We start from the raw sequence: 1,111,906 nt of genomic DNA on the forward strand, positions 1-1,111,906 counted from the left end.
TTCAGATAATTCGATTTGTAGTAGTTTTGTTTTGTTTTTTAATGTGGTTGCTCTGTCTGTGTCTTCAGCATTCTGAAGCCTCAAGGGCTAGTAGTTTGAAGAAATTTGCCTCTAGATTTTTGGAAAAAAACTTCATAAAACAGCAATTAAAAAATAATGATGAAAAATAGCTGACCTCTCTAGTTGCTCAACAGTCTCTTAAAAGCTGAGGAGAGGAGGGTACACGTGTGTGTGTGTGTGTGTGTGTGTGTGTGTGTGTGTGTGTGTGTGTGTTTGTGTGTGTGTGTGTGTGACTGAGATTTTGTCACTGTGTGCTTGTACATTCTAACTGAGAAAATTGCCACCAAAACAATTGGCAAACTTCGTGCTTGGCCTTTCTTGTGCTACAGACTTTTTCTTAAATGCTCTGAAAATTGCAGTTGTCAGTGTGATTTTTCACATTTTTCTTCTCATTTTATGCATCTAAATAATGCTAGTCATTAAGCTCAGTTCTCGAGTGGCATACTTGAAATTGTGACTTCCACAAATTAAATGGGGATATTGGATGTGAAATGAATAGAGTGAAAGTATGAGAGCTATTCATTTTAATGAAGAATTTGTAAAGTCCCATGGATGACTTACCTTATTAACAACTTACCCAGACTTAAACTTTTACTAAAATATGTTTTTTATATTGATGCTAGCAGTAGACAGCATTAAAATGAAGAAAACACTTTCTCCTCACTGTACCATTCATTTTACAAGTACCTAATTTAAGCTCTACTAATCACTTCTCCACTTGTTAAATAGCACTGTGACTTCAAATTACAAACCAGTGTAAAACAATACTAATCACACTCTGGTATTTGGCTCTTCTGTCATTGAATCCTCACAGGAGAATTATGTTTCTGTATGCATACGATGAATTATACTATTATAGTGAATTAAGACTAAGAGCTGAACATAAACAGGTATTTATGCATTCAATCTTGAATGAACAAACACACTTAAAAAAAAAAATGTATATTTTGTCTAGTAAAACTGAAAATTCTCTTTTCTTAATAGCAGAATTCAGTTCAAGACCACTGTTAAGGGGCATTGGAATCTGACAAAAAGAATCCAAATTTTCTAATTCTCATAAACTATAAAACATCACATTCACAACTAGCATTTTCATTTTTCTTCAATGCATGGAACCTCATTTAGGAAATTAAGAGTAGATTTTCCAATTGTGACATCAGTTTTGATCAAGAACAGGGGTGCTTCAAAATACTTACAGTAGAAAACAAAGAAATCAAATTATTCTTTTTACATATATGCGGAGTGATGTTTGAAATTCAAATTAAAAGGATGCATCAGGTTTAACAGTCATGACAGTAATACCTGGCCTAAACAAAAAAACCCAAACAAATAACAAGAAAAAAAAGCAGCTGCAGAGTTTGCTCTAGTTTATTTATAGCACATAAAACAGAAGCAGCTGCCTTTTACACAAAAACCTTCTTAGGATAGACTCCAACATGTACTGGCTTTGATGCTAAGTCTAGAAAACAAAATTTAAAAAAACAACTTTTTTTAATATTGAGCCATCAACATATTGAAGTGATTTATATTTTTTAATACCAGGTATGTAGTTCAAATTGAATCATACTTGTATGAGAATATTTAATTCAAAGTGAATTATATGCTAAATCAAATGTGTAGGTCTGTAGAATCTTTCTTCCTCTTTCACAAGGACTAGATACCTAGGTAAATGCTACATAGTCCTTAACTAGAAATGAACTAATTTTACTTAAATGAGATTCTCAGGTTTCTGAAGAATTTTTTCTCTTAATATGTTGTTTATTTGGAAGCAACTTATCCAGCCCATTTTGAGAAAAAAAAATTTATTAGCAGAAAGCAAATCTTTCTCAAACCTTATGAAGCTCAGCAATGTGTCAGACTAGTGCAACTTTGCAAAAAACCTCAGTAATTTTCAACCATGCTTTTCTTCAGCCATAGAAACAGCAAGATACAATGTGGTCTTGACAAGAAAATGGTCTAAGACATGTTGTTCACATAGAATTATAAGAACACAAGTAATCAAAACATGTATTTCTCACTACCTTCAAAACTGTGGAATGTAGAAATAGAAGTTATTCTTGTAGCAGGCACTTATAAACTTCCCATAAAAAAAATGAAAGGAGTCAAAATGGGTCTTATGAGAGCATACTTTTAAGAGATTTCTGTAAACTTCAGGTACTAGACCATCATAATCTTAACATGGTTTGCTCATTTTCTGAAATGAAGGAAAAATGCTTCATTGTTTTGGGACATGAATTGCGAGATATGGAAAGGAGTAAATATTGTGTTAAAAAGAAATAGTAAAAATTTTACAGGATACTATAATTACTCTTTCAAGTAACTCTATCTACACTAAGCATATATTCTCATTGGTTAATCATTGCACTCAAGTATGCCAACACATCTGTAATTTTTCAGTTAATTTCTTTCTGTTGTTGATGTACATAGTTTTTACATGGAATCAAGGGACAATCAGACTTCTGTGGAAAAGAAATTTAAATTGATATAAAGTTAGTGGCATTTTTCAAAAATATTTGAATTAATTTTCTTACCCAGTGGAGAATTATAAATGATTAAAGATATATTTGTCTCTAGGTAGCTCAGGCCTCTGTTCTGATACACAGTGTGAAGTAGTACTGGGTGACTATAAAGCTAGGTAAACTAAGGTGGAAGTTATGTTCCTGATTTTGAACTAATATCCAATAGTTATAAAAACATTTGCTAGTATGGATTCCTGTGATCAGAGATGTTCCCATGATTGTAAACTACAATTTTATTTCCATAAATGTGAGTTTCAAAAAGCAGATTCTGTTACCTAAAGAAACAGAGTACAAGATATAGTACTATAAAATATGCTCACAATCTGACAAGAAAAATACCTTGACTAGTTGACAAGTGCTGTCTCTAAATTGAGCAAGACAATAGCAATGTACTAAGGAACATAATGGCTGATTAGGGGGCAAACAACCCAGCAGGTTGAGAGCAACCATGTAGTGAGGCTACAGGATCAGAAGCAGAACTGTACTTGTCCAAGGATTATGGGGTGGACTGCTATTAGTGGGTCAAGCCAGAAACCGATTGCACCCCTGGAGTAGCATGCTTTCATCACAATTTTCCTTGTGAAAGTCCCAGCCAGTTGCTAGTCATTGACAGTGTATAAAATTGTGGTGTCTGCATAAGAACCTTATATGACATTTTTCTAGTTTAAACGGAGTCAAGATTACCATGCCTGCTGTATTTCTTGCTTCTAATCTCTATAAACAGATTACAACCAGTGTCACCATCATGTGGTATCAGAAAAATGCATCAAAAAAGTATACTCTTCCTATCTGAGACTGGAAAATTCAATCTATTTGGATTCTATTGCCTTCTGGGGCAAACAATTTCATATATATTACAGTATTAGTCCCATATATGTAACTCAGTTATAGTCTTGCGCTGATTAGATAAACACTCAACATTCTATTATATGTCTTCATTTAGTGTTAGATTAAGATCATCCACATAATTTCTTAAGCTTCCAACTTTGATGCAGAAGCATAAATACTGGTACTTTTGTTCTTGTCTTTGCATCTGTCCTGGTTCTAGCCAGGACAGGGTTAACATTTGCAGTAACCAGCTATGGTATGGACACTGAGGACCGTGAAGTTATTCTATGCCACATCCCATCATGTGCAGGGATTAGGGGAAAAGGGTCCCTGTGGTTGGATAGTGTGGTGAAGAAGTTGGATATTCATGATTTCCATTTAGTGAGCACTCAGGTGTGAATCATTCACCTCTTGTACACACTGTTATTAACATTGTAGCTGTTATTGTTAATTAATTTAATTCTTGTTTCTAATAGATTTTTCTTATCTCAGCCCATGATCTTCACCTTTTTTCCCTCCAATTCCCCTCTCCAGCCTGCAGCAAGAAGGGGTCAGGGAAAATGATTGAGTGGCAAGAGGTTTGGAGTGTTTCACTTAATTGTGGACTACCTTTCCTAAACCATGACAGCATCCTGTATGAAGAGCACACAACCATTCCTAATTCTTCTGCTTGAGTGTGCATGTCTTCTTCCAGAACCTAATTATTGCTATTTATTTCAAGCATGAGAAACCTAGTTCTATCATTGAGTTAAAATCCTTTCCTTCCTAATAGATGCTTTTTAATCATCCACTGTGGTTGGATGAATCCAACCTGGCTTCTGACAAACCCAAGTTCTTACTCCTTGCACTTTCTGAGCCTGACACTAGGATTCTTCAACTTCTTAGTAACTTTTCACTGACATAGCCATGCTCACTGTCATCTTCTGAATTATCTGAATTTGCTTTCAGATTCTTTCTCTTGCACTTCTCTGTCAGCAGTATCCATGTAAAATGGGATTTTTGGCCTTTCTCCAGATCTTTCTAGGAGGGATCCAGACTCCCTAGGAGATCAGGCTCCTCTATAATCAACAGAAAAATCACTATACAGTGTTCTCTGGGAGAAGGAGAAGAGGTTGTCTATTGGATTGAAATAGCATCTTCTGCCACCGAAGTACTGCTTTAGAGCCTGGTTTCTGATTCCAAAGAAATTTGCTCCACGCAAAAGGTTAAATGGCCATCTTCCATCTTTTTTTTTTTTTTTTTTTTTTTTTTAATCACACTATCTCCCCTTTCTTTCAGTTTGGTGTCCTCCCAGAAAACAATTCTGCTGTTTGATATTCATAAAGATCTCTGTGAAGCTCTGCTGCCTTTCTCAGCACAGAGGATTGTTTGCTTTTTAAGAATCATCTGCTCAAGGGTGTTCTCAAATTTAGTGAGTGAACCTCTTCAGTACAGCTACTCTGCTCTCAGGAGATAAAATGTTCTCTGATGCTATAAGTGGTCTGTACTATGCGTAGATGTATACTATTTTTTCAGAAAGGTGCTAGCTATAAAACTCATCCCCATTTTATTTTGCTGGAGTTCTTTCTCCATTTCTTCTTTCAGAGTAGAGAAAACAGAGGGGCTTTGAAGTTGATTTTGTATCTAGATGAGTTTGCGTACTGCAGTACACTGAATCAAGATCTACAAGCTAGATATCATTTAGCTGTAGCACTGAATGCAGAATAATATACTATAATATATATACACACTGATTATTTTCTAATTGAAATTAGAAATTTAATTACATAAATGTAATTAAATTGTGCACTTTCATTTCTAGAGCATTCATTTGTACTGATTAATACGTACATGGGATGCCTTGGTCAAATGAGCTATTGTTTGTGTATGTCAGATATGACTTGTAAATAATATTCACAATTAAAATGGGGTTTTTTACTCTCCAGAAGTCCAGTAAGTTTTGTATGAATTACAAATATTGCTTTTCAATTTTTTATAATTGACACCACTATTAACTTTTTTGAGCATTAATTTGCTTTTATGCCAATGAGTTAGAACAATGGATTGAAAAAAATTGCATATCTTCATTTTTAACTATGATATCTGTTATTGTTTTTACTCATAGTTTGGTAAATCTGGTATTTATGTATTGCTATAAAGGAATTCTAAGGTTTTCTCATGGGCCAAATGAAGTCCCCAGAAAGGCAAGAGATTTTTTCCCTTTCTATCTCATCTCTCCATGCTTTGTTTTTCATTTGTTGAAGGTCCTAAATGTTATCTATCATTATCCAATGGATAAATTTAGTTCTAGCTTGTTCACAGCAGTCAGTAGAGCACTCATAATATTGTAGCATCTCACTCACCCTGGAGAGGAATGATGGGTTGCCTGGCAGCAATTCTCATTCAAGATGATATCAGGCCCATCCAAGCCTCCTTGTCAAGGTCAGTTCTCAATAAATAACAAAGTGTGGAATCAGTCTGCAGAAAAATGCTTTCCTGCACAGGATGCAAATTAAAGCTAAAGCAGTTTTTTGTTAAATCATATAAATGTTAACATAAACATGTAATTAAAATGTATTGAAGAGAATTTGCAGAAAGCAAACAACTGAAAAACTATAGCTATTACAATGAGTTCACTTCTTAACATGATTTATTAGCTCTGAGGGAAGACTCTCTCGCCACTAGAGAAAACAATTTCTGTCTACAGTAGAAAGCCTTCAATAAGACAAACACATTAGAACACCAATCTGGCTATTGCTTCCAAAAAAAATTTATTTGGAGTAAAATAAATGTATTTGTAGATTCTAGACACTCTTAGAATTGTTTAATGAGGCCTTATGGTGTGAAGTACCAAAAAGACAGAAAAATCTGGTATCCTGCTCTACTGTGAAATTTCTGATGAAGGGAGAAATAAAAGAAACTTAGAAAAAGTACATTTTTATTTTCTCGTGAAAAGACTCTTAAGAAATAACCACTGAATATTTCTTTTTACTAGCAAAGTAGTCTCCATTCAAATTTGACGGGATATATAAATGCAACCATATGCTTGGCAAAGGCTTTATACTCCAACTTTGGAAATAATTTCACTAGATGTTGCTGTTCTTAAATTTCCATCACTGTGTTCACAGAGCTGATTCATCTTGCCATCACTGAACCTTAGTCTGAGTCAACCAAACTGCTGGTTTTCCTGCCAGTATCTCTACTATATATTCTAATTAAGTCTGGAATGTCCCCCAGAAGTCAAACTGAAACTTTTTTCCTAAATGCCATATAGATTTCTGCATTATAACACTCATGAATCAAAAAAAACCATCAGCTATCAATCTCAATTTACTGGCTGAGAGGTGATGAGGAACAAATGAAATTCCTCTTGACTGTAAGTGATCCTATCAGGCTACCGCTTCCCTTCCAGTACAAAATCAAACAGAATATTGACAAAACACAGTATAGGTGAACTCATTTGAGTTTGTGATGAAAAGAGCAGGAGTACACACACCACTAGCTAGAGATGACAGAGGCTGATACAAAGCGTAACCACTCCGTTTCAATGCAAAGTCCAATACACAGTCATTTTTCTTTCATTGGTAATATTAATAGAAAAAGCTCTGCTTTCCTGCAGGACATGAATATTTCAGACATTTTTTTTTGTTTTGAGCTACACCTGAACTTGAACAAGGTTAATCCAGGAAGGCACAGATAGTTACCCAAAAACAAATACAGATTAAGAGGGGTTTGGGGCACTAGGTTTACTTAATACTCAAAAATATTCCCCACAGAGATCAAGCAATTGATAAGCATCAGCCCAAGAGATATGAAGGGATAACTTCCAAAAAGTAATTCTCATTTGATTTCATTTCTCTTTTGTGCAATTTTTTGTGCAAGATTCACAGGTGTGAATACATGGCTGACATTGTAGGTAATGTACAAGCTCACTTCTAAATAAAGATGAAACTCATTGATTATTTAATTTTTTGCCCTTTCAGAAGGAGAAAGACAGCTTGTCACGAAAAATAAAAAGAGTTGCCATTCTTCCTTTGACAGTGGAGAAAAGCATAGTCTTTATTTTATTATAATATTAATCAAGCTAGCAGCTGCTCACTGTTGAAGTGAAATGAAAGGAAGCTTGCATAAAAAATAAACCATTGGTAAAGCCTGGTAGAATAGGTTCTTAGCTTTTTACTTTTTGTAGCATAGCCATGATTGTACAATTTTTTAATTCCTTGGCATTTTACCCATTAAAGCTCAATTAAGTGTGTCTGGATGTGGTGTTTTGTTCTGGGTTTGTGTTGTTTTGTTTGTTTGGGGTGTTTCTGGGCTTACTTTGTTTTTAAGTTTTGTATTTTTATCAACAGCCGTTACTCAGAGCTACTCAAACCTTGTTTCTGATAGAGGAGGTGCACAACCACATAGCAGTCTGTTTTTAAACACTGTTTTCACTAATATCACAAGAAGCTTCCAGGTTAATTTTAATTAAAAACACATTTTCTTGTTAAGAGAAATTCAAGGCTCATTCTAGATAGGTTTCTTTTTCAAATGGTAGGAGACAACAGCTGTTTGTTCACCTGATAGCACTTCACATTTCTGGTACATTGTCCTATCTATTGCTAGTTTTTCAAGTGTTCTAGAGAAACACAACCGTCTTGACTTTGCCTGAATATTACATGCTTATGTAAGCACCTGAAAAGAAATGTGAATTTCTTTATGGTCTTTGAAACCTGAGAATCTCTTGGCTTGATTCCTATCTCAGGGGCTCAGGTTTGGCCATTTAGCCTGAGGGAGTATATCAGACAGATGATTCCATAGCTTAGTTGCTAATGATTATATCCCGTGATCTGTCATCTTAGGCTACTTTCTGTTCTTTGACATTGATGGTGTCTGGCTATAACTAGACATTTTTATATTGATATACAAAAATTATACACCATCAGCATTCACCTTCTATCAGTAACTTCTCTGCAACTGACAGAAACTGAAGGTCACCTTTTAAAGTAAGCTAAGAAATTGATACTATTCAGGAAAGGAACCTAGAATGCCTTGACAGAACATTTTTTAACAGAATATGTGTTTAGAGACATCACCCTACGGGTTAGAAAACACTTTCTAGAACTAGTAAGGCTTCTAGGTTCTAAGAACCTCCAATATTACATGTAAGCTTTCACCTAGATGTACATATAAACAACAGAGGTTTCGTGATCTCTTACGGGAGCAAACAGAATGCAGCACAATAAAAATAGTGAAATTTAAGTTCTCTGAATTTGCAATTATGAGAACACAGAATTAATTGTTACACATTATGAAATGTACATAAAGATATTTCTTTGGTTTATGGAAAACAGCCAAGTTCCATTAATTTGAATTAGAATGCCAGATTACAGACGACAGCTAACTAAAAAGGAGGGATTTCTGTCCTCTCTCCCAGAAGAGGTAGGATTTTTTTATGTTTTATTTAAATAAAAGTGAAAGAAGGCTGGAAGCTTACCTTTATCTTTAGCAGCAGCAGGAGGTTTTGGAATAAGGACAAAAATGTTGGGTATTATGAAAGTGATAATAACATACATATACTTCTAAAGAAAAATAGTTTCTCATCCTCTTAACAAAGCCAGAAGTATCTGTTCACAAGACACTCACAGTGTATTGTGACATACTCCTTGTTTTTATGCCTTGAATCAATCTTTCAGGTAATTGTTCATACCTATGCAATTACTGCAGCCTATGTTCAAACATATACTATATTTCAAAACCTGAAGGTTTAGTGCTTTTATTCTAAATGCTTTGCATTTCTGGAACCATTTGGTGTGGGAAATGCAGTGGAGATTTCCCGTCTGAGTTTCCTGCTGTTGTAGCTCAATTGCTTTCTGAAAATTAGCTTTGCTATCCAATATAAAGAAAGGGGGGTTTTTTCCCCTAGAAATACTTTTACTTAAAGATAAACAGGAACTATTCCTCTGTTGAGGAAGAGTTCTTAAAGTTATAAAGAGCGTATTAATTATTGTTACTTTTCCAATTTAGTCTTCTCTGGAAGATTTTTGAAGAGACAGTGCTTTCTTATGTACAGCCATTAATTTTACATTAAACATGTTGTAATTTTTTCTTTGCATATGATACTTATTTGGAGAAGGGTATTTTTTCCTGGATAATTTTTCAATGATAGTTGAAATACTGTGACTATATTATGCATAATGACTTCATAGATTATATGTGTTTACTATCAACCCTTCTAATCTCTGCTAATATTATAGGTATGCTTTTTTTGCCTAAAACTTCTGGTGGATGTAGAGAAAATAGTTTTTCTTTAATTATTTTTGACTTGAATCCTTCTATCTTTTATATATCTATATCTATATCTATCTACATATATATATATTTATTTTTTTTTTTTATTTGTATTTACATAGGTACATATATTTAGTACCTGAAAATATCCATGCCTCTGTTTCTTCTCAATTTTCTCAACCTGTAGGTCAGGACTTTAAAGTATAACACTTTATATTATATATAAATATGTGTATATATATAAATTATATTTAATATTATACTTTAAAGTACAATGACATGGTGACCACCTAAAACTCTCATCGATGTGGTGGCCTAACCCTGTAAGCAGCTAAGCCCCACACAGTTGCTCAAAATCCAAAACACAGCAACACAGCATCATGCAAGGTACTATAAGGAAAATTAACATCATCACATTCAGAAATAGTAAAAGCTGGTTTTGGTGTTCTCATAACATAGGAGCAAAGCTGCCAGAGAAGTTAGCTAGAGCACCTGTTCCAGAGGTACACAGTGTTGTGAAAAGGATGTTGGGACAGGTTCAAATGCACAAAAGTTTAATACAACAGTCTGCAGCTGATGGCAAAGAGCAAAAAGCCATTCTATTTGTGACAGATGCTGCTTTGGGGCATAAAGAAAAAATATGAAAGAAGAGTGAAAGAGGTGAGAGAGAGAAAGAGAGAAGGGAAAACTCTTCCTAGTGGACATTTAGTAAAGAAAGCACAGAAATTCCTAGACAAACACCTTCTCTGCATGTTTTCTTTGATGCAGCTGGCAGGTTTTCCCTCTAGTACTTTACCTTTAGCAACTACACAGTTTCCATCAGGAATTGCTCAGCCTCCCAGCTGGTTGTTCCTGCTGGTGATGCCTCAGGTGCAGAGGACATCAGGGCAGGTACTGCACACTGCCTGGCTGCTGACCTTTCTGGGTGCACATGACTGTCCCCACTAGCACAACCAGGGCTTGTCTTGGGCAGCAGATAGAACAATGGTAAAGAAGGGTCTTCCTTACATTTAATGGCAACTTCTTCTCAGAAGTAACTACAGTAGCAACACCACTGAGCTTGTGGGAGCCAGGCCATGGGAATAATAGCAGCAAAACAACAGGATGAGAAAAATTTTGGGAAAACAATGTCACAGCAGATCACGTGAAGACGTACAGAGCTTACAGGATGTAGAGTGGGAAATCTGAAGGTCCCTAGCAAAATAAAAAGGGTAAAACACCCAAGGAACTGTGAAAAAAAACCCAGTTTGGTTCCACCTGAAGAATGAAACCCTCTTTCTTAGGTGGAATGGAGGGTGAGAAAGGAAAAAGAGGTGAGATCTCATGTTGATCTACAGTGTAAATGGTGGACCTTTGTTTTGAGATTTTTTTTCCCTCTACCTGTTAGAAAAATATGGGATTGTTTAAAAGCACTGTATATTTTAAACCCAAAAAAATAGAATTATAAATTCCTACCTAGTTTGTACAAAGGCTGAGAATCATTTTTTGTAAAAAAAATATGAAATACTTATTTTGAAATGTGGAGACATTTTTATAGAGATTCTGACATCAAATTGCATCTGCTTAGAGTGCTGCAGGCAATTATGATTCATTCGGGTTATATTATCTTTCTTCTTTGAGGACAGTATCTTCTATAATCTTCCAAGCAGAAAGTAAAACAGTGTATTATAATAATCTATGTAGTTAAAAGAAGAAAATAAGGTACAAACTGTATGAACTGATGACAACTGGAATAAATGTAGTTTATATTTATTGTTTATATTTAATTTTATACAATGAACATTGTAATTTTGATACATTATAAATTTCTTTTCTATTGTAACACAAGTAAGATATTTTCTCTTGAAAAATCACAGCAGAAATTTTTTCTGTCCGGCTTATGGATAAGATTAATCTTATAAAATATAAGAATCTAACATTTTTGCTTAGAAAACATATTCTATGCTTTACAGTTACTCAGGCATCAAGAGATTTTCTGGAATGAGGAATTCTTAGTTTGTTTTGGTTTCTTGATTCATTGAAATTTTACCTTCTCTAGTTGGTACCAATGAGCTGTATTTACTGAGAAGTCATGTTATTTGCCTATACTTAGATTGTTAGACTGCAAAATATTTAACCTGATTGGCAGCTCTTCTGAAGATCTGTGCATAATGTCCTGAGGTCACTGCCTCTCAGTCATCAAAAATGGGAATTTTATCACTGAGATGCTTACTTCTCAAAACTGTTGCTCTTTGAAATACATTGTCTGTATACATGACATGGGGGAATCTTTGATTTTAAGCCAGAAAAAACAGCCAGACACAATCTTGTGGTTTTTTGAGTGGCAGCTGGGGGAGCACTCAGAAGGTTGTCACAATGTGAGTTGGAACAAATATATAAGCAAAGTTCCTTTAAGGAGTCAAAGTTCCAACAAAAGGTTACACTGAGTACGGGTTTTTGAGGCATGTACTTTCATATGGAAAGAGGAAGAAGAGTAGGAGTAGTGAGTTTCCGTGGTCAGTGCCCAAGGACACGCTGCTATGGTCTTACTGGTTTAACTGGGATTTAACTCCTAGTTGTAGCAGGTGATGCTCTCTTCCACGTCCTTTATAGTGATGAAAATAAGTTCTTGCTCCCTTGTCTTCTGTGATCCCACATGAAGAAGAAGGAGCCTATGAGATAGAAGAGATGGATGAGATGAGAAGGAGCAGGTATGAGAAGAACAGGGACATTCCTTTAACAACTCCTTTAGGCAGTAAATAACACAATTGTTACCTGGCACAGATAGCAAAGGATGTCATGGTAGAGATTGCAGACACATTCCAAGACTTCTGCAATCACAGAGTAGCGCAAGCTTGGAAGGGATCTCAGGAGGTCATCCTGTCTTAGCTCTTACTTGAAACAGGGTCAGTTATGAGGTCAGGCCTTGTTGCTCAGAGATTTATCCAGTCACATCTTTAAACCTCCTGGAGACTGCGCCACTGCTCTGTGCCTCCGAGTTTGTGTTTACCTGTCATCTCAGCTATGACAAACAAGTCTCTCACCATTTCAGATATAAAAATAAGTTGAAAGCATTGCCATGAATTTATGCCAAAAACACTAACATGGTCTACATTTTCTTCTGAGCCATAACAAAATACACTGCATTTTACCAGACTACTTGTAAGAAGTTCTTGCTTTCTTACAGTGAAAAAAGAAAATAAATCACCCCCAAGCCTGCAAAGAAACAACCAAAACTCCTGTATAAATTAATTCAGCATATTTACTGAAAGATGTATTCACTCTTCTTATTTTTCAGTTTGAAAAGTTAAAAGCTTTTTCTTGCTTTCTAATTCTTCTGGAAATAGACAATTACAGAGAACTAGAACTACGCCATTTGCATTTCGTGTGTTGTGCCTTTCAAACTACATTCTTAGCAGCACTCACAAATACTCAACTGATAATCATTTCTGGCTACTAGAATAATGCAGCTAGGAAAAAAAATCACTGCTCTCTTTTAAAGATGTGTATTTTAATCATCCCTTGCAACATGTTAAGGGTTAATACTGGCTTGCAGCTCTGTCTTGTAGGTATCAAAAAATTCTCATGGCTAAACCACAAGAAATAGTTCTTTTTATTTCTGTAATTTAAGGAAACCACAAAACTGAATTTTTAGTCTAAAAATTTTATCTGTCTTGACTTCCTTTTTCCCAAGAAACCCTGCAATATTTTTTACTTCAGGTGATGTATTTAATATGCAATTCACATTAATAAATTTGCACTGCAGATTTAGAAAGATTGTGTAGGCCAAATTACACACTATACAATTGGTTATCACATTTAGATGGATACAAGGAGTCAGTGATATAGTGTAGATTTAATATCCTATCACTATTATTAGGTTTGCTTCACTTGCTTCATTCTCTTTTGAATCCTTGTCCTGTAACTTGTCTTGTCCTTGATAGATGTAGGTGTCTAAAGACAAAATATGGTCATTGCCATATATACTCCTGCTTTCATCAAGTGAAAGTTCTTTAAATGTTTTATAGCTCATTCCTCCCCTCCTCTGCTGTACTACACGCTGCCGTATTAAATGATACAGTAAGGGCAATACCTGTTTAGGAATACCATGTAATACATCAGCTTAGTAGCTCCTTTGCCATCAAATAGTTCTTATCTAGGACCATAGAGATAGACATTTTGTTTTCATCTGTAAGTCTGTGACCTCTCCTGCAATTTTCCCTAGCTCAAGATCAGCCAGGCGGGAAGAGGAACAGCATGAGACGATGGCTCAGTGCTAAAGAGACGCCTAAATATTTCCCAAAAAACAACACGCTTCATCTTTACCAGGCAGGGGGTCACTATCATCAGCAAAGGATGAATGGTTACTTACTGCAGGATAGCCAGGGTTTCAGAAGCATCTGAAGCTTTTCTGTTGCTCCAAAATCTTGCCACTGTTTAACAGCTGTCACAAGAAGGCTAATGACCACAGGGAATGTGTCACAGATCCCATCTCTGAGACAGTAATGTATCGTATCTCACATTCCATATATACATTGAAAGAGATGCAAATTCACTTGTGGATTTTTGCACTGCTATTATTCACTGATGTCAGTATTAAAAATAGGAAAAAAAGGAGACACAGTTTTAATCAGTGGGGTTTGAGAGACAAGATGCACAAGGTTAATGAATTACAGAGACTCAAAACCTAAATAAAATTTTGCATGTAAATTAGATAGATTGAATGTTCCATGAAGAAGACAAAACACAAGTAATAGAGTTCACTAAAGTCACTGAAAATCAAAGTATAAATACAATTATATTGTACTAGTGTAAATTATAAAACAAATTTGTGTTACAATTTCTGATACTGATGCCTATAAAACCTTTGTGTAGTCATGGCAAACACAAATGGTAAAAAAAGTGACAATGGGGTTCAAACTGAAAATATTTCAGATCAACTTACTTAGATTTCTACTACATAGATATAGAAACCAGGAAAACTCTCATGAAAGTTATTTTTAGTCTGCTCTTGTAGCATGTAAATAAGGTTGTAGATGGTATCCTTTTTATAAATAATTTAGAAAAAGCTAGGAGTTTTCTGGTGAACAGGAACCTTTTATTTCTGAGATTGGGTGGGGGTTATTTCAGTGTTTCTTAGTATTGCTCTTGAGTTTTTAAAGTGTGTTTGGAACATGGGACACTTCAGCAACATTTTCTATATTTATGCAAATGAAGCTGTGCTTTCTGGGTTGCCTTTTGCCTGTAGTTGTCCGTGCCTACCTGTTGTGGTTTTGGGTGGAGTTATTTTTCTTCATAGAATCATAGAATGGCTTCGGTTTAAAGGGACCTTGAAGATCACCTAGTTTCAATTTCTTCACTATGGGCGGGAGCACCTTTAACTAGACCAGGCTGCTCAAAGCTCCAATCAACCTTCCCTTGAACATTTCTAGGGATGGGACACAGCTTCTCTGGGAAAACTGGTCCAGTACCTCATATTCTTCAAAAATAGTTTAATAATGTTTGTCATTAAATTCTTCCTATGTTTTATGAAAAGTTTCAAAATACTTACAAATTTTCACATTATGGACTCTTGCATGTCAATTAATTGTTTTACTGGTTTGACTTTTCCTTTGAATCAATTATTATGTGTTAATGGTATGTGTTTGTCTGAATTCAAAGTATTTTAAAGCTTCTGTCACATTCTGTTGTCTTTCCATGATAAAATGGGTAGTTAGCAGATGATAAAAGTGGAACAGAAAGGCAAAGGTGAATAACTTCTAGCATCTTTAGCATATTCTCTTCTTTAGGAAAATATCTTGCTACTGTTATGATTAAATGAGAGCATGTTTGAACAAAGAAGTGGTATTTTGCTTGCAGGATGAGGGCATAAGAAAGACATTGCATCTTTAAGCAGGGCTCAGTAAAACCTGACCCTAAATTATCATTTTTCACTGATTTGTCTGTTTCTTGACCACCATGGAGCAGGCATGTAGTGCTTACAGTAGCTCCTTGCTTTCTCATGCCAAAAAATGAAGCTGTCTGTGTACAGCTGGGGCACATTAAGGACTGAGATGATCTGTTCCCCTTTAGCAAAGCAGAGTACTCACTGGTTCAAGTTTAAAATCTGGGGATAATCATAACAGAGTTTGTTACTGAGAAAAAGAAAAGATTACCACATACCAAGGACTTGATCCAAGGTTTTGATGTACATTTGATGTCTTCCAATCTCCTTAAATAAGCTTTTGACGGCACTCAAAGTGCTCTGGTTGGAATTTTCAAGCCATAAAGGAAAAGAATAGGTAATTCTGTGTTTTTAAGGAGATGGGAGATGAATTTAGTTAGCTTCTCTTCCCACCTTGTCCATAGACTAAATATTGGAATATTGGAATTTTCAAACACTTGGTCAGTAAATGATGAGAACACATTGGAATTGAGAATGGAAGGTGGAAGTAAATGGAGGCATAGGAGGAGGAATCCTGCATGCCAATAGTCATGTTTGTGTGATGAATGACGATTAGTCACATGAAGAGCAGTTAATAGAACTACTCCTAAATCATTAACAGTCATATAAATCTCTCTTTAGGGGAAAGGAGGTGCTGAAATTTAGATCAAAATTTAACTACAGCTTAATTATTTTTTAAAAAGGCAAAAAGCTCATTTTGCTGCATGACTGGAGCTACTAAACCACAGTAGATAAGACTATGGGTATCCACTAATATAAAATAAACTATGCCCTATAAAAATCAGAAAGGCCTGGTCCTTGGGTGTAGGTCAAGCAAATTGGATATATTAAAGATGTTTAACCTGGTAGTTTTGAGTTTGAACAGAATTTTATTACTTGTTTAATTCACCTTCATGTTTAGTGTGAAAACAACTGCAAGGAATGAAATATTGCTTAAAATATTCAGGGCAGCAACATATGCCTCAAGAGATAAGAGTTTCACTGTTAGTTTAATTAAGAGAAAAAAAAGCACAAGCTTCAAGTGTTATTTACAGGTTCTTGACATATTCACTAATGAATCATAGGATGCTGTAAAGGTTATTCTGTCTATTACAAAAGAAGAACACAATAATTGTTTCTTAATCAACTTATTTTCTTTGCACTTTTAGTCTGTTCATAGTAGATCAATGTGCTTGAAATTGGAAACAAAGATTCTTTGTTTTCACTGTGTCAGCAAGCTGGCAAGATGCCTTCATATGTGAGATAGGGTACAGTGGGACATTTTTATGTACATTGTTGTACATTAAGGAGTTGAGCATACCACCAGCAGAGTTTTCACTACTCTGTATTTTCCAGGACACCTAACTTGATTTTAGGAATAGCAGAAATGTTTGGTGACATTGTCAGCATACCAGACAACAATAGATTTTCAAAGTACAATGCATTCTTTTCTTTAGGGCAATCTTTTTTCTTTCTCCATGCATACTTATCAACTGGATTGGTGGTTTTTGTTTCTATTTCTTTTCTAATTCTTTCTCATTCAGACACAGACGCTATTTCTTGAGAAATTTCCTTTTGTTATATTAGACAATCTCTCAGCTAAAACAAATGAAGAAACAACCCTTCTTTTACAAATGAGTGACTTTATGGTTGATGGAGATGACGTGCACCCTACCTCAGATATAAGGAGTGCTAGACAATTTGTAGCAGCATCCATATTAGCATTATGCCAGATTTTTAACAGCTCTAAGTACAGCATGTCTTACATACTAATGTGTTGCTCATCTTCTGTCTTCTAAAGAATAGGCATCAGCTTACTTCAGCTGTGGCTAACTGAAGAAAGACAGATTATGAAATACAGTATTTATAGTTCTTGGATTTGAGTGCTGTCTAGATTAGAGAGCCAGTATCGGAGAGTTGCTGATTTGTGCCTGTGAGAAAATAACCTATATGCACCAGGCAATGAAATAAACCATATTTTTATTGTTTGAAACATCAAGGTTATTTCTTCCTTATTAAATAGAACAGCTAATTTTATAATAAAACATGGTTGAAATAATGTTTTTCATTATTCATATAAAAATTTTTAAAAGTGAAATCTTGCCTCTTTTCACATCACCAGGATTTGAAGGTTTAGATTTTGTCTGAAAAAACCCTGATTTCCTATTCTTGGCATTGAAGGAAGAAATAGCACTCTATTATAGCTATAATACCTAGTCTGAACTGTACACACTCAGAGGAAAGGAAGAAAACCTAACATCCCAAAGCTTCTTCAAGCATGATGGTGAGCAGCAGAAAATTAGATACAGCTAGTGGTAAAGCATAGCTGCAAGAAGGCCATAACTTGCCCTGCTGAAGAGCTAAATACATTTCCCTGTCTGCTTTATTTTCCTGCACTTTGTGCACAGATGCAGATTTATCAGTCTCCAGTAGTCAACAAGGGTATAGAAAAGAACCTGAAGGAAATTAGATTTCCCCCAACAGCAGGTGGTTTCCCTCTAATGAGATTTTCTGAGGCTCTTAAATGGGCCCATTTAATTTCTGGTTATTTTCTAAGAGCTGTTTTGTGGGTGACTGTCTTTAACTCAAACACTGATACCAATGCATCTGTGTCAGGTTATGCCCTGAAATATTCAATTACAAAATGGATGGATTTTGTCCTCTCTACCTGTGACACAGCCTCTTCCACCAGCTGTAAACTTGTCCACGTTAGGAACTTTACCACATCTATAAGTCCCTTTCTTCCTTTCAGTGGAGACAGGGCAGTGAAGAATTACCACTAGCCAGAAAGAGAAACAAGAGGAGAAAAAAAACCCCAAAGAACCACTCATTTGATTTCTCTGTTATTCAGATCTCACTGCCAGTTGCTTATAAATAATTGTGTTCACATCTGAGATACTTGACCTCATCACTAAATTTTGCTTCTAACTGAAATAAAATACAAAACTCAACTTTTTTAAGATTTAAAAGCAAAACTTATGACTATCTAAATTGAAAAAGGGGGTGAGGGGTGGGTTAGGTGTTTGAAACAAACAAACAAACAAACCCAAGATTTTTCTCATACATCCTACTCTTTCACACAGACACATTTTTCAACATCTTTGCATAGTCCTGTTGATGGTTTTCACATCTTTCTCTCCTTTTGACAAAGAATTAGAAGCAAGTGCACTCTTGAGTTCCACAGTAAATGGATAAAAAAGCAAAATAAGCCAAATGGAGGACATATAGCTCCTTTCCCATACAATATTTTTTAATATTTATTTTTTGGTTTTATTGACCAGGGAAAAAGTAGATGTGAAACAGCAGTTTGGATACTGCATAGGACTTCCTGAAGAGAAAGCTTTCTGAACAGAAAGCTGTAACTCTTACTGTAGATTTGGAAGTTTCTGCACCAATTCACTTTAAAGAAACAATCCTCTACCAGGATTTAAAATGAAACCTGAAGTGGAGCAATTATGGTCTTCTGCCCCAAAAGAGCAAGTAAGCTTACTTTGTGAACTAATATACAGTCTGAAATTTATGTACTCTGTCAGATGGGTGAAGCATGCTTTGAATTGCTCCAAAGTATTCTTATTACAAGTATGTAAATTGAAGTCTAGAGAAAAAAAAAAACCTAAATGCCAATAGCAGACTTCTCAGAATGGTAAGGGAGATGTAGTATACTAAAAGTTTTCTTATTATGTTGATAGTTAAAATAAGGAAATGATCTACATCTTTGAAATGTAGATCTAATCAGGAAAATCTATTTGAAGCAAAGATCATCTTCATTTATCTGCTTTTTTGTGCTTCTAATATTAGCAGATATTTCCCATAATTGAAAACTAAGAAAGAATTCCTCTATGAAGAGACAATAATAGAAAAAATTGAAGACTTTTGACAGTATTATCATATAAATTGACCAGGAAAGTCTTTGCTTTTTAAATCAATTTTTCAGCAACTAATTTTAAGAAGTGGCATTGCTGTTTCTTCTGGAAGAAGTCTTCTCCATAATTCAGAGTCCAAATAAAGACAGAGAAACAATATAAAGAAAAATCAATAAAGAAGATGGCTGAAACAATGTGATTATTCAGTACTGTTCTAGAGGTTCCCATGTGAATGAACATTCTATTTTTATTCCAAATGCCAACATTCCCTTAACAATGTACTGTACAAAATCCAGGAAAATATAACAGCATCTCACTGTGAAATTTTTTATTGAACAATGAAATCTACATATCTCACCTGCATGAAGGGATATCAAATGACCCAGAAGAAAGAGAAACAGAAATTCAAAGTCTCATGGTTTCCTGTTAAATGACACTTACTATTCTCTGCTGTAGCAGGTAACAGTTTCTCTCTGCCTCAGGGTTAATATTACCTGTTATTAGTAAAAGTTGATTTTATTTTGGAAAAGTAGTATGTGGAGGGACCCTATATGACGAAAATATGCTCATGTTGCCAAAGGCTGACAAATCTTTTTGTTACTTTAAGGTGCAAACAGTCCCAGATATCCAGTAGGATGAGAGCTATGGAGTTCATATTCATAGAAACCAATTTTTTAAGTTTTTGTGGCATGGATACTTTTTTCACAGTACCTAATCACTGCAACATCGACCGTCAACATAATATCCTTTAAAAAGAAATTATAATGCAATATGAGGTACAGTTTTAGACAGTTGATACTAGATAATTTCAACAGTTTCAGAGAAACAGAGGGGAATGTTTTTCAACTGAAATACTGCTGCAGAGAAAACTGTTGTTTCCAGAAAACTTTTATGTTTAATTGGAATTTCCTTCAGTGACAACCACATTGCCATGCCCTCATAAGATTCAATAGTATTTGAATTTGGTGGAAGCATACAATCTTTTTTTTTAGACATTATTGTCTTTTCTGCACTTCCATTCCCTACCAGAGAAATCCATACTTTTCAACCCCAGACACACCCAAAAGGTTAACATGCTGATGGTGGGCAAGAAATTAGGAGGAAATGTAGCCAGGTCATTTGACCCAAATTGACCAAAGGGTTAGTCCATACCTTATGAGATCATGTTCAGCAATAAAAGCTAAGGGAAAGGAGGAAGAGGTGGGAAATTCCTTTCTAAGGTGTTTGTCTTCCAAAACAAATACTAGTCATAGTGATGCTCTACTTTCTAGAAAGTGGCTGGGCATCATGTGCTGGTGGGAAGGAGAGAATTAATCATATCTCCTGATCTGTTGTAGGAGGTGGAGTAGGACAGCTATATAGCTAAGTTGTGAATACAGTTTGCAGCAGAAGGGCCTTGCATTCTGAAGACTTCCAAGATTGTTTTGGAAAACATTCAGCATGTCATGAGGCAAAGTTATGCCAGCTCCATCAATAGAAACCATTCAGACATATCAGCCTGAGGCTTCACACAGGCCATCTAGGTTCTTAGAATTTTGAACCTGAGAAATTCACCCAGGTGAATTTCTGAGTGAAAATACCTGTATCATAGCACATTAAAATCACAGTGGCATTTATTCTGGAATCCCACTAGGCCATGAAGAAAAAAAAGAATAAATCTATTAGTTTGTGACTTTAATTTGTCCAAGTGCATGGGGAATTCATAAATGCCATACCTAATGATCCATCTTGGATTGCAGTTCTGCAAAGCTCTGAAGTCTGAGAGCGTATTTTACAAAAGCGTGTGATACATCCCTTTCCTGTTTCAAATATTGTTGTTTGTCTTCATGACACAAGATAGATCCATCACTTGACTTAGAAAATGGAACTTACATTTAGAACAATATTCCTATTACACTTGGCTGAAATTCTGCTACTCAGTGGCATGGGAATAGAATTAGTACTTGTAGCTTGTCTGTTTGCCTAACTTCATTCAGAGGCATGATTCAGTTTCCCATAGACTGGAAATAAGAATAAATTAAACAAAATTACATACATTCTGGTCCTAAATTACTGTTTCTATTTAAGAGTTTGTCATTGAATAAGTCATCTAGAAGTTAAACCAGGTAATTGTTTTTCAGTCTCTTTACCTAGGTAAGGCTTAAATAATTGTTTTTGGCAAGCATGTCATCACAGGATAAAACTCATGCTGTGATTGGGGTGGATGTAAGCATTTATCTTCTGCTGACAGCTTGAGACAAAAGTTAGTTAAGTGACGCTATTGTAACTGTAAAATGACCGTTCTGCTATGAGGATATTGACAGCCATCGTCTCACTTCTGTACAGTATGTTTTCCATATTGAAAACTAGGTTTTTGCTAGTCTATTGTTGGTTTTTATATTTACAGTGCTCTCTCTCAAAATGTTTGTAGATTTTTTTCTGTTTTCCTCAAGATAACATTTACTATGTACCTAACAAAATGTCAGCAAATTGTAGCGCATGTTTTCTTAAAAGGACTCTTTTTGCATGTTGATATCAAACCATAATTTGCTGAGCAGAAAAATAAAAAGCTCTTCCTTTTTTGGTTTTAAGAACCATTTTTTTCAAGTATATCCCTTTAGGGTCTCCCTGGTTAGAATGCAGAGGAATAGACCAAATGCAAAGATTTGTATGTCAAATAAAAAGGCATAACATTAACTATTGAATATGTGAAAATGAAGTTGGCTTTGAAAATCAGTTTTCATAAAATGTTTAAAAAATTCAGGGAGCTATATGGGGGAAACATTTATTTAGTGATTTTTAAAATAAAGCTAATGTTAGTGCAAGTAATATAACAGGGTTGTTCATTTTGGCAGTGACGAAGTGACCAAAAGGGCTAGAGGGTAAGGACTAGACTTGAATTTTATTTGGCTACCAGTCAGGTAACTGCAAAAAAGCCCTGTTACATTTTAATTGTTCAAGTGCAGGTTGGATTTCTGCCTGCTACTTACACTTAAGATTGGATCTCAGTCAAGGCACTGGCACTGGGCATAGCTAAGGCTTAACTTTCCATCTTTTTGGTCAATACCGCTGATTAAATGCAAGGATTATCCTGATTTAGAGAAGCTGTACACTATTTGAAATTTACCATCCTTCTTCTCCCAGGGAAAGGAGGAATTTTGACTTAACAGTTTGTCTTAAGTCACAAACTAGATGTTAAGGAGCTCCTCCTTGACAATGCCACCCTGTGGTAGCCAAGTGGCTTCACTGCTCCCCAGAAACAGTCACTTTAGTCTTTCAAATCACTGTAATTTGGATTGTTCGTGTAGATATTTTGTGATCATGACTTGTGTATAGGTATTCCATGCATGAGAAGAAATGCTATAGTCAATGGGGTAATGATTTGCACTTAAATTTTGCCTGTATTATTAGAACACCACTACTTGAATGCTATCATTCTAATTTAATAATGTATATTTATCATTTCACATTAGGCCATTTCAATCCTTTATATTCTTCCCTATTCTCTTGTGAGTAAAGTTAATATAACAGCAAAGGTTATCAAAAGCACAGGTACCTCATTCAAAATCCATTGAACTTCAGAGAAGGAACTTTGAATCAAGGCAAGCTCTTCTACATTTGTACTTTGACTTTTATAGCTAGATCCTGTCCATTTGACAGGATTCGTGTTAGAATCTAATTTTAAAAAATAGCTTTAAGGAAACACTCCAAAATGCATCTTCAGAAAAATATTCCTGAAGTTACTCCAACAGTTTCTGGCCTTCCAAATCAACTACAGATGTGGAAAAATATTTGCCTCTTTAGAACAATATATCATATAAAATGGCTTACATTCTGCAGTTTTTGATGAAGAAAACATTCTATGTGCAAAAATGGCACTGACAGTAAAATTCAATGAAAACCAGTTTTTCCTTATTTCTTAAAAAAATATCATATTTACGTTCGATATGCCACAGGAAAACTGTTGTTTACAACAATCTCCCTTTTAAAAATCCCAGCTATGTGACATTTTTTGTCTTAATAATTGGTAATAATTAATCAATTTTTTGCATCAAATGTGTCTTTATTTTTGTACATGTAGATTTCAATTTTTTTTATTTCTTCAATAATTTCACTTCTCTTAATATGCTTTCAATATTTTTGATATGTTCTGTTCTTAGAAGACCATCAGCAATTTTTCACAGGAGGCTGTTGAAAGGATAAAGACGGGAAGGTTGCTTTTTTTATTAATATGATAATATTGTGTGCCAAAAATGATGGGCTTAGGGCTCGATAAAGAACCTGTGCCAATACACCCTCTACCCAAAATCAGCATTCTGTTCCTGTAGAAGAACCTCTCAGAACCACTGCAAGACCCCAGATTGTGTGAATCATACATTGCCAGCTGCTGTTGCTTAATTTGCCTTAAGAAGGAGCTGTGTTCTGTCAATGAGAGTGCTTGCCAAGGAATGAAAGGAGCAGATATATAGAAAAATTATTTCCTTTACTTTCAGATCCCTAAAGGGATCTCTGCAATTGGAATTCTGACTGAAAATCTCTACTTTTGGAGAGTCACTTAGCTGGTTACAGATCATTTTTATGGTGATGTTCAGGTTTTGATCTGTTACTCATTTTTTATTATTTGAATCATCTGCACTGACTTTATTGTTATTGGAGGTAGGCAGACAAAAAATATAGCTAGATATAAAATCTTTATGGACAGCACAGATCATATAGAGAAAACTTTATTAAATAATATATTCCTTACCTGGAAATGTTGATGATCAGTCCATTTTTTTTTTAATGAAATATACGGAAGGAAATAAAATTGATTAATTTGACCTTGCACTGTTAATTTACACCTCTACTGCAGATAGTTAAAAATGAAGCAGTTTTATGCATAAAAATATAAAATATTATGGCACATGTTGTGATGTTTACATTTGTTACATGCATTGTTCCAAGAGCTTGCCATTGCTTAGGGTGATTTCTCTATTCTTATGTCCTTAAAAAGTGAGAGAGGAATGAAAAGAGAAGTATATAAGTTGCATTAAAGTTTTATCCAACTTCTTTTTGATCAATATTTTTGAGCTGTCAGTGCCAAAAGCTATGATATAATGTATAACAGGAATGCTAAATTATCCATGCAGAAAGCATTAAAAAAAATTGAGTCGAAAGGTGAACTTCAGAGTAGTTACTTATTCTAGAGAGCAGTCTCTATAAAATGCTTTTTTCCCCTGATGCCAGTAATTTTAACAATAAAAGTGAAAAGATAACAAACTTGTCTTTAAAAGTGACAATGCAGTGATTGAAATGAGTGATGTTCCTTCACATATAAAGCAGCTAGAGCCTTTCCTCTGTTTTTAGTGGTACATAAATCAATCAGTCTTGTAGACCCAAATACAGAATTCTTTTTTCATGATTAGCTGTTTTATACATAAACAGAATCCTGTAAAAATAAGACTTTCGACTGACTAATATTTTAGCACAGCCACAACTGCTGTCTCTGTTCTGTTTAGATGATGAAATCAAAATTGGTCGTTCTTTGTTATTAAAAAATACTCCTTCAAGAATGCAAAAATGAAAACAATACATTAACTTTTAAATTACTCTCTAGCAACTCCACAATTTTGGGAGGAGTTCAACAAAACACTTTTAAAGATTCTTTTCTTGTAAAGCAATGAGATTTGATAATATCCATGCATTCTACAAGATCTCTATGGATTTTTCTGATGCAGTGAAATAGCTGCTAATAGCATTCTACATTAATAAATTGAATCTATAAGGAAATTGTCTGGATTTTTCCCTCTCAACAGTCATCTTTGCAAAATGATATTGTTATAATGGAAACTGTGCCTTATTGATGAAATTTCTTCTGGTGCATTTTTAAAAAAAAAATTACATTAGAAGAAAAATTCAGATATTTTTTAGTTCCAGAGCAGAATTAGATTTTATGGTCCATTCACCACCAGAAACTCTTTCCCTGAAGGTTTTAATTCCAGGAACATTTATTCAGTTTTGATGGGCAAGTTGATGAGAAAAAGAGGGAAAGAATTTCACTGATATATCAGTATAGGTAGGCAACCTGTCATTTAAAAAATACATTTTAGAAATGTAACCAGATAACTATGTCCCACCAAGGACACATAAGCCATACCCACTGAAGCTTATTAGAGAAATATCTGCTGGAACTAAAAGCATCTATATTCAGAATGATAAAGACATTTTAGAAGCAAAAGGAGGAAATTTCAGGGATGTAATCTGAAAAGCAAACACATTTGGGGCAGGAAAAATAAAAGTTAGCTCAAACCAATTTTCAGTAGCAAGCAGTTCTTGAATTTTTCACATATCTTGCTTTGGAGTTTCATTCTCTTTTTGAAATGCAAATGACAAGGTAACCACAAGGTAACCTCCATTTGGACTTTTATACTTGAGACCTATGATACAGAAACAGATTCTTCTGCTTATCTTGCATGACCTTTATTACATTCTGATTGCACTGACATTGCAAAGCATTGCTTAGAATCCCAAAGCAAGTATTAAACAATTGCCTAGTGTTTTCTCCTTAAATTTTAAATTTTTTTGCTTATCAATTCACCTCATGTTTTTTACTTTCCAGTGATACTCTCCAAAGGCTTTCCAGAAGTCTCAGTGGCTTAAAGATGTGGGAGTTAATGCTGTACAGACCTATAGTTTGGCTCCCCATATTTACTATATATTCCCATAGTTCCTGGTGCAAGACTGATTTTTTTCTTCCAATGCATACAATTTCTAAACTACCAGATCTAGTCAGATTATCTCCTTTACTGTTGTTGTAGCTGATATAGCAGTCATACTAAAACAATAGCAATGTTTCTGCTTCAGCCAATCTTCTCTTTTTCAGTGACTTGTTCACTCAGAGACTTTACATCTTTTCAATGGGGATTAGCTGTAACTGTGAGAATTTATTTGTATGGTGCTGTAAGACAACAAAAGGTCGAAGACAGAAAAGAGAAAAAATTCACAAGAAAAAAAGTTAGAAAAACTTGTTAAAAGGGCTTGAGGCCTGTCTGTGTAAAGATGTGTTCCCCTTACACTGAACAGGGCAATTTCTTTCCCTAAATTCTTATTTAATTTCACTTTTGTGTCTTTATCCTGACCCAAATTTTCGTCTCTATTTTCCAAAAGGTCCATTACTTAATCTTCTCATTCCTTCATTAATCTTTTGGCTCTAGCAACCTCCAGTACTGCCAGGAATTTAAACCTTTTCTTGTGCTGGCTATGATTCTTAGCTCTGTTGATGGGTCTGAAATATAGCCTGCTGCAGTCTATATAAAGATGAGAAGTGTAATGATGTTTGAAAAGCAATGTGATCTGGAGATTGAGCTTGTTGAATTCAGATTTTAACACTATTTTCCTATGTAAAGACAAATGAGCAGAGCAGTGCTTATGCAACACCGAGCATCTTCAGCTCAAGAATATATCTGATGGATCTGCTCTTACAACCAAAAGACATGCATATGCTCATGAGGGGGTGAGAGCATAATCTCAATTTGACTTCATGCTAAAGCTGGATTGCATCTCAAAATCATGAAGGGGAAACACAGTAGCAAGGTTCCTTAAGGAGCAATGGTAGGCTTGTTTCTAAGAATTTTTAAGAAAGGGAAAAATCCTGTGGGGCTGCAATTCTCTCTTTGTTTCCTTATGCCTGTCCAGTTATTCCAAACAGATAAAAGATTGTACAATCTAAGCACTGTCTAAGCACACTGGTTTAAATATCCTGGAAGATTTAGGAGGTCACATTTTTCCCCAAGTTTGATACTTGCAGTTGATTTGTGCTCACTAAAAAAAAAAAAAAAAAGCCAAAAAAACCCCAAACAAACAACCCCATAAAAAAAGTTTTACAAAAAAATTGAAAAACCAACCAAGGCCAAACTCACCACTGAGTGCTGTGCTCTTAAGTGCATGCAGAATCTAGGTCCAGAAAATCTGCTGCCTTTGAAATGTGGGTGTTAGTTGTAGGGCACAATGACTGGTGCATATAACAGGTCTACCTACTTCTGTACTGGTGAATTCAAGCACCCACACAAAAGTTATTGGACATGAATTTGGCCTGTGCTAACTACTGTCTTACCAAAGAAATCCCAAGCACATTTTGACAATGAAAGTGTTGTCACAGGATAAAATCAGAGAATCATTCATGTTGGAAGGTGTCACAGAGACAGACTATTAATTTTGCATAGTTTAAACAAAGAGCAGGTCTGAAATGGTTTATTAGTTTACTAACTTATAATTAGCCAGCAATCAATGATCTATACATGCAGGCTGAGTATTGCTAATACTGCCATTAAAAGTAAAATGCTAATAAATGCATACAAAATTCTAAATATATCTCTATAACTAATCCCAAGCATTTCTAATCAGAAACACAAATGGTGGTACAAACACCCCCTCCCCTCTAACATCACTTGTGCATTACAAGTACCCCCTGCCCTGTCTGGGGCTACAGGTTCCCCTACTTGTACCCTCATCCTTCAAGACTTGTGGGTGCTCTCACCTGGTGGGACTCTTTGATGCTCCCTGCATCTGGTGAGGTGACACCCATGATCTCACATGCATCCTGTGAGGTGTGGGGCTCTCCTTGCAGTAATCCATGCTGGTACCCCTGATCAGAGAGAACCAGCTTATGGTATCGGACCAGACTGCTTTGTCTGGCCACAGAAGAAGTCTGATGCCCATGCAACGATTCTAGCAGTGTCAAAGCAGGATTTTACTACTGCCATGTCTACTCCAAGGTCTCTATTCACATCTTCCAACTTGTCAGGCTTCTTTCATACTTTTTCTTATGCTGACTTATTCATTTCAAAAAGTCCTTGTGTAATTCCTTGATTGTTCATTTTGAGATGATTTATGTCTTTCCCTTTTACATTTGGGACCTCATAGCTGTCTTTCAATTTAGTACAATGTTTTGTGGGCAAATGTTTTCAAGTTTGGCATACACAGCCCAATACATGCATTGAGTAGTTTCATGTTCTTACGCACAGCAGATGCTCTTATCCAGGCCATTTGCCAAGGGTAGACTGTGAAAATACCTCACACAAAGAGATCTTGTGAAGTCATTTAGTCCAACCTCCTGCTCAAAACAAGTTCAACATGCAACTCTGATCAGAGTGCTTAGCTTTTTGTCCAGATGGGTTTTGGAAACCTCCAGAGCTGGAGATTGTACAGATTCTTGGAATAACTGCCTCCAGTTCTTAATTATACTGAGCATACTTTTTCCCTATATCTGATTGGAAGAGGGAGGGTGGGGGCAGGCTGGTTCTTAAAAAAGAAGAAGATGTGATAACAGTAGATAATGGCAGAACATGGCAGGCATATTGCACTAGACAATTGTAGTTCTGAACATTCTCTAAAGCCTATGGAATATGTTCTGTGTCAGGATCTGTGTCAGCTAGACAATCAATCTGATCAAGGCTGATTTGTTTTATGATACAGGAAGTTTTAATCTCATAGAAAGGACTGTTCCATGCTGGGGGCATCAGTGACAGAGGCTATTCTTGAATAGCTTAATTTACTACTGCAAATATAATCCACGTGCCTTCTCTTTCCTACTTCTACTTGCTTGCAGCCACATTGTGCTGTAGTTCAAGACATTTCCTCAAATATTCTTCTAAATTTTTTGTCAATTGAGACAAACTAAATTCTGACCTACATGTACAGCAAACCTTTGCAATTCAGAGCAAAATTATATGTAAATATAAAATTATAACCTTTTTGGAAATAATTACAATATATGCCAACCATATCTGGGCTACATTACAAGAAGTGACCAGCAGGTTGAGAGATGTGGCTCTCCACTTTCATGAGACCCCACCTGGAACGCTGCATCCATCTTTGGACCACCTAACATAAGATAGAAGTGGACCTGCTGGAGCAAGTCCAGAGCAGAGCCACCAAGATGATCAGAGTCCTGAAGCACCTCTCCTGGGAAGATGGGCTGAGGCAATTGGGATTGTTTAGCCTGAAGAAGAGAAAACTCCAAGGAAGCCTACAAGAGAACTTGAGAAGGACTTTTTTAGGAGTGTACATAGTGACAGGACAAGGGGGAAAAGTTTCAAACTGAAAGAGAGTAGGCTGGCATTAGATATTAGGAAGAAATTCTTTACTTGGCAAGTGCTGAGGAACTGGAAGAGATTGCCCAGAGAAGCCATGGATGCCTCATCCCTGGAAGTATTCAAGGCCAGTCTGGATGGGGATTTAAACAGCCTGCTCTAGTGGAAGGTCTCTCTGCTCATGGCAGGGGACTGGAAGAAGATGATCCTTAAGATCCTTTCCAACCCAGACCACTCTATAATTCTGTGATAATTCCTTCTACAGTGTAGATAATATGGCAGTGAGATTGTTTGTTTCCTAAAAATACATTGTTTAAGTATTATCTGTAACTGAGTTCAGCAAAAAGAAAATACCACTTTCTTTCAAAGAATGACAGTTCTATAAAGCCTGGTGATCAAACATTCCCGAGGGGAAAGAGGTGTTTTTTGGGGTTTTTTTCCTCTTTGTGTGGAAAAATGAGAAAAAGTGTAAGACATACATCACCCACTCACACCACCTCTAGGGAAATTTGGAGAGGCATTCTAGCAATCAGAGCTGAGAGCAGTGGATTTTTTGCTTCACAGAAGCAGCCAAAATTTTACATTTCATTATGTTTTGATTTGAAAACTAGAAGTGCAGCCATATTTTCCATTTGAAAATTTCCAGGCAGCTCTAATAACTGCATATGAACTTAGACACCAGGACGGTAATGGATGCCCAGAAAGGCTCAGTGAAGGAAACATCTCTTACTCAAGAGCTCATGTTTGGCAGCCAGGCTTCTATTTAAAAGGACTGGAAGCTGGTTACTGCTCTCCCAAGAGGCATGTGTTGTGACACATTGCTCATGTGACAGTAAAAAGTCTGACTGAGACCACCTTTCCAGGTGACATGACGCAGAAGACACAACATAAGATTATGAGGAAAAAAAACTTTGAAAAACCCTTGCACTACTAATCAATTTACTGTGAATTTAACAGAGCTGGCCTTACAGCAAAAATGAGGAGCTCCAATAAAGGGCCAGAACCAGAGGTAAGCAATCTCTGGTTAGTCTTTCCAAGTCCCTCAGTGCATCTTTAAGTGTATTTTATGTTTATTCCTTGTGGCAGGAACAGAGAATTTGGAAAGCTGCAATCTGGTTCAGGCTGCACCTAATGACATGCCTGTAAGACTTTTAATCAACACTGATTAAGCAAGTCTTTCTTGCTTGATTGTCCTTATTTTGTACAGTATCTCCTCCACTAACTGGAATGACTGATATTACAAAGAGCTGGGTAAAAGAAGAAACTCTAATTTCTAGTAACCGTGTCTACTGCTCAGAAAAGATTTTGCTACTGCTCAGAAGGCTTGACTATATTAAGATGAAATATGCTAGTACATGTGCCTTTGTGTAGAGGGAATAGTCTAGATGCATGTAATGTCTTGTTACTTTATGTTAGTGGAAACTTAGTAAGAATGGGACATTAATAAGGCACAGACATAGCTGACACATTATAACACCAAGAAATTTTAGTTATTGTAGTCATTTCCAGAGAAGACCTGCTCATGCCTGCAGTCTTCTCTCCAGAACTTTCCTCCATGTATTAAAATCCCTTACCTGTTTCAGCTGGAGCCTCTGACATTTTCTGTCAAGGTCTTCAATATACAAAATGCATGGGGGCCTTTTTGCAAACAGTTTGGTAAATTAGATAATGAAATGTATGGACTGTTTTGGAGTGATAAATATACTTCCCTTCCTTTGAGGTCTGATAGAAGGAGCAAGTGTTTTTTTTCCCTGAAACAGGAAAAAAAAGAGGTTGCTTAAAAAAACAATTCATTTTATGCCTTTCTCCACGTTATGTTTATGAGAGTCATTGTGCACATGTTAATCCAGAGCAGGTATGCCTCTCTCAAACCAGTGAGCCTCGTCATCGAAGGTCAAACAGAAACTTGAAGCTGGGAAGGGTCAAGCTGGTCAATGAGAAGGAAAAGCTTGCTGAGACCATAATCCCTTCAATCATGTCAAAACAGATTTGAGCTATTGTTCAGCCTGTGGAACCTCTATTACCTTTAGAAGTCATTCTCTTTGAAAGCATTCAGGAGGCTGTGGATAGGAAACTTGAAATGAGCAGAGTTTAAAAGAATTCACCTTTGTCACTTCAAGGAGAGAACAGCCTGTGCCCTACAGATATGAACATAAAACACAGGCACAGTGAAAGTCCTGATTTATTAGTTTTGGTGTTAGAATGATTACAATCATTTGGTCTTGAATAATTTTTATAATTTAAGATATAAACAAAGGTAATTACATTAATCTTGGTCTGAAGGGTAAAGTTCCTTTAGATATTGATGGATGTAGTATTTGTAAAAAAAATACAAGCATAGCTATAATGCACAACTGAAAAGCTCTGCTAAGACAAGAAACTCAGAAGAAAATCTGAGTCCTTTGCAGGGTGAGTAAAGACTATATAATGCATTTTTTAAAAGACAAGAGGTTTTAAAACATCATTATAGTCTGAATAGAGCTCAACATTTATGTGGAAGTAAGACATGGAAGTGGGGAAATAGATACTAAGGCAGATCATGCATGAGCTCATAACTTCTGGGAAGCTAAATTTTAACTTTGTTAATAGAGACAGAGAAGAAGAGTATTGGGCATAGAAGTTTGGACACCCATCCATCTTCTTTGAACCAAAAGCCAGTAATATCTAAGCAGGGTTTCCATACTCTTTGAGATCTTTTGATAAAATTATCAACACGTAGCCAATATAAAATACTATAAGAGCATGAACATTGAGCAACATATTGAAAGTAAAAACTGATGATGTGATTTGATAGAAATCACTAAATAACTAGGTGTATTGGTGATATAATGAAGGTGTATATGTGATCTTTCAAGGAACGCAAAGCAATGATTTGTTTGAGTTTACAAGAAAATTAGGCACATACACTGGGTCTCAGACCAAAGCCATAATTCTCAGCTGCCTGATTTAAACAAAATTCTCTGAGAAAAAGAGTACATAAGTGGTTTTATTCTTTGGTGGGAAGGATCCTAGGAGACTTGATCTGATAGAAGTTGATAGAGAAACAGAAAAGAACAGGACAGATTATTGCTTTTGTTCTTAAGTGTGATGAATTGCCACTATTTTCAGCTTGTTAGTGGAAGAAACAAAAAAGGAGGGAAAAAAGGGAATTTATCAAGAGATTTTGACTGTAACACTGACTGTTTGGCTGGAAACTCTTTCACACAATCTCTCTTTATCTTCCTCTTCCCAAAAGACCATATAACACCTTACAGAAAGAACAAGGCTAAAATCTAATTCCAATGCCAAAGTGATCTTAAAAAGAAATTTATTAGATCTGGACAACTACAGAAATTCCTAAACTCTGTAGGAGTTTCAAGTAGGATTTTTAGTTTGCAAAGAAAATATTGTAGAAAATAGTACAAAAGCAACCAGAAAAGCCAAAAATAGAAGAAGGATCCACTAGGAAAAAAAAGCAAATTTTGCATTTTCAGTCTACCAGCAGTAAACCAAGGTTGATCTTCCTCATCATTTCACTGCCATTACCACATTATTCCATGCATGCATTACCATTATTTTATATATGTATTTTTAGAGAATAATCAGGGAACCTGCCAACATTTACAGATCAATTTTGATAGATTTGGACTTAATTGTAGAAGCCTCTTATAAGCCACTGAATTCTGCAGAGGGTCTTGTTCAACATAGGAACTACTTATGTGTGAGCTTTTACAAGAGATACTTAAAAACTGCCATTGTCAGAGTAATCTTCAGTGTAGGGAAAATTGACATGGGTCTCAACACAAATGCCTGCATTCCTTCTTCTACCATGATCCTGCAAGGCTGATGTTGGGATTGTATTGTGTAAGTAAACACACTGTCACTTGTGTTTCCCACAATGCTATTTTCTGAATCTAGTATTGAAAAAAATTGGCTTCCTTTGTGTAGAAAGCATTTCTTATGAAAAAAAGATGTGTTTAAATCTGACATTTCTTGAATCACCACAGATGTAATAGAGGGGCTAATAGAATTGGATACACTTGGCATAAACCCACTTGTTAGTAACATATTCCTGGTGATGAGTTACATTTTGATAGCTGGTCTTACTTATGCAATTAAAAGATGAAGAAGAATTAGAGAAAAACCCCAAATGCTGCATAGAAGAAAAGAATAAAATGCCTTAGTTTTTATCATGGAAACTTTCATAGACTACATTGATTACAGAAGTTGTGAATGAAAGAGAGAGGTAGGAGAGAGAAATTGTAATCTGGAATAAAACCATTTTAATTGTTCCACTTCGTGTGGACCTACTGGTAATATCTCTCAGTGTGTTGCAAAATCTAAATACAAGAAGGATCAAAGCTACCTTTTGAAACTTCAAATTTCAAAGGGCACCTTAGCCTTATGACTACAGATTAAACTAGATAGCTGCTTGCGAGATCTAAAATAAGTTAACTTCTACTAGTAGTAATCATATTTCATTAAATAATTTGAGACTCAGATTGAGAAAACTGACAGTCTTAAGTCCTGTCAAATAAATGCCCACAGTATACCAATAAAAACACTTGATACTTGCTGACATTCCAAGAATCAAATAAAGGATTAATTTTCAAATTAGATTAATGCAACTGAGCTGTACATTGTATGGGATGAAATAATAATTCTGAATATTTAACCAGTATATCACTGTTAGGGAAGTGAAAGTTCAGGCAGGTATAAAAAAAAATAGTCCTTGTTATGACATGAATTGAGAACTACCAGGAATTCTAATAGCTGCCAAAGAAGCTGTAATCTTCTATCTGAAGACACATTTTTATTCTAATGAAAAAAGTGAAATTGCTGTAATCAGATACCTTAGTTCAGTGAAGAATGCCACCCAGCAATATCAACTACTTGATTTTTTTTAAAAGGATCACCTTTTAAAAGTAAGCAAAGGGGCAACTCAGTGTTTGGTTATGAGAACAGGTATAGTAAGGGACTAAATTTGAAGAGAGAAGCCAAGAAATGGTAAAAATATTAAGGAAAAAAAGATCATGCTTTCTTCCACCATGCAGAAAGACCCTGTGTTAAAACAGATGTTTTGCTCTCCTATAAATGGTGCATATGTTCACTTAGGAAATACAAAGCAGTGTTGGAGAAGTAGACCCCTTAGTGTCAAAAAGTCGCCTTTAGAACCACATGAAAATGTGGGGTTTCTGCTTTTTTGCCTGTTTTTTTGTTACAGAAACCTTCCTTTTCATCCTGTATTTCAAGACATAGAATTAGATATGATTTCCTACCCATAACAGTGTCGGTGGGGAGATGGCCAGAAGTTCACAACACTGAATTAGTAGGCTGAAATTAATTTTTCTATTTTTTGGTCAAGCTTTATTGGAAAAATAAAACCCACTCAACTAAAGAATTTTTCATTTTGAAATAGTGCTTTGTCTTAAGGAAAGACAAAATATTCTCTAGAATACACAAAGGTTTAATTTTCCTGGTGAAAAAATCTCAGTCCTGCAATAGGTTGTAAAACCTTTATGGGCTTGTTCTGGAAACCAGTTGCAGCACAATCTATAGTAAAATAGTCAATACTGGTTAGTATTTTGAACTCTTCATAACTATTTTTCTCTTGAAATAGTAATATTTACATAAAGGAGTAGTGGTGTTTTGCACCAGGCCCCCCAAAAAATTGAACATTTATCTTGTGGCAACAAGGGAAAATTCTGATCTTACATGTGAGATTATTTCTTTCAGTTTATGTAATGACTTTACTTATGTGCTTGGAACTGTTAAAGATACAAGCAGTTTGTTAACATCATAAATAATCAAATTACAGACTTTTGTGGCTATACTTCTCTGGATGCTGAGCTGAAAAACACTCCTGGATACCCTCGGTTTTACCCATTAAAAGCTTCACTTCTGTCTCCCAGTGCTGCATTTATTGCAGAATAGGTGCTAAAGCCACAACAGAATCAAATTTCCTTCATCTTGCAAAAAGAGTGTGTGGTACTTTTATACTACATAATGCAATGTATAGTGAGCCACAAATTCATCAATATCTACAGAGAAGTGCTGTTTATGATAGAATAAATATAATTCTTATTCCTTGGTGAAAGACATTTACTTTTAATGTCTGTTATTAGTATTTTCATTAAGGGCACTGAGTTAACACATGGTTGTATCCCCCTAAGACAGCATTTCTTGTCATTTTATCTTGTTCTCTAAAATCCATTTGCTTTGATAAGAAAGATCATAAGCGAATATTTGACAAATCAACACTGTCCAGACACCAGCTATTTTACTACACATATTTTCCTCTGTACTTCAAGATGATAGACTGTCATCCATTAGATTAAGTTAAAAGAACAATGAGAGACTTATTTTTTATTTATCTGATAAAGATACATTGCTCTGAGAGCATCACTTTTATTCTAGAAGTGATGCTAGACAGACTGCAAGACAGACAGCATGCTTCTAGTTTCACTCATGAGGCCAAAGATTTTTTATGGCCTTGGACATAAAAGTTGTCTTCTTGTGAAAGACAACTGCATATCTAATAAGGAAACAGAAGTGCAACTTAATTGTTTCAATAAACTCCCACAAGAGTAAGAAAGACAACATCAGTGTTTAAAGCACATTCATTTTGAGAGTGTACATCTCTTTTTAACTCATAGTAAAAAAAATCACACTAGCTAGTGGGGCCTTGAGTATGTGCTCCCCTGAGTTCTGTTGCAAGACTGGAGACCAGAAAAATCTGTTATAAAAAAATAAAAAAGTCTGCAGAGAGAAACGACTCATGTTACTTTCTGTGATGGCTGAGATTAGCTAATGGTTAGAACTTTTTTTTCATTGAGCATATGTGGTTAGGAAAGAAAGAAAGAAAAATGCCTGAAAGTCACATCTGCACATTTTTATCCATCTGCCATGTTGGTAACCAAGCTTTTAACCTGTGTGATAGAAAGATGTTGACATCAGGATATAGCTTCAGTGAGAAAAAATGTTTGCAAGCACTGAACTACAACTTGCAGGCTCTTTGGGAAATTAAAATAAACCTAGTCCACTGGAAGTTCACACTGGCTGGCTACAACAGCACCACAATATTACAAAAGTAAGTAAATAAAAGCAAGAATCCAAAAGCGTTTCTGCACCTGTTTCATTACGAAAACTGGAAAACATCATGGTGCTCTCAAAGCCTAGAGCCAATCTTATAAAAATTCAAGTGATGTGTGTTGGAGATTCATTGCTGCTACCATTCAGGGACATTTTTTAACTTCTTGCTGAAGCTGAAAAATTAGCTTTTCAAGCTTACTGAAGTTACAGAAGCATGCATACATACAAGCATACAAGCATAAGTCTCTTTTCAATTTTCAGTGGCATCTTCATCATTTAAAAACAAAAAAAAGAGGAAATCAAAGTGCCTCTTATGCTGTTTGCACAAGATCTGTGACATCATACTGGATACTGTTTGGAAATAAGCCTACAAAAGTCTTAATTTATATCCAGAGTTCATTTTTACAGTCAAGTCAAGTTTGCATCCTTAGCTAATTTTTTACCATTACAAATCACCTAAACCACAAAATAGTGAGCAAATATTTAACCATAAGATTACCAGGATTATGTGTAAGGCAGGAGGAACCATTTTTTCCCACTTTGTGGTAAAGGTTGAAAGCAAGTACAGGGATATTCTATAGTATATTGCTCCAGATGTGCTATAGTAGATGCTAAGGAGACAGCTTGATAACAGAGAAGATCCTTGGTTTCCACCTGTCCATTCACTTCTGCCAATCTGAAACCTCATGGAATAACTGAAATGTTAGAAATGGCTGCAGTAGATGCAACATAAAGTGCTTTACCAAGCTACTAGAAGTGTGTGGACTCTCAACAGCACTTGCAGCAGATTTTTAATTGCTTCATCAGTGTCCTACTTTTTCTGTCTGATTCAGTGACAAGCCAGTAGCCATATATTTTCTTCTGTGCTAGAGCTACAGCTGAAATATGCTCACTTATTTCAAACAAGATTCATGATATTGCAAGATTGCCTGATCTGGAAGTCAGAAAAATGAAATGAGAGGAGGCAGGGCAGAAAAACAAGGTAGGAAGAAAGCATAGTTAATCTGAAAACTTTTAAAGTATCTCAAAGTGAAGACAGGGGAAATTTGTGATGTTTCTGAGAGAAGGTAGCAGCCCATTCCCAATTTCAACATGACTGAAATTGTTTGAACAAGGAACACTGTGAGTCAGTCACTTCCCAGTCTACTATGCCTGGCTAGTCACTTAGGTAATCTAAGACAAATTTCAGACAGAATTCAGTTCTTGATTTCTTATATGTAACTTTTCACTCACATCTGACCACACAGTGTGCTATTTAAACAGCTGCATGATCCATATACAGACTATTACCAAGTGGCAGGGAAATGTGAGGGTCCCTGTAACAACTCTTAACACCAAGTATTAGCATAAAGTAAAGGCTTAGAATTGGATTCTGCCTTAACACCATGCAAATTTTCCCATAGAGACAGTAGAGAAGACATACATAGGACACACACACTCAATAAAAAAAAAGAGAGCAGAGAACCTATCAGACCTGTCTTCAACTAAAGATCTTCCTGTTAGACAGGAAGTGGCATGAAAGACATAATAAAAAAAAATTTAAAAAAGAGAGCTGAGAACGGAGCTTTGTGCCAGGTCTGTCTTCATCTAAAGATCTTCCTGTTAGATAGGCAGTGGAATGAAAAACATAATACCACAGTGCTAGCACAAGCATTCAGAATTCATTCTGGCTGCCCCACGCATTAAGCCATAGCATCAGCTAAAATAAGTAAAAAATTTTCAATGTAATAATGTTGAATTCAAAATCTTTTTTCATTTTGAACCTTCAGAATCAATACACTTTCATAATTCTTTTGCGACTCTGAATCTTGCCCAGCTTTTAGTTAAGAACTATTCATCATTAAAAAGTAAAATCATGTCATTGGTCATAATGTGTAAGTTCACAGTATAAATGTTGTTTTACAGATCACAAGAGAATTTGAGGTTGGTGACCCAAAGACAGAATATAATGTCAGTTTGTTCGAAATCTCCTTTGTGAGTAGTTGTCACTCAGTATTACTCATTTATGTTTTTCCAAGTTTGTTCAGGTTAAAGATCAACGGTATAAAAGGATTCATCCTGTACTTGAATCCAGATTGTAATAAAATGTTCCAAATGTTGACTGCCACACAAAATACATCTTCTTTTGTCAGATTTTCTCTGAGGAGTTGAGGAGAAACTGGTCTTGTTCTGCTTTTTGTTCTTATACCTTCACAGGGCCTAGGGTTAAAATTGTAGTCATAGGGTAAGAGCAAGGTAGAGAGAAGAAAACTCCTTCTGTAAATGCATACAGAAAATCCCTGGGGAATGCAAGCCACTGTTGCTATGTCAAGTGTGGACCATCCTGAACTACACAACATACTCCTTTCCTTGACTCCTTGACAACATAGTTCCTGTCTTCACTGTGTATCTCCAAAATTCAGTGAATGAGAGTCTTGCTCCCCCGGAGACAATACGAGAACAGGAGGAATAGTACACAAAACCAGTTGTAATAGTGATAATCTGAAACTTCTTTACATGTAAAAGTTAGTAAGGAAAGGTGTAAATCCATCAAATTTCACAGAACTATATGGCATCTCTCTAAATTGAGACTAAGCATTGCCAAAACATATACATATTATAACCTATCTTCAAAAGAAAGTTCATATGGCTGTTTCTGTCAGGACTTCTTACCTGGCTATAAGAACTGTGAGACTGATGTCATAAATCAGTGTTCCTGAGTATAATATCTTTCTCACTCTAAATAGACAGTCCAAAGACTACTTTCATGAGCTATGTAAGAAAACTTGTTTGTACTCTTAACAGCAGGAAACACCACAGATACTGTTCAAATCCTCTTATGCAGAGATATTTTTCATTTTAGTGATATGGTATATGCCAAATATAAAGAAAATCTCTACAGCGCTGAACCAGGTGGTCTTGGTGGTTTGTCAGTTGTTTTTTGTTGTTGTTTCCTTGGGGTTTTTCCCTGCATCTCTATGCTTTCCCATGTTTCAAAACTCCAGGCCTGGTCTTATTCTTTTAGAGGACATGTGCCTGTTTCTTTAGTCTTGGGAAATTAATTTTTCCTTTTCAATTCTTAAGTAATTTTGACGCCTCTTAATTTACCCCTGCCTCAGCCTTCTTAGTCTTCTGTTCTTGACTTCTTTTTCTTCAGTGCCTCCTGTATAAAAATGTACAATTAATTTTATTTACAATTATTTTAGTGACATCTATAATCAATTATTTATGTTACTCTAGGTTTCCTTTTTATTTTTAATAATTATTTTATTTTGGGATAGTTTTTCTTGTCTTGGTGATCTCTGCCCTGAACAATGAAAATGCAAACTCCTTTGACAACTTTCTATTTGTATCCAGAGGTTAGGGAACACAGTTAAAAATTTTCTCTGAAAACTTATTTTATAAATTAATCTTTCTTTTTTAAATTTTCATTATGTGTCAAAATACTGTTTTCCTGGTTTTCTTTTCCTTAAAAATGTACCTTCACATTTTAGAACTAGCAAGGGCAAGTAAGAAGCCAGGCAAGAAAGGTCTTATTAGAAAAGTTAAACAGAAGCAAACAATGGGGAATGAATTTTATATTTTTTGTGATAAAAATTGTTAATTTTTGAGAACAAATAATGCTTCTGTGATCCTTTATCATTGCTGTAGACTTAACATTTTTTTAATTGTTTTAGAATAATTTGCTGAGTTGGAATTTTGGAAAAAATAATCAGCAGTGTCAGGTAATTCACAGTTCAGTGAATAAGGTTGCCTCCTCTTGCCCTTTCTGTTTGCATTTTGATTTGATGTTTCTTGGTGAGTGAGCACAAAAGAAGAGTTCTTTCGCAGTTTTGAGTTTTCCTTTGTTTTCTACGTTTCTCACTCAACTTTCTTTCTTCCCAATGGGAGTAGAAAGAAAAAGAATTTAAAAAGTAAAAGAGGGAAGAAAAAGCACAAACAACAAAACATTTTTTGCAGCTTTTTAATCTGAACTAATATAAATTCAGCATGTTTGAATATGGAACAAAACTTAGAACATATTGAACAATGACTTTTAGAACCAAGAAGGACATTTTCATAAATTATTGGCTTCCTCATTGAGATACAGAAGTGATCTTTATCATGGAAATTTTCTGGATTAAAAAATATATAATTTTTTAAGTGTTCATTAAAAGTTTTAGTTATAACAAAAGTCAATATAAGGTTGTAAGTGGCATTATTTTCTATATTAGTTCAGCTATTTCAGAGGCCCAGGAAACAAAGAAAGATATTTTCATGTAAACATAATATTTTGGCTGTTTATTGTCACTCCTGATATTGCACACTACTTATTGCTGAAAATTTATAGTATCTGATCTGCAAAGAGCTAAATATTGATACTGTATACAGTATCAATACATTGACTGTATTCTAACATTTCCCGTGCTATGTCACATACTCATTACATAATCTAAATATATTCAGATGGTTTCTCAAAGTAATAATGGATTTCAAGCACCTTAGAAATATTTTTATTTTAAAGGTAGTAAAGTAGTTATTAAGTTTTAAAGCATTAGTTTTATTTTTATTTCAGCTCTGTTTGGTTGAGATACTTGGCACTATGCACTGCAAATAGTTACTAGCATCACAAAGATCCAATCAGGCTGTGAAGTGTTTGATGATTGCACTGAACATTGATCAACTTAATATTGATATATAAAGTTTCATCTTAAGCAGGCTATTTGGAGGCAATGGGCCAAATAGCACAATGTTGCTCTAGATAAGATTATGGCAAGATGTGAAAAATTAATTTTGAAGCCCTTAATAAATCAGTGGAAGATTAGACTACAACCTATCATTTCCTGGTAGTTCATCCCACACCCATCCCATTAACCTGACTGCAATCATACAGGGAATACAATTTTTTTTAAAGGATGTTAACGAAGCTCTGAACAGGTAAAAACTTACACTGCAATCTTATAAAATTGTTTAATTTTACTACCTTTTATGCTTCTACTAACATTTGAATGATGCTACTGAATAATTTTTCCAGCATTTCTGTTGGAGCATCATACTGATGACTATTAAGATAACCTCCCGAGTTCCAAAAATACAAAGTACAAATGTTCAAGAGTCAATAGACAAGACATTTTTGCAGTGATCCAAGTAATCTTATAGTGACTACATAAAGGAAAACAAGTGTCTATTAATAAAATTAATATTAATAAATGTTTTTAAGAGGCAGTAATGTCATCAGCCATATGCCATTTTGAGCTTGCATTTTAGTTTCAAGAGTACCTTTGGATAACAATCTGATGTTAAAATAAATGACAGACTTTACAGAAAGAAAAGTTTTGAAGGACTTTTCAGCATCTCTGTTTGCATCTGACCTATCCTTACCCTCTTTTCCACCTCTCTTCTATTGCTTTCACTTTTAACTTTTTAGTCTCAACCAAGAAAGTGAATTATATGCTCAGTTGGCTCAAATCACTATAGTCATTACAGAAACATTCAACACCAGGGAACAAATAGTATTTCATTACAATTAGGATTTGTCAATACTGCAGACATGAACTGTATAGAATTTGATTAAAGTGCTGCTGTGTCCTGACCTGGTTGTGAAGTGATTCTAATTTGCAGTGTAGACAGTTGGCAGTCTTTTATCATTTTCCCTTTATAACCTTCTCCACTCCCTTAATGATAATAGGATCTCATTCTTTCCATTTTATTTTGGTGAGAAGGTTGGAGATGAGCACAATGGAGAGCTGCTGAATTTCTGTCACATGACCAAAAAGTCAGCAAGAACAAAGTACCACAAATTTTATTTTCAACATTTAATTTTGATCCATAATGTTACACTATATGGCCAGATAAATACCTTGTTTAATATTAATTTTATTCTCTTCTTATAAAGGTTCCTTATCCTTTTTGATCTCTGTGCTAGGAAATTCAGTTGCTTCAGTTGTTTCTTAGCGATTTCTGTGAGGTCCTTTACAGATTTTCTTGTCTCTATTCTTCCATTTTCATCATCTTGCAGTACTTAATTTCTAAATAACATCTTGCCTCATTTATTATAGGAAAAAATAAACAGAAAAACAGACCTGAAGAAAACACGGAAGTGTTTTATGTCCCAGAACACACCAAAAAATATGGCATCTATAAATTAAAAACAAACTAGCAAACAAACTACCAAAAAAAAACCTAAACAAAAACCCAACCAACCAATCATAAAAATGTAAGAACAAAAAACCCTTAAAAAACCCTTTTAAAATAGGGTCAGTTCCTGGCCTGATGGGACTATGGGTACCCATAAAAGTAGGGACTAGTTAAAGTAAATCACTGTCTCTGGTTATCTCAGTAATTTGGGTACTCAGTTCACAAATCTTGAGCACGCCTGCTGTTGCAGCAGTTAACAGCAAATGACGTCAAGCCCACCTAGAAAATGTGAGAATGATATGGAACATCTTTTTAACACTTTACTTTGGGCTTTCACTGTTCCGAATTAAAGTCCCTTCCGAGTGGTGTCCCCCAAGGGTGGGTAGAGGAACCAGTCATCTGCTACACAGACTGCAGGATTGAGTTCAAGCCCAGCAACTTTTCTTGTCACTCCAAGCTGAGTGCTGAACCTGATATGCCTGAGGGAAAAATCCGTGAAAACCTCATGAAATTCAACAAGTCCAAGTGCAAGGCCCTGAACCTGGGACAGAATAATCCCCAACACTGGTATAGTCTGAGGGATGAAGGGATTCTGAGCAGCTCTTTGGAAAATGACTTGAGGGTGCTGGTGGAAGAAAACCTGGACATGAGCCAACAGTTTAGGCTCACAGCCCAACTGCATCCTTCACTGCATAAACAGGAACATGTCCTGCAGGTCAAGGGAGTTGGTTCTGTGCCTCTACTTCACTGCTGTGAGACATCCACCTGGAGTTCTTCAGCCAGCTCTGAATTCCCTGTACCAAGAAAGACATAGACCAAGAAAGACATAGACCTCTTGGAACAGATCCATAGGAGGGCTGCAAAAATGATCAGAAGGCTGGAACATTTTGATTGCTTGGGAGGACAGAGAGTTGGGATTTTTTGACCTGAAGAAAAGAAGGCTCTGGGGAGACCTTATAAACCCTGTCTATATCTAAAGAAAGCTTATAAGATAATTGGAGAAACACTTTTGGCCAAGGCTGATAGGACAATAGTTTCAAACAAACAAAGAGAAAGAAGGCAGATTTATACCAGATTTTAATCTTCCTTCTCTCTTTATATAAGAGAGAAGGAAGAAAGGTGAGGATGGTGAGTCATTGGAAGAGGTTGCCCAGAGAAGTTGTGGACACTGGAAGTATTCAAAATAAGGTTGGAGGAGCTTTAAGCAGCCTGGTCTAGTGTAAGCTGTCCCTGCCAATACAAACCATTCTATTATTCTATGAAAGAACTGAAAATGCACAAGTAGGAAAATTCTAGACCAATTCTGGGAATAAATTACTAAACACGAAATAAAAACCAAGAGTAAAGCTGTTGAAAATAAAGATAGAAAAATATTGTCAAAAACTCTTAAGCTTTTGGAAAAAATGTGCTGGGTCTTACCCAAAATAAAACTAGAGACACAGTACAAGTCAGCTTAAGCAGAAGTCCATTTAGATGTATTCCTGTGAAATATTTTAATCCAGACTGCAGAAATCACGAAACCTTTGGGTTTATGCTGTTATGGATTAGCCTCAGCCTGCAACAAAGCCCTATAGAGCTGTTTGCTCACTGTCCCCTTGTGGGATGGGGGAGAGAATCAGAAAAGTAAAAACAAACTCATGGATTGAGATAAAGACACTTAAATAGGGAAAGTAAGAGCTCTGCACACAAAAAATCAGAACAAGGAATTCCTTCATTCCTTCATTCCTTCATTCCTTCATTCATTCCCATGTGCAGGCCATGCCCAGGAAAGCAGGGCTCCATCACTCATAAAAGTGATTCAGGAAGACAAATGCCATCACCTTGAATGCTATGATCCCCTTCCTTCTTCTCCGCCCAGCTTTATATACTGAGCATAACATGACATGGAATTTCCCTTTAGTCAGATGATGTCAGCTGTCCCAGCTTCGCCCCTTCCAAGTATTTCTGCACCTCCAGTGCCATTGTTGGTGTGGTGGGGTGAGGAGCAGAAAAAGGCCTTGGCTCTGCATAAGTGCCACTCAGCAGTAACAAATAAATCTCTGAGTTATCAATGCTGTTTTCAGCACAAATACAGAAAATGGCCCATACCAGCTATTGTACCAGCCAAAAGCATTTGATAGGAATGTACATGCTACATTCTTTGTCCCATCAAGTTCAAGAAGGTGAAAAATATATTGTATTATAAAGGATGCACTTTAAAAGCAAGTACTGTTTTCAAATCAAATTGGAAGCCTCAAGTAAATAGATTGTCATTTTTATCCTTGTTTCTGCTACAAATATAGATTGAGTTCATAATACAAGCAAAAAATAAAGGCAATGCAAGCCTATTAACAGTCATGAGAACTTCTTCAATACATATAAGAGGGACTTTAGAGCCCATTTGTGATCTTTGGAAACTCATTAGAATTCTGTGGATGAAATCCTGGCCTCATTCATTGAGGTCAAATTATTGTTGAGTTTAGGATTTCTTTTTCAGAGACCAACTTCATCTGCATGCTGGAGATAAAACTAATTCTACATTATTAATTTATTCAATTTATGACAGCTGGTGGTAACTGTTCACATCAGGTATAGCATGCAGTTGCAAAAATTAACATTTCTAATTATGTGTCAGAGTCCTGAGTTTTCTCCTGCTTCCCCTCTGGGGTTTGACTGTGCTCAAGGCCAGCTCTGATCTGGTGTAGCTGTGGAAATGAGGGTTAGAGTGCTGGGAAAACAGCTTGGATGGAAAAAGGCTGTGAGAAGCCTTTTTAGCATCCCGTTCCTCTTTGCACAAGAAATGTTTTTAGGCCAAGATGCTTAGACTTGTCTTTTCCAGAGCTGTATTACAGCTTTCCCTGGGCCTGTGGTCACCCACGTATCTCACTGTTCCTGCGGATTTGACTTCTGTAGCTTTCCAGCTTGGTCTTGGAGCTGCCTTCTGGCTATAAGTTAGCCTGGTGATCTGAACTGTCCATGGAATCAAATCACTGGAGCTGCTCTTTTCCCTTGAGTACCATGAGACTAAGTCCTTTATCTTTGGAGGTGCTGCTCCTCCTGCTCTGCTGTCTCTCAACAACTGGCTTTCCCTCTCCCCCGGACCACCTGGTTCCTGCTGCCCTAAAACTCCTGTGCAAAACAGTCACAGCACATACCATGGACTGCTCATCCTCGCCTCTGAAAATAAGCTCATATTCATCATGCGTGGTCATAAATGAAGAAAGGGGGAAACAACTTACTAAATAAATGATGAATCCCTGTGTAGTGGGTTTGGTGCTTAATGTCTATGCCTTAACTAAAAGCAAGCTATGACAAACCATAGCACCCTGACATGGATAACTTAGTGAGTTTTGCTTTGAATGCTCTGAAAGATAAAGCTTAAACCAACCTTTAAGTGCAGGGAGACATGAACTTAGGGAGCACTTGTCACTCAACCTTGCTTGTTTTTAGAAAGTGTTATTAGTTTCATAGCTAGTGTGCAAAAGGTACCACTTAACTTCAATAAACTGTTGTTTTTTTAAAGATACTTTGCTTACCCGCAACACACCAAATACTTTTGTGATTGTAAGAAATCCTTATTTTGTGTAATTTGTTTCGTCAATACAATGGAGAGAAAGATTACAAGAGCTAAAGAGAATATAACACTTCGAAATATATGTCAAATCATCTATCAAGGTATTTTTTATGCATGGACATTGAAATATAAGGAATTGCTCAGATGGATCAAAACAGAAAGGAAAAGAGAAACAAATTTGCTTTCTATGAATTTTCAGAAACTTTTTCATTTGGATTCTATTCACTTGGAATTCTATGACTTTGTGATTCAAACAAGAGTTGCAGTGTCAGTGTAATATAAGACATATCCACGATGTTAAGAGGACCAGGTCTTGTAACATCCATCCATGGTTCTCTGCTATATTGTTCTCTTTGAGGACCAAACCTCTGGAAGCCTATTTTCCAGAAACACCCAGCAGAGATACAATTCTGCAGTACCTGATCTGGGAATAGATGGCTTTAAGTAATGAAATTCAGGAGTAATGTAGCAGAAAGGTGGAACCCAAACTGTTACCAGAAGAGTAAGGTGGTTGAAAACAAATTCACCCATTCATCATGTAGTCCACATGAGCAGATGATACTTTTCTTCCTGATAATAACAAAAACCTTTGTGTATGAACTGGAACTCAGACATCTTCCTGTTAAATTCACCAGGACAAAATACATTTAAAAAGACATTAAAATTTTTCTTTGCAGATTGATAGCCAGTTTATACTTTTGCTTTGTTTCAGGTGTCCAAGTGTACTGCAGCCCAAAGAAAGAATGTTTTGAAGATCCTTCTATTAGCAATACCAGCAATTAGGTGTTAGTGTTTTAATTAGCTTATTCCTTTCTCCAGTGACAAACCAGATCAAACCAGATTATTAAAATTCTGAATACCTCTTGAAGTAGTGATTACAACAGGAAATACAGCTAACATTTATGCTTGCTAGCTCTTATGTGAACATGCTAGCTGTGGCATAACTTGATCTCAACTACAATCTATTATTCGTGTTTCATATTTCTTGGAAACTTTACAACAGAATGGAGTCCAACCACTAAAACATTACAGATATTAAGATATGTTTTTATCACAATCCTTACCAGGTAAACTGCACGAAGGATAATGTGTATCTCTCAATGTAGAGCCTTTGTATTGTCCCTCACTCTGTCACTGTCCTGAAGATGCAGCTGCAGCTGCCAACCACAAGCTTCCTGCAGAATATGTCAAAGAATCTATTTATTAAATCCATTATCTCACTGCAAAGGCACAAGATTTTAATGGCATAATTAAAGGGTTCCATGTGTATTCAAAGTACTTTGAATTTGTATCTCAATAAATGGTCAAAGAAACTAAAGGTGAACACAAGAAACTAAAGGTGCTTTTCTTTAACAGAAAAAAAATACAGTGTAGTGATAATTTAAACAGAAAACCTCAGTGAAATTCCTTTTTTGTTTGCTTGGTTTTGATTATCAAATTGTTCTACAGGTTTTGAAAGGAATCATTGTGGGTGAAAATTGCCAGAATGTTAACATGCACTAGATTTCAGCTGAATTATTTATGCTCTGGTGTCACACATACAACTGATTTATCGTATTTTGCATTTAGCTACCATGGCTTTTTCTTCTAACCCCATCAACCATAATCATTCTAGAGAACAGGATGTTTTACAAGGATCAGTTCTGGGTGGATTTTTTTATAGATCATGCACTAACCAGTCCTCTCTCTTGCCTAAAATACAGAGGCATGGAACATTTCTTTCTTGCCTTGCAGCCAAATCTGTCAATTCTCAGTTTGGTTTTTACTTGGTAACTTGGAAATTATTTTTGTCTCTGTATATCTCAGGTGAACCACTTTCCCAAGTATTACAACAAATCATTTAAAATGGAAGTGTTTATGGAGAGAAACACTTATTAGCAGCCAGAGGAGCTGCAATGACTGAGCTTCTTACAGGAAGCAAGCTTTCAGAGTTTTGGTTTTGTGCTGTTTATAGCAGGTTGGACTGGAAATGATGAGCTGATGAACAAAGTGATTTTATTTTGTTATCTTTTGTTCTTTAATTCCATTTATTCAAGTCATGTTGCAATATCAATCCTACAACAGCTAGCTGTGCCACCTTCAAGGGTTTCTCTCTGCTGAACTGTCAGTCAAACTTACAAGCCTTTTTCACCAAAACTGTCATCTCATGGCTTAAACAGAAGAGATGCCAGCAATATTACAAATGAGTGTGAGCTTTTTCTTTTAATTTCAGTAAAAAGAGCAGGACTTTTTAAAATCTTAGTGTTTTCTACACTTTACAGAACTCTAACTTCCATGCCTCATATTCAGCTTAACTGATGATTTCTCTATTGATAATTCATACAGACATGCTGGGTGGATGATGAGGGATTTTTCTGAGCTGAACAAGTAATGAGGAAATATTCTGGCAAAAAGTCAAGTGCTTCATAATCCATTAGAGAAGATAGAAAAATGTTTCTGTCAGTTTCACATGCTGTGAAATACATATCATGCAGGTTTCAAGTTTATTATTTCTCATTCAGAAATTTCAAAACTGAGTTATAGAGCACACCCTTCCCATTCCCCAGTTATTGAAAATTTAGTTCTGTAAAATTATTGAAATATCACATCATGTTGTGGAGAAAAAATTGTTCCAATTAAGTAATTTTCAGTCTCATGAAGTTATATCTAGAGACATTGTTTTTATTAAATGAATTTCCATAATACACGATACTGTTAGTATCATCCAAACTATTTGAATGTTAAAAGAATGTTCTTGTTTGAAAATGACTGTATGAATGCTTTAATATAAATAAGCAAATTGTAAGCCATGCAGAGGAATGCATGTACCAGGAGAAAAGAGAAATCTTGTTGTTAGGTTTACCATCCATGTAAGAATGAGATCAAATTTTGTCATTCACCTCATTCCATATGTATAGCAGTAAGCTTCATTCTCATAGGTAATATATAAAGTCTTTTCACACTAGGTGTGACATGTTAATAAAAAGGACCAATACTTTTACAAAAGAACTGTGTTGTTATTCCTATTACATTAAAACAGTGATCCACTATAAGCAAAATATCCATACCACAAATACTCTTACAGAAGGGAGTAACTTCTCAAACTCCAAACATTACGTGTGCTCAAGTCATAGGTGACTCCTGTTGCAGCAAATAAGCCTTAGCGAGCAGATGGGGGTTTTGTGCAGTAATGGACAGATCTTCTCCCCCTCTGTCAGGTTTTGTGGTTTCTAACCTGAAGAAATGAAGTAGGTTTTGACCAGGAATCACAGCTAAAAGTACTTGTAAAAGATAAGCTTGCATAATAAATTTAATATAAACACATGTAAACCTTATTTTAATCACTGAACCAAAATGATTTTTCTTGGAAAGTATAACCACTAAAAGCTACCAATAAAGATTAAACCCTACTATGAATCCCATACATATATGTATAAAATTGGTAACCAAGCATAAAAAGAGCCGTCTGGCCCTTTTTATTTTTCACTTTGAATTTATGACACAGCCTTGTGCCATACATGCTATTACATTTTAAAATATGTCCTTTTTACAAGAGTGTAGTGTTGTTTACACAAAAACTTTTGTTACCATACCCTGTACATTATTGAAGGGATGTATAGAACACTCTTTGTGCTTCAGAAAGAAGTTATTTTGCTGGAAACAAAATACACTACTTTAAGAGTTCTACAAATACTGTAAAATTTCATTCAGTTAAAATCTGTCACAACAAATTTCTGTAAAAGGTTGGATTTTTTGATGTGCACTGAAATTTTTAGTATAAATTGAGTGATGGGTATGTGAAGAGGAATATAGCACTCTACAGTTCTTCCCATGTCTGACTAAAAATTAAAATAAAATGAAATGCGTAGATAGCATACATGGTAAATGGAGAGAATGAATCTTTGGAGATCTGCAGTGCTCCAGCTGTATTTTTAATTTTGACAGCTTTTGTTTGGTTTTTTTTTTTAACTAACGTTTGTACTATGAAGAGATGGTCCATGGAGAATAAGAATACTCTTATTCAAGGTCTCAAAACTGTAGTCCAGAAACCCATTTCATAAATGGGTTTTCCATTAACCTTTGCAAAACACACGTACCATGACTTTTAAGATCTGAGACTTCTCGCAAGCTGACTTCATGTTGCCCATGAACACATGGTTCAATGGAGATGCATTTCATCTGTGGCTATTATTTTCTGCCTTGGTAGAAGTTTGAAATGAGAATATTTCTCAACATGAGCAAGTCATTCCCTGTTCTGTCAAGAATCTTCTCTAAACACTGTAAGAACCAAGGTCATACTATTTCCTCTCCTCCTGCCTTCTTCACTGCAAGAAAAGTAGGTGTTGCATCTGTGTTATTTGCCAAAATACCAATATTTACTAACAGGTGAGTACATTGCTAGAATGGAAATTAGTACTAGCTGACTCTAAAGGTGACATTTTTTTTTTTCCTGTGCATTTCTTTGTTTGCACCTTTTTTCTAGAAGACCTTGTTAACCTCCAGTCAAGGCATTTGTCAGCTAAAGGAACAAGGAGATTGTGTGTGATTTTCTTATTTTAGAGGCAGAGAAAAGCCAGGATTTCATTAGTTTGGTGTCAGGAAGAGGAGGTGTTATTCAGATATGAGCCCAAGCCCGATGTCAAACTAGTACTTAACCTCTGCTGCTAGTCAGATGAGGTGGAGTATCCAGGCAAACAAGGTGAGTTCATGTGGCCTACGTGCTTGCTACAGAGAGAGAGCAGTGTATGTAAATATCTTAGGACAGATAACAGCAGGAAAAAGAAAGAGAATGTATGGCGGGAGTGCTAAGGCTAGGCTAGATCCAGACTGTCCAATCAAAGATATCTTTACACATAGCATGGACCTCATTTACCCTCTCTTACTGCTTCTAACCAACAAAATAAATGGTGGCAGCAAGTATGTGGCTAGAAGCAGCCACAGGCGTACTGGAACTAAACAAGCAAAATATGTCACAGGGGACAAGGAAAGAAGAGAAGTCAATGTCCAAACAACAGAAACCACAGCACCTCAGCTAGAGTTTGTAAAGCAGAATTTCAAAGTAACCAATTCTCAGGAAAGTGAAAATCTGGAGGGCTTTAAAATACGTGGTTGTAAATGTTACTTCAGGAAGAATTTAATGGAATAGCAAGACTACTGGAAATTTCCACAGAATCTTGCTAACTGAATTTAGTCTAATTTAGATAAAATGCTTTTGTTTTGGATTTTAGGATTGATTTTCTTGGTAGTACTTCCAATGGTGTTGGCCTCTTTGCCTGAAATTCTCCCAAGCTGTAGCTGTTTCATTTGAAAACAGTGACAAAGCCACATTCTCCTGTCACTTGTAGAATTATCAAGAATTGAGTCATATATGTACATTTTCACCTGTACTTGGCACTGTGAGGCTGCACCTTGACGGCTGTGTCCAGTTCTGGGCCCCTCAGTTTACGAAGGACACATCCAGAGGAGAGCAACAAGGCTGGTGAAGAATTTGGAAGACAATCCATGTGAAGAATGGCTGAGGGAGCTGGGGTTGTTTAGCCTGGAAGAAAGGAGCCTCAGGGGAGACCTTATCACTCTCTACAACTTCCTGAAAGGTGGTTGCAGCCAGGTGGGGGTCGGTCTCTTCTTCCAGGCAACCACTGACAGAGAGAGAGGACACAGTCTTAAGCTGCACCAGGGATAGTTTAGGCTAGAAATTGCCAAAAAATACTTCACTGAAAGAGTGATTGGGCACTGGAATGGACTGTCTGGTGAGGTGGTGGAGTCACTGTCCCTGGAGGGGTTTAAAAATAAACCTGGGTATGCACTTGATGCCATGGTTTATGTGGTAAGGTGGTGTTAGGTTGATTTGATGATCTCAAAGGTATTTTCCAACTTTGTTAATTCTGTGATCCTGATACTATCATTTTATTGTTACAATGTTCTGTAATTTCGAAGACCAGTGGAAGAGTCTGAAAAGAAAGAAGTGACTGTTGATGTGGGAAGATGAGTGGAAGGAGAATTAAAGGACCAGACAGTCTGACAGAAGAAATTAGTTGAGGTAGAGGAACAGCATTGGAAATATCTCTTCAGTCTTGAAGATTTGGGAAGGGGAAAGATGAGCTGTTAGAATCATTTTTAGGGAAGAGGAGGAATGAAACTGCATGCAAAGACTCAAAGTTAAGAAATACATTTGTGGGAAAGGAAAAAGTAGAAATGGTTCTAAGAAGAAAGGTTGAAGAAGGCTATAGAAGAGGAAAAATACAATAAATATTGCCAAAAAAATAAATATGTCTTAGAAGAAGAAGCAGCAAAGAAACATGGCTAGCATCACTTGTGGTGTTTTGTGTCGTTTTTTTTCTCAGCTGGGAGTTTCTGAAATACCGGCACAGACAGGTTCAGGGGCACTGCTTGCAACTGATTTTGTTCATAGGGCATAAAATGTTTAGAGCCTTCAGCAGGGAAAGAAGTGGAGATCATCCTCAGAGGAGCATCAAGTACCTTCAGAGATGACTGGAGGGCCAATCTGGAACATGCTGAGTTTGTTACAGTTTGGAAAGTTGCCTAAACCACACCTGGAAGCAAAGGCATGGAGGTCAGGATTAGCTGTAAACTCTTTATTTCTGTTCAATCTGATCTAATTTGAACTTTTACTATTTAAAAATCAATTACTTTCTATAATAAAAGCTGATTTTTCTGAGTTTGACCTTTCTAGTCTTCATTGGGAGCTCACTACAGGGTATCAACATTAAAGTTTTGGTGACTCAGGTTACACTGTCTTTTTGAAAGACACTGCATTTAAAGGAATGGAGGACAAATGTCTGTGGAAAGAGAGAGGATAGGTAGGAATAGAAAAGAAAAAAATAGAGAATATTTTTCTTTGCTGAGCTATGATCTCATCTGTATACTCTGCTTTAGATTGTGCATTGAATTTAAATAGCATGGATCCTTATACACAATGACTTTGATTAAGACCTCAGTTGGATTATTCTGGATTTGAAATATTTTAATTTATTCTTACCTGTTACTATGCTGATTTGATGGGAACATACTTTTCTTTTAGTGGGATCTATTAAATCTCAAAATCTCATTGTTTAAGAGAAAGCTGTTCACTGTACATTAGGGTTTGATCCCCTGGGCCATCGACCAGTGGTCTGCATTACTGACACAGCAGTAGATAGTTATATATCTCAGTGCCATCTCAGCTTTTTACCTCTTCTTATTCTCAGGGTTATTGTTGTAACACTTCAGATAATTCTTTATGTGGTGGTTTGCTTTTAAAAAATGATGGCTATTAGAACACAGAAACATTTATCCTAACATGTTTCCTCTGTTCACACATTTTTTCTATCCAATATAGCACAGAGTAAAATAATGTTTTTCTAACTATGGATTTAGGAGAAAAATCTTTACAAAATTTATTGAAAGTATGAGCATAAATTTCTTTGCAAACTGATGGCATTATATTTCCCAGAATGTATGTGCATTGTATGTCTTTGATGCTTGCTTTGCTAGAATCCTCCCAGCCATTTCTTCAAACCTCTTAAACGCAAGCCATTAAGGTACCATCACATGCACAGACATTTCTAAAAAAACTTCCACATAGTTACTGTTGCTAGGTAAATCACTCCCTTGACATCCATGTATTTAGATATATTTCTTACTTTCTTTGTCTTAGATCTGACACAGTGACATGAATTTGGGCGTAGGGGTAAGGAGAGATGTATTCAGCCAAAGCAACTGCTGAATTGTGGGAATAAAAGAAATGAAGTTTATGTCTTTTAGGTATTTAGAATGTGGTTTAATTATATCTGGACAGAACTCATACATTGGATAGATATCTATCAAGCCAAGGGTAAAGAGTAGCAGAAAGATATTCAAGCACAGGTCAGCTTTGACAGTGCACAATGTTGGAAAGTTAAAGTCCTTGACTAAGCCTGCCTTTAGGATTTTCACTGCTATTGTATTTCTGTCAGTACTTACATGTGTTTTATGCACCTGTGCTTCTGCACATCTGTATTTAGATCAGTTTTGAATGATGTAAATAATTTAACAAATTACTGTCCATGCCCTGAACAGGAAAGCTTCAGTTTCAAAACTGAGACATGACCATTGATTGCTGACTTTTAGGATTTGTCGGTTGAATGCATAAGCTAGGCTAAAGAACAAAAAAACCCAAAGTTTTTGGGTGGATGGTGAACAAGAGAAAGGAAAACTTTTCATAAAAAGAATACTAGACTGAGTTGAGATTTAATATTCTGCAACAGTGTTCCAGACATTGTCCTCAGAGTCTTGGAACTGAACAGGCATGCAGCAGCACAGTAGTTCTAATACTTCTAATGTGCTTCTGCAAAAGGGCAAAATCTACCAGATGTGAATGCTCAATAGACTGTCAGTGGTACTGATGATGTTTCTAATGGGTGTTACCATTCACTGGATGCAAGATGTGTTTCACAGCTTTTATAGAAATTTCTTAACCAACTCTTTTCAAAAAGTACAAGACAACCTTAGGATTTGGCTGTCAGTAACACAATTGTTATGTAAACAGTAGTGGAAAAATTATTTTCTGAAACTAACCAATAAAATAAAGGTAAAGTTTTACACCAGCTTATAATTTAAATATAATTTCATGAATGCATAATAAGGATGTTCATATGATATAGATCTTCTTTAGTCAAAGCCTTACTAGTTTTTTACCTTTAATCATTTGACTAACTTCTTTGTATTGTGTAAGCCAAGAATACTTAATATAGAAGCCAGAATACATGTTGAGATACTTGGGATGTTTAATTTGCAGAGTTGTAAATGTTACTAATAAATAATATCTTTTATGTCACTGAGTCACTGACCAATAATATCCTGCAATGGAAGAAGGCTCAGAGGAGATTGGTGAGAAGGCTCCAGAAGCTCAGGGAGTACTGCAGGGAGTGACTGGCGATGGCTGTTCCACAGAAGCTGTCTGTATCTTGACACAGTGGGCACCAGTGGAAATTTTAGATAAACAGCTGTTAACAGTTCAGTGCATCGCCTGTAGTATAAATGTTTCTCCCCCAAGTTCCTCAAATGACCCTGAATGTCTCCTGGTGTTAGCCAAACCAGGACAGTGAATACATTGCTCAGCCCAACTCAGAGGTGAAAGCTTAACAATTAACAAAGATATTTCAGAGAGAGCAATGAGCATGAGCTGGTTTTAACCCATGTTCTCCTTCCCAGCACTTGGGGACACCCAGAATCGTGATGGTGAGTGTGTTGCAGAACCTGGTGATTGGCACCTCATTGGTGTTGTGATTAAACCCTGTACTGCAATTGGGGTTTCTTTTTGGATGTGTAACTTTCACTCGTGTTATTTTTTTCAGTGTATTTTGTATAACTCTGGTAAATGAGAAATTCCATTTGACATCAGCTATCTCATGCAAATAAAAGTGATGCTAAACATTGCATCTTCCACTCAGAGAATGTCCAAAAGAACCTGGCCAGAAAGGATGAGACTCTGGCACACTAATTTCCTTATAAAGCATTTGATTTCTCTCTGTTAATGTTCCCTTTGCAAAAATTTGAATTAGTTATATCAGTAAATCATAATTAGAAGTATCATTACTAGGCACACACATATATATGTGCTAAATACCTAAAAATGTGAATTAAAATGTTAATTTTAAAGGCCTATACCTTAGTATTTTTCTTCATGATTTCTCAAGATGACTTTTCTAGGAAATGAGAACACTACTGACAGAATTATTTTTTTCTGTTTTCTCAGTGTCTACATTTTTCTTTGCAAGCTTCCCATTTACAACAAAAAAATTAAGGAAGTTTTCAGTATTCAATGTCACCTGAATCATTATTTTTCCTTCTTTAGATTTAATTTCTCTGATAGAGTAATATCTGAGTTTAGGGGATACCAATTTTTCTTCAAGCCATACTGATTAAAGACATTTTCCCCAGTCCAATCTGAACCTTTTAATTCAGAGGATTTATTTCTTGGCAAGAAAACACCAAAAAAACCCAATTTAAATTAAACTCAAGTTAAGAAAAAAGTAACTGAATAACTTGAATGCCCATTAATTTAAAATTGGTTTGAAAAGTGTTTCTGACATAAAGTTATGTGTGACATAAATATTTATTGATATTTAAAAATAACTAGAAGGGAAGAATATTTACGTTAAGCCTTCAGTATTTTCTGAAACACATAGCTTATTACAAATAAGAAAACATTCTTCTGGATAAAAATAGAAAAGCAGAAAAGTAAATTTGTAGTTATGGGACCATCTAAGTCTTGTACCCAGTCTCTGTTTTGTTCTAAATTGATTCTAACCCAATTTTATTACATATGTTTCATCTGTGTAAGAAGTGATAGAGTGAACATTGGCATCAAACTCTGCTAAAGTCCCACAAGTTCTTAATAAAACTTGCTTTTTGCCCATACATTTGAAGGTGATTCTTTAAAGCAGACCAAACCACCTCTGCATGATGGTGATTAAGGGCAATTTAAGAATAACACAATATTTCTCTTGGGTGTAGCAACCCTGTAAACTAACAAATGTTACAAGTTATGCCAACCAGGAATAAGTTGTCTTCACCTTAGGCAAAGAAGGATCTCCAAGAGAGTTCTCCAACATTTAAAAATCCTGTATTATTATTTATACAAGGATGTTGACAATCTCTACAACAGAACTTGGTTTAGAAGACAGGACCCCAGAGTATTTAATTGCCTTGCTGAACACTTTCAGGTACCCTTAATGTACAGGCTAGACAAAGAAATGTAGTGGTATTATACAATTATCCACTTAGTATTTGTGACTAATTAACTGACTTCATTAGAAGAACAAAGAATTTTTTCATATTGTAGCAAGAACAGTTCAGTTTGCACAACAAGAACTAAAAAAGGAAATAGAATGGAATAGAAAACAAAATCATTTTTGCAGAGAGGGAGAATCCTCCACCATTCAAGATTTTTAAGATGAGGTTGTACAGTGGTATCTGTAGGTACAGCTGACCCTGCTTTAGAGTAAGGAAATGAAATACAAGACCTCATTTACACATTTAGACTTACACAACAAACAACTCTCACAAACTGTAATACAGATTTTCCAACAGACCAGAAGCAAAATGAAAACCTAAAAACTGGGTTAATTTAAATGACATTTGCCAAGTGACAAAAAGTAAGAGCATTTGGCTTTCAAAAAGTAGTGTGGTATTAGACACAACACTTCATAATGCTCTTTAATTTATCTAGCACCTTTCATCTCAGATAGTTTTGCACATTATTCAATTCAGAAAAAAAGAGTTTCTTCTGAATTGGCCTGTAGCAAGGATAGCAAAATAAACTATACTCAAGTGAAACCCTGAGCATTTTTTTAGTTATTATTGTTTAAGAACCTTCCAATATGTGCTATCCTTGGAAACAAAAATATCTGCCTTACAAACACAAGATAAATTAACTCTTCTTGCATATTGATACGTGGATTCAAGGATCATATTTAACATTTTTTTTCTGCTGTAGAAGTTCTTATCGTAAGTTGTTTGCAGCAATGTTGGACATTAAAAAAAAATGGTTTTTTCCTTTAAACAATGTTATAAACAATATGTTATAAAAATAGAAAACATAAGGAAACAAAGGCACTCATAAATCCTCCAAGAATGAGCAATCATGAGACACCAGCTGTGTATCTCTGTGGAGAATTTCTACAGCAAAACTGAGTTTTCAGAAGGTTTTCACTGGGGTTTCCAAATTGCTTGCCCATTTATTTATGATTTTAGAAAAAGCTTTCCACAAACCCAGGAAGAGAATATCAACAAAAGCAAGGTTACTTCTGAGAAAGAAAATTGTTAAATTGGCAGTAAAATTTCTGCAGCTCTGAAGTGGAAGGAAAAATCAACATCCAAGTAGCATGCAAGAAATACTGGGTAGATTATGCTGTGAAAAGAAAAGCTGTTAAGTCTGACACATTTGACAATATCAGTCCTTATGATTTCCACTTGAACAGGATAATTTTTATTGCAGGTAGAAGGGAATTTCTTGAGAATTGAAAAAGAAGATGGCAGCATATAAACCATGAAAATGCTCTCCACAAAATCATTTTGGGAATAAAAAATCAAGTTTGAATTTTAAATTCATTTTAATAGAAGGAACATATTCCATAAGAAGTCTCATTCTTAGGGTGCACACTTTCACTTTAGCATCATCACTTACCTTGGACTTTAAATCCATTTCAGAAAGGTTTCCTTTGGGACATGAAATATTTACTTTCCTGTAAGATATTATGCACATGATTATTTTTGTAGTCTGCTCTTGTGAAGGATCTATCTTGCATATTTTCTTCTTCTTCTTTCAGTTTAATTCTCCCAGAAAATTTCTTAATTTTTTTTCAGCCAGTAGGATCTCAGTCTTTATTGTGTTCTGAGCAATGTGAAATTTGACTACAGAAAGGAATAACAATTCTTACTCTGTAAAACAGCTCTGTCATTAGCCATGCAGAAAAATAAAATAAAATGTTTGTGGAATGCTTTATTTTCTTAACATCCCCAAATTCCTCAAACTCTTTTTTTCCCTTCAACTACACATTTTCTTAGAAGATGCTGAATGTGTATTCAACTGCTTAGTGAAAAGACTTAATGCTTTTTTGTGGGTTTGGAGTTTTTCATGGGAAAGGTGCAATTCCAATGGCAATGGAGTATAATCACCTGTTTCTTTCACTGTTTACTTGCCTATTTTTACATTTTCAAAGAACTGTAGAGCTCAATTGATAGGTATCTTCACTTTGGATGGAAAAGTTATTATCTGTTATTCCAGCATTAGAGGATCAAAAAGAAATGGTGACTAATCAGTTAAATTTACTCCACTGAAGGTTTATGTGTCTTTCCGTGCCTAATTACAGGAATTGTGAGTTTGATTCTCTTCTAGAGACCCATTTTAGTTAAAATAGACCTAACATAGGATGAATAAAAGAACACTTGTTTATCTCAGTTGACTTTGACATCTGACTGAGCTAATTTAAAAAATCTAGCATATTTCCATATTGGTGCCCTTAACCCTCTGACTAAAATGGCAACACAAGCAGCAGATAATTTACATGTATCTGGAAATAAAGACCATAGTCATTTACTCTCTCTGGGAAAGTTTGATTTTGGATTAGCAATATGGTTTTATAATCCTGTTTCATTAAAAGGAATAAAAATAGCATTTTTTGCAGCCGTTTCTGAGGATATTTCTTCAGATTTCTCCAGCTTTATATTGGACATATTTGTGACCATGTTTCAGGCTAATTTGTTTTTCTTAGATGTCTTAGATCGTGGATTTGTTTTGGTTTTTTGGTTTTTCAAATTTTTCCCACCAAGATTACATCCATCCCTTAGTCTGCATCTATACTTATCTTTTAATAAGTCCTCTTTAAAGAATGTCATAATAAGTAAAAATTTTCCCCATTTGTGCCACAGCTAAATTTTCACAGAGTATGTGCATTTTTTCTTATAAAGTCAACTAAGTTTCTTGGAAGATTTTTTGTGCTCTTTTCGTTACTCACTAGGTTTTTTTTCATTATACTTTTGTGGTATTTTCCTGATGAAAACAATTTCAAGATCACTTAAAAAGCACTTCAAAACCTTGGTAAACTTATCCTCAGTGTCTGGGATGCTCTGAGTTAAAAATTATCAATAAGCAATCATCCCTTGAGTATTTAGTAATAGTAATCATGAGAAATGTTACCTTTCCACTAACTGTTTTGGTTTGTATCTGGTTGCCTTGCAATGTATAAAATGTATATTCCAAATGCCTCTTGGGAAAGCTGAGGCCTTCCTAAGACAGGCTATTCAAACAGTATCGGACATATCACATGACCCTCCCTACCCTGAGAAATAAAAAATAGACCTTAAAATTTATCAGATACGGCTTTTTCCCATGAAAAGTTCAAGTGGGCTAGATATTCTTCAAGGATGTTTGAAAATAGAACTGTGAACAGATTTCACTGCTGTACCAGCCCATATTCTAGTCACTACTTTAATCAAAGCTATGGAACTTTTGAGTGAACAAGGGTTGTAGGGTCAAGCCTGCAGTAGTAATAAAACATTGAAAAGAAAAGAATGAAAGTATTTAATGGCACAAACACTTCTTGAAGCTCTGCCATCTTTAGGCTCTTGAGTGAAAAATATTCTCAACCAGCTCTTGAGGTTTTGTAAATGCCCATGAACAGGGAAAGGCCAAAGACTGCCCCTGATTTGTGTACCTCCAGGGCAAATCTGACCAAAGCCAGGCTAGAGTCTCTCCTTTAGCAATGTGCTAGACTTAGAACAATTTATGTTGGGATAGGTCTTTAAGATCATCAAGTCCAACCATTTATTCAGCACTGCCAAATCTGCCACTAAACTGTGTCCCCAGGTATCACATCTACACTTCTTTTAAATTCCTTCAGGGATAGTGACTTCACCAGTTCCTTGGGTGGGTTACTCCAACGCTTGATGACCTTTAAGTCAAGAAGCTTTTCCTGATATCTAAACTAAACCTCCCCTGGCACAACTGGAAGCCTTTTTCACCTGTTACCTAGAAGAATAGGCTGACCCCCGGCCCTGGCTGTAGCCTCCTTTCAGGTATTTGTAGAGTGATAAGATCCCTCTTCAGCCTCTTTTGCTCCAGGTTAAACAACCCCAGGTCCCTCATCTGCTCCTCATCAGATCTGGGCTTCAGATCCTTTCCCAGTTTCGTTACTCTTCACTTCAGCACCTCATTGCTCTTTTAATGAGGGGACCAAAACTGAACACAGGATTCCAGGTGTGGCCTCACCACTGCTGAGTACAGAGGGACAATCACTGCTCTGGTCCTGCTGGACACACAGTCGTTGATGGAAGACAGGATGCTGCTGGCCTTCTTGGATGCCTGGGCACACTGCTGATTAATCAGCTGTCTGTCTAACCTGGGGATAGAGAAGCTGAGCCATTAATAACTGATCTTTCAAATGATCAGATAACCAAAGATGGAAACCTAGGTATGTTTTCTACATTGAAGTCTACAATTTAAGTCAAATCAGGCTAATCATGAATTAAATCCAGGCAAAATTCCTAAAATTATTTTGCCTTCCTGACTATTGGCAACTAATTTGAGTATGAAGATTGCAGTTCTGACCTGGAGAAGCATAGATGAGTTATTGTATTGTACTTGTTCAAAGACCAGAGCAATTCACAGAAACAAGCTTTGTTTGGAGAAGGAAAAAAAATAGTCTGAAGGAAAAAAAAAATAGTCTGAAGGAAAAAAATAGGCTGGGATAAAATAGGTGCTTCTGTATGCATTTTTAACATAGCTTGGGAAACAGCTTCCAGAAAACAGATACAATTTTGTCAGTTTTAATAATGTTCATGCTATTGAAGCTATGCCTTCTGAAATGTTTTATTGTGCTGCTGATCAGTTGTATTGAACACAGTAGTTTCTGTCTATCTAAATTAATCCACTTGCCTTAGCATTTAAAGCAGAACAGCTTAAGAATGCTCATAAAAGTACAGGTTTGCTATTGAGGCAGTTATTGCTGTCTCATAAATTTTCTCTTAACTTGGCTGTACTTTCTGAAATATATTCTCTTCAATGATCTTTTTACTGCACAATGTAATTTTGGTTTTAAGTTGATGCATATTTTAAAAATGGCGCTATTACATCTCATGATATTGACAAAACTTCTTATTCCCCTGCATTCTGCCATGCCTGCCATGCAAAGCCAGCAGTGGGCACAGACCACTCAGTTCAGTTTTGTTCATTCAATGAAAGACCATTAAATAGGTTCTCTGGGAAGAGCAGGTTCCCCACATCATGCACAAAGGCTGAGTTTCTTGTCAGGATTTCTAGAGACACTGGATATCTTTCCTAGCTATATCCTGATCTACATATCCAAAGCAGTTATATGAGCTATTTGTAGGGTAGACAGTTTTTCTAATTATATATTTCATTTGATTGAAGTCAGAGTCTCAGTGGTTTGATTTTTTTTATGAAATTTTGTGCTTCAAGAGCTTCATAGGATATTCCATTAACTTGTTAAATTGTTCTGGTTTCTCTGATTTCACGATCTGCTTATTTAATATTTTAGCAATGGGGAAGAAAACCATCAAAGCTAAAGTATTAAATGTAAATAAACTTTAAAAAAGAAGCCCTGAACTTCTTGTTTTGAAGAAATTCTATTTAAAATTTTAAAATTTCATAAGATGAAGTAGTCTTCCTAATCCTGAAAAAATTATAAAATCCTGAATTTGGCATTTCAGGACATTGTGTTCTCTTGTCTTTTTGTGATACTCGATAGAAAACTTGAAAAATTAGTGACACTGTTTCAAATATTCATACAGCAAAATGTTTTGCAGGTAATTTATTATATAAGTTTTCAAGTTACATCAGAGGAACTTGTACTGATGCTTTTAATAAAAGGACTGAACTACTGACTGATGAGAAACCCTTCCTTTAATGGAAACCTCAGTGGTGCTTCAATAGACAACTTTTCTTTATTTCATGTGGAACTAGCTGTGACAAAGGTCTTTCTGTAAAGGGTGATGTAATCTGACTGCAGTACTTTTTCCTTCAATCATAACTCTTTGATAATTATTTGTATCTTTCTACAATTTTCTTGCAGAGCTGTATTTCATAAAAAATAGACATTTGGTGTTATAAATTTTTAAAAACATTTTCCTACTCTCTCCTCGAAATTTTAGTATTTTGGCAAGCATGGCTTAGAGAGTTGTGACAGTTTTGAGAGGCATCTGTTGAAGAGGTGTACTACTGATTACAAAACAATTACCCCAATAACAGCAACAATGTGTAAAATCCATAGATTTAAGTAGATAACTGTTTACATTGACTTCTTTGGGCCTAATCAGTGCACGTGCTTGGAATATTTGCTAGTCTGTCACTCAAACAAATTGTTGAAGACTACGAGAATCTCTTAGTACAAAAAAAAGGTCTATATTGAGGTTAGAAATTGCTAATATGTTTCTTGTTACTTTCTCTCATTGTACAGTTAGAGATTTCTTGGTTTCCTTACTGTTAGAAGTTAGAAGTGCTAAATGTGTATTAACTTTTTGTCACAGAGACTACTACAACCTACCTGACCCAGTCATATTCCCCAGCTATTAGTTACAAAAAAAACAAATGTCAAAAAATTTAAAATTAAAAAATTAAAAAAAACAAATCTGAAACCAAAACTAACTACCATAAATCCCCAAACTCATTATTTGAAAGGCATTTTTCGCTGTTGGGTTCTTTTGATCAGCAAAATATCTGAAGCATTATGAGAGGCCTGGATGCTTTTAGTTTTACAAATATCATCATCTTTTTTAAAAGCTGAAAAATAAAACTTCACTAGGCATAGTAATAAATGAAAACTGTACAAAATAAAAATACTCTTATAAATTTTAGAAAGCAGAAAAATCCCAAGTTATAATATTATATCTCTTGGTAGATTAGTTCTATTTGTTTGAAATTATTTCGAACTTCTGGGCCTTTGCACAGGAAGCTGACATTGAAAATTATTCTTGCTACACTTTTTGCTAAGTGTAGTAAACGTTTTCTGGATAAGTCTGGTGGGCTAATTAATGAAACAGCTTTTGACTCATTTGATAGATACTTTAAAAATTATTGGTGTTATGCTGCATAACCTAAGAACCATTCTTTACTTAATCCTAATCTTTTTACATTTTATATATTTAATGGAAATATGAAGGTATTAAATCAATATGGATTTCTTTTCAGCTTACAAAGTGTCCCTATTCTAGACAATAGAGATGAAATACTTCTTTCCTTAAGGAGTTTATTATTTTACACCAATATTCTATAAAAATATGTGTGTATCTTTACCTTGAAAAAAAGACTTTTATGCAAAGACCTTTGAAATAATCCCATTGAGATCAAGAATGGTAGGAAGCCTAAAAGGAAAGGTAAAGAACTACTCAGATATACATGATTTAGGTTTACACTTAAAACCTATCATATTAGTTAACTTTTTTACTGTCCTCAAACACATAAACATATTTTTTAGCTCAGTACATCTTGTGAATCAAAATGTAAATTCATGCATAGAAATTTCTTTTCACATACACTGGACATGAACTTCAGAGTTATGTGCAGTATTTTGTTCAGAGATCTTAAGCATATTTATTTCTACGTACTCATCATATACACTTCATCTCACAGCTGTGAACTCTTATGACCTCAAACTAGCCCCTTCCTTCTTGTAAAGAAGCAAACTGATTTTCTGGGAAAGCCCTAATTCTGTCACAATCCCATAAAAAGGGATTCACACTACGGCATCATCCCAAAATTCATCAGGCAGTCATTCAGGTTTGTGCAATAATAATTGTTTGAACATGCCTTATTCCATAACAGTTGACAAAATTAGAAAATGGTCCAGAGTATGTTGCAGGGGAGAAAGCATATTTATTTTTAATGATAGTGAAAGTAAAGCCAAAACAAGCATAGCAATCAGCATTTACATTTTCTATCAACTGAAAAAAATGGAAGTGTTAAGAGTACACAAAATCTTGATTGATTTTAAATTTTTGAACATTTTGGGACAAAATATTTTGTGTCAGGCAAAAATCTGTTCATTAGACTAGGTCCATAAATAGAGATGAGCAGCAAGTTGAAAAGATAGCTACTCAAACCATCTTCTTCCATGCCTCTAAATTCCCTAGAAAATCGGGAGCGTGCTTGTATTGTACAGCATGATCTAGATCAAAGATCCTGAGGCAAACACCAAAAGGTTATCTCTAAGGTTGCAAGCAGTACAGCTTCATAAGCTTGGACCAAAATAATTTAGCTGTTTTCCTTATGGACCTGTACTCCTTTTCATATGCAACCCTGAACTATGTAAGTAAATTGGGATCTGTTTTATGGTACTGAACCGCACTGCAGAAACATGAGGTATCATCAGAAAAGTTCCTTTAGAGGTGCTATGCATTTCTATAACTGAACATATTCATAACCTGCCTTGATAACACCAAGAAGCTGTCACTTCACCTGTGCCAAGTGCTTCACCTGCTGAGCCATGCTCCCTCTTATATGCAGCCCCATGGTATTTTACTTAAGCACCCTCTGTGAAGTTATGCAACAGTAACGAAGTCACCACTTCTGGTCTAAGCAGCTAAAGCACTTCTGAAGTCTGTCTTAAGAACCATACAGTGTTGTGTGCACCAGAAAGAATGATAGACTATCTGCCCAATATTCCGTTCCTCCACCTAAGTCTGAATGTGTTCAGCTCTAACATGGGTAGACACCAAGGCAGTTCTGGTTATATTTCTAATTCTCTATAACCAACTGTTAACTCAAATCTTCATTGCAACTCAACTCAGACTTTCACATTGGTGTTATGTCATATCACAGGATTTTCTTGACAGCCAAAGTGAAATTTCCTTATAGTAAGTCTACAACTTTGTGAACTTTGTGTTGTTTGACCTAATTGAGACACAGAAGTACATGAAGTTGTTTTTATTTGAATTACCTCATTTTTTGAATTTTCTCCAATTATCAGTTTGAATCAATCCCAGTTATCTCAATTTACCACTTCAGCCTATATCTTTTTTCTTTCCTTCTCCATCCTTCTTCTGCTGCAGGCCTGGAAAAGCAGCCCACCTGTGATTTGCTATTATAGCATTGCAATTTGCAATTGTACCTAAACCTGGCTAATTTGTTGGTTGGTTTGTTTCTCCCTGATGCCAGCATTTAACACTTAACATTTGGGGCCATGAAAGAGGTGGAATTCAATCATTGCTACTTGCAGTGTTTAATGTTTGAATATTTCAACTAATCTAATAGGGAAAACACCCACTCTAATTTGTGTGCTTAATTACAGTATAAATAGAATTTTAATTGCTACAACCAGAAACATCATTCTTATTTTAACATCACAAGGTAACATCAACTAAAATCCCATGTAATGCTGGACGTACTGCCCCACCACGGTCCTAAGGCAACCCTAGCAGGATTAAATATTGGGCATTTTTCAGACTAGAAATATAATGAATTCCCTAGGCATCATTTCCCTGTATATCTTAATCACTGCATAAACACATCATCTCCCTTGATTTCCAGAGTTTTTTCTCTATCCAATTCACTTTTATGTTTCTGGGAAATTTAGGCTAGGGTAGTTATCACCTCTAACCCCAAGCTAAATAAGATCTCAGTCTGTTCAATCAGCAGGCAAAGATAATAAGATAATTTACCTTAAATTAGATTTTTTTACTTCTAGTCTTCTGTTCTGAAATTACTTCTAAATTATTGCGGCAGGGAACTAACTTAAATAATGATTTAAAAACTACTTATTGAATCAGAAAAGAAAGTTGATCATGAAAGCAGGTGGCTAGAGTTCAGCCTGAGATGTCCCCTGCTACCACATATATTTTCTTGCTTGAAGAACAAATCACGTTCTTTTATTTTGTCTATTAGGCAAGTTGCAAATCTCTTGGTACAGTATTTCAGGATTTATTTTGTTTTAGATAACTGATAACGTGACTTAAAAGAGGAGTAAGAAGTTTAATTATTTTCTCACATCCTAAATAATATTCCGTTTGCCCCAATCAAAAATATTTTTTAAAATTTCCTCTTTCCCATATGCATCATGAACTTTTTTTTTTTACTGTGAAAAATTCAGTGCATTGATTTCATTGATAAGAGGGTATACAATGCAACAGCCAATAATTTAGTACTGTTTGAGATAAAAATACGTTTTCTGTTGCAATCATATATTTTCCTTACATATTCCAATGTTAACCACATGAAATATGTTGCTTAGAGTTTCACGTTTAGTAATTTTTTTATTGACAGCTGTAATACAAAGTTACTAAGGTAACAGAAGCATGCAGAGTAATATTTTTCTATTCATTTTCTATATTATGATAAAACAAAAACTTAATTTAAGACTGAATAAGATGCTCAAAGTCCAGGTGCCTTGTTCTTCAGTTTGCTATCCACCTGTTCTTTGTCAATGTACAAGCTTTTAATGGAACATATTTATGTAATCTGGACTGGATTGTGCTGGAGAAATCTATTCATACCCATGAATATGTAAGTACCTTTATGTTTTGTCCTGCCATTATTTGATTAATTCAGGGTCTTACTTCGGGTCATTTTTCTCAACCTTTTCAACCAGGGATGTTTAAGGGTAGTTATTGCTAGGAAAGGTCTGATAAATACTCACGTAAAATATATACAGTCTTTCTGAGTCTGGGATTTTTCAGCATTGACTTCTTCTGCAGAGAAAGGTGAGCAGTCTGGGTCAGATTACTAGATACATTTAAACACAAGACTTCAAGGAAAGATGTTGTGTCACCTAAAAACAAAAAAATTCTATACCCCTCTCTTCTATCACATTCAAGATCACAGGGAAACATGATATTTTCTTTTCTTCCTTTTTAAAACCAGCTGTAAAAACTTGATTTTCTCTTGCTATTTAATGGCTATGCAAGAATTGTGATCATACAAGCACTGTACATTTTCAGGAAAGAAAAAAATTTTGTTTTATAGTCTGTCTTTTACACTTGGAAATGGTGAGTTGTCCCTTACTGACATCTGCCTTTGATTATCACTCATCCCAATGCACAGACAACCTGTTGGAATTGTGCATTAATAATACAGCATGTAAAGAGAGATGTCACCAGGGTTTCACAGATAATAAGCTTTTTTAAAAATATACCTGACTTCTAATAAAAAACTGAAAAGATATTAATGACCTTGCTCCTAACCTAGAACAAAATGAGACATTCATTTGCTGCAAATTGGTAGAGCTTCTTTGACTGTTTGGCACCAACCTGATTTACACATGAAAAGAGTCCAGCTCAGTGAGAGTAAATGTATTTCCTGCACCTTTTTAGCTGTTTGTTCTTGTTTCAACCCTAATCCTGAGTTTGGATGACATGAATAAGAAATTCAGAAATATGTGCACACATGACTTGGAGAAGATTTGTTTACCTCATCTTGCAGATTCCTCTCCCATGGGGGAATTGTAGCTCCCACTGAATTTAAACTCCCACTAAAGTCTTTGAAAACAAGGGCAGGATATCTTTCAGAATTTAGCTTGCAAGCTAATGGCAGGGTTGGTTGCTGGCAAAGGAATAATAACATAGCTAATTCTCAAGACATACATTCTGTATTAGTTCAAATACTGCTGTCTACCCACATACCAAAAATTTTTCAATAGCTTCTTGCTCACCATATATTCAAGCAGAAGTCTGAACCCTGTGTATTTTTGTGTAATGGGCAAATATCAAGTCTCTTGCTCCATGTAGGGAGGATCGGTGTGCCTGTACTATAAAGGATGCTTAATTTATTATAGCAACAATGTTACTCTTCATTTGTTGCCACAAAGAGAGCTGATTCACGTTTCTTTAAACATTTCCCTATATTTACCCAGCTCTCTACAACGCAGCTGACTAACACCAGTGAGCTCTTACTAGTAAGGGCCGTGGCCTGGCCAGCAGTTGGTGTTGCTGTGAGAATGGCCCATAGCCTCATATCAATGCCTGGGAAAGTCATTGAGAAAATTATTTTGGGAGGTATTGAAAATTACCTGAAAGGCAGAACAGTCATTGGTCGCAGCCAGCACATGAGAGGAAATTCCTACTTATCAAACCTGATTTTCTTTTACAACACAGTAACTCACCTAGTTGATCAGGGGAAGCCAGTTGATGTAATCTTTTGGTATTTCAGTAAAGCTTCCAATACTGTCTCACAACAGATCCTTCTGGACAAACTGCCCAGCATTCAGTTGGATAAACACATCATGTGATGGGTGAGCAGCTGGCTCACGGGTCGGGCACAAAGGGTTACAGAGAATGGGGTGACTGACATCAGAGTGGGAACCTGTCCCAGTAGGTTCCAACAGCCCCCTATCCTCAGCCCTGTGCTTTTCAACATCTTCGTAAATGACTTGGATGCAGGGCTGGGAGGGATATTAAGCAAGATCATGGATGATACAAAACTAGGAGGAGCTGTTGATTCCCTCGAGGGCAGAGAGGCCCTGCAGAGAGATCTAGATAAATTAGAGGTCTGGGCAGTCAGCAGCCACATGAAGCTCGCCAACAGAAGGTGTCAGATCCTGCACCTGGGATGGGGTGGCCCTGGATGTACAGACAGAGAAGCTGGAAAGCAGTGACACAGAAAGGGACATGGGGGTCCTGGTCAACAGAAAGTTGAACATGAGTCAGCAGTGCCCTGGCAGCCAGGGGCAAACAGTGTCCTGGGGGGCATCAGGCACACCAATTGTCCTGCTCTGCTCTGCGCTGGGGTGGCCTCACCTCAAATGCTGGGGACAGTTTTGAGTTCCACTGATGCCTTGGACTGGGTGCCTAAAACAGAGGCTAGACAGAGTTAGAGAACAGAGTGAGTATTTATTGAATGCTTTCAATAGATACACCTTGAGCAGTGCAAAATCCTCACATAGGCTACAACCAAAACTGACAATGGTCAGGAGTTTTTAAGACATATATAAGTTTGGTCAATTTGCATAACAGAGGTTAATTTTCCTATTACAGCTTCAGCTAATGAAGTCATTTACCCCCTGTTTGCTTCCTCTCCCCGATTCACTTTTGTTTATATTTTTAGGGCCTGAAGCTGAGGTTATCCTTGGTTCTCAGTCTTAGAAGGATTATTTTGTCTGATCAAAATGTGAAGAGCATTTTTTAACCCTCTATACGGAGATCAGAGTTATGCACTGACGCAATACAGGATATGAAAAACATAAAACTAAAACTTAAGGCATCCTCCCAATATAAGAAAGATATGAAGTTATTAGAGAGCATCCAAAAGATGGCAGCAAAGACGGTGAAGGGTCTGTAGGGGAAGCTATATGAGGAACAGCTGAGGTCACTTGGTCTGTTCAGCCTGGAGAAGGAGAGACTGGGGGGAGACCTCATTGCAGTTACAGCTTCCTCCTGAGGGGAAGAGGAGGAGCAAACACTGATCCCTTCTCTGTGGTTACTAGTGACAGGATCTGAAGGAAGAAGGTTTCGGTTGAATATTAGAAAAAGTTCTGCGCAGGCCCAGGACTTGGATGTGATGATCCTTGTGGGTCCTTTCCAACTCAGCATGTTCTGTAATTCTGTGATGACTTAGAATCTCCATGATGGTTGTGGTCTCCAGATTGAAGATTTTCTGCTTGGTGAAATTAACTTAATTCTAAATTGCAGTGTAACAGGGAAAGAGATGAAATGTGGATTAACTGACCCAGCAATGTAGTAGCTGTTTAACTGCTTTCAGTCAAAGTATTTACTAAAATGTTTGTTGGAACTAAATCAGGGTGCAGAAGGAGATTAAGTTAATTTGGATCATTCTGAGTGTTAAAGGTTGTCAATGAAATTGAAAATTAATAGTACATATTGTCATGTCAGCAATTAGAAAGATTAGAAAGTTTTTTAAATCTCTAGACTGTCTGGCAGATTGCATTTATAGGTCATAGGATATCATTTGTCATGCTTACTGCATGCCAAAACGGATTTCAGCAGGAATACTGATTTTGTGTTTTGACATTTGTTTTGGAAGAGGGAAAGGGAAGAGGTCACTTGTTTGATGTTATTTATTTGCAGCCACCCAAACAGACTGATCAAACTTGGCTCTGTTGCAGAGTATCTTTTACTGCTGTCTATCTGTGACAAGACCCAGAGCTGACCTGAGTTACAGATGGGTATGAGTAGATGAGTAGACTTTTATATTTAGACCAAAACCTGTAAAATCAATTTGTATTTCAACATGAGGGAAACCTCCTGGAGTTTTGCAAATAGACTAAACAGAATGAACTGGAACATGAGTAAGGCCAGTTCTTTTCTTTCAAGCTTGCTCTTAGTTAAGAACATCTACAATTTCTTTTAGTTTTGAGTTGTAGCAAGCTCTTTAAGGTCTTCTTCTTTAAGTCTCCAGATAATTATAGATCACCTCTATAATTTGGATTTGTTTCTAGTGTCTGCTTCCCTCAGCCATCCCTGTTGCCCTCCAGATGCAGTGCTTGATGAACACTCGATCTTGGGCTCCCTTACTCTGTACCTAGGGAAGTATATTTTATCTTTTGTGTGAACATGTTATTTGCAGTAGTAGGTAAAGTCTCCCAAGATGATCTGCACATTTCCCACACTTTCAGCTACCACTTTTCTCCTGCCTGTGGTTAAATACCTCCTGAATTTTGCTGTAATTTAGGAACCTGCATTCCCTCTATAAGAAATTATTTTTGTAGATAACCGACCCCACAGACCAAAAATTAGATTCCTACAAAAATACTTTGGCTTTCAAAATAAGACATAGCTTTGTTAAAGGCTTATTTTCTTGTAAATGTCAGTAAATATTATTAATAATTTTTAGTTTCCTATGTAAATTGCGTGTCCTGATATTAGTTTTCATATAGTTATTGAATTAAAATTTCAATTTCAATTTCAATAAAAAATAAGGACCACTTCCCCCATATGCAGAAAATGAAGTGAGGTGGTAGGGAATAATGTCAGGGTCTTGGCCATGCCCTTTTTGGCCACTGCAAAAATTAACCCTGTCCTGGCTGGAACCAGGACATACAACAGGACAATATAGCCCATAGCAGTACATAATTAGGAAAGCCTAAACACTGACCTCTGGAAGGATTTGTCTGTTGTTTTGCCCATGGCAAAAAATGACATGATCGATAAATGGGAACTATAAGGTCTAGTCCTAGACCCATATTTCCCGTGTTCCTTAGCTTTGCTTCCCTGATATGATATTCTGTGGTTTCCAGACTGAAACAGAGGAAACAAAAAGTTTATAATTTCATAAAATAGTATGTAAAACAGTGTTGTCTTGTTGGGTGATTTTTTTACATTTAAATAGCTAATCTGTATTTGTATGTACTAACTAGAACTTTTTGAAGCATGTTGCTATCTTTGCCTAGTTGTGCTTAATTAGCACTTCCAGTGAAACACTCCTTCAGAAGTAGGTTATTGTCACCAAACATAAAATAACTCACACTACTGGAGGCAGGAAGGTATTTTTATGACTGCTTTGTATTGGGTTCTATAGAACATATGGCTCTTAAATAAGGCAGGAAAAGTCACGGAAGGTGGATTAACATCTATTTGTTTTTAAAAAGAAATCAATGTACATTTGAATTAATTGATGTTTAGGCAGGCAGATGAGGAAATATTAAGTTAAAAATCAGTAGGAAGCCATTAAGGCAAAATGGTAAAAATTGATTCAGTTTTCTCTGTAATAACTCATCAAATAGGATTTTGAAGCTATCAGCTCAACACTTGCTACTGATTTTGATCAGGCGAGTTTGAGAACAGTTATTCCTTTCTTATTCTAAATCAGTTTTTGAAAGATTTCATAAGCCTGAAAAGCCATTCTTTGTCTAGCGAAACACATCAATCTTCTACATACTGTTAAGTTTTCTTATAGTCTTACCCTGCAACAAAAATGAAGGCAGCTTGCACCTGCAGTTTTGAATGTGGACACTCCATTAGATAAACTAATGGTCTCATTTACTAAGTACATTTCATTACAATAAAAATCCACTTTCAACAGACTGGGGGTTAAATTAGTCATGAGCTGGTATGAGTAACAGGGTAGGTTAAAACACAATACATTTTCTATAAGAAGCTAATTTCTAGCTCTCCAGTGGTTTTTTGTCCCTCTTTAAAGTGCAAACCTTCAGCCACAATGACACAATTCCTGGCTGTTTGCTGTCACACAGAAATTCATCTCTTTCTGTTTGTTAGTTGTATCTAATTCTGTAGACAGGGCTTAACCTTGACCTGTGAGTGAGCATCCAGTGGTTGTCAGTGTCACAGTGATTCACCCAGGCAAGAACATTCTTGCTGACACTGTGGTCCTTCTGCTTCCCCCATTTCCTTCTGTGGAAAGGAAGGAAGAAGAAAAGTCTCACCATCATATGGAGCCACTCAGAAATTCAAGTCCACTGTGGTACTTAAAAACAGTGGTACCCTCTCTGAAGTTGGGTTATGGAACTGAAATCATCCCTCAGAGTGTCCTCTGCAGTTCTGTCCTCACAAGAATATCCCTTCCTGTGGCATAAAATTATATGTACAGAACCTGCAAAACTTTATGCCATGCCAAAAGCTTTGATGTGGCTATTGTGCATGTCTTACTTGACACTTCCAATAAGGAAATTAGCATTTAGGACTGTTTTTAGTATGTCAATCAAATAAACCTGTGCTTTCAGATTACCGGGCATTGTTATTTGTAACTTGCATAGGGATTGTATCCACAGGTACCTGTCAGAATCTCATTTTCTTGGCCATTGTACAGACCTACCATAGGAGAAAACTCCTCCTAGAATGAGTGAGTACAAAATGAGAAAACACAGCATGGGTTGGCAAAAATGAGGCAGCAGCAAAAGGAAGTAAATTGCTGGGCCATTACTGAAGGCTCCACTTACTCTGCTTAGATGTTGTCAGTCTGAAGCACACTGTGTCCTTGCTGTGTTCTACTACACAGAGAAATTTGTAAGTACAAATATCATTCCTGTTCTTAATGGACAAGGTTTTGAAACCCTTTGGAAGAGGATTAAACCTTTAGTTTTAGTATAAACGTAACAGGAAAACAAGTTCACTTCTCTGGGGCAGGGAGAGTATTTTTTGTTTGCTTCTATTTGGAGTTTTTTATTATTTGAAATATTAAGAATTCTACATGAGAGGCAGATATGGTTCTTTAAAGAAAGAAGTCTAAATTTATCTATGAAATAATTGCATCCACACCACAAAGGAAACACTGCAGAGACACCAGAGGCACTACACCTATATATATTCCTCAAAAGCAATCAGCCCACTTCTAAAAACCACTTCTAAGATCTCCCTATGACCAAAATACTATTGGTTTTCCCCCCCGGGAGCCCCTTATGAGAAGCTTTTCTTCTTTCAAGTACAACTTCAACTTTATAGGTATTAAGTTTTCACTGTATTGATAACAAACAGAGGTCTTTTAACCAAGAGTTGCTTGACCAAGGTCAGTCCTGGTCACTTCTTGTGATCAGTCTCTTGTGTGAGTAGTGACCATGACTGAATATGCCTGTGATCTCAGCCCAGTTACCAGTGAAATATATCCTTTTCACATGGAGAAAACCAAACAATGGTATAATCACCTCTCCAGGTAACTGCCTTACAGAAGTAAAGTTCTGAATGAAGTTGTCAGGTGGAACTTTATCCTTCTGAGTGTTTTGGTAACTTAGACCTGTCCTGTACCCCACAAATCATTTTTTGCACACAGCCTTATTAAAGCATTTCAGTTGAAGACATAAATAAGTGCCCGCTGACAATATTTTCTGTCTATAAAAAGGCTTCTTATTAAGCAGGTTATTGCTACTGATTTAAACAGATTATTTTTTTTTCTCTATGCCTTGTAATATGGATAAAACATTGACATATGTGCTTGAACCCTGGCAAAAACTTCAACACAAGAAGATTTACTGTGTCATCCCAAAAACATCTGATGTCAACTGATGTCAAATGGTCACAGGCATTAGTCTTAAATCATTAAAAAGGCACAGTTGTAATGCAATTAGTACATCATCTTATCTTTGTAAGTATATTAAATTGTAGTCTACTGGGTAGTCTCTGTTCTTTAGGATAATTCACCTTACTCCTAAAACTAGCTGTGCCAAATTAATGATCAAACTATGCTTTCAATTCTGAGAAGTCAGAAAATAGATATTTTCTGCTTATTTTGTGTTCATGATGAATTTATTTCTATAAATAAAACAACAATTAAATCCCAGTCTCTTTCAAAATCTTTTATAAAATGTTAAGAGCACATTTGAAGATAAGTCTTCTAGGAGCCTCCTCTGGTTCCTTACCAGTGTAATCTTATGATTAAAGATCTGTTTTCAAAATCCTTTTAGGATTCAGTACACCATGTGTTTAACGATGTTTAAATTTGTTTCAGTTCTTCTGAATTAGGAGAATCACTGTTTTGACTTAAGATTAATTCAGCTCAAATATGATTAGTATAATTAATATGAAATAAACTGTAGAAAATAAACAAACAAATAGGTCTTTTTTGTTTCTAGATAATCTCTCCCAAAAGTTTTAGGAGCTTTCTCATTGCTTGTTTCGCCCAAATGTCCTAGCCCTCACATAAATTCATATTAAAAAATGCACATTGGATTGGCTGGTGTATCTTAGTTTGGACCACAAAACACAATTTCATAAACCTTTAGGACATAACAAACAATTTTAAAAGCCGAACAACAGGGAACCAATACTGGGGATCAAGACATTTTACAACAGAGTTACCTAGTTGCCTCTTGCATTCTAATTGAAAATTAAATATTTGAAGGGAGGGAAAGAAACCAGTCAGCTTAAGAGTGGTTGGAATTCTGCTATGTAATCGGCATTTTAGTTAAAAATTTTTTCATAATAGCCGAATAGAATCTATTGACTTTATGGAGACTATTGTTCTAGCTGAAACTCTGTGGTGTGACAAATCTCAAAGGAAAAAATATGGTACTCAAGTTGCATTAGTTAAAATCTATGACTTTTCTGTTTTCCAGTTCTATGAAAGGGACACAATTTTTAAGGGCTCCAATCAGTAAATCAGGATTTTTTGAAATCAATTGATTAAAAAATGATAAAAAAAATAAGACTGCCAAGTAGGCCCCACAGAGCTGCTTGCTCACTCCCCACCAACATGATGGGAGGGAGAACTGTAAGAGTAAAAGTGAGAAAACTTGTGGGATGAGATTAAGACAGTTCAATATGGAAAGCAAAAGTCACGCACACAAGCAAAACCGAACAAGGATTTCATTCACCACTTCCCATGGGCAGGCAGTTGCTCGGAATTGATCCTCTTTAAAGGTAATCTCCTTGTAGGGTTCCTTTAAAAGACAAGGATTTTTAGCTGCTTTCTTTAATAATTGCAGCTTTGTTCCTTATGGAAACACAGCATTTTTTAAAAACGAAGCAAATAAAATGAAATTTCTTTACACTTGAATGGATTTATTTCCATTTATTTTTCCTTTTCTTTGAAATCAGAGCACATAAAGACTACAGCAAAATGATAGTGCACTACTGCAACCTGATAAGCAACTTGGTTTACGTTCATTTCGGTGAAGTTCAGCCCTGTGCAGGCATTGTTGAGAGCACTGTGGAGGTATGGACTGATTGTTCAGGAGCTGCCCTTTGGAGGTTTTCCTGGAGCTGGGATGCATTCCTTCTGACTAAGCGCTAACCATGTGAGCTGTGACATTATTCAGTAGGGCTATTTGTGGCTAGATTAGTATGTGCACAGCACTTTGACAGAGCTTCTGCGAAGTTCTAGGGTCTACCAGTACAGCAGTAAAAGAGTAATCTCCTCTCTCCTGTAGCATTAATAATTTCTTCTTGATAAGAAGCTTGCTACTGCCGACACACTGATTAAAGTCCTTTGTTATGGGTTTTGCTAATGTCTACTTGGTACTTATGTATTTGTACATAACTAATCATTCAAGGTTTCCTTTTAAAGGTTTCTTAGAAATGTTGCCTATAGCTTACTAACACTTGCATAGAGACAGAAACTGTTCTAAAGCAGCAAAAAATCCTTCCTGCTGGCATACTGTAATGGAATAGTCAGAACAAAACCCAAGGAAATAAATTATTTTGCTCTGGAGCAAACTTGACATTGGTTTGTTTCTCAGTTAAAATAAAGAAAATTAGGCTTCATGAACATCTGTTGTGGTGATGGTGTTTGGAATATAATTTGTAACATATTTTTGTACTTTCATCTTTTTTGTTTCTTCAGTTTGCAAAGAGCTTATCTCTGAAATTAAAGAGGGGACACATGGAGAAGAGTTTGCACATGCCAGTTAAATTAAAAAGGCTTTGTCAGCTCCATAAAAAATGTTTGATACATGAACTAAACTGTATTTAATTAATTCATTTGGAGAGTGCCCTGAAGGGGAAGTACAATACCATTCTTAAATTAAAATACTATTAAAAGAGATTAAATCTCTATTATATGACTTGTGACTATTTATAATACATAAATATTTTCAACCTTTATTCATAGTCAAAAAAAATTTATATCCTAACTATTTTAAGCATAACTAGAACTGCTCTTTTATTTTGTTAATAGAAGACCAAGTTACACCATCTTTAATTCCACAGTTTAATTTCTTCTAAAATTATGAAACTTCCGTTTTCTATGTAAAGAAGAATGTCATCATATTAGCATGCCATTACATTCTTATATTGTCAGCCTGATACAATCCCACTCCCACAGTAATGCTGATCCTGCTTTCCTATAGAAGGCTAATTTAAAAGGTGGACCATTAGTTCTGCATTTTTACACCTTGGAAATAATATATTCTCTGATTTTTCGTCATGATTAGTAGTCTTTTTGTACCAGTGATTTAAAAATATAAAAAAGTAAACTTAGATCATATATACCTAGGTAGGTGTTTAAAAAAAAAGCTTCTGAACCTGAGTAACTGTTGAAAAAGTTTCTTCACTAAGTACCAGAACTGATATATTTTGAAATTTTTGTATACTCACAACTAATTAATAAATTTTGTTATTCATATAAGTATCCAAGCACTTTTTTTAAACCTCTTAGTCACCTGTTTTCTTTTATATTTATTTTTCCTTGATTAATTTCTGCCATGGCTGAATTACACTCCTATGTTTTGAATTATGCATTATGGAAGATGTAGAAGCAATCATTATATTGAAAATAATAAATGGCTAAATTCAAGTAAATTTCTATGAGACAGTATTCACCTTTATGAACTAATACTACTTCATTCTCCACAGAATTCTTTCTACTGAAGGTAATTACTGAAGGTAAGTTTTTCTTATTCATCATCCTTTTTTGTTTCATGGACTTATTCTTTTCCTTTCAACTCTTCTTTTTATCAACAATCAGTCAGTTATTTTATGCAATTTCTGCAAGACCATGCAGAAATATAACATCAAACAGCAATGTAAAATTCTATCAGTAAACGAAAAAAAGCCATTTAGAAGTAATCTGCAACAAAATATCTGGTTTGAGAAACAAACTTGAAAATAATCTACTTAAATTATTACATAGGTTTACTCACATAATTTAGTCCTACAGGACAGCAGAAAAATACCAGCAACCTGGGAAATCTGAGGTTGGATTCATAAGCTGGATTTTTTTGCATATCTTGAAGGTCAAAGTACTCAAATTTTTTCGGAAGGTACAAAACAATTAGAAATCCATGATAATACTTAGACTTCAGTGATGCTAAGTTCTGTAAGAACATCGTTCTTTGGATTGCAGCAAGCTGTCATGCCAGCTGACTCTCACAGTCTCATTAGCAGTGTTTTGGTTCCAATTCCCCACAACATTTATTTACTTGTTCTTTTTTCACCAAAGATATGTCTCCCCCTGTAAGAGTGTTACTCATACCTCATTTTTTCTCATCTCTAATGTAAAACAAATATGAAAAGGGTTTGCTCTTTTCTTAACTTCCCTGGAGAGCTTGTTTCACAGATTGTCTCATATTACTGAAAAATATCAGAGAAGGCTAAAGACGTTCAACACAAATGCAATTTCCGTGGTAAAATTGTGAGGTTACAATGAAGCCTGTTTGCTCACTGGAAATTTCTGTGTGCTCTTCTTGCGCTCTTTTTTCCTGCTTCCTTTACCCTTTGGTTTGTGTCACATTGTAGGTAGCTCAATGCATGCACTCAAATTTTTTCCTTCCAGAAATTGTTTAGTATCTGTGTGCCCTTGTTGCTACCCCCCCTTGATTTCAGTGACGTCATGAAACACCATCTGTTGCCGTGGCAACGATCAGCGGTGTGTGGCGTGATCTGTGATGATTACAGGTCTGCACTGCTCCACTGTTTTTCCAGTCAGTTCACAGAGACAGCTTTTGTTTTGCAGTATATTTCTAGTTGTGTTATTAACATGCTTAACCAAATTTGTGCCTATCACTGTAGAAAATGCATTTCCCAAAGGGCTTCCCATGCACCCTTTTGTGTACAGGCAGCCACACTTCTTCAACTGGCATTTATGCCTTTGAGTGGCATTACCTTACTTGTGTGGAGAAAAGCATATGGAAGGGCTAATTTCTGGTCTGCAGTAGCACTTAATTCTTCTTGCTAGACCTAGAGGCAAGCAGGCCCAGAACGGGGCGAGTTGTGAGTAGTTATTAAATGAGGAGGAGATTGCTGTACAGGGGGCTTTCCTTTGACAACAGTGTCACAGAAATCCTCCTCTTTTTTATTTCATTTCTTTTTAAGAACAAAGATTGAGATGTGATTTACAACCCCATGTTCTGAAAAAGGTGTCCTGGTGACACATCTGCCTATGGAAGAACCATGATTCAGCTATTAGGGACAGCCCCAGCTCAGCCATTCTCATATGGCATGCAGCAAAGATTTCTTTCTAAGTTTATTTAGTCAACTGCACCTGAAGGAATAGTGGATGGAAAATCTCATTCTGCTTAATTTTGGGGCCATCAATGTCTCATATTAGGAATGTCCTGGAGTGACTTTTCGATGCTGGTATCCCCAATCATCTGCTCTGTTTATGCTGGATATTAAATTCTGCACCTTTAAGACTGGTTCTGAGAGTGAAGGGGGAAAGACGAAGCGCAGAGTTTGTTAGCAAACTGCACTTGCTCCCCCACATACTTCTCCTGGACTGTGTTGTTTGTAGAATGGAGAGGAAGAGAGATCTCTCCTTTGTTTTTCGTTAGTTTTTTGCTAGCTGAGGCAGTGGAGTTCCCTAGACTGCAGTTTTTCTTTTTCTTGGACTGAAAACCCAGAAGAGCACCAGGAGCTCACGCCTGTGGCCCGCCGGGGTGTGGGACACTGCATTCCAGCATGTAGCTGTGAGTTCCTCAGGAACAGTTTATTAACATGTGCAAGCTCAGCTAGCATCTTGCTGCACTTTTGCATTGGGCTACAAAATTCTTATGCCAAATTGCTCCCAAATGCTTTCCAAGCACATTAAAAAATGCAAACATGTTCTGCTTGAGAAGAATTTACCTAAATCTCCCTCTTCAAACTTTATGATGATTTTACTGTATGTAATACCTTTAGGGAATTTAGGGGGAAAAATATTATAAATATTCTATCCATTCCTTATCATCCATAAAGTCCATAGTTGAATCTTCCATTCCATCCTCAAACCAGAAAAAATCTTCATGAAAACTGTTGGACAAAACCTGAAGCGGTGAGAAACAAGACAAGTGAGAAGAAGAGTTCTGCTACACTGTGTAGATGAGCCACAGTCCTGTGACTGGGAAACTGTCATGGCAAGGACTGTTCATGGCTTTTTGACTTTCAGAATCATGGGACTCTCAAATTATGTTTAGTTTAACAAATCATGTGGTGAGAAAGAATAGGTGCTTACAGCAGAAGAGTTGGTGTGCTCCTGGAGCAGGCTCCTATTTTTGTTGCAAGACAAATATTGCAAAAAGTGAGAGTTTGCTCACTAGAAACCAAAGTAGAGCAAACAGGGACAACGTGATTTACTTCAGAAATGCTTTTCGCATCTGAATTGTTGCTTGACCCTGAATTGAAAGCTCCCCAGGGATGTTACAGCACTTGTTGCAGGTACCCTTCTTTAAAATAAAGCCGGTTTGTTTGTTGTTCTTAATTTTTTTTTTTAAAAAAGTGTTTTACACTCATATTCTTCGGATAACACTTGAACAGTCCTGAACTGTGCTCTGTCATATATTTTTCTTCCATATTTACATTGCAGGCTACCTAAGAAACTTCAAATATTTCAGGGATTTTCTTTGTTTTCAAAAACAAAGTTTAGATATATTTGAAAAAAATGTATTTAAATAATATATTTAATGTTGTATAAACATTTTTAGCATAGTATCTTGAAATACTAACTAAAGAAAATGCTTTGCATTTTTTTCTTTGCTCTCAAGATTAAAGCCTTAGGGAAAGAAACCTTCCTTTTTTAAAAAGCAGATCAGCCAAATAGTTCCTCTATATGTTCTTTCCCCTTCGAAGAAACAAAAGAAGAGGATGTAAATATGTAATGAAATATGAAAATTAATTTGGACAAGTTGGCATTCCTGTTTTAAAAATCAGTGGCAAAAGGAAAGAATTTTTCTCTCCTTTGCAGGAATCAAAAATACTTTTTGACGAGCTGGAACATTTTTTTATATCTTTATATTTTTGAGAAAACACTTTACTTTGAGATCACTGTACATTTTAGATTCTGTAATGGAGGGGAATTATATGTCTATCAATGTATCTATCTATATCTATCTATATCATCTTTATCTATATAAAAGCAATTCCTAAATTAACCACTGGCATTCATTTTCTTCTCCTGTCTTTTGCTCCTTGACCACAAAAAGATGAACTACTACAAAAATTAGAAATTTGCAAATAATTTTCTAATATAGAAAGTACATTAATTTTTCAAGCACTGGTTTTATTCTTCTTTGGTAGGGAAGGTGGACTGGCTTGCTTATTTCCACTAATTATTTCCCTTATACTTCAGGGCATGGACAAATGTTATCTGCTCCTGGATGCAGGCAAAGACTTTCAGTCATTCACTTCCATCTTCTCTGTCTGTTGCTTTTCTAAGGCTAGAAATTAGGAAGGGAGACTGAAGAACATCTTTACATATTCTATGGTAAACTGTCCTCTTTCTTCTAATTTCTATTTCTCCTGAGTCTTGACAGCATATCAATGTGAATTATGTGCTTGCATATAGAGAGAACAACAGCTTTTGTGGATGAGTGCTAGTCATGAATTCATTTGGGATTTTGACATAAAATTGTAACTAGTTATGAATCTAAGAATGTTGATGCTCTAATACAACAATTAATTATACAATAGAATGAAATCATAGAACCATCACTGATTATTTTCCTGTCTGGCATTTGATCAAAGAAATGAGACTATACCAAAACACAGATATGGATGTAAATTAGTCTGGTTCCTTTCACGGAAGACACATTTTTGGGTTGTGCTTCTCCTTGTAATTTCCAGCACATGTCCTGTGGATGCAAAGTAGTTAGTATTAATCAATCAGTTATCAGTTAACTAGCTTTGTTAGTTAGACCTTTGTTACTTAGACCTTTGCAGGCCTCACTAGCCAAAAAACATTTGCAGCCAATTGTCTGTCAGTCAGCACAATCTATCAAAGGAGTGAGTTAGTTGTAAAAGAATGCCCTGCATGGAGCCTCAGTATCTGAAAGACTTTGATGTCTGTTGTTATTTACCATATCCTGTGCGTCTGACCCAGTTTTGAAGAAGAATGTGTTGTGTAACCTAAAGGTATTTAAGTTCTGTCACTACTCCATGCAGGCAGAGCTGGCTCTGGCTGAGCCTGGATCTGCTGTCCTGGGCTCTGTCCCTCAGGTACAGGAATAAATTGCTTTTTTGATTTGACTGCATGTCAAATTCCAGTTATTTCTGCAACAGACCATTACACTTAGGAACCAAGAGTAGTTAGTTCAAAATACTAATTGTCTTGAGCATAGGCTGATATTAAGTTAAGAGCTTCTGAGGATGGGATAACGCCTCTTTACTTTGGTCACTTATGTGAGGAGGGGGTAATTGCGCACAAAGGGTACAGAAATTTGGAAGAAAATAAAACCCCTTGCTTTCCAGATGGGCCTCAGGGATTAAAGGGACTGAGTGTGTCTGGATTAATTTCTGATTAGAATCAATTCAACACTGTAAGTCATGTTCAACAATAATTTTCACGAGCTCAGATTCACAAGTAGCACAGTTTACCAATCCAATACCATGAGCCTGGCTGAGTTCTGTAAGAACTTTCACAATCCAAATTCACTAAAAATACACTTTATTGAAACAACAGGGCAGCAGGTTCAGAACTACCAGTGGCACATTCACTAATTATCGACTGTTAATATGTGCCACTACAGAAGGTATAGTAACAGAGATTATTAGCACTGTATAAATACATATATACACAGCCTGTCTACTTATCTCAAGCAAACAGAGGTGCTTTCCCTTTTTCTCTTCTCTTTTCTTTTTTCTGGAACTCACTTTCTTTTAACACTATAATTTTTGTCCCTTCCCAAAGAAGTGAACAATTGTATGTCTTATAGGTGGGGGTTTGGAAACCGTGGTTATACATGTAGGGCATATTCTCTTTCTCTTCATTTCCATTCTTATGGGTAAGAAAGTTAACAAAGAAATGGGGATCATGAGGTCCTTGATTAGTTTTGGTCAGATTTTAGATTTGATTCAAAAAATAAAATAAAGGCTTAGTTCTGCCTCCACCTGTTTTGGTGGCAGTAAAGATTGTCTGACCCCAGAGGGTCTTTGAGCTTATCTTTTTCTCCTTAATGGACCAGATTTACAGCAAGGCTTGGTATGCACAGAAAAGGGGGACTGAGACTAATGGCTTTTGTCTCTTGCTGAAACAACATCAGGCCATGAGTCCTCTGTTTCATTGCAAACATTTTTCAGTCATTAGGTCCTGCTTGAGGCAGGTACAGGATGAGGGACCCAGTTCACGTTTTTCTCAAACAGCCTCATCAATTCTTCTCTGACTTAAACCTCAAACTTAAAGCTCTGACTGTAGCAAGTATGATCATTTGCCCCAGATAAACACGTGATGATGATCATGAACCTGTACTGGCACAAGTGTGCATAAAGGAGTAGAGAAGGCATTCATTAAGATTGTGCTCTTTTTCTTCATTCTGTTTAGTATCCTTTCAAGAAATTGATCCTGCACTGGGATAGGAGCATCTAGGAAATTTTCCATGTGTGATGTGGTGGTGATTAGCTGGAGGATCAAATTTCTGTACCTTATTATCATAATTAATAAGCAAACAATAATAAATACTTTGCAGTTTAACAGAAATCTTCTCAAATAGGATAAACAAACCAATTCATAACTATTGTTAAAATTGAGGCTGTCTCAGTAATAGCTGTGACAAGACAGTTTTGCTCTTTGTACACTGCTTAAGGGAGAGTACTGCTCTGTCTTGGTGAGAAGTATTTTATTAGGTAAACATTGCAGTGCTCCTAGTCTCTATTAAATTTAACTACAGACTTGCTGATGTCTGCTGCCTATATTATAGAATCATTAAAGCTTCTAAACATTATTAACATACCAGCTACTTGCTTTTGGGAGAGGAAGATATTATGCTGAAGTCTTAAAAGTTTTTTCTTTCCATGTCAGAGCTAGTTGAATCCACAGGAGAGAAACATTTGAAATGTATCATCTGTTCCTCTTATAATGGAGCTTTATCTCTTTCAAATGAGGAAAGTGTTTAATGCAAATGGCTCTCTTCACAGAACACGCTATTATAGGGCACACTTGGGATTTCCTCAGACACCTCTATACTATAGCTAGGTGCCTCAAGTGATATTAACTTTTTGACTAAAGTATTACAATTTTCTCCTGAAGAACAAGGATTACTGTTTCAGCATATTTTTGTATTTTGGTGGTGGGGGTTGCTATTTAATTTGTCAAGTTCATTTGTGTATCTAAAATTTTTTTGCATTGATTTTTTGGTTTGTATTTTGCATTTTCTTCATTCTAGTTTCCTTGCTCTGTCTTTCCTATAAGTCAAATAGCTGGCTGCGAGTAAACATTCCCCCTACAAAGGAGTAGTGAAATAACCTCTAATATTGGCTAAATTGACAGAGGTAAAATAAATAAAAATATTATTTATTTCTACTTTCGGATATCTTACTTTTTTTTCCCTAGGACTTCCTTAATATACTCCAGAGTTATAGACATAGTATATCCTGAAGACACATAGCAAACATATCTCATGCAAAATGGCAATTATGATGCATCATAAATAAATTTGACTACAATAGCAGGATCTTCTATCTGTCCTTGGACTTCAGAGCCCCTTTCAGCTTTCTGTTTCTCTCATTTGTCAAAGTAATTCCAGTGACTCTATGAAAAAATAGACCTATACTGCAAGTTACACCGATCCAGATAGCAAATAGTTCTAGCTCTCTCTTCTTTTTTTGAAATCTGTTCAGTAGTTTCCTCTCTGCTGTAAAAGTGTCAAGAAAAATAAGGGGTTTTTCTCTTATTTGTTATGTCATTCAGGAAGGAATGGTATGGTTTTTATCAGTAGAATGCATATGCTTGCTTAATACTTTATTTGGTTACTCCAACATCAGGTATCAAGCAGCTTTAGATCCTAATGCAAACATACATTACAGATGCATGCTAGAAAATAGACTGTTTTCCTGTAGCTAAAAAAAGAGTCAGCCAGCTTTATGAGGGTAAGGCAGAAATGTGAAGTAAATTAATTGTCTCACTGTGACTAGGATATTTTCATATCATTTAAAAAAATAAAAAAGTAATCAATTAAAATTCATATTGACTGAAAATTTCACTCTGGAATGATTTTACATGGATAATTGAAATTTGGTAACATAAAGCCTTTATTTAAGGAAAATAATTTTTTAAAAGTTGAATTAACTAGTTAAATAGCATGTTTTGAGCAAAAAGTGCATGAAATAAAATATTTCATTGTGTGATCAAATAAATTCATGAAAGCTATGAGCACTCAGATGACTTCTATGCTTGGGTCCTCATGCCTTGCTAAGAATTCATGATTTAGGTATGAGGCTCATTAGGAACACTGAGTTTTTGAAATCTATACCATGACTGAAAAATGAAGTTAAAACAAGAGAGTTTAATTTCTCCATTATCTCTTTCAGGTCCACACTCCTGTTACAATACTAAAAGTTCTCTTTAGTGAATATCGCTTTGAAACAAAAAGCAAAGTGAAACAAGACTGCTTCAGCCTCTGTATTTGGCTTAAGCTCTCCCACTAACAAATAGAAATAAAAGCAGTCTAAGAAACAAAGTAAATATGATCAAGAAAGGGTCTAATGGAAGAGCTCTCTGCTTTTGATATGTGACAATTTTCACTAGCTTGTTTTTTCAGATAGACTATAAGATTAAAAATACTTCCAAGCAAATTAAAGAGTGAGTTTGGAAGCCTAGCTACAATAATTTAGGATAGGGAGAGGAATAATAGATAATTCCACAATTAAGCAAAAGTAAACAGATAAAAACTTGGGCTGTAAAGATGTCCAGGTACTTATATTCTAACATTCTGTAAACTTGGAATCATAAAATTATATCAGTTATTTTTAAAGTCTTTTAGAAAGAAATTTAAGAATAAACATACACACATGTAAATTGAACCCTCAAAAGCTCCAAAACACAATCTAAACTTTTAATGTGTTTAAGATTTACTATGATTACTTTTTTTAATCTACAAGCTAAACATACTTTGCTGTGTTTGTTTACCTCATTATGGCCAAAAAATGATCAAGAGTGCTGGAGAAGCTCTTCTTTGAAGACAGGCTGAGAGAGTTATGGATTCTTCAATCTGGAGAAGGCTACCATGAGACCTTATTGTGGCCTTTCAATATATTTTCAAAGAGCAGGTCTATAAGAAAGGTGTAGAGAGGTTTCACTGCAGCAGGTAGTGACAGGATAAAGGCAGTGGTTTTAAACTGAAAGAGGGTAGATTTAGATAAGACTTCTGAAAGAATTTTTTTTACAATGAGAGTGATGAAACAGTAGAAGAGGTTGCAGGCATCACTTCTGGAAGTGTTTACGGTGAGATTGGGCAGGGCTTTGAGCAACCTGATTTTAGAGAAGATGACCCTAATCATGACAGGGAAGTTCTACAAGATGATCTTTAAAGATCCTTTCCAACTCAAACCATTCTACGATTCTATGATTTTATGACATTAAATATTTTCCATTGAATCTTGAGTACATGAGACAGAGAAATTCCAATAAATGCAAACTTTTTTACATTCCTTGTAAACACTGGCATTATAGATAAAAAAATATATTCCCTAAAATGCACAATGAATGATTACTCGCTGGAAGACACAGGATTTCAATTTTTTGTTCTTGGTTGAGGTTCATTAAAGGAACCTCCATTTAGCTTCCTGTACCTTCCATTTTTGCACACAGGGGCTTCTATAGAAATGTATTATTACAGTGATACTTATTTATCTAAGTAAATACAATTTTTCTGGGTTTCTGACAGAGAAAAGCAAATTAAAGAGTGAGTGGCTGGTGTCTGAATTAGCTGCATGTCACTCAGACTAGAATAAATAAACTAGAACTAGATTTTGTATTTGGTTTATATTGAAAGGATTCAGTGTGCAGGTTTTCTTCAGAAGACACTGGGAGCTGACCCCTTGTCAGCAACAGCCAATTCCAGCTGGTTCCAAGCCAGACCCACCACCAGCCAAAAATCTGAGCTCACCAGCAACTCCAGCATAGCCTCTGTGATAATGTATTTAGGAAAGGGTAAAAAATGCTACACAGCTGTTGTGACAGAGAGAGGAATAAGGAAAATAAAGCAGCCCTGCAAACATCAAGTTGAGAGAAGGAAGGAGGAGAGGAAGTGCTCCAGGCACCTGGGAAGAGATTTCCTGATAACTCCTAAAGTTGTGGAGGAGAAGGTGTTTCCCAGGAGTTCACAGAGAGACCTAATGAAGAAAATACCACACTGCTACCAGTGGAGAGACTATGCTGGAGCAGGTGGATATGCCCTGAAGGAAGCTGCAGGCCATGGAGATCCCATGCAGGAGCAAACTTCTGGCTGGAGCTGCAGTCAATGGAGCAGAGCCCACACACAGCTTTTCTGGCACAATCTGTGGCATGTGGGGGACCAGCACTGCAGCCTTTCTTGGAGGACTGTACCACATGGACAGGACTCGATTTTTAATTAGAAATAAACTAATCTTGCCCAAGTCCAACCATATGTTTTGGCCATGAGAGTAATTGTTGAACGATTTCTCTGTCCTTATCTTAAAATACAATCTTCTTCATTTATTTTCTTTCCGTTTTCTCTGAGGAGGGAGGTGAGGCAACAGCTTGGTGAGCATCTGGCAGACAGCAAAGGTTAACTGATCAAAGGTTTATATGGAAGAAGAAAAGGGAACAATTCTTTCCTACCTAAAATGTAGGTTAGATTTGCATTTTGCATTTGCTGTGTTCATGTTAGCGCTTCTTTCTGAAGATCTAGTTGTGCTGTAAATGTATAATGTTGCATCTTTGCAGTCTTTTACATTACTCTTTTCATATTTCTTTTATTATTGGTTTGTTTCATTCACAAATCCTTACTCTTTCCATTTCATTCCAGAACTTCATAAATTATTTTCATGAATCACACCTTTATAAGTTTCAATAATACAGTATGCATGGCAGAAGAAGCCCCTTCTTAATCAATGAAAAATTAATTTCTTAATCACTAGATTGGAATACTCAAAATTCTTTGGCAGATTTTGTTATGGGTTTCAGTCTTCCTCATTTTTCTTTCTGTACACTCCATTCTCATCCAGATATAATGTGCTTCATAATCATTATTATTTCCATCTTCCCTAAGGGGTTGAAACATCAGTTCTACAACTGTTCACTCCCACAAAAATCAATTCTCTGATGAAGAATTGCTGCTGTTGCCTCATACCCATCTCCTGGGTTTCATTCCACATCTGCTCCACAATCCTGGCTTGTGTGTTCGGCCTCTCCTGACTTTTTTTCCTCTTTTAATATTCTCCACACACTTCTGGAGGCACCAGAAGGACTCACCTTCTCCCAAGACTGTGCACTGCAGGGAGAGCAGGGGAAGCATCTCCTCAGAGTCGAAGCAAATTGATAGATCAGGAGAGCTGCTGGACTCATAACAATCCCATTCCTTCAGTTCATAAGAGCTGCCCTAGGCTACTAAGCTGAAGTTTATTCTGCTTGCCAAAAAGCCTAATTAGATGCCTCCACCTCGAGAGGCAGTAAATTGGGATGGAAAAGTAACCTAAAAAGTAGCCTTTCTCCTTCCCAGCAGCTATTGAAGATATATTTTAGGTTTCCACAGAAATGCAGATTGTCTTTTCAAAATTTGTTCACAATTACAGAAAGTAAATTTATATTAGACATAAGCAAAAACTGCACTGTTTTTCTAGGTGATAAATCCTTTAGAGGAAAGTTTTTAACAAAGAGACTGGTGTTTAAAGTAAATACCAATTTTTTATTAACATACAAAATCACAGCAAGTAAGCACAACTTTGGCTTTAATATTTGGTGCTGGCTGCACCACTCTTATAAATCTGTTTAAATATTCAGTCACATTACATGATGTCGTGGTTTGAGAGGAAGTGAGTTTTTTGGAATGCGGTGGTCAAACCAATAGGTGCTCCGATTTGAATATTGGCACCGATTTTGGCCACTGAGGGCATGGGTGCGCCTCTGAGAACACAGGGGTTAAAAGCTGAGAACGCCCGGGGGGAAACTCTCTTGGGTTCCAGTTCATGAAGAGAACAGACCTCCCCTGCCCGGCTCCGAGCTGCGCGGGGGAGGAGAGCCGTGCGGCCGGAGGAGGTAGGCCAGGCCTGGGACAGAGAAAGGGAGGTGAAGGCCCCTGTGAGATCGCAGGAGTGAAGGAGAACAGGGAGTTTCCGTGCCAGCAGGGCAGCCTTGGGAGTTCTGGACAGGCAGAGCCTGAGACTTTTAACCCTTTTCTTTTATGATGGAAACCTTGCAAATGCTGATTCCTCCTGGAGTTGAATGAGAAGAGAGACAGAGATGAGATAAGAGGAAATGGGCCACGAGAGAAGCTGAAAAGAATCTTAGGTGGGAGGAGGTGATGGAGTGGCCTTTGGCTGGACTTTTCTTGTATGGCCATGGACAGAACCATTTTTCCTGTAGCACAGAGATTGCATTTAGGGGGGAGGCAATGGCTTGGAGCCAAGAGAGTGCAGTGATGTGATGTGAAGGAGTGTGTGAGCAGAGACGCCAGGTGAGGAAGGTGGTGGTGGTGCCCTCCGTCTCCAGGGAAGAAGAAGAAGATGATCTCTGTTCTCGAGGCCCCTCAGCCCCAGGGAGGTGAAATTTGGGGGGGGGGGCTGGGGACAGGTGTCCCAAAAGTGAGAGACTGTGCTCTTTTTTGGAACTGGGCAAAGCACCTTTAAAAGGAAAACCCTAGAAGCAGCTCTGGTCCATGTGCAGTGGTGAGAGCACTGGGCATGGAAGGAAGATGTCACAATGGTAAAATGATCTCTGGGCAGTGCCACGTGTGACATGGAAACACGAGAGGTTTCAGCTGTGTTTCCAGGGGAAGCCTATGGTACAAGAGGGACTCCTCTCTCCTTGATGAACTGAGAACTGGTAATCTGAAGGGTGGCGATGGAATGAGAGTTGGTGATCTGAGGGGTGGATGTATTGGAAATTTGGTGGGGTGCGGGAGGAATGTTTTTGGAAGGTTTTCATCCAGAATTCTGTGTGTTTTTCTTTAATAGTTGTAAGTTAATAAAGTTTTTTCCCTTTTATTCCTAAGTTGGAGCCTGCTCTGCTCTGTCTCTAATCACATCTCACAGCAGACACCAGGGAAGAAGTATATTCATGGGGGGCACTGGCATTGCACCACACTCAAACCACGACACATGAGAAGTGATCCCTAAGGCAGACAAGGAAATGTTGTCTGTTAAACTACTGGACTGTCAGCTGTTTTTCTCAATGTTTTTCACTCTTGACTAGTGCCACCACAATTGAAAAGATTGTAGAAGAGTAGAGGTATTGGTCAGTTCTGCTACAGCCATTTCTAATCCTGCTTACCTCCTGCCTTTTGCTATCAGAAGTTAGATGTTGCAAATGCATTATCTTAAGGTCAGATCTTGGGGAAATGTATTTTAAATTTAATAGCAGTCATGAGGTTGATATACTGAAAAGGGACTTTGGGATGCTTGGAAGCAATAATAAAGGGCAAGTAAATTCTGAAAGCTAACTATTAAAATATGTTCATGAGGAAAAGAAATTTAGTTGGAGGAGCCATTTTTAATAAAAATATTGCTTGCAGGAAAGAAAATTGTATGAATTAATGGAAGTTCAGTATGAACCTAACACTTAAACTGAAAGGATGAAAGAGATAAGAACCGGTAGTTTGTCATATTAGAAGAGACAGTTTACGTGGCTGCTATGGAAGCATATCCACATCGTGCTAATCATTGGCTGTTTATCAGAAAAAAGGCTTGCACTTGCTTCTTATAAAGAGGTGTTATGCTATCTCTAAGGATTTCAAAGTTATTGTAAGAAAAACTGAATTCCCAGAACTTGAAGTATTAAAACTAGCAAAGCTGATTGAGGATTTATGGAAAAAAGCACAAAAATAATAAAATTAATTTAAAAATTAATAAATATTCCAACCACAGGCACTGACTTATCTTTTGAGATTAAATATGAGTTATTTCTCTCTCAATGCCTTTCTTGATTTTTGCATTTCTATCTCATGATTTTAAGTGCTAGAAATGGGGTATAAATTGAAGAGTTGTATGATGGCCTAGGACCTTAGATGAATGTTCTCAAGTATTTTTTAATGTCTCTTGCTAAAACTGTTGGGGTCACATCAACTCTGCATGTTACCTTCCTACGTGGAAGGCTGATTATCACCAGAAGATACACCTGATTTATATGAAATCAAATCATCCTAGACCATAGTTTTTCCTCATGTTCGTGGAAATTCATGCTGGGATTAGAGCACTTCTAAGGCTGTTCAAATACTCCATGTTTACTTAGCATATCAGTTTGTGACAAATGGCTTGATATTAACCAGAAAATCCTCTTTAAATCAAATGAAATAACATAAAATACAAGTGTAGGTATTAATTTACAACCTCCACAATAATAATGAAATTTAGAAATCTACATTAAGAAAAAGATGAGGTAGTTAAGAAAAAAACCCCAAACAACCATGAAAACCCTTGCTATTCACTTTAAGACAAAATTATGCTTATGGTGTCTGTGTTTTGAGTCACAAAGTTTTTCACAAATGTCTGGCACTGCAGGTTGTGCTCCTCAGATAATAGCATTCATTGCTGAAGCATGCTGATTTTACAAACTGTTCTTGGTTTCTTTTAAAGGTCACCCAGAGGATCTACTCAAGTTTTGTTTTTCACCATCAAAACGTATTCCAACCACCAGCAAAACCCTTCATTGGTTTCTTCTGCTGACAGAGACTAGAGTTTCATATGACCTTTCAGCAACACACTGTCCAATTCCTGTAATAGAGCTCCTTGTGGCAGCATGTCTGATTTTTCCTTCATCTTGGTGGTTGAGGCTGTATGTGAACTTTACTTCTACACCATTGTTGCTTGCAAAAATGGAGAGTTGATTAAGTGATCCAGGAGTTTCATTCCATTCCTAAAATTAAATTACTATAGCTGAGGTTTGTAGGTGATAATCTTCCTAGGACAGATGGACAGCAGCTGTCATTCACACTCGGAGTTTGTTTACATCTGGAGCATAAGGCATCATTCTAGTGGATGGGTAATATTTACCTGGGCATTATAGACTGAAGGTATATTTTGTGGACAGTACTCGACTTGAAAGAACACATTTGGAAACAGTGTTTGAGAAGTTTGATGAGTAGGAAGCAAATATAAACAAAAGAGGAGAGGAAAACACTCAGATTGCTTTATTTTGGACCTTGAATTTATTCTGGAAAAATGGGAGAGGGATGTGCAAAAAATTGTTTTATTTTGCATATCCCATCTTGCAGTTATTGAGTGTCATATATTCACAGTTATTACAATAATTCAAAGAGATTTTATGAAAGTCTTTGAAGAAGAGCATTAAAAATGGAAGAAAACTGCAGTATGACCTATCACTACAATATTGCAATATAATATTGCAGTGATAAATATTAACTCATTGCCACAGAATTATTAAGTGTTTCGATTTATTTCAGCTCAAGGGTTTTGCAAATATTTAAACATTTACATCCATACACATTGGTTTGAAGAACAAATTATGACTATGTCATCTAAGTACTCCTTTATGTTAAATTTATAGTTTCACAACATCTGCAATAAAGCTGGGAAGAAAATGAGACTGAGAAAGGGGAACCATATGTGGGGAAGGGTGTGGTAGTGGAAAATGGGTGGTTGCTGATGAGAGGGATAAGGCTGGATAAGGAGACAGGAAAGGATAGCTTACATTTGCTGTATAGGTAGAGAAGATACAAGAATCTGGCCTCGGTTCTGCTTAGTAATGAGTCCACATGTGAAAATGTAAGTTTATTTAAGAAACAACATGATGTATATGCAAAAAAGTTTCAGCTGAGCTGAACAGACTATTCTGTTTCTTGATTTTTCAGTTCTACCCTTTGCTACCTCAGGCACACCCAAAAATCTGAGAAAAGGAATGTGAGGTATTTCTTTCTAGCCTGGTGGCAGTGCCAATAACATGCTGAGAAAGTCAAAGAGGCAAATGAAAACAGGAAGCACAGTATCAGTTGAGTAGTTAACTTACCTCACTACAAATTGGAGGAGAGTGAGGCTGAAGCATGATGATAAGGCTGAAGTTGTAGACACACATCACAACTTCTTCATTAAGTTAACAAAAAGAGAAATACAGCAGAGCTGTACAGTTTTTTCAAAGGGGATCTACAGGAAAAACAGAAAACTAGCAGGAGCAGACAAAAAAATTGTTCAGAGCCAGCACAGGAATCATATTGGAGGCACAGAGCAAAAGCATGACCCATACCAGTAAAGAGTTGAGAAGTGATACAGAGAAATAGGTAAAGAGCAATGTAGAAAAAGCTAAGAAATTAAGAAGGCATTTAAAAGGAATATAGGTTTTTTGTACACAACAGAAAGCAGAAGCTTTCCAGAGAATCTGAAGAGGTAATGGAATAACTAAAATATAGAAAGAATACCCTAAGTAAACCATGGTTATAACATCAAATTTTTTTTCCCATCTCTGTTAACTATGGAGGAGTTTGAAGTGTTGAAACAGGGACCCCTTCTTTACAGAGTGCATGTCAGAGGTTTTGTTTAAAATTGAAGTATTGGCAGAAAAGGTGAATGGATCAAGGAGATGATGTGAGCAATAAGAAATCACCAGGAGCAGGTGGCCTCTGCCCCAGAGCAGTAAAGGAATTCAAGTGTGAAATAGCCAAACTACAAGACGTGTGTAAAAACTGAGTCCTTGTTAAAGGACAGGAAAGTGGTTCAAACAATGCCAGTGTTTGAAAAAGGACACCAGTGGAACCACAGATGGATAAAAACTGGAATTAAGGAGCATATGGATGACTATGGGAAGTCACAAAACTAATAGAGTTCTTTGAAGATATTAACAGGCATTTAGATAAAGGACGTCTGACTACCATTCCTGTGAATTTGCAAGGTTTTTTCATTTATGTATCTCACCAAAGGTTTTCCAGAAACTAAACAGAAGTACTCTTAACGGTAAAGGCTAGTAAAAACTTAGGAAATGGGACAGGACAGTAATAAATGAATAATCACATATGTAGTGAAAGACAATTCAGTGCAGAAAGTCCATGGGTATCTATGATGTGTTCCTTGGAGCTCATCATACTCACATGCATTCTGGAAAAGGGAAATGACAAAGTTGCTGATTCTGTTAAACTATTCAGGATTTTAAAGATGATTTCCAGCTGTAAAATCTTCAAAAAGAAATTACCGAGAGCTGAAGTGAGATGAAAACCAGTGTAGAAAACTGCAAGAAAGAATCCCTGCCTGAACTACCTTCCTTGAAATATCCAAATTCTATCCTGCAGCAGGAATAAAGCAGCATGGATTAGAATATCGTCTCCCTGAAAATCCATCTTCCATATTCTCAAATTCTGAACCCCATACCTGTGCTGTAGCTGTCATAAAATGACAGTAAAATGAATTTACTCGAGGATCAGAGTGCTGGAGCACTTGTATGATGAATAAAGGCTAGATGTTGTGGTTGCTTAGCCTGGAGTAGAGAAAGCTCTTAAGAGACCTAATAGGACCTTTCAATACCTAATGGGGACCTAAAGAAATAACTGTTTACAAGTCATGTAGTGATGGGACAAGTAGGAATGGCTTTAAACTGAAAGACAGTAGGTTTAGATTAAATATTAGGAAGAAATTCTTTACTGTGAGTGTGGAGAGGCACTGGAGCAGATTGCCCAGAGAAACTTTGGCTGCCTTATTCCAAGAAGTATTCAAGGCCAGTCTGAGCTGGGCATTTGATGTGTCCCTGTCCACGGCTCTAGGAGTAAAACTAAATGATCTTCAAGGTGCCATCAAGGCCAAACCATTCTGTGAATCTATGATTCTCTGACCTGATCCCTATTCATGTGGTAGAAAACACATAAAACTTAAAGGAGGAACAAGCAGCTAAACTAAAGCTTGCCTATGAAAGCATGAGGATGATTTGATCTTTTCCTCTCATTCTTCACTCATATCAGTTGCAAATGTGACTCACTTAATGGTGACTGTGTTAGTATCTAACCATTATCAGAATAATATTATGATGGCAAAAATTCAAATCTCTGAGAGCTTTTTCCTGGTTCTTTGTTCTTTAAAGAGAATGCACTGGCAAATTATTTGAATTTATTGATTGGAACTAAAAGTCTGTGAAAAGACAAAATGCCATGGGAGAGGCAGACATGGGAATGACCATCACGTATAGTTTTACAGTGAAAAAGTTGTAGATTGACCTTACTGGTTTTGAGACAAATCACATTCTGGATAATTTTCTGTATCTATTTTCAAAGCAACATGAAAACTGATGGTGTAAGATATTTATACCAAATGGACTGCTCAGGTGAAAAAAAAAAAACACCTTGAGAATTTCATTGTAGTTGTCACTCATTTATTAAAAAACCTTACAGTGTGACATATTCACTTGTTTTCTGTCACGATCTTTTGCCTGATTAAATTTAAAATGAGACAGTCCCTTAGATCCAAGTGTATAGGTAGAGGGAGTTGAAAGTCCTTGCTCAGAATCTCTTTCGTCTATGTTTTCATTCTGTGCTATTCTTAAGCTCCATGAGCTCCACATTTTAGTGTCTGTTCTAAAATTGGAAGAGTTTTTGTTGGCTGTTGGCAGAAGATAACATGAATAAGAATATCAGTCAAAGCAGACTATAACGTGTGCGTGCATGAATATAGGTAGGTGTGAATAAAAAAAGTATTTAATACATGCCAAGCATATCTGAGTTTCCACTCCTGACTGCATTTTATGGGAATTATTAGATCATTTAGTTTTGGAAAGTTCAGTGGCTGATTTAAAACAGTTTTCAAGAGAACGGAGTAAGTATGCATAAACCTTATTTCTTAAACAACAATTTCAGACAAGTTTTGTGATGGACTGCTTGGGTCAATATGCAGTTAAGGCCTTTTGTTGGGCTATGGAGAGGGTGGTGAAACTGCCAGTCATGTTAGGTTGCCCAAATTTCATTACTCGTTTAGAAGCAGTTTGATGGAAACTGAAGGTACAAATAAATCTCTTAACACTCTTACTTCCCATGGTATTAGAACAAGCTCAAACTCAGTTGGATTATGAAGATCTATTAATTGTGGAAAAATATCCTGAATAATCTGAGCTTTTTTATTTCTCCAACTTCTTATTTATACAGCTCATTAGTTGTAAGACTCAAAAGACCTGCTACTTCAATGGGTACATCTGCATTGCTGCAATGTGTGAAGGTTCATAATGGTCTGTGCAAATTATGACTGTAATCAAACCAGGAGATAAGTGCCATATACAGTAAGCACACGTGCACAGAGTGATTCTGTCACACATTGTGGTTTAGTCCTCTGGCAACAGGAACTTGAGTTGAGAATTAGTTTTAAGGATGAAATTAAAATTTGTCCTTTCATTCTAACTATGGCATAGCTGTGTCAGTGTTGTGCTTATCTTCACTATGGCGCACTAAAGTAATTAACTTCTTCAGGTAGTAACTTCCCAGTTATTCATATGCATAAATTAGGCAATGGAGTAATTTGCACAGTGGACTAAAATCAGACCAAGAGATTGAACCCCTAGCAACCTCCATAATTATTTACTTGAGCAGTTGCTTTGATCGCTCTGACTGTTCTGGAGATCCATCTCATGCAGCCCCTGCTGTACCTAAACCAATATTCATATTTCAATGAGTAAATTAATATCCTAGGTGGAGATTCTGGCCATCCCAGAGACACACATCCCACCTAGAAATTCACAGTTTCTGATGTGGCTATTTGCACCATACATAGGTCAGAGACTTCTAAAGAGTCAGAAAAAAAATTCCTCTGTAAGTGCAAATAAATGTTCTTTGTGCAACAAGTAGTTAGGAGATGTTTTGTACATTGTTTAAGTAAACAATTAGCAATAAATAATGCATGTTGAGAAGTCTCACAGAATTGTGGGTCAGAGTGGATAGGAGTTAAGCATTTCAAGGAATTTCACTGATCCAGCTAAAGCACCATGAATTTTCTCACACTGTTCCCACAATATGTTTACTATCTGATTTTTTTCTAGACAGAAAACAATTGCAATAAAACAATGTAAATTGTTGTTCCTTTCTTAAACAAAAAAGTTTTTACTTCTTTAATGGTAATTACTTACAGTATGTATTATATAGTACATTTTAAACAGTAGTACCACAGCTTCCACAATAACCGAATCTAGGTACCAGAAATTTAAAAAGGAAATTCAGTAACAAATTTAAATAAAAATATCAATAGTATTATATTTTAATTGTTTCCACATTTTAAAATACCAGTAATACATTTCACTAGAGAGGTAACACAGGCTTTCTTTTGCAGTTCAAGAAAATGAAACCTCTTTCGAAGACATTAACCTGAAAGTGTATAATAGATGAGCATTGTACAAGTAAATATGCAAGACAAAAGAAGCGGCACACTAACCCATATCACTCCTACCGATAATTGGTCTAGAAATAATTCTGAACAGAACAAATATAGCTTTTCCTTGATTGATTTTTGGTATTTCTGATTAACTCTGAATTGGCTTTTCTTTTGTGCCAGTCTAGCGCCATGAAACAGAAGTGTAACCAGGCAATGTGACATATTAATCAGAATTGAAACACTGTTCATTGAAAAGCAAGAATCAAGTTCAGCAGATAAGGCAAGATATTGTTATGATTATTAAACTAGTGCAAACAAAAACTTATCTTGCTGGGAAAGAAGATAAAGATTTCACTTTTAGAGAAGAGCTGAAGGTAATAGCATAAGGATGCTTTCTGCTGTTACTTATCCTTTCAAATCCAATTAATGAAGCCATTCGGAGTCAAGTCAAAGCAAGCAAGGAGGTGAGTCTTCATGCAACATTTAGCAACCTTTCCAAAGGTTGCTGTGAAAATAAGAAGATTACATTAGTTCTAAAGAGTCATTTGCAGGAAGAAAAATCCTATCAGGGCACTGAGATCATGACACTTGAAGGGCTGGAAGGTATTAAGACAAAACATCTTGTACTCTTGCCCAGTTTTTATTCTTTCTGAATCATTAGCACATACCTTTTCTGCTTGTTAGTTTTCTTTTGCATATTGTAAATACCTAAATCTCTAATACGCACTTAAAGCCCTCCTGGAAAATGAGGTTACAAAAAGATATTGGAAGGGTGGGGGCAGGAAGGGTTCAAGACCACAAATTTGGTGGGAGTGGGAAACATAATGAACTGAAAGTCAAAGGCTCAGAAGTGGAGAAATGAGGAACCCAGAAGTTCGCCAGTAAAACAGGGACACCCCCAGCAGTATCTCTACTGCCTGGAAACAGTCTGAGGAGATGGCTGATGGACATAGCTGGAAGGAAGATTCTGAGGTGGAGGAATCCTTGATCTGACCCATTCCTGCATTACTTGCTGAAGTGTTTTATGAGTTTATATTGTTGAACACTGTCTGTTTTCCGTGTACAACTCAAAACAGTTCCCAGTGGGAGAGCACTTACATTGGCAAAAGTGTGTGTGTTGACACATTCAGCAGTGGGCCTGCAGGCTGAATGAGCTGTGGTGAGAAAGGTGATTTTAGTTGTCTGCACCAAAAAAGGATTTCTGTCTTAGAAAAGAGAATAAGGAGCAGTACTCTAAAGCTAAGGCAGATGTGTAAATGCATTCCCTGGTTATGCAGATACCTGTTACAAGTGGTTGACATGCCTAGCCACATATCTTCAGGCCTTTTTTGATTGATTGGGTTTTTTGCAGACCAGAAAGTAAAATTTGTTCAGTGACTCGGAGAGGTCAGTTCATTTTAATGTACTTCTCTGGAAAATGTGTAAAATAGCCAAGATAATAAAAAAGATGTACCTGGGTACTCCACTGGTATTAATAAACCTCACTTTAATTTACAACATTGATATTCTTGATCCTAGACTATCATTAGGTCAGCACAAACTGCCCTTTTTTAAGAAGACACTTCTTTAATATTATAACATTCAGACAGTAAAAATGCTCTTATGGATTTTCTTACTTGCTGAACAGACATGCAATAATGAAGTTTTTCATGAATGAGATGTATTCTATTTAACATTACTTCTCCGGGTGTGTTGTTTTCCTTTTTTTTTCTTTCTTGATTCATACCAGAAAGCTTAAGAATTGCAATAGACTATAATAATAACACACTTCGGATTGAAAGCATTGAAAGCTTAGTTGCTTTACTAGTGGAGTAGGAAGGTTTTGTTGTACAAGATCCTCAAACTTAATTTATTTTAAGTACTCATTTTATTCATTTTCTTAATTTCTGTTTATTGTATTGTCAGCCACAAAAACCCCAAACTTACTCACAGTAACACAGGAACATGCTGCTGCTTATATGGAGGTGTAAATGCTAGGATATCATATCTAGCTCAGAATCAGGTTTCAAACACTATTCTTCTGTGATTCAAGTGAAATAGGACATCCAGTTAGTTAAAAGCGAGTAATTAAACTTGTCGTTGTTGTTGTTGTTATTGATCTTCACATTACTTTTACATTGGGATCAAATGAACATGGGATTGTAGAATTGAAAGATTTTCTAAAGAACTGCACTGAAGCATATTACTGTGTAATAATAAGGTGTGCAGAATAAAGCCTCAACTAACATGTTGCTCAAAAAATCAGAGTTAATAGCCATACGAAAATTTTTGTCTGGAAATTTTCAAACAAAGATAATGGAAAAATTATATTTAAGCAATCTTGTAAAACTCTGCTGTTGGTCCAGTTTTTTATGCACATCTAGCAAGAATCATTTGCTTTGGTGGGGTTATTTTGTTTTGCTGAGGTTTTTGGCAGATTTAACGCTTGCTTATAGACTATTGGAAATTTTCTGAAAAGTGTTCATGAAAATGGAATAGACAACACTTTGTCACTGACTCTCTGAAACCTGGTTTTCATTCAGCAATACCTTTGTCTTGTCCTTTTTCCCCATTGTAGGGCTACACTACACTGTATTTTCCGATGTATAAGACTTGCTCGTGTATCTCCAAGTATCATCTGACAGTCTGACAGAAAAAGTTATTATAAGGATATTTTTAGTCTCAAAATCTAGTTAATAATAGTTAGCATTTGGAGTAGGCAATTCAGAAATTATATAATTCACAATATTTTTAAAAGTAACAACAATACTTAAAAATGCAATACTTCATTCTATTCTATTTTTATTAATCTCCATCTTGAAGGGAATTTCAGATAAGGTAAAATCAGCCCACTTGAACAAGCTCATAAGCAAGGTTGACAGTAGCAATTACAGATGAGAGACCTGGGTTCTTGAGTCTGTTCTGTTGGAACCACAGAGCATTCGGCTTGGTTTCAAGCACCAGATTTATATTTGCTGTCAAGCAGCACAATGCAGAGAGAGTTGCTGGAAGAATTTAAAATAGAATTCAAAAGTAAAATTAACTGACCCTTCATGTCCTAAATCTAAAAACAATACGTATTTGAACTTTGCATCTCAATCAGTGTGGATTTTTACTTCTTACTATGTACAGGAGGAATGAACATCCCTCTGTTGCAGATTTTAATCCAGCTTTCATGGTGCTAGAGATTTTGCATCAGTCACTGTGCATGTAATTGTCCCAAAAAAACCATACATAAATACAAATTTGGATATTACCTTTTGATTTCCATTTTCTCTTTTTTTTTTCCATTTTCTGCATCCCTCCTATTATTCACAATAAATTGCTGACAGATTTCAGTTTAAATATATGTTGCACTACACTCCTTGGTCATTGCTTCCCTCTTGTTGTTTATTCCAGTTACTATCTCCCATAAAAAGCATGTTTCCTTTTCTTTCTCCTTGTGACTAGTTCTCTTGGTTTATTCATTTTAACCGTAATGCAAAGCTTTCTGCAGCCTATTATCTTTTAATTATTGCATAAATCAAGAACAAAAAACAGCTGTTCAGGGTCTCTTAGAAATTTTTGTATTTCTGTCCACTGTTTTATATCATTACACTTCATATTGAACTGTTAACAAGATTTGTGTTTCTTCATAATGTAAGGATACATTGATCCAATGACACAAATGACACTAAAAATGGTGAGATGATACTCCCTAAGATTTCAATAAAACCTGAGTAGTCTGGTGCATTTCTTTGATTCAGTAGTGTTTCCTGCAGTGTGTTGAAGGAGAAATTGTTTGCCCACAAATTAATTTATAAAACTGTACATTTACCTACCTTGAGTTGAATTTCTTCCTTCTGTCCTGATTCTTTCAAATTAGCTATACTTAAATTTGTAAGGATTATCATTTCCATAAGAAGCTTTTTAATCACAATATCATAATAAAATTATCAAAAATCTGAATATTTCAGAAGGAGACATTAACCATTAAAAGTAGTCTTTCTTTTGTTAATGACTGATGTGGCAGTTGCTTTCCTCTCTCAATTTGTCTTCAGTCCAGGTATTCTTTGTTTCCTCTGTCACCAATATTGTTGTATAGCCCAATATATTTCTTTGGCATTTTAATAAAACCATAATCCTTGTCCTATTTAATATTATTAGTTTCTAGGAATTTCTTCTGCAAGTTATGTTTTTCTATCATCATGTAATTTCAGTTTGTGTCTTTTTTGTCCATTTTATTAGGATGAGTCATTTCAGAATTGTTTCTCTTCCACATTAGTGAAATTTCCCTGGATTTTAATGGATATGTAGGTACTTTAAAATTTTAATATAGTTCAATAAGTATTTTAATATTTTTAATAGATTTAAAATATATATTTATAGTGTATTTCTTTATGTACTTTCAAAGGAGATACCTTCTTTTCTTATGGTTTCTTATAATCAAATTGATCAACTGAAACCTCTTTTGGTTTTTCAATATATTCTTATCAACCTAAAGTAATTTGCAGTATATTTCTGAAAACTGTACTTTCCACAGAGGCCATGTATCCAACATAATGTTTTGGAACAGACTGAATTGGCTCCATAAAAATTCATTCTATGCTTTCTAAACGTTGTTGTTTAAACCACATTTGAATTTCACATATGGAGGATCATCGTGTTAGATCTACTGGGAAAAATAAAACTGTTAAACTGGAAAGTCTGGTTTTATGACGAAAAGATGGAATCTGATATATAATGAGGGAAAGATGTCTGCAAAAAATGTGCTTTGTTTACTGAGTCAATATAGCAACAGGGTGAGAATGAGCTTATTTCAATGTCATTTTAATTTAATTGTTCTTTTCAGTGGAATCAAATTCCTGAAATAATGTGATGCATCTGTGAAGAAGGCAAATCCAATTCTAAGATGCTCCAGGGCAAACATTTCCAAGAGAAGTTAGGAAGATTTTGTGCCATTGTACAAGGTCCCATACCAAACTCATCTGGAAAACTGTTCTAGTCAGCCATACTCAATAAAAGAAACTGAAATGAGGAGAGCTACATATTAGAGCACAAGGAACATCAGGACAATGGGGAGTTCATACTTGGAGAAGATTCTGGTAGAACAGCTTGTTTGTATGAGCAAAACGAAGCTTTAAAAGCGATATGATTACTGTCTTGGAATATGTTATAAGGGAAGCTCTTAGGAAAGAAGCTGTTAAAGCTAAACATCAATCTTGGCAAAAACACAAATGGGAGTAAACTGGCTATAATTAAACTGAGCAGAGATATTGCAAAATAACAAAGCTCTGAAAAAACTCCCAGATCCGAAAAAATCAGGGTCAAATATCAGGGTCAAAATTTTTGCCAAATAGGCTCCCAGATTCACCTCACTATCACACAAAAAACTAAAATGTCAGAATAATGCTCAGTTTCATTGTTAGGTTTTGGGTGATTCTTTTTGAGCTGCTCTGATTTTTAATGGTTCTTTTTTATTTACAACTCATATATTTTGTGCTGCTTTGATTCTGAAGAAATTAAAGAATACTTTTTACTTGCTTTAAATGGTCAATATTTTTTTAAATTTCATTCCACTTGTACTTTATAATATATGCTAGATTGACACCCCTTTTTCCTGAAGGTTTCTGTTCCCTTCCACCCACATGCTGAACTAAAGGAAAGAACATAAAGTTTCAGAAAAGTTGTGGGACCTTCTCAATGGACACACCATTTTTGAAAAACCAAGCTATGGTAGATTTTAATCTCAAATCCATTACATAGGGAAATCCAGAAGATGTATAAGCAAATAGCAAACAAAGGGCAGGATTATTAAAAATGAATACATTTCTGATAGTGATAAGTAAACAGTATTTTACACTGAAATCATTACATTTTGTAGTGAGTGGCTGATATTTTAATTCTACATGCTAAAGGACAAACCATGTGCAGCTTGATAGGTACTTGCGCTGCAAATAATTTTCAATTGCCTAATCAAATTGTCATCAAAATGACATGTAAATGACTAGCAAGGATCCACATGTTTAGCAAATAACATTAAGATTTTTGTTTTTTATTAATTTCCAGTGATCTTTATTCATCAGCTAATCAAAGCCACTTTTAGAAAAGAAACACAGGTAAATTCACTCAGGTTTGGAGTGAATATAATAATCCACACTACGATTATCTTCCAAATGGTTTAGAGACTTGGATTAACAAATACACTGAATGTAGGTTGTTAAATTGAGTATCCTAGATCTTTCACATACAGGTCACCAGAACAGGAGGTCAACCTCAAGGTGTCTTTCTTGCTGTTCAGTATGCTGAAAGACACCCAGGAAACAGAGATTCAAGACACCAAACATCCTGTTGATGTACATATCAGATATGAAGACAAAATCTGTCAGATATATTTTCTGCTCTTCCATAGAGCTCAGTGCCTGAACTCAGTCAAATGTCATAAGAACGTTTCATCTCTCAAGATCTTGCTTGTGTAAAAGAGGTGAGGCAAGTTCTGAAACTTCAACAGAGGGAATACAGAAAACTGACTGAAATACAATGCCGTAAACATCTTCTGAAAAGTGCAAAGGCACAGGATAGGTAAGACCCCTTTGAAAGTTCCCCAGCCAAAAGTATACAATATAAATAATTCCAAGAAACTGACTTTTTTACAGTACCAGTAAACTGGTGTTCTGAGTGGACAGAAGACAGACTGAACATATGCCACACTACAGGAATCTGCTGCTGTGAACTACTCTAGCTGCTATTAGATCTTCCAGCACTGCTTAATTTCTTTAAATTTTATTTCATTTAAAAATAATATCTCTAATGCATTGCTACCTCTGAGTTACTCTGAATTTCTGAACCACCAGTAGTGCCATGGCAAGAGTCACTTGACAGTATTGACTGACTCATTGCAGCCTGGACCCTTGGGCTTCTGTCAGGTAGTTTATTTCTTATAACAGAATGATTTCTGTCTATCCTATTTAAATGCTTCCAATTTATGTCTATAAACGACCATGCCTTGAAACTAGTTCATTAACTTTATGTGCAGCAGTCACACAGATATGATAGCAGTACTTGTGATGAATGTCCAAAACATGGCTAAAAAAATTATATTCCTATTAAGACAAATAAGATTATAAATAGTTGGTGCCTGTCTCTCATATATCATAGCTGAGATTTAAGTTTGCAATCAAAACCTACACATTTATAACAATTATCAAGCACACTAACTGAAAACACAATGACATGCAGACATGTTTATATGTGTATCTATATATATGTATATAAAATGTGAGTTTTAAACAGCAGTTCTAAAAATTGCATAATTTAGGTTCCTCAGAAACAGTGCCACTGTCTTTCTGATTTTTTTTTTGTACTTTTTTTTGCTTTTTTTTTTTTTTTTTGGCTTTGCAAGGAACAACTTCTTGAAAGCCACTGCCAGGGCTTTTTATGAAAACTTTCAGGATAAATATTAGCTCAGAATAGTCTCTGGAGATACTAATTTCTGAAATGCTGACCATGGCTGGTAAAGCAGAGTAGTACTTAAAGCAGTAATATATTCTAGCATAGTGTAGCCTGTTATGTCATAAAAATGCAGGTGGAGGTTCATGAACTCTTTCAGAAAAAAACAAAAAAGCTTTAACATTTAAATAAAATTTTTATTTTGTCAGCTATTGATTGGAATATGTCAGCTATTGTTTGTATTGTTTGGAATATTTTGTAAAATTTGTTTGAATGTTTATTGAAAAAAATGTAGAATGAAATCAGTTTTCCATGGGCAGAGTAGATTTGTAAAGTTCAGGAATAAATTACAGCATACCATAATCACTCCTCTCTTCTCCCTCTCTGTTTCACATGAAAGTTCTTACAGGTCGTTTTTCCTGCCTTATTTTTAACTTGATATTTCTACTATCCACGTCTTGCCATTCGGTGCTGATACTTTTGCTTCTTTCACCCACATCACCCCACCAGAGATCACATTTCTATCTGTGACACTTCATTTCTCTTTTACAGATTCCCATTTTATCAAGCCAGTTGCTTTCCCAGCCTCTTCATCCTGCTAATAACCTTTCTTTTCCTCTCAAAGATATTATCTTCTTAATTCTTCTCTCTAGAATTCTTTCCTATGTCTCCTGAATTTATGTTTCTGGACAAAAATAAATTGATTAATTAAGGTCAAATTTTATTAAATCAAAGAACTTTAATGTTTATCCAAATGCAAATTTTAAAAGCTATACTTGTGCACTAGACAGATTTAAGAGAGCTATAAATCTGTATGTGTTCCTGTAAAATCCCTCTATTTTTCAGTTTATCTTTCTTCAATATTCTCAGTAGCAGTAATGCTTCAAAATAAAACTTCACATATATATCATAGCTTTATTGGAGGGAAGAGGGGGGAAGTTCACCTATTGAGTGGGGTGTAATTTTTAGATGAATCAAAATGATGCATCACAACAGAAAAGAGAGCACAGTTACAGATATGATGTAAAGCCACATCTAAAAAGATCATATAAGATCAGACCTCAGGATATTTCACAATTTGAGCGTAGTCTGAAGACAGTTGAAATTAATTTTAAAATTATATTGCAGTTAAGTCACTCCGATTTTAACTTTTTCAAAATCTTCCTTGCATCACCCCCACTCAAAAGATGTTTGCCACAGATTTTAGTGACAACTCACTTCTTTATGTGACATGAAAAATGAGTGGGGGGATGGTGTAATGTTGTGGGCTTGATCCTGGCTGTTCTCTTACAGATGCATGGGGTGAGTCTAAATGTTACCAGGCAGCTGTCCCGTCCAGCACCTTGTCTACATCACTGCTTCATAGGAACATCTAGAAACTCCACTGAAAATTAATATGCAATAAACTTTCATAGGAAAGAAAATTGTTAGTGGTCTACTGCTTTTTAATTCTGTTAAAGGCATAAGAAAAAACATTTCTAAAAAATTTTGTGTGGCTTTTTGTGGTGAGTTGTATCACAGATTATTTCTCTACAAAATAGCTGTTCAGCAATGCCAATTGATGTTAAACATCTCTCTTTTTGAATATCATCTTATGTCTCAGATGACAAATTATTCCTAATGTGTGAACTTTTAGAAAGCTGGACTTGTTGAAATAAGAATATTTTTCCTTTAAGCTACATGAAAATGTCACTTCCCTCCTCTCAGCATGCTGGACACCTGCAATGTAAGGTGGAAATTAGATCTGGGCCTTAAAAACAATTCTGTATCTACAAGATTCTCAAAAACTGAAATACCTGGCAAGTACCTTGATGACAGGTACCAGGAAAGAGCAGAGATCTTTGAGAGAAAATATTATCTGAAATTGGTAAAAAGTTTAAAAAGTCAGCCTAAATTTGAAATGCAGGTGAAATGCAGTAGGTTGTTTTCATAATAAATAGGTGGGGTCTTTTTTTAAACAGCCTAGAAAATTATAAACTTTTTTCCTCAATAGTTTTTTTTATGGGATTCCCAAACAATCTTTGTGACTCAATCTCTGGGAAAGAATAACACATACGAAGATCAATGGCAAAGTTCAACTCACTTTAATAGCTTAAGGATTAAGTACATTTGGAGTTGACATTTCTCTGACAGTATATTCTGTCTTGAAATATTTCTATGAAGTAAGGCTAAGGTACAATTACAAATATTTTAGTATATGAAAAAGCACAAATCCTAATACACCTCTAAAATCTTAAAGATCCTTATCATTCAATAATATAATATTTTTTCTAACACAATTTCATTACAATTGCTAAACCTGAAAATTATCTGAATTGTCTGTTAGTACCTAAAGAAAGACATCTCTTTCCACCTAACTTTCCAGCTCTTCAACCTATCTCCAAGATATTACACTGCACTGCAGTCTAAGAATGAGTTGCATCATAATCAATTAAAAATAAGCCCCTGCTGCAATGGTACACCAAAACTTTATGTGAGGTCTTATTCCAATGAAAAATGTTCTGGTTTGGCTATTACTGAATTCAAATAGTTTTTTACAACTTTCCAGTTGTAAAAAACTTCTTCGTAATTGTGCTATGTAAGACTAGCACTACCTCATGCTATTTACTGAAAACATTTGGGAGCCTCAACTGGTCAATTAGAGAAAAATGCTATCAATCTTTAAGCATTTTTTTTTTAATTAAAGCCAAAATCTCCAACTTAGAAAGTGCTAAGAAGCCATCCAGAATGTACAGGAATTTTTAAAAATTTTTTTTTTTAAAAATTCTATTTTCTTTCTACTTTTTTTTTCCTAGATATGTTTTCAGAGATTTTTTTTCCTCTTGATATTCCCAAGAGAAGCAACCCCCTTCTTAGCACTATGAAATTGATTCAACCGTAAATCCAGAAACTGGCTCCTTTGATATTTTATGGGGGGTTTTTCTTAACCTTGTAGAAAATGGAAATCTTCTACCCCACTTGGTACCTGGATATTCTTTTCTAAGTAGTGATCAAGCCTTGCCATGGTAAAGGTGAGCAATGGTCCATACTTAAAAAATCACAACTGACCTCTCAGCTCTCAGCCACACTGTCAAAGACAGTGCAAAGATGAAATTTCAATGACATCCATCTGCTTTGTATTTGCAGTCCAACTGATGCAGGTATCATGACAGATGTGTTTTTTCAGCTCAGACACAGTTCATTTCAGCTCTGAAGTACACAACTGCCCTAATTTAAAAGCATATATAATTTTTCCTTATAAGCTGAAAAATGTGGAAGGGTGGATAAGAGCTGGCAGACTGACATCTGTTTATACTGAAATTAAAGTATTGAAGTTCATCATTCTTGAAGTGAAACATTAATCCATTAGTTTCCTCAGCCTACTTTTTTTTTAACCTATATAGGAAGAATTTACAGAGTGAGCCATTACTAAGATAATTAAATATGTTACCATGATCAAATAGAATGAGAATACTCTTTGTCATGTCATTTTCTGACTGCAATCTCTGTTTAGCTCTTGTTGGGATGACAAGGTGCTGCTGCTTTTGCTGGTTCTGCAATTGAGAATTGCTATTACCATCTGAGTTGTGTTTCTGGGAACTATGTTTAATCCAAGTGAATTTTCCACCGGTTGGAAAATTTTTACTCCACAGAGTGTCCATCCCTTGGAACAGGCTGCCTAGGGAAGTGGTTGAGTCATCATCCCTGGAGTTATTTAAAAGACATGCAGATGTGGTACTTGGAGACATGGTGTTGTGGGCTTGGGAGTGCTGTGTTAATGGTTGGACTCAGTGATCTTGGAGGCCATTTTCAACCTAGATGACTCTATGATTCTGTGATTCTGTAAGGATGAGTATGTAGAAGAAATAAATATATACTTCACTTTCTGTAACTGTGTTTGGTGGCATGGATGGGGCCAGCACAGGACTGCTGTAGACAAAGCACTGGTTGTTGGCATGTCCCCCATCCTCAGCCCCAGCATCTCACAGTGTCATGACTGCCCTAAGCCAGATGGCTACGAGATGGAGAAGCCTGAAGGACTTGCCCCATGCCAGTATCCTGAAAAAGTTTTAAGAACTTGTGCAAGGTGCTGCTTCAGTTTTCCCTGCAGGAGTTGGTTCCCTGGCCAAGGCTCCCCTCTCACATCCCCCCACAGCTCACAGCATGCACCATGCCCAGCTCAGCGCAGACACCTCAATCAGTGTAATAGCTGAGCTGTCTGGTAAAAAAAAACCCCAAACCAATAAACAAGAAACAATATCCCAAACAAGAGCAAAAAATCCAATCAACAAATAAATCTCCTTCACTTCCTACATTTCTCTCCTTGTTTGGAAAGCATATTACACCATTACTTTGTCTCTTCCCCCCAGGCTTCTGACAGACCACATGCCTTTGTTTTCACACCTACTGTTTACCTTTTAAAAGCACTCCTCTCAGTGTCATGCTGTTTTCTGAATTTTGTCTTTTATCTCAGTGTATGTACTCTGCAGAGGCCAGGAGCTTGGAAAAAGCCATGAATTCTTTTCCTAACTAGAAGTGTCAAAGCTGCTGCACATACATCTTTTCACATATAATTTTGTAGCTGGGATTCAGCCCTGACTGCCTTCTCAACTCAAAATATTAGCACAGGGACTGATGAACTGCACAAACATATGCTGAGTTTGATGGAATATTCACACATTTTATATTCTACTTGCTTAAGTAAAAGGCTCAGGGATAAGACAAGAGCTTTTTCTTATAAAATTATTTAAATAATCAAAAAAAGCATTTATCAACAACAAAGGTAGAACCACCAATTTTCCAGACCCTGGCCACATTTCTGACCTTGGTCAAAGTGACTGTAGCACTGTAGCACTGAGGTAAGATCCAGTACAGCCTTGTCAGAACTCCAGGATAGTAACCTTTATCACTAGTCATGCAGGAGGAGGCTTTTGATAATTGTGGGCACATTACCACCACAAGTGTGGCAAATGCAGAAGCTTCTGCAAAAGGATCATGGGACAAACACCTTCCACAGAAGATGTCAGTCCCAAATTCCTTCTTGCTTTTAGAAGAGTTTCAGTAGAAAAATCCTACCCTTCTACTCCATTCCTGCATAGGCTCCTCACAATGGACTTTGTCCCAGAAGGTGAAATCCACTCTCTGGTAAAAGTTTCTCCTCCTTCCTTCTTTCCAGTCCACAAGACATCACACAAGTTCAGAATATTTTTAGTCTGAAAGGGGATGACCCTGGTGGCTTTTCTTGGAGTATATTTGGGGTAAGACATAAAAGGGGTTTGTTCTTCCTGAGCAATAGTTGGAAAGAGAAGTCTACTCCCTTGTCCACCTTTACCTCAGTTCCTTGCATTGCGAAGCCAAAGCTCCCAGTCTGTGTATGAAGAGCTTTGGCTTGCACTCTTTATCTTGCATTTTTATGTCCTAGTGAATCATAAAATTGTTTAAGCTGGAAAAAATGTTCAGATCTTGAAGTTCAACCATTAACCTAGCACTTCCTAGTCCACCACTAAACATTTGTTTTTAGTATATATATCATGTGTATATATAGTATATATATCATGTGTAGTTTTCCTATTCAGAAAACTATGACTGTGTGAGAGTCTGATGCTATGTCAAGTACTAAACACAAAAGAGTTGATGTTGTGTTATCACCACAAAGCAGAATGATTTATTGGGACTACACCTATATGCTGAAGAGCATCTGCTTGTGTTTTGCCAGTGCAGCACTGACAAAGTTGTTTCCCTTCTGAAGACTCATCTCTCACAATTCTGAGTGGTTTATAGCAGTAATTGTGAAGATTTTCTGTATTTGCTATTCCACACATGGGAGAGGAAATAATTCTAAGTATTTATATACTCATATCAGATACTTTACAGGTGCTCATATATATATATATATATATATATATATATATGTAATATTTATTGGCATGGGAAATTGCTTAGGATTGCCCTTTGATTTACATTTTTTTATTGCAATTCTTTTCAAGTAGCTACCAGAAATGCTCAGTTAGAATAAATAACAAGAAAGCAAGCTACAAGAGAGCACAGTAATGAGAACATAAATTGTAATATTAGCTTTTAATTAATGATTAAATTTGTTTTAATAGCTATTTTTCTGATTACTGAAATAAGTACTGGTTAAAAGCTCAAGTCCTAGTTGTGAATAATAGTACATGAACTAATATAGATGTCTTTTAGGAGAATAAAATAATCAAGCATGCAATTGTATGAGTAACTAGGGGAAAGAAACAAGATTGGAAAACAGACAAAACATGTACATGTTGTTAAATGTGTGTATTTTTCACCGTACAAAGAACTTGAAATTCTGAATTTTTAAATTAATAACAAAAGCATTATTACAAATAACACTTACTTTATGAATACTGCACATATTATGTGTAATATGTGTTGAAAATTATATATGCATGTGATATATATGTGCAAAGGAACAGTATAGATCTCAATTATATGCTATGGATATGATATAACATATCTGTTTATACAAACACATATATTTTCTGATCTAATGTTTAAATATGGGAGTCCTGTAAATTAGAAATTTTTACTTAAAACATTTTTATAATAGTCATACGATTAGCAAAATTCAAGAAATTATCAGGCATTTTTGTTGATAAAAACTTGAGAGAAATTTATTTCTGGTTAATTGGTGTTACCTGTAAAATTGAAATGAAAGTGTCTTCCCAGTCCATCAGATAATCATTATTACAGCAATTTCTAAAGTAATCTCATATCCACACAGGACTAGAGACACAGATATTGTCTTGAATACCAAATACATTTACATTTTAAAATTACCATCTAGGTTACTATGCAATATGTTCTTCCAATAGTCTTTGTGCTTCAAACTATTTAGGGCATGTAGTTGAATCCATGCAAATTCTCAGTTCACAATATTCAATTAAAGAAATTATTAATAGAGGAAATCTGAGAAGATTTTTTTTTTTCCTACAATATAACCATTCAGAATGTGGCTGCAAAACCAGTCAACAACACAATTTTGAGATCAGGACACCTACAACAGGAAAAAAAAAAAAAATTAAACTGTTAGACTTCACAGTGTAATTTTCTTTTACTTTGTTTCTTACTTGGATTCTGCAATTCAGAAAAAACAAAAACAAACAAACAAAAAACCAAAACCAATAAACATTTATATTCCAGTAGCTAAGAATCTTACTTTCATAAGAGGATCGGGGAAACAATACAAGGTTTTCAAGAAATGAAGGCAAAGAATCATTGAGCACAAGGTACATATAGTCATAAAACATTTAATCAAGTCAGGATTGCAAGACAATGGCCAGGGAGAGAGAACATGAGCTACCCAGCAGTTTCATAATATGTGTGATTTTACTGAGCCATTAATAATATTTACCTCCTCTATTTTTTTCCTTTTCAGACATATTTTTAATCATTACCATCACTTCTTCACTTTACACAGAAATACGGACACAACAGGTGAGAACCAGTGGAACAGAAAAGGTTTTAATGCTAATTGGTCAAAAATTAAATATGTAAATTACCATGACTTCTGTTATTTCAAGGATAAGCAGAACATAAGTTACCTGTTTTCCAATTTTGTATGCCATAAGCTGCTCTTTTGCTTCAGTTAATTTATGATTTGTTCCTTGATTATGAGCCTCTGAGAAAAGCTATGGATTGGTGTGAAACAAATGGATTAGCCTGGAAAGAAAGATGCATTCTGCTTTGAAGAAAAAAAATTCAGAAACTTAAAAGCAAAGAAGCTTTGTTGAGAAAGGTCTACAATTTGACATGCCAGGATAGGCATCTGGGTACCATGTGTAGAATAAACCCACTTCTCAAATATATCATGCCCAACACTTCCCACTCTCCCTTGCTAGCTGTTTGGTTTTGATACAGATGATAAAACCTACTGCACTCGTGACCATGCAACTGCTGGAGACTTAGCTGTGGGATTTCCCCTCAGCCCCTTGTTTGTCACCATTTTCCACATTGCATTCTCAGACTCATCCAAAAGCTGGGAGTTAGGAAGCTAACTTATAAGGTTTATTAGCCAGATTTCTCCCTTCCTTCTCTCCTCTGTCTATCTCACCACCCTCTTCCCATACACACTCCCCTATCTGAGTAGGAATGATCCCTTTATAATGGGATGAACTTCTATCCCCCATGTGTAAAATCAGTGGCTTGGTATTTCCTCTGTTAAATGGTCATAGAAGTGCAACTCTCTTCCATTTTCTTCAGTTTCTTCACCCATTTATACCTTTTAGCTGAGGCTTCTGAGCATCCTGTGGCATCCTTCTCCAGACATTTCTGTTGTTGAGAGCAGGACTGGCTCTCTGCTAACAAGCCATTGCTCCCCAATGAGCCTGCAAGTGGCTAATGCCCACTGTAGTGCTGTTACCAGCATATTGTGTAAGTGCCATTCAGCTCTGACCTTTCTGGTCACCTTAAACTGGGAGCTGCAAAGGTAGTTCTGCTAGGAAACTCTTAAATCCCTGCAAAACTTTCAAGCTTTTACTGAAAATGTTCAGTTTCTTGAGCCTGCCCACACAGCAACAGTGTGTTCAAAATAAAGCCATAAACAGAACTGCAAACAATTTAAAAGTCAAAGTTATGTTGAATAAGACTCACTCTTATTTTGTGGTACTTCAGGATTTAATCAACATTATTTTCTGCCTAAGTAAAATCAGCAGAAAATAAGCCCATCAGGATTAGATGCTGTGAAAAAAACTATTAACCTATGTTTAAATGCATGCTGATTTAGGTCTCAAAGTGGTACACAGGAGTTACAAGTGATTGCTATGGGTAATAAAGAGTGGAAGTTTAGCAGTCATTCTCTATATTTAGAACAAATGTTTTCTGTTTTAAGTTAATTCAGCAGTTGTGGAAGCAGATACTGGAGCTTTAGTGGCATTGAAATTATTGAAACTATGAAATCTACATTTCTTTTGTTTTGGAGCCAGAAAGAAAATGTTAAGGAACTGAATTACTGTATGTCAAAAAATATTTTATTTGCTTTTGGACATGTCAGTTTAGGGTGCTGTAATTTTTTGCCAGTATTTGTGATTGAATTATCCCAAATCTTAGAGACATTAACAGCTGAAATATATTTCCTTGAACATGTTACACATGAGCAATCCATGCAAACATTGGTGCCATAAACCAACATGTTCAGTGTTTGTCTTTTACTTTTAACTTGAGGTTTTTTGGTTGGTTTTTTCCGTGTTAATTTTGTTTGGGGTTTTTTGTTTGGTTGGCTTTGGTTTTTGGGTGGGGTTTTTTTGGTTTTTTTTGGTTGGTTGGTTGGTTGGTTTTGGTTTTAGGGTTTTTTAATGAATCTATGCCAAAAGTTCTGGTCTATTAAGCCCTATCATTGCTATTTTCATTTTGTGATTTCACAAGTGCTAGGAAAAAGAGTATGCCAAGTCTCTCCTTATTTGCAGGCTTTTACTACCCCAATTATATAAGTTGCTAAATTAAGTGTTAAAGAAACTTACATTGTTAATCTTTAGGTTTAGCAAATTTGTCAAATTATATTGGTTGTGTTAGGATGGCTCATCTGGAAGGCCATTGAATGTCTTGGAAAAAGCATGCCTGTTGTCATTCCAGTGGAGAAAAATGTTAATCGGAAGCAGCTAACCTGTACAGACAAAGAGACCTGATGAGATTTTAGAAAAGTATTGCTTTGCTCACCAGTACAAACAGGAGAGGTTTTGTTGACCAAGATTGCCCTGGAGTGCCTAAACCAAAGCTATGAATTGCTTCACTGGAAATCATAAACACTGAGAAATCCTTGCACACTCTGTGTATTAATTTATTCGGCATTTACTAATGACCTTGGCTTAAGCAATGCAGACTTCTTTGGATGAAAGTTTAAATTTACTGAAAGCAGATCTTCAAAACTAGAGTGATTATCCCAGTTGAATGCTGTCATAGATGTCATTCCAAATGTACTGTTTGGGAGAGTGCCTAATGATGCAGGTTATATTTTATCACCAGCAGTTTTCAATTATTACCTTCAGAACCCCATTTACAGATGTCATATAATATCATTGTAACTTTTTTTTTCCATTTAAAAAGCATTGTTCCAGGCAGACTTTGATGAATTGTGAAGAACTTTTATCCAAAAGAGGTTAAATGAAAGGTTTTGGTATTTCTGAGGTGATTGTGATACATCCAGGACTCAGAATCCTGCTTACAGGACGGAAAAGAAAATTTCTTCCTGGAGAAGAGTAGGTTTAAGAAATAAGATGAAATGTGTCACCAGGCTTTATTGCATTGAGGAGAAAATCAGAAAACACTCAGATTTCTTTTGAAGCAATTAGCTTTTCAAACAATCAAGCTTTTCTAAGAAAATTCCAATGTCTTCTAAGTCTAGGGGAGATAGAAATAGCTGAAGGTCTTCATGCAATGTTTTCAGTTTATGTTAAAAAATTGCTCATTTTTCATTATTAAAAAAATCTGCTCCAGTTTAAGAGTCTGAACTTTTCCCCTTTATTGTCTTAGTATATAGATGAACATATCTGTAAATCTTTTCTCACTAATGACATTTAGAACTGAGAGTCACTTGCCTGATGAGCATATTTTTTTATAGGCAAAAAGGGCAGATTGACTAATTTCATCATCACGTCACATGACAGTGCTGCAGTGCCTGAGAACATATGACTAACTGTCTGTCCAGAATGCAAACAACCAAAAAGAATGGCTTAACCTCCCTACTGAATTTTAGGGGGTGATTAGTTCAGGTGATTTACAAGTGGAACGGAATTGCAACATTCCTGGAGATTTCAAAGAGAATATGTATTTCATTATGGGATTTTTTTTTTTTCATTTCTAAATCAGCATTTTAAAATGGATGCATTTAGATGAACAGTTCAGAATTTGTTTTTAACTTTCATGCTAGTATTCTGCCCCAAGGGTAGGATATACACTGCATTTTTTTTAACATGATATTAATATGAGAGGGTAATTTAACAGTTTGGACTTCAGACTGTGATTTGATAAAGCTCCCTGAAAAAATATCCCTGAACATATTTCAATAAATCATATACACATTCAGTTATGCTTGTTAGCCCCAGTCCTCTGTTAGATGTGAATGAATATCTTTAGATAGGGAAAAAGTATCATTAAAGCTAAAAATATATTATAGGATTTATTTTGGAAAAAAAAATTTAGTCTGACAGCTAGGTCCTAAATCAGGAATGATAAAAAATAATTTAGATTTAGAACACTAAGCTCTTACAGTTGGTGGTGTTGCTCTGACACACAGAAAGGCCCTTGAGATGAATAATCTACTGTAAAATATCACAACGGAATTCTTGTTTCATTTGATCCTTAAATTACTGGGTTTAAAGACATTGTAACTGACAAGGTGGGGGGTTTTTTATCCACCTAGATAGCTCATATAGTATTCTTCTGTTATTTTCTGTATATTACAATAAACAGTATTATGGTTTTGTCCTCTCTTATTTTTTTTTATTTTCTTATTTATTAAAGGTCTATAGCGTGTCTTTATAAATTCTCTTTTAAATACTTAGTCTTTAAAATTACTGAAATCTCCTTGTTTTGATTAGCAGCTTAAACCCATGGATTCTCACCAGGAGCCAAATTTTCATATCTGCATTATCCCCTTGTAGCATGAGTCACCAAAGCATGTGCCATTCATGTGGAGTCCAAATTATTCTGTCAACCATTCAAATTTGAAATAATTCAAATTCTTCCTAGGTGTTCCCTCAGTCTTTTAAATTTTTTAGCTATTGATTAATACTAAATAAATTATTAATACAGTATTTTTTCTACAGAAATTCAGAAAAAGGGCATACCAGGGAAGATAAAAAAATAACTGGATTTAGGATTTGCAATGACAATGGAAATCTTCTCCTTGCATAAAACACTGATGGAAATTATGTACAACATAGGCAATATCATGATCCAGAATCACCCTGGATGGGAAAGATTCCTTAATCTTTGGAAAGCCTCATTTTCTTCAAATTAATTCTACCTTGCTGTAGGATGAACATTTCATTTTGTGGTCAAATTTATCTCTGGGATGAAAGAGAGTAGGGAAAGAAAGAGTGAAATTAACTGAATGCTACTCCATTGAACCTAGGGATAGAGCACAACTTTATTTGGAATGGCATGATATATTGATAAGCTTATTAAGTAGCTCAGATAATACTATTATTAATATTTAGGTTTTTTAAATTAATGTGGATCCTTTCTGCTGCACAAAGAGATTCTGCAGTATAAACAGATTCTTCTTGCAAGTCTTTTGTTCTACCTGGAAAAGAAATGTAGCAATCTCCTAGGGTTTTCTTTGGATTTAAAGAAAGCCCTAAGTTTTCCTTTGAAGGGGGATTCCTGGAGACTGGCTGGTATTTAGTGAATTTCAGAGTGCAGGGTTTAAACTGACAGAGACAATCTTGTAAGAAGGGGAGCTGTTAAGTCTCATCCTTTCCCTGTGTAGATCATAGTCCAATAGAAGAGTAATTGAATGTTTTTACTTTAGATATATCATATATTGCAACTGTATTTAGTCTGGCAGGTTTAGTTTTCCAGTGTTATCTCTAAAGTATTTCCTTCATTAACACATGTGTTTAAGTTCTGTATTTAAATTCTATTAGCTTTCATTCTAGTGGTACTTGACTTAAGGATCCCTCTAAGATATGAGTAAAAAATGTTGCTGTATTTCTCTTGATGTTTATCTGTATCACCACTGTGTCCAAACAGTGAAATATTATCTATACTTTGCAGTGCATGAATAAAGATTCTGACAATGTTTAATTGTTTCATAAAAATGCTATACCTTGCATATTTGGTATACTGAGGTGTGCAGAACTTCTTACAGTCTTAAAGTTCAGGGCAACATTCATAGTCTTTTCACTGTCTGTGAAATATCATTGACAGTGAAAATATCAGTGATATCAGTGATGTTTCACTGTTTTATGAGAGTGCATAGGAGCAAGTAATTCACACTTTTCCAGAAATAATCCAATGTTCCCTCCATAGAGTAATAGCAGTAAATATTTACTCTTTTCTTTAGGCTCTGTGTTGCACTAGTTAAGCTGGAAAGGTTGACTCATGGAGGAACAAAGATGGTGAGGGAAAAGAAGGAAATTGTGCAGTCAGTATACTCACAAGTGCTTGAAAAAGAGGGTAGATAACAAAGTTATGGAGTTTGAAGTAAAGAAAAATCAACCTTGTGTCAGTCCAAACTAAAACTCTCTGGCAAACTGCATCAGGATCTTATAATGTTGAATAAAAATTGCAAATAAAATTTCATTACCACATGAGAGAAATAAAACATGGGAGCATAGACAACACCATACACAGACTATTATGGTTCAGAAGTAGCTGCCACTGCTTAAGAGAGAGATTGTAATCATTGTAGTTATCATTTCCCTCTTCACAGAATGATCAAATAATTGCAGAGAAAATAACAGAAAGGATTATATCCCACTAAGTAAATTCATTGCTACCACAACTTGTGTACTCCTTGCACTTCTTGATTACCTATTTTCCCCTTTGACCAGGGCTACAGAGAAGATAACAACGGGGGTCAGAAGTGCTTTCTACAGAAGACAAGAAGCCAACTGCAGTACTTCTCTTTAAAAAGCTGAAAACAGATGGCTGTAATGAAATCATGAATATAGAGAAAGTGTGTGAGGAATGATTTTTCATTTTCTGCTCAAAGCTACTGCAGTCATACCAAAAGGATGACTATTCTTCCTTTCTTAAACACTGGTAACACCACGATGTTCTATTTAGATCTTTGATGTGAGAATCTAGATACTTTTCATGGGCTGCAATCTTTAAGCATAAACCTGAAAGTTTAGTAAGTCGTCTAGTAAGACCCATGGAAAGTTTAGTAAGTCCTCCAGCACGGACTTCATGAGCCATGTTCTTTCAGGAATATCCACCCACACAGTGGCACTCCTCCAGGCCCTGCAGTGGGGATGCCCAGTTCATCCTGGGGCCTCTGCAGGAGCTGCAGGACACCATCCTCCCCTCCAGAGACTCTGCAGGGACCACAGGGACATATCTGCTGAGGCTCCCAGAGCACCTCCTCTGCTCCTACTCCTTTCCCCTCAGGTCTCAAAGAGTCATTTATCACACTTTTTCTCTCACCCCTCACTGTCCCTCACCGCTAATATTAACCCTGAAGCCACTCTCTGCTACCAAAACCTTGACACCTGCACTCAATAAAATTATTTGCTTTCCAAGCACCTGAGGTCAAAAGTGTTTAAAAACTTACTTTACATCCTTTTCATTGTATTATGTGACTGAAAAGTTCATATCTCACAAGTTTCAAATAATGTAATTCAATATAGAAGTCAACTAACTTGCTTTTTGCAAGCAATAAGTAATTCATGCCTCCTAAAAAATACTACATATCATTGTACTGCTCTCTCCTCCCTTTGCCTGTACCTGCCTTCTTAAACTATGGTTTTTGCTTCATTTCTTTGAAATTGTGTTAGCACAAAACTTTCAGCTTTTAGGCAACATGGAACATTCTTTTCAAATATTCCCTCCCATCAGTATGATGAAGTAAAATCACATGTTTTATTGAGCAATTATGCCATGGAGTAATAATGGCACTGAATTAAGTAGCTAAAAGATATTCAGATATCATTTTTCAAACTTTTTCCTCAGTATTGAGGACATTTTATTCTTTACCTGACACTTAAAAATGTATTAAATATTTACAATTTTTTTCAGTTTTAAAAATTCCAGAGTACTGGCTTGTGCTGAATTCATGATTCTTTTCCTACAGTCTTCTCTGAAGCCATAATTTTCATCTATGAAAATGGCACTCAATTTTTTCTGAACTTAAAAAAATTATGAAAAGGTATATTCACACAGAAGACTTCATTGGCCTTCTTCTCTTCAATGTCTTCTTCATTCTTTCAGAGCAGATATGTCTGAAGACTGACTAAATACTCAAGGACTAGTCACAAGTCAGAAGAAAATCTAAGCCCTTTCACTAATTTTAAATGTCAGTGATATGGAGATCACAGCGGCCTATAATTCATATAAAGTCTCTGGTTATTTCAAAGTTATATGCCAATTAATACATTCAGATTATTAATGAATAATGTATTAGGAAAAAAGAGAAAACATTGCTGTCTTTGAAGAGCTTGCTTGCTGCAGTCAGAGAAATTTTTTAAAGATCACTCATTGTACATCAATAATCTTTTAGATCAAATACCACCATCAGTTACATGAAGCTCTCCAGTAACAGCCACAGCCAGTAAATTACAGCAGTGAAAAGCCTGATCGAGATCTGTTTGATGGAAAGTCAACATCTTCTTGATGTTTTGCAACACTGAATTAAAGAAGAACCCTTGCTGAAAATAGAAATTTGAACTTCAATACTGATGTAAATCAGAGGGGGTTTTTAGTTGTGCCCTTTGTGTTTTCCTTCTCAGAGTCTTAGGTGGCTGTTGGATGATGAGGAGCAGCCCAGTATGAGCTTTTCTTGCATCTTGCCAGTAGTAAGTGAGCCTTTTATTTTTCCTATCCCAGGAAAGAGCAACATGAAAAATACATGCTGTGATTTCTTGTTTTGTCGTAATGTGCAACACATCCCCCTTTTTTTTTATTTTTGAGTTTCCTTTATTGACAGTTTTAATTTCAGCACATTTCTTGCTCCAAATAAAGTAATATTTTATATTCACTATGTGCTAGAACTGAGACAATTTAGAGGTCTAAAAGAAACATCAGGTAAATAAAGAGAAGATAAACTTAGAAACTTGTATTACCCCTCCATGTAAAGAAAGTAACATTCACAGAAGCTATCTAGTAAAGACACAGATTTTCCATCTGAAAAGGACATACTGTAAGATAACCACTTTTATCCATCCCACAGATGCCAACATTTGTTACATAGGAAGGACTGACTTTTTCCTGTGTGACCATTCTCGATTTCTCCAACTTTTCCTTGGAGAGATAACAATGAATAGTTGTCTCTTTTTCACTGCCCTAACTTTTGTGTCTCTTCAACAATTTAAGGAAGAAAAAGTTTTGAGACTCCTCTACCTGCTTCATCCTCAAGTTCTGTGAAAGTGCTACTATTTTCTGTTGCTTTTACAAAAGTTTAACAAAAATGCAGCTATGAACTGTGTAACTTCAAGAACCAATCCTCTCTAACATATCTTTACTCAGATATCTGAGTTTCTGTATCAGAAAAATCCCCAATGCTTGAGTTTCTTCTAAGATTTTTTTGTTACTTCAGCTCAGACATAGTTATGTGTTCATTCTTTAAGCATATGGGGTCTCCAACTGGAGCTGAAACATCCAAACTTTTCTGAATCAGCATCTTCTTCTCAAAGGTGACGATTGAAAACACAGAATAATGCAATCTGGAAGGGACTTCAGGTCATTTATGCTTCCACCCACTGCTCATTAAATCATAGAGTAAGACTGAAAACTAAATATTTGTGGGGAAGCCATGCGAAGAATGGCTGAGGTCACTTGACTTATCCAGTCTGGAAAAGAAGAGACTGAGGGAAGATGCCATAGCAGTCTACAGCTTTCTCACGAAGGGAAGTGAATGGGCAAGTACTTTTCTTTCTCCCCAGTGACAGAGCCTGAGGTTGTGCCAGGGGAGGATTAGGTTGGAAATTAGAGGGTGATTGAGCGCTGGAACAGTCTCCCCAGGGAAATGGTCATAGCACAAAACCTGACAGAGTTCTGGAAGCATTTGGACAACACCTTCAGGCACATGGTATGACCCTAGGGAGTCCTGTGCAGGGAGAGGAGTTGGAGACTCGATGGTCCTCGTGGGTGCCTTCTTCAGGATATTCTATGATTTTTTAGTTAGACTTCCCGTATTCTGAGGCCTGTCTGAGATAAATCCTGTGGTTTGGTTTTTAGTGTCAATCTTCAAATTTTGCAAGCTCTATACCCATTCCAGGAGAATTCAAAAGCTGAAGTTCTTTAATTTATTTTCTTCAATACTGTCTAAACTGTTACTCTGTTTAGTGGCAATCTTTTTAAGCGTAGAATCGGCTGTTTATTTCTTGTTATAGAAAACCATAGGATGTTCAAAAATTGCTGTCTTTTGGGAATTATCTCAGGTTCCTAGGTTTTTGTTTGGTGAAATCTGATGCTTATTCATTAGATGGAAAATGAGAATGTCACTATACATCTCTGTTTACATGCCCACTGTTCTCCAACGAAATTTCTGTTCTGCCATGAAAATTCTTCTAGCTGATAAATTTTAAGGACCATTTGCATAAAAAAAGAACTTGGTTTGAACTACAAAATTCTTTTTAATTCCTACAAATATTATGAACAATGTACATAGCAAAAAAACCTTGAAATTTTAAAGATAAAAATAAACTAGATTAGAGTAACACAGAAAATAATTTCACTCTCTCCTGGGCACATATCTGCACAAATACTTTCCTAAAGCAGAGTCAAACATTTCAGAACCTAATGAAAATCATAATTCATTTAGAAGTATATAAAATGTTGTGGAAAGGAAATACTTTTTAATATTCATTTCATAATGTATAATACTAAACAAGTTCTCATTTACTAATATATTGTATAGTCTTCAAATGTGGGATGGAGAGCTGCTCCATCTGGAGAAATTACTCCATCTGGAGTAATTTCCAGAGCTTCTATGGCTTTTTTTCAAAGGCTTGGTCCTTTCAGATAGACTATGAAATACACCCGGCCCTATTTTGAACTTTTTTCTCTTCCTTCCCCCTTCATTCATCCTAAAGTCCAGCAGGATCACTAGGAGTTTCTGGGGAAAAAAAAGAATATAAAAAAAGCTAAATTTCATCCTAGTGCCTAGACTACAAAAGTTAAAAGATCTCCTCAAACTCTCATGAGAAAGGATACATTGTCAAGTTAAATACTGGAAAGCTTCCAGAGGGAGACAGTGGGAACAGTGCAAGAATCTACTTAATGCAGGGATTGAAAGCATAGAATATTGAAAGCATAGAAGAGAAGATAATTAAAAATCTCAGATCTAACCTATTTCGATAACTCTTCTATTGTGTTCTCTGTGGAGCATCTCTGTAAAGGCTGAGATAAGCACTTGATGGATCTGTGGGTTTGACAGCAGAATGACAGCAAGAAAAAAAAGGATGAACTATAGGACTTTTTTTTTTTTTTTAATTAAATTGCAGGATGGGTAAAAAGGTATTGTTGAAATGCAACCTGGAGCTATGAGAATATTAGTGACCAAAGAGTGGACTTGCACACCCTTAGGCTCCCTATGAGTTTAGTCACACTGAAGCTCCCTGCAAAGCACATTGTTTTCAACAATGATATCTGACAGCAGAGCACTTCTCAGGGCTCAGTGATGCACTGACACAGAGTAATGTTGCAAACCAGTAAAACTTTGCACTTCTGCTCTTCTTTTGGGAAGACAAAAGCATTTCCACTTCTAATTCAGCAGAGAGTTTCTCTATTCTAATTCAATAGATATTTCTCTATTCCACTAAACCTTAACATTTCTAGTTGTGTTATAAAGAATCAGTGATTTAGACATCAGCTTAAAGATTAGCTGGTTCTTCCATGATGGTTGTTTTTGACTCCAGCATACAACTTATAGTGTCATAAAATAAAGGTTTTATTTTCCTATTAATTACTGTCCAGCAAAATCCAGTAGTGCTCTGGTGGATGGCAGAGTCTAAAACACCTTTTTAAAGGTGTTTTACTTTTTCAAGGATTTTCAGTGAACCACAGGGAATGGCTAACCCCACTCCAGATCTGTAATGTTCTCAATTCCCCAAGGACTCTGCTTCTGTTTCAGTGATATGTCTAGACCCATGGAAAGTCAGAGGTGGAGAAAGGTTGACACGAGAACGGCAGGTCAGGGGCAAGGCAAGACCCAGAGAGATGAAACATGTGGTGCAGTTGTGATTAGCATAAAAATATTCCTTTCACAGTGCAATAAAATAATTAGTTAGAAACATTTTGGCATGAAGTATTTCTCCCCACTCCACCCTGAGCTAAACTGAAGTACCTGCTAGGTCTCCAATGGTATAAATAGTAGGAGTATGCTCCTATGGAACCAAGATAAAATCCCTTCTTGGAATTCCAAATGGGAATATATTTGAAAGATTAAATGTGTCCTGGGTGATTTCTTTATTTATTCATTTATTCATTTAAAATTTGTGAAAGAGGAATATATAGTGTGAATTGTGTGAAATGAGTTCTTCTTGGGAGTATTTCAAAAAATGTACAACACTGAGGAAATTAATAACTGAAATTCTAAACAATTTTTTTCCTGACCTTTGCCTTGGAGACAAAGTTGCTTATCAGACCTTTTGAAACTGTTGAGTGTTGCAGGAAATTAGGATGAGAAATAGACTATGCTGTTTATATTTCTTTTTTTTCTTCATGTTTTAAAGCAACACAATGGATTGAATTGGTGGATTGGGTGTGTGGCCATGCTTTAATAGCAGAGGAGCTACCCAGGTGGCTTCTGTGAGAAGCTGCCAGAAGCTTTCTCCATGACTGGAAGAGCCATTGCCTGCTCTTTCCAGGATGGACCCACCGCTGGCCAAGGCTGAGTCAATCAGGAATGATAATATTTCCTTTGTGATAAAATAGTCAAAAAGGAAAACAGAAAATATTGTGCAAAGCCAATTTTAGACAGAGAACAGTGGAGTGAGAATGTGTCAGAGAAACCACTCTGCAGACACCAAGGTCAGTGCAGAAGGCAGAGGAGGAGGTGCTCCAGATGCTGGAGCTGAGATTTCCCTGCAGACTCTAACACAGACCACGGTGGAGAAACTGCATCTCTGCAGTACATGGAAGCCAATGGGAATGCAGAGATCCACCTGCAGCCCATGAAGGACCCCCAAGCCACAGCAGGTGGATGCCTAAGTGGAGGCTGTGACCCCATGGGAGGCCTGTGCTGGAACAAAGTCCTGGCAGGGACCTGCAGACCCATGGAGAGAGGAGCCCACACTGGACAGGATATCCTCGTAGGACTTGTGGCCCTGTGTGGCATCCATTCTGAAGCAGATTGTTCTTGAAGTACTGACCCCATGGAAGAGTGACATGGAGAACTGTTGCCCCTGGGATGGAGTCACCCTGGAGAAGTGCATGGGGGGCTGTCTCTCATGGGACAGAACCCATGCTGGAGCAGGGAAGGACTCCTCTCCTTCAGAAGTGTCAGGAAAAACATTTCATGAACAGATGATAACCTCAATTTCCCATCTCCCTGTACCACCACAGCAGAGGAGATAGACTTCAGGAAGAAGGAGTGATGGGGAATGGTTTTTTTAAGATTTATTTTACTGCTCATTATCCTGCTGTGTTTTTGTTAGGAATAAATTCAGTTAATATCCTCAGGGTGAGTCTGTTATGCCCGTGATGGTATCTGGTAAATCCTTACCAGATCTCTCCCAGTCCTTATCTTAACCCATTAATCTTTTGCTATTTTTTCTCTTCCTTGTCTGGCTGAGAAGGGGAGTGATAGAAGAGGACAGGTGAGTACCTGGTGTCTACCCAGTGACAAACCCCTACAATTGATCATTGCTAAATTGCTGCATTTCCAAACATGTTAATTAGGTTGGCAATTGCAATCACAGAATGGAAGTCTCTACACTGTTCTACAATTGCCAACTTACATAACTTGTTATGTCATAACAGAATTATATATACATAAAATTGGTACTTTGGAAAATTAATCTTAGTCCTGCTGCCATATCTTCTGAGATAATTTACACTATTGCTTCTTATGTCACTACTTCTGTTCTTGCTGTGTAAACTGTAAGGGTCTCCTCTGAGAGAGCACCAGACAAGCCTGGGAATGAACATCCCGCTGCTATCATGGCTGTCAGCCAGATGTTTGCTGGCCTATAGGATGTCATCCAGGGGGGCAGCTGGCATGCCCTTCACAGTTTTAGATCCATGGCTTGGTTTGTGGCTGAGACATACCCCTGCATGTAGAAATGGAATTTCTACACCCGAGAGATTAGTTTTGATGATATCATTGCTCTCTGTAAGGTGTGAGAGATGTGGGATCTGTCAGCTTGGCATGTCGCTTCCTCACTCTCCGTGGCAGCACCTTGCGCTTTGCATGGCTGTTTTTAGTTGTAGTGCCGTAAGGTCTGTGAGATACAGACTGGGCACATATTTCTTTTAAGGGCCACTTATTATTAATTTTCTCCAGAAGCAGCCATAGACTATTTTTGCCAGGTTTCCTCTGAGCTGCTAAAGACAAGTTGTGATAATTTGCTTTGACAAACTATCAAGAAGCCAGAGAAGTGAGGTGAAAAATATTAAAGCCCTGGAATGGGGTTCCCTGTGCACTTCCTTGTGTTCAGATCCAGATTTCGCAGTTGACCCACGGTGCAGACTGTCTCCATTTGCCTCACAACACCCAGTGTATTTGCGAACACTGATGTACATAGATGTCTTTTCAGATGAAGTTTGGGTAACACTACAATGTGAGTACATTAGACAAATATTTCCTGGCTAGTGGTTTTTTTCCTTGACCTTCATTCCACCAGCTTTCCCTTCCCTGAAACAGCACTAATCTATGTTTCTGTCAAAAGTTACTCAACCGTGTTTCTCCAGGTGTTCCTAGTGGGAAATTCTCCAGGCAGCATCTCTTCTTCCAGTATAAACAGACCAAAAATTCATTTTATTCCAGACCCCAGGTTATCCTTCTGTGGTCCTAGGATTGGGATTACAACATCTTCTTTCTCTTTTGTAGCATCTGCAAGTAACAAAATGCTCTGCAGGAGACTGTTGTGCTCCAGCACAAGAGACATGTGGTTTTTATATCTTTTTTGAAGTCGTGGGATCACTAGGTCATAGGGAGTTTTGGAAAAAAATGTTGTAGGGCTCAGGCAGGAAAGGAAGACTGATGTTTGCAGGCTGTTGGTCCATTATACTCTGGATAAACCAGCTTTTCCTCTCCTACATGATTTTTGGGGTTGTGACTAGAAGTGTGACTAGAAATGTTCTTCCCTAGCATGTGACTCATGCAATACAGATAATAGGTAATAAGATACTCTAAGTAGCCTAAGTATCTTTGTTCAGTATACCTCCTACTGGTCCAGATGAAGTTGCAAAATCCATATAAATGGGGTTTTAAAAACACACAAAGGACACAGAGAAATCAAATCTATAAAACAAACATACAAAAAATGAAACAAACTCTGACACAGATAAATTTAATAAATGAAGATACATTCTTTGGATATGAATCTCAAAGATTCATATCCAAGAAAAAAAGAGATTTCAATGTAGGAGCCGTTAGGATTTCTCAAAAATTTTAAAGAATCATTGCAATAAAACTTGAAACTTCGCTGGTGGAGAACGAGTCATTTGGTCCTGCAATTTATGATGAATTAAAGTTTCCTTGTACCATGACATGCAGAAATAATATTGGGGGGTTTTATAAAGCAGTAAAATGAGGAAGCACAATGACTGACAGGATTATCTAAACAAAATTGCATATGGGGAAGGAAAGCGTTAACTGAGATCTACACTTAAAAGGTTTAGGCACAGTCACTGATATTCAACTGTCTGTTTCAAAGAATGGCTCATGCAGTAGTCTGTGGAGACAGTATGGTGGGGCACAGCTTTTCTGCAACTTTTCAATGACACAGGTAATTGGACAACACAGTGGAGACACTGATGTGTGGCTGACAGTGAGTTTAACTGGGTGATGTATGTCATCTCCCTGAAATCAAACTCTCAGCAAATGTCTAATGGTGTCACACAAAACAATAACCCTTGAAAGAGTTGCAAGTTGGGCATGTTCTTGGGTCTTGTGCAACATACAGGAGTGATAGGGCTGAAATGGCTTAAAAATAAAAAATAAAATAATAAAAAAAATTGTCTCTGTGGTTTTTGAGCCATTTTTATTTAGCTGAACAGAGCTCTTGGTACCCACTGTTGTTACAAGGGGCCAGCTACTATAAAAAACTCAAGAAGCTGTTTGAAGCGATCACACCCTCTAAGCTGAGGTGTTTCAAAACTGTTCAGAAAAAGGAAATATTGTAGCTGTTTTCAAATCTTGTTCTGAACAGATCAGAGCAGAGAGATGTACTGAAAATGTTAGTGCTGGCAGGAGGCTCTGGCAGTGGCAACAAGAAGATTTGGCAGTACCTGTTTTGACAATATTCAGCCTTCTGCAGGCTTTCTGTCCATATCAATGTGTGAAGAAGTGCCTCTTCTAGGAGTCACAACTCCCCTGAGTCTCCCACATTCCCTGAGCACTCCCGTCTGAACCACTTCATATACATAAGGCAAAGATGCAGCTTCCTTTCAGATAAGAGACCAAATGTATTTGAAATCCTGGAAAGGGGGCTATATCAACCTGGTTCAGACATTATCCCAGCTGTCAAGCCAAAACAATGACAAAACAATGCAGAATTTTAGAGTTTTGATACTCATCCAGAAACCATGGCAGCTGGGTTATCAGTAAAACACAGTGGCAGAATTACCTGTTATGGCTCTCAGCTGTACTTGATGTAAGGCCCTGAGCATTTGTTATGAGACAAACCCAGGACGTTGCCAGTAGCAAATATCTGCTTTGAAGTTTCTGGAAAAATAGAGACTTAGTCTGACAATGGTTGGCAAGTGGCTGTCTTATTGCACAACACCTGTAGTTAAAGCTAAGAGAATTGTAGATTTGGTAGCATAGTAGATTTTTTTATATCAGAGGGATGACACTAGACTTCAGAAAACTCTTCTAACATAAGTCACAGTGGAAAAGCTGTAAAATCAAGAATAACTTATCACTTAAGTGGAAATGTTTCAGGCAAATTCATGTAAAATCTATGTTTTCTTCATATCACAAAGTAGACGTGTAGGACAAAAGCACAAAGATTTAGTACATAAACCAATTAAAAAGAAAAATAAAATGTCTTCTGTTGTTTAATGGTTTTCTTTCTTTTTTAAACTCTGAAGCAAGAAAGATTCATTAAGTGCCAGAAATTCTGAATTTTTCACAGCCCTCATTTGCTTTTACCAAACTTACTACTTCTGAGCTAATGAGTCTTTGTCAGAAGAACAGCCATAAGATCTTCTATCAAATAAAGATATTTTCTTAGTAAGTTTTACAGTTCTGAAACCCAATAAAGCCACCCAAGACAATACAGGCCATTGTCTGAGCACCCCTCAGGTTTCTCCCTATAGCCATTGATGTTGCAGTAGATGGCTTTGTGTATTTCCATAATGGACACTTTATCAATGTGGTTTGTTGCAAGAAGTAGGAGTGAATAACCAGTAATGCAGGGAAAAACATAACATAATACAGAAACTCCAATATTCAAAATCCATTATTTGTGAGTATTTACCATTTTGGTGAAATTCTTCAACCTGTCTTCCTGTATAATTGAATCTTTGTATTTCAAATTTGTTTCATGGAATGGCAATAAGAAGTTTTTCTAGCGGGCAGAAATATTAATCACACTTGCAAAACATGGAAGGCCGTTGAAATGAAACTATGCCATTAATGAAGGTGATTTGAAATTCAGTGCACCTTTAAAAACATTAATTGCATGGGTTTCCATAATATTAGAGATCTCAGATTTTGGTTGTTTAGGAACCTGACCATTTGATTTCAGCAAATGTTGCTGCACAGAATAGTTTATTTTAAGTATAGTAATGAGAAAAGTGTAATAAATACATGTGCATATATGTACGTGTTTTAAAATAAAAAATTTAGTGTTAGTGTTTCTTCTTCTGCAGCAATGTGTTCTCCTCAGTATAGTTGTACACAACAAAATTTGTGGAGGAAAGTTATACCTTTTATTAGCTCAGCTGATGTTACTGGGAAAGACAGACATCTTATTATGTTATTAGACATGCCAGTCTGAGACACCAGACATGCTACTAATTTTTAGAGGAGGTAAAAATTTATTAGGCAAATGACAGTAACAAAAAAATCTGAAGACTGGTTTCCTGGAGGCTCTTTTTTATCAGAGTCTCTATTTAATTAATTTCACCCTTTGTATATGAAATAAATAAATAAATAAATGAACTGTGGAATAAAGGTGATGAGGACCATCTTGTCCCATGGTTGTGCACGGTCCTGTTTATTTTGATGCAAAAGGACTGAAAAAAGGCAATAAAGTCAAAAGCATGGAAAACATTCTAAACTTGTCAAGCAGAAATGTTAGCCAAGAATTAACTTGTTACTTTACATGGGGAATTCAGGAGGAGGTGAGTAATCCAATTGAACTGTGCCAAAATAAGTACAGAGGATAGGTGAAGATGATACTTTGATAAAGGCCTGTCAGATACTGCTCAATCTATCCTACACATTCCCTTCAGATTAAATTTCTAGTAATTGAATTTCAAAAGAAAACTTAAGAACAAGTTCCAACAGTGATGAAATATTATTATTATTATTATTATTATTATTATTATTATTATTATTCAGGTTTTAAACTTTTTTATACTTCCTAATGACATATATGATAAAATAATTTGTTTGGTTTTCTAATTGATTTTTCTTTTCATGAAAAAATTTGAGTGTCAAATCCCACAACAAAATAACATTGTCCCTATATTTATTTTCACTAGATAATAAGGAAGTTATTTTCAGATTCTCATAACATGAGATTTTTTTTATTGGTGAGTGGATACTTTACAAGTATTATCTGGGTATTCCCGATATAAAAAGTTATAAAAGCAAAACACAACAAGGAATAGCTAAGATAAATATTTCTGTGTTTTGCTGTGTAAAGTATTCCATAAGAATATGGTTTGCAATTATTTTTGATCTTTCAGGTTTTTAAAGCAACAAATTTATATGCCCTACTCCTTTCATAAAAAGGAAAAAGGGAAAAAAAACCACACACAAAAAATCCCTCTAACAAAAAGCAAGATGTTATTTGTAGCTAGCACATAAGAAGTTAATTAAAATTTTGTAGATGGGAGAGAATAATTTTCTTTTAGTCAAAAAACTGTCACTGACAAATAAAGATTCAAGTCAGCCAAACTTGTCACAGGTTCTTTTTGAATTGATTTGACAGGAAAGTCAATTTAAAGAAAGTAAAAGCCTGTTCTGAAATTATTTCAAATTTTAAAATTGCATCCTGAACTGCTTATTATGCCATCCTAATTAGCTAAGGTGTTTAGAACTGTTACTAGCCTTTCACTGCATTTTAGCATATGATTATGTATTATGTCTTTAAATAAAGTTATCATAGCTATTAGAAGAATTTAACAAAAAATGGTCGAAAACCCCCAATCATTTTCAGAATCCTTTCTTAGCATAAAAAAAAATTTCAAAAAATTAGTTTACCCTAGTAAAATATTTGTTCTCTTCCTTATTTTCCTTGATTTTTTTTTTTTAATTTGCTTAGTTGCACTGCACTCTGTATCAAGTTTACTTGTCTCTGGCAGTTGATTACTATCATTCAAAAAAAGCATTCCAACAACAGGCTATATTTCTTAAAGCATCTAATTAGATAACTTTGATAGTCACTGAGAAATTAGAATTGATCTCAACACATTAAGTGTTTTATATATAGACAGTGAGACATTTAATTTTAGAGAAAATATTTTGTCATGGAATTCCAAGATGAAATGCAAACTTCAGTTTTGACTACAGAACCAGCAACAATATCTTTTTAGGACATATTGATCATGTGCGGCCATTTGTAAAACCTATTAGAAAAACTGAATATTGTTAAATCTGCTTTTTACCTTTAGTTGAGCTTTAAGTCACAGCAAGCTGCATTAAAGTCCTCTGAATTGTAAATTTTAGGGATACTTTTTAACCAAAGGACTTCTTTTAAGCACACTGTAATAGCTTTCCTGAAAGCTTAGCTTTGAACACTTAGAACAGAGAATTGGAAAGGCCTCTCTGTCAGGCTTTTGCTCAGGAGATTGTGCATACATTTCAGATGATTTTGCAGTCTAACAGAGCATGCTGTGGCAGCCCCTGGTCATATCAAATGCTTTTCTTGCTCTTTAGAAGTACAAGCATCTGCCCTGCCTGCTATCATTGCTCCCTTCCCAAGGCTCCTGCATAGATCCTTAAAGAACAAATGGACAGTTAATGAGAAAAAACAAAAACAAAACCAAAAACAAACAAACACACAAAACAAAACAAACAAAAACCCAACACCAACAAACATAAAATTAACAACCAAAATTAGCCAACCAACCAAACAAAAAAAACCACCAAAAAAGTAAACTAAGAAAAGCCATTTCTTAGTCTCAGATAAATTAATTCTTAAGAAGACACAAGACTTCAGCAGACTGCTTCTGTAAGAAGAGGCCCAGTTACTGCATCTCCTTAGAGGAAATAAATTCACTGACTTAGCTTTAGAAAAATATTTTGCTTTGAGAGATCTCTTTTTCTTTGATTCCTGCTACACCCATTTCAAAAAGCAAAGGAATGTCCTTATTCTAAACTACAGATCATGTCAATCTAAAGGTGCTATGAAAATTAGAGCTGTGTGTGAAATATATCACTCTGACCATCCTGTACATCTTGTTTCACTATTCAGTGAAGCACAGTCTGCAGCCTTCTCTGTTCTTGCACAGCTGTAGAGGTTGCAGATTTGCACCACATTTTCCATGTGATTAAAAAATATTGTGGCATAAGCAGAGATTCTAAAACGTTGTATAATCGTAAGTATTTTCCAGATGAAAAATGCAGGCTCTAGGTAACTTAGAATGAGAAATCTGTTTAAATAAATTGTTCCCTCTTCATATAACCTATATTATACAATTTGTAATATGCGTGTAAGTTATTGGCCTTTAAAGATATTTTAATATTTTTGCTGATGAAAGTGTCGTCTTTGCAGTTTATAGATATTAAATTAGGTTTAGCATCAGAGTAGGAATGTTTATTCAAATATGATGAAAAACATTACTGAAAAGCATATTACAATTCTTGCATCACTGTGTTATTTAGGAAATCTAATATTCAAATGTTAAAATTGAGATTATCTCAGGAATTTTTTTTCTTTTAAGTTACTGACATATTTCTGTTAATGTTACATGTCATGTATGGCATTTTTTATGCAACATTGCAGGTGATACAGAAACACTTAATAGAAAAATTAGAGAGCTTTCTGTCTTCATTAATTGATGAGTTATGCTTTACATTTGGTGGATCATAAATACCTTTATTTTCCTTAATGTCTGTAAGACTATTATACACGTGCAATGAAATTTGTAATTTCAACTATTTTTACAAAGTCCACAATCAAAAATTACAGAATCAGAGTCCAGAAATAAAAAATATTTCATTTTGATCATGAATAAAAGCTTAAAATTCTTCACTGAGAGAAAACTTGTTTATCTGGATGTCAGTGGGCATTATGCTTTATAAAGATCTAATCTGTAAGAGAGGGAAATGCTTGATTGCTGTGTGTCAGCACTGATCTTTTCTTTCACTTGGAGAAATTCTGGGTCAGCTGAAACTGTAATTTTCTTTATACTTACTTGATGCCAGTCCATATTCCAACATGGAACATGACCTGAATTCAAATTCAACATATGCCACATGGACATTATGATATAGAGAGACAATGACAGAATTGAAGACACTTGCTGGAAGGAAAATAATAAAATTTTGAGATGCTCTCTTGCTTTAGGATACTCTATTAGTCTCAAATACATTATGCCAGATGATAAACTAGTTGATTTCTAGGGGATTAAAGCTACCCTCATTGCTCATCCTTGAATTTGAAAGATACAGCAGTGGGTAAAGGGAGATACATTGCCAGCTGGGTCAAATTTGTTATGTATATTGTGTTTTACATGAAATAAGAAATATCTACTAGTTCTTTGGAAGTTAAAAAGAAACATATTAAATATATGTCAAAACTGAAAAGCAAGCAAACAAAACCACTTCACTTGGGAAAAAAGGAAGAAAAAACAAGGAATATATGTTACTTGGAAAACTGCATTTTGACTAGAGTAGGAATGTGAAAACCTTATCTGATCTGATGACAATGACTCAAACCTTTAAATCCATGTTGACATACTGCACAGCAGTTGTTTGCACTTGAAGTCAGCACATGTCAGTGCTGAGCTAACAGAAGTGAGCTCACTGCTGTCCCTCCTCACTTCCCTTTCCCTCCTTTTCAACAGAGTGCCTTGCCCCTCATCTTTTGCTGGTGAAGGGAGTGTCTGGGGTGCAACGTGGGTCAGGGAATCCCTCTGCTCCTGCTAAAGCTCTGCTCTTCCACAGCAAAGAATCTCACTCAGCAGGTCAGACAGGGACACAAAGTTCATGCTCATGAAATCTAAAACCTCACATTACCATATTTACTTATAAAACTCCTCATCTGGAGAGAGAGCCTAACCTTGCTCCCTAGTCCCAAGAATATTTGGTAACTGATCCAGTGAGTGATTGAGATTAGTGCTTGCCATGAGCCTTCCTGTGTTATTACTTGGGCCTAAGTGAGTTCTTTTCATAAACTGATTTGCTGTAGAAGAAGAACAGTAGTGGTCAGTTGGTTTTATCATCACCTGAGCCATTGGATTTTTCTTCCAATATAAACCCAAAATGTGAGGTCAGAGAGCTTTGCTGTGCAGTGAGCCAGACTAAGAACAATGTGAACTGTGCAGGACTTGGACTTTGATCTGCAACATGATATTTATAACTACATCTTCTTCTGTTATTTAATTAACTTTATCCCAAGTATATTATTTTTTATTTTAAAATAAATTTCTCTTTTACATTAAACAAATTTTGTTTGCCTCTGAGATCAATGTATTTATTTACCCTTTGTTATTGATTGCAGAAATAGAAAAGAAATGTAATTTTTAAATGTGCAAGAAGTACAAGTTCCCAATTTAGCTACAGCAGTACCTGAGATAAATACATTTGTGTTTTTGTAACTCAAAATCTTTTTTGGTAAACAGAATGAATGTTTCTGAGCTGCTCATCTGTTTCAAGTAAGATTATTTGTACTGCATATGTTTAAATTAACCACAGAAGAAGGTTTATTCTGGTAGTATCCCTGAGTGATGACTTCCTTTTTTTAATTGCAATTAGAGAATGAGGTATTCAATTAAGTCATTTATTCATTAGTAGAGTATAATAGATAAATGAAAGACACAAATTAATGTCTTCAGTGTTATGTAAATAATGAAAAATCTCTTTCCCTGTAGTAGTCATACTTTTGATGAGTAGACTAAGATAGTTTTCATCACATGAATATTATATTGTGCTGCTTGATGGAAAGAATTAATCACATTTTTGTGGAAGAAAGCATTGTGTTTATTTCAATGAGACTGCAAAAGGTGATACCAAAATCTAGTTTTGTTTCACCTCAGTTGTGTCTTTGCAGTGACAAACATAGTGCAAAAAGCAAAGCTGGGTATTGTGCCAGATTTGCAAGCACTGCACAAAAAATTTGTTGTCCTGTTCCATCAGTTTTCACTGTGGGCAAAATTATTTGTGCTAAACACTATATGTTATAGTTGAGTAGGAAAAAAGAGGTTGTTAAAGAGGAAAGTTTAAAGTGATTTTTTTGCTTTGTTGTAGAGCTGCAGCAAGCCTGGGTATCATAGCAGTCTCACTGAAATGAGTACACAATTAAGCAGATTAGCAGAGAAAGTGTACTGGGTCTCTACCATCATTTCCCTTTGGGCTTTTCTGAAAGGGGATCACAACGTGAGGAAAGGCCAAGGCACTTTCTTTACAGAACTCCTCTCACCTCTCAGTCTTGTGTTTTACCAATTACAGTAGGATATGGCACAACCCATCTAAAAAGAAACTTGTATCTTTTGCTAAGTCTCACAGTTTTTAATTCTGTTTCTTATCCCAGATAAAACAGGGATAGATCCCCTGAGCCCTGTAGAAGGAAGTCTTTATAGTTCACATGACTGCAGAGGTGAACCTCAGTTTCTTTCCATTCTTGGTATATTCCAAATAGGTATGAATAACATTTCTGGGCCCTGATATGATACAAAATCCTTCCATTCTACCCGTTCTGTGACTGCCTTCACACTGGAGCTCTAAGGTGTGTAACTCTGGAGCATCTGGTTATTGAGAATTTTATGGATGTTTCTCCTTGTTGACTCTCTTTTCCCCTGAAATAACTGGGGAATGTTCTGGTTTTTGGAAAAAAGTCATTGTGTGTTCTCCTTGTCCCATCTTTTCTTGCCAACCCAGCATGAGATATGAGATTAGTAATGCAATAAGGCACCTGTTGACTTCAACCTGACCTCATTTGTATGAAGGTTATTTGTCTGAATTACTTATTTCAAGAAATTAATTTCAAGAAACTTTTTGCTGGAGACCACTAGAAATTATATTGTCCAAATCTTGGTTTACAGATGAATGCTAAGGATATTTTTGATTCAAATTTTCATTTTTAAAGCATTATCCTACTAGTCGCTCTGATTTTCCAGTACTTTGGTGTAAACCTTTGCAATTTGCTGACCCCTGCTAAATGATATATGTTCTACACCAAAAAAAAAAAAACAAACAAACAAAAAAAAAAACCTACAAATGCATCCTTTCCATGCCATTTCCATAATTTTTTCTGTACAGAGAGAGCTAAAAGCAGAAAAAGAGCCATGAGGTAACTGTAATGCCTGACTAACCCCCAAATTTCAAATTATCAATTTATATTATTTTCTTACAGTATGGTGAAAGCAGAAATAGCATTTATTTCATTCAGATTTATGCTAATTTAGTTTACATTTGCTATTTATTTCTTCTGGATCTCTTTGCATAGAGACAGACAAAACTGGAAAAAAATCAATACCAAAATGAAGACTGAGTTGCTTGTAGCAAGGCATCTGGAAGGCTTTGTAGGCAACAGGTTCTCTGTTTTAGTCTAAATACTGAAAGTGATGAGGACCAGAGGGAGATGAGAGGAGAGGATGAGTGAATAGTCACTTGCAGTCTCACTCTGCAGGCACCAATAGGCAGATTTCCAAGCCAGTTTTTATTTAGAACTTAGTGTCCACAACAACCTCAGTGGAGGTTAATTCTCCTTTCTGGGGCAGACGCATTCCCTTTCCCACCTTAACACAGCAGGTGAGTCAGGGTTGGTGGATTGATCCCAGACTGACTACTTTGTTGACATTCCCTTGGTTTGCTTTTTTAAAAATGTCATTTGTGACTGGTTTTAAAAAGAGCCTCCTCAGAGACATTAATTTTCTCCCAAGGTAAAATTGATGTTGAGATGAACTGGGTGAAGTCCAAATAAATGCTTTTGCGTTACCATAAAACACACAGATGTGATCAAAGGCTCCACAACAGCTTGTTCATTGGGCGGTCTGTGTGTCAGGATCAAGGGGTGGGGGGGTGTAGTGAGAAAGATGCTCTTGGACAAATGAGTAGTATTTACAGAAGGGACTTGTTTCCTTGTTCTTGCTGAGTAACCATTTATTAAACAGAAGCAAACTTTCAATTACTTTGCAGTTTTAGTGAGTCCTTGCTTAGGATAGCCTTCATTATTCACTTCAATTTAACAGCTCAGAACAGGTCAGGAGGAAATACACCTCGACTGAGAAACTACTAACTGCAATTCTTCTTCTCTGGTAGTAAAACACATGCTTTGAGAACTAGCAAAGCACTTTTACTGTGGAGTGACAGTTAGGAGAAATATAATTGAAGTAGATCCAGAGGACATATGCCAAAAAAGTTCCCATCCTTCCTGGTTTGTAAATTTTGAGCACCTTAAGTACTTGGCAAAAGGATTTTATTCTACAGCAGGCAAAATTCCAGCTGCAAAATCAGAACTTTAAAGAGGTTTGATTAATTTGCCATTCATGCTTGTACTATTATGATTATGTTTTCTCTTGGCTGTTTGATTAAAGAAATAAGTAAACCACTTCAGCATTAGAGGCATTAATATCGAACGTGCTGATCCTGGTGGGAACTTGATACTTCCTTCTATACAGACAGTAATACAATCACTTGTATGGGAAATGGCATCTTTGTCCACAGGTGCCACACTGTAAGTAATGACAGGAAAAGCAAAGCTGTTCTGCCATGGTAAGCTCACTGTGTAAAAGAGGCTGAGTCATCTCTGCAGACAGTCAGAAGGTAGATGGGTTTTTCTCTCTTGGTCTGAAAGGTTTGTGCCACATACTTTTCATGGTAGAATAAAAAAAAAACAACTGACCATAAATAAATCAAGACAAATAAGATTTAAGCCAATGCAGCGGCCTGTGACACCAATAAGCTATAAATGGACTAATGAAGATATAATCAACATTAAGTAACTATAAAATATTAAACTATTAAATGCTATATTTAACAGTAGTATGTATTTATAACACTGTGACAGCATAGCCAGACAGAACTTTGCCTAAATATTTGAGTAATACATTCACCAAATAGTCAAACAAAGCTAGGTCTGGTTGCATATAAAAAGCATCCTGACAACTAAAGCTGCCAGAGCAAGAGCAAGATAAGGATAAGGGACATCCTTCCAAATACTTGTGGATGACTGGCAAGATAAAAGTTATGGGATAAAACTGCCTTTCCTCTTGTGATAGGACAGCACTAGCACAAGCACATGGAACACTAGTGAGTAGAACTGGAGAGTGGGAGAAAGTGAAGGAAGACAAGCTCGTTTTATTCCTGACTTATCTTGTTGAATAACTTCCAAGCCCGATCAGTGGGATCTCTGCAACTAAAACCCACCAAGGGCTCCACCCACTGATAGAAACTATATGGCGTGTGCTCCATGGTAGTATGTACTGACAGCTAATTTAGAGTGGGACTCTCAAAAGACTAAGAGTTTTGTGTTTATGTTGTTGATGATGACTATTAAAATCTGACCATTAACAAATCTGCTACTAATGAACGAACTCTAAAGCTGGCTTGATTTACCACTCTTGTACTTACATCACGATGGCTCTCTAGCTGATATATATATATACTTAAAACTAATATTTACATACACATATGTTCAGTAGGAATAAGGATAAGGTATTGCATCATTTTTCCGTAATAATTTACACATAATATACAGAATTGTGTGGTAGCATTTGGTATAAACACAGCATCATTGACAAAGAAGGACTTCCACACCCTTGCAAGTTAGGAGTCACAATGCCTTCTCAAATCCTAGGGAAGAATTTAAACTATAATCATGTTCTACTTCAAATCTGGAAAACATATCTGAATGGTATTAACATTTTTTCTTCTTAAAGAGCATCAAAAAAAGACCGAATTACCTCTGCCTATCCTTTGTACCATGTTGGAAACAACCTCTCTTCTTACCAAGAATTAGAAGCAGATGTAACTTAGGAGCATTCTCTATTTTAATTTCATTTTTATTCAGTAACTACTTAATGCAAATTACAATAGCAAGTTGATTCATTACTAGATTAGAGATGCAGGCTCTCATGGCCTTTATTCTGTCTGATGCCATGAATCTTGAAAGCTCTCCTTTTCCAGTTGTAGCACAGCTGCTGCTGAGAAGCAGCCTGAACATTCTGAGCTTTCCAGAAACAGTGGAATTTGTCTTCACAAGTGTGAGCTCAAACTTGTTCCAACTCGGGTGAACATAAGCCCTTGGGCAAATGCAAAAGTCACAGTTTGGTTTGCTGTGTTTTTTTTCCCAGCAATTTAAAGAGTTGTTATATTTAGTGGGAAATCTGCTTGTGAGCTCACAAAATCTCCTTTGAATCTACTAGTGGTCCAAGGCTTTGGTGCATCTCTATCTGCTTTCCTGTATGACTGAGAAAAGAAGAGGATGTGGCAATCTTAAATAGGCACATTTTAGAATGAAAGACACCAATAAAGCAAAATGTCAATGCAAGAAGAGGAGTGAAGTGGTGGTACTGGGTATAATATCCAAACTATGGATTATACCTGAATTTCTTAGCTCAATCCAAGAATTTTTTTTTAAATTCCTCATGTTGCAGACAAAAGGAAGTGCATGCCTGTGCCATAGGGTAGACTAGGATTTACATATAGTTATATCAATTCTTGACCTTGCAGACTGTTACACAAAATCGTAAGTGCCATTTACACTGAAAGAAAGTGGCACCTGAAAATAATCAGCTTGAAATTAATGAGATAATTCAAAGAGATAGATTCATCTTATAAGGTGTTTTTTACAAAAGTATGTAAGCAAGAAAAGCAGAATGATATGAAAACAACTCATTAGTCAGAGAGCTATCATAAAACTGAACCTCTGCCTTACACAGCCTTTAAATGAAACTGCATTCCCTAACTACTGTTTTCTAACATACACATAGATTTTATATGTATTTTAGTATAAATATTTAAACAACTTGATGGATATCTCCATCTGTTTGAGGCATGCTAGGTTTTCTGTTTCTATTCTGGCACCAAAGATTACCACTGAAATGTTTTATGCTGCATTGCATTTAGGCCTAAAATTTATATCACTTCATTTAGTGATATAAAATTCATATCACTATATAGTGACAGATTTAGGGCATGAAATATGTTACAAAAATTTTAGAGGTCAAAATATATCTTAAAATTGCTCTATACAGTAGAGAGAATTCTAAACTAGGCTCCAGGCTTACACAATGATGGCACAACTCCCTGATCTATAATAAACTTAAAACAAGTGTAACACTAGCATCACAGTTGCAGGTTTAGGCATTTAAAACCAAAGCTTCACCTGTGGTAGTTGAAATTCTTGTGCCAAATCTTCAGAAGTCAGGGAGTAGTAAATCATATTTTGAGTTTCCATGGAGTTGTGACCACAGACATATCTCAATTCTGCATCAAAATCACAGAATGGTTTGGGTTGGAAGGCATCTTAAAGAGCATCTAGTTCTAAACCCCTGCCATGGGCAGGGATACCTTTCACTGGACCAGGTTGCCCAGGGACACATCCAGCCTGGCCTTGATCACGTCAAATTATGGGGCAGCCACAGCTTCTCTCGGCAGCTGTTCCCATGCCTCACCACCCTCAGAATAAATAACTTTTTTTCTAATATCTAACCTAAACCTGTTTTCTTTCTGTTTGAATCCATTCCCCAGTCCCATTACTACATGTTTTGGAAAAAGTCCCTCTCAATTTTTCTTCTAGGTTCCCTTCAGCTACTTTAAGGCCACAATTAGGTCACCCAAAGCCTTCTCTTTTCCACCTGGGACCAATCTCAATTGTCTCAGCCTTTCCTCATAGGAGAGGTGCTCCATCCCTCTAATCACCCTGGTGGCTTCCTCTGGACTCACTCCAACGGTTCCATGTCCTCCCTGTGCTGGGACCCCAGAGCTGGATGCAGCACTGCAGGTGGGGTCTCAGCAGAGCAGAACAGAGCAGAGGGGCAGAATCCCCTCCCTAGCTCTGCTACCTGTGCTTCTTTGGATGCAGCCCAGGATACAATTGGTTTCTGGGCTGTGAGTGCCCATGGTTGGGTCTCCAGCACCCCCAGGTCCTTCTGGGCAGGCCTGCTTCCTATAATTTCAACTCCCAGCCTGTGTTGGTGCTGATCAGCTGCACCTTTCACTTGTTCTTGTTACTCCTCATGAGATTCCCATGGGCCAGTTCTAGAGCTGGTCCAGGTCCCTCTGGATGCCATCCTTTCCTCAGGTGTGTCAACTACATCACTCAGCTTGGTGTTGTCATCTGCAAGTATGCTGAGAGTGCACTTGATCCCTCCACACCATTGATGAATTTGTTAAATATCACAGGTCTCCTGTGATATTTAACAAATATGGACTCCTGATGTACACCAGTTTTCTCTGATATCTATCAGGACTCTTGACCACTATCCTACTAAATAAAACTTTCAAACTCACATTTTAAAAAAGCTAGAAGATGTAGAAAAATCTCTCACAGAAACCTTTGAAATAAACAACAAAAAAAGAATAAATATCTGATATAATAAAATGTTTGCCATCCTTAGCACTCATCATTTTAATGAGAGGTTTAAGGACACTCACTGCTTCATGATGTTTCCAGAGACTTGCCATAGATGTGGACTTCATTTGTATCTTTAAGGTGTGGCTTTCACATACAAGTACAGACAGCAGACTGGGATCCATGATTGTAGACAGCTACAGTGAATGAAAGCATCAAAACTGATTTCACTATAGAACACTTCACATACAGCATTTATTTTGAAGCACACCCCTTCCTGATGTGCTGATCTAGGAATTGTCTGTATAACTATCAGTAGAAACTCAGAACAGCAGAGGAACTGTAGAGAAAAGATTTGAAATATTGCTTTATAACCAAAAAAACTTAGTTAATCAACACCACAGAAAGCTGGTAAAACAAATGAGTAGAATTGGAAGTCTAGTAAAACAGAAACAGTTTATTCAGGAAGCATGAACAGGAGAAAAGGAGACCAATATTATACTGTAGATCAAGAATGCTTTGAAGTCACTCTCTGAAGCTGAGAATAAGGTGAGAGGCAAATTTGTTGCATTTCTCTAGGTGAAGATAAAAGGAGAAAGAACAAAACAAAAGCTCCTATCAAAAAGAAGGCACAGATGAAATTTTTGATCAGGCAACAACAGCAACCAAAGGAAGAAAGCAATGTGGGACTGAGTACTTAATTATTTATTGGAAAAGAGTATGTAGGGCACAGTCCTACAAAATGTGTGGAAGGGAACTTTGCATAGGGTATGTTAGAGAGGTTCAAATGTTCAGAGAATGATAAAATTCTTTCTGGAGTACCTCAAAAGTAATAGAGACCATATTGCAATTATTCTTGAAGAAATAGTTAGGTTTGCTACATCAGGAAATTTACCCTCCAAAGGAAACTGTATCAATGGAAAAAAGGTATAATTGATAAATTATAGATTTAGTGCTTCAACATGCCTTCTGAATCCATTGAGTTATCAATTTGCAAGCAACAGCAAAAAACATGTATTTTTTCTGATCATTGCAATTACTTTTTGGCAATATAACTGGCATAGAAGATAGGGATGATGTAATACTTGAGATATATGATTACCTTCTTTCTGGCACTAGTCACATGGCATTTTGAAAATAATGACAGCCAGGTTATATATTATGGTCATAAGCCAAATTCTCTAGAGTGGATAGTGATGGTTCACTGATGAGCTGAGGAGATTTTTTGGATGGATGCTTGTAGGGTTCTGGCTTGGGCCAAGTTCTAAATGATATTTTCATTAATGGCTTTGAAGAAAGAAATAATCAAGGCTGTGTTGGTAAGACTTGCACAAAGTGCCAGTCTAAGAGGAATTTCTAGTCCAAAAAAAAATTGTAATTCAAAATGCATCTGATATTTACAAGATCAAAATAAATTAAAAGCAACCAGTACTTTGCTAAAAAGGAGACATCAGACAATCTATCTGAGACAAGAGTCTGATCACTGTTCAGCTGAGATGTGAAAAAATAATCTTATGCTGACTCAACAGAAGCATGTTGAGCATCTAAGTCCAACTGCTGAACAGAAACTCGGACAGGGACACTATTGGTTAGTTTTTGTCAGCTTTTATATATTTTTCCTAGAAAGGAGATGTTTGTTTTCTTTATAACACACAGGTTGCTCAGGGTTGCAAATTCAGTGCCTCTTGTCTGGAAAAAAGTCCTCCCAAGTTTTGCAAAATTTCTTGAAGACAGCTCCAACCTTAGAATAGAGAGTAAGTTACAAAGCCAACCCACTCACATGGCTATTCTTCAGTTTTTTACTGGAGATAAAATAATCCTTTTTCTTACTTGAAAAAGAGGTTAAGAATCTAGCACATCCAGACTCCTGGAACAGCAGGTAGAACAATAAGAAGGATTTACTCCTTTTGCAGGCACAATCTGTGTTTCTTTTTATGCCTGACCTTTGCCACTCCCTTAATGGCATGGGTGAATGAAATATCCACAGGACAGTAAGAGGTTGGAAAAAAGCCCCAGAAGCAAAGTTTTCTGAGTATGCAACCAATCTCTTCTTAACCACAGCAAAGTTAGGTCCAAATTAGTGGTTATGAATATTGTAGCAAGATAATTTTATGCATGCTCTTATTTGATTATAATATCTGCTCCCACTGAAGAAAGAACACTGTAAGGTAGCTGTGACTTTTCTGTTTCTCTCTGAAAAGATGTTGGGGATTTTTTCACTGTGAGGATCTTGGTTGCTAGAGAAAATAGTCTATTTGTCTCAGGAGTAGAGTGCTGTAATTGCAGATTTGATTCAGTTCCTCCCTTCGTTATTGATAACACACCATGACCATTTCCAGAGGTTCTGCCTCTGGTACCATACAAGGTACCACAATGGGCCACAATGCCAACTTAGATCTTTGAAATCCCTAGCAATATAGCTATCCCTTTGACCAGCTAGGGGGAAGATCATCACCACTGATTTTATTGACACCTGGTAGCTGGTATAGCCTTCTAATTGACACAAGCATCTTCCTTCAAGTGCTGAAATTGAAGTCAGGGTGGAAGTACAAATTCTGTGTCAGCCATTTCCTCTTCCTTTCTTTCCTCATTTCGTTCCAATAATATTCTCACTGGATTCTTAGAGATTTGTGAATCTAATCCTGCTAACCAGAAATCTTATTTCTGCACAGAACACAGTTATACAGTTTATACAGTTGCAAATTGCTCTTTACTCTTTCTGTCTGTGAGGATAGTTTTTCTTGAGGATATTTCTTCTGCTAGGAAGCAGGAGATCTGTCTGGTGGTAATCCCTCTTACATTATTTCTTTGATGAATGAGACCTTTGTCACAACTTAGCTAAGGTTCTACCTAAGGTGAAAAAGTGACTAGGTAATAACATCATTGAAAAAAGGGGGTTTTTTCTAGTTTTATATTTATGAGCTCAAGGGTTGTTTTTTTCCTGCATAGACTCAGTCTTCTGTGTCAATACAACAAATTTCCACCCTTTTTCTTGAGTGGCTAATAGCGAAAAAGGTTGTACCAAAATTGTACTTGTGAGAAGCAGAAATCAACAACAGACTTTAAAAAAAAAAAAAAAAACTGAAATAAGACACTGAGATTTTTCTCATGTTGTTTGGACTGAGTGACTAGAGTACAGCAAAAGTCCAATAGTATATTCCATTAATTTAGTAGTAAAGGTCAATAGAGTAGACCATATATTCCTAAGAGGATCCATATATTTACCTGCCAGGTAAAAAAATTTTCTAATTAAGAAGCATGACAAAAAGATTTGCCTGAAATTCAGCAAGAAGAGGCTGTAAGAAAAGAGTGCCATAAAGCCCAACCCTCCAGAGATGGGATAGCTATCTGATGTAAGCATCAGCTGATCAATGAGCTAGGGCCTGTTGACTGCACAGACTTCCTGTATTATTTTTTAAATAAAACCTTTGCAAGTCTGTAGTCTACTCTTCCATTGCCAACAAAGAATTACCTGATTACAGGTATTAAAGGCAGGAATTATCTCCTATTGCAAAAGTGCTGACTATTCTGAAAAGCCTCACTGGCTGTTTGGATCAATAGTTAGAGATCTCTGCACAAAGAGAATCTGCATCAGGGACTTTGTTAAAATATCTAAGACCCAAGTGGATCTGCCTTCATTGATCAAAGTATATTCTGACAGAGCCAATATTGCTGCAGGTGCCTTGATGAGTGATATCTCTATTAGCATATTTTCCATAGAAAAGAAAAAGAAAATAAAAAGAAAAGAAAAAACCCACAGTGTGAATCCATACACAGACAAGCATTCAAAGCAGAAAAGTAACTGGGAGTTTTAAACATATTTTATCCATGCACATATTATTTATTCTTTTCCACATCTTCTTCAAGTCCTTAGACACTTGGGACTCAGTAGGTTGAAACTGGGAATGTGCATACTACACTGCCCCATGTACTCTAACATTAGATTAATGAAAAGATGAAGAAAAAATACACCTGGACCTTCAAAAAGTTTTAACAGAATCATTGTTACAGCATGGAATAATTTTTTTCCTCTACTTGTCAATGCCAACACCTTGCCAAAATACCATGTCTAAGTTGGTAAGAGTATAGAAACTGACAGCAAAGAGAATTAAAAAAGAGCATAAGCAGCAAGGTGAAATATTTGCTACACTGTCTTGTAAAGACTGAGTCAAAAGATCAAGTTCTACTATATTAAAAAAAAAAAAAAAGAAAAGAAAAGATTACTCAAAATGATCAGTCAGTTTTTCTCTGTTGTTGGTTGGTAGTTTTGTTTAGAGAGAGGTCTGGTAATAGATATTTATCAAAGGTGATCAGTTATTAAGAGAAGTTTTTGTGGAATCCTAGTATGTTAAGAGCTGAAAGAGACCTTTAGGACCTTCTAGTTCCAACCCTCCTGTCGTGGGCAGGGACATCTCCCACTAGACCATCTCCCAGCTCAAGGCCTTATCCAACAGGTCCTTGAACACTTCCAGGGATGAGGCATCCACAAGATCCCCAGGCAAGCTGTATACAACATGCAAGGCTAACTATAAATAGGAAAAAGGGTTTTCTTGGTGAGTTTATAAAATCCTTTTCACTGCAGATTTTTGGGAGAGGGAGGTAACCAGACACGTTTCAAGTGTTATTTTCCTTCATATAGGACAGACTGAGTAGACCTTCTGAAGGTCCCTTTGAGGCAAATGTGTTTGAAATTCTTCTCAATTTTTCTCTTTTTTCCTCAGCCTGTGTGAAAATTCCATGTTGTGCTACACCCAGATCATCATTAAATAACTTGTTTTAAAGTCAAATTTCAGGACTCTCTTGTATTGCAGAAGCATTTAACTAGCAATATTTATAATCCAGATTCATAGATATTTTAAGATTGTTTTCAAGGCCAAAAAAATATCCTCAAAAAAAACCAGTTCTTAATAGTTTTTCAGAGTTGTTCCCTGATTTTATTACTCCCAAAGCAACAGTAATATATATTCTGTCTTTTTTTTAATATGAGAAAACTGGAGTATTTTCATTTCCCTTTATTTAAGACTGGTTTTGTTCATTTCAAAGATACTCAGCATGTTATTTCCTTTGAATAGATCACAGTGTATCAGGCATCAATTTCAAGCAAGTAGCCCTTGAGGTCAATTCTTGTTACTGCTGTATCTTTCCAATCTTTCTATTTAAATGGAGAGTCAATAGCAAAGACAGTAATTTCTTTCCTTTTTATTATTCTAGGAATCTCCTAAAGCATCATATCTATCTAAACAATTCTATTGCTGAGATTAAATATTTGTCTATACAGGAGCACAACTGACGATAATTTCTAGCAGTCACAAGCCATGTTTAAGCCTCAAAAATAGTAAATAATTTAAACCACTAATATATAGGCCATTCCTTGTCATTTTCTAGTGATTTTAACTATTAAGTTTATATTTTCTGCACAAAGACAATTTTTGTACACTTTTGTTGATGAGGTGAAAACTTTAAACTAGAGCTGTGTTTTCCTGAAAGGTCAGCACCTTCACCCAGAGGAAGCGACTGCACTGGGCTAAAGATTCGGATATTTCAGTCTCAATATTGCTTCTGGTAATGAAAACCTTTACTGTTGAGGATGTTTTCCCCCTACACACTGTTCCAAACTGCTTTGAAAAAATTCATTACAAAGTTTGCACTATTAAGGTATTGCATCATAAACTTCAATATGAAAATGCATTGGATAGGATTTTAAGACTGGAATGTGAAAAACTACTGGAAATTTGAAGAGATAGCCACATTTTTACTTGCTAATAATATCTTTTTCTCAAAACCTGTACAATATGCAATATGTAGAACTTGCAGTTGCATTTGTTGTGTTTTGGTTATTATATAAAACTAGCTTCAGGAAGCTGGAAACTATTTCAAAGACCTTTTGATGTCAGTGTGTTGAGATAACACTCTGGTAGGGGATGTACTTCAAGATGCCATTGTCACCAGGCAGATGAAGGCAGAATCTCCAGAATTTTTGAAAATACATTTAGAATTTAGTGGAAGAAAAGAAATAACAGAAAAACCCTCAACTTCCATTTCTTTCTAGTGATCATTGCACAAACCTCTGAATATTAACTTGTCTGGAGTTTATTTACCTCTTTTTTCACCTAAAAAGAGATAGCTGGAAATAAGTGGTTGATTTCCCTTTTCAGGTATTCATAACAGACCCCTCTGAAAGATAACTTCAAATTGTTATCAGATAAAGACAGAGTATCAAGCTTCAAATAACTTGAATCTGGCATTTATTTTTGTTGTTGTTGTTGTTGTTGTTGTTGTTAAAAATTCTTAACAGAATTTAACTTCTGTCCATAAAACAATCAAATGGGAAATTATTAATTCCTTTTTCCAGAAGTTCAGCAGTAAGCAAACATCAGAAATGCAACAGTATTTCTGTGGATTGTGGCAACAGTTTCCCTGGACAAAACCATGCCATTTTCATTTAAACCTCTGCTCTTCTCAAGTGAAATGGTAGTTACCATATTGTACTACCAAGATGTCATAGTTTAGCTTTAATCTCCAATTGTAATTTAATTAATTATTTTATTATCACATTTTGATTCGCTTGATCAAAGTTTATTGTTTCTCTGAGTCAGTTCTAACTTGTACAATGGGGGAACAACTGGGGAGTACAGTAACTGGGGAAAACAAAAGCCCCAGAGTCATCAGAAGCTGTTTTGCAGCTGGCTTCATGATATATTTCACTGGCATTTTGACAATTAACCATGAGCAATGGAGAAACTTTCTCTGTCTAAATGACAAACTTTCTGTAAGCATTTCCTCTAAAAGATCATGAAAACATCTCAGTACACTCTTGCATGCTCAATTATTCTCTCTGCTTACCATCACTTTTGGGATATTGTTTTGGGATAGTGTTTTGGGATATGGCACCCTACACTCAATGTCCTGCAAAAGCCATATTTACCCCACCATGCAGTATGCCAATATCTACTCCACCTAGCAGGAAATTAAGAATATCCAAATAAAACCAGCATTGAATATATACAATCATAATTTTGAAGAGCAGACCTAGTCTGGAAATAAATTTTCATTTCAGTGGTGACAGAAGGACTTCTTGCTGAGTTGTACAGAACATGAAGCGTCCAGTCATGTCTTCTGAGTTACAATCAGGTATCTTCAGTGTGCTTATAGCCACTTACAGATACTTAAGAAAGTGAGTATTTTCCCAGTAATATACAGAGTAGGGTTGGTTTTGTTTTTCTTTTTTTTTTTTTTTTTGTTCCATTCAGAGAACTCTTGGGTTTATTAGTTGATGGGGTTCACTATATGTTAAAAGAAAGACAAGAAGAAGACTTAACTCTTAGCCATCAATTCCTAAATGTTGAAGTAAGGCTGCAGTTAGAGGTCTAATCATAATAATTATGGAGTGGCATAGCTTTGAACTCCTCAAGATTTACTGTGACAGGTACAGTTTAATTTGGTAATGAACTTCTACCAAAATGAATTTGATGAAAATGAGAGGTGGAGCTTAACAGAGTAAAGTGTTCTTTGGTCTTTTAAATATAATTACCTTTTTAAAAACCTTAATATTTTATATAGATGCATGTGAACACAATACTAGGGTTTTTGAATAGACTTAAAATGAGTTTATAATTGGAAACGTGTTCTGTTGGCCTAAAACAAAAGCTGAAGTCTAAACTTCCTTCTGAGTGTGCATCTTAAAGATCTGAAAATCACAGCTGCTGAAAACATTCATTTCAGTATAGCTTAGCTACGACATGTTTTACATAATATGCACAAGTTAGACCCTATTTACAATTTATGCCTCTCTAAATTCATTATTTTTCTGGAAATCTATTTGATTTCATAGTAAAGAACAGTTTTCTCGCTACTGAAGATGCAATCCATCAAGATAATGACAGGGACAAGCAGAAGTCATCACATTCTCTCAGCACATAATACATCCATCAGAATGTCATTTTTATCACATGATTTTACAGTTCTTCATTTCTTCTCTAGAAGATACAAGACACAAACTACCTTCAGCAAGCACCAAGGAAGAAGTCAAGGTGTGGGAGAAGCAAGTCGATATGAAATAGTCTTGCTGTTTTCTTTTAGCATTTAAATAATTAAATCTGATTTAATCCTGGTTGTTGCTGGTTTTTTCCTTCAAATTGGCTACAGCTTAACTGTAGGGATATTTAGTTTTTGCTGACTTTCTGTCTGATTTTATTTACTCAGTGAGTTGACTGCTTCTCCATTTCTTGTAAAATTTTTATTCTTTTTCTTCCTTGCTTTGTTTTCTGTCTCTCTAAAGAATACATTTCATAATCTGTTATTATTTTTTATTTGCCAGAAAATTTAAAAATATGAGGCTGAAGATAAAAATACTTCTACAAGCAGTCAACGTAATGTTGTAATGAAATAGAGCAACTTCAACTGATTTCATTTGGAGTGAAATCAATCATTCTGATACCTGGAAAATCCTCAGAGCCTCACTTTTTCCTTTCTGAGAGCAGAGAGGATGTTCTTCAGTTTTCCCAGCTGCTGTAAATGCATTATTGCTTTCCATCAAATTTCATTTTTACAAGAGTGCACATTTACATTTTGCTTGTATTCATACATTAGATTTTTATTGCCCTATATTAAAATTTACTGCTCATGGATTTGGTATTCGACTCTGCATTATCTTCTTTGAATTAATAGGTGATTATCCTGACTTCCTTCTCTGTATGTGGTCAAAAAAAACCAAAAATTGTGCATTTGCTATGTTAGTGTATATGATGAATTTTTCAGGATCAAAATTGATATTTGATTATGCCATATGCATCTATTTCATTAGGATTCTACACATGCGTGGGTGCCAGAATCCCCTATGCTTCCATATTTTACATACTTTTTTTTCACAGCATAAAGCCATTTGACAACTTTATTACTCTTTGGGACAAAATTTTAAAGGAAGAATGTCCTATGCCTTATAGACATTTGGATGCTTCAAGTCAGCCTTTAATTATATGTTAGGAGGAAAATGGGCTTCAGATCAACATCTGAGAAAAAAAGGAACAAAACAATACCTCCTCTCATATCTGAAAGACTTTTAAAATACATGAATTTTATACAAAAAATGCACTATAAACCCAGAATTTAAATTCAATAAGGTCTGTTTTATCTGCCAACAGTTAAAACTCCCCAGGTAACTGAGCTTCCTTGGCTGCGTAACCTGTGCAGCCACTTGCTCAAAACTTACACAGTTAGAACTGCAGGAACCAGTCCTGAAGTGTGAACTGTCTCCCCTGATCTTCTAGCACATTCATTTCACAAAGCATTAGCCATAGGAAAGTTGCCACAGAGCACTGTTTTGCTGTTGAAAATGAGGATGTATCACATTTGGAGAGAAGAGCCGTTCTGAATGACATTAGCATTGGTCTGTAATTCTGTGTGAGCCTTTGAAAACAGAAAGCACTGACAAGCTAGAAAGGCAAACTTTGCACTTATATTTCCATGACTCAGGTAATTGTGAAGTGTTGAGCTAAATGTTTCTCCCAGAAAAGGCAAAATAGGTATATCAGAAATTTTTTTTAAACATTTGAAATCTATTGCATGGAGGCCGAAAAGATATAACACAGTACAAAATAATGGCCAGTGTACAAGCTGTATCTCCCTGTTATTGCAAAGACTGACATTTCCTACACCAATTAAGTGTCTTGCAAAGCAAAGTGAAAAGAAAATCAAGTGTGGAGTATATCTTTCCTTATTTTCCTGCTTGAAAAACCATGAATTCTTTATAACTGAGATATACAAAGGATTCTTAATAGCTGAATGCCACTGCTTCCTAAAGCAAACAAGTAAGAATATTGAAAAAAAAATATTTTTCAACTGTGCTATCTGAACTCTTTTATACCATGCAGAAAAACATGAGCATTAACCCTTCCAGTAATAAAGCAAGGAGCCTGTTAGGATTATTGCAGACAGGAGTGGAGAGCTAGTGAGCTAAAATGGCAGTGAGCACCTCTGACCTCCTGCCCTGCAAGGACTCACCTGTGTTCACCACCAAGGGAAGCAAGGCCAGGTCCTACAAGTGTGGAAGAGTCAGCTCTGGTTTGTTGTAGACAGGCTTCAGAGCCTGTTTTCAGTGCACCACAGCAGCATCCAGTGTGCTCTGCCTGGCCTTTGTCTCCCAACATCCCCCACATCCCAACAGCCCTGAGAATCTCAGGGGATCCAAGGAAATGGGTCTGTTGGGGAATAGGGCCAGCAGCCATCCACAGGGCTGGCATTCTGCTTTTTTGGCCAGGGACCAGGGTAAGGTTCTACAGCAGGTTCTGCCTAGTACCTTCAATTTTAATTCAGAAAAATCACTGGCACAGGTGTACTTGTCAAAGCACTGTCCTTCATGGTGTCCTTTAAAAGAAGATAGATTAGTCTAGATGCAAGAAATAAAACACATCATCATAATAAGTGTCCCATAATTCAGTGACTGGGATGAGAAAAAGCATATTGTTAAACAATTAAAAATATCAGATGGGAAGTTTAACTTACTTATTCCTGTATCAGAGTCTACCTAACACTCTCATTCTTTTGCCAAATGCACATATTAATATTTCTCCTTAAACCATCTGAGACTGAGAATATGATACATTAAAAAATTAACAGAATTAAGTAGAATGATTTTGATAGATGATTTGTGTGAAAGCTGGGTGCCATGAAAACTTCTGGGAGTTTCAGTACTTATTCTACAAGTATAAAAGTTGTCCTTTCTGAATGTGAAGGATTTAATGTGGCTGACAGTGAAACACCCACCCACCAAGTTGCTTGCTCACCTGCAAGGGGACAAGGAAACAAAACAGGAAAAACAGGCATGAGTAAGATCGTTGACCACAGCATCCTAAAAAACTCACTTCCTCTCAAACCAGGACACAGGTCAAGCTTAAGACTGTAATATTGCTTACCAAATGCCTGTGTGGGAAAAACACTCTCAACTCAGGGAAAAATAACTTACCCTGTTGCTAACTAAACTAAATATTATTAACCTGGCAGTGAGAAACAAAAAAACAAACAACACCCTTCCTACCCCATTTCCAAGTCTCAACTTCACTCCTTCATTCTCGATTCCTCTACTTCCACCCTTGTTAGTGCCACAGATTCAGCCCCTTTGACAAGAATATAGGTAGAGTAAAAGTGAGGCCAGGGAATTAGGGTCAGCACATGGTGGTTTTTCTCCTTCAAGTGCTCAGCTGTGACAGTTTCTGAGTATTTTTGCAATGGTGTTTGTAAATCAAGTCTGTGGGGGATTTTTCTGTTCATATATATGTATATTTGCGCTGACATTTGTTTGAAAGTTTGATAATTTAAAATTATTAAATGACAACTACTTATTTTGTCTTCCAGAAGCTTAATTCTTCACGCCCAGAATTTCAATAGTCAGTCCTCATGGCTGGTCTTACTAAGCCTGTAGTGATATATTAGCTCTGCACAGATATGGGTTGTAGGCCAGACAGTGTGAGCTGAACATTTATACTACTTGTAAGGTTGAAGTTTTGAGTTCCAAACTGTTGTCAGCCTGCCATAATTTGGTTTGAAGACTGATATTTCTTAATTCCTAAAGGAAAATAATTACTTCTGTGCTTAGTTATAAAAATCAAGGTATTTTATGAAACACATACATTTCATACCCACACAAGTTCTGCTCAAAATGCTTATTTCAGAAGGTCTTTAGTGAAATAGTTAAACAAATACTTAAACAAATTTATATACCCACCATACACATCAGCTCTTGAATTAAGGATTTCCTATCCCTTTAGACAAGCTAGATGCAGTTAACTTATCTTTCTCTCAGCTATCATGTTTAGATTCTCTACAAACTAAACTCAGCAATGAAGAGGTGCATTTAATTGGCACAAAAAGAGCTTAGGGTAAACTGACACAAACTCTGGGCTTATGCCAAAGAAAAGGATAGTCAGGTTATGTGCAAATCCTGCTCTGTATTTTGCAGATGAAATTCAAACTTTTTCTCAGTCTCTGTTTTTATCTAGATGGGTGCTCTATATACTAGGAGTTAGCAAAAGCTTTGGAAATTACACCTCTTGCACCTCACAAATTCAAACGTTTTAAAACAGGTTTAACAGTTCCCAGCAATCAGCATCTCTTGCTGACTTCCTGGAAGTTGGTTAGAGCAACATTTATAAAATTTTGTATCTCTGTCTTAATATACTTACTTGCCAATCTTTTTCTTTTTAGCAATCTCTTTTTTGATCCTCTTTTTGTTTTCCTGCATCAGTGACCTTTTCTTAACTGGTGCTTTCTCTTCATGGCCTGGCATGCAGCTCTCTTCTTTTCACAACACCTGTATTTTTTTCCTCAGACCTCTACCACCATCAAATTTCTAATTTCCTCTAAATGTTAAAATCAGTTGCTAAACAGCATGTAGGAATCACTTCTGAATGTGTGTATGTGGCATTTTAGGAGGCCCTTCAGGAGGCAAAATGTCACCAGCACAGCCATTTGGTTAGAATGAGGGAAATAGTAATAAATTATTCATGTCTGGTATTTTGTAAGAACTGCTTCATTTGATAGTGTTGTATGTCATTTGGACCTAACCTAGAAAAACCTACTTGTAGGACCAGTTAGTATGACAAAAAACTAATATAGCATGTTATTATAGCAGGAGAGACAATTTTTTTGAAATCTATATATACTACAAGTCCATAGTGCCCACCGGGTCTGCATACATGAAATACAAGAACATTTTAAAAAAATCTGAAAACTCAAAGAGCAGCAAGCATGCTTATTGCAATACTGCAAAGTATTGCCATTGCTATGACTAAACCACAAGTAATGCAAGGAAAATTTTACATGTTCTGGACAATTGGTTGGAGAAAATAAAAGGAATTGTTCAGCAAAAGCAATTCAGTGATGTTTGGATGAAAAAACTAGACTGTGGAATTAGAACATATTCGAGGTTAATGCTCCATTATTCAACCAGTAGATAGGTAGTGCTGAGATCTGACTTGCATCCCATCAAGCCTCAGGACCAAGGACAGGCATCATCAACACTATAATATAGTCTATAATACAGCAAAAACAATAGCAATACCAAAACATACAGCATGACATAGTGATTATTGTTTCTTGGATGAGATCTCTCTTAAGCTTAGACTCTGTAGCTGCCTTGGTTGGCCCTGCTTGGACACAGAGACCTTACCTATCTGCAGGATCTTTGCCATGACAGGAATATCCAACTGCTTTGGTAATCAGACAAATGCTCTCTAAGTTTTAAGCAAAAGTCAATGTGCATAAATCCAAAACCTTCTCTCAGAAAAAAAGATCAATCAAACAAACAAACAAATGCACTTGTTTCATTTCTTCAAACCAAGCTCCACACATTAAAACACGGGCTTTGGGGTGCAGATGCAAAGCAGGGATGCCCTGCTATGGAGTCTGACAGCCAGAAAGACTGAGGACTGCATATGGTACCCTCATCAAAGGGTAGAAAGGCCCAGAGCATTACAATGCAATATCATAGATAGAGGGAAAAAATAAGTTTTTAATAAGCTTCATGATTCTGAGATAGAGTTGTATTTTGCAGTATAGCTGGGGTCAGACTTTGGCAGAGAAAAAGGGGAATTGCATGATTTAATTTTCTCTTGCAATATGCTAGAATCGTCTCAACCAATCTAAATTCAGATTGGTACTTGCACTTTTCCTTTGTGAGAACACTGATAAGTTCAGTCAATGATCAGCGAGCTCTCCCCAAGAAAAACACTGTTTACTCAGGACAGCAGCATTACAATGAAAATGAAAATGAGATGTAAGTGCCTGTCTTGCTTAGGAGCAGTCTATTAATATCCCTAAAGAAATATAAATCTAAATCTCTTCCCTCTGACTGTTCACTCAGCTCCTGCCAAGGTTTTGGCCTGGTACACAGCTCACACTAAGACCTGATGTGTGCTGGGAGCAGGACCATTAGCTCATCAGGAGAGCCACATGTAGGCAGGGCAGGATAGAAAGGGCAGCACAGAGGTCATCACGCAGCTCTTGTCACCTGCTGCTTGCTGTCTCCTCCAGCCATTGTGTCTTCCATCCTTGCATATTAATTGCCTGAAGTTTCTTCTGTATCCATTAATTTATGGAAATGACATAGGCCACATTTCTAAGCCAGAGGTTATAAATGCATCATCTTACCTAAGGGGATTTTGAAGCAGATCCCATAGCAGCCAGATTGCTGAGGTTTCATTCTCTCCTGTGTGACACAGGGAACACCTGTGCTGTGAGGGAGGAGGAAGAATGAGCACTCTCACCCTTTGCAAGGTAAGGTGTTTGCTCATTGGCGTGTGAGTAAATGCTAAAGAATTTGAGAGTCATGAATCACTGAAGTGAATTCAAGTTTGGCTAGCTGTGTACAAGTAAGGTTGAGTGTTTGTTTTCCTTTCCTCAAAAAGTAGAGTTTCATTTACCGAGTATATTGTCCTTTAAATTTAAAAGGTTCAAACAGACCATGACACCACTCCTAGTGCTTATTATACCTGCTACAGTCTCAAGTCATTAATTTGCAAACAGTATCTATTTTTTTCAGCCAAGACTGCCAATTTTCTAATTTCAAAGTCTGATTTCCTTTTCTGCCTCTCTGATTAGGCCAATTATTTCAAGTATTTCTTGGTGGGGAAAGAAAATTTGGCCAATGGCATCTTAAAAGGCTTTTCACTTGCATAGTTTCACTATAACAATTTGGTCTTAAATGCTCCTAACATTTTCTAGACTCTTAGGATCATCCTTTAGGTCACTGCCTTCTTTTTGGTCTTACTGCTGACTGAATTCCTGGTTTCTTGTATATCATTTATAATCCTAACATGGTAGCCTTCTGCTGTTCTGTGGCATTACAGGATTTTTCACATGGGATTTTTCACATGGGAGTGATCAATAGATGACTCAGAACTAGGAATATTGAAAAACAAGAATTTATTGCTTTCTGTAAGCTGTAACTCTTCAATAATGCTGCATTTAAATAATTCAAGAGTAAATAGGGCTTCTGCATTACCAAATGCCATCCACTCACTCTATTTTAAAATTTCATTTTGATAGCTTTTTCCTAATGTCAACTTTCTAAATTCCTCTATTTATAACTGACATCATCCCTTGGAATTCAACAGAAAAAACCAGCTCTTCTTGTAACAGTAATTTCTGAACAAGCATTTCCGTTCTGTTCTGTCTATGGAGATTGGAGTTTTATTTAGGCAATGAGTGTAAATCTCAGCTAAAATCAGAAAATGTCACTGTGAAATGCTTATTCAATGCTAGTTCAGTACTGGGATAACAAATTAAAAATTATAATATCACATATTGCATCTTACTGAGGATGCCTAAGAGATCTAAAAATTGCTATGGATTCAGCTGCAAGAATCCCGTAGGTATTGCACACTTTGGAAGGACAGAAATCCACAATGCCATATGGCAAACTGAAGTCACATCCAAATAGAATAATTGCTTTGTGGTTAAGGAATAACTTATCTTTCATTGTATAAAGTAAATATTCATCTAATTTTCACCCCATTGGCTTTCATAATTTAAGATAAGAATAATTTATTTTTCTGGTACTACTGCTGTGAATAAGGTTAAGAAAAACAGGATCACATGCTTATTTGGACCTGAACAGATGATCAGTCTATTAATTTCTTCTTTCAAATCATACAGCTGCATAATTTCATGTCCATTTAACTAGATAATATCCCTTTTTCTTTTTTTCAGACTATTACCTTTAGAGGATAAATGGAAAGGCCTTTCAGATAGTGAAAAGATAGCAAACCTTGTCAAACCCCCAGATTTTATTAGCTCAGTTTTCAGAAATGTTACATGTTGTGGAACCTGAAGGAAGTATATTAGAAAGGTGTCTCAAAATATCCCTTCCTTTCTACCCAGGAAATACTAGATATAATTTAATTTAGGGCATTGTTCTTGACAATGAAGAAAAATTGCAGAAAAAATTGCAGGAAATAGTTCCAAATTCACATTTTTAAGTTATGAATAAATTGGGTTGTTTTGTGCAGTTAGTTTTATTAGGGTTAAGGCTGAAAATATCACAGTGTAATGAAGTTTTGAGTAGGCCATGTGAGACATGAAAATCAGCAGTCGTAGTTGGCATGGTAAAGAATTTTGGTTTTGAGTTTATTACAAAAACATGCCTACTTCTTATCTTTAAGCCACATTTTATTATCATCATAGAGCATCTGAAATTCTACTTCAAGACTACCTTTTAGCAGACAGTTTCTGTCCAGTTGTCACTCCTATACCTGAGGTGAATGTTATATTTTTCTTTTCAAATGAGGTAGAACTTCCAATGTTCTTTATCAAGAATGTCATTTTTTTCTCCATTGAGAAATAACATAAATGAACATTAAAAATATTTACTTTATCTGAGAGAAATAGTCAGCTGACAGAAGTTTGTGACTGTGTTATAGCTCTGCAAAATGGGGTAAACATAGTGAATCATCTCATTCAGAAAGAATAGCTACAACTAATAAACAAACACCCATGCAAAGATTTAATTCTTTGTAGACCTTGCAAGATTTTTTTTTTTAACAAAAGGAAAAGTTTATCCTGTGTTTACATAACTCAGATAAAAAGACTGAATCACTTGTTCATCCCCTTCTTCCTAAAATTGTCTTTTTTAAATAAATATTATCTTTCTTCAGTGAAGGCCAAGAATTTTAAATAACCCTTGTCATCAGTATTAGGTAGAAAGGCCCTCCCATTGAAGATGGGTTGCAGAAAAATTTAACTGCTGACGCTTAAGTTCATTTACGTGTGAGGAAACTTAATCCTGCAAGAGTCCTACAACTTGACAGCAAGGTCCTAACATTACAGGGAGGACCACAGGACCTAAGGCCAACATTCAGCATGGAAACAGAACAGCTGAGGATAAGATACTTTTCCTCTCAGAAATGACTGCTATAGAATGGCATATGCTCCTGCTTTCTCTGACTGCAGAAATCTCACCAATTAAATTAAGGCAAATACATGGAAAGGAAAGGCAGATGGAAGCACAGGAAATAAAAAATTAACTCCAAAACCTTGAATTCAATCAAGTTGTAGCCTACTGCAAATGGTTGTTTATCAGGAAAACACTTAGGTGGTGTTATCACCTACACTTACAATAGTATTCCCTGTTATCGGGCATTTATTGAATTCTAGCTGAAAAAAAGTCTAGCAGATAACCCTTGTGAATGTGTATTTCTTAGCTGGACAGTTTGCACTTGTTGTTCATCCTTTTTTCCTTTTTATTTTTTAATAATGTAGTGGGAGTGATATTATGTACTTTTTTCTTCCCCTTCATACCTGGAATCTCAATGGGCAGTCTTCATAGCTGGTGTTCCCAGGCTTGCAGTGGATTTTTAGCTCTGCACAGCTATGGGTTGTAGGCCAGACAGTGTGAGCTGAACATTAGTACTGATCCTAAGGTTCAAATTTTGAGTACAGACCAGTTGTCAGCCTGCTAATTTTTAACTTGATAAGAGACTGATCAACATTAGTGTTTCAGCAACTTCATCAACATTTCTCAAGTTGCTGAAAAACCCCCAAAGAAAGCACTGATATAGTGTATCCAAACTAAATTCAACAGACGTAAGCCAACACAGTTGAAAGACCGAACAAAATAAAGTATTTAAGAACAGTCCAATGAATTATTACTGAAATGGTTACATCATATGGACATAAAGAAATTGAGCAAATTTTGTTTATTTGATAGGGATGAGAAAATATGGGGAGATGTAACTGCAGCTGTCCATTGCACTGAGGTTGGGTTGTGCAAAAGAGGGACACAAAATAATCTCTGGGCTGCACAATGAAAAGATGAGCCATGTTCGTAGGCTGCAGCAAAGAAGTTCTAGGTAGATATAAGGAAAATATCTTCATGAATAAATGCAGTGGTCAAGGTCTTGGACAGGAGGACTGCAGAAGTTGTGAAGACTTTATCCTCAGAGGTTTTTAAAATGAGATTGTCCTGAGCAAACTTATCTGTCTTTAAAGCTAGTCCTGCATTCCAAGCCTGAATGATCCTTTCCAAATTAATTTTTCCTATGATTTCTATGAAGTATACTTGAACAACAATATGGCCAGTTCTGGGTTCCCTGGTACAAAAGAGATTAGGGGTCACTGTGGAGAGATCAGTCAATGACCACAAAGATGATGAAGGGACTGCAGCCTCTCTCCTGCATGGAAAGGCTGGGAGAACAGGAACTGTTCACACTGGAGAAGAGAAGGCTTCAGGTGATCTCATCATTATATGTAAGTATCTGAAGGAAGATAAAAGGCTAGAATCACCTTCTTTCTAGGGCTATCCAGTGAGAGGACCAGAGGTAAACGACACAAACCGGAACACAAGGGGTTCTCTCAAAACTTCAGGACACACTTTTTCACAGGTTCAGTTTGACCAGAGAGATTGTCACATCACCATCATTGGAGACGCTAAAAAGCTGTCCTAGTGCTGGGCAATGTGGTCTTGGAAACCCTCCTTGAGAAAAGGAATTGGACCATGTTACCTCCAGAGGTCACTTCCAACCTCAACCCTTCTGTGATTCTGTTATGTTAAAAAACAATTTTGGGGCTATGTTGGCAGTACAGATCAATCTTGTGAGTTTCTTTTTTTCCCCATGGTTACAGCTCTAAATGGCCTAAATGTCAGTGGTATCCAATATTCAGTGACAGGTTTCGTCCAATTATTAAAACATTGAATTTTTATTATATAGATATTGCTAATTACTGAAAACTAATTGTCTAAATTCCAATGAAAATGGGATTTACAAGTATTTATAACTTTCATAGGCCTAATAGGATTAATTCTATAAATGGCATTTGTTTTAGTTGTAATAAGGCATTATCCAAGATTATGGTTGAAATGTCTTGCTAAGTCCCTGGAAATATTATATAGCCAAACTCCAGAAGTAAATTGAAAAGCTGCTCCTTCCCTCTCTTCATCACAGCTAACTTTTCTCCTGTACTCACAGAAAGTACAAGAAAAAAAAGATCTGAGCTTCAAACTGAGATCCAAATTGAATATACTTGGCAATCAAAATTTATTCCCAGTTTGAACTCTAAATCAGGGAGCTCTTTCAAGGTTAGGCAATAACTTTATGAAAGAAAAAATTATGATATCTACTGGTGCCTGCACCTGTATCAGCAATTCAATTAAATAATTGAACTGTTCTACCTTATTCTGGAAGCAACATTTTCCCTGGAGTAATTAATGTACAAATGGAAGCAAAATCAAATGCAAACCAAGCAAATCTATGTGACTTTACTAAGACAGTCTTAGGCTTATTTCTCTAACAGTGTTGGCTGTATAAAGCAAAAGCTCAGGTGAACATCTAGGTCTCTTATCTGACAAGACTCTAAAGTGCAGTAGCTGTCTGGCATCTTTGCTGCCTGAAAAAATTGAAACTTTTTGTAATAAGTCTGTTTCCTAGGTATTTGTTTTCCTTCTTTTAAGAAATCTAGCAAGGTAAACCAGAAGAATAAAAAGAGCTTTTCTGAGGAATCCAGGTAACTTACTGAGGTGCACAATCTAACAAATGAATTAAGCAAACATGTTGGCTGATAAGGATTTTTTTAAGTTCATTAGAAATTTTTGAAGGGGCTTACTTTAGAATTTTAGAATCATGTTCACATATGTCTAAATTATTTCTTAAAAGTGTTTTGCTACAAATGGAATTGAACGATAAAGTACTTTTCCATGTATCATATTTATTACGATTGCCACATGCCACAGTCCAGTGCCCAGATTTCTGTTTTGTCCATATCCCTGCCAGCAGAAGAAGGAACAGGAATGAACCTTTTTTGAGTTGTTTCTGTTGGGGTTTACTTGTGAAAAATCAAAAAATTCCCTGTTCTATTTATGAAATAGAAGGAATTAGAGAATGGCAGTTCAACAGGACTTGGGTAAGTACCCAAGGAGCATCACCAGCTGACAACATCAGCACAGAGTAAAACTCTCTATGGTTACTGGGATCAAAAAACAATTTAGGTATTCAAAGTTTTAAAATGCAAGTCCAAAATCTGGAGTTTTTCAGGCCCCTCTTGAATTGTTGCAAACACGAGAACAGGGAATTCCTTCATGGATGTTCACCCAAATTACCAGGTTTGTTTGAAAGTTCTGAAAGCTCATCTCACAGTTAAACTTCATATTTTAGGAACTTTGCTTCATGTGTAGTGAAACACCTCAGAAGGACATGGCTATAAAACCCAGCATTCATTCATTTAAGTATGAATGTTTCATGAAGTGTTTCATGAAGTGTAAAAGAGTAAAAAGGCAAAAGGTGAACCTCCTGAATCAGAAAACTCTACCAATAGTTCCCTTTTCTAAAACATTCTTTTCATTTGTGATTGGTCGCTGGCCAAGTAGTCCTTGGACTATCTACACAAGTGTCAAATCAACCATAAGATTGCTGGAAAATATCTCCAGAACCCAACAACAAGATTATTATTTACTTAGAGCATTCTTGTAGAAAATTTGATGTGTAGGCTTGTTCTTTTACTCAACAGAAAGAACCAACTAATTGATTGGCAGTTGCGTGAGTGCCATCAGAAGAATTAGAGGCCATTAATAACCAGTAGTGTAACACAGACCTGCTTTGCTCTTTGAGATAATGGACACGTTGTGGGTCTACCCTGATAAGAAGTCCTTGTCTCTGTTCTTCTCAGCTGGGACAACTGGGTCTTTCAAAATCCCCCTCTTACTCCTCCATCTATATTTACACCAGAAATTGCCACGGGAAAAGTGAAAGAATGGCAAGAAATACCTTCGCCGTTTAATTTCTAGTACATCCCTTGACACAGTTTTGGCCTGTGCCAGCTAGCACTGTCTATGTCAATGCCCAGTTCGTGGCATGGTATGGATCAAGAACTATTTCCAGCTCACATTTTCTGTAAGGCTTCCCAGGAAGCGCAGCTGTATGGACTTCCCTATTGACTCCAGAGCCCAAGAACTGTCCCTGGCCTATTTAAAAGCCTTTGTCTGGGTTCCACACCTCAAAGTTTGTAACTGACTGTGTTTCTTCCACTCATGAATTCTGTATCTCCGTTCTTGGTGCTGGATATGCCTAGAGTTACCACCTACTGACAGAAGTGAGAGGAAATGTTCCAGCTGTGTTATTCCCATGTGATACAGGGCATAATACCAGCCCATCAGATTATGCCTCCTATTTTAGAGTAAGTAGCAGCCTTCCACAGTTTTGACACCTGCTACTGCAGTTTTAGACATTATTCAAATTAAACCTCTCCCTCAGTAAATTTGAACACTGAAATGCTTCAGGCAGGTAAAGTGAAAACAGAGTTTTCAGGTTTCAAAAATTTGAAATGCTTTCTATGACAGTCATAGGAAGGGATCATCTCTGGATATGTACATGAAGGTAATCAGGACATGACCCAAGAATATTTCTATTTACAAGAAGAAAAACTTATGCTGAGGGAGTCAGGCTGCTTCATGTCTTGCTGCCAGCTCAGCAGTAAGAATGGAAGCATATGTAGCCTTTCCCTAATTTTTTGTTATTTTATACTTCTCAAGTAATTCTGACGGCAATTTCTTGGCTAGACTAGGATTTTTTAACTGCCTAGATGGGAAGACTGGTACATGATGTCCAGCATAACTGTGGGTGTGAGAGAGATAATTCTTGTTAATCTATACATTTTCATTGTTTAGAAAACTATTTGCCTTCCTGAGAAAAAGACCTGAATTTAGTGTTGATTCTCCAGTTACTTCTATTTCTCTTTTATTCATTTGTGACTGGGGCATAAAAGCACTGAGTGGATTCTTCGTTTTATTTTTATATGAGAACATAAATACGCACTACAGTTGTGTCCCATGTATTCACAGTTGACTGAAACACTAAAGTGCTGTCTTTTTTATGTGACACTCAATTTTGTAAGCTAAGCAGCAGTGTAAAGTAGTCTGAAGATCCGCTTGACTTGAAAGATAATTGCAAATACTTATGAGACTCTTAACAATTGTGATTTATTACCAAGTAGTTTATATTCAAAAGCATTAATAATATTCTGAAGTAATGCAAACTCTTGACTGTGACAAAGGGATTCATAAAGACAGTGTTTCATGACATGATGAAATGACAGCTTTCACTCCAGTGTATGTAAATTGCTAAAAATGTGGTATGACACATTTGCTTTGCTGTCAAAGGTCTTCCATCTGAATATATGCCTAGTCTTCCCTGGTGCTCGATAAAAGAAGTAGAATATTTTGGCTCTCAAGAAAGCAATAAGGAACTACCATCTCAGTTTGCCACTATAAACACCTTTCTTTTGCTCCACTGACATCAGTACATATGGAAAACAAGCCAGCAGTCAAGGTGGAAAATACAGAATGCCAAAGGGTTTGCAGAGGGCATCCAGAGTAGGAAACATAGCAATGGTTAAACTGCACTAAAAGTGAGCAGGGTGGAATCTAATTTAGGAATGGCTTGAGATTAATTAGATACAAAATGACTAAGCAGATAAAGGGACTAATTGAGCTGAAAATGGCTGAGGAAATGTGGAGTCCATATGGTTCACATGTACCTCCCTTTCTCTGTAAAAACATTTAGAAAGAGATGGTTAAAAAGAGTGTGGGAGAAGCCAAATGTCTTGGGAACACCACAGCCTCATTCCAAGTTTCAGGGAAGGTTTCAGTGCTTTGTCTCTGCTTGTGTTAAGCCTCTCTCTAGGTGCATGGATCTCAATCTAGTTTCCTCCACATTTATGATCAATCATCCCCGGAAAATAGAATAGAATCTGCAAGTGAATTTTTTGTACAAAGATCTGATTTCTTTTCCTGTACATGGATGCTAAGCAGCTTATTAATTACGAGGAAGATAATGTCTGACATCCTTATGAGCGTGTACTTTAATTGAGGGAAGCACATTTCATGTGATGGGTACAAAACTGGGAAATTCCTTCACTCTCACCAGTCATTGGTATTAAGATGTTACCTATGTTTACTTTTAGCTTTAACCTCTCTCCCCTTCAAATTGTGCAGTATTTTTCTCCTAGCACAGGTCTTGAAATGGTTCTACACCAAAGCAGGAGCATGGCGGAAGTGTTTCATGGGCATGGTGACGGAAGGGTGGAGGGCACCACAGGCAGCTCGAGTTCCATGTACTAGGTCCCTCTCTGGGGACAAGTTGGGAGCATGTAGTAAGTTAAATGGGCCTGGAAATGCTCTCCCCAGTGAATTGACCAGGAAGGGGGCAGGCCTCAGCTGCATTACCTCTGAGCTGGCCCTGGGCTCCAGCAGTCAAGACTGCAGGAGGGAGGATGAATCCAGGGCTCTTACTTAATAGCTTCTCTTTGTTTGCTAGTCTTTACAATGAATTTTTGACCTTCAGTCTAGAAATTATATGTGCTAATGAATGTTTTTCATTTCCTTGGAATGTTTTCAAATATTATTTGTTATAATCCTTTATGTTGACTTCGCTTCTCCTACACTAGCAAATCAGAAATAAAAGAAAGTCTAGGATGGTTGATATATTTTTACATACATTTAATATTTAAATCATGAGTTTGTTTAAAAGAATGATATTGACAGGTAGAACATGGAGAAAGCTAGAATTTCAATTGTATTGTAAAAATCTTCTTTTATCTTTCAGGAGTATTTTTTCCTTTAACAGGTTGGGCTTTTTTACATATCTTTTCTCTTAGCAAGGTGTATTTCTGTCCTCTGTCAAAGCAGCTACAAAATCATTAGAATGTGAGGAATTGGGTTCTCCTGCCTCACTATTAGTATTACTGACTGAGTTGAAAGAGTTTTAACAATTATGAAGGTCGGTAACAAGGACAAGGATGCAATAAACTATAATTTGTGGTTATAGCAACAGCAATTTCATTATAAAATTGAGCTGGACTTATTACTGTGACTTTGGTGGTTCTGGTGGAGAGATTTCTCTGGTGGAGAGGTTTTTTTCTTCTTTAGGTTGGATTGATTTTGGCATAGGCCGATGCAGTATTATAAATAGGATAATTCACTAAATTCAAATGAATTTCACTTTTCATCATTTAATTAGGTTTTCACTTTTAAGTGTAATACCAGTCAAAAGATCTGGTATACAACAGACCCAAAATTACAGATGCAATGATGAAGGTGTCATCTTTTTTCAAGTCAGAACCGGGTTTTTAGGATTTTCTACTTGGAAACCTGTTAAACAAAACTATAGAAAACTACAGAAAAAAAAAGAGATGGGAGAATTCTTGCAGTTAGCCTGGAACTATAATTATACTGTAATACTAATATTCTTCCTTATCTATGACCAAGATGCTGAGGGAGCCATCAGTGTAAAATAATCTGTTTCATATAAGTAATTAACTGTTGAACACTTAAGTATTTGTATATTGTACTTCCATCTAAACATTCTGTTAAACTGTTCTTTGGCTTTGTCAGGAAAATTGGGCTATAAAATTATTTCCTGTCTGTTTTATGCAAAAAAACAAAAAGTGTTTTTTTTCTTTGAATGTACTACCCTCCTTTTGGCCTGATAAACTTTCTTTATAGCAAATACAGGCTTCTTTCCTGAAATTCCAGGCAAGATTTTAAACTTAGTTCCTGGCTTCTCTTTTAGCTTCTTCTTCCACTGTTAAAAAACATTTGAATGGATTTTATCTTTGGTTCGTAGCACTGATTAAACTTCTTTTTCACTTTTTTGGACATGGTGTGGACACCCCTAAAACTTCTCTCCATTCCTATGTATATGTTGCAAAGAGGCTGAGTACTTGCAAAGAAAGACCCTGTCACAAGTGTCCTTGAAGATGGCTTAGCAAGAAGAGGAATAGAAGGTGTAAAAGGGGATACAAATGTGTAGCTGTAAAATTAAGAAGTCATATAGGAGATTAGAAACTGATTGGAAAAGGCAAGGAATAACACAGAGAAGTACAGTTTGGGTAAAACGCATTGTCTAGCTATTCCTCTCCTTATATGTATCCAAGAAACAAAGACCCAGAGAAAATACTGTGTCCCCCCTGAGCTGTTAACACTAGCCCATATTACCAATGAAGAGTAACACCTGGGGAGAATTAAGTTTCAGTGTGATAGCACCTATTTGTATGCGTGAGTATAGATACACTCACAGATTCATATATTAGGGTGTGTATTAGTAAAGCATAACACAAGCTATACTACTAGCATTATTTCTCTGTATTATTGTGTGAATACACACACAGACATGCACACATGCAAAATACATATACTAACATAAATATTTTACATGTGACATGTCTTTACATATATGTAAAGAAATAGGCACATTTTTGCCTTTGAAAGTATAGCTAGAAACAGTTAATTCAAATTTCCAGCTATCAGAATGGCTAAGGACATCACCTGTCCAAAAATCTAATCTAATTAAAATTTTGTGCATGATCCACACCAGCAGCTTCTTGCTGAAACAGAAGTGACTAAATTTTAATGTAGAAGGGGAAGAGAGAAAAGAACATCCTTCAACAATTCCTTTTCTCCAAGTGCTAGACAGTCCTTGCAGTACCAATTTAGAGATTTCCATTTGTTTTAACGGATTTCTCAGTCTGAAGATGAAAATTTCTACTGCTCATTATTTGGAATTTAGGAATTATAGACCTACGCAGGAGACTATATAAACAAGAGATCTAATAGTTAAAATAGAAGTGAAATAATTCTTTCATATATTTAATTTTCAAGATTGGTATTTAGACTTACTCGTCCTTCTGTAGGCAGATAAATTTTATAGAACAATTTTTAGTCAAATGTTTTCTGACAAACATTTAAAAATTAATTTGTCTTGAATAAGCAATGGACTTCAGATAAAGGAGGGCCTTTCAGGGAGAGTATTCTACACGCTCCCCTGCCTTACCTTGTACGTACAAATGCACATAGAAGTGTAAATATAGACATTTCTGAATTGAAAATTACCCCTCCCTCAAAAAAAGCTGAAAAATAGAACTTTCACATTTCTCAAAGTCTCTCATTTCTGCTAGGAAAGTCCTTAACATACTAAGCTCTTTTTCTCCAGCCTGCTAGCGACAACCCTGTGTCCTCAAGCTCCTTGAATGGCTTCTCAGAAATCAGGAATAAAGGCAAGAAAACCCTGCAGAGGAATACAAAGGGATCTGTGCAGGACAGGCTATAGGACTTGAAAGAAAGAAAAATGGAATTTCAGGCTGCTCCCTGCAGTCAGGCAGTGATAGCACATGGAGGTTGTCACAAAAAATGAATGTGAGATTGGGGCATGGAATGGGCAGGGTGTTGGTTGAATTTTGAGAGGAATAAGGGCTGAGTGAAATTCAAAGTGCTCAATGACTATGCACTTGTGGAGAAAGGGGTACTGAAAAACCCTTCTTCTGGGAAGAAATTTTTTAGCAAACTATGGAGATTGTATTGGCTGGAGGGAGGACTTGAGAGAACCAATGAATTGTTAAATGTTCCCCACTCCCCGCACGACAGGCTGAAAGACTCAAACACAACCTTGATTGCAAAAATGCTGACAAAATAAAAAAAGGGTATTTGCCACTTAATGCATATATATAGGTAATCAAACCTGATTTTCACATAAAGTTGTTTCTTTGATTCAGTTTGAAGCTGTCCATGTTTTTAGTTGGATACCGGGAGATTGCATAAGTGTGTGGGCAACATTATACATGTATGTGGACCTGAAGGACACAGGAAAGTAATTTGGATAATACATTTGAGGCTTTCAGACACATGGACATCTTCCCTGTTTCCCAGCTACTGTGTAATGTATGGCAGAAGTGGGACACTCTTCCTTTTGAGTTTATAAATTACGTGAGTTTTAACTATATGTAAAACGAGACTTTCTGGCACAGAAACTGTTACATTTTGGTGGAATAACACCCTTGGGAGCTATGAGAATGGAATCTGGAATGTCATAGCATACCCATACATCACGATGGAGCATGATGCAAATGCTCCTTTTCAGAAGAAAATGCTTTCAGCTGAATTTCCATCACCACTTCCTTAGACATCCTGCATGCTCTCTTTGGTCTCTGGTTCAATCCACATTCTCCAGTACAGCTCAGTTTGGGAGAGCTTGAAGCTGGCGTGATTATAGTGAGGTGGTTAAGCCAACTGAAGCAAATGAAGATTTACACAATTTGTCTTCTTTAAATAAAACTTAATTTCATGAAAGAAGCAGAGGACCAGGATTTACAGGAAAAGTTGGGAAGGTAGAGAAGGAAGATGAATAAGAATAGATGTAGTTGGAACTGTCAGGCTTTGAAGACCTCATTTGCAAGTCATCTGCTGGTTCCGTACTTCAAATGCAAAGAAAGGATTTACAAATCTACTCATTTTAATTTAGGATTTATTGGGATGATTTGTAAATTAATCATAGGAATTACATACATTAAGTAGGATTTATAAGCCTAGAGGAGGATTATAAAATGTGATGTAGGATTAGTAAATCTATTGTATGTATATAAATATGTTTCCAGGTATCTAAAGCTATTACATACAATAGTTACATCATATTTTGAAGTTAATGATGTGCAAATCAAAACTGAGAAAAATACTTTTTTTTTAACCTAGTGGAAACATAAGACAAGTTGGTTCAAAATCTAAAAAAGTCTCATAAACGCATACAACTTGTAGAACAAAGTCAGTACAGAGTACATATTACCATTGTAAATGTATGTTTAGAAGAAGAAGAAGAGAAGGACATATGAAATAGTGATTTTTCCTAACTAGATTTGATTTGTAGAAACCTGTCCAGTTGGAGCAAAGTAGCAGTCTAAAGCAATCATTTCATTGATCATATATACGATGGTGAGGGGCAGAGAGAGACTGGAACTGAACAGAACCAGGGAAGAGTGCCTGCATCACGTCCATTAAGTCGATTAGAACACACAAATCCAGTGACAGTGCAGTGATTAGAAACAACAGGGAAGTTACACTACAAGTCTGAAAAAAACAACTTGCCCTCCACAATAACTCTGGGATCTCTTCCCTTTTTATTCCTTCTCTTTAAGTCCTAGGTAAAGCGAAGACTGGCTTGGTGAGCCATTGGCAGAAGCCGTTTAAGTCTAACGGACTGATTCCATTTTTCAGATGGGCAAAATAGCCTGTAAAGATAGCATGAGTAATTTTAGATTTTTAATAGTACAGCTTTCCAGAACAAAAACTTTACATAACAACAAAAAATTAAAGCCTTCTGGTAACCTGCAATCATTCAGTAGAAGGCACCACAAAGTAGCAGAGATAAAATGCAAGGGGAAAACAACTGGCAGTGTTATCAGAACATCTGAGGATTTTGACTCACACTGTGAACATGTTTGAAATTTTTCTTGGCTGGCACTCAGATTGCATTTGCCAACTTGTAGCAAGTTGCTCAGATTTGCTCCGTGTTTGTAAACACCCTGCGGAATCCATTTTTATTTCACCAAAAAAGCTATTTTTATTCTGTTTCTAGATAACCACAGAATATGAGAAGAAAAGTCAAAGCAAAACTGAGACAAAGACATTCAAAGGAAGAAGGCAAATGAGAAAGAGACCTTCATTATGTAGAAAGCTTATTGGTAGAAAAGTCATAATTCTCTATTACTAAAAGATGGAGATTGTCTGTTTGGACTCCTACACGCAAGTAAGTTTCATCAATCTTTTGGCACTAAAAATTCTAGTCAGGTGTTCAGCTTCAACCATATGCCATTAATAATTCAACAAAAACATCTCAGGAATAAGGAATAAGTTTTCTTTTTATTAATGATGACTTTTACACAAGTTCTAATTTTTCTTAATTACTTAATCACTTCTTCTGCAAATGCATTCAATGGTCACAGAGTAAACAGAGCAAGAGCTTCTCCTTTAAATCACTGACAAAGTTTAGTATTCAAGGAAAGTTAGGGCTTGATTTTAAGGTTCCAAAATGAACTTTCAAAGTAGAAGTTAAGGAAAAAATTGCTATTCCTTACTAAGGAAAAAATTTATGACTCCAGATAATTGAAGACTGATAATGCCACTTTATTCCTTCTTTAAAACACAAATACATGAGAAAAAAATGTAAATGAAGCAAAAAGAATGAAAAGGCAAAAATTACTTGAAGCTGAAAGCCAAGTCAGGATAGCACTTAAGCATAAACACAGATGAAAATTTAGAGTTGTGATAACTGGCAGGTATTTTACCTCAAAGCTCTTTCTGCATTGAAGTTGTATGTAAGAAATATCATGTTATTTCCTCCCGGTCATCTGCAATGTTAAGTCCTGCTTCATACTGCCTTTTGGGAAAAAAACAAAAAAACAGCCTGTGGCCTAAACATTTTCTTGTAGCACCAAGTACCTCAAATTGTTTCCATCATGTGCATAAGCAGGAACTGCAAACCATTAGTTAACAACTCACCACTGGTACCAAGGTACCTCCCTACTTCTCCTGTTGAACCCTTCTCATCTTTTTGTGCATGCTACTCTATCCTCTACAGAAGTCAACTGAAGAGTGTTTCTTGGCTGCATCTATTTTTAATAGGACTGTAGGACTGTAGAATCAGGCAATTATCTAGATTGGAAGGGAGGCCCAGAGGGCATCTCATTCAACCCGGTGCTCAAAGTCTCATTAGATCATGTTGCTTAGGGCTGTGTCTAGTCAAGTCTTGAATAATTCCAAGGACAGTTTCTAGACAACCTGTTCTTTCATTTTACCTCACCTTGTGGAAAGCAAAAAGTAATCCTTGTATCTAATCAGAATTTTCCATGTTCCAGCTTGTTCCTCATTCATCCTGACTTGTCACTGTCTGAGAAGAGTATAGCTTTTGTTTCCTCTGTATCCTCACAAGAAATTTTGGACATCAATAAGGTCTCCCCTTAGCCTTCTCCTCTCCAGACTGAACTAACATTATTTTCTCAGTCTGTCCTAGTCCCTCATGTGCCCCATGACCCTGACCATCTTGGTGGGCCCCACTGGATTTGCTTTATGATGTCAGTATCTTCCTGGTACTGGTGAACCCAAAACTGGACACAGAACTCCAAATATAATTCGATAAGTGCTGAATAAGTTGGAAGGATCACTTCCTCGAAACTTTGGGCTACACTCCTACTAATACAGTCCAGGATGCAGCTGGTCTTTTTGCTGCGAGGGTTCACTGCTGATTCATGCTCAACTTGTTATCCAACACGAATAACAAGTTGAGCATGTCCTTTTCTTCAGACCTCCTTGCTAGTCAGTTCCCACCTTGTTCTGTTGCATAGGATTATCCCACTCTAGATATAAGACTGTATTTTCTTTCACTGAACTTAATGATGTTCTATGAGACCATTCTTCCAGTCTGCCCAGGTGCCCATGTCCTCTAATATACTGATCACTTCCCACATTTGGCATCATTCACAAATTCACTGAGTGCACTCTGTCCCATCCTTCAGGCTTTAACAGAGACATTAAACAATGCTGGTTCCAGTATTGATCCCTGATGGCCACTAGCTACTGACCTTCAGATGGACTAGGCAATGATCACAACCCTTTGAGACTTGCAGTCCAGCTAATTTTCCACCCACCTGGAGAACCAAGCCATGTTTTAACTGATGTGGTTACAAAGAAACTATGGGCAACAGCATCAGAAGCTTTTTTAAAAAAAGTCAAAGTATAAAGCATTTACTACCATCCTTTTGAGAGTCACACTAGGCATCTTATCATAAAAAACATGAGATTGTTCAAGCATGGCTGGCCCTTTGTAAATCTCAGCTTGCTGTTGCTAGTCACTCTTGTCCTTCACATATTTGGGAGAGGGTTCTAAGAAGACTTGCTCCAAAACCTTTCACGAGACTAATGTGAGGCTGATCAGCTTGCTAACTGAATCTCCCTTCTGGCCCATCTTTAAGATGGGTATGACACTTGCCTTTTTCCAGTCATTAAGAACTTTTCCCAGCTCTCATGACCATTAGGAAATGACAGAGAGCACCCCTAAAGTGCCATCAGCCATCTCCATCAGCACTGGAGGAGGCATTCCATCTGTTTCCAAGGGCTGTTCAATTTCTATCTGGCTTAAGTGATTCCAGACTGTCTCTCTACTGTGAGTAGAGCTTCTCTTTTTTTTATAGACTCTGCTAGTGGGCTCAGGGACCTGGGATGCCTGAGTAAATATGATAAATATTTCACTAGTAAATATTACCAGTGAAAGCTGAGGCAAAGAAAATGTATTCCGCATCCCTAGTTGTTAAGTCCCCTGCTCCACTGAACAGCAGACCCATTTCCTAGCCTTTCTTTAAACTGTCAATGTATTTACAAAATCCTTTCTTGTTTTCTGTTACCTCCATCCCTGTATTAAACTCCAGCTAACCTTTAGCTTTCTTAGCTAAATTGCTACACACAAAGGCAGTACCTTTTTATTCCTTCTGAGCAGACTGTTTCCACCTCCTGTGTATTTCTTTTTTTTTTATCAGACAGAATTTTCATGTTCATCCACGCTGGCCTACTGCTGTGATTGCTCAACTTTCTGAGTATTGGAATGGACCAGTCTTTCCCTTTAAGTAAGCTGTCACTGAAGCTTCCCCAGAGGAGTCTGTGCAGTTTTCTTGGGCTCTTTGAACTCCAGGCAAGATTCCTGGGGAAACTTGCCAAGCAGGTCCATGAAGAACTGAACATCTGCTCTTTTGAGTGCAAGGCTAAAATTCAAATATACGTGTTGCTTACTTCTCTCAGGATTATAAACTTCATAGTCTCACAGTCGCTGCAGCCAAAGTTGTCCTTAATCTTAATATCTTAAACCAGTTTTTACTTCCTTGGGAATAAATACCTGGTCCAAGGAAGCATTTGAATTGATTCACTAATTACTTACCTTTAAAAAGTGTTCTGTACATTTTAGAAATCTCCCAGCTCTCTTGAACATCACTTTATTGCTCTTCCAGAAAATACATTAGCAGTTTAACACATGAGCAGTGTGACCCACAATTCTGAGGCTTTCTCCACCTACTTTTAAAAGTCTTCTTAAGTTTTAGATCCGCAAGTGAAGCAGGAACCAGAACTCATAAACTTCCAGTTTTCTCCATCTTGAGAGTGAACCTCCACTGCTTGTTTGATCATGACCTCAGATTGTTTTTCCTTTGGTGCTTTCTATGGGTCATGCTGTTGTATCGGCCAATTTTCAGTGAAGACTCACTCAACCACCTTTTTATTTTCCCTGTACACCTCTTCCTTCAGCTCCTCCACTGAGTGACTCAGTGCCTCAAGCTAAGCACATTTCACACTTGGGAGGTCTCTGGGACCAGGCATTCCCCAGAGCTCTGCAACTGAACATGGATATAATTCCCTTGGAGCTCTGTTGGGAAAAAGGTTTCCAAAGCATCAATGGCAATTGTACCAGTTGATACCAAAGAATGTACCCTCAGCATGCTAAAATGACTATCAGATAGTTTAGAAGCAGCCTCACAGAGCCTTGAGTGGTTTTTCTGTGTCTTCCTGTGCCCCTGCTGTGGCATGATATCTGCTATCCCTCTGGTGGGATCTGGAAAAATAGCAATTGTTTCCTCCTCTCTGCTGCTTGGTATTCTGTTTTGCCTTTGCTCCTCAGATAGCTGAACCTGGCAGCAAAAAGAAAACATATGCCAAGAGCTTGAGTTAGAAGAAGAAGATTTTAACACAAAAGAGAAATTAGAAAGGTGGTAAGTAATAGTCTGTTACTATTACTCAATAATTGCAGATATAAATAAGATTTAACCTTGTACCAAAAAATATGCTCTATATACTGCACTACCCATTACAGATAGTGTCACTATTTTAGCAGTTTCTATTTTAATGTAAAATTCCTCATGAACTTTCGTAGAACAAACCAATTTACCTAGCCATGTCATTGCTATGCTCAACTTTGCATCTGTCAGCACAGCACCAGAAAACAGACAAAGGAAATAAGGTTCCAGACCTTAATTACTCACAATTGTATTTGTATTGATTTATTGAACTCCTTGTTCATGAGCTCTCATTGCAAGGATTACGCTGTTTGTGGTCTTTTTACCTTTTCCTGCCACTTGCAAATCAAACACACATTTGAAAGTCAAGAAAGCATGTTTACATTACTGCTGCAATTGACAAAGCACACCTGTTATCCTCTCAATGGATAAATTAAACCTATGATAGACCTTGGAAACAAAACATGAAAGGGAAATGACAGTTATTTCAAGTAACATGGAACATGACATGTAGGAATGAAAGCCTGAAAGCAAATGGTATGAAATATGGCATATGAACATGTGTCAAACTTATGCAGCTTTGTGCTTGCATAAGTTATTTTACTTTTTAAGTAGCTACTTCAAAGATAGTGGAAAGCTTTTTGTGTGTGTGCGTGTCTTGGTTTTTACCTCCTGACAATGACAATTTTTCTATCTGAACTATAGGGAAAAACAGTCCTGTTGGGCATCAGTAGTAAAATCATGAACGATAACAAAATAAGTGAAATTAAGAGGGTAGAGGAAAGAGAAAATGACCTAGGATGAATATAATCATACCCATCTCTTCTTAACACATGCTTATCAAGGTTTCTTAAAAATTCCCAGTGATAGTCACTCCAACATTCCTTATGTCTAGAGAAATCTCATTTTATCCTGCAATTAAATGTCCATACTATTTTCTATATTTTCTTTATGGTGAGACTGGGGAACAATTTTCTTCTTCTCTGTGGCAACAAACATTCAAAAACCATCATGGTGTGCAGAACCAGAAAAGAAATAGACTAGAATTCATTCTTAAGTCAGTTTGTTGCCTTCCAAACTGCAACACATAGCATTTTATTCAGTGGCACTTTTATCACTCTGTTTATTTTTTAAAATTCTTAGGGGAGAAATCTTACCTGGTTGGTTAATTTTGTTTACTTTGTATTATCTTTAGTAAAAGTATCTTTTAAGAATAGGCTGCTGCTTACTATTCATGGTTTTGTACTCCTTGTTTTTACTGTCTTTACTGGGTCTGGTTGAGACAGAGTTGATTTCATTCATTCACAGCCTGTGTCATTCTCTGTTTTGGATTTGTAACTAAACTAGTGTAGAAAACACAACAGTGTTTTGCCTGTTGCTGAGCAATATTCACACAGCAACAAGGCTTTATCTTTTTCCCATTCTCTCCCCTTCATGAGTGGGATGGGGGTGTGCAAAAAACTGGGAGGAAACATGGCTGGGAACAGTGGACCCAACCTTACCAGAGGGATACTCCATATCTCAGGATATCATGATCAGCTGTAACATCTGGGAGAAAGGGTCTTCCGATGGAAAATCATGAAAAAGTTCCTTATTTTGCTTTGCTTCCGTGTGAGCTTTGTTATACCTAATAAAGTCCTCTTATCTTGATCCTCAAATTTTATCGGCTTTATTCTTCCAATTCTCTTTCCCATCCCAATGAGTTGGAAATAAGCCAACAACTGACTTGCTCAGCGGCTAGCCAGGGTCAACCCAACACACTGACTGTAAATATGAGAAGAGATACTGCTAATCTCGACAATTTCTGTCTATGTTTTTATCCCATAAGAACTTCAGATTCTTAGTAACTTTCAGTGGCATTTCCTTACTTTCTTTTATTCTTTATTCTTTTCTCTCTATTTCGAGTGATATTATTTGGCACTTCAGGAGCAAAATAAGTTACCTAATCTACGTCATCTGGTGTGTTGAGTACTTTCATAGTAGCTTGAGAAACTGAGCAAATCATATGCACCTGACTGAAGCTATAGAATTACTCATAAAGATATGCATTGTGGAGAAACTTCCCCCAAAGCAATCACCCCACTGACTCCTCAACATGGCCATTCTGGCAGAGTCTAAGAGTCCATTTCCTTGGAGGCAGACTCTCCAAGGTCATTCACCAGGGGCTCTCAATGCTAAAACTTCACTGAGGATATGCCTTTGCCTTGGGAGGGAGGCATACGGCCATTCAGCGGGTCATCAGCGCAAACCCAGAGTTTCACTGTCCCAGTTGTAGTTTCATACCACCTTCCTCACATGCTTTCCTTTACATTCATTCACACTGAGAATCAGCTGACATTCTATTGCCTCCTGCAATTTTACAAGTAACCCTTCCTTTTTATGTTTTGAATAACCTGGTATATTAGCAGATTTTTGTCTTTCACTGCTTAAACACTTCATGGGTATCTGAGATTAAACTAACTAGCACAGTTCCCTGCAGAACCCCACTGCTGGCCAGCCTCTATTCCGAGGACTGAATACTTCATCTCATTTGCTGGGGTTTGCCCTGCAAATAATTATTGGACATGCCAGTACTTTTACTCCTCCTCCTATTTGTTGGGTTTTTTTAAGGTTTATGAAAAATGTTGCCAATGCCTTTTTTTGAAGGTCCTTTGAATTAACACTCAAGAGCTATCTAAATTATAAGTACCTAACATGGAATGTCCTGCAGTTAGTACTTGCACTGCAGAAAGGGAAAGTAGTCATGGGTTTAAGAGCAGCACCAATAAGTAATTCAAAAATATCAATAATTAAGAGCATATATTTGGCAGCCTCCTGCTGTACAAAGTTTTCTTTGAGTACTAAGATTCACAGTCTAAAACTAGAGACCACAAAGACCATAAACTACTTGTCTTCATCCTTGTTTTAGGAGATTGGTATTTTCTGAGCTCTCAGAAACTGATCTTTTTAAGAATTAGAAGTCGCTGCCGTCATCTCAAATATTTTTCCAGTTCTTAGGCAGCAGGTGCACTGTCTTTCAGAAACAGTATAACTGACACATATCTAATTAAATTCCCATTGGTTCTTCCAAATTTGTTTTCAGATATTTTCCCTCTGTTCATTGATCTGAAGGATTTGTTTGCCTGAAACCTTTTCTGGTTTTTTCTATCTATGGCAGTGGATGTAACAGAAGTGTTAATACCACTTATAAACTTTGTCTTGCCTGTATGCCTAAACTGTCATTGCAGCAGCAATACTATATTAAAAAGAAGTTATTGGTGTAAATTCGTCCAGTCAGAAGAAAATACGGCCACCTTGTTTCTCCTTCTTTAATTCAGAGATTACACAAAGGATTATGGATCACGAAATTTTCTTCTTAACCTCATTAATTCTGGAGAACACTTTGTGAAGAAATTTGCTGTTTTATCTTTAATTTCCTTTCTTTCTAGACAGATTTTTAGTCTTCCAGTTAGGCTTATGCTGCTGTTTTGCACAATAAAAGAATAATGAGTTAACAAATATTGAAAAAAGTCATGGTTTGTATGCACCTCTAATTAAAAACTTATTTTATAACACATTTTAACAGTAAATATCAACATTTTGCCATACATTGCCCTTGATACATCAGCAGAATAAAAACATAATAAGATTAAATTTGGATAACAATGGATTTGTTTTGCAAATCTAAAATTCCCTCTGAAACCAGGATGAGGTTTGGATAGCCAGGAACTATAGCAACGATCAGAATTCAGTGTTACCAGAGATTCTAGGTTCTCTTAGTGTTTGGTGATACTAATAAGAGGGTCACTGATTTGCCTTGAGTTGTGGCCATTATTTTGAAGATCCTAAGTTTACACTTCATTTAAGGAAAAAAAGTAATGTCACTCTAGTCATACCTTACACTGTATTTTTCACATCTTCCACATATTTAAAAGTTAATAGAATTCCCTTTTACTCTTGTACATAACACTAAGGTATGAGGCAATACTTATCTAGTTTCCCATTAACATGGTATTAATCAGAAATCAGCAGGTGAAATCCATCTCCAGGAGCTGCAGCAGAAGTATTTAATCCATTTACTACATGTAGCACACTGCATGTCAGCTTCTAGACAGCTCACTCAGCTAACTCTCAGAGTAAAAGAGGCATGGCATAAAAAAAGGATAGCTCATATCTTTGGTGCTTAACTCTTTATGTATGCAAGTGGTCTTTCATAGGAAGAAGTAGGTGTGAACAGCATATGCTTTTCAACACACATTTGTTGCATTATTAATTCTGTGATGAAGTGCAGTATGAATGAAGCAGTACTTTGTTTCCAGAGTGCTGATGACTCATAGATGAGACAGATTTTCAAAAAGCACAGCAAAGCTTTCAGACAATTAAATACCATCATTTTTTCCTCATACTTGGTACCCACGAAGACCATCATGGTAGATTTTTTTAAAATGACCTAGCATGTGATGTACTAGTCTATTCTGAAATATAACCATTTGTTTGGATATGAAAATAAGACCACAACCACCAAAAAGCTCTGCCCCTTCACATATGCAAGTTCTTTCTCTTTGGGTTCAGAACCAACCTGGGCCTGACTTTGAATTTTACTCAAGTGAAACAGAATCTAAGTTTGCTCTGGAGGGAGGTCAGTTCCAGCGCTTGAGAGTTAATATCAGATTTTCATTCTATTTACAAAGACAGGACTAATCTTTCCCAGTTTCCCTGTCCTCTGAGCCATAAAGACACACTAATTTTAGCTGACATTGGATTCCTATTAATTTCTCTCATTCTAGAAGTGTTAAGACATTAGTGACAATGAAGAATTACATGTCTGCATAGCATGTTGTGTATTGCAGCAATCACTATGTGCAGGAAACTTTGAGGACTGACAATGATGGTTTGATGTGCACAAAAGCATTGATGTCACATGAAGACTATCAGGTTTTGTATCAAGTCTTAATTGTCATTCATCTTGTTACAAAATTTTTCATGTTCTTGAACAGAATTAAAAACAGTGTATTTGTCATATTAATCCATACTTCTATTGAGACTTCCAAAATTATTTCACAAACATAAAACCATTCAAGCAAGCCTGATAATTTTTAAATGCCACCTATATATTGCTCATGCCTGCACTGAATCTGCAGTAACAGATTTTACATTTTGTATTCTGCACTTACTTACTTACTATGTGTATTCTGTGGACATAAAACCATAAAATCATAACTACCCCTCCATTTAAAAAAGCATACAAAAAGGTATGATCAGAAAGCCGTAAATGGAATTTAACATTTTCAATCTTCTTTATGATTACCATGTGTTTTTCTTACATTTCTATTTGTTTGAAGGTTTTGTGAGGCAAGAAGCCTTGAAATATTAATATAGTTATAATTACAAACTTTTAATAATCTAACAGGATGTAAGATAAAAGCCACTTGAAACTCTTTATAGCCTGAGGGACTATGTCGATTCCTTTTTGCATTCATTTCTTAAAGTATTAAAAATGCATTATTGGAAGTACTCTGATAACTGCTCAGATATCTATTTATTCAACTCTGCAATTGTTTATGTTAGAATTATGGACTTGGTTTTCTATTCAGACAGTTATTTAGTTTGCTTGCTTGCTGAGTCTTGAATCTATTTTAGTTCAAATTATATTAGAGCATCACATACAAAAGAATTCTTTGTTCACAGCCTATCCAACAAAATAGAGAAGGCTTCAGAAGCATCTATAGCTCCAGGGCCCAGTAAATTAGGTCTTGACTAGAAAAATAAAAGGAATAAAAATTGCCATATGTAAGAGGGTGAATTGGATGTGCTGTCTTCCACTAAGAAAAAGGAAACTGCATTCTTATAAATTGAAAGTGTATTTATTTTACGAATTTTTTCAAAAAGTCACATATTCTTAGATAACAGGATCTACTCTAAGATAAAGAAGCACTGTTTTATATGCTTTCTGTGGCCTAGATGACATTTCTTTGTGATGTAAAAGAGAAGGACTTCAGATAAGAAATCTCTATGGAATTTATATTGTCTTGGCAACTACCCATCTTTACACCAGCCAGGAAAGCTGTGGAAGTGCATGGCTCCAGAGAATGTAGTTTTTGCCACACCCTTATTGTTGTACAACATCACAGTCTGAAAGTGGGAAGTATTGGTAGAAGCTGTTTCAAAATAGAATGGTTTTCTTCTCTTCTTTCTCTGCTACTGCCCTTTTTCAAAAGGTTGAAAATCAATTTACAATGTATTCTTCTACTGAAGCAGCCACTGAAAGATATCTTGTGAAGGCTAAGACATGAAAACTCTGGTATCATCAAAACATTGGGTTTTTTTCCCCCTTATTCTTTTAAAGATCATAGTTTGAAGCAGATATCCTTTTAAAAACCATTCACAGAGAAGAATCCATTTGCTTTATTTCCTGTAGATGCCTTATTAGCTAGATAATTTTCCTTCACATTTTTATTTACATAGCTGAAGCATAGAATTAGGTGAAAATTGATAAAATTAGCTTTATGTACAATTTTGATAGTTATTTTTGCATTGAACATTATTCTCCTGTGTTATTACATGCTGTAGAAGGAGGATTATTGTTAATTGGATTGATTAATCTTTAATATAGTATTGAAAAAGAATGTGGGTTTAGTCTTGTTTAGGTAAGGCTTTTTGCAAAGTCTTCTACATTGTTTTAGAAAAATCCTATTCGGCATTGCAGTTTACATTTCTTCAGTATTAACTCACATGAAGATTGTACACATGCTATCCTTTATTCCTAGTTAATAATACTTCAATTGCTACTTTTTTCCTTCACACTTCACAGGGATGAGGATGCAATTTTAGGTTTATTTCAGAGCTCTTTAAAAGGACATTTTATTTTGATCTTTTTGAATTTCTTTAAGAGATCAGGTCCCTGCATACCACTTGTATATTTTGGAAAAGAAAATAGCAAAACAGAACAAAACAGCATAACAACAACAACAAAAAAAGAGCAGGAAGAATTATGTCTTACTGGAAACACTGAAAAATTAATAGTGTACTTTAAATATGCCAGGTACTATTTTTTATTTATCTGTATTATAACCATGCATCTTTAAACCAGTATATGTTGCTTAGTTAAAATTTTATATACCTCTTGAATTCATTAATGTAGTAAGCTAAAAGCTCATTCTTTGGTGCTTCATGTGTTACTTTGGACCAGGATTCTAATTTAAGAACTTTTTCAGAAGTTATCAATCAGAATTATAGATAGCTTTTCATTATAGCAATGAGATATTGATTTTTTTTTCCTGTAATGACATGGGCCAATGCCTTTTTTTCTTAAGAATTGTAATGTCTCTTTTTTTTTTGTTTGTTTCAATGTTCAGCTAAAGAAGGATATTCACAACCCAACCTTTCAACTTATCAGTAGCGGCAACGATATGAAACACTGACAAAATTGGGAAAGAATACATTGATAAGGTGATAGATAAATCAGTCACATTTCAGGGTTTACAATGAGGTGTTTAAGAGTCAACCAAGGAAATGTTCATGTTTGTTTAACTTTGGGAGTTAACAGGATGATGGCCCTGGTCTTGGAAGTGTGGGAGCTGTAGCACAACACCTATATTTCAAGCAGGGGAAATAAAAATGAAAATATGAGGCTGTTTAGCCTTGAAAGATTTTAGCACTAATTGAGTAATTGGGGTGTGCATACGTAAATTCAAGAGTGTAACAAATGTCAGATACAAATTTGCTGAGACTCAGTGTCCTTCATCACCAGAACAGAGGCTTACTGAATGGAAGATAAAGTAAATATGATACGACTTCATTTCAGCAATATTTTGATTACACCATATGACTTGAAATTCATACAACCAACTAAAAAAATACATCTTAGAACACTTTTATGAACTGTTAGTAACAAAAATTGCAAATTAATTATCAAACTTTCATAACAGCACTGCAAACTTGCCAAAGCTAAATATAGTAGGAGTTCTGAATACTCAGACGATCCAAATTGGATGTGAGAGTGAAATTCAGAAACAATAATTAGGTGAAGGTCTGATCCACTGGGTAGGGTCAAGAAAAGAGAGTTCTTCATTGGATCCAATGAACAGTGTCCCTCTCCTTCCACATGAAAGAACTACCTCAATCTCTGACACTTTTGGCTTGGCACAACATTTCTTGCACACTTATAAACACACTTATAAAAACACACTTATAAAAATCAGAGGAAAAAAAAAGAAAAAATTGAAGTCATTGCAGATCAACAACTTGAAGAGCTTCAGAACATTATCTGTGCCTTTTAATCAAGTCCTCTACAAATGAAAAATTGAAATTAATATAGATTTTATATACTGTTACTAAGGTTAGTGAATTTTAGGAAGTAAAATAACTTAGCTTTCTACTTTTCTAGCCATGGGCAACCTGCAATCCTGCTTCTGAGATGAGCAGAAAAAATATATAAAGACCTCTTAAAAGAGTTGCTTTTGAGCAGAAGTTTTATTTGTACATGAGAATAATGGCTTCTCAGGACTGAGAAGGCAATTTCAACATGAGTGTAAACTACGAGGAAACAGAAAATGTCTATCAGTCTTTTAGCCAACATTCAGCATGAAAGCATCACAGATCTTTTTTTGGCAATGTAACATTTTCTGCTTCTTTTTCTGAGAGGCAGGCACTTTGCAGTGGTGTGATAGGGGAGCACAAGACCACAGACAAAGCCAGAAACTAGGGAAGATCCAGCCTGATAAATGAAATAAAAATCGAGGACAGGAACAGGTTGCCCAGAGATTATATGCAAACTCTGCTGCTGAATACCTTCAAAAAAATTGAAAAAATGATGAGTATTCTAGTCTGATATCACAGCCAACCCTGCTTTAGAAGGGATTTGGACCAGAAAATTTCTGAGATTCTTTCCAACCTGATTTATCCTATAAGCATACAACCAGCAGCTTTTCATATCATTAGCCAGGAGGGTTTTCCTCATACCTCTCTCTGGTCTGTTTTACAGTGTACTTCTAATAACCAAGTGTGGATTACAGCCTTACAGTTGTAGTGAACTTCATGCTTCCAACTTTTCACAGATTGTGAGGGGGAAATTCTAAGCACCCTTACTACTTTGGACTTTAACCAGACTCACTCAGTGAAACAGCAGTCATCTCACTTTGTATTCTAAATGGCAATTTTTGTGTCAAATTTAGTGCCTGTTGACACCTGCATTGCATGTCTGCTTCTTTCTCAAGGCGTTGAGTACCTGCCTTAAAGTCCACCAAAGAGAGAACAGCTTTTATTAAAAAAAACAGGGAAATAAATATGGTCTTTTCTATTTGGCCTTTCTCATTCCTAGCAATGTTTACTTTACTACCCTCTCATTCTTTCCTTTTACCCACTGCTGCTAAGAAACAATGTTCTACATCAGCAGAAAAAATAGACACCCTTTTTATATGTCTTCTTACTTTCCCAAAGCTTCTTTTGACCTAAAAGGATTTTTTTGCTGTGGGGAATGTGGAAGTATATATATATTTTTATATATATATATATATATATATATATATATATATGTATGTTTCCTGTTGAGCAGAGGGAAAAACTGCTTTGATGGGAGAGCAAAACAAGTTTCTTTGTTTGCAGTAAGACAGATCTTGCTAATATGATGTCATAGACAATTAACAGGGTTAAATTAAATAATATCAAACTTAATTGATATTAATACCTTAGATTAGGAGATGCTCTGAAGATTGTTATGAATGGGGTTCCATCATTTCAGAGGTCTGTAGAGTCATCCTTAAAGCATCAAGAAGAGAAGACATACAGTAATATGGACTATATTCAGTGACTGTAATGCGTTAATTTCTTATTTGTTTTTCTAAAGGACAGTTCTGAGATCTCTTGTTTCTCCAGGTCTGCTTCTTCAAAATGTCAGTGATTTGAATGAAAAGGATCTAGAAAGAACAAGTTGCACTATTTTCACATTCTTTCTATTTGTGTTGAAAGTTTGATCAAACCTGCCAAAAAAATTAATCTTCTCATGGAGATGTCTGGGTTTATGTCCCAAACATAACCATTCAGAGCTGGCCATTCTATTACTGAAATGAAACTACCTCATCTGAACAGAGAGAAGAGGGACTTTAAGAAGTTATAATTTCCCAGTTTTAATTTTTACTGTGATATCCTATGCTTAAATATTGTTAGCAAACTGTTGATTAAAAGTAAATATTGGTAGTAAAAAAAAAAAAGTAGATGAAATGTCAAGTTTATCCCTGTTTAGTCTTCATAATTCACAAAGATTAAGTCTCTTTTTCAGAAAAATACAAATATTCACTGACCAACTCTTTTCTTGGATCTTTTGAGGTTTTTGGACTTTTTAGTTTGTTTTTTTTTTTTTTGTGCAAAAATCTTATTTCTCAAAATAAATAAGTAATTGTTATCTATATTATCTTGTTATCTATATTAATTATACTTACATAAGCATTCCCTATGCATACCTGTAGGAGTTCCTAAAACATAAAAGACAATGTTCTTGAAAAGCGTATCTCAAAAGATGGATAAAGTTAAAGAGTCCTCTGGAATTGCAGTGTTTGTACTGCACGTGCTTGGAGTCACAAGCTAACCTTTGATACAGTCATAATGTACAGGAAATCACCACTATCCAATTTCTAGCCCTTGTGAATATTTCTCTCTGTTTTCTAGAATTTCCAGTCAGAGCTACCAATTTCCAGTATGACTATGAATAAACAACCTCTTATCTGAATTCTGGTGTCACTGTTCTTAGAGTATCATGGCTGAAGCATTACTCTTTATCCTCAAGAAACTTTGCCATGGCTGTAAGATAAGTATTATAGTATAGAGAGCACAGATATGTCTGAATGTAAGGTTTGGTGACTTTTCCATGCTTTATTACATATTTGGAAGAAATTGATTGTACAAGATGAGTTGCTTTGCCATGTTTCTAAAACAACAACGGCAATGTGTGTGACCTTCAGATTCATAATTAAGACTTCTTTAGCATATTCTTCAGGTTTTTTCTTTGGAAATTTAACCATTGGGACTGCTGTTATTTCATCCCACCTTTTGAGCAGAGAGGAAACCTGTACAATGGAAACCTCCTTATTTAACATCTGAAGATATTTTGGAAAGAAACCCTGTAATTGGAGACCGGGATATATCTTAGGAACTCACAGAATCCAAGCACCTAATTTTTCCCTTCCTAAAGTCAACTGATGCATCTACATATCAAGTTAAAGTGATGACAACTAAGTAACCCCTCAAGTAATTATGTAAAATATCATCATATTTTCCATTATAGATTCTGTCATTCTTAAATGAGTTATTTAAAAACTTTTCAACTTAAAAAGCAAATGAAGCATTGGAAGCTTATTATGAAAAACAAAAAACTGCAGTACAAACTCAAATAACAGATACTCCTCAGCTGGTCCCACGTCTAACTAAATATTTGTGAAATAAGCATAAACAATTGCAGGTTATTTATATGAAAAAAATGGGAGCTGAATAATTTTCCACACAAAATTTACTTAACTGAAAACTCTTCAGAGCAATTGAAATGTACAATTAAGGTGAGATATGGCAAGATAGTATTTGAAATGCCCAGACTAAGATCCACTTGAACAAACTTTAAACACTACACAGCAGAGATGACCATTATACATTATTATACCATGATCCTGTTCCTTCATAGATTCATTATCTATGTAATGCAAGAGAGATTAAGAAACTGCATTGTGTTAAATTATTGAAAATTTCCTGATCCCAACAATCTCCTAGAGGAATCATATTTCTCTTGATAACACAAATGTCTGCTATACATAAATGTTTGCAAAGATTTTTCATTATTTCAAAAACCATCATGGAAAACAACAAGTTATATTTAATTACTTATAATAATTTATTAACAATTAATTTATGAGTTTGCATTTAAATTATACAACCTACAACAAAGCAACTGCTTTATAAACCCGAATTGACATGTGCATGAAAGCATCACTGAAATCAAATTCAAACAGAAAACATTTCTTAGAAAGGTATATCCTTCTCTTGGTCTTCAAATGATGTTACCATTTACTGTTCTCCCCTACATGCTTGACATACTGAAACAAATATAACCGTAAGCAAAATTGCAACATAATTTGTAAAGTAAAAGTTGTTGTTAAGAAAAGGTCAGAAAAATTTATATATATAATTTTTATAATTTTGCTAGTGTCTATATTGTATATCAGCTGTGAAAGCATGTAAATAACAAAGTTCTGGATTTCTTTTGAAAATTCAAATATATTGTCAAAAAATGCTTGCAGTATTTAAAGCTTCCCTACAGAAGATAGAAATTCTAAAATAATGTTTACCTTTGTAAGTATACCCTTACAGAGGCTTTATCAGCCTAATATCTTTCAACACATCAAATTTCATACGTTTCAAGAAAAACTAAAATATAAAAGAAACAATAAAATGATCATGCTTTAAATTTAAAAGGAAAGAAATTGCAAGTTTAAAATCATCACATCATTTTATTTCTGCTCTTTCAGGTACACACTAGAATTTTCCATGGTATTATTGAACCCCTTCTATGTAGTCAACTACACGGATACAGAATTGATGGAAAAACTCATCATTCTGATGACGTGTTATTTTTTGCTGGTGTGTTACCCAAGTTATTTTTACCTTCCTCTGTATCACCATGTGTCATAGGTTTCATAGGCTCATCAGAGCACACTCACCTAAAAAAAGTTATCTACCCTTCTGTCGATACAGGGATTACTGATACACTTGATTGCTCCTGCCCTCCTTCTATTTTTGTGATCTTTTACACTAAAGTTCCTAATTTCTAAGGCACTGAGGTGCTTTGTGATTCAGGGTGTGTCAGTATGGTCCCTTCTAGATTAGATGTTTATTAAATGGATGGCTGTAATCCACAGCTGGGTATATTTGATGGGTCAAAAGGTCTTCTTGAGCTCTATAGTCCTAAAACTAAATGTGATTACATAAGGTGGGAAGTAGTAGAGATATTTAATTACTAAATCACATAGGCTATTATTTGTGAAGGCAGTGATGCATCATGAATAAGGCAAATGGAGCACATTGCTTTTATCCTCTCCTTTCAGTAAACAAGGACACCTGCATCATTCCTCCTTTGGCCATTTATTTTGTCAGTGGGGATTGCTCTTGTGAGCATAGTACAAATTAGATTCTTCTTTCTAAACAAGACAGGGATCTAAAATGCATTGCCATGCTTGTTAAAACAGATATTAGCATCCTTAAGCAATTTTTCTGAATCTCATTTTGATATTCTGTGTGTTTTTATTGAAGAGATATCCTCTTCAGCTGATTTTTTTTTTTTGTCATTCAAGCTATCCCCACTTTCCTGGGACTGCAAGGTGATAGTTGACTGAATCTTGACCTACCCACTTGAAAGGGCATGGTAAACTACTAGACAAGAGAAACTCCTGGACGTGATGAGATGGATTTATGGGAATTTAACAACAGTAACAGAAGTGCCATGAGGGGATAGTTGGATTTCACTGACAGCTGAGGAGTAGGTATGCAGGAAAACAGACAAACTTGACAGGAGGTGAAAAGGACCTTTGGGAAGGGGAATCTTGCAAGGCCCAAGATACTGAGAAAATCATAGCAGCAGCAGCACATTGCTAAGAACACCTCCATAACAGGGGCAGAAATACAAGATTAGAGTACAGATAGATGTACCAGAACATGATATGAAAAGTAATTAGGGACATAATTTTTATTTTGTAGGAAACAGTAGTAAAAAAGGGGAAACCTGAGAGAGGAAAAAAGGGGAAAGAAAGCAGCAGCTAAAGATGAGTTGGAGCTCTAGAGGTGGAGCAGCAAATAGTCTTGGTGCTTGATTACTACCCCCGGCAGCACAGCAAAACAGAACTGTTATTCTGCCCATAAATAATGTGGTGAATGTGCTTCTACTCTTAGGCAGACCAAGGACATCCAAATGCCTTCATATGCTTAGTGGAGAACGTCCAGACAGTCCTGCTACTGTCACCTTTTCCGTACCCCTTCTGGGTCTCATGACACCACAACCTTCAACACAGTTACCCAGAACACTTCTAGTCTGACTATAGGAAACATGTGATTAAAAACCCGGACAGCTTTGGACTTGAGGTTGTTTCAGATGAATGCACTGTTGTAGGTAAAAATTGGATTAACACTGCATCAGCCCCTAGAAAGCTGAGAACAGGTGAATAGGAAAAATACATAAAAAACAGTCTTCTAGTCCTGTTCTGGCACTTTGTAGTCTGAGAGCAAGGAACAATGAAAACTCTTCAGGCTTTACAGAGTAACTTTGAAAACCTTCATCTGCTTCGCTGGGTTTCAGACTGGTCTGCAGTAGTACACTGGAGAGTCAGAGAGCCATAGAATAAACTGAGTTGGAAGGCATCCATAAGGACCATTGAGTCCAACTCCTGGCCCTGCACAGGACCCTCCCCAAGAAACCCATGTGCCCAACTGTACTGTCTAAACCCTTGTTAAATTCTGTCAGAATTTGTGTTTTGACTACTTCCCTGGGAAGCCTGTTCCAGTCCTCAACCACCCTCTGGTTGAAGAACCTTTTCCTAATATCCAACCTACACTTCCCCTGACACAACTTCAGGCCATTCCCTTGGATCCTTCCACTGGTAACCACAGAGAGGAGATCTGTGCCTGTCCCTCCACTTCCCCTCATGGGAAAGTTGCAACTAAATGTCTTCTGTTCTCCTCCAGACTGAGCATACCAAGTGACCTCAGCTGCTCCTCATATGGTTTCCCCTCCAGACCCTTCATCATCACTGTTGCCCTCCTCCAGATGCTGTAGCACAGCTTAATGTCCTTCTTATATTGTAACACCCAGAACTGCCCCCAGCACTCGAAGTGAGGTCACCCCAATGCAGAGCAGAGTGGGACATTCCCCTCCCTTGCCTGGCTGGTGATGCTGTGCCTGATCTGCTGTACCCCCAGGAGAGGCTTGGCTCTGCCCGGTCACTGCTGACTCATGTTCAACTTGCCAACAACGAAGATCCTCAGTCAGTCTGTCCATATATCCAGCATTGCCCTGTCACAGGTGTAGAATCCAACTTTTCCTTCATAAACTTTATCTGGTTGGTGCTTGCCCACCCCTCTTTGTTGAGGTCTCTCTGCAGGGCCTCCCTTCCTTGGAGGGAGTCAACAGCTCCTCCCAGACTTGTATCATCTGCCAACTTGCTCAGCCTCCCTCCCAGTCCTGTGTCCAAGGTATTTATGAAGATCTTGAAGAGCACAAGGCAAAGGATGGGGCCCTGAAGAATCTTACTTGTGACAGGTTCCCACTCTGATGTCAGTCACTCCATTCACTGTAACCCTTTGTGCCAGCCTGAGAGCCAGTTGATCACCCATCACATGAAGTGTTTATCCAACTGAGTGCTGGGCATTTTGTTAGGCATCACTTTAAGATTGCTCTGGTTTTATATTCTTTACCAGGCATCCTCTGCACACCTCTGACCATAAAAAGGTCAGGTTGCCTTTTGGTCTGGTCTGAAGAGTTAATAGTAGGTGCAAGAGAAGCTCTTTCAGGACATTTGCATTGATGCCCGACTTTGAGGAGGACTCCTTGGAAGCACTGATCAACATTACAGTCGTCCATGGGTTTGAAGATGAAATCTAATATTTCAGATCCCACACAGTCTCCTTCTCTTCTGCCAAAAGGAAGAATTAAGAAGAAACATTTTGAAGAATTTCTCCCTTGATAGTCTGCTAAAAATTTTCCCAAAGGTCAAGCTGGTCTGTGTGACCAGCAAAGATATGCGATAGAAAGCAAAAAGGCATTTCAGACAGGAAAAAGGCATTAAAACAGCTTAACCATAAATCTGAAGATAAAGTTAAAACAAACAAGAACTAGTCTTATGGAAGTGTGTTAAAAATACAAGCTTCCCAATTATGAAATGTGTAAAAGTTTCAGTCCTCAAAAATACAATTTAGGCAAACACTTGTAAGAAAATATTTTACCTTACGTGTCTGTTGTCATCTTACTGCAAAAGTACCATACCTCCTTGGCGATTTCTCATGGGCAGCACCCCACAGTACAGCCAACAAACACCAACTCTCTCCTCAACCAACTAACCCACTCTTTTGTAGCACTCTTCTTATTGTTGGACGCAGCTGTGGCCTGTTAAGGGCAGGCCTGTTCCTAATCTTTGGTGCAACTCCTCAGGTGTGAGACTACCTTCCGCACTATCTTTATTTTCTTACATTCTATCCCTCCACACGTGCCCATTAATGAAAGAAAATATCAAGGTAAATTAGATTTTTGTGTGTTTTCCTGGCATAATGGCCAAATGCAACTGGGCTTATTTTAATCTGACTATTTTGAAACCACTGAAAATTGCGCAGTTAGACATAAGGAGGACTAATGTAGCCAATGTCTAGACTGAGGTCAGTGGAGCATGGCTGTCCATCTCCAGGGCCAGATGTCAAAACAGCAAAACATTTTGTGAACAGGTGAAGGTAAAATCCAATAATCTGTTCTCAGGGTTGAAGCATCATGGGCAGGGACACAACATGATTTCTGAAATGGGAAATATTTTTACTTAAAAATAATACCATAGTATTCAATGCTGACACTAAGTACCTTTTTCACAGAGTCCTTTATGATTGCCTGCATATGAAATTAATACATTCAATTTTCAACAGCATCATTCAGTCTCATGGTGATCTGGATAACACACTACCAATTAATTAAGTTCAGAAATAAGGTGTAATTAATTCTCTGAGCATTTATTTAATTTCTGTCCAAGCAAACTAATTCTACCTAAAAATATGCATGGTTTTCTGTGGTTAGCTGTGCTTCAAAGAAAGACTACTCAAATATAACCCACATGGGTTTTTTTTCCCCCATCCCCCATGTACTAAGAGTTTAAATATAATTGGATTTATCATCACAGAACACATCCAGTAGAATGTGCATGAATACACTACATAAACAATGCACATAATATACAGACAATTCTGTCAAATTTGATTGATGCCTTTGCTGCATATGCTGGAGAAGACTATTATAGAAATTTAGCTAATATGTGAAAACATTTATTTTCACCTATTCTTTTACATTTACTTTTCACCCCTACACATTTACTTAAGATTTATCATGAGAAGCTTAGAAAATAGTTGATGTTCCTATGTATCTGGTATATTTTAGCAGGGTTTCACTGGAACTGCATCAAATAAAAAAGAAAACTGAAACCAATTGTGCTACTCCCACCATATGCAAAAGCTAAAATATTTACAAATGCTTTCCAAACTCCATGACTGAGGGACGTGCATATATTTTCAGTGTTGCCTAAACCAGAATGCAATCATTCACAGTAGTGATCAATCTGCTACAGCTCTCCTTCATGTTTCTAGGCTTTCGTCATAGGAATTCTTTTTATAATGAAATAAAATGTAAATCATATAGGAAAGCAAAATGTGAATTCTGTATCTTTCATTTTTAAATACTTTCTTTGCTTGGAATACAGTTGCAAAATACCCACATATCACTCCTTAGAGCTAGATAAAATGTTCAACTCTGCTTATCATGTTTTTATGTTTTAGTTGGTTTCATTTGACTTTTACTGGAGAAATTGCCTTTTTAATTTTCTTGCTTAGCTTTTTTTTTTAAGGAACATATTTATGTCATCTTTTCAAAGGAAGAAATTATGTCAGACACTCTTCCAGGACTGATGTGCCAATTCTTCTTCTTCTGCTGGAAAACTAAATATATATGTGTGTAAATCTGTTTTTTCAAGTGTTCTTTGGCTGTCTCAAAGAACAAACTGTAAAATACAGTTTTATCTTCTTCCTCCACATCCATTTCTAAATGTAATCTCATTTATCAGTCTTAAAAAAAAAAAATTACAGGCAAAAGACATTCTATTAGCAGGATTACAAGGACTATAACAAAAACATTCTTCTGCATGGAAGTCTATAAGATAAACTGTCACGGTATAAGTTCAGAGTGTGTTAATTTCTTTTCACTAAAGTGTACATAAGACAACATTCAATTGGCATAATTTCACTGGGGATTGCTTGCAAGAGAGATAGAATTTCAAGATATTTCATTTTATTTGCTGACTTTTTTTTGTGTTTGGTACTCTCTTACAAGTAAACAGTGTCCAGATGTTAATGTTTCCTAATCAGGATGTTTTAGAATTGTCTAAATCAACTATGTGCCTTGTTGGAGTCAAGCCTTGTTGCTGTTGCCACTTCTGTTCTTTTCCACTATTGTCAATAGGTTTTTCAAGCCTATTGTCATTAAGTTTTCAAAAGTATTAGACAACTAGAATAGAAATTTCTCCAAAATTTTCATAATTCATCTGTTCTAATCGCTTTAATTATCGTTTCATGTCTTTTTCAATTCTCAGTTTATTGCTATCAAGTTTTGTGATCAACTATGTCAATCATAGTTTCCACACTTCACTTTCTTCTCTTTACAAATTCTGAGCATACATATCCATGAAGCATAATGTCCAAACTGGTGACACTAGCTAACATCTCAGAATTTCCAGGGTCTGTTCTAGGAATCCTGAAACATTCTTGGTTGTGACTTCAGAAATAATGCTCACATAAAGCAATTCTGAAAAAAGAAAAATTAAAAAAAAAAAAATGAGCAAGGAAAGGACAGCCAAGGAAAACAATATCTTTTTTTCAGAAACTAAGTGCTAAACACTTTTAGCAAAGCCTTTCTAACTTTTCAAAGTTTTTACTGACTTTTTACTGGTTATAACTAAGGTAGAAAATACAGAGAAAGGTGCAAGTTTGTCATTAGTTGCATCTTTATAAACAAGTTTTCAACTTGAACATCCACAGGCATTTTGAAGAAAGTCCTAGATGCCCTTTAAAGATCTTTTTTTAAAAATCAAATAAAAGCTTCTAGAGAGTACAGTACGAGATTGAGGATAGAAAATCTATGAGTAAACATAGAATTTGTTGTTGAAAAATGGTCATAAATTCAGAAATATGTATAAAGAGTGCATGGAGAGAGAAGAGTGGCATGGGAGGAATCTTAATTGACACAAAAAGATGAACAATTGTACATAAAACTATGAATGTAATGTCTTTGGTTGTATTTATGCTAAAATAAACTGTAAATGTAGTTTTGTTTTAACTGAATTGAAAAGGGCAACTGAGAAAAAGGCTTGCATCCTAATATTAAATAAAGACACTGTGGCTTTAACAACTTCCTCCAGTCTAAGCCACTAGCATGGGAAACTGAGATGCAAGAGCTAATGATGATCTAATGTAAATTTTAATATTTATACAAGCTATGTTAATATAATCACTTAACATTTGGGATGATTATTCTTATATAGGATCCTAATGGGATCCTGTTTTCCTCTGCCCTCAAATATAGCAATTACCCTCCTTTTTCCTTTGTAATAATTTAACAGATGGGAAAACTGAATATTTGTTTGCATGTCATTAGCTGTGGATCGTAGAACAGAAGTCCAATTTTAAGGAGGTAGATGTCTGCTAGCATTATCATTTAGAAGTCAAAGGATGCAGCAGCGTGAAAAATGAGGATATTTATCAATGATATGAAAAATTTTTGAGGCTGGTTGTTCCTAAACTTCATATATCAAATCTAAGCTACTTTAGAGAGAAATGAATCATTCTTTGAAAGGTCCTGTCTCTTCCCATGAGATGTAAAGGTAGTGTAAAGATCCACAAATACTCGGTGCTGAAGTAAAGGTCAGCAAGATGTATCCAATTCTAAATTAGTGAATGTAAGCCACTGATCCTATGCTCTTTACTTGGCTTCATCTCATTTTAAGTTTCCAAAACGAACAGTGTTTGTATACCACATTACAATGTTCTGATCATTATGGTTGCTATGGAAACTTAGCTCAAGTTTTATCAATATAAACTCAAATAATTGAATTGCGATTAAGCACAGTAGGAGAAAGAAGAGCCCACACAACATCCTTGTACTTCAAAGCAAATTACATGGTCATGAGTCCAGGCATGCAGGAACAGGACCTCCAGAGTAATTCCATTGCTCCCATCAAGGTGCATCTGAACAGGAGTAAAGGCTACAAAGACAGAGGCAATGACTCTCTGTTGGTACATGCCATGAGTAAAGTACTGCAATAACTTCTTCTGCCTGCCATGCCTCATTGCAGGATAGAAACAAAACTTCTGGAGCCTTGCTATGGCAGTGAAAGCAAAAAACAAGGCCAAGTGCAAGGTCCTACACTTGGCTCTTGGAAATCCCAGAAATATCAGCAGGCTGGAAGTGGAAATGATTGACAGCAGCCCTGTGGAGGAGGCCTTAGGGATAACAGTTGATGAAAACCTCAACCTGAGCCAGCAGTGTGTGCTCACAGCCCAGAAAGCCAATGGAATCCTGGGCTGCTGTCATGATCCGTCCTTGCGGACGAGTTTCGTGATGGTTCGTAGGGGATCTCAGGGTGCAAAAAATCGCCACGGTACAAGGGGGTTTGCAGTAATAATCAACACAAATGCACCTTTATTGAATGACCACAGCAAAAATTCGATAGAGTGAGTAAGGGAGAGAAAAAGATAGAGAAAGAGAGAGAGAGAAAGAGGGGAATATAGCTACCGAACGTAGAGACGAAGTCCTTAGGTCCAGTCCAGTCGAGGATCCGCCTGTTACATTGGGGAGATCTCAGAGATGCAGTCCATCTGGACTCCAATTATACACTTTTTGATGGGGGGAAGGGGGATTATTTCGAAACTGAATCTGTTGCAAAAAGAATGGTGTTTGGAAAAGGGTACACACCGTCCATATCTCAGTGGGCCAGGGCCATTGTTTTCGTGGTCCAATGCCTTCACCTGCAGCATCCATCTTGCTTTGGTCAGCTTGCCTCCCCCCGCACACCTCCCCGGGCTGGGGGCTTCGGTCCCAGTCCTTGGGGAGTGTGAGAGAGAGAGACTTTTTCACATGGAGATTTCATGTCTCGGGTTTTTTCTCTGGTGGAGAGGTTTCTGTCATCTCCGTTTGTCTGTCATGGTGGTTGGAAACGAGCAAGAGGAGTCTTCTGTGAGGGACCTCCCAAAAGTTCAGGAGAAGTCCAGCCAGGCCAAGAGATAGGACAGCTGCCAAGGCTATTGTTGCAAAAAGGGCACAGTGCCCCCTTCTTCTCATTGGGCTCAGTGTAGCATACAGCCAAACACACCTGTGAAGAAAATAGCTTAGTAATGTTCTCAGGCCTCAGGGCCTTCATGTAACTTTCTCCTACAAAGCCAGAGATCTTAGGACAAGGGGGTCTTCTGAGTGCTCTCTCAACGACAGTTGTGAGGCAGATTGAAGGATATTTCCGACTGACTCTCACAGCTGCATCCAAAGGGACTTGGCCTGCAGGTCAAGGGAGGTGATTCTGCCTCTCTGCTCCACTCTGTGAGACCCCACCTGTAGTACTGCACCCAGTTCTTGTGTCCCAAAAATAAGAATGACATGGAACTGCTGGAGCAAGTCCGGAGGACTTGAGTGCAAGATCACAGTACAAGAAATCTGTCTGGCAACTGGCCCATTAGCATCTTCATTCAAATCCTCTGAATGCCTGTTACAAGTTATTTCAGTGAGGTAAAGAGAATATAGAGCCATATCAAGCCACAAAAGCTCCCCATTTCTTAAAAAAAAAAAAATGAAACAACCTGCTTCCCTGCTTTTGTCCTTCTTGATTCTAACACAGAATTAAGAATTTCTGTCATTCAATAGCTCTAGCACATAATTTATAGCAGCATATCCCCTATTTTGAAATAAATTAGCTTTTTTTTTCCCATGCTGAAACCTGACCTACAACTATAACTCATGGAATTATCTTTTCATTTGCTGCAGATTAATTTCAATGTAATTACGGTACAAAAGGGACTGTTGTGATCTGAGATCATCATAGAAAGAGAGGAGTTCAGAAACTAGAAAAATGGCTGGGAGACAATTATTAATGAACTATAATGCTAACCATAGTCTGATAATTCTGTGTTTGATATTTGAAAGAGTGAAATAATCCAGAAAGTCAAATCTAGAAAAACTGGCACGATACAAGCACCTTTGACATTTTGTTCTGAAGTGTCAGTTTACAAACCTTGCTTCTCTAAAATTCTCTATAGGATTTAACCACAGAAGTACTCACTAACCATGTCAGCACCAAACTCCCTTCCCCCTCCAACTTAAAACTTTGTCCTGGTGCCATTGTGTGGCCATGAGTTCTTTCAGTGAATGAATACTCAAGGGACCACTAATATGAACCTTCCAGTTCTATGCAATAGTTTACTTTTTTGAAGCTTGTGATAACTTAAAAGCTTTTTGAGTCCTCAGCTGTGCTTTCACATTTTTTTGAAATTGGATACCTTTCTTGAAAGTTGTTGGGTAGACTGACAGACTGACAAACAGACAGAGAAATGGCCATGGACAACATGATTGCATAAAACTTTTCTTTTCAGGAAACTACTGGAATCACTAAGAAAGCTTCCATAATTACAGTACTACTAAGGCTGTTTGAAGGTATATAATGGTTATAACTGTTATTCTTGTCTGACTACCTGTAAAATTGCTGCATGCCACTCATTCTTAATGGCTGTTTAACAAATTTTATTGTTGAATATGTGCTACCAACTGACTGTAGCTGGAAGAAATACCACAACAAAACAAAAATCTCAATATTCATTTAGAGTCATCTCCACCAAGGTCTGTAAACAAAAGCTAATAATTCAGCTGGAAACATGATGAGTGATGCTGGGTAGTTCAATCCAAGAGAACTGAACTCTTCAGAATAGTTTAGCTTGGAAAAGGCCTGTAAGATTATTGAGTACACTGTTAACCCAGCACTGCCATGACCACGACTAAACTGTTTCCTCAAGCATGACATCGACACATGTTTTAAATATTTCCAGGGATAGTGACTCCACCACTTCCATTTGGCCTGTTCAAATGCTTGACAGCTCCTTTGGTGAAGATTTTCTCTAATATCCAGATTAAACCTTCTCTGGCACAACCCAGGGCTGCTTTTTTATTTAATCGTCATTTGTTCATTGGGAAAGGAGACTGACACCTACCTTTCAAGTAGCTGTAGGGAGCAAAAAGGCCCCCTCTCCACAGGGCCTTTCTCCAGGCTAAACAACCCCAGTCCCCTCTGCCACTGCCATAGGACTTGTTCTCTAGACACTTCACCAGCCTTGTTGCTCTTCACTTACAAGGCATTCGCAATTATTTTATGATGCCACTTTTTGAGAATCAAGGGAATACTTAATTCTGAAGTACATTAAAAAAACTTGAGGTCCTTTTGGTCATTTGATGGAACACAAAAAGCCATTAAAGTTAACTGTGCTCCTCAAATGAATATTTATTCAGATCATGAAGTGGTTTCCTTCAACCACTTCAATTTTTAAAATCCATCTTTGCTGCATACCAATTGTTATTTTCAGTAAACAGATAGGCATTTATCTAGAGGCAGAAGAATATTTTCCTGTAAAAATAACCCATTCTGACGAAATTATCAAGATTATAATGTATGCAGCATTGAAGAAAAGCAAGTTACCTTTCTGGAAACTTACAGATACTTGGTCTGATTAGATTATTTACTGTTTTAAAAGAAAGGCCTATGACAACTTACCCAAATATGGATTTGCAAAGTGTTTGTTTTCTTTTCAGGGAGATGAAGACCCTGCTGAAAGTTTGAAGCAAAGCTAAGGTGATGAAGAGCCCATTGCTGGCATTGAAATTACAATCTGGGTACAATTCGGGCCAACATCACCACACTTTAACATTAAATTAATGTTTTTGATTAAATACTAAGTAATGAATTATTTTTGAGTTCTGTATCTCATATTTTTCAGTAACATAGCCATAAGCTAGAAAAGGGGTCCAATCTTCTTCTTTACTCTTATGGTAAGATATCTATTCTCATCAATAGAAGTCATACATACTTGATTTTTTTTTTGATCTTTTTTCTCTTCTCTTGCAATTGTCAAGCACAGAACAGCTGAGCTGGGAGGAGAGTAGTGGTGAAAAAAAGGAAATAGATTTGTTAATCATGCTCTCCATTTAGTTAAAATGGCGTTGGGCATTCTTACTTATTATCACTTATTAGTCTTACTTTTTTGTGATTTATTTTTCATCTCTTTATTACTAATGCATGTCCATTAGCTCAAAAGATTTTTTTTGATTTGCTGATGAATAGCCCCATACAATGGCTTGGCAACAGACCCCAAGAATAATGGATTCAAATGTTCTGCCCTTGTCACCTTGTGCTGGTCTAGTCTCTCTCATAACAAAGAGAAAGTTGGAATACTGAACAAAGAGATTTTTAAATCATTGGAGAGGGCCTATTGTACCATAATGATCCTTTGTGGACAAAATCTAAAAATAATACTCTATAGGTGAGCTGACCTTATGTCTAAAGCCAACCCTTAGTATTTATCACTACACTGGCTTTCTTGATTTCAGAGTTATGATATGCAGTCCTGCATCTAATGCTGTTCATCTAAAGTTTTGCTGATGATTTTGCTGCTAAGTGCAAATAAGAAGCAAAATGCCAGAGTTGAGGTAGAGACAGTTTTCACTACTGGACTGGGTAGAAGAGTTATGTGTCTTCTTTTAAATATCTATTTCATCTCCTACTTGCATGCATCCATTTGCTCCAATGGCACCTCAGTGTTTTGTTTCCCTTAAAAGAGCTGAGATGTGAGATTTTCTTTTTGATGAAGGGCTATTCAGGGCTTAGTGTTTTCATATCTTAAACCTTTCCATGCTGAAAATATACACCCTTTCCATCACATACCAGAAAGAAGACAATAAAACTGCCATAGCAGAATAGACTGCAAGGTAAGTAACTGTTTTCTAGTTCTTAAAGACAACTTGTAAAAAGAAAATGGGCAGTTTTTTACAACCATATTTGAAAGAATTGATGTATTTATCTTGAAACCTAGAAGAATTTTTATATCATCAGTAAGTTCTGACCTATTGATCTGCCTTCCATCTGGTGACACCATTTATACTCATGCAGAGCACAATCAATAGTATAGAAAAACCATATTTCTCCTGTATTACAATGATATTTTAGGGGACAGTATGGTCACGGGAGAAAGTTTCAATAATAATAAAAAAAATATTAAAATAAGAAATACAGTTTGGGGTTTAATAGCTTGCCCATATTGATTTTTACCAGGGTTATTTGCCATATTTTACCATCAGGAAGAGCTGTCATCTCTGCAAAAGCCATTTATTTTCCAATTAATTATTTCAGCTTGGAAAAGCAAATAAGAAAACCTAGGGATTATTATGTTTCCCAAAAAAAAAAAGCCAAGCTTTTCTGCCCCAGGGTTCTAGCCACTTTCTGCACCATTTCCTCTGGCTCTTTGGGATCCTTTAAGCTTAATATTTTTCAAAAATATGAAAGGATCCCAGTTCTTCCTCGAGCCTCAGCAGTGCAGACTACCATGCCACAAACAAGAGAGGTTTCCAGAGGCCCTGTTAGGAGGAGGGAAAGCAGGAGCACATCCTTGGCTTATGCTCCAGAAGAAATCATTTAGAAAAACATAGGCTTTCATTGACTGGCTTAGGCAGCAGCCACTGCTCAATACCACAGAGGAACATAAACAAAAGCCCAAAGTCTCAGTCAGTCTGAATGGGAAGAAAATTCCTTCCCCACTTCAAAACCAGCAAGCATTGTTTCACAGAGTCTGTCTTATGGGATGAAGCTCACCTGAAAGCACTGCTCACATAAACGAGATCCTGTTTATATCTTCACAGCCCTGCCTGACCCCATCAATCCACTATAGATATTAGAAAACAAAAAAGGCCAGATAAAGTTTAAATTTCTGCTGCCAAATTCATACCCTTTTAACATTTTGTGGGGCAAGAGACCTGAGTGTCGCATAAATCAAGACAAGAAATGTTAAAAGGCCTTCAATATAATGAAACTCAAGGAAATTGGTTTGGGCTACATGATTAGCAGCTTATCAAATCTGTTTTAGAAAAAACTAAATGGTGAAGACAATTCTGGGGAGACAAGGGGAACTCTAACACAGACACTTTGAAGACTGAGTCCAAGGTGAACCACTGTGTTAGGGGTCAGGCCACCTGCCACATGTTGAGAAATTAGACCAGTGTCATGCTGGCCCAGATCTGTGGTGCTCGTCAGACCTGCACTGCAGGGCCTCAATTATGTGAGAATTACTTGAGTGCTGTGGAACAGAAATCTTAGAATAGAACTTATCACTCACCTTTTTTACCTTATTACATAAATTTAACTGTGTGTCACTGAGTGGTGTGGCTCTGTTCTTATATCCATCTGATTCAGATTCCCTCCAGGACAGCATAAGAACAAGAATAGCTCAGCTGACATTTTGGGTCTTTGGTTTTACTGATGCCATCTGAACACTAATGCTGTCTTCTCTGGGGTTTCCTGCATTCACAGGTGGCCAGCATCAATGTTTCAAAGGAAAAGGGAAGGAAAAACAAAATATAATGAAAGGAAAAAATCTTTCTTTTCTCTTCAGTGAATTTAGATATTTATAGCCCCTTCCATCAAAATCTTTGGTGTTTTTCTCCTAAAAAAGTAACTGGCCTTGTGAACAAATATCAAGAAATAGTGATAAGCATTGTCTGCATGAAATGCCTGTGGAGATGACATGAATTTATCATTCTTCCAATCATAGCCCATAATCTACATATGTGGTTTTAACCATTTGTTAAAATATTTTGCATCTCTCTGTGTCATCATGCAACTCCAGAGAGGCTGTGCCTGTCAATGCAGCACCCTCTCTTAGTTATAATTTTCTTTAAGAGAGAAGAAACTGCCAAGGAATTAATCTAGCACAAAGCAGCTTAGCTCTCTCTGGACCCTAAAGCAGTCAGCAACAAGTAGTGAAATCCACACACACACAAAAAAAAAAAAAAAAAAAAAAAAAACCAAACAAAAAAAAACCCACAACCAAAAAAACCTAAAAAACCCAAACCAACCCCCCACAAAAACACCAAAAAAAACCCAAACAATAAAACCCCTACCTTTACAGTTAGTGAAAAAACAATTGCAATAGTATAGCTGATATTGTTCTTACAGCCATCCTTTGGGAATTGTAAACTCCCTGGAAATTTCACAGAAACTTCAGCTCAAAGATTATTCATCTGAAACCAGTGAATTAAGAAAGACACAGCTGGAAGAGTAAAAAAAAGAAGTGTTTGCTCTGCAGCAGCAATTAATTTATTAACTCTTCAAGGGAAAGATAAGAGATGCTATGAATTACATCACTGTATAGCAAAGGTAAGGGAAGTGTGGAAGTTACAAGTTGTGCAGGGACTGAATTAGTAAGCACAAATAGTTTTAATATAAGGAAACCTAAGGTTTAAGACATTGGGGACATTCCCTGTAAAACTTCCCCTTGATCCTAATATAATTTTCTGCTTTGTTTTACTAGGCTTTTGTAGACTTTTTGTTATTAAAGAGGAGATGAATCCAACTGGGTAACTGAAAAAAAAACCCAGCCTAACAAAACCAACAACCATAGCCTCCCCCACACCTCCAAAAAAGCCAAACCAGTTTAGTCTCAATGAAAGGAAATCTCAGGTTTAAGGGTAATTTTATGTGAAAGATGGATGAAGGGGAAGCTTTCCAGGGAATATGTAGCACACAGAAATGAATCAAAGCATGAAAAGAGCATGCAGAGGAAGGGAAGCCACAACAGAAAAGAAAAATTATTTGTTTATATCCCTGCTTAACTTGGGTAAGTTCAGGGAGATTTCAGAGCTGAACCATGGTTTTTAGCTATAGACTCATTAAAGGATACTCTCGATTGTCAGCAGGTTATTGAAGTAATAGAATTAAGAATGAAAAATCTGCAAGTCTAATTGATATTTCTTTTTAGGCTCTAGGGAGACTTTAAGATGAAACACAAAAAGCTTAAACCTCTGTCTCAAGTACAGTGTAGAAGAAGAGGACTGACACATCCTGACATCAATTATTTCAGAAAGCTGCAGGGGAACCCGTGGACTGACCAGTAGCTCAATGAATCCACCATGTTAATTAGCTGAAGCTGCCTGAAAAATGAAATTAATGTGCATCTGAATAAATATGAACAATTATGGTTCATAAATATGAATAATTAGGGAAGAGGAATATGGCTTTTGCAAATGAATAATGGTTTTTACAAATGTACAGTTCCCTAAAGTAATCAGCACACCTCCAAACTGCGGAAAAAAGGCTGATAAAGTGCACCTTGTCCTTGAAAAGGTGTTGAACAAGGTCTTGTAACAAGGACTTAAACAGATGAAGATGACTCTGGAGAAGGGACTAAAATGAATAAATAAATTCCTTATTAAGAGGTAGAAAACAAGTGGCAAAAATAGTTAGATTTCACAGGGGAGGAAGATTATCAGAAGTATTCCTCAGTGATTTGCACTTGACTCCATAATTCTTAATTTAGTCCTTAATGATCTTGAAAAGATGCTGAGCAGTGAGGTGGAAAAGTCTGTCAAAGTTAATAAGTTATTTGGTACAACATATCTGACCACGGCTGTGAAAAACACAAAAGCACTTCCTCCTAGTGACTGACTAGGTGACAGAATGGTGGATGAATGAAAAGGAGAAAGCAGAAGCCCACTTTATTATCTTTAGTGTGTTTTAATTATCTTTTGATAAATGGAATTTACAGAAGGTAAATATAAAATTGAAGTCATCAACCCATTTCAGAAACAATATAGTAGCATTAGCTCTCCAAAATACTGTCTTAGCTCAAAATCAGAACTTACAAATTACATTTTTGTGTCTGTGGTTATTGTTCCCTTGATTTTCAGGTTTCAGACAGAATGGAAGAGAATTAAACATCTGATTAATGTTCCATTAAATAAAATCCATCTATGAAAACTTCTGATGTAATATTATGATTTAATTTTATTTTACAAGAAGAAAAACCATTTGATATCTGTTTCCAGTGTAAAGATCCAGAAATAATGTGTCAATTACCATCAAGTTAGTGCAACTTTTCACGATCTTTTAAAATAAATATATTACAACTGCTTTTTAAAGCCAGGCCAAGAGTTAGAGAACCTAATACATATCATAAAGTAATGAACACAACCTAAAGTAAAAGTCTCCCAAAGATAAACCTGAGAAACTTTCTACATATTCTTCCCCAGGGCTCTTTGGTCAATATGACTTCATAGAAACTGTTGTTCATGCATATTTTTCTGTCTATTGTTTTGTTTTCCTGGGACTGATAGAAGAAATTTATTCTTTTCTTATACTGAGAAATTTTGCATTTTCTATTTGTTATATCCTTTCAATTTTGTCTGCATTACACATGTGACTGGTTTCAGGTGTTTTTCCTGTTCCAGGCAACAGAGTAGCTGTAGTATAATGATCTTTTGGTGCTCTCTAGTTTATTTTCTAAACTTGCCTCTCTCTCTTCAGACATGCAGATAAAATTCAGTCAATTCTTAATTAACTCCTCTTTCAGATTTTTTGGGTGTAGGAATACACTGATTCCCCACCTGTAGCAGAGATGCACATAACTTTTACTTATTTCAAAATGATAAATAAACACTAAAATCAGCAAGATTTGTCAAATCATAGAATCACATAGGTTGGAAAAGACCTTTAGGGTCATTGAGTCTAACCATATGTGAAGGAATCATTTCAGTAGCTATTGAGAAAAAAAAGTGAACAGATTAAAAAACTGAATCATCCATTAAAAAAAAAAAAAGTAATTTTAAATAATTTTAAGAAAAGTTAGCAGGGCCACTGAATTTAGTCTTGAGGTTTTGACAATCTTGCTATAATTGATGACGCAATTAATTGTATCTCTTGAAGATTTTTGCAACCCTAAGACTGTTTGACCATCATGTCGGTACACCAGGTACCTTATCAAGCTTCTATCACAGAGTTTTAAGGTATTGCAGCCTTTAAAAATGGCTGCTTGTCTTGAATTTAATATGATAAAACGTTAGTACTTCAGCTTTTCATTTGTTTTATCAATTTGTATAATTTTGTTTGCAGCCTTTATAAAATTTATAATTATTAAAGGTGACACGCAATAAGTTGATTTAAGATGACAAAGTAAATATATGCCAAAAATAAAATTAAAATAATGGTTTTATCTGTTATCTCTTCATCTCTCTGCCTTTTCATCTCTCTTTTTCTTCACTGAAAAATACATCAGTTACAGTTTTGCAAAACTTGAACTAAACTATATCTTGGAGAAATTTCCTGAAACATAATGCAAAAAAAGTAGAGGCCATCATCCCAAAATAATCAGCTTACTTTTAAAATGTCTTTCAGTTTGATGGGTTTGTCAATGTCATGAACGATTAGCCCTCAACTCAGACTATCTGTCAAATTCAGTAGTCACCAAAAAAATCCACCTGATCTAGGGAAAATACTGAAAACTTTAACAGAGGAGTTTAAACAATAGAACTGCAATATTGTTCATTTTGAGTAATCTAATTTCATTTTCTCCAAATAAATTAGGAAATACTGGACAAAGGGTCTCAGATATTAAAGGAAAATACTAAGCTGCTCAATAATTTTAAAAATAAAGGGTGCTCTATTAGTTTTGCTAATTTTAAAATGGAATGTCAAATATTAATTCTTCTAACATGTATATGCTGTTATTTTAGTTGACTACTGCTGTTTGCAAAAGCTTCAAAGTGTATGCTATTATTAAAGATGTTCAGAGCTTCTAGAAGCATATTTGCTTGCAATGTCCCATGATTGTTTTAGGTATTGGGAGTAACAAACATATCTGAATACAGCTGAACTGATTAGAGAGGTCAAGAGTGGTGTCAGCAAACTTTCAGCTGTTTGAGGAGTTAGTGGATGTGGCCCTCCTGGAAGCTGCCCTCAGGGATAAAGGATTGAACAGAGCTTAGAGAATATTTTTCCTCACAGCACAAGAACTTTCAATTTCCCTTTTTAAGAAATCAGGCATAGAAGGCAAGGAGATAAGTGTGGCTGAGCAAGGACCTCCCAATCAAATTAAGTATAAGAAATGCACAAGCAGTGGAACCAAGGACAGGTTTCCTGACAGTAATATAACAAGTTATCTAGATATGTAGGGATGGGATCAGGAAAGATACGGTTCAGTTAGAGCTGAATTAAGTGAGGAATGCCAAGAATAATAAGGATATCTATATGTATGTTGATATGAAAAGGAAGATAAAAAGAAAAGTACCTGCCCTGATAGGTAAGACAAGGAACTGATGGCAACAAGCATGAAGAAGACTTGAGGTACTTCAAATTTTTTCTGCTTCAAATTTCAGTTTTAATCTCTCCTCCCACACCTCTCAAATCCCTAAACCTCAAGAGAAGGGATGAGGGAGTGATCTCTCTGGATCTAGAAGATAATTTTCAAGACCACCTGAGAAACCTGAATGCACATAAATCCATGTGACTTGGTGAGATACATCTCAGGGTCTTGAGGCAATTAGCTGCCTCTTATTATGTAGTGACTGCATCAGTGGACAAGACAAGAGCTATGGGTGTCATCAGTCTGGACTTCTGTAAGGCCTTTGACATGTCCCCCCACCCAATATTCTACTTGATGAATTGGAGAGATGTGGGTTTGATAAATGCACTTTTAGATGGATAAGAACTTTGCTGAATGACGACATCTGAAGTTCAGTCGCAGTCATCAGCTCAATAGAAAAGTGGGAACTAGTAATGAGTGGTGTCCTTCAAGGGTCCATACTGGAATCAATACTATTTAATGTCTTCATCGGTTTCATAGACAGTGGGTTTGAGTACACACTCACCAATTTTGCAGATAACACTGAGCTCAGTGGTGAGGAGCTTGGTGTTATCTGCTGGTGTGCTTTAGGGCAGCGATGCCAACCAGAGGGACCTTGACAGGCTTGAGAAATGAGTGTACGTGAACCTTGTGAAGTCCTACAAGCCCAAGTGCAAGATCCTGCACCTGTGTCAGGGCAATCCTAAGCACAAATACAGGCTGGGTGGAGAATGGATACCCATTCATGGATACCCAGGGCTTCTACCAGCCCTGCAGAGAAGGCCTTCAGAACACTGATTGCGTATGAGCCAGCAATGTGCACTTATAGCCCAGAAAGCCAGCTGTACCAAGGCTGCATGCAAAGCAGCCAGGGCACCAGGGTGAGGGATGGGATTCAGCCTCTCTGCTCTTGTGAGACCCCACCTGGAGCGCTGAGTCCAGGTCTGGGGTTCAGCAAAGACATGGACGTGTTAGAACTGATCCGGAAGAGATCAGATGACCAGAGGGCTGGAGCACCTCTCCTATGAAGAAAGGCTGAGAGAGCTGTTGAAGCCAGAGTTGTTCAGCCTGGAGAAGAGAAGACTCATGGAAGATATTATTGCAGCCTTTCAGTATGTAAAATGGGGCTTACAAGAAAGATGGAGGGATACCTTTTATGAAGATCTGTACTAATTGGACAGAGTTAGTGGTTTTAAGTTGAAAGACCACATAAGAAAGACATTCTTTACAATGTCAGAAAAGACATGAAGAGTTGTGTATGTTCCATTTCTGGAAGTGTTCAAGGTCAGGTTGCATAGAGCTTTGAGTAATCTCATCTGACAGAAGACGTCCTGGCCCATGGCAGGGTGTCTGAACTAGATGATCTGTAGAGATCCCTTTCATAAACATTCCATGGTTGTATTATTTCATGATCTATAAAGTGACAATTACAGTGAAGCAAGAACTCTGGTTCTTTTAGATGAGAGACACAAAAGATTTGTAAATAATGAGATTTCCCAAGATGCTCACTTTTGTCCAACCTCTTCCAGATTTACCAAATACTAACCTAGACTGAGCATTTTTAGAAATCTGTTTGTCATATTTTATTTCAGCTAAAAATCAAGAAAAATAAGATAGTTAAATACAGAGTGAACAAGAAGAGGACAACTAGATTAAGTGGGGGAAAAAAAAAAGCACTAGCTAAAAAATTATGCTTTGAAAAAATAAGTCTGCTAAAAATACTTTTAAATAACAAAGATGAATAACAGTAGCTAACAAATGTAAATAGTGTTGGCACATTCTAATCTTGAGCCTTTATATTCTACCATGCAAATAATATGCACGTTTCTTCTTTCCTAAGTTGATGTTCTTTCAGCAAAAATAATTTTGCTTATTAGTGCTTGAAAAGTAAAGCAATTCACAGAAATCTACTGTGTAATGTGATTGCCATCTATTACTCCAGGCAGCTTTGCCCATAAATGGAGGAGAAAGCGATTGATAAGGGGGAAACATAAAAGACAAACAATGAGAAAGAAGTGGAATGTTAGACTGCTGAGAAGAGGAACTACTGCTATCAATTCTGCCAGTTCATGAGGAACTGATCTGCAATTCATGAACGTGACAAAACACATTTTCCTTACAAGACAAAAAGAAGGGAGGTAATCAGAGGAAAAGGTGCCCTATCCTGCTGCAAAATGGTGAATAGTATTCCCACTTAGGTAGATCCTTTGTGTATTTACAAAACAAGGGCCTGAGGAATGAAGAAAATTAGAAAACAAAAATTACATTTTTTACAGTTGAAAAAATTATGTCCACAAAAATGAAGAGGTCAATGAAAAATTTTGAACACCTATGTAATCATCTGGTAACTCAGGAATCCTCAAAGCTTTGCATTTGAGAAGCTGTTAGGAAAAACTGCTTACTTTTTTCTTCTAATTTAGGTTTCTTTCTAGCTGATAGAAGCTGAGATCCTTTTATGTGGTTTTTTACTGCTGTTTTGCTTTTTTTCACAAGTGTAGAGCTCCTGCCATCCTTTGTCTATGACTTTTTTTTGTCTGTTTACTCCAAAGTAACCACATGCCTTCTTTTGCTTTCCTGTATTCCTATGTCTTTAAAGGCACTGTATAGGAAATTGCTTTTTCTTCTTCTCTGTTGGAAAAGTGGGACTGTTGTTTTGCTTCTGGAAGCAAAGAAAGGAGACTTTATGGATCAGACCCTGAAGATTTTTTTTTTTTTTAAATCAAGTCAAATAGTACATGCTATTGATTACACATTCAAATGCAAATGTAGTACTCTTAAATACTAGTTCTAACATTATCAGTTTTGGTCTTTAAGCCTTTTTTTTTTTTTTTTTTTTTTTTACATTCCTTTTTTCCATAAGATTCTTTATTCATTTTAAAATTCACTTGTAGGATTTCTAACCTTAAAAACATTGTGGGCTTTCAGACTGACATAAGGAAGTAGGAGAAACTCTGATGGAAAAGGTCTTAAATCAGATGGCCACCCCATGAGACATTGTAGAAAACCTACTGAACCTACTGTAACATACGTATCTACACAATAAAATATTTGTTGGGCATGGCAGCACCACTGTTCCAGGCCAAAGTGTCTGTGTGCTCTTGAGCATTAACACTTCCATCACAAGTCCTTTTCATCTTCATTTTTGCTCAACTAACAAATTCCTTCTCCTTCTTCTATCTGTATGCAGAACAAATAAGGGTAATATCTCAAAAGAATTACAGTAACAGATTAAAAGTATTGTGCAGGATCACAATTATGTTATACATGTCCAAAATGAATAAAATAGAATTAATTTCAGATTTATAATCACAAGAAATGAGGCTAATGAACAGCACTAATTACATCCCTGTTACATGATAAGCATAAAATAATTAAGTATGGATAATGTATTATATGATTTTAACAGAGATCAGGAGCATAGGTTTTCAGGAAAAGGTCTAGGCAATGAAGATTCTAAACCTTTAAAATTAGCAAAGACCTCTGGAATATGAGATATTCCTTTAGGTCTCTGTAATAACACTTTTAAAACCCGCATTTTCTATAATTTAAATGTGAACTGCAAAACTGCAGCTTATATTTAAGGCCAGGAAAACATAGCTGTCTAATTCCCATTTTTGACTGTTCTTTAGAGCATCTTTATTGTGATAATTTTGATGCCTTTTATATCACACTATGTTAAGTCTTTAAGAGCATTTATTTGCCTATTATTTTCTCAGGAATACCTCCAAGTACTGATTTTATTTGTGTATCTTAACTTTCTCTGGAAAATAGATCTTCGTTTGTACAAATAACATTACAACAATAATAAAAAATATTAGGTGTCCACACTGGAAAGAGAAACACAAAGTTAGACAAAGGTATGGAAAACTAGTCTACCTTAGGATTATAATATTTAGTGTTTAAATAGCAAACAAAAGCATTCAAAGAATTATTGGGAAAATTATGCAAATCACAATCTAAATTATTAACAAACAGAAGAGGAAAATTGGTTTGTTCTCTAACCATTTTTTCTGAAATGGGATTTCTGAATGGAACCATGTTAAAGGAGTTTTCCTCTTTCAGTTTTTGATACATACCTTAATAATTCTGGGGTTTCTTATGAAAATATTTCTGAAATCAAACATTTTCTTTAACAGCCCTTCAGGTTTGCACTAAACCTTCCAACGCTTGCTACCCTTTTAAGTACAGAGCTCTTATGAACCAGCAGATGCAAAGATGAGCAGGAAGGTTTTCAGTCATGTGCTGTGGACTGCTAATCTTTAAAAATACTTCATGAAAAGCACATTCTAAATGGCAGGCATGTCTCCTGATGGAAGGAAAAGCCTTTGAAAAACTACATGTTTTCAAGTTGTTTTGGCAGTACTTCATTAGGTTTATTTTACAATCAGAAGATGAAGATCTTCCTGGTTTGGTTTTTTTTTGGTTTTTTGTAGGACTTGGGAGGGTGTACATGGAAGGGAAGCAACAGCCCTCTGTTTATGTTTATTCTTTGTAAAGCCAAGGAGTTTCCCGACCCACTTGCAGCTGTGTCAGGCTTTAGCCAGTCTGCAGAATTATGATAGGATAAGAAAGGGCCAAAGCTGAAAGATGAGCTGCTGTACAGTATATCTTGGGCTAAAACTTCCCAGGATGTAAATAACATCTCTGAGCAGGATTAACATTTTTAAAACTTCTGCCGAGCACTGAGCAGAAACCATGTTTGTGTAGCTCCCAAAGGAAAAACAGCTTTGCTAGGTGACCAGAAATGGAGACCAGCTAAATCTATTTGGACTTTCATGCAGCAAAGCATAGAAAGGCCTAATCTCCATATAGCCTGACCACATGGGCAAAAAACCATGTTCCTTGGGCTTGATCAGAATGAAGGTAGTACTGGACTGATTTGTTGAACTGATGCTTCTGGGTTCATTGAAAGCTCACTAAGCAAATGAAAAATGTTGCATTAGCATTAATAAGCTTCAGAATTGAAAATCCTATGATCTGCAGAGCATGAGGCTGATTACACAGTAAATGACCTCACTGCAGTTTTTGAACTGAACAAATGTAATGAGATTAGAAGGACCCTCTCATGGATATTTCTCATTTTACAGTATAAATGAGTATATATTGCCAATAGATATGGTTTTGTCTGTTACTTATCACCAACTAGTAATCCAAGAAATTTTTCTTCTCCAATAATGCCTTGAAACTTGTTGGACTCAACTAAGCATTATGACTTGGAATAGGTGGCAACTTTGAGTCAGAACATCCAAGAATAAAGCTTAAAAATTGACATTTTATTACTTCTGCACAGCAAATACCCAGATAAGAATGTGACTTTCTCAATGAAGAAATTATGAAAACTTTGTAAGGAAGTGTTGACATGACTAAGTTCATTTGAGTTATTTCATTGATCAATATCTTGAAATACAAATTTAGTGGCATTTTTTGAATAAAGAAGCATAGAGATTCAGAAAATACAACACTAGACAGGGAAAGCTTCCATTTGTTACCAGGAAAAGACATTAATGAGAAAGTAATCACACTCTTCGTCAAATAAAAACATTGTTAAGAACTGAAAACTGTCAGCAAAAGAAAATTGTAAGTCAGATTGCTCATCTTATCCATGTTGTGTCTTTAGCTGGAACAGAGCATGCCCTAAATAATCAAAAAAACGTGTGGATACGTGCTCTGTATCACTTTGGACTCACCCAGCGGAGGAAGGAAGCCAAGGTCGAACAGATGTCCACTTCCAGCCTCACACTGTACCATATGGCAGAGACATACAGACAGTGCCCAGAGGAGAGAGACAAAAGGTTTGTTTAATTCCAAAAACCCTAAAGTGTTATGGATGGGTGTTATGACAAAAAAGTGGGAAAAGCAGCCTGCAGCTCCTGGTACTGGGCAAGCTGTGTATCTCCCATTCCATCTCATCTGCTGATAAACCAGTTGTAGTAGATTATTTTGCACCAGCAGAGCATGCAGAGGTCTCCCACTGGAGCAGTAAATCTAACCCAGCACACTTCATAATGGAGGGAACTGCTGAGCCTGACATTTACATGACCTGTAAATGATATTGGACTCCTTTATTTCACAGTAGACTGACCATGCTGGGTGTCACTTCAGGGTGGAATGGGCGTGCCTGCGTATGCTTGTATATTCAGGTTTGTGGAGGAACTGCAGTAGCACATATTTTGGTTTTCTCATAGTAACTCTGATTCTTGAAAAAAGCAAAAGTAACATTTAATAAATCCACAATTTACTTGATAAGGGATTTGACAAATGATCTTGGCCCGTCCTGGAGACAGGTAATGAGGAGCTATTTTTGTACTGGAGATCTAGCCCCTTTAATATGACACGGTGTATCTGAGAAATAGAGATGAGACAGGGGTAAGCCCAGGGCCTTTTTTCCTTCTGGGGTGGTCGCTAGAAACTAAACAGCACACCCTGTACTAAAATGGCACAGGAACCCACCTTCAGCTACCTGAATAATCACTCTAATTTTTTTGTGAGAAAACAAGAACAAAAAATATCAGTTCAGCAAACCTAAATACATAAACTAGTAGTTATAAAATGTTTTGCTGTGAGCACCAGCACTGATCATAAGCCAAAGTATTATTCTGAACCTTTAAAAATAAAGTAACTAAAGATTTAATTGTCACCAGTGCTGACATTATAAAACATATGTAGCCCTCCTTGCTTCACAGCAAAGCCACCAGTGTGGGCCCTGAAATGCACAACATGTGCCTTCCTTTGGCCAGGGGTGTATGGAGGGAGTGTGTGTTGCCCAATTGCCCCAGGGAGAAGTGGTCTGCCAGCAATTTTCCTTCCATCATACCCACAACTCTCTAGCCTGTTCATCTGGTTGTCAGCCTCGGCTCCTTCCTGTCCTATTCCCTTCCATCCTCTTTACTGTGGAGATGTAGCAAGGATTCTGGTCTCAAGGTCCAACAAAAATCTTTCATGGAATGGATAGAAACTAGCTTGTCATTTGCAATTTTGTCTGAAAGAATGCTCCATATTTCAACAGGTTGGCCTCTCCTGTCACATGAGATGGTTGGACATCACCTGCACAAGATAACAGATTCTTTCTAAACTGCTCATGGGTTATTTACAACCAGTGGCGCACAACGATTAACCACACTCTTCCCCACTTTTCATCAGACTGTTTTAAGTTAATTTTTCACCTATTTTTATCTGGCCTCCTCATTCGTCCTTCTGCCTTTATCCTACTTCAGTCTCTCTTTTCCCCCTCCTTGAAAAAAGGAGAACAAAATAATTTGTTGTTTCATTCCTTAAACGGGTTCTATTCCTCAGTGTTCTAAGAAAGAGCATTGTGAAAAAAACAAGAGGCTGCAAACACAGCAGGCAGGCAGGAACCACAAGTTTCAGGACAGAGCAATTTTCCTTTTTGTTTTTTTTGTTTGTTTGTTTGAATGGATTTGACAAGGATTAGGCAAATATACAGTGAATTAAAGGCTTCAGATTGCTAGGTACAATGGCAAGTTTGGTTTCTCATTTACAAAGCTGTATTATGCAAGGTGATAACTGAGCATCCAAAGTTTCACATATGTGATTTAGGGCAAAACCAGATGAATGGTGGTGGAACCCATAACAAAAATTATTTTTAAAAAAGAAAAGGAAAAACAAACTTACTCCATTTCCAAATGTGAAGTCTATTTTTAATTCATACTACTTTTCAAATACTGGAACTATCCAGTAATAACTATGGAGTTATAGGCAAATGACTTCAAATATATGTATATATGATACTATGCAGCCATACATACATAGAATACAACACTTGAAGGAGATAAATATGGTTTATCATGTTAGCTCCATTAAGCTTAAGCATATGAAATTATCTTTGATAAACTCAACTGATTTGAACACTGTGTTTTGAAAGTTGAGAAGCAACTGAAAACTCGAAAAGCTGAAATACAAAAGATACAATTCTTTTACCTCTGCTTCATACACCAAGCAGGTAAAAAAAAAATATTTCCCACTTCATCTCTTCTTTTAATCATACGATCAGTTTCAGTCCCTGTTTCATATTAGCATTATGTAAAATCATTCTATTAGGTCCTTATTTTCACTCTATGCATTGTATGTGCTTTGGGTTTCAAGTACATTTTACTTAGAATATTAGTACACACAATGGATTATAATCTTCTGTATATCTTTACTTAGTCATACACATATTTAATACTTGTAAATTACTATGTGGTGGTAGACTTTTTTCAGTTGAACTTTCACCAACTCTCCATCAGAGGTAAGATCTTGCTTGTTAAAAAAAAGCTATAATGAATTACATATAATTTCCTTTTATATTCTTTAGTTCTGCTAAGAATATTGTTTAGGTTGCTGGATAATTAGCTTTTACCCCTCCTTAGGTACAGGCCTGAGTTCTTAAGGACTCACAAGAAAAATGTATCATAGAACTGCTAATCCTAAAGGAAAATTATATCAGCACTCAACCCCTCCTACTTCAGACAAGTCAATTATAAAATGTCAGTGACAGCAACAGTGCCAGGGTTTTTCACTTTAAGAGGGACAAAATAACAAAATGTTCCTTCCTTCTTAATGCTTTCAGACAGGAAAATTTAAAGAACAAAGCTCAAGAACAGGAAATTAAAATTAAAGGGAGAAAGAGACCTGAATAAAGCATCAGGTTTGACTGACTGGGTAGATTAATGAGATCATACTGAGTTTAACTAACCTTATTTTTAGTAGCTAAAATCAGGGATTTCTGACCATTGCAAAATCAGAATTTTGTGAGCATTTGAGACCAAGTTTTAATAAATGTAATAATTATTATGTTAATGATTTAATAATTTAATAATAATAAATTATTAACATAATTTAATAATTTTACATAAACATAGAGGCAACAGCCTCTACTAAGGGAAAAAAAAAAGAAAAAGAAAATGGGGAAAGAAGAATTTAATTTGTAATATTTTGTTTAAACTTGATTTTCAGCCCAAACTCTCAATATATACTGGGCAGTCTATTTCATGCTCTTGTACATTACAGTACAATGCATGTCAAGGTACAAATGCATGCAAAGTGTCCTAAACAAATAACACTGGCATATAAAAATAGTTGTTTTCCAGCCAAGACAGAAAGCAGGTCTGTGATCTGTATAACACAAACCTATGTCTGTACCATCTTTATGGAAAGACATAAATAAAAACAGAGTCAAAGGGGTATTTTGTGTAAATTGTTGATTGCTTTGAATTTCAGGTTTGTACAAAATTAGTATTTTTTCATGAGAAATGGTAAAAATCTCCCAAAAGTTAGAGTTTGCTATAGAGAACTGAGTCTTGGGTTAGAAATGTTTATAAAATTAGAAAATAAACAGCAAAATGGTAGGCTATTGAATAATTTTAATTTTCTAAACCTACTTCTAGAAAATAATGCAAGGGTATCAGCAGATATCACATTAATTGGTATGTTAAAAAACCCCAAAACATATTTCTTTGTTAAGCAGTTAAGACATAGCAACAAAATATGATACTAGTTTTATTTTTAGTGAGATAAATCTTACCAAAGCAATAGGAAACTTTAGTTTATAATTTGAGTCAGTAAATTCAGTTAAAATTTCAGAAGAACAGACTTTGAGGAATACTAGAAATTTTCTAACACATTTGCCTAGAATGATGAGTCCAAGAACCTCTGAACCTCTGAAACTGAAGAGGATGCAGAAACCTGTTGTGTCCAATATATTAGCTCGGTGCTTGAAGTTCAGGGAGGAAAATCCACTACAAACCAGAACCTTGAGAGGGTTACAGACTTCCTGGGATGACTAAGCAGCTCCTACAGAGAAGAGGAGTAAAAATAGAGCATGCAGATATGGAAATTGGAATGTAACACTTTTCTGCATCTTGGGAATTAAGAGATTTACAAAAGACCAACAGCCTACTGTGGACCTAGATCTTGCAAAGAAAATGAAAATATGACACTAATGTTCTCCTCAGCCATAAAGCAAGAAGTAAACAGAAACTGCAAAACCAATGTACTGCAGACTGAAAACACAAGACTAAAGCCAAAAATAATGAAGCACACCCAGATATTAAAACATGATACTAGCTTCAAGGAAGAAAAGAGAGGGTAGAGTAATGGTAAAACAATATGTATCATGGAAAAAATATCCAGATTGCTCAGGATAAGAAAAGGAGGGGCTGAAAGATCAACATCTGAAATCATAGCTACAAATAACCAAACACTACAGAATAGGGGAAGGAATTTAAAATGCCACAACCATGTTTTTGTGAAAGTATGAGTTTATTCTAGATATTGTTGCTCCCATTTTTCACTTTTTTGACATGATTATGTTTTTCTGTTGGTATACTTTGGACTAGAGACATTTTTACACATTTTACCATAAAGGCAGGTCATACTCATATGATATTATAAAATTTCAATACTGGAAACCTGGAGCCTAACTTTTCTTACAAGATATTGAGAATCAAATTAAAAGAAATATTTCTATGATTTCTGATGATTCTCCACTGCTGCCAATGAAATATTTATAATGACCTCAGTTCTTTTACTATTATAAAATAATGCTGTGCTATTTTACAAGTGTGACTCATGAAATAAAACAAATTTGTGGCAAGTCTAAAACTTTTCTTCCTACCAAGACCCTGCCTGAGATTTCAAGCAGAATTGGAGAAAATCAACTCTGTAGTCAGTTCCACTCTAGTACCATAGCAGCTGAGCAATGAAATAATTAATCTCAGAAAGTTTCACAGAAAACAGTAATCCACAGAAACCTAAGAAGACTCAAATAATCTCAATAATCAATAGCATAACTATACTGACTATTACAGGGAAAAAAAAAAGAAAGACTATCAGACTATACAAAAAAAGGAAGACACAGCATTGTATAAAAGAAGGGGAAAAAGAAAAAATAAAAAAGACATAAATGCCCTCTGTGATTTGACATGCAAGAAAACAAAAACAGTCTTCCTGATTTCCAGTATGGTCTCCACTCCAACCCTGAGCATGTGAGCTCAGGGCTCAAGAACACAGTACCTGATAAATTGATGCTACTGAGAGTACTAGTGAGCACTAATCTCCAGTCTGCCACTGTGTTCAATTAAGAAAATATTTTAAGGAGGGGGAAAAAAACCCAAGAAGCAACAAAGCACAAACACAAATGCAACCTACATTATACATGGAATAAAAAACTAAGCTGGTCTTATTTGGCAACATGCAAAATTTCTGAAGCATATCAATATAACTATCCATTTATAGCATATAAAAAGAACAATCACTTTCCTTAAATATCACTAGATCAGATAGGCAGAGATTCTGCTTCACTTTTCTAATACTCTGTCATCTTTTCCATGAACTTGACATGTTCTGATGATTCTTCACTATTATGCTGTTTTGGAAGATTTTTTTGAGCATATACCTATACAGAAGAAAAAAGAAGAAAGACGAAGAAGAAGAAATAAGAAGGAAGAAAGAAGAAATAAGAAGGAAGAAAGAAGAAAGTAGAAAGAAGAAAGTAGAAAGAAGAAAGAAGAAAGAAGAAAGAAGAAAGAAGAAAGAAGAAAGAAAGAAAGAAAATGAAGATGACGATGACAATGATGATTCTGACAACAGAGTTTAAATTTATTTTTCTATTTCTGTGGCTATTTTCCTCCACTGAAATTTACTTGTTTATTTTAATAAGTGGTAAACAACCCCTCAAACTATGTTCCACTAATCAAAACAAGTCAAATACTTTTAATTCCACTTCCTTAGGACAGTCTTCTCCTTTGATTAATCTAGTAAACCAAGGGCTGATTTCAGATAGGAATTTTGTGACTTGAAAACCACTAATCTAAGCGTTATATGTTATTTCAGAGGAAGCCCTGACATCGTCTCAAATAAGAATTCTGATAATTCTATATCCCCATCAGATGACAGTTTTCTCTCCAAACTCTCTGCTGCTCTGTTTTGCCAAACTTATCTTAAAACAGCAGCACTTCTCACACACGACTCACAGGGCTGGCTCAGATGCCTTCTCTGGACACGACCGTGCACAAAGATTCCCCTTCTCATCTGTTGTCTCCTTTGGACAAGTGATCAAACCACAGCAGCTGTTTGTGGCTGCCCCTGTGCCTGAGTTTCCATTGTTTAATACCATTCTATTCCTGTGTCTCCACAATGGTGACAATCCTCTCTAGATTTCTTGTTTCCATGATGAAATGAACCCATGCCAGCCCTTACCTGGCGGCCGCTACTGTGTCTATTCAACAGGATCCCATTCCCATGTGTCACCAAAAAATGATCCTTATCCTTTCTGACAAATGTTAAACTGTCCCTTTTCCTCTAGCTTTTTTTATCTACCTCACAATTCACTAGCAATCTCTATCATCCACGCCTCCCTTTTTTAATCTACAGAAGTCACATCCAGATGCTAAACCTAGACATTCTCTGGATTAGATCCCTTCTCTGAGAAACTGGAAATATCAAAAAAACCTCAAAAGGTGGAATTGCATTTCTCTCTTGTCCCTCTTCACACTTTCCTTCAGGATCTTTTCCAGTACTTAGGTCTACTATCAAGAAGTTTGTTGGTGGGTAACTTTCCAAATTTTCTGGAATATATGTTGATAAACTTCAGCAAGTTCTGAAATAGAATTTCCTCCTTGAGGAAAAACCAAAAACTACACCAACTCACCAACCAAGATTGATTTTGTTATTCTTTAATCCACTTGATAAAAAGGGCTCAAGAAAACACTGAACTTACAGAAATGCTATTTTTTACAGAACAGCATATATATGTTACAGATCAGTGATATAGTCTGCATGTCCAAGGATTAAAAGTTTTATTACCTCTTGGTTCTTGCATATTTTTTGATTATCCAATTTTAAGACTAATGTTCATACAAATATTTTTGGGAAATCCATGAGGATTCGTCTAACATTGTTTTTGACTGTATGGACTACAGTTACATAAGAAGAGTACACCTGAATGTAAAATAAAATACTTCTTCTCAAAAGAACTTTTCTTAATAAGAAACAAAAGTTTGGTAAAAGAGCTGCTGCATTGTAAAGGATATTCAGGGATGTGCAAGGAAGAGGAACCAAGAACAACTAAAAATCTCAGAGAAAAATAGCCTTACTTTTTCAGGAAAATTCACATTCAAAAAAAAAGAGGTAGTGAAAAAAAAGTTCATTATTCTCATCACAGGCCATCATTAGTTGGCTGCAGGTACTTTTATCTACTTAAGTAGTGGCTAAATGTGGGTTTATTTTAGCACAAACAGAATCTCAAAGACCTTTTGAAAAAAATCTTGCTGGATAGTTAAGACAATTGATAAGCCTGGACAGAAAAACGAACCCCCTGCCCCAAAAAAAAAAAACCAACAAAAAAAATCAAAACAAATAAACAAATAAACAAAAAAAACAAACAGAGCTTTGACTTGGTTGCACCTATCAAACGTCACATTCTAGGATATGATGAAATACAGACACAGATACCAAAATTACTGGAGTTAACTGGAATTAAAACAGGAAAATCAGAGCAGGACTTTCCCTGTGATAATTTTCACTGCATTATCCTGTACTGACACTCAGTACCTGAGAGATTTCGATGCCACCACTCTGTTGAAGTGTGCTTTTCCTTTTCTTTCTGAAGTTCTGTACATCATCCTCATGAAACTACATATGATATCTTAGTCATTACAGGGAATCTTGATTCTCAGCTACTGTTTGCCTTGGAAGATCTCCCTCTATGAAGCATCCGCTAAAACAGATGTCTTCCAGCTTAGGCTGAGAGATCAGAAATGAAGTAATAGCTTGAAAATCACAGTATCCTCATGAAACCTGGCAATGCAGACAGCAACAGGAGACTGGAAACAGGGTGAGAACTCAGCTAACCATCTGATTTCCAAGCAGATAGTCTGTTATATGCTGCATACAGCAGGTACTAGGCTGAAAATGCATTCATGTTAGCAGAAAGCACATAGTAGATGTTATAAATGATCAATTCTGCAGCCAAATTTTTAAAAATATTTTATAAATTTATTAGATCAACAACCAAAAACAATAAAATATTATAAAACCACCACAGCCCAGACAGCGTCAACCCCGACTTTGACGCTGGGTGAACTTGGGTCAAACCGACGTAGTGTCAGCGTCTCCCCAGAGTGTCACCCCAACTGCTCCAGGCAGCCAGCTTATATACAGTTTATTCTGCCTGGAGCAGAAATGACCTAAGATTTCTGTAAGTCCCTACATGTGTATAACGGGAACTATACAGATGCAGTCCCGGACAAATGTCAGTCCATAGGTTTGGATGGCTCTCTGAGCTCCTCGAAATGGTCTTCCTTTCAGCTGTAGCCGAGACTTCGCCTGTTTTTCGATGTAATCTCTCCCAGGTGTTGTTCTGTGAATGTTCTGGACATTCTTGGGAGATGGTCACTGATCACCCAGGAAAGACTCATTCACTCGTTAATGGCCATGATTTTATCTGGGCGAGTCCCGGGAAATCTTTTGGAAATGAGAAGCCCTGCTTCTGGCCATGGGGGTCAGATGCATGGTTGGATCTTTATAATCTTTATACAATCTCCAAAGCATGAATTATCTACATCATATATTACAGTAGATGTGCTGAAAGGAACCCAAAGTTTCTAAGCACTACAAGTATCTACGTCATGTGATATCAAGGATCAGCTGCAGATAAACTAGTGTACATTTTTGCAAATATCAGTGTTTTCCTTCTTTTTTTTTTTAGCAATGAACATTTCTATCTAATGAAAAAACAAAAAGTGCCAAAAAGATCAAAAAGAATAAGACTGATTGAACAATACAAAACCCCAGCTTTTAAAGCCGCAGTTTTTTTCAAAGTAGTACACTTTTCTAAACTGTATTGTATGAAGATGCTTTGGGTGTTGAATGTGTCTAATATTTATCACACATGAAACAGAAATGAAAAAGATTGCCCCAGCTTGCCAGAAACTTAAGACAGATTCCTTAGTATTTGAGCATATAGCAAGTCTACCCTGTTCCATGAATCACCAAACACTTCACTACCTCCGAAAGATTCATGTAGATCTGGCATGAACTCGATTCTCCTCCTGCTACAAACTTAAACAAGCAGACTGCAAATATTAAAATTAAATTACTTTATTGCAACCTTATGTACAAGCATTCAACTCAGTGATTACACGTACGCTGAAAATAGAGCCCATGATCTCTAAATTCAGACTCAGACACTTTGAGAGCTAGAAGTGGATCTGTTTGTGTATGAGAGCTTTGTCATGAACCTTAATTACTGCATCGCAGAACACAAGTATAATGACCATCATATACTTAGAAAGAAATTTCTTGAACACCCCTATTTTATAGGTTAGGGTCAATGACAGAATTAATGAATTATCCATCATGTGATTGTCTAAAATAAAAGATGAAGTCTCATAAACAGAATACTATTGAGAATGACTTTCTATAGTTCAATCAGTAACACAATGACTTATGAAACATGGAATGGTTTCTAAAAGTAACAATAAATCAAAAGTGTAATGCTACAAGTTTGGCTTATTTTTTCCTCAGTTTACATTCATCCTACTCTTTTCAATTCTAAAATATAAGCTAATTTCAACCAAAATCTGCCCTGGGACCTCAAGGACTGCAAAAATATTGAATGCTTCATCATTCTGTGCCTATGAATGATTGTCTACACCTGAAATCCCAAAATTCATGGAAGCAAAGAACAGTAAAATACCCTGTCTGAATGTACACATCTTCTTGGCAATCTAACCTTGAAATTTATGGAACCAAGGGAGTGTACTAACTTCTCAGTGTAAGTGTGATGAACAATATGAGCCCCTGTCCTGAAATGCAAGAATTTTATTTTGGACAGGGTCCATTTAAACTATTTTTCCTCATGAGTGACCTGTCAGCGTCAAACAATCGTTACATACTTAATTTTACTGCAGTTGGCATTTTCAAATGCTCCTGAGTTTGTAACATCAAAGCTGGAATGCTTTCCAGGGCATCATCATTCTGAGTGTCATGTTGTCTACTCTCAATTTACATCAAAACTGAAATTCCAATTATTCTTACCTTTGATTTCTAGTTAAAATTCTGGTTTCTACTTTGCTATATGTTATTTCCCTCTGCATGCTCTACTTAATGAATATAAATGGTGAGTTTTGGATTGGACAATCTTTTAGTTCTTAAGATCATGCTGTTTTCAAACAATAGGCACTCTGCAACTGAACAAAGTAGGGAGGGTTTATAATCTGTATGAATCTGGACCAGATACAATGTGATTGTCCAGGGAAAAGAGGGACATTAAAGATTGTATGTGGACAGCTGATCATGACCAGATGGAATATCTAGCTGTGCTTAGCAGCAGGCAAAAATATTTTAGAGGACCCATAAAAATTCCAAAAAAATGGTAAAAATTCAGATTAAATATATATTGGAACCTTTTTTAATTCTTTTATTTTTCATAGATAGTAATTTAAAGTTGCTAACCAAAGAAAAAAAGTTTAATTCCTAAGTAGTTTCCCTAAAAGTAAGTTCCACATGAAGTAAAATACATATTACAATATGAATATTTTAAGGACTATAGAAATTCAGAGTACCACTTGAGGGTGAAAAATAGACAAAACTTAATTTCCTGCTGAACAGAAGATGCCTTGCTTTGGTGAAGAGCTGGAATCAGTCATGGTTCTTGACAATTTGCCAGGCTACAAAATGTGAAGCAGAATTAAAGAAAACCTGGTTATTTATGATTTAATTATTTCAGGTTGATAAAATGTAGTGCTGATTTAGCAAACCACATTTGAAGTGCTTTGCAAACATTATCTAATTTGTTTATAAATATGTCTCTCTGTTTTGCGTTTTTATTTATGCCACTCTTTGTTTTGGATAAATGTGTTAAATTAAAATTAGCCACCCCAATAAGAGATACCATAGAAAAAGAGATGCAGTAAAATGTAAAAGGATTCAATGTAGCACAGAGCAGATTCTAATATTAACAACTACTATGTCAAAATTCAGGTTTTGAAGGCTGCAGCACTGCAGGGCAGACTATATCATTAAGGCACATCTGTGGAGGTGGCAGAGAGAGACTACTGAAAGCACTGAAAAATAGCTTTTTCCCTAAAAGAGGTGTAACACACATATTTAGCCAGCCACTGAAGTCAGCTAGGGATAAAGTCACAAAAAATACGCACGTACAAAAAAAAAAATCTAGGGCCTGAGCAATGCAAAAGCTGCTGCATTTTGTACTTGCTACAAATGTTTCTGCCTAATTAAAGAGAGCATTTTCCCCTGCATCTCTACACTAAATACCATGAGGTTTCTAATCTGACATCTTGAAAGACTTTAAAGTTTTCATGAAGTTGGTCTTTCCATGAATTCATATGTCAGAACAACTACAGAGAGGAGGTTCAACATATCCCCGGCTAAAAACACAGTGTAAGTCTCAGCTGACATAAATTCTTTCAGATCTAAAAATGTATCTACCCCTGAGACTGGTTTTGTTTCAATAAACAGTTGTGATATTTCTTACTAAGTATATTAAATTAATAATATTCTATGAGGAAAAAATTATAATAAAATTATTCAAAGAACAGTATGTTTATTTTTCAGAAGTTTACTTTTAGTTTCTACTAATTTTATATTATTTTTGCCTTACTTTTCTTTAGAGTTTATTTCACTAACAGGAAGAGAAATAAAATGCAAGAATTCCTTAATAAATTTCTTATGATGGATGTAAATTAACTACAAGTTAAAAGGGGGAAAGGTATATATTTGCACTCATTTTTAAGCAGTATCCTTTTTCATAATGCAGTTCCAATTTTAATTTACCATTGTAAGCGTCTGCAACCAGTGTAGGCAGATTTTTACACCCACGTGACCAGATAGCTTTTGGGGCAAGCAAAGCTTGCAGGAGCTTTTTTTCTGTTTGTTTTCAACTTGATAGCTCTGAAAAAATATATACATACCTAATCCTGTCTGGCTAAACATTTGAGTTATGACTCAGTTCTTGATCTGAGCAAACAAGGACTCAGAAAGGAAGAAATGGCTTATAAGGCTTCTGCAGGTTTGCAGACAGTGCTTCCGAATGTGTTTAGATGCCTAGGATACTGCTGCAAGTGAAGAGCTGGCTGCTTCATACCCTGGGTAACACCAATGCTGTAAGAATTTGTGACACCATACAGTGTGAAAGTACTTTTTCAGTGAGTATTTTGGTGGTCTGGAGCACCTTCACACAATTCTCCACCTCTGGCTGAATGACATGCCTGGTGTCTACGTGTGTATAAGCACCTGCAGGTGTACTGTCCATACATATGTGGGCACATATAAATACACTGTGTGTGAATATATCTGCTCCCCACTGAGCCAGGGGTACTTGCTGAGCACACAGCCCCTGACCTGTTAGTGTTGGACAGACCTGGCCACCTCCTTCTAGTGAGCTGTGAGGGCCAAGGCAGAAGCCCAGCCATCAGGGGCAGAGATCCAAGTGCTTGGTTGCCAAAAGAAAAAATGAAAGACAGACTGCATCCAAAATGCTTCTCTCCACCATTTATACATGCTACAATAGGAAGTGCATTATGTCAGGCTTGGCTTCTGAACTCATTTTCACCATTTGATAGCAAGCAATATCACTGGGATTTGTTGGAATGACTAAAAGTGCCTTCTGGGGAATGGAAGATGTTAAGCACAGCAATAGAATACTTCATTTCATTTTTTCAGCAAGGAATGCATCTTCCTTATGCTCACCACTGGCACAACAGTCAGTCTTTATTGCTGCTTAGGAAAAAGGCTCTGTAAGAATCTTGTTGACACCTGGATGCTTCTTTCTGTGACTGTCAGGATGTTCATGATAAGTGTGTGACTCCTGATAGCAAGGTACAGAAAAAGAATTTTCCTAGATGCATATATTAATCAGTATATCTCTGTCTAAGTATTTAGCAAACAGTTTGATAAACATATATTGCTGGATATATTTTGTTATTTACTTCTTTTCATTTATTGATGACCTATGAGAATTCAACTTTTTTTATATTTATTAAGCAATTAATATAGCACATCAATTACTTGTTTGTACAATAAAAAGCAGGTCATAAAAACATCACAAGGAAATTCTCATTAATTTTCAACTATGCCAAGCAGCTGGGTCTAATTGTGCCACAAAACAACCAATTCTATCTCACAATAGTGGGGTTTCATTTTCTCACCCCACTTCTTACTGGAAAGATGGTTCAAAGTCTCATTTTGTTAAAGAAGGTATTGCTAATTCTAATCTAAACTTACTTGTGCACAGCATAGAGCTTTTTTACTTTTCCTGTATCAATATTTTCTTCTGGCTTAGCAAACTCCTCCACAGTTTTTGGTCTAGAGAGGAGAGAGGGAGGTGAATGTATCTCACAGAGGATCAAGTGTGTGTGGTTCAGTCTTTGTTTAGTGAGATTATTAAACCAGATTCTGTTAGTCACTGTTTGCAGGAAGTTTTGCCCTTTCTCTGAGCAGTCTCTGTACTCCTTTCAATGCAAATTTCTTTTTCCTGAATGTGGATGATCACAACGTATGTAGGACTCTCCATGATAATTTTCTTTTAGGACTTTTTAATATTTCTTAGTCTCCTGCCAATTCTTCTGATATGTTTAATTATATTTCCTTTCTCTGGACCACATCACACTGATAACTTATGACTCATCTTGATGAACTCAAACTTTTCTTTTCCACTGTCACTGGTTCATTTCCTTTTCATGAACCTTCCATTTATAGAATAAAATTCTTTTATCAATCCATAGTAGCAAGACCTTCTTGTTCTTGCATTTTATACCAATTCCTATTTGCCTTTCTAGTCTTAATTGCTTTTTCTTTGACAATATATTCCAAGTCTTGCACTCTGTAGAGGTCAAAGTCATCTATTTGCTGCTGTCTAGATAACTTATTCCTTTTGAAAAGTTACTGCTTCAAGAACTATTTTTGATACTTAAAAAAATCAAGTTTTTTGTAAAAATCATTGCTACTAGACTCACTTGCACACTTTACTATGTTTCTGAACTTGGACATCTAAAAATTGGATATAAACCATCCTAACAGGTAGGCCACTCCTCCTCCCCCACTAAGGAAGAACCCAAGAGGAGGATCTGGCCTCCTTAATTTTTCCTGGAATTTTCTATGCCTCAGTTTCCACTTCCATACAATCCTTCTCATAGCTATCTTACTCCTGCTATATATTCAACAGTGATGTCCCATCTTCTGCAAAGAGCAGAATGCTGCTTTAACTTAGCCACCCTGTAATTATTTTGACCCTTCATCATTGTTCAGGAGGAGCTCAACTTTGTTTAATCATCTTCTTTCCTAACTTTCTGGTCTTCCTGATAAGATTCTTTGATGATCAATATTTTCTCAGGATTTTTTGATCCAGGTTTCCAGGTTTTTATTACCATCCTGTTCCAGCTGCCTAGGTATTCAGCTAAATCTAGAGCCCTACAGAATTTCCTTTGTGCTTGACAACAAACTCCAAGTACTGTAAATGTTTCCTTCACATTCTTCCAGAGCCTTGGACACATGAATCCTCTCAGTTTGACCTGAATTCCTTTGTAAAACTCAAATCTGTGATTTTGAACTAGAAAGAATTATGTAGTAGCCTGGATTTTAAAACTTCTTTTTGATTTAAGTTGAACAACTCTAAAATTCTGGTTTGTGTACATAGCACTTACAAGCCTTCCAGAATAACTTTATTTCTTGACATTGTATCACTCCTGAATGACAAAATCATTTAGCTTTTGCAAAGAGAAATTATTCTTTGTAATAATTTTTTGTGTTATCCATATCTCGGAAATTTAAAGTCTGGTAAGCACAGAAATGTAAATACTTGTAGTATTTATAATATAAAGATCCACTGATTTAATTTCTTGGAATCTTTAGAATATTTTTATGTTGTTGCAGTGGTACTAATTTGTTGCAATCCTTTGCAGAAATTGACTAATATATTATTTCAGCGCCTCTGTTCTTCCTCTCCTCCTCCACGTGTAGCTCAGTTATGACTGGGCCATTTCAGTGGGAATATTTTACCTCAAGGATAGCAATTTGTATATTTTTTTTTGTTTCTATCAGAATCTCTTTTTTTCACCTTACTTCCACCTATCTTGTTCTATATGGCAGGCAATTCATTTTTCCATTCTCTGGTTTTTCTTTGGATTTAGTACTGGAAGTTCTTTAACAGCAGTCCCCACTAGAAAAATTCAAACAGATTTGTGATATTTGTGGCTGGCCCTTGTATTTCACAAGTATTTCACTTTCAGTTTTCTCTTTCAGTCTCTTTGGCATCATTCACCTTTTGGGGCCATTACTGCCCCTATCCACTCCCAATTTCTTCTTTGGATGGAAAGAATCTCCTTTCTCCTTGTCCTTGTCACCCTGTCTCTTACCTGATTCCCTTTTCACCTCCCCAGCACAGCTAAACTTGTTCCTCAGAGAACAAAAAGACTTGTTTATCTTGGAAATTAGCCAAGGCAGACAGGATATTGGTTTAAGCCTGCATTCAGTAAAGAAGAGAGGGAAATATGGGAAATTGTTGCTGGAGTGGGATGAAGACTACATGTGGCAGAATCCCAGAAAGCAGCTGCTCTTTACTTCTGCTTAGCTCCTGTCAGTCAGTTCTCATTAGTTGTCTTATTTAATTAGCATTTATGCAATTACAGGCCTAAGAGTGCAGGCTTTAGTCAGGCAAGCCGCCTGCTGAGTTTTCAAAGTGACTTTTCTACAAGTTTTTCCTTTCTAGAGTTCAAGATCAAGTACAAGAGAAGCAATAGTTGAGTTTCATCTCTTTTGTATCTGGACTGATTCCCACACCATCTGCAATAAGCATTCTTAAACAACTTGTTAATTCTCTAGGGTTCCTTACAGGAATAACATGATGACTACACTACTGGATCAGTTCTGTTTCAGAAAGAGATGAGAGCATTACCTTGCTAAGCCTCAGCAAAATTCCAGTGTCAGGCACTACTCCAGAGTTTCGCCAAAGTCTTATTTCTAACTCAAGAGTTTAGTCATCTACAAACACAGCTTGCATTCATGAGATATAATACTGAGTTTTATAGGTATGCAATACCACAGAGATAACCATCAATATTTACTTAATATTAGAAGCTTCTTTTGGTCTAGGTTTGACCCTTATTCACTTTATGTAGTCTCCTGCAAAATGGTGTAATTTGATGAAAAACTTTGCAGAGCCTGGATCTGTGAGCGACGGTGGAAATGACAAGGGAAACGCTAAGATTATTTAGAAATGTCAAGCCCAGTGATGCAGCAGTGAGTACTTTCATTTTTTTCAATTTTGCTAACTGTAGTTTTGAATCAGCTTTACACTGAGAAAATAATGGATCTTTTTCTGCCGACTGTAATAACTGTGGTTCATGAGGTCTGTTCTGGCTGTGAGCTGAAGGGTTGCAAAGTCAATGGAAGTTTATAAAATGTTTTGATAGCTGTAAGTAATATAAACTAAGGAGTAAAAGTCTAAAAAGAGAGAGAAAGAAAGTATTTAAAAATTACAAATTATATCTGTCTACGGATATGATAAAAGGACTGCACTGAAACCGTCTTTACCCAGAAAAGAAAAAAAGCAGCATAGAAATGAATGAAGGAAAACTGGTGTGTTGGGACCACAGTCTGTTCAACATCTGCCCTTAATCACTGCCTTTTTAATGGTCTTTAAAGAGGCACTTTGAAAGGAACAGGTGGACACAAAACCCAACCATCAAGTAGGGAAATAACTGGGTTTTTCACTCCAGAGACTTCAGCCTTTGATTTTGATCTCTGAACTCATCTCCCTAAGGGTGTTTCCAGATTAGCTCATTATAAAATTAACAAAATCCCCTTTCTGATTAATGTGAAGCCTTCTTTCTCTGTTATCTGCCCAGGACTCTGGGAAATTAATTTGGTGATAGAACTTACGGTGATTGAGCTCCAGCCTCGGACAGTAAAAAGCACTAAAAAAATGGGGAAAAAAAAGAAAATAAGATTAGAGCTCTCCTCTGTTACCAGATACCATTTTCCTTATTTTGTGCTTGTTTCCTTTAAAAAATAGTAAGAAAACTACCGTCTTTCAAAGAATTGAAAGACAGAAATAGCTTTTTTTTCCCCTATGAAATATGTCCCAACAGCAACAAATTACTTTTACTGCTAGACCCTGACATGTAAAAAAGGCTCTCTGCGGATCTATGACCATAGTTTTCGGTTTTGTAATCAAGTGTGATACTTTTTTATTTTTTTTCTTTTAAATAATTATTTCTCATTTTAACATGAATTTTCTAGATTCCTACAAACAGTAAATAAGTACCTCAGCTTAAAACTTGTTTACCATTTGACACACTGTTACTATGGAGTTTTCATATGAATATTGATAATTCACTATGCTTATTTATACTTTTTGAATAAAGGCAGTTGTGCTGAAGCTCAAGTATAACTGACAATCCCTAGTGACTCCAGATCTCCTCGATCATACCATCAAACAAACTCCCTTTCATGGGCTGTGGCAGAAGGGCCGAAGAGCTGAGACTCGGCTGAGAAATAAGAGGACATTGGACCACAGAAACAAAGAGCACTGTTCACTCTGCAGCTGCTGTTGTCCAATCCACATTCATCCATTCCTGGAAAAGTTTTTGCCCTTGCTTTCCTTGCCAGAATACAGCTGCTGCTGACTAATGAATGCTGCTCAGAATAACATTTTGCTGAAAGTGAACCACAGACACTATGCTCCCCCCAAGACTACTGATAGAGAAGATATTTGAAATACAAGCTCTCTTTAAATAGCCCAGTGTAGCTTAAAATATAGTTTAATTTGATAAAGAGGTGGAGAGGCTTATGGACAGCTATGTGTTTTATATCTGCTATTACATGAATAGTGCAAAACACTAAAGGTCTTGCTGATTGTGTCTGAACAATAATTTCTATGGGAAATAATTTCTAATGGGAAAAGGAGATGTCCAATTTTGCAGTGTGAAATGTTATCACAAAAAATGAAAAATCCCTCTTTTTTTCATATGTAGTGGGACTGCATTACCAGCACAGCCCAAAATGAAATTATTCTGAAATCATATGATCTTGTTAACACTTAGGAAATTTCTCCATGAATTATTTACAGCTTGCTGTTACTTAGACATGTTCTCTACTGCCTACATGATTCAGGTTATTTCACCTTCCTTTTGCACTATCATGCTCTTCCCACGGTCTTGCCACAGTCTTATTTCTTACCTCATTCAAACATTTATTATATTTCATTTTACACAGAATTCATTCCAGGGTATATGACTCAACTCAAGACTTTAATTATATTTCAGCAGGTAAAGTTTGAGAGCTTTGAGTCAGCTGCATCACTTGGTAATTTATACATCACATACTGGTTTACATTAATACAGGTTTTTCTTTATTATAAGAATATACAGCTTGTCTTCTCCGTAGATGAAACAACTATTTAAATCCTGAATTAACAAGTACTTAAATAAAGGCATCTGCTTTGTGATAGTTTGGTATATCGTTGAAGGGAGTTCCATTGGCTGGCTGTTCAAGCCAGTGAAAAAGCACAGATATTGATTATTAAAACCTTCCTTAAGTTGGATATAAATGATTTCCTTGCCAACTGGAACTATAATATATTTAGTTACTAGTATATTTGTATTCTGAAACTAAGGTGATTTTGTTTCATATGTCTGAAAGTATGTAGTACTGCAAAATGCAAGTACTAGCCAGCTGTGAATTATTTTGTAATGTTTTTAAATCACAGTGGAAGTTTTTGCACTGAAATTATTCCATATTCCTTTTTAGCCTCTAATGCTTTAATTATATTATATTCTTTAAAAAACTAAACTCATTACTAAATGCTTCATATTGGTTCTGAGTTTTTATTTTAAACTTGTTTTTCTTCGGTACACTACACTTGCAAGATATGGTGGAATCAAATGAATTAAGTAGACTGAAAATAAGGAAAAATCATTCTTTGCAGAATGACCAGCCAGACTCATACCTGGAGTTTATCTACAGCATTTTCTTCTATACATAAAATTCTACAGATTTTTTGTTCCCAACAGTGCTTGCCAATTTAAATTAATTTTTCATTATATTCTGAAAAAAAAAAACGGTCGCGCAAAGTAATCTCCAGAGACCTTTGAGGTTTACATAAATGGACACTAAGGTGGTACCTCAGATCAAATGAAACAACATATTGATTCTCGTTAAGAATTCTGATCATTGATTCAGCAGTGCACTCAAATGATGGTGCTGTAGGTAAACATTCATGGATAGGGATCCTCAGGCTTACATCCATCTGGCCAAAATGGATATTAAAATGGACAAAGCATCATGTGTAAGAAAAAAGGTGAAGCAGCAACCAGCTGCTAAAACACAGAAGGGATTTATGCAGTTTTTTCTAACACAATTCAGACTGTGCTACAGGCTGTCTGAATTTGAAAAAAAGTACAGAGGGAGCAGAAAGAAAACATTCATGTAGAAAAACTCTTCTGTGATAGTTATTGGTTTTATTCTTAGTCTTCTTTTGGTTTTAAAAACAAGAAAGAGATTAGCAATTAGCAGAAGATTGTTGATTTTTTTTTTTTTTGCAGATAGGGATTCTACACAAAAAGTAGCATTCATTAAAATAAAAAGGGAGACCTTTTTATTTTTGCTCAGGAAAATTGTTGATGTTTCTTTTTTCTCCATTTTCAAGAACTTTAAAGTGCTGTTGGTCCCATGAGAATGCGAACTCCCTTTATACCTCTAACACAGAGACATATGTATGCATGCACAAGCACTCACACATCTGTTCATGCTGGTCCATTTACAAATAATTCCAGATTGATTTCAGGTAAGTCAGGAGTACTCATATTCTAAGCACTCTTGGGAATGGTAGTGCAAAAAGAGACCCTCTGACGAATCCTAGAATTAGTGATTACGAGAAAATGGGAGGAAAGGACTGGAAAGGCTCTTTGCTTCGTCTGAAGAAGTCTAAAGAAAATAAGCAGTGTTATCCTGTGCCATCTGTTGGGAAAGGACTGGGAGAAAGAATATAGGCAGGAAGTCTTTCCAAAGAGTCATGGAGTATGAGGTACACAGAGAGGAGAAGGACATAAACACCAGTAACGAGTGGGTTGGACAGCAAAATCCACTTGTGAGCCCTGTACTAAAGCGTGATGGTAAAAGTGTCCAGGATGATAGAAATAGGGACCCTTTGGTGAGCTGTCACATGCATTTACTCTCACCAGAAGCCTGTCCAGACAATGCAAAAAGTTCTTTCTCCACTTTTTTTTTTTTTTGGGAGGACTATTCAGGCAGATGATGGATAAAGTGCATATGAAGTTTCATTGTCTTGTGGAGAAATGATCTTGTTACCAGGAGAATTCCTTGTGGCTTTATAGAAGCGCTAGCACACATCAGTTACTCCACAGGAAAACTACAGTTTGATCTTTGCCAGTCTATGTATGGAAAAAGGATGGGAGCCTCAACAGCAGAATAATATCTGAGGCTTTAGCACATTACCTCATGAAATACCCCTGAATTTTAAGTTAGCCCTTTCTCAATCCTGCTCCCCAGGGCCTATATTTTTCACATTGCAATCAAAATTGTGCATGAAAAGAAAAAAAAAATTTGAGTATGAACAATATTTTTGTCTGTATTATAGTAACGCATGGTTCCACATTTTTTCAACCATCATTTTACTGTAAAATTTTTGTCCTAGCAGACATAGAAGATATGGAGATCTAGAATTTAAAGGAAATGTAATGTAATACAGTTTCTAAGATAGAATGACAATATTCCAATTCTTTACAGTCGTTAAGAAATGAAAGATTTTCAAGGATCATAATATAGTAGAACAAGAAAATGAAATTTGACCTAGCAGAATATATGGAAACAGCACTTCAGAACAAAAGACCTTTGAGTACATACTGTATTAAAAAAAAAAAAAAAAAAAAAGAGACAGAAGAGACAGACCGCTATACAGAGGATAAATAGATCAAATACGTATGGAGGTATTTGGATGCTTTAGTGGCACTGATTTCTTTGAACAATTGTTATTCACTCTTCTGTAGGTGCCCAGCAATCTGTCACAACATCCAATCTGGTCCAGAAGTCACTTTTTAAACTATGCTGATAAAAGTGAATAGTGCTGCTAAAACTAATTTTACTTCATACGTAATGGAATATTTATCACATATTAGCTTAGTTTGCCATAAATAAACATTTCAAAAGTCACACTGAGGTCGCTGATAAGTTTAGGAAAGGAGCTTAGGAGATCACTTATTCCCAATTCCCTTGTTAAAGCGCAGTCAGTGTTCAGCACAGACCAGGCTGCTTTGTCCAACCAGCTCTTGAAAACCTCCGTAAGCTATTTCAGACATCTGTGCTATAGTAAAAGTCCTGTGAAGACTCCTTGACCATTTCCTTCTGTATTGACTCAGGAAAAGTTTACCTCAGAGATATTTGACTGAGAAAGTTCCTCAGGAATTTTCCAAATGATATAATTGTAACAGAACTGCAATGATTGTCACAGTCTAGGAATAAAAATATATTAACTGGTTTTCCTGACTGTATTTGGTTTTGAACAAACCAAAACAAACAACTGGTGTGGAAACATTCTGTTAGACACCTGCCTTTTTTTTTTTTTTTTTTCCCCTCAAGTTTTTAGTGCAGCTCCTTTTGAAATTACAGAAATACTCACAGCTTCTATTTTAACAAAATGTGATTCCTGCACTGACATCAACTCATAATCCTCTGGTAAGTATTTTCTGAAGTTGTTTTATTGGTACAACCATAGGCTAAAATTTTAGTGAAGCAGTTCTTCCTTAAGGAAATGAACAAATTGCTTAATTTTTATTCATAAGCAGTAGGCAGACGTTTGTTTTGGTCCTGCTTGGTTTTGATGTTCTTAAGAAGTGCTGTGCTAACTTGTGAAAACACAGGAAATAATTTAATTCTATGAAAAGGAACGCGTAATACATTTATTCAACAGACAGATTTAACTTCTTATATTATCTTCTATTATTTCTTCTTAAAACCCATTTCCCCTTGCTTGTGTATGTTAGAATTAGGACCTACAAAAAAATTAAAATTGGTACAAATATTTTCTTTACACCATATATGGCATCACCTATGAAAACACAGCAAAGAACAATCATTTAAGTGTTTTTTCATCTCTCTGGTACTTGAGAATACATCTTCATGAAGAAGAAATTTTGAATTTGGCTAAGGTCATTAAAATTTCACATTATAAATGGTCTCTCATGGCATGATATGTACAAATCTTGATTATAATATTTTTCATTTTTATATCAACTTTCAAAATAGAATAATATCACTTTTAGAAAATGAAAAAAAATAATTACTTGTATTAAACAAAACACACAAGAAAAGGGCTGAATTTTTCCAAGGACTTCACTGGTTTATATAAAAACTCCTGAGATATGTTTAATTGTCAGACTATTGCCTCACACATTAAAATATATAGTTTTAATTTTTTTTTTCTTATGTATGAATCTTAAATCTATTTCACCTACATTACATTCACTGAGAGCATGAAAATGTAGCCTAATGTTTGTGCTTACAGGAAAGCAGCAAATCATATGTGGAAGACAAGCAAGAACCTGCTCATCTTCAGCCTATATATTCATACTTCCTGATTTTCAGGGGATGTTTGTGTTTAGTTTTTTATTGTTGGTGATGGGATTTTTTAAGCCTGCGAAATTTTGATTTCAGGTTGACTCCAGGACAGCATTATAAAATATAGTTGCAGGGTCAGAGGGTCTAAGTATAGAGACAGAACTACCAGTTCAGATATCTACTTTTCATTTTCTGTGACTAATTTGAGTAAAAGAAGGTTGAACTGGTGATAAGATGTAGGGGGATAGAATATAAGAAAATAAAGACAGTGTAGAAACTAATCTTACCCCTAAGGAGTTGCAGCTGGGCCAATTATCAAAGATTAGGAACAGGCCTGACTTTAACAGGGCAGAGCTGTAACCAAGGAGAAGAAGAGTGCTATAACAGAGTGGCGTGGCTGGTTGAGAGGGAGCTGCAGTTGATTGGATACTCTGTGAAGAAGAAGGGGTCTGTGCTTGGAGGAGCAGCCCATGAGAAACACCAAGAGGGTATTAAACCTTTATGAAAAGGAGACAACAGTTTGGAACTCTTGTGATAAGATGACAACAGTAAGAGAACTATTTTGATCAAGATCTGCACTTCCCATGCTTCAGCTACTGACATGGACATTCAACAAACTGCATCAAGAAAACCCATCCTGATACTTTATGCTTGAAACAAGAAAATGGTAATTCTTTTTTTAGCTCAAGTGTAGCTTTATAAGTGGATAAAACTCTCTTCAAGAATTTCTCAGTCTTTTTTACTCCTACATCTCGGTACATGTAGTCACACTTTCCATGACCCCACAGTCAACGCTTTGCAGCAGCTCATCCTCAGATTCAGTAGTGCTCCAAGATATTTTCTGTGTGTTTTCCACAGACACAAAAGTAACACCTATGACCCCCCAAAAAAACCAGTGTTCTCTGATTTGGTCATAGGACTAGGCAACTGAGAAGTTGCTGCAAAAAAATTGGCAGGCTAGATGAGTTAGAGGAAATGCTGAAATACTTCAAGACTTTATCTCTTAAAAAAAGCAGAGGGAGAAGTGTGAAGATCAAACAGATGGAGGTTGTCAAAAGCCTTTATTAATGTTTGATTTTATGTATCACACTATATGAGACACATATACACTCAATCTTTTTACTGCTCCAGATATACATTAGATAGGATCTGTGTTGTCTGGAATGGCTGATAAAAATAAAACACCTTTTGTAATTGCAAGAAAAGAAGTTGTAAGAGTTATTACCCAGGAAGAAGATTTATAATGCTGCCACAGGGCATATTACAAACAACCAGAAAACAAATGAACATTAAAGGCCAGAGGATGATGACTTTATTGTTCTTCTAGATCTGCCCTCACCATATGGTCTACAACCTCTGATTGTTTTTACCTTTCCCAATGTTTTATTGTCCCTTTATGTTACACACATAAAATGTTAGGAAAATTAACCACTGGCACATTCTGATAAGATGGTTTTCAAACAAAAAATGCAAAACCTTTCAGCATGTTTTGCCTTTTAAAATAATGCTAGCTTCATTTTTGTGTCCAGGTTGCGAATCCTTATTTGTTTTCTAGGAGCTGCCAAGTGGTGTCCAAAATGATACCTGAGTGTATCTTGCAACACAAAAATGTCTGTTCTAATATAATCAGAGCCAAGTCTTGCTACTACATCAAAAATTAGGCAGACAACATGGGAAAAGGCTTTACAATAAGGGTGAAAGCAGCTCTCGTGTATGCTGCATACTCCTCACCATCTGACTATGTCCAGAACATGTGCTACCAATTTTTCCATCCCAGCCCTTCTGGTGCCTAGTCAAAGCTCATTTATCTTTTTTGCATTTACAGCCAGAGTGCCCATGTGATGTGTGAGGTCCAGGTCTCCCAAAGGTGGGAGTTGTTTGAAGTGCTGGGCATTCTCCAGTTTTCCTGGGGTGCTCCGTGTTGCCTTTTTGAGCCCTTCTCACAGCTTCCTTCATCACCAGTAGGACAGAAGATGTCAGCTGATGGACATTTCCAGCCTTCCTTGGCTCACCCATTTGCTCTGCCCTGTGATAGCAATAGCTTCTGACAGCAGCAGGCAATGTAGGTGCTACAAGCAGCATCCTGGAGCACCACCTCTGCTCTGACTCCTCCCAAAAGCAAAGCAGGGACCAGCTAGTGACTAGCTTCCCCTGCATATTCTTTGAGTGTCTAAGTAAGAAAGACCAGAAGTTAAACCTGGCTCATTTTTCCTCTCAGTCAGTGCCTGTGGGAGTATTACACTCTATTAAGCTAAGCTCTGTGAATTTGAAACACATATTCGACCTTCACTAATATAACAATTCCTTATGTTTTTCTCAGCATGGGAAAAACTTCATGAGGTAGGAGCTGGAGTGTGGTAGAGAGCTGTTTTGTGCATGTTGTCCTGAAATGGTAAAGAATTTCTCTGCATAAGAACAACTGCACCTCTTGAATCAAGCACATCAGAGGTGAATCCAATAGAAAAAGAAAGATATAAAAGATCTTGAGTCTAAAGATAGAGTAAATGAAATTGTTGGCTACAAGGAGGTGCTATAGTGCTATAGGACTTTGTGGATCTCAGGACACAGAAGTTTGAGTTCTCTCTTCTGATGACATCACAAAAGAAGAATGGGAGGACAAATGGACCCTAAAAGCCCTTCTTCTCAAAAAAAAAAAAAAAGTGGCAATATTTCACAGCCTGAGGTGTGGAATGCAGACATTCCTGTGTTCTGATTGCATTTATGACAGCACAAACATAAGATCTTTAATTTCTTTTCAAATTATTTGTTAGACCATTTCTTTTGATAGAGTGAGATGTCTTATTTTCTCCAGAATTAGTTGAAAATACTTTTAATATTACATAATACACTACACATTATATATATAATTAGTATTTTTAATTGCAAAGGACCAAGATATGGTGCCTTGTCAGATGTCATTTTTTATGTAAACAGTGACTCTATTTAATGCTCTCTGTATAAGGGCATCCACCCTAGTCCAAAGATACTGAATTCTGAAATGTGAATTATAATAATTCTTACAGGCTGTATTGACAGCTTTTAACAAAGGAACAGCTGATCTGCTGTAGAAGCATCAGCTGCCACACTGAGTCAACTGTGAGGCCACAATGAGCTGATGAGCCCCGCTTATGTGCATGTGTGTGTAAGTAATCAAAACAAAATCAGTCAGAAACACCTATAAATAGAAATAGTAGCATTGTTCATAGCTGTAAATTCCTGCCTGTGTAGTGACTCAGTTGGTAATTTGTTAGGTGTTTGCAGGTCTTGTCAAATGCCAGCTAGTGTAATTGACTGGTATTAGCATTGTTTGCAAAACAGACTTGTAGGATTACAAAACAGGCTTTATAAAAAAAGGTGAAAACTGAAAAAGGCATTAATGCTCTCCTAGAAAATATGTTTATATTAATCTTAAAATACATTACTGATAAACTACAATTCCAATGTTTCTGTGTGCTATGTAAATCAAATGTATGTCTGATTTAGAAAAAGCTAATTCGCTCTTTATTAGCTGTATATCTCCTTCTGATACGTTTTTATCCACCACATTCATTTCTGAGTAGGCATCACCTCTTCTGAAGAATGTCATGTCACACATGACTTTTAAGCTGTAGTCATATTTTCACACAATTTTGTAGTGCAGTGAAGGGGAAGGATAAGAAGCGATCGATGTAACTAATGGCTTCTTCACTTACTTCAAGCAAAAGAAGAATCCAGGAAGTGAAGACAAAATCAGATTGCTAAAGATTAATACAAAACAACGTAGGTGAGATTTATGGAAACAAAAAACCGAAGTATAAACTCCATGAAACTGACAAGACCTATCCCCATAACATATGCACAGCTTGCTAGCAGAAGAGTAGGAAAAAATCCCTGCTCATTGCCCAGCAGTGAAGGAAACCCATGAATTTCATGCCCTTTTTGAAACTTGCCTTTCCAGAATTCCCCATCAATTATCACTGGCTTTCATAATTGATTACTTCACAGCAGTGGGATAAGATCTTAGCCTAGAACAAGAAAAGAGGTGTGAATACATTTAGATAAGTGTTTGGAAGTCAGCTGGGCCTGATACATTTAATTCTAAAATATTTATCAAAATGGCTGAAATAAATACATTTATTAGCAGTTATTTTTGAAAATTTATAGGGACAAAAGGTGGCCTAAATGCCCTAAAAACAGTTTAAGAAAGTGACCTGGACAATTTCATGGGGATTTTGCAGATTTTTCAGCTTCATCATGGACCCTGAGCACCTTGATACAAGCAACTAAACCACTTCCAAGCAGACGAGACAGAAAGATTACAGGATTAATAGCAGCTAATGTGGATTTGTAAAAAAAATAAAATGTGTCAATTACAATATAATTTTTTCCTACAGTGCGGTGATGAAACCTGTGGATAGAATGGAAACACAGGAACATAGATATATATTTCATATCACAAGGATAATAAAAACTTTTAATGGTGCCCTACGTGATACTCTAAAGGCAGGTTAGGGAGATGTGATGTAGATAAAATTTATTACAGGACAATCTGGATAAATCAGCTACAGTGTGGGTGTAAATCTTTTTGGAAACCTGTAATCAGAAGGGTATCTGTCAATGAATTGCCGCCCACAGTAGAAGAGGTCTTCTCAGAATCTGTTTTTACTTAAATCTTGTCATGGATGAATTTGATATTAAAGTAAAAACAAGCTTATTAAATGCACAGATGATGGAAAATCAGGTAAGACTGGAAGCATGTTGAAACATAAACTTAGAATTCAAAATGAATTTTATAAATTGCAAAGATGATCCTACAATTTAAGAAAAAGTTTTTAATGGTTAGAAATGCAGTGTGCAGTAGTGCATGTATAAGGTGAAAAGCAACCTGTTAGAAGTCAGTCCTATGGGAAGAAATTACCTATGTAAGCATGAGAAGGTTACTCTCAGAGGATCATTTTTGAAAGACAGCACAGTTTTAAGCCATCCATGTGTCTACACTGTGCACCTGTTACTTAGTCCTGTTGTCCATATACCAAGAAGAAAGGAGGAAATTTAATATCATCTATGTACACTAAATATTTTAAATAAAGTTAAATCTAATTTGAGGAATTTAATGGTTTTAAATACACTTCAGAAAAGGATGATATCCACTCTGTAGGTAAACCATGCCAGAAAATTATAGTTATCTAGAAAATAATTCTTTACTATTGCCTCCAGAAGCAACCATTCCTTCCCTGAGGTTTTTAAATGTATCTGCAGTAGACCTGGTGGATATTTGTTCTCTAGATTAGCTGGCTGGCTCATTATTTGAGGATCAAATTTAGAGGAAAATTATCTCAGTCTCTGAATTCTTAAGAATCTGCCATAAATAAAATCATCACCAGTTTCTAGAAAGGTGTTCTTTTTTGTATTATACTATGCTATATGAATTCTTTCACAGGAGTTTTGAAGGTTTGTAGGCTGTAAAAGCCTCTGCCATGTCTTTCAGAAATTATTTTTATTCATCCAAGTATTTTCCTATATCTAGGATGGAGGATGCTTTCCTGCTGTAACTCTTGGAAAGGCCAAAATCACTTTAACTCACACCTCCCCACTCTTTTACTATCTAGATCTCTAGATCAAAGAAGTCTATCAAATTTTTGTCTCATTCAAAAATCTGAACACCTTAAGGTGAGTGCAACTCTGGTTTGTGTGGCTTGGAGACACAACAAGAAAGGGTAAACTGCCTCTGGGAAGGGGCTGAGGTACATGGAATATCTGGACAGACTGTCTACAATAGGTCAAAATACTTTAATCAATCAAAATTGAGATGAATTTTTCCAGTTCCTTTGTTGTCTTATTTTTTCCTTCACATAATGGTTTATGTTCTTCAGGGATTCTCTTTCAGTAGGAAAAGATAATTATTGAAAACCGAGCTTTTTCAATAATTTCTGAGTCACAGCTAAAAAACATTAAGTGACATGAAGTCACCTGAGCAAGTTCTTACATAATGCACTAGAGCAGGGAGATTACCTAGGAAGAGCTCAGGAAGATACCCTGGGAAAAGTAAAGAGTTGCAGCGAAAACATTTTGGCTTATCAGCTTTTGCTGAATACTGGGAGTTCTGTGCAGAATATGCAGACTCTCTCAGCTACTGTGGTAAACAAGCTGTCAAAGCAGCACTAAAAGATCTGAAGATTATTGAGTATTTTAAAAGCTCACAGGACTGGAGTTGTTTTTGAGTCTTCATGTTAAATTATTACATAATTGAAGTGGCTAGTGATTTGTTGTTAACAGGGGTGTTTTAATATCAGTGCACTTCTACCAGTAAAATACTTTGTAAAATCAAAGTAGCTGTTGCTCTCTTCAGAGAGCAATGCCAAAAATACATTGTATTGCTTGAAAGAGCACCAGGTGATGTTACCTTCAGAATCCCCTTAACAAATGACTTGAACAAAAAGAACTGGCTTAGTTTTTATCTAGATCAGTTATCCTAAGAAGATGGGCTCCAGTTGCTCAAACATTTTGTTAATATTGATAAGTACTGTTAGGATAGGTGGAAGGTAAAAGCTGTGTGAAGTATAATGGATATGTGACATTTGTAATGTGAGGACATTTTTTTGAGAATATTGTTGAAAAAAAAAAAAAAGAGAAGACCAGAAAAAGTAATAAACCCCACCTCGATACACAGACCCTCCAGAAAAAGAGATAAGCGAGACAATATCTATGACCAGATCTTCCAGCTCACAGATTGAGGGAACACAACTGAACAAATCACTCGAGGCTTTGGAGATGTTCCATCAGCTTTTTGTAACTGACAAGAAGGGGTGCAGAGAGGGAGAAAGAGTCTCACAGGTCTCAGAAAAGAACAAACATTTTCAGAGCCTTTAAGAGGCTTTAAGGCAATGCATGAAACTGACTATAGAATGTTAGGGAGTTCAAAACAAGGATTGATAGAGTTGGCTGACAGAAACAATAACATTGAAGTGAAATCAGGTTATCATAGATCTATAGAGACAAGAAATAATTAAGGGAGTCACTGACATGTTTTATGAAAATTCCTTTTGTTAGGATTTTTTCCTCCTGAGAAGCTGAGAGGCCTCAGGAACAAACTGTAAATAACGATTATCTGCTGCTGTGGAATGGAACAGGTGGATCTGTGATTGGTCTCATGTGGTTGTTTCTAATTAATGGCCAATCACAGTCCAGCTGTCTCAGACTGTTTCAGTCAGTCTGAGCCTTTGTTATGCATTCCTTTTCTATTCTTAGCCAGCCTTCTGACTAAATCCTTTCTCCTATTCTTTTAGTATAGTTTTTAATATAATATACATCATAAAATAATAAATCAAGCCTTCTGAAAATGGAGTCAACTTTCTCGTCTCTTCCCTCATCCTGGGACCCCTGCGAACATTGTCACATTAAGGGCAAAGGAGGCACCTTTAATATATAAGAGGAATAACCTTCCCTCTTGCCCTGGAAGGATGATGAACACCCACTGCTTCTCTGAGCTGAAAGAGCAGGCAGGACTTTTACTAAAATGGTCAGGAGTACCTAGTTTGTGCCATTCTTCATAAAAAAAAATCTATTAATATGCAGCATCTGGTGGGCAACTTTTCCTCTTCCAGTGACATCATATTTATTTGCCAGTTACTCATAAGGGGGAAAACTGAGCCCCCCTGACAAACCAGTGGGAGAGGAGAAGCCTGTGAAACAGTCACAGTCAGGGCACATCTGCCTGTCACAGGTGTTCATTTTGTGATGGCTCTTTATACTTGCCCATCTGGAGTACACTGCTTATATTGGGGGAGTTTTTCTATCATGCTTATATGTTGCTCCTTATCCAAAAACCTCAGTCTAATCTAACAAGTTTGATACATGCATTCAATAAGTGAAACAGTAGAAATCCTTTTTATGGAAGCTACAGACATATCTCATCTCAGTGAGGATCTGTAACAGACTATCCTGACCCTCAGCCCTCTGTTTTAATGAACACCTCATATACATATATACATACATACATATATATATTTTTATATATATATATATAAAAACACACAAATTGTCTGCTATCCCTATGACTGTGACCATATTGAGATTGTTATTAGATCTGTAAAGATTCCAGATCACATTTTTCATAATAGACTAATGTAATATTATATCTGAAGAGCAAGTCTCTAAATAACCACTAATGAAATATCCTTTACAGATAAAAGTATTTTTCTTCAGTGTAATACACTGCCTTCTACACATGAAACCTAAGTGAAGGATAAAAATTCACAAATTGTTGAAATTAATGCTTGCCATTATTAGCCCTTTGTGCATTCTATGAAGAGGCAAGGAGTAATGATTACAAAATGAAAGGGAAAATTTAGACTAGGTGTTAGGAAGAAATTCTTTACAGTGAGGGTGGTGAGATACTGGAGGAGGCTGACCAGAGAAATTTGGATGCATCATACCTGGAAGTGTTCAAGGCCAGGCTGGATTAGGCCTTGAGCAACCTGGTCTGTTGGGAGGTGAATGGCAGAGGGGTTGAGACTAGATGATCTTTAAGGTACCTTCCACTCATTAACATTCTGTGATTCTAGGATTCTTCTTTTTATGAGCTCTGTGTATGTAAAAAAAGCTGCAGCTTTTGAAAAGTTTGGGAGGTTAGCCACTATGTACTACTGAAATAACAGCATATTGACATCTCTTACATTTTGTTTTGTGGTTTAATCATGTTTTACAAGAAACAGCTACCTCAACAAAGTGCAAGTACAGTCTAGCCATAAAATTCATGCAAAGTGTATGAAGATCAAAGCCTACTGTGTGTCACACAAATTCTTGATGCAGTCTTAGGTTAAATTGGCAACTAGATTGCCAATCACTCATTAGAATAAACAACAGGAAAAAAGAATCCAAAGATATATATTTTTGTATTTTTCTACAGAATATGTTCAAACTTCCAAAACCACAGTACCACTCTCAGCTGCTTTACAGCAGCTGAAAAATCTCACAGGCATCACAAATAACATAAATATAACCAAGGGTCACTGAATCTAATACAGATTTCCAAACTGATATCCCAGAGCGAAAAAAGAGAAGACTTACCGTGTGAACTCTGTATGCAACAAAAATAATTTACTTTAGGGACAGAGTTGACAGGGGAAATGTCAAAGATTTTTGTAACTCAGTTAAAAGGCTTTACCCCTTTAAATGGATTCTTGCTGTTAAGCTCATCAGAGCTGTCACACTATACTTTCAGTGTCTTTCCAAAAGGACTTCTGCTGGGACTGACTATGTTACTTTTGAACAGCTACAGTTGTTTTCATAATGTATAGCCTCAGTAGAAGTTGTGGAAATTTCAAAATTTAGCAAAAATGACTGACTACAAAAATTTATATAAATGCATTTAAATAAGTAATTGATAAATAACATTAGTGATGATAAAATTTTTACATTAGGATCATAAAACATCCTATTTCTCTCTTTGAATTTGGTGCTGCTTTACAGCTTATTACTTTCATTTATTTCTTCTTTCATAAAAGGTAAGAAAATACTAAACACAGTTATCTTTTCCATTCTAATTTTAGCAGGTGGTGCTGATAAAACATATCTTTGTGTTTTCCCTAAGTTAAAAATACCACAAGGGAGGTCAGGTGTGCAGTAATACAGAGATTTACATAACAGGATTACATGAAAATAAGCAGTTCATTTTTCTGCTGAAAAAGCATAGGGTAAGAAACTCAAGTTTTCCTTCAAAATCTTTTACCCTGAAATTGAAAGAGCAGGAGTAGAACAGGAAATGAGAAAAAAAACATCCTGCCCACATATTTTCTTGATGCACTTAAAAGATGTGCTGAAAACTATCACAAAGAACACGAGACAGCAACAGACTTTAAGAATGGTACCAAGCTGAAAAATTTATAATTGTTTAAATGTTGTGTCACAGATTTTTTTACTATTTCCATTTTTAAAACATCATTGTAAATATCTAGTTTCCCAGATAGAAAACCATGATCTTGTAAACTTTCATGGGAAAAATTCAGTATTGTACTCATCCATTGCACAGTCAGACTTTCAACCCTTTTATGAATGGCCATTTACACTGCAGCAACTGGTCCTCCTTCGTTGCTGAAATTTATTTTTTCTAAACAACTTAGTTTGTAGAAGTAAGCTTGCTGCTGAAAACTCTACAGGCTGATGACAAACACAGCTCTTTACAAACCATGTATAGGACCAGAAATAGGCAATTATGCAAGATAGCCTGTAGAAAAAAGTGGTAAATCTGGGTAGCAGGCATGAACCAGATGATCTAACACAGTCAAACCTATTTTGAGGTGAACTGAGGCCTGACAGAAAATTATCAGGTCAAAGTGTAAAGCAATGTGCTTCACAGCTATGAAGTCAGAACAGTTCAGCTGAGTAACGAAATGAAATGAAGTATTTTGGGCCTCAAAATGTACGGGATATGCTGGAGGGCCCTGTGTCCACACTGGCATCGGTGCTCTCCAGACAGCCCCCACCGTGACTTCAGCCTTGGTGCCACTGGTGGGTGGAGCAAACAATGTGAATGCACCAGTGGCATACCCAAGAAACTTCACGTATGGGGAATATTACCAGGTGTCTTCCTGTACACTGAAACACTCATGTGCATGCCTCACAGGAAGACAATTCTTGTAAGTTGTCCTTGCTAATGGCTGTATACCCATGGAGCCTCAGAGGTGTGGGTTTTCATAAGACTTGTTAGTGAAACTATCAAATTAAATTTAGACTAAGGTTCTGAAAAAGTGTCAGACAAGAAGCTCTTCTGAGCACTGGAAAAACACACCAAGGCTCTCCAGAAAATTAAAATCACACTGGTTGGAAAAGGTAAATGTGTGTCACTTTCGGAGCATGATGTTCATGGACTATAACAGTGAAGAAAAACTAGCTTCATCTTTCCTGATACTTACTAACTATAATATAGCCCAGATTGAAAAATGACCCAGCATTCCATAATTTCATATTGTCAAGTCATTAATTTTGACTTCAGGGTAGGTAATATCTCAGTCTTATGCAATATGAGGTCTAACTAGATAATCAATCTACTGGTTCCTTGAATTCTGATAGTCTTTTACACTGTGGAAAGATACAAAGTGAAACCCATACATAAAAGGGCTAAATAAAAGGATAATCATTGTAACAAGGTTTCACTAACTTTTATTCAAACAGCATCATTTTCTGAATCTGTGTCAAGATTTCTGCTTGACTTTTTGCAGGATGGTCTTTTTGTTGAGATGGACTTATTCAATATACAAATACAGAAAAGAGAAAAAAGAATTCAAAAGTACAGTATAGTTTTGTAAGTGTTATACCTTAATCCTAAATGCTTTTATAGCTGGAAATGTATCAAAGGATGTATCCTGAGAATGGCTTGTCATTTCAGTTGACAATAATAGAGATAAACTTGTTTTGAACATTCAAAGATATCCAATCTATAGATTACAATTTGCAGCTGAGTTGGCATTGTACTGCTAGTTATACTGGGTAACATGAAGACAAAATGAAATTACTTTCTTTCATGGGGTTAATGTTTACAAATTATTTCAGAACAATCAGCTCTTTGTATAACCTATTCATGTACAGGGTATATGAATTTATAACAGTAAACTTTTTTTTACTGTATGCTAAAAGAACAGTTTTTACACTATGCTAATTTTCATTTCAACTTCTGACCTTTGATCTTACAAATAACAATATACCAAAAATCAACAAAAACCACACAAACTGAAAACCCCAGCCCTCTTTAAATCAGATTTCTTTAAATTATAGGAAAAAGCACCTACATTGTCTGTTATCCTCTTAATATTTTCACCATATTTTTCTGTGAAGTTAACTCCAGGAAGGAGCTCCAACTAGCTCCGTAATCAGGAACAAAAAAATGAAGTTTTATTGTTAAAAATGTAGTTCCCTTCCTATACCTTGAATAGGAGGTCTGGTTGATCGTGACTGACAGACACCATTGAATTCAATTGAATTTTTAACCTTTTGTATAATTTCTTGTGAAAATCTGACATGCTCAAAATGCCAAATTGTTTAGGAAACCAATGGCAGCTATTCACTAAACAATAATTTTTACAATGATTTTTTTAAAGTAAGATAGGTCCAAAAAATATTTCAATACAGCTGTTTCAGAGAGATTTTGTTCATTATTGCCTATTTGGTCATCAATGGATAAAGCTGGGAATAAGAAAATCTGAGTCAGGTCCTAGGGATGTGAGTTGTCTTCATTACATAAAAACCAACTCTCCCAATGCAAATACAGATTCATTTACAAAATCTGCAGGTACTACAAATTCAATTGTATCTTCCTATTGCCAGTCAAGCTTAGCACTTCAACAATAATTTACTCATAATCAGAATGAGACAAAGCCAGCTGTGCCTCAGAATTGAAAATACCTTATATTTCTTCAGGAGACTTCTGTTTAAAAACATTTTCATGAGATCAGAATGCAAGCTTTTGAGAATAAAATCATGCAGACCTCCTCTTGTCATCTCATCATTGTGGCATAAAAAATAATCCTCACCCCAGGATTTATGGGTACTTTGTTGTTATACAATGTTGTGCAAAAATTTAGAAGAAATGGAAAACGCATATAGTATTACTATAATTCAAGGATGATTTGACTTTTTAAAAATAATATCAAGGTCAAATAAAAAAGAAGAAATTTGGACCAATTATTTGAATTCATTGCCAGCTTAGTTTCATGAAGACATCATACTGCATGACCCAAGAAACATGTTCTTTCCTATCTGAAATGTATTTTGGTGGATGTTGTCAATGTCTTTCAATAATTTTACCTTGAAATAATTCTTAGAAAGGGATAAGACAGTAATTGCAAGAATTTCTTTGAAATACTGCTCTAAACTTAAAAACTATTCATGTTTGAATGATTTTTCAGTTTATTAAAAAGGGCAAAACCAAGTTTTCCAAATTTTTTTCTAGATTTGCTAAAAATTGTCTGAAACATGAAACTATTATATATAGTTAGTTTCATTTCAGTTACATTTTTATTGTGGAAATTTCCCATTGACTTCAGTGTTAAAAAAAATGTTGCTTGGACCTGGACATGACAGAGGCTCTCAACAATCTTCATATGAAGTATACATTTAAATTTAAACATAATCTTAAAGAAAGTCAAAACAGAAAATAAATGTTTTCCTTCCTGTCTAAAAATTCAAGCTTCCAAACTCCATTCCAAGAAGGATCAAACAAAAACTAAATATGATTTGAGACAGAACATGCAGACACAACTAGTATCTAGGTATCCCATATTTTAGATGACTCATCCTGGCTGTTGACTCAACTGTTGACTAATGGACTTTTCCTTGGGTTCCTCCACTGCTAGCTTCATCCTTTATCTCATGATGAAATTTTTCACAGAGAAAACTGTATCTTTTTAGTTAGCAGGATGGGAAAATTATCACTGGTAACAAGTTATTCCAAGAGGGAACCCCTGAACCTAAACTTAAAAAAATTTGTTACCGACATTGTTTTTCATAACACAGTCATTTGGAGGACTAATTATCTGAAAATTCTATTACTGCATTTAACTCTATTCATGGTATTACTTCTTTTTTTTCCCCCTGTTTTCTAAAATTTTTACTTGCTGTTACTTTGACCAAATAGAAATTGGAGGCTCAAGTACCCTTGCAAATCTAACAGGCAAATATAAATGGCTAAGATGCTTTTACTGGTCCCATGCTAGAAAATATCTGCCTTGATATGATAATTTCCTTTTCTTTTTTCATCTTTGTCAAGGAAAAAATAAAAACCTCCAACTTGAACAAACCCTAGAGGGCAGTTAACCAAAGATCAGGATAGATACACCACTTCTGCGTAAAGACCTGAGAAGCCTGAGAAAACAGACTGTCTATATCCAAGAATTCTGGGACTGACCAAAAAAAGTGAACAGCTTCCACCTACGTATGCTTTTGGCTTGTCAGAAGAAGAGGTTTAGTCACCAGGAATGAAGTTGGCAGACCTCTTCCAGAAGTTGTGTGGAATGCAAGCTCTACCAGAAGTTGATATCACTGTTTTCCACATTCTAAACCCTCACTGATCTGCCTTACTCTTCCTCTGTGACAGCAGCGACAGCAGTAAAAAGTCATATGGAAACTCTGATTTAATTCCTTTGTTACGTTTCTCCATATCCATAAGCAGGGCTTGGTCCTGGCCCTGTCTCTGACTTCATGTGGTATCAGGTAACATAGAAAATGTGATTCATCAGGGAGAATCAAGAAGCAAAGTGACAGGAACAGGAGAAGCTTTTTGAATCTTGCAGCATCTTGAGATGAAATCCCTCTCGTGCAAAACTGTGATGTGAAAGGAGGAAACTTTGTGAGAGGAAAATAGATTTTAGACACCTCCCAGAATCTTCCAAAACCCTTATGCCTCCAGGCTGCACTTTCCCTGCGGAGGGTCTACATTATTATATATCTTTCTTGTTACTATATTTAACTTCCAGGCTAACATCTTCCATACTAACTACTCAGATCAGTATAGCCAGCTGGGTAACCTTTGCAGCATGGGGAGAATGAGATGTCTTAGGTTCACTCTTCACTAGCCCACACTGCTTATCCTACAATTAGGTCAGATGTGTACAGTCTCCAGAGCCACGAAACGTCCCTATTACATGGGAATATTTGAGGGGGAATGGAAGGAGGACACAGCCTACTTCTAGTCGTCTGATCTCCTTTACCTTTATTGGCAGAAAGACCTTTCAGCTCTGAAAAAAAGGCTGGGCTGCAGAAGGTGGATCACGTGATACTATGGCATATATATGATACTGTGGCACCCAGTAATTTTATTATCAAGTACATCTTGAAGTTTAACTGTAAGACAGTGACTCCAGGAAACTACTGAGTGATCCACTACTTTCAGTTCAGAGTTACATGTCTGTCTCAGGCTGGGAATCACAAACCCAGGGTTTTGCACATGTTAGACAATAAAAATATTTGGTCCAACCAAACGTTCAGACAACGGGCTAGTTGGTCGCTTCTTGACTCGAGTCAAGACTGGATTGGCCTCAGTGTTCTGCCACCAGCAAGCTCCCCTCTATAGTTGCAACTCAGTAGGCATCAAGACATGCCAGACCAGAACCTGACAATGAGGCTTTGGGCTTACTCTAGGCTTGAGCCTAGAGGTGCTCTTTTTACAAGTCCTAGTAGTTGGGCAAAATCTGGATTGGCATTGAGGGGTGCTGCCAGGCTGAATCACCCTGAGCTGTAACTTACTGATTTTGTCACAGGTGAATGGGCCACCTTCACCTAACCCCGGGAAAGGACACATACTAGTCATCTATATGGTCCATTAAATAGGGAAATAAACCCCCCTTGCTCCCCCCAAAAAGTGACCTCCGGCCTAAAACAAGGCATTCTGGCACTGGGAAGAAGTAGCCTCCGGCCTTCCCGCGACATTAAGGGAGGGGTAGCCACCGCAACCATCCGTCGGTTAGAAGTAGGATCTTCAGCCCGATGAATCTGCTCGCAGCCGAGTTTGAGGAAGCTGCGAGAAGGCCAAGCGAGAGGTGGCAGCAGCGAGTCGCCGTGCAGCCCGGTGGCGGCGGTCGGCCCGCACCGCTGCCGCCTGGGCTCAGCCTGGCCGCAGGTACGGCTGCGGGGCCCGGCATGCCTTATCCGCGCGGTGCGGGGCTGGAGGGGCGCGGGGAGGATGGATGGGAGCGCCGTGGCTCGCCTGGCCACCCCTGGCGCCCGGGGAGACGGGGGTCCCTCCCTGCGGGGCAGGTGCTGGGTCCGCGGTTTTGGGCAACACATGGATCGTCTATCGGCGCCGGCCGGGCGCCTCGGCCGAGCCTGTGGCTGTCCCCAGTGCCGCGCTGATGCTCAGCCCGCTGCGAGCGTGAATTAGCAGAGGTTACCCCGGGCAACAACCCCAAAAAATTGGGTGGTTTTGTTCAGGTACCAAAACTCCGAGCGGCGAGTTGAAAGGAGCCGTGGAGTGGCAACTTTCAGGTGAGTGCTACAATTGCATTCCACACAAGTTTCTCAACGAAGGGTTAAGGAGCAAAACACGACTTCCATATTCCTTACCCTATTTGCTCGCAAGAATACTTCTGAAAACACGGTAGGATTTCCACCTAGGTTTTTCAAGCATGGGAAGAGAGACCCGAGGTAGACACGAGCTCTGGCTTCCCTGTTACTGTCACGGTTTTGTCTAGCCGACCTCAAGTTCCCAACCCATGACAGCAGGAGCCGCGGTCCGTGCCGAGGGGCTGCTCCCCCACCGACCACCCCCGCCCCAGGGTGCGTTCCCACACCTGCGCCTTCCTCCCTGCCTCCCCTTCCCCAGTAAATTAGAGAGCCCCCCGGCCGCGGGGGTCTAAGGGAACACGGGGACGCGCCCCTCTGCGGCGAGGCTGGGGGACCCGGCCCGGCCCTACGTCAGCCCCGCCCGGCACAGGCGGCAGCGCCCCATCGGTAGCGGGGCCGCCCGCCCCCCTCTGTCCCCCCCAGCGCCGGCTGCTCGGCCGCGGCGGGCGCGCTCCTGCTGGGGAGGGGACGGGCAGGGAGGGGCGGAGGCAGGCGGGAGGGAGGGAGGCAGGGCGGGCGGGAGCGCGGCGGCGGCAGATGCTGCGGCGGCGGCTGTGTCTCCTTCGGCCACATCCCGCGGCCGGTGCGCCCGCCCGGCGCGCTGCGCTACGGCGCCGCCGCGCAGCCTGCCCCAGCCGCCGCCGCCGCAGCGGCCCCGCGCCTCGCCCCAGCAGCGGGGCGGTGGATGCCGAGCCCTCCTCGCCCCGGCAGCCAGCGGGCAGCTGTCCTGCGGCCGAGCCCCTCGGAGCCGGATCGGCGCGCTCGCACGGACACGGGGACACACGGGCGCACACGCACGCCCTGGGGGGGGGCAAGCCGAAGATGCTGCAGCTGGGCAAGGTCAGGACCTTGCGGTGAAGCCCGGAGTCGTCGCTCGCCCCCCCCCCCACCCCGCTCCCCCGCTTCATTCTCGCTTAGCGGACTGAGGATTTGCTCTTGGGTTTTGGTATATGTTTGGGAGCAAGCAGGCTGAATCGGCGCCGATCGGTGAGTACGACAGGCAGCGTAATGGTGCCAGGTCCGTCCCCCTCCCCCCCACACACCCTTCCCGCCTGCGTGATATTTCTTCTTGGTGCGGGGTCCTGCGCTGCTCCCCTCGGCGAGGCTGCCGGGCTGGGTTGGGCGGCAAGGAGCAGTGTTTATGCCCTCAGCCGAAAGGTAACTAAGTGCGTTATTTCCTCATGGCTCTTTCTCCCGGGCCTCCCCCCTCCATCGCTTTCCTCCCTTTCTTGCTACGTTAGTGGTTGCTTATGTAGGGCATCCTCGGCACAGTGTCTCCCGACGCCCTGTACTAATGTGCTCGTTACGGCGGTGAAGTCATGGGCTAGGGAGAAGGAGGAGGAAGAAGAGGAGAAAGAAGATGAAGGGGCCCGGGGACCCGCGGGCGGGGGCAGCGCCCGGCCCTGCGCGGAGCCCGCGCCCTGGGGCGGTTCCGAGCGACTGCTGCTGCGTGTTTCTGTGTGTCTGTGCTGCATGTTTCTGTGTGTCTGTGTGTGCGTCTGTGTGTGTGTGTGTGTGCGGAGGGGTGTGTGGGGTGTGTGCTCTTCCTTTGAAGCCACCGTCTGCGAAATCCTGCGCTCGAGGAGCGGGCGGAGGGGGTGGGGAGGGGAGCCGCGATGTGCGCTGTGATGTTTCGTTGATCTATATTTAATGGCTGAAAGAAGAGATGCTTTTCTTTCCTTTACCCTTACCTTACTCTTATTCTGGTGTGTAATGTGCTTGCATCGATCGGTCAAATTGTAGCTTCAGCTGAATCAAGTCACCACAGAGGAAGGAGGTGCAGCGGCACAGGCAGTACATGTAATATACAAATTCATCTGGCCAGGGATCTTGGAGAAAAATGAAAAAAACCCGTTAGAGGGATAATTTTAGAAACCATGTTAAATTTCCCCTGGAGGGACTGGAAGGACGAATACACGGAAGAGTGTAATACAGTATCTTGTGCTCTTACATTTTCTTATACTTTGTTAGGGGGTGCTTTGTTTGGATTCAGGGTGTCACAGTTAACCCTGTGCTTTACAGAAAAGAAAAATCCAAAACTTGGAAGAAATATTTAGAAATGAATAGGCTCCTTTATTGAACACCCAGCTCTTAACTTTAGTGGCTGTAGTAACTGGTATCTGTGCCCCCTAAAACATGTATGCCTTTTTATTGGCAAGAACAAGGTAAAGTAAAAACTTCATATTGCGGGTTTATTTTCCAAGTCTTTATAGGTAGCCTATATGTAAAGTGAAAACAGTGAGTCAGCCTGAGCTGTGCTTTGTAGCAAACCTTTCCATAGGGTACGTCAAGACTTACGTACCTCAAGACTGAGGGAGGACAACCCAGAATTATATGGAGTTTATGTAAGTCTGTTGTGTCTCTTGCAAAATCAAGAGAGGAGAAAAAAATCTTTAATCATTCTGTACTTCAGGATGTATTCATCCTGTCTTAAAAAATAAACTGATTATGTAACTCATGTAGGCTGGGTTTATCTTTTTCAGACAGCCTAGTTAGTTGGCAGTGTATAAATGATGTGGCACGAAGGGGTTAAGGGCAGGTCTCCAGAGAAAGCTGCTGTATACCCTACTTGTGGGTCTCTGAGACTCGAGTGGTTTTAGGGCTTTTGCTGCCTTTACACAGGTTATCTGGGGAAGAGCCCCAACACTATACCCAAACCACCTGGAATGACTGTGATATTTAAGCAAAACATTATACGATGATCAAATACCCTTGTAAGACTAATTTCTGAGCTGAGTTGGTGAAGCTGTCTCCTTTCAGTCTGTGAATGACATGATCCTTTGGGAGCCTTGACTGCAAAACTGCAGAGAACTTGCGATCGATCACCATCATTAGTAAGAAGTTGATTAATAGCTCAGGACTGGGTTGTATGTGATTATGTTGAATGTTGTAGTTGCAAAAGAGGAGATCACATCTTGATCACGTTGTTCAGAGATGGTTTTTGCAGTCTGTTATATAAGAGAGGCTTGGGGAAAAAAAAAAGGAGTAGCGGGCTGTGCTATGGATACCTACCGAGGGAAATACCCCCACAAAGCTGCTAGTAGAAAGCTAAGCATTTATTTCCAAATGCCAGTTGCATCACTTTTTGTGGATAGTAAGAAAGATGCTTTTGGGAGAGGACTCCAGCAACAATTCTCGAGTTCTCTTTGTCAGGTGCCTTAATAGATGTTAAAAGCAATAAATAGCTCATCAGTGACACAAGCATCTGACTTTTGCTGTGGAGTTTTTTTGATGGCAATATCAAGATAATATCATCTTCATATAATGAACTCTAACAGACAGTTGCCCAAAATAGAAATAGTAGCAACTAAAAAAAATTTTTTTTGCATAATTCTGATTTGTATAATTTACCTTTGCTGATGGATGGTAGCAATTTAATGACTATGGTTTGGTGTTGAGTATTTGTTGCTCAAGCCACGTGTAAAATCAACTTATGCTACGAAAGAAGTGCTGGAGTAGTTTATTTTAGGCATTTTAAGAAAAGCCTTTTTAGGTAGGGGTGTGGATTGGCACGTAAATGGAGCAGATAACAGAATCAGCGGAACTCATGAGTGTTAAATTTTGCACTAAATTTCAGGTACATTTTCTATTTCATGGTTCAATGTGATATGATTTTTAGAGCAGATCACTGGTGGAAATCCCAGCAAATCTTTGTTAGGATTTCAAGCATATGTTTCTATCCTAGAAGCAGCTGTTTTCAGGAGTATCAGCAAGATAAGGAAAATGCATTATTACAGTACTCTTCACTTAAATAAGGACCTGTGGTTTTGATGCTCATTGATTGTGCTTGTAAGTCAGGAAGAGTTTGATATTTGAAGTTACAGCTGAGGTTTGACAAAAATGAAAGTGATTGTTTTTTCTCTTTGAAGTTCCCAGTAAGATCCTATTAGAGGATGAATTTTGGATGCTTATTTACCTGCACAATATTAAGTTTAGTAGTAGAATTATTGATAATATACAAATAAACAACCTACCTAAATAGAAGCAGCAGTTTTGAATATGGAAAATTATTTTCTTAAGTAATAGAATGACTCTCAAATAGGATTAAACTGCATTTGCTCTTAAAGAAGAGATTGCTTTTGTCATGACAGAAGATATACCAGGAAAAACATTTCATTTTTGGCCTTTGTAACGAGGGTAAAGTATTGTTGGGAAAAGTATTTTTGAATAGGAAGTCTCCATGCAGGACAGCTAAGTAGTCTTCTGCTCACACACTGCAGAGCCACACAACCCTTTGGCTAGACGGCTTCTTGGTTGTTAGGCTCACCTGAAAAGAAATCTGAATGCACCATGACACACTGAAACAATTTCTTCTATCCCCTAGGGATGTGCTAACTTTGTGTAGTGAATGGGTTGTAAAAGCAGATTGCCTGACCAGATTGTCTGGCATTATGCTGGACAAAATTTAAATTCAATAGTATTGAAAAGGAAATATGCTGTTTGTTTCTATGTAAACCAGTTGCCATGTTAATAGATTTTTTTCCTATATAAACTGCCGGTTTAGTCTAGAACTAAGAAACAGAGGAACATTTCATTATCTATGAGAGCAAGCATTTAATATTTTTTTAAATTGCTCTTGGCTTGGTAACTTCTAGTGCATCCCACTGGCTCTTAATCTGCCCATTCTACTTTACAAAATTCTATTATAATAATAAGCAATAACTTCAAGACATATAAAGCGTGGAACAAAATGTATTGTGTTGTCCTTTTGGTTGCTGCCTATTTTATTAAAGCCTCTGGAAAAAAAACAAAAAAACAAACCACCCAACCTAAACTCCCCCAAGAAACCCCCAGGTTTCTAATGAACTTCTCAGAGCTGCCAAAATGGTGTTAACTTAATAAAAGTCATATATAAAAAAGCCATGTTTGATGTTACATTTTGGTTTTGTTAACTGTGTTAATTGTAATAATTCTACTATATAATGAACTATTATTTTCCACTTGTTTTAATTCTACTTTAATTTTAAGAAGCCACAAATATGTCCAGTTTGACTTGTAGCATCCAAAATCAAGTACATCTGGTATTCAAAGGGGCTTTACATAAAACATTCTGTAAGGGAGGATTTTTGCATTTTCCCCTCCTATGTTTTCGATGTTTTTGTCTTCCACTCTTTTTTCCTTGCCAAATATACAATTGAATTCTTCGTCTCCCAAAAATCTTCACAGTAGAGCAACTTCCTTTTGGTCAAGATAATTACTTTTACTGACAGTGTAACTTAAATTTGCCTGCTTAATGTAACATAAACATCTTCTTTTTTCAGCCATGGGTACATTCTCCTGTTCCAATACTGTCAGTTGTTATTCAATTAAGTAGCCAAGATATCCCTTTAAGGCTGAATTTTTGAAGAGAGCCAAAAGAAATAAACAGGTAGTGTAAATATATATTCTGATGGGATTCTTGATTTAAACCCACTGAATAAGACTTAACGCTTACACATTCAGTTATATCAGATTTATATTAGATAGTTTCATTCAAATTACTAAAATCCTTGGTAAAATAATTAGAAATAACTTTCAGTCTGCTGGTAGAAAATTGCTGTACCTTTTAGCTCCACTAGGATGACTATAGGTTGTAACCTTCATCCTGTAAAAGTATGTGCTTTCCATCAGAACCAGCAAGTGGTTTGGAAGGGTGACTGGCAAGGATGGTCTGAGAGGTAGCTTAAGGCTCCAGACAATGAGTTTCAAGGTATTTTAATTCCTGCTTCCCAAGAGAGTTCTACTATTTTTGAAGCTGTGTATCTGAAAGGCAAGAAAACATACACTGGATGTTATAAACAGAACATGTGAACTTTTTAGTTTTTCTTTACAGTTTTCCACCTAAATGCTGGAATTCATGAATTTGTATGCCTCTGATATGCTAGCTGATCTATAGATGGCTATAACTTTTTGTTTGTTTGTTTCTGGTGTTTTTTGGTTTTTGTTGTTGTTTTGGTTTTTTGTTTCTTAAATGTATATGTGGTTTTAGATTTATGTGAGCAAAGAGTGTAACTTTTCTGAAGATGGCATAAATGAATCAAATCCTGGCATGTTGGTTGGGGAGTAATCAGGTTTCTTCGAAAGCGGGTTGTTGTTGTCCCAGTCAAATTTGCATATTCAAAAAAATTTGTTCTTCTTGACAAGAGGCTGACTGTTGCTTTACCTCTTTGGCATACAGGAAGGCAAAAGCTTTTTCTTGCTCTTTTATTTTGTGTGAAAAATATCATGGCATTAGCAGAGTGAGAAGGCAGAGGGCTAGGTCGGAGGATGACTGATTATCTAAGGAAACAACAACTTAAAGGTTTTCAGCAATGAAAATGCCTCAGGACTAAACATGTAAATCTTGCCTGGACAAGCCTTGTTGTTGTCTTGTGCACCAGAATTTGTAGTTAGTTCTTTAAATAAGCAGGTACTTGGAGACATTATTTACACCATCACTTTCTCACATTTCTTATGCCAACCAAGCTTCAAGACAACTTTAGAACGTGCTTAATGGCATGATCTAATTTGTACTTGGTGTGATACCCTAGTAGGTGAGATTCTGTGTGATGGAGAAATCGAAGTCTCATGGGAAGTTGGAGTTGGTGCTGCTAACAAGTGTAGGTACTAAATTCAGAGTGGTACATCTAGTGAATTCTTACAAATCAACATCTAGGTTAGTTTGTGAGCATTTTGAAAAAAATTAACAAAATGATTAGTCATATTTGATACTTTCTGAGTACTTCTGATGAAATGCCTGTATTCTTGATCACCACATGATGGTAACCTGAACCTTCAGTACAGTGCCTAACCTTCTGTGACCTAGTGTGCTTAGAAATGCAATGAATAGAACAAAAAAGTTCTGGGTATTTTAAAAAGTTTGTGTTTTAATGAAGGAGGTTGACAGTAATTGATGAGTTGTAGAATTCTTGCTGCAAATGGTTTTGAAACCTGAGTTAAAAGAATAATGTGATTATATATGTGGATTTCCACTGCAATGCTGATGTATGTCATCTGATGGTACAAAGGGCAAAACTTGGAAGTGTGGTAGTGCATCTCTATCGTTGCAGGGGCCCCCAGCTGGGTAATAGACTCCATGTATTACAGAAGGCTGATTAATCTCTTTATTATGTTATATTATTATTAAGAAACCCATTGCTCTTTTATATCTTAGTTTGCTACAGGTGTACTTGATTGGTCCTTTAATTAAAACACTATCACCGTTGGCTAATTAAGAAACTACCCTTTGGTAAGCAAATCTCCATAACACCTTCCACATGTTCACAATACCAGGTGCAGCAAGTTAAGATAAGAATTGTTTCTCATTCTTTTCTCTGATCTTCACACAGCCTTTTCCCAGAATGATGGCTAGGAAAGTTGTGTTTCTCTCTGTGGTCAGAGAGCTCCTGCTACACATTTCTTCTTTATAAGTGTCAAAAATATAGAATGCGTTCTCAACATTTTCATTGCAATTAAAGCAACAGAAGACTGGTGGCTTCTGTTTTCTTTACTTCTGACATACAACTATGTTAACCTTCCTAATAGAAGGATTTTGAGTAAAAGGTTTGGAAGTCCTGTCCTGCTTACAGCTCACCAGGTTAATTCCAGATCCTTCTCAGCTATGCCTGTGTGATTTTCAGATGATAAAGTTTGGCCCATTCTGGGAAAAATAAAAAAGGGGTTGTAATCTGCCACAGACCTTGAGGATTAGCTACTACACGTACTTTTGTTTTACTGATTACTTACATCATCCTACAGTTGAATGCGTAGGAGATAGACAACACCAATTCCTCTTTTTCTGCCATAATAAATATGATAGTCCCTTACAGATTTTATAAATTCAGTAGCATGTATTTTTGGTTGAAAGTGTTTCTGACAAGCTTGGCAGCTTATTGCACTTATTTTTCACTTCTGACTTCTATTGCCTTTACCAAGAACAAGTAAATTATTGCACAGAGCCTCAGGAGTCTTGGGGGACTCTGACTTTAATCTCTTCAAAGAAGAATGGACAGGTTGAGCTTAATTAGAAACATGCAAGTCTAATCAAAGGGTAAATTTAGAATCACACATTTTAAGAACTGGCATTAAAAGCAGACTTGTGATACCAAAAAATCTTTGGTGTCATGAAGCCATGGTATATTTGTGAAGCATAATGCACTATTCTGATAAGCAATTGTTTAATACTCTCAGGTATGTAGGCCTTCCTAATATGTGTCATTACATAGTTTTTTTCAATAAAAAAAATTCCAAAGTGTGCAATTCTGGTCAAACTATGGAAGCTTGTTAGCCCCTGAGTGTTTCCACTGGGATCCTGTACACTTAATTCTCAATGCAGACTCTCATAGTGAGCACCCAAAGGATGGCTAATACTTCTCATTTCAGCAAGGAGCAAACATTTCCTTATATTCCATGTATCTTATGTAGCATAGATCTGTTCAGCAAGTACTGTGTGTGAATAAAGTGGAAAGCTATGGTGTAAAATGTAAGCTTTACATTTCTTCTTTGCTTTTCTTGAGGTTGAGTTTTGATTACTTGTCTTCCATGTTCCTTCTCCATAAGTACCTTATATATAAAAGTAGCCGAGAGTAATCTGCTTATTAATTCTTACTTTTCTGTCTCTAAGTCTTGGAGATAGAGTGCATGTCTAGGTCTTGCTGTTTTGTGTTGGTTTTTTTTTTCCAGTCAGTAAGAGATGTGAATTTTTTTGTAGTGAATAATAAATATTTCTTCTATTTCATGTGTATAGAAAAACAGTATTTGAACTCAGCAGAGGAGACATCTGGTTTTGTGTGGTAAACCCAAAATTCCAGGTTTTGATCATGTTTAATGCCTTCAAATTAACTTAGAGTGGGTAAAATTTTACATAGATATGTAAAGTAATTTAGTTTGATTTCCAGAAGAAAATTTATGTACTTAATTTTTTATTTTTTCTGTGAGCAAGTGCAACACTGGTATTTGAGGAATATGCTATACCTGACAGTGACAGTTAAGTGCAACATAAACTTGACCTACTCTTAAGATTTTGGAACATCTTGGATTTTTCCGACCTGGCATCTCTGACTCCTGGACATGCTAGTGTCATTTCATTGGAAAGCTGGCTGAACAAAACCAATTCAAAGACCTGATTTTCCTTTTTGTGTGTGAAGTTCCTGTATCTAGTTACTCAGAGGGGAGGTGGCCAGTGAGGGGGAGCAGGTTTTCCTTCACAGCTGTGTTCTGCCCACTGGAGTCCTCAGGCTGACATTGCTGATGGATTGTTCTGCCTCAGAGTCTCTTCCCTCTAAAAATTTCCAGGGAGGAACTACTTTGCTTTTGATCAGTGGTGATGGAAATATTTCAGCTCCCCAAATGACAGGTTGTTGGTGATCTATTGACAGAACAGACTTGGAGCAATAATGTTTGTCAAGGAGCCAAAGAGTCTGCAATATAAATTTGTTTTACATTTTGTACAGATTTGTTTTGTACAGTTTTCATTTGGGATTTTTTGTTTGTTTTTGGTGTACGTAGTGTCCAAAGCAAAGGAAGAGATCTGAGATACTGGTTATTGCAGGCCAATACAAGGCTGGATGGGAATATGGGGACTGGGAGACAGCCTGGAAGGCATAATTGCTATGTTGTCATGTTGTCAATGAATAGGAAAGATGCTAATTCCATCTCTTAACACAGGTAGTTGATCCAGTCTGATGATTTCTAGCAAATACCTTTAGAAATACATTTTGGGAGTGTTTTATTTACTAAAGTGCATCAGTTCTAATGTAACACCTTGCACAGATAAGCAAAATAGAGTTTGAACATGTTTAAGAAATACATGCATGCATATATTCTGTTTTTGTGCATTAAACACATATGGAATTAGCTGCACCTCTGTCAAATGTAAAAATTCCTCTCTTGCGTGCACCTTGCACAACTTGGTTAATAATCTCAAAAGCAATGTAATGTTGTCATCTCCCCCAGGCAAAACCCAGCTGTACTCTTGTTGAATTTGGTAACAGAATTCCAACTGATTCCATGGGACCCCTGTGTTTTACTAGATGTCCCTTAGTAAAAATATTTTTTTCTATTTATTCCACCTTCTTTCACTTGACTCTTTAGTAATTCCACAAGATAATATTTGTCATGAAACAGCTGGGGTGAGCTTTTTCAGTGACTTTTGTTTTGTGGTTTTTGGTTGGGTTTTTTGGTTGGTTGGTCTGTTGGTTGAGCTTTTTTTGTTTGGTGGAGGTTTTGTGGGGGTTTTTTGTCATTTTTTTTAAGGAAAATTGCAGTTTTTATATTGCGGGACAAGAAAACTCAGTAGCAGTTAATAGTTTTTATACTATTTGGTCAATATATGAGTTATTGGTGGGGGTAAAAATGGTGAAGTGGGAAAGAGAAGGAAAAGATCAGAATAAAAGTTGGTTTAGCTAAATTACCTTATTGAAAGATTCTTCCTAACCTGTAGAACAGTATAGTTCTAGAATTATAAGGTTTGTTTACCTGATAGTGTGGTATGCTAGTCATCAAATGGAATTGCTCTCTAGGAAGTTGTACAGATCTCCTAAAACAAGTGACTGAGTTTATGGTAATACGCATTCTTGGGAATAAAGCAATTTATTCTTCCCCTTCTGCTGTTTTTAAATTCACTTTTTCATAAGGTATTTAGCATGCCTCCAGTAAAATACTGTATAAAAGAACCAAGGACTCCTGATTTTTGAAGAGCTTAATATTCTCGTCATAACATTCAAGTATTCATGTTTTTCAAATACTTTTCTAATAAATTTTTACTTAATTGTGGTCTCTTTTGGTTCCACTTTGGGTTTAATAACTAAATAGTATTGGCAGATTGACAAAAATAAAGGGGTTTTGGTCATATGGTTTTGTTTAGGAGTGTCTAATTTGTATATACTATGCAATGCATTCATGGTTTTGCTAAACAAAAGAGAATGAATGGTGGGTATTAAAAAGATGAGTTGACCAGGAGGAATGGAAAAAATGGAAAAGTGACACGGTCTTGAAATGTAGATGTATAGCTGAGCTTCAGAAATAAATGTTGTGTCTAAAACCTAGTGTTGTGAATTACAAGTCTCTAACTCTTTCCCATCATCTACAGTAAGTTGCACATATAAGGGAATACGATGCGGAAATAAAATTGTTTTAGCCATCCTCCAACTCCATGGAAATAGTAGAAGATATATGGCAGTGATACTGCTTCCATAAGCTGACCCAAAACACATCTCAAGTCATATCATTCCAGCATGGAATGTTCTCAATGAATTTTACGGGTGAGCTGAGGTGCTGCCGCTACCACTTACGCTACCACTTAGTTGAAGCTGATTTTTGCCGGAATGGGAACATCCACTGAAAACCTGTACCACTTCCATGAACTTTCTACCTTTAAGTATGTTCCTGCACCTTGATACAGACCCTGATGGATGTCTATCTGTCTTGCACCTCTACTTAGGTTGGTTGTAAAATAACTATTATGAACTACTGTAGTGTTTCACTGTAAGAAAACAAACATTTTTTACTTAAAAAAAACAGTAAAGAACTTCCTCTAATCTGAGTTTCCGGTGGCTACCACACATCCTAACAACATGATGGGAAATTTAAAGAGTCCAAATTCTCTCTCATTTTTATCTTAAAACTTTTATTTGAATAGCAATATCCCACAAATAAATATATGTGCATTCAAGAAGCGCAGAGAAGAATGGTTATATCTGATAGTGTTATCAGTATCCAAAGCTTGCACTTCTGTCCATAGTCTGTGAAAGGAAAGGGTTAGGGACTTGTGATTGATTTCACAATACCAGTTTTTAGATACAAAGTGTGTTTCTGAGGCACAGCTATACATCTGCATTTCACAGGAACAGTTGAAGAAAGGAAGGCCAGCACAAAGCTTTTTCTTTTTTGCAGATGAATCCTTCTGAAGCTCCTTCAAAAAGGTGACTTACCTTGCTGAATGAATTTATAGAACATTGTTCAATATTTCTGATGTTTTAATCTTCACATTTTTCATACATGTGTTGAAGAGAAGAATAAAAGGGACTTGCAATTTAAAGTCTGAGCATTTATACATCCAAAACTTGTGAAGTTTGAAGATGTATGCAGAGCTTTTAATAGTACCTAAATATGACATTCAAATATTACCCAAAGTGTAACAGGCATATGAAGCAATACTTTCTATTTCTTTATTATTTATTTCTTCCAGGCAGGCTTCCTTCTTTTGAATTGACTTTTTATTTGGTTGTCTTGAAACAGTCATTAATGTGTTAAATAGAATAAACTGGAAATTGCTGTGGCCTTGTGAATTCTGTTCTTGCCTTTTTAGGTTTTTTTTTTTACTGTTTTGATAAGCTCAACAGCTTATGGTACTATTTTACCCCTGAAATAATTTTATGGTGCAAAAAGATATTGTGTAGGTCCTGAAGCTGCTAATTCTAGATGCAGGCTAGCTCACAGTGGAAGCCTCAGGAAGCTCCTTCAGTATTCCTGTTTGCAACTGTTGTTTCAAACTTTCTTACCATGCTGCCTAGAGGAAACCAATCTTCTCAGTGTTCGAGTGGAAGTGTATTTGATTCTTGATACTGAATTCCAGTAGGTGACTTTTGTTATGGAATTGGACCTTAGCCCTAAATTAGAACAGGACCTTGAAGCTAGCTGTAAATAGCCCAGTGTTTCCCACATTGAAACACAGAGTGAGCTCAACACTCCTGACTCTGTCTGTGACTCTTAACAATAACAAACAGAACCTCAGGCTGGACTGTGCTCCAGCACTCTCTGCCTCTGCAGAGTGGTGTGTAACCAACTCCTTCCTGGGGTGTGCTTAGAAAATTGCGTGCTGCAGCTTCATTAACTGCACCATGTATGAGAGACCATATGCAAGAATGCAGATGGAGGAACAGACTGGACTCATCTAAGCAATCAAACATAGTGGTGGCTCTTTATTTTGTGTTACATCAGTGTTTTGACAGCCATACTTAGATCACAGCCCTGTTGAACCTGTGCTGTCCAAAACACACTCACAGATGGTCCTTGCACTGAAAAGTTCAAAAACCTATCTAACAAGACTGCTGAAGGGAAAACAAGTCAAGAGAGGCTGAAAATAGGTCAGGAACAAGCATGAAAATAGGATCCTGGTTGCTTATGTACTCTGTCTCCTAGAGCATGTAGCCCTTTCCATGTTGCTTAAGCAAAAACCTCTTGCTACACTGCTCTCAGTGCATGGGTGGCATAAAAGTTAACTTTTGTTTGACTTCAGCTGTTTTATTCCAAAACAAGTAAAGACATAGTTGATGTGATGTAAGAGGCTTTTTTTTTTCCAAAACAGAAAATGTCATTAGTGAGTTTTTTATACGTCTTTAATAAAATGAAAATAAGTAAAAAGAGAGTAATTTGGCAGGGTGTAAACAAGGCAGGGGCGAGGGGCACGGGAAAGAAGTTAGCTGTACTAGATCCCTTCTCTGTGAGAATTTTAAAGAACAAAACTAGAACTTGCTTTGGCAAGAATAATGAAGCCCTAGAAAGCATCAGCAAATACCCTGCTGCTGGTGGCTTACTACACTGTTACTTCTAATGTACTAACAGAGTGTGTAAGGAATGGCATTATACTCATTTATAGGCAAAGGTTGCTGTTGTTTCATCATGTACTGAGAGAGAAGTGGACGGACAGGACAGCAAGTATCTGCTCAATACTTGCTATGGGACCAATAGTAGTCTTGTCAGTCCTTTGTTGCTTCAAGCAAAAAGGAGCCATTTCAGAGCAGGAAGATGAGGGACAAATGCTTGAATTCTCTACATCTGTAGGTTTTCTTCTTTTAATAAGGGTAAAGTTGATGTTGGAGTAATTAGAGATTATTTCAGCAAAATAACTAGTGTAGGTAAGCCCTAGAATATTTGAATAATCTTCCAGTATTTTTTTTTTTACACTCACAAAACATTAATACTATTCTAATATTTGTCTGAAAATATCTCAGTGCATTTTAGATGGTTTTTCACAAGTCGTCTTTTCTGATATAGTATTTCTTGGTGTTCATTTTGTAAGGAGAAATAAACAAACAAAATACAAAAGAAATGAAAAGAAAAGAGAAGGGCCAAGGTGGAGGAGCACCCTAGGCTTTGGCTCAGTGGTTCAGAAGGTAACCATAGATTTTTCTTTGTAGTTGGTTTATTAGGTAAAAGTTGCCTTTATCACTTCATGAGTTTTAAATAAAGTAAAATATCTCAACAAAAATAGGTAATTACTTTGATGGCAAGAATATATAGTATTTTTGGACATACTATAGTGTTTATTGTTCTGGAATAATTTACAGGTAGTAATAGAATACATTCTCAAAACCATAATTAATGCAATATTAATTTGAAAAAGAAAACGTGTTAAACCTAACAAATTCCATGAAACTTTATTTGTAACTTTTGTAGCTGCTGCTCTTTCAGTCAAAGTAATAATTAAAGAAGGTTTGCTGAGTAAAATTAATTTAATTTAGAGGAGAAATCTAATTTACTCAACTCTGATCCATTTATATACTTGTAGTCAGCTTTGATAGCATGGTCTATTGAGATTCACAGTGAATTTTAGAACATCTGCCTTCTAATTATTCTAAATATCACTATCCTAAAAAGTATGTACATAAGGCAATTACTCCTTATGGTTTTATACATTTCTAGTCTAGGAGCTGCTCAAAGCAGCTCTTTGTTTTTCTTATCCGTTGTTCCTCTAGGCTGTCAGATTACAATCAGCAAGGCTTGTGGAGTTAACAAACCCCTTGCACCTCAAAAAGGTAACTACAGCACCAGTGACAGCAGTGTTTCCTACAGATATTATCTGAAGAGAAAATTCAGTGTAAAACCCATGGTTTCTAGGACATAAGTTTGTTTACCCATGAGTGTGAATATAGTAGAGTACATTGCCTCCTTTATCCATGGTATAGGGATTTTTCATGTACTCTGAGAATGGTTAGACTGCAAATCTTTTTTTTTTCCCCTACTTCCAGTAGACTGTTCCACAGTTCAGCATCTTTCCCTGACATCACTTAGTTTCCTCTAATAAGCTTTGCTCTAGGCTTTATTTCCTGTGTTTTCAGCCACTAGCTAGCTTGTTTTTGGTTCTGCTTTTCCTGGCTTAGGGCACAGGCTGCTGTTAGTGACAGAAAACCTGGGCTCTCTCATCACGACCGTGGTAACATGAAATTCTTTGCCATCTCATTATTGGTCTGTGACTATCAAGCAGTCTCAAGATGTTTCAAGTAGGGCCTTTCCTTTTATTCTGGTGTGGACTCTGTTACAGATGAAAGAACATATCTGATCAAGTGTTAACAAACAGCTGATTTGAACTTCAGTATTATCTTCTAGACAATAGCTTCTTCAAGCAGCAGAAAGTGATATCTCTCTCTTTCTCATGCATTTCTGCCATATTTGCTCACTGAAGAGTGGAGGAGTTTATACCAATCCTCTTTATCATGGCATCTGCCCATCATCTACTTTAAAAATTCTACTTACCTACTAAATATGTGAGATTTAAAATCTCTAATAATTATCTTTGAAAGGTCATGGCTATCATGAGAGTTTCCTGAGGACTGGAGGAAAGCAGACATCATCCCTGCTGTCGAGAAGGATAATCTGGAGAACTACAGTCAAGTCAGCCTCACCTCTGTCCTTGGGAAGGTGATGGGGAAAATCCTCCTGGAAACACTTTCCAAACAAATGAAGGACAAGAAGGTGATTTGGAGCAGTCATAATAGATTTATGAAGGAGAAGACAAACTTTACCAGTCTGATGGCCTTCTATGGTGAGATAGGATGGCCATGGGGGATGAAGGAAGAGCAACAAGTGTAATTTATTTTGACTTTATGGGAGATTTTTGACAGTATTCCATAATCTATTCATACTCAGACTTTAAAAGTATGGAAGAAATAAATGAACAGTGACATGGGCTGAAAACTGTCAGGTCTGCTGGGCCCAAGGATTGTTGTCAGCAACATGACATCCAGCTGGAGGCCAGGCACTAACAGTATACACCAAGGGTTTCTGTTGTGTCCTGTATTGTTGAACATCTTCGTTCCTGATCTCACTGATGGGACACTGAGCTGCGCTCAGCAAGTTTGCAGCTGATGCAAAACTCAGAGTAGTGGCTGATACACCAGAGGATTGTGCTGCTGTTCAGAAACATGTTACCAGGTTTTGGAGAAAAGAGAAGAAGAAAACCTTGTGAAGTTCAATGAAGGCAAAATGCCAAGTTTTGCACCTGGGTTGGAATAACCTCTTGTGCCAGTTATATGCTGCAGCTGGCTGGCTGGAAAGCTGCTTTGCAGAAAAGGATCTGAAAGTTCCTGGTGGATGGCAGCAGTGTGCTCTCAGGGCAGAAAAGATCCAACAACTTCCTGGGCTTCAGAGGGAAGTGACTTTTTCATTCTATGCATTACTGATGAAGCCATGTCTGGACAACTGTGCACAGTTCTGCTGTATTTCATAATTCACATTCTTTGACTTAAGTGTTGACATCTCCATTGTCTCTAAGAAATTAAGGTATTAATGGACTGTAGTATCAGTTTAACTGTTACTTAATATTGAACAAAGAACAAGGCTTTAAACCAGGAATGGAAACTGTTTAGGACCATGGAAGAATTTTGGGTGTGGGCCTGATGTGTTTCCATTGATTCTTGCTTTTAACACAGTAGACAACTCGTTTCTCTACCAATGGGAATCTATATGTGGTCTTCAGATTGCTCATCGAATGTGGTGGTCATCCCAAGGGTGTCACTTGCATTAGTTACCATGGCTTGTTTCTTGACAGGCAGATGGAAAGGAAATACTCTACTGCTGCCTGAAGACTTAGACATTTTAGGATGTAAAGGAGCTTTGCATGATTTCCAGCAGAGCCCAAAAGACTGCAGTAAGTGCTCCTGTGCAGAGCCATTCAGCCTTGTCTGAGACTGCCTTTTCTACATTCAAGAGCTAGTCTCCTGAAATTCAGAATTCACAGTAGCTAGACCTGTGTCCCTTAGGAGCCATCATCAGGATGTTTCAAGAGTCTCATTACAGTTTTTCCGAAGCAGATGCTGTACGATTTTTGTTAACAATTGGTCTTCATTTCATTTCACCAGTCCCTGATACGGCAGTCTAATTCGAATAAAGTGGTAAGTATGCCTCACATTAGTCTGATACTGGAACTGGAGAAGTATGTGCACAGAATCATAGAAAACACATATGCTGCCTTGGAAGGAACCTGTCAGGATCATCGAGTTCAACTCCTGGCCCTGTGCAGGGTACCACAAGGATCACACCGTGTTCCTGAGAGTATTTCCCTTATGCCTCTTGAACTCAGACTGTCTTGGTGCTGTGACCACTTCCCTGGGGGAGCCTTTTCCAGTGCCCAACCAACATCTGGGTGAAAAACTTTCTCCTGGTATCCGATCTAAATCTCCCCTGACTCAGTTTCGTGCTGTTTCCTCAAGTCCTATTGTTGGTCATGAGAGTGAAGAGGTTGGTACTTGCTCCTCTTCTTCCGCTCATGAGGAAGTTGTGACTGCAATGAGGTCTCCCCTCAAGTCTCCTCTTCTCCAGGCTGAACAGATCAAGTGACTTCAGCTGCTCCTGACATGGCTTCCCCTCCAAACCCTTCACCATCCTTGTGGCTGTCTTTTGGATACTGTATAACAGCTTAATGCCTTTCTTATATTGTAGCACCAAAAACTGCCCCAGCACTTGAGGGGAGGCTGCCCCAGTGCAGAGCAGAGCAGGACAATCCGCTCCCTTGCCCGGTGGGCCATGCTGTCCCTGAGGCACTCCAGGACAGGGTTGGCCCTCCTGGCTGCCAGGGCACGGCTGGCTCATGTTCAACTTGCCACTGAGCAGGACCCCTAGGGCCCTTTCTATAGCACTGCATTCAGCATCTTGTTTCCTGTCGGTCTGTCCATACATCCAGGGCTGTCCCATCTCAGGAGCACAACCCAGCACGTTTCCTTGTTGAACTTCATACAGTTGGTGATTGTTGAGGTCTCTCTGCAGGGCTTCTCTGCCATCAAGGGAGTCAAGAGCCCCTCACTGTTTAGTGTCATCAGCAAGCTTATTTAGTATTCCTTTGAGTCCTGCGTCCAGATGCTTAATGAACATGTTGAAAAGAGCTGGGCCAAGGATATAGCATTCCTTCTTTTTTCTTTTACTCCTGGACACCCTAATCTGTGTGTTCTGGGATTTTTTTAATTTGCTTTCTTAAGGAAATCAAGGCGAGATATTTGCAGCAAAAGACCAGTGGTTGGAAAGCTCTGGATTAATGGCTTGCAATTTCAAACTATTCTAAAAATAAACTCTTCACAGTCAGTATTTCTGTGATATAATTGATGATGACAAATGCTTCTTCAATATTCAGATTGCAGAATGTTTTGTTGGAATTTTTTTCTTTCATAATGAAGCATCTAAAATGAGCTAATGCTTTCTGCTTTGTTTTAGGAAGTTGTTTAAATCCTCTATTTTGGGTAGAGGATTTCTATCCTCTATTTTTGGATGTAAAGTGATGATAGCCGAAAATGAATGCTTCGTTCCTGATCATATTTGTGTCGGACCTGAAGAGTATGATGTACTGAGATCTGAACAGTTATATAGTATAGAACTAGTTATACTAGTTATATAGTATAGAAAATGGCATCCTAGCACTAACTTTGTCAAAAAGTCAGAAGGGAGGTTTGCAATAGAAAGATCTTTTCCCTTCACATTTTGTATGGACAGGATTTTGTGGGAAGGTGTCTGAAAAAATGATGGCAAAATTGACTATTAATTCTGCTTTTATTCAGAGAACATGAACAAATTTAACTTCCACTTTATAAAAATACATCCATGTGGCAGTAGAGGTTTGGAATATTATTTTACAGTGCTGCATAGATGAGTGAGCTGTTATTTGGCTAGCTGACTTCCAGGTTGGTTAATTTTCTCATAAACTAAGTGAAACATTATTTTTTATAAAGATACAGTTATGTGGTGATTTCCTATGTTTTAAAAGGGGAGAATTAATTTTCATCTGTTTTTCTAGTTCTTACAAATCCAAAAGTCTTGGGCTGATGGACTGAGATGAGCAATCTGATCACAAAGAACGAAACCAGAATTGATTTTATGATGTATTAGCTTTGCATTCTTGAATACACCTTTTTGTAGAAAGCTTCACTGGTTTAAGGCTTGAGTTCTGGGTTGTAAGCTCTTATAAATTTATTTTAAGTATCTATCTTCTGAATTGTTTCTTTGTGGGACCAAAACCTCTAGAGGGTGCCAAAAACTGGTTTTGGTTAAAGAAGCTGTTGTGTCCTGCACTACTAATGTCAGAAGAGGAACAGTGCAGGTCACAGATCGGGCCCTGAAAGCTTTTCCTGCTCCCAGTAACACAGGTATCTTTAAAATTACTGCTCCTTTAAATTTGATTCTGAAGTCTTTCTACTAATCTTTTTTGTAGGCTTTTTTTAATACTAGGCACTGTATGATTGACAGGAGTGGCACTGGAATTCTTTTTTTTTTTAGAAAAACTTGGTTAATCTTCATTTATAATTTCTCCAAATGGGAATAATGCATCATGTTTCTAATGTCACACAGAGCATGCACTAAGATAAGTAGTGTTTGTTTGACCAAGGCTTCTTGTACCAGCCAGCTCTAGATGTCTACAAATTGTAGATTGTCCCATTCCTTTGTGACTCTTAATCTTGCCTTTCACCATCGCCAGGTTTTAAAAAGGCCCAGCTAGCATTAAGAACACTCTGTATTTTAAAGGGAAGCAAAACAAAACCAAAACCAGCCTAACCTGCCCCTCACTCCAAAACCCCAAAACAGAACAAGGAGGAAGGGGAGGAGTTAAGTAGTGGAGACAGGGGCAGGGTAGAAGCTCCAGGAACAGATTCTCTTAGTAGTTACTTCTAATTGACTTCTTGTCATGTAGCTACAATTTAAGAATAACTAGATCAGGTTTTTTTTCTCTAAGAAACACTGTTTTCTAGCAGTTAAACATGTACATGACAAAGTATTGCCAACTGAACAATGGATCAAGCTGCATCAATGCCAATCATCTCTAGCTAGGGGCGATGAGGACACTATCAGAAGCAATTGGCTTGTAATTGCTCCTGCTGCACCTTGTAAGAGACATGACATATGCTTTGTTTCTCTCTGTGTAGGTGTGCCAAAAATACCTGGGTGTGCTCACGTATTTTAGGTTGAAATATTGCTAGGAGGTCTTCTCGATGGCAGCCTTGCACAGAACCTCGGCAGTTGTAGAGGTTATAGACAGTAATGATATGCCTTTAAACATAAAGTGCTATATCAAAGTTCCAACCACTAGCACAAATTAAAAGTTGGGGAAGAATGTTCTCAGGAGTTTTGTAGGGGTTTGGAAGCTTCTGCTCTAAGACATGATTGTTCAGGGGATTTGTATATGACCTAGGACCATTGCCCCCACCCTCCAAGGTACAGAAGATCTTTGTGTTTTGGTCAACACAATCAAGTCTTGTTCATAATTACTCTCAAAAATCTATTGACATCAGTGGAACTCTTTACATGAGTGAAACCAGTGGGATTTGCTCCAAAAGAATTTAATAATATTCATGTATTAACAACATTTACAGTTCTTGATCAAGATCAATATTTAGTCTACAGAAATTGTGCTGCACGTAAATTAATTACATTACCTGCCTAAAGAGGACCTTAAGAACATTGCAGACTTAGGAGTCTGAAAAAAACTTCTCTTAAAAAAAAGGGTAGCATTTGTTCTTAACTGGATATGCTATATTTGAATAGGCTGCTGAGAAAACATGATGAAAAGACTACCTAAAAATAAAGATTGTCCCAGTAAAATTGACTTGTTAGAATGGCAAGGCTAATGGGCACAATTGACAAAATCAATTGGTGTTACCAAAAATGTCTTTTTAGCAAGCTAATCATGCAAGTGCAGAGAAAATCAGATGTAATTTCTAGGGAAGAGCAAAACTTGAGGATTAAGAAAAAAGGAGGTGTGATGAGTCTGTCCCAGACAAAATCACATACGGTTTAGTGGATTAAAAATTAGTTGAATGATCTGAAAAAAAATAAAAACCCAAACCAAACCTAAAAACCATACAACAGCAAAAATTTAAGGATTCTTGACCTTCAGTGCAGTCAGCTGAGACACTGCAGGTGTATTGACAGGGTCTTTCTGGAGCGAATCGTGATCCAGGAAGCACACCTGCAGTAGATGATAAAGAAGCTCAAGCTGTTTTCCTTTGCCAGGTGAATCAAATCATTGCAGACCATTAGTACCTCCTGGGAAAGTGGTTTCTGTTGGATGGCTTTCTGATTTTGTAGCAAATAAAACAATGAGATTTGGAGTTGCTAATATGAACAAATTGATTTTAGAAATGAATTTAGACTTTTAATACTTGTTGTAGTTCATAATGGAAATAAAACCATCAAATTACAATTGTCTGGATATATTTCTTGAATGTTGCATATATATTTAAAATACATAAATAGTCTGATTGGTAAACTATTCTGTTGTGGATATCAAATGATAGTATATTCTGGCCTTACTACTGAATTCATTACTGAGCTAATGCACTTCTGAAGATTCTTTAAATTGTTCTCAGTTGCTCACTAGTTCAGTGTGCTGGTTGCCACTCCATCCTTCCTTTTGAAAGAGCACTTGAGGCTCATTTATTTCTGCTTAAATCACCAAAGGCTACTGGTTAAAATTTTGATATTTACTGCTTCTATTACGGTTGGTTCTGGGATGATTCCAGGAGAACCATATATTTATAGGTAGAGTAAACCCTGGTTTAATTTGTTTTCATTTCATGATGGTGGAATGTAAGAACCTTATCAAATTTAAAATCATGAACAAAATTTCATGTGCAGTTCTAAAGAACTGCTTCCTTCACCATCTGAAATTCATGAACTATTAGGTTTCCATCTTACTGTTGCAATGTTCCACAAAACTAGCACCAGAAGGCAAATCATAGCATTTGTTTACCTTTTTTCAGTGTTTTTAGGTTTTTACTTCTAGCTACTTCTCAAAAGCACGAGGGAGATTTTGGCTTCAATAGGATCCCTGTTAATGTACAGTAAAAGATACTGGATGTAGGCTGTTGGTAATTCTCTGTCTTGGTCTTTAGTTTGTCTGTCTGTTTGGTTTGAATTTTTCTCAGAATAGCAAGGGTCATAAATGTCTGTTCCAAATCTTGGCTAATTGACTTTCTGCATAATGAATGTGGGTTTTTTAGAAAGCAAGATAAAAAAGTGTTAACTGGTAACAAAATTTGTGGAAGATGGAGTTGGTTTTGTCTCTGCTATGGTTGTTTGCTAAGCTGCAGAAATGAACAACTTTATCAGTGTATGATGTCACCAAACATGACTGAGGAACACAGGAAGATAGTCAAATTCTACAGGGTACTTTTTGTAATAAATGTTTACAATAATTTTGTAAAACAAGGTGCTTTGGTGAGGTAGCCTTAAAATGATGACATTCTGTTCAGAAAGAAATGCAAGTACCTCTGGATTTTGCATAAGGATTGCTCTGTATAGTGCATTTCTATTACAGAATCATAGAATCATTCAGGTTGGAAAAGACCTTTAAGATCACAGAGTCCAACCATCAGCCCAGCACTGTCAAGCCCACCACTAACCCATGTCCCCATTGGACAGCAGCACATCTAGACATCTTTTTAACACCTCCAGGGATGGTGACTCCACCACTTTCCTGCACAGCCTGTTCTGATACTTGACAAGGCTTTCTGTGAAGACTTTTTTCCTAATATCCAATCTAAACATCCCCTGGTGCAACTTGAGGCCATTTTCTCTTCTTCTGCTGTTTGTTACTTGGGAGAAGAGGCTGACCTCCACCTGGCTACAGATTCCTTTCAGGTGGTTGTAGAGAGTGATAAGGTCTCAGTTGAGTCTCCTTTCCTCCAGGCTAAACACCCCCAGCTCTCAGCTGCTCCTCATCAGATTTGTTCTCCAGACCCTTCACCAGCCTGGTTGCCCTTCTCTGGATACACTCCAGCATTTCAATGTCTTTCTTGCAGACAGGGACCCAAAACTGCATGCAGGATTTGAGTTGTGCCTTCACAAGAGCTGAGTACAGAGGGTCAGTCACTGCCCTGGTCCTGCTGGCCTTTAAAGAACTTTCTCTGTCATAACTCCAGAACTTGTTCCTAAACGTGACTCTACAATCAACACAGGCTTACTGAGTATTTTGGTACTTGGCAATATCTGGATATCCAAATACTTGAAAAGGTACATGCCACTTAGTTTCTTAACAATGTTATAAAGAACTAGAGTTATGAAGCTTACACTCTTCCATATGTGTAGAACACAAGTTTCCAGTGCCCTTGAAGTGTGATGCTGCTTGAGTTTGTAATTGGAGAGTGAGCAGGTTTCTCCTGCAGCTGACTTCTTACCTGACTGGCACTTCTGAAATTTAATTTAGGCTTCACAGGTGTGCTAATTGAACTTTATTAATTTTAAATGCCTTAACCGTGTTATGAAAAGCAAGATAGCATTTGTTTATGTTTTAAACTGAGAGGGGAAAAAAGGGATTGCTATTTCTAGCTTGTTCTTCTCCAAATTTCTTGCGTAAGAAATAAAGATCTCTTCCTAAGGTTGCAGTAAAAACTACAGATAACCTTTATAAAATCCAGCTGACTACTGAGTAGCTTTTTGTTTTAACAATGTAGACACCTACAAGTTCAGTTTTAAAATTCCACTTTTCCGAACCTTGATATGTTGTGTAGTATGCCACTTTTTTTTTGTTCTTAATGATAGATAATTAAGGGTAATTTGTATCAATTTTTACTCACAGAGCTAGATTTATTAGCAACAGAAAGTGATGCTCTTTCTCATGCATTTCTGTCATATCAGTCTACTGTTATCCTGGCATGTATCCCAGTGTATATCCTGGCCGTCTACTCTTGGTAGTGCTGATAATTATGTAATGTTTTGTATCTACCTTCTTGTCCATTTCCCAGGTTATTTTGTTACTTGCTAAGTGTGAGACTTGTTACTTTTCTGGGCATTTAGTCAAAGTGTGCTAGGAATGTTTTTTGGGAAGTTATAGTAGCCATTATTAAAAATGGAGAGTTGCCAAACAATTTATTTTTTGTAAAGTGTTGCATTTTACTGCTTCCTAAACAAAGGAAACACGTGGGCTCCATGTGTCCAGCTCATTCCAAGACAGCGTGCATAAGTCTTTTATATCCTGGTTTCTCTCATAATATAATGGCAATTTGTGTTGATGTTTTCTCTGAAGAGTGATGACCAGGGTAACCTAGGCATCTTCAAATGGTTTAGAAATTATTTGTTATATGATGATACATAGTTCAGAACAAAGTAATTCTTGTAAGAGTTTAATGATGAAAACTGTCACTTTTTTTACAATCATTTCCACTTATAAATTGAAATAGATCAGATAATAATGAGACTTCTTTCTGTTTTTCCTCAATTACAGTAGTAACAGATCTTTAGTGAACTTAGGCGTTCAGAAATAGAGCATCTCATAACTAATTGACAGATAAATGCACGTGCAAGTAGAAAATTATTCTTGTGCTTATTTTTATCCTCAGAGTTTTAACAGCTGCATATTTCAGTTATGTGTGGCTAATTAGAAGCCTTGCTTAAAGGCACTACTGCTCTTGGGGTTTTAAAAAATACATTGGGCTGTTTATCACAAGAATGAAATTCTGAGTCTGTTTTCACTTTGGACTACTTCTTCCATGTTTCACTGCTTCTTTTTTGCCTGGAGAGATGAGGCATTGCCTTCAGTTGTATTAGGTTACTCAAGCTTGTTACTCAAATGGTCTTTGTTCATAGGATCCTTTTTTTCCGAGGATGCTATCACTGCCCTGTGACTTTATTTGTATTGTCGGACTATTGGCCTCTTAAAATCCAGAGATAATAGATTTTTTTTTTCTGGTATTAGTATTTGTTTCAGAGAGTTTGGAGGAAATTACAGTAATGATCTCCTAGTGCCTCGAGGCAGAGGCGAAGTTTCGAAATATTACATAAATACAACTTTTACTGGTGGACCTTGAGCAGCCACCTGCTTGTCTGAAAGTCAAGCTTTTATTCTCTCTGTTGCCTCTTACAGTGTTCTCTGAGGGCTTTGGCTAAAGCATCAAAGGTTCTCTCCTAAGCAGTGGATAAATTGTGAAATCACTCAAACGGTGTGCAGCTTTCCCTGAGCCTTTCCTTTGGGCTTCGTCAAGAGAGACATGGGTTTTATGCTGCTGTTGGGCTGTGTGTTCAGAATGAATTGAGTCTTTGGACAGCTGCAGGGACCAGCTTTGCACCATGATCTGGGCCTAGAACTGTCACTCTGAAGCAGGGGGTGGAACTGCTGTGTTGAAGATAAGGCTTTCAGAAAGGAGAACTGAAGATGCTTTCTCAATTTATATAAATCATGCTTGAAAGAGCAATTGCGATGTCAGGTGAAATAAAAGAGCATTATGTAATGGGTCTTGAAACATCTCCAAGCTGAAGTAATAAGGACAAGATTCAGTCCAGTTTGCTGACAGTTTGCTTTCTGCACCCTTCCTTATGGTAAATCCATTAAATTTCACTCTGTTTTTAACAGAAGAGGGTGTGGACTTAGTGATTAGCAGGTAATTTGATAGCACCAGCTTTATTTCAGAGTGAAATGGTGTGTGTAACAATGTGAGAGTATGACTTTTTTTTGTTCCTGAAACTGGTGAAATATATTGACTTGTAGAACACATTAAGCAGGATTTTGTCAGCATTTGGAGATACGGTAGAAAATTCAGCAAGGAGAACATTATACACTATAAAAAGAATTTGAATGCTTTTCAAGGCTTTTTATGGAACCCAATTCATAGTTTTAAATAAACACCCATAAATGTAGCTATTAGTGGAGTTCAGACTAGTTCAGAAAGACATTTTAACTTGACTAAGATGGGAGTGTTGGGGTGGGTTTTGTATGAGCATGTTTGGTTTGGGTTTGGTGATGTTGACTTTTTTTTTTTTTAGCTTGCTTTAAGAACCACTGCTTCTGTCCTCACAACAGTTAATGTTTATGTTCTTGGTGACCAAACATGATTAATTCCTCACTGGCACTTGCTCTGTTCAGTTGGGAAGTGTCGTGGAATCTTGTGATTTTTTTGGTTTTTAAGACATTTTAAGACCATGTCTTTTTGAATGGACTAAACACAGGCAAATAACTCACAAAAGGGGTACAGAAATTCTCAAACGAAGAACTAAAGAACAAAGCCAGATTCAAACATGATTTGAAATGACATTGGTAGAACTTTATTTTCACTTTTAGAGTCCTGCTTTAAAAAAATGTGCTCTCTCCTGTGCACAGATAACCATTGACTTCAAGAGGGAAACTTGATAAACATGGACAGAATCAGGTCCACAAGAACTAACACCCTTTTTTACTAAGTACAAAATACATGTGTAAGCATTTTCCAGATGTTTCAAATGTTTTCATTGCCATCTTCTGAACCTGGATTTGATGTGGATAATTAAAAGAGTCATTGCTTACATAGAAAATAGGGAGGAATAAATGTTTTAGTGTGTTTATTGTGCATGACCAGATGTCATGTTATCACGCTGCATTATTTTTCTTTGAGATTAATAGTGCTTTGTCTGTCTCCCAGATGTATGCGACACCTGCTACTTTAATATCTGTCTAGGTCATTGTTACAGAAAGTCTCTCCACTCTATCCCTGCTTTGATGATATATCCTGTATAATGACTTTGCTCCAGTTTATGCTGCTTGTTTTTCATCATTTAGAGGATCCATGCATTGATCTGTGGAGCTGCAGGAAAAGTCATCAGCTTCCTTCTTTCTCTTCTGGCACTGAGAGTGTTTTCAAGCCCAGTTTCAGAGTGGATGTGAGAGCCGAAGCTGTTTCCTGGTTTGGCCAAAACCTCCGTGCCAATGCAGACATCAGGATAGAGAGAAACAGATCTGTCTCTTCCACCTACTGGTTCTGCCAGACGAAAAGAGAGGTGCAAATTTCTTTCGCTATCCCTTTATCCTCTTTGTGGTGTTTCTGGCATCCATTTAGCTCATGAATAACTGCACCACTTGTTTCAGATGCTCTTCACAGGGTCTTGCCAACAGCAGCGCTGTGAAATAAGCGTGGTTCATGTGAGGTGTCGTGGCTCCCCACTGGGCTCTCAGTGGCAGTGCTGAGCGATAATAACATGGTCTTTTTGTTTGCACTCTGCTGCGGTTTAACAAGCCCATGTGTAACAGCGGAGATTAATTCAGCTTTCCGTCTGCTGGCTTGGGACAGCAGTACAGCACTTGTTATTACCAACTTTAGGTTTACTATTACATCATGTAGTAGGGCTTCTTATTCTTACTATTATTATTATTATTATTATTATTATTATTATTATTATGGAATAATTTGAAACAGGAAAGCTTCCAGCCTGTTTTACTTGCTTTGGGAGGTTTTACCTCTTGATAATTAGCAAAGTAATATATAAATTTAGGAACCTTTTTGTGCTGTGTAGTCTGATCTGGGTAAGTGTTTTATCTGATTTTTACCAGGATAACAGGGTTTAGGGTGGTGTGCTAGTGGTAATCCCAAATAGAGTAGGGCTTGAGTCAAGAAAAGGTCCTCTTGCATCTGAGCCGCATTAGTTTAATTTAAACATTGCTAGGGATGTTTCTTTTTTTAAGCAGTGAGGGTGTATGTGCTGTTGCTGGTCCATAGTAAAAGAAAACTTGTTGTGGTCCACTCCTGAGAATGGGAGCTGCTTTTGCTGTCCCTTTGTAGCAGCATTGACTTCTCTGCTGGTCTCTGTATGGGATCCTCAGAACTGCTGCTGGTGGTTTAGAAAAGGTCTTCGTTTTTCAGATTATCGCACTCTCAGATTTCAGGTCTTCTTGCATTCATGTCCTGACCTCTTGGTTGTTTTCTTGCTCCATATTTCCTTTCTCAGTGGGAGGAAGGCTACAAAAGAAAAAGCCTGAGCACGATTTTCGAGGATGTCTCACTGTACAGTGGTTGTCTCATTTTTAATGTGCCTTTGGAGCATTCTATGCTGACTGACCAAAAAACATTGGTTTTGGGTATTTCAAGGTGTAATGAGTTTCAGACCCACTAGACAAGATTTTAATTTTTTATTCCTCATGAACCAGGATCTGTTCAACTGTTCTTCTCCACTTCCAAAGCAAACAAGTCACATGCAAAAGATTTGTTTTGCACTGTGGCTTGCTTTGAACTGCTAATGCTGCTGTTACAGCACTTCATGCTTCTGCTCCTATTGTGGGGTCTCAATCACAGTGCGCTCTCTTGTAATGAACACAGAAATTCTTCTGCCTTGCATGAAACTTCGAAGAAAGTGCATAAATCTCCCTTGTGTAGCACTGCAAAGAGATGGAATCGTATTTTCAGTGTTGTGGCATCTGCTGAATTGTAATGCTCCTCCTGCCATAATTAATTCTGTTTTATTTTAACACCGTGGTCCAATGCACACAGTCCAGATTACCTGCCTTTGCAATGAATTGAAAAAAATAAAGTGAGAGATGCATGTGAAGGTCTGAGATGGACAGACCTACTATCCTCTGCCATAAAATTCTTCAAAATTGCTGTGGAAATGCAGTGTAAGAGATATTTGCTCTTGCTGATGAAGCTGGAATCTGTATTTGCTATGGAGTAGTTTAGTGGGTTTGTTAATTAGTTTTAATATGTGATTGAGGCTGCTTCTGCTATCTACAAGTAGATAGGGACTAAAGTTGCCAAAAATGAGTTGTCATTGCAGCTGCTTCCACTCTGTGAAAGAGATGGAGTGTATTTTTTCAGGCTCAGATGAGTATATCTATGATGCAGGAACAACACTTGCAGATAAACTCCAATTATTTGTCATTTGCATCCCGTTCAGACACGGTTCAGAAGTCAGTTAAAATTAGTCAAAATTTGTTCCTAAATGTTATCTTAAAATGTGTCCTTTCATTTAATGTCATATTTATCTTGAAGTTTGAGGAAGAACATGAAGTTGCACATTTACTACAGGGCTTTAATAAGCTTCTGCAGCTAATTTTGGGAAATTAGAAATTACTCCATCTGCTTGCTGTTATTTAGAAGTGGGTGATTTCTCAGGTGTCTAGGTAAAAGAGCCAATCTATTTTGGTGTGCACAGAATAAACTCACGTTCAAATGTCAATGTAAATTGTCAAGTATACCTTTAAATAAATTCACTCATTCGCAACCTTCAACCTTTTGTAAATTGAAATGATCTTTACCAGATATTAACTTGTTATATTTTAGTAAGTTTAAGTATCACAAGTGCTGAAAAGGAATATAATTTATATTAGGAGCAAATGTGTGGAGTTGCTTAAATTTTGATAAAATAGAAAATTTAAGTTAAATGAAACGTTTGTTTCATTTGCAAAACCATTCCATTTTATATATTGGATGAATTTTAATGTGGTGAAAAAATGCTATTGAAACACTGTTCTGGTCTGTGCTTCTCTCTTCAGTGTAATATTTCAGCATTATCTAGATTTTCCCCCACTCAAAATTTTATATCAGGCTTTAGTATTTTAGAAAACTTTGGCAAAGGAGAGGCACTGTGCTGCAAATAACTTCCTATGGTATTTTTGGAAGCTGTCTGAGAAGGTGAAGTTAAGGTCTGTAAGGGTGAATATTCATCAAAGCATCAAGCCTATTACATGGTCCATCAATGCAACCAGGCATCTTTGCTTGCTGACTCCAGCTAAGGCCAGCTCTGCATTTCTGTGTTTTGCTGGGCTTTTTTGCTGATGTGAGGAGCTTGGGTTTCTGCTGTAGCTGTGAAATATGCCCTTTTCATATGTTCAGCAGAAAGTGTATGGATCATATGGATCCTAACTTGCTAATATTTTTAAGGCTTTACAAGGGCTGATGTGAAGTACCAGCTCTCTGCTGAGCCTGTTGGCTGAGGTGTGTTGCACTTTGAGTGTGAAAGGTGCCTTCATATTAGTGATATGGTTTTTCAGGTCGTGTTGGAGGATGTACATAATTGGTGTAAACAAGAGTCTGTATTTTCAAGTATTACAAACAAAACTCACCTGAGTCAGGGCAATCCCAAGAACAATAGGGGCTGGGTGGAGAATAATTTGAGAGCAGCCCTGTGGAGGACTTGGGGGTGTTGGGGGACAAAACCTGACATGATTCAGCAGTGTGCAGTCACAGGCCAGAAAGCCAAACATGTTCTGGGCTGCATCCAAAGCGTGGCCAGAAGAGTGAGAGAGGAGATTGTGCCCCTCTGCTCTGCCGAGACCCCACCTGCAGTGCTGCATCCAGCTCTGGGGCCCCCAACATAAGAAGGACATCTACCCATTGGAACAAGTCCAAAGGAGGACCACAAAGATGATCAGAGGGATGGAGAACCTCTCCTGTGACGACAGGCTGAGAGAACTGGGTTTGTTCTGGGTGAAGAGAAGGCTCCAGGCAGATACTATCACAGCATTCCATAATAATGGGGGCCTACAAGGAAGATGGAGGGGGACTTTTTCTAACGTCCTGTAGTGACAGGACAAGGGAGCATGTCTTTGAATTGAAAGAGGGTAGGTTTAGGTTAGATATTAGGAAGAAATTCTTTACAATGAGGGTGGTGGGGCACTGGAACAGATTGCTGTAAAAACTGTGGGTGTTCCATCCCTGGAAGCCTTCAAGGCTGGATGAGATGGAGCTCTGGGTAGCCTGGTCTATTGGAAGGTATCTCTGCCCATGGTGGGGAGGCTGGAACTAGATGGTCTTTAACTTTCCTTCAAACCTAAAACATTATTTGGAAATAATTTTGTGTTGTAGCTGAAAAGAATGTGCCGGTTCTCATCCTCTTGCACTAAAGGTATAGGCTCGCTTCAGGACTGGGGGTCTTATCTTATGGAATTACCCCTCTGTTCTACTAGATTACTGCCAGGTTTTGGACATTCTCTAGCTTCTGTGTCCAGCTTTCCACTTCCATGCCCTGTTCCACTGCAGGCAGTGCTCAGGTATGAGATGGAAGCATTTTGCTTGCTGGGGGATCCCAGGTTGTTGCTGATGGTGGAAGTGGTTTCTGTATGTATCCTTGGAATTCTGGCACCTCCAAGGTAGGCATGATCTGCTGTGAGCATGCTTCTACCTACAATGAATCCAGGAGCATTTGCCTAGCTGTTTGTGTTTGTGGGATGAAAGCAGTGAGGAAAACTCATGGAGCTGAATAAAGTGCCTGCTCTGACCACGTTGCTCTGAGTGACAAGAGGTTTTGACATACAGCTCCCTGGACCTTCCCCTCTCAGGAGGTCCCCAGAGAAGCCTGAATGATTTTTACATTAAGAAAGCATCAGATTTTACCAGGGGGGAAGATACTTCCTTGGTTAAAAAAGCCTAAGTGATGGGTGGGAGGCAGGAATGTAAGAGGAGGACTGTGAGTAACTTTTGTTCCAGTGTGCCCTGGCAGGGAGAGCCCTCGTGGCTGGGCATAGGTGTCATGGCAGCAAACTCCATAGATGCGTTTGATTTAGGGAGGATTTTTCCATTCTACAATCCTGGTAGGAATACCATTTGTCATAAGGATTTTCAGGATCAGATAGTAATGCCTGATAGGTCATTACTAAATGTCTGAGCACTGGATTAGCTCAGACAAGATGTTATGAGGCTAAGTAAGGAACTAGCTTTTTAATCTATGATAAAATTACATGTTTAATTTTATTCCTACTGAATGTATTAGTAGTGTGGTGTAGGGTTTTTCTGTTTGGTTGGATGTGAGCGTTTTGTTGTGTTGAGGTCTTTTAATTTTATTTCTTCCAGGTTTTTTTAAATGTTTTGTCTTTCTTTCTCTCTTTCTTCTGTTTGCAATTGTACAGTTATTTTTATGGTGACACTTTTTAGTAAGTAAAGAGTGTCTGCTGTTGATTTTTAGAATCTGTAAATAACTTCCATTGTTATTTACTCAAAGAGAGAGCTAATGAAGGAATGACTGTGTATATCCTGCCTAATGATCTTAGTCAATTCAGTTTAATCATGGGTGTTGCTATTTACTCTGCAAATGTTTTTTAAAAATCAAAAAAAATCCCTACATAAGACATTATGGAGGAAAAAACTGCATATTGATATGACCATGCAGTGTTCATATACATAAAAACTAGCATAAAAGTACTAAAATATTACTTGAAATAGCTGGTTCAATAGCCAGCTTCATCACTTATTATGTGCATTGATTTTATTCTGTTCCCATTGTGAACTTCAGAAAAATATAATGCTTATTTGTCGGTGATTTCAGTGTCCAGTGGGAACCTGTGAAACACTGTGGTATGGAGGTCATCAAGACTCTTAATTTTCCTACTAAGTACTTAACCCTGCTGTACAATTCTTAAATTGAATTTTACACAGTGCTGACTAAAGGAACACCACAATATAAATAGCAAAAATTCATGGTGTAATATTTATTTAAGAGTAATTCTACCATAAACATAGGTCCCAAGGTAAGTAGGAAATCCTGTGAATTATTTGGTATATTACATGATCTGTTCTCTTTATTAATTAAAAAAAAAAAAAAAAAGAACCCTCTGTGTTTCTTTATAGATTTACAGAACCTTTTATATATGGCTTTAGCTTTTAGTAAAGGATTATGTCTATTTTAATTTTTTAAAGAAATTAATTTTTTTTATTAAATATATCTTAATTGTATTAAGATATTAATCTTTATATTAAATATATCTTTAATTTTATTGAGGCATTAGTGAGAAGAAGAAACAGCCTGGCAGCCTTTTTCCTCCCCCTTAAATGAGAGTTAAATGTTAGTACACTAGAAAGCTCTCCTCCCACCCCAAAGCTCCTGCTACCCCATAACTCACCGAGTTCATACTGCTGCAATGACCATACAACCTGAACTTTGCTAAACAATACCAGATAAACTGCTGTATAAGGCAAAGGAGAGGTAGAGAAGGTCTTATAGGTGAGGATTTGTTTTATTTATTGTAGAGGACAAGACCCACTATGCATCAAAGATATTTGGTTGAAAGTTTTAGAGGTGTTTCTGCCTGATAAGAATACTTGTTACTGTTTATGTTGTATTGGAGGATTAAATTAAAATGTTATAGGACTAATGAATTCAGACTATTGCTTCCAATTATATTTTGACAAGGTTTGTGTGACCTCCTTTCCTCGTTATGAGTTATGAGCAAAATTATTGGAGATCACAGAGAATGAATAAACTTTAGAACTAAAATGCAAGTAGTTATTTCTCTAAATTGAAGTTAATAGAAGTCTATGCAGTTTTATGGGAGTGTTTGAATAGAACGTGCCATATGTATTTCGTTTCTGTTCCAATATGCACACATCTAGGGAAAAGGAAGGAACTTGCTAATCCTGCCCATGGAGATTGTAGATTGCACATGTTTCTTAAAAAGGGGGAAGACGCCCCACTTCCCCATTCCCATTTTATTTGCTTTCTGTAATAAACTATGATGTTTCTTGAGCATGTTGGGCTTTACTTTGTATATTATTCATGCTGTCACTGTGCCTAGGGCTTTACCAAAGCTAATGAATAAATGCATCAGTTATAGCTGCACAAGAAACCAGTTCAGCTGGAAGGCTGATTCTGAATTATATCAAGGAATGCTTGGAAAAGAATCAAGTGAGCCAAAATGCATACATAGCTAGGAATTGTAAATTTGCAGATGGTGATAAAGCTTTCAATATAAAGCTGCTGCTTCTTCCAGTATAATGCTCTGTCCTGCATTTGGGCCTCTACTCCCCTAATGTGCAGTAAGTAGCCTGCAAGCAGTGAATGCAGTGGGAGTCAGATTTGTGTGCATGGGATTGGGGATGTATCTATGCTTTTATGCCTGGCTGATATCTTTCTGGAAAAAATAATGGACCTTACAATGTTAAGTCCTATCTCATTTAACAAAAGGCTGATTAACTTATTTTTATGAGGATTAAGTAACTGGCTATAAACTTCTAAAAACATAAATTAGATTTGGAGAGTAAAAAGATTACCAGGCCTTAAAAAACTTTAAGTACACAAAAATGTTTCCTAATATGGGATTAAGACAGGAAATATGACCTTATACTTTAGGGTGCCTGCAAAGTGCAAAGGGATTAGGAAGAAAATTCTGTGATAGGCTATTTTTTGCATTCTGACCCAGAATGGATTTTGTTTTTCTGAAATATCCTCCTGTAGTCTCCTGTACTAGCTATAGACTGAGATGTAGCTGGAAAAATCAGTGGAGTCTGATCCCTCCTACTGCATGTGCAGAAAAATCCAGCAGTATTGTTAAAGATGATTTGCTTAGGAATGTATGGGTCTGAAAGTACCAGGAGGAATAAATTGCAGGAAAGGGGCTTTAGGAAGGAGCAAGTCTAAATGCAGCTTTTCCTGTGCCCTGGGTTAAGGGGCAGTGATTAGGCCCTGGTGGTTCTCAGGATGGAAAGATTGATAACTGGCAGCTTCTGTAGGCTGGAGGAAGCCACACATAGCTGCCTGTGTCTGCCATCTAACAGGAAGACGACTTATCCTGCCAGCACCTTGGCTCCCAGATCATCCTGGGAGGCCATGGGGGAAAGCCAGTGACACTCTGACCCTGCATCCTCACCACCGGGCAGGCTGCTCGGACCAGCGAGTTTTGGTGCTGGTGAATATTTGGGTATGAAAGCAAGAATGTGAGTGAGTGAGTGAGTGAGTGAGTGAGTGAGTGAGTGAGTGAGTGAGTGAGTGAGTGAGTGAAGGCAGCTTTGTTTCAAAGCAAACCCGCCTTGTTCGCCTGTAAGTTTTGCTCCAGGAACACCGCGATAGTGGAGCAGCGTTCCCTCCATAGCGGCTGGCATCTGCTCACCACTGAGCCCTTGCATGCATTGCTCCTGACGTAACTGAAGATTATGGCACTCTTATGGGGTCTCGGTGGGGTGCTGCATATGTTTTTCACAAATATCCCATCTGTGAGCAGTTAAGTACTGGAAAAACACTTAGAAACACAAATGAAAGCAGAAAAACACACACAGAGAAACTCAATCACCACGATGTTATTATGCTTCTTCAGTGCGTTGGTCCTGGAGCGCTGCTTGTGTCAGTGGTGCTGCCTGGTGGGTGTGAGTGGGGTGTGAGGAGGGAGGGGGGTTTATTGGTTTGTGTCTTCCTGCAGGAGACCCTTATGCCATAGGTATTAGGTCAAAGCAGTAACAAAAGCTGCTCTGGGTTTTGTTGTAAATGAAAAGAAAGGCAGAACTTTTGCTTCATCTTCCTCAAATGTTTTGAAAAAAAAGCCGTGGATTGCTTCTGCGGTTTAGAGGACTCCATTTTTTTTGTTTGAATAGTACTTGAAAAGTTAAGTCTGGAAAGAAACTATAAACTCTCACGTATTTCACACCCATCACTGGTCTAATCAGTGTGTAATTTAATTTCTTGCTTTGTTTTTCCACTGGTGTCATGAGACTGGTGAATTAATAGGAAAAAGAAATCAGTGGTTTGACTTGTACCTCCATTCAATAACATCAGTAAAGTAAGCTACTCTTCATGCATTAAGAATCCTTTTCTGTCATTGGTGTTGGGCTCTGGGAAGTCTTTCTGAATTTGGGGGTTTCTCAGTTTTTCTTTAACTTGGGCCCTCACAAGGTTCCCTCATTGGCGTGAAGATGCTTTGTTCTGCCAACACAAGATGTAGTTTGATGTTTGTAATATGGATGCATGGTAGCAGAAGTGTCCCAGGTCTGTACAGGGGTCACAACAAGGCCATGGTTCTATCTGAGCCAGCATGCTGATTATTCATTTACCTTGTGACCTTTACATCTTCATAATAAGTGCAGTTGAGAGGTAACAGGTGTGGTGTGCACACTGTTCCCCCAGAGCTGCTGAAGCGTGTACTATGGATCCACTTGCTGGTGTAGGGAAGAAGTCTGAGAGACTGGTGACTGTAACACAGCAATAGTACTAGAAAAGTTCATTCAGTGGGATGCCTGTGTGAGCCATACTGTACCTAGGCAGAAGAATGTTTGGCCTCATACATCAGTCTGGAGGAGTAGACTTTACTGAAGCACATAGACAGTGGAAAAAAATGTATGTTGTTTACATGAATTGATTTTGATTTGCTGTAACGAAATTAACTTGAAATTCGATTCTTAAAAGTGTTAAATGTATTTTCACCAGCAGTAAACTGATAATTTATTAGTCTGAGTCTAGTCATCTGTTCTTTTAGCTGCAGAGATGTGGGCTGAAAATTTTCTCGAGTAGGAGAGAGATCTTTTTAAGTCATTCTATTGGAAGTACATCCTACTCATGGTGAACAAATTCAGTTGTCTGAAAGATGCTATGGATAATCCATCCAGTACTGCATTTATTATGAAGACATAAAGATTAAAAGGTAAATGAATAATTAGCATGCTGGCAACCTTATGAAGTGTCAGGCTTACTGGCTTTCATAATTTTTTCAAGTATTTCTAATTTTTTGCCACAAATTAACGTATTTTATTTAAATTCCATAAAAATACAATTTCCTACAACATCAAAGAAATTTTCTCCATCAGGATTACTGTTTATTATTCACCAGGATTCTGAAAGAAGCATTGTATTATTTAGTTTAGATCCTGGAGGAGGGTGAGGAGAGACAAAGCAGAACCAGTGTTAAGTCAATGTATCATTTTTTTATTTGAATAGAGAAGTTTATTGTTCAGATGGCTGCCTGCCAGATGTTCCTATGCTAAGAGGAGTCTCACCATAGAGTTAAGATAACTTGAATTTCATAATGAAGATATAAACCAGTGACTAGGAGACTAGTAAAAGAATAAGGGAGTCCTGTGTTGCTTTGTGAGCCCAGCTTTCCTCCTGAAATGCTTACATAGTGATGTAAGATGTAATTTGCATACACATTTTACAGGCTAGTCTTGCAATAAGTAGAAAAAGAACTATAAAACATGGCCATCAAATAATTATAAAATATGGCCGTTAATAGAAAAAACATTTAACATGCATATGGCATTGAAACAATGTTGATTTATGCTTTATAACCCACAGTTACTGATATAGTGTTATATTTATTTCCTCCACATTTTAACAGCGACAAAGGCTTGCTTTCTCACACGGTTAGAAAACAAGTCAAGTTTTTATTCAGAAAGTAAAATTAAATGCTTTTTAATTTTCAGTAGTTGAGAAAATTTAGGTTAAAATAAATCATTACCCCAATTAAGTGCTTACACTTATTTCTTTATTTTCCTTCAGAAAACTGTGTGCTACAGAACTTGGTTTAGAAAGTTACTATCTCCAGGCTTTGACAATTGTGCTTGCTCCTACTGATGAAGAGTGTAAGCCTCCAGAGTGTGGTTCATTTATTGCAACTAAACTTGACTAATTTCAGGGTCCCAGTCCGTAGGGATGGGACCCTGATTATTTTACCTGAGGGAGAGCAGGTGTGGTGGACAACAATGGCCTTGGACAGGAAAATATGGATCTGTGTTTAATACAGAATGAATAAACTTCTCATTAAGTAAATGTCTGACTCTCCACACTGAGTGATACTGAGTGAAAGCTGAAGATGAGAAAAATATCTTATTTTGTTGTGATGCTTATCACATGAAGTGCAAAATGAATTCCAAATATGGTGGGAAACATCCTGTGCAGCCAGAATTTTGATATGCTTGACTCCATTCACTTTTGAATTTAATTAATCTAATTTAATTAAAATGTTTTTTTAATTGTGTTTACTTTTGCTAAAGGTGTAAGATGTAAGCCTAGATACATCATACTGGGGAGAAAAACAAAATAATTTTGGATTTTAGAGAAGATTTCTCCACAAATGTAATTCTCGGCCCTGCTTTGTGCAGAAAAGAACATCTTTGGCCTTATTAATTGGGAAAGAGTTTTATGTGAAATTCTACTTAAAATCAATCCTGTCTTTTTGATTCTTAGGATGTGTAAATCCCACCTCTCTATGACAATTACGTGTTTGTGGACAGAAGTATTAACATCCTTAATTCTTGCTCTTGCTTGTGATTCTTCCATGCTTTATATTCTTTACTCTTCATGGTCTGGGGGACTGAACAGTTACTGTATATTGCACCGATACTGCCCTGATATTGCAGTTTTCTGGATCTGGAAATTTTATTTATGTGCTGGACTCTTGGCTGCTGAGACTGGGTGTGCCAGGTGGCTGTTTGAGTTGAGCTGTTCTCATAGTTTATGTGAAACTCATCAGTATGTCTTTGTTAGTGTTTTGCCTCTCTTGTGGACTACCTGTTTTGCTAAGCAGTGTTATGAAGCTCTGAGTATATGATGTGTTTTCAGAATCAGAATGCTGTAATAGTGTCTTTGTTACTGTGTGGTATCTTTTTTTTTTTCCATTTGTTCTTTAATGCTGTGTTTCAAAACATTGAGCTGTGTTTGGACTCTTTTAATGCTATGACTGTTATGGGCTTTAATAGTAATCTCTCAAACCTTTTTTGCACATAATTGTTTTTTCTGGCAGTGGAAATCTGGCAAATGTTAGGTCATTTCATTTTAAAATAATCCTAATGTTTGTAAATTGCCTGAAACACAGTTGGTATTTAAAAAAAAAAAACAAAACAAAAAAACCAAAAACCACAAGCAATTATCATTCCCTTTTGCTATCCAAAATAAGCAACAAATGCTAAGAATCCTTTTATTCTAATTACTCCTTTTGGCTGTTTTGAAATAATTGATGAAATATAATTTATACCTCTACAAAATCCTTAAATTAAAAAGTGGTGTGATATGGGAAGGCATGGCAGTTTCCATGAATGCCTTTGAATGGAAAGGCATGGCAGTGTCTGTGAATGATGTGTGTTACCTAAAACACTGTAGCTTTCATGCTATTCAGCACTGCTGACTTATTTCACACAGACTACTTAGAGCCATTGAGCCTAGCTTCAATGGGGCTTTGAACTTTGGTTCTTACCTGGGCAGAGTAAAACAGAAATGCTGAAGGTGTGATACATCAACATGGTTGATTAAATAATGTTAATGTTGATTAAATTAGAACCCCATCAAAAATATATCCTGTACAGTAGTCCCATTACAGGAATATTTCTTAGGAGGTAGTTGGTTGAAACTTATTTTGCTCTTGAATTCCCATCTGATCAATTATGGAGCCTGTATCCAAGACAGAGAATCTGGGAGATCAAGGCACAAGGGATTTACGCTGACATGACTGTATGCTAAATACAGAATCTAAACCCATGGAACAGTCAGCCCTACTCAAGTAAAGTAGTTACAACAGTTCTGTTAGATCTCTACTTGAACAACTTAGAAGTTCAAAACCAAAACAAAACAACCCAACCACTGTCCTGCCCCACTAAAAATCCCAAAACTACAAAACTCCAAGAAAACTCACCAACATCCCAAAACAACAACAAAAAAACTACAATCAAAACCAGTTCTAGGCAAAGCATCTATTTGCCCTACACGAGGGACATGCTAGGAGCTGTTCTGCCTCAAATATCAGAGGAATCAAATATCTCCTTGAGCTTCATGGATGCTAAGTGGGAGGGAGTCTGCTGTTATCATACCCAGGCTGCTAAAAAATTGTTGCTCTTTTTTGGTAACAACTTTAGACAACATTTTACTGGTGTTCTGTTGCTTCAAGTACAGACTTTTTAGAAGGGTGGATACACCACTGACATGTAAAGCATGCCTGTCCCCCTGTGGCAGTCAACCCTAATCGTAGAGAACACACTGAGTAACTGCACGTGCAAGAAACACTTTCCTTAGTGAAAACCAAGGCTGACAGAAATTGCTTAGCCTTGGCAGACTTGACTAGCTGGCTGAGAAAAAGCATATCTGGACTGAATCTTGGATAGAAACATTGCTCTCATATTTCTCCTGTGGAAGCCTATAAATACTAAGGGGATTCTTGTGCTGGGGGCAGAGAAGGTCACGAAAATTTAAGTATGGTATTTCTAATTTCTTTGAAAATAAGTGACCACAAAAAATTGACATTTTAACAAAAAAGAAATAGCATACATTGAATTAAGGGTATAAAGTCTTTGGTTTGTAAAATTGCGTTTGTCAATGATAAAGCATTTGGTTTGTATTTCTCCCAGATTAGGTGATTTCAGGGAACTTTACTATCATAATCAGAAATAAATTTGGTTTTACAGTATGTTCAATGAATATTTCTTTAAAATGGACATAGCTTTTGTCTTTGGGATGCTGGTTGTGTTAATCATTGCTTTGTTAGGTTTCTTATAGCAGTATATGGTGCTGTATTTCTTACAATGACTTCTTAAAAAGTCCTGAAAGGTGTTAGGTCACTTTGCTGAAGGTGTGTGTGGGTTATTTTCTCTTGGTTTGCAGTCTCACTGTACAGGAAATGAGACCATTCCTGCTCACCTGCCCTTCCACAGGCAGACTAGTTTATTTCAGGCTTGTGCCTCTCTAGTTCAGAGGTTCTCTCATGCTGATGAAAGAACAACTGGATTTTCATAATTTGCATGTAAACCAGAGCATTAAGAATGTCATGGGTAATAGGCTGAATTCCCAGCCTGATCAGAGAGACCTCTCTGAAGCAGCTGTCTGCACATAGCTCTAGAAATGCTGCTCTCTGGATTTGTAGCATGGTTTTGTGAAACATTTGGAAGCTTGGCAAGACATGGGCCAGTGCAGTTGTTCAACCTCACGTGTCAGGGCACAGAGTTAAATGTTGTCACAATATAAAATGTGTGTATGTCTTCAAGTATATGAGATTTGCTAATTCTTTTACAAGTTTCTGTAGCAGCTGTGTAGCAACTGCATCCAGAAAAGGGAAAATAATGAAAGAGATCTCTGTGTTTTCCAGTCTCTCTTCTGAAAAATCCTAAACGGAATAGATCCTGTTTACATCTCCACTAGAAGATGTGATTTGTTGGGCTTGATGCTGTTATCTGGAAATATTCTTCTAAAGAAAGTGTAGAGCTAAATAACGATTACATTCAATAATTGTATCTCACAGGTAAACCTGCTTAACATTTCAGACCAATTCTTGCAGACCAGCCTGAAATGGGTGGTAGTGGAGATATTTTATGGAAGAGCACGTTGAGCAAGCTGATATGTTCTTGATTTAGTCTCAGGCATTTAGTTCCCACTTAAATGGAAGATGCTTTTTCTGAGGACATGGTCCTGGAAGGAAAGGTCAGGTGTGTCTCTGCTGCAGTGTTGAGGGGCAGGGGGAATTAATAGCATTAATGAATTTGCAGTAGTTCATAATAGCTCATTAGTAGCAGTTTCATGAAGTAAGCTGTATGTAAAACTTTTTTCCTATGATAAAGATGATCCTCTTACAATGCTTAGATACCATTTCATTATAATGACAAGTAGTAATGCTTAATTGGTACTATATAAAGAATAAATTAGAGAAGTATGACCTGTACCAGGCTTTAGAAAGTCATCACTACAATTTCTTATATAAATTTTTTTTAAAATATGGATGGCATCATGTCAGTGGTTCCTTGCAAAATTCTTCAATTGCTATTTTTTTAAATTTAAGTTTTAATTTAAAGGTTTAAAAATTACACTGAATTTAAAGATGGAAATAACTTCAGAGGATAAAAAAATAGCAACATTTTAATGATACATTTTAGCTTTCAAAGAAATGTAGGAAGTGTATGCACAGATAATTAATTCAACAAATGTTTACTATAAGCTGCTTTTACTGGAAGATCTATCACTTTAAAAAAATTAGATATGGAAGAATTTCATTGGGTCCTCAATTATTCTTAAGAGAAGTTCACTTTTGTTTGCATTCTCTGCTGTTACAAAATTCTTTTTTCTTTTTCTGTTATCTCTGTTTCCTTTATCTGCTAAATACTGGGTTGCCTTTGAGACTTTGTGTTTGGATAAATAGCTGGGGTTTCTCTGTAAATGGTAGAGAGACTGGTAGTCGGTGTAGCCTATTTGTTCTTCTGAAAGAGAAGGATGATATTTTGCAGTTGGTTATTTCTGTGTTTCACTGCTCCTGCACTAGGCACAAATGAGATTTTCTTTCTCTTTTTGGCCCGAGCTCTCTTTATGTTGATTTATTGATTACTCATTGGAGAAATAGATTTAGTTTAGCTGTTACTCAAAAGTACTACATGAAGACTCATTCTCCTCCACTCCTTCCCCTTTTTTTGGGCACTTTTGGTATTTTGGTAAAATACTGAAGTATTTTACCCATTCAGTTTGAAGGAAAAGTGCACTCTTGCTGGTTTTTAGAAGCAGACAGAAGTGCAAGTGGAGACTATGCTGAACTAAAATTTTGTTACACAAAGACTAGGCAGCAGACTGCATGTGCTCATGTGTCCTTAAAAGATCTGGGAAGCAGGTCTCCATCCAGACAGAGAAATCTGCTTGGCTAACCTCCATGTCTCTGCAGCTTTACCCAAAGACATTTTTTCAACTTTTCATCAGTTTGTGAGACTCTTAAATAGAAAAGTGCACACTGTTAATGAAAATGAACCAGAACTGGGCATCCAGACTATTTTGTGATTCAAAGCTCCCCCCCCCCCCCCCAGTTCAGGTTGGGATGCTAAGTCCTTCTGTGAAGTGTAAGACCTGGTAGTCTTGTTTGAGAAGGGTTTCTCCTGAAATTGCAGATCTCTTGGTTGAATGTGGCCCTGAGAAACCTGAGGTTCCACCTGCTTCACAAGATGCATTGCACGCCAATGCACGCCAAAGCTCCCTTCCTTTGGAAATAGTGGCCTTGTTGGTCTGTTAATTGTACTGAGGTACAATAACATTGCTAGACCCCAAAATAAAAGTGGGTGGTGTGTAGTTCAGTTGTTCTAGCTTAGCATTTGCAGCTGTGGCATGGGGAATGAGCAGAAGGGATGAGGGCTTTGAGTTAATATGTGGGATGAGAAAACCTTTGTTGTCTTCTCTTTGAGGGACTTCTTCACAATTCAATTTCCAGTACTTTTACCTTCTTGAGTATATCTTTTTGCTAGCCATAAATGGTAATTTGTATACAGAAAAGATCCTGCTGACTGCAACGGCTTTGTACTTTTGCTGAGACCTTGCTGGAGTTTATAGTCAGCACTTTTACTATAGTGAAATTAATGTTTTATTGCTGCTTAATGTACAGCATGTAAATCTTGTGGCACAGTTGCTTGTTACTTGCCACTTCTTAAAATTAATTTTTTCTTTGTCTTGCTCTGTCATTCTCTGTAGAGAATGGCGCTTGTTCTCTGCAGTTGTAAGTGAATTGTGAGACTCTGCACCCTGAGCCATATTTCCTTCACATTTGCTTTGCAGCAAATGTTTTAGATTGCCTGGCATCTTCCCCAAACCAATTAACATTAAAATCTGTCAAGAACAGTTCAAGCAAAAGAACTTAGCCTCTAATGTGTCAGACTACAGTGAGCAATTGCATTTTTGACAAAAATTTCAGACAAGCATTTCTGCAGTTTAAATTATTATTTTATTTAGCTGTGATTTTCTTCTTCTGTAGTGTTTACTGTCTGGCGAACGTATTCCCTAAACATAGGCAATGCTGAAGTACAATCTCTATTCCAAACATTTTAGAGCCTATAATCTCCCCAATCAAATACCTGTCAGAGCCAGAATCAAATTTCTACAATCTCATTTTTCTCAGTCTCATGAACAGTAGAATTACTTCTCCATGACTGCAGGGAAAACAAGTAGGATTGCTCTTGTGGCAAGGAAGAGGTTTTTTTTAATGCCTGTGAGTTCTCCCTCTCTTCTTAATGATCAAGTTGAGCCATTTTCCAACACTTCAGATGTGGTTGTGGAAGTTGAACTGGGATAGTGTCTAGGATATATTTTCATTCTGTATTTAAACGTTGTTAAGCCACAAAGTAAGGAGAAATTTTAATTCATTTTTTGCAATAGCAATTGGTTTTGTGGCGGCATCTAGGAAGTCAAGTTCAGAATAGTTTTGCAAACACACAAGAAAGAGAGAAGCTTCTCCATGGAACTGCGCCACACGTGTTGTCAGAGGTGGGCAAGGGACGGGCAAATTTGTTTAAAGTTCATTAGACAAATGTGGTGTCTTGCAGTGTCCCCTGGCAGCAGTGAAAGCTGACAGCGTCCCGGGCTGTGTTAGACAGAACACTGATGGAAGTGTTCCATTCCCCTTTTTTGTCAGCACTTGTCAGAACCCACCTGGAATACTGTCTTGAGATTTCAACACCACCTCCCCTCTTTCTGCCAGCCCAGTTCAAGACAGACATGGAATGACTGGAATCTATTCAATGGAGGGTGACCAAAACAGTTGGAAACTGAAGCGTGCATCCTTTGCAAAGATGAGGGAATAGAGCTTGTTCAGCCTGGAGGAGATGCTTCAAGGGGAGGATAACCTGATGGCAGCCTTCCATGACAGATAAGGAGGCAATCAAGTGATAGAGCTGGGCTCTTCACTGCGGCACTTGGCCAGAAAATGAGACACCGGGTACGTAAATCAAGACATAAGAGGCTCAGTCTTAAGGAGAAATATCCATTCACTGTGAGGATAATTAAGCATTGAGAGAGGCTGCCTAGCAAAGCTGTGGAATTTCTGCCCTTGAGATTTTTCAAGTCCTGCCTGACAAAGCCCTGAGCAACCTGATCTGAATTCACAATTGACTCTGCTTTCTATCGATTGGAGTAGATGACCACCTAATTCCTTTCCAACATGACTTATAATTTGATTCTATGAACCAAGGAAGATCACCAAGGAAGATCCTGGGAAGAAGAATATTTGCTGTCAAAGACAATGCTTTATAGAAGATAGGCCTACTTCCTTGTAGCTGATCAAGAAAAAGATTTCAAATAGTTTTCAAGAGGCCACATTTCAGGTTTTTGAGAGACTCATCCCTCTGACCCCCAAAATTAAGCAGTGTTCCAAAAGTATAGCAGTGATCAAGAAAAGTACAGAAAGCTGAAATAATTATCAGTGTAGGGCACAATTTCCCTGAGAGGGGTGGTATATGTTTGGGATCTGCAGGCTAGAGAATGGATAACTGAACAAGTGTAAGGTAAATCACAGGAAATATGCAGGATATGAACTTGGAGCTCATGTCTTTTTTCCACTAGCAGGCAAACATGGTCATCAAATGCAGCAAACAAGACACAGGTCAAAAATACAAGCCAGTGGTTTGCCCCTAATAAAGGCAGTTGGGTGGGACTGCTTGGTGCAGCTGTTATTTTAAAAATAAGTCAATAAATAAATAACCTTCAAAATGCTTTTTAAAAATGGAAAAAATAATGGAAGATTAAAAAATCAGTTGCAGGTGGTCTACCATAGACTTGACAAGAGTATGTGAGAGAAAAAAACCTAGTTTTGATGAACACTGGAGACGGGAGAGGACTCTGTACCTGACTATTAGTACTGCTGTGCTCTGATTAAAGGAATAGTCTATTACCTAAGTGTGAATTGTACCAGCTTGGAATTTCCCATCTTTGCAAACCATAAAATGACGTCATGTCACAGTCTGACAAATAATCAATAATTGATTGATTAATACCAATGATCTGAGAACCTGGAGTGGTCATAAAGGCATGAAATTAAAAGGATGTATTTACTGGAAGAGGACACAGAGAGTTTCCTCCTTGCTGCTGGTTTTGTTGACATTCAGGAACCATTCATCATTCAGTCTGGGAAAAAGTGTTTTATCACTGGATCTTTTCCACAGACTTTTCATCCTCTTGTAAGCTGATTTTCCTCTGGTTAAGAAAAAAACCCGTCCTTTGAAGATGTCAATAGGCATATCATACATGTAGAGGTATTTAGAGCAGTAACTTTATGATACTTTGATGTAATAAGGCCAGAAGGAAACTATTTCAGACAGAAAAAAAATTTTACTTGGACTACTTTGTCCTTTGGGCAACACATCAAGCAGGAGTGGAATGTGTGCATACACATACTAAGTACCCAGTGTTTAATCACATTCAATAATACTCAAAGTCCAGACTTCACTGGACAATCCGCATAGGCAACTGAAGTCCAGACGCCATGAAAGCGAGCTTTTTAAATTAGCAAACTTCTGACCAGTGTAGTTGATGGCAGCATGCAATAATCTATAGAAAATACCCAGTACAGGGTCAAGAGTGTGTAATTTAACATAGTGCGCTTTGGGCACTTCAAATGAGCATAGGGTATGAGGGTATTGCAACAAATTTATGCACTGTAAATTTTTCTCAATGCGTGTGGGATTTTTAATCATCACAACACGTTTCAAGAACTGCAGATAGAGAATTGCTGTAACAGCTTCCTCATATTTGAATAAATTTATGTTAATAGCAAATATGTGATGACTGCTTCAGAAGTAGGAACAGAACTCCAGAAATACTAATGAACTTCCAGAGCTTTATGCACTCTTTTCCACTTCAGATTTCATGTATATTGAATCTGTTTTGTGGATACAGCATTCAGCCTTGGAGAAGTGTGTGGGTGGGATGCAGAGGACAGTGAAAGGGAAGTACACCCCTGACTACATCTGCCAGGAACGTGTTTTATAAAACAAAAACTTGGAACAGGGATTATACTCCAGATGAACTTTTCCAAGTGAGGATAGGCTGTCTTGGCATGCTCGTTGTTGGTGTTTGACACACAGTTCTCATCTCCCCTTCAGTGCAGAAACAAATGTTAGTAGTCACCACAGTGTGCCTGTAGTTGGAAGATGGTTGTTTCCCACGTGCTGCACTCTTTGCACTGAGCTACATCTGGAGAAACCAGAAAGCATCTCTGTACCTCCAAGTTTTAAACTGTCCTCAAAGCTACTGTTAGATAGGTCTTCACATGGCACAGCAAAAAGCAATGATATCTTGTATTTTAAGCAGAAGAGACAACACTTGGAAGAAACAAGCACCTATGTGTGTACACTATAAAAGCAAAAATGTGATGCTATTAAGCAAATACACTCTTTTGTTCAGCTGCTTTTGGTCTTACATACTTAATCATCCATTTAAAAACCCAGAGACTTAGTCAGCAACAATGGATTATGTCTATTCCTTGATCACAGAAGTTCATAACTAAAAAAGTTTTGTTTTTATATATAATTAAGAGTACCTGAATACAGTTAGTCCATTTTGTTTACTTTATGCTAGTTGAAAACACTCCCAGTGAAACAAAATATTCAATGTGCATTGTACCATCTTTTACTTAAAACAACAAAAAAAATTGTATAAAAAGGTTATTTCCTAAAGCTGTAAGCTCAGATGCTTGTGTTCAGCTGTGAATAATCAACTGGCAAACACTCAATGCATTTCTAACTTTGACATCCTTTATGCAGCTGCATTATAAAAGAATGTGTTAAAGAGTTTGAATTGCTTTTATCTGTCTCTATATTGGTGGTCCCTAACCTCCACATGTAATGGTGTTTCAACTCAGATGGTCCTATTTTTTTTTGTTTTCATCAATTAGAATTGCTTTTATTAAAAAGACCAAACAAACAGAAAACCCCCAGCAAACACACACACACACAAACATAAACAGCAAAAAAAAAGAATTTAATAAGTAGCCTGAATGATGTAATGGGAATTTGTGGGAATACTCTGAAACCATTTAGAGAAAGAAAATTAAGTACTCTGAACAATGTCATGTCTCACATATGCAGTCTGTTAATGTTGAATGATTAAATGCTTGTTTTGGAACATTTCGGGGGATAATGAAATAGTATCAGAATGGAGTTGATGAGATGTTTGTGACAGACAGGTAATGTCAGATGTGCTTAGTGATAACTTCTTCTGAACCAGTTCATAATTTGTACATGTGCTTAATGGCAAAATAGCTACCAAACTCCTGAGTGTTGCTGATACGTTAACAGGCTGATTTCTAAATCAGGAGACGTTTGAATGTATCTATCTGCCACAAAAATATCTTTATTTTAATTTGTTAGCGTGGATCAAAAATGACATCACCGTGTGCAGGAAGATGGCTTCTAACTCAAGAAAATGTAGTTTGCTTTCAGGGGCTATTAATTTACATTAAAGTAGTCCTAAATAACACAAGTGCTGCTCTAGAATGCAGGGGAAGGCACGGCTAAGCAGTTGATTAACGATGATGTTAATCAGTCAGTGCAGTGATTCTGTATTTACTGATTGTCAGAAATGCCTCCAGTTTCAGTAACATAGCCAAAGTCATTGTTATGAAGACTATCATTCTGGATGCCCATGGCAGTTGCTTGGAGTTTTTTAACACCCATTTTTGGAAAAGGGTCAATGAGAAAAGATAAACAGTAGGTACTGGGGCACTCATTAAATATGTTTTGGTTTGCCTTTAGAAATTAGTTGCTAGAGGACTCTGAGAAATTCTATTTGTGTTCCAAGCTTCCTTCCTTATTTGCAAAATGATCATAGTACTTGCAGTGTAAAATGGCTGTGTCCATTTTACAGGAGTCTGTGGTTGCAGTTGTGAGAACTGAGAAGTGGCTCTCTGAGACCATCCAGGTCAAAGCAAAGCAGACATGCTTTGAAGTCCTGTGGTGGCATGGATTGAATTTTTGTGTTACAGTGAATATGTAAGGAAAGGATAACTGTGTGTGGTATTCATATGGCTCCATCAGAACTTCTGTCAGCTGCTGGATTTGTTTAGAGGTGTTTTAGAACACAAACCCTAAAAGGTTTGCAATGGAAGATGGTGGAGATAGAACATCCTTCCTAGATCAGATTATTCCACTTTTTTTGTCATTTTAAAAGCTGTTTGGAATATGTAAAACCATCAGCTGAAAAAAAATTATTAAAATACATTCACTGTTAAACATGGTCATGTTTCATAATTTTATGGAACTTCAAAGCCATGCACATGAGAATATTCATAGCTGAGCTCATACAGAAGCTGCTGTTGTATCAGGGCTTCAAATTCTTTTTCAGCTTCCTCCTTGATGTCAAATATGACTATGAAAACAGTGACTTATTGCAGAAATATGGTTAAAGGAATACTTCAAGATTTCAAGGCAAAATCTTCAACATGTAACAGGAGAACTGGAAATTAATCTCTTTTTTTGTTGCTCCTTCAATCTTGAAAGCAGCTTTTTTGTTCTCGTGTAAGATACATTCTGCTGGCATCAACATAGTACTTTAGCTATACCACAAAAGAATCTTTTGTTTCTCATATCAAGGAATAATACATATGGTTAAATTTCTTAGTTTCATTCACTTTCCTGTAGTTTGCAAAAAATTGAGTTTCCCTTTTCCTGTTTTTGTTTCTCTTTGTTTTTTTTTCTCTTTTTTTTCCTGATGTTTCTTTGCTTCCTACTTTGTTAAATCAAGTTTTAGGAATTGTGTAGTATTGTCCACAAGGGTCCCAGGATGAGGGAAGAGACGAGAAAGTTGACTCCATGTATCAGCAAGCTAGGTTTATTATTTTATGATAGAAAATATATTAAAACTATACTAAAAGAACAGAGAGAAAAGATTTCATCAGAAGGCTAAGCTAAGAATAGGAAAGGAATGAATAACAAAGGCTCGTCTCGGACCGAGACGGTCTGGACAGGTGATCTGTGGTTGGCCGTTAATTCCAAACAACCAGATGAGACCAATCACAGATTCCCCCTGTTGCATTCCACAGCAGCAGATAAGAATTGTTTACAGTTTGTTCCTGAGGCCTCTCAGCTTCTCAGGAGGGAAAAATCCTAAGGAAAGGATTTTTCCTAAAACATGTCGGTGACATCTCACCCTTTTTATTTTAAATAAATTAAAAGGAAAAGTGTTTGCAATTTCATCTGCTGGGCCATGCAGAGGAAAGAACAAGCACCTGAGAGGCTTAATGTTGCCAATCAAAACATCAATCAGTGCTGATGTGGAACCGTCAGGGAAATTCTTCATCTGCAAAACATCAAATTACATCACACACCAAAACAATCTTAAGATATAAGAAAATGCAAAAACAATGAAAAGAAAGTTCATTGCTTCAAGTCCAAACAGTTGAGTTTCAGGAAAAAGTCCAAACTGAAGATGTGACATCGCTGAAAGTCCCTTTTTGTCCTGAAACAGGCTTGCTTGGCTTTTCAATGCTTTTTGAGCTGCTAGCTCTTTCAACTCTTTTTATTTAAATTTTTTTTTTTTTTTTTTTTTTTTTTTTTTTTTTTTTTTTTTTTTTAAGAAAGAGCAGCAGCAGAGAGGAGCCACTAAGGCTCTGCGGGGGCCCTGGCCCTCGTGGAAGGAACAGGGACCCCAGACCTGGCCTACAGAACGGTGGTCCAGGTCCTCGTGGAAGGATCAGGGATCCCAGACCTGGCCTACAGAACGGTGGCCCAGGTCCTCGTGGAAGGATCAGGGATCCCAGACCTGGCCTACAGAACGGTGGCCCAGGTCCTGACGGGGGAAGCAAAGCCCCCGAACCAAACAGCCGCTGGCCGGGCGGAGGCCCTGGCCCAGGGAACCGAGCCAAACGGCCCAGACCCGGCCCGCGGAGCGGGCTCCGTGGTCTCACAACCCGGCACTCTGCTGCCAATGCCTGGGCAGCACGAGTGACCGAACGCTTCATCCCCTCTGAACCGGTGCAGACCAGCAGCTGGGGAAGAGAAGCTTTCCCAGGGATCATCACCCCAGATCTGGGGGTGCTTTGTCCCCAGAGCAATTGAGCGACGCTCACTTTCCACTGTTTCTCCTGCCTCTGCAACGCAAATGCAAAAGGTGTTCCTCCTTTCTGCCCCTCGGTACCACCCCCACTCCCTGCGGGCTGGGGACCAGAAGCAGAAGGCTCAGGAGCCACCTCCCCCACGGTGCTGGGGTGCGCAGGGGGAGTCAGGCATTCCAACCCCCAACGGGAACCTCCGAACCAAACCCGAACCGGCCCGCGAAAAACGCTGAGTTTGAAAGCAGGCAGACGGGCTGAGCCCGCAATCAGCTGTCGAGCCACAACCCCCCCACGGAGGGGCAGACCGGCATCCCCTTCCCCTGTCCCAGCTCCCCCCGCAGGGGCAGCCTCGGGACAGCCCGAAAAGCTCGGGGGGGAATCCAGGCTGATCGCAGGCGCCGCGGTGGCCGCCGCGGGGAGCGGCGGGGCCACGGGCGACTCCAATGATGGTTCCGCTTGGTGGTTCTCAACCTCAGCCTCCTCCACTGGCATGGCAGGCAAAGGCGGAGCCGCCGCGTTCGGAGCCCTCACGGGCTCTGCTGGAGGGTCGAACGCGGATTCGACCGGCGCGGGCGGCGCGGCATCGACCCCCGCCGGGCTGGGGACAGCAGCCGCGTCTTCTCCGGGTACCGGAAGCTGCATCGCGGGCGCAGACAGCAAAGCCGGCGGAGCCGACACGGGAGGCGGCGGGACAGCCGCGGGGGGCGGCAGGGGCGCGGGGCCCGCGCCCACTGGTGCCGCCTGCACTGTTGTCTCACTTTGCTTCGGGAGCGGCAGTGCAGTCGCGAGCTCTTGGCGATTGCTGTCGAGTGCGTCGCCTAGCAACTCGGGCGAAGCCCCGGGAGGCGGTGCTTCTGCCACGGGAACGCCGACAAACTCCGCTGGAGGCGACGGGTCCGGTCCGGGCTGAGGCGGTGCCGCGGGAGGGGCCGCGGGGACTGGCACCTCCTGCGGGGCGGGTTGGGGTGGGGCCCGCGGCTCCGGCTCGGGCGGTGGAGCCAACTCACCTCCCCCCTGAGAGCAGCAAGGCGGGGGAGGCGGTTCCGTCGGAGCATGCTCCAAAGGCGCAGAAAAAAACTTTTCTTCTGTCGCGGGCAAAACTTCGCCCCCCCGCCGCGATTCGGGGGGGCTGGGAACCTGCAGGCTGTGGATTTGCACTGGTTCCCCTCTTGCCAGCGCCAGCGAGAAGGGAGACATACCTCGGCAATCCGCAATCCACTGATATGTAGACGCTTTCCGTTTCAAAACTGGGAAGAGAGTTCTGAATGACGGATAAACCCGAGGAAATCCAAGTCCCCGGTAAAAAAGGTCTCGGATAATGAATTCCATGCATTCCCATATGTATGAATCAAGGGCATACAGCACATCAGTGAAAAAGCCATGGTGCTTTGCCCACCTGAAAAACTCATAGAAATGTATCTTCAGCATAGGAATTCTGTCCTCATGACCCCATTTTTGCCAGAGGCCAATAAGTTTCTCCTCTGAGGGAGAGAATGGAACCTCTGCCTCCGTAGGCACCCTTGTCCACATCCGAATCTGCCTTGTAAGAAGGGAAGCATTTTCAGGAAGGGAAGTGTAAACAGTACCTTGTGACAGTGTCCTCTGGGCTTCGGCAGACTGCTCTGTGCCGCGAAGACTTCTGGACATCTTGTCTCGGAGACTTTTCAAAAGGTTCTCTCTGCGGCCAGCCAAATGAAGAATTCTTCCTCACTCAGCGTCCAATTGTGGTGATTTCACTCGAGGCACCATCTGTCAGTTCTGTCCTCGGTGTTCACCTTCTGTGGTGGTGCTCCTTTTATCACGTCGGGGTCACCATTTGTAGTATTGTCCACAAGGGTCCCAGGATGAGGGAAGAGACGAGAAAGTTGACTCCATGTATCAGCAAGCTAGGTTTATTATTTTATGATAGAAAATATATTAAAACTATACTAAAAGAACAGAGAGAAAAGATTTCATCAGAAGGCTAAGCTAAGAATAGGAAAGGAATGAATAACAAAGGCTCGTCTCGGACCGAGACGGTCTGGACAGGTGATCTGTGGTTGGCCGTTAATTCCAAACAACCAGATGAGACCAATCACAGATTCCCCCTGTTGCATTCCACAGCAGCAGATAAGAATTGTTTACAGTTTGTTCCTGAGGCCTCTCAGCTTCTCAGGAGGGAAAAATCCTAAGGAAAGGATTTTTCCTAAAACATGTCGGTGACAGAATTGGTTTCATTAACTGAGACATTAAAAGAAACAGTGGGATTGCTGACAAGAGAATGACCTGAAGGAACAAATCTTCAAATAATACAATAGAGAAAAGTCATTGAAATTTATATTCAGAACCTAATTCACTTTGCTCTTTTGCCTGCTTTCCCTTGCTAAATATTTGATAAAATTCTTGTTCTTTTGTTAGCAATCACTTCTTTAGGTGTTCTCTTTTCCTCATCATTAGATAATCATGTCTTGCATTTGTATATGTGTAGCACATACTGCTGAAGGACTTTTGTCTTAATCAGAGATGTCTTGACTTAAGTTACTGCCAGTTACTGCACAGGTATGACAAACACCATCCTGTTGTTTAGTGGAATTTTTTACTCTGTTTGACAGATGGCATAGTGAGAGAAAGAGCAGGTGAAGAGATTGTGTAGTTGGGTGAAAAGCTACACCTTTCTGAGCAAACACCTAGTTACAGGATTGCTTCAGTAATTAGTGGTTTTTTTTCTGTCCTTTTTACCTGACTCAGACTTCCCCATGACCAAGGAAAGATGCACAATGACTGTGAAACTTGCTTTTATTTTATAAAAAACCATTACAGAGGCATTTATTCTAGTACTAACAGCTTGTAAAATAGTTTAAAATGTTTTATCCACCTGGAAAAGGGAGCATTTGTCTGCGAAAGAATGGAAGAGCTTAAATTTCATAGCTGCAGTGGGAATATATAATTAATATTTCCTTGTTGCTACTATAATAGAAATGAAATGGTAAAACAAAGCATTTTTTCTGTGAAATATAATTGTAGAGAAAAATCAGTTCTGCACAATTGGCAGGCTGAGCATCTATGAGAAATTTCCATTTAATTTAGTAACCTATTTGGGGAACAAGGAGATATTGCAAATAAGGATATAGACGAGAAAAAAATCCCAAAGTATTAATAATCAAATATTTTAGTCAAATAAAAATTATTTTCTTGAATCTTTTGCTTTTTTATCAGCCTAAAGTAGATCACATTTTTTAGAAAATGTGTGACTTCTTTGTCTAAGTGGTGGAGAAATTTGCTAGGAATGTCATGTTCTTCTGTGTTCCTTGCTTCTGAAAAATATTCCTCTTCAGAAGAGACTGCTTGTTTTTTTTTAATGAGATGGACAATTGGAGTGGTGCTTGGGGTGTTTCTTCTGACTGGCAACATGCTGAAGGTGGGGGTAGGAGTTGCCACAAGCCATTGGACAGAAGTGAAAAGCTGAAGGAGGAACCATTTGGTTTGAGAATAAGTTTGGTAGTTAGTTTTATACATGGAGGCATATCAAGCTAAGAAACACTAGGCTCATCTGACATGAAGAGTAAACAGATTGTTCTTCTCTAGTTACATCTATTCTGAAAACAGATACACAGTGCTGAAATTTCTCAGCTTCGTGAGAAGACTGTGAAATCTGAATGTGAACTCCAGAGTTTTAGATAAATGTATTTACTCTCTCTGTCTCAAAATTAAAGGGTTGTCTTCTATAAGAACAAAAAAAAATAGCATACAATACCGTAGAATTATTCCAGATGCATGGGACTTGGATGATCATCTGGCCCAACTACCTGATCAATCTATAGCTGACCAAAGTTCAGTGACTGGACACTGGAACAGGTTTCCTAGAGAGGGAGTGGATGCCCCAGATATGTCAGTCCCTAAAAAAAAGAAGCATTTGGCATTTGGTTATGCCCTTGATAAGGGGATTCACTTTTTGGTCAGCCCTGACGTGGTCAGGCAGTTGGACTGGATGATCACTGTAGGTCCCTGGAAAATGAGCTATATCCTCCCCTCCCTTCTTCTCCCCTTCCCTGTCCTCTCCTTTCCTCTCTTTTTGGTGGAGGTGATGGGGTCATTTCTCAACATACTTTGTTCTCCAGCTCTTTCTCCTGCCTCTTTCTCTTCTGGGAATTGTCTTGATTATTTAGACTTGGTGTAGGGGTGGTTTTGGTCTTCATTTTCTAAAGCATTTTCTATATGCTTCAGGATTTTATTTGTTACCCTTTCATAAGCTTGTACTTAAAATATTTTGTAGACATAGAAATTATTATCTCGGGAAAGTGAAATTTCATGTAGTCTACTTTCAGACATTGACATGTGTGTGTGAACAGGTTTAGTAAGCAGAAGGAAATTTATCTTAATTCAGTTGTATTGTTGGTAATGGATACATACATTGTGTATAAAATAACATTGTTATACATTAAGTAGTTAAAAATAAAAAGAAATTATTAGGTTATACAGAGAAGAGTCCCTTTGAATTCATATGAATTCAATCAGTGATATAAAGCTCAAAAATGTTAATTATTTCTGCAGGTGGGAGATTTGGTAGAGATTAAAAACTAGTTCTGTCTCAGGCTGATAGACTAACATTACTGATCTCCTATGATACATGAAGAATGGTGTTCCTATGCTAATACATTTTACTTGATCTCTCAAATCTGTGATTCTGAAAAGGAAGCTCTAAAGAATGCAGCATTCTGCATAAAGTTCCTGATATTGATGTGAAGGTGGTTCCTGAAAGTTAATTTTCTATGCGCTGTTAGTATTCTGTCTTCATTTTGGCATTCATTCATTCACTTATTCATTCATTCATTCAGAATGATGAGAACTCACGATATGGAGTTAGCATGTTTATCCAGAGCAGGCAAGCACATACATTTTGCATGAAGTGAAACATCAATAAAGCATCTCTACTATTAAAACAGGCTGCACCCCTGTGTTACATTTGACTGCATTATTGCAGTGTGCACACATCCCTTCTTCTCCTGGTAAAGTTTTGTTGGACAGCACCTTGGGATCAGTGCTTGTGCTAGCTGTAGATGGAAAAATGCATGGTGGTGGAGGAGGTGTGTGGTTTTTCTTTTAGCTGGTTGGTTTTTCTGGCCAACAGATAGAGGGGAGGCACAGGGAAGACACTATGGCTACTGTGCCAGTTATTCTGATGCCTTGGACTGGCTACTCAGAGCAGAGGCTAGGCAGAGTTAAGAGAATAATGTGGATATTTATTAAAGGCCTTCAATAGATATACCTTGGGGAGTCAAAAGCTTCACAGAGGCTACAACCAACATGGACAAATGGTCATGAGTTTTTCAGACATAAGCCAGGTATGCAGATATAAGACTCATTTATTTGCATATCAGGCGTTAATTCTCCAATTACAGCTTCAGGTAATGAACTCAAACTCCCCCAGTTTGCTCCCTCCCCCTGCAACTCACTTTTGTTTTTCCTTTTTGGGGCCTGATGCTGTGGTGTGTCCTTGGATCACTGGCCTAGAGGGATTGTTTGGTCTAACCAAAAGGTAATGACAGTTAACTACACACTATATGGAGTTTAGAGCTCTGCACTAATGCAGTATAGGATTTGAAACATATAGAAGCTATAATCTTAAGGCATCCATTCTACCACTATAAGGGAGAGCAGGGAAGAGGAGCACTGTTGGGAGAGAACAGGGCTTTGTGCTTTTCATCAACACAGAAACCAAAGTTAAGCAATCATGCTTAGAAGTGTACAGTGTTGCACTACACCTGATATATTTTTTGTAGGTCAGAGAAGCACACCTTACACACAAAGACAAGAATTTATTGTTAGTCTAATTGAAATTGTAGCAGTCTAATCAAGAAGCGTCATTTTAATTGGACTAATACTACCAGGTTATCTTGGACTCAAAAAACCTCATTAACATTATGTTTAAAGTTGTTCATAAATGTCCTTGAACTGACTCCTTTTGTGTCATGCTCATGGAACATCGCCTGGGTCCTGAGGTCAGTGGCACTGAGGACAGGGGGGCAGGGCAGTACTGATGTCCCTTTTCTGGGAGTGGTGAGATGCTGTCTCCATGAGGGGCACGCTTCCCCCTTGATCTCAGGTCTGTTTAGGTCTGGCTTTCTATATTTGCAGTCAGTTCAGCTGCTCTTTCTTTTCTAAATGACTCGAAGGGTGGTTGCACAAGGACTCACTCAGACCATTACCACAACACCATGGCAGTTGGCACAAAGCAGTGGCAAAGGAATCTCCTGTCAAGCTCTAGAAAACAGGTATTTGTAGAGTCACATGGAATTTGATTTGGAAGATACCTTAAAAATAAGATAGTTCCATCCTCCTTGCTGTGGGCAGGGACACCTTCCAATAGACCAGGTTGCACAGAGCTCCATCCAACCTGGTCTTGAACACTGCCAGGGGTGGGGCATCCATTGCCTTCTCTGGGAAACCAGATCCAGTCTCTCACCAACCTCATTATAAAAGATTTCTTTCTAATATGTAATCTAAACCTACCCTCCTTCAGCTTAGGGCCATTACCCCATGTCCTATCCCTTCATGCCCTTGTGTAAAAAGTTCCTGTCCAGCTGTCTCCATTAGGTACTGGAATGCTGCTACAAATTTGCCCTGGAACCTTCTCTTCTCCAGGCTGAACAACCCCAAAACCCTTTAGCCTGCCTTCATAGGAGGTTCTCCATCCCTCTGATCTTCTTTGTGGCCCTCCTCTGGACTTGCTTCAGCAATTCTATATCCTTCTTTTGCTGGGGACCGCAGAGCTGGATGCAGCACCACAGGTGGGGTCTCACCAGATCAGAGCAGAGGGGCAGAATCCCCTCCCTCACCCTGCTGGCCACACTGCTTTGGATGGAGCCTAGGATACTATTGGCCTTCTGGCTTCCAAGTGCACATTGCTGGCTCATGTCAAGCTTCTTGTCCACCAAGACCTCTGAGACTTTCTCCTCAGGACTGCTTTCAATATGCAGAGTCACTGTCCAGCTCTAGGATATAATCTTCCCATCCTTTCCTGATCCTTATCAGTACTTGCAGTTGCAGCTAAAGCAGACCCATAACCATTTAAAGCAATCTCTGGTCAGGCCCCAGGGCCAGCAGTGAAGCTGCTTATGGGCTCTGATGTCCATTGCTGGGGCTGCAGGTACAGGGGGGAGAAGCGCCATGGGGTGGGGCATGAATGCCATGGGAGCTGAGGAGAGGAGGTGCCCAGGGAGAGGATTCTGAGGGTGGGTGCAAACAAAGTACAGCTTCACATCAGCCATGGACAGTCTATCAGAAGATGTTACCCATCACTCCACAAATGGGTCTGTGGAGATCTTTCTTTACCCTATGTTGGATAGTGGCAGTTCAAAAGTCACTTTTTTGCCTTAAGCTTATGAACCAAGCCAATTTGAGCACACAAGAAAAAAATCAGAGTTTGAGCACATGTTTCCATTTTTGGCATTTTAAATCTTTGATTGCTCTTTAAGCCTTTAACTTTAAAATGTCATTGATTTTCATTAGAAGGCTTTGTAATCTATTTCAGAACTGCTCTTAAAAAAAAAAAAAAACTATGTTGTTAGAGAGTTACACCGATTTTCTGTGTTGGCCTCCTTCCATTTTTATAAATTGAGACTTAATCAGGGCTACTGAACTGAAATTGATTTTATAGAAAGTAACAACCCGTTAATAAGATCTTTTGCTTTAAATAAGTCTTTAGTTGAAGCTCTCTACAAATGTGATAGAAGAAAAATGATTGTTAGTGCCATGACTTAATATTGACTAATATTTGTTCTTTGAGAAATATATTTTTCCTTCTCTATTTTTTAGAGAGTACAACCAAATCTGGATCTAAGCTTTATTTCCCTAACCAAATGCATTTGAGGCATTAGCGGATTTTTTTTTCCAAATGTCTGTCAACTTAATCTTGTTTCAGCAATCTTGATTCAGCAGTTTAGAGCTCTAAATTGTTACAATAGTCTACTTTAATGAATTTCCAAACCTTGGAAAACCCTGTTAAATCTTTTTGTTCCCTCCCCCTCAGATCCACTACTGAGGGAAAAAAAGTCTATGGAGCGGAAGTATGAAAATGAGACATTGTCCCTAATGAAATGTGTCTTAAATAAAGATTAATTTGAGCAGACTATATTGATCACCCCCTCCCTGGTCTTCGTTCTTTCAGTCTCCATAGCTCATTGAATTACCTGATAACCAATTTTTGCCTGTTAATTTTTAAATAAGCTGTCTTTAAAAAGCCTGCATAAGTCTCTGCATCAGCTGTATTCTGTTAATTTTAAGATTTTATTTTAAAAGGGCCAAGTTGAAAACATTTGCCCTCTCCCTTTTAACAGACCTATGAAAATGAGAGATTGAGAGGTGTCAGGATGTCTCTGCAGAGCAGCCCAAAATAGTGGTGTCTCTCTGGCTGATCAATGTAAGCACTACCCAATTATGTATAACCTCTAATCCTTGTATAAGGAGCTGATTGGGTTGCTATTGCTCTCATTCTCTGTCTTCCCTGCAAAAATACCCTGTTTCCTAATTTTAGAGTTTTCAAGGAAATCACCTTGTTATCTCATTGGGACAGGAGTTATCTCTCTCAGGTGTAGACCCAGGGCCCTTTCTGGGGGCAGTTCTCACAAGTAGTTATCAGACTGTACTGCTGGTTCCAGGTGTGAGACGTGTGGAGTGGTGTGCCATTTTTAACCCATTTCAGCCGCCTTTACAAATGCTTTTGAAAGATAAGCTCAGTTCTGTCACAGGCATACAGTTGATGTGATGTTTCTCAAGGAAATGCATCATGTTATTGATAACAAGCTGTTTTTTCTATTGATGTGTCTCTTGGTCAGCACTGCAGTGACATGGCTTTCAGCGGTAGTTTTTTGTCTGTGAGGTCAGATACATCTCAGGACATCTCAGTCAGCATGTGTTGACACTTACAGAGAGAAATTAGAGAAGGAGATCACTTAAGCCTCTGTCAATAATAGCTAGACTTCCAGCCAACAGCAGGGTCTCCTAAGTCTTGTGGATCTGACCAAGTGATGCTCCAGGCACGTATTGCAGCAGTTATGGAGTTGTTATTCATGAGGGACCAGTGCAAACTCTTCTACATCTTGGAAAGCTTTAAATGTTGTTGAAGGTTAAATACAGAAATCCCTGCACGGAGTTTGTATTGCTTCAGCTGTTCATTCTGACTGGGCAGTAAGTTTCTGGGTATCTTTCCCCATGCAACTGTACAATAAATAAAGTGTTAAAAAGCTCAGACATGTTACTGCAGACATTTAATACTTATGGATTATAGGTGTCTTCCTGATTTTCTTACCAGGAAAACTGCTGGAATTTTTCCTTCAGAAGTCACTTAAGCGTTATTATGATGCTGAACCTCATTAGTTCCCATCCCAGATTACTTTAACATTCTTACTTGGAAGTACTACTCTTTGAAAAGATAGTCTAGGATCTTAATTTAATTGGCTCATCATTTAACCACAAATTAGCCAGTAAATTTGTAAATTAGTAACTTTTGAGTTTATGCTCCAAATTAGACTTGGCTAAGGAGTATTTGCATTACTTTATGCAGGTGGAATAATTACCTTAGCTTACTAGTACTCAACAGATTTTCAGCTTACATTCAATTCAGATTTTATTTGTTTAAACAAACAGAATAAGCAGATATTCTTTAAATATCAAAATGCCAAGGTGCCCCAAAATTCTTTATATTTACTCCTCATCCCCAAGGTATGCAAAGATGGCAATATATAGTATGCAGACAGAATCAAGTCCATTTCCCCCTTCTTTGTTTAGAACCTTGGAAAACTGACTTTAACCTGACTTTTCCAAGGCAATCTGTATCCTCCCAATCAATTTGCTCTAATACCATACCTTTGCAAAACTTTTAATTATAAAAAAAAAAAAAAAAGTTATTTAGCTATGTCCTTAGGATTTTCTGGTGATGCATTTGAGTGTAGGTGTGGAACATATATTTGCAACCAGTCAGTCAAAGGAAAGAAAAATTAAGGGACAATAATAGAAGGCTTGAAATTATGTTTCAGAGGTTAAAAACCAGAACCAATTAAGATAATGAAAAAAACTGGGAGTGGGCAGAGTCACTGATGCTTAAATGCTTCAATTAAAAGACAAAAAACAAAACCCAACTTCAGAATGAAGTGTTAATTGTGACGGTTAATGAACATCTCTAAATAAGCTGGAAAATCATTTCCTACCCAAAATCTCACACTTGTTACCAGAATCATTCTTTTAAAGCATTTGAAGTATGGTATTAAGAAATTCTGAGTATTTGATTATTTTGCACATTACTTTATTATGCATAAACCTTATTCTTGACAGGTGAGTTTTAATGTGAATAATTTTTTAGCTTTTTTCGGAATAGTATCAAACTTCCCAGAATTCAAAAATCAGAACTGAATATAAGCACTATCATGTTTTGATAAAAAAAATGTTTATTCCTAAATTATTGGTGTTATGTGTTCAGTCTACTTTTCAGTCTTCTTCCTTTCCTTCCTTCTCTGAACTTCCCCATCACATCCCAAGCAAGAGGCTGGAATATGTTAACACCATCAAGGGAAACATTTCTGCTAAATTGTTTTTGTTGTTTCCAAAATTAATTTAAATGAAACACAAGTAGCATCAAAAAAACCCCGACCAGCCACCCCCCCCCCCCCCCCCAAAAAAAACCCACCAGGAAAAAAAGCCTTCCCAAAACAACTGAGTTTCAAAGGCAGTGCCCTTATCTTGGGATGAAGAAAAAAGAAAATTTCTAAGGGGCTTGTGTGTGGCTACCACCTGTATTATGTTTTTTCAGCTAAAAAGTCTCCAAGGATATGTCTAAGCTGAAGAAGCTTTGTGATGTGACTCTAGCAGTGGAACAGAGCTGGCAAGTCGACTGTAGGTTGAAGTTTTATTTCATATTCCTTTGTGGAATAAGTAACGCTGTCAAAACCACAACTCTGCCTGTGTAGCTGCTGCTACAATGGCAGCAGTTTGTTGCTTCAGTTCTGTCAGCTGGAGGAAATAACCTGTGGTGGTAAGAGATGTTACTGTGAACGTGGCTCTGATTTGATTTAGGAACTGTCCGCATATGTCATGGGAGTAAAAAAGGAATTCATTTGGGGTAAAGGACTTACTGAATATGGTCTGCTACAATGACATGTATCTGTCAGCTGAGGTTAGTGTGGTAGCTGGTGGCAGAACATTGACCTATTCATGCATACCTTCATGGAGACTTGGGCTATTTAAGTTTCATTTACTCAAAAAGAATGAATGAAAAATTATTTACACCAAAATGTTTGCATTTTTCCCTGTTACAGTTTGGCTACTGGGCTCTATTCAATGGATAGCAGCATTGATGTCAAATTTCACATTTTGGTGCCATCATCACACAGGGACCACCTCTAAAAAACTATGTAAAACAGTGCATATAGGATGAGGAATAAGGATTCTTTTCTGCTACCACCCAGAGGAGAACTCCAGGTTATCTACAGCAAGTTTATCAAAGAGATCAAGAAAGCTTATGAGTTTGGAATTTAATGGTGACATTTTTTCGAAGTGTTGATAATCTGAAATCATAAATTACATGGCACTGATACTGCCTTTAAATAGGAAATGTTATGTAACACTTGTCAAAAGAGGTATTTAATCCTAAATTAGCTTTTTAAGGAGCTGTTGAATTTCTGAATAACCATGATATGGAAAACTACAAATCCTTCTATAATAGGAAAAACTGCAAAAGGAATAAAACAGGGTGGGAACTTGAGTGTGAAAGGTGAAGGTCAAGTCTGACAGTTTTAATTACGTGTAGCAGAATTAAGAATCAGTTGTCTGAGAAGCTGCCTGTGCATGGTGTGAAATCCTGATCACTCAAAGCGTATCCCATAGTTACTTTAGCAGCCCAATGGGAGAAGAGAAAGACTTGGTCTCACTGATCCTGAATATGAGTGCCTTCAAGGCTGAGAACTCCAGAATGGTGATGAAGAACAATAGTACTGTGTGGTTTTATTACTCATCTGTATCACAGATCTCTTCAGTCCTTGGCTCAGTTTGGAGTGGCCTTGCAGCTCCTGCTGCTTGTGTCCCAGTGTCAGTTCCTTGATAGCTGTGCAGTTGCAGAGGTGCTCGAGCATGGCATGTTCACCTCTAATGTTGGCAGGAGCACTTAGGATGGATACCATTTTGGGCTGTTTTTTTGATCCCTGTCAGTATACTTTGTCCTTATTCATGAATGAATGAATATGACAAGATATGTAACTAGAAAGCAAAAAAACTTCCTGAATGCTGTGTAGGACTCTGTACAATTTTAGTTTTGTAGTCCAGTAGAAGGGAGAAAACCGTAGATACATTAAAAAGGTTTATTTTTCATCATCTTTTGTATAACCATGATCAGATTTTTCTTTGCCCTTTGCCTGTCTCCAGGTTAAGAAATGCAATGGGGATTTTTTCACTGGATTTAATGTTTCCAAATTTTTCTTGTAATATGTCATGATGCATTGCACTTTGCTGCAAAATGTGGCGCTATGTTTTTGTGCTATAGCCTTTACATAAATAGCATCGTCCCACTGGAACTAGTTCAGGTTTGTTGTGTAAAAGAGAGGTCAGTCTTGGACCAGTCCCCTGGCTGCTGGAATCAAGCCTGTAAACAACACTTCTGACAGTGTTTGATGCTCTCCATCCCCTGCCCCTCTAAAATGTTAATTAGCCTCAGTCTTTAAGTAACTCTTTAATCTGAAAAGTGAGCATCTTTTCAAAAGTACTGTACCTCGGTAACTTTCCACTGCAGAGGCATGATAGATGGGGCTTCCCATCTGGTTAGCGGTGTTGATCCTGCTTGAGATCAAATTGTGCCACAAAATTGTGATCTCCTCACACTTCTAAACAAGTCTGAGACACTACAGCTTCAGAGGCAATTTTTGAATGTTTACCTTTAGGATTCTGTTTCCTAGAATATGTGTCATGCAGTCCTTTTCTTGCAGTCTCCCATCCTGTAACATTGTATTTTTCACCATCCTTGGATGCACCCATTTCTAGGATATCTGACATAATCAGGGCTGACAGCCAAACTGACAACATCAGTTTAAGGAGATGGGTATGGCCATGAAGGAAAATAGCAGAGCAATGATGGTGGGAAATGGAGTTTGCTGGAAAAGTTGAAATGTGGTTGTCTTTCTTTCTGCAGCTCAGAAGGAATGTAGGAGAAGGCAAAATTCAGCAGCGTAAAGCTGTAATTTGCCTGATCCTGTTGAGGGCAGACTGAGCCATGTTGAGCACTGTATTGAAGCACCACCACTGTTTTGGAATGTTTGATTGTCAGTACAACTACTGTGGTGTGTTATAGACTCCTGGCAGATAAAGTCTACCTGATGACACAAGATCATGCCAGACCAGTGGGTTTTAGACAGGTGTAAGAATTTGTCTATTCACATCACCTTATCATATCTGAGTTCACTCAGGGCAGATTCAGATTGGACATTGGGGAAAGGCTCTTCACTGGGGGTGGTCAGCCCCTGAAGCAGGCTTCCCAGGGAAGAAGTTAGAGCACCAAGTCTCACAGAGTTCAAGAAGATTCAGGATTCCAGGATCCTTATGGATTCCTTCCAACTTGAGATACTCTATGATTCTATCATTTTCATCAGTCAAAAAAACAAGTGTTTTCAATGCAAATAGACATTTAGACATTAGGCTATACTACTGAGTTTCTATTCCTGCACATTTAAACATGTTCAAGTTATGTTGGGTGGAATCATCTTAAAAAAGCTAGTTAGTTATCTTGGCTTGTACAGCATTGCTACTCACCAATACAGAAGAGTACAGACTGTATGATTTCTGCAAACAAGTCTTGACATCTGTGAGGATTAACATCTATCAATTTCCTTGTGACTCCTCCTTAGTTTGGTTTGATTTTTACGTGTAACTCGTATTTCACTAAATCTGATGAATATGAAACTTCTGAAATTCTTTAAAGTTAGAAAAACCCAGAGCCAAAGGTGTTTCAGGTTATTCAAAATGTTCTGATTTGTCTAAGTACCATACCCTCCTTTCAAATTCCCTGTATTGGTGGGGATGGGTGAGAGGTTCCTGGGAACTTCTTCAGTTTTCCTCTGTGTATTCAAGTGTCTTGTTGTCTCTTAGTGCAACACTTCATAGATAAAAGCATTTACAAATGAGAGCTTTTGTGTCTGTAATGGGCTGAATATAAAGTTCTCTGTTTATTGCAAACATCTAAAAGGGTTGGACAATGTGTGATCGCTACATAACTTATACAATATAAAAATAAATGTCTTTTTCAGAAACACAATGAAAAAAAGAATAAGCAAGTAGTTTGACAACGAAGACAATGTTACCAGCAATGAGAATAAACCCACCAATGCCAAATAGTAATCCCTTTTTATGTGGACACATACTATCTGCCACTTCCTTACTGAGGAAGATCATAGTATGATAAGATTGCCCTAAGCTAGTAGGCATTCTCAGTCTTTTCCATGCCAGTAACCTCTTCTGATACCAATATCAGAAAACTAAAGACAGTCCATAGAATTTTTAAAACTTTGGATTTTGCTTTCCTGAGTCTAAGGATCTCAGCTGAAGTGGTCCACATGAAGTGGACGTTTTTATTGTAAGGGGCTAATTGTAAGAGGAAACGTAATGGGATTGACCTGAAAAAATATGTTTTGGTTTTTTTTTTTCCTTTGGCTTCAAATTTATTTATTGTTCCTTTAAAACTTACCAAAGCCAGTCCTATAAAAAGAAAAAAAAACCAAGCAGCCTCCAAGACCAATATCATGTCTGTACAAAAGTGTTTGAAAGACTTGAGAAAAGAAGGCTAAAGTCCATCTTGTTTATCTCAAACGGTGAGAAAACCAATTGCACTGTACCCTACTCTGCCAACAAAAGTAGTTTGACTAAATTGAAGAGGGTCATAAAATGTGAGGAATGTGACAGATTGATGAGTAGGTTGAAAATGTTTATCCTGTAGAATATGGAGGCATAGGGATGAAGACCGTCATCAATCTGTAAAGCAAATGAGATAACTTGAGAAAAATGTGAGTTGAATGTGGCATAATTTAGTCATAAGAAGTAATTTATGAAGGGTTCTCATTTTTTTTCCATGAAACCATTATGTTGGCGCTGGGTTGAATAAATGACTTTCATATCGTGTTGTCAAAGATAGTTGCTGTAACCATTCACTACAAAAATGTGGCTCCTCTGTCCTCATTGTTTCTTATCATTGCCTGAGTATTATTTCAGGATACAATGAGTGATATTTTCTGTGGAAATTTATCTGTTCAGAGTTTTCTCTGGTAGAGACAGAAATAGAAGATAAGAAGGACTGGGGGTAAGGTGGGGATGGAAGGGGAAGGAAGGGCAACAATAAACAGATGAGATAAATTTTGCACCACCAGATATGATAACCCCTAATGATTATTTGTTATGGTTGTTATTTTCTGCAGTCTTATTCTTGGAAATATTTTTTGAGTTTTTGGAATTAGTCTAACCTTCTTACTCCTAAGGTCAGTAATTTTATACTAGCCTAGATCACAATTTTAGCAGTCCTGAGTGCCTGTCCCTTCCTTTTGTCTGTGGGGAAAATAAATATCAAACAAATTCCTGAGCATTACCGGTTCATGTAGTGACTAGGAATGTCACATTAGTAAGTTAGCTTTTATGGGAGACAGTGCTATATTATTTGTAGCTACTTGAACATTTATCTAAATTGACTCTATCAAATAAATGCAAGAAGCTAATTCTAATTGACTGCATTTAATGCAGTGTCACCTGAAAGTGTCTATATTGCTAAATTTAAACGTGAGCAGAATGACTTACACACAGCCCAAGAGGAAGTTCAGGGCGTTGGTTTTTTTTCTGCTCTGCTTAGCAATTAAAGAGCAAATCTCTCAAGATTAGCCAGGTGCAATATGCTGCTGCTCACTTTTCTGTGTAACATCAGGAATTGGCCAGTGCTGGAGGCAGCACACTGGATTTTACAGAGCAGCAATGTGATCTGCTATGACAAATCCTGTGAGTTCTTTTGGGGAAGTGGAAAGCTTCTCTGCTTCGAACACTGATGCATTCTCCACAGATTGTGCTTGTGGGTTTAATGCCATGTCTGTTTTTCTACTTCCTGCTTCATAGTAGAAACATTTCCCTGTCCAACAGAAAAGTTACTCTTGGAGGGGACAAGATGTTTACATTACCTTACCTGTCAGCATGAATGCAGCTGAAAGGGTGGAAGTATTTAGAAGGAAAGCATCAAGGGCAAGAAGAAAGAGGGATACAAACCAATGAGGAATGCATAGCTAGGGCTACCTGTTACATGACTGCAGGCACCCCATTTATTAGATAAAAATGAAGCAGGAATTGCTAAACTATAACAGAACCTGAGATGTTAAGCAAGAACAATGCACTTAATGTATGGTTCATCACTCCACAGTTATTTCCTGAAGACCATTCCAGTCAGTTAGCTTGAGTCATGTTTGGGCAGGCTGTTGTGTGACTTCACAAAGGTCTCCTGGCTAAGTAACTCTCAGGAAAAGTTACCATAAGCACCAGTACATGCTGGGGGCCACCCATCTGAAAAACAGCTTTTCTGGAAAGGACGTGGGGTTCCAGTGGACACTACCTTGACCATGAGCAAAAAAATCAAGAGCAAAGGGGACAAGATGTTGCAGTATCTGTCAAATTGATAATGAATAACAAAAGAGGGAAGAAAAGGATGCCAGACAATGCAGCACTGAAGACTTTCTAGCTCTAAAAAGAAGTAATAGAGATTCCATTTTTAAAAGGATGACTTTGCAAATCTTTCCTTATGACGCTTTTCAGGACAATGCTTCAATGTTTTCAGAACTGTTATTGGAGGAGGGAGCAAAGGATGCCAAAAGAATTGGGCATAGGGGTGATGGAGATAATTTCATTCTTTATTTCTATCTAATGTCAGTTCAAGGAACTTGGATGCATAAAAGCAGCTCGAAGGCTAATTAGAAGATGACAGGAATGAGTCTGTATTAAAGATAAAACTTTCCAGACTTTGCTTTTATGTGTGGAAGATTCAAACTCAAAGTGAAGGTTGCTGATATAGTGAATATAGTCTTGTCCAATTTTCTTCTCTTCTTATTTCTTCTCCTGTTGCAGAATGGACTTGGTTTCAAAACTTTACTCTCCTTCCCTATTGCCGACAAGTTTCAGGAAAATGAGTACCAAATACAGATACCTTTTTACGAGGAAACAGCACTGTACTGCATGTCTTAAATCAGTGCTTTCATCAATTTTGTGTGATAGTGGGCTGAATCGTATTAGTTTAGTTTAAATTCCAGATAATATTCTCAAACATTACTATGGAAAGAGGTTGATTTTTTTTCCCTTTTTGCCTTGATTCACCTCCTAAGTAAAACAATTGTATTTTCTGCTCTAAAATCACAGAAGAATTTTAAGTAAGAAAAATTATTCATTCTTGTTATGAGTATGTACACAAAAATGTCAGAATGTATTTCAGGGAGTTCATCTGTGTTTTCACTGTTTCAGCAGCCTTATGGTCTATAAAAAAATCATAGTTGGTATTCCAAATTTCCAAACTGTGGTTGTGTGGGTTTTTTGTTTTTCTTTTCCAGACTGGATGCACTGAATGTGAAAAATCAAAGATAGCAGTGAGAGGATGATACAGAATGCATTAAGCATGAGAACAAAGCATCTGGAATCATGCTATCCTTACCTGAGACTGAACACAGTATGAAAACATCACTGTTGTATTAGCTGGCAGTTACAGGGAAAGAAACAAACAAAACAGTACAAAGAGATCCTTGGAAAATGGAGTGATGGGAATTCTGGTTTATCTTTTTGCATGTTAAGCACTTTACAAAAGATCTCAGTTATCTTATATGATGGCTTCAGGCATATATCCTTGCGCTGAGAGAAACATGAAGTTAAATGTTCTTGACCATGACCTAGGATTTTATAATTATTGGTTAAATGAAGGAACAGACTAGACCAGAAGCATAGATACCTTGAACAGGATGGGATCTGTTCTAAATGTTCAACACGGCCCGTGACTCAACAGCTAAAAGAAAGATACAATGATTCGTACTTCAGAGGATTTCTTGGAATGTTGCCTGGCACCTTGCAGATGGTTTCACTTAGAATTTATGGCTGAAAGAAACAAAAGTGTTGCTAGGTATCCCTTTTTTCCTTAAATCAACCAAGCAACAAACCAGTTTTTTCTCGAGTCTCTCTGAGACAAACATGACTTGTTTGAGGTTGCACTAGGTGAACTTGAATCCAGCTAAATAGAGTAAACCACTGTAATTTCTCAGAAAAAAAAAGAAAATGTAAACTATATTATTCAAAGAGTTAATTCAAGTGGATAAATATCTGAAACACCTGCACTGAATCAGTGGCCTCTGAGTGAAAAAGACCCAACAGAATTTGCACAAATTTCTTTCTGTTCAAAGGCAGAATATAACGGTTTTCCATAATCTGCTTTCTGCGGTGCAAAAATTATTTTAATGAATGTTTGCATTGGTAATAATCCTAAAATACTTGGTTTTGGGATAATGGATTGTTCTGTTCATTCAGTGGTAGGTATAGATGAAGCAAGGGCAGGTATAGCTATATGATGCATGCCTGCTTTAAAAACCAAACAATTAAGCTCAATAGCAGGAATGAAAAAACCCTGGAACCACACCTCAAAAGAGCCTACATTTTATCCTTCTTTTTATCCTTGATCTCGTTTAATCAGTAGCTCAGATCTCTTTCAAGAATATGCCTTCATGGGATTGCACACCACATTAGAAATTCAGGGAGAGAATGAAATAGACTTAAGTGAAATAATTTGGCTTTTTTGGCTCTTGCTGATTTTTTTAAGGCTGTGTGAATGCTATTTTAACTTTTATTGGTAAGCCCTGCCTAAAATCAGTTGAAATATTATAATTGCAAAAGAGGGAACTTTGTTTGCTCTGCTTTTTATTAAAGCAAAGAGTATTTGATGTAGCTTGAGGAGGAAATATTTTGAGCTTGAGTAATCATGTAATCCTGCATTAAAATGCATTTATTTTGCCCAGGACTTGAGTGTCTTGCTCACAAAGACTTTGATACTTATGTTCTAATTCCTCCAAGGGCACTGCACACACCCAAGTTTTTGTAGCTTTGGGCATAGTCTCACTTGGTCCTCAATTTTGTTTGTTTGTGTTATTTGTTGGGGTTGTTTTTGTTTGTTTTGGGTATTTTGTGTTTTTTTGTTTAGGTCTGGGGTTTTTTTATTTCTTGAAAGAATGTAAATTTTTCTAAAATTCTTTAAATAAAGCAAAGGTCTGGGACATTCTGCAGTCTAGTTTTTTTTTCCTTAATTTTTTCAAATTTATTATTTTAAACTCCCCTTCTTATTTTGAAGTGCAGCAGTAGAGTAGGAAATCTGGAAAAACCTTTTGGGGGAAATAGTTTCAGGAAATAAATTCAATCTGGGGACGGAAAACTAAGTTCACTTGTCTTTCACTAAAAATGTCCTTTTCCATGAAAAAAAAAAAAAAAAAGAGAATTCTCATTTTCAGAAAACTTATTTAGACAGTATTTTACCTGTAAAGCAAGATGTCCACTGTGAATAAACATCCTGCTAAACTGCTGCTGTGGATGATTAGCTTTTTCACTAAAGGCTTGAAATGCATTCAGAATATCAATGTACCACTCTTAGTCTAGCACATAAAGGTAATATTTCTGTCTAGTTTATACCTTCCCATATATTTACAGAAATCAAGTTTTTTTTCTGTATTCTACCAGGTTGTTGATAATTGATTTTAAACATAAGGGGGTTTTTTCAGTGTAGAAGTGTTGTCTTGGTTCTCTTCTTTGTACTATGGATATCAGAACTTAGCACACTTATCGTGTGCTTGTCTTTGGATTTATTAGCTGTCTTTCCACTGTCATTTCAGTTCATGGGTGTCATCTGTGTTCTTTCCCACTGAACAGAAAATTTCACATCTGTACATACCTGTAGATATCAATTCAGTGTGTACCATGGGTATCCATTTTTGGAATATTTAAATGTACACAAAGACGTGCCCTAAGAGAAGAACTCCAACATTACTACTGCTTTCAGAAGAGGAAAATTGTCCTTCTGTATTCTGTTCCTTACTTAATATACAATGTTATCTTGATAGACACATAATTGCTTTAATTGTTTTATCAATGGAGCATTTACAGGGGGTATTCTTTTTATTCAGCCTACTTAATATTTTAGGAACAGTTCTTCGTAATTTCACTTGCAAAGTAAAATTTATTCTGCTATCAGGGAAGAATTCTAAGTAGCATTTTAACTTGTGCATATCAACTTACCCAGCTATTCTTGCTTTTTTATTAATTGATCTATTATATGGAGCAGGTGTGCTGCCCTGAGATTGCTCTGCATTTCAATTGCAGGCAGGGATTTGGGATTTAGGTCTGTGTCCAGGGTTACCTCAGGGTATGAAGGCAGACAGCCTTCACTAGGAGAGTATGTGAGGTGATCTGTCCTGGCTTTTGGGGGGGTTAAAATTGTACATAATTCTTCCCATGCTAGTGATTAAGGTATGTAAGTGCCTCTGTAAATCTGGCATGCTCCCCCTTGTCTGTAATGTACCTCAGTCCTGCCCATTTTTGAGCTGACTGCTTACATCTGTAAGGTTTCAATCAATACAGTTTGTAGTCGAAGTAATAACACACAAGTTTCATACAGTGTTTCATTTATAAACTGAGACTGCTAATTATGGTTATTACTACTCACATTGCTAGTCACATTTTGTAAGTATAAAGAGTAATCCCTTCTTTGCAAGGGGTTTAGGTCTTAAGTGTAATTAAATTGTTTTTAAATGGCCACGTATCAGTGTTCTGGAGGACATTCAAATGAAAAGACACTGAAATCAAATTGTGGGTGTAAACTTTGTTCCAGTAATTTAAACTGACAGAGTTCCAAATCCATATCCTAAATGGGACCCTGGTTGTGTGCCAATCTATATTCTGAATGTCTATAGGGAAAAAAAAAATAGGCAAAGCCCGTGTCATATTTCTCATTTTATTTGGTTATAAATGAGACAAATAATAGTCATTATGTAATTCTGAAGAAAAATCTGTTTACATAGATCAGGACATATACCTATTCATAACTGTATGCATAATGTGATTTTTAATATTTTTTTTTCTTCAGAGCATTTGTAGATTGTTAGATATGTCTGTTCTCATTCCAGGTTATGAATTTTGAATAATTTTTCTGGTTGTATCTTAACTTTCCTGAACCACCTTTTTAAATCAAAGAAATCCTCATTTTGACAAACATTCATAGCACAAAGGGATGATCTTAAGGTCTCTGAGAATTTTACTGCAAATTCTATTTAAATGGTTAAGCAAAGCTACAGCTGAAGCATATATTTTGAGCACATATTTTCCAACCCACTTTATGGGAGGGGGGAGAAAGGGTGACACTATGTATTCTTCTAACCTTAGTCCTTTATATTTTTTTATTGAAATCAGAGATGATTTTTAATCATTCTGTGGCTCATTTGTAGTCTACAGTGAAGTCTCTAAATCTTCCAAACAACACAGAAGTGCCCTTATTCATTCACTTTTTTCTTCCTAATGAATGAGTGATTTTTTTTTCAGGTTTTGGCCATTCACTGATCTTTTTTTGTTATGACAGTAGAAACCTTCTCAGCAATTAGTTAGTGTGAAGAGATCACTGCCACAGCCATATAGTGACATTTGACCTTGCCACAAATAAATGAGGGTAAAGAGTAATAAATGCAGCAGCAAACATTTTCACAGTAATGGGAAATATTTTTTTTTTATTCTAGTCTTTTTTTGCAGACAGGTGCTTAGTCTGTCTTTGTGAATAAATTACTCAAAATAAATTAGTTCATATTTTCTGATTTTTACTTTTTACTAGTTACAATAGCTAACCTAACAAAAACATTTTATAAATAGAAGGATTTGCTCTTCAAGTGTCTTCTTATATTTTGTTTGCTGCATTTTTTATTCAGGTGCACAGTCTAATGGTTAGTGCTGAAGTGATGTTTTTTTAGCAAGGTAGATGAGAGATCATATTTTGGATTATTCCGATTCTGTTTGATTTTGGTTTTGCATTTGGCTGGCAGCAATGAAGAATTCAGATAAACTTGTGGAATGACAAGCCTGTGTTTGCAAAGGGCTGTCCTGTTCTCAAGTTGCATACATAATTTTTGCAGTGTTTCCTTTCTCCTGTGGGAGATTTCTGCTGTTGGATGTCATCAGTCCAGATGGTTACAAGCTTGAGAGACAACCTTTAAAACCGATGCTTTCCAAGTGTTTCCCCTGCCTCCACAGCTGTAGAAGTTTCATTTTTTACTGATTCCTTTCCAACCTTTGGTTGGTTTAGGCTGCTCTTGGAGGTTCTTCCTGAGCTGTACATGAAACACTCCAAGCTCATTTGTATGATGGTAGCTGGCACAGAAGAATGCGTGTGCTGAAGCATTACTAAGATATCTGTCCGTCTTCCAACTTATCTTACATTTGGCATTTTTAGAACTTTTCATGCAATCATCCCGTGATAGTGACAGATTCGTTTTCTCAACAAGAGCTTCTAAACAAGGTATTATTTTCTGTCAGCTAAAGATAAGTAGCTTAAATAACAAAGTTTAAAACTAATACTCTTTGAAATAAGATAAAAGAAAATTATTTAAATGAGCTATTACACAAAAACCTTACTGATATCATAAATAAAAATAATTATAATTTATACAATGTGACCACAAATATTAAATACAGCATTATTTACACAGTTTATGAAAATTTTGTTTCTGTTGAAAAAGTAATTGACCATGAGAACAGTAAGGAGGTGGGTCAGGTTGCCCAGAGAGGTTAGGCAGCCTCCTAACCCTGGAGGTATTCCAGACCCAGATGGATGAAGCCATGAGCAACTTGGTCAGATTTCATGACTGACAACACTGCTTTGAGGAGAAGCTTTTCTTTGATGATTTTCTGAGACACTCTCCAACCTGTTTTAACCTTTGATTCTATGAAAATGAGTTGAAGTCACCTGCTGCTACTGAAAGTGAAGTAGTTGTGTTGTAGCACTTACAGGTCTCTTTTAATCAGTCATACCTTGCATAAAGTTAGTGAAAGAAACAAGATTTAATGCTTAGTGCAGGAAAACATTCATCCCTGAATATTTCGATTTTTGCCATTGCCTTTTGATATCAAGGAAGTTTGGTAGCCCCCAAATGTTGCAGTATATCAGGCAACTACGTGGAGTTTATTGATTCCCAGTTTCTGAAAGGATACCTGGTCACAGGTGGTCATGGTTTGTCTTTGCAGATCTGTGGTGAAAAAATGTGTTCTGTACTTGAAACACATAGGAATTGAGATATAGCTGGAGGAAAGTAATGAATTTCTATATATTAAGAGATGTACTGAACTAAAAGAGCTTGCTGCAGAATAATGACCAGAAAAGGCCTGAAAAATCACTTGAGTACTTGGTATGAATGGAGTTACTTTCTGAGGTCTTTAAATACTGTTTTTAGCAATTCTAGTTTAGTTTTTCTTGGTTGCAATGTTTACAGGTTACTTTTACTGGCCCTGCAGTCTAGCACCAGCCTTTCTCTTATAAACAGGACAGCAGTTGGATCTTGGGCTATAGAATATTTAGAATAGTGTAAAACTTGACTTAATTTTCCTTGGCACGAATGGCAACATGCATAACAGGTCTTTAAAACAAATGACTTCATATTCTTTTGTTTAAATGTCTAAGGCTATCTGCAGAGGCAATGAAGAGTTTCCAGAGGTTTGATTGTGCGGTTTTGCTTTTTGTTGATCATGATTGCCTTTGTTTTTAGTACAATCATTGCTACTCTTAGTATAGTGTTTGTGGTAGCCTTGGTGTGGTAGGGTATAGAGTGACAGGAGGAAAACAGGACATACTGGGTTTTTTTATTTCTCCATTCTCTTCCTTTCACCCCTCCCCCTGACAGCTACTGGGACACTGGAAGAATTTTTTGAGTAGGAAGGGTGATAAGAAATCCCCATAACCCAAAAGCGGTCCTGTTTTCTTTTCCCCTGACAGTCTGGGAAGATGCCAGCTGCTGCTGTGCACAGAGTGGTACACAGCCCCTTGTCTTGCTCCATCCCATAACTCTGGTGCTTGTGTGCTTTGGGAACGTGAAGGTACTTTTGTGTTTGCCAGCACACTGCTGTGTATTTCTGAGCAAATTACCACAGAAATTCTAAGTTCTCAGAGGATAAATCTTGATGTCTAGTCTCAGTCTTAGCTCAGGCTTCACTTTTGACAGTTCCTATCAGTCTGTGTGTATACTTCTTAAGGGCCTTTATATTTATTGCACAATATAGAACCACTAGAGGATTTTCAGAATATTTTGCTACCTGAAGTACTGAGATCAATCAAGTAGGATAAGGTAATCTAGCAACTGTGTACTTTATTTAGCTTCTCAAGGTAATGAGCTGTCTAGCCTATTTGCTAGAAATGCCTGGTGTGATTCCTGGCTGTCCTTTTTCAGAGAAGAGAAAATAGTGTCTTCACATTTACAATTTGGATAAAGTTTTTTCATTGGTCAGATGAGAAAATATTTGATAGGTTTTTTTTTTTGCATATTAAAAAGAGTAAAATGCCACTGGTTAGGGAAAAAATCTTTTTGCCTTTGTCCTAAAACCTTATTACTTCTATATAGTGCCATGCTTCTCAGAAGCCCTAGTTGGATTTCCCTAGTAGTTGTGCAAAAGGACTTTCAAGCTTCTTGTAAAACAACATAATGATTTTTTAATTTTTGTTTTTGATTTAGAGGACATTAGTGAGAGACATTGATGTCCTTCAGTTGGTAGAATTCTATGTCAAGTAATAAGAGTTATCTTTGGTGGATTGAGAAGAATTTAAAGTTTTTAAACACTTTGGTGTTTAAAGCTGAATGGCCAGAATACTTGAGTCTAAGTACTAGAGGAGAGGAAGGCTGTGTGTGGAAATTGTTTGCTTCTGTGGCTAAGTCTTGGATAGTGGCAAAAATTCTTGGAGTATTCTTTATTCCATTACAATTCCTTGTGGGAAGTGAATTCAGCCCTGACATGAAAATGTGGGAGGCTACAACTTAGCAGGCATCTTACATTCCTTATCTCCATTCCCATTTGTCATTGAAAATATTACAGACGTACGCTTTAGAGCCCCAGAAAAACTGAGCAAATAAAGGTTCTGCTGGAGTAACACATGTCTCTAGGCACTGATCTTTCCTTCCCTTTCCTAAACAAAATAAAACAAACAAATCAAACAAACAATGTAGATAAAAATCAAGAACATGACAGTCACCAATACCTTGGCTGAAATGGGGTGGGCTGTGACCTGATGAAGAGGGGGAAGAAATACCTTTGGTTTCTAGCAAATCTGAACTTGAAAATAATGAAAACTGCATTTTCTTCAGTAGACTGACTAGCTAGAAGAAGCAATGGATCAGGTATTTATAAACATTTAAATACAGAATAAAGTGCAACTGTGTTTTTTACCTCATACTTGGTTCTAGATATTTGATATTTCATACAAGACACACAAGATTTGTTATTCCACGCTTCGCTTTTCCATACACATTCTTACAGTTCTTTATCTGATGACTCTCTTTCAAATTAGAAAGTTATATAAGAAAATACACATCTTCACATGCATGAAGAAAGTTGTGATGGCAGGTGTGTAACCATATAATTTCAGCCTAATGGCTTAGGATTGACACATATTTCTGTGAGCACCCATTGCAGTGTCTGTGTGCATTCACTGCCCAAGGGTATGGGGCAAATCATGGCTTGCAATGCAATGGCATCTCAGCATTACTCCAGCTGGTCAGGAGGTTGAGGGCTTTGGAAAGGTGTGCTGAGCATCAGGAGTTGGCTGCTGGAGTGACCAGAGAGTCCAGGGGAACTCCCAGAGAGACTCCCAGAGTGTGGGGGTGGCAGTGTCTGTGCATGAGGCCACTGGAAACGAGAGGATTCAGACATGAGATTCAGGGCAGACTGAGAATGTCAGGTCAGTTACGGGAGAGTTGCACAGCATAGTTTTCCCACTGGTGGACCTTCACCTGGTCTGCTAGTGGTGAACAAGGTGAAGCTGCTGGCAATGTTTGTTTCTAGATGACAATTTACTGCTCTGAGAAGCAAGTGGCATAGCTGTGCTGCTGCCTGTACATGTCAGCATGATGTTTTCATAATCTTATGAATGAACTTCATGGAATCATTTAGGTTAGAAAAGACCTCTAAGATCATCAAGTCCAACACTTAACCCAGCACTGCCAAGTTCACCACTAAACCGTGTCTCTCACTGCCACATCGACACATCTGTTAAATACCTCCAAGGATGGTGACTCCACCACTTCCCTGAGTAGCCTGTGCTAATTTTTGAAAACCTTTTCAGCGGAGAAATTTTTCCAAATATTCAAGCTAAACTTCCCCTGGTGCAACTTAAGGCCATTTCCTCTTGACTTGTTCCTTGTGACATGGGAGAAGAGACAGACACCTGAACCGAGCACAGGTTCTCCCGGTAGCTACTTGACCTTTCTTTGTAGGGCTGATTCTGCTGTTTCTTTCTCATTTTTGTCTTATTAGTTTGGAATCCAACAGCTGTCTGTGTGGGATCTGGTCACATCCCATTTTTTTTCTCCCTATTCCACACTCGATTCTAACTCCATTTTTGTTGTGAGGGGAGAGTAAAATATCTGTTTGGTTTGCCCTGTCTACTCTGATGTACGGTGTTGCCGCCTGAGGTCTCTGGCTCATTGAGTGTGCTCAAAATCCATGGTTTTGTCTCTAGTTGTGTCCTTCAGAAATGCTGAGCAGAATTTACAGCAAAGCTATCAATTCATATGAAAATGAGTTCATCCAAACTGCCTATCAATTAAAAGACCCTTTTTTTTTTTTAATGCATCAGTATCACAAATATGTTTGTTGCTTGCCTGTTACATGGAACATTAGAATCAAAATTTCTGGTTATCACATTGCAGATATCCAAGACAATAAAGCTGATTGTAATTGAAAGCATATTTATATTAAGCAGCAAATATGCTCACTTTTAATATAAAGAAAAGCGTTCATTAGGAAAAAAAGAAGTTCATTTCTTTTGAACAGAATGAAATGTAAGTTTAATTTTCAGAACATTGCTTGGGGCAATGGTTTGACATTTTCTTGAAACCAATCTGATTATTTCTCAGAATTATGCTGAGAAATGTCACTTACTGTAGAAAATACCTTTCTAAGAAGTGAACCTCAGAAAATAAAAGAAAATTTTTTTTTTCTATTTCTTTACAAATTACTGTGGGCATTTTAGTTGCAAGGGCAACAGCTCTACTTGTGTATTGAACTTGGTTTTATATGATTATGGAATCAATTCAGAATCTTAACGGGAAAATGATATGGATTGAACCAAGCCCATTGTGCTATTTTTGTGAAGGTGACCTTATGGAGAAGGTGTAAAAGCTTTCCAGTTTGAAATTTCGATATTCTTCTGCTGTAATTTTTATAACATGAAGTTAAGAGTTGCTTGTGCAAAATCCCCCTTAAATGAAACAGACTTTTTCATCTGAATTAGTGGCAAAGATACATTGCATTGCTCAGACATGGCTTTTGAACGAGAGAATAAATATAACAAGGTTGCACACTATCACTTACAGGACATGCTAATAGAAGTATTTAGCTTATACAATCATCCAGGACTATGAACATTTCAGTAGACTTACTAGATCCTACTGGACAGTGAAATGATATTTTAAATTGGATATTGAAACTAGTGTGCTTAAACAGCTGGTAGGATTTCCAGAACCAAAAGCCAGACTTTGATGATCAGATTTCATCTAGTGCAAAGTTTAAGGTTTCTGCCAAGGGTACCATTTTCACATCTGAATCATGACTTGTGGTTGTTGTATACAGCAAGGCCAGCAGAATGCACTGTCTGGGGAAAATATCTTTTTCAGCTCTGTAGAAGGTTTTAATAACTAGGTTTTAATAACTAGGTTTTAATAACTAGTTTCTTCATTAAGAGTATATATTTGTAAAATAAAGACTGTAAATATTTTTAAAACTTTATAGTGTTTTTGATGCTTCTTATTTAAATTCCACCCTGTATGATTTTTTAAATTAAAATATTAGTGGGGATTTGGACCTTCTCACTAGTTGACTCAGTACTATAGTTTACTGTCTATTTCAATACAACTTGCTTTCTCATTATAGAACTTTTTACATGACAATGAAGTTGATCTATCTGTATTTTTGTGCAGTGTTTAGTGTCATTGTAAAAAAATTATATTTTCAGGGCACTATATTCTATAGATTAAGAAGAGAATACAAAGCCAGTTTTTTTATTTCCAGTTCTGGAATATGTAAATTTTACCTTCAATTAAAGAAAATAATTATTATTGAAGACAGAGAAAAGATGATGGATTTGTGTGGTACGCAACATGCAGTTTACACCAGAGAACATGAAAATAAAGGGAGCGCCTCAGAAATTGTTTGAACTGCTTTAACCTTGCATTGAAGGGAACTCAGCCTTGCATTATGCTTGTTGATAACATTGATTTAAATGTTCATATGTTAGTGCATATGTTAGTAGTTGGATATACAAGTTGATGTATCTAAAATCCATTCTGCCCCCTGTTATCTGAAATGTCCATGTCTTTACCATTTAAAAGAAAAAAAATTATTTTTATTGTTCAAACACTTTGTAACAGTGGCCAGTATATTTTTTTTCGTCCTTCTCTTTAATTCCCAGGTTTACAGACAGGGAAATGGATAAGAGAAAAGAAAATGTTATTCATTCAAGGTGAATTAAGGTGGTCAGTGAAAGGACTCAAGGGTCTGTAGTCCCAGCCATATGACCTTCCTTATTCTTAATCAAATTCTCTTTCAAGCAATGTTAGTTTTAATTAAATAGAACTAGTCCAATCTCTAAGCTTCATTAAGGTATCATCAAGAAACTAGGGAGATGAGAAAAGGATGCCAGAGTTCCTTCAGCAGGACCTTAAATTCTGTTTCTAAGCCATAATGCAATTTTATATTCCAGTTTATTTAATCATTAAGGACACTGGTTTCTATTGAACCCTTCTGAAATACAAAAATGCTGGTTGTATTCTAAAGGAGCCTTCCAAATTATAAAAAAAAAAAAAACCTGTCCATACATTCATCTTACCTTAAATGTTTTTGGGGTCTGTAGATAACAAAACAGCCTTAATTGTGGGGGGAAAATTTCTCAATTTCATACTCAATACCTGGGAAAAACCCAGGTATTGAGTTTTGACTGAAGTGTCTCTAGTAGGAAATTGGCATCATGGGAATCTCGTGAGGTCCAACAAGACCAAGTGCAAGATGTTGCTCCTGGGTCAGGGTAACCCCCGGTACCAACCCAGTCTGAAGGGTGAACAGATCAGGGGAGCCCTGCCCAGAAGGACTTGGGGGTGCTGGTGCATGAGAGGCTGGACATGACCCAGCCAGGGGCACACACAGCCCAGAGAGCCAAATATTTCCTGGGCTGCATCCAAAGCAGCGTGGCCAGCAGAGGCGGGAGGGGATTCTGCCCCTCAGCTCTGCTGAGACCCCACCTGCAGTGCTGCATCCAGTTCTGGGGTCCCCAGCACAGGAAGGACAAGAAACTGTTGGAGCAAGTCCAGAGGAGGCCACTGAGATGGCCAGAGAGATGGAGCCTCTCCTGTGATGAAAGCCTGAGAATTTAGGTTTTTTTGTTCTGGAGGAGAAGGCTCTGGGAAAACCTTATAGAAGTCTTCTAGTACCTAAAGGAGGAAAGCCAAAGAAGGACATTTTATAAGGACATGTAGTGATGGGACAAGGGGGAATGGCATCCAGCTGGAGGAGGGTAGATTTAGATTAAATACTAGGAAGAAATTATGGTGAAATGCTGGAATGCGATGTTAAGAGAAGCTTTGAATTTCCCATCCCTCACAGTGTTCAAGGCCAAATTAGATGGGACTTTGAGCAAACTAGTCTAATAGCAGATGTCCCAGGCCACAGAAGAAGGGTTGGAATTAAATGACTTTTAACGTCCCTTCCAACTGAAACCATTCTATGATTTCAGTGATTTGGGACAACTAGAAAATAGTAATTTTTCAGATGTTCTCTTTTGAAGCTAAAATGTTGTTACTGTCATCCTGAAATCAGGTTTATCTTTATGTGATATTCTGTTGTGCATGGGGCTTTTTTGTTTAAGCACAATGAAGTTCAGAGTCTCAGGTTTTCATCCTGCATTAGGGATTTGTAGACAGGTCAGAGAATTACACGACTGTGGAAACACATCTCTTCAGGGAGGAAGAGGAGAAAACATAATGTTGTAATAATGTTAAAACCAAGAGGCTGAAAAGTGTTGATTTTTCTTTAGAGGTGAACTGCAGCACCATATGTGAGCAATTTAAAGCAGTCTCTTTAATTACACAGTGTTTTGAAATTTGCAGCATATGCTTGTGTGTTGGGATGACTAATTGATGTCCACTCAGTTTTCACAACACTCTCAAGAGTAGAAACCGCATTCCAACATGGTAACTTCTTTTTTTTTTTAAGTAATGGTTACAGGAAATGGTACAGGTGCTAGGAGGAAATGGCAAGGTGGGCATTGAGCAGGTATTTTGCCCTGAATTCATATATTTAAAATTGCTTGCAGTCCCTGTGAAATTTATAAAGTTAAAGCTGTCTCCTTAATGTCTTTTCAATTTGTTTTTCCAGCTGACTTTAATCATCTGAGAGGTAGAGGACAGAGGATGTGTCCTGAAAGAGCATTGGTTTGTTTATTTGGTTTGTATTGTTTTTCTCTGGAGACAGAGCACAGCCAGTGTTATCTTTGTTCAGCAGTCTCACCAATATGCCTTATTCCTGGCCAGTTCCTTCCCTCTTCCTAGAGGGGATCAAACAGCTTTCATCCTCTTCAGCTCACTGCTTGCACTATCTGCAGAGCTCTTGTTTTGAGGCATTTCTTTTATGTCTTTGGTAATCTGGGGCCCAAGGAATTTGCCTTGTTGCTTTCCAGCACCAATGAATTGAGCCAGGGACTAAGGAAGGACTTGCAGTTCAAATCCAAGAATGGTTGGGGTAAACTGCACATTGATTTAAAAAAACAAAAAAAAATTACCTTTTTTTTAAGCATTTCACTCAGCACTATGCTTTAGGAAGAAATGACTCAATGAACTGTATTTTCTTTTCTTCCCCTTTGCTTTTCTTTGTTGTCCTGGCATTTTCCCTTTCTTATTTCTGAATCTGCAAGCTGGCTGCATTTAAGCAATACTTCCCCCTCTTTATTTTGTTACTCACTCTAAAGATAGGATATACATTTGTTACATGTACAAGAAAAACCTCCTGGAGTGACATGGAACGATTTAACTCTCACCAAGAGTGACACTTGCACACAACACGTGCTCTATTTGCCTTGCAAGCATGAGCTGTGTTCTGAGCAGCCTTCAGCTGTGTTTAAAGTACACGCTGCCCTGGGATTTCTGGATGCAGCCACACGCTCTCTTTTTCCAGTCAGGAAATGTGCAAAAATTAGAAATCTGTACTTCAAAAAGTGCAAAAATTATTTTGGACTCTCTCCATGTGTTTTAGAATTTAGGCTAGTTTGGACTCAGCATTCAAAATGAATCAGATTCACATCAACAGATTCCCTATAGCTTGACTACAGGGAGCTACTAATGCAGGCAAAGAGTGAGCTCTTACTTAGGCTTCCATTTAGTTTCACTTGATCTGATCCCTTCAGGAAGAGATTTCATCAGCTTCATTGCTCTCTAGGTAGAAACATGAAGTCCTTAGTGGTAGGCTGAAAACTGGGCTACAGTATGATTAGAAAATGAGGTGGAAACTTACAGTGACCCAGTCTACCATAGGATAGTCATAATATGAAAGCCCAGGATATCAGCTCTTTTATGACTGGAAAGTTTCTTCTAAAGAACATGTATTTCATTCATCCAGGTGAGTTTAGCACCTGGCATGACACAGGAGAAAGCCTTAATAGGCATGGGTCCTACCTCTTAAATTCACTGATATTTTGCTACTGAAAGTAATTTGCTTTCCATTGTTGAACTGAGAAAAACACACTTGCAGTGTTCTCCCCATCTTTCTGGTTCTAGCAGAGAACATGTGCCCCAATGTCTTTTAAAAACTTGTACAGCTATTATTTTAAGACCAGTATCCCTAAGGCTCTGAAAGTAGATGTAGGAGGAAAGTAAATCTGCCAGCATATTGATTAAAGGAGCAATGTAGCCTCTGACAACCATTCCCACACAGTCGTTTTCCCAGTGACCTGCTTTTCTTACTGAGGAATTCAAGTGTGGTCCTACAGCTTCCAAAGAGCAAAGTTTTGCCTGTCAACACATCTGTGAGATTTGGACACCCATACTGCAGTTTTTCAAACCACTGTCTTCCTAACCCATAGTTGCCCAGATGAGATATCCCACTGATTTGTAAGTGAGGGAGACTCCTTTCTCACAGTAATCCTTTCTCACAGTGTCCTTCTTTAGGTGGAACAGTGAAATTCAAAGATCTTAGTACTAAAGAATATGTACCTATTTGAATTAGTCCACTGCACAGAAAGAAGCAGCCTGCAATGAAGGGCTCCCATGCATCTATGTCACCTAAGGCTCACAGGATATGGATTACTATGCAATGAGTGCTTTAAAGTAAATATGCAGGCACGTACATATATGTACGCACACATAAACGTGGCTGTAATATGTAGGGTGTATTTACAGATATGTACTTGCAGGTTTTTTAAACTGAAAATTCTCTTGCTTAATGAATACACAGTCTTGCCCCTCCTTAGACACCTTTTTTGTCTCTTAGTTATTGTATTTTTACACTTTTTAGTATTTCCAGAAACAAGCTCAACACCCACACCTGCATACTGTGTTCAGTTTGGATTTCTGCTATACAAAAAAAGTGTGCACAAGCTGGAGAGGATGCACAGAAGGAAGGGATGCACAAATATGATCAAAGGACTGGGAAGTGTGCCATATGAGGAAAGGCTGAGAGAACTGGGTTTTTTCAGCCTGGAGAAAAGAAGGTTTATCACTATGTGCCAGTATTTAAAGGCTGGCTAAAAAGAACATGGAGACTCCATTTTTACCAGGAATCACATGGAAAAGATGAGGGGTAATGCATCCAAGTTTCTTTATGGAGATTCTGGTTGAAGATAAAAGGAAACTTCTTCACAATGATAACAATTACCCATTGGAATAATCTCCCTAGGGAAGTGGTGGACTCCCCAATGTCAAACACTTACAAGAGCCAGCTGGACAGGGTGCTGGGCCATCTTGACTAGACTGTGCTTTTGCCAGGAAAGGTTGGGCCAGATTAGCCTTGAGGTCTCTTCCAACCTGGTATTTTAGTATTCTAACTACAAAGCTGAAGTGATGAAAAAAGAAGGATATTTCTCATTATGTTGTTCCATCTTTTAACAGATAAAAGTGATGCTTTCATAGTTTTCTTCTAAAGCATTAGCTGTACAATTCCCATAGGATTTTCTACTGTCAGAAATTCAAAGGTAACACTGACAGCCGTGACAGCAAGACTGAGGTGTTGATCTTTAGGTGTATGGTGTCTTAGTTATTTTCAGTCTAACTCTTTAAAAATGTTAGAAAAAATAATATTGGACATATACATTTAAATAATAGTTATGAAAAATTATTCTTCATCTCCAGTTAAGGTTTTGCTTTCTGTCTTAAAGTATCTCCATTTCTGATGGGAAACTTTGTAAAAGATAAGCAACTTAAGGGAAGTTTTAAGATTTCTTTAATGCTTCAGCAGTGAACAAAGACTTGTTATCAAATGTCTTCCACTGCTGCAATAAATTTGAAAAAAAAATTAGTATTTAATGTATTTCTTAAAATATTAAATAATCATAGTTAGTGTTTGACCTTTTGCAGAAGTATAAAAAATTATAATAAATGATCTCCTTTAGCAAATTGAGTATGCTACTCTCATTCATTCATGGAGTTTGATTGACTTCACCAGTGCCTCTCATCAAAGTCCTCTTCAGCTTCAGCTGAACAGTACCAAACAGATAGTATTATTAATTTTAAATAATTTCCCTATGTGTTACTTAAAAAAAAAAAAAAAAATAAAAAGACAACCAAGCAACCCAAATTCCACCTACTTTTCCTTTATTGCTATTTAAAGCTTCCATATTTTCACTGAAGTAATCATAGTTTCTGAAAAGCATAAACAGAAAAAGAAAGTAATATAGAGGCATTTCATCAATGGAGTGTTAGCTGTTCAAGATGGATTTGAAAGCTTCTCTCTTGGGATCTATGCAGGAAACCACTGCTGTGTTATGTATACCATTTTTTTATTGTGTATTTCTATATAATTAAATTTTAAAAAGGGAAGCTAATTTTATTTCAGATCTAATTTTACATAATAAATTGATCAAACTATTTGGTTAGTGAGTAGAAGTATCCCATCTTATTTATTCATCTAAATGTGTGTATTTATTGTTGGTGAAGTACTGTTACTGTAATTCTTTACATGCATGTACTTCAATTAAAAAGCCATGTCTTTACAATTTGCCGGTGGTAGGAACTGGAAAAAAAGAGATGTCCTTAGGTTTCCAAAACCTGACTTGTGAGTGTAGTGATCATCTCAAGGAGTTCTATATGAAATTGCTTGGTCTTTTTGTCATGCATTTTCCGTTTTAGTCGGGGGAAGTTGTGTAGCTAAAATCACACTGAATTCATTGCAAATCTAGGGCATGCTTAAAGGGCACTTCATCTGAGCAAAGAAATCATTGCTTTGACTGTGGCTATGTTAAGTGAGAGATGGAAGTGAATAGCTTTTAGTTTATTGCTCATTTGAAAGCTAGAGGGAAAAATGGCCTTTGTCTACCTGCCAAGCTCTTCCCCTCCCCTGCCCAGACTTCCTAAAAATGCTTATTTGAAATCTGGCAGCAGTTACCCTTCATTTCTTTCAGGAGCTTTTTCTATTTTTTTTTTTTTTTTTTAGAGCATTTTAGTCTCTTTCTTTCCTGTAATAAATTTTATCTATTTTTAAAATGTAATAAATAAAAAGCTAATGCAGCTTGAGAACAATCCCTAAAGAAAGAGTCACTTATTGATAATTTGATACTTAATTCAAAGTCACTAATATGTACTCCTCAGTACTCAGTTTTTCTCTGTACAATGATAAATGAACCTGTGATGTTTCTTTAGGAAAATTTTAAAAGTCCTACCATTATGTATATACTACAATGACATCTTATTGCAGATGCAATAAAATTGTGTCATAATGTTGAAATCCAATAATTGCAGCTTGTAGCAAATTTGTTGTCTGCGTATATGTGGATATGACACCTCACTGTTATGTAATTTAAAAAGGAAAATGAAATTATGAAGTCTTTTGTTACCTTAAACAATAGTGCATTTAATGCATTAATTAGGCTGTGTTTGCTTTGAGACCAGCAAAAGAACAGAAAGTATCTGTTGTTTTCATGGTAGATCATTAAATTACACAAGCTTTTCTTAATAGAAGTGATCATGAACTTATTGTGATTTTGCATTTATTCTGCTTTTTATCTTCTCATTCATTTGGGAATTTTTCAGCTCCTGGCAACACCATGGTTTATCAAGTAGGCAGTTCTTGGAGATTTTCATGAGAGGTTTGTTTTTATGGAGGAGAAAAAAAAAAGTTTCATTTTTTTTCTTTCAAAGCTGTGTTATGATAAAGTACTTTGCATACTCAGGGGTTCCACTTAAGGGTATAGCTAAATAAACCTGAAATCTTGCCAAGTCCTGCAACTCACTGCAAGAACAAATGAAAACAGTTCCTGAACAGTGTGTATTTCTAGGTGATGTTGTGAACATGTCCGTTTATACTTTGCCCTTGTAAGACAGTGTTACTTCCTCAGAGTTTTAAATAGCTTTTATGTTTGCTCTAGAGTGACTACTGATGCCGGGAACAAAGTCAAGAAACAGTTTCCCAAGAAGAGAAAAATAAGTCAATTTAGCAGAATTCAATCTCTGTTTGAACTGGATTCAGATTTTATTAGTGGGTGTGAAACTGAAAAGGAGGTACTCATGATGATATTAATAAGCATGAGCCAAAGGGAACAAACTCTGCAGAAGTTAAACTTTGGGGTGGGTTTAGTAATGAGTTCCCAAGTTATGCTTCCTCTTTGCTGCATTTTATTTGCTGGATTGTGAGAAAATCAAGTAATTTCATAATTAAGCATTCCTGCTACTTGAAACCCTTTCCTAAGTTAAATATGTCCTTATTATTGGTCTTATGTTAGCCAAGCCCAGACTTTGCTCTATAAAACCTCTTCTCTCAGTATTTTTACTTTGAGCATCCTCTCACCTAAGCTCTGATGTCATTGTAGCTATCATGATCTTTTATTCTTCTCCATCTAAATTAAAACAACCCCTTAATAAACACCTAAATTCCAAGGATATAAAATTAGCAGGCTGTACTGTTTGTGATGGCTATTAAAAAAAATGCTGACCAGCAAAAAAAGAATGTTGTAGCAACATGATTCCTGCTTAATAAAGATGCTACTATAGCTAATGATGCTGCCAGATAAATGTCATTACAGTATGAGACATTTATCAAAAACAAATATCCTGCCTCAGCTGGTGTGCATATTTATCCAAAAAATTATTTCATCAGGAGCATGGAGGGTGTTTATTTTTGCATTGAGGTTAAGCACATTAGGATGATGATTCCTTAAGCACCTAAAGAGGGTATTTAGGAAAGCTACTTTCTCTTTTTGCCTTCGTGATTAAGGAGGCTGAAGTTCTTTTCTCAAGTTGTGTGGTTGCCAGACCCAGGAGAGACCATTGATTTCTCTGGGCAGCACACCCTGGTGTATGGGAGAATCTCCCATGATGGGAGAATTTTGAATCTTGTGTAGATTCTGAATCATGCTTAAAGTGCAGTGTACATATGGCAAAAGACTTGCCTATCCTAAAAGTATGGGTCTTCCATAAAAAATTGCATCCTCTGCTGGCAGCCAAACTGGGAAGAAAATGAGGTGGTAGTGCAGGACTGGCAGTTTTCATGAAGGTCAAAGGTCTGATTAAAAGCTGGAAGCTTGTGGCTTGTAAACCACTGTGACAATATTTCGTCATTAAAAGGCAGTACAAAGTACAGTTTGAAGTAATAGTGATATTGGTTGAAAATAAATTATTGGATTATTCCTGGTAATTTCGTAATCTGATCAATTGGATTTAAGGGGGAAAGAGCTTTCTTCATAATGTGACTTAAATACCTTTAACAACATGTCCATGTAACAGAAAAGACATGTTTAGGGAAGGACTGTCTTAGCAAAACAGCTTTGTTTCCTATTAGTTTATTTAAGTGTTTTCAGAGATATCCTTCCTGCAGTTCAAGGTAAACTTAAAAAAATAGAATGTTAAGAGTTTTACAGGCCATTATGTAAGAATACTATCTGTAAGAATTACTTCACAAGATCCAGTTTGCAGACTCATTTCTCTCTGTTTCAAAATAATTATAATTGACAATTACTGTATATGTTTGATTTCCATGAGGTTTTGTTATACAATATTGCCATAGAAAAATAAGTTTTGAAATTCATTTTTTGAATATTTTAATCTCTTTTTAAAACATAAGTCAGAAATAACTACTTTGATTGTTTTGGCTTATACAAACCAGGACAAAGTAAAACTGGTTTGGCATGCAGTTTAGCTATTTTAATCTTGAGTGTGGTTTATGGAGGATGGAGGTGTTTGGTTTTGATTTTTTTTTGTTTGTGTTTGGTTAAGGAGCTTTTTATGTGTTTTCTTTTTGGTGTTTGGTTTTGTGCTGGATTTTTTTGTGGTTTCCAAACAGAGTAAATGTTTTGCAAAGCATTTGTGTTTTTCCTTGGAGGCAGTATGTAATTTAGATGAAGTACCTTTCTGGAAGTAACCATGCTTCTCCCCTATTTCAATCTGTGATGTAAAATGTAAGTAGATAATTGGATCTTTGGGAGAAATTTCATTGGAGTTAATATCTCATAAAGTGATGTGTGCTGGATATGTTTAGAAAATTACAGACACCACACTATTTGTGTAAAGCTCTCAGTGCTACACATTTGAGGTGTTAATACTTCCTGTAAAAAGAGAAAAATTAAGATACTGCCCACATTGCCTACAGCTTGAAGTATGGGGACGTGAGTAGCATCTGTTCAGTGAACATAGCTTCAGGATGTCATGGCCTCTAGTGAGAAGGAAACCCAGGGAAGAGAAGTCTTGTGATTCATTCTGATTATAGCCAAGTTTACTCTTGATTTAATTTCTGCCAGTAGCAAACCCCAGAGATAGGTATCATCTGCCAAGAATTCCCTCCTTCTGGGTGCATGAAACCAAACTGCTTGGAACCCATCAAACTTTCTGTGGTTGGGTTAGAGAAGGGTAGACAGTGAGTCTTCAAAAAAGCATTGCATCCAGGGGATTGCCAGCTAGACTGACTACCCAGCACTGGGCATTTCACATGGAATATTGCCAGCTGCCACAGAGCAGCAGCACACCCTAAAACATATATTGTGCTTTCATCTCCCATACAATAGCATATTATGGAAAGCATGATACAGGTTTTTACAGCTAAGTCCTAGTTTAGAACTTTGGAATATTTCACTGACTTCTGTGTGTACCAAAAATACAAGCAAACAAAAAAGATATATCTATATATAATATAGATCTAGGCTGGACGAATTCAGTTTCCTGTCAGTATTTTCCCACTCCAAACAACAAACTTCTGTCAGACACTCTTCTCAAATGTATGAGAAAGTTTTGAAATTCCAGGTCCTTTAAAAGTAGTCACCAAGGATGGAGTAATGCTTGATTTTTCATCCACTGCCTTCCTTCCCAAGGTAGAGGAGACAGATTTGGCTTTAGCAAGCAGAGGAGAAAATATCAGTTATAAAACCAGTACATGGAAGCTTTCAAGAGCAGTGAATCAATATCCTGATATTTCCCAAGTTTTTGTTATGTTTGAGCAATGATTTTTGTTATAAATTTGACGGTATTTTATTAGTATTCAAAGTGCCTTATAAAACATTTCTGAATTTAAAACTTTTGTCCGTAATGTTATATGTGGATATGAGTTTGGACTACTTGTTCTTCCCTCTGTAGTAACAAAACTGGTAGTCCAAACTAGTTATCACTAGCAGTGATAACTGCTTTACTAAGTTGACTTTAAATAGTATTGCTATTTCTTCATTTGCCATAGAAATTTTTTCTTCCCAAATAGCACCTGAAATATTTCTAAAATGGCAGATAAAATTTAGTTTAAAAGCCACAGTATCTGATGCTCCTGTAGTTAAGGACGCTTTGAGTAGTGCATGATAAGCAGAACTTAAGTTCCGTGACATTTAATATAAAAATAATGGAAATATCATTATCAGTGTTTTGCTCTTTCAGTAAATAGGATACACGGGAATTTGGTATCTAAATTTTATCCTATGATCAGCTTAGACAGGCTTGTAAATTGTTTTGGTTGTTGTTGCACTGTGCCCTACCCTTCTTTTGGGAAAACTTTCAAACTTCTCCCTCTGTTGGCGATTAGTGCTTTCTGCGGGGAGCTGGGTAGGTCCTCAGCAGTTAGTGCAGTTAGAAGAGGAAAAGCTTTTCCTTCTGCAGAGCCTAGGAGATTTGGTCCCACAGAATATGGGAAGCTGCCTTGCAGCAAGTTGGTGAGCTCATAAGAAGAAAACAGCCCTCCCTAGGCCCTGTAAGAAAAAAAACAGGTACAATGTGAGTTTTCTTTCTTTGAGATTCGGCTCAGACAAGTGACACCAAGTTGCTTTCTTTTGTCTTGTTTGCTTGTTTTCTTTGCTCCTCAAGATTTCCTGGCAGAACATCCCTCACCAAGGGACTCCTGGCAACTCCTGGACCGTTTTCAAAAACCCCATGTCTTGCTTTTGCTTCTCTTTCTTGTGCCTTCAAAATCTTCATTCATCATATTCCCATTCCTCTAAGTCACGGTCTAGCGCATCATCTCAGTGTGTGCTTTGGCTGGGCTGCTGTGATATCGACTGCTGTTCTCCAGAGGAAAATACCAAAAATGTAAAGTCATTAAGTTATGCAAGCAAGATTTTGAGTAAATGAATGTATGCAAAGTGGGTTGAATGACTGTTGATTTAGCATTACGATGTGGATTTTTTGTGGTCAAGGTCTTGACTTTCTTTTATTGATCATTCACTTTTGAGAAAAGGGTAGTCACTGAACAAAGAATATATTTGAACAACCTATGCATGTGATTAATGTGTGCTTGGAATAATTTGCAATGAAGAGCTTCAATATGTATCCATACCAAGTATTATTTTTAGAGCCTGTGTTAAAATGGCCTTAAGCTTGCTGATATATAAATTCCAAGGAAATTGTGAAAAAGAAGACAAAACAATGAAAATTAGCTGATCTTGAGTAAGTACTATGAAATATGCAGTTCACTTGTGCTAAATATTGTTTTCAGAATTATCTGAATGACATAGATGTTAGAATTACAATGTCCATAATATCATGGTCAGCCCATCTTCCCCATGTACTCTTACCTATTGAAAGAATTAGTGTGATATTAATCAACAATCAGGATGGTTTGTGGGAGTTGGACTTGATGATCCCTGTGGGTCCCTTCCAACTCAGCTCATTCTGTGATTCTGCAAAAAGTAAAGGACTTCTGAGTATAGGAGTGGCAAGTGTAGAAAAGCATCTGCAATGAGTATTTGCAGCATGCCTCAAACCTAGGGAAAAGCTTTTTCTTAAACAGGGGAAAGTTTTGGTGGAGCCGAAAGTTTGAGCTTTAGAGAGAAACAGAAGTGAGACTTCTCATTCCATTTTTGGAGGTAAGTTCAAATTTCTGTAATTCTTGTATTACAGGAATCTCTGTTTACACATTTTTCATCAGAAAAATGCGGTTTTAGAGAGACTCCCATTGCTGTAAGACTTTTTTACAACTGTTACCTTTACATGGAAGTTATCAGTAACTTTATTACTGAGTTACTTTCAAGAGCATCACTGATAAAACTACTTGTAACAACTTTCTTCCTCATAAGATATTGAAATATTATTGAGCATGATCAACTGGCATCTTATATTTTAGCAGTTCATTTAATGTTTATATGCAAGAATATATATAATGTGCATCTAAAACACTCAGCAGTCTCATTTATTGAGAGCATTTGTTTCAAGACAGGAAAAAGAATTATTATTTTTCCTAATACAGAAAAATCCTTTGCTGCTAATTTATTGTCTGGAAAAAGTCTGGCAAAATTTTGTGTTCTTCTGGATGTATTTCAGCTTTTAGTGTCTTCCCTTTCCTCCAATATAAGCTGAATAGACATACTACAGTATATTTTCAAGCATCATTCTGTTGTGATTTGCTAGCTGGTGAACTTCTGCTAACATTCCTTCCTGTTTCTCTTCTGTGTCTGCATTTTATTCACTCTCATATAGAGTAACTCAGAAGGAAAACCATCCTTGCTGCCAGATATTTCTTGTTGATACTGCATACTCCTTTTTGCATTATTTTTCTGACTGTCCAGAGTTCTTTGAAGCAACTTACTTTCTGTATGTCTTGCTGTTATGGATTGATTACTTTTTCTAAAATTTTATTTGCTTATCTTTTTCATCAGCAGTGTCTCTGAAAGTTCTCATGCTAAAACTGGTAGAGGACTTGTGGCAGAATGTGAAATGTTGTGCTGGGCTGGTTAAAAGTATTTCTTCAGTCCTTGGTCAGTGTTTTTTTCTGTGTCCCACCCTTTAGTAGTTGTCTCATACTTGAGAGTTACTTTGGCATTCCACTGCATTCCCTGTCATGCAGGAAGAATGAGGCCTGAAGTGCTGCTCTTGCCATCATCCATACGAGTTTCACAGGATGTGACAAGGTGGTTGTCCTGGAGAATCCCATGTCACTAGGCTGACTGTGTTTTAGACTATCCAGGGGAGAAATATTAGACCCCGTGGGGAATCTGCTCCCTGAAAAACACCTAAATAAAACTCATAAATTCTCAATCTCAAATACTTGAAGCAGGCTTCCCTCATGTGCCCCCAGGCTTAAGAAAAAGAGCATTATAAGAAATCCTCAGATCCTAAGGAATCCCTCTAGATATACCACCTCCTTTTGTCTCCTTTGTCTTTCAGAAAGCAATACATTTTCACCTTCTGTTTCCTTTTCTTTTGTTACCCTTTTGTTTTCTTTTTCCTTGGTAATTCAAGAGCTTGGATATGCATCAAATTAGAAAATGTTGGTTTTCTCTTAAGGCTTTCTTAGTGCTGCTCTGTGACCATGAGGCTTGGTATGGCATTCATCTGGTGTTTGGTTTAAGATGTAGCTAGCCCTAAAAGAGTGAATTCTAGATTCAGCTTGTTCAGCATATAAAGTACTTCCACTGGAGTCTTGGAATGACCAGATAATCAAAGGCAGCAGGGAGCCATCAGTAGCAATGATTAGCTTTGTAAGGTGATGAAATTCTTATACACCAAGAGAAGTGGAAACAGTTTCCTTCTTTCCATACCTTGTCTCAACTAAAACACAGGAGGTGGAATGAGAGAGCTAGTTCCTGAAACTAAAGCATAGGCTACTCAATTTTAAGAAAAAATATTACTAGAGAGGGCAAAGGTTGGAGTGCTTGTCTGCTACCTGAAGGTATGAATATAATTCAAAAGATGTTGGGCACTGAGAGGTATATGCTCAGGATAAATGCTAGGAAAAATACTTGCCCTTGTGGAAACCTCTAAGTCCATAATTTGGGGTTTTTTTGCATGGCAGAGGTAATAGCTCAGAGAAGGAACAGAGTCACGTTGTCATAGAATCATAGGATGGTTTGGGTTGAAAGGAACCTTAAAGATCATCCAGTTCTAATCCCCTGCCAGGGGCAGGGACACCTTGCTCAGAGCTTCCTCCAGCTTGGCCTTGAACACTTGGAGGGAAGGGGCATTCACAGCTTCTCTGGACAACCTGTTCCAGTGCCTCACCACCCTCACAGTAAAGAATTTCTTCTTAATATCTAATCTGAATCTGCCCTTTTTCCTTTTAAAACTGTTGCCTTTTTTCAATCCCTACAGAAATTGCTGTAAGGCCTACCTCCCTCTTTATTATAAGACATTCAATAATGGATGGCTGCAGTAAGGTTTTCCTTGAGCCTTCTTCTGTCTGGGCTGAACCACACCGATTCTCTCAGCACTTCTTCACAGGGAAGTTGTTCATTATCATAGTATTTGACAAATTTTGGATGCTAATAATCTTGGAAAATGCTTTTTTCCCTCAAATAGTGAATGAAATAGGCTGATCGACTGTACTAAGTTTAATTTCCTTTTTACAATTATTATAGCAACAAAACCTATAATCACACACTATTTCAATATACACTTATTTAATTAAAGCATTTTAGATATATTTTAAAAATAAATATACACTTGCCAAGCAAAAAATTCAAGTAATATCAATGGGAGATCTTTAGAAAATGAATTATCTAGAGTACATATTTGTAAAGAAATGCAGAGCTAATTTTCCTTTTTTAATTTATATTGTTAAAAGAAAAAAAGTGGAAGGAGAAAGCAAAGGCTTAATAGTATACTGTAAATGTATTTTTTTAAGTGTATAAGCCTGTGACTTTTAATTTATTCCCGATATTAAGCATAGTAGCTATGGCCATGACGAGAAGTAAATCTGATTGTGTGAAAACAAGGTCTAAACATTCTGCTCTAAGTCATACTAAAATCTCTTCCACTTAGCCAGCCATCCTTGTGCCATTGCTGAATGTTGCCATGGAGTTCGGTAGGTGAAGAAGCAGACAAAGTAGAATAAGAAAAGAACAGACAGCCAAGTGAAGCCCAGACAGAAGTGCACACTGTGGATGGTGGCCATGCTGGGCTTCCCAATAGAGTCCTGCTGTACCAGCATTTATATGGCTGGGAAATTCTCCCTCTGGTCAAAACAGGACAAAAACAGGGTGGTTAATTTTTTATCCCCCAGCAGTCTTTTACTGTAAGTACCCCAAGTTTCAAAATATTTTTTTCTCGAAGTTATTCAAACTCTGTGGAAGCAATTGAAAATAGGGGCATCTGTTTCTTGACAGACTGATATGGTTGGTTGAAAGAGTGCAAATTTACTGCATAACTGAAGCAGAACTGGGGAGGGAATCCCTGCCAAATTGTAATCAGGCTGGGACCATCAACTGCTTTGAAACAATTTCCCTCCTTTTTCCACTTCTCTTTTTTTTTCAGTGATGCTTTTATGAATTAATGGTGCATGTGTGATGCTTTTATCCTATTAGTACTGCATATGCATACTGCAAATGTCAGCTTAGGTGGCAAGGCCAGAGGAACAGTATGCTTTAGTTCACTGTTTTTTGCCACAATATCCTGTCTAAAGGGGGCAAAAGAATCTGCATCCGCCCAATTTGTTTCTGTTTTTATATTCTGTAAATATATGCCAGATGAAAAGCTGAAATTGTGGTTCTCATTCAAAATAATTGCCTTGAAGAGGCAGTTTTATTTTGTGCTAAAATGTGCATCCTACAACAGGTATTCTTTTTGTGGAAGCTTCAAAATAACATGGCATTTAAACCAATAGAATATATGAAATTGAAAGACTGTTACTCTTAATATTCTATTTTTTCTTCCCCTCCCTCCCCCTTTGAAATGAATGAGTGTGACTGTGCCCTTCTGTACACACATCTGGTCCAGGATTGAGCTTTTCTGTTCAAAATTTGAATTTTAAACACTACTCTTCTGCCTTCAGAAGTGCTGTCGTAAACCTGCAGCTTCTTCATTAGGATTGACTCTGACATCTGTCAGAGTACTGCACTTTCTTTTATTATCAGTCAGAAATGGATGCAAAGTGACCATATCAGTAAGGGTCCTTACTAAGTCACCTACACAGAGTTTAAAGAATACCTCTAGCAAAATCTTCCATTGATCACTTTTGTTTAAGTAATAGTTGTGTTTTCCCTTCTCCATCCTCCTAGAACATCCTACATCACTCTTTCTCCTTTGTGTAATCATTAGTTTCGTCATCTGTTTTGGGTCTCTCAACTGAAAGAAAATTCAAAATTCATTCAAAATTCATTCAAAAATGAACTGGAGGTAAACTTCCAGTATGTCCACTGGAATTTTAATGTTATGACAATGAGATGCCTTTGTAACACTGTCCATCTAGTTCAGTTACCATCTGGCACAGCAATACAGAACATAAAAATTGTTTTTGTAATAAAGGAAACCTGATTGCTGGGGAATTTTTCATTTTGCTTTTGAAATTTCCTTTGATACCAGTTTCTGTTCTTGCTGAATTTCCTGGGAGAGAATTTGGCTGTGTCTTGCATGTTTTTGTAGTATCCAAGTGAGAGGCAGTTTAAAGATTCCAGTTTGGCTACTCTTGTGATAGGAACAATTTTGTCCAACATTTGTAGCTACATTTCTCCTCACTGGTGCAGAAATATACACAAAGAAAATTATTCTTAAGATATACTAAAAATCTGATGATACTTGCTTTTTGTTTGTTAGAACTCTGTGCCAGACTTTAAGGTGTGTTTTTGATTTGCAGAAAAGAGACTTGTGCTAATTCATGAATAACTGTGAGTTCATAATTTACCTCAGTGGATGCAATACATAGGACCAATCTTTTGAAATTCCAGTATTAGTTTTGCTTTGTTTGTGGCCTGTCCCTGTGTGTCCATGTGTCATGCCAGTCCCCCACCAGTTTTCACTTGAGATGTATTATTTTTGGGCACTGGGTTTTCAGTGCTTTAGTTTGAACTTAGGGTAAGAGTATTCAAGAATATTTTTCATCACTTGTGTCTCAAAGTGTAGATCTAGGCATTCTTCTTTGTACATTATTTTTACTCCTACCTGGACCTATTGCCAAAAAAGCCATGTTAAAATTTATTCTTCATGTGAACAGTAAAAATCAGTGCCTAGTCTAAGTGCTGTTTCCATTGCGGCTAAAGAAAACTATTACTTTATCTGCCTGAAGTGTCATAACCTCCTGTTGTTTAGAGGTGATTCCCACCATGGCCTTGTAGATGTAAAAGCTTAACCAGCGCTCAAGTAATTCTCTTGGTGTCAACATACTTCAGCTTGTCAGCTGCCTGCCTCACTGTGCTTTGAGTTACAGCATTGTAATCATTACTGCATTAAATCAAAGCTTTGAGCCACCCTTGCAAATGGAGGTTGATAAGTACGTTCTCTGTTGTGAGTGAGAACGTGTGCCTTCAGCATCAGGCAGCAAGAGAGCAGGGAAATTAAAACTGAGGGAAGGAAAGATGAAGTGGAAAGCAAAAGGAAAATAGAAGAGAAGGTTGTTTAGCCTTCAGCAGTAATTAGTGAGTTATTATTTTAATTTGTTAAAAAAAATGAAATAGCTTGAGTATATGTACTGCAGACCTGCAGTTTAAATTGCTTAGTCAGAGTCCTAAATTCAGCATTATTAAGAAAGCAACTTTGTGTGTAGCATTATCGTGTGCTCACATTTTTATTTTTACCTGTAATTTCATAAGATTTTTATTTCCTAGCAGAACCAGTGTATGATGTTATGCACTGAGCAGAGAATTTCTAATCTCATGGAATAAATTCATAGACAGTTTTGGAAAAGGCTGAAATACGAATTTATTCAAATTAGCTTAGTGAAGCAAATTTTAGGGGTTTGGTGGAAAGAGAACATCATGTACATCAGAGAAGAAAATTATGTATCTGATTATTGGAGAATTTGCATAGAAATAGGAAATTATGCAGAAATCAAAACTTAATGTTCATTGGAGTTTGGACAAGGGCAGTAAAGAGACTTGGAGTTACACAAAGTAGAAAATGAAGGCAAAGTCTCTGACATTCTCTACTTCAATTGAGATTATGTCCGAAGAAAGATTTTTTTCTTTTTTTATTTTCTTTCCCTCTCTCCTTTTGAATATGCCTCTGGAAGGGATCATTGCTATCCATTGTATGTGAGACACTGCCCTTTAAATGTGTTTGATAGTACTGGGTATATTAAGATCCATAACACTGATTGATATTGAAGTTAGATTTTTAATGCATTGCCTTCCTGTAATATTTGTTTGTGCTTGCACCAATAAGCAATACTCAAGTGGATTTTAACATAAGTAGGACATCATGTCTGTTTTTCTTGAACCACAGCTCATGGATAAAATTTATGCTAAGGGTAATAAAGTTGTTAACCTATAAAAAGTATCTATAGTTATATAAGACACAGATATCATGTATCCTCTTACCCATTTGTAGTCAGAAAATAAGAGAGTAGTGCCAAAGTAATTTTAAAGCCACCCACCAGCAAAGAACCACCATACTACTGCATATAATACCAGTGAAATGTTTTGGAAAAAGAATACTAAAGTCAATCAGAAATTATTTTGTGCCTTGCTTATGCCATTCCAAATGAAATGAATGGCATGGTTCCTGCCTTTGAGTTTCACAAGAGAAAAATTAAACAGGCTCTGAACAAATTTTAATCAAGCTGAAATTTATTTCTTGGGCTAAGTACAAATTGTGTTAATTCTTTTCTTGTTTTAGAAACCACTTCATGTCCTGTTACTGGATGCGCCTTTAGTTAAAGATGTAAGGTGATATTACAGACATCAAATAAACTTATGCATAAAGAGAACCGATAGAAGAAGGTGCAAAAGTGAAGGGAGAGGCATTACTTGCTAAAATGTTGAGGAGAATTCTGTGGAAAGGTTTATAGGAAAGGCAAATGCACATGGGCCTTTGAATAAGGTAAACAAAATCTTTGAATTAGAAAGAGGCATAATGAAGTAATGAGGCATTTAGAAAAGCAATGCATGCTCTCAATACTTCAGAACTATTCTGAAATAAATGTAGGAGGATTGCAAAGGTAAACATCACATCTGAAAAAAAACCAATGAGGATATGATAGGCAGGTCTCTGTTTAAGCAATCTTGTGGAAATGAAAAGCAAATGACATTGTAGTGATGCTGTGAAGCAGATCTAAAAGGCAGCCCCGAATCTCCACACTGCAGGGACTTGGGACATTGTAGATCAGCTTGTTGTGGTGAAGATACTATTAGGCTTGGTCATCCCCACTGGTGAAAACCTTACAAGGAAATTTCATCTGAAAGCCTTTGAGGATCTTTCTTGTCTCTGTGAAGCATCTGACAAATGACTCATTAAAACAAATCAAATTAACCCTTTGTGTTAAGGATACCTTTAAAATGGTTTTTGTCATTTTGGGAGAGAAGGAAAATTTATCAGATTTGAGGATGAGGCACAATTCACAAACTGAGAACCAGGGCAAGAGAGATAGTAAAAAGGCATTGTGCAAGTGATTAGGGACTATTAGCCTACAACATGGTAATGGACTTCTTCATGAAGCAAATTGCTGAAATTGATGCAGCTAAATCATGAAAAAGTAAAAATATGACTGCAGTTCACAAACGCAGGTTTGTAGCAGACAGAACATGGGATAGCCACAGAATAAGGAATTGTCAGTAAAAGATCAAAAGCAGAAAGGATTGCATTTATACGCAGACAAGGAGGAAGGGGATATAAGACAAAGAAGCTAACAAACCCAAACAAGCTCTATAAATACAATGATGTAATAATAGAGAAACCTTTCTAAAAACAGGAAATGATTTCTTGTAAAGAGCAAAAGAAATTATTAGTGTATTTCATTTCATCTACAGGACAGAAGTATAATTTTGTGGTAATTAAAATCCCAAAAAGCAGAAAATATTTATTTCCAAGCCAAGCTTCTTTTCCATGTAAGGTATGTACGAGGTACCTTGGAAAATGGATTTTTGTGCAAATTACATGACTCATCTATATCCTGAGGGAGTGAAAGAAGGTGGATAAAGAAAATTATTTCTTTTTATCAGTCTTAGTGATAGAGGGAAGGGAAACACTAGCATTGCATCAAATAAGCTAGAAAAGTGATTCCTTGTAGCCAGCTGAAATAGCATTATTGTACATTGCATTTCACTAGATCTGCCTTGCAACTATGTGCAAGTGCTAAATGTTTCAAAAAGGTTAAATCAAAGCACTAGACTTTGCAGTTGTTAATTATTTCCATTGAGAAGATACTTAGAGATTAAATATTCCTTGAAGATGAATACATGAAAACTAGCATGCTTTTAGTAAATGTAAATGGGGTTCTCACTGCATAGTGAATGGAAATGGGGCCTGTCTACCCAGCATACCAGAGCTCAGCATTTCCTTGAGAAAATATTTAGCATATTGAACATTTTGGAATTGAAATAGATCTCAAAGCTTTTGTGAAAGTGTATCTTATTCACTGTTGGAGGCACAGAGACAAATTCCCACTCTTCGGTGATTTTCTCTAACTTCAGTGTCTGTGGATCCTTTTCAGTGAGAGGATATGAGTCAATATCACAAGGTCATCTTCTATGGCTTCTATTCCTTCTCTGATTTGTCTTTCAGTCTCTGTTAACAGTCTATGAATTGATTTCAGATGCTGCATTTCTCAACAGCATCCTGCTTCAGCTCTGTCCTCAGTAGAGAGGCACTTTTCTGTATCTCTGTGTGTCAGCTCTGGTGGAAATCTTGCCTTGTTTATTGACTTAATCAGTCCTGCTCTCTGCCTGGTCTTGTTAGCATTGTTCAAAAAGACTGGCTGCTGTCACTAGTAATTTCATTACTTCTTTGTGTCTTGTGACAATCTGTTGACCACACTACACACAAGTCACATCACAGCAGTAATAAATGCTGCATTACTCCAGTAAATGGTTTATTTGGCATATGGTTTCCAACTGGACATGACAAACTGCCCAAGTGGACTCCTTTACCCTTCTGCAATCTCTGGACTGCTAGATTTTCACCCAAAATTTACTCAGTAAGCACCTCCTATAAATTATTAAAGTACAATTTCAGATACAGAAGGATATGCATTTCTGTCCAGTAATGTTTTTATCTTCATATCTTTTGAAGAAATTGAGATTATAAGTGTTGAAATACTAGACTTCATTAATATTCTCCTGCTCTTTGCCAATACATATTAGTTAGTTGTTTTCAAGTGAGCTATGTATTGTTTTTCTTGAGCTCTAATAACACTGATTTCCATGAGATCCAGTTGCTGTTATTTGTGTTGGACGTAAGCTTTACTCTTAAAGCCATGTACAACAATGTTTTTGTGATCATTGTGTGCTATAAATATAATGCACAGCTAAGAATTAGTGCAGAAATATTTGGATGAAGTTCAGATAATCTTTGTAGGAATTTTAACTCTGCACATAACAATACCTGTCTCTATTGGAGAAAAACTGTAAATAGTCTTGAAAAACTGCTGCTCCCTACAGGTGCACAGTTTCAGAAAAAGGCATTTAAAAAAATATACATTATATGAAGGATTTCTAAACTTGTGTGGTACTTTGGCAGTTCACAGAATCATGGAATTCTCTGTTTAAAATAAAATATATAGTAAGTTTAATAGTAAAATCTGATATCTGTGGAAGAATTTCTTCAGAAGGCTTTTGCACAATTTGCAGTACATTGTGGGACTTATGTTTTTCTAAAATAGCTGCTTTGTGTTGCTTTTGAAGGTCACTGTTAAAGAAGATATTTAAAAATCACTCCTCCATTTTCCAGTATAGCACTTTTCTGAAATTCTCTTTTCTGTTCAAGGTAATCTGCCTATCCAGCTGATCTCAAGGCTTGTGGTTGTAAAGGATAAGGAAGCACTGTTAATGCCAAAAAGCAAGCAACAAGCATGGTAAAATACCTGTGTTTTATTTTTTTTCTTAACCAAGTCACAATAAAAAAAGGAAAGTGTTTTGAAGCAGAACACTGTGATGTTGCACTGCAAATTGTGTTTGGTTAAGAAAAATAATAATACTGCAAATCTGTAAATGCTTTCCAAAACATGTACACAGGAATTTGTAATGCCTAGATTTATGATAAAACTTCATTGCATCTACTCATCTTTGTTGTACATCATCTTGGGTAAGTGTCTTTCCATGTACCTGATTTCATACTTTAAACTGTAAAAGGGAACATTTTAGTTCCATAAGAGATAATTCATACAGTACAAATTCCATAGCTGGGAAAATCATTGCAGTATCACTTCAAGAAATGATTTATTTTTATTTATACTGAGCTATCTGCTGTGGGCAAGAGGAGAGTTCCATTGTAAACAGAATAATACAAAGTGCTGATAATGGTGCTGAAATAGTGTTTTATTTTCAGTCCAGCAGTCTAGATCTAGCTGACCATCGTTTATCAGTTGGCAGATGTTGATGAATGCATGTGTAAGACAGTACAGAGCAGGAAGCTGATTGTGCACCACTGTTGATCCTGATGCACCTCTCTTACAATCTTGTTCGAGGGGCCACAGGTTCACTGACAGCAGGCAGCACAGTTTTCACACCCAGTGAATACTGTGCCTTCCTCTCTACTGGATGTGGGCTATCTCAGGTAGCCAGAAGCTTGGTAATACAGCTGGAGTTTTAAAGAGACACAAAGAGTCTGTTTCTCTACAGTCTGTCATGTAATTTATGTGGGCCTCATTGCTTTCCTGTTCAGTAAAAAAATGCTTCATGCAAATAGTCAAGCAAAACTTCACTTCTGAGAAAGACTTTGGTATTACAACTACCAATTTGAATCTGTATTCTCAATAACATGGTGTAATCACTTTGTTCTTTGCACTCTTTGTACATATAACTTATCTTAAATGTGCAATGTAAAAATAGAATTTTAACCTGTTTTCCTGCAGATTTCTTGGTTTGTATCTTAGTCTCTAGGTGTCCACTCCTAATTTCAAATGTTATTCTAATTTTAATTTTTTAAAAATTATACACATCATCCTGTAATGTGTGACTCAAAAGCAGTTATACCTGAACACAGAAATAAAACATGGAATGCAAAGTTGTGTCAAGGATTTTTTGTACAGAAAGAGTTCAGTTCACATCGACCAGCTAAAACAGAGCTTAATATTGTGTGATTGTTGCAATCAGAGAGCTTGTCTAATGTGACAGACTGATGGCACTTTGCCTTGTCACTCCTGAACACCAGCCCATCTGAAGGAAGCTACTTCAGTTCACTCAGTGAATGCTCTGGCCACACTTCACTGCTCCCTGCCAGTAATTCTGAGTAATTTGATGGCCACTTTGTAGATTCTTGGGTCACAGAGTGTTTGGGAATATTTTTTGCTTCCTTTTGGTGTACTTGCAACAACCAGCATTTGTTGGTAGGTCATGGATCTTCTATGCTGGCTATTATTGCATGCCTAAATAGGAAAGTGAAAAATAACTTGTTTTAACAAAATGAGATGTCTTTTGATCTTTAAAAGTAGACCTTTTAAGTTACAGAGGTTTGGTAAAATGACTTAGGAAGGAAAGGAAATAGTATTTTTCTAAGTATTCTTGAATTTACAGAGATTCTTATTCTGTTTAAGCAACGTTTTCTATTAAAAGCAATTCTAAATAAATAATCTGGCCCACTTTATCACTGTGTGGGATCTTTCCAAAACTATAATCAAATTCCATGTCAGACCCTTTAAAAAAGGAGGGATAGATGCCTGAATTTTATTTCATAGAAATTATTTTGTCTCCTTGCTTACAGTAGGCTAATTTATCACTGGCATAGTCCTGATGTTAAATTGTTTGCCAGTATCAAGGTTACTTTTTCTATTTTACCATATCCATATTGCTCAATTTGACTTCTGTTTCATGAGCTCCTGTGGTTTTTTTATCACATTTGCTTAGTAAGGTTTTATTTTGAGCCTTTGCAGCTTTTCATAATTCAGTGCTTAAATTTCATGTAACTTGCAACTGCTGAGAGGTTGCAGTGCTGCTTTGGTTATGCATTAAACCTGTTCCCTAGCTCCACAGCATGGAGTGAAAACAAATGTCTTGTTTCTGTAGCAAGCTCTGGTTTCTCGAAATCATGCGTGCACTGCAAAAACAATGGCTTTCCATAAAAAATACATAAATTTTCCCTGCATTAAGCTTCTTATGTGGTGTTTTTCTCTGTGTTCTAGGAAGGAAGGGTTCAATTCAGTTACCTCAGCATAGATGGTTAGTGCCATTTGAGACAACCCAAGTTTTTGTGGTTCCAGTATAGCAAATACAATACAGGACCTTCAAGAGACTCCTCCTGAGTGCCACCTGGACTCCAGGGCAGGATTACCCAAAGGCCTCCCAAGCAGCAGTAGACACCTGTCGTTGGTTACCTTTAATGCAATTAATGTAATTACTCATTTTTTTTAATTGAGTATTGTGATGAGAACAGCTCTATGGGATCTGACTGTCCTGCCCCAAAAATTGCCAAATATAAATGATCAAGAGGAAAAGGTCTGAACACGGCAAGTGTATATTACCTATCTTTTCAGCACAGTGCCAGCCTCAGGCACTTTCCAGAAAAAGTGTGGTTTAGTGTGTTTATTTAGTAATCTTGGTGCATTTTTCTCACCTGAAACCATGTATGTGTTTAGCAACTGCAGGAGCATTTCACGAGGACTTCAACAGCTCAGCAATGTACAAAGAGCCTCTTCCTTTTGTCTGTGTGGAATTTACACTCACTCACTTCATCTGCTATCCCTGTTTTTTCCTAATCCACCCTTCCTGTGCTACCCAGACTTTCAGAGTTATCTCATTCATCTTCTCAACTATGTCCTCTCTGAACCAAGGCATTCTGACATGCATCCTTATTCTTGATGTGTGAGCCATTCCTTGCCTCTGATTGTCTTTGTCACCCTTCTCTGGCTTTCCAGTTCTGCTGTATTCTTTAAACAAAGGGGAGCCAGACCTGCTCACACTATTCAAGATGCAAGTTGCTGTTTATTGACCAGTCATTTAGTCTTGCAAGGGCTTATGCTGCTCTCCCTAACTGACCATTTTCTGTAATATTTCAATTTCATATCATTAGCAGCTTTCATTACCACCTCTAATAGGAAAAAAAAAAAAAAAAAAAGGAATGAGCAGTATGAGCATGTATAAAAACCGAGCTTGCAACCCAGCTATTTCCTGGAATTTGTCTGTGGTGTCTGCTGAAAGAGCTTACTTTCTGCTTTTGTTTGTCCTCATGAAATTAGTCACTCATGAAGGAACTTTCTATCCTCTGTAATACCTCTATAGTTTTCCCGAAAACTTTAAGTGAAGGAATTAAGAAAGGCTTTGGCACAGGCTGACACAGCATCATTTTATCCAGCTTGGGACATTATTGGTCTTACTAGATGGATGAAAAACTGTGTGGAACATCAGACCAGAGGTGTATCTTTACTTTTTTAGTTCTTTAGTTCTTCTTCAGTGACATGGATGCAGAGATACAAGGCTTTGTTGACAAGTTTGTAGATCACAACAAATGGTGAGGTGCACTCAAAGCACTTGGAGGCCTGGATGCCATTCAGAGGAGCCTGCACAGGCTTGATGAGAGAGCTGGCAGAGACCTTGTGAAATGAGGCAGATAACTTAGTCTTGAGCCTCCGATGGACAAACTGCGGCCATTGGTACATCCTGGGTAGTCACTGGCAAGCAGCTCTGCTGGAACAGACCTGCAGGCTGTCGTAGCCAGCAGCCTGAACGTGAGCTGGCAGGATGCCTTGGCAGCCAACTGCATCCTGGGCTTTGTTAACAGCAGCACAGCCAGGAGACTGAGGGAGAGTTTATTCGCTTTTAGTCAGCACTCATTAGACTGTACCTAGACTGCCATGCACAGGGGTGGGGGACAGCCCAGCACAGGGAAGACATTGATACATTGGAGCGAGTTCAGCAGAGGCCTCCATGATGACCAGTGGCAGGAGTACTTGCTCTGTGCAAAGAGATGGGACTTGTTAAGCCTGGAAAAGAGATGGCTTTGGGGGAACATAGCAGCCACGTTCTTGTGTCCGTGAGGAAGTTATGGAGAACACTGAGGCAGGTTCTTCTGCTGAGATGTATGGTTGGAGGCTGACTCATTAATTGAGGGGAGATATTTTGGCTTGACTTACAGGAAAGAAAAGTTCACCCTAAGTGTAATGAAGAAGTTGAAGAGATTGCCTGGAAAAGCTATAAGTTCTTCATTCCTGGATATTTCAAGAGCCAACTGAACAAAGCCTAAGTAACCTGGTCTTGAATGTTGATCATCTGGCTAAATCAGATTTTCCTGATCTGCTTTAATTGGGATGTTGGATCAGAAAGTCTGCTGAGATCCCTTCTGGGCTGAATAATTAATTTTGTATGGTCATTGCTCATTTTATACTTGCTTCTTTCTTAATATTCACCTTCTTACCTGCATGCTTATTAAAATCCAGCTTTCTAGCTAAAAGCAAAGTAATGTTTTTAAAAAATAGTTATACTTTGAAAAACAGATTTGTTCATATTGTCATTCAGCGCTCACATGATTGAATTCTTACATTTCAATATGCAGACATAACTTAAAAATATGCAAAAATAACATCATTTTTGTAAGAGATTTTAGTTTGAAATAAATCCTCCTCCCCTGCACTGGAGGAGTATTATATCATCTCTATTTCCAAAGGAAAAAACTTTAACAATTAACTCTATCATAAATGCTGCGTACTTAGCATAATTATTTTTGTACTGAATCTGCATGTGCATATATTTCTGCTGAAAATATTGTACTAAAAAATCTCAGATGATGCCTAATTCTGTGTGTGGGGAAAAAAAAAAAAACGATACAGGCAAGCTTGGGCTTGGATGTTTTCATGTCAGGGACAATTTCTAAGTCCTGGATAATTATACTCATCTTTCCAGAAGAAGTTTTGAATAACCTTTTGATTATATAGCGTTTCCCTGATGAGCTTGTTTGTTGGTATATTTATTATGCATCTCAGATGCAATTCATCTACCTAATTTTAGCTACCTGAAAAGGTAGGCACTGAGTTTAAAATAGTTGCCTAGGCACTCGCTACAGGTAATAGAGATGATTCTTCCTATCCCCAAACATGAGTCATGCTGTCTGCCTCAGAGGCTTGACTTGTGATAAAATTAATCACTCTGCAAAGCACCCTCTTTTAGCCCATTAACTAGAAGGGGACTTTAGGCACTTAGCTCTTCCAGGAGAACTAGTTTAATATGCATATGTTTTAAATTTCTGCATTCAGACTCATCCTGTGTCACTTTTTGTTTCTCAAATATCATAGAAATACTTGGAAGAAACAGAAGTGAGCTAAACTAAAAAAAAAAAAAAATTGCATTAAGCTATCCTTAGATATGGTAGCTGATGCAAATGTCTATTTGAGTGTAGAATTTTGTAATATAACTCAGCTGGAGACCATATCTGGAGCAGATACATACCTGGTATGATGACTTGTTGGAAACGTGAAGTCAGCACCATCTGTACTATAGAGTGGGTTGTTTGCAGGACACGATGAAGTGATGATGCTTGGTTTGGGGGTTATTTGTTTGGGGTTTTTGGATTTGGTTTAGGTTGTAGTTTTTTTGTTGTGGGGATTTGTGCCTGTGTGTGTGTGTATGTGCATTTTTTTCATTTCCCCATCTCTGGATATCTCACAGCAGACATGAGTAACTGGAAAGGTGTTGATAACACACCAGTTTTTTGGGTACTGCTGAGCAGCACTGGCACAGCATCAGCTCTGTCTCTCAGTATTCCCCACATCAAGGGGCTGGGCTTGAGTAAGATCCTGGGAGGAGACATAACCAGGCCAGCTGACCCAAAATATCCAAAGGGATATTCCATGCCATATGACATGTGCTCAGATATAAAAGCTAAGGAAAGGAGGAGGAAGGTGTGGCCTTTATTATTTGCGATGTTTGTCTTCTGGAGCAACTACTATGTGCGCTGAAGCCCGGATTGCTGGGAAGTGGCTGAACATTACTTGCTGAAGTAGAGAGAGACTTGTTTTTGTCCTAGCTTGCACTCATGAAAACTTTTGCGTTTGCTTTAGTAAACCGCCTTATCTAAACCTACGAGTTATTTTCCATCTTGTTTTTTCTCCTCTGTCCATCTGGGAAAGGGAATGGTAGAGTAGCTTGGTGGTCACCTGGCATGCAGCCAAGGTCAACCCACCACAGTAGTACTGGGAGACTGTGGAAACTCTAGAAGTGATGTCAGTGAAATAAGACTCCAAACCTATACTGGAATTTCCTATTCTTATGCTTCTTTTTCTTGATTGCTAGCTAGACTTAAAAGCAGATTGATGTTGGATACATACCTCTTTTCTTCTCCCTTAGCAGTACATTAATCCTCTTCAGGACAAGTCAGACATGAGTTTCTATCTACTTCAGATTAAACCAGATGAAATCTGAAGTATTACTTCTTTCTTTTCCTTCAGAAAGTAATTGAAAGCAAGTTCATTCTTCTAGCAGCAGAATTGTGTGTACTTCATAGAAAACTCATGTAATTGATAAGCACTTCTAAAAGCCCAACTTGAACTCCTGGGCTAAAGGTGATAGCAATAATGCTTAGCATTCAAAGACTGCCTGCAGCTGAACAATGAAAGCAATGGCAAATCAGCTCAAAATATAGAATTTATCTGAGGGTTTAAGGTGCAGGACAGGAAACAGCTGTCTGTTTTGTTAAGATTTCTCTTTTGTGGGCAACACTGTAATAAGTGTTAAGTCTAGTGGATTAATTAGAATGACTGTTCTTTTGGGGTTGCACATTCAAATATCTCTGCCAAATTCTGACACCCCTATTAAAAGAAATGAGTAATCATGAATACAGCCAATGAAGTGCTATTTCTAACCTTCTAATGTCACTATGTTTAGTATTTTCATTCAGTAAATCTTGGATATGTTTGCTGGTCATAAATTAATGATTTTCTACTTACTTAAAATGTTTTAGAGTGCTTCTTTAATTATTTTAGAGAGATCATGATGTTCTAATTACCTCAGCTTTGAGTCACTTTTAATCTCTCGGTTTCTCATAGCTGGCTTTACTGCAGACAGGTAAACTTCCAGTAGATTTTTTTTTCCTGTGCATGTCTGGACTAACAAGCCCCAAGTATCTTATCAAATAGCAGTATCAAATAACTTATGAATAATCCTTGTGAATAATTTATTTTTTAGTCAGAAAATACCTGCATGTGTTAAATTCTGTGCTTGATTGACAATATTGAATTCAGTAGAGATCTGCATATTAGGATTTCAGGATATCTTTTCTAGTCTTTTTTGTAATTTATACAGTCTTCAGGGCAATGGATCTTCATTTGCAGTTGAGAGCTCTAGATATTCCTATAGTACAAACAATTATTTTGCTGATGTGCCCTGTAGAACAGAAACACTTCCAGAGATTCCACTTTCTTGAGAGATTTTTGTATAATGCAAAGAGAAAAACATATTCTCCAGAAACACAAGTCTTGGAAATGCCTGAACAGTTAAAGACAGGGGGGAGTGTGTGTGTGTGTGTGTGTGCTTAATTACGAGACAGCTTCTTGGATAGAGTATTTCAGCCCAAACAGTAGGCTTGTGAAAAGTGTAAATAGCTCAAAATAGGATCTTAAAATGAGAAGTGCTAAACACTGCTAACTCTGTCTGCAACCAGAAAGAAAATTGTGAAACTTCCTCACCAGCTTTACATCATGGAATTCCACCAGAACTGCTTTTAAAAATTGCTCCCACCAACTTTGACTTCCTGCGGTTGCTGACTGCTTTCCTAGAAGCTGTGATGTCTCAGGTCTGCATTGCTCACCTTCCCCCTCTTTACCAGCTTTATTTCAGGAAGCAGCTCTTCTCATCTTAGTCAAGGGAGGGGAAAGGAAAAAGAGGCACAGGGAGGAGTGGCACCTTCTTTCTTGGCTTCCTGCCCACATCCTTGGCCTCCTCCCCAGTATCATGGGATATATCTCTGGCAGTATATTCCTGAACACAATGTTTGTTTAACTTGTGCAAACGTTTTTTATGGCAAAGAAATTTAATTTTCTGTTATGATGTGTAATTTGACAGGATGAACATGCAATTAGAATCACAAAAACAACTGAGATTCTGTGGATATAAGTAGATTAAAGATTGCTGTATATACGTTCAAAGTATGTATGTAGGAAGTTAAAACTAGGTAATGCAGGAAGCCAAAACTGGCACTGGAAAATATGTATAACTTAAAACAATTGTGTGTATGTCTTTCCATGTGCACTCTAATGTATCTGCTTTGAGTGGACGTTGCTGCTATTCCAGCCATTGCAAAGGAATTCAGTGCTGTCTTAAAACAACCTCACAATGAAAATGGAAGATAACAATTATCACAGAGCTCCAGTTTAACCCAACAAGGCAATTTTAAGGATTTCCATAGTGCAGTAATTCAGCTTTAGTTTTGTTGAAGACTTAGAAAATAGTATTCTCAAAAGAAAGAATGATTAAAAGAAGTCAATCTGCATGAAGACTGGGATGCATTCTCAATCCATGAGTGTGTTTAAGGAAAAAAGAAGGAGTAGTGTATCTTTGTAGGGCTACACAAATTGAAGAAGTAGATGCTGGAGGATGTGTACTGAATTGAATATATTGATTTCTTTTCTGTTACCGCTAATAACTTTGATTTAGAAAAACAGAGTTACACAGTGTATAATAAAATTCAAGTACCTGTAAGTCACAGGTGATTTTCAGTTCTGTGTTTAGTTAGCTGGTTTAAACCCAAGTCATTGAGGTGAGAGCTGACTTTCTTCCTATGCTTAACTGCCACTGCAACTTAATTACTGTTTCTGATATTTTAGCATAGCCTTTAATAATGGGCCCATGATTTAGTAAACAAATTTTGTACTGTTTCATGTTCTTGACAAGTCCTGCAAAAGTAAACAGGCCCTCAATAAAAGACAGTGATATGATAATATTGTAAAAGAAGGCCCTAGCTATAGGCTTGCAAAGAAAATTATTGCAAGTTCTCTTGCCCAGAATACTTGTAGGTGCAATAAAAATCTAATCGTAATTAAATGTCAATTTATGTTGCTATGTTAGTTTAGCTACTTATCCTCACTGGAAAATGGTCCAGTATCTCTGTTCTGGGAGAGTCTGTGGTTCTGCAAGCAACACATGCCTTGCAAATAAGGAATTTGATTAAGGTTCTGATGGTACTGTAGGACCATTCCTTTGGGCGAGTTATGGTGACACTTTACTGTTTTATGAATGATTAGTCAGTTGATGCCATGTGAGGTTGCTTTTCACTTGTGGTCTTGTAGGCAAAATTGCCATGGATAAGCAAGACATGATGTACATTCTTCACAAATACAGTTCAAGCCATCAGTCTGAGCCTCCTTCCTGCTTAAGTTTAGCCAGTCTGTGTTTGGAGAGAACTTCTTCTTAAGCAACAGCAGAGTCCTTATCTGCTTCCTGTCTTTTATAGCTTAGCAACAAAAATATTTGAATGAACTAGTTCTGCACTTAGAATCACAGAATGTTAAGGGTTGGAATGGAATTTAAAGATCATCTATTCCCAATGCCTTTGACATGGGCAGGGTCACCTCCCACTGGACCAGGATGCTGAAGGCCTTATCCAATCTGACTTTGAACACTGCCAGGGTTGAGGCATCCACAATCTTCTTGGGCAACCTGTTCCAGTGTCTGACCACCCTCACAGTAAAGAATTTCTTCCTAATGTCTAACTTAAATTTCCGCTCTTTCAGTTTGAACCCATTAACCCTTGTCCTACTACAGGCAGGTCTCACAACAGCAGAGCAGAAGGGAAGAATCACCTCCCCTGACCTGCTGGCCAGGGGAGGTGATTAATGCAACCCTGGATTCCATTGGCTTTCTGAGCTGTGTGTGCACACTACTGGATCATGTTGAGTTTTTCATCAACCATCACTCCCTGCTCCTTCTCCACCCAGCCTGGTGTTGTACTTGCTGAGGGTAAACTCAGTCCCACTGTCCATGTCACCAACAAAGATGCTGAACAGTATCAGCCCCAGTACCAACCCCTGAGGTACACCATTGGTCACTGGTCTCCACTTGTACAATGAGACAGACCACAACCCTTTGCCATCCAGACAGTTCACTGTCCACCGAGTGCTTCATCCATTAAATCCATGTCTTTCCAATTTTGGCACAAGAATGCAGGACAGTGTCAAGAACTTTGAGTAAGTCCAAGGAGACGATGTTGGTTGCTCTGCCCCATAAAAAAACTGTAAAAAAAATGGCTCTGAGAGAGTTACACAAAGGTTTAGGTTTGATCATACTTTTCCCCCAGCAGTTTTTACTACTATTTAACAGATTATCTGACTCGTTGTAAAGGAAAGAGGAAGAAGACAGACTTAACATAGCCAGTCTATTATAAGCCTTGCAAAGGATGCTTAACTGATATATTTTAAGAATGCTCTCAACATATGGGTATGATGATAACACTGTAAATTGATACCCCTTTAGTGTGACACAGTGAAGGCTGAAACTGTTAGACTAATTACAGTCTTACACAACTTAAACATACATATTTTTATTCTTTTCTGTCAATAAGCTATCTCCTGGATAGTATAATTTTTGGCTAGAAATAAAGTCAAACAGAAGATACATACTGTGAAGGGACACTGGGTTCAGTTTAACCGTGAGGAGGTTAGTAATTTCCAAACTTTGAGACAAACTGTGAAGAAAATGCAGTTGTCATCACATTCTTATAAAGATTGTCATTGTTGATTTAAGTATATTTCAGTTAAATCCAAACTTTCAAACTTGGTTTGGGTGTGTAAAATATACTTAGCAGAAACTGATCCATTAATGCAAGGACTTCTGCCTCTGCTTTCTGGCAGGCAGAGATGCAGAAACGGATCTACTCTATTTTTTTTTACTCTATTTTTTTATCTACTCAATTTTTTTTATGACTATGTTTCTAATGGACTTTATTAGTTGATGTTTCAGCAGAAATTTCTGTCAGTATTTATTTCTATGAAAATCCAGATTTCATGCTTCGGAGCACATAAAATATTCCTCTGTACAGAGTTTAGAAAAATGGCTAGGATTGCACTGATAGAATTTCTGGTTTGTTTTCTCCATTAAATTGTACATACTGTCATATAGATCAAAAATGTTTGACTCTTGGAAGAGCTGAATTCAACTCTGATGCCCTTTAGATTTCTGCTGTATCTTAGGTGAGATACCTTGCCTCTTTGTCACTCTACAGACGTGTATGCAGTTTTAAGTGTCACATGATTTTGATATCCTGCCAGAGAGATTATTTGGTCCAGGAGAAAATCTGGGCAGGTTAGTGCAATGGTTGCTTCACACATCTTCTCTTTTCTGCAGGGTGACAGTGAAGTCAAGGAAAGAATGCAGGTGGGTCAGCACAGAGTTTCAAGCTGGACAGTGTGCAGACCTGGTGTGGAGTCATGGAGCACTCTCTGGTGCTCTTGGGTCCTCTGCATGTTGGTGAGGTGGTTCCTAATCTTGCTGTAGAATCATGAGGTTCTCACCTCTCACTTTTGTACTCTGGTTTCCTGCAAGATTAAATATCCTTAGTTATAGAACTAGGCAGGGAATATCATGTTGGTAATGAGTCCTTTCAGATCTTGATCTTTCCCAATTTGCATTTGCTGCTCTTGCTGCTCACAGTCTGTTGCCAATACTGAGTCTTTGCACTTTTTGAGGATCATCGGGCAGTTTGCATGGTTTGGCTACCTGTTTTCTTCAGCATGCAAAACCGACTCTCCTTTTCAGAACAGCTGGCTGACTGTATTTTATCTGCTTTTGCCACAGTAAAGAGCTGTTTACCATTTACTGGCTTATGCTAACAGCTATCCTGTCTGGACATAAATCATGCTAATTGCTACAGAGAGTGAAGAAAAAACCCCTAAGTTCTGTATTTTTTTTTTCTTTTTTGTCCCAACTTTCTTGGTCATAAAGTCTGTTTAGGGAGCTTCTCATTGTGCAGTGTTATTTGTGGAGATGCCCTAGACTCTCAAAATATTGTAAAGAGTTTATGAAGCAAAAAAATCAAAATAATGGATGACAAAAAATTTATGTGGATAAACTTGAAATGATGCATATATGGAGAACAAGAGTAATACGACATCCCAGCTTCACACAGGAATCTGATTTGGGATTTGCTACTTTTTGTGAGGCCTGGGCTGTGTGCATAAGCCCATATCAAAAGGAATGAGAAGACAAGAACCTACAGTTCCCATTAGGAGTACAGCACTCTTCAGGAAAACAGTTAGGAAATGTTTGATTGTCAGGCTCATCTTTGGCTGGGGGAGGTGCATCCAGATGTTTAAAAAGCAGATAACAATGAGTCCATAACTCAGCAGATCCCTATTCAGCATGCTGTGAGCAAGTGAGGAGATGCTGTGCTCATCTGCCAACCCCTTATTTAAGGGGTACCGCCATGGAAAGAACCCCCCAGTTATTGCTGTCCTTGTTCCCTAGGGTGGCCCCTACCTGCCAGACGTGTCTCTGAAGGTCAGTCTGGAGGTAGGTTGCAGAGTGTTGTATGGGGCTTGGAAATATGCATTCTGCTGCCTGGTTCTAATAAAAGGGAGAGATGTGAGGCAAAGAGGATTGTGCAATTCAGTATGATATATATAAATAAGCTCCTTAACGGCAGGAATTAGTGAGGAAGTAGATTAGTTCTGAGATTACACCAATACCAGAACTGTCTATCCTCCTTCAGGTTCAGAGCCATGGGAGACATCAAGAGTAGTCAGCATGAATCAGCCTGCAATTTAAATTTAAAGTAGTCATAATAAAGAGTCTAATTTGGCAAGAACTTTAGTGGATTATTTGCCTCAGAGTTATAGGGCTGTGCTTGTGCCTTGCTATTTCTGGTTTTTGTAATAAACATGTGTCCTCAGGTGTTTCTTACATTCTATCTCTTTCATTACAAACTTATTTTTCTTCTGATTACTGTTGGTGGTGTTTGGAGGAACTAGCCATGATGTGGTTGGGGTTTGACTCTGGCTGGCAGCTAAGCCTTCACCCACTTGCTTGGTAACTCACTACAGCAGGATGAGGGAAAGAACTGGACAGTCAAAAGTGATAAAAAACCCTCTAGTGAGTCAAGATAACAGCAACTTAATACATAAAAGAGAAAAAAAAGTAAAAAATTATGTAAAAGGACTCACCACCATCAGACTAATGCCCTACCAGCCCTCAAAGCTACTTTGGAGAAACTTCCCCCAGTTTATATGCTAAGCATGACACTGTATGCTATGGAGTATGCCTTTGATCTGTTGGGGTCAGCTATCCTGGCTGTGTCCCCTCCCTACCCTGCTGAGGGGCAAAGTGGGAAATAGACAAAGCTCGATTCTGTGCAAGCACCACTCAGCAGTAGCTGAAACACTGTTTTTTAATCACAGTGTTACCACATGAGCTTTTATAAAGAAAATTAACTCCACCATAAACAAAATATAATACCACTTTTTTTTTCAGTTCACCCTAAGGCAATAAATTACCAACTGATGAAAAAAAAAAAAAAAAAAACCCAAAATATTATGTTAGTATCACCTACTCATATGGTGTCTACATAATACAAGATTTTAAGAATTCATTGGAAGGACTGTTTCTGGCTTTCGTTTGTAGATGTGCATTCTGCTCTCTATGCTTGAGGATATTGGCATTGTCACTGAAGTAAGAACTCCTGTTCCCTCAGTAAAAGCAGCAAACAATATTCTCTCATTGGATTCCATGAATGAAGCAAATTTGCTTGATTTATGAATAGATTTTTCAGCAAAACTGAAATACATTTTTGCAAATCCTCATGCTGAGGTCTCTAAAATACAGAAAGGAGGATGAATTTTTATGCTGGTTTCTCTATATGATTGCATTACTAACTCCAAATGAAATATTTTCCTAAGAATTTGAGGAGGTTGCTCAGTTCTCAGATGGTCATGCTAGCTGGTTAGGGTAAATCCTTACAGATTAGGATGGTGGTTTCAGGACCAATGAAGCAGGAAGAAGCAGCATGTGGTTTATCTGTTCTGATTAATCACTTATTCAGTTGCTACAATAAATTTACATGGAAGGGGGCTGGGGGGAGTGAACTGACACAGCTCTGGCTTTGTGATTTGAGTCTGATCTTTAAATCTTCATGCACTGGTCAGCAGTGGTTCAGGCTCTGGTTTGAGAGAAAAAAAACAACAAAGGATGTTCAATTAGACTTTGTCTGCCTTTTTTTTAAGGTCCTTTGGGCTAAATGCTGTACCTTTTTTCTCATAAGCACTTCTGAGTTATCCTGCTAAAACAATTGGGAATGATTTAGAATTTTTGTTTACTTTTAAGGAGGCTGCCTGTTTAAGTAATTCGAAGTATTTGAACATTATAGCAAAAAACAAAACTGCCATGTTTTATGGCATATTACTTAAAAAAAAAAATACTTAGCAGGATCATATTGAACTAAAAAGTTTGGAATCATTGCAGATGGCTTAAGCACTAGTCAAGACTTCAGGTTTCATATAACCTGCAGTGTTCTTACACTAGTTAATATAGACAGTGGCAGGAAAATATTTGATACAGCCTGTGGAGGCCTCAGGCTGCTTTGTACATAAGACCCTTCATTTTGCTTCCTCTATGCAGAGCAGGAAAATAGAGATATTTTAATCAAGACTCAGGGCAGAAGTAGAGAGTTCCTGAGGAAAAAGGTTTTTTGTCTTGGGCTATAGTCTTTGGAATGTTTCAGGAAATGCCTTTTTGAGTCAGGCATCTGTGGAAGAGAAGAAAATTTTAGGTATTTCATATTTATCTATCGGACTTCAGAACAGGTTAAGTCAATGAAAATACTGGAGGAAGTTTTCCAGTATAGCTTCTCTTCTGTCAGGTTTTAGAATATAGTTGTCTCTATCCTTTACTTTAGTGGGGATCTTTCATGTCTTCTACCACACTTCTACAAAGAGCAGGAGGGTAGCAAAAGAAATTTTATGATCTAATGAACCTGAATCTCAACTTTGCCTAGATTTTAAACCAGAGAATTCTTTTTCGCACTTTTAGAGGCCCTAAATACTTACGCTGTATGGTTGAAATAACTGAGTGCAACAAGCTGAAGTCACAAAAGAAGACAAAAGCCAAGCTCATCTGTCTTAATGAGCAGGGAGATGGATGAGTCTGTGAACAAAGAACAATCCCAGAAAGAAAACAGCCCTTGCTCTTTGGAAAGCCCTCATGATGGGTTAGCTAGAATAAGAGGAGTGCTGACTGATCCCACATATCCCTGATCTTTAATTGAGCCTAAGCCTTTCCAAAGGTCTTTAAGATATCCTGTCTCCTTTAATTAATCTGTTTTCCTGCCTTAGTAATTTCAACATAGAAGATATATGCTTTAGGATGTTGTGATAACTACTTAGGCAATCAGAAGACATTTTCGCCTCCAAGGTATTTGGCAGGTTCTGGCAGTTTTTCTTATCTTACTGTTGACTCAAGAGATTATCAACCTATTTTTAAGAACACTTACCCAGACACAAATTGAACCAGGCTTGTCAGCTAAGATAGGACAGTAACAGAAATCTGCAATTTCAAAGGGGTTTTGTGCAGGAAGAGGGAGGGCCCATGTTTACAGACTCTCTACCCTGTTTCAGTGTCACACAGCTGCAGGATTCAGATTCATTGCAGAAAAATTCAATGAAGCATTAGTAGGTATGTGTCCTGCTGTCCTGAGCCAATGCTATCTCAGCCTTCAGTCACCTCCGTAGTTTGAGATTACTGTAGGAATAATGGGTAATCTTTCTACTGGGAGCAATAATTTGCATATCTAAATTCTCAAGCAGCATCAATTTCTACTTCTTCCAATTGGAATCTTATTCCAAAAGTCTAATGTAAACATATTTTTTAGTCTACCAGTTGTATGTGATAATATTTGAATTGACTTCACAATATGTAATAGTGAGAATTACTATTTTGGGTACTTTTTACCATCCATATCTGTACCTAATATGACTAGTGATATATATATATATATACATATATATATACATATATATATATATATATATATATATATATATATATATATATATATATATATATATATAAAAATAAAATAATTTGCAAGAATGACCAGACCTATTTAATTCTGTGTCATTCTGACTCATCATTTATACCCACTGAATTCTTAGCTTATCAGAATGACTCAGTGAACAGGTAGAAACAGGATCAACATTAGCCCTTCTGACATCATGATATTAGTTTAGATATCATAAACAGTAAATTTAAGTGTAGGAATAGTTTTAGGTAAAAAAAAAAAGAAAAATCATATTCGTTTTACAGTAAGTCCTCATATATTTGAAACAATAAAGAAAAGGTAAGCGCAACTCTAATATGATCAATAGAAATGCCTGTTTTTAAATTCTAGTGATACAGTAATCTCTACACAGAATGTGTAAGGTAGAAGAAAGGAAGAAAAAAGTTTTCTTGATGCATGATTGCATATTGGGTTATTTTAAGTGACTGATTCTTATCCAAGGCTACTTCAGTATCATTTGTGGCTTTTCAGATGAGCTCAGTACCATGCCAGATTTGATTACTGTGCAGTAAGACAGCATGACTTACACTTCTATAATGAATGCACTCACTGATTAATGGTTCATTGTACAGGAAGAACTCACTGCCGTGTACGTGTTTCTAACCGCAATATCTTTTTATTAAAGAAAGATATTTGGATTTTCTGGTTTCATGATTTGATGCAGTTGCTAGTGTAGTGGCTTTTGCCATGGATTCTCAGACATTGTGGAGCTGATTGGTTTGAGGTTTTTTTAACCTATATCTACTTTCTACCCATAAAAAAGTGATAAAACATTAAACTACATAAACATCATTAATAAAGTTGCTTTTAGAGGAACTTCAATCTGATATTTAAACCTGAAAGTCTGCTTCTTTAAGCAACATTAACCATTGATGCTGCGGCTTCCTAAGTTCTAGATTTTTTTTTCTCTGAATAAAGCTTGTTTTGTTCTGATGTGGAGGAGGAGAATAAGATCAGTGAAAGGCAGATGTAACTACCCCATCTGAGAAAGAGCAGAAAGACTGGCAATGTGTAATTACAGAACTATGCAACTAAACTGCTTTCATCAGTGACATCTTCACAGCTATACTTCTTTAGCTCCCTATGTAGTAAATCTCTGCCCATAACCTATGCAAAGTGTGTGTGCAAAATTAAACTTTTAAGTGAAACCTCAACATCCGACATTGCCATTTTCATACACATTTTTAAAACCTATACATATTTTGTTTTATCTAAGGATTTATTTATGGTGTAGAATGGACCTCTGTGCCTGAGTTGAGCCTGAACAGACTTTTGCAATTTGACCTTGGAACTAGCTACATTGGATGTGTTACCTCAGAGGAGGCATGAAATCCTCCTACAAGGAAGGGTGTCTGCCATCCAGTATCCACTGCCATCCCAAGAGTCACAGAAGCAATGTCTTACCATCTTTTATTCTCCGGTTCTGAATGTCATCCTATTACTGTTGCCAGATACTTGTGTGATCTAGTCACAAAGATTTGGATCACAGAGGTACAAACTGATGGTCCTCTGAGATCGAGTCCAGCCATTAACCTAGTGCTGTGAGTCTACCATGAAACTATGTCCTTAAGCACCACATGTACATGTGTTTTAAACACTTCCAGGGAGGATAATTACACCAGTTCCCTGGGCAGCCTGTTCTAACAATTGACAACCCTTTTGGTGGAGAATTTTTTCTAATATCCAGTCTAAACCTCTCCTGGCAGAACTTGGGGCTATTTCCTCTTGTTGTATCATATGGTGCTTGGAAGAAGAGACCAACCCTAAGCTCCTTTCAGGTGGTTGTAGAGAAGGGTAAGGTGTCACCTGAGCCTCCCTTTCTCGAGACTAAACAACCCCAGCCCCTTCAACCTCCCTGCTCTGGACTCACTCTAGCACCTCAATGTCCTTCTTGCTGTGAGGGGCCCAGAACTGGACACAGGATTCGTCGTGCCCTCACTGGTGCCAAGTACAGGGTGGCAATCACTTCCCAGGTCCTGCTGGCCACACTATTGCTGATACAGGCCAGGATGCCATTGGCCTTCTTGGATACCTGGGCACATGTGGATCACGTTTGGATGGCTTCCATGTCCATTTCTGCCAGGCAGCTTTCTACCAGGCTTTCTACTCACATTATCCCTTTTCCAGCGTGGGGCCTTCCCACGACCCGCAGGGCCAGCCCAGCCCGGCCGGGCTCTCTCCAGGCCGCAGGGCCATCCCAGCCCGGCCAGGCTCTCTCCCAGAGGCCGCAGGGCCAGCCCAGCCCGGCCGGGCTCTCTCCATGCCGCAGGGCCATCCCAGCCCGGCCGGGCTCTCTCCAGGCCGCAGGGCCATCCCTGCCGGCTCTCTCCCGCCCCGTCCCTGCTCCCGCTGTCCCCTCGGGGCTCGCAGCGCTGTTTCTCGCTCGCTTCCCCTGGCTCAGCCCTGGCTGCCGGGCAGCGTTTTGCCCTCTCTTGCCCAGGCTTTCCCCGGGGCTCAGCCGTGCCCTGCGCTGGGGCCGCTGCGGCCGCCGGCACCGCCTGGGGCCGGCCCGGGCAGCGCCGGCCGCTCGCAGAGCCAACACCGGGACACTGCGCCCAGCTGGGGAGAGGATGGTCTCGTCCGGATTTACAGGGTTGTTGGGTTTTTTCGTTGAGATGAAGTTTTTAGATGCTCTAAGAAGGAGAGAAAAAAAAAATTAAAGGGTCAAACTCTAGACAGAATTTTGCTAGCGCTTTGGAATACGGGAAGCCATGAATTATTTATGTCTGACTTCCCAGGATGTTCCCAAAAGGCTGGTAGTATTTTCCCTGCTCATCTGTATATGATCGCCTAAGATTTTAATTCGGTTCTCTCAGGAGCATGTTTATGCTCTGACTTACAGAATTTCATCTGTGTTTTTGTGGCACAGATAGAAAATAGTGTTGCTGTTGAGGAAATTAAATGTAGCCAAGTTACTTCTAGCAGTTTCTCAGCTATGGTGGACTCTCTTAAGCTGCTTAGCTTTTCTTTTTCTTCCTGTACTCCCTGTAACTTTGTCTTTGGTGCTAAGTTCCCAGGAGTGTGGGTTAAAAGACTATCAGCCAACCTACTTTATGATGAAAAATGAAAAGCTTTGGGGTGGCTTTTTTAGAGAAGGGAAGCCAGAGAAGAAGGAAAGGTACCATGGTCATTATCATTATGTGGGAAAATGCTTATTTAAAGACAACTGGTGGAATTATTACGTATTTTGTGCCCATGCTGAACAGTGGAGGAAACAGGGAGATTAAATGTATTATATTAAACAGCAAAGCAAATTTTCTACTGATAAGGCCAGTGGAGCCTGGAGCAGAGGGAGGTGGCTAAGAGAGACTGCAGTGAGAGAGGTTGTGCAGGACTGGTTCTGTGTGTTAAATATGTGAAATGACAGGAAAAAAATCTGCCTTGTCTAGGGATTTGGTAGTGGGCTAGGGGTGCAGAGGCTTATTTCAGCCATATTTTTTTGTAATTCTACAGTGCTAGCCATTTTAGGTACCACTGAAACCTGAGAATGTAAAATTTATTATGCTGAAGACTGAGCTAAATTAAAAGTTCATTTCTGAACAGATGTGCAAATGCAAGTGCTTTCTATGTTGATGTTTGCTGTTGAAACAGTTTTATGTTGCTGAGTCATGTTTGTTTTTGTTTTTTTTTAATCTACTGTACCTTCAGTATAGTAGTATCTCTATAGCTTGTGAAAATTCATTCTGTGTTTCCTTTCTGTATGGTATCTCTCACATAAATATATGTAATGAACAAATAACTGTTGGAGTCTGTATTGTTAACAGTTCAGCTGGATATCCCAGACTGTAGATCCAGGGACACTGGGCTACTAAGTGCTATTGGCTGCAACCTTTCCCCTTGAAGAACTGTAGTAACAAATGAACTCATATGATAGATGTTTGAAATTACATTCTCTGTCCAGAAGAAATATTTTAATAGGGGCACAAAACATTCCTTTTAATGTCAAAGACATTTATTTTGATTTCTCTGTTTCTAGATGAAGAGGACATGTGCAGCACGCCTTTTTTTTTTATCTTTTTCTTCCCCCTTCTTTTAGTATCTATATTTAAAAACAAACAAAAAATATGGAAACATGCAGTGGTTGCAGAATGTTAGCTACTGTCCAGATATTGAGCCTATCTGAAGCAAGTACAATTTATGACATTAGTTGATTGTGTAATCAGATTTTTTTTTCCATTTAAACTTGCTTGCAAATGAAAATTACTAAAACAGTTACTGAAGTGTTCTTTGGTGAAAACTATGAGTTTAAAAAAACTTATGGCCTAAAAATTAAAATTTACTGAAATTGAATATAGCCCTAAAAGAAGTTAACAATAGCAGCAGGCAGCTGCTGCCTGTGTCTCATGGATGTAATTGTTTTGAACTCACTGTTTTTTGTTTGTTGTTGTTGTACCAGTAGCAACTTTTTGGTCACAGAGCGGCTTCCCCGTTGGCCAGGCAGCCCTGCAGTCACTCCCAAATGCACTTTAAATATTTTGGAGCGTTTGTGCTAGGGCAAACAATTTGTGTAGTCCTGGCCTCCCAAGTCTCGTTTACTTTGCTGGGTTTTACCTCCTCGGGCGAGTGTTGTTTATGAAACAGCCGATTCAGCAGAACCTTCCCGCGGGGGGTCAGGCTGCCCTGGGGAAGCGTGGGGATGAGCTGAGCAGACAAAGGGGCTTTTCCCAGAGAGCTTCCTCAGCGCTGCACCGAAAGCGGGATGCAGCGGGGGAGCTGCTCCCAGCCAGGGAGCTTGAAAACATTCCACCAGGAGCCTCATTCACAGCTCCGGTGTTCCTTCCCAGCCCGGCGCAGTCTCGGGATGCAGTTCTTTGAGCCTCGTGCTGCTGTAGTTCCACGTGTCTCCCCGGTGAGCTGCCCCGAGCGGGAAGCACGACTTCCCTGCGCCTGGAGCGAGTGCATTGCAAAGCAGGTGGGACTGCTGCCCTTGTCCTTGCTCGTGTTCTTGGATGCCGTGGGCTCCTTCAGACTTCACAGGCTACGGAGATGATAGCAAGGAGTGTTGCATTATAGTGATTTCTGCAAATATCAGGCAACAAAATAAATTATTAGGCCATTTGTATTTTTTTTTTTTGGTATGTAAATAGCCACACCAAAAAGAAAACTACTTTTGTTTCTATTATGATAATGTAATTATTAATTTACTAAGAAAATATAATAACTAGATGGTTTGAAAGCAAGGTAACAGAATAACAAGTTATATGTGTGTGCCTGCATGTTTTTTCTCTGATACTTTACAAGACAGCAGCAAGTTTAATTGTATGTCACAAACTATTTAAATTCCTATAACATAAGTCAGTTCTTTTGTTGAAAAAAAACCCAAGAAAATGTAATCCAAGAATTCCTTTTAGATTGAGGTATGGGAATTGTTAAGAAGTTTTGCTCGGTCTGCTTGTACTTGTGATAGAAGAAGGCAGGTATGACCCCCAAGGTTTTCTGGTTTAACTTCAAATAGTGTTAGTGTCTGGAGCTAGGATTTTACCAGAGCGAGAGATTTGGTATTTATCATTGTCAGCACGATTCGCTTACAAAAAGTAAGCTGTATGAAAATATGTAGCTTCTTTAAATAAAATTATATATAATCGTATTCTTCAATATATAAACTAACCTAGCTAAAGATTTAGAAAGATTTTTCTTCTAACAAATAACTGGCTTTTTTATGAATAATCTGTGTTTTCATGGTTTTGTCTTGAATATGTATGCCAGTGTCTTGAGCTTCAGGAAGCTTTGGAAAAATGCTACCCAGCTGGGTTAGCTGTGTCTTCTTGGGCAGCACTGTGGCTTCAGAGACAAAGCTTTATAGAATGTAATTTTCCCTTCTTTTAGAGCTCCAATTTCCGTAGCAGACTGATGCAGGGATGCCCTGGGCTGGGTATTGAATTTTATATTTGTTTTTACCAACTACCCTTTCCTACTGTTCTCACTTCTTCCAGAAAAAGCTGTATTATTACATATTTTATCAGAATAGAGCCAAGGCAGGAGTTTTGCTTCTTATGCAAGTGGTGACTGCTCTGAATATCCCCACTGCTCTTTATGAGGCCCATCCAGCTGGCAGCCTGTGGGCCACTTCACTTGCACAGAATAATTCTGGCCAGCTCCCACATGAACATGATTTTATCCTATCGTGCCTGTACATAACCATGCAAGCTGCCTCTTTGCTCCTTTACTTCTGTAATGTGGCACAACGTGTCTGCCTCTGGAGATGTGCCTATAGTGACATTTAAACAGAGATACTGCACTATAGCTTAGCCTTCAGAAAGATAAATCATTCCACAGTCACACCACTGTTTTGCCCTCTGAAAAGAAATGCTAGAAATGCCTTCAAATGCCAAGACTCTTTCTTTTTCTTTTTTTTTTTCCTTTTTTTTATTGGTAAGAGATCTTAAAAATGGCTTAGCAACTGGTGTGCTATTTTTCATAAAAATACTCAGATAAAATGTTGGCAAAATCACCTTCTCGACTAGAAGAAAGAGTATGAAAGTTACCTAGGCTTAAAATATAATACATGTTAAATAAACGTGTGTTAGCAAGTAAACACTAGATAGCTCATGTTTCTCTCATGTATCATTTGTTGGGTTTCTGTTGGCAAAGCGTTTCATCATTCATTACTTTTATGATACTATAATTTTATGTTGTATGCTGCCACTGGAATACTATACAAAAATCACAGATATAAATTATTTGAATCCTCTCAAATGTACTGATGGTAACTATTTCAAAATAAGACTGGGAGATTAATTTTTTTTTTAATTAAGAAATTGTTTATGTTTTAAATATGTGATATATTCTACAGTAGAGAACAGAGGCATATTCTATAATTTTTGCTTTAAATAAGTGTTATTATTTTTGTATTTATATGAGACTGATATTTGTCAGGTTTATGATAACAAATCCATTTTTTTATTTTTCCATGAACTGCAGAAACTATGCCTGTTCCAGACCAGCCCTCGTCTTCTGACAAGACAAGTTCCCTTAGTCCTGTGTTGAACACATCCAATGGAGATGGCTCCGAAACTGAGACAACCTCTGCCATTCTAGCTTCAGTCAAAGAACAGGTAGGCAAATGATGCATCTATAGGCTGGAAAACAATAGTATGATTTACTGTTTTTTTTTTTTTTACAAATGTTTCATAGCTGATATCTGAATAATTTAGTTCCAAATGCATATTCCAAAGAATGTTAACCATTTCTTCATGCCTTAATATACTTCTGTAAGCTTCCCTACAGTAAATTTAATATAATTTATTTGAATTGTTTCTTTTATTCTCCACTTTCACACTTTACTGTGGATGGTGGTTTGCTGATGTCTCTCCTTTTATTGCTGGCAGTCTGCATGTGGAGTTACAGTATACTGGCCTGTAAGAGTTATAGACAAATGAATTGTTGAGAAGATGTGTTATTGTAGAATTTTTAACCGATTAGTAAGAGCCCTAGGATCTTAAAATTTATATACATTTTTTTGGAGTTTTGTGTAAAACCTGATGTTTGATTAATTCAGGGCAAACCTGAGTATAGATACAGGCATTTAGTTTTGGATGATTAAATAAAAAATATTAGAAATTTTCAAGGAGAAGGTCTTCAGTGTGATGATCTACTTGATGCTAATAAGACAGGTTTGGACATTTTAATGTAAATTTTTGGGGGCCGAATGTCAGAGATTTTGCTTTCAGTGGCTTTTGTACTTTTAGGAGATGATTAATATTTCAGTTAATGCAAACAACTGGTCTCTGTCGCTACCTCCTTTGGTTCGACACCATCAACAGGAATTCCAAGAAGAGACAATAAAATCAGCTGCTTTTAGGCAGCTTTCTCCTTGCTGAAGGTGTTTAAATTGGTTCTTCCTTTATCAAGTACTGATCTTTACCTGCCTAAGACATTCACTGGTTCTTGATTTAAATTAGTGCATGAATTCAGCTTATGATACCTCTCAGCACTGGTGTAATAGCTCTTGAGTCTTAGAGATCTTATAAAAATTATAACTTTGCTCTTCCTTGGTTTTTTTGGTATATGCCAATTCTCTCTTTTGGATGGTAGAGGTTAGTCATATTTTCTGTTCTGAAAAGAGGAGTGCAATAATGAAATGTTATAATGTGGAGTTTTGTCTAGAGATTTATGGCACATCATTGGAATTGAAAATTGCCCATGGTTTAGGTGTTTGTATTCTCTTCTATGTCAATGGTATTTCTTGGGTATGTACCAGTGTTTCAGCCTGTGTCACTGCATTATTTTGTAGAAAAATACCTGCCTTACTTTCTGACTCTTTGATAGGGAAAAAGTGTACAGGGAGATTACATAGATAGAAGCTGTATCTGTGTCTTGGAATGTGAATCGCAGTATGCAGTAGTGACAACAACTTCTCTGTTGTTTGGTGTTGTCATTTTCACTAGTTTATACCTGGTTATGTGTTTTATAAATGAACCTCCCACCCATATAAATCAATTGAGTACCAGAGGAAATTGCTGCTAAATCCACTAGATGAAAAGGATTTCAAGTGGTAATACATTAGCAAAGTTATTTCTGATTCCCGTGAACCACAGCAAAAAGGAGCCTGTAATAAAGTAGTTCTGCATTCACTTATCACCAAGAACAGCCTAGCCAGCTAACCTAAGGTACTGTTGACTAAAAGATAATGTCTTAACTATTGTGATGCAAGGTACCAAAATTTTACAGGTGTTCTCTTAAGAAAATTTGCTTCTTGGTAGGTATCTCTAGCCAGACCTATCTAGAAGCCCGAAGACTGTACTAAACTCAAAATTAAGCCATAATAATAACAAAGATAATAATAATGATAATGACAACGGTAACAACAACAAAAACAATACTAATAATAACAGACAACCCAACCTCCCCCCCTGCCCCCCCCCCCCCCCCCACAACCAAACAAGATTGTTTTGGCACACTTCCATTATTTAATGTTCTGTTGGGAAAATTCTAGGTAATGCCACAATCCTGGTCTTCAGACAGATGAAATACATTGCACTGATTCTCCATTGCTGGGGTAAATTAAGTTTCTAACTGACTGTTCAAAATGGGTAGCCACATGATTTTTAGAAGAAGGGAAGAGTTAACTTTACTGTCTGGTATGTGATTTTGCTCTGCATGCTCTTTGACTGTAGCCAAAAATATAACTAGAGTTACACAGATACAATTATTCCAAAGTACTGTCAATATTGAGAAATTAAGGTGTTTTTCAACATATCAGTCATAATTAAGATGGTTTTCAACAAATCAAATATATTCCATTTTCTTCTTCTGTGCTGATGCTTAGCTTTAAAAGGTTTCCTTGCATGTCTTCTCTTGGAACACTTGGGGTAACTTTATGTGTTACTTCTCATAAAATAAATAGAACATTGTCACTGATTGATGGCAATAGAGTAAACTGTGGTATCTGTGATATGGAAAAAAGTAAAAGGTGTTTGCAGTCTTTGAAGAGGGCAGGATACATGAAAGGCACAGGGAAGTGGTAATAAATGTTGTATTTATTTGTTTTACTTGAATCTCCTATGTGAAACCTAAATGATATATTCAGAAAATTTAAAGTTTTGCTGTGCTTAGTTTGAAAAACACATATCCCTGTGATGTCACATTTTGAGGAACTAATTGGGTCTAAAAAGTTTATTGGGGCAAAAAATTTGGCTTGACATGTCAAATGTAAAGTGACACACATGGTTGTCATGACTTGATAAGAAGATTTAGCCCCATGCTTTTCAAGCTGAGGGTATCTGTCAAAAAAAAAATTTGTTGTTTAGGAGTTAGGTTGATTTTGGCAACTGCAAATGAAAAACTCTTTGCTTTAAAGTACAGACCATTTAATTTGTGCTTTACCTCTGGACAAGCATGCTCTAATTCATGTTTGGGTTTCAGACTTCAGAGATGCTATTCAGAACTGATAGATACAGAACTTGAATCCATTCTTTATTCCTTGCTGTGAACTTTCTTAAGGTTAGACAGCACTGCTGGAGGCAAGGTCAGAATCATTCACCATGTGTCTAAGAAACCATGAGATGCCAGGCAATGACCTATGGCTTAGCTCTTTTTGAGCAGTCCTTATGAAGAAAAATAGTAAATAGCTTCTGTGAAAATAAAAGTTGTTGTTTTGGGGCTTTTTTTTGTGTGTGGTTTTTATTTGTTTGTAGTATTTTTAGACAGTGTCAAGTTCTTTAAAGAGAAATCAACCAATAAAGACATAATTTCAGTTTTCCATGAAATGTATGAAGAAGGAGTTTTTTTCTTTCTTATGATATACTGGCAAACAGTTTTGTCCCAATGCTTCATAGGTTTTAGAAAACATAAGGCTACTTCTCTTTTCATTTTGTCATCTGGTTTTGTATCTGTAAATATGGGAAAACTTCTTCAACAAGAAGTGAGATATCAGGATTCTTAATTTGTGAGAATATATGTGATAGATGCAACTATTTCTGCAAAAAGCATGATTTGCTTCTGATTTGGAATTCCCACCTGCAGAAGAGACTTCTGAGCCCACTTGTTAAAAAACATCCTGGGAGGAGAGCTATTGTTGATGCTTTTTTGAAGGTGGAAATAGCTGCTGGGGAGCCTTTTGAGTAAATATGTAATGAAGCTGATGCTTTTCCTAGAAGTCTCAAGGCATATGTGGTTCACAGTACTTGGTTCTTGGTATACAGAAAACTGCTCCCTTGGAAGCTGAGCATGATTGCAGTGACCTAGCAGAGGCTTGTTTTGGCAGATTTTATCTTTATAGGAACACTTGGAAAAGATGAGGTAAATTAATTTCCTAGGAGTAAGAGCCATCTTGAAGTATGGACAGCTATTTTCAACTCAGAAATAGTATCATGCATCTCTTTTATTTTCTTTGTGGCTCTAGATTCCTTTAACATCTTAGTAGTAGGCTGTTTCAGAGAACAGCTTTTAATTTCAGAAAAATTATGCAAAGAACAAGTTGTGCCAATGTTAATATTTCTTTTAAATCTTTTTTATACGTACTTTTTTGAATAAAGATACTTGTTTCCAGTTGCACCCTTTCAAGAAAAACATTTAGACTAATCCTTTTGAAATATTTCTCACATGGTTCAAATAAGTATTGATTGATATGTTATTTAAATCATATTGCTGATTCCAGAGAATACAGAAGTCTGGCTTTTGTGGTTTCTGGTGGCTTTTGGTTTTGGTTTGGGCTTTTTGGGTTGGGTTGTTTGGGGTTTTTTTTGTCTTTGTAAGATGCGTTTTGTTCCTAAAATGGCTTATGTTGCTTTTAATATTTACTATGTTTTTCCACTAGAAAGCTACTTGTTTGTCAAGAAATGATGATTTGAAACAATGTTAAAATCACATGCAGGGCAATAATTACTAAGTGCTATTTTTCATGTCAGTATTAAATAAGGGCAAAAAATCTGACTTAAGTAAACTTTTACATTAGGTGTTAGAACACTTTGGAAACAGGGTTATGTGTGCCATGCACATCTTATACAGGTACGTGTAAGTAAAACTGCAGTAATTTTTGTTTTCTTTGGTCTGCCTCATTGTGTTTCTCGTGTCTTTATATCATGATTGAAGTTTTAGGAAAAAAGTCACATATGTAGATCGATGTTTCAATTCAGACTTTTTTTTTTGAGGTCTTGAGTCCAGAAGAGATGTAAAATCATCTCGTCTGACCAGCAGGTCATAACATTTCATAGTCTTCCAAGTTTTTGGCCCCCAAACCTGATTGCAGAATGACATGTGCACTGTTTTCCCTAATATAATGCATGCCATATTGTAATAGGTAATATTCACCCAATAAAACTCCATTCTTGCCTTTTCGATACCAATAATTACTCCAGTGGTATCAAGTGTTCAGCAGGTTTTCTAAATAGGTTCAATGATGATACATTCATGTCTTGCTTCCCCTCAAACAGCAGGCTCTGTTTCTGCCTTTTAAAGTTCTAGGAACTCTATTTCAAACCAATGCTAATTATATTCAATCAATAGATATTTCTTTCATAATTTCCCTTAAGTAGCATGTCAATATATTCATTTCCTTAGTTATAGAAGTCCCTTGTTTCCAGTTGGGTTTTAAAATATTCCAGAGAGATATTCCTCTTCTATTTTCATTAATATATTGATTTAAGCCAAGACCTGGACCCTGCTGTATTATATGCTCTAGAGTAGTACAGGTCTGTATAGTGGATACCATGCTTCTAAGTTGCTGAATGGACCAACACATTATTGAAATATGAAGCTTTGGAGTACAGTTGGTGCTTCCCAGATACATCTTCATGTTAATGGGAATTGCTTTTGAGATGTACAACTCTGCTACTGGAAATGGCAAGATAAGTGGAGAAGTTTTGAAGAACACCATCACGTTGCCCATTGAAGAAGGAAATTGTGGAAGGGGCTCACAGCTGGTCTGTGAGTCAGAAAGAGTTAGTTGAAGAAGAGAACCTGATGAGAGTTGTCTTTTTCCCTGAAAGGAGTTCTATCAAGGCCGTTGGTGTGGAAAGGGAGGAGAAGAAGAGATAAACGAGGGGCCTGCAGTTAGATTTTGGCAGAAAACAGTGGTGGAGACCACCTTATGCCAATAAACATTATGTTGATTTATTTTTTACTCTGTGAGAAAGTATAAAAAGACAGCATGCTGCAAAAATAAGAGAGATAAGACTTCTAAAATACATGGTGTTCTTCTGTTTGTTACAACTGTCTTAACAGTGACAGGAAATCATGTAATGTAGTTAGTATCCACCCTGCTCCACAAGATTCTCAGGCTCTTAATTTAGTCTGGGACTGCTTTCACACAGTTCTTTGGAGCAACTGGGAGGGTATTTGTGTGGTGCTTCTCAGGAAAGAGAAGTTAACAGGACTGGAAAACTCGGCAAGCAACAGTTATTCGTGTTCAGGACCCTGTAGCTCTTACGTTGTGCCAAAGGCACAGTAGCCATAGGAGATACAGTATGAAGAAACTAAAAATTGCTTCACTGATAAAAGATTGCAGTGATAATCCAAAACATTTTTGGGATGGTTTGAAAGGTTTCTGCACAGATTTACTGTGATCGAAGTGTATTGAGGCAATATATCCTCCCAGCAAAACCATCTCTGAAGAGAGGGAAGAAAATGCTAATTATCGGAATAAAATTAGAGTTAAATATGATACTATTTTGACTCGAAGTAATGTTGAAAAATTAATTTTTCAAAGCCAGGAATTTCAGAGAAGCTGGATAGAAAGCTACTTAGCCACAGCTCTGTCCAATGCTAATTTAAAGCATTAATAAAGGCCATCACAAAGAAAGGCAAAGTATCCTTTCTTATCAGGCAGCCAGAATATGAACATGCTTTTGGTAATCCAAAAGCACTTCTGCCTTAGCTTATTTTTTTGCTAGTAGTGGAATAGTTTCAAACTTGGAATAAAGATACCCTATGAAAGTGATAATATTGATCTCAATGCCAATATAATTTAAATTTTAGTATATCACATTTTTAACATTTTAATATATTACATTTTTAACTTTTTAAGATCGTTGATTACTTTATCTCTGGTATCATTCATTAGGGCTTCTTTAAACATAAAATACTTTTACTCCTAAACCTGACTTTTTTTACCAATATAGTGGAAGAGAGTCTTTATTTCACCTCAAATCACTTGAGAGGCAGACCTGAGCTTAAAATACTTACAAGAAGCAAGTCAATTTGTGCCTTTTCCAGTTCTTATGTATCTCCCTCTGTTGTACTGGCAAACACGTGCTTCTGCAGCCATGTGGGGAATGCTGCTGGGGAGCTGAGTGGGTTGGAAATAGGAAAAGATGAGATGGAAGCTTTGGGTTATTGGAGGTCGAGTATGTTGCTTTCCCTTTTGGTGAAGGGCAGATGGGTCAATGTGTCAGCATGTTTGCAAGTATTGGGCTCTTTTAACATATACTTCAGGCCATGAGTTTAATCAGCTTTGCTGTAATATTTGGAATTATTCAGAAAAGCCAGCATAAAAGGCCTATATAATTGTTCAGGGGGGTGAAAGTTCTGGATATGTCTCTCACAAATCTGCTCCAATTCTTTCTCTAAAAGCAAATAACAGTCTTTATGAAACTTAGCTATCTAACCTGTTTTCAGCATTTTTCTCTTTCTACACTTGAATTAGGCAATATCCATCAACAGTAATTTTCATTTGCATAGAGAATATTTGAGGCTTGAGTTCCAAGGCTTTCAAAACCATCACACCTCTTCTACAGAGAAAATTAGGTGCCTTTAAAAGACAAAACTCTGAAGGCTTCAGTTAGTGATTGCTTTTATTTCTTCTGTCTTCTTGGGAAATGAAAAAAATGACTGGAGCACTTTCCAGATTCCACAGTGACCCTGTTTCCTTTAAGTTGTCTTGCCAGTGTTTTTCATGCAGCTTGCCCTTAAAATTTACATTTTAAATGGGATTTTTGAAGGAGATTTGATTTTTGTAATTATTTTAGCAATTTTTGTTCCCCTTATGTAATTTTGAAAACTTTACTACTCCTGTTGCGTTTCCCCATCTGTTTTTATGTGTTTTCTCACGTTATTATTTTCTACTCCTGATGCATTTACTGCTAAAGGAAACTATATCTTCATGTGGGTAGTTTAAATCTTTTGTATTTCTAGGTAAAACTACTTTAGGGGTAGGCTGAATTCTATTCATGTTATGTTTTGATAAAATAAGCTACAATTTAGTTTATCCCCATACATGAAAACTAGAACCCAGAAAATGCTAAACTGAGTTTAGACTTAAACTCAGAGTTAAGGTACTTTTCTACCAAAATAACCTTAACCCAGGCTGTGAGTTACAGAGTTATTATAAGAATAAACCAGTTTAGAATAACATAATAAATCGATTTCAACATGTGGAGCATGTACTTCTCTTTTTCCTCCTCTGGGGTGAAAATGTGTTTATCTCTGAAATTTCTGGTGAATTCTGGTTGCTTCTGATGCGGATCTTTCCAGTGTAAAGGGGTAAAAGGCCAGTAAAGCACATTATTCTTTAAAAAAATACTTTGAAGATTTATAGTAAAGTATTAGACAAATGAATTGTTTAACTCATAGTTCTTTTCTTAAGCATTAACATTGCATTTTAGGTAAAACTTCACTCAGTTTGTTTTGGAGGAAGGCATTCGATGTATAACCTATAATATGCTTAATAGTGGAGGCAGACTTTTTGTGGGGGTTCCTTGCTACTTTTTATGAATGAATTTTCTTTTTCTATGCAAAGAGCAAATCCAAGTCCTGAGGCCCAAAGATGTTTTTATTTTCTAAGAGGTTTCATTGTTTTGTTTTTTTTTTTTCTAAGGGGTAGATATGAGATGACAGCAGCTTAAACCTTTTTTCTTGTTGAGACCTTGTCATAGTGCAATACTTTTTGACCATGTTCTTTTAGATACATGTAGAGGACTCTAATATATAGTAAAAAGTTTAATTAATTTCATATTACTTGCACTTACAGGGGATTTTTATTTGAAAGTGATACAACAATTCACTCAAATCACAATTGAGTTAGTGAAGTGCAGCAATTGCACCATACAATTGATACAATATAAATGGAATTTAATTATTTAAAACAAGATCAGCATCATCGTGCTGAGCATCTCCCCATCCCCAGAAAGGAATGTGTTTGTTGAAGTCAGCTGAAGGCTACAACTCTGTTCAGAAAAGAGTTACTTGGTTCATTAAGAATTCCATATAATTCACATAAAGCTATCCAGCAAGCTCCCCAGTGGCGACCATATTCCTTCCTCCATCACCCTCTGAGTCCAATTGCATGAGCTGTCCTGTATGCCTGGAGCTCAAGGCTGGCAGCCACAGGGGAGTGAGGCAGCTCTCCCAGGAGGTGTGTCCCAGCTCATCCCACTTGCCTGGAGTCTGCTGTTGCACTGGGAATTCATCAGTCACTCACTGTAGATGGAATCACAGCAGACAAAGTCGCTTGCTGAGGGCATGACTGGGCTCTGCAGAAAAGCATAAAACAATAATCTAAACACCTATTATATGAGTAAAAGATACCCTTGATTAGAGTTATAGATGACAATTTATAAGCAGATCCAGTACATACAGAAGTTGCATTATTTCATCTAGAAGCTAAAACTCGCTAAAACTAACTTAACCCCTGAAATTAGTTTTGTTTTGCTCTGGGTCTGCATTCCTTTCATTCAGGGACAGGCTCTTAGGCAAACAGTCAAAATACTTTGCTGATACAGTCAGTTTGTCTAAAACAAAGGCACCCTTGGGTTTCCCTTGGCAGGGAGATGAGTCTGGCTTCCTTCTCAAGGTTTGTGATCAATCATGCCATTATTCTCCCCTGAGCCTTCAGGTCATGTAGCCTCTATTTATCTCTTCAGAGCATTTCTTTCATTGTGGGTGTCTAAGCTGTGAGTGTGTAGGGGGCTGTGTGGGGAGGGGATATCTTTGATCTGTTAAAGGTCCTTGGCCCCTTATTTTACAATACATGATTGGAAAATCTTGTTTTCCCCTGCGCAGAAATTTACCTTTTTTGGATAATAATCATTTGTGATACCAGTTTTTGTAAGCAGAAACCTGACACTGGTTATCTACTCGACTGCATAGAGAGTAAAACTTCTATTTCTGTTAGTATTCCCTCAGTTTCTTCAGTCTGGATTGTAACACAGCAGATAGCTACTTGTAGTCTATTTCCTTAGTTGCTTTAAAATGTGAGTTGTACTTCTCAAATTTCATCTCTGTACCTTTAGCTGCCACATTTGTTTTTCCTGGATTTATCAAAAGGCATTATTCTTTACATTTTTCAGACAGTCCCATGTCTTATGCATTACTAGCTCCTGTCTGTGCTGATCTTTCCTAGCTTGGATTTCTAGTGCCCTTCAACATAATGATCTGAGTAATCTGGAATGACATTTTGCTGCTTAGTGTGATATTCCATCACTCTAACCTGCAATTCTTGTTGCACTGCTATCCCATGGTCATGATTATCCATCTACCCCAACAGTAACACAGTGCAGTTATGTGCCTGACTGTAAATAAGATTTAAATTGAGCTGTTTGTATACCATTGCCAGCCTCTTCGTCCAGGAAAAATTGTAGTTCATGTTCACATAGCTAGGTAATTTTCAACACATTTTTTTCAGTGAAAAATGAAAAAAAAAACCAAAAAAACTCAGAATGGGAAAATTTTCCAACTTTATCTGTTCACTTCTACATATTTCATAATCTTCAGAGTCTTGATGTAAATAAGTAGGTTTAAGAATTGGACTGTATATTGTCTCGAAAGCAGTAAATATTTTGTTCACCCCCTGTCTGATTCCAGCAGAGTAACACATCTTGGTAAAATCCTGTTTATATTTTTAGTGTATTGTTATTTTCTGAAGTAGCTTGGTGCTTTAGGTTTTACAGCTGATACCCCTGGAAAATATTGTTTTCATGTTTCAAAGTAGTTGCAGATTTTTTCCCTCCTTTTTTATTTTTCCTGTGCATAGTTAGATTCGTCTTTGTTCAGCTCATTGTCAATCTAGGTCATTATTTGAAGCTTTTGTTGACAGACCTCTTGAGGGTAAGTACATCTGATGCTATAAATAGGGCTGATTCTTCATAGTAAGTCAGCAGATTCACTTGGAAATTCTCAGCTTTGTAGTAGGTTTGATGAAATGGAGGATCTACTGCATACTTCTGTCACCCAGTAACGTAATCATGTTTAATTAATTAACATCTTCAAAACTGTGACATTCCAGAATTTAGTAATTTTGAATTAATACAGGATTACTAATTTTGTTTAGAAGGGTGAAAAGGACTCCTTAAATGATCTCTTTTTTAATTATGTTTTTTAAAACTTCTATTTTTGTTTTTACAGTGTAAGCATTGCTTACACAAGAAAACTTGTTCCAACACATTTTATGCTGTTCTGTTTGTTCCAGATCTTAGAAAATAGAGGATACTATTTCTCTTACTGTATCTTTCAGTAGCCTGTACTGTGAAAATAGATGATTCTTTGGATTAGTTTTTTGTTTGTTAGTTTAGCACAAATTGTGTCAGGGACCAGCCAAACAGTACTCATTCTTGCCACAAAGGTAGCTGCATGGTACAGCTCCAAGATGCTGTTCTACTGGCTAAAAAATTTCAGGCATGGAAAAACCTGGGAATAGGTTGTGTTCTATATGGCTACAGCCACAGGAATGGAGTTAGGAGCAGCTCTGTCTGCAAATGTGCATGGGCCCCATTCTGAAACTATTGATCACTGTACGTGCTGCTGGAGCTTTGAAAATCCAAAATTTACGTCGTTTTCACATTCTGTACTGGTCCTTAAAGGCTTATATAAACTGTGAATAGATTCTTGAGATTAAATTAGCAATGTGTTTTCATCCTAGGTGCACAACAAATGTACTATGGAACCAGGTACAACACTAGGTAAGGCCTCTGTCTCCAAAAGTGGGACTGGGTGTCCCACTGTGGTGCACATTGGGTCGCAAAGCGGTGTAGGTAGGGGTACAGACCTCATGCTGTTGGGATTTGCCACAATGCTCCTCCCCAGCTGAAAGGCAGCACCAGCATCCAGCCTGGAGGTTTGTCACACTGAGGCTGCATGAGGGACTGACCAGCTGGAACCTGAACAGTTGTCCATAATAAATCTGATAGCCACTAAAACTGAGGTTTGAACCAGTGCCTGTTGGCTGATTCTGAATTCGCATTGCTGCTGGTGCTGTGCTTTACCTGCCAGATTCCCTGTCAGACACAGAAATATAAATTAATGGATAGCATATGCCAAAGTGATGCCTATCTAAATGCAGAAGAGCTGTGTTAATAACCTAAATAAATTACTTATTTATTTAGTAATACATCAATATTTAAAGGCTGATGAGAAGTCCACTAAGTGCTTTTTATTTAATTTTAGAAAGTGAACTACAGCCTGTTCCACAATTTTTTAAAAATAAAAACAAGTAAAAAAGTACTTTCTGCATCAGTGGTGTGTCAGTGATATGCAGCTGTATTTCCACATTTAACATGAGAAATTGTCCAATACTTAGAGTTTTTGCTAGGTTGTTTTTGGGTGAGAGAGAGAACCTTTACACTGTCACTAGTGTTAGTGCACTTTGCTTTGCTAAAGGCCATACTTAATTGTGTTTCCTTTATGCATTGGGATGAAAGGATTTAAAGAAATCCGTCTGGTTGTCATTTGTCAGAACAGAAACAAGCGCGTTCCCTCCTCTTTTCATCTTCTTTGTCTACAGTGAGATTCATGTGAAGTTTATTTTTCTCAGTTTTCCCCACCACATAAGGAGTTTTGCTTTTTATTTCCTTGCGTTGGCAACTTTGTCTACTCCCTCTCAATCTGTGGTCATGCAAAGAGCTGCCTTGTGACTTCTTAGACTAAATTTGAATGGTACATAGAGTCCCTTGATTTTTTGGTTGTTGTTGGGTTTTATTTAATAAGGTAGACTGTGTCTCTGTAGCCATAATGCAAGATTTATAGGTCTAATTAATAACTTTTTTGAGGCCAACTGCACCCTTTACTGTGGTCTAACTTATGCACCTCAATATTTACATTATTTTTTTTTTTAAGTACAGTCAGTGGTTCCTTTTGCTGTAGCAGTGCACAGGTATGCATACAGAGAAGTAAAGTATTTTAAAAACAAGAATATTAATTTGTATCTGTTCTGTTCAGTGTTTTAGATATTTGTGAAGATTTCCACGTTGTGAAACTTAAATTTGATTTTTTTAAATTGACTTAATTGATCTCTAATCTGCATTAATAATCTTCATTACTTGAAAATGGAGAAATAGGCAGAGAGGTTGTTCTCAATCAATGATTGTGGTGAGGCATGAATGGACAGACTAAAGAAAAGTGAAAATCTTCAGGTTAACATTGATAAGGATTGTATTAACAATGACAAAGATGCACAAGCGACTTAAATTAAAATAATTCTGATTTTAATTTGAATATTCTTGACATAGACCTTCCTAGTTGGGTGTGTTTATTTTTAGGATTTGTTTTCTATATATGTACTTGAAAGAGTCATCAAATGGTGGCATCAGGATGTCCTTGCAGTTGTGGTCTAATATTGCCTTTTTTCCCTGGAGTTGAAGATTAATTGGTTTAGATAAAAGTTGCTTTGCAAATTTTAAAATGTTTCTGTTCATTACTAAAATGCATAATATGGGAAAGATTACTTCAATTCCATTCACTTTGATAGGTAAATTAAAAAGGTTATCACCAGCTGTATGCTTTTCTTTCCCCCTCCCACCAGTGTTAGACTAATTGATTTATTGCAGGAAAAACTCATCTATTTTCATTTCTTTTTCTGCAATGATCCCTCAGACTTCTAAGAAATTTTTCACCTGCATTACCTACTGGATAAAAGTTTCTATTTGTGATGCCTTATGTCACTGTAGAAAAAGCCTACACCATTCCTTCAAAAACCACAGAATTTGTTCCTAACCTTGTTATGATCTTGAAGTTGAATTTAAGTTTGCTCTAGTGCCTCATATAGTGCCTTTAATTTCTCCTCCATTATTTCTGAAGGAAGGAAATTGAAATCAGGAAGGCCAAAGCCTACTTGGATCTAAGTGTGAATGCACAGAATAACGAGAAAGGATTCTTCAAGTATTTTCTAGAGGGAACTCAGGAAATTTGTGGGTCCGTGGTTGAATGTTGGAGGCAATCTAATGGTGGACACAGAAACACAGAAAAAAGAGAAATTTACTTTGTTTTTTTCAGTGGTTCCCAGACAAGGGACAGTACCATGACAGAGATACAGGTTCAGGACGGTTTAGTAAAAAATGGATGTTTTCTGCTTCTTGGGGGTCTATGCCAAGACTGACAAGAGCTCATTTAAGTAATAGTACTGCAAGACAGCTGTCATCCAAGAGGAAACATGGTCAGTGAGGAAAGTCCTGAAAATTAGGAGACTAATCTCACAGTAGCCTTTGCAAAAGTAAAGAGAATGGTACTGGGTTGTGTCAGGTCAGTATCAGTCTCCAGGAGGATCATGGAGATCATCATCCTCTTGTTTCTAGACATGAGAAGGGCAAGTATGCCTAGAAAGAGAACAGATTTCTGCAGTGTAGTCAGTGTTTTATTTGACTGTGTATGAGGGGAGCACATGTGGTGTGGTGTAAACTGTAACTTTATTAAGGCTTCCGATTCCTTCTCCCACACTGTTGTCAGTAGTAAGCTGAGGAAGCATAGGCTGGGTGTTGAGTGGGCTGAAAATTGGCTGGACTACTGCACTGAAAGAGTAGTAATCAATATTACCAACTAACCAACTGACCAACTATCAGACAGTAAGAAGTGAAAATACCTCAAGGGTTGATTCTGGCACTCCTGCTACTCAATTCTGCAGTGACTTGGATGACAGAACTGAACAGAATGCACCCTCAGCAAATTTATGAATGATACTAAATTAGGGCGATGCTTGGAAAGCCAGATTGAGCTTCAGTCTTAAATCATTCTGAGACCTTGAATGAACCGAGGACTTAGCCAATAGGAAACCCATGTATTTAAAAAAGAACAGACTGAAATCCTGCATCTGAGGTAGGACAACACCATGGCTGGGAAGCACCTGTCTGAGTCACAGCCCTGCTGAAAGGGACCTGTAATCATTAGGAATGTCAAGCTGAATAGGAGCCAGCACTGCCGACAAAACTCACCGCGTAGTGAGCTGCGTTAGAAGGAAGGAGGAACATGACTGGCAGACTGAAGGAAATTGTTACCATCCCTACTTGGAGCTGCTTCTTGCACAACAGTATGTTGTTTTGGTAACCCCCGATACAGAGAGGATGTTGAGAAATCCTGAGTCTGATAATAAACTGGTTGGAGGCATAGACAACATGATGTAATGGGAGCTGTTAAGAAGCTGTGATTTTCAGGGAGCTGGGCCAGGTGAAGCAGAGGCTCGGGATGTGAGTTTAGGTTAGGTCACAATATCATCAACAGGAGAGACAAAGATGATGGCACCAAACTTTTCTCAGTAGTGGTATACAGTTTAGCAGGGGGCAGTACCATAAATTGGGGAGTTCAGACTGGACGCAGGAAAATTTTCTTCATTAAGAGGTTACTGTAGTAATGGAAGAGACCAGAAAGGCTGTTTGATCTTTTTCAGTCAACTACATAAATCCTGATCTGGTGTTGGAAATGATATTATTTTTAGTGGGAGGTGAGACTAAGGTACTTCCAGCCAAAATTTCTGTGATTCTATATTGATTCTTTGATAACATACAATTTTTCTGAAATTATGATTAAAATATTTTTTATGTAGACCATGGAAAATAAAATGAAAGGGAGGACGGTGTAGCTTAACATTTCCCTCATTGTGATTGCTTAGCTTTTAATGCTTTAAAAATAAGATAGAAACTGAGGAGAGCTGATTATTGAAGTATAATCTCAATACTCTTCACTGTTTATATTAAGTGGCAAGCAGTGAAATAGATCAACCAAAAGAACTGGTGGATAAAGAGGAAAATTAGCTTACACAGAGTGGAATACTGGGAGACTTTGATAAGATTTAGGTTTTTTTCAACCCTGGAGATGTTGTCTATCTTTTTAAATAGGTTTAGACCCCAAGTTTATTAATTCTCAAACACTGCCAGAACTTAGTATTTGCAAGAGATAAACATGTGGAAATAAATAAACAGTGTTTTCTTGATGTTATAATACAAAAGTGTAAAGTAGCCTCACATTTAGATTTGATATCATTTCTGTCAAACTTTGTATGACTGACCAGTCTTTTCACAATGTCTTAGGTTTTTAATTTTTTTTTTTTTTTTTTTTTTTTTTGAAAAGTAGCATTTACCTTTTTTTCAGACGGCTTGCGTGTATATGTACAAGAAGAAAGACAGCATAAGTCCCTTAAGGGAGGTAGGGCACTTTTCTCTCAGTTGCTTATGTCAGGTTGAATATCTGGAGAAGAGCAAAACAGGTATGAAAACGATGTTACGCACTTCAGTATGGCAAAGATTCCTATCTCATGAGGGCTGAACCTTCCCTTCAGAGGATTCAGAGCTAATTCATAGAGACTTTGGATCTCCCCATGTGACTTGGACCTCAGGTCGCAGAAAATAAGTCCAGGCAAGTCAGTTAGGCCTTCAGCAGGAAAATTAATCACCTCATAGGCTGTGTGTAGTATATAAATAATTAGGCTGGAAACCAGAGCAAGATATTGCTAATAAAGGAAACTGAGTGATTTCATGTTGCTGCAATAAACTGGCTGTCTGTGACTGCTTGATCTCAGTGGCACAGAGAACAGTCAACACTTCTTGAATGCATGATCAGTTCTGCGGGAGACTATTCTTTGTGTTAATCCTCAGATTTAGCAAGGTATTTCCTGGTGTTTGTTCAGCTCTTCCTAGAGCTGAGGGAGAAATGCAATGTAATTGTTGTAATGATGGATTTTAGGATATAGTATGTTGATTGTTATCTTTCTAATACTGAACTGGTTGGCATGAAAATACATGACTGTTTCAAGTCAGACACAGTTCTTGTTCCTTTAGGAGTTGTTTTGATGAAGTTCCAGTATCAGCATGCAAGATGAGGATTTCAGGCAACAGAAGTGTGATTGTGGCCTATTTCTGCCTAAACTATCAGACTATTTATACAGTAGACATATACCAATACCTGTTCCTGCCCTCCTTCCTTGAATCCTAAGAAACACTTGGTGTTTTAAAGAAAATCTGTACTTTAAGGGCTTTTGTGAGCATCTTGTAGTTTACTAAGATGCTATTCAACAGTACTGGTTTACCTTTAATGCTACTCTTAATGAATATTTTTGTTCAATTCTGGGCCATACCCTATAATCCAATGTTTTTGAGCAGTGTCCAGAAGGGGGATGTAATAATAATAAAATTTTCTGCAGAATCAGCTACAGCTAATGTACATTGTCTAATGTGCAAGCATTTTCTACAGCACTCTGTTCACAGCTAACTTTCTCCAATTCCTTCTGTTGCATCACTATCAGTAAAAGTGATGTTCTGCATTTTCATATACTTGTAAAGCCTTATTGTCTACAGCAAGTTTCTGTGATTTTGGCTGTTTAAAGTAACTTTGGCATAGTGTTCTTGATTATTACATGAATCAAGATGCTTTCTGACTAAGATACTGCCTAGCTTTGGATTACAAGTATCATCTGGAGTTGGGTTATTTGTCAGTAGGTTTTGCATTTCAGCTAGTTAACTTTAGCCCTAAAGAAGTTGTTGTTCTGCAGCACATGAATTCCTATGCAGTTATCATGTTCATAGCTCAATTTTTTTTCTTTAGTATGACGTATTTTATTGAAAGAGGGACTTGCATAGTGCATAAAAAGCTTACTTTTTCTATTAGCATTTCATTCCCAACACAGTAAAATTCTTTCCTATTTCTAGGACTTATGGATGCTGTCATGCAATTTTTGAATTAAAATAACTTAATTTTCAGTATCTTTGACACTTTCATAGTAAGTTAGGACAATCTCCTGGAGCACGTTCTTGTAAACGAGACTTTTTTTATCTGCACACTTACGTAATGGAGCAACATAAATAGTACAGGTGTAGCTCTCTGTCAGTCAGTATCTGGGAGGGCTAGTACTGCATTTGTTAATATGCTGAGGTAGACCTGAGGTGGCTTCTTGTGATCGGAATTCCTCATGGTTTTTAGCACTTGTAGTCTCAAAATGAAATAAATGAATTGTTCTAGATCCCAGCATGTGCTGAATGGCTTACAGAGGCTTGGTGCTCTACCTGTGTCTTCTTGACATCTCGTCTCTCCACAATTCCCTAGGTGCAAGACTTTGTCTTGTTACGTTGCTGTCTTCTGGGATTCAGTTCCCTGAACTTCACTTCCTCCATGCTCCAAAGTTGCCTTTGTTAGACCAAGCTGTGTTCAGTCTTCTGAGCTAGGAGAGGTACTAAAGGTATGCACCTACAGGGGTGCTAGAAAATGAAATGATACAAAAAGAAATTATACAAAAGGAGATCATAAAGCACATCTATTTGTGTGGATATGGTAAATGGGCAGGAAAGAGTTATTTAGTTCTTCCTGTGACCTCCCTGTCATACTCTTGCAGTACTTTGGCATCTGGGGAGTCCTTTCCCGTGTGCTGATGTAGCTGTATTCATATGAAAAGCTAGAAGTTAAATTTTCAAGCAATTTCTGTGTAAATATTATAGTGAAAGGGGAATAACCCTGCAGATCCTTGAGCATAACTGTGCTCACCTGAGCATCGTAACACAGCTGGTGAAGTTACTTGTATGAATTGTTTGCCAGTCAGAGGGCTTAGAGATTTGAGTAGAATCCTGATTTTAATTTTGAAGAGATGGCTTTGAAGACTGGGATTCAAGTGATGTTTAAGTTAATTCTTGAAAATAAATACTTATATGGAAGTACAAAAGCAATTTTAGCTTATAAATTTCCAAATGTAAGTGATATAATATCCCAATCCTATGACTTTTTACAGCAGCTTTCTTTTTTTCTTTTGCTGTTTGAGCTTACTTTCCTGTTTTAAAAGGAAGCAGAATATATTTGCATAATATTACACAGATTTTAAATATAACCTGTATGTGAATATTTTATACTAACAAATTATAGTATGCAACGAGTTATTTGGCTTGTTGAAAGGTTTTGTCTAGTTTTTCATGCATTTCAAACTTGAGATGGGTTTCAAATTTAAGACATCTGTATCTGAGCTACGTATTTGTACAAGGATTTGGAAAATTTCCTTTATATTTTAAAATACTAAAAGGTCAATGGAATGTTAAAAGTCTAGTCTAGTGCTGAAAATGTCTCAATTGTGAAATTAATTTAAATCCTCATTAGAGTTTTTGCTATTTCTCTCTTGGTAAAAAGCACATTTGCTTTTATGTCTTTCAAGTTATTCTGGTTGGTTGGTTGGTTGGTTGGTTGGTGGTGGTGGTGGTTTTTTTTCAATTGGGATTTTATTCAATGACCGGAAAGAAATATCTTCAACTGGAGAGAAATATTTGGAAGCAAATAATTAGTTAATATAAATTTAATATAACTTTAATAATAACAACCTTTAGGAGATTATGAATAAAAATAACTGTATCAGTAGAAAGTTAGATAATGTAAATTGAGGACTTGGAGACTTTGGTGTGATGTGTAGGTGTGGCTAATGTTTTGAGGATTACTTATTAACTGAGTTAACAAGGTTTAGTTTTCCTGTCGTTATATATAGTAAAATAGAACTACACCCTGCATGTTCTTGTTCTCTCTATTGCAAGGTCCCAAAAAAGAATGTTTCAGCAGAATGTTTTTAAGGGAATCTAATGGAAAGTACAGCTAAAACTTTAATATTACCTAATTAGTGTGCAGAGCAATTCTGGACCACTTTCACAACCCAATTCCAATATGACAAGCAGTGAAAATTATAAATATTACCAACCTACTGATACAAATTAATTTACATTTGTTTATTTAACATGAAGAGGAAACTATTTTTAAAGATCTTACTCATTAAATGCACAAAATCTGATGCATTTAGTGAAAACAGCAAAGCTATTTTATTTTTGCTGGTGTAGTAGAGTTGTGAGAGTGATCATTTTGTTCTCATGCATCTACTGTCTTTTTTTTTTTTTCTCTGAGCTCTGAATGTTTGCATTCTGTCTTCATTTACTCCTTTGCAAGCTCATTGAATTTTATTAGTTATCACTGCAAGCTAAATGAAATACAAGTAGTTGCACAGCTGCAGTGATATGAGTCTGAAATGCCTCATCATCCTGACTTGCAGATATGAAAGCAGGACAAAATGAGCTTGATTATAGATCTCAGGAACTTTGCCAGAACCAATATACAAGTGATTCTCTCAAAATGGAATCATTTTGCACTGGGAATCTTGGAAAAAAAAAATCAACAAAACCTGGGGGAAAAAAGAAAAAGTATAAAAAACCCAATAACAAAACAAACCAAAAAAGCCGAACAAACAAAAAAAAAACCCGCCCAAAAAACAAAGAAAGAAAATAGAGTCTCTTTAATTCTCAGATACTTAGCATTCTTTGTCTTTTCAAGTCAGTGAGAAGTGTGGGCTCCCACTGTCTTCTAAAAGTTTGACCAGAATGGAAAAATTTTTGCTCATATTTAAGTTATCCTACTGTAACACAAGTGTATCCTAATGCACTCTAGTTGAGTGTATGTAATTGTGGCAGAAACAGCTGTGCCTGAATATTGATCTTGGCTATCAAAATAAAACCATTTATCTTGTGTACATAGAAGTATGTATTTTAAGCTTTCAGAATGAGCGCTTTTGTACTCTGCAGTTAGGTAATTTCACAGTATTACAGCAGTCATAAAGACTGGAGTGAGGGAACATCTCTCTAGTGGGGTTGTACCTGTTGAACTGCTGCTTGTAATTCATATTTAGTGCAGGATGTGTTTGTTTTGTAAATACTGTTTTCTGCTGTTCATACTCTGTAGATTCACAAGAACTATGCCTTGAAGATTTCAAGCTGATTTGCCCTGAGATTTTTCCCAGTGGTTCAGGCTGGCCTAAGATCAAGGCAGTGTTGTAAACAGGGAGCAGCAATCTGTCTCCTGAGACTGGAGTCAGGGAGCTCTAGTGCCTGACTCCAGAGGCAGCGTGTGCTTTCACACGTGCCGTGTGTCTGTCCTGCCTTTGCACCAGCCTGTGACTCCAAGGGTCACAAAGGCCCAGGGCAGGTTAGGCTGTGCAAGGAGCTGACAGAAACATGAAATGGCAACTGTGCCTGGGTATGTGTCATGAGCACAGTTACTTTCAGCTGACATAGGCAGGAAGGACTGTATGGTCTGTACAGGCACAAAAGGATAGAAGATGCTTTTGGTGTAAAGCCAGCCTCACCTGAACGTAATGAAAAGCTGCTGAAGGGCTCTGCTGTTCAGAACTGTAATACCATGCCTTCATTCCAAAATAGTTTTAATGTTTCATAATCAGCTTTTATCAGTCAGATAGACAGTGTGGAGTCTTTAAAAGATAGCTTTAAAAGTGGTTTTTTTAACATATATTTTGGATTTCTGCATTTCACTTCCCTGAATGCTATTAAGGATCAAATCTGACAGATTATTCATGAATTTATTTGTAAAGAAATTCTTCAATTCAATACAAGTTTCTTACTTGCTTTTTGGTTTTAATTTCCAAGGTAAATAAATTACTAGTAAATGAATTTTTTATTTCTTTAGTACTTTAAGAAACAAACAATTAGTTGAGCAGCTGTTTATTCTTCCCTCCTTGCAGTTCTGTTAATGGCAGGTTTTGAAACTGAAAAGGAGGATTGAAGGAACAAATCTGCCATCCAAATATTTTCAGTATTTTTTATGGGTTTTTTGGTTTTGTGTGTATTTATACTTCCTCTGCTAAGTGTCAGTTTCAGTGAAACAAATAAATATAAAACCAATAAAAAAATAGTCATTTTGCAATAACATATAAATATTTTATCTTTGCTCTTAGTAAAACAGGAAAGTTCAAATCATATTTTCTGATCTGATTGCAGTTAATTGTGTTCTTGCCTGAGGTGCCTGTGTTCCCTCCACGTAAATCTTGCAGCAGTTTTTAAAAATTCTTTCCTTTTACCTGTCAGATTTTAAAAAGGTGAAAGCTTTCAGTTGCTAAAATAAATTTTTGTTTGTTATTTTTGTTAGAATAAGAAAATAGTCTACTGTAGGAAAAAAGTTGTTGTATTCCCTTGCATGGAGAGTGGGGAAAATTTATTCATATATGAGTATAGAAATAAAAATTGAATTTTACACAGATGATGTGCTTTACTTTCAAGAGGGGAAAACATTGTTGTGACTTTTTTTTTTAATTTGGAATTTTATTCTTTCTTGGAGTAAGGCATGATGGGTCCTGTGGGAATAAGTGCTACAGTGCTCAACTCTGCTTGCTGAATCTATTGTCTCTGGATGTTGCTGACACACTGTAGGACAGTGAACTGAGATGAAGCAAGACAGTGGCAAGGGCTGGTGACTTGCTGTTGCACTGAGGGTTGCACTTCCTGTTTTTCCTATAGCACTGTCTCTTCTTTGGCAACATAACCTATAGCACTGTCTCTTCTTTGGCCAGCCTAGAAGGAGCAGCCCTTCTGTATCTGGAGAGATCAATATGCTGCTGGCTGTCTGCAGGATAAGGAGCACTGAAATGTTTGGACTTGAAGTTTTTAGCCCTCGTAAATTTTAAAATATTCCTAAGGAATTGACATGGTTTGGTTAATCATTTACACACAGTAGTTTTTGGCATATGCTGAAACAAGTATATTTTCCATCATGGTTCACATGTGGAAACACCTAATTTAATCTTTTGTTGCAGTAAATACTTGTATATCACTCTTCTATTTCATCAAGCAGAATGCTGGGGAGACAATGCAAAGATTTGAACTTCAAGGTACTTTAAACTTATTTTAGAAAGTAACCATGTTTTCACTGGCACTGACAATTACTGTTATATCTTGTAATGAGAGAAACTTCTGACTCCTACAAGACTCTTCATTGTAGGAAAGGGAAGCAGGATGGCCTCTTACCTTGAGCCACTCTGGTGGTACCTATAGAAACAAGATTGTAAAGATTTCTTTTTCTCGGTCATAATGGAGTGCATCAGCTTCCTCAGACATGATTTTTAGTACCAAACATGTAAGTAGACAGGCCAAGTCCTTTTATTTTATTTTGGTTTGCTTTTGTTTAATCCTTCAGATTTTGAACATAGGAATTCACTTACTTTCATGCTTTCACATAAATATAGGCCTTTTTTTTTTTGGATAGAAGATTAGATTTTCTTACTGACTACCAGAGAGCAAAGAAGGCAGAAGTTTCAGGAAATATGACAACAAATGACTGAAGGCTTCCTTTATTACCTACCTTTTGTAGTAGGTAGGGACAAAGTATGAGAAAAATTTGCTGCATCCCTTCAGGAACAATAACAGTAGGGTTTCTTATTACTCTTGAGAGTTTTTCAGAGAGAATTCTGAATTTCAGGGAAAATACCTCTTCCTTACAGGATCTAAAGCTAAGAAATATCCTGTAAAGTTGTCTGAATTTAGCTACTGTGTCTCAAGTTCTGGAATTCGTAGAATAACTGTCTCCATTTATGATGATTGACATTCCAAATAAGCAGGTACTATATAGTCAATCCACTAATGTGTGTGTTTATTAAAATTATTTCTTTGAAGTAGAATTTGAGCATTGTTGAGCTAAAAGTAAGCCACTCAGGTTCATTTGAGAGTCACAATACTAATAGATTGTACAAATGTAAACACACAGAAAAGTTTCATTTCTCTACATTAAACATAAGGGATAAAATTAACATTTACTTCAGGTTAAAGTATGAGGAGTAAATGACAAAGCATTATTTAATCTTTGTCAGAAGTAATACTTAGAGTTTCATAGCTTTTCAATAAAGTAATTAAGCTCCTAATAAGAAGTAATTCCTAGTTTGGTTTCAAACGAGTCTACCCAAACCCTTAGCTCAGTTAAAGTATTTTTATGGATACTACATATTATTTGAATTGCAATCATTTCAATGGAAAAATAATGTAAGGCAAAATTACTGTGATTGCTTGTCAAAGTTTCTCAGAATGCTGAGGGCAAAAAAGATAAAACAGCCACTGAAGCTCCTGGTATTTTAAGCTGTTTCCAAGTCTCTCCATTACTTTTTGGTGCTTTTTAAAAACATGGTCTTCAGTGTAGTAAGTAAAAGAATACTCTTCCCAGCCTCTCTCCCCATATTTTTATCACTGATCTAAATATCTGTATCAGCAGAACACTGGCAATTACACTATTCCTTTAAAAACACAGTAGATAACTCTTCAGATGCCAGGTAGTCAAAGTGATAGCACATTGTAAATCCTTGAAGTGCAGAATCTGTGATGCAGAAACTTGGAGCTAGAAGCATTGAGCAATAGTGCATACTTGAAATATGGTTTTGGCTTCTGGGAAGGATAAGAATGAGGCGTTATTGCTTCCATTCCTTTATTATAGAGTCTTTTGGGTCAAGTTGTATATCTGTGTGTTGTTGTTTTGATTTTGGCTTTGGTTTTGGTTTTAATCTTGATATTGGCCTACCAAATTCATGTTTGTGTGGGTAAATAAATGACCTAATATCCAGTGGTGGGACATATTAAAACCAGCTGTTTTGAGCATCAGTCAGTCACTAGAAGTCAGTAATTCATGTATGAATATTTTGGTGACTCCAGTCTTTTTTTATATTCATAGTAGCAGTATGTAGCAACAGGGACTGAAACTGTTGAGGAATTTTTTTTTCTTTTTACAATTTCCAGGAAGCCATGTAAAATAAAATATAAAGGCAATCCCCTAAATGTTTCTGATCAATCCCTTCCTCTCCCTTAATGGTTTAAATAATTCAAAAGATAATTCTGGTCCTAAACTTCATGGCCTACGAATCTCTAAAAGATTTTAACTTGCCATTTTTATAATGCCCAAAATCCTAATATCTACAAAAGACTTTTTGTTTTCATTTACTCTGTTCCACTTTTTTTTTCAGTTACAATTACGAGAGAAGTCTTTTAAGCCCCTGTTAGAAATAAATTAAACCATCACTCAGTAGCAAACATTCACAGCCCCTACCAGAAAATTTGATTTAGAATGTAATTTCAAATTAAACTAATATTTAATTTGCTGTCAAAGTTGCATTTAAATAACAGCCTTCTTAGAATTCCTGACAGACCAGCACAGGTACAGGTTTTAATCTTACTTTTGAGGCTACTGTTGTACTTGTGCAGAAATCTCAAAACCTGTGTAAAATGGCAGAGTTTTACATGGGCAGAAAATCAAAATTCCTGACACATATTCAGCATAGACTAGAAAATAATTGAACAAGCTGAAAATGGGTATAGGTAGTTTTGGCCAATGACGTTTTGCTAATGGTTTATGGGGAATGATAGACCTCAGCCTGTCCAAATTTCAGAATCACAATTAGGAGCCGGGCACATTTTGAGTGTCACCAAAATGAGAGTATTTAAATTCTTGTTGAAGTCAAAGTCAGTCTGATTAATCTTAAAAGCAATTTATGTTGCATTGGGTGATGTTTTACCCCAGTGACCCAACACATGTAAGGATGGTGCTTGGTAGGAGTAGCAGGAAGTTGAAAGATTCTCACTAACTCAGGGTAGTGTCCAAGTGGTACTGGATACTCCAGTTGTTTTTGGGCACATCCCAGCTCTAGACCCTAGAGTTGAAAACTGAATAGACACCTACTTTCATCTGAACTTATACATATGAAAATGTAAACATCAAGGAGCCTTGATGATGCAGAAGAACAGCCCAGGACTTGATTTGTCATGTCACCACAGTCAGTAAGATTTATACTGAGGTATAAAGACTTTCCTTGTTTAAAGAAGTGATTACAAAAATAACAGACTGCAAAATTTCTGTGTGAGAGAGGAGAAACAAATTAGTGAAAATGGGGGTGCCAAATGTAGTGTTTCTAATTGTAAAAAATGTCATAGTAAATTCTTTTGGTGTGGGGTAAATGCACACTCCATTATATAGGAGTGTCTCAAATTCCAAATTCCTTTCAGCAAGAGAATGAGCAGTGTAATAGTATGGCTTTGCCACATAGTATTTCTGATGACAGGATAAGGAGTAAAGTGAAAACTACTTCCAGCTGAAGTCTGTGGTCATGTCACAGTTAGAAGTGATTATTAAAGAGTAATTTTCTTGAAATACAACTCAAATTATACGAGCAAGCTGATATTTTATTTTGATGAATGATTCGGTTTGCAATTTTTGTTTACCCGGTCCCAGCCAGCTCTGCAGGTAGCTGAGACTAAGAGGATGTGAAATTCTCACTGTCACCTCATTCTTAATTAGTGCATTGATCCCATGTGATCCCTGTAGAGTAAACACTGAGATTTCACAACAGTTTTTCACTTAAGTCATTCCTGCCTGAAAATCCATATCACCTAGTATTTAAGATAAAATGTATGTTAGATATTTATTTTATAGTCCACTTAATATATGGTCAGGCTTCACATTTTTCATGTGTTCTTATTCACTAGAACCTTTTCAAATGACTGCATTACCTCAAGAACATAGTAAATACAAAAGCCAGATCAGTATCTGCTGTCACCTCTGGTTGTTCCCTTTCTACTGTAACCCAGCTCTTTACTCTGGCAGTTAAGACATATATTTAAACCTAGGTACATTCTCTACTTTTTCTATTTTAGAGCCTTCTTCAGTAAATATTTTGGAGCATGCAGTTTTCTGTAATACAGTCAGCTTCCTGTTACCTGTGATGCAATGGGAATGCCATGTGTCACAGTACCCTTGGAAAGGCAGCTGTCTCCTGGAACACTTCTAGAAATAGATTCCAGGAATCCTAAGCACACACACATCCTGGTGGCTGCCCAGGAGTAGGGTCACCCATATGCACAATGGTGTGTGTTAAACAAGACACAAAAATGGGTTGACTAATTCTGAGGTAACTCCTACTTTGTGTGTAAAGCTCTACACACAAGTGGTCTGTGAACCAGAACAGTCTATTTGCTAACATACGGTTTTTAAACTTAAATGGCTCCCTGTGCATGCAACAAGACTGTCCTGGTAAATCTCTGTGGACATGAGCTTTGGGTTCATCCTTCAAGTACCTAACTTGTTAATTAGGACTCAGCGTGGGTATAAGGCATCTTGTTGGCTCTGTTTCAGTGCTGGCCACACTGGAGCAGGGCTAACCTTTGTAGAGGGACCCTAAAGAAAGTCAACACCTTGTTCTTGTTCTCATGGATCTCTACTAAGAGCTGCTTATCTTAGTGCTGTGTGCCAATGGACGCACCTAAACCTGCCATCGAATCCTGAGATGACTCAGAAAGGTGCTTCCTATCTTTACAGTTTTAAAAATCTAAACCTGTCCATATGTCCATAAAGAATACAGCTACAAATCTCACCTGTTTGTCTAGTTGTTCATGATGCATTGCTGGAAATCAGGAGAAGATTTGCATTTCTGTAGCTTACAGCTACAAACCTCAGACACTGCTTAAATGGTTTTTGAAAGTCTGGAAGACACTGCTAATAAGCAAATGTCATGTTGAAATGCAGTTTTCATTACCTAACCCATAGATTTTTAAATGCTTGTAACTTCAAGTGCTTCTCAGGGGCTGAAATTATTCCAGGCTCTGTTTCAACTTGAGATCATTAATTTTCAATTAAAAAAAAAATTTGAAAAGGAAAAAGAAAAAGGAAAGGAATACCAAACTTCTTTATTTCTAATTAAGAAGCTTTTTTTTTCAACTACAGTACTAAAAAGATAAAACTTCTGTTTCAACCTTCCGTGCTTCATAGACTATGTAAACCTTTAAACACTAATCCTCTCATAAAGAAAATTGGTGCAATAACTCTGAGCCTTTCCCTATAAAACACTGTACTTTATGAGATATTAACTCTATACCTATTACATTGATTTGTAAGTAAAGAGAACATTACTGAAATATTTTTTGTGGAAAGGAGTGGAACCTAAAATACCAGTACAAAATTGGACTGTGAGTGATAGCTCTATAAAATTTGAACTGTTTCATTAAGAAGTGATTTTTTGTAAAAGAAGTTAGACTCAAATAGTTAGGCTTGTAATGGATACAAGTTTAATTTACTCATTGAGACTCAGTTTTCTAGGAAGGAGTGGTAGAAAGGCAAAAGCTATGATTATTAGTAAAATTATATTCATTGAATATTTACAAAGTTGTTCCTTCTAGCCTGTTGACAGTTTGCTATATAAAATTTTCACATCATAATTATATAGCATCCTACATATCAGGTCCTCTGAATGAAATAAAGTCATCTCACCATTGATCCCTTTCAAGGATTTAAAACGCAACCCATAGACTCTCACATTTTGAGTTAAATCTAGAAGAGTTGGACTCTTTGCCTTACTGAGGTTTACTTCACTTTAAACAATGTTTTAATACTTTTTAGCTTTGTTTTGTTTGCTAGGAGGATGCCATATGGATATACCTCTCTTTGTGCTGGTCAGAATAAAGCAAAAACAAAACAAGCAAATGTAAATGGAAGTTTTCTCTCAATTTCTTTTTTTTTTTTTTACAATTTAGACATATATGTCCTTTTCCTTAGAGATCCTTAGCAAAGAAGTGAAAGTTAAATGAGGTTTTTAAGTGAAATGCTAGCCAAGTAAAATAGTGTGGTGGTGGATAGCATCGTGTGTATGATGGGAGGGATTGCGTAGGCTGGAAACAGTGTAAGCATAAGCAGATTATTTTCTTTATACAGAGTAAACTGGGCATTTCAGTCATTATTTCAGTGCAGCTTTCTAGTAAAACTGTGCAAGTTTGGAAGCAGTCTCTGGAGGAAGGGAACAGTGCTGGCTATCAGACATGTATCTTGAATGCTAGATTTCTGAGTATTCGAGTAATTGAATTTGGGTTGCAAAGACAATAGATAGCACTGACAAATTCAAGTGTGCCTGAATTTAACCATATATCTTGTAATTAATCAAAGTGTAGTGCAAGTATTTCTTCCAGGAGGCCATGAGCACACAGGGCAGATGTGAGGATTGCAGCCAGCAGTTGTGGCACTGCTCTCACCATGACTTACAAGGATAATACACAATTGCAAAGGGCTTCTCCCCACTTTTCTGCCCTGCTGTGGGAGTGGCTGAAGCTGGATTTTTTCAGCTTAACTACTTATTGAGACTGGTGAATGAAATCACAGTTTTCATTTCAGCCTTAACAGCTTAAGGCATCTGTGGGGAAAAGTAATTTTAAGCATCTAACTCTTAAGGTTAAGCTGATTAATTCTGCTGCTCCACTCCCTAATCGCTCATCCCTTTCAACACATAGGCCATCACTTCTACCTTTTCCCTTACCCACAACATTTTAAAGCAATTTTAGAAGCTGATACTGCTCAAACATTGCCTTTTTTCTACTTTGTGCTTCTTGAGCCCTCTGTGAGTATCTCAAACGTTGTATCAGTGGACAACAAAAAGTAGTTTGTCATTTAGCTCAGTTTATATATTAAATTGTGCTCTTCTATTTAACCTGCCTTCAGTTGTTCATTCTCAACCAAAATTTAGGATATGGTAATCTCTCTGACCATTTCTTTCACTTCAGTAAATATGCAGAGGGTTGTAATTGACAACAGAGTTAAGAAAGGCAGAGGGAGAGGCTAAAGTCTTAGAGAGGAAAACAGGGAGTAGAGCTTAAATGCAAATCTGCATATAGTAACATCCCACTGGTTTCTAGGCCATATTTCTTTGTTGAATGTTCATTCCTTATAGTGCCTGTATCATATTAGTGTCTAAAATATGTACCTAGTAATTAGAACATGATGAGAGCCTTTGATTAAGCCTTCAAGTAAAATAAAACAACACAGACTTCCAAATCCAATAAACAAGTAAAAAAAATACAAATCCAAAGACAATTGATTTTTTTAAAGTCTCTTTTCCCTTTTGTTGCCTCCCTCCTTCCCTTCCTTCACCATCCCCCTCCCAAATTTGGATCACTGACTCAACCCTTTTGAATTTTAGTGAGCGATTTTTAGAAGCTTTATAAATCCTCCTTAAATATAATCTTGATTCTACTAAAGGCAGAGGCACAAAAGGTTCTCAGATGGATGAGAGTGTGTTATCAGATACCTAGAAAATAAGAAGGCTTGTTTAGCTCTGTGATTGTACATCACCTGTCCCAGTGGTGAGGACACCTGTCTCAGGCACCAGCCATGCCTGTTTTCCATGTTTCATCCCAGCTGCCAACCAGAGTCCCACTCAGCAGGCCTCTCATGCTCTGCTCAGAGGAGCAGGTTGGATCTCAGAAATTACCACATCCACAGTGCAACAGGGCAGTGCTCCATCAAATATTCAAGGATAGGGCAAGGAACTTGCCTTTCCAGTACACTAACAAGGAACCTGTGGCTTTGGAAGATAGGGGTGTCAGATCCAAGACCCCTGAAGCAGAAATGAAAAGGCTTCTGTGACAGGTCTGAGACACTCCTTTCCCCCACCCTCTGATGAACACAAAGAAACAAATTGTATCCACCCTGTATATCCTTCCCAATAATTTGTGGTCCACTGTCCAGCTGTCCTTCTGGATCTGAACATCAGACAGCTCTCAGCATGCTTGGGTGAAGCCAATCATGTTCTACCTGTGGGTCAAGATCTCTCAGGTCATCATTGGCTGGCTCTTCCTTCATGCCTAGTAATTCTTCTCCTTTCCTATCTTTTCCTATGGAAATAGAGAACTGGGAGACCTTTTTGTTTCACCTTCAGAAGGAGGCAGAGGAGGCATCAGTTATCTTAGTGTGTATCTATGCTGTCATTAAATCATCCACCCTATTCCTTCATTGTCCCATGTTTTGCTTATTTCACTTTTACCACTAATTTAATAGTCTCTTTGTTGTATTCAGTTTCTTTTGCAAATCTTACTCTAGTTCAGCTTTGGCCTTTCCTAATACCATCCCCTGCATGCCTAGGCAGTGTTTCCAAACTCCTCATTTATAGCTTGTCTCTGCTTCCATCTTCTGACGGAGGAAGAGTTTTATTCAATGTGTATTTAGTTTATGTGAAAGCTCACTGCATGTGTGAGAAAACTGGGAAACTGCATACAAATAGAAGCAGTTGAAGCTTATGCTTTAAGAGGTACACAGGAGACTTCTACGTGGGCTTTCTCTCATCAGTTTGTACATAACAGTCACTTGGTGGAAAAACATTATTAAATGCTTCTGTAGGAATGATGTGATACACACAATGCGAAATCTTTGCTTTCTGTTATCATTTATCCTCAGCACGACTGGAGTGACTGTAATTTGGCCCAGTTTCTTTTATAGATGCAGTACAGAAAGTTGCATTTGACTAGTGCTTTTAGCAGTAATCAAAATATTCAGAATCATAGTTCTATTCCTTTTGGAACTCTACTGATAACTGTCTTGGAGAAAAAGATGTATTTCTCTGGATTCTATTTTCAAAACTTCTATATATGTGTTTTGTATTAATGGGGAGGGAAATTGAGGACTTGAGGTCAAATGAATTTTTTTTAATATGATTTCTCCAGTTAATGCTTTAGGTATTGATATTTATTTGGAAATTTTACATAAAATAAAGAGATTTCATAAGGATACATAGCTTAGAAAACCTGAATGGAAAATATGATTTTTTTAACCAATTTTTAACTAAGCCTCAAGTCTCTTATATATTGTATGATTACTGAATCTTAAGTATAGACTATACTAAAAAGGAAAAAGAACCACTGAAAACTATCAGTTCTGTGCATCTGTAGTCATTTTGCTTAGAGATACTTATCTAGTTTTTCTCTGCCTACCACCGTAGTAACATATTTATCTGAAAGAATCACCAGTTATTCTGTTCCATATGATTATTATAATAATCTAAGCAATGTTCAATTACTATCTTGTGACAGTCAATATGATTACATTTATAATCCACATGATGATCAAATGTTTTCTTTTGATAGTGTCTTGTTACTACCCACTCACAACAGAGACAGTATGTTGTTAATCTGTTGTGAAATAGAGAGGACAATAAGTGTTACTGAATATTCCAAAATTCATCGTTTAAGGGGAGTTATGAGGTAAGGTAGTCATTTAGAAGAGTAATTCAGTGAATCAGATCAAGCCCATTACATATGGCAAGGTACAAACCTTATTTAGATACATGAAGTTTCAGCTATTTATATTTTTTCTAAAATTAGCTGAGCCATATTGTGATATGGAAATGTACACTTAGGGCACTCATGTAACTTTAACAGCCCTATCACCAATGCCCACACAACCTTAAGTGCTTTATCACAGCTGCTTTCTAAAGGCACACTTCAGTTTCACTGAAATCTTCAGGGCAGAATATATTTGAACACAGAAATAATTCTATTTTTGCATAGCAAAGCTTATGTCAGACTTAGAAGTTGCTTGTTATATAACTGAAAACATTTTGGTAAGTCATTGACATCCATACTACTTAAAAGGTAACCTGCTTTTATGCTTTTAAATACAGGTTTGGAAGCCTGATTGCAGTTTCAACCTGCAGCTATCAGAGCTAGGTGCTGCACAGTCTGGGACACGTGACCAGAGTACTGCAGTAATGGAATAGACACTGTAAAAGAAAGGGCAAAGAAGGGCTTTTTGGGGTGTACCTCTCAAATGTCACACAGGTGTTAATTTGAAGAAGTGGATGAACTGGGGAGTGGCAGCATGGCACCAAATGGTTCCAGAATCCTTAACTCCCCTGTTGATCGCCTTGAGCAGCTACACTGCTGAGCAGACAAGTGGATGTCACAGCCTATTTTTAAAAATATTAATTGCAGGAGTGGGCATGAAAGCAAGGAAGTGTGTAGGTAGATCCTTGCTATTCCCTTTGGAGTTACTTGCAGTAATTTTAGAGCTGCACTGCATATGCCAATATTCTTGAAGTGTGAGTATCTGTACGTGTCAGCTACAGAATACCTTAAATCCAGTTGATAATTGATTCATCTGAACTCTGTCAGATCATGGAGAAACAAGACCACTTCATTTCTGTGCTGTCAAGCTCTCTACCATTAAAAAGCCCGAGGAAATAATTCTTGTTTTTGAAATATAAAAGAAGCCAGATTTATTGTCCTGATATTTTTAAAGTTTATTCATGACTTTTTCTAATTGTAATATTGTGAGACTATAGAGTGCAGGTCTAGCCTCACAAGATTCCCTTTTAAATTTCCACTACATGAACTATAATGTTGGCTTGTACATTGGTCATTTCTCTCTTAGCACACCCAAATTCATATTTTATATATGTTTTTACATATTTCTGCTAAAACTTGCTGTCTAGTCTATACACAGGTGAAGCTTGCGTGAGGGGTGAGAAAACACAACTGTTCTCCATAATAGTCAGAAGTAGCCTGGATATTCAAAGTAATATAATTTCATGAATAAGAGCAAAATGAAATATTCATGTAACTGAGAACATCCATTTTATTTTGCAAAAACTGAAGGAAAACAGGGAATTTCGAAACTTGGTTTCTAAAGCCCTAAGCCTTTGTGTAGACATTTAATATTTGCTTCAAGAAAGGGATATATTGTTTTTAGTTAGTGAACACTCTTAAGTTATTGATGTTAGTGGATACAGCAAGTGCTCCATATTTTACAAGCAACTAGGCACTTGGTGAATGAAAAAAGATCTGCAAGCCTAAATTCAGACATCAAGCTCTGAAAATTCTGGTTGAAGGTAATATCGATTCTTTTCATATTGTATGGTCTTTGTGTACCTACAGGCACGTTCTGAGAAAACATACTCTTCAAATCCCACACTGATCCCTGCTCCTTTCAGATTCACCAGACAAACAAATACCTCTTGTAGGGGTATTTCCTGGCTTTTCTTCCAGTTTCTGAATCCCTGCCCTGTCCATGAGTCTTCTGATAGGGGAAACCAGCTGAAAAAGGCTACATTTATACTTTATATATAGATTTTGTGGTTGACTTACTAAAGTATGGTAAAAACCAAAGAAAAACATTTGTTTTTTTTAAAAAAGGCGTACCCATTCAATTTGTTATTTTGACAGTAAGTACATAGAGGTTCCTGTTTCCAACAGACATTTTTGAAAAGTATTCACAGAGCAATTAGGTTTGTTATTAAGAAGATGTAACATAAAAATTTGTGTGGAAGGTTTTCATTTCATATCTTGATCCATGTCATTAAAATCTGGCAAGGAGCACTCTCTTTACCCATCTGTGAAAGATGGAGTACAGTTATTTTGGAGGTTGGTAAGTAAATGCTTCTGCAGCCTTATTGTGGATAGCAGCTTGGATCTCAGCAAGTAAGTTTCAACTCTCTGTGAGAGAAGGGAGGATATGAAATACGTGCCCCAGAGTGGCATTGAGTAATTGTTTGGAGTAAAATGGGATTAAAGAGTAAATCCTACCTCTGTAGCACTGACTGACAGATTTCATAGTGTGAGGAAACAAGATAAGCGGTAATGAAGAGGAAGTGTTAATCTGGTGTATTGTGTTTTTTTCCTCAGTGGTCATGATTTTTTATTTTTTTATCTTAATATGGTTTAATTTACCTCATCACCTAACTCCTTCTACTAAGCAATATTTTGTTTTGTGGCCAAAAAGGGAGACCAGTGCTCTCAGCTGGAAAGTGTAAGTGGCCTTTGCTTCTGTGTTGCACCTAAAACATATTGTCTTTAAAGGCTGAGACATCAGTTCCTGATGATGCTGAGAGGCAGAATGCTTATTCTGTTCCTTTGTTTGAATGTGACAGATTTCCTTCATATATAGAGTTCCAAGCTGAGGTTATTTGAGGTAAAGAGAGGGTATAATATATGTGCAGCTGTAATAGTATGTCAAGTGATGATGATACTGGATGTTTCTGTAGGGGTTGCTTTTAAGGGAGTTTTCTTACCTGTCTTTGTGTTAAAGATTTAAAATAGTTTCATATTATCTGGTTTCTGGTAGTTTTCGTATTCATCTTGGCAGTAATGAAAACGTGAGGGTTATTTAGGGTTTTTTTTAAAATGAAAGACATGTGTTTAACTGAACCAAGAAAGGAAATAATATATCTTTATTGTCCTCTTTGTATTTTGTTTAGGCATATAATCGTATTTCTTTGTTAATGAATTTGTTTAGAAGCCTCACTGAATACCCACTCAATATTATTTAGATTTCATTTTATGAACTAACAGCAGTAATGCTGTACTTTAGACTACATTGGAGTTGATATTACATCAAGTTTTGTCATCACAGTATCTAGCTATATAAAGTTTATTGTAGCTGAACTTTGCTTTGTTTTACTACCTAAGAATGATTTCTGAATTATTTGTACATCTTAGATTGATCAGAAATTATTTTGGTCAGTTTTCCCTAGATGAATTAATATCCTTATTATTTTTCTGAAAGTTCAGAATTTCTGCCAGTAAGCTGAAGTCCAATTAGTTTTAAAGCTTGATTGAAAAAGTAATTTCCATTGCTTTGTTCACTTATGTTAGAAATGGTTTCTCAGCATCCTAGGTTTGAAAAGATGCAACTCTTTCAACTTTGAAAACTTGCATAGGAGTGTCTTTCTTAATTTTTCTGTTTTTTTCTGTTGTGGGTTTTAGTTGCTGTCACTGTTTGCCTGTAATGATGTAATCATGGTGAATACTATTTTCTGGAGAGGCTTTCTGATTTAAAGAAGAATGTCAGACACTTCAACTTTTTGGAAGCAGATTCGGAAAACACGTCAATAATTTCAGAAAATTCTTGCCTCTTTATTTTTATAGCTTTTGATGAAGAAGAATATGACATATTTATATTTAAGTGTAAGATAACATAATTTTCTAAATAATGACTGGGGGTTTGAGGTCCAAGAGCATGGCACGACTGGTGTGAGACAGACACAGGTTTACCACACAGGCTACAGTGCTTTTGCCTTACAGTGACTTTGCCTTTTGTTGGCACTTTTTGGTATGGCAGATGCTCTTGCATCATCTGGTTGAGTCTCATCTCTGTGCAACTATCCCATCCTGTAAAGGGAGGCTGCACCTTTCCATATGAGATGCTCATTGGGAATAAAGATATGTTTTTCAGTTCCTTTAATATATCAGTTTGAATCCCATGAAACAGAGTTTATTAGCTGTCAGTGGTTTATCTTTCGCTTTCCTTCTACCCAGGATTGTTACAAAGTACAACTCCACGTCTGAAGCAGCAACAGGCTTTCTTCATCATGTAAACTATGCACATAACAAAATATTTCAATAATTTGGTAAAGTTTTTTCTTCTGCTTTCGGGCATCCTAAAAGTTTGTGTATGGTCTGAATCTTCTCTTAAATAAGATAGAGTAAAAGGCAGTAGAAAGAAAGAATGGCTTTGTCCCAAAAGCTTTCTGAATGTTCTTTGATACAGGTTACCTTTCTTGTGTACCTGCAAGAGGTGTGCACACTGGAAGCAAGTGTTTCAACCTATGTAGTAGAGTGACTGAATTATAACACTAATTTACATGCTGGAATATGAGTCATGTTTATTTCTGCTGCTACACAGTTCAAATATGTGTCCAGAGTAGTCAATCATAAAAGAGCTCAAAGTTAGGGGAGAATGTAACAAGATTATGTTGATTACTTACCAGCCAAAAAAATAAAAGAGAATCTAATTATCACTTGAACTCTGTCCTTGTCAAAAAGCTGTGAATTAAAAAGACCAGCATCCTATGGCATAGCATAATAAATAAAATAAACTTTGAAACTTGTTTTAGGAAGTATACACAATTTTCTTTCTATTTGAATAACTAAAAAAGACATTATGTGCATCCCTATATTTTGTGTGTCTTCTCCACTAATGAACCAATTTAAGCTAAGTGTTAATACTCATTGTCAAAGTTACCTAATGTACCAACTGTTTTTATTCTCACTTGATGATTTTAAATTAATGAAGAAAAATGGATCTGGAAAAAACAAACAATAGGCCCAACCTGTAGGACTCCTGTCAGGTTTTGATTCACTTTAAGGGATTCCTTATGTGTGGTACAGACATCTGGATAGCCTAAAGTACTCTCTTTATTTACAGGATTGTATAGGAGAGAGTGCATTTCTTAAAAATAAATCCCTCCCTCTCCAAACCCCTTTTCAGTTACAGTGTTTAAACTTGTCACAACAAAAATAGGTCAGAGTCATTGGAATAGACAATTTTTTCAAGTTACAAATGCTGTGCATCAGCATCTTGCTTATGACTGATTTCAGTGAGATTTCTTCATGATCCCTCTGTTTGTTGTCACTTCTATAGTAATGCTCCAAATAGCTTGTATTTTTTACTGGTAGTAGTTTTGGTTCCAGAACTAGTTAAAAAGGAAGATCCCATTCTCACTGCATAGTTGCTTCCTACAGAAGAACTTCCTTTATATCTGACCATGCTGTAAGGTATGGTCAAGCTTCAAGAAGTTCAGAGGGACCTTCTTGAGATGGGCACACTTTGTTGGGCTGCCATGTTCAGTGCAGCCATATCATATTTCTCCACCCTACAAGAAGGGATTGCTCTTGGCCATTCTGTGTCTTAAAAAAGGCCACCCAGTGAGCAAACAAACAAAAATTGTTCTATCAGCCTATGGAGAGAACCCTTGGTTGTGTAGGGCTCTGTATTTTGTCAGTATTTTGCCCAGTAGCAGTCCAGTGAAACACCTTGGGGAAGTAAGAGATAGGTTTAATCCCTATAACAAAATAAAAGGTCTGTTGAACACACATGAAGTCTTCCAACAGAAATAGATTGCTGCAGTCCAATTTTGTAGCCCACACAGATGGCATTGTACTGGGGAATTATGGAACATAGATTGATTTTGTTTGTAATGAAAGGTAAAGGAGAATAGAAACCTAAGTGCCAGCAATTATCCATAGAATTTGGAGTTAAAAAAATAACAAATGATAAAGAAAAATACAAAATTTGTATCTGCCTTAAGCTTATTTTGTAATAGGTACAGAATTTACATAACTGTAGTGCTGGTACCTTGAAAGGTATGGAAAAAAACAGCATTGAAAAGTCTACTTCGCCTGTTCCATTTAAATTAAAATACTTAGTGTGAAGAAACAGTGAGGGAGGTTTTTAGGGACAATTGGTTTTTTTGTCCCTTTTCTTTTGAAAAATGTGCTTTAATTTTAACACTTCAATGATCTGATACGCATCAACATGTTTTTTTCAGAGAGATCATAGCATTTCATTCTCAGAAATGCAAAGCACTATGTTTTTAGGTGGTCTGTGATTTATTTTTTTCTGCCCCGAACCTCATGTAGGTAGAATTTGCTGATAGTTGTTTAAAAAAAAAGGAAAAAATCTTTTATTTTGCTAAAGGTTTTCCTTATTTTGCATCTTCATTAGGCAGCTTTCTGTTGCATTCTTGTTTTTTTGTTCTGCTTTTCATAACCTTTGGTTCTCTTTTGGTCTTTTTATTAGCATCAACCAGATTAGGTCCTGGGGATTTTGATAGACTATATTGTCCAGCTTAGGTCTGCTGTTCATAATTTTCCCCCATTTTTCCACTTTTAGTCAGGTGACATAATACTCTTTGACCTTGTCTTAGATACCTCATATTGTATATATTTGTCTTACACATTTTGCATAGCTCAGCCTCAGCATATCTTCCAAAATCTTACTCCATACAACTTCCTTCTGAAATATTAACCTCAAGTTTTCTGAGCATCAGTTGACACAGATCTTCAAGGCATTGTGATGCCTATTCCTGGGTTAGGCTTGCATAATTCGCCAGAAGCAATTGTCCTAGGTACTAATTATTTTCCTAAACACATAGAAATTATTTCATATATAGCTTCCCCTTGCAAGTATAAGTGCTTCAGATGAAATACAGTTTTATTTCATATATAGCTTCCCCTTGCAAGTATAAGTGCTTCAGATGAAATACAGATTATAAACACTGAAGTCAACCCTTGACCTGTGAATAACAATGGGAATCATAAATAGTGACATTGTGAGATGTTACCAAAACCTTTGATGTATGAAAATTATTGGAAAAACCTGACAGAGTAGTAAGGGGAGAAATGGGGTGTGTTGATTTTAATAAAGATACAAGGAACATGTGTCATCGAAGAATTTTAGCACATTCAGGAGAGAGCTGAATACAATTGCAAATGATAAAGTAGAGTGATAGAACAAGGTAATAAAAAGGCTTCAGAACAGAGAAAATCATACCTTTTCAGATCATCTCTAAGCAAAATGTCAAATCAAAGTGGGAGGTAAAATATCTCTGAACCACAGATTTATTAAAATCTACTTATATTATGCAATCTTGAAAATCTTAATTCTCTAAATATGCAAATAAAAAGATTTGGTGTGTGACTTCATAGGTGGCTTAAATTTCAGCTTTAGAAGAGAAGTGCTTGATAAAATGACTTTAAAAAAAAAAGGAAAATCTGGGTTTAAGCCTCATATGTGTAATCATAAAGTAGGTTAGATGTGGTAAAATTTATTAAAACTTTCAGAAATTCTGCATTAAATTAACTGTAATTCTTTTGGTGTCATCTTAGCATGGCTTTGAGAAACTGCTACTATTTGAGACCCATATTTAAGAAAAGAGAAATAAGCCAGGAGTAGCTGGTTTGTATATTCACTCTGCCAGATTAAAAGCAAAATATGTCAGGTTGCACCCTGCAACCTGTTGTTGAGTGGTAAATCCTGCTGGGGGGTCTTTTTGTTTAAAAAAAACCCCAACTTTTTAAAAGTTTGCAAAATTTATATGAAACTACTTTTCCTTTCATAATAATGTCAGTAGGGATAAGAATGATATTTTAATTCCTCATTTCGTAATAAGAAGAAGCAGTAAATTCAAGAGCCTGTATCTTGAATTCTTTGGCCAAATTGCATAAGAAAACTGCTTTATTTCTATACTGATGCAAAGTTCTTTTAATCTGGTGGGAAAAAACCTTTGATTTTTAAGTCTCAAATAATGTGGCTCAATACCAATTTTAAAAAGTGCAATTTAAAAAGTATGAAGATTAGAACTGATGGGTAAGCTAACTCAAGGATGCCTACAGCTGCTCTTGCTGCCCAATTTGCTGTTCTGCTCCTTCAAGTGCCTGATCTGCCTAAGCATGACTCCAGGGAAAGCATGTGCTGCAGAAGCTTGAGAGAGAGAAAGCACCAGTTTGTCATCTCCTTGTGCAGCAGTGTCTCACAGCGGCGGGGAGGTTCAGTCCTGGTACTGACAGTGACACTGAGCTGTGTCACACAAGAGGGAAATCTGGCCTCAGTGGAATATCAGGTGACGCTACTTCAGGGAGATTCACTTTTTCCACTTTTTGATGGGCCTGAGCCCTATCTTTGGGAGTCACTGTCACCCCTGTCCTTCTGCCGCCCCCCTCTGCGGAAGGATATGGCATGAAGTGCCTGAGTGGGAAAGCTGCTGGAGCTGAAGGTGAATCTGAAGAGCTTTTGTCTTCACTGACTTCCACCAGCTGAAGACAGTTTTGAGCTGGGGAGCTGCTGAAGACACTTTGTACTCATGGAAGCTTCAGTGTCTCAGTAAGTGGTCAGTGTGGCTTCCAAAAGAAGGCTTGAAGCCACGTTATTTCCTGGTATCACACGGACTTCTCCAGAGCTTGGTGTCCTTTTGGTTACTGCTTCTGTTTCAGGAGTTTCTCAGCAGTGTTATTACTCTTATACAGCCTTCCCTTCCCCTTTGGTCTTTTGCTGTTACCTGTTATCTCCTCTAAAACTTACGAAAACCTGATATTTACTGGGGGACAAGGCACTAACTCTCTCTTGCCTTTTCCACATATGTTCCCTGGGGTTTTACACTTGCATCTGTTCCCTAGCCATTGAATCATACAAAGTTTTAGGTTACATTTTCGAGGTTTCCAGTGAGTGTTAGATGGCCTTTTGTTCTTGGAAGTGGAGAAAAACAGCTGAGGTTGACAGATGTGCTTTCTCCTGCTGATCCCTACAGCATATGAAACAGAATAGGAAGTACAAGAGATACATGGAATACAACCCTGACTTTTCAGGGTAATTCACAGCATCCAGACTTTTCTAGATTTCCTAAGTCACAGAGGAACTGTGACCCTGGGAAGGGCCAGAATGATGTAACAAAAGCTAAGGAAAGAGGAGGTGTGTGCCCTATGTGAGTACAAAGTTGCTCCCTGAGTTCAGCAAGGTAGACTAGGATACAAACTGAGTATTTTCAGCCTCTAGCAAAATGGTCCTTTCTCTTACTCTCTTCCCACAATATATTCCAGAGATGTTGCTTCTCCAAAGTCTTGTGGGTCCATTGGACTTTGGTGTTTCCTTGGTATAACAATATGTATTATCATTAAGGGAAAAGGATTTATGCTCTTAATATTCTTCAGATTTTATTGTATTTATGAGGACTGCTGAAAAAGAGCAACCAACCTCTCCAAATAACCTAAAGAGAAAAAAAAAAAAACCAGAAAAACAAAAAACCCCAAAAAAATCTCAAAAGAGTTTTAAGATATCCATATGCCTGAATGCTTATCTTTGTAGATTAAAAACAGGGAGGAAATCAAATACTCTAACCTTAGCCTTATTAGTCTTTTGTTGATGGACATTTCTGAGGTTAAAGTTTGGGGTTTTTTTCTCAGCATTTGCTGAGGAATGTATATATCTGTATGTGTATGTATTTCATATATATGTGTATGTGTATATGTATGTATTTCAACTATTGGCTGTTCCCTCCACTTACACAATTCTCTGAAGGAAAGAAATGCTTAAAAGGAAAGAACAGAGGACAAGATTACCATGTTAAACAAATGCATAATGTGGCAGGGAGGGTAGCTGAGTTGAGTGGAAAATAGGACTATAAAACTTGTATTAAATAAGAATAGAGATCAAAATCCCAAGCAGAATTTGAAAACAAGCTGTAGGCCTGAAAAATTCCAGCTTTCTGTAGTATGTTTATATTTTCTTAAGGATGTTAGCAAGTTTTGGAAAAAGATTGTTAAAAATCTTGCTTCTAATGGCTTAAGTTTGTGAAAGGAACTTCTGTATTCTCTATTTTATTTATTGTTGTGGGGCCTTTTTTCCCTCCCATTTTCCTTTCACCTTTTGCCCCAGAGGTGGTACCTAAAGAAAAACTACACTGTTCTGGTGCTTTTGACTGCATGGTTTAAGATTGGCATCTGATATAGATACCATGGCAAGGGCTGCTTTGGGAACTTAATTGGCTGTCCACTTGCTGTTTTATATTTCCCTTGCAAGGACATCTCTGAAATTCCTGGTGATATAGGGGAAGTGCAATATCATCTCATTGCCATCAGTTTTATTAATAGCAAGTAGCGCAAATGGAAGCATTCTCTCTTGAACCATGCTTCTACTAAATGGATTGGCTTTGATTATTTTATAAATGCTCCTTTAGGAATGTAAGGAGCAGATACTCAGATACCCAGCCAGCTTTCTTAAATATTTTGCTTATAAAGTTTGCATCACATCTACTAAGTAGTATGAAGATAATTCAAAAAATGTATTTAGGTGCAAGATGATTCACTAGCAGTGAGCTGCAGATGGTCTGTTATTGAATTACTAAGTAACAGTGGGAAGGCCAGGACAATAATTATGGCATTTACCTGCACAGGGGCCAGCAAGCTGTTCAGACCTAGTTGTCTGAGAGGCAGCCTTGCTGTTTTGCACACTAAACATAATTTTTTGTTCACTTGCTCATTATCAGAATGCAACTGAGAAAAAGAAACTTTTTGCACACTGGATTAGAATAAAATGAGTCTGTCAAGGGAATTCTCCAAATTTCTACTTTAATACCAAGAATTCCAGACAGTATGTAAACAGTTACGGTCAAAATTACCATTATGCATGGGAGATCATAGCCATGTATGTAGCACCTCACAAGGATGTGAAGAGTTTCTTGCAGGAAAAAAAAATTTGAAGAACATGCTTTGCTAGAATGTAGCTCGAGTGTCTAATGGACTAAATGCAATTTTGTCCTTTTCATCAACTTTGTTGCATTCTCATCTTTGTTGTGTACTTTTCTATTTATAATCTAACTGCCATATAGGTAAGCACTTCACATATAAATTCTTCTTCAGAAGGATCAAATGAGTATGAAGCAAGCTACAGTTACTATAGGAGAAACTTTAATTATCCATACCCAATTTGTAATTGAGTAAGAAAGCAATGGATTTTTTAAATTAAAAATAGCACCTAGGCAATTATCTGGGAAGATTACATCATTTAAAATGTATTTTGATGACTGTGCCTTAGAATTTTAATCCATTTTATCTCAACATGTAGGTAGAAATGAATTACACAAACTCATTTTCTTTTTAGCAGTTCAACTACCTGTTTGTAAAATGTCTATGAGAGAACAAACTCCCCAAGGTGCATTTCAGGATGTTTTCCATGCTAGAAAACAGCAGAAAGCCTGATCACTCAGTAGTTTTTATTGACTTTCTGTGCAGTTCTGTCTCTCCTGGTGAATGTCTTTTGTCTCAGATTCCCTCAAGTTCATTCAAGTAGCAGAATTACACAGTCTTGTTCAATGTCAACAGGTGCACCCAAATTTTATCTCTTTAAATAATTCATTGTTGTTTGGAACTCTTTTTGTAAACAACATCTGACAGTAGAAGACTGCTCATATTCTTTTTATTCTTTACTCAGAAATGTCATTCACACATTTGATTACATAGTTTAAGTATGAATTTATTATTAAGCACATGTCCCAAATTCCTCATTCTGCATAATACATTGAGCCAAACAGATGCATATAGTAATTGTTCATGCATTTTATTTTACTGGAGTAAAAGTAACTAATGTTTTACTGTAGATTAAAGCCTTTTCTTTTACTTTATTGTCTTGAAAATCACAATTTAAGGCATAAAGACTGAGAGTGGATGATCAGTTGGATGCCTTGTTAGCTGTGGCTAATGACTTTAAATGGAAAAAGCTTTTTCAAATGGTGGAAAATGATTGATTTTAAAAAAAGCTTATTCTTACTTTTTTCCCCCCATCGTCAAAATGCTTCCCCCAAGCTGCTGCAGATGGTCACAGTCTTTTTTCAAACTTTTTTTGTCTTGCATTTCCACAGCATTAGGCTTGATTATTTCTGTTGGATTGCTTTAGGGAACCCAACATCAACACTCATTTGTAATATCCAAGTAAGATGATGCAGTATGATAGCTTGTTCTCAAAAGAAGGTCATTATTTTTCCTTTAACCTTTCCTACAGATATGCTATAGCCAGACATATTATCAGAAATCCCAACAGCTCTTTTTAGTAAGGGAGGCTGCTCTTGGCATAGGTTTAATATTATAAGCTTTCACAGTGTATTTAGTTTGTATGTCTTTTTCTCCATTAACATAATTCCATACACTACTGGAAACAGTTTCTATTGTCCATTGAAAGATTAGTATGATCTGTCATTTCACATTGTTTAATTTGGTTTGTTTCATGGAATCATTAAAAAATTTAAGCTAGAGAAGACCTGTGAGGTCATCTCATTCTTCCCTAGAGTCCAAAGGTGGAAGTAACTCTACTGCTAAATTATTATTGCCATTAAGTAAAATGTCATTTTTCAGTTCAAATTTTCCCTGCTTCAAATTTTTGATTAACTTAATCATAAGCAGTTTGCATGTTCTTCCTCACATGTAAAAGTGTCGCCAGTACTGCAGTTTTAGATTATTCTGTCTCAACTGTGTTTTTATCTAGCACACTGAATGATATAATCTCACTTTCTATCTTCCAATAAATTATTAGGGGAACACAGAATTCATCTGAGCATTCATATTTTTAATGATTAGCCAAACCTAAGCTCTTCTGTTCTCTTCTATAATAATAATACTAATGTTAATGCTAATACTAATACTACTAAAAACATAATAATTAAATTGTCAGGGCTTCTTATAATAACTATTGTTTCAGTGGCATTCTGTTCCCAACCCTTCATAAAATACTAAGAAAACCCCATACCTTGATGTTTCCCCAAATGTTGTAAATTTACACAAGGCAAACAAAATAATTCTGAATTTAGCAAATGAAGAAAGGGAAAAAAGGAAGACGTTGTTGCCAAGGAGAAAAAGGCAATATTTTTAACATAAGGTATTTAAAAAAAAAAAAAAAAACAATAACTGGTTTCAGAAAGAGAGATTGAGAGGCATGATAATACATACAAGAAAAAGCCAAAACAAAACAAAAGAACTCAAACCTCCCAAAACCTAATGAAAGCCCCCAGAAACTCAAGAGGGAAAATATGTTAGTTATACATGGAAAAATATATGACATGACAGACTGTCAAATGAGAAATGAATAAACAAACTACTTTGATGTGTTGACGTTTTTATATTTTTTTTATATAAGAGTTGTTAGTATAAGAAGCTCTTGAGTGGGGCTGCTAGATGAAGCATATATGCTGCTGAAGCAGAGAGCTTTATGTGTTGATCCAAGGAGGAATCTCCCTGAAAAGTAGAACAGTTTTTTTCTTGTCTTAGGTTATGGTATCACAGGGAACCTAAAAGATGAAGTAACTCTGTTGGTGAAAGGACAAGGAAGAAGCTGAAAATTTCTTTTTCAGTTTTATCTTCATGTTATTCCACTTCAAGGTGTGTGTGGAAGTGGCAATGAGAAGTCTACTAATATGCATGATGTTATTGTTTTGGATATCATAAAAAGGGGTTTGACATTTACTGGATTTGTCCCGCCTGCCTGTTTTTCCTTCCTTCATTAGTTTTGTTCCACTTTTTGTTTCAGCCATCCAGAGTCAGTGGTGCAAATTGTGGTTCTAGAGACTGCTGTCACTGTACTCCAGCTGCCTGTACACACATTAGGAGTGGCATTCTGTCATATCACAGTCTCCAGGAGCCTTAAGGCGTCTTGATATTAGCTTTATACAAGTGCTCAGTGTTCCTTTGCTACTCTCATCTAGTCTCATCTATACCGAATTTTCAGTTCTTATAATTTCTATTAATGAAAATTTCAACTCAAAAAGGTTTATTTGTGCTTATGAAGAGCCATATCTGATATTTGTAAGATAAGAATAAAAAGCTATAACTCTTGGGTGTCTTTTTAAATTTCAATCTTTTACATTACTTGGCAATACATACATATTACCTGCCAACATTATACATGCAGATGTGCTCTTTCTAGTTGTGATTTGGTTTATGCACATTGCTAGTATGATTGCAGAAAATGACCTTATACTTGGATATTTTTTAGCAATTATAGTCATCAGTGCACTCCATATATCTTGTGTATTTAAATCTTTTCTATAATGGTAGGTCATGCTTCCATTCTCTGGACACTTGCTCCAGTGCCTTTTTATTTTCCTATACAGGAAACACTGTCAGTGGCATAAATCTCTGTAAATTTTCCAGATGATATTCAGGCTGAAAGGCACCTCAGTAGGAATTTATGCCAGCCTCCTACTGAAACAGGTCTTTGTCCTTCATGTCCCAGAAACTTGCTCCAAGAGAACTTGCTCCACGATATTCCCTTGGGGTGAAGTGGGCTGACTGGCTTTCTTAAGACTTCAGCCAGTTCTGCAGCAGCCTTGGATGATGAGGTTCACCAGATCCTACAGACTTGATGAGCTTTCACGAGTAGTTCCTTACCTGATGGCTGTTCCTTTCCTCCTTGAACCTTCCTACCTCTTAGTGCAGAGGTCCTGAAGCCTCAGCAGCATCCACTGGCACAGTCACATGCTTTCTGTGTTAACACTTTCTGAGTATCAGTAGAGGATCTAGGTAGCTGGTTGCTAGCTTAGAGCTCTGCAAATCACTGCCCAAGGAAAGGAGGTGGGAGTGCAAAGTGAACTAAGGAAGTGTGGGAGCAGCAGTCCCTGTTCAGGAGCAAGGGAGAGAGGCTTTGCTTGTCAGCAGAGGTGCTGCATGTAGGTGCTGTGAGACAGAATGGAAGGGGGACTTGAAAAGGGTATGAATGTAGTGTCCATGGCTTGGGAGAGAGGGTGAGAGTTAAACCAAGGGCAGAAGTAGTTAATTGTGCCTGTGGAAGAGACCCCTCTCAATAAGAAAATCTTTTTGTCTCTCTTTGCCCAGAGAGAGAAGAACCTCTATCTTATTTTCCACACTATATTTAACACTCAGGAGATAACACCTCTCTCTGCAATGAGTGGATATGGGTCTTCTACCTTTGGATGGATAATGACCATGCAAAAGGTCTGAGGAACCTCAGACCTCACACAGAAACCTTTTCTATTCTCCAAGGTCTGTTCTGCACAAGGAGCAGTCACTGACCAAGTGCCCTGGTGTACCTACCACCAGGTTAAAGGGAGCAATTCATTGAGTGTCCAAGCACTTCCCAGATCATGAAGATCCATTGACACATCTGGGTCTGTGCTTACTGTGTCACCCACATTGTCCCCAAACCCCCAAGGATAAACATGTAAGGAATGCATGTAGGAGTAATACTTCAGTGATGGATGGTGTGGTCTTTTCAGGTTCTCCCTCATGGCAAGCCTGGAAGTTTGGGTTCAAACAACCTGCAGAGATCAGCTCATCCCTGATAAACTGGAGGGTTCAGTGATGTGGTGCTGTCTGAATCCCCTTTTTAGTAGATGAATGTCTTACTTAAAGTAGTTTTACTTGTATTATGATTATTATTCCTTGTTTCCAAGAAACTTGGCATCACCTCTTTTGGTTTATTGGAATATTCCTCTCACACTGGACTTCATCCATAAGTTACAAACCTGCTGATGCTGTCATCAAACTGAACCACTGTCCAAGACACTTGTAGTCCTCTTTTAGAGTTTAAGATAGATAAGGTAATGTCATATTCATGAAGTCATTTCTCTTTTTCCAAGAGTGGCAAGGGTAGCCATTGACTGATAAGACAGAAGATGGCTAAATGTAGAAAACTATAATAGGTAATAGTAGCAAAAACTAGTTTTACCAGGGGTGATTGCAGTAGAAGAAAGTGCAGGTAAAGAAAGGCTTTCAGAGCAGAAAATGTGTGTGACTGAAGAAGGAGCAGCAGAAGAAGAATAGTTGAAGAACTTTCAGCCACTTGGTATAGTGGAGGAGCCTCCTCATGTTTGCTGTGCTTTACAAACTTTTTGTAAAAGTTTGTAGTGCTGAAGGTTGCATGTGGCAGTGTCAGCTCTGTAGGAGTTTGGACCTAATTATCCCCATCAGAGTTGTAGAGCACTTTGGTGCAGTGCTCCTAGTTGATTTTTGTAAAATCTAATTTGTTCTCAAAACTGCTCTGAGAACTGAGCAAGCACACATGAAATGCAGTGAAGCGAACCAGAGAATTTGGTTTGAGAGTGTTTAAATGGGATTGCTAATGTACTCACAGCCTCTCTGAAAAAAGGGAAAAAAACTTGCAAAAAAAGCATATTCTGCTTGTATGCTTGTATTCTACCAAAAGAATGGAAAAATTAACATTTCCTGTAAAAAAAAAAAAGAAGAATTACCCAAAAAACCTTTAAAAATCCCCAAACACCCAACAAGCAGAAAACATCTCTGTTTAATTAGGTTTTCCAGATATCATTTTTCTGAAATACATCTTCAAGCACTGGACTTCCACCGCCCCTGCTTTTACTTCCTTTACCCTTGCATTCAGTGTATTGTTTCCAGAAATCTAAGCTGTTTAATGGGTTTACACAGCTTCCAATTAAATTTGAATCACAGATCATAATATGCTTGACTAAAAATCTACATTTACATAAATTTGTCTTTTTTATCTTAACAGTTTACGGTACAAACATGAGGTATTTCTTTGCAAGCTTAAAAGGTTACTTCATTTATATGTGACATCTTTGTTCTGCCACTTGAATTTCTCCATTTTTTTAATAAAACAGTATCAGCTGTGTGTAAGCTAGTAATCAAGAGACAAAAAATGTTTTAAAATGAGATAGTTCAAACCTGTTGAGCCATAGTCAATTGTCCTTGTCTTCTTAACTCTCTGTTCTAAGGTAACTTGTTTTGTAATACACTAGAGTGAATTTGGCTCAAAACAAAGACGAAAAGAAAGATGGAATTAAATCAACTTTCTTGGCCTTCTTAACCGTGCTCTCCCCCAGTCAATGTAATTTGTTCTTTTTATAGACTTATTAATTGTTTGCAAAGCACTTCTCTGATAAGAGTTAAATAAATGTTTTATATTAATATTACAAGTATATTTCTTTGCAACTCATTCATTTAATTGACCTCTGTTTTACTACAGCTTATAATGATAATCAATTAAATCCTTTTTCAGCTTTTACTGATCTTCTTTCATCCCACATTGTGTTTTCTAACTGTTTTTCATCTCAAATCCCCTTAGAAGATAGGGATAAATGTAAAATTGCTTAAACTTATTTTTGCTTCTCCCTCCTCTTCTCAGATTTGGAAGATTTTTGCAGTATTTCAGCTACAGAAATTCAAAATAAGCATACTCATTAAGCTATATGGATTAAGTAATGATTATCAACTGAAGTGAAATACAACAATTGCAATAGTTTTATCAGTATATTAGAGAGGAGTGCAAAAAACACCTCAGGCGTTTTGTTCTTTCCAGTGGTAAAATGGAAGTGAAACAGTCCTAATTCTTTTTATTTGTCACATGGAGAATAACTGGTCAGTTCTATATTTTGGATGCAACACTCTAGAGCAGAAATAAATTTCTAAGAAATATTTCCATCTCTTTTGTCATAATTTATTTTTTTTTTTTCTTTTTGCAGTAGTCCTTAAAATGTTGGCTTAATTCTATCCATCATGGTGTCCTTAGCACCAGTCTTTGCTTGTTTATTACTATTTATTTATTTAAAAAAAATTATTGCAGTTTCATGAGGTTCTTTTTCATAGAGTTTTAGAGGTGATTTGCCATTGGCTGTGACTCTTATTAAAATCTCTGTAATTCGTCTTCCATATTGATGCTTTTGACAAACCAAGATGTGTTCTACATTTGTTGTTTCAGCATATTCCTTGTCAAAGTAATTCACTAAGAGCTGTGTTTGTTTTAATGGTAGATTCCCCAGAATGGGGGAGTATTTTATATCAGCTGTGTGTACTAGAATGGAAATTCCCAATTATGCCATCCTGGTTCTTATTCTTGTAAATAATTTGTAAACTGCTTACATGAAAACCTGCTGGCCTGTGGGGTGGGATACATCAGAACTCCATGGCACAAAACAAGAGCAGTGTTTTGTGATACCGGCTAAGAGCAAAAATGAGAAAGACAAATGAAGAACACAAAAGAAATGAAAAGACTTGGTGTATCAATGAATGAAATATGTTTCATGGTTTCTTTAATCTGTGGTCATTTTCCAGAGTTAGAAGTAGCTCAGAAAATCACAACTGAAAAAACCCATCCTGCCACAGCAAATCATGACTGGCAAAAGGAAGAGAGAGTATTCTTAGAGTTCTCAGATCATAAGTGTGGAGAGGTTATTTTTTAAGCTTAAGTTAATCATTGAAGGATCCTTTTTGCATCTGACCTGTTAAATAAAGGTTAATGAAATGACCTCTATAAAATATCAGATTATTATTTATTGCATTGAGATGGATTAAAATCTAAGTTAACAGGAATTGTAGGTGCTGTTTCTAAATAGCTGACTTTATAATGGTTTTCAACATTATAAGGCATATTGTCTGGAAGGAAGTATTTAAGAAAGAAGAAGAAATAATATTTGGAAAGCAATTAATTTTCAAGATAGCTAGAACATAATGCCAGTTAGAAATAAATTGGGATAGAAAAGAGCAGCATGCAGAAAAATGCAATCTAAGTCAGTTTAAAAATAGGTATATATTTGTAAGTGTATATACACAAATAGTTTAAAAATTCAGGCCATTGGATGTAAACACAATCTGATGGAATCTGAAGCATTTACAAAATAACTGGTGAGAACTATAAACAGAAGTGTAATAAGGAAAGTTGAGGCAACAAAAGAGTGGTTTTTGAAGTATAACAGGAGTTGATATTGCACAGCATACTAACAGTCAAAAAGTTACTTTAATTAATGGGGGGGTTTATTGTTGTTATTAGTATTATTACTACAGTGTTCAAAGAGGAAACAGAATCATTGCTGTTTAATTAAGAACTGAAGAAACAAGATGATTATACCTTTTCTTAATTAAATTCAAATTGCATTAATAAACATGACAGAAGTAGTAGAATAGGCTTCCCTAATACACTTGATTTAATATTACCTCTGTCCCAAGAAATTAAAATAGCATGCTTTAAATAATTATAAAAACCAAGGTTTTTATGAATTTCAGATGTATCAGGAAAAAGCCTTCAAATGCAGCTATATGTAGTCAACAATAAAAAACTTTCTCTTTTTACTGTCTTTTTTTGTACTGTCCCAGATGACAAAATAAGACTGTTGCCTACCTGCTAGATACTGCATGTATCTTAAGGATGAATGCTACTATTAGAAAAGGCTTATTGTTGGTAAAGGAGCAAGTCATGGCTAGCACATTTACAGACAGGTTAATCAGTATTATCTCAGAGGGGTCAAAGAAGATGTCATGGAAGATAGATAGATGGATGTCATTATGGAGATGTATCTTTGTATCTTGTATGCACAAAGATTTCAGACCATAAACTAGTCAGCTTTGTTGGGCAAATGACTGGAAGCCAGGATGGGACAGTTCCAAGTGTGACTTTAAAGCCAAGCATATTATTTAGTTGGAGTGGAGTGAACATTTTAAGAGTGTCTTTAAATCAAGTCCAACAGGAGTTGACTAACTAGCTCCTATTTGTCAACAGTTCGAGAAGGATGCTGATAAACTTAAGAGTATTTACAGAATGAGAATGACCAAAGATCAAGAAAACTTTCTCTGTGGTGAAAGATTCACAGAACTTGATCTGATTAGTTTATCAAGGGGATGATAAGAGGTACCTGCCTAGAAAAAAGATATCTGATAACAGGGTTAATCTGTAGTCTGCCAGAAGTAAATCATCCGAACTCTGGAAATTGAAGCTATGAAAATTCAGACTCAGGTAATAAATTGTTAATAATAAAATTAAATAAGATTTGATAAACTGTTATAAGAATTATCACATATATGCCATCAAGATTATTCTATTGTGTATGAATGCTTAGTTCAGAGACACGTTATGAATGCTTAATTCAGAAAAGCCTTTGGAAGTTTTTTTCTTTTGAAAGTGGATGTAGTTACTTACCACAAAGTATTTTTGCCAGCCCTTAGGAAGCAATATATTAATAACTCAAATTTCACTGTTAAAAACAATTCTATTACTCTGTAATCCTTCATAATACAAAAGGTTTAGGTTTATTGATTTATAGCAGTTCAATTTGTACTTGATATAATCAATGTTACACCAAGCCAGTGCAAAGACCCACCCACCTGAGTGTCCTGTCTTCAGTCAGAAGAATGTGTGTAGAAAAAGGAATACAAGAGAGTTCATATATACAGATGCAGAGATCTGTGGCTAATGAGCCCCATGTTGGCTCTAATGGTGAATTACTTTTGGGGGAAATGGAAAAAGAGGAGGACAGGAATGAGAAAGAAAGGATAAACTCCCTCAGTAGACAGGAGGAGGAGAAGTGGTGGGGGGACGCCATGCTGTTAAGCTCTCTGCATGAATATATTGATTGCCCAAGTGTAAACCAAGAGCTACAATGAAAAGAGGGAAAAGAAGAAGTGACCAGTGATAGGTCCTTCCCCTGACAACCACCACAAGAACACTGCTGAGGTCTTCAGCAGGTAAAAGGCTGTAGGAATAACACCACAAGGGTGATTGGATAAGAACAGCAGAGCAAATGCTGCCACTGAGGCTCTAGAAAGCACTCCCATCACAGCTTGAGCAAAGGGATCAAGACACACAGCTGAAGGGCTCTTAGACCATTCAGAAAGCAAGACATCAAAAGCACAAAATACCTCCTGGTCTGTGTCAGAAACACAAGTGTTTTACCTATCTCTAGTCATATATAAGATGGTTTTCCCTTTCTGAAACTCAGTTATGATGTTTTACAGTTACTCGATGCACTGGCTGCTATTCATCATTGAGTAATATGTTATTAGCTGCATTAGAATTCAGTCATTACATTTTATCATGTCTTGGTTTGAACATGATAAGCTCCATGAGTTTTTCTTCAATACTTTTTCTAATTTGGACATTGCTATTTGTTTCCATTCCACTTGTCATTCTCCTTTATTCATTCTTAAACAGTTTTCCTTTCTAAAAATTGAGTGAATTGTTCATTTACTTTTTGAGCCATATATTGATAGCCTTTAATTTTGTCCCCAACCTCACTAAGACCTTCCTTGTTCATTTCTCTAGTTAGCAGTTGTATCCATATTCAGTCATTTAAAAGTGAAATGAAATATGTCTTAATGATTACTAACTGACGTAATTTTTTTGAAGGATAGAAAAAAAATAGAAAAAGACTTTTAAAACTTAGTGACTTAATTTCATTTTGATTTAAATCAAAGAACCATGAACAAGAACAAAAAGCATCTTTATATACTACAATCAATATTTATGCAAGAAGGTGTTTGAAAGATGTAGAATGCCTAAGAGGGAACATAAAAAGGGCAGTTTAAATAATTCCTTAGAACTTCAAATAAACATGAGTTTGTTTTTAGATTTTATAAGCTGAATTGGTAATCTTGGCTGAGACAGAAGTGAACATTTTATCTTTTTTTATTCCACAGCAAATGGTAGAGAAGTGATAAGCCTGGTGTGTAGGGTGTTTTGGTTTTTTGGGGGGTTTTTTGTGTATGAGTGGATGTGTGGATGCTCACTGAGTATAGCGATTTTTTTTGCTTTTTACATGCATGATTCAGAAACTGCTGCAGGTATTCAATAAAATCCAAACAAGCCTGTACAAGAAAAATAAATAAATAACCACTGTTGGATTTTGAGCCAGTGAGTACATTAGGAATTTTACATTTGAATGTGATAAATTATGAGAGAAACAATAAATCTTATTAAAATTTACATTTCAGCTCTTATTTTTACACAGAATTATCTGATTGCCAGAGTGCTTCTCTCCATACGAAAATATTGTAAATCTTTAGAAAGGAGGAAAATCCTTTTTAAAAAGATTTGCTAGCTTTTGCAATCTTACCTCTCGTATGATTACCAAAAAATAAATTTTAATAGACTATGCACAAGATTTTTTTCAGGGTTATGGGTTTGTTTTTGTTTTTTTTTGTTTTTTTTTTTTTTTTTTTCTCTTTTCTTTTTGGTTGGTTGGTTGTATGGCTTTTGTTTTCTGTTTAGTGGTTTGTTGGTTTTTTTCTAATTTGGGACTTTAGAAATCTCAAATTCCTCAATAAAAACAAAAATATGGCAAGGAAAGGAATTTAATCTACATGTATAGTAGGGAGCTTGCTTTTTAACACTTGACTTCTGTGGAACTGAAGACTGATGCTTGCCATTGAAATCAGAGTATGATTGTTCCTTTAATCAGGCTGACCCCACTGGAGATCCAATTTCAGATTTTGCTCTAGAATATAAATTCAGTTAGTTCAGCTGTTTATTTGCAGCATACCAACCCAGAAATACAAACAAAAAGTAACTGATTGAAGAAAACACTATGCTGGTGATATGAAGCCTGTGTCATCATATTAAATGGGTATAGAAGGTGTATTTAGGGGGCTGGGAGTGGAGGGGGGGGTAGGGTTGTGTCACCAGTTATAAATGTATGAGCTTGTGCCTGACAAAGGCAAGAAATGAAGGAATGCATTACTATTGTAGCTTTCTGCCAAACAGAGGGATAGAGAATAATACCAAAAGGCCTATTTTACCTGCAAGTAAAACATTTCATTATATTCAGGTTAGTTGCCCAGATTAATTTGATTTAGGTAAAGTTGATTGGAAAATAGTCTAATACTTCCATTTTTCAGTATTAGATACTATTATGAGGTTCTTATAGTTCTTTTTTTTTCATGTTATGAAACATAAGCATAATCATCAACAAATGTAACTACTGGTATTATAAAATCTAGCTTTAACCCATATCTTTGGACTGTGTAATGACTTACTCATTTAAACCAGTCCATTTTACATTGGTAGTAAAAAAATTCATTCAAGTAGGTAATTATAAGGGTAATAGAGAAATCTGGCAGGAAGCAAAAGCAGAAAAAAGAACAATGGTTTCAAACACTGAACAGTTGGCACAAAAAAAGGTTATTGGTGACAGCTAAATACAGAATAGGGACAAAGACAAGCAACTCTTGTTCACTGTGCTCCCACAAATGATCTCACAAGCACAACAGCTTAGCAGGATCTTCTCAGTGCACACAGCAGGATCTAGCTGGTACCAAGAATATGCTGCCCAAGGGTTGTGCGAGGGCATTGTCAGCCTCCTCCGCTTCCCTGTGAGATGTCCTGAGTGAACCCCAAGGTGGGACACTGAGTTAAAGCTTATGGCAGTGCTGGATGCTGGATAGCATCCTCTTCCAACAGAATGAAAGAGCTGGAAAGAGTGTTTCCTTAGTTTTAAATAGATAAAAAGGAAGTAGGAAGTTAAGAGAAAGGAGTGTGCAAAAGGAACAGTGCAATGAAAAGAAAGTGAGAGGATTGAGAGAGAGAGAGAGACGGGAGAGAATAACATGAGGGGAGAATAAACAAGCTTTGCCATTTGGTCTGGAGCTCAACTCCAGCTATGCCAATGAATGTCCTTTCCTGACTATGTGCTAATCAAAGCTGGCAGAATTCTCTGGCAGTCAGATACTGGGGAGCACAAAAGGCCAGAAGCACTTCCTCTTATGAAGGGAAATTCCCTCTCAGAAATGGGAACCAGACATCTTGACAGTATAACCTAAGCTGCAAATGCAATTTCAGTCAAATGCAGAACGCTGAGCAATCAATACAGTCAAAAGCTATACTGGACATGGAAAATTACTGGCTGTGAGTCAAGTATGATAAATGCATTCATCTGGGAGAGCACCTAGAATTTACTACACCAGAAATGGGTTCTGCAAGCAGTAGTAGGAAAATATTTGACTTCTGTAAAAAGGACTCTGAGGGAAAATAGAGTGATTTGAGGAAAACTCTGTAACATCTGAAAGGTCTGTGCTGGAAAGGAAAGAGATATGTAAGTGTGGAGTAAACTATACCCAAAAGTCATCCTGAAAACCTAAAATATGTGGGAAAGGAACATAAGCAATTGTAGCTTATTATAATTAAGAACACACTGAGAATATCAAAATGAAGAGTAAAGAAAGTGACTGAAAACTTACTTAGTAGTAATGCTCTAGAATTAGCATAAAGAATGAAATAGAGAGAACCAGGAAACTGGTGACAGCAACCAGGAAAAGTAGAATTTCTAATTGGAAGGAGAAGCAAAGAAAAACAGAACCTAATCACCACAGAAAAAGGCCTAAATGTATAGTATTATGGCTGAAAATAAGGTGTGAGATGCTTGTTCCCTATACAAGATAATTATAAGTGAGAGGGATTTTTGAGAGGCAAGAGGCTAAATTATGTAAGAAAAAGTCACACAATGAAAGAGAAAACTAGAGCTATAGTTGTTTATAATCCCAACTACATCTGTTGCTGTGGTTTGGCTTCCCACAGGAACACTCGCTCTTCTCTGTAAGATCAGAGGTCTTGCTTCTTTTCATTGTCTGTGCTCCTGCTTATCCTACTTTCTCTGCTTGTGTGCAGTTTTGTGCTGATGGGCTTCTCCATCTGGTGGGAGGTATGTCAAAGAAATTTTTCCTGCCCTGAAATTATTGCTAGAAATAGCTAAGAATAGTTATCAGTCCGGTATAATTGCAGTGAAATGCAGCTCAGGAGAAAAGTTTCAAAAAATCTCAGGTACTGTGAGATGGTCTGAGTATGGATCTTTCCATTCTAACACTAACTCTAATAGCCTTGCCTGCTTAAAAAGTAGATGTGGAGAAATTCTGTCTCAGAGGGCTTGGATATTTATCAAAACACAGGCCATCTTCCTTACTACCTGAAACTAGATGGTGCTGGCAAAACAGGCATGAAACAGGTACAGAAATTCTGTGCAGAGACCTGAGAGGCAGTACAGTGAGAATAGATGTAGCCTTTATTACATATATGCATGATCTGCAAAGTATCTAATGTTAAAAAAAACCCTGAGCTCAACTCTCACTTACTGTTGTAAAGAATAATTAAATATTTGATACAATGCTTGAGATTTCTTAGATGGCACAATAGTTGTCTGAAGGGAGAGTAAAATGAAAAAAACAATATCCCAAAGCTCCTATTTTGAGAAAGATGTGGCAGAATAACACCTATAAATAAAGCAGTTTGATAAAGGATATCCAGTGTGAATTCAGGCAGAAGAGGTCATGCTGAGCTAATCTGTTTGAGTTCTTTGAAGATACTAGTGGTAAGAAAGATAAGGAAAATTTAGAGGATGTAGCATCCTTACATTTCAAAAAGAATTTGACAGTCTTTCACACCAGAGATAAATGCCTACGGAAAAAAACTCTGGAGGAGGAAATAAATGAAGATGCTGGTAAAAAATTATTTGAAAGTGGGGAAATGCTTTGTGAATTTCAGAGAAGTTGAATGACACTGTCCTGGTCATTCTGTTTTATGAAACTTAGACAATAGGACCAAATATGATATTGTTAATTTTTAAAATGGTTACAGAAAGACATCAAAAGTGAATTAGGGTTATTAAACCTAAATTTCATAACCATTTGCTCAAAACTCAAGTCATTGGGATTCAGATTTGTCAGGAAACTATTTATGTTCACACTCAGAAAATCTCCTATTACATGATCACAACACAATTTTCCACAGCATTTGCCTTCTTTACTGTATAAAGGATTTAGTATTCACTTGGCTGTTTAGTGATTTGTTTTACCCTCTTTCAGCCTTGGGTCCTATTAATTATTACCACTTGCCTTGTGATTTAGGATAGATTTTTTAAATTCCTCATTGGCTTTTCCATGACAGTTTCTTATAGCACAGACTTTACTACAGTGGAAGAATACTGATTCCATCTTTCAGTGATGGGGAACTGAGGCTCTGAGCAATTACAGACAAAGGTGTCTCCTTATTTTGCATTGTCATTCTGAGGTTCCTGCAACATGACCTTTTATTATACTTAATTTATACAGCATTCTGTTTCAAAGGATAATGTGATACAGTTTTTGAAGTGCATAGTATTAAAATTCTAAAGTTAGAAAGAGCCATAAAATCACTGCTGATAGCAAGCTTTTTTGCATGTTGAAGAGAGAGGAAATGGAAACGTTGGGTTTTATAAAGTCAATGACACATTTTCTGATTACTGTTTCTCCTGTTATTCCTGCACACTTTGCATAAGTGGTCCCATGGTAATGTGATGTAATCTCTTTCAGCTTCTGTAATAAGGGTGTGCTGCTGTTTCTTATTTCCAAAGAAAAACTTATTGGCTATGACACCATCATCTTCCTTGCTGAAGTTTAAGCCTGTCAGGAAGAGTGCAGTATTTTTAGCATTACTATGTTGGTTAAAATCTTTCTGCTTATCTTGATTGAAATCTTGTATCTTTCTTGTGATTGTCCCTTCCAATAAGTCTGTAGATTTTGTCTGATTGGAGTGCAACATCTGGAAGAAAAAAGAAGCTCATGTCTTTAAAGTGAATCTGGTAAACCCGAACTGTGATTTTAGTTGAAGCCCCTTGGAACTCATAGAATAAAAGTGTTGTATCACACTGCTGTTGTTATGTCAGCACAGGATGAGCAGGAAACATAAACATGTAAACCAGAGTGGGGGTTCTTTAGAAGCTTCATTTCATGTGATTTTAGCTTGTGGTTAACATTGGATTTGGCAGTATAAACAAAGAGATCACTTCTCCTTCAAGCTTCAGAGATTGTGTCATGAATACTTATTCCTTGACTGTCACTTAATTTATGTCTTTTGTTGTAAAATCTTTATCTGTCCAATTTAAATTGTTCTTTGTCTCTGTATTGAGTGAGTTCTGTCATGAGAGAGATTGTTTCCTGCCAAATATCATTTTACTGCAATATGTAACACGCTAAACAAGGCATGACTATTTTTTTCATTTATGTGTCATATATATCAGCTGACTTATTTAATACAGGAACTGAATTATAAAATAAACAAAGGAATCAAAAACCATAAAGCATTATTTTCTGGAAAAAAAATCTGTAGTAAACATAGAACTACTCAGATATATGTTAGATTTATGACTGCTTATATTTACTGTATTCCCTTGCTTTGAGGCATATTTGCTATGGATTTTTCCCTGGGGCAACCAAACAGCCTTAAAATTACAAATTGGCAACAATGAACAGACAGAAAGCAATGTGTATTTCTGAAATAGACATAAATCAGAGGTGTCAATTGCAGGTATTTGAAAAAAAGAAAAAGAGATGTAGGGTCATATTGTGAGGAAGAAATAGCAACTTGAAAGCAACTTGAAAGATGGTATCATATCCAATATGCTGTAGTTACTGAATCTACAAAATGTATTGATTTTACTTTTTTATATGAATCTCAAAACCTTAAGGAGACAATCATGCTTGGGTTCTTGAAGCTGAGTCATCAATAGATCATCTTGGGGGCTTGGAAAATGTGACTGTTTCTATGTTTCTTTAATGTTTAGTTCTGTGCTATCACATAAGTAATACTAGTATTTTAGAGTGATAAAACTCCATGAATGAAAATTGTCAGTCAGATCATCATTTTGATGATCAGGCTTGACTGAAGCTTTTTTCAATCAAAAGATGGTGCTGTTAAATAAGCATTTGTGTTGTAATCATCCAGCTTGAGTCATTACAAGTCCATTTCAGGAATTAGCTTCGTAACAAGTTTTAGGTATGGATTTTGGGATTTGGTTTGGCTTTGTTGGTTTTGTTTGTCAGAAACTGCACAAGGAAGTAAAAGAGAGGGAAAGAGGCAGGGAAGAAAGAAAGAAAAGAGGGAAAGTGAGAATGGAACAAAGAAAGAGAAAGAGAAAAGAAGGGGGGAGAGACAGAGAGAGAGAAAGGAACTGGAATAATCAGAAGCCTTGGGTCAGTCACTGGTCCTCAGTTTCAGTTTTGGAGTGCTTTCATTCAGATGTATTTAGTCTTTCACTTTTTTTACATCTTTAAAAAAATGATTTTGCCTCACTGAGAAATATGTATATAAAGAGCAATCATTTCCTTTCATTGTCATTTTTCCTGTGTAAAAACAAGGGGATATTTTTGCAGATTTCAGACTGCACCTCTGTGCACTGACTCATGTGAAATGACTGTTATATCCTATATTCATTCCGGTTTGTACTTCACAATTTATTCTGGTTGTTAAAGTTGTGGAATTCATTGCTAGGCTTCTGGGTCTTCATATTATCACAGGACAAAAGGAATGACCTCTATGGGTGAATTCATTTTATTGTTGTTTTCTACATGGGTTGATGATGGCAGCCGATGGGGATGAGACACTAAAGCTTAAACAGTAAAGCTCTCTTCAAGGATGAAGCAGTAAAAAGTGAGGGTATTTTTCCTTTCTTTATAAATAAGAAAAATGGTTATACCTGATGAGTTTTAGCAATGAAATTGGTGAGCTGGAAAACTTCAGTCAGGTGAAAGGGCCTCTTCTCCAGTCAATTTTTGGAGACTGCTTGATGGAATATGTCCATTTGAATAGAAACTTAGAGTGTAGAAGGAAGATTTTATTGAGAATGTAATCTTTGTGTTATAAAAGAAACTCTTGAAATTTAGAAGACAATTTGCCTTTAGGGAGCCTTTGGAAAATAAGAGGTTTTTTATTTTTTAATAGAGAAAGTCTTTAGGAATATTAGAAAGGAAGATGACTTTTTCCATCAGTACCAATTTTGATTTTAGAAAATTATTAACTCTTGCCTGTGGCAAGAAACCAAATTATTTTACTGTATTTCAGAAAAATGTAATTACAGTATTTATTTCCAAATATGTTTTTTAGGAAAGAATTTGATTGAACTTCATTACTATCACTGCCAAGGGAGAACCAAAACTAAGATTGGTATGAATAGGTGTAGCTGAAAACGACCTCTTGCTTAAAGAATCTGAAGAAATAAAAAGGCTGGATGAGTAGACAGCACCCATTTGGCTTCAGCATCATTCCAGGGTACACACAGAAAAGGGACTGACCAGGTCTAAAAGACAGTTAAAACCTACCGCAACAGTAATTAATTAGACATATGTGCTTTTTTTTTTTTCATTAATTAAAAATAAAACATTTGGAGGACAAAATTTCTATCCTTCTTTAGCTAATAAATGTTGTTAAAAACCTTCATGTGTGAAGGACCTACAGTCATACATACCTTGGAGACAGAAATGAAATTTTAGAACCATAGTTTTATTTCAGTTGGAAGAGACCTCTAAAGATCACACAGTCCAACCCCCCTGCCATGGGCAGGGACATGTTTCAGTGATCCAGGTCACTCAAAGCCTCATCCAGCCTGGCCTTGAACTTCCAGGGACAGGATATCTACAGCCTCTCTGGACAACCTGTTCCATATAACATATTTTATGTTCTCATCATAATATATTAAAAAAAAAAAAGTTTATTTTATCTGATCTAAATTTACCCTTTTTCAATTTAAAGCTTTTGCCCCTTATCCTGTCACTACAGACCTAGGTAAAAAGCTTCTCTCTATCTTGTTTATAAGCCTCTTTTATAGAGTGAAGGGAAGTGGACCTCTGGAGCAAGTGGGAGGCAGTAGGATGACAATGGCTCAGAAAAATGGAGCCATCTAGGGTATGGGTGGTTGCTAAAGTTAGCAGACATTGATGCACAACTCAAATGTGCAAGAGGTCATTCAGAAGCAGCAAGCAGGAGCAGTATGACAAGATTGCAACTGAACAGAAGTTGCAAATGTGTATTGCTTGAGCTGAGCTAAAGACTCTGACTTTGTAATCACACACCAGTGCTCTGGCAGAGGCTCCAGCTGAGGCCCTGCTCAGCTTCCCCAACAGACAAGCCCTATTTAGTTCCATGTCATTGCAACCCATTGTTATCTGAGCATTGAGGATGTTCAATAAAATGATATCCATACAACTTTCTTTTCAAAACTTTTGGTCTTTGATGGAAATTTCTTGTGCAAGAACACTGCCAGCATTCAAATAAGGAAAGTTTTCTGTATACTCGTGTAGATACTTAAATAACTGATTTTTAGTTACATGGAAAACTTTGGCAGCTGCTGAATATTAAGATGGCTGAAACCAGTTATTTTTTTGTTGTTGTAGTCAGGAAGAAATAGCTTGTTGCAGTAATTTTCCATGCACAGAGTGGTTCTTGCAACCAAGGCCAATATTTCAAAAATTTGTCAAAATTTACCTAACTGCTTGCCTTGTCATAGGGCTTTTGTGATGGGAATCAGTTTAGCATGGTTTATTTTAGAAATGTGGATCTATTTTTATCTGTTTTTTCAAATGTATGGGAGTTTATTGGCAAAAAGTGAGAAATGTACCAGCAATCCAGGGAACTTGAGAGTTTTCCTGCTGAGCTTAATATAAGAGCAGTTCTCACTCCACAGGGGCACTCTATTTTCTGCTAGCTAATGTCCACATGGTGGTTTTTTTTTTCATTTAGTAAAGAAGATGTTTTTGAAATCTGCTTCAGAGCCCATTAACAATTGCAGGAATGCTTTGGAGCTCGACCCACATGTAAAATATTTACTTAAGTGCTTTTTTGAATCTGAGCCTTAGGTGTTATCCCTTAAAATCTGGATTCTAAGTTTACATCTGCAGGTGTCACAAGTGGAGGTTTCAGTAATGTCTAAAAATAAGTTAATGGTATTATGAACAAGTCCCACCTGTGACAGGAGCAAGGAGCAAAGACAGGGCTGCTTTGGCCCATCCACTTCAATACTGGGTAATCTTACATGAGGAGCCACAGCAAGGGTCTTAAAATTTACAGTCTCAGACTGTAATGTATCATTCCTGTAACAGGTCTCAGGTTAATGAACAGCCTGACTACTTCAGTAAGACATCAGTTACCTTTCAATAACAAAGACTTCTTTTTTCTGGGCAGTAAGAAATAATTTCTAATGTTATGTATTTCTGTTCCTGGGGAATTTGTTTAATTGGAGTATCTTGTGAAAATGAAACAGGAAATTTCCTCCTTGAATGCCTTTCTTAAAAACCTTTAGTGTTATATAATAATGATTTTGAGTTTCATACTGTTAGTTGGCCTTGAGCCATAGATTTCACTAGTCCTTACCTGAAATAGTATTCCCTCATGTTTATATTTTGATTTTTTTAAATTAAAAAAAAATTTAAAATCTCTATTCTTCTTTTTGTTTCCATAAAAAAGCTTCAGCAGAGGTTGTGAGAGCTCACCTTCCTGGGGGGGGAAACTATAGGATGTAAAATCACTACATATCTTTGTGTAATTAGTCTTTCCCAAATCCCTTTTAGTTGGAATTATCTCAGCTGTTGCTTGTAATTATAAAATACATATTTTTCAAATACAAATCTAGTGATTTCTCTCTTACACAAGATCACATAAATTGCAGGAGCATGGTAATAATTGACTTGGAGGGGGATAAAATTAGTGAATAGTGTTTTCAACAACATTTTTTCTAATTTGATTTAAAAAGTAATTGTATCCTAAAAGGTATTTCAAAAGCCTGTGGAACTAATGCCATGTTTGTTGCTCTCTTGGTACATATGATAGACCTCTAAAGTGATGGGATTTAAAATGTCATGCTTGAAATGTCTTCCAGTGTGTTGAGAAGCAGTTTCTCACCTTGTGACAGGCCACTCCATTGTCTAAAACTCATTTGGGCTCCCAGTAATGGCAACAGACAATATTCTTGGTGTGTTAATCATTGAGATGCCAAGTCAGAATACAATTAGAAGTAGTTTAACATACCTTTAAATCCCAATAAAACAAATTGAAACTAACTATGTGCTCAAATTCTTTCCTGCAATGAAGACTAAAGAAATAGAGGCGGACTGGATGCTTGAAAGTTTCTCTGATCCAAACAAAACATCACAAAAGCAACTTAAATTCTTCCTTTCTCTGCAGTTCAGCTATGAGGCTCAGCAATACAAATTGAAGTTCAAAAGTAACCAGCATTTATTTACCTTTATTTCCCTAGGAGTGGAGGCTCATGGGAAGTGTCTTCCTGCCTAGCAACTTGTGTTTTTACTCTGGTAATTATACACTGTACCTCTTGCCATCTTATAGCAAGGATAACTGAAAACTTCACTTGTGTAAGAAGTGGTCAAAGATTTGCTGGTCTGAGGAAGTAATTTCATAAAAGATAATGCATCTGTAAAGTCTGTTGTCTTTCTCAGTTTTTGTGGGGCTGTTTAGATGCACTTGCTAAGTAAACTGACCACAGCAAGGGGGAATAAATCTATGTATTGGGATTCTTATTTCAGATTTTCAGAAATTGCAGTACTTCAGCTGTGACAACTGACATGTTGAACTCATTTTTGTGCATGTGTAACATACATGTGCATGTGTGAAATAACACACAAGCTAATATGTAATCTGGAAAGCTCATACACCAGGCTAGGATTTGGCTTTTCCTGAGTTATTTAGGGATTGCTACCTAGCAAGAGAGTGACAAAAGTAATACTCTCTCACCTAATATTTGGTGAAGTGACTTAAGAGTTTCAATATCCCAAGGTGCAACCTAACACTGAATGATAAGCCTTTCAAACAGAACTTCTTATATATTGATTGTACATTAGAAGGAGTGAATTCCAACCATCTTTTCTAAAGGAGAATGAAGTAGATACTTGAGTGAAAAGTGCAAGTGCTGAAACAGAAATAAGATTCCTATTTTTCCCTTTCAGCCTTGAAGATAATGCTCAAAGTACAGTAATTATTTGCCATTAGGCCTTTTTGGTTGCCTCCTAAGTGGCAGTCTTCCTGTTGGAAGTCCTCCCTCCAGCAGCCTCCCACATCTAGGGGTGCCAGTTCCTGAGTGGCTGATAGGGGTTAATTTGAGCTAATGTATTTTATGCATTTTAAGAATATCTGGTCCGTTTGAAATGTGGCACAAGTGAAACTTCTTTGCTTTCTGATCACTTGCTAATTGAGTGTCCTTGCAGTTCTCTACCTGAGTGCTTCAAATGTAATGAATGAATATTAATGAAAACCTCTAATGAATTTAGATTATGGAATGTGTTTGATCATTAGATTATATCTTTGAAAAACTTCAGTTAGAAGAATGAGAAAGAATTCTGTGCTGAAACTTGATTCCAAATTTATGAATATTAAGTTTGCTTCTTATTATGCTAGAAGGTCATTAGGTTTCACAGAACATGTATTCTGCAGTAAAACTGTGGTTTTGTGAAGATTTTACTCAAAAGTGTCAATGAAGTTCTTTTCCACTTAAAATTAGTTTTATTTCAGTCATTACTGTTCAGCTGCAATTGATTTTTAAAGAAAAAATAACTGATGAATTTCTAAGCATATTAAAAAAGTGGTTGGTAATTTATATGGTAAACGAACTGGCTCCTCACAAAAGGAAATGAAAATGCTGACTTTGTGCCAATTCCTACCATCTTTATTCACAGTGTCTTATACTTTATTCCACATGAAAGCCCTAGCTGAGAGAGTTGGACTACTTGCCTAGAAAAGCAATTACCTTGATAAATGAAGATGACAGAGTCTTTTCTTAAATAAACATGAATAATCCTTCCACCCATTCAGAAAGCTGAACATACAGGTGCCATCTTATCCTGGCATAACAGTTCGCTAAAAAACCTCAACCTTTTCATTCACCATTTCAAAGGGATGGATTAAGCTACAGTTATTTCCATATTTCTTGCTCTTTATTCCTGGTTTTGATTCAGAGGTAAGTAATAGTTATTACAACAATTCAGGATGAACTTTCTAATTTCTGCATAAATGGATCAGTAAAATAGCCTTTTAAAATATGATAAGCCTTTGCAAATACTGTTCCAATTAAAGTTTCATGAAATCAGCAGGACTTTTTTTGGATAATCTCACTGCAGACATTTTGTTCCAAAAAAATAATACTCATATTTGATACAGGGACAGAAACTAAGTAAAACCAAAATAGGTTACATTCTAGGTGAAGTGGTACTTTATGTGTATCCTGTTGCTGGTTTTTCAAAATCTGTCAGGCTTCCATATTCTATTAATCACATTATTTCTACTGTCTTTCATTGATTCATCTCTTGATTTAATTATTAATGAAGGTTTTCCTATTACAGAGAAGAGCATCCAAAGCACTTATTCTTCCAACTCTATGGCATTTTTTACTTCTGGTTTTCTCCTAGAGGAAAGAGAAAGATGAAATGGCAAAATTTAACCCCTCAGATGTTTGTATATGACAAAAGAAAGAAGTCACATTTTCCAGAGTTTCCAAATGATTTTTTCTTTTCTCCATGTTGTAATATACTGTATTGGAATAACAGGAATACCTTGCCAGAATTTGCTTGGCTAAATCATACTGGAGCAATTGAGTTAAAAAAAAAAAAAATTAAGGAAAAAGAAACCAAACCAATACAACCCCCCAAAACCTTAACAATTTGTTCTTAACTCAAACTGGCTGACCCAGATCCCAAAAAGGCAGAATGGGTGTCCAGTTTCTGTCAGTGTTGGGCAGCCTTCATGTAGTCTGGCATGACAGAGTATGTTCTTTGTGACTCTTGTCATCTGCCAGGGCCTAGGTGGCTTCTACATGCTGAAGCCTCCCCTGTAGCAGCTACAGTCTCCATCTAAGCATGTGTTGCTCACTCCAGTGAGAAGGAATGTTGACAGAGATGCCATTGAAGAGCTGTCCATGAAGAAATGAGCCTTGTGGTGGCCCTCTGGCCAGGAAAAACCCCAACCTAGTGCCTACCCTGTTACTTGCACTCAGTTCTGAATTGTTCCACATCCCATTAGGCAGTCTTCTTAGGAAGCCCTTTAAGTGTCTCCTCCAGAAAAATATTCCCCTTCAGAGGTTGTAGTCAACTGTTGTAGTCCTTGCCCCTATGAAGAACTTGGCTCAACAGCCAAGGTGCTGTGGGAGCGGACTTTCTGCCAGGCATTCTCTTCAAATTAAAACCACTAATCAGACTAATGTTTTTTCTGTTTTGCACAAGATTTCAAGTCTTGTTTTGGCTAAGTAGACCAAAAGCAGAGGTTACAGGAGCTGGTGCTGATTTCTCCATCATCCTTCCCACTCTGAAATCCAGTAAATACAGTTTTGGCTTTGACAATAGGAGGTCGCAGGCTTGGTGCAGACCTGATAATGTCTCAGGATGTATCTGGCCTTGCCTTGCTGAGAGCTAGGTTTAGCAGGGGCAGCAGCTGTCTGGTGGCCACATGCCTGTGGCTCTCCCGCCTTGGCCTCTTTAGACTTTTAAACCACTGAATAACTAGCAACATCTTGAGTGGAACTCCTGCGCTGTAGCATGACCAGCAGTTAGGGACATGGCTGGTGGCATCAGCTGAGATAGAGAAGGGTTGGCACAGGAGCAGATTCCTGGTGCAACCTGGGTCTGCCTGTCAGGACCCCTCTCAACTGGAAAGTGATAAACTTGCAGCCTGTTCAATATCCCCTAGTCCTCTCAGGATCATTGAATCAAATACTGCAGCCTGCCTTTCAGGTGTGACATTTTTGCCTTGGCACTTTGGGCTGCCCTTTTTAGGATACGTTAAGAGATTCAAAACTCTGCAATATTCTGAAAAGCAGCATCCAAGATGTACTTACATGGTAACAAAAAAATGCCACTACAGATTTTAAACAATATGGCAATCTGTGATCTGTAACAAAATAGAATTTAAATGTACCACAAAATGGCTCCAAAAATCCTAGTTTTTCTCAGAGAGCTAATGTGATCTGCCATGTATCTCTTCTCCTTGCTTTACCCTTCCAAATAGCCCCAAATTCTTGCTGTTTAAAGTTTGTCAGAGCATTTACTTAGATGAGCATTTGGAACTAATTAGTGAAGTAGTTTCCTCATAGCTATCATTATACTACCATGACTAAAACATTGTGTCCTCTTTCTTCCTTCCTTTTACTTCTATGTCCTTTATTGTGTTGAAGCTACATTTCAATGATGAGTAGCCACAGTTTTTCTAAATTAAAGCAGTTCCAGCAGAAATATGATCTGTGAGCCAGCATTCCTGTAGTAATTTGTATTCTTTCCTCAAAATATGATTTCAAGTGACCTGCACATAGGTTGGTTAGGGTGATGTTGTGGTTTGACACTGGCCAAGTGCCAGGCACCCAGGAAAGTTGCTCACTCACCCTCCCCTACCACAGCTGGGCAGAAGAGAGAAAAAAAAAATTAACAAAGGGTTCATGAGTTGAGATTAGGATTGGGAGAAAACATTTCAAGGGCAAAACAGACTCAACTTAAAGGTACAAAGTGAATTTATTACCAACTAAATTGGAGCAGGGTAATGACAAGTAAAATAAGCCCTTAAAATACCTTCCCACTGACAGTGCATGGGAATTTTGGACAGTTCGGCGCCAGAGGTTTTCTTTCACTGCCCTGAGAGAGGAGTCCTTCCCCTGTGAGACTGTGGGGTCCCTCCCATGGGAGACAGTTCTCTGTGAACTTCTCCAGTGTGGTGGACCCACTCTCACGAGCGCAGTCCTGACAAAACTGCTGTAGCATGAGTCCCTCCCACAGGCACACAGTCCTCCCCAAACTGCCGTGACTCTATTTCCACAAGATGCAGTCCTCCAAGAACAGGCTCCTCCAGCCTGGAAGCAAGGGACCCCTCTTTCCACCAGATCTCCCACTGGATCACAGCCTTCTTCAGGCATCCACCCATTCCAGCATGGGCATCTCCCCCACGGGCTGCGGGTGGATCTCTACATCTTCTGTGGATCCCCATGGGCTGCAGGGGCACAGGTGCTCCACCATGGTCTTCACCATGGCCTGCAGAGGAACCTCAGCACCTCCTGCCCCTCTTTCCCGACTGACCTTGTTGTCTCCCTGTTGTTTCTCTCATATGTTCTCACCTCCTCCCCCTCTCTGGCTAGGAAAAAACTGTGTGTGCTTTTGTTTTTATTTTCTTCCTAAATATATTATCACAGAGGCATTACCATCATCTCTAGTTGGCCCAGCCTTGGCCAGCAGCATGTCCATCTTCAGAACCATCGGGGATTGGCTCTGCTGAACATGGTGGATGTTTCCAGCAGCTTCTCACTGAAGCCACCTCTGTGCCCCCCATCCCCCACTGCCAAAAACCAGGCTGAGCAAAACTGAACCAACCGAAACAGGTGACGTGCCATGCCGTCTATTCAGGAGGAAACTGTGCTTCATTTTAAGTTAGCATCTTTATTGATTATGAACTCCATTTACTGTATTAGTAATTATTTTCCAAGAGCTACTTTACCATTGCTTGGAATTTTTCCTGAATTAATCTGCTGAAAAAAGTTGTTCTAATTGCTTTGACATTTCAATGATCTATGCAATAAATCCACTTTAACAGTTCATTCAAATTTATAATTACTATCACTTCAACCAGTATTCTCTATTTTGTGCATTTACAGTGAGGGAATGTCATAGGTACTGCTAATAGTGTTAACCCTTACAGCATGTTTGAACTGTAATCAACTGTAGATGATTATTTGTTGGAATATTTTAACTAGGGTCATCAGCTGGGATGCAACATTTTTCCTTGGTACATGTTAAATATGAAAATTAACCCATAATACTTCCAATGCTAATTTTCTTGTCAAAAATTTAATTGACTTCAATAAATTTCATTCCTTTCCAGAGTAGGTTGAGCACTTGGATAAGAGCAGTCTTTCCTACTTGCTTCTGATGCATTTGTCCAAGTCCCATATAATTTGGTGTGGTTTCCACCTTAGCAAAATAGATAAGAGAACAGTGAGTTTCAGGATTTAGGGGTGTTTTGTGTTTGTTTGCTTGTTTCTTGTTATGTTGGACTCCTCTCTACACTCACACAAGACTCTTGTCTAAAAATCAGTCTTAGAGTTTAGCTTTATAACCAGATATTATTTATCCTGCAATATCCCACTGTTAGGAAGTAAGATAGACATTAGCCTTTATAGAGATGTAAAAAGGGAGTTTCTTGTATGTAAGACTCTCAAAAAACAAAGGTAGGTTAGTGTATGCTTGAATGGCAAGTATTTCAGCTAAGGAATAAGAAATAATAATAAAAATGTAAACCTTAATGTTGGTAGCATGACCACATAATACAGGGATATGATAATCAGCAGAGGTTTTGAACATAATGTTTTCTGTAAAGTGAATTATTTATTTCAGTATGAAATAGATTGTTCTGTTAATAATTATAAACAACCTTACTCTCAGCTTCTGTTCACATAGCAATGAATGTCTGAAAGTCTGCCTGCTAGAAGACAAGCAAATGAAGAATTGGTTCTTAACAGGAGAAAAATTAGAGAAAGTGCATTATCCTTCCATCCTTCCATTTCCTAGCAACCATGTCTTCAAGCTATATTTTGTCCATAAAAAAGCAAGTAAACTAAGCTTCAATCTTGTCCTAGCCTAATTCAGTTCCTTCCTTCCTTCCTTCCTTCCTTCCTTCCTTCCTTCCTTCCTTCCGCCCCTTCCGCCCCTTCCGCCCCTTCCGCCCCTTCCGCCCCTTCCGCCCCTTCCGCCCCTTCCTTCCGCCCCTTCCTTCCTTCCGCCCCTTCCTTCCTTCCTTCCTTCCTTCCTTCCTTCCTTCCTTCCTTCCTTCCTTCCTTCCTTCCTTCCGCCCCTTCCGCCCCTTCCGCCCCTTCCTTCCGCCCCTTCCTTCCGCCCCTTCCTTCCGCCCCTTCCTTCCTTCCGCCCCTTCCTTCCGCCCCTTCCGCCCCTTCCTTCCTTCCTTCCTTCCTTCCTTCCTTCCTTCCTTCCTCTCCTTCCTCTCCTTCCGCCCCTTCCTTCCTTCCTTCCTTCCTTCCTTCCTTCCTTCCTTCCTTCCTTCCTTCCTTCCTTCCTCTCCTTCCTCTCCTTCCTCTCCTTCCTCTCCTTCCTCTCCTTCTGCCCCTTCCTTCCTTCCGCCCCTTCCTTCCGCCCCTTCCTTCCGCCCCTTCCTTCCGCCCCTTCCTTCCGCCCCTTCCTTCCGCCCCTTCCTTCCTTCCTTCCTTCCTTCCTTCCTTCCTTCCTTCCTTCCTTCCTTCCTTCCTATCCAATTCAGCACGTACTGTTATGGAACTCTGTCCTGATGAGTTTTACTTTGGCAAAAGATTTGCAGCAGATTTTAGGATAGAGAAAACTAAACATGCTATTTTAAATATGCTGGATCATATATTTCCCCCTAATTTTTACTTTATCAGTGAAATGCTAGAAGTTTTCAACCCTGTCTTCACTGTAAAACGCAGCTTAGCTTTTGTTTCTCAGTAATACATATATATACAGTGGATCTTTACTGCAAACACTTCACAGATGAAAATCTGGATCATCTCCAACACTTCGTAATGTGCTGAATTCCTATAAGGATAAAGGTCTATTCACTTAAGATAATTTAGTATGGGGAAAAATACTATTTTGTACTATTTTTCTCTAAAGAAGTGAAAGGAAACTAAATAGTAGTATGTTTGTAGGAAATCTCTGTAGAAAAAGAGTAAGATATAAGAGTGAGATGTAGAGTAAGATCTAAGAAGTCTAAATGGCAAGCTGGCTTGCTGTACACCATTTTTTAAAAGGTCTTAGTTGCAAAAGGGAGCAGCTATACTTAGAAGTATTTCATCTTGTGCATAATTGGTGGGTAGGCAGGTGTGCTTTATAAGGAGAATGCCTATAAGAATGTGTTGAGCTGTACATGCTGATAGAGTGAGGAGGGAGACCCTAAAAATACAAAGCTCTTTGGTCTAAAACCTGTTTTAGGTTTTTGGTTTGAATTATTTTAAACACTGGCTTTCATACCCTTTCACTGTTGTAAGGACTAAATATTTCATTTTTAAGATCTTAGACAAAAATTGGCTAAATATTTCTGAAAGGTTTTATTAACAGATAGCATTAAAATTTTGATGCAATTGATCTTCAAAATGGTGCCTCATGGGCATGGCTGCTGGATGTATTGCTTAACACAGGAAGAACTTAGCTTTGTACTCCTGCTTTCAAATCCAAAATACAACTAGTGAATTAGATAGTGAATTATTGCTTGACAGTCATAAATTTTAGGAAAGAAACCAATTATTTTTAAAAGTCAAAATCTGCTATGGGCGAGGTTTCCTAAACTTCAAGAAAAAAATGTTACTGCTTGATATATATGCACGCATCAACCTCTGTTCATGCTGCATTCACTCTGAATGTGTACACTTGAAACCTCTACTTTTGTTTACTGCTGCTTGCTGAAGTATTACATGATGGAGGATGGAGCTCAGAGGGAATCTCATCCATGTATGTAAATACCTAAAGGGAGGATGCAGCAAGGAGGAAGCTGGGCTCTTTTCATTGATGGCCAGCGACAGGATCAGAGACCATGGGCACAAAGTGAAACAGTGAAGGTTCGCTGTTAACATCAGGAAACACTTTTTCACTATGAGGGTGGCTAAGCACTGGCACAGAGTGCCCTGAGAGGCTGCAGAGTCTCCCTCTTTGGAGGTATTCACAAGCCACCTGAACACAGTCCTGAACAAGCTGATTTATTTATGTGTCCCAGCAGGAGCAGGCAGGTTAGAGCAGATGAGCTCCAGAGGCCCCTGCCAATCTCAAGCATTCTGCCATCCAGTGGAGATGCCTCCTGTACATGGTTAGAGCCACTATAGCCAGGCAGCTTAACTTCTTGTGCTGGAATAATATTTACTCCTTATTTTACAATCAGCGCAATTTAGGCAGCTGGCATTGTAGGCACATGAGCAAAAGCCTAAAGCTACTGTGAACTAACAAACAGTCATGATCTGTCATGAAATCCCAACAGGAGAAAAGAGCTGACTGATGAAATTATTTGAAGCCAGCCCTTTCATTGGCCCACCTGTTCTGGTAGTATCCCATCACTGGAGGGAGAGAGTAATTTTCTTGTTACAAAGGGAATTACTATGAGATCTCAAAAGGTGTGCTGCAAGATAGCATGCTGTCTCAAGACAGCTATTTTAGTCACTTGACAGAGTGGTGTAATCAAAAGATTATGCAGTAACAGCAAGACTGTTGATGCATGTGCACCGCCACCACTTACTTTGTGCTCTTGATAAATGATTGAGCCAGACAGCCTATGGGGTCAGTGTGCACAGTACAGCAGGATGCCCAGATCTAGTAATGGGGATTGAGGACAGAACTTTTGAGCTTTCCTACCTGCTGTTACAGGCTTCTTTTGGCAGGTGTGGTTCTTGCTTCTCTTCTCCCAGTTGTAAAATGCAGCATTTTCTTCCCACTGTGTTGTAAGGATTAATTAGTTGGCATTTACAGAGAGTTTCAAAGGGGAGTTAATAGGACAATGTTAAATCTAAGACACAAGAGAGTACAATCTATTTGGTTTTTATCTGAGCGATCTCATTTCTGTCAGAGAGCCAAGCTCCTTTTCTAATCTAGGAAGCAAAATCCTGGGAGGTGAAAAACCTCTGCAGCTTGCATTTGAAAATTTGATTTAAAATCTTTCTGGCCATATTTTCTGAACTGTGGCATGATGAATTAAATCAAAGTAAAGAAGAATGTAACTTTATTTTCAGTTCTGAGCACTCAGCGTCTCTCTGTAAAGTTAAGAGGAAATGTGCAAAGTTTTTGTTTTTTTTTTCTTTTTTTTAATGAGGTCACTTAAACAGCTGTTTCAAGTATAGAATTATGAAGCTAACTTGGTTATCTTGTCTTCTCAGAATACTAAAAAATTTAAGAAGGGCTTTCATTATATAGGGAAATCATAATATGCCTTCTCTGAAGACTTCATCCATAAATAAATTCTTGTAAGCAGGGCTTAATATCAAATGAATGGAGTCTGCAGCTACAGCAGGTGTTTAAAAGTCAAAGAGTGGCACTAATAGGCATAATTTAAAGTTCATTAACATCAATAGAAGAAAAAAAATATATTTTTGTTAAATTCTTTATTTTAGCTAGAGCTTTACAAGGGCATATATGCATTGGTAATTTTTAAATTATATCTTTAATATCAGTGTTAAAGTGCTTTTTAATCATTACAATATTGTTTTGAAAATTCAGGTTTAAAAATAAAGTATAGATGAAAAGAGGACTTAACTAAAACAATTAAATAGCCTCTACTGCAGGGCTTGGCTATGGTATCTCTGCAGGGCTTGTGCAAATAACAAGAATCCCAGGGGTGGGCTCTTAACGCTGCAAAAGACATTTTGTCTTCAAAGCCCATCAGCAGAAACCCCTGGATGCAGAAGCTGCCTGTTCAAGGCCCAGGTCTCATGTGACTAAGGAAGTAACACACTCTGGGGTGTGTATCCTGTTGGGATTGCACAGAAAGTGCAGCCTTATGTGCCACTCTCCCAGCCCTTGGGGAGGAAATGGGGAGAGAAGAAGCCTGTCCTTCTGACTACCAGTCCCCCCCCCCATTAATCTCCAGACTGTTTTGTTGCAGCTGTGCTGAAATGTATTCCATACACCAGCTGTCAGCCTAATGTGACTTGAAATGGGCTGCTGTAATAAACCATTATCAGAGCACTTGAGGAGAATGTGAGCCTTGACCTTATCTGGATAATTATCTAATAGAGTGCACAGAGTGATCCCTTTAATTGCTGTTGTCATCCTTTGCAGCCATGGCAGAATGTGCTGGCTTGGACAGTTACTGATTCCTAGGGTGTCTTTACACTTTTTCTATCAACATCCCCCTTGCAGTTCTGTAGACTTTGCTATAGATGAGAATCATACTAACTTATAAATGAATTTTATTGGGATCATTTAAAAATTTCTGGTATTTAAATTGCTTGCTAAATTGACTCCAGCCAGTTCTTAAAAATTACTAATGTTTTAGACTGTGTTATGTAAGAAATCCCTGAACAATATAACAAGCTTAGGTTATGGTCAGCAGACTGTCAAAATGCAGGTCTGCTTGGTCAAGACAAGTTTTTCACCCCTTCCTGACCCACTGTCAAGCTGGCAAGATGCTCAGCTCTTCTAGAACACAAATGTACACATTTTGCTTACTACAAGTAAACAATTCATTTTGGCAAAGAATGCGTGAGTAGGATTCAGCAGTGCATCCTTAACAGTTTTTTCCCTCTGGTGGAGAATGGGGGCAAAGCAAAGGACCAAAATGAGTTCTATTTGTGTTACTTTAGTTAGAAGCTTTCAAAAACTTTGTCCTTTGACGTGCAAAGAAGGTACTTTTGAGAATCTATGTGTGTAGGTGGGAGGGCAGTTTTTAAGCAATTCTTGTCTTCTGTCTCTCATCTGCTTTCCCTTGCAAGTTAATCTAGCGGTATAAATGGTGTCATTCCTTTTTAAGTAGAAAAACACACTATCAATTCCCATTACAGGTCCATTTTTTGGACCCTGAAAAAAAATTCTGCCAGTGTACATGTGTTAGTCATATAAATACACCTAATTTTTACTTGGGTAAGATGAAACTGACGTTTAATCCTAAATTCAGTTTATCATCTGTGAAAGAAATCTCTCATAATCTCTATTGCTGTCACGTTTCTAGTACATATTGTATCCTGAAAGGTCAGATTCTGGAAAGCAAGATCCCTTACTTTTTAAAAATGCATTGGGCAATTTTTTCTGAAAAGTTATGGTATTGGAATGCTATTTTATTTTTTACCTTACCAAGAAGTCCTGCTCTTGTCTATACTTTTGGACTTTTGGCCTTGTATCTCTCTCAGAATCAGATGGCCAGAAAAAAACAGATAAGTGTTCTCATTAAATTAAAAGTGTTCTCATTAATGCTTTATTTTTTCATGCTTTAGGCATATTTTCCTTTATGTTATGAAAAAATTCTGATCATCCCTTTATGCTGGCAAGTTTATGTCACTACTTCTGCTTGATTTCTGTGTTTCCCTGATGAATACCATATTAATACACTATAACATTATCGATTTTTCACTTACAACCAAGGAGAGATTTCAGATGTGGATAGCAACTCATATTTCAGACTCTGAGAAGACTGGAAATTGAGTGCACTGAAAATTTTTTTAAATGCTTGTAGATAACACCTTTGACTTTTTTTTTTGCATGCATATATAAGCAAAACTACAATGCAAAGATTGTTGTTATTTGACAAAACAAAGATTTAAAACCCAGCAAACAAACCCTTTGTTCCAATGCTGTGAAAATAAAGTAACTGTGTGAGTGAGTAGTGATGTAGGTCAATTCAGCTGCTCCTCATATTCATTGTGACAGTTATTGAAATAGCTGGAGGCGGAGTGGTTACTGATACGCTATCCTGTATTTAGAGTTTTAGATGCTATAGCATCAACAGCAAGACCAGTGGGAGCACTTAAAAGGATATTGATGATACAGAGGTTGAATTTCATCCTGCGAGGAGGTAACGATTCTCATGGATTTTGGTGGTGAGACACAACTGACAGGGCAATAGGTACCAGATGCTTACTTTTTTTTTTTTTTTTTTTTTTTTTTTAATGCTTTTATGACACTGAATTTCTTTGTTCCCCAGTTCACCACATTTTCTTACTTAATGGTGTACATAAGGAGAAAAAGATGAAAAAGGGTTAAATATCAGATATTACTGTAACAGAAATCATTTAGCTCCACATAAATCATAATCCTTGACTTCCTAGTTATATTGACTAAGCAATCAAGGCTGAACATAGTCATTCTAGGTACAGGGCAAACAACATTGTAGCGTTTCCATCTTGCTCTGAAGAGTTTAGTGGACACACACTGCATATGTAGCATGATGGGTACACAAAACAAGAATGATAAAAGAAATATTGTGGAAATTCTGTGATGATGATTTTTTTGAGTGGGAAAGGCAGTGGAAGGGAAGCAAACACTGAGAGGGAGCGAGATAATGGTAGACAGGAAAAATCATAGGGTGATAAAAGTGTTGCAGTGGTACAGTGAAGGACAGGGGTTTAGGATTCAGGGAAGGTTTGATTTTGCTAGTACTGCGTGTACCATTTTTAATACAGCACTAACACAAGAACAAATTCATTAGAGAAGTAGACTGTTTTTCTTTTAGCACAGGCCACAATTTCAGGAGTATTAAGTACTATATGCCATTGCCAACAGAACTGGCATATTCCGAGAACTACTTCTTGTGTGGAAATAAATATTGTAACTTAGAAACATGTATTATATAGACTCCTAAAATGAGTGCAGAACTTGTCACTTCATATTGACTCTGATGCCTAGGCAGACAAATGTCTCTTCACTGCAGATCTGTATCTCCTTGATAAGTAGTCCAGTAGGATTGGAAGGATGCTTTGGAATATTGTAAATAAAGGGCACATAGCAAGACCTTTCAGCTGATGTTCACAGCTAAAGGTGAGAAAAGGGTAGGCTTCATGATGACTGATGAAGTTCAGAGTTGCACTATGCCTGCAACTTAATAGCAGTTATCAGTAGTCAAGAGAGATTGTGAATACTCTTTTCTATTAATATTACTTTGTAATGCTTGTTCTTGACTGTAACCCTTTCTTTACAACTGTTTGTCTGAGATTTGCCTTCATTTTTATGTAAGTGAGAAAAACCATTTCCATGTTGTAAGTATGGGTTACCACTTAACTGAGATCTGTACTTCATGATCATGGCTCTCACCCCAGTGCAGGCAGCCATGCTGATAAAAACTTGAAATTTTAGGACAAGGTGTGAGACCAATTCCATGCTTCACACAAAGCACTGCACTCTGAAAGTAAAACCAAGTGAGTTATCTTAGCTTTCAGTTATTAGTTATGCTGCCTTAATCTTGCAGCTCTTTGGATCTTCATGAGCCTTCTTTTGCAGGATAAAAGATTTAATTTGACATTGACTTGACTTTCAGATAATTCAGTTTTTAGCAGCAAGTAGGTAAGATTTTTTAAATGCACTTGAATAAAATTGGAACTATGTGCTGATTCTCATTAAAGGATTAAACTATAAGCATTTTATTAAGTTATTCTTTATAAAGCTATTTTTATCAAGTTATTTTTAATTGACAGAAGAAAAAAAAATTAGAGGAACTCAAAATAGAGGGAAGTGCCATTATTCAGAAGCTTCCAACCAGGAAATTATTTGTCTACTTTGAATATAAAAAAACCCGAGTATTCTATATTATACAGAGATCATGCTGGGCAAACTTTATTCAATTCCTTTTTTTTTCCTGGGCCCTCTAATAAAAAATTCACCTAGAACATACTTCAATTTCTTGGGTCATTATTCCCTATATGAGGACTTGGAGTGTGAAGAATGAAGGAGTTATACTTTCTTCCTCCTCTTTTTCTTTACCACTTCATCTGAGAAAACTGACAGAATTCACAGTGTTGATTTGGGTTTATTCCATAAGCAGGTGAAAATCTACCTATGTGCAACAGGGCGGTGAAGGGGCTGTTAAAGAATAAACCAGCAAAAGCCTTGTGATTTGAAGATGACTGTTACCCTGAAAAAGGCCGTGGTTTTTCATGTATCCTTGGCAAAGGTAGCCAGATATTTCGTAGTGGTTTTCTCTCTGTTGTATGGAGTTGCATAAGCTGCTTTTATCTCACCTTTTGCCCTGCTGTGATAAAAATCGCCTCCTTTCCAGCTCTCATTTAGTCTAGTCCAAGTGGTCCTTGTACTGTCCTGGGAGGATGAAAAAGAAATAGCTTCCTCTCTGAAAGAGCAGGATGACCTGACTAGCCTCAGATGGCTAAGGATAAGCTTCCTTTCACCTTTCATGAGGTGAAAGGAAGCCGTGCTGGAGCTCAAAAAAACAAATGGTTATATTGGGAAAAGCCTCAGAAACTGGTTTACCAGGTCAGGGAAACATCTTCAAATCCTTAAATGTTGAACTGGAATGATTTTGTGCTTATTTATATTCTGCTAAAGAAAACCTGAATTGTTATAGTCTAATAATAGTAGATGGCAGCACCAGTCAAATGTTCTATTTAAAGAGCAGTGATCACCTCATGCAAAACACACAGTATATGTACAGGCATTAAAAAGTGGCCCCAGTGAATGAGATAATTGTGAGTTAGTTTAAATGTGATACAAAATAATAAAAGCTATAATAAATAATAACTATTTCTTGCTATATAGTTATTTCCCATTTGAAGCATATGATATATGCCTTTTTTCTCTTCAGTCACAGGGCTTCTTTTGTATTCAAGCTTCATATACTGTTAATAGGTCATAAATCCATCGAATTAAAAGATATTGTGTACAATTTGTTTTAATTACAAAGTATCATGTGTTCTGTTTAACTGTAAGTTTAATGAATAGCTATTTAATTAAGGGTTTTATCTCAGGTAATCAGTTTGCATCACTGGGCAACAAATAATCAGTTTATAACGTGCAGTTGAACAGTCAAAAAAAGCATCAGGCAAACCTTTTCCTGATAGCATTTATTGGCTAATTAAATGGTCTGGACTCCAGGGTAAGTATAAAACAGGAAATGGATGGTAGGTGGAAAGGATGTCAGAGGAGGGTACTTGACAGAGCTCGTTGAAGCCATGTAAATCTTGGTAGAGGCTTGTCATTCATGTGTAAATATATCAGTTCCCTGCAGACACTATCACATGTAGAAAAAGAATGTCTTATACCTTTGCCTATCTTTTGCAAATACTTTACAACTGTAATAATGAAATACTGCAGTTATTTATTGTTGGCTATGATATAAAAGAACACATAATTTTAGATTTTTTTGGGTAATATTAAAATCCTTTATTTTCCCTTTTTTTCTTTTTAGGTTTGTTTTCTCTTTCCACTTCTACCACATCTTGAATTATTTCTCTTTGAATTAAATTGATTATGCATTTACATGAAAAAATTACTGTTTACATCAATACCTTTCAGAGCACATGCAATAATTGAGTATATTCACATTCTAAGGCTGATATACCTTCTAAAGGTGTAACGTGAGGTTAAAAAGACTTGTATTTATGATTATGAGCCATGTCTTCATTTGGTATCTCTGCTGTCATCCATTCAGATTTTTTATTTCATGCATTGTAAGGATAAAGGGGGACATTGTGGTAGTCCATGATATATTTTGCAGGCCATAAGATTTCAGCCAACAATCCTAGTATTTGTTTCAAAAGCCATGGCTGATCTGTTCAATTGTTTTAGAAAGACAGAGTATAAAAAGAGGAAGTGATGCATAATCCAGTACAATGTTGGAAAGTTACTCCAAAATTTTGTTTCCTTATTGTTTAAACTTTCCATCTTATTTATCAATTTCTTTTACTTTTCTTCACCTAAGTCTACTTGAACTGTCAGCTAAAAAGGTTTTCTTTGTCATGCAGATTCTTTTTACATACTATAGCTAAAGATTTTCAGATTATTTCTTCCTGGTAATAATTTAAATTAGGCAATTCCTAAAGGTTACAATTCAAAAGAATTGCTTGGGTGATGCTCATGGTTTGTATAGGGTAATCTAGTTCAACTGAGAGACCAAAACCAGCGTGATCCTGAGCTGAAAAGTGCAGAAATACCATGGATTTAATTATTAATTTTACTTTTAAGTGTTTTAGATTTAATAAAACAAATTGAAGTCTGCTACAAACCACTTGCATATGAGCCGTTATTTTTTGTTTTAGGTTATGGCAAATACAGGTTTTGCATTTAGATTACAAGAATAGATTTCTCCTCTCCTGCATCATAAAAGAGCTAAGTCATCATGATAGTACATGTGTGCAAGACAAGAAAAAGATACTACATCTTAAATTAGTGCAATAATATTGCATATATTAAAGTTCTTTTCATAGGTTCCTTTCTTCATGGCCTATTAATAAAGCATTTTTCCCCCTTTTCATTTTGCTTGGTCAGAGGAAGATGACTTTTTTTCTGTGTAAGACTTTTGGAAGGGAAGATTAGAAGATTTTCTTTTCCTGTTCTAGGTATAACTCCAAAATAGTTATGTCTTTATATCAGCCTAACAGTGTTTGCACAAAATCCTACATCTGAATTGTATGCTGGGCCGAAGAAATTGTTGGTAACTTTTATTGCTATTTTAGACTGAGATTTTTGTCTTGACTTTCTGCTCATATCACATGAAAGTTTTCAGACATTCAGTGGCTATTTGAGTGGATTCTAAAAATGCAAAGAAATGAAGTTGACATGAAGTCTTAAGTTTAGATTAATCATGCTTAGATGTAATTTAAAAACAAGTGAAATTTTAATTGTACTTACTAAGAGCCCAACAGCTTCTGCTGTAAAAAAGAATGTATTGGTGATCATAACACATTTCACTGTTTTAGTGGACTAAAGTTTTTCAGTGAGGGCTACCTATAGATGGCACCAAGAGTAAATACTAGAGGGACCATAGAGAAAAAGTATTTTGAATGCAGTGTACTCATGCTTCTGAAGAATTAGTACTCAATGACTTTCTGATTATTATCACGGTGTTACAGTAGTTTTATTATTTCTTATGGAAAATAATTGAAATTCTTTTTCTGACCTAAACTGAGTATAGAAAACAGGGACTGGATTCAGGAGATATTAGCTTAAATGGCCTTTGCCTTAAATTCTGTCTTTCTAGCCTATTCTAGGTCTGGTGACAGTTCTGAAGATTGTAATGTCTCGCAGCACTGAGCAGCAGCATCACAAGGCTCTCTACTCCTGTATATGCTGCTGAAGAAGATGGAAGGCTAGAACACTCAGATGGTTTCTCTTTCCCCCAGCTGCATCCTGGTTTTCCTAAAACACAAGCAAAACCTTTCTGGGGGAAAACAAAGGGGTGCTGAATTACATCAGGAATGGTCCCAGTGCTGTACTATTTCTTTATGTGACCCTGTGCAGTGAAATGTTTTGAGACATGCTGGGAAGCAAAATTAGCCTTTGAGGCAGTGCGGCCCTTGGTTTCTGTGATTAGTACATGCATCACTGCCTTGCTGATGTCAATCTCTTTGTCCAGGTTGGCTCAGCATCCCCAGTCATAAAGCTTGCAATGCCAATTGGAAGCATCATCAACATTAATAATGTGTTACTCTCCATCTTCAACTGCAAATATAATAACCAAGCAAAAAAAGTCAGCAGAAGGTGCACAAAGAGTCTGTCCCAGTGTTATTCACCTTTGTGAGTAAAGCAACAATACAATAAAGTACAGAGAAGTCAGGCTGACACTAGAGCAGGACTCTGGGGATTAGTAGAGATGAAAAGTCCACATTGCACATTTTCCCATTCTGTCTTAGGTAGGGCAGAAAACAACACTATTAAGGCAAAATAATGTATGATACAAAGAAAGAAAATGTTGCAAGGTAGCTAGTAACTATTTTAATTTCTAAATTTATCTGTAAACCTGAAATTAGATTGTTAATAATGGCTTTCTTGTTATGTGAGTTCATAAAGGCCAGAGGCCCTTATTCAGCATAGGACTTATCATTCTCATGAAAAAGTTTTTATTTATGAAATTCACAGAACTTAGATTTTTCCAGTTTCCTCAGTCTTCGCTACGATCTCAGTCTTTCATTCATAACTTCAACAGTTATCCTCTTGAGTGCCATCACATGACACCTACAGGGTGTTTGGGGTGGTCACACCCAGCCAGCATGGACTTAGGAGCAGCAGGTCCTGCCTGACCAACCTGGTCTCCCTTTATGACCAACTGAGATGTCTGGTGGATGAGGGAGAGGCTGTGAATGTTGTCTACCTGGACGTTAGCAAAGCCCTTTGACACCGTCTCCCACACCATACTCTTGGAAAAGCTGGCAGCCTGCAGCGTGAACAGGTACACTCCTGGCTGGAGTGGCCAGTCACTAGCGGTGTCCTGCAGGGATCTGGTTTGGGCCCAGTCCTGTTTAATACATTTATTGATGATCTGGATGTGGGCATTGAGTCTACCATTAGCAAATCTGCAGATGACACCAAGTAGAGGGGAGTGTCTATCTGCTGGAGGGTACAAGGACTCTGCAGAGGGACCCAGGCAGGCTGGGTCGATGGGCCAAATCCAACAATATGAGGGTCAACAAGACCAAGTGCCAGGTCCAGCACTTGGGCCACAACAACCCCTTGCAGTGCTACAGGCTGCATGGAGACTGGCTGGAAAACTGCCCCGTGAAAAAGGACCTAGGGTTGCTGGTTGAGTCAGCTGAACATGAGCCAACGTGTGCCCACGAGGCCAAGAAGGTCAGTGGCATCCTGGCCTGTATCAGCAATAGTGTGGCCAGCAGGACCAGGGCAGTGATTGCCACCTTGTACTCAGCACTGGTGAGGCCACACCTTGAGTGCTGTGTCCAGTTCTGGGCCCCCAGCTTAGGAAGGATGTTGAGATGCTTGAATGTGTCCAGAGAAGAACAAGGCTTGTGAAGGGTCTGAAACACAAGTCCTCTAGGGAATGGCTGAGGGAGCCAGGGCTGTTTAGCCTGGGGAAAAGGAGGCTCAGGGGAGATCTTACCACTCTCTACAAGTCTCTGAAATTAGGATGTAGCCAGGTGAAGGACAGTCTCTTCTCCCAGGCAACTAGCAATAGGATAAGAGGACAGAGTCTTGAGCTGTGCCAGGGGAGATTTAGGTAGGAAAAAGTTCTCAACAGAAAGGGAGATTCAGTGCTGGAATGGGCTGCCCATTGTGGTGGAGTCACTGTCCCTGGAGGTGTTAAGGAAAGACTGGATGTGGCATTCTGTATCATGGTCTAGTTGACACAGTGGTGCTAGTTCATAGGTTGGACTTGATGATCTCAAAGATCTTTTCCAACATAGTGGATTCTGTGAGTCTGTGATTCTGTAAAACACTGTGCAAAATGAGGTGAATGGCCATGAGCTATCACACTTCTGGAGTTCACCTTCTCAGACAGATTTGTGTGTATAGATTGAACAGCAGAGGTTCAAAGACCCTCAAAAAAAAAAAAAAAAAAAAAAAAAACAACAACAAAAAAAAAACAAACCCCAAAAAACCCCAGAGATTGGGTGCAAATATTTAGATGATTTAAATGTATCTTGTGCAGGATACATTTTTGACATTGCTCATCAACTGTAGTGCACTTCATCTCTTATAGCAGCACTGATCCTGTAAATACAAGGAAACAGTGTTGTAGTGTTTGTTTTTGAGAGAGTGAGAGTTCAAGGCTGTTTGAGTCAGTTTGTGAGAGGAAAATAAGGGAAAAAAGGAAAGATTCAATTTTTAGGAAATGATTGCGTCAGAGTACACTTTACTTTTGATGTTGGCTTGAATACTGTTTCCATCATACAAATAAATTTTCCTTTCTCTCTATTTATTTCATATCATTGGACTTCAGGCAACAAATTTTCTAAGCAAGAGATACATACACAAGGGGGTTTTAATTCTTTGCTCTCCTTCTTTCCAAGAGCAAGTCTCAAATACCTATTGTTTGGGGGGGGTTAATACTCTAGTAAAGCTTTATTCCTTCATCAAACAACAGATTTTCTGGTTTGTTGGTTTCAAAAACCTTCTACAAAATAGGTTTCAAATACAGTGCGTGGCAGTGCCATTTTGGTTGAGTGCTGATGCAAAACATACAATCTGTAGGGCTAATACACTGCTAAAGCCACATAAACATCTTTTAAAAATTAAACATTTTGTTTCCTAACAGACAAAACCCGACATGGCATGTGTCATATTCTCTTAGTACTATGGTACTATATCTCAGGCATTTTTGAAATAATACATGTACTGTGCTGTAATTATTTTGAGAGTGTTTAAAAAGCTGAAAACATCGCGTGCTATTTAAGGGTATTATTGCCTTTATTCTTCTTAACTGGCATTTTGTAATTTCATTCCAAATTCTTTCTCACTGAAAAAAATTAAAGTTTTATTGTTTTAATGTAACAACAAGGAGATGTGTAACTCTTCCTAGCTATGATATCTAACCTTTGAACTGTAAAAATACATATGAGTAGCACTAGTGATATCAACTGAAAACATGAAATTATGTTAGTACCTCTTAGTGCCTATAGTGACACCAAGCCACTGTGGGCATTTTGTGTTTGGGGAGTGATTTACTTTGGATAACAGAACAAAAAGTGAATACTCCTTAACTTCTGCACAGCCATTTAGTCCTAACTTCTCTCTCATTGAGCAATTTTACATAAAGTATTACATACTGTGTGTCAGTTTGTCACACATTTGGTTATAAATATATAAAATCATGGTGGAATGGGAAGGAAATGTCATTGTTCGTACTTTAAAATTTCTTACGTAAATTCCATGTATTCCTTTTTTATTATGCTCCAAGCTGATATGCAGTTCTTGTTATTGTTGCCTTTATCTTCAAATAATTTTATATTTTTATATTCCAATATTCTCTTGAGCCCATAAGGATGACTCTGACTTGTTTCAGTCTTCAATAACAAAGTATTAATTCTTAATGTATAGGGTTGCTCTGGACTTATGAACTTATTCAAGTTTCTAAAATGTGTTTTTCTAGAAAAGAGTCAGTGTATTTTGATCTGATAAATAATAATCATACATTTTCTCTAAGTCAACAAGTCAAGCATATAATAAGGCCACATAATAATCTCAACATTTAAACAATTCCTTAGTGACCTTTAATTGCTTGATACAGCCAGCATTTACTTTAAGAGATTGGGCATGGTTAAGTTTATCAAATTAAAAATATCTTCACATTGAGAAAGATATGACACATTTGGCTTGTGGTACTTTCTATGATTTTTTTTTTTTGTCTTGGATATTTCACTTAGCTAGATCAAAGTATCTTTATTATAGGAGAAATTCTGAAGGTACTTGATGCTTATAGCTCCAGTAATAGAGCAGCAGATGACAAAATGTCTGGGGCACAGAGAATTTTTCATGGCTTCTAGGCCACATCAATTTTTCCTTAATTAAACACTCAATAGGAGGCTTGCAGTTTCTCTGTTTTATGCAAATCCTGAATTAAAAAATTACCTGCCATTTTTAGGTGAAATAGAATTTAGTAGAATTGTGAAGTAGGTATCTTAATTAAAAGGAAAAATACTGTGTGGTAGCTCGGTTATTTTCCATGTGAACTTCATACAATTTTAAATTTGAGGAAAGGAAAAGTATAGTTGCCCTTACTTCAGCATGGAGGAAAATAATTAGAGACACACTCCAATAAAAACAGCAAAAGCTGTGAGTGATGGAGAAAAGAAACTGGAAAAGGCAGATTAAGAAAAATAGCTTCAAAATGTTAGGTTGCAGAGAGTCAAGAAAAACCAAGCAAGCAAACACTTTCTGCAACAAGTCTTGTGTTGAGTGCTAAACACTTCCTCTACCTCTTCACCGCCTCCTGGCTTCATTAACAGTACCAGCTGTCAACAAGAGACAAACACCTCAGAAAAGGCCTTACCCTTCTGAATGACTGAGATTTACTCACTCATGCTTCTCCCCAGGATGCTCCACAGCCTTTCTTATCAAGGTCCCAAAATGTTTCAAAGTCCGTGATGTACCCCAAAACCAGAATGTTTTATGTGAATTGGTGGCTGGTATAAGCTGATACTAACGTGGTGTTTCCAAGCCATTGTCCTGTTCAGTGGAAAACTACCCAAGAGCACACTGCCACAGGCTCTTGTTCATGATTTCCTGCTGCCATGCTAAAAGTGAATATCCCCCCAGGCTGTCAGAGCAGGGCAAATCACCTCACTGGGCTCTACGCTCTCCTTACTCACTGCTTTCAATTGCCTTCCCACAGTCTAAATAATTTGGTTTAGGCTTATGAAGTAGTGTGAATTAATCTCCAGACTGACTTTATTTCACTACTTAGTGCCAAACAGCTGGCAAAAGAATTGTTTTTTTACTGAAGCATATCTCATTTTCTCATTGTCTTCAGTAAAACAAAGGAGCAGAAAGGTGGACATGATTATCAATCATGATTATCACTTATTTACATCTGCTTGAAATTCTAGATGCTTGATAAGTCTACTTGTTTTACTGAATATGAGAAAAACCTTTTCATTTAAAACCAGAAGTTTTTTTATTATTATTTTGGTACATCTTGCTTTATTAATGCAGTCTCTAAGAACATGGTGGTTGTCACATATTACTTGCTAGAAGACTGTACTACCTATAGCTATAAGTAATAAAACATTCTGTAAGTCCTAAGCAGGTTAATCTCTAGGTACCTTTTGCATAAAGATTTCAAGTATGGAAAAGCTTATTTAAATGAGTGCAACACTTTTTGCTCATATATTTACTCCTGGGATGCATATGGCAGCTATGTTGCAGCTATATGCAACATATTCCAGTGTTGCATAAACATTTAGCTGTTTCAGACCTTTCAACATGAGCAAGTGTAACTTCCTTCCATAATTCTGCATTTATTTGCAATTATTTTTATTGTTAGAATGAGTAAAGGCCAAATTGGATGCTATCTAAGACATGCAGGTCTATTAGAATCAGTGATTTTGTTCTCCAAAACAGCTCCAGCTGACATGTATGGGGGATGTCTGCATGTGTGTGAGCAGAACTGCTCTCCCTAGGTCACAGAGAACACAACCCTCTCTGTAGGTGGAAGAAACCCAGCATGTGCCTGTGCAGTTAGGTGTTTTTAGTTTAGAAATGTGCAGTAGGCATCACTTTCCTCATCATGAAGGAAATTTCAATTGTAATTTATACAATTTATACAAATGCCTGCAGAATAGGTCTCAAGATTCTTTTAGGCAGATAAAATTGCTTGTATTCATGCAGAAAGTCCCTGTTCACTGTCATGCCCTTGGTTTTAATCTCCATAACATCCTTACTGGGAGAAATTCTGTCTTAACTAGCAAAGCATAAAGGCAACTTCATTTACAGTAACTAGGCCCTATCCACCAGTTTTTGAACACACCCCAAAGACAACCCTTTTACTCTGGAGGCCAAGGGAAGGAGACAGTCTTTCCTGAGACATGGTGTTGTCAGCTATTTCAAAGTTGTTTCAGGAGACATGAGTTAGGGAAGACTTTAGCCATTCTTCTTATAAAGGTAGACAGCATGAGAAAGGTACTCATAAGATGGGTTAAATTCCTTACTCAACTAAGACATCCTGGGAAATGTATTGCTACCTTTCTGTGCCCGCTCCCAGCAAATATTTTGAATGTAGGGAGTTTGAGTTCTTATGTGGGTCAACACAATGTAACTATTCACTTTCCAGTTTATAGAGATTATGCCGTCTCATAAATATAAGTTCTTAGACCGAACATTCACTTGATAGTTTCCACTAATGTTTTCTACCCAGTGTATCAGCTTGGTTTACTGATAGCTTTTATATCACTTGAGGGCAGCTACTCAAAAAGCTTAGAAACAGATTTTGAATTTAACACTTGTGGGCAAGGTGTAAAGGCTGACAGACAGCTCAGCATGGGCCAAGACACAAGCAGAAATTCTTGCACAATGTGTTGCCATGAAAAGAAAGGAGACAATAAATTTGCATCACAGCATGGGAAGATGCAATGACCAAAACCTCTTGGCATCTCTGAAGAGGGAAGAGAAAATATTGTGATGGAGCACCCTGTGCACAGAGAAATAATGGTCCACTAGGTCAAAGTTACTTGTGTTTACTGGGCATATAAAGGTGGGAGGAAAGCTATTGTAGGTAGTAAGGTGTATTGCCACACTTGAAGAATAAAAGTGGTGCTGTAGGACAGCACCCTGCAAGGGGAGGACACTGCTCTGGCCATGGTGGAGGCATGCCTCTCCCTGCTCCAGTGCAGCTCAGCTCTGCTGTTCCCTGATAGTCACTGGAGCCAGCAGCTGGTGCTCAAAGCAGAGCTGGAATTCAGCCCCTTCACGCAGGGGCAGGGGTGTGTGCCCTTGCTGGGCAGTGAAGGTCTGGCACTGCAGCCTGTTGGTGTTGCACAGGAAACAGTGGGTCTGGCTTCCAGGCTGAATTGAAATAGTTGTGTGGTTTTGGGGCACTGAGGTTTTTGGGGTGCTGATAATCTCCTGCCATATTTTGAAGTGGAAAGAGGCAATTTGAAGGCAAGTTGGATTTAAAAAAATATACTACTGCAGTTCATGCTTACTGCACTATAAGTAACTAGCAACATGGTCTCCAAGAATGTGTGCAGAAAGGGCAGTAGGTGTTATTTCTTCACAAAATATTGTTTCATTTATTTGAGGACACGGGCGGAGAGATAACATGCCAACAGAGGGAAGGAATTGTGTGCTTGAGTGTTGCTGGGATTTGTTTTTCCTTAAGGGAACTGGATTTACTGTAAGGAGAGCAAAATGACAGGAAAGAATAAGGGAGTGATTGAGAAGAGAAGAAGAAAAATACGGAGCTGCAGAGTGAAGACAAAGTGTGAAAAGGATGTTATTTAAATGTAGCATTGTTAAATTATTAGATTGAATGCCTTATTGACTGGAGAATGTTAGCAGAAGTTTAAATAACTTAATTAATTGGTCTGTTAATCATTGTCCAAGTTGCTTTCTCTTGGGTGTACATGACATTGTTTCTTGGTTTTTGCCGCAAATATTCAGCAGGTAGAATGTGAGGCCTTTAGTATTTGCTATGGTAACATGTGACTATACTTCATAACTTTCTGTTCTACAAAATCAATGTATCTGTAATAAAACTTATGGAACAGATGCACTGTGTGCTTTTAGGAGGAAAAAACCCCACACCAAACCAAAACCAAAACTACACCTCTATCCTTATTCAATTAAAAACCTAAACCGAAACTCCAGTAGCCAAGGAGCCATGTTTGTCCAAAAGAATTCCCTGAAATAGATTTAATTTTTACCTGATATGACTGCTGTAGCAAGGGAAGGTTAGTATGGCTGTCACTTTGAAAGGAATGGGTGCAGTCATTAACATGTGCCTCTCTCTCTCTTTCCTGGTAGTATCAGTGTCTCATAGACCTTTTTGAACATCAGATTCATTCCCAGTTTTATCTGTTCTCTTTTTATTTCTCAGCCTCCACAGCTGCCTTCTGATCAAGTTAACTTGTTTTCATTTGTGGCAATCATTCATCAGTTTATTCTGAGTACTTCTACAGCCAAAACAGAAATCCATTAAATCTATATAGCAGTTTAATCTCAACCAATAATTGCTCATTAATCTTGCTGGAAATACACATTTTCTTCAGCCCACTGCCAAGGCCCAAGCTTGAGGAAAAAAACCAAAGTATTTAATCAGTTTTTTAAAGTTTGTTAATGACAAATTCTGGCTGACAGATTAAAAAATTAGGTCTGCTGCATTAGGGTGCATTCAGTTTTTAAGAAGTGATTAACTATATGCCAAGCTGTCAAAGAAATTTTGCATGAAAAAAGAGGACTTGTTAACATTATTATGTCTCTGCCCAAGGATTTTATAATGTCCATTTTAAATATACATAGAAAAAAATAAGTCAGCATCATACAGTAATTTTCAAAAAGTGGAGTTTTTAACTATGAAAAGAGGAGCCTGAAATACCTTTCATGCTCACTCATAACCTCCCCCAATTTTTTTCTCCCATCAGTTTGATTTTAAAAACACTTCTGTCTTTCCCTCTAAAATTTTAGTTGCATCTGCTAGCCAACTGAATTGAACAAAGATTTTGGCTTTTCTGTCCTGAAGAACGTCTCCTTACTCTTGCTCTCCCATCAAACCATGGCTGCATCCTGGGGGACTCAGTTTTTCAGTGCAGTTGGATTTGCTGACACAGGTAGGTCATGGCCTGGGTTGATTTAGAAGTCCCACACTTGCTAAATAATTCAACCTGTTTTATGGCTACTTGCTTAATACCCAGTTTCTGTGGAGTTGGTAAAGTGTCTGACAAAAGGTCAAATTGATTGCACTGCTTCTCTCTGTTGAACTTTTGCTGCTTCCTCATGCTTCTGTCCGTATATCTTCACTTCTGATTGATTTTCTTAATTCAAAAATTGATGCAGAAAAGTATTTTCTAATTAAAAGCATGTTTGTCAATATTCTCCACTCCCTTTATGGATTCCTGTTACGTTGTTACTTTGATTACCAGCTCCTGACCTGTTTATATTCTGGTTTGCTTGAAAACCCAAATCTTCATTCTCCAAATGTGTAGTTTCATTTTAAAGATCTTTCTGAGAGCAGAAAGCAGCCTCATGCTACCTGACCCGTACTGTATTTTTATGTTCAGAAAGAGAAGAAAAACAACCTGTTGTGAGCAGAAAGTCTTTATTTCTGGTCAGAGATGAATTCCCAGATAAAAGGATATATTTCTTCTTTGCCTTGTGACACAAAGTCAGACTTCAAAAGCCTTCCACTTGTTCAAAGTGACTTGGAGGCTGAAGAAGTGACACCGTGTAAGACTGTTTATGACACACACCTCTGCTGTGCACTTGTTCTGTGCAAAGTATTGAGTCTTGAACTCTTTTTAGTTTGATATAAAACCCATCATAATGTTTGACTATTACAAAGCTTCAGCATCACAGATGTTGAACTTTTCTTGACGCTTGTATACATCATACCAGACGAAGCAAGTGAAGCTGTGTTACAGACATTGTTTTGTGTTGTGATGATGAATTGTTTCTGCCCCTGATCACCATGCCAGCAATGGAGTACATGGCTGTAATAACACATTTTCACATTCCATTTGTTAGTTCCAATATTGATTAATCTTTTTCCAATGCAGCCTTAGACTTTCTTTGAGGTTAAATGCAGCAAATTTTGAGGACTTCTCCATTCAAATAGTAAATACTAACTAAAGAAGATCTTATAGCTCAAGTGAAAATAGCCCACATTACCCAGCCCTCCAAGATTTTATATAGTTGAGCACATCCTCTCATTAATTTGGTTTTCCAGAATTCTGTATTTTTGAAGTTTAATAAGAATACACTTGTAACCAAAGAACCTTCCCTCTCTAAATTTGTTAAAGTTGTCCTAGAAGGATGTGAACACAAACTCTGCTTGCATTTAATCTTTAAGATAGTGAGGAGTACAAAGTAGCACAGAATAGTACTGACCATTGAGTACTGCCTATGAGAGGTAGGTGGTGTTGGTTTCTTGAGAATGAGGTTATCTATCAGATCCCATGTTTCTGATGGTGATTAAATCATCAACAGAAAAAACCATGCAGATTACACTGTAGAATAACCTACTTCTTTTTTGCCCTTTTTTGTCCCATCCCACTTCTCTAATACAAAGCTCAGAGCAGCTTTCTGTGACAAGGCTCTGCATAGCCCAGGTGATTCATGTTCTCTCCAAGAAACTAGGATTATCTTCAGCATGCCTTCTGAAATTGTTTTGCTTTCTACTCTGTGACTTAAAAGTGGCTCACATTCTGCAAAGTTCTTATGTTTTGAATGTTATGAATGTTTTTAACATTCAGCAATAATGTTTTTCTCAAAGCTGCTACATAGTAGTAGGAAATTCTTAGTAGTCCTTTTAACAAAAATGGCTAGCAAATGGGCATGTTCTCTTCTTGCTTGCTGTTACTGAACTGGTTATTCCCCCAAATAGGAAAGTAGAGTAAGTCTTAAAGACTCTGTGGCCTGTAATATAATTTTAAAATAATTTTGCTATTCATTGGTGTTACAGAACATAAAGAGCAAAAGCTGGTGGAAATAACTGCTATCTACTACTGTCTATTAAGACCCTGAAAAAGGCTTTCTTCATTTATTATGCAAGAACAAGATTCCCTGTTAATTCAATTTGCCTGAACTTATTATGTCATGGAAGAAAAATTGTAGGGATCTGCAGGGCCACCATGCCCAGTATCACACAAGCCCAGTATTCTTAGAGTGGTCATCCCCATAGAGTTATCAGATCAAGAGAGAAACATGAGTAAAATACAGTAAGATATTCTGACAGAGGCCTGAGCTTCTGAAAAACATCTGAAGTTTTGCAGCATTTGAGGACTATTTCACGGTAACTTAGTGTCCCAGAAAATGTTAGTAGAGAAAAAGGAAAAATTCTGGAGTAATCTCCATCTGGATATACATAGATTGTCAAGCAGAAGAACAACAAAGAGTCCCCCTAGAAAGGGTTTAGGAGGAAAAAAACCCTACCGCAACTCAGTACAGAAACTACCTCAGTAAATATCTTTCTTTACTTTATTTCATTTAAATGAAATAGTCTTATTTCTAGCAGGTACAGCAGTTTATCCTGTGCATGAATGTCGGCTCACTACACACCTTAAGGATAGCACAAGTTAACCTTAACTCTGGCTTTAGTACACCTGCATTGAAATGTTTACAGATGGATCTTTTCTGAAAACATAGATTTCGGTATTGATGTTTTTCAGTCAAATTACAATGAATCCACCTAGGCACTGCACTCTTGATGTTTGGAGATGTTTCAAATGATTCTTGATGAGCCAACATGAAAAAGGGGGAATGGGTACTTGTGTAGATTAAAGTGAGGTGTGGATGTTTGCATAAAAACACTGAATTATGGTTCAGAGATAACTGTTCATGTGTTGCATGAATGAAAGAAAAATCATACACCTGATCTTCTCTCTCATCATTCCAACTAAAACACAGTTTTCTTTTTATTCCAGTAGTTCAGGAATACATTATAGGGTTTCTTTCTGTTTCTCTCTGTTCAAACTCTCAAAGTTTGCACAGCTTCAGCATACAATGGGTCAAATATCAACAGAGCACTTAAGGAGTTGATCAATTTTAAGTGTGCAGGAGTTTCTGTGATTCAGAAAAAGCAGGTATTCTACCCATATACAGTAACAGTATATGGGTTTGAAATGGGAATAGTTTTCCTTCACTTTCATCAATCAGTTTTATGAGATAGAATCCCTTTATATAAAGATAGCAATCTGCACAAATGTCAAATGATTGAACAACTCTTTCATGAATATGTGGCAATCCATTTTAATACCAATCATTGATTTTGGCAATGAGAGTGAAATCCCTTTGAATTGTATTGAGAGGTTCAATTTCTCTATTAAATATACTGCAAAATGGCCTGAGTGTTTTGCAGTGCTGCAATAGATGCAATAATTTTATAGTACCTGTTTTCTTATTTTTTTAACAGAGGTTTTTTTGAGGTGGTGATGCATATTAGCTCATTGAAATGAAATAGGATGGCCCATCACAATATTTTAATAAAAGAGAACACGCTCAGGCTGCTATGTAATTAACTTATGCCTTTGAGATATTCTTGAATGTAGAGTAGATTTTTTCCTATTAAATTGCCATTTATTTGTGACCTTTAATGTATCACAAACAGTCTTCTTTCTACATCCTAAGCAGCTCTGGAGCACAACAATGAACTGTTGTATTGCTCTCCTTAAATGACACTTACAGCTTGGCAGAGTTACAAGGAAGCTGGTAGGTTTGCCATTCAGGAGCTAAAATAAAGGACTTATCCATTGCTCCCAGCAACATTTTACTTCCTTGAAATTTTAGAAATACAATTAACTGCTGGATTTTCCCCTTCCAAAAGTTTCTGGGATAAGTAGCTGATTGTGAATAATAATAATAATAATAATAACAACAAAAATAATATTTTGTAGTTGTTACTGCTATTTTTATTTCTTTGGCCCCAGCAGGTGTTTAAAAGAAGTTTCTAAAGCTAAACCTCTGAAACTTCTTTGGAGCTATCTGTTTCTTCCCTCCCTTTTGGGAGGAAGCTGAGGGCAACCCCTGCACCTGGAAGCACACACAAACCCAGGCAAGATTGGTAGAAGCCAAATCAGCTCCTTTTTTTTCCCTTCAGGACCTGAAATGCTGCTTTTGCTCCCTCAACGTTTATGCTGTGTCCTGTCAAATCAAGCAAAAGTGACCTCAGCTTCATTGTGACATTTTGAGAGAAGGCTCCTGAAGTGTGCAGTGAAATTTTATGACTCCTAATCAAATGTAGTAAATATTATGATAGGGTATGTTAAGTAGATGATCACTGGGGTTCAGAGAAAGGGGTGGCTCTTTGTAAGTAGAAAGAAGCTGTTTTTTTAAGATCTGTATTGAATATGGAATTTTAATAAAAGGCTAAAATGCACGCCTCTAGTCCAGTCCTGCAGCCTTTTACCTAATCATTGGCAGCAAATAACAAAGGCTGTGTGCAAGGAAATCTTTTAAAATTAAAATGGGTATAAAAATTACATTAAAAAACTTGGGAAGGGCTCATTTTGGAGTCTAAGCTGACAGTTTATTCACACAAAGTATCTGAGTATGAAACTTAATATTTATGCGAAAGGGAAGGCTATTTTGCCTGACAGGATCTTTATATACAAAGTAATGGAACAGTTGTTTTCTACCAGCATTCAGATCACAGAGGTGTTGACCAATGGAAATGCATGTACTGAATAAGGCACTTTAGCAAGAAATTTTTAGGAGCAAGTTAAATCTTTTTGACTTCAGCAGAATAATTGAACCACTTTAACATCTGCACCGTGCCAAAAACACCACCAATCTTTTATGGGCATAATTACACCTGCGGGGATCTTGCCTGGAGTTGTAGAAATTTGTCATGAATATTGATTGAGTTTCATTTCTACCTTTGGCTTCTTGATCCTTGACCCAAGAGCTCTCAGAATTCAGGGTACATACAAAGTCTTGCTACATTCAGTGGCAGATAATGCTGTACATGGATTTGTTCCTAGCAACGTGGTTTGGAGCCTCAGACTTGTCCCCACTGGAGAGGCTGGGCCAGGCACTTCTCCCTTAGCTTGTGACCTTGTCACCTGTTGCTGTGCATACATCTAAAAATTCAAGAGTAAGTTTTATTTTCTAGATGACTATATATTTTAAAGTTTCACACCTTCAGGTCATACAGTCTTCAAAGCAGAAGTTTAAAAGAAAAGTTAAAAAAAGAATGTATGCCCCAAAATGTAATGTTATGTATTATAAGAGACTGGTAAGACCTGTAAGACTGATGTGAAGTTAAATCTATTCAGTGTGAAGTTATGCTATGCATAATCATAGAATATCTGATTTGGATAGGACCTACAAGGAACATCAACCCCCTGGCCCTGCACAGGACAACCCCAAGACTTGACACCATGTGCCTAAGAGCATTGTCTGAACACTTCTTGAACTCTGTCAAGCTTGGTGCTGTGAACGCTTCCCTGAGGAGCCGTCCAGTGCCCAAGAAGCCTCTGGGTGAAAAACCTTATTCTAACATGCAGCCTAAACCTCTAACACAGCTTCAAGTCATTCCTTTGGGTCCTGTCACTGGTCACCACGGAGAAGATATCAGTGTCTGCCTCTCTGCTTCCCCTCACAGGGAAATTGTGTCTCCCCTCAGTGTCCTCCAGGCTGAACGGACCAAGTGACCCATACATTCCTCAATGCAGCTTCCCCTCACGGCCTTTCACCATCCCCGTGGCTCTCCTTTGGATGGTCTCTAAAAACTTAGTCTTTTCTATAGTGTGGCACCCAAACCTGCCCCCAGCACGCGATGTGAGGCCGCCCCAGTGCAGATCAGAGCAGGACAATCCCCTCCCTTGCCCAGCTGTGATGCTGTGCCCGATGAACCCCAGGACATGCGTGGCCCTCCTGACTGCCAGGGCTCTGCTGACTCAGATTCAAGTTGCCATGGACCAGGATCCCCAGGTCCCTTTCCCTGGCGCTGATTTCCAGTCTCTGGTTCCCCAGTCTGCCCATACCCCCAGGATTGCCCCGTCCCAGCTGCAGAATCCGGCACTTTCCCTGGTTAAACTTCGCAGGGTTGGTGATTGCCCAGCCCTCCAATTTGTTCACTAGTAGCGTATCGACTTCCCTCAGTTAGAAAACCTAAGTGACTATACCTGTTTGTGAAGATTGATCTGCACTCTGGTGGAAAAAAGAAATGACTGAAGACGTGTGTGTGGGCCAAGGGCAGGGCCAGGGGCTGCAGCCCCCGCCCGGCTCCCGGCCCGTGTCGCCGAGGGCCGCTTCCCCGAGCCGCTGTCGCGATCGCTGCGGCGGGGGGCGGCGTGGGCGGGTCCGGCGGTGACGGGGGCGCGGGGGGCTCGTCCCGCCGTTGCCATGGAGCCCTTTGTGCCAGCGGAGCGCCTCCCCCGGCCCGCCCGCGCTGCCCCCGGGCCCGGCAGCTGCCGCCGCTGCCCGCGGCCCGGCCGCGCCCCCGGCCCCCGCCCGCCTCAGCGCACGGCGGCGCGCGCTGCCTGTTGTTGTCGGCCCCGCGCTCTGCCCGCCGCTGTCCCCAAGTTTCCTTTTGTCAGTGTTAAAAGGAGAGGGGGGGGATTAAAAAAGAAGAGTAGAGCTGCTTGAGCCGCCGCTCCGGAGAGGAGGGAAAGTCGGCTCGGCGGTGAGGAGGCTTCCCAGGGCGCAGAGTACTGATTCAGGAGATTAATTTACAAGTGGGCGACAAAAGGTAAAGCCTGAAAGATGGATCGCTTGTGTGAGATGGAATGGGAGCTTTCGTGGAAAGGTTTATGACTAGTCTTAAAACGTCACTTTTGAATGTCTTTCGGATGGTGTTCTACTTCAAAATGCTGTAAATCTTTTACCATAGGTAGCATAATTAGCCACATTTTAGAGTTCACAGGAAAGGCAAGAAAGTAAATGTTACTCTTCAGTACCTTGTTTCCCCCAAATGCCTCGTGTTTCTATTCAGCAGCACTTGATTTGACCGCGGTTATTTCTTGGTGCGACCTGTCTAAAGTAAGGCTTTCACTACTTCCACTGACTTATAATAATTCAACCAGCCAATCTTTGTGCAAAAATGTATTTCTGTAGATGCATGCTTTTGAGTTCGCAGACCTGTTGCTTTGGACTTTCACTCTAGAAAATGTTCTCAGTAAAATGCCATATATTCAGCTGTAGTGATGTATCTCTTCTCAAGTTATAGTCTTATGTAGGTGAGAATGGGATTTGCATTTTTTAGAATTATATTTAGCCTTTCAGACTTCGCTGGGGGCTTTTCAAGTAGATTTTTTCTTTTTAGATGCATCTGCTAATTTAAAATTCATTACAGATAGTAAAAATAATGTATTGTTATGACTTGCTAGTTTCATCAGGTGCTGCCCTAGTCCCAGGGAAATGTGAGTGACTATTCAGGGGATTAAATAAATGAATTTCATGTGGAAGTCAGTAGTGTGGAAAAAGTCCCGACAGCCTTCTTTTACACAGATCTGTATACTTGTTAAGGTAACAGTTCAATAGTTTTATGTTTTGGCTGGATAAATGAAATACATAAAATGTAAAAACAAACCACCCTTCCTTATGTCTAGTACTCTCTGCTAACAATAAAAAAAAGAGCGAGAGTGTTTTTAGAGCGTGTTGTTTTTATGTATTTTTCCTGAATCAAAACACTGCAGGAATGTCTTAATGTGTTTACTAGGTGACTGCATTTGTGCAATTAAAGGAGTAAACATGTATCCTCCCAAAGTCTGTAAGGACTGAAATACATGACTCTGGGGAATTTTTTTTTCTGACATAGTTAGTTTTAATCAGTTACAGTAGGAAACAAAAGTTTTTCTAGATCAAAATGGTATAACTACTCAAACTAAGGGCTGGGGTGTTTTGTCATGTGGGTTAGCTTTCTTTGTTTTTCCTGGTTTATTTCTTCTGGTAATCTACAGTATTAATCTTTCTTCAGATGTTCCCATCTTTATTAGACAATAGAACTTCTGTAATTACTTCAAGACCAAATTTTATTTCAAAAAAAGCTTTCTAAAACAAATTTAACTAGTGCTCAGTAGTTTAAGTGCTGCATGCAATTGATCCAATTTTTTTCCCACTTGTTCCATCTAGTCATTTTAACAAGTTTATACCACTAGACTGATTTTTAGTAAGACTGCTTAACTTGTTCTGTGGTATTTTTCACTTGATTGTGGCATCTTAAAGCATGCTCATTTACTGTGGATTCTTTCAGTAGCTTTCTAATTGCAGACAGTTTAATTTTAGTGGCTTCTGAAGTAGTTTGCAGAAACTGCGTACCTTTTTCCTCTCCCTCTTAAGATGTGCTGCATGAAGACCCTAGTTGGTCTCAACGGTGGGAAGAACATTAAAGTGACTTAGAAACACTCATGAAGTGCTCGTGAAACCTGTGGTGTCAGAGCAGTACCTGAAGTTGTTACAGCAGTTAATTCCAGTCTCCTTTACTGAAGTCCTCTGAGTCAGGTGTAGAAATAAAAATTCAGTGAAGTTCCTAATACAGTGTGCTCTCAGTGGAACCTCCTGCGGTTGATAAATATTTCAAGAAGCTGAAAGTTAGTGATACATTTTAAATGCACTGCTAAGCTGAGATACTTCATGGTCCTTTGCATACACATTTGCATTATTCATTTGTGCTGTGCAGGTAGATAATGGGCCAAATCTATCTTTGGTATTACTCCACTGATTTCTGAGTAACTGAACTAATTCAACCATATGTGTACATCTTGCTTTTTGGAAGTCCAAAGCAAAGTAGGAATTACTTTGGTGATTTTATTATACAGGTAAGAGTTGTTTATACACCAACTATTAATGTTTGGTAGCTTAAGCATTTCTTCATTAAGATAATTGTAAGCAGAATTTAATTTTTCTCCTTTTTTTCTAAGAAAAGCCCATGGTTAATGTTTTAGTTGCTGAAGTGACTGAGAGATGTGGTAAACCAGCTTTCTGTCATTGGTAAAATTCATCCTAATAACCTACTAACTTAGAAGTTCTTGACACACTTCTTTGTACCACGATCCAATCTCTCTGCCTGTTTTAAGCAGCCTTCCATGCCTGGGTCCATGATGCTGATGTGCTGCATTTGTGTGTGTGCGTGTATACAAACTGTACATTTTGAATGACTAGGTACTTGCTTTAACTTACCATGAGAGACAGAAGTAACAGAAAATGAAAAGCCTTGATCCATTTGCTTGGACTAGATTTAAAATGCTGACTCTGAGCAGGTCATTCAGATGACAGAGTATGTAATGCACTTGATGGAAGCTACTATCCCTACATTTAAATGTGTATATGAAAGGGGTTATTGTTTGTGGGGGAGATTTCTTTCTTTCTTTCTTTCTTTTAAAAGAGAATGATGTTGAAGAAATTTTAATGTCAAATTTAACTATTTAATTAATAGTTAATAACTAATTAAGATCCAGAGAGATCCTATCAGAAGATCCTTAGCATGGGGTTCATGCTATTATGAATAATTTCTGCCAGAGATCAAGGCCTTTGTGTGGCATTCTCAAGAATGCTCATTCCAGTAATTGGCTTTTGAAAAAGCTAACCTGAAAATTAAAGCAGAAACTTTGTCCTCCCAGCTGTGAACACATGAAAAACATCTCTGTTAGTGTTGAGTGCTATAAAGATGTGCAGTTTTAGGGGTTTGGAAGAAAAAGTAGGTGGAAACACAACTTTCATTACACTCAGTTGAAGTAAGGCTCTACTTAATACACCCTGTGTATAACTTTTTCTAATCTAGTGTGCACAGCCATCTTATTCAGCAAAAGTCCTTCCTGTTATCACAGCAGAGTGGAACAAATCAGAACTTGGGAGTCAATAAGAAAAACACTTATACATTTAGGATGTTGCCAAGGAATTATCACCATTGTATGTAATTCCTGTTAAGACCAGTTCTATGAGTTTTATTCTTAGTGGAATGAAACATGTTGGAGTCATATAACCTTTGTAGCTTTAGCAGCTGTCAGAGAAGCTAAGTCTTGGGACACCTCTCTTTTCTGTGCCAAGGAGTTCTGTAAATGTCTATTCAGATTGCAATAAGCATTTATTGACAATTTCTTTTAAAACTATAGGCAGAGAAATATTTTTTTTTTAACTGTTGAGCAATTACATTAAATTTGGAGCATTGAGCATTACATTGGTTTGGTGATCAGCAGGAACTCAGATGTCATCACATTTTTGGGGATTTTTCCTAGCTGTGGCATCAGTTTTCTTGGTAGTGATGAATACTGATTTTTTTTTAAAGAAAACTTGACTTCTTTTAAATAATATCATCACTGAGCAGGTGTACACTGTGTGTCTAAGATATTTTGATTGTGTAATAAATAAATTAATTAACACTGGTTATTGCCATTTTCTTAGCTTTGTACAAGTGTTTTGTAAGGATATCTGCATGTGGAGTGGTACTAAGCAGTCAATTTGGAAACTGAGGGCAGAAGATGCCTTTGCTTTCTAGTATGTGTAGGCTCTCATTCTGGCATATGCTCAGGGCTGTTTCACCTGGCACAGGTACCCATTCCTTGTGAGGCTTGCATGCACGGTGGCTCGAAGGTGATGTTGGTTGCCACGGTGGGAAAAGGGCAGACTACTTGTCCAGCCTACTGGATGGCCCAGCAGACTATAAATAAGCAACAGCATTTCTTCTGCAGCCTTGGTTGTGCAGTTGCTCATTTCTGTTTTGTGAACCCACTGCACGGTTGGAATTTGTAGTAAATCTGAGGTCTAATAAGTTTGCTTTTCTGTGTTTCCAACTCTTTCCACTTTTCTTAACTGACAGAGTTCATGAATGTGCAAAAGGGGCACATGTGATGCAAATCTCTTGCACAGAGGATTAAAGTAACTTCATCGTCAATAATGTCAGAGGGGTGTTGTTGATTAAAATGTAGAAAACCGTATAAAAGTTGTCATGTTTGTGAGGACCCCAGGACAAAGGAGAAATTGAGAATCTGACTCCATGTTCTCAGAAGGCTGATTTATTATTTTATGATAATATATTATATAAAGAATGTTATACTAAAACTATATTAAAGAAAGACAAGGATACAGACAGAAGGCTTAACAAGAATGCATAATGAAAACTCGTGACTGACTCCTCAGAGTCTGACACAGCTGATGGTGATTGGTCATTAAATAAAAACAGTTCACATGAAACCAATCAAACATTGACCGATTGGTAAACAATCTCCAGACCACATTCCAAAGCAGCAAAACAGGGAGAAGCAATCAGATAATTATTGTTTTCATTCTTTTCTGAGGTTTCTCAGCTTTCCAGGAGAAGAAATCCTGGCGAAGGGATTTTTCAGAAAATATGACAATGACAGAAAGTGAAGAGGAAATATTACACACTTGTAGTTTTTTTTGCAGTTAATGACCATCGTCAGAAGGGTCAGTATTTTACTGCTGAGCTCATTCTAGCATGAACCTTCTAATCACGCTTTTATCTTTTAAAGTCTTGAAACTGTTAGTTGTCGCAAGGTGGCCTTTAAGCAATAGAAGAGTCAGCCTGTTGCTGGGAACTAACTTAGAAAACCTGAAACATTCTTCTAATGCAAGAGATGGTTAACTGACAATAGATAAAGACAAAGAATTAAAATAGAAGGATAGCAGAGATTTTAAGCAAACAAACAAAACCCTTCAAATCCCAATAAACAGTTTTGCAATTCTTTTTTTTTAAAGGTTACTGGGCTATCTGTCTTCCCTGCCCTGATTTCAGGTTAGATTTCTTTTGGCTCCCCAGCTGACCCTCTCAATTTGTTTTTTATGTGATAAAAATTGAATGGTCCAATTTCAAATTGAGAGTCAAGCGTGCAAATGGCTCCATGACAGCTTTCTGTGGGGAGCGGGTTCTCATCTTTGTCCTTGGTCTCTGCTCCTTTTCTCCACCTCACTCTGCACAGTGGCTCTGTTGTTTTTCATTGTCTTTCTGTGGCATTCAAAGCCATTATGTATTCACAGCTCTATACTGCTGAGCTATGACTCTTTTTAAATAATTCCCACCTAATTGATAGTCACATGGGTAAAGTCCTTCAAAAAAGCCCCTGTCAGCCCAGTCCCTGCCATTAGCTGGGGAGAGAGACGCTCCTCAGTTCTCATGTGAAATTTGGAGCCATTAGGGAGGGAAGTTCGTGGCTGCTGAATCAGAGGAAATATTTTTAGTGATTTGTCTCTAGTACTTTCTTTTTTTTTTTTTTTTAATAATGAACTTGATGATATTCAGTCAAAGCCAGAAGTTCTCAGGCGGTTTAAAATGAGGTATCAAGATCTGCTGAAATTAGTGGAATTTGGCTTACTTACCAGGAGGTGGATCTGTCTTGCGTTGCCTTATGTTGCCCTTGTAGTTATGGAAGACTTGCCTGACCTGACGGAATCCGTATGTTTTGCTGTGCTCTTGCTGAAACTGCTACACAACTGCTTTAAGAAACTTCAGCCATAGTAAACTACAGCACATCTTGGCATATCCTGTGGAGGAGGTGAAATGTCACCTGCTTTATCTGCATAAACTGTATTTGAAATTATGTGATCAGAAGAATGTAATTAAAAGAGGAAAGAAAATAATATATAAACTGCAAAAACCCTTGGGCTTTTCTAAATAACTTTACAGGATCCTCACCATATTTGTTCCCCTCTAAAGAGTCATAAGGGTGGACATTGCACTGGAAGGGTATGTTCTTGACATTCATAAAGTTTCAAACACTGATGTATTTTGGGTTTAATTTTAACCAAGCAGAGATGCCTAAAAAGTCGTTTCCAGTAAATGATTTGCTGGTGCTAGGATCTGAGGAATAACTTGTGTTCCCTAATCTATTATTTGAACAAACATACAGAAAAGAATTTAGAGCAATTTTATTTTAATAGAATTGTTCCTGTATGAGATTAATACTACAAATGAGTATTGAGTAACCCCAGCATTAATCATATTTCCATCTTCCTAATTCTTTTTCTGTCTCAGTTCACTGTAAGGCTATATATGCTCTGGTCTAGCAATGATTTGTGATTTTCATCCCAAATAACAGAGACTGTGTGTTCAGTACCAAAATACTAAATGTGTTGAAATTGTAATTACAAAGATGGAGAATTTTCCTTCAGCAGTAGCATAATGGAGTGTATAGATTTCTCAGTCATTTTGTCATATCAGTTACTTGCATCCACTTCTGAGGAGGTCATGTTATACCTCCATTCTCCTATGGGTGCTATTGTAATGTGCTAGCAGTTCATGGTTTTAGTTTGGTTTGGGTTTTTGTTTTTTTGGTGATGGTCTTTGCATTTGTTTTGTTTGTTTGTTGCTATTTTGTTGTGGAGGTTTTGAATGGTTTTTTTGTTTGGTTCTTTTGTCTGTGTTTTTACAACTATTGCTTAAGTTTTGTTTAATAGATGAAATAACTATTCTGTTCACTTTTCAACTGTAATGTAGTTATTGCTCTGGGTACCCTATGTACTTTGTTTCTAATAAGTATTTACCACAAAATAAAGTTATTTTACTATTTGTTTAGTATACCTGTAAGTGGGTTTTTTCAAGTGCCATTGCCCCCCTTAAATAAGCTTTTGCAGTTTTTTTTTAAGTCATGTACATACACATATAGTGCTGAATTATATGAAGAATGATATCAAAATTAGCCATGTCCAAATTAGCTCTGTATTTAAATAGGAGCTTTACCTGGAATGTGCATCTGTATTCTCCCTCAGTGCTCTTTGCACAAGTTGTCTGTCTTTGAAAAGTGGCATTTCACACAACATTAGTCCTAACAAATGGTTATTTTTGGAGTATCTTTTAGTTTGATGATCTTTTTTTTCACTGTGTTTAATGGTAAAGTATATTTTTAAATTAGTGTTAAATTATCATAATGAACCTGTGCAGCACATCATAAATAAGTTATTTCTAATATCCTATGAGCTGTCTGGCTTATACTGTAAATTTTGTACAATAAGAACTTGCTGTAAATCAGACACATGCTCCTTGATTCAGTTGATGGCATTGGCCAGAACTTCATTTGCTTGGTAGCTGTGCTGGAGAGCAAACACTATGTCATAGCTTCAGGGAGGCAGGTAAGGGGAAGGGGGAAACAAAAAGTAGAGTCTTAAAAGGTGGTGATATTTTTCATTTGGACATCTAGCTGATATATTGGTCCTTCCAACTAAAGAAAAAAGGCTGCTATTATTTTAACAGTGCAGTAAAAATGTAGAGACATTTTCAAGGAAAGAGTAAAGCAGAAGGGTTTATAGATCCATCGCATATTGAACGAGACCCAGAGCACCTTTGCAATGTTCCTGTAGGCATCTCAGGACTGGGTTACACTCAAATGGAATGGGCAAAGTTCATCTTTTTCCTCTGGACTCTGGCAATACATTATCTGATGGATTACCTGAAAACATTCCTTAAAAGTTACAGGATTTCCATTAATGGATAAATTCTTGTGATAAGAGCTTCTTAACATTTGTATCTTTAGGCTTTCTTTAGGCTATCGTGACAGATTTTTTTTTTTTTTAAACCGTTGCGAGTTTGTTCATGTGTTGGTGATGACTTGCACACAGACACAATAGCATTGCTTCAGAGCATGTGCATTGCACATGTGAATTTATTTCTTTGCAGGAAATGTTACCTGAACTAATATTCTGGAAATACCAGGAGTCTACTTCAAGTATATGAAATTTTATTTGTAGCCTTGCCATCTGGAAAGACACAAGGCATCTCAGCCTTGTGAATGTGCTTGGTGATGTTTGAGGAAAAATAGAAGGAATAAATTTGGCTCCTTTGTCACCCATGTTCCTGCACTGCTAACATGAAGACACAGGTGAAGGTGTTTTATATGACAAGATTCTTACTGTTTTAAATAATAGCAAAATTCTACATACTTTGAAGTGTGTTTGCTATGATGTGTAGACAAGTAAGTTACAGAAGCAGCTGCCCATCATTTTCAAGTGCTCACAAGTGGAGGACAGTGCCTTGCATTGCAACTTGAGGCCATTTCTGTTACTAACTGGATGGTCAGGTACCAGGCTAGTAAGCTGGCAGCATCTGAGCTGAAAAATCTTGACATCCCTGACCTGAGTTTGCACTTCTGTGCTTTTCTAGAGAGTAAAATCCAGAAGCAGCTTGAGAAGTTTGGTTAGTGTTCTAAGCAGCCAGTGTTTCTGGGAGCCAGGTGATGTTAAAATCAGGTTGGGGTTAAGTGTTTATGTGCTTAAAAGTTTCCCTGGTTGATCTGAGACCATTGTGGAAGTCTCAAGCAGTTGGAAGGGTGTCTGTTCTGGCAGGCTTCAGGATGGCCTTACTTCCATTGGGTCTCCTTGCTCTGAGAGTTGTCTCCTGTGGTTTTCTTTGTCACTACTTTCTCTTTTCTTTTTTCCCCAGGAATAATTTGTGCATTGGGAGTAAACAAGTACAGCAGTGATTCTAGCATTGCTGCACCACTTTCTTTCTTCTCCCAAACTTCTGCTCTGTGTTCACTCCTGCCATTCTGTACTGGTGTGTTATGAATGGGTCTTGCTACCTTCTTGAAGAGCTCTCTGAGTTAGGGGTGTAATTTTCTTGTCTGATATTATATATTGAACTATTTGTTGTTGTTTGTTAGGAACTGTGTGTCTGAAATTATTTTATAATGAAATCCTGAGTTCTTTTTGAGTTATTGAAATGGTTAGAAATTACATTTTTGGCTGTGGTAAATGCAGCATTAGATATAAGTGGACTCATTTACTCCTAAACAGGAATGCATGTACAAATAGCACCTGCATCCATCTAAAAAGGGTTTATTTTGTCTATATATGTGTGAAGATTAAAGTTTCTGTTTTTCTTTTTCCAAACATATTGTGATTTATTTGCTATTTTGTTTATTTTAAGATTTCAGGTATTATTGAATCATACTATTAGTTAGTGCCCTGCTATCAGTTTTACGTACTTAAAATCGATGACATTGTTTGGCTGTCAGTATCTCATTACACTGCTTCCTTCTGTAGTGTGCTTCAACTCAGAAAGTCTGGTAGCAATAATCTCAACTGTTTTCCTATTCTTATTTTTAGTTCTTTGGCATCAGTGTTATAATGCCTTAAAATGAAAATAGGCTTGGATAAATGTAAAGGCAATTCCTGGACACTTGTTTATAACTGCCTTGGCTTAGGAAGTCGTACAAATAGGGGTGGCTGTGACTTAGCTGTAGGACGGAGCGGATAAAGAAACTGCCTGGTTGGCTGTGACCTCCAGATAGACTCTGGATATCTCTTTAGACAAACTCTAAAATGCCTTATGATTGGGCTTTTATTGCACATGGGCCTCCTAATGTAATCTTTAAACATTTTTAACACAGGAAAGAGACAGAACCTAAGTTTTAGCTAGTACTGGCTCTTGTAAAACAGCTGTCCATAAAATCAGTCAAATTCCTATTTGGACATAGGTGCATTTTCCAAGCTCTTAACACAACCTCCTTGTGTGGGTTGCTGTCTTTCTTCCTTTCCTTTAAGTTGGTTTTTTTCTTTTTTTTTTTTTTTTTTTTGATATTCATGGAATGCTTTAAAAGAAGAATTAGCTGTTTTGTTTTTTGGAGGGAGAAGTCAGATGCATATTTGAGACAGTCAGCATTGGGACTTGGCATTTCATGATTGATTTTTCTGAATGGCAGAGTAGGTTTATTAAAAAATCTCAAACACACTCTTCCATCTAAAAATCAGTATATTTGAAAGGGAATTTGGAAAAAAAATAATATACAAGCACTGTGAACAGATTGAAAGTTTTTCTGGGAATGGGAGACTCAGTCATTACTGTTTGGCAGTATTGTCCTTATTGTTTCAGAATATCTTTGTGCATGTCATGGTATTTTTTTATATGTAAAGGAATTAGTTTTCATTTTGATTTTTGTCATTCACCTCATACTGATTTTAATTGAAGTTTTGAAGCATGTACCAGTAAGGCACAATTCAACTTTGAAAAATAGTATTTAAAAAAAATAGTTTGAAAACTAATTTAAAAAATCAGTTTACAAACAAAATCAATTTTGCTCAGTTTACACAAACATGAGCAGGATTCAGAAACAGCTTGTTGGCTGAGCTCAACAGCAGGAGAAGCTGTAGTCGATCAGTTCTGCCCTCTTCAGCAGGTGTAATACCATTTGATGGAAATTGCAATACATGGTTTCAGGGGACATGTGGATAATGTGTCCAGATGATAGCAACATCAACAAAGTATAGAAAAAAACATGGGCAGATGTTTGGCTTATTCTGTCTACATGGTTACACGTACTTAAATTCACTGTAATGGAGTTTATCTACTGTCGTGTTGTGGTTTGCTCTCTTAAAAAGAAGGATTTTATGGCAGGCTGCTAATCTTGCAGAACAGTTCACCTGTTGCAGCAGCCATATTTTGCAGCCTTAGCTGCAGGATGTTTTACCTTCTTTCTAACCTTTTTTTTTTCCCCTACTCTTTCTTTCCAAATATATTGAAGTGCTAGGTTTGACTACAGTGGGATGAATTGCTTTATGGTTTTGACATACAACAGGGTATTCTTGCAGTGCGACTGGATACTTCAGACCTTCACAGGCAGCAGAAGATAAATTGCACACTTTTCAAATGTCACCCTTAGGAAAACAAAAAAGCCTCTAGGTTTATCTAACTGAATAACTTTTACTTTTGATTTTTATATTCTGCTCTGCGAGTGCCAGAAGTATGTCTACTCCTAAAATTACTGAAATAGAATGTTGACTCAACTTGATCTATGTAATATAAAATATATCAATAATTACTGAAAATATTTAGACAGATGTTTAACTTATGAGTCATTGTTCTTCAGAACCATTTATGTATAATGAAAGTGTTGGTGTATCCAGCTGTTCTATCATCAGGAGGTCCTGTTGGCATGGGTAGGGCATCCTATCTCTATTATCTGCTCCTGTCTCTTTTCATTCCCACTACTAGAACTCCTTAAAATTCTAAATCAACACAGCTTGCAAATTTAAATTCAGTGCTTTGTATGATTAATTCAAAAAATGTATTAAACTATAATTTTGAAGCTGATGTGAACATTTAAAGGAAAGGGGGTTTATCTGCTATTCATTTAATTCAGCACAAAATTAACATCTGAATCAAACAGCGAAATTTTAGTAAATAAGATGCAGCATTTATTATGAGGCCTCATTATTCCATATGCATAGTAATATTTTCAAAGTGTAATATTTTCTTCTTCCTAAGCTGCTCAAAATGTTTCCCCCTGTTTTTCAACAAGGCATTGTGTGTTGATGTTTGTAATTAGATCATTTGCATACAGTCATTGTCATTAGAAAGTTAGTATTTCCAGTGGTTGTAGTTGTCTGAGTTATCTAAAGCTTTCTCATTTAGAAATATTTGAAATTATAATTTAGGTCACATAGTTTTTATGCTAACCATTATTTGGAGTGTTATTTCTCACATGACTGCTTCTCAAATTTAAGCTTATTTCACTGTAAATAATTTTGTAGTTTCCATTTTAGTGGAATTCTAACTGTAGAGTATTTTCTTTTAGGGAGCACATAGTTGCAAGTTATTTATGTGAGGTACTGTATCCAGAGCCATGTGTACTCAGTTGCTATGGAGACACCTGTCATCCTGTCTTCCAAGGAAAGTGATAGTCCAGCCTGGCACCAAACATGCCCAAAGCAGTGGCGTGTAGAAAATTCTCTAGCAGGTACAAAACCTGTGTCACTGGTTTGAGAGATGTGTTCTGTAAATTCAGGAAAGGAAGGTAAAATCCTGAAAAACCAAACCCTATGCACTTTGGCTTACCTCCAGGAGGTTATGTTCCCCTAGGTCCAGTCCTAACAATAATCCAGTTGCCAAACTTCAATTAGTATTGTCTGTAGAGAGTGTACCCTATGCAAGTACTGGATCCAAAAGGGCTCCTTGCACGTCTCCTGTATCAAACAAGAGCTGGAAGAACAAAAGGTAGAAACTGTCTGCAGTGTTTGTGAAGCTGCTTAAAAGGAAGGAAACTGATTTATAAGGCTTTAATTTTCAAAGTCCTCTTCTTTAAGTGGCATTACACCGTTGGAGGACTTTACTCTTCCAAAAAAAGACATGAAAAGTGGTTAGAGGCACTTTATATTCCAATGATGCTGTCAAAGACATCCCAAACATTGTTGCAAGGTCTCTGCCCACTTTTCATGAATGTATTCAAGGGAGGGTATGCTGTATTTCTCTCTCTCTGTCTCTCTCTTTCTGGCTTTTCTCTGCAGTGGACGTGAGCCAGAGAAATGTCTTTCCTGGTCAATGCAGTCTCTTGTTTGAGGAAATGAAGTAAAGTGCATCCCATTAAATTATTTCTTTCATTCTAATTTCAGTGACTTTGCTTTTGGAAAGGATACACACTTTGCCAGCCATGTAATAATAAAAACCTGTCTGTACTAAATAGGAATCAAGCTTTAGGGATGGGAAAGTAACACAATATTAAGAAAGCTTCAGTAGAGGTGAAATTTGGTTCAAAATCCTGATTTTGGTACACTAAATATATACTTTCCCTTTTTAAGACACAGAGGAACTTGCTCTGTAAATTTTTAGCACTTGCTAAATTAGTTTGATGTCACATTTTGCTTGTCACATGATTGGATAATGTAAAATACACAAGGAATAGACAACAGAACAGGTCCAGAAAATTAAGTAGCTTTTCTTTTATTCTTACATTTTAGCATTGCAAATGTTTCTGGTACTTGTGTATTCCAGTCTGGTGAGACTCTCCTCGAAAGGGTCTGAATCCAAGGAGCCAGACTTACTGAGCAAAGAGGCTTCATAGGACTCTATCCAGTGCAGCTGTTAGACTAGGGGAAGTTAGTGTTTTGCGTGGCACAGGCTATTGTTTAAATTAGAGTGTCTGTGAGATGAGAAGAATAAACTTTAGGTAAGGTGAGACAAGTTGAACTATCTATGATCAATTCAGAAAATAAAACAATATTCCCCCATATTGATATAATCTAATATCTTACCCATTCCTAGCCCTCGGGCTCACTAGGAAGAAGCTACACCTCTTACTCTTATCAGACGGAGAAAAATTCTAGCAAATCTCTCTTTTACTACAGAAGTGTTCTGAGAGGGAGAGTAATTTTGATGGCACAAAAAATGTTACCTAGTACAGTGTGCCTGACAACTGTCTGGTCAAATTTTGCTGCTTCTGAGAGGATGTATTTGCCTCAGTAACCTTTATATGGTGAGTTTCAGACTGGGCTGTGCCCAGTAACTCCGTGTGCCAGTACACACTGGGAGCCACTCGGCTGACAAGTAGCTTTGCCAAAAAAGGCCCTGAGGGGTCCTAGTGGACACCAAGTTGAGCTTGAGACAGAAATGTGCCCTTATGTCAAAGAAGGTAACCAGTGTCCTTGGCTGCCTTAGGAGGATGAGTGTTGCCAGCAGGTCAAGGTGATCTCTCTCTTCTCAGCACTGGTAAGGCCACACCTCAAGCACTGGGTCCAGTTCTGGGCTTCTTAGTTCAAGACAGATACAGACATATTGGAGGGGGTCCAGCAAAGAGCCACTAAGATGAAAGAGCTACTAAAGGAGAATCTCTCCTTTGAGGAAGGGCTGAGAGCTGAAACTGTTCAGCCTTGGGTAAAAAAGGCTTGAGAAAGGAAGTCATCAATATGTACTAACACCTGAACAGAGGGTGCAAAGAAAAGGGAGTCAGATTCTTTTCAGTGGTGCCCAGGGACAGGACCAGAGCCAGTGGACACAAACTGAAATGCAGAAGGGGCTGTATGAGCACCAGGAGACAAACCATTACTGGGAGAGTGCCTGAACACTGGAACAAGTTCCCCAGAGAGCTTGTAGATTCTTCTTCCTTAGAGATATTAAAAAGCTACCTGGACGTGGTCCTAGACAGTTTGCTCAGCATGGCCCTCTGTGAATTGGACACGTGGCCTCCAGAGGCCTCTGCCTACCTCCACACTTCTGTGATCCTTTAAAGGTGCCTGCCATGCATGGTTAGGGCATATGTCTGGTGCTGATGCATTACATCCTGGTTTGTGAGCAGGCTGGGGATTGGAAACAGACAGAGTAATCTTGCATCTTAGTTGTGTTGTGTAAGCAGAGATTGCAATTCCAGATTCTCATTATTTCAGGCTAGCGAAGATCATTCAGAAGTGTCACATCGCATCTCATTTCTGTCTTTGAGATGTTTGGCTGTGCAAATCATATGGCTTTGACAAGTAATCTCAACACATGCACAGTTCTGAGATGCTTAAAAATCCAGCTAAACCCTTGTTACCATGAGTTTGGTATTTCTGATTCGTGAAGTAAAAACAAGGCTCCCCTTGTGCTGCTTCAGTTCATAGCAAGTACATACATCTAGTTCCCCTCAGCCATGGAATGGCCAGAAATCCATCTGCTGTACAGTCAGCATGCTCCTGGAGGGCAGGAGAGCCAAATGCTTCCTGCCCATCCCAGATCTACTCCCACATACCAGCAAAACTAGGCGCTCCATCCACCACATCACATGGGCTTGAACCTCAGCAGCTCTCACCAGGCACAAAGAGAGATTTTCAGGCTGCATAGTGCTGCCAGGCCCTCGGTCCCTCCCAGGCTGTGCGATCAGCTTCACTCTTGTCCCAGGTTTCTCAGAATGCCTTGTCCAGGGAGGTGAGAGGGAGCTCTGCTGGAGGGGTGATTCTCATTCCTTCCCTCCCAGACCAGTTTGAAATGGCTTTCGTGTTGCTGTCATGGAGACGGTGCCTGGAGTCACAGAAGAAGGAATATGTGTGGCATTCAGCTGCTGCCAGGTGTGGGGAGGAGAGAGGCCTCATTTTACCCAGTCCAAATTCCCACTGGGGGAAGAGATGTCAGATTTAAGATGGAGAGGCAGGGTAAAGAACAGTATGGCTCTAAGCTGCAGCCTAGAAACCATGTCTGGAAATTAATTTGAATTGACTCTCTGCCATTAAATTCACTTAAAACACTGAGTTTAAAATTCTATATGCCTGGCTTTTTTCCATTTACTTCCCTTTCCTTTTCAATACTGTGAAATCACGAACCTTTTTTTTTTTCATGAAAAGGGAGCTGCAACTCCTCCCTGCTTAGTCTGCATTTGGAATCGGGGGCTTTAGTAATATGCATTGTTTGAGACAGGTCTTGGACCTGTTATCAACACTGCTAGAAGGTTCCTAGCAGGAACCCAGTTCCACAGGGATAGATGCAGTTTTGCTCTAATAAAGACTTACATTTCAGGTGACTTTCACTATACTATCAATGAAATATTCTGATTGAAGTCATACAACAAATTTATTCATTCATTATTTCTACTCACTATCTCTTCCCTCTTTTTTCTTTCCCCTGAATCAATGAAAGCAACAATTATTCCTGTGGCTCTCATTTTATAATTGTATCATAGGAATAATTTTGATACTCCTTCTGTGAGGATCATCCCTGTAGAGATGCTTCTCTCTTTTTTAGTCTACTGACAGTTTCCTTGACATTGTTTTGGTGGTAACTTAGTAGTCTTTGAACTGAAATCTGTGCTGTAATTGTGCAAGCAGCACAGTTGTCTTAGTGAGGGATGGTAATTCTGGAGTGCAGCAAGTATTGCTTGTGTGTTTGATCTCCCAGAGGCATAGCCACAAATCCAGTCCAGTATATTTAACTATTCTGTTCTTTGCATTGCTTTACTTACCATGAGTAGTACAAATCTGGAATCTTTCTGACTGATTGTTTGAGAACTCAGTAGTAAAATCTGTTTAGTGTTTTATTGAAAGAATAGCCTGTATTCCCAATCTGGATGTTTTAAGGATGAAAATCTGTTCTTCTTCTGTTGAAAAGCCTGATACATTATGTTTTCTGATATCTGTTTGGTGGCAATAAATGTGTTTCACTAGCAAGAGCATCCATTATTGGTCGGATGAACTGTCTTCACTGAAGATATCAAGTGTATGCTGACTAAAGAGTAAGAGCTGGGCCATAATATGTGATACTGTCTTCTAATACTCCAAAGCCACCTGTTTTCAGGTTTCCACGACCCAGTGAAGTTTTTATGTACTTAGCAACCATCAAAAGCATGCCTGTTACATCAAGAGTTCTCTTCTTTCGTCTGTTTTCAAGTCAGTAGAGTGTTTCTGGGTCAAAATCAGAGCTCTTGAGAGAAATCTCATGGTGTCTGCTATGGACCTTGGTGAGAAAGAAGAGGATCAAGCTTTTGCTTCCAAGAGGCCTCAGGCTCTGGTTCTCAAGGGGGAATTCTGGGAAAACAGCACAGTGATACATAACAATCTGGGACATTTCCAGAGTGTGCTGTGAACAGCTTCTTCATGTGGTTGTGGACGGACCAACTAGGAGCAGTGCTCTCCTGGACTGAATGTTTACCAATAAAGACCTGTTGGAATATAAAAATATCAAGAGCAGCTGCAGAGACTGTAAGAGCATAGAGGCCAAAGACTTGAGGAGGACATGTGATCAAATAAAGACCTGAACTTCAGAAAAGCAGATTTCAACTCAGTCAGGGAACTTCTAGGAAGGATCCAATGGGAACCTGTGTTGGATGTCAAAGAAGTTCAGGAATGTTGGGAGATTTCCCAGTGCAGCTGCTTCTTGAAGTACAAAAGAGCAGTCTATGCCCCTAAGCAGGAAAAGGAGCAGACATAAAAAGAAATCAGTTGGAAAGGCACCAAGCTACCAAAAGAGCTCAAATGAGAAAAGGAGCACTGGAGCCGTGCAAAAGGGGACAAGCTTCCAAAGATGAATGGAGAGGTACTGCTTCAGTGTACAGAGATGCAATTAGGAAGGCAAAAGCTTACCTGGAACTCAAAGTAGCAAGAGATAATAAGAATAACGTGAGAGTTTCTGCAAGTATGTTAGCAAGTAGAAGTACAAGAAAGATATAGCTCTGCTGCTGCTAAGGGCCAGCGAGTTCATCAAAAATGGCACAGAAAAGGCTGAGGCACTCGGCCTCTCGTCTTGGGTAATGTCAGGCCCCAAAACTCTGTCAGAAACAAACAACAAGGCAAATGGCAAACCACTGATAATACAGAAGGATCAAGTGTTGTTGCCCTTCAGCCCTACTGTCCTCCATAACTTTTTATTGTTGCCTAACTTTGTTGACCTGTTGCTCATTCCTTGTTTCAAGTCATTCTATATGTATTAAACAGTGTGGAACACGGCACCAGAACTTCAATGGTGAACACCTTCAGCTGGAAGAATTTACCATTTATTTCCTGATTTGACTTCCTATTTAATGTCTCGGGGTCTCTCGCTCGTCTGAGTGATCCTGAGAAAAGTTGAAAAGTCTCTTTTCCCAGCCCGGTGCCTGAAGAAGGAGTCAGAACTCTTCATTTCTCAGTCTCGAGGTTGTTTATTGTATCTTATCTGTAAAATATTTACTCCTGTCCAGCCGAGATCCTCTCAGCAAGACAGTCCGGGGCACTCTCCCTGCCCCCGGGGCGGTGTTATGTCTTTATACTAAAAACTATGTGTACAATGCTTACAATTACTTTCCAATACCTATCACCTGTGTTAGACAGTGAGCTTCTACTCTAAACCAATCTAAAAGTGCCAAAATCACAGCAGAAGATGGAGGCCAAGAAGAAGAAGGAAAAAGGCTGGACACACCCAGATTCCTCCATCTTGCCCCCTGAACCCCCATACTAAAAACCCCAAAATCTACTTTTTCACCCCATGGTAAATTCACTATCATTCTACTTAAACTGTCATGTCTTGTAATTCTTCATATAAAGGTTGGTAATTGTTTTTTCCAAGGGCTAAATCAAAGGCAGAGGGGTCTTGGGCTCTGTGCCAAGGTCTCCGAGTCCCCTGGGCAGCTAGAGGAATTTCCTGGGCTCTCACAATTTAAGAAAGAACTTAGCCCTGCAGAAGCCTTCTAGATAACTTGTTCATGTTTATGTTAGAGGCCACGAATTCTCTTCTCTGTTACAGACTCAGATAATTTGCCCAGTAAGACTATCTGGCTTGCTGGTCTATGGTCTTCTAGATCTCTCTGAAACTGGCATTACATTCAGTGTCTTATAATTTTAAGCTGTATATTTCTTAGTTTCTTAGAATTATTGAGTGAATACCATCTAATCTTCACTTTGCCACAGGTTGTTTTGTCAGTTTGTTTCATGACCTATTCACTTCAATTTCGTGCAGAGCCTCTTGTAAGACTCCCTCAGTGATTTCTTAGCACAAGAACTTCTCATAAAATAGTAAAAATTTCCATGAGGGATTCATTTGGTTTCTCTTCAGTGAACCCTTTTTTATCCTCTCCAGTGGTTTTACAGACTCTCCAGGCAGATTCTTGCTCCCGATGCATTTGGAGAAATATTTGTTGGTTGCTTTGATGCTTTTGGCTATTTGTCCTTTAAATCATATTGTGTTGTCTTGTCTTCCTATGTTTAACTTGTCAACATTTATGCTATTATATTTTCTTCACCTGAAGATGATTTCAACTTTCAGAAAAAGGGGTTTTTTTTGTTACAGCTTCCTTTTCCCTCACTAACTTCTTTTTGTGTCTTGACCTTTTCTTGATACACTGCCTTGATTGTGTATATTCATCATACACTTCCAGCTATTAGTTTTCCTGCTGTCTATAAATACTTTACTTTTATCTTTACACAAGTTTTTTTGATAATTTTTTCTTACAATTTTCTCTTTTTATTTGGCTCCCAACTGGCAGATGCTCTGCTTTCTGTGGGGATGTTGGATTCAAGGACAGAATGATCACTAAGGGTGGCCTCTCAACTGCAAGATGTGAAACTATCTTGCTTGACCAAGTCAAGAATTTAATTTTTTTTCTGTGGGCATCCCAAGCATCTATGTATGACATTATCCAAAATGCAGCTTATGTACCACATTGTCGTTTTACTTAATTTCTTTTTTTGTACTAAATGTTGGGGTAAATGAAGACTTCCAGAACTATTGCATTTTGTACCCATCTTTCAAACTACATCTCTGCCAACTCAATATTGCATCAACCCAAATGTCAGCTCATAAAAGGAATTTTTATTCAGTGAGACTTGTTTGTTTTACTGATTCTAAGCTCTTTCCCTACCTATCTTTGCCCATACTACAAATGTTACCCTGAAGTACACGTTCCTTACCTATTTGTCTTCAAACAGGTGATTTTTAGAGTATAATTTCATTATGAAAACATTTTTACTTTGTTCAAAAGATGAGCTATTCATACCAGAAATTAGGAGAATAAGACCATAATGATACTTCTTAAAACTAACATTTTCATTACTAATTGCTTTTTTCTTTCATAAGGAACAATATGAATCTGTTGGGAATTTCCTGAAACTGTGGTATTTCCATAGGGTAGCCAGAAAAGGAATGAATTGCCTAATTATTTCACTAGTTCTCTTCTTTGTAATAAAAGATATAATAAAAGAGGAAATATTCAAAAGCTATTAAAGTTAACTGCTACTGCCATAGAATCATCTGTGAGAGAAAATGTGCAAATCTCAAGGGTTTGCAGTCCTTGAGTTCAAATTTGTTTTAGCCCATGCTGGGAGTTTTTTTCTTTAGCACTTAATAGTTCTTAGTAGCAGAAATTAATTATTTGACTAATCAATGTAGTGTCAGCTAAAATACTAGAATTTTTGTTTATGAACATCTATGTATTTGAGCTGAATTTACAATTTTGATGTAATCCTTTATTTATTTGAAAGTCCATCCACATTCAGTTAGTGTAGCAAACTGCATGTCTCAAGTGTGCAGAAAATCAAGCTTCTAAGTTGTTAGTCTCAAGACAAGAAAAAAAATCTTCTAAGTATTCATTTGCATGTGTTGGGCTGTCTTAAACAAAAAAAGGCCCATCTTGCTTTGTTAGATAACTTTTGAATCTCTTAGTGACTTCCTAATGACCAGTTTTTTAATAGCTACTCATGGCAATATTCAGATCTAGTATCCTAATTAATTCAGAAATTCAGGGATTGTTGTAAATTATGGAGTGTGTTGTTGGATATGCTGTACTTACAGTCTAAGTCTGTGTTGAGAAATAACACTTTCTTAAAAGATGAGGAAAATCAAAAGAAAAAAAATTATTCACCAGAATAATTTCCTCAATTCAAGTAGGAGAAGAGAAAGGGAATAGTTGGCTGCTCATTTGGACCATTTTGGACAAGTGTAAAGCTAATGATTTATCATGCTGGTTCTCCATCTGTTCCCAGTGCCTAGGATGATGTGTATTCTCTGGGAGGGAGACCTAGTTCAGAGGCATAGAGATAGGGAACTGGAGAACTCCGTGAATAAAATGCTGGAGGAGACTTCAGATCTCTAAGCATGTAGACAGACTGGTCAAGAAGTTGTGTATGTCACTGATGTGCACCTATGTTGGTGTGTGCTCTGACAGCTCTGCAGCTATTGCTGGCATCTTGGCACATTGCCCAACAGAATACAGGTCTAAGCAGATAAGAATGGGAAACTAGAACCTGAGGAAACATCCAGGTCAGAACCAAAAAAGGCTTTCTTAGGGCTTTAACATCTAGGACATTTTTAGAAATTTCACATTTTGTGACCATGTTGTTCAACTTCCTTTGCTTTTCTCATGTCTTTAAACTATATATATATATATATATATGTATAATTAATCATCTTCCATCTTCAATAAAATTACTCTGCAGATATGTACTGGAAAATCAAGGTAAAAGACCATCAGTGCACAGTTTTGTCGGGTATATTAGATTTGCTGAAAATGTAAAGTCAGGCTTCAGGAGCTGCTACTGTAAATGGAATTACCCTTTTCCACTTAGATATATGCTTGGGCAGCTGAGAAGTAAATGAGAATTACAAGCTCGGGCCAGTGTAAGAGTCAGGGTCTGTTACTAAACTCCAGCTCTACTTCTCTTGCTCTCCTTGGCCTACCACTTTAACAATTTGTTTTGCTCTCACACTGAGCTTTACGAATAATAACAGTAAGCCCTAAAGCAGGTCAAAGTTAGTAAGGTAGAAAGTCAATTTTATCTTGCATCCTCCTTAAATTGCTGCTGCAGAGGGTGGAGAAGCACAGCACTTACATTAGAAAGCTCACAGTCCTAATCCTGTCCTAACACTCTAAAGTTTTTACTTAGAGTTTATTGCTTTATGGATAGAAGTAGTTTGCATGGGAGGAAGTGGAATAGCACTGCAATCATGGTGGGTGATGAACCATTGGGAATGTTGGCAAGGGATGTAAAAACTAATGAGAAGAAGAAAGGAGTTAGCTTAAAGACTGAAGCTGAACATAAAATGAACAGAAGAAAAAAATGGGATAAAAAAGGGCTATTTGAAATTTTAAAAACTTTGGTGATTATGTTGGAAATGAAATAATGCAGTTTCCCTAGGAACAGAGTCCAGGCAGTTGGGCAGTGTGCCTTCAGAGAGCAAGGCCTGCCTGCAATTCACAGAGGAGCAGGGCAGTATGCCTAGAGAGCTAAAACAATGCCATGGAATCCAATTGTCACCATATTTGTATCAGGATCCTAAACATAGAAAATAAAATAGGGACTTATTTCTATAAAAGTTGAAAAAGGCATAAAAGGGACTTCTTTGAAGTAATCCTACATGTAAATGAAGGAATAGCTTATTTTTAAACACTGTAATCAGCCAAACTAGTTCTTTATCCCATAAATAATCCATATGCATAATAGCCTAGATGCCATGCTAATGTCTTGTAAAGAAGCATGGGATCATTAAAACAGTCAAATCAGGTGAATGAATAAGCTAGAGAAATTCAGGCTGATAAAATACAAGCATTTCCATAAAGTGAAATATGTCTTTATGTAATCATCATTATCAGAGAGTTTGGTAGCCTCTGATCTAATCAATAACATTGGTATAAAGACTTGAAAAAAATATTCAGAGTTCATCAGTTCTAGGATCATGGAGGAAATAGGTTAAAAGAGACTCTGGAGGTCTGCTCCAAGCAAGTATTTCTTCAGTGTTAGATCAGATGCGAAGATGACTTTTGTAATCTCCAAGAATGGAGATTCTACATGTACAACCTGTTCCAGTGTTTCACTACCCTTGAGGTTTTTGTTTGGTTTCGGATTTTTATTTAATTACCGTTTTTGTTGTTTGGGTTTGTTCTTTTACCTTTTGTTCAGTTAGAATTTACTTCATTGTAGCTTGTCACTGTTGCCTGTGTCTGCTTGCTGCATATGTCTGGCAAGAGCCTGGTGATGTGTTCACTGTAATCATCTTAAAGAAGTGAAAGTCTGTGACAGCCAAGCTACAGGCTGGGGGCAGAGCATCTGGAAAGCTGCCCAGCAGAAAAGGACCTGGGGGTGTTGATTGACAGCAGCTGAACATGAGCCAGTTTGTGCCCAGGTGGCCAAGAGGGCTGATGGCATCCTGGCCTCTACTAGCAATAGTGTGGCCAGCAGGAGCTGGACAGTGATTGTCCCCCTGCACTCAGCACTGGTGAGGGCTTACCTCAAATCCTGTGTTCAATTCTGGGCCACTCTCTGCAAGAAGGACATTGAGGGTCTGTAGGATGTCCAGAGGAGGGCAGCAGAACTGGTGAAGGGTCTGGAGGGTCGGTTTTATGAGGAGTGGCTGGGGGAGCTAGGGTTGTTTAGCCTGGAGAAAACGATACTCAGGGGTGACCTTGTTGCTCTCTGCAACTGCCTGACAGGAGGGTATTGCAAGGTGAGGATCAGTGTCCCTTCCAGGCAGCCAGCGAGAGGACAAGAGCACAACAGTCTCAAACTGTGCCAGGGCAGGTTTAGGTTTGGCATCAGAAAGAAGTTTTTCACTGGCAGGTTGTTAAGCATTGGAACAGAGTCATCCCTGGAAGTGTTCAAGAAATGACTGGATGTGTAACTTAGTTCTATGGTCTAGTTGACATGGCAGTATTTGGTCAAAGGTTGGACTTATAATCTTGGAGGTCTTTTCCAGCCTTGGAGATTCTGTAAAATACATCCTCCCTAGAAGGTCTCGTCATGCTAAACAAACCAAATTCCTCCACTTTCTGTATGTATAATGCGTGCTTCAGTCTGACCATCTTTGTGGCCCTCTGGTGATCTTGCTTCAGAGTCTCGTCATGTCTTGTCCTGATGGCCCAAAGCCAACCACTGAGATGAAGCTTAGGGAGTAGAAAATAAAGGGGAATAATTAGTTCAATTGTTTCCTTGTTCTGCTAGCAGCTTTCTTGTTAGTGCAGTGAAAGGAGTGGTTGGCCATTGTCCCCCCAGGAATGCGCTGCTAAGTCATAACTTTGTGTCTGTTTCCCCCCCAGGTCCTTCCTGGGGAGATGCTGTAATGTTACATTGCACTCCATCCTCTCTGCAGGACTGTTTGTGTTTCTTTCATCAGCTTCTTGTTGGCCTACTCTTCCAGCTTGTCAAAGTTCCTCTGAATGGTAGTCCTGCCCTCCAGTGTGTGAATTGCTTCCTTCAGGTTGGTTACCTGAGAACTTGGACTTGCTTGGACTGACTAGGTGCAGTCATCTCTCCTCTAAGATTCTCCAAGAACGTACATACCCACCACTGAGTTTCTGAATCTGCCGCCTCCCTGCTTACATAATTACCTTTCTGTGAGCTTTTTCCATCACCCCCCTGTTATTCACTATAATGGAAGCATGAAACAATCCAGTGAAAAAGGATAAGAACAGAACAAATGAAAATGCAGTCCAACAATGGAGAGTGTAGAGAATGTGAAAGGTATTGATTGGTACATTCTAAAGCCCAGTTTTGAAGCTTTTAAACAATGTTTAGGAGCATTGCTAGTGGTGGTTTTTTTCTGTTTTGAAAGCATGAAGACACTCTGTTTTCCTTCTGTTTACAGGATGGGTTGTCAGGTCTGGTTTATGTCTGATGATATCTGTCCCTATATTTCTGCCAAGTTAGACTTTCCTAGGTTTTGCTATTTTCCTTAGGAAATATGTGCTCCAGTTTTTGCTGCTCATGTGTGGTTGGTACTGTAGGTTAAAAATGGTTTGTTGCCAACGGGACTCTTGAGTAGTGGTGTTCAGTGGAATGTTCAGATGTGGAATATATGGAATTGTGCATGATGCTATAGGATGTGCCTAGGAATATTCACATACTTGTGATGTTAATTGAGGTAAGTTTTTTCTTGTTTAACAGGTTACAAAAAGGTAGAGCCAATGCTGTACACTTTTACAGCCTGTGTACTTTTTGGAGTTCTGTGGTTTCTAACATATTCCTCTGAAAGACTTCGATCCCAGAGACAATTTATTTGTTTGTGTAGCTGTAATCAGGTTTCCTGTATTCATCTCACCAGGGATTCCCAGCCTGGGTTATCAGTGCTGTTATTCATCTGTATTTGAAGATTCAAATGATCACCAGTGCCCCAATTAGGTTTTATATAGCATATTCGCAATCAAGAGCTAGACACTTCTCCTTTTTTAATGTCATGACCTAAAGATTCTTAGGGACCCAATAATTTTGCAAGCCTCTTGTGCCTAAATTTAGATACTTTTTTGGTTCTTTTTTTAGGTTTTTTTTTTTAGCTGCTTTTTACTGTCAATACGGATTTTGCTATGTCTTTTGCTTAGTGTTGATACACTTCTCTTTGTGAAAGGATTGAAGGATTACTTAAAGATTGTAAAGGACAAAGTAAAATGAGATCAACTCCAAATACCAGCCAAATTTCTTTTGCCCGATTTTACCCTTCCCAACATTCAAATGGGTCAACACAGTAGATGGCCCATCAGATGTCAAACATAAAAATAGCAAAAGACCCTCTGGTTTGGTGTGCCCTGAGCTCAGGAGTTCCTAACTTGTCCAAAGGCTGTGAAGATTTCCATCTTGCTTGTTTAGTGTCTAGACCACTGTGAAATGTTATGACCTGACTCAAGTCTTATATTGTTCTTGAAGCTTTGGTGGCTGGAGAGGATAGATAAATTACAAAACTCATGCTGATACTGAAAGTACATTGAATTGCCATCTATGGAATGATGAATTATTTTTACAAAATAAACCCCACCATGGTTGTGGACAAATAACATTTTTTAAACATAAATTACTTCAGGCCCTTGCAGATAAATACTTTGTATCACTTCAAAACAATTTGATAAGGTTATCATGAAGTTCCTCTTTTTTGAAGTTGCTCTCTTGAGTGATATCTCTGGATTACTCTCATCATTATCTCTGGTCTCTGGTGGCTTCCCACTCCCACACCCCCTCCTGGTGCCAAGTGCTTAGGACTGCCAAGCTGGTCACTGTACTTTGTAGTGCCTTTGCATGGGCACTTGCTTTGGCATTATTGCCCTTTGCAGCACAGTCCTTGAGGCTGCTCTTGACGTGTTATTATGTAAATTAATTTTAATGTTGCATTGTAGTTTCTGCTCTTCTTCATTCTGCAATTGTCTTGACAACAGATTTGCATAGTCAGTGAGTAGGAATTTGTTTTTAATTTTGATGTTCTGATTAGCTTGATTCCGATAAATAATAGAAAGTTGTGAAGATAGCACAATGTGGCGTGAACTGGTGGGAATGACTGTAAACACAACAAATAATACAAATGATGGAGTCAGGTTCAGTGATTATTTTTATAAAATGTAAGCAAACGCTATTTCTGGTTTCTGTCTTCTTGTAGTATGACAGCTGCTTGAAATTTAAACATATGGATTTATTCAAATATTTGTCAATCTCACTGCTTCCCAAACAAAGACAAGGAAGCTTGTTAATTTGTTTTCTGCCAGGATTTCTTGCTATGGAGGGAAAACAGATTCACAAATCTTACTTGAATTCTTTCCTTTTTTCAGTCCAAAGGCAACCCTGTGGACCTGTACCTTTTTCATGGGCATGAGGGAATACCAAAGAAAACTGCTTATTAAATTCAATGTAGAGGACAATTCTTGAAGTTACAATTGTTTGGCTCTGCACAAATCCCACCTTCCCACCTTTAGTTTCCTTTCTTTAATTTCTATCTTCTGGGGGCATCTGACAGAAGATAGTTAAGTAAGAAATAGTAGCAATTAAAAAGCTAGTTGTGAAGTTCCTCTTCATGTTTTCTAGCCATTTTTACGTGTTAGAAACCCAAGGTTATTTCTTTCTTAAGTGATTAAGTACATCTTTCCTTCCTGCTTGAGGAGTAATGTAGATACAACTGCCCTTTACTAATCATCTCTGCAGGGCAGGACTTAAATTATGTGGGCAGTGAAACCAGAAAACATCAATTTGTACATCTTAAGAACAGAAGAGTTTCCTCAATAAAGAAACTAGGGAGAGAGAGAATGAGAGAAACTCCTTAAACCAATCAATTTAGGGCATTTGCTGGAGTAGCACTTTGCGTAATAGGACTGAAAGAGATTTAGTGGAGGATGAGTCATGAAATACACTAGGAAATGAAAGATGGAAGGCAGAAGAGAACAGAAAGCTGTAAGTAGGAGAAAAATAAATGACAGAGTGAAGAGTAGAAAAGTATATTTTGGAGACTAGAATAATGAGAAAAAAAAATGTTCTGGGGACAAAGTAATCATAGCAAAAGGGTGTTTGTTGAGGAAATGCAGAAGTTTCTGGAAAAGTTGTCAACCAGAGTGATTAACTGAAGGAATAGAAAGCATAGAAAAGATATGAGAAGACATAAAATCCAGAGAACTGAAGAAAATAAAGCAAAATTATATTTACTTTTGAAGTATTTCAGTAAAATAGGATTGAGGCATTTCTGTATTTAGTTGGCTTGGGATAGCATGGACAAAGCAGAGAAACTAGAGAAGCATTGTTTGCACCGCTACTAGCCTTAAAGAACACAGGGAGCTGCATTTTTTGTCTAGGAAAAGGCAAGTGGACAACATAGAGAGTGAGGAGCATTTATTCCCGAGTTCTTGGTGCTTAACATTCTCTTAACATCATTGAGGGGACAGCTGCACCTTCTCACTAGGCAGGTAAGGCAAGTGCCTGTGCTGAGCCATGGCAAAGAGCACTTTTGACCTGCCTCACTTGGGATGGTGAGAGCTGAAGTGACTGGGTGAAAATCTATGCTAAGCACCTAAATTTTCATCGTTGAGATAGACTCAAGTGTCTTAAAAAATGCAGTGGCACAGAGTAGCCGTTAAAGTTCTGCTTGTACTTTGAAAGTAAACATAATGCTTGGTTAGATTTTCTTGGGTATTTTATACTATCAAAATTTCTCCAGGCTTACTCACTTTGATTTAAGCATGCTGGCATGGCAAATACTGTACCACTTTGATTTTTCCTTCTTCGACAATTTAGTAATATTTCTATTACAATCCTTTGTGCATTAAGGGTTTTATTTTATGCAAACAAGACCTGGATTTGAATAATAACTCTTAGAAAGCCGATAAACTGTCTCTTCAGCCTTTCAGGCAATTGATTCTTCTAGGTGAGAGAAATGTTCTCTGTGAAGGAGGCATATATGAAATAGATGATTATTGTCAGGTGATTTTTGTTCATCGTATCTTCAGGCAACAGTGAAAAAGATGTTTCTGCACACTACAAAAATGTGCAGAAAATATTATTAATTATTATTATTGATTACTACAGCAATGTTGACATTTAATGAACTGTGATGTTTTGGTCTTTATACCAATCTGATTTTCAGCGGTATTCTTGTAGTCTGTATAGATTTGTTTGGAATAATAAATTCACAGTTAAGCAGGCTTTTTCATGTAGTCAGTGGCCATTTAAGTGTTCAGCTATTTCATGCAGAATGTAACCTGTGTAGATGTCTTCCTTTACACATAGTGCAGGGCAGAAATTATTCCATGACAATAGCAAGAGAAACAAAGAGGTGTAATCCAGCTGGATTAAGCAGAATGACGACCAGCCAGTTCCTTCTTACATTTCACTTATCATTTGCCTCATTTCAGAGATTTGAAAAATTTAATGCCTTTATTTACCCTTTATTACTTGGTCAGAGGTTTTATGTAAGACTTAGAATGAACACTTACAAATCTTACTCTACTGTTGCCATTTTTTCCTTTCTCTCAAATACTAAGTCCTTCAATGTCACTTGGTGGGCATAAGTCATGACTCCAGTAATTTCCAGTGCTGTTCTGCCCAGCTAGACCTTGCTGGGGAGTTATTCAAGGGACTCCCTCCCATACCTCTGTGTTACAGGGGGTTGTTTTGAAAAAAAATAGAGGGAGAAAAGATAATGGGTTCATTTGTGTGGGTAAGGGAATTATTTAAGAAGTGGATTCTCAAGATATTTCTCCTTGACCCTTCAAGAAACCTAAGTAAAAGAGGCAGGAGAGATGTTTTTGTTTACCTGTGGAAATGATGCAATGTTACTGATCAAAATGAAAGGGCAGCAACACTTGACAAATTTACAATAACCATAGCTCCCTAGAGGTATTTAATTTCTTTTAATTTGATAAAACTACTGCTACAATATGTGAGGAATGTAGCCCTTTGAGAAATAGTGGGGATTTTAGTTATGTTGGTTTTCTTTTTCTTTTTTTTTTTTTTTTTAATAAAACAAGAATATTTTGTGTATTAAAAAAAACATTTTATAAGTACCTTTATAAGCTCTGTGGAAACATCTTATCTGGTAGGTTTGGTTTCCTTGATAGAATAAAAGAAAATAAATTAAATTAGTGGTAGGAATTTAAGCACAGCTTCTGTCCAAAACTACTTGAGTTTCCCTTCTGCACATCATTAATTGCAGAAATTAAACTGTGCTCAGGCCATATCAATGCACCTTCCATTTAGTTTATTTCACTGGTGTATACTGTGATGGTTATCTTTTTAAGTGCAGAAACTTAAATTAGATTATCCACAGAACTTAGCATATTTTTTTCAGTAACACCAATAATACTTAATTGTGATCACACTTTGGTCAGTTTGCTAAGATCTCTATGTTACTGAGAGATCTGCACTAACTCTGTAAGTGAAATTTTTTAATATACTTAGAATTTCCTTTCCTGATAAACAGGCTTATTCTATGACATACATTGTTAGAATAAATGAAGGAACAAGTGGGTGTCACCACAAAAATCTGAATTTTGAATGTGTTAAAAAAGGAAAAAAAGAAAATTTTGTTATAAGATATTAAGCTAATAATTCTTGCACAAATTGCATTTTTATGTGCTGAAATTCCTTCTTAATCTCAAGGGAAGTCAAAGCAAATGGTTTAACTTACTTTTTTCAGGAACTGCAGTTTGAGAGACTGACTCGAGAACTTGAGGCTGAACGTCAGATTGTGGCGAGCCAGCTGGAGAGATGTAAGCTTGGATCAGAAACTGGAAGCATGAGCAGCATTAGGTAATGTACAAATTGTTGATATCTTTATAATTAGTAAGTTTTGTTGCTGTTATGAATTATCACCCAGAATAAGTTTGATTTTTTTTTTTTTTGGTAAAAATAATATACACTGGAGAATGTGAGACTTTAGTAGAGTTTGAAAATTTGCATTATGACTGCTTTTTAAAAAGAAAATGTCTTGCAATTTTGTATCTTCTTTGTTCAGTAACAAAATAGTAGTCACATTTGGAATTCATTGATTTGCTGGAGTTGGAATGGATTATCAGCAACTTGTTTCGACCACCAATACAGCTGTAATTTTCAGCTGAAGATTCTTAGCTTCCTGATTGCAGAGATGTATTGATAAGGTTTGTGAACCTGTTTAACCATAATTTTATCATTCAAGGTATTAAAAGGTTTAGAATGAATTATGTAAAGCTGCTGACCTGTCTTCAAAATGTCAGGTGTATCTTATATGTTTATGAGGAGATAAAAGTGCTTCTCTTTGTGTAAACATTGGTTTACTTTAAGAAATTATTCTGGTACACTGTTTGAAGGATGGTAAGTTTATTTAAGAAATTGTAACAAAAGGAAACTGATTTCTTGGTGAATTTAGTGGAAATGAAGACTTTGCATTTTTTAGCTTCTTGGTGTTTTTCTTTGTTTTGTCAGTGAACCTAAAAAATGGAAGATGATGCTACTTGAGTTTCAAGAATTGAGAAAAAAATAAGTTGTATAGCATGTGTTCTTTTTTTAATCAGTGGAAATATTAATAGATAATGTTAAGTATAACATAGCAAGCTTAGTGCAAATTTTTATGTGATAATAGTAGCAAAAATACAAAAAGCATTGGTCACTTCCTCAGTTTAAGCAATTCAAACTATCCTTCAATCAAGTGAACAATAAGAAATAACTCTTCAGTAGAATGCCAAAAATGTAACAAAAATATGGAATGCAAGTTCAATTAAAAATGGCAGAAGTAAGGAAAATCTTGCACTATTTCAGCAGAAGCTGTACGTGAAGTTGACTTAAATGTAAGCATTCTTAATAAAGCAGGTGAGAATTAACTCTTTAAGATAAATTCTTTTTTTATATAGTGTCACCATCTTGACTTGTTAACATTAGAGAAAGTAACTTAAAATTATTTAAGCATGGCTTGTATTGGCATGTCAAGTTTGCTTCTCTAGCACTTTAAATTTTAAAAATGGTATGACTGCATTTCAAGAAAGTTATCTGAAATATGTTTGAGTAATACTGAGGTATGTTTAAATAATGCTGTTATTTTAGGATTATTCCAGACAGTGATATGAAGTTTGGGAAATTTTTTGTTGTGCAGGAGATGTTTCCTTGGTGAACTTTTTTCTTATTGATAAATTTCTACTATTGAGCTTTCAGTGATATCAAGGTCTGATGACTTGGAATGAGTTCTGAGACTCCAGTTATTCAAGAAGTTTAATAATTGGACTGCTAGTCTGTCTGTGAATAACAAAAGAATAATGGAATAGAATAACAGAAGAGATTTTATGCAAATTTTTGACATCTGTAACTTGCCCTTGAAATGTTTTACATATGCAGTTTCTAGCATTTAAACTAAAAACACTTTAGGAAATACTTGAAATACTGTTTTGCAGAAGATAACATTGAAAGTTTACAGTTAGATAGCTGCCCTTAGACTTGGCAAGTGATGTAAAGAGGAAATAAATAACAATCTAATATTGGTTTTGTTGGGTTGTTGTTTATCCCATATGTATTAAATGAGTAATCTTCTGTCCAAAAAATTCTAACTCCTCATTAGAGGGGCTTAGAATTGGCACAACTACAAAATAAGTCAAGTATCTTTCTGACTGCTGTGCTGACTTTCCAGTGGTCATCTAGATTTGAGAAAGTTTCTTTAGCATCATATTCTTTGACATATACTTGATCTGTAGTAATTTTTTTAGGGGATTGGGGACTGTATTAAATAGGAATTTTGCTAAAAAAAAACTTGAGTGCATTCTTTTCAGGAACAGGTACTAGGATGTGAACCAAAGGCAGATTCAGTCGCTTCTAATAAAACTGAATAAAATGTTTAGACTATGAGTTAGGACAAAACTTGTAAACTCTTCCCCTCCCCTGTTTCCGTGTTGGAAGATACTGAAGAGTTCATTACTCAGCCTGCTGAGTATTAAAATTTCATGATACATTCCATAAGGAGAGAAGTCATGCTCTATGTTTCTCCATTCCTCTGGCTGAAGTGCTTATTCCTTTTGGGCCAGATCTATCAGTCTGTCACTCCCTTTGGTGTTGGGGGAGGCAATTAGATGCCAGCATCTCTTTGGAGTTCTTCAGTCTCTGATAATTTTAAGCACATATTAAAGAAATGTACTGTTAGCAGATCCTTAAAACTTGAAGTTTCTGTTTCATAGTCTTTATCACTGTTTTGAATGGTTTCTTTGGTTTTTTGTTTTTGAGGGTTTTTTTGAAAAAGCCTTAGTGTTCAAACTGAGGAGCATAGCTCAAGCCTAGCCTGCTTTTCTTCTTTGAACACAGCGTTTGCAGATTGGTCAGGCAACAGACTCTTTCTCAACTGAATTTCTACTCGCTACTGAAATTGGTAGAAGTGATGTGCAATTTGTTATTGAAAGTCTCTTGAATAGACTGGCATTTGTGCCCGAGTTCCTGAAGCAATATGCTGAAGTTTCTTTATTTAAAAGTAGCGAAAATACAGTCTAATAAACTGAATAGCATGGAATACATACCTGCTTTGTATATGCTTTTTTTCAGTTAAGTTCTCTCCCTTAGAACTGCCTCTGTTATTCACACTTTATTACCTGGAAAATTGTATTTTCCTTAGTTAGATAAAATTTTTGCAAATTCACTGAAAATAAAAGTACAGCATGTCTAATTGATAAACGTATAAGATCCTTCATTTCAAGAACATGGAAGAAATAGCTGGGATGTATTGTGACATAGGCAGACAGCTGCTGGTGTGTTGGTCAAGTAAATAAAATTGCAATTAGAGTTTTCCTGTACAGCTGTCAGTGTTCAATCTAATTTAGGCTACTTATTGTGAAAGGATATATAGTAGTCTTTGTAGATATTTAATTTTAAGGATTGTCAAGTCCAGTAGCCTCATAAGAGGTGAGGCTGCTGGTACCTAGACCTGCACAGACTGGAGAGATAGGCTGAATGGAACTTTATCAAGTTGAAATTCATAAATGATTTGCAAATGCATCTGGGATGGAGTACACATTGTTGTTACAACCCAGCCAGGGGTAGAAAACTGCCTTGCAGGAAAAGACCTGCAGGACCTTGAAGTATTTTCCAACCTAAGTGATTCTCTGAATTACTGTGATACTTAGTGATTTTCTGAGTCAGCAGTGTGTCCTTGCAGCAAAGGCCAGCTGTACCTTGGGCTGCAGCAGGGAAAGTGTAGCCAACAGATCAGGACAAGTGACTCATCCCTTGTGTTTGAAGCTCTTGGGGGTACATCTTGAGTGCCCTATCCAGTTTTGGGCATCCCTCTATAGGAAAGACATCAGCATTCTGGAGCAGGTTCTGTGTAGGGCTGCCAGGAAGGCAGGCGGCTAGAGAGCACCTGGGGTGTGAAAAGAGGCTGAGGAAACAAGGGGTTTTAACTACAACAAGAGAAGGGTCAGGAGGGGCCAGCTTCTGATTCCAGCCAGGTAAAGGAAGGACATACAGAAGTCAGGGCAAGAGCGTTCTCAGACATGCATTGGGGTAGAATGATAGGTGACAGATGGAAGTTGGAACACAGAGCATTGTAATTAGGTGTAAGGTGTTTTTCAGAATGAATTTGGTTAAACATTGTCACAGGTTGCACTGATAGATTCTAGAGTTTGCATCTGTACAAATAATAAGGACTTTCTGTTCCCACCTAAGTTTTCCTGTGGTTTTTTATTACTATTTCTTTATAAATCCTGGTAATAGAATTGTATAAGTATTCTAGCATTCTTTTTTTTTCCCATAAAATTACAGGCTCCCCAGAAAAATGGTCATAGCATCAAGGCTGCCAGAATGAAGAAAACATTTAAATAAATCAGGCACATGGTCAGATTCTTGGGGCTGTCCTGTGCAGCGCCAGGAGATGATGATCTTTCTGGGTCCCTTTTGGCTCAGGATATTCTATGATTCTCTTCAAGTATTTCAGAAAAAATCTCTCTCTTACCTGAATTGGTGAATGTGTTTGCTTTTGCCTGCAAATGTGGATGTTAAAATAAGAATATAGGTGTTAAAACAAAGTTGAAAAATACATGGTTAGTGTGGATTCTGGAGCAAAACATGAGCCAAAAGACAAAGATGTGTTTGTCATATTATGAGGACAGAACAGGGTTTTTTTTAATGCAAAGGGTTTGATCAACAGTCCTGTGTAAAAAAACACTCAACTTTCAAGTAAAATTTATACACCATCATACATATCAAACATACATTTCAGTACATATTAGAAAATAGTTTAGCCTGCATTGTGGTTCTTTGTCAACTCAAGATTTATCAGTTAAATGTCTTAAATTGTTTCACATTGGTTTGCTTACAGTATTGTCTCCAGATGCTGCTGGGAAGCTTCTTACTTGAAAACAAAAATTAAAAAATCCTTTTAATTAAATGTAAATTAGAAAGCTAACTTTTAAAAAGAAAAAAAAAGTCAACAATTATTGCAGAGCAGAATTAAAAAGGATCAGTATTTTATCATTACCTATGAAAATGCCAATTATAATGTTTGTACTTATTTTTTTAAAGCAAGCCAATAGCATGGCTGTTTTTAACGGGATTTTAAGAAGTGATGTTCTTTAAAGAAATGGGCACTTCACCAGTGGGAGGAGGAGATTTAACTAAACTTTTGTCAGCAAATGCTGTAGCTTAAAATTAATCTCATTCTGCAATGTGTGTTTGCTTAGTAGTTCAGAAGCTGAATAAGCTTTAAGTTTTTTCACACACTGTTGTTCATCATTGTGGATTGTGTAAAGCTTAACAATTCATACTTGGATGAACTTTTGTCAACTGAATTATTAAAAAAGTTTATCTGAAAAAAAATTAAAATGGTAATAAAAGCATGCAGGTTTTTGAAAATGTAAGATTGTGAAAATATTCATCACAAGTTCTACAAGTCAGAATTAATTAGCTGTGATAAGAGAACATTTTGTAGGTTTTTTTTTTTGTTGTGTTTCCCCCCCCCCCCCGCCCCTCCTTCTTTATCTCACAATGTTTTTATGTTGCTGTAAGTGACCAGGTCAGGTAGAACATGTAAAAAAGATGTGGATTGCTCTACTCCTGAAGGGCTTTGTCAGTGTAAAGCATGGTACTATCAGATACATTTCTAGATCTTGTGCAAAGCTTGTGTGGGCTTGTGATAAAGCAGAACATCCTAGTAAAAATATGTTGTGGGTTTCAAGGTAGAAGAGCTTAAAAATATCCTACCATTCTTTGCTTTGGTTATAATGCTGTTAAGCCAGAATGAAAATGAAATTAGCTGGAAGGAAGCATTCAATTAGAGCAAAACAATGGGAAAATGTGCAAGAGTTTGTTGTACCAGAAGGTTTTCATTGAAGTGTTTGCATTATTTGAGTTCTTTGCTGTCTCCGGAAGGCATGAAGCTAAAAAAATACCCTTAAAAAACACCACCATTGCCAAAAAACAACAACAACAACAAAAAATAAACCCAGTGAAACATAGAGATTTTCTTAGAAAAAGTTGAAAAGATGGTATTTTTCTTACATTCAAAATCCTTAAGGAGTTCATTTGTATTATCTCAGAAGAAAGGGAACTGAAGCAGCCTTTGTCAGACCATAATTTAGAATGAACAATGTGGGTTTAATGCTTGCCACTTTTTAAAAGGTTGGTTTGATTTGTTTTGTTGTTTTGATGTTTGTTTGTTTTTTTCCCATGTCAGTTTTCAGCCTAGAGCTTAACTAAGTCACTGAGGGATTCTTCCCCACACCATTCATCTTTTCCAATAATCGACTGAGCTACCACAAAAAATGTTTGTGACTTTGTTGGGTTTCTGGGATTGCTAGCTGATGGTTGATAGTCACTGTGCTACGTGTGCCCAGCTAGGTAATAGCTGGAATCCTTCTGAAAACAGCTGGAAGCACTTCTGAAAATGGGTCTACTGATTTCCACGCCCAATCCCAGCATTTAGGCACTTCTCATGATGGGAGGGTGGAGGGGCGGGTGCTGATGGTTACTCTTGTGACCAGTGATAGGGCTCAAAACAACATGAAGCTCTGAGCCAGGGGAGGTTTAAGTTGGATATCAGGAAAAGGTTTTTCACCCAGAGGTTGGTTGGCCACTGCAACAGGCTCCCTGGGGAAGTGGTCGCAACATCAAGCCTGAGAGTTCAAGAAGCATTTGGACTGTGCTCTCAGGCACAGGGTGTGACTCGTGGGGTGTCCTGCAGAGGGCCTGAGTTGATCTTGGAGGGTCCCTTCAAACTCAGCTTATTCTCTGTTTCTCTGATTCTGAAATCTTGGGAATCAGAATTTTGTGGAATACAATAAGTTGTCCAGAAGTAGAACAGGCAGATTCTGTTTGTTGTTTTAACTGTGTACCAGGCCTAATTTTCTGTAGAGTTTGACATCCATAGTTAATGTTCCTGGTGTTGTGTTTACCACCACATATAAGAGTGTTTGAGTCAGAGAAAAGGTTTTAGAACCTGGGGAAATACTAAGGATAGTATTTTCAATACTTCAGTATCACCTTGTACTTGGTACCTCTTGACCTCTTGATTGTGAGACCTAGAGACCTGAAATGTGATGAACTCTGTGATGAACTATTTGGCTTGGTCAATAAATTAGTTTGAATCCACCAATAAGTAAGATTTGAAGAAAATGTTGCTCTAGGAAATAAATTATGGCTGGAACAGTTGGCACAATTAATTTTTGTGCCTACCTAATTATATTCTGAAGAATTACATTTTACTGGATTAAAGTATCAGACTTGTGATCCAATCTTTCTAAACAATCTGATTTTAGATTAAGTTTGAGCTTGTTTGTACTCAGTTTACAATATGTCCGTGTTGAAGGAAATGGTTTAAAAAATACTGAGATAGGGAATTGGTACAGGAGCAAAAAAATGAGATGAAGTCAAAGGTTGTCCATTTTTTTTTTTTCCCCATTACGAGAATATTTGTAGCTTCTTTGTGCTGATTCTCCACAATGAGATATATCAAGAAAACATTTATTAGATTAGTCCTGTTATCCTCTGTCAAAAACTAAGAAAGCTAAGTAGTTTCATAGTTTTGGAGCAGATAAGCTTCTGTTGCTGAAAGGCAAGTTTCCAGCATATGTCCAAACAATCAGGTTTGGTGTAATTTTGTTTTTTACAGTACATCCATATCTTTTACAGCAGTAGTATGGATCATATAATTCCCGGATAGATATGTCTCTGAAGGCACAAGCTCCAACAGGAGTTTTAAAACACCCCTTCTACAGATACTCTTCCTCTTTTTCTGCTTGCTGAACACCATCCAAGGATACCATCTCCATGAGAGGAGTAACACAGTAATATACAGCATTGCCAAACTCATTACATTGGCATGTTAATGAAAGCAAGTTTCAGATTTTCATTTAATTTCAATAAAGAGAAGCTATGCCAGTAAGGATATGGACATTTTTCTGCCCTAAGAAAGGGTCTTAAAGTCTGAAAGCTTTATATGGGGCTGCCAATTGTCACTTATATTCCCTCTCAAGTTTTTCATTATGTCTTCTGTTTTATTAATACAGAACATACAGGAATAATATGGGAAAAAGAACATAAGCAAAACCACAAAAAAGCAGAATGACAACAGAAAAAGCTGATACTTTACATATCAGCTTTTACTGATATGTGGGCCAATGAAGACTGTACTTAACAGTAAATTCTCTACCTTAGTGGATTTTTGGCATATTACTAAGTTATTTGAAAACTGTTTCCAAATTTTGCATTCACAATTTCAATGTGTTTTTGAAAACCTGACACTTGGGTATGGCTAATATGAAATATACATGGAATTGCGGATCTTACGAAATATATTGTTAATGTAAAACTTGGTTATGTCTTAAAAAGTGAGGTTCTGTGTTCAGCCTGCTGTTCACAAGCTGTTTGTTGAAATATCAGGACACTTCAGTTAATCATAAAGGGTTGATAAGCACTGTAGCAGTTTGCCCAAGGACACAATAATAAAAACTATAATTTGAAACTTAAGGCTATGTACAATATCTTTCAAGAATGGGACACAAGTGACAAGTCTATTTCTCTACAGCCCTTCTAGCTCTCCTTGCTGGGCACTGCTTTAATAATTTGACAACGTTCTTTTTGTTCCCATCCTTCCTTATTGTATGTCAAAATGGTTTTGGATCGATTAGGATGAAGACAAAATTAAAAATGTACTGAGAGGAAGTGCCTTATTATTAAAAGTTCTTGAATTTAGAGTGCTTGAAGGCAAGTCTGATAAAACTTCTCCAGGAAAGCTCATTTTTAATGCTTGCTGCTTGTGAGTCAAAGGAACTAGATAGTGATTTTGTGATATCTTAGATGTAGAATACAGCTGAGAACAAATCCTGTAACATGGTGCCAGTAAAAAATGGCCATGGGCAAATGACATCAAACATTGAAACAGAATTCAGGTGTCCAAGGTGCTTCAAGGAGTCAGTTCTGAGAAACTGTGGACGGAGACCAAAGTGCTATCTGTCATCAAAGTTGCCTGCTGCTTTGTATAGAACCAGGATTTCAGTTGTTCCTTATTTTGATAAGCTGCACTTCCCGGGTTGAGTATTTGCTTTCCAAAATGCACATACTGAGGTTTTGAAGGGAATTTCAGCTAAGCAACTTTCTTGCTGTTTTTATAAATTTGCACCAAAAGACATTGCTGTTATCAGAGGAATTAAGCATAGCTTTGCATAGAGTTATGGAGATAGTTCCCTATTTTCCTACAGTGCTTTTTGTCGTCTATCTAATGTGGTGTATGATGGGGCAGAATATTGGAGCTTGGAGGGAAGTCTCTTCAGTGTTGTTCCATCCTTCCTTCCATGTTGTCAGGGTAAGGATGTGTCCTTTGAATCCAGTGTCAAGACATTAAGAAGCAGATTTCCAGCTGCATTTAACATCCCAGTTAATACATGTATGGGGGAAAGTTAGAGGGAAGGAACTTTTGTTCAAAATGTGGATGAGATATCTGGTAAAATGCAGATTCAGTCTATAAAGTGTAGATTGGTCAGAATTGGAGACTTGAGAAATGAAGAGTGGGTTGAAGAAGGATGAGGAAGAAACAGGAGCAGAGAAGAGCAGAAGAGGTGGCTAAGGCAGAGGAGTCAGGGAGCTATGCTCTTTCCTTACAGCTGGAGGATCAAAGACTAAAGTTGAAAATACCCTTTTATCCTGGCTGCTCAGTCTGAGAAATCTCAGAGTAATTGCTGAAGAGATCTTACTGGCTTCATTTGCTGCTATAAGCAGTTATCACATCTGAGCATGTGTTCTTGATCTGGTTGTTAGGATCCCTGCATGTCTGGAAGGCTGTATAGAGAAATAAGAAGCAAAGAATACCTGACAGGGATTCAAATGAATCTTTAAATTAGCAGCATTAGGCAGGAGAGCAATTCCACAGGTACAGTTCAACTGGATTGCCTTCAGCTATTACAAGCAGACAGATAGTTCTTTTCCTAATGCACATTTTGCAAGTTATGAAATCTATTGGTCCTGTAAACAAGTGTCCCTCCAGACAAGCATGACTTATCCCTGAAGCAGTTAGAAATTTAGCAGTTGTGAAACAGAAGTTGTATAACAATGCATTTGTACAAGGGCTAAGTCAAAATGCAACCAACTGAAGGTGTCCCAGAATTCCAGATATACCTTTTCTTCCTGTGTGTGTTTCACCAGTGAAAACAAAGCCTATTTTATTGCTTTCTTGAGGGGGAAAATAAAAAAAAGAAAGTCTGATGTTGGGTTTCAAATAATAGTTCAAAGAACTTTTGCAGTCAGGCATGGAAATTTCTCTCCCTTTACCGCCCCTACCTTCTGCTTCTCACCATCTGACCTTGAGTAGACAACCTTGAATTATGTCTTGAGCATCCACTCTTCTGATATCTTTCTTCTTTAACCCTGCCTAAATTTAAATTCCACCTAAATCACTAGACACTGTAATTTGACAAAATAGAGCTCTTACCTCATGCTCTCAGTACTTCCTTGCTTTGGCAAGTCCTGCTTACCTTTCAATGCAGATATGGGAACAGTTACTAAAGGTGCCAGCCAAAGCCTCATCCTGGCTACTTTATCTGTCCCTAGCAAGTTATTTTTCTATTAAGGTGGCTTTTTTTGGGTTCTTGATTTAATAAAACCAGAGTTATTTTCCAGTGCAATCTTAAGAAACTGATTTTCAATAGAAATGTATTGGTGGAAGTTACAGACTTCCCACTAGTCACAGCTCTCAAAGATATACTCCTCTTGACAGCAGTAATTTCTGCAGTCAGAGCAAAAATGGATCCTGTATCTTGCCATGATTTGTCTTGATAAAAAAAAGATTAATTTTGTTGTATTAGCTGTAGTGTTTTATACAGCAAATTTAAAACTTACCAATTCACTTAGAAAACACTGTGGGGGTGTTTTTTTTATTTTCTGTTCTTTTATCCTAACTTTAGGAATTGACTGTTCTATTGCTCTCAATTTTTAGGTATTCTCTCCTTGCTCATATGTGGTAATTGGTCCTGATTATCCTTTGTGTTGTCCATATACTTTTCTGTTGGATCGATGTGAACTTCTTAATGGTGCTGCTACATCTGTGACTGTTCTGTAGTGGAAACTGAGCTATGCATTCTTTGATACTCAAGTATTTCGACTACCAGAAGGGCTCTGGAAGTATTACTAGTATATTTAGTTGAATGAAAGGCTTGAATGGACACAGTTCTATTCCACTGGCATCTCAGAACTGGATAGCAGTGTACTTTGAATGGCTAATTTTAGATGCTTTCTAGGCATGTTGCCACTTCAGCAGTTAAGGAATATTTTATAGACTTTAATATGTTAAACTTAGAGGGGCTTTTAAATCCCTCATGGTTTCAGCTCATAGAAATACTCTCAGCTATTGCTAATTGTGAATACTCTGCCTCCTGCTGGCTTTCCTCTACCCCTTCCATTTTTACCTTGTTCTCTACCCTGCTTGTTTGTATAAACAAATGATGAAAAAATTCAAAGACCAAAACCAACCAAGCAAAAAACCAAAACCAAGCAAAAACCCAAAACTTTTGCACACATCAACTCACTGCTTCTTTACTTTCTATAGAGCAATGTACCCCAGCTCCCCAGGTATAGAGAAGGAAAATTTAGTACAAATGTATTTATGTTGGTTCTATTATCTTAACTAGATCAAGATTATATAGTTGTATTTCCATTTAAATCTACTTTCTGAATTTTTTCTTGAAAGTCTTCAACATACATATTATCACAAAACTGGCTGTGAGTGCAGCTGCAATAGAATTCATATTGAACTGAATACAGTGTGAAGTTTGCCTAATTTCAAATATGCTGTGAAAGGTACCTTAAATGTTCCCAGTACAGCTACTGACTTTTTTGACTTATTCATAAATGGCTAGCAGGAGCCAGTACCTAACCTGAAAGGAATGTCTTTATCTTGGATAAGAATGGTTTCTTCAAAGCTTATCAGAAAAAGCATTAAAAAAATATATATATAGGGCACCAGTTGTTGGTATAAAAGTTTTAGTTTCAGGGGGACTTCAAGAGCTTCACAGCCATAGCATTCCTCCCCCCACCAGTGAATCCACAGTTTCAAGAGGATTAACTTGGTAGTAGGTTCTGTGGATTCTGGCCAGTATTTCCAGGCTCCCTTCTGGGTTTGAGCAGTGCTCTCCAAACCTATTTGGTAATGAGCCCCTATCAATAAAACATTTTTGAGCATGCACCCACAATATATGGTTATTTATTTATCCATTACATTTGTGTACTACTGTATTAATATATTATGAACCTCAGAACCATAAAACCCCAGAAATTAAAAAAGTATGAGATAAAAATGAAATAAACATCATTTTAAAAATTATGTTTCTTTTATGTATTAATGGTACAAAAATAATTTTTTCCTGCACTCCAGTGACTTGTCTCATGGAATGCCTGGAGTATCTGTACCCCGCTTGGGAGAGTGCTGGGATGGAGGACTAATCTCACAGTGGTAATAACTTTTCTGCTGAGGAGTCTGATTGAAGACTTTTAGAAGTAGTCCTGCTTTAGGTCAGGCTCTGCAAGAAGGGTGTGCAAGACAGTAGTGTTGGCAAGATAAGCAAGGGAGCTGTAGATGGGCAGATGGGAGTTTCCCCCTCACCTAAACCATCTGAGAGCTGCAGTCCTCCTTTCACAGTATTGGGCACTGTGCAGGGAATGCAGCAGCAGCAACCGCATCAAAGTTGTAGTTTTCTTCTTCTCCCCCTTCTTTCACTGCCTTTTTCCCCCATTCTCACAGTGTGAAAAATAGATGTCATTAATATTTTAATTTTTGGCCTAGGTTTATGGTTTTACTGAATAATATGTACAATTATCTTTACAGTAGGTTCATGCCACACTTTGTGCGTAGCTCTCAGTACTTAAGGGATCTTGTCCTTGAAGGCATGTATTGCCTGTATTGGGATAAGTTCCCTTCTGTGAGCTGAGGCATGTATAGATGGGGTGCTATTATGCCATTCCTTTTCACTTTTATATCGCTCATGAATAACTTTGTTTATTCTAAAAAGCAGTTGTAAGTAGTATTTAAATCTAAACCCATTTCAACCCCTTCAAGCTAACACAGTATCAGCATTTCAGCAACATCGATCTGGCAGTGTTACTCTATATGGAGCCACTTTTAGTCAGAACACCAGACTAGTAGATAAGAGAGTATTACAAGAATTTTCTTTATTACACTCATAGGACTCATTCATTTATAATCAGTGCTTTGTAGTTCAGCTATCCAGTTTTCCCCTTCTTGGTGATTCGCTGAAAGCTCTGGCAGATCTTTGGAAGCTCATGGCCAAATAATTTGTCAATGAAATGTATTGTATGTAAATTGGTAAATGTAGCTGTTAGGAGGAAATAATCATTGCAAATTTCTGATAAGAACAGAAGACCCTATTAATAATTGGAAGTAATCATCATCTCCACTTTCTTTCTTAGTCTGCTAAATATATTGCATCACAATATATTACATGTTGCTTCCTAGGGGTATGTAAACATAAGGGCATAAGGAACTCTGTGTATTAATGAAAGGCCTTTGCAAAAAGCTTTCTGATTTCCTCCATCCAGGCCATGTTAATCATGTTGAAGAAATGAGCCAGAGATGTAGTTTTTCCATACATAATGGTGTTTATAAACCTGCTCTTGAAAAGGGGAGTGTACTTTATGCAGTTGATTCTAGAAGTCAGACTGAAACAGCTTCTGTAGCAGCATTTATGTATCCCAGCTTTTGTTTACAATGTAAAAAAACCCTCCATTTAGATGTTGGAAGACTAGTACTTTTATTATTGGGTATTTTCTCATCCACCTCTTCTCCTTTCCTTTCCTTCCAACTTAGATCCTGCTCATGTTCTCAATTAGTGCCATAATTAAGGAGGCACTGTATTTATATTTGAAGAGAAAGACTTTAGGACTTTCACCTTCCTTGAGTCTTTGTCTTTGGCACTAATCTGAAGAGGACGTTGTGCACTACCCTCCATACCACTATAAGAATCTAATTGTACTACAAGTCACTTTTGTTCTGATTTTGAACTGGTTTTTAAACCCATGTAAATCTTTCTATAGTCAACTCTACTAATAAAACCTAAAAATAGACTTATTTTAGTGGCTTTGTAATAAACAACTGTTTCAATATTAATCTCTGTTTCTGCAGCGAGACACTGGTACTATGTTGCTTTACTCCTCTGCAGTGAATTTAGATGACAGTTTATATTCATCTTAGAAGAAAAACCCAACAACAAAAAAGGGATATTGATATAATTACAGTAAATGCCCTTTTTCATGCTATTAAAATAATCTGTGACAGGAACCGCCTAACATCAAGGATATTTCAATAAGCATGATTTTTATCCCTTGATGAATAAAAGTTAAAGAAGGTCCTGTTACCATGCATAATATAACCCTTGTCAGGTTTTGAGTATTTAAGGCATTTTTGATTATTTAAAGCATTTACTGAAAATGTAGGTTATGAATTACTTTTATTTTGTTCAAAATAATGCAGGATACACATAGTGAAGAGCTACATTTGTGGCTAGCCATTTAGAAAGACATTATGGTTAATGTACAGCTTTGTGCATTAATGTTGACTTTAGTGAAAAACAGAACTGCATTTAGTGAATGTTTTGATAGTAGCACATCATTGGTTAAGAGTGCAGCCAGCCTGGGGTACAATTTTTTGGATCTTAATTTTTTTTTTTACTCTATCCTGTTATGATTTAAAGCTATATTAAGTGATGCTAAGCAGTAATAAGGCTAAATATTCTTAATCTAATCCAGTTATTAAGATAGGATTTTAAAGGTTTATTTTTCTTTTTTTGTTCAAATTATACACAGGAATAAGCTGTTTTGATATTACTATTGCTGTTCAGAATTCAGGTGCCTTGAATTAGCTTGTGAGGTACAGCAGATCTCGTGAAAGAAACAACGAGAATATTCTTAATGTCATTTTTGTACTTTTTGAAATCTCATATTTTTAATCACTTCTGTATTTTTCTTAACATTTCAGTTCTGCTTTAAATTTTTGTCAAATTTATTGCAGTTTCTTCTCTCTCTCTCCTTTTCTCTTTTATTGATATTGTAAAGGTGTAGGCCTTTTGATGAGCAGTGATCTGTCCTGTATGATTCAATGGTTTTACCACCCTGGAATGTCTGATGAGGTAAATAATTTATTTTACTGGAGTGATGTCATATTCATGAGTTTCAAGACCCAAGGGCCCTGAAGTCTTAATGACAGCAAATCCTTACCAATTAGCCCACTCTGAAAAACAAGGTGTGTCTAAAAGGACAGAGAATCTTTTTCTTTGTTGCTCATCTCTGGTTCTCAGCCAATCTAGGAGGACATACAGGATTTTCCAATCTACTTTCTTTAGAATCTCCATACCACTTTCTCTTTTGGCTTTGGAGGTATCTTGTCATTTGCTTCTGCAAGAACAATCAATTGCTTTGCTTCCTTAGCTTTTCCATCACTTGATGATGATGATAGACCCCTCTGTTCTGCTAATATATTCCATTCAATAATGGTTCTTGGGTTGGAATCAGGAGACGCAAGACAAAAGGTAGTGTAGTTTGGAAAAAATGGTAATGCTTTCATTGATACTGGCAGTCTGACTGAAAAAAGTGCTTCCACGAAGGTCTGTCAGAAATACTAAATGCTACATTTCTTGATAGTCACGATAAATAGAATATTATAATCAAACACATGCACTTATTGCAGCTAAAATTTTATGACTTTCAATGAAATATGCTTGCCTTCCTGCCTCGGGTTCCTTTGAACTGCTCAGTCTGAAAGTCTTCCACTAATGTTGCTGAAGTTTGCAAGCAATCTATTAAAAAATTAATCCAATAAATCCGTTTTGACTGATGTTTAATTTTATTGCCAACAAGTCTCAGAGGGATACCATGCAATGTAACTTGTAAGCAGGCAGCAAGCCTTTTAGTGAAGATACAAATCTTGCAGCCAGTCTTCAATTCATTGACTGCTCATTAATTTCAATGGTATTGCTTGGGTAAAGAAGTTAGAAAATGACCTTTGATTTTGCCTATTTAAATGTTGCATCATTCTTATGGAAAAGAACTGTGGAAGTAGAACAAAATGTTGTAAATGCATGATTGAAAGTACATTAAGTACATAGTAACTTAAAATACATTTACTTTAAGTTACGATGTCATGGTTAAGGGTTAATCTCAAAGAAAAACAAAACAGAAAAAAACAAACAAAACCCCCACCTTACAGCCTTGGATTGACATTTGTCATTTCCTAAGATGGAATTTCAAGAGAAAGCAGAGGCTTCAAAACAACCTATACAGTCACCGTTAAATTTAAACAATATGTATTAAATTACAAGTTCTCTTTTGTGGAACTTGAGACCCCTGAATATCTGTAGGAATAAGATTTTAAAGAGCATCAGGGCAGAAATTCAAGGTTATTTCCTAATGGACCATTTTTATGGTCCAAGGTGAAATATTAATTGATTTTTATAACACAGTTTGAGCAGAGATAAATATTGAAGTTTTACTTCTCTGCTGAATTGTCATGCTTCTTTTTAAAAGGAAGGGACGTAGGTGCTGTACCCCGTGGAGACATGTTGATTTCCTTCTTTCAGTTCTTTTGTTCCCATGTGCAGGGGAACTGGAAAAAAGAAAAAGGGGAAGAAAAAAAAGAAATAAAAAAAGGGAAAAAGAGTTTTATTTGCGTGGAGGAAGGGCAGGGATTGAATGAAGCATTCAGTTCTGCCAAGGCAGCCATTGTCTTCTGTGGCATCAGTACTCTGCCAAGATTGTCACACTGTGATACCTCCTTTATTTTGAAGTTGGAGACTTTCTAAAACTAGGATCTTTTAGGTCTGTGGTTTTGCAGTGTGATAGTGTGAAGCCTGATGGGAAAGATTCACCACTAACTACTGCCTGGAAAAGCTTGGCCAGTTCTCTTTGAGCAGAAAGCTTCCAGTCAAAGAAATGGCAAGAGAGGAGAGAAGCAGTGAATGTGGTATTACTTTTTTAATAGGACACTAAGCACAGTTAGTGTGACTTTTCTTATCTTTTCCACTGTCATCTTGATGGCCTTTAGGTAGCATCAGGGAGCAAAGCTATTAACATTAAGAAAAAAAGATTCGAATACACGAGGACACACAGCCTCTTATGGGAAATATAGCATCTAAAATGGCATTTCTTACTTTCTGAATGCAATTCAAAATGCCTTCAAATGCCAGTGTTGACTGCATTGGGTATTCCAATTAGTGTGATTATTTTCCCAAAATATCTTTTTTTAAATAAGTTTAAACAAGCTCACTATATTATTAGAAGTTATGGCAACCATAGGGATTTCTGACTATTACTATTAGAAAAGAAATGCCTTACTGCTCAGATTAATTTTTTTTCAATATTGCAGCATATGATTATTTTAATATTTCACCTAAACTCATGAGCTGTAGAATAATTACTACAGGAAATATATTTTATGTAAATAGCTGGGGTTTTTTTCTCAGAATCAAAATTATGTTTTAGTTAATGAAAGTTATATTTGGCAATTCTTTGAAAGTCTATTGTGAGTTCTTCACTGGTTTCCAGATTTTCTCTGAGATTTTAAATATGTTGTAAGTAAAAAACCTAAAAGCTCAAGTGTTCCAAAGAGTTTATAACTATTAAAGACAGTGCTCAATTACATTCAAAATTGTGATATTTTGGATACTATGAGTTGCTCTACTGGTACTTGGGGAATAAAGGCAACTTTAAGGTTTCTGTGGTGACTGGCTCTTTGTGTCTTACAATCTCATTGCACTTGGCCACCAGTTGTCCAGACATGGAGTTCTGGGTGTCTGGTTGTAGCTCCATCACTGTCTGTTTAGCCAAGTTCTTTTCAAGTGGAAGCCAATTGTGCCTTTTGGTTCTTACTTCAGTTATGAATTTGTCATTGTTTTAATCTGTTTTGCGCTTGAAACTTAAAATTTATGCTTGCTCTTGTGTCATGGTAATGACATACCAGGGACAGTTGATGTACTGTAGCAAGGCACCTGCCATTGCTCCCTGGTACACAGGATTACTGTGTAATAAAATATAAGTGGTGTTAAGGAATGATCCCATTTCAATGAAAGCCATAAAAATATATATATACATAAAGCTTTGACAGACATTTTTAGAGAGTATCTGTAAAGAAAAAAAAGCTATATCAAATAAAAAGGCCAGGAATTACTTAATAGGGACTATTTAAGCATTCTCTGAACTAATTATACCTGAAAATCCTTTCTGAATGTATTCCAGTGCTTTACCTGCAGAAAATGTATACTGCTTCTCTGAGAGATAATGTCAGTTTTACCAAGTGTTGCAGCCAAGTGGCAATATATTTGTTCTCTCTGAGATAGGTACAGGATGACTGCACTTGGAGACTGGCTGTGAGAGTGACAGTGACACAGAACTTGCTTTTCAGTTTGCTTATGTTACTCCATAAACGCATAGGCAGGTCATGCTTGAAATGAATGTGTCACCATTACTTTGCTATACACTGGTATCTTTAATGTCATTTCCATTTCATTACCCTACCCAGAGCAATTTAAGTTATCTGTGATAGCATTCTTTGTCTGCTGTCAACATAGTATTGGTAAGGCATTCAGGGGCCAATGGAAAATAAATGAAGAGTGTGGGTATCCTTGCCACCCTGAAAGATAAATTTACAGAATGGTGCACTAATAATGCTCAAGTTTCTAGAAAACTTTCCATGTCTGTCCTGTGGACTAGCTTTCAGCCAGAAAATGTATGACACTGGGACCAAATGTCACTGTCCTAAGGGCACAGTGCCAGTTTTTGTTCCTTTTCCAGTCCCATTTTGTTGAGGAGCACTGCATGTCCATTGTAGGTAGCTATGTCTTCGGCCTTCTGCATTGCTGTGTCACCCAGGGGGACCTTGAATATATATTATGGGTAACTTCTCTCCTAGACAGACCTCTTGGATGTGCACTACAGCTTGTATTCAGGTCTGTTCCCAGCCCTGTCTCTGGATGCTTGTGACTCTAGCCCCTGGATGTATTCTAGACCCAGTCAGTTACTTCACTGTTTCAGGAACTGTAGGTAGACTGATACCACTGATACCCTGTCTGCACCAATGATACCGTGTCTGCTCTGTTCCTTGGCAGGAGTGAGGAGGTTATCCACAGCATAGTGTGGGGCACTGAGCAGACCAAAGGTGTGTCCCTGTATCTTTCTTCACAAGGGTCTTCTGTCCTTGGGGGCTTGAAGACTTCTATCCTGAAGGATTCTCCCGTGTGATGATCCTGGTTCTGTGGGTGGAGATATCTAAATGAGAACGAAGCTCAAGTGCTGTGTTTCCATGTGAAAATGAGCTCGGGATCTTTGTAACAGGGACATGTCTGTTTTGCTACCCCCAAAGTCTGGTGCTGGTTTAGGGTCTTCAAAGATGAAGGTTTTCATCTTCATGAAGACAATGCAGCACCTGGTCAGCTTGCACATCGCAGTGTAGTATAAGAAGCACTAGAGAGTACCTCTGAGCCCCTAAGCCTTTTGGATGGCATATGAGTGTTTAGTGAGTATTTGGTGTGCCTCTGGAACAATGTTTTCAGCTAAATTTCTTCCTAAAAGGATCTAGTTAGCATGCACTGTACCAATTCTGCAAGCTGAACTGGCATTCCAAAGGGTCTTTACTTCATGGATTTGCTTCAAAATGATACTACTGCTTAAGGCTGAAAAGAGTACCATAGATGCAGCCTTAGGACATGGATTCATGACTGCCTGCCACTGAAAGGAGCAATAGTTGTCTCGTGCTCACATCACTTTTTGTGTGCTTCTTCTGCTTCCTCTTCTGAGTTCTACTTGTCACACTAAATGTTCCCTGCTTGGAGGTAAAGCTAACTCATGAAAACCTCTGAGTTTTCCCTCAGATGAGCAAACTGAGGAGAGCCTCTAGAGAGTTGCACAATTACTAAATTTAACTCAAGGGAAGAGGAGTCAGAAAAGCAGGGAGAACACGGGTCTATCCCCTCTGGCCTCCGCCTGCTGTTAGATTGAATTAAGTCTAATATGAAAATACACCCTGAAGGAGAAGCATGTGAATTTATTTAGAGAAGATTATCACTGTTGCTACTGGTTGAGAATTCACACAGCTGAAGAGTCACTGTTTAAAAAATGTGGTGGAATTCCCCAAATCCCTGAGATTTTTTTTCAGCAGATAATAAACATTGTCTGATGTCTCATGTAGGTCTTTCTTGACAAATGGAGAAACCCTGGTTTTGTGTTTGGTTTTCTTCTTTTATTCTGACCTTCTCAGAAGAATGAAAAAAATTCAGAAAGTAACAGTGAACTGTTATAATCAGTATGATACTCACAGGCCGATACAGTAGCTAATGCTCTAAGATCATGCTTCTTTTATTCATCTTTCCAAAATCTGTTTTAGTAAGAGGACAGTATTTTTCCAAGTTTTAATATGGTTTTGTGTATCTGTACTTGGATGATGATAAAGATAAAAATTTTGTTTTGTGTTTTTCTACCTATAATTGGCAAAACTCATAATATCTGCTTCCTTTCCAATCTATTTATTTTTTTCTAAAAAAACCCACCACCAACAACCCTCCTTAAAATGCCATAATAAAACACCACTCAGTCTAGGATTGAATTTTGAGTCTCCTGCTGGAACTACTCTCAGCTCACTTTGAGCTAAACTGAACGGAAGCAGCGGGAGAGTATTCTATTCCCTAAATATACATTTTGTTAGAAATAAGGTTATCTAATTAGAGCATATTAGTTGTGGAAATTGGGAAGTCTCAGTGCTGATGTTTGGGAAGATTAAGGTGGAAGTTCTAAAATAAAATCTTTTGTATTCTTGTACTGTAAGCTGTTTCTTGCTGCTTTTGTACACTAGCAGCTTTCAGAGATTTTTCCAGATTGAACAGGTACCATGCATTTCCTCCTAGGCTCTTAAGGGTCTGGGCTTTTTTTCCCCAGAGGTCACTCTGCAGTATGGCTGAGGTCTGCTTTCTGCTCTGAGAAGAGCCTCTCCCTTCTGGGCATTTCTGCCTTTCAGCCTCATCCTGGAAGCCCTTCCTCTTCCCTCTGGATAATTTTTCTGAGTGCAGCAGCCAGGAAACATAGCTGACCACACACACTTTTAGCAATAATAGAAGATAATGTTTGTGCATCACATTCAACAGCACAATTTGCCCAACACACTGTTAAATTATGAAGACAAAAGCAGATACTAAGGAAGATCCTTTGGCCTTAATTAAATCCTGCAGTTGTTGTGAGCCTGGAGCTAGGACAGTCCAGATTTAGCACTAGGTGTGTGTCAATTGACTACAACTGAATGGTTGAACAATTTAAGGTATCTGATGTTTATTATATCCATTATATTAACCATGCTCTGGGAAAGGGAAGTGTGATAAACAAATCTAGCTACGGAGACCTTGGCTGAACTGACAATTCCTTGGCTACTATTCATGAAACCAAAATGACTTTTCTGCTGTGAAAAATACACATGTGAGCATGTCCAGCAAGGTTGTAATGGGATATATTGAAACATCTAAGTTTGTGTGTTGGAGATTTAGACAGAAATTACCAAGTCATTGCTTCTGGAGAGTGCTTAATGATTGTGCTAGAATAAGCTTTACAGTAATTATTTACAGAGAATTTGCATACATGGCATTTTATCACAAATTTTGCTGATCTCAAGGAAGACCCACATCTATTGGTCACAGGTACTCCTTGCTCCTAACCCCTGGTACCTTCATCATTTTGCCTGGGGTCCCCAAGGAAACTGTCTCTCCTCAATGTTGGGTGAAACAATTGTGTCTCTACTTGTTGCACTTCTGAGTTTCATCCAACTGAAAAAACAGCATAAGGAAGTCAAGAATAGTCCAAAACAAAAACTAATCCAAGGCACAACCATATGAATTTTAATAAGGGCAAGTTTTGGTTTCTACACCTGGGATGGGACAACTCTGGATGTTCAGACACACTGGGGAGTGAGAAGCTGGAAAGCAGTACCACAGAAAGGGCCCTGGGGGTCCTGGTCCATGGCAACTTGAATCTCAGTCAACTCTGCCCTGGCAGCCAGAAGGGCCAACCCTGTCCTGGGGTTCATCAGGCACAGCATCAGCAGCTGGGCAGGGAAGGGGATTGTCCAGCTCTGCTTTGCTCTGGGGCTAGCCTCACGTGCAGCCTCACATGCAGCCTCAAGTGCTGGGGGCAGGTTTGGGTGATGCAATAAAAAAAAAGACAATAAACTCTTAGCATCCAAAGGAGAGCCATGAGGATGGTGAGGGGCCTTGAGGGGAAGCTGCATGAGGAGTGTCACTTGGTCTGGTCAGCCTGGAGGAGACTGAGGGGAATTCTCATTGCTGTTACAACTTCCTCATGAGGTGAAGAGGAGGAACAAACCCTGATCCCTTCTATGTGGTGACCAGTGACAGGACCCGAGAGAATGGCCTTTAGTTGTGTCGTGGGAGGTTTAGGTTGGGTATTAGAATAAGGTTCTTCATCCAGAAGGTGGTTGGGTACTGGAACAGGCTTCCCAGGAAAGTGGTCACAGCACCAAAACCACAAGAGTTCAAGAGGCATTTTGGATAATGCTCTCAGGCACATAGTGTGATTCTGGTGACTTATTGTGCAGGGCTAAGAATTGGACTCAGTGATTCTTCCAACTCAGAATATTCCATGATTCTGTAAATTTCATATTTTAAAAACTTTTGAGGCAGAATTGGTGAATTCCTTGTTCCTAAGTCCTTTGTATATCTCACCTAAGCAAACAAGTCAGTCTCTGTTTTCCCTCAGCTCTTGAACCTCCACAGGAATAGCTATGGCTTCTTGACAGAAGTTGGCAAATGTGCCTTCTCTCTGCACATTGTTGTTGGCAAATGTGCCTTCTCTCTGTCCTTGATAAATGTGATGAAGGTGCATACAGCCCCTAACTCTTCTGGCCTTCTGAAGGGTCCGCTCTGTGCAGAGAGTGTAAGCCTCCAGAGCTCTCCCTTTTGTCTTCATAAGGTTCTCCTTGTGTTTTGCTACTGTTTTATGAGAAAGGGGGAGGGTAGGAACAGAACAGAGCAAAACCTAAAAATAAACCATGAGAAGGTGGCAGAGAAATTTAAAAGGATATTTAAGGGTGAGAGACTCAGGAATTTAGTGGCAAGGTAAGCAGAGTATGTTAGGAGCAGGAGAGAGTGAGTGGCAAGCTGGGACTGGATGAGCAAACACAGGAAGGCAATGGTGTACCATAACTTGAGAAAAGAGTAACATGAGATTATAAAAGGAACTAGGCTAGGTCGATGGGAGCCAAAGGAAGTGGGTAGACAGTTTAAAGATAAGGAAAACCTGTTTCAGCACAAAATTATGATTGTTGGACTCAAAATCTTATTATCAACAAAAGGGTACATACCATATAGATATGTAAAGAGGAACTCTCCAAAGCAAATAAATACTTAAATTGTCTAAAAGTTTAAATAGTTTTAAAGAAAGGAAAACCCCTCATTGGAAATAGCTTTTAAATTTTAAATACAAGAGACACTTTCAAGTTGCTGCCCCTTCACCCTGCTGCTGTGTGTATTCTTTCAGTGTTCCTCTGGGTTCTGGAGCTGAAAGTGTTAGTGTTTCTGAAGAAGAACAGGGGCAATTAGAACAAGTTTTCAGCAGTGTGAGGGCTTTGCTGAGCAAGGTTCATGGAGACAGTCCCTTTCTCCTCAGTCTTGGGATATTTTTATGTAATATCTTCCCAGAGCCTGTCTTCCCCCTGCTTTCCAAACTGGGGAGCTGCACACTGCCTCCCCAAGTCCCATTACTCTGGAGGGGCTGTTTGTCACACAGTGATTACGTAGGAGTGCCAGCCCCATGCTCTGGGTGCCCCCAAATCAAAGCCATTGTAGGGAAGCACAGGTGTGTGGCCATGAGACAACTGCTGCCACAGCTAAAAGCAGCTCCCACCAAGGCAGAGCCAGACACATCCACGGATCCCATGCTCCTGGCTGAACAACAAGCCTCTGACCTTGTGCTAGTAATAGCCAAAACTGTATTTACATAGGTAAGGGAGAAAGATGGAAAAGATGGATGGAAAAGAAAAACATGCTGGAGTTATGATCAAACTGGAGAAAGTGAACCTAAATGTCACTGTATAGGGAGATGGAGTCTGACTCCCTCCAACCCAAGAAAGGGATGCCAGAATTATGTTTATGGAGCACTTGTGGATGCAGGACTTGGCAAAACAGCTTGGCACTATAAAGCAGAGGAGGTCAGGCTTAGAGAAGAGGTAGCCTTATGGAGTAGGAAATAATGTCCTCCAGGAAAGTGGGTTTGAGTTCAAATTGATCCTGCATGTTCCCATTCTTTGCCGTCAGCGAGTGTCTGTTGGGAATATGTCCAGTCTGGTTACAGGCAAAGTGTACCAGCCTTCAAATCTGCCAACTACTCTTTTAATACAGAATGCAAAACCAATTCAAAACCAATTCTCATCATACTATAGATCTGCATGGATCTCAGCATGATGACATAGTTATGGAGAAAACTGTGCAATAGGTTATATCTGTGTTGGAGATTTTCAAGGTTAATAGTATTTTATACATTTTTAATTACAATGCTTAAGAGGGTGTTCAGGGGTATTTTTCTACAATCATCTGTGTCATTCTGCAGACAGGATGGATCAGCTCTTAGAATAGTTCATCATTAGTATGCAGTTTGAGGTATTAAAAATTAAGGATTAATATATTTAAATGGGTTGTATTATGCTCAGTATTCTCAAAAATAAGATTATTCCTAATAATCTATCTATCTATCTATCTATCTGTCTGTCTGTCTGTCTGTCTGTCTGTCTTTACACACACACAATATATATCTCTGGAAGTCTGCAGACTTCATTCCTGTTCACTTGCAGTAATAGTTTTGTTGTATCATATCAAGGTGCCAGTTACAGTCTAATGGAAAGACATGTTTTGTCTGTGCTTTTATTGTATTTTGAATATACTTAAGAGAAAACAGTTAAACTGGATATTCAGTCTTTGAAAATAGCCTGCTTTTTCCTTTCTAGGAGCAGAAGAATTTATTAACAAAAATAGTAGATGAGGATGAAGCCAAAACGTGTCTTTATAATGAGACAATCAAGTTGTGTGTTGAGGCTATAGTGCAGGGATTTTTGTTCCACTGTATTAAATGGCAGGCAAAAGCAATAACAATTTTGTTAGATATCAGTACAGTAAAGTATGTACTCAGCTTAGATGTATTTTGATTATCTTTCAGAAAAGATTAATTTTTCAACCCAGTCATCAATCTAATTTATTGGTAAATTGAGCTCAAAAAGTATAACTCAGTACCCACATATATTTTATATTCTCTTGAACATACCAAGAAATGTAAGTGGCACTGATGGGGAGGCTTTGTTAATTTTTGTTTTTTATTTTTTGGAAAAAGGTCACTGCTGTGTCTTTTGGGAAGAAAGCCTAGTGCATACACAGCTTTCTTTCCATGGTTTGATTAATCTCAAGGATTCTTATTGTGGCAGAGTAAGTGATTCAGGGATCACTGCTCAAACTCAATACTTAACTCCAAAGAGGGCATGTACATTGCACATTCTGGCTCATCCCCTGTCGAGGTCTTTTTGCTCTGGGCATGGAAAGTACAGACTAATTCAGATCTGGAATTGCAGAAAAAAAAAAAAAAAAAAAGCTCCTATTGAGCTGCAATTGAAATGCCAAGATTGGGGGAAGGAGAAAGTTTAAATTATAACTCAAAATCTATTGTGGCAGTGTTTGCAGACATTTCTTTTTTGCTGACCTGTTGCCCAAGAACTTGAACTGTTTATGTTTTGGGGGCCGAGGGGCCACCTTCCCCAGGGGGCTACCATGCCTTTTGTGTGAGCTAGCTGGGCTTTCTCATGTTCTTCCTGACTACAGAGACACTCGGAGAGGTTGGATTTCTCTGTGCTCTGTTTGGCTGTGCAGTTGTGTGCAGCGCTAGAGGAGAAGACACAGACTGTTCTGGGAGGGCAGTGTTAGAAGCAGGTTACACAATCAGTTAAGCAACAACTGTCTGCAGGGCTCTGCACCTGTGGCTCTGACTTGTTTCATGTAGCCAGAGTGGTTTAAGTGATGTACTTAATGAGCTTAAATGTGTTGCAGTGGAAAAGTATGAGGGACGATTAGTTGGCCTCTATTTCCCTCAATATTACCCTTCTTTTGTCAAGCCATGGTTCTTAGAACTTGGTGGATCACTTGTGGGAAATGCAAATTTTGATGGCTGGGTCAAGTATCAGGATTTGATGGATGATATTATTTTAAGTTATGGACTAACAGAAGGAAGAAAAGAATGTATTCTATTATTTTGTATGGGGCAACTTTAAAATTGGCAACTTAGTATCAGACAATGCAAATTTATAAAGTTGCTCACTTGTCAAATGTCAATGTCAAGATACAGGTTATAATCTACAATAAATATTAGATACAGCACACCACTGAGTGTTTCTCAGTTCATGCTCAGGATCACGCTGCCTCTAGACGACTCTATCTGAAAAAACTGTTAAGAACTTACAGTGCTCAGAATATGTTGATTGAATGGAACATTTGAGCATTTTGGAGATTGTCTTCATCTCTGTATATGTATTACAGTGTACCACTTGTTTCCTTGTCAAAATTAGTGTATTTTCTCATTAATGTTAAACTTCAGTCACGGTGCTGGAAATCTTGTACAGTTTTCTTGTGTATGTGACTTTGCTTTTAATATCACTAGATGGTGATAGTGTAATTTACTGGTTATGTTCAACTGTGTTTAACTGGCCCAGCACTAAAATTCGATGGCCAGAAGACTTCCTTTGTGATCAGACTAGTCAGCACATTGGCAGTCTGTTCCTGTTGTGTGGGATCATCCCACACCACAAACTGTTGCGGGGAGCTGAGGTTCTCTTTTGCCCAATGTCAGGCTGAAGGAGTATAAATTCTGCTTTTGGAATGACTGTTGGAGAGGTTTTACTTTGCTTCTGTGCCAGCATCCCTCACAAAGGCTACAGTGTTCAAGTACAAAATAGTATTTCTTACCACTTAACAGGATGCTCTTGGATTCTTTTTCCAACTCAGCAGGGCTCTAACACAGTGCCAGACCTTTATTTTGCGGGCATCCGGTCTGTATTCCCAGTTCCAGCGTGGCCGTCAGCCCCGGCAAGGGATGGCTGGCCATCAGCGCTGGGGAGTCAGGGCAGAGCATGCTAACAAGTCTGGCAGCATGGGGGGCTCACCAGCCTGGGCCCTGTCCCTCAGGATCCAAGCAGGGTGGGTCTGGAGACAGGACCAAGGTTCAGAGGAGAAAGGAGTTCACCCCAGGTTCAGTGAAGAGGTCAGACAAGTTCCGGGTGATGAGGCAGGGTTGAGGTGAAGCCCAGAACACCAGTCAGTGATTCCTGCTTAAGGCAGGCCCAGAGGCCATAGCTGGGTCAGCCAGAGTGCAGAGGTCACCAGGTGAGATCCCAGGGACGAGGCAGTTCCTGTGTCCCACTGGGAAGTCAGTCTGGGTCAGTGGGGTCGATGGCCAGGCACAGGCACCTGCAGTGTGGTGGCAGCATAGCTCAGGTGGTCTGTGGCCAAGTGTGGCAGCCTCAGCTCTGCAGCCATTTCTACACAAGCAGTAGGGCAGCCACCAAACCTTCTTCCAGCTTCCTCCTGAAAAGCTCTTTCAGGCTTGCCAGGATGTCTCAGCACTGGCTTTTGCCACACAAAGCTGGGCTGAGGTGTGTTGCTGTCTAGACAGCCATTGGGAAGTCTCATCTCTGTCTCCCATATAACAGTGTTATGAAAATACTCTCTTTTGATCAATGTTTAACAAAGTAAGAACATTTCTGATACACACAAGGACAACCTACTGGGATATCTTCCATAGCAGATGGAATGGTCTAGAATTATCAAAAATTTTAAAAAACAATATAGGAATGCTTGTCCATACTGTTTATCCACAGATCTATGACACTTAATCTCTGCTCTCTATGATGTTGGAGGCAGACCGTACATGACAACCAGTGGTGAGGCACACGTGAAAGTCTGCTTTCAGAGACTGACTCTTTCTTTCAAGTATCTGCAGGAGAGCAGCTAAACCCTGCCACAGAGCATATCTAAGGGAAATAATTTTAAAATCTTCAGCCCTCTGGATGTGCTGTTATCAGCAAAAGAGTATCTAATTTTCTTACAGAAAGTCACATCCATAGACTATTTCTTCCTCTTCTGCCCTAGGAAGGTAGTGGGTGGGGAATGACAGGAGGCAAGCTAGGTGGTCTCTATGAGGGCCTCTGGTCATCACTTCCTTGACTCATGGAGGTTATGTCAACCCAGGAAAGCTCAGCTTAGGGAGGGACTCCTCTCCTTATTTACATTACACATTCTTGCAACAAATGTTTCTGTAAATCATTGACAGGAGCTCAAATACTGAATTTACTTTACCTGGCACAAATGCTAACCTTATGGTCGGCATAAGTGACAGCATCGTTCACGTGTTCTTAAACAATATAATAAAAGGATAAATGAAGGCCCCCTCCATTTTCTTTCTTTTAGGACTTGCTCCTCACGTCCAGCATTGTAGTATCAAATTTTGTGAAGCAGCAAAAGCTGCTGGAAGTATTTTTTAGCAAGTGTCTCATGGCTGTTTAGAGCAGGGCAAAGTAGCTGTGATGCCTTGCAGTTTTGTGAGCAAGCTGTGCCTCCTGTGCAATTTCTTCTGCTCACTACCATTGGGAAGGACTTCCCCTTTCCATAACTGTGAAGCATGGGGTATTTTTTCCCTGCGTGAGCGGGCTCACCTGTCCCTATGAACTTATGCTCTTAGCTCTCCTTGCTGAAGATTTATGGGATCCTGGGCACAATTTAGTGGGCAGACTTTAGGAAGTGGAAAGCTGTCTCTTCTGGCACTTGCTTACAACTGTGACCTGCCCGCAGAATATACCAGAATAGATATTTAGTGTTATGTTTTTGTGGACCTCATTACTTGAACCAAGGCAGTGTTTTATGTAAAGCCTATGCAAAGCTTTCTGTGCATAATGGGGACATTCGGCAGGGGGTCTGCAGGGAACTGCTGAGGGTTTTTTGTGCTTCAAAGTTTCTCTGGCATTCACCCCAGGTAAAGGCACCAGCTGCTATTAAGGCTTGTTATTTTTTCTTACCTTCTCTGCTTTTGTTTCTCTGCAATTAAATAATTAACTTAATGAGAGATTTCTTGTTAGTCTCATAATGTTCTGGGACATTGTTGAACTTCTGTGATCAATGGGAACTCTGACAGGTGTCAGGATCTATTTTCTGTCATGTAGGAATGTAGTGAGAAGCAGCCAAAAGCAGCATAGAGGAATGACACAGCACAGAGAGATTCAGGAAAAACACAAAGTCCCTTAAATCAAAACTGTCTGGGGAAGGCTACATTTGATGGCTCAGTAATTTTTGTTTAGTAATTTTTATTTGTTTATTTTTCTTACTAGATTAATGGTGCATTGGAAAGGAGTGAGTAGGAAAACTGGAAGCTTTGTAGTAAAGAAAATAATTTCAAGATATATATATAAAGTAAAATGTATTTTGGTACTTAAGTTAATATATGCTTGTCAGGAATAAAAGAAGACTTTTTTTTCCCCAGAGACAAAGAAAAAGCATGAGGAAAACTTACTTGTGACTGTAAAATTGTTGTGTAGGTTCTTGTTCTGAATGGTACATGGTTTGTATGCAAAATTAAAATATTTTTGCTATGTGTGGTTTTTTAACTGTTCAGCTTAAGTACACTTGGAAAGTTTTATTTTTAAATGGTGAGTGCATTCAAGCAATGCTGCCAAATTCCTGGATTAGTACAGTTAATAAAGAACCTTGTGTTGAATTTAATTTGTGAAAAGGGATATGCAGCCTCAATTATCTTTGGAAAAAATGTTACAAAATCTAAAAGTGTTAGAACACCCAAATGATTTATGGACATAGTAGTTTATTGTCAAGGAAAATTGATCTGAAATACATATACAGTATGTAGTCTTTAAGTCTTTCTGACAATGAGATGATACTACTCCATTACCCCAACTTCTGTTTCAGTAGAACCCATCACCCTATCTTTGTATTTGTGGCTCCTTAAAGGAAAAGACAGTAAGGCAAAAATTATGTGGCAGCTGGTTTGAAAACCATTCCGCAGACCAGAACCTTACTGAAGTTACCTTGCTGCTAGATGTGAGAGGCTGTGATCAGATCTCAAGTGAGATGAGCAAGCCTAGTCTTCCTCCTAAAAATAAGCTGCCCAGAAAAGATAAGAACGGGTTCTTAAGTGCATAAGGTGCAGAGGGGGGGGGAAAAAAAGAGGGTAGAAAACTTACCTTTTAAATACAGAAAAATTCCAAGTGACTAAGAAAACAGCACAGAGATGGAAGTGGTTCCTACTGTGTCATGGTACAGTGATTTAGTCCTTCTGGGCTTGTTTTATGCCAGCGAGTGACCTTGAGTTGCAAACTGTGAACATTTTCTCCCCCTCCTCCTTCCTCTGCCATGGTTTGCTGCATTTCCTCTCTGCTTACCCCTGATGTCCAGCTGCTCCAGAGTTCCTCTGGCTTCCCTTCTTCCCCCCACACCTCACATCCTACCGTGGCCACCTGCCCCAGCAGGCAGCCTGCTTTTTACTGGCATCCCTGGGCATCCCAGCGGGGAAGCACAACCTGCAGCCTGGTCCCTTCAGGGAGTGGAGCGTTCCTCTGAGAGCCCAGGCCTTGAGGTGGATGGTGGTGAGAGCTTTCCCAACAGACACTGAATTACTCAGCATGCAGCTGCTTGCTGCTTTCCAGCAATTGCTAAATCACAGTTCGGGCAGAGGCAAAACAAAGCTGCCCTTGACTTAAGGAAAAACAGCCTGCAGCCTTAATTATTCTGGAATTTAAAGGCTTACTGTTAGCACTAGACAATCAAAGGGAAGAGTGCTTTAATACTGCTAGAGATACGGGTTTGCTGGTAACCAGGTCTTAATAAAGCTGATATTTCTTCATTTGAGCAACAATCCCTATTTTCTGTGTAATTTTGTGCTGCTTCTCTGGACACAATATACAAGTGAGGAAAATTCCTAATTCCAAGCATAGGATTGGAGGAAGTTTTCCACAGCATCTCAAAGTAATTCTGGCATCTTTTCTCAGTGGTAGTCCTCTTTGTTGTGTTATACCACACCTGCTGATAAGGGTCTGTGTGATATGAAAATGGGCAAGTGCAGGGAAAGAAGAAAAGGTGCCCTTTACTGAATGGTTGCTTGAGTGGCTTTCCCAAATGTCACATCAGAGCAGGCAGAAACACTGAATGGCTGTCGGGACTGCAGCTTGATGGGTTTTTCACTAAAAAGCTGACGCTGACATTATGTTTTGAATCTTTTGTACCTCTTCACAAGCTGAGTAAGGTGAATTTGTCAAATATCTATCCAGTAAATAATGTGTGGAAATCCTCCAAGAGACATGTCTTTTCAGCTTAGGTCTGGCTTTTTACCCTTCTATTGGTTTACAGTTGCCTGTGAACAATGAGATTGTTACAAGCCCCATTTTGTCTGCACATTTTCACATTGTTAGTTTGACAATGTTCTTTTAACTTTGGAAATCTTACTACCTATTGATAAAAATATTCATATTTGAATATGCTTTTAAAAAATAAAATAGAAACATAAGTTTTTAGCACTGTCCTGTTTATTGCCTATGCCCTCCACCTCCAAAATGTTTGGAAAACAGAACACCAAAACAAGTGCTGAAAAGATCCTTTTAAATTCTGACACATGGCACTGTTAAATGATATTGTATATCCAAAGAATTTAGCCTTGGTAAACTGTTGAAGTAAAAATTTAGGTATTTACCACAGTATAATTTGAGGTATCTGTTTCTAAAGGTGTGCTGTACACCTGAGCTCCCTGCCTGTTTCCTTCGTTCTGTTTTCACTTACAGACTGCGTGTGCAATACTGATGGTAACTGAGCCATATGATTGGTTTAGTATATATTCTGAACAAGAAATTTGTTATTCAAACTAGTATGTGATTCAGTGTCCTATTTTAGATTGATTTTTCCATACTCTTGGCCAAATATTTTGGGATTCCCATCACCAAGGTTTGATGTATAAAATTATAAAAAGAAGCTTCAGCTGAACTCTCTAAGTGCAGAAGAATGGGCAAAGAAAAGGGAACAAAGCTAAGTAGAGAACTGTAAGAAAAATATGCCAAAAATTTTTTTGTTTAAATTTCTGTAACTTTTTTTCTTTCCTCTGCTAAAATACAATTTTTGCATGCATAAAATCTTGAGCAAAAATGAGGACTACAAAAGCAGATTAAAACCAACGGCCTCTTTTTACAGTTAGTTTACAATGCCTTGGTGAAGATAAGGTAATTCCAGTTTTTTTTAAAGCAAGGTACAAGAGAAAGGGTTTCTTGAGTCCAAGAGAAATTATATATAGCTACATAATTGGAACAAGTGATAGATTGAAAGGTTTTTCTGTTGTTTGGTTTTTTTAGTAGCTATTTGATATTGTTTTAAACTAGAAATTTAAAGAAATATCCAGTTATTTTTAAGCGGCCAAATGAGAACTGAGACACTTACTCTTTGAAGGCAACAGTTGTGCTTTAAAAAATTAGAGCTCAGATTTTCTGAGGTGATTTCTGAAACTAGACCAGGAAAAAATGGAGTACAAAATATACAGACGAAATTAACCTTTCCTCACTGTACAGATCAGCTTTGTGCCCTTGGGCTTTGTACTTAATTGCATGGGTTACTAGGCCACTTCTACCCGGGTTTTTTTTTCCCCTTGTCCTGCTTTATTACCAAAGTAGTCTTTGCTTTTTCAAAATCTTTGTCTTCTGAGGTGACAGCATCCTCTGAAAGAGATTAAATCCATTGGCAAATAGTTGTTGACTGGAGTGTCTGCACTTCAGTCACCAATTTGGAAAGCTGCAACAAGCTTATTTGGTGCCACTTTTATTTGAACAAATGGTAAAATAACAATTAAATATCTAAATACTCACTGTAACCCCATAGAAGGTTCATGACTCACTTAAGATTCAAAGATATTGAAATCCAATACATAAATTAAAGCAAAGATGAAGGCGTACTACAATTCAAAGGGCAGAAGAAGTTTTACCAAGTATTTTAGTGATAGGCTTGAAGCATTTAAATTTGCTACTTTTTGCATCTTTTTAATCTTCATTATTTTTTCATGCTCTCTTTAACCTAATGAATAAAAAGAGTTCTGCATTCATTTGGAAAAGATAATGCTGCTCAAGATTGCTTAGAGAATGCACATTGCATGGGTTTTTGTGCTTCAGTGATGGTGCCTGTGTTTAGTTAGCATTATTATCTTTTCATCCAGAGTAGGTCACACACAGTATCTATCCCAAATACATGAAGTCTCGTCTACACTCTACACTTGTGTAGTAGGGCCCAGTCTTTTCAAAAGAACCCTGAACAGGTTAAGCTCTTTGGTTTTTTAAGCAAACAGCTACTGTAAACATCCAGGAAATCAGATTAGTCATCTTAAACTGAGATTCTGAACTTTTTTTCAGAGAAAAATATCAGCGCTTACAAACATGTAGGAAAAAAGAATGCTGTTAGAAGTAACCAAGGTGTGTCACCCATGACAGTAGTTCAGAAGGTTTGACTTGCCTTTTTAATTCCGGTGCTGATGTTTTCTTCCATATCTGTAGAGGTTCAGGGAGGCTCTCATCTATATAATCTGCAGCATTTCACCTTTATGAAGAGTGGTGATTTTTTTTTAAATCAGGTTGCCTTCTGTTTGACAATACCTGCACTACATGACCACTTCATCTGGTCATGTATGTCAATAAACCTCATTATTTCACAGGATCAGAACTTCCATATGCAGAAAAAAAAATCAATTGAGAAGACAAGAACTGAAGGAAGTAGAGAAGGAAAAATATGTAGATAAAAAGATGAGCAAGCAAAATTGAAAGGAAGTTTTGGTAAAAGATGGCCAGTATTTAAAGAACTAATTTTGAAATTTTATTTTTTTCTTTTAAATCTCTGCAAATATCCAGGTATGTAATTTTGACAGTAGTAGCTGTCATCAGTTTGGACATCTAATCCATCTCATTGTTACATAATTGAAACGAGAAGATTTTTAAAGGTGCCTTCCAACCTAAACAATTCTATGCCATAAGGAAGCTATCTTTGACTGAAAACCATCTTGACAAGTGACAAGGGTTGCAATTACCTAATTTGTTGATTATGCTTGTTCTTTTTAGTATTTTTCCTGACTTGAGAAAAAAACATTTATTAAAAATGTCTTGTTCAAAAGAACAAATGTTGGGATAGTAGCGCATGTCTGTATTTCATGTTTAAACAAATAGCTCTAGTATTTATAGATGACTACTCCAATTATATGTTAGAATGAGAAAAAACTGAAAATGGCTACACTATAACATCAGATACAACCCCAAAGTTATGCTTCCTATATCTGTCTGTTTTTTCAATGTGTGACATAGATACTATATCAATTTGAGTAACTTCATAAGTCACACAACTTGAGATGCTTCTGCAAAGAAGGAAGAGAAGGAGAAATGAGTATTTATGGAGAATGCCATTAGTTTTTGACAAACTTTGCTTTCTTTAAAGATTAACTGCTGCTTTGTAACTGTAACTGACAAGAAACATTCCAGGACTGTAGATGCAGCAAAAGGACTTGCATTTAATCCTTTCTGTAATTGAAGAGTAGAACAGTAAGGCCTCAATTCAAGATAAGAGCTAATAACAGTTGGTTCAAGTTAAGCATATTTTTCACTGCTATTTCTGCACTGGAGCTTTCTTGGTTTAACCCTGCAATTACAATCAAACAAAAGTTTAAAATCTTTCAATAACAATTCCTGAGGCTACAGATGACTAGTCAAAATTGTGGTCTTCAGCTCATGTGCCTTGAGTGGAATGGACAATTTATTTTCTAGCAGTAACTTCCAGAACTGCCAAGCATTTAGAAATAAGGATTTTTAGATCTCCTAGTTCTTTTTCTTCACTATTTTTTTTTTTAAATCCATAAACTAATTAAAGACATATTCTGACTGGCTTCTCAAGAGAGGGCAAGTGTAAGGTATGAGCATGGACTGTAATGGAAGCAATGTGTTTGTGCTGAGAAGAAAGAGGAAAACCTTCAATTTCTGAGAAATCAACTATAGTAAAATTTCACACATGACTGTTTGACTTCAATTTGTCACTGTTCTCTGTACACAGAGGTTCCACCACCATGAGAAATATTTAGTTTTTGTGATGTTATTTACTGTGAAATCCTGCTTTGTGGTTTTGCTGGCACATAAGTGTCATTAGTGATGGACATTGCAAAACTCAGTCATGTTTCAACAGTCACTTCCTCTTTTTAGGTAACAAATAAACCACTGAAAACTGAATGAAGTCTGAGGATTTCATTTGACAACAGTGAATTTGGGAGCCTGTTGAATTGAATTATTGACATTAAATGTGTTGACAGTCATTGAGTCTATAGCCTTGAAGTAAATTCATCAGACAGGGAGAGTAATTTTGACCTGCTTAGGAGCCCTTTTCTGGATCAGTTAATCAAAACTTCAGCACTGGTGTGTATGTGCTCAGCATGAATTCCCAGACTGCCCAGATTTTTGTTTGAAAATCATAGCTTTGCAGGTAACAAACATTCATTTTGAAAATTTGAAGGACTGACATAGAAAACTGGTAATCCACTGTAGACTCTTAAGCTATCTCAAATTTCTAAAGGCTATAAAGAGTACATGGAGAAAGTGAGATTGTTTATTATCCTGTTGCTTCATTATTTTCTCCTTTACATTGCTTTATCATATCTGCATCTCTTTTAAAATTTTGCTCTTCTTCTAGAGGATGTACACAAGTAAAACAGAAGTTAACTGTACATATATATTTTACATCTCAGTTTAAATTCTGAAATACTATTTCAGGGAGTATGGGAAGACATGACAAGAAAAATGATGAAATTTTTTTCAAGGACTTTTAAATTCTTGGAAACTTTAGCTGATATTTATGATTCCTGTTTATCTGAGAGAATGTTGTATTCCACTCATATGCTATTGAGTGGGCCACATTGAAACTGTCTCAATCAGAATACTGCTAAGAACTATGGAGGACACTTCATTTCTACCACATTTTTAATGGCTTGAGTATGTGTATATTCCCTTTCTCCATAAGCAATTTTTATATTCCTAACTGTTTGTGTTTACTGAAAATTGCTCCTTGTTTCCCAGTAAAACTGTAATTTGTGCGCAGATGCTGTGCTGCAGGGCATGCAAAGATCAGAATATGCACTGGTTGATTGATTCCTTCTAATAAAATGAGAATTTTATACCACTCTAAAAATTTGATTTAGTAGCATATTCTACATTCCAAAATGTCAAATTTTATCCCGTTCCATCAATGTATTTTGTTAGTGCTTGTGTACAGTACTTGTATTTGAATGCAAAAAGATGAGCTACTGCAGTCTTAAGGTTGCCTATCTAAAATTGCTTGAAAAATAACAAAGGTCAACGAGCAATACTAATGTTTTGTCTTACCACCTGCAGACTTAGTAATGCTCCATCATAGAGGTCAAAGGGAAGAAATTGAATTAATTCAAAGAGCTCCTGGAGTGTATGGACTAATCCTATTTAAACCTATGAGTTAATGAAGTGATAGGTGTGGAGTCTTCAGCAGAAGAAAGCAACCTTTTTCTCATAAAAGGGTTCTGGAACACCAGAGCTTTGTGTAATTTTGTTGCCTGTCAGGTCAGATAAACAGCAATGGATGACCACATCTGTATTTTGCTAAAGCCCAGGGTTTTGGCGGCATACATGGAGACTTCAATTGAATTTTTGAAATAGTTCAAATGTTGCATGAAAACATTTTCACCAAAATAAGGAGTTAGTATTGCTGCATTAATTCAGATTTATTTTGCATGGTCAGTAGTGTATTGTGAGTAGTTTACTTTACAGATGAAATTTTCTGATGCATACAGTAACACATACTGTGCTGTGCATATTGCCTGTCATCTTTATTTAACATCCAGCTAAAGGGATGCAAAAATTACTAATTGAAAAAATCTCTGACTTCACTAAATTAGTAAAATTAAGTGCATTGGTGATAAAAAGCAACAAGAATATATGAACTAGCAGGATAGATGTCTAAAGAGAGGACTGAGTGTGGGACTGAAGAAAATGCCTGAGATTGCTTCACTGGTTTTACAAGATGGAATTAATTTTGCAATTTGACTTCAGTTTTGCAATGCCAAGTCTGTAACTCACTGTGGGCCTGGGTTAGAACTTCCCTTTGTTTTGTTCTTTCTTTTCTTTGCAGGGTGTCTGTGGATGAAACATTTTTCATTACAGCAATAAGTTTTCTGCCCAGTCATTGCTTGCAAAAGGTATAAGGGTAGAGACTTAGATTCTGATTTCATTTTGTGTGGAGCTGAGAGCACTGAGCCAAAGAATGCTTCTCTCAGTTATCCTAAAAGGCATGAGCATACTCTGTGCCTCACACAGGCACACACATGTTCTGCATGCACAAGTGATAGCTACGCTTGCCCTTACGTCTTGGGCCTAAGTGAAATATGAACATAGCAAATATATGATAGCACAAAGAGAAGTTTATGTAAAATAGAAACACAGAGTTGTAAAAATACGGGACAAAAAGATTATGGCTAATGTGAACAAGAGCTTAAAATTGTATATACAAGGTACATTAGGTAAATGAAAAAAAAAATTTAAAATTAGTAAGCTGATATTCTGACTAAGATTTCCAAAGAAGCCTTGATAAAGTTATCAATTCCTGGTGGTTTTCAGGAAGACTTGCAGGCCTGATTGCTTTAAACCTCTTTCAAAGCTGAAGAATTTGATTTCTCATTTTAGATGCAAATGATTCTGTCACGTGAAAAAAAAAAAAAAAACAAAATACTTGTACAAATATTAAGTTCTTAATGTGAAATATAAATGTCTGAGAGTGCAAAAAAAAATTTAAATAAAATTGAGTTGTAGGATGAAAGGGTAAAAAATAGAAGTCAAATATTTCACTTCTGAGGAAAAATCTAGTAATTAAGAGATAGAAGTCTGAGAAAACAAGTATGTTGTTTTCTAACAAAATTGTTAGCAAATACTAAATATGCAGTCCAATAAATACATACTTGTTTTTATGCTCTCTTGATGGACACACATTAATTAGCCGAACTGTGTGTTGCCAAGTTTTACATTTGGCTACGGGTTTGTGAAATAGCACTTTTGCTGCTTAAAATATTGCGTTTAGTAACAGAGTAGGTATAACTGAGAAAAAGTTTCATACTGTAATGAAATTGTGATGTGTGCCTGTATTTTCAGACATATCTTGAGAAAATTTCTTAACTTTCACAAGTCACTTCCAGCTGTTTTCATTGTTGTGGAATTATAGAATAGGTATATTTCCTTTGTTGTGGAAATACAGAATTTGTGTTGGAATGGACCTTTAGAGATCGTCTAGTCCAAACCCCAACCGAAAAGCAGGGACATCACCTAGGTCAGGTTGCTCAGAGGCCCACCCAACCTGACCATGAATATTTCCAGGGATGGGGCATCTGCCAGCTCTCTGTGCAAATCGCGCTGATGTTTCACCAGCCTCCTAGATAAAAATGTCATCCTTACATCTAATTTAAAACTACTCTCTTTTACTTTGAAATCTTTACCCCCTGTCCTATCACAACAGGCTCCACTGTTGTGGAGTTTGTCTTCCTCTTTGTTAGAAGTACCCTGTAAGTACTGAAAGGACACAATGAGGTCTCCTTGGCCTCCTTCCTCTCCAGTCTGGACAAACCCAACTCTCTCACCCTGTCCTGTAATCATCTTTGTGACTGTCTTGTGAACACACTTCATGTCTTTCCTGTGCTGAGGATCCTGGAGCTCAATGGAATACTCGAAGCAGGATCTCACCAGCATGGAGTGGAGGGGCAGAACTTGCTGCCGGTATTTGTTTGGATACAGCCCAGGATACATTTGGTTTTCTGGATTGAAAGTACACATTGTTGGCTCCTGTCCAGCTTTTCATTCACCAGCAGCCCCAAGTCCTTCTTGGCAGGACTGCTCTCAAGTCCCTTAATCTCCCAGCCACTCTTGATACCAGGGGTTAGCCTTATTCAGGCACACAACCTTGTACTTGGCATTGCTGAAGCTGATGAGATCCTATGCACCCATTTCTCAGGTTTGTGCCAATCCCTCTGGATGGTATCCCATTCCTCAGGCATGTCAGCTGCACCATGCTACTTGGTGTCACCTGCATGCTTGCTGGGTTTGCACTCAATCCCTCTGTCTGTGTTATTGATGGAGCGGTTAAACAGTTCTGGTCCCGGTATGAACCCCTGAGGGACACACCACTCGTCACTGATCTCTGTTCAGATGTTGAGCCATTGACCATTACTCTCTGGATATGACCATCTGAGCAATTCCTTATCCCCTGAACAGTCCATCCATCACTGTTACGGCAAAACATATTTGAGTCTTCTACAGTGTATTCACTGTCAACAGTGATTTGCTTCCACTTTTTCTATCTTTTGTATATAACCAAAGCATTAGTGTGAGAGAAAATCACATATAACTCTCACTACAGTGGAACATGCTGTAGTGTATGATGGAATTGTAAATAAGTGAACCCTGTGGAAGAAGCGCTCTGCAACCTCCCTCTCCTGTTGCTGTTTCCCATGGAAGGTCCTCCAGGAAGTTGCTGTTGCATTTTTTAACAGCTGCTGTAAAACACATGTGATGATGGTACAAGATGCTTCAGCTGATTTAAATACAAATCCTTCAGTGAAGTTGCACTGTATGTGTCAGCATGGAATTTATCTAAATGTCTTTATCTACCATGCCTTACCAAACCCCTCGAAAGATGAGCTGCAGCCTTGTTAATCAATTGAGATTTGAGCAGGGATGGTTAATGTTCCATAGTCGCACAGTATAAGGAGTTAACATCTTGAAAGTGAATGATTAGTGTTTAATTCAGAGTATACAGAATTATGGGTACAGACTAAAGGAGTTATATAAACTCAGTGTACATTCCTAGAAATGTGTCAGAACTAAATGTTTGATTAAATGACTTACAACATGGTTTATGTTATGTTTGCTAATTATTCTTCATCTCAGTTTATCTTCTCAGATCTACACCACTTTTTTAAAACCTTTGTAGTGAGAAGGTCATATGCTGGTCTTAAAGACATGGTGCATAGCTCATTAACAGTATCTTAGATTGTCTTTTTGGGAATGTTTTACTATCAGGATATCCTACATCCATTTTATTATACTTTTTTGAGGAAGGACATTGGTGAGATAAAGGGTATCTATTAAAACTAAACAAAGGAGATAACTCTGTCAAAGTCTGCCAATACATATCAATAATAACTAGGTAATTTAGCAAATGAATGTGGATTATTTCAGTCTTCCATGCATATTCTCCTGATGAGGGCAGAACAGGAATGGAAATAAAGGATGAAAAAAAATTCTGTGTTTTGTATATCAATTGGCAGCCCTTTTCAGTGATTTCTCTTACTGAAAGGGTGGACTTGGAATGCAAATAAGGTTTGCAATCCTCTGACCTAGGAGGTTGTAGGTTATATTAAAATACTCCATCAAAGAATTGATATAGCTTTAAATACTGCATAATTATTCACCTGTGTCAGTTGGTTCCATACAAGTACTTGATCTTTGTTGAAGAAATACATTCCCAAAATATATGTACTAAGCTTAGTGGAAGTGAAATTTTGCAGCTATAATTTAGTAGCATCTGCAAAGAAGTCAAGACATTGAACCATCATTAAAAATGCAAATGAATTCTTATCTTTTCCAAGCACTTGATAGAGGATGAGCTGTGATAAGGCTGGCTCTTTGCTACACAGTGCATAAATCTGCAAGCTGTGTCAATGTGAGATGCTTGTTGTAGGATCATTTAGGCTGATGCAAGTGGTAATGCAATTCCCAAAGCCTGGACCTCTATTAAACTGTATTCTCTCTCATCAGAACTGTCTGGGTCTTTCACATATAGCTAAACATAATTTCATTCACTGAATTTTTTTCTGAGGTGGATGTTATGCCAAGGTCAATTGATGTCTAATAAACAGAAGAAGCATCTCACATGTTCCAGGATGATGGGTAAGTAGTAAAGCATGAAATAAAAATGGTTTATTAGAAATTGGAATGGAAGTGTTTTTTAATGAAAGTTGTTTCATTATAGGTTCACTATAGATATTTATAAACACACCCTTTAGAAATAAAATGAAGACTTCTGTGATTACAATACCTATTAAAGACTTGCAAGATAAAATAGCTCCTGGCACAGTGGAGGATGACACAGATGAGGATCTCTTAGGCACTAACCTACACAAAAGTGGGTTAGTGCCTAATAATGCTACAACCACAACTTAAGATGCACGTAGGAAGGTCTGCTAGTCCAGATGTTCTTTTAACCTCTTCTCGTTAATGTTATGTCATGATTTTATTTCTCCACTGATTATGTGGCCATTTTGGTGGCAGATATCACTTGTCAAACAGTCATGGTTCAACTCCTTCTGGACAAAATGTGTAAACATAATATTTGCTGTGTCTTGGGTAACATATTGGTTTAGGGTTCATTTTTCACCTAGTATTGCTTTGCAATACTGAACAATCTTTTTTAAGGAAATTATAGGCTAAGACTCCTCAAGTAGTTCTTTAGCTTCTGCGTGGACAGCTGCTTGCTATGGGTTTCTTGTATCTGAAGTGTAACTGAATTAACCAGCTCACATTCCTGCTCCTCAGTGAAGATCAACTGTTCCTGGCTCTACCTTGACTCCCAATTTATATTTAAGGGTGTGAATCTGCACTGGACTTGGGGAGACTTGAAACGTTAGATAAACACAGGTTTTAAGCAGTACTGGGATTTTCTCAAAATCAAACTTAATGTTATTTTGCTGTGTTCTTTTATTGACCAATTTCCTTTTGATTAATGAAAACGTCTCCACCATGTGATGCTTTGAAGTTCTCCCTGGACAGTCAGAGAGCTCTCTCAGCAATACCCTGGGCAGTCTTTTCATCTGAGAAATAATTTTTTCTGTACAGGGTAAATAATTTTTTCTGCACAGAGCATAAGCAGTAAGGGACAAACCATTGGTTGAACAAGGTAATATATCTCTATTAATTAATCTTAATTGAATTCTCCTCTTCAGGAAAGGTGGGGTAGGGGCAGGGAAAATAGCCTTTATCAATTTTCACCCTTAGAAACATTTCTCCTTGATTCCAGAGTGTCTGATCAGCTGGATATATTTGTTGCATGGAGCATGTGCTCACTGACAGGCTGCTTGTTGAAAAACAGCCAGTGTGGAGATCACTTAGTCCAGTGGCTCAGATCAGTCCAGGGTGTCACTTAGGGTTCACTCAAGCATGGCAGGTCTTGGTCCACCCAGGGAGCTTATGGCTGACATCCTGGATATGCACACATATAAATCCCTGATACCCAGGCATGACTGATTTATAATTTCATCTTTGATTCATAGTTACAACATAAGCTTCATAGATCTCGACACATGGCCCTTCCTGAAAATGCACATCCTACATTAGCATTGGAGGGAAGTAGGATAGGACAGATAGAGAAGAAACGCATTGAAAATGTATTGATATGTTGAAATCAATGCCACATCCATGGAGAACATTCCTCTCTATCCTGGAGGATGAAGGAGGCACATGTTGCTGTAAAATGGGTCTCATTCACCCTCCTGAGTAGGTTTTCTTCTTTGGCTTCCAGGTAACAACCTTGTCTGAGACAGGCTCAGATCTTTTTTCAAATGAGGCCCTAGGAGAAAATCTGCCATTGGGCCACTATCAAAGACCAGTACCTGGCAGATAGAAAGTTTGCTTTTATCCTTATCGCAGCTATGGATAACATGAACTCTTAAGCTTATGGCTCATCCTTAAAGGTGGTGAGGCTGTGGAAACTTGCCTGTAAAAGGTTTCTAGCTGTGGAATGTGCTTCACAGATATTCTAGGAAAGTGAATTGACCTCACATAGTACATTTCAATGGATTAACATTGGAAACTGAAGAAAGTTGCATAACAAACTCCTTGATCTTGGAATTTCTAGGAGCACCTCTTTTTCTTCATTATAGCTAGGGAGTTCTCTTGTGAGAAGTTCATAGAAGGGGATAGAGATAAATAGTACAGAATGTACCACTTTATTATCTTTATACTGGCAATATGAAAGAAGGAGACAAATTTGGGATGAATTTTTCCTTTCTATAGCTGTCTCCACACCAACTGATTTCTTTGTAAGGCAAGTGTTATGCTTAACAGACAGATAGGAAGATCTGATAGTACCTGGATTCCTGTGGGACACGACACTGGAGGAGGCAGAGGTTTCAGAGGCTGCATGTGGATATACAGCTTACAGAATAGCCAAGAGCTGTGTTGAGTGCTGGAAGTCATGCTGGTTTTCTGAAATAGAACATTTTGTGAATTTAAGGTGAGAAATGGGCTTCACTAAGGAATTTTTTCATGAAGATAACGTTCTGTCTCTTCTTTCATGTGTGTTAATGATTTCAATAACTAAGCCACTGTTGTTGGCCACTTTGTGAATTATTAAAGTGCTGCTGTCTTTAAGCCCTTAAACTCACTGCTATTGACATATTTATTTAGGAAGAGCAACATTCTCTCTGAGTTTATATGAGACAAAACCATCATTAATTAAACTTTATATGTTGTGCGAGGCCATTCAAGTTCAAGTAGATAAGAAAACCATGCATGTATATTAGCAAAGAGCACTCAGGTAGTACCTGTTGTGAACAAAACAACAGTAAAAGAGTTTCATTTCATTCTCAACAGTTCTACCCCCATCCTGGATTATTGTTTGTCTTATATAAATAAATCTGCTTATTTAGTTTCTGAAAATGTCCCTTGAGTTAGGGTCTCTCCTCATTTTTCTTATTTTTCTAAATTAAGTAGGAAATAGTATCAATAAGATTCCTAAGAAAATGTATAACAAGAAACAAGATTCAGTGAAAATAGTAATTAATAGTAACTAACAAGCATTTCTGTATAGCAGCCTGGAAAATCATAGGAATGGTACTGAAAAAAAAGGTTACAGGTGATTATGGCATTAGCCTCTGTTCCGCTGTCCCACCCGTAAAATTCCATATAATGTCCATCAGTCGCAATAACAACAGTACATGGCTGCACTGATGGGAGTCGAGGTATCTTGTGAAAAAGCAGATTATTGTTGGATCCATCAGATAAACTGCCAGGGTTAGATGCTATAACTAAAGAAGGGATAAATAAAAGCCTTGCCAGAGACTGATACTGTTATAAAAATTCATAGTTATGTAGATTATATACTTGTGGGAGGTCAATAGTACATAAAACACTATAGTGATTACCATTCTTGTTAATAAAGTGTGTGTCTGCAGAAAAGTGGTTAATTTATGACCCAAATGCTATTGAAATTAATAAAGATAATGCCCTGGAAAACTACATGAGCAACTGTCATACAGAAATAATGCATAAGACCTAGGAGAACGTCTTCAAATATTTTGATAGCTATGGTTGGTAGCTCCTACAGTTGGTGCAGGATGATTGATTTTGGTACTGTGACAGCAATGCCATGTTATGTGCCAGTTATTCTCATGCCTGCTTGGTCTCATGGAAGACCTGGTGTTGGAAGGGACCTCTCAAGCAGAACCACTTAGATCTACTTGTCCATTACCACGTCCAAGCAGCTCTTGAATGTCTCCAGGGATGGAGATGGTACAACCTCTGTGGGCAAGCTGTGTCACTACTTGGCCAGTACCAAAGTGTCTCCTGATGTTCATGCAATACTTTCTGTGTTTCACATTGTGTCCGTTGGCTCTTGTTCTGTCTCTGGTCACCACTTGCAAATAGTCTGGCTCCATCTTCTTTGCACCTCCTTTCAGTCATTTATCACCATTAATAAGATCCTTCCTGAGTGTTCTCTTCCCCAGGCTGAGCAGTCCCAGCTCTTACATCTGATGACTGCCATGCTACAAGGTGCCCTTTGGATGCCCCTAGTTAATTTGAAACCACTGTTTGCCTGGCAAATGATGCTTGAATTACATGGTAAAAATACTGCAGCAGGCATATAACATCTTAAAAAGCATTATTTGTGGTTTCTTTGGAGATTATTTTAAACAATTCTAACCGGCATTATTTGAGTACAAAAAGTGATACTGTATTCTTTTTGATGTTACTGAGAGATAAAATTTGTTTGTAGCATAACATAATATTACATCTCCCACAGCTTGTCTGTTTCTCGTCATGTTTGTGACTCAATATAATCTGATGAAGGACCATTTATCATTTTTATTGTTAAAACCTTGGTTCAGTAATATAAGGAAAGAAGGTCCAGAATGGTATATTCTAGTGGTTCTTGGTTTTTATTGCAACTTCTCCAATTTTAAATAATTAAGCACACTTTAGACTTAAGGATTCTTTTTTATTTTGGACACATCCAGCCAAACTACAGCTAAGTAGGTGGGGATATCCATTCAGCCTTAAGTATAGGTTTCTTCATGTAAAGGTTTTTTTTGCTTATATCCCCTTGGACAAAGACACTGGGATATTAAAAGAAAAAATATAAACATCTGAATGCACCATTTGAATTGCTTGACTGTATCAATATTGATATATTAAACAGGATTTCCTGATACTGAGATAATTTTAATCAGTTAAGTTTGTACAGTGTACTGAAGGTTTTTGTTTAGTTTCCACGCAGCTTAGTACCAGAGCATTTCTCTTCTTTTGTGTTACCTGACATATTAATTACTAGCATACTTTTGCAGCTCTAGGCAGAATGTCTTAGTTTGATCAATGGCAGATTTTAAATTCTATTTATCATGGTTAGGGTTTTTTCATTTCTGTGTTTTGGCTTCTCATTTTTCTTCTTTTCTTCCCATGCTACTTACAGAGGGGCCCCAATACCACAGAGTGCTTACCTGCATCCAAATCTAAAGGCAGCTGAAATGTCATGAGTTATCCATGCAGGAGCAAAGCAGCAGGAAGCTGTGTGTGACAGAGTTATATTATAAATTGCAATTCTCTACTTGGCTGTACTGCTACACCAGATAATTGATAATCTGATGCCTTTCCCATCCTGCACCTGTACCCTGGTGACAAAGAAATTAGCTGCCAAATAGCTGCTGTAAAACAAAACCAAACCAAACCAAACCAAAAAAACCCACAAAACAAGCAAAAATCCCCAAATAAAACTAACCCTGGAGGTGGGTACTCATTGAAAAGAATATTTTTCAGTATTATCTTTCCACCCTCTGCTTCATTTATTCACTTGTGACAATTGTCTCATGCCCTCCTGTTTTCTCCATTTTATACACAATTTAAGTTCTGCATCTGAAATGGAATAACCCCATCCAAAAGCAGGGCTGGGGCTGCCGGGGTGGGAGCAGCTCAGGGGCCCTGGTGTACAGTAGACAAGAACCAGCATTGACAGAATGAAAGGCAGCAGTCCCAGACTGCAGCACAGCCAATTCTGATTAAATATTGTGGATTCTTTTATTTTCACCACGAGAGCAGTTAGGTTTGGGAACAGGTGCACACTTTGGTTGTGGAATTTCATTTTTATAAATATTGAATCCTCACACAAATACAACCTTGAGAACCTGATCTACTTGGAAGTGCTCTGGGCGGAGAGCTGGGCTAAATGGTTTCCAGAGGTGCTTTGTGACCTTAATTTCTCTATAGTTTCATGATAAGCCAGGGTGAGCCCTGCAAGGGTAGCAGAAAGTACCTAATGTAGCAACTTCATTGTTGAATTTGGAATACAAATGATGTTTTTTACTTCCATGTATATAATTTTCAATCTAAAAGAAAAAATCAAACTTAAATGAGGTACATTTCTCAGAAAGTGCTTTTGAATTTTGTGACTTGCACTAAGTCTAATGAATTTACTCTGAACAACATTTTAATCTAGTTTTTAGGACAGACCAGTGACTGACTCAAGTTTTAGATTTTCAGCTGAGAACTTATGAAAGGCTGGAGTTGTAGGGACGAAATATTCCATGCCAGTATTTTATACACACAAGTTCTGTTTCATTGGAGTATCTTAAAAATTAAGTTAGACAGGACTATTTTCAGGGTCTCTAAATCTGATATCCAAGCAAAACATAGGTGAATAGGGCCACAGAAATAAGTATCTACTTTAAGAATATTAGGAATGTTAAATCATAAGAGAGTGAGATGTAGATTTCTCTTGCACCATGATTTATTGTATTTTTCCTATGTAAGGAAATACAATGCAATCTTTGTTTATAAATCAAGGAAGTTAAAATGTAGAAAGAGAAGACCAATGCTATAACTCTGATGTTTCATTGGGAATTCTGGCATTTTGGATTCTGCCAGAAGGGCAACACCAAACATCTGTGCAGTATTGATAAATGTATTTTTATTCCTCCCAGGTAATAGGACAACTTTATTGCTTATGTAGAAACTTATATGCATACATATAAAAAAATAGAAATGTAGAACACGTATTCTCTTGAGTAAAAAAATGAAACCCAGCAGAAATCTTCCCTGCAGGATTCATACACTTTTAGGTTTAGTATTTTACAGATAATGTCCTAAATATTTCCTGAGATATTTTGTTTCTGTCTAACCCAAATATGATCTTTTATCAGAAAGTAAAATGACCCCAAAGGCAAAAAGAGGAAGGGGAAAAACACCTACCACTGTATATATGTCTCCTGCGTGGCCAATAGGGAGGCATAGACTTAATCTGTAGGGATAGCCCCATTTACTGAAATGTTTGAATGTCACCCTTTCATGTCCTGTCATTCGGACATTGCTTAACAGTGTTGCCTTGTGGCTTTCATTTCTGCGGTTTCATTGTTTGTTTTGTTCTTATGTGGCAAATGCAGTATTTACTACAGCCAAAAGCAACCAAGAGATGGCAGCACTGCTTTTGATATTCGGTGTGCACCATCTGCACTAAGTGGTACATCTACAGTAAGACTTTTGAACTTTTCCCTTTGTACCTGGCACATGCTTTCACCACTCAGTGAGTAGTTCTTTCTTTAGAGAAGACCTGTTACAATTAGTGGGCCTTACTGGTAATGGAAATTGTCTTTTCCCACTGCAAATTTGCATAATGCTGTCTCATCTCTTCACCAGGAAAAGCCTAACAGACACAGGAACTCCAGGGAATATTTAAGTGACAAAGGGCTTTGGTCATTGTCACTGAACAATCTTTCTTCATCATTTTCTTTTTTTGCATTGCAGTGATTTCTGTTTCATTTTTTATTCCAGAAAAAAATTGTTTTCATCAGACAAATTGTTTTGGAATATAGGATACTGAACTATCTGCCCATGTTTAGTGGTTTCTTTTTACCAGTGTGCTTAAATACCTTCTACCCTTCTGAAGTGAACATCAATCACTTCAGTTTAATCCAAAGAAAGCCTCAAGGGGACATAGCCAGCAAAGAATTATTAACACTGTCAGAAGATTATTAGCATTTCAGTAATTGTTCATAGGCTGTGTAGAGCCACTTTGTTTCTTGCACTGTAATGGTCACGTTATGTCACTATGTATATACAAAGACTCAAAAAAATTATTGAACTAATTTTTATACTGTGTTTTTAAAGATTTTTTTAGCAACTAGTCATCTGCAAAAGATGACACAGTATAAATGTGGTGATTGAAACTACAAATTAAGTATTTGAATATTAAGTTAAATAGGTTGTGATACAGTGTGAGGTTTGATACACTGCATATAAATGTGAGCATTTTTCATTTTGTATTTAAAGAAGTCAATAACATGTATATGGCTGCAAATGTCAAAATGATTTGGTCATGTTGAAAAGCAAGAAAATTTAGCTTGAGCTTCCTAGAAATCAACATCTGTTTCTAGCAAACTGACTTTGAGATCACCTCCAACTGTGACTTGGTAATGTGCTGCTTGATTTTTGAGTTTGGTGGGTTGTGATTAGCATTTTAAAATCTTCAATCTTGCCAAGAAAGACTCCATAACATGTAGACTACATGCCTCTTTTAGCCCAGAACCATTGAATTTGATGATTCAAAGGGATCTAGAATTGTTTATCTATGTGTGCTTAAGTATTCAGAAAAAAAGGCAAAAGCTCATGGGCCTGAACTTGGTGTTTATTTGACAAAATAGCTTGCCATGTTTCTGCTAAGAAATCAGTGTTGTCATGAGGAAATGAGCCTATATCTGGCATTACTGATCTTCCAGTACTCGCCTGGGTTGGTCTTGCAGCAGAGCTGCTGAATGAATTAAACCATCTTATTTTAAAATAAGCACTTTCTTTTTTTCTTATATGGAAAGTTTATAACCCAAATGATTATGCATATTCAGAATTAGAGTTGTAATATTTCAGCATTTCTCTTTGCAACTGCTCTGGATGTGGCCATCACCAAGAGCCTTCAACCATCAAATTTGCCAAACTGCATGTGGGTAATTTTAAATGATCCATTGTTAGCCATTTCTTTGGATGCAGAGATGGTGATGCCAGGAGGTAAGACAGCTAGGAGACATGGTGCCCGTGTGATGGCACAGGGACAGACAGGTGGTGGGAATCCAGCAGAATAGTCTGGAGATCTCACCCAAGTTGCGCAGCCGCTGCTGCAGGGGCGCATGCAGAGGCTGCTGCTGCCACTCAGACAGCAGCTGGCCATGCTCTGTGTGAAATCTGTCTATGTCTGGGAGTGTTACCCAAGGCAAAGCATATAAATTAGCAAGTTTTGAGTTGTTTTTTTCAATAACTGTTTGCCAGTGTCTGTGCCTTGCTGCATTATGGGTATTTCCATTGACACAAACTGTGAGGAGAAGCACAGTGCCCATGAGCTGTTTGTGGCAGGCTTGGATTTGTGCTGGCAGCAAAAAAGGCAATGGTTTAGGGCTAGTCTTGAACTTAAAAGTTGTCAGATCAAGCGGGGCAGCTGAGGGAGGCACAGGGGAAGCTCCAGCCCTGGCACTGGGCACCTCCCTGGGGCTGGGATAAGGTCAGGCTGGGACTGGCTGGGCAAGGCTGTGGGGAGCTGGAGACTGGCCCTGCTGCAGCATCACTGGGGTAGAGGCTGACAGCCCTGGGGGACTTATGTAGGGTCCTGGGCTGTGACTAGGTTTGGGGAGCACCAAGGAAGACTGGGCAGGGACTGAAAGGCTCATGGGTTCCTGACATGTCTGGGCAGCTCTTGAACTGACTACTCATGATAACAGGAGTCATTATTGGCAGCGTCTTCTAGGGATAAAAAATCCAAACAAACAACAGATACCTTAAACAGCTGCAAGTAGATATTACAGGCAATACAAAATGTTTGTACTGCCTGTAATATACAAACGTAAAATGTTTGTACACTTTAGACATACCTTCAAAAGCTACAGGGGAAAATGAAGCAATAACTTTGTTGTGCAATCAGTGTTGGTAAGTGACAACACTAAAGAAAGGTCACGATGGCTTAGCATTTCTATGGGAATGTGGAGAGTCCAGTGGAGTAAATCACAGGGATGGCATTAGGGCAGCCAGCTGAAGTGAGCAACTCTGGTTTCCTGATTAACCTGTATTTTCTTTTTTCAAACTGGCTGTAATTTTCAAAAAAGAATTGTTTGCAGTTGGGCTGGAGAGATGCTGTCTTTTCCTTCACTTTGTTCTTGAAGTCTCCCTTTCCTCTTCTGTGACTGGGAGAGTGTTGTCATTAATGAAGTAGAAACCCTGGCAGAATTCAAACCTTTTGAAGGACTTCACAGTCCAGTAGACTTTGACAAATGAAGACAAGTGGGAGCACACTGGAAGGTGTTTATCTGAATGATGGTCAACAGGTCTGTAGGCTGGGCCAGGGACAGAGACATGTTCTGCCAGTGGCTCTGTTAGAAATGTATCCAAACCATACAGTAAAAGAGCTTTGTAAGAGTAATACTGGATTTTAAATTCCTCATGAAGCCTAAAAGCTCTTACAACTTCACTAGCTTGAAAGTGGCATCTCAGTTTCTTCATCACCTTCAGAGTTCAAAGGATACCATATGAATAATATGAATGTTGATATCATCCCAATCAGAGAAAATTACAATAATAGTTAAAACCTCAGTCATTGTTTTAATTCAATAATTACTCACAATAGGTTCATCCAGCATTGCAAACTAAGCAGAAGATGCAGCCACTTCTAATAAATAAGGTATTTGAGCAACTTTATTGGCAAGTGACTTGAAAAAAACCTTGAAAGCATAAAATTGATCAAATCAAGATTGGTGAAAGGTGCAACAAAATAGTTTGTGTTCCCTGGTGGGAAAATAACCAGTGAAACATTATCCTGAGTAATCTTTAATAGCACTTGAAGCATATCCAGTAAACCAATAAAGTTCTTCATAACAGAGATATGCAGTCATGCAGTAAAAGAATTTAAATAGTTGCAAAAAGTATTCCAAGTATAATAGTAAAAGTTAACTCAAGAATTTAACTCAGATTTGGATTAACAAGAAAGCAGAAAATCTGAAAACTTAGTTGAAGATGAAGAAAAAGAAATTCTAATAATGAAATTCACATTGTGCATTCTACTGTGTAAAGTTTTTTGTCTTTTAGGCTTTTTAGCTCTTAAGATTCAGCTCTAATATTTATACTTCTTCACTCCAGAAAATTATAAACCCCTACAAAATTATGTTTGAGCAAAATAACTGCCTGTTTAATTTCCCTCTGTCTGATCCAAAGTGATGAAGGAATGTCAAATACAGCCTATGAAAGCAGTTACTCAGAGAAATTTAAAGTGAAAACTCTCCAGCCATGAAAACCAAATGCTTTGTTTTTCCTAAGTATTCAGAGAAGTAGTTTGCAAATAAATTACAAAAGATTAGAACAATTGTGAAAGAAGCTCACTTCTTTTCCACGTGTAAACAACAAGCTGAGCATAGAAGAAAATACTGGATATAGTGGCAGTCTTAAAGTCTTGAACAGCTGGAAACACGTGCTGTAAAGAACCTCTATATGGAGAATGTTTTCAAGGAAAGAAGCAATAGATTCAATAGGTTTTGCCTAAAACAGTGTTTGAGACAGCAAAATCTTTCATGAGCATGTTTAAGGAAACGTCTTGTAAGAGAGAACGGGTCTTACTTTAGTTGGAGAATTACAACAGGCTGGGTCACCAGCAATTGCTGCCACACTGATTGAAAAAGCCCTGTCTCTGCAATGCTGTTAGTGCCTGAAGGTGTTTTATCTGACACCAGAGAATTTCTTGCTAAAGACACCTATGCAGGGGAGACAGAATGAGGGAGGGTTGAGAAACCTATCAATGTCCCATTGTGTAACCTTCCCAAATAGGATAAAATTGAATTTTGGATGCCAGCTGCTCACAGTTCACTGGCAGGCTGCACAGTTATCAAGCAGGTAAGTTACATTAGGCCGGGTAAAATAACTTAAAAGATTAAGCATTGGCAGCTGTGTGTTTGATATGTATTTACTGATCTGTATTTGAATTTGATTTTTTAATGTAGGTGGGAATATTGTAGGGTAGGAGTTGAGAAAGGAATCTTAGAAGGGATTAAGAGCAACTCATACAGAAGGAGAGCTAAGCGGTGCACTGTTTAGTTGCCTTGCCTTAAGAGAAAAGTCCAGGTCTTTGACTTATAGCTAGCCCTTCAACATTTGTCCAGTTTTGGTGACATAGAAATCAAGTTAAGGTACATTTTACAATCAAATGTAAGACCCAAGTGTAGACTTCAACAAGGTCTGCTTTTTTAAATGGAAAATGAAACCCTTTCCAAAAAGTATGCTTTCATCTGAGCAAGCATAATAAAACTTCAGTGAAATTGTTAAGGCAAACCTTTCATGTGCAAGTAAAATAAATTGAATTCTAAATTAATGACTCTTTCTCAGTGGTTTGAAGCATATCATGATGTTAATGCACAAGAAAAGCTGCTATATTCAAATACTAGACCACACAACAAATCCATGTTGTTTGGTTTCCATCACAGAAAGCATATTTACCCAGATTATGTGGGCTGCATGCAAAAAGTAGTTTTGCTGTGGGTAACAAAAATCTTCCTTCAGGCTTTTGTATGTCAGTAACTATAACCTCAGGGTTGTAGTTGTCTAAATGGCCACCTTAGTAATTTTTTATTTAGATTCTCTGGTTTTCTGTAGCTGGCTTAGCAGATGACCTCAGATTTAAATTCCCTGGAGCAGGGTCCATACATTTATATGGGCATGAACAGTGAGGTTTGATCTTGGCTGGAGCTGCAGGCTGTGACTGCGATGTAAATGTCAAGTCATAATAGAGTAAGCTCAGGCAATTTCTCTTAGAAATAAAACTTGCTGCTTTCAAATGTCACTAGGCTAAAGAAATTTAAGCATAAAGTAATGCTGAAGTCAGTGGGAAATATATTTATCCACAATGTAGCTTCCATATAAGTTATTTAATTGTAAGATATATTAAAATTTTATTAATCCAGTTATGCTGTATTGTTCACTCTAGCAGAACTATGCCACTTGAGAGGAAAAATCTTATTGGATGCCTCTGGAATTGCCACACTTCCTTCTGTCTCCCAGGCACTCCTTGGAATTTTTGGCCAGACAGTCTAAAAATAAATAATTATAATTAAAACAAAAATATAGTAACACCTCTAAACATAATCTTATGTGTTAAATCAGCCATGATGCAAATGCTTTTTAGGGAAGTCAAGTTCTCAAGTGTCTCTTTACCAACTGTGTGATTTCCAATTCATGTTTTCTCACTGCGAGTCCAGAAAATTGTATGTCACCTTTATGAGGAACAGTGATAAGATGGAATGACTTCCTCCATTTTTTAGATTTTTATGGCTACTTACCCAGTATGTCTAATAGTATTTGTCTGCAAAATATAAATCTTAGTAGTGCAGTCTCAGTGAATGGAAAGAACTCTGTATGTATGTATGTATGATCTTGGACTTTCCTTAAAAGCAGCCTTTTATGCCTGGTGTTTTCAGGCACTTAATCCGTTGTATTTGGAAGAAGTCACAATCCTCTCTCTTGCAGCTCGAGGGCTACTATGCAGAATTTAGTTAAGAATTCAAATATGGATTATACCTGAACCATGAAGAGAAAAAATTCTGTGATGCGAGGTACAGAAGTAAATATTTGAGTTGATACATGTGAATTTCTTTTATTTCTGAAATACATATACAGTCACTCTCCTCAGTGGTGTCACAAAAATAGTTAATGTTTGGATTTCATGGCAGATAGCTACATGAAAATTAAATACTGCTGATTTGGACTTGCAAAGTCCATTTATCTTAAGTTAAATAGCTGCCATGATTGAAGGGAAATAATTGTGAGAAAAATCTGGTAAGTTGCAAAATCTTATGGAATACAAAAATGTGCTGTGATTTCTTTATCTTTAGGCTTTCACATTTTGAAAAGCCTTGTTAAAAAGTACACCAGTAAAAAAAAAATAATTTAGGCATCTTGTATTGAGCTGATGCATGTCGGATGTGGGGAATGATGTCTGTCATCATGAAAGATGCCTTTAGGGTCCTGGTCTTACACCTGTTTTTTCATGATCATAAAGAAGCTAAAGTTGGTTGGGTGCACACTATTTTGGATTGCCTAGTAGCAATCCTTCAGTATGCATTGCTGTTGTTCACTACAGCTGTAAGCTCTGACCTTTGCAGGGACAAGATGGATCCTAAGGCAGGACTCAGTGGGTGTGTCTGCCACCTCGCTTTGTTCCCTACACCTTTGAGAGGAATGGGAAAAGATAACAGCAGGAAGCAGGTCTCCAAATTAAGGCTTTTATGTAGGTCTATCTACTTCTTCCTGGCTTATAAGAGTCTTTGTTTAAGTAGCTTTGAATTAGATCTGTGTGATGTCTTACATCTACTGTAACTCAGCTGTGAAGCCTTAGCAAAGAGTAAAATTAATTGAATGTAGGATCTTGGTGTTTTATGGAGCAGTGTTTGCTTGGCATATTTTTCACTGTGGAATCAGGACAGGCCTTGAAGAGACACAGTTGCACACTCACATGCACATGTATTACTAAGATGGAGCAATCAGCATCAAGTTATGTAGATATCAGTTGTATAACATGAAAAGAGATACTTATATATATAATTCATCTCTTTATGGCAAAAAAAAAATATATATAGACAACAATAAGAAAATAATCCATTTACCAAGTAATTCTAAAAAAAATTACTGCATTACTTTTAAACCTGAAATTCCTGAGCTATTTTTTCTCCTCATTTGTCTTTCAAGTTGACATAGCAACTGCCATGGGTTCTCCTGCACTGCATTCATCTTCCAGTTTAAGTGAGGGATGCAGGAAATGATGTCCTCCTTAAGGTTGTATTGATACAATAAGTTATCCTTGTGTTTTGGTGTAACAGGAAGGTTCTGAGGGGAGAGCCTGGAATGGGGGTGCAAGCCAAGGCATAAATTAAGAGTCTTACAGGAGAAAGTGATAAGCTGCAGATTTATTTGTAACACAGTATGTCCACAAAGAGATGTAAGGCACGTGTAGGGCAGACAGATGAATACTGAAATGCTACCATCCATTCAGGGAAAGAGCTGGTCAAAGATTTGGGGCATTAGGCTGATGTGAAGGCCTCTGCACATTTCCCTAAAGCATGGAAGGTGGAAGCCTGTAACATTATCCTCAGAGAGCTTCCTGGAACCATCTGGCCAAAGGAAAAGTTTTTCTGGTGCAGGTAGAAGTTTGTCTTGCTACACAGTTTCAATTCTGTTTCTGCTCTGAAAAAAGGGTGGAAAGCAGAAAAACAAACAGCCAGGCAAACTTCACATGGCTTTAGTCTCTCAAAAAGAAATTTCTTTAGTCCTGTATTGCTTTAGGTGACAAATTGTCTGATGGTGTAATTTCCACTTTTAATTTGGCCTAATTGAACAGGAGGAATGGGGGTCAGGGAAGCGTTGCTGATCTGTTCACTATGGAAATAAAATGGGCTAGTCCTGAAGGAGATTAGATAATCCATAATCCAATTTACCTTTCCTAATGAAAGCTCATCATTGACTGTCTAAAGGACAGTGTCCTTAACTAAGGACACTGAAATCCTGTAACTGGCCATAGGTGTGCATTCTACCTGAAGGACTAATCAATCTAAGAGTTTTTAAGTTGGTAAAATAATGAAAAAGAAATCATTTGAGAACAAGGAATTTATGAAAAATGAAGATACAGGAAACACTGCTTGCATAGAAATGCTGTAAAATCAGTGTAAAAACTGTAAGAAACAAGTCATTAAGTAGACTTCAGAAAATCAGTAACATTGTATCTGCAATAAAACTATCAAGATATTCTACAAGTTTTAATAGCCAGAAATTGTTACAGAGTGAAAACATCTGTTGTCTCTCATGTAATTTATATGCAAACACTGAAAGAAACATTTAAAAGTAATTATTTTTCTGGGCTGGGAGATCCTACTGAATGTAATAGTTGCTCATACAACTAATTCAATAGGTCAATGTGAGGGAAGTAATTATTAGCCTTAATCAATTGAGTAGTAGTAAAGTTGCTTACTACATGATCTTATAATGTTATAACTACTCATCACTTCCTCAGAGTATTGCATTCCAGTGTCTCAGATTTATTAGTAAACTGAGCAACAAATCCTCCTTCTCTTTTTATTCAGCCATGGATGAAAACATCATACATGAACTTTCTATTCAAATTTTTTTTTGTCTTTTGGCAAATATATCATCATTTATAATAGTTGCAGTCATGATCAATCACAGATGATCAGTAGTTGCAATCATGGTTAGTGATGTACTCAGTTCCCAAACTGAAGTGTACTGTGTTAAAAATTAGAGAAGTATTCTTGTTTCAATAAACAACTGAAGTGCATTTATCCCTCACCAGCTTCCCTTAAGATTACTGCATTGCATCCTTAACGACTGAAAAATTGTTCTGAAATTTGAACATTGATCAGCAGCAAGCAAGTTATTGGGTTTTTCCTTGGCTTTTATATATCAAAGTGTGATTTAGTCTTAAGTCTTGATTTGCTGATTAACATTAGTACATCTTCAAAGTCAATTAGTATGGAAATTCAGGAATCCCTAATCTTTATTTACTTAAAAACAATTTTCTGTCCAGTCTAAAAAAGCTGATGGAACACTTGAGACTTTCCTAAAATTGTTTTCCTTAGAATTTTACTGTTTAAATCTAATTTTAAGGGCTGAAATGTCAAATAATGTGAAGACCATCTAAGATCTCCTGTATACTTCTGTTATGTTCTGAAAGTTCTGTCAGTGAAATCATCCAGTCCACAACTGAAGTTCTGTTGGCAATTTTAAAACTTATTAACTGGTAATACTACCAGGAACATGAAAGGTTCTTTGAAGAAAAAAAATGGTTGTGGTAGTGCAGGATTTGAAGAAGGGGCTTGTGTGCCATCTGCAATGGCTGTCCTGATAAATTGCCTCTCCTGTCAAAGCCTGCCTTGCTGCAATGCAGAAAAGCAGGCATTGTAGGGTCTGAATGGTTTAGAGGATGAAATGTAGGTCTAAAATTGACACAAAAGCTGGTGTCCTTATGTCTTCCATGGGAGTCTTCTCATCTCTTACCCTAAAGGATGATTGCATAGTCACTCACTTTGGATATGATTTCTGAAGCTTCCTGATCTACTACTACTTTCTATTCATATTTTCCATTTGTACTCAGTAGATTTTACTTAGGCAGGTACATCACTTGGTACATAACAGGGAGATATCCTGTGAATCATTTTCTTCTTCAAGCTTAGCCATACAGTTAACAGGGTTGTTAAGTCACAGAATATGGTATTTGTCAGAGTAATGACATAAAAAAGCTATAGAACCTCAATACTGCATTTTCTCTCCTTCTACAATTATCAACATGCATTTCAAATTGATGCCACTGTGTTTGGGGTTTAAACATGATCTGAATTGCACTAATTGTCTGACCCTTGTGAGCTTATATTTTATCCATGTACTTACAACAGTTATTCTCCCAGCCACACTTCTTGTAGCTTTCTTGCATTGTCGGCTTTTGTTCTTTTTGTTAGTTTTTTTCCCCTGGTCTGCAGCTCCTGTTAATACTGGGATGGCAGTGTCAGGCTGATTATGTGCGAGACCAAGAAATAGTTTTAAAAAGGGGAGGGGAAAACATTTGCGCCACAACAAAACCCCTAAATCCCCTGTAGGGTTTGCCAGCTCTACTTTGCTGCAGTGTATGTCACTTTTTCACTTTCTGAGGCAAGCACTGATGTGTGTTAGGAAAATGCAAGAAGACAAAAAGTTATGATTTCTAGTTTTCCCTTCTACAGACAGTAATTTGTTTACAACTGGGATAGGAATCTCAATTTCTTAAAGTATGAAAATGGTTGAGATTGAGCAGTGCATATTCATGGCCATGCCTGTAGATGTCCCTTGTGTTAATAGAAGGGACCACAGCATGGCAAGCAGTACAAAATCTGTGCTGCCAAATGCTTTTTGTTTGGAAATTACTTTACTTCTCTAATGAAAAATGTTGCACTGGGTTTAAGGTGCAGTTATCACCTATTCTTATTCTTTGAATAAGCCAAGAAATGAGAAACTGTGTTCTGCTGTGTCTGAATACTGTCCCTTTAAAGCCAAAGGAGATGTGCTCTTGGATCTGATTTTCACTTTGTTGAGTCCAAGGAACAGCCGTTTATGAGTGAGTAAATGCTTAAAGTATTTTGGGAAGAATAGTGACTTTCCAGGAGGAGATGTAAGAATGCTAGGCCACTGTGCTATTAGAAGGGACAGAAACAAAAACCTTGCTGGTACATACCAGTCAAGCTTTCTATCTGTGGTCTTCTTTTTCTGTGAGAAATATTAACTATGAACACTTTTTAAAACCTTTCTCTTTTGTAGTGTGGCAAGATGGTAACTAATTTAGGAAGGTGGATTGAGTTGGCATTATTTGATTGTTATTGCAAGCCAGTTTTAACAATCCTGCTCCATGATTCTATAAATACAGCTATCTAAGGCACAAAAACTACTGCATGAAAAAAAAAAAAGCTTAATTCTCTATCCAATATGGTAGCTTATTTTTAATTTTAAATATTTCTTCATTTACTAGATCAAAAGATGCATTTTTCACATGTTGAAAATTATGGAAGTTCTGTCTTCAATATACTTTACCATACTGGATGATTCTCTTACATTACTCTGTATTGTAAATTGGTGAGAAGCAGGAAGGTGCAATTATATTCCATTACAATTAAAATCTTTACATATAAATAATACTAGTAAAATGGCTATATTGATGTTTTTTGTCTTAATCCTCAAAAGACTTGGTGCAACAGTTCTAAATTAACTATAAATGTAGGGATAAGATGGGGTCTAAGACTTGCAAGATGAAGAAGGATGCAAGAAAGTTTGTTGGAAATGAACTGTCAAGTTCAGCCAAAGTATAGAGGGCAATATGTTTATGAGTATTTTTGCTCTTTATGTCAAAGGTCCAGTGTTTTTCCTCTAGAACTTACATGCAAAGATACAAAAGATGGATTCTTTGAGGTGAGGTTGTTGTTGTTTGCATTTAGCTAAAGTACATGTGAGTGACTTTTCTCATGACCAAAACAAACAAACAAAAAAACCGCTGAAAAAAATCCTGTGCCAAATCCCTTGGAAGTTATCAGTTCAAATCAATTCTTTTTTCTTCTCTTTTTAGAAAGAAAAATCATCTTTAACCAGAGCCAAGTCTTAGTTATAAGTTCATTTTAATACTTACTAGGTAAGCACTAGTTCCTAATATTAACTTTCCTACATGTTCACCTAAGAGAACATGTATATAGCAACTTTTAATTTTTATAGCAAACACAGAAGTGACAGCAGCATTAGTAATCACTTTAAGGTTTCTCTTACTTCATTTTGGGGGTAATATTATGAAGCATCATTTTGGCAGAAATAACATAACTGAGCATTGGGTAAATGCTTAGTATAAAGCATTTAATAGGAATCAAATGTTCATTATGTACATTCAACCATCTGTAATCAACAGGAGATTTGAAATTCAGATCACTTTTTAACACCATTTCAAGTGCAGGACCTTTGGATATTTGTGTGCTGAAGACTAAAATCACAGTGTGTGATATTCAGGTGTTTATGTTTCAGAAAGAAAAAAGTTCTTTAGTCTAGGCTGCCAAAGCTGCTACAGATTTAAATCTAAATAGTATTGCTAACACACTAGAAAATCAAGTGAAAGTGGTAGAGGGTCCACCTGTAAAGGAATTTTAGATAGAAAAAGAATGTGTTATCTAAAATATGTATAATAATACTCAAACACTGGTTTGGAATCATGAAATCCAATGCACTGACTCCTCCAGCATTTCCTTTAGCATAAATTGAATTACCAATCTTCTGGTATCTAAATACTGCTTTTACATAGAAAGTTAAAAACAATAAGCAGCAGATGCAAGAACTGTCACACTAACAGAGGACACAAGTTTAAAACAAAATGTGTGGTTCCTGATTTTAGAGTGCTCATAAAGTTAGCTGTAATGTTTAATAACTTGTAGGATAAAGCAAAATAAAAGTTATGTTCTTTCTTTTTCCATTTTGATTCTTGAAACACTTTTTGGGGATGATCTGTTTATTTGGTCCTGCCTAGCCATCATGGACATACCTGTCTTCTTTTCCTGTGTTGAAAATTTGTGCGCATATCTCTTCTGACATCTGTTATCTCACGGTCAAATCCTACAGCTTTGATAAAATTTTTGGGGAAGACTGGAATTTTAGCTCTGTAGAAATGGAGTTTTGCCTTCAAGATTTATCATGAAATGCTTGAAGGATGGTAAAACAAATTCCTTGTGAGTCTCAGTGTCCAGAAAAATAGAGTAATTCAAAATAAGGCTGAGTTGTTATCATTTGGCCTGTAGCCAAATATTTTTAAGGTCAACATTGTAATAATCATAACATATCTTTTGGATAATCCTGGAAAAATTAATATCTTTCAGTGTGGTTACATTTGATTGTAGCTCATGTTTACGTTGTTACCTTCAATTCCATGTGTGTAAGACTCTGTGAGCTCATTTCTGGTATTTGTGGTTTGGACAGGTAGGTGCATGGAGCAGTGAAGTTACTTCTCTCCCAGACATTTGCTGAGTATCCTTTGGTACGCCTGGTGTTTTTCTCAAGTGCACTGTGCACCATAGAGTTTAAATACTGGCTACAGTAGACATAACTTGTCTTTAATTTACTGTTACTATGAGCTAAACCACATGAGGTTAAGAGCTTGTCAGTGTGATGTGGAACAGCCAGCATACAGAATATGGCACCACCTGAATCAACAGCATATTAGAACACAGCTGCACACAGCTAGTCACATTTTCAGTCCATCACTGCAAGCTTTAGGAGGTCAGCTCCGTCCAGCTAAGGCATGCTGGCCTAAATCTTTTCTGGTATATAAAAAAATGTACCAGGTATCTTCCACTCATGTACAAAAGGCCACCACAAAAGGTGTTGAATGCTCTAGATAGAAAATGTATGAAAACTAAGTTCAATTCATTTCCCCAACCAACAGGGAAAATTTTCTCATGACAAGAAATATAAATTATTTTGGTTAAGATTTATTTTTATACTTCCTATGATGGCTGTTCTACTATGCACAGAACTGAAGATTCATTAGAGTAGAAAGAGGTCAAGGAACATTATTCTGACAGCTGGGGAGGTACCTGCATTTCCATCTGTGCTTCCAGGACTGTTTCTGTACTGTGGTTTCATGGACTGAAAAATCAGCCTTTAAAACATAAAGCTTTTTTTTTTTTTCCTTTATCACCACCACATGCCAAATTTGCTAAGAATGATTTTTTTTTTTTTTTGAGGTAAACAAATGCAATAACATAAATGGAAAGATGTCTTGTCATTTCTCTGCTTGTTGGTGTTAAAAAAAGCAGAGGATCTTTTAGTTATGAGAAGGTGAGAATACAGTTTGTGTAACTGAAATTGTTGAAGGTTGTTCAATAAGAATGGCACAGGGAGGTGAGAGTATATATCAAATTTGATGGGCTTTTTATAAAGTTACAGCTTTCTGTTCAAAAGGTTTGTGGTTTGTTTTTTTTTTAATCAGTACCCATGGAGCTGTGGATATGATCTTACACATCACTGCTACTGTGCTGTTGGCAGCACACACAAATGTCATACTTGAGCACTTCTCTTTTGAGAATATCCTAGTGGTATTGTGAACCTTAGGGAGGAAAAAAAAAAAAAAGAGAGAACTGTAACTTAGACAATCACATCTTCTATTGAAATCCAGGACAAGAGCTGTTCCCTTTATCTGCAAGTATACCTAGCTCTGTGTTGGTTGTAGATATAAATTAACTAAGAAATTATTTTAGTTGTTTAAGAGAGCAGAAGACTGATGATAAGGAATGGTAATTTCCTTCTACCACCAGCTTTTTCTGCATTGAGAAGAGGTGTAACCACAAAGTTAGTAGTAGCTCTCACGGAAAGAACATCAAAGTTCAATTCATTGCTCATGTGACAGTGCACAAATCTCTAGCATGAACAAAGAGAAACAAAGCTGGTAAAATACTGAGCTTTAGCATTTGAGCCAGATGCCATGAGATTAATTATCCTTATGAATCCTGTTTCTAAGGTTTTGCAAGCTAAGTGTACACTTTTTTGTACAGTTAACAGTTCTAGTTCAGTGCGTACAGTCCCATGGTTGCATAGGGTTTGCCTGATCCTGCTGAAGACAATCACACATTCCAAATAAAAGATCAAATGTCTTGAAGTAGATCACTTGGAGATAAACAGTATTAAAATGGAAGCACATCTGCCGAGTATCAGCTGTCAAAGCCCTGCAGCTATCTAAAACCAATCAAGTGTTAGAATAATCTGTTGTAGTGCACTTCATCTTTATGTCTTTGTAATCATCCAGGCAATTTCATGAGCAACATGGAAAAGCATACGTGTGTGTTTGTGATTATAATAATGCTTTAGGTGAAATCAGAAATAAAGAATAAACACTTTATCTGCAGCTATGAATTTCAGCACCTCGTTTGTTCATTATTTTCTGATTTCCCATCAATTCGTGATTGCCTATGGCAGTTGAAAACATTTATTCATTCTTTATCTTGCTGAGAATTAAGAAAACTCAATGCAAAAAGTCTGAACCTCTTAAGCAAGTGCATACAAGACCTAAATGATTCCCACATATGCGTTGTTGCACTTTCATCCTTTCAAAATGTTTGTGTGAGACTTACAGAGGAATAGGACAAGCTGATTGCTGAGGTCCAAAGTCAGTTTTCAGCTCACCGAGCTGTCGGATCAGATGTCTTCTGTGTTTGTGAGGGGGGCTGCAAAAGTGAAGTGTATACTCTATCACAGTCACTGAATAAAACTGAAAGCATTCTCTGATGGTTACAGAGCAGGTTGATATTGAGAACTGGAAGGCGTTCAGAACAGGAAGACAGCCCATGTGACATAAGAAAGTCCACTTCAGGGCACCCATTTTTTTCTACCTCTTCACCCATCATCATATTATTTGGATACTTTGTAGAGCAGAAACTGGCTTTCAGATAAACTAAGTCTAGCTTGCTTTGGCATTCCTAAAGCACTATGCTGCACACACTAATTGCCTTTCTTATGCAGCTGCTTCTAAAGACACAGTTTTATGCTCTTGGTTTTTCGCGTGGCGCAGAATTCTGATAGGGTAGAGAAGCTGCTGGAGAAAAGTTGAATGTAAAGTCTAGGCCATGGCCATCAGGACATTATAGATCCTACTGGAGTTCAAGAATCTACTTACTAAATATCAATAGTTGAAACTATGTCTGACTTTTGCTGTTGGTTTTCTGGTTTTCAACATAATCACTAACGTCTGTGTATGGATTTGACTACTTTCCCTGTTACGGAGATAAAAATTGGGTGCAGTCTTTAAAAGTATTGCAGACAGAAATGACCCTGTGAGTGTTCAGATCTGACCTCTCATTTGCCTTCAGCCAGCCTAAATGTACTTGAATAATATGTGTTTACCTCACGTAATTTTCAGATAAATGCAAACTCTTGGTTTATAGGCATTAAGGAATGGAGAGTCTAAGTAAGTACCCTTGGTAGTTTGCAGCTCTAGTGGTTACATACATTAATTAATATTTATATCAGATTATTCAAAGGAAGAATTTGCTATTGTAATGTTCTCCTGTTCTGCTTTCTGTACTAGGAGAAAACTCTAATGCTTTGACTGGGAGAAAGTTTCATATGTTGTAATCAGAAACCCTCTCAATCTTCTTGATTAACTGATCAAAAGAAGCCTTTTAATCATACAGGTCATACAGAGGCATTTTCATTAGTTTAATTTGTATTATTCTTCACTTTTTTCTCCAGTTCTTTCAATGACCCCTTTTGAATTTTATCTCTCTAAGCAATATTTGAATATCAAGAATATTTCTGGAAGCCTTTTACCAAAATAGAATTTTCTCCACTATTTTTATGTTCTTTTTACATCCAATGTTTTTAAATTTGTTCTTCCTGCCATGGCATATTGCTTAACTAAAAAGATATCTTACCATGACACCAAAAATCCTCTTTAACTGTTTTTCCAAGATGCATTCTCCATTTTTCAGGAAAAATCAGAATTCCTCATTGTTTAGTGAATTACCTATCTTTTGACTGTAATAAAGCACACTTATACCTAGGAAAGTAATCACAATTTTCCTTTCCAGTTGTTTCCTTCGCATCTAATAATTTTGCCAATTCCAGCCATCAACAAGCTTTACAAAGTCATTGTAATACTTTCTTCCAGCTCATCAGTGAAAATAGTGTTAGCTGTCCGACATACTGTCCCATTTGCTACAGAAGATGTCAGTCATTTCTCTACATGTGCTTTGATTCTTCCCAGTCCTATTTTCTATCTGAAAATATTATGCAGAATGGCATTGCATAAACTGTATCAACAATTAATTTAAAAAAGTGAAACTTTAGATCTAGGAAGGCAATCAGATTGGTTGGATAATAATTATTCTTGTTAAGCTGGTATTGGCTGACATTTGGGATCAGCTCTTGGTCACTGCAAAGATTAAATACTTTAATAGTCCCACCGATTGATTCAGCAAGTGGAAGAATAATAAGGTAGACTAAAGCAAAAATTGTAAAAAGACTTTCATAAAGTTGTTTCTCCTCCCTCTTGTGTAGAACCCCTCAAAAGAATTTCAGCTTCCATGGTTGTTACTCAGGCATGATTTATTGACAAATTTATGCTTAGAACAATATACTTTTTTTTTTGTTGACCAGAGTTTTCTAAAACAATTTACAGTTTGAACCAACATATAGTCTGATAACTGGATCACAAGTGATGTGGACAAAGTAGCTATACAGTCTAGTATTCAGTGTATTCTTGAAAATAAGCAAGACTACCTAATAGTACCTGAATGTTCTTGCATAGTCCAGCCAGTCAATATGTTTACAATTAATCGTCTTACCAGAATACAGGCTTAAATCTAAGTTGCTAACTAGAATGTGTGACCTAAATTTCATTGTGAATCTTATAATTTTCTAAGTGTAAATTGTGCAAGAGATTAACCTTGACCTTTTTTAAATTCATCAAGACAGAAGGGTTTTAGAATCAGCATTTGAGATCATGGGCAAATGAACCAGTGTTGGTTCATTTGGTTCATTCAATTGTTTTAACTGCCCTTCACATGCTTTGTAAGGTGTTGCATTTGCTGTCTGTTGTAAATAATTCACCATTCTTTTTATAGGATCCAGGAATAAATTAACTTATTAACTGAATGTAGGGTTTCCTGTATTAAATTTTTGTTTTCATTAAAAACCCACAATCTTCTCTTTTCCATTATTCAAATTGTTAAGTAGTTTGGACTGTATAATATATTAGATTCTAACATTTGAATCACAGCAGTGTCATGATTACTTTTCAGTTGAGACAAATCTGTTTCTATAGCTTTTAATATGCCTGCAGGTGCAGGATGTTCAAAATGTTTGTGACAGTACCCAGTTCTGAGGGGAAAGGGGGGTAGCTTGCCTTTTGCCTTTTTTCGTTTTCTTTTTTTTTTTTAACCATCAGACATAGTATCAGACCGTACTTTCTACACCAGGCTTGACAGAGAGACAGCAGTGAGTTCAGCAGCTCCTACCACCTGTAGCAGTGCTCACTGGTGGCCGAGTTCCACTTGAGAATCAGTTGTGAAGGGCTCACAGACCTAAGCAGCCTCTCCTTACTTGACTGTCCCGTTCAGGGGTTCAGCTGAGGAGATGTAGGTAGAAGCCATATGGCTTGGATTACCACACAGTGTAGGAGCTGGAGATGAAAGGGTACAGGCACTGCTCTGGTTGCCTGCTGATAGGGTGGATGATCCCCTCAAACAGTGAATACAAAGATTTGCATGTCTTTGCCAAGTCTGGTAAGTGATGCTGTATTTGACATAAGCAGTTGTTACAGCCATTTATAATGACCTAAGACCTTTTTCTTCTCCTTTTTCAATTAAATTCTTCGTTGAGCATCAAAAAAAAATAGCATCACAATTGTGTCAATTTTACAGGATGAGGTGCCATTCTTACTTTTGTGTGAAATTGTCCAAAACACTTAAGGAACCAGGAGCATGTAGATAATGCATGTGTCAGTGTTATAGTTCTAGCAAAAATACAATATGAAAATTAAAGTGTTTATGCTTGCATATAGTTCACATTGCTGTGAGCTCTACATGTAATCACTTTCATTTTTCCTGGCAAATGTGCTCGTAAGGAAGAACAATGCAACATCACAGCACTTTGCTACACTTGTTGGTGATTAGCCTGATTAAGTTATATGGTATTCACAATGAGTAATTCAAAAGTATGTAATATTCAGAGACAAGAGCAGGAGAAAACAGCTGTCTTCCTTTGGTATGTGCTGGTAACTGCCCAGTGAATGGCCTTTTGCCATTGTCAAACAACTTGTAGTTTCTTTTATGTGCCAATTTTGTGACTTTTGTGAATGTGCCATACAGTGAGAATATATCTCACTGTTCCATAGTTTTAAGGACACACTTCTAAACACTGACAGAGTTTGGCTTCTTCCCTTCAAAATTTTTATCTACTTCAGGCTTTTTCTAGGAGTTTGTTCTCTCTAGCTGATAGGGAAGAACAGGATTCATATTCTGTTCAGAGTTGCCCCTTGAAACATTTATTTCCAATACAAATTTTTTAGCTTAATCTTTTACTCCAGGAAATGACAACCAAGGAGAGACATGAATTCTTTAGAGCAAGTAAAATGCAATAGCTTCAGCTATTAAATAAAAATGTTACAGATTTTTGCAGCTGGAGCTTAAGAAATATTGGGTAGTGAGTAATGTTATTCAAAATATATTCCCATGATGTTTCCATTTAGAAACATTCCTTCAGTCTATGTATATTATTCTCCACTTGATTATGCAGTTTGAATTTTTTTAGCCAAAATTCTCTTTGGCCTTCTCATTATCATTACACTATAAAATGTCTTCAAATATTTTAAAAATAAAATAGCTTTCAGTAACCAGTTATATTATTTACTATCTATAGATCTCTGCAGAAGAAGCTTTTTTCTCCAGAGTTGACTCTGGAGCCATTTATTCTATCCTCATTCTTTCATTTCTTGCATGGATACCATCATCATTACTAAACATTTATGTACAGCTGTGCATGCACTGTCATAATGATTTGACAATATTTTGCAAGCGAGAGAAAGTCAGTATTTGCATTTTCAGTAGCTTTATCCAGACTCCTTAGAGATGCCTTTCTAGCAGTGATACTTACTGTGTGCTTTTCAGATTTTGCCCTTTGTTATTTGATACAGCTACAACCTAAGAATTTTGCTGTGCGGCCCTCTGATTTCTCTTAATACATGACAAATATCCAGAAATAAGTGAAATATATTGACTTCATAAAGAGGATATTAAGGACAGGAAAGACTAAAATGCTCTGAATATTCAGGTACTAATTTTTAGGCCTATTTTCAAGAGTACATATTGGGATATCACATTATAGTGATCATCTCCGGGTCTACCCCTTACTGCACTAAGACTGATAACCAAACTGCCTTTCTTTAGTTATTATTGGTTTTGTCTGTGGAAAAATTGAACTGAAACTACCCGCTCAATTTTAATCCGCAGACCGCCAGCTAGCTGAGGACACAGTCTTTCCAATCTGGATTCCAGTTTAGGCAATAAGAAGAGGTCCTTATCCTATCATCTGTCTGTGCTCTGCTGAGTACAGTAGAAGAACATAACTATAAAAAATCAGACAGTTTAGAGGTGTAGTCATAGTAGATATAGTAGATATTCAGCTCTGAAATTTAGAACCCAAAAATGGAAAATTCTGATTCTTTTGAATGATAAGCTAGTCATTTGTCTCAGAGTTGTAATTTCTTTTTTCTATACTGATATAACTCATATATAAAAGATGCTATTTAGTAGTAATCCCTGTTCTAATTGGAAGGAGTACTGGTGTCACATTTTTCATTAAAGAAAAGATTTCTAATAGTTCAAGTGTCAGATAATGATAATTTTAACTGAAATCAACATTGGCAGAAAATTTGAACAAGGCTTTTATTTTCCATGTCTGTCTGATTTGAACAGATTATTTTTTAATACATCACAAAAATCTGGAATTTAAAAATAGTTTGCTGTGCAGGGATTAGAATGATCATAATTTTTTTTAACTTTTCAGAGTAAGTGGAGACCATCTGTCTATTAATTTTTTCCCCCAAGTTCTAACTGTAATTATTTTGTAGTATCACATACCTTCATATCTAATCATTCCACTTGTATGAAAAGTTATATTTTTAACTCATCTTAAGGGTACACACAAACATGGCTTAAATGTTTTCCTTTCTTGGTCAAGGTGCATCCTCAGTTCAAAAAACCATATCTGGTTTTTTTACACGTCTCGATTTAAATATTTGCAGAATGCAGTTAGCACAAAATTGACATTTATCATGAGACTGTTCTTGAAATATAAGATTTACTGAGCAATTTAGATGTGGGAGGAACCCAGCTTTCATCCTGGATGCATGATGTTCTGAAAATAGAAGTGGTATTTCCGATGCTTGCTTATGATCCAGCTAAGTTGATATGTGCTGGCAAGGGGTTTTGGGAGCTGCAAACATTTCTTATTTTCAGGATGTCTTTTCAGTTTTAAATCAAATCTCAGTTTCTTCCAGCTGACCATTAGGTGATGGGACAATAATCCATTTGAGTTCTGAAACTTAAAAGTAATATGAGTTCCAAGGCAGTGGGGTTCTGCTAAGATTCTTTTAAAAAAAATTTTTGTGGTTGTACTTTCTTTTGCAAATATGAATGTCACTTTCTCTCTTCTGAAAAATGGGTCTATGTTGTCTTCAAAATACTTTTAATTTGAAAAATAAAGATGCAGAGTCTTCTTAATTAGGTCTCTGATTGTGATAGCAAGCAGCAAGGGAGGAGGCATACAAGGATAACTTACATGACATTTTTTCCCATGTATGCATCCTCAAGACTAGATGAAAATGAAGCCATATGTTGTTAAGCAGTCAGAGAGTGCTGTACCTGCTGGTGTCATCCCTCTATTCCAAAAGCAGGTGCATTTTATTTTCATTAACTCCTTCTGATGTACAGTCAGGTACATGTTGGGCAGGACAGACAGCACTTCAGCCAGGTGAACCACTGTGGTTAAGGGCTCAGAGCTGCACTTCAAGCTCATGCTTTACTTTCCTGCAATAAGATGACAACAACAATATGCTCCATCTTTTTGACATTCTGATGAAAACCAGTGAACAGTCAAGATTGCAAGGCACCTGTGGAAGTGTCTGGTGCCAGCTCAAAGCAGGGTCAGCTAGAGCAGGTTTCTCAAGATTGCATCCAGTGGGGTTGGCTCCACAACCTCTCTGACCAACCTGTTCTAGTTCCTAACTCTAAAACAATTTTCTTCATGTTTAGGTAGATTTTCTTCAGTCTTAATTTGGGCTCATTACCACTTGCCCTCTCACTCACTACCTCTGAGAGGCCTGGCTCTTCTTTGCCCCCTTCCATCAGGTCCTTACACACATCGCTAAGATCCCTCCTAGCCTTTCCTTCTTGAAGTCTTTAAAGCTCTCTCAGCATTTCCTTGCATGGCAGAGACTCAAATGCAGTTGTCATCTTTATGGCCCCTCACTGGACTCACTCAATTTCTCTGTATCTTATATCCTGGGGAGCCCAGAAGTGCCCACTGTGCACAACATGTGGCTTCATCTGTGCTGAGCAGAGGGAAAGGATCCCTCAGCTCACTGGAAATTATTTTCTTAATACAGCTCTGGGTCCTCTTGGCCACCTTTTAATGCAAGGTCACAATGTTGGTTTGTATGCTAGTTATTACCCAAAAGGACTTCTCTGCAAAGATTCTTTCTAGCTGGTTAGATCCCTGCCTGCACTGGTGGGATTGTTCCTCCTTACCCCCTTGTTGAACTTTGTGAGGTTTCTGTCAGCCCATGTCTTCAGTCAGTTGAGATCTCTCTGAATGGCAACACAGTCCCCTTGTCTCTCAAACACTTCTCACAATTTTTCATCATCTCTAAACTTGCTGAGGCTGCATTCTGTCCTGTTATCTACACAGTTAAATTATGATGCTCAAAATGCTCATCTCCACACTGATATAATTCATGTGGTATTTTCACCCAGCTGCCTTTCCCTTGAATTGATGAAGAGAGGCAATATATATTAGGGAGTTTATGTGCTGTATACAAACAACAAAAGAACACTTCTTAATTTCCTGTAGCCTCACAAGGGGCTACAAAATAACAGTTCAGATGTAAAGGATATTAGGCTTGGAAACCTAGGTGAGTCTAGTTATGAATACTGTAGAAATGCAGCATTTTCAGATGCAAGGCCTCATTTTGGCTTCATTTTGAGCATCAAATGTATTAATTTTGGGTCTGGCTCACTGGGAGGCAAATAACCTCTAGCACGTGTTTCTGATTTTCACTATATTCCTCTTCTACCTTACACAAGTAACATCTCCTAAATTTACTGTTATCTGTATTTGATCCCTAAGTACATACCTCATTCTGTTTAAATGTCTTTTTATGTATTGCTTTATCAAATTTTTAGGAGATAATAGCATCATAAAATTACTGCCACAGTACCTAATCTGTTTTCTACATATGTCTATATATAGTAGATAGCAATTTCAAATTTCATACTTAATGGACAATAAAAACATATTTAATAACTGTCTCCCTGGAAATATGTTATTTTTACCAGGAATATATGTTTATTGGTTATTCATTTAAGTAGGTTCTATTTAAATGTTTCTGTAGTTTTGTTTAGGCTACAAAGTCCTTCGCTGTAATTGTACTGACAGCTGTGGATCCAGTAATCCATTTGTGTAAAAATCAAAGTATTACTCACAACATTAAAGCTGAAAATTGATAAAATGGTGGAATAGAATTTAAACATGGAAGTCAGAGAAGGATAGAAAAAATGTTTGACTGGAATATTTATAAGGTAAATTAATTTTAAATGTGATTCACACTGTGATGTGAGGAGTGAGAGTAGCTTCTTTAATTAAATAAATAAATAAAACAAAAATAAACCTCTTAGCTACTGATTGGGTCATATTCTAGTCTTATAGAATTATTCAAATATTTTTGCTGCTGTAAGTATGTCTAGAACTTGCAACATAGACGTGGCCAGTTTGTAGGGGAAGTAGTTTTCTGACAGGTCTAGCAGCCTGTAAGTTCTGCAGCCAAAGAGTGTGGCTGTCAAGCGGATCACCTGCTGGTACACAAGTGGGACCAACAAGGTGTCCCAACTCTGGCTAGTCTGTTTGCCTGAGAAGTTGAGAATAGTTTGTACTCCTAAGGAAGGCAGTATTATTTGGCTACTGCAATGCTTAGCATTTTTACCATGTTCAGTTTGTCACTGAGCAGGAAGGAAATGGAAATGCACTTGAAGTCAGTGTGATAGGCTCAGAAAGGTGTAGTGGCAATAGTGGAGTGTCTGAGCTGTGATCACCCTTGGCTGATGGCTCTGATACAGTAAGTTAGACACAGATTCCTGCTGGGGCATTTTTGATGTAAAATAGGACTGGGGCATTGGGGGATATGGAGAAAGGCTGAATTCAGGGCAGGTGTAATCCATATCATCGTAGGGCCTGGCTTTTTATGGGCTCATTCAGGTGGTCAAGGCTTTCATAAAATAATGGGGCTGATTTTAAAAATTTGTTTGGATTAACAGAAAAGCTTGAGCCTTGTGGAAAAAAGTGAAAACTACAGAATAACTGTGTGGTCAGCTGCTCCCATAAAGCTGAATTTGCCACACATAGCAATTATGCCAAGTGTCCTGAGCTAGTTATACACTGACAATGAATTATTTATTTTTTTTCCCAGAAGTAAGAGTTTTTTTGCTCAAATGAACACTTACAAAGGGCTTGAAGGAGAAAGGGGAAGGTGCCCATCTTATGTAAGATAGCCTTTCACTTAGTTGATGGCGCACTTTTGCTTTGCAGGTTGTTCTCTAGCTGTGAGAAGGGTGACCCTATCTGCCACATGCATATCTTATGTCAGCACTCCAAAGAGTGAATTTCTGTGAAGGCAGGTTTCTGGTCACAAGTTTCAATTGGTTTTCAGGTGATGCCACATATGTCTCATTGCCTTCAGCTGAAGAAGTGTTGAAAGAATCCTTTCCTTTCAAATACATTTCTGAAAATGTAACTCGTCCCTGGGAAGATGGTATCATGGTCTGCTGTTTCTGCTGTCCTAGTGACTCCAGGTACTACTTTCACAGGTTCAAAGCAAACATGGGGATGGCATTCACCTTCTCTTTTCCCTGTCTGCAATGCAATTTGAGACTGGATTTTAAATGCAGCCAGACCTTCTTACATACAATGTCCTGGTTAGGAGGACACTGGCAGTAATGCCAAGCACACTGTACAAGCCAGAAAAAAAACACATGCTTTTTCTAGGCAGCATTGGCTCTGGGTTTACAGGAGTTAAATCTGTGTGTTGAATCTAAGTACTGGTATGTGCAAATATACCTGCTTCGTGTGCTTGGAATCAAGTTGCTTAATATACCAACATTTTTAATCTCATGTTTTATAGACAACCTCACTTGCATAGTAATCTACCTTCTTCAATTCCTACTAATGTGAGTAAAATCTGAATCTAAAATCTGCTTAGGAAGAAATAAAAAGATCCATTAATTGTTTGCAATAAATATATTTATTCACTGCGTAAATAGTATTTCAGATTCTGGTGTGCTTGATCTTTTCACAGGTTCCATTAATGCTTATTGTAATAGGCAGGAGATGGGAGGAAGAGATAATAATTCTGAAAAAAAGGAAACAGAACAAAATCTAAAAAAAAAAACCCAAGGAACTCATGTTAAAGGTTTTCAGAAATACATCTCTTTGAGTACAGGTGCTGGGTAGCAGGGACATAGAAGTTTTGGGTCGGAGTGAAGAGGAATTAACTAGACAGTCAGGCCACCCACCATGTGTACAAACACCGTGTGCCGTAGGAGAGCTTTTCCTCACATAGACATACCAGGGAATCCTCAATCCTTTTCTCCTACTACTGATGATGTTCTCGCTCATGCGCTTCGGTATTTCTGGATTTCACCCAGCACCAGTTCAGCTCACCCTGTGAAAAGGCAGGTGAGGGTGCTGGCTGTCATACCAAGGTCACCTCTTGTCAGTGTCTCCAGCTCTGTGCTCTGCAGCTGTCTGGAACTGACCTGGCACACAGGGGAGTCATTTGGTGATGGAGTGCAACCTGGATTCTTGTGTAGGTTATTTTAATTATGTATTACTTCTTGAAAGCGCTTCTGCTCTTGTAAGGAGGACTTCACAGAGCATGTCAATCTTGGGAAGGCAGTCTTTATGTGTAATATGGAAATTTTAAAGGTGTTATGGGCTCATAGTGCTGTAGAAGAACAGGTTTTCAAATTTTTCTTTTCCTCAGTGGTGAAAAGAGTGACTAGAAAAATAGGACAGAAAACTTTTGGCCGCTATTAGTTTGCATCACCGAAATTTCACATGCAGTTTTAGTAGTATTTCGTTTCAGAGAGAGGTCAAGAAGTCCAGTCTTATCTAATACCAAAGGACTGCTTTAAGACCTTTTTTCAGGTACTGATCTTGCATCATTTTCAAACTGCCTGAATTTGTTTTGCATACTTCTTTGGAAAACTGTATTCCCCCAAGACTGACTTTTGGAGAATGCTGGGTTGTGTCTCCCTTGCTCAGCTTCAGTTTTACATTGCCAATTGTCTCTTGTCTGGCTCTTTTTATGCACAGTGTTTGAATCTTGTACTGTTTCTCAGTTTCTTTTTGAAGCTATTAACTTGGCAATGTCATCTGATAATGGGTCAAATGCCCAATGGAATTCCAGATGTATTAGATCTACTTTTCCTTTTTTTTTTTTTTCTTTTTACTCAGTGAAAGAAATTGTGCTCTGTGAAACCTTAATAAAAGCAAGTGCATTTGCTTCTTTTCCTTTTAAATTACTAGCAAATTTTTAACTTTGGAAGCCAGCCTAGGCTTGAGTTGTTAGTTTTGATTTTTTTTTATCTTCTTTCTTAAATAGTAAATAGGCATGATACTTTGTAATGTCTGTTTAGAAATTGCCCTGCCCCCCCCCCCCCCCCCCCCGCCCCCAGCTTCATGGAATAACAAAATGTGTGATTACATCTGCTTATTTCATGTAGGGACTGGACAAAATATAGTGCATTGTGGGGTATAGAGATATTATTAAATTTCTCCTTACCATTATCCCTGAGTAGAACACCATTCTTGTTGAAAACAGGCCAGATATAATGCTTTTCTCTGTACAGGTCACTTCTATTCCAGTCCATCCTAACAGAAAGCTGTTTTGTATTGAAGTCTCAACTATCCAGTTGTTGTGCACAGGGTTGTATTGAACTATATTTCTCAACACAAGAAATTGTTGAAATTGAGATTGTTAGAATTTTGTTTATCAGTGGGTCTTTATATGTTTTCTTTACAAACTTTTTGCTTACTCACTGTTTGTTTTTTTTAATAACAAAAAAAAAAACCCATTAGGATCTAGTTACATTTTTAACAGTGGAAGGCTAGGAATGCCTCCCAGCCAGCACTCATTGATCCGGCTTTGACCAGTGGTTTTGCTACATGATGGGCAATAAAGATTTGTCTCTGCTCTTGACACTGACAGCCCTGAAGCTAATTTGCAAATACTGTTCTTCTTCAAAATGGTCACAAAACTCATTGCATTCTTAAGCAAAATTATTGTTTTCAGCTCTTAGCTTTAGCATTTCTGAACTGTGAAAAATTAATTTTGTGAAGTCTAGAACAGATTTTATGTGATTCATATTCAGAGAGGAAAAAAAAAAATTGGTTTCCTTGCTTTTCATGTTAGCTCTGTTTTGCAGTGAGAACAGATTTAGCTTTTTGATTGGACTATTTCCAAGATGCACTGAATAAGTAATATAAAATCTGAATTTTACAATCAGCTTTTAAGCCTAGATTAAGATATTCAAAGAGGAAGAAGCTAAGAGAGTTAGCGAATGATGGCCTAACTCAGTTGAGAACCCCTCAAAGCTTCATTTAGTGTAATTAAAGAAAGCTTAAAATGAATGCAAAGCTGGTAACTTCTGTGTATATGTAGTATTTCTGAAATGGAACATGGTGATTTAGATGGGCACTAAGAGGAAAATATTACTTAGTGGCATGAGCTTTAGTGAAAACTAACAGAATTCTGGATCTACATGGCATGGGAAAGAAAGAATTTTCATTGCTTTGAACAAGTGATGTTGAGGCATCCTAGAGAGGGATTTGCATAGGTAGCCAAGAACTCAATTTTCTTACGGTTCAGTAACCTTTTCACTAAACCAAAGAACTTTCAAAGAATTGTATCTGCCAATGGAAAGCTCAGCTAGTTATTTGAGGTCTGGGTTTCATTCCCTTGTCTTCTGTTTCAGCAGAGTCAGCAGAGAAAAGTAGTGATTTTATTTAACCAAATATAGTTTAACATATTTCTGCATAATTGTACAGGGTTTACAGAAAGTATTTGATGGTCCTGTGCACAGGGTGAGGATCACTGCCCTATCTTAATACTTTAAAGTTTTACAACTTTCAAATTTGAAGTGCTTTGAGGACTGCAGTAGGTAGAATTTTGTTTTATCAAACAAGCCATCTCAGCAATTGAATTCTTTTTTGAAAAAGTTCGTAGATATGAACTCAGTGCTACCATAAATGACAGACTAATTGGTCTCCTAAATATTTACAAGTGATAAAAGCATATAGCTAAGCCTGCTCCATTTTTTTTTAATGCACCATGAGAACCTGTAGTATTTGGGAATATAGTCACTTCTTTAATATTTGCCACATTTGTGTTGGAAAACTTTGCAATAAGTAACAGATGGCTTTCACTACTGGTCCAATTTACACTCTGCTTTGGTCTCCCCATTTAGTGGAGAGAAGGATGGTCTTTTTTGCAGCTTAATGGAGCATTGATATGGAATTAAAGGGTAGGCTTTTGTTTTTCATGAGTATTGGTAAGATTGCCCAAAACAGGCCACAAGTGTTGGGAAAAAATTTGCAATTCAGCTCTAGCAATATCAGCTGCATGGTAATAGGTGCAGATGGGGAATTTGGTACTTTCTTCTATATGCAGACAGTGAGCAATAGAGAGGTTATAGAAAAGCCAAAAAGAACAAAGAAGTTGCGTGTAGAATTTCCAAAGTTGACTGAGCACTTGTTTTGGATCTGATCAGAGTTTTAGTCTAACTCTGGCTACTAGAGTACATCCCTTCACGGCTTGCCTGGTTGGCAAACCTTTGGGACTGGATCAGGACGTAGAGTTTTGTTGCAAAGTAATTGCAACAGAAGTAATTTGGTATTGAAATGTGTAGATTATATATTAAATTAAAAGATTTAATATTTAACTATCTTGTGAGACTTCATGTTCTGGATGTAAAGAATATATAAGTAGAAAGACGATTTAATCCTTTTGTTAAAACAACTTCAAAGGATTGGTTCAGTTGTCTATTGAAAATATTTTTTTCAGCATCGCTTGTATGATATCTGTAAGATATTTTCTTCTTTTTTCTAAAAAAAAATCACCTTTTTCTCTTTAGGTTTTTTTTTTTTAATGCCTGCATATAATTTTTAAAAAAATACAGCATATTTCTTACATCTGTCTGTGCTAAATGTCTGACCTATGGACCTGGTTTTACTAGTGTCATGTCTCCTGTGTTGTATTTCTTCTGGTAGGCAATTAGTAATGGAAGAAATACTATTTTCATAGGGAACTGATTCTTGTTTTCCCCTTTGCACCTTAGTGGTGGAAAAAGCCAGAATAAGAAGAATCTGTGCTTACAGCAATATTCCCAATCTGTCTAAAGGTTACATTTACTTTTTGTCAGCTTGCATTAATATAATTTTAGTCATTTTCAGTAATAAATGTGTGATTAAAGGTTATCCATATAGCTAAATAGCTGTTATTACCATGTGTCATTTCAGTTACTTGGATAATTTGTCAACACTATATACAAACAGACAGTTTACAAATAAGAACTTTCACTCCTGTTGTTAAAATCATAAACCAATAGCAATTTTTCATGGATTGATCCAGCTGCTTATCACCCACCTAACAGACCCAATTACCTTTACATTCATCTAACATTTTCAGTTAGGAAGTAGATTTCTGTTGCCTTTATGTTCATCCACTGAAATGTAAATGTTCCACTCGTCAGTTCTTGCATACATTTTTCTTGGTACTGGCTGCTTCTAGAAAACTCTTTTGCCTGTGTTTCTGGTGGTTTCAGTTATGTGTGGATACTGCTCTGTAACAACCATCAATTTGCCAGCAGCACAGATTAAGGTTATTTCAAATACAGAACTGGAGGCACCATCCTGGGCTGTCCTCCAGCTCCTTGAAGCTGGAACTAATATCGGCTCTTTCTACTAAACTTACCAAGCAACCTTCTAAGAGCAGAGTGAGACTACTTTTCACATCTCAACTCAAATTGTGTGGGATTGGCTGCTTCCATGATGTTTTAATACCTTTTTAAAAGTTCCATCAAAAATTTCAGTGGCCAGCTTGAACTTGTTTGTCCTTTTCCCACATGTGCTTCCTCTGACTATTTCTTTTTCTCCTGTTCTTCAGCCATGCTAAATTATAAAAGCCAGGTGCTCCCTTCTCAGATTTCAGTTCTTTCATGTAAATTCACCAAATTCTTCTGATTACAGCTTTTATCAGTCTTTATTTTCTCTATTAAAAAAATATAATTAAAAAATGCTGAACAGTAGAATACTGATGGGAGTCTCCCACATGCCTTGCTGCATTACATCCAGGAACAGTACTTTGAAAGTAGCCCAGCTTTAAGTGGGGACTGGACTAAATGTTGCCAAATTCTCCCTTAAAGATCAACAAAATTTCCTGCTTCCTGCGGAATCTGCTTCTGTTTCATGGGAGTGTTTCATGTTCACACATCTGGTGGAGAATAGAGAAACAAAAGACAACCTATAAGGTGTGGGTGACCACCATGCAGTCTCTTCAGTGCCAAATTCAGACAATATATTGACACTGAGACTGTTCTTTGTTAGTTAGAGGGACCTTCCTACCGCTGTGCAGGCACAGTAGGAGTTTGCTTCTTGGCTCCAGCAGGCATAAGCTGCAGGGAAGGAAGTAGCTAAATAAAAAGAAACATCCTGGTTCTATATTTTCTTCTGTAGAGGGGAAAAGGAATGCAAAGAAAAGGAAAGAATTGTTTACAACGAAAGAGGTGAAGGTGAGGAGCCCTGTGAAGGGAGGTTTCTTGGAAGCAGCTGAGTGAAGCTAATGTGAAGAGGCTGTAAGGGAGAAGAACTGGGAAGGGCTGTGATGTGTGATTTCACACAGTGACAGGCTCTGTGTGCATGTATTGGGAATTTCCTGCATGGAGTACACTTTCTTCAAGGTAGAGGCTGTCTGGCTTCTGTCTGCTTTATTTCCCTTAGGAACTGCTGAATTCAAAATGAATCATCCCCTCAAAACATTGAGAAAATTCCTTTCTATTATTTACCAAGGACAACACAGAACAAATATTGTAGCTGAAACAGTCATATAAAGTGTGATCATACTTTACATAATTTACCTAAAAATTGAGAAAATCCCTTTCTATTATTTACCAAGGACAACACAGAACAAACATTGTAGCTGAAATAGTCATATAAAGTGTGATCATACTGTACATAATTTACCTAAAACAGTGGTCAGCATGAGGCTCTCGGATTGATCTTCATGTTAAGGATTAAATCCTCTGCAGAAGGGTTATCCTTGTGCAATTTGTTGGTATTTAGAAGACAAGGAGCTTCATGTTACTAGACCTGTGTCTTTTTTACCTGCTCTAGCAGTTAGCTGTCCCTAGGAAAAAAAATATTGTAATATCTTCATTTATTGAAGTGGGTTTCCTTAAAGGAATTTCATTTGCTTTACACCATATTTATTTGGAAATGAATGTTATGGTACCAAAGACCAGAACCAAAAATATACTGAAAAAATGTGTTGTAATTCTTATTTTTAAGTGGTGGTCTCCATGCATCCATGGTTTGAGTTAACACCCAAACCACAGTGATCATACAATGCATGGGGAACTATGTGCCTCAGAAAAGAATCAATCTCATGTTCACTGAAGTTTTCTTACCCAGCATGAAGACACAGGTTGTTTAAGGCACCTTAAAAGAAATTCACTCTCACTTCTTGGTCTTCAGTACCTTTTTCTGCTCCACTGGGAAAATACCTTTCCTCAGTGCTACTATCTGCACACTTTCCCTGAAGGCATCTTTCAAAAGTTGGTGTGAAGGAAATGTAGCTGTGGTGTTGTCTTTTATAATGGAGTTTCTTAACCAAATAATATATTGTTTTCTATACAGGTTAGAGGTTTCAATAGGAAAGACAGGAGATAGCCCAGCGGTTACATTGAACTTAATCACTGCTTTGATTTCTCACAAAATATTATAACTGGTCCCATCACATTGTGCACAAGTGCTTTAAAAGCTAAACTTTTGGAATAAGAGGGAGGAGGGAAAGAAGAAACTAGACCTCACTTTATCTTTTAGGGCATGGTACTGTTTTCTTTAAAGCATGGCAACAACTATTCTGCTTTTTATGCCATGTTGTCAATAAAGCATGCCTGAAGAGCAGTTTTATGGGTACTGATAGACTGTGGTGTGATTTAGGCACCAGACTGCTCTTTTGCCTTAGGGCAGAAATGATTCTGTCTATCCACTATTGATTTCTCTAATTTACCATTTCTGATTCTATTTTAGATGCTTGTTGGGTTTGGATCAGATCCAAATACCACCACTGGGACTGAAGGAATATCACAGTACACTGCTGTATAAACTGCTCTGTGCAGAAGCGGCAAAATTGAAAATTGACCAGTGAGCTCATTGCTGACTGAGGAGGTGAAGGAGGGAGGAAGGAGCTGAGCTCTGCTCCCTGGGATCCAGAGACAGAGCACACCTGGGAACAGTTCAAAGCTGTGTCAGAGGATGTTCAGACTGGGCATGAAGAAGCATTTCTTTACCAAGAGGGTGGTCAAACACTGTAGCAGGCTCATAGAGAGGTGGTTGAGGCTCCAAACCTGTCAGTTCAAGAAGCTTTTGGACAATGAACCTTAATAACCTGCTCTATAAGCTTCAGTCAGCCCTGGAATGGTTAGGTATTTGGACTCAATGGTCATTGTAGGTCCCTTGCAATTGAAATATTCTAATTCTATTCTCTTCTAAATGTGTTCCTGTGTAGCTATGTTCAATTTGGGAACTGAGCTCTTTTCTCAAATAAAAATAGGTTTGAAGCAAACCAGAAGAACTAACAGAATTAGCCTTGAGCTAATTCCTTCTTATTGTGAACCATCATCCTTTTTCTTAATTAATTAATAATGGGAAATTACAAAATTAAGTAATTTGGTTTGATGTTGGCTTCTCTAAATAAGAACAGAAGAGTGGCTGTATTGGTTCAAAACCGGGGTCTATCTAGCCCAGTATCCTGGCTGGAATGCGTAAGGGCATGAAAGGAACATCAGGGGAAGAGTGAGAACAGGACAATCACATGGTGCTTGTTTCCCTAATGTTGTTATCGTGTCCAAGTTTAAGTTAAATAAATACAAAAAGTACCTATTGCCCTCTAAATTATTTTCGTTAGAGCAGCAGAGCTTCGAAGGCTTCCACTCTGAAAGGATTCTCTGTGTTCACTGTCATGCCAGGTCTGTCTGCAGAACTGAAGCTAAAGGAAACTGGCTGGTTGCAAGTGAACTAGCAAGTGTTCTCTCCCTAGGTGACCAAGTTCATTCAAAACTGAAGTAGATGGGTGTTGGGGGTTTGGTCTGTGTGAAATTAATTCAGTAACAAAATAAAATTTACCACAATTGATGCTCTTGTAGACCATTTCAGGAGTGATGGTCAAAAACTACTGGGAAACAGGCTGTGTTATGCTTTGTCCATTAAATAACAGCCTCTGGCACCTGCTTTGCAAGCCCTTTAGCAGGGCATGTGTGGAATGCAAGGCTGCTGCTGCCTTTCCATGCTTGCTGTGTACTCGAACAGTGTTCTTAGGGGTGAACACCTGAACTTTAAATCACATTTAAATAAGAAGAAACAGAACAGTTTTATTAAGCACAATCAGCATAAGGAAATTGAATATAAATAGGACTGGAGCAGTTTAAACTTGTTTTTTAAAGGAGAATCATGTCTGCAAATTTCTGCAAGTATTAAATGTAGAGGGAAGCATTGATTTTTTAGACCCGTTTGGAAATTTGGCTGCAAATATTTCCCTGTATCATTAGAAAGAAGTACAAAACTTTCACAGCACAGCCACAAAGTTCTGCTATTGATTTCATAAAACCTCGGGAATAACAATCATTTTTCTATGAAAAAAATTAGACAGTTTTCTTTCCCTGCAGGAATTTGAAGTGAGGCTATTCTAATAAAGTTGGAAATTAACCACCTGAATGGTTTCCTGGCATCTGCAGCTAAGAACTTTGTCATCATCTTAAAAATCAGTTTGAAATTTCCAAGGTACAAGAGAACAGCCATCAGTAAAATATGTGTGGTTTTGTGGGGGTATTGTTTGTTTATTTTGGTTTGTTGGACTGGTTTTTTTCATTTTCCAGGATCATTGCAGGGAATTGAATGAGGTTTGTTGGAACATCAAAAAAAAGGACTCCTTGATAGGGTAGCCAAGTTGATACCACAGCTGACTAATAGAGTGCTGTTCAATATTTGAGAGAGCCTACAGTGTCACATTTATAGAGGTGAAGGGAGTGCCTACCAATGTCATAGATTTTGATGCTATTTTAAATTGGCCTCAAAACCCAAAAGTTGCTCTTGAGGGTTGTTTTTTATTATGGCAATTTATTGAAGAGTTGGTACTTTTTTGCAGGATTATTTAATGTAAAATTTATTCTTAAGTTGTTTTTTTTCCCCTACCAGATAGTTGGTCCTAAAAGTTGTTTATTATTTTGCAGATAACCTGAAATGTACTGCTGATTTAATATTTGCTTCTCCTTTGCTTTAGATGGAATATAGTTTTTCAGCCTCCTTGCTTTTTGTGAAATGCTTCTGGAATGCTTTTCTTCCACCTTCCCCAACAAAATAAAAAAATTAGAATCAATGAGAAAATATCTGCCTGTAATTATATACAACAATGGTTGTGTAGCTCCATTGTAGAAATAATTTAAAAGATCATGTGCTGATACAAGTCCTTGTAAAATCCTTTCATAGCTTTTCTACAGTAGTGTTATATGTAATTTCATTAATTGTTGTGGATATAATTTCATTAATTGTTTTAGAAAACAAGAAAAATATTTTGGTGTAGCAGATAGCTATAGCACTTTTTCAAAAAATGAGTGACAACTGTAAACTGAATGACTTCACACAAAGGAGAGGCACACAAACACTTCTTGGATAATTAGAGGAATACAAAAGTTTGAATTTGTCCTGGCAGCCTGTATGCAGGCTCAGTGATAAAGCAAGGAGTGTGCCAGAAACAGTGAATGAAAGAAAACCTACCTCCCTTCCCAACAAGGAGTGAGTTTCTCTGCTGTGGTGTTCTTCTGGGGAGCAGCAAGGCAATGAATGCTTTGGCCTGCTGTGCATGTGACTGATGTATTTTGGTGCATGTGATAAGAACAATGAATTTCTGCAGGCTGCATAGTAAATACTATTGCTGGAGAGGTGTGTGCAGGGCAGTGGAGCTCCTTCTTGCACTGAATGGTTCTGAACATATCAAGGCATTCCTCTGAAGAGGGCCTGGTCTCATGTTAGGCCATGTAATGTCTCAAACTAAACCCAAGTGATGCTGCAAGTACTGCTGTGGCCAGCTAGTGTGCAAAATGTCTCTTGGGCTGGGGTTTGGTGTAACTTACCTTTGCCTTCCATTGTCCCTGCTGCCAGTGCCACAGGCACACATCCACCTGCTAGGAGTTCAGCTGAGTCCAAGGTGCCCTTGCTGCTTCCCAGCACCTGCTTTGGAAGTGAATCTTTGCGTGTTTGTACAAGCCCTAATAGCAACAGAGTCTGAGGATGTTTTAGGCAGCTTTCCTTCTGCCAAAATACTCAGTAGTATTCCCCATGTAACCTCTGGGTTACCTCCCTTGAGGACTTTGGTTGCTTTAATAGAAATATGGCTGGTGACTGTTGTCCAGGAGAGCGTTATTTTGGTGTCACGTGGAGCATTCACTGCTACACCACCAAAACTGCTTTTGACTCCTGTAAATTGCTGGGAGAGGCATTTGATGGTCTTCTGTAACTCACCTTGCTATGCAGGTGCTGGCTGATCTTATCATGGTGGATTCCTATCAAGTCCATCATGAAGGGGCGCCCACTTCTTGTTTAACTTGACTTGAGGCACAGGAAAAAATGAAGGCTCCCTAAGGCCTGGTTTGTTGCTTGTTTATGGACAAACTGTAGGTCAGTCTGGGATTTTTCTATTTGTGCCTGAAAAGGGATAAACTTGATATACAGAGCTGCTGGTGATAGTCAGACATCCTCAGCCGGCTGTAGAAAATCTGTGTTTTTGCAATGCTCTGTGCTGCTGCTGTTCCCTCACTGTGCAGAGGCAAGTAGAGCTCCCCAGGTGATGCTCCCCAAAATGAGCTCCCTGCAGCGTGCTGAATATGCCTTTCGCCCTCCCCATATGCAAGGGCACACACAGAGGGTTCTCACTGCTTAGCTGCTTTTATGACATTTGTGCAGAAATGGGAATGTGTGAGTTCAGCTGGAATCAAGATGACTGTTCTGTGGATGCTTCCTTTCCTTATTCTTGCCTAGGGAGGTAAAACAATTTTCCTGAAATATTTCCTTTCCTAGGCAGTTACTAAAGGTAAAGCTTTAAGCACAATGTAGTGCATCCTTACAGAAGATAGGTTTGTTAGCTTAAACACTAACATCAAGAACTAAACATATAACAGTGTTCTTCTTAGTGTTTTGTTCATTTGTTTGGATTTTAGCATTATCTTCTCATTCTTAAGTTATTCAACTTCCTTGCGATTTTCCTTTAATACATTTTCCAAAGGCATAATAAGCTTAGAAGAATGGAGTTTTGCATAGTTGAATAGTGATAGAGGATTCCTTCTGTAAGTCACGTAGAATTAAGTAGAACAGTAGTCTTATTTGTACCTAGAACATTTGAAGTATTAACAGGATGCAATGACTACCAAAAATAAAAGAATAAATAAATTACAATTATTCTTCTGAGTTTGGGTTAAGGTACGTAGTAATTCTACCTGCTTGAGTTCTCGTATCAGTAGTTTTTTTTATGCTAGGATTTTCTAATGCTATACTAATATAGTTCTGGTTAAAATCTCTTCCTCAAACTCTAAAGGTGGGCTCAGGTTACCATACCTCAGAACAGCTTGATAAAGAATTTTATTGCTCATCTTCCTCAGTCAAAGATACTAACATTTGCAAACGTACATAATGAGGCATAGGAATATTCAGAAAAGTGGTTGGTAATGCATTTTTTTCTTTATAAAACAATATGAAGCAAAAATACGTTTCACTGAACATGCTGAAAAAATTTATTAGGATAATAGTTCTGTTAATTATTGGTTTTTTGTCTTTTCATTCATTTGATGTAACTATGCATCAAAAGTATATTGCACTGATCTCTTGTGCAGCTGCGAAATGCCTGAAAGAAAAGGACAGAAAAGTGTGCCCTTTTATTCACTCAACCAGATTTGCCACAGTCATGTGACAGCCTAAAGGCTTCCTGCACAAACAAGTCAGGTTGCTTCAGTCAGGAATCTTTTTCAGGCCAAAAGCAGGGGAAGCTCAGTTAAAAAAAGGGAAAAAGGAAAAATAAAGAGTATTTAGATTAAAACTATGGCAAATTCTAATGAAATTTTCTAGTGAAACCCTTTGAATGTTTGTTTGCAAGGCTCTGGCATTGAATTGCAACCAAGAAACTTCAATATCCAACTATACTGGTTTGTTAAAAAGCTAAAGAACATGAATTTAACTAAGGAAAACTCTTTCCATACCAGAATATACTGATATCTTTGTAGGAGCAAATACAACTTTAAGAATCATAGAATCTTTTATGTTGGAAAAGACCTTTGTGACCCTTGAGTCTAAGCATTAACCCAGCACCGCCAAGTCCACCATGTCCCCAGGTTTCACATCTACACATGTTTTAAATACCTCCAGGGATGGGGACTCACCACTGCCCTGCTCAGCCTGGTTCATGTTCCACATGTTGAATACAAAGGTAGCATTTGGATAAAAATTCTCATAGTGGATCTGCCATCATGACTCTAAAAAAATACATTATTTATTGGAAGACCATTACAGTACTGGTGAGGAGAAGCGTGACTAAAATTGGAAAAATCAAAATGTAGTAAAAATTCATTGTGATCCTGAGGTTAATATGGATACTGTAGTGTTTCTGTGGAAGTCAGACAAGTGGTATTGGGGATTACTATGAATCAACCACAAGTGATTCATTGAACATAATGACCTTTGTTAAAATTTGTACAAGCTTGCTACTTAGAAAGGGCTAAGCTGGAATTCCTGGAAGTGGTAATTCACTCTTTATGCACAACTTGATTTTCTACTCTAACTTATTTGGATGAGGTGGCATAGGCTTTTACATCATGGTGTTCTTGCCAGCAATATCTAGTAATTCATTCTGCCAGAAAGAATGCCACCTGAGATATTACATTTTTCTGGCTGGTGAGGTGATATTTATCACAAAGAAATCTAGATACTGGAAGAGGGACTTTGGAGTGGAAAGTAGTACATTACTTATTATGGATTGTGCTAATGACAGAAGGGAAGATTGCTCTCAAGTCCCAGTGTGTCAGATGAAGCTGCAGTTATTTAGTACATCTGAAAATCAGACAAAAGGAATGTTAAATTGGAAAAAATGTTATTTCAAAAAAAGTCATTGTCCCTAGTCACCACAAGGACTTCATTTCAAAGGTAATTTAAATTAAAGTAATTTCGTCCAGTTCAGCACTTTGCAGTTATTATTTTTTGTCTGAGGACTCTGGCAATACTTATCTTCAATATTGTTAATTTCAGTGGACTTGAATGCAAGAATTTTAGTTCACTATCTCATCCAAGGATTGGCTTCTTAATCTACAACATCTCACTACTGTAGTCAATATAAACCACAGACCATAGATATTAGGAAATTTATGATGATGTATAGATTTGAACTTGCCATGTTAACATTTATGATGCCAGGTAGAAATTCAAAGTTCTTTTAGAACTATTTTTATGTAAATTAGACAATAATTCTTTTTTTTTAACACTATCAAAACTGGTAAATAATTTACACAAGTTCTTTACTGTAAAAATAGACCTTCAAAAGGAAGCATTTAATTTCATTTACATTACTATTTTTCAGAACATAGATAGTAGGAGGTATACTGATACAATTATAAGTGATCCAGAATCTGCTGGGAAAAGGGAAAACAATTAGAGATTTAAATCCTTTTATTCATCCAAGAGAGCATTTAGTCTCAACATCAGAAAATAAATGAAAAAGTAAATATAATTGTTGAAAAGTTAAAATAATTTCAGTCTTTGTTTTTTTCTTCCTTTTTTTTTTTTTTTTAGCTTATGGATGCAACAGATAATGTTGTTCTCCCCTATAAGTATCTTACAAAAATGTACAGAAAAATCTTTCAGTCATGGGTGTCATAATCAGTTCACTGTTACCAAAAGAATGGGTAGTACTGAGTAACTTCAATCCTTTTTGTATTCTTGTCATGTGAGAAAGACCTATATTGAAGCGTAAACAGAACATGCCTAGGAGGAAAGTGTAGTTATTGCCTAATTGAATATACAATTTATTTTATCATTCATTTGACTGTATCTTTCATTTTCTTGGGAAAAAAAAAAAACACCTACCTAACCCATCCTCTGGTGTGCATGCTCATTATTTTAAAATTAAGACCTTCTGTTGCTTAAGTGCTTGTACATGGAAGCACAAACACATCTAAATTTACTCTCCCGTGTAGGCCAATTGAATTAACTTGGCTGCACATTTGAATAATATAAAAATGCACATAATGATCAGTAGAACCAGGACTCATAATTTCTTTTAGAAATCACATGTAATTATTCACTTGAGAAAGCAATTTATAATTTTCTTGATAAACATGGAGAATCAGACAAATGGAAGGATCCAAAAAGTTGAAGAATGCTAATTTTTTTTGAAATAGTGTAGTTTGTATATCAAGACTAAGAGGCCAATTTCTATTCATGATTCAAATTACTTGATAAAGAAATAAAGATGCTTCCCTCCAGCTGAGTCAGTGATGTACAAGTAATTAATTAAAATATATATAAAATTATGAATTCTAAATATGTTTTTTATTCTTAAGTGTGTTCTTCTCTTAAATCATTTCCTTCAGAATAGATTTATATCTGAATATTCATAGCACACTACAAAACAATTTAATTTAAATTGATCACTTTTTTCTTTCTCTTTCCAGTTCAACAGAAGAGCAGTTTCACTGGCAAACACAAGGTAATGTACCTATCTACAGATATGTATTACTTACATTCTCTCCCAGAAAGATCATTTTTACCTAAAGAAGATTGAGGGGAAAAGCACATCGATGTATATGGAGGTTTTTGTTGGGGTTTTTGTGTGCTTTTTCTCATTGCTGGTGTGTGAAAACTGTACTTTAAAAGTGCCAAGATTTGGCAAAAGTTTTAGGATTGACAAAAAGTACACTGAAACTAAGTAGAGTTTGGAGAAGGGGCATTGCTAAATGTGTCTCTGGCTTTTTTTACTACTAGACCTAAATATTCTCATTTTGTTTTTATTAATCCAAGGCCACACTTTCAAAGGATGGCACAATTTTCAGTATGGCCAGTGTCCTGGGAATGTGTGGCCTCCATTCCTTCATCAGCTGTGAATGCTTAGTCGTATATAACTGGTTTTAACTTTTGTCTTGTATGTGGCTTTACCTTTTTGGCCTTCTTTTACATTTTTATGTTGCTAATTTCATTACAGATGGTCAGAAGGATATAGAAGATGAGCTCACCACTGGTCTGGAGCTGGTGGACTCCTGTATTAGATCACTGCAGGAATCAGGGATACTCGATCCACAGGACTATTCAGCCAGTGAAAGTAAGTTGCTAGAAATATATTTTCTAGAACTCAAAAATTTCTTGCTTTAAAACTGAATGCATGTCTTTAAGTGCTGCTAGTTTTTTGGTGGGGGGAAACAAGCACATGAAATATATTTTAAGGAAAATAATTTCTAATTGCAATGTTGCATTACTATAAGGTCACGTTACAAACTTCAGCATCACCATCATAAAAATAGCATTCAAACACCAATTTTTCACTATCCAAAGGTAATAAAATGAAACATACTGAGTGGCTGTGAGGCTAAAATTTTCTTGTGGATACACAGACAGAAATAAGTGAACTTAAAGCTGATGAACAGAACGGCAGCTGGAGCAAGAAATGTGAAGTCTTTCCTCCAAGGCTGGCTCACTGGTCACTTACCAGCCATTCTGTTTGCAGAACTGTGCAGTGAGTGGATGGATTGTTGGCTAGAATCAGCCACTGGGGAAGTGAATCAAGGCAACAGAGCAGCAAAAGTGATCAAGGGACATGCCACTCAGTGTGTTTGTAGAGCAGATGTCTACCAGAGTTGTGCTCATGAGTCACACCAAGACTGTGTTCCAGCATGTTAACTGGTCTGTTATCAGGTGTAGCACTAGTTGATGAAAGAGCAGGTTAATTCCCTAGATTCCTTTATTTTTTCTCAGGCTCCTATCTCATATTCTGTCCCCATCTGCCACAATATGAACCCACGTTCACTTCCCTGCCTCTGCAGCTCCTGACACTGGCTTTGCTTTTTTTTTAGTATTCCTCTACATCTCGTTCCCTCTTTCTCAGTTGATCCCTGCTACCCAGTACCTTCTGACTGAGTCACGTCTTTGGAGGTGGCTGCCCAAATTCAGCTTTCTTGATATCAAAAGGGAAAATCTCTCCTTCATCTGAGAAAGTTGATGAACTGTGACAGCCACCTTCTTCAAAGCATCTCTAGCAGTGACAAGTGATCACCTGCAATATGGTCATCAGGAGACATTGCACATTGGATACAGAATTTTATTTTTCCAGAACACCAGAACACTTTTCATTATTTTAAAACAAGGTTTGCTGTCAAATTAAAGCTGACAATCCTGGGACAGTAGAAAATGTTTCATTTTTCATGTGCAAAATCTTTCTGGGCCAACAGTGTCACTAACACTTTTGTTATGGTTTTGCTTAATCTGAGCACAGTCTGTATGATTGACATCTGTTAAAATGTTGCTTGATCTGAACAAAATGGGAAAGTGATGAAACAATGTAAGCCCTTGGTTTTTTTTCTTCTATTGGGGGTGAGGAAAAACAAAACAGACTAGCATGATAGGGATTGTCTTCAAAATGCGATACTGTGCTAAAAAAATGAAACTGGGTAGATGGCAATAGGGGAGACTGAGAGCAGAGTGGGGCCAGCTTGTATGGAGAACTGCCAAAAACTGGCTTAAGAGATGGAAACTAAGAAAAAAAATTGGAGAAAGATGAAGATAGTACATGGAATGAAGTCTGTGTATGTGAAGAAAACTAATACTAAAGACATTTCTGGGGAGCATCACAATAAGCTAAAAGACAAATAGGAATGCAGGTAGATAGAAAGAAAAATAAAGAAATGGGCAAAGGAAAAATGGTGATAGAGAAGAGGAACAATAGAGATGGGTTTGTAGGGGATCATCAGGAGAGGAACTGAGGTTTGTTGAAGCAGGAGGTCCATACAGAATGTTGAAAGCAGAATTTGCTTGGCTTGATGATTTGTTTGTGGGAGCAAGAGCTAAGTGCAAAGAAAGGGAACAACAGGGTGATGAGAATGACAGCCAAGAAAAGGAGAAGTGGTATCATTATGGACAGGACAGTAGTTGTCCCTAAGAAATATAGGTTTGGAGAGAACAGACAGGTGCATGTGCTCGCAGGGAAGAAGGCTTCCCCACAGGGCTGCAAGCTTGATCTTCTGCATTGTCAGGAAATATTTATAAAGCCTTTTGTCACAGTGCCCTTATTCCTCTGCTCTGGGCTCAGCTTGTAATAAAACTAGATTGCTATTTGCCATTTATGGGTTTAATTAAGAATCAGATCTATATGCCAAAGCTAACAGTTGCAGCTCAGCTAATCACTCATAAATATAATTAGGATGTCATTCATATACTGGACTTTTTTTTTCTGGTTTGGAGGTCTTTTTTGAATTTTGAGTAAAATGTTACAAACACATCAGACAGGTAAAATGTTACTGTGTTTTAAAAGTCAAAAGTACAAAAGTCAAGACAGTACAGCATAATTTAAATTTCTTATGAATGCATTAGAAAACAATTATTATCATGCCCTATTTTGTACATTTTCTGTCCATGCCTAATTTACCCCAAGGTGAGGCTCAAATTGCAACAGCACATTAGAGGGGAGAGTGCTTCTCACTTCTGTAAGCAACGAATAGAACACACATACACACTGAAAACAGAAGTTTCATATTTACTTAAAATATTGTTGTGTCCCTCCTTTGTGTCCTAAAGCTTTCCTGTTATAGTTGTGAAATGATTCAAAGCATTTTCTGCTGATACATGGTTTTAGGTGGGCCCAGTTAGGTGTGCTGAGAAGAAAGTGTTGTAACAGAACACTGTGGGGAGCACAGTCTCAAATATTTGAAGCATGATACAAAAAGGAAGTTTAAAGCCCACTCTGTAATGTCTCAAACACGGTATTTGCATTTCCTAGGCACTTCAATTCTTAATCCTTTCAATTTTGAAATAGGAAATGAGATCTATATAAATGTCTCACTTTACAGGTATTCCAAAAATCACCATTTGTGATGTATCTGAAGTAAACATTGAGTGCTGTAGAATTATCCACCACGGTGCTATTTTTTTTTTCTTTGTATTGAACGTTTTTCAATGGAAACCTGATGTGATGCAGTAAAAAACACAGAACCATTTTGCTTTGTGTGCACTGGCCATAAGGCATGGAAGGAGGGGAAGAGCAATGACTCAGAAAAGGAAACTTAATCTGGCATTTTCTAACTTTTGAGCTCCTAATTTGACAATTTTACTTACGTTTACTTCTCTGCAGTTTGACTGCAAAACTGTGTTTTAAGTAACAAGACTGACTCTGAGGAGAGCATTTCCTGCCTGCCATGCATTTGAAGCAGATTTTTTGAAATCATCATATGAAAGCTTGCCCAGTGATGTGACCACAGCTTCCTTTTCTGCACTGTGTGCATCTAGTCTAATGACTTAATCTATCAGTAGCCCTGCCTTTGTAGAGGATTAGTGTGTCTCTACTCAGAATCTTTACAATTTGCTTTCACGCACTCTGATTTTCTCAGACTTAGTTTTAAAAAGTCGTCACATAGCAGTGAGCTGTTATAATACTCTAAATCCCAAACATCACTTCACATGTGCTATTCCTTTAGTAGCAAATAAAAGCCATGAAAAAAAGGCTAATGGGACAAGTCACATGAAAGGAGCTCACACAGGAGGGGCTCTGGATTGCTAATAGAGATGCTCACTAATTATCTTTACTGAGTGTGAATCAGCAAATGTAAAAAACCTTAAGTATATAAAACTTCTTTATTTGGTGAAATGAAAGCAGAGTGATCACTTGTTTTAAAGTAATTATTATCAGACAGACACATTCATAACTGCTGCAAGCTCTCATACAAGCTTCCTGTGGTGGAGCTGACCCTGGGACAAGCTTATATGCAGCCAAGGAGAGCTCCTTCACTGTCTCCCACCTCTTTCTTCTGTCCCAACTCAGTGTTAGTTGTCTTCCTCAAACCATGCGCTTCCAGCTATAACAAGCAGACAAAGAGTCTGGAAATTTCCAGAATTATGCAAGAAACTGCATCTGACCAGAGCCCTGAGCCTGCATCTCCATGGTCCAGTTCCCCATATACTGCAGTGATTTCTCATTATCTCTGTGTAGCTCTAGATCTGTCAGGATTATGTCACTCCAGTTTATATTGATTGCACTGTGCTAGAGATGAATGCTGGGGATATTTCTCCTCAGAGACACCTTTAGCTTGCAGGCAGTTGCAGGCAGGCACTCGGAATGGGCCCATGCAAAGCAGAAACTCAGTTTACCTCTAGTAGAAAATATTCAGGCAATGGTGAAGAGAAAGAGAGCGGGTTCTGCTGGAGAGTTAAATCCAGAGTTTATTCCAAGGTGACACAGTTCTGAATCTCAGTACAGCTCCAACAGACCCCGACCACCTGGCCTCAACGCCTTTTAAGCTCACCAGGAGGTGGGAGGGAAGAGAATAGGTAAGCCACCAACCAGGTGGGAGGGGGAGGGTCTCAGGGGACAATGACACCTGGAGAGGCCAATGACTCCAGGTCTGAAAAGCATCTTTTGAACTTCTGCCAATCACACGATGCCCTTGCTGGAATGTGGAACTTGCCAGACAGCAATTAGGAAGAGGGCAGGGGGAAAGCAAGGAGGAAGTAGAGCTTCACACCACAACAAGTTTACATCAAACATGTCATAGTTTTGTGGCCTCAGAGGGGCGTTCAGCCTGTCCTGAGCGTTCCTAGGGATCATCAGCAGAACAACAGTGGTCCACATATCCCCTCAGGGACTGAGGGAGGGCACATACAGGCTCCTGCTAGTGTCAGGTACAGAGGGTCCAGAGTTCACCCTGAGGGCACTCAGTCCATCCTCCTCCCTGCTCTACATTGCTGTAACACCCAGTTTGCCTGGCTGCTCCTCTCTGAAAACATTTCTTCCTTCTGCCATTACCTTTTTCTAACAGGACTCAAAAGTACTGCTTTTGCATAAATGAAGTGTCACCTTAAATAGTGTCAGGGGAAAGACCAGACGTGTGAGAGCCAATGTAATCACATATAAGACACTGGAAACGAGTCATGGAAGAGGGATGGGAATGCACAGTAACTGCAGGACCTGAAATCACTGGGTGAGGAAGCATGCAGAGGAACAAAATTTAGTTCAGAACAGAGTTATCTCATTAAGGATGTTTCGGGAGACACAGCAATACTGAACAGTGAATGTAGCTCAGGAAAGGTATTTTCATGGCAGAATGGTTTAATCTAGTGAGGAAAGGCATGTGAAAATAAATTTTGTGAGGTCTGAGTATGTGCTGTGGAGATGAAAAGTTAATGTTTCTGACTAAAAATCTTGGAAGTATGCAGGATAAAAGAAGCAAGACATTATTTCCTCACCTCCCATCACTGCACCACTGTCTCAAAATCGCACAACTACTTCAGATCCATTCCTTTTACTGCCTTGTCAATGCCCCTCCTTTTTTGTTTTAGTTTTGTTTTTTCCTCTTTTCCACTTACATTATATGTAAGAACAATTGAAAAGGTGGAAAGCTGCATGGAGGAAAGAGATTAAACACAGATATACAGCTGTCTGAATTTAGAAGATTGTTTGCTGAGGTTTGTCATTAAGGTTTAATAAGGTTGCAGTCTGGCCTGCAGATGAGTGGGAAAGATCCTGATGAACTGCCTGAGGCCCCCAGATGTCCATCCTCTGTGACAGAGAAACTGCAGTCCTCTAAGCTGTTGTTAAGACCAAACTACCTTTTCCTGGTGATGTTTGTAAATTTGCAGTTTACAGATGGGTAGTGTAAGGTAAAAGTGGAACAAGAGGAAATTTCTTTCCCATCTATTAATTACTTTGTCCCCCTGTTCCTGTGGCACACTAGCATGCCACATTAGAGGATTGACATGACACTGTCATCATAACAATTTCTGAGATAATTAGCTGAAGCTCACCGAGTCTTTACAGAATACACTGCATCCTTACAGTCTACAGCGGTGGAGACTGGCTGTGGTTTTTCCCTTTGTGATGGCATTAGCAAAAGGAGGGTTAGCAGACTTCTAAGATTACTGAGCAAATCCATTGGCACTTTCTTCCTAGCTTAAACCACAGGCTCAAACATCTGCTAATACAGAGGTATCTAATTTTAATTTATCTATTCTTCAATCTTCCACACTTTTTCTTTTGCTTCAACCTCCACAAAATAACCGTAGGACCGGTCTTTAAAGGATTATTGGGCACATTTATGAAGCTTTCAATGTTTATGTTTCTAACTAAAACAGAATAGTTTCATTATTTTTCACTTGCTTCATCAGTTCATTTGGCAACCTTCCTTGTTTGCTCTCTAAATCAACAGTACAGACTGTAGGAACTGAGCTCTCATTGACATGGATCAGAAAACTTTCTGGATAGTTCTCCCAATTGTCTTGATAATTTTTAAATGTTCATTTTTAATTTCAGTTTTTAATTTTTTTTAGAACAAGCAGTTTCTATTAGGATTGCAGTTTTCCCACACAACACTGCCAGTACTCCAGATGAATTTTTTCCCCCACATTTTCTGGATACATATTTTTATTTATGTCTGTGACCCTGTTGTCCTGGTGCTCGGGATTAATTGCAGAATTCAGAGCACTGATAAGGGAATAAATACAGTCCAGATTTAATAATGCCATTTTCTTGGCTAAGGCCATTTCATAATGCACTTCACAGATGCTACATATTGACAGAAATGCAAGCAATTAAGAGTGTCCAAGTTCTTCTGGGGAAGAAAAATAATGGTTTACCACTCTGGTCTCAATCCCACAATATATTAACTCTTTTAGTCATTTGAAACAATTTGCCCCAAATGCAGCACAAATAGGTAGCAGTACCATTTAGATGCTGGGTTTTTTTTCCCTCTGAAGAATGAATTATGTTACAAGAACATTTTACTGCATGAAATTATATACAGATGTTGCATTAGACAGATGTGGATTTCACTTAAAACCCCTAATTATGAGGCTGAAAAGGCAGGCTAAACTCTTAATTTATTCTCTTAATTCACTTTTGTTTCAGCAATTTTTTGTAATAAGAGAGATCCTCCTTACCCAGTGGAAAGCAGTTGTCCAGCTTGAAAAAAGCACTCCTTGTTCAACCTGTATGATTTTCAGCTTTTATCCACTGATTTTATTATAGATACTGAAAACGGATTGAAACAAAAAGGCACTATTTACACAATGAATGTGTAAAAGGATGTCTGTTTATGTGTTTTCCATCCCATAGCTCTTGCTCTGTGAAATTGCCACCTGTCAGATGGCTGGACATGCTCAATGAGATGAAATTTGGCAACGGTGGACATCACAGTTTTTGACAGATGAAGTTATTTCCATTTCATTATCGGCTTTGAGAGTCAGGGCTATCCAGTTTAGTCATTCTTTGTGCACGCAAAGAAGGTGCTCTTGTGGGATCTCCTGGTAAACATACACACTAATAAAATCATGTGCTCTTGGAGCATGTTTCCAAGCTGAAAAACCCCTAGGAAGTGTGCATGCCCCTCCTGCATTTCAGGATCAGAGTCTTAGGAGTAGAAGTGGCATTAGTGCCTAACACAGGGTACACTATCTTTCTGTCTGCTGCATTAATGCAAACCTGGCAGTGTCTGACTCAACAGTTCATAGCTCCAGATAAACCTCTCAGAGTATGAAGTCTGATGAAATTTTGATTTATCAGGGAAACTTCTGTCAGTATTGTAATATATTTAGGGTAAATATTTATGGTTGGACATCTTGTCTGCCTCTCTTTACTCCATTAATCTCTTCTAAAACAAGCCTTTGGCCAATCTTCACTTCAAAACTTTGGGGATTTAAAGTCATCTTTGCCCAGTTCGTCATGGAGTAAATCTTTGAAAGGGGGACACCATTTTCCAAGGGTGGTTTTACAGTTGTTCATTGTGTGTTCTCACAGAGAAAGTTGTAAAGGAATCGTCTCAACTGTGAGTCAAATTCAGTCTTTTAAAGTAGTTGTTGAATATGTAGATTTGTTAGAAATGGGGATAAGATGTTTCCTTTACCCATCTCCCCTTCTTGGCCATAGTCAGCCTAAGTGTGAGCATGAAATAACTATTAAGTCATTTAACATTGTAATAGCCACTGGCTGATCACAGAGACCTGCTTTCCAGGGGCAATCCTCAGCAGGAGATGAATGTCTTTTCAAAATAGCTGACGATGAAAAGCTCCTGTAGATTCATTTCTACACCCCACTAAGACATTAGGATTTGATGAAATGAAGCCGGCTCTAGTGCTGCTGAGAGCCAGCTCTTACATCTCAGCATCAGTGTTTACAGCCAGTGCTGCTTCAGGAAATGCTCCATCAGCACTAAGCATCCTTAGCTTGGACTCTATTGACTATTTTCCTTCTCTGTAACAGGCAGAGCTCAAAGGCATTGAGAATAGCACCAGAAGAAGAGATGTAGCTCAAACACTGCCATGCAGTACTCCATCACCTCTGCCCTTCTGAGTATCAGGATGGTATAACAAACACACCTTTGTGACTGACATATCACATCCTGATGCATTCATGTCAGTGCTCTTACTTTAAGAGCATGAGTGAAGTTTTCCTTTTTGGCTGCTTTCCTTATGCAGGCAGGAGAACAAACTTAGGAGCAGAGTCACAGTATGGGCTTTCACCACCAGGATTCCTGTCAGGCTTTGGTATCTATTCAGGATGGACTCAGGTCCAGTTACTCTTTGGTTCGCTGCCTGTCTTCAAGTTCATGTGTGATTGTTGCAAGCAGGAAACCTGGTGAAGGCTGAATGAAGCATCAGTGTTCAGGGAAGCAGTTCATGCTCTACCTGGTTTCCTCAGAGGTGGCACAGAAGTTCCTATGGGCACCCTCCTGTGCAGGGCTTCAATCATCTCAATTTTTCTGCAGCCCTTCTGCAGATTGGTAGGTGCCTGGGTGAGTTTATAGGCTTCTAGGAGAAAAGCAGTAGAAGTCACTGGCTGTTCAAAACTGATAGCCCAGTACATGCCCTTATTGTTGGACCTAAACTTTTGCAGGGTGCCTCTCAATTTCCTCTCCTCAGGAAGTTCTCCAGCTGGTGACACTCACACCACCTTAACATCCACCCTTCTCCCTTCCTATGCTCTCTTGCCTTTTCTTAGTGCACCATCTTTCCCTAAACCACTCATTTCTGTCTTACCACATCCTTATCTTTTGCCTCCTTTCTTGTTTAATTCACATATTTTCTTTTATCTTCTTCCTTTATCTTTTATTTTTTCACATGGCATGCAATAAAGCCTCAGTGCTTGTCCCTAAAACAGATGATCATTCATCCTCAGAGACAAAAAAAAAAAAAAATTAAAAAAAAAAAAAAATCCATCAAAACTCCCCAAAACACACACACACATTTTCTGCATATAAGTGACATTGCTATCCTGACTTTTCACATGCTTTCCCATTAACTAGAAGCAAACCCAGATTGTGTATTGTTGTGTCATGTTGGGAGTCCAGAGGTAGCATTATGAAAACATTGCAACTAATGAGTTGCTAATTTCCCTCAATTTCTGCACAGCAGCCAACAGGCTGAATTTTTATTTCAATGTGCTGTGACCTGTAACATGGATTTTCTTGGAGTTTACTTATATCTGCAAGATGAAAAATGTGTTTATATATAAATTCCATACTTATATCACAATATTTCTTCATGTCTCTGAACTTGTCCTGTGACGAATCTGATTTTGGTATCTGGTGTCATTTAATGCTGTGCAGCTGACCTAAAATCCATGCCTGAGGAAAACAACCCCTCACAATCTAGCTTTAGTACTGTAGTACAAAATAGTAAAAAAAAAAAATGCAGTAACAGCAGGTAAAACAAACGTGGAGGGGGGAAATGGAAAGATGAGAGTCAAGACCAGGACAGCAGGAACAATTAGTGGCAACATCAAAGATGGATAGGAGGTAATGATCAGTTTGTAATGCTTAGTCTGTGTCGAACACAAATCCTTTACAGGCAACCAGGTGTTTCTTCATCCACTGCAGGAAGCAGCTACTGAAACTTGTTAGGAAATGACAGTGACTTATAGTAGCATCTGTAGGAGCAGAACAAAGAAAGGCTTTTGGCATCCGAACCTACAGCGCAAAAGAACATCGGTAAATATTGTGCCTGTAGTAGGGGCCAGGAAACAAATGCACCCACATCCCCACAACAGACTGATAAACCAGTCACCCTACTCCTGCCTCAGTGGCAGTGCCAGTGCCTGCACACTCGGCTCAGTCAGGAGTGCCAAGAGCCACATAATTCTGGGATCTGCCTATGCCAGCTTGTGAGCATAAGCATTGTGGAGAGGCAGCCCTGGAAACAGAGGTAGTTGGCTTGTTAGCCTATGTAAAATGATGTATGTGGAAGATAAAATTTTGGCAGGTATGAATTTGGGTTTGATTTCTGTTGTGCTACATGCAGTTTACACAGCTCTCAATCAAGTAGGATTTTTGTGACTTCTGTGGTAATGCAGATTAGGGAGCTGCTTCCATTTTTTCCATTCTGGCCTTATAAATGGAGAAATGCATTTTCTCAGGACAGTGTGAGAGCAGAGAATGGTGCACATTTGTGTGGACACAGAGAAAGAAAGCAGAAGGGTATACTTTCTGCTTTATAGCAGAGGAGGTTTTGGCAGATGAAAAAGATTGTAATAAAATTTTGACCTTTTTGGACTTACTTTTTAATTGACTTCTGCAGCAGAGCTAAACACATTCTGAACTGCCTCACCTCAGAGACCAAATAGTCATTTTCTTTTGTGGACAGAAAAGATTCAGGATTTAAGTCTGTCAAAGGTCTGGAAAAAATTGAGTTCTGCTTTGCAAAAGAAGAGGAAACCTGTTTTGTGCTAGTAGTTAAGTTCATAGAACAACATAATAGCGTAATAGATCTGCTGATGTCTTTTGTATTAGATCCATATATCTGTGAGGGGTTTTATAGGCTTTTATAATCAGAAGCTGTTGGGCACCTTTTTTTTTTTTCCAGCAGTCTAATTTAGGTCTATCAGAGGAGATTTGTCGGTTCGTTTTCTTTTTGGATAATGCATTCAGCTTCCTTGTGCATCATGTTTGTGTGATGTCTATAAACATCTGATTGTATTTCCTAGTAATAAAAAGGGAACACATTAGTTAAATACTATTGATAGCAATTTTAGACTGTGCTAGGCACAGAGGGTGACTAGAAACACTTGATGCTCGCAGCTGGTTTTCACAGGTAGAAAACACTTCAAAAAATTAGGATTTAATAATGCAAAATATGTTCTTAACATAGTCAGCCCTTTTTTTTCCTGTAAACAAAACCCACACACCATTTTAAATATAGTTATTCCTTTAAAAATTGGACACTGATAATGAAAACACAAATTAAAAAATGACAATTTTTAGTGCCAAAACCCCATGTTTCTCAAATGGAAACATGGCAGTTCCTTCTGAGTTGGAGTTTCCTGTCTGTATTGTAACGTACAGTGCTTCCTTCTGTACACGAGTTTCTTCTTCTGGTCACATTCACAAATGTATCTAATCCCATTAAGGAGCCCCACTCAGGTACTGTTCTTCTGTGGTTCCACAGTGATATTTTAATAGAGAGCATGCTTCTGTTACAGTGAAGTGTTCTACCACTCCTAGTGTTGCACAGTGTCACAGAAGCAGCATCAGAAAGGCTTGAGGATATTATTTTTCCTCTTTGTGTCTTTTGTAATGCAGAAATGTAATTTAGTTATCATCCTTTCTGCCCATCGTGTTCTTGTATTGTGTCTATCTATTGCTCCAATAAAGCTCATTGTCCTAATGGCCAATGATAAATTATCCTGTTCAGAGAATATCTGATTTCAATATCTGCAGGGTTTAGCAAATAATTTCATAAAATATGATTAATCTTCTACCAAAAAAAAATTGGTTTAATCTTGTAGTCAATTAAAAACTCGCATTAGTATGGTTATCCTTGGTTTTAAACTCAGTTGAGGATAGGTTTTCTGTTAAAAAACCAAAACAAACAAACAGAAGAAAAACAAAGATGAGGCCAGCTTTTGTATTCCAAGCTTAAATATGTATAGATCTGTTCTTGCTCAGTGCGTATATTTCAGTCCTGGTCTGCAGCATCTTGAGGAATTTCTCTCATTATAATGGAACTCCAGATTTTTCCTGCTGTCAAACATTATCCAGTATTGCTTATGAAAGAAGATCTGGCTGGTTTTACATTTCATACAAACATCTGGAGTAATGCTACACATGATATGGTATAAAAAGCAAAATACACACTATCTGAAGTTACCCTATCATGTCACAATTACTTAAGCTTTGCTATGTTACCTTATTCCATTAGGTTTAAAAAAAAAATCTTCCAGGAATCAAAAAAAGAAATATTTACTGTTGGGATAGAATGCAAACCTTTTTTTTTTTCTTTTTATGGCCTTCAAGTCTTATACTTTTCTACTACTTCTTGTGGACATTTATGGTGCTTTACTATCTCTTGGAGTAGAGATTTATTATTTCAAATCCTAGAAGATGCCTGTTTTCTTCTTACAGGATTGGCAGAAGTGTTATCTTGTGTAAAAAGCATAATCTAATCAGCATCTAATGAAACTAGTTTCTATTTCCAGTTCACTTACTGTTGAAATAAAGTGTTGTTCATCTTTCTTTCCAATAGTAATTAGGTCAGAAGGAGAGTTAGAAGGAATATCCTTGTATTGTTCACTTATATAATGGTATCAGCCTAGGTTTTTGCATCATTTCTCCATATATATATCAGTTATAGAATTCTTGGTTGAAAATGAACTTATTCCACACTTGTGAATGCATTCCACAAAATCCTATTTTCCAGTACCTAAGAATACATTCTATAGCAGTACTAAAGACCTTTTCTGTATTTGTAGGTAGAACATAGACATCTTAATGCTGGTAGAGCATGGCATTGCATATAAATTGCTTTCCTTTTTTGTAAAACAGGTTTGTTTTCAGTGTACCCATTTAAGATTTGCTGCCTCTCATCTAAAGAGATGCGTTTGGTTCATAACAAGGGAGCTGCTTGTGATTAAGCATTTAAAGTATTACCATTTATTTCTTTGTTTTAAGTATGCAGATGGTGTCCCCCCTCTTGCCCTCCCCCTGCCTTTTTTTGCCCTTCAACTTTCTTCATTTCTAGGGTATGCAATTCCTTTGCTATTTTGCAGCCTTGGCATTTTTTTCCATTTTTTCTTGTAATATAAAGCTACTGATATATTTAATATTTATTATCTCCTAGAAGGTAAATGTTGAAATATTTTCCTAGACCTATTCTAGTGCTAGTCTAAGATTTGGAGGGAGAATGGGTGCCATGCTTATTACTGTTGTTATAGGAGAGCTGTGTGTTATCTTCTATTTGAGGTCAGACTAACAGGTGCCTTGAAAACCCTTCTTTTCCTACAGAATCTCTTTGACCAGTTGCAGCTGACAAGTTGTGTTTCCAACTGCAGATCTTTAGTTTTGCCTTGGTTAAATCTCTTCCTTTTCTAATTACGAAAATGCCTTCTTTTTATGATTGCCACAAAGTTCTGTCATCTAGTTCCCAAGGACTTTCCTTATTGCCCCATGCCTCTGCATTTCTCACAACTTCCCTGGAGACTAGAAAATGGAGAAGGTCTGTACCTATGTGGCATTGTCACTGCTTTTTGCCACCCTCTGTGGTACCTGCAGGGCCTCCCTTCTGCTCACTCAATTCCTCCACTTCCAAAACCATCCTAAATCATCTTGGCAAGAGAGAGTTTCTTCAAAGAATGTTTTAAATGACCTCAAAAATAGAACATAGTGCAACGGAGGGGGTTAAAACAGACAAATAAGTGTTCTTTACCCTTCTAATTTGGAAGGACACTTCACTCCTCCTTCCAGATGGAGCAGTTTAATTCTGGGAGCAGGACTTAGAAAACAGGACATACGAGTGAGATGCCAAAGAATTTAGTACCACCAGGAATAGGTCTGTCCACCTTGTCATTAACTATCATCACCTCTTCTCTAATACTGTGAGATGCTGGTGTCCTTCCACACCCAGATACTGTGGAAGGACAACAGCAGGTTATGCTCTTATGAGAGGTTACAACTCTCTCTTGTTATGCTGTTCTTTTTAAATTATCCATTCCTTTGCAAAACTGGGCAACAGATAGAACTCAGCTTTAGAATGGGTTGGCAACTGCTTAGTCAGAGTACAGACACTTTAATGAACTAACAAAAAAGTAGGGGGTAGGGTAGGAATCGATATTTTGCACTCAAACTAAATGACCTGGGAGAAAAAAGAAACAAGTAAGTGATGACTTTTTGGTATTTGAGATCCTTAATTAGGCATATACTAACAGTTAGGAGGTGGCTCCTCTCAATGGGATGTGAGGCATCTCAACCTATTAACTCTGTAAATGAATGTTTAAAGGACATTAAAGGAGTTTTGCTGGTGTTTTTCTTTCAACTGTTATCCAAATGAGCAAAGCAGGTTGAAGAATGTGTGAAGTGATTAATTACACTAATTAAAAACACTTTATTTACACTTACTCTATAATTTATCATTACTACTTTTGTCAGTTGATCGAAGGTGAGTGAAGTGTTGTTTATAATTGGTATGGGAGCTAATTAAGTGGTCGTTCAAGCACGTTTTGGTCTATTTCCTTTGTCAATTAGAACTGGCATCGTAATAGATGACTGACCAAATGGAGATGTATAGCACAATAGTAATGCTACACTTTACTACTTACTTGGAGAAGCAAATGGGAAGCCAACTGACTTTAAATCTCAAGAAGAAAAAACCCTTCTCCTTTCACTTGCCTGCTATTTTTGTTTGTAACTTCATATGAAAAACTCAGGTAACAAACACACAATTACCTCACAGAGGGTGACTAGGTAGATGTTTCTGTTGTTTGTTACTGTAATTATTTTAGTCAATTCAGAGGTAATTATTGCACAGATTTGGAATACTGAATTAATCATACCTTTATTTTGCAATAATAAAGCACTGTATGTAACTTGACATTATCTGATATTTATTTTATAATGGAAAAACTACCAGATAACGTACTACTGAATACTTGTTACACAGTAAATTCTGCTCTGTAGTGTAATATATTAATCCTGTTTCATAAATCAGCCTTTTTTTTTGTTTTGTTTGTTTGTTTTAAGGATTGACCATACTATTACTATAGTATTATCTTGAACTGTTAGATACTGTGAAGCTGAAATGTTTGAGGTATTCCCTAAGATACTGTGGTCTAAGGATTAGGAAATGGGAGCAACTTTTCAGATGTCTGACAAGCAGACACTAGGAATAGATTGTCCTTGATATCCCCAAGAGAGCAATTTCTGTTGTTTCTTTTTGGGAGTTCCTCGTTGACAAGAAACTCACATTCATCTGACTATTTAGCTTTGTGACACAGCAATGGTGCTACAAAGTGACAGGAAAACTGTAAAGATCTCAGAGTGTGTAATAGAGTTAATCCACACTCCTGCGACCTTTACTTGCTCTCCTGTACTTTAAATATGTAACACAAGTACTGATTGTACTTAAATCTTATCAGAGTTTCCCTTGGGAAGCTGTCCTTAGGAAAAAAGGGGTCCTGCTAGGCTGGACTCACTTGTAGAAGGAAATCTTAAAGGCACAGGAGTAGGCCATCCTTATATGCCAAAAGATGAGCTGATGGGGAAGAAGACCAGCCTGGCTGAAGCTTTTGCTGGAACTTAGGTGGAAAAGGAGAGTTTATGACCTTTGGAAAAAGGGGTAGGCAACTCAGGAAGACTACAAAGATCTCATTTGGTCATGCAGAGAGAAAATGAGAAAGGCAAAAGCTCACTAGAACTCAATCTGTTAACTGCTGTGAAAGATAATAAAAGGTGTTTATATAAATACATTAACAACAAAGGGAGGGCCAAGGAAAATCTCCATCCATTATTGGATTTGGGCAGGAGCAGGAACAAGGCTGAGGTATTTAATGTCTTCTTTGCCTGAGTCTTTGTCAGAAAGAGCAGTTATCCTCAGAACAACCAGACCCCTGAGCTGGTAGACAGACGGGGAGCAGAATACACCTCCTGCAATGTAGGAGCAAGTTGAGAGTGACCTATTGTGCCACTTAGACACTCACAAGTCTATATGGGACAGGATGGGATTCACCAGAGGGTGCTGAGGGAGTTGGCAGAGCTCACCAAGTCATTCCCCATCATTTATCACCAGTTATCATGATGGTTGGTCAGGGAGGTCCCAGACAACAGGAGGCTGGCGGATGTGATGCCTGTCTACAAGAAGTGTTGGAAGGAGGAGGTACAGAGCTGTCAGCCCAACCTTGGTGCTGGGGAAAATTATGGAACAGATTATCCTGAGTGTGATAACATGGCACATACTGGACAATCAGGGGATCAGGCCCAGTCAGGATTAGGTTTAGGAAAGGCAAGTCCTGTTCACCAACCTAATCTCCTTCTATGGCCAGGTGACCTGCCTTGATTATGAGGGAAAGACTGTGGATTTAATCTACCTGGACTTTAGTGAAGCTTTTGCCCACACCATTCTCCTGGGAAAACTGGCAGCCTATGGCTTGGACTTGGGTTAAAAACTGGAATGATGGCCAGACCCTAAGAGTGGTGGTGAATGTTGCTGCATCCACTTGGTGGCCAGTCAGTTGTGGCCAGGACTTGAGCCAGTCCTTTTTAATATCTTTATCAACAATCTTGACAAGGGGATGGAGTGCACCCTCAGCAAGTTCATGGTTGACAAGTTGGCTGGGAGTGTTAATCTGAGAGAGGGTAGGCAGGTTCTGCAGAGGGATCTGGGCAGGCAGTATCAATGGGCCAAGGCCAGCTGCATGAGGCTCAAAAGGTGAAGTGCCAGGTCCTGCACTTTGGCCTCAACAGCCAAAAAGCCTCCTGCAGCTCTTCAGGCTGGGGGAAGAGTGGCTGGAAAGTTGCCTGTGGAAAAGGACATGGTGGGGCTAGTTGACAGCTGGCTGAGCATGATCTAGGAGTGTGTCCAGGTAGCCAAAGGCATCCTGGCCTGGACCAGCAACAGTGTGGCCAGCAGCACCTGGGCAGTGATCATCATCCTGTACTCAGCACTGGTGATGCCACACCTCAAATCGTGTGTCCAGTTTTGGATCTCTTATTGCAAAAAAGACATTGAGGTGCTGGAGCATGTCCAGAGAAGGGCAGCAGAGATGGTGAAGGGTCTGGAGCAGCTGAGGGAGCTGGGGTTGTTTAGCCTGGAGGAAGAGAGGCTCAGGGGAGACCTCATTGCTCTCTACAACTGCCAGAAAGGAGACTGTAGCCATGTGGAGGTCCGCCTCTTCTCCCAGGCAACCACCAACAGGACAAGAGGAAATGGCCTCAAGCTGCACCAGATGAGGTTCAGGTTGGACATCAGGAAGAATTTTTTTCACTGAAGGGGTGTTTAAGCATTGGAAGAATCTTCCCAGGGAGGTGGTAGAGTCCCGATCCCTGGAAGTGTTCAAGAAACAACTGGAAGTGGCATTTAAGGCTTTGGTTTAGTTGATAAAATGGTGTTCAGTCAAAGGTTGGACTCAATGATCCTGGTGGTCTTTTTCAACCTTAACACTTGTATGATTCCATAATGTGTTTGTTTTTAAAACCTCACTCGTGATCTGGTAGTATTAGAAATATTACAAATTTAATAGGATGAGCTTCATTGCCCCCCATCTCTAATCAGTGTCAGTGTACTGAATTAATCTCTCAGCACTTAGAATATTGCTTATCTTCTGACACTGGTAAGCTCCCTGTAGCCCAAGTTCCTTCTGGCTTTCTTTATAAGGTACTCTTCTGCTTATGACCACCATGGGCTATGATTCAGGTGAGCTCTGCTACTTGTGTAGTCGCTAGACAAGTTCTCACCCTAAGGTGAAAGGGAAGAAAACATTTAATGACTCACCAGCTCTGACTCCAAAACAAGATTCCTGTCTTTTCAACTACTGTTGGTGCTGATGCCTATTTTTGTAATCTCTCAATGAAGCTTCAGTCAGCATTAATGACTTTTCATTGAATCAAAATTCAGTGTGTTGATGCACTTTGGTTTTGGTTTGATTTGGTTTTTTTTTAGCTAGAACAGTATAAGCAGGTACTGGGAAATATCTAAGTTGTTTGTTTGGTTTTTTTTTTGTTTTGTTTTGTTTTTTTTTTTGCTATTTAAAATATATTTGCTTGCAAACACTTGCCATTCAAGAATAATTTATTTAAACATAAATTAAAAATTCAATTTTTAGGCTGTGATTTTGTTTTCTTGGTTTGATTTTTGGTTTTTTTTACCCTGAATGAGGTAAAAGGAAGAGGACATGGTCTGAAGAGAGCAGAAATGACAAGCAAGATATTTTATTTTCAAAGAAAATATTGCTTCTGAAAATTAAAAAGACAAATGTTTTCATAATTTAATTTTTTTCTTCACTTTTGACCCAGTCATGAATTATAATAGTAGCCTGGCTTCTTTGCATCACTTGCTTCCCGTAATCAACTCCTACTGTGAGGTCCTTGAATTAATAATAGTCTCATCATTTAAGGCCACTCACTTCCTCAGTTTGGTTTTTAAATAGCTGCACTGCACCTTATTGCAGCATTGTGCATTGTATTTTCAGAAGGAAAAGCAGTGGCCCCTGCAGGAATCCTGCCAGTGCAAATCCCTGTCCCTCCCAGGCCAGGGGGCACAGCTCAGCCTCAGCTGTGCCATGGGGCTCACCCTGCAGCCCTGGCCTCCTGCTTCCCCCTGCTCCCCCTTGGCAGAAGCAGGCAGCTGCTGTGGAAGCTCTCCTCTCCTGTGGTTTGTCTGGAGCCTGGAGCTCACCAGGTTACACTGATGGCACATGCAGTGTTCTCAGTGCCAAGAACCAGGCTGGTCAGTGCAATATCAGACTGCTTTGGCAAATGCAGTGTGGCAGGAAGACAGCAAATATGGGCTTCAGTGCTGCTCTCTTTAGTAAGAGAGTGCTGCCTCTGCTCCTCTTCCCCACTTGGCTTGAAGTGGGCAAAGTACTCTCAGGTCCTCCACATCTCTTAAAATAGTAAGTTTAGAAATACAAAAAATAATAGCCATATATTTTTATGGCTATATTATAATAACCAGCATAACTGGCAGTAAGAGGGGTGGGTAATATAAACTAAGGAAAAGGTCTTCACACAAAGCCCCCTCTCCTCACTGCCTGAATGGGAGAGTCATTTTCCTCTAACCCTGTCAATGCCTGCCAGCACCTGGGCCTCCAAATTACAGAAGAAATTCCTGTTTCCCTTCTCTGATCCTAGAAAAGTCCTCTGCTCTCCATCACCTCTGAAGTTTCTTTGTGGGTTGGCTCCCTGATGTAAGCATATCCTCCATCTACATCTTTTCTCTTCTTGCCTGGTCTTCTCTGTGCTCCAGCAGCTTTCCCCCACTTAAGTGCACTTTGTGTCCCAAGCAAGACACCACCCTCTCTCTCTCCTTCCAGCTCCTTTCTGAGCTGGGTTACAGAGGCCAAGGTGAGCAACGTAGGGAGGCTTGCTCACTGCTCTGCTCAAGGATAAGAGGAAGAGGAAGGTATTGTCTGCAGTATCTGTCCTCCAAACTGGTGATAAGTTAAAGAGTTGATTGCTCTACCCTGCTCCATCATTTTAAGTCAGTCCACAGAGGTGTCTCTTGCAGTATGATGGCTCTGACTCAATTTCCTGAATTTTCACTCTTACCTCTACTATTTTAATTAAGGAGGAGAGTGACACTAACTGAATCAGTGAAAAATTGGTACTATCAGCCCTGAATAAAATCCAATATCAATATTCTTTCACGAGGATTTTTTTTTTTTAATGTGGTGGTGAAAGCATAAGGGAGAACAGGTATTTATATCTTCCCCATAGCCTCAAATGGAAACCAAACAGTACAAAATTTTAAAGCAATACTGCAGATCATTGATATCTGCTACACTAAATCTTATGAAGCCCAAAGTGTTTGTTTTAAATTGAACAATTGCAGTAATTATGTCTCATTAAGGGAACCAGTAAGACTGAATTGTGCTAGCAGTTAACTAGTGATTTCCAGTGCATAGCTGAAAATTGAGAATTTCCAGCTGCCTTAACTCTTCTGGAAGCAAATAAAAAACAATTGGATGAACAGAGTTTAAATTCTAGCCTGGAAGAAATGATAGATTATTGTCAAGAGCCATCAGCGTACAGGACACAAACTTCTGAGTGAGCTGCAGGCTCTTTAGAAGGTTTGGTTTTACCTTCAGATTGAAATCTCAGGAATGTTAATGAGAAAAGCAATCCATCTTTTCCCTATCAGACAAGGCGGGACTGCTTGTAGTGCCTAAAAAACAAACTCGTGTTTTCTCATGATCACTTTGATTGATCTCAAATGTATCTGCTAGTTTGTATGCTTGAATTAGGGCTTTGCTATTTACAGGCAAGCAACCACTACTCTTTTCTACACTTGCTTGGGCTTATTTAAAATTCTAGGCTTATTTAAAATATATATCTGTCTCTCTGAAATTACTTTGTCATTATTGAAATGTATGTTCATTTTAATTGTTCATTACTGTTTGTTAAGGTGAAAAATAAAAACTGCTGAATAAAACCAATATTTTAGTGAACTTCAAACTATGTGTGCCAAACTTTTTACATTCTTTTTTTCAAGGGGTTGGATAAGTTTCTTTAAGTGCATGGAAGTGTTTAAACTAAATGGTGCAGGGAACCCGTGTATGTGTTTCTAGCTGGCAATGTAAATCCCCTAGTGAGCCACAGTAATGTGAAAGCAGCACTTGAAAGCCAGATGCAATGAAAATTTAAACATATTGCATTCATAGCATGTGATAGTTTAATCATTATTTAAGCTTTAGAAATGTCACAGCATAATTACTTTCAGAATGAGTACAAACACTTTCATGCACAAAAAATTCTTTCTTCTTGCAACTTTTGCTTCTCATAGGAAACTTATGCCTTTGTGAAATTTCTGAACTTGATCTTGTTCATCATTTGATCACAGAAAAATTCTCAGTGAAAATTCAAAATCCAAAAGATTGAAATAAACTCTACAGATCTTTTTAGAACTAAATATGTATTTTCTTTATGCTCTTAAAAAAAAAAAAAAAAACCCTGTGAAAATATTTCTTCCATTAAAGAAGAAATTTTGCAACAAAACCAGTTAAATGGAAAATGCAGAGCAAGGCAATGGAAAGTACCAAAGGCTGGATTTATAAGCACCCATAGAGGATTAAATTCAGCTCTCCTGTTGATGTGATACATTTTTACTGGCCTCACAGCATACATCGAGCTCTACCTCCTTCTGTACTTGTAAGGAAAATACAGGGACCAGAACTTATGTTCTAAATTTGTCCTGTATCTCGAATGTTCTGATGAATGCCATTGATTTTTCAGTATAAATTGTGTTGATATGTAAAACAGTGTCAAAATCCAGTGTGCATTTAGATGCAAACACTTCCTCTTTACATAGCCTACTACGATTTGTTTTAAATACGAGCAGTTCAGGTTGGATTTGGAAAATAGCAGTTATAATGGTTCTGCCATTTCTGAGAAATGGGCTAGAGGAAAAAATACTCTCTGTGTAATTTGGGGGTGGGGTTGTTTGCACGTTTTCTAAGTGGAAATCTTTTTGGAACAGCTTTGCATCCTCATAGCAAAGATTTAAAAGTCATAAAAACTGCCTTTGTATCAGGAGTGTACTGGAAGTTATTTCTGGTAAATTCATTGGAATTTTTCCATTGTGAGTCTGCTTAAAACTGAACTTGCCACATGTTCTGTAGGAGCAAAATCACTGTAATCATTTCACATCTCTTAAAGCTTGTGTCACCTTCTGTGCTCTCATGAGCTAGTTAGTGCTAACCAAAAGATGAACCTGTCATCCCTGTGGAGCCACTGAGTGTGCTACACATGACAGCTGTTGGGTTGAAGGTAACTTATGCAATGGCCAAGGTATAACCTATTTTCCTCCGCTTGTAATTCACTTCCTGGGCCCAGACACTGAAAGAGACTAATATCAGTGAAGACAGAGAGGATTAAGTGTGTATTCTTTAATGTAACTCTCTGTGTATCATAGAATCATAGAATGACAGAATGGCTTGGGTCAGAAAGAATCTTTAGGATCATCTAGTTCTGACCCCCCAGCTGTGGATCGGGACATCTTCTTCTAGACATGGTTGCTCAGGGCTCCATCCCACCTAGCCCTGAACACTTACAGAGATTAGTTATCCACATCTTCTCTGGACAACTGGTGCCTCACCACCACAGGGAAGATTTTCTTCCTAACAGCTAATTTAAAGCTATTCTGTCAATGTGAAGCCATTGTGCTGCCACTACATGCCCTTATAAAAAGTCTCTCTCCATCTTTCTTTTAGGTTCCCTTCAGGTGGTGGAAGACCACAGTTAGGTCACCCTAAAGCCTTTACTTTTCCAGACTGAACAATCACAATTCTCTTTCATCATAGGAGAGGTGCTCCATCTAACTTAGTGGCCCTCCTCTGGACTTGCTCCAACAGGTGTTCTTCATGTGCTGGGATCTCAGAACTGGATGCAGCACTGCAGGTGGGGTCTCAGCAGAGCAGAGTAGAGGGGCAGAATCCCCTCCCTGACCCTGCGTGCTGGCCACGCTGCTTTGGCTGCAGCCCAGGGCACATTTGGCTCTCTGGGCTGTGAGTGCCCATGACTGGATCATGTCCAGCCATTCCACCAACCCTAGGTAGGGCTGCTCTGGATCTGTTGATCCTCCAGCCTGGCTTGATACCAGGGTTTACCCTGACCCAGGAGCATCACCTTGCACTTGGTCTTGTTAAATCTCATGAGATTCCCATGGACCCACTTCTCAAGCTTGTCCAGGTCTCTCTGGATGCCATCCCGTACTTCAGGTGTGGCAAATGCACCACTCAGCTTGGTGTCATCCGCAAATTTGCTGCAGGTGCACTTGATTCCCGTGTAGAAAAATTGGGAAATTTCCTATGTGCATGTGATAAGCTAAATCACTTGTACGTGGACCGAATAAAGATTAGAACATGTTTTAGTTTCACAGAGCTACTAACTAACTGTGGAAAGTGTTCATGGTCCTGACATGCCCTTCAGTCTGGCAGCCCCAGTTCAGGCTTACCGCCTGTACTTGGCTCTCCTGCTATGCATTGCTGTGGTGGGGAAGATAAGATAGCTGAAAAATAGTTGTCAAAGATTCACTGAGATCAGGGTGTGTCCTGCATGATGAGAAGAGCAATTAATATTTTAAAGGCTGCCATCCATCCCTACAGGCACCAAAGTATTACATCACTCTGTGTACAGGACAGTGGCAGTAATCAATAGATCTAATGTGCTGGGGGCTCAGGGAGGGACAAGTTAGCATTTCCCAGGCAGAATGACTACATATAATTAAGAGAAATAAACAAGGCTTATCCTTAGGGGGAAAAACCCTCATCAGCTATTCTGAGTTGAAAAGCAGGAGTTCTCTACCAAATAGTATGGTTGGATTTGTTCAGACATAGAATTTTTTCACCAGTCAAAATGATACATTTCTTACAGGGACAGCAGTGTGGTCTGTTGTTTGAACATGATGACTGAGTGGTAAGGAAACAAAGTAATGCATGTATTTTTATTACTGGAAAGTCAAATTCTGAAAATCTGAATCCAGATACATCTGATAATTTCAAGACTCACTTGACAAATAATGCAGGTATGCTTTTTCACTGAGGCTTTCTGACTGCTCTCGAATCCTGTCCCCACAGGGCCCAGCCTCCTCTCCCAGAGTGCACTCCAGCTCAATTCCAAACCTGAAGGATCCTTCCAGTACTCAGCCAGCTACCACAGCAACCAGACCCTCGCCCTGGGCGAAACAGCATCCGCTCAGCTCCCGTCCCGCAGCAGTCAGGCCAGAGGTGCCGTCCAGAGCTACAGCCAGGTATGTGTCCTAAGCAATTGTGGTCCCTCACACCTGAAATTGTGTGGAGTTGCTCCCAGGAAAGAGCTGTTCAGTGCTTCCCACACCTGAATTTCTTCCTTTACTTTCTGTCTTGTTCAACACACCTGCAGCAGGGTGGAGTTACCATCTTGATTTTTGTAAATCTCCTGTGGGTTGACTTGCATAGTAATAAAGTAATCCTGATTAATAAGGAGATCTGCATACCAGATTAACTTACTTGCTTGCATATATATTTTGGTAATAACATGTTCAAGCATTTAGTTTTCAAAGCAAATTTCTGTGCCTGTGCTGATTAGGAGTCCATCCTAAAGTCTAGGACCTGCCAGCATTGCCACATTACTGAAAGCAGTAAGTGCCAGGAAACAAACAAAGCCAGGCTGACACCAGATGTGAAACCTGCCTGGGATACCAGGCATCACATGGTGCTGTGGCCTCATCTCAAGTGTAGAAAACATTTTTTCACCACATATTGTAGGACTGTTGCCTCTACATTTGAAACATTTTCAAAGATTGTCTCAGATACTCATAAAAACTTTGTAAATCCCTCTACCTGTCTAAACTATCTCTCCTGCCTCTGACATATAACTAACCCTCTCACCTTCTGTGCTTTTCACTGTGACATCAAAGTCTCTCAGGAGCTTCAATTTAGACAAGACACGTTCATGCCTCTGTACCTAAACAAAGTCTGACTGGGTTGTGTCGGTCAGCACTGGTTATTTTCTCTGTTTAGATGCTAACCATCCTAGCAAAGCAGATCATCTCAGTGTGATACCATGACATTTTGCAGTTCAGGATTCTGTAGAAGGGAGTAGTTATTTGAATTTCAAAGCCTTAAATTGCTAAGAGATTTCAAGTATTAGAGTCATTGCACAGTTTGTGAGATACTGAGAGACATACAATATTCTATTTTCTCAATTTTCTCAGAAAAGCTCACTATTCTCTATGACTGAAAAAATGAAATAAAGCACAGTTAAATTAAATTTCAAATTTTGTAGGTAAGAACAGAGTCTAAATATTAACCCGGTACTGGCCATCAGTGAATCATGTCCCCAAGTGCCACATCTGCATGTCTTTTAAATACCCTCAGGAATGGTGACTTGACAACCTTTTCAGTGAAAAAAATTCTTCCTGATGTCCAACCTGAACCTCATCTGGTGCAGCTTGAGGCCATTTCCTCTTGTCCTGTTGGTGGTTGCCTGGGAGAAGAGGCGGACCTCCACATGGCTACAGTCTCCTTTCTGGCAGTTGTAGAGAGCAATGAGGTCTCCCCTGAGCCTCTCTTCCTCCAGGCTAAACAACCCCAGCTCCCTCAGCTGCTCCAGACCCTTCACCATCTCTGCTGCCCTTCTCTGGACATGCTCCAGCACCTCAATGTCTTTTTTGCATTAAGAGATCCAAAACTGGACACACGATTTGAGGTGTGGCATCACCAGTGCTGAGTACAGGATGATGATCACTGCCCAGGTGCTGCTGGCCACACTGTTGCTGGTCCAGGCCAGGATGCCTTTGGCTACCTGGACACACTCCTAGATCATGCTCAGCCAGCTGTCAACTAGCCCCACCATGTCCTTTTCCACAGGCAACTTTCCAGCCACTCTTCCCCCAGCCTGTGGAGCTGCAGGAGGCTGTTGAGGCCAAAGTGCAGGACCTGGCACTTCACCTTGTTGAGCCTCATGCAGCTGGCCTTGGCCCATTGATCCTGCCTGCCCAGATCCCTCTGCAGAGCCTCCCTACTCTACAGCAGATTAACACTCCCAGCCAGCTTGGTATTTTTCTGCAAACTGATTGAGGGTGCACACCATCCCCTTGTCCAGGTCATTGTTAAAGGTATCAAACAAGACAGATCCCTGGGGAATTCCACTTGTGGCAGGCCACCCACTTGATGGAACCTTTCACCACCATTCCCCAGGTCCAGTCACCCAGCCAGTTTTTTACCTAGTGAAGAGTGCACCCAGCCATGCCATGGGCTGCCAGTTTCTCCAGGTAAATCTTGTGGAAAACAGCATCATCTGGAGTTCTGCTTTTTGAAAAGTATCATACCCTGGGGGTTGGCCTGAAAGACTGTGATGTGTCTTTAAGGAGGCTGGGAAAATAAGATGATGGAAATGGAGCAGGTTATGGGAGCAACAGAAACAAAAACAAAGTAGAAGTGAGAGTGGAAGGAGAATCTTTTTAAAAAAAAAAGTCAGGAAGGAAAGTCATGCAGATTTGTAAAGGTTAGAAAGAGATATATTCATAATATAAATTCTGTTATACTCATTGATAGAAAAAGATGAATTTATGGAGGGGGAAAAATTAATGACCTAGATTTTTTTTTTCATTGAGATTACACTGATCAGACATTGCTTAGATCTGAGAAGCTCTCATGAACCATCACTTCAGAAAGAACTGGTTTCCTTCAGAAAGGTAATTAGTAAGGTTAGAAAGGCAACATTTCCTATCCTTTGTTTTTCGTGGTGTGAGAGGACAGAAAATAGATGTTCTTTTTACTTTCATACTCATTGTAGGATAGATATTCTTGCAGGAAAATAATTCAGAGAACTTAATTTTTCACACCATGATGCTGCAGAAGATGCCTGACAACTTCAGATGAATTAAAATATATTTTGAAAATACTAACAAACTGCCATATAAACTATTAATTAATGTCATTAAAAGTATATAAAAGGGGTTTTAAAAGAGGTAAACAGGAAAATGCAAAAGTCAAAATTTAAAAGTTCTGAATATGACCATTGCTGATCCCACAATTACAGGGAAAAAAAAGTCAATCCTAAGGTTTTGCTATACTTATTATAATTAAAATAAGCCTCAGGAGTTGAAGCTTCTCAGATTGTGATAATTTCCTTTGGTATTTGTGTGCAAGGAATATAGCTATCTCTCAACATGAATGATAGTCCAAATGCCTGCAAAAAAATGTAAATAGTCCCAAGGCCAGCTGTGACAGCAAGAACAATTTCTGAAAATGCAATTGTATAAAAAAGAGAAACTAATTCGTCTTGGGACTTCCTGCATAGTGTTGCAAAGTGCAATCTAACATTTTTGTCAATTTGGTGGAGTTCATTATAGATCATAGAGTTTTTCCAGTGCTTTGCCTACTTTAGAACACAAAACTTTTATCTTCTAAATCGACTGGGACAGGATTTCTTAGCAAAAACTGCTCCTCTGGCAGGGAATTACTCTGCTTCCCCACTGAAAACTGCTTTTCAAACTCAGTGTCCAACCAGGTTTAGTGCAACCTTGAGAATGATCATCTTATGATGCCGAGATATCAAATGAGTATAAAGTATAGCACATACTAAAAAGAGCGGTTTTCTGCATGCTCTGCCAAGTGTTTACAGGGGGACAGGAAAGGAAGTTTACATTCTGGATGAGGACTTGTTTAGCTGTTGGTAATGTTGCAGTCTTTTCAGAGGCTGTGGCAGCAAAACAGGTAAATCCCTACTGTGTATTATCCTTTGCACCTGATGCTTTTGGACTGAACAAGCTGGCAGAGAATTGGAAAACCTTAAAAACAAAAAAGTATATGGAAATTCAAGGTGATTAAAACGTCTTGAAAAGACATTTTACAGTTAGTATTCTAATGAGTGCTAAAATGCGTTAAGTTTTTAAGCAGAAACTGTGTACTGGCCACAAGGTAACAGGCTTCTTGATAACCTACCCAGACAAAAGCTAAAATAAAGATTTCCCTTCTGGTAGGTATGGCCAACAACAATGTGTTTAAAACCTAATTCCAAATATCAACATAAGAATTTTTCTGTCATAAAGGAAACAAGATGAAATCTTAAGACAGATTACTCTTATTACAGCACTCGGAGAACAATTCACTAGTAGAGATTATGGCAGTGAAAATCTGCAGTGCTGCTTTGATTCTACCGTAGGTAATGACTGTAGCATTCACTGCTGCTTTAAAACCAGAGATGGACCTTTCAAACCTCATGCAGCTGGCCTTGGCCCATTGATCCTGCCTGCCCAGATCCCTCTGCAGAGCCTGCCTACCCTCCAGTAGATTAACACTCCCAACTTGTTGTTCTTTTTCTGCAAACTGATTTAGGGTGCACTCCATCCCCTTGTCCAGTCTTTGTTAAAGACATCAAACAACAGAGATCCCTGGGGAATTCCACTTGTGGCAGGCCACCCACTTGATGTAACCCTGTCTCTGGACACTCTGAAAAGATCTCACACAATTCTGTTTGTGGATGTAGAAGACTACAATTACCTACCTTCATCTATATGAATGACCTTTGAGAGCAGGATCAGGTAGGCTGACAAATTTTCCTAACAGTGTTGAAATTTTGGAATGAAACAATGGAACAAAGGGATGTAATAAGCCATATTTGAGGGATCCAGAGGTATAGTCTGGCATCCATTATTGTGTAAGAGCATTTGAACACACATCTTTCTAGTCAGGTCAGGAACTTAAAAATTACATTAAAGTTGTCTTGCAGAAGAAAGGCCTTTCTGTAGGTCCTGGCCAAAGACTGAAGGATGCATTCCAAGACTAGAGAATGTTATGCAATTTCCATGCCCTCTTCTATCGTTTGTAAGAGTGCTGATTGAGGCATTGGACCACAGCAAAATGATGCCTTGAGTGAAGCCTTATGGAAAGTTCTTTGGGCTTACAGGAAAAAAAGTAGCCCTCAACAGACTGGCAAGTCTAGCAGTCTCTAAAAAAAAGCTCAGAGCATCACTGAGACTGTGAAACTGAGCTGCACCCGTGGAATGTCTCTAGAAAACCCTAGTCAGGATGAACAAGTTTTCTGCCTAAAGCTACCAACACACACCAGTAGTTAAAAGCCAAAGGGGCCTGGAGGGAGGTTTTCTACACAACTTGGAAAATCCTCCCTAAAATCAAGAGAAAGGGTCTTCTCATGGACCACACTGTACTGTATATAACTATGTTAGTATTCATCAGATATGACTTGTTTGAGATTATAAAGGCAAAGAGATCCAGAGAGCAAAATGAGCTGAAAACTGGCTCTGGCATTTACTGCTAAACTAAAGTTCATCCAGACCTAAGATGGGCATGCAGACCTACTCAAACCTCTGGGAGCAATCTCCAAGAATCTCTGTACTGATTCATATTAGCAGCTGACCCCAAAGTTTCACTTAAAGTTGTCTAGCCATTTTGTAATTCCTTATCCATGAAAAATTTTTGCAGAATAAATAAGTCAACACAGTTACTTGGCCCTCTCGATTCTACTCTGTAGAACAGAAATCTTATATTGCAGTCTTTTATGTACTGTTTCTTGGTTAAAGTTCCAATTTAAAATATCATTTGGATTGTAAAAAAACAAACAAAAAAAAACAACAATAACAAAAAAAAAACCCCACCAACCCACAAAAAATTCCCCACACTAGAACAACCAAACAACCAAAAAAAACCCCAAAAAACCCAACCCCCCAAAAATTAATTTCCTGGAATTTTGAGCATTAAATGCTTGAATGAACAGGCAAACAACAGTTAGATTGTTCTCTAGTCTCCTATAACCTAACTGAATACCCCCAATAATTTTCTGTATGAAGCTCTAAAGATACTGTTTTGAATCAGTAGAAAAGGATCTTCTTAGTAACATTAAATGGGAAAGAAAATATTTTTATAGCTGTGTTAATGTTCTCATGTTTTTTTCACACATTCCTGTTTCTAAAAAGGATATAGCAGAATCCATATATTGAATCCAAATAAGCAAGGCTACTTTTCATTAGGATACCAGGGAAATGAAACCCCTGTGTCTTGAAATAGATATTCATAGGGCTGTAGTAAGAAAGTCCTTGATTTTTATTCACATCTAAGAAATAGGATGATGGTAGAGAATATAAATACTGAGAAGCAAATTTGCTCTTAGTTTATTATCTTAAAAACAGTTTTGTTATCAGGTTGACAAAAATAATGGATAAATGGAAAAAAATAAGGGAAAAATATCATTGTATTTTATTCTTCCATATGAAGTATGTCACACTGCAGGGTGAACAATGACATGTCTTTATGTCTGTCTTAAGCCACAGACAGGGAGAAACACAATGAAAAACTAAACCACATTATGTCTCTGAAAAGATGTGTGGAGAATGTTACTGCACACTTGGCCCTTTGAAAAAACCTAAGAACCTCATGGTACATTTAAGACAGGTCTGAGATTAGTCACATCCTAGAAAATACTGCATGCTAGTGTTTTCATTGCAATCTGTTCATCCATAAGTTCTCTCCTTCACACAGAGCACATGCTTAGCTTTTTAGGAAGTGCTATATACTGCATTTTTAATTAAGCATTTAATTATTGTGTCCCACCACTACACCTTGCTCCCTATAACAAATCATCATGAAATGGGATTTTTGGGGTTTGTTTGAATTAGTGCTTGCAGAATGCCCGCAGCTTTATAGAGATTTATTAGGAATATGGGATAATACTGGTTTACTTGAAATTAATTACTCTAAATCCTTGACACATTAAGCAGTGTAGAAGTAGATTAGAAAAAAAAAATTTGTATACATGATGACAGTGCTTGCCTAAAACCCTTAGGCTCAACAGCAAACTGTTAAAGTTACCAATGTGTTACCAGTACGTGGAAGAAGTAACTGGTGCACTGGTAACACTGCAGAAGACTGTATTTTGGAACACTTTTTATTAAAAAATTATTATTATGATGCCACTTAACAGTCCAAAAAGTAAAATTTATTAACAAATATCAATTGATAATGTAGCTAGTTTGAAAGACATTTTGTTAAGTGCAAAATTTGCTCTGGCCATGTTGTCTTAAATCATGCCAACCTTTTTTTTTGTTTAATGAAAGTTGTTACCATATAGTCTAAACCTGGAAAATGAAAACTGTACTTCTGTCAAATACATTATTGGACAGTCAGCTGAAGATTAGTCCTTCTTTCCACTTTAAAGCATACACGGTAAGTAGCTCAGCATGAAAGTAGCTTTTAAAAGTTCACTGATGTTCCCACAGTTTTCCTTCCTGGTTTTTGTTAGGAGCCTTTCAAATGAGCAACTTGTTGGCCATGTTTGAGAATGTCAAGACTTGTACTTTAAGCTGTGGTGTTTGTTACTCGCTGCTGCAATCTGAACAGTCCAGCTCAAAAGAGAGCAGCTACTTCCATCTGTGAGCCCCTTGCTCACCTGGCAGTCACCATACAGAGCACCTGGAGTGGAACAGTTTACGTTTCATTTATGTGTAAAGCCATTGCTCTGTGAGCTGCAAAGCCTCAAAGCCAGGGAGGTTTGGGTCTGGCAGTGCTCTCTTAAGAAGCCTGAACAGTGTCAGTGCTGGTAGCTTCTTCCATGCTACTAGCAACTGGAAGCAAAGCTCCAGGAGGAGCTTCTCAGAAGCCTTGTTTCTTGTCTCTGTCTAGGAAAATACATATTCTTACTCCAGACACAAAGCATTTAATATGAAGGGCAGGCTCCAAAAGCAAAAAAAAAAAAAAAAAAAAGACAGAAACATTTCCAGTGGGCGTACATAGGAAAAAGTACAGATTTCTGGCATTTTGAATCTTGTTTATTTTCTGCTCTGATTAGTTATGTTGTCCTCAGTTCCTGACCAAATCCTTTATTGAGTATCCTAGTGCAAATAAATCAAATTTCATACCAGGAACATGGTGATTTTGCCCACTTGCTTGTTTTTTTTGTAGGATGCTACTGAAAAACCACATTCACAACACCTCTTTGAATTGAGTCACAAAATTCATTATTCACATTTTAAAGCTTCTTCTGGCTAAGAAAATCAGTAGCTGAGAGGCGTGTGCATGTGTTTGGGCAAAGCACCGGTCAGACCGATTCAAACTATGCTGTCAACTCCGAGGATCCAGAGCACTTTCTGAGGTTTCAAGTAAATCCCCTGCCTAACCAGAAAAAAAATAGTATCTGAATCTAACAGCGCATCTTCCAACAGAGCGCTGAGCTCTCATTCACTGCGGGATACAGTTATGAGAGGATTTTAATGTTACCAGACTCATAGATGATCTCTTGAGCCTAAGATCCCCGATAAAAAAAACGGGGGGAGCCGCCTGTTTGAAAGGGCGAGCTCCATCCTCTGCGGCTTCAGAAGCGGCTCAGGCACAGAACCGAAATTTCTCATAGGCAGTACCTCCCGAGGATTTTCTCTCGCTCCCTCTTCCCAGCCCCCCTCAATTACTGGTCTTAAGAGGAGGCTCAGCGCTGCCCTGCCCGCAGCCGGCGGGTCGGAGCAGGGAGCTGTCTCTCTCCTTCTCTATGCAGATTCCCCGCTGGATGCGGCCCAGGCAAGCGCCCGGCCCCGGCAGCTCCTCCCGTACCCCCCGCCCCCTTCGTGCCGCGTAACTGAGTGCGAGGCGGCCGCCTGCCGTGCTGCCAGGGGGGCTTGGCGTGCACCGGCCGGGGCTTCCTCTCCCTCCGCCCCTTCACCCAGGTCGGGGCCGCGGGGAGCAGCGAGCTCCTGGTGTGGTGCCTCTCGTCGCAGGGACATAGATTGCTGGAAACCGAGGAAAGTTACTCGATTAAAGGCTTTTCCGAGGCTTCGGCCGCTGTTCTCTAGTGTATGCAGAATAAAGGGGCGCGGGTGTATTTATCTGTGTATATGTACGTACGTAAGTATTTGAGCCGGGGTTAAACCCTGCCTGCTTTAGGGGTTGGCAGGCGAGCGCATTCCGAAGCCGGCGCCCCGGAGCGCTGTGCCCCACGGCCGGGTGCCGGCTTCAGCCGTCGGGGGGAGTTTCGACACCTCTCGGGCTGAGCCCCCGCTGTTTTTTCCCTGAAAGGCCGGGAATGCCTTAGCAGATTACCGACTCCCGTAATCCCGCGAGCGCCGGGTGCCGGCCTGGTCCGAGGTCAGCGAGGGGGCTGCGTGAGGCCGGGGGGCTGCTCCGGCCGGCGGGCCCGCACCGCCCCGCGCAGGGCCGGGGGAGCCGGGCGCCCGCCGCCGCTGACGCCTCTGCCTTTCCTTCCCGCAGCAGGGCCCGGGGGGCCGCGGCGCCCACCCGGGCGGCCCGGAGCCGCCGCCGCCGCCCGCCGCCCCGCAGCCGCGGGAGCCCTTCGCGCCCAGCCACGGCAGCGCCTTCCACCTGCCCGAGCCCCAGCACGCCGCCGCGCTCTACTACGCCAGCTCCACGCTGCCGGCGCAGCGGGTGAGCTCCCCGCTGCCCGCCCAGCCCGGCGGCTCCCCCACAAAGCTGCCGCGGGCCGGCTCCGCCGCCGAGGGCGCCGCCTACGCCACCGCGCAGCGCCTCTCCTCCCCGAAGCAGTCCCCCAGCCGCCTGGCCAAGTCCTACAGCACCAGCTCGCCCATCAACATCGTCGTCTCCTCGGCGGGACTGTCGCCGTCCCCCATCCGAGTGACCTCCCCGCCCACCGTCCAGTCTAACATTTCCTCCTCTCCTATCCACCAGTTAAGCTCCACCATCGGCACTTACGCCACCCTGTCGCCTACCAAGCGGCTTGTTCACGCTGCCGATCAGTACAGCAAGCACTCCCAGGAGCTGTACGCCACCGCCACCCTGCAGAGACCCGGCTCCCTCGCAGGTAAAACCGCGGCCGGCAGCGCCTCGGGTCCGCGGCTGCGGCGGGGACGGGGCTGCGCGCCCGCGGAGGGAGGCGGCGAGGGGCGAGAGGCGGGGGGGCTGGGCCGCCGGCCGAGGATGGGGGGGAGCGGGGGGCGTTTGGCAGGAGAATGGCACTTGGGGGAATTGCTGGTGGGTTTCATCCTGGGTCGTGCTCGGGGAGGCTGCCTGCCGCTGCTTGAGCAAAGTACCTGAGTTCTCCCGGCTCGTCCCGCCTTCCCGTCGCCGGGCAGGTGTGCGTGCTGCCGGGGGGTGCGGGGCTCGCCGCGCTCCCCGCTGTGCCCCGCGGTGCGGGTGGGGGGTTTGTTACTATGGCGAATCTCTTCTCTGCCGCCATCAGAACCTCTGAGCCTTTTTCAGGGAATCGCTTTTCCCCGGATTTACAGGCGGCTCAGGCGTACTTGACAAGTTTGGGGTTACTTAGCAGGAACTCCCGGTGTACCGACTCGTGCCGAGTAAGAGGTAGCGGTGATTTGGCTCCGAGTGCTCTTTGGGGAACAGGCTGTTATAGCTGATTTAATGTCTCTGTAAACGCAGACTTTGAGCAGATCCAAGAAGTGAGATACTGGTGTGCTGTTCTCTAAACCATCTCTTTGCTAAACTGAGCATCCTTCAGGGGTGGGTTTTTTGTGTTCTCAAAATTTTCAGTTTCATTGCTATAGTAACAGCTGCTATGCTCATATGTTCTCTTGTGTGACATAAATAGATTTGAAGATAAATAGGATACATAAAGAAGTTAGGCTGAGTTTATCAGTCAGGTACACAAGTCTCTTACTGGAGTGAAGACCTCACCCCCCTTTCTCCTCTCACCCACCTCCCCTCCCCCACTCCAGCTGTTGTCAGCATCCTATATAATTCCTGTGTGTCTAAACACACAGATGGAATTAACTAATAATAAAATACTGTTTTGATCTGTCTCCTTGTAAGAATTATTTGCTGGATTTTTTTTTAATTTAAAGGGAAGGGGTTTAAAACTTTATATCTTTATATATATATAACACCACATTTTAATTTCAGAATGAGTAAAGTGACAGTATCATTAAATTAAAGTGAAATTCAAGATCTTGGGATGCTTGTATCAAGCCTGTTGTCAAATACTGAGTTTCAGAATACTAAGTGGTTTATTTACCATTTATATTAATACAATTTCTTCCTGCTGTAGTCCAACACACTATTGGACGCAATGTAAATACTGCCTTTGTACAGTGAAAATTTAGGATTGCCACAGACTTTGTATTTTTGGGAGTTTTCTAACTTCATTGTATAGCAAGAGTTTGAGTCTAAAAAGGCATGGATGGAACTGTCAGCATCAAGGGAATGGAGAAAAAAATCTATTTAAAATTTATATACCTGTGGCTATGAGCTACTAGTATTTTCCTGATTTTTCTTACCTTTATTCTAAGATAGAAGTCTTCGCTTTGGGAAGTTTCTAACAGGCAAAGTACTTTTTCCTGTTTCTGGACTGTTAGCATTGACATTTGTGTTGTATTAGGGGTTTGGTTTTGGTTTTGTTTTTTTTTAAGGCATGTTTATATCATTGCAGCATCAAGTCTGTAATGATAGCTTAGTCCAAAACTTTTCTGTTTAGGACTTAAAGTCCAGCATAATGACTCTGAAGTGCTACAGAAGCTGTTTGTCCTGAGCTTAGATCCAAGTTGGAAATGTGGATTTAGGCTCTTTTGGCCTTCTTGGCCAATAATGCTTCTACAGATATTCCTATCAGAATTTTCTACTTTATTTTGAATAAAAGTTAAGGAACTGACATTCATCTTCTTGGATTGTTTTTAAATAAAAGCTTTTGATAAGACTTCTGCATCTTTAACCAAAATCTTTTTAAAGCCTACTGCAGGGCGTTGCCTGATTTACTGATTTATGTCTTTGGTGAAATAAAAAGCCTGTAGATGATACATGCATTTTAGAAATTCCTGGTGTGTTTTTGTGTGGATTTTCCTATGGGAGGGAAGTAGTGATTGACCATTTGAGTTTGCTGTTGAGTTTGTAAAAATTGATAAAACAACACTAACTTTGCCTAGTGCTGGGCTGATCAGAGCAGACATTACAGTCTACTGGGTCACTCATCCCTTAGAGATTTGATTTTAAGATATGTAAAAACCCTCCTTGTTTTATTTTACAAGAAATGGAAAATCGTGTAACTTGAATAAGTATTAGGTGTCAGACCTGGAGAGGGAAAGTATTGCTACTTCAAAGACTCAGTGTAAGCAACAGTATGTTAGTAAATACTATTTCTTTTTTTTTCCCCCATAGTGAGGTGCCTTTCAAGTGGTCCTTGAAAGGAGCTCTATCACATGATCCATTCTTTTGCAAAGGTTTTCTATTGTGTGCGCCTACCCCTTCTTTTCCACTGCTATTCTTATGCATGTTCCTCATGGCTTGACTGCCATCCCAGAGTTACACATTTGCTAGCAGTGTTAAGTGCCTGACTAATCTTCTAGACTTTCACTGGCTTCACTGAAGCCAATGGACTACTCAGAGGCTTAAAATTAGCGTATGCTTTAGAGTTAGGGAGGATCAGATGTTACAGATACTACTAAGGTAATCTTACTTTCTTCCCTTTTTCTGTAAATATTTTTGCTCAGAATAGGTTTGTAATTTGAGCTCCAAGTACATTATTTTTTGCAGAAGTTTTTCAGTCATTGTGTTAGAAATCAAACCCAATGAAAAGGAAAGCAAGCAATTGTATTTTGAAAAACTAATGTTCAATAAATAGTGGTTTTGCTTCTTGTTCAAAACATCCAAAGATGAGTTGAAGTTTTTTGAGGTTTTTGAGAGAGAGAGAGGAGGAGGAAGAACGGAGAGCAGTTGTCATGTTGCACTGATTGATGGTTTGCCTGCTGTGATTAATGTGAAGTTGCATTGGCATGCATGTGTCATCGCAGGGATGATGTTATACTAAGTAATCTTTTTTATATCTGGCAATAAAAAAATAAGTATTTGTAGTAATTGCTAGAAACACAAATGATGCATTTGTTTTAATTATTTTTGCATTATACTAGAAATTTGTCCTGGAGCTATCTAGTTCATGAATACTCCTGGGTTTCAGTGTGCTAAACAAGCCAAACTGTATCAGTGCCAGACTTAGATGTTTAAAAGAGAAAACATTCAGATAAGATCCATTTTTAAAAAAAAATTAGTTAAAAAGTTACGTAGATGACCCAAAACATAACCTGTGTGAGACTTAACTGAAGGGATGGCATTATTTATATTAATTTCCTACAAATTTGATTATGAAACAACTTGAAATTTTAAAAATGGCAATTCTTAGACTTCATCCTGAATTTCAAATGAGACATGCAACAGCGTGCAATGACTCAGTTTTAACCGAGTAACCTTAGAAACGTCTTCAGAAATGGCTTTTAGTCTAGTTATATTTGAGCTGCTGCCACTGCCAAGTGTGTGTGTGTATGGGTGTGTGTGTACATGTGTATATAGTGGCTCTGGTGAGTGTACATTTGCTGTGTTTATTCTTAGTCTAGCTGCTTCATTGCTATGATCTGCAGTTACAGTTTTAGAAGTAGTTTTCTGCTCTGCACTGCTCCAAAGCATATTCAACCTTCTGTTCAAGCAGCGATCCAAATCCAGAAAGGACAGTTTGTAAATACCTTCTTGCAGCTTCCACACCTGGACTGAGCTTCGGAGTGCTGCTGGGAGCCAAACTCACCAAAGCAGCCCATTTTACCTGGAAGGAGGAGTGTTTAGGACAGCAAGCAACTGAAACATGGGAGAACTGTTTCAAGAGGCAGGTCATGGCACAGGTGCCCATTCTTCATGCTCTTCTGAAGCATCTTCTGGTGGGCAGAATCAGACAGACAGTACTAGAGGAGTACTGAATTATTTAGGAGCAAAGGGGAAGGAGGCAGTCAAAGCGTGTTGTTCACCTGGTTTGTGCCTCTGGTTTGTCCCTGGGAGCAGCCTTAATGTTACAAAGCCATTCCTGCCTCTTCATCCAGGTTTAGGGAAGACTAGGGACATGCAAAGCAATGGAAAGTAGTTTTATGTATTTCCTTATTACAAAAAACTCAAAGGAAAATAATCCTGCTTGAAGACTGCACCATGTTTCATAAGCTGTACTAAAAGGTTAACTTTAAGAAATGAGTGTTGGTGTGAATCACTTGATGTAATGTTAGATGGAAAGAATATTACACAGCTATCTTTCCTGTAGTGGTGACACATTTCACTGAAACAAGAACTGCAGCATCCCTCTAGACAGCTCTGCTGCTACCAGTGTTGAAAACTTCAGTGCTCAGCCTGGTGTTTACAATCTTCCTTCAAGTCAAATCAAAATGGAAAATAATTTTTCCTTCAGAATAGGACTGTTTGTATGCAAATGTAGTACTAACATTTAAATAACACCAGTTTATAAAAATGTGGCCTGCGTTAATACATAAAATATGCTTTACACTCCTTATTGATCAAAGAGTTCTAAATTTATCAGGCTCTTAATTGGTTCCTTCTGCTCCTTCATATGTTTTACCTCACTCATCTCTCTCTTTGCTGAGGACCTTCCTGTATCCTTTCTCCTTCTGTAAGCTTTTCACTGTATATGATGTGTTGAACCCTGGTTTCCTGTTGGGGCTTATGGCAGGACTTCTATTTGGTGGTGAGTGTTGACATGTTAAAGCATGTCAGCGTCAATCATAGGGGCACAGAACATCTTAAACAACTTTTTGTGGGATAACTGATATACATGGATTGATGTTTCCTTTCGATTGCATGAAAATATTGGATTATCTGTATATCACTAGTTCATTGCCATCTTTATAAAGATTATCTTGTTACGTGTTAGAGGCCTCCAGTAAATCACACTGTACTTGTATTTGTGCTAGAAGAGCTGCATTACTGTTAACTTACAGCCAAAGTGAATCGAAATCACCCCAGAATTACAAGTTCCCTGTGCCTTTTAATTCCCACCCTAGCCACAGGGCTGAGCTAATAAAATAGTCTAGGTGTGTTGTGCCATTGTACATTTTTGGACAGGCAAGGAAGAAAAATATTTGATTTTTTTTTTTTTTTTTTGCTTTAAGATAAGCTCTTGGACCATCTATATGATTGATCATAACAGAAAGGACACTCAGTTGTTTCCCGTAACCATTCTGTATTTTTACAGAATCCCATGAGTATCTATTTTATAGAGAGAACCAAATTGCTCCATTAATTTTAACCAAAGTAGTTTTCCATAGTTTTTTTCCTAAGTCTTTTTTTCTTTGTTTTTATTAGCTGGAAAATTCCTTTATCTGCTGCCAGAGCCTTTACACATGAGAACACTGTTAATGCTCTTTTGTTCTGGGACAGACACTGCAGTTTTAGGAGTTTTTTCTTCTCCTTTTACTCTTATTTGTTTTGAGACTCTTTCTTTCAGATAAGAAAACAAAGTGGAAGATTTTGAGTAATATCCAGCAATATATCAGATATTAACTAGAACATGGAATTTGGTGTCTTTCTGATACAAAATTACTTGCTTCCACATTGCAACCTGGAGGTTAGATATGCTGGAGTTGATACAAATATACAACTAAATGTTCACTTTGATTTTCTTTGTCACTTATTCTACCTATTTCTTTAGCAGTAGTTATGTTTCTAATTGTTACAACTGAAACCTTTACAATATTTCTCAATTCCAGTTTGGAAAAGGTATCCACAATAGACAGTGTACAGCAAGAAAGCAGAAGGTATAAGGTGGATGACTTTGAAATATGTTACTATTGCTGTGATTTTTGCTCCTGTATTTTTCAGATTTAGACCACATGAAATTAATTTGCTCGTAGGAGAGGAATAATTGACAAGAACCAAATACAGAAGCCCCATATGCATCTTTGAGCTGGTGAACTTGATGTTGGCTCCCAATGTGAGCAAACACAAGAAATACGCCTAAACTTGGGTCCTGTTCTTTCACTGATTACCACCTTTCCTTTTGCTTCCCATTCTTGATAAGGGACATTGTTTGGCTGATCCTCTTAATGATCTTTCAGAGGGGTGTTAAATCAAATAATATTGCAGACTAACAAGCTTTTTGGGCAAAGAGCACCAGTGTGCAGTCTTGCTGAAAATTGGTCCAACTTGTATTAAGCTACAAGTATTTTAACCAAATGACTGGGAAACTGTATGGCAGTGGCTGTTTTTGGGATTTTTTGGGCGAATCTAACATCAGACATGCTTCTGGGGACTATTAAGGCCTGTGCTGTTGCTTGGTAACCACAAATGTGGTTTCTGGCCTCTGGTCCTGAACTTTAGCAGTGTACCTAAGAAGGCCAGGATTCAAATTTAAGCATGCAAGTCACTCGAAGAAATTTCTTAAGCATCAGAGTAGAATTTGAAATGTCTCTGCTTATACACCTGTTGAGCAGGAGGACAAGAAGGAGGTGAAGTTGACAAAAAGCTAACAGAGAAGAGTCTCTGTCCCTAGCAGAAGGATGGTTAAGCCAAGGAGCTGAAATTTGCCAGTTTTTCTTGGCTACTGAAATCCAGTGAAATGTATGATGTCAAAGAGCAGTGTTTTGGCAACCTCTGAATGGTTTATGGAACTTGGGTTAGAGCAATGGAAATACATTAACCAGTGTTGGCGCTACAGTTCCTATGCTTGCCTTGCTTATATTGATCTGTGTTCTGTTTAGTATGAGATTGCAGGAAGAGAATAGGGCCTCATAAACAATTATACATCCAAACTTTTGGGTCTTAAGGGTATATAGTGAGGCTCAGTCTCATCCTTGCCTATTACAAACCCATTTTTCCCTTCAGGTCTCAGTGGTGTCCTCATGTACCTATTGTCCTCTTCAATTGCCAGGAACGTGATTCTCTGCTATAGTTTGGCCTCAAACTCACTCCTTGAGAGCAGAGGAGAGTGCTGTTGTATGAGATAGGGAGTATAAGCAAAGGCAAGATCCCCTTCTATCAAATTTCTGACACTCAGTCTTTTATGGCATAAGTAAAAAGATTTCTTTCTGCTGTACAGTCTGAAATGGGATGACTATGTTTGTCTTGCTTGTGCACTGGGCAAAGAAGGCACATGTGAAAGGTGCAGCTTCCTCTGTCTCAAACCCTGCTGCAAGGCATTATCCAGTAGCCTGGAAATGTTTGTTGCAAATGTATTGATAAAAAATGACAAATCTAATGTTCATCATGGGTTTTGGGTATTTAAAGGATGTCAGAAAAAGCCCTTCATTTTTACTGGGGTGGAGATTTCCAGTTGCTGTGGCACAGAAACTTTTAGTAATAGATGGAGTAGCTCAGATTTAGGAAGTCGGTATGCAGCTCATCAGTAACATAAGCAATCATTTGTTGGCATATGTAATGGTTTTTTGCTTGTTGTGTGCACCCACTCTCTTTAAAGCAGTGCAGGTACCTCTGATCAGGAATAATTAATTATGGCAGAAAGAAGATGGCAAAACGGGCAGTTGTGGAAGGCCCCTTTATTTAAGGCCAAAGCTTGTGTGAGGAGGTTGCCCATGTCTGCCTGTGCCACATGCAAATGCTTATGGGTGAAACACATTACTTGTCAGTACTAACAGCTGCCAGAAGCTACACTGGGCCACATTTGCTCTGTGAGCAATCATGGGAGATAAATGAGGCAGTTTTTCCTGTAATCATAGGGTCAAATTTGAAGATCACATAGATTTGGACCTAGAACAGAATATCTTTTGGTTTTATAGAAATGATATTGGAGAGGACAGAGAGATATTGTCTAATGATAATGAATTCATGGAACTGTACATTACCATAAGTGGTTAGAAGCAAAAGTCACAATTTAATATGCTGAAATGAGAAGGACCAAGTGATGACTAATCTTACAATTATAAGGCATGGCATATGAAACTGCCAGTTGGATCACATAGATTTTTAATAAGTACATCAAGTTGCAACTTAGAGTGTGTTAGTGAAGTGTCCCTGCCCGTAACAGGGGGTTGAAACTAATCTTTAAGGTCCCTTCCAGCCCAAACCATTCTGTGATGCTGTAATAAAAAAGTGCTATGTTAGTTTGAATACAAGTGGTTTGAAATGTCATGCAGTCCTCCCTTTACTGGGCAAATTTTTGCATATGCTTTTCTATATTTACTTCCTCCACAGTGTATGTCTATGTCTTGCCTTATGGCCCCGTATCCTCTCAGTCCAATCCAGGTGCAAAGCATCCCTTTTATCAGCTAGCCAGCTGTGCTGCTCTCTGGCAGTAAAAGCTTTTGATCATCTGGCTAAAGCTGTCCCTGGGTTTAAAGAGTATTGCCTGGGAGGAAAGAAAGGGTGGAGAAGGAGCTGTGACCCTCTGATACCAGGGTAGACTTTCTGTCATTGGAGTGCAAAATGACACCTCTCCATGGGGTCTTTTCCTCCCCCCACTACTTTCCTGAGCATCCTAGTTCAGTGGGAATGCAGTCATGTTTACATTTGATCACCAAAAGGTGTCATGAGCTCTTCAAAATTCTGGGAGCATGGTCTGTTAAGGAGGTTGAGATGGACTCTTTCAGATATTTGTGGGGGAAAAGAAGGTGGAGTGGGACAAGATGACAGCCCTCTGTGTATTTGGGGCTAATACACTGTGGAGAAAGGGAGGACTGAGTGAAAGAAAAATTACAGACCTGCTAATCACAGTGCTCTTTGGACATTACAACACAAACTGATAGAAAGGATAATATAAGACATGAAGATAGTAAATGGTTAAAGGGATAATTTGCAGCAGGAGTTCTCCAAAACAGATTGTGCTGGAATGACCTGCTTACTGACCTTTTCTTAGATGATATTTGATGTCTTTGTATTTCCTGTCAGGGCTCTGAGCATGGATTTTCTGTAGTGCCACTTGGGAAATATTTAGTTAAGCTAGAGAAGATGGATATTCTTGCAAGAGTGTAGTTGGACAGGGACCTGGGTAAAGGAACATTTTCAGTTTGTCATTTTGAAGACTGAAGTAATGGAAAGGAAGGGTACTCCTAATAGAGTTCCACAAGGAGGACTCTTTTTGGCTACTTGAAAAATACTTTTTCATTTTATTATCTTGGCACAAAACCATTAAATAAGCCAAGGAAACTTCTTGATAGTGGAATATTAGTAGGCATTTTCTGAAGAGAGGAAGATAAATCCTCTAGAAAGATGGAAGATGGAAAGATGGAAAGGGAAGAACAGGATTGGAGCTGAAGTAATAATACACTTAATAGCTGGTTACATGTTCGGCATCTTTGGCTGAAAAGAAGAGGAGGAAAATACCTGTGTGACCTGGTTGAGTATAGCATATCTCAGCCACCTCTATTAGGAACATAATAGAATATTACAGACCTCACACAACAAACAAAACTGGGAGTGTTACACAGGGTTGAGACTCCATCTGAGGAACTGTACACAACAGTGACCCTCTGTAGGCAAGAGACACATTCTAGCCTTCATTTCTTCTGAGCTATCCTGCATGGATTATCAAGAAATAAAGAAGTTGTTGTACACAGACCTGACTTAGTGTGTTTCTTCCATTTCTTAACAGAGGAAAGGCTGCTAGATTACATAGCCTCTTATAGTAAATAGAGGTTGTTTTTTAAGAGTGCTGAATCCTGGTAAGAATAATTAATTTGATGAAGGACTTACTTTCTTTGAAAAAATACAGGATTAGTTTAGTCCCTGGCAGCTTTTAGGATAGTTCATCTCTGGTGAACTATGGTGAGGGGTGTTTGAAACTAGATGATTTGTAAGGTTTCTTCCAACTAAAGTCTTTCTTTATTTCTATAATTCATCTGACCAAGGAGGGAGTGAGAGCTAAAGGTATCTTCTGAGGGGCTTTTCAACATCAGCCTTTGATTTTAGGGCTTTGACTAATCAGCCATGATGTGTTTGACTGGAGCATCTTTGTCAGCTAGTGCCCCTCCATTTTCCCTCAAAAGATTTGAACCCAGTGAATACAGTGACCTCCCAGCCATGATTGCACTTTGTCTGGTCTCTGACCAAACTTCAAAGTTTTCTAGGTTTATTGATTGAAATTTTGTGTTTCTCTCTAGAGTTGTAGTTCCTGTGTAGCTCATGTCATCGTTGTCTGTGTTGCATCTTGAGATGCCTTTGGCAAGAATCAGCTAATGCTTGAGCGTAACTGAGCATCTCCTCCAAAGTGATCTAGTTTGCGTCCTACCATGCTTAAGATCCTATCTTTTGAATCCAGAAATTCAAGAATTAATTGTCTTAGCTGAAAAACTCTCTTTCTCTGAAGTTTATCAAGGTTGTGATTGCATGCCACTCTGAAGTTTATCAAGGTTGTGATTGCATGCCACTGCTTTTTTCAGTCAGCAGTAGATTTTGGATCACTTGTAAAATCAGGCACATCTCGATGCACATGTCTTCAGCCAGCCATATGGCCATGGAAGTGTTGGCTTCACAGGCAAGGCAGCCATTTGACATGCAAATAGTGTCAATTTGCATTTATGAATAACCAGTAACTAATGGTGTGACACTTCAGAATGCCTCAAGTGTTTGTCACCTTTGGGCTACACGAATTGCATTCTTCTAGTTGGAATTACTGTTAAGCCATTCTTGAAGCTGAACACTTCCAGTAGTTTATTGCAAAGGGCTGTGAACACTTTGCTATCTTCCTTATCTTAGATCTGCTTTCCTTTTGCCTATGACCTTCTTTCACCATTTGTCTCCTGCAGCATTTGTCATGGCCATTTCATTTTAGCATGGACTCACTGCTGGAGTGACAGCACTCTTTCAGCCTAAGGTCCTTTTCTGGCCATGCTTTTCAGCAAAAATCTGAATTTGTGCGGTTAATTGCAAAGTCTGTTTTGCTGTGTTTGTTTCTTTTCTTCTCTGCTCTCATTTTCTTTCTTTTTTTTTTTTTTTCTTAAAATAAGTTCCTGCTAAAAAGAATCTGTAGCCATCCATTTCCTCCTTTGCTTTTTGCTTATTGTGGAAGGTTTTACTAAAGGTATTTTTCTGAGTCTTTGGAAGTTGTATACTAAATGCATGCTATTGAGTGATTGCTATGTTAGTAAGAATAAAGAATGGAAAGAGAATTTTATTTTATGGGATGCAATGATTATTTCAGCATAAATTTTAAGTCCTTGAGCTACTCATGTCTTGGTGTTAACAGTATTCCTTTTCTTTGTGTCTACATTCAGCATTTCTTTTATTTAGAGCATCCCTGTTAGAATTGCTTTAGATTATAATGACTTTAGTAATAGGAGATTATTTTAAGTTTTCTAGCAGAGGTCTGAATAGGTACATAATGGAAACAACCTAAAACCAGTTTGAAAAATGGTGCAATAATCTTTTGAGCATAATTCTAAACGTGGGTAATTATTGGTCTAAACTTCTTTGCAGGCATAATGAAATATCTTAGTTAGATTGTATTCAAATTGATTTTGTATACATTTAATAAAAAGTCCATGTTTTAACTCCAGTATTTAAATGCAGCGAGTCTCAAATGGATAGTGAAAACTTGATGAGTAATAGAGTATCACAGAATATCCAGATAATATCTTCCCTTTCTTGAATTTGACATTGAGAAAAAGATGAAGATAATGAACTCAATTTTTTTTCTCTTGGAATGTCACATTCTTATGCCTCATGTCTTGGTGAAGTCTAGAAACCAGGGACTACTAGTTAAGTGTTCACTGAGGAGGAGAAAGCCTCTGGGAGGAGAAAGTTTTTAACATTCTATCAAAGATGACCTTACATGAAGAACAAATATTACTAATGCTTTTCTCTATTCTCTTAATGAAAGGAAAGTTTGAATACAAAGAGTTACAGATAAAATTTCCAAATTTGGAATTGTTCAGACCTCTAATAATGTTCAATCTTCTTGTAAAAGGAATTACAAAAGATGATTTGCCAACACTTTTCTGTGAGCAAACCCCAGATGCAGTGTCTGAGAGTTCAGCTTTGTCTGTCAGAAACTGGAATACAGGTTTTCAAAACAAGAATATTCACAATAAGTTAGTACTTTTTAAAAGGTGAATGTGTGATCAAGATTGGTTAGAACTATGTTTGCCTTTCTCCCTGTTAGCAGGAGAACCTCCTCTTGGAATGGTGAACTTCTAGGAAGGATATTGCAATTAGATAAAGAATTCAGGTCGCCCCGCAAAAGCCAGTTGAGGAATATTGTAGTTGGGCAGACTTGACGCTTCATTACCCAATTGAGTTTTGTTTTCTGTTGTTACCTTTTCCAGAGTGTTGCAGAGTGAGTGTTTTGGTGTTTGGTTTTTTTTTTTGTTTGGGAACCTCTATTTCACAAAGTACCTTCCTTAATAAATTCTCTGAAAATCTTGGGAATTTCACTTCTAGTTGGATTTAAGCTTTAGATATTCTTTCTGTTTCCTGTGCAGGGAGGAGTTGATGTGGAAAGGTTTCCCCCTTCCCCCTGCACCAGAGCTGCTGTGAGAACTTGCTACATTTAGGGTTGACTGAGCTGATGCTCGGTTTGGGGGAAGGCGCCAGAATTGCTGGGGTTTTTAGTTGCTGTGCTTTTCCACAGTGTTAAACACGATCAGAAAGTTAAATTTTTACCAGCAGGCATTAGTGCAGTAGTGCCTGATTTATTTTGCTGGAGGCAGCAGTGCTTCTTAGCAAATCATTCATGATGCTGGAAATGGTCTCTCGCCTTCCAAAGACCTTTAGGGTTTTGGATGTTAAGCCTATACTGCTGCTTAACCAGCAGAAATCGGGTCTCCAAGTTTGCTTAGGTACAGCGTTGTGAAAGAAGGAAGACACAGGCTGGGGAATTACGGATGAACTGTTACTTCCCTTTGGTTTGCAATCCTTCTCAGTGAAACATTCACAGTGGGGCTTCACAGACTATCCCACAGAGAGGGTGTTTTTCCTGGATATTTGCTTTTGGGGCCTGTCTCATCAAGTATTCATACACCAGTATTCCATACACCAGTATTTCATTCCTTTATTTGCTGAGTTGATTGCATTGCCACAACCCTTGCATCAGCACAGAGCCCATGGTACAACACAAACTATTAGCGTTCAAAATTGGAAATAATAAAATTTTATCTTTTCTAAGATCAAGATAAGCAAAATTTCAAAGATCTCTGCTGCTGCAAAGGCCTAATATTGTTTTCAGTAGTCATGTAGCTGTGGTGAGCTATCCAAACAGCTTCTGCAGAGCTGTTTGGCTGTGTTGCTTAGTAACATCATCCTGTTGCTGAGGCACTCACCCTCACTCAAAGTGGGTAGGGAGCAGGAAAGTTAGGAACACTGATTTGTATAACCAGATAGCAGCATCTGTTCCCATGGGACTTCTCTTCCCTTTTCTTGTGAAATTGGCAGGGCTGAGGGGCATGGAGGAGGCAGAGCTTAAGAGAGGGGAGAGAAAAAACACCAAACAAACACAAAGTAACACCCAGGAAAGGTAATTTGGTAAATGGTTTAAAAAAACCCCAACAAAATTATCTTTTACTTCCTTCCCAGCTGAAGGCAAATTGTTGGTGTATGGTAATGGTTGCTTTGGGGCAGTTTCTGTTTTTAGTTTTTTCTTCATTGACAGTACCCTAGATGAGAAATGAAATAGGAATTATCTCCCTGAACTTGTCTGTCACATTTAATCTGCTATTTCTTCCTAGCTATATTTGCCCCTTATATCTTTGCTCCCAGTCAAACTTTTCTTTTCCACTAGCAATTTATTTTTGATAAAATGTTGTAAGCAGGTGAGTGCTTTTCAACAGAATGAGGGCAGTAGCAGAAAGAAGAAAATGCTCAGGATGAGGTACAAATTTATAGTGTGGTTCTTCTGCTTTCCCTAGATTCTTAGAATTATAATAACTGATACAATACTTTACAGTGAAGTTAGATTGCATGGCTAAAATCATGGACTATTTAAAAATATTTCTACCTTTATTTTTCTTTTAAACGTGCTGAGAAATGCAATGGATGCCAATATTTGGTTAAAAACTTATTAACTTTATATTTGGTGAGTTTAAATAGGATAAAAATTATGTGGGTACTTTCTATAAGACACAATAAACTTTATTGAATGATTTTTAAAGTTTATTTGGGGCCTGTTTGTTACACTTATAAAAGTGTAATCCCTTTTTTTCCTCCTTCCTTTCTCTAATTTTAGCACTAATGTGAAAACTGCTGGCCTTAGTTCAGATGTTGGGTTTTGCGGTGTCCCCTAAGCAGCCAAAGCCAATCTGTTTTGAGGAGACTTTTCTAAGATACTTAATCTGGTTAATGGACAAATTATGTCTGGGAAATTCCACAGTGTGAGCTGAATGTGGCAGTATCCTGACGGTGACACTGCTAATAGGTTTGACAGTGAGAGTTTGCAAGAAGCACTCCAGACCATGCATCGTATTGTACTTCAATCTTTTAAGGAGAGCACCTGGGGAAAAGCAATCTAAGATACTGACAGGTGAGGCAAGGCTGTTCTTTTAGTTCTGGGGACTTGATTGTCGGGGCAGACTTTTTGTTTGGTGGTGAGCTCCTGTAGTGTGGGCTGAGCATGCCAGAGTAGCATATCTGTAGGGCTCAGGCATCCAGAGTTTGATATCAGTTGAAAGATGTCATGTGTAATTAGTCAGTTCACTGAGGGCATTATTTCTTTCTGTATCTGTACAAATAGTCCTGATTCAGAGAGAGAATGATGTAGTGGGAATGGAAAAAGTGTAAAAACAGAAATGAGTTTTAATTCTGAGCTTTCATTAGTTAATCTTTCATTCCAGTATTTTGGGAAAGAAAAAATTGATACATTTTTGTTTGTGTGTATGTAAAATCTAAACAGGTGAGAATCCTGTATTTTAAAAAACCCTAAACCCAGTTTAAAAAAATTCACTGGAGACTGTGTCCTGATTTTAGTGACTGCAGGTCTTTGGTGTGCTAGGGGCCCAAGCTGATGTACCAAGGTGTGCTTTAGCTGGAACTGCCATATGGCCTGTCATGTCTTACTGGTAATTTAACCATCTGTCATGTCTTAACAATTTGTATTCACTTTCAAGTAGTCAGGTTAGAAGGGTTTTCTTCTCTTTGGTGCAGTAATTTTCATCATACAGTGCTGTTACATTTCCCTTATCTGAGTTCTTTTAGTTTTATTTATACTCATATTACTTGTAGATCATACTTTCCTTTTATGATGTTATGACTAGAAGATGCATACATTCAGGCAGGCATTTTGGAGATGTTTCTGCTTAAATTTCTGGCACAAAACAAAGTCAGTATCAAAACTTGAGCTGTGAATGTTTGACTCCACTTCTCCTCCTGTTCACTTCTAATTCTGCACTTGTGTTCACATCAATTTCTTTGCTGTGTAAATTAAAATAGGTTAGTGTCTCTAAAACAGGTTTCATAACATATGAGTTCAGAGTAAAAATCCCACTGTTCATATGCTCTTTCTCACATGTTGTGTTTTCAGAAGTGCAGTGAAGCTATGACCTGATTGACTGTGTATATATATATTTATTTAATAAGTAGAATTATTATTATGCTACTGTTTATTTAATAGTAGCATTTCAGGACAAGCAGCTAAGAGAAAGTTACATCAAAAAGGGTTTTCAGCCATGATGTGCTATTTAAATCAAAAAGTTCTTTCAGTCCTCTGAAAAGCATGCAACATATCAAAGCCACAAAATTCCTGTGATTCTCTTTCAGATTCTGTGCCTGCAGGCTCTTACCTCAATGATGGGCTTATTGAAATTTAGTCCATAGTCTGGGCTTGGTTGTTGTTTGGTTGGTTTTTTTTAAACTTGTAGTGTAAGCATCGTTGTCATTATATTTAAAGTTAAGAATTGATGCAGCCAGCTGTAGATCTTTAATCTTCCTTGTCAGAAAGATGCATCATCTAAGTGCAAAGTGTTGTAGTGTGTTCAGTCTGATGTTGGTACTTAAAGCCTCAAGTAGCCAGAGGTCTGCTGTGTTTTGAAAGGTGTGGAGTTGCAACAAAGGTTAATTAACTAAATTAAGTTGTTAACATGTAATTGATAAGGGGTAATACAGTGGTTGTTGATCTTCAGCTCATGTGTCACTAATGATGTTCCTCCATCATATACATAAGGATATTGTTTAACAGGACTCTTGATCAAGGTGTTTAATGATCTAGGATTTCTGAATAAGGACTGAATGGTATACCTGGCCAAATCTGAATGGGTGTTTTAACATCGAGATTATCACTTGCATATTTTGTGTTTCCAAGGAGCTCTTAAATCCTGGACAGGAGGACAGTAATGTATGCTCTTGCTATTAGGGATGTTTAGAGAGTTTCATGACTTTATAGGGCTTCTTCTTAAAGGTGTAGCAAGGAAGGATGATAGGTTATAAAGCTTTTCAAAAGGGGCACAAATAAAAACTGTCTGAGATTTATTAGACCATACCCAATGCCCATGATCCATCAATTTCAGTAATTTTAATGTCTTTAATTTTTTGCAATGACAAATGCCAATCTATTGGTTTACTTTATTGACCTAAACTATCAGATTAGCAGTGCCATTCAAATGTGTCTGTTGTATTTATTTTCTTGACAGCCTGCACCAGCTGTGAAGAGCAATTAGGGATTATTTGGTGTATTTCTCTCATGTTACACTTGTCTGATAATGGTATTTATCTTCCTGTGGGAAGCGAGACTTTGTCAAAAAAGAGCATTTCCTAGGAAACAACTGTCCCTATGCTGCTGAGGAATGTATCAAACTAACATGGAAAAATTTCGCTAGTAGCATGGGCATTTTTCAAGTGTAAAGAGTGGATATTGACTTTTTGATCCAGTTTGGTAGGACTTGACTTTTCATGTGTTCTTTCTATTGCCCCTCTTGAATGTGGGAAGAGAGGAAATACCACATGTAGGAATGTGTATTTTCATCTGGACAGTTCTAGGATATCTTTGTTGCCCTAATCCAGTTCACCTGGCTGGGGGCTCATGTGATACCCCAGTGGAACCTGGCCACAGATGACTTCTAAAAGCTCCACAGTGACAAAGAAGATAGGACATTCCACTTGCTTTCAGGTTTCAGTCTTGGGGACTTCAGAAGACAGAGAAGACTCTCCTTACTATATGCTTTTGTTCATATAGTTAATCCGTTTCTGTTCTAAAAAACACATATTTACCTTTTTTTCCTTATTTTGGTGCCTCTCACAACTATGTTAGAGCTATGTAGTCTTCTGTATACCTTCTGCTGTGATGTATCTGTGGCATTACAATCAAATAATTTCTCAGTCTTTTGTCAAACAAGATTGGACTATTGGAATAATTGATTAATGGATGGTTTCTTGAACCCCTAAATAATGGTTTAGTTCTTCTCAGTGGTTTTGGCTTGGTTTGGTTTGTTTGGGCTTTTTTAATTAATCTACTACCCCACTTTTTGACCACCATGATCATGAGAGTTCTGGCTATGCTCTGTGCTGAATACATCATCTGTAAATATCAACTAGCAGGACTGAAAGTTTAATAGTGAGTTGTCTTTGAGCATAGCCCTGTCTGTTAATGGGCTTGATGCCTGATTACGTCTCTGAAAAAAAAAAATAGCGTTGCTGTTAGGGCAGGCTGGCCAGGGAGTAGGGCTGAGTCCATTTCCAGAACATGTAGGAGAAAGGCCCGTGGCCTTGATGCACATCCCTGGTTTGACATCAGGCAGCCAGAGAGGTGCAGTGCTATTAGTGGGGTGAAGGGCTGGCAGCTGGATAAGGAGGTTTGGCAAGAGCAATCTGGGGGGAGCCACGCATTCACGATGCCTCTGTGTTTAGGGAAACTGCTTTGGAGGGCGCTGAGCTTCCTTAAAGATGCGAGACTGCTCCTGAGCCTTGCTGATCTTATCTTCTGTTGCTTCCTAGTAGTATAGTAGTTGGTTGGTGTTTTTTCCATGCTGACCTCGTTGCTTTTCCAGCCTCTCTGAGCTTCAAACTGCTTTAATGCAAGGGTTTTTGAAGGCAGTGGTACAGATCAGCTTGCAGCTTTGAATAGGAAGGGATGTAGCTGTTGGCTGCTAACCCGGGATACAGGCAGGAGATCCATTACCCCTCTCGTTCTCAGTGACATCAGTTCTTTGAGTTCATGGCCTTTGTTTTGATCAGTTATCTCAACTGTCTCTCCAGTGCCTTCCAAAGCAGCAGAATATGGTAGAGGGTTGAGTGTGTATGTGAGGTGGGATTCAGTTGTCTGAAATTTCCAAGTTATCTGTGTGACCTTTCCTGGATACAACTCTTGGTATAACAGCTACTAGTTAGCTGATTTTAATATTTAAATAAAATATGCAATAAAAAGCTGTTGCTCCTTAGTTTAGACTTGAATAAATTAATACATAGAAAAAATTCTAGGAGCAACTGAAAAGAAATTTTAACTTAAATCAACTTGCTTTTCTAGTTTTTTAAATACCAACTTAATAGAAACATTAGAAAGTATGATAGCATTACATCTTTTTTTAGATCTTCTGATTTATTGTCTTTTTAGCTAGATTTAAGAACCTTAAAGGGTAGTAGTATTTTGTGTTTAAATATTGATACCTGACAATTTGGAAATAGTGTAATGAAATTGCATATAGAAAACTATCATTTTTGCTTAAAACTTAAGGTGTTTAAGAGACATGATTTTAAAATGGCCCTAATTTCTGAGATTTGATTGTGGTTTAATTTCTAAAATGAAAATATTTTAGTTACCCATTGAAATCTTCATTTTCTTGAAATGTTAGAGGGATAGTGGCAGTTACTCCCTGATAGGGTTTTAACTCTTGAACTTCTTGGGAGGGATGTTCAGTCATAATGTTGTTACACAGATGCTTTGAAGTTGTTTTTAGATTGCCACTTCTTGTTTTCAGTCAAATCAGGTTGGTTTAATGTATTGGTCAAGAAGTTTCTCTGGTTATACATGTGCTTACTGTTTAGTACGGTAGCGTTAAAGTCTTAATTACATGTATTATTTGCAAATAAATCTCTGTTCAATATCAGCATAATGAACTAATATTAAGCTTCTGTTTAGACTAGTGTCAGCACTTGCAGATGCAGAAATATTGGTAGAGTGTGAAGGGCGAATTAAGCCCACCTCACCAGAAGATTGCCATAACAGTTTGTAAACATGCTAATATCTGGGTTATACTGCTACTGAGTTCAATGGGAAAAATCTTTTGGCTTGCAGGAAGCTGAGTTAGGAAGAAAATCTGTTGTTCGAAAACCACTGTTAACTTGTATGTGGCCAAAAGAATTGTAATGCTTCTAGAATGGGGTTGTAATTCTTTATTCTGTAGCAAGTCTGATTTGTTGATACTCTGTTAAATGACTGAAATGTTCTCCTCAATTTTTCTATATTTTTTCCTCTGATGCAGATTAAGCCAAATATGCATTGAAATTTGGACATAATCACAACAGACTGTTTTTCAGGCCACTCTGAAGAATACTAGACTTTGGTGGGAGCAGTTCAGCTGTTCTGAAAATCAGTCTCAAGGGTGCAGGGCTAAAGAGCACTTTGAAAATGTAGACCATGAAGAATTTAATTCTGTAATAGTAATATCAACTTTCTGGATAATTGCTGTAGTTATAGATAAAATATTTCGGATTCTTGGCAGACTTTCTAGTAAAGGGAGCAACAGAACTACTTTCAGCAGAGTGCTAATGGCAAGTCAGACTGAAAAATGTTTGAAGGGAAAAATATGCAAATGGAGCATTCCACTAAAAACATGCACAAAAGTTGAAAAATTCAGAAGAAAACACGTATATGGCACAAGCTGATTAGAAGAAGGAAAGAGAATAAATTATTCTTTTCTCCAGACAATTTGTATTAAAGTTTAAGTAATGTTGTGTCAGTGTATATTTCTCATTTCTATCCTGTGTTGCTATCTCATCTTACTTTATATCCGTGGTTTGCATTGTAAAAGTATTTAGTGTCTGTTTATGCCACAAAAGCACTGGAAACACAATGATTGTGGCAGAGGTTTTCAACAGGAATAGCTACACCCATGGTCTGTGCAGTACAAGCTCAGCCAGTGGAACATCACCTACATCCATGATTTCAACCTCACAGAATTAGCAGCAAGGGCCAGAATAGTTGTATTTTTGATTGCTTTTCTAAACACTTAAGTAGCATGTTACAACTTCATGGTATAGATCTGATGTTTGCAAAATGTCACTTGCATACTTAGTGCCTACTTTACTTTATTCTTACCTTCAAAATGTGTAATGTGTGTTAGGCATCCCCATGACTCTTCTTGCCAGTCATGATAACAGACCACGGAGCTGAAGTACCTGAGTGGCAGAAGGATTGAAGTGACAACTTCAATCACAGCTGGAAGTATATAAGTCTCTTTTTTGAATGTTCTAATATAATCTGTTTTTAATAGTAGAATAAGAAGATGTTTTAATAAAATGACAATTGATCTTGTTATTTACCAAAAAAAATAAGCTCTATCCTTAAAATGGTTTTTTCAGGAGGTGTGTTTAATTTATTCATTCTCAAAGGATATTTAAGTTGTAGAAAGTCTTAGCAGCTTGATTTTTTTTCAAAGTGTTGAAGACAAAATGTTCATAAGGCACAACCATTCTTTTGCAATTTTGAGAAGCATTTGAAAGATCGGCCTTCATGTAAATCTTCATCCATTCATCAACTCCAGCTTATTTTATTTGTAGATCTTCAGATATGGGCATAACATGTGAAACTCGTTCTGACTGCTGCTGCTTTTTTCTCCCCAACCCTCCTACCTCCCCCAGTCCTGGACCCGTTTAGTTGAGGACGTTCCTGACTTGTACAGTTTTTACTTTTCTTATTTGTTTCTTTGGGTTTTTTTTTTTTTTTTTTTGGGGGGGGGGGGCATTGGTTGGTTTGGGTTTAGTTTGGTTTGGGGATTTTTTTGGTTTTTGTTGGGAGTGGAGAGTTGGGGTTTTTCTTCTTTTTTTGTCAGAGGAGGTGGTGGGTTCCTTGGTCTCTGTTAAAGAAGAGGTGATAATCAGGGTATCGATCTCACCAAAATATGTAGTTTTCTTGGAAGAAATGGGATTTTTGTGTAGATGCAGGCAGCTGAATGATGCAGCTAAAGTGGTTAAATGGAGCTGTAGCTGCCCTTGTTTGCTCTTTCTATTTGCATGTTGAAAACACTTACTACTTAGTTTGGGGATTTTTTTGGTGTTTAAATCCTACTTTCAAGTAAAACTTTAATAGTCAGATCCTGTATTTGTCTCTTGCTTTCTCCCTCTTAAATGTCTCTTATAAATCTGTTTGCAGCTGGGTCTCGTGCATCTTACAGCAGCCAGCACAGCCACCTTGGCTCCGAGTTAAGGGCACTGCAGTCTCCAGAACACCACATAGATCCTATTTACGAAGACAGAGTTTATCAGAAGCCCCCTATGAGGAGTCTCAGCCAGAGTCAGGGGGACCCTCTGCAACCAGCACACACAGGCACATATCGCACTAGTACAGGTAGGTGGATGTAACCTGCATGATTGTCTTTCTATGGGATATGTAACTTACTCTCTGCTCCTAACTCTTCTTCTCTTCCTGATGTGCTTAACCGAATGTATTCTGTGCATGCCAGTCAAATAAAACACCTTTTGCAGATGGCAGCTACCAATAGAACCTCAGATACATGCAGAAAGGGGAGAAATACTTAGTGTTACATATACAGTAGGTTAAGCTAATTTGGGGAGGGGACTTACTAATAAAGAGAGAAAAAATACTTCTGTTGATCTAGTGTATTGTCTTGAAGAAAGATCTGTTGTCTCTGAAGAAATTGCTAGGATTTTTTTTGCTTACAAAGGTATTTTTTAAGTTGCAAATGGACTGCAAAGTTCCTGCCACATAAAGCTAAGTGATTGTTCCCTTGCTTTCAAAGTAAATCATAAGTAAATTTTCTTCCTCTGTCCCACAGAGGTATGCTTTTGTGTAGGTACACAGACATAAAATTGAATGATAACATAGGGAAAAGCTGTTAACATCACTGGTTTATCCATAAATAATAATGATTGTCACTGAAATGCATTGGTGTGCAAGTCCTGCTTTGCAGAATGTCCTCTCAACCAAATGAAATACAGCTGTATGTTGGAACCCACAAATAGATCAAAAATCAACAGGGATATTTATGGTATTTAATGCACAAAATAATTAGAGTATTTAAATGCTACAGCCAAAATAGCCTAAAGCAGATGTAGAAGAAACTTGCCTTAGGAATTGTAAGTATTTCTGGTGTTTCATCTTTGCTGCGTTGATTAAAGAAGGAAGATTATGTCCAATTTCTGATCACTCTTATTTTCATCAAGGAAAAGCCATGTGCACTTTTCAGAGCAAGATACTTTGCTTTCTTTTAAAGCTATTTTTTGAAACTTCTTTAAAAAACTCATTTCTCCAAGGGAAAAGCTGGCAGTTGTTTTACGTGTCCTACTGCCTTATGCAAGTTTGGGTGTTAAGAATACAAGAGGACATCTTAAAAAGGAAATTTAACCAGAGAATTATATAGCAAAATACCTTTATCAGCTTTATGCTTTTTTGAAGAGCACCATTGCACCGTTTCTCTCCTGTTAAAGAAACTATCACAGTCTCATGTTTTGTACAGAATCACACATGGATATGAGGAAGAATTACTATTCTTTGCCTGAAAGGGAGAAAAACTTCTGCTTACATCAGTGAGTTGTGGAGGCAGTGGTAGTGATTGGAACTACTGTTTCTATTGAACTTTAAGCCTTCTGTTCCACCTGTGGCTGCCTCATATTGCCTATACAATGCTCTCTTTCCCAGACATGCCCTGAAGAGGGTTTCTTGTTTCACTTGCAAAATATCCCTTTGGTTGTCTGTGCTGAAGTAGCAGGCTGTCTTGTGGCTGTAGTGCTCACAGCACCTCAGTAAGGAAGGAAACCTAATCAACAGATAACAAATACAGTGAATTAAATTGGGACATGGGATGTTAGTTGGTTACACATGGAGATGGGTTTTCAAAAGGAAAGAGAAAAAAATAAAAAAAAACCCACAGTCATATGGGTAGCAGAAACATGCCCTGTGAAGGTGAGTTTTGTTTTGCTGCTTGGGATGCAGATTTGAGCATTGCTGCAGGCTCACTCTGAAGAAAGACCCCATCAGTCCAGCTTTGTGTTGGGCTGATCCTCCCATGCCTTCCACCCTGCACCCCTATCATCAGGGTCAGGGGAAATGAAAGCATATGGATGTGTGCCAGTCCGTTCACTCTGTTGTTCTGTTGGTAGCTGTCAGCTTTTCACCCAGCCAGGCTGAAGAGCTGTCAGTGCTCAGAGGGAATTTTGAGCTGGATTGGATCAGTTCTCGGACTCCTGCCTCTAGCACAAATACCAATAGGAGCTTATCCTTTCTGATGGAGACCATACCATTTTTTTCATATTAACAGAAAGGTGGGAAAGGAGTTCAAGTTTGCACTTTTTTTTTTCTTTATTAGGTTTTCCTAAGTGTTGTTTTTTTTTTTTGTTTGTTTGTTTGTTTTAGGACTAGATTGCTCTTTGGGGTAAGATATGGGGGATGTAGATTACTGTGTACTCCATGAAGATACATGCCAAGGATTCATGGCCTGTATATTCTGTGTGTATGACTCATGGTAGAGTGGGGAGCTTTAAGACTTAAGCGCGCTCTCCTTCGTACACCATAGTTGTCACCCTTTGTGTATGACAAAAATAGCTTTAATCATGACGATGATGCATGCTTTTCCACTTCTGACAGAAAGAAAAGGGAAGACAAACTTAGAGATGTGGGGGGATACAATACAAGAAATTAAAGGTAGTATAGAAAGTAATCTTACCCCTTGAGGAGTTGCAGGTGAGCCAATTATTAGAGATTAGGAACAGGCCTGACTTTAACAGGCCACAGCTGCAGCCAATAAGAAGAAGAGTGTTATAAAAGAGTGACTTGGTTGGTTGAGGGGGAGTTGGAGTCAGTTGGCTCCTGCCAGGAGAAGGAAGAGTCAGTGCTTAGAGAAGCTGCCTATGAGAAACACCAAGGAGGTAGCAATATGGAACCTTTGCAATATAATAACAGCAACATAAGCATGTTGACCAAAGGGTTTTTTTTCTCTGCAGCTGACACTGCCCATTGGAAATAAAAATTAAGCTAGTTATACTTGCAAGCCATTTAATTTTTTTTTTAGTGGGGTTTATTTTTGGTTGGTTTTGGTTTGTTTTGTTTTTTTTTTTTTTTTTTAGTTTTTGTTTTACTTCATAGGGTTTGAGGGGATTTTTATGGGGTTTTTGTTTGGTTTGTTTGTTTGCTTTTAAAGAACATTATTCCTGAATTTGAAAATTTCACTTACTTTGGAAAAGTAACCAAGAATGGTTATGTACTATAGACATCACCTCTTTCTATTTTATGAGCCCTTAAATACATATTACATTCAAGAGTGATTACACAACTGAGGATAAAGCCCTCTCAAGAGTTTTTTGTCTTCTAGGTGAATGAACATTCTAGTAAATACAATCAGCTAAAATTTCTCTATGGGGTGAACTAAATTAAGTTTGTTCTATATACTCATTGTGTTTTGGGTGATGTTTTGGTTCTTAATTTTAGTATTTTCTTTGTATTTCACATAAGAATGAAATGCATGGTGATAGTTCTGCACTACATACTGCAGAAGGTACAAAACATGTCTGAACATCTCCCCTAATACCTTTGGAGATGATGAATTCTTCCTAGAATCACTGAATGGTTTGTGTAAAAAGGGTCCTTAAAGATCATCACATTCTGTCTTCTCTGTCACCATCAGGAAACCTTTCACTAGACCAGCTTGCTCAGAGCCCCATCCAGCCTGGTCTTGAGGATTTCCAGGGATGGGGAGTCCACAGCTTCTGTGGGCAACCTGTTCCAGTGCCTCACCACCCTCACCATAAAGAATTTCTTCCTCATATCTTATCTAAACCTATCCTCCTTTAGTTTAACTCTATTCCCCCTTGTCCTATCACTTAGTGCTCTTGTGAAAAGTCACTCTCCAGCCGTTGTAGGGCCTCTTCAGATACTAAAGGGGGCTCTAAGGTCTTCCTGGAGCCTTCTCTTCTCCAGGCTGAACAGCCGTAACTCTCTCAGCCTGTCCTCACAGGAGAGGTGCTCCAGCCTTCTGAGCATCTTGGTGGCCTCCTCTGGACTTGCTCCAGCAGTTCCCTGTCCTTCCTGTGCAGATGACCCCAGAGTTGGATGTAGCACTGCAGATGGGGGGGTCTCACCAGAGGGGAGGGGCAGAATCCTCTCCCTGGCCATGGTGCTTTAGATGCAACCCAGGATGTGGTTGGATTTCTGGACTGCAAACACAAATTGCCAGGTCATGTTGAGCTTTTCATCCACAAACTCTCCCAGGTCCGTCTCCCCAGGTCTAGTCTTGTTCCATTCTCCAGCCAGCCTGTACCTGTGGTGTAAGTTATAACTGGGTGTGTTACTGTCATGCTGTCTAAGCTAAAAATAATGTTTCAAATTTGACAGCAGTAGCTGTAAAAGCTCTTTTGGTTGTTAAGCTTTTACTTAACAATCCCTTTTGCTCTTCAAAGGGTAATGCCTTCTCTCATATAAAAAGTACCAGCCCAGACTTTTGCACTAAAAGTAATAAGTGTGAAATTTTCCTTTTGAAATGGGAAGCCTCAAAGGATGTGCTTGGAGGGAGTACTCAGACACAATACAGAAAGCAAATTAATTTATTTACTGAATAGCAACTTATAGCTTGCATTTGTAACTCAACTAAATAACACTAATAATTTTTGTTCAGGCATGTTCGTTATTGATTTCCCTCATAAACCTAAAGGTTTTGAATTATTCATATAGTAGAGATAAGCTTCTTTGATGGGATGTTTACATGAACACTGATAGAATTTGAAGAGGGTGTTAATTAAGAGGGAGGAAGGGTTGCCTTTCAGCCAGAGTGGCACATGGAATCAATGATTGTTTGCTTATTTGCAGAATTAGGATTTTGAACTAGAGGTTTAGTCTATAGTTATTGACATTTAATCCACGTCAAACATGAAATCAGGCAAAACAGGCAAAACCACGCTATTTTGCAAGCCTGGGATCTCTGTAGCTGCCTTGAGGACAAAGCATCCTCACTGTTCTGGTTGTGGGCTGTCAGTGCTGAGCTGCAGCTCAGGAGCACAGCTTTGTCACCTGTGGGGTCTGTGTGAACAGTTGTCATCACCCTCCAGAGGCTGGCATCACTGTCAGGAAGCTCATTCTTCTGTTATGGTCCCTCAGAGAAACAGATGAGCCCTCTTCTGTAAAAAGGATGTAATTTTCAGATAAAGTTTGTAAAAGCCTTGAAAGAGTACCATCCCCAGTGGCCTGGGAGGGATGAGAAATGGGAGAGCTGTGCTTGTTCTGAACTCACTCCAAAGAGCGACTTTATCAGATGAAGTAAGTGTTGCTGTGTAAGAGCACTGGTGCTGCTGGTGAACTGTGAGCATTTAGATCTTAAAATCTGCAGAGATCTTAAACCATGCTTTAAGAGCACTCACTGGTTTCAAGGGCTGCAGGCAAATAGTTTTGACCCAACTTTACAAAAGTGACGAGGGTGCACTGGAGGAGTGAACCTGTCCTCCTCAGCTCTGTGAAGGGTATGTCCATCTCGCTGGCATCAGGACAACCCTGGCAGCCTGGAGGAAAGTTTAGGGATAGTCTCGGGATTAACACAACCTGAGAATGGTCTGTCTCAGTCCCCAGAAGGTCACCATGGGGAAGGTGTTGGGACACTGTTCAGTCATAGTTAAATGGACTTCAAAGTCCAGCAGCTTCATGTGGTTACATGACCGCTTGGTGCTCGTTGGAGTGCTGGGTGCATAGAGCTGAGCTGCCTCCTTGATGAAGACAGGGCATGCAAGGTACTGCAAAGACCATTCTGAGAGCATTAGGAGAATGAGGAGTCTGTGATTGATCTGCGGAAAATAAAGAGAACCTTGGAAGGAAGGATTTATTGAAAGGAGCTTGGATAGTAGAAACTAAGCAGTAAAAGTTTGTGTTGTCTCTGAAGAGTTGCTTAGGGTGGGGTCTGCAGGGCTCATCAGGCATGCTCTTGCAATGGGTTACCTATCAGGGAACGTGTTTGTTGCAGGCGCGCTCCTGCAGCACTTCCTGCATTACCCTCAGAGCTATCCAGTGTCCCTGTGTGTGCCGGCAGCTGCCAGGCTGTGTTCAGGCTTCTCTGATGGCCTCCATTACTTCAGGCCAGGTCTGTCTCCCTGACATTCCTCCCACTGATGCTTGAGTGCTTCCACCATTACACCAGCACCTCTGAAGATGTCTGTTCCCAAAAGCTGTGCTGCCACAGGCTGCACCACTTCCTGGGCATCATGGCACAGAGTACCGATCCAAGAGAAGAGGCCTGTGGAATTTGTAATGGCAGGTGCAAAGCAGAAATATGTCTACTTGCGAGCTGGGTTTCTGTGTAGAGGAAGAATGCTGACCGGAGAGTGGTTAACAGCCAAGACAGCTGCTTTTCAAAGGAAAGAGTTACCTGCTTCTCCTGGCCATTTGCCAGTGGCAGGGATAAACACAATATTTCATTGTCCTGTGATGCAGCTCAGGAAAAACTGCTGAAGGTGAGAATTGCCATTGTGTATCTGGACAGATGCTCTTGTCCTCTTCTCTGCCTTCCATCCCACTCCTGCCTTGTAATTCATTTGCTGAAGGAAGTGTCTGCACCAAGGGATGCTTTGTCTCAAGTGCTGCTTGTAGTAATGTTGCAGTTCTCCTGTAAAAGTGTGTTTTGCTTTAGTAGGGTAGAAGTAGTGTTTGTTTCTGGAGTCCAGTCTTTCTTCATGGACTAGATACTACTGGAGGGATGGGAAGAGGAGCCAGGTGGCATTGGCAGCATTTGCTGTTCTATGCCTGCTGCACTCGGCCTGGGCTTTTGCTGTCCTGGAGTTTAGGCAGTGTCTGAGGAGAAGGTGTACAAGAAAACCTAGTCCTTCTTTTGACTCTTCTGGGCTGATGGCTTTCTCACAACATGACTGAGCTGCCTCCTTTTTCTGTCTAATGAGGTGTCTGTGGTGAGGATCATGTGTCTATTCATGACCTAAAGAAGGAGAGAGGGAGAAGCCACATGCCCATTTTTCTTCTGCCCCAGGCAGGAACAGCCCATACAAAATGGATTGTACTCTTTGTTTGTGTTTGTTTTTTTGCAGGCAGGGGACATGGCTAGTTTTGGTTCTTGGGGGAGTTCAAATGGCTCTGACCTCCTCCTCTTCTCATTTGCTTTGCACAAGTGAAGCGGGGCAGTCCAGGTTCTCAGAGCCAGGTTCATGTGTCATTTGCCCCTGCTCCCTGGGGGCTCCCTCCCAGTGTGAAAGGTCTGACCTCTTCAAACTTCCATCTCACTGACCTGGTAGACAGAAGTCTGACATTGTGGAGTGGCTTCTGGAAAGCTGCACTGGCCACCATCTCCTTGCTTCTGCCCTCCCTCAGCAGCTGGCCCGGTAGGGCAGAGACCTTGCCTTGTCCTTGGAGGGAGTGCTGCTCTGCTGCCTGATGGCCCTTCCTTGCCAGCAAGGGAGCCACAGGTCTGTGGGAACTGTAATTGCTGAGTAGGTCCAAGGAATTTTTTTTAACAGATTTTTACAGCAAGGAAGGAGGAGGGTGTTGCATGGGCTTCTTAATGCTGCTTTGAAATACCCAAGGGCTTCATTTGCTGCATGTTTTTTATGCTGGTCCAGCTTAGCCTTTCTTTGGTTCTCAACATTTTGTCCTGTCTCTTACCTCCTTTGTTGTCCCTTACAAAAGGAGAATGAGGCTACAAAGGATGCATGAAATGAGCCAAAGTACATCATCTTCACAAGACCGTAAATATTTGTCTTGGTATGTAATAAAGTAGTGAATATCTTTGAAATTTTTAGGAGTCATTATTTCAATGTGTATTTTTTACATCTTGTGAAATAATTTTCAAATACTCAAAAATTTGACATAGGAGAAATTTAGATGTCTGAATCCTTTAGAGTGATTTGCTCTTCTTTCAAGAACAGTTAAGCTACTTTATTGTAGTTGTGTTTTATCACAAATGGATTGTGTTTTTCTGTATGCTTTTACAGAGAAACTGTTCTTGAACCATTTTTAAGGTTTTAAACCTTAATATTTTGACCTTTGAAATTTGTTGGGATTTTTTAATGGTTATGAAATAGTTTATAACAGAATGATAGAGTCATAGAATAGATTGGGTTGCAGGGGGGCTCCAAAGATCCTGTAGTCCAAGCCTTCTGCAGTAGTCAGGGGCTTTTTCAACCAGACCAGGCTGTGCAGAGCCCTGTCCAACCTGACCTTGAATGTCTCCAGGGATAGGCCATCTACCACCTGCCTCTGGGCAGCCTGTTCCAGTTGCTCCTTACAACCTTCATTGTAAAAAAAGCCTTCCTTCTTTTTATCCTCTGTTTAAAACCATTGCCTCTTCTCCTATTGCAACAGCCCTGCTAAAAGGTCCCTCCCCAGCTTTATTTCAGGCTCCCTTCAGGTATCCTTTCAAGTCTCCCTGAAGCTTTCTCTTTTCCAGGCCCCAACCCTCTCAGCCTTCCATCATAGGAGAGGTACTCCAGCCCTCTAGCCATCTCTGTGGCCCTCCTCTGGACCAGCTCTAACATGTCTGTGTCTTTCTTGTGTTGAGCTGACTGCAACACTCCAGGTGGGATCTCACCAGAGCAGCGTAGATGGGGAGAATTCCCTCCCTCACCCTGCTGCAGGGTGGGGGAGGGATGCAGCCTAGGATACTATTGGTTTCCGGGCTGTGAGTGACCATGGCTGGGTCATGTCCAGCCTCTCATTCACCCCCAGGTCCTTCTGGGCAGGGCTGCTCTTAATCCCTTCATCCCCCAACCTGTATTGATGCCACAGGTTTTCTGCATCTTGCATTTGATACTCAGCATTCAGATGATATCTGAAACAACTACAAAGGGGTTTTTTTTAAACTTTACTTGGAGATAGATTTTTTTGATAGTCCCTTGGTAAATTCTTTGTTATTAGCTGTTTCAAATCACTGAAGTTTTCTTATGATTTAAACATGCTGAAGAAAATTTAGAAAATTAACACAGTGTGAAATAAAATGAGATTATGTAAAATGACATTGAGGGACTGCAATTTTAAAGTCATGATGAATCACATGCAGAGGGGTTAGTTCAGTTTTCTGCACCTGTAAGGTGTGCAGACATAACTTCAGCTTTGGAATCAGAAGTCTGATCCTTGCATATTACCAATGGCAGTTTCCAAAGGGCATTTTATATCCCGGTAAATGGACAGTTATCCTTTCTTGGGTTAACTATTGCTTTTCAGCAGGGAACTGGAATTTAGTTAACCAGATATATCACTTCTAATTCCATAGAATTCAGATTAATGAGTGAAAGGAATTTAAAGGGGCTTAGAGGAGAAAAAAAATCGTGTATACAAGCACTTAGATATTGTCAAGTTCTTACAGGGAGCACTGACTATACCAAGTAATTACTATACATTGGTATAGTAATTAATTTCAGAATGTCATCTAACTGTTAATGAAAAGTTACCTGTTACATGTTCTTTCCTGTATTACAAATACTTGATTTAAAAGAAAAAAGGAACTTTGGTTTCAAATATACATTTTTCTTTGTCTCTAAAACTCTGAGTTCAGGGGAAAAGGAGGAGCAGCAGAAATACCAGCTTTCACTTGCCCCACTAGATTAAACCTTTTGTCCTTTTTGCTGCTTCACAAATCTGTATTTCATTTTTCATTCTTCCTGTTCTATAAGAGTTAGACTATAAATACCAAATATTACTTCATTCTGCTTAGGTGGTGGGGTTTTTTTTGGCTGGGGGGACAGGTTGTTTTGTTGTGTCATAAGCTGCTGTACATGGATGTGCTGTGATGGCACAGCTGTAGATTAATTGAGGATCATGCTGATAAATCACACAGCATGGAGTTCTGGCTATAGGACATAATGTTTTCAGAGAAATTAAAAAGAAGAATTACTCCTACAACTGCATCTCTTTCAGTTTGGTAATGTTGTGATAATAGACCTGTATTCCTAACTGACATCCACTTGATAACATTGTTTTGGGAGAGAGAATTATAGGAAGCAAGCAGGGAACAAATCTTCAGTACAAAGTAAATTGAGCAGAAAATACCTTAGTAATCTGCATAAAGAATAACAAATCACCTCAAAGCAATATAAAGTCATAATCTCATTTCATTTCTTAGATCCAGGTTCGCTTGTATAGTCTTACCTGTGTTACAGTCTTGCATATATGTTTTTATGTTTTTTGGGGTTTTTTTAATTCTGTGAGAAAGAATTTTCTATTTTATTTCCTTCCTATTAAAAATTTGACAGAGGAATAACAAAATGCACTGTTTTCAACTTCAGCAGTCTCCTGTGGACAGGAATGGAGAGGGAGGGGCCAGAGGTTAAAACCCTTCAGAATCACCTTTGTAATCTGAAAGCAATATTCCCTCCCTTATAGTGCAGAAGCATTTCTCCAAATAAAATAGTTGTAGTTTCAAAGTACTGAGCCCATGATTGGGTTCCATAGAGGAATTGCACCCATATGAATACAGACAAGATTTTACTCCTCAGAATAGAAACCTTTTAGAATGGTTAGTATCCTTAACTTCTTTCCTGTGTCCCACGAGCAGGACACCTCCAGAGACTGGTATTTTATTCCATATATTTTCTAGTTCTTCTGTTCTCCTTTTTTTAACAGAAGAATGACTTGTAACATGTCTGAGCATTTCTCAGGTGCCCCTTGACTTTTGCCACCTGTTGAGGGAGGGCTGTGATTATAAAATCTTGCTCAGGGGAGTACATACTCTGTAAATCTCATCTGCCACTACTGAGAAAATACAATGTTTGTGCCAGAAACTGTAGGTGTATTTGTCATCTATTTACTGTACAGGTGTAGTCTCTGTTTAAAGATTCATCACATTAGATTTAAGTGATGCAGGACATCCATTCTTATTTTTGTACTTCAGTGTTGCATAGAAATGCAAGATTGTCATTCATGAAATAAAAATTCAATTCAAACACCTTTGATAAATCTCGTTCTTATAAATCTTTGCTGAATGAAAACACTGCTGTGCCTCAGGTAACTACCCAGTCATGTCTTTAAGATGACTAAATCTTTTTTTAGAGTATCATTCCTTCTGCAATATTATATTTAAAGGCACTCTTAAAAATCACCAGCCCATTATTTTTTTTTTTTTTACTCAGGCTGTACTCTTTTTTTCTTAGTATAAGATTGGCTACTATTAGAACAATCCCTTTGTTGTAATTTCAGCAGTTCACTTGTAGTTTTTGTGAGTACAAGCATACAAGTAGAGTAGTATTTACTTAAATGTGTTCAACAACTTTTAAACTATCATTTGCAGAAGTTAGCTTAATGTTTAAGGGGAACATAGTGTGTGGTCTGGCCCTGGAACACAAATGTGATTACCTTGATAACAAAACAACTGTCTGTTCCAGAGTGGAAGCTACTAATTAAAATAGCTGAAGTTTATTAGGGTGTTCTAAGAAATACCATTTAGTAGCCACTTTACTACTTAGGATTATAGTACCCTAAATAAGGAAAAGTCAAAATCTGAAGAAGATGTCCATGTGCTTGATGGCTGTAGCATGATGCAGTGCAGTCTTTTAATCTGTTACTGTCTCATACTGTTTGTGTATCTTTTTATATATTAACTGTGACTTTTGTCCATGTGTTCAGCTTTATGCTGGCCAGATGGACAGGAAACTTCAGAAATTTCAAGAGAAGGTTGTTTTAGGAGTGAAAGCAGAGATTTAGTTTCAGTAGGCTCATTTATGTGCAGCAGTGTGGTCTGTGCAGACTTGCTGTGATTGGGTCATTTTGTCCCACGCACAGAATGTGAAATCATGTATTACTGCAAGGAGGAGAGTGATGTATATATCTCCTGTATTTTGCCATTGCTCAGGGTTGAATTTTATCTTAAGTGAGGAAAATCCCGTGATGAATTTTAGTATGTCAAATTCTGGAAGGGCAGTTGTTGATTTCTCTGTTTAAATGCTCATGTAACAAATGAATTAAACTGCATGTTCTTCCTAAACTGAGGGATGGAGCTCAGAGAGAGAAGACACAATCTGGGAAAAGATCTTGGCAATAACGTCTTAAGCAGCCAAAGTTGGCATCTGATTATCACTTTATGTGTACACACCATTTTTTACGTGCAGAGCAGCATCACTGAAACATGGTAGAAGCTGAGCCTGAGAATGAAAGTTGCATATATTACTGAGATTAAAATCTGGCAGATTTAAAATGCAGTCAGTTTCTGGAGGTGGAAAGAAGTGTTATATTTCTTAATACTGATAACTTGAAAAATGAGGCTTCTCCTCTGCTTGTAGACAAGAAATTTGTTCCAGCCTTGAGTTGGAAATCTGAAATAATTGAAAATATACAAAATAATTGAAATTCTAATATCTGCATAAAACTCTGGTGTCCACTTGGACTAGATGGATTTTAAAGTTATGCTTTAGCTATATGTGCTTTTGAGATACATGCCTTTGAGATGCAGGCTGTGTTACTGTGTTGGACACCCTGTAACTCTGGAACCTCATGGTGGTAAATGACTGGAGGGAAGGATGTAGAATTGGAGAAGGTTATGGGTGTGGGGATGTGAAATAGGGCACATCAGTGGAGCCTGTGACAAACCCAGCTGTGGAAGAGGCTGCATTCAGGTTTGGACTTCAGGCTTCACTGAAGACTCACTAAGCACTGTTGCAGGAACTCATTCATCTCAGCCACTGTATCTGTTGAACAGAAATACAGGTTTTTTTAAATACAAATTCTGCCACCATTGCAGCTCACTGAATTACTTCATCTACCTGTTTCTGCATTAAAATTTGCTTAGAAGTACAAAAATCTTTCTAGATGACTTCATTCATGAAGTCATTTGCTTCTATTGCCAACCCTGGTGGTATCAGGTGATTTCAGCTTGACGCCAGCTAATTGCCTAATGAACCCATAAGTAAATTGATTAGTAGTAAAGAAATGCCAAGTCTAAATTTGCGATGAGAAAAATCATTCCATGATTTTCCATGCTGAGGGTTAGGCAGTGGCAATTATACAACTTCCCCCAACAGAAAACAACAACAAAAAAAAAAGGAACTAAGACTCAATGTGAGAATGGGCAAACTGAAGTGGAACAAGATAGACAAAAGCCTTCAAAGTGACCAGGTAACAGCTGTAATGTAAATAGAAGAATAGGTCAGAAACCAAGGAAGCAGTATTTTCTTTGACTGACTCTTTCTGCATTATAGAAAAAACGTCGGTTTCTAAGCAAAGGAATGCTCAGCCTTACTGTTACAATTAGTGTTATATCTAAAGAACACTCTTAGAATATGGAACTGGAAGGACACCTCAGTGCAGTAGCAAGTTCAGTTCTTCAGTCTTCAAATGTTGTCAGCTTTTTGTATTGAAAGACTCATTGAGCAAAATATACAGAGCACAAGTGATGTTTCCTTGGTTTCTCTGAAACAAGGATTTCTTCTGCAAAAGAATGGCATGTAGATATCACAATGGTAAGGAGATGATTGGTTGGAGTGTACACTCACTTTGAATATGTTTATGACCTTCATTAGGATTAGTACTTTACAGCTGCCAGCAATGGCAATGAGCCTATTAAATAATTCAGAGAGGCCCTGAATATTTCCCATAGCAGTGGGAGCGTAGCAGCTAAACAGCCACCTGTGGTTTTTAAGATGTGATGGAAAAGTGAGGAAAAATATAAATCTCATGTGATCGTATCTGGTAGACATGGATGTTGCCTTGATAAAAAAGCTTCCTCCTCACCATGTCATAAAAACATCTGATGATTAAAATATTACTGAATACCTACTTGCACCAGCTTGCAGACATACTAATTACAAGTAGGTGTGACAGCTAGGTATAACCAGTACTTGAGGAAATTATGACTAACGTGTTTGTGGGTGGAAAAGAGGCCTTTTTTGCTATGCACCATCCTGTTCTGTATTAATTTTTTTAGTTTGCTTGCGTTTCCCCTGTACATTGTGCTGTGTTCCCTTAAAAGATATACTTGTGCAGGAAGGAGACCTGTTTGCCATGACCAGCTACTTAAAGCACAGAGCTGACCATGGGGAAGCTGACTGGAGGGAATGAGGTTTTATTTCCCCTGATATACACAAAATAGGAGCATCTGGAGAAAGCTGGAGCCCGCAGAAAGAATTAGGCAGAACAATCCTGGAAGCCCTAAAGGGTTGATGTGTTTGAAATCAAAGACTGGCTGGCTGGTGAAGAGCCCATCTCATGAGGATGCAAAGGAAGATTTGCTGAAAAGTCCTTTTCATTTGTCTCTGGCTAAGAATTGGGAGACTGGAATTTTGATTGCAAGAAAAACTAGATGGGACAAAATAAAGAGTGCAGAAAAGTGAGGGAGGAGCAAATGGAAAACAAGAGAAATAGAAAGTTGTAGTAGTTTACATGGTGTTTTTTCTGGTTTGAGTATGAGAAGTCATATAGCAAAGATGTCAGCCTCCACAGAACTCCTGTGGTATTTGGTATTTGCAGAAGGTCCTAAGTATTTTAAATCTAAACTGAACCCTTGTATCTTGAAATCGTGTAGCATTTGCTTTTTTGTTTTGTTCTGTTCTCACTTTGCATGTCTGAAGTACAGAATTGCATGTGCATGTGTATTTTGAACAGAGGATATGATAGTGCCTTTATCAAATCTTGACAGCATTAGAGGTAGTTAATAATGCCAATTACAAGGAGGGATTTTTCCCCTCTTTCAGTAAATATTTTCAGTTTCCCTCAACCACATATTTCTCTAAAATTTTATACTTCCCGTGTGGAGAAATGCTTCTAAAAGTAACATCTATGCAAGTTATTGGTAGTATTTATTATTTTTATATGTAATACCATGCATCTTGAGCAGTATTAAAATTGACTATTTGTGCTTGTTCCTTTGGATTGCCAGTTTGCTACTAGCTTGACTAACATTTATTTTCTTTAACTTCTATGCCAAAAAGGCTGGTACATGCCCTAAAACACTCATTTCAGCATTTTGAGTTAAAGCTTGGTGAGTTTTTTTCATAATTGACAGAGAAGGCACTGTGTTATTTTTACGGTTATTTAGGTGGGAAAAGGATCTACTTTATAAGTCTTCCTATAAATTTGGTACCAACAGAATGCAATGCATTTATATCATTTTTGAACTCATGGTGGGATGGTGGACATACTTTGCACTGAAAAGATATCTCACTGGGATCCAATTCCCAACTTTCACCAGAGGATGTAAATCAACTGCAAGTGCAAATCAGTGAAGAAAACAAATAAAGGGAGAAAATAAAATAATTTTGAAATCTCCGTGAAAGAAACTAGAAGAAGGTTAGCACAGGAACTGATTGTCTAATATCAGATAATAAGAGGAAAATTTTACAAGGCAATACCTGCAAATAAAACAGCAGCATCGGTGAGGTAATTTTCAGCAAGCAGGTGTGGCAAGATAATTCTCATTTATGAGTTTATAATTTCTGAAGGTCTGATCTTTCTTATGTAAACTTGGCAAAAATTGTCCTCTGGCTTCTAGAAAGTCTGAACTTTTTAGCAGTTCATATGCAAGCTTTATCTCCCTAAGATACTCAGGTATGGTGCAATAGTATCCCCGAATAGATCAGGACATTCTTGCTTTTTACATTAGTGGTTCCTAACATCTGCCACAGATGTGAGAAGAACATTCAAAAGCTGAAAGTCAGCTTCTGAGTATCACATTATGGGCATATTTAGTGATATACCTAAATTTTCAGCATTAATATTAAAGTTGTGATGCCTTTGTTAATACTATGTATTAAGAAAGAAAATGATAAAGACTGGCTGTTCTATATGCTGTTTGTGCAATCAAGAGAACCATAATCAGGGCATGTATCAGGTTTTCAGAGGGTTTTCATTATATATAACAGGAACTTTTCTTTCTCTTTGACAAACATTTGTAAGAACATACTAAACGTTTGTGTGGTACCCCAGATACTCTATTCACTGGGTGTGTGATTTTGGTTGGAGTAATGAGGGGCTGAGATGACACAGTATCTTTTAGGTATTAATGACATGACAAATTAAAGCAAGATCTTAAATGTTTAGGGGACAAACTGAGATCACTGAGACTGTAGTGCTTGATTTGCAGTGTGAAATGCTCACTTGGAAAATTCTCATTTCAGAAATTTTCAGTGAAACCCTTTTCTCAACCCAAAATTAAAATTCTTCTTTTCAAGGACAGTTCTTACATTGAAGTTCAAAATGTTGATTAAAAATATATAGAGATTTATTGGCCTACAACTGAGCATGTCATTTTTTATACTGGGGCTTTACTGGCTGCAGCAGAGAGTGTGTGCTATGGCTCTCCCTCCAGCATGAGCTGGCCTCAGCTGCAGGACATGGACTGTGCAAGCCCTTCCTGCGTGTCTGGAGTGGGGCGCTTGGGAGGGCAGGTCGGGTCCCAGTCACCCTCTCCTTGTGTCTCTGCAAGGCCACTGTCCTGAGCAGGAGCTGTGGGAAGGCCAGCCAGTGCAAAAGGAGCAAGCAGAGCTTCAGAAACTTACCTGACATTCAGAATCCACTGAATTTCCTGGTCAATTCCTAAAAAGTGAGAAGAGCAGTCACTATTGAAAGCAGTGTTTTCACTTAAGTAAGACACAATACAGGATAAATAAGGTTTTGAGTCCTTCTGCTTATTTGATTTTAATCTTGATCTCCTTGTGAGTTTTGGGACCTTGAAGACCAGAGGAAGGTCTGGTTTTGTGGACACCTTTACCTTCAAGCTTCACAAAACTGAACCTGCTTCTTCACAGGGTGGTTATGAGTTTTGGTTTTACCTTTATGTTGAGGCAGAATAGGGTCAGCAGTAGACCCAGGGAAACATCATGACTTGACCATGATTCTGCTTCAGCCAGGCCAGATCTCAGGCTGGTGGGAGAGGGAAAGACAGCCCATTTCTCCAGAAACAGTTCTGTTGCAATTCCATTTTGTTACTCACTTCTCTTGCTGGGGCAAACTCCCTATCCTTGTCAGCTCACCTAAACTGACCTGGTTCTGGTCAAAGTGTAGCTGGCTTGGATTTGACAGGACAGTCAAAGGCAGAAGTTAGAGAAAGGGCTGTCTTCAATTGACAAACAGGTTAAAAGGTTGCATGACCATCTGCAAATGTACCTGGTATGTGAATGCTTTCTGGTTCAGTCCAGCTATGTGCTTTCTGGATGCCCTGTGCTCAGAGAAGATTTACTATGCTAGGTCAGGAAATCAACTTCGAAATCTGTTTCATTAGACATAATCACTCTGGCTTTGCTGTTGTTGAATATCTAAATAGAAGGGAGATCTTAATAGTGTGCCATAGCCTAAAAGAGCCACAGCTCACTCAGTGGGTTTGGCTGCCAAAGGGTTTTGTTTAAGCAAGGGAAGAAGATGACTTTTCTTCAGTTTTACATACACGTATTTTTGTAAAAATGTCTGCTAAAGCATAACCCATGTACAGTCAATGACAGTGGAAGTTAGATGTAGAAATTTTTCTAATGTGTAGTTGTTTGGGTTTTTTGTTTTTCTTTTATTTGATCTGGATAACACAGTCCAAATAAACACAATTGTGAATGTTTAAGTCATAGATTTGTCTCAGTCTCATATTCTGAATATGGCATTTCTGTGTTCATAGTGATAAAATTCAAAAGGAAGTAACAGTCTGCTAGGAAGGTAATTTGAGAAATGAATCAGAGTGACATGATAAGCTTGTAGGTGTTAGGATGACAACCAGTTTAAGTTTATACAAATACCTATTTTGATAACAAGACAACGGAGAAAATACAAAGAAAACTTTTCAAATCATTTAAAAACAAACATGATTTTCATTGAACTGTCTTGCAAAGAAGATGAAGGAAATACAGTGGAATATTTTACAAAGCAATAAACATTACGATGAAGTTCTTGTTTTCAGCAGTATTGGTGTTGTAGAGTTTTTTGCAATTTCCCATACAATTTATCAAAAGGTAGTAGCATATTCCATGGAATGACAGTGCTTAAGAGTATGCTATGTCAGTATACAATTACATTTTCTTTTTCACTTGAAAATATTTCTAATATTTTCTCTAACTTGTTTTATCACTGTTTTTTCTCACAAGGCACCTGATTTTGCTTTTGAACTCTGTATTTTCTGTTAAAATGTGATGTTTGTCTTTCTTTCTAACACTGAATTTAGCATGATTTGTGCATGGGATGTATAAATATGCTGATACTGTGAATGTATTTGAACTGATGCAGTTTATGAAAAGGTCTGTGTGTCTTAATTACTCATTTCTTAAGGAGGTGTATGTATATATACACACTAGTAATTAAACCAAAACAATACATGTAAAATATTACAATATATGTGATTAAATGTGATTGTACAATCATATAGTGGTTTGGGTTGGAAGGGACCTTTAGGGTCATCCAGTTTCAGCCCCCTGCAGTGAGCAGGGAACCTTTCAACTAGATCCGGTTGCTCCAGCTCTATCCAACCTGACCTTGAGCACTTCCAGGGGTGGAGTAATAGATAAGTGGGTAATCCCACTTTCTTATGTTTGGAATGAAGTTACGATACTTGCTATTGTAAAATTAAATACTTTTGGACCATTAGAAAAAAACTAAAATACGTAAAAAAATTCAATATAAATTTAAAATTTTCAGGTGTTGTAATTTTGATAAGTACAAGGTCATACAAAACCATGTTAATTGTCTTTAAAACTCACTGTATTTCATTTGCTGACACTTTGAGAAAAAATCCTTAAAATCCCTTTCATGAACCTATAATGCATTAAATATTTATTTTTAAATGTGCATGCCAATGAAAAATGATTGGTAAATCTGTTATAAAAACCTGTCTCTTCAGTATGTGGTTTTGTCTGCAGTTTAGCATATGAATTTGACCCAGCTAAAAACAGCCCTGGACTTGGGCCACTCCTTTTGGCAAAAGTATTCTTGTTGTCTTGGGACAGGAAGAAATGGCAACCACCATGAGTTCATGTGCCACTTCAAGCAGTCCAAATTTTCTTCTGAGCAGAGCCAGCATTTAATTTGTATCTGTCTCCATGCCAAAGATCATGTGGGTATTGGTCCTCTTGCCCTTACAGTGATAATCCATTTGCCATTAACTGGACTTTGATTCAAAAATACTGCATGTTTAATCCAGTGGACTGGGTCTCCACTACCCAGTGCTGTAACAGAAAGATAATGGGCTACAAGAGAGATTAATAAGATTTTTGAGTCGCAAAAGCATTAAGCCAGTTTAAAGCTATTGGTTAAGCTGCTCAGAACTGGTAATGCATTAATCTTGAGCTGTGGCGTATGAGCGCAGCCGCTGTTGGTGTGCATTAAGACATCTACATGGTCACCTTGTGCTTAGCTCTTTTTCAGACTGAGTTAGCAGTAACACTCTCCTAAGTCTTAAGGTGAATGTCCAGGAGACAGGTTAACAAAGCATATGCAGTGCTTCTCAGTAGCAGGTGTCTGGTTTTACCTGCTTTATGGATATCACGGCTACAAATCTAGGATGGCTGGGTATTTCTGCTGCTGGAGAGCCATCTATCTCATTTTGGACTCTTGAGCCTGCTTTGATCCTCCTCTTGCTGGTGGATCTGACTGACTTCCACCCCTGTAAGGACCGCAAAAGTCTCACTCAGTGGTGGTTCTGAACCTTAGCTTGAATATTCCCATGCTGCTTCTGCACTTCATTTTGTGTTAGTGCAGTTAGAACCCCGGGTAAAAATACCTCTCCAGTCTGTTTAATTGGAATTAAGGTCTTCTAGTCCAGAACTGGCATGTCATTTAGAAATTTGTTTGATGGTTATTTCCTTCTAAAATTTGGAAAATGACAATGTTGCTTGTTTCTTTTTGTTTGTTTTTTTTTCTCATTCTTTTTGAACCCTCGTTTTATATGTGTGTGTTTTTTTTTTCCTCTGCCTAGACCTGGTTAACCATTTCTGTGAACAGGTCCTCAATTTTTTACTTTGTCCCTACTTTCCTGTCGTAGCCCCATCTTCCCCTGGTGTCGACTCCGTACCCTTACAGCGCACAGGCAGTCAACACGGCACACAGAACGCAACCGCGACCTTCCAGAGGGCCAGCTATGCGGCCGGCCCAGCCTCCAATTACGCAGACCCCTACCGACAGCTGCAGTATTGTCCTTCTGTTGAATCACCATACAGCAAATCTGGGCCAGCCATCCCACCCGAAGGGACCTTGGCTAGGTCACCTTCCATTGATAGCATTCAGAAAGACCCCAGGTGGGTGAAACCTTCTTCATTGTCTTTTATTTCCTGCTCGCGCTGAGGGTTGTGATTGTGGTTTGATTTGCGTGTTTCTGCTGTTGGATATTAAAAAAAAAACTATAGTGGTACACGAAAGACTTTGTTTGCATGACAGCATTGTCCTAATGCTTTACCTTGGATAGCTCTCATGAGCTGTTCTGTGCAATGACATGATAGGTGTGGTCTTGAATGTGTGTGTTTAGCCTGCTTTCAGTAGTGCCACCCCTCAAAAACTTAAGAAAAGTAGTTTTATTTGGAAATGGGAGGAGTGGAGTGACTGTTGACTCTGTAGCCCTTGTGGATTGAATTTTCAAGTTGCTTCTTGGGCAGAAGTTGTTGCAGTTCTTGGTTTGTCTACATGTAATGTTTATAAATGCTGCAGAAAAGGATATTTCAGTGTTATGCAGTGAGACTGAGCAATGTGAAAACGACATGTAACCAGGGTTGTGTTTCATCCCATGTGTTGTACGGGCTTGCAGTGCCAGTATGTGATAAAAGATTGTATGATTACAGTTTTGCAGAAATGGTTATTGCTGTGCATGCTTTTTGAACGTTTAGCACAATTTTTAATGTTACTGGTGACCATCCTAATCTGCTCAGGGAAGGTGCAAGGTGGAAGCTTTACAGCCCAAGCAGGCAGATAGATTAGAGAGAGAATTTTCTGGGAAATTATTTGACTTCCATGATAACAGCAACAGAAATGCTTGCTAGAATCCTCAATGCACTTTGTGGTTCTGTTCAGTTTTCTGAGGGAAAATAAAGCAATTCCCTTTGGTAACTTGATTTTAAACTTGTTGAAAGTGTTAGTGTATACCAACATTTTTCTTTGGCCGATGGTGTGATTTATTTCTTTGTTTGTTGTAATGTGTAATTTAATGATAGGAGAGTCTAAAAATTTGCCTGCAACAAAAATGCTGGAGGTTTTTAAGTAACAGTTTGAAGAATCTTCTTTCCCAAAATCTAAAAAAAGAAAAAAATTCGTGAACTGATTTTTTACTTTTTTAGCAGTATAGCAGTGCTTTCTCTCTCTCCACCCAGGAACAGAACAGTAAGATAACATTTTACAGCACATCAGAAACATCACTCCTTGCAGGGTTTTACTTATTGAGAACACTTCTGTCTTCAGCCTTTCTTTTTTCCCCCCTTAGCTTTAACTGGAGAAATTTGAAAAAAATTTGTATTTAATTGCTTCCTTTCTTCCCCCTGTGCCAAAGCAAACATTAGTAACAAGAGGGGAAAAGTTTTTTTTTTTGAAATGGTGGTATTATATTTCTATTCCAGGTTATAAAAGCCCATGTATAAAAAAGAGCTTTGCCTTGTAATTGTTATGTTGAAAGTTAAGGGAACTTACATTAGGAGTACACTAGACCAGATGAGAAATGACTGTAATCGATATGAAATGTTCTTAGGAGAAACATGATGGTGTTGAAAATGCTATTCCCTTTAAACAGGAAAGACATACTAACAGTATCTCTACAGCTCTTAGGCATAATATCTTTTTAAGAAAAGGTTATTTCTGTTCAATTCCTTTGCTATCACTTTGCAATTGTTAATGTATAGGATATGTGCTAGTATTTTTCATTTGCTTCTTTTTTGGTTCTTCCTTGTCATGCCATTTGTACATTCATGAGTATTGATTTCTGTAGGTAAAATAGGAGCAAGGAGGCATCTAGGTATAAAATGAACTTCATAAATCCTTTAGAGGGGATCATTAAATATTGTTACTGATTAGTGTTAGTCAGATTGGAAATTTGTACAAAACTTTTGTAAACAGGTTTGCATTACTCTTGATTTCATTTATTTGATCTGTAGGCTGTGTGGTATATATTAGTATTTCTACCCTTGCATGTTGGTTTGAATAATTCTGATAAAGAAATGTCAGAAACACACTTGATTATGTTATGCCTTAATCCCCAGGAACCATACTCCACCAAGGCAGACTGGTTTGTGAAACTGTCTGTGGCCTACAGCAGTTGCTGATCATTCAGCTATTGAAAAGACATTGAACATTTGAAAGGAGTTGGGAAAAAACTAACAAAAGCAATCAGAATGCTTTTAACATATTGATTTATATGAATAGATTACAGAAATGCCGATATATTTACAAGTGCAGAAGTGATAAAATGACAGACTTTCCAGATACTTCAAAAAAATAGTATGGAAGAATTGAAATTACTTTGGGTAGAATGTGGGAGATACAGTCAGGAAAAGGAAAATGACCCAAATGCAATACAGGTTTTCAGTGGCTGTGTTGAGTTGTGTTGTGCTGCATGCCCCAGAGGGTTACCAGTTATGTCTTACACAGCAAGAAGAAAGTCCACAGGTTGGTCAGCAGCTGTACTTTGTCAGCTGATGAGTCACAAGTGTCTTTACAGACGTGTTGCTGCTTTTGTTGGCTAGAGGTCAGAGTGTTTTATGACTGTCACAAGTTGCAGAGAGCAGTAGTAGGCATCATTTTCAGACACCAAACCTACCTGTCCAACCAGAGGTCCAAAAAAATGCTCAGTGGCAGAGGAAAATCTGCAAGACAAAAGCTACACTATTAGTAGGCTTTTGATTAGCCTATGTATCATTCAGCTCAAGATGAAAATAGATATCCAGAAGAGATAGTACTCACCCTTTTAAGCAATTAGCATTCCTAAAATTGAACATAATTTTCTGGAATCTTCAATTCAGACAGAATTTCTGTCTGGAGGCTGAGAAAAATGGTTGGCAGACACTGATGCAATTGGTCTTTTTTTCCATTGTTTTCACCATGTAGTTTGTCTTACTGATACTCCTAATTTTAAATATGTGTTCTGAGCTGACATTTGGCAAATGAAATTTTAGCTCAACATCTGTTCTGAATCATCCAGCTGTCATAAAATGCAGTTCAGTGTTCATTAAGTTAAAGTTTAGGACAAAAACATTTTAAAAAAAAGGGATATTAAGATGTTTACAATCAAGTTTGTGGCAGGGGATAATTTTTAATTTATGCAGGTAGACTGTTAGCTCATAGGCGTTTATAGAAAGGTAGTAAAAACTTTACACATCTATACTGTTGGAGAGTGAGGCTTTGTTGTTTGAAAAGGAAATAAGCCCCATATCACTGTCAGAAATAATACTGAAGTTCTGCATATGGGAAATGGAAAAGTTCATATAATTGCATACTGATTTTCCAGAGCATTCTTTTATGTTTCCTTCATATTAAAAAAAAAAAAAAAAAAGGAAAAGAAATATGTGCTAGGGCTGTGATATCAACTATTTCATGCCAGAATTTCTTATATAAAGATGTGGTATAAGAAGGGAAATAGCACAATATTTATAATTATTTAGTTCCTTTTAAACTGTGATTGAGAGAAGTCTTGAGTGTTTTAAGGTATCAGAAGTACATGTTAATGTGGTATTTTCCAGCCTGCTTTCATGAAGGAAGATTAATCTGTCTCTTGGCACCAACGAGTCACATGTGACTTGTGTATACTTATTGTTATTACTTTATTATTATTTTATTCTTCAGTTTTATATTGTCTGTTTCTAAATTTTAGGAAAACTGGGGAATCCTAGAAATGTTGGGATCCAGTTGTCAGTATGTGTGCCTTCCAGATTTAATTCCAAATTCCAAACTTGCCAAATGTGTATAAATTACTTAATTTTTGAAGTTTTAGCCTTGTGAGAAACTGTGTATGTGTACCTCTGTGGCTAAGTTGCACTTGCTACACAACAGACGAAAATAGAACATTTTCATCTCCTCCATTTAAATACATACCAATGAGGTTTTGGGATTGCAGTGGTTTTGCTGGTTTATGGACTCAAACTGTGTGGTTTGATGTGTCCAGTCACAAGGTGTTCTTCATTGTTGTGTGACTTCCCACCTGTTTTTATTTACACGCATATACACAGGTCATCTTCTGCAAAGAAGCTGGCGAAAAGCTGAGGTAACAGCAGTAATTGTGTGGAGAACACACCGGGGCTACCAAAGTGATTTTCAGAGCTCACTGTCCCTTTTCATATTGCCTTGAATTATATTGATCTGCCCTTAAAACTTCCTTTTACGGCTTCAGTTTCCGTGTGTTTCAGAACCTTTAGAACTGTTTATTCAGAAAAAGTGGGATAATTTGGTGAGTGAAACTGTAAAAGGTCCATTATTAATTATAGAACAGACTGCAGTAATGATTTGGCTCTTATTTAAAAAGAAAAAAACATTATCATTAGAGAATCATGTTGCAACTTCACAAGAAAAAAAGAAATAAATCCCAGTTATCTAGTAGCAGTGCTCACCTTTAGAGCTGTCTGGGTGTAAGTCAGCACAGAGACAAAAGATTTCCAGGACGTGCATGATTTAACTGTAATACTCTGAAATGTTTCTGGTCAGTTTTGCATTTTCAGAGTCAACTTCTCATTTCATTGCCTCTGCTGACCTTAATTTCCTCCTAAGCAGAAGACAACAGTGCTGTCTATCGTCTAAACTTCTAAACTAGCTTTCTTTTCACTTATGAAAGGATGTAAATTAGATCAGAACATTTTGTGTGAACTGTAAGTTTCAAAACTCATCTTTTTTTCTCTTTTTTTTTTTTTTTTCCTGGAAATCTATTTCATTTGCAAATTACAACCTAGAGAGCATTCTTTTTCTGTAGGAAAAATGACAGAAGTAAAATAAACTCTAGTGTAATTTCTGTGCTCCCGTAAAACTGCTTATGAGATTAGCACACAGAGTTTGATGCATGGCCTGTTAAATGTTTCTGAAGGGGTCTTCTCCAAATTAATAATCTCACTTTATTACAAGGATTGTCTTGGTATTAATGGTGTTAGTCTGCTGTAAGTCTGAATAGCAGCCAGGCACTCTGAGTCTAAAGAATTAAGAACATAACAGTATAATCCTGCACGGGTGGGATGTTGGCAGTCTTGGTGGGAACATTTCTGGTAGGTTCTTTGGGAAGGGTTGTCACTTTCAGAAAGAAACTTCTGGTGAGATGGAAGGCATTGCTATGTATAGCTGGTGGTATAGCTGGTATAAGCTGGTATAAGCTGGTGGCAGCACTGTGCAACACTGCTGTTTTCAGGCCTGAGACATTGGCTGGAATTTTCAGAATCCCAAGAGACTGGTGGTGGCATCAGTGGGTTTCTGACCTAACTCTCTAATGCAAGGTGTAGAAGATTGTGAAGTTCACATTTGCAGTCTGGATGAGACAGAACAGAGCTTGCAGATACTCCTCCTGCTTTTATGTGACACAAGGCATGATAGGCAGCTCTCCTTTTCTCTTAATTGGTCCCTCTTACCCTTACCTGGAATTAAGGGTAAAGGGGAGGTTTCTCCAGAGGTGGTGGTAGTGGGGCAGCCATGGGAAACACACTTTTAGTGAATCAGATAATGTAAATTTTGGCAGTGTAGGCTTCTCTTCAGAAACAATTGTTTCAACTTTCTAGGTCCTGTGAACACACTAAGTTTTTGGGGATTTTTTTGCATCAGATTTACTCAGGCCAGGACCGGACAGTGTTTGAGAGTGCTCATTTTCTAGGTCTTTCATACAGGAAGGAAATACCAGATTTTCTTTCCCTACGCAGAAGTCATACAGTCTCTCAGGATTTAATCTATACTCCTCCTCAGTATGAAAAACTGACCCCAGAAGAATAAATTTGAAGAGTCTAAACAGTACAAAGACACACCCAGTTCAAGAATAGCAAGTCTGGAGTACATTGCAATTCTTCATAGAGATCTCTTCTACATGGAAGGTGGGAGTTTTTACTTAGTGCACAAGTTAGTTTTTAAAAAGCATAGCAGCTATGATAAACTGCAATCTGTTTTCCTTTCCTGGTGAAGGTAATTAAGGATGAATCTTGCTTCCTTAAAATAGATGGGGATGAAATCCATAGACTATCCTACAGTCTGTTAATTTGGGATTTTGGGACCTATCTGGAAATGTTGTCTGGAAAAGATTTTCCCAGCGAGTATTTAGTTCCAGCTTGAGCATAGCAAAATAAACAAGCATCTAACCTGTCCTTGCAAGTGTCAACTTGTGGTGAGGTAAAGAATTGATATGGAGAACTTGTAAAGTTTATTTTTGTGTGTATTTGAGCACATTGTGGTATCTGCCAACAGTTCCTGTCTTTCCACTGTTTACATTGATGTGGTTTATAAATGGCTGGGGATGCGGGAGGCGTTGGGAACAGGTGGAACCATCTTACAGCACAGCAAATGCAATTCTGTATGTACAGGATTATCTACCTGTATTTGCTATTTTTTCTCACTGGAATTTGCCCTATATTATTTAGCAACCTTCTTTCTCTAGGATAAATGCTTGGTAGTAAAAAAAAAAAAACAACTGAACTGAACCAAAGAAACAGAATTTTATCAAAAACTACAGGAATTAAGTGACTCTGCTTTTAGCTTATGATGTACTTACTACCCTCTTTCTCTCCTTTTTGACTGGTACCATTTTACTGACAGTGCAGGAGGCCACTCAGTAATGTCGCCATCCTGTCTTTCAAGAAATCTAATCCTATCATTAGAAAATCTGCTCTCTTGTGCTCATGTAACATCGCGCTTTCAGGGTATTGCAGTAAGATGGATGATGCTGGTCCATGAATTTTGAATAATGAGTATGTCCCAGAGAGCTTACAGTTCCTAACCTATGAGAAGAGTAGGAGAGGTTATGTATAGCCATTTTATTTGTCAGGTTATTTAGCATCAGGGTATAATTTTGAGACAGATGATACCTTGTCTCTTGTTTTGATCTGCAGGTTTAGCTCTTCCAGTCCTCTCCTTCTACCGGAAAGTAATTCCTTTCCATTATGCTGAAGGGAGGGAAGGGAAATGCTCCTTAGGTACTTGTGACTGAGGCTGGGAGTTCAGGAGGATGCTGGCAGGAGAGCCACGTAGTGTGGTAAAGGCACTTCTAATAGCTCAGGGGAGATAGGACTGATGTTTCTTTTTTGAAGTTTTGTGATTTCTAACCTCCCTTCCTCCCTCGTGCTGGTCTGCCACCTGAAGAACAGCAACAAAGCACATCCCTCTCTTTCTCTCTTTCTCTCTTCATCTCTTGTGTATTTTAATGGCCTCATTCATCCAAGAAGGAACAAGTGGACAGTGTACTTCATACTGTTCTTAGCTCATTTCTGGTTTTTGCATGGCATTACTGAGCTTCTAATGACAACTATATGTTTCAATGCAGTTTTGCCTTTGTTTGCCACACGTTTTGCTCAGCATCCTGTGGCTCATTTGCAAACTTTGACAGATGCAAAATCTGTGTGGTGCCTTTCTGTGATGACAGACTGTAAGAGCCAGGAAATGTTCTAAGTATATTTTCCAACCAGACATTAAAAACCAGGAGAAGAATCATACTCATGTAGGCTGTTATGATCTTCTGGCAAGATAAACCACATAAGAAGTTTCTCAGTAGTAGCTCTTGGACATCTCATCAGCCAAATGGATAATAATGATTTTACTTTTTGCAGAGACATTGAGAAAAAGTTACATTTTTTAGGTGCATTGAAGTTCAAAGGATAATCTTGCTTTTACTTTCATGGGAAATACAATGGGAGCAAGAAGGGGGAAATGGAGAAGATGAACGGGGGAAATTTAAAGAAGTGATAGGAGATCAAGATGCATAGTCTCAATTTTTTTCATTAGAAAAAGCAACTGAAAGTCATCCTTGATAGTGAGATAAATTGCCATGCAGATTTCAGAACCTGGACCTCAGTGTCATATACCATAGCTATTTTATAAGCAGGAAACAAGAGCTAACATTGAGTGTACAGAACATTCTGTAAGATGATAATATCAAGTGTTTGCTAAAACAATATCTCTAGTGAAGTGCAGAGCTAAAATGTTTGAAGGGAAAGAAAGGTCAACAATTAGTTTCTAGCAGAACTTTTTAGCTTTTATAAATTAAAAACTTGACTTTAAGAACTTCTGCTCTGTGTAGATTTAAAATGTTAGATCGTAATATACCTATCTCTGCTAGCTCGCTCAAGACCACAAAAACTCAGAATATTCTGAGTCAGAAGGGGGCCATAAGGATCATCAAATGATCATAGAATGGTCCCTGCACAGAACACACCAGCAGTCACATCCTGTGCCTGAAAATGTTGTTCAAATGCTTCTTAAACTCAGTCAGGCTTGGTGCTGTGACTTGTGGAAGTCCCTGTGAAGCCTGTTCCAGTGCGCAACCTCTGGAAGAAGAACCTTTTCCTGATATCAAAACTAAACCTTCTCTGACACAACTCAGGCCATTTCCTGGGGTCCTGTCCCTGGTCACCACAGAGTAGAGATCAGTGTCTGCCCTCTTATTCCTGTCATGAAGAAATTGTAACTGCAGTGAGGTCTCAGCTTAGTCTTTTCTTCTCCAGGCTGACGAGACCAAGTGATCTCGGCCATTCCTCATACGGCTTTCCCTCAAGGCCCTTGGCCATCTTCCTAGCCCTCTTTTGGGATCAGAGCCTGATGTGAAGTCCAGACTCCAGCTTTTATTTCTCTGGTGCATCTCTGTTTCCCTGTCAATCTCCATCAGCTTCACTGAGATTGTTCTTTCTCAGCCCATTCCACTGCCCCACTCCAGGAACTCAATGAACAAGTGAGGTTCACAGATTCACCCCAGTTCTTAGCATTAAGCAAGTGGTTTCCTAGGGAGCAAAAGATACCACTGATCCCATAGAAAACTGCAGCCGTTGTTGCCAGGGAAACTCCTAGTCTCTAGACTTACTGTGAAATACTTGGGGTTTTTACTTGTTTAGTTTTGGTTGGTTAGTTTCTTTAAGTTGCTGCAGTATTGGTGGGACCACTTGCTACTTCTTAGCTTTCCATTTACCATTAACAGTTTGGGGGTCATGTTTGTCTTCACTGTTTAATGAAGTGGAAGGATCTGGATACCTGTATAGCTACTGGATAGCTGAAGACCTGGAATGAAATGGATGGGTTTTCTTAGCCCAAAGGAGGGCTAGGAGTGAGATATCTAGGTTTCCTGAACATACTAAAGGTAAAAATGTGGAGAAGGAAGAGCTGTGTAAACTCTGTCCCAAGACAAATCATCCCAAGACCTAAAGCTACACAGTTTAAGGGAAGTATTTCAATACAGTTTTTTACCCTTTAGAAGTCATTTGAAGTTAGCTTGATGATCTTTTTATTCCATGTGAGGACATGATGTATTTATTTCATAGATTGCTTTTTGAAGAGGAGGGCTGATTTTTGGTTTTATTCTGTTTGATGCTACATTTTTTTTTCTGAAAATAATTTCTATCTAAACCTACCTGAATTTGAGCATCATGAGTGTAAAAACTTATTTTAAAAGTTTGTGCTTAATAGCTGCAGCTTAAGAAGAGTGGTTGTGTGTGTGTGTGTTGGTGAGAGGAATGAGTATGGACAACACAGGTAGGTGTAACAGGTTTCTTAATAAAAGCAACTCCATTACTTTCCCATTAGCCAGGACTGTGTAACATTTCATTTTGGCTCTCTCTCAGAATCCATGCTGATCCATCAGCCTCACTCACTCCAGCTCTTGTTGCTAGTGTGAAAAGTGGTCCCTTTTCTTGACCAGGAGATGGCTGCTAGGTGTCTAGGCAAAGGGTGAGCCTGGAGCAACCTACAGGTGTTTGTTTTTCAGAGATATTGGTACTTTCCTGTTAGCTGTGTGATATTGCTGCCGTGCCTGTTCTGGTTCAGAACTTGGAGTTGCAGATCTGAAGCAGGAGTTCCCTGCTTGCAGAGAGCCAGGATGCCTGGGCCTGCTCACAGCAGGTTGTTTGCTGCCAGTGAAGTTTACTGCAGCTGAAGACACAAAATATTTGAACTATTTTAGTCAGTTGTAATTCATGTCCAATGAATCACAGAGAAAAGCAGCCTCTTTTTTTTGGTGAAATGATCCAGTAATTACATACATAGTATGAATTACATTACACCATGGCTAGATTTATGGCCTTAAAATAAAAGGGATTTTTCGTCCTGCAAGAAATTGGCCTTTAAGGGCTTACCCTTTTGACGCTTTTTTAGGTTTCTGCATTGTTCTGATTCTGTCCAGTACCTTTTAATAGAGAAAGCTTGACATTTTTCTGTATGAGAATAGCTGTCAAATGTCTTGTAAAGCTCTGGCTGCACATAAATGGACACACAGGGGGATCTTTTAGATGTTTTCTGTTATCTTTTTCAAGAAAAAATGGGAGAAAGACATTTGATTTCTCCTGTGCCTTTACCTGAGTTTGCCCTGATTGGCCAAATTGCAGAACCTCTGTTTCAGCAAGGCATTTCCTCTGTATGTGTTTAGAAATTCTTTTAAATGCATGAAATCATCTCTGCAGGATGAAATCTTCTTTGCATAGTCTTCTCTGGTGGCTGTTTTTTCATTTGTCAGCAGCTACATTTTTTTAAATGAAATTTTATCCTAAACTGTCAAGGTTTTATCTGCCGCTGTGAAGGGATAACAGATCCTGTCAGCCACTGCTTTTTCTGTGGCATGGCTCCAGCAACCATCTGTTACCTTTCTGCTGCTGCATGATTTACACACCAGAATCTCCCCTTAAAAAAAAAAAACAAAACAAAAAAAACACACAAAACAAAACCACAAAAGCAAAACCACAGAGAAGCATTGCACAAAAACTTAGTTTGAAGTATGTAAGATTGTATAAATGATTTCAGTAAGTGTGAGTGACCAGTTCTTGGGTCTGATAAGAGAGGCTTTAGAGCAATTTGGTTATGCTTCACAGGAGGAAGGGGCTGCTTTTGCATCGGGGGAAATGGCCTGCATGAAATTTTCTCATTCTAAAGAGTGTGTGCATGACTTTCACAGAGCAATTCAGGAGAAATGCACACTGAACACCTCTCCACCTTTTGCTTTCCAGTTATGAGATAGAGCTGCTCAATTTTCAAGTCAGCTAAAGTAGAAATACTTTCATTGAGAAGCCTGTTTATCACCTCCTATACGCCTGTAATCATTTCAGTTGTACACATGGGTGCAGTGAAACTGAGCCTAATAGTTCCTAATCCACAGTAGGTTTATTACTAAGCCAGATTTGCCTCAAAATAATAATGTAGACAGCTTCTCAGAATAACTTAATAACTGCAGTGTGAATGCGGAAGCCTTATTCCTGTTTCATTTCATATTCATCAATATAAAACTGTCTGATACCAACTGTCTGATACTTTGCTCTTGTTGTTCTAAAAAAACCCCAGATTTTGGTTTATATTTTATTATTTATTAATATTAAAGGTAACTAAGTTTCATTCTGTTTCAGTGTTTGTATTGTGGACTTTTTTTTAATTTTTTTTTTGTAGTTAGTACTAAGAATGGGGTTGGAGTCATTAGCTTCTCAGCTGTTTTCCAAGAACATGTGATGAGAAACAGTGTACACTTCATTGCCAAAAGGAAAAAAAAAAAGTGTTTTGGAAGGGTGAGGGAAGAACTGATGGAGCTGTTTTCCTTCAAAAGAGAGTTTGTCGGGAAAAAATGTATCAATCTCACTAAAATTTATTTCAGAGCACTATTTATTTATTTAGCCTCTCTACAATTCAGAATAGAATGAACAGCAGAGAAATGATAGAGCTGGTAGGTGACAGCTGAGACATGTAGAATAGTGAAAGTAGCCTGTTACGCTTGTATTGAGCACTTCACATAGCCTGAAGGATAATTAAATGCACAAAGTAGTTTTCAGAAACATTTTAAAGAAAAACTATTTATGAGCTCACGTCTCTAACATTTTAAACTTCTTTGGAAAATGCAATTCTCTGCATGTGGTGTTGATTTAGTTCCTTGCTGTTGCAAGCTTCTTGGGAAAGCTAAACTTTTGGTGCTCCCAGTTGTGCTGAATATAAGCAATATAAGCTAAATCCTGCAGTCTTTTCAAAGAGGAAATTTCATTTACTTTGTAATATGATTTTGAATGGAGTGAGTGCAACAATTCAAAGAAACTTCTATTCTACTGGAATATTGACCATGAGTTTTGATCATCAGTGGTTAAGAGGCAATTTTTTAGTTTTGGATAAAAAAATAAAAGATAAGAGGATAAAACTGTCATGTGACATTTTGTTAGATTGCAGTGTAAACTAGTGAGGTTCAGGAATTTGGTGATGATAGTTTGAAGTTCAGCTTTTGTTCACAGTACAAGCAGAGTGTGCTTGTATTATTCTCCACTTCATGAATCTTGTATGTGGGAGCGAAAATGTTTAAAAGGCATTGTTCTCAAGTTCACAAAATATGTGCAATGAGAAATCTGTGGAGAAAACATTTTCATCTTGTTTCCTTTAAAATGATCTTGTAGTTTCCCTGTACCTCTCTTATGTGCAACAGCTGAGCCTCTCAGCAAGTTCACAACAGTTAGAAGCAGTTCAGGGATGAGGTTTTTTTCATACTTTCAGATGAATAAAGCTGCTTGATTTAAACAAGAAAATAACATTTCTTGGGTATTAACTTTCTAATAACTTATCACTCAAATTTTAAGATGTCAGTGTAACAAGAGAAGTATTTTTTACTGTCAGCATCTCTCTGAAGTAAGAATTTTGTTTCAGTTGGGATGTCATGCATCCTGCTTAAAAATTTTTAAACTTCTGGAGAGACATGTTTTATATTTTCTTGTAAGACCTAAAGATTGAACTTTCAGTGGTAAAAAAGTAAAGCAAATAAACTTTTAATAGAGCAAGTAAGATTTTCATATGCTGGTGTTTGGTTTTGTTTAGAAAATTCAGAAAAAAATACTCTTTTGAAATAAAAGCCAGGAAAAAAAGAATAAATGCTAAAATTAATAAATGTAGCTTTTATGTTTTCAGGGAATTTAAAGACTGAGTGTTTAGAAAGTTCAGAGGGAAGAGAGATGGCTGGTTTTACATGAGTGTTGTAATATTTTAAAAAATATGATCTCTGCCTTTGTTTCTTTTACCTTGGGGAAAGAACATTTTGGCCAAGAACATTTTCTTCCTCATTCTCCCCACAGCTATGTAAAATTTAGTCTTTGTAATACTGAATTCTTTTAGGATCCCATTGAAAAGGAGACTGGTGTGAAGATTTATGTGTCTGTCTCAGGATGTGCCTGTGATAGTGATGCAGCTCTCTTGAGAAGATGCAAGTTGGAATGGAGGCTGTGGAAAGTGCCTGGAGAATTACTGGCCAGCATCCCCTTTTAATATGCAAACCAAAAGTAAAAATATGGATTGATGCCACTGTTTCTGCACATCTTGGTAGCATTTAAATGGTCCAGTGGTTTCATTTTGCTCTACATGTTCAGTTCCAAAAAGCTCATGTTTAATTTGAAATGAGATGTGAAAAGCTGGACTGATGAAGAACAAGAGAAAGAAAGGCAGGATTAAAAACAAGAACAGTTAAATTGTTTAGTTATGCCGAGGATTAAGAATTGGTAGCTTCTTTCTGGACAGGTCTGCTGTGAAAGCCGAGAATGCCGTGTGAAAATTGTAAAAAATATTTTTCGAAAATGTAGGCAAATACATGCTCAAGGTTGTTGTTTAGTGAGCTTTTCAAAGACTGCAGCGAAGGGCAGAACTCTGCAGGACTGTGGACATCTAAGAAAACTCTGTGGAAAATGTACCCAACTATATTCAACAGTCTCATGATACCATCTTGTAAAAATCAAGATTGCTTTGAAAGCTTGATTGCTGGAATGAAAAACCCACATCTTTGAAGTAGAGTAGCAATTTAACTGCATGACTTTTAAGTTTGGTTAACTAACTTGGGATAAAAAAAAACTGTTTTCTTTACTACTCCACACATGGCATTTGCTAATCATAGCTTATTTTATATATATATATTTTTGTGTATTCATCTCTGTATGTAGTATTAAGTAGGGCTTTTAGCTTGAGCATGTGCTGGCCATGCAATGTCTTGAAAAGAGAAAGCACAGAGCACAGGATTTTTAGCAACAACAGGACAGTGGAAGACCTGTGGAAACTCCAGTCTTTCTGTATATAGAATAAATACAATTTTTATATGTAGTATGTATGCACATGCAGAAACCATAATCCATGTTTGCCTGGCTTCAATCTGTATGCTGACAGCATGTGTGCGTAGGTGGGGAACTGGAGCACAGGAGCAGGGTGTGATTTTTATTCAAAGGCATGTGAGATTACTTTGGTTTATAAGAAACAGTAGGATCAGAAAAGTGTGAGTGGAATCTCCTTGGCTGCTGCTGAAATTCCTTGTGCAAATCAAACTGAAAGAGAGTACGTTTAGCTTAGATATTAGGAAGAAATTATTCATTGTGAGGATGGTGAGGCACTATAACAGGCTGCCAGGAGAAGCTGGGATGCCCCAGCTCTGAAAGTGTTCAAGGCTGCATGGGATGGGGCTTTGAGCAATATGATCTAGTGAAAGGTGGTCATGGGGGAGTGGAACTGGGAGATCTGTTCCAACCCAAACCATTCAGTGATGCTATGATTCTCTGAAATGCTGATAAGCACTTGGCCTGATGTAGACCCCAGGCTTTCCAGCACTCTTCACATAGAAACCTCAGATTCAAAGGACATGGTGTGTTCTGTGTCACCTTCAGAAAAGATGCTATATTCATTGTGTCCTCTGCTTAAGGTAGAGTCATTGCCCCTGTCCTTTATGGTCTTCATGCCGGTCTCTCCAAAGTATCTTCTCTGTTGTCTGAAATTACAAGCTCAGGAGGTGCAAATTTGATGTATGCAAATTCAATTGCAGCAGCTACTTTTGTTTATGCCATTGGGATTTCCTTGATTATAAAGTGGAAACTGCAGTATCATTTTATTTCAGTTATTTGTGATGGTTTTCACTGACAGCTCAAGGAACAGTCATGGTCATTTTCAGTGTTTGAGTTACAGGCAAGTTCCAGAGAATCTCTTCTATTTCCATGGTTTGAAATACAGAGTTAATATAGATATTTTATCAAAAAGAAAAGAAAATAAACTTAGTGTTCAAAAAAGAGCAATATATTGCCTGGGTTTCACATTAATGAGTTGCTGTAGCTTAAAACTTTACCTTGGATAGTAACACAATTCCAGTTCAGTGGTTAACCAGACTGACACACGCTGCACCAAATTACATCCTCATACATATTATATGAAGAACTGAAATAAGTGACAAGGTAGTGTAATCTTGAAGTGACCAGAGTTCTGACTTGGTTTGCATCAGCTGGTATGTCTAGGAAAGGCAGGTGTCTTATTAGGGTGTGATATTTGGAAGCTCTCCCCAAGTAGAGCCAATCTGTGAGACTGAAGTTCTCTATCTTTGTTTCATGACTAAGTTTATGATGGAAAGAAGCTTTCCAATTCAAAAAAGGTAAAGGAATAAGTAGGATTTGTTAAAGTCCTAGCTAATTTGCTTGCTAGGAGATACTGCTCTTCCTGGAAGATGCATGACTGAGACGTGGATTTACTTAAACTTTAAAGAGAACTAGTACTGCTTAAGGGTATTAGTTTTTATAGAGTAATAATAATATTAATATTAAATAAGTATATGTATTTACATATAAGTATAGTATTTGCATATTTCACATATATGTGACCAAATTCTTTGTTGTAAAAAGTTTGTTTTCAAATGAGATTTAATTATTGGCTGTTGTGATACTGTTTGTTTATTTGCTTTTTATTAAAAATTTTGTATGAACATTTATCCCTGAATAGTGTTTTAATTTAAATTTTTAGACTCAAAATTGCATTTGCTGAGGGCCTGTAAAATAATTTAAAAGGATTAAATGTTACATTTAATAAGATGATGCTTCCTTCTTTTGGGTAGGAAGCAGATTCTCTATGTGCTTAATAGAGCTTTATGTTTTATAGCCTATTACATAAGACTGGTCTCCATGGAACCTCAAGAAATTAGGAAAAGTAATAAATTGTCTGGGGTTTTTAATTCATTTTTTGGTGTTTTTTTTTTTTTTTTTGTATTGCTGGGGCATCTCAGAAACATTGCAAGAATACAAATCTTGTAAGAGTCAAGTGAAAATTCCCCCTCACGTGTTACCTCACTTCCAAACCAAATACTTGGCTCTTTGAAGTCCTTAGAATAGGTACTTTCTTCCTTTCCTGTTCTCTTATTTGACACTTCAACTAGACGGAGCTGAGTGATTTTTCAACAAGTAGCTAAAAATATGTAGGAGAGTGGCAGATATAAAACTAGTATGAATTAAAATGGTCAGAAGATTGACATGCATGTGTTTCTTCTAAATTTGTCAAAGGGTGAAGCAGAAAAACTTTTTAAGACCTACAGTAAAGTAGACTTGCTTGAGAACTCCAAGAGCGGTATCGTAGTTGTGAAATTGTTGCCTGCTTATTTTCATCCTAGGAGGCATTTCTGGCTCCTGGGCCTCCAAACCTTCAAATTTGAAGTATGTTGTGTAAGTCATCATTCAGGATTTCCTCTCTTAATGTTTTTGGGAGCTGTAGCATACATGTGTCCTGTCGAATAACACTCCCTTGGAATGGCAATTAGTCCCTTCCTTTATTTCTCCTTTTTTTAAAATATTTTTTAGAGCTTCTAGTGATGTGCTGTGTGCCTGGGTGTGCAGCCATCTCATCTCATGTGAGTTTTGACTCTAAAGTGGTCCCTGATGCAAGTGGGAATTTTACTTCATGCTCACACCTTTTTTTTTTTTTTTTTCTCCTCACGGAGCAGGATGCCGGCCAATTTTTTACTGGGATAACTACTAACTTCTCTGCTGAAAGAGGAAGAATTCAGAGCAAAGTTTTATTATGGTTACAGAAAGTGTTGTGGGTAGCTGAGAGAGTGAAGCTGAGCTCTTATTTGTTTACGTGTTAGGAAGGGTAGAAGAGACAGTGTGGTGATACTTCAGCTGTGAAATGTAAGCCTTTAATGCCTCATCATTCAGAATCGCTCATAGGGCAAATTACAGCTTAAATTTGGTGGTAGAAGAGACACATACTCACTGAGGGGCTTATTCTTTGCTGTACTGCACACAGTGTGCCTAGGCTATACCACTTTGACTTATTGTTTAGTATTTGGATTGTCATTATTGACAGCTCTCTATCTGGTGGTGTCTGATGGTTTTAAGAACAGGTCTAATAAGTACAACCATTTTGGTTGCAGTTGGTTGAAGAAGCTCTGAGGGTTGATAGAAAGTTGCGGGTGAGAAATTATATATTAATTAGCTAGTGGAGGAGCCTTTTGTGTATATCAGACTTCCAGAAACAAGACTGGAAACCAGGTCTGGATTCCATTTTTCAAAGTTACTGGACATGTATTGTATAATTGAAAAACTTGTTTTCAAGCTAGTTGGAGGCACACAGAGGAGGGTGTCTTTTTTGCCTTCCTCTGTGCCCCTGTCTCCTCCACAAGTTGTAGTTAGACTGCAGCAGTCCAGTTTATGGTGTGCCATATGGAATGCCATATGAGGAGGGAAGCAAGGATCAAAAATCTTCTGTCATGGATAGCTAATGAATATTTTTAGAATTAAGGCTGACCTGATAGCTGTGACTTGTTGCAGTTACTTGCAGGTTATATCAATGGCCTCAGTAATTCTGCAGCAAGAAAACAAGAACAAGGGATGAAGTCTGCCTTTCCACACAAAAAAGACTGAGGGATCTGAGGGTTCTCGTTCCAGCAGATTAGTAAAGTTGAAGATAAGAACCTGTAAAGTACTAAAATTTGTCATTACTGAATGTTTGCTTGTTTGAAGTTATTTTAATGTGTTTCTAAGTGAATTGTCGTTGTGCCTTCATTCTGAATTTACAAAACAGTTTAAATATTTTAAATTCAGACAAAATTCAATATTTTCTGTGTCTTCCCTTTTTATTTTTATGTGGTTATAGAAGCACATAGATGCCTTCAGAAAGGAAAGTGCCTTTCTTGAGCTTTTTATCAATAAAGAAAAAATGAAATTATGTTTAGGTCTTTGCATTCTAAGATACAAAGTTATGCTTTCAAATACATGAATTAAAGTTTTTGTTTAATAGAATTTGAGTGGAAGGAGTATCAGGAGTATCTGGAGTAGAAAATGCTGAGAGGAGGAAATTTTTCACCACACTCACATGAAACAGCTTTCTTCATTTTATTTACAAAATTTACTTTTTTTGTTTGGACACTTGGTCTTAACTAATCTTTAGCAGAAGGTATAGTATCTGATTCACAATAAATGTTCTAAAATATACTGTTTGAAACACTTCTTTAAGCTCTTAGTGTTAAAGGTGATGCCTTGTCTCTAAAGGTGTTTGTATAGTACTGTTAGTTTTACACAGGCAGAATAAATAATGTATTGTGAACTGGAGCCAGGCAGCCTGGGTGTTGATAACAATGTGCAGAACCAAGATCGCTCTGCGAAGCAATCCAAAAAAATGAGGCTATCAGTTGCTATCTCAGTGGGTAGGTGAGGCAGCTATAACTGAAAGCTAGTTTGAATCGTCAGCATAAACTCTGCCTAGCTTGTACATACACTGAAACTACTGAATTCGCCAACAAAAATTGTCACAGGTTGTCAAGAAAATCTGTTTGTTGATGTGAACGAAAGATACCCGTCTCTGGGACTTCTGAGGACAGTATTTGAATGCATGACTGTGTTTACAGAGTACATTATTTCTAGCTTGGGTTAGTTCTGAGTCTTCAAATTTTACCCACCTTACTGTCCACTGTCATCTTCAGGAGAAGGCAGATTGTCCTAAGGAAGGTGATACATGTGTAGCTGCCTGTGTATCACAAAAACAGGCTTAATCTCTTAAAGTCCAATAAAAGGTGTGATGGGTAGTAGTTACAGAGAAGGAAAAGTGGGAATTAAAAGGCGTATGACATCCCTTATCTTTCACTTACACTAGCCAGTACAGAACTCAGCCTGTGTCATGTCACAGGATGGCTGTCACAGTGGCTGTGCAGCTCCAGCAATATTGGTCCAGTTTGGCTTGTGGAAACAGTCATGATTTAGTATGTAATAGTTTTTGTTCAGGTATTTTCCTGTTTCAGCCTTACCCATGAAGCAAAATGCTGCTTTTCTCAGTTATAAACACTAATTTTGGACACAGACTGTAGTTTTCCACTACTTTGAGAGAAGCCGGGTTCATGTGTTCTTGGTATTTGTTCTACAGTCATGCATGCTAATCTGTGATTCACATTTATTGTATTGCCACCAGTTGCTTCAGGCCCAGAATATTTACCTACTCTCCTTAATCCCCTTATCTGCTAATTGAAATAATCCCTGGAAATTTCTTGAGGTACTATTATCCCAATTCATTCTAACAGGTAGTAAGTAATATTATTTCATAGTTCTGGTTCATGTACAGAACTTTAACTGGAGGGTAAAGTTCTGTAGTTGTGTAAATCGTGTTTATAGAAGTGGCATAAGGGGTTGACCTGGAGTATTTTGTTTGGGGTTTATTTTCAATGACTGAGCAGACTTTCTTAAAGGTTTTTTCTTAGGGAATTTTTGTGTTTGTTTGTGTTTTTGGAGTTTTTTAGATTACTTGACAGAGTTTGATTATCAGCTGTGTCTGCTTTGCTTTATGGTGACTGAATACCTGCTTTAGGTCTCCATAAATGTTTGGGAGTAAGAATACCATATTTTTTACAAATGAGTTGTAAGAAGCCTTCCAAATCGTAGTTGCATTGTTCAACCATGTGTGATTATAAAATCATCTAGTGAAAAAGCAACTACAGTGCATATGAAATCTTGTTGCTCAGCTTCCACAAAAATCCTCTTGGGTTCATGATATTATTCTCATTTTGGCCAGAGGTTAAATGAAAACATTTAAAAAAAAATTTTAAACGTAAGAAGGCTGAACACTGTGATTTGAATTTAAAAAGAAATAAAAACAAACCACAACCTAAACTAGCAGTTTTAGTTGTTTTCCTGTTACATGCTTGAGAACATGTTCTGTACAGCAGGGGAAAATCATCTCATTTGAAAAGTAGACATCACGACACTTACAGATTTGTCATATAGCACATTGGAAATTATCCATGAGAGCTGTACGGTGCTAATTTTTACTGCTGGCCTGTCTCTCCATACATTAAAAAAGATTAACTAGACTTGAGATGAAAAATTGTTGCCATACTTTTTCAGATGAATAATTGACTTCATATTATTAAACTGGAAATCCTCTGGGATGCTAGAGCTTATCTTGAATAGCAGCTCCTTGGTGGCCATCTGTGCTTTTAGATGATAAAACAATGTACTTATTTTTCTTAGCACTGTGATATTCTAGAGTACAGTGCAAGATCTGTATTAAAATCAACTTCCCTAGGGGGGGCTTCCCCATCATGGTTTTTTACACCCTCCTACTACAATTTTTTTTGTGCTCTGCTTACAGACTTCACTTACATAAAATCCAAAAGGGAGACAGCTTGTGTTGATTCTGAGCATTTCTTACCTTACATAGGTTAAAGTAGTTTATAAACTTCAAAAACATCAGTTATCTTTATCACACTGTACGACCTGGAAGGTGGCTTTTAGATTGATATTGCTCATGAAGTTTGTTAGCTATGTGGCCTCTTCTTGTTGCAAAATGTTGCTAGAAAATCCTTTTCAAGTTACTTCAGTTTTTCTAATATGTCATTTATTTCTAGACTGCCCATTTTCATCATTAAATAGCAATGAAAACAATAGTCTTTAGTCTTGAGGGTATTTTTATCTGTAGAATTGTAACTATCCTTTAGTTAGATTTAGCCAGATAAAATATAAGAGTAGAATTATGGCATACCATACTTCGTTCAAAGTCCAAAGCACTCCTTGTCCTAGGTAGTTCAGCTGCAGCCAGGAATGCCACTGCCACTAAAGAAAAAAGTCTGGTCAGGAAATGCTGGATGGTGCAAGTTGTTGAAGCCGAGGTTTGTTAAATACTATTAAAAATGAAGAAAAATGAAAGAAATGAGTGCTTCAAAGCATTTTCTTTGTGTCTGTTGTTTCTGTCAGTTCAGGGAAACAGAGATAGTTGAACTAGATACACAGTTTTTATACAAAGGCAGATGCTTCTGTACTTTGGTAGCTGAGTGAAGGAAGGATATTACTGATTTAAAAGAATGTTATGTAGCAATATAGGAGATGAGCCTGTCCTTTCAGGCTGATAGTCTGTCTGAAACAAGATCACATCATCAGCTACCTTAAGGTGGCTAAATGCCCCCTTAACTTGAGAGATAACTGTTCTTCAAAGGAGACTCCTCAGGGAAGGTGTGTTAGGTGATTTTCTGCTCCAAAGTCACTATGCTTTTTTATTTATTAATACCACTGTTAAGCGTGCAAGGGACATATAAGTATTTTTCCCCTCCTCTCAAATTCCTGTTGACTTTGATCAGAGATTTTGAATGAGGTCTGTACACACATAGCATTCTGGAAGAGCAAGCAATGCAACTTCAGAATTGTGATTCTAAGTTTGCTCAAAGGGCTTTTGAGTCCTATATCCCCTCTGACAGAGGCTAGCACCCAGGGAAGAGGACAGAACGAGCCTGCTGTTATGCAAAATGTTTTTGCATCCATATTGTGTTCAGGGAGTTTTTCAACTCATGTGCACTTTCTTTGAAGATCTCTTGGGAAACTTTCATTTGATATTTTCGTTAGATGTCTTTCAATTCTTGTACTGAGCACAGATTTTAAAAGGAGATCCATATTCCTCTTCCCCATGGCAATCATAATTGTTTAGATCTCTACGACATGTCCTGTAACTCATTTCTTTTATAGGTTGAAGCATTCTCTGTGTATTTAGAAGTATATATTATCGAAGCTGCTCATTAACTGTTAGGGTTCCCCTACAGTCCTCTCTATTTTCATTATGGTTTACTTAATTATTTTTGCAAGAGAGAGGCTACAGCTAGGCATTCAAGGTGTGTACCACAGATATGCAAGTAAAGATAATGACAGTGGTGCCTTTGTCTTACACTGTTTTTCTAATCACATATTGACTTCACAGATGTTACACAGTATGAAGCTGATACTTTCTTTGAACTGTTATAAGCCAAGGTTTTTTTCATTTTTTGAAAAACAATGCACTCCTTGGCTTCTTCACAAGCTTCCAGTGGCTCACATGTTTGCATGTGCTCATTAATTCAGTTTTTAAAAATAGTTTCTAAAAATTTGGCCAGGTTTTTACAGGCCTGTGGTTTCCCAAATATTCCCTTCCCTGCAACTTTCTTCTTTTCCAATTACCATTCCTCTATCTTCCCCCCCCCCCCCAGTTACTTAATACATATAATTTTAAGCAGGAGGTTGCACAGTTTAGCTAGAGGTTCTCTTATTTCATTCTTACATTTTTCATTGTGCATGCCATCATAGACTAGTTTGAGTTCGAAGGGACCTTTAAAGGCCATCTAGTCTACCTCCCCTGCAATGGACAGGGATCTTCAACTAGACCAGTTTGCTCAGAGTCCCATCCAACCTGACCGTGAATATTACCAGGGATGGGGCATCTACCTGGGCAGCCTGTTCCAGTGTTTGACCATCCTCATTGTAAAAATGTCTTCTTTTGATCTTGTCTCAGACTCCCCTCCTTCAGTTTAAAACAATTCCCCTTGTTCTGTTGCCACAGAAGCTGCTAAAAACTTTCTCCCCAGTTTTCTAAGACACTCTCTTTAAGTACTGAAAGACCACAATAAGAGGTCCTCAGCTCCAGCTCTCTCAGCATTTCCGCACAGGAGAAATGATCCAGTCCTCTGATCATTTCTGTGCTCCTTGTCTAGACTCACTCCAACAGTTCCATGTCCTTTCTTTCCTCTGGGACCCCAGAGCTGGATGCAGCACTGCAGGGCGGGGGGGTCTCACCAGAGCAGAGCAGAGGAGCAGAATCCCCTCCCTCACCCTACTGTCCCCTCTGCTTTGGGTGGAACCCAGCATACAATTTGGTTTCTGGGCTGGGAATGCACGTTGCTGACTCATGTCCAGTCTTTTATCCAGCAGGATCCCCAAGTCCATCTTGGTAGGGCTGCTCTCAATCTGTTCATCCTCTAGTCTCTATCAATACTGGGAGTTGCCCCAACTCAGGGTCAGCACCTCTTGTACTTGGCATTGTTAAACCTCATGAGGTTCCCAGGGGAACTGTATTCAAGGGTGTCTAGACCCCTCTGGATGGCATTCCATTCTTCAGGGGTGCCAGCTGTACCACTGAGCTTGGTGTCATCTGCAAACTTGCTGAAGGTGCAGTTGATTCCACTGTCGGTGTCATTCATGAAGATATTAATTGGGACTGGTCTCAAGATGGACCCTGAAGGACACCACTCATCATCAATCTCCATCTGGACAGCAGGCTCTTGACTGCTGCCATATGGAAGCTACCAACCTTCCAGCCAATTCTTCATCCACTAAACAGTCCATTGATCAAATCCATATCTCTCTAACTTAAAGAAAAGGATGTTGTGGTGGACCATGTCAAAGGCCTTAAAGCACTCCAGATAAATGACATCTGGAGCCCTTCCCTTGTCTATTAATCTAGTCGCTCCATCACAAAAGGCCATTAGATTGGTGAGGTAGGTCTTGCCCTCGACAAAGCCATGCTGGTTTGGTCAAATCACCTCTCTGTCTTCAATTTGCCTTAGCATAGCTTCTAGGAGGTTCTGTTCCATGATTTTTCCAGACACAGAAGTGTGACTAGCAGTTCAGTAGTTCCCAAGGGCCTTCTTTCTAATGTTTTTTTTTTTTTAATAGGTGTAATATTTCCCTTTTTCCAGTCAGCTGGGACTTCATCCGACTGCCATGACTCTTCAAACATCATGAAGACTGGCTGGGCAACATCAGCCAATTCCTTCACATACTTCTCAGGCGTGTTTTCAAATTTTGATGTGTGCTTGAAAAAAAACATTTAGCATTGGATTTTGTATGTGTGAAGGTACTTTTTCCCCTACTGATTTGGCCATCCCTTTGGCCTACCTGATTTTCAACATTTCACCTGTTATTTTATTTGTCATATGCAAAGGGGAGATCTTCTCAAGCCCTTTGTATATGATCAGTTTATCAGCACCCCAGGAAAGCCAAGATCCTTGTGCCTGACCTGTCTTGTCAGCATGGCATTATGGGGAGCACTGAACAGTCCCACTGGGTCGGAGGGTGGGTCAAATGTTTTGTTCAGGGACACACATCAACAACATGAAAGAAACCCTCTCCCAGGTCTCCACAGTTGAGTATCTTGCCTGTTAACTGGCCACTGCTGGCACCCTGGAAGGAGTCACACCAGCAGTTAACAGAATACCACTCTATATAATAGAAAATTGTGACAGCTTAAGGTTTGAAGATTGACAGTGGTAATACCAGGCTGCAAAAACTTACTCAAAGCAATACACAGATAATTAATCTGATTCTTAACAAAAAATATCTTGAGATACTTAATCTCGAGTGAACATAAAGTACTCTCTCTTAGTCAGTAGACATTTCTATGGAAAAAGAGGGCAGATTCAGCCCACAAGTTAGGACGGAGTCTTCCCTAATTTCTCCCCATTCTTAAATTACTTTTCTACTGTTATTTTGCATTTTAGGGGCAGCTTGAGTGACTATAGTCATACATAATTTTGTCACTGATTGGTGAAAATTCTAAGGCATAATCAATGAAATATAGAACATATGCTCTGTGAGGGATGGTCAGCTTAGAGTCAGCTTGGGATGGGTTGTTACATTTGGGATCAGGCCATGGTTGCTGTTTCAACAGCAATACATATTTTTGCTCCCTTGCTTGACATTTGCTATGTGAATTATCAGCTACAAGGTACCACTAAGTTCCCTCCATTGCAAGGATTTCCGCAGAGCCTGGCCACAGTGTCTCTGCTCCACTCCAGCCTTCGTTTTGTTCCCTGTGGCACATACTGTGTGCGGGAAGTCAGGCATGCTGACTGCATCCCATCCAGGGCGTAGAAACTGCGTATTTCACCCTGTAATGTCTGTATTGTTATAACCTCTGTTAGAATGTGAATATGACTTCCCAGGCTGTTTTCTAATTTACCCTGAGTAGTTTTCCCTTATCATGATACTTTAATTTCCTCATTTAAGCACAAGCCTAAGTTTTCCTGAAAACTTTTTTCTTAATCTCCAGTTATGCCCTTTTTGCTGCTCTTTAGCCATGATAACTTCTTTTTAGGGTTTATTCATTTTTCTCAGATCTAAGTATAGTGTGCTAAATATTGCTAAGTCTTCACTGATGGTAGAGAGACCATTTAGCTGCTCTTCCTAATTTCCTTTTAGCAAGCTGATTCATTCTAATGTGATTTCTTGCCTTGAAATCAAAGATAACTGTAGTGCTTTCTTTGGGGTTTTGCTCCAACAAATATGTTTATCTGTGTATTCTTTATAATTTCTTGGGCTGGTTTATTTACTGCAATGTTGGGAACTAGACCTTTGCACAAGTGAGGACCAACACAGGCATTATATTTCTTGCATGCATTAGCAAAGATTAGAGCCCTTCCATGCAATAACTGTGCCAAAGTCTAAACTCTTATTAGTAACAGTGGATTTATTTGGGGTGAGTGTTCACCTCACAGAATATCCAATGACATCAGAAATATTAATTTCTTTTTATTTTTAAGATTAGATATTTTTAAAATTAATGTACCCATGAAGTTAATTAAATGGAACTGTAAAGTGAATATCTGCTGTAGTGAGTTTTTCTGGTATAAGTTAATGGGCATGTGAAAGAAAAGATGATTGGAAACAGTCACTGTAGATTTACTGAAGGGGAATTGTGCCTGACCAGGCCAGTTGGCTTCTCTGATAGACTAGATTTCAGGGTGGGAGAATAGCAGCTCATGTAATTGACTTTAGCAAGGCTTTACTCCCACAGTATTCTTTTGTCCACATTAGAATATTATGGTTTTGATGGGACAAGAGATCGCTGTGTGGAAAGGTGGGTTTATGATCACACTTTGAGGCTGATTGAAGGACATCCTCTACCTGAAGGCCAATAGCAGGTGAAATATCCTGGGATCTGTTCTGCTTAATTTCTTTATCAATAACCTGCTGGAAATAATAGAGAACACTGTATTTAAATTTCTAGATGACACCAGATTAGGGTGACCAATTGATACCCTTGAGGGCAAGGCCACCACCCACAGAGACCTAGAAAGGATGTTGCAATGGGTTAGCAGAGGAACCTTTAGGAAGTTTCAGGTGGACAGGTGCCAAGTCCTGCATCTGACAAGGAACAAGGCCATGCAGTGACTCAGGCGGGTGCCTGACTGGTTGGGAGCAGCTCTGTAGCAAGGGACATGGGACCTTGGCGGGCACAAGCTGGGCAGGAGCCAGCTCTGTGTCCTGACCTCAGGGACAGCCTGCTGCACCATGGGCTGTGTCAACAGGGGCACAGCCAGGACAGCAAGGGAAGTAATGATCTGTCTCTGGCTAGTGCTTGTTGAGTCATGTGTAAGTTACTGTGCGCAGCCCTCCCAGCTGACAGAGGAGAGACAGCAGCAAACCAAAGCAGCTTCTGTGAAGGGGACCCCGAAGATGAGCAGGGGGCTAGATGTAAGTCCCATAAGGAGAGCCTCAGAGAATGGAGCTTATGGAGAGGACTTTGGTGATGTCTTTTCTGGTGCCTAGGAGGATGCTACTGAGAAGTGTTTTCTCAGTGTTGTGTGGTAGGACAGGAGGAAGGCAAAGGCTGAAACAGGAGAGATGTAGATCTCATACAGAAAACCTTTATTACCCCATGGCAGCTCAAGCTGGGAAGAGGTTGCTCTCAGAGGTTCTGTGGTTTTTATCCTTGAGATTTTCAAGACATGAAACCTGACAAGTTTAAACCCTGGACAATCTAGTCTGAAGTTTACCCTGCTCTGAACAGAAGGTGGGAGGAGGTGATCTTTGATTGTTGCTTCCAGCCTTAACTTTCTGAGTTTGCTTATGAACTCATCCAAGGATGACCATTCATTCTTCCAGCTGTTTGACTGAACCTTCAGAAAAAAAGTACAAGTTTGTGTGTCTGTATGCATACACGTACATGCGTACATGAAGAATTTGAGATGAATTAATGATTGTTTTACAGTTTAGGAGTGAAAGTAGTGTGAATGATGTGAAATAAACCAGTTTGTTGTGGGTATTGCAATCTGTTGCTAAAGAGTGGTTGCTAACTTACTGCTCCATGAGCAAATGTGTCTTTGCTGTATTTTGTATTCTTACGTGGAGTACTCAAAGGCAGGGTAGATTTTCTTAAAAGGAAGAACGAGATGGAAAGCTTGGGAGTAACAAGCAGTGGGCAAACATACCGAGAGATCACTTTGAACATCAGTAGCATCATTTGGTCCCTACACAGTTACTGGTTCTGTCATATTTCTTTGTGAAAGCACTCTGTTCCCCACTGGATCATCATTTTTCAACACTCTTAAAATACTATCTCAATTCCCTATTTATATCCATTGGGTTTTTTTCTAATTAGCTGGAGGTTAAAGCAGTTTAAATTTCAGGTGACTTTGAATGCACCTTTGCTGCAATCTGAACCCAACTCATTGTTAGGAAGGCTGGCACAGGAAGACAAATAGTCCCTGAGGCAGAGTCAGATCTGATACTTTACAATTCTTCCCCTGGAAGAAAATGTTGCCCAAAGCTACTGAGGTTTTGATGGTATTTGGTTTGATTTACTGGGTTCAAAACTCAATTCACGTATATAGCATTCCTAATATGCCTGCTAAGAAATCACGTAAGCCTAACACAAGTGCTGGTGTATATGAATGGCACTTATTTGTTCTGCTTGCCTTAAGGTTGTAGAGCACTTTTTCCCTAATGTGTCTGTTTCATTTAGGCTGGGCTGCTTGTGTTTCTCCCAAGGAATCAGTGTTGAATTACATCCATTAGTGTAACATCTCCATTTAAAAATATTGCTTGAACACAACACTGAAAATTAAATTACAGATATTACAACTATAACTTGGACTTAAAGTAAAGAAACTCTTACTTCATGAAACATTTCGGAATTAAAAGTATGATTTAGATTGTGTACACTTTCACAATGACAGATAAAATAAAACCTTCCATTGTTGAACTGAAGATTATTAACCAAAATGAACTGCAGTCCTCTTATAGGTATGGTAATGAATGAGCTCTGCAAAATCTTGTTTCAGGATGCCATTTGGACCTAGGGTGTAGGTGCTGTTTCTTTTTTTTACATGTGACTGGTGCTCTGTGTCCATACTGCAAAGAAGAGGTGTAGATAGTAGCTGACTTTGAGGACAGAAAGAAGCATATTTATGTCCTCAATCCATTTGTGTGTTTCCTGTTAACATGCACATTCCTTTTATCCTGGGGAAAAAGAGCATGAATCCTGGGATTACAACCACAATATATGAGGCAGTTAGACATTCAGTTTTCTAAAAGCTAAGAACAGACTCAAGCTCTCAAAATAGAATGGTACTTTTTTGCACTTTTCTCATGGTGACCCCCTAGAAATGCTCCTTGTAGGTAACAAAAGATCCGGGTTTTTTCCTCTACAAGATAGCAATTAGCTTTAGATTTTCCTTTGTAAAGAGAAGCAGTGGAAGTAAGGAGAGCTTAAATAGTTTATCATAACTAACCAGACACTGTCCACTAACATGAGGCATCTGGAGGGTGGGGAGCAGTGATATCCAAATGAGGAGGCAGGTGCGCTTCTGCCACCTTTATCCACGGCAACAGATTTGTCTCAGTGACCTGAGGCTCCCGTTCCTTGGCCCTTTGAGAGGCTGGTCAAGACCCTACCAGATACTATTGCACAAGGAGGCAATATTTAGGCAAGACCACATAGAAACATTGCCTTCCCCCTACTGTGAATTTTGCTTGAGCTGCTATTTTGTCCAGTCTTCTCCTAATTCAGGCAATAGCTAAGGGAAACCCTTTTCCATACCTTTTCCTTTCCTTCTGGAAGAATAATAAAGGGAGCAAGGAAAAACTCCAGTTGACAGAGAAAGTGTTGAACTAGAAACGGGGAGTCAGTAGTTACTTTTATGAAGAGGTTAAGGAGGGCACACACTATGAATTCTGAAGGTGCGACAGGAGATCTCAAAACTGATATATTTAGGAGCAGTTTAGTTATCTGTAAAATTTGTTTACAGTTGCCATCTGAACCATCTGTTGCCTTTCCTTGCGCTGTAGTCAGTTGGGGTAGATGATATTCTGTAATAGATGAAAGGTTTTTTAAAAGTATGGTTTATGTCTCTACATATACATTTATAGAGTACATCTTCTAACGAGGCCTAGATCCCATCGGTGCTATTTGGGGATGCCACTGTAGTAACAATGATATATTACAAGCTGTTAATGCTGTGTTTGCAAAGCATTTCCAATTAAAGTCGTTATGCAAATGAAAGTTGCCTCCTTTCTCCATCTGGTTGTTTGCATACAGGCTGTGGCATGCTTTTCAGTGAAATAGTTTTTGGAGTTATATTTCTTAAAGTTTATCTTTAATGTTGGCAGGGGTAGGGGACAACTTCCCTCATACGGAGTTAGTGTCCCATGACAGGAATTGCCACCAGTGCTTGGAATTGTTGGATGTACAGCTCTGTGCTCAAGCATTTGAGCTGATGGGGGATTGGCCACAGCACTGTTATGTTCTACCCTCTCTTGCTGGTGAGGGCATGGAGGTTACAGCACGACATCAGGAATCACAGCTGCTTTCCAAGGGGTCAAGTAGTATTAGGAGCCTAGAATAGGTGTTCAGTTCCAGACAAAATATTGCAGTGTTCTCCACGGTAATGGATAGGAAAACATACAAGAAATGACTGGATCTGGTTTTTGAACTGCCCTCTGAGCCATAGATTTGGTTCCTTCAGGTCATGTTTGGAAGACCAGAGACAGCTTTTTCCCCTGCATCTTAGTGCGAATGTCACCATTCAGGCTTGCCACTCAGACATTTGTCACAGGGGACTACAGGATGACCAAAAGAGCTGGGAATCAGCTGTCATTTTTGAGAATGAAAGATAAATTCCACTCTGTGCTGACATTAACATTAGTTGAAAAAGCAAAATCTCCATTAGGACTCCACAGAACTAAGATTAACTGAGATTTAATGCACCATTTACAGATGTCTTTATTCCACGGCAGTTTTTGTCGGGATTTGTCAGTCTTATATGTAGTCATGACCAATCTATTTAAGAGCCCATCCCAAGTATATATCTAATAGTTTGTATGATAGTTATTTCACAACATAGGATTTGCTTCAGAGAAATTGCATCTTCTAGTTTAACAAAGTATTAGGAGTTTAACATCTGTGAAGGAATGCGTGGATATGTGGATCAATATGTGGATCAAAGTTTTCCTTTAGTAGAGAGAATGACTATGAATCAAATAGTGCTGAATCAGAGGTTAGGTGGACTCTTCTGAAAAAAATAGCAAACAAAACATTTCTGCCAGCATTAATAACTATTTGCTGTATCATTTAGTCTTGTAGAAGATAACCCAATTTTTGTTGTCCAGCCTAAATGACTCTTGTATGTTCAATGCAAGACAAGTCTCAGCAGCTGTGATCAGCGCTTCAAACAGAGATAGAATAAACCTTTCTGTTCTTTCAGCTAGACGTGCATTACCTTCCTCTAGGATCACAACATATGGTTTTCCTTAGAAATAGGACTTTTAATTGAATGTAAGCCTGATCTGATTGTGGGGCCAAATCAGAGCAATTTTCAAAATCTGGTGTACGCTCTGGACTCAGTATCAAAATGCATTTCTTTCCTCATAGAGGGCTTGGGTTTTTTCGCCCTCTACTTGTGGACTGTGGCAGATAACAATCACCTGTTAAAAATCTTGTATTTATAAAAACTCCACAAAATAGTGCATGAATTCTAATGGCATGTGAAAGGAAAGGGATCAAGTTGAGCAATCCAGTTTTCGTGTATTAAAAAAGTAAACATAAATCTGTTGCATAAATTTGTTTACACCACAGGGTGTGATGACTCTGTTCCTCTTAATACATTGTACTGCAAAAAGTTGTGTATATTTATGTATGTGTATACATATACGCATTTATTAGTTTACAGTTAAATACATATATTTTAATATACATACAGTTATGTATTTATATACACATACATAATTATATGTAGGATATATGCTTTTTCCAAGAGAAACTGATGCTGTGAAGTCAGTATTCACATTTGGCAAAGAACTCAAGGAATGGGTACTGCTGTGCTTTCATTGATGTTTGCTTTGCCATTTCTAGCTTTTTATTCTGAAATACTAATTGTTTTTAGGGATTAATGGAATTAAGAGAGGCAAATTTCTTTAAAGTAAACTTTTAGCAACTAAATGCAGTGCTGCTGAAAGGGCTCGGGGGGTCCTGGTAAATGTCAAGTTGAACATGAGTCAGCAGTGCCTTGGCAGCCAGGATGGCCAACCCTGTCCTGGGGGGCATCAGGGACAGCATTACAGCCAGGCAAGTAAGGAGATTGTCCTGCTGTGCTCTGCACTGGGGCAGCCTCACCTCGAGTCCTGTGTGCAGGTTTGGGTGCCACAATATAAAAATAACATTAAACTACCAGAGAGTGCCCAAAGGAGGGTCCAAAGGATGGTGAAGGGTCTGGAGGGGAAGCCATATGAGGAGCCGCTGAAGTCACTTGGTCTGTTCAGCCTGGAGGAGACTGAAGGGAGATCTCATTGCGGTTACAGCTTCCTTGTGAGGGGAAGAGGAAGGGCAGGCATTGATATTTTCACTCTCATGACCAGAGACAGGACTTGAGGAAATGACATGAGGCTGAGTCAGGACAGGTTTAGGATGGATATCAGGAGAAAGTTCTTCACCCAGAGGGTGGATGGGTGCTGGAGCAGCTCCCCAGGGAAGTGGTCACAGCACCGAGTCTGACAGAGTTCAAAAAGCATTTGGACAATGGTGTCAGGCACATAGTATGACTCTTGGGGTGTCCTGCATAGCACCAGGATTGGACTCAATGAACTTTGTAGGTCTTTTCCAATGTAGCATATTCTGTGATTCTGTAAATCTACGGGACTGCAAATCCTTAATAATCTCTAGGGAGCAAACTAAGGAAAACATGTAAGGCACATAGGACAAAGTAGTTGTTTCTGTAGCTAGCTGATAGCCCCAGACCTCTTTGTCAGATGGTGGCATTTTATAATTCACATCCAGTTCCTTCATCATCCATAAATGAAGTTGGTCACAAAGTTTTGACATAAAAATTTGTACACTATTTAGAAAACAATATTGGGTTCTTATTGCGGCAATGTGGGACAAATGCTGGAGAGAAGTCAAAATGAAGTTGAAAAATACTATTGTAATTTTTCATCATAGTTTACATGTTCAAAGCAGTTTGGTAACTTCTCTTATTGTATAAATGTCTAACATAAAGCTGACCAGTATCTCATAAAGGATTTAGTAGTTTAATGGTAAATATCATAAAAAGAATTATTAGTTCCCTGTTTAAAAAGTAATTTTAAGGACAAACACTACTAAATAGAAATTTTCAATTAGAGTATTATGTATATCTCTGTCTCTGCCACCCGTGTTTTAGCCTCAGGGGCTGAAAACCGGTATATATGTTGTGGGAAACCTCTGAGTAACCTTCTGGTTGCATGAAAAAAAAAAGGAAGATAAATAGTAATCAGTGTGCATTGTTTATTTTAGTTAATATTTAATGTGCATTATGAGTTTCTAAAATAAAGTGCTTACAATAATTCATTATGGAAAGATAATTGGTTTATAATTTTATTGTGTTCTGTATGTTCGTGCTGGCACTAATCAAAGAAAAAATCATAATGGGAATTTTGCCCTCATTTGAAACAAAATTTTTATTTGCTATTTTTTTACCTCAAGTATCATAAACACAGGTTGTTTTATTAATACTTCAGTACTTAAATATTCCTAAAGAAAGACTTAATCATCCTGTACATGTTGTTTTCTTTCCTATTTATATGAGAATAGGCAAGTATTAATCACTGCTGAAATTTTTTTAGGAGGTCAGAGAATCCTTTAGAGAGGAGTAATTGTTACAGCACAAAGGTTTGAAACTACTTTATGTTTTCATTTGCCCCCCTAATCCCTTTGAACAGGTCACTTAAAAGGTATAAGTAATTGTAATTACAGGTTCCTAGCAACTTTATGGTTTAAGTTGGTTAGATTGTTAAAATAATCTTTAGTGTTAGAAGAAGCAGTTTGTGTTGCTTAGCCTGTAGCTCAACTATAAAAGAGAAATTCAAATTAAGTCTTTTCCTGTTCAGTCATCATATAAAGACACAATAAACATACTTATTAAGGTATAATATTTGAGATGGGAAGTATTTGGTGTTCCTTTCTCAGGTGAATAGTCCTTTCTTACACAACTAGTCATTATCAGTTCAAGAGATTTGCTTCTACTAAGGCTCATTAATAATGATTTTGGAGTTGGTGTACATAGTTCTCTGAAATTAAGGGTAAGTGAAACACATTTAATGAGTTTTATATCTGTACCAGTGCTGGCCAAGAAACTAGAAGCATACATATGGTTGCTTTGTGATATGGTTGCACAGACCATCTACAGTAAGAAAATCTTCTGTTATCTCACATGAAAAAACAAATCATTGTTTTGTATCTGTCTTATTGAGCAGGAAAAATGGCATTATTCCCGCTGTGTTTACATCTAAAAAGGTGAAGAGCTGAATTTGCTACTTGCTTGTTACTGTAAAAATTATGCACCATCATAGAAAGAAGTAAATGTTTTCTATCTCACAAAGTAAACATTATTAAATTCTTGAATCATTGAAGTGGAAACAACTTAGTACTGTTTTGAAAAATCTGCAGTGTATGAACACTGAGACTGTTTGTAAATCCAGTGTCAATTCTAACTAGCTAGGAAAACATTATATAAGCCAAATAGAAGGTGCCTATGCTACTGGTGCTGATTTTTTTATAACGGTTTGTATTGGATTGGTTTGGTCGGTTTGGTTTGGTTTGTGGGGGGACTGGTGTGTTTTTTCTTTGTTTTTAGTTGCCAGGTTAGTGCTTTCCTGAAAAGAGCTAGTTAGATTATAGAAACTCTCACCCTGTAACCTCTTGGGAAGTTCTGATCTGGTGGTCTTCTCAGTAAAAAGTCAACACCAAATTTAGACCAGAATGCTGAAGGCTTTGTTTAGGTGTGCCTTGAGAAATCTCCAAGAACAGAGATTACGCTGCCTCCCTAGGCATTATTTTATAGTGCTTGATTCTCCTGATTTTAAACATTCCTTTTTTTATGCCAAGTCAGAGCCTCCCTCATTTAAATTTTGACTATGGTCTTTTATGCTTTAGCCACGGATCTCAGTAAGGAGCTTAGGTCAACCTTCGGTATAACCTCCTCTTACATAAAGGAAGGTTGCTGCTTCCCAGACAATTATTTCCCACCCTGTACCATTGCAGGGGTTTATTCCTAGAAGCAGGACTTTGCATTTGTCCATTTTGTATGTCATGAGGTTCCTGCTGGTTTGTTCCTCCAGTCTGACCCCAAGTTTTTCTGCACAGCTCTCAAAATTGCCTTCAGATAGGATAAAAGACAGCAGACACAAGTTGGAACACAGGAATTTTGGATGAAGTGCAAAGATTTATTTTCCTGATCCATGTGTCTAGAAGTGGCTTTCAAGACAACTTCCTCAATGATTTTTCCAGGTGCCAAAGAAAGACTTACTATACTATCAACTTGTCACTTTTCAAAAAACAGTGTAGTTATTCTTTTCCCTCAGTTGTTGAAGACCTTAGCCAGTCTTCATTCCATGCCAATTGGCAGACTTTCAGGGTCACCAGCAGGCTCTCAGCACCATCACATGCATCAGATTTGTCAAGTCTTCAGCTGTTTGCAAACTATTCTCTGTCGGTGTCTCTCTTCCTTGAACTCTTCAGACATAAAGCTCTGGGAGACTTTGTTGGGGAAGACTAAGGTATCAGGTACCTTGATCTTGTCCATGAGTGTGATAACTGGTTTAGCAACGAATTTGTGGTTTCATTGTTCATCTTCTGGTGTTAATGTTGCAATAAGAGCTGTTTTCATTGCCTTTGACATTGCTTGCACATCTCAATTCAAGCTCATTTTTAGCTTTCTTAATGGCTCCCATGCATGTTCAGGCAGTATTTCTGCTTTCTTCTTTCCACATCCTGTCCTCACTTGCATCCCATCTACCCGTCCTTGGTACTCTGGAGCTCAGTGGAAGTCTGAGTTTCTCAGACTTTTTACTTGGTACACGAACATAAATGTCCTTGGCTTGTGGTCTGTTCAGTATTAAAACTTGAAGTTTCTTTCTGAATGATGCAAACTTTGACCTGTGACAAAAGCTGAGAATAAAATGCAAAAACTAAATCAGTTAATTAGCCCTAATTTTCTTCACTTGAATTAGTTTTACAAATAAATCAGTATTTAGAACACATGTCTGGAATTTTCTGAGAAGCTTCAGCTAGATTTCCAGTGATAACTGAAACTCATCCACGCTTTGTGTAAAGTTCATGCAAGTAACATTAATTTACTGTAAAATTGAAGACTATCAATGTAGTCTTTAATCCCGAGAAAAATTAGAAAAATATGTCCTATCTGGAAGAAATTGGCTAGAGGAGATGTAGCCTTTGTGTGTCTGTGTAACAGTTGATATTGCCTGTAATGAATTCAAAGCAGCTGAAGTAAAAGCTGGATCTCATAAGGAAAAATAAGCTAAACACTGTTAGAAGGTAAGACAGCAATGTGTGGATAGACAGCAAAGCATATGGTGCCAGGAGCTTGATGCTGGGAACAGTCCCACTCTCTATCTTCATTAATTTGGAAAGAATGAAAACATATGTTAAGTTTTATTTTGTATTTTTCTTTGCATAAATGGAACCTTATGAATTGAAGAATCTTGTACTTTACCAGTCAGGACAGAGCATAATGTGATTTGGCATGATTATTTTTTTATTGGAAAAAGAAAGAAAAGGCAGAATAGTATTTGACTTGGAAATTACAAACTAATGTAATTAAGGGAAAATGAGGCCAATTCATTTATTTAAAGACAGAGACACTCATGTAGGAAATAATGGTACTACAAGAGACCCTTGGCATTCCTTCTCCCTGGCAGCATGATGGGAGTGCAGAGAGCTGTATTACAAAGGCCTCCACTCATGGATGAAGGGAGAAGGAGCTGCCCTTTCCTTCAAAGATATGTGGCTGTTTGGCAGAGAGGGGAAAAACAGGTCAAATTGGGATTTAAGGAAAACTGCTAGAATCTGTGAAAGTGTTGAGCAAGTGTGCACCTTTTGCTTTTAATCATTTGTAATCAGTAAATTGAGGAATGAGTTCTGCACTTAAATCGCAGATTGAGGGCTGAGTTAAAACTTCACAGGGATAAAAAGAAAATTGGCACATGGCTTAATCTGTCACTAGGATGTTCTGGAAAGCTTGGGAGCTTGGTTAAAGTATTATGGATTCTTAAGCAAAACAGAGGCTACGCAGCCTTTGAATATGGCCATTTTGCAGTGTGAAAATGCCATCTGAATACATTGAAAAACATAACCTGTTACCAGGAAAACTGAAAAATCTGTCATGCAGAAGTTCATCAACGCAGGAACAGAAAAACTGAGGTTGTTTTACAGCAGCTCAGAATGCCAGGTGTGTTTCTTGCACTCATACTCCTTCAGGCACCAAGTGCTTGCTTGCTAACAGTGTGGTGAATGAAAAGAAACCAGCATTTCTCTTACATCCTCTGTCTGGGAAGGGAAATTTATTTCAGCAACAGGTATCTTTGTGCCTGACTTTCTTCTTTATTGCTTTCATTCTGAGTGGAACAGTGGTTTGGGTTTTATCCTTTAATAACAATAAAAAAATAGTAGAATAATTTCAGAGCTGAAACACTGAGATTTACTTTCTTCACCTGTGTTTTCATGTATTTCCTTTGAAATTTCTGTTCAACCAGTCTCAAAAAAGTAGAGAATATATAAGTAATGTCCTCTGCTGCATATGGGATTTTGCATGACATTTGCTTGATATTTGCTTGTATATCTTGCTGGTTTTAGTCTCTACAGCATATTAAAACTTTGCTTCTATAATACATATTTAAAAAGTACCTCTTAGCATTTAGCAAGTAATGCTAGCTTTATATTTTATGACTATGAATTCACTAAATGTTAAATTAATTGTAATAAATAGAAAATTCAGAAAATGAAGATATAATGCCATTGTTTATACCAAGTTGTTTTTATTATTTCTAGTGAATCCTGCAGGAAAATTCCGCAGTCATTACAGTGTTCCTGTTACAGTTTCTTCTGAAGATTGTTTTTCAAGAAACAGTGACTGCATAGTAAGCTTGACAGATATTTACATAGTATATGTAACATAGCATTTATGTGAGTCACTTCATAGTGAGATTGCTCTGGAATAATAACCATTCTCTTAAAAAATTAATTCACATGACATGCAGGTACATGTTCAAGAGTGAATGTCTAGGAAAACACATTTAAATTACAGATTTAATAATAAAATTTTGATGTGATTTCATTTTCACTACATACAATCCTGCATTGCTTGAAATGATGAAGCTGCTCTATGAGGAGCTGTTGCTTGGCGTATTAAAACATCTTGCTGTGTTTGTATCTAAGTGGGGGTAATACATGAAGAAGTTGGAAAATGTACCTAAACAAACTAGGACTGTAGTAAATAAGTGAAAGAAATTGATCAGCTGCAAGAGCAATAGACAATTATTGGGAAGACAAGCTTCATATGCATTGATTAATTAAGATAATCATATTTATTTTAGAACCTTATCCAGATAATCTTGAGATTGCTCTTTGTTAGTTTTACGTTTTTTGAAGCGGGCTTTAAAAAATTCTTTTTCCCCAGTCCAATTAAGAAACTTTCTTGATAAAATGCTTGTTTTCAGTCTCTTAGTTTGACTTTTTCTATAATCTCTTTAGTTGTCTCTCAAAATGCCTCAAGCCAGTACTGCTCAGTCACTATGAAAATGTTAAAGTATCTGTAAGATTTTTGCCATTCAGGATGAGATTATCCAGACAGTTCAAAGAATAGCAGGGACCCGGTGTTCTCTCAAGTATTGTTACGGGTGAATTTTTGTATCACGATATTTTCTCTGGAGCCACCAAGAGTCTCCTCTCCATATTTTCCATGGTTGGACATCAGATCACACCATCTTGATTCAACAGGAAAGGAATAATAACAGTCCAAGCAATGACCCAGGTTAGAATTACTTCTCTGGTTTCTATGTGTTGTGATTTACTTGGGGTAAAAATAAAAATGTGCTAAGCTGTGGTTTCACCCAGGCTGGCAACTGAGCCTCATGCAGCCATGGTACTTCTGTGCAATAGAAAGTCTTCAAAATTTAGCTTGGATTTAGTTGTTTACATATGTGTAGTTAATTTCCACATACTTCACTAAGGTAGATTGAAATACAGAAGATCAAGTGCTGTATCAAAAAGGTCTTAGTCTTTTGAATCAGTATGGTTTTTGTACTCTGGAAATGTGTGCCAGCTCAGTACTGTGGGTTCCAGGTATTGCCTGAGTTAACTCAGCTGCAGTACAAGACATGGCACTCATGTTTCAAGATCACACATAATGATCTTGATGTTTTTTGTCTGGCTTGGAATTGATGTTGGTGAACATTAACTTGATAAACATGTTATCAGTGCTGGAAATCCACAAAAATGGCTCAGTAATTTGCCTGGAAGCATATGTTTGAGTTTCACAAAGTATATGGGTATGATTTCAATAAAAATTAGTTACTAGAGGGCTGGAAAGGTTGCTAAAATAGTATTGCAACTAGTCATCAACGATGGTCAGTAGACATTTGTTTCAGCCTGTCTTTTTCTAAGTTATATTGACTAAATCACATCTGCCACTGATCTCATTTTACTAAACACTGTCACTAGTTATAATAAACTCAATTAACGTTTTTAAGTGCGTCAAGCTATTTTTTTAACAGATTTAGATGAATTTAGGTAGTGGTTCTTGGTCATCATGCTCTTGAGGAACAAGAGACATTTTGACTAATGAACTGTCTAGTTCAATAGTCTAACGATCATACAAGTCATACAAAATCTTGAAAGGGAAAGGATCCAGAGGCTAAATTCCCTAGCTGACTTATTATTTTAAAGTTTCTTGTTATTCTTTTAACTTCCCATATTTACTCTTTCCATTTGTTTTTTTTTTCACAGCAGTACTTTTTTTTCAAAGTTTTCATACTACTCATCTTTTGAAAATCATTTGTTTGTAAAGATTTCACAATTGCTGATTCGGTAGCAAATAGCAAGTATTCATTAATCACTGTCCAGAGAGTTGTTCTTTATATATCCTTATGCAACAAAGATTAAAAGATAATGATTAGTTCAGCAAAGAGTTTCAAATGTGTCTCTCACCTTAACTTGTAGTATAGATTCCTCCTCCTCCTAGCTTGTGCTTCCGTCTCTTTAGATTTTATCACTTTTGCAGGTGTGTGCCAAAAGCACATTCAAATACAACCTTCGAATGATGCTGGGAGGGCAGCAGGGCAGGATAGATTTGCCTTTTGGGTCAGCCTCGGAGCCCAGAGTGATGGTAGGGGGGGAGTGCCAACAAAGAGAGAGAATATCCAAAGGCCTTACTCTTTCCTCATTGGCAGATTCTAGTTTTATTTGCTCCTTCAGTGAGATAATTAGCTAGCTCCTGTTCTAGCCTTTCACTGTAATAATGATATGCTCTTTCTGAGCATTTGGAAATTGTGTTCAGTAACTGTTAAGTCCCAGTTCAGATGTGACTTCATTCTTAAACCAGACATTTTATCCATCTCAGGAAATTGAATTTTATTTTTAGCTCCTAGGATGAAATGAGAACAGCACAAAAATTGTTCAGGCTCTCCATTCGTAGGTTCTTTTTGACTTTGCACAATACAAAACAGTTTAAATACTACATTGATGTTATCCTTGGCCTCTATGCAAATGCTTCTTCTATTACTGACACATCTCATGGATTTGATGCAATCACTGTAGATAGAACAACATCATTTCACAATGCCTGTAGTGAGCTGAAGAACTAAGCCTTCTCTTGATTCATCTTCATTCTTCAATTTCACTGGCTTGTGTTTTCAAAGATCTCAGAAACCCATTTTATAAATGAACTTTCCTCATCTTTTTTGCTCATTTTTCCCTTTTGTCAGGCTCCTTCTGATAGATGATTCACAGTACTATTGTCCTTTCCTTAGAGTGTTGTAAGGGAGCATTGATACAACATTAAGTATTGTCACTACCCCTTTTATAAAGACAGTCTTCTCTTTCTTCTGTAGCTCCCTTCTCTGAAGTTCAGTGAGACTGGAGGATATTATGGTCTTCATGTTTCACATTGGGATGTTGAGCCAAGGGACATTCTAGTCACTTGAGGAATGTGTCTTCAGTTGCAAGAGCTCAGACAAGAGCTTACACATCATCAGAGGCAAGAGTTGCACCTTCTGTTATGGACTCCTTAAGCAGGAGTTTTACTGTTTCTCTTCATCAGTAGAAGACCCACCCTAGACCGTGTGCTATTCCGTACCATCCATCTTTTACCCCTCCTGCCACCGGCCCCCACTAGTCAGTAAGAAGCTCATTCATGACCTTCTGGATTTGAAATGCTAACAGGTTTTTTCCCTTAAGATTCAAATGTGCTTCTTGTGTCTAGCTTCAAATGTCTCATACAAAGGGATCTCCACTTCATAACGAATAGGAAACCCCAGTTTTTAGCCAGCCATCCTTGCACATTTTTCCGTTTGCAGTCCTGTATGGTATGCAAGTACATAATTTCTTATAAGACCTTGATTCCAGCTTCCCTTGTAGGGTCCTAGATTTTCTCTCTAAAATCTTTCTCTTGCCTTTTCACTGTGCTACTGGCAGCCATGGAAAGCAGACATGCAGGCTTCTCAGACCCAGTGCTTTTTCCCTGGTGATCCACAGTCTTTTTGCCCCTCATATGACCTTTGCTTCTAGCAAGTAAGTGACTGTGTGGTGCTATTTGGTCTTGAAAACCCCTAGTTCCTCAGTGCCAATCCCACTTTCCCCTTCATCATAAGTCCCTGGTTCCAGGACAGAAGGATACTTGGTGATTGTTTGGATGTAAAGGCCTCAGCTGTCAGTGGTCTATTGCCATGTCCTCCTGCCATCTGATGGCATGGGCTTTAGCCTGCGCTTGGATCTTGTTTCCTGAACTTCCTGAAAATCTTCTGTCCAGGCTGATCATCCTCTTTCTCAGATGGCTTGATTTCTGTGTTTGGAGAGCAGATTGCTCACCAGTGTCTCTGTAAACACTGCTTCTAAAAGGTGGATTGTGTATCTCTTGAGTTCCTTTGGTCCAACCCCCTCAGAAAAGCTCCCAGAGATACTGTCCTCATCATGGTGCATCAAGGCTGCTTTCCTGTGGTTCAGTGTTTGAACATGAGATGTTCAACAGATATTTACTTGCTAAAGCTCTATCTTTATTTTTCATTCTGGATGGGTAACAGCAGTTCTTTAAGATGGTTTCTGTATCACAGTGATTCACCTAACTGGCAGATTTCCAGATGTTGCTAAATTGCCCGTGGATCCAAAAATCCATTTATCTTCTCAGCTCACTTCCTCTGATGTTTCCAGGAGCTCTGCTCACTCACACTAGGACTCATGTTACCTTCAGTGAGGGCCCCATTTCTAATTTCAGATTTTTAGCTGTATCTTCCTTTTTTTCCTTCCTCCTGCCACACACAGTGCATTACTGAGTAAATACTGTTCTTGATCTTACAGAAATTTGACTGATTTCTTATTAATGCAAGAGGGACAAAGCAAAAACATGTAAATATTTTTGCACAAAGCAATATATTCACATAACATATTTTAAATTACTGGAGAGAAACCTAGATCCTGTCTTTGAAAAAAAAGGAAGAGCATTAAACAATATGCTATGGTCAAAAGAGAATTTCCGATAGTTTTTATTTCAATTTAAATGAGCAGTTTACTGGGGAGAATTGTATTAGAGACTTGTCTTTGAGCATCTATTTTAAAATACACAAAATAGTAAAATATGGAAAATTTTCCATATATCATCTATTTTCTATAGGAAAATAGATCATGACTTTCCTAGTTTAGGGAAATTAGGCCAAAACTAGCTACATTCTCTGGTCAGGAATCGGTCACGCTCAAGGCAGAGTCTGGTCACAGCTTGAGGTTACCTTGCCACCCTTATCCATAACATGCATATTGCTACATGATCACCCCATTTTTTGAGGGCTTTATTGGAGTTTGCAAAGCTTGGGTATGTCTGCCTTCTTTGGGGTATCTCCAGATTTGATCCCTAGCCGATTCCCATAATTTTATCTGAACTGACACCAGGACTCTTAAATACGTTGTTAGCAAGAGCATCATGTTGTTGACTGAACCAATGCCAACAAAAATCCAAACAGAATGTCCCTGTATTAGCTCTGTGTGTGTGGACAGTGAATTGATCCCAGAAATAGTGAGCTGAGTCTCACTGGGCTGAATAGCTTTAACCACTTTGGACCGCTGGAGCAGAAGTTCATCATCCTAAACAAAAATAAGCAAAGTGAATGCACATTCTGTTATTCCAAGAAATTCCTGGTTTAACTGAGGGAAGTTCTGTGAGTTCGTTCTTCAATTGATTTGAAGCATCCTAATCTGTGAGTAGCTATTGTGGTCCTTCAGGTATTTCACATAAACTGTTCCTGATCTTACAGAGTCATGTTTTGTTTCCCATTATTTGGCTGCATATCTGTGTTTGGTAGCAGTATAAAAATGCATTATTCTGTTTCCGTTTGTGCAGGATAGATGACTTATGTTTTCAGAGGTTCTTTGTGTCAGAATGAGATTTGCGTAAGGGAGGATACGTAGCTGCTGAGCACTGAATGATTCAGCAGTGTTCCAGGGGAACAGACTTTGACATATAGATGTGTAAATGACATGAGCTTTTCCAGTACGCAAGACTTACAGCATTGATTCATTTACTTATCCCTGTTTTCTCTTGCTGTATTTATTCTTTTGCAGCCAGGATGTTTTCTTAAAGGGCTGTTTCAGACTTCAATTATAAATTTCCAGCAGTCATAAATCTTCTATGACCATTGTTTCATTATGATTGTCCTGTTGTTTTGGGGGTTTTTTTCGTACTACAGAAAACTGAATAGACATCTGTAATTTTGGTGTTTCTTATTGCAATTTTAATTAGAATTTAATTAGTATTTTGGGGGGTTTATATGAAACCTATTAGGATTTAGGTTTGCATTTTATACTGTGTCACATGAAATATGTCTCAAATTAATTCACGTATTTTCAGTTTGAATGTTGTCATCTATTCCAAGAGCTTGTTAAAGGCTTTAGATTAGTCATGATTATTAAATCTTTTGGCTTAGGTTGTGGAAAAATGTATATTTTTTGAAATATTATCTGTGTGTGATCATTCTAAATGAGATTTCTATATTAAAAAAGCCAAAGAGGGAGTGAGGAAGCATAACAATAAAAGGCATAAGCAGTTCTTTTTTGGAAGCCTGCCTTACAGTCCCTCAGAAAAACAGGGAAACACAAGAGACCTAGAAAAGTCAGTAAGTATTTACATTCACACTGATAATGTGTTTGAAAAAAAAAAAGATGAAGAAAAAATTATGACAAATGACAGTGGATGGCAAATCAGATATTTTAGATGATGTTTGAGTTACAGTAGTTTACAAGACTCTTCTATGGTTAAGTGCAAAAAATTGTATGATTTGAAAGCTAATCAGGATAACATGCAGGAAGGTGTTCAGAATTAGTCAGAAGATGGACAGCACCTGTGCTAAATTTAACACAGGAAAGAAAAAGCTATTTAAAATTTTTTGTATGGGTTGCTGTTTGCAAGAATTTTCTATTCCTTTGGGTATGGCAGAGTGTAATTGTTTTCTAGTTCATCTGAGAAGCATTTGCTGAAAAAATGTAAATAATTGTGTTTATCTAAATCAAATTTTACTCTTCATTGGAGAAGCAAATTGCAAAATCTGAAAATAATAAAGAAGCAGATCACATAACTTTTATTGCTGTGAAAAAGAAATTTATGAAGTTTCTCGTTAACCTAAAATTAATATTAAAATATGTAATTGGAATTACTTTTGTAATTTACCTTGTCACAATCCAGTTTATGGCATCTTCTTAAAGAAACAACAAAAGCAGGAAAAACAAAGCCAAAGTTCAATATATTATAGTCAACTACTACTGAAAAGAGATGATCAATACATTTAAAGGGAATTGCATTCCAGAAGTGCCACATGCTTGCGCAGCTCAATACTGGGACTGTGGCTCCTCTGAAAATCAGATTTTTTTTTTTTTTTAATTTTTATTTTAATATGTTGTTCCAGAAACTACCAAAATGTTTAGTCTTGTATGTGTGTTCTCTTAGCTAGTTTGTTTTGGGCTTTTTTCTATCTTGTGGTTAATTCAAATTATACCTGCTGTCAGGAAAGAATCTGCTTCTTATTAATACACCAAAGTTTGCCAAGAATTGCATGCTGAATTTGATCTGTGTCTACATAATTCCTTGAGAAGACAGAAGAACATGGAAAGCTGAGAGTGCCTCAACCCAACTTGCACGTTTTTTCCTCCTCCCTGTAGCTATTACAAATTTTATGGGAAAAAGCACAAGAAGTAAGAAGATTGGTATGGTGTTCTGGCTTAGTAAGTTCTGATTCATAGTGTTTAGAATTTAAAGTTTCACTATCTAACAATTATCCTTAAATTTTGTTCTAAATTTTTTAATTTAAAATGTTGGTAAATTTTATTTTTGAGACACTGCATTAAATTTGATCTTTTTTTCTCTGATATACACTGTGCCATGAATGAAATTGCAGTTCTTAAATAAGGGATTGTCCAAAACATATAAACCTGCTGGATTCAGTGAATCTGGTGTGAGGTTTTTTACATCCTACCATCCCTAATGCAGTATAGAAGTTCCCAAGCCTACTCACAGCATCTGCCAATCTCATTTTACTCCTTCTCTCGTGATGAAGACTGACAGGGTAATCTTGGTGTGTAGTCTTCCAGGTTTCCCCTTCTCTCATATGCTGTGGTTTGCCAAGAAAATTTCCGGATTTCCTGTACTGCTTAAGGGATGGTGAGACATTTGCTCATGTAGCTTTGAGACACATCTTTACGTGCTACTTATTGACCTACTGGCCCCCTTAGCCTGCACTGCCTTCCGTTTGATTCTCACAGTTTTTTAAGGGTGTAGATGTATATGCCCATTACCAATTGATGGCCAGCTTTTAACCTGGAAAACTGCCCCGTGTCATAATGTAAAATGATGTTCTGTTCTGAAGTCAGACGTTCTGAAGTCAAGGTAGGCAAAGCATAGAAGTGACAAGAGCTTGCATGAAGGCAAGAAGAATGTCATGAAGCAGTGCAGTGAAAATGCCCTCAGTGTCAGATTGCTTGTGCAGACTTTGCCAATAGTTAGTTCAGCCTGTGAATCACAGTGTTTGTTACACTAGAGGAACATTTGTTTCTTCCTGAATTTCCCTGCCAGCACTTGCTCACTGAAGAGCAAGTGAAAAGCTTTGGCTTTCTCTCCTTCTGAGAAGCATTTCTGAGAGAAGAGAAAAAGAACTTATCATAGGAAGTATCTCAAAATGTATCAGTGGCAAAATTGGGGAACAAATACTAAATTTGGAATAACAGACTGCCAGAACTAGATAGTGTTCATCCAAGAGTAGCAAGAACACTCAGAAACAAAAGAGCTAAACTGAAGGCTATAGTGTTTCTCTTTTAGCTCCCCCAGAATGTCTCATAGGATGCCTGTGTTTCAGATGGGCTTCCAAGTAGATCTAGGCAGCTCAGATCTGTATCACATTTGCATCAGGCTAATAGAAAAGGCAATCAAGAGCAGAACTGATTAGCTGACATACTAATACAGTGTGGTGCGAGAGAAAAAACATGGAGTTTTTAAGAAAGAAATTGTGATGCCACACTGAAATCACTTAAAGTTGATTTTGTGTAAGTATCAAGTGATGTATGTAGAAAAGTCATGACTTCACATAGGCATGTGATGCACTGTAAGCCAATGAGGCATGAAGAGGGTCATGTGGTGATAACAGGATCATTCCATTAAAATGGTTGTTTAGTGTCAGTAGCAAGATGCTGAGAAGAAGTGTCTGAGGTGACCTGGTAGCTCAATCCAGAATGGCTTTTCCTACTTTGTAACATATAACTCAGAGTGGCATTTTTGACAACTTTGGTTCAGCTTTGCAAGTTCACTGCTATTTGAGATAGTCAGTCCTGAATTGCTTCCCAAAGTTTTCCATTAGCATCTGCCTGTTTTAGATCTGTTTATCTTCATCAGAACTTCCCGCTGAAAACTTTCAAAGAGTAAGCAGAGATCTTAGTTTTGATGAAATAACAAAGCTCTTCAGAGCAAAAACCCACATGACAGCCATCTAACAATTCAAAACATGATGTGGGTTGATATTACTGGTTTTAAGTAGCATAAGCAGAGATTTAGTTTATGCATTCTATACTGTTTTTTAGACACAAATGAAAAATGTTGTTTTCACATCATGCATCCCATTCTTCTGCAACACTTGTAGTCAGAACTACTATAAACCTTAATTTCTGGTGGAGTAAAAGGTTTTAGTCCACATGCAATTCTTCATAGTCTTCTTAAAATCTACTCCACGAGTAAAATACTTTTTTTTTACTAAAGATTCTTTCTTCCAACTTATAAAATTAGACCTTTTTTATTAAGTGTAATTATTGAGATTTACCACATGCTGTCCTTTTCTTCTGTGGAAATGCTAACCCTACATCAGTCATCTTTTGCTTTGTGAGTCATAAATGATGTTGAGAAGTGTGTCCCAAATGGATTTTAAATCACTTCTTTGGGTCTTTACAACCAACTGCCATTTTCCATTCTTTCCCAACAGTGCCAGTCTAATTTAAAACATACCATTTATTAACAAATACAGTGACTGAGCTACGTGATCCAAAGCACTGTTCAAAAATTAAAACTGTGGAGAAAACTGAAGATTTTGGAAAGAAATGTACTCTTGTACACTACCCCATGCCCACCCCAAACAGCAAAACAAAACAAAAAAAAAAAGCACCAACAAAAAACCAAAAAACCTACTAGAAAATCTAAATACTCATTCATGCTGTTTGTGGTAGAGATATATTTTAATGTCTTCACACTCCAGAACAGCAAAAAAAATCCATTAGCACAGATTCTCACAGTCATTGACTGTGTGGGAAGATACAGATGGGCTTTTTTTCTTCATTGCAACAATATCACTAACAGCAGGAGCTGAAACATACTATGTCTTGTCAACCTGAAACAAATTAGGATTTAAGAATCTAATAACGTTGGGATTGCTCAGTGGTGCAGTTTACTGACAGAATGTCATTGTGCACGAATGGCATGTGCTCAGAGTTGAGTCGCTCTGGCAGTTGAAATACCCATGTTTCCCTATTAAGCCAGAATGCCAGCAGCTACCCCATTGGGGGCTTCAGTGTAATATAATGCACTCATCCCAAATTTTCTGTGGCACTGGGTGGTCAGAGAGCTGTATGGCCAAACAACTGAACTGAAGAAAATGAAGAAAAATATCTGGTAACCTGTCAGAATCTTAAAATCTGCCAAGTTTAGTCGCTGCCTCACTGTGGCTAATTGATGCTATCTCGCAGATTCAAATAAATATGTTGATATATTCTGTACTATGCTTAATGACAACGTTTTTAAAAACTTTAAGAGTTTGTGGTTTTTTTGCTAAAGAACTAAAGTATTAATTGTGTCAGTTTTCTGTATTCTTTCTGTTACAGTGAGAAGTAAAGCAAAAGTTTCATGGGGAGTCTTTTAATTTTATTACGAAGAACTGCAAGTGTTTGCAGGTTTTTGCATCATATATAGCCAGGGCTAAGAAACATTTTTGAGCTAAATAGCTCCTTGTGCAAGTTTCTTAAACCTGATTTGAATTCATGGTCGCAGGAATGTATGTACAATGTAAAAGAAAAGTTTGCATATAGAGATGTTAATTGCATACACTGTCCATCTTGTTTTCCGCGTGATAAAAGAAGACTCACATAAGCACGTGTTGTATCAACAGCAGGCAGTTGATATATCCCAAACTCAGAATACTCTAACAGATAGTGCAAATACAAGGCTGTGCTATCCTTCTAAAAATTGGCTGTTCTTAGCTCACTTGTTTTGTGAAGCAGGACACAGCTCACTTGTTCCCAAGTGTCAACAGCCCATGTTAGAAGGCTTTGTATGGACATGGCTCTTCAGTGCAGTGGTAATGTCAGCTTGACCTCCTTCCTGTTGCAAAGATATTTTTTAAATGGCTGTGTTTGAAAATGTAAAGACTGTTGTATGTATTAGCTGCCAGTTTTTCAGCCACTTCAGAGAATTCTCTGTTATTGAGTTAGCTTAAAAATAGGCAAATTATTTGAACATCAGTATCATATACAAATGAAATGAAATTTTTAAATTTTTTTCTGGTAAAATTGAAAAGGCATGTTAAATATATGCTAGAAAAACTTATGATTTACCATGTCCAGTTGAATGGTGCAGAAGACATCTCCTGGTTTTGTACTTCTTTTGCTCAACCTTCAGTGTGCATATTTGTGCTTTCTGAAGCTAATGGATTCTAAAGCTGGTGATCCTGTATTTTTCCCCCCTATTTCTGTATCTGGACAGCTGGACCTCATTATCTTCTAGTGCATTTCACTACAAGATCTAGCACTATTAATTGTCAGTTTTAATGTGCATGGAGAAATTTTAGAAAGGGAAAAATGTCTGTAACTTTTAAGGATTTCTGTATCTGTACCTAGGATTCATCACTGTTTAAAACAGGAGAAAACTCATCCCTGCTGCTTTCACATCTTTTGCTGAAATAGTAGCAGATCTCCTATATGGAAAGTGAATGTTCTGTTTAAAGACTAAAAGCTAGAGTAGAAGGTCATAGGGAAATGCAGAAATCCTAGTGATTAAGCGAACGAACCTTTGAGCAGCACACATTTTCAAGCCTGACTGCACATTTCAGTGCTCCTTGTGGGTGTTTTATGGCACCACTTTCTTGTGTCTTAGGAGCTGCTGGTATAGCCTTGGCATCCTGTGCATGCCTGTGTGCATCCTCAGCTCAGAAAGCTGTCCCCTGACTGCAGTGTTCCACATCTAATTGCTGCCTCTCTCACTGGATCTTGCTGAGTTTAAATCTGGTAACTCCCTGCTCTGCACTGATGGATTGTTATTTTTTCCATGTCCTTTTATCTACCGGTGGTAGGACAACATTTTTTGAGCAGATAGTTATATAAGGGTTTTGCTTTCTCTTAGGGAAGAGAGAATAGCTGGGAGTTCTTTTGTCTACTTACCATGTCTATGCACACCTTTGAAATGGAAATTGAGGTATCAGCAGATACTTGAAGGCCAGTTTGCTCTGAATATTCCTAAACCAAGCCTTTGCAGAAAGCAAGTCATTATTTAGTTTTTCTGTATATTCCTTTGGCTAGTCCTTAACTTCCAGCACTGTCAAATGAATCTCACAGAGAGCCATAAGGTTTTTTTAACTGTATCACTGTCCTTGTCACTGAGCTGTGTGCTGGATGATCTTATTCACTCCTGAGGCCCCATCTGAATTTCAGCAATAGTGAGCCTTAGAACATTATTATGCATTCTTGTTCAAAATGTATCACATGAAAATATTGATAATTATTGCTTTTTACCTCAATTACAGCTCTAGGAAATGTTTGAATTATCACAGACTTTTAACTTCTGAATTTCATTACAAATATTAAAAATGCATTGCTTTTAAAAAATCCTCGAGCTGTTACCACTACAAAGTGGGATTTGCTGAAACAGTTCTGGTCATTCCAGCAGCTACTTCAGTCAGTGCATCTCCAAGGGCTGGACACCCTGATCCAGTCACAGTCCAGGTGGACAGATACATGCAAAGGAATGCTGAGCAGCTTGGACAGCCCCCAGGACTCTTCTCTGGGGCTCATATGACATGTGGTTGTCACGGAGGGTATTTATCTTACTGTTGCCTGCTCATGAGTTTAAACAGGGCTTTGGAGTTTTTAGATTATGCCGAATCATCACAATGAAATGTGATATAGTTCTGTGATTTAACACTTGGACGTGTAAGAAACTGTCTGTCTGTCAGTCAGTCAGTCCAGTCACAGCTGGAGATCATGGCCAGTTGTCTGCCTACCAAAGGCACAGCCAGTGGGCATGTTTTACACAGGCAAGGCTCATGACTTCACCTCACAATGGGTGTTTTAGAGGAGGTTTTCCTTTAAAGTCCTTATTTTGAGTTGTGTAGAAGTCGGGAAGAAAGTAGGTCTGCAGTATGTCAATAAACTCTTAAAGTTAGAGAAACATTTGGCTCATGAGTTTTACTGTGCACCAAAGATAGTCTTGGAAAGACATGGAAGGTTTAATGTGGCAATAAAGGTGTTCTTACCCATTACTCAACATGACTGCAAATGAAAGGTTGCAAATGGCTTGATTAGTTCAGTTACTTATTTCCTGGGTGAGTTTTACCTCTCTATTGATACCCCATGGCACTTGTAGAAAACTTTTGTCTTCCTTCCAGGATCAGTTAATTACTCATTAAATAGTCACACAGCTTATTTGATGTCCAACTCTCAAAAGTCTTCTCCAGGATAATGGAAAATTGCTTGTCATGTTCCTGGTTCTCTCTCATTCACATTTGACTTTCCTCATGAAGCAGGCCCCTGAGAGACTGATACTGTGCTTTGTATGGTTGTAGATACCATTTATGAGAAGAAGAGCATTGGATAAAATACAATGTCAAATTATTAACACATAAAATGCAATTAATAAATTACACAGCAGTGAATTTCAGTTAACAAAGGAATTACTTGATACTTTTATTTCATTCTAAGTGATAGCAGAATTAAAGATGCCATCTAAGTATGTGGCTACAATGTAAAAACCAAAATATCTGAAAAGAAAATCTAGTGCTGAGAGATCATGCTGATAAGTAAAATTTTGACTCTTAAAAATGTTATCCCTTATTGATGTGGAAGGAAATCAGTTCCAAGGCCAGCAGCATTCTCTAGAAATGTAAGCTTCTTATCTGGTTCTAGTGGATGCTGAGAGTATTTTTAAGGAAGATGGTGGGAGTAGTATTTAGATGCTTCCCAGTTGGTAAACAGTTGAGACTGCTGAACAGATGGCAGTAAAGTCTGATAGGTATTGGTGAGTCTGGTGATTAGTATCACATAATACTCAGCTATATTGTGTGTACATCCCGGGTCTGTTCCAGATTTGTCATTAAATTACTCCTGAGTGTATGTAAAGCAAAATCTAAGTTTTCAGCCTCTGTATTGCTGAGTAATTCCATTATCATGGGAAAAATCAAGAGCAAGTCTAACTTGCTAAAACAGTCATGAAACCACCCAGTTTCAATTGTTCAGCTGTGAGAGTCATTCATGTATTTTGCAGGCAAAATGCTGACCTAAGGTGTTATTTTATTAAGGGCTGTCCTCAGTACTTGTAATTTACCATTTTGCAGCTGCATACACTGGGATTATTTTTAATAAGGTGAGGAATTTTTCTTAAGCCCCTCTTTAGATACATGTAGTGGCTATATTCTCCAGTCAGCGTCAGTTCTCAGAACTGGGATGCTAGGATTCTGTTCCAAGGAAATTGGAGTTTTAGGGCAAACTACCTGACAACATAATTGAGAAACAGAATTTCTTTAGGCGTGTGAAACAAATTGCATTTTACTAAGCTTCTCTCATTTTCTTTTTGCACTGTGCTTGCTTAACAAATGGTAGTCAATAATTTGCCTCCTGATAGGTTTTTTTTGTCTTAGATCTTCTCCCTCTTTAAAACCATTTCGGTCTCGGTGGCTACTCTGCACTTCTGTGGCAGCACTGATAATAACATTTTGCCCTGGAGTCGGTGATTTTTATAGCAAGGTCTCAAAAATCTTTCCGAAGGGCAATTCAGAAAGGCTATTTTTAATAGGTAGCAAACCAGATGTATAGAGATATGAAGTGACATGGAAAAAATAACAATATATTTATGCCCCCTATTTCCTTGTCTCTTGCTGTGCTTACTCTGCATGATCTCTGCCTGACCTACAGGGGTTTTTTCCTTAGTTTAATTCATGGAGTTTGTGGCTGTGAGTATATTGCTTTGCTTTTATCTCATGTCTTCAAGCCATAACTCTTTATCTCCTAACTCAAAGCTGCGGGACTGAAGGCGAAGCTGATTTGCTTTCTTCTTTTCTCAGTGCTCTGATGTTCTGCAAGGAAAATTTGGCAGAGGTAAATAACTGTCAAAGAGGAAGAACAAGACAAACACAGCAGATCAAGGTTTTCAAAATTGGCTAGTAATTTTAGGTGCATTCATTTTGGATGTGCAGTTGACAAACAAAGACTCACAGCCAGGCCCTTGTAGTTTGGCAGCCAAAACCATTAGCATCTTTTAATAAACTTGGCTACCATGCTATCTTTTTAGATAACCTGATTTTAAACAGCTGGCTAAAGTAAAATTTTATTTCCAAAGGTAATTCAGTTTGTTGAAAAACATGACTATTTTTACTGTTCGTGTGTTCTAATCTTAATTATAACAAGCCAAGTTTACCTTCGAAAAAAGGGTAATACTTCTCTTCTGACAAGCCAACTTTTAATTTCTGCTGTGTGGAACTCCAGTTCAAAGGGAAGACAACAGAAGTCTCAGCTGTTGTTGGCTTTGCAATGCAGACTGATCGGAGCTGCACAGCTGCAGCTGTAAGCAAACCTGGCTGGTGCTGGGTTAGACCCAAGCTACCTGTCCCAGGAGCATCCTCCTATGCAGCCCTGGGCCTGAAAGTCAAGCAGATTTTGCAGGTGCAGAACTGGTTAGCCGTGTCCTCCCTCCCTCCCTTCCTCCCTGCATCTGCCAAAGCAGGGGCTCCCTCTGTGTTGGATGGCATCACTTCTGAGACTGGGCAGCGGAGCAGCTTCACGGGGCCTATTCAGTTTTCCTTGCGCTTTTGAAACCTGTTGAACAGGCTGTGTTTATATAGTGTCGAGACAGTAGCTGATGCATCATTTATATGTCTGAATAAAAATTCTTTTAGGAGCTAATTTAGGATGTATTTCCTTATCTTAAATTCTAATCAGGCAGAACTTGCCTAGTTGTACGTATTCTGAAGAAAGCAGTTAGTTGAAATAGGTGTTGTTGATTTTTTTTTTTTTTCCTCCAAGATCTGTTTTATCAGTTGCTCTGAATTTTTGTTGGATTTCTAGGACATCTCCTCCTATGTTATGTTGCAGCAGCAACAGTCCATGACTGATCAGTATGCAGAGATCATTTTGGTCCTGGTCTTGCCTAATAGTACTAACCTCAAAATAAAAAGTTAATTAGAGCAAGTGAAGTTATTAAAAGTGCCTGTGTGATTTAAAAGCTGAAGTCTACTTTTTTCAGGAGAGTCTTAGGCTTTTTGGAAACCTGATTAAATTAAAATCCTTTATGAGGTTACATTAAAATAGAACTTCGGCTTTAAATCACCTTGCTGATTCTGATAATCTTAGAGTCTTTCATCATCTCGCACAATAAATGGTAATCCTTCGCAGGTGAAATTCACCACTCTCAGCTATGGAGGAGTACAAGGACATCCTCAGCAACAGCATATATTTAGTCAAAATTTTTCACAGAACCCAAGAGCACTTCAAATAACAATTAATTTTAAATGAATTAACGGTTAGGTGAAGACACAAGAAAGTTTATTTGTTTGCGTGGTTTTTTTAAATTTTAGTTCTTTACTGTCAGGAGAGATTTTGTGACTGTTTGTGTTATGGTTGAGATTACGTTTTGTAGCCCAGATATATAAATCTGATACACTCTGACACCCAGCTCATCATGGGCTTTGGCAGGAGAAGAACAAGTGGAATAGAGGGTTGCTGAGGGAGGCAAAGCCTCTCCTCTAAACTCAGTGTTAATATCAAGCACAGCAGTACTCAGGTGCCATTGACCACATATGAATTGTCTGCATTGGCCATAGAAAGCTATTTTGGTGTGGTAGTACCAGGGAATTAGGTGTCCGTGAATCCCAGCTGCTACATCCTCACAAGCAAACCAAAGACTAAATGAGTCCGGAGACCAATTTGTGTTTTCACCTACAGTGACTCTCTTCAGTGGAAATTGACTGTGCTTAAATTAGTGTAAGAAATGCAAGACAGTATGTGTTTTCTTTCTGAAGGAAGCTAATGCATGGAGTGGGAGAATGAATAATCTGCAGGCTGCCCTTGGTGGGAGGGGTGAGATGCAGTGACAGGAGAGGAAGGAGCTGTGAAGTATGTGGAACCACTTCTAGTGAAGTGGACAAGAGACATCTCAAATCCTTCAAGTATTTTGCTTATCTTTAGTGAAAGCATCTTGAGATGCTTTTGCTGGTACAGACAGTATTGAATTCATACTCTTGTTTTATGTGTACTATCTTGGTAACATAATAGGTGTTTAATGCAGCTCTGCCTGTCTCCCTTTTTCTACTTGTCTAGAATATCCTTGGTGTTTTAGAACAACCCTTGTGTCAGCTTCTTTATTAAAGAATGTGCTGCAGAAATTATGCTAATTAGGCTGGAGTGTAATTATGGGCTAGAAAGATTATTTCACAGTCAGAATTGAATTGTTGTAGATAAATGTGCATTAACTTAATAGTGTGCAGCTAATTAGTTTTGCTATTTACTCGTAAAAATTAAAAAAAAAAAGATACAATCACTTATTCTAAAGCTTGAGAAATGAATATATTGCAAAGCCAATGGGGAGAGTACTCCGAATCTCTCTTTAATTATTGTTTTGCTGGAATTTTTTCTTAGTTTTCCTATTCTGAGCTTGCAATGGACACAAGTAGCTAATTAACAAACTATTTCTACTTAAAATATATATTCTGCAAGTAAACCATGTGGTTGCCAGTTTGACAGTTACATCTGTAATTCATACTAAAGCAGTTATAGCATCAGTGTCTTGTACTCTCCACAAAAGTTAAATGGCTTTGGATCTCATTGTGTGGCAAATTAAGATAGAGACTGTTTTCTGTGTACATCTAACTTTAATTTTTGTATTTATCAGCCAGCTGGCATTAGTGCTTAGCATGGCTTTAGGAAGAAAAGAATGAAGTACTTTCATGCTCAGATACATCCACTAAATACCTCTTGGAGTACTGCAGTGTGTAGTCATGGTACAGTCCTGAAAACCGAAGAACTTGACCCCCATCTAAAAGACTGAAAGCCTTGAGGTGTTTGCAAACAAGTAATTTTATATTTTCCAAAAATACCCTTTATAGCTTTATGTCTCAGGTGTTCACAAGTGTGAAAGGAAGGCTGCATAACGTTCTCCTTAATGTATATTAGTATCAGCTTCTGGGAAAATCTAAGACAGTAATTTGATTTGTGCATATAAATTCATATATAGAAATTTTTCTAAGCCACCTCTGAGCATAATATGCCTTCCATTGATTTCAGAGTGAAAGAGACTCCAGTATAAATTAAAGTAGCGATTAAAAAGTGCAATCTCAAACAGAAGTTTGGTGTGCTCTGAACTTCATGGGCGGTGTTGCCTACAGGGCTTTACTGTATGATCATCTTTCTTTATGCTGAAATGAAAAAACACAGAAGAGGGACATATTTTTATGAAACAGAGAAAAATAATTTCAATACCTACATAGTGATTTCTCCCCTAATAAATAAATAATACCAGATATAATATCCTCTGTTGCAGAATAGTTCCATGGCTTTTCCACAGTGAGTTTTAATGAAATTGGCTCTCAGTTTCATTTTTATCAAGTTATAACAAGAACACTAGCTCCTATGTGAATTTGTATTTGCCATTAGAACAAAACTTATGAACAGGAAGTATTGACACAAACCTAAATAATCTCAGACTTTTCCCACTTCCAGTCTCCCTCATGCAGACAGCACAGCTGCAAATCTGTGAACTTTGTCATGTTTGAAATTGGCTTTAGAATTTGCAACAAGAATTTGCAATATGAATTTCCAAATCATACATATTTTTCCTAACATGACCAAAAATGTAAAATTAAAGATGTGTAAAAACGTATTTTTTTCTGCTTTAAAGGATTTTATACCTATAGTTGATGCTATCAGTTGAGCACAGAGAGAAGAGTTTCAAAGTTTGAAGGAGTGGTGTTGTCCTTTCAGTTCCAGTAAGAAAATATGGAGGGAAAGATTAGCAAAGTCTGAAAGAAATCAGCTCTGAGGTGAAAAGGGAAAGGTACGATTCACAGTCTGTACTTCTTGCTGCTGGCAAAATATATTGCAGAGTGTCACTCATCAACTAAATTGTTGGATCAGTGAAAGTAATGGGCACTGGAATTTAGTATATCAGATGAAATATCCACCCAGAACATGTTGCATGGAAATAAGTGCCATAAAAGTAGCAACTGAGTAAAATACAAGTAACTAATTCTTTTTCTGTCAATAGCTGTACTTCACCAGCTGAGGAAAGATTTTTGATAGATCGAGGCACATATTTTCCATTAATATATTCAAGTTTCAAAGGCCTCTTTAAGATATTGATTCTGATTTCCAAATGGCAGATCCTTGGCAGTATATCTGTCATTCGTTAATAAGGGCAGTTGCCCTGAGTCAGTACCATGATTGTTGTCTCCAGTGGATTTATTGGGTACATGCAGTGTTTCACAGTTCAGCTGAAAACGTTGCTGTAGAAATGCTGTACAGCACATTCTGCAGCCTCATTCTTTTACTCAAGAACAGAAGAATTATGTCCCTATTGTATTCTGATAGGATGGCAATTAAGGGAGGAGCTGCTTTTCCTCATTCAAAGGGTGTTTTTCTGTGAGCTGGATTTTACTCTGGTAAAACTATCAAATATACATGTGAAATGTTTATTTTAGGTTCTTTTAAAAGATACAGCCTACTTCTGCACTGAATATCATATGAATATCATACCTGAATATCATCTGTGTGAATTATTTTTTTTTCTGATTCAGCTTTTGCATTAATTTTAGAGATACTTCCTGGTTTCAGCCGAGATTCACTGTTCTTGGTCTGCTTTTGTTGCTGATACATCAGTTCAGGGTTGTGGATTTCTCTGGTGTTTGCAAGGACCTGGTACTACTTTAACCACTGACAAACTCATCATTATTCTGATGGCTTTTGAGTCATTGTGGAGACTTTCTGGCTTATGCTGTGGCCCAAATAGAGATCAGAGACATTACTATGCTAGATAGACAGCTAGAAATCATCCTTTCTCTGTTTACTTCCCCCTTTAAGTGCTGAAGTACAGCACTTATTTTCTTACTATTTAGAAAAGTGGGACATGTATGATGTTTGTTGGTGCTTTGCATAGAATAGGATGAAATCAAAGTACACAGTTCGAAACAGCAATACCAATTTTTAAAAAAATCACTCTTTCTGAAAGAATGTGTGACAGGTCATCCTTTATTATTGTTATTATTTATTATCTGAAACTGTTGTTAGTTCGTATCAACATCTGATATTGATTTAAATTCTAGCCAGTTGATGGCTACAAGAAGCCACCTTCAGCTTACGCATGGAAGTGGGAGCATCCATGCCAAAGAGAAGGAGGGTCACAGTCAAAGATTGGCTTTGGTAGCCCAGAAGGTCTCCTCTTGTCCTGCGCTCTCCTGAAGTGCTGTCCAGATTTTCTGGATTTTTTATATACTTAAAAACCTTTTGCAGTCAGCTAATGGTGTATCGGTGTCTCTGGGTTCCGGGACTGAGGATTTAATAGCAACCCTTTTAGCTTTTGCCAGTTTTTTTTCCTTCTATCAGAGAGTCATGTAAGCCCTGTCTCTCTTTACCCATGCTTGGCATGAAGATGATGGTATCTGTGTAGTGCATTAGGAGTGTTCCCTAGAATTTCTACAAAGCTTTGAAGAAGATGAAAAGCATGTGATGGGAAGTAGCAATAGTATTTGAGTATCCCTACTCATTGCTGTTAGATATGTTTTCTTCAATCCAACAGCTTTTGTTTGAGCAATTTTTTAACAATTTAACTCCTCTGTTACTGACTCCATGAGCTTTCTATCTCATGAGAATCAAGTATGTCTTGCATTATTGCATTGTTTTGGTGGCTGTACATGGAGGTACATCAAGCTAACATGCAGGTGATCAGTTTTTCCATGCTTAATGAAAACTGAAATAAAGGCAGCACAGGAAGACCATTAGTCTATATTGCCCTTTGACAAGAAAAGCAATTTCAAATGCATTTATAGTATTGTTCAGCCTGCAACTTTAGTGAACAGAAATAATTCCTCAGTTTTTCCAAAAGACTGAATAGGAGTCTAGTTGTAAGAAAAGAAAAGGAATACTGTTTGTGGCTTCTCTTTTTTAAAATTCAGTATTAGAAATTTATTTAAGCTTTTCTCTTGGATTTTCAGAGTTGGTGTTTCAGGACAAATTCTGGGCTTACCAATTCATATTGTTTTTATCAATATCTTGAGTCACTGTTAATTTTTATGGCTTAATACTCATTATTAAGCATCAAATGAATGCCTATTAACAAGAGCTTGCTGTGCTCAGGAAAACAGGGAGTGCTGGAAAATGTTGCATAGATAAGAATGATGCCTGGTATGTATGTGTGGGGATGGGAATGGTTTGGATTACTGCTGTGCAGCAAGAAATCTAGGCAATAGTGCACTCAGTGGAGTAATCGTTTAAGGACTGAGATAACACGAGATATTTAGGATTAAGACTTTATGTTAGTTTAGATTAATGCCTTTTCCTGATGCCCCACCCGAACTGTAAAAAGTATTTCTGCAGCTTGTGCTAAACTGTATGCTCTGTTGGAATTTCCTATTTTCTGCTATTTGCACACGTAACACCCAGTTTCTGGTGTTGGTGGTCGCTGCTTTCCTGTGGCAGTCTCCAGGTTACCCAGGCAGTGGTAGGTCCAAGTTTTACATTAGAGAACATGAGAGAAATATCCAGTTTCATTGTTTCTTGGTTTGCCTAAACCTTAAAAAGCTTAACTTTGTCATCCCTGCTGGAAAAGGGCAGAAGCGGTTTTCCTGTCACTGCCATCGAACTTGGGATCTGGAGCCAGAAGCTCGATCAGGCAAAGAGAGCAGCAGGGAGAGACAAACCATGTGTTGTCACATCCCTTATTGTGAAACTCATGCTGCTTTATTACACAGCATTGAAAAGCTTTGACTGGAGAGAGGTGCAATGCCTCAAAACCTTTCGGGAACTTTTTGTGATTCTGGTTATTAAAAAAATAATGTGGATGCTTTGAGCCTTTCATGGAACATTGTATGTGCCATCTTCCCCTCCCACAGATGAATGTGGTTTCAGTCATTAACATTGGTGCTCTTAGGTTAATGTTTGAATGCTCCTGCTGCTTTTTTTCACTTTATTTAGGTGTTGTCATACGTGTAGGGAAATAAAATAAATATCTTCCTTTCTAAAATGCTTCTCCCATTTTCCTAGGGAAATCAGGGGTTTGTGGAGTAACATTTGTTCTTTAGAAAGGATATATTACTATATGGCTGTATTGAAGCAGAGTCTCAAAAGCCTTTTTTTCCCCTGTTGTTGAAATACAGAATGGTTTAGGAGCCTCTTAGTTGAAACAGTAGTTCTAGAAAAGGAGACAGCTTTGATTTATGGGTCTGTGGAGGTGGAAAATCTCTCAAACCTCAGAGAAAGGCATTAAAGTAAATAATTCTGTCTGACAGTGTAAGTCAATGATAGAGTCAAGGCTGGAATCCCCTAGGTCTGTGTACTGTTCCAATCTCCTGCCTACGTTTCCACCTTTCTGATCTATGAGGAAATCATATCTGCATCTGTAACAGCACTGCTGCCAGTGAATAACATTTCACAATCTCCTGGAATCTGCCCTGTGACGTGTGAACTTGTGTAGATGGGGGGAGGCCAAGTGTAAGCTGGTCTCCCAGGGAAGGGTTAACTTGGCATATTTTCACAGCTGCAATGTATTAAGCTACTGTAAGGCCCTTTGGTAACTGGAGGTCAGAAAAATGTTATTCATCACAGGGAAAAAGAAGATAAATTAGGCAGCTTAAAGACATCTTGATAGCTTAGCTAATTTGCCTCTTACTTGCTTTTGCAGAGGCAGTCCCTGTATATGCAAATACCTGCAAAGGAACAGATAAAAGTTTTTCAAGACTTTCAGCTCAACAGCCCCAAAAGACAAATACCACTTTCTAACTAAAACAAACTAAACAAACCAAGTAATACGAATTAGAAACTAAGAGATAGTCTAAAGCACTGAAGTCCCTGCTGCAACACAGTCTAGAGGAGTGATCACTGAGGGTGAGGTTACCTTACAGTACAGACAACTTTTCTCATAAGAATAAGAAATGCAAGCTCCCTCACAAGGTGTGAGAGCATTAATATATAGATCAGTACCAATATAGAGTGAAAAAATATTTCATAAATGTTCATGAAAACATTCTCATTAAAAAGACATTTGTAAATGAAATGAGGGTAACCTTGAATAGATGATACTTTTACCTCTCAATATAATCATGTTGTATTGAAGGCAGTAACCTGGAGCTGTAAATAGTAACATATGGTCCAGTGTCATTAGATAATCTTTACCCAACTGAATCATCTTTAAAATCTTTTCCTCCTAAATGAAATGTTCACAAAATCTGAAGATGGTTCAGCTCCAGGCCATATTTGTTACGTTGAAGTAGCTCTCATCTCAGCCTCTTAACATGCTCACTTCTTAGGGTTTTTTTAATTCTAAAATCTAAATAGCACAAGAGTGATGCCTTATCAGAGAATGTAAAGGATACAAAGACAGAACTGCAGGAGGGTATATTTGCCATTGTACAAGCCAGTTTTAGCCTTTTGCTGTATTCAAGATGTAAGTTTTTGAAGTACTGGATTAACCCTGAGACCCCAGGTTTATGGTTGTGTTAAGAACCTGGGACATGCTGAGCATCTCCATCGCTGCTTGGCAGAGCTGTACAAGAGTCCTGTGCATCTGGTACATCACATCCTTCTCTGCACCTTATTAGCAGACACAAATGTATTGTAAAAACCACTTTGTGCTCAATCTGTGTAAGCCCTACTGCATGGCAGTTTTAGTTTAGGCCACATGAAAACATAAACAAAGGAAAGTGTCATAACCCAAGAACAACATCCAAGTTTTTGGCAGGAGTGCCAGATACTTTTTCATCTGTTTCACATACAGTCATGTTAAATTTGAAAAGCTCTAACAAGAGCAGCTTTTCACAAAGTGTAAAGAGCTCTTTTAGAGGAAGAAAGAAATGGTGAAGATTTGCAAGATTCCGGAATCACAGGTTTGGTGAGCTGTTCACGTTCAGTCTGTGTGATGGTGGATTACCTGTGACCAGCCTTAAGGAGCACTCCACACAGGCTACAGTTTTCAGATTGGAATAAACAATAACATATTTCTTTGTTTCGTAAGACCTTAATGTTTTTATTCATAGAAGATACATCTTCAGTGCCTTTTCTCTGTCATCCTTCTGGTGCTTCCAAATTTAGACTAAACTATGTCAGATTATTTTGTTCCTTACTTTTTCAGTAAGGTTTGGCTTATCCAATTTGAAAGGACAAAAAGAGAAGCATAGGGAGCTGTCTGCTGATAAGGGTTCATTTCTGTCCTAAGGGGTTCGCATTAGGCCCAAACAGGCTATTACTGCAGCTTGTGGTTGGTTATGAGTTGTTTGTGTCACCATTGGTCTGAGGATGACAATCAATTGCTTGTTATGGTACATTCCTTTGACCAGGTTTGACTGGGGAAGTGAGTATGCTGAAGGGTTTTGAGGGTTTTCCCAGGTGAGAGGAAGAGAGATTGACATATCTATTTTGTTTCCTAAAATTGTGTGCTGAAGTTACCCAGTATTCATATGTTCCGTTTTCAAAGCAAGTATAGTGGTTCTGCCTCCTCTTAAACTGTAAGAGATCATTCAGAGCAGGCTGGCAATCTCTGTATATTTGTGTGTGTGTATATGGAGAAGTGTGTTTGAAAAAGAGAAAGTACTTCAAGGAAGTGCTTCAAGTTTAACTCACAATAAATTGAGTGTAATAACTCTGTGTTCTCTTGTGTTTGACCGACTGTCAGAGAACCACAGGAAAAAAATAAGAAAATGAGCTGCTAGATGGCTCCTTCCTCTTTATATCACATTCATTTTCTATGGATTATGCTTAAGTATTCTTGATTTCTTTTTCTATTTGGGTGTAACATCCTATCTTTGCTTTTTTTAAATGTACCAAGTCCTTAGAGAAAGATTCTTAAGTGTTGGTATATTGCCTTCCAAATATTTTAATCGAAGTTAATTTCTCCCTTTAAACACAGAAGCTAGTTCTTTGATCTTCTCTTGGCTTTTGATTATTCTCCTTGTTTGATCTTGAGCTACATGTAGTTTATTTTCTTTTAGTACTACCAGAAAACCATTTTAACAGCTCTCCTTTCTGAAATGAGGGAGAAGAGATTTTCAGACTTTATTTATTGAATTGAGGGAGGAAGCAAACAGAAGGCTCTATGTCTGTAGGGATAAATTCAACAGAAAGTCTTTTAGACTGGCATTAACAATGCCACAATGTATATGAGGTAAAAATTGAGGAAATATTCTTAGCTCAGATTGAATTGCCTTTGCCTTTTAACACCTCTTCATGTATGAAAAACTTTCCTTTGCCAGTTTAAGACTGTTTCACGTGCATATTAAGACAGCCAGGAACACACAGGCGAGTTTGGTTTAAACAATCTTGTAAGAAAAATTTGTGCATTCTCTTTGTTTGATAAATGCTTGGTGGTAGTTCAGTCGTTGTCAAGCATATGGTTCTTTATAGCGGGCGTCTTCACAGCACTGCCTTTGGGGAATGCTGCGGAGACAGGAATAGCTCTGGGTGTCAGTGCTTGCCTGTGCCAACTGCCTGATCAGATGTGAATGTTCTGCTCTAATAATGTAAATCAGAAATGAGAACCCAAGCTCTCGTGAGATTCACTGTGACCAATGGCTGGAGAGTAGACAGAACCATCACACCTGCTCTTGCAATGCTTTGTAGAAGCAACCAGTATCCTTAATAACCAGCTGGAGACCTGTGTTTTTGAAGTTCATTTAGTAGCCTTTTTAAAATCAGAGCAGATATATATATGTAACAGGATTTTTGGTTTTGCTTTTTTGTGTACCGTCAGCATTTTCAGTAGCTAAAGAAGAAAATTCTGGCATAATTAAAGCAAATATTCATATGCAGTGCATCCTCTGTGTTCAGCAGCACCTCTAAGTGAACCCACAAAGCCAATGCACCCACTTGTATTACAAACAATCTCTTTTAAGTTTGCATCTCTTTTACTTCCTGGCACATGTATGTGATATGATAGCAAGAGCAGGACCTGTTTTCAGTGCATTACTTGGAGTACCCAAGTCAGCCTGGATTTCTCAGTGCTACTGCTTCTGTGTCAGAGTTGTGTCTCATGTAGAACTCCTCCTTGATTCTCTTCAGTTGTTCATAATATGACGTAACCTTTTGTGATAACTCTAGGCAGATCTATTGCCAGTTTACATAGAGCTTTGAGTTCCCCCTTGGGTCCTCTTCCACTGCAGGAGCAGGTCTGGTGTAATCCATGGAGCATCTGCTTTAGTCACCACTTCAAGCTAAAACCTTCTGCAGGATTCAAAATTAGATCAATCGTACAATCCTAGAGCACAATTTTCTTCAAAGAAAGAAGGTTGGAACATCTTGGTGTGTTCCAGTCAGTCTCCTCAGATGAGGATGCTTCCTAGAAAAAATGCACTTTTACAACCTGCCAAAATATTTGGAGTCCACAGCCAATGCTGCTTTCCAAACAAACTGTGAAGTTCTTGCACAGCTGGGATTCTCTTGTGGACAAACTCACACTGCCAGCAGAAGCCTTTGGCTGACCTAAATGGGTTAGTGCTCTTACTGCAAGGAAATCATAGGCAAATGGTAAATTAGGAAAAGATCTTGCGTGTAGAGCTACTACCTTACTCTTCATTTTTGGATCAACCACACAGATAGTTTGTTAACATTCTCAAAATGCCACACACCTCCTCAGATTTACTCTAGCCTTTCAGCTTGTTTCACCATCTGTGTGGATTGCCTCGCTCAGATTTTGTAAGCATGGTGATGTTTTAAGAAGGGACACAGGCTTAGATAGTGTTTGTTTAGGATGCTCACTGTGATTTCAAATTCTGCCTAATTCTACTTTATAATTTTACTAAATGCAAGTTTTGTCAATTTGCATGCGGCACAGTATCAGATGTTTCACAGAAATCAAGGTAGATTGGATTTTCATTAACCTTCTACTTTTCTTTAATCTCATCTCTGTCAAATACTGACCCTACTGCTTTTCACTGGTAGGGAGTAAAAGATGACTTAATTCCAGCTCTTTCCTACTGTTTGTTGCTTTTTGTTTGGCTCTCTATTTTAATACTTTTTTTTTTTGTCATTTAGGTAAGTATGATTGGAGGCATGGCCTTGATTTCCCCCCACATCTATGCAAATTGTTCCACATTCATTTTGTGCCTTTGTCTTTAAAGAATACCAGTCCTCCTTCCTTCTCTAGGTGTCTGCCAGATGACTTCATTAAGTGGCCTAACTTTTCATAATAAGACTAAATAAAAATTTAAAAATCCATATTTAAATTTTTAAATAAATGTTAATAGAGCTGCAAACTTGCTGTTCTTAAAAAAAAAAAATCCTCTTTCTCATTCTCACTTTTTTCTACCTATAAAACACTTAGATAAAACAAATGAAAAATTTAAACTCCTAGAAACTACTCTTTCTTGCCCTGAAGGTGGCTAAAATTCTCACAGTTATCCAGGCAGCCCTAAGTGCTGACAGAAGTTTTTGTTTGTTTTATGTAGCTACTGTATTTCATTTAGAAACTACTAAAAATAAAATCATCTTAGAGACCATCTGCTTAAAATGACAGTGCATACTAGGGCTAAATTTTTAAACTTCTTTTCCTGCTTTGTTCATAATCTCTCCAAAAACTGGTTACTTAACAAACTCAGTATTCAGTGCTAAGGGCTTATTTTCTGAATTGATTTTCTGCTTACATCCAATGTGCGCACATCCATTTGCAACAAGTAGTCATACTTCACTCATATGCTGACTTCTTTGGGACATCAGAGGGTACAGGTAGGGAGAGCCTTGTTTTCATACTTAAATACCATGTAGAGGCTTCAGGTTCCTCAGAACAATTAACTCTTCCTTTTATGAAGGGACCTTTTTCCTTTTGCCCCCCTATTTCCTGTTCTGTTCTGCATTCCAGGTCATGAGGAAGAAAAACCTGAGCAGATGGTTAGAGCCCATAATGTACCACTGCACATAATGGGCCTTTTGTTTAGTTTGGTTTTGGTTGGTTTGTTTCTTGGTTGGATTAAGAAATACACATGTTGAGAAGGACGAAATTTCCTTTTCGAGAGGATTTGTTGGTAGAAGTTCCCACTCTTGAACACGTAGTCTTGTCATTCAAGCTGTCTTCTTCTGGTATCTTGTGTGATCTCCAAAATACCCACTCCTGCATTTGGCATTAAGGATTGAAAATGAGAATAAATAAGAAATGGAGGTAGGATAATTAATTTGTCTTCAGTTAGTTTATTGGATTTTGCTTTCATTTCTTATTTTTGTTTAAACAAAAAATCTGGAAGTTGTCTTTGGTTTGTTTAGAGCTGTTTCTATAGAATGCAGGTGTAATAGGTTCAAAGAACCTGTTAGGTAGTGCTACTATTGTTAAATGAAAGAAAGCAGATGTAAGAGGAGGCTGCCCTGTCAGATAACATTGTTTCTATGATTTCTAGCAATTCAAACATAAAAAAGTGCACCCAGTGAATCTCTTCCTTTTCACCTGTTGACAGTTATGGTTAGCTGGAAATGTGATGTTCACAATCTTTGGCTACTGAAGTTTGTAGCCTTCCCTGATACTTTTTACAGTGTTCTCTGACTTTTCAAAATATCAATTAAATGTTAAAATCTTTTTGAACCTATGCAAATGTCTCTTGCAGAGATTTCCAACAGTCTGTATCATCTAAAAATTCATTGGAATAGTCCATATGTGATTTATTACTATATCTTTATGGGTTCTTTGTATTTAATGTTTAATGTGAATTCTAATATTTATGAGTTAACTTACGTTTTGGATGAGGAGAAATAACCATTGAAATTCTGAGTGGTTTTTTACATCTCAGATTCATATTCTAAATCTCCGTAAAGAGACAACTGTAGTGACAACACTCAATCTGGCAAACGTCACATATGAGAAAAGAGCAGACAGTCCCTCTTTCTGTAGCAATTCATTATTATTGTAAAATAACTCTTCCTTCCCTGAAATGTTGGGGAGAATTGTTGTATTTAAAGTGTGCTTGAGACAGATTGGAGAGATGCTGTGAATTCCCCTAGTGGCATAAACTTGGCCTCAGTGCAGAAAAATCTTTATAATTTAGGAAGGAGACTGGTGATCAGTATTTTTTTGGCCAGATGTTATAGTTGGAGTCTGCAACAGGTCTACCAGGGTTTTTTTTGGCAATGAGGTCCCAGATGATCATGGTAACTGCAACAGAGGATTTTTTTGTAAATTACCTCTTTTTCCTAGTTTCCCTAATTTCCCTTTTTTAGCTTAAAAATGTATCACTAGATGGAAAATGGTCAAAATATATATATGGCACAAAAAATAAGCTCTGGGGAAAAGGCATATGATAATGAAGTATATCATGTAGAGAGGCTGTGTGTATCTCTGGTTTTAGGGACATGAAGTCCAAAGCCGTTTCCATGAATGATTTTACCTGTAAATCCAAAGTGGAAAAATTCACCTGAAGTGACAGATTGATTTTAAGTTCAGGTCTGGAAGGTTCATAATACATACTGGGACTTGTTCAGCATACTTGAATTTATTTCTTTTATGTGATGCTAATGGCGTTTCATATTTTGTAGGATTAAGGTAAAGTACAAAGACTTGCGTGCTCAAGTAGGGCCAGAAACGTGTAAGAGTTTTATGTTGACTGTATCTGGAAAGAAGAAAAACCCAAACAAAAGACAAAATTGGTCATTGCTTTTTATATAAGATAGCAATTGGTGTTGCATAGAGATAGCAATAAGTGAAATCCTTTTTTTTACCAATCAGCATTTCATAGCAAACCATTTGTGGTGATATGAGCATTTGTTTTCTTTCTTTTCCTATATTAAGATTTCATATAGCCTTTTTATTTAGAAAACGTATCAGTTAGAGGACTAATTCCACAAAGTTACTTCTTCTAGTTATACTTTGTGTAATTCTTTTTCCAGAGGAGTACAGTTTAAAATGACAAATAGCTTCATATTTGATTTTAATGTTTGCTTTGATAATAATGGGGGCAAAAAAGGCTTATTTAGACATTTCTGTCTTCTTTGTTGACCTAACTGTTGGCACATTTATCCACTAATAGCAGAATTTTTGATGAATCTTTTGTATTTGTTTTCTCACAGAGAGTTTGGATGGCGGGATCCAGAGCTTCCAGAAGTTATACAGATGTTACAGCATCAATTTCCCTCAGTACAGTCGAATGCTGCAGCCTACTTACAACACCTCTGTTTCGGAGACAATAAAATAAAAGCAGAGGTAAGATTTATAAACCCTTTTTCCAGCAGTGTTGCTGTCTGCTGTTTATCATCAACAATTATTTATGCGTGCTTTAAAAAACTTAAAAGAGACATCATGGATATATGCCCAGACCTATTTTACTAAAGCTCTCACTTAAGTAATTTGTTGCTGTTACAAAATGAAAAATATGCATAAAATACTGTTGTAACTCATTGTTTTATTTTCTTTGGAATAGTTTGATTGATTGCATACCATTAAAACACTGTAGCATAGCTGTTCAGTAATCAACTAGTGGTGTAGTCTTGATCTCTCTGAAACATATGGGCATTTCCTTAGGGTTCTCTGAGAGGCATCTAGAACTGAATACAAACACAGAATATGAAAATTAAGCAAGAATGTTTTAAATCAAAGCATCCTTTAATGCATAATTGTGTGAATAGGTTTAATTTGGCTGTATTTGCAGCTTGAATGGTGTTCATTGGTATACGATCTTGGAATTCAGTGCAGATTGTATCTAAAATGCAATTCAGACATCAGTATAGAGCTTGTTCTGTACCTGTAGCTGACAGGTACTTCTTTCTTGTTTGTTCCCTGTGGTTAATGGGACCAGCACAGCTTTTGGCACAAGTTAAACAGAAGGAAGGAAGCTCTGAGGGATGTGACAAACACACAGCAGTCAATTAAAATTGAATGAGTGAAGCCGTTCCCAGCCCCAGCTGCTTCCCCTGGCCCTCTCAGAGACACTGCTAATCAGGGACATGTGTGCACATAAATCTGTGCCTCTACTGGCACCTTTTAGCCTGGCATGTAAAGGTAAACTGAGATCAAGATCTGCTACTGCTTGTTTGTCAGAACTGTGCAGTGATTCTGACTTGCCAGTGCTTCATCTTCCTCACCCTCAGCACAATCCAGTCCGTGGATCTGTCCCACTATAGAACCTTCCCTTGCAGACTTTTTCATGCCATAGAAGTTCCTTAGTGGGTAAGCATGTAGTCTGCTGGTGTTGGCAGAACTGCACTGGTTGCAGACATCGCCTCAAACATCTTAGATATAGTAATAAAAAAATATTTGCATGAATGTAAAGTGAAGAATGTTTGTGTACTGGAGAAGAGAACTCTGGTACAGGTATCACTGAAAATTTTAGCTCCATGCTTTCTCTGTACTTGACTCTCATCCTTATTCAGAAATAGGTTTTTCAGTAAAAGAACTGATAAATCTCTGAGAAAGTCAGTTTAATTATTAGAGCAATTTACTCATTGCACAATCTCTGCTGGCTCCTGTTAGCCATAGATTGAGACCCCTCAAGTAGCTGTCGCATTTGAGGGAGGCACATGGTTTCATTTCTGTTGCTAACCATTTAGAAAAATGGGGTCTGATCATTGTTGATCTCACCCATCCCAGCAGCCTTTGGACATCAGCCTTTGTAAGCTCCAGGCTCATGAGCTGGAAGGGTGAAGGTAGGCAAGTACAACAGTAGAGGACTAGGCAGCGTTCTGAGCTTCTTCTGTGTGAGAGGATAGCAGATAAAACAAGGATTCCCCCATTTCATTTGTTATTTTTCAGGACTTTTATATACCCCTCACCATGTAATAACATAAACTGCTATGTAAACAAACAAAGTACCTTTCTTAAAACAGTTCATCTAAGAATATGCTTTCAAACTTCTGGTACTTTGGATTTTTGTAAGATGATGAAATAATGGGATGTACTGTAATACTTTCCTAATGCTTTGTGAAGCTTTTCAGTCTAAAGCACCCAACATTATCAAACTATTTTATCTCTCTCTGTATCCATCTATGTACCAACCTCTGTTATTTAATGGCAAGTCCTGTTGTGTTTAGGTCATTCTGCCGCAAAGCACTTGAAACAGTTTCTGTGTTTGCTTGTTGGGATCAGAATCTACCCAAATGGCTCAGTAGTGAGCCTAGGGCCTGCTTGACCTTCCACTGAGTCAGTTTCTCAAGGAGCCTTTTTTGTGAGAGTTCAAAATCCTGTTAGTAAGGAGATACCACAACAGATACCTCACATCCTTCATAGGTGTATACCTAGCCAGAGGAACCTGAGCAGTCCTGTTAAACCTGCCCGGGACAGCTCCTGTGATAACTGTTAAGGATGTATCTGAATTATGAGTTGAATTAACACCTAAGTAATACACACTGATACCAAAATTCTCTTTTCTGCAAAGTATTTGTGTTGTAGTTGTGTGTTGTGGCCAGTTCTCCTCTGTGTGAGAATGGCCATGTTTAATACTGAATTCCTTCTTCATGATAACAGCATTCCAGTCCTGCTGCACATGGTTGCAGGGAATCTTGCCAGCTCTGACACAAGGAAAAAAGTACCAGGATACAGTATATTTTCCTTACAATCTCTTATTGAGATTACAGAGCAAAAAAATTCCAAAAAATTATTTTGAAGCAGAGGAAAACTGCTCTTTGATGAAATACCTAGCTTTAATATAGCAAAGGACTTGGGCTAAAGATAAGAAACTGTCCTGGTGGTCTTTCAAATCCTAGATGAAGGACAAACATAAATATTTGTAAGTAAAGAATAGCTGCTGCTATTTTGTGTTCCTGACAGCCAGTGAGGAAAAGGGAAATAGAATTCACAAAATAATTTTTTAATTGGTAATCTTTAATGTACACTTGGTCAAGCATGCACAGAAAGAAAAATATTATACAATTTAGTTTGTTTACCTGGTTTTATTGAATTTGAAGTGTAATGCAGTAGTTAAAGTTTTAACTCTGGAGTTACCTGACAGGGAACAAAAGTTCTCTTACCTTTATCACTATTGAGCATTGAATTCTGACACTGCAATTAATGGCTATTTCATCCAGAGTTTCTGGAAATAACTGTTCTGAAATACTTCTCTTTTTATTATTCTTTTAAACATAATTTATACTGTATCACCTATCCAAAAAGATGATGATCTTTCCTCTGAACCTGACCGTTCTTTCAGTCTTGTTTTTGTATAGTGGCAGACTTGTCCGACTCTCATAAATTAGTGGGATATGTATAAAATTTATTCTCATGTACTTGGCTGGACAAAGGCCTACCTTATATTCCTTTTGTGGAAGAGTGTTGCCTAAAATTTAGATAGAAGTAGAAAATAGCAGCTGTATGCACTTCTGAGATTCCTAGTATCTTTTATGGTTTTACCATTATGTTTTTATCTTCTAAAATATTTCAATTTCTGTGGCTGAAGTGTGGAACACTACCCCTTGCTTCTTCTGAATCCTTCAAAAAAAGGAAGTGGAAATACTCTCCAGAAAACATCTGAGAAAAAGCTGCTTGGTCAAGAATGTTGGATGCATGAGTAGGGAAACGAGAGCTATTTTTCCCTTCCTGACCATGTTTTTTATAGTAGGTGCTATTTCTAGAGCCCACTGATCACAGATGTGCTTATGAATTTGGTGATATCACTGGAAATGTGCTTTTATTGCTGCATCAGCGTAAATGTCCCACTCAGTCTTATGTACCAATGAGGTCTGCAAATCCCCTTCTCTATCTTCAAAGTACTTCAAAGTTGGGAACTGTTTCTCTGAAGATGTCCCAGGCTGAATGCTAAGGTTATCAGAAGTAATTTTCTTTCTCACAGAATAAACGTAGCTTCTGGAGTGAATTAGGTTTTGTATTTCTGGAAGAATTTCTATTTTTCCCTTGTCAGCCCTGATCACAGCAAAACAGCTATAAGCAAACGCCATAAACACTGGCCATTGATAAAGACAGTGGTATTACATCTTGCAGGTGCTGCCACTTCTATGCTGCTCAAAAACATTCATTGAAAGTCTTTATATCAAAGTACAGTTGTAACTGCTGCTCTAATCTGGAAGTTTTTCACAAATGCTACTCTTGAGTCTCCTTGAGTCTTGCTGACTGCAAGGCAGGTGCTATACATGTTCTCAGTAGTGCTTCTCATTCTGTGCCTTTATTTTTATTCCCTGTGCTGGGTGCTTATGTGCTGCAGCAGACATTAGAATGGAGTTGAAGAAATTGGATTGTTTTTGCTATTTGTTTGATAGTTAGATTTTTCATCTTCCTTTGAGTAGTGACCAATCATCGCTGAAGGTCTCACATAAATACAAGGGGACATAGGGAGGCAGAAGTCATAACATAAAGATGATAAAAATTGCCAGGCAGCCCATTACAGTTAGGCATAATAATTCCAAAATTGAGAATCTCAAAATACTTCAGTAAATTCTTATATAAATTATTCTTTCACTCGTAACAGTGAGGAATGTAACTTAAAGGCAGAAGGGAAGGAGGGAAGAAGTTTTGATCAGATATTTGAAAGCAAATGAAAAGCCTGTCAGGCAGAAGAGCACAAGAAGACCCTTTTAGGTAGCATTTTTCTCCTCAGGAGAGCCTCTTACACCAACAATGGTGAGATTGTGAGCAGGGCCAGAGCGGCTGCTCCTGGATGCCAAGAAGGAACAGACAGGGGATATAGGAAAGGAGAAGCATTTTAAAATACTCTGCAGAGAACATTTCTTTAAAAGAGCTCATTCTATTAAACACAGGGTTCATTCTTCCACAGCATTCTTTTCTTCCTATAATGACATTTTCCTCCTTTGTATGAGGTCACCATATAAAAGGATTGAATTGTGCAGTTTCACACGCCAACACCATTTTGCCCTCATGGAAAATGGCAGCCTGCCATCAGCTGCAGAGGTGTAACTGTTCCCTTGGGAGTTTTGGCTCCAGTGATTCCCTTCCTCAAGCTAGGAAATTAATTTTTGCCAGCAAAGTCACAACACCTGAAATTCTTGTCTCAAGAAAATAATTCAAAGATGCCAGATAAAAGAGCAGCAACTGCTGAACTGTCCTGCCTGAAGCCTTCCCTTGCATCCTTAAGAAATACTGCTGAATTGGACAGTGTCCTCTTTATCTTGGAGAGCATTTCCATAAACTCCCTTCAGAAGAAAAGTATCAGTCCAGACACTATCACATGGAGTTGTAAAAACTGAGTGACTGCACACTGAAAGCATCTATTTTCCCAACTCATTTGAAGCCCATCATTCACAGTCATTTTGTCATTAAACTAAAGGTATTTCTACATCTTCTTCTGTGAGTTCTTTAGACTGTGCCCAGCACCCTTCCAACCCAGTACCCTGCTTGTTCACATGTCAGGCAGTGGACATAAACTCCATTAGCCCCTCATTTATCTTCTTTTATAATACACATAGTTGCAGTGTCGTAGTAACTTTGATGTCATCCATTGCGCTGCTAGATTCCTGATGATCAAGGATACTCACATACCTGTTTCTAGCATGGTTTTCTCCCAGGGAGTACTTGCACTTAGTATGGGGTGATGGAGGAACAGTTGCTTTTAGATGTGATGACTGACAGAAATCTGCATAGTATTTGAAGGATCCAGAAGGGTGATTGGAAGTGCTCACATCATCCTGAGAGGGTATCTTGATTTGAATTTTACAGTGTTCTGCAAGATTCCCCTCTGTTTCTATAAGGATAGTCAGAGAAGACAGATTATTTTACCATGCTGCAGGCTTGGGAAAGAGAGTTACTGGAAAAGCTGGAATGCTGCCCAACAGGAAAGGATTTCCACCTGGTGCTGGTCAACAGCCAGCTGAACATGAGCCAGCATGTGCCCAGGTGGCCGAGAAGGTCAATGGCATCCTGGCCTGTACCAGCAATAGTGTGGCCAGCAGGAGCAGAGCAGTGATTGTCCCCCTGTACTGAGCACTGGTGAGGCTGCTCTTTGAGTGCCGAGTCCAATCTGGGCCCCTCACTACAAGAAGGACATCAAAGTGCCGAAGAGTGGCTAGAGAAGGGCAGCAGGTGAAGGGGCTGGTCATGTAGATGTGCCACTTTGGGGACATAGTTTGGTGGTGGACTTGGCAGTGCTGGGTTAATGGTTGGACTCAGTGATCTTAGAGGTCTTTTCTAACCCAAATGACTTTATGTTCTTTTTTTCCCCCATGTGTTTGAATAAGAATTATAGTTCTGGACTCACTTTCCCATACATAGCCTTGCCCTTCTCCTTTTACTTCTAAAATGTCTTCAGTTGAAGGCTAGAATGTGGCTTGTACACTGGTGATCCTGTCAGCTTTCCAATAAAGACAGTATGAGAACTCTAATCTCTGCATACAAGAACATATAGGCATAGTATTTAATTTAAATGAAAGAAGTATCTCTCAGATGATACTGAAAAGTAATGTAGTAATTACAGAGAGACTCTACAGCATTTGTTGAGAGTGCATTTTAGTGCAGACAACACCTGTATACCTTTGGAGAAATTTTACTTCCCTGTTTGGTCATAAACATTTTGTTAGTACTTTGATAACCATAATTTTCATACGTTAAAATAACTTTGATGGGTAAAATCTCACAATTTGAAAAATTACTTCCCTCAATGGCTTCACAAGGAGCTTCCTATTTAAGTGATGATTTTTTATAATCAATGGTACTTGCCTGTACCTGATTACTAAAAGGAACACTAAGATGTTCATGCTTTTGCTTAGCTGTGTTTGGATTACTGCAGTACAGTTTAAGTCTATGCCCCCATCCCCCTGGGCAGCTGTGTTCATCTCTGCAGGCAGACATCAAGCAATCCATTGTCAATACAATTTCTGTGGAGTTTTTACTGGTAGAAATTGCTTAAATGAAGTAAAGCAGTGCCCAGTGGCATACCTAGAAACAGTCTTTGAATTTTTTTTTTATTTTTTATTTTTTCTAAAGCCTTGTTGACGATTTTACAAGACTTACCTTTCAGGTTCTCACTGATCTCTGCTTTGTTTTCTAAGAAGTCAGTCAACAGATGGTGTATAGTTTTGCAGTAAAGGTTGAGAGATTTTATTGATGGGTTATTTACTGTCAAATATTCAAAGACAAAATGCTGCTTATTTGGGGTTTTTTATACTTTACTCTCAAAGCATTTTTGGAAATGATCCTTTGATTTGTCTTTTGTAAATTGTCTTAGTTTGCATTGTTGAAATAGTTTCTGCAACAAGGCTTTCCACTCTTAGCATCTTGTTATTCAAGGAGATGATTTTACATTGAGAGAAAGTTAGGTGTCACTTCCACGCAGAACCATCAACAGCACCAGGGAGTCTCACTCTTCACAGTAAGACAAGAAAGACAAGGCATACAAATAGATAGATATATGATTACTTCTTGTCCCACTACATTCAAGGTTTTTGTTCTTTAGAATTAGGAATGCCATTTTTCATTCTACCTCAAAATTTATTTATATTTTAGTGTTAGTTTTCCAAAGAGCTTTTGAACTACTTAAAGAATGCATTTCAGCCAAGAGAGGCTGCACTGTTACAGTATTTCTGGTGTACTGCATATACCTTACATGAGAAGTAACTTAGAGTGTAAAATAACTGACCTGTCATTCCTGTAATTACTAAATGACATTTGGTCAACTGGGCGGTTGATAATGCCAAACTGTGACAGAAACAATTAATTTGATCAATTTGAGTATCCATTGCTGTAGCTTTCTCTAGCACACCTATGGCTCAAACACACTCCTATTATGCTGTGACATGAAAAAAACCCCACATATTTATGTTTCATTATCATCAGACAGAGAAGAAAAAGGGGTAAATATGTGAGAGTGTCACAAATAGTGAACATGTTAAGTAAAAGCTGTTCACATGAATGTACTTGAAATAAAAAGGGTTTACAGTGAAAACATCTGACTAAGTTTCAAACCCGTGGCCCATTTTTAGCTCTGCCTGATGATGGGCACTCTTGTAAATGGGGATGTTAATTTTTTATTTTTATTATTATTTCTTTTTATTCTTCTTAAGTGTTCTAAGTTGGCAACAACCTGTCAATATCAACTCCTACATGACTTCAGGATGAAAACATTTGTGAGGGCTGTTCCTCTTTCGTGGTTTGACCCCAATCAGCAGCTAAGCCCCACGCAGCCACTCGCTCTCTTCCCCACAGTGGGATGGAGGACTTAAAAGTAAAAGTGAAAAGTAAAAGTGAAAAAGAGTGAAAAAAATGAAAAGTAAAAGTGAAAAAACTCAAGAGGTGTGATAAAGACAGTTTATTAAGAAGAGCAAAAGCCACACATGCTAGGAAAGCAAACCAAGGAATTAATTTGTCATAGCAAAACAGGGAATTTCCTATTCTATCACTTTGTATGGGCAGGCGCTTGGCCCGGCATCAGGTATCTTTTGGTATTCTTGCAGTTGCACTAATTTGAAGTGGGATGGAGGGGCTGAAGATATCTTTTCTCCTGTCCTATTGGAAGATCTCTAAAACAGCTGGGACAGCTGAAAGATGAGCCCACTTTTTGCTTGAAATAGAAATTATGTCCTTTTATTCTCACATGATCAAAATCCCATCACTTGGATACACTAACTGTGGCTTGCCCCACCTTCTTTCCACAGAATTTTTTTAGAAAATTTAGTAGTAGACTAGCCCTTGATTTCTGCTATTTCTACTTGGTTTTGATTTTCTTCTTCTTTTTTTTTTTTTCTGATCCCATCTTCTGCACTGTGTGATCACTCTTGCTACCTTCCATTTTATTCATTCCAGCAGTCAATAGCTTGAATTCTCTTTCTCTGTTAAGACAGGCAGATATAAATGTTTCGTCTCTCCTGAGCAAAGCAGTGCTATCTGGGCTTTAAGCTCTTCTCTATTGACAGGTGTACAAGAGAGTTTATATGACAGCATTTCAATAACTACACTGCCAGTTTGAGGTGTCTCATATGTCTGCTCTGGATGTCCCTTTATGCCATCTCCAGGATGCCCTCTCTCCTCTTTCAGTTTTGCATATAGTACAAGCCTGTGGCTGAAAATTTTTCCTCTTTAATATTAACTAGAACAGGTGAGGCAGAAAGGGCTACACTGGTCTTGACACAATAGTCTATGCTAACATTGTTAAGACCCTCTAAATATGAGTGGTCTTAATTACAATGCCAATAAAAACTCAGTTTCACTCACTTCACGTGAAGTATTGTAATTATGTTTCTCGGTCTAGAAACCAGCACTGAGTTACTAAATAATATTTATGAAAGTTTTTCACTCTATTTTTTTCTTGCTAATATATTGTCCTAATTTTGCTAGTATCTTCCAGAAAAATTATAAAGTGGTGGGCCTTTTCACTTTTTCACAGGAAAAAAGGCATAAAAGTGTACCTTAAATATTACACTGACAGTCTTGCTTTCAAAAGCAATTCTGAATGCATTTCTGTGTTTCTTTTTGACATCTTACTTATACAGTACCATTTTATTAGAGTTCTCTTTTCTGATGAGATGATATTTCTCTTTACATCTCTATTTTGTGCACAGTCTTTACACTGAGTGAAACTAAGTATTAATGATTGTCACTGAGTGCTGTGCTGTGTCCCCATAATATGTGCTTTCTGTAGCACTAAAGTGGCATTTTACACTCTGGGATCCCTCTGGGATCATTAAACCAAGGTTATTCCTGATTTCATCATCAAGATACTGTACCTGAACTATAATAATGATTTACTGTGTAGCTGGCATATATTTCACTTGACTTAATATTAGGAAAATGTTCCATTTGTTCAATAAATGAATTAATGACAAGCCTCGCAGGAATAACATTTGCTTAAAAGGGGGAAAGGCAGATTTAGGATTTAAGTTGGGATGTTAACTGAAGATTGCACCACAAAGTCATGGCTGATTTCTGGGGCCAGGTTTTGTCTTCTGATCTTCTGTGCTGCTGAGGATCTTGATGAATACTTTGGGTTTATAGTATTCACATTTCAAAATTATTTCTGTTGGAAGAAAGCTTTAGTCATGTAAAGTGTCACTGTTTTAAAAAGAAGTAACTAGGGGTGTATGATTTCATAAATGCAATGGAACATCTAGTTGTGGTTGGGTTTTTTGGAGTTAATTCTGGATAATCAAAAATTAAACATTTTTCTTGCCTTCCTGTTTTCAGTTTTTTGTAACATACCATTCTTTCTCATCTTGAAAAGAGACTGAATCAAACAAATTTACAAGGTGACTTAAAATATTGTTTTACAAAATCGTGTGCTTAATATTGAGAATGTATGTCAGTGTTTTCATCTCAACACTGCTTTACACTGCTTTTGTGTTCCTCCCCTCCCACTGCCCAGTTGTTCCCGCTCCAGGGAATAACCAAAAGGACAGTATTTTTCCCATTCTTCCAAGATGTTTCTCTCTAAGGTTTTTCTATGATAGCAATAGTCAGCAACAATTATTTAGAGTGAAAGTGAGCCAAAATTTTGTATATATATAAATAATAGTACTAGTTAACAAAAGTCCGTGTTTTATTTGGATAATTGCAACTTTGCTCTTTGGACTCTGCTGTTTATTCACTACATTGGAAGTTGGTAGCAGCTGTTCACAAACATCTTTGGGATGCAGAATTTGACCTTTGTTCTGCTGCTCTTTAGGGTCTTGGTTCTGGTCTTCTTGCAGGCTGAAGAGAGTGAGTCTAGACAAGAACCTGTCTAGATTCCCTGTTTATCTGGGCAGTCACTCCTACAGTGTCTGCCTCACTGGAGATGGGAATACTGGCTAAAGGTTTCTATCTTTTTCATCTCTGGGCAGCCAGAATAAGCACCTGGAAAAGAATTTCAGGCAATGATTTTGATAAGCAGACAAATTTAGATGTGAATATCTGGTGAAAATGCTTTTCATCCAGTTAGAAGAGGAAAAAAGGTAGTATTATGTGTGCAAGATGAATGCCTTTGTGCTACTTTCTGTGGTATGCAGCAGACACAGAAAGAGCATTGCACTGTACTGTTCCTCTCTCCTCTAGTCTGAGGAAAGCATGTCATAGTTGTATCAAAACATTTGCAAAAGCTTTATATTTTGTATTTGAAATTATTTGGTGGTAGGGAAGGAAGGGTAATTCACTGAAAGACAGTGTCATTTGGCATAGGTAGTGGGACATTTTGAATGGGTAATAAATATATTTGCAGCTTTTTCTAGCAGTATAGTGCTCTCCTGTATATGCTATGTATTTCTTTCTATTCAAAACTCTCCTGCCAATTGCTTCTCTGATTTATTAGACTGATGTGTGCATGAAGAGGATCACTTTCCTATTGTAGAGCATATTTTTTATTACTGTTCTCATCATCCAGCAAGCCATGGTAAGACTTTGCACAATATATATATAGAAATAAAACAACCTAGATTGATATCAATATCTGTAATTTGGTGCTTTCTCAACATATCTCTACTAAAAAGGTTGTCAGGAAAAATTATTTCAATAAGGAAAATCATAGTCCTGATAAAAAGGACCTGCCAAATGAAACTTTTAAGGTAAAGACCATCAGTTGATCTTCAAAATGTGTTTAAAAATACAGAGAGATGGCTGTTACTGAGCTGCTGAGAATGGTGGCAGCAGAAGGCACAGGTTTGTAGAGACATAAGAACACCTAAGGCTCTAAAACAGAAATGCCCACCTTAAAGCCAGGATGTGTATATATATATATTTATACACACACACACACACACACACACACACACACACACACACTCATTTATTATTTAATACATACATACATACATATATATATATGTAAAATTTTGCATATTGATCTGTGGGTAATTCAAAGTGTATTAGCTGTGAGGCAGGTGACTTGTGCTGGCTTTTACTTTATTTATAAATCTCATGTAGATGGGGGGACTGAGGAAAGATTCTGCAGTGCAGCTTTCTGCTTCACTGAAATTCTTAAACTGCAGGTCGTAGCCTGCCTTTGTGAACTTGGACAAAAGTTAAAATTTTATATCCCTGGAGTTCTATTAGCAAAACTTCCTACCAAAGAGGGATATTAGAATGCATTGATTAGCTCTTGAGGGAGTAGCTTGCTCCCAAAATACTTCAGGACAGAAAATTGTCACGTGCCTGAGAGATTCTTTGAATAATACCTCATTTCTGAGAAGAGAACACCTCTCATTCAAATCACAGTATAGAATGTCCTGTGAGCAGAGGTCATCAGGTATGATGTTCAACATAATAAATTGTAAATGTATTTTTAATCTGAGAGGAGGCCTTTTGTTTATTCTGTGGGGCAAATTGAGGTAACTACAGCAAGCATCAATAAAAAGGAACTTCTTGAATTTCCAATTAGAGCTGAAATGTCAGAGTTGTTTTGTTGTTTGGGCTTAAATGACTGGAAAAAAAAATTCTCTGGTCTTGTGCTCGCATTGACTAAATCCCATATATGATACCCTTAACTGAAGAGAGTGAACTGCAGCTTCAGAAATTTTCATATATCACTGAGGTGATGTCCTCTGTTGCTGTTAAAATATTTGAAGTGACATACTGCTATCTCTAAAAAACTTACTTTTGCTTTACATTAAAAAAAAAAATTGAATTTTCTTTATTTTGTTAAACTTCACTAGGTATCTGATTATAGGAATACCAGGATGTTTTTAGTTGAAGTATATGTGTCAGTTCTTTTCATCAATAATAAATATAAACCTTCATTCTCAAATAGATACTTAATCATCTTTAAATACCAGAAAGTAAATGATCCAAACTGTTGGTGTTAATCATAATTTTTCATTTAATGTCAGACAGTACTAAATCTGTTGATTGGTTGAGTAATGCCAATGTCTTTGCATCCTAAATTAATATTGCTGTTGCACTGTCAATGAAGTGCATGCTGCTGAACCTTCTTTGGCATTGTGCATTTTTTGAAAAACAAAGACCCTGAATCAATAACAAGCAGTTAAAATACCTACTGAGGGCTTGGGCATCTGTGTATTTTATCATATTTATGTGTGCTCCTCAGTTTATAGTGTAGGTCAGTGCCAATCTGTTAATTTTAGGAGATACAGCTTTTAACAGTGAGACTGAAAATTGCTTTTCTGATGCCTTCTCAGTCAGACAAGCCCTAAAGGTCAGCTCTGTGCTTGCAGTTAGAAGTGTTATTTGGAATATCCCACTAGCCCTTCATGATTGGAGTAGGATACTTGTGTTGTCCTTCAAATGTAACGTTTTTTGAAAGTATTAAAGTGCTTTACAATTATTTGTAACTCATGCCTACCCAGGGTTTTTTGGTTTTTTTTTGTAAAATCTCAAATCACATGAAAACTTTGATTTATGATAGGTATAGGCTTCCTACCAAGCATGAAAAACAAAATGTGTCACAGAGCAGAATACATTAAGGCTTACTGACTGAGAAAGCAACGCATTTATTCATACCTTCTCAGGGCAATTTTGGGACATGATTTTTAGTCTCCTCCTGTTCAGAAAATGGTTTTGACCCTCTGTCAACCCCAGACAGAGATCCCAAGATCTAAAGAGGTCACTTAAGAGACACAGGGGAGAAAAAATATCTGTACTCAGTAACAGAAATAAGATACCCACTCCCAAAAAAAAAGCTCCTGAGTATTGATCCTTTGCTTTGCATCTTCACGTCACACAAACTTTCCACCAACCACCCACCTGGTTTCTATAGACACAGAAAAGAAGATCCCCATCCCTCTCCACACAGTGCCGTTGAACGCAGAGGGAACCATTCTTGTTTCATTTTAAGCAGAACACTGGTAGTTGAATTTATTTACATTGTGCCTGTTCACAGCTTTATGTCACCTTTGTATCTGATCTAAAAAGTCCTAATGAGAAAGCCATTCTTAAATGGGACCTACATCCAAACCCTGATTTAGATTCCTTAAACAAATTAGACTTTGGAGTTAATGCAGCAATTTGCATAACATTCTGCTCTATTTTCAGCTAAAATTGCTCAGCACTTTTTTAAACCTGTAGCAAATTGCTTCACTAATGAGGCTAAATTACCCTGTGATGTTACAGGTAAATTTGTCTGTAATAAATCTCATGTGCATTTGCAATGTACAGATTTTTCATTGTCTATCTGCTGTTCCATAGGCACATCAGAAGAAATAATGGAGAGGACTTAGAGTTTGAACCAGTATATTTGTCTAAATAGATGTGCTGCACTAAATATTGTTCCCATATTCTATTCTGATGAGTTGTTTTCCCCCCTCCACATCCATTTCAAGTTCTAGGAGTCAGTCCTCTGAAACTAGCTGGCAGTGAGGCTGCTTGTCTTCCAAACCCTTCTCCAAAAAAATAGTGTGGTTCTTTCCCTCTTAGATGGAAGTCATTTTAGCAATGTAAACAAGGCAAAGATAAATAACTGAGGAAATTTGTAACTGCAGTAAAAACATGAAGAAATATAATCATTTCATGGATACTGTGGATAGACAGTCCGTGTAGTCAGGTCGCTGTGCAGCCATCCTGGCCTTTGCTGCAGTGCCCTGGTCCATGTGGGCAAACCAGTCAGCTCACACAGTGAGCCTGAGAAGAACAGGGTGGCTGTAATCAAACAGTGTCCCACTACACAGCCTGCTACCATTTAAAAATTCTTGGGAATTTGGTTTGGCTCCTGTAGCTTCTCCTTCCAGTGCTGGAGGAACAAAGTTGCTCAAAATCCATTCACGCTTGCCCTGCTGGTTGGAAAACCAGTATCTTACAACACTAAAACCAATTCTTACTAATTGTTTCCAGAAGCAGACAAACTGAATTGTCCTTTTAATTTGGTGTTTATTGGATACATAACATCAGCTGTGCTAGCAGGCAGTTATTTTTTAGTTCTGTTCTATATGTAACAGCATGGCATTAAAAATAATTCCATGTCTTTAAATATATGTGTATTTTGATATATTAAAACATGCTTTCTTAATAGCAGAAATGTCACGGAATAAGTGGCAGATGATGCAGTGTGTTACGTCAATTAAACTGGCAATTAATATCTGTGCTATGTAGAAAGGATTGATTGTTGTTAGATTTCCTTCACCTCCTCTGGATGAAGAGTTACTCAATAGTGATTATTAAGAAAAATGTGGAAAGTAAGCATCTTACCCTGAATTAATCTTTGAATTAGGAATGTGGAGCTGTTAATAGTGGAACACTTAATGTCTTACTGGGAAGAGGAGATTGTGTTATTTTAGCAGCACACTTTATCACTCTGTCAGTCTAACAGGTTTTTTTTTTTTTTACCTATTCCTACCTCTCTTCTGTTTCCTTTCTATTTTACTTTGTTAGGCAGGGTACTCAGAATTAAATGCAGAAAAGGATGTTTCAGTTATACCTACTGGCAAAATTTGAACAATATCTCAGATACCCACTTGCTGGGTATAAATAGAACATTAAGGGTGTTTTGGTTTCTGTCACAGAAGTATTTTTAGGCTGTTTTGGAATATTTCATTATCTAACAGTCTTTGGCTAAACTGTTTAAAACTTGAAGCTTCCCTTTTCTTTCTTTTTGCATCTCTAGCTCTAATTTTTGTAACATTCCAAGGGATGCAAGAGGCAATTTCCATTATGCAGTGATTGAAAGAAAGGGTTTTGCTTTTCTTTGTTGCTGGGAGGAATCGAATAATTTTCACTCCACAGATTTCAAAGAATAAATTTCAAAATTGGGTTCAAAACCTTAGTGAGAATCAAAACACATAATATCTATTTGCTTTAACTTTGCTTCTGCTGTTGCAAAGGCATAAGCAATAGCCAGGTTCCAGGGCCAAATTTCTCATAGCTTGATATGAAGAGAGGTCGCTCACCTACATCTCGTTCACTCTGGTCTCACCAGTATCTATCCTTGAGAACCACAGTGTCTCTGATAGCTCTTCCCCATATCTCCTGTTCTTCTCAGCTCTTCCAGCTAAAGGTTCACTGATGTTATGCCATTGTTAGCAATTAGGATTAATAAGAAGGTAAAACAGAGTGCAGTGATCAAATGAGGGGTGTGACCAGACATGCATGCTGAAGCACAAATTATTTAAAATGACCAATCCCTTTCATCATGCCCTTTTTCTATTTCCTCATGTTGTTCCTCCCCCATGCATTTGGAATGACTCCCTTTTCCTATCTTTGTCCTTCTGCTAAACATTCTGTGAGTCTGGCAACTGCCACAATCCCATCAGCATGCTCTTTACCACAGGACCTTTCCATTCATTCCTCCCTGTGTGCTCACTTTACCAGGTAGCAAAGCTCAGGCGGAACCTCTCCAAGCCTTGGAGTGGTTCCTTCAGCAGCCCATCGAGCAGTGACCTCCCAGACCTTGTCTTTGGTATTGTCCCTTGCTCTGCAGGGTTTGTGTACATCAGTGGGGTTTATTACTTTTCCTGTCTCATCTCTGTTTATATGCTGGACAGCCACTGAGCAGATGTCCTCACAAAACAGGTGCCTGTACATTCCAAGTATCTACATACCCTTCACATCCTACATTTCATTTCCTTCCACACATGCAGACAATCTGTTGTATTGAATTGGGAAAGCAAGCTATCAAGAATTCATATGGTAAAATCTTACAGTAATCAAGCATATAGAGATATATGTATATAGATATAGTTTCAGACATATTGTCAATGTCTTTTTGTCTTGTTTTTATCAGCACATATGCTTCAGCCTGGTCACATGTAACTCCTGGTAGATTAAGTGTCTTGGGATAAACACCACTAAGTCAAAGATAAGCCTTGAAACAGATAAATTAATTTCTCATAGGCTCTTGGCATGGGGTATAGAAGCTGTCCTTACTAAGAACATAATTGACATCTTCACTGCCCCCAGTATCAGCCTGAACCCCTTCTTGAATCTAAATTTTATTTTCATATGGATACAAGTACATATTCTCAGATGTAATGTAGAAAAAACTTCATATTATGCTGGAGGAGAAGACTCTGTCATCAAGCTGACATGAGTGCACTTTTATCAATCTGTGTACTAGAGAGTCTGGCACCTACTCCTGTCCTGTCTGCCTGTGTTTTGGCATCAATGGGGCCAGTCAAGTGCTTGTGGCCAGCAAGTAGACAGTGACACTAATGGCAGAGAGCCAACGTTAAAGGAAAGTTAGAAAATATCATGGTAAAAGAAAACACATGATTCCTCAGATGAAAGAAGGAAGATGCATTCTTCCATGGAAATAGTTTTTTTCCCAAAATTTATGTAATCTCTGTTCTTTCAGTTTTCACTTTGATTGGCATAGATTCCTAATCACAGCTCTCTATTTAACAGCTCTCTAACAGTGTCTTCCAAAGACATACACAAAATATTTTCAGTGAGAAAAAGGAAGGAAAACTTTCAGAAATTACTGGTATCCATGGATTAAGAGAGTCATGAGAAACAACGCAGCACAGATTCACCCAGCCTTGTTAATATTGTTAATCCTTCTCTTCTGATCCTATTTTTTTTTTTTTGAGAAAAGGTGGTGTAAAAAGGGGACAATGCATTTGGGACATGGGTAGATGCAACTGAGCATACTCAGTTGCTGGAGAGTTGAAGGTCATTCTTTTGAGATCAGAAGTGGCTGCTTTGGGGCTGCTCTGTGTGAGAATGGAGTTGGTCCTCTGTATCTCCTGACAAGTTGGTACTCCACTGTTTGTTTCTATTAGGCAAACAGACTCTGACATATTCTCTTTTCCTCCTAGAGGTAACAAGGCAGCAGCCACTGGTATGTCAGTAAATATTATATTAAGAAATGTTTTCTTCATCTTAAGTTAGGAAAAAACCAGAAGTATCAAATTGGGATTTGGGATTTTATGCCCCATTGGTAAAAACTGCTGCTTATCCATCCATCCAGGCATTTTTGGCATAGACATTTGGCAGTAGCACTGCTGAATTCACTGGAGCGGTGACTAACTTAGCTGAGATCTGCCTCAGGAGACTAGGTCAGAATTATCCTCTAGGCTATGGCTCTTAGCTCCCTAAAGGACTTGAACAAATAATTTCATTTCCTTTGCCTCGTTTTCCATGCATTTAAGAAGATCCTGTTAACATCCATCACAGTCTCACAATTTGTCAGGCATACTTAAACCTGCTGGAGAGTATAGTTTTAAACATCTATATAGATATTTGATAGAAGCACGAAGATGGGGTGAGACTTGTGGTGAATAAAAGCCTGTTGTAAAAAAAAAGAAAACAACCAAAGCAAGAGAGGAGTCCAGATAAAAAACAGCATCAGAAACTGGTCTCCTAGTTGTGAGCAATCAGCTCCATCCCTCCCTGCATGACACAGTTACTCTGCCAAATACCTGAGCTTGGAAATTCAAAGAAAGTTTGTAAAATAAATCTTCTATGTCCTAGGTAAGAATAGGTTCTTTCTTCAGTAAAATTTAAGAAATGTTGTCAAGTTATGTAAAGTGTTATGTAACAACTGTTTAATTTCTGTTATATTACCCTTTTTTTTTTTTCTGACAGAAATGCATTTTAGATTAATATTTAATGCCTTTGCTTTTAAGAAACTATCTTTGAATCACTTCAATCTGCTGCTGGCTTCAGGTTCCTGGGAGAGGAGGAGCTGCATGAGCTGAGCACTAGTGTGCTGTCAGCTACCATAACTGGAAAGGGAAGGTGCAGCTCAGGAATTCTGTCTCAGTGTAGCAGAAACACACATTTCCCTTTAGAAATGATCAGCAGATAGCAAAGCCTATCACCTAAGAGCATCCACAGGATAAACTGCTGGGGAGCATGAGATGCCACTTGATTGTGTGCAAGGGAAAGAGTGGGAAAAACAGCATAGGCACAGAGTCTTTCTGAATGGAGACAGAGCCCTCTGAGTCTTTAGCTGAATTGTAGCACACAGAATGATTTTTTTTCTACTAAGTAATACTTTTTCTCATTCTTACTGTTTTTTTTTTTTTTAGCAGCAAAGCAATGGAAATATTCATTCAACATATTGTGGTTTAAAAATATAATTCACAAAGATAAGCAGGCATGTTTTCATTCTGTCGTTCCTGATATTACTCATCACACCAGGCAACTCATATATTTTTTAACTGTATTCTTTCTTCTATCAGATCTTGTTTCTTCTCCAGGGTTGAAGTGTGAAGCTCTGTGGTTGATTCACCTTTTGTAGAACTGATGCATAAATTTTTGTTCCTAGTCTTTTTAGTAAATGTCATCTGTTTTGTCATGTAGGTGGCTCTTCATGTAGCATGCTTGGTTTTAAAAATCTGGTTAGTAGGGGAAGCAAATGTATTTTTATATGAAGGTTAAATGGTAATGGATTGTAACCTCAAGCAAACAAAACAAGCAAGATTCACCTCCCATCTCTCCCAGATTAACGTGGTAATTTTTTTTCTGGCTCAGAAGTGAGCTAATTATTTAATTGCAAGTCATCCTGTTCACATGGAAAATATTTGACTAGAGGTATATTTGCCAGCACCTTTTCTCTTTGACCCGCTCTTCTCATTTCTAAACAGAAAGAGGTCATGGTTTCTCTAAGCAGCAAAAAATTGGTGAACTTTTCTGCCTGAAATTGATATATTATACTGAAGTCCATTCATATCTCTTCATGCATCCTGTAGTGCCAGCTGCTGTAGTCTTTGAGGTGACCTGCATATTGCTCAGAAAGTTGCACATTAGTACTGATATAATGCCTATTTAAGGAAAAATATTCTATTTTATCTTTAAACACTATCACTTTGGCATTTAGACCAAAGCTGTGTGGTAACGGTATAGACATTAAAACATTTTAATTTAACACTGTAACATCATGGTGTGTATGCTTTTTGATAACACAGCTGTTCACATGCTATTTTTTGGTTTTGCTGTTACTAAAAAAATAAGACCATGCCAGATAAAGTTGAAGAAGAAAAGGAGAACTGGTTTAGCAGTAAGTAATTTCGTCTAGCTCAATTTTGGAACCCTAAAGCCTGAATCACTTTTCAGTCTTTTTTGAGGTGAATCAATTCACATAATCATTTAGGTTGGAAGCAATCAAGATCATCTAGTCCAACATTAACTCTTCACTGCAAATTCCACCACTAAGTGCCACATCTGTACACCTTTTAAATACCTTCAGGGATGGTGACTCCACCAGTTCCCTGGGCAACCCATTGCAGTGCTTAAAAACCTTTTCAGTGAAGAATTTTTTCATAATATTCAACCTAAACCTCTCCTGACATAACACGAGGCCATTTCCTCTTGTCCTACCACTTGTTACTTGTGAGAAGAGAGCAACTCCCACCTGGCTACAGACTTCTTTTAGGCAGTTGTAGAGAATGATAAGGTCACCCCTGAGCCTCCTTTCCTCCAGGGTAAACCCCAGCAACTTCAGCTGCTCCTCTCAGGACTTGTGCTCCAGACCCTTCCCCAGTCCATTGCCCTTCTCTGGACTTGCTCCAGCACCTCAATGTCCTTCTTGTAGTGAGGGCTCCAGAACTGAGCTCAGGGTTTGAGTACTCACCAGTGCCAAGCAGAGGGGGAGGATCACTGCCCTGATGCTGCTGGCCACACTATTGCTGATACAGGCCAGGATGCCATTGGCCTTCTTGGCTACCTGGGCACACTTGGCTCATGTTCATCTTGCTGTAGACAGTTGCTTTTCCAGTAGCCAGCTTTCCAGCCACTCTTCCCCAAGCCTGTAGCATTGCATGGGCTTGTTGTGAAAGTAACACCGGACACAGCACTTCACCTTGCTTAAGCTTGTGTTAGATCTATGAAATGCTAAATTGGTTCTACATAAGTTAGTAAATGAAACTTGAATTCTTAATAGATTTTATTGTACTTTCACTGTTTCCTTCTTCCAAGACTTCCCCCTGCAGAGTCCCAAGAACACATGCAAAAACTGCTTCACAAATATTTCTAATTATTTTTTGTTGTCCTAAATGTAAAATGGCCAGCTGAAATGCCTGGCTTGATTTGGGCCTTAGCCAACTACACATATGGGGAAACTTCTTGACCTTTTCAGAGTTGTCTGTGTAATTTGCTTGAAGCTAAAGCATTGTACTCTTCAGATGCTAGTTATGAACCTGTGTGTTTTCTTAAAATTAGATCCAAGAATGATTACTCTTTGAGGAACAAATAGTGCCACAGAACAATAAAGAAGTATTTGTTTGAAATGGTCTCATAATAAATTTTACTCAGTATTCCTGACCTTCTTGATCATTTGTCTCAAATATTTTTTAGATATGCTTTTTTTAGAATTATTTTTATATGAGATATCACATTAGAAATTTATTTTGTAGGCACCTAGAGTACACATAAGACTTCTGTTCCTGCATCACTTAATGGTCTCCCTCAATATTATTAGAACAAGCCTACCACGATTTATTTCATATCCTTATCTTTATGTTTCCGGTGATTCCTCCTTTTCCTTTCATCATTGCTCATCCCAATTTAGTTGATATAATGTCCTTACCACAGTAGCTGTTCCCATTCCCAGTAATAAAATGTAAAGGCAGGGCACCTAAAAGCTTCATGATGTGAAGTGCTTTTTTTTTGTTTGCTGTAGCCTTGTGGTTTTTTCTCTAGCTTGTGATGTGTTACACTCTGAAGGAGATGACGTTTCTCCAGCACAGAAGAAGCTCTTGCCAGGGCAAACCTTGATGAACCGTGAGAAACCTTGATGAGGCAACACTTGACTAATTTTGGCTGCTTTTACAGAAGTGCTGGTTTGTCAGTGTACAGTTACGTTGCCACTGAAAGAATAATACTGGGAATCAAGGCAGTGAAATGTAGCAGCTCTGTGGTGTTACCAGCACACCTTTGCTGGCCTGCAGCCTGCATAAAACACCGCTTCATTCCATTGGACACATTTATTCATACTGGTGCTCATTGCCTAACTGTGTGATTATCACTTTGGCCTGTTTCAGATAAGAAGACAAGGCGGAATACAATTACTGGTGGATCTATTGGACCATCGGATGACAGAAGTCCACCGTAGTGCCTGTGGAGCTTTGAGAAACTTGGTATATGGGAAGGCAAATGATGACAACAAAATTGCTCTGAAAAACTGTGGTGGTATCCCAGCATTAGTACGGTTACTCCGCAAGACTACAGATTTGGAAATCAGAGAACTGGTCACAGGTTTGGATTTTTCTATATTTTTTGTTCAAACTCTCTGTCATTCTTGCAAGCACAGTTCTGTACCACATGCCACTTGCTCCATCAGTGACCATTTCATGACCATCTTGTTTGCCATAACAAAAAGCTTTCAAGCCCTTTGGATTTATGTAATGTATGAATGGTTTTCAATATCATGCAGTTACAGATGTAGGTATGGTTTATGCCTGTCCTTGCTGGTTCACTTTGTTCTTGGTTAGCCGTGAGTGCTCTTGTGGGAGATGTGTTCCACACATGGATACATTGTGGTGGGAGTCTTCTGCTCTCCCTCCTGTCTGGTGTAGGGCTGGCCCAGCAAGAGCCATATTTTACTGAATTTACTTAGAAACTGTTACTCATTGCTTTTATATCCTGTGTGGTGATGTTGTGAGAGGGAGGATTTGTTTAGGGGTTTTCTGCCTTTCTTGGGATTCTTACAGGAAAGTGGAAAACTCTGTTGGAGAGGTGGGGACCATCTTCTAAAGCCTTTTGTCTGAAATTTGATAGCATGCTATGTGCTGTGTTGCACACAGAGCATGCAGGTAGTGGTAGTTTATTTCTTTTCTTGATGTAGGAGGATCTTGTCTTTTTAAGAGTGTGTGAATTTTTTCCTTTCTGAAATTCAAGGGAGAGGGGAGGGGTGGTGGTGTTCAGGAATACAGGAATGCTGTCAAACAGGACTGATATGAAATGTTTGGGGTTTTTTTCACCTTGCCCTTAAGCTAGTGCATTTAATATGTAAAACAGAAGTGAGATTGAGCTTTTTTTTTATTTTTCACTTTGTGATTTCATTCTATTTGGTGATTTTTTACTCTATAAATCAAAAATATTTTCATTATCCTGTTTCCAGTTTTCAATTGTATTTTCATTATGACTTTCCTACTAAAATATGTAAGAAAATTTGTCATTTCTGTCACAAATCATCAGAGTACACGTTATCATTTATGTTTGTGCAGAAATTACTTAGCCTTGTACATCAGGCCTCATTTAGGATATAGTTGATAAGATTATCATCCTTTGGTTGGGTCCAGGTTTCTTCCTTGAGGGTGTTTGAATAAAGTGCATGCTGTTTATTAAATGTAAATGTTTTATATTTAATTTTGTTTCTTAGTTACAACAGTTATCACCTCCTACTTGTTAGTCAGGATTAATGGGGCAGAGATACAGGTTACATGAGCTTGAATCGTGCCTCCTGTGGAGTGACAGAATTACTGACAGATCTAATAAAGTGTAACCACTGCTTCATATTCAGCATACTTGTTTGGCTCTTGGTTATGTTGTCAGTATCCTGGCTCCAGGGAACATTCTGCCTATTTATTCTGAGTAGTAAGTGGCAAATTGCTAATACACCTCAGCAGTCACCGTGGCACTTCCCATGCCATCTGTAGATGGAGCACACAATGTCATTAGGTCATTTAAAAAATATATACTGGGCTACAGTTTATGTTGGTTCCATTGCACAGTATGCTGTTAAATATTCCCAAATTCCCACTGAAAGAAAGGATGTTTCTTTTCTAGTATGCCCTCAAAGTGTTATTACCAAGAGGAATAGGTACTGACCATCAGTGGTGGGCAGTAGCCTGCCTTTGTGCAGGCAGATGCAGCTCCCAGGGATGGTGAGCATCAGGAGTGCTGGACTTGTATGAAAGGGGAGAAGACCAAGATGGTGACCCTGAGGAATGGAGTCAAAGTCAGTGGAATTTCAAGATTTTATTCCTGAGCCTGTTTTTGTATTGGAGTTTTTGTTCGTTTTTAATAGCCAGTACATCCCAGAAGGCCACTGCTTGCCCTGGCACACAGTACCATGTTTTCTGAAAGGCAGATGTTTTGTGCCTTTCAGAATGAAGATCACTGGCCCCTGCTTTCAAAATGCAGACGTGTTTGTGGTAGTGTTCTGCAAAGCTTCCTTCCAAAGCAAGGCTCATTGCTGCAGCTTTCGTCTTGTATCTCTTAGGAAACAGGCTAAAGTCGTGCATCTGAATCAGTTCTCCTTTCCTTTTTGTTTTGGTAAAGTTTTGTAGTGTGACAGCTGAATTCCTTCTTTCTGTCCTTTCTGGGGAATGAAAGGTAGCTCCTGCAGCAGCTCCCTTGGTAATGAAAAGATTTGACTTGGTGGCAGGCATAAGGAAAAATAAAAAGTTCCTCATGCTTTCCATCAGCCTTCCTGAGCTGAGGTGGCAGGAAGATAATTATTTCAGTAGGGGCTCCACAGCCTGGAGGAGATGCAGAGAAAATAATAACAAATGTCTGTTTTGGGAGTAAACATAATACCTTGAGCCTTTCCATCTCATGTTCATTGTGCATCCTCTCTATATAAAGGCTGCTCTTGTTTGTTACTTTTAGAGAGGACTCAAAGTTCATGCCTTAGGAATTCATACAGGCTCTGACATGGCTGCCCCTAAATAGTCATCCACATTTGTCTGCAGAGCACTTCTCTTTGGTGGGGAAGTATCATTATCTCGGTCTTACAGTTGGGGAACTGAGCCTATCAAGTGTAAATGACCTGTCCAGAAATCTGGCAAGATGAAGGTGTGAATCACTCTGAGTAGGCACCCAGCTGCAAGGGAAGAAATATGGCCTGGAGAGGTTTTTTAGCAGCTCAATTTGTCTGGCAGTAGTGAAGCATTCATTGCCTGCCCCAAGTCCCATGAAGCACTTGCCCAGCAGAGTGAAAGTTCTGATATTAGTTTCTTCCTCAAACATGCACATTCTCTCCCTTCTTGTTGCTCTTCTCTAAGTAGATTATAACTTCAATTTCTGGCAATCTCAGGCCTGGTTTTGGAATGGTATTTAAACCTGCAGACCAGCTTTCTAGCTCAGTAGCTCCTTGATTGTCAGGATTGCCTTCAGCACCATTTGTGGCTTGTCCTCTTTTCCAGAGATTTCTTTCTGCCATAATCTCTCCAAAACAGAGGTTTTTTTACTTTATCTTGTCTTTCTCCTCCTCAGCAGCAGAGGTCTAATACTGGAATATATGGCTAATACTGGAAAACTTTACCATGCTCACATTTTTGGATTGCACAAACTTAACCTTATAGCCAAGTATTAGAGCTTCAAGGCTGTGTTATGTCAAGGAAATGGTTTCAGTGCAGGCTCCCATGAAGAAGCTCAGAGGGAAGTGTTCTGCCTGGCTGTTATGAAATTAAATGGTGTTAATGCCCAGGAAATATTTCCTAAGATATGGAAAGATTATTCATACAGAAACACTTCCAGAGTTACAGGTTTTTACTAGAAGAACACAGATAAAATTAATACACATGAATATATACATTTGTGCAAAAGTGAATACTTTGATAGAAATAGAGATGTTGGCCTGGCCTACATCCTCTGGTAGTTTCCTGAGACTCAAGGAGAACCTGAATCACAATGTAAGTCTGTAAATGAAAAGAAATAGGTGTAAGCTGAATGCACCACATTTAATCTAGTCATCTTTTTACCCCAGCACTGTGCTGTCAGTTTCCACAGCAGCACCTGTTAATGGGAAAAAATAAAAGCCTTCTATTTTAAAATAATTAAATGTTAGCACTTTCCTAATAAATATAAATAGAGAGGAACACAGTACAAAATTAGCACAGATCCTGCAGATGGTAGAAAGAAATGTTTTCACTTGATAATAATGGCAATGAGTAACTGATTTCTGATTCTCTTGCCTTTAACAAGTTAATTATGAACCCTTCCACAAAATTCTATTTTATAATTTTTTTCTATTTGTTTTACTGTCAGGGAAAAAATACATGGAAAAATCTGACATTTTAGCAAGGATAACAGAGGAATCCCATGGATGCCTTGAGCAGAAGGTGAGGTCAAGCAGCTGTTGCTAGATCCTTTCCAACTCAGGCTGTTCTATGATCCTGTGATTCAACTTATGCTTGCTCCTTCTTCCATCTGCTTGATTGGCTGACTGGGTACCTGTCTCAGATAAAATGGTTTAAACTGTTTTTCTTCTCTGTTTTGACAAACAAGATCCTTCACAGCTAGAATGACAGTTTCTGCCTAGGAACAATGAGGTAGCTGGATTTAAGAAACTCCTTTTAAAGAGGGCCCTTGTATGACTGCATCACCTGTTTAAAATCTGTAAATACCATTTCTGATTGAAAGGTAAAAGTGGATAATCCACTTTTAGAAAGCACATGATAATAAAGAGCTGTGGCTATAAATAATGTAAGGAGAAACTGTGCTAGCAGCCAGTCTCCTGCTTATTTTGGTTGATAGTAAAGTGTCAGAGATTTAACTATTGTCTACTGAAAATATATAAATTATAAAAATTAGCACATAAAAAAATTAGAAAGCAGGAACTAGCATTATAGATATATACTAAATGTAGATAGGTAGGTACTGACTCTGTGTACTTCATTCACATTTTTATTCACTGAATTAAATGGCATATATTCCATTCCTTCAAAACACTACCAGATAACTGTGTACAAAATGTTTCTTTCTAAGGAGCGCTAGTTCTTCAAGTGTCCCCAGCCCACATTCAAGCTGGACAGGGAAAAATTTCATTTACTTCCCAGACTTTGAATTCCAGTATTCATTAGTGCTATCTTTAATTTCAGCTGTGGCCAGTTTATGTTTTGGAAAGGTTGGTCCCCTGTTTTCACCCCATGTTATGGAATATTATTTCATAGTCCTGTTTCAGTTTTAGTAGCTGCTGTATATTTATAAGGAGGGGTTTATAACCTTATGGATAAACTCTCAGTGTCACTGAAAGCAGTTACATGTTGTTCAACTTAGATCTGTCTGGTCTGAGTTAAGTAGTGCAGGTAAAAGCTCCTTTTGGCAGATTGGTCAAGTCACTCCAGAAGGCCCCTTTGAGCCCTTTATCTGCCCTTACTGAGCTGTGTAGTTGTAACTTAGTGAGCCTGCAGTGAGATGTAAAGCATAGTTAAGGGAGTATTCTGTTTAAATGGACCTTTTAGCTCACTTCAGTGGAAGATTTAATTAGATTTCATTTTTTAAAAGTAATTCTGGCCAATTATCTAGAATTTTTAACTTCCTAGTACAATAGCAGTTCTTCTCTTGGGGTCTCCCAAAGTCAAAATCACATGCCTGCAATTTTTTTCTATTTGTATTGTTATTTTCTAATTGGACTTCGTAAGGTATTACAGTTATGATTTTTTTGTATAGTAAATGTTATTTAACAAAATTATTGCAAAGGGTTGACTGTTTAGTGTTTAGGATCTTGAAGCAGTTGAATTTAATAATTTAATAGTTTTCTGCTAATGTGACCTTGACATACCTTAGTTACTGGAGTGTGTAAACACAGATGTGAAGTTTTATTGTGATATAAACATTCATTTGGAGGTGGCACCTATTTGTAACCTTATTGCTCTCTGGAAATTTGATTTGAAAATGAACAAAGGCTCTTTTATCCCATTCCGAGATGACTTTTCCACAGCCTTAAGTAAAAACGAACCAAACTCTTCTATGAGTTCTGTATTCTTACAGTATTTCACTTTGATGTAATTCCTTAAATCTCTATTATATCCCTTCTCCTTTGCAGGTATATATTAGATGTTGCTCCAGTATTGCTTATATTAGGTATCCCATTTCTTAACTGTATTCAAGTTATGTAATGGAGCAATGCAAGTATAAGGAAGCCTGACCAGAGAAAGGCCTGATTAATTAGCAGCTTTTGATATGTAATGTAAAAAGATAAGTAGGAAGATAAATGTACAAAGTGGCTTGCTCTTGGAACCAAAGAGACAATTTCAGCCTTACACAAACTGAAAAACAGATTATAAAGATACATGTTTTAGGTTCAGATACATATCCTGCCTAACTCAGGCTTTTCAAACAGATGACACGGACAGCCATACATGTGTGCTTAAATTGTCATGATGGCATAATCGTGCTCTAAGACTGTTGCTACAGGGTTAACATAGCTCTGGTCAAATATATGCTTAGCTAAGAGAATAGGACTGCCAAATATCCTTTGGGGCCCATAATTCTATGTAGAAAAACAGAATGGAGTTATGGGATAAATGTAGAAAGTACATAAGTGCCTCTTAAGATGCAGCTCCTCCACCTCCAGTATCTGCGTCCTGTCAAGTCAAAGAAATTAGAAAGGTTAAGCATGGAGTTAGATAACTGCTAGCACAGAACATTGCTTTCAAAAGTGATGATTTTGATTTTGGCAGGAAAATATGTTCATTCATTTCTTACTTAGTGTCTGCCCTGAACACAAGCGAATTCTCTTTAGTAATTTCAAACAAGTGTTTTGAGGAACTCTGCCAAGAACAGAGGCAGGTGCCTTACAGACTTGAATCCTTTTTCCACCAACAGATTTAGGATAAGATTAACAAATTACAAATCTACTTGCCTGGGCACTAAAGTTTGCTTGTATGTTTTAAATGATTTTTATTGAAAATGGAGATTTAAAGGGCATTAGCTCTAATAAACCTTTCCTACTCCTTTGTTAAATGGATGTAATTGCAAGTACAATATTCTACCCCAATCAATTTTAAAAGTTGATTAAAGCTTATGAAGTAATTTACTTGTAATTAGGTGTTTTAAATAAAAGTTGTTTTCAACATTAACAAGACTATTTGTGTAATGAAAATTCCTATCTATTTACTCTGGATCGATGCCAGTGGCTGAATAAGGAATTACATATTGCAGTTTCTTCAGTATTTCTTTCAAGTAGAAGAGCCTTTTCAGTTCCCAGAGGTTACATAGTAATTTGACTCCCTCCTTTTGCTTGAGATACTTTTAAGCAAACCTCCTCACTTCAACCTCCAGCCTGAGTTCTATGAACCACTGAAAATTTTTTTTAAAAGCCAAACTCTGTCAAATTTCCTGCAAGTCTCAACTTGCCTTTAAAAAACTGTGTTTCATCTCCCAGCCAAAACTTTGCACATCTAGTTTGTCATTTTATCCTGTTACATCTAAAATCTTTTGGGGGGACAAAAGGAAACCAAGGGTTTGTTTAACTCAGAAAGACTACTTGTTACTGCTACCTTGATAAAATTTGTCTTAATCCAGACCATTATCAAAGATAAGCAAAATAAATGAAGGCATGTGGTCTGCAGAAGCAGCTGCTCAAGTTAATCTCACTGAAGGTCCAAGTGCCCCAACAAAACTTCAGACAACTCCACCAAGGTAGTACAAACCCTGTGGCAGGGTTAGTGGGCTGCATGGCAACTTTTTTCTTCCACACCAGTCATCAGTTACTTTAAGGTTTTACAGACAGTCTCCAAACATCACTATTGCATCATCATAATTTTAATTAAATACTTAAATTTTGTATTTTGTACTATTTTTACTTCTCCAGACTAATAGCCTGACATTTCATTGTCAGTGGATGTGCTACAGCCAGGCACAGCTGTGTGTTGTACTTTACAGTATGATTCTACAGTGTGGCAGAGTTAAAATTCTAAATTTTGACATCACCTACAGAAAATACTACCATCATTTCTGGAAATGTGGAAGTGATTTTCAAACAAATTCAGACCAGGAATTCATTGGCATTTTATGAAGTTTTCATATGAACCCAGTGTGGAACCACTCGCCAAAATACCAAATCTCTGCCATCATTTTCCTTGCAAAACAGGAAGGTGAAAGGTTCTACAGTTTACACTCATATGATATTGGGAAACTGATTTCTAGCTTATAGGCTCTGACATCTTCAAGAAATTCCAGAGTCATTCAAAACACATCCTATTTATAGTTCGTATGTACCAGCAAATCTAAAAATAATTTAATAAATTGTGTAATTTTTCCTCAGAAATGATGCTGTCTTATCAAATAACACTTAGGCAAACAATGTTGACAGTTCAACTGGATCATTTTATACCATATCTATTACAATTTTACTGTCTAATTATAAAGCAATCTTTGTCTCCTTTCTCAATATGCTGTCACTATTTTGGCTCTGAAAATGGGAAAACCCGCTGATAGAATCTGTTGTCTTCATGGAGAGTTATTCTCAACTTTTTCTGAATCATCGGATTAACTTCTTCACCCCCTGCTGCTCCCAGTTAAATCAGGAGATGTGTTAAAATAGATACTTTCTCAAATCTTACACCCTGCTATCTTAGCAACAGGCTGGGGTACTGATTTATCGTGTAAGGTGTTAAATCCAAAGGATTTTTAGAGGTAGAAGGGAATGTAGTGTTACACAGCAATCCAAAACCTTCCCCAGGCTTGCGGTGCCTGTTTCCCTGGAGGTGAATGTGGCAGAGCAGAACAAGTCACTGGGTGCTGAAGTCTCTGCTGGGAACAGTGTAAAGCTTCTGGTAGGGGAGTCCCTCTCCTCTCTCTTAGGGATCTGCTTGGGGGTGGTTTAATCTGTTTTCTCATCACAGCCTGCTTCCTTCTCCCTATTTCCCAGGCAAATTCACACTCATTTGTCCTGCATTTACCACCCTCAGTACCAACACAAAACCCAAGGTGGTCCCTTGTTGCTCTCCTTTTCTCTCTAAGTGGGAAGTAACTGTTTTTCTTTTGTACAGTGAGATGCATCTTCTATAGAAAATTCATTCAAGTTTTGCCCATCTTTCAATTCATGGAGCAGTGAAATTGATTTCATAATTTGCTTGCTAATATACTGCATAAATAATTTTCTTTTTTTTCTTTTTTTACTTCAGTCAAATTTTAAGAGGAAATATCAAACAGGGTAATCTGGAGTGATAAATAGAGGACATCTGTTGCAGCATATGGCTTGACATAAGAGCTGCATTGAACTTTTTCAGCAATTCTTTTGAAAAAGTCAACTGGACATACAGTTTTGATGGGCCTGCCTAAATGATGGAGTATTAAAATGCTTGCAGTTTAAAACCACTTTGTAGTTAGAAATGTTTGAGATTTGCCACACAAAGTACTTAAATTTTATTTTGAATTTTTTTTTTTGTTTGTTTAGAAAAAGATTGGAATATTTCACTTTTTGTATACAAAATGAAAGTTTGAGGTTATGGTGAAACATGTTCATTTTGTAGTCAATTACTGTTTTCACTATGCCCAGTAATTTTATTATTTTTATTTATTTTTTAAAATTTTATTTGTTGCTTTTAAGTTCAAAGGCCAACTTCCCTTCTTCCCTCCCAAATGTTATTTATACTGTTATTTACAGCACTCTCTTTTTCTTAGGCAACAATTTGGTTAGTAAATATTTCCTTCTTTTTTCTTTTTTAGCAACTATTCACCAAGCCTTTCATTTTGCACATAGGTGCAATTCTGTAGATAGGAGTAACTTTCTAACTGGTTCTTTCTAGAAAGAAGTTTTGTATTTAGAGCCGCAACTTAATGTTCAGCTTTAGTTATAACATTTTTATTCTCTTTATTAGGGTCTGTTATCAAACAGATGTTTTGATTTTGAGTGCTAATACAGGTGTAAGCACTGAAAAACATCCTGCCATTCATATATATCCATCCTTGTTAGATTCCCATGTTTTCTAATACAGTACCTAATTTGGAATGGCATTTCCAATAGTCACGTGTTAGGATAAAACTTTTCTTTAAAGCAGTTGATATATTTTTTTCTGTGTTTCTGTCACTTAGAATGATCTGGTTTTGGTTTGGCTTCCGTGTTTATAGGACTCATTGAATTTCATCAGCCAGGAAAGGAAGCTAAGTGGGAACCACTGATTTTTCCGCAGTAACCTTGTTCAACTCTTCTAGTATTTCCTCTGCTGTTTAACATGAAGGCTAATAACTCTAACATTCTTGCCTGACACTTCTTCCCTTCCACACTTATGTGCTAATTTTCAGTGTGCAGCAAAAAAAGAGGAGCACCCTTAGGTCAAAATTCAGTCCCATTAGAGAAATACTATACTGCAATAACATTTGGGTGGAACTTGATCTTAATCAATACTAAAATTGGCCCCTCCTTTTTGTTTTAATAAAATCCAAGATGTAATTTTCAGATGAAAAGAGCAGCAATTGAGGGGGGAAAGGGCTACGTTTTCAGAGAAATTATTTATACCTTTTATACTCTATGTAGTCTTGTATTTTTATGTAGTCAAGATCAGCTGTATTTTTTGTAATATAACCAAAAGAAAAAAAACCCACACCATAATAATCCTTCTCCTCTGTGGAAGAGGAGAGTGGATGGCTCATAAGGCTATGAGTGGATTATTGCTGCAACTTTGCTTAGTGTTCCATAAGCTCCTGCCTGCTCTGGCTTGTACTGAAACTCAGTACTTCTCAATGTGGACTTTTCCTATGTCAGTTTGTACACAGACAGCAAACCACCTCTGTGCATGTCAACCAGTGAATTACAGCAAGGCATGCATAGGTACTCATTCACAAATCAGATAATAAATATTTCAGGAAAATTGGTGCAAGTTCCTCATCTGTTATGCCAATTTTTAACTTACTTTCAGAGTGTGCTTTTAAGGAGATTCCTTCTGAGCTGTGTGTTGTTCAGGTGCCAGGACTTTTCACTTTTTCTTTCCTACAGAAAATCTGTTACTGAGCCAGTTTCTCACGGTTGAGCGTGTTGTGAAGTCTTACTGCACTTTGTATTAAGAAATGTTGTGGTTGATATTCAGCATCTCTGCAGCAGAACTGCTGTGATCTATCAGGAGCCCACATCTGCTGCCAGGGAGCAGATCCAGCTCTGCAGAGCAGCCTTGCAATTACAGCAGGGGCTCCGAGCAGCAGCCAGCAAATGACTTTTCTAGCACTTGGGAGCTTGGGCTAGAAGTTGTTTTTCCTAAAGATTCCAGCAAAAGATCCCTTGTGTTTGGCTTCTGTGCAAGGTATTTAGCACTCAGATTTCAATCTTAATTGTCATGTTCATGAGGGAAACTCCCTGTAGTATTTCTGTGCCTTCAGCATATAAACAAAAATGCCTGCCAATGCTTTGGTCTCTGTTTGTGGGATGCAGTCTCTCAGCACTATCGAATGGGTTTCTGCATCACTCCATGACCAAACTATTAAATTATCATGGAAGAATTATGGAAAAGGAGAACCTGGATGTATTAGAATACTTTTGGATTTTTATTTTTACAGAGAACATGAAAGTTGACTTAAACATCCATATTGCGAAGAATCAAAGTCTTGTTTCTCCAAACAGTATTTGTTTACTTACAAGCTTTTTAATATATAATTTATTTTAAAAAACATAGTAACAGGGGCAATGCTTTTTGGAAAAGATGACTTTTCCAGTTTCTTGGTTTCCATTCATATTTGTAGTCTAAGTTGTTCTGAGAGGTTTGTTTTTTATATCTAAGTCATAATTGGAGGTTGCATTAAATCATGGGCTAACTAGTTGTCTAGACTTCCCTGGTTTGGCATATGTTCTCTTGCTATGATGGTATTTTTTGCATACATAAATGTGATCTCTATGTTCTTAACTTTGAATGGAATAAGGACAGCGTGTGGCTTATCAGGTCTTGAGCTATATCTGACTACAAATAGACATATACCAGTTCTAACTGAAACATCAGCACAAAAATGCATTGAAGTGTTTAATGAGCATGAGTTTGAGCTCCAGCCTGATTCAGAGATTGTGGGGTTTTCACTCTGACTGCTCCAATAAATCGAGCAACCCATTGACCATAGCAGTTTCAGGCCTCTGATAAACTGCTCCAGAAGATGCAACTTGATGCAGTAAGATCTCCAGAGTAAGCATTCCTGTAGTCTTCTCTTAGAATCCTTCATCTGATGTCTGCTAGAGTAATACTCGGACCCAAAATTCATCTTCTAACTGGAATCACCTGAATATTTTCAATACCAGTTTTTCCTCGGTTTTAAACTTAAAATGTGATTGCAAGATACTTTTTCACTGTATTTCCATTTTTTATATGTAAGGGTGAAAGACCTCAATCAACAAAAAGACTTGTTCAGCTCTTTTTGTCTTTCTACAAGTCTTCCAATATAACCAAGAAGTGATCTGAAAATGGGGACACAGCATGCTTAATCTGAATGCCTCACAGCTTTAAAAGCAAGAAGGAGATAAGATATGAATAAAAGTGATTAAGAGATGTTCAACACTGATTAGTTCTTTATTTCATACCTCTCACAAGAGTCAGTCTGTGGATGGTAAACAAATCAGTAGGACTGTTGGGTTGTTGGGTGGATCCCACTTTTTGGGATCAGCCACTGATGGGTCCAGTCCCTTACCTTCCTGTGAGCAGCTGATGACAATGCAAATTCTCCAGGGGTCAGTCGAGGCACTCTGAGGCTATTGCAGAGTTGCTTCTTGTGCTCAGAAACCCAGTTCAGGCAAGGCTTTCAGAGTATTCTGAAAGCTTCTTACAGTAGTCCTAAAGGGCATGGCATGAATACATGCTTGGAAAAAAATGTTCAGAATCATGTGGTAAAAAGGTGACTCTGTAATGGAAGGTGTATCAGGTAAAGAATTTATTTTATTGTCATTCTCCCATGAAAAGTCAAGGCAATGGATCATCTCCAACCCTATATAAATCTAGCTCCAGGTTATCCCCAGCAAAAACAGTGAGGAATGAATTGCCAGTGCCCTTTCATAACTGCAAATTCTTAATTAAGAAGGCTGCAAAGAGATGTGTAGAATGCCAACCTCAGCATGCAGCAAACTGCACTGCTTGTGAGAATACATTTTAATATGTCAATAGAAAATTTTTGGTTCATGTGGTTGGTAGTATTTAGTATCACAATTAGATAAAACACATTGTTCTGGTGTGGAAAAGGATTATCTCTCTCTTTAAAACTGTGAGGAGTAAAAGCTTGGAAGAAGGCATCAGGCTTACTGGGCAGTGCTTCTGCCTTGACTTAAATTTTGCTCACTTCTGCCTTGACTTAAAATGATTTTAGGAGATGGTGTAATAGCCATTTTAGCCTGGTGATCCCATCATCCTCTTACTATAAAGGTTTAATTTTCCAGTTAGAGAAATCAGAGAGAAAGATGGATTATATATTTCTAGGCTCAACTATTGCTGAATATCACAATGTCTATGTGAGTTTATTTTAAATTGGCAAGACCCTGAAGTGAATAGAAAATAGTTTTGACATACATGTTTTTAAGCATTTTGCAAAATGGGGCTCATATGTTTGCTTCTCTGGTATTATTTTCTTCTTTTCCAGTTCATGAGTACTTCTTGAATCCTAAGTATTGGTTTTTTTTGCCATCAAAACACTCTCTTCTGCTTCACTTTTAAAACAGGACTTCTTCACAAAGTTACAGCACATTGTCTTGCAGAAGAACTGAATTGAACCTTAGAGGGGGAAAGATTTGCATTGTGATTCTCTGCTTTTATACCATGCACATCATTTACACTTGTCTAAATAAATGTTAAAAAAAAACAAAAGGCAACTGTACTGTTGTTTTTACTGAAAAAACCCAGCAAAATGCTAGGTATTTCAAGAATAGTAGATGTGCCATTAAAGCTTTCCAAGAGCAAGAACACATAGAAAAGCAAGTATAAATATCCCTATGAAGGTCTTTATTCCTGTAAATATGGAATTCCTTTTCATAAAGACATTCAGAACAGAATTCAAACAAAGACTCTTTTCCCTTTAAAGTAGCAATTCTCAATGAAAAAAATGAATATTATAAAATGAACATTTTTCTTATTTCTGGGGGTTTTTGTCTGTAGCTGAAGTTGGTCTGCCTCATGCAGATCATGTTAATAGGGTTTCTTTTACTACTATTCTGATGAAAGTTTTGTATTAAACTGTGTAACTACCTTTGCAGATAGTTACATGTTAAATAATTAAAACATGTAATGGTATAACTGAAAGTCTCCCTATAGAAGTAATTAATTTTTAGGAGAAATCCAAAATGTGAGTTGATTACTGTTAATTACACTGCTCTGTCAAAGCACAGAATGCTAAGGAAAGTCTTGAGCAAGTAGTGTTCTTGCTGCTTGTATTTATAAATATCTGAGTCTGTGTTCCTAAGGCCTACCTTCAGCATTTTCCTCCCACAACACTCACTTGGGTTTTTTGTAGTGTATTTGTAACCTATGTACAATGATGATGATGGCAGTAATTCTTCTCTTTTGGTTGAAAACTTTGATAGATGAAAAATCAAAACTCAATTTTGCCCCTCAAGGTCAGATATGATGCCAGGCTACTGTTCTTTGGGAAGGAGAGTAGGGAGGAGTAGGATTGGATTCTACAGAAGAGGATGCATGTTGACAAGGGGAGGGGCATGAGGAGGCAGGCTTACTCTTCCAGCTACCCCTGGGAGGGTGCTGAGCTAAAATAAAGGCCACTGATTCTTCAGAACAGCAAATTGTCCTCCAGCTTCCCGCAGCAGTAAGAGCTGCCTGGCAGCAGCAGGAGCTTGGCACAGCACTAAAGTCCCATGTGCTTTTCCAGCAAATATACAAATACATAAATATGGGAATGGAAAGCAGCATGTCTTTTGCTCCTAAGAATTTCTTGCCTGCCTTCTGTGTGGCACTATTGCAGCGACCTTGATCTTTGCAGATGTGCTTAGAAAATTTTGACTCTTGATTTCTCTTCTTTTTCTTTGGCACATTATGAGTTGCAACGGAAGGGATTTTGGTTTTTTTAAACTCCAGTAAATCTCCTTGTTAGTTGCACCATTAAGCTTGCTGTTTCCTTGTAAAAATTACAGTATTCTCCAACTTTGTATAGCTAAATATTTACAAAATATAATATTACTTGCTGAAAGTACTACTGTATCAGGTTGTGGAGGAAGTCTTTTTGCTTGTAGTACCAACAAGCCTGGACAGTTACTTCCCTTACAGTGATGATCACAGGGTGGAGGTTTTGTTCTCTCCATGTGTATCTATGAGCAGTGAAAGTTTTAGTGTAAATCAGAACCTGTTTTCTGCTACTGGTTTTTATTAATTTTACTTTGAAGGAAGATATCTGAAGACTAAGCCCTAAAATTCCTTGTAATACTCCTTCATTCCATGTGTGCTTCACAGCCTGCATCATAACCAGCTGCTCAGTTTTTAGGCAGTGCTCTGAGAAATTTCCAGTGCTCCTGTGTCTATGTGTTCTGTATTTAAAGCTGTTTTCCCACTGCAAAAGTTTGCAAGTGTCATTCAGCCCCATCTACAATTTAGTCTGTTTTATTTTTGACAGAAACAGCAAAATTAAACACACCAGTGCTGTGAAATATATTGGTTTAGATTGGGTATTTTTAAAACAAAAAAGCATTCAAATTTGTTTTGGAGAAGTGTTAATTATTAGTCATTTTACTTTTTGTAGGAGTTCTCTGGAATCTATCCTCCTGTGATGCACTGAAAATGCCAATCATCCAGGATGCCCTTGCAGTGTTGACCAATGCAGTGATCATTCCTCACTCTGGATGGGAAAACTCTCCACTCCAGGATGATCATAAAATTCAGCTCCATTCATCACAGGTGCTGCGCAATGCCACTGGGTGCCTAAGGTGAGTACTTCAAAACCTGTGCTTTACCCGAATCATCTTGCTTTTGTTTGAATTGGTATTCCTCATTCTTAGTCATCTATGAACTAAATAATTGGTTTGTCCATCAAGAAAGATGATGACTTTCAATGATTTAAACCTAAAGTTGGAAATTAATTAGAATACAAGCTTCAGGTCATTAAAAAACAATCTCTAGAAGGGCTGTTGGGGGTTTTCTTATTTTTCTTTTCTTAGCTGTTTTCATCCAAGCTTGTATATTACATATATTTTTTCTCTTGTAGATTTGTCTTGTTTCCCCATTTGCTAAAATAAAGTGGATATGTTCTCACTATTACATCAGATTTAATCAGTACAAAAAATAATTACGATATTCACAAAAACTAATGTGTCTTAAAGGTTCCAGATGCCATTGCTGGAGTTGTGATAAAGATATGAGTAGATTTTTTTATGTTCTGGGAAGATGAGAATTTCAATAAGAGACCAATCAATTTAACATTTTTCAACCAAAAGACTTAAATAAATCCTTAACAAATATGATAACTATTTATGTTTGTGTTTCTATGCCAAACTTGTATATGCAATGCAAAGGTGCATTTATATAAATATGTGCAATTTGATCTGTCTATTCCTAAAAGTCACAGTAGATGTGAGAATGAAAGTAGAATGAGTAAGAAGAGTTTCAGATTTGACAAAATCTTACTAAAGTATAGAGTCATAGCAATTTCTGAATTCCAATGCGTATCATTTTCATGTAATATTTAAAGATAATAGGCAGATTCTTTTTAAGTATAGATTTTTTTCCTCCAGGTATATTGGAGAAAATAATCTGTCCCAGAGATATAAAAACAGATTAGTTAATATTATTACATACATCACAGAAAATAACATTGTGAATAGTAAGTGTCAGTAAGGCAATCAGTATGCTGCATCCAAAGCAGATATACATTAAAGAGCTAAATAAAAAAGAAAAGTGATAGGAGGCAAAGTAAAATAGCAATAGTTTTTATGTATCTGTAGCAAGCACCTTTTTGTCTTTGTGATCTTTTATCAAATGAAATGTCTCCCTTTCCAAAGTTATATTTGAAAAGTTTAAGGGAAAAAGCAATAAATATGATTGACAGTTTATATGCAATCAGAAGAGAATGAAAGAAGATAATAACTTCCATATTGCAAATATGGAATTAAATGCAGTATTGCAGTATTGGACTTCAACCCAGGTGTGATTATGTGAATACCAGCTATCTTGGGGTATGTGACTGAAGCCAGGTGTTTGTACCTGAGTTGTTTTGACTTTCTTTGAAAAGAGTTTATGATATAATTGTGTCACATTGAATTCAAATCACTACCAGAAAAAGTTGCCATAATCACTAGGAGGTGACAGAAGGTGTTACATGAAGACCTTTACTACATTAAAAGTCTCAGGTTTCCAGTATTTAATGTGTCTCAGTTAAAGAGCTGCCTCTGAAAGAAACTTCTGGTACAAATTTGGGGCTTCACAGTGTCCCCCCTCTGAGTAAGCACGTCCAGTGTTGATCTCCCCTCACCATAAGCTCCATCTTCCTGTTAATTTTTCTCAACTGCTTCTCAGGGACCAATGCTCATCCCTGATCCTGCAAACTTCAGTTTTTCCTACCTCTTAGTTGATGATTCTCATTGCACACTGGTCTTGAAATCTTTCTTCTTTCTGTTTTTTTTTTTTTGTTTTGTTTTGTTTCTTGTGAGTGTGTGTGCACGCCCATTTGCAAACTGATGTGAGCTTACTGTAGCCTGCAGCCTGGGTCAGCCTGAGGACTGGGGCCACGGGAGAAGGGTACGTTGCCTATGGAACACACACTGCTTTGCAGCAAGGCTTACTGCCGAGCGCTTGCTGGGCTGCTCTCCTAGCAGAATGGCTTCTGGGCAGCTCGTGCAAAATAAGCTCATATCTGCCTGCAAAAGACTGTGCATATTATAGCTGCTGAATCCTTCCCAGCGAGCTGTGGCAGCAGCTCAAACTGCTGTCCTGGGCAGCTTGGTCTTCCTTCTAAGCCCTTCAGTCATAGTACAGCTTTTTAATATCTTTCTGAAATCAAACTCTCACTATTTCCCAAATGCATCTTTCTATCCTCTCTAGTGGCTTCAGATATTTTTTTGGCCTTCATCCATCTTCTTTAGATAGTTCCATCCCACTGAGTCTGTGTGGATGCTCTTTGGCAGAGCAAGAACATTTGGAGAGGGTTGAAACTTACTTCTACTTCACAGCAGTGGTAACTTCTCTTGCTTACTTTTCCCCACTGTTGAAAATCTCTCTCTCTGTGCAAAATGTCAAATCTGAGATTGTGCAAGAGAGAAAAGTGCAAGCTCACCCCTGAGATGGTAACTGGTTTCTTCTTTTGAATTCATGTAATATACTGGGACTGTAGACTGGAGGAAACAGCAGGTGTCAGAATGAAAAGATTAGAAAACTATATGAAGATGGTTGGAGTCTTGCTCTGTTCAGGTGAGAAACCCACCACCCTCAATAAACTGAACAGTTTTCACACTTTCCACTTGGGTCTAGTTACAAGACCTGTATTTCCATTTCAAGATCTTAGTGGACATGGGAGGTAAATCAAGAAGATGTAACGTGATTGCTGGCTGAGGTTGTGCTGTGCTTATCTACTAAATGGAAAGTCCATTGTCATCTTCCATGGGGGAATTTCTTCTAAGACTCTGGGTTGGTTGTCCTCTGCTGTTTTCTTTTTTTGTTTTTGCTAGAGCTCATTTTGAGGGGATGCAGTTAAAATTCACTTGCATCGGGGTTACCAGTGACAGTGCTCAGTATCAGATGAAGACTAGTGGTGTTCAGGATACTTGACAAATTCTGAATATCTAATGTTGACAGATTTTAGAGACTTGAGGTTGTATTACATAGGTTTAATGCTAACAAATATGCCAGGAGGATTTGGTTTGAGGGCTTTTTCAGTCTTCTGTGACTTTGGTTGTCTGGTGTATTCACTGCTGAAAACGCTAAATAATATCTGAGAGGTGATATAATATAATTCATCCCATATACAATGCTAGTAAGTAGTCTCCAATGACAATACAGGAAGAGTAGGATCTTTGTTTTGTGTTTTTGTCACAACAGTATATGGATTATTATCCTTTCTGCTCATCTTTGTTTTCTCAGTTTCTTGATGAGACTTTCTTATGACTTTTCAATTAAAAAGTTGGTTATTACCTACAATTTTTGGTACTCATGCTTACTTGTTATCTTTCTTAACTACATTCTTATGTCTGTAACTCCAGTCACCCAGTAATGCAGCTGAAATCACATAAAATGCAGCAGCAATATAAGACCTTCTTTTCCTGTTATTTTCTCTTTTCCTTAAAGTTGTTATTTACAAATTGCACTTTGCATACATTTCAGATTTTTTTAAAAAAAGTATTTTAATACAATATTGTACAAATTAATTTTGAAACAAATTGATAACTGGAACACTTTGAAATTGTTTAGGTAAATTAAAGATCTAAATACAGCATTATGGCTATCACTTACAAATTTAATCTAAATATTCAGCTTTCATAAATTGCCAGACCTCAGTATGTCATATTGGAATAATCACCCAATTTAGTTGCCTCCCAACTGAGATACTAGTACCTTACCTCATTAAGCTCTGGTAAAGTTAGACTTCTTTTTTACCTTTTGCATTTTAGCTGTGACTCTTTTACTTGTGTTAGGGAAATACTGTATCTTTGATTTATAATTTCTGATTCACTTAAACAAATTAGGGATAGTCAGGTGAAAACTGAATTTGTAATCCCAGTTGTTAATGGGAGGGAGTTTGCAGTCCCCAGTCTGAAATTTAAAAATCAACAGGAGAGACATTGTCTTAACTTGAAATGTCAAGGTTACTTATTACAAAACTATAAATCCCTGTCCTAAGATTTATTTGAAAAAAATTGCAGACAAAAAAATTTTCAAAAATTTTTGCCTCGGGTACAATCTGTAACCTTGTTTTTCTATTAATTTTAAATGAATTTAATTTAAATTAATGCAGTCTGAGGACTTTAATGAATTTTAAGACTTTACTTTTCTAAAATTCTAATGTGGGTTTAGACACAGACTTGTTAAATTATTTTTCTTTCTTCCATGTTTTATTTAATCTTTAATCATACACTGAAAGTACAGGGGCAACTGTGAAAATCAGAGACCTGTTAAAATATTTTTGTTTACCCCATTTGTCTGTTAGAAATTGTATGGGAGTATCATTCAAGAAGTTATTTATTTAGAAAGCTCCATATCCGTCCAAGCTTCATACTTCAGACTTTCTTACTTGTAAAACCTTTAACAAAATACCTTATTATTTTCAATTATTTTTCAACTGAATAAATATGTTGCAAACTCTCAAAGTAGTTGAGCAGTGGGGGAAAGTGCTTTTAAAACATGACTTGAATAACTGACCCAGTAGTATTTTCTGGATAGATCAGCTTTTGGAAGGAACAAATTGACTTGTTAAAACAATTTTTGTTAGCTGTGAAACCTAAATATCAAATGTTTTCAACTGGTTTGTGGGTGAGTGATGTATCTCACAGAGATTTACATCCAATGCATTTGTCTCACTATCTTATTTCTCCAGTTCTCTTCTAAACATCCAAATTCTACTGCCTCCTGTCCTTAGGAACTTCTGTACTCTGTTTTCAATAGAACATTCTGCTGCATACTGACAAAATAAGACATGGGAACAGCATCAAATAAATGACTCAGACTGTATTATCTGTGTCATCTGTTCAGTTTCTAGAGATACATATGTATAGACACATGTATGTGAAACATGTTTGAGACCAAACTGACACATGGATGTGTGTGCATAGGTGTGGGTGTGTTTGTGTTGTGTACATTCAGATATAGAAAGGATGATTATGGAAGCCATAATACCTTTCTGTTCACTGACTGCTGCAAGCTCTGAATATCTGCTGTTGAGTACAGATGCAGCTGGCTTCTTACAGTAGGTCCAGGACCGTTGTTGCTATTTTGTGATTCTCCTGTTAACAGAGCAGTCATGTTTTGTCCATCTCCTTTGATGCTGTGCTGGCTATAGAGATTTTGGACTTAGCAACCCACCTCAGTTCTTCCCATGCTTTTCTAGAACCTAGGAGCTCTTCTCAGGCTCTGACCGTGCAATTTTGTCCACAAAAAGCCCGCGTTTTCTGTCAGAAGGAAACCTGTCAGGGTGGAAAGTTATGACAAAACTCAAATGAATGTTGTATTTTCACAGACAGCCTCCTCAAGGGAGGGACTGTTGCTTCAAGCAGGTCCCACAAGCCAAAATGGGAAAAAGCACAGGAAATAAAAAAGTCAGTCTGCAGGAAAATGTGCATTTCACCTTTTCAAGAATCTAGGTTCCAGCTGAGAAAAGAGTCACAAACCAATTGAGAGGCCACAACAATTGCATCCCAGTTAAGCCTGAAGTTTTGAAGGTGAATTTCTGCAAGATATTAAAGAGATTGTTCCTTCCTGAATGCTGCAATTGTTCAGAAATGTAGCTGAAATAAAAGTCTAATGTTAAGACTCAGGGGGAGAGGGAGATTTTAGTAGGAATAGATCAGTGTCCTCTGATTACTGCTGTAATATTTTTATTCAGAAGATACTCAAGGGAAAAGTACCAACAGAATTAAATGTGTAGTTGTGTCAGATATTTAAGCACCCCACTTTTTTCTTCACAGTGTAGTTATTCCTAATTTGCATATTCATGAACTAATTTATAAGGTTTATACAAGGTCATACTGTATTAATTATAGCAGTGGCATTCAAATGGCACTCTCAAGTATAGTGCTTTTAATGCTTCTTCAGCATTCCTGGTAAAAGCATTATTTCAACATATCAAATTGATGCTTCAAATTCTGTATAGCTCCAGAAGTTTATTCTGGGCTCAAGCTAATGAAAATGTTAAACAGAAATTTTGATTTTAAGCTGATATTATGGAATGCTCTTTGTATTCTTTTTTGGTCTAAAAAATAATATAACATAATTCCAGCCACTTTTTGCTTTTCTGTACTTAAAAACATAGAAGCTTTGGTGGCATAATTCCTTCCTGCATAATTTTATCTGATAAAAGAGATGCTGATATGCTCTGCAAAAATCTGCCTCCAAACACAGAACGAACTCCCAATGTATTGATTTTGCACAGAGTTAGCCAAAACATGATCTGTCAACATACATCTTCAAAATACTGTATAAGTGGTTCCTAGGCAAAAAAGGAAACTCACTCATGGGTCAGTGGAGCTTCATGTTTGGATACCAGATAGAAATACTGGACTTATATGTTGAGAGTTGAGGACTTAGCTGAAATTTAGTTCTTATTCTTCAATTGACATATTTTATTCATTTTAATATGAATGTGCATTATTTCAGGGCAGAAAGTCCGTAGCTTAACTGGGTGTCATACAATTAGAAGTATTTACTTATTGCCATGGCAGGAGTGTGTTCTTCCTGTATTTAAGTAATTTACTGTTTCTGGAAATTATAGACCTACATGTGAAAAGAATGAAATATGCCTTTTGCATCTGATGATATTCTTAGGCTCAGCAACAGTGACAAAATTATAAAGTGTTGCTTCTAATGCTGAATGGCTTATGATGTACCCTAGCCTTAAATGTGGGGGGTGTTGAAAATCTCAAGTATATTTTGAAGGACTGACTGTTTTTTCAGCTTTTGATGATTTTAATTCCTTTCAGGTTGAATGCCTACTGTTAAGTAGTGCCTAATGGGAAAATTAAATGTCCACTGTTTTTTGCATAGTTAGGTAGTATTAATTTACATTTCCTTCTGCCATAGTTTTAAGCCTTGTGGATGTGAATGCTTTGAAGAAAGTAAATAGTTTCCTTTGTGAAATGGCTTCAACTTTGTTGTTTGGTTTTTTTGTCATTTCAAAACGATTTCTATTTATACAGTAACAAGTGTAGGCTTGGCAGACACTGTAATAAAGTATGATTTGAGTCTTAGTGTCCTGCTGGCTTGATTTTAGCTGACTCTTAAGCAGAGTTGACAATAACAGGTCTCCTTCTCACTGGCCAGCTGCAGAGCTGAGTATCACAGTACTACAGATGTTTTCTTTTAGGGAAGAGCCCCCTAAGCCTGTGTAGTAGCAGATGTATTTTAGAGTTCATCCATGCAGTCCCTGTGTGAGAAGATAAAGAGATGGAGCCAATTTTTTCTTGGCTGTCTGGGCCCATTGAGAAGAATAACCACCAATGTCACTGGGAATCAAGGTGTACCTCTGTTGTGGCTTTGCTGACCATCAAAAATCCTAAATAGTCCTTTTTGAAAGGGTACTTTGAAAAACTCATATAGTCTGGCTCCACAGAAAATATTATTTGTCTCAGCATGAGAGAAAAGCTGATTGTGACAATTCTGTGGCACCACTCATGGTCACAGTGATTGATGATAGAGGATGATGTTTTATTTACCCAAGAAAGATGAGAAACACAGTCATTCAGAGTTTGTATGCCCACTCAGTTTCACCAGAGATAATAAAATAACACTCAGTAAGTTTGGGTTCTTTGGTCCTCATTGTGGGGTTTCTATATTGACTAGATTTTCTCTTCCTAAAACTGTTTGCATTACTAGGCAATACAAAAAATTAACATGTGAAAACACATGGCTCTGAATAGTGAAGGAAAGCCTGGTGTACTTCTTCAACTTTCCCTCTTTGTCTCTTGATAAATGGCTTCAAATCTGGAGAAACTTTGCCTAGGAGTGGGAGGGAGATCATTTGGTCTCTGCTCAGTCTGAGGATTTGCAGTAGAGAGATGTATTTAAAGTATGCTGAGCTCGCTTCAGCCTTCTGAATAAGCCAGCCGACATCACAGAGTAAACATTTTATCACCTCCTTTCAGAATGTTGTGGGCATGTGAACTGTTGGACTTCAGGCACAGGAGTAATTTATGCCAGCAACCCCAGTTGAGGCAGTGCTCAAATTTTTTTGTGAGAGAAGGCTTTGATGGCATTTCCCATGTCTGCAAGTTGGTGAGCTACTGAGAGCTGGTGAGAAATGCTCTCCCAGCAGTAAGTTCAGCACTGAAGCCCCAAGAGCTGCAGTCCCTACTAATCACATTCACAAACTTTGCAACTCTTTTCTGTTTGGGAAATATTTTCCCAAGAACTGTCCTGGTGAAGTAAGTAAATAAATAAAAATACAGCTCCTGAGGAGTGTGATGAAACATGCAGAATGGCAAGCCTGTTAGTTTGCAGTCCACTCAGAATGCCTGAGCTGAACACTGAAAAGCAGAAGATCTTTTCAGAATATCATATTTTGTGAAAATTTGCCTAGTGAGTGTTGAGATTGTGTTCTTTTTATCATCACTGCAAATCTACATAGAGAAGTTTTAGCACTTTGGAAGATTTTTGTTGGTCTCTTTTGATGAAGAAAGGGCAGTCTGGTAAGAACACATTGAGAAATGAAGATGAAGACTGCTGCTTGCAATAAAATGGATTCCCCCCCTTTCTGAGAGGATCAGTAAAGTGGACCATTAATTTGAGGGTAAACTGATGCTTCTCTAAAGACTGAAGTAAAAAGCAAGTGATGCTTTTCACTGATTCAATTCAATTTCACTGATTTTATCCAATTTGAATATTTCTGTGGTCATAATACAAACTAACACACAAGTGAAGTGACATGATGTAAGGCTTGGGCAATGGCGCTGATTTCCACCTGCAGCTTACTGAGACACATGCAGCCTTGCAAACACTGCCTGAGAAAGGCAACAGCAGCACTAAAGGAGAGGATTTTTGTGTGTTCTGCTGGTAAAGTCTGTGCTAAGTTTCTGTGTAATACAGAAAACAGGGTGGCACACTGCCCTCTTCAAAAATTAGAGATACTGGGGGGTTTGTATTTCAGGTGTTTATTCCCTACTGTCTTCCCTAAATTAGCTTCATATACAGTATTTTCAATGTCTTTATTACTGGTGGGGAAATTTTCTTGGGAAAGAACATACATTCAGTAAAAAAAATTAAGAATCCAGTATTTTAAATGCATAAGCATGTGTAGTAAAAACATTTAACATCTGCCTGATAGATGTCCTTTTACAAGAGCATATAGTGACAAGGAGGAATGGTTTCAAACTGAAAGAGAGTAGGTTTAGATTAGATGTTTGAAGGAAATTCTTTACTGTGAGGGTGGTAAGGCACTAGAACTGGTTGCCCAGAGGAGTTGTGTATGCTCCATCCCTGGAAGTGTTCAAGGCCAGGCTGGATGGAGCTTTGAGCAACCTGGGATAGTGGAAAGTGTCCCTGCCCATGGCAGAGAGGCTGCAGCCAGATGGTCTATAAAGCCCCTTCCAACCCAGACCATTTTATGATTCTACAGTAATATTTTTAGCTAGGATTGCACACTCCATGCAGACAATTTCTGTGACAAAGTACTTTTGAAGTATTTGTCCTAGTGTAGCTTTTTTACATTCACAGCTCATTTATTTTTGTCATATAGTCGTTTATTACAGTTAGTTGGTTCCAGATTCAGCGTTTCCTCTTGAAGGACAGTAGTATTGTGAAACACCTCCTCTTCTCCCCCTGCTGTCATTCATCCATCTTTGTATTGGATTTCCTGTGCACAAAAGAGCAATATTTGGAAAGTGTTTAAAAAAGATGGTTGTGAGAGGGCACAATACAGGTATTGTGCCCACACAAATTTGAGTTTAGGGTTAAGGGTTTTTTAATCCCCTAATTAAGTAAAAATACCCACTAGAATGGATAATAAAAATAGTTATTTACAAAAAACTTACTTAATTCCCTGTATTCACTGTACATAATTGATTTGTGCTGAGGAAGTTTTTTAGTTGACTAGTCAAATTGATTGACTTTGGTTGATTTTGATACCTGCTGTGTTTGCTTGCCAGACTTCATGTTAAGAAGGAGTGTCTTCTAATCAATGCAAATATGAGAAAATGAACAATTTTGTTTGCACTCATGTTAGTTACTTAGGCATTAGAGTCAGCTGCCTGTGCTTGTGGTCTGATTGCACAGGTGGGCACTTGTAGTGAGTGAGGAGAGAGACCTCCAGCTGCCTGGCCTTGGGCACAGCTCATCACCTCAGAAGTATTTAAACCCACAGAAATAAGGACAATCTTATTTTGAGTTAACAAACACAGTGGGAGGTCATCCTTTTTATAGCCCATGTGATAAAGGGAGCAGAGCAGGGGGTAATGTTGGTTTGGATTCACCAACAGCATGACCAAAACCAAACATTTGTGAGTTAGTATGAATATTTGCTGTGCACAACAGAAGGATCAGCTGGGACACATTTGAGAGAAGAACCAACTGAGACAAGTTCAGTAAGCAGGGTGCAGCTTTATTAATTTAACATCAAGGATGATGATGTAACTAGGGTAGGGTGGTATCTTCTGTGCTGGATGTCAATCTGCATTGGAAAGTGTAGTCCTCCTTAGCCCACTCTTAGATGGAATTGTGTCACCCTTCCCGGTCACTAGGTTGCAGAGGTTACTGAGGACATCTGGTCCACACACAAGGCATACGATCCACCAGCAAAATCAGCAGGACTGTGGCTGCTACTGGAATCATCAGCACTGAAACAGGGAAGAGGGAAGTTCACATGAATGATACAATTTTAGAAACTTAAATTTTATACTGAAATGACATGGGAGTTTTTAATTGTTTTTGCCACAATGTGTTTGCTTTTTTTGTTTCCTTTACCTTTTAGAGAATTGGAAGTTTTGTTTTTGCCTTCACCTAGGTTATAGAAGAGTCAGCTAAAAGAGTCCTTGGGCACTGAATTACTCCAAGATTTCCAAGATTTTTTTAAATTAATATTATTCTATTTGGGCTTTAATCAAAGAAACTGGAGTGCATAAATAGGCTGTTTTCACTTTGAAGGATTTCAGGAAAACAAATTGTCTTCCTTTGATTATAAAAGCAATTTATGACTTGTTTTAGGTGTCTTATTTAACTAGACACCTGAATGAGGTACTGTTTTTTTAGAGGCATACTAGTGCTGTATGTATATCACATTTGTGTATACAAAGATGATCTGTAAATAATCAGTTTGGTTTACAATTGTTTCCCCTTAATATGTAGGTACTTTAAGCACTTCACTAGTATTATTATCTGTAATGAAAATGCATAATTACTTGCTAATAAAACGGGAAGATGTGTGCATCTCTAGAGGGGATTGTGTGGGGGTTTTTTGTACTCTTCGGTCTGAATAATGGGGTTGGTAGAATTTGTTTTAAGGCAGTGGGAAGTGATTGCATTAGCACAAATATTCTATTCAAGAATCATGGCTTCACATATCATGAAACACCATGGAGAGCATTAACTGATTAATTATCCCCCATAATTCTCCGACGTGTCTCTGTCTAGATTATAATGCTTACAGTGTCGCTTCTGCTGGGGTTACATTTTGCCTGACCTTATGGCAGATATGCAGTGTAATTACTAAATAGGGGCTAATTTATGTAAACAAATGTTAGTTTTTCATAGCATGAGCCCTATCATTATGTTTTATTGCTAGTTGGATGTATTATGTAGTCAGCCATTCTTCAATGGTTTGGATAGACCATTATAGTAAATTATCTTTATACTATAAACTAAAAAGATTAGAGTTTACAGAGTGAAAGTAGTATAACCCTTTATATTTATATTTCCTCCCCTATAAATATGTGAGAGCTTCAACTGATCATACTTTAGCAAAGTAAATATATTTTACTTTGTGTGAGGGTACTTCAGGTATTTTCCATTTAGTACAGTTTGGGGAATTCTGATGCAAGCCACAGCTTGTATCAGATGTAATAGATTTCTAAAAATATGCAGGAACTGGAGTTTTTTAAATACTGTGATAACTGTCATGTAGTGACCTTCATCTATCAAAAACTTCTGAGGTAGCTGCCATACAGTAAAAGAATTTGATTTCCGTTGTCCCTTCTAGTCTAAGTTACCCTGATAGCTCCCTTTCTTAAATCAAGTGCAGGAAGTGTTATGAGGATAACAGTGAAACTACCCACCAGTTTTCTTCTTGGTTTCAGGTAGTACTAATAATAACATTTCCTTCTTTCTTTCCTTACTTCTTATTCTTAGATAAGGAAGGAAAGGAGATTGATCATGTTTATAGTGACATTTGAATACCTGGAGTTTTCACTGCTGCAGACATGCAGCAGTATTGGGAATGGGTCTCTTGGCAGGCATCTAAGCTTATTCATGCCTTTCCTGTTTAATCATTTCACATTTACTCCTCTCTGCTGGAGGTCTGTCCTTGTGCTGTTCATTCTTTCAAGTTCATGTATTCAGTAAGAAACAAATTATTAATCAATTTTATCAATAATAAATATTTGTTCAGGTTTAGAATCTGCAATGAGAAACAGAATGGCATCCAGCAGATGTCATTTGGGAGTTTGCTCTGCTTTTTTCATAGTTAGTGTGAAGTGAAGTTAGGGGCCTCAGCACAGCTCCTGCTACTGTCTCACCTGAAGCAGTACTGCTGTTGCAGTCCTTGATACTCAGGCAGGAAATAGGAATGATGCTGGCAGTGCAAGTGGAAGCTAACTTGCAGCACGGGGTACATGGTCCCTGCAGCAGGTTCACATCAGCATGTTCAGCCAGCAGTACAGACTATTGCACCTGATATCAACCTCCTGTGGTCACTTACTGTACATTTAGGTTGTTATTCTCAAGTCTAGTGGCAGTCTTCTAAGTTTAAGTTTGATTGTTAAACATACCTGCCTAGGTATTTAATCATTCCTCCTGACCGCAGCATCAAGGTATCCATGGCAGTCACACACTCAGTGGATTTTGAAACCTTTGTGAATCCATTTCAGAGGAGAATGGTGTGCATGAATTTAAAAAAACAAACAAAAAACAAAAAAACAATCAAACAAACAAAAAAAAATCCCCCAAACCACCAAACAAAAAGGAATCAGCTTGCTGGGAAGTTGGGAGCAAATCATGCTGCTGTACTGGAAGACTGGAAATTATGGCAGAACCACTCAGTTGGGTAAACAGAAAGTCTCCTGAAGCACAGGAAGAAACCAGAATTCCTTTAAAGGAGTATGAAAATCTGCATTTGGAGATAAAATGAGGAAGATCAAAGACCAGCAGGAGATAACTTGGGATATAAAGGGTCACAGCAGGGGATTTTACAAGCATATGTATCCTAAAAGGAGAAGGAAGTTGAGAAACTGTAAGTCCATTAATACATGGGGAAGACAAATTAGTGATGGATAAAAGGGAAAAAACAGAAGAACTCAACACCTGTTGTGCCACAGTTTTATCAGGCAAATCCTGCTCCTGGACTTCTGTAAATTTCAGTGTGTTTTAAGAAGAGCAAGAAGAAGAAGCAGGCATGGGCATCAACAGAATAAGAGCTATTTGGAGAATATACATAAATAAATATATGTATGTATATATATATATGTGTGTGTGTATGTATTTGGATCCATGACACTGGATGGTATTTACCCAAGGGTACTGCAAAAAAAGCTGATTGGTGCATTTGTGAGGCATCTATCACACTGGTGTTTTGGGGAGGTGACTGAAAACTAGAGAAAGGCTGAAAATTAATCTAGCTTTGTGGAGAACAGAAATAGTCTGAAGATCACCTTTATCTCACACCTCAGAAAAAACACGGACTATGACTTTTTAGAATCCATTTCAAAGCATATGATGGAGGAACAGTCAGCATGGATTTACCACTTTCAAATCATGTTTAGTGAGTGTGATTGACCTCTTTGATAAAGTTTGTCCACATGGATGAGAGTGCTGAGGGAATATACTGTTCCTTTATTGTTTTATTAGTACAGGCTGTAAATCCTGACTAAAACAGCACACTTTTGAAAGGCAACTGGGGTTTATAGAGAACACCAATCCAAATATGAGCCAGCAATGTGTTCTCTTCCTGTATGTGGCAGACTGGGATACATCTGTGACCAGCAGGTGCATGGAAGATTTTCTCCCTTTTCTTGGTACTGCTATGGACACCTGGGCAACACTGTTTCCATCTTTGGGCCTACTCCATTCAATAAGAATTCTCAGACTCTGGAGAGGGTTCAGGGAAGAGGTCACAAGTTTCAGTTTGGGAAGTTCAGATTGAACACTGCACTTTACCAGGGAGGCAGTGCAACGCTGGAACAGAGAGGTGGTGGAATGTCCATCCTTTGATCACTTCAAGGCTCTCCAACAAAACCGCTGACCTTATCTGGTCTTGGTAATCCTTCCATAGGCAGCAGGCTGGACTCTGGTGGCTTCCCGATGGTTCTTCCAACCAGCAATTCTAAGATTACATGAGTGACTCTAGTTTCAAGTCAAGTCCCTAGAAAACTGGGAATACAGAAAGTACAAGCTCTGAGACAAAATCTGGAAAAGAACAAAATTCCCTTACCTCCTTTCTCATGTCAGGGCCATTATTCGTCTTCCCTTGCATTGATCATGGAGCTCTTGCTGACAGAGGCGAGCAGGCTAATGGAAAACAACCCCAACAAACCCTCCTAAGTGAAACTGTCAGTCACATCCAATAAATCCATTGTGTGTGGTGGAGTCCCACACACACAGCGAGTCCTACAGGGGTGAAAAGTGACAGCGTAGACAACATATCACAACCGTTCTGTAAAAGGGGATTGAATGAAGGATGCAGAGGCCATAATTTAGATATTATGTGAGTTTTCAGTGCTTGACTTTCTGACTGTACTGTTCTGTGAAGCATGTTACAAGGATGAGCTGATTAGCAATTGCCATAAGATTACTTTCAAATGTCAGCCAAACAGCTCAAGGAAGATTTGTGTTTGAAAATCTTTTTTCAGTTATGGTCACATAGGCTAATAAGTGTTAATTTGGCTTCTCTTAATAAATAAGCAAATAAGTGCTATTTTGATGGTACTTTAAATTGATGTGTGCAGTTACAATATTGGACATTTTTAATTAATGTTAATTTAAATAGACACTTTCAGAATTGCAGTTGCAAGCTGCTTTTCGTATTCTTTACGTTAAGATGAAATTGCAGAGAAAAAGTATTGACCATTACATTCACTATGTCTTGCCATTTGTAAGTACCTAAATTCAGTTAAATCCCCTTGAAATTGCAACCAAACTTTAGAATTCTATGCAAAATATTAATACTACAATTTTTGAAGAACTGGACATAGAGGAAACACCATAGATTTTTTTGTTAATCACTTTACCTTACTAGTACAACTTTGGGACATTTAGGTCTTATTTTTCAATCTCATTAGTACTTCCATATTTTTCTGGAGTTCTCTGAACTCGTATACTGAAGTATTTCCAGAACTCTCTGCTGTTTGTATAGAATAACTTCACCATTGGTCTAAATAAATAAAGATGGTTGCACTTAATCTTTAAAGTAAGCTTTGAGAGTTTGTGCTTGTTACTGCTGTTCCTTCTGGTATTATAGTAGTGATCAACTTCTCAGGCATTGCTATTTTTTTTTGCTGTCATGTTTTGTTCAGTTAACAGGGCAGATGTGTAAATCAAGTTTACAGCCTAGCAGACTGCCTGAATCTTCTGAGGCAGGTTATTGTGCCAGTTTCCAAGTGGACTTTGGGTTATAAATTTGTAAATTGAAGACCTAGGTGATGAACTTTTATTTGGGGAAAGAGAGCAGGAGGCATATTGATAGTCATGATGTGATTCCTGTAAGAGGCTGTAATGGATAGCAAAGACAGGTGTATGAGGTTTTGCTGCCTGAATTAGGAATGCTTAACAGCTCAATTTAATTAGGCATGTTTTGAGAAAATATTTCATGGTGTGGATTGAATTTCAGGCATTACCTACATGCATGTGAGTGGCTTTGGTTGCAGCCATCACAGCAGTACCACTGCCTGGCACACGTAGTATTTGGAGAAGCCCAGCACAACCCCAAAAATGTGGGGAAACACTGAAGTTGTGTTTTCCATCTGCCAGGGTGCTGCTTTCCATGGAGATTCCCAAGAGAACAGATGACATGGTTGATAGTGGAATTGTGTGGCTTAATACCATGATGCTGAAGGCAAAATTTTAGTTAAAATGGTGAGGCAAGCGTGAAGATATGTTTGGTGGGAAGCAGACAGATTAAGCAGATAAAATTGAAGCTGGGTATGAATTACTACTTGTCTGTTGTAACCAAGAGTTTTATCTTAGGGACTTCACTACACCGTGGAATAGCATAAAGCAAAGAACTGCAGAATAGTTGTTTCTCAGTAATTCTCCCAGTGAATTATCTCAGGGTAGACCCTGTGTCTCCAGAGGAAGTTAGGGCAAGATAAATACTGTATATGAAATACAGATAACTTTTCCAAAGCTTCCTCCGGTAGAAGAGTTCATGCAGTGCCTCAATGTTCCTGAAGTGTTTAGTGGCACCCATTGGTGTCTGGGGGTGTTTCTGGAGTGCAGGTGTGCAGTTCTTCCCTTCCTCTAAACCCTGGTGTGGTTTTATACAACCAAGAAGTTCCCAGAGCTGTGATCAGAGACACACTTACCAGCTGCCAGAGCCCAAGGATACAGGGAGTGGTGCTTGTGCCCAGCAAAGCCCAATCACTGTCTGATTCTGATTGCAGTAGGGAAGAGAGGGTGAGGCCCAGCTGAGATCCCTCCAATACCTCTGCCTCACATGGTGAATAAGTAATTGGCTGGATGGATGCAGACAGAGAGGTGTGGTCAGTGGCTCTATCTTTAGGGGGAGACTGGTGATGAGTGGTGCCCCTCAAGGCTCTGTCTTGAGGCCGGTGCTCTTCACTATCAGTGATCAAGTGCACCTTCAGTGAATTTGCAGATGACATGAAGCTGAGCAGTGCAGTTGACACAACAGAAGGAAGGGGTCTCATTCAGGAGGACCTGGGGAAACTTGAGGAGTGGGGCCATGAGAACCTCATGACGTTCAACAAGTCAAACTGCAAGGTGCCGCAGCTGGGTCAGGGCAATCCCAGAGATGAGTGCAGACTGGGAGAAGCCACTGAGAGCAGCCCTGTCAAGAAACACTTGGGAGTTCTGGTTCATGAAAGGCTGGACATGAGCCAAGAGTGTGTGCTTAGAGCCCAGTGCTATCCTGGGCTGCATCAAAAGCAGGATAGCGAGGAGGTCAAGGGAGGTGGCTCTCCTGCACTACTCTACTCTCCTGAGAGAGCAGCTGGAGTGCTGCATCCAGCCCCGGAGCCCCCAAAATCAGAAGGTCATGGACCTGTTGGAGCAAGTCCAGAGGAGGGACATGAAGACAATGTGCTCTGGGCAGAAAGATAACTCAAGGACAAGGAACTGGAACATTGCAATACTTGATTCATACACTTACTATCTTGATGGAGTGTCATTTTACCAGAGCCACCTGCTAAGAAAGGAAGAAAAAATGCTCTCATATTTGGTACTGACATATTTATTTCAGCTAGGTTTTGGCAATGGAAATCTTCTCTGAGCTGAGAAATAAGTACTAAGCTTCCTAAAGTTCTGTTAAATAATTTGCAATCTTTATGCTTAATACAGGAAATTTTACTGTAATTCAGGGAACTGTGTTTGCACTGTTTCAGAGGAAGCTATGTTTTCGAGTAACTGACAATTAACTGAGAATAGTAAAATAATAATTACAAAATTAGAATGAGTGTTTATTCATAAAAGAACAGGCACCTTTATAAGCTGTAATTATCTTTTTGCTAATTTGGTCTGACTGGCAAGCAAAGCATACAGAGGATGATTCTTTTCCCGCACATAGCAGCACTGCAGTCAGAGCAGTATTAGAGGTGAGGTTTGTTGTAATGGCAGGTCCCATGGCAGCAGGTACTGATGGTGCTGAGTATTTCTTGCTCAGGGAATTCTTATTGTCAACTGAAAAGTAAAAACAACTGCAGAAATTCCTCAGCCTAGGAATAATTAACTAGAGACCGAGACTGAAGTTTTTCACAGCATCAGTAACTTTGTACTTGAAACCAGCTCTCAACTTTTTCTCGTTATTTAATTTGCATGAATTTTCCCCCCATTCTTTTTTCTATTGTTGATGAATTGTGGGTTTCTAGAACACAATACATTCTGTGTCTTGGCCCAAGAAACATGTATCTATGTACATGTCCTCCTATGTAAGGTGAAACTTGATGGAAATAGGATGCACAAAGGTGCATCATGAGAGAAAGGAGACAGTGATTCTGCAGAAAACTCTACTCAATCAGATAGACACAGCTCCTTCAAACTATATTTTTGGGGGAGAGAAAGGGTTGAGGGTGAGGTGTCCTCTTCTTTCACAGCCTACTAGTGTTTTGGTGCAATTTATAGGAAGAATCAGGATGAGACAAAAACAGTAAATGTGTTAAATGCATGTCTTTGCAGATGGGAGGGAGAAAGATCTGAAGCATAATAGTGTATTTCATGGCCAAGCAAATAACAAAGTGGAGTCTGATACACATGCAAGAGTTTTGCAAGCATCTTAAGGCACCAATGCAAAGTTTGAATTTAGCATTTAGTTTAATAGGAATGAGCAAATTGATTCAAAGGGTATGTGTTAAAATGAAAAGGGAAAAATTAAATCTCTGATAATAAGTAATATCTGCCTCCTGAGCAGTTCCTGTGACATACAAGAGAGCCAGGCATCAAAACAGGGCACTGTAGAGTCTTGTAAGAAGTTTGTTCTGGCAGAAGATCCAGGTTGTCAGATGCCGTCCTGGAGTATCAGCCAAAGGGGTGCAGTGTCGACAGCAACCCTCATAGCAGAGTTTGCTCATTGTTCTGTATGGCATGGATTAGGTGGGGGTAAGTAGAGTTGTGGTTGAGTGATCCCCTTCTTTTTGTACAGGTTGACCCTGAGATTAGCTCAGTTGGTTAGAGCATGGTGCTAAGCAGCAGTGATGCACAGGGACTCATTCGGCTGAAGGGCACGCTAGAGGGTCAGTTCTTTCACCATCCCTCAGTGTGCACATAAAGCTGTTTGGAGATGGGATAATGTGACATTATTTGAGGTAGGATGCTCACTGGCAATTTCAGGTGAACTGTCATGAAAATAGGACACAAACATACATATTTATTTCTTATGCTGAAGGCACATTTGGACAAAGCGTAAGAATTGTAATTTATTATGCATCACATTATATGTTTTTTACAATTAGGCAGATTAGGATAATGAGATTTTTTACAGGTATTTAGCTCAAAAATTCATAACACCCTGAGATGCTATTACTGATAAGCAGCATAGATACCTTGATGTCTTTAATGGAGTTAAAGCATAAAGAAAAGAAAATCGGGGGTTGAGATTGTTCTAGGAATAAGAAAATGCAATTTCACAGGAACAATATCGTTTAATTATATGACTAGAAAGAAATAATATGAGCAAATAAAAAAATTAATTTTGAGATACCTAACTGAAAATTTGGAAGAGGGAACTGGTAACAGAGCGTTTATGACAGGATTATGACAGTAAAAGAATTTACATACTGCAAACTAGTTCCGACAAAGAAGAGGGAGAAATGGCAAATAAGCAGCATTTCTAAAGATTTTTAGTTTTGTAGGGAAGAAAGTTGCCTCTCAGATTTGGAGAGAGACTCCAGCCAGAGAAATGTCCATAGCAGTCAATTCACTGAGAGCATGGGCAATCACACAGATGAAAAGCATGTCTTCTATTCTGCTGTGCTGTGCTCTAACTTAATTTGTTTCAGAGCAGCATTTCATACTTCTGATACTTTAATAAGTGTTCTGTTTTGTGACTTCTTATCCTCTGTATTAAAATTTCTAAGTAGCTGATCAAAAAGAGATGAAGCTAATAATCTAATGAACTGATTGGTGTTGTAATTAATTGTGCTCATCTGATTAGTCAACAAGCAAAGCTGATTTACCCTCCTTTCTTCTCAAGGCACTGCACTGATAATGGCTTTTCAAGACTGCCAAATAGATGCAGGAGGACACTTGAAACTCAGATGTGACAGGGAGATTGCTTTGTAGGTTAAGGGAATCATCTTACTTGAGCAATCACCATCCTATTTGTTTGTTCCTCCAGGATGATAGGCTTGCATATTGCTTGTTTTTTTTCTGGAACCTAATCTTTATTCATAGGATTTTTAGAGTGGTAACTTTGTTAAATATACCTATTTACATTCTTTCTGGTCTTATTTTTTGCAATTATATTTTCCACTGAGTTCTAAAACCAAAGCAAGAGAGCAGTATAACTTTCCAATACTTTGATTTATAAGACCTGAGAAGAACTGCATTCCTGATAATGCTTTTACATGTTTCAAACTTAAGGGCAGAGGGAAACAGACTTACTGAGCTTAAATGTCTACCAAAGTTTATAAAAAGCATATGTCATATGTTGTAATACCTCATGCAAAACTTTTAGGTTTGGTTTAGAAACAGTGTCAACTTAAAAATCATCATACCCAATGGAAAAGTGAAAATCAGAGCATAAAAAGTATAATCTTATGTCAAAATGGAATCCAAAATTCATCTCTAATGCCATTATTTATTCTCATATTTATACAACTAGAAAGTCACATCTGAGCTGTCATTTAGCCCAAGTAGAATACTTGTTTTAACAGAGTGAGAAACCAAAATGACAGTGTCATGGTATCCCATCCTAGGGTTTAAAGTAGTTTTTCCTCATACAGATGCTCTCCTGAAATGCTATGTCTGAAATAAGCTCTATTTATTTTTAATTTTATTTTAAATTTTTTTCAAGATGTTTGCCTAGAAATGCATTCACATTCCTTTATCATCAAACTAGGAGAACTCATTTCAGCTTCCCATCCTTTCAAAATGTCTGTTTATTTGGAAATATAAAATTACTGGGTTTATACCTGAATCACAGATTTATCTTCTTGCATCATGTAGTTGAAGGAGTTTGACAGTTGTGACACTTGGCTTTTTACTAACTGTGTTTGGTTGCTCTTAAACTGAATTTGTCTGGCCAGTGGGTCTATGTGGCAGATGGACTGTTTTCCATGTAGCAGGCATTCACTGGATATTTAAATGGTCTGGTTTTTCTGGCAAACTGACTTCCTACTGTTCCATTTGTTTGTATGAGCCACAAAGGAGACCAAGACAGGGACCTACAATTTACATATTAAAGCACTTTTTCTTCCATAGTTGTCAGTTAAGAGAATTTAGGGACAGCAGGACTCACTGGAATGTAAGACACTCAAATGCTGAGAAAGTGGAATGCAAGACACTCAAATGCAGAGATACTGGGCTTCAAATCACTTCCTTTTTTTCTTCTGTGAGGTAGTGCAATGACATTCTTTGCACAAAGACTTCTGAGTGTGCTGGAGACCCAGTTCTAAGTGCCCTTTTAGAACGGAGCAGAGAATGGCTCCAGAGGGTACCAAATCTCTAGTACTGAAGCTCATCATTTGCAGCCATGATATTTTCTGCAAAATCCTTTCCTTAGGATTTTTCCCTCCTGAGAAGCTGAGAGGCCTCAGGAACAAACTGTAAACAATTCTTATCTGCTGCTGTGGAATGCAACAGGTGGATCTGTGATTGGTCTCATCTGGTTGTTTCTGTTTAATGGCCAATCACAGGCCAGCCGTCCGGACTGTCTTGGTAAGAGACAAACCTTTGTTATTCATTCCTTTTCTATTCTTAGCAAGCCTTCTGATGAAATCCTTTCTTCTATTATTTTAGTATAGTTTTAGTATAATATATCATAAAATAATAAATCAAGCCTTCTGAAACATAGAGTCAACATTCTCATCTCTTCCCTCATCCTAAGACCCCTGTGACCACTGTCACAATTGGTGACCCTGAGTGACAAAAAATTCGCACAATCGTTACTTGAGAGAGGGGAGAAAGGATGTCTTTAGTCCTTTAAGACCACAAGGTATTTAACAAATAAGCTTTAAGAAAGAATAACCCAAAGTCTGTGTTTTGTAGGTTTTGCCCTTAGATTTTGGGGGTTTTTTTGTGATTACAGAAATTATACTTGTAAAACTTTTTCATAGATTTTGTAGTTGTTGTTTAGAAGTTTAAATAAATAAGAAAACTTGTCTGCTAGAAAAAGCACCATGCTTATATGTGATGGTCTGGTCCTTTTCTATTACTATAGTCAAATAAGTCTTCAGTAGGTAGAATGTGCCCACTAGTACTGATTGATTTCAGGTAAAACCTGGCAGCAGATCAGGAATGTATTTTGGCCCCGTGTTGGATTCTGAAGTTCCCCTTTTATCGTGACCAACTCAGGCATTGAAATATTTCTGAGTGCATAGGAAAGAGGCTTGCATGTATTCCTGAAAAGCACAAGAGCTACACTAGGATTAAGTCAAGGCGAAAGAGCTGTCAAAAGTAAGACTTGAAGGTTTTGTTTGTTAGTACTAGTTGTTCTTAAAATAAAAAAAGGTCAAATATATCCAAGGATGGCAAGAAATTTCACACACTGTGAAAAGTTGGCTAAATTCCTTTTCCAAGTTCAGGTACAAATGAAAATCTTTTTCCCCAGCTGTTGTGTATGTTACAATTTTGACTCTAGGAGAGTGATTTTTCTTTACAGCTGAAATTATATTAGAGAAATAGCATTCAAATAATTTTATAAAGAGATCTCAGCAGTGTAAGGCATGCTGGTACACTCAGAATAATATTTTAGACACAGTAAATTACTACCTTTTGCAGATAGTATATTTCTTTGATGCTTACTCCAAACTCTGAAGCATTTTTTCTGCTTCTTTTTAATGGTTCTTAAGAATGCAGTCTGTAATACCAGGTTTTTCCTGAGACTGTAGTCCACAAAAAATAAAAGTGGGGATATTTTTATTCTTATGGAAGTGTTTTTGCTAGGGCAGCTCATGCAAGTCAAAGACTTCTCTACAGTCCTAAACAGGACAAATAGAGGCTTCATCTTTAAGTGGAGAAGAAAAAAGTAGACATAGACGTGTACAAATAATGTGAATTATAATACTTTATAGATTGCTTGAATGGTTAATGTAGAGAAAGGCAATTAAGAACATCAAAACAGACCAATAGATAAGCATTTGAAGAAAATAACCTGATAAACAATAGAGGTAGGATAAGGTTAATTGAAAACCCTTTAAGTCTGATCAGTTTTGTTCTGAATGAGATAACAAGCTGAACAGAAAAATGAGAATGGACTACTTTCCAATGCTGAAGCATCTGACACAGTAATTTTCACAGTGATCAGAACAGGTAGCCAGGGAAGAAATGTGGAATGAGACCAGTAGTACTTCCTCAGGGCATGCTCCCACTGACCACATAGGTGTTTCACTGAGTGCTGGTGGGGAGGAGTGAAACCTGCATTTGGCAGCCTCAGTGCCATCCTACTCCACAAATTTGTCCTGTTGCTCTTCAGTCCATGCCAGGAGTAAGAGCTGCAGAGTCCTCTGGACAGTGGTTCTGTAGGACAGAAGTGCCTGAGCTGATGCTGGTATTTAATGCTGGATCATCAAAAGCTGATGCTGTTGTATTTACATCCTTGCAGTCTTCAACACACCTAGAGCTCCATTTAGCAACATGACAATTGTAAATGGAGAAAAGTGTCTTGATGCTGACATGTTTAAACCATTCCCATTTTGACCTTCAGAGTCTGTACCACAGCAGGTCTTCCCAAGGGCAGTAAGAGACTCAATATTTCAGCTCTTTCTGAATGAACAGGTAGTGTATTAAAAGCTGTATAAACAGATGAGCATTAATGAATGAAGTGATTTTTATGAAACCAAATACTACGTGGCAGAGAAATTAAATATCAAAACAGAAATTTAATGCAGGTAGGATTTTTTTTATACCAAAATTTAAAAGATTCCCTCAATACAATATGTCTAATTCTGTGTATTGTAGTTAAATAGAATTGCACATCAAATGAAAACACAGCAAAAGAGGAGAGGGGGTAGTTAGAAATTTTTTTTTCTTTCTGATGAAGCTATGATTGATTATAGCATGAAATCTTACCAAAATTGTTCCTGCCAGAAAACTCAGGGTGGTTTTAGGTTTGTTTTACAGAGCCAGTTTCTTTTAAGAGGTTTACTGCAGTTCATGTGCTGTCCCATCGTGTATCATTTAAAACTATCAAAATAGCAAAAAATTATTTTAGTAGTCAACTGCTTCACAAATCACACAGAGCAGTCTTTAAAAACAATTCATTTAGCCTTAGGATTGGACATGCAGAAGGACAGCAGTAAAAGGCACCTGTTGAGTGCTTGACTTGGTAGGCTAATTCCTCTGATGCTTTGAAAACAACAGGTACTACTGAATAACCAAAGTTAAATAACATTGTCATAGCATTTGATGGAAAGGTTAATAACCAAGATTGTATCCACATTAGACTGTCTGATGTTTGTCTAGTTGCAAAGTATTCTTTTAAAGTGAAAGTGATACCTAAGAGAGAAAGATCTCACTTAGGCCAAGGTCCTTGCTGATATAGAATGGTCTTCTTTAAGTTGAGCTATTCTAATTAATAGAAGTCATGTTCTCCCCAAAACTTATGTTTTACTTAATTGACATGCAGGATTGCTAAATTCTGACAGCCAGCTTATAGATAAAGAAAGGTATAAGTGGTGCTAAGAATACTTATGAAGAAGAAATCTTGATGATTTTCATGATACTGCACTAAACTGTCATTCAAATCAGAAAAAGTTAAAGAGATATCTGTGGCAGTGACTGAAAAATCTATTTTAATTTATTTTTACTTCCAAACTATAAGCTGATTTTATAGTCACTGAAAACCTAACACTTAGAAACTCTAATAATGAAGAATGGACCAACTTGTGTTTTCTTAGGTTTTGTCTCACTGCTTTGTTTAAATTTCTGTTTTGTCTGAGAAATAGCTAGTCTTATCAGCTAGTTTAGTTTCCAGCAATAGGAGATGATTTTAAAAAGTCTTACTGTACAAATGATAAAAAATCAGAATTTGTCCTTAGTCTTCCTCTTGTGAGAAAAAACTGTTTACATTAGCTGGGTTTTAGAGGTCTGACTGGAACCTTGTGACTAAACTGAGACTTATTCTTCAGCCCTCTGTAATCTTGGTATTCATGCATGACTGGATTCTATTTGAAGTTCATTTTACTGGTTTATGGCAGGTTGAAGGATGTATACCATGAGCAGAGTTTACACAAAGAATCAAAGTATACAGGGTGATCAAGCTGGGCTGCATTTAGAATGGATGGAGAAGTATTTTTCCCTGAAAACTTGTGCATCGTATCTCCACATTCTGTAAGACATCCAGAAAACATGGTTTCACCTGTTTGAAAAATGACACTGGAAAAATATGCACTGACTTAGTGGTACAGCTTACCAACAATAGATACTACTAATGTTCCAATTTAAAATCTGCACAGTGACCTGTAAATTCACAAATGACAAATCATGTCTTATTCCCTGTCACACTGACAGCTACAGCATGTCCATGTTCACAATGAGAAATAAAATTTAAACAACAGCATGTTTTCTCTGACCGCTTGTTTAATCTGGAACTTGTTTCTATTTTGCAGAGCCATATAGCCTGAACATGGTGGTATTAGAGACCCTCTGTGAATGATCTCAGTTAACAGTGATTACTTCAGTAGAGGTGACATGAGACTAGCTAGATATTGGGATGTATTTCTTTTGAAATAATCAACTGATTATTTCTGCCAAAATGCTGATGCAAGGTTTGGATTTGTGTTGTTTTTTAGCTGTTTCCTATGTAAATAAATGCACCATATCTCAGTGAGGGCTGTAGTAGCTACAAGTCAGTGCAGAAAGTAAACAGTGACTTTTGTAAGAAAAGGAAAGGCAGTCGTGGGAGTTCAGAATATCCATCTCTTGATTAAAGGAGCAACTGGAGCATAATAGGGAAGGATGATAAACAGAAGAACCCAACTCGACAGCTCCTCCATACAGAGCCAGGAAATGCACTGTCTGTGCAAGATGTGCCCCTGGTGTGTCTGGGTTGCTTTGTGCAAAGGCCTCATATTCGTTGTTTGCTGGAAATGAATGAGGCAGATAGCTCACAGCTCAGGGACTATAAGGTTGTCGACATTGCTGTCTTGGTGAGGAGGAGTTTCTGCTGAACTTGGAGAGGAGCTGAGAGGCTGACAGTCTCTGCAGGCTCTGGACTGTCAAGGTCACATGCAGCTGGCTGTGATAGAGAGAGGGAAAAATCACCTCAATTAGAAGATCAGGGAGACTATATCTCTCTTTCTGGTGGTGTCTAAATCAGTCTAATTTGAAAGCTTGCACTCAGTATATAAAGAAGCCTTATTATTCTAGTTACACATTATTCTAGTACAGACTTGGAGATCTGTCTGTTTAAAAGAAGTCAGGAATATTTCTGCTTTTTTTTTTTTCCCCTAGTGGTGCAAAGAAGGGCTCAAAACCATGCTGAGAACTCTTCCTCAGCATCCTCCTATTATAATTTGTGCAGTTGCTCTTCTAGGGCTGGATACAACTTTCTTCATCATAGAGTCATAGGATCATAAAATGGTTTAGGTTGGAATGCATCTTAAAGACTATTGAATTTTAACACCTTTCCATGGACAGTAACATCTTCCACTAGACCAGATTGCTCAAAGCCCTATCCAGCCTGGCCTTGAACACTAGCCGGGAATGGGACATCCACAACTTCTTTGGGTAACCTGCACCAGTACCTCAATGCCCTCTCTCCATCTATGTTTATCTACCTACTGCTGTCTTTATCTGCCTAGAGGGTAAGAGAATGAAATTTCAGAAAGAAGTCAAAGAATCCTTCTTGTCCTCACTCTAAAACCCACAATGAGCTTTTCCAGTCCATGATTCTGCTTTTCCTACATGTGCTGCCCTTTTGGAATATCAGTGGAGCTTTTGCCTTTAAAAGAGGGTGGTCTACTCTGCTTTAGGTGGAGTCTCCAGCCCTGCAAATATAGAGCACAGGCACTGTTTGGGGAAAACCATGCTCTATATTTTTACCTTCTTATTTCTGCCACACAAAGGTAGGTCAGAAGTTTCCATCACTTCTAAGGGAGAGAGTTTTTCAATTGATGTTGTCCAGACCCTACTTCCTGGATTACAAAAGAAAGTTTCCCCATGAACTGGAGGAAAACCCCTCACCTGCTGATCTTAGAGCAGCAGAGAGATAAAGGAACCAGACAACAAAAAACTTGCAAGCTGTTATGAAGGGCAGGCTTCTGATGTGTAATGTGGCAAAAAATGAGGGGTTTCAAGGAGAGTGAATTTGTTTGCTAGAGAGATACAAGAATTCATTCCGGTGCTCCAGGGCTATATGTTTGCTGTCAAGCTGTCTGCTGAGGTGAAGGGAGCAGTATTGAATTAATTGGGCCAGTTTGTATGTGGGAGAGAAGCACTAATTAGGACTGTGTGGGGATGCAAGTATAAGTGGCAAATCATATATGTTTAGGGGGCAGAGTCAGTTAGGAACCTGCATTGGAACTGGGGGATTGTCCAGTTATAAGACTCTTTGTTGCTTTGGGGAAGTGAAAATGCTTTTTTCAGTTTTTTTTAAGATAATAAGGAGGCAGAACAGGATGAAGTAGATAGAGCAGAAAAAGAATTGAAAGGAAACCTAGCCCTAAGTCCTCTCATCTTCCTCCATGTGAAATTCTTTCCCCCTTCCCAGGATTCCTGTGCTTTTTCCAACTTTAGTGCAAAGGTCATTGAAAATGGCATAAAAGATAGAAAGTGCCTTGCCTTCTTCCCAAATTCAAGGGCCAGTGTCCTCCCTTCCATTTCCACACATTAGAATTAGCTGCATAGGTCTGGTGTGTGTGCTTTTTATATTCTTTGTATGTATAAACTTTAGTAGTGGGGAGAGAAGAGCTACAGACAAGCCACATCAGCCAAGGGCTATCTTCCCCTACTGAAGGAGACTCCGAAAAGTTTTACCTCATTCTTGAGATTGCTAATTCACCCATTTCCAAATCAAACCTGCTATGCATATTCGCATGCAGTTTTTCTCTGGGAGACTTGATGTTAGCAAATATAGATTCTGTTTGTAAATGCTTATTCATACATATTTTTTTCTTTGTGTATCACTGCTTTGAACTTTATGACACAATGTGTTATGCAGTGGATTTTGTTTTAATTGGATTTGTATAAATGTATTCAGATGGCCATGTGGCCCCATCTAAGGAACACAAGAACTACAATATTATTATAATAATCTGAGGCCTTAAGTTTTGCAATGAAAAATAAACTACATAAAGAGAAGATTGAGGCATTAACATTCTCTCAAAATGAATGAGAAAAGGAAACACGTAAAATGAGAAGCAAGCAACAGCAGGTGTTTTATATTATGCTCTGATAATATTTTTCTCTCAGGTTAAGAACCCTAACTACTGGGCTCTTCAATTCCTAGGAGATGTATTTGTTAAAACCTCTAGACTTTTAAAATCCTAATTTAGATGTACATATGCATATTTTAAAGAGGGAGGGAGGGAGGAAGGAAGGAAGAAAGGAAGGGGAGGAAGGAAAGAAAGGGAAGGAAGGAAAGGAAGGAAGGAATGAAAGGAAGGAAATTAAGGAAGGAAATTATCAGCCCTTCTCCAAATTTAGTGGGCCATGAGTCTCCCCATGCAGGTGGGCGCATGCTGCTTGGCCACTCAGCCCCATCCTGTGGAGGACCTGATGTCTTCCATTTGTTCCCCTCTGCGTTACATTTCCTGAGCTCATTTGCAGCTGTCTCCATTATTCACAGCTCTGAACTGATGAGAGGAAGAAGGAAAACACATGTTCTCTCTGTATGTGAAGTGTGAGAAGGTTTCAGGTGGGGCAGTGGGCAGGGAGTGTGGGGATAGTGACCCTTCTGTTGCCTTTCAGGAATGTCAGCTCTGCTGGAGAGGAGGCCCGCAGAAGAATGAGGGAGTGTGATGGCCTGACAGATGCATTGCTGTACGTGATCCAGTCTGCTCTGGGGAGCAGTGAAATTGATAGTAAGGTTTGTCGTCTTTGTCTTTTCAGCAGCAAATACAGGTATTCACGGTACACGGGGACTATAAAGGGACCATTTTCTTCATTATATTCTTTTTTTATTGTATTGTGAGGAATGTCTTAGCAAAACATAATTTAGCCCATCTTTTTCTTTTTTTTTTTTCCTGAGCTTTTTATTTCCATGTCCTAAGCATTGTATTTGTACCTGGGTAGTGTGCACAGGTAAGCATGTCATCCTCTCTATTGAATATTGAAGTAGAAAGTATGATACTGGTTTAAGAGGAGCAAATATATCCTATTCCATGTAAAGTTCTTTACATTGCTCTACCAGTTTTACCTTAAAATTGATTTTTAGTACCCAGTGTGAGAGCTAATGAGGGTGAGGTAGGCTTAGAAGGCAAACAAGCAAAAAAGAATTGGGCAATTAATAGGCAGTTTTGCAGTAAAACCAACATTATTTCTTCTTTGAAGAGGATCAATGAATGCTTTCAATAACAACTGTGTTAAGATGCCTCATTATGTCAACTTTACTTCTCTTAAAATGCTAGGATATGAACAAGCTTCTCCAGAGGTGAAAGGCACTCCCTAATTAAAAAGACTCCAAGCGTTTACAAATTGAAGATTTGTAATGCATTAAAGTATTCTGGAGAAGAAGAAAAAGGCCAGTTTCTTTTGCTTTCAGTATATGGTGCTAAATTAATTACAGTTGCTGCTCTAGGGCAGCCTTGGTCCATTTGCAAACCCCTAGGAATTGCAGGAGAGCAGCCTTTTATGCAGCAAGGTTTTAAAGCCCACTGGGCTTGTATTTCCAAATACTACTTCACAGAGTTTGTATGTGGACCCCCATGGGTTTATAGATTTGAGAGGAATAATCTCCAGGAGTCTCTGGCTACCATCTGAATCAAATAGGGGAAATTTGCCTGTGAATTCAGGGGACAGACAGAGGAATTAAGAGAGGCTCATAGCATGAGGTGCTGGGCTAACAGCATGGCTTTGGTTTTTTTAAGAAAAAACAAAAAAACCTCAAAACACCCAAAAAAATCTCACAACCCATTACCCTGTAATCAATTTTCCATTAATAGAAGTTTAGTAGAGGGATGCTTGAAGGACACCAACCCACAAGGCAGGCACAACACCTGGCAGCAGGATTTGGGGCAAACTTGGCTGTTGCCAGCCCCTACTACCCCAGACACTTCCTGCAGAGCAGCCCCCAAACACAGGGGTGTTTTTAACTTCATTAGCTTCAGAGTGGCTTAAAAGTAGCTAGAGCAGAAAAACTAGTGAGCTTGTACTTAGCCCCTTTATGATGAAACTGAAAACAGAATAAAGAACTCAAGGATCCTTGAAAGTCAAGGAGGAGTGAAGTCTGTTTAGCTGGGTGGTTAGAACTAGCTTTCTTGGTAGGAGTTCACCTTAATAGGGAAGGTGTTGACTGAATATGAGCCTTGGAAGTTTGCTTATCAGTTTTTAGTTTAAGGTAACCTTGTCCTCGTGATGGCTCAGCTTATGTTTTCCACAAAATGAGAATTTTAAATGCAAAAGCTATGATTTATTAAAAGGAAAACTAAAGTTTAGTATTCTAATCAACAAATGCAAAGCTTCAACTTCAGCATACTATATCAAAAATGCATAAAATTCATTTTAAAAAAAAACCAAAGAGGTAGCAAACTCTGAAAATTAATTATGGTCACTGTGATGTTTGCAAAGCTTTCAGCTGCCCTAAGGACACTTTCTAGACACAGACACACACACATGCATACATATTTCTACAGGTGTTTGTGTGTTTGGCAGAAATTTCAAGTTAGCACAAGTGTGTTGGAAAATTGTGACATTTCATCTATATTAAAAAACAGGTATATAAATATTCCTGTAGAGATAAATCTGAATTCGATGTCAGCTCTGGAGCTTTGTGTTATCACAAAACACGTGTGCTGAGTGCATACCTGGCAGAAGCTCCTGTCATACGTGAAGGTAAATGAAGTCCCATCTGTTTGCCTCACTGGTGAATATGGCAGAATATGGTAGAGCTGAAAGCCTCACAGTCATTCCATTCTGGGTTAATGGAACAAAAGAGCTGGGATGTAGTGGCTATTGCTTTTTATCTCCATAGAGCCTTAGAAACAGTTGAAATAAATATAAATAGATAGAGAATGGCTTTTTTAACCATGCTTTCCTTGTGTGCAGAAAATTAGGCTCATATCCTTCCTATTAGGGATAATCAAACCGAATTGAACCAACTAAATGAGTAGGTTTCATGTCTAAACTGAACTTCTTTTAGACTTGGAGAAATTAGTTTGAATTACAAGTGAATTTTCCTCCACTGGTTCTCATCCATTTATGGATTCCTGCTTGCATCTTCTACAGAAGGCACAACCTATTAGGGAGATAAATAGATGAAAGGAAAATGCTGCACACAAGGTTTCTGTTTGCAGCCTGTCTAGAAGCAGTAAAAGCAGCAAGACAGATTTCAAGTCCTACTTCTGGGACTGGAGAAACATCATCTGTTCATGCTACAAGTACTTGTGAAATGGAACTCAGATCCCAATTTTATGGCAATTAACATAGAATTTTTGCCAGAAAAAAAGGTTATTTCTGGTTTTAAAAGGACAAAACCCAGGATCTATTGCCATTTTCTGTTTGTAGCATTTTGTATTCACTAAGGTGGGAGTTTTCTGACATTCCTAGTGTTCAGGTTCTCTTGATCACTTTTTACCTCGACATCTGTTTCACATGGGGCTACAGTGTGAAATTCAGAACAACAATAAAAAAACCTCCCAGAAAAGTGTTGTCCAGACTACTGATTTCTTACCATAAAAATTTCTGAATCTCTTAACCTGTGATTAACTGGGGAGCACTCAGAAATGTGCACATAAGAATTGTGCTGGGAAAATGCATGTGCAAAGATAGATGAAATTCCTTCTCCTTCATATTCAGAGTGAGCAAGGGGAGGATTTTAATCTTTTTCTGGTTTTGTTTTCTGTATTTTTCTTTTTGTCATACTTTTCAGACCGTTGAAAACTGTGTGTGCATTTTGAGGAACCTCTCATACAGGCTAGCTGCAGAAACATCTCAGGGACAGCAGATGGGAACAGATGAACTTGATGGATTACTCTGTGGTGATGCCAATGGAAAAGATGCAGAGAGTTCAGGGTGCTGGGGGAAGAAGAAGAAGAAAAAGAAATCACAAGATCAGGTAATGAAAGTTATTTGCAGCTGTGTTGTGAGTAGTTGAAGTGCCCATCATTTAAAATATAAATAATTAATGCACTGTATTAGAAATTAAATGCATGATGCATAATATACAAAACTGCTGTCCTTGTTAATTAGCTGAGAGCTTAAAGTAGAATATGGCTCTGGAGTAATAAAATATGTTTGCTTGAGAAATTGTACATTATGTGGTGCACCTGGAAACTGTAGTCATGGGTACACTGTGAATGCCATAAATACCATAAAATGCTCTTTGAAAAGAAGCCATTTCTAATGAAAAGCGTAATCTGCATATGCTTTACACTGTACTTCCACAGAGCCACGTGTGTGTAGAAAGGCTTTGATGCAAACAAACATCAGCCTTGTATATATACACTCACTTGCTTCAAAGTTAGTCTTGTGCCGTGTCTCTACACATTGAGAGAAAACTGTACAGGACTGAATCAAGTAATATAAGTGAATGTTATAAAAGCATTCATATTTTGATATATTTTATGTTGATACCAAAGAAAAATTGAAAAGCTAAGCCTTGATTGCTTCCTCAAGTTATTTGACAGGTTATCATTTTGGATGGATTGATTTTTAAAGTGTATTTATCTCCTTTTTTATCCCATTAAGAACTTATAATTTGGGGAATACTGACAGCTGTATTGCAGAGAAAAGACACTGTTGTATCTGTACACACAGCAAGTAGCAATAAGAATGGCTACTGATTTATGGGCTTTTTCAGACAGCCTGTGCTGGCAGTAGTAAGTTTTCTACCTCTTCCTACACTTACTCACTTTTTTGCATTGTAGTTTATTTCTGTTTCAGATTGCTCAAAGAAAATATTTATTTGAGTAAGCAATTAAGTGCACAGGGTAATAAATTATGTCAACCAGTGCTGAAAATATTCCTGAGTTCCTAGAGCCAAATTGTGTTCATGTGGAAAGGTTCTAGCAACATTACTAAGCTAAAACTTGGATACTGAAAAATGCAGCACTCATTACTAGTAAGACTTATTTCACCTACTCTTGTGGTTAAACACCCTATCATCAGTCAACTTGAATTTATTATGGCCTTTTGTTGGGATTCCTGTGTTAGGCTACAGTGAGATTAGAAGTGTTGAAGCAAACTAATTTTACCCCATGAAGCAGTCATCATCCTTGTTACTGAATTAACAGTTCTCACACACTGTGCTTGCAGTTATTCAAAGTGCAGGAGCAAAAAATAGCTTGTCTGGGTATGAATGCGTCACACTGCAGCTTGGCTTGCTCTCTGGTGCTCTGTTTACTAACACATGCACGCACACTCACTAGCTAAAGGCTTTTTAAGTCTTCCTCTTCTATTTCTTCTGTGACTTTTGGATCTCACAGTCATACTTTTAACTCTGTACTGTTGACTCTTTCAGTTCCCATAGGGCCTCTCTGTACTGTAACGGTTCCCTTAAAAACATTTTTGTGCTCCTCCAGGCCAAAGAGCTGAGCTCTTTTGGCCAATATCTTTACAATGTGCTTGCTTTTGCCTGCTCTTAGATATTTTTTGTCTGTTTCTATGAGTGCTCATTATCAGCATGTTGCATGGTAAAGATCTCCTCAGAGCCGTTAGTGTTGGCTTCATGGAAGAGTTTTATATAATTTTTAAAGTCTAAAGAGCAATAAAACTACACACATATTTTTAGGTTTATGATCACTAGGATTTTCTGTGGCAAGGACATAAATTTACTCTTTCCAGAACTGATTCTGTTGTGCGTAGGACTGCTTTGTATTACAAGTGTTAGAAACATTTTTCTAATGGTGTTTTCTTTCATCTAATTTCCTTTCAATCCAGACATCCTACTTCATCTTGCCATATTGAAGGTCTCACATGTGGATATTATTCAGTTCAGAAATTTTCAGGGGGCCTTGTGAGCCTTCTGCAGGTTATTTTCACCCCATAATCCCTGATTGCTGTTGAACATTCCAAATGATTTGAAGTACATTATCAGGTTACTATGTTATCAAGTTAACTAGAGTGCCACTAAAAACACTAGCAGCAAGATCACTGTGCCAGAAACAGCTGTCCCAACTTACTCTCAAAAATGGAAAAGAAAAGCAATATTTTTCATGTAACCACATTTATATTAATAGCATAAAATAACTTAAACTGTGATAAGGGTAAATTTAACCTTTTTGTCCATTTATTTTGCAAAAATAAGTACAGAAGTATGTTCAGAGGTACTTGTCCAGTGTGGACACAATTGTCTAATTGTGTGAAAAGACCTGTTCTTTCTGCTTCTTTGTCTTTGTGGTGCCTTTAATATTTATGAGTTCTGTGTTGCTACATTTTATGTCCCCAGAAGATATGTGTTCAGGGTATAAGGTTTTTCTTTTTCTTTTATTGGCAGCCCATGGGGTTTTTGAATAACAAAATTGCTGTTTCGGTCCTTCTCAGAGTATAAGATGTACAAAACAGTGTGGAGGAAAATTGTTCAGATTTAAGTGAATGCAATTTTGAAATTTTCCTATTACACTATCGCTGTAGCTTAGTTTCTTCTTTTTTATGTGTATTTACTTGAACTTCATTGTGCATTTATGAGGTAGTCTTTAATTTTTGGATGAAAGTCTTTGTAAAAAAAATAGTAGCAAAACTATTGTAGTTGCAAAAGAAAAACAGATGTATCATTTTAGACAAAGAATGTGGATGAAGATGCAGTTTTCTGTACTTACAAAAAATCCTTCACAGAACAGGGGATTTTGTTTCTTAAGCCATAAAACAGGAGAAGCTTGATATTAAAGTCACTTTCTCATGGGTTTTCTCTACAAAGAAAGTACAAGTTATTTTCTTTGGTTTATGATTTATGGAGCACATATCCCAATTTTTTAAAGGTATGTTTCAAGTGTAGTCACATGTAAATTACTTAACAGAATTGAGGGGTAGTATAAAATGTGGCTTCTTTCAAAGGCCTTTCAAGAACAAAGTGGAATTTATTTTTTATTGATTTTAAATTTTTATTTAATTTTATTTTTTATTAAAGTTGTCTATAATGGCAATTTCTGTGCATCTTGAAATCAAGTAAGAGATGTGTCTTTGTTCAGGTCATAGGTCTAATGACACCTTGCAAATTACTTTACTTAAGGAGTTCCCTTAGGATCACAGGAAACAAGTGTTCTCCACATTTCAGAATAAAGGTGGGTGGAGTTAAAAGAGCCCACAATCATTTTACCAGAGCTGAGAGAGGTTTCTGAGGCATCTGCTTTGTTGCACAAATATAATGTTAGAAGAGGCCCAAACCTTCTGAAGGCTTGTGGTAATATCTAGGTATAACACTAGTTTTATCTATGGAAACACAGAAAGCAAAGCTTCTGTTAAGGCCTCAGAAAAAATAAGTGAAACCCACTTGGCTTCCATCTCAAACCTCTAGGACTGTAATTCTCTGCTGTTTTGTTAGTTTTTCTCTGCTGCTTACCTGTGATCAGCTGGTACTGAACCCTCACCTGATAAGCTCTCCAGCCTCAGACCCCTTCATCTCTGACTAGGACCTTGTAGACATCAACCTCTCTGCCTTGTATTGTGTCACTCTTCAAATGGAAACTGATCCTTCCACTGCTGGAAATGCTCTTCATGCTGCTGGCATGCTCACTGCTGCCAACAGGTTTATTCTTTCAGCTGTATGAGAAACAAGGGTTATGACAAAAAGCAGTTAGGGCAAATCAGGTCTATGGTCCAACTTCAGTAAAAAAAATGCCAGGGAGTCATCATTAATCCTTATTTATTTCTTGTTACACAGCCCATTATGTATACATGTGGCACAATTTCATTTATTTTCCTGTCTTCTCTAAGAGAAACAGGTTGACTTCTTGGCTTCATGCTTATGTAGAGTTCCCCATCTGAAATCATTCCTGTCAAACCAGAATCTAGCCCAAAGTCTGTTTTTTTGATTGGAAGTGACACTTCTGAAATGAGCCTGACCTTCTTTTTCACCTTCTGTCAGGAGCCTTAAGCTATAACAGCAACATTTCAAGTCATATATCATTAAGAATAGATTGGCACACCTCTTTAGCATGCTTGCTTAATGGCCTATAAATTCTTCTATCTTTGTGAAATGGAAGGTTTAGGGCGATAAAATTTCAGAAAGCATAAAAATAAACCTGCCAGATACGTCTTCATGTGGTGAGATCACTATTTTACCAAGTATGCTTCATACTCTACCAAGCCACACCCAGCTAATAAGGCCAGAAACAGAGAAATGGTGACAGGTCCTGGGTTTAACCAACAACGTGAACTCTGATTAGGGATGAAAAGCTGTGTTGCCAATACATTCTTGCTCAGAAGGAATATTATTTCCACTTGTTGCTTCCTCATCTTGCACAAGGTGGTTATATGTCAAATGTTGAGTAGCAAGGATCAGCTGTCCTGAGTGATTCCTTACAGAGCATTTTGGAAACCGTTTCTGCTTTCTTGCTTGCCAACGCAGCATCTTCCCAGATACTCTGTGAGCCTCTCAGTGTCATGTATGGCCAATTTGTTTTCAAATTCAAAACTGCAGAGTTACTAAATGTCATTTGGATTTGTCAGTTTGTGGAACATACTGCAATTGGCTTCAGCTTTCTGTGGAGAGGAGAAGGGCATGCGGCTTTAACTCCCTCCCCTTTCATTTGGGAAGGGTCTGTTTTTAGCAAAGAGAAAATGTACAAACTGGATTCATATTTTTTTCTTAGCTAATATTAAGCGTAATATTAAAAAGTTGAATAAAGGCATTGACAATTATTTTAAGAGTGTAATGTGCAATGTAAAGTAAAATTTAGATTTATTAATATCTGAGATTAATTATAATGATTCAATACACTGAAATGTTTTGAAAGCATTTCAAACACCTTTCCTATAATTGTAAATGTTGTTGAATCAAGCTGGGAATGGTACCTTTATTTATGCAATGGTCTCTGTTCTCTCTCACCATGCTCCTCTAGTCTATGTGTCACTTAACACCTGCATTTATGTTCACTACCTTTATTTAGGCCTGGATATCTAAACTGAAGTTTGACTTGATGCAAGCAGTAGTCTTCCTGCCTGCTTAGTGCCAGCTGCATGGATTCTGAAATCAAGCTCCGTGACTGGGTTGTATTTTTGTTGCTGAATTTCTGATTTCTGCTCTTTTTTCAACATTGGCCAGTTCACCTCTTGGACAAAGCTGTCCAAAAGAGGTTATTGGACTGACCTGTCTAGGGAGACCTGGCAGAGGCTGTCACAGCCATTAAGACATGCAGGATGAGCTATCAGTGTCTTCTTAAGGGACCTCTTAAATTGTCTTTGGCATTTCAGAAGTGGTTTTAGTAAGCACTGTGTAATTGCTCATATAAATTTTGTCACTGCTGCTTCAAGGAGCATAGCTACAGTGTTATCATACTATCCCAAATGTCTGGGATCATTGGAGAGAGGTCTAGATGGTTTTAGGCATTGCTGGGGTTTGTTTGTTTATTTTTTCCTAGATTTTTTTAGTAGTGGTATTCTGAACAGACTGGGGTAAAGGAAGTATTCATATGTCATAGATTGAAATCAAACGCTGGGTTTTTTTATCACAGGAAAACCTATGGTCATGTGATACCTATTTAAAAGCAAACCCCACCAATTTGATGTTGTTAGTACAAACCCTCAAATCTGCAGAGTATACTTCTTTTGCTGAGCTGAAGCCTTCCCAGGTATTTAGTACAACTGCACTATAAATATGGATTTACTTTCATTAAAATGAGAAAGGTGGTGGTAGATAATCTATTGTGCAGCACAGGAAAGCATCTCGATAAGTGATCTTTTTCTCCACTCAAAGTTCCTTACAATTATGAAAATTTGGAAATTTTATTGGAGTATTCTTACTATCAAAAGTCTGTTGTTCTTAAAAGATCTTCGTATTTGGCTTTTTATTTTTCTAGACTTTCATCCTTTTTCTGCACCAGTCTCAGGAAATGAGAGATTTGTATCTCACCCACGTAACAAACAGTTTGTCAGTTTCAACCACAATATATGTGGGTAATTTCAGCTGAAGGAGGGAAGCCTGGAAGGAATATTTGTTTATGACTTTTTTTTTTTTTCCTCCTTAGTATAAGCTAGGAAGAGTAATTGCATGTTTTCCTCTTTTTCAGAGGCTTCTACTGCAGCCTGAGTCTATTTCAAATAGACCTTCCTGATCATTCCTGATGGGCAGCAACAGTACAGTAACTCTTCCAGTAATTTACTGGGTAGAGGTGTTTACTGGGTGAGGATGCTGCCTCAGCTCATTAATATTTAGTAATGCCAACTGCAAAGCAACCTCTGCCATGCCTTAACCACTATTTTAGATATGGACTCTAATACCACTCGGGGAAATTTTTTTTTTTTTGTTCAGGCCATTGATGTTTATGAAAACTGAAATAAATGGATGAAGATCAGGCAAATCTCCTTTGCAACAGCCTCTTTGCTTACCTGTGTCAGTTCTGCGTGCCCTGCAGCTGTTGGGCTGCACAGCTTCAGGCACTGGTCTCAGCTACACAGGAGACAACAGAAGCCACCAAGCCCTACAGGGAAGAGGCTGCCACAGACACAGCAGGTGTTGTGGTTTAACCCCAGTCAGCAAGCAAACCCACACAGCCTCACCCAGGGGGCGGGGGCGAAGAAGAGTGAAAGTGAGGAGATGCGTGGGTTGAGGTAAAAGCAGTTGAATGGGGAAAGCAAAAGCCCCACATGGAAGCAAAGCAAAGGAAGGAATTCATTTACCACTTCCCATGGGCAGGCATGAACACTTCCCATCTTCAGCCATCCCCAGGAAAGCAGGGCTGCATAATGCATAACAGTGATTTGGGTAAACAAACCCCATCCTTCTTCTTCTTCCCCGTAGCTTTATATTCTGAGCATGACACCATGTGGTATGGAATGTCCCCTTGGTCAGCTGGAGTCAGCTTTCCTGACTGTATTCCCTCCCAGCTCTGTGCATCCCCGTTCTCCTCGCTGGTGGGGTGAGATGAGGAGCAGAAAAGGCTGTGTTACTCAGTGTGAGTGTCAGTGCTACTCAGCTGTGACTAAAACATCCCTGGGTTATCAACACTGCTTCCAGCGCAAATTGAAAACATGGCCCCATACCAACTACTGTGAAGGTAATTACCCCAGCCAAAACTAGCACAGCGTGGTGAGCAGTGACACCCTCCCTGTGCAGCCACTCAGCTGCTCTGGGCACACACACCACATGTGAAGAGCACTGCAGGACATTTTTCAGGGTGACTGAATTTCCTGTGCCTTCACTGCACATGCATGTGTGGTACCAAAGATTTTCATCATTATTACAGGGACTCTAAGGCATCACAGCATCTTGGGAAAAAGGTCTTCCCTCACAGTTGGTGATAAATTAATGCAATCATGCTGAAAGGGAGTTGCAAGAAGGGCAGGGAAATGCAGTAATTTGTCTCCTTTTTTTTTTTTTTTTTTAATGTTTTCTCATTACTGGGCAGAATGGCAAAACAACATTAAATATTAATTTATCTGCTAGATTGTTTCTAGTGCTTTATATGTACCAGCACAGCATGAACATGTATATAGAGCTCTACTTATATCAGCTGATTTTCAGTACTCCTTGGGATCATACGAGTGTAAATAGCTGAGCATAAAACAAAATCATACCCCCACAGAGCCATATACCCCCTCATATGGGTAAATCTGGTACATTTGATGCATTTCATGTGCTTTGTCCTTGAAGTAATATACCCTGTACAAGCACTCTTCAGCTGCATAATGCATAATTCGTGCAAGCTGGAATGAGACAAGTGAAGACTTGAACTGGTGCCCTTGGACATCACAAGTCATTCATTAGTGGACTTACTAAGGTGCAAAACCTAAACTTGGTGTGAAGTCAGATTTGACCTGTAAGATATGTCTCTCATTTGTTTTCAAAAAAGTCTGACAGTATGAATGATTGAATTCTGAGAGTTAAAATAAGAAGCAGGCTTTAATGTATTTTTTATGAGCTGAAAAGAACTCATTTCTAGCAAGGCTGGTGATTTATAAGGAGGAAAAAGAAGAATTGAGTCACATGCACTGAAAACAATCTATTGGTTTAAAGGCAGAAATGCATTAAAAATTTCAAAGACAACCCCATAATAGTGTCATTTGAAGGCATTGTTTCTCCAGAAGGCATTTGTCCTCTACTGTCTCAACCACCACTGGGCATTGCTATGCCAGTTCTTTTAAACTATGATAGCATTTGTTTAATGTAGTGAGTTTCACACCTGAGCTGCTTTCTGGTAACTGCTTATGTGTATGAAATGGTTCCTCTAGCTTTCCACTTCGGTGTTTTTTCTGATTTAATTTAGAAAAGAATAGCAGGTTTCATTTCTAAAGGTATTAATCACACAAAACCTTGTTGAAATTGGCTTAGTTGTTATCAGGAAAGACTTGATTGATTGTCCCTTAAAATACATGGTTTTTAAGTTAGTGTAAATAAAATTATGATTGATACTTCTTTAAAACAAGAGGTTCAAGGTCTTTCCCAGTGCAAGTATTATTGTACACTCATAACTAGTTAAATTAACTGGTGCAGATTTAAACCAGGAGTTAATTTGACTTATGCTATCAGTTTAGTAGATGTTTAATGTTATGGTACAGATTTTTTTGTTTATATAGGCACAGTAACCTCTTACCCAAGGTACTAAAAGGTTTACTTTTTATTCTATTACACAGTGTGAACATAGCAGAAGTGTTAGAAAAGATATTTATTAAAAAGTTAAGCCTTGTTCCTAACAGTTGCACTAGTGCCATGAATTATTAAACTCTCTTTATCTGTACAAAACAAAACAAAATATACAATAAATACATAAGTAGATTTCCATTTAAAATTTTATTGATAGTTCATTCCACATCTTACTTTTGTTTAAAAGGCAGAAAGAAAGTCTGTATATTTTCCTTTGAGATGTTTCATACGTATGTGCAAGTGTTGTGTGCTCCACTGGAGAGGAGAATCCCTGTCCTCCTGGAATAGTTATTTCTGGTAAGAGTTGGTTTTGTGCAATAACCTACCATTTGTTCAGGTTTAAATATTGCACATTTTGGATATCAGACTTGGGTTGTTTTTCATGGCAAAACTCTGTATGTGATGAGAGGAACAGCATGTTTTGTGGGGGCTGTTTCTACCAATTGCATTGGAGTCTCAGACCACACAGCTGGCTGGCTGATACCTCCTGCACTCTCATTGTGAGAAGCCAAAAGCTGTGCCATTGAAGAAGAGTTGTCACACTTGTGCCTTTCATGGGACAGAGGGCTCGTGGCCTTGAATGATTTTGTTTTCCTTAGTGGCATTCTGTGTTGTTTTTCCTCTCATGGGAAGAGAGAGAATGTGGAGACCTGAGAAGGATGTGAAAAGAAAATCTCCCCATGCAAGTTCTAGATTTGCCTCTTAAGATAACGTTCATTGGGCTTCTGTTCCCACACAAAAAAAAAAAAAAAAATACATACATTGAAAAGTGGTTTTGTTTTGTCAGCTAGTTAAAACATTGGGATTTCTGCCAATCTTATAGCTTGTCTATATGGAATGCTGAGTAGGAAATTTGGTTCCTCCATGAAGAATCACATGATGTGCGAAAATTGAGAACATCTGTTTATGGGCAGATGCCTTCACAGATGTTCTAGTTTCAACTAAGACAATTCTCAAACGTGTTTCACTGTTCCTTGCTGACAATCTGATTTGTGCTTTCCAACAGTGGGATGGCGTAGGACCTCTCCCAGACTGTGCAGAACCACCCAAAGGAATCCAGATGCTGTGGCACCCTTCAATAGTCAAACCCTACCTCACACTTCTTTCTGAGTGCTCAAATCCAGACACGCTGGAGGGGGCAGCAGGGGCACTGCAGAACCTGGCTGCTGGGAGTTGGAAGGTAGGAATATTAACCCAATACGTATTTCCTCTTCAGTTCTGAAACCTACAGCTGACAGCAGGTTGGTGATATAAATGCACCTAATTGCTTCTGGTAGTGGAATAACCTTCTGTTCTCATAGAACTATCTGAAGTCAAATCTGAGACAGTATTTCAAGTCCTAGGTAGTCATATCATAGCAAATGTCAGCGTACAGCAGCGAAGATCACATCGGTCAAGTCAAGTATGAAAAATTGCCACTGAAAACCAATCTCCAAATATGGAGAATGAGGAGAAGCAGTTCTTTAGGAACCTGGCTGACAGAGCCATGAAAAATGAGCCAAAAATGCCACCAGTGGCAATCAAATGAAACCAAATTGTTCTGTCACTGCAGAAACTGGTTGACATTCTGTCCCTTAGGAGAAGGCAGGGCACGGCAGAGCAAGATATAAATGATGTGACACCAAATAATCTTAGCATCTACTTTTTAAAAAAATTAGGCATTATTAAAATACATTCATAATATGATTAATTATATACAATGAGTGAGGAAATGTGCAATCAAGGCACTCTACTCCAGCTAATCCTATTTTTCAATTATATTCAAAAGCACCATTTTTCTTTTATGTATTATTTGCAGTATGTCAAGTAAAAAATTTAAGAAAATGCTTGCAAATTTAGAACAGATCAGTAAAATTCAACATTGAACTTTGTTTACTTTTTAGGGCAACTTTCCTGGTGGTAAACTGGTTGAATTGGCTGAAAGTACTAACTGTGTAATCCTATGGTGTAACTATAATGCATTGATTTTAAATTAACTCTCAGCAGGGATTTTTCTCATTTACAATGAAAACAGTCATGTACAGGGAAATGCACTGATCAAAGTTATATCTCAGAAGGTATCCTGTTGGGTTTTAAGCAATTGGGTATTCATATGTGATATGTAAATACCAATTTAATTAGGCATTCATTTTGAAATATTAGCACTGATACTAAGAAATTGTTCTCTTTTTCACAAAAAGTTTTATTGGAACTTGGGTTGGCACACTCACAAGCTCTTCCAAGGCATATTATGTTTTTGGTTTTTTTTTTTTTATGATGGTGTTCCACCAGACTAATAATATGTAGTTGACTGTTGCATTCAGTGGCATGTAAAGTGATTTAACTAAATATCTGTTCAGTGATTTTTCTCCTATGTACCACTGTGCCTGAAAATCATTATGGTTTTATTATTCTCATGCTGTAGACTGCTTCAGATGGTGTAATCCTGGCAGTGAAAGGCTATAAATGTGTACTATCCATCTGGGAATGGGTGTAGCCCTGGTCCAAATGAGAAAACAATGCATGCATGTTTGCCAGGACTAATAGAAGTGCTAAAATCCAAGTGGTGTCCCTTCTCCCATTTCTAATAAATCTGCATACCTGTCATCCTTTAGTTGGCAGAAGTGTACAGTGAGAGGAAGGGAGGCTCTGCAGAGCTCTTTGGCGAGAGCTGGCTTAGAAAAACTGGTTTTGGACTTTAATACTATCTGTGCTGATACCATGGGAAAAGCTGGGTTGTTCTCATATTGCTCTATTTTTCTAAAGATTCACCAATTCTATTACAAGGGATGTGCAGACACAGAATGAATATCCTTAATTTCACATGTCATACTAGCCATTTTTGTGAGGGGAGTAATCCTCTTTGGGGATTACATAAGCATTGATGTTTCCACCTTTTGACCTCTCCTTTCCACTGCTGCAGTCCAGATATAAAATGACTCAAATAAAAGATAGAAAACTCTTAAAAGAAGTGGTTATTCCTAAGGGAGATTTTAATTTTTTTAGTTCCTTCAACAAATGGTAATTGTATAAAGAATGGAAATTATTTTTTTTACTTTAATTCTTTCAAGAACTTTATGAATACTGAAACTTATAACTGAAAGAGAAAAGAGCAAACTGTATGAAGATAAACAATGTTGCTAACAATAGGAATAGCAATAGCAGTTGTGGGCTTTTTCCAATTAACATTATTTTAATACCAGAAGAATCACAGACTATAGGAAGCACCCATCCTACCAGGTGTGCTCACACCCTACTGAAGATACAGTCTCTTCTGGAAAAAAATACAATGCAGTTGATACACTTGCACAATTCTTTCCTTTTGGTTCCTCTGGTACAAAGCTGTCTAATCCTCTTGGGTGGCCAAGCGGTAATGTTTTTAACACAGGCAGTGCTTAGCCAGTGCTATTACACAGAGAAAGTGAGCAGATAAAAGGAAGCCTGAGTAATTTTTAAAAAATAAAAAGTTATGTAGGGGATTTAGATAAATGTCTACCACTAGAATTAACAGACAATATGTGTCTAAATCCCCTAGACTGCTTTGGAGAATTTCAGGCACAAAAAGAAAGCAGCAATATGTAGCTTTAAGGATTAATAGCTCAGAAAGGCTGAAAGTTTTCATTATTTCAGGGAGTATAGTTTTTCAGGGATACATACACATAAAATCAACACATGCACATGGTGACACATAATCTGTAGGACAATTTTAGCACTGCTTCAGTTGCAGGAATTCCTTCTAAAGCCAAATACCAACATAAAAGAAAAAAGTGGGACATACTTATATTTACAGACGATTTTTCTATGTCAAAATGAAATGCTTAGGACTAAAGTCTTGGCATATATTACCCATCTGCAAAGTAAAACTTGGTAGTTTTTTATAATGACTAATGAAATATTTGGTCAGTGCAATTATTATTACCCCAAGCACGGTCTGTAACAAACCAGAAAAGGAGCATCTTGGTGGCAAATACACTAAGAGATCCAAATGAAGGTGTATCAATAAAACAGGATCCCGATTTTGAGGCATGAGGAAGAATATTTTCAATGTGAAAATTTAACCTGACATAATTTATGACTGCGTATCTTGACTTTGGTGTATATTCTGGTTTTGAAAAAGATTGACAGCTTATATACAAAGCAGAACTCATTTTGGGAAGAGGCTGCTTCAGATAAACACAGACGTTTGTTCATCTCACTGTTCTGCATCAAGATGTCATCACATAAGGGGGATGCTGGTATTGGAATCTGAAGGAGGAGAACTTCTCTGCCATGAAAAATTAGATGCATATCTGCACAGAGATATCTTTTTTGTTCATGTGCTTACTTGATGCATCCATGAAAAATAGGATTGGCCCTTCTGGAACAATACCTTTGGAGACAACCAATATGTAAAGTCTTTTGGAAAGACTGGACAAATTGACATTTTCCACATCACTGCCAGGGTATCACATTGCCTGAGGTCCAGCTGCTGCCCTGCACAGTGACCTGTGATGCCAGCCAGGGGTCACTGCGTGTCCCCCACCTGACAGGGTTGGTGGCTGCCATAATACACACTCCAAGCACAGTGCTGCTACCTGACAGCAATGGGGCAGTTTGTCAGCCCTGGATCTGCTCCCACCTACCACCTTCTGCTGAGCTCAGCTGCTACATGGGACTGGAAGGGTTCCTGTTTTGGAGAAGTCATTGCTTCCCAAAACATTTTGTCCCATCAGATCATAACCACGGTGGTCTCACCATGTCCTGAACATCCTGCAGGCAGAAGGAGCAGCACGTGAAAAGTGTGGCCATTGGGTTAGGCTTTGCTTCCTCTCATTGCCTCTCTAAGATTTTTTTTTCAAAGAATAGTCTTTTTGTAATTATACGTGATGTGAACTTGAATATTAAAGCTGCTTAGAAATATGAAATAATAAAACTAGGGAAACACTTTCCTCATCAATCTTAGCTGGAGTTTTCCCTGAACTAATAAGGTTTGAGACATGCCTTTGGAAGCAGTGCAAACTCTTTATTTCCCGTTAGGTATTAACTTTCACTGGGAGCTCTGTTATTTTTCTTTGCCACTTAATTTGTGTTTAACCAAATTTGTGAAAAATGTAGAATAAGAAAAAAGGAGACTTTCTGACTCTCCCAGCTCTATTCTGAAGAAAATTGCCTGCTTATTAAGAAATCTCTCCCATTATAACTCTTCAAACCAGAAGTTCTTTCTCATATAATTTTTTTTTATTTGAATGCCTTGGATTGAAAAAATTACATGGTTTAAAATTACAAGAGTGATCCTGTAAAAAATTGTCTTTATATGTAGTCTGGCATTAGTACTTCTCCTCAGATGGTAAAAATTAAAGTGGCAAGTTCTTTTTAGTTTTCACCTTGGTCAATTGGCTATTAACACATTAAATCTGCTGAGCCTGTAAAAAGTTATATGCAAAATGTCCTCGAGTTAACAATGTCAAGCATCCAAGGTTATGTCCCTTCTGAATAAAATTACCCTCTCAGGAAGAAAGGAAATATTAGGATATCTCCTTATCACTGTGTCTGTGTGTATGTATCTGACCGCTGAATTTAGGTTGATGTCAGTTTATCTGCAGGACATTACTGCAATACTGCCAGACCTGTTGCTGTGAACTCAGAGAATCACGAAAGAGCTCAGGTTGGCAGGGGCCTCTGGAGGTCATCTGGTCCAACCACCTGCTTAAGCAAGGCCACCTAGAGGCAGCTGCCTGGGACCACGTCCAGATGGTTTTCTGAATGTCTCCAATGGAGACTCTGCAGCCTCTCTGGGCAACCTGTGCTAGTGTTCAGTCCCCCTCACAAGTGAAGAAACAATTCCTGCTGTTTTACAAAAGTCCTGTGTTTCAGTTATTGCCCATTGCCTCTGGTCCTACATCACCTTCGCTGTTACATTTGGTTGGTAATACAGTGTTGTCAAGTGGCATTTCCTTAGTTTTGTCAAACCCTTAAAAATAAATTCTTCATTCGTATGATTCTTTAAAAAAAATACTATCATGACTTACATAGGCAATACCTATCTTTTAAAACCAGGAAACAAGATTTCCTTCATTTCTTCTGGCAGCCCAATGGCTTACATTGGAACAGATAGCACACCTGCCCTGGGCCTTGCTTAGTCCCTTCTGTGCACTCAGTCTTCTGTCTCAGTTACTTTACAGACTTTATGAACTCCCTCACCTGCTTTAATGACAGGATGGCCGACTCCCTTTTCCACATTATTGCTAATACAGGCCAGGATGCCCCTGGCCTTCTTGGCCACCTGGACACACATTGGATAGTGTTCAGCCACTGTCAAGAAGCACCCCCAGGTCCTTTTTCACTGGGTCGCTTTCCAGCCACTCTTTCCCCAGCCTGTGGCACTGCCTGGGGTTGTTGTGATCCAAGGGCAAGAAGCATTTGGTACCTCAGCCTTTTCCTCATCCCCTGTCACTGTGTTTCTCCCTGCATCCAATAAATGAGATTCTCCTTAGCCTTCTTTTTTTGGTGCTCTTTATAGAAATATTTTTGTTGTCTTTTATAGCAGTAGGCAGATTAAGTTCTAGCTGGACTTTGGCCCTTCTGATTTTCTCCCTGAAACCTCAGAACATCCATGTATTCCTCCTGTGCTCCCTTTTTCTGAAGGGGACGGTAAAACTCTGTTCATTTTTTCCTGAGCTGCAGTTTTGTTCAACCAGGCTGCTGCTTTTCCCCACCAGCTCATCTTTTAACATACAGGGATGACTTGTTCCTCTCAACAACTGGAACAAGCTTTTAAGATTTCCTACTTGAACAATGTCTAGCCTTCCTGGACTTCTTTGCCCTTCAGTACTGTCTCCCAAGGTACTCTGTGAACCAATCTCCCTCACAGACCAGAGTTTGTCCTCTGCAAGTCCAAGGTAGCAGTTCTGCTGAGCCTCCTCCTTTCTTCTCCTTTGACTGTAAGGTGAGGAGCAAGTGCTGCTCTGTTGAGGTCAATATCAGTCTCATGAAACTCTAGCATTCCTTGGCTGGTTCTTTCTAGTGCCTCTCCTTTCTGTTCCATGTTTGATCATACTCAGCAGGGAATGAGGTGCTCTTTGGTCAGACTACTGAATGTCCCTGTCTTTGATCCCTAGTATACAGGTACAATGCCCATGTGAATGGTGTTTATGGGTCATTGGCCTGATCTCTTGAGATAGGCTAGATGCTATCTCAGTCTTTGTTCCTTAGACAAGCTGCTGCATTTATTTTGTTAATTCCATGCAAGGGAAATCTGACTCTCATAGGAGCAAGAGCTCCATTAAGTAAATTATTAGATAAGGAAACTGAAAACATAAAAGAGACCATTTTAGACACAAGGTCAGTGCAGCTGCTTCAAAGAGTAGTATGAGAAAGAGTTTCAAGCTCCTTACCATCCAGACTCTTGAAGATAATGAGTAATTATTTTTTAAAGCAGCAGACATCTAGGTTATCAATCTTCTCTTATCAGGCAAGGACATATTGTGGGTTCCTTGCCAGGCTTTTCTGATGACTCTAGTTATTTATGTATTAACCCTTTGAAGTTTCATCAGGCTGTTCCAGGAGAAAGTTTTTTTGGATTACAGTGAAAAGGCTTACCTTCTTTTTCTCCAAAATAGTAGTATTATGAATCTTTATGTGATAGGATGCAGAAGGCCGCTTATAATATATGTGATCAACAAAATCAATTTTTTAAATAACCAATGCTTTATTCTCTCAGGAATTCCAATGCTTTGTTCTGTCAGGTTTTCTTACCTGGGTAGAAACACCATAAATGAGGCAGCATCAATTGTTAAATACATTGCACTGTATAAGTACATAAATTGTTAATACATTGGAGATGTGTTGGCTCTAGAGGACAGAAGACAAAATTGAAGAGACAGGACAATATTTAAAAAGCAAGACTTGCTGCTGCAAACACTTGTATCACAGACATCAGGCCATCTGTATATGGAATGGGAGCACAGTAGTTCATAGTGCCTTCATGTTCAAGGTAATCCCTTACTGTAAGCAGTTTTCTTCCCGTGAGATGTGTCACTTTTGTCCCAAATCTTTTCTTTTTTAATTATGTTGGTTACAGTGTTTGGAATACTGATAGTGCAAGTTCTCAGATCATTTTAGAAACAAAATACCTACTTGTACTGCAGAACCAAGAATGATGAGGTTCAAGGGCAGTTCCTTACCAGTTTTGTGTTCCTGTTTAAGGTAACTTCTGTTAACACTGTTTTATTTTTGTCTGGTTTATTTACTTAACTTTGTATCTTTACCCACTGGATTTTTTTTCCTTTATCTTTAAGCTTGACTGAGGTTGTGGAGCAAGCATAAAAAATATAGAGAACTTGCAGAAAGATATAGAGAACTTGCTGGTAGTATACGAGATAGGATCGTTTCTGAGAATAGTACATCGCAGTCAGGGAGCAGAAAGTCCTTGGGAAGTCTCTTTCTGCTCTCTTCAGAAACTGCAGAGAGTTAACCAAGATTTCAGGGCTTTGCTCTCTGTCAGGTCATGTGACTTCTTAGGGATCCCAATAGAGTTATTTGAGTAAAGTAGATCTGTAATTTTTGAATATAAAAATATTTTCCTTTTTTCTGATAGGTATATTACATTGAGTCTGATCAGACAGAGAGGAACATTAATCCTTAATTACTCATTGATCCGTGATTATTCAACCTGCAGTTCTCTTTCATGGTCTGCTATTTTACTACTGTTAGCATGGACTCTTACTAAGCCTTTCCTAACAGACCTCAAGTCTCTCTAATCTTCCTGGTACTCTAGTTTGCTGAGTAATTTAGTTTGCTTTGGCATGCCTGCTGCCCTGATTTAGCTTTCATGTTGTAGTTTACATCTCAGTAGTTCCCTTTAGTATTCAGTAACTCAGTAGTCTTTGGGTCACAGTGTTGAACTGTACCAGTACAATCCAAATTCTAGTCAAAGCTGAAGTATGGGATGAAATATTCTGCAGATACTTTGGGAGCACTGATGTCAATGGCAGGAAAGTGAATCTGTTCAAAATGTCAAGTGTATACAGTTGTTGGTATTTCTTGCATTTCTTGGGGGCGGGGGGTAATTTTGGTACTTTTCTTCTTTCTCATTTTATGATGGAAATTTCTTCATTGTTCAGTTTGGTCTCCTGTGCTGCTGCTTCATAGGGAAATAAAGAAAACCATATAAAACACCAAAAAGAGTTAAGTGAATAAGTGCTTTTAAATTTTTCTAAAAAATGTAAATTAGTTTTATCTAGAGTAATTACTCTTTTCTTGAGTTTCAGCCTAATATAATCTTAAATCCCTAGAGGCATTCACTTGTACAGACAGTATCTGACAAACAAAAAAATAATTTGCATGTTTACTCTATTTTTCTACCTAATTACTGTGATGAAAATAAAAAGGAAGCTACTAATGAAGGCGGGCATAGAGCACTACTGTGTACCTTCAAAGTGACGTGTAGTGGTTATGCCCCCCAAATTCCACTATTGGTAAAGTGTATTCATGCACAGACTTCGGCTCCTGTGCTTGTCTCTGATAATTTAGCTTCAATCTGATGCAACAACAATGATTTTTTTTTTTTTTTATTTTCTAGCTGCTTGTTCTCGCTAAAGTGTTTGCTGTTCCCACAGGAACGCTTTTGCTTTACAAACTGAACAGCTATTCGATCGTTGACACTGCCACTGATTTGTGCAGTAACAGGATGATTAAGTGTATTAGCAGCGTGCCTCATTTACTTACTGATAGGCAACAAACCCTTTGTCTCTTTTTTATGATTTTTCATCTCTTCTCTTTTATACTTCACTGAGCTCATATTAGCAAGTGACCCACAATGTGGAAATGCAGGCACCGCAGGATGGCTGTAGGCAAACGGAAGGATCATCAGTGTACACAAGGCTGAATCAATTTCTCCATTCTCTGCAAGAATGAAATAGCCTTTTGAGGCACCTCCATTTGAGCTCTCCTGAAATCCGCACAGCGCAGCATAATTGCTTGCAGAGACTTGTCCTAATTGGCAGCTTAAGGAAAGAGGACCAGACAGTTCATACCACTTTCCACATGGAAAGTTCTCCAGAGACCCTTGAAACAATTAAAAGCGTTTCTCTCTTTCTGCCTAAGGTTCATGACTTGAAACAGCAGATTAAATGATAGCAAATCACACATTGAGGAGTCTGTGAACTTTTCCCAAAGTGGATGACGTCCCCTGGAAAAAGACAGCTTGGGAAGGAGTACACAGGAGAGAGGAGAGGTTTTGTACATAACTTTTCTGTAGTACTCCACCCATTGTTTTATATGTATGTGTGCATATGTGCATCTGTGAAACATTATATCTGCATCTTTCCCCTGTGAAAGCTTTGGAGCTCTATTTTTCAGTTGTAATCAAATTAATTGGTTCATTACAGATCCTGAAGGTTTGCATGTTTTTTATTTAGTAAGGAGGTTTATATTTTCTCTTTTTTTTTTCATACTGAATTATTTCAGTATTTCTCCTATAATGTCTCCTACTCTCCCTAGGCTTAAAAGCAAAACATTTCCTAATTTGTTCCTCTTAAACTTTTGGGTTAAAATGGATGATGAAAGTGCTACGTCCCAAGGAGTCTGTTGTAAACCTGGCTTTATGAAACAAGTATTTATGTTTTCTCTTGGTAGGTGGCTAGAAAAAAAAATCAAAGGAAAACTGTTTACTGAGGTTTTAGTATGGAGGTTTTTAAAATATACTGAATAATCTAAAGGATTCTTTTTGATTCTCCTTGGTATTGAATAGACATAGATAAGGGGTTTTTTCACTCAAAACAAACACCCCCACTGTTTCCCCATGTAGCCCATTCTGGAGATGCTACATCTCTGATGTACTTCTGCAATGAACAGCAGCATCTTTCAGAATACTCTCAGCTAGCCTGAACTCTCACCTCAACCAGACAGGCTCACTTCTTTTCTCAAAATATTCTCACTGCTATCTTGAACTCTTATGCTGGCAGTCACCTTGTAATCACAGCAGACACAACAGATGCTTCCCCTGGGAGAGATGTACAAAATACAGGATTTTTTAAGTGCAAGGAGGTATTGCTCATTTCCCAGTTGCAGGTTAGAATGAATCTAACTGGCAGGTAAATACATATTTACTAAGCCAGGAAGGTTAGAAATACCCATTTGTTGTTTCCATAGCATCCTTTATATTTAATATCCCATTAAAATTGATGTATAGGAAAGAAACTTTTTCACAAAATACTTCCTGTTAAACTTATATATCCTTAAGATCTGGTTTTGTTTTTTATCTGGTGATCATCCTACACACTGGTTCTTGAGAAGAGACTGGAGGAGAGAGCATAGAATAAGATCAACGAAGAGTTCTGCTATCACTTATCTCCCCTACGCTGTTTGCTTTGCAGCACAAAATGTCAGCACATTCATGTTTTAGACACATTATTGTGCTCAGGGATGCTGAGAACCCCTTGTCCAACTTAACTGACTAGATAGCTTAACATAACTGTTACCACTTTCCTCTTCAGCAAAGTCCAGCCAACAGGCTTTTGTTATACATAGTTACTACAGAGGAAAATCAATAAGAAAACACTCTTTGAATTCTGGTTTGTTTTCCTTTTTCCCAATTTCCCCTGAATCATATCACCTGGAATGAATTAGCACTACAGACATTGCAGCACTGTGGTTCTTGTCTATCTACTGTTATTATCATAAATATATAATCTGGTTTTTGCTATTCAGGGCATATATCTTATATAAACAGATGCTTTTAAAGTGAGCTCTTTGACTGTGGAAAGTAGAGGCTGTATGCAGGGATTAAGCATGGTCTGCTTACAGTAAATGTGCTAAACTTTTTTTTTTTTTTCTCTGCCTGGCTATGGAGTAATGCTATTGCAATGTAATTATTCTTTACAGTGGGATGTCTGTGTCAAAAGAGAAGAGCCATCTAAAACAGAATATCCTAGGACTTATCATCGTAGTTTCTGAAATAATTGAAATATTTCAAAAGCAAAGGTCTTCCAGAACTTGTCTTCACCTTCTAGGTACAATGGCAAGATAAGCATCCATGCCATGGCACTGAAAGGAAGGGGACATTCTGCTTCAATAATTTCCTTTCAACTGTTAGTACAAGAGGCATGAATGTGAACTTTATGAAAATTGCAGAAGAGATCATGAAGAGAAAGGAATGTGTGCTTGTGGATGGCTTGTTTTGAAGTGGGCTATGCTGAGGAAACCTATACATCTGCAGATGTCCAAACAACTTAACTTTGGCAGTACCCATACACTTTAAACCCACAAGGTCACAGCTGGTGTCCTCTTTACATGTTTTGCAACTGCTGGAGATAGCAGCAGAATGGAAAACAGGGTGGTATAGCTGATTTTTCACCCCTTTATTTGCTGAGAACCCCAAGTTGTACAGCTCTGGATGGATTTCCTAATAAATTACAGCACACTGCACAGATCCCTTGTTCACTGGCATGATAATCTTTAGAGCTCTTGAAGAGTTTTTTAGAAGTAAACAACTCCATTCATCATTTCTGCTGTCAGATGAAAAGGATGTTTACATGAGAACATACTGCTTGCTTTGATACAAAGACAAGGCCGTGCCAGTGGTGTCATGACCAGCTGTCAAGTGGGAGATGCCTTCAGGCTTCTCTGATAGAATCAGCCACTGGGTTTATCCTGCAGCCATGTGATACCTGCATCCAGGCACAGCACAGGCACACACTGCCCTCGGGTCAGCTCTTGAGGGAATGGCTAACACTTCAATGTACAACAGTATTCCAGTTAGGATCACTACAGCTGCCAAAACCAGGCCTGTAGTTATCCTCAGTTTTCCTTCTGAACAAGTTAACAATCACAAGAGAAATGATAATAGTGTTTTCATGTTTGTAGACTGAATAATTCTAATGGTAACAACAAAGAATACTCAGACCTCTTGAACTTGCTTTGTAATACAAATTCATATTTTGTAAAATAAATATTATTAGTTTAGCAGTAAACAAGTATCATTAGATGTTGCAAACGCTGGTGAAAAGTAAGTTGTCTGCAGACTTGGGCCATAAAAATGTAACCAGGTGTTCTGGGAGAGAAGTCAATTCATCATTTAATTTCTCTGTCACCATAAGAAAAAAAAAGAGTGCTGATTGCCAAATCAAGTGGTTGCCTGGCATCATCAATGCAGTTATTTCCACTCCTTTGAATTTTGCATCCAGATGCTTCTGTTAGCCCTTACTCTGTTGTGAGCTCAGGTGCCTCACTGCCTGTGGTGGATTGCTCACTTTGTCCCCCCTCTCTCTCTCTCCCGTGTGTTCGCAGTGGTCAGTGTACATCCGCGCTGCCGTCCGCAAGGAGAAAGGATTGCCCATTCTGGTGGAGCTGCTCCGGATAGACAATGACCGGGTGGTATGTGCAGTTGCTACAGCTTTACGAAACATGGCCTTAGATGTCAGAAATAAAGAGTTAATAGGTATGTTCTTTCCAAACAATCTATATATATATATATATACTGTGGGTTTGGGGATGTTTTTTTTCCAGTTTGCAGCAGAATGAGCACAATGAAAATTATTCTCACATTTCTAGAACAATTTCTTTAATTCTTTCTCTAGTGTGTCGTATTCAGATTTTATGTGACAGCTTGCTAGTATATATCAAGGAATTGTTAAATTAATTAAACATCATGCAATGTTTCTTGATCTCTCAGGCTGTAATCTCTGCAAGAAAAGCAATGGCTTTGTTCTGCTTTAGCATTTCATTCTTAGGCTGGCAGTAGCACTTGCATCTTCCAGAGCAAGGATGTAAGCAGAGCAGCACCCCCTCCTGCTCCTCAGATTACCTATTGCAAGTAACTTTGGAGTCATGAAGTAACAAGTCATAAAAATTTTAAGGTTACAGGAATTTACTGGGCAGATCAGTAGCTCCAGCAAGAGAACTGGGAGACTCTTGCTTCACACACAAATAGACTGTTAAGGAAAAGGACAATAATTTATGTAAATCATTATTGCAGCTGAATTGTGATCATAAAGGAAGCACACATCTGGGGGTTTTATTTTGTTCAGGCTTTTGGTGGGGTTCTTTAGCTGAAATTCATCCAAACACTGTTGGTCATTGAGCATTTATTTTCATGTTCTGTCTTTGAAAAATAACTACTTCCTTGATTTTTAACTATTTCAACAATCATAACCAAATTATTTCTACTTCTGTACATTAAGAGCATATTTTCTGTTAATTTTTCCTAACTTGTTGATTTGTTATCATTACAGCATATTTCTTCTCTGCTTTTAATTACAGAATTATGTAGATAGATACTATGATCATAATGTTTATTATTTGCATCCAGTGCTATCTTAGGGTTAATGCTTCTTTACAGCAGTACTCTGCAAGTTGTTAAGATAAGGCAATCTCTCCTCTCATATTGGGAGGGGTGTTTTATTGTACTAATGTTCCCGGATCTGCAAATTTCATTTAGGAATGTAACACTATACATTTAAAATTGAGCTGTTTTACTCTGGTGTGCCATTCAAAATACTAGTAAAATTATGGATAGTAAATTTGCACAACCTCAACGTTTTAGTATTTTATGAAATTCTTAAATAACACATCATAAAAGCAAAGATAAATTTAAAAAATGTGGGAAGAATCTATTGAATATAATAACCTAATATATTTATTTATGTAGCCAGCTAATAATAGCTGTAGAGTGCTGCTCTGCTTTATGTTATTTGTAGGGTTATTCTGAGAAACTGTACTTCATAATTGCAATAGTAATTTGCTGCAGCTTAAAAACAGTCCAGACATGCCATTATGACAGGGGAGTTATGATTATAATTCTTGGACCATTTCAGCTGTGATCTTTGTATGTTCATTTCTTTGGCTTTCATCACTGAACTTCAAAGAAACAGTAATAGCGGTCATTACTGCTCTTGTTCTCGAGTATTTCTTAGCAAATAGGGCCTATCATAGAGCTGATTTTTAGAAATGCTGAACATCAGCAGTGGTCAAGGATTTCAACTCGTGTTGTAGTTCATGCATTTTTGTGATATGGCACATCCTTGTATTATATATGTATTGCAGGATGCCTTAGCTGTTGTTATGCAAAGGAAGCCTCAAAAGGAGCTTGTGCTTTATCAGGGTAGTTCCTCAGGCATCCTTCTGCCTAGGCAAAATCAACATGGTATTAATCTTTTCTCTTTATGACTTTTGTTGGTGCATAAGGTTCTTGTGCTGACACACTCTGCCTGACAAGCTGGAATTTTCCCCATAAAATAACCTTTCCTAAAGGATAATTTTCCAACTGTATACATAGTAAAGTTACATAGCTAGAATTGAGTTGGTTGGGAGGGGGTTCAATGCCTTTATAAAGCTTTCTTTTCAGTGGTGGTGGTGTTCCATTCCTGACTGACATTTTTTTACTGAAATGTGCCAGAGAATGATATATTTAATCCTTCTGCTGCCAAGCAGCCCATAAATCAGTATTGAGGAACGTGGAAAATATATTAGAAAGCTTGCTAAAATCCAGGCTCACCTGTACTACACTACAAAACAAACAAAAAGACCCTTTTCTCAATGGCCTGAAGTTCCATACTAGACTTCATTGAATTGACCAGTCTGTTTTGTTTTTCACACAGATCTATCAACTATGATGTTATATTGCTAAAGCTTGGTGAGAGGCTTCTCTTATAATTTATCTGAGCCATCCCCATAGCAACATTTTCTCTATTTATATTGAGGTCTTCTTCCTGGGTTTCATTTCAGGCATGTTCCATGTCTTCAAAAGGACCTGCTCTTTTCTCCTTCTTCGTTGCTTTTGCATTGTGCCGTGTGTCCCTTGGCTGAGACAGCAGATATAGTCATCCTTCTCCTTCCCAAAATTAAACTGCACTCAAAGACATGGTAAATTTGGCCTGCTTAGTACTGGAATAGATAATGCAACACGCACTTTTTTATTCTAGAACACACTGCCCAGGTGCATTCCTGGTCACAGGTTAGACAGCATTAATTTTCACTTGACTTCCAGGACCCTTGTTTGCATAAAGTAATACACAGTCTTTGTTGTTCCCAGGAGAGCACCCAAGGGAAAGGTTTCTCAGCCTTTTCTCTCTCCCAGTTGAGGGAAGGATCCACTACTGATATTGCCTGTTTTGTCTTCCTTGGTTTCAGTGATCTAGGCTGCACAGCATCCCTGTGTCCCTCTGGTACCACATTTTTCCACTTCTGTTCATGTGCTCTGCATTTTGGAAGGCTTCTTTTCCTTCCTTGAAGCAGGTTCTGTCTCTCCTAAATTCATGATTCCATTAGCTTCTCCCCCCAGCCCCAGTAGCTGTCACTGAGTTGACAAAAATCACTTTTATTTGCTTTTGACTGTTCACTTAGGCAGAAGAAAATCACTTTTATCCCAGAGGTCTTCTAAAAGCTATGTTGACCTTTGTACAGCTATGTCATTCCTATGTTCTTCCCCTCTTCTTCATCTGTCTCTTTCTCTCAAAAAAAAAAGGTGAGTAAGGGAAAGTAGAATAACAAACCCAGCATTCTGTGTTCCCCAGAGCTATACTGGCACCTTAGTTTGAGGATATGACATTATTCTCTTTCTGCTGGGAATGCAGTTTTTAACTTGAGGATTACCTGCAGACCTCTTGCTTCTGGCAGTGCCAGTCAGGCCAGCACCTCACACCAAAGTTGTCCTACTGTCTTCCCTACACTGAGTGCACCTACAAACTTCCATTCTCTAAAGCCACGTTTTGTTGGCATGGTATCAGAAATTGGTAACTCAGTGCAGTTTCTTTTAATTAGAGGAAGCTTGGATCAGCTGGATGGGGCAGAAAAGCTTGAAAGTAAACCCATCTCCTGTAAACAGCATCTTTGCAGGATGAACTGCTTCCTTGCAGTCTGCCCCAGCAACTTTCAATGGCTTTCTGGTTCAACACCCTCCATACATTCCTCTGGACTTTTAGGGAACTTTCTGTGGCTTACCTGAGCCTGCACTGTACACTTGTGTCCTTAGGAGTCTCCCAGCCAGCACTGGTGCAGCAGCCTCCCTTCTCTACCCACTCTGCATGTGAGAAGGTTTCCAAATCAGGGTTCCCCATTCAGTCCTGGGAAACAAGCCAGCTTCATCCTTCTTTTATCTGAAAGACGACAGCATCTTGCTCTCTGCTGCTGTCCATGACCTCTTTGCCAGAAGAGATTATGCATTGTACAGGTAATTGAAAAATTATGTCACTTGTTATTCTACCTAAACAAGCCGGTACAGACTATCCCTGTCTGAAATTTTTGAAGGATGTCTATCCCCAAAATTTGCATTTTCCTTGTTCTTGTGTATGCACGGCATTTACCTTGTGTTTTAAATGGCAGTTACTATGGTATTTTAAAGTGCAGTAAGTGGTATTTCAAGCAAGTTACACTGATTTTTCTAGCTGCCCCAGATGAGAAATCTGTCACTCTTCATGCACTGCAAAATATGTACAATATAGGATTTTTTCTCTTGAAGGAAAATTTGGAATTTGCATTAGAACTGTTCAGTGGTAAGTCCACAGAGTACAGGCTTTGGAGAGAAAGCAAAGCTGGAGGTAAAATGTATAAAACTTCAATGCACAGTTTTGTGCTTCAAGTCTTCTGTCACTTTCATTTTATCCTGACAGTGGTTTCTAATGCTATTCTGAGTCAGCGTTGATTAAGAGGAATATTGTACTAGTAATTGAAAAGAACCATTCTTTCTCTTGGCCTCTTGGTCTGCACTTTTGCAGTTAAATTAAAGATTTCTTTTTTTTTTTTCCTTTTTTAGAGACTGGTAGTATTTTAGTCCCTTGAAAAAAAGGAGGACAGTTCCACTTAAAATTTTTGTTGACTTCTTGTACTATGTAGAAAAGAAGTCCTTGCATATCTACACCCTTAAAATGTTTAGAGAATCCAGGTGTCTGTTCAGGGCTCTAGATTCTGTGGAGTTTGATGGGATAAGTTGAAGTGTTATAATAATTAAAACTTTATTGTTGTGGCTGTCATTGTAAAAGCTTGATTCAGATAAGTAAAGTTAGTGGTACGATTTCTTCTGCCTTCACAAGGTTTTGAATTAGGTTTCAAAACAGAGCCTGTAGCAGGGGTCATTTTTAAATAATGGTTCCTGAGTTGGGGACAGTGTGTCAGTACTGAATTATCCTCTTCATTGTTCATCTGTCAGTAATGCAGTTATACATGCAAAATTCAACAATAGCACATCAATTAAATTATTACCTAATGGGTGCTGGAAACTGCTTATTTTTGCTAGGTGTCTATAAGTTCACTGTCTGTGATAAGATACCTGTATTGGATGCCCTTATAGGTGACTGAGAGACTCACAGAAAGTGACTTATTTTGTCTAAAATGTAAGAGGACAGAAGTTACCCAGTATTTCCATATCACTATTGTTTAGTGATGAAAACCACCTAAGAAGTGTGTAAATTGTCAGTGCGTGTCTTCTGATCTCATAGCAGTGTGAGTCTGTGTGGGTGCCTGGTGTTTCTTTCAAAGTTTTATTGCTAAACTTCAGGATGAAGTTCATGCATTGACTGAATGATGTATCAGAAGTTCACAACTCCAATGAATCGTTAGATTTGCAGAATAATTCATGTTGGAAGGAGCTTCACAGGGTCACCTTGCCTAGCTTTGCACTCAAAGAAAGGTCAGATATGTTATTTCAAAGTGTGATATCAATGTTTGGAAAGACTGCTTTTTAGCTATTAGGCTGAATATGGATCAGAATCAAATATTTGCATTCTCAGAGCAGAACACAGCTCTTCTGGTACATTAACAGCTCCATGGGGTCCTCCTATCTTAGAGCATGGTTGCATTTTGGTTTAGAATTAGTAATAAATCCAAGTGAAAAGAGTTTCCAGTTTTGTAGTTACAAGAACAACAGCTAAGTCCTAGTAATGTACATTGATAAGGAATGTGGGGATGTGTTGGGAGATGATTAAATCAAAAATATAGCTTTCATCCCCCTTAAGAGGGCTTACGTGCAGCTTTCTCTTTTTTTTTAGATGTGAGCATTTCTGAATTTCTCACACACGCATCTACTGACAGTGAGAGACGCTGAATTTTTTAATTGAATTTTTAATTGACATATAAAGTATCATAGTCACTGGAATGTTAAATTGACATAAATTTGCAATGCAGAAGATTCCAGAAAGCACTAATCAGGCATTTGTTCCGAAGGTGAAGACATAATATATCCTGCAATTTTTAAATTTGTGTCAATTTTTATTGTACTTCATTTTTTGTGTTTGATAGTTGAGCTGGGCAAAACAATAAACAGATACCTGAATGAGAACAGGCTGTCATCAAGAAGTTGAAAAAGTTGATTTACAATATGGAACATATCATCATGCATTAATAACTGGTGCTCCTTACTCTTCATCAGTGAAGAGAAAGATGCTGTTTAAGTTAGTAAAAGAGTAAATAAACTATGATGTTTTATAACACCTGTACAGCAACATCTGAACTCTCTTTTTTTCAGTCTTGTATTAATAAGTTCGCTGAGAATTTAACCTGATAAATGTTTAAATGATAAGTACTTTTTCCATTGTGGTGTAAAAGCCTTGTGTCAAGGAGATGTTGACTTTTCATGTGCCTTAGCCACTTGCATGTTGCTTTTTGCTCTGTGTTTCTTCAAATATATTTGTGACAAGCAGACTTGGTAATTACAGAGGTTAGAAAAGATTTTCAATCTCAGTCATTTCTTTTTAAAAAACACTCTCACATGAAGAGATTTAGGAGGAAAACTAGCATTGGTAAAACTGAATTCTTTTTTTAGTGTCAAATTCCAGATCAAGCACTTTCAGAATTCTATCAACTCTTCTACATCTGAACTTTGCTATTGCCTAAGTACACCTGTCTGGATTTGGAGGGATTTTTCTCTTCCATGAAATATCTGAAAAAAATGGTGTTTCAAATAGTCATCTGGGCTTCTGAGCAGTAGAAAGAAAATGGCACCTCTAGGTGTTCATCCCACTTATCTCTATCATGTAAAATGTTTGATCTTACAGTCCAATGGGTCCTGTGCGAGAACCTAGAGAAGTGGCCAGAGACTGAGTTCCCAACTTTTGTGTAACTGAAGATAGGGAAGTAGTATCCCATCAGAAGTTGTTCTTGTAATATAGACTAAGCACTGTCCTGCTCCCCTTTAATTAGGTCAACAGACTTGGCAAGGGCAATTAGTAAAAAAGCTCTACAATTTTTCATTGTCACCCGCATGCAGATTCAAATCTAGGATAATGGGGGATACTACTTCCACAGATCTGTTTTCCCTTGTGATGCCAAGTCAGAGAATCATTTCTTCTCTGACATAGGAAGGTCAAGATGCTTCACAGATCGTAACCACAACCCAGCCATAGGTCAGCTGTTCCTCCTAGTAGAATAAACTGTGGGGAAATGCCTGTAAAATGCCTGTATTCCTATTTTAAGTGCTGTAATCAAGAGAATCATCTTCAGTATTGCACCATGATAGCTTCTCTAGATGATGATGGTAATATTAAATGATGCCATATAGTGCTTTAAGGTTTATAAACCTCTTTATTATAGGTTTTATCATTTTGTATTCATTCGGTATTACTTAAGATTGAATTCTGAATGCAGGTCATAAAAGTTGCAAAATCTGGTAGAGATGGCCCAGGAAAGCCTAGATTAATTGTGACTGCCAAAAACACCACCACCTCCAGAAACAGCTGAGGGATGTGCCTTTTCACTTCACTGATGTGCATTTCACACATAAGAAAGTGCCCTGACGTGCACCTTGTATTTTGTTTGAGATAAACATTTATTTCTGTTCTCCTGCACAAGGTAGCAAGCAATTAAATTGTAACTGCATCTGCTTTTCTCACTCAGAAGATTGACATTTCAAACAATTTAATATTAATTTTCATCTCTGTTTCTCAGTATGTTCGTGCTGAGAAGTGCTACTTACCTTTTCAAAATTTGGAGTTCTGATCTAAAAGGTGTGTATAATTTACTCACATGAAATATACAAAGGTAGAAATGCAAATTTCAGAAACTGCCAAATATTTTAAAAGCACTTTTAAATCCATGAGAATGGGAAAGCAATTTTGAAAATCCAAGTTTTGTGACAGCCTTACAGTAACAGATAAGTGTATCAAAACATGTTTCCAGCCTACTCTGTATGAACTTCAATTGATGAAACAGCGAGCTAGTTTTGTTCTCTGTAAGATTCAAAATAGTGTTTTCCCCTGAAATACATATCACCTTAAGTGACTTTTAAATGATAGAAGTGACATATATGGCATTTTTTTACTAAAAGCACTTTTGTTTGAGGAAATTCAAATTCCCATTCATGACACGTCAGTGCAAGAGAGTAGAACGTGGCAGGAATTAGCATTTGTTCAAGGAATGTTGTTTTCTTCTCACATGTGAAGGCACTGAGAATGGGTCTGGGGCACTGGAGTTTCAAAAGATGTTGAAGGTGGATCTGAGGAATTTAACTAGTAATAAAAGGAAGGATGAATGTGTTTTGATTAAATTCAAACTTCCTAGAGATGGCTGCCAGTCATATTAACAGTAATTTTCTCTGTGCATCTACATCCTTGCACTCTCGAAATTAGTGCAGTTGTTCCTGCAAAATCTCATACAATCCTAGTTCCCAAGTTAGATGCTGACAGCTGAAGTGGGCAGCACACAATGTCCTTCTCACCTCATGTGGCTTTTAAGAGATACTTCCACTTCTATTTTAGTGTCCCCAAAGTTGTTTTCTTCGTGTTTTAGAGTGCTTAAAAAGGAAAAAAAACAAAACCCGACCACAACTCACAAAAGTGACACTGCTAGAAAATTCTGATTGCAGGGACCTAAGCTATGTCCTTGCATGGGAGGACTAATTGTAGGGTAACACAGAAGTAAAATACCTGCAAATATGCAACCCATAAGTTTGTCATCATCTGTTAGATTAAAAAATGCACCATAGAAAGTCTCATTTTCGCTGGATAAAAATGTGACTGTCGGGGTTTAGAAATGGTATCCCTTAATTTAGTGCTCCCACTAAAGTGAAAAACCACAAGCTGCTTCCCTGTCCCCATCCCCTCCAGTGAGAGACAAATGGCAGACATACCAAGCTGAGATAAGAACAATTTACTGGAAACCACAATGAGATAAGAAGACAAAGAGTAACAGGAACAGCAACAAAGTTGATAAGAAAAAGATACAAAATTGATACAAAAAGAGGCTGTCTTACAGGCAGAAATTGCTCTCCAACCAGGACAGTGAACAAAGCAGTAGACAGACTGTCCATGTCCATGCTTTCTTTTTCCCTCAGGCTTCCCACACAGCTCCAGGCTCTGCCCCATCACAGCTACTGCAGAAAATAACTCTGTCCTTGACTGAAACTCGGACAACAGCAAAGGTAGAAGATACCAGAGAGTTAGTGTTCCAAGAATGCAGGATTAGCAAAGATTGTGAATGCCTGGGTTCTTACAACTGGCATTTTAGCTAAATCTCAGTGCAGTAAATTTGAATTTAGTTATTCTTTCTATTCCTGACCATTAGGTGCTTACACAATATTCTGGTTCGTAGCACTTGCCCAGTATGGGCAGAAGGTGATGGTAGTTCTTTGTTGGGTTATTTGCACTCTGTGCCAAAATACCTGTGAACATGTGTTGATTTAGTCTTTGATGGATATAAAAAAGGCAGTCAGTCATACTTGTTGGCTTCTGCATGCCATCTTCAGAGGCTGTTGTTTTCTGACAGTTTAATTTGTCTTCATTAAGTACTTCGATGTAGGATTTTTTCTCTTGTAAGAGCCAAGTCATACCCTGGTTGTTTCCATCATTTATTATGGGTTTTAGTGTTAAAGGCCCTTGTTTCAGGTAGCACTAGTAAAACTTCAAATATCCTCTTAATTACAGAAAGCAGAATGATGGTCTTTTGCTGCAGCCTTTGCAAATGAATGCTTGTGTTTCCTATGAATATTATACCTTTATGCTCATGTAGTACCTCTCAAAAAGCACTGCCTGGGCCTGGCTGGTAGCACTCTCTATATCTTAGGTTTCTGGTCATTTATGGGCTCTTATTTTTTATTGGTTAAATAAGTCTTAGAAGAAATCCACTTCCACCTCTACTTAACAAGCAGTATTTTACAAAATCAAAATCTGCTGTTTCATGCTTGTAACTGGTGGGATTGAACAGCAGCAGTTTTGTAATACACGGTTACAAAATATTGAAAGGGTAACAAATTCTCATCATCTGAGATAAGTAAGGGAATAATCAATTTGCTGAGGGGCCTTATTATCATAATTCCATAAGGTAAGACTGTGATTCTTCTACTTAATATCTCGATGGGCTCAATTAAACAAAAGTAAAGAAATGTAGTTTTGCTCCCAAGGAAAGCCTAGAGAGCCGTCAGAATCAGCTTCAAAGCCCCATTGATCTCTCCATGGCATCTCTATAAAATTACTTGAAATCTGGTATTACTGATACAATCTTCAGTGTTACTATGTTTTCTATTTTCCTTTTGCTTTTTCTTGTGGCTGTGTTATGCAAGAGGTTGTGTGAACTTGAAAAAGAGTCAATTACTACCCCCTAGAGTTAGCAATTTTATATATGTATAGTGTATGATGTTTTATAATGATAGATTGGACTTCAGGAATTAACCTAAGAAAATATTAAGATGCATTAATGCTTAAATCCATGTTTTTTGTATAGATGTGTAATCTGAGTAGTGCAGTTGGAAAGACCAGGTTAAGACAAAAGAAAACAGCATATTGTTAGCACTTTAAAATTGAAGGCCTTTATTGTTTAAAAAAATGAACTGAATAATTGATACAATTGCTCCAATATTCCAGAATGAAGATTTTAAGCAAACATAATCAGAGACACCTTTAGAGAGATAGTTTTGAGAATTGTCAGTAGATTGACAAGCCCTACCTTACAAAAAGAAATGGAAATAAAACCTACCTTGTTGCTGATGTTTCATAAACTTTTATCAATATGCAGGGAAGGAAACAACAACGAATTTCAAAATTGCTTCTTTGTGGTCTCAGCTGTTAAGTAATTGCTAACAGTCTGGGATACATTTACTATGAAATTCCTTTGGTCACTAGATGATACTGTGCCAGTTTACTTCCTTTAGTCCATATAAGCCTAGAAAATTAAGTTTACTGGGTAACTTTGGAAAATACACTTTAAAAATAAAGTAACTTTTGCAGGTTGTAGGGAAGGCTTCAGTCTGCAAATGCAATAAAGACAAAATTTGGTATTACTGGATCTGTCTGGCTTGGCTGGAACATCTTGAGGTCAAACTGGTCCAGTAACAGAAGATTGCTTCGAACTTTATCCAGCAGATGAGATGGAGATTCCTCAACCTCCCTGGGCAACCTGTTGTGTTGTTTGACCACCACCATAGAGAACTTAGTCCTCCTTCTATCAGTTTCCTGTATTCCAGCATGTCTTTTGCTTCTTTTTCTTAGACTGTGGAACTCTTTAAGACGATCCTGACCCCATCTTCTCCACACCATTCCATTAAGTAGAAGTGAACAATAGCAAGATTTCTCCATAACCTTCCTTTAAGGCTCAGCTGATGCAATTCTTGTCTGCCATGTGTTCCAGTCCCCCTGTGTCTTTGTGATGCTCCACTGAACTTGTTCCAGTATTTTGCAATGCCTTTTTGTACTGGGCAGGGAAAAAAAAAATCTGCACGTGACACTCTAGGTGTAGTGTAGATGCAGAACTATTTGAGTGAGATGAAGAATTATATTTTTGTTGGGTTGGCTAGACTCCATGTACTAAAGCCCAGGATGTCATTGGCCTTCTGCGCTGCAAGGGCACATTCTGGGCTTGTGCTCAGCTTGTCTATCAGCACTTCTAGGTTTCAGAGGTTTTTTTCTTTAAAACTTGCTTTCTAACCAGTTGGCACCCATCTGTGTGCTGCTACAGGGTCTTATTTAATCTTGAGTGCATTTGCCTTTGTTGAACTTTGAGTTGATGTTCAGCTGTCCATCTGAATAGCGGTCCTGCCCTCCAGTGTATTGACTACTCCTCCCAACATCACACTGTCCACAGTCTTTCTTTCTGTCCTGTCTTTCGGGCTGTTAATCAAGATGTGAAACAGTCTTGCCCCCAGTACCACCACCTACGGGGCACCTCTAAGTAACCGTCTGCCAGCTGGGTTTCATACTGGCAATGAAGCCCTTTTGTCCAGCCACTTTTCTGCCCACCATATCATCTACTTATCTGGTCAAAATCTCAGTAAGGACACTATATGGAGTAAGGGGAAACTGGCACATTTGCTGTTTCAAGCAACATAGAGTAAGGTCTGTAATTCCTAAATTAGAAGTGGATAAATGCAATTTAAATGTCTTTAACCTCAGTGACATCATTGCAGATACTTAAGTTACTTCAGGACAAGGTTCACCAAATTTTAAACCACAGTTTCAGTGTGACAGTGTATAAGCTTCAGGGAATAACCATCTTATTGTGGAATTAGGGCCATAATAGGATAATTGTAACTAAATTCACTTAAACACAGAAGTTTGCTTTATTTAACAGAGGGAATTGTAATAGTAACTCCATTTGTTGCATTTTTAGTAAGGCACTGTACTTGCAGATTTTAAAAAGGAAATACTATGGAATGCCATAGAATATCCTGAGTTAAAAGAGTCCTGCAAGGATCATCAAGTCCAACTCCTGGCCCTGAACAGGATGAACCCCATGAGACACCATGTGCCTGAGAGCATTGTCCAAATGCTTTTTGAACTGTCAGGCTTGGCGCTGTGACCACTTCCCTGGGGGGCTTATTCCAGTGCCCAACCATCCTCTGGGTGAAAAACTTTTTCCTAACATTTAAGTTTGTCTTTGGAATTAAATACTTTCAAATCAGTGGAAATAAATGTAATTTCTCTAGTTTTTAACAGAGATGTCTATTATTAAACTAACCACATGTATACTAATAGATTCTGATTTGATACATAATTTAATTGTGTAGCAATAACATGAATTTTAAATTATTTCAGAGTTGGATGCCAATTAATTCACTTTGATCCTTTGAAAATATTGTACTTAAGTATATTTAATAGAAATAAATTCAGAAATATATTTAATAGAAATAAATTAAGTATATTTAATAGAAATAAATTCATGTTAAATATATTCTATAATACAGTTCATTTTTTAATAGTGGAATTTCTTTTCACTCAGAAAATTATAGGTTCTCAACTGATTGAGTTAGCATATTTAAGAAACTACAGTTCCCTAACCTAACCCATGGTAATTCACCGTGACCCAGTTGGTGACACAATATCCTCCTGCTTCTAGGCTCTATTCAGCCCCTCATTAGCATGTCACATCTACATTGAATCAGCACTGCCTGACTAATCTGTCAAAATGAACTGGGGGAGCAAAAGGATTACTGTTTCCTTTTACAGACAAATTTTGTTAAACACAACAAATTCAAATGAGTCAGATGAGCAGCCGACCTGAGATGTGAAACACTCTGACTTGCCTCAGTAGCGCTTATGAGGCTCAAAATTATTCATTTTCACACTTGCATACTGGAGGTCTGCCCACAGCCTGAAAGATGTTTTATTTTGTTAGAATCCAGCCACCATGAAGCCTATGTTAATATTATTGCACTACTGTAAACTGTTGCTTTACTAAAAACCTGCCCTCCCCCTTCTTCCCTCCCTCCCTCCTTCCGTCCCTCCCAAAACAAAATGAAACAAAACAAAACAACCAGTTTTGGGAATTCCTTCATGTCTTACTGGAAAATTAGAATAGCAAAACAGAGAAGCTGTGTTCCTTGGACAGACAAAAGCAGGGTCCTTTGGAATATAATGGTATCAGATAGGCTGGCAAGCTGGCATGTATAATTTCTCTACATTGGTATTAAATCTTCAGCAGCTAAAGGTGTTATCCTCTGCTGTACAATTCTGTACCACAATGTCTAAATCAAGCCTCAAAGAAAAGGCCATGTCTCCTTCTCTCTTGTGAGCCACTAACAATCTGAAATACCAAGTACATCACAAGCAAAGCCTTTGAGACAGGGTGTTCTGAGGGTGGATTTTTGTGCATTATCCTCTGTAGTTAAATCCATTCTTCTGCCTTGGGATTGAATATGTATATGCCTTATACTGAAAAGCTCAGCTTCTTCCTAGGGAGACTGAAATTCATCTTGTTCAGTTGTAGCCCTGTTCGAGCATCTTTCATTCACTGGGACTTTTCTGATAAGCTGTGCTCAGCTTACAGAAACTTCAAAGCTGAGGCAAAGTTATTAAAAGAGAAAGAAAAGAACTACACCTCTAGTTCAATCTTCAAACAATACAAAAATCGATTAAGAGTCAGAGATTAGCTTCACTGTAACCCTTCCCACATTCTCATGAAAATTAAATGTCTCTTTCCTTTGCCATTTTATTCTAAAATCTACTTAAAACTTAAGAGATCAGTAACTATTAGTCTGGCAATATTCATAACAAGCAGCACTTTAGAGCTCTGTGGCTAGAGATTAGTTGTAGAGTTGCCACAAAGTAAACAAAGTAAGAGAATGAAATTATTTACAAAGCAAATACTAAAAACCTCACATTGAAGCTGGAAGAATTCATTTGCTTCAGTCATTCCTGAGGAGAAAAACACTAAGTCTTAAGTGGCTTCTTGAGTTGGACATTGGCCTATCTTGCCTTGGTTTCTGTAACTGTGAGTGAATAATCATGTGTGGCTTTGTCATTGTGAGAGACAATTAGTGTGCAGAAAATGTCTAGACATCACTCACTAAAATAAATTCTAAAAAGCACATCGTTATTACAAAATGATGGAAGTACTTCCAGAAGCAGTGGTACTAATTTGAAAGTTAGGATGGCATGGGCTCTTTAACCACTCCTGGGGCACAGCCTGGATTACATTGCAGTGGGAACGCAGGAGAAAGCATCCAAGGTGAGCTGTTCACCCACTAATCTTCCTGGAAAGAGCAGTGCTTTTGAGTATTGACCCATCAATGGTGTGCATGACTCTTTCAGGATGGGTGAGCCAGAGTAGGCACTTGGCCATCTGGCTATGGCAGCAGCTGACCCAAGAGCCAAGTCACCTGAAGGCTGTGAACAAAGATAAAGAATATTCCCTGGATTATGAAGAGGAGTGGAGGAAGATAAGATGTCTCAGCATTTTGCTTTGCCTGATTCTGAAAGAAAGGGAGCAGACAAAAACAAACAAGAAAAGAAGGACGATGGTCAAATGTACTCAAGGAACTGTGCAATTAGAAAATTTAGGGAAAATATTCTGAGACCTCGATCTGGGGATTCATATTGTGAATCTGCCATTTTTCATCTCGGTTTTTGCCTTGGATCTCTTTTTTTCCCCTTCTTCCAGATACCAGGAAGTTAAGCAGTTCATTCCTTTTGCAAGATCAGATTATCATCCAAGTATTGCACTCATTCACAAGCTAAAAGGGTACTTCATCTAAGGAGTATATTTACAGGGCCCTGAACCACAGAGCCTTCAAGCAAAAGTCTCAAGCCATTATGATCCTGAAGAAGATACAGAGTGTTATCAAAAGCTGATATCATATTTTGACTGCAGGAATTTTGAAAATAAGCTCTGTGTGCAGGTTCCTGCCAGCCATCATTCTGAACCCACTAAACCAATTCATTTGCAGAATCAGCTGAGATTCCCCAGTTATTCTGTAGGGAAATAACTGATGCTGAATCAGTTGATAGGTGTGTCAGTAAAAAGCACTATGAGCCAATCCATCAAGCTACAGCTCCACCTTCCACTCTTTCAACATACAGAATACACAACCTCAGTCAATTGATAGTCCTGTCCTTTCTCTCCCAGCGTATTACAAGCCTCCACTTTCTGAAGTTAACTCTGTGCCTGACCCTCCTCCACCTCAGAATAAGCCAGCAATTTTCAGATCCTCTAGAGAGGACATGGTGCGGTTCACTTCTTATCCTCAGAAAAGCTTCCCTGACAAAGGCCCTGGTAAAGGAACAGATGAAGAAAACACTCACTCCTTCTTACAACTGCTTTACAATAAAACCTTACTAGTGCTGCAAGGCCCTTTAAGCACAAGTTTGGAAATCCTAAAACCCAAACACAATCTCTTGACAAATGAAGTTCAAGATAAATCACAGTCACCATCAAAATCTCTCAATTCTCACCAAGCCGATTCCCACTAAGCTGTTTCAAAAGCACACGGCTTATTGCATCTTCCCAAGTTTGACAGTGGAATGGCTACAATACCTTCAGTGAACAGGTTCAGCAATCCTAAGTATCAACCCAATAATGTTAATGCTGTTCCTAAAGCCATTCCTATAAGCCCTTCAGCACTCAAGGATGAGAAGGAAGACCACAGACACACTGTTGCAGCCACAGCAAGAGGTGTATTTAACAGCTGTGGTGGTGTGTTCAGCTCCATAGGGTCTGGAGGTTGTATTTTTGTACCACATGATATATTCCAAATGGACTAGAGCAAGAAATCTGTTTCAAAGTCTGCAAAAAACAACCCTTCCACTCTTGGTCAAAGAAAAAAGTAAAAATGCTTCTTAGCCCCTCAGTAATCTCAGGGCCTCATGGATCAACATTCTTGAAATCAGTGGTACTGTGATGTACTGTGACCCTAAAACCTATCAGAACAAGTCCCTTCCTGGAAGGGAAGGGGATAGTGTGGGGATCCAGACTATCTCATTGAAGGAAACTGTTTCTCAGTCCTAATTGACCCTTTATAAATAAGAAGTTAGCTCAGTGAATAAAAAATGGGAAACTGAGATGGACCTCACATATTAGGCGAACTCTACTTGAAGGCCAGTAAGAGCAGCTTGCAAGCATAAATTCATAAACAATAAAATTTACCATATGAACCAGTTCTTTCTTCCCATTTTGGACACTTGACTTGCAATTTTCTTTGTTCCAGTTCTTTAAGTAGATCATATGAAAACCTCATCCTAAACATGGAGTGGGACCATATGTCCAGGGACTCAGCTTTTTCTGCTGTCTCTTGGTGACCTGCTGTCTCCAGTAGCAGCCTCCTCTGCCATGTATGTTGTGCGTGAAGACACTGAGTAAGAATGGTGCCACTGCAGTGCATTACCATAAAGAGCACAGCTTTGTTCCTTGTTTGCTGGTTGAAGGGGTTCAGTAGCTGAATACCTAGTTAAAGCTGAGATGGCAGTCAGTTCAGCCTGTCTTCCTAGCTACTCTTGTTGCTTTCATTTGGACTCATTCTGGTTGGTCCCTGTGTTTCCTGGTCTGCCATTCAGACTAGTTGTGGTATTTCTCCATAAGCTGTGCACAGAGGAACACATCATCTGTATGTTCTGCCAGGAATAGTTGTTAATACACTCCTGAATAGCTGTCTTTGTCACAGCAACCCAACTTGTAACACATGCCTATCTTATGATCTTCTCTGGCTTCCTGATCCTTTCCTCCAGAATTGCTACTCATAAAATTGTTCTTCATTCTGTATTTCTGCAGATAATAATCTCCTGCTTCTGTGTAATAATATTATCCATTTGACTTTAATGAATTCCATCTTCCAAAAACAAGATAACTGAAATATAAACCAATCCTCAAACATTTTTCACCCTCTGTCCTTGTTTCTATCCATACAACAGACTGTCACACAGGACGGACAGAGATCCAGGGTAGAAGATTGCCTACAGAAATTAATTTATAGTTTTTCTGCAGAATTCTTTTGATAAATGCTTGTATTTCAGTGATGAACCATTAGTACTTGTTCTGAGTTACATCATGCAAACATTTTTTCATCCTATTTGCACCAGTTCCATCTTAGCTTCCATCCCTGTTCTGTCAGTAAATACATATTTTCTCCTCTGTATTACTTAAACTTTCTTGCATACTCTTGCTGCCTTCATATCCCAGAATACATTCATATCAAAAAGAATGCAGTCCATTGTCATCTTTATGCAGTTAAAATTTGTACAGGGAGAAGAGACTAAACAAATGTGCACAGGTGAAGACACACATTCATCGTATTGAAATGTTTCTTCCATTATGAATAACAATCTGTTTGACAGGAGAGCAGCAGAGGAGCTATATGTGCCATCTAGTGTGTTATGTCAACTATATGAGATATAATACATGTATTTTTTTAACAGTTTTCTATTGACCTGCAGTTGTCTCATGATGGTTTTGCATTGCAATGGTTTTGCATTTGTTGTGGGCAGGGAAGTTAGGTTAGACAAGCTCCCAATGTCCTTTCCAATCTCAGTTATGCTGGTTCTACATGCAATTTTTAAATTTACTGAATATTAATAAAAGCATTTTTTCATGTGTATCTACACAAAGTAAAATACTTCTATGAATTATAAGGACAGCATTTTCAGACTCAGTCTCTGAAAGGAGAAGCAATTCCAGGATAAAGAGAACTTGAACATAAATGACAGATCTATCTACTTTAATTTGCTTTCAGAAGAGGATTTTGTAGCTCAAAAGTGGGCCAGGTGCCAAGATACTCTTCAGTATTCTTACTTTTAATGTTTGAAATAAATATGTGCTAAGGATATATTTCAGACATTTTCAAAGATAAGGATATGTGTGTGGATAAATCTGTAAGCTAAGAGCTACCCAATAGAATATCTCATAATTGGTAAGAGAGTGCTTTATATTAATGATCTTTAAAGGATCTTTTCAGTATGGTTTGTCCGCTATAAATTTGATACAACATGACTGCAAATGTGCTTTGTATTGCTGTTTATATTAGATAAGGAGCTCTTGTTAAATGAATGTGTGGCTGCACAATATTGCTGTTAACTGTGTCTCACTCAAAAGCTGAGATTCCAATGCTAGTATTTTCCTTCTCTCATGTTTTTTCACAAAAGTTTAATTTTATCTGAGTGGATTTTTTTGGAAGTAGCACTATGATATTTAAGGTTCATTTAGCCTAATGATGCCATTTAAATGGAGTATTTAGCATAATTGTTAAAGGAAAGACCACTGCCACTTGCTAGTACATTGCATCATATTTGATTCATAGGCAGGAATTTTAATTGGGTGTTTCTGCTAAATCAAGCTGGGAACCAGCTTGAGCTGCAGGAAAAGCAGGGCTAACAGGAGTAAAATCTTTAATTTTCTCACATAGTGAAGGCTAATGTTTGCTTTAGACAGTGATAAATGAAGCCTTACCTCATTGCACCTGCTCAGCTTTATGAGACCAAGATCATGACAAAAAAACTGTTTTCTTTTTTGACAATTATAAAAATTTGTGTCAGCTTATTTTCTGCTGTTACCGGCTTACTCCTTCTTGGATTTTGTTATAGTTGCAGAAGTCATTTGTGCTGTTGGGGTCAAGGATTAGAGTTTGGGATTGGGGTAGGAGGTGGGGGAGAAGTAGGAGCTAGGAGTCAGGCTTGGGGTTAGTGGTCAGGGTTAGTGTAAAGGCTTAACAAGCATGGTCTAACACCCAAAGCCCACTTACAGCCTCACAATCAACCCTTCCTTGCTGGCCCAGCTTTCTCACACCCTTTGTGTGAGCTTCACATGGCAGCCTCCAGGTCCTGCCTATTCAAGTGCTGAGGCATGAGGACCCCCAGGGATCCAGCTGAAGAATTCTGTCCTCCTTGACCTCTGCCCATCTCCCACCTCCTGGGCACTGGCACCCAAGAGCTGGGGTCAGGAGAGGACCTGAATGTGCAGGGTCAGGAAGGAGGGCTTAGGCTTTGGGAATCTGCCTAGGTCTAGGGCTGGGGGTTGAGCCTGCCTTTTGCGGGGAGAGATTAGCCTTTAGAGTTACAGAAGGGCTTTGGGTTAGGGTTTGGACTTCCATGAAGAGTTTTTGGTAAGTAATTGGAGGTTGGAGAGGGAGTCACAGTGAGGACTAGGATTAGGATTAGGGACAGCAGATTAGGGCTGCCATCAGAACAAGGATGTGGGGTAGGGATAAAAGAAAGGGTTTCAGATTTGGGTTTTGGCCTTTGTGATAGAGCTTGGGCTTAGGGTTTAGTGAAGGATGCTGGGCTAAGGTTTAGGGGTCAGGTTACATGGACTGTGTGTTAGTGGCCAGTATTGGGTAGGGGCTTCAGCAGTGTGCTCTTGTGTTTGCTGTACCCACTACGTTGCCATCACTCATTGTCAAGACAAATCTAAAAAAGTCCTGGAGTCAGCAGCACACCCCAGCAGCAAAGTGGGCCAACAGCCTCCGGGGCTGTCAGGAGTGTGTTAGCAGCAGGTCAGTGAAGGTGATCATGCCCCTCAGCTCAGCCCTGGTGAGACCATACATGGAGCACCAAGTCCAGTTCTAGGGCTCACCAGTGCAGGAGAGACACAGACATACTGGAGAAAGTTCAGTAAAGGGCCCTAAGAATAATTATGGGCCTGGAGCATCTCCCCTGTGAGGAGAGGCTTAGGGAGCTGGGATTGTTCAGGCCAGAGGAGGCTCAGTGAGATTTTATACATTGTTTAAATGCCTGATGGGCAGGTATAAAGAGGACAGAGCCAGACTCTTCTTGGTGATGCCCTGTGTCAGGACAAGAGTTCATCAGCACAAATTGAAATACAGGAAATTCCACCTGAGTGTAAGAGAACACTGAGCTGAACATTCATTGAGCAGAGTAGGCTATCTCTAGAGAATCCTGGCAACTTTGACTGTTCTATATTATAGAAGGAAATTATTTATATAAATTTTAATTTAATTTTTGCTAGAAGTGTCAAGGTCCACAATCAAGCCTGACTATGCTAGGGGCCTCATTCATTCATGGTTGCATTTCAGTTTTACGCACTTAGTCCTTTGGGGAATCCAAACAGAGATGGGCTAATCTTTCTAACATACGGACTTAATCAATTAATTAATCAGGGAGTGACCCTGCTGTTTTATGGCTGTTCTTGTATTTTATTCAAGGTGCAGGCTGTAACCTTTTCTTCTGAGAAGTTCTCTGCAACCTTAAGAAAGATAAAAATGCTCCTAGTCCAGACTTACAGATTTTGCAGCATAAGCTCTGTGTACCAAAAGAATGTGCCATGGTGGTGTTTGGAGGTCACCTGCTGTTTGGTAGATCTAATGTGCAGTAGGAGAAAAATAAATTGTCTCATTACTTACTCCTCTCAGGAGAAAGGTTACAGGATCTTTTAGGTTGTGTGCTTACTCAGAGTGCTCTTAAAGTGATATGTTTCATACATTATTTGGATTTCATAACTCAGGATTATTTTAGCAAATCATCAGTGCTAATTTTAATTAGAGGAAAATGCTTCTATTAGTGTGAGAATATGCAAAGTCATATATTCATTTATAAAGTTTTTCAAAGTGACACTAACAAAGGTTGCTCTCACAAAGGGAACATAACGTTCTGCAGACTTACAGTTTTCAGAGGAGCAGTCTATCAAGAAATATTTTACCTTTGGTAATATTGTCCTCTGAATCTCCTGTGATTAGGAGGTTAGCATTGCATCTGACCTGTTACCTGCTTCGTTTAGCAAAAAGCATTTATTTTTCAGCCTTATTTTTCTGTTGTTGTTATGTCAAATATTTTCCATCACTCCAAGCCTGATCTCCCATCCCTCCCCTGCAATGCAGAGTGTAGTTTATATTCTGCCACATCTCAGGGAAGTAGCAAGGCTGCTGAGTACATGTAAAATTTTCACTCTGACTCCTCCCTAGTCTTTCAGAGCACTCTGATCATTTAAAATAAGGCACTGGAGCCTGGGAGCCAGCTGCTCTCTGCCAGATTTGTCTTTTCCATAAATCTGGAGGGGGAAGAAGTCTTTTGCAATATTTGCCAAATTCTCCCCCCCCCTTTGGAAGTAACTGAGGTCAGCCAGTGTTGCAGAAGTCAGTGAACTGGAAGGATCTAGAAGGTTTTGGGCTTTGCCTTAAGTTGCTCTCCTCTGTCCAGCCTATCTCTAAGAAGGAGATGAAGCTCAGCATAACAAGTTTAACATATGGACTCTCTGACTCTTTCCATGTGGCCAACTGCATCTCCATGGAGGTAAGAGAAGGAAACTGAGTAGGTACACAGTCCTGAGAATCCTCTTGCCATGTGTTTCTGAGTTGTAGGTGAGCAGCTGTGACTTGGATTGAAAAAGCAACAGTTTAATGATACTGAGCAACCTCAAATGAGTGTCTGGAGGCAAAGTTTCTTTGTGGGCCACTAGAGAGAAGACTTGATCAGCTCCTAGCCTGAAGGTGATGCCTGGAGCTGTTACTTTGAAAGGATCAGCAGTAGCACAACCCAAAACCAAGTCACATTATGAACTGTTTGACTCCCATCTCCTGAGGAAGCACAAACAGAACTGTGCTCCAGTAGATTTGTACTCTGATGGATCAGTTGGGGCTAGGATTTGTTTGACACAATTTCTTTAAACACAACTAATAATGAGCTGTATATCTTAGAAGAGCTGAGAAACTTTTTTATGAGAAATGTAAGAACTAGTAGTGTTGTAGTCAAAACAATAATATACTGCTCATTTGTTAAAGAAGGTTATTGGATGCATTTTTGGCCTTCCTATGAAAACACAGAACCTGCTTTGACTCTGCGTCATACATATCCTTTCTCACATAATTACTGTATTATAAGTACTTACTGTACTTATATTGTAGTAGCTTTAGGTGATTTAAAATACAGAACTACAGTATAATTTGCTCTTTTCCAGTGGCTGTAAAACACTGTAGGGAACAGGAATTTAACTGAGTCAGAACATTAGTAATATTTGCAAAATTAATTGACCTCTAAAAAATACCTGTAGAACCAACTACATGTCCACTTTCTCTGTGAGTAGTGTGAGAGGCCTTGTTTCTAATAAATTTACTCATAGCTTCATTACCCCAGCAGACCTTTGGATGGTCTGGTTTAGTTATAGTGATACATTAGTAGTTCAACAGATGAACACTGTTTCCATGAGGTATTTACTAACAATTGCAAATTGCGGGGGAAAAAAAATCAAATACTGTATTATATTCTTACCTGTTCGTGGATTAATTGTCTTTAAAGTTTAAAAAAATAATTTTTAAAACCCATCACCTTTTCTGATGCTTTCTTTTACTTGTTCTTGTTCTTTTCCCTTATGTCCTTCTCCCAGCTGCTGAAATCTATAAAGTTAGTATATGATTTCACTGAGCCTTATTTACAAACCTGTATTTTGTAACTGAAATATAAATTATTTTATTTTATGGTACACAATAAAGCAATGTGAAATGCTCATACATATCCTCAGATTAGTTATGCCATCATGATTAATTATCCTAACTATTCCATGTAGCTTTTTCATGGTGATGACCTAAGAAATATTTGAAGGCTGAAGTAAATACAAAATAGATGAACATTGCAGTATGACTTGAAGTGTTTTGATGTCTGTAGGAAGAGTTGCTTTCTAAAGACACTACCACTATACCAAGATTTTTATTTATTGAGCTAATACATTTACATGTATTACATTTTTGCTTTTTATTTAACCCTTAATATCAGTAGATCATGAGGATCTCTTTTATTTCTCTTAATGTGAAGTAAAAGAATCTTCATGTTTTCACCATGGTGTTGTATATAAAAGTGTGCAAAAACAATCAGTCTTTCAGACCGTACCACTGGGACAAATTTCTTCTTGAGTTTCAGGCAATATTCTAGCACAAGAAGCAGAAAAGAGTGGCAAATAAATTGCAATTCCTTCATGGACACTTAAAACAGAGTAATATCTAGTTGCAATTTCCTCTGCCTTCCCCTGTCAGAATCTTGCTCTCTTTTGGACACAAAATAAAAACCAAAGTGGAAAAGAAAAGCTACTTTTTTCAGCATCTGATTTCATACCTTTTAACATTGGTAGACAGGCTCATTAATTTCAGTGGGTGTTGGATCAGGCTATAGATCTGGAAGCCTAAACTTACTTTTCCAAAAATAGATAACATTTTTATTTCTTCATCATGCCCTAATTTGAAGTCCCTTGATTCAGACTATTAACAAAATATTATCCTATCTCAGAAAATAATGCAGATAAAACTAAAATTCCACTCAACTCTCACATAGTACTTTTCCTCTTCAAAGCATTTTAGCATCAGTGATTAATCATAGCATTAATTAAACTACTATATTTTTTCAAAAATTCAGCTTTCCAAAAGCTCTGTTCTCTGCAGGGAGCAGGGAAGAGCATAGCAAGGGACTAAAACCAGCTCCAGTAATCAGAAAACTTAGCCTGCAGCAATTAAACTGAGGAATCACTTCCCTTGCAGAATCTTTTTTACCTTGGGCTAGTGGAAAGATGAAAGGAAAGATGACAGTGCAGTCTAAGAAATACATCTGTTGGCATGTAAAGGAGCTGGTTAATTGGATATATTTGCACTACCTGAATCAATAGGTAGGCTCACAACTCCTCTCCACGCATTTTCTAGTTTGTATACCTGGCAGGAAATGCAATCAAAATTAATTAGAAAGGAAATTATTTGAGTTATTGCACACAAGGACTCCATCCATTCTGGATATAAAACCCAAACATGCAAGAATAAATTCCTTGTGTCCAACAACAATTAAGCCTGAGGTTGTCATTTTTCTTCTCAGACAATCCTCCAGAGCTAAGTCTGCAAGGGAGACAGCCAAAGCCACCACTCAAATCCTTTTTTCTGGCCAAGAGAGCAGAAACAGCAGAACAGTAGCAATGCCTCTGATTGCCTTAAAAAATGCTGCTTTCTTCACTGCTGAGGGTGACAAATAGAATCTTGTTAGTGGAGATTTTTCTCCTTCTGTGGACCCAGCAGTTGTTTGGCATACCAGGTCAGCAGATAATTAGACAGGTCACGCTGAACTTGAACTGACTCATTTTTATAGTCCCAGCATGGGTGAGACAGTCAACAAATTAATGCTTGCACTTCTTCCCAAATTCATCTTCATAAACCAGATTGCAAGTCAGAGAGCACACCCTTGAGTTGGGTTGCATTTGATGGTTGCTTCGCTTCTCCAGCATGAGAGAGGGAGGATTGCTGATACATGGATGAGCATTCAAAGCAGAAGCCATCCACTGTGCTGGGTGAGAGGTGTTGTTGCGAAACAGAGAATCCATTTGGCCATGGTACACATAAATCCATTTCAGTATTAGTCTTCTGTTTTGCTGCAAACATGTACACCCCTGAAGGACATCCGGTTTCTCCAGAAATCCACGTGGCAGGCAGCATGCATCTCATGAAAACTGCCAAAAGGACAGCAGCAAAGATGGAAGAGGCAGAGATATTCAGCAGGATCTCAAAGCAGTGCTCTACCTTTGGCATTACCTCCAGCAGAGCCAGCAGAAGTACTTCTGCATGCAAAGTGCAGACGTGCATGTAGCCTTTAAAGCACGTGTTAGAATGTGCATCAGCATGGTATGGTCAGCCAAAGAGCCCTGGGAGTTCCTCAATCTATAGGTTTTACAGTAACTGCTGGTATAAAGCCATTGAGAAAGGAGCAAAATCAGTATTAGAAGTAGAATAAATAGCTGGCTGTGGAATTGAGATATGCAAGAGAAGCAACAAGAGTAGTGCAAGAGCAATAGTGTTTAAACACACTGGTACTTTTGAGTCTAAAATCTGTGCTTGCAAACTAGCTAAAATGTCCTTTAGTTCAGCACATTAAAAAGCATGAGTCTGTGGTGAGTTGGGGTGGGACTGGAAATGCAGGGCTGTGACAAAAGCAGCATCTAGCTGACCATCAAAGTGTAGGTATTTAAAACAAAATGAGGAGGGATTGGAAAAGCTTGGCAAACAAGGCAGATGCAGAGATTTACAAGACATGGGAAAGGACGATGAAAACTTCACAGTTAAGACCCAAAGGTTCGAGGGGATGCAGCTGAAGGAAGAAAAATTATTGGTCATGTAGTAGAGGGGAGAGCGGGTAGCCCTGAGAAGATGAGTTGAACACAGGAAAAGTAATTAGCCAGAGGGAAGCAGGAAACACATGACATGGAAAAGTTATGTTTCTGGAAGCAGAAAGAGAAGCTTCAGAGGGGCTGAAGGAGGAGTGCAACTGGGTGAAAATGCTGTTACAGGAAAGAAAATCTGTGAAGGGTCTGAGAAAGCATATTGCTGAAAAGCGGTGATTACACTGTGATTTCCCATGGCATGTTCAGGTTCAAAATACCAAAATGTATCTCTTTTGTCTCTGTGCAATGCTAATAGTTTCTATACATACTGCTCTTTCATCCTTGTTATGGATGTGTCCTTTGTCTTTCCTTGTTCTCCTCATACCTTGTTCAAAATACAGAACCAACATCTTTAATCTTTATCAAAAGATAAAAGCTTCTATATTGGTTACCCTTTTAGATTTTTGATTCTTTTACAAGCAAATCTCAACTGACATTGCCATGCAGTTATTGGTGTTCTACATGCTTTCATCACTCTGTGGTAGTTCGAGGGTTTCTTCCCTAAAACTGTAAAAGATTACTATTCCTGCTCCCTGTAGGGCTTTATATGCTACACTGCCTATGGCTGAATTTATTCTTGATAAAAAGATTTTTAAAAAAGAAAATCAGTGACTGACACATCGCATATAATGCATCTGGGAAGATACTGTTCCTCTTTGTTGTGGTCCATACCAAATACCAATCTTATGTCTGGAAATCTTGCTGCCTGTCATCAGAGATGGTGAAAAACTGAAAGTGTGTATCATTTATCTGAAGTGAAGAGGGGATCTGAGACCTCCACCTGATTCTTTGTTCAGTCACAGCAGCCATCAGCAAAGTGCACCTGGATCCTTGGGGGCACAGGAGGGCAAGTGTGCGTAATGGTTTTTATTCTTTCTTTATTCTCAAAAATAGAATTTCTCTCTATAGACTCTTAAAATTAAAATTTAAAAAGAACCAGCAAGGAAATTATATCTGGTATTGTTCTCTAGCTCAAAGTTCTCATTATCCCAACTTAATTGGCAAGTTATGCTTAATGTGAAGCAGCTGAAACAGTGGCTTCCAGCCCATAAGGCTTGAGCTGCTTACTAAAACCAGTTTAACTCATCACTCTTTCCTTTATAAATGATTTGGCTGAGGTGATAGTTTTTTAGGATAGGGATAATTGCAGTACTATAGTCAATTCCCATTTTGTAGTGCAATATGTATTTATTTTGAGGTGCCAGAGGTTACAAATGTTTGTGCATGTCACTAACATAAGAAGTAAAAAGACCTGTCAACATTTCTGGCCAAACATTGAGAATGATATCTAGGTGCCTAGAGATAAGCATTAAACTTTAAGGACCAAAGGGTATCCAATTTGTTTACATCTGCTTTTCCAGAAGCTTGTCTATCTTCCATAGGTCTACTAACTGTACAGGTATCTCAGGTATCCAAGGGAATTTGAAACCACATTGCCCCCATCTGTTTGGACGCATAAATTTCCCCCTATTTACCTGAAAATGGTTTGATTTTTTTTTTTTTTTACACTTCCATCCCAAAGTGATCCAGAATCATCCATTCTCTGACACTTGCTAGAAGTGGTGGGTCTCACGCTGTTTGGGGCATGCTTTTCAGTCTTACTGCTCCAGAGTTTTTCCACTTTCTTCTTCAGTAACAGTTCATGCACAGTGGTCTTAGGAATAAGAAGCAGATGTGCTGTGATGAGCAGCATCACAGACCATGAGCCAGCACAGGCCAGGCCATAGGGGTTTGACAGCAGACCCTACCTTGGAGTATCATTAACCAGCTCTGTCCACAGCTGAAGTCATGTCAAATGAGGGGCCCCAGAGGAAGGGAAGAGAGCATTGCTGTATGCAAATTGTGGGACTTGCAGTCCCTCACATGCAAGGTACCCTGCAGCAGGCACTGCCACAGACTGTGTTACAGAGTCAGGTGGAGACAAAAGTCGCTGCTTGGTGGTTGCAGTGGAAAGCCTGTCTGGAGACAGTCATGTCATTTAGTGGTGAGTGAGAGGGCATTAAACTCTGTGCTGCCTGATGATCCTTATTTCAGGTTGTGCTGCTCTTCTTTTATAAACCTTCTTTCAAAAGGTTACAAACCTTTATAAACCAACATTGCCTCATAAGGTGGATTTTTTCTTACTCTTCACTCACCTTTCCTGCTGCTCCCCAAAGTCTGAGGAGTAATCATTTACTCAGTGGGTCAAGTGTCTCTCAACCTCAGTACTGCAGTCTTTTTTGCTTTCAAAGATATAGGTTTGTGTCTCCTTCCAGCTGCTGCCTTTACTCCTGGCTCAGCAGCTCTGGAATTACCCTACTTCATCTTTTTGGGCTTGCTTCCAACTCTGCCCCCCCAAAAAAAGCACATGTTTGGCTCTAAGACCCAGTGTGACAGCATTTCTTATCTCTTAGCCTATTTTGTCTTTAAAATTCAGGATAATTTTCTCTCCTGAGTATTTCACTGGTGATAGAAAATCTCCTTATGCAAACTAACACACCTTTACCCTCCAAAATGTCATGAGGTTGACTGCCGCTCTGATGCCTGCACTGTAACTTGTATTGTCCAAGTCCAGAGTCTGCTACATATTGCAATAAGCATAATCATTCTTTTTTTATGGGCTCTTACACCCCCTCTTGCACCTCAGTATGCACTAGAAAGTTTCCAGTGCTCAGAGTATGCCCAGGGCTCCTCTGGAACACCGACAGCTGGACTGTGAGGGAGTTCCAGGTGCTGCGCAGGTGCCAGTAGTGGTAATATATTACACTTAGAACAGTGGTATCTGACAGGGAAAGCATGCTGCAGGAATGAATCATCAAATATAGCCATGTTTCTGCCACTGCTGACATGTGATGAATACATTCTAATTTATTAGACTACCAGTTGAGTAACACACTGACTGAAGACCAAAATCTGTTCCATAAAAATTAAGTCGATAGTTTTGGCACATTTCTTAAGTAGTGATTGAAAGTAATAATAAAAGCTCTCCCAGTCATATTCTTTCCATAAGTCTGTGAAACACTGAAGTTGAGTAGTATTAGAAACACAGGGGTGGTGAAAGTGCCCAAAACCACATAAGTTTCAGAGGAGTGCACATGTTAGCATGAAGAGAAGAAAATTCAGATATATTCTGGCATACAGGCACCAGTAGTTCTGGGATAGGATATCTGCACCTTTACAACAAAGTATGGTGGCATTTTGCCATTTTTGTATTACCTACCTACATGATATGAATTAATGGATATCTTTGGAGGGGAGGAATAGTGAACAATTCCTTTTATAGAAAAAGATCTATCTCTAGGACAGGAGTCTTTGTTGAAATTAATATCTCTTTGGGTGTCTTGTTTCTTTAATAGGTCAGTTTGCCTAATCTTATACTCTCAAACTAGGAACCATGTCACAACTATTTAATTAATTTGCCAATGTGGCAAAGGCATTATTCAGAGGTGAGTGAAAATGGAAGTGGTTTCAACAATGTTACAACAGCAGGGAATTTGTCTCAAGGCAATAGTAGGGAAGTATTTCCAGAAGTAGAACCTTATCTGTGATGATTTTGCTCTGGTTTAATCTGCCAGAAGAATAGTTTGCTGTGCTGTTTGGCTCTGAAGGCAGAATCATTCTTAGGACAGTTATTTGATCCTCTGATGTGAAAATTTTCCTGCATTAAGTAATGGAGGCAGGTATTAAGGTGCTGAGACTTTTATCATGCAAAGGAAAAGACATTAAATCTTCATTGTTGAAATAATAAGCAGATGCTATCCTCTTACAGTCAAAGACTTTGTGCATGCTGTTAGATGAATCACCTTCTTTATATGAAAATGATGGATGTCTTATCTTAGAAAAATAACTTTTAAATGTATAGTATCAGAAAAATGTTCTTCCAAGAACCCACAAGATAATCCCCTTCCTGTATGTCTATTTTATGTCTTTCTTCCTTTCTTTAAGAGTAAAATCGGAGAAATAAATAAGTTTTCTTTTTTCTTTGTTGAGCTGGTGGCTATGTTTAATCATATTACGTAAATCCTCTTTAAAAGCTTCAAATCAGTTTTGGGTCTTACAATGTGTAATGTTGTTCAAATACAAAAAATAAATGTAAAAAATCAATTTGTTTGTAGATTAAAGTAGTTAACAAGGCTGTTTAATTTTAATATAATCCTCACACACATCCTCCTCTCTTCCTAGCATCCCCATCAGTTCTCACTTCTTCCATTCAGGGAGGCTTCTTGTATTGCCAGCTGAATTGCCCAGCTCTCCTACTAGTGGTGCTAGATAACGTTTTGCTGACATTCCAACATTGGTTTTCATTACACATTTCAGTCTGCTTTCAGAAGAGGCTCTTAACATGGACAAACAAAATTCTAAGTGCAAATGCTCTGCAGAATGTAACACACACCAGTGCAGAAGTCAGGGATCACAGTTGTGTTGGGCTGCTGCAACAGTACCTGTCGGAGGACTTCACACTCACACCACTGTAGAGCAAGGTTTCTTCTATAGCTCGTGCTTGAAAACGTGAATCTTCTTCATCTCTGTTGTAAAGAAGTAGGAGCATAACTGAGATAAGAGAAATTAACCAATATCTAACAGAGGTTTTTTCTGTGAATGTCCTACAGTGTTTTATTAACTAACTATATGGATAGTTTTGGAAAAACATCTTGCACTGTAAAGAATATACTTTATTTATACTTGACTTTCAACTTCTATGGCTTAATTCTATATTAAAGCAAATTCCCTGCTTTTTCAATATTTTTTCACTTAGCTAACACAGTGTTTGAAGTTCTTAAACCACAGAAAATTTGCTAACAGTTACCCTCCTTAATAGGTTTTAAGACCCACGTAAACAGTGACTTGGATCAACTCTGTATGTCAGCCACTCCCTTCTTCTTCCAGATGGTGTGCCAGCTGTGTTTGGTGAACATCTGGAAGGACATTTTGGTTTGCTTGACCATGATGCCTGTTGGATTGTGGTCAGTTTCTTTACCCCCAAGAGTGAGCAGCTTTGTTGGAAGCAGCAGTTCTGCCTTTTGCTGCCTCCTGGGGACAGGGCAAGGAGAGGGAGGCCTGTATCCCCAACAGGCAGCTCCTGGCAGGGGGGCTGGCATTGACATTACAGGTTCTGGTAGGGAGGTCTCCAAACTGGACACCAGCTTGCACAGCTACCACAGATGAAATACAGTGACTAGATTTTAGATCTACAAAATATGAGTCTTCTGGTACTTGCTATCCAAAGGCTAAATTTGATGCAATTCTTGGGGGAGAAAGAAGGAGAAAGCAATTTAAAAACCCTACCAAACCCACCTAGAATTTGCTTTTCTTTAAATATGCTTCTGATTAAGAATCAAATGGTAATACTGGGCTAGAATAAGGAATGCTGTACTATCCCACTGTTACACATTATGTATAAAAAGCCTGTTTTATTGTTTTGAAGTATTTAATACTGACTTCATCTTCTCATGCCTTACTGAAGGGTGTGCACAGCAGAAATGTTAGAACTGCTGAACATTGGCATTTCCAGAATGCTTATAACCTGCTTGATTGTGTCTGTTAAAGTTTTCCAACTGAGCTTTCCCTGGCAGCTCCAAAGCCTTTATTTATTGTAAGAAGCATCTTGTGTGTCTACTGGTGTGAATACTACTGCCTGGAATACTAGACCAGTTCCAGGAAAGAAATTTCCGTGGGGCAGCCATCCAGATTTCCTTACACCCAGTGTTCTGGGATGTAATCTTGGTCTCTTAATGAAATTATCATCATGAACTGATTCCACCAGAGGACTGAGGTGCTGAGATGCTCTATTGCAATTTAAGTGAGGTCCAAAAAGAAAAAGGGATATTGGTCTATTCTGGATGTGTGCACAGTGTAAAGCAGAAAAGTCTCAGTGATCTGATTTATCTACTTGTGCTTGCTCCCAACCAGTGGCAGACACTGCACTAGAGTAGTAAAAGCTACATCAAATGATAGTTTATTTTTTGAAACACCAGCTTAATTTGATATGTGTTGCAAACTGAAGTACTCACTGTGATATATGGCTATTAATGTGTTCATGTTGCACAGAACAGACAGATGCAGGTGAAAATAGCATTTCAGACTTTTCTGCAACTCTGTTTCATAAATGTGTGGGGGAAAAAGATTTTCAGTTTGCTCAAACAAATCATTTCTGAAAGAGAAAGAGGTGCTAACAACTGTTCTACATCTGATAATAATAATATTGCCTAAAATCATTACAGTGCAAGTAAATTAAATATTAAGTTCAAAGAAATAAAAATGTTTGAGGACAGGGTTTGTATTTGTATTGCAGCACACTGGAAAGATTGAAATCCTACCATACACATTTTGTACACAGTCTAATGCTTTTTATCATCAGGACTGTTTTTACAAAATATAGACTGAGTATTTTCACATTACCACAAAATCTATTTGATAATCTTTAACAGTTCAGTAGAGAGATTTAAGTTTTTATCTGTATTATGAATATTCTGTTCAAATGACTGACTGTAGTTCCACCACATCAGGCAAAACTGTGAGAAATAAAAATTATTCAATGTCTGATAGTTAAAAGATGTGATTTTCCTCTTGCCTCTGCTTTCAAATATGAATACAAACAACTGAATTTATGAATTCAGAAATAAGATTTTTAATAAGTATGCATAAACACTATGCGTAAACATTTTTAAGTTATCAAAAAATTCTGATTAAATTACCATATTATATACAATAATCATACCTGATCATTCACAAAATGCAATGTAGATTAGATTACTAATTATATTTATATTTCCCAATTTTCCTGTCCTTTTCATCCTGCATGATACACTCATGGTGATTGCTGTATGCAAATTCCTAGCACATCTGCACTGAAGGTGATTCAGAGTTGTTTCACTGACCCCTGTAATAACTCCATAAGCCTTCACCTTCTCTGATCTTCTCTTTATCACATTGAAGAATTTAGCATTCACCATAATAACAATCCTCTGGAACTGATGTGAGGCTTCTTGTTTATCTGTGCTGCTGCTAATCCTGCCATACATATATATATATATATATGTATATATATATATATATTCTCAGAAGCTGGCTTTTTTATTATTTTTACAAGCACTGCATGACTATTAAGTGCAATTTTGAAAAAGAAATCTGTTTATTTAAGCATGAAGAAAATTATAATAATCTTAGAATCACTTAGGTTAAAAAGATCATCAAGCCCAAACATAATATACAGAATTTCTTTTTATTTAAATGTTTGATGTGACCATTTTAAAAATTCTTTTCATTTTAGGAGGTTTTAAGTTCTGGAGGTTAGTGTTTTATTCATTCAATCCTTGCAAAATGCCAGATTGGAATAGATGTCAGAAAGACTCCTTTTCTCATCGGTACTGTGCATACAACTAAGGATGTGTGAAAAAGATGGTATTCTCTTGAGCAATACAGGCTAAGAAACACTACTAAAGCTATTTCAATTGCTGCATGTAGAATAGAATTAACCTTGTACAGGGGAGAGGTCTTCAGAGAAGGCCTTTTTACAAATAACATCACTGGGTTTGCATTCACTGCTATGGTTTTAACAATTAATGCACATTCAGTTTATGGTGACAAGCTGTGAGTTTTTTGGTGGGAAATGAGGACTTGCCATGTTCTGTGAATTGTGGTATTCAGGTTATCTTTGTGCATACACTTGGCCTTTACCATCACAGTTCCATTCTCCTACGGATGTGATGTGGCCATATCGGAATGCTCTGACTGATGCAGTACGGAAGTATTAACAGAGTCTGTAATGTGTGAAATGCTTGAACATGCAACCATGTAAATATCACTTGCTCCAAATTAATATCAGTATCCAATTAGATTGCCTGCAATGATGCAAACGGTGCTATTAGTCTTGCGTGTTTTCCCTGTACTTCTCCGTCACCCTTTATTGCTGTATCTTCTGAATTCTCCCTTCGTTTTCTTTCAACAAAGGCAAGTATGCCATGAGGGATCTGGTCCACCGACTGCCAGGCGCTAACAACAGCAACAGCTCAGCGAGCAAGGCCATGTCTGATGACACCGTTACTGCCATTTGCTGCACTCTGCACGAAGTCATCACTAAAAACATGGAGAATGCCAAGGCCTTACGAGACGCAGGCGGCATTGAGAAACTGGTTGGCATATCTAAGAGTAAAGGAGACAAGTATGTTTTGCAAATCACCTTGCACCTTTTTAACCTCTCCAGTAGTTATTACTAGTCCTGAATGTGTTTGCCTTCTCTGTGCAATCGCAAGTTGAATCCTTTGCTTTCAACAGATACCACGTGGCCAGTGCGAAGGGTGACCAGAAACAAACAATGCCAATACCAAAAGTCTCCCTCTGCTTTGGTTATTTTTGATGTGCCATCCACAGTGCAGGGAGTGCACTCCGTGTGCATTTTAAGGAAGAGTAATTATCTACAGTAACCCCTACCTCTAAGCAATTGCAGAAGATCCTGAGAAACATTAGGGATCAGAGTGTGTTTGGATTGCACCCTGCACAAGGCGTGACATGCAGGTGGAGGGATCCTTTGAAAGGAAGGACCTCACCACAGTTCTGGTACTGCTTCTCTTGATCTAGGAGTGAAGAATGTAAAGTCACTGTCCCTCTTCACAGCACCCTTTTCCCTGCCACCAGCTTGGTAGCAGATCCATGGATTTTCTGACTGCTTGCTTCTGAGAGAGCCTTTAGACTGCTTTGTGAGGCAAAAAAAATGTCTTGCACACAACTGTGACATTTTCAGAACAGCTATGGTTTCATCTTGTCTGTTTGGCTATGTACACACTCTTCACAAAGAGTTCACTCTTTATCCTTCTTTTGCCTAAAACAGATAGCCTGGTTCTCATATTTGTCAACCTGATGAAGTATAGTGCAATGGGATTATGGCAGTTTGAAAACAAAAAGCCTTCACTGTAGTGTACAAAACCCATCAGTCCACCTACTCGGAGCTGTCATCACACAGCCTACTGCAGCATCAGAGCTCTTAAAGAGCCCCACAAAGCCAGGCCACAACCTGAAGGAAAGATTTATGCACCCTACATTTGGTATGAGAACTTATGCTCACCTCTGTGATCGGAGCATTGCCAATATAATTTAATCACATTTCTTTTCCTCTATTGTCACCCTTTTCCTTTCATACCAAATTCATTATTGAAACATTCTTGCATTCAAATTGTAAGGGGTAAAAAGTAGTGTTACCAAGTATGTGATTCCAGCTGTGGGAGCTTCCCATGCTCTGCCAATTTATTTATATTTGCAGTTTGTTATTATTGAATCTACCTAAATTTTTTATTTATATTTTCTAGTTCAAATGTACTGACATTGCAAGCAGGTTCATATCCATTTCTCTTAAGTTGAATGTGTATTTCCTCAGAATAATGCATCTGTCTACCTGTTCAGTATCTGATAAAGAATACTAATACCTGTTGAGTCTGGAATTTTTGAAGTATCTTGGGCAGTTTTAGGAGGATCCAAGGGCATAATTCCCTGTCTGAATATACGTCATAACTGTGAAAGACATCTATCTCTAATTAATCTAGAGCAGAGTAATTCCAAAATGCCCTTCCAAGTCATGATATGTATCCCTCCTCTCAAGTACTTTGACCTGCAGTCCCGTATTATTATTTTTACAGGTTACACAGTTCTAGAACAAGAAAACTTGTCAAAACACAGTGCTGCAAATGCCCATCTTAAGTAAAAGTTCCATTTTTCAGCTTTCAGAAATGTCAGTACTGTGTGCTGTTGGTTTGGTTTGGTTTCTTACAGGTAATTCATTGTTTGAAAACCAAAATTGCTGTTTGTTGGACTGATAGAAAATTCTGACATGCTCACTTTAATGCACTAAATCACTTCTGTATGAAGTCATTTTGTCCAGTACAAAGCAACTGCTTCTGAATGTGCAGGATACTGAACTGGCCATGCATCCTGGTATGTATCAGTGCCAGTAGTGTGGGGCTGGCCCTGATAGTCTTTGGAATATGCCCAGGGCTTGAACAGTCTCTCTGTATGACTACATGAGAGAACTGGTGTTCATAAGATTATTTATATTGGCCAAGCCCATATCAGCTTCACATAGCTCCTGCCTCTCCTCAGTGTTCATGGAGTGGTTGGCACAGTTATTTTCCTGGTTACTCCGTGCTTACCAGCACCCACTAGCCAGTACAGCTGGAAGTATAATAAAAACAATTATGCTTGAAAGGGCTTATCAAAGCCCTGTTTACTCACCAATTACCCACCTACTGCTCTTTTCTGGGTGAGAAATGGAATAGAAGTGGGGAAAAAGCACCAAATAAATTACTAGGGAAATGTATTAATAAATAATAATAAATCAGTTGTGTCATAACAGCACTTTTCCAGCTTGCATGTCAGCCTACCACTGATGCTTCTCGAAAGTCACAGAATGAACCAAAGCCTGGCCCCTGCCCAAAGCAGCAACTTATGATTGCTGCTGGTTTTCTGGTTTCACTTTGATGTTTCAAACTATATGCCTCTTTTGAATAAAACATAAATCACCTCAATGACTGCCCCAAACTCCTGGACTTTGGCCTCTGCAAGGTTTTCTAGCGCTCTACTGCTTTATATGTATTTTTGATCCTGCACAATGTATGCTTCCTTAATGTGCTGGGTTATCTTCCTGGTCCCTTTCTATTTGACCCCTTTTCAGTTTTGGGGGTTTTTTTAGATTTTTTAATTGCCTATTCCAGCAGTATTATATGACACCAGCTGATTGTAACAATAGTTTAGATTTTCTTTCAAAACTTCTCAGAAGAGAAATACCATGTGAAGTTACATGGTTTTCAACACCACATTGTATTCCTGTCATTAGAGGATAATGGTGTGAGCAAAATCCTAGTCCACATTTGGATTTCTAATGAAATTTATCACAACTTTTTGTAATCAGTTGTATTTCTGCATCTTGGCTCTGCATTTCAAAACCAGTGCTCATCACCTATCTAGTGTTTCTTTTGGCCACTGCTGAGAGGAGCTAAATGAGTTGAGCACATTGTCCTGAGATAGAGTTCAGCAGCTTGCAAAGAATAAAATTCTGCTCCTTGTCCTTTATGCTAAAAGTTGTAGCATATCTTAGATGTACATAATGCCAGTTGGTCCTCAACAATTTTGCCAATTGCTACCTCCTATTCCTCTTAATATGCTCTCAGCAGAAATCCCTGTGTATACTGAGATGCACAAGTTTTTTTCCCCTCACTGACTGATTAGTACTATAGAGATAAGATGTATTGCCCTTGCCTAAAAAACATCTTGGTCTCCAAGATGCCAAGCAAAGATCTTACAGTATACTTGAAACACACTTCATTTGTGGGTTAAAATCTGTAGCAGTGCATCTGAAAATTGGAATGAATGGTGTCCTTTATTTAACAATCTCTTTCTCTTTTTCTCTCTCTCTCTCTTTCCCTTTTTAATGTATGTATGTAACAGGCATTCGCCTAAAGTGGTGAAAGCAGCATCTCAGGTCCTCAATAGTATGTGGCAGTACAGAGACCTGAGAAGTCTCTACAAGAAGGTAAGGCTTGGGTTTTTTCTAGATTTATCATCTTTCATGCTGTTACCCAAATTTGGGGGCTGAGAGACTTTAGACCAAAATATTTGTTTATGTAACTGGAAATTCACTTGTAGTTTAAACTTTCAGATACTTGGAGTTCTTGTTTTTTTGCTTAATTTCTCTTTTAACATAAAAGTGCCCTTTGAAAATATGTGTGGTGGTGAAAAGTGGATGTGAATTTGATTTTGAAATAAATTCATACAAAAGGTGCTGGATCTAACAGCCCTAGAGAGTGAAATCCTCTGTTCATTGAACAAACGTATGTAAGGTCTCCTACTGAAACAGTCTTTCTTACATGTCCTCTTGTTTCTGAGGAGATTACCAGATTTCCAGCCCTTCAGCTCCCAAATTTCCTCATGAGATTGTAAACAAGAGTATCTGAAGGAGAGGTGCTTAGGAACCAGCTACATATGGAGCTGGGCAGAAACCTGTCACTTTGCTTCTAATCAGCCAGCAGACAGTGGCATCACAAACTTGGTTTTCAGTCTGTTGAGTCCATAGTACCATGCCATTGCCACAGGCATGCTAACCTCTTGAAATTGAATTGTAGTAGATTAATACAACACTGTGAAACAACATTCTATATAGCTTTTTTAACATAAGTCTCTACTTAGTATATGAAAACATTTACAATAATTCTTGCTGAATATTTCCAAACTGAATTAACGTTCCATGCGAGTATTAGCCTGCCGATTTAGTTCTTCAATGTCTTCTTGCTTGGAATATCACATCTTATGTAAGTGATACTTGTATTTGGAATCTCATCAGAGAAAGCTAAGACTTCATGTGGCATCTTCAGTTCAGGCCCTAGGTAAGGCTGAGGCATAAGGACTGTGAAGGAGGGAAGGTTCACAGTGGTGTGGTCTGTGTTGTATGTATTCTGCACAAGGAAATAGCTTAGTTACGTGAAATGTATGTACCAAATCTCAAGCTGGCAGGAGCTGACCTTCTGTGTGAAATGCTGTTCTTTTGCATGCCTCAGCCCTGCTTGTGTCAAGTCTGAGGAGTGAGGAAGATTGTTGAGTCTCTCCCATTGTTCACTTCCAGTATTTTCAGTCATCCTTGGCAGCCCTAGGGATACCATATGTGAAGACATTCCAAGTAACAAGCTGGTCCTCAAACATCCCATTAAGAGGTGGGAACAAACATGAGCAGGCCTTTCTTGATCCAAGGCAGTAACACACTGGAAGTGTGCGTAGCCTGACTTCTGTGCTTGTGGGTGGCTGCACTGTAGAGGCTGAGCTGTTCTGCACCATAATCACTTAGAGGTTCTTACGATATCTGGCTCGTGTCCAACCTTCTGTCTGTATATATATGCCATCATGGAAAAGCAATTTCTGGGGTTGCTCCGTGCAGGAGGTAATAATGTTTGTGCTGTGTGGCTGCTGAGTTTACTGCTACCTAAGGGACACTGTTGGCTGCTGGTGTGACTGCTGGTGATGGACTTACATACTAAGCATGCTCAGGTACTAAGTATCTTGCATGCTTACAGGAGCATTTTCCATGGCCACAAATACTTGTGGTGTGGAAAATAGGGCAGGCTAACTTTAGAGGTAGCTACCCAACACTCATAGCAGACAGATAATCTATATTATCAGGAAGAGAATTGTATTAATATCTACATTACTTAACTCCTACACAAAATCTTAAAATGAAGATCAGTCTCTCTTACATATTTGTATATGAATTACATGCCATTATATGTGCTGTTAAGCCTTGTATAAATATGGTTTCTTTTAATAAAAATGTTCAGATAGTCAATTTTAAATACTCCTTTTTGTTGAGATACATACAATAATCTTTATAAAATTATAATATTTATTAAACTTGCCTGTAATAGGCTGACTTTTAGGCTGTCTGTCTGAGTTTAACCACTGCTTGGAAGGCAATGGCAATAGTTTTATGATAGGAAAATTAGAGCAGTTTGCATTATACTAATAGTCAGTCAGTCTTTATATTACTTATGTAATATAAAGATACTGGATTAACGCAATCTTTGTTTCTTCTCATTAAAATATATATATATACCAGTAAAAATGAATGAACGTAGAGTGTAATGCGATCAGCACTTTGCAGTATCTTGCACTTGCACAGCCTTTTTTTGAAGTGCAGGTAAATCCCATTGCTTAACCATCAGCAATTTGCTCCCATATACCAAAGTATCTATACAATTGCTTTCAAAGAATTGGCCAACAGAGACACAATTTTGTATTGTAATACCAGGAAATTGCAAGCATCCCATTATAGTTAAGTGAAAGCAGCAACACTTACCTTCTGTTTGAGAAACAATATAACCAAATAGTTTGAACTGTGGTATATTTTAGAGCTACACGTTCACAATAAAGTAAGAAGTTGTAAAATTAATAGAAGTGTTATTCTTTGTATTAATGGGCAAAGAAGGCAATACGTGTTTACTGCTGATACAGAAGCAGTCAGTATATTTAGTCCAAGTATGACTGAATCAGCAAAAGCACTAAAACCTCTTTCATCTTTCTAACTTTGCTCAACATTGCTAGGAACATCCTACAGCCAGCAGAATATAAACTGCACTGACAGAAATCCAGAGTTGGGTATTGGTGTGGATGCTCTTTAAGTCCACAATATATTATGCACTGTGTTTGCAGAGCCATGCCACAAACGGTACCCTCCACTGGCAGGTTCTGTCCAGTGTCCTGGGATTTCCAGGTCATGGAAGCTGTGTTGTGGCTTTACTGGGACACACAGACTCTTTAGGCTGGGCTGGCATAGAAAAGACATAGAAAGTAAACAGCATTCAGATCTGTGAGTGTGGCAGTAGTGTTAGATAGTCCTCTGTAGGTTTGTGCTTTGACAGGAAAAAATTAATTTTGCTCCCTGGTGGGGTTAAGTTGGCACTATCCTAACACAGTCTAACAAGGAAATGTTATAAAATGCATAAATATTTTTGGTCCTAAAACTGTAGGGAAAAAAAAAAAACCCAAAAGAAGGCTTAACAGACTAAGAGGAAGTCATTAATTTAGTCTTGAAATGAAGGAGTTGCCAGCCACCCCAAAAGTTGCAGGTCCTTAATCATGCAAGAGCTCGTCGCAAATACTGCTTAATTTACAAGCAATAGCTGGTACAGAAATCTAGTCTGAAAAAGTCCACCAAGAGGAAAACAATGTTCAGGTTTAGTCACATATAGACAGTGATTAGATTATTTAGTGTGATTAATTTCTAGAAAGGAGGTGGTGACATTTTTCATCAGTATAGGAAATATGGTCTCCTGAAGAAAATATCATCATATTCAAACCTCTTTGTTTTCTACAAGCAAGGCATATATTCATAAATGACCATTTATCTGTCTCATGATTCTGTTCCAAATTACTTAAAATCTGATTTTCAAACATCCTTAATAGTCCCGTGGCCCAAAGCCCCATGGGTGGGTCAGTGCCTCAACACGTCAGAAAAACAAGGTACAGGAGCTATCCCACAGCTTGTTCCTATGCTTCAAGCTCCTGGTACACCCCTCACCTTCAAGTGTCTTGGCAACCTGTATTATAGTTAGCAGGAGAAATAAGTGCTGCTTATAGCATCCAGAAAGAGAGATCCTGCTCCGTTTATGCTTAGCCTCTTAAGAGCTACTACTACATGGCTTCTTTAAAAGCACCTGGTTTTGACTCATTATCACTCCCCGCTCCAGTCTCTAGGGTATTCACTGGTTGAATGTTTGGGGACACCTGAGAAAATACAGGGGTGACTGACTATAAGAGAGCAAATTTCCACTCTCTGGTAAACTCTTCTCTATGTCGATATTTAAGAAAATAACCAACTACTCTTAAATACAGATAGCTTGTTAAATTACATGAGGAAATTTGAGCAAAAGGGTTGTGCTAAATGAGCTTAACATGAAAGAATATTTATTAGCTAAAAACAAGCTTCAATTAGCATTAAATGTGTGTAGTATTAAAGAGCTGGAGGAACTGTCAGGAAGAATATGTTTTCTGTTAATTGGTTTGCTTTGCCTAACCATTTAGGCTCCAAAAAAATATGTTTACATTCTGTCATTATGTTTACACTCACTCTATCTTCCAGTGTGTAAGTAGAGGTCATGATGAATTAGTAGAAAATATTTTTCTTTCCAATTTATTGTGGTAGGTTTCTGTTCTGCACGGAATATTAGAAATGTTTGTCCCATTCACCTGCCATCTGAATAAAAATACCACCCGACGCTGGAAACCAGGGAGGCTGTTCAGGGTTGTCCTTCAGCTTGTACTGTGCCATTTACTGCAGGGATACTTTTGTGATAGGCATTTAATAGAGTCACTCTGAAGATGGCCTCGTCTGTCATTGGTTAGAAAAAAATACATAGAATTGCTTGAAGACTTCTTAGCAGTTAAGGCCATGTGGATATAGAAAAAGACTTGCTTTTCATGTGACTTTCAGAATAATAAGAAGATGGCTTTTATGAGAAGTCCTTTATGACTAAATGCTCCATGAAAATTGACAGCATTAAAATTCAAAATCTTTGTCTCACGGACTTTTAGAATCTAAAGTCTTTTCTTAAATAAAATATACCTCCTCACCTTTTAAAAATGTTAATTACAACGTCCAGTCATGTAAACTTGGGACACATCATTTGGATTTTCTTCTGGTAAGGTTATTATTATCAGTCAGACATCCCCCAAAAGGAAGCTGGTTTAGGTTAAATTTATCTAGTGAAAAGGTCTGTGCAGAACTTAAACCTTACATTAAAGATCTAAATTCTAAATCCAGAGCATAATAATTCCTCAAAAATAGTGGCTTGACTTGAAGGAACTGTTCATGTGTTCATATTATTCATGAGCATATGTACTTTGCAGTGCTGATCTTTCAGCGGGGCTTAATTTATTTCTGTACAATTGGCAAAAGCTTTTTCAGATTAATATGTCACCCTCTTAGAAAAAGGATGAATTAATTTAAGATAAACCCCCTTCTGTAATATGAAGCTAAAGTATCATTATAGAGAAGGCATTGTCTAGAGCCCATTTTTATATTAACTATGAAAATGCAAGTACCTGATTAATAAATGATTGACTGATTGATTGATTTATGGCAGTGGGCGTCCCCAAGCTTCAGTGTGACTGATGACAGAGGATTTTCACCAACCCACGACTCTGGGTCATGGCACGCTCAGCACACTCTCTCCCAGAGCCAAGAAACCCGAATCTATTCCCCAACCCAGGTATTCTGGCTGTCAGCTGACCAGTCTTGAATTGTTGTGTTTCATGCATACTGAGATTTGTACTCAAAGCACTTCTTCAGGAGACCTTTGAATCAAAAGTAACAAAGCCTGACTGGAGAATATGTTCTTAAGTTGCACATTTTAATTCACTGAACCCTGTAGGTTCTAGATGGAAAGTGTCTCACTTCACCTAGGAGAGTACCTGCAGGGAAGGTGTGCAGAGTTCTGCTCTCTCTGAGGGCAGCATATACCAGTGAGAGAGACAGGTGCATTAAATCCAGTTCCCTGACAATCCTTCTAGCATTTCTCTGATCTCTTTCCTGATTGTCTCAATTTTTCAAAGAGAAAGGAGGCTGCTGATAAGCACTATGTTGCAGCAGCATTTTAAATTTATCAAGCACATTGCTTTGTTTTGTGGCACAACGACATCTCTTAAGAAAAAAGCAGTGGCTGGACATCTCAATAAGGGGATCCCAGGTAAACTGATAAATTGGCACATCTATAGAAAAATCAGTGTGTCCAGGAGTCAATGAAATTCTTAAAATGCTAATTTTTAAAATCTTTATTAAGTAGATGAGAATTAGCTGGACTGGTTTTGGTTTTTTTTTTTTTTTTCCATAATAAAAGATTACTTTGTGGCATTACAGAGTGGCTGTGTTTATGTCTGTGCATTATGCATGTATGTGTGTGTGTGTGTATATATGTGTATATATAGATATATATATATATACAGACATATATAGACAGTCATACATATATGTCTGTAAATTATCTCAGATAAAATATTAAGAGGAAGTTGGAATTTACATGTTTTTCCTGGCACCACAGAGCATAGTAGCTATGATGTTTCTTTCATCTTTTTGGTTTTTTGTACTAAGTTTTCCTGGAAAAGAGAAGACATCAGAGAAGACCTCATTTAAATACTCCAGGCATAAATATCTTTCAATGTTATGGTAAATCCTTTTCATCTTTAGCTAACAAGAACATAGTTAAAACACACAGCATTTCATTGTCTGATACATTGCTTTCTTTTGTTAATTAGGAACTAAGCAAAGTCCTAATTTGACTTTAAATAAAGGAAATTTGGAAATTCTTTGCCAAAGTAAAATACTGTCAGGCCTTTTTAAGTTATCATCTGATTAATTTTAGTAGAAAGAAATTCTATAGCCAATATAGCAAAAGAGGTATAGTCTACAAATGTATACCTTTGTTTTTTCTTTCTTAAGGAACTTGTGGTTTGCCTTTAGTTGAGCATTTCAAAAGTGGCTTTTTATCAATTTGCAGTCTTGCAAAATACTGAATCCTGAAATTGTCACTGGATTCATTACTAGAGAAAATGTTAGCATTACTGATTTGTGTATGTGTACATTCTTAATTCTGCATTTTATGCTGAATATAATTTTTCAGTGTTCATGTCAGATAGGTTTGCCTGTTCCAATGCTTGCAAAAATATGAAGAATTTCATCATTAAAGCAGAGGCATGTTTTGTATTCTGCAGCAAATAACAGGTGGTTGCTGCAGAGCAAAAAATAATATGATAATCTTTTCACAACATCTCTTAGAGACAGAAGAACCTCTTCAGTGAGCAATGATATGAGAGTCTGGAATTTCATTTTTACCTTGATGTTACTTTTTCAACATAATTTTCCCTAGGCAGCATCACCATATAAACTCACCACTTAAATTACTTCCTCTTTTGATTGCATAAACCTTCCCAGGGATTGTTTTTTTAAGAATCATTCAAACCTTTGGCATGAAAATTTTAACATTTCTGACTTTTTGATTGCCAATTGCCTGCTTGAATAGCACCCTATTTGTCTACACAATAGGAATTTACATATCATGAGAAAAATCATCAATCCTAAAGGGGAAATGGTGCAAATAAATTGAACTGACATATAGAAGCAAACTCTTTGGCTTATGCAGAAGTAGTCAGGAGTGCTCACACAGGAAAAGAGTGATGTAAAAACCACTCCTGAATTTTTAAAAATAGAGAGAGAGAAATCTCATCACTTGTCAAAACGCGTATTGTTTTCACTTAGCTGCGCTACCATTCAAAATCTTCTGGCTACTGTTTTAAGAAGAACAATGTAAAAAAAGACAAAACTATTGCAAAATGCTAAGTTAAACTGAGTGTTGTTTTGATTTCCTTTTAATGCTCATAATTATCATTTCACTAGTGGCGTCTAGTGAATATGTCCTGATTTCCGTGGCTTTTTCATTATCTCAAGTAAATTTTTTTTGTAGTCCATCTAATTTTCAGTTTATTAACAATCTCAAACAGTACTACAAAGATAGCAAGATTACAATTATAAAAATATACTTTGCATGGCCTAGAGAGGGTAGAAAACATTTTGCAATGCAAAATATTCCTGTTTTTACCTATATCACAATGGCCACACATGGAGGAGTATCAAATTATTTGTTTCAACATCAGTTGTTGGAAGGAGATGCTCTCAAATGTTTTATCCTTATGGATTCTGTAATTTACTATATATTAATAATCATAATTTATTTTAAAAATTTTACATTTTACATAGTCAAAATCTTTGTGATGCCGTCAACAAAGATTTTTTTACTATGCAGTATCACCTCCCATTCCTGTAGTTATGTTTCAGTATTTACATGTTTCTCTCTAAAACATTTTCCACATCTATAATGACATTGAAAATATTGATAGCAATCTAAGATAGTCGGGGCTGAACTGAAAATTCACTGCCAGCAATCATTTTTCATTAAAACAAACCTGCCCTTACTTGTACTATTTCAATAATAAATGAGATATATTTAAAAAATCAGGTATGACAACTGAGCAGAATTGAAGCAAAACTAATTGGTTTGGTTTTTTTTTTTTTTTTTTTTTGCAAATACTTGTGTGTCTGTTGGACAACATATCTGTGTGTTTGGTGGTAAATACCTCTATGTACATACATGTAGCTGTATACACAAACGGGCTGTGTTGATGTGAAACTTGAACACAGCCACAGAGTAGACTTAGAGGACTCTGCCTTTAAGTATGATGCCCACAATACCCATAGGTTGGATATTGTGTAAAGGTTCTTCACCCAGAGAGTGGTTGGGCACTGGAACAGGGAAGTGGCCACAGCACAAGCCTGACAGGACTCAAGAAAGGTTTGGACAGTGCTCTCAGGCACATGGTGTGACCCTTGGGGTAGTCCTCTGCAGGAGCAAGAGTTGGATTTGATGATTCTGACGGGTCCCTTCTAATTCAGGAGATTCTGTAATTCTCTGTCCAAACAAAGTGACCTTGGGAATGTGTTAAGAAATAAACCTTAATGGTTTTAATTGTGTGCTTAGAAAGTATCTACAGCTATAGTTGACTGTTGCTTTTCCATTGAAGGTGCTAAGGGCATGATAGTACTTCCCTTCAGCATTGTGCATTGTAGCAAGCAATAATTCAACAACCAAATTTAGCAGTAATTCTTCCAGAATTAAGGAGTGCACGGAAGCTGGCACCATTCTCATCCAAAAATCTACAAGACTCAAGAGGTGTTAAACAAATGAGTGAAGAATCAAAGTTTATCCAAACAATTCTCTAGGATGTCCCATATATATGTGATATATATAAAGCATCCTCAGCATTGATGCTGGGTCTCATGGTAAGCTCTAGCTGATTCATTAGGGAATGATGAGGTATTGTTCACTTAAAAACTCAAGTCCACTCTAAGGTTTCTAAGTACAGATTTAGAGGAGAGAAATTTAATCTCATACGTGTGTAAAGTCTGTCCCCAAAGTACTCCACCCTTTGAACTTTTCTGAAGAGAAGAAAATTTAAAATGCAGCCCAGGAGTCAGTATCTTTAAGTTAAAGCTTTCTTTCTGAAGGGAATGGTATAACTGAAGTTTCTGAAATATCCTTAGGGTAGAGCTGTGAGGAGGCATCCAAAATCCAGAAGGTTATGCATAGGTCACATCTACAGATGTTTTTTCAAAGGTATGGTACCTCAGAATAAAATTGGATTTTAATATTTGAATAGAACATAGTGACCTAAGAAAATTAACTACATATCTTTTGGTATGGGAAATTTTTTAACCACATCTCTTTACTGAGAAAATTTTTAGTCCATCTGAATATTGTATTAAATGTTTTAAAACTAATATAAACATTATTTAATGGCAAACAATGCTTAGCTGGATTCATATGTACAATACTGAAAAAATCCAGACATCTTCCTAAAGACTTTCAAAGATGTTTTAAAGATACATACAAAGAGAAACTATTTTTAATTGATGTCAATATTTTTTCTCCAAAATTCATTCAAGGAATATGATTTCTACCATTCTGAACAAAATGTCATATTTAATTAACTTGTATGCTTAATATTTGCATATCTAGGTTCAGGCACAGATCGGAGTAGATGTGCAGTTAAGAGTGTGGGTGAGAAACTCGGTTCCTCTCAGCAGACTTGAGCAGGATTTTTGGGTGGTGTTGGATGGCTGCTTACAGTTTTGCAAATGAATCAGACCAGTAGAACTCTTTCTTGCAGTACAAGCACACTCATGGAGCCCAGAGGGGAGGGAAATCAGTTAATTCCTGTGTCAATTACAGCATGTTTCTGTCTCAGAGGTAAATAATTGAGCTGGGATAGTCAATATATAACAGTGGGTGTCTTTGCTGAGCTGTGTTGCCATACTTGCACTATCACCATTCTCGTTCTTCTGGGTTCTACAAGGAGGTCAAAAGTGTGGGAGGTCAGAAGTGTGGGTTCAGTGTGGCTGGTACATGTTAATTCCATCACAGGTCAATGAAATACTAAGCTGCTGCATCAACATCCTACCTTCATGTCTTTGATGTTCTACATGATCTAATAATGGGTGGGGGAAAAACTTCTAGGAAGTCCTTCTCATTTCTTCCTTCTTCTCTTCCTAAAACTGCTAACAGAATTCAAAAATGCCCTAAATATGTCTGCCATTTCAGACTTTAAAAAAGAAAGAAACCTTATATTTTGAAAGGAGTCTCTTTTGTAGTATGTGTGCTTTGTTCTGAGTATTTTACTTCCTTACTTGCTGATGCAGTTTCTCTTGATGAAAGAGCTGTAGCTACTTCTTCCTGCAAAAAGTAGGAATGAGAAGTTTCTGAATTGGTTTTTTACTTTTAATTGAACAGAGTGCTCTTAGAAAAAGTTGAGCATCCTCTGAATTGAGAGTTGTAATCTTTGGTCCAATAGTGTGTTTGTCTTTGAGTTAGCAATACTTACTTTGTGAATCAGAAACTGTTAAAGGAGTATCAGTAAGAAAAAATGTGCATTTCTCATTATTTATGTCCATGTGTGCTGGTGAGCTGCATGTTCAGAGCAGGATATCCTTAAACTCACACAGGTTAGCAGTAATCACTCGGATCTCTAACTCTGTGATTCAAGTGTATTATGCACAAACTTTTGACCTAATACCAAGGACAGCATGAGTTCCTCCAGTGAATTTTCTGACGGGGCACTGATTCCTATTATGTCAGACAGCTCCACATGTGAACAAAAGGATTGTCTGTTTTCAGCTGCACTGCTGCTTGTTTGGGAAGCACAAACTTCTAATGGCTAATAAGGGAGAGTGGTGTAAATTTCACTCTGCTAATGATTTTTTTCATGTTTTACACTGAAAGGTATAATAGAAGAGTTGTGTCTGGTTGGTTTTTTGGTTTAATGCATGAATAGTAAGAGGTTGGTTGCTTTCTAGCCTTTGGAAGGACAGTGGATTTAAGAAACTGACCATGAACATAAACAGAGTACTTGTCTCTCTCCTGAAACTTCGTGGCCAAGAGCCACAGTTCACATTTCTAGATCATATACATGTTAAGAGAGGTGGAATTGCATTACTGGAATGAAAATTACAATACAAATAAAAAATCATTGTACGTATTTTTTTTGTACATACAAGAGACAAGCAAGAATACTTCTTTTGTGATCCTAACAATTTAAATTATAACTTATATATATAATGCAGGAGAAAATAGAACAGAAATTCTAGCTGAAAGGCCAAGTACTGCCTTCATTTCCTCTAAACTATATTAAAACTTTTTTCTTTTGCTGTATAAGAGGCAAAGTGATGCTTTGAGAAATGAATTTATTTCATTTTATTGCAGTGCTTTGAAAGTTTTATTTTTTGGTTGCATATAACCTTAGCAAAATGAATAATGAACTCTGCCATATCTGAAGTCTTGTCCGTCATGCTTTGCCTCACATACAATTGTCTTTTCTTGCAGCTATTTTATTTATCACATTAGGTCTTGTCATCTTTGCAATTCACACAACAGGAAATCAATAATTAATTATGGATAGGTAAAGCAATGCCTCACTGATTGCCTAAAACATCCAAGACTTGCACTTTATAAAACCACCGGGGATAGTTTCCTCGCTGTTTCTCACTTGAATAGATTTGGCAAGTAATTAGCACTTATCTCTCCCTCATCGTGTGTCTCTTCATAGCTAAAATCAAGGGATGAGGTGTAAAATTAAGGTACAAGATCTGTGATTAGAAGATGATAACAATGCACATCAAAAAGTGCATTTGGAAAAAGAGAAAAGTCACCAAGGCCATCTGCGGTATTTTGAAAGAAAATAAATGGATGATAGTCTCAGAAGAGTATAGTACCCCTTGCACTGCAATGGAAGAGAACAACAGGGAGAGAAAATATTGTAGATTATTTTGAGGTGGAATGCTGACAGTGGGAGAATAATGGTGTTGCTTTCAGAAAAGCCGAGAAGGAGGTGTATATCTCATTTAGAAAAGAATGAGTTTAACCACCGATTCTGAAAATGTCACTTCAAAGAGCCTACAGAAAACTTAATAATCCTCAGCCAGTTCCAGACAGTTTTGCTGCAGTTAATGACTGTCTGACTAGGAGCCCTTCTTTAAGCCTCATGCTGCCCTAAATACGTATTTCAATATCTGTTTGTCTTTCGGCTTCTTAAGCATTAACTTGTGCTGTGTCTGGGATGCAGAAACGGTCACTTATAAGTAAAAGCCATTTGTACACTGAAATTCAGAGTAAGAAAACAAGAAGCACTGAGGTCAAGCCCGCTGCACAGGATAGGAGACAGAAGCACAGTGTGTGTCACACAGCTGCACCAGCTGTGGAGCAACACGGCAGCCCCAGCATCTGGCGCTGGGACAGGCGACTGAGAGTCCCTGGGAGGGCTGGCTGCTCCAGTCGAGCTCTGCCACCTGCCTGGCCTGGTCCTTACCTTGGCTCTAGTGATGACACTGCTTCCATGGGGCTCTCAGCATAGTCTCCATCCTCTTCCCCCGGTTAGGTTTGTGCAGGGGAAGAGGGAGTGGCCTTCCTCAGAAGCTCACACAGGAGTGGTACTCCCAGCATGACCTTTAACCAGCAAACAACTGGTTTCATCATCATCATGAAAAGGCATGGGAAGGAAGCTGTGCTTTCCTTTAAGCAGTTTGTCTAACTTCTCATACTGTCACCAACTCCTGCTCTTTTATCCAAAGTAATGTAACATTTTTAAAGCCCCGAAACTTGATGAATTTCTCTTCTAAAAATAATCTTCTGGCTTCCGTAAGTTGTGGAAATGAGACTATAACACGAATACTAAAATCTTCAAATTATGCTGAGCGTCAGTGATGCATGTCTTCACTTTGGGTCAATTGATTTTGGGTGCTTGGCTCATAACTCTTTGGGAGAGGAGGGGAAACACGACACTTGGAGTTAGCAGCCTTTCTGAAGCCATTGAAATTGCTTCAGAATGAAGGATTTAAACCAAATGGTCATGTGAACTGGGAGAACACCAGGATCTTCCAGGCTTAATCCATTCTTGTGAGCAGCATATCTTGATTTACCTCTTTGGAAGCAAAAGATAAAATCCTAGGAATAAAAATGTTAATACTCGTTAGAATTGTAGAGTAACTGATGGCAGTAAAATAATGTTTATTCATAATACATAGTAAAGTAGAGTGATGCCCAGGAATTCTATTCTGGAAACAACACAAGCAAATCCAAAAAAAACAATACTTTGAGGAGGCATTTACTGTTAGTAGGATTTGACAGTGTAAATTCAATTTGAATATGTAAATTCAAAGAAAAAATTTAAAAACACCTTTGGGTTTAAATTAGATCATTTATAAAAAACTAGTTCATTTGTTTTTCAGGAGTGTTTCTAGAGTTTTTGAAGCTGTAAGAATGTTGTTGAAGTCTCTCTTCCAAAGTAAAAACTCTTCAAGTACAAAGGCAGGGTCTTTTTCAGAGAACAGTTTTCTCACCATCTCCTCAGCAGCTCACATTTCCTTGTTATTCCCTCCAGTGGTGCACAGGTTCTGTGGGGACTAGTTGGCTTCTTCCCTTGCTGCCACGGGGCTGGCTTGTTATCTTTTTTGAGAAACATTGGGAAATTAGTTTATTCTTTCTCTTTTATTAAAACAGAAAAATATGGTCCCAGATTGTAAATCCTATTAAGTAAGGGTGGTTGTTGGTGATCGTAAAAAATGCATTATTTTGGAAATCCCATGTGAGAGCTCCATGAAATATTTATGTGGATCACCCCAACTTAGTGACCATTTCAGATTTCTCACCACAGTCAAGTCATACACATAATTTTCATATGGCAATGTATCTAGATTATTTGATCCAGTTGTAATTTCTGCTTTGTCCTATTAGAGTTGTGACAGCAAATTCCCACTGAAGAATTGCCCAGACCTATGTAAGTCTGATGAGCCTTGACTTAATTCACATCAGATTTATCTTTTGCTGCAGACGGCGTCACACTGGTGCACAGCAGTCGGGATGTTTCATTTAACCTGACAGTGCTGCTTTGGCTTGTGGAGGAAGCAGCACTCAGAGCAGTGTCTGGCTGAGTTTCAAAGCGAGTAGATCCTACGTTACATACTCACAGGCACTTTGCCTTGCTGCTGTGTCACCTACTTCTAACACCACAGTGGGTCTAGTTACTGATCCCTGCAAGAGGTTATCTATCAAAACTTCACATTTCTACAGCTTATAGCCATTACGAGAACAGTTATTACTTCAATTAATGTTCTGGAACTGGTGAAAAGCTGGCTTATGGATAAGGGAGTAGGATGACAAAGCAAGTCTGGTCCTGTGTGCTTCAAGTTGTCTGTAAAACGTCTATTAAATTAGGTTACAAGAGAATCAGACCTGAAGCAAGAAGTAGCATGCTGACAAGGTTGTAAATTCCAGGAAGGCAGGACACAACATTATCTATAGTTTTTCAGGCTTTAGCTGTTTTTTTCTTGGATTTTTTTGCATCATTTTAATTTTTTCTCTCTAGTCTCTAGTAGGAATTTTCCATGTACAGGAAGTTGCTCTTCTCTGTTCCTGACAATGTTCAAACACTTATGGCCATGAGCCAGAGCAGACTGTGCTCTTCAACACTGAAAGATACTGAGCCATCCCACAGCCATCATACATAGAACAGTTTTTCTAGAGCACTCAGTGCTTTTCAAGTCAGTGTCTTCTTATAGAAGCTGATCAGTCAGAGGATAGGGCTTGTTTTCACTTTTGCTGCATGGCTATTAGCACATGGACTGCTGTGGGATTTCTTTCTGAGTGGATGCTGTGAGGTATCCAGGTTAGGCACCGTACCCTTCCTGACTCCTGGACATTCCTTGTTCCTGTTGGGAACTGTCAGTTCCCATCAGGACTTAATTTAATTCAGTCTTCACAATGTTACGGTACTACAAGAGAGAAAATGGTGTGCCTGATATCATCCACCTCCACAAATCTTCTCAAATCAAAGACTCCACTACCAGTGACTTCTGAAAATTTGAGATTCTTGAAAACACAATAGAAATCTGATTCCCATTTCGTCCTTACATTTTAAACACAAAGTGAATATCAAGGAAAGAAATAAAGAAAAAAATACATCTTTTCCTGAGACATATGCAATAGGTGTTTGGTGCAATAAGTTAAGTCATCCTGACAAAATAATTATTTTTTCATGGGCCTGATGAAAATGATTTCTTTTCAAAATTTCTGAAAGTTGAGCAGGGAGATAAAGAACCTGTTCACCCCTAAAGCCCAGCAAATGTTCAGAGAGACTGCAATATCACTTTCATTTTCTATGCGATCATCCAGCTCCCATCCCAGTTTTAATCCTGCAGCTTTTTCAAGAGGATGTTGTCAGAAACACATTGTTGCCAATCAAGCTTTAACATTTGGACTTCATGAAGTATAACTGATGTAATAGTATAATGGGTATATTCAGTTTAGTCAAAATATAGCCCAGGAGAAGATGTGTTGTAAGGATGTATAATGGTATTTCTGTACTCTGGTTGTTTCCTGTCATCCTGTAGTTTGCAATTGCTACCTATTAATTAATTTATCAAAATACATTTAACATTACATTTAAAAAATACATCCATTCTGTAACAGAATTGCATTGAATTGCTTTCCAATTTGTCAAATCCTTTTGTCTTACTCTTCCTCTCCTAGATAATATTTGTGGCTAATAAACTGGTTTCTTAAATTCAGCCTCACATACTTTGATCTTGAGTTAGCTTTCTTCTCTGCAGGACACTGCTGTATACTGTACCTTTAAGTAACCAAGTAAATTTAATTAAATTTCATTACAGGCAGTAGACCTGAAACAAACTAATGAAAGCAGCCATCATGTCAGGTGGTATTTATCTAGCCATTAAATTGAAAATAGCCCCTTTAGGCTCTTAAAAATTAGTTTCAATATTTAATATTAATAGCTTTTGGAATTGTTAATGGGTATAGTTTTAATAAATTTGTTGCAAACTGTTTACCTTTTCAAGGAAAGAAGCTTGTTGCTTGCACCAGAAGAGAGCTAAGGATAAATAACTTGAAAGTATTAGGGTTTTGAAATACTGTGAGGTCTGGGAGCTGCCCTCAGTCTGTGGAAAAACACTGTGAAAGTCGTCATACAGTGATAGGAGTATGCCTTGTTTAGTCAAAGGCAATGCCAAGCCAGTACAAAACTTGCCTTAGAATTTATTGTTTGCTTCACTTGTCTTACTGAGCTGATTTGGCTTGCCAGCTTGAGAGTTTGTAACAGAATTTATTTAAAGACCTCATTATAAGCACTATTGTCACCAGAGAGTAAAATGGCAATTTGCAGGGAAGAGAAGAAGGGAAAACCTGTGCTGCAGAAAAGACTGCTAGTGCCAGCATCCAAGCAGCTGTCCTTGCTGCTCAGGCACCTCGCAGGGCTGTGTCTGAGGAAGCAGTATTGACAAAGTGCCTGTTGATACCCTGCACGGCCAAACCAGTGCCATGTGCTATTCCTGCAGAGTCTGTGGGACGGTGCAGGTGTCAGGGATTTATTTCATCCACTTCCCGTCAGAAACAGGCTGCAGGTATTGATGTATACCAATGGAATACGCAGCAGGAAGAAAGACTTAGAGGAAGACTCTTGTCACTTTTTCCTGAACAATATGCCAGGGTTTTACTTGAGGGACACAAGAGTGCAAAAGGAGAGTATAACGTGGCCATTAATGTATCCAAATCCACAAAACTGGAAACATTTCTACCTTGCTCTATGTAAGCATGGTTGATGTCTCTTCTTTTGCAGGCAGAGAGTAATGAATAGTGCATCCCTTTTCCTTTTGTCAGATCTAAAGTCTGTCCTCTTCATAGCTTCCCTTCTTCCATCTGTTTTAAAGAAAATTTATTTTTAACAGAAATAAATTCTTTTGTAGGAGACTACAACAGCATGACATATCGTCTGCTTTCTTGTAAGAAATTCTTAACCCCAGAGAAGGAGAAAGAACCATTTTTCTTCATCAGGATAAAGGCATGGGCTTCTTACATGTTTGCTCCTTCAGTTTCATAATAGAGAAATGAATGCACAAGTTTTCATCAACCAGAGACAAAAAAAATAAGGCTATATTTGTTACTTGGAGTCTTGGATAAGATTATTGGACTTAAGCTATTCATTATAGCTCTAACTATAAACTATTATGACTTCTTTAAAATATATGTGTTTTATATATATGTACATATCATGTACAGTATTTTCCAATTTGATTTAACAAGTTTGGGCTTCACAGGTATTTTTTTCTTCCATTATCATGAACCCTCCCTCTAGCTTGGAGGATGTGGTTTGTGTAGAAGCTTCTTTTTGGAGATGAGATATAAATTGAAAATCTTGTATATAGAAAATTTTGCTTTCAGGAAGTTGTATTAAAGATCAAGTATTTATTTTTTTCAAATTACTCTTACTATTTTTTATTAATTAACAAGATTTCTCCCTTATATTTTCTTATGTGACTGTGATTAAATATGAGGTGCAGCTCAGTGAAGTGTCCTAAACAGGAGCAATAGAGGACAAACAGTCACTGCTGACTCCAGGGGAAGTCCTGACTGTACTGTAAATGCCATAGCCCAGATTTCATTCTTCCTCATTTTTGTCCTTGAAATTGCAGCTGAGATACACCCCTGTTTGTACAAATGCATTACATGAGGAGTACAGTCATTCAGCCCCCATAATTAGGTGTCGCCTCTGGCTCTCCTTAGTTGTTTATAAAATTTCCCTCTACAAGAAATGTATCTTCTTTCCTCCTGCCGTGTCACAGTCCTGCTGAGTTCTCTTTTCTAAGAATCTCATGGAAAGGGGGTTTTCAACCCATCTTCTCTTCTGAGAGCCAGGTGCCCAGGGTTTCTATGGATGGAACGAATCAGACAGATACCTTGAGCAAAGGCATTTTGCTGGATGTGTGGAATTCATTTGTGGATGTGTGGAATAGCTGAGTTAGGGGGTGAGAATAGTCTTTGCTACCACAACCATGAATTATTCTTCTGTGAGCAAGAAGAAAATTCCAACTGGTTTCTGGTAATGTTTTATTGTGTTAATTTTTTTCAGCATTTTGTTGCAAAACTTTTGTTTTGGCACCATGCCTGGTGCTTGACTTGATTTCCACTGAGCCCAACAGAAAGTGGGCATTTTTAAAACTGTGTGAGACTGGAAATCTCAATGTTACTGATTTAGATTTAACATTAAGCACTGATAAAGACAGTTGCAATCTATCAATACTGAAGGCAGTTGAAATACTGTCATTTAATAAGAACACTACCAGAAGTCAGTTTATGCTCTCATGATAGTTTCAGACTATTCATAATATGTTTTTAAAAATGTGAAGTACATTATTTTGGTTTATTGCATTATGTTATGGTGCAGGAATAAAACATGAATTATTCAGACTTTCCTTTTTTATTTTTGAACTAGCTGTTTCTAGTATTTTTATTACTTTGTTGCAGTTTTTTAATACATCACCAAGAACATAGTTTTTAATAGAAGGAATAGAATTTCATTCTGTATGCCTTGAAGAAAACTGGAACAAAATGCATTGATTCTTTTTCTCTCATGTGTGATCAAAAAGGCAGTTAGTATAACTAAGCTGAATTGATGCGCAGTCTGGCAATCCTGGAACTTCCCAATCTACTTATTCCAAAACCTCCTTATAAAATGGAAAATATTTCAAGCCAGAATGCTGTTTGCAATGTGAAAATTGAGGTGTGGGAAAAAGAGGCAGAACTATTTAAACAAATAGCCTAAAACAGTGTTAATAATCTGAGTCTTTCTGAGATGTGTATAGAACTTTCTACATTTATTTTTAATCTTGCTGTGTCGGTACAGTCAGCACATCCTATCCTGTACCACTAACTATATTTACCACCCAGTGGCAGGAAGAAGACAGCAGCCTACTGGTGTATCCATAGTGAAAACACCAGAGGAAAATACTCTGCTGAAAGCGGGGAGCTGTGTGGCGTTTTCACTGACCGTTGTCACGATTCTTGCTGTTGCAGGATGGATGGTCACAGTATCACTTTGTAGCCTCATCTTCAACAATAGAAAGGGATCGGCAAAGACCGTACTCCTCATCCCGCACGCCCTCCATCTCTCCCGTGCGCATGTCTCCCAACAACCGCTCAGGTAAGGCCTGGCCGAAGCAGAGCCAGAGGTAAAAAATCCATCACCGTCATTTTCCCTGACATCTGGATTTGTTGTTAGCTCTGGTGGAAGGGCACAAAGTGTATTCTTTACTGTCACCAAATTACTTGTTCGAAACAGGATTTAAATTTTTTTTCATTAGCACCTTGTAAAGTTTTAGAGAAGAAAGATTACTTTGTAAAGTTTTAAGGAGAAAGATTATTCCATAAAGTTTTACAGAAGAAAGATTATTCCATAACATTTTGTCATAAATTCTCCCAAAATGTTTTCTTGATGGGGATTACCTGACTAGATCTCAGGGCAATGGCATCCATTGGCAGCACCAGGAAATTCTGTTGCTCACTTTGCTAGTCATAAAAGCCACTGTGTGGTTTATGACCATTTTCCACACTTAGCAGAAGTTTAAAGACCCACATTACTTTTTTTTTTGTCAGCTTTTATTCTGGGTATGTGTGTATCCATATGCAAATGTAAGTTTCACAGATTTGTCTACACATCTTCCTAACATTGATTGCATATTTACACCAGCTATTATCAATTTTATATGATCTGCACAATGAACTAATGTAAGTCTCTCAACTAATGCCATCGTGCAAATTAATTTTTCTATCTAGAAATCGGGTAATCTTTCCCTCACTCTAATATAAAACATACCTTCATTAGATAAAGCCATTCCCAGTGAAGAATTTTCAAGACAAACAGAGTGCACTGATAATCTTTCAGTGGCCTTTTTGCTGCTTTTCAATCAAATGCTGTCGTTCCATTGGTACACCAAGAGTTTAGGATTAAAATTGCCAAACTTATTATTACCATTATGCTATTGGGTTTTTTTTAAGGAAATTGTTTTGTTACTTATCTAGAAGCTGCATCTTAGTCCTGCAGAACAAGAGTTGAGGAGATGTGAAAATGTATCCAGAAGTACAGTGAGAACTGTTACTCTGTTTTTAAAATCTGCCATTACACAAGTCCATAAAGGGCTCTTGTTCCTTTTTTTCTTCTCTAAAATCTCATCTTGACCATAAGTGCAAGGTACTTGAAATGTCTGGCCCTGAGATCTTAGTTCTGTCTCTTGCCAGAACCATCTTCTCACTTCTGTAACTCTAAATTTCAGATGAAATTTTACTGCTGTCCTCAGTTATCCTAAAACTGGAAAAGCACAAATAATAATGGCTGTTTCTGAAGGAAGAAGAGCCCATGCCATTACATACCAATCAGCTCAATGTCAGTCTAGAAAATTGCTGGAACAAATAATCAGAACCTGAACAGCTCAAAGGTAGTAGGAACATAAGATATTACTTAGCTCTAGGAGTATCTATTTCTACATAATAATGTTAGTTGCTGTATGTCTGGTAGTATCCATATCAAATGCAAGCATTGATTCAATACCAATTGCTCTTATTAAATCCAACTGAATTCCTGCTACAAGAATTTGCAGAAAGAAAAGCTGGGAAGTACAATATCCTATGATCAGTAAGACTCTTTCACACAACATTTTTATGGAAAAGCCTAAGGCAAGCTAGCCAACAGTTCAGAAAACATCCTCTGTGGTAAATAGAAAACTTACTGAAAACCATTTGCAAGGAAAGGGTATTGTTTTTTGCCAAAATGGCAGAATGCTGTGCTTAGAGCCTAGCTTGGGTCCAGTACTCTTCAGTGGTTTTAGCTTGGGTCCAGTCCTCTTCAGTGGTTTTAGCTTGGGTCCAGTCCTCTTCAGTGGTTTTAGTAATGACCCAGATAATATGCAAAAGTTACCTGTTACCTTTGTGAGTGACATAAACCTGGGAGAAACTCATGTTCTTTGATGGGCATTATTGTAATTCAAAGTGATCCTTAGAAATTGGAGGCAGTGTTCAAAGGGAAAAAAGTAAACAATACTTTAAAAACAAGTTATAAGGAGAATGTCTGACTAGGTGACATTTCCTGATTTCTAAAGTTCTTTAAAAATTATCTGGGGATTTTTGTCAATTGCACACATGAATTAGAAGGTGGAAAAATTAGAATATGAGAATATACTGAATGGACTGTAATTGTTTAACTCAAGTAAAAGAGATATGAGATGGAGACAGTGGGAAGAAGTACACACCAAGTTTTCAAGCATGTAACAGCCAGTCGTGAAGAGGAATGGTGTGAACTTTTTCTGCTCTCATAGCAGACAAATGGAAATAATAAGCAGCAAGGAGTCAGGCTAGACATTTCCTAGCAGTGGGGAAAGAAAGCACTGGAACAGACTGCTTGGAGCAGTTATGTGGTCTCTGTCATTAGAGATCTTTAGTTCCAGATTAAAATCTGTGAAGAATTATGTTGGTATACTGGATCCTACCAACCAAGAGTTGAAGTAAATGCACTCACACCATCCCATCCATCCCTAGGATTTGGTGATAACAGGCTTTTCTGTGTCCTTTAAGAATTAGAGCAGAAAAACATTATATCAATTTTCAGTCTAATATCAACCAAAGTCTTCAGCTTTGCTTCCAGTAAAAACTCTGAAAGAGGGTGATTCTGCATTTTAATGCTTTCCAGAAAGTAGTTTTCCTCTCATGGGAAGAGTGAGGGAATTCCCACAGGGAACAGAGAGAGATGATTTTATCTGTATCAGTCAATTTTGTTCAAAACACCAGAGTGTTTATAACCTTTACCAGAGTATGTGAAATAAAATGTCTCTCTGCTAGCAGCTTTTTCAAGGTTTGCCTTCTGGCCTGCCCCCCATTAGACTCAAGCTGCCATTAGCTGATTTGGTAGTTTAACGTCATGTTTCTTTATATCTGCCAGATTATCAGCTTTAGATTTACATCACTATTGGCAAACAGTTTAAAAGCAATCCCCAATTCTAATGGCTTCATAAGAAAGAACATCTGTCCCGCATTTGTTCTGTAAATTCAGAGGCCAGAGCCAGCAAAGTCAATCGAAGAAGAATTCAACATCACTTTTGCTTCCTTACTCCATAGTTGACTGCAAGTACTTCACTGTTGCTGAACTAAAATATGTAACATAGTTTAGACGTGCTGGAAGATGTGCCTCAAGGTCAAGCTTTTCAAAGAATTTGTACTACATTTTTAGTTTTTTCTTTTCTTTTTTTATGAGCAAAGGGATTGTTACTGGTTTTGAGCTTCTTTTTACATAGCAAATACCTGGGTGGAGGCAGGGAAGTGTGTGGGGGTAAGCCCCAGTACTTTAGTAATGTTTGTACCACTGTGCCCTTCTGAGGCTCTGGGGAGCTCTACCACTCACCCTGTGCTCCTCCTGCCCTCCCCAACAGAGAAAGTGCACTTCATTTATCAACACCTAAATATATTGAAGTCAGTTTACTTGAAAGCCATTATGTTTTTTCCTTTGCTTTTCTCCTTTCCCTAAGCATTGCAAGCTCTAAGGCTTCATGATCAGTGCCAGTGATCACCTCCACATTCTCTAGTGTGTGAGACTTGAGTACAAAACCCAGTTCTTTTTTTTTTGTTGTTACCTGTGCTTTCCTCCCTTTAGCTGTACCATGAGTATGGGTGATGAAGAATTTAGTTTTTATAAAAATAGCTTAAAGTAGCACTTGTTGCTTTAATGGCAGTTATTCACACATAGAGATATTTAAAGACAAAGAAATTATTTGAGTTACCTTTAATTGTTAGGCATTCTTTGATTTATGTTTTCTAGGGGGCTTTCTTTTCTTCCTTTTTCCATTCAAATAATTTAATTGGTTTATTTTCAAGAGAAAATGGAAGAAAACAATTTTATAAGGGTTTTTCCCACACAGTTGAAAGTCAACAGTCTTTTCAATGGAAGTAAAGTAACTATTTTGAGGGAAAAAATGGAAGTGCCCATACTTCCATTTTTTGCCAAGTTAAAGAAACTGAAGAGTGGAAAGGAGAAAAAAAAATATAGTTATACTTTTTTTTTTTAATAGCAATCATCTTAGATGTTGAATGTAAGTAAAAAGAAATTTAACATTTAGAAATAAAAATATGTTTGCAATTGATTTTCCAATGAATACATTTGCCTTGCAATAACAGCATCTCTTTTTGTCCTCCATAATGTGGTAGTGTTTCCTTGATCAGCTTCATGTTAGAAAACTAACAGATATAAACTGTACAGGAATGCTTACTCAAGAGTTAGAGCCTACTTTCAGTCATGTATGACTTTAAAAAAAAAATCAATTTTTGTTATCTAGCAAGTGCCCCAGCCTCACCTCGGGAAATGATCAGCCTAAAAGAAAGAAAAACAGACTATGAATCAACTGGAACTAATGCCACTTACCATGGAAGTAAGGGAGAACACACTTCTAGGAAAGACACCATGACAGGTGAGATTTTGCTTGCATAGCGTATATAAGAATCAGCTGTGATAGAACGCTGATTTTTTTTTATAGGATTGCCTGGCTTGCTGCACTGTGGAAAAGAGTCAGCCTGCTTTGGCTAATTCCCAAGTTTTAGCCATCTTGAGAAATACAACTGGAGATATATTTGAATGAACACAAGACTATGTGAAAATGATTTGTGAACACCATGGTTCTTCACAGAAGAAAGGCTCTAAATCCAGTTTTGCATGTCTTTTTCAATTTTACATTTGTTTTCATTTCAGGAGGAAGCTGGTTGATCACTTTGAATTAACTGGTATATTTGAGCATGTGCAGTGATCCCTAACATCTGTCTTATGCAGGGAATGCTCTCCAGGATGAGTTACCTTATTTTGCATGTCAGTATTCATAGGAAGTGTGTGGCTCTTTGTAAAGTTTATCCATGTTACTTTCTTAGCGGGATTGATTTAAATGCAGTAATTTTCTCTGTGTGTTGTAGCATCTGTTGCAGGTTTCTCTGAAGGCCTCTCTTCCCCAGTGAGCTCATTAATCTCTTAGCATTTCAGTAATTAGGAAATTTTGACTGCTTTTCCCAGTGCTGTACCTCTTCATGAATTCTCTTGCAGAATACATGTTGGTCTCCATCACCATTGCACAGGCTGATATAATCATTATTGAACTTTTTGTCACATTTATGAAGTAACAAGCATCACGGTCTCCTCTTCCCCAAATGCTGCCTCAGGGCAGGCAAATAATCCCAGTGACAAGTCTGAATGCCTGTTACCTTCTCCTGTGCTGTCTGTAGAGGTCTTGCTCAGAGGTTGCTCACCAGGAACATGGTGACTCAGCATCCATCCATCCATAAGATCCATCTTTCAAGGCTGTATTCAGGATGCGAAGATACTCACACTGTATCTACCACGTTCAATGTGATTATGTAATCAAAACCTAAACAGCAGCCTTGGAACTTGTGTGAAAATGCCATATGGAATGTTAATTAGCCTGAAAGTGAAAATCTGAAGAGAAAAATGACAGTCAAGAGCATTTGGAAACCACAGAAATTCGGAGTGTCCTGAATGACTTCTGTGGGGTACTACGGGAAAGTGCAGAAGATTCAGTCAAGGTACTGCATTTTATGTGTCTGTAGTGTTTTGGGTGTTTCATAGTCACTGCATGAGGTAGTTTTCTCTAACAGTTCAGTGGCCTCTACTTGGCTGATTGTGAAGAACGGCACTGATGGGTTTTTCAGCCATTTGTCAAGGACCCATAAAGGGTGAATCTCAGGAATAAGAGCATCAGGCTAAAAAGGAAAAGGCAGAAACAATCGTATTTTGTTCTAGCTATATCTGTAAATTCAGATTAGCAAATTATGTCAGAAAGTTCAGCAAAATGCAGTGTCTCCACGCTGGCAATTTGGATTTCCTTGCATATAGTCTTGCCTCCCTCCCCACGTTAAAAAAATGGACTTTTCTTTTTTCACACTCCTTTTCACTTTCTTTTTGAGTGTGGTGCTTTTCTTGTCTGGTTCCTACTTCCTTTATTTTCTTTCTCTCACAGTATAATATTCAGACTGTGGAGTTTGTACTGCCTCCGCAACCTTTACTTCACTTTGATTTTTTCCATTGTGTTTTCCTCTAATATTGTCTTGTATTTTGTCTATTTCTGTTGATTATTTGGGTGGGCTTTTAGTAAGGAGACTTGAAACTCTCAGTGTCATGCTCAGCTATCAACTGTCTTTCCAGCTCCTGAGTTCAGTGAGGGGAAAAAAAAAATCAAACTAATTCAAATCAGAAAATGTAATATTTCACAATCTTACATGACCAATGTACAAATAAATATGGAATTAACAAGTAACTTTCTGTCTTTCAGATAACCAAATCTCTGCACGTTTGGTGTAAGCTCAAATTAAGCACCATTATAAGAACAAAAGAAAATGACGGAAGGAGTTTTGCTTGTCAACATTCAACGTGAAATTTGTGTAACATAATTGTAGCTCTTTAAATAATAAATATTTGATTTAAAAAACATATAAAGTCAGTATTTGTGATTTTGTGAGACATTTTGACTTTGCTTGAGTGGCCTAATACAAGTTCATGCAGCGAGTTTCTTGCGATGCCTGTGTTTCGTTTTGTGCATCAGGCAGTGCATTGCAGACGATACATCCACGTGGATGGGACTTAGATGAATGTTTTCTCAGATTCTACCTGGCACACACGTATTTTGATCTGTTCTTCTACTTTTGTGCCAAGCTGATGTATTGCACAAAGCTTTTTTTGACTTACGGATTTTACACAGAGCGTAGAGCCACAGAGCTGTAGTCCCAATTTATCCATGACTGTCTCCATGCTCTTCTCCAAAGCTCTTCTCAGTTTATAGCTGAAAAATTGTATGACCTTTGGGCTGAGACCGAAATGAAGGTTTTTTGATGAATTTTCAAAGTAGGAATGTTGGCTTCCTGCCATCCTGGGAATTTGTCAGGGAACCTCTGGGGAAAATGGAGAATCTATGAAGTAAACAGTTTGGCTGAAGGTGATAACTTACATTGATTTCATGAGAATAGATAAAAAAAAGAGGCACAGTATCAAAGTTTTCATTGCCCTCTTCACAGGTTTATGATGCCTTTTATATGTACTGTCCATTTTCTCCTCTCTGTAGAAAATAATAACCAATTATAAAATTTTGTCACCTGAAGTATATTTTTAAGATAAAAACTATTATATTCCATTTAGGAAAACAGGAACTGTAAGTGCACATGATAATGTTATTTATGCCATGGTGTTTTCTTTCAGAACAGGGAAGATAAGATTTCTGTGTGTCATCATGGCACTCTTTCTTTGAGGTTTCTTTTACTTTTTTATTTCCCTCAGTGAACTAATATGTACATCATAGTCAACATGCCGTGTCTTCTCTTCCAGGAGCAGAAAAAAAAACTTATGATTAATTTATTTTTCCTTTGGTTGTGGAGAATCCATCATGAATACTTTTGCTATTTAAACTTACTGGCAAGTCCGTGCATATTTGGAACACAAAAAAAACCACCATCAGGTGTTACAGGTGGTCAGGATTATTATTATTATTTCTTTCAGAAACTATAATGCACTGTATCGTTTTTTCAACCTCATTTTTCACTCTGCGGGAAGGTGGCATTGGTAGTGACAGGTATGATCTCTGTTACCTAAGATTTGTGAGGTACAGAAACATTTTCCTTTACTGTGTTGATCTAATTTTTTTTAAATGGACACCTGCTGCTAATAGCAGAAAAAGCAGGTTGTGTGATACCAGATGAGTATGACTACCTGTCCAGCTGAGCTGTCCTTTCTTACTATCAGTTTGTGTTCCTGAGGGCAAAAGGCTACCATCTTGTTATTCCAAAGTGTCTGTAAATGTGTTCAGAATAAGCACTCCCAAGATCTGAAAGCCGAATGTTAAACCATGAATCAAGTGACTGGGATATTTGTGGATGAATTTGGTCAATGACATCTTTGTCACGTAAACCACTGAGTAACATAATTTTCAATTTTTGTCATCTTTAAAGAAAACTGCTATAGGGAACTATGTGACTTTTTTTTTTTAACCAGTATCACCTAGAAGACTGAACAGAAGGGAGAAAGAAAGCTGTTTTTCTATAATGTCCTGTATGCAATTGAACCACGAAGTACTGCAGGTTGATCATAGCATTCATTTTAGAATGCTCACAATTTTGCCTACCCGAAGGTGCCTCTTCAGTGTTGTCACGTACTGATGTTTAGAGACTGCATAAAATAGACACATAAACACATGCTGATCACTCCTCTATTAATTTAATTTTCAGCTAGTTCTCACATCTCTGTGAAGAAATGTGGCTGCAGAAATATCTCTGTTTCTTACTCCTTTCCCTCCTTTCCCTTCTCTTGACATTTTTATTTAAAAAAATATTTCATTGACTTCTCTTTCCATTTGTTTTACAATTTTATTATGATGGTAAATATGCCATATTATCAGGAAAAATCAGATATTAACCATACAATGTCTGTCCTTTCATCTAGCTCATTCTCTCTTGTATATTTGTCCTCTGCTTTTGGATCACAAGAGCCAACTGCTCACTTTAACATGGCAGTATGGGAATGGAGTTCCCAGGGATTCCACCTGCATGTTCAGAAGCAGGTACTGGAGCAGGGCTGCATTCACTGCTAGCAGCTACATTCCTGACTTAAATTTCCTCGCAGAATCAGAATTACCTCAACCTCCAAGCTAGCCTAAGCCAAGATTTCTTATTCTTGAACTCCTGGGATTTATTTTCAAGCATTTTATGTCTCATAGTTTTTATTGCTTTCTGAAAATATTACTAAGGGTTTGAGGGGTTTTTTTTCATTTTTAACTTTTGCATTTGTATTCTCATCACTGTAGTGAAATTAGCAACACAGAGCTTGCAAATATTTTCAGAAACTGAAATGATCCATTTTCCATTGCAGAGTATGTGATCCAAGAGACCGTAAAATTTCAGTCTGGTGTGTGACATTTGTGAGCACATCAGTGCAAATGTCACAGTAGTGCACTGGACAGCTACACACCAACTCTGAACTATTTCTAGGTTCATAATAGTCATGGCTAATAGCAGCACATATGTACCTCGTGTCTTTTTATGTCTCAGTATGGAAAGGTCATGACCTCCCTCCTAATGTCTAATTGCCTGAAGGAACAACAAGCAAATTAGCATGTGTCCAGTTTGCTATTTTTCATCAGACTCTCCATAATACCCTCAGAATACAATTGCACCTTGTACCAGTCTTTTACTCTTGACATCGAACAACCACAAACAGCACTGACCTGTCTGAACTCAGTATGTCCAGTCATGTCTAGCTAGAAACTGGTATGCATGAAACTTCAAACCCACTGGTCTTGGCACATATGCTCATAAAAGCAAAATGGTTGTGAGAAGTTCTTCCTCCATCTATGACAGTCCAATACATTGAATGTCACTTTAATGTTTTTTCAAGAACTGGGACTTCACAAAATGGATATCTGAGACACTTGGATATCTTTAGATCTTGAGAAGAGGAATTTGTATAACAAAACTTCTTCTGGCATTTTGTGGGACAAGCAAGAAAATCAGGAAAACAGCATTAAAAAGGTGATATCAAGGAAAGATCTGGAGAGTAGAGTTGTCATGAGATGCACCGTAAAGAGCAATGTTGATGCAAACTTCTCTAATAATAAAGATCATCAGGAGGGGTGTTTTCAAACACCACAGCAGAGGCTGCAGTTGGAATATAAAGAAACCCACTGAAATAGCAGTCAAGTCTCAAAATTCCCTTAAGCGACAAAATGTAACCACAACAGTGATAACCTCTGCAGATCAACTCTTTGGCATTCATGTTGACAACCAAAGAAAACTATTCAAGCACCACTTTCCATCACTTCACCTGCTTCTATCTGTTACAGCCCATTGGCCTACAGGTAGCATTAAGAGTACCTATCACTGGAGGAGCCCAACCAACATCTGTCACTAGAGTTCGTCTTCTTCCCACCTTAAAAAAAGGGTCATTCTGCACTTGGAGACTCCATGGCTCTTCTCCATTTCCTACACAGGACTCTGCACTTTCACAGTTAGTGCATCCAGCTCTTCAAGGAACAAGAGGGGTTTCACCCCTATCAGTTCATGGTTATGAAGTGAAAAGTCTCTTTTTCTAGCTGTTAGAGCCCATCAAGCCACAATATAAGCCCTGTCTATATCCTCTTTTCACAAAAATAGGGCAGATCTTTAAAAATATTTACAGCTGCTGTTTGTTGCATGCGTGTTCCACAAGCCATATATAACCTGAAATTTATTATTGAATGCTAGCTTTATATGAAATTATTCTGTTGATGCATATAAGAAGTGCACAAGATTGTTATGAACATGATGTGGAGCCTGTTACCATTAATAAATGAATACCAAAGAGATGTATGTTCACCAAAGCAAAGATGATGACCATTCAGTGGGAGGAAAATCCCGCAGATGCTTTTAAAGACTTTGGTGTGTGGGAAACAGGCTTTGTATGATGTACTTAATGAAGAATTCACTTTGAGGCCAAAGAGGTATGTTTGGTAAACCTGCTTTTTCTCTCTCTGCAGCTCAGAACACTGGAATCTCAACTTTGTACAGGAATTCGTATGGTGCGCCTGCTGAAGATATCAAACATAACCAGGTAAGTACAGAGACTAAAATGTTACAGTTCCAGATGGCAAAAGACCGGTGCAACATTGTATATGGAAATGGGAAAAATTTTAAAACACCACAAATAAACAGATTGCTTCATGTAGAATTTTACTCCTGTGTCCAAATCAAACACCTGTGTTTGAATATGGGAACTGAAATGAAGTCCTGAAGGTCTTTCACTCCTTGATAGCAGTTCTAGAAATAGAAACTAGAAACTAGAGTAGTTACACTCCTTCGTGCAGTTGTAATATTGGGCCAAAACTTGTAACATCACTTGTGGGACTGCTAAAAGTTGTGAACTTAGGCAGCCTTTTTCAATCCCTTTAGAGAGTGCAATACAGATATTTTTTCTGAACAAATATCAAGGAGTTTGGGTCATAGCAGTGCGACTGTTCCCGACATCTTGAGGGAACATTGCTAACATGTGCAGAGCAGCAGGATCCACAAAGTGTTCTTACATTGGTGTCTGAGCATTGGTATTCCCAGTGATAACCATCTGAGGAACATCATTTTGCAGCCACAAAGTCTGTCCCAACTTACAGAGGTGGCATGAAGCAGGAGATAGTCTTCTAGGATAGTAGGCATGTGTTTATACATTTCAGATTTCAATAAAGTCTCAGCTATAAAATCAGAGATTCACTAGGGATGTCTGAAAGAAGTACGGAAACCTGAGATTTATTTTTCTGCTTATCAGAAACATTCCAGCTTCAAGGTACCAACAACACAACATTGTCAGTATGAAGTGTTGAGGAGGTGTTAAGAAGATGCTTCTGCTTAACAGTAGCAGAAGAACCCATTTCAGGGTACTTTTTTCATGTCAGTGCCCTGAAGACTGTAAATGATTTTAAAGATGTGGTGTCACCTCTTCCCCTAAATCTCACTTCAGTCAAAGGCAGCTGCAAAATGTTTAGCATCTTTGGAGAGTAAATTGATTACATTCAAATTCTTCAAGGCTAAGTTTTGGTCACCAATATTTGCATTATACAGCTGCAAGTTACACAGAGATTGTAGTTACAAAAGTGACGTATAAGCAATGCTGCATGAACTACTTTTGACATAAACCAGCATATTTTGCAGCAATAATATTAAATAATAAATATATTTGAACATAACAATGCTATTAAATAAATGTAAAGAAATAAAATGACAAGGCAGAGCTGTGGAATTACTTCACTGTTAAAGCAGTGCTTTGAGCAGAAGTTAAGATAATGCACAATTTTGTATTTTTAGCATGAGAAATGTAAATGAGATTAACTCCTTCCATGCTGTTGCCTACAAGTTGTATCTGAGAAGCTGTGGGTATTGCTGTCTTTCAGGTTTCAACACAGCCAGTTCCACAGGAGCCCAGCAGAAAAGATTATGAACCATATCAGTCATTTCAGAATTCAACAAGAAACTATGAGGAGTCCTTCTTTGAGGACCAAGTGCATCATCGTCCACCTGCAAGCGAATACAACATGCACCTGGGACTAAAGTCAACTGGCAACTACGTCGACTTCTACTCAGCTGCTCGTCCCTATAGTGAACTTAACTATGAAACAAGCCACTATCCAGCCTCTCCCGACTCCTGGGTTTGAGACTTGGGCAGATACAAAAGCTCCAGGAACTGTGCATGTGCATGCATACCACGAGACATTTTTTTTCCTGCAAATTTAGTTTGTTAAAGCCTGTTCCATAGGAAGGCACAGATAACCAGTATGGAAAAAATTAAGAGATTTTTTTTAGAAGGCTAAAAGATATGAAAGCTAAACCTGGGAGTAATTAGAAAGAAATATATATATACATATATATATTTTACAGTGTGGGGCAACTTTACTGTTGGCCTGTAGAGTCTAAAGTTCAGTGCTGTCTATTGAACGTGGCTGAAGGAAGGAGGAAGAACATGACAGTGGATCTGGGTCAAGAGTTAAGCACAAGTTACTGAGCAGCGTACATACTTTATGGGGAACAGCTTCTCACACCTTGTTTAATATCCTCATTCATTGTGAATCTAGGCTTCAAGTTGCATTTGGGGTTTCCTCTGTACAGCAAGATGTTTCTTGCCTTTTGTTAATGCATTGTTGTAAAGTATTTGATGTACATTACAGATAAAAAAAAAGGTGCATTGTGTATATTACACCAATGCCACAGTGTTTCTTCATCTATGGTTCTAAATATTGCTTCAATTTCAAATTTTGAAAGATGTATGAATTTCCAGTTTTTTGTTTTCTTTTCCCCGGTGCGTTTTAACAAAAAAAAAAAAATCAAAAAAATTCAAAAAAACAAAAAGGAATATTTAGCAGTATTGTTTGTTCTGATATGTGACTTTGTTTGTGGCAACTCAAAAAAAAGGCATTCAGCAGTTTCTGACAATTAACATTCATCATTCCACACTCCTTGTCAACAAAGTGCTTTTTCACTGCCTAAAATTTTAGATGTAGATATTTGAAATAGATTTTTTTCATTTATACCAGTTTTCTTTATGATGATACAGTGTTAAAAGAAAATAAATTACAATTGATCTGTCATCCATATTTGCTAAGAATGTCTATTTCCAAGAACCTACCATACAAATACACATTCTTACTCGTGTGTGTCCACGTATGCATAGTATTCCGTGTGCGTGTGTTTGAGTGTGTGTGTTTGTGTGGCGTAAGACTTCTTTTCATCCAATGTTCTCCTTGTTAAGCTTCAATTTTTGTTTGATTTTCAGTTCTTTTAAACAGTGGAAACTCCAGTATGTGCTTTCTCTTACTCGCTTCCGTAACCATCGATAGCAATTCAACATTGCTAGGCCACATGCTCACAAAAGAAGGGGTAGCTGATTTTTTATCACCAACTCCATCACCCTTAGGTGCCATTTCCTTTAAACTAACATCTTTTGCTCTCCTCTTAAGGAAATTTCATTGCTCTCCAGCCACCAACCAGTAAGTGCTCAAGGAAGGCAGAGTTCAATCTTGCCATCTCCCTGAGGGAATGAAAAACTAAGACCCATCAGACTTTTCTCTGGACTCTCCAAACTCTTTAGACTACAGAAGAGTCCAATTCTTGAACCATTACGACAATCATTTATTTTAACCCATACCAAAAATAAAACCCAACACCCAGAATACATTCCTCAAATGTAATAAAGACCATTTCTGTGCATTTAAAGTGAAATTCTAAAAAATGTAAGGGACAGAGAATTTTTTTTTTTTAATTTTAAAAGTAAACAACAGCTACATAGGCTAGGAGGCCAGAAGAGCTGGCATATTTATCTTAGCTGTTGTAATGCTGGAAGGAAAAAAAAGAAGCATTTCTTCTTTTCCGTGATTCAGGCAACAAACAGTTCAGCATACAGTTTTCAGAGCATAAGACCCACCACTAATGGAGTAGTTGTAAATTGCTTAAATTGCCAATAAGGAATTTGTTTTAGGTTGCAAACATTTCTGTGGTTAGTCACTGTAATAGTTTTAACATCACCTGGCACACTTCTGGCTGTGCCCAGGGGGAGAAGTCTCTCACAAGTCATCACCTGCTCTATAGGACACAGCCCAAGTAGTTCATGCAGGCAGGTATTGTGGTGTAGAATTGGTTTATTGGTAATCTAGGACTATAGTTTAATCTTTTGGGCAGCTTTTCCCAGTGTACGATATGTAACCTTTGCTCTTTGTAGTAAACAAGGGGAAAAAAAATAGCATGCAAAAAAATTTTTAAAAAATTTCAGAAAGGGTGGGTGGGAGGGACACAGTGGGCCAGATGTATAGTGAGGTAGATAAAAATACTATTCATAGTTTTGGACACAGGTTGTTTATATTTTATTTATTACATTGATTTTAATAAGTGACATTTGCAGTGCTCTTTTGAACAAAGCACATTTTCAGTATAAAAACTTTTTTTTAATAAAGAATGTCACTCGCAACTGGAAGTTCTTCTTGACTGCCTGACAAACAGCAGGCTGGTGCAGCTCTCCAGGCACAGGTTTGCCAACAGGCCAAGAGGAGATGCATCGTTCTGTTTGAAGTTCTTAGGACAGGAGATTATTGTAAGTTGGATATATTTCCATTCTTCAAACACCTGAAATGCCCACATTGCCCTCTTTCAGCTCCTCTTAGGAATTACTTGGAGTCAAATGTTGACCATTGCTCAAGTGAGAGACTCTGGACTGATGACGTGGCATAAAATACCTTTTGTCTATACTTTGTGTTGGTTTGTTTCCATTTTTCTGTAGTGGCAAGTGCTCCGACTGATAACGTTCACTCTTGCTGTACTGGGTTTTGAGAAGGTGTTGAATTCCCTGGCTTCTTTTCCAGGTTTGGAAATACAACACTGCCGCCATACTGAGCAAGATATATATGATGCATTCTTTTTAATACTGAGGAAAGTATCATTACCTATTGCTGTTCCCTTCATTCTTGTACTAGATCACACACAGAAATAGAGAAGAAACAAAACTGTTCAAAAAAAATGTATAAAATGCAATTGATGTACTGTAAAATGTCGGATTTTTTTTTTTTTAACAAGCTTCGTATTAGAATCTTGTTCAGCTGTGTAGAGCTATATAAATCTCACTGTTTTATTAAATGCTGTTTATGGTCTGGAAGGAATGGTTAACCTATCTCAAGATTTAACAAATTTGCACTAACATGAGCAATATTGATTTGAAAAAAAAAAATATGAATTCAATATTTGAAAGATAAACTATGATTTTAAAGGTATATTAACACTGAAAGTACATTTTGACAAATAACATATTTAAGCCCAAAATATAAATGGTTATGTCAGATAACACAAAAGAACTATAACAATATAGATTGAGAAAAAAAAGTGTTTCACTGTACATGTTGCTAACATGTACAAAGACAAACTCATATTGACGTATTTTCTATTAATAAATCCTACTGTATTGTGGAGAATTGCTGGTCATAGTGCAGTATGTTTAAACTCAGAAGTTGACTCCGTAGAAGCTGCCCAGCTTCACACAGCAAACAGATCCTTGTGATTTAAGTATTTTAAATAATTATTAATCAGATAACCTAACTTTGAGCTCTGAAGTCAGTCACTGCCCCCTCCCTCTTCACAAGGCTGATGAGCACAAGCTGCTCTACATCAACCAGCCAAGGGGAAAGATATTTTTGAGAGCACCCTAATTATGTCTGCAAGGGTTCAGCTGCCACCACTAGTAGAGAGAGTTTATCTACACCCCTAGAAAAAACCTGAAAACCTCAAGGCTGGTGCCAATGGATAGGAGCATGCTGTAAAATATATGATCTTGGCCACAGGTTACATCGACCACAGCCAAGAAGCAAAGAGCAAAGCATTAATTTACTTGTGCATTGCTGGAAGACCCAGCACACAGTGCATTTAAAGGCTCGGGAATATTTGTTTCCCGGGTTCCATGAGCTTGCAGAAGCGTCTTGCCAGGAGACTTGCAGCTCAAATCAGAAATGCTGACTTTTTTTTCTACCTTGGCACAGCACAGGCTGTGCACGCCAGTGCATGGCAAGGGAGGCTTTCTCATCTCCTCTGTCACTGTTACTCATCTTCTCCTGCCAGCAGACAGAAAGAGCCCTGAGTGTAGAGTTATTGCTTGTATCATGAGTGGGAGAGATGGAGACAGCAATCTGAACCAGGGGGAGGAAACAGAAGGGCCTAAAAATACATTCAGAGTGTGTGCATGAAGACAGATGCTCACCCATAATTACTAACAGTGGAACTGACCCAACAAGAGATTTTATGCAGCAAGATCTTCAAATCTGACCATCAAGTTAATGTAATGAACATTTAATAGTAGCAGTGTGATGCACGCAAAGCTTTATGCTAGAAAAGTGGGAGGGAGTGAAGAGAGAAGTCACAGGTCACCACTGGTCACTTCCAGCTTTGGTCAGCAGATGTTGGGCATGTGGGCAGAGACTGCTTACTGCGGGAAGGAGAGGGATGACTCTTGAGGAATAGGTTTAGGTCCAAGCCTTTCAGATTGAGTCAAAACCACATTAGCTAAAACAGAGGCCGCTTTCTGCAAACCTGCCCCTTGCCCCACCGTCCTCAATGGCAGGATGGGGTTCCCCCAGCAGACACATTGTGCACATGGGGGGCAATCCTATCAAGGGCCAGCTTGCAAAGGCTCTTTCCTCTCAGCTGGAAAATACCTGGTGCAGGTGTGTGTCTGACAGCTGCCTGAGCCAGGGCTGAGCTTGTTGAGCAGCTGCAGCCACTTCCAATTTGAAGTCCAGCATTTTTCCTGGAGGACAGATGGGCACCAACATCTGCCAAAGAGCTGTGCAATCCTGGCTCTTTCCCAGGGACTAGACAGTTTCTACACAGTGGCCTAAAGCCAGTTTCAGACATTTAGGCTGAAAGGGGGAGATTTGAGTTTTAGCCCTAGGCAAGGGGGCTGAAGCCTGTGGTTGATACCTGTGAGGAGAGGGAGAGGGAGAGGGAGAGGGAGAGGGAGAGGGAGAGGGAGAGGGAGAGGGAGAGGGAGAGGGAGAGCTGTACTGGCTATCGCACACCTTCTGACAACCTGTGTTAGGAGCACTTGCTTCTAACTTGTGCTCTGTTCTTCTGAGGGCCAAACCAAACAGCTCCACATAACACAAACATTTCTACTTCTTCCTTCCCAGTGCTCCCCCTGGGTTTTGCAACATCTCAGCTGGGACACATCAGTCAGAAGAGCAGCACACCACAGCCCTCTGCAAGTCCAGCAAGGCACATGCATGGATACTGCTGCTAGTCAGGTGCACTGCTCTAGAAGGACACCATGCCAATTCATTATTCCTAAACCCAATTCCCAAGCAAACTCACTTTAGTATTTTTAATGCAACTTTAAAAGCAGTTTCCTTCATCTGTGAGCATCGCTACTGCTTTGCCAGAAGAAAGCACATGCTAAACTTTTGCAACCTGGAAATGTTTAGCTTACACCCAATTTCAAAGTCTATGGAATTCCCTGGAAATGTTTCCATCAGTTTCAGCAGGCCCAAGTGAGAGCAGGTGAAGAATTGGTACAACCTTCTCAAAGGAGTACCTCCTCATCAAGGTCACTCTTGCCAGCATATCAAAAGCTGCAACCTTCTAATAGCTAACAAGAGGAAAAAGTTGTTTGCTAATACCCATCTGTCAGAATTTACTCTAGAGCCTTTGTTTTTCTCCACTTTTACTTTCACTGCTTTCAGAGAGTGACATAGATAAAAAGTGCTCACAGTGACTGATAGTTGCAGTTAATTTCAGTAGTTTCAAGTGCTGAAATATCTTTCTTTTCCAAGCAGGTAAAATCTGAAACTTGCCACTAAACCTAGGAAAGCAAAATAGCAGTGGTTTGCTGATTCTTTTTTCTTTTCCCCCACAAATTCAATTAAAATAGTAACTCTGGCTATGGAAGCTGATTTTTACAAAATTTATTTCTTTTACATTAATGTTACATAGGCAGAAAATGTTGATAGCTAAACATCAAGACAGCAACTTGTTTAATAACATCAAGTCTGAAGAGAAAATTTGTCCCATGGAATTCAGACTACTGTGTGCAGGCAATATCAGTTATTACCTCTGCCATCAAGGAGAGAGAGAGAGAAAAAACCTCTTCCACCATTTGAAGCTTAACACCTTCTTTAGCAAATACAAGTCCATTTTGAAAAAGACTTCTATTTCCTTCAGAAAAACAGCATCAAAAACAAACAAACAAAAAACCACCACCCCAAAACCTCTCAACCTTTTCCCTTAGCTTCCCGGGGTTAGAGTTTTGCATTGGGGTGGCAGGAAGGGAGGAGAATTTGCACTACATGCAATATTTGAACAATATGTTGTGTTGCTGTTGTTTCTGCCTAAGGTCTGTGGATGTGGGCAAGAGCACCACCCACTGTAGTGCTGTAGCAGCATTAAGCAAATCAAAATATGCCAAATAGCAGCTGCATTGCCAAATGTGACAGCCACCACTTCCAATACCCTGGCTACCACGGCAGGCTTGTCATCATGGGAAGGAAAAAAGAGAGTGTCAGCCTCCTGTTCCACAGAGGCAGCAGCACGCAGCCGAGAGTGAAAGGAGTGAGCTGTGCAAAGCTGCTGGGAGCAGCCAGGCTGCCTGTGGCTGTCCCTGCCACAGGGCTGAGTGGGACACCCTGACTGAGACCCCTGGCCAGAGAGTGCTGGGGGCGCTGCAGCTTCAAGAGGCTCAGAGCTCACCAGGCACTGCTGCCTTACTCTGCTCCTGCAGCTTAACCAGGGATCTTCCTGCCCAGATTTTTGTTTTACTTTCACTTAGAATAGTTTAAGAGGTAACCTCTTTGGGTTTTTTTCTTTTTTCTTCTGGTCCTTTTTCTAGCAATGCAACACTTCCTAAAATCATTGAATGCTTGAAGGGACCTTAAAGATCATTTAGTCCAAATTCCCTCTCATGGGCAGGTACACCTACCACTAGACCAGGTTTCTCAGAGCCCCATCCAGCCTGGCCTTAAACATTTCCGGGGATGGGACATCCACAACTTCTCTGGGCAAGCTGTTCCAGTGTCTCACCACTCTCGCAGTGAATAATTTCTTCCTAACATCTAATCTAACTCCTGTCTTCTAGTCTAATACCACTCCACTTGTCCCATCACTATCTGCCTTTAGTCAGAATGCTTTAAGAGCTTACCTTTTGGGTTTGTTCTGTTCTCTTCAGTTTCTTTGTAATAATGAAGCAGTTGTTACAGTCCACTCCCATTGCCAAAACCCAGGTGCAGAGCCAGTGCTCGCATGTCAGCAGCTCAATCTGCTCTTGCTCTCACAGTTTATCTGTAATGTAGTAAAAAAAAAATCATCTCAGTTCCTAGATTGTATGGTCTGAGCAAAACAAAGGGGTGTTTAGGCATGCCTGGCTTGCTGGTGCATTAAAGCCTGGGCACAGCTCCCAGCCCTGAGTGCGGCGCTGGCCGGGCACGCGGCACAAGGATGTTGGGCAGGCGGCTGCAGACTGCCCAAAGTGGGGACACCCTGGCCCCAGAGGGGACACCCTGAGCACGGCTTACTCCACAGTCCCCACCAAGGAGAAAAGCATATGGAGCCATCTGCAGTGGCTTTTAAAGTTATCCAGAGGGAAATGTAAAGCTGGGAACCAGACACCAGGCGATTTAACACTGCAGTTGTTTACTATGTAAAGTGTGAGCTGTCCTTCCCACTCTGCTAAGGTCTGTGGTTTGGAGGTTTTGGCTTTTTTTTTTTTTTATTATTTTTGATGCAACCATCTATGGAATATGTTTTGAATAAGCAAAAAGAAAAGTGGCATTAATAAATACAATTGAAAAAAAAGCTGGAGAGAAGTTGGTTTGATTTCCTAAAATTCAATGTGTATGAGTAGTTTAAGATAATGATTTGGTTCAAAAACACTGTGAAGTAAATGCAAATTATGTAATACTCTAATAGACTGTGAAATTCCAGGTCTATCAGCAGTGTATCCTATACATAGTTAATTAATGACTGCTCAAATCAGCAAAATTAAGGTTAAAATTTTAAAAGACAGGAAGATTGTATAGCTGCTTCATAAAGTGACAGATGATGGCTGTCATGTCTCTGACATGCCACAGTTTAAGTATGATGTTTGTCTGCTGTATTAACTTTAACTTTGAAAATAAAACTAGTTTTATAAACCAGAACACCTTCAGTCACAACTAAGCCTGACCTGCTGGACTGAGGGAAATAAAAAGCGGGAAATGAACTATGTAGTCTTTTACTGGGTTTCCAATACCATGTCCAGAGATCATGAATTATCCCAGAAAAACTGGGACTCTTTTGCTTCCAGGGATTTACTCTGTTCCTTGCTGATGGCACTTACTGCCTCTCACAAGACCATCTGTCAAGGCACTGTTGGAACCCCAGCAAAAGGCCAACAATGTTTTCCTGAAATCTCAGCAGAGCAGTTGGCGCTTGGGAAGCAAATCAGCAGCTTTGCATCTTGTCACAACTGAATTCCTGATCCTTGCTCCAAGACCTTTGTGCACCCCACACATGGCTAGAAGAGCAGAAAGGAGACGTGACTGCCCCAGCCTATTTGTAATAAATCACCACATAGGACTAGGAGCATCTAAAACTGTCTAATGGCCCTGTAGCTCTTTTTTTTTTTTTTGGTGTGGGTACTCCAAGGGCAAAAGGTGCCCCATGGCAAAGGGAGAAGTTCAGCTTATTGCATGCAGAAAAACTTTCAGGCTGATTTTCTTCCCCTCAGCACATCTAAGGATGCTGAAGCCAGTGTTTTATCAGCAACCTCATTAAATGTACCCACTGCTCCCCTTACTGGCACCCACATCCTTGCAGACTTGCCTAGTTCCTGTGCCTGGTGCAATAGCAAGATATGGAATAGTGCCACTGGGAAGTGAAGTGAACTGAGGCTCAAACAGTCAAAGCAGTTGGATGTAATGGAGGAGACTTAGAGGATCCTGAGATGGTTTAAAGTGTCCCCTGAAAAAAGAGGTTCCCTTGTCACAGACAGGGATGGAAGGCAACGTGCCTGCAGAAGAGGCAGAGGTGCACTGGGTCTGCCAGGTCCTTGCACAGCTGCCTGCCAAGCTGGACACAGTTTGCTGCAGGTGCATTTCAGAGCCTTTGCTCAGGACAGGAGGCTCCAGCCACTCTCACCCAGAGGAGATGGGACTGCCGAGGGTTTTGCAGCAGCTTGTCCTCTGGCACAGTTTGAGTGGCACAGCATGACAGCAGTAGAGCTTGTCCCCTGCATGGGTGGCACTGGCTGGGGTACAAGAGCTAAGGAGAGCCAAGGCTTCACTGAACTCAGACAATGGGACAGAGACACACCAAGGTCTGCAAGGCTGTCAAACAAAAATTATATTAATGGCAATCACGCTTTCGTACAGTTACAGTAAATTCTGATCTTAGTAACAATAACAGAATTTTTTAAGCCTTGTCTGGATTTGTCTGGGTTTTAACCCATTTTAGCAGTATTTGGAAAAAATATCCTAGAAACTTTTATAGCAGCAGCTCTGCTATCCATCTTTCTTTGGCTGTCTCAGTATTTGCATGTCTTAGCTGAGGTTTTGCTTAGCCTTGCACAATTGTGTGGTGTCAGCAGTCAGCATGAGCAAAAATACTCATCCAAATACTGGAGGGATAAAGTATTACTAATTAAACAGTTGCAGATTTAAGGCATGAACAGCATGTGATGAGTGAGGAAAGGAGGACAGGAGCTGCATCCTAGGCCAAGCTAATACCCCTTAAAGAGCATGGGTGTGCCCACAAACCAAGCAACCTCTAACAGGAACTGCATGTTAACTGGTTAACTGTAAAGGAGATGCTGCATTTTCCCCTCAGTGCAGGGGTACCAGAAGAGGATGTTCTGGGCAGAAGGAGCTCTAGCCTGACATTTCTCAAGCCTGGAAAGCTTAGGCAAGGAAAATGAGCTTAGGTCTGAATGTGTGTCTGTTCTTCACATGTGTGAGATCATGCTAAAACTACATCAAAAATCAGGAAGTGTTGCCAAGTTGTTGGTGTCCAGCACCAAGTATCCAAGACCTGAAAATCAGTGTAGCATCCATGTCTGTCCCAGCATAAAAATCAGAAGGGGAGTTACTTTTCCTAGCCCATTTACAACTGTGAATTTATAGGTGAGGACCTCAAAAATTATTCTAATAAGGTACTGCTGCAGTCCATTCTCAGCTGTCAAAGTCACAGAACTGCTCAATTCTGGTTTTGTTCATTTTACTGGAAAAGAAAAATTCCCTTGGGCAAATCAAAACATCAAAAGCTTTCAGGAGAGGAAAATGCCACATGGCATTCCTGCCTGCTGGAATATGATGGGAGTGGACTCAGTAGCGTGTGGAACAGAAGTCCTGTCGAAGTCTGCTGAAGACTAATTACAGCAGAGAGGATCTCCACATGGCAATGAAAATGTTGTACTTGATCAGGTGGTGATTTTGCTATATCCAACCTTTCTTCTTGAGCTCAGTTTTCTAAAAGCAGAATGGAATATCCTTTTCCCATGGCCTGATGAAGCTGACTGATTAGGACAGATGCTTTAAAATATAGACAGAATTCAGGGTAGATAGAAGAAATCAAATACTGTTGTTCTCACCTGTGTTCTTTATGTGGTTATTATTGTCTCCTGAAAGGATGATGAATGTTCTTTTTATGTGCTTGATAATTGATTTCCATTATTATTGAATTTCCTTAATGTTGATAGAGCTGAGTAGAACAATATGGATTATATTGATCTTTCTGGAAACAGACTATTTATCTGCAATTTATATTAATTCACTGAAGCCTTACGGTGATAATCAAATAATGCAGAACTGGCTTTCTACTGCTTTCAGGAGGCATCAAGAACGAAGAGTGATCAAGTCATTGAGTTCAAAAGGCATTGGATTTTTGTCCTTTATAACACTGTCTGAAGGGTCTTCATAAAAGCATAAATGAGATCCTAACACTGGATTTACATCAGAGGGTGCCCAGAGCTTTTTGTCCTGGGTCAAGTTTAGTTCTAGAATTCCCTTACTCATCCAGTCAAACTCAATAAACATTTTATGTTGCAGAGAACATCTGTTGTTTTAGACTTCACAGATGTGATGTAGGCTAGAGGAAAGAGAAGTTCTGAATAAGGACAAACATACATTTTAGCTGAGCTTTTCATCTAGATATGTGCTTTCTGAAAAACACATGTACAGGGCCTTGTTGAAGAGGATTTCCTACATTTCAGTAAGTCAATATTACTTTTCAGTCCTGAAGAGAAACTGCACTCATTAGAAGAATCTTTCTTGTCTGGGTTTGCACAGCAAACCATGAAGAATCTGTATGACCATATTGCATGACAGGCTTCAAATCTTAGGGCTCACAATCATTTTATAGTGATGTAACCAAATTAAATTGTACTTGCCCAATCCAACACCTGTTAGCATAAGAAGACTTCTTTTGCCAAGATATTTTCCAGATGGATTCCTGAAGTGTGTGTATGAGGGCAGGTTGTTTTAGGATGTTGACTAGAGCTTGAATGTCCATTATGTCCAATAAAACAAGAAAGAGAAGCCTGCAGCATTTGTCAAAATGACAGTTCTGTTTCCTCGTATCATCCCTTCCACTAATTAGATCCCATTTTTGGCTTATATCTTACACAAGAATAATTTCTTTTTCATGAAAAAACAATTTTCCCCTTATCTGTTCTAAGGGGTTAAGTAGTTTTTTCATCACTCTTAGGAACACAACTGCAACCTTGAGTCTTCCATGAAAGCCTTTCTTTCCTTCAAGGGCATGCTGACTACATTCATCTAATTTTGCTGCTCTGATTTGCATATTAAAGAATTGTTTCTTCTTGCAGAAAAACAGTGTGAGCAAAATCCATAGCTTTTGATGCCAACTGTAAGCTAGATTAATGTTAGAGAAAATGATTACAGAATCCAAAATAATATTTAACATACTAGAGAACTAACAAGGCAGTAGCTAGTCACAGGGTTAACAGCTTGAAGAGAGAGCTCTGCTTCAAAAGGCTTTTATCTGCCAGCAGATGTCTGTAAAAGAAAGTCATCACCAGAATGCCAGGCTGTGTCTGTAGAGCAGAGCTGGGAGGGCGTGGATTACCCAGACACAAAACCACATCCCAAAACAAACAAGAATCCCAAAGCCAATACTTGGTGGCAGTATGCAGAACAAATTGAGGATTTGGTAAGTGCTGTGGACTCTTCATTTGCAAAGTCCAGCTTTCACAACCAGCTTGCAGCCCCTTTTGTCCAGTCATAAAAGTGCTGAAGTAGGCAATAGGAGGTCAGTCTTCTGAAGAATTTAACATGCAGCCTGAATGATGGCCATAATCAGATCAATGTGATCATAAGCTTGGGCACCGAAGGTTTTGGATCAAAGCTTTTTGATGGCTTCCAAGGGCTAGTGGGAGAGCCAGACACCAACACCCTACTGTCTGTCTAGACATATTCTTCACACATGTGGAGACTGCATTTGTCCTGCGAGAAGAAGAGGAAACTGAACATGTCTATAATACAGGTTAATTGCCCGTGTTTGAGATGCCAAATATATTTCCCCTGTGTTTTGTCTTCCCAACACAGCATTGCTGGATTATGGCAGATTTTTAGAAAAGAGGCAAAAATCCTAACTGTTCTTCTGTCATACAATTCTCCTTGGTTGAAGTCAGCAACATTTGCATGATTCTTTATCATGCCTATAAACAACTCTCTCTTTAAAATTTTCTTACTTCTAAATCCTGTTTGAATGTGAAGTCTGTGGCCACTCTCTCAATTGTCTCTTTGTCTATTATTTTAGGACTGTCGTACTAATACAGTCCTGAGGTGCATATATACAACCCAGATCAAGTTCTGCCTTTTTTTCTTTTAATCCCCCTGCTTGTCTGGAGCTGAACTAAAATATTTTATGTCCTCCTTTTTTTTTTTTTTTCCTTTTCACAGAGTAGCCAAGCATTTGACCAACTATAATTTCCAGGCCATTTCCATAAATTCCAACCATAATTTGACCATAATTTCCAGAAATTAAAGCACACTGACTTTCTACACAATCCTTAAAGAATATCTGAGCTACACTTACAACACAGAGCTAAAGTGCACTGAAAAAGTGATCAGAAAGAGGTATTAGAACTGCATCCTCCAAAGTCTTGTCCTTTGCTGTCATTTGTGGAGGATGCTTTTCACTTTCTGCCAAGGCTTCAGTCTTGCCAACAATCACCCTAACTCATGCCTGAGTAAGAAAGTGTTGCCACAGTTAACATTTAGCTGAAATGCCATCACAAGCTTTTGCATCTCGTTATGTGATAGCATGTTCTGTGGTAGTCCCCCTCATATTTTGTCTCTTTTGAGCACATTTTCTGGTAAAGGTGACACATTCAAAGTTCTCCAAACCAGCTTGCTTGCTCTCATTCACTTACATGTACCTTTTCCATTTCTACAAGAACGATTTCAGCAGCTGTCTTTTTTCTCTGCATTTTCAAGAAAATAAATACAGCAAGTTTTCCACTCTCTCCTGTCATGAAATTGTCTAACACATCTAAATTTCAGTCTCTCTACAGATGCTTCCAGTAATCTATGCCAAGGCTTCATATTCTGCAGCACCATTTCACTTGAATAATTTGTGCTGAGCTTAACACTTTTCCGCATCTAAATAAATACCCTGCAAAGCTTTTACAGCATTGCTTTAGTACTTTCTTAGACTGAGGAAAACAATCAAACATATCTTCCATAACAAGTCACCTCAGCAAATGTATTGGCACTTCATCAAGAGACTTTCCTCACTTTGATATTCCTACCTGGTTTTATGACGCTCCTTCTAAATACAGCCTCTCTCATCCCAGTTGGATTTATATGATATAATTCCTCTCTTGCATTTTCTTCATGTGGTACTCTTGCAAAATAATTGCTCCAAGCTTTGCTAATTAATTCAGTATTCATTTCCAATATTCCTTATTTACCTCTTATATAAGCAAGTATGTTTGTATCCTTTATCATTTGCTCTCCTGCCTCAATGAGCTTGGAATTTTTTTTTTCCTATGTCTTGAGTCTTTGCCCTCCCTGAAGAGCTATTAAATTCAGTGATAACTCTACTTTTATCTGGCACTGCTGCTTCAGCTTCCTTTTTTCTTATCATAGTTTCACTAATTTAAATGATTGTTCCAATCTTTCCAATTCAGCAGGCTCTTTTACTTGAGTTTTTCACAAACAAAATACTTTATTATCCAGTTCAGTTCTGATAGTCCTACTGGGGGCTTTCTGAAGAAAACCTACCTGTAGGTCCAATCTGCCCCATTTATGTTGATTGAATTTAACAGATCACAGATGTCAGAGGTGGAAAATGGGGATTAGGTGCATGCAGTAGGATGCCCTCTTGCCCACCCAATGGGTTTGTCTCAGTGATTTTTCTCAGGTGGTGATGGTGTTCTAGACAGCAATGCAGTCCTTGCCCCAAATGTCTGCAAGAGGCAAACCACTGTTACATGGATGAAGAATCAAGGTAATGCAAAGCACAGAGATAAACCTGACAAGCATTAAAAATATTTATAAAATGCTCAGCACTTTAAAGCTTCAGACATAATTTTCATGGACAGATATTTTTTCAGAAGTTCTCATTAGTAAACATGAGTTCCTTTTGAAAACTTTATCCCTGACCCTCTTTCATAAAATGCATCTTCTACCAAACAGCTGATGGCCTGCACAGCATGTTTGTAGTAATGCCAGCAAAAATGGGCACCACATCCTCACTCTTTATGTTGTGTTTCTACTGCCCAAAATCCTTCCACTGTGCAACCCTTGTTTTGTCTGGCTGCTCTGCATAAAATTAAACAAGAAAGCAGAGAGAAAAAAGAAGTTGGCTTTCTGAAGAAGAAAGATTCATCATCTCTGCAATATCTCAGTGGTGCAATGGAAAATAATATCAGTGGGGCAGCAGAAAGCTGTGTGCAACAGCTACTTGCAGCCAAGAAGAGAGAAATGGGATAACCTCTAACCAGAACATCTAAAGCTCTGTCATGTCACTTGGGTGCTAATTTAATTTTTTGACAAGGTTACTTTAATTAGCTGGCAGATGATAGAAAGAAACCTGACAGGTAAGCATAACCTGACAGGTCCTGAATCCCTGCTGTCCCTCTGCCTTTTCGTTTTGAGTTGAAATTTGGGCTAAAATTTGCATTGCCATGAGGTTAATGTTGGCATGGAAGTTCCTGCACCAGATGTTTGTTTCACCTCTAGGAGATTTTGGATGTATACTTACAATATTTCAACAACAGCAACAACAGAAATGGACAAGAGCTTAAATTTGAAAGAACCCAAGCCAAGACTGACCTTTTCCAGTTTAAGCAAGAAAGAACTGTCCAAGTATTCCTAATTTCAAAACACACATTATTCTCTGAAAGAGAGTGACTGTGATAAAATACAAAAATTAAACAGTTTTCAGGGTCAGTGAGGAAAAAAATAAGATGGATTTCCAGGGCAGGGGGGAAGCTGTATAAACCTGGTTTTATTCTTATTATGATTTAAACAATTTTACGATATTTAAGATCACAATTCACTGTACAATTAGGAGAGCAGGCCTTCTCATTTTAAGTCTTCTGGTGGTTAGAACTGGGCCTGAGAAACGGGAATTATGAGTACCACATCTGGGACTGCCACTTCTCATTTGGGCTTGATGCTGCAGCTATTTCTGCATGTGAGTACCACTGCCTTCATGAACAGACCCAAGGCTTCACAAGACCATTTGTAGGTGTTAAGCTGCACAGGACTGTGCACTATTCTCAGGATCAGAGTCCTAACTTCCCACTTGGGCTTTGAAGTGCAAAATGTTCCTCCTTGCCCTAAGGGTGAACAGGGGCCTCAGTTTCCTCTGTCACTTCAGGTAAATCAGTGGAATTTCTGCTTAAAACTATTTTATTTTCCCTTAAGTTGAGCTGATTTTGTACATTCCCTGGAGCCCAAGTGCCAGATATTATATTTAAGACCTGAAAAACTTTTGTATGACAATCCCACTTTGTAATGTTCTTCTGACTAATAGCAAGCATGAGCATGAGCATGAGCATGAGCATGAACATGAGCATGAGCATGAGCAGGAGATGAGACAACAACGAAAATCCAGCTTGGAATAATTCAGGGCACCACGGCTCAGCTGAGTGCATGTGGATGTAGTGGTGGTTTCCTGTGTTGCTTCTCTGCTACCTTAGTTGTAATATTGGACATTGTTCCATAAAGCCCCTTGTAATTTTCTCTGTTGAGACTTTTATAGCTTTCAGGCTCACCAAGCAGGCCCCTCTCTGACATCTGATGTATATCATACAGACAACAGATAACATCCTCTTGGCACAAGTTCTACTTGTCTGAAATTTTAAACTTCTCTCATATTTGACCACAGGATGGGATTTTATTTTATACAGAGCTCAAGAAAATATTTTGCTCCAAATTATTCAGAGTTTGTGAGACTCATGTGTTTAGGGTCAGTTGACATTCCTGTTTTCTGTGTATTATAGAAATTACTCTGCTTAGCTCTAGGTATGGGTCTGCTGACTTTTCCACTACAAGTTGCCATCATCCACCTGAATCAAAGCCATAAGAAACTTGCTGGGAAGGAAGCTGATTCTGCCCAGTCACCCAGAAATGGTTGTTTCCTGATAAGATTCAGGCAAGTATTGTGTAATTAGCACCACTCAATAAGTTCCATTAAAGGACCTCTGCCCCAGCAGAGAGGTTGTTGTGGTCTGGTCTCTTGTGCAACAGGAGGGGTCTTTGCCACCTTCACTCCTGACTGGGCAACAATCATTTCAGAGCTTCTTATGAAATAATGATGTCTTAAACCTAATGTTTTTTGGTTATAAAAACTCCACAAATAGCATAAATACTGACTTTTCATTATTAGGGGATTAAATTTCAAAAAAAATTAGTCAAGTTCCTCATAAAGTCAGTCCTAACTTGACTATATAACCAACATACAAACACATAACTTTGTTTACTACTACTCAAAAAAATAATTTTTGAAATATTTAAAAGATTTTGTTCTAATTCTCTAAGAAGAGGTTCTGGTCTCTCAAATTTTATTTCCATTTTATATCATCATCTTGACATCTATTTACAGCACCTGGCTTGGAATCTATAAATACTAAACTCACTTTCAAGGCAAAAGTTCTTTTCTAAAGTAAAAAAAAAAAAAAAAAAAGCAGAAACAAATCTAATCCCGAGACCCAATTCTGTTAATATTACAAAAAAGTTGTAAGTTTTTTTGAAATAAGAAACACCAAAACATTGAAATCAAAAGTTAAAGCTGGCACACAGAGGTAAAGTGAAAATAAAACTAACAGAATGTTGTGAGAGTGCTATTAAAGCATTGTGCATTGTCATTCATATAAATTATATATATTCATGATTTGTGTGTGTGTAGCCAAATTTGGTACATGAGTGTTTATTTCAGTGGCACAATTGTGATATTGGTAATGAACCAATCCAATTTGATCTTAAAGCATGTTATCTGCCAATTCATGATAGCATCACAGATTGACACTTGGACCATAAAGATTTCAAAGATCAATTCTAGGACAAGACAATAATGGACACAGCACTTAATATAACCTGCAAACCCTCTGCTATGCCCCAGTCCTGCTGGCCTGGGTCACATTCCTGTTTCACAGCATGAAGATGTTTAAACATCCTGGTGTCCCTTCCAAACAAGGACCGCACAAAGGCAGGGGAAATCCACCATCAGCTTCTGAACAACCTCTGATGGGAGCAATAAGAAGAGATGGGAGGCAGGCACCAGAAAGTGCCTTTGCTTGACAAAGGACACAGCCTCAGTTTCTCTTGCTCATTTATTCTCCATAACTTAAAATTTCTGGTTATTGCAAGGTATCATGCAAAACAGGGCAATTATCATCTCTAGTTTCTACCCTACACTCAAAACCGTTGAAACATTTCTTGACAGTAATTAAGTAAATGAAATTCTAAAGGCTCTGATATAATTGTGAAAAGACAGAGTTCTCAGATTTCTTTTGTAATTAAATATTTTTTCAGCACTTTGCAAAAGTCTCACATCATTTGCACAGAAATAGATTATAGTAACTGCTCTGAACACACGCTTTGAAGAATTAACTACTGTGTAAAAGATAATAATTTCTCTTTTCAGAAAAAAAACCTACATGGTTTTTAACTGAAAGATTCATCTGAGCAGGCTGCCAGTTTGCTGTCCCTTCTGGTACAGTCATGTGGGACAGCTGGGAGAAGTCACTCACTTCCTACCTTCAGGGAATTGACTCAGACCACTTCAAATAGGTGGGGTTTTTCTTTTTGGGGAAGGGAAGAGTTGGGTATTGCTAATTGCTCTATGCATGAGCTCAAACACTGCTGACCAAATTAAGTTCAGGAGTGCAGTTGTATTTTTCCTTATTAACTTGTACCTGTTGTGAAATAAGTGGCAGGCCACTGTTTCAGGCAAGATTTTCCTCAGATTTTACAATCAATTCCTCCAGGACACATTTCCTACACATACAACAATGCATGAAATATTTCCCAAATGTTCCCTGGTTCTGTTGGAAAGCAGATGAAAGATTTTCTCTTGGAAAGCAGGTGAAATGTCCCTCCAAGATATTTTACCTTATTGGAAGGAGGAGCATTGATGGGATTTCTAGCAGAGCTAATTAACTAGAAGATTATCTTGCAAACAGCCTTCCAGTTGCACAGGTCAATAAAATGCTTTTGAGATGATGCCTCAAGGCCAACTACCCCAATGCAAAATATGAAAGAGACATGGCTTCACAGGTGGCTTGATAGCAGGGCCATACAGACATGGCAGTGATAAACTGATAGTGGAATAACTGAGAAATCCAAGCCATTACAAGCTATTTTTCAAATCTACTACTAGGCTGCATGGGAATTGGTGAGTCCAAGCCTGAGGAAGGCATGATTTGAAGTCTGTGTACACATTGCTAAAAGGCAGGTGCAATTGCACCTCTCCATCACTGCTCTTAATAAATACCTAACTTGGTTTTATGAATTGACTCTGTGAGTACATCGTTAACCAGCACAGGGGAAATTCATCATGGTGAGCAAGATAAACACAGGGATCCACCGTGGGGAAGAGAACGTGACTAATGGGTGTGGAGGGTGGAGAAGAATTTAAAACTACAATGCAGCTACAGTACAGGGTGTAGGGCTGCCAGGAATGCTGTATTTCAAAGAGAAAAAAAATCAGTTAGGAGCAGACAGCTGTCAGAGCCCCGTGATTCTGGAGAAGGAGTCAGAGGTGCTTCTTTGAGAAACAACATGAAATGGAAAATAAAGAAGAGAAATTGTGTTGTCTGGCAAGATAATGTGAGGGGGGGAGGTTCAGACAGAAAAATATTTACTTGATTATTTTCAAAACAAAAAAACCTCACATGGAAATATTAGCAGTGAAATCAGAGAAAAACTCTTAAGCAGAATGTGTTAGCTGGTTAATTTGAGGGTTTATTTTGAAAATCTAGACTATATATGTATATTTGCTTTTGCATGCATGTGTACACAGATAGGTGCAAATATGAATGCACATTTTTATTTGTCTGTGTGTATATTTAGGTATTTATGTATATACAGACACACACACCCCTTCATTTCCACACACAGCAGATGTCTGACTGCCATTTCCAGACCTACTGCATACTTTGAGTACCAGTTGCCACCTGCTTTAAGAATAAAGTAGGATATTGAGCAGGAATTTAAGCAATGTGTTCCATTAATCCAAGTGAAAGGCAAATCAAGATAAACAATTAGTAAAACCATGCCTATAGCCCCTTTTTTATCTTCAGGGTATGGCAATGAACATGAACACAAGGCTTGGTGATTTTTCCTTTTTACCAAACAACCAACAAAGTGGGCAAAAGACAAAAAATAACACAGCAACAGCAATGCAGTTGGTTTGCACCCAAAATGTTCTATTTCAGAAATATCTCAGAACAATTATGAAAAGAGAAACATGCCATTCCAGTTGCATGATAAATTTCTCAATTTTCCAAACACTAAATATAATCCAAGGTGAAAAAGTTTTACTCTTCCTTTATTTTTATTCTGTTCCCAGGTTTTATTCTACTCAAACAATCAGAGAAACTGTAACTGGAAAATAGCTCTGGAATGAATCACTGTAGAGAAGTTCACAATATGCTGCCTGAGAATTTTATCAAAGAAACTTCACTAGCCCTTGACAGCACCTATGGATTGCTTGTACTATCTTTTTATCAACACATTTTTCAGATAAAAACTATTTTTTTTTAAAGATTACCGTAAGACTGAGCCTCTGCATATCATTATCAATTTATAGTCAGAAGAAAAATGTCACAATTACCTCATTATTTTTTGTGGGCTTGGGAGACATAAAAAAAAATGTGCTTGCAGCCAAAAAAATATTCCACCTAAATACTCTTTTAGTCAGTTTTTTCTTTTGTTTTAAAATATAGAATGAAATATGGAAAAAGGAGAGAGAAGTGAATGGAAAACTGAAAAGTTCTCATTTCCATTAGAAAATAAATTTCTTTTCTGTCAGAAAATTGGATAGTTAAAATAATCAGCATTAAACATAGCCAACAAATAGTCCTCATTATGCTATATTATCTTGAAATCCCTTTTGCTAACTTTGCCTTTAAGAGCCTTAGATGAAAACTTGTATATTACATAAGCATAACACTTGACACAGCCATGCCTATAGGCGCCACGAGATGGTTTACAAAATCTTAAATTATGTATATTGTAGGTTATTTACTCCATGAATAAACTATTAAATCAGTAGTTCAAACTTCAGCAGTTATGCAAATCTGTGACTGCAGTCTGTGCTGTAGCACTGAGGTGGCAAGTTGAGGATGATGGGTTCATGAAGTTTTGTCAAAAGGCAAACATCAAATGCACTAACGCAAATACTTTTGAGAGCGTCTGGATGAAAAACTTTCTCAGTGCTGCAATGCTCTTGGTAGACTTCAGACCAAAGATGTATTTAAAAATTACATGTATTCAATGAATTATTTGCTTATGTGATTGTTGCCAAATCAGTAGAGAGAAACATCATTGCAAACTTGAATGAATATTCATATGGCACAAATAAACAATGAATACTCATCATGGCAAGCTGACAAAAATTATGCTAAAATTATGTTGAAATTGGTTTGGGAACAAATTCAAATTCATAGCCTGTTGGCAAATGCTTTGCTGAAAGAAAAAGAGCTACAATTGTCATAGAACCATTTGCATACTTCAAATGTTGCACTGAGTTATTTTATTTAGCCATAAGGACTCTAAGACTTTCAAGTCTGAAATCAACTCCCATGGGAAATAAACAGGTTTAGAAGATGCGCTGATTAATTGCTTTTGGTTCCCAATATTAACCCTCTTAGCAAGACACATGAAGAAGCTGGCTCTTCAGATTCTTTTATTTAAACACCATTACACATCCTTGGGTAGCATTACTGGGAGTTACAAGATATTAATTTCCAATTCCTATTCCAATATGGAGCCTTTTTTCTTTTCATTTTCTTTCCACATCAGCTATCGTTAAGGTGGAAGTTTAGCACTCAGCCATCCTTATCCTGGCCTGACTTTTTCATACATTTCAGTTCAAAAGCCCCTTCAGTCACTGGAGCCCATTAACACCTGCTGTGTCTCTCAGCCAGCCTCTGACTCACTCAGCACTTGTTTGGCTTTTCCATCAGCTGGCTGTTATTGCAAACATACCCAATTTTTCTTTGGTTTCATTGTGCCCCTTCCTTTATTATCTATTCTATCAAACCATTTCACTTTAAACAGTCTACAAAGACAGCTGCAATGTTAGATGCCCAGTTTGCCTTGGAGGGATTTTTCTTCCCGAGATAGAACTTTTTGTAGGAGGGAGCTGAAGATGTAACTTCTAGAGGCTGCAAGTTCTTGCTTTTATTAGTAACACTGAATTTCTTCAGTTTTCAAATACACCATTTGCCTTACACTTCCAGAATCACTACTTAATTAACTAGGGAAGGTAAGAAATTTTTTGTTTGTGCGTTTTTAGACTAAAGGCAATTTTGAACCCACAAAAAGTGGTAACAAGATGCAAATATATGTGTTTAACTGCCATGGGGCCTGATAACTAATGACAGTGTTGCTTTATTATGTAAGCTGAATGGCACCCACTTGTCACCATACCCCTGGATGTCCTACCCACAACATCACTGTGGCCCTTAAATAAGGGATTGTACTCTACACTTAACTAAGAGACCACTTTGGAGACAAATTTTCAAGTATCTACAGCCATCACAGAGTCAAAATCTGTTTCTTTTATCAAGACAATAATTTTGCAAATAAAAGCAAGAGGCTGAAACACTGAACTCTATTATAATGACTTCACTTTACAAGATTTCCATAAACTCAGCAAAGCTCCAGCTAATTACCACAGTCTTACAATGTGGAGATGAAGGCTGCTTGGAGGAAGGGCTTGTTAGAAAGGCATTATGGAATGAAGGCAGGAGTTGAAAACCAGTCATGAAGCCAACATTTCAAGACTAATTAAAGCAAGAAAATTTTGTCAAAATCAACTCCACTACTGATACATTGAGAAGTAGCCAGAGGAATATTCCCAACTCAATTATGACAGTTAAAATCTTAGAGGTATTTGAAAACACAGCACAAATTTGATTGAATACTCACTAATCCTGCCAGGACTTTACCCTTCTCTATCTTCTTGGCTCTGCCTTGTCTGGGATTGCAGCCCTGTCTGTAGCTTTGTGCTGCCCCCATTCACAAACGTGAGCAGTGGAGTATTGTAGTGAACCTGGGCTTTTCTGAGTTTAAAAGCTGCTTGGGGAATTCACTGCAGGAAAAGGTCCAAGCAAATCCTCTTCACATTTGTACACCATCTGGAGACCTGTCACATGCATTTTTGAGCATAAGGTGGTAAATGCTGAAGGGCCTTTGTCCCATTAGATTTCAATTTACATGTCCTTGCTCTCTAAGTGTCTCTGGGCAGCATTGCTTCCAAGAAACATATCTGGAGGTCTCCAGCCTTTCTCTTAGGCATATTCATCCCACTGCCTGTTCCCAACCTTGCACTCTCATTGAAGGATGATTAAGGAGTGCACTATCTCTCTTTCACAGCATTGCACCCAGATCATGAGCGGCCCCACAACTCAGTGACCTATTCCCACTGAGTCATGACAAGACCTTCTCATTTTTTCTCTGAAACAAATCCAACAGCAGTATTTAAAATTAAAAAAAACTGTCACACGCTATAAAATTGAAGTCCTTACATATTTGAACTACCTAGAGTCTAATGGCTAATCTGTGCAGCAGCCTATTGTGAACTTCATGGTCTCTGCTTTGACATCAGCAGGTTCTGGATTTCTAATTTCAAAACAACAGCCATTGATAAAATTCCCATCAGGCAAAACCAACCACCTTTATTCCCTCCTCTTTCAGGAATTTGGAGGTGACACTGTTTGTGACATTGTGAAATGGATTTGTCTGATGTGATTCTCTCACCTGCACGTGGGCTGAACCCTTGCAGTGCTTGTGCTGCTCGTATGCTCTGCTGCTTTCCTTGGCTGATGACAGTAACTGGGATGCCAAGGTAAACTTCTTTTTCTGCTGTTTGGTATTGTTGCCAACATTGCAGAATATGTCCCTTAGCCTTAAACCAGTTGCAAATTATTTGTTTTTATCTCCTTTGGTACTCCCTGCAAACACCGACAGTACCAGTCCCATGTCAGTAAAACCTACCTAGTTAACTCAAAAGTAGTAAAACCATCAGAATTAAAAACTTAGGCACCCTCTGTGTCATTCATGCTGGCAGATGCTGCTTGCAGACCCCGAACAAGGGGCTGCTTTCAGTCTCCAAGGTGTCCTCCTGGCTTCTGGAGGGATTCAGCTTTCCTCAGATTTTAAGTGCTTACTCATGCTTCCTAGGTGAGCTTTATTTTGTGGTGCTGTTTTGGGTTTTCCCCTCTAGCTGCACTTTAGGTTCAGTGATTGCTGGAGAGATCTGACAGAGGTGAGCTGCCTGAAATGTTCCTGTTGTACCTGAGCATTACACAGAGGAGCCATCCATCATTACCAGGCCAGGCATATTTACCACTTGCTCCCCTGCTGATGGGACCACAGTTGTGATGGATACTTTTGTTTCTACTGCAAATACACTGAAGGATTTGCAGGAAAGTTTCCTGTCTCCCTTTTTTCCAGCAGGACGAAGTTAGCAGTATGACACTGATAAAAACCCAATTATTTCCATTCAATGAATGTGCTACCACTCTTTTTTCCTTACATTTGCAGCTACAGTCCCCTTTCTTGTCAATGCAGACAGATTCTGTGCACAGGAGCTTGAAGCTGGTGATGTCTTGAAAGGCAGAACAGCCTCTCCTCTTGACACCTGATGGAAAGAAGAGATTAATAAAAGAGATCCATGGAGCATGCCTTGTATAAGTGTATCTGTGGGGATATTCTTCCTATTCTTCCTTTATGCTCTGCTCTTTTATAAAGCAAATTCATTCACAAATGAGGAAGATATGGTCATTGAGGAACTGAAAGTTTAATTTAATTTCCCCCAGTTTCTGGATAGGAATGAAATCCAGTGCCTTATTAGTAATGCTGAAATTTGAACTTGCTGCTGACCCTTACTGCTGTCAGTCAGATCCTGAGACATGGGTTGAACACAGACATCACATCTACAACAAGGATGTTGTAGATACAGCTAATCCTGTAATCCAAGGCACCTGCATCTACAAAGGGCTGCAACGATGTGTGAATTGTCTTGTTGCATGATTTAGGCATGACCTGACACAAAAGCATGTCAGATTCCCAAGAATTTTGGATGCTGACTAGGGTTGGAGAGTAGGTTTATAGCACAAAGTTCCATCAAAACATTTCTTATAGTTGTGACTTCATGTGGAAGTAATATGTTAAGTTAGTTTTCAGTCACTCCCTTTCAATGTGGAGTTTCGGCGCTAGAAATAGCTACCAGCAGCATTACTGCAATAGCTTCTAAAGCCCATATCAAGAACCTCTCATAGTACAGTATCCACGTTTCATAGGAGGCAGACAGAGAGGAAGAAAACTAGAACAGTGAAACATGTCTTCAAGACTTTATTAAATTAGAAATTCAAAGTTAAAAAAGAAAAAGAAAAGAAGAAAAAAGAAAAGAAGAGAAGAAAAGAGAAGAAAAGAGAAGAAAAGAGAAGAAAAAAAGAAGAAAAGAAAAGAAAAGAAAAGAAAAGAAAAGAAAAGAAAAGAAAAGAAAAGAAAAGAAAAGAAAAGAAAAGAAAAGAAAAGAAAAGAAAAGAAAAGAAAAGAAAAGAAAAGAAAAGAAAAGAAAAGAAAAGAAAGAAAAGAAAAGAAAAGAAAACTCACCCTAAATATCTCTCTTTCATGCAGTGGCTAGAAGTGCCATTTCTAACTTGCCGCGTTAAATGTGACATCTAGAATCATAAAGAAAATAGCAATAAATCCCTATAACTCCTGACAATTTGACTATTGAAAGCCTGGTTTTCTATCAGGGTAAAAAGCTGAACAATTTAGTGTATTCAAACAAAGCCATATACACTGTCACACCCTGGAGGTTTCACTCCTGTTTTGTAATTACAAAATATTTTCCAATCATTGGATTGAGGACTTCATGTGTGCTACTGGAGATTTCACTGGTCATGGTTCATTGTCTCTCAGTAGCATGGAGCTCGGCTCTGGGTTCTCAAGCTGGTCTAATATAAAAGCAAAAGAAAAATTACTCCCTACAGTGCCAGGCAAAAACAAGAAAGAGCAATAGTTGGCAGACATGACCAGTGGAGAGACAGACTTAAGAAAATATTTACATGCAGGAAGTTCATGAATATACTTGCTTTCTTTTGTGAGCCAAAATCTGTGTATTGAAGGAGCTGAACACACCAGCCTTTCCTGAGTTAATTGTCATGGTTCAGGAAGCAGAAGTAAAAGCACTCATATTTATGGAAGTTACCTTTGGCTGCTCCCCCTTTGAAGTCTTTGCCCTTGAAGAAAGTGACAGAAATACACGGTGAATCAATTCCCTTCTTCTACATGGTCAAGAGAAACACTGCCAGAAAACAAGCAAACCAACCCAAGTCATACTGTGATTAACAAATTACATACAGAATTAATCTCTTCCTGTGTTCAGGGCTTGCCTGACAAGTATTCCTCTTGATGTTCCCCTAATTGGTGGACAGACTCATGTCTGAGCTGGATGACCTACTTAACTCTGTGTCACTCACAGTGATTTCCATGAATTCGGAGTATTCCAGACAATTTCTATTTTTTTTGTTTACACCTGAATATGCAATAAATGAAGTGTCCTTTTGCCTACATTTTATAGACTAGTGGTATTGAGATCTCCTCATTGCCTTTACTACATTATGAATTAAGAATATATAAAATGCCTGATGGGTGCAGATTAACAACCTCACTGAGGTGGGATATGGCTGCCACTATCTACAACCCACCCTCCTCGTGCCCCTCCATCAATGAGAACCGTGTGAGAGATGCCAGAGGGTGCTCAGCCCTGCTTGTCCTGTTTGACAGGTGTGTGTGCACCTGCAGACCCTGAATTTGACTACTGCCCTTCCTCACTGGACCTGCTGACCGTGTCTGCCTCCACAATATTCCCACAGCAAAGAACACCAGGTGCTGCCCACCCACAGCTCAGAAAGGTGCTTTCATTTCTCCATTTTATTTCAGTCTCCCACCAGTGTCCCTGAGCATACCCAGTGCCAGTACTTCAGGGATCCAGTTAACAGCCCAGTTACATATTTAGTTCATCTTCCACCTCTGTGATTTGTAACCTCAGTCTTACACCCCATCCATCTCCTCCTCTAATCACTCAAGAGCCACAGCCTCTTTAGTCATTCCTTATGTAGAAACCCCCACATCCCTTTGATTGCTGCAGTTTTTCTCCTCTGTACCTTCTCTAAGACCACCATGCTCTTCTGGAGATGTGGCATTCCCAATACTTTTCCTGATGATGCCCAGAGCCTCATTGACTTTCCTGGCTGCTGTTTCACAACAGATCAGTGAGTTTAGAAGACAGTCAGAAATGGCTCCAATATATCTTTCCTGGGCTTTAGCTGTCTGTCCTGAGTTGGAACAGCATTTTAGGTTCCCTTATCATATCCTCTCTTAATACTCTTTCCAGTGAATAGCCATGATCATTTGCAACTCCCTTCACACAGGCAGCAGCTCCAACTCTCTGATGATCTGCTGCCCTTCTCAAGCCAACTGCTTCTGCTTCAGTTATGTTCCTTTTGAAATGAAGTAATAAAGTCTGATTGGGCTATCCAAGGCAAGGAGAGCAAGATGTGGCATTTCTGAAATACTTTCTGTGCTCCACTGTGGAATTTATGAAATATTTTTTCTATTGCACTCTTCATTTTCCTTTGTATACTCTAACTTCCTGATCTGAAATTTTATTTGGCATTGAAACTATGTGTTGTTTGACATACAAAATGTAGCCTAAGCATCTTCTTCATTTTATAGCTCAAAATTATTCCCATTTTTAAAGAAATTTCAGCATATCCAGAAACTATGTAGTATTGTCTTAATTATGATTACTTTCTTTTGAGTTTGAAATTCTTCACAAGTATTTCTAAAGCAAGGAACAACATGCTGCACACTTTTACTCATTCACTCTCCTCTTCCAAGCCAATCAAGACCTCAAGCAGGTCTATCAGGATGAGCTGCACATCTGTCTATGTATTTCTACCTTGTTCTTTACCTGTAGAAGTGGTTTTGTTGATGGTAGGGCTTCTCACAAACACTGTACCACTCGTCACAGCATGTATCTCTTGAAATAATTATGTGCTGGAACAAGTACATGAAATTTATGAGTAGGTTTCAATAAGTATTGCCCCAAGAAGCTCCAGCCTGGCCCAGCTACAACATATATATCAATACAGAGTAGGAATACTCAAAAGAGATTTTAAAAAAGGAAAGTGTGACTAGCACCAGCTTTTTATCTAAGAAAGTAAGGAACATTTCAAGGGCTAGGGACCCATGGAAATTTTTGGAAGATGGAATTAAAAAGGGGCTACAAAACCACACAGAATAATGTCAGGAGAATGAGAGAGAGGAAAATTTTTCTGAGTCTTAGAAATCATGGTTTGTAGTGAACTTTAACTATTGTTTTCCAAGGAAGGTTGAAAGCAATAAAAGCACTGATAAATGCTAACCTGAAAAGCAGAAAAGTATGTCAAAAGTGTTTGGACTTTTCCTGGAGTCTTTTTGGTGGGTTGGTTTGTTGGTTGATTGGTTGGTTGGTTTTGGGGTTTTTTTTGTTCTTCTGTCAAGCTCTGTAATTTCTTATCATGTATATATGGTATATCACATATTTGTGAACTATATATTGTTTATTAGCATAAATAAAGCTCAGCATCCATATTTTTAATTATATATTAAAAATCTAAATTTCATAAAAACTAAAAAACATATGCCAAGTCATTCTTTAGGCAGCAGTTTTACAGGAGGTACTGAGCAAGAGAGATTTTCTACCTGCTTCAAGACCAATGCAATCACATTGCAACACAGTGCTTTTTCTCTAAATTGACTTCCACTCATCTGCTGCTCTTCTGTTTGAAGGAGTCTCTGAGTGGAGGCAATACTGATAGCCTTCTTCTAACTAAATAGCAATGGCCAAAAATAGATGAACCCTCTAAAATTAGTTGTCAGTCCAGTTAGTTGGACTTTTTTTTCTGTTGTTTTGAGACTGCTCTTTGAGAAGCAGTTGGCTTTCCTTCTCTAGCTTGCCTGTGGCATTTTTAAACATCTGTTGCATTAAAGAAGTCACATCATGGAGCACGCTGGGGATTGGCTTTAGGCCCCACAATCTCTTAAAGAATGGCCTGTCCTATTACAGGGACAAAGGTATTTTTATTGATATTTTAGCCAATTTAAGAAGGTTTGGTGGTTTTTAATCAGTTTTCTGGGGCAGAACCAAAGAATGATGTGTATTTCTTCCAAGTATAGGCCTCTTAACCATGGACCAAATAGACACACAAATCAGTGCCCTTGGCAGCTCTGTGAATGTTTGGAACCACATCTATCCACTTCCAAGGAAGCTACTTGTCTAAACTTTCATTCAGTGCCTTGAAAAAGCAAGGCAAATGGCACTGCTGTGTCTCAGTGATCTTCTGCTCATTTATCATGTCTTCATTCTTAGAGAATAGACCAAGGCATGACATATGATGTTTGTTGAGATTGCAGCAGCTCCAGTACCATTAAGTGCTTTCTAATAGTGTGTCTAGGGTAGCTCCTGGGCTGTGTGCCTTCCATCATCTCTCTGGCAACTGGCTGGCTTTGAAGGAAGGCTTACAAATTTTAAGACCTCTGACTAGCACTCCACATTTTCCCTTCAGCTGGAGCAGCAGAAAAACTCTGGTAGGGAGGCTCATTTGGTTTTCACTGATGAGGAAGGCACTTGTGGGCACTGGTGCAAATATTTCAGGAGGCAGAGCTCAGACCCAGCTGTGATGGATGCTTCAGAGTACAAACTGTGTTGCTGTCTCCTGAAAACTTCTCTGCTGTAGATTTGGACATATGGAACAACAGATTGGTGGACAGGGAAACTGGTTAAGTCAGTCTGTAAATTTACTCACAATAAGTCCAATCAATCTTCCTGCCTAATGATAAACATACTTAGATTTGAAAGGTCTACTTTCAAGTGAAATGTCACTGGTTTTTGTTCTTGGGACAGATTGTTATATGGGAATGGTTTTGCAGGCTGCTAGTAACCTACTGTCAACACTGCTAAGCATTCTGTCTAGGTGATGTGTAGCATATTTTCTCTTTAAAGTGCTCTGTGGTTGCAGGCCTACTTGTTAAAAGATGCCACCTTTCCTGAAAAAAACAAATGAACACAAAGTAAAAAAATGGCTTTCAGCAGTGCAAAAAACATTTAGCTTCATAATGCTATGAAGAAGACCAAAGTCCAGAACAAGATTTGCTGACGTAGTTTCCAGGACACCAAGATGTGACTAATACATCTCTCAAACATGCCCCCTCTTACCTCTTAATGTTGGAACTATGTCTACACTGATCTTCACAGGAAATTTTAGGACCAAGTATCAAGCAGTAATCATCCAGCTCTTAATAGTATCAAATGTACATTTAAAGCAAATGAGTAACGTCAAACTCTTTCTAAGTTTAGGAGTTAAAAAAGTCTATTAAGAAAATACCTATCTTTGCCACTAATGCAAAGCCAAAATGAACAGAGCACAGATTTTAATTAATAAAAATAATAATAAATCTCTCGGGATTCCTTTAATTTTTTTTTTTTCATTTGGGATATTGTCTTCCTTGTGCATTATCACCTTGTTTGGAAATTGAAATTCAGAACAATAAACATGTACCATTCTAGAGGTGCAATGACCAAGGAAGTAACCTGGCTAATGAGAAAGGCAAATTAGACATGGCCTAAAAGGTGCTGCAATGAACAGTCTCATGTGCAAGTGCATCTGTGCCATGGAGCCACGACAAGTTACGTGCTGCTGTAAATTTAAAGGTCATTTCTCTTATGGTAGCAGAGTCATGTCCATTTGATAAAGAGCGCCTGCTTCTGCTTGCCACTGTTGCTGTGAACTCACTTTCACATGAAGCAGCAGCAAGCACAAAACCTCATATATTTATAATTTTTATATATGTTTAATATTTATTTTAATGCATTATAATATTTATACATTTATGACTCTTAGTATCATGCTGGGTTGGTGCACACCAAACAATGCACAGACCTTTTCTGATTAGAGTGAGTTGCTGGGAGCTGGGTAAAAATAGGACATGTAAAGTGTAGGTTAAAAGGAGTGAGGAAAAAAGTGAAGAAATGTTTTTTATGTATTTATACATTTATGCAATTTGGTGCATGTTTGCTGTCATGCAAGATGGACAAGGATACACTTTTCATATGTACTACAGTAGACAGAATACAAATGGTCTGCTACATTTATAAAGCCAACCTATAAAAACTGATTTCCTTTCATCTCAAATCATGATTCCTGACTTTTTAAAAATCAAGGAAAAATCAAGGCTCTCACTGAAAAATTCAAAGCTGTCATTGAATATGGTACATTGGAAAACAGAGAACCATGCAGGGTCACAGTACCTTCCCAACATGACTGCATATTTGAAGTTGTTATGAAACATATTTGCAGATGCAGAGGAGCATAACTGCAGGGTGTTTGAAAATAATAGAAGCCTTCAAAATAATGATCAGAGGAATTAGATATAATTATACTTGAAGAGCATCCAGAGATACAGAATCCTTGTTATCTGTCTAGTTCAACTCATACATATGAAGCAGCCTACCCAGGTCCTGGATGGATCTCCTGAGAGGCAGAAAGCAAGAAGACTTTCCTCAGAACACACAGCAACTACAACATCTGAAGATATGGTTCTCTGTATGCAGCCTACAAGCTGCTGACAGAGACCTTCTTAAACTACATAGGACAGGAAAGAAGTGCCTGGAGTCAGGAATTCTCCACTGATCCACAAAGCAGAGAGAACGTGGCTAGCATAATATCCAGCAGCAACTGGAAGATCTTTTTTATTAATGATGGAAGCTTCTGTTGGAATAATGTGTTTCAAAATTGAAACTGCCTGATTATATTATGAATAGGCCCCATGCTACCTACCATTGTGTTATCTATACATATGTTTTTTAAAATGAAATAGTCAGTCTTGGAAAGATTATGCTGCACTTTGAGCAGTTTACCTTTCAGCAGAGATCACAGAAAATAATTTGTGCAGTCCACAGATACTGCGTATTACACAGTGCAGAAGACAAACAAATGGATACCATTTAAAGCAACAAAGGAAAATGTAGAGAGCTGATCTGGAGCTAACAAGAGTTTATTTTCTTTTACAGTATCTATTCCAAATTGAAGAAAAGGGGAGAGGCAAAGTGATAATTTTGAGATATTAAATAACTGAGTGATGTGTGAAATAGACTAAAAACCCTTCTAAATCTAAACTTTTAGTATTTCTTGTAAGCCTCTAGTGTTCTAACCTGTGTATCTGTGTGAAGAGTAGAGAGCAAGTGTAGATGATAACACCAGTTCCTAGGAATACTAGTGGCGTGGAATGAAAACAGGAGACGCAAGATGATGGATGGATTCCCCTTCTCTGAGGGGGGATAATGAGGTGCATGATGTGGCTGGAGGGTGCCTGTGCAAGGTTGTCCTTTCAGGAATGCTGACACGAGAGTTGTAGGACAGAACAATAAGACCATAGTGGCCTTTCACAGCAAGCAAGTTTTCAGATGACTTCTCTGGAGTACTTGCAAGGATTCAGGTTCACATACCCAAGAGCCAGCTGAGAAGTATATTGTGAGTTTCTTCCTTTGTTTTTTGAACATAAGGGTCTTCTCTGAGGGTCCTGGAGAAAACTTTGTGAAAAGTAGCTACATACAGCCTTAGGTTGCCCTACAGAACAACTTTTTGTCCTTTTTTTCTCAGAAGTGACTGCTCTCCTCAGCAGTGTACAAGCTGGGAGCATTTAAATCAGGCAGTGGAACTCAGGGAACAAACTGCTTTTTGTGCCCTGATAGTTTAGATTGTGAGAATTAGAATCACTTCTGGGAACCAAGGCTTCCTCTTTTTATGTAAAGCCTGACTTTCAGACCTAGGTTTTAATCATAAGCACTACATAAGGCTGAAAGTAATTAATTGGACATTTTGCAGTTGCAAGCTGCAGTTCTGGAAAAAAGTGATATATCACTTGGAGATCAAATATGAATGTGAAATTGGCTTGAATTACTTCATCTTGTGCACTGGTGTGTTGAGACTACAGACATCAATGACTGCAGAATGCCCAGAAATTATGAACTCAACTAAAAAATTGTCTCAAAGCAGGGAAACTTCAGAATAAAGTAGGTCTAACCTCCTGATGCTACCGGTGGCTCGCTGGCAGGACTATTTATGTTGGTTTTCTTATGTTTTACGTTGGCATTTTAAGAATTATAGGCAATTGTACACAAAATGCCTTCTCAAGAAAGGTGCTATTGCAGCTGCAAGGTCAGGGCAGTCTAAGCCAACCACAACCAGAATGCCCTGTCACTTTAGCTTGTACCACTGTGTCAATGTCTTGATCTACATGTGCAACTGCCTGGGAACCTGATTTTCCACTAAGTGGGAATTTGCATGATTTTACAGAGAAAAACCCCTTCTGGATAGAAAACATCAACAAAAGTTAATCTCGGTGGAACAGAGGGGGAGGTTATGAGTATTTGATCAGAATGAAGGGAGCTCACAGCACTGTCCATGGTTCTATGTTTTCCATGCTTATATCTTCATATCCACATTCTGGGTTGTGACACCCTGCTTTGAAAGTTTTGCTCATGGTGCCTGTGATGAAAAGAGACAAGAAGAACTAAAAGGAGGTGGGTAAAAGGCAGAAGACACTCCAGACAGCAGCACCTGTGCTAGGATGAAATGCAGAAACTCCTCCCTTCTTTACAAAGTGGGACTGTCATAACATTTTGCTGTCATCAAGGGGCAAGGGTAAAAAACCAAATGAAGAGGTTGAGCACTGTATTTTCCCACATTAACAACCAGAGCATGTAGATGGTCTCCTTCCCTTGTCAGATACCAGGCAAGAAATGAAATTTCAAGGGTCTGATGTGCAAAAATTCCAAGGTCACTCAACCTGAGGAGGATGAATGATAATAAGCTTCTGTATAAATAGCAACCTCAGTGACCTGTTGTTGCAATTCTGGGTGAGTTATCAGTGATGCATTTTCAAGTATTCACCATTAAGAATAATATGCATCATATTGAACGTCAGACTGTAGAGGTTGTAGCTCTTTTCCTTCTTTAGCAAAGGGATGAGACATATCCCATCAAGCTGCAGCCACTATGAGGCATCTAGTTTAAGGTAGCTATTAAAGTTTCCCAGGTATTGTATATTTGTATACAAGAGGGATTCAACTTGGTATAAAATGAATTGACTTCTGGAGGTGCCTATTTTCTTTCCAGTTAACTAGAAAGGGAGCTTAAACAGCTGTCCTTAAACCAAGGATCTGTACTTTAGAATGGTAAAGTGTGAATTCCATGACTGTGTTTAGTGATATCCAGCGCCAGTGAAGTCAGTAGGCATGATGTTATATCTTACCCTACAGGGTTAATAAAATGAAGGATGATGCTTGTCCTAGATAGAGACATCTAAAAAACAAATGTTGCTAAATTCGTGCAGGGAGAAAAGGACAAAATTATGGCAAACACCAAGCAAACACAAAGATGTTCAAGTGAGCGTGGAAAGCACCATTGAGTGTCACTGCCACAAGTATGGGCCCTCTTCTTCTGTTGATTACAAATTTTCCATCTCAGCAAGAACAATTATTTCAGTGTAAATATTCCTAATTTTTTTACAGTACAGGCAAGAAGAAGCTGATAAATGTGATTATTAATTCTTTGTCAGTCTCTTCTTTGTCAGTTTAAATAAACTACTCAAGTAAGGCATATTTTCTATTGGGTTTTCAGTGATCCTGAAGGAACATGAACCTGCACTGTTTAATATCAATTTACTGCTAAACAAAGTCTCTTCTGACTTCAGTGTGGCTCATGAATAGCAAATTAATCAAATTTGGAACTGTTTGTTTGGTCTTTAAAATGATTTAATCAGACATACTTCATTTAGAAAGTAATTTAATAAGAGAGGTAAAGTAACAGTTAACACTGTTTCCATGTTGAAGCAGATTGTTTAGATGAACTGGCTTATGAATCCAATATGCAGTACATAAAAATGCAAACCTATCACCCTGCTCTTTTTGGATCAATAACCTCAACAAGTTCCTAATAAGATCTTTCATATAAAGCATTCAGACATAAGTTTCTTATCATTCTGTTTTGTGAAAATAAATGTTTGCATTCAATACACAATTTTAATATACAATGTATCAAAAAGTCAGTATGGGTCAGATTAATAAAAATTCACAAAATCTGTATCATTGATCTCACAGGAGTTACTCCAGTTCATTCTTGTGATGGATGCATCCCCAGACAATGCATTGTAGAAGAGGAAAAGATGAAACATGAAAATCATTCTCTGTGGAGAAATGACTAGATTAGCAAAGGAATGAGTAATAACTTGTCAGCACGTACTCCATAAAGAAGTTTACTCCTGTTTATGGAGCAGGACAAAAATGCCTGGCCATTCTGGTAATGTTGTCACAGAAGAAAGGAGAGAGATGCTTAGAAGATTCAGGTTTCAGAACAAGTGCTGTCATCACCTTCTGAAATGTATGCTTTAAAAAGTGCATTACAACTACAAGAGCAAAGGTGCAAATAATGAAGAAAAACAATTACCTGTGCTCTTGAAATTATTCATTGTTCCTAAGCAAAAACCTTCATGTTTCAGCAGGCAGCAAGAAAGAACTCAGTTGGGACATAATGTAGTCTCTTTGTTTCAGCTGATAATTTTATTATATATAATTTAGGATTGCATTTATCTGTCTTCAGCTGAGAGATGCAAACTCTTGTTGGATACCCAAATAGGAACTCTATGATAAGTCAATCAGGCATAAAATGAAGACTTTACCAAAATGTGTAATGGATCTCTTCTTGATATCAGATGATGTTTGCACAAGGAATCATCACCCTCTCAGCTATCCCATATTTCCTATCAGCACTCCTGTGCTAACCTCATCTTCCCTGGCCTCTCTTCTCATGTTCAGCATCATATCATGCTCCTCACCCTGTCAAAAATTGCCTACAGCTCTGCAAACTCCCACATCTCACTGATTCTGCCCCTCTTCCTTCAGATCTACCAGTGTCCTGTGTTCTGTCAGACTCTCATCCTCAAGGAAGCACAAACTCCGATGCATCCCTGCTAAAGATGTACTTTTTAGGTGGTGCTTTTAAAAATTCTGAAGGCTAAGAGGCCCTGGCATTACATACAGCTGACAGGATACTGGCTTTTGGCTCCACCTCTGTATACAGAGACATAAAGAGGGCTGCAGTGGGGCAAGCCAAGCATCTCTCTACTCTGGGGCCCTCAATTCAGCAGCAGACAACAGCAAACATACACAGAAGAGGCTATAAAGTAAGATAACATACAACAATGACAGTATTTTCTTAACATTTTCTCATACTTGTAACCCTGTAAATAAGATTTTTGACACACAGGTTTTAGCTGTGGCTTCAAATTGACTGGTGGCCATGTGCCTGTTGCTTCCCTGCATTTCCTTTGCTCTGGGTGTGCCCAGGGCAGGATGTAGTCACTGTGGGACAAACTGCTTCTCCAAACTTTGTCGGGGAAACAGGGAGAAGGAGGTAGGCTGTGACAAAACTTTATATAAAAAGATCTCCAAAGAGACCCAAGGCTGAGGAGAAGGAGATCCCTGGTTATCCTCACACTGCTCACAGCAAATATATCAGGACACTGATTTTTTGTTACAATCCCACTCCACCTTTTATGAGGAAAACTCAGCTCCTTTATCTTGGACCTGAGAGAGGCCTTGAAAGGTTCTTCAGAGCATCAGAGATAAAAAAGTGATCTCAATAAATCTTCTTGTAAACATTTTTAACTGTATTACTCATGGAGTTTCTCTATATTAAATTTGGACTTAGAGTGCATTTTATTGTAAATGCACTAGTTATTTGGACTATTAGGCCGTTAAAATATTAGTAGGGCTGATGTTAAATTATTCCTTTATGCCAATAACAAGGCTTGGAGTGTAAATAGATTCTGAGTGCCAGCACATCCAACTAAATTGCCATCCCTCTAGGGACTTCCTGAACCACAACAGGTTTCTGGAGTTAGCAGCCATGAGTGTCTTGCTCCTACCAGGACTTTTTCCAGTCACTTTTTAGACCAATGCTGAGCACTTGTCTTGCAAGCTGGACACACATTATATGTTATCTCACAGCTGAAGAAGGGCTTTGGGGCATATGTATTTTGTAAAATGTACTTTGCTCTCCTTCATATTATATACCACCATCTTCCTAATGTCCAAAACTCTTTGTCTGTGTTATTCTTCAGCAGTGTGGGATGGTTTTGTAATGCACCTACCACTGGTAGCTGAAATGCTCTTACTTCTGAGCCTTGTAGGCAGCACTTCAGCTCAACAGGTAGAAGTGAAGAGGTCAGCTTTGAACACAATCTGGAATTCCTAAAGGAGGAAACAATATTTGAGATATCTGGCCTTGATGTTCACCCTTGGCTGACAGGAACTACAGAACAGCACACAAATAATCTGTTAGATCAGCTAAACCCAAGAAACAAACCAGCTCAGGACTCACTGGGGACTCTTTCCTGTATTTGCACGCTGCAAGAGAGCTTTACATCCACAGGTTTGTTTGCTCATGATATTATTTCTTCCTCCACTTATAAATGAGTCAGGCATGACTCTGCTGTTAAAAAATCCAAACATGAATTGTGACTTCAGTAATTTGCTACTGAGTTGTGCCTCTGCCCTGAGCAATATGTATATACACTCAAAGGCAGTGAATGAAATAAAAGTGCTGTAAAAACTTGTCTGCACTTCTCTCTGAAAGAAGAACTGGGAACTTGTCTGCCTGCACAGCCAGTAGCAGGGGCAGAGACCCTGAACACTTTATCAAAAGCATTATGAAAGTGTCTAGTTTCCCTGGGAGGCTGAAAAATGTGATTTTCTGAACACTCTACTCTGGTCATTAGTGGAAGAAACAAAATCAACGCCAGATTTAACAATTATTGGAAGATGTTTGCATTCTGGTAGTACTGACTTAGACCTTAGAGGAATGTTATTTATCTAATAGCTCATCTTTCCCCATCCTCTGCAATGTTTGGTGAATCATGGCTTACATCCCTTCCTCTGTTTTCCACTATATATACTCCCTTTCTTCCATTATTTGCTCTAGGCTGCCCATTCATTATGACAGTGATTCACTCTCACTATGGGTAGCAACAGACACAGTGGTGAAAGATGTTTTGGCACTGCTAGCAGTTATCATTATGCAAAAAAAACCAACAGTGCTAAGTTAATCTTGTTCAATATAACAACAATCAACAGAAGGCCAATATAAACTTTTCTGTTTCGGGAAGGCAGAAATGTTATGATGTATGTCCTTATTTCAGGAAAACACCCTTATTCTGGACATCTTGTGCCCAAAGTGTCTAAAGTGGAAGGTAAAATTGAAAAATGAACTGTTGGAACTGTTTCTTAACAGGAAAATGTAATATAGTTCTTCTGGGAAATTAATATTGTGCTTGTACCTCCTGTGGATAGGTGATGTAGAACGGCTTTACAATTGCTAATAGTACAAAAATTCTCATTTGCACTACAGGTTGGTAAGCAATCAAAGCATCATAGCATCATAGAGTCCCAGGAAGGGACCTCTAAAAATTATTGAGTCCACTATGTCATTCAAAGCACAAGTATCAGCAACTCATTTTCAGGTCAGCAATAGCTTTGCTGGGCCACTTACTGAAAATCTTCAAGGTTTCCCATGTTCCCAGGTAAGCAGTTCCTGTGCTGCACTGACCTCTTAGTGGAAAAGCTCTTCCTCAAATTCCATTTGAAGTTACCAAGATACAACTGGCGCCCTTTGCACCCTGCTGTATCATCTGTGACTGCTATGCAGAATTTGTCTCCTCCTCCCTGAAGTACTGTTGGCAGCTATTACATGGCTCTTTATTTTCTTCTCCTGCAGACTACAAAAGCTCAGTTTCTTCTAACTGCAAACCCCTGACCAGCCCAGATAGTGAAAGGCTGTCAGCACCATTGCTTTGTTTGGTTCTCCTAAATGAATGAAATTACCTTAATTACCTTCTAATGAAACCTAGGGGAGAAAAACAACCACCACCACAACAACAACAACAAACCAAAACCAAAACCAAAAAAACAAACAGAAATTTCCACCCAACCAGAAAGCAAAACTTTAAAATATTTTTAATCTCTTACACAAAATCAGAGGAACTTCCTGTTTTCAAGTGAAAACCATGTTATACTGAACTTTTAGCCATGTCTGCAAAAAAGAACCTTCACAGTACTGTCTCCTGTAATAACAGAAACTGCAGTTTGCATTTTAATGGTTTTTAGTAGTATTGAAATAGTGCCTCAATTGCTTTATGTTAAGTGCATCCAGCAAGTCTCTGTCCAGCACTGCAGTACAGCTGTGCAATATATACAGGATTCAGCATCTACACGATGCATAAGAAAAAACAATTCAGGCAACCAACCATGTAACACAGGTTAAAAAGTTACAAAATCCAAAAGAACTGTGGGAGAACAGATTCAAATATGCACAGAAATGACTGACTCAGTTCCAACACTGGCTTAATGATCTGAAGCCATCCTGATACGCCTTTTTTGTTCTCTAAAGAGAAGCACATAGAGTGCAAGCTGGCCTACTGCTCCAAGGCAGGACATAAGCAATCCATACCTCCACACTTGAGAAAGCTCTTTTGCACTAGCTGCAGGTGTATCATTCCAAACACCCTGATCCAGCCACTGGAACTGCAGGCCCCAGGGTGCACTGCAGGAATAGTGAAGCCGTACTGAGGGCACATCCTTGTCACCAGCTTTCAGAACACCCAGGAGAAATGGTGGAGCTCTTGGATGCTCTTTACCCAGGGAAACCTCTGGCAGGACCAAGGCAAGCAAGAGAGCACAGAACTCGAGGTCTCTTCATCCATCCCCTGCTTTTCTCTTCCTAATTGCATGTAGAAGCACTGCCCTCTCTCGTCCAGTACCTCTGTCCAGTCTTGCAACTCTGCTCATCTTCCCATCTTTTAAGTAGCCAGTTATGCAGGATAGCCCCCCCTTAGCCAACCTTCCAAGAATTTTGTTGCTGCTGTACTGTTATTTCACATTTATTTCCTCAAGAACAATCTTCGCTATAAAAATCTGTCTGATTACATGAAAAGCAGAGTGTTGGATTTCAAAATATGCTCTTTCCTCCTATGTGCAAGGAGCCTTGAGTAATTTGGTTTTGTCCAGTCATGGAGCACGGTTCTCTATTGCAGGGAAGGGTAGAAGACATAACTTGTTTTTTAAGGATTGCTGAATCTGCATAAAGTGAACACAATTCCTTCCAAAAAAGTAAAGGAGGACTGTGAGCTGAGATTTCAGAATCCCCGTGTGAGGAAACCTTATCAAAATAGTGTTTATTCTTTAGGGGAGAAATGAAAGCAGAGAGAACCTTCTGAATGAAGTGAAAGCAGGAGCATAGATTTATACTGTAAGACTTTTGAAATTTGTTTTCAAATTCTGAATTTTATTTGTTGTTCAAAACAAGAAAATAATTTCCTCTCGTCTCAGTAGAATCCAGAAATAATGACCACCTGCTGCCTGCTGCTGCTTTACTTCAATGGTACCTTCTAACAGCTGCTTCACTTAAGGAAAAGTATCTTTTATGTCTCAGTGAGGGAAAAATAAGTTCATTAGAACATTTTCTTTGTACACTAGGGATGCTCTTCTGGGTCAGTCCAGGATGTGGTGAGAGACACAGTTCCTGGGACCTAAGGGTTGACCAGTTTCATTTTCTCTTCCCTTGTGATTGGAAAATAATTTTAAAAGTGAGGTTATAGCAGGCCAAAAAGGGCAGAAATGACAGAAATGGAGCTTTGTGTTCAGACTTTGAGAACATTATTGCACACAAGATTTGGAGAGTACTTGTTTGCTATTAGTTTGACCTTTTTACCTTGTTCATGACTTTTGTTCATGACTTTCTCTTCAGCTTGGAAGATCTTAATGTCATCAGGATTTTTTTTTCTATGAATATTGCTACCAATCCAAACAACCTACATTTAAAAAGTATACTGATCCTAATTATAACCCAGTTAGAAAACATTCCCTAAAGGAAAAAAAGGCATGATGAAGAAGGCTTGATAAAAACTGGAGCCTTCTGAATTTTTCATGTATAACTTTTTTACTAAGATGCTGAAAAACACTGGCTTACAGCAACACTGCCCCACTTCCCAAGAACTGCAGCAGGTCTGCGACTTGTTTAAATTGGTGTCACAGCCATCTTACCCCTTTCTCAGGCAATTAAACACCAGAGTGTTCAGTTCCTTTTCTCACAGAAGAATTTGTTGGGGGCTCTTTCTAATTTCATAAAGTTGCACTAATCTGGCTGTAATTCAATGAATTATTGGCTAGGGGAAAATTATTGAAGCTCATCATGACAACACTTTTCATCAAATTAAGCAGTGTTGCTGAGAGGGGAAAAAGTTATACTTCCAAGACAATGCACCTGCAGAGAATTAGCTGATAAATGATTTACAGACATGTGGCTACAAACATTAATGGGGAAACACATTTTTTAAATGAACTTGGTTTTTTTTTCCAATTCTAAATGCCTCCTCTGTGTGAACTTAAATATTCGGCTGTTTAAAGATGCAACACTACACTTTGTGCCATGGGAAGCAAATTGCTCAGACATTTTTCCCTATTGAGTGCTGTTTGATGGTTCTCCTCCCTGTTACTTTGTCACTGACACTAGCATTCACAAATAAATCACCATGGCTAGTGATGATTGCCACAGAAAAAGTAGGAGCATATAACTACCTGCCCAAAAGGGGCAACCATCTCTGTGCTGTTTATACATTCTTACTTCAAACAGTGTTAGCTATACTTTGTAGGTTTATGATGATTATTTTATATTTATACTACAGGAACAGTAAAAGGTGCTAGTGTGTTACTGCCAGATCCTCAGAAGTATTATTTGGATGTCTAACTCCTGGGCTTTGGTTGCTGTGCAATGTCTAAAGGCTGCAGATGGAAGAGGTAGTCAAGCATCAAATTACATTGTTTCCTACAGCTCCTTTGATTCCCATGTCGCAGCCTTTGGGAAGTATGGGGTGAGTAAAGAAGGAGCCTGCAGGAATAAAGAGAAGGTATGAGCCAGCAGAATGGCGCCATGGAGAAATGGACTTTATCCCCCAGTCTCCTGCTGGAGAATTCCTACATGATGCTAGTAACTAAACTTTCCAAAGTAATTAGCTCCTGGCACCCAAAGTCAAGCACAGAAAGGGTTGGGTTTGTTGAAGTGTCAGCCTCTGAGAACACTGACTGAGAAATCTTGGGGCTGTGCAATGAACTGCTGTGAGAAAACTAGGAAGAAGAAAGTGATGAAACTGCCAGGTGGTTTTACAGTTATTCCTGAGCAGAGAAGAAGGCAAACAGAGGGCTTTGTGGAAGAGTTTGGAAAGCACTGTTATCTAGAAAAATCTGGGAGGCAATAAATATTTTGGACCATTTTTCTATGTCACTACCCCAGACCTGTAAATGGATCCATCTAGGACTGGATCTTCTGTGCAAGATTCTCTCTTTCTCACTCCCATCCTCACCTTTTTATCTTCTCGGTGCATCCTTACTTTCCTCTCACCACCTAATTTATTTCCCTTTGCTTCCTTTCACCTACTTCCTCCTAATTCTCCTCTTTAATCATTCTTCTGCAATGTTATTTACACTGTACCCTTCACCTTTTCTCTCTCCACATCACAGCTTGGAGTAGCATCAAATTCGGAAATCACCAGGAAAGTTTTGATCATTCCCCGAGTCCCTATTATGTGCAGTCACCTTGCTGAGATAAATCAAGCTCCATTGTCTTAAATTTTCTTCTTTCAGTGGAAACATGTAGTATGCCTGATATCCAGATGTCGAACCTGAATCTTTCCTCCTGAGTTTAAACCTATTACTTTATCCCCCTGCGAATTACAGACATAGAGAAGAGCTTATTCACTTGCTTTTAGCAGCAATGTCTTTAAACATCCAAAGACTGTTATTATGTCTCTCCTTGACATTTTCCTCTCTAGATTAAATAGCCTCAGTTGACTTAACTTTTCCCTGTAGGTGATGTTTTATAGTGCTTTCATTGTTCTCTCTGCAATGCCTTTTTGCTCAGCCTCTTTGAAGCATGTCATCAAAAGTGGACATAGATGTCCTGCTGAGACCCTGGCAATGCTGACTGCAGTGGAATTCAGTCTTTTAAGATATAATCCCTTCTTTCTCTACCCATATATAGAGATATAAAAATATAAATTATCTCTCAGAATAGAGGGTTTAGGACTGGTTTGTTTTGTTGGTTTTTTTTAGCAATAACATGACATTGCTGACTTATATTCTTCACTATAATTCTTTTCCCCACAGAAGGATTTCTTGCCAAATCTTACTCTTGCTATGTTAACATGAAGGACTGTTCCTGACTAAGTGTATTGCTTTTTGTTCCTAACGGTAAGCAGCCTTCTTTGAAGAATATTCATCCAATTCAACACAATTATCCAGAATCCTAAGCTTGCTGTCTAAGGTCCTTCCTAGGCTGACATCATCCGCAGATTCAGTAGTCATACTTCCTCCTTTGTTGCTTCCACTGTCCCACTTTCTGTCCCCAAACTTCCTGACTCAGGTTAATCATGAAAATTTTATGAAATACTGTAAGCAGATCAGCTCTTACTGGAATGCTGCTTTGCATATCTCCCATTCTGACAGTGTCATATTTTCTAGACAGTTTTTCCCCTGCATAAAATTAATTCATGTAGTAGTTCACGTTTCTTTAACTTAATTATAGATGAATGGAAGGCAATGCCTATTGAAACACAAGATATATGAATGCTGATGCTTCCTCCATACACACAGATTTATAATTCTGGATGGATTAAGAAGTCCATTTTGGATGTGTCATTTCATTGTCTTCTAGATGCTTTTGTACAGTTTGCTTGATCATTTGTTCCTCTTTTTCTGTGAGTGAAGTCTCTGTTGCAGATGTGTTAGCATAGGTGTCCTTTGTCCACAGAATCAGTAGTTCTAACAGACACTGTTAGTATTTATTAGTACTGGACCACACTGCCCAAGGAAGTGGTGGCCACCATCCCTGGAGGCATTTAAAAGATGTTTTGATGTGACATTTGGTGGAAGTGTTTGGGATGGCAGACTTAGCTGTGACAAAATATTGTTTGGACTTAATAATTTTAGAGGTCTTTTCCAACCTAAAAGATTCTATGAATCTATTAATGAATGCCATTTCCTGTGCAAAGACCTACAAAACCAACAGAGAGACAAGTGAAGGAAGAGAGTAGCTTTGGCCGTTGACATCTGCTGTGTTTGTGGTTTACTACGTAACATGCCTGATATTACCCCACAGCCTTGCCCTGGCTGCTGCAGGCTGAGTCAAAAGAAACCTCTGTATGGAGCAAAAGCTTGTTCTTTCCCTGGAAGCCACTGAGCCAGGCCAGGGGAAGTGTAATGGGTCAAGGGTGGCAAAGGGAGTGGTTGGGTACCACAATTTCCAAGCAGCTGCGTGTGAATCATTTGCCTATCCTGCACACTTTGTTATTGATGTTGTAGCTGATACTATTTGCTTTCTTATCTCATTGCTGTTTCCAATAATTATTCTTACCTCAGCCTGTGATCTTTACCTTTTGTGCCTCTAATTCCCCTCTCCATCCTGCCTCAGTGGAAAGGAGAATGGGGCATGGCAAGGGGAAGAGAGCAAGCAGTGCATGGTTTGGAGTGTTTTGGTGGGAATAATAAATTGGGGAATACAATTCCTAAACTACAAAAGAAAGACTGACACACAACAAAAAAGAGAAAGGGGAGGGGGAGTTTTCTAGATAAAGGGATAAAAATATTTCCTTTCCTTACAATAGGCTTGTCTGATTTGGTAGGCACATTCTCTTAGGTTTAGTCTCTTAGGTTTTTATTTCTCTTTAGGCTTCTCCTAGGTTTACTCTTAAGTTACTTTGAGACCTTCATGTATGAATGCCTACTAAATAAAACTGTTGGCACAAGGATGTAAATTCACAGCTAAACTGCAACAAGGGTCTGATGGCTTTTTGCTAGGTAGATATTTTCTCCAAGAAAATTCCCCAGAGTTTGTCAGCAAAGATTTGTGTAGCAAGACAAAATCCAGGCAAATCAAAGAGTGCTAAAAATGTGGCCTCTAAGCAATGAGCACAAAAATAAAATCTCAGTATCCTAGCAAAGAACATGAGATTTTTCTGATATCATTTGCACTGCTGTTCAGAACTTTCTGATGAGCGACATATCAGTAAAACCTCAATCCTACAAACTGATGCTCTTGAAAGACCCTGTGCCATAGCTGAACTTCCTCAAATGCTGTAGCTTCTGGAATCACAACACAGTTCCTCAGTTATGATGAGGTAGAATGTACTGTGTAAGAAGGCATTTTTAAACATAATCATAGAATAATTTGGGTTGGAAGGGACCTTAAAAGAACATCTAGCTCAAGCTCTACTGCTGTGGGCAGGGAATCTATCACTAGACCAGGTTACTCAGAGTCCCAGCCAACCTGCCTTTAAATACCTCCAGGGATGGGACATCCACAATTTCTCTGGCCCCTTCTTTCAGGGTCACACCACCCTTATGGCAAAAAATTTCTTCCTAATATCTAATCTAATATAAACAAGCACTCTTTCTGTTTAAAGCCATTGCCACTTGTTCTGTCACTACATGGTGTAAGACACTTAAAGATCACAATTGCCTTTAAACATTATCAAGGCTGCAGAAGGAATTTTCTTGAGGATAAACCACCACAGCAGGAACTTCAGATAAGCACAGAGGAGAGGAAAGTGCAACAAGAAGGCAATGATTCCAGGAACAGCAGAGGTGAGCTTTGCTTATCACCTCCTAGTTAATGCATCCAGAAAAAATTCTCACTGTGACAGACTGTGGCAAAGGAAGGAACTCTTATAGACATGCCATGCCAAGTTATGGGCATGGCATCTACACCCTGTGGATACTGAACTAGGACTGCAAGAAGGTGACACCCCAGAAGAACAACTTTGGGACCCCCACCACCGAGAAAGGCAGAAGAAGAAAGACCAAGAGGATATCACCTGGATCCATGGGGTGGTGATACCTTTCTGCTTATTCTGTATCTCTGACTCTTTCTCTCCCAAACCCACTTTCCTATACCTTTCTATCTCTCTTCACATTCACTGTTGAATAGAATCCATATTATTGACTTTGACATATGATCTTGTTTGCACTTTAACCTTGCAGAGGCATCTCTTAATAATCAGATCATAAAAATTGCCCTTGTGAAATGTCCCTCTCCAGCTTTCCTGTACACTCTTCTAGGTACTGGAAGGTGCTCAAAGTTCTCTCTGGGACTTCTCCTCTCCAGGTAGAACAACCCCAAATCTCTCAGCCTGTCTTCATAGGAGAGGTGCTTCAGTCCTCTGATCATCTTTGCGGCCTTCCTTTGGATTTGCTCCAGCAGGTCCATATCCTTCTTATACTGGGCAACCAGAGCTGGATGCAGCACTCCAGGTGGGGGTCTCAAAAAAGCAGAGTAGAATTTCCATTTTGAAACCTCTGAAAACTACAGCAAATAGATCAACTCAATGGGAATTTTTCAGTTTCTAAATTTTACATTTAATAAGACCCACTCATCGATGTTCTTGAATATATTACTTATAGGGTCATAGCAGCTGAGACCATCTGTCACTTTGACTTACAGCTCTGATGATTACTTCATTATAGAGGCTTCAGTGTTTCAAAAGGAAGGAATTAATTCTTTCAAGAGAAAATATCCCTCCAAGCAGAAAGTCCAGCAAGTCTCCAAATTCTCATTACAGGGATTCTCTGCAGAAGAGACTTTTGCACACTGGCCTGAAGCTGCCTCAGCTGTGCATGTCTGGTGTCTAGCACTCTCTATCAGGAACAGGGCATCTGAGAGTGAAAATGATGATCTCATTCTGGTTGCAGATTAGCTGGAAACAAGATTTCACTAAGTCATGAGTGCTAGAGGGTTTCTCTGGGTTATTGCAGTCACGACTTGTGTGTGTACTGCAGGATGTAGATTGTTCTACACAGGCTCCCAGGCATTAGCTAGGCTACAGAAAGTAATCTTTTTGGCAGAAGCAGCCTTTGTTGATTGCAAAAACTGTAAATGCCAGGGGCTACTCCAGCTAAACAGCATATTTCATCCTTTCAAGTCCTGAGAGTGCAGGCAGGCTTGGTCAGACCTCAGTGATTCATCTGAAATAAGGAAGCAGTCAGCACAGTGCTGTTGAAGTGGCCAGTATCTCCCATGACAAACTATTCCCTCTAAAGAATTCTTATCAGAAAAGAAGGCTTTGTCACTACAGTGTACTATTTTTATCTTTCAAGTATTACTTTAGCTATAAAAGAAATTATTTTAGCTTACAGAGTTCTTCAACTTTGCATCTTTAGGATTTTGATGCATGGGAGTGATTCTAGAAAGTGTTAATATCTGTTCTGTTCTTCTAGCATGTATGTGTCTGCCTTCAACCTCATGTATGTACAACATATTAAATATCCAACTAATGATACATTACAAAATAATTTCATTTCAATATCAATGAATTATCAAATATATACTTGATTTTTCTTAATAACTGATCAAGGCTGAAAACAAAAAATGTTGTAGGTAGAACAAGTTAGTAATTACTCTGTGTTCCTTCCTTCTCTTGCAACACTTTTTTTTTTTTTTTTTTGCTTTTTTTACAGCAATTGTGAATATTACTAGGATATTATGTATTTACTGCCAAAATTTGGTTATACTGTGAGCTTTGCTATCCTGGATGAGCCATATCAATCTGTGCTATTGTTTTTGTTTTATATGTCTAGCCTGAAAATACTATGCCAAATGCATAAGGGAATAATTGAAGCTACAGACTCAAAAAGTAGCTTAGCCTTGTTTCGTCAACACATCAACACATTGATGTTTTTCACTACATTTCACAAACTGCAATTAATATTAAGATAATAATTACTGATTACCTAGAAATATGCCATCATATTTACTCTACTAAATGGTTCAGGAATATACTGGGAAGTCATTACCCATTATTAAGTCAATGAAGGAAAAGGAGAATTTCACAACTGTTCTGTTCTATCCATTCATCTTTCATCTGTTCTTTCTTAGCCTGGGCTAATTCAGAAACCTGTTTCATGGATCAGGTCCTCAGCTAAATGGAGCTGTTTGTAAGCTCCTTAAACTCACTCACTCACTCACTCACTCACTCACTCACTCACTCACTCACTCACTCACGAGAAGAGTGAATAACTGCAAAACCAGAATAATTATTTCCCAGTCCTTATTAATACAAGTGTCACATCTCATTTTGGTCTTTGCATGTCAGGGGAAATGACACTCAAGTCAGACTTCTGTACCAACTTTCTATCCATCATGCAGCAATGACTGAGGGCTTAGTACACATACATGCAGAAGGTGAAGGGGATTTGGAGGGAGCTGTGTCTTCACACGATAATTGTTCATGTCTCTTGAGCAACTATATACACCTTCCACTGCTAATATGATCAACAGCCGGGCAGATCCATCTAAAAAACGTCTGCTTATCAGGGAATGTCTGTCTTTGTCTACATATTCATACCCTATTTACTTTAGTGGCAGAAATTGGTCCACTTCAAAAGCCTTTGCCTGTATCATGAATAGACTAAAACTTTCTTTTCAGAAGCCTGAATTTGTTGTTACATCCTGACATCAGTGAGTCTAATAATGGGGTGTGGTAACAGTACAAACTGGAACAGACCTCAAATTCCAGCTTGACTTGGACAGTAAAAGCAGAATTAATTCTGAAATATACATGTGCAGCTACTGCCTATGTCCTTACAATCCAACATCTAGAAGACTGACTTAACTGTAAGGACACAATTGCAACATCCAAAGATTTATCTCAACCTGAGTCAAACAAAAGTTGTAGGTGTATAAAAGTAAGAGTCAAAAGCGTGTGAAATATCATATAGTAAAATCATTTGTGTTTAATTTGCAATGTTGTCCTGAACATCTCAGGCATAATGAATCAATTCCTGTTTGTCCTTTTATGAAGCAAGATCTTTTTTTACTTTTGGCAGCAGTCTGGCTATTCACTACATTTTTTTCATTGAATTCCTAAAACTGGGGGGAGAAAATAATCTATTAATTAACCGCAGTCGTTGCAATGCAGCGGGAGTCTCTGATCGCAGTCTAGACGAGCAGTAGTAGCTGGAGAGAGGTTACATCAGGTCAGTCATTTGGGCTCTCTGCTCAAAGTGTTGGGCTAAACAGCTGTTCATGGGATTACTCACAAACAAGACTGTAAAAAGAAGACACTTAAAAGGTAATCTGCATTCTATTTTAGAAACAAAACTAAATCTCCCAATTCTGAATAATCTGCACAACTCATTATGAAGCCTTTGCTCTGGCAATAGTCTCAAAGTTAATTACCTTTTTTTATTCCAGTTTTTCACACATCATTTCAACTATAGTGTTCGTAATTTTATCTTTGATGCTCATTTTAGCTGCTCACCAGTTCCTGCAGCCATCTTCTGGGAATTGTGAGATCTGGCTGGAAATGATAACTCTTCAGGCTGACTGTTCTGAAACAAAGTGTAGTCAAAGAATGCAGCATTAGACTATGTTTTTGGCAGAGATTTTGCAATAGGTTTTGACTCATGTTGGGCTGAACATTTCATTCCCTTTTCTTGATTGGAGCCAACATTTTTATGATTAGATGCCTTAAGGAAATGTGATATGCTGAAAAAAAAAAAAGTGTGGTTCTTTGATAAACAGAAAGAAAAAAACCCCATCATGATGGTTGAGACTCATTAATAGTTCCACTTTTCAATTTTTTATAACTTTGCTGTGTGTTTTGGAAAAATGGGACATGGGGGTAAAAAAAGAATCAAGGCAAAGCTAGTGTTACTGTATTCAGCATCTTCTTTTTAGATTAACAAGTTTTTTTGACAAAATAATGAAAAGTTTATACTGAGATCAGAACATCTTGGCCTCTAGTCATCTGAACACTGATGCACTAAATATCATGCACTGAATTTACAAGATATATATGCTAAAAATATGAGATTGCAAAATAGAATAAAGATTTATTCTGCACAATAAACTCAACTGGACTGCAAGATTTCCAGGTAGATTTATGTAAGAAAGGAAAACCAAAGTTTTATATAATTCCTACCATGAATATCTAGAAATTTTTAAACTAGGCTACATTTTTGTCATCACAGGACCTTCCAGTAGAGCCTGAAGCAATTTCACTAACATCTGCCTGTCACAACTTTTTTCTCACGCTCTTAAATCTCGCACACTTGTGTCATGAAGCCATCAATGAGGCAGAATGCAGAAGTTTTTTTCAGGCTTGGTTTCTCTGTATAAACCATGGAGACAGAGAGATACACGCCTAAAGAATCCACACGAGACAGCAGGCTGGCTCTGCCAGGCAGATAGCTTAGCTAACCAAAAAGGAAGGGGAAAGAAAAACAAAAGGCTCTTCCAGTTCATCTTTCTCTTGATATACCTCTTATGAAGGAAAATGTTTTGACCATCTGGCTCCAGAAATCCCAAAAGAAGTACAACCCTTACCAAAAAAAAGTGTGTTGCATTGGAGATGAGGGCTGTGTAAAAGAATATACAAGAATATACAAGAATATACAACATTTTTGCACCTTCTCCTTGGGAAGAAGATGGAGCATTCATATTTTTTGGGCATATCACAATTTGAAAGATGTCAGGCCACAGCATTCTGGTTTACAATATTGTGAGGGAGATTCTGTTTCTTCTGTAACAGTAGCTCTACTTCACGCGAAACTACTAGAGAGAGGATAAACATGCCTCTAATCTACTGATTTGACTACCTGCTTGGGCAGAAAAACATACAGGTCGCTATCCAGATTGGGCTAGGATGCAGTGGAAGCTGTCTTTTGAATCCTGGTCAAGTGCTCCAGGGAATATCTCTCCTACATGTCCAATATTTTAAGTAGTTCTTTTTCCCTCTTGGTAATGCATGCTGAACCCTGAAGTCTTTGGACAACACTCATACTCCTTTTCCTAAGAAGGGTCTGAATAATCTTTTGTGTGTTAGCCCCTCCTTTTCTCATAATTCTAATAGACCTTCTCTCCAGCACCAGTTCCAGACTGAGTTCAATTTTCTCTACCACAGGTAAGCAAAAGTGAGACCTTATCCACACAAGTGTTTTCTCATGATGTGAATATCTATTCTTTAGATGGAGAATTAGCACCTTGTTTATTTCCATTTGGACTGCCTCAAATATTGGAATATGCTGCAATCATTGAACTGGCTGCCTTTTAGCTGGGGCACCTCCAATGTCATCTGCTTTACAAGAGGTTTCCTGAATGGATAAAGTTTCAGTGTGGTTGTGATTTGCTTTGTGTACCTGCCAGGACTCAAAAAAAAAAAAACCCAAAAAAAAAAAAAAAAAAAAAAAAACCAACAAAAAATATTAATTATGTTAGAGGAAGTACATGTATTTGTAACAACTTTTGATAAAACTCATAGCAGAAATATGCCTTTCATTAGTAATGTTTTATTTTTCCTTGTTGTAGCATTTTCTATAGGTTATATCTGGCATTTTTCAATTAAAATGAAAAGAAACACCAGTCATTTTCCTTCTCACAGATGTTTTCTTTTACCACATGATTACAGTTTTGTTCTGCCTGTCTTCCCCACCTTTCTGTTGATCATGATGAGTTTTTTTGGCTTTAATCTTAGCTTTGTTCAATCCTGCAAGAACTCCTCCATCAGCTTGACATTAGGGCCCTCCTAAAGTAGAAACATAAATCTCAATGTGGCTTAAGCATTAGACTAGAAATATTTTTAGGATATAGGATCTATTTCTGCTTCATAAGCCTTCCCTTAAAGTGGAGCCTCACTCTAACTTGAGTGCCTGCATGTGATCGAAAAATAAATTTTTTTTTAAATAACCTCAAAAGAAGAAAGAATTCTTGCCTGCTTCCTGATATAGGAACTGCTTTTCTCAGTTACCAAGCAGAGTGCTGAATAAAAGTAGCTGGTTCTCACCATGTTCAATGGGAAAAGCAGGAAATTTCACAAATTGGACTTGCTTTAAAAAAGGTTTTATGTAGATGCATTGGAAATGAGGAAGAGATTTTAAACATTAATGTTTATACAAACATCAAATAACTACAGAAAAACTTTAAAACACTTTCAACAAAAAGAAAAATGTATATGGCTTTTGATGCCTCAGGTTTTAGCTTTTATATTTTTCAGATTCTGTGCTGCTTTAGTGCGTACTTCTAAGCTTCATATTAGGGGATAATAAGCTCTCTACACAGAATAGGTAGAAAAAACAATTCTTTCTCTAGCTTGGGACCAAAGACAATTGATCCAAATCTCAGGCCCAAGAGCATAAACAACGGTGGACTGAAGAGAGAAAAACAAGAAGCATGGGACTTCATAACCTAAAGCTATAATTGGACAATTAACTCCAATATGCAAATGGACCAGAACCTATAAAAGTGTGCGACCCTGTGACCAGTTGTCCATTTTGTGACCATTTTGGGTTCATTGCGGCAGCTCTTGTGCTGCCCAAGGTGGATCCATTGAGATGTTACAATAAATACCTGCTTTATTCTTTAGCTCTGTCTAGCCTCCGTTCTAGGTCAGCCTTCAAAAGGCATCACTTTCAGCAAACACAAAGATCAGTTAAAAGAAATGTATCCGTGTTTGCTGTTTCAAAACATTTAGGAAGATGTTGATTCCAGAGATGCATTAACCATCTCTTTAACCTAACCACCACTCTTCATTGCAAAACCATCCCTATGGGGAGTATGGATTACTATTATCATTTGTCAACTGTTACAACACTTGATTAGTGGGAGCAATAGTAATTGTGGCATTCCCATGCTTGTAGATAGCAAAATGCAGGACTTGTTGGAATATTATTGTGAAAAATTTACATATGAACTGAAAAAATCACTTAAATGCACATTAGTGACTTCTACCTTTAAAATCAGAGTCTGTTTAGATTGGGATTAAAAGGATGCTGCAGTTAAAATAGACCTCTGGGAAATATTTCAACTCTCTGTAAATAAGCACTTCATCACTTTGTGGACTTTTCAGTATCTTCAGAGTCTTCTATGCAGTCTATCTCTGTGACACCTCTATATAGGGTAATAGAGAAAAATGGTCATTCTACAAATAAACTTCGTCTACACCAACTTTTATTTTATTTCCCCTTAGTCAAGAATAAACCTTTACTTGAAGTTTTCAGATGGGATTATTGATCTGAGTCTGACAGCATAACTCTGGACAACAGTCCAGGAATAACTAAAAAGTTAAGCTATTCTTTTCCCTCACTTTAAATTTAAATTTGATTTTAAAGAAGGATAGCAAAGATTGGAGAAAAATGTAGCAAACTACTGAAGTTAAAGCATAGTATCAAAGCAGCATTATGTTGTTTATGGCTTAGAATCCTGGGAGGCCTGCAGGAACAGTAGTGGACATGTGGCTATAGATCTCCCTGCACCTAGAGGATTCAACATACTGTGCTGATTGAATAAAAACAAAATGACAAAAGACACTAAACAGGGGCAAAATTGGAGCACGGACAATTTTGAGCGAGGTCTGGCAGAAGCATCTTTCACCATGATCTGGTGACTTGTCCTGCACATTGGAGAAGGCAGATGCCCCTTCCCTACCTTCTCTAATTTCTTGCACTAGTGAAATTTTATGTTCTGAAAGTTTTACTCATGAAGTAGTTTGGCAGGCTGTAGTCTTGTTTTGACATATGCCCCTCTGTACCATAGAATAGATTTTTGCAAGTTTAGAATTGTGAGGAAAGACACATCTTTTTTGAGAGCACTGTGGAGGGCCTGGAGGCTTATTTAGTAACCAAAATTTTTATTGCAACTACTGCAAATTCCAAAGCTTTCAATCAATTGATTTCTGAGGGAATTTGCTTAAGTAGAAAAAATTATGACTGTTGACTAAAGATATAATGTGGATCCCACACTTCTAATCTGAGGCAGAGCTGGCGTGAGGCTTTGCAGAAGTAGTCATAAAATCATGAAATATTTTAGGTTGGAAAAAGACCTTGTAGATCATTGAATCCAACTGTTAACCCAGCACTGCTAAGCCTACCACAAAACCATGTCCCTAAAAGCCACATAGACATGTCTTTTAAATACCTCCAGGCATGGTGACTCCAGCACTTCCCTGGACAGACTTTTCCATTACCTGATCATGTTTTCAGTGAATAAATTTTTCCTAACATGCAATCCAGACCTTCCCTGGTGAAACTTTAGGCAGTTTCCTCTCATCCTGTCACCTGTTACTTGTGAGAAGAGGCCAACCCCAACCTCATACACACTCCTTTCAGGGAGTTGTAAAGAACAACAAGGTCACCCCTGAGCCTCCTTTTCTCCAGGCTAAACAACCCCAGCTCCTTCACCACCCTTCATCAGACTGTGCTCCAAACCCTTCACCAGCCTTATTGCCCTTCTCTGGACACCCTCCAGCACATCAACATTCCAGCCCAGCTTGGTGTCATCTTACAACTGATGGATGGTGCACTCAATCCCCTCATCCAGATCATTTGTAAAGATATTAAATAGGTCTGGCCCTAACCACAGCCCTGGGGAACACCACTAGTGACTGAAGAACAACCTGATTTAACTCCATTCGCCACCACTCTCTAGTGGCCATCCAGACCATTTTTTTACACCGTGAAGGATGCACATCCAAGCCATGAGCAGCCAGTTGCTCCAGGAAAAAGCTGTAGGAAGTGGTGTCAAAGTACCAATGTTCAGACAGAAAATACCCACAGCTTTTCCCTCATCCATTAAGCAGGCTACCCTGCCATAGAAAGGGATCACATTGGTCAAGCAGGACCTGCATTTCCTAAACCCACACTGATGGGCCTGATCCCCTGGCTGTCCTGTACGGGCCATGTGATGGCACTCAGGATGACCTGCTCCATGACAATTCCCTGCACCAAGGTCAGGCTGACAGGCCTGCAGTTCCCCAGATCCTCCTTCTGACACTTCTTGTAGATGGGTGTCACATTTTCTAACCTCCAGTCATCTGGGACCTTCCCACTCATCTAGGACTGCTGGTAAATGATGGAAAGTGTCTAGGTGAGCCTTTCCACCAGCTCCCTCAGTACCCTTAGGAGGATCCCATCTGGCCCTAAAGACCTGTGCATTTCTAAGCAGTGCGGCAGATCACTGATTATTTCCCCTTGGATTATGGGGCCTTAAACTCATAACTATAGACATACTTTAACTTTTCTGTGCAAAGAGGAAGTGAAAACTTATTTTGCTGTCATTCTGAGGAAATAAAATAATTTTTTCACAGAAAAATTACCTTCTTTGTGTGAAACTAGCAGAGACTCGAGTGACTGGAAGTGATCTGTAAATTATCTATTGACTAGGGATGCAGAAACAAAAGGATCTGGTGTGAATTTTCTGGATCTGATTGCTCCTTCATGACTCCTTCCTTTAGATATTCAGCCCTAAGTTGAAGGAGTCTTGCACTGGCAAGTAAAAGCAGCTGTACTAGGTTGATCCAGAAGTCCGACAATCTGTGTCTTATTTGTGACAATGACCAAAACTGGAAAAAAACTCATCAAAACAGGATAAGCATATTGCAACTCACTAAATTTTGGGTCTGCCATCAAACAAATGGCCAGAGGCTTGTGCTTTAGAGCTGGCAGTGCAGTGTCCCAGGATGTGTGTGTCCTGCCTTGGAATGAGGTGCTCTTAGCGGTGGCAGCAATCATTCAATGGCCACATGCCTGTGGCCTCCCCTGCTCTGATTTCACTCTGAGAGCACCCAGGACAGGAGGCTGGCATCCCTACCTAGTCACTGTAGGACAAATAGGACCTGTGGGACAATGGGGAGAGGGAGGGCACATTGTGTGGCTGGAAAGCAGAAAGAAGGAGGCAGGTTGTGATGTGATAGGAAAACTCCAGGAGTGAAAGAGGGACACCCCCATTACTGTGCCCAACTGAGAGCTGAGAAAGCTGAAGATTTGTTCTGAGTCACCATTCATCTTGAGGAAGACTCGAATCTTAATTTTGACACCTAGAGGGACAGCAGAAAGATGAACACAACACCAGAGAAAATGCGTAGCTATCAATAATTTTCTTGCATAACAATTTAAAGGCAGTGCCTGTGACAAGGTCCCTCTGGAAAAGTAGGTGGCCAAGTACCTGTCTCATGGCTGCTACCCAAGAATATGCATGAATAGGTTTGGAGAGGCTTTGCCTTGAAATGATTCAGACTCTTCTAAGTTTGTTCATAAGCACAAAAAGCAAAAATACACCAGTAATATATTTAAAAAAAAAAAAAAAAAGGCAACTTTATAATGTTGGTTGCAAGGTTGGTGTTAGATATCTAAATCCTTTCCAAACAGTTCAGTGGGCCTGCATGCAAATGTCTTTTTCCAGCTTTCTAGAGGGGTAGAAAAAAGAACAAATCATAACTGGTGCAATAATGAACACTAATTATATATTTTTTATAGAATTGAAAAAAAAAAAAGACTCACTTTTTAAAGACACAAAGATCTCAGGAAAGTGCATTATGCCAATTAGATTTAGTAGTACCATTAGAAAATAAAATTGTGTTATTCAATTATCAGTCAAATTTGCAGACATTAGTTTCCCTGGAAACTTGTCAAAGCTTTAGAGTACAGCTGTCAAGGCAAAAAACACAGAAAAAGAATACAAACAATTTGCAATTGACCTTTAAATGTTATTTTCATCAATGAAACTAAATATTTGGAAAATTTCTCAGAACAATCTCTTATGTCTGACTAAAATGATATCATACTCTGCTTGTGTATTACTTGATATATCTACATATATATACATACATACACAATACATACAATGCAAGTGTACCTGATATATGTGCATATGTTATATGTATACACTACATTAGATAATTTTTTTTACCTGCAGTAGCTTTCAAAAAATTCATTTTGGACAAAAATAGGATACAAATGTTAGGAGCAGAAGCACTTAGGGCACTTGCTTCATGTCAAATAATGATCTTAGCAAGAGTGAAGATGAAATTTCCACCCTGGTGGTTAGTAGTAGACAACCAGATTTTTGTTTGTTTGTTTGCTTCTCCCATCTGGTGCACCAAGTGCTGGCCACTGGCAGAATTTCCAACTTGAAATGAAATATACTTAACATAAGCTTGCAACTCTATGGTTCCAGTGCAGCAAAAACACAGAGACTGAAAAAATAATTCAATTTGAGGTTTACTATGCTCCTAAATGAGAGTTTCATGCATGGAGAAAAGACTGTCTCCCCAGTGTATTACCTAGGATATACACAAGACATTAAAAGCATGGATATATTTTTATAAAAGAGACATGTAATTTACAGCATTTTTCTACTTCTGAAAGCAATACAAATTTTACAGGTGTTGACTGCTAAATAAAACAGTTTCCTACATGATGCTAGAGATTAGTATGATCTTACAGGAGGAAACAGTCAACAAGAATTGCAATTTTATAATATAAACAGTTTCACTATTGTAAAGAAATCTGTTCTGTCCTTAATTCTGTTCTTCTTTTTTCTACTTTTACTCAGGACTTCTCCTTTCCATACCTGTCTTGTTTGTGTTCCTGGTATCAGAAAAAAATTAACACAACTTTTCTAATTATATCTTTACAGAAACACTAGGAATAAAGGTTTGATGCTTAGTATTTTAGGGTAATAAAGGTTTGGTGCTTACTACTTTAGGGTTATAATCTTAATTACCTGTTAGAGACTTTATTTTTGTTAGGTTTAAAATGCAGTCATGACTTGCTAATTGAACAAAGAAAAAAATGCTTATAACACTGTCTCAAATACAGAACAGTGATTGCATTCTTTTATAGCATCATCATTGGCTATTGATTATTCCCAAGGAACATCAATCTAATAGACAGAGTGGCAGTGTTCTAACTTCTGTGTGTGAGGGTTAGATATATTTAAAGACATGCTACAAGAGGAACATGCTGGGGGGAATACTGCAATGAACACTGGTTCTCCAACTCTGCTGATCAATGTGACAAAAAAAATATTTTACAATTTATGTCCCAAAAACATCTAGTAAAATGTAATAAAAGAAAAAAGTAAGGGTGATAAAAGTGTAGGCACATGATGTTACCAGTTTAATGACGTTTCTTCTTTTTATTAGTAGCAATCCCACAGATGCCTGAGGAAGCACATTTGCCTTTGTTAAAACAAATCCATTCTAGAAACTGTTCTGACATCCATCATTAAAGCATTTTATGTGAGTAGTCTTTCTTACTGTATTATTAAACCATTCATTAACATGATAGATAAAAATTCCATTCCACTGAGAATCTGCCTTGGCATTACAAAAATGTACCAGAATGCTTGGCAACGATTAAATATGCTATGACAGGAAAACAATGAAACAATGCATCTTAACATTAGGCTTTTCCAACTGTGGAATATTTCTATTGTGCTATTTAGCATACACACCAAAGTCAATTTCCTCTTACAATAAATAAATGAATAAATAAATTCCCTTTGTACCAGAATTGAATCTAGGCAGTGCAGCCTGCAATATGATTGCTAAAACAAGACAAAAACAAAGATGGAAAACCTTAGTTACAGCACTGACTCATTTTAAGTTCCTGATACGGCTCTTAAATGTGCCTGGGAAGTCTGAACTGTATCTCTGTAATTGAGCAAATAGCAAATGACTGTACTTAAAACACCTGAAACTGCACAGGCTTTAGAGTGCAATGTATTTAGGCATGAAGACATCACCAGCCTTTCTTCAGTATTCTCCAGGGGAAACTATATTTTCAAAGCTTGGCTTTATAGGTAATTTTTTCACACTATTACTGAAGTATTTAAGCACTTCACAGCCTTCATCATCTCTTGTAGTGTCCCTGTTATACCTTGGCAACAGATAAAACAGAATCACAACTTCAGGCAATCACTGAAACTGGAAGGACCTCTGAAGACTCTCCAGTCCAAACCCTCTGCTCAAAACAAAGTCACCTACAGCAAGTTACTCGGGGTCATGTCTAGATATCTCAGTGGATGGACACTCCACAATCTTTCTGGACTGCCCATTCCAGTGCTCACTCAACTTCATAGTAAAAGAAGTGTTCTTCACAGGTTTAAATAGAATTTCCTGTGTGTCAGTTTCTACCCATTGCCTCTTGTCTTGTCCCTGGGCACTTCTGCAAAAAATCTAGTTCCATTTAATCTACATCCTCTTTGAGCCTTGTCTTTTTCAGGTTGAACAGCACCAGTTCTCTCAGCCTTTCACCACATGAGGCACATTCCAGCCCCTTCATCAGCTTTGTGGCTCTTCACTCTTGCCGCACTATGCCAATGTCTTGTACTGGGAAACCCAGCACTCCAGAGCTAGCCCCACTAGTGCTGAGCAGAAGGAAACCTGCTGGCAATGTTCTTCCTAACAGGCCCAGGGTGCCCAGGGAACAGGATAGAGAACTCTTGCAAATGAAGTAAACTGTACAACACCTTGGAAATGAGTTTGCAGCTCTCAAAAGCAGAGCTCCCATTTCCTGGCAACCTAGTCCACTGACTCCAGATCCAACTCCAAAGTTATGAACCCTTAATAACCTGGGTTGGAAGGGACCTGTAAAGGTCATCTAGTCCAACCTCCCTGCAATAAGGAGGGACTTCTTCAAGCAGATCAAACCCCTGTCCAATCTGGCCTTGAATATTTCCAAGGATGGGGTACCTGCCACTTCTCCAGTCAACCTGCTCCCTTGTTTTATCCCCCTCATTGTAAAAAATGTTTTCCTTATATGTAGTTTAGGCCAACCCTCTTTAAGTTTTAAAATTATTACTCCTTGTCCAATCACAACAGGCCTTACTAAAAGTTTTTCCCCATCTTTCTTACAGGCCCTTTAGGTACTGGAAGGTGGTCTAAGGCCTTCCTGGAGCTTTCTCTTCTCCAGGCTGAGCAGACACAGATCTCTCAGCCTGTCCTCATAGGAAAGGGGCAAAAGACCCAGTTCTTCTACAGTGTGTCCTTCACAGGGAATGGTGACTGGAAGCAGTAACAGATTACAGAACTGCACCAAAAGCCTGTGGTAGAAGGGATCCATAAAACTCAGAAGATTTCAAGGCACTGCAATAGCAACACTAAAGGACATCTAAAATACTTTCTCTGATCTACAGAGGGAAAAACAACTAACTGGGATTTCTGACAGAACTCAAATGCTGGCATCAGAGAGATTGCTATGCAGCATATAATGGCATGAACTAAGCCTAGCCTGGGAAGGACACACTGAATTGCAATGAATTCCAGTTTCTGGAGGGTGAACGGGGTTCTATATCATAGCACTGTCATGGAGTTTATACCATGGAAGAGAGATAGCCCAACCCACCTGGGATTTCAGTGCGCCTTGGAGGCTGACCTGCTGTACCTTGAGGATTTTGGTGAGTGATGTAGGAGATTCACATGAAAAGAGGGAGTGCAAGAATAATTATATATATCAATTTTTTGTATCCTCATCAGCAGTGTGGATCAGAGGAACCTGCCTTAAGCACATGCTGCTGCCTCAGTGGTTATTCAAATTGCTACAGAGGTATCTGGAATTGGAAAATTTCAACACATTACTCTGGCAAATTTAAAATTGCACAGTTAATTGCAGTTGACAGAGTTGAGAGAATCTTCAACACTGAAGGATATTACTGTGGTCAAACTGTTTCATGGCCAAACTGCTCAAAGTCCTTGTTTGGCCCTCATTTTCTTTTATTTGAATCCTGTAAAATCATTATAATATTCATCCTCAGAACACTTATCAGAAGGACATGTGAGTACCCTCACTGCTGACATGCTGAGGTACACAAAGGCCAGAAAACAATTTAAGCACCTGATTCTTAAAAGCTCCTTTTTATTCCACTGAGCATTTTTATTTCCAGCAGTCAAGCTACTTAGATGCTTGAAGTTTTGCTCCTGTATATGGACTGATCTTTTTTTGACTGTACTTGTGCACCTTACTAGAACAAGATTTGGAGGCTCATTCAAGAATGCTCTGTGCCTGCCTGACTCTGTGCCATATTGTTTAGCACAGTCCCTAACACAGGTTTGCCCACACCTACCCACAGCCTCTGTGACAGCTGAACCAAAGACCAATAGCAGCAGGCAGCATGGACAAGACTGTACCACACTCGTTTGACCTGCACTGTACTTCAGTGCACTTGCAGGGGACTTTGAAATTGTGAAATTGAAACAATTTTTATACACTCTCATGCCCCATCATAATGCATGCAACACTTGGCTTCTGTTTCAGCAATAACCAGCTGCCTTTCAGCACTCTCCTTGCCTCAGACACTATGAAGTAATAGGTGGGCAGAAACCAGGTATTTACATCCTGGAGTCAGAGAAACACTCAGAGGAGACGTAAGGCTCGTTGCTATGCCATGAATACACACAGGTCAAGCCAGCCATGCCAGATGTATAAAGCTCATGGCCACAGAAGACTCTTTAGTGCTGTCTAATGTATTGATAGAGACATAGTTGCAAGTGAATAATTGTGTCTAAATATAACATGGACCCTTAGGTTAAGTGTGCTCCAGCCAGTATAGCCAAGAGGCAAGTCCCAGCAGGAGCAGTCTCTCCTACTGCCTTTCACTGGGATAATGATCTGTTTGTTCATTGTTGAGAATGTTCTCCTAGAAAATCACTGATGTGGGTTTGAATCTTTCACTTATTTTTTCAGAGGAAACGGGATCTTGGATTTCTGTTACCTAGCAAAAGCTTCCACTCAGGTTAATATGTCAAACTGCATAAGTCAAACTTCAGAGCTGTGACATTAGGAATTATGGTTCATCTGATTCTCTACAAATTATTATTTTCAAGTGACTTGCTTAGGGCCACCTATGATATCAAGGTACAGAGAACCAGACTTGTAGGCACATATGCCGTCCACACAGCTGCTCTAACCTCTGACCTCTCAAACCTGCTCTAACCTCTCCTGCTTCTAACCAGGTAGCGTGGCTCTTGTTTGGCCTGACCAGCCATGGTTCTAGAGTCACTGTTGGAAATGCACCTGGTATAGGCATCCCTGCTCAGTCTTTTGAAGGGTCAGATGGAGGAACAGACAAAGGCTGGGAGTCCACAGGACACACATCAGTGAATACTAATGAGAGCCTCTCCTTTGCAGCCACAACCCACATATTTGGAAAATGGTTTTGTCACACCAGCTTAAGCACCTGGTTTTCAGACACAACAGATGCTTAGGTATTACATCTCAGGTAATTGCTTTTCAGGTCCTTTCCTTGGAAAACCTGCTTCCAAAACCCACATGCATCTTTGATGCACTTGTGGATTTTCTCTGACTTAGTTGCATTTAAATTTATTTAAATATTTAATATCCATCTTTCTCAGAGTGAATAGCAATGCTCTCTAAACTTTCTTAGTTATGTACCCACAGGAGTGCTTTTTGTCTTCCCTGTTGCTGTCAGCTAAATGTGAAAAAAGTGGATTATTGCTAGCAAGTATGTGCACTCTTCCTTCAGATTTGAGAAGTTCCAGACACAATTCTTTGGTGTATACTGCTCTGCCTGACCTCCTCTTTCTTCTAAATAACACTGAAACTACTATCACTGGCTCAGTCTCCCCTCCCTATTGTTCCTTTCTTCACAAGCTCTTTTTCCCCCTGGCAATTCAATTTTCTTAGTTTCTGTGGTGCAATTTTAATCTTTTCTATGGTTTTCTAGGATTTTTTTAAAGGCCATAAAGGTCTTCTCTGACAGGTCCTTCCTGCTGCTGTTTCCTGTTCTTCAGGCTTAATGTAGCTTGTGTAAGTTTGAAGCAATTTAGTCAAAATGAATGAAAATTTGTGCTAAATTACCAGAGCTCAAGGGCTTACACTTCCTCTTTATTTGGGTAATTGAGAGAGCCTAAAGAAGTACCATAAATACCTCAGAGTTGCTCACCACGCAGAAGTATTTTAATCTTCAGACTTAAATCTATTCACAAAATGTCTTTTGCATTTTCTTTCTGCTTTTATCCAGCAGCCTCAAAGCATTTTGCAAAAAAAAACCCCATGTACTAGTTTTGTGTCAGGGTGTTTTAAGAGACAAATAAAGTGAAAAGTGCATGCAATAAAGCTGATTTACCTGTGGTGCAGTGATGAAGAGTGAAGTAGCTCTCTGAAAGACTCTCACTAAATGTCGCAGTCACCTGCTCAGAGAAACACAGTGCCCTGTACCTCTCATGATTCCTCCAGAGAAGGGTACCACGTGTCCTTCCCCAGCTGCAGAGAATGATGTGCCAGCCATCTGGCCCAAAGGCTGCCTAGTGTCTCTGAGTGGCAAATCTGTCTGAACTGTGGGAAATGATGGACACTAACTGGCAAGGCAGATTTCCTCCCTGGCATACATCAGCCATCTCCCACTATTTTGAGAACTAAGTAAGATTCCACTGTGTTGTTTATGCAGCTGGAGACAGAGTTTTTATATTTGGTGCTTTCCCTCTGACCAATATAAAATTTGCTGCGACTCAAAATAACTTTCCAGGAACCATTTAATAAAATCAGAGCAGTCAGGAGTAACAGCTGTGAGTTTCAGTTGCCACTAGCTGTATTATCAGTATATGAAAATCAGATATAAAAGACAGGGCTTTTCTTTTTCTCCTTTTTAATCTGGAATGTATTCAGAACTCTGAGGAACTGTTAAGTTTGATATCAGCTGTTTCCCCAGCTGCTTCTACTTAGAAAAAGCTTGTAAAATCTGGATTGTGCCTCCAATGGCATCCCGCTAAGAACTTGCAATACCACAGCAGTGAAGAAAATGCAAAACACTCATTGAGACACTGAATCTCTACAACCAATTCTAACACTTCAACAAAACTCAGTTCAGTTTCAAGCAAAGAAGCTTTACTCAGTGGCAAACTAAAAAAAACCCTATCTCACTAGTTAAGATCGGCCTCCTTTTTCTCACCCAATCACCATCCTCCATTTCTTTTTGTCAGGAAAAAAGAACTAGTAAATTTAATTAAAAGAGCTGCTAAAGCAGAAAAGACTACTTTAGTCATATGATCTTCTGAGTTCTCTCCAACATCATCTTAGGTAATGGCTTATCACATAACATGTGCTTTATTTTCTCTTTAGCAGCAAGATATTTCCAAACTTGTGCATCCCATCTGTATCCATTTTCACAATGACTGAACAAATGCAATTAGTCTGCAGTCAGCCATGTAATGGTCTCCTACTACTACCACTAGGTATTTTTAGTCCATGGATTCTCTTATTTCCCAGTTATGCCTTCTTTCTTTCCCTAGCTTACATTTATTACCAGAATTGCTTTTCTCCCTTCACTGCCACTCTGTGTTATTGAAAGAATCTCATATACTTTATCTTTTCATAATTCTCTCATGGTCACCTCATTGCAACATACAGATGGTTGTAAAAGGAGGAAATTTTTCATTAAAAATACTGCAAAATTTGTCATTTATTTCTCCTCAAATTCTGTATTTTGCTTTATTTCCTAGATCTGAGCAGTCTCTTCTACCCAGACTCCCTTTCACTGCTTACTATGCTTTCACAAAGATACATGAACTACTGGAGAAGAGAAAATCTCCATATCAACCTTATGAGAAAGGAGTTCAGTTTCCTGCTCTCATAACAGATTTCCTGTGGTCCACCCACCTCACAGCAGAATGCAACAGTGATCTTTTTTAAGTCCAGATTGCAGTTCTCTTCTGTGCTGAACAGCACAGGGATGAACATGACTTTGCGTGTGCCCTTTGCCTATGCCGTTCAAACACAGCAGCCTCTCTGACTTAGCTTCAGCCTGTTAAAAACAAAGACGTGTCACTAACTCTTCTTTCACCTTTCTGAGAGTTAAACATGACATGCTTTGAATTCTCTGAATTTGTCACCTGGTTTCTTCACCAAGCTAAATGTGATGCTCCTCTGACTCTATGAATGATCCTGCTTTCCTTAAAGCTGTTTGGTGAACAGGCCCTTCTGTCTTTCAAGATATTTTATTTCTGACTTTGTCATCCAATTTTGTGCTGTATGTGGAATTTCCTGTTTGTTTGAGATGCTGGTATTTGACTTTTTTTTGTTGTCATTGTTTTTATGAGACAGACAAATTTTATTATTTCCAGCTTCTTTTTCAAAGTACTTCTCCGAAAAATGGTGAATCCTCAGTTGTCTCTCAACAGCTGTGAAATACTTGTATCAGGTTGGCCTCTGATGGGGACAGTGCAAATGCAGGAAGCCTTTCCTCACAACAGAAAAATACATGAATTCAATTAAATTAATACATGAATTCAATACATAAAATAAATTTAAACTAGGTTTTAAACCAACCTTGTTTGACAAATGTAGGTTCTTGTGTAGACCTTCTTACTCTATGTAGCTTATGCAAGTTTTTCGTTGTCCTGAATTAAAGAGAGAAGAAACTGGTTTCAGCTTAATTAGGAATGTCTATTGTATTTATTTAAAACTGCACACCTAAGCAGACTGGTGTAACTTTCTCATGGAGAAAAGGCTTTAAAATATACACAGCAAGATGAGAAAAAAAGCATATACAGTCCCCTAGAGTATTCTTCCCACTATACTCTGAGTTCCCCATCATTTCCACACTTCTGATTGGAAGCTTTTCAGTTGTTTCATAAAACAGAAACTTGCATAAATTTCACTGCAGCTTCTGGGGACCTCAACAATCTCAAGAAATGTTCTTGTGGTTACACTTCCTGTTCACCAGCTCCTGTTTCCTTTTTTACCCTTCTTTTTCCACACTTTCTCTGTGAATTGTACAGGCTCTAAAACAATTTTGAACATTTGGACTACAGCATCGCCTTTCAAAAATTTAACCAAGCTTCTAGGAATATATTCACAATATTCTCCCACCATCCCCTCAACACATTCTTACCTTTTAATAGAGAAAGAACCATTAAAAAGAAATATTCTGACACTGAATAGAAAATGAAATGGGTTTATACCTCTCAATTTGGTTAAGTTACATTCAGAGGCAGGATATACTGAAGAAGTTACAGCAATACAAGCAGGCTGAATCTTTCATTACCTTAGAGAATAGCCAAGCTTAGCAGCAGTGATTTCATCTCGAAGTCCAAACTCTGCAGCTGAAAATACTTTCCTTGCTTTCTTTTGAACAGGCTCAGAAACCTTTTCTTGCTTCATCTCACTTTTCTTCCAGCAAAAAGAAATTATTCTGGTTTTTCAGTCAGCCTCTTTTCAATAAGCATTTCAGTTTGCATCCTCAGCTCAGGTTCATGTGTGTGAATCACTTAAGCAGAGCTGATAGAATGTTGCTATTTCCTTTTTTTCCCCCTTACACATAGGCCTATTTGCTATTACATTTCCTTCCCTTTGATATCAGATTAGTGAGGCTACATTAATTATTCATTTCCCTAGGTGACAAACACTCTGTGTTCAATAGTTGATTGACCTGGTTCTTTAAGCTGAATAGAGATGTTAGTTTTAGCTATGCCAGGGAGGACAAAGGAGGAAAGATACCTCAGCAAGAGTTCAAATATTTATAACAGACCATTTTCTTACTGCTTCTCCCAGTGCTGCAAGCCTTTCACTTTATGAAACTCAACATTTTAAAAAATTTTTTTATTCAGTATTAGGAAATACTTTGACACTGAAACTGGCAGAATTCTTAGGTTAAATATTCTTCTCCACTATTCTGGTGCTTTCCTGACTAGCTGAAGTCACCAGACAATGTTTCTTTCACTTAAATCCCTGTCTGACAAGATCTAAAATGGAAAAAAAAAAAAAAAAAAAGTACAGGCTGCTGGGTATTGGAAGGATATTACACTAAACTGGTTCTAAGGTTAGCTGCACCTATGGGATCAAGTCATTAGCTATTTACCTTGAAATCACCCTTAACTGAAGCCTAAACTAAAGGCAAAAAATGTTTGCTTACAGAACTTAAAATAGGTGCTTGCAGAATTTTCTGATGCCTAACTCCTAAAAGGAAACAGAAAATGCATGCAGATCTTTAGTCATTATTTATGTTGGCTCTAAAGTTTCTTCTCGCCCATTATGAGGCAGCTGAGACTAGAAATTCACATCCTCTTGACAGAAGATTCAGTCTTGAAAAACCGGAAAACATCCTCAGGCTGAGGTCATGGAAGAGGATCTTGGCTCAGGAAAGAATGTTACCTCTTATAACATGTTGATTTAAACACATTTTAAGGATGAAATTTCTTTTCTACCAGATGAAAAAGAGAGATTTACCCAAACCCTTTGTTTCTGATTTGTCAAGGAAAGCCAAGACCCAGGAATGCTCAGACTCTTGTGCCCAACCAGCCTGTCAGCATCCCCTCAGGGGTTTCCTTCAGTGAGCAGTTCACTATATCAGAGACTGACTTGTTCAGGGTCACACACCAAGTAGAGAAACCTCTCATGGGTCTCCACACCTTTACCCACTGCCAGTGACTGCCAGAACCCTTGAAATACTCACATTAACAGTTTGCAGAATAATACTCTTCATAAATGAAATTCTGAGAATTTAGGGTTCTAAAATTGCTGGTGATAATATCTGACTGCAAGTATATACTCAAAACTACATAGTAATTCAAAGAAATATACTAAGAAGCACTAAACCCCAGTAAAAGCTGGCTGAAGATGATAATTCAGCATGCAGAGAACATAGTTCTTTAGCAGAAAGGCATCCCTGTGGGGGAGAAGACAGGTTTAGCCCTTCAACTGATTCCAGCTGGAGTCTTCCTCCACTTCCCTCTCTTATATTTTACACTATATCTTTACATTTAGGTGGAGCTTGGGTGACTTTAGTCATATATCTTAGTAGTGAATGGTGGTCACACCTTGGGGCTGGATGTCTCAGGATAGTACCAGAGATAATCCTGGGAGGGGGATGTGGGTCAGTCCAAGATTTTGCCACTGCTGCTGATGCAACAGCAGGACATCTTCCTTTATCTCCCTTGGTTTTCAGCTGCTGTGTGGTTTATCAGCTGGAAAGTACCACTGAGCTCTCTCCTCTGCAAGGGTTTTGGCAGAGCCTGGTCATGGTGGCTCCACTCTGCTCCATCATCCTTTTAGTCCCCCTTGGATTGTATTTTGGACATGCTGGGTTGGACATGCTGACTGCATTCCACACAGGGAGTAGCAATTGCATGTTTCCCTAGAACTTCCATGCCATTATCTTTTTAACCTCAGTGATTTCCTCACATCTTCCCACAAAATTTTTAACTTTCACTTCTTAAATGAAAAGTGATCCTTCACTTTGGACCTTTTTCTTGTGTATTAATTTCCCATGCCCCTATGATAATGCTGCTTTCTTTCTAGCAAACCAGATATAGTTGTCTCATAGGCTTGAGTATTAGCAAACTGTTAATGAGTTTATAACCAGCTGATGCACTTCTCTTCCTACCTGATCAAAACTGAAAATACTTCTGGAAGTCAGTGTACATTATCATTTTAATAAGAAAGTTTCATTTCACCTAAGGCTTTGCCCATGTTTTATACAAACATAACAATGGATTATACCATATCTGTCTGTCAGATATAATCCTTGACACAACTGAGTTCAGGGAAGTCACAGAATAAGTCAGGCATGGGATATCTGAAGAGTTTCCCTAGCTGACACATATTTGTAGCACAGGGTTTGATTCATTTCAGGTCCATGCTGCAGTTAATTGTGGTCAGTGCAGCATGTAGGCTCTCACACAGCACTTCTGAGACACTGCCACAGCACTCCAAAGACGCTGCAGGAACAGACACAGCCTCCCCAGGCATAAGTTACCTTTGCTGGATTCTCAGCATTTGCAAAGCTGAAGGACAGCAGAAATACCCATGTGGGACAAGGAGTATGAGCAACAGGCCATAAAAACCACTCCAAGAGACAGAGTGCAAGCATTTAGGGATTGTGTGAGATTTTTTGCTTGGTATTTTTAACACTGGGTTTTCATTTTTCCTTACAGACTTGGGAGTCATGAGATGCCCATGAGACTAAAAAGAAGCGGTATTGTTATCATATATATTTCATTTGCTGAGGGTGAGTTTGATGCAGCAGAGCTTTATTCCAGGATTGTCTCCAAAATCCAAGGTTATGTGAACAGAAGCAGGCAAAACAACAGCATTTAACTGATATATGGGGCTGAGAAGGGCAAAGAAACAGGGCATTTCTTCCTGGACAACCTGTTGGTGAAGGGATTTTCATCAGGTGTTTGGAACTAATAGCAACATGGGGGACTGGCTAATCTTGTGTAAAAACATTTGAAAGAGGACTATATGGAGCTATTTTCATTGTTGCACTGGAAACAGATAGCAACTGAGCGCGGAAAGGAGAAGCCAGAGGCAACAACAAGCATTACAGAAGCAGAGGCATGCCTAATAGACAATTTTGAAGAATGCATTTTTAACCTGCAATTGAATTTAAACAGGAATTAACTGATGTGCAGGGGATGGTAGCATGAACATGACTTATGGCTGCTGCTAATGACAGTGGAGGTACAGTTCAGTTTCAGTGCAGAACACTGTCTTTTAGGGTTATAAACTCTCAAACCTGTGTTAGACACAGGTTTGGAAACCAAGATAAGTTTGTGCCATGAAAGAGGGGAGCAGGATGATAAGGAGTAGATGATAAGAGCAAGGAAGAAGCACTAACCTTTGGACAGAAGGATGAGGTAGTTTGGAGAGGCAGAACTTCCCCAGGTAACCTGCATAAACTTGAGGCTGTTTCAAGATGACCCTAAGAGACAATATTTCTAGCAGACTTGTCCTTCAAGGGGAACGAGGAATACTCCAACAGCCGAGAATTTAAAATCAGTACAATTGGAAAGAAATGGCCTATAAAAATAATAAATGAGGTCTCTGAAAAGAGGACTATGGGACCCTTTAGTCCTCTAGCACAGATATTGACAGAATGGGATGAATTCAGAATGATCCATTCAGCCCACATCTTACCCTTGCACAGTGTCCATAAATGATGGTGGTGACCCTCAATGTGCTTGTTGATACACATTTTCCTTGACCTGGCAGTATCAGACATTTTTCCCCATGGCCTTGTAACATGGCTTGCAAATTGTTACACCAAATTGGTAGTTCAGCTATTACCAGACCAACATCATGATTCCAATTTTGCTGGGATTCAAGACCCACAGACAGTATTTCTTCAAGAAAGCAATTGTCAGTGTGTTGCCTGGTGGCTGGTACTGCCTCTGGTAATTCATCACAGTGCACTACAGGCACTGAAATGGGAAGAGGAAAGCTTCTGGCATCTTATTGGCCTCAGGTTTTAGCTGGAAAGGGAGGGAAGAAAGAACAGTACGACACAAAAATGAGGTGGCAGGCACTGACAAAGGATATAGAGAAGGCGAGGTACTTAATGCTCTTTTTGCCTCAGTTTTTACTGACATGTTCTTCTCTTAGGTGTGCCAGGAACTTAATAATGGTCTGTGCAACTGAAGCATTATTTATGGTAAAGGGTAACTAGCAGGGCTAGGAATCACTTAAGCCAGCATATGAGACTTGATGGGGTGCATTCCACAGTGCTGGGACAGTTGTCTGCTGTCATTGCAAGTTCTTTATCACTTTTGAAAGGGCGTGGCAATCACAAATAGGTTTCTGAAGACAGAAGAAACTACATTTCACACCCCTCTTCAAGAAGGAAGATCCGGAGAAAGCAGGCCATTCAGCCCTGTATGGAGACGCTGGGGAACAAATTTTCCTAGAAGCCACTTAGGACTGTAGGGTTGATTGTTACTGGTGCTAAAGAGCTGCCATGAGCACAGGCTCATCATAAGTCAGCGCCTTTCAGTAGCTGACAGGGCGATCATCTTTGGCACAAGCAGCAAAAGGTGCAAAGGTGACTTTGGCAAAAGCTGGGACTCAGCTTCCCAGTCTGCACTCTGGTGGGATGACCTGGGGCAACAGCCAGGCACCCACACACCCACTCTCTTCCCTTTCTCCCTCTGACTGAGGGGCACAGAGTGGGAAATAGAGAAAGCCTTGATGCTGTGCAAGCACTGCACAGCAACAGCCCAAACACCGCTAACACTGCTTTGTTCACAAATCCAAAACACAGGACCATAAGGGCAGTTATGATGAGAATCACCACCAGCCCAGACTGACATAGCAAGGTGTCAGTGAATGAATGAAATGAAAAACATTCTAACAATATTTTGATAAATTCTTAACACAGGTTAATTGGTGAACATAAAAGTAGACTTCTGTGGAAAGTATAAAAAATTGTAACACTGGCAACAACAAAAAATAAGAAAAAATAAAGAAAAATTTAAATTATGTAATCTGGACAGCAGGAAAAAAATGAAAACTGCCAAACAAACTGAATCTTTGTGCAAAGAAAAAATAAAACATCTACTCTAAAAACATCTTTATAATCTCCATCTCTCAGCCAGCAAGCACTTTGAAAATATACTCATTAAAATTGACATAATTCTGGGACACAAATGAAAAGCAAAACAGCCCTTCCACCACTGTTCAAATGCTGCAGCTTCTTAAGGAGAGGTCATAAAACTTCCCAAACTTAAAGAATGCTGATACTTTGCATTCTTTTCATGTAAGAAGAAAGAGGACTGGAGAGATAACAGGAGAAAAAATGTGTTAGCCTTATACCCTTGAGCTGTGATGAAATACCAGTCTACTTACATTTAATTATGTTCAGTTTATAACAAAGCATTCAGCAGAAAACATCAATAAGAATGTTGACACACTGAGACTCCTTCTAATAAGAGTGAAGAATTATAGTTGGAAATCTGGCATCTAGAATTCAACTGAAAAGGGATTTTGCTGTTTAGCAATTAGTTCTCTCTGAAACATAAAGTAGTGTTTCTAAAGGAAAATGACTGGGTAGATTTACAATTGAGGTATGTGTTCAGATCAGTTAAAAGATTAAAAAATGACTACATTACTCTAGACAAAGACACATTTGGACTAAATATACACCACAATATATAATTTATTTTTGTATATTACTTAACATTCTCTGGAATGAACATAAATAGATAATGCAGAGTGTAAAGACCAGAACTTTGCAATTGATATGTTTGCTGCAAAGTTAACAGAAATCTTAGATCTGTAACCAAGGCATTAAGGCTCTTCCAGAAGAAAAAATGACTTTTAGAATAGGTCTGGACATATCAGAAGGATAAAGCAGAGCCAGGCAAAGCCTGTGTCAGGTATTGGTGCTTTGGAAGCTGAGTATCAACTGCATGCCTGCCTTAGGAGTGGCTGGTTGTATCTAAGCTAAAAGACATCACACTGTCAGGTACTGAAAATGCTGGCCTATGATGAGGTTGTGCTAATGGCAGCTCTTTAGCACCTGTAGCAGTCAAACCTACAATCTTGAGAAGTTATTTCCTAGAAGCTAGCAGCAACTTACTTGTGTACATACAAAACTCCCTCTGAAGCCAACAAAGCTTTTGTGAAAGATTAGAAAGAACCTGAAGATACTGAAATCAATGAAGTTTGATGTTATTTACCATGGTATCTGATTTTAAATATGAAATATGGACAGTAAACAACCATCAGTTCTGTACAAAGTGTTTACTGCAAGGCTTGCTGTTAGCCAGGTTTTTAGTTTCCATCACAACCACAAAACCCCCACACTGATGATAACTGTTTTCAGAAATAAAAGGCAGAAAAACCCCCACCAAATCCAATGTGTTTGTAAATACTAAGAAGTTAAATCAGCTTGACTTTTTTCATTTTCATTTTTGAGCCAACAATACTTCCTTCCTTTTTTGAAAAAGCACAGCTTGCACAGGTACAAATCAGTAAGACAGAATGGCATGGGAAAGAAAGGAAGAGAGGAGTGGGTAAGACCCACTTGCTAGTGCAACATCTAATTCTCTTGAGCCTCATTTGGTATGAACAGCAGTAACTCCCAGGAGCAATCACAGCCCCACTCACACTGATCCTGAGGCTGTGATCAAAGTCCTAAACTGCAAGAGGCTCTGCACGTTTATCTCAAGTGGAGGGAAGCCTTGTCATCGACAGAGCTAGAAGAACAAGACCCTCTCTAAGTGGGCAGCACTGATGTGCCCATTTTCTATCATGAAAAAATTCACTGTTTCTTCAGTAAGTCCTAGATTAGTGAGACAACTGAGAGAGAACTGTGCCCCAAGGGGCACTGGCAGTGTCTTCTGTTTTCATCTCTGCCACTAGCTCTGTCTTGGCAACTTAATTTTCTGTACTTCTGCTTACCCATTCTAAGGCAGTGGATAATGAAAACTATGGCCTTTACACAGAACATTGGTCTTTTTGGATAAAAACCTCCAAAAGATGAAATTTACTTTCTCTATTGAAGTGGACATATTCTTCCCTACTTTCCTTCTTTTTTTCTCTTCCCTGCTCTCTTTCTTCTTCCTTCTTCCTCCTCCCCCCTTTCTACCTTTCTTCCATTGAATCTATAAATTGCTTTGGTAATCTTCCATATCAGAATACTTCTTTGGCAGTATCACCATGGGTAGCATTTAAAAGCAGAACTGCAGTGCACTGCATTGGAGGAAGAATTAATATTTTGCAAGACAAAGCCTCTGGAAACTCACACACATTTATTCTCTTTATTTTCCTTTTAGTATATAGTGGTAAAGCCATTTTTATATAATTTTATTTTCATTTAATAAAAAGCAATAAATTTTAGCTTAATGTGAGGATGTATTGTGATAGCAGTTTCCATTTGGATTTCCTTAAAGGCAGAATTCTCATATGAACTCAATATAAATTTTTACTTCAGCTGTATGGCAAACACCAACCTGTTCTTGAAAGAAAAGAAACCTACAACAAATTATGTCACTCTAGCATGCACCATATCTAAAACTTAACAGCTAAAATAATATTATAGAGTGGGGAGGAGCAAATGTAAAAAGCAGTCATAGCTACAATAGATATTAACAGAGTAACAGACTGCTTTTGTGAAAAAGGCATACAGAACAATTTCTTAATTTGGTACAAGCCTCCTGAATTTGATTCATATCTCAGTAGTAATCCATCATACTGAGAAATTGCTTTTCATGCTGATTTAATATTTGATAACAGCTTAGGAGTCTGAATTTCATGACAATATAATATAGGAGTGGCAATATAACATTGCAACATTTCTTTTTGAAAACATCATAATTCTACCTTTCTCGTGAGAAAGACCCGTAGCATACTTTTTTATCAGAAATATGTCCAAGGAAATCTAATAAAACACTAAGAAAAAAGAGCATTTGCGTCTTACAATTACATTGTGATTCAATTCAGAAACTTTTAACACTCAACAAATTTATGTTTGACCCAATGGAAACTTATTCAAACCCTAAAGAAAAAAAAATTAATTACACAGGTTTTCCTGGAAAACTGAATTAGTAAATCAAATAAGCAAATAAATTTGAGTTCCTTGTCAGAATAAGAATACAGTTAGAGTAACAAAATGGAATTAATCAGATCATCAAGATACAGAGAAACCAGCAAACACTGCAACCGGAGTGACTTTAATGAGTCAATGCAATGACAATTCATAAGGGGAGGGTAGAAAATCATTAATAAAGCAAATTACTCCTTGTCCGAAATTTATTTGCTTGTTCACTTACACAAACTATTTTCCCAAGCCTGCACATTAAAATAAAATCACCTGTTTGGGTGGTATCCCACACAATCTCTGCAAATTTCCTAACAAAGCACAGTCCTAAACCCAGCACCCTTTTCTCAGTCTGGCATAAAAGTGAGACAGAACTAAAATGGCATTATTTGACTTTTGTTAAAAGCTTTACATATTTCCACATAAGTAAAAAAGCAAGGAATTTTCCCAACTGGCTGCATCAGACTAAGACTATTCTTTTCAGTAGTGGTCAGCAACATATACAAATAAAGAGCTGCAAACTCAAAAAGCCAAACTGAAGGATCAAATTTCTAAGTAAACCCTTAGGTTTGTTTTATCATTTCTCAGAAATTAAGGCACCCTAAAAATGTCACAAGGGATTAGAACTCTATGGATAACTGATATTTTTATTAACTGGCAGGGGGGGGAAAAAGAAAAATAAGAAGATAAAAGAGAAAATTATTTTATTTCCCCATGATTTTTCAGGTTTAAAAATAGCAAAAATTTAAAACATATTCTTGAAATAAAACAAAATTTCAAAACAACTACCTGCTTTGAGGCAAAACTATCTTGGATGCATTATAAAAATCAGCTGGTAGTTTTCATTGACTTGATGCCTGTCTATAAATTGAGCAAAACCCTCTTCACTGAAAGAGTTTTGCCTACCCTGTAGCTAAACAGAGAGATTATCATACTTCCCAGGATTTACAGCATGCATGCACATATGTGTGCTGAAAATGACAGCAGAAGTTGTGTGGCAAAGCAGTTAGCTGCCTTTCAAATGCTGAGTGACCCTAGGTTGCACTACTATAATTTCCCACTGACTTGAACCCAAAAATTGCTTTTCTATGCGTGGCAGTATTTTCAGAAAGAACACAAAATTCTGCTGCAGGCCCCAAGCGAAAGCACCAAAACTACAGCCATCTGTTTGATACTGGTGAGCATTTTCAAAACTGACAAAAAATGGTGTCCTAGTCATAGTTCAACAGACTGTTTATTTGTAAAAAAAGACTGCTTACTGAACATACTCTGGGCTATAAAGGACAAAAAATAAGAACCTGGTATTACTGTCAAAAGCGCTGTGAATGCCCAACTGCCACTGAAAATAGCTGTTATATGCATGCTTTTGCATACTCTCCTAACAATTCTCTTCAGGTTGTTTTTTTTAACTTAGGCTTTGGGATTTGTAAAGGGCTTTCTCCTATTTTTGGCTGGCTTTTTTTTTGCCTGCACCATCACCACGAAAGACATAACTTCTTTCTGCTTGCTATTTTAGTTAAATTTTGTAGTCGCTGGAGCGTTCTCTTTCTTGATTGTGCTGGATAATGTCATAGAGACTTAAGATGTCTACTAGCAGCTCTTACCCATGAACTGAAGAGGTATGTGGTGGAATCCTCCACAAAAATACTTATATTCTAAAACAACCACCAGTCTTCAAAACATGTTAAAACATGAAATATCCTAAACAACATGTTTTATTTACTCTTCCCTCAGTGTGCTGCTACATTTCAGTGCCCTGTGATGCTGTCATTCACTCGTTTTCCAGTAGAGACCTGACTTTGCTACAGTCTCTGGGGAAAGTGTGTCAGCACCAGGCGTGGCTGAATTGGCAAAGGAAGTGACTCCACAGCCAGCTTTTTGTAAAACTTCTGCCTGTTTTCTGATGAAGTTTCCCACTGTTGCTGCCATTTGTGCGTGCTGGTGAAAACAACCGGCCTGCTGGAAATGACTAAGTGGCGGAAAAATCCTGGCATTTTACTGCCAGTCACTAAGAATGCCTCTCTGTTTCTTGTACATGGGCATAATTGAGCAGGACATTGTTTAACCTGGGGAAAAGGAGGCAGACCTTACTGCTCTCTACAAGTATCTGGGAAAGGAGGCCGTAGCCAGGTGGGTGCCAGTCTCTTCTCCCAGGTAACAAGTAACAGGATGAGAGGAAATGGTTTCAAGTTCTGCCAGGGGTGGAGGGGGGGGGGGGGGGTGTTACACTGGATATTAGGAAAAATGTCTTCATGGAAGGGGTTGTGAAGGATTGGAACAGACTGCCCAGAGCGAACTATTAAACCATGTCCTCAAGTGCCATATCCACACATTTTTGAACATTTATAAGTTGATGGCTGGACTTGATGATCTTAAGGGTCTTTTCCATCCTTAATGACTCTCTGATGCTGTGATTGTTACTAACATTATGGCACTGCCACTAGCTGGAAAAATGCATGTTGCCTTACTTTTGCCAAAGAACCCATCACACTGTTTCACAAAACAGAAGTACCACTTACAAACGTTATGGCATCTTCTCATTTAGATGCTTGATTCTACAAATCTCAATTTATTTACTTATGTATTTATTTTAATTTTGGGGTTTTGTCTTCTTTTTGCTTTTCTTGCAACAATTTAAGAACAATATCTGAAAATTAAATTCTATCCTATGGCATCATACTGACACCTCTATAATTCTTCTGCAAACATAGAAACTTAGCATTGGCACAGACCCGTCTCTTGAGGAAAGCAGTAATTATGTGCACTGACAACTACAGAGAGGTCAGTCTGAGAAGCTCCAGACCATGGAAAGCAGCAAAGATCCTCCCCTCTCCCAACCACAAGCCTGATGCTCTGTGTGCTTGTTCCTGCCTGACCTACCTTCAGTCCTCTCTCCCTTCTCTCTGGGATCCTCATCTTCATCTCACTCAACCAGTTCTGGCTCCTACTTCATTGTTCGAGGAAAAACATTTCTTTCTTTCTGCCATGGTATTTGCCCTGCTTCACAATTCTCTTGTTACCTCTCCAGCACTCCCCACTCAACTTTTTGATGTTGTCTCCTGGTCCACTGAGGCCAAGTCCTCCTGTTCCTCATTTTATTCTGTTTCAATCTGTCTTCTCCTCTTCCAGTTCTTGCTCTTCTGCACTAGTATGGTTTGCCTTGAGATCTCAGCTTCCAAATCTGATGCATAGCTGCGCTTTCAGGAAATTTCAGTCCTGTGTCTCCAAGAAATACTCAGGGTGGATGTTGTATTTTGGCTGCGAAGCCGCAGCAAGCCTTCATACAAATACTTGTGTTAATGGCAACGTGAATTCTCATAACGTAAAGAAATGTCGCTGGCTGTAGCAAGCACATCTTTGATGTAATACTTCCTCCCAGTGCATCTTCATGTCCTAAAACTTTGTGCTTAAATAGGAAATTATTAAAATTAAATTGTTTCTTAGAGAAAAATCAATAACTTGCAGGTGATTTAATGTAATAAAGCACATTTTTCTTTAATTTCATTTCTATAACAGCTGGTTTAGATTAAACCTGCAATGGCAAAAATTTCTATCAACTTCGGTAATCCAAGGCAAATAAACCTGGGAAAACCAAGAAAAAGTGAAAATTAATTCAAATTCAGAGGACGGTAGACAAAAAAGCATTAAAATCTCATAATACTACTCTAGAAAAAAATCATAATGTGGATGGACTTTGACAGAGACTAGAAAGGGAATTGGAGCAATTTGTGTAAGGCTACACGGAAGGTGACAGAGCTGAAAATACAATCTCAGACACTAACATGCTGCATGTGTAAGTAATTGAAATAACCACCAGCAAAACGTAAGAACTTACAGTTACAGTATTTTTACATTTGTTCATTCAAGCTGATAAGGATGCCATGACGTAATATATTTTGGACTGTTGCAAAAAAAACCCCAAAATGTGTATTTACACATCACATATATTTTTGCAATGATAATATAGTTGTTACATAGATATAATAAATAAATATTATTACAAATAAATAAAATATTAATAGATTATTTTTCATATAGCAAATGTGTGATTAAATATTTCTATACCACTTTGGAGGCAGGAAGGGTCAACTTTTAATCATCATACTCATCTTTTGGGGTACTTGCCTTCTTATTTCAAACTAAAAGAAAACCAGAATGGCCTGCATGGTTTACACCTTGCTGCTAATATAATTCATTCAGATATTATGCTCTGTGCCTTTCCACATGACTTGGAAAAGCTAACTCAAGTGTTTGAAAAATTTTTACAACTACATGAATCAGGTCTGTCATTTCAAACAGCGAGGCAATGAGGTCTGAAGCAAAGGCAAGGTGGGCACTTACTGCCCCGAGTTATTATCAGGGTCTCCAGCACAATTCCAAACCACGGCCCACACCAACTATCGCGAAGAAAACTAACTCTACCTCAGCCAAAAACTGCACTGCTCTCTATGCCGCTTCACACACGCGCGGTGTGGCAGAACACAACCACGAGCAAGGCGCGCACTGCCAATTAGTCACTAATTACAAGTATTATTTGAAGTGCAGACGATTCAAAACCACGTTGTTAACTGCCCGCGCCGTTTTCCCTCACCGCATAGAAGCAGCAGGGCGGATCAGGCCGCAGGAGCTGCCTACGCTGCCCTCACGGCACGGAGACGCCGCCTGTTGCGGGCGCCACGTCGCCGCCCGCCCGCCCGGCCGGGGCAGGGCCCGGCGCCCGGCGCGGCGCCGCCCCCCCGGCGGCCACGTTGACAGGGAGGGCGTGGGCCGTGTTCGCCGGGCCGTGTCGGGGTGCGGGTACCCGGTGCGGGAGCGGGGCCGCTGCTACAGTAAAAATGTCTTCGCCTCCCAAAGAGAAAGCAGAGACGCGGGCCGGACACCCTCCTGCTGGTACGGCCGCCGGTTCCCGTCTCTCCGCTCTTTCTCTTGCCACGCCGGGGGACGGGCCGGGGGGGCCGGGGCGGCCGCGGGCCGGTGGGGCCGGGCGCCGGTTCCCCGCCAGGTCCACTCCTGTGCGCGCCGGGGCTGAGGAGGGCGAGGGCGGCCTCGGGCGGGTCCCGCCGCTGCCGGGGATGCGAGCCCGGGGGTGTGAGCCCCGGTAGGTTCGAGCCCCCGAGGATGCGATCCCCGGTGGGCTTCCTCGCTCTTCGCTGCTCGGGCGCGATACGGCGCTCCGGCCGCGGGAGGTGCGCCGGGATCCCCGCCTGAGCCCTGAGCGCCCGCGGCGCTCTCTGCCCTCCGGCAGCCTCTCCCGGTGACGGGGCGACGCTCCCTGCCCTGCCTCGCCCCGAGGAGAGCTCCGGTTGTGGCCAAACCTTCATCGGGTGTGTGCAGCTTGGCATCTCCAGGCTCCCACCCGGCAGGCGGGCAGCGTTGTCTTCTGCGGCATCCTGCCCTCGAAAGGCGGCGGAGGCCTCCGGAACCCTGCCTGGGGCTGGTGGTGTGGTGGGAAGGGGAGCCGAGCGATCTCGGAGTGTGAACAGAGTGTATGCTGAGTGTAAACAGACACTGCAAACCAGGAGTGCTCTGTGCATCCATTTTGCCTGTGGGCATCACGGTGTGAGTGCCATAGCATCCTGCGCGCTCCTGCTGGAGCCTGGCAGAGTAGGAAACGGGAAAAGCTGCTTGAGAAGTGCCCAGCAAAGGAGCTTCGTCGCCTTCCGTCCCGCTGCTGTGTGCGAGTGGACGGTCATGGCGGGAGCTGTGTGTCACCTCCAGTGGGAAACACATCTGCCAGGGTCCATAGACGGTAGCTCCTCTCTCTGCACACGTGGGGTTCAATTCCTGGCAGTATCGAAGTTGTGTTCCTTCACGTACTGTTAGTTTTGCTTCTTACAGTTTCCTTAAAAATGGGAAATTTGGTCCCTACATCAGCAGCTTTACATGTTGTCTAATGTTTCCCTGTGGAGTAGTTGGTGAGCTTTTTTTTTCAGTGTTTCAGTAAAAAAATCCTAAGGTCTCTAGTTTTATATTCAGATCAGTTGGTGAGATTTAAAGCTAAATTTGTAAACAGCTGTTGAACCATAATTGAATTCTGTGCTCTTTATAATGAGGACCTGAAATTCCTCTAAATAGAAGTGAGAAATAATGGCTTTGCTTTGCATGGCAGATACAGTTCAGCAGTGCAGGTAAGTCAGTCTCTTGGCTGAGCAGTCATTCCATTATGGCATTAGCTCTTACCTGGCTTCTTGCTGAGCTGCTTCAGGGAGCAAACCAAAGCATCATTTTCCAGTGCTGACAGCTTTTCTTGCCCTAGCTCCTCGACCTGGCTTGTCTTGAGGTACATGTCAGCTTCAGAGTGGAGGGATCATTAAATCTTACACTGGTTTAGCTCTGCCTTCCAGCTACACCTCTGATGAAACAAATACGCTTTATAACTATGTTTTCTGATGTTGTTCCATGTTTGAGGGTTTTGTTTCAAAACCTGTCTTTTGAAACTAGTGAAAATTTTTAAAAGACCTGAAGTGAGCCTCTCTAGGCCACATGAAAAGCTATCAATGTACAGTGTAAAAGCTCAACTGGAGTACAGTACAGGTTTCCTTTGCCATCAGAATATTTCAGTTTGAGTTTCTTACTTTTAAAAACATGGGCCCACATATGAATTGAGGAACACCTTCACCTGTGTGCCATTTAAGGCATAACTGGGGTTTTTTTTTCCTATTTTTGTGAACATGCACACATAATTTATCTTTGGAAGAAGCGTAATCACTCAGCCTGTCTTTGAGGCAAAAAAAAAATAAAATAATGCTTTACCATATCTTCAGGTCACTTTGGGAAGAAGATTTTTCTAAATTGTTTGGCCCTTTGGTCTTTTACCACCTGGGAAACCCACAAGAAGTGTTATGACTAGTAAGAGAATATATTTACTCTAGTGGTTGAAGATAGGTTTTAATCCTGTATCTCAAGTTTGTTTAGATCCCTGACTATTAGAATAATGCAATAGATCAGTCTGCAGACAAGTTTTAATAAAATGAAAGTAAGAAATTCTTTAAAAAATTAATACAGGTGGAATTTTATTCATAAATAACAAGGCAAATTTCTGTCAAAGAGAAAGTGTGAATAGGGAATCTCTTTTGATAAATGGCTTAAAAGACCAGGTTTTGCTGCATACAGTTCTGTAAAGAGCACTACCTGTAAGATATGTAATTACAGATATATTACTGAGTATGTTGGATATGTAAGTTAAGAAGGATTTGGGTCATCAAATTAAAAGCAAAATTGACAAATCTGTTGTTTTTCAAGTGCACTGTTGGCCCTTGCTTCTTGACTGAACTGCATTCCTTTGCATTGAACTTTCAAAAGAAAAGGCACTTGAAAAGACAAAGGGCAATGAAATGGAAAGAAACCTCAAGACCTCAGTGCAGGAAGCGACTTTGACCTCCCCTCTGAAATTTAAGAGGGCCCTAACTTAATCTTTATTAAATATCCGCCTGTCAGTGAGATCAAGTGTGGCCATAATACATTGCTGAGTAGGTTTGTACAGTTCCTCTGAAGAGATCTGTGTAATTATGCTTTAGCTGTTCATCTGGTACACACTGTGGAAGGTGATTGTGTTAATAGTGTATTTATGAACTTTTATGATAGATTTGTGAAAATAGTTATGTGCTTTTTTGTTCATTAAAAAATAGCTCTGAGCTGAGATTTCTGTGAAATGAAGGCATATAATAACTTCTTTTCTTACTTTGTTGAACACTAATGTATGCTCCCTTAATCTTGTACAATGGCATATTTTGTGTTTTCCTTTTCATATTTCTTATCATTGTAATGGAATCTGTTACTACACATTACATAAGAAATAAATCTTTATGTTAATATTGAATACACACTCAAGGAAAAGGAAAGCTGCTAAGACTCTTGGTGTACTCTGGATTTGTAAAAGTTCCTGTCCGGTTGCTGTGACCAGCGGGTGATTTGGGCTGAGCTGGAAGGTTTCCCTGAAAAGGGCTGCCTCAGGTCTGCACCCTGAGTGAGCTGGGGCCAGGGCCTCCCTGACCTCTGGTGCTTCTCTAGGCACTCGGTACTTGCTCCAACTCAGTGGGTTTTATTTCAGAATTCAGTCTCAGAAACAGAGAGGAGTCCAGCAGTGGGGGCAGGGAAGAAAAAGTAGAATGCTTCCTGACTCCAGATCAGCTTGAGTGGTAATTGATTAACACAGTTATTTAATACATTTCCAGAAGGAGTAGTCATGCCCTTATGAGGAACACAGGCTGGCATTCACAGGACTGACAAGGTAGTCCTGTCTGCCTCTTGAGGCGGGGAAAACATGACATGATAATTAAAATCCAAAACTTGTATTCAGTAGTGAAGCAGATAGACTTGTTGCTCTTCTGAGTGCGCTGGCAAATGATCCCTTCTTTATGTCACGCTTTAGTAAAGGCTTAGGGCAACTTGGCTGTCACCATTCCAGGGAGCCATTTCCTGTCCTCTCCTGCTTTAGCACCTGAGCTCTGCACTTGCTCTTCAGCACAGGAGATGTTTTCTTCCTAATCCCAACACAGGGTCGTTGACACCATCCACTTCTGGACACTGCTGTCTGACAGTGTTCTGGAAGGTGGTTTATCAGTCATTTGAATCCTTTGTTTGCAGGATAAGGAAATCTGAGCTCTTTTAAGGATGATTTTTAAGTGACAAAATCACCATGGTAAGCATCTGTCAAATTATGTAGTAAATGCTAGGCAAGTAGGAAGTAACTGAATCCTCATAATTCCTGAGAAAAATCTCACAAGCATTGAGTGGGTTTTTCATTAGCTTCATGGATGTAATCAGTTCTTGTCTTGTCACACCCTGAGATAATGTATCTTAGCTGTTACCTTTTGAAAAGGAAGTTGAATTATCCTGCAAGAGTATTTATCATCTTAAGCTAAATCTCCTGAAACTGGATTGGGTATGAGCATGCTGTGTCATGGGTGGCAGATACGTACAGAATGCTATCTAATTATTTCACTTCTGGTCTCACAAATATACATGAGTATTGCAGCTGTTTGCTGATTCCTTCTGCACAGAAACCTTGGATTGCTAAATATAATTCAATTATGCATCAAAGTACTTTAAGTTGTATATACTGTGCCTGACGATATTAGTTCAAAAAAATCACATTTAAAATTCTAAGTTGCTGCATTAGTCACTATTATGCCTTTTTGGTTGTCTGATTATTTGCTTTTTAATCCCTCCTTTCTAATTCTGCATACAGGCAGAATCTGAATCTGAATGTGTTAGCTGTGTATGTATTTTTTGCAGTGACAGATATAGAGAAAAGGAGTGGTTGGTGGCCTGATGATACACAATGTGAGAGAAGAGACATTTTAGATTTAAATTAGCAGTAAATCTTCAGGTATCATTTTCTCTAGTTTTCTGTTAGATGTTGAAGGATGTGGAAGTGTGTGTATTGTTCAGAATTGTTGTTTGTAACCCTGGCAGATGTTGCTGTGGAGACAGCATCGTCCATGAAAAGTCATTTGAAACAAATAAGTAAAAGGTCCTGACTGTGCAATGATGTTAAATTTAGAAATTAATTACAATAAATCAATAATTTTGAAATAAATGTGAATAAGGCATAGCAGTACTGTGATTAATTGAGATGTTAAAAGAAGACTGCACTTGAAAAAACTCAGTGTTTTCTTTTGCAAACAAACTTAAATTTCTAAGGAGCTTGAATCAAGAAAAATTAATTGGAATTTTAATTTTTGCTTCACTTCAGGCAACAAAGAAATGTAGTTTTCTACAAAGAAATGTAGTCTTTCTTTCCTTGTCCCATGTGAAACATTTCTTACCAATTAAAGTTTTATGCTGAAGAGGGAACACAAAATGGTTAGTGATTTGGGCTTGGGGTTTTTTACTACATGATAAGAAGACACAGTTTTGATAGGTTTTAAAAGATATTTCTTTGAGTTTGTCTGTTGGTTGCCTGTCTTTAGTTAATGACCTTTATTGAATTAGAAGTTTATCATTCAAATATCACTCAGACCTTAAAATCTGTTTTTAAAAGACAGGGCCAAAGCTTTCCCTTTCTCCTGGTGCAGGTCACTTTCTCTTTCCAGCTTTCCTTCACCCGGGGTGTAAAATTTATGCACGGCAGTGGCCTTTCCATTGCTGTCCTGGTTAAGAATTGGGAATTAGACCTGTGTCTGAGTTTCTGGGGTAGCACTGAACCGCTGTGAGGTGCCCTGCTCCCCCTGTGGCAGGACACAGGAGGGCTGTCAGAAGCACGGCTGCCCTGTCCCTGCCAGCTTCAGCTTCTCCAGTGCTGCTCTGGCATCCTGCTCGCTCCAGCTGTGACACCTCTGCCGAGGCTCACCACAGACACTGTGTCGAGGCACTGTGAAACGCAAACCAGCATGTCTCTAAGTGGTTTTATTGACTTCTGACCACTATAGTGGTTTTCTGATGTGGTTGCTGATGGTAGTGTAACTTATCCAATTAAGCTAACGAATGCATCGTCTTATCCTGTGCTGTCCTGTAAGCACGTGTAGCAATTGTTGAAGAAAAAGAAACGTACACTATTGAACCAGAAAGCAGATCAAGAGCAGCCTGTCTGTAGCTCTGCTTAGTAGCTGCAGTGCTAAGCTTGGCTTGGTTTCTGTTTTAGATTGCACTTTGGAGTGGATAAGTGATGCACATAAGTGGATCTGCTTTTACTTCTTGTTTTGTGTTTCGAAGGGCTGCTTTCATGTTTGCATCATTTCTGAAACTTAAATGATGCAAGGATTTAAAATGTTGTAAATGCTCATATATTTTGCAAACCAAAAAGCTCTGTTCTAAATGCAAGTTAACAGTTCTCTTAAATTTTGCTTTTTATTACACTATTTGTGAAGTACTTCTTTGTATAAATACCATTATTATAGAGGTAGTTTTTAACATGAAATGACAAATCAGTTTCTTTAGTTTGTGGCCTTTCATGTAGTGTTATGCAAGTCATTGCCCCAGTTTCTTCTGACTGCTGCAAGTTAGTATGGGATGAAGGGGGAATTAAAACAGAAAAGAGTTTTCTAAAATGTCATTGGAAGCAAGTGGTAAAGAGCTGCAGCTTCTCGGGATAAGCAAAGACGGCATCATGTGAAAGAGACTGGCAGATGTGTTCTTGAAGTAGCTGTTCTTTCGGCTTGCCACTTTGTGCCTCTTTTTCAAACTGTGGTTACCATTAAATTACTATGTGTAAGATTGATCTCCAGGGCCTTTGAGGTCCGATCCGGCTAGCTCTGGACCTCTGGCCCCTTCTCAATCTTACAAGGACAAAAGTAAAAGAGGCACTCTTTCCTCTCTGGTTGATCGTCCCACTTTATTGTTGAACCACTCCAGGGAAGTCCACGGGAGGCAAAGAGACCTGGGATTTCCTCCCAGGAGATTTAAAGCCCAGGGGAAGGGGGGTGGAGGAGAGGGGCTACAACCAGTGGGATACAAGTGAGGAGAGGGGTGAGGGGAGGGGTAGACCAGGGAGAAACCACCACCACTGGGGCTTAGAGGAGAGGGGAAGACCATGTGATGGGAGAGGGGAATCCCATGAGGATGCGAACATACTATTCAGTGAAAAATACCAAACCCAGTGCAAAACAACAACTAAATAAACTATTTAGTGCAATACAACAACTATTCAAAGTATCAGGAGGGAAGCAGGGTGGGTCATTCTTACATTCTTCACTTGACTCTGGTTTGACTGAGGTTTGTTGTTACCTGTTTAATTTTCATTGCAGTGAAAGCCGGTGGGATGCGGATTGTACAGAAACACCCACACAATTCAGATGCCAAAGAAGAAAGAGATAAGGATGACCAAGACTGGGAAACCAGCAGGTGAGCACTTTGATTTGGTGCATGTGGTACAGTGAATTTCCATGACCTTGAACGTCATCACCAGTTTGTTTTCCTTATGACTAGCAGACCAAAGGTGCAGTTGTTTTTGTATCATAAAGCAGTAGCAAGTTGGACGCTCCTTTAAGACAATTAGGGAATTTGGGAATTTTCATATTGCTGAGCCTTCTTTAAATGATTCTGCTGTGTAAGAGAAGGCTGGAGAAAAAGGTACAATAGAAGTAAAACCTCAGCTTTCCTAAAATGTTTCAATTCACTGTGTAGAAGCATAGAGGCTAGGCATATTTGGACACAGGTATCAGGCTGGCAGTCCGTATATGAGGTGGTCTTTCTGTGTGCTGGGTGTTTCCTTTTACCCTTTGGCCCCTAATGTTGTGTCTGTGAGGTCATTGACAATATGGTGCTTTTGAAAAGACAAGTAAAAATATATGGTACTAATATTATTTGCTTTTATTTTTAGATGGGAATCTATCCGTTTTGGTGGTGGAGGATACTAAGACAGCAGTTACTTAGCAGATTCAACTAGATTTATCAGATTACTGCTGTTTAAAAATGAAAGCAGGGAGGTTTGATGGACTCTCGCTGTTTTACTGTTCTTACAAAAGCCACCTGGTTTTGTGCTGCTTTCCTCAGCTAGCTGTTTTTCTTTCCAGCCAAGACTATATTTACCTGAAATGTTTATCTACTAACTTAGGGCATGGGTTTGTCCTTGCTATTTGTTCAAGTTAAAAAACAAACTAGAGAACCATTCCTGTGTTTTGGTAAGTAGAATGACTTAGTTGGTATTTATTTTACATGTAAAATAATGGTAACAAATAAGCATTGTGAAAATGTCTAGAAATAAACCCAAATGTGTTTATTTACTTGAATAGGAAACACCTTTTTGAGAAGGGAAAAGTAATTTTAATTAATCAATTCAAATACCAAACTGGAGAATTAAAATATGTGTCCTTTCTTCATCAGCCAAGTTTGTCATCTTGTAATTCTGCACTGTGACACATCAGTTGAAAGCGTCTGTATTGCAGTCTAAAGTTTTGTCTAAAGTAAGAAATTTTATCTTGGGGTCAATTTAAACTTTATGTAGGGGATACATCCTTTTATTTGAGGTGTGTTGACCTTGACTGGACAGCCAACGTCCACCAAGCTGCTCTATTACTCCTCTACTCAGCAGGATGAAGAGGGAGAAAGTAAGATGAAAAAACACATGTGTTAAGATAAGGACAGTTTAATAAAGGAAAAGCAAAGGCCATGGGTGGGAGCAAAGGAAAATAAAATGTGTATCCACTATGTCCCATCAGCAGATGATGTCCATCACTTCCTAGGAAGCAGGGGCTTCATTATGTCTTTGTGATTGCTCTGGAAGACAAACATCATAGTAATGAATTCTCCCTGCCTCCTCCTCCTAGTTTTTATTGCTGAGCAGATGGTATGGAATATTCTCTTGGTCATTTGGGGTCAGCTGTCCTGGCTGTGTCCCCACCCAAGATCTTGTCTACTCACTGCCTGCAGGTGAGAGGATAATGTTGGAGAAGCAGCTTAGGTTCTGTGGAAGTGCTGCTCAGCCGCAGTGAAAACTTGTATGGTTTATGTTATGTGGTGTTTCTAGCTACCAGTGCAAGCACAGCACTGTGAGGGCTGCTGTGGGGAGAATTTACCACCTCAGCCAGACCCAGCACAGTGTTATATACCTGCTATCGTTCCCTGGCATGCCAGCCTCGTGGCAAGGAGCCTCATTAGGATCCAAGTGACAAGACTTCTTGTGCCTGTTCACAGATCTAAGCCTCTCTTACAACACAGCACCTGCTTTATTCCCTTCTTCAAACAAGATTATGTTTTCCCTGTTTCACTCAAATAGTGCAGTGAAAAGTTAAAATTTAACCTTGATTTTTGTGGCTGTGTCTGCTGTAGCAGGTGCTGTGACACAGTAGAAGCACATCTGTAGGGGTAAAGCAGCAGGTGCTGAGGACTTCATGTTCACACTGTGTTTGTTTTAGAGATTAATTACTTTGGTCATCTGGACTGAAGGACCAATCCTAGCTGCCATGTGTAAGGTGTCCCCTTGAAATGTGTGTGTCAGTTTAGCATCAGGGGAGAGTCTAGGTGAGGTGCCTTGAGACCAATCCCCAGTGTGAAACAAAGCCTAGACAGCTAGGCTGGAATGACTGGGAGAGAGGTGAACTCTTGATCTGTAGATGGTAACAAAAACAAACTGTATTTTAATACTGTGAGCAAAGGTTATGCTTTTAAGACAGAGGAGAAAGTTAAAAGACTTCTAGAGCTATCTTATTAACTAGCTGCTGTACCTCAAAATCCATTCCTTCATCCACCTGATCTGTTGATTGTCAAAATATGCACTTTAAGTGTGCCCTTCGCTTTGGTTTTCATGTAGAGGATACCTTATTGGTTTGTATTAGGCACTTGTACATACAGTTATTCTGAGTCTGTGTATCAGATGGAAGGCATTGAGCTGAACTATTTTATTTCTTTGATCTAATCCTCTTGAGAAAGAAAGCAGCAGGAGGACAGACATAAGCATAGTTAGGTGGGAATTAATATGAATTATAATATAAAGTTGTTTACAAGTCAAGAGATGTTTTTTTCCTGGTAGAACTGAGAGCCTTTTGTGTATGTAAGGGAGAGGGTTTAATGTGTCTGTTGTGGGCTCCTTTGGGAATACTCCCACAGCTCTGGTGGCAGTACAAGCTATGTGAGCAAGAAGGTATTTAGCCATAGACAGAATAAGCTAGTCAAAATTAAATTAGGTTTCCAGTGCATCAACTGCTTTTGTGCTGGAAGGTGCAGTCGCCCAGAGTTTGTGTCTGCTCCAGATGATTCATGATGCTGCTTGAAAACCCTTGGATTTCTGATGTGCGTGAGGGGTGGTTTTTCAGGAAATGGATTTGTCAGGAGGGGTGAAGTGAGCATTGCTCTCCAGCACAGATATATATGTACTTTTGCAGCTTAGTTAGCTGGCATTTTATGTCCCTTTGTTAGGCAGATGCGGAAACATCCGTGTTTTTAACGTTGTGGTTTTAGTCTTTGCCATTTTAAGGTGGTATTGTTGATATGATGCAATCTCTACTCCCATTTCATCTGAAGTCAAAAGAAGCAAACAGCCCTTCAGGAAATCTCTGTCAGCTGATATGGGCAGCTGACAATGGGGTGAGAAAATAAGAAAACAGAGAAGAGTAATTTGTGTGTGAAGAGGGAGGCTAGGATGAGTCATTATTTTAATCTCATTATAAACTTATCTTAAGACAAATTAGTGGAACTGGCAGTAAATGGAAGCAGAAGAATTCAGTCTTTCCCAGAGTTCTCTGGGAACTCTGAGAGCACATGGCCTCCCCATAATGGCGCATATCTGAGCAGTTGCTGAGCAAAAAAGCTTCAGTTCATAGAACTATTTGTGGCTTTGGAGACAGCTGGTGTGGTTTTTGCAGCTTGCAGGAAAAGAATTGGATCAGTGTTTCTAGTCTTAATGTAAACGAAGCTGACATAGGTAAGCACCCGTGACATAGCTAACTGTGCTGTGATAAAGGTGACTTTAACATTCACCAGGTAGGTCTTTGATGTTTCTTTTTCTCAGTTGTTTAGCAACTTGAAGTCCAGTTACTGTAATTTACTCTGCAAAGTATTTTACTCAATTCTGTTTCCTAAAATAAAATTGTTATGGCAACCTCCCATTTCGTGAAATTGTAGGGAGACTTGTCAGGGTGGTGATTTGCAATCCCTTAAAACAATATGTGATAAAGACCGTTTTGTACAAATTTAAACTTTTCCTGCCGGGCAGGTCTCAGCCTTGAGTTGCAGCAGAAGTAATTTTATGTGTCTAGTATAAATATAGTTTTACTTAAAAAGGAGTGTCTGGATATGATTATATGGTGGAGGAGGCTCAATGAAAGAAAGTTGTACAGTTTGGTTGAGTTGAGCTAAAGATATGTGTGGCATCAAAGCCAGTGGCACCCCCATGGTCAGGGTGTCCATGTTAAACTGTGCTGTGTGGTAGGATCCTTGGCCAATACTCTTTTCAAGATGAGTGATTTTGATCAACCTGTTTAGAGCTAGGGTGCTGGCTGGCTGAACTTCAGTACTGATGAATTACTGATTTTTCTCAGGGTTGTGTAATTTCTTAACACTTACGTTGGTTTGGCTTTTTGGATATGGTTGCAGTTTTTATTGATTGACAGTCATACTGATTGCTGCTGGAAGCTTTTTTTGTGATGCTAGAGGAGGGTGAATCATATAAATAGAAATATAGTTATGAATCAAAACCACCATTTTCCAGGACTGTATGTTGTCATAGAAATTATTTGGAATAAATAGGGTACTCACAGTCCTAGGCTTTATTAAAAGCCCATTAATGCCTGTTTGACTGAGATTTGCAGTATCATGTGCATTCCTGTGCCAGCAGCTGACTCTAGACATAATAAATACTCCTGAAAGACAGATAATTTGAATTGAGAGCTGCATGTTCAGTTTTGCACAAGAGATTCATTAATTGTCACTCTGGGATCTCAAGGAAAAGAAACTGTAATTATCTATCAGGATCTGGATTTAAAAATATATTTAAAGTATCTGGCTTGTTTTTAGCAAACAGGGTAAACTGCAAAGGCTTTTATGTCTTAAAGACTCTTGTCTTCTCTTTTGTTATGTTTCTGAAACAAAGTGGGTAATTACCATGATTAAATTACTCAAGATAAATGCAGTAGTGTAGTTTCTCTATATATGTTTAAATTGTGTGTGTTTTGTATCTTAAGCCGACCTGGAGATTGTGAACCCAACATTATGCCTGACTTTTATGATGTGGATATTTGCCTTTCATCCATCGGGTGAAAGGAAAAAAACCAAGAGAGTAATTTAGAATGTTGACTCAAAAGCAAAATTATGCTAATGAAGCATATGGGTGTTTGTATGTCAAAGAGTACTCTCAATACTTAGTTACATGGTGAGAGAGGAGTTGTCAAAGGCCCCTGTTATCCTTCAGTGTTACTTGTTAAGTCTGAATATGCAAGTTGAGCTAAAACTGTTTTTTTCTTTCGGAAGTGCAATGAAAATCTCAAAAACTTGGCTGTGAGTATATACTTTCATTCAAGAGTAAATTTGTTTTTCCTTTCCCTCACTTTACTCTGCTGCAACTGACATGAAATAAGTTTCGGGCATGATTTCCATTTTTTTATTTGCCGCTGAAGATTCTCCTGGCATTAAAATATTCTTAGATTTTGCCTTGTCATGACCCATGTTGACCAAACTTCTGACAGAATTTTAAAAATATAAATTAGTTATATAATTAAGCCATTAGAGAAGGTTTGTATGTCTGTTTGCATCCTGAATATGGAAGTGTTTGGAACTGTTTCCATTCTTTGGATTTTATTGTTCTGGTTGTTTTAACTGGGATAGAAAGTCAACGTTCTGACCCTTTAGCTTGGGAATATCTGCTTTTCGGGACAGCTGAGACCTGGGAAATTATGTATAGTGTTCAGTTCACTTGCATGCACATCCTTTAGGAGGTGGTTTCCATCATGTATGAAGATGTTCCAGTCCAGGTGGTTCTGATGTCGTTTGTTGTAGAGTCAACAAGTGTTTGACAGAAGAAAATCTTGAGAGTTCTATGTGTAAAAAAACAAACAAAAAACCCCCCAAAACTTTGCAGCTTGTTAAACATGGAAACCAAACCCGGATAAATGTGAACAGGTAGCATTGAACTTCCATAAATACTCAGAGCAAATAACCCATTAGTGTTCCTCCCATGAAGTTTACCGACATCAAGCTGAAAAAGACCTTGTTACCTACGTTCATGCATCTGTAAAACCACAGTACTGGAAATGTAAGCAGGCATTGACTCAGTGTGATGAATATTTAAGGTTAAAAGAAAGAGACAGGTCAGGACAGACAGACTGCTACACCTTCTGCATAAGTTTCTGGAGAGCAAATGTGCAACTGTGGTGGGTAGAGGACAGACTGAGTCCCCTTTTGCTTCAAGGGTCCCTTAGGCTACTGTGTCAGTAGAGGCAGCCCTGAAGGAGTGAACTGGTACTCTGTAAAAGCATCTGTCATCCTCTTCTTGGACAGAATTAAAATTTCTTCCACTATATTTCTAATATCTCTTTTTTCCCCATCTTTGTGGCCTTATTGTTTTACCTCCATGAGCTGATATGGTTGCACAAAAGAGGTTATGTTCATAGATTGTATTGTCATTTTACATTTGACCACATAAAAAATGAAATCTGATTAAATGTATGGTTATAATGGGTGTGACTCAGAGGTTTTTATTCCTGTCTTTGGCCTTTGAACTCTTGTTACTCAGATATGGAACTTTGGAGGCAACTGGCCTTAAAAATGAAACGTCTGGTGGAAATGCAATGGAAAAGCAACCTGGCTGTGAATACTGTGCTTGTGGTTTCTGGGAAAGATACAAATTGCTGCAAATGTTGGGTGTTACCCCATGGTCATATTAGAGCTTTGTGTGACTAACTTTTTCTTTACTTGGCTAAATATTCCAAAGGTTAAAAGAAGGTTCTGCTGGAAAAAGGCTGTCAAAGAATTGCAACTATTATTAAGCATGATAATAAGCATTATTAAGCAATATAGCACAGTTAGGGAAATGGCTTCCTTCCTTCTCCAAAATATCTTTATTTCCAAAAAAGATTCTGTGCTTAGTGCTTGGGGTTTTTTTTAATCCCTTCCCCATTCTTATCTATATTATTTTGGACTTAAATTTGCTTCACGGTTAAGGGAATAGCTTCTTAATAGTGTTACACTACTTTCCTTTACATAAGTGGCATTGCCTTCAATGCATTTTTCTGCTTTATTATTCATCTTTGTGTCTCAGTCTTTTGCCTAGGGTTTTTATGATTAGCAGATGCTCAAGTCTGCTAAAGTTTATACATACATAACTTGATTAGTTATAAAGCCTGAAAACAATATTAGCTGCATTCATGTGATTTTTCAGGACAATACCTTCTGCAGATGACCAGTTACTTTGAGAAGGAGCAAAATAATTGCTATGACCTCTGTTCAACTCTATCAAACGCCTATGCAGTAACAGACTAAAGTGTATGTACAGAGAATAGAATGTGCAATACTGATTTTTAAATGCAAAGCTACTGTAAAGCAAGAAAATAGGCTGTGAATATCTCCATTTAAGAACTGAAAATATCTGTGAATGTAGGGAATGGAGAAAAAGCTAGGCGAGATTATGAATGAAGCATTCTCATACAGGAAGATGAGAGCCTTCCAAAAGACTGTTTTATGCTTCCAGTATTTCTTGATGATTGAAGCAGTAAGTTGATAAATCCATCAGTGTAAGTGCCAGTTATGACATTATATGGATAGTTCTTTTCACATTCCTGAAGTACTGTGTGCATGTGTGAAAGAGCTAAAAAAGATCTGATATTTCTCCCCCTCAAAGTGAATAGAAGATAACACCATCCAGCTCAGCGAGAGCCAGGTTCTGTCCTGAAAAAACATATGCTGTCTTATGAAATTAGCTGGAAAGCTGAGTTGAATTGTCAGCCAAGCTGGTGTAAGAAAAAGGATTTTAAAAGAATGAAAGTCTTTAATTTGTATTCCGTGTGATGGGGAAGGTGAGAACAGCTTAGTCATATATGAGAGGAAAATGGATGGGAAGCAGCGTCTTTACCATGGCACAGCTTAGTTAGCACCTCATTCCATGTCAGTACAGAAAAGTCAATGATCTTGAACTAATAGCTTGTGTGGTATTTTTCCTAGTTCTTTTCTCTTGATATCTTTCTGAAGTATTGGAATGCATGGAATGAAGGTGACTATGCCAGTCTGTAAGCACAGGCATTGTAAAGCACAAAAACTTCCAAACCCAGTGGTACAGTCAAATCCATTTCACTATGCTAACTGAGCCCAAATCTCTATCATTTAAGTGTTCAACAACACTAAGAGTATTTCTAAAGCTAAAGGTATTAATTTCTCCTAGAAAAAGCTTGCAGAGGACCAGATGCTACTCATTCATTTAGCATCAAAACCCTGTTTGAAGTGAAGTCACCAAGAGCTGAAAATGAGTAGGAGGTGCGTGCGATTGTCACTGTGTGCCAAGGAGGGGGATCTTTTTCCTGTAGCGCCTTTCTCTCCTTTAAGTTTCTTCTGCCTCAGCTGCATCAGGCACCAAACTTTGAAGTAGCTTAATATTAAAATAAACTTTGAATTATCATTTCTTAACTGTCACTGTTCCAAACAGGAGAGAATTTATTTCACTCCCAGCTGCTCCCAGTACACTGGTATAAGAAGCAAGAGATACATGGGAGATAGATAAGAACAACACTGAAAACATTTGTTACATTGTCATCATTAGAGCTTTATTGAGTCTGCTGTGGCAGCTCATAGTCCTGTTCACTGCAATACATTGCTTGTTGGGGGAGTGTTCACTGCAGTAGGCTTGCTGCCTTCTGATATTACTGTAACATTTTAATGACCTCATCTTGGTCACAGACCAATCATGTTAAATAGATGGCAGTTAGTAAAAATACTTTAGCAACATTCACACAAATCTTAGTTCTGGTAAATTTCAGTTTCTCTGGGACTTATTCCTTAGAGTATATGGAGCTACTATTTTTTTCAAAGGGCAGCTGGCTTTTGCTTCTGGGTACAACCAAAGTGGTTAGTTCTTTTCCCTAATAATCTTGAAATTTAACTATTTTCTTGTCTTTCACACCCCCCCCCCCCCCCCCCCCCAGCTTGTTAGAGCTATAATTAAATACTAGGCTAGCTCTCAGTTATGTCTGGCTTCATCTAGCACCTCACACTGCAGTACTGAATCAGAGTCCTTGAGATCCAGGTACTTTTGAGTGCTGGGTGTTTGCCCATCGCTTTCCAAACCCTATTCTAAAGCCTTCTTTTTTACTTTAAATAAATAAATCAGTGCAGAGCTCTGGGTGTTACAGTGGAAGAGCTAGGCTGGATTTTTTGCTAGATCAGTTTAAGCTGAAGTGTCTCTTATGAGAGTATTTGAACTACCAAAAATGTGCAAAATAATTCAGTAACCGACATCTCATTACTCACTGTGTGTGTCCTTGTACACCTTGAATGTTGCTAATAAGCTTGACTGCATTCCAGTGCTGATGGTCACTTTCCTGAGACTGAGACCTCATATGAGTGTTTAGAACATGCAGTGGTAAACTGTTTACTGTTTAGTGGTTTCTAGTTAAAAACTGCTAGATTTTTTTTTTTTTAATATTTTATTTTTCCATGCAGCTTATTAACATATGTGCTCATGTGCAACATGTTATTGTTGCTAATAAGCAATGTTTTTTGCTTGTAATGTAAAATTGTTTTGACTTTGTGGAGCCCTAAGGAATTATCAACCAGTTAAGGGACAACCCCATTTGGCTTGTTTGTTAAAATGTTGCTTTTGTATGGGAGGTGATGGAATGAAATTCTAGTGAGTTGAACTGAGTATTTTTCACTTCTGTGATTCTTCCTTTATTTCTGGTATCATGCTACCCAATGATTCTAGAAGAAAAGTGTATTTAGCCATGTGTATGCTGTTTTATATCAACAGTGACACTAATAGCATTACCACAAATTCTTCCACATAAGGCTATTTAGAAGGCTTGTGACTAAATGAAATTTAGCATTCTTATTTTTTGCTTTGAAAACTGCTGTAGAATTAATTTCCTGTTTTCAGAGATTACATGGTTCTGTTTCTGCTGGAGTGTTTGAAAGATTTTATTTTTCTTCCAGTTTACAATAGGGAAAAAAAGGCCAGAACAAAAAAAAAGCTTCTGAGGAGTGGAGCTTTGTGTTCTGCTGTTTTCTCCAAGCATAGGCTTTCTGGCTGATAACACTGGTTGGCTTGGTTCCTTCCCTGTATTGGGATGGTTTGGATTACCTCTATATGGCTTTGAAGTTTAATATTATATTTTTCCTTCATGTCTCATAAACAATCACTATTAGAGAAAATTTGAATTCCTGCTGATAATGTTTTATTTATTCCTTCTGCTGTTCTTTAGAAGATCTCTCTTTATGACACCTTGTTTCCTAGTTCAAATTCTTATTTTGTGTTTTGTCCAACCCTTGAAATGATTTCTTTATTAGTTAATGATCACCAGTTATTCTCAACCTGTTATATTTTCCTAAATCACCTTTTTTTTTTTAACTTCTGAGAAGAGTTTTAATGTTGAGAGACCTGTACACCTTTCATTCTCCTATGCAGAGCTAACAGATTAGCTGGTCTGATGATCAGGACTTGGCTCTTTTATAAAAATGTTCTGTGTCAGACTGAGAAATAAATAAATCTGCTGTTTAGGAGCTGTGGAGTTCTAACAGAAAAAGATGGTAATAGTCATATGTTTTAAGGCCATTTATGTGTCATTTCTGTATTTGAGTATTGCCATTTCTCTCTGCTTTATCCCATGCTAACTCAGTTTAATGAGAGGTCTTACTGGCATTTTTGGAAATCTCTGCATACCAAGTAGGCTAGAAGAGTTTTGGATGTTTTTTTGCTTTGATAATTCCCCTCAGGTTTTAATACCTTTTACTGGGAAGAGAAAATTGCCAAATTAATGCACATTGTTGTCCTCTGGCGTGGGAGGAGAAAAGGGAAGATAACTGCTCACAGTTAATGCACCAGATTTTGTCATCCTTTCTACCTTTTTAAAAATTTTTGTAGGTTTATTACATAATGGCTTTTTAAGACACTGGATGTTTCATACTTCTCCGTGCCTGTTCCCATGTCTTCTAAAACAATAAATAAGTAGCAATACAATGAAGGAAAGAGGGAGTAATAACCTTGTTATAGTCTCTATCTTTCTCTTTTGTTATAAAGAGTGTGGATGTCTCTGCAGGGCCAGCACAAATATCTGCCTGGGCAGCACTCCGTAGCAGATGGTCCTCTGGGGCAGTGCACAAGAAGAATTTGTGTACAATGAGCCCCCATAAACTCCCCCAGCATCTAGCAATCCAAATTGCTCCTGAGGAACTTGCTAATCAAATTACTGCCATTCAACCTGTTTCTGTTTCTCCATCCCTCTTACGACCATGTGGACATTTCTCACCTTGATGATCCCCTTCCTGAAAAGGCAGCACCACAGTCCAAGTAGTGTGTGCTGCAAAAAGTTTTTCTTTTTGCATGCCTGGTAACTTTTTCCTGTGTCCCTCAAGTATTATGTACTAAGAAATACTGAATAATTTACATTCTCCTCTCTATTGTATGTTTTTCTTGAGTTCTCTTTTATCTTTTTGTTTGGTTTTTTGGAGTCATAACTAGAATTGCAGTGTGGAGGGTAAAAGCCTGCCCCAGACATATGCACTGACATAGTTCTATTTTTCTGCTTCTTTTCCTTCTCTTAATTGTTCTTGTGTTACAACTGTCTTTTTAACTGCCTTTTAGGTATTAAACTGCTGATTTCAAAAATCTTTCCCCAGTGATTCCAACATTTGTTATTGAGTTTAATAACTGTGGTAGAGGCCATCATCATGTAGGTTCAGTTAGGATTGTTTTTCTCAGTGTGTGTTTTCTGCATTTATCATGGTGCCATCTTTCTTTTTTCCTTTTATTGTTCTGTCATTCCTCTAAGGTCTCTTATAACTGTTTACATTCAGGCTTTTTTTGTCTTGAATAATTCACTAACATTAGCATATATTGTCATCTATTTAGACCTGTTTTCAAGTTTCTTGCAGGAACCCACTGTTAACCTCCATCATTATGATATTTGATTTATTCCTCTGCTCTATTTTCAGCTTGTGATTCTCGAGAGTGTCTTCTGCCATATCCCATGATAACTCAGTTTATCTACTGAGGAGCCTTGTTTGCATTTTTTGGAATTCTCTGCACACCAAATAGACTGACTTTTTTTTTTTTTCACTTGATCATTTTAATACCAATCCTATTAAATATTTAGCCAACAAATATAACCCCTATTTTGGGGTATTTTACAGTAACTTTACCTTAAACACTCATTCTCTCACTAGAAAATCCTCAGCTAAGATTTCCTAATACTACTACACTTGTTAGATAGCATGCAAAAATATGCAAACAAAGCTATTAAGTAATAGATTCATCTGCTGAATCTAAAATAGCATTCATATTGTTTAAAAAAAGGAAATCTTTATTTGTTTGTTTTTAGTATTTCCTTTTCTAAGCTATCTTTATGTAGATTCTTGAGAGAAACCTTGGCAAATAAATAGCTTCTGTGAGGTAAGTGGCATTCAGTTGTTTTTATTTGAACTTAATTATGTTACTACAAAATGTGGTGAAAAATATTATCATCAAATGGGACAAAGTGTCTGTGCAAAGAATCTAGCAGCAAAATTTCCATCAGACATCCCCTTGGGTTTTCATAGCCTTTTTAGTGATGTTTGCTAACACTGGAGTTACTGAATCCTCACAGTTGATGTTTAGTCTGCCATAATTTCGGGGAGTGTTTACAGCCATGAGATTCCATAGTGTGTCGCACCTTTCAGTAGAGAAGGCAATGCTGAGCCAAGCTTCTGGGCAAACAGTCATGCATTAGGATTTGAATGAATAAACAAAAGCTGTGCTTATGGGAATGGGGGACATATTACTTCATGTATGCAACAGTAGCAGGGTTGATTGTTGTCAGTGACCTTGGAAGTAAACAGTGAGTCTTCAAGAGTGCTGATGGTAGACAGCTGTTTTGCTATTTACCACAATGCCACACCATTGGTGAGGAACTCCAGAAGTGCATCAGTAAAGTCTGCAAAAAAAAGTTTTGGATTACAAAATACATGGAATGCAGTTGGTGCTATAGGACAATATAAGGACACAGCCTCGGGCTTGGGAAGTTCTTAGTTGCAGATTTCTGGAGAGTGCTCTCAGGAGCACACTTCTGCATGGTCCATCTTTATCTCCTCCCCTGAGTGTTCACTGCTGCCCCCTGAGAGGCGGTGAGGGGAGTATGTGGTCTGTCCTAGGTTGACTATATGATGCTTTTATCCCCAATCGTCTCATTCCGTTTATGCTGAATAGTAAGTTTTGCACCTTTAAGACTTGCTCCAAGGATTGAGGGGGGGAGAGGAGGCGCGCAGTTTGTTTTCAGACACTGAACTCACTCCTACACATTCCTGCTTCTGGACTGTGTGTTTTTCTGCGGATGAACAGACGGCGGGACAGGGCTCTTTTTTTTCCTTGCTTTTTAGTTAGTTTAGCTAGCTGAGGCAAAGAAGTTCCCTGGACTGCGCTTTTTTTCCCTTTTTTCCCCTTTCTCTGGACCTGTTCACACCTGCTCTGGACTGAACAACCATAAGAGCACCAGCAGCTCGCCTCGGTGGGCCGGGCCGGGCCTGGGCCACGGCATTTCCAGCGCCGGAGGGACTGATAAGGGACTGAATGAGCTGAACTGGAATCTGGGGAGGGGACTTTCTGGGTGTGTCATCTCCTTTGGAGCAGCAAGGGGTTTTATTGTTTAATATTAAGTTTTCTTGTTTAATAAATAGTTTTTTTCCACTTTTCTCCAAGGAAGTATTTTCTCCTGGACCGATTGGGGGAGGGGTGGTAGAATCCGATTTCCTAGGGGGGCCCTTTGGGGGTTCTCTCCCAAATTTGCCCTGAACCAGGACAAACACATCAATTGGCGCCCAACGTGGGGCTCGAGAAAGTGGAAAAAAGCATTATTGATTGCATGTTGGTTGTGCTTGCTCTGTAGTGAGTTAAAGCAGTCAGTAGCCATGTTGCTTGATTTCGTACTGTCTCTTGGGGTGGAGGCCTTCATGTGGTTCTGGTCTATAAGCCTTTTTGAGGTTTCAGTACCTTTCTGGTCACTAGGATTACTGTCCCTAAGACGTAAGTTTCACAGTACAGGGGCACGGATTGGAATAGCTATTTTGCTGGCCTTGGTGATAATGATTTATAGGGCATTTACAAGGTTGCTGGAGTCTGCTTACAATATGTATGGTGTATGGTTTCTTCGTCCTACCCCGCGTCCTAGTTCCGGCAGTATGTTTTGGGAATTTATTAGTAATTGCACCCAGTTTGTTAGAGGAGGAGCAGGGAATGAGACTTTCCAGCCTTTCCTTTCCTTCTTCTCCTCTGAATCTGTTATGTCACTTTTTGAGAATGTTCAGTTTCCCCTGACTGTTAAGGAGACCATGTTTCTGGCATTTAATGTGGTAAGCTTCCTCTATATGGTCTGCAGCTTCTCTAGAATGAGGGCTGAGATGTCCAGAGGAGCTGACAAGACCCCTGACCCAGAAGTAGACTCAGGCATGAAAAATGATGAGTGGTGTGGAGAATGGGAAAATATGGGCCAAACCCTGAAGGAATTTTCTGATCCTGTAGACTGGGATTTTCCATGTGAACAAATTCAGAACCCAGCTGAGGTGGGAAAATACCTGAAAGAGAAATGCCATGGTGACTGTAAGGAAAAAAGTCTCATTGCAATAAGCTGGGCCCTGGCCTACGCTTATCGCACCCTGCTAGATACTAAAGGGCAGCAGACAGAGGCAGGCAGGCAGGGAGATAAAGCAGCAGCTACTCCAATCACTCAGGCTGCAGCCAACACTCCAGCTGCTCAGGCTGGAGCTGAACCAGACAGTAAGCCTAAGCCACTGGCAGTTGCTGCAGGAAAGAAGTACACGAGCAAAACCAATCGGCCAGTGACTGACGATGATGATCCAGGGGAAGGACCCTCACCACCAACTACTGATAAAAAGCCCAAAGTTAATGAAACTGATACAGCCTCAGAAGCCAATATGGAGTCCTATTCCCTGAAAGACCTTCGTGGCCTAAGGAAGGATTATACCCGGCGACCTGATGAATCCATAATTAGTTGGTTAGTCCGTCTCTGGGATGCTGCAGGTGAGGCTACAGTTTTGGATGGCAGTGAAGCCAGGCATTTGGGATCCCTGTCACAGGATCCTGTCATTGACCAAGGAATGATGAGGGGGGCTAACCCTCACAGCCTCTGGGCACGGGTCCTGGGAAGTGTTGCACAAAGATACCTGTGTGCAGACGATCTCTATATGCAGCAAACACAGTGGAAGACCATAGAGCAAGGGATCCAACGCTTGAGGGAAATGGCAGTGGCAGAGATTGTCTTCTCAGATGATGTAAACACTGTAAATCCAGACTTGGTACCATGCACATCTGTAATGTGGAGAAAACTTGTACGACTCGGGCCACATGAATATGCTTCTGCTCTAGCAATAATGAAGCGAGATGACGGTGAGGAGACCGTGCTGGATATGGCAAAGAAACTCCGAGCGTATGCAGACGCTGTGCATGGCCCGACACATGCCAGAATCGCAGCAGTGGAAACACGTCTGCAGAGGTTAGAGGATAAGATAGAGGAGAATCACAAGAAGCTCAGAGAGGAGATTAAGGAAGACCTTCTTCAAATCTCAGCAGTACAGATCAGAGGTTCTGGTGCCCAACGCAGACGCTCCCCAGATGGAGAGAGAAGGTACACCCCACGAGCTGAGCTGTGGTTCTTCCTGCGTGATTGTGGAGAAAACATGAGGAGATGGGATGGAAAACCTACTGCTGCTCTGGTACAACGGGTGCGTGAACTGAAGACTCAGAGAGGAAGTTCCAAAAGGGAAGCAGCTCCAGTAGCCAGTAACCGAACTGTCATATATGATGATAATGACAATATTTTTGATGCCCTTGAAGGAACCTCCAAGACATATGTCCAGGGAAAAAAGGATAACCAGGCTTAGAGGGGCCCTGCCTCTAGCCAGGTAGAGGCTAGGGAAAACCGTGTTTTTTGGACTGTGTGGATTCGTTGGCCTGGCACATCTGAACCACAAGAATACGAAGCTTTGGTTGACACTGGTGCACAATGTACATTAATCCCATCGAGACATGTGGGGGCAGAGTCTGTTTCTATTGCCGGTGTGACAGGGGGATCCCAGGATTTCACTTTGGTGGAAGCTGAGGTGAGCCTGACTGGAAATGAGTGGAAGAAACACCCTATTGTGACTGGCCCAGAGGCCCCATGCATTTTAGGCATAGACTTCCTCCGAAGTGGGTATTTCAAGGACCCAAAGGGATTCAGATGGGCATTTGGAATAGCTGCTGTAGAGGCAGAGGGCGTCAAGCAATTGAACACCTTGCCTGGACTGTCAGAAGACCCATCTGCAGTAGGACTTCTGAAGGTGGAAGAGCAACAGGTGCCAATTGCCACCTCGATAGTGCACCGCCGGCAGTATCGGACGAATCGAGATGCCGTGATCCCCATCCACAAAATGATCCGTGAGCTGGAGAGCCAAGGGGTGGTCAGCAAGACCCACTCACCCTTCAACAGCCCCATCTGGCCTGTGCGTAAATCGGAGGGAGAATGGAGATTGACTGTGGACTACCGTGCATTGAATGAAGTGACTCCACCACTGAGCGCTGCTGTGCCAGACATGCTGGAACTCCAGTATGAGCTAGAGTCCAAGGCAGCGAAGTGGTATGCCACCATTGACATTGCCAATGCATTTTTCTCCATTCCTCTGGCAGCAGATTGCAGGCCTCAGTTTGCTTTCACCTGGAGGGGAGTGCAGTATACCTGGAACCGATTGCCCCAGGGGTGGAAGCACAGCCCCACCATCTGCCATGGACTGATCCAGGCTGCACTGGAAAAGGGTGAGGCTCCAGAACATCTGCAATACATTGATGACATCATTGTATGGGGGAAGACGGCAGCAGAAGTGTTTGAGAAAGGAAGGGAAATTATCCAGATTCTCCTGAAAGCCGGCTTTGCCATCAAAAAGAGCAAAGTCAAGGGACCTGCTCAAGAGATCCAGTTTCTGGGAGTGAAGTGGCAAGATGGACGGCGTCAGATTCCCACTGATGTCATCAACAAGATCACAGCAATGTCTCCACCATCCAGCAAGAAGGAAACACAAGCTTTCCTAGGTGCCATAGGCTTTTGGAGAATGCACATTCCTGAGTACAGTCAGATTGTGAGCCCCCTCTACCTGGTCACCCGTAAGAAGAACAAGTTCCACTGGGGCCCTGAGCAGCAACAAGCCTTCACCCAGATCAAGCAGGAGATCGCTCATGCAGTTGCCCTTGGCCCAGTCAGGACAGGACCAGAGGTGAGGAATGTGCTCTACTCTGCAGCCGGGAACCATGGCTTGTCCTGGAGTCTTTGGCAGAAGGTGCCTGGGGAGACTCGAGGCCGACCACTTGGATTTTGGAGTCGAAGCTACAGAGGGTCTGAAGCTAACTATACCCCAACAGAGAAGGAAATTTTAGCAGCCTATGAAGGAGTCCAAGCTGCCTCAGAGGTAATAGGCACTGAAGCACAACTCCTCCTGGCACCCCGACTACCAGTACTGGGGTGGATGTTCAAAGCAAAGGTTCCCTCTATGCACCATGCCACCAGTGCCACATGGAGCAAATGGATTGCTCTGATCACACAGCGCGCCCATATTGGAAAACTGAATCGCCCTGGGATTCTGGAAATAATTACAAACTGGCCAGAAGGTGAAAACTTTGGTCTTGCTGATGAAGAGGAAGAAGTGACACGTGCTGAAGAAGCTCCACCATACAATGAACTGCCAGTGGAAGAAACGCGCTACGCTCTTTTCACTGACGGTTCTTGTCGCATTGTGGGAATGAAGCGAAAGTGGAAAGCAGCCGTATGGAGCCCCACACGACAGGTTGCTCAAGCTACTGAAGGAGAAGGTGGATCAAGCCAACTTGCAGAGCTCAAGGCCGTTCAACTGGCCCTGGACATTGCTGAGAGAGAGAAGTGGCCAAGGCTCTACCTTTACACTGATTCATGGATGGTAGCCAATGCTCTGTGGGGATGGCTGGAGAGGTGGAAAGAAGCTAACTGGCAACGTAGAGGAAAACCGATTTGGGCTGCCGATGAGTGGAAAGACATCGCTACCAGGGTAGGGAAGCTACCTGTGAAGGTCCGCCATGTAGATGCCCATGTCCCCAAGAGCAGAGCTAATGAGGAGCACCAAAACAATGAGCAGGTAGACCGGGCTGCAAAGATAGAAGTGTCAAAGATAGACCTAGATTGGGAACACAAGGGAGAGTTATTCCTAGCTCGGTGGGCCCACGATGCCTCAGGTCATCAGGGTAGAGATGCCACCTATAAGTGGGCACGAGACCGAGGGGTGGATCTAACCATGGACAGTATTTCTCAAGTTATTCATGACTGTGAGACGTGTGCTGCCATCAAGCAAGCCAAGCGAGTAAAGCCCCTGTGGTATGGTGGGCGGTGGTCCAAGTACAGGTATGGGGAGGCCTGGCAGATCGACTACATCACACTGCCCCAAACACGCCAAGGCAAGCACTACGTGCTGACCATGGTAGAAGCCACCACGGGATGGCTGGAAACCTATCCTGTGTCTCATGCTACTGCCCGGAACACCATCCTGGGTCTTGAAAAGCAAGTGCTGTGGAGACATGGAACCCCTGAGCGGATCGAGTCAGACAATGGGACTCATTTCAAGAACAGCCTTATCAACACCTGGGCTAGGGAACATGGCATTGAGTGGGTGTACCATATCCCCTACCATGCACCAGCTGCAGGGAAAGTGGAGAGGTACAACGGACTGTTGAAAACAACTTTGAAAGCATTGGGTGGGGGATCTTTCAAAAACTGGGAGCAGCATCTGGCAAAAGCCACCTGGCTAGTTAACACCCGAGGCTCTACTAACCGAGAAGGCCCTGCCCAATCTGAGCCTTTGCATAGAGTAGATGGAGACAAAGTCCCAGTGGTACATGTCAGAGGTTTATTAGGGAAGACAGTTTGGATCAATTCTGCCTCAAGTACAGACAAACCCATTCGTGGGGTTGTCTTTGCTCAGGGACCAGGTTCCACATGGTGGATAATGCAAAGAGATGGAAGAACACGATGTGTACCTCAGGGAGATCTCATTGTTGGGTGAGACCTACGTGTAAATATCACTGTTTGCTAAATGTTACTACCATTGTCTGTGTATAGCTGTATATTGAATGTCTGATGTATGTGTTTATAGAGTTAGAATATATATATTAGTTTTAGTAGTAAGCTGACGATATGGGGATAAGGGGTGGAATGTCCTAGGTTGACTATATGATGCTTTTATCCCCAATCGTCTCATTCCGTTTATGCTGAATAGTAAGTTTTGCACCTTTAAGACTTGCTCCAAGGATTGAGGGGGGGAGAGGAGGCGCGCAGTTTGTTTTCAGACACTGAACTCACTCCTACACATTCCTGCTTCTGGACTGTGTGTTTTTCTGCGGATGAACAGACGGCGGGACAGGGCTCTTTTTTTTCCTTGCTTTTTAGTTAGTTTAGCTAGCTGAGGCAAAGAAGTTCCCTGGACTGCGCTTTTTTTCCCTTTTTTCCCCTTTCTCTGGACCTGTTCACACCTGCTCTGGACTGAACAACCATAAGAGCACCAGCAGCTCGCCTCGGTGGGCCGGGCCGGGCCTGGGCCACGGCATTTCCAGCGCCGGAGGGACTGATAAGGGACTGAGTGAGCTGAACTGGAATCTGGGGAGGGGACTTTCTGGGTGTGTCATCTCCTTTGGAGCAGCAAGGGGTTTTATTGTTTAATATTAAGTTTTCTTGTTTAATAAATAGTTTTTTTCCACTTTTCTCCAAGGAAGTATTTTCTCCTGGACCGATTGGGGGAGGGGTGGTAGAATCCGATTTCCTAGGGGGGCCCTTTGGGGGTTCTCTCCCAAATTTGCCCTGAACCAGGACATGGTCCCACACTGTCCAACTGATTGTAGGCTGGGTTAATGTTGAGTTGCTATTTCAATAGAGAGATGTGATGGGAAGAAGTGGTGATCTCATGGAAGCTTTATGTAGTGAAACTGAGTAAGGGAAATGTTTGGGAATTTCTTCTCAGTAGCTGTGATGGTATTGGTTGGTTACAGAGGTAACCCAGTACTGCTGTATTAGACTGCAAAATGTTTACACTGGATTTTTAGGGACTTGAAAAATCAGAAGCACCTTCTAGGATGGCATTTTAAAACTGATTCTAAGTTATTCTAATAACCTGCTGCTTTTCTTAGCCCTGCTGGAAGTAGGATAAATAGGCTAGAGTCTCAGGCAGTGACAGGCCTGCCTCCACAGCCTTAGATGAGCATGGGGTCTCTGTATCCTGTGCCGTGTGCACTGTTTGTAGGCTCTATAGCAAATTCACGGAACAACTCAAGAGCAGTGTTGCTCTCTGGATTCACCACTGCTGTACATATTATTAATACCTTTAATCTCGCAAGATTCTCTAGGCAAAAAGGTAAATCTTAATTGCTCAGACATAGCACTGATCGTGTTTACAGTACCTCAGAAAATGTCTCCTGGCTAGATTCTGAGAATTAGTTTGGGGGAGGGTGAATTCAATATGTTTTTTTGTTTTGGTTTGTTTTTTAAGATGTCATTGCCAAGAAGTGCTTCCAGAAGTTCAGTTTTGGAATTACAGTGTATGAATTAGCACCTTGGTTTTCCTAGGCTTCCCTTAGATTTGTATCCGTTATCTTTAACGTGTGGCATAAATTCAATGAGTAATTCTTCTCTGGTTTCTTCAGACTATAGTCATGGATGCAAATATGCACTGAGCTTTTCTAGCAGATACAAGAAAAAAATGAAAAGCAAAGAGAGGAAAAGAGCCTCAATTTATACATTTTTCAGTTTGATTTTTTTCTTTCTTAAGATGAAGGAAGGTAAGAGTTGCAGTGTTAGTTGGTGATTCATGATCTGCCAAAATAAGCTTGACTAAAAGAGGAGGGGAAAAAAAAAACCCACCTAAAAGTCATGTTTTAGCTTTCAAAATATGGAAAAGGAAGGAAATGTAAGCATTCTCAGAAAAAAAGAATTTTACCACAAACTTGGCAGACATTTTTGCAGACGAGTGTGTGTGTTTTTGCAGATGAAAATTGAGAAAACAACCTAAATAGAGATGAAAAATTTAGGTGCCACGTGTTAGTCTAACTAGCACAGTCTCTGCAAATAAATTCTGGTAAGATCAGACAATCTTTGGATGAATATCAAGATATGGATGGTTTTGCTGTAAAAGTTAATTTGATTCTGTGCATCCATGTTTTACTTTCACTTCCCTAAAGCAAACCATTGGAAGATACGAAGTATTGCTTTATGGAAAGAAGCCTGGAAAATCCTTATGCAGAATCGAGTTGCTTTATTTCAGTGTGTAGTACTTGGTGTTCAGGACTTTTCATATTCAGTAATAAACTTCTCTTCACCCACCTGCCCCTGCAGCCCTGATGGTTTTCATTAAGGATGCAAGTCTGTTGTCCATCTGCTGCTAGGCATCTTGAAATATTTCATTTGTAGGAGATGTTCTTTTAGATACAATGTCCTGGAAGAGTTCACATTTGGTGGGAGTGTTATTGGCAGCATAAATATTGACTTCTGTGGTGCTCGTCTGTGGCACTCGTCAGCTGATAATTACAGGCAAGCCGGAGATGATCAGAACTGATGTCTGTCACGTGCCCACGCAGTAGCTGGGACCAGAGACACTTCTTCTGCAGTGTTCAAAAGTAAATCTCTTTAAACTGGAGCAACAGCAGCATTTCCTGAGGCAAGAGGAGACTTCTGAAAGCATGAAGCCTCTTGTATCCCTGTATATAGCCGCCTTCAACCAACCATTTTCTATTAATTTTTCAGTGGCCTTTGTAATCCAAACTTTTTTGCAGAGTTTGATGCCATTCTGGAATTCCTCTCCACTGGTAGGGCATTTAATTGAAGGGCTGTCAGCTAGGCTCGTGAGTGGCATTGGTGCCTGGGCTCTAGGTGGTACTGTGTTTTGGGAACGAGGTCACAAGCACCCTGTGAAAACCCAACTTGAAGATGGAAGATCAGTCTAAGTTCAAGAAGACCTGTCCTTCCTGTTCACTTCCCTTTTTGGACCACCCTGGTTTGGAGCTCTTTCCTATAAAGTTCATGAAAAGCAAGAACCTGCATTATTTTGGTTTTGCTAATCTCCCCCGGTCTTAATCCAGGAGCTATGGATAGGGAGGGATTTTTTATGATCAAATACCACAACAGCATGAGAAATAGAAGATGAAAAATTGCTTCAGTTGCACTGTCGTCCCTGCTTTGCCTTGCAGATTGAAACACTTTCAGGCTGCTGGCAGTCTTGTTACTGTCTGAAATATTCATGTGGCACCTTTGCATCTTGACTAGATTCCTGTCTCTGGCATGGTGGTAGGAAGTGACAGAAGGGTGGAGGTGATGACAGCATGCTGTCAGTGAGGTCATACAGTAAAAGAGTTAAGCATCTTCTCTGTGGTGGAAGCTCTGCTGCTGTTGCAAGCCCTGGCCATGGGCTAACACAGTTATGTGCTGGTTAACGAATAAAATGACTGAAGTCTAGGCTGCAGGCAGAGTGAAAAATAACTTACTTCTCCTACTTCCACCAGCTAGGAGGAATAATCTGTTGCCTGAGGTTATCTACAGAGCATTTGAGCTCTGTGCTTACTTATCAGCTTAGCCAGGAACAAGCTTGTAGTGGTTTTGGGTTTGCAGACTATACTGCTAACCCTCTAACTCCAATTTGAAATACCTTCTTGAGGAGAAAAGAAATCTGTGAAGCAGCAAAGTTGGCTACTTCTTCTCTCACGTTTCTGCAGAGGTGAATGATTTGCTTTATATGAGCCCAATTGAGAGTTAGAAATTACAAGTTGTAAATTTATGATCTTGTCATAGTAAAAAAATGAAGCCACATAAGTGTTCATTTCTGTAAGCAATCTCTGAGAAAAAAAAAAAAATTGGTTGGGAAAACTGTTTGATTGTGTTCCCACCTGTCTGTGATCATCCAAGAGAAATTGCAGACAATTGGGTATTTGGCCTGGAGGCCACTTGAGCTGTATGGGTATCTGTTTCCTGTTCTGGGTAGTATATGGAAAAATTCTTCAGGGCCTAAGGCATATTTTAAAGACTGCAAGCTGGGCTGTACTCAGGCCAGCTGAGATAAGATATTATTGAGGAGCCCTGCAAGGCAGTCAGGTTGGTATTGCACTCCTAGGGTAAGCAAGGTGTGGAGGCACCAGCTTTAAAATCTTCTTTCTTTTACCTGCCTTTAAACATGGGATCTTTGACCCCTGGTGCAGGTGGTGCTGTGTGCTCTGTCAGAGCCCACTGAGAAGCAGTATCTAGTGCACAGTTCCTTAAAATATTTATGAAGTAATCTTCTGCATCTGTGCCACTGTTCTGTTGAGATCTCTACTGGTTTTTATTGAAGTTCATTAATCAGTTGTGGAGTTTTGGGTTTTAAATGCAAGTCCTTCATATTTGTTCTTCATTACCTGGCATGCAATAAACACAGCTGCTGAACTTGAGTGTCCTCAACAAAACATGCTGCAAGAGTGTTGTGAGCAGGTTATGAAAATCTGACATACTCCAAGTCTCTTAAAAAAAAGAATCAGCTTTGCCAGATAACTTGGCACTTCCTGCCTGAATGAGCAGAAGGACGGAGTTGAGGTTGATTGGCAGGCTTTACAGGCTGGAGAGGGGAGCCAGTGGGAACATGGTGAAGTGCAGCATGGCCAAGTGCAAAGTCCTGCACCTAGGCTGGGACAATTGCCATCACACAGGCTGTGTGATCAATGGATTGAGAGCAGCCCTGCAGAGAAAAACTAGTGGGGATTCTGGTGGATGAGAGGCTGAACATGTGCACGTGCTGCCTAAAAGGCAAGTTGTACCTTGGTCTGCACCCACCTGGAGTATCATATCCAGCTATGGGGACTCCCAAGATACAAAAGATGTGGACCCATTGGAGTTGGTCTAGAGGAAGGCCACAAAAATGGTGAGAGGTTTGGAGCACCTCTCCTATGAGGAAAGGCTGAGAGAGTTTTGGTTATTAAGCCTGGAGAAGAGGAGGTTCTCAGGATACCTCTTTGTGACTTTTCATCTTCTAAAGGGATTTTACAATCGATTGGGACAGACTTTTTAATAGGACCAACTTACCACAAGGGGCAATGGTTTAAGCTGAAAGAAGGTAGATTTAAATTAGATATTAAGAAGAAATTCTTTACTGTGAGGGTCATCAGGTGCTTGAAGAGGTTGCCCAGGGAAGTAGTGGATGCTCCATTGTTGGAAGTACTCAAAATCAGGTTGGATGGGACCTTGAGCAGACTGTCCAAGGCAACCTTAAAGATGTCCGTGCCCAAGACAGAGAGTCATGTTTAAACATGACTAGATCATGTTTTAACAACCCTTACAACCCGAGCCATTTGGTGGTTCTGTGTCTACAGGTAGTGCCTATGTTGTTTAATATTTTGAGAGGAGGGAATTTCAGACCCTTGACTAGCTTATGACTGTATTTTTAAAAGTCCAAGCAAAAAAAGAATGTTTAACTGAAGCACATTTGATGTAGAGATTTGCTGTTATTGCAAACAAGAGCTGTGGAAGGTTTGAAAAAAAAAAGACTTAGAGTAGCAATGTTTATAGTCTCATTTATGTATAAACCCTTTTCGTTAAAAAATACCAGCCTCCATATGATACAGTAGAAAGAAATTTCCTTATAAGCAGATTCTGGTACAGTTTGCTTGCTGTTGTATGTCTGACACCTCTTTCTCAGGCAAGATGAGGCTGTGAAGGAAAGGGAACACTGACTGATACTGAATTAAAAATACCAAGTCTTCAAGGCTGATTTTCCTGGCATTTCTTTGAGTATTTCTTTTCATTTGATATGGGAAGACAGCTGTCCTTCAGTGTCCTTTGGTTTCTGGTAGCTAAACATCAAGTGTTCCCATTGTGTGACTTTGGCTATTGTTCCTCAGGCCTGGAGGCACTTTGTAAACCTCAGCTGCAAAAGGATAAGGGCATGGATAGATGAAGAATCTATCTGAGGAAAAGCAATGAAGTGTAGAGGGTATTTTGCTTATGGAATGTCAGTTCCTCAGAGGGATTGCCATCCTTATTTAACAGGATAATACAGGAGAAGTTGTCTTGTTTCCTGTACATTATTAGCAGGGTCAGTAGTGTATGATGGTGGCACCTAAGTCTGGATTTCATGGCTGCTTCTTTAGGGAGCAGAGAAAACCTTTGTTTTGTTTACCACCTAAGGGTAACTAAAAGGTTTGCTGTATTCGCTGTAAGAATTTGTGGAATGATAGGAAGAGCAGTCCCACCTAGCAGGAAGAGTATCAAGAAAGCTGTGTGCTTGATGGAAGCAGTATTTTGAAAGAGAAGAGGTATGTGTTTTAGTTAAATTAGTGTGTGTTCTGTCACCAAGGGATTGCCTGTCAGGTCTAATTTGAAATGAAACTAATTGTTAGTCTGACAGCTTGATGTGCTGGGAAACGTGATAAATACATTGGTACCAAAAATCGTTTTCAGCTCTACTATCTAACTGTTGTTTGACTTAATGAGAGAGGAAGAGCTGAAACATGAATGTTTTTAGGAACAGCTGCCTATAAGTTTTGCTTTTATAGAAATAATGCAAGATTTTTGTGCTCTTTTCTTCAAATGCTTTTAAAAACTGTTGTACTCTTGTTTCATAATCTTTGCTAATTAACATAGGCATAAAAATATTGCTAGCTCTGGTAACGTTAGTATGTTTATCCTGTTTTTCTTCCCTACTCAAGCATATCCAGGATAGAGAGCAATCTGAATTCCCTAAACTACTGAGATGTAGAACTAAAGAATTAATTTGCATTTTTGGTCATAAGAGATTTCATTAGAATCACTTGAACTTTAAAGAACTAATTGCAAGCTTATTTTACAGCTGGTATTAAAAGGACAGCAAGGTCACTTTCTCTGATCAAAGTGAAGACTGAAAATAACTGCCTGGCAAATCACATAGATAAACTTGGAACCAATTGTATGAATCATCAAAGTTTTATTGTTATGGCTTCAGACCAGTGTAATTAGGCATTACCTTTTGGGCCGACACAGAATGTAGTCTCCCTCTCAAAAATTAAAAGCAGCTTGCTGTGAGACTGGCTTTGAAATAGAAAAGGCAGTGGTTTGTCAGGAAGGTAGGACTTCAGTCATGAATCTGGGCTTAGCACTGTCTTTGTAGGCAACTGTCTTTACTGCTGCCGCCAGTTTCTTCTCTTTCTTTGTTCCAGCAGTTGTTTTGATTTTCTGAAGAAGTCACTTAACATTTATTGGCTCTTGCCTTGTGACAGCAGCCAAAACTGTGCAACAGTACCAGAAAGATTTTCAGTGAAGCTTTCAAGTTGAGTTGACTCCTAAATATGTGTAAGCATTTGTTTCTTTCTTAAGGAATTGGTTTTTTTCTCTCATTTTGCAATCTGCTGTCATCTCTGGAGGGGTACTGGTTAGTAGCAGCAGGGAAATGTTCTGTTTTCTGAAGTTCCTTTTTGATCCTGCAACAAGATGTAAATCAGCAGAGGATTCTTGCTGTAGAAACATCCAGGGACTGATGTCTCCAAGCAGTAATTTATCAGAGCTAGATAATAAGAGAAAGGAATCAAAGATCCTGAGGGGATGAGTATCTTTGTAGGACAAAGAAGGGAGGGTCAAGGAATAGAAGACTCTTGGAAGAAAGGATTACTATTTTTTGAAAAGATAGTGGGAAGGTGATTGTCTTGAGTGTGAGAGAGACACCTGAACTGTACTAGATAGGGCAGAAAACTGAGTGATAGGCCTACTGAAATTAATAAAGAGCTGGATAGAAAGAGGAGGAGAAAGGAAGAGATCAAAATCAAGATTTACTAGAATGGCAGAAGGGATTAAACTTGAGAAACAGAAGGGAGTGCAGGAAAATGTATTTGCTCCTAATGCTTCTGCTCATTCTCCTTTGTGGCCCAGAACTAGACACAAGATGTCAGCAGTGTCCTTACCTCATGCAGTGCTAGCCTGTGCAGAGGGCTCATTACTATTATCACTTACCCTTCTGGCTTAAGTAGCTAACCTTCATCAGTGTGATGATCAGTATGATGAACTCTGTTTTCCAACTTCACTTGTTAAAGGCAGACTTGGAGATTTAGTCCCATGCAGGCTTACCATCTAATGAGCTGTGTGCAGCCCTGCACCCATTGTGAAAGCAATCTTTGGAAAAGCAAAAAAAGCTTTCTCCCTTTTCCTTACCCTGCTGCAAGAAAGACTTCAGCCTAAATGATATTACTAGGGTAGGCTAAGCTAAGCTCAAAAAAAAAAAAAGAAATCAACTTGACCTTCACTGATCTTTGTTTTGGTGTTTTCTTTTAAATGCAATGGGGGCTGCAAAAAACCTGTCAGTTCTTTCAGACTTGAGAATTCAATAACAACTGTTTCAGATTTAACTTCCCTTAATTATTAGACCATCACACTGAAATTATACCAATCAGAAGCTCCATATGTGCAATAGTTGTCTTAAAATAACAGTGTGACTTCATTCAAGCAAACAAATCCCCTCAAACCTAAGGATTGGGATCAAATCTGTTCCATCTATATATTCAATGAAAAGCTTTAGTTGCCTGATCAACTCTCCAGGTTTTCTTCAGAACTTGCTTTATTCCACAGAATTTATGCCATTAAGAAGGTACTTGCCCAACTTTTTATAATACCCATTGAATTTCCTGTGGTTCTAGTTCCTATTTATTACACTTTAAAAATCTTTTTTCACAGCAGTCTTTGAATAATTTCCTTATGGGCTTTTTGATGGTGCTTATAAGTGGTGCTTTCAGAATCAGTTTATTTTTAAAATGTTCTTCAGGTGTAAGGAAGCCAAGTTGGAAGTTAAAGTATAATAATTGGGCTGGCCAGCTTGACCCTAAGGTGCAGTCATATTAGAATACTTAGTTTGCATGTAGCCCTTGGTATTTTCCAGCTATAGCTCCTATTACCTTTATTTGTATTGGCCTTTCCTGCATTGAATTGAACATCTCAAGTTGGACACTATTAAAAAAAAAGAAGAAAGTTTAATCTGTGAAAAGTTTGATTATGTGATTTACTAAGTATAGCTTGGTAATATTTTCTGGGAAATTACTAGACTTCTTTAGTTCTAGACGTCTTCTTTCTTGAGCATTCGCTAGCATTTTTGCTAAATCCTTTCCAGCTGTTACAGCAAGGGCACCTTTTGTGTAATCCTCATTGATAACCAGAGATCTGTTCTGTTTGCTGAAGAAGGACAGTGTTTATGTGAGGGTAACATAAGAGAAATTAGTTGAGTATTCAGTGCAATTTGTGAGCTCTGTTTATTGGTAGACAAACTAAGTAGAATTATCTAAATTCCAGTAAGTAACATCTGGTTCATCCACACCTTCATGCTACTTTTCTTTCAGTTTCTCAGCCCCTTTCATTTTAAAACAATTTACATATCATTAGCAGAATTTTGTTTTCTACTGGTTCCATGCTAGATGGGAGTGTACATTAATTGAAGATGATTTCAGATGTGTGTTGCCACTGAAGACCATGGTGAGACTTTGGAAATCTCTTATCCAATTGCCCAAATGGATGGGAACAGGTTAAGACGAAGAGCTGTTGGTGAGATGAATAGCAGGGAAGTGATCACTTTGAACTTAATTTGGTCATCGGCACTTCTGCTAAACTTTTGCAATTGATCACTATTAGAAACCAATTGCTAAGTGCAGATTGCCTGGTTTAAAGTTCTAAGCTTCTTACAAACCATAGCATCTCAGGACACAATCCAGGCTCTGGATCATGAGATAACTCAGGTTGGAGATGGCTTGAGAGATCTCTAGTGTGCGCTGAAAGCAGGGCTGAGCAGAGCTCAGACCAGAATGAATACTCATGGCTGTATTCAGCCAGGTCTTGTAAATCTCCAGCAATGGAGGCTGTGCAATCCCTACAAGCAACCTGTTCTTCTGCTCCATTGTCCTCATAGCAAGTTTGTCTGCACAGATCCTCCCTTTTTCCAGCGTATCCCTGCTGTCTCATCCTGCAGCCATGCGCCGCTATTTAAAGCCTGCCTTCTTGGTAACATCCTTTCAGGCATTGGCAAGCTGCTGTTGGGTTTTCCCAAAGCCTTTGTTTCTGCAGGTTGAACAAACCCAGTTCCCTGAGCCTTTCCTCAGAGGATAGGTGGTCCAACACCGGGAGCATCCTGATGGCCCTCCCTGAGCTCACGCTACTTTATTGATGTTTTGGGAGGGGCCAGAACTGAACACATTATTCCAAACATGGTCTAGTGAGCACTCAGCAGAGAGGGTTAATCTCCAGCACAGAATAAAGCCAGCTTTGTAGGCTGCTAGAAAATGCCACTGGCTCATGTTCAGCTTGCTGTTCACCAGGAATACAGGAGAGAAATTAGTTATATTAGTTGTAAAATTTAGTCTGATCACTTCATCAGCCTCATTGTCTATAGCCTGTATTTCATAATATACCACTCTATGTCAAGTTTCTCTCCAGATTAGCTTTAGGTGTCTTACCTCTTTTTTCACAATTCCCAATCTTTTGTCTTTTTTGTCTTCATCTGTGCCTGCCTGGCCTGTGAAGCTCATATGTTCTGCCCTTGGATCTCCTGGGACTTTCCTTTGTAACTGTGTGTAGTAGGGACGACAAATAGAAGCAGTGGTGATAAAGAATAGCTGGTGTTTTATGTGTTGTTTTTGGGGATGTTGCTGTCTGCCAAAATTGCAGGACAGTCTCATTTGGCTCATGAAGCTTTGAGAAATCTTGTGCAGGTGAAGCTGTATTTTATTGGCCTTAGCCGTGCAGAGCAGATACCTGCAAGCAGAAATGCCTAATCTGCAAGCACAGATGGTGTATCTCATTAGACCTCCTAACAGAGCTGAAAATTTGGATGACCTCTTGGTCTTGTGAATCTTTATATATTTGACATACTCAGACTTCTGTTTCATGCCTGAAGATTCCTGCACATCTTGCTTTACCTGTGTCACATCATTGGAACAGTGTGGTCCCATTAGTGGGACTGTGGACTCAATGCCTCATTTTTTTGCCACATGCACAAATGCCACAGAGAATGTTCTTGACAAACAAGTGGCAATTGAGAGTCCCTGATAAGCTGTGGCATTGCCACATCTTCCTAAAGTTGCTTTCACTCTCAGTATGGCAGAGCAGCTGATCTTCCCTTGAAGATAGTTATTCAGAGACTTAGGCTACATCCCTGTTTTCCAGAGGATCTGCACTTTATGGAGTAGATACTTCTACTTGCAGAGGGTAGACAGCCTTGTTGCTGTGGAGGAAGTCAAGTCCTGGATGGAACTGTTCTAGTTCAGCTATCTATCACACAGGAATATTTCAAGAAGTATCAGGATGAATTTTTAATAAGCTAAATATGTTCTGAATTACATATAGGTGTTCAAATAAGTAATGTCATGTGAGTCCCACCTTGTGACTTCTGCTGTGCTGCTCTTCAAGATCTTCATTTGCATTTATAGCTGAATTGCAAGAACCAGTTGATCCCAGACCCTTACCTAATCAGGTTGCTGGTCTTGAGGTATCCTGGGAGAAGCAGAGTTAATTCTGCTGGGTTTTTTTAAATGCAAAGGATAGTAACATGGAACACGTGAGATTATCATCAGTCTGCTGCAACCAAGCAGCTCAGCATCTTGGAGAGCTGGAGAGCACTTCTTGCCATGGATAAGGGGTTCATTCTTACTGAGACAGACATTATCTTGAGTAAAGCTCTCATTGTTGAAATTGTCTACAATGAATGAAGTAATGCTGTCAAATTACAGCACAGGAATAGCCATCTAGATATGCATTGGAGGGTTTTTTTTTTAATTAGATTAATATACCTGGGCACATAGACAAGTAGAAGGCCTAAGGTCTAAATATCTATATCATTGTAAAAATGGAAAAAAAATTTTGTTACAAGCTTTGTGTTTTCAATAGGAAAAAGACTGGCCCTGTGTCTCAGAGTAAGAGACACAAACTTGTTACTTGAAGTTTTGATATCAGCCTTAGGTATGAAATGTGCATTTCTTTCTGGCTGTGGAATTCATGTCAACCAAAGCAAGCTGTGATGTAAAGGGCATTAGGTGTTCCTTTTAAAGGGGATGTTGCATGTTCCTGTGTCCAAGATTGGACAGGATGAAGCATCTCAGGCCCACTGAAATAAAAGGCAGTTCAGTTCCTAGGATCTAATTTCATTTGTTTGCCTTTGTTTACATATTGCAGTTGCAGAATTATTTTTGGGGGTCACATTTATCAGTGGTTCCCTATTCTCTGCTTTCAGAACTGGATTAAAGGGGATTAAACAGCAACCAGCCAACCTTTGGACATCTTTATTTTAGTGTAAAAAGGCTAATGGGGGAAAAAAATCCCAGTTTATAATTTAACTTTCATGGGATTTGACTAAGTTGCTCCCAAGTCAGAAGTTCACCAATCTTCTGTTAGGTTTTTAATGTCTCTTAATCCACACATTTTCTGTGAAGATGAACAGTGTTGACTGCAGAGGCCCACTGTTTTCCAGTTTATCTGTGTTCTAGAAATTTTACATGAATCTTCCATTTTTAGGAGCTCAAGATTTGCCTAGACTTTGTATCAGTGCTACAACACGTTTTTAATGTTACATGTGCTGCTTAATTCAAATATGGCTTCATATAATAATTCCTGAAGTTTCCATACCCCAGAAGTCTCTCCATTGTTAGATGATTATATTAGAATGGTTGAATTGCCTTATGCAGAAGTTGACTTCATAAATGCAGGAAAGGAGGAAATAGAATTTTTCTCGGCAATGGCACTATGTAAAAACTATTTTGGTAGATAATAACTTTTAAGACCGTATCCATAGCAAAATGTAATACAGCTGAAATTCACTAATCGGCTGTATTTCCTAGAGGAATGTACATGTACATGGTTAATTCTGAACTATAAAATGTAAATGTAGATATCTTGATCACTTCATGAGTTCATAGTTCTGTAATTATCTTTGGTATTTATTTCAGAATAATCACTGCATAATCTGATGTCTATGTCTCAACTTTAAAAGTTTTGAATGCTTTATTATGGAACTATATTTGACAGTTAAAAGATTCAGCTAAGTTAAAATCTTTTGAAGAATAAAATAACTTATTCATAATTTTGACTTTTCAGTCCCACCCTTACAATAGCTTTTTTTTTTTTTTTTTTTGAAGTACCTTACAGAAACTCTTGGAATAATAAGAAAAATCCCAGTGTTTATAAGCACTTCAGAAAAGGCAGTCAGGAAGAGCCAGGGAACTACAGCCTTACCTCACTTCCTGATGGAGCAGATAATCAAATCAGGGAAACTACTTTCAGGTACTAGAAGGACATGAAAGTGATGGAAAAGTCAACATGGATTCATCAAAGGGAAGTAATATTTGATAAACTTAATAAACTTCTGCAATTAAAATACCAGCTTGATAGACAAGGGGAGAGAGTTGGATGTTTTCTACCTAGGCTTCAGAAAGGTCTTCAAAGCTGTCTGCTGAAAGATCTCCATGGAGAGGATCTGATGAAGCATGGGCTTGATGAGCAGAGTGAGGTCAGTTGAAAACTGCTTGAATAGCCAAGCCCAGAGAACTGATCATTTAAGGAAGGAAGTCTAGTTAGAGACGAGTTGTTAGCTGTACCCGTGGGGTCAGTACTGGATCTGGTCCAATCCTCTTCAACATCTTCATTAATCATCCAGGTGATGGGGTGGACTATGCCCACAGCAAGTTTGCATATGATACAAAACTGGGAGGAAGGGCTGATATGCCAGAGGATTGTGTCCAGTTCTGGGCTTCTTGGTACAAGACGAAGTTGGAGCTACTGAAGAGGATCAACTCAGTGAAGGGCCACAAAAACGATGAAGAAATTGGAGCACCTTTGCTGTTAAGAGAAGTTGAAGGAGCCAGGGAGAGCTTTTCAATATATATAAATACCTGCAAGTAGGGCACAAAGGGAGACAGTGGTTTTCAGTGGAGCCTTGTGACAGGACCAGAGACAATGGGCAGAGACTGAAATACAGGGGGTTCTCTCTGGACATCAGTCAAAAAAAAAAAAAAAACAGTGTTTCCTCTGAGAGTGACTGAGCACTGGCACAGATTTCCCAAAGAGATATTTGAGTCTTGATCCTTGGAGATAAGAGAAAGCTGCTTGGTCATTGTTTTGGGCAGCCAGTGTTCTAAATTGCCCAGCTTGAGCAGGGACTTGGATCAGATGGTCTTCAGAGGTCACTGCCAACCTCAGCCCTTTTTCTGTTCTGGAGTGCTCTATAAGTACAGTTCTGTAATTTGTTTTATTAGTTTTTTCAGTGTTGTTTGTCTCAGACTTTTAGACTGTCTAGACTAGGCTCTCTTAGCTCTCAAATCATTGAAGGCAGTTTTGGTTTATGAACTCTGTATATAGTATGTCCAGAGAATAGGTTAGGAATGAGTGTTTCCAAGTCTCTCTTAGGTTGAAGAAGTGATGTAATCTAAGATTGATTTTCAATTTCTATCTGAAGTGTAGTGGCAGACCTCTACTAAGAGCGATTTTAGAGGAAGCACTTGTCTTTTGTGCTGCTGTCCAGGAGGAGCCACCCAAGCAGCACATACTAGAGACTAGATGATCCAGGAGAGCCATCTAGCCTTTTCAGAGTGTGGCCTTGTACAGCCATCCCCACATCTTAGAAATGATTTGGTGGGACAATGTGGAACCTGCTCTTGGCTGTCTGTACAGCTGTGTTATTTCAAAGCGACCAGAGTTCTGATCAGTAGGCTGCCAGTGTCAGATGAGGGCAAAAAGAAAATTATACATTCACAATGAAATGTTCCATGAAGGCAGAAAAAGCTGGTGATCTTCAGAGCGAAACAGCTGCCATGGGCATGTGAACCTCCAGAGAGACAGCCTGCCCTGAACACTGACCCAGCACAGGCTGCGGCGATGGGACTGTTGTTATCTGTGGCTTGGCATCTGTTTATGGGCACTGCTAACTGAGCCTGAGCTGCAGCCAGATGAACCGCTAGGGAAGACACTGAAGTGCAGGTCCGGGGACAAGGTCACACTAGCAATGATGTTTGAGTTGGCCTCTGCTTGCATTGTCTGTTCTGTGCTTAAAAGGATTATGATCTTCTGGGCTGTCAAGTCCACATTTTGCACAGTACTGTATTTCCTGGTCATTATAACCAAATTGTTAATAGTAAAAAAGCACATGTGATAAGATGAACAACCAGCTATTTTGCACTATCCTGTTATGCTCAAAGAATTTGTGCTCAAATTCTTTTCATATTTTCCCTGAGGATTATATCAGATATTTCTCTTCTCTCATGCTTCCATGGTAGTGGTTCTGCAGGCTCAGTCACACATTCTACTGAAAATTCAGAAGTGGTTTCTCAAGTGCAAGTACCGTATTTAATAATCTTCACTCAATTTTCAGAGGTACAGATGTTCCTTTTTAAATCAGTCACATTTGTGAAGACCTAAGCCCTTTAAAAAATGTGGCAGGGTATATTAATGAAAATAGCCAGAGTTCAAGTTTACAAACTGCATTTGAAACTGTTGTGTTATGTGCACAATAGCTGAGATGCTGAATAGGTTTCCTTAGGTTTTCCGAGGACATAAACATCACCAAATTACATCTTCCCATTACTATGTTAATATTTTGATTTGGTCTAAAACCTGACCTACCTGAAATAATTACTAGCCTTCCTGAAGTTCTAAATACGCATTTCCATTAAAAAACTACTACTGAAGTCACACCTGTCAGTCTGGTTTAAGCTTTTAATTAATTTGTTTCTCAAGATTACCATACCTAAAAGAAATGGTAACAGATGATGAAATTGCTTCAAGTGCCAAGAGTGACAGTGGGATAACATTTGGTGAAATAAAAAATGAAACTTTCTGAGCATTGAGTGGTTTATGAGAAAGTTATGAGGGGCTGCTTGCCAGTCTGTGATACCTAGAGAAAGACAGGAATTACTTCAGGCTGGACTTTTGTGAGAGTGAATTGCCTTAGCTCGTGTTTTCTGGAGTGTTTCCATTCGTTGTTAACACCCTACTGTTACTTGAAGCTCTGCAAAGCGAATGCAGGCTAAAATCAGCATGACTTTGCCACTTCCAAGGGTGATCATAGCTCTCCGTTTGACATAATGCTAGGTAGCTGCTTTTTGTCACACAGTGTGGTCTGTCATGCCAGCACAGGCAGATACAGAGAGTGGGAAATTCTCCATTCATTTTTCTTCTGTTGTGGAGAGTTGTAGCCTTCCTCTTTCACATGTGGAAGTCATAATGTCTTGATTCCTAAAAGACTGAGGCTCTCCAGTGGTCTTTATGGAAACTGGGCTTCAGGAAATAGCAGAGGTACCAAAATTAACCCATAAATGTCTGGTAGTTCATTACTGCTGATAGCTTATTGGTGCTTTACATATGAGTTGCAAATCTGTCTTTTGATGGTCTTTCAGAAGAATGACAGTGTTTCTCATCTCTGCAAAGGCTACAAAACACCTGGATCATTTCTTCATGTCACAGCTATAAAGGGGATGGGGGATGGGAACTGCATAATGTTATTATACTTAGCCCACCCACACAGAAGAGGGGGAGAAGAAAGAATATTTGTGCACCAGTGTTGTGTCCCTTTGTATGGTTAACAAGGTCATGGCCAAGCCCTTTGTCTGTCTGAGGTGGGAAGTCCATGGCAACACGTCACTGATACCCTAGGGTACCTACATCAAGGCACTCTATAGGCGGATCAGTAGCATCCTTGCATTGTCTTTTCATGGGCTTTCCCTAGCCTTACTTACTAAAACAAGATAGCTTGTGCTTGATATGGAGCATATCCCTGGATAATTCTCTTGTCCTGTTACAGTGGCCTGTCATAGGAGCTTACACTTCCACTGTGTTTTAGGAAATTTTTCCTGATGCGTATTCAGCAGCACTGCCAAAGGACATGTTCTTTTTTCCTTTCTTTTTTTCCTTCCCCTCCCCCTTTCCCTTTCTTTTCCCTTTCAGTTCCCTCTCCTTGCAGTTTTCTTTCCTACTGTACCTCTGCCCAATACTCAAAAGACTCCTGAACCTAGGAGGAATGGGTCCTTCTCTTACTTCTATTTACAGGTCAAGTAGCATGATTGCACTGTGTTTTTTCTGAGCTCTGGATTGTGCTACTATCCCATCTGTGTTGCATCAGGAAGTGTTGCTGTTCTCTGTAGCAGAGCTTCACAACAAAACTTGCTATTCTCCCTTAAAGCTCTTGGGTGCTTTACTTTCTACTCCTTTTGATGTGCTACGGTTATGAATGAGCATTGGTGCTGTAAAATTCGTGGACGTTTCTTCACAACTGGAAGTAGCTAGAAGAGATCCCTCTGATAGGCAAAAATGAAATTAAACTTCAGTTTGCAGCTGGCCATTATGTAGCAGCAATAGCATTGCTGTCATCTGGGTGCCTAGGGTATGTCTCTGTGGGCTTCTTCTTATGAAGATGTTAAATAAATATGACAGGAGCCCAATACCCTTCTGTCAATTTTAATGTCATAGCAGCAAGTACTCAGAGCAAGAATACACAAGAGAATCTGTTTCCTCTCTTGACAGTGCAGGTTAATAATAGGAATGCCATGTTGGTTAATGGAAACTTTTTCCATAAATATGGAGGATGAAAATTAGAAAATTATTTGTCCTTTTGATAAATTAAGGACATTCACTTTACACCTGCTCTTTTTGCTTTTTTTGTGGTCATAGAATGAATGGGTAGGCATTTGATGTGAAAGGAGTGCGCAAACTTGTTTGTTGGTCAAAAATTTACATGTATCAGTCTATAAAATGTGATCTCAGAATATAATGTAAAAGGAGGATTATAAGTGAATACAAGTACAAGCAGTTAATATCTCAGACATTGATTTGGCTTCTTGTGGTGTTATTCTGAGGTTTCTTGTGTTCCTATTTTGAGCTTTTTGAGGTCACAGCTATCTGGTTGTTATCAAAAACCTGTAGTAATGCATGTGTTGGGGTTTTTTCAGCCCCTGTCCAGAGAATAGATTTTCACTGAACCACAGCTTTTTGTGTCTGAGCAGCCTCAAATGCAGTCTGGCCTTATGACTTATTTGCACCTGCCATGAGTAGGTGCTCTGGGAGTCGCTCAGAGACTAAGTGACAACAAATAGACTCCAAAAATATGTTATTGCTACTTCTAGTGTTGTTGCATTCAGCTGACCTTTGCTATTCTATGTTTTGCAGCTCTCTTCTAAATAAAATATTCAAATAATACCTCTACTTTTCAGTTAAATGAAAACTTTGATTTTTTGGGGGGGGGGGGGGCCTCGGTTTTTTAAGATTATCTGTATTGTAAGATATCAAACCAGAATGTAGAGCCTTAATGGAATCTGAGGCCTTTCTCAGATACGTGCATTTCTGTCAGTATGATTTCTATTCTGTCTCACACTCTTCCATGAGATGTTTTTCTGATGAAAACAGGATAACCATGTGAATCCTTTCCTGTGTTCTTTGACTTAGCAATCCCAGGCCAGTATATTTTCTGTCTTCTCCCTGAGTCTTTGATTTAAAAAAGAGGAAGAACTATAAGATCTAAATTGGCGCTGTTGTTCCTCTAAAGTATTTTTAGGACTTCTCGTTGCAAAGGTTTTTAGCTGTGTCTAAGATCATGTGAATTCAGAAGAGTTCAGCTGAGTCAGGCAGTGCATCATCTTGCACTCCAGCCTGTAGCAAAATTTGGTTGCTACAAGTTCAAATTTCTGATGTATTTACATGTGAAGTGATTATGCTGCAAGTTACAGAGATGCTTTCTCAGGAAAGCACTGACTTTGGAAATCTATTATCCAAAGTCATCACATGATAGAAAATAAAGAGTTTGGCGATTAACTTGCCACTGTTGCGTAGTTAATGTCTCGCGATTAAAAACAACCACAAAAACTACTGGTTTGGGATTAAGTCCTTGCAGGCTTAAAGGCTGTTAGAGAAGGACAGGATCATTACCTTCCCTGCATCCTCTGCCAAAAAAGTACCATTGAAAAATTTCCTCTGGTTCTTGCTCCTGCAGACCTTGAGCTCCCTCTAACCACTTGCTTTTGTAATGAAAACTCAGCAGGGATGTGTTTTATACAGAACTCCTAAAATAGTCAGCATTCCACACATATTTAGCTGTGTGTCCCAGCATATTGAAGAGTCTTAAAGGTGGGAGGGGAAATAAGGAAATGTAATGGAATCAAGAGATAAATAATAGAAAATGGTAGAAATGGCACCGATTTACAAAATGTTTCTTCCAAATAGGAAAATTTGAAAAGAATAGGCTGTGAGTCACACCACATTATGAAAAGTTATGAAAAGTAGTGTTTACAAATTAGTTGTGAGTATGATAGGTGGTGTAGTTATTGTGACAATTGCTATTTGCACTTTTTAATTATTTGAAAATCTGATTGTGGTGGTGTATGTTTTCATTAACCTTCAAACTGATGTACTGGGTCTCCATTAAACTACATAAAAGTAAAAATTACCTGAATGATGAGAAATCTCTACATTTGCATGTTAATAGTCTTTTACAAAGCATGTTGCAATTCATTACTAAATAAAAAGCCATTAATTTAGATGCTTCTATGTCCAAATGAATGACACAGAATGACAGAAACAGTTTTTTGACGCATACAGAGGAATGGTATTGTTATTTTTGGTAATCCAACCTAAGCTGATACTTAGATAGGTACACTTTTCAAAGGTGAGTAGGGTAATGATTTCTTAAGTCAGTTCCCATTATTATATTGTCACTTGTTATAACATTCAGACAGTGGCCAAAAGTACTGCCACCAGGCAGTTATTTTGGAAAAATTGTGTTCTTTCTGGGGACACCCTTCAGCTGGAAGAACAGAAATGTAGCTTTAGACAGCACTCTAGCCAGAACTGTCCCACGAGGTAGTGGATAAAGTAAAATTAGTAACTTTCAGTGCATCTTTTTTCTTTTCTGTTGTGCTGTGTGTGGAAATGACCAGTATAAAATACTAGTACAAACTCGCAGCATAAAGTACCACTAGTACTGCTGCTGCTTAATAAATGTAAGCTCAGCTAGTCTGTGCATGCAGGTTTTATTTTCATTCCTCAGAGAGGCTGATCTGTTTGTCCCATGGAAGCAAAGTGAAGAAGCAAAGATGTGCATCACAAACAGAAAAAATGTAGTCTAACCCTCCTCTGTATGGTAGTAGGTAATGCTGCCAGGTAGTCAGCTGCCATCCTGCAGGTGCTATGGTGCTTCTTTAAGGAAATGAACTGCTTGTGCTGTTAGTAAAGCTATTCAGACAAATAGAACACCAAGAAGTGGCAGATCTAAGAGATTGAACTAGAAAAGTAGCAGTCATTCTTCTTTGATTAACAGAAAAATCACTAGTGGTATTGACATTCAGGAGTTTGTAGTTGCTTTAAGATTTCTACATCCCATTGAAATGAATGGGTACTACTTTAGTACTATATTCAGATGTAACAGCACATTGATCTGTTATCCATTTGAATTGTCATGGCTTCTATTATCACTTTACAAAGCTAGACATTTATTTCACACAGAGTGAAAGCTTAGTGTCTAAGAACTCCTCTTGACATCCTTCAGATTACAATGCTTTGAATCCCATTGCTATTGATTTCCTGAAGGTTATTTTCTGTGTATTTTCATAGCACCAAGTCCCAGTCCCATTGACAGTGGAAGTTTTGCAGATGATTGTAGTAATATCTGATATTGACCTGCCAGATTAAACCCATAAGATTAATATAGAAGGAAGAAACAGCCTGTTCTGGTAGTGTTCAGGGGACTGGATGTTTCTAGATGGGAAATGATGCTGCCTTTCCAACCACCACCTCTCAGCACAGGCACAGTAATGGTAGTAGAGGAATCAAGTGGTTGCTTCCTCTCAGGTCAATGGAGGTCAGATTCTCTGTGGAGAAATTATACTTCAACAAGTTCATTTAAACGAAGATGCACCCGTGTCTGAATCCTTTTGAGAGAACTTCGTTCCTTGTCTTGTGTCACAGTAAAAACCTATCTGGGCTAAGTGTATTAGGGATTAGGGGGTTTCTTGCTATTAAAAGTAAGCTGTTAAGTTAAAAACATTTCTTAATTTACCATCTTCTGTTGCTCCTGTGTGAGCTCTGAATATGAAATTGCATACTTAAAGAATGTTCGCGGTGTCTGGATGACATGATTTATGGCTCCACTTGCCACTGGAGAATAGGGAAAATTGTGTCAATAACTTTGGCAGGGTTTGAACTAAAGCAAGTTTTTGGCTAAGAACAGTCAGCTTACACAATCTTCAGCTGGCATCTGATACTACCAGAGTATCTTCATGACCTTCCAACAGCATCCTTTATTGTGTTCAGAGCTTCCCCAGGAGTGGCCTATTGAAATGGTCAAGAATTTCCTTGTGCTATGGGCAGAGACATTTGCTTTGGAGATTTTCACGTAACAGTAGGGTGCGACTGGAGAATGGAAACCATTTAGAATGCACAGCGTAAAATTGGATTGAGAAGGCTCCTCATTACAGTTGCATGGCTGTGGAAGGTGATGTAGTATTTATGCATGTGCAGACACCTGCATATTTGACTTCCTGTCTGCACTGGTTTTGGGGATAATAACAAATGATACTGCAATTGCTCAAAGCTGTAGGAGAGTGAAAGGTGCACATCTACTGAATGATTAATACTGTGAAACATTGGAAAGGAAGATTCAGGTTATGAACTCTTAACAGGAAAGGTTGGGAAATTTTGGACCGCTGCTGTGTGGCTCTGAGACAAACACAGCTTCACCTGGGCAGAAATGATAAGATTTTCACCTTCTCAGCTTCTATCTTCTTGTGTTTTTCTCACTGCATTGACTTCCTCTATTCCTAGTACAGCATCATGCTGTTCTTCCAGTTGCACTCTGTCTTTCATCTGCTGAGAGATGGAGGAATACAACAGTGCCACAACTGGCTCCTGCATCTCTGTAGCCAAGGCGCTGCAGTGCAGGCCCATGCTCATGATATTCTCAGCATGGAAGTGCATTGCTGTCATGGGAATGTGCACAGGGATGCACTTCAGCACCTGACAGACACGAGGAAGATTTGGTCTTCTCTCCCTTTTGAACCAAGGTCTTTGGTAATTTTGCAAATGCTTGAAGTCTACCCTATTTCATTGCTTATTTTAGAGTTTCCTTGGAGTTGCATCACCATTTAAGCGCTACTTTCTTTATGTCAGTTTTCATAGCTCTCTTTTTTCCACAGTTAAGTAGTTACGGATTATTAAGTGGGCTACTGCTGTAGTTGCTGAATGTGAAAAGTTGGTCATTGGTGTTCACTAAGAGCTAATTGAGATACTGCAATAACAGGATGGAACCTTTATAAATCAACCAGCAGTTGGAGAATTGTAGACTATTTCTAAATCCTCTGAGTCTGTGGAAAAGGTGAAATACTTAAATCTTCATTTTGTGATCAGAAGGCAGCTTGAAAGAGAAATTTATTCTCAGATAGCAATATCATGTACAGCAATATAGATAAGAGATGGTGGATCTCTTTCTTAAATAATTTATTTTTACGGGTTATACATGAACTAAAACAAAAGATGAGTGAGAGGCTGGTGAGATTAATCAGGCCATATGGTACAATGCCTTAATAGTGAATGTGAGAATAATGAATGTCAATCAGTTGCTATTAAATGTAATGGCCAGTCATTTACCACCTCATTAAAAGATCAGAAGACCCGATTTGCTTGTATGTGAATAGCAAAACAAACAGTAATTAAAATTTACTTATAGGGCATTGCATTCTCTTGGGGTGTATCAGGGCACAGCCTAAGACATGCAGACTGGAAAGATGTATCCCAAAGTAGCACCTGTAGGTATGTGTAAGAATTTCGTGTGTATTTGTGTATGCACTGTGTTTCGTCAAGATTTGCCAGCAAGGGGAAATGCTGCTTTTTACTTGTTTTAGTATTTGCTGCAGCACCGGGATGTTTTTTGAGGTTGTTCCCTCCTTCAGGAGACTCTGAGGTTCAACAGTGCCATCCTGTGGATGATCTTAAAGATCTGAAAGCTTTGACAGATAAATGACCTCAACACAATAAGTTATCGTAGAACATCAGATACTGTATGTCCCCATGCAATCAGCTAAAACATTTCCCTCTGGTAGTCAGTCAGACTAATTGTTACTTTTCTGTCCAGAAAATTAATAACTTAAACGTATTATAACCAGTAGAAAGTTATTTCAAGCAAGCTGATGAGCAGGGTGCTTGTTAGTTTTATTCTGTTGCTGAGAAGTGTGATTTTAATCATCTCAGTGTGGTTTTAATCATCTTGGAATTTATTTTTGCAGACAATGCCAAAATCAAAGGCAACTCTGTAAATTCAAATAAGCACCCCTGTAATGACATATCTGGACATCTTTAGAGAAGCATTAGATGGAAACTAAGACTAGTTAATGTTCATGTTTCATAACCAGAAAATACAAATTCCCAAACTACCTTGAAGATTAAGGTGAGTGATTTGAACAAATGGGCACAATACTTTCAGTTGCAGAAACCGAAGAGCAGGATTAAAGTTTGAAATTTTGTTGACTGAAAAGGAAATTGTGCTCAGAATACTTGGAGAACCTATTCAGGGAGTGGATATCATGCCAGGAAAAAGTAAAACCCCCAAAAATTGCTCTAATTAGGGAGCAGTTGGGGGATCAGTGAGTAACTGCAGATCATAGTATTTCATATATGGTTTTCATTTTGCTTACTTAAGTTACTTGTGAGGAAAGTGAATGGTGTTTATTAGGAGATGAGCAGGGAAATAAAGGCAAGCTGATCAGTGGAAGTGCTCACTTTTCAAGTCCTTGCTGTTTTGGGGTGCTGGAGGGGCAAGGGTATGCTGTCTGTGTGCTACTTTTGCCTGAAGGGTCAGGGAGCTGGGTGCAGCTGCAGGTGCTGTGTCGTAATCTCTTTGATTTGCAGGAAGTTCTCCTTTGCTTTCTCCACGCCTGTCACAGAAGTTGCTCCTTTGCTTTCCACAGCTATAGGCCAACTATGATTCACAGTACATGCCAGTGGATGATTTGATTAAAACAAGGAAACATCAAGTCAGAAACTCCAGCATTATTCTTGGGTAGTTAAAAATGATGGTGTTCCAAAGTCTTTGAAAACCACGTATTTATAGGTTCCATATATCTGTTTGCCAGGCTTACTTAAAAGAGCAAAAGGTGATCACCAGTGTTAAGACATATCATTAATTCCCACAAATATGAAAAGATAAATATGAATCATTCCCATTCTTTAATCATAAATATGAATAATTCCATCTAGAAGATTAGTGTAATGCAGTTTTAATGATTTAACTTTAGTCTAACATATTTTGACCAAAAAAAATTATTCAGTCTAACAAAAGCCTTGCATCTATGTAGTTTTGTCCTTTTTAAAGTAGGCTAACCTGTTCTGAATGTTGGCATAGTGGAAGTTTTGAGATTGATGCCTTATTTTCAGGAGGTTCTACATTTAATTCTATTTTAAAGGTATCTGCTATCAATAATTTTAAATTTAGTCTTCTGCAAGTGACACTTTCTACTTATACTGTAAGAAAGGTAGATGAGAGCAATATTACCTACTCCTTTGTATACTGTATTCTGAGTTCTTAGCTGTCTCTTTATGTGGGTTCTTTGTGGTCTCTCAGTTATTTTTTTCATCTATAGTTTTTGCTCTTGTTCTTCGCTTGTGATGTTCCTGGTCTGAATACCGTATTTTAATAGAGGTATACTGTGAGCTACTATTTTTACTATTTCTTTTTCTCATTTTTTTTTCTTTGTCTTGGTATGTTATTTTGATTTTTCTGATTGCCACTGTACATAGGGCACTCACCTTCTGCACTGTCTGGCTGCAGTGAGACCCACTTCCCATTTTAGGAGTTTTTATGTTTGTGTGGACAGCAACGATGCTTGGGGGTGTTTCCTGGTTTTGTCAACTCTGAATGGAGCCCTTTGGTTTGGATTGCACTGTGAGCAGTGCTCACAGTCCTTCCTCCAGATTGGATCTGCTGTTCAAACTTCTGCTGGAGGCCAGCATTATATCCATTCCATCCTATCAGATAAGGGATGCAGTAGGTAGTTTGGGTACACCAAACACCAGAGTGGCTGCAGGTGTTTTTCCCCCCCACAGCAATGTGCTCTGCTTTGTTCTGCATTTGGGAGCACGCTGAAACAGCTGTGAATTTGTGTGATCTCTGTGTGAAAATGTGCACAGCCTCTGCACATATGTGCACACCTTCACTGCATTTATAGATAGAGATACAGTTAACTGTAAATTTCCCTGTTGAATTAGAAAAATGATTTAGTCAGGTTCTCTGTTTTAATGGAGTTGTATAAATACTCATCTGCCTTTTGTGTGTTCTGTGGCCTCTTGGAGATTTCACAGTGACTCCTGTGTCACTGTGTTTGTCTTTTTAGTATGTCTGTCATACTTCAGTTCAACCAATCCCTCTGAGGTGAAGGCACAAGATTTTAGTATTATTAATGCCTCGTTTCATCTAGTTAATGATCTTTTCAAGTTATTTCATCTTCTTTGTGATTTACCTTCCATGTCAGATAAAGATCCTATTTGAGCTAAGTATTATGGAATAATAGAAATCTATTCTATTTGAACGGTCAGTACGAATGAATCCAGTAGAGAATCTGATGTTAAACAGGTGCAGCATTGCACATGTAAAATCAGGGTAAGTTCTCTGAACACTTAGATCTTAACAGATGTGTTCTTTTTCTCCATATGTTAGAACAAAATAAGGATTTGCTCGGAAAGTATTGACACAAACACTAACCAGTCTTGGCAAACACAAAACTGTGTTCCTTGCACAGTATCAGCTGTGACTATTCATTAACTTTAAATAAATATGGGCATTAAATAGCTGCAAAGCACATATATGTATAAATGAAATCAGGTTTTGTCAGAAAAATAATTTTTTTTTGCTTTCTTGTTTACTGATGCCTAGACAAAGGAATGCTGCATCTTCAAAACAACATCTGTCAAACCGATTTTCATCAGATTAAGTATATCCTCAGAACAACCATCACAGCTTACAAAATACTGGAAATGTAGGTTGTGCTTTGCATACAACACCAATAGAATTCAAAGCACTTAAAAGTGTTTTATAAATGTAGCAATGATAGCCTGTGCCTGTTCTCCATTTTTGTTTCTATTTTCAGGAAGTTCTTGGGAAAGATAATGAGTGATGTTGCAACACTGCAATCCCAGTAGATGCCTCAGAGTGCAATTACGGATTTATGGTCCTGGCAGCTAATCTGGGTCCACAAAAGCCCATGATTTGGGAGTCTGGCAATAGAGATTGAATTTATTATGACAAAGTTCATCTGTGGAAAGATTTCTCTCATTAGGAATGAAATTACAGCATGAATCAGTGACTGATTATCCAGGCCTTTCTCTGATCTGTTGAATTCTTCATTAGTATAGATGTGTGATTATATATGCTCTGGCCTGGTTCTAGTTCGATAGATCATCAAAGATAATGAATAATATTAATTTTTTTAAAGATTTTTTCTGAAACAATGTAGTCTAGTAAAAATGTAAGGAAAGCCAGTGGCTTGACATAGGGCATAAATACCGACACACTCAATCATTCCAATTTCTGGCCAGCGTTTGGTCTTTTTGCCTGCTACAGGATAATTAATACATGGAAATGAGCTTCCTATTAAGCTGGTGTGTCTTCTGTAGGAGTGAAGCATTTTTCCTGTGTAACAAGTTAAATAGAGAGGTGAAGCCTTGTTACCGTGTGCACCTGCAGCTGATTGTGGAAACCTGGGGCAGCCAGAAACAAATGCCAGGGTTTCTGCAAGATCTTTGTGGATGGAGGGTAGAGGTGCTTGAGCTGGAAGCTGGGTCAGCATTCCCATTAGTTCTCCCATTTAAAAGCTGGAAGTCCAGTGTGGAGCAGGGAGACTCCAGTCAAAAATCCATGGAGATGACAAACAAGGGGGGGAAGTCAAGGTGAAAACTGTTCCAGCTGCATTGGGGAGTAGATACTGTTTGCAACTCGGATTTCCTGATAGGTTTTTCTCTGTGTGTCAGCACTATCCTAGAATGTGCCACGTGAACCCCTAAGTGAGGTGTTTGGGTGCCTGCCACGCACCTCTGGGAGAGCCCTAATCAGTGTCCTGTTTCCAAGGCAGTGTAACTAAAGACAGTCATAGAACCCACTGCATACAAACAAGGCTGCATATGTTATGTCGTGATAGTGCTCAAGATAAATGCTTTGTGTCTGAAAAATATAGTTTTTACTAGGAAAATGGTGCTGCTGAATTTCGTCTTTATAAAGACATGCTAGCTGCTTCTGAAGTACTACCTGAAGCATAAACCTCCGACTGGATTTTAGCTTACCTGAAAATGACAATGATCTTTACAGGATCTTCAGCCTAATTCCTGAGACAAAAGAACATACAATTAAAATAAATACAGAAATCTGCCAAATAGTCTAACCATATCCAGCTCTATCATGTTCTTGGGAGACTTAACACTTGCAAGTTTGGGCCCTGTGAACATGAATAGCATGACATTTCAACAGTAGGCTGGGGTTTCTAAGCAGATTTTTGTGATTTGCAGTGATAAAAGATGTGCTTGAAATGACCAATATGCAAGAGATTCCTTCTGGTTGTCATTTTTGGCCAAAGCCATAGAAGATTGCACTTGTTTATAAAGTAAGAATTATGAACTGCACAGCAGGTAATATGGTGTGGTAGTTGGTGAACAGCTCATGGCACATTCAGCAAATACAGGCTCTGTTGGGGAAATGTTGATTTGAATGTCATGCATCATCCAAGCATAATGAACATTGAAAGGTCATGTTAAGAATATTTTAAAAAAATCCATCTGATTTGACTTTTTCACCATCCAGTATTGTTAATAATATAATGTCAAGCAAAAAACAGTTTCTCTGAGTGTGACTAAAGCCAGATTCCATGTATAGTTGAAGAATAAATTGCCATACTTTTTTTTTTTCATTTACTGTTCATTTCCTTTATAATGTCATGGTGTAAATGTGTGAATTGTACCTTGAGCCACTGCAGTACATCTGTATTTTCTCAGTCAGAGTTATTTCTTTGAGTTTGTTACTCAGCATCCAGTAAGTCTCATGCAGACTGCAACATACTAATTGGCTCAGTATAATTAGAATGAAATGGAAGTGTTTTGCTATTGATCTTTGCTTGTTACTAGTTTGTACTGACAGAAAATTGGATTGAAAAAGTCTAATACAGCTATTAAAATGTTATTTCTCATGGCAGGAAATATCACTGTTATTCTTCCATGGAAGTATTTTAGAGCAGAACTCTCTTCCTTTCTCCTTTTTTCCAAACCTTGTCTTTCTGAATTTTTAAAACTTTCTAGGAGGGATGCTGAGCCTTGTTAAATAGCCAGGATGTACAGAGACTGAGTAGCAATATCATGACTTAAACAGAGCTCAGGTAATATTTATGAGTTCATTATAACAAGTCTAATACTGTGCTGCTTGTTATCTTAACTTCACGCAACATCATGTTAATAAATTTTTACAAGCTGTGTAGTTGTAAAGTGCATCATAGTAATCACTATCATTTCTCTAATAAGTAATTTGATTTGTGTGTGCTTTCTGTTGTTCCAGCCTTGTGAGCTGTAACATCTCAGGATAGAGCCCTTCTTATGGTCCAGGTTAATGGACCTCCTCTGAGTCCTCAGTTACAGATGTTCTCTGGGGGAGGGACACCTTCAGCTCTCCTCTCTGCTTTCCTCTGCAGTGCCTCAGGTTACATGGTTTTCTTACAGGAGAATTACCTCTGTTGTGGAGGTTTTCTGGAGCTCCAGGTCCCAACCCTTCTGCAGACTCCATGCAGATGTGTGGTTTTACTTGCCCCAGAGGCACTAAGGTTGCTGGGTGTAATTCAGACTCTGGCAGTGCCAACAAGGCGAGCAGTTGGACGTGGCTGTGCTGTAGCCTCCAGGTAGAGGTGGTCAGTTCAGGAGATCAGTCACCCAGGGAAACCAATGGCTCGTGCTGATCAAGCTACAGAGAATTCTGGCTGTGAAGAGTCTGTTCCTGTTGGTGTGGATGGAGGGTCTCCAAATGAGAAACCAGGAAAGGCTTTATGTTTTTTAATATTTGTTTGATTACAGATGCTTTTCTTTTTCTTGTAATAGAGTAGGCTACCTGCTTGAAAATCTGTGATTCAAAGTACAGTCTGTTGCTCTTTCTGAGACTCAGAATCCTCATTTGTTCGATTGACAGATGTAAACTTGAAATTTATTTTATTCTCTAACACAGCAGTGATTTTAGTCCAGCTACAGTTTTCACTGTGCAATACAAATACACTAAGTCTAAAGTACTGCTGGCAGTTTGTGTATAAAATTTGAGGATTAAGAAACCAATGCAAACAAAGACTCAGCTTTAAGAAGCAGTACTGTTGGACTAGCCTCCTACTTCTATCACAATCATTGTGAAGTAATAGCAGCCAAAACCTAAAGGTCTGCTTTTGGTGCAGTAAGTACCACTAAGGCAAGTACTTCTAAGGCAACAGTCATTTGAAGAGAAAATTTGTCTTGTCTGTTTGAAACATTAATCAGTTTCCAAAAATGCCACTTTTTTTTTTTTTTTGCATTGTATGTGTGATTTTCTTTTCATTTTTACCTTCTGAATAAGTGATACAAATAATCTCTCTTATTTTTTTCAGCCCACCTAAGCCAGCGGTGTTCATTTCCGGTGTCATTGCTAGGGTAAGATTATCTGTAAATTTCTCTCAGTCGTAGCAAAATTACTGTAAGCTTTTCAGAATTACCTCCAATCAGAGCAAAATTAATCTTTTTCATACCCCTTCCTCTTTTGTGAGAGGAGGCTTTGTGTTTTCTATATTCGTGTAAGGCCCTTTGAGCATTCTTTCTGGATTTGTGTGAAATTGAAATTATTCATTGACGTTATTTCCACCGTTTTTCTTTGAATTTTAGCACTTTAAGTTTATTGGATCATCTTTTTATATCTAAGCTAGATATTACTGTATTCATTTCCTTTGGAAGCGGCTGCATATTAAACTGCTGCTGTAGCTTGATCTGTGATGAGAAGCTGCTCTCTTGCCTGTAAGGTTACATGTTTGAAGATACTGTGTTTCAGCTGCCATATGAGCCTTGAGGTACTTGGGATTTAGGGTGTTATTCCCTGGACTTTAAGAGAGGGCAGGACCTGTAAATCCTTAGTATTAACTAGCCATTAATCATGTGATCAGTAATTCATCCATTGTGGCAGGGTTTTTATCATGGCTTCATGTGGTAGTTACCTTACATCACTGGGGGTTGTAGTGTGGCTTACTGTAAGATGCTGTGGTTATGTCAGATCCCATAGGAAAGAGTGAGCTGATGCTATTTTCCTTAGCCCATAAGGAGTGGGCGATTGGCAGCATCAGGGGAGAGAAGACAGAAAATGTCAAGTCTGAGGATGGCCGATCTTTGAACACTGGAAGCAAGTTGTAGTAGAGTTGAAATTATAAAATGTAACAAGTTAACATAGTGATTAAAACAAAACCAAAACAAAACCGAAACAAAACAGCGTAAGCTTGTTGCCCTGTGAGCCAGTAGAATACTCAGAATTTCTGTCATATGTTTGTCCCACTTTCTGAAGGGGGAAGTTATGTCCCCCTTCACTATTGTCCCCCTGTCACTGAGCACTGATAGTATTTGTTTCCTGTTGCTTTTGAAAGCCTCATGGGACTGACCCTAGAAATGGCAATGGTAATTAGGTGACATATGGGTTACACCTGGGCTGAGACTGCCCAGCAGCAGCAGCACCTGAGAGCTAACACTAGCAGACCTGGTTAAAAGAGCATGTTAAACTTAAAAGCCAGCCATCCCTAAGATTTGAGTATAAGTAGTTTTAGATCCTGCTTTCTTCCTAAAGAGCTGGCATTGTTTAGCTTGGAAAAGAGAAGGCTTTGGGGTGACTTAACTGCATCTCTCAGGATGGAGTCCTGAGCCACCTGGTCTAGTAGAGGGTGTCCCTGCCCATGGCATTGATGTTGGAGCTGGATGATTCATGGTTGCTTCCAACCCAGACCATTCTACAACTCTGATTCCTACAGCAGGCTTTTTGTGCAGGTATTTTTCATGCTGCCTTAACTTAGTTTTAAAATAGTCCATTCTTTCTAGTGGCTTCTTGGAAGCCAAACACATTTTTTTCCCCTATGGTCACATTAAGATACCTTATTATTGGATAGTGCGTGTAACTGGAAGAAGTGAAGCTTCCCTAAGAAAAATTCTGAAATTGGCTAATAAGAATAAAAACACAGAATGTGTACAGGGGGACCCCAAAGTAACATGTAACACTGTTTTTCATCTGATTTACACAGTTTTTAGAATTCACATCAATTTGAACTGGAAAGAACACTTTTAAAATTCCTTAAACTTTTCCTGCTGTTTTCTTCAAACAGGGTGATAAGGACTTCCCTCCAGCTGCAGCTCAGGTGGCTCATCAGAAGCCACATCCTTCTGTGGAGAAGCTTCCTCACCCACAGCACGTCAAACAGCACATCCACCAGCCTCGAAAGTGAGCTCCCCGTCAGGATCTCTGCCAGCCTGCTCTCAGTGAATGGTTTCAAGAGAAGACAAAAACCCTTTAGTATTCACACTGTCAAATCTGTAAAATTGACATCTAAAATAATATGCTGTTTCTTTTACTTTAATTCTCAAGGGTTAATAAGAATGAAGACGTTCAGTTGTTATCCCAGATTGAAAATTCTGTATTGAGTATTTGCTGATCAGGGATGCTTTTTTATAAGATTTTCTTATTGCCAAGATAAAAATTTCAGTATGAATAATGTGATTAATGGGCTTTAAATTTGTACTTTTAGTTGTGGACTCACAGTAGCAGATAGTTAATGTAGTTTTTATGCTAAGCCGGTAAGGAAGAACAGCCCTTTTGTACTGGTACCTTTACTGTCTGGAGGGAGTTTGTTGGGTGTGTTGAGATAGATGTCAGTGGTTGTCTTGATTTTATAAAGCCCTTGCAGCCTTCAGTATCCTACAGTGTTACACCCCAGTGCCCTCTGGCTTCAGCCAGGGAGATGATGATAGGCCCCCATACATTCTCAAGTGGGCAGAGATCCAGCTGAATCTTCTTTACACCCCTTTGCACTCGCACAGTCTTGCTGAGATTTTTCCCTCTGGTGGTCTGTGGGCATGGAGAGGAGAGAGAAATCAGAATTACAAGAACACTGCTGCTGTAGACAACTCATTTGTAATCTCATGGGTCTCACTGGGGGCTGTATTTTTGAGGTGATGATTTCACATTCCAGTAACAAGCTGAAAGAGTTCATGACCCTCCGTATTGAACTTAAGTTGGTCAAAAATCCTTTTTTTAATTTAGAATTTGAGATCACCTTTTGAAATTAAGAGGTACCATCAGTAAATATGTTTATGATCCAATCTGTTTTGTACATAATTTTTTTTCCTAGTCTTCTTATTCTGAAATACAGTAGTGATATGAGGGAGTAAAAAGAAAGTTTTTCCAAATAGAGCAGTCATTTTATTTTTAACAGGTAATTCAATCATTTGATTTCTCAGTTCAAAATCACTTTGCTCTCATTTTCCTTCCATAACTCACCTCTGTAAAAACCAGGAAAAAAGTTTTATACATTCTGCCTATTTTTAAGTGTCCTTCTGTTTTTAACTGACTATAAATACAGTACAGCCTTTGGTTTATAAAGCCTCTGGGTTTATAAAGTTTCTAATGATGTCAAAAAAGTGGGAGCTAATGTTGCAGCCATTCACCTGGCAAATTAGTGAAATTTTAAGGTCACTTGGGGCTTTACTAGTTCATTTATGGTTAAAAAAACAGTGCTGAAAGTTTGAAAATTATTATTTTTTTTAAATTCTGTAGATTTAATAATTATTTCCCAAGTAGCTGATTTAAAACAACAGCAACAAAATAATGGGAAATACGGCCCATTTCACAAGTGGAACAACTCACTTTGTGTAGGTACAAGGGACCTGACGTTTCCATCTCTTCGTTGGCTTGAAATGGAAATGATGTGTTACAAATTATATGCATGGACATATTTATTCTAAACCCAAGGAAGGATGTACAATCTACATATGCACTCCTTATTTTCAATTTGATGAGGAACCATACTTGCCTTAAGGAACGAGTGTTGTTTGTAAGAATTATTCTGTATTAGAGTACGCGTAACTTTTCAAATCTGCTTTCTGCTTCTGATGTCGGTGCAGCAGAGGCCTTGTTTGCTTATGAGTGTACAAGTGATTCACAGCTGAGCAACTCATTCATAAGGGTAGCAGGATTGAGCCTCTTGGATTCTGTGCAGATGATTTGCTGGCAGGAATGTTTGCAGACATGGGACAGGAGGTGGTTGGTGGTGCCACCGTAGCTGTCCGTGTGCTGTGTCAGTGATGGAGCAGATCATCGCAGGCATCTCTGGTACCTGCTGGCCTGAGGGGCAGCTGGGGGGGATTCAGCTCTGCCTCCTGCTGTGCCTGCATCTGAAGCAGTGCCTAGAGCTCGGTGTAGTCGGTGGTGGTGCAGTCAGGAGAGTCAGCAGAGCTTAGGTGTGGCACCATTGCCCAAAGGGAAGAGTCTTTCAGGATGAGCTGGGTCACTCTTTGCTCCACTGACTGCAGTGGAAAACTAAACCTCGGTGTGGAGGCACACGGTGAGGTGGGGCTGGGTACCTCTGCTCCATGTCTTGTAATAGGTAAAAATGGTTTTGAAAGCCACACCACATCTCCATTCTGACAGTAAAAGTTAGGAGCATGGATGCTTTCAAATTGCAAACTACTGCTCCTGGTTATTAATGCAATATATACAGCATATATAGACAATACTTGATTTTTGTCTTTGATTACTTAGATAGATATGTACGTTTGTACAATGAAGTATGGCTCTTAAGATAGCTTTAGTGGCTTTTAGAGCACAGAAATTCCTATATGATTAGAAAATGTCTCTGTATGAAAGCTATATATTGTTGGGAGGTATCCATGTTTATACATAGATGTCCTTACCAAAGCATTACCTTTTCCAAAATAATCATAACTGGTGAACTGGATTTCTTACTGATGGTTATTGATACTTTTAAAATATGTTGCAATAGCATATAAGCACAGGAGATGTTCAGATGTTACCTTGAAATAACTGCAAAAGAAATTTGCTGTAATTGTCAATGTGGCAATAACACAACAATAAAGCATGAAGTTGTATATTGGGCTCTTTTTTCTCTGTAAGTGCAATGTAAATCAGCAGGGTGCAGATTTGTGGCATTTATGGGATTTTATTACAGATTGCTGCATGACTAATCAACATTTTATAGATAGTGAAATTTATTATGAAGTTTTATGACACAGTGGATGAGCTGTTTTGAATAGTCCAGTCTCATGTAAAATAAAAAGTGGATGCTACCAGCTAGAATGGGACTTGCGGTTTTCCACTGTGAAATCGGAGATGCTCGCTCAGCCCCTGTTAAGCTGGAGAATCTAACCCTGGTAATAAACCAGGATGGTAAAGGAAACTAAATGTAACATTTTCCATTGCTTTGCAAGTTCTAGTCTTTCAGAAAAAGCAAGTATTGTAATCAGAAGAGGTGGCAAGCTTTTCATAAAGCTGCAGTTTACACAATGCAGGCCATAACACAAGTGATTTGCTGAGGGATACAGAGAAATTGCCGCAGTGTTTCTGGGCCCTTTCTGATACTTTGGGCATCTCATGTTTAGTGCGTGTGTAATGTGTATGTAATGCAGCAAATGTGTGTGATGCAGTGCAGAGGTGATGGCTACTGCCCTGGAACTATTGCAGCATTGCATCCTTAGACTCTGCACTCACATGATCATAGAATTGTTTAGGTTGGAAAAAACCCTTAACGTCATCGAGCTCACCACTAAACCATGTCCCCAAGAACCACATCCATACATCTTTAAATACCTCTGGGGTGGTGACTTAACCACTTCCCTGGGAAGCCTGTTCTACAGCTTGACAACCATTCTGGTGAAGAAAGATTTCCTCATATCCAATCTAAAACTCCCCTGGCACAACTTGAGGCCATTTCCTCTTACGTTGTCACTTAGTTTGAAGAAGAGACCAACCCCACCTTGCTATGACTTCCTTACATGTAGTTGTAACAAGCAACAGGGTCTCTTCTCAGCCTCCTTTTTGTGCTACATTATTCAAAAGATATCTTCTTTCATTAAAATTTTGGGACAATACATGAGCATGATGTCGGGCATGCCGTTAATTGCATTGTCCATTGTTACTCCAAATTTCGTGGCCTCGTTATCAGTAGTATTGCAAATGTTATTAGTAATTAGAAATTATTTACTTCTATGTCAGTGGTATGATCTACCCTTTTGTTACTCAATGCCTTGAAACAGAAGGCTTGTACTTTTTTCCACAGTTGTGTGATCACTGTATGCTCCTGGCTGTTTAATGAAAATACTCACAGCAGTTTTCTGGGCAAAGGTGAAGGGAATGGACAGACATATGTTTTTATCCCTTTGGAATAACTTTATTCTGAATACTCGCTATCTTCATAGGGGAGGGAGGTGTGGGCTTTATAAGCCACTTCAGATTTGGGTATAATTAGTTTAAAATTATATTTAAGTCTAAGCTAATGCCTTAAGATGCTTGATTAATACACATAATTGCATTTTAGAAAATGTGGGGATGTCAGTATGGGTGCAGTTACTTTTACAACAGGGGGATATGTTGCTGGTCAGAGGCTGCAGTGATGTAAAGAATTAAGACAAATCTCTGTTTTAATTTAAATTCTTTGCACACAAACCTTACACAAGAAAAAGATATTTAAATATAGCTGGTTACAGCTAATGTTATCTGCCATTTAAAGATGCAGAGAGATGCAGATCATAGTGACTAGCTGGCTCAAAAAGAAACTGAGTCAAGTCTGCAACAGTAAATCATGGGATTTCTGCAACAGATGGGTAAAATAAATCAGCATTGTAGCTGTAACCTTTGGTAAGTGCTGTGCATGATTCTATAATATAAAATTAGTAGAGGTAGTTTCTTAAGAAGGTGGAGGTTTGTATTTTGTTTGTCCCTGTGGTTTTGGGTCTCCTTCAAGAATGTGCCTTTATTGATTTTTTTCATCCCCTATCAGAGAAGAGACTGCAGCTAGTATATACTATTTCTTGAATCCTAAAATGGAAGCACTAGCATTCAGATATGAGGCCTGAGAGTTGGAGTGCATTGTATTTGACAAAGCACTCTGTGAACAAAGAAGTAATTTCTATTGCAATGGCTGTTTTCCTTCCCTTCAGAATGCTGATCAGAGATGAAAAAAAAGAGTATGAGACCTCATTCTGGGAATGGAATTTATTACTATTTGGAGCTCACAGGCATGCATGGTTGCTGATGATTTTTTGCAAAACACAGAATGCTGTCAGTGACAAAACTGAATTTAAGGATACTAAAGCCACGGCAAGCATAGATCTTGCAAGTGACCTTGAAAGAAGCCCTGTAACATAATCTCTGCTGCCCAGCTTTCATTGGAGGTATTTTTAGAAAACGTGAGTGTCTGGCATTCTGTAGGTCACTCGCAGCTTTAGAAAAAGAAAAGCATTAGTAATCCACAGTGATTTTAAGGATTATGAAAATTGGTTAGCTGCTAATGACACTGCAGCTCACCTCAGTGTCAGTACGGTAACATCCTGTTACCTTCAGTATAGTCTCACATTGTCCTGACTAAAGCTGGTTCAGCATAATGGTTTTCATCCTCCTTTCTGGCAGAGAAGCAAGTGGCAGGCTATAAAGGTGTGTGAAATGGGTTCTTATGAGCCATGTGTGGTAGCTGCTCAGGTGTCATTGGGTATCTGATACCAGGTTAAGATGGATAGTGACATCACTTGTTACACACAGAGGAGCTAGTGAACTGGAGAGCACAGCAATGAGATCAGTTTCCAAATCATAGAATACTCTGAGTTGGAAGGGACTCACAAGGACCCAGGGAGTCCAATTCTTGAGTGAATGGCCCCTAGGAGGATTGGACCCCCAGCCCTGATGTTACTAGCACCATGCTCTGGCCAGCTGAGGTAATCTCAAGGTCACAGTGGAACCCACTTGGCTTCTCTCTTAAACCAGAAGTGCCTTTTAAAATATAGAACAGTGGAGTTAGTTAAAATTAAAAGCAAGAGTTAGCCACTTATTTCTATATGCTGGTAGCAGCTGAAATGACAAATATCTTCTCATGTTTCAGGTGTGACTGAAGCCACATACTGCCTTTTGGAGTAAAATTGCACCAAGTGTGCCAGTGTTTGGATCTGAAGGAGGAGAGGCATAATGTTTTTACCTTGTTTTATGCTTACTTATGAACCTAATGTATTTAACTGAAAACTTCATTTAGTATTTAAAAAAAAAAAAAAAAGCTTTGTTTCTAAGCCTTATATCTAGGATGAGATGTGCACTTCATCTTAAGCTATATTTAATTTTTCAAATGGTATCTCTGAGGCCATAAAGGTCATCTGGCTTTGTCTCTTGAAGACCACCAGACTGGGGCACATGCCAGTGGAATGTTGCACACTTCATTTTACTTTCTGGTATATTTAAATCAATGATGAACAGGAGCTGTGATCAGAGAAGTAAAGCTTTAAATATTAAAAGTAGAACAGTAAATGGATCAGCACAGAAGTGGATTCAATTGTGCTCTGTAAAGCTGTTGCTAGAGGATGATAAGAGAACAGCAGCAGAACTGTCATATTCTTTCAGAACTGTACACTGGCCATTTCTTATGCTGACCTCAGTTTCCCATGCCTAATTACATACTGAGAGGACAATTCTTTGATTCGCAAATCTACTAGTCCTTGAATCTTTTTGCTTGGAAGAGGCCTTTGGATGAGGGAAATCTGCAAATGCAAATACATTTTAATAAATTCTGGTTCTTCTAACCTACAAGGTTAAGCACAAAGAAATATATATTATCTCTCTTCACTGCAAAAGGCAGCATGTATGTGGATATAGGGTATAGAACTAAGACATACTCTAGTTGAACTGAGACCTAATTAATATTCATGTGTGTGTATGTTTATGTCCCTACAATGAGAGAACAGTCCGTTTTAAAAACTAGGATGTAAGATTTCATTCATCTCAGAGCTATTAAGCAATTGGAGATCGGATTCCTTGGAACATGCAGTTTCGGTGAACGCCTTTAACATCCTTTTTGCAGGTAGCTAGTGTTACATCTGAGTTGCTAATAAAAAAGACCCCCATCAGAAACTAATTCCTTACCTAATTCCTTCCCTCTGGACAAGAGATAATGAATAGCAAATGCAAGAATTCTCCTACCCAGACCATAAAAAACATTAGCTTGCTGCTGATGTGACAGTTGTGACAGCTGGAGGGGTTTGGAATGAAAGGCTGAAGCCTTAAATAAGCCTGTCAACTGAGCTTGTTATGAGGATCTTGGTTAAGACTTTGTTTTTCGTGGCCCCAAAAAGCTCCTACAACATCCACACCGAGAATGTCACAGTGTTAGAACTGTGCTTTGCATGCTGGTGGCTGGCTCACCACCAGCCAGTCGTGGCTAAGGTAAATACTTCAAGAAAGCGCTGAGCTTCATCCAACTATTTATCATGACCCATAAGATTCCTTTCCCCTTAGATGCATATGTTTAGTTTGTTTATGCACCTGGGTTTGTTCCTGGCTGTCGTGGTGTGCCATGTGTGTCACTCTCTGGTGGCTGGTCCTTTACAATAACAATGACTTTGTTAGTGGGTGCAGGATAAAAAAGAATCTTAAAAGGCAGAATCTATACATTGAAAAGTATGGGAAATGTTACCAATGTCATCTAAGCAGATCTCCCCTGGGAGATTTAGGATTCCCACAAGTGTAGGATCCTTCAAGGCAGGTTATTTTCCCATCCCATGCAGGCCCCTGGTCTTTTAGAGGATTTCTACTTTGTGTTTATAGTCCTGTTAATTTCAGGGATACTCTCAAAGGAATTAAGGTAAGTTCAGATTTATTTTGCAGGACTGAAGCGTCAAACTAGGTATTTCACATGAGGCAGAGACCTCCAAACATCCCTATTTTCAAGCACTGTATGACCTATCAACCTGCAAAGTGGTGGAGAAGACTTGTGGGCAGATCCTTTCCTTTATGTGGGGTGTGTTTGTGGAGTTCTGCAGAGGATTGCTGGTGTTACACGGCATCTTCAGTTCTGCAGCTTGGTCACTGCTAGGCCACTTCTTAAACATTGATTTCTGGCCTTTATCCTGACTCACAAATGTGTTATGAAACTCTGGCTTCAGGGCATGAAACGAAATATGTCATGCAAAATATGACCCTATCGTTGTGTAGGCCCCATGATTTCAAAAATAGGGGACTGGAATTCAACAGAGCTTCTTGGAAGAAGCAGCACAGGTCTGTGCAGTGCTCCTTGCTGGAATAGCAAGTTTAGAAGAAAATATTATATGAGTGAGAATATGAGTTATTTTGAAAACAGTTGAACAAAATGTTTCAGAGTAAATTAGCTCATGAGATGGAAGGGGGGGGATCACTGTTGTAACACACATGTGTACATGTACATCTAAACATATACATGTTGCACAATTCAGTATACCTGATTCTAATAACTAAGGGGAAAAGATCCTAATTTTTCATTTCCTAGTAAACAAGTGTACAGTCTGTTTCAGCAGCAACAAGCATAAGCACAACCACAACCCCTTTTTGAGGAATGATATAAACATTATATATAAATGTATATTTTAAAAATTGTATCCTTTGTTTATTTACAAAAGCAGTCCCAGGGTTACTGCTCAGCAGTTTCTCTTTTACTTATCTGTTGCTTTGCCTATAATCAAACAAGATTGCAAAACAATTGGCAAGGTGTCAGCTCAGCCTGCAGGTTCTATTGAAATGCTTTCAATAGTCAGAATCAAACAAGAACTTCGCTCTTGATTTATTGTGCTTTATGTTCTGAAAATACAAATATTTCTATGGCTGAGATTATAGAGTGAAAAGATTAAAGCGCAGCACTTGAGGAAGAAGAGCTGAACCAATTACCCCAGAAACAATTCTAAATAGCATTAGTGACCCAGTACTAGTATTCCAAAAGGTAGCTGAGTAAAGATGGCACCTTCCTATTCATTTTGAGCACTCTATTCTGATAGCTTAGCATTTGTACTCAAGGTGAAATGCTAGGGCCCATGTAAATGGAGAACAGCACTTTGATAGCATTATAGTTCTAATAGGTAATACAAGCTACAAGGAATGAATATGAGCCCTGTATGTTTTTCCAGGCATATTTGCTGGCATTAATAACCATGGAGTTGAAGCCTTTTTGCCTTTCATCAGCTGTGCAGCAGAAGCTCTTCAAGTGTAAAAGGAGAGGTGAATTTGCTTTTATTCTGCAAATTTAACAGAAATGCTTTCTAAAGTGAAATCTTCAATCCTTGTGTGCTGGAGTCACGGAGGGGCAGCAGTGTCTAACAGCCTGTGTCATCTGCTGGCCTCTTGCCCCCCAGTGCTGCCACTCTCAAGGACAACCTGTCACGACACCTCATGGCCCAGCTCCTGCCTGTGCCTTGCAAAGCCACAGATTAACTTTGATGTAGCCACTGGTAATATCTCTTGGTGCACTAGGCTGCTTGGAGGTGGGAACTTACTCAGGTGTGAGGAAGTGACTAAAAGCAGTGGCTGGGAGAACATCCAGGGGAGAGAACTCCAGCTGAACTTGTATCTTCACTCCCTAAAACTGCCAGTGGATGCTGAGCATCAGGTGGGCCTTTTCTGTAGGTTCACTGAGGGATGATTTAGCTGATGAACAGAATTTGGGGAAGATGTTAATGAAAATCCGTGGTGTGAGGTTACAGCAACTGAGCTGTTTTAGCCTTGATATTTTGAGAGGAAAATGCTAGAGCCTTTTTGGAAATGCACCTTGGAAATATTGATGCCTTGGAGCATCAACAAAGCCTAGAAGGTGTTATGCAGTATTAGAAAGCGTTTTTAAGTGTTCTCAAGATCCTTTTTTATTAGAGGTGAGTCTCCTGGTGTTGTTCTGTCCCAGTCAGTTCTCTGGATGATGCAGAGGACAGCCTTTGTTCTTAGCCAGAGGCCGGCATGGAAGACCAGAGTGTGGTGTCTCTACCCTTTCTTGGAGAGGGTCTTTGAGGTTTATCCCCAGGTGTTATTGACGTGGGAGGTTGGAGGGCCACTGCCAGGGGCCCTTCTCAGGACACTGCCTTGCACGATTTCTGGGGGCCAGGCACCTCAGAGAGTGCCAGCCCATGAGGCATCTCTGGTGAGCAGAGGCATCCAGCCACCTGGAGCGGCCGTGAGAGCTTCTTGTGCCGGTGAGCAGCTGCTGGAAGAGAGGGCAAAAAGAGCATTTTGTTCTGGACCACTGGATGTGTTTGGAGTTTGGAGTGTGTGGGGTTACCCCACCACAGGTGACTGCATCTGCTGGTGATGCTTAACCTAAGAAAGCCACACCCCGAGCACCCAAGAAGCAGTGTTTACTGCCGGGCCTGCAGCGTGGTGCTTATAATATGGGCTCAGATTTTAAGGGATTTGGATTTCTAGCCCATTTCAGTGAAAGCTTTTGTTATCTTTCATGGAAATTGATTGCTTACCAGTAAAATCCATGCGGTTTATTGTTACAATTTAATAGGGTTTGCCTGTGAAAACAGATGTGAAAAAGCCCTTAAATAGCTACATGCCCTGCCAGCATCCCAACATTCACTGCCTGACTCAGTAGATATTTTCTCAAATGAAAGATGTGGATAAAATTGAAATTGGCAGAAACACTTTGCAAGGAATCCTAGGAAAGGTATGAGTGCTCTCAAAATATTTCATAGGTGTAGACCTTTCTGCAGTGCAGACCTTCCTGCAGAGCTGTGGGTGTGGCATGGTACTCAAGAGTTCTCACTTCAACTCCTTCCCACCACTATGGTTTTTGACACTGCTCTGAAAATGTGAGCAGTGTTGCCTTCTCTGGCCTGAGGGAGAGACCTTCAGGCCACAAGGATTTCTTCACTCTTCCATGGGTCTAGGAGTCCAAAAGCTGTTTTGGTGTGTGTAAACCCACAATTCTATAGGAAGATTCATGTCCATACATTAATGTGATTTTTAAATAACTGAGGGACGATCACTGTTAAATTAGATATTCTCTTTGTTAGACTTCTGCTGCTGCTGCTGGGCTGCTGCTGCCGCCTCTCCCTCCTTTGCTTCCCTGCCCTGGGTTCATTTAAATTCCCCCTAAGTGTCATTCTCAGATGTGCCTTCTCAGCTGGCACAAGGCTTTCAGAAGAGCCCAGCTAATGGGAAATAGCAACACGGGGATTTTATGGCATTTAAACTGCACGGACCTGACTTTTGCTTTCATAACTTCATAAGTCTCCTAAATAGCCCACTGGAATCTTCAAAAGCTGGAATTCTTTAGCAGCAAAGTAGGGCATGATGGTGGTATATGATGCAAAACTTTCTTAGTCTTGCGTTTTAGGCTAAGCTTTCTTATACAGCAGATACTCCTTTACCTAAGGAAATCACTTGGTGGAAAAACCAGGCCAAGGGCACGGTAGGCTTCCTGTTGCTTTGAGGGAAGTATACTTTTTAAATGTGTTTTGAGGGAGGGCACTTTTAATGTTACATAGCTGTACTGTAGGGAATGCAAGAGCACTCTTGCCCTTCTTTGTCTTCAGAGGCTGGGTGGGCTCAGCCACTCTGCAGCCAGGAGCAGCAGATGATCTGTGTCCTGACTGTGTCCAGCCTCACCATCACCTGACATCTGAAGACTGCTGCTGGGATTGCCACAGGCTCCACTCTGGCCTCTGCTGTCCCAGCTGCCTCTGCCATCTCTGAAGAATTTTGTGTGACTTTCCAAAGCCAAGAGATGACACATTCTCGCTTTGCTTGACTGACATAGTTTTCGTCACATGGTTTTGCTTCTGTGGATTTTCCCATCCATTCTTTTCCCTCACTACCTGATAGTCAAGAGCTGACCTTATGGATTAACTTGGTATTGAGGAAAATATTTCTCTCCAATTGAGAGGTAGACTGAGGCACACAGGAAATGAGCAAGTCTGACTGGAACAAGCCCTGCACTTGGTCCAACACATGCCAGCACAGGAACAGCTGCATCTTTGATGCTTATGGAAATACCAGATGGTGAGCTTGGCTTTAACCTGTTTTCTTCCCTCAGTGTTTTCTTCAGCTATATCCCTCTGTGGTGGATTTCTTTCTCTCATTCAACCTCACATTCTCTTTACTTTGGTCAGATCTGAGCTGACTGGTGTGCAACACTCAGCTCTTCACTATGGCCTCATTTTGTTGCTTTTCTAGTTTAACTAATTCTTGCCCTGAGGAAATGCCATTCAATCCCCTAAAAGAAGACTGACCCATATAACATATGTTCTGTGCCCTGGGGTGATGGGCTTAGGAAAGAAAGAGCCAGAGTGATAGTCTATCATATTTGTAGACTCTTCCTATCATATTTATAACTTTTACACCTTTTTATTTTTTTTAATTTGAACCATCCTGAACCTGGGATTTTTTCTAGTGACTAAAAATAGCTACAGTTGTGAATGTGATCTTCATGTGGCAATTGAAGAGCATACCTGGAGATAAGAAGGAAGAGAGGTCTCCAGCCAAGCCCCAGGTTTGGAGTCTGGGAGGTGGGCTGCATGTCTGCCGTGGTTAAATCCCACGGCTGGCTCCTGTACAAACTGTGTTTTGTAGGAGGCAGCCCTGGGAGACCTGCAGACAGGGAATTACTGTAATCCAGCCTGAATGTCACAAAAGTATGGATTAATATTTCATCTTCTGCCTCTGACTGTTGTCAGGCTCACTTTGTTCCTGAGCAGGGGCTGTGATGCTCAAAAGACAGTGTTGAATTAAAGATTAAGCCAGTGTTTTACTTGATGGGAAGAGAGCGGTTCTCTGCGGAGGATGGTGACAATGCGGCTCTTGCCCAGAGCTGCATGTGGGGGTTTGGATTTTCCCAAAGCCAAATGACAGACCAAAGCTGCAGAGTGCTGCTGGGGATGGTGTGAAGGGAAGATCCCTGGCAGCTGTGAGCCATGTTAATGAAAGTGACACTGGTAATTAGCTAAAGGTGAGGAAGAGGCACTGAGCTGCTCCAGGAGATGCCATTGGCTGCTGTGTGTGAGACAGCTCATCAACAATGAGTAAAAGGGCAACAAGTACCTGCTTGGAAAAATGGAAGCTGCAAGAAACCAGCTTGGGTCAGCAGAGATCCCAGGTGAGAGCCTTCCTCCGGGTCAAGGATGTGGCGGGGCAGCCCTCTTCTCTGGAAACAGCACACTTAAACACACGAACTGCCACAGCTCTCTGCACGGAAACCAGTTTCTGGATGAGTGATTTATATCTCTTTAACCACAAACTGCTTCTGATTGCTTAAGTCAAGTGAATATAAGCCTGATTAAAATCAACCCAAGAGAGTTTGTGCACATTAGTTCAGCTTAGCTTTTAAGTTAAAATGGCTCAGTTGGGGGTTTTTTTGTGTTGTTTTTAAATACAGACCAGACCTCGCCGTGGTGCCTGGCTATCTCTTCTTTGGACAGCTGACATACAGCACTTTTCCCTTGGCTTTCTCTGAGCACGGTATCCTAGACAGTCATGCAGATTTTCATGAGGACTGCAAACCCTTCAGAAGCCTAAGAAGGCTCTTGCAGAATACCTGGGAAACCACAGGCAAGCACTGCTCATTGTGCCCATGAGCATAAAAAAAAGATAATGCAGTCAATCATGCAAGGAATAAACCCTACATTTTTCAAGAGCCATAGGTGAGAAACTGATCGTGTAAAACACCCACAAAGCACATTTTTTTGATTATGTTAGTGGAATTTCTCTTTGCTAAAGAAATTTTTGAGACTGAAACAAAGAAAAATTATTTTAATATGGCTGGTCTGTTCTGTTGCTCACCGAACAAATATTTTATTTCAGTCACATGAATACACTTAGGAGGCTGCAACTGCAGCTTTTTGAAAAGGATACCAGGAGGTCAAAGACCACATTTCCCTTGCACAGAACTTGGGTAAATGCTGCATGACTACTATTCCACTAGACATTCCTGTGAAAGCAGCCAAGCTGATAATGCAGCATGTCTGCTCTCAGTACATGTTTGTCTTTTCAAACACTACTTCACTTTGGTTTGGAGCAGAACTTTTAGTGGGGCTATTACCTAAATTCCCCATTTATTTATTGATTTGTGTCCCATTAACACTCTCACACAACAATGCAGAACACCCCCACACTACTGGCTTCTGCAAAAAGCTGGCTTCAGTATAGTGGCAGCAAACACAAGGAAACCTTAACTCCCTGCTGCTGCATGCGGTGTGAAAGTAAATATTTTATCACCTTTGTCAGCAGAAAGCTGTGCACAGAGGCTCAGGAAGCACTTTTGGTGGTTAACACCTCTCTGAGCTGACTTCAGTTACTATGGCACCAAGAGTAAAAACCCCATTGGCACGCACACACACGGAGTAGAGATGTTCCAACAGTGCCCCTTTCCTGATCCACATTTACAGGAGCTCACTGCTCCATCAGTGCCTCGTGAGAAATCCCTGGATGCATCCAGGACAGCATCCACAAGCCCAGATTTCGCACATCTGCCTCTGGAGGGTTTCTGTTCATGTTCTGTCTGTTTGGGAGGAAGGGCTTGGGCAAAGAAGCAAACTGTCATTCGTGTGGGAAGCTGCTACAACAGGAAGGGGAAAATGAACTACCTGAATCCATTTTCCCAACCTCTTCTGTTTCCCTGAGAGACAACTGAAGCAGGAGCATTTGGCCCACTAATTATCCACAAACCTGTGCACAATTTGATAGATATAAAAGCACCCAAAACCATTGTAAATTCAAATGTGCCAAGAGAAGTGGCAAATTTAAACCTGACTAGGCAAAATTAATGTGCATAACAACTTTAATTATCCAATGAAGTGCAATTTTCACATAATCCCCTGCCTCTTCTCATGCAAGTGCTCCACAGTGTTCAGTGAAAAGGCAGCTGGTCTGTTTTCTCTTTGTAGCCTCCACAATATACCCTGAATCATTTGTTCCTCTTACATAAGAATTATTTAATTCTGGCTTTTTGAGAGATGGTCATCATTAATATATATAAGTGGTCCACATTATCACCAGGAGGTAAGAGGCTTTTTATATGTATATGTGTTAATAATACATGTTAAAAATTTTAAATTATGTACATATATATATACGTGTTATATAAGTATCTCATTATTGCTTTATATAGGAATGGTGTTTATGTGTGCCTGTGTTACCTGCAGGTAGTTTTATAGGTATGGTTAGGTGTAATACCATGTATAATTAAAATAACTTAATGATATAGGTGTTTTTATAGGTGGGTAACTGGTTTGGAGCAACCAGTTTGCCCACTCTGGGGTATCCCTATTTAGCATATTTAGCATTATAAAGCACATCTCAGTCTCAGCATGGATTTGGTGGTGGATATCATTTATCTTTCTCAGGGGTCAGCAGCTTCACAGCCAAAGAAAAATGGGTCCAGGGTTCACCAAGTTTTTCCATAAATGGTATATTTAGCTGTACATAGGAATTCACCAAAGAAAATTCCTGTTCTCCAGAATAAGATGAGTTGGCCCTTCTCATTTTCCAAGCTTCTTTTCTAATTCTATGACAGCCCATGATACCTTTGGAGGTATCTATGGATACTTTTTGGGTTTTTTCCTTACTTGGATGATGCCCAGCACAGTGGCTGGCATTGGAAGATGGGGAAGATGGTGCCTTCTGGGGGGCAGGCTACTGGGAACCCCCATGTTGAAGCTCTTCCTTAGCAGAGATGAGAGAACAACATAATTTTAGAGAATTTTAGGAAGCGTTGGACTTCCACCTTGCACTGGCACTGTCATTAAACCCCTGTTAGTACAATTACTGCAGAACTAGGCTGGCCCATGGGGCTGGGAGCTTCCTGGGAGCACGGTGGTGACATGTTCCCAGGGTACCAAGACAAGGAATGGCTGTGCTGGCAGAACAGCCCCCGCTCCAGTTACAACATTCCGGGACATTCTTCCCACTAATGTGCCACACTACAGCCTGGCACTGAAGGCAGGTAGAAAACCTCCCTCTGCCCTAGGAATTAATGTCCCTTTTCCCTCTGAGGAGCATCTTCCTGCAGCAGCACCTTTGCCTCCCCTCAGGGGCTCCAGCTGCCAGGAGGTGCTGCCAAGGGTTTGCTTGCTCTTTTTTAGCAGGTAAACTGTGCTGCTTGAGCGACCAGGAGCAACCTGAAGTGCAGCCAGTATTGCCTGGCATTTCATAGTTATGGATCTCTTGGGGGGAAACAAATCCACAACAAAACACAGATCAAGCCACTCTATTTGTGCTGAAATCCAACAGAACTCAAATCCTCCTCGGCAGCAGCAGCTCAAGGGGACAGATGGCTGAAAGCAAGCCAGGTGTGTCTTCTGCTCCTCCTCCTCCACTGTGGTCCCGTTTGCCACAGGTTTCAGGAAATGTTTTGTGGGAGCTTTGTCCACTGCAGCCTTCAGAGAGGTAAGATAAACAGCAAGTGAGGGGTGTAGCCTTTAGGGTGAGGACAATGATGAAGAGGGGAAGATAACTGGAGGGCAGTGAGGCAGCAGGGGAGGAAGGCAATGAGGACACAGAAACCTGTGGCCTGCACTGCCAAAACTAGGGAGTGCGAAGCTTTACACAGATGTCACAAGTGGAGTCACACTCTCAGCAAGGACACTGGGAGACCACCTGCTTGCAGCAGAGCAACATGGACACAGGCCAGCAAAGCAACGGTGTCTCTCTCCAGCAAGATGACCAGTGGAAACCTGGTGGGAAACAAAAGCAACAGTTTTCCTTAACTCTGAGGGAAAAATTCAAAAGGAGTGGAAGTTAGCCCACAATAACTCCAGGGAAACCAAACAGCTTTTAGGTGATGCTGATGAGTCTTTTGGTGAAAGAGAATGGGCTTTTAGATCCACTGGAAAGTGAAAGGCAGCATCCCCAAACCCCTTTGAAGAATGAGAGTGCCAAATAGGTTTAACATCTTGTGCCTCTTTTAATGGAAATATCACATTTATGCACATAAACACAGTTAAGTACAAAGGATTAGAAAACAGGCTTAATTTCCAGCCCCTAATTCTAACATACTGTATGTTAATCCCTGAGTGCACCTGTCAATTGTCGGTCTCTTGCAGGTGGTACGGAAAGTGCAGATTCAAGTGCTCAGCTGTAGCACAGGTTGCTTTTCAGAACCAAATCTGAGCGCTAAATCTTCAAAATCCTGCGTTGGCAGTAAACAAAAATTAACAGTTAACCCATTTGATCCAGTGTACCAATTTGAAATCTATCCTGATACCTTTGCCACAGCCAGCCAAAAGATTGTCTTCCTGCTTTCCAAAGAAATGAGTTCAGCTTGTATTCTGGTCACCCCAAAGCCATTACAAAATTGATGCCTATGAATTGCACAGCACTGATGCACTTGCAGATTAAAATGCTATTCATATCCCCAGGACTGGGCAGGTGTATTGGCAGGTGCATATTCCTCCAGCTCTGACCTAGGAGGCCACCTGGCCCTGCAGTCTGGCCAGCACAGGAGTACAAAGAGCAGGCTGCATGGAAAAATCCTGGTTTCCCACATCTGTCCTAACCTCTGTCAGACCCCGCAGACAGGAAATGGCAGTGCTGATCTGGGCTCCAGTTTTCAATCAACTGAATTTATTTCTCCCATAACATGCACAGTTTCATTACAAATTCAGTGAGACTGTGACCAGACTTTGTGCTGTGAGACTAAAGGATGGAAAAGTTTTCCCTCTCTTTAACTGAGGGGAGAAACCGGTGACAGCAGCAGCTGCTGGGGTCTGCCTGGGCTCCAGCAACACCTTCAGGAGGACACACTTCAGCACATTTCAGTTCAAAGGTGTGCAAAGCCTGAGCAAAACCTTACCCTGAGCATGTGCTCAATGCTGTCTGCATTGGACCTCTACTTCTATGAGCGTGGTCTTTCTTCAGCAAGCAGCAGGTTTGCAGCCCTGCCTTTCCAGAAATTGCCAGGGCTTGGCTTGCTGTTCAGGCTGACTGCTGGTACAACCAGAGGAACCCTTAATGTGGAGCACAAGAACCTGCAGCAACCCATGGGAACTGCCACTTGGAGATGCACTTCCATACTAGGGAAGGTTTTCTCCCAGTGTGGAGACAAGGGGTGAGGTACTTTGGGCACCCAGATGTGTGGTACCAAAGCTTACCATAACATCTGGCCACGTCAGTGGCTGAGCTGCCTGGTACTGCACTTCTGGCTGGGTTTTCACAGCCTGTAGCTGCACTTGACATCTGGGAAAGTTGCTTGAACCTCTGAAAGCTGCATAATATTCTTGTCCTGGCTGTATTCTGGAAAGGCTGACAATAAACCTGGTGAGTTTTTTGAAAAGAAACCTAAATATCGACCTGAAAAAATATCCACTGTGCTTCACCATCTCCCTTATTTCACAGTTAAAAGCAATGACAAAATATTCCCTGAGACTAAAAAGGAGACAACGGATAATGGATAAAGGGAAATCTAATGGAGGAGGCAAATCTTAGGTGATGGTGGCAATCAAAAATTGTCTCATCTTCTATATTTCTTTAAAGAAATTATTCCCTGCTCCTGATTTATACTTGCAGAAGACGTGAATACCTCAGCTGCACAGATATTTCATATTAAGCCCTTTTTAGGTTCAACAGAGCAAACAATAGCATTAAGAACTGCATCCATAGAGACTGTATAGACCTGTACTTAAAATCTGTTTACTGGAATAGAAATAAAGTGCTCAGTATATCCAAAACAATTGTAGACCTGGATTTTCACTGCCAACCAACACTGTGGTAAATTTTAAACTTTTAAGTATTACTATAAACCTTTGCCATATGTCTACCTAAGGAAGAAGAGGGAGGAATGTCTAGTGTCAAAAGCACAACTCCTTAATTTTGTCCATTACAAAATGAACAAACACAAAATACGATCCTTTCAAACACATTTTTCAAGCTGTTTCACAGTCATTCACCAGGAGCTGGAAGAACAGGAATCCACAAAGGACTGCACCGCTTAGAACGTCCTGACAACAGCAGACCAGTAAACCTAGTAAGTCTTCCAGCTCAAAATACCTTCCTGCTCCACCATCAGCCTTGCTGTGGCATAGCCCTTGCTGTATTTCTGCTCCTTGAAGGCCGTGACTCAGTATTCCAGCCCCATGAGCAGTGGGCATGCACAAAGGCATTCAGTCTGTTACCGTGCTAAGATAACAAGACTAGCAGCTCAAGAACCTTCTCAGCAGCTACCTTCCAATCAGGTCCTGCTCTGGGCAGGAGACACCTGCCTGGGCTTTTGAGCTTCTGCTGCTCTATTCTTCTCCAGTTCCTCTGCCTTCCTCCGCTCCTCTTTTAGCTCCTTGTATCTCCATTTGGGAATCTGCAGATAAGGGTCCTCCTTGGCGCTGCTCCTCCTCCTGGCCTTTTCTGGCTGGAAGGTGGGTGGAGGAGCCTTGCTGACACGGACTTTGGGGATGACAAATCCTGGCCGGACGCTGCTCCGCCGAAGCAGGTGGAGCGGCAGCAGGCTTGCTTTCCTCGTGGCTACCGTGGTCACCTGGGACACGGCGGCGCTGATGGGCTGCAGGCTGGCTCGGCGCTCCTTCTTCTTGGGGACCACGGTGACTTTGGAGTTCTGAAAGAGCTTCTCGTAGCTGCTAACGTGATCTTTGTCTTGAGATCGGATCTCCTCTGCTCTCTGCTTCCTAAGGATCTCCTGCACTGCCAGTCTGCGTTTCCCCACACAAGGCGGGCTGCCTGGGCACACAGTCCGGCACCCCAGAGCAATGAAGGGGCTTCCCAAACTTGTTGTCACCTTCACCATGTGGTCGAGGACCCCGTCCTCTTCCGGGCCGTAGAAAGACCGGAATGAGACAGCTGCCCTTACACACTCAGAAATCTTCTGCAAACAGCTTTTTGGCTCTGCAGCCTTGGCAAGAAGTTCCTTCATTTTTGGCCATTCTGGTTTATATTGATCAGAAAACTGCTCTGGGCATGGCCTGTCCATCAGCTTCTGCATGACGAAGGCAGACTCTGATCTTCCTGTGAAACAAGCCCATTCCCATGAAGTCAGTCCACGGCTTGGGTCAGTTGCATGAACATTTGCCCCTCAAAAGAAAAACAATTAGCATTAATTAATTAAAACACCCACATTCCTGTTATCAGAGGTGAGTCAGGCAGATCCAGACAAGAAAATGTCACTTAAAATACACAATAATATTTCTGTCAAAATGAACATGCAATAAGAATAGATCTGGTTGGTTCCTGACTTTATGAACTCCTTATTTATTTAAAACAAGGTAAAAGACATTAAGACTGCATATATGAAATTCTCTTAAAATTACAAATAATGAAATAATGAATTTCACTTGCATTTAATCTTGACTGCAATTTTAATATCCATTCACTTGAGCTCACAAGAAAAGAGTTACAGACATGGAAAGAAACAATACAAAGAAATCCATCCCCATATAGAATAGTGGACTTTTTACTGGTCACTTCCACTTGGAAGAAAGGTCTTAGTCTAATGATCACAAGTTCCATGAAAGTATCCACTCACTGCTCACTAGGGGTTAAAACAGCAAATAAAATAAAATTAATTTCTTTAAAAGTATCTCCATTAAAAATGGGGGAAAAAAGAAAGTAAAAAATGTGAAATTCATGCTCTCTTATGTCTGAAATGACCCCATAGAATTAGGAAATGTTGAGAAGATGAAACAAGGGTGATCAAATATAAGGAAAGTTTCCATAAATGCCAAAGAGTGGATAATGGGTGAGATGGACCCTCAGTCTGAACCCAGAACAGCTGTTCTCATCTACCTGAGATTACCAGCCCTCAGGAAATGAAGTAATTGTTAGCCAAAACATTCTGTTATTGCTAAGTGAACCAGCCATAAGAGGCAGCTGGGATACAGGCTACACAGCAGAGGCTTAGACATTTGAAGTGTTTTGTCCTGGAAGGAAATTATTTCAACTGGCCTGTCCTCCTCCCACTCCCAGTTTATGATCTTTATCTCTCCAATTCTGACATCTGTCCCCATCACCATTCTTTTTTTTTCTCACATATTTCTGCAGCCTTTTCCATCTTTGCATTTCTTTGGATCTCTCCATCTTCCTATAAGACCCCACACATTGGCTTTTGCCCTTGTTCTTCACTCTTTTGTTTTCAAGTGGAGTTACACTCTTCTCCCTGGGGGCACTTGGGTGCTTGAAAAGAGGATACAAGAGTATCACGAGAAGCAGGCATCCTAGTCTGCCCTATGGTATCCTTTACAACTTCCTTAGCACTGTACCCACGTTCTTTGGCAACCAGAAAATTGCAGGGAAGTCCTCCCATGATATTGAGGTGGGGCTGTGGGCCTTTGTCAATGAGGGTGGCATGTGCCCAGTCCTGCTGACAGAAAAGAGCTCTGTAAAGGACCCAGGAAGCTCAATTCAAAGTGCACCTGTGGAAGAATTGCTGCAGAACAATGAACAGCAGCATGTGGTTCTGGAAGCTGAAGTTAGCAGGACACTGTTGCAAATAGCCAGCAGATTACAGCTGGTGAATGCTAAAGGATACAAAAGACCTGTCAGAAAATTGGCTTGATGGCACCAATTAAAAAGAATCTCAGAGACGTGTCAAGGACTTGACAATTGGCACCATATCCTGTGCTTTGCATCCAAGTGATCCTGGGCACACCACCTGGGCACACACACCTTGATGCTCTACAGTACATGGGCATAAAGATGAAAGAATGAAATCAATGGGAGAATGAGGGGGTACTCTCTGGTGTCAGGCAGACCGGTTCTTAAACTGAAAATCCTTTAGTTTATATTCTGCCTTTGAACTTTCACTGATCTCAGAGGGAGCTTTGCACGCTCCAGTCTGCAGACGGTTCAGCAGATCTGTTCCCTGGGACAGGCACGGGCACTTTGCCCAGCTGCCTTCAACATACTGAGCTCTGCAACATTTAGTCATGGTTTACTCATAGCTCTGTCCCTGAAGATAGTTTCTGGGCTTCTTGAAAGAGTTTAAAGCTGGGATACAAAGAACATTTGATTTATTGAAGGGCTTCTTTAACAGATGAAGGACCATTTTCAAACAGCCAACGCAAAACTGACCTACACAGATCTTGTCACAAAAGTGACAGTCCATCCCATTGCTCTGCAAGAAGGAGATGTCCAGAGATCTGAGGAAAGGACCAGAGAATACTGGTAATGAGACTGTTACCAGAATACTGGTACGGAGAATAATAATAATTTTTTTTCAAGGTGGATTATCTTGGAGACAGCATTTCAAACTGGAATAAGGAGGACTTGATATAAGGAAAAGCAACCACAAACCAGTTTGTGGTGAGTTCAGTATAACCTTTCCCACAAATGATGTTTTGTCATTACAGGAAGACAAAGGCAAAAAGAGAGCACGGGGAAAGTGATAAAAACCTCAGCTTTATTAAGTTAGTTCCTAAGTCTCTGAGAAAATCCCTGAAGAGAAGATGCTGGAGACATAGATCTAGAATGGATGTGGAAGGAGACACCCTAAGCAAAATTGCTGATAACAGTTTCAGTGTAATTTAAGTGAAATTTGCAGAAAGGACACTCAGAGAGAGAGAGCACCAGGGCACTGCAGGGAGTCAAGCATGGGACCCGGACTGGAAGGCGGAAAGGGGCCAAAGAGAGGAAGGAATCAAATCAAAGAGGTCACGAGCTATGGATTTGACAAAAGGATTGCAAGATCTCAGAGGCAGAATGGTTTGATGAAGTCCATGACTGCAGAAATTACAGATAAATCAGTGAGGGGAGGGAAAAAGACATACCAACATATACCTCCTGCTTCACTAACCTCTTTTTGAACTTCCCTACCCAAACTTCCTGTCTTTGGATTTCTCTCATTTCACGCTAGCCTCTTTCCCTGGTCCCTTCTTAACATTTGCCTGAGTCTGAACTCCTTCCCAAAAGAGCTCACTGTGACTGTGGCAAATTATTTCCTTGATGTACAGATAACAGGCAAGGAATTGATACAGGAAGAACAGCATCTAAAGGAATTGTCTTCAAATAAAAAACTTAATTCTCAGCGTGTTTACAAGCAGGAGGTCTAGACAGCTGTTTACCATTATCTTCAATAAAAAGTCATTTCAGTTCTGATATGGTGCAGCTGTGAGAATTTGGAGCAGAGTAGATCAAAAAGAGCAGTGTGAGAAAGTGCTCATTGGGGGCTGCACTCAGCTCTGGTCCTTGTCTGGGCTATGCCTGTGCCCTGCTGGCCTGAACCCACAGATGTAATTTCTTGTTTTCCTCAGGCCTACCTTGTCACCATGAACTTGCCTTTGTCATCATGGACTTGCCTGGCAATCCCTGCAGTGCTGCCTGACCCAGGTTATTGACACCAGCCCTGCCACGTTCCTTGAAGGAGCACCTTTGTTGATGAGGCTGGGGCTGAGGCCTTGCTGTCACCCTTGGCTCACCTTCCTCTGAGGAGAATCCCATTCTTTCTGACAGATGGGTCCCCAGGTGTTTTGGAACCACTGTATCAGAAAACAATACTACAGAGTATTGAAATCCCAACCTACCAACAGAAATCAATGCTGACTTTGTACCTTGTATCACAAAATCTCTTCTAAGGTGTAATTCACCATAGTTTTATTGATTTTCTGCACAAATCAGGATACATTCCTGAACAAACTTGTCATTCAGCAGAATGCCTTATCTGGAATATACATGAGTAGTCATGTCCCTTTGTAAATGTGATAGCAGTCTTATTGAACTAATTGTCATTTCAGTGTAACTATAGCCTACAAGTTTTCTTCCAGGAATGATGCACTTGCCACTTGCCTTGCTTTTCCTAGAAGTTTCCCTGAAGATCATTTTCAGCACGATTAATTTGAACACACATGCTCCTTAAGGATATAAATATCCGATTTTATTAAGACTTCAAGTCCTTTTGAGATGCAGAACTGGCATCTTGAGTTTAAAGATGGGGCTGAGGAGGCTCAGGCCTCTGTTGCCAGCCCATTTCATGGGCGGTGTTTAAAGCCCAGTCTCCAGAGCCACTCTCCAGGGCCACTCTGACAGCATTACTACAGCAGCACTGAGTTTAGACTGGCGCCTACAGCAGGGCTCGACACGTGAATAGCAACCAGCATTTCTGGCTGGGTCCCCCGATGAGCGCTGGCAGCGGTGCGGCGCTGGCAGCGCAGCAGCCTGTGACAAAGTGCCGGGGGGAGAGCGGCCCCTGCACCCGCTGTGCGCTCACACTCAGCAAACTCATGTTCCAAAGGCTCCCTCTGAAAGAGCAGCGTTATGGCCAAGTGTCTCAGAGTGCCTTAATCTTGTAGTGACTGACCTTGGCCCCCCTCCACGAACTCAAATTTCAGAAAGAGCAGTCACTTTGGCAATCCAGCCCGGACCATCTGTCACACGTTGCTGTTACCTCTTTCCCATCTGACTGTGCTGGATCCATGCTAAGGCAGCTAGGAAGGTGAATCATTTTGCTTTGCTGACCTCCTGCATTGCCATAAGTAGCTAGCCATCAGCAGAAGTCTTACCCAAGCCACTGAATGGATACCAGGTTTAAAAACCTCCTGGCTGCAACTCTTTTCTAAACACACATGACTGCTTTGTAGCTGTGCAAGTAGACCCACAGCTGATTATGGGTGTTTCCCCTCTATGCTGCCATGCATTTTTACATTTTAATATCAAATTTTGCTGCTTTATTTGTGAAATTGATTTTTTCACCAAATCTTTTAATAACTTCTTTTACCTTCTTCAGCTCACTAGCACTTGTCAGCACCCACTCAGTGTCCCTTAAATCCCAAACTACTTCTCAATCCATTCTGAATGAGAATTTCCCTCCTTCCCCCCCTCCATTTCACTAGACTGTGCAGTGCAAAAAAATACTCAGATATTAAAATGGGAGCAGGCAATTTACTGCACTTCCTTTGCACTTCCTGAAAATGTAAGGAACTGGCAGTACACACCAAAACTGCAGTTTAGAAAATCAAAAGTATATTAACTTGCCATATCTTTGGTTGGTGGACGACCTTTGGTATGTCTGTCTCTGAGAGGATATGCAAAAACAGGCTGATAAAGCTTTCTGTAGGCAAACTCAAGATGGAGGCTAAAAAAAGCCATTTTCTGGCTGTCTAAAGGTTTGTTCTCCCCAGTATTCTGTTTTCTTATTAATCACAGAAACAAGAAACGGCTATTCTGATGCCAGGGGCAGCAACCACAGCAGTGAACTTTAATAATAATATTTTAGTATAAGAATCAGAATAACAAGTACTGGGTTATTTACATAGATGAAAGGCTGTGAAACAGCTTCTAGTGACCCAAACAGAAAGAACAAGCTTGCCTCAGATCTCTAGTGCTAATAATAGGTCATTTCACCATAAGGCAAATTTGACAAGTCAGAAAATCATAGGATTGAAGTTTCATTTTAAGTGATGATTTATAACACTCACTGGAAAATTCTGAACTAGCATCTGCATGAAGTATGTGTGAGCCCAGAAAGTGCATCTGTTTTTAGTAGTGTTCGAGCTCTGACAGTAGTTTCATAATTTTTTGTCATAAAAATTTAAAATGAGTGATCCAATTCCCAAGCCTTGGTTCCAGGGTGAGGCTACAGAACCTAGCAGAAAATAACACACCAGTTACCACATCATGTTTTCTGTGTCATATCAATGTCTAGAAACTGGATATTATGGAATGAAGGATAGTAATATCACCATGCTTGATAAAATCATTTGACTTAAAATACTCTGATTATGAAGGGTTAGACTCTGGTGACAGCAAAATCACTGAAATGAACTCCTTATTCAAGATCTCTCTCTATGAGATGGACCCGTAGGACTCTTGATCTAGACGGTAACAATATTCACATGCCATTTGTTATTATTTCCACAATATTTGTGTTTTCATATTTGCATCTGAAAAACTAGAATATATACTAATATAAGCTAGTTATTTAATGGTTATCTAACAGTTTATATACCAATTACTTCATATTAAAAAACCCATACAATATTGTGGCTGAAAAATGCTGCATGTTAGGACTGCTCCTGTAGAGGCTGTTGCCCCTCAAGGGGCCATCTGAGTCTCCTCTCCAGGACCCCTTCACCTTGCAATGCAACACGGCCAGAAATTCAACAGCAGACAAGAGCCAAGAGCAAGAAACATAATTCCTGTTCTCAGATGTGAGGAGAGACAGGTGGACAGACAGAGACCTGCTCACTCCCTTGCCACATCTCCCTCTTTGCAGCAGACACAGAACCGGTGGTGCCCCGTTGCTCATAAATCTGGAGACCAAACTCAGAGCTACAGAGGCAGCATTAGCAAAAAAGTAAGTGACCAGATTTCCCACCAGTGTTCCCTGGTGGGATGTGGCCCCTACATCCAACACTCCTGACAGGCGCCGAAGCCCCCAAAGCTTTCCAGTCCCCAGCACAGTTCAAGGCAGAAATGGAAGTCTGGCTGTGATCCCACCCTTGCAGTGTCTGTCGCACATGGAGACAGCAGCCAGCGACAGGCATGTCTTTCCCGCCTCTGTCATGGATTTCATCAACTCCTGTTGTACAAATTTTGGTGATCCTGCTCCCCAGACTCTCCTGGAGACAATCAATCTCACCCTCAGAGCTCTAGGTGAGCTCCTGGGTGAGGTTGTACAAGCAAACTCCTGCAGCACATGCCTTCACTGCCTTGTCTATGGCTTATTTAAAAGCTGCACCCTTTTCTCAGAGCAAACATTCCAAGAGCCAGTTTTATTCTTGGTAGTTGTTAGATGGTGACAAAGGAGAAGAAAAGCACTTTGCATACCTGCCATCATCAAGGCTTTCACACATTCTGTTCGGCCCTGCATTGCAGATTTCATCAGGGCTGTGAATCCAAATGCATTCCTCTTCTCAATATCAAGCCCAGGAAAATAGTTCAACAAATAGTTTGTAATGGTTATGTGCCCTTTAAAGAAACAAAAAAGCAGAGAAAATGTCATACAATGCAGGTGCTGTCTCAAGGATTAACCAAAAATTTACTCCTGCAGGTCTGATAACTGGGAAATGCAGATAATAAATAAGATATCTTTTCTTTGTGCCCTTTTCCACTCGATGCAGTCATCAGCCTTAGGATTCAGTGGCCCTGACTTTTGACCAGACTTTTTGGGGATAGGAGGTGGCAAATCTGGGTTCCCACCTTCTCTTGAATTGCTCTCCTTTCTGAAAAGTCAGTTTAAGGTAAGGAATAATTGGAGACCAGAAATAGACTTCAACTCTGAAGTTGCAAGATTTTTGATCCAGTGAGTAGCACTGCAGAGGGAATCCCTACACCTTATGCTCCATCACCAGGAGCAACTGATTGCAAAGGTTCAGCTTTTTCCCTCCCCTGGTAAATTTGAGCCTTACAATCATGCTGCTTCATTAAAAAGTGATGGCTGCACATAGTTGTTCCAGCCAATAATGCTTTCAAACCATGCCAGGCCTGATACAAGGGAAAGGAATATTTTGTGCAGCATCCCACATTTTTATTTTTCCATCTGACAGTGTAAAGCTACTTGTCTACTCTCCTGCAGTTGGGAAATGGGATTGATGTTCAGTTTTGGTATTAAAATAAATTATTTAAGTCCTGTTTCTAAAAGCAACTGTTGTTGCCATTCATGTGCCTTGTATGCCAGGATAACTGGTGTCCACAAGGCTATATGGAGGAGCTGAGCACATCTCTGGCTAAGTGGTTGGAAGACCAATTAAGACACCAAATCTTTTTAATTGGACGATCAGATGAATAGCTAGGGCCATTATGACTCATTCAAAACAGTTTTCCCTTCACTTGTCAATCATTTTATGATGCTTTGATGCTCTATAAAATAATGCCGTCTGTCAGGCAGCTGCAACAATCACAATTTAATTAGTAAGAGCTGTAAAAATATTCTCTCATTTTGCTCTGTAGACCAGATGACTATTCTGTGATGCATGCCATTCAAATTCATCTAGAAATGTTACTGAAGCAGATTATAATTCATACAGGACAATTTTAAAAGTCTGTAGCATCACATCTGCTGTAGATTTCACCAGCAGCCACTTTGTACCAACACAGTCCTCCATTCATTTTGAAAAGCAAGTTAAGAAAGTCTTTACCAATTAATTTGTGTTGCAGGTGTTACTCTCTCTCTCCTATTTTTTTTACTCTGTTACCTTTCTGCATAACTGGAGACTCTCATGAAACCTGAGCAGATGTAGAGATAATGCAGATCAGATGAGCAACTCCAGAGCCAGAGAAAACCAAATAAAAAGCTCCCTGTACCTTGACGAGTCTGATGAGGATGAAATATAAAATTTCAGCAAACCACAACAAGCTGAACAAAGCAAAAGTGAACTGTGATCAGGGCAGGACAAAGTGACCTGGTCCTGCTTACTCAATGCAGAGAATTCAGCTTTGCTGATTCTGTGGCATAAAATCAAATCCTAGGAGTCAGTTGCTACTGGGAGAATCTTTGTGCCCAGATTGTTTTGCAGGACATGCTCTGATTCAGTGATGTACAACATGTGTCTTCATAAAGGTTTTGAAACAGTTGAAATCCTGCTTTTTGACCACAGAGACCAGAGACAAGCTGAAACAAGTAAAAATAATAAAATGGAAGATTTTCCAGCAGTTATTACATCACTAAAGATGTTCTTCCCTTTGCCAAAACTATAATTACAGTAAGAGATGTTTTGCAAATCTGGGGCGATCTTAAGAATTAATCCCGAAAGCCTTCCTTAACCAAAACTCTCCAGGGGACTAGAAATGGCCTCAAATTAGACACACACACACACAAAAAAATAACAGCAGTAAAATATGAAAGAAAATTAAGAAGTTTGTGATTCACAGAAGTTTTGTGTCTCAGGGATTCTGAAAACCAATTTTAATCTGGAGGATCTTCTGTCCTCTGAGGTTTTGCTTCAGATTTCCAGTTCAAACAGATATCAAATTCAAAGCAAAACTGAGAGCTGCCAAGTTTTAGTTCAAACAACCCTGTCATACACTTTTGATTTAATGCCATGAAGTTTGCTTTGGTTCTCCTGTGTGAAGGAGCAGCCTGTACCTAATTTATAAACTGGGTGAGCCTCCTGTGATGTAAAGTCTGCTATGAAAGCCCTGTGCAGCTCTAAAATAAACGAGCCTGGGCTCCGCCTGTTTGGTGATACTGAATTCAAAGCAGGCTCTTGCTGTTTGCAAGCCAGACCTACTTCCTACCAGAACTGGCATGCCAAGGGCTCCCTTCTTCTCCCTGTGAGCCATATTTAGAGATCAGCACAGATGTCTGTAATAGCTTAATTCACTTAATTGCTGCCACAAAGGAAAGGCCTATAACGATGACAATATTACCTAATAATCTGTGTAATGCAGGCAGAAGGATAAGCTGCACGGTGAGGAAGACCTTGTGTCAAATAACATCTCACTCCTCAATTGTACCTGCAAAATGCTTGTGTTTGGCCTGAGGGCAGCGAATGCTTCCTCACAGATGGATGGAACCAAAGACACCCAGAAGGCTTTGTCCACTGGGTGTTTTAGGTGTTTGTGTTCTCTTGTCTTTCTTAATAAACAGAAACTGGGATAACTTCCAGTTTTGTGTTCCCAGCAAGGCTCTCAAACTGGTGGCTGTAACATAAAACATCTATACTTTGTAAGCAAATACAACTCCCTCTGAACACCAGTGCATGCCAATCACTATACACTGATGTAGCTATGTCCCCATCAGCAGCAGAACTGAAAAAAAAAAAAGTAATTTTCCTTCTTTTCCTTTTCCACTTGTTATTTCAACCACATGTTTGTATCAATCTCCTTTTTTTTTTTCCTGCATTGTCCTTGTAATGATGTTTAATGATTTTGCTTCTGCTTCAATAGCATTGCCGCCCATTTCTGGGCATCACCTGCTGCAGGCTGCAATGCATTTACAGTTCTGGAAGGCAAGCTGTTGTTGAAAAGGCAGACAAACAGACCAATTTTCAACTGTGACACAAAGCAGAGCACTTTGTGGTTATTTTTCTATGTTAATAAGCTTGTTAAGACAGAACTGCTTTCCACTGATCCTTCCAACCTGTCTTTCTCTGGTCAGCCCATGCAGAGAACTTCAGCCTTAGATACTTTTGTTGGAGGATGAGAATCTCAAATTATCAAAAGCAATATGAGGAACTGAATTCACTCATCTTCTGAGGCTCTAGTTGCTCTTTAATTTAATCCTATTTATTTCAAGCTGATGCTCATATTTGAGCATCATGTCTGGGCAGTCATGAAATGGCATAGGCAACTGTGAATTTTAAACTCCTCAGCAGAAGTGAAGAGACCTCTCTGTCATCTCTTTTGGTATCTACACCTCATAATGCAGATGCAGAGTCTAAAACACAAGGAACAACTCCTCAGGACCGCACATCTTTTCCCATCCAGCTCCTGTTTGGGGTCTGGCCATACACAATGGCCCACCTGGCAATGGATCATAACAAAAATGGCAGCATTTTCCAAAACCTTCAAATACCACGTCACAGATACAAGAAATAAGGTGGATTTGCTATTAGACTTTCCACAGGAAAACCCATAGTTTTGGTATAAATGACAGTGATCTCAGAATAATTTATTTTGCAAAAGTGTGATTACTTCCACAGCCTAAAGTTAACCCCTCCCCCAACAAATAAATTCTCCTCTAAAGGCAAGCTTGCATAAGCTTTGCTTTCAGGTCTTTATAATACACTGCTCAGTGTTACTACTTGACATCCAGCAATAATTAAGCAGCATCTATTGCACTGTAACTCCTCTGGTTGCAATGTTAGCCTCACAGTAATCTCTATTAACACTGCAGCAGTATCTTTTGATAATTAATTAATTAAATAACTGGTGTAAACCATGTAGCTCAGGATTAGCACAGGCAGGGGAAAGCATCCAAGTTGTTGGAGGTTTGTATAAGTTTCTGTTGATGACAGTAATTTCCAGTTGCTTTTGGGATCAATAGCAAGTACTGGCAGAGAGTGTCAAGTCAATGTCAGCTCACTGGATTAATTCTGAGCTCATTATCATGAGTTATAAAGGTCAAGAAGGAGGCAGTGTTAAAACTTTTTTAGTTCAAATTTATATTAGGGCTGATAGATAAAAGTAGATCAGTGTTTTGGGGACTTTTCCACCTTCTTTGTAAGGCTACTGTATTCATGACTTTGCTATGAATGTGGTCATAGTTCTTTGTTCCAGTATTCAAGATCCATCTTGCAGGAACTTCGGCACTTTTGGTACACCACAAAGCAAGGTTAGGTACTACCCAGAAATGTCCAGTGGCACTATTACTAAATTGATGTGGAAACTGAACTGATCCAAACTTCAGACGTGGCTTGTAATGCCCATTGATATTCCCTGATGGAAATTTGTTCCCTTCAGGCAGCCAGTGTCCTGGAGTGAGGACTATGTCCCACGAGCTCCCACAAACACCCCAGGCTCTTCACCAGTCAGCAGACACGATGAAGACCAGCTGTGCATTGCCTTGTGAAGTGATCATCTTTGCAGGACGCAAAGGAAACCAGAGATGCAGAGCCAGGCAGCCCCTGAAAAAGCTTTTAGACTACAAAGTGATGGCATCCTTCCTTGGAAAAATTTTTCCTGATTTACATGCTTTAGCACTTTCTTAACACTCATTAGAGGAAACTAAACTGTCCCTTAAAGATTGAAGCACAGCCCTTCAGTTTAAACAGAAATAATCAAATTATTGTTTTCTAAGAGAACACTGGAAGCAAGGAACTCCTCTGGGAGCTTCTCTTGCATCAATGTGATCTGTAAAACTCCTTCACGAATATTACCATGCTGGGTGGGATAAAAGAAAAACCTTGTGCTAAACTCCAGCCTTCATCAGGATTAACATGGTCAACGTTGATATCAGCTGTTACAAAAGGATCATTGGCAAATCCTAAATCCTGCTGAGGTTTTTTGCTTTTCAGCCATGGAGTGGATGAAGGATGTGTTAGCAGATAAGGTATTTCTTAATGATGATATGTTTTCCTACAGTCATCAGTTCCTTCAGACCCTCTGAGGTAGGTGCAGCAAGTATGGGAGGAAAGCACTAATGCAGCACATTATATGTCCATTATATGCTCAATTGTTGCTCGCCAGAGCAAAATTGGAAAATCAGCTTAAAGGAACAAAGCACTCTAATACTGCACACTTGGGATGAGACTTTCTTTATTTTAAGTTGAAATAATTAATGGCATCTACTAAAAACCTATAGTTTTTGCTCCCTTGATCTGCTGGATAAATACTATTGTAGATTAATTAGTTCAAAGATAATCACAACAAACCTATTTGGGAGTGGCTTAGCCAGAATTATTTTATACAGAATAGTTTCTTTCAGGAATTTGAAAAAAATCCTAAAATGAAGTAGCCTAACCACACACTCTTCCCAAGACCCTGCATGAGGGAGGTGATACAGAGAGCCTTACCTGCCTGTGCAGCTGTAATTAGAGCCGTGTTCCCCTCGTTGTCCTGCCAGTTCACGTCGAGGTGAGGGCATTGTGCTAAGGCTATTACAATATCCACATAACCTTGGTAACAGGCAACGATAAGACCATTCTGCAAGTAAAATATAAAGAGAGACTTAGGTTTGCCAGACTGAGAAAAATTCGCTGAAGAAGCTTACTAGACAGCTGTTTAATTTCTTTTTTCTTCCAGACTGAAGAACTGAAAAGGTACCAGCACAACTAGTGATCACCTCCAGGCACAATGTTCAGATCCATACACCTCTTTTTATCTCTGCCCTTTGGCAAGTAATGTTTGATACTCCTCATAAATACCTAAGAGACTAGGTATTACATTATACTACATGCAAAGTAACTGTTTATAAATGGCTTATGCTTATATGGCTATATACTCTATACCCAAATGAGAATAAATCTGATTTTATTATACAATAAAATGAACCCAGCAGGTAAGATGAACTGGACCTGCTCTGAATATTAATTCTCTGAAAAACAGCTATTTGTTCCATGAAGGGAAAGTGGGAGGCAGGAGTTGTGTTCATACTGCCTGTTGCTCTCTTTAAATAATTCAAATTTCCCATTAGAACTATGCCTCCTTTTTTTATAATCATAAATAAAATTAAATTGCTTTTAGAGGTTCTGTTTAAAGTGTTTTACGACAGCTGGAGGCTGTAAAATTTCCAGGAGGAAGCCAATCCAGGAGGTAAACCCTGTAACTACGCTTGGTACCCAGATAGTGTTTCACTCCACAGCAGCAAACTGACAGCTTCCCTAAAAGACTGCAAAATACACTTGTCATTAATTAAATGGAACCACAGTGCTTAATCCTGGCTGCTCTCTTGACCACTAGGATTAAAGCCATTATCTCCAGTCTTCAGGATTGCTTGGGCAGCCCTCGTTCATCTGCCTGGGGCGGATGGGTGCAGGGGAGGGCAGGGGCAGATGAACCAGCGCTCCCTGCGCTCCCTCCTCGCTGCCAGCGCTGCTCAGCGAGCCTGAGCTCGGTGTGAGCAGCTGGCTGCCCCAAAGATGGGGACAGAGACACACATCTCAAACTGCCTGCTTGCCCTGCCTGCCTGAAACGCACTTGCAAGAAAGACTTGCAAGGAGAACCTGGTTATGGAAACAGAATGGCCCACCCTGACTCCTCCATCATTGTTTTCTTGCCTACACATTCTCTTCATTTCTTTTCCCCATGGACATTACTGAGACAGAGATGTTCAGCAGATGACAACCGCGGCTTCTTATTTATTGTCATCTTAACTAGTTACTTATTCAGTGTCCTGTCTCACTGTTGTTCTGGATAGTTCTCTTGGCTGAGGTGGCAAACACCTTCATTGAGATACAGGAATGATAGCTACTTTTCAGGCTGTTCACAGGCTATGTAGGTTATTTCTCAATCATATCTCTCAATAAAATAATTACTCTCCTTTCTTTTGTTCTCAATTCACTCTTACCCTCAGCATGAAGCAACACCTGCCACTGCTTTATAAAGGGCATCTTCATTTCCTTGTGAAGTACCTGTAATATTTCAAAGCCTTCTATTGAAACTGTACAGAGGATTCTGCCAAAAGTCATTTATTTTCAGCTTTTTTTTTACTGAACGTATGTACTTTCCTGGTGAGATTGAACAGATTAATCCAAGTTTACTGTAATGTAATAGTTTTTAGCTTTTAAGAAAAATGTGTCAATGTCCATTTTCTAAGGGCTTGGGCATTATTTCAATTCTTTAATAATTTAATTTTTCACCTGATGATCAGGATATAGGTCTTTACAACTCCAAAAGCTGTGCAGATTTAAAACACCACATAGTCATTCAGTAAAATGTCCATTACTTAGGATAGCAGAAAATTAAGTTTACAATTGTTTGGGGATCAAAAGCTTTTGACAATAACAAAAGAGATTCTATTATTCACTGGAAAAATGGCAATTTGAAGATAGTTTCAAAAAGGTTGTAAGAATAACTAAAAGCAGCTATCTCTACTTCTAGTGAAAAAAAAAACAACCAACCTGTTTCACCCAATATCTGGAGGATGGAGGATATTTCCACAGTATATTTTCACGGAACATTTTTTTGTTCTAAAAATAGTTACCAGATGCTTAAAATAAGTTTGGTTTTTTGTTCTATTTGTAAAACTATAAGTTTAAAATATTGTTAAAGTGTAGTAAAAAAAATAATAACAAACATTAGTAGTTTTTTGTTTGTTTGTTTTGGGGATTTTTTTGGGGGGGGGGTGTGGTTTGCAAGAGGTTTTTCCATTACAGTATGGAGGGATTTTGTCCTACTTTTAGTGGACAGATAGGAACTAATACATTTAACACTGGCATTCTGATTTCAGCAGATACAAGACACAAATTATCTTCAAATCAATCAAATTCACTCACCATTCTGTGTTTAAAAACCAGAAGGATTACTTAGGTGTCAACATTTTCTGAAGTTTATTTTCCAAAGATGCTATCAAAGACTGCTTGCTTAAGGATAAAGAAAGGCAAGAGAGAGCAGGAGCTTTCTGAGGGATTACGTGATGCAGTAGCACAGAAAATCATCCTTGAAGAACAGTTTTACAAATCTGAAGTGGGCCAGATAAGAGTGTGAGAAACCAATACTCAGTGGAGTATATGCCCAGCAGTCCCTGGTTGAGAAGCAAAACAAGCTATGGCATGAGAAAATAAAAACAAGTCCCTTCTGTAAAGCTGATGTGGTTTTCTTCCCCCTTTTTGCAGTTCTGTGGGAGGTGGGTGAGACAGACTTCTTGCTGAGGGGCTGCTTTCCTTTGCATAACCCTTCCAAACATGTCAGATGCTGAAATGGGGTGCAGGAGGCTGCAGCTTTATGATGAAAGTTGCAATAAACTTCTGGATTTGATGGTTATTTCCCAAATCCTCATGCAATGATACAATGATAATTTGTGCTATCAGGTTGCTTTTCTTTTTCCTACTTTTTTTCTTTTTCATGCATTTCCAACCCTGTCTATATTCTGCTTGCTGAAAGCTAGCACAAACAGATCAGCCAGCATGTGAAATCAGTCACTATCAAAGTGACTTAGTCTAGAATCTTTAAATTCATGTACCTATAAATACTTCCATATATTAAAAACTCCTTCAACAGTCTCAATTAATAAGCGATACAAAATCGCCTCCAGGAAATTCCCTTTTGAAGAGATCAGTAAAGCAGCAGCCTTTATCACAGCAGTGTGCAGGAAAATACAGCTGTGCACTTAATGTCTTTTCAAAATCTAAAATTAAAGAGTTTTAGTTAGAAAATACTGAACCTGAACAATCTGGTTATCCTGAGAAGAGAGATGACATTAATGTTTTACCAAAGGCATCCATTATTCTGCTCCTCATATGAAAGGCCACAGTGCAATTATGAAATGGTCAGTGTACATGGCAAAAAAATTATTTTTTAAATTGAATCTTACCAATCTTTCCATTATTTTTGTCAGTAAGATCAATTCTTAGAAGTACTCACTACTTGTGAAGGCTTTAGGAGAAAGAAAGATTGATAATTCTTCAAAGAATATTCTCTGCCTAAAAGGACTTTTCTCCTTCAACAGCATCCTCTCCCCTCTCTTCCCTTCTGCATGTCCTCAAACACCACTTTTCAAAAATAATAATAAAACTCAAACTCTTCCCATTAATATATAATAATAAGCATCAATTATTAGTGTAACTGTACGTATGTCACAAGGTGCAAGCACAGCATCCTTGCTTTTCAAGGATACTCTGTTTTCTGACTTGCTCTCTCCCAGTCAGTGGCCAGGGTTGCTGCCCATCATTCTCCCAGACCAATGAAACAGATCCTCTGTGCATAAGAGACTTAAAATATGAAACAAGGCTTGCCACCAATCCTATTTAATCTTTCAAACACCACACACAGGCCCTGTGTGACAAACAAGAAAGCGTGAGCCATCCATCACACCACCTACATTAACATTTACTGTCGTTTTTCCACAGAAGGGGAGGTGGAAAGTCAGCTCAGCAATGGGTTTTTTTTCCAAGTAGAAGCCATAATACTTCCAGGTGTTGGGGGCTCTATCTTTTCTCTGGGGAATATTTGGCATTACACAGAGCTTTCCCACAGTTTTTCTGTAGTATATGATACATCTGATTTTTTGTGTAACCAGCACGGTTTTGAAAGATCCCCCTTTGTTCTGAAGTGTCAGCAAAATTAAAAATATTTAGAATATATGACAAAACAGTCCCAGACAAAATTCTTGTTTTCCATATATTCTAAATAAAGCATAACTACTTTTCTTCTTTTCTTCCCACAGTACACAAATTAACATAACAGGCATGGGAGTACCTGAAGCTACTCAGATGTTGCTACACCTTCCTCAAGCAGTGAATCTTCTGATTCTCTTAAAATTATAACTCTCCATGAGCCTTTGATTTCATGCAAGACTGGAATAATGCTGCCACTATGAAAATAAATTCTGTTTGGCTCAGCTGTGTTGGCTAATGACATAATAACATGTCTGATTAAGTGAGGTCATGGATATCTCAGAAGACAATTTTATAAATCAGATATTATGACAAAATTACTGATGTAAGGCTATTTGTACACTAGATCATTACAGATAATAGGGATCACAAGAAATACTCAAGGATCAATATTGAACTCAAGCTGAATAACAAGCAAATCACATACAGCATGCAATTAATTTAGCTTTTTAAAAGTTCTCTTCAGGCAACTTATTTTCCACCAAGATGGTGAGAATGAAAACAGCTTATTATAGTTTTTTGCCAATTACCCCAGACAAAATGAGTCTGGCAAAAGGCTAAATTGATATTACCCATTGCTCTCCACAAGCGTTGTGATAAACAACTGTCCAGTTTGCTTTGCTTGCATCTGTAAGTACTAATGACAATTCTGCAAAGCTGGTTTACTAGCAGTGATTAAAACCACATGTAACTGAATTAAATGAGATAAAAATGATTCACTGTAATCCATAATCACATGCAAGGACAACAATGAAAATTGAGTTTAAGTTAAAAACATGTTATTAAAAATATTAAAAGTATTAGAAATGAAAGAATAAAAAAAGAATAAAGGAACAGAAAGTTGTGCTGGAGCATTTTCTTGTTGATTCATAAAAATAATAATTCATGTGTTTAATATTTTGTCTTATACAAAACTCACGGGATAACAGAATTATATATATAACCATAATTCTTGTACAAAGAAAAAAAAATTAAAATCAGGTCAGGTATTTCAAAGCAAGTCTCCCAAAATAATTTCAGGGTAATTCTGATAATTCTGATCTCCACTAAAAGCTCTGCAACTATGTGAAACTTCACTCTAACAGAGATTCTACATATATGTCGTATTAGAAAAGAGCAAATTGTAGCACTGAGCACCATGATCTGCTATATACTAATTTTTGTGTCATGCACAAAACCTTCCAGTATAAAAATGGCAATCTGAGACACTTTCAAAATGGCTTGAGCTTGTTTTGTGTTTGGTTTAGGTTGATTATTCCAACAGCAACGGAGACGAGGTAATTATTCAGGTCATTGGTCCCACGAGAAGTGGTGTTTATGTGCTACAGAAATCCATCAAGCACATAAGCCCTAATATTATCTGCAGAAGATAATTTAGGCTGACCTTTTAAAGAAAGGACTGCAACAGCTTAGTCACATGCACATTTGTATTGGGAAAGTGACAAAAAAAAAGAACTGGGAAATTAAATAAATTTTGTCCAATGGTTGCTTGATGAAAACTCCCCATGCCTGGAGAGGGAAGGGGGGAGAGGTTAATTTTGCCAAGGAAAGTGATCAGAGAAGTACAAAAGGGTATCCAAGCACGGATGGAGCGTCAGTGTGCAAAACTCTCTGCCCGCTCTGCAGAGGAACAGAGTAGCCCAGAGCCTAATCCTGCATCCAAAATCCAGCTCAAATGGCATTGCCCCTGCCAGTGCCTCAATACTGCAGGCACAAAATTGCCACCTTTGCTTTGCAGAGCTATGAGCATTTACAGATCCATTTCCCAGTATGGACCGCGCTCCACTACATAAAAACACAGTCCAGTCCGTGGACACACAGATGATGACCCATCATTTTTCTGCTCCAATTTTTGGGATGTGTTCAGCTTCACTTACTTCATAAACACCTCTTCAATCAGTCAGGTCACATGTCTTTAAGGAAAGGTATATGTATCATCTCTGCAGAAATCCTTACTTAATCTACTCTAATCCAAATCCCCATGACCACCTCTAAAAATAGTGCCAGGAAAGTTCGTTTTACTACGCCTGCAAAAGCTTGCATTACACAACAAAGGGAACTTGTGCCACTTGTGTAATAAAGCAGACAACAGGAAAAGGTAACAAAAATAGTGGGATTTTCCTTATTTACTAAGATGTGCATCATCTGAATTAGTTTCAGCATCACTGGTGATGCAAGCAGCTGGCAGAAACCTCGTGAGTAACTGCTAAGAGCCATAGGGGACTTACAAGACAAATAAATACATGCTGAGTAGTCAGAGATATTCCAGTGGGTAGGATACATAAGAAATACATGGCAATCCTGAGAGATGCTTATGAGATATTAATCCTTCTCTATTTATTTTTTTTAATGATATCAAGATACATAATAAAAGCAAATAATTCAGTAGGAAATCTAAACCCCATGAGCTGATAGGGACCTAAGGGTTGTACATTGTTCCACGGGAGGCTGGAACATGTGCCCAGCTCCTGCACTGCCCCACATACCACAACACCAGCCATCTAGCTGCCTTTTGACACAGCTTTCTTGACCAAAGTCTGGGGGAGAGGACAGCTGAAGAGATGATCTTCAGACCATGGGAAGCCTGATGGGAGGAGAACAGGAGCATTACACCAAAAATAGTGATCCTTCTTTCCTCCTTGCTCCTGCAGGGAGTTCTAATCTTCCCATGAGGCAAAGTCCAGGTAAGACAACACCTGGGTGCTTGGGAGCCCCACACCTCATCCTGCACCCCAGGAATGCTCCAGGAGCTGTGCAGGGCGACTTCTCTCTCACATTTCTATATCTGCTCCATCTGCCACCACCTCTCACCCCAAATCACACCATGTCCAGGGGCCTGGAGGGCTGATGAAGCACAGAAGATATTTTTGGACTGTACAACCTGACCAGCAGCCCATGGTAGCCAGCACCTCCTCTCCCCATCACCAGGGGAAAGGGCTGCTTTGCTCCTGGCTGCATCACATCCTCTGGACAATCATTTCCATGACAGAAGCAGGCCAGAAGCAGAGGACACTCGGGATTACATCTAACAGTGGGAACAACCCTGCAGAAAAAATATGAGCCAAGGGATGCTGTGCTGATTGGGTGGCAGGAGGCCCAGGCTGCATTGCCAGCTGTTTTCCTCTGACTTATGCTGACACTTGATGACACTTCTTGAAACTGCAGCAACTGGATCTATGTTATAACATGAGAAATCTTTTGCCAAATGCTGAGCAACAAAGCAATACACAGAATCAAGAAGTTTATATGGGAAGAGAGGAAACTGGGATCATTTTCCCACAGCGTGATATTTGATGTGTGCAATCAGTCCAAAATAAAGCTTTGCAATGTATGCTTGATCTCTGGTCACAGCAGAACCAAACAAGGCATCATTTTAGAGAAGGACTAAGTAAGGAAACTTTAGGAAAGCACTGCTTAATACAAATAACTTTTCCTTCAAATGAACTGACAGGTTGAGCTTACCATCATTATATATAAGATAAAAGGAAGTTGTATCAGGATTCAATAGCACGGCAAAACAGCCCAGAATTCCATTTTTGAGAAAGAGTTCTCTGCTCTGTTTATGAGGTGCCTGGCTGCAAAGAACAGAAAGTAGTGTGGGAAAATGGTAGGGGAAGCAACACAAATTTTATCAGATCAAATTTCATATTTTAACTTTATTTAGACTGTCATGTTGGCTACAACTAATAAATAGTGATGATCCCTGATAAATATTGCAGGCTTTACTAATCCTGGCTTACCTGTTTGTACTGCACGTAGCACCAAGTGTTAGTACTGTCAAATGTTAGTGCTAAGATTTCATAGTGCTGGTGGTAGTAACACAAGACCCATAGCAGCCAAATTTATACAATCTTCTTTGTTATGCCTGCTTTGGCATCAGTGCTAAACACAGGACATTCTGCTTTAAAAGAAACAAGAGGTCTGGCTTCAGAAAAGCATGTAAATTATGTACAGTGAGGGTGGTGGGGCACTGGAGCAGGCTGCCCAGAGAAGCTGTGGATGCCCCATCCCTGGCAGTGTTCATGGCCAGGTTGGATGGGCCCTGAGCAACCTGGTCTAGTGGAAGGTGTCCCTGCCCATTGCAGAGGGGCTGGAAACAAATGATTTTTAAGGCCTCTTCAAACCCAAACCATTCTGTGATCCTGCAATTTATTTAATGAGGGGGTCCTGATATAAACCCTGAAGGCATTTCTACCACAAATCCCATATCTTTACTTCAAGGTGCTTTGAACATTAGCAGCTCAAACCATTAACTGCAGGGGGATGGGGAGGCAAGGTGACAGACTCCTGCCAGCATCAGGGTCCTGCTTCAGCAAACTGTGAGTGGATTTTAATTTCTTTTCTTTTTCTTTCACTGGCTTGATATGCAATGTTCACAAAGGCTCCCAGTGGCTGGAAACCATTCTGTGCACAAGGATAATGTATTTCTGGGTGCTTAAATGAACAGTACCTTACTGTGCTTTGCTTGGAACAGCTGCTTCCAGCTACTGATAGATTCAAAGCAGGAAAGTGCTGACTGCTTCCTCCTGAGGACACCTGAGGCTGGGATCACCTGCTGCTTTGGCTATTTGCTGCAAGGAGCTGCAGTGGGTTTGGGCACCACTGGAAGAAAGAGTGTTTGTAATAAAGCTCAAACTGCCCCTTTCGTGGATATAATTATATGTAAAACATTTTGGAGAGTCTCTCAATTGCCAGACTACTTCAAAATCTGATGTGAAAATTGTAGCCTTCCCATGAATTCTGCCACTGAAGCATTTTGTTTACTCTGTTTTCAGAAAGACAAACCTCCTAAAAGGTAAACAAAGTGATAGTCAAAGCTGGGTCATCTAACAGCATAACCAAACCTGGTGTGACCTGTGTGCAGTGCAGTCTCTCAGCACATAAGACCTCTGGGAACATTCAGAAACAAGTTTAGATGTGAACTTCAGCTCCTGTGCCTGACAAACTCTGCTGTCAACTTCTCTCCTTGCCTTTAAATATATGTACACCTTCATACACACTTAGGATGAAAAGGAGAGTTTACATCATTTAAAAAGCATTTTGTAGGGCATTTAGAAGCCATGTGAAAGGCATTGTGTGCACTGACATAACTCTGTCAAAAAGAGCTCCCTTTGGCTTTAAAGCATATGATTCAACTCCTCTCTGTGTTTAATAGATGCATTTTCCTTTTTGTTATGTTCTGTCAAATGCAGGCAGGTTGTAGTTGAGATCTGTTGCAAGAAGCTTAATAGAGTGTTTGAATGCATAGGTTTTTTTTCAGGAGACCTCTCAAAAAATCTTCATAAAGATAAATTTCAACTTGACACTGAGCAAAAGATGGAAGTACAACCTTTCACGCCATCAAAATCTATCACTGTATCTAATCTGTCTCTTCTGTAAAGAATATTTTAAAGCCCCCAGAACATTTTCACTGTGAAAGTCTCTGAACTGACCAGTGATGAGCTTGCAAGCACCCTCTTGTGGCAGTAAGGTACTGTAGTTTTCTTTAGGAAAGGCCTTCCCAAGAAGTTTCCCAAGTTTTCCTCCAACTTCTGTAAATTCATTTTGCTACTGTTCTTTTGTGAAATCGCACCAGACCCAAACCCTGTGATGAAAGAGCCCAGGAGCAATTCTGTCCATCAGTGGCTAATCTGACACTGGGGGGAAAAACAAACCTAAACCCCCAACCAACTAAAAAACCCAAAAAACAAACATTCAAAAGCCTTAAACCTGAAAGCTTTATTTTCCTCAGAAGAAAATAAACTTGATGAAGTAACATACCCATCAGGGTGGAATCTCTTCTTTGCAGAGGCCCTATTCTCACCAAGAAGAGCAACTGTACACCCTTCTCATGGCTCCAAAGAGGGGAACTCAGCACACACTACAGACAGTGCTGCACAGTGAGATGGAACTAGAGGAGTTTTAAACTCCCTTCCAACCCAACCTGCTGTATGATTCAGTAATTCCACACACAGTAGTGCCAGCCTATTTCCTCACCCTTTGATCCAAAGAGGCTGTAAGAGCACTGGGAGCCCAGTCTCCGTATTAGAGTGCCATTTGACAATGAGTTTCATAATGGCATCAGTGGAAACTTAACTCCCTCATTGTGTCTTCTTCCCAACTAATCCTGTGCTCCGCCTCTTGAACCTCATTGCTTCCTTTTCTCTAGCACTTCTAATAATAACCCTCCTTCTTGGTCTTGGATCTTCTGATAATAAGCTTATTGATCCTGAAATTGACCCGAATGGACCAGGAAAATGTGGTTAACTTTCTTCCCTAGTGAAGAAAAGACAGGGGAAAGGGAGCAGCTGCCCTTGCACAGCAGAAGAGCACATGTGTCTCAGATGAGAGTGTTAGTATATCCTCCATAGGATTCACCTTACATCCTTCTGTCTAGAAGTGCTATCACATAGCAACAGCCAAAATCCTCTTTTCAAACAAGAGGATAACATGGGAACAACAACCTTGCTGTTCATGGAATTTCAAGGTTAATGCTGATGTTCAGAAAGAAAGGTATGTTGAAATAGTACTGGTAGATATGAAAGGGATTATCCACCTGGACCAGACATTACTATTTTACTTCTATCAAGCAAAGGTCCCACTGATGGGATCTCATTATTTTGCCCTTCAGTTTATCATCAGCTACTGCAAGTGACAGTGGTTCTTTGGATGTCAAATAGTCCAGGTTCTTGAAAGCCCTTTTCATTATGCTTTCCACAAGGAAAAATTTCCTTCATCTTGGTTATGCTTCTGGTTTTACCTAGACTAGTTTTCCACTGATTTATGCCCCTTCTTTTTATTTCCCTAGCTCTAACAAAGCAAAAGATTTTTTTTGTGCATAAATATAAAAAAAAAGTCTCCTGCTTTTTATTAGAAAACAAGTGGTTTTGAGCAACAGATGCATCTGTGGTGAATGGATGGGACTGTTTTTCACTCAGAGACCTAAAGTGGATTTTTGTATGTGTGGATTAGTGTCAACTCTTGTGATCCTAAAAGGTTGCAATCCTGTAATCCTACAACTCTAAGGAATGCAGCTGCTGGAATATCACAGATGACCATGCTGGAGGCAAAAAAATGTATTTTTATAGGTATTACTCCTAGTATTCAGGTGTGTGAAACTCGGAGGAAAGTACCACAGTTCCTGACTTCATAGGAAGTTTTTTGCTCTTTCCCACCTATGCATGGCTTATTAGTAGTGCTCCACAAATTGCACTGAAACTGTGTCTCCATAAAAAGAAGGAAAAAAAAAAAAAAAAAGGGAGAGGGAGAGAGAGAAAAGAGACACTAATAACTATTTTTCTAAACACAATCTTGAAAAATTCACAGTTTCTGAATCCTGGAGATTTTCAGTTCTGGGTGAAAGCACTACCTTCAAACCAAGTATGCAATTTTGCAGTAATGCATGGTTCACAAGCACTGTAAATTTTATTCTCATTGTTTTCATCTTTTATAGCTGTTAGAACCATTGGTGACTGTGATCACATTTTAAATTACAGCACACATGACCTGTGTTTCAGTAAGATCTCTATTTTAAATGTAAATGTTCACTGGTCAAGGGCAAACAGGGTTGTGCTCTTGTGACTTACACCTACAACGTTGGCTCTGTAATGTTCACGGCTGATTAGAGAGCAAGGACTCCTACTCTAAAACCCATAAACCTGCAATTCTGTCTATTTAAGTAACAAAGTAACTGATGGGCTGCACACAGCCACTGGAGAGGAAACCCAGCAAGCCTCAGGCTTCTCATTAAGAAATGGTTCCTTCTTGAAGGTTTAGCATCACCCTGAGAAAAATACATCTGTTTTAAGAAAAGGCAGAATTACAGATTTGTAAGATCAGAGACTAGCACTTGGCTAAACCAAGAATGCTGCTGCTACTGGCTTGCAGGTCCTAGTGAATAGCCTCACATTAATTTAGTGATGTATTTAGGGAATAGGCTCATCCACCTTATTAATCTGAAACAGGCTCAGCCTGGCATTTTTTTGTTTGAGAAAGCACACACTGTGACATAGAATCAATCTGTCCAGAGGGATATTTTTTCCTCTAGTAGCTCGCTGATTTTTTATACTCAACTTTTTAAAAATCATGAATAATGTGGTTCAAAAGCAGGCTTGGGGTTTCCTGTTGGGTTTCATTTTTTTTCTTAAGTGTGCATTCTCATTTTGGATTTCCCTTTTATTATCTCAGTTGGCTAGATAAGGTTCCACTGTAGCTGTAAGAGGTACCAGGCATCAGGGTGTGAGCAGACAGTTCAAGAAAGATAAAAATCATGTTTGGAATACCCAGGTGGGACACAGCAGCATCACCATCATACCTGTCTCAAGTTAACTACAGTATTACAACTTGAGTTTAATAAGCAAATGCAGCACACGCTGGTACTGCATGTCCTTGCCTGGTGGCAAGAGCAGAGTGAGTCTTTCCTCTTCTGTAGAGCCTGTGACCACCCAGCTGGTCTCTCTCAGCTGAGAGTCCAGCTCCATGCAATGAAAGGCAGGAAAGCATCTTCTGCCTCTGTGCTTGGATCTAAAAACCCACTCTTCTAATGAATACACCCCATTCACCTAAGTAATAAAGAAACATAGGGAGTAATTGAACATTAACATACTATCGAATCTGAAGACAGAACTAAATATCTGGGAAAAAAAGAGGGAGAAGGAATTTCACACTTATATTCAGATAGCTGGAATTTCTAGAGATCATTTGCCTTTGTTAAAACAGCTAAATCATTAATTCAATACATATACTTTATAAAACAGTTTCAGTCAAGCAATCCAGAAACAGTTCTTCTACTCTATAAAATTTGAGAATATTTAGCTGAACTGTAAAACAGACATTACTAAGACAGGAGTCCAGGAATTCATATAAGCAGTCTGCTTTCTAATTTAGGGACCTATACCTATGGGAGAAATGGTAGGCATTTAGAACACAGCTTTCTCAGCAAAAGAACAGCTTTTGCTGAAAAGAAGCACTCTACAAAAAGCCCAGCATGTATCAGTCTGATGGAGGTTTCTCAGAGCAGTTTGCAGTGAGCTTGACAGATCTCTGTGTACCACAGCAGCTGAATTACAAGAGTCTTTGGGTATGTCAAGACTTTGCTTGACTGCAGAGTGGATTTTTTTTGGATAGCAGCTCACTAATGAGAGCAGTATCTGAACACACTATGGGACTTTCCAACGATGCTGCAGGCCCTGGAGCAAAGAAAAGATAGCTGGCTTATAGGAAATTTTCAGTGTACAGGTGGAAACTAAAACTCAGAATCACACAGAACATGCTGGGTTGGAAGGGACCCATCAGGAACATCGAGTTCAGCTCCTGGCCCTACGCAGCAGCATGCCCAAGAGTCACACCATGTGCCTGAGAGCATTGTCCAAACACTTCTTGAAATCTGTCAGGCTTTGTGCTGTGACCACTTCCCTGGGGAGCTTGTCCCAGTGCCCAAACACCCTCTGGGTGAAGAACCTTTTTAATATCCAACCTAAACCTCCCCTGACTCAGCTTTAGGCCATTCCCATGGGTCCTGTCCCTGTCACCAGAGAGAAGAGATCAGTGTCTGCCTCTCCTCTCGCCCTCACAAGGAAGCTGTAGCTGCAATTATTGGTTCATTGACTTGCTCATTAAAATAGTAGAGGTGACTTGTAAACACAATTTTCTTCATTTTTGTGGTGCCCAACTCCAAAGCGATGGAATTTCCTAAGTGATGAGAAGAAGCACATTTGCTTTGAAGAAGTACTACAAAGAAGATTCCATTATTATTTGTGCCATTTTTACATTTCATAATGATGAAGACCATGACAGAGAAGGAAATTCTTTTACCATTAGATAAGCATGGAGTAGTTCGTGGTAAATAGGAATAATGAGAGTAAAAAGCTGGGATGAAGAGATATTTCCATATTTCAAAGGAAGATAGTAAATGTTGGTGTAATTAACTATTCTATTATAAATTTGGTATTCTCTTACTAGCAGTGCATGACAACGTAAATTTTTAGCCGTGCAGCATAATTGCATACACTACACTGAACAAAACACACTATGTACCTACTCCATAAAGAATAACAATATTTTTTCTGTTGTTAGTCCTGGTCCGTTTAGCAGTCACTCACAAGCCATACTCAAGAACAAATCAAGCAGTTTTAGAGGAGATGGAGGCAAAACCAGAAGATTCCCTTTTCTAGATTTGATAGATGATTTAATACATTCAACCACAATTAAGATGCTAAATGGTAAATATTATGCCCAGATTTTTTTTTTTTTTTTGGCACTTGATTCCATTTCATCACAACTGAGAATGTGGAGCACTAGCTGCTCTCCTTCAGCAGCAGACCTTTACGGAGCATCCTTAAATCCATCTATGAGTGATCTGAGGACAGCAAATCTCAGCAGCATTAAACATCCCAGCTCCACGCAGAGCTCCCCAGGGAGCCTCAGCTTGCCAGCCTGTTTGCTCAGACAGAGCCCTCTACTAGGGCAGCTCAGCCACAGGAGCTTGTGAGGCAAACCAACAGCACAGTCTGCTGACAAATCTTGCTCTTCTCTTGCCCTGGGCATGGACACAGGGCTCAGCAGCAACAAATGCTTCCCTTCCTAACCACCAAATCTACAAAGGTGCAGGGTCTTCAGCCCTAACCTCTAGAAGCAGAGGCACTGAGAGCTACACCTTCTGTTCTTCATTTTTTAATTCCTCTAATATGAATTTTATGATCCAGTGCTAAATGTCTCATTTCCTGGGTTTGATTCCCACCTTGTTCTTTGGCCAGAGAAATGTACAAATGACACTTTTTCAGTTCTGAAGAGGTGAGAGATGATATTCTAACTGTGCAGACTTCGAAGCCTTTGAGCCCTTTATTCCACAGAGAACATTCCACTTGCTACAGAAGGCTACCAGGCTCTGCCCACCTGTGCCAAATGAGAGCCAAAAACCCCTTCCATGCCTCAGTTAGAAGCCAGAGGTCAGATGAGATTGCATCAGCTGCACAAAGGCAATGACTCATAGAGCAGTAAACTGAAGGACATGTGTGCCTTAATGACTTCAAAGACTCTTTTACAGGTTATGATCCTTTCTATTTTTGATTCAGGAGTGTCATGTCTCCCATCTACCCTTTTAAAAAGTGTGTTCTAACCTATCCTACACAGCTGAATATTAGAAAGCACGGGAAGGAAATATCAAGATCTTGCCTCTACTGGAAGACTAACAACTTAAAATCTCCTTCTCTTTTTAAATTCCATGCAAGGAAAACTTGTACACCCAGATTTGAAAATTGTTGATTTTACAGTATTTTACTTTCTGTATATCTTCATTCATATTATATTTTTGTGGCATGAATAACCTCATCAATATGTGCCTTTCTGCATCATAGATCTCTGGCTTAAGTATTTGCTTTAGGAAAAATACCTCATGTTAACTTAGACTTAAGATCTTTTCAGAGACTATATAATCAATTTCTTGAGTAATTCCTGGTTTCCCCTTTCACTACTGCTAAAATTTTCTTCACTCTTTCAAAATGCCTTGATCTGGAGGTTGGCTGTGAAGCTGTCAGTTTCCACTGGCTTTTACTTCTAGTTCAATAGGAATTAGGGTCACTTAGGTTTGTGTAGAAAAGCTGCAGTGTAGTAAAAGCAACAGGAAGGTTTGCTAAGATCTTCCTTTACTCACATCAATGAGAAAGGTAAATTTCTATGGAAAAGAAAATAAATGGAATAAAAAAAATTAAGAATAAATATGGTCTCATTCCAATTAACAGTTCATATTTTTCGTGACTTCAGAAGATACTGTTTGGGTTTTGTTTTCTTTTCTCTTATTTGAGGCGTGGAAGCTGAAATCCTTAGAGGGTTTACAGTTACTAACCAAATGCTGCAATTTCTCATCCCAGATTTTCTGAGAACTCTGTATCTCCAGTAGCTAAAGAGACCACAAAGTGGAAGTGAAAGAATGGTAAAACTTATGTTGTTCTCCCTCAGTATTCAGACACCTAGAGCAGTAGCAGAATATTTTTGAATGTTTTTCTCAGTGTTTGGAGTTATTTTTCTATTTCTCTGACACAAAACGAGAGAATGCTACTTGGTAATATGGAAATCTTTTAAAGACCAGATCTGGTCTTTTCATTTCTACCTGAAAATTATGGGCAGGCTGTTTCCTGCTGCCTTCAGAGTCTGACTCCTTCAATCCATCTCTGGAAAGAAACAAACAGTTACACATATCCAAAATGAAGGCTAATTGCAATTAACTGATTCTAACTAACATTGGTATCAAAACCCTATAGCCAAAAATCACCTTCTTCCCCTTAACATTTGTAAATCTCACATTGGATTTTTGAATTTACCATGGAATTTCTGTAAAAAACATGGTTATACTAATTGATATTGCTTTGTAGCAATAATCCTGAAAGCTCAACCAATATAGGTAGACTTCAAAATAATGTAATTTTGGAATATTACTGGTTGCAGTACCACCAGTAGTGAAGTAGAATCATTCCAGATGCACTCCCTGAGGAACTTAAAATCTGAAAGGAAATAGCAGGACACAGCTCTGGGAAGAGAAGCAAGTTTGTGAAAGCAATGCTGACAATACTTGACTGTTTTTGTAAGGGTTTACATCACATGAACATGCTCACTTGCCCTTTCCCCTGTGACTGATGAGCTGCCAAACTGTACAGGCTTTGCTCTGGTTCTTAGTTCCTTTATGATACACACTAAAAATTTAGTAATAAATCACATCTGATGAAGTCACTGTACTAGAAATAGAAATTACATGAGAAAGAGGAAAATACAGTATTTTTAGGCAAGTTCTCAAAATCTAAACAGGGTAACTAAGCACTATTTTAAAAACCTCCTCCCCAGAGGAATAGGTTTTGTAGATGGCAGGGAGTAAACAGAAAAAAGGGCTAATACACACATTAAACTCACAACTGAAATTATAGTTACTATTTTACATTACAGAAAAACCAGCACTGATTTATTTTTTTTTTTAATTCTCAAAACAATTAATTTATTTTTATAGATTCTCAAAGCATGAATTTGGATTTATTTGACCTAAATTTTTAAACTCTGCAGACGGACAGATAAACGACAGTAGGCTAGCTCACCAGGGATATTCATTACAAGATTGTGAACTGTGCTCCTCTGCACACCCAGCTTGTGAAGTGTTCAAAGAGAATGTCTGTGTTGCCCTCTAAGCAGTGCAGCCTGAAGCCACCAGCCCTCAGCTCACTCTGCTGGGGAGATGTACCTCAGGAACAAATGCAGAGCAGGTGAACAAAGTGGGCTTTGCACATAACTAGTTAGTATCTGTGAAGGTGGCCTGGTGAGTAGGTAAGGCAGGGTATGATCCCTTGCTCCAGCAGACACAGCAGCTGGCACCTGAGCTGGAAGCTGCAGGGCAAGAGCGTCCCTGCTGGCTCAGTGCCTGTGCCCTGGGCACCCTGCTCCTGCTCCTGCCCTGCCCTGCCCTGGCCTCACTCTTTCTTTCCACTGACACTAAAGGAACCCCCTTTTAAATTTTTAAAACCCTTCCTCTCTGTGATATCTTCACCCATATCACACATATTTATGATATTTATCAGCATTTATGACGTTAGTGTTTATCTATTTCTCCCCATGGTTACTGTCTGTGTATCCACTGCAGGAGGGAGTTCCTACTGATCTAGCATCAGGTACTGAAGCTCCAAAGACAGATCACAGCACTTTTTGCTGACACCTGATAGCTGGAATGGGTTTCATAATTTTAACAACAGCAGAAAAGAGAGTGATGGACCTGAGATATGAGAAGCCCTGGGAACCAGCATTACTTTACTTGAAACCTCCAGGCTGGGCTTTTTTTCCCCTCATTTGACTTCAGATCCTGAGAGGATGGTAAATGCATTTGTGATCTGTGAACATTGCCATAGATGTATACCTGAATACCTCAGCTCTGCCTGCACCCATCTGCGAATGGAGCCTCTGCTCATAAATCAGCTGTGCTGATTGTAACAAGCATAAACTAGGTCAAGCTAAAAACACCCACAGAAAGAAAAAAATGGCAATAGCAAGTAAAATTTCATAATCTCTTGCCTTAAAAGAAAATAATTTAGGTGATTAATTTTAAGAGAAAGGTTGAAATATTTTCACCATCTCTTTTTCTTTTTTCTTTCTTCTTTTTTTTTTTTTTTTTTTTTTTTTTTTTTTTTGTTTCTGGGCTGTTGATATCAGAGTCATAGAATCACTGAGGCTGGAAAAGACCTCTAAGATCATCAAATCCAGCCTTCAATGGAATGCCACCATGCTCACTAAGCCACACTGTGAAGTGCCACACCTACTCATTATTCAACATTTGCAGGCATGGTGACTGCACCGCTTCCCTGAACAACCTTTTCCAACACTTAATCACAGAATGACACAGAAACACACATAATAAGTTGGGTTGGAAGGGACCCATCAGCATCGTAAAGTCCAACTCCTGGCCCTAGGCAGGTCACTCCAAGTATCACACCTTGTGCCTCAGACAACTGTCCAAATGTTTCTTGAGCACTGTAAGATTTGGTGCTGTGACCACTGCCCTGGGGAGCCTGTCCCTGTGCCCAAACACCCTCTGGGTGAAGAACCTTTTTAATATCCAACCTAAACCTCCCCTGACTCAGCTTCAGGCCATTCTCTGGGTCCTGTCACTGGTCACCACAGAGCAGAGATCACTGCCAGCCTCTCCTCTTCCTCTAACAAAGAAGTTGTAAATGCAATGAGGTCTCCCCTCAGTCTCCCCTTCTCTAGGCTGAAAAAACGAAGTGACTTCTGCAGCTCCTCACACAGATTCCCCTTTTAACCACTGTTTTGTGAAGAAATTTTTCTTAGTACCCAACCTGAACCTCCCCTGACACAACCTGAGGCCATTTCCCCTTGTCCCATCACTTGTTATTTGGGAGAAAGATGACCCCCACCCTACCGCAATCTCCTTTCAGGTGCTTTAGAAACTTACTGCTTCTAAAATGTTTAACTTGAGTATTCAATATTTCAATATTTGCTGCAGGTATCCACATATATGTAAAGGATCACTTCATGGGAACTTTCATGGAGATAAGTACTGTAAATGCACTGAGACATCTGACTTCAATAAACACACTATTTTAACTCAAGTAAGGAACTAAAAAGATTAGCATGTACCAAGTACTCAGTTCCAGTTCCTATTCCACAGGCAGTTCTGCTCATGGGTATCTTCACACTTGGAGCATCCTTGTTGCATCCTGACAAGAGGAAGAATTTTCTGGACTGTAAAATTCCTGCAGACCATACAGCATCAGTGCAGTAAAACAAAAGAAAGCACAGCCATAAAAAGGTGGCAAGGAAGTCAGTCCCACCCCACAGAAATGACAGCAGGACTCAGCACAGCTTGGCCTCTGTCCCACTGGCTGGTGATGGCAGGAGGTTAATGGGGGATCCCAGAACCACCTGAGGCTTTCACACAGCCACTGCTTGCAGGCTGTGGGACACTCTCTGCCTGGGAGATTGCACCTGTCCCTGGGGTACAGGAAGGAGGCTTTCACTCTGTTCCCAGAGACCTTGAAATTAAGTGTTTTTCTTCCCTGTCAGCCATGAATGGTTTCACTCCCCCCTCAAACTACTGGCCAGGCTGTTCCTCCAGGAGCCCTCTGTGTTTTTTCTGAGGCTGGCAGCTCTGCTGAAGCAGTGTGGCAGAGCAGTGTCTCTGATATGGTTGTGCTGTCCAGTTTTCCCTGCAGACAGGACTCACCTAACACAGCAGTGAGCCTGCAAAGTGCCTGTAGGATAGCAGGGAAAACAGGTTTTCTTCCCAGAAACAGGTTTTCTCTGGATGGCATTGTTCCATGCTTCCAGGCATTTACAGCTTGTCTCAGTGTAACCAGAAAACTCCTCTACTATGTTTATATTTTTTTACTAGCTCAGAAGGGCTCTTATATTTCATTAGTGTTTGAAGTCTAAACACTTATATTTCATTAGTGTTTGTGGTATTTCACTAATACTTGTGGTATTTAATTTTGCAGAACTGGCCAATATATGTTATCCTACATTCTTTGTCTAACAAGTTATTGCTACTTCATTCTTTTTATAGAAAATCTGTAGAAAACTCTGCAGAAAGAAAAGTATTTTAAATTACCTCCTTTGTGGAGCTGAGCTTTGACTCTGTCTTCTCTTGGATCCTTTATCAAACTCATATGATACTTGCAGATACACAGAAGTACCACACCACCTTTCAAAGCAAGTCCTCCTTTTCCTTTCATCCACACTTAAAGACACTTTTATGAATACATGGATACCCTTCCTGTGTTTCTCAATCAAATGCTAAACAGCTGAGCTGAGCCTTCTTACTATTAGCTCCAAATAGCAAGATATCTAGGTTTTGTAAAGAAGAAAAAAGAAAAAAAAGAAGCCAAATACCACCTGAAAGGCTCTTTTTATGAACAGATTGAATATGTCCCATTATCTGCTACTTTTGAACTTCAGAAAACTAATAACAAAGGATTCTGCATAAGCTTCCCCCCTATAGTAATAGAAACAAAACCTCAAAACTTCTCCGTGAGTTCTGAGCTCTGGTGGCTGCTGGCAGCATCTCTTGTTGCCAGCAGTTGGTCTGTCTACACACAAGCTGTCCCAAAGATGAGGCCTCATGTACTGAGAGGCAAAAGAAAAAAAGTCCCCAAACCTCATATGTGAGAGGATGTTACAGGATCAGGCTCAGAACACTGTACATCCGAAACGTGTGAACCAACAAAAGCCCAACTGTGAGTCATCCCCATTTTGCATCATCCTGCTTTCAAATTGCTCCCCATGGAATTTAACAGACATGATAGAAAATAATAGAATTGAAAAATGGGAACTATTTCCACATAGTGGGTTTTTCCCACAGTGGATACAATTTGAATTGCTAATTCACTGCCAGATGTGCAACCACAGACACTGCAACAACAATCCTCTTCCTACAGCACTTGATTATTTCTTCTTGTGACTCACTGAGGATTATATCAGGATTATATACAGGATTATATCTAGCCCAGGTTGGAGAGTTTCCATTTGTGTATTTAATTAAAGAACAGTCAGAAACAGGTAAATTCAAACCAATGTGGCGTAATATTTAAAATATTTTAGAAGGGTAAGCTTCTGAGAGAAACTTTATTTATGAAAACATTAAAGGAAAGGTGAATTCCTGTTTCAAATAAGGCCTGTGGGAATTCTTCATTGCTTTCACATTTTCCAGAAATTTTCTATTCTATTTTTAAAAATCTACTGTCACTTCTTAGCAATTCTACCATTAGTTTTTAGTTGGCGACCACGCATCACTTCTCTTTAGAGAAACAATAATGTGTTTTAATGAAATGCAATTTTCCATTAACTTGATGTACATTTGGGTCCTCTGGTGGGAAGCAACCAACACCTGTAAAGTCATACAAGAGTTACTACTCCTCTGTGAAGTTGAAGTACTACCAACATACAGAAGTATTACAGTAAAACACCTGATTTTTGTTGGTCTCTGTCACACAGTGACATTTTCCAAAATGTATTTGGGGTTTTGGGGGTTCTATCTTTCTGTCTCTTTCTTCTTGATTAGTAGATCCAATCTGATGTTTTGATTGCTTATACTCCTTGTTCAACTTTTTTTATTTTCAACTTATTGCCATAGTTTATGCTCCCAAGCATAAACACAAGAGTGTGTGACTAAAATTAAGATGATGGCAAGAGGTTCTGTGCCACACACAAAAGGGAGCATCAATGCCTCTTTAAAACACTTTTGAAAATGTCCCCTGAAACCCAACAACAAGTCAGACTGAGCAAAAGACGACCAAGTCTCACACCTCTGAAAAGGGAACTCCCTGATGAGGGGCTGACACCCCTGTCCCTTCCTTTCCATCCATCGGCACCGACTCGGGAGCCTCCAAGAGCCACAGCCCAGATCACCACTTCCACCACCAGGCAGCTTTGAACCTGGTGTCTGAGACAGGAACATTTTTTTATTTCTTCCTCAGAGCCCTTGCCTTGAGACCTAAAGCCTTGATGAAACAAGGTACCACTGTTGCCTTACAGGTGCTTAGCTTGGAGCTGAAGCATTTGGGAATATTGTGGCTTTTGGACCACTTCCTTTCCCAGCAGACTTGAAGTCCAGTACCTCCTATAAGCTGCTGAAACTCAACAGGAACCCATTTTTTCAGAGCAATCGGGTGTTTTGAAGCACTCTGCTTCAACTTCCTATGATTCCTCAATAAATTTTACACAAGGAATCTTTGGAAGCTTTACAAAAGGAAATTAATGCCAATATTCCTTCTTGAGCAATTCCTCCATGAGAACATAAATTTGAATTTCCTGATGGGTTGAAGGCATTAGCAGTGTCACTTTATGCACTCTGAAATAAAGCTCTGCTATTCTCCTAGGAAAAGGCAGTAAGGCATCCCAAAGTTCCATGAGTTACGGACATGTTATGCTAAAAACACGTTATATGTCTGTCATAATTACTGATGAAAGCTGTCCAGGACAACCAGTCTTGTTCGGCTTTCCCAGGATTTTAAATGCAGCTGTATTTTTAAATATCTGCAGTCAAGTTGTGCTCAGATGGGTAACCAGTATCATCCCTGCATCTCTGAGGAGCCCTGCAAGCCACACACTTGATTTAAGACACTAACATGAAACATTGCTTAAAGCAGAACAGAAGATTGATGTGACCTTTACTCCTGTACTACTGTTAGACTAAAAACACCTCTCCTGTTCCATACACTTCGCATTAAGCAATTTGTCAAAATTCTTCAAGGAAGCTACTCTTCATCTGCTTTCTCTAGAAGTGGAAACTATCACTTGAAAGTAGATTAAACTTGTACAACTTTCTCATCTGGTCTTCAAATCTGTATTTGTCCATTCCAGTAGGACCTACATCTATTAGCTAATGCTGCTTTTGACACTAAGTACAAATTATGTCATATTACCTGTCAGCTCCATGGAGGACACAGCCTGCTCTGGCCATGCATTTCTTCAGTACACTAAGGACCTGCATTGCCATTCTTTATGTCTGCACACCCTCAGGTTCTTTATTAATTGCTCTCTTTAATCTATAGAAATTACATGCTGAGCACATACTTTTTCTCCAGTGAAGTTATTTTAAAGGATATCTTTTTGTGCCAGGTTTACATAGGCATTAGTCACCTAACTCTGCAGATGAATACAGACAAGAGGAGGCAGACAGCGAACCTGCCCACGCTCTACTGATAATGCCTCTGAGTGCCTACCTGTATCAGTCTGGTTCATGCTCTGGTTAGCTCACCAAATTTCCTCTTAGCCAGCTCACTTCATATCTTCCATGCTTTATCTATTCCTTTCTGGTGGCTAATCTTGAGCTGTAATTACTGCATTTGAAGAATTCCCCCTTTTTTCGACATCTATAATTCTTTACTTTGCTCACTTCCTTTTTAAGCACAAACATGTATTTCCAGAGACATTTTTTACTGCTTTTGAGAATTTCCGTACTTTTTAAAGGATTTTTATTATATTACTTTTGTTGTCTTTTTAAAAGTACTTTCAGTCAAAAAAATTCCATTTCATGGTTTAGTGTCATGATGTTAAGTTTCAACACAATTTTTTCCATGAGAATGTCTTGTATAAGATAATATGAAGGAACTGAAGCTGTCTATGAAAATAATACTGAAAAAATATTCTGAGCACTGTAGGAGATAATGTTCTTAAAATCCTTTTTCTGACAGGGGTTAACTTGGGTTAGCTATGTGCCATGAAAACTGAAAAGCAACATGTGACAGGGGAACTTCATCCCTTATCAGAGAATGTTAGACTCATGATTTTTTATTTTTACAAGTTAGCATTCTGAAGATTAAAAAAATTTATATATATATGTAAAATGAGTTAATGGAGTGCTATACAAGCTCTGGCAATTTTTGTGGTACACGACTTTTTAGAAAAGCATCATCCAGCACAAAGTTCCCTCACCCAGAAAGTGGGAATTGAACCACTGGCTCCCTGTCATTCACAACCAAATGCGATTTCAGAAGCCCACCTCTTTGGCAAAGACAAATTCAGGTGTCAGCTCCATGGAGGATTCACTGTCCATTGCTCTGTGAAAAATTCTGAAGGGTAATGCTCCCTAAATTGGGTGAGTTTCCCAAAGCACATTCACTGTGGCAGTACAGAGCCTGAGGAGCAGCCTGCACCACCGGGAAAGGAGAACAACCTGACGGGTCTGATGCCTCTGATACTGTCATGGACCCAGTGTGGAAACCAGGTGAGTGATGCCATTCCAAAACATCCCCTCACAGTGTGCACTGCACAAACAAGCCTAGGCTGCATCCAGAGAAACATTCCCACAGTTCTGTACATAGCTGTCTATGGAACTGGACAAATGACTCATTGAGCAATGACAAAAAAAAAGAAAAAAAAAAGAAAAAAGAAAAGAAGAACTGAAAAAGACTACAACAGAATATTCTTGCTAATATGGGCTATACCACATGTCAGATCAGCACAAAACCTTTCTGCAGATCAGCTGCGGTGATTATTTTCAATTTGGCAAGGGAACGTTCTTTGCCTTCTTTTCTCTCTCCCCCATCTCTTAGTGCTTTCTCTATTGTCATGGCAAATTTCTAAATTTGCTTGTATTCTGCAGTTAGGTAACACCAGATTTTGAAACTCTGTCTTTCTAAGTATATATATATATATATATATATATATAAAATCCTAGTCACCAGGCAAAATTTGATATTAAGTGATGTTAAAATGATGAGATAAAATATAGGAAATTTTAGAAATTTGGCCAGTGAGGAAGGAGAACAAGCCCCCATGTGGTAAGGTGAAAAGAAGCACCATTAGCCAGGTGATAGTAAGGTCTCAATCAGGTCAGGAAATTTCACCAGAGCCATGATTTTATTTTCCCCTGTTCATTTTAAAATCCCTCTTTACTGTTAAGATAAATAAACAAACACTGAAAATGAGAGGTCACCCTGCACGATGTACAATTAGTATATTATATGCAGTCATAGATATTTTCAGTGTTAGTTTGGGCAAGGAGAGGAAATGAGCAGTACCAATCCAGTCTTTCTGAATTCCATGGACAGACAGCAGTGCAAGGGAAGATGAGGGGATCAACCACCTGGGGATCCTCTGCAGTCAATGATATAGAAACAGTTTTTATCTTGACAGTAATGAAAACAAGACAGGGAAGGTACAGATCTTCAGCTACATGTGGTGACTAATAAATCAGATGTTGTGGAGTCTGGTTTACCGTAGGAAGGTGGATTCAATGAAAACTTGTGCCTGCCAGGAGGTTCTGCAGCTCACAAACAGACTATAGGGAAAATACACTTCTGGAGAAATGACACAAACAGGCACCATCCAGGCTGGGCAAATTGACTCTAAAGAGACAATTGATGTATTTTGGCACAAAGGTAAGGGTACCTCTGGATCCTAGCATTTCCCAGAGAATTGCTTCTACATCTTACATTTATCCACTTACACTTCAGGAACAAGGTAAAACAAATTTTAAAAAAAGCAGGCTCATGGTGCCCAGTTCAGGGCATTTGGAATTTTTTTCATGTTACATTTTGTGAGCTGATTTTATTTACTTTCAGAATCACAATATAGTGTTGTCTTACTACAATATCTTGTTACTTATTTTGTCTGTTTTGAAGAAAACTTGATTTTGAAGTTGCAAAAATGAAACTGTAATGTACCTACATACCAGAGGTTATCAGATCAGGATGGTGAAAATAGTTAATATCCTCAGATGGACAGCCCTCCCCTTCACCGCCCCATTTCCCAAAAAGCAAGTTATTCTTCATTCTCTGCCCTGTCTCATGGAAAAGAAATTAAAACTTTGAAGACACAAAAGTCTAGCTTATTTGTTCACAGTGTGGGGGGAAAAAAAATAAAAGAAAAATAGTTTAAAAAAGAAAGGTAAAAAAAAATTTTTAAATAAGAAAAAAGAAATAGAGATTTTTGACAAATGCATACAAGATAGCATTGTAGATAAACATTATCCTGGCAAAAGAAGATGCTCAAAGTCAATGGTAGTTTTACTTTCAGCAACTAAAAATCTTCATGAGAACAACAGGTATGTGTAACTTTTTACTCTGCGGCAGCAAAATTGTCTTGTTCATGGATAACATCCAATGATTTTATAATGAAATTCAAGAGCAAAAAAAAAAGTCCACAGAAAGGAAGATAAAAGGCCTGAGTGAAACTTCCATTTATTAGGTAAAGTCCTCTAAAAAAGGTGGCTTTCCTTTGAAAAATAATGAGAAATTGCCTCGATATCCCTGAGCAGGAGTCACACCTTTAAAGTTTCTGCTTCCTAGTCAAAAGATTTCTCCCACCCCATTTACATCTGTCTGGAAAAGACCACCTGTCCTGCTCTGTACTGCTGTGACTGGGGCTCTTCTGTGAGGGAGGCAGAGAGAAAGTGAACTCATGTCTATCACATCATTCCTGTAGCTTCACAAGGTGCTGAATTCCAGAACTTTTTTACGTTGTATTCACAAAAAAAAAAAAAAAGGAGAAAACAGAATTTTATGCCAAATTTTAATTTCAGGTCCAATTGAATATTTGCCAAAGTAGATGTTAGTTTTGTTTTGTTTTGTTGGGTTTTGGGTTTTTACAGTATGAACAAAGAAAATAAACTTCTGGATTCAAACTAAAATTTTATCTCTTTTCTCTGAAGCTGTCGAGATAAAGAACAAGTTGCTTTTTGGGAGGAGGATGGTGAAGGGAAGGCTGCCCAAACAGGAGAATTTGCTGCTTTCACAACCCTGATCTGATCACCTTTGCCAAAGAGCAGCTGCAGGATGAGGGCTGATGCTTGTGCTGAGCTTGGTCATTCCTGTTGACTGAGGTCTGCAGGACCCCAGCCCCAAGAGGGAGAGTTCCTGCAGCCTCTCGCCCTCTGTTGGGCAGGAAGGCCACCTTTCCAGAAGGGACAGCTCTGGGGCACTTGGTCCTTAATGCCACGTTTATGGGGGGCCAAAGCTCCCACATCATCACACTTTTGAGACACGCTGAATCAATAGACCTCAGCAGAGGCTGGAGCCCAAACCCCACACAGTGGCAGGGCTGGGGTTGGGCTCCAGCCCAGGCACAGCACTCATGTATGGGATAGGTGTATCTGCAGGATATTCAAAGTATCCTGTAATGTACAATTGGATCTCACATGTTACCAGCTAAAGTATAACCACATCATATCCTGGCCTGGGCAGAAGAGTTGATGCAAATTATTTCTGTCCTGTGTTGCTCATTCCCAGCTTCACTCCATAGGTTACTTCTCACTCAGATGTGTTAATATGACCTTTTGTCTTTTTAAGAAATTTACAATAAGTCTGACCACTGAAAATCTGTATTAAAATCAATCCTTTGGGAAGAAGTAAAGATATTTTTAGGAAAAATCCTAGAAGTACACATATCCAAGCCACAAAAAAAGCCCCTCTCCAGACAGAACCAACACAAATCATGGCATTCTTTTTGATGCAAAGACAACTTATGTTACCAGAATGTGCAAGTTACTTGCCCAATTAAAATAATACAGGTTTCCTTTCAAAACACTGCTGTCATGGATTAATCACAGATTGTTTATGCAAAATAAGTTCTTAGGTTTAAAACAAACTGTAGTGATATTGGTAATCTTCAATACCACTGTTCAAATGACCCAGAAACTCATTAACCAGAAAATCTTTCCCAACTTTTCACCTTCTGATTTAGAGTAGTACACTTCTGTTTCTGCAATTAACTGAGTAACAGGAAAAAACAGAGCCACAAAACTTGTAGTGATACAAGCCCAAAAACAGATTATCAGCAACAAAATAAATACAAGGGGAACCCTGAAAAATGCTGATTTTAATACAGGAAAACCCTGAACCCTGTTTGGCAGTCTAGGCACAAGGAAAAAGCCTATGTTTTTGGGGGAGCTAAAGGAAAAAGAAAAAGAAAAAAAATTTTAAAAAATTTACCAGCAGTTCAAAATTTCAAGGTGAATATCATAAAGTACTGCAGGGGATGAACAGCCCAGACAAGAGGAAGGTTTTTTGATGCTGAACACAAACATTACCAGCGATGCCCCTCTCGGTCCCCAATAAACAGAGAGAAAACAAGACTCAATTCAAAACTGATCGCGGGAAAACCGGAATCTCGACCTCTGTCTCATCCCATAAACCGGACCCTTCCTTAGCCAAAGGTGGAAAGTCAGGGCTGGCAAGGCGTAGCGTCACACCCTCCTCTGCTCCTCGCTGCCTGGGGTCCCGACCCCGCGGGGCTGCAGAGCAGCATCCCAGGAAACGGGAGGGGCGTCACTCAGCCCCGGCACGGCTGCTGCCCCCGGCTCGGCTCGGCTCGGCTCGGCGCTGGGGGCGGAGGCGGCGGCAGCCGAGCCGCCCTGCCCCGGGCGGGATGCCCGGGCTGCCGGGGCGGCGGGGGCGCGGCGCGGGATGCTCACCCTGCGGTTGCGGTCGGCCTCCCGCACCTCCTCTTCCTGGGGGCCCTGGCGGATGAGCGCCTTCAGCACGATGCTGTTGTTGGTGCAGCAGGCTCGGAAGAGGCTCAGCGCCTCGGGGCTGTCGCGCTCGTCCCCTTCCAGGGACCAGATGTCCTCGTCGTCGTCGTCCAGCCCCCTAGGAGGGTAGAAAGAGTCGTCTGAGGCGATGCTGCAGGTGTCGGGCAGCTCGGAGAAGTCCTCGTACTCCTCGCAATCCTCCTCCTCCACCTCCTTCTCCTCTTCTTCCTCTTCGTCCGGCTCCTCGGCGGCAGCCTCCGCCGCCCCCTGCTCGGGGCTGCTCTCCGCCTCGGCGCCGGGCATCTCCTTGGCGGCGGCGGGCGCGGGGCAGACCCGCTCCCCGGGCAGCTGCTCGCCGTGCCCGGACAGCAGCACCATGCCGGGGCGCGGGGGCCGCGCCGGGCCCCGCGGGGCGCTCAGGGCGCCCGGCAGCCGCCGCCCGCCGAGCGCTGCCCCGCCGGCAGCCGCGGCTCTGCCTCCCCGGGCTCGGGTGCCGCTGCCCCCTCACGCAAGTGTCAGCCCCCTCCCGCGGGTGACCCCGCGGCAGCCCGGCCGCCCCCCGGGCCGGGGCATGCCGCCGCCTGCGGGGGAGGGTCCGCGGGGCCGGTCACCGCCGCCGGCCCGGCCCGGGGGAGCTGCCGCCGCCGCGGGGAGCGATGAGAGGCTGAGGACGGGCAGGGCGGCTCTGGGGAGCGCAGGCAGTTGTCAAACTCCCGGCCCGTAATCCGCTCAGCATCGCTGTGAGGAGATTGGGGCTGGGGTTTAGCTGCGGGGCGCGGTGCCGGGGCGGCGTGCGGGGGGAGCGGGAGGCTGCCGCGGCTGCTCCCTGCGGGCACCGAGCTGCAGGTGCGGGACCGCAGCGCCCTGAGCGCCCCCGGGCTCCTCCGCCTCCTGGGCTCGCAGGGGCCCGCGGCGAGCCCGCCCGCGGGGGCAGAGGCGGGAGCGGCCCCGGCTGCCGCTGGTCCTTCAGCTCTAACTGCGTGGTTCCGAGCCGCGGCTGCAGCGATGTACGCAAAACTTTTCAGGAATACAACCGGCCTGTGAGGAATTCGTCTTTTGAAATAAACACTGAAACTAAGGGGAATGGCTGCACAGAATTTCAGTGCTTCGAATCAGAGCTGTAAAAGCAAGTAATTCATTAAATCAGCCCTGACAATTTACCAGCTGTAGAGATATCAGGCACGTACTTTTTATGGAAAGCATTTGGAGATTAGGTTGAGAGGAATAATGCATGTATAAATTGAGTTCCTGCTTTGTCACAGTTCCTCTAAAATCTCTTTTCCCTTTCAAATGCCACAGATTAGCACTGTTCTCTGGCAGGGAAACAGTGGGGAGAAGTCCTTTGGCCAACAAAATAGGGTATTTGCTTTCTTCAACAGCTTTTTGAAGTGAATCTCATATATTTGACATCCTTCAGCAAGTGAATGTCCAAGGTCCAAGTCCCTGTCTGTCTAACGGGAGAGAAAGGAGGTGGTATTTCTGCAGGAGGTGAGGCAGAGTATGAGCTACATTTTTTATACTAAAAGAGCATAGGAAGGAAAAGTAAAATGCAACTGTGAGTAAATGGCCCCAAATAGTAGGTGTTTACAGTCTTACAAGAAACCCTTGTGTAAACCAGACATGATGGGTGATACAAAGACCAGCAGCTTCCTGCTGAATCCTAATTGGCAGGGTTATCCCAGTGCCCAGCAGGAGGATATCTGTAAGCAGAATTAGTATTAAATAGTTCCCTGATTGGCTGCTTCTGCAAAGGAGCTAAACTGGGAAAGAAGGAGATTAAACTACCCCCTCACCTCCAGACACCTCTGAGATCATAGCTGGTGTAGATTACCAGCTTGCTCATGCTGCCTGTCTCCCATTATTTGCTTGGGTAAAGACAGGCCCTTTCTCCACTGCTGCTGGGTGTGTCTGCTCCCAAATCAAACACTTCTGAGCTGCCTTTAGCTGCTGCACGACAGTGCTGCAGGATTCACTTTCTACACTTATTGCCTTTCCATTTGTTAAATATTTGCATTCACAGAGTTTAGGGGCTCCCTTCATTCAACTTCTTGTTTTCTTCTCAGTAAGTGTGGCCAATGAGCTGCTTAACAGAATGCTACCTCTTAAAATAGTACTTGTATTTTGAGAAAACTTCATTTTTGCCTGAGATCCTGCAGCTGGTGGGGGGTATTTGAGTTTTTTCAGCCTGAACTCATCAGAAAAGCCCAGTAAGACTCTTGGTTCTAGTAACTTCAAATAGCAGAAAAAAGCCCCAAAATAATTCTACTACAGGGGAACAAAGGGATTTTTTTATGAAGATTCAGCTCATCTATAAGAATTCATTAATCAATTATACATGCTTTGTCTCTTTCTTATAAAACCAATTCAGAAGAATAAATATTTACCACATTACCTGACTGTTTTTTAAAATGTTATGTGGAATTTATTAGCAAAGAGGCAGGGACCAGTACCTTTGAATATAAAGAAAACCAAAGCCAACAAAAAAAAAAAACAACCTTGAAAAACCTTAATGCTAACTAGAGGGAAAACACAGTTATACAGGAAAAAAAAGTTTGACGCTGGAAAGTCATCCTTTTTTCTCTCTGTGTTCAGGTTACCTTATCAGCTTATTAATAGAGGAGAAATGAATCAGTTTTCTCCCACAGTTGTAGTAATTCTGCAGGGACCTTGGAGATGAAAACTGTTTTCTCTTACCTCAGCCTGTCACTTTCATCTCTTCTCTCAAAGAACAGTGCTATACTGCTTAAGCTTTCAAAGCAAGGTGTCAGGCTGGAACAGGGCAGACATGGTGTTTCCCCTTGAATTTTTCACTTTTACAACTGGTATTGAGGCTGTATTTCAAATTATTTAACCAGCATGCATCTTGACAAAAAAGCTGGTGCAGCTAATCAGGCATAAACTGTTACTTGACTCCTTGAGATGCTGATGCAGCCATTTATCTTGTCACACACAGGTGCCCACCAAGGCTGCTCTGCTAGGGCACAGTCATAGATGTAAAGCAGATGATGTCTGGCTTCTTGATTCTTTCAGTGACACAGCTTGTATGCGACAAACAGGACTTCTTGTCACTTGTGCTTCAGTGTGTAAATCAAAACAAAAGAATGTGAGGAAAGGCCATAGAGTAAGTCTGCAGATTCTTTCAAATTATCCAAAAAAAACCCCTGTTTTCATGGCATTTGTAAGAGGACAGCATCAAACTTTCATCTGGAAAAGAAACTACTCAATACAATTGAATTAAAATGCTAATATTCCTAAACTTTGTATCAAAATCTCAAAGCAAATACCCCAGAATTATGAGTCATTATCACCATCCGTATCTCATTAAAATCTATTGCTGGGAATTACCAAGGCAGGAAATTAAAATACTCAGAGCAGATACCTGGCCCTATGCAGACAAAGCTTCCCATGAAGAAAACCAATTTTTGGAATGACTATATCATGGGGTGACCCCAATTTGCCTTGTTAAGGTTTGTAAGCCATTGCATTTATAAAACATTCTGAAATTGAGATTTACTGAGAGTTACGTGCAATAATAAAGACAAAAGTAAGATAAATAATAAGACCCAGTGAGTTTTATATATTCTTATAGTCAATGATTTAACCTAAGGAAAAGAAAATCATAACACACTGAAAGCTATTACCAGTGTTCTTAAAAGATGAAATCTACTAACTTCAAAAGCATTGGTTTCTAAAATAAAATAAAACAAAATAAAATAAAATAAAATAAAATAAAATAAAATAAAATAAAATAAAATAAGTAGGTTTTGTTTGTTTCCCTTACTCAGGTGTCTAAAATTTCTGAATAACAAGAAGCCTGGTTGTTTGGTATTTTACCCATCTGACATCTAAACACTCTCTTTTGAAATTCAGAGTGTATTTTTCTCTTCTTTAGTTGATCCACCTGAAAAATCTCTTAGGCAATCTGAGGCTGAGTGAGCATTTGTTGGTAAGACATTTAGGCTGTTTAGGCACCTTGCTGGTGTATTCCCACCAACTGGCAACTTCAGCCACTTCAGTGATCCAAGGGTTTTACAAACTCTTGGAGGCACACCCGGCAGGTTTTTCTGCTTCCATCTGGCTCCTCACCCATTGCTTTGTAGGTTTGTGTTGGCAGCAGGTGAAAGGATGGAGCAGCATCTCCTCACCTGGCAGGACTTGCAGTAGTAGCAATACCACAGTGTTAAACATGAGAGCCAGCTCACCCACCCCCTCTCTCTGTTTAGCAGCTGGTAAAAACTCTGAGATGCACAGAAGGGGTTTCTGTGGACACTGCAGCTCTCTTTCACAGCATTTCCACCAGCACCACTGAAGGAAGCATTCAGAGCACAAGGAAACTTCTCTTGAGCAGCCTCCTATCTTCACAGATGGGAGAGGAGCTGAAGCCCCCAAAAGGCCAGTGTGGGAGTGGGTTTGGTGGCATGACCTGAGTCAGCATCATCCCAGTGCTGACCTGGTCCATGCCAAAGGTCACCTCAGGTGGTCCATGGAGGAAATGTAGGCACTGAGGGAAACAAGGTGCTAAAAGAGATAAGATACTGCTTTTTACTGATAGCATTCTTTGGAATTTTGGGGAGAGACTTTCAGAATTACTGCCTCCAAGCTTTGCGTCAGTTCTCAAAAAAGAGTGCCTGCATCTTCAAAAACTGTCTGCTTGAAGTTAATCTCAAGAGAGTTTTTAGGTACAGATGTAAGCAAACTGGTTCCTGGGGTTGCTGAGTTCTTGGCAGAGTTAGCAGGCTAATAAATCCAACCTCTTGTTTATCATGCCTAATAATAATGCATTATCATTATTATTATTATTATTATTATTATTATTATTATTATTATTATTATTTGATTGGGGTGATTTTCTGGGTCTGTAGCAGAACTGTAAGCAGGCTGGCTGCTGTGAGGCGTCAAAGTGCAATTAACATAGTCAAAAAACGTCAGGTGGTGTGCTATTGGCAAGGTATGTGTGAAGAAGGCATTCAAGGTAAAGAATTAAACGAAAGAAATAATTAAGAAAATGTTCCCTCTCAACTCTAAAGAGCCAGAGAGAGACAGAGTTGTTTTCATATTTACCCGATTCGAGGTGTTGGAGAGAGCGTTTATAAACTAACAGATTCAGCAGCACTTGCTAAGACTTCCCCACTTTAAAAGTCCTTTGAAAGGAGAAAGGTGGAGTCTCAGTTTTCCTATGCTCTGGCCAAGACTTGATGTGACATCCTGGTTGATCTGAATAGTAACAGCTGCTAAGGAGCCATGAGTGGAAGTTGCAATATGTTTCCTAGAAACCAAAGGCTTGGGCTGAATGATGAGAGCAGAGACAGAGAATAAAAAATACTAGCAACAATCTTGTTAAATGTTAGTGTTTTCTCAGTTGCTAGTATTTTTCCTGCACTTGCCCTGTCAAATAAAATGCTGTTTAAAGCATCTGTAGTACCAGTTTATTGGTATCTCTGTGCAGTTAATACAATTAAGGGTTATAAAGGTATAAATGTTACACAAGCTCATTTAATTTCATTCACTAGCAATGACTGAAAATAATCAATGTTCTGCTTTCAGTATGAACCTGTATTTTGTTTGCACTGAAATCTAAAGCATAGCCCTTTCCAGAAAAGGATTACTTCCTCAAGGCACAGTCTTGGGTCTAGCTAATCTCGACTTAGTTGTAGGCAAATCTTGCAAGTCCTGTCTGTGCTGAGGACAGTAGTGATTAGCAGCAGGTAGGACTCTCAGGGTAAAGTGTGCTAGTTCTGGGCACGTAGGGCAGTTCCCTGATAGCCAGGGGCACCTGGGAGGTGGGCACCTGCCACCTAAGCACTGCCTGGTGGGGTTCAGCTTCACTGGAGAAGTATGGAAGCTGCTTAAATCTTTTTGGATTATTTCCTCAAGACTGTAAAGAACAAGTAAGGCACACCAAATATGCTAACAGTTTGCTTTTACGTGTGGTTTGATATTTTTGAATGTGGTAGGTAGAAGTGGAGGAGGCTGTGCAAGCGAAGAGGGGAGAGATAGAGAGTACTCTAGTTCTTACTGAGCTGCTCTTTTCAAATACTTGCTGTAGACTGTGATGCTGAAGATCCTTGAGGTTTCTCAATAATTCTTCAGCATGGAACTTCTGTTTTCATATTTCTCTCAATTTCGGTCATAGGAAATTTCTTGGGAGAAAACTGTTTGAGAAAGTTTGCTGTTGTCCAAATGTTGCTTTATTGATGAAAACCAGATATTTGCATAAAATCTTTGTCTGGGAGTCTTCTGTCCCTGAAGAGTACATTTTAAAAATCACCTCTTCGAAATAATTATTTTTCCTTGTTACTTTGCATATTATTTCTTAAACTGCCACAAAACTACATAATAATAGGGAAATAGCCATGGCTTGAAGTGTCAGTGTATTGCTTTTTCTTGGAGGAAGGCTAACAAAGATTGAGAGGAGGAGAGAAAAATGTTTCTCAAACTATAGGTTTAATTTTATTTTTCTGTATTTTGATATATTTTACCAAAATAACACAATAGTAGACATTAATACATGTATAAAAATTATTAGGGAAAATAATCCCATGTATATTCCATTGCAAGATTATAATTATCAGGCCATTGGGGCTGCGGGTGGGGGTTGACTGGATTAGTGTACATGAGAATTTATTTGGGAATTGTTATCTTATTTTTGCACTCTACTGAAGCAGAAGATTGCCCACATATATGTGTGAAAATGTGTCCCTCAGTTGGGTATCTAGAATAAATAATGGGGTTTTTTTACCAAAATCTTTTGTTCCTCCCTAAAGGAATTCTTTCTACATACAGGGGATAAACTATGTATCTGCTTCACATTTTCCTAAAATTATTCCTCTTCCTTTATTGTGAAATTATGCACCCAAAAATAGGCTGGTTTGATGTTGGTATGAGTAAGCCTGCTGATGCCATTCCATATGGAGAAAGCGTGTAGCACGTCTACGCTTGCACTTCTGATCAGTTCACTCCTCTTCTACACGGATTTCCTGCGTGACTGGAAAGAGCTTTAAGCCTCTCCATCCCTGAGGTTTTTTTCCTGAATAACAATAATGGTACTTCTCTCTAATTCTGGGAAGTTTGGGACCTGAGGACATTGCTGTTTGATTGAGTTTCTGATGATGTTTGAATTCAGGTTTTGAAAATAGCCCAGATACGTGTCCATCTATCCCTACTGTTGCCCAGCATCAGGAAACTGTAAAGAAGTCAGTGATAAATTCATCCTAATTTTAATCTTTCTGACAAACCCTAGAGACAGCCTTCATATGTGACCCAGTTTCTATTTCTGAAATACTATGGTTTTAATCCTCTTTCTATTTCAATTTTGTCTAATTCAAACTGGGGATTGGACACTGCTATGTAATGCAGTCCAGTAAAACATTGGTATAAAAGCAGAAACAGAAATATTTTCAAAAAGCAAAAAAAAAAATAAAAGGAAAATCTAGAATTTGCTGCCATAATTTATTAATATATACCATCTTATTTTATTATCTACTCTCCTGTGAGAATTTGGAGCGCTTTAGACTTTAGCTTGCATTGAATGACGGGTTTCAGCAAAAGATCTCATCTCATGCTGTAAAGGTGAATGCCATAGCCATTTTATAGATGCTGAAATTGAATTGCAGACTACTCAAATGCAGCAGGGCATTGTATAATATATCAAACATACAGATGTCTTATTTTGGCATTACTCAAATGCTTCAAATGACTCATGGTTCAAATGGCTTATCCATATACCTACATAATTAGGCAAATGGGGTATAGGGTGTGGTTACCAACTGGGACCATTAGAGAAATCCGAGTCCATGTGGTGTAGCTCCATCAAGGGCTACAAATGGTCATCTTGGAACTATTTCTCTATTTAGAACATAATGAACACTGGCCAGAAAATTACAAGTAGCACTTTAGGACAAAGAGTTGTTATAATCAGTGCATTGAATTTTTCTCCACCTGTTTCTTCTACGCTCTTAAACATAAACCAGGATACCGAGATACAAAGTGGTCTCCAGCAAAGTTGTGTGGATACAAATCCAGCTTATTGCCTTAGTACAGGATTTCAGAGACTGTATTTGTTTCTTCATACAGTATCAAAATAATAACACCCTATATTTGGAAATGTGATTCCTTGTATGTGCAATGAGTCATGCTATGAGGATTTCTTATTTTTCCTCTCCCACCCCGTCCTGAGATAATTGGTGTTTCACCAGCCTATGTAAACATGTGAATAACCAGAGGCTTTCATTGAAAGACAAATATACTTACATGTTCTGGGAAAAGCGTTGTGCGTGTTTTTAAGTGATTTAAATAATTAGTATCCTGATAAGATGTGTGTGGTTTGAAAACATTTTAGAAACTCACAGAATAACGGTGGGACTATTATTGTTTCCCTATTGTGTGCATTGTCTATTAGGTATCCTTGTCTCTAATAGGATCATACTCATTTTCATCTTTGCAGAAATGCAGTGTTCTCCCGTGAGATTATTTAATATTATCTTGAAATCATTAAAATTGCTATACTGACAAGTTAAAATAAACAGATGCTTATCTAGCCCAATGATTCCTTTGTTTCTTGGTGTTTTCATAATGTGATTTTTCACAAATCACAAACATCATGGGACTCATCCCAGGAGATGTTCAAGTGAAAGTAGATTATCCGTAAAACATTCCCCTTTAGAAATCATACCTCCCATGTGATAGTCATTTAAGCAATTTTAAATATCCTGCTCCCTCTGTTTCATCCCTTTTTATCAGAATTCTTCCATTTAAGAAAGTATATTCCCATTAATTTGCTGGAGAAGTAATTAGTAGGGTAAGTCAGTAGCTAACTCTTACTGCAAGGTGGTGGTAAATCCTCTGCAGTTCCATTTCACTTCTGTTAGTGCCCATACCCCCTGTGTGCATATGGAACATGGAACTGAAGAGCTGCCCATGCTCAGAGCATGTTCTGCCATGGAGGGCAGGTATGGAGGGTCCTGCTGACCCCCTTTACAGCGCTAGTTAACAAGCTGTGCCAAATGGAGAGGGCAGTATCTCCTTCCTGTGATGTTCTCACTGCCTGCATTTCCTTTACAACTCTGTGTAAAGTCTGTTACTGATTCAGTAAAGGACATAGATGTTTCTGTGTGGTTGTATTTTCTTTGGAAACATCCGATGGGTCCAGCATGATTTCCTTTTGATTGCTTCTTGCATGTCCAGCAACAAGTAGGTTTTTAAACTTCCCCTGTAGAAAGGATGGGATCAAGGGACGACATTTCCATAGTCAAGCCACTTCAGAAGCAGCAATTAACAATCAGAAGACATTGAGATAGGTAAATATTGTTATCTCAGCTTTTCAGCTGGTGAAATTGAAATAAGGAGGTCAAGGTCAACATCTTCCAATTTAAAATTTATGGTTGGACTTCGATGGCTAAATTAATGACATGAATTGCAAACTTTTGAAGCCCACAAAATCAAAAAGACTGCACATTTTCAGGAATCGTGGAAATCTGAACACTTGTTTATATGCCATAAGTGTTGTAACCAAGTTAAAAGTTCTTGCTTCAATAATTAGGGCAATGTTAAGTCTTGGTCAAAGATATCTTCAATCATTTTAGGTTTTAGAGTTTTGTTTTATGTACAGCTGTAGATAACTGTATTTGCATTTGCCCCCTCTGTTTATTTGCACTTACGCAGCATTAACATCTCATGAGGAAATTTTCCTTAAATACCATGGCTGCTCTTAAAGTTAAGTTGTACTTAGATTTCTCTGGTTTGCTCCACTACAGTCTGTCTCACATTCATGAAGGAACTTGCACACTAAGTAAAGGAAAAATTATCATCTATTCTGTAGGTGGTTGTGGAAAAGATGAAAATAGGCACTTTCCTCATGAGAAGAGGAAGGAAAGAAGGAGCATCTTGCTTCCCCAGAGGAGAGTAGTAGGGAAGGGACAGGGCCAGAGGAGGCAGCTCTCTAGAAGAGGGTTTACACTTGACTCTTCTCCAAGTCCATGCTGTTTGAAGGGCACTCCAGGCATGGTGGCAGGTGCTGCTGCAGCCCACGAGCTGTACGGTGTGCTTGCACCACATACGGGTGATTTGTTACTCAAGCACTGACCAGATGGCCCCGATATTGCATCAATGCATCAATTTTGTACTCGTCAATTTGGGCTCCTGAAAGTTGCCGAGGAGAAAGTTAACTGCAAAACTTGAATGTTTTGCACTGATTGTAGCTCTCCCTTACATTAAGGCACATGGCCAAAGCAGAGGTTTTCTCCGTTTTCAGCACACCTGGCACAGAAAATACAGATATGCTGCCTAACTTAGTAATCAGCAGTGGAAGAAAACAGGTGTTTCCTTTAACTTGGCAGATGATCTGACTCCCTCTCGTGCTGCATATTTCTTCTCCTGGCAGAGGACTGGAGGAGTCAAGTCAGGTATCTCCTTTCTCATTAGTGCCTGGAGGAGGCATGTCCTGCCTGGAGGCACTGATCATCCTGATCATGTACTGCCCCACATGTGGCCAATCGATGAGGGGAAGCACAAGCTGGGGAATGCTGCTGAGGCAGATGATAACTCTCAGATCAGAAGCCCTGAGATGGTATTTTGGCAGCTTGGGAAAGGTACATGCTTTGCCTTAATTATGAACACAGTTATATTGCTCGTGAAAGTTTCATTACACTAGTTAGCATATTAGCATTACAAGCAACATAATGAAGCATAATTGCTACAAGGGTTCAGTGTGAACTAATTGATCTGGAAAAAAAAGACATTTCAGAATACAAACAAGAAAAATAAACCTTGATGTTTCCTAGAAATTTCCAGGAGGGATTTTATTTAAAAAATATTAAGATAGAATTGAGAACTTGCTAGCAAGCTGATTTAATTTTTTTGTTGATTGGTTTATAAAAATGGCATCTTGCTTATCACCCAGCAAGGATATTTACCTGCAGGGACCTCTATATTGAGCTGTGTTTGATTGGAAACTGCTGAAAATATTGGTTTGGGAATAAGAGGATACATCATGTTTATAAAAGAGAAATTGCTGCTAGTTTTTGTTGTAAAGGTAAGTACATTCAAGTCAGGTTACTGAGAGAGGGAAAACCCTTCTAGTTACAAAAAAACCTGTCAGCACAGCTATAAGGTTTTGCTATGCAATTTGCTAACTGCAATAGATAAGGTTTTGCCAATCAAAAATAGTGACATGGCATTCAACTTAAAACCCCTTCTGTTGCACCTCTCTCTTGCTCTTAGCTAAATTAAAAATAGCTTTTCCAATACTGAAAAAAAACCCCAAGAAACCCATTGAGATCTAACATTTAGTTTTACAAATTATCTTTTTGCTTAGCCACATCAAACCTACCTTTGGAACCAATAAACTTTTCCTTGTGTCAGAGCCAAAACCAGCTCCTGTGTTTCTGTAAAAAAAAAAAGTCAGGGTTTATAATTACAGTTGTGAAATAGTCAGGGTTTATAATTTTAGTTCTTTAAAGAACTAAAAAATATTGTCATTTAAATGAGCCTTGCTACTAGCAATTTTGGAAAGATTCAGTTGTTCTTATGTGTGCAAAGCACCAACATTTTTCTGGAGAGAAAATCCTTTGCTGATGGCATTGGGATGACTTCTGTAACACGAGGCAAAGGTATAAAAGGAGCAGAGTCTTGTTTAATGGATATAGCTTGGATCAAATGAATGTTCTCAGCAGATGCCACTGGTTTTATACCACACAAGGCAGAGGTAAATATTTGAATAACAGGGTCCTGACACTCATAAAGTGAGCAGAGTGAATGAGCTTTCCAGGTGGTTCACAGCTGGGAGGCTGAGGAGTGAGGCCAACACCTCTGGGGATGAGGAGGAAGGCTGGGGGCTGGCCTGGGTGAGGGGCACTGAGAGGAGCAGAGCACGTGCACCAGAGGGGAGAGCCACATCACCTCACTGGTCTGTGCCTATCCTCCTTCTCTCCTGGGGTGACAGCAGCAGGTGTTTCCTGGGTTCAGGATTCTTTCTAGTGACATCCTGCATGCTCTTCACCCCATTTTATTTACCACTGCCTAGTAAATCCCTAGTCGGGTAAGAAACACGTATTAATAACACTTTAAACCACTTCAGCACTGCAAGAAACACAGAGCTGAGAGCTGTGACAGCCAAGTTCAACATATCATTTGCCCATTTGAAGGTTTTGCAGTGAGTCATTTTCGGGTACGTGTGCCAAGCGCACCAGCATCAGTGCTGCAAAAGAGGCAGTGTTTCTTCCTGCGGGGTGGTGTCAGCTCAGCACAGATGGTGCAAATTCCCAGCAGAATCACCAGGTTTCGTGCAACAGGTGGGTTTGCTTCCTTCAGGGGTGAAGGAAGAGCGGGAGGGGCAGGCTGAGTAAGGGGGCCTCCTCTGCCCAGCACTGTAGTTCAAAATGACACCAGGCAGTGACTCCCAGCAGGGTATGAGAGAAAAGGAATTTGGACTTTTCATTAAGTCAATAGCTACATGCTGTCTAAATTACATTTAGATATTACATCAGCATTTGAGCTAATTACAGATGTGGAGCAGGGGCACATTCCTCTGGTCGTGCTCCTCCGGTCTGGCTGGGAAGTGAGGCATGGTGTGAGCAAAGTCCCTCATTCCTCTGTAGAGCACGAGGAGGATCAGTGCCAACAATGTGCCCAGGCCAGAGCCTATGGAATAGGGATCACCTTCCTGGTCCACATTGCCAGGGCAGCTGCTGACACAACTAGGTTACAGAGGAAGTTTTAGCAAAGGCTGCTGCTGAGAGACACATTAAAGGGTTTGGAAGTGCTTTGAGATCCACTGGGAGTAACTTTTGAAAACAAGATATATGTTATGAATAACAAGAATAGGCCATGATCCTGAGTAACCAACTGTCTTGTTTTTCTCCTGATGTCTCATGATGTTCCCATTTTGCTGAAAGCCAGAGCTCCTGAAATCATCTGCTTAGCTCTATATGTCACTTCTAAACTAAAAAGATGAGTAAAAGTAATGGTGAATCTGTTACTTTGCACAGCTCATGATTTTGGGGATAAACTAGTGATTTATGTTGCTGAGTACAAGATCTTTGAAAGTTTGTGTGTGACAGTCCTTGAAATCTGTGAATCCACTGTCATGCATTTTCTACCAAATGCACAAATTTGGAGCAGTCCCCCGGTTCATCACCTGTCTGAGCTAATTTTTTCTGCAATCTGGGATACAAATCCCACTATCCCAATGCTTGCTGATGGATACAGTGCAGTAATATCTCAATGACTTCACAAGCTAGCAAATAATTAGTAAAAACTCTGCCTGATTTGAAAGTTTCTAGTTTGGGATCAGTGTTTTGGAACCTCACTGATATGTGAGGAATCTGTGAAGCACACACCTAACATGGGAGGAAAAGGTTAGTAGTACAAGAGGCACTCCCACATTTTATTGCCCTATTATTCTGATACAGAGTCAAAATAATCTTTCAGAAATAATGGACAATCCAGTCCATAACCCAACAAGCTCTTGGCTACTTTTCTGCATGTGCTTTTAAATTTCGTTCCTGTATTGGAAGTTTTTCACATGTGGCTCAAGGATATAAAAAACTGATTTCATAAGAAGCCTCTTGTTAGTGGAGAGCCAGCATCATTAGATGTAATCTGTGCTGGAATTTAAAAGAGAAGTTTCTGCAGTTTGTGATCAATATCAGTCTTTCCATGACAGAGGTTCAGCCACTTGGGGCCTGATGTAATTAAGTCAGTTTAACATTTTCCCATTAAATGGAACGCTGTACTCTTACTTAAAAGTTCATTATACTTTAGGAAAACTTCCTTAGATTTTAGGAGGGGTGCTTCTATGACTTTGATTTTGGTTTTTTTTAACTAATTCATTTTGTTACATTCAAGAAGGGAAAAACCAGAACAACTGTGCTCTTGTGGCCTGTTAAAACAACTGATGTCATCTCTGAATGTGGTTATTCTGTAAATATTATGATGAATTCTTTTTTCCAGCAATATCATATTTCAGCCCTTTGAATCAAGCTGACTAGTGATCACCAGCTGTGTGTTTCTGGTTTTCAGAGAGCCTTGATTTCTTCTTTCCAAAGTCCTTGATCCTTTTTTCAAAAATGCTGATCATTCACTACTGCAGCTGAAATATACCTATGCTGGACAGGGAGAGCACCTGTGAAATTCTTCGGAGAAAAGTGAAGGTAAATAGGCACATGTATTAGGTATCTAAATATTAAAATTGTTTACCTTTTATGAACTAGCAAAATCCAGGTCCTAAGCCCTTCCTGTGCTGTGCTCTAAATTAGTACACACTCACAACTCTGTGCTTTATCTCCTTTGAAAAAGCTTTTTTAGTGTGCGAAAAAAATTCTCTTTAAAAAGTCAGATTTCACTTCTCCTAATGTTTTATTTTATTTTTCTTTTTAGCCAGGAAATATGAAAGTTTAGTAGAGAAGAGTAGTAAAGTAGTTTCTGGACTATCTTAAAAAAACCCTGAATTTCTTCCTGACTGCCTTTACATTTAGCAGACTCCAGTTTTGAACAGCCCCCCTCCCCTTCAGAAGTGTTGCTTGAAACATTTTTGTAGTCATGATTGCTCATGTGCTTGGCATTCTGCTGTGGCTCCTGATGAGGCAGTGACACGCCATAGCTTTTCCTACCTGTGCTGTCTGCAGCAGAGATGGGGCACTGCCAGGGCTCAGCTGCTGTGGGACAGGCTAAGTAAAGTCTTATCCTCTGTGCAAAGCAGCTTCTTGGGGAGAAGGAAAGCAGGCACCACCCCTCTCACTCTGTTACACAAGAATTGGTGAGACATCTGTAGTTTACATAATGGTACCCAGCATCCAGGCAGCATTTCTCATCAGCAGATAATAAAATGGTCTCTGAAAAAAAAAAAAAAAGTCAGTGTGGTCATCCTCAATTTACATATTCTGAGTCTGACTTTGAAGAAAGGGCATTTTTCTCCTGGTCAGAGCAATGATAAAAGACAAGACAGCTTGTGTAAAGATTTAAAACACTTGAGCAATGTGCCTGAGTGAACGAGGCTTATCTATTTAGTGCTTGAGACCTGTGGCTGAATCCAAAACACACCTAAATTATCCTTGTGTAACTTTGCAGTCATAAAATTAAATACTGCTAATTACCTTCCTGTCTCTGATGTGTTATATTTTGGGCTGCAGAACAAGCAGTCCCTATAGATTGATTTGCTTAACCCTTCACACTAAGACCTTGTCTTAACTGCAAGTAGTCTGTGTGTGTGCACAGCTGTGCAGGTTAGGATTTTCAAAGCTGTCTGAACAGCTTTATCTTTAAAGACATCTGATCTTGAAAAACCTTTTTAAGAAGTGCTGCTGTAAAAAAAATTCAGCACCAATTGATATTTGGGAAAAATATTTTTAGGCACATCATGGGGGATTTTCAGTCTCACCCTGACACCGGATGCAGGCTTTAAAGTTGCCACTATTACTTCTGTGCCTGCAATCCTTGCATACCCTATTCCCACAAGCCCTCTGCTTTGGTTCTGCCCCTGTAAAAGGAAATAACAGCACCTTCTTTATGCAGTTCTTCCCGTGTTTTGCCTTTTTGGCCTGCAAACTCTTGAGTCCAGAGTGCCTGTCTTAAATATACAGTATGGCTTTTCTGGACCCAAATGTTAAGAAACTTGTACTAATATAATATTGTTATATGCTTTTTGATCAGAATTTCACAACATAATAAAAGAAAAATCCATTTAGGAAGAGGAGTGTTTATTGGAGGAATGATCATTTGTTTGACCTTAATCTGTCATTGACAAAGCTTCCAGGCTGCACTGTATTAGCAGATGGATAATGGGCTCCAGCTGAAATTACTTGCACAGTTAAGTACTTTATTTTCTCATTTTCCTACAGTGAGAGTCTCTAAGAACAGGGCTGGCATATAAACACTCCCCTACATTCCTGCATGAACATGTTGGCCTCATTGTTTAGACTTTCAGTGAGAAGCTGAGCTGCTGCCACCTCTTCTCCAGTGCTTTGTGTGAGGAACAAAAGCTGGAGCCAGGTAGTCACTGTTGTTTCCCCTGGGGACAGTGGGGAGCCTGGCACAAAGGTGCAGCTCCTCATTTGGGACAGATTCCAAAGGACAGGGGGAGGGAGGTTTTTCATAGACTTCACTGGATTTTGGATCATTTTCAGCGTTTTCATCTTAGAATGGCTTGCAAAGCTTCTCTATATTGGGCTTTTCAATGATGTCTTTGTGCTGTGTAGAGAGAAAGTAATTAAAAGAGAAAATTTACCACCGCAGTAAACAAAATTAGAAATCACAAAGTTCAGAGGAAATAGGATTCAGGGGATAAACCCAGAGAAAACAATAGAATGAACACTCATTTTGAATGCCTATGATCTTATCGCCTGTAGGTTTTGTTAACAGGTTAAGGAGAGCTCTTGCAAAGATTTTTATTAAAGTGTAAGCAACATGAAGAACAAAAATGATCAGTGCTGCTAATTGCACATGTTCTGATGACTTTGACATCTCTAGAAAGGAATTCCTCACACTACAACAGGATAAGATTTGAATAGTTTTTGTCAAGATGACTATTCCCCTAAATGATTCAAATATTATTAGAGCAGAATTAAGTGATGTGCAATCCCTGCCTGTGAGCCAAAAATAGTCTCTCATTTGAACCCAAGATGTAGAGGTGTTTTATTGATTAAAAATTAAAACATTATAAGCAAATTGTGAGCAAAGAAAGGGGTGCATCCAAGGGTTTTGCTCAGGAATAATGCATTTATTTATTCCGGAATGATATAAAGAAATTTGCATCTATAAGAAAATTGCATGAATGATAATAAAGATGCTAAGTAGTTACAGAAATGTTATTATTTTCATGTGGTAGGAAATTGTCACTTGAAGCTGGCTTCTTTCCTTGGCATATAAACCTGACATAACTGTTCCCAATGACACAGGGTAATTTTAATGAAATTTAATTGAAAGAAATTGAAAGGTAGGTTGGATTTGGTACTCCCATCTCAATTATATTAATTCTGCTTATATTAACCAGAGACAAAAGAAATTCATTTAACTATGCTTTATTCCTAACAGAATCATGGGTAAATGACAGTCAGAGAAAATTAAAAATAGAAGAGCAGATTCCCTGCTTTGAGTTGTAGAAGCTGAACAGAAAAGGGATTTTTTTTGTTGTTGTTTTTGTAAGGAAAATATGTAGCAACCAGTGAAATAGCCATAGATTTTGTAGGTCAGATGGGGGTTTAGTGATGTCTGGCAAGTCCCTGGTGTGGTTAACTGTGGGAGCACTATGGCCAAGTGTCCAGTGGTCAGTCTGGAGGCAAGTAAAAACATCTGGAAAGAACTGAGCCCTGTGGATGTAGAGCAGAAACAAGTAAGCTACGGCATGAAGTCACAAAGTACAATGAATGTTGAATAAAAAATGTATTGGATCAGGAGCCGCAGGTTTTTCAAAAAGAGACACAAAGCTTTGATCAGTTTGATACCCCTAAAAGACTTCCTACCCCTCAGGTGGCAGAACCTGCAAACATAGAAGCCTGGAGTCTTGCTGGGCCAGTGGCTTGCCCACACCTTTGCCACTCAGCTATTCAGGCTTGAAACAGTGTGGTGCTGTGCATGACCTAGTGGAACCTGTCAAACTGGGACTGGGGTACAGGGCTAGAGCAGGAATTTAAAGACCTGGAAATTTGCTCTGAGGTTCAGTTTTCTCTGCTTGCAAATATGTATATTTTACTGAGGGCAGGGCACCTGCAACATTCCTGCTACTGCCACACAGCGCACACAAATCAGCTCCAATGACAGGTAGGACAAATTCTTCTAGATTGCTTGTGGCTACACATGATTGATAATAGAGCAGAGGCAGATGGGATATTTTTTATTTCACTTAGGGAAACAAACAGCATAGGCTATGTCAGCATTAAAAATTACATATTCTCTTGGAGCAACCCTAAATGTTGATGCGCTCCCTAAACCCACGCTGCTTGAAGCTTAGGATGACACAAGGCCCACAGCATTCCTGTGCCCTTCTGATGCAGGAAGGGAGGTGGGGCGCTCTCTGTCCACATCAAAAATCACCAAGGGCATGAGATTCTTACATGTACATCTGGGACACTTGTGTGGGCTCCAGCTGCAGTCAGTGGAGTCTTAAAGGGGGAGTCAGTGGAGACTGGATGTGACAGCTGTCCACTGACAGCATTACGTGGATCCTACACCTGGCCCAGATAGAGCTACTGCATTGTGGCCACCCAAAATTCAGGAACAAAAGCCCTTCCCAGCTTGCCAGCAGTTAGCCTGAACATTAAAGCTCTACCAGGGCTGCAGAACTCATTGGCACAAAAGAGGGATAGATACATATTTCTTGTACAATTGGACACTGTCTTATTTGAACACTACTGTTGGTCTGAGCTGCTCAGAACTCATTAAAGGGTAGAGAGAAAAGGTGCTTAAAGATTACACATGTGAGCTGTGAGTGAATAAGAGATGGTGAAACTAGATATCCCCTGAAGAGGCACATGGAATTAAATTTTCTTTAAAAAATGTTATTTTTTTTATCTTCTAGCAACCTTCTAGTGTGACATCTGTTAATCCAGTTATATTCTGAGTTCAGGTGCTGAATCAGGTGTGAAATCATGAAATTATGTTTGTTTGTTTTAAGCTAATAAGTGTGAATGACAAAATTACTTGCAAAAACTGAACAAAAATGCAGCTTTGTTGGACTTCACATTTACAGGGAACATTTTCTCTAGTTCTGAAGTGTCCCCAGACTTTGTATAAATCAGCAAGCGTTGGCATTTTCTTAATGTCACTAATGACATTTTGGCCAAGAGGGTCTCAGCTGACTTTATTTACTACAGAATAACACAAGGCATGTCCTGAGGGGAATTGCTGCATCACTGGGTTTGTTTACATTACTCTTTAAGCTGTCATCCCCAGCAAGTGTAATTAGCTGCCCAGTGAAACAAGATCTTTCATTACCATCTTTCCTAATGCTTAATGTAGGAATAATTCTTGGGATATTTGTTTTCTATGGAGTAAACAAAGTATTTCTTTCTCAGTGGGGTGAATAAAGTTACCATTGTCAGATGCTGAATGACAAAAGACAGAGTTTGCCCAAAGGCACTGTTTTGGGGGGATAACTGAGGGAAACTGACATTGATCTGATGCAATGTTGCCAAGGTTATTATATAGCAAATTTAGCAAAGAACATATTATTCCAGGCCCTTACAGAATTATATCCACCAAGGGGCCAGTTAAGAAAGTAAAAATCTCTTTCCAGGAGAAACAGGACCACACTGAGCATTTGATAACAGCTGTGTTGTTACTCAAGTGATGGTGATGGATTAAGCCAAGGTTAATGCAACGTAGCTGAACTCACAGCTACTGATACCAAGAGGAGGGAGGTCTGGTGACAAGGCTATCCACTGTACTGCTCTCTGGAGAACAAGCAGAGTGTGCTTACTGTAAGAGTTGTGTGCCTTAATCACAGCATCCAGCCAAGCTGATTGCTTTTGGTGTCAGTATTCAGTGCTTTGGGGATAGCAAAAGAGTATAAAGTGCTCCCACAGAGTCAGAGAGGTTTTAACAAAATACCTAAGTCACTTATGAACCAGATTTCATTATGACTTGTGGGCATAGACCACTTCAGGACTGTTGTGAACCTGTACCTAGGATATTTGGCCTCCTACTAGCAGGGCAGTTCAGCCACAACTCTGAATGTGAGCAGCATTTTAGGACAGTGTCATAGTGTTAAATATTCCACCTTAATAACTTTTTTCCAATGAATGTATATTGCTCTCTTTCTTCTGATCAGGTCAGTCTCAGCCCAAGTGGAGAGGTGTGCTGCTACACAATGATGCCTTTTGCCACATTGTACTCCTAAGATCTTGACATCTTTTTTCTTCACAGCACAGGCTGTGTTAGGGCAAGGCTGTGTTAGCCCTGATATCCCACTGGTCTCAGACTAGCACCATTAGAGGGCTCAACATAATAAAATGTGCTAAGAGCCAAGGTATGTTAAAAAAAAAGTGTCTGACATCTGAGCAAGGCTTCAGTGCATAAAACCTGTGCTTTCCATGCTCCATAGAGGTTAATTGTTTGTCTGGGAAAAATATTGTCTCAAATTATATGCTCCCCACGAGGTTAAAATTCTCCCATCTTCAACTGGGTTACCGATTCCCTTTTCCACTATGAAAAATTGCATCAAGTTTCACTGGAGAATAAGGTAGTGGTAGAGGGGATGGAACTGCTCATCAGTGTAGGGACCGTGACCCATGATTCAGCTTCCACAGGCAGTGAAGGTGGAAGAGATGGTAAAAACTGAGGAGGGGTATCAGATGAGCAGTAATCTAAGACCTTCCCAATTACTTGTATCCCTTCAACATTGAAACCTACACATGGGACAGAAAAGGTGTACTAAAACAGAAAAAGCTGCAGTCAGTTTGTCCCATGTTGTCTCAGATACTTCTTCCTCATCTGGGGAAAGATTCCTCACACTCTTCCCCCTGCTCCAGCCTTGGGTCCATCTCTATGGTGCTTTAAATGCTTTACTTAAGAAAGCTTAATAAAAATAAAAAAAAACCTCTGACATGCAAAATAAGTTAGAGAGGATTTTTTTAACCGTGTTTTCTAGAAAATTACTGATGATTCACTGCTAACCTGGTCAAAACAGCCTCCCATGAGATGCAGGATCTTGATTTTTGCTTTAATAAAGAAGCAAAAAATGGTTTTTTGCAAATTCTTGTCAAATAATCTTAAAACATTACACAGAGAGAAAAAACATACACAGGTACGGTCCTTTGTTTCTTGGCAGAATACCTGGAATGTGAAGGAAAAGTTTTTACAAAAGAAGAATATGCTATGTGATGTCTTTCCCAAGCAATTATATCCTTTCACAGTAATGCTTTCATGAAAGATAATCTGATGAAATACCTTTGGTCAGGAGCCTATTTTTAATTAAATACCCTAAGGATAGCTCTTTTAGCTATTTAACTTTGAGCTATTTAACTCACTTGGGTTTAATGCCTATCAGTAAACCCTGAGTAATTCACATGTTCAAAGCAGCTGAATTTATGAGTAAACCTTAACTCACTTCAGCCTGAATCTGTGGTTTGGCAGAGGGGTCATAGAGGGAGTTAAGGAGTCCCTCTCTGCTACACAGACCTGTGGAGACTGGGGAAGCACCTAGGTATCCAGTATGGGACACTTTCAGGGGGACCACTGGTCTGATGTGATGCAGCTATTCTGATGCCTCTATGCCTAAACTCCCTAAGAGTTTAGGGAGTTTTGCATACTCAGCCATGTTGGAACTCAGACACACTCTCCAGAATTCTTTATGCACAGTTCTAACAATTAGCAGTCAAAGACATCAGGGAGACCAATCAATGATTTAGGCTGCTAACATCTCAAATACTAAGGGAGCCTGAAATTTATACATCTATAGATGCAATAAAATTGAAGGTTATTCACAGGTTAAATGCATACTTGGGTGCAGGCAACAGAGACAGCTGTTTGGGCAGCAGCCTCTGCATTCTGCTTTGGGAGCTTCTGGACCTTCCAGGGGCAAGGTCCAGGATCATTGGATGCCCCTGGGAAGTACTGAGAAACTAGAGTGCCTGCTGCTGTCAGGCAAGAGCAAGGGAAGGGGAGCTACCAGGGGTGGGCTCAAGGAAGCTCTGGCAGCTTCTAATGATCATGATCAGCCACCCTTAACCCAGCATGCCTGGAGCCTCTGTGCCTGCTGCCCATCCTTAGAAGGGTGAAGCACATTTAGCCAGTGCTCAGGTGAGGGCTGTACAAGAGCCCTGTCTTGGAGCACAGCTCCAAGGCAGCAGTTTGTGCAGCAGACCACAAGGGAGGGGGCTTCTGCGGGATTTTGGGTGTTGTGACAGTCTCAGCTATGGTAGTGATGTGTCACAGGGCAGCCTGCCTGGCAGGTGTTGGAGCAGCTGTTCCTGCCAGGGCAGTGGCCTGAGGCAGACTCAGGATAGCAGATGAAGGTCTCCAAGCCCTGGGCTGTGGGGACTCCCTGAAGCTTCTCTCTGATGCCTGAGAGATGGCCTGCTGTCTTGCCAGATGTGTGCTCTCTTGGAAGATATGCAAATCAAATGGAGGAGTTACAGGTGGGAGTGAGCAAGCTGTGCAGCATCAGAGGCCAAAAAAGGAGATAGATTAACATTTTTATGAAAGAAAAAAAAAAAGTTCTTCTCAGTAGTGTGAAGAACCCTAGACTGCAACTGCAGCAGAGAAGCTGGCAGTGTCCACCACTAATATTGAGGTAAGTGTAACTGCTGGAGAATGGGAAGGATGGAAGTTCATGACTTCTATCACTCAGGAAATGTTCTTGCCCTCATCTAAATACTTAAAACTGGGAGATGCATTCCCTGCCCTCAAAGCTGATGAGGAGTCAGGTATGCCTTCAGACAAAGAATCTGCTCCATCTGACCCTAAACCATGCAAGACTATGGGGATGAAATGATGAGCCGATGCAAACAGGCACCTCCCTGCTGCAGGGGACAGAGGCAGCCATGTGCTGATCTGACCATCACCTGGAGTGGTCTGCTGCCTGTGCCATGACTGGGGATGCCATGGAGGGGGTGCTCAAACTCCTCCAGCCCTCTGGCTGCTCTCCTCTGCAGACTAAGGGAAGTGATTCTTCCCATCTGCTCAGCACTGGTGAGGCCACACCTGGCACACTGCTGGTTTGAGTTCCTCAGTGTAAGAGGGATGAGACATCGGCGCACTGGAGAAAGTCCATATAAGGTCCAGGCATAAAGATGATGGGCTAGAGCATCTCTTAGGAAAGGCTGAGTGAGCTGGGACACTTTAGCCTGGAGGTGAGAAGGTTCATGGTTGAACTTATCAATATGTGTATATAAATACCTGGAGGAAGTTTGTTAAGAAGATGAGGTGAGACATTTTACAGCGGTGCCTGGTGAGAGAGTCAGAGCAAAGCATAAAAACTGAAACACAGTATGTTTCCTCTGAAGATCAGAAAACACATTTTAACTGTGAGGGTGGCTGAGTGCTGGCAGAGGTTCCCCAAAGAGGTGGTGGAGTTCCTGGAGATATTTAGAAGCTGCCTGGAAATAGTCCTGGCCAGTTGGTTCTAGCTGATCCTGTCTTGATAGGGGTGGGGAAAAGTTGGATGAAACTATCCTCAGAGGTCCTTTCAATCTCAGCCCTTCTGTGATTCTCCCTATTATTGCCACAGGGCTTTTTGATGGCAACACTAGAACTGTCTAAATATTACTGATATTTCACTTCAAGTTTTTCACTGCATCAGAAAAGTAAATTTGCAGAGTGGTACCTTGAGACAATACTCTAATGAGAATATGCTCATTACAGATGGAGCTGTCTGAACCCATTAATTGCAGAGAAGAGTGTGTCTGAAAAACTGTCCTCAGAGTATTTTGAAAACCTTTGCCTGATTATGGCACAAGCTCAGACACAAACCCAGAGGTGCAGCCTCCCATGTAACATGCTATGGATGGCCACACCACATCAGATGGGCAGCCACTCAGCAGCCCCAGCAGCCTGGCTGTGGTTAGAGGTGAGATGAATGCTATCTTACGGTGGTACACGTGTTAATTTAATTAATTCAGCAGCTGGAAAGGAGGCTACGTTGTATGGCTAACTTAGAATGCTGGCTGTGCACACAGTAGCCTAAAAATAGAGGTGGCCATATTGTCAGTGGTACAGTGAGTTTACTTTAATTTTGGGCCGACACCTGGGGCCAATATCAGCAAATGGAGCCATGTCAGAAAAATATACTTGATCCAGAAGCAAAATTACACATTTTTATCTGTTTTAAGTTTAGTTTGATATCATTATGCTCCAAAATCTTTCTAAAGAGGAAAGAAATATTGCTTGAGGAATCTACTGAAAATTTCTTTTGTTTACAGGTATTGATGAAATAACTCCCACTGTAAATAAAATATTTATTCAGTGTCTTTGAGGAAAGTAAAGTAACTTACAGTGTAATGTGCTCCTCAGGTCATACAATATATTAATCTTCTTTTCAGAAATACAGATAAAACCTATCTACTAGTTACAAGCCCCCCTTTCCTGAAAGTTCCTTGAAAAAATACTGTCTGGATTAGGAATCAAGCATTTTTTTAATCTATCAAAGCAAAGCTTGTAACACCACCACAGGCAAGGTTTGAATGTTGCTAATAAGCTAATCAGTAAATCTCCACTTCTCCTGATCTTTGATGTATTAAAACAATTGACATGAAATTTCTGACTAAAAAGTACTTGTTGAAATCTTCACTTTAATCAAGCCCACTTGTTATTTACTAAGCTTGAACAAATGTTTTGATCACCACCAGCCAACGTGCTTTTATGTAAAAATAACATTAAAGTCTTAATTTAGGATACTATTGAAAACATAACTAATTAATCTTAAACATTATAAGAATTTATTTTTATTATTTGAGGTATGGTATTTCTTTACCAATATTAAGAGTGATTAGGATTTAACTTATAGTGTTAAAAAACCACAGTTATTACAACCAGGCACATCCTGAAAATGGTCATAACCAGCAGACTGACAGTCAAATTGGATTGTTTAGTTGAACTGCTGCAGTATTGCCATATTGTTAATCACCAATTTCCACAGCAGCAAGTTTTCTTTCTGATGCTGTTAATGTCTCCCTTGACTCTTTCATAGGACTCTGGTTGTGTTTTAGGCATAATACTGTCTTGTTAAACTATGCTTAACAGTCTATAATGGCTGTTTAAGCATCTTTTCCTCTCCATAATTTTTGCAATGTGTTTAGGAATAGAATACAGTGCAGTGGGTTAGAAAACACATTTATGTCCAGTTTGGGTATTAATTTGGAGTCTCAATATTTACCCTGTTTCAAACCACAGTTTCTCTTTTAAAGGTAATCCTTTGCCTAATCCATCCCTTTTCTCTGTGCTTGGGGGTGGGGGGCTCAAAATGCTTGCCTAAATATAATCCTTTGGTCTGGATGTTTGGGAAGTTGTCCCAGATTTGAACATCTGGGAAGGTGAGGGCTCCAGTCAGGGATTGTGTGCTCATATGTGATGAGGTGAAAGGAGGGAGTGCTGCTGTGCATTGAGACCCACAAGCAACATCTGTGAAGCCACTAAAACAGGTCAAGTCCTGTTTTCTCAGCTGAACTGACACAGCAGCGTGCAGGCACACAGTTCTCCCCTCTCACCACCCAGAACCACGTGGCTGCATCCAGAATGACAGGAGCAGCCCCTCACTTGTACCTGTCCAATGCCTGGCAGCGCTTTGGATGAGTGATGTGCTGGGAGCCGTGTAGGAGCTTTGCAGGGCTGGTGGCTGGCACTGAGTAGGGAAAATCCTAGCTCCAGATGCTGTGGATACTGAGGCTGTGTGGAGCTGGCAGTTTGGGAGCAGGTACAGCAGCCCAGAGCAACCAGCTGCAGAAGAAAGACCAAGAGGATTGTGTTGATGAGGTGAATTAAACTGCTTGTTAAATAATTAAGCTCCCTCAAGAAAGTACCCTTTAGTAAGAGGATGAAGAATGCTAGTGTTTGGAGGTGTTTTTTGTGTTTGTTTTGATTTGTTTTTTAGCAGGGTTTTAGTGTTCTATATTTGTGCCACAAATTAGGATGGCAAAATAAAACTTTCTAGGAAGTTTAACAACCTAGATTCTTTCTGGGGAAATTTTGGCATAAAGTAAGTTGTACTGTAATGCAATCATAATAATAATAATAAAGAGTAGGCATATTAGCCTATTTTATAATATGCCTCGAATTTTTATTATATATTGCATATAACTCCTGCTAAAAAGGGCATTCTGTCCTGGAGAATTTAAAGTCTAAGATTCTAGTCCTGTAATTTGCAGTCTATGAGTGCATGTCTTAATCTGTATGTACCGCCAATGCAGTCAGTTGCATGGAAGCAGTCAGTAACAGGCTATAGTTTTCCTAGAGCAGAACTGAAAATTGCCTGGGAGGATCCAGAGCTCTTTTTTTATTTATTTATTTTAGCTAATAAGTCTTATTTTATTGTAAAGTTGAAGCAGCTTTCACTTTAGGAAGTGCAGGGCAGTGTAGGGCAGCTCCCATAACTCACTGTGATTGCCAAGTGAATACTCTTGTGATGAGCCTCTGTAAATCCCAGAAGGTTTTCCTTTCCTTTAATATGGAAAGAGTTATTTACAGCCAGCAACCATGCTGAGTACAGAGAAATGAGCAACTCACCAAAAGTGCCTGTAGTTTCTGCCCTCTGACTGGACAGATAGAAGCCCCTAAAATATTGAACCTTGCTAGTAGTCCAAAAATTGTCATTAGCAAATAATTATCATAATTTAGTTGTACCAGCTTTACTGCAGGATAAATGTCTAAGAGAAGTCATGCATTTTGTTTGTTCATAGTGGCTAATGCTTTTGGAGGCCCAGCACTCTGCACTCTTTTATGCTAACAGGCTGGTGGCAGTAGAATTTTGTCATGTGTGACCTGATGTTTTATTTGTCTGGTCTTAAATCTGCAATTGCACTTTGCTAGAATGTCACCCCAGCTTGACAGCAGCTGAATGAAGCCTCCCTTGGAAAGGACAAAGAGTAAGCCAGTGAGGACTGTGTCTTTCAGGGCTTTCAGTGGCAGACAAAACCAAAGTAGTCCCTGTTCAGCAGTGGTGTTTATGGCCCAGCCTCGTGGTCCTTCAGTTCACTCCTTTGTTTTCCTGCCTGTGTGAAAATTGTGCAGTCAAGTCCCACAAGAATCATGAGCACTTCCTTGTGTATTTTGGGACACAGGGCACATATACACAAGAAACTTTCTTTCCCAGATGTCTAGTCAAATAGTTTATGACATGGAAGAATAAACTCTGTTTACTGCTGCTGTTGTAGATAGCACCAATTACAATACCCCTTGGGAATCCCCATCTTTCATCACTCAAAAGTCCACCCTGTTTACTTATTTTTTTATTCTTTTAAAAGAGATTACTTGGACATTCTTCTTTCCTCCCTCCAGGAAAATGTGACTTCAGTAAATGGTATTTCCACCATACTGTCTCATGCAGCTATCATGTGAAAATAAAAATTACTCTGTGGGATTTTCCACTAGCTCTGAATGTACATAGCTTAAAACATAAGACATGTGAGGAGAGAAAATCAGTGTCCTTATTTGAGTTTTTTGTTTATCATGTGTTGTAAGGTTTTTGCTGTTCTAGAGGTG

The 1,111,906-nt window shown here is 38.3% G+C and overlaps 3 protein-coding genes and 2 long non-coding RNA genes across 7 annotated transcripts; 2 read left to right on the top strand and 3 right to left on the bottom strand.

The window, feature by feature from the left end:
* Positions 1-250,965: 250,965 nt before the first annotated feature.
* CTNND2 (catenin delta 2) lies at positions 250,966-889,283 on the top strand. Of its 2 annotated transcripts, none has more exons than XM_059854664.1 (22): positions 250,966-251,101; positions 374,105-374,238; positions 499,637-499,749; positions 587,179-587,213; positions 587,706-587,822; positions 611,247-611,419; positions 620,367-620,934; positions 642,082-642,276; positions 661,802-662,054; positions 729,181-729,313; positions 750,838-751,051; positions 766,175-766,358; positions 795,007-795,124; positions 798,125-798,310; positions 807,999-808,172; positions 820,238-820,388; positions 853,631-853,841; positions 857,114-857,198; positions 876,172-876,298; positions 880,473-880,604; positions 886,692-886,765; positions 888,093-889,283. In XM_059854664.1, exons 1-22 carry the CDS (start codon positions 251,065-251,067, stop codon positions 888,351-888,353), a joined length of 3,675 nt encoding a protein of 1,224 aa, XP_059710647.1. In that variant the 5' UTR covers positions 250,966-251,064; the 3' UTR covers positions 888,354-889,283. The 2 variants fall into 2 exon arrangements, with proteins under 2 accessions (XP_059710647.1, XP_059710658.1); XM_059854675.1 differs by having other exon boundaries at positions 250,967-251,101; positions 620,802-620,934.
* Positions 876,243-915,014, bottom strand: LOC132331322 (uncharacterized). Of its 2 annotated transcripts, none has more exons than XR_009487551.1 (4): positions 913,512-915,013; positions 912,430-912,534; positions 895,358-895,497; positions 876,243-876,378 (listed from the first exon to the last, which is right to left on the bottom strand). It is a non-coding gene; the product is annotated as an uncharacterized LOC132331322 (long non-coding RNA). The 2 variants fall into 2 exon arrangements; XR_009487552.1 differs by lacking the exon at positions 876,243-876,378 and adding an exon at positions 880,590-883,083 and having other exon boundaries at positions 913,512-915,014.
* A 46,337-nt stretch (positions 915,015-961,351) lies between these two features.
* LOC132331337 (uncharacterized) lies at positions 961,352-966,866 on the bottom strand. The gene is made up of 2 exons (XR_009487560.1): positions 966,750-966,866; positions 961,352-965,740 (listed from the first exon to the last, which is right to left on the bottom strand). It is a non-coding gene; the product is annotated as an uncharacterized LOC132331337 (long non-coding RNA).
* A 20-nt stretch (positions 966,867-966,886) lies between these two features.
* DAP (death associated protein) lies at positions 966,887-1,026,861 on the top strand. The gene is made up of 4 exons (XM_059854698.1): positions 966,887-967,048; positions 973,846-973,942; positions 1,022,340-1,022,382; positions 1,024,083-1,026,861. Exons 1-4 carry the CDS (start codon positions 966,994-966,996, stop codon positions 1,024,200-1,024,202), a joined length of 315 nt encoding a protein of 104 aa, XP_059710681.1. The 5' UTR covers positions 966,887-966,993; the 3' UTR covers positions 1,024,203-1,026,861.
* A 13,782-nt stretch (positions 1,026,862-1,040,643) lies between these two features.
* ANKRD33B (ankyrin repeat domain 33B) lies at positions 1,040,644-1,085,161 on the bottom strand. Its single transcript, XM_059854719.1, has 4 exons — positions 1,084,727-1,085,161; positions 1,056,088-1,056,217; positions 1,050,461-1,050,601; positions 1,040,644-1,043,776 (listed from the first exon to the last, which is right to left on the bottom strand). Exons 1-4 carry the CDS (start codon positions 1,085,159-1,085,161, stop codon positions 1,042,926-1,042,928), a joined length of 1,557 nt encoding a protein of 518 aa, XP_059710702.1. The 3' UTR covers positions 1,040,644-1,042,925.
* Between the last annotated feature and the right edge of the window lie 26,745 nt (positions 1,085,162-1,111,906).

The sequence above is a fragment of the Haemorhous mexicanus genome, chromosome 1 (genome assembly GCF_027477595.1).
Source record: "Haemorhous mexicanus isolate bHaeMex1 chromosome 1, bHaeMex1.pri, whole genome shotgun sequence".
Lineage (NCBI taxonomy): Eukaryota > Metazoa > Chordata > Aves > Passeriformes > Fringillidae > Haemorhous > Haemorhous mexicanus.

Bases quoted from the DNA above. Each gene is read 5' to 3' on its own strand.
- DAP (XM_059854698.1), top strand. From the start codon at position 966,994: ATGTCTTCGCCTCCCAAAGAGAAAGCAGAGACGCGGGCCGGACACCCT. The intron at 973,943-1,022,339 runs GTGAGCACTTTG...TATTTTTTTCAG, and splicing joins CAAGACTGGGAAACCAGCAG to CCCACCTAAGCCAGCGGTGT. The intron at 1,022,383-1,024,082 runs GTAAGATTATCT...TTCTTCAAACAG, and splicing joins TTTCCGGTGTCATTGCTAGG to GGTGATAAGGACTTCCCTCC.
- ANKRD33B (XM_059854719.1), bottom strand. From the start codon at position 1,085,161: ATGGTGCTGCTGTCCGGGCACGGCGAGCAGCTGCCCGGGGAGCGGGTC. The intron at 1,056,218-1,084,726 runs GTGAGCATCCCG...TTTTACTTGCAG, and splicing joins AGGCCGACCGCAACCGCAGG to AATGGTCTTATCGTTGCCTG. The intron at 1,050,602-1,056,087 runs GTAAGGCTCTCT...GTTTCTTTAAAG, and splicing joins AATTACAGCTGCACAGGCAG to GGCACATAACCATTACAAAC.
- CTNND2 (XM_059854664.1), top strand. From the start codon at position 251,065: ATGTTTGGGAGCAAGCAGGCTGAATCGGCGCCGATCG. The intron at 251,102-374,104 runs GTGAGTACGACA...CATGAACTGCAG, and splicing joins GGCTGAATCGGCGCCGATCG to AAACTATGCCTGTTCCAGAC. The intron at 587,214-587,705 runs GTAATGTACCTA...ATTTCATTACAG, and splicing joins GTTTCACTGGCAAACACAAG to ATGGTCAGAAGGATATAGAA.